The sequence below is a fragment of the Ranitomeya imitator genome, chromosome 1 (genome assembly GCF_032444005.1).
Source record: "Ranitomeya imitator isolate aRanImi1 chromosome 1, aRanImi1.pri, whole genome shotgun sequence".
NCBI lineage: Eukaryota > Metazoa > Chordata > Amphibia > Anura > Dendrobatidae > Ranitomeya > Ranitomeya imitator.
In genome coordinates, this window is record NC_091282.1 from 1,117,617,809 (window position 1) to 1,118,771,241 (window position 1,153,433).

Sequence of the window (1,153,433 nt, forward strand, 5' to 3'; positions counted from 1 at the left end):
CTGACTGGGAGAAGTTACAGGTGGGTGTAGTGCAGAGCAGTTGGATATAATGATGAGACTTCCTGTTTAGTGGAGAGTTGCAATGCAGCAGTGAGAAAGAGCAGACAGATAGCTGTGGGGTGAAGTTGTTGAGGCAAGAAGGGACCTCAGGCTGAGTAGCGTGCAAGTGGTCACCATCTTATACGGTAACCATTCCAAGGAGGATCCGGGGCTTATGGCTAGGACTAGCCAGAGGTGAGAGAGCCTTTATCTTTTCCTATTTAAACCAGACAAGGGAAATGGGAGGAAGATGGTGAACCTAAGTGCATGGATGTCGCAGAAGGGAAAGGAGAATCTGCGTGACAGGGATTGTTGACACAGGCAGAGATTGCTCGGAGTGACAGAGGTTGTCGGATCAGGCAGAGATTGCCGGGAGCAACAGAGATTGTCAGAACAGACACAGATTGCCGGGAGCGACAGAGATTGTCGGAACAGGCAGAGATTGTTGGGACGAGGCAGAAGTTGTCAGAGAAGGAAGGAACAAGTACCCTGCTGTTGAGTAAAGTTAAGCTGTTAAGCATGGACATAGAGTCTAGAGTCATTTGTGCAAACCTGGAAACGGAAGCTAAGAATATGAGGCCAGAAGAAATCCCCGTGTTTACTGTAAGTACTCTGCTGCGCAAATTTAACATACAGCAAATGGGACATTATGTTTCCTTTATGGGGCACCAGGGTGTAGGAACACTATAGCTCATTGCCACGACTACCACCTTGGCCGCCTCACACACAACCATGGTTGGATAGCACCTTATCCAAATACACTCGCTCATCACTAAAAATAAATTACAAAAAATTGCTCAAATGGTAACTATATCCTTTTTCTTGTGTGTCAGAAGATATAACACATTAAGACACTATAACTTATGATAATTAATAGTAAAATGAAAAAATAAGATAAGGAAGTTTTAAGTCCCCCTAGTTGACATTGATTCATTTGTTTGCTGCTGATACATTGATTTGAGCTGCTTAATTGAACTCATGATTCTAATATTAAATGTTACATTGGGAAACATTCTTGGCTTTTGAAATGTCTTAGATATATCCATTATTAAATAGACTATCAAACACATAAATAAGTGCACCCATTCATAAAGAGAAACATAGCCATCTTCAATAAGAGATCTATCATGCCGTACAGTCTGTATGCGATGTTCAGCGAGTTTGCACCTTGAAGAAAAATGATGTTCACTTACAAGAAAACTTTAGAATAACATCTCTGGAATGAAGGTAAAACATATCAGTTTGTATTAAAAGCAAATGCCATTTGGAATGTTGCGAGAATTCATTTGACATTTAGTCAATAGCTATAAATTATGTACCATGATCTTAATCTTACCAGAACATCTAATGCTATTTATTATAGAATAAGTATTTAATATTACCATAGATATACAATATTTACTATGTATTCTAGGCAGAAAATCAAAAAGTTCCAAAAAAGAAATTTTAATGTAGACTCTTTGACATTACTGGCAGAATTGCAGTGGAAAAGTCAAATAGAAGAAAAGCTTTTATGAACTTTTGTACATAGCACATTCAATCAAAAGTTCATTTGCAGACATGCCACCCTCCTTTCTCTCTAGATGGTAAGAATTTGCTCATATTGAACCATCGGAAAAGGAAAAAGACAAACCAGTAAAGATTTTATGTAATGTGTCTGATTTACCATCCCCACCTATTACAACCATTGTAATCATACTCTACATAGACTGGAGTGTTGGGACACCTACACGTTACATCTATATGAGCTTTTATGACATGCCATTCTAAACTCATACAGTAGACATAAATATGGATTTAGTCCCTCATTTGCAGATAAAACAGCTTCTTCTCATCTATGTGGTCTTTCTACAAGAGTTTGGAGTATGTTTGTGATAAATTTGGACCATTCATACCAAAGAGAATTTATGAGGTCAGATACTTATATTGAACAAGAGGGCCTGGCTCTCAACATCCGTTCTATTTCATCCCAAAGGTGTTCAGTAGGGTTGAAGTCTGAGCTCTGTGCGGTCATTCATCAGTGTGCAGAAAATCAGACCTTGAGCTATTACGAAAACCTAAAAAGCTGGTGGAGAAACAAGGTTCGGTGAGTTTGCTATTATGCTCAGGGCACTTAACACTTCATTTGCGTGTGAGTTAAACCACTTATTTGAATACAGAAACAGATAGAAAATATAAAGGTGTCAGTGGATTGAGCTCACAGAGATCAATCTGACCAAATATGCAACTTGGGAGAGGTGTGGGTGGTTGAACCACTGACAGCAATGCAACACTTCCATCGTGTCCACAACAATTGTCAAAAGTGTGATGCACTTATGGAGACAATACATGACTGTATGACTATCCCCGGGAGCACTCCTATTTAAGTGATGTATAGGTGCAGGGGTTGCAGTATATGTGGTGCTATGGCAATTAAAATCATCTAGCTACATGCATGAACCTGCAAAAATAACACTTCTTTACTTATGGAAATTTCCTTCTCTCTTAAAGGCACAGTAACATAATAACATAGTTATTAAGGTTGAAGGAAGACTTTAAGTCCATCTAGTACAACCCATAGCCTAACCTAACATGCCCTAACATGTTGATCCAGAGGAAGGCAAAAAAAACCCATGTGGCAAAAAGTAAGCTCCACATTGGGGAAAAAATTGCTTCCCGACTCCACATACGGCAATCAGACTAGTTCCCTGAATCAACAGATTAGCATAGAGTTATTCTTTTGCTTTTGAGAGGAGAGTTCATTGCCTTGTGAACTGTAAGCTGGTATGAGGGAGGGACAAGGTTGCAGTCATGGCCGAGGACACCGGGGACTCCGTACCCTGGCCTCCTATCACTTGAAAATAGTGTCCATTATTCTGCACACCTGTGGCTCCACTCTCTATGCCATCAGGGTCCTCTCTGTTCTGCTCAATGCTCCCTATCGACGGTTCCACATAAATAGAGACACAATCCATTTCAACTTTCACATGAACAACTTTACTGTTACCTTTACACAGCACATCCATATTCTTCACAGCATTTATAACAGGTTTCACATTGCACATTTCTTCCTCTTTCCCTGCACTTCTCTCTCTGTCACACAGCACATACCCAGGTCGGACCATCTCACATGGTTCTTCAGCATCCTCCCTGTTTAGCTCAGCTGCAGTTAGACCTTCCCTAGTCTGTTTCACTCCAGACATGAGAGTATCAGCCTCCAAAGTCAGTTGCCACATGGAGAGCGACCTGCCCATCTGTACTGTCTCTTGAGGTGACACAGCATCCTTCTGGTCCAAGCTCACTGCTTATGAGCATTCCCTCAACCATTTCACAACAGATCTCAGGGCATCAGCCCATGCAATAAGTTGCCACATTATAGAGCCACCGGGAGCCACTGTCACTGCTTCTGTTTTAAACTTTTTTACCTGCTGCGCTGGCCTATTACTGTTTAGGCTTGGTGCTGCGGATAGCTGGGCTTCTCCCTTAATCAACGTTGCATGGTCAATTTTATCATTCTGGGCACTTAAGCCCGTACAGGCGGTTTGGACTCTATACAGGAAGCTACTCCTGCCTTATCCCAGTAAACCCCTCCTGTGTTTTTTGACTATCTATAGTGTGGAAACCTATCCTTACTAAACATACTAGAATGCTCCCAAACATTGCCCCTTAATGCAAACATTAATACAATACATTACATGCAATATATTTATATATATAGCAACGTAGAGAGCTTAAAGGGCTAGACTTTACATCCCTTTACACAGGTGTAGGGTTTCTCAGGTTGGCCAGAAAAGATGAAGCAGATTCAGCAGTTTCATCTCTTGGTAACAGTCCCTACAGCCAGTGGTCCTGCATCATCAAGTACAAAATGCACATGTGAGAAGAATGAGGTAAAAAGGAGCAGAGCACAACATTCATGGAGACCAGAAGTTTATATTTTGTGCACTAAGGGACCTCAACCAGCCACTGTTAGGTGTCTTGTCACCCCAACTGTGATGCATCAGGCTACTGCCTAGTGATATTTGCGCTCTTGATATGTGCGAGTTTGGTGAGGAGTGGCAGCTCAGGGAAGATTTATATTGTCATAGCATTGCAAACAATCCCGATCCTTCAAATAAATTGCAGGCTACTGCCTTAGGTGAGAATTTCACTCTTCTCATGGCAGATATCACCCCGCATGTAACCCAGGCTGTGCATGCCATGTCTTTAGAAGATACTGTGTGCTATGTGCTCATTTAGTAGGAAACAAAGTGTGTCATCAAAGCCTTATGGGTACTTTGAGTACTTTGAGACAATTTGTTTAAGTAAATGGTCTTGCAAATATCGAAAATCCAAGATCTACAAGACTGTTTGCTTAGGCAACAAATGCAGACTTACAAAATGGATACACAGGTAAGTAGTTTTATTTAAGAAAGAATAAAAGGAGGCAGCTCACTAAAATATGCAAATTTAATTAGCCCATGTAGCAGTGTTTCAATTCACAGAACATTTTTCAAGCCGAAAACAAAAAGGCTTGAAAAAGATTCTGTGAATTGAAACATTACTACATAGACTAATTAAAGTCCACTTTCTTTTTTTATTTTTTCCATGTTTTAGTGCGCTACCTCCTTTTATATTTTCTTCTATTACAACAACTGAATTTTTGTCTAGGAGGCTTTGCACCCATGTTTTCTTTTTCTATTGTGCTGTTCCTTTTTTCTAATTAGATTAATAGATAATAGATTAGAAATAGAACTATACATTTAGATTTGATAGATATCAGTATATAACTGGATAGATATATGGATGGATATATAGAAAAAACAGGAACAGCATCCAATACTACCTCAATAGTGTGCAAAGCTCTCCCAACCAGCAGTACCAAAATGGCCTCCAGCAATAATATCAAAAAAAGAAAAGCAGCACAAAAAATAGTAGAAAAGGTGGACTTTATTGCCTGAGCGGCGTGGCGACGTTTCGGATATAAGAATCCTTTTTCAAGCAGTGAACAAGTGAGTGAAACCTCTCTTTATACAAATCCTGAGCATATCCAATCAGTACATTCATTACATTCAATAACATAGATGCTGGATAGGTGTAACTGTTAATATTTCAACATTCAGTGCAAAATGTGACCTGTGTTTCAATTATAAAAATTCATTATCTATACATACAGTGCATTACACATCCTGTGCATAATCCTAAAACATTGCTCAATGAGCAATTAACAATTATAAAATCCAGGTGCTCCAATCACCCGATTCATGGTAATAATACACTTACAGCGTTGTATACATGCGTGCCCCTGTCTTCGGCGTCCTAGCGCACTTACTGCGCATGTCTGTGACATCACAGCCAGTGTAACCACAATGCACAGGCACGCAACTGCGCAGTATCGCAAAGAAGACAGCGGCGCCATTTTATTTAAGGGAAAAATCGCTATATGAAGCGGCGAATCTCTTATTAGCACAATGTTAATAAAAAAGGGGTAAGATATGTCCAATTTACATCACCTCGTTCTCATCATCCTAATTAACCAAGAAAATAATAAAATCAAACAAGTTATCATCTAATAGCAATATAGAGCAGTTCCATATTATGCTGGGGATGAATCAAGTTGTGCCTTTAGCAGGATTTAAAGGGCCAGAGCAAAAACCCATAACAGTCATAAGGGCCGGGATACCCTCCCCAATCAAGTGGGGCACCCCGTACCTCCATGTGGAGAAAGAGACATTTGGGGGTGGTACCCCCCCGCATAACTCAAACGCACCAATGACTTAATATGACCCATATCCAGTGCCACAACATATCAAACCCATAACAGAAACACACACAACATTGCAAGTGCTCCCGATATCCAAAGTTTATTGTGCTCTCATATTTTTTTATATATTTTTTATACATTAATTTTCAAAAACAACGAGAACCAGGGGATGCAGAGGCCATAAAACTTACACAATCCTAATCAAAATTATACAAGAAAAAATATATATAAATAAGACTCAGAGAATCCGTCACTCCATAAGCACAGAAGATTTTTAAATAAAGAAATAATATTCCTCTGAATACCATGCAATTCAAGGACTGGAGCATCTGAAAATAAAAGCAGAAGAAAAAGGAAATAAATATAATTCCTCATTTAATAGATACATAAATCAATACGTTTGAGAGAGGAAACCCACCCTCATACACCCGGGGGTGTACGAGGAATTATCTTGTGATCCTAAATTTTCAATAGCTAAAGAGATCAAAAATGTGTTGGATGGTGCTTTAAATATAGGCATTATTGATCAGGACCTATATGATTTTTTGACAGTTAAATTTCCAATCACTCCGGTGATGTACATATTGCCCAAGATACATAAATCTCTCGTACATCCCCCGGGTAGGCCAATTGTATCAGGGTGTGACTCCATTCTTTCTAAGATTGGGGTGTTCCTGGATAGAGTCCTTAATCCTATTGCGAGTTGTGCAGAGTCTTTTATTCGGGACACTTCAGACTTCCTCGAAAAAATTAATGATATTGAAGTGACAGGTGAGGTGATGTTGGCGTCTTTTGACTTTACATCACTTTACACGTCTATAGATCATGATCGGGGGTTGAAGGCAGTTGGTTAAAAACTTTTGACTACACATTATTCTGTTGAAGCTAGACAGTTCATCATTCAATTATTGGAATTGGTTTTGACCAAAAATTATTTCTTGTTTGGTGACACCTTTTATTTGCAATTGCGAGACCCGCCATGGACGCGAACATGGCGCCCGCGTATGCAAATATAGTTATGAGTGTCCTTGAGGAGGACCTCGTCTATGTGTCCCACCACTTTTGCTATGTAGCTGCGTGGTGGAGATACATAGACGATGTCTTCCTCATTTGGACTGGGACCGAGGACTTGCTACAAGAATTTCATGATTATCTGAATAGGATCGATGAAACGATTAAATTTACCCTTGTATACTCGGATACAAATATACAGTTCTTGGACGTTAATGTCCGACTTGAGAATGACAGACTAGTCACGCAATTGTATACAAAAATTACTGATAAAAACGATTTATTGATGTTTAATAGTCAACATCCTCGGAAAATGAAGGAATCTATTCCGTACAGCCAATTATTGCGAATAAAAAGGATTGAGAGCGATACAGGTTCTTTGGAAAAATCTACTGAAGTAACCTTAAAAAAATTTTCTGATAGAGGGTATCCAAAAAAGCTTTTGCAGAGGCAAAAGAATAAAGTGGATGCACTATCTAGGAAGGATTTATTTATAAAAAAGACAAAAGCAAATGAACTTGATCGCATTCCCTTTGTGACCTCCTTTTGTGAGGAAAGTAACAAAATTGCCGATATTGTGTATAAACATTGGAAGATGTTACACAATTGTTTACCCCAAGTAAAAGAATTTTCTAAACCTCCAATGTTTTCGTATAAGAGAAATCGTACGGTTGCCTCCACATTGATTAAATCAGACATAGGCTCTTTTAAAAAACAAGGCCAAAATACACTGACTGGTCGTAATAGAAGGGAATGTTACCCATGTTTATCATGTGTTAATTGTAGTCTGATCTTAAAGGGTTCAAGTTTTTCTCATCCCATTACTAATGAGGAATTTAAAATCCAACATTTTTTAACGTGTGATTCTGCTTTTGTTATCTATCTATTACAATGTCCATGTTCCTTGTGGTATGTCGGTGAAACTACATGTGACTTCAAAACTAGAATCAATCAGCACCGACATACCATAAGGAAAAAACGGATGGACTTACCTGTTTCGAAACATTTTGTAGAAAAGTCTCACACTGAAAGGGAGTTGCGTTTTCGAATCATTGATATGATACCTATACAGAGGAGAGGAGGGGATCGGGTGCAATTGCTTAAGAGGAGAGAACTGGAGTGGATAAAGAGGTTGAACACCTTAAAGCCATATGGTCTTAATGTAGACTATAAACTTAGTCAAGTCATGTAAAATGTATGAGGGTGGGTTTCCTCTCTCAAACGTATTGATTTATGTATCTATTAAATGAGGAATGATATTTATTTCCTTTTTCTTCTGCTTTTATTTTCAGATGCTCCAGTCCTTGAATTGCATGGTATTCAGAGGAATATTATTTCTTTATTTAAAAATCTTCTGTGCTTATGGAGTGACGGATTCTCTGAGTCTTATTTATATATTTTTTTTCTTGTATAATTTTGATTAGGATTGTGTAAGTTTTATGGCCTCTGCATCCCCTGGTTCTCGTTGTTTTTGAAAATTAATGTATAAAAAATATATAAAAAAATATGAGAGCACAATAAACTTTGGATATCGGGAGCACTTGCAATGTTGTGTGTGTTTCTGTTATGGGTTTGATATGTTGTGGCACTGGATATGGGTCATATTAAGTCATTGGTGGGTTTGAGTTATGCGGGGGGGTACCACCCCCAAATGTCTCTTTCTCCACATGGAGGTACGGGGTGCCCCACTTGATTGGGGAGGGTATCCCGGCCCTTATGACTGTTATGGGTTTTTGCTCTGGCCCTTTAAATCCTGCTAAAGGCACAACTTGATTCATCCCCAGCATAATATGGAACTGCTCTATATTGCTATTAGATGATAACTTGTTTGATTTTATTATTTTCTTGGTTAATTAGGATGATGAGAACGAGGTGATGTAAATTGGACATATCTTACCCCTTTTTTATTAACATTGTGCTAATAAGAGATTCGCCGCTTCATATAGCGATTTTTCCCTTAAATAAAATGGCGCCGCTGTCTTCTTTGCGATACTGCGCAGTTGCGTGCCTGTGCATTGTGGTTACACTGGCTGTGATGTCACAGACATGCGCAGTAAGTGCGCTAGGACGCCGAAGACAGGGGCACGCATGTATACAACGCTGTAAGTGTATTATTACCATGATTCGGGTGATTGGAGCACCTGGATTTTATAATTGTTAATTGCTCATTGAGCAATGTTTTAGGATTATGCACAGGATGTGTAATGCACTGTATGTATAGATAATTAATTTTTATAATTGAAACACAGGTCACATTTTGCACTGAATGTTGAAATATTAACAGTTACACCTATCCAGCATCTATGTTATTGAATGTAATGAATGTACTGATTGGATATGCTAAGGATTTGTATAAAGAGAGGTTTCACTCACTTGTTCACTGCTTGAAAAAGGATTCTTATATCCGAAACGTCGCCACGCCTGCTCAGGCAATAAAGTCCACCTTTTCTATTATTTTTTGTGCTGCTTTTCTTTTTTTGATATTATTATGGATGGATATATAGATTTATAGTGCATAGATAGTAGAAGACAGATTTATATTGAATAAATAGTAGATATAAATATTTATAATTATTAATTTAGAATTGATAGATAGTAGTATATATATGGCTCAGATGTCACCTCTCTTCTGTCCAGAATCCCGGATGTCTGTCAGCCATATCCTCCTTCTTCAACTCTCGCTTCCTAAAACTCAATGTAGACAAAACCAAACTAATCATCTTTCCCCATCTCGTGTATCCCCCCTTCCTGATCTATCTATTATGGTAAACAGAATCATGCTCTCTCCCGCACCTGAAGTCCGCTGCCTCGGAGTAACTCTCGATTCTGCCCTGTCCTTCAAGCCGCACGTCCAAACTCTTGCCACCTCCTGTCACCTCCAACTCAAAAATATTGCCAGAATCCGTCCCTTCCTCAGCCCACAGTCTACTAAAACTCTTGTTCATGCCCTCATGATCTCTTTTCTCTATTACTGCAACATCCTTCTCTGTGGCCTCCCCGCTAACTCCTTTGCACCACTCCAGTCTGTCCTCAACTCTGCTGCCCGGCTAATCCACCTCTTTCCTAGCTGCCCCCCTGTTTCTCCCCTCTGGAAATCCCTCCACTGGCTCCCAATTCCCCAACAAATCCAGTTCAAACTACTAACACTGATCTACAAAGCCATCCACAACCCGTTCCCTCCCCATATCTCTAAACTAATCTCCCACTATCTTCCCTCGTGTAATCTTCGATCCTCCCAAGACCTCCTACTCTTCTCCACACTTATTCGTTCCTCATACAACCGCCTCCAAGATTTCTCCTGAATATCCCCCATCCTCTGGAATTCCACGCCTCAACACGTTGATTATCCACCACCCTCAGATCCTTCAGACGGAACCTGAAAACCCATCTCTTCAGGAAAGCATACAGCCTGCAATAACCATTCTGCCGCCTCACCAACCACCCAAGCTGCCGCCTTACCAACCATCCGAGCTGCCACCTCACCAACCACCCAAGCAGCCGCCTCACCAACCACTTGAGCTGCTGCCCCACCAACCGCCCAAGCTGCCGCCTCACCAACCACCGGAGCTGCCGCCTCACCACCACCAGTGCTGCAGCACACCGACCTCCTGTCTCTTCCCCATTATCCCAAAGAATGTAAGTCTGCAAGGATAGGGTCCTCTCCCCTCTGTACCAGTCTGTCATTGTAAATTTGCTTACTGTTAACGATATCTATAACCCTGTATGTAACCCTTTTCACATGTACAGCACCATGGAATTAATGGTGCTATATAAATAAATAATAATAATATTTGATTGTAGAAGATAGATTTTTATTTGATAGTAGATAGATATATTTATAATTGGTAGATTGTAGTAGAAAGATTTATATTTGATAGATTGTAGTAGATTGGAAGATATATATTTGATAGTAGTAGATCAATGCATAGGCATTATATAGATATTAATTATTCAAGTAGTTATCCCAGCTCTCCTCTGATAAACAAAACCTTGAGATTGTGTATTATACTCAGAGAAGTGTTTTTCCCATGCTCACATTTCATACTTTGATGGCTTCTTAGTGAGAACTCAATCACAGATAATTCATATTAATTATGTCACCCTTTTGAAGTATTTATGGTTTTGTTCTTTTCTTTGCACTTTAATTCAAAGTTTTACCGAGTTTTATTTTTCATATCACAGGGAGAAGTACTCCAGTTGTGACAGAATTAGATTTCACGTCTAAAATTATGCAGCAGCTGATTTAAGATGTGATCAAACCTCTCCAGCTCAATGTTTTCTTGTGTACAATGTGGTAAATTTTGACCTTGTCAGACAGAGACAGCTGAATTATGATTCATGTCATGTGAAAAATAGTAAGGCTGTGATATTAATTTAATTTTGTCTTATGCTGAACACTTTGTAAAACCAAACCTTGTAAATGTCATATTTACCCATCATCAAGTTGTACTTTTATCATTTTTTTTTATCCCTACACCTCAGCTGTTAGAGGGATTTTACAAGAATGTATTCATGGTGAATCAGAGGTCCTGACTAGAGATGAGCGAATATTTCACTGTTCAGTTCGGATTACGATCACCGAATTTGCAATATTCGCTCATTAATTCATTGAATATTCACCGAACATAACCGAATGCCATGCATACAACCTCTTTGCAGATGTTGTCCTTGGTGGGGTTTGAACCCAGGACTCCAGCGCTGCAAGGCTACAGTGCTAACCACTGCGCCACCGTGCTGCCTGAGATATCACAGAGTACAGTCACATGACATTAATGCATCACACAAAAAAATGCAATATCACCTAGTCTGTACAGTCTGCGATTGGGATGCAAAATTCCTTGGAGATCCATGACTTGTTCATCTTGATGAAAGTTAGACAGTAGTGTTGAGCATTCCGATACCGCAAGTATCGGGTATCGGCCGATATTTGCGGTATCGGAATTCCGATACTGAATTCCGATACTTCCCGCGTATCGGATACCGGAATCGGAAGTTCCCAGAATTCAAATTGAACGCAGCAGCCAATGAGGAATGAATGAAAGTGTGGGCACATCCTGTTTAGCATGGTGGGCATGTAAGTACTGGCAAGGCTTGGATTGGCTGCTGAAATGATGTCACTCTGCACTATAAAAAAGCGCTGCCGCCATTTTGCGCTCACTCTGCTGTGATTTCAGTTAGGGACAGGACGCTGTGTTCTAACTGAGGGCCAGTTGAGCTAGCTAATTGCTTTATTTTCCTTTCCAAAGGCTAATTTAGCAAAACGCTGTGTGTTCTTCACTGTTCACCTTGCTCTTGCCTTGCAGCGCTGTTTTAACAGCGTTCTGCAAGGTCTCTGTGTGTGTGTGTGTGTGTGTGCAGCTCACTCTGTAGTCTGTGTGCAGCCATATACCCGGTTGTATTCAGCTCAGGGGGGGTTCACACTGCCTCACACAGTTGTTCTTTTTTGCTCTTAGTGCAGCCTGCTGCACATTTTTTCTCAAATTTCCTATTAGTGTTTTTCCACCAGTCTCCAGCTCTATTGTGGAAAAACACTACATAGGATAACCTAGAGGGGGTTTTTTGGGCCTTGCAGCGCCGTTTACGGCTGTCTGCACGGTCTCCGTGTGAGCCCAGCTCGCCCTGTAGTCTGTGTGCAGCCATAGCCGGTTGGATTCAGCTCAGGGTTCGTTACTGGCTCATACCTTGAGAAAAATTTTCCTTTTTTTCAAATAGTGCAGCCTGTTTAAAATTTGAAAAAAAAAATTCCTATTAGTGTCTTTCCACTCGTATCCAGCTAAATAGTGGAAAAACACTATATAGGATAACCTAGAGGAGGGTTTTTTGGCCTTGCAGCGCCGTTTACGGCTGTCTGCACGGTCTCCGTGTGAGCCCAGCTCGCCCTGTAGTCTGTGTGCAGCCATAGCCGGTTGGATTCAGCTCAGGGTTCGTTACTGGCTCATACCTTGAGAAAAATTTTCCTTTTTTTCAAATAGTGCAGCCTGTTTAAAATTTGAAAAAAAAAAAAATTCCTATTAGTGTCTTTCCACCAGTCTCCAGCTCAATTGTGGAAAAACACTACATAGGATAACCTAGAGGTTTTTTTGGGGGCCTTGCAGCGCCGTTTACGGCTGTCTGCACGGTCTCTGTGTGAGCGCAGCTCGCCCTGTAGTCTGTGTGCAGCCATAGCCGGTTGGATTCAGCTCAGGGTGCGTTACTGCCTCATACCTTGAAAAACAATTTCCTTTTTTTCAAATAGTGCAGCCAGTTTAAAATTTGAAAAAAAAAATTCCTATTAGTGTCTTTCCACTTGTATCCAGCTAAATAGTGGAAAAACACTATATAGGATAACCTAGAGGAGGGTTTCTTGGCCTTGCAGCGCCGTTTACGGCTGTCTGCACGGTCTCCGTGTGATTTAAACTAGCTCTGTAGCCCGATCTGCACCAAAAAAAAGGTTAAGTTCACCAAACACAACTTACACTTGTGTAGGCCACATTTGAAAAATAATAAAGTTTAGTCCACAATTTACAACATTAGTGTTTCTTACACCTGTTAGGAGGAGCATTACAGGAATAAGCACACTAAGGCCTTAGTACTTTTCTGCTTATCTTTATCTGTCAACCAAGATGAAGAGGGCAGGGAGTAAGGCACGTGGGCGTGGGCGCGGAGCAGGGAGAGGAGCAGGGAGAGGACGTGGTGATTCTGTGCCTGCTGCGGGCGCCGGTGACTCGTCGTCACTCAGTTTCAGCAGGGAACAGTCCTTCATGCGCAGCTTTGTCGGAGAGCGCCGTGCACCGCTGCTGCGTGAAGACCAAATTGAAGCCGTTGTCGGGTGGATGGCAGCTAACGCCTCGGCATCGACTTCAGTTAGTGCCACATCCTCTCAGGCACAGAGCACTGGAGAGCAGCCATCTGTCTCTTCACCACCTGCCAAATTGGCCAGGCAGTCAGAGAGCCCAGGACAGGAGCCGTCTCTACTTCTGTTCTCTGAATCTCTTGGCTTGGAAACAGGGGGCCAGCCAAGCAGCATTGGAGAAATGGAAGAAGAGGCAGTGTGCAGTGATGCCCAACACCTTTTTCTCTCTGACTCTGAAGAGGCAGGTGGGCCAGTGCCTCCGGTGACCACAGCGCAGTACGCATCTGATGATGAAATTCAGGTGCCGCTTTCTCGTGCGTACTGTGCTGCTGAGACTACCCAGGAGGAGCAGTTGGTGGCAGAGGGTAGTGGAGATGATGAGGTCCTTGACCCATCGTGGCGTGAGGAACAGGAAGGTGGTGGGAGCAGCTCAGAGGAAGAGCTTCCTCTTACGGGCCAAAGAGGGAGAGGGAGGGGGAAGACTGCGGAGCCTGTAGTCTCCACTTTGGCACCCGTTAGGAGCCTGTCTCTTTCCAAAGCCAAAAAGGGCGCTCCCAAGACTTGCAGTGCCTGGTCCTTTTTTGACACAGTTGCAGATGACATTTGTTTTGTCAAATGCAAGCTGTGTCATCATAAAGTAAAAAGAGGGAAAAATGTCAGCAACCTCAATACCACAAATATGTGGAAACATGTGCGGACCAGGCACGCGGTGGAGTTACAGAAACACACTGAAGATGTAGGCCAACCAACAGCGGCAGCTACCACCTCTTCAGCTCGTGTTGCCTCTTCCTCCAGCTCACGCACAGCTGGTTTGGCTTCCTCCCAGAGACCTTGTGTAATTCCACCCACAGCACCACCTTCCCAGTCATCCTCACACTCCCAGTCTACTCTACAGCCATCGGTAGTACAGGCATGGGAGAAAAGGCGGGCATTCTCGGCCAACCACCCCCGAGCACAGGCTCTGAATGCAGGCATTGCCAAACTGTTGTCCCTGGAAATGCTCTCGTTCAGGCTGGTGGAGACTGACAGCTTCCGTGACTTGATGGCATTGGCAGTCCCACAGTACAAGGTGCCCAGCCGCTTTTACTTCAGCAGGCAGGCTGTCCCTGCCCTGCACAGGCATGTTGAGGCAAACATAAAACATGCGCTACTGAACGCCGTCAGTAGCAAGGTCCACCTCACCACCGATGCGTGGACCAGTCAGCATGGACAGGGGCGATATGTTTCCCTCACTGCCCATTGGGTTAATGTTGTTGAGCCAGGTACAGATCGTGCGAGTGGCGCAGGACGTGTCCTGCCCACTCCAAGGATTGCAGGAATCCAGTCTGTACGCATCGACTCCTCCTCTTACACCAGTTCCTCTGATTCCTCTCTGCAGGATCCGTCACAGTCCACCCCCACATGGACCCGTGAACGTTTACCTATGACCGACATGAGCACAGCCGTGGCCAAACGTCAGCAGGCCGTCTTGAAACTAGTTTCATTGGGGCATCGAAGCCACACAGCGCAGGAGCTCTGGAATGCCATAAAGCAGGAGAGCGATGTGTGGTTACTGCCAGCGAATCTCCAGCCAGGCATGGTAGTGTGTGACAATGGCCGAAATCTGGTGGCAGCTTTGGCCCTTGGCAACCTCACTCACATCCCATGTCTGGCACATGTGCTCAATTTGGTTGTGCAGAGTTTTCTGAGGGACTATCCGGATCTTGATGCCCTGCTGCACAAGGTCCGCCTAGAGTGTGCTCACTTGCGGCGTTCCAGCTTGGCCAGATCCCGCATTGCTGCTCTGCAGCGCCGATTCCGCCTTCCGGAACACCGCATCATATGTGACCTACCTACCCGGTGGAATTCCACGTTACATATGTTGGAGCGGTTGTGTGAGCAGCAGCAAGCAGTTATGGAGTACCAGCTGCATCAGGCGCAAAGAAGTCGCAGTCAGCGCCGATCAGACTTCACAACCACAGAGTGGGCCACTATGAAGGACGTCTGCCAGGTTTTGCGTCCTTTTGATTATTCCACGCGGATGGCAAGTGCAGATGATGCACTAGTCAGCATGACTGTCCCCCTTATCTGCCTGCTTCAGCAAACTTTGCAAGGGTTAAGGGATGATGTGGTGGAAGAGGTGGAGGATGAGGAGTCACCTTTTCCATCAGCTTCTGGAGAGTCAGCGCCACGTGGTTCCTCACAAAGGGGTACGCAGGGGCCAATTTGTGAGGAGGATGAGGAGGAGTCAATGGAGGAGGAAGAGCTCCGTCCAGAGGAGGGAGCGACACAATTGTCCAGTGGTCAGTGTGTACAGCGAGGGTGGGGTGATGACGAGCGGGCAGAGATCATGTCTCAAGCAGGGGACAGCGTTTCTGGGCCGGTTGGCACTCTGCAGCACATGGTGGATTTCATGCTGCAGTGCCTGAGAAACGACCGCCGCATCGACCACATTCTCAACATGCCTGATTATTGGGTGTTCACCCTCCTCGATCCTCGCTACCGGGACAACGTCCAAAACCTCATCCCTGCGTTGACCCGGGAGCGTAAATTGCGGGAGTACCACGACACACTGGTGAATTCCATCATCTTCTCCTGTCCAACTGAGAGGAGTGCTGCTAGTGCTTTACAAAGCAGCTCAGTGCGTCGAGGCAGTGGGGGAGGCTCTGCCCAAAGAGGGAGCAGAAGCAGTGCCTCTGCCCAAGGCAAGCCCAGTATGGCACAACTCTGGCACACTTTTGTGTGCCCGCCCCAAATGTCTACACCATCACCGGCGGCTCCAGTCAGCAGGAGGCAACGGTTCCGTCAGATGGTGACAGACTACATGGCTTGCCCTCTTACTGTACTCCCAGACGGCTCTTCCCCGTTCAAGTTTTGGGTCTCTAAGCTGGATACATGGCCAGAGCTAAGCCAGTATGCATTGGAGGTGCTGGCTTGCCCTGCGGCTAGTGTCTTATCGGAACGTGTCTTTAGTGCCGCAGGTGGTGTACTAACAGACCGTCGCATGCGACTATCCTCCGATAACGTTGACCGGCTTACTTTCCTGAAAATGAACCAGGCCTGGATCTCGCAGGAATTTGCCACGCCTCTGCCTGATTAAGTAATTGGGTGTCATCCAGGTCTCCTGCTGTGTTCATCTTTCTACCACCTGAACTGCTATTCCTGGGCTCCAACACCGCCAGTTGCGGCTCAGAAGTGCAGGCTGCACAGTAAAAACATACGACCCAGTGTTATTGGGTTTCAGTAACGTCAGCTGATCCCCAGCTGTGTAGCCGGCAATGTGTCCTGCGACCGCCACGCTGGCACAACAACCTAAATGTAAGGGAACCTGTCCCCCACCCCCCCCCGTCGTTTGTTACTGAAAGAGCCATCTTGTGCAGCAGTAATGCTGCACAAGGAAAAGGTAGCTCTTTTTTTTTAGCTCTTTGCACACGCAGAACTTAACACTTATAAAATGTGTTCACTGATACCGTTATACCGTCCCGGAGCTGGGACTTTCCTTCGTAATGTGACGCAGCACAGCCGTCATTCCTACCCCCTTGGTGCCATGCGCTGCCTCCTCAGCGTTGTTTTAAGCTGTCACGGAGCCTGCGCTGTTCTGTTATCCCTTGGGCATGCCCTATTTGCGCTGCCTGTCTTCTGACATAATTTGGTGTCAGGCTGGCTGCGCCTGTGCGGCCGCGGTGCCCGAGATCCCGCCTCGCAGTGTCTTCTGATTGAGTCACAATGCGGGCCTGGGATCCATGGGCATGCGCAGTGCATATCTTCCCCTCGGGCTCTCGCTCATTTCCCTCCGCCTTCTTTAGACTGTGCGCCGTCAGCTGATCCCTAGCATGCCACGGCCGTGACACCGCACAGTCTGAAGAAGAGGGAAGGAGGGGAGTGAGAGTCGAGGTTATGCACTGTGCATGCCCATGGTTCCAAGGCCCGCAGTGGGATTACGTTAGATGAGACTGCGAGGTGGGATCTGGAGCAGCGTGGACGCACAGGCACTGACAGCCTGACACCAAATTATGTCAGAAGACAGGCAGCGCTAATTGGGCATGGCCAAGGGCTAACAGAACAGCGCAGGCTCCGTGGCAGCTTAAAACAACGCTGAGGAGGCAGCGCACGGCATCAAGGGGATAGGAATGACAGCTGTGCTGTGTCCCATTACGAAGGAAATTCGCACCTCCGGAACGGTTTAACGGTATAAAGGGACACATTTTTAGTGTTTACTTCGGTGTTTGCAAGGAGCATAATTAAAAGAGCAACCTTTTCCTTTTGCATCCTTAGTGCTGCACAACATGGCTCTTTCAGCTACAAACGTCTTGGGGGGGGGGGTTAAAGGTTTCCTTTCAACTTGCTCCAATCAGGCTTCGGCCTACACTCTGTTCCTCTGCTCCTCCTGCTGTCCCTGGGCTCTAACACCGCCAGTTGGTGCCTGGAAGTGCTGTGTGCACAGTCAACAGTCGCTCCTCTGTTATTGGGGTTCAGTAACGTCAGCTGATCCCCAGCTGTGTGTGCGGCAATACCTCCAATCTGCTCCTCCTGCTGTCCCTGGGCTCTAACACCGCCAGTTGGTGCCTGGAAGTGCTGTGTGCACAGTCAACAGTCGCTCCTCTGTTATTGGGGTTCAGTAACGTCAGCTGATCCCCAGCTGTGTGTGCGGCAATACCTCCAATCTGCTCCTCCTGCTGTCCCTGGGCTCTAACACCGCCAGTTGGTGCCTGGAAGTGCTGTGTGCACAGTCAACAGTCGCTCCTCTGTTATTGGGGTTCAGTAACGTCAGCTGATCCCCAGCTGTGTATCCGGCAACGTGTCATGCGACCGCCACGCTGGCACAACTAAAATGTAAGGGGACCTGTCCCCCCCCCCCCCTAGGCGTTTGTTACTGAAAGAGCCACCATGTGCAGCACTAATACTGCACAAGGGAAAGGTCGCTCTTGAAATTATGCTCCTTGCAAACGCTGAACTACACACTCATGTAATGTGTCCCCTCACACCGTCCAACCGTCCCGGAGGTGGGACTTTCCTTTGTAATGTGACGCAGCACAGCCGTCATTGCTACCCCCTTGGCACCGTGCGCTGCCTCCTTAGCGTTGTTTGATTCCGTCATGGACCCTGCGCTGTTATGTTATCCCTTGGCCATGCACAGTTTGCGCTGCCCGTCCTCTGACATCATTTGTTGTCGTCCTGGCTGCGCCTGTGCGTCCACGCTGCCCGAAATCACACCTCGCAGTGTCGTCTAATGTGATCCCACAGTGGGCCTGGTATCCATGGCCATGCGCAGTGCATATACTAGCCTCTCACTCCCCTTCTTCACGCTTCTTCAGACTAGGCGGCGTCAGCTGATCCCTAATAGCATGCCACGGCCGTGACGCCGCACAGTCTGAAGAAGCAGGAAGGAGGTGAGTGAGAGGCGATGATATGCACTGCGCATGCCCATGGATCCCTGGCCCGCAGTGGGACTACATTAGATGACACTGCAAGGTTGGATCTCGGGCAGCTTGGACGCACAGGCACTGCCAGCCTGACACCTACATGATGTCAGAAGACGGGCACCGCTAACTGTGCATGGCCAAGGGATAACATTACAGTGCGGGCTCCGTGACAGAACCAAACAACGTTGAGGAGGTGGTGCCCGGCACCAAGGGGGTTGGAATGACGGCTGTGCTGTGTCACATTACAAAGGAAAGTCCCACTTCCGGGATGGTTTGACGGTGTGAGGGGACACATTATATGAGTGTGTACTTCAGCGTTTGCAAGGAGCATAATTTTCGGAGCCACCATTTTCCATGTGCAGTATTACTGCTGTACAAGATGGCTCTTTCAGCAACAAATGCCTGGGGGGGGGGTTAAAGGTTCCCTTTCAACTTGCTCCACTGCAGGCTTCGGCCTACACTCTGCTCCTCTTTGATTCCCTGGGTTTCAACACTGTCAGTTGCCACCTGGAAGTGTTGTCTACACAGAAAAAAACACTAGGTGATGTGTCAGTGGGGTTCAGCACCGCCAGCTGTTCCCCTGCTGTGTAGTCGGCAACGTGTCCAGCACAAGCCACGCTGGCACAACAGAACAAAAGCTGCCACCAGTGCAGGCTTCGGCCTACACTCTGCTCCTCTCCTCCTCCTGCTGACCCTGGGCTCAAACACCGCTAGTTTTTGCCCGGAAGTGCTAGCTGCACAGAGAAAAACACCAGCCAATGTGTTAGTGGGGTTCAGCAACGCCAGCTGTTCCCCTGCTGTGTAGCCGGCAACGTGACCTGCAAACGCCATGCAGGCACAGGAACTGAAATTAAAAGGGAACCTGGCCCCACCCCCCCAGGTGTTTCTATGTATAACAGCCACCTAGTACAGCAGTACTGCTGCATTTGTACAAGGTGGCTGACTTTTTCTCCTTGCCCACGTGGAACTCAACACGTACAAAATGTGTCTCATTGAGACCATTCCACTGTCCCTGAGGTGTGACTTTCCTTTGTAATGATACGCAGCACCCCCCTTGGTAGCGTTTCCCGTCTTTTGTCATCATGGTTAGCTGGCTGCGCCTGTGCATCCGCCCTGCTAGAAACAACGCCCCTCGTTGTCATATTTATTTTGTCAGCGAGGGTGTGGTTTATGGGCACGAGCAGTGCATATGTTCGCCTGTCTTAACTCATCTCCTTCCGCCTTCTTCAGACTGTGCGGCCTCCTGGCCGTGGTAGGCGATAAGGGATCAGCTGAGGCCGCCCAGTCTGGAGCAGGTGTAAGGACATGTGTAAGCGGCAAACCTATTTACTGCACAAGGCCACGAATCCCAGCACCGCAGTGTGACTTTAGGAAAAGCCACTGTGGGTCTGGGATTCATGTCCATCGCTAACCGCAACGGCCGACATGAAATGAGGTCAGAAGACAGGAAGCGCTCACAGCGCATGGCCAAGGGATCACAATAGCGCAGACTCCTGTACAGCAAATAACAACGCTCAGGAATCTGCGCCCAGTACCTAGGTGCAAATTTTGACACCTGTGCTGCGTCTCGTTAAAAAGACAAGTCACGCCTCCACAACTGTTTGACAGTATAATGGGCTAAATAGTGTACGTGTTTTAGTCAGCGTGTGCAAGGAGCAAAACAAATAGAGCAACCTTTTACTTGTGCAGCATTAATGCTGCACAAGGTGTGGCTCTTGTACCTTGCAACACCTGAGGGGGGGGTTAAAGGTAACCTTTGAAATTGGTTCAACTAGGCTTCGGCCTACACTCTGCTCCTCTACTCCTCCTGCTGACCCTGGGCTCAAACACCGCTAGTTTTTGCCCGGAAATGCTAGCTGCACAGAGGAAAAAACACCAGCCAATGTGTTAGTGGGGTTCAGCACCGCCAGCTGTTCCCCTGCTGTGTAGTCGGCAACGTGTCCAGCACAAGCCACGCTGGCACAACAGAACAAAAGCTGCCACCAGTGCAGGCTTCGGCCTACACTTTGCTCCTCTCCTCCTCCTGCTGACCCTGGGCTCAAACAACGCCAGTTTCTGCCCGGACATGCTAGCTGCACAGAGAAAAACACCAGCCAATGTGTTAGTGGGGTTCAGCACCGCCTGCTGTTCCCCCGCTGTGTAGCCGGCATCGTGTCCAGCACAAGCCACGCTGGCACAACCGACCAAAAGCTGCCACCAGTGCAGGCTTCGGCCTACACTTTGCTCCTCTCCTCCTCCTCCTGCTGACCCTGGGCTCTAACACCGCTAGTTTTTGCCCGGACATGCAATCTGCACAGAGAAAAACACCAGTCAATGTGTCAGTGGGGTTCAGCAACGCCAGCTGTTCCCCTGCTGTGTAGCTTGCAACGTGACCTGCAAACGCCACGCAGGCACATGAACTGAAATTGAAGGGAGCCTGCCCCCCACCCACAGGTGTTTCTATGTATATCAGCCACCTTGTACAGCAGTACTGCTGCATTTGTACAAGGTGGCTGACTTTTTCTCCTTGCCCACGTGGAACTCAACACGTACAAAATGTGTCTCATTAGAGACCATTACAATGTCCCTGAGGTGTGACTTTCCTTTGTAATGACACGCAGCACCACCCTTGTTAGCGCTGCCCGTCTTTTGACATCATTGGTTAGCTGGCTGTGCCTGTGCATCTCCCCTGCTCGAAACAACGGCCCTCGGTGTCTTATTTTTTTGGACAGCGAGGGTGTGATTGATGGGCATGTGCAGTGCATATGTTCCCCTGTTTTCACTCCCCTCCTTCCGCCTTCTTCTGACTGTGCGGCCTCATGGCCGCGGCATGCGATAAGGGATCAGCTGAGGCCGCCCAGTCTGAAGCAGGTGTAAGGACATGTGTGAGCGGCGAACATATTTACTGCACAAGGCCACGAATCCCAGCACCGCAGTGTGACTTTAGGAAAAGCCACTGTGGGTCTGGGATTTATGGCCATCGTTAACCGCACCGGCCAACATGAAATGAGGTCATGAGACGGCCTGCACTAACAGGGTATTGCCAAGGGATAACACAAGAGCGCAGTTTCCTGTACTGCAAATAACAACGGTAAGGAATCTGCGCACAGCACCTAGGTGTAAATTTGTACACCTGTGCTGCGTCTCCTTAAAAAGACTAGTAGTCACGCCTCCACTACTGTTTGACAGTATAATGGGCTAAATAGTGTACGTGTTTAATTCAGCGTGTGCAAGGAGCAAAATTAAATAGAGCAACCTTTGACTTGTGCATCATTAATGCTGTTCAAGGTGTGGCTCTTGTACCTTGCAACACCTGAGGGGGGGGTTAAAGGTAACCTTTGAAATTGGTTCAACTAGGCTTCGGCCTACACTCTACTCCTCTACTCCTCCTGCTGACCCTGGGCTCAAACACCGCTAGTTTTTGCCCGGAAATGCTAGCTGCACAGAGAAAAACACCAGCCAATGTGTTAGTGGGGTTCAGCACCGCCAGCTGTTCCCCCGCTGTGTAGCCGGCATCGTGTCCAGCACAAGCCACGCTGGCACAACCGACCAAAAGCTGCCACCAGTGCAGGCTTCGGCCTACACTTTGCTCCTCTCCTCCTCCTGCTGACCCTGGGCTCAAACAACGCCAGTTTCTGCCCGGACATGCTAGCTGCACAGAGAAAAACACCAGCCAATGTGTTAGTGGGGTTCAGCACCGCCTGCTGTTCCCCCGCTGTGTAGCCGGCATCGTGTCCAGCACAAGCCACGCTGGCACAACCGACCAAAAGCTGCCACCAGTGCAGGCTTCGGCCTACACTTTGCTCCTCTCCTCCTCCTCCTGCTGACCCTGGGCTCTAACACCGCTAGTTTTTGCCCGGACATGCAATCTGCACAGAGAAAAACACCAGTCAATGTGTCAGTGGGGTTCAGCAACGCCAGCTGTTCCCCTGCTGTGTAGCTTGCAACGTGACCTGCAAACGCCACGCAGGCACATGAACTGAAATTGAAGGGAGCCTGCCCCCCACCCCCCCAGGTGTTTCTATGTATAACAGCCACCTTGTACAGCAGTACTGCTGCATTTGTACAAGGTGGCTGACTTTTTCTCCTTGCACACGTGGAACTCAACAAGTACAAAATGTGTCTCATTACAGACCATTACAATGTCCCTGAGGTGTGACTTTCCTTTTTAATGACACGCAGCACCCCCATTGTTAGCGCTGCCCGTCTCCTGACATCATTGGTTGGCTGGCTGTGCCTGTGCGTCCCCCCTGCCCGACACAACGCCCCCCGTTGTCTCATATATTTTGACTGCGAGGGTGTGATTGATGGGCACGAGCAGTGCATATGTTCCCCTGTTTTCACTCCCCTCCTTCCGCCTTCTTCTGACTGTGCGGCCTCATGGCCGCGGCATGCGATAAGGGATCAGCTGAGGCCGCCCAGTCTGAAGCAGGTGTAAGGACATGTGTGAGCGGCGAACATATTTACTGCACAAGGCCACGAATCCCAGCACCGCAGTGTGACTTTAGGAAAAGCCACTGTGGGTCTGGGATTTATGGCCATCGTTAACCGCACCGGCCAACATGAAATGAGGTCATGAGACGGCCTGCACTAACAGGGTATTGCCAAGGGATAACACAAGAGCGCAGTTTCCTGTACTGCAAATAACAACGGTAAGGAATCTGCGCACAGCACCTAGGTGTAAATTTGTACACCTGTGCTGCGTCTCCTTAAAAAGACTAGTAGTCACGCCTCCACTACTGTTTGACAGTATAATGGGCTAAATAGTGTACGTGTTTAATTCAGCGTGTGCAAGGAGCAAAATTAAATAGAGCAACCTTTGACTTGTGCATCATTAATGCTGTTCAAGGTGTGGCTCTTGTACCTTGCAACACCTGAGGGGGGGGTTAAAGGTAACCTTTGAAATTGGTTCAACTAGGCTTCAGCCTACACTCTGCTCCTCTACTCCTCCTGCTGACCCTGGGCTCAAACACCGCTAGTTTTTGCCCGGAAATGCTAGCTGCACAGAGGAAAAAACACCAGCCAATGTGTTAGTGGGGTTCAGCACCGCCAGCTGTTCCCCTGCTGTGTAGTCGGCAACGTGTCCAGCACAAGCCACGCTGGCACAACAGAACAAAAGCTGCCACCAGTGCAGGCTTCGGCCTACACTTTGCTCCTCTCCTCCTCCTGCTGACCCTGGGCTCAAACAACGCCAGTTTCTGCCCGGACATGCTAGCTGCACAGAGAAAAACACCAGCCAATGTGTTAGTGGGGTTCAGCACCGCCAGCTCTTCCCCTGCTGTGCAGCTTGCAACGTGACCTGCAAACGCCACGCAGGCACATGAACTGAAATTGAAGGGAGCCTGGCCCCCACCCCCAGGTGTTTCTATGTATAACAGCCACCTTGTACAGCAGTACTGCTGCATTTGTACAAGGTGGCTGATGTTTTCTCCTTGCCCACGTGGAACTCAACACGTACAAAATGTGTCTCTTTGAGACCATTCCACTGCCCCTGAGGTGTGACTTTCCTTTCTAATGATACGCAGCACCCCCCTTGGTAGCGCTTCCCGTCTTCTGACATCATTGGTTGGCTACTTGCGCCTGTTCGTCCGCCCTGCCTGAATAAAATGCTCCTCGTTGTCTTAATTATTTTGACTGCGAGGGTGTGATTGATGGGCACGAGCAGTGCATATCTTCGCCTGTCTTAACTCATCTCCTTCCGCCTTCTTCAGACTGTGCAGCCTCATGGCCGCGGCATGCGAGAAGGGATCAGCAGAGGCCGCCCAGTCTGAAGCAGGTGTAAGGACGTGTGTGAGCGGCCAAAATATTTACTGCTCAAGGCCACGAATCCCAGCACCGCAGTGTGGCTTTATGAAAAGACACTGTGGGTCTGGGATTTATGGCCATCGTTAACCGCACCGGCCAACATGAAATGAGGTCATAAGATGGGCAGCGCTAACAGGGCATTGCCAAGGGATAACACAAGAGCGCAGACTCCTGTACAGCAAATAACAACGCTCAGGAAGCTGCGCCAAGCACCAAGGCGTTATTTTGGACACCTGTGCTGCGTCTCATCAAAAAACCAAGTCACGCATCCACTACAGTTTGACTGTAGAATGGGGTAAATTGTGTATGTCTTTCATTCAGCGTGTGCAAGTATACAAATTAATAGAGCAACCTTTCACTTGTGCAGCATTAATACTGCACAAGGTGTGTCTCTTGTACTTTGTAACACCTGAGGGGGGGGTTAAAGGTTTCCTTTGAAATTGGTTCAACTAGGCTTCGGCCTACACTCTGCTCCTCTCCTCCTCCTCCTGCTTCAACACGGGCTCTAACATCGCTAGTTTTTGCCCGCAAGTGCTAGCTGCACAGATAAAAACACACGCCATTGTGTTAGTGGGGTTCAGCAACGCCAGCTGTTCCCCCAGTGTGTAGCCGGCAAAGTGTCCTGCAAACGCAACGCAGACACAAAGCTGCCTCCAGTGCAGGCTTCGGCCTACACTCATCTCCCCCTGCTTACCCTTTGCTCCAACACCGCTAGTTGGGGCTCTAGGAAGACAATCTTTAATAGGCAAGGCAACGCATCCGGGTTCCAGCACCGCCAGCTGGTTCTCGGCAGTGTTCTTGTCACAGGTACTCCCTCGTGCCAAGCCTGGTTTCAGCACCGTCAGCTGTTTCCGGGTTGTGTCAACTTCACTGAGACGCCTATGCTTGCCCCGTCGTGGGGCGGTCGAGTTAGCCAACTCCAGGGTGCCTCCAGTTTAGGAGCTTCCTATGTGGGCTGCGTGAACTGGTAGTCAAGGCTGGTTCTGTAGTGCCAGTAGGCCCAGCTCCCCCTGTAGGACTGTTGGGGTTCGGTAACTGCGGCTGCCTCGCGGCCTAGCTGTTCTCTCCTCTCCTGTGGGCCTTGGGGTCCACCACCTGGTTCCAGCACCGTCAGCTGGTTCCGGGCCGAGCCTTTGGCTTAGGTGCCTCCTCCTGGGTATCCGAGTTCCGCCAACGCCAGGCGGTCCTTGGTAGTGCTTTTAAGCGCGGGCACCTACAGCTTAGCAACCGGGTTCCAGCACCGTCAGCTGGTCCTCGGTCGTGCCATTGGCTCTTGCACACTGGGGCAACGCATCCGGGTTCCAGCACCGCCAGCTGGTTCTCGGCAGTGTTCTTGTCACAGGTACTCCCTCGTGCCAAGCCTGGTTTCAGCACCGTCAGCTGTTTCCGGGTTGTGTCAACTTCACTGAGACGCCTATGCTTGCCCCGTCGTGGGGCGGTCGAGTTAGCCAACTCCAGGGTGCCTCCAGTTTAGGAGCTTCCTATGTGGGCTGCGTGAACTGGTAGTCAAGGCTGGTTCTGTAGTGCCAGTAGGCCCAGCTCCCCCTGTAGGACTGTTGGGGTTCGGTAACTGCGGCTGCCTCGCGGCCTAGCTGTTCTCTCCTCTCCTGTGGGCCTTGGGGTCCACCACCTGGTTCCAGCACCGTCAGCTGGTTCCGGGCCGAGCCTTTGGCTTAGGTGCCTCCTCCTGGGTATCCGAGTTCCGCCAACGCCAGGCGGTCCTTGGTAGTGCTTTTAAGCGCGGGCACCTACAGCTTAGCAACCGGGTTCCAGCACCGTCAGCTGGTCCTCGGTCGTGCCATTGGCTCTTGCACACTGGGGCAACGCATCCGGGTTCCAGCACCGCCAGCTGGTTCTCGGCAGTGTTCTTGTCACAGGTACTCCCTCGTGCCAAGCCTGGTTTCAGCACCGTCAGCTGTTTCCGGGTTGTGTCAACTTCACTGAGACGCCTATGCTTGCCCCGTCGTGGGGCGGTCGAGTTAGCCAACTCCAGGGTGCCTCCAGTTTAGGAGCTTCCTATGTGGGCTGCGTGAACTGGTAGTCAAGGCTGGTTCTGTAGTGCCAGTAGGCCCAGCTCCCCCTGTAGGACTGTTGGGGTTCGGTAACTGCGGCTGCCTCACGGCCTAGCTGTTCTCTCCTCTCCTGTGGGCCTTGGGGTCCACCACCTGGTTCCAGCACCGTCAGCTGGTTCCGGGCCGAGCCTTTGGCTTAGGTGCCTCCTCCTGGGTATCCGAGTTCCGCCAACGCCAGGCGGTCCTTGGTAGTGCTTTTAAGCGCGGGCACCTACAGCTTAGCAACCGGGTTCCAGCACCGTCAGCTGGTCCTCGGTCGTGCCATTGGCTCTTGCACACTGGGGCAACGCATCCGGGTTCCAGCACCGCCAGCTGGTTCTCGGCAGTGTTCTTGTCACAGGTACTCCCTCGTGCCAAGCCTGGTTTCAGCACCGTCAGCTGTTTCCGGGTTGTGTCAACTTCACTGAGACGCCTATGCTTGCCCCGTCGTGGGGCGGTCGAGTTAGCCAACTCCAGGGTGCCTCCAGTTTAGGAGCTTCCTATGTGGGCTGCGTGAACTGGTAGTCAAGGCTGGTTCTGTAGTGCCAGTAGGCCCAGCTCCCCCTGTAGGACTGTTGGGGTTCGGTAACTGCGGCTGCCTCGCGGCCTAGCTGTTCTCTCCTCTCCTGTGGGCCTTGGGGTCCACCACCTGGTTCCAGCACCGTCAGCTGGTTCCGGGCCGAGCCTTTGGCTTAGGTGCCTCCTCCTGGGTATCCGAGTTCCGCCAACGCCAGGCGGTCCTTGGTAGTGCTTTTAAGCGCGGGCACCTACAGCTTAGCAACCGGGTTCCAGCACCGTCAGCTGGTCCTCGGTCGTGCCATTGGCTCTTGCACACTGGGGCAACGCATCCGGGTTCCAGCACCGCCAGCTGGTTCTCGGCAGTGTTCTTGTCACAGGTACTCCCTCGTGCCAAGCCTGGTTTCAGCACCGTCAGCTGTTTCCGGGTTGTGTCAACTTCACTGAGACGCCTATGCTTGCCCCGTCGTGGGGCGGTCGAGTTAGCCAACTCCAGGGTGCCTCCAGTTTAGGAGCTTCCTATGTGGGCTGCGTGAACTGGTAGTCAAGGCTGGTTCTGTAGTGCCAGTAGGCCCAGCTCCCCCTGTAGGACTGTTGGGGTTCGGTAACTGCGGCTGCCTCGCGGCCTAGCTGTTCTCTCCTCTCCTGTGGGCCTTGGGGTCCACCACCTGGTTCCAGCACCGTCAGCTGGTTCCGGGCCGAGCCTTTGGCTTAGGTGCCTCCTCCTGGGTATCCGAGTTCCGCCAACGCCAGGCGGTCCTTGGTAGTGCTTTTAAGCGCGGGCACCTACAGCTTAGTAACCGGGTTCCAGCACCGTCAGCTGGTCCTCGGTCGTGCCATTGGCTCTTGCACACTGGGGCAACGCATCCGGGTTCCAGCACCGCCAGCTGGTTCTCGGCAGTGTTCTTGTCACAGGTACTCCCTCGTGCCAAGCCTGGTTTCAGCACCGTCAGCTGTTTCCGGGTTGTGTCAACTTCACTGAGACGCCTATGCTTGCCCCGTCGTGGGGCGGTCGAGTTAGCCAACTCCAGGGTGCCTCCAGTTTAGGAGCTTCCTATGTGGGCTGCGTGAACTGGTAGTCAAGGCTGGTTCTGTAGTGCCAGTAGGCCCAGCTCCCCCTGTAGGACTGTTGGGGTTCGGTAACTGCGGCTGCCTCGCGGCCTAGCTGTTCTCTCCTCTCCTGTGGGCCTTGGGGTCCACCACCTGGTTCCAGCACCGTCAGCTGGTTCCGGGCCGAGCCTTTGGCTTAGGTGCCTCCTCCTGGGTATCCGAGTTCCGCCAACGCCAGGCGGTCCTTGGTAGTGCTTTTAAGCGCGGGCACCTACAGCTTAGCAACCGGGTTCCAGCACCGTCAGCTGGTCCTCGGTCGTGCCATTGGCTCTTGCACACTGGGGCAACGCATCCGGGTTCCAGCACCGCCAGCTGGTTCTCGGCAGTGTTCTTGTCACAGGTACTCCCTCGTGCCAAGCCTGGTTTCAGCACCGTCAGCTGTTTCCGGGTTGTGTCAACTTCACTGAGACGCCTATGCTTGCCCCGTCGTGGGGCGGTCGAGTTAGCCAACTCCAGGGTGCCTCCAGTTTAGGAGCTTCCTATGTGGGCTGCGTGAACTGGTAGTCAAGGCTGGTTCTGTAGTGCCAGTAGGCCCAGCTCCCCCTGTAGGACTGTTGGGGTTCGGTAACTGCGGCTGCCTCGCGGCCTAGCTGTTCTCTCCTCTCCTGTGGGCCTTGGGGTCCACCACCTGGTTCCAGCACCGTCAGCTGGTTCCGGGCCGAGCCTTTGGCTTAGGTGCCTCCTCCTGGGTATCCGAGTTCCGCCAACGCCAGGCGGTCCTTGGTAGTGCTTTTAAGCGCGGGCACCTACAGCTTAGCAACCGGGTTCCAGCACCGTCAGCTGGTCCTCGGTCGTGCCATTGGCTCTTGCACACTGGGGCAACGCATCCGGGTTCCAGCACCGCCAGCTGGTTCTCGGCAGTGTTCTTGTCACAGGTACTCCCTCGTGCCAAGCCTGGTTTCAGCACCGTCAGCTGTTTCCGGGTTGTGTCAACTTCACTGAGACGCCTATGCTTGCCCCGTCGTGGGGCGGTCGAGTTAGCCAACTCCAGGGTGCCTCCAGTTTAGGAGCTTCCTATGTGGGCTGCGTGAACTGGTAGTCAAGGCTGGTTCTGTAGTGCCAGTAGGCCCAGCTCCCCCTGTAGGACTGTTGGGGTTCGGTAACTGCGGCTGCCTCGCGGCCTAGCTGTTCTCTCCTCTCCTGTGGGCCTTGGGGTCCACCACCTGGTTCCAGCACCGTCAGCTGGTTCCGGGCCGAGCCTTTGGCTTAGGTGCCTCCTCCTGGGTATCCGAGTTCCGCCAACGCCAGGCGGTCCTTGGTAGTGCTTTTAAGCGCGGGCACCTACAGCTTAGCAACCGGGTTCCAGCACCGTCAGCTGGTCCTCGGTCGTGCCATTGGCTCTTGCACACTGGGGCAACGCATCCGGGTTCCAGCACCGCCAGCTGGTTCTCGGCAGTGTTCTTGTCACAGGTACTCCCTCGTGCCAAGCCTGGTTTCAGCACCGTCAGCTGTTTCCGGGTTGTGTCAACTTCACTGAGACGCCTATGCTTGCCCCGTCGTGGGGCGGTCGAGTTAGCCAACTCCAGGGTGCCTCCAGTTTAGGAGCTTCCTATGTGGGCTGCGTGAACTGGTAGTCAAGGCTGGTTCTGTAGTGCCAGTAGGCCCAGCTCCCCCTGTAGGACTGTTGGGGTTCGGTAACTGCGGCTGCCTCGCGGCCTAGCTGTTCTCTCCTCTCCTGTGGGCCTTGGGGTCCACCACCTGGTTCCAGCACCGTCAGCTGGTTCCGGGCCGAGCCTTTGGCTTAGGTGCCTCCTCCTGGGTATCCGAGTTCCGCCAACGCCAGGCGGTCCTTGGTAGTGCTTTTAAGCGCGGGCACCTACAGCTTAGTAACCGGGTTCCAGCACCGTCAGCTGGTCCTCGGTCGTGCCATTGGCTCTTGCACACTGGGGCAACGCATCCGGGTTCCAGCACCGCCAGCTGGTTCTCGGCAGTGTTCTTGTCACAGGTACTCCCTCGTGCCAAGCCTGGTTTCAGCACCGTCAGCTGTTTCCGGGTTGTGTCAACTTCACTGAGACGCCTATGCTTGCCCCGTCGTGGGGCGGTCGAGTTAGCCAACTCCAGGGTGCCTCCAGTTTAGGAGCTTCCTATGTGGGCTGCGTGAACTGGTAGTCAAGGCTGGTTCTGTAGTGCCAGTAGGCCCAGCTCCCCCTGTAGGACTGTTGGGGTTCGGTAACTGCGGCTGCCTCGCGGCCTAGCTGTTCTCTCCTCTCCTGTGGGCCTTGGGGTCCACCACCTGGTTCCAGCACCGTCAGCTGGTTCCGGGCCGAGCCTTTGGCTTAGGTGCCTCCTCCTGGGTATCCGAGTTCCGCCAACGCCAGGCGGTCCTTGGTAGTGCTTTTAAGCGCGGGCACCTACAGCTTAGCAACCGGGTTCCAGCACCGTCAGCTGGTCCTCGGTCGTGCCATTGGCTCTTGCACACTGGGGCAACGCATCCGGGTTCCAGCACCGCCAGCTGGTTCTCGGCAGTGTTCTTGTCACAGGTACTCCCTCGTGCCAAGCCTGGTTTCAGCACCGTCAGCTGTTTCCGGGTTGTGTCAACTTCACTGAGACGCCTATGCTTGCCCCGTCGTGGGGCGGTCGAGTTAGCCAACTCCAGGGTGCCTCCAGTTTAGGAGCTTCCTATGTGGGCTGCGTGAACTGGTAGTCAAGGCTGGTTCTGTAGTGCCAGTAGGCCCAGCTCCCCCTGTAGGACTGTTGGGGTTCGGTAACTGCGGCTGCCTCGCGGCCTAGCTGTTCTCTCCTCTCCTGTGGGCCTTGGGGTCCACCACCTGGTTCCAGCACCGTCAGCTGGTTCCGGGCCGAGCCTTTGGCTTAGGTGCCTCCTCCTGGGTATCCGAGTTCCGCCAACGCCAGGCGGTCCTTGGTAGTGCTTTTAAGCGCGGGCACCTACAGCTTAGCAACCGGGTTCCAGCACCGTCAGCTGGTCCTCGGTCGTGCCATTGGCTCTTGCACACTGGGGCAACGCATCCGGGTTCCAGCACCGCCAGCTGGTTCTCGGCAGTGTTCTTGTCACAGGTACTCCCTCGTGCCAAGCCTGGTTTCAGCACCGTCAGCTGTTTCCGGGTTGTGTCAACTTCACTGAGACGCCTATGCTTGCCCCGTCGTGGGGCGGTCGAGTTAGCCAACTCCAGGGTGCCTCCAGTTTAGGAGCTTCCTATGTGGGCTGCGTGAACTGGTAGTCAAGGCTGGTTCTGTAGTGCCAGTAGGCCCAGCTCCCCCTGTAGGACTGTTGGGGTTCGGTAACTGCGGCTGCCTCGCGGCCTAGCTGTTCTCTCCTCTCCTGTGGGCCTTGGGGTCCACCACCTGGTTCCAGCACCGTCAGCTGGTTCCGGGCCGAGCCTTTGGCTTAGGTGCCTCCTCCTGGGTATCCGAGTTCCGCCAACGCCAGGCGGTCCTTGGTAGTGCTTTTAAGCGCGGGCACCTACAGCTTAGCAACCGGGTTCCAGCACCGTCAGCTGGTCCTCGGTCGTGCCATTGGCTCTTGCACACTGGGGCAACGCATCCGGGTTCCAGCACCGCCAGCTGGTTCTCGGCAGTGTTCTTGTCACAGGTACTCCCTCGTGCCAAGCCTGGTTTCAGCACCGTCAGCTGTTTCCGGGTTGTGTCAACTTCACTGAGACGCCTATGCTTGCCCCGTCGTGGGGCGGTCGAGTTAGCCAACTCCAGGGTGCCTCCAGTTTAGGAGCTTCCTATGTGGGCTGCGTGAACTGGTAGTCAAGGCTGGTTCTGTAGTGCCAGTAGGCCCAGCTCCCCCTGTAGGACTGTTGGGGTTCGGTAACTGCGGCTGCCTCGCGGCCTAGCTGTTCTCTCCTCTCCTGTGGGCCTTGGGGTCCACCACCTGGTTCCAGCACCGTCAGCTGGTTCCGGGCCGAGCCTTTGGCTTAGGTGCCTCCTCCTGGGTATCCGAGTTCCGCCAACGCCAGGCGGTCCTTGGTAGTGCTTTTAAGCGCGGGCACCTACAGCTTAGCAACCGGGTTCCAGCACCGTCAGCTGGTCCTCGGTCGTGCCATTGGCTCTTGCACACTGGGGCAACGCATCCGGGTTCCAGCACCGCCAGCTGGTTCTCGGCAGTGTTCTTGTCACAGGTACTCCCTCGTGCCAAGCCTGGTTTCAGCACCGTCAGCTGTTTCCGGGTTGTGTCAACTTCACTGAGACGCCTATGCTTGCCCCGTCGTGGGGCGGTCGAGTTAGCCAACTCCAGGGTGCCTCCAGTTTAGGAGCTTCCTATGTGGGCTGCGTGAACTGGTAGTCAAGGCTGGTTCTGTAGTGCCAGTAGGCCCAGCTCCCCCTGTAGGACTGTTGGGGTTCGGTAACTGCGGCTGCCTCGCGGCCTAGCTGTTCTCTCCTCTCCTGTGGGCCTTGGGGTCCACCACCTGGTTCCAGCACCGTCAGCTGGTTCTCGGCAGTGTCTTTTGCTCTTGTACCTTCTGCTCCCCATCCTGGTTCCAGTACCGTCAGCTGGTTCCGGGCAGAGCCTTTGGCTTAGGTGCCTCCTTCTGGGTATCCAAGTTCCACCAATGTCAGGTGGTCCTTGGTAGTGCTTTCAGGCACGGGTACCTCCTGCTTAGTAACCGGGTTCCAGTAACGTCAGCTGGTCCTTGGTAGTTCCATTGGCTCTTGGACATTCGGCTACCCATCCGGGTTCCAGTACCGTCAGCTGGTTCTCGGCAGTGTCTTTTGCTCTTGTACCTTCTGCTCCCCATCCTGGTTCCAGTAACGTCATCTGGTTCCGGGCAGAGCCTTTGGCTTAGGTGCCTCCTTCTGGGTATCCGAGTTCCGCCAACGTCAGGCGGTCCTTGGTAGTGCTTTTTAGCACGGGTACCTCCTGCTTAGTAACCGGGTTCCAGTAACGTCAGCTGGTCCTCGGTAGTTCCATAGGCTCTTGAACCTTCGGGTAGCCATCCGAGTTCCAGTTCCATCAGCTGGTTCTTGGCATTTTCTCAGCCTTCTTGTACCTTCTGCTACATTTCCAAGTTGAAGACCCTAACGTCGACAACCCGGAAGACCACCCCGATGACGACGACCCGGAAGACCACCCCGATGACGACGACGACGACGACGGCGGAGACGACGACGGCTGAGACGACGACGGCGGAGATGACGACACTGGAGACGAAGACCCTGGAGACGACAACATGGAAGACCGAGAAGCAGAAGAACAAGAGGCTGCAGAACAAAGAGCAGAAGAACATTAAGCATAAGACTTAATATCAGAGCAAAAGATATTATCTAAATTATATACAGAAGAAGACTAAGCAGTGTATGGGGGTGAGTCCGTTCCTCCTCGTGGTGCCCCTGGATAAAGCCTGATGCTGCAGGCCAAACTGAACGCGGACAAATGTAACTTTTGTGACTGGCAGAACGGAAGGTGTAATCTTCCAACTTTTATAGATAACAACTACGGGAATGCCTGTCACAAATGAGAATATGATGAAGAAGTAGAATAGGAAGAATAATAACAGTGGAATAAAAAGAATATGTAGAATAGGAAGAATAATAATAGTTGAAGAAAATGAATATGAAGAATGTAATAAAAAAAAAAAATAGGTAGAAGATGAAGAAGAAGATGAATAAGGTGAAGAAGTTGATGTCAAGGATGCTGATGATGATGAAGATGAAAGTGTGGGAAAAGAAAAAAAAGAAGGGGAAGGGCGTGGAATAGTGAAACATCAATATCTGACAAAATAAAAAAAATTTACATACTCAATATCTTTTTCAATCCGAACGTCTTTAAAAAAAAAAAAAAACATGCTATTCTATTTGATTGGACTAATCCTCATTGCCTTTAATGTCTCCGCCACCTCCCCCATACATCCTACATTATTCTTAGTTGTTTTCCTTCAGGTAGAATGAACCTACAAGGAAAGAAAGGGTTTATTTTAATTCCGATATTTTGGTCCCATTGACTTGCATTGGGATCGGGTATCGGTATCGGCGATATCCGATATTTTTTGAATATCGGCCGATCCAAACCGATACCGATACTTTCCGATATCGGAAGGTATCGCTCAACACTATTAGACAGTCTACACTTTCAGGGGACAGCCAGCTGTGCTTATATGTCAGGATACCACCAGCAGCTCCGAAGACACGGTCTGAGAGAATGCTGGCTGCCAGGCATGATAAAACATCCAAAGAGTGTGAGGCAAGCTCAGGCCACTCATCTATTTTGGAAGACCAAAATGTGAAAGGGTCCAAACCCTCCCTGATGGTATTGACATTCAGTTCTAGATACTCCTGCACCATCCTCTCCATTTGTTCACCACGTATAAGACTTGCACTCTGCTGTGCTGGTGCATGAGCTGGTCTAAAAAAAGTGTCAAAGGACTCACAGAAATTGCTTCTTCTACTTACACTACTGTTGCGGCTAATGTTTTGGTGTTGATGAATTAATATGCTGGAGGTTAGAAGTCTAGAGCTGCAATGCCAACTGTGTGATTCACTGCTGCCTTGGGAAAAGCTCTCTTAAGGTTGTGTAAAAGCATGTTTCGATACTCCAGCATTCATGGGTCCCTTTCCAGGGCATGAAGCATCTGGCAAAATTTGGTTTTATAATCTAACAGTGGCAACCCAGTATTCCTAATCATTTCTTTATGGGGATCATGTTGCAGATAGTGCAGCAAGAAGGCACTCATATGTTGGGCTCTACAATGAGGTCCAAGCCCGTGCTTTGTTGGTGACTGGGTAACAATGATGCTTGTTTCCTCTGTCCCCTCCCACCAACCACGACCAACAAAGAGGGGAGGATTATCCTTTTCATCTGGTAGTTGCTCGCCCATCACTTCTTCCTCCTCCATTTGTTCCTTAGATTGATTGCAGTAATCCACCCTCCCTTTGCACCTGCCAGTCTGGAACTTAGAGACAATGCTATCCTTTCTGCATCCTCCTCTTCTTCTGGGACCACCATCTCCTCCCGCAGGCTATTCAAAGTCTGCTCCAGCATATAGATGATTGGAAAACTGATGCTGACGACGTCGTCAGCACTAAGCATCTTAGTAGCCATTTTGAAACTGTGCAGAAGGGTGCAGAGGTCCTTAATATGTGCCCACTTCATAAACATGATATGCACCACGTCCATACTGCATTGGCCCAGGCTATAAAACATGGCATACTGTGTCAAGGTTCATTGTTGCTGCCACAGTCACTGCAACATGTGTAGAGTGGAATTCCACCCTGCTGTCATATTACATATCAACCTGTTAACTGGCATGGACAAAGACCTCTGTATCAATGCAAGTCGATGACCTGAGGGGTGAGAATACCGGAAATGAGCACACATCTTCCATGCTTTCAGGAGCAGCTCACCCAGGCCAGGATAGTGGTGGAGAAATTGCTGTACCACCAGGATGAGGACGTGAGCAATGCAAGGCACAATGTGTCCAGTTTCCCCAGCATATGGCCGACACCAGATTTGCACCGTTATTTCACACAGTCTTCCCTGGCTCCAGGCTCAGTGGAGAAAGACTCTTCTCTAACTCGGCCTGAATAGCTGTCCACAAATCTTGAGCTGTGTGACTGTGAAGTCATATTAATTTGAACACTGTCTGATTACGTTGTGCCATGGATGCACAATACAGAGGTGGGGGAGTGTCAGTATTCGAACCCAATGAATCTTGTACACAAGGTGTCAGCTCTTCCTTCTGAGCTATTCAGCTCCCTGGACATTTCCTTCTTAAGCCAGATACAAGTACCTGTGTTATTTCTGATTGTCTCCACCTTGACTTCCTGATTGGCAACACCCTGATTGAACACCCTGCTTAACCCCTTCATGACCGGGGGATTTTTCGTTTTTCCGTGTTCGTTTTTCGCTCCCCTCCTTCCCAGAGCCATAACTTTTTTATTTTTCCGTCAATTTGGCCATGTGAGGGCTTATTTTTTGCGGGACGAGTTGTACTTTTGAACGACATCATTGGTTTTAGCATGTCGTGTACTAGAAAACGGGAAAAAAATTCCAAGTGCGGTGAAATTGCAAAAAAAGTGCAATCCCACATTGGTTTTCTGTTTGGCTTTTTTGCTAGGTTCACTAAATGCTAAAAATGACCTGCCATTATGATTCTCCAGGTCATTACGAGTTCATAGACACCAAACATGACTAGGTTATTTTTTATCTAAGTGGTGAAAAAAAATTCCAAACTTTGCTAAAAAAAAAAAAAAAAAAATTGCGCCATTTTCCGATACTCGTAGCGTCTCCATTTTTCATCATCTGGGGTCGGTTGAGGGCTTATTTTTTGCGTGCCGAGATGATGTTTTTAATGATAGCATTTCGGTGCAGATACGTTCTTTTGATCGCCCGTTATTGCATTTTAATGCAATGTCGCGGCGACCAAAAAAACGTAATTCTGGCGTTTCGAGTTTTTTTCCCGCTACGCTGTTTAGCGATCAGGTTAATACTTTTTTTTACTTGATAGATCGGGTGATTCTGAGCGCGGCGATACCAAATATGCGTAGATTTGATTTTTTTTATTGATTTATTTTGATTGGGGCGAAAGGGGGGTGATTTAAACTTTTATGTTTTTTTTTTTTTTTTCACATTTTTTTAAACTTTTTTTTTTAACTTTTGCCATGCTTCAATAGCCTTCATGAGAGGCTAGAAGCAGGCACAACCCGATCGGCTCTGCTACATAGCAGCGATCTGCTGATCGCTGCTATGTAGCAGAATTGCACGTGTGCTGTGAGCGCCGACCACAGGGTGGCGCTCACAGCGACGGGCAATCAGTAACCATAGAGGTCTCAAGGACCTCTATGGTTACCATTCACAAGCATCGCCGACCCCCGATCATGTGACGGGGGTCGGCGATGACGTCATTTCCGGCCGCCCGGCCGGAAGCGGTAGTTAAATGCCGCTGTCTGCGTTTGACAGCGGCATTTAACTAGTTAATTGGTGCGGGCAGATCGCGATTCTGCCCGTGCCTATTACGGGCACATGTCAGCTGTTCAAAACAGCTGACATGTCCCGGCTTTGGTGCGGGCTCACCGCGGAGCCCTGCATCAAAGCAGGGGAGCCGGCATCGGACGGTATAGTACGTCCGATGCCGGTAAGGGGTTAAACCAGGCATTGTACTCCCTTCCTTGCAAGATTATTGAGCTACCCGCCTTTAGTCAAGCTTCCTTTCACCTGCTGATCTTGTAAACTACTGTACATTGCTGCTCCTGTGTACTGTCCCCTGGCTATTCCCGACTACACTACCTGCCGGTGCTGCCCCTAGTGGTTGCAATACTAGTACTCCAACCCAGGTTAGTCCATAACGGAGGGATTCTATCTGCACTGTTGGAACAAGTGTCAGATTAAGGGAGGTGTGGAGGGCACAGGTGGAGGTCCTAGAGGAGGTGGTAGAGCCAGAAGCAGTGGAGGAACTGTTAGATACAGAGTTTGCCCCACAAGCCTTGGGGATTCAAAGACTTGTGGAGCAGCCCCTTGACTGCCTGCACCCGCAGCCACTAGAGTCACCCAGTGCCCAGTCAGCAAGATGTAACACCCTTGGCCATGCTTACTCCCCCAAGTGTCTGTGGTGAAATGCACCCTGACAGACAGGAACTGTGGGCTGGCTGCAGTACTGAGAGAGGGTGGAGTACAGTGAACCGGGAAAACTGCAGGACCATTAGAGAGGTGCAGGCGGAGATGTAGCCCATCCAGTAACAGAAGTTGTCAGATGTCTTTGCATAGGATGTGACGTTGTTGGTTCACTAGAGCTTTTACTAAACTTAGCACCTACTTCATGTACACCTTTAACAGCAAGCCTAATTTCCCTTCCACCACAGCCTCACTTTTCCCAGGCATGTTGCCCAGATAGTGTGGGAAGAGCACAGTATTTGCAACAAAAATTAGATTTAAAACTCTGCACCACCTCTGCAAACAGCTGAATTTCATCTACAGTAAATTCCATTGTGAAATATGGCATGCTGTATCCCATTAGTTACAGAAGAAAGAATTGTTTGAGTGTGGGTGAGGCCTATAAGACAAAGAAGATATGCTACAAACAATTTGAAAATCAGTTATTTCCTACTGTATGATGTTAGGAACACAAGATTTTTTTGTGGCCTCTGGATCAGGACTCTATAACACACTAGATGCTACAAAAGATTCTGAAGTCAGGTCCCCTACTGTATGATGTTTAGCAACAGAATTTTTTTTTGGTTATGTGCGTAAGATCTGTAGACAGCTTAACAACCCAACAAAATCACAAGGTGTGATATGGCTAGCTGTCTAACTTTTTGCAACTGAAAAATTATATATTTTTTTAAAGTGCTTTAGATATGCAGACAGTTTCACATCACCACAGCACTAAATAACAAGGTGGAATACTGTTTCACATTTAGCTAGCGAAAAAATATAATTTAGAATGCTATACTCATGCATGGAGCACAAAGGAAGAAGCGTACAACACACTTGTTGGACATGTGCCCTGCTGGCTTTGTCTGTGGACCTCAGTAATGGCCAAAAAAAGTGCTGGTAGGTAAATTTAACACCCACACTGGACACTATCTACACTAGCTACACTATCTGACTGATATACAACCGCCTAGCCAACTAGCTTACATCTTGCTGCTAACAGTGCCGGAATCAGGTGCAGCCTCTCTGCGCTGTTACATTGTTAAAATGGCGCTAAAACAAGATGTCCACTCTTTATATGGAGGGAGACATGTGATTTCAGCAGCCAATGACACAAGCCGTGGTGTCAGGACATTGTGGACATTGTGCAATGGCAACGCAAATATTTTCCTGCACTTTTTACCAAATGTTATCGATTTTTCCCAATTTTATAAAATTTTGCTCGTATTTCCAATCACGAATCCGAATGTGCCATAGTCATGCTGAATTTATGTTTGACAATCGTTTTCTGAACAAATTCGCTCATCAGTAGTCCTGACCAATGATTGCCTTTACAATAGGAATATAGTGATGTCCCAAAAATGTTAAGCAAATAGGGGTTTGTGTCTGGTTTTGCCCATAAATTACCAGTGGCTATTAAATTAGTACTTTCATCTCATATTTTTGTATTGCAATTGCCATTTTTTGTATGAATGTATGGAAATATCTTTATGTTATATACTGCACTTGCTTGGCTCTTATAAATAACGTAGGGATCAGACATATGGCCGTATTATGGCTCCCATTGATATGACTTGCTCCAGTTCCCATTGAAATGTGACAAAAAAGTGTCATGCTCCATCTGCAACCGAATGTATGAAAGTTTACTCTCTAATGAAAACATGGCATGTGGCTTCATATTAGTGATCGTTATTAGTATCAATGGAAAAGCTTTAATAATAATGCTATAATGCAACGTAGATAAAATAATAAATATACAATTGAATATTTATTTTTTGAGAAATGGGCCCAGCTCTCCATTGTTTCCAAGTCTGAGCAATTATGACCTAAAATATTTAAATTTGAAGGAGCAATATTTTTCATCTCTAGACATTCTTTATCCATTAAGGCTGCAACTTTATTTCCACTATGGGTGATCAGATGTCAAGCACTATTGAAATAATGATTATAACTTTTATAGTCTCATTCCAGCTGTTACATGAGAATATACCTGTAGGCTAGGATTGCATAGCAATTAATAAGAAGTGCATATAACAGTATGGAAACCCTCATCATTTGAGTATAATTAAATAATGTGACTATAAACTGTAAGATCACGGCACACTATATACTTCAAGTTCTATAAAATAGTAAATTGATTATTCATTTCTTCAAAAAAATATGCAAATATAATAATCAAAATGGAGAGTTGTCATGATCCAAATTAAAGTGCAGCAATTTTTGGAAATATCATGATCGTTACACATCAAGTTTAAAAAACAAACCCAGAATTATTCAAAATAATCCATTATAATATGACATATATATAATGATAGAAAAGTGCTAAATGCAATAATTAAAACAAATTGCTATAACACAGCAAACAATGAGCTTTGTAGCTAGTGGTCTATGACAACTATATCGGATATCAGATTGGTACAGTGCCCGTTGCATGTTAACGTACATATGAAGTGAAATAGAAATAAATATAATAATAATAATAATTTTCTTTTTATATCGCGCCAACATATTCCGCAGCACTTTACAATTAAGCGGGGACATGTACAGACAATAAATTCAATACAAGTTAAGACAATTTAAACAGGAAAGAAATATATCTTTGTACCGTGTTAGCCAGTAGATAGAAAAATATTTAGAATTGAGAGTCCTCAGTGGTTGATACCTTTTAATGGCTAACTGTTAGCCATTAAAAGGTATCAACCACTGAGGACTTTCAATTCTAAATAGTTTTCAACAATTTAAACAGTGACATTAGGGGTGAGGTCCCTGCTCGCAAGCTTACAATCTACAAGGAAATGGGGGGGGGGGGACACAATAGGTGAAAAGTGCTTGTTATTTCAGGTCTGGCAATTATAATAAATAGGGATTTTCATATAAAGCTGCATGATCCGGTCATCAGCCCGTGTGTTTAAGTGCAATAGTCAAGTATCAAGTGCAGTTATCATGTGCATGGAGGGTGTGGAGACAGATGAATAGTAGGGTGCAGATTCAGAATAACATTTGAAAGGAGGGAACAGGGCAAAGTTAGTTTACTGAGTAGTTAATGTGGTAGGCTTGTTTGAAGAGATTGGTTTTTAAAGCGCGCTTGAATAGGTTGGGGCTAGGTATCAGTCTGATCATCTGGGGAAGTGCATTCCAGAGAGCTGGTGCAGCACGAGAGAAGTCTTGGAGATGGAGGTGCGAGGTTCGGATTACGGGGGATGTTAGTCTTAGGCAGCGTCGGACTGGAGTAGCTTGGGCCCACCAGAAAACATCATTCTAAGGGCCCACCATGCTTAAAGGTACCGTCACACTAAGCGACGCTGCAGTGATACCGACAACGATGTCGATCGCTGCAGTGTCGCTGTGTGGTCGCTGGAGAGCTGTCACACAGACAGTTCTCCAGCGACCAACGATCCCGAAGTCCCCGGGTAACCATGGTAAACATCGGGTTACTAAGCGCAGGGCCACGCTTAGTAACCCGATGTTTACCCTGGTTACCATTGTAAATGTAAAAAACAAACACTACATACTTACATTCCCGGTGTCTGGTCATGTCCCTCGCCGTCAGCTTCCCGCACTGACTGAGCACCGGCCGTAAAGTACAGCGGTGACGTCACCTGTTGTGAGTTCTGTTTTTGGGCTCCCTCTGGTGGTTACTGATGGTACTGGGTGACTTGTGTTCTCTGCGGTCTCTGGTGTCCACCTGTTCCATCAGGTTATGGGAGTTTCCTATTTAACCTGGCTTTTTTGTCATTTCCTCGACGGCTATCAATGTAATCAGCGTGTCTTTTTACCTCTGCTCGCTGCGTCTGTTATCTTCAGGACAAGCTAAGTTTTGATTTTCCTGTTCCACGTTTTGCTTAATTTTTGTCTTAGTCCAGCTTGCAGATATGTGATTCCTTGCTGCTGGTTGCTCTAGTGGGCTGAAATTACTCCTCATGTTCCATGAGTTGGCACATGAGTTCAAGTAATTTCAGGATGGTTTTTTGAAGGGTTTTTCGCTGACCGCGCAGTTCACTTTTGTATCCTCTGCTATCTAGCTTTAGCGGGCCTCATTTTTGCTGATTCTATTTTCATAACTACGTATGTGCTTTCCTCTCATTTCACCGTTATTACATGTGGGGGGCTGCTATTTCTGTGGGGTGTTTATCTGGAGGCAAGTGAGGTCTGTGTTTCTTCTTATAGGGGAAGTTAATCCTTCGGCTGGCGCGAGACGTCTAGGAATCATCGTAGGCACGTTCCCCGGCTACTGCTAGTTGTGTGTTTAGGTTCAGGATCGCGGTCAGCTCAGGTTCCATCACCCTAGAGCTTGTTTTGTTTTTGTGCTTGTCCTTTTGTGATCCCCTGACATTGGGATCATGACAGTATAGCCGGCCAGAAAAAATTGGTCATCGTTTTGGCTGAAGTAGGAGGAAAAGTAGTCTGAGGAAGTTTTTTTTTTTTTTCCCCCTCCTCTGTGTTTGCTGCCTAGCCTTAATTGCAGCTTGACTGCTTTTTTCCTCCTCTTAATCCTTGAATGGCTTTGACCTCAGCTGTTTATTATGGACGTCCAGAGTTTGGCTTCCAGCCTGAATAATCTTGCTGCTAAGGTTCAAAATATACAAGATTTTGTTGTACATACGCCTATGTCTGAACCTAGAATTCCTGTCCCAGAGTTTTTTTCTGGAGATAGATCTAGTTTTCTGAATTTTAGGAACAATTGCAAGTTGTTTCTTTCCTTGAAATCTCGCTCCTCTGGAGACCCTGCTCAGCAGGTCAAGATTGTTATATCTTTCCTGCGGGGTGACCCTCAGAATTGGGCATTTGCATTGGCACCAGGGGATCCTGCGTTGCTCAATGTGGATGCGTTTTTTCTGGCATTGGGTTTGCTCTATGAGGAACCTAACCTAGAGATTCAGGCTGAAAAAGCTTTATTGGCTCTCTCTCAGGGGCAAGATGAAGCAGAAATATATTGTCAGAAATTTCGGAAATGGTCGGTGCTTACTCAGTGGAATGAGTGCGCTCTGACTGCAAAATTCAGAGATGGCCTTTCTGAGGCCATTAAAGATGTTATGGTGGGGTTCCCGGAGCCTTCAGGTCTGAATGAGTCCATGACTATGGCTATTCAGATTGATCGGCGTTTACGGGAGCGCAAACCTGTGCACCATTTGGCGGTGTCTTCTGAACAGGCACCTGAGATAATGCAATGTGATAGAATTCAGTCCAGAAGTGAACGGCAAAATTATAGGCGTAAAAATGGATTGTGTTTTTATTGTGGTGATTCAGCTCATGTTATATCAGCATGCTCTAAACGCACAAAAAAGGTTGATAAGTCTGTAGCCATTGGTACTTTACAGTCTAAGTTCATTCTGTCTGTGACGCTGATTTGTTCATTATCATCCATTTCCGTCGATGCCTATGTGGATTCAGGCGCTGCCCTGAGTCTTATGGATTGGTCATTTGCCAATCGCTGTGGGTTTAGTCTGGAACCTCTGGAAGTTCCTATTCCTTTGAAAGGAATTGACTCTACACCTTTGGCTATGAATAAACCTCAGTACTGGACACAAGTGACCATGCGTATGACTCCCGTTCATCAGGAGGTGATTCGCTTCCTGGTACTATATAATTTACATGATGTCTTAGTGCTTGGACTGCCATGGTTACAAACTCATAACCCAGTCCTGGACTGGAAAACAATGTCTGTGTTAAGCTGGGGATGTCAGGGGGTTCATGATGATGCATCTCCGATTTCTATCGCTTCATCTACTCCTTCTGAAGTTCCGGTATTTTTGTCTGATTATCGGGAGGTTTTTGAGGAGCCTAAGCTCAGTTCGCTTCCTCCTCACAGGGATTGCGATTGTGCTATAGATTTGATTCCTGGCAGTTAATTCCCTAAAGGTCGTTTGTTCAATCTGTCAGTGCCAGAGCATACTGCTATGCGGAATTATGTTAAGGAGTCCTTGGAAAAGGGACATATTCGTCCATCTTCGTCCCCTTTGGGAGCAGGTTTTTTTTTGTGGCCAAAAAAGATGGTTCCTTGAGGCCTTGCATAGATTATCGTCTTTTGAATAAGATTACAGTCAAATATCAGTATCCTTTACCATTGTTGACTGATTTGTTCGCTCGCATTAAGGGGGCTAAATGGTTCACTAAGATTGATCTTCGGGGTGCGTATAATCTTGTGCGGATAAGGCAGGGTGATGAGTGGAAAACCGCATTTAATACGCCTGAGGGCCATTTCGAGTATTTGGTGATGCCTTTTGGACTTTCTAATGCTCCTTCTGTCTTCCAGTCTTTTATGCACGATATTTTTCGTGAATATCTGGATAAATTTATTATCGTGTATTTGGATGATGTTTTGGTTTTTTCTGATGACTGGGAGTCTCATGTTCAGCAGGTCAGGAAGGTGTTTCAGGTCCTGCGGGCCAATTCTTTGTTTGTAAAGGGTTCTAAATGTCTTTTTGGAGTCTTTGAAGATTTCTTTTTTGGGGTATATTTTTTCCCCTTCTACTATTGAGATGGATCCCGTTAAGGTTCAGGCTATTTGTGACTGGACGCAGCCTACATCTCTTAAGAGTCTTCAGAAGTTCTTGGGTTTTGCTAATTTTTATCGTCGCTTCATAACTAATTTTTCTAGTGTTGTTAAGCCTTTGACGGATTTGACTAAAAAGGGTGCTGATGTTACTGATTGGTCTCCTGCGGCTGTGGAGGCCTTTCAGGAACTTAAGCGCCGGTTTTCTTCTGCTCCTGTGTTGCGTCAGCCAGATACGTCGCTTCCTATTCAGGTTGAGGTTGATGCTTCCGAGATCGGAGCGGGGGCGGTTTTGTCACAGAGAAGCTCCGATGGCTCAGTGATGAAGCCATGTGCGTTCTTTTCTAGAAAATTTTCGCCCGCTGAACGGAATTATGATGTTGGTAATCGGGAGCTTTTGGCCATGAAGTGGGCATTTGAGGAGTGGCGTCATTGGCTTGAGGGTGCTAGACATCGTGTGGTGGTCTTGACTGATCACAAAAATCTGATGTACCTTGAGTCTGCCAAGCGTCTGAATCCTAGACAGGCTCGTTGGTCACTGTTTTTCTCCCGTTTCAATTTTGTGGTTTCATACCTGCCAGGTTCAAAGAATGTGAAGGCGGATGCTCTTTCTAGGAGTTTTGTGCCTGATTCCCCTGGAAATTCTGAGCCCACTGGTATCCTTAGGGATGGGGTGATTTTGTCGGCTGTCTCCCCAGACTTGCGACGTGCTTTGCAGGAGTTTCAGGCGGATAAACCTGATCGTTGTCCGCCGGAAAGACTGTTTGTTCCGGATAATTGGACCAGTAGAGTCATCTCCGAGGTCCATTCTTCTGTGTTGGCAGGTCATCCTCGAATATTTGGTACTAGAGACTTGGTGGCCAGGTCTTTTTGGTGGCCTTCCTTGTCGAGGGATGTGCGTTCTTTCGTGCAGTCTTGTGGAGTTTGCGCTCGGGCTAAGCCTTGCTGTTCTCGGGCCAGTGGATTGTTGTTACCTTTGCCTATCCCGAAGAGGCCTTGGACGCACATTTCCATGGACTTTATTTCGGATCTTCCTGTCTCTCAAAAAATGTCCGTCATATGGGTTGTGTGTGACCGCTTTTCTAAGATGGTTCATCTGGTACCCTTGCCTAAGTTACCTTCCTCCTCTGAGTTGGTCCCTCTGTTTTTTCAAAACGTGGTCCGTTTGCATGGCATTCCGGAGAACATTGTTTCTGACAGGGGATCCCAGTTTGTGTCTAGATTTTGGCGGACGTTCTGTGCTAAGATGGGCATTGATTTGTCCTTTTCGTCTGCATTCCATCCCCAGACGAATGGCCAGACGGAACGAACTAATCAGACTTTAGAAACTTATTTCTTATTTAAGGTGTTTTGTTTCTGCTGATCAAGATGACTGGGTTTCCTTTTTGCCGCTTGCCGAGTTTGCCCTTAATAATCGGGCTAGTTCTGCTACCTTGGTTTCTCGTTTCTTTTGTAATTCGGGGTTTCATCCTCGTTTTTCCTCTGGTCAGGTGGAGCCTTCTGATTGTCCTGGAGTGGACATGGTGGTGGATAGGTTGCATCGGATTTGGAGTCATGTGGTGGACAATTTGAAGTTGTCCCAGGAGAGGGCTCAGCAGTTTGCTAATCGCCGTCGCCGCATGGGTCCTCGACTTCTTGTTGGGGACTTGGTGTGGTTGTCTTCTCGTTTTGTTCCTATGAAGGTCTCTTCTCCTAAGTTCAAGCCTCGGTTCATCGGTCCCTATAGGATCTTGGAAATTCTTAACCCTGTGTCGTTTCGTTTGGATCTCCCGGCATCGTTTGCTATTCATAATGTGTTCCATCGGTCGTTGTTGCGGAAGTATGAGGTACCTGTCGTTCCTTCGCTTGAGCCTCCTGCTCCGGTGCTGGTGGAGGGTGAATTGGAGTATGTTGTGGAGAAGATCTTGGATTCTCGTGTTTCCAGACGGAAACTCCAGTATTTGGTCAAGTGGAAGGGTTATGGTCAGGAGGATAATTCTTGGGTGATTGCCTCTGATGTTCATACTGCCGATTTGGTCCGTGCTTTTCATAGGGCTCATCCTGGTCGCCCTGGTGGTTCTCGTGAGGGTTCGGTGACCCCTCCTCAAGGGGGGGGTACTGTTGTGAGTTCTGTTTTTGGGCTCCGTCTGGTGGTTACTGATGGTACTGGGTGACTTGTGTTCTCTGCGGTCTCTGGTGTCCACCTGTTCCATCAGGTTTCCTATTTAACCTGGCTTTTTTGTCATTTCCTCGCCGGCTATCAATGTAATCAGCGTGTCTTTTGACCTCTGCTCCCTGCGTCTGTTATCTTCAGGACAAGCTAAGTTTTGATTTTCCTGTTCCACGTTTTGCTTAATTTTTGTCTTAGTCCAGCTTGCAGATATGTGATTCCTTGCTGCTGGTTGCTCTAGTGGGCTGAAATTACTCCTCATGTTCCATGAGTTGGCACATGAGTTCAAGTAATTTCAGGATGGTTTTTTGAAGGGTTTTTCGCTGACCGCGCAGTTCACTTTTGTATCCTCTGCTAACTAGCTTTAGCGGGCCTCATTTTTGCTGATTCTATTTTCATAACTACGTATGTGCTTTCCTCTCATTTCACCGTTATTACATGTGGGGGCCTGCTATTTTTGTGGGGTGTTTCTCTGGAGGCAAGTGAGGTCTGTGTTTCTTCTTATAGGGGAAGTTAATCCTTCGGCTGGCGCGAGACGTCTAGTGTTATGGCTGGCAATCAGGCAACACAGCGTGCAGTAATCAGCGCACATACAGAGATCTGGCAATAACCAAAAACAATAGGACGAGCTCTGAGACGTGGAATCTCTGTAGACTGCAGTACCTGATCTATCCTCACACAACTATAAGCAGCAGTGGATTGCGCCTATCACTACCTATGCAACTCGGCACTGCCTGAGGAGCTGACTAGCCTGAAGATAGAAATACAAGCCTGACTTACCTCAGAGAAATACCCCAAAGGAATAGGCAGCCCCCCACATATAATGACTGTTAGCAAGATGAAAAGACAAACGTAGGAATGAAATAGATTCAGCAAAGTGAGGCCCGATATTCTAGACAGAGCGAGGATAGCAAAGAGAACTATGCAGTCTACAAAAAACCCTAAAACGAAAACCACGCAAAGGGGCAAAAAGACCCACCGTGCCGAACTAACAGCACGGCGGTGCACCCCTTTGCTTCTCAGAGCTTCCAGCAAAAGTTAATAGCAAGCTGGACAGAAAAAACAGAAAACAAACTAGAAGCACTTATCTAGCAGAGCAGCAGGCCCAAGGAAAGATGCAGTAGCTCAGATCCAACACTGGAACATTGACAAGGAGCAAGGAAGACAGACTCAGGTGGAGCTAAATAGCAAGGCAGCCAACGAGCTCACCAAAACACCTGAGGGAGGAAGCCCAGAGACTGCAATACCACTTGTGACCACAGAAGTGAATTCAGCCACAGAATTCACAACAGTACCCCCCCCTTGAGGAGGGGTCACCGAACCCTCACCAGAACCCCCAGGCCGACCAGGATGAGCCACATGAAAGGCACGAACAAGATCTGGGGCATGGACATCAGAGGCAAAAACCCAGGAATTATCTTCCTGAGCATAACCCTTCCATTTGACCAGATACTGGAGTTTCCGTCTAGAGACACGAGAATCCAAAATCTTCTCCACAATATACTCCAATTCCCCCTCCACCAAAACAGGGGCAGGAGGCTCCATAGATGGAACCATAGGTGCCACATATCTCCTCAACAACGACCTATGGAATACATTATGTATGGAAAAGGAGTCTGGGAGGATCAGACGAAAAGACACCGGATTGAGAATCTCAGAAATCCTATACGGACCAATAAAACGAGGTTTAAATTTAGGAGAGGAAACCTTCATAGGAATATGACGAGAAGATAACCAAACCAGATCCCCAACACGAAGTCGGGGTCCCACACGGCGTCTGCGATTAGCGAAAAGCTGAGCCTTCTCCTGGGACAAGGTCAAATTGTCCACTACCTGAGTCCAGATCTGCTGCAACCTGTCCACCACAGAATCCACACCAGGACAGTCCGAAGACTCAACCTGTCCTGAAGAGAAACGAGGATGGAACCCAGAATTGCAGAAAAATGGAGAGACCAAGGTAGCCGAGCTGGCCCGATTATTAAGGGCGAACTCAGCCAACGGCAAAAATGACACCCAATCATCCTGGTCAGCGGAAACAAAACATCTCAGATATGTTTCCAAGGTCTGATTGGTTCGTTCGGTCTGGCCATTAGTCTGAGGATGGAAGGCCGAGGAGAAAGATAGGTCAATGCCCATCCTACCACAAAAGGCTCGCCAGAACCTCGAGACAAACTGGGAACCTCTGTCAGAAACAATATTCTCAGGAATGCCATGCAAACGAACCACATGCTGGAAGAACAAAGGCACCAAATCAGAGGAGGAAGGCAATTTAACCAAAGGCACCAGATGGACCATTTTAGAAAAGCGATCACAGACCACCCAAATGACCGACATTTTTTGAGAAACGGGAAGGTCAGAAATGAAATCCATCGAAATATGTGTCCAAGGCCTCTTCGGGACCGGCAAGGGCAAAAGCAACCCACTGGCACGTGAACAGCAGGGCTTAGCCCTAGCACAAATTCCACAGGACTGCACAAAAGCACGCACATCCCGCGACAGAGATGGCCACCAGAAGGATCTAGCAACTGTGGCACCCCTAGGGGTATTTGCCACAAAAATAGTTACTGACAGTAAATGCAAATACTAAAATAGCAAGACTGCACTACCACCTCCGGCCAGAAGGGGGAGCTCCAGAGACTCCCCTTGATCCATTCTGGTCTGAGAGAAGAACTGGCAGTTGGGCTAAGGAGCTGAAAGTGAGAGGTCATACAGTTGAATCTCTAACAGCCCTGTGACTGTTACCAGGCCTAAATCACCGGCCTGAGGAGAAGAGAGATAGAGAAAAAGGACATTGTGAGAACCGGGTAGCATTAATCACTACCCAGAACAGGCGCAAAGACGGATACCGGATCCGTGGCTGTATTCATTACAAATAATACAGCAACCGGAAAAACGTGAGGTGATATCAGCTTCACTAGGATCGGACGCAGCAACAGACACAGAGTTCAGCGGTACTCCTGGAGGGGGTAAGCCGATAAAAGGACTCGGGTTGCCCGTCGAACCAGGACCCGGAGGGGACAGATTGGGCCGGCAGCCAGTTCACATACAGCAGCAGGGCCACACAGATATTGCGTACAATAAGAGGCGAAGACCCCGGCAGGGTCAAAGTAACTCAGAGTTCCCATACAGACTCCGGTGACAGGACTGGTTGTAAATCCTTTTTTGTTAAAGTAAACTGGTTAAACGTTTCAGTGCCTCAGTCTTTCATTTGGACAATAGCCATCTATCCAGGATTGGGATCATCACCGCTGGGAGAACCTGCTGCTGATCAAGTAAGTGCCTGTTCCCTCACGATACCCTTTACACTGTGCATTGCCTGAGGCCACAGCACCGGGTCAAGCCACCCGTGACACCCCCCTCAACAGACAGACCCCATTGGTCCGGTGCTGGGTACCCCGGTCTCTTGGGCGTCACAATTGGCGTCACGAACAGGATCTAGCCAGCCCGCATACCGGGTATTGTGTGCCGTGATTGGAGCCCAAAACTGTGAAAACTTGGATGAAAAATCTTGAAAATTGACTTTATTAAAGAAAAATCCATTCTCCATTGAAAACTATTGAAAGTGACTTTTCCCCATTGGTTATAATGGAGTAAAGATGGCCGCCATCCCCTGAGGTAATCACTTCATAACCGTTAGGCACGAGACTGTTAATTGAGCTACGCCATCACCTGAGCCCCAGTCTAACTGAAAAACTTCAGAATCCGCCATTACAGAGCGCGGTGGGTGGGAGCAGCAGGGGGCGTGTCATTGTGGGCGGCACCAAGCTGAGCGCTCTGACATCAGAGCAAGGGGAAAATCGATCCTGCTGCACAGCGGAACGAATCTACACTATCCCGACGGAAGCGGAGGACCGGAAGGGTCCGGATTAACTAAGGGGGCACAGTATGTCGCAGCACGGAGACGCCGCAGCACCCGGCGACGCTAATGCAGCTGAAAGACAGAGTGTCGATAGAGAGTCCGGTAGCGCAGCGGTGCAAGGAGTGGCGCCCATCATGCCGGTGCTGATGCCATATACCCCGGGTGGCCCATGGCTTCCAATGTATGAAGGTGAGCCTAATACCCTTGACGATTTCAGAGAAAAGATGCTGGCCCATTTTGACATGTTCCCTGTGGGTGAAGTTCAGCGTGTTAGTCTCCTGATGATGCAGTTAAGTGGCCATGCTAAGCGAGAAGTCACAGCATGGGCAGCTGATCTAAAAGGCACTGTTGAACGCATATTTGCTGGATTAAAAGCTACATTTGAAACCACTGCCAGCAGCAAAGCTAAAGTACGATTCTTTAATTGCAAACAAAAAGTTAATGAGGGCGTGAGAGACTTTGCCTTAAACCTGCAGGAAGCCCTTAAATCACTTACACTGGCTGAACCCATTTTTAACACCGGAGCGGATAAACTGCTAAGAGATCAATTTATTGAGGGACTCTACACCCCTTCTCACCGGGGGCATGTGAGCATGCTTGTTTTTAAGAACCCTGAATTGACATTTGCCCAATTAAAGGAGAGCGTTATACGTCTCCAGCTGGCAGAGGCACCTCGGGATCAGGATCCTGCGCAACTCATGGCAGAGGCTCCTCAACAACATGGAGTACCAGTGACATCAGCTATGTCCGGGGCCATTGCTAAGCCCCTGGGGCCCAGTACTAATGAGGCTCTTCAACAAAAGCTTGACTCTTTAACTGATGTTGTTGCTTCAATGGCTAAAACCATGCAGGAGATGAGAGGACCCAAGATGGAGTTGTCAAACCGTAGAGAAGGTGTTCCATGGATGAGACCCCGGAGATACCCGACATGGAGAGGACGACCCCGCGACCGCTACCAACCGGATGGACAGCCCATTTGCCGCCGTTGCCAGCAGCCAGGCCACTTTGCACGAGATTGTGATTTAAACGGGAATCCCCTGGGAATGCGGGCCGCTTCGCGGGAATGAACTTTCAAGGCCCAACACCCTGGCACGACAGGTACATCGGAGGACGACCCATTATCCCTATCGTGCTGGACGGAATGCCCCTCAACGCTTTGCTGGACACAGGTTCCCAGATTTCATCTATACCGTATATCCTTTATAAGAGGTACTGGGCTGATGCAGATATTGATAAAGGGCCCTCTGATGTTGAACTAGATATATGGGCCAGTAATGGTAAGTTGGTACCGAAACTAGGATTCAGGGAGATGACCATAAAGATTGGTAAAGTAGAATTGAAGAAACAGGGTATAATTGTTGTTGATGTTGACCGGCGGAACTGTGAACCAACTGTATTGATAGGAATGAATGTGTTAGAGAACTGCTTTTCCGAAGTCATTTCTGTCTTACAGCAAATTGCTGAAACTGCCCAATCCTGCCAGCAGAGAGTTCTCCGGAGGGAAATAAAAGTATTGATGTTAAGGCAACAGGTAGAAGTTGCAGGTGGAGAAATCGGCAGTGTGAGGGTAAGTGATCCAACATCTATTGTAATCCCACCAAAAACAGAAATGCTGGTATGGTGTAGAGCAGCCATTGGTACTAAGGGACGAGATTATCAAGCCTTAATAGAACCAGTGTACACCGACAGCAGGCCCACTATACTCACAGCACGAGGGATAGTCGAGGTACACCGGGGACGAGTGCCGGTACGACTTTTGAACTGTGGAGAAGAAGAGGTCACTTTGCCAAGGTATGCTACAATGGCAAAGCTATATACTGTTGACAACAATGCCATCACAACCATTGAGCCCTTAGAACCAACCTGTCAGGTGGAAGGCAATGGCTCAGATGGAGAAATGGAGGATTGGTGCCAACAGCTACACGTGGGCATAAATTCAACACCTACCCATCAAAAACAAGGGGTGTATAGGCTAGTGACGGAATATGAACAAGTCTTCAGTAAACACCCATTGGACTTCGGACGGATAGAAGGGGTAGAACACACAATCCCCACCAGTGACCATCCCCCAATAAAAGAAAGATATAGACCCATACCGCCCGCTCACTATCAATGTGCAAAAGATATGCTGAGGGAGATGAAACAGGCCGGGGTAATAAGAGACAGCTGTAGCCCCTGGGCGGCCCCTCTAGTGATTGTCAAAAAAAAGGACGGAACCATGAGAATGTGCGTAGACTACCGGAAGATTAATAACATCACCCATAAAGACGCCTACCCCTTGCCTAGGATAGAAGAGTCCTTAACTGCTTTGAAATCTGCTAATTATTTTTCCACCTTAGACTTAACAAGCGGGTATTGGCAAGTCCCTGTGGCTGAGCGAGATAAGGAAAAGACGGCATTCACCACACCAATGGGTCTATGTGAATTTAATCGCATGCCGTTCGGACTCTGCAACGCATCCGGTACCTTCCAGCGGCTGATGGAATGCTGCCTCGGACACAAGAACTTCGAGACCGTCCTCCTGTACCTAGATGATGTGATCGTCTACTCAAAGACTTACGAACAACACTTAATAGACCTGGCAGAAGTGTTCGAAGCCTTATCCAGGTATGGCATGAAAGTCAAGCCATCCAAATGTCACCTTCTCAAGCCAAAGGTACAGTACCTGGGACACATCGTGAGTTCGGAGGGAGTAGCACCGGATCCCGAGAAAATAAGCGCCATAAGGGATTGGCCAAGCCCTACCAGCGCAAAAGAAGTGAGACAATTCCTGGGATTGGTGGGTTACTATCGCAGATTTATAAAAGGATTTACCAAGTTGGCAGCACCCTTGCAAGACACCTTGGTAGGGCAGACGAAGAAACCTTCAAACCGAAACCCTCCTTTTCAGTGGAACGACGAAAGGGAAGACTCCTTTGAACAACTAAAGAAGGCACTAACCGGAGAAGAGGTTCTGGCATACCCAGATTACCATCAACCTTTCATCATCTACACCGATGCCAGTAATGTGGGACTAGGAGCGGTGCTGTCACAAAAGCAAGAAGGTCGGGAGAAAGTCATCGCCTTTGCAAGTAGAAAGCTCCGGCCTACTGAAAGAAATTCAGAAAATTACAGCTCCTTCAAATTGGAACTACTGGCAGTAGTTTGGGCTGTGACTGAACGTTTCAAACACTATCTGGCCGCTGCAGAATTTATTGTCTATACTGACAACAATCCGTTGACCCACCTGGACACAGCCAAATTAGGTGCGTTAGAACAGCGATGGATAGCCCGGTTATCTAATTACAACTTCAAGATCAAGTATCGAGCAGGTCGCAAGAATGGAAATGCCGATGCCCTATCCCGGATGCCACACTTGAGAGATGTAGAAGAAGAAATGGGGGAGCTTGAAGAAATTGAACTACCAGCCTTCCATCATCCCAAGGCAAAACATCATCAGTCAAGTACCTATCAGAAACAACAAGAGGTGAATTTAAATCCGTTAGCACACCGTAGATGGGCTGACACCCAAGACAGCAATCCGGCTGTGAAGTTGGTGAAGGAACTGTTAACTGAGCAAAGTGCATATCCCGATGAGGATGCCCCAGAAGAGACGCATCAACTCTGGAAAGAGAGAGGCAAAATGTTCCTGTATCAAGGGAAGCTCTGTAGAAGGTACACCAATCCGAAAACACATGAATTGGTTTGGCAGATTATCGTGCCTAAACAAGATGTCAAGATGGTCCTCGAAGCTTACCATAATGGTGCTGGTCACTTCGGTTGGAAAAAGTTAGAAGTACTTCTAAGAGAAAGATTTTATTGGGTCGGGATGAGAAAATCAATCGAACAGTGGTGCAGAAATTGTGGCCCGTGCAACCTCAGAAGAAACGATCAAAAGAACCAAAGAGCACCACTGCAGCCCATAATCACCAAACAACCACTTGAACTTGTAGCCATGGACCACGTGAAGTTGACACCAAGCCGGTCTGGCTATGTCTATGCCTTGACCATCGTGGACCATTATTCACGCTTCTTGGTAGTAGTACCCGTAAAAGATCTGACAGCAAAAACAGCAGCCAAAGCATTCCAAACGTACTTTTGTAGACCCCATGGATATCCGGAACAGGTTCTCACCGACCAAGGTACAGCCTTTGAATCAGAGATCTTCAGAGAATTCTGTAATATGTATGGTTGCAAAAAGATCCGGACGACGGCCTATCATCCACAAACAAACGGCTTTTGCGAGAAGATGAACCATATTGTAATAGAACTACTAAAGACTTTACCTGAGGCAGAAAGGAATCAATGGCCAGAGAAATTGCCTGACTTGGTGGATCTGTATAATCATGTCCCGGTGAGTTCCACCAATTGCACCCCAGCTTACCTTATGCGTGCAAGACCCGGCCAATTACCAATCGATCTAGAAATGGGAATTCTGAAACCAGACGCAGAAGTCCAAGACTCCAATTGGGATATCATACGGCAAAAGCAGTATCGCCAAGTGCAAGAGAGTGTGGAAAGAAGCCTTCAGCAAACTAGAGAAAGACAAGAGCGAACTTTCAACCAGAATGCTCTAGCGACCCCATTAAGACCAGGTGACCAAGTGCTCAAGAGAAATCGTCGAACCAATAAACTGGACAATCAGTGGGAAGCCGTACCCTACACAGTTTTACCAACAAGAGTGGATAATCCTAAAATGTGTCTCATTAGCAAAAACGGAGGCTTAACATCTGTACTAGTGTCAAGAGACAATCTTAAATTATGTCCGGAAGCATTGAAAGAGCCAGACGTTGTCCAGCCAGAACCAGAAGTTATTCAACCCATACAGGTTCAACCAGTAAAGGAAAAAGAAGAGGAAGTGTATCACACCTGTATAGGAGACTTTCCCAAAACCCTACTAACATACCATGGTGCAGTAGTGGTTCCCATGGTGGCCTTTTACCCAACACCAAACCCAATACCAGAAGTCCCAAGACAGGAAGAGGCTGACCCCGTACTACAGGAGGTTCCAGGCCAGGAAGAACAGATTCCTGGTCAGAGTAATCCCATTCACGGTGGACTTGCCAACTCCATAGTCGTGGAATTATCTTTAGCAGAGCGGGCAGATACTACATCCGCAGTAGACAGTAGTACACCACATGAAGAGACACCGCTATTACGTAGATCACAGCGTAGTACCCAGGGTCAATTACCGGCCAGGTATGCAGATTACCAACTATAAAGCTCATAATGTGAATTGTATATATGTTATGCCGTATATAGTTAAACAGAAAATGTAGTATAGTCATTGTTATCAGTCTGCAACGTTTAAGCCCAGTGCCTACAGAGACTTGTCTGTATGAACTTCTTGCATATTCTTGAACTTTTTATCAGCCCGGAGGCACTAAATCAAAGCTCCGGAAAGACTGCTTTTTGAACTTTGCTCCTCGCTCTTTTTGAACTTTCTTTAGACTTTATATTGATAACTCCGTTGGAAAAATGGAACTAAATTCCTGGACACAAAGTGCAGTGCCTTTCCTAGTACCTTCAAGGATAGAACTGTATTAATGGACGCTATTTGAAGTGACTTTGTACAGAACTATATTTTTGTTTCCTCGAGTGGTTTTTGTAACTTTTCATTTTTAAGACTCTGTACATATTAATTGTTATTTCAAAATGTTATTGTCCCACAGTCCCGGAGTACTGTTCTTAACTAAGGGGGAATGTGGCACCCCTAGGGGTATTTGCCACAAAAATAGTTACTGACAGTAAATGCAAATACTAAAATAGCAAGACTGCACTACCACCTCCGGCCAGAAGGGGGAGCTCCAGAGACTCCCCTTGATCCATTCTGGTCTGAGAGAAGAACTGGCAGTTGGGCTAAGGAGCTGAAAGTGAGAGGTCATACAGTTGAATCTCTAACAGCCCTGTGACTGTTACCAGGCCTAAATCACCGGCCTGAGGAGAAGAGAGATAGAGAAAAAGGACATTGTGAGAACCGGGTAGCATTAATCACTACCCAGAACAGGCGCAAAGACGGATACCGGATCCGTGGCTGTATTCATTACATATAATACAGCAACCGGAAAAACGTGAGGTGATATCAGCTTCACTAGGGTCGGACGCAGCAACAGACACAGAGTTCAGCGGTACTCCTGGAGGGGGTAAGCCGATAAAAGGACTCGGGTTGCCCGTCGAACCAGGACCCGGAGGGGACAGATTGGGCCGGCAGCCAGTTCACATACAGCAGCAGGGCCACACAGATATTGCGTACAATAAGAGGCGAAGACCCCGGCAGGGTCAAAGTAACTCAGAGTTCCCATACAGACTCCGGTGACAGGACTGGTTGTAAATCCTTTTTTGTTAAAGTAAACTGGTTAAACGTTTCAGTGCCTCAGTCTTTCATTTGGACAATAGCCATCTATCCAGGATTGGGATCATCACCGCTGGGAGAACCTGCTGCTGATCAAGTAAGTGCCTGTTCCCTCACGATGCCCTTTACACTGTGCATTGCCTGAGGCCACAGCACCGGGTCAAGCCACCCGTGACACCCCCCTCAACAGACAGACCCCATTGGTCCGGTGCTGGGTACCCCGGTCTCTTGGGCGTCACACAACCAACTCCCTGGTACCAAAGATTCCTGGATGACCGGCCAGCACCGAACAATGAAGTTCAGAGATAACTTTACTAGTCCACCTATCAGGGACGAACAGTTTCTCGGCCGGACAACGATCAGGTTTATTAGCCTGAAATTTCTGCAACACTCTCCGCAAATCAGGGGAGATGGCAGACACAATGACTCCTTCCTTGAGGATACTCGCCGGCTCAGATAACCCCGGAGAGTCGGGCACAAAACTCCTAGACAGAGCATCCGCCTTCACATTTTTAGAGCCCGGAAGGTATGAAATCACAAAATCAAAACGAGCAAAAAATAACGACCAACGGGCCTGTCTAGGATTCAAGCGCTTGGCAGACTCAAGATAAGTAAGGTTCTTATGATCAGTCAAAACCACCACGCGATGCTTAGCACCCTCAAGCCAATGACGCCACTCCTCGAATGCCCACTTCATGGCCAGCAACTCTCGGTTGCCCACATCATAATTACGCTCAGCAGCAGAAAATTTCCTGGAAAAGAAAGCACATGGTTTGAACACTGAGCAACCAGAACCTCTCTGTGACAAAACCGCCCTTGCACCAATCTCAGAAGCATCAACCTCGACCTGGAACGGAAGAGAAACATCAGGTTGACACAACACAGGGGCACAGCAAAAACGACGCTTCAACTCCTGAAAAGCTTCCACGGCAGCAGAAGACCAATTAACCAAATCAGCACCCTTCTTGGTCAAATCGGTCAATGGTCTGGCAATGCTAGAAAAATTACAGATGAAGCGACGATAAAAATTAGCAAAGCCCAGGAATTTCTGCAGACTTTTTAGAGATGTCGGCTGAGTCCAATCCTGGATGGCCTGAACCTTAACCGGATCCATCTCGATAGTAGAAGGGGAAAAGATGAACCCCAAAAATGAAACTTTCTGCACACCGAAGAGACACTTTGATCCCTTCACGAAGAAGGAATTAGCACGCAGTACCTGGAAAACCATTCTGACTTGCTTCACATGAGACTCCCAATCATCTGAGAAGATCAAAATGTCATCCAAGTAAACAATCAAGAATTTATCCAGATACTCACGGAAAATGTCATGCATAAAAGACTGAAAAACAGATGGAGCATTGGCAAGTCCGAACGGCATCACCAGATACTCAAAATGACCCTCGGGCGTATTAAATGCCGTTTTCCATTCATCTCCCTGCCTGATTCTCACCAGATTATACGCACCACGAAGATCAATCTTAGTAAACCAACTAGCCCCCTTAATCCGAGCAAACAAGTCAGAAATCAATGGCAAGGGATACTGAAACTTAACAGTGATCTTATTAAGAAGGCGGTAATCAATACACGGTCTTAGCGAACCATCCTTCTTGGCTACAAAAAAGAACCCTGCTCCCAATGGTGACGACGATGGGCGAATATGTCCCTTCTCCAGGGACTCCTTCACATAACTGCGCATAGCGGTGTGTTCAGGTACGGACAAATTAAATAAACGACCCTTAGGGAATTTACTACCAGGAATCAAATCGATAGCACAATCACAATTCCTATGCGGAGGTAGGGCATCAGACTTGGACTCTTCAAATACATCCTGAAAGTCCGACAAGAACTCTGGGATGTCAGAAGGAATGGATGACGAAATAGACAAAAATGGAACATCACCATGTACTCCCTGACAACCCCAGCTGGTTACCGACATAGAGTTCCAATCCAATACTGGATTATGGGTTTGTAGCCATGGCAACCCCAACACGACCACATCATGCAAATTATGCAGTACCAGAAAGCGAATAACTTCCTGATGTGCAGGAGCAATGCACATGGTCAGCTGGGCCCAGTACTGAGGCTTATTCTTGGCCAAAGGTGTAGCATCAATTCCTCTCAACGGAATAGGACACCGCAAAGGCTCCAAGAAAAATCCACAACGTTTAGCATAATCCAAATCCATCAGATTCAGGGCAGCGCCTGAATCCACAAACGCCATGACAGAATACGATGACAAAGAGCACATTAAGGTAATGGACAAAAGGAATTTGGACTGTACAGTACCAATAACGGCAGAGCTATCGAACCGCCTAGTGCGTTTAGGACAATTAGAAATAGCATGAGTAGAATCACCACAATAGAAACACAGTCTGTTCAGACGTCTGTGTTCTTGCCGTTCTACTTTAGTCATAGTCCTGTCGCACTGCATAGGCTCAGGTTTACTCTCAGACAATACCGCCAGATGGTGCACAGATTTACGCTCGCGCAAGCGACGACCGATCTGAATGGCCAAGGACATAGACTCATTCAAACCAGCAGGCATAGGAAATCCCACCATTACATCCTTAAGAGCTTCAGAGAGACCCTTTCTGAACAAAGCCGCTAGTGCAGATTCATTCCACAGAGTGAGTACTGACCACTTCCTAAATTTCTGACAATATACTTCTACATCATCCTGACCCAGGCATAAAGCCAGCAGATTTTTCTCAGCCTGATCCACTGAATTAGGCTCATTGTAAAGCAATCCCAGCGCCTGGAAAAATGCATCAACATTACTCAATGCAGAATCTCCTGGTGCAAGAGAAAACGCCCAGTCCTGTGGGTCGCCGCGCAAAAAAGAAATAATAATCAAAACCTGTTGAATAGGATTACCAGAAGAATGAGGTTTCAAGGCCAAAAATAGCTTACAATTATTTCTGAAGCTCAGGAATTTAGTTCTGTCACCAAAAAACAAATCAGGAATCGGAATTCTTGGTTCTAGCATCGATTTCTGATCAATAGTATCTTGAATCTTTTGTACATTTACAACGAGATTATCCATTGAGGAGCACAGAGCCTGAATATCCATGTCCACAGCTGTGTCCTGAAGCACTCTAATGTCTAGGGGAAAAAAAAGACTGAAGACAGAGCTAAGAAAAAAAAACGCTGTCAGGATTTCTTTTTTCCCTCTATTGGGAATCATTGGTGTGGCTCCTTGTACTGTTATGGCTGGCAATCAGGCAACACAGCGTGCAGTAATCAGCGCACATACAGAGATCTGGCAATAACCAAAAACAATAGGACGAGCTCTGAGACGTGGAATCTCTGTAGACTGCAGTACCTGATCTATCCTCACACAACTATAAGCAGCAGTGGATTGCGCCTATCACTACCTATGCAACTCGGCACTGCCTGAGGAGCTGACTAGCCTGAAGATAGAAATACAAGCCTGACTTACCTCAGAGAAATACCCCAAAGGAATAGGCAGCCCCCCACATATAATGACTGTTAGCAAGATGAAAAGACAAACGTAGGAATGAAATAGATTCAGCAAAGTGAGGCCCGATATTCTAGACAGAGCGAGGATAGCAAAGAGAACTATGCAGTCTACAAAAAACCCTAAAACGAAAACCACGCAAAGGGGCAAAAAGACCCACCGTGCCGAACTAACAGCACGGCGGTGCACCCCTTTGCTTCTCAGAGCTTCCAGCAAAAGTTAATAGCAAGCTGGACAGAAAAAACAGAAAAACAGAAAACAAACTAGAAGCACTTATCTAGCAGAGCAGCAGGCCCAAGGAAAGATGCAGTAGCTCAGATCCAACACTGGAACATTGACAAGGAGCAAGGAAGACAGACTCAGGTGGAGCTAAATAGCAAGGCAGCCAACGAGCTCACCAAAACACCTGAGGGAGGAAGCCCAGAGACTGCAATACCACTTGTGACCACAGAAGTGAATTCAGCCACAGAATTCACAACAGTCTAGGAATCATCGTAGGCACGTTCCCCGGCTACTGCTAGTTGTGTGTTTAGGTTCAGGATCGCGGTCAGCTCAGGTTCCATCACCCTAGAGCTTGTTTTGTTTTTGTGCTTGTCCTTTTGTGATCCCCTGCCATTGGGATCATGACAGTCACCGCTGTGCTGTACTTTACGGCCGGCCGGCGCTCACCAGTCAGTGCGGGAAGCTGAAGGCGAGGGACATGACCAGACACCGGGAATGTAAGTATGTAGTGGTTTTTTTTTTACATTTACAACGGTAACCAGGGTAAACATCGGGTTACTAAGCGCGGCCCTGCACTTAGTAACCCGATATTTACCCTGGTTACCAGTGAAGACATCGCTGAATCGGCGTCACACACGCCGATTCAGCGATGTCAGCGGGAGATCCAGCGACAAAATAAAGTGCTGGACTTTCCCCAGCGACCAACGATCTCCCAACGATATCGTTGCTACGTCACAAAAAGCAACGATATCGTTAATGATATCGTTATGTGTGACGGTACCTTAAGGGGTACTAGCTGCAGAGTCTTCCCTTAGCTTCCATCTAGTCAAGCACCCTTATCTGCAGCAGATAATTATGGGTAAACAAGATAAGTGCTGCCGAACACAATGATATTCTATAAGAACAAAGATTTTATTATTTAGACATGTGCCACATACACACACTAGACATGACACATACGCACAAGTCACACCCTAGACACAGGATACATACACGTGATACAAACGAGTCACACGCTAGACACAGGATACATACACGTGATACACACCAGTCACACACTAAACACAGGATACATACACGTGACACACACCAGTCACACACTAAACATAGGATACATACACGTGACACACACCAGTCACACACTAGACACAGGATACATACACGTGATACAAACCAGTCACATACTAAACACAGGATGCATACACGTGACACACACCAGTCACACACTAAACATAGGATACATACATGTGACACACACCAGTCACACACTAAACACAGGATACATACACGTGACACACACCAGTCACACACTAAACACAGGGTACATACACATGACACACACCAGTGACACACAAGACACAGGAAACTAACACGTGACACACACCAGTCACAAGCTAGACACATGACACACTTACACAGCATACAAACACCAGTCACACTCTAGACACAGGATTAGAGATGAGCAGACCCTTGGATGTTCGGGTCCAGCCGAACAGTTACAAAAAAGTCCAGGTTCAGGTACAGAACAGTACCCGGACTGTTGTGAGTTCTGTTGTCGGGCTCCCTCCTGTGGTCATGAATGGTACTTCGGCTGGTTCTGTCCATGGACTTCCTCTGGTGGGTGTTTCTGAGTTTCCTTCCACAGGTGACGAGGTTTATTCATTAGCTGGCTGATCTATTTAACTCCACTTAGATCTTTGCTCCATGCCACCTGTCAATGTTCCAGTATTGGTCTTGTTCACTCCTGGATCGTTCTTGTGACCTGTCTTCCCAGCAGAAGCTAAGTTCCAGCTTGTATTTCTTTTGTTTGCTATTTTTCTGTCCAGCTTGCTATTTTTATTGTTCTCTTGCTTGCTGGAAGCTCTGGGACGCAGAGGGAGCGCCTCCGCACCGTGAGTCGGTGCGGAGGGTCTTTTTGCGCCCTCTGCGTGGTCTTTTTGTAGGTTTTTGTGCTGACCGCAAAGTAACCTTTCCTATCCTCGGTCTGTTCAGTAAGTCGGGCATCACTTTGCTAAATCTATTTCATCTCTGTGTTTGTATTTTCATCTTTACTCACAGTCATTATATGTGGGGGGCTGCCTTTTCCTTTGGGGAATTTCTCTGAGGCAAGGTAGGCTTTATTTTTCTATCTTCAGGGCTAGCTAGTTTCTTAGGCTGTGCCGAGTTGCATAGGGAGCGTTAGGCGCAATCCACAGCTATTTCTAGTGTGTTTGATAGGATTAGGGATTGCGGTCAGCAGAGTTCCCACGTCCCAGAGCTCGTACTTTATTATCAGTAACTATCAGGTCATTCCGTGTGCTCTTAACCACCAGGTCCATTATTGTCCTGACCACCAGGTCATAACAGTACAGGTGGCCCAAAGTACTAATGCATCTCAATAGAGGGATAAGAGAAGTTCTGAGACCATTTTTTTTTCTTTGCAGTGTGTTTTGTCTCTCTTTTCCCCTTTACCTCTGGGTGGTTCAGGACACTGGTGTAAACATGGACATTCAAGGTCTGTCCTCATGGATGGATAATCTCACTACAAGGGTACAAAACATTCAAGATTTTGTGGTTCAGAATCCGATGTCAGAGCCTAGGATTCCAATTCCTGATTTGTTTTTTGGTGATAGATCTAAGTTCTTGAATTTCAAAAATAATTGAAAATTGTTTCTTGCCTTGAAACCTCACTCCTCAGGTGACCCTGTTCAACAAGTAAAGATCATTATCTCTTTGTTACGTGGTGACCCTCAAGACTGGGCATTTTCCCTTGCGCCAGGAGATCCGGCATTGCGTGATGTTGATGCGTTTTTCCTGGCGCTTGGATTGCTTTATGATGAACCTAATTCAGTGGATCAGGCAGAGAAAATCTTGCTGGCTCTGTGTCAGGGTCAGGATGAAGCGGAGATATATTGTCAGAAGTTTAGAAGGTGGTCTGTGCTCACTCAGTGGAATGAATGTGCCCTGGCAGCAATCTTCAGAAAGGGTCTCTCTGAAGCCCTTAAGGATGTCATGGGGGGATTTCCCATGCCTGCTGGTCTGAATGAGTCTATGTCCTTGGCCATTCAGATCGATCGACGCTTGCTTGAGCGTAAAGCTTTGCACCATTTGGCGGTACTATCTGAGCATGGGCCTGAGCCTATGCAATGTGATAGGACTTTGACCAGAGCTGAACGGCAAGAACACAGACGTCGGAATGGGCTATGTTTTTATTGTGGTGATTCCACTCATGCTATCTCCGATTGTCCTAAGCACACTAAGCGGTTCGCTAGGTCTGCCTCCATTGGTACGGTACAGTCTAAATTTCTATTGTCTGTTACTCTGATTTGCTCTTTGTTATCCTATTCTGTTATGGCATTTGTGGATTCAGGCGCTGCCCTGAATTTGATGGACTTGGAGTATGCTAGGCGCTGTGGTTTTTTCTTGGAGCCCTTTCAGTATCCTATTCCATTGAGAGGAATTGATGCTACGCCTTTGGCCAAGAATAAGCCTCAGTACTGGACCCAATTGACCATGTGCATGGCTAGTGCACATCAGGAGGATATCCGCTTTCTGGTGTTGCATAATCTGCATGATGTGGTCGTTTTGGGGTTGCCATGGCTACAGGTTCATAATCCAGTCTTGGACTGGAAATCTATGTCTGTGTCCAGCTGGGGTTGCCAGGGGGTACATGGTGATGTTCCATTTTTGTCTATTTCGTCTTCCACTCCTTCTGAAGTTCCAGAGTTTTTGTCGGATTATCGGGATGTATTTGATGAGCCCAAAGCCAGTGCACTACCTCCTCATAGGGATTGCGATTGTGCAATTAATTTGATTCCTGGTAGTAAGTTTCCTAAGGGCCGATTGTTCAATTTATCTGTGCCAGAACACGCCGCTATGCGGAGTTATATAAAGGAATCCTTGGAGAAAGGCCATATTCGCCCGTCGTCATCACCGTTAGGAGCAGGGTTCTTTTTTGTGGCCAAGAAGGATGGTTCTTTGAGACCTTGTATTGATTACCGCCTTCTAATAATAAAATTACAGTCAAATTTCAGTATCCTTTGCCGTTGCTGTCTGATTTGTTTGCTCGTATTAAAGGGGCTAGTTGGTTCACCAAGATAGATCTTCGAGGGGCGTATAATCTTGTGCGTATTAAACAAGGCGATGAATGGAAAACAGCATTTAATACGCCCGAGGGCCATTTTGAGTACCTGGTTATGCCATTCGGGCTTTCCAATGCTCCATCAGTATTTCAGTCCTTTATGCATGACATCTTCCGAGAGTACCTGGATAAATTCCTGATTGTGTATTTGGATGATATTTTGGTCTTTTCGGATGATTGGGAGTCTCATGTGAAGCAGGTCAGAATGGTGTTCCATGTCCTTCGTGCGAATTCCTTGTTTGTGAAGGGGTCAAAGTGTCTCTTTGGAGTTCAGAAGGTTTCATTTTGGGGGGTTCATTTTTTCCCCTTCTACTATCGAGATGGACCCTGTTAAAGTCCAGGCCATTTACGATTGGATTCAGCCGACATCTGTGAAAAGCCTGCAAAAGTTCCTGGGCTTTGCCAATTTTTATCGGCGCTTCATCGCTAATTTTTCTACTGTTGCTAAACCATTGACTGATTTGACCAAGAAGGGTGCTGATGTGGTCAATTGGTCTTCTGCGGCCGTGGATGCTTTTCAGGAATTGAAGAGTCGTTTTTCTTCTGCCCCTGTGTTGTGCCACCAGATGTTTCGCTCCCGTTTCAGGTTGAGGTTGATGCCTCTGAGATTGGAGCAGGGGCTGTTTTGTCGCAAAGAAGTTCTGATGGCTCGGGAATGAAGCCATGTGCTTTCTTTTCTAGAAAGTTTTCGCCTGCTGAGCGCAATTATGATGTTGGTAATCGTGAATTGTTGGCCATGAAGTGGGCATTCGAGGAGTGGCGTCATTGGCTGGAAGGAGCCAAGCATCGCGTGGTGGTCTTGACAGATCACAAAAATTTGACTTATCTTGAGTCTGCCAAACGGTTGAATCCGAGACAGGCTCGATGGTCGTTATTTTTCTCCCGTTTTGATTTTGTGGTTTCGTACCTTCCTGGCTCTAAGAATGTGGAGGCTGATGCCCTGTCAAGGAGTTTTGTGCCTGACTCTCCGGGTGTTCCTGAGCCGGCGGGTATTCTCAAAGAGGGGGTAATTTTGTCTGCCATCTCCCCTGATTTGCGGCGGGTGCTGCAAAAATTTCAGGCTGATAGACCTGACCGTTGCCCAGCGGAGAGACTGTTTGTCCCTGATAGATGGACTAGTAGAGTTATCTCTGAGATTCATTGTTCAGTGTTGGCTGGGCATCCTGGAATCTTTGGTACCAGAGATTTGGTGGCTAGATCCTTTTGGTGACCGTCTTTGTCACGGGATGTGCGTTCTTTTGTGCAGTCCTGTGGGACTTGTGCTCGGGCTAAGCCCTGCTGTTCTTGTGCCAATGGGTTGCTTTTGCCCTTGCCGGTCCCGAAGAGGCCCTGGTCGCATATTTCTATGGATTTTATTTCGGATCTCCCCGTCTCTCAAAAGATGTCGGTCATTTGGGTGGTTTGTGATCGCTTTTCTAAGATGGTCCATTTGGTACCTTTGTCTAAATTGCCTTCCTCCTCTGATTTGGTGCCATTATTTTTCCAGCATGTGGTTCATTTACATTGTATCCCAGAGAACATCGTTTCTGACAGAGGTTCCCAGTTTGTTTCGAGGTTTTGGCGATCCTTTTGTGCTAGGATGGGCATTAATTTGTCTTTTTCCTCAGCTTTTCATCCTCAGAAAAATGGCCAAACCGAACGTACTAATCAAACTTTGGAAACATATCTGAGATGCTTTGTTTCTGCTGATCAGGATGATTGGGTGTCCTTTTTGCCGTTGGCTGAGTTCGCCCTTAATAATCGGGCCAGCTCGGCTACTTTGGTTTCGCCATTTTTCTGCAATTCTGGTTTCCATCCTCGTTTCTCTTCAGGGCAGGTTGAGTCTTCGGACTGTCCTAGTGTAGATACTGTGGTGGATAGGTTGCAGCAGATTTGGACTCATGTGGTGGACAATTTGACATTGTCCCAGGAGAAGGCTCAACGTTTCGCTAACCGCCGGCGCTGTGTGGGTCCCCGACTTCATGTTGGGGATTTGGTTTGGTTGTCGTCTCGTTATGTTCCTATGTAGGTTTCCTCTCCTAAGTTTAAGCCTCGTTTCATTGGTCCGTATAAGATTTCTGAGGTTATCAATCCTGTGTCATTTCGTTTGGCCCTTCCTGCTTCTTTTGCCATCCATAATGTGTTCCATAGGTCGTTATTGCAGAGATATGTGGCACCTGTGGTTCCATCCGTTGATCCTCCTGCTCCGGTGTTGGTTGAGGGGGAGTTGGAGTATGTGGTGGAGAAGATTTTGGATTCTCGTGTTTCGAGACAGAAACTCCAGTACCTGGTCAAGTGGAAGGGTTATGGTCAGGAAGATAATTCCTGGGTTTTTGCCTCTGATGTTCATGCTGCTGATCTGGTTCGTGCCTTTCATTTGGCTCATCCTGGTCAGCCTGGGGGCTCTGGTGAGGGTTCGGTGACCCCTCCTCAAGGGGGGGTACTGTTGTGAGTTCTGTTGTCGGGCTCCTTCCTGTGGTCATGAATGGTACTTCGGCTGGTTCTGTCCATGGACTTCCTCTGGTGGGTGTTTCTGAGTTTCCTTCCACAGGTGACGAGATTTATTTGTTAGCTGGCTGATCTATTTAAGTCCACTTAGATCTTTGCTCCATGCCACCTGTCAATGTTCCAGTATTGGTCTTGTTCACTCCTGGATCGTTCTTGTGACCTGTCTTCCCAGCAGAAGCTAAGTTCCAGCTTGTATTTCTTTTGTTTGCTATTTTTCTGTCCAGCTTGCTATTTTTATTGTTCTCTTGCTTGCTGGAAGCTCTGGGACGCAGAGGGAGCGCCTCCGCACCGTGAGTCGGTGCGGAGGGTCTTTTTGCGCCCTCTGCGTGGTCTTTTTGTAGGTTTTTGTGCTGACCACAAAGTAACCTTTCCTATCCTCGGTCTGTTCAGTAAGTCGGGCCTCACTTTGCTAAATCTATTTCATCTCTGTGTTTGTATTTTCATCTTTACTCACAGTCATTGTATGTGGGGGGCTGCCTTTTCCTTTGGGGAATTTCTCTGAGGCAAGGTAGGCTTTATTTTTCTATCTTCAGGGCTAGCTAGTTTCTTAGGCTGTGCCGAGTTGCATAGGGAGCGTTAGGCGCAATCCACGGCTATTTCTAGTGTGTTTGATAGGATTAGGGATTGCGGTCAGCAGAGTTCCCACATCCCAGAGCTCGTCCTTTATTATCAGTAACTATCAGGTCATTCCGTGTGCTCTTAACCACCAGGTCCATTATTGTCCTGACCACCAGGTCATATCACCGGACCCCATTCACTTGAATGGGGGGCCCGAACAACCAGTGTTTACCACTCTGTGAGTTGCAAGACAGAGTGGCAAACACTGCTTCTGATCGGCGGTAAAATCTTCCCCGCCAGTCAGACAGCTGAGGTCCACACGCTGTCAAATGATCTGAACCCGCAGCTGTTATCGGAGGTATAGTTTACCTCCGGTTACTGGCGTCGGCTAACCTCATCGAGGTTACGGCAGGTCACTGAGGCTGTGTTCCCAGCTGGGCCCCTGAACTGCAGTGGCCCTTATCATCTGTCCTTCTCCACACAGCCTCATCATCCGCCCTTCTCCACACAGCCCCTCATCATCCCTCCTTCTCCACACAGCCTCGTCATCCCTCCTTCTCCACACAGCCTCGTCATCCCTCCTTCTCCACACAGCCTTGTCATCCCTCCTTCTCCACACAGCTCCTCATCACCCCCCTTCTCCACACAGTCCCCTCATCACCCCCCTTTTCCACACAGCCCCTCATCATCCCTCCTTCTCCATACAGCCTCATCATCCGCCCTTCTCCACACAGCCCCTCATCATCCCTCCTTCTCCACACAGCCCCTCATCATCCCTCCTTCTCCACTCAGCCTCGTCATCCCTCCTTCTCCACACAGCCTCGTCATCCCTCCTTCTCCACACAGCTCCTCATCACCCCCCTTCTCCACACAGTCCCCTCATCACCCCCCCTTCTCCACACAGCCCCTCATCATCCCTCCTTCTCCACACAGCCCCTCATCATCCCTCCTTCTCTACACAGACCCTCATCATCCCTCCTCCACACAGCTCCTCATCATCCCTCCTTCTCCACACAGCCTCATCATCCCTCCTTCTCCACACAGCCCATCATCATCCCTCCTTCTCCACACAGCCCCTCATCATCCCTCCTTCTCCACAGCCTCAACAGCCCTCCTTCTCCACACAGCTTCGTCATCCCTCCTTCTCCACACAGCCTCATCATCCCTCCTCCACACAGCTCCTCATCACCCCCCTTCTCCACACAGTCACCTCATTGCCCCCCCTTTTCCACACAGACCCTCATTATCCCTCCTTCTCCATACAGCCCCCTGATCATCCCCCTTTTCACACAGCCCCTCATCATGACCCTTTTTTCATGCAGCCCGTCATTATCATCTCCACTTCTCCACACAGCCTCTCATCATCTTCCCTATACAAGCCCCACTCTAGTTACATCAACCCTTTCCAAAAAACATCCTCTCACCACTCACTGAATCCTGGGTCTTCATTCCTATTTGTTCAAGGGTTCATTGCGCAGCCCCTTGGTCCTCTCCTCACGGGGCTCCATGGTGCAGCCTCTCATTTCATTCCTCTCCAGCAGCCTGAGCCTCAGAGCAACGCTGCTTCCTGGTCACTGGTCTGATGGAGGCCCCGCCCCTTCCGGTGACATCATGCCATTGCCCTCAGGTTCTAAAAAAAAAATCTTCAACTCCGCTCTAGAGACTGTGTGCTGTAGAGTGCAGTCTCACAGCCTGTGGCTCTGTGCTATGCAGGTTATTCTGCACCCAGTGCCGGCCGTCTGTACTGCTCAGCAACAAGTGATGTGAGGTGAGCGCTTTCTCATCACCTGCTGCTGCTGCCGCTTCTATTGATATCATTCAGCACACCACAGCTGAGTGCCATGAGATCAGCAGAAGCCGCAGCAAATGATGACAAAGCTCTCACATCACTTGTTACTGAGCAGTGCAGACGGCTGGCACTGGGTATGGAATAAAGAACTCACTGCTGGGTGCAGGTACTAATAATGAATGAGGCAGGAGTCTGCTGCTGGTGAGGGGGAGGGCCCACTGGGAGGCGGGCCCACCGGAGAATTCTCCGATCTCCCGGTGGGCCAGTCCGAGCCTGGTCTTAGGTCATTTGTAGTACGGAGGGCACGTGTAGGGCGATAGACAGAGATGAGAGAGGAGATATAAGGTGTGCAGAACTGTTGAGAGCTTTGTGGGTGAGAGAGATGAGTTTATACTGGACCCTGTAGCGAATGGGTTGCCAGTGTAATGACTGGCACAAGATGGAGGCATCGGTGAAGCAGCTGGACAGAAATATGACCCTAGCTGCTGCATTCAAGATGGATTGGAGAGGAGAAAGTTTGGTAAGAGGGAGACCGATCAGAAGAGAGTTGCAGTAGTCCAGACGAGAACGAATAAGAGCGACAGTAAGAGTCTTAGCAGTTTCAAAAGTGAGAAAAGGTCAGATTCTGGAGATGTTTTTAAGATTCAGGTGACAAGAGCGAGTGAGTGATCGGATATAGGGAGTAAAGGAAAGTTCAGTGTCGAATATGACCCCAAGACAGTGGGCATGCTGCTTGGGAGTTATGGTTGAACCCTCCAGGGTAATTTCGATGTTGGGTAGAGTGAGCTTAGTAGAAGGGAGAAACACAAGAAGTTCCGTTTTGGAGAGATTTAGTTTCAGATAGAGGGAGGACATGATGTTAGAGACAGCAGACAGACAATCCTTGGCATTTTGAATTAGGGTAGGGGTGATGTCAGGGGAAGAAGTGTATAATTGGGTGCCATCAGCATAAAGATGATACTGGAACCCAAATCTGCTGATTGTTTGTCCAATAGGGGCCATGTAAAGAGAGAAGAAGAGGGGGCTAGGACTGAGCCCTGCGGAACCCCGATAGTAAGGTGACGAGGAGAGGAAGAGGAGCCAGAAAAAGATACAGTGAAGGAGTGGTCAGAGAGGTAGGAGGAGAACCAGGGCTGTGTCCTTGAGGCCTATGGAGCGGAGCATAGTGAAAAGGAGCTGGTGATCCACAGTGTCAAATGCGGCAGATAGATCCAGGAGAATCAGCAGAGAGCAATGACCTTTGGATTTAGCTGTTATAATTAGAGACTTTAGTGAGGGCAGTTTCAGTGGAGTGTAAAGAGCAGAAACCAGATTGTAAGGGGTCGAGAAGAGAGTTATCCGAGAGCTGGCGGATTAGACTGGAGTGGACCAAGCGTTCCAGGAGTTTAGAGATAAAGGAAAGGTTAGAGACAGGTCTGTAGTTAGCAGTACAGTTCTGGTCCAGGGATGGCTTTTTAAGTAAAGGGGTTATGATGGCATGTTTAAATGAGGAGGGAAAGATACCTGAAGAAAGAGAGAGGTTAAATATTTTAGTCAGGTGAGTGGTGACCACTGGTGAGAAAGACTGCAGGAGATGTGAAGGAATGGGGTCACTGTTGCAGGTTGTAGGCCGAGCAGAAGCGAGGAGCTTGGAAACCTCTTCTTCTGAAACAGGCTCAAAGATGTCTAGTGAGCTTGAGGTGCTGCAAGGAAGGGGATCCAGGCACTGAGGAGATTGGGCTGAGATATCCTGATGGATGTGGTTGATTTTTTTCTAGGAGATAAGTGGCCAAATCCTCACTACTGAGATTGGTGTTGGGGGCCTGTACTTTAGGTTTCAGGAGGGAGTTTAAGGTTTCAAAAAGTTGTTTTGGGTTGTTGGATAGTGAGGTGATGAGGGTGGTGAAGTAGGATTGTTTGGCCAGGTAAAGGGCAGAGTTTTGAGCATGAACTTATAGTGGATGAAGTCTTTTGCTAAGAGAGATTTTCTCCACTGCCGCTCTGCACACCTTGAGCAACGCTGAAGAAAGCGTGTTTGCATAGTGTGCCAGGGCTGCCGTTGTCTGTGTCGGGTCTTTCTGCTTGTAGAAGGTGCTGCTTCATCTAGGGCATTCTTCAGTGTATTATTGAAGTGTGACAATGCCAAGTCTGGACAGGAGAGGGAGGAGATGGGGGCTAGAGATTTGTGGAGATTGTCCATAAGCTGCTGGGTATTAATGGAACGTGTATTTCGATAAGTGTGGTAAGTAGGGGTGACCAGAGTGAGGAGACAATTCTTGACAGTGAAGGAAAGAAGGTTCTGGTCCGAGAGCAGGAGAGGGGAGTTAGTAAAGTCGTGCAGCGATCTGGGATGGGAGAATACCAGGTCCAGAGTTTTCCCGTCCTCATGCGTAGGAGAATTAGTAAACTGTGAGAGGCCGAATGAAGAAGTTAGAGAAAGAAGATGAGAGGCAGATTGGGAGAGGGGATCATTGATGGGGATGTTAAAGTCTCCCATGATGAGGGTGGGGATGTCACAGGATAGAAAGTGAGTAAGCCAGGTGGCAAAGTAGTCTAGAAACAGGCGGGAGGAGCCTGGAGGGCGATAAACAACCGCCATTCGCAAGGAGAAGGGCTTAAAGAGTCTGATGGCATGGACTTCAAAGGAAGGAAATGTAAGTGAGGGAACCGAGGGGATTACCTGGAAAGCACATTGTGATGAAAGGAGCAAACCAACACCTCCACCTTGTCTGTTCTCAGGTCTGGTGGTATGTGAAAATTTCAGCCCACCAAAAGAGAGAGCGGCAGCGGCGGTTGTGTCTGAGTGCTGGATCCAGGTTTCTTTAATAGCCAGAAGGTTAAGGGAATTAGAGAGGAAAAGATCGTGAATGTAAGTTAGTTTGTTACACACAGACCGTGCATTCCAGAGAGCACAGTGGAAAGCGATAGGAGAAGGCATGCACTGAATGTTAACAAGATTAGCAGAATTTTATATGCAGCTGGAGGAGAGTAATGTATGCTGGTGGAGGGAGGCCCAGGGTTGGGGGAGATGTCGCCTGCAAATAGTAAAAGGAGAAAAAACAGAAAGAGCAGGTGGTGGGATGATTTGTATGAACGTTTTGAGTGCTGCATGGAGGTAGTGGCTGGTTTGGAGTGGGTAAGAAATGTCAGTAGAGCCTCAGAGTTTTACATGGGAGAGGGGAGAAGGGAGGGGTGGATATGGAGAGAGTGCACAGAATGTGTTAAAGGGCGGGCGAGTTGTGAGAAAGCAGAAGTAAAATCAAATAAGAAGCAGATTGATATGATGAATGCATAATGTAGTATGATTGACCAAGAAGCATGATTGTTTGAAAACTTATGCACCTTAACTGTCTCCTACCCTGTCCAACTGAACTTGTCTAACTGCCAAGCACTTAATACTGTTGCACTTAATATCTGTTGCACACGTGACCCCGCGCGTGTGCTATCCCAGCCAGACAAAATATATATGAAATTAAATGACTGCTAGCATCAGGAACCAAATGGCCACAATCAGCAATTAACCAATTAGCATAAGGCCAGAGCAGGCATTACTATGCAAGGTAAACAACCAATGCTGAGCAAGGCCACAAAAGAGTGTGGAAAAAAGGAAAAAACTTTGAACACTTTGAAGAGAAAAACAACAACACAGGAGTGATGGATAAATTACCATAAACAAAGCTTGCTAGATATGGTTCTGTTCACACTTGCAGTCAGCACACAAATGGATGATGGATAAATTACCTGTGTGAAGAAGAGAAGAGAGGAACATCAGCTTCAATGCCATTGTCTAACTGCCAAGCACTTTATACTGTTGCACTTAATATCTGTTGCACACGCGACCCAGCGAGCGTGCTATCCCAGCCAGGCAATATAAATATTAATTATATTACAATTATAATATATCATATTATAATTATAATATTGAATATATAATATTATAATTATAATATTAATTATAATGGTTAAAGAATAAAACTATAAATTAGAATGGATGTGCTTTGCATTCCAAGGGGACAGGATTATATCAGGAATGAATATTTTATAATAAATACAGATCATAAATGTCTTACAGGGAATGTCCAACAAGCATTTCGCCAAGCCCTGGAAAAAACAGAAATGAAATGCACATTGGTTGTTTTCTGTGTGGCATTTATGGTCTGCATTTACTGTTATACATTTAGTCATGATATGAACCAGCCCCCTTGAAGTTATAACTGCTAATCATATGCATTCTAATGTTAGTTTTTAGGGCCCAATTCACCAAGCTTTTTACATGTTTAACCCCCTTTAACCCCAAGGGTGGTTTGCACGCTAATGACAAGGCCAATTTTTACAATTCTGACCACTGTCCTTTTATGAGTTTATAACTCTGGAACGCTTCAATGGATCCTAGTGATTATGACATTGTTTTCTCGGGACATATTGTACTTCATGATAGTGGTAAAAATTCTTTGATAGTACCTGCATTTGTTTGTGAAAAATACGGAAATTTGGTGAAAATTTTGCAATTTTCCAACTTTGAATTTTTATGCAATTAAATCACAGAAATATGTCACACAAAATACTTAACAAGTAACATTTTCCACATATTTGCTTTACATCAGCACAATTTTGGAACCAAAATTTTTTTTTGTTAGGGAGTTATAAGGGTTAAAAGTTGACCAGCCATTTCTCATTTTTACAACACCATTTTTTTTTAGGGACCACATCTCATTTGAAGTCATTTTGAGGGGTCTATATGATAGAAAATACCCAAGTGTGACACCATTCTAAAAACTGCACCCCTCAAGGTGCTCAAACCATATTCAAGAAGTTTATTAACCCTTTTGGTGCTTCACAGGAATTTTTGGAATGTTTAAATAAAAATGAACATTTAACTTTTTTTCACAAAAAATTTACTTCAGCTCCAATTTGTTTTATTTTACCAAGGGTAACAGGAGAAAATGAACCGCAAAAGTTATTGTACAATTTGTCCTGAGTACACTGATACCCTATATGTGGGGGTAAACCACGGTTTGGGCGAATGGGAGAGCTCGGAAGGGAAGGAGCGCCGTTTGACTTTTCAATGCAAAATTGACAGGAATTGAGATGGGACACCATGTTGCGTTTGGAGAGCCGCTGATGTGCCTAAACATTGAAACTCCCCACAAGTGACACCATTTTGGAAAGGAGACCCCCTAAGGAACTTATCTAGAGGTGTGGTGAGCACTTTGACCCACCAAGTGCTTCACAGAAGTTTATAATGCAGAACTGTAAAAATAAAAATCATATTTTTTCACAAAAATTATCTTTTCGCCCCCAATTTTTTTTTCTCCCAAGGGTAAGAGAAGAAATTGGACCCCAAAAGTTGTTGTACAATTTGTCCTGAGTACGCTGAAATGCGCGAAACGCGCGTCGGGTGTGGTGGGTCCCCAGGAGCGCTCCACTTGGTAATTATACATGCTATTTTTATCTCCTACTATTTACATGTTTGTACATGATTAATTGCACATCGGCACTTGCCGGGTTATATTGCTCTTACAAGTATTGTTATTTATGGAACTTTTGCTCTGGGTCACCCACCTTTTGTCTTGTGCCCTGGGTATTTCACCCGCCACTATCTAATTTTTAATGTCTATTGTATTTAATAAAAGCTATAATTCTTTTAATCTTATGGCCTTGGTGTGAAGGTTGTTTTCTTGGTGTACTATATGTTTCCTTCATGGCTTCATATTAGGGATATTTATAGGTGTTAGAAATTTCTCTTGTTAATCACCTTTATTTTCTGTAGCTGTAAATGCTGTATTGTTTAGAGAACACTGTAAAATAATAAATAAAAAGCTTGGCAAAAACCATTTGTCCAATTAACCACTTAACGACAACTGCTGAACATGAATGTCCTCAAGACGGAAGTGGGTACATGGAGCGGGCTCACGCAGCGACCCCGCCCCATAACTGGCAGGTGATGGCTGTGTATTACAGCCAGGACCTAACACTAATACTCATGGGTAGAGCAGTGCTTCTCATGCAATTGTTAACCTCATAAATGTCTATCTCTGACAGCATCCTTTAACACAAGCCAGCATGGGTGCGTGTCATTCCCTCTGCCCATCAGCGCGTCTATTATGGATCTGCTTTGAAACCCTACCTGTGACAGGGATTCGAAGGAGACCATGATTTTAGCAATATTCAGCGATGCTGTCACATCGCTGTCTATAGCACAAGCGATTGGACAATTGCATGTTTACGTGCGGAAAGGGAGCTAACAATAACAGTGAAAAGTAAAAAAAAGTAAAAAATATGAAAGAAAATGAAAAAAAATTCAAACCACCTTCCTTTTCTTCCTTTGAAAATAAAGATTTTTTTAAAATACACACATATATGGTATCGCCACATTCAGAAAATGGTATGAAATTTCTATAAAAACTTTGTAAAAATCTGTGGTGTCAATATTCTCACTACACCACCTACATGAATTCAGTGAAGGAAGTATTTTGTAAAATGGGGTCATTTATGGGATGGGCCGGCTGTTCTGGCACCTCAGGGGTTCTGCCAATGTGGCATGGAACCCATAAACTATTCCAGCAAAATGTGCACTCCAATATGACGCTCCTTCCATTCTGTGCTTTGCACTTTGCCTGAAAAGTAGTTTCTGACCAAATATGGCGTATCAGCATACTCAGCAGAAATTGCATAACAAATTACGTGGTCTATTTTCTCCTATTAGCCCTTTTGAGAATTAAAAATGTGGGGTTGAAATAATATTTTAGTGGAAAAAAAAACAATTTTTTTATTTTCATAACACAATGTAATACAATTCCATGAATCACATGTGGGTATAAAATTCTCATTACACTCCTAGATGAATTCCTCAAGAGGTATAGTAACATAGTAACATAGTTATTAAGGTTGAAGGAAGACTTTAAGTCCATCTAGTTCAACCCATAGCCTAACCTAACATGCCCTAACATGTTGATCCAGAGGAAGGCAAAAAAAAACCATGTGGCAAAGAGTAAGCTCCACCTTGGGGAAAAAAATTCCTTCCCGACTCCACATACGACAATCAGACTAGTTCCCTGGATCAACGCCCTATCAAGGAATCTAGTATATATACCCTGCAACATTATACTTTTCAAGAAAGGTATCCAATCCCCTCTTAAATTTAAGTAATGAATCACTCATTACAACTTCATATGGCAGAGAGTTCCATAGTCTCACTGCTCTTACAGTAAAGAACCCCGCGTCTGTTATTATGCTTAAACCTTCTTTCCTCCAAACGTAGAGGATGCCCCCTTATCCCTGTCTCAGGTCTACGATTAAAAAGATCATCAGAAAGGTCTTTGTACTGTCCCCTCATATATTTATATATTAAAATAAGATCACCCCTTAGTCTTTGTTTTTCCCAACTAAATAGCCCCAAGTGTAATAACCTATCTTGGTATTGCAGACCCCCCCATTCCTCTAATAACCTTGGTCGCTCTTCTCTGCACCCGCTCTAGTTCAGCTATGTCTTTCTTATACACCGGAGACCAGAACTGTGCACAGTATTCTAAGTGTGGTCGAACTAGTGACTTGTATAGAGGTAAAATTATGTTCTCCTCATGAGCATCTATGCCTCTTTTAATGCATCCCATTATTTTATTTGCCTTTGTAGCAGCTGCCTGACACTGGCCACTGAACATGAGTTTGTCATCCACCCATACACCCAGGTCTTTTTCATTGACGGTTTTGCCCAGAGTTTTAGAATTAAGCACATAATTATACATCTTATTACTTCTACCCAAGTGCATGACCTTACATTTATCCCCATTAAAGCTCATTTGCCATTTATCAGCCCAAACTTCTAGTTTACATAAATCATCCTGTAATATAAAATTGTCCTCCTCTGTATTGATTACCCTGCAGAGCTTAGTGTCATCTGCAAATATTGAAATTCTGCTCTGAATGCCGCCTACAAGGTCATTAATAAATATGTTAAAGAGAAGAGGGCCCAATACTGACCCCTGTGGTACCCCACTGCTAACCGCGACCCAGTCCGAGTGTGCTCCATTAATAATCACCCTTTGTTTCCTATCCCTGAGCCAGCTCTTAACCCATTTACACATATTTTCCCCTATCCCCATTATTCTCATTTTATGTATCAACATTTTGTGTGGCACCGTATCAAAAGCTTTTGAAAAGTCCATACACACTACGTCCAATGGGCTCCCTTGGTCCAGTCCGGAACTTACCTCTTCATAGAAACTGATCATATTAGTCTGACATGAACGGTCCCTAGTAAACCCGTGCTGATACTGGGTCATGAGGTTATTCCTCTTCAGATACTCCAGTATAGCAGCCCTTAGAATACTCTGCAGGATTTTACCCACAGTAGAGGTTAAGCTTACTGGCCTATAATTACCGAGTTCAGTTTTTGTCCCCTTTTTGAATATTGGCACCACATTTGCTATACGCCAGTCCGGTGGTACAGACCCTGTTATTATGGAGTCTTTAAAGATTAAAAATAATGGTCTATCAATGACTGTACTAAATTCCTGCAGTACTCGGGGGTGTATCCCATCCAGGCCCGGAGATTTGTCAATTGTAGTGATTTTTAGACGCCGACGTACTTCCTGCTGGGTTAAGCAGGTGACATTTAATGGGGAATTTTTATCACTAGTCATTTTGTCTGCCATGGGATTTTCTTGTGTAAATACTGATGAAAAAAGTCATTTAGCATATTGGCTTTTTCCTCATCCTCATCCACCATTTCACCCAGACTATTTTTAATGGGACACTGTCACCTAAATAGTACACGCCTGCGCAAGGCAAGATTGCCTTGTGCAGGCATGTACTACGGAGGACAGAGAATGAACTTCAATCCAATATTGCAGCCAGCATGCAGCCAGCGGGTAAGGAAAGGGTGAATCAAACACCCAAAAACCCCACCTCTATGGCTGAAGATTGTTCCCTCCAAATTCAGGTGACAGTGTCCCTTTAAGGGGGCCAACACTATCATTTTTTTAGTTTCTTACTATTTACGTAGTTATAGAATATTTTGGGATTATTTTTACTCTCTCTGACAATGAGTCTCTCTGTCTCAATCTTTGCTGCCTTGATTTGCTTTTTACAGAATTTATTTAATTTTCTGTATTTATTTAATGCCTCATCACTACCTACTGCCTTTAATTCTCTAAATGCTTTCTTTTTGTCACTTATTGCGCCCCTTACAGCTCTATTTAGCCATATTGGTTTCCTCCTATTTCTAGTATGTTTATTCCCATACGGTATATACTGTGCACAGGTCCTATCCAGGATGCTAATAAATGTCTCCCATTTTCTTTGTGTATTTTTATGTCTCAGGATATCGTCCCAGTTAATTGCACCAAGATCCTCTCTCATCCGTTGGAAATTTGCCCTCCTGAAGTTTAGTGTCCTTGTAACCCCTCTACTGCACATCTTATTAAAGGATACATGAAAACTTATTATTTTGTGATCACTATTCCCCAAGTGACCCCCAACCCTCATATTTGATATGCGGTCTGGCCTGTTGGATAATATTAGGTCTAGCAGTGCCCCCCTTCTTGTTGGGTACTGAACCAGTTGTGAAATGTAATTGTCTCTCATAGTTGTCAAAAACCGATTACCTTTGCTGGAACTGCAGATTTCCGTTCCCCAATCTATTTCAGGGTAGTTAAAGTCCCCCATAATAATGACTTCCCCTTGAGTCGCAACTTCATCTATCTGCTTTACAAGGATATTCTCCATTGCTTCCATAATTTTTGGAGATTTATAACAAACCCCTATCAATAATCTATTATTTTTTCCCCCTCCCCTTATCTCCACCCACAGGGACTCTACATTTTCATTAGATTCGCCTATATTATCACGCCGGATAGGTTTTAAGGACGATTTTACATCTAGACACACCCCTCCCCCTCACCTATCCATTCGGTCATTTCTGAACAGACTATAACCCTGCAAGTTAACAGCCCAGTCATGGCTCTCATCCAGCCATGTTTCAGATATCCCCACTGTTAGGACTGGCGGAACGCACCAAGAGAGATGATATAGATGCGTTCGCAGTCCGGGGTCCACCGTGCAGGTGAAACCTGCTGCTAGGAAATGACAGACAATATGGCGGTATTCAAAAGTATACACGTGTGGGTTAAACCTCACCCAGTGTGAAGAAAGTGATCCTGTTGCGTCACAGGACCGCGGTACCGCACATAGAGCGCGAGCAAGTGGTCAGCGAACTAAACCCCAACAGGGATTGTAGTCCGATTAGACCCTTGCTGGCACTACACCGCTACTGGGTGTGAAAGGAATTATATAATTAAGGCACCGAAGTGCGAACTGTGCTGTGCTGGCAGGCACCACTAAGCACCCAGACGTGGGTCAGGAAGCGCACACTGGCGCGTGGCACCGCACTGGCGGTCACAGCAGTAGACGCTGACACGTGTGTGACACGTTGAGTGATAAGTCGGGCGCTAGATAGCAGCCATACTCCATACGCGAACAATCATACAATAGGGTAGGGGTATTTAAAGAACGACTTGCACTCACAACCAACACACGTATTAAATTGTACACTAGCGCATGGCCGTGCGGTCATGCGCAGTTTATATAGTTGCAGGACAGGAAGCGGCCACAGAAACTTTGCCCTTCCAAGACCTGCCAAGAGGACCAATAGAATGCGCTGCAGAGTCTGAGCACATGACCCTCGATCTCCAACGGGAGATCTTGCCCTGGGCATGCTCAGTGTGCGCAGACAAGGACTTAGTCCCAGAGAAGTCCACTCGCTGCTGACCAGTATAGGCTTTACAGGCAGAAGCTGGAGAAGCAGCAGTAACTCTTCTCACAGAGTCAGACTGAGCGAGACGCTGGGATCGACATCCCTGCTGAGCAGGCTCCACTGCGGCTGGAGGAGAATGGGAGACCGCAGCGGAGACGGATCGAGATTCCCCCTGTGCAGCAGAGGAAACTCGACTCCTAACACCCACCATGTCATAATTATGCTCTAACAACATTAATTCTAATTCGTCCATTTTGTTGGCAAGGCTTCTGGCATTAGTATACATGCACTTGATGTTCCTCTCTGTACCTCTATTCTTTCTTAAATTATTAACTGTTCTAACCCCACCCCCATCTTCCTTATTTGTTCCCAGGTCTCTATCTGCACTATCTTCCCCTCCTATAAAATGAATACCCTCCCCCCAATCCCTAGTTTAAACACTCCTCCAACCTTCTAGCCATTTTCTCCCCCAACACAGCTGCACCCTCCCCATTGAGGTGCAACCCGTCCCTAGCGTAAAGCCTGTAGCCAACTGAGAAGTCAGCCCAGTTCTGCAGGAACCCAAACCCCTCCTTCCTACACCAATTCTTGAGCCACTTATTAACCTCCCTAATCTCCATTGCCTCTCTGGCATGGCACGTGGTACAGGCAGTATTTCGGAAAATACTACGTTGGAGGTCCTTGCTTTCAGCTTGCAGCCTAATTCCCTGAAATCGTTTTTAAGGACCTTCCACCTACCTCTAACTTTGTCATTTGTGCCAATGTGCACCATGACCGCTGGGTCCTCACCAGCCCCTCCCAGTAATCTGTACACCCGATCAGCGATGTGTCAGACTTGAGCGCCAGGTAGGCAGCACACCGTTCAACGATCCCTGTCTTTGTGACAGATTGCCCTATCTGTATAGTTACCAAAATATCGTCACATGCGGGGTTTGATGCTGTTGTGGAAATTTAAATGTTATCTTAATGTGAAATGGAACACACAATCTATTTGCACTCTAAACATCACATGGGATTCCTTCCCTTCCGAGTCTAGTTGTGAACCCAAACAATTGTTTGTGACCAAATTGGAGAGATTGGGGTACAAAGGAAAACTTGCATAACAATTATCTCCTGCTACCATTGCAAATAGGAAACATTTTATTTTCATGGCCCAATAATATAAAATTCTGTGAAGCACCAGTGGGCTCAAGATGCTCATCTCACCTTTAGATAAAATAAAAAATCAAATAGCGCTCCTTTTCTTACGAGCTCTTCCATTTGCGCACATAAATAGATTCTGACCACATGTAGGGGATCAGCATACTAAAGAGAAATTGCACAACAAAATGCGTTATCCATTTCACCTGTTACCCTTGTGCAATTATGTGAGAAATTTGAGGCTAAAGCAACATTTTAGCAGAAGACGTAATCTTTCAATTTCACTGCCCAATGTTATAAAATTTGGCAAATCACCTGTTGATTTAAAATGCTCACTAAACTCTTAATGAAATTCCTGCAGGTGTTCAGTTTCCAAAATGAGCAAATTTGTGTGCAGTTACTGCTATTTTAGCACCTTGGGGGCCTTCAAATGCAACGTGGTATCAGTAGGCCAATTTAAAAAAAAAATTGCCCCAAAAGTCAATGTTCTTTCCCTTCTTAGCTCTGCCATGTGCCCAAAGAGTGGTTTGCCATTACATGTGAAGTATCAGTGTATTTAGAAGAAAATTCACCTCTCTTTCATTTGTGTAATTTCTCTTGTTACCCTTATGAAAATGTAAAATTTGAGGCTGAAGTAACAGTTTTTTGTAAAAAAGTAATGTTTAATTTTCATTACACAATATTATAAAATTCTATGAATCACCTGTAAATCAAACATAGTCATCACACTCATCTATGAATACCTTGAGGACTGTAGCTTCCAAAATATGGTCACTTGTGTGTGGGGGGGGAGGAAGGGGGGTTCTACTGTTTTGGCAGGTAGGGCTCTGCAAATGCAACATGGCATCCACAAAATGTTCTAGCTAAAATTACGCTGCAAAAAGGTGAAATAGCGTTCCTTCCCTTCCAAATCCTGACATGTGTTCAAACAGCAGTTTATAACCACATATTGGGTATCAGTGTACTCAGGAGAAATTGCCCAACAAATTACATTTTCTCCTTTTGCCCTTGTAAAAATAAAACATTTGTGCTAAAGCAAATTTTTTTTAAAAAAATAAAAAATGTAATTTTTATTTTTTTTCTTCAATTTTGTATTAATTCATACAAGCTTTAAGGGTTAAGAAAGTTTCCGAAAATGATTTTCAATATGTTGAGGGATGCAGATCTAAAAATGGGGTCTTGTTTGAGGGTTTTCTGATGCATAGGCCTCTCAAAGTCACTTTAAAAGTTAAGTGGTCCCTAAAAACATAGGTTTTGTAAATTTCATTGAAAAAAATGAAAAATTGCTGCTAAACTTGTGTGTCTTCTGTGGTATAGCGACTGGCCATGTGATTAATGGGCGGTATGAATCGCAGAGGTGGGTGGCCCTGTGATGGAAGCCTGGGTATGTTTTGCTCAAGCAGATCTACTGCTGAGGGATTTGTTTACATTGGGAAGGCTTCCAGGTGATTGGAGAGATGGGTGGGTTCAGTCACCTACAAACCCACCCAAAGAGGTGTGTCTGAACACCTAAGATGGTTTTGTGTTTAAGGACCTGTGGTGATGTCACGCTCACCTGACTGGCCATGTGATAGGTACCTGGGTGTGGTTACCCCTATGTAAAGGAGGTGTGTTTAGCACAGGTAGTGAGTGTTTGGAAGTCTGTCAGTGTGGACAGATTTCCATGTGTCCAGGCTGGACACTACAGACAGGAGTCTGTGTATTGAGAGGGAGAAGCCCTTCTGTGTCTGTGGCTTCAGATAGAGCCTGAGTGCTGGACACTGCACAGCCTGTGTGCCCACAGGCCTGAGAAGAGCAGAGAACTACAGTCATGGCCAAAAGTTTTGAGAATGACACCAAAATTATATTTTCACATGATCTGCTGCCCTCTGGTTTTTATTAGTGTTTGTCTGATGTTTATATCACATACAGAAATATAATTGCAATCATATTATGAGCACCAATAGGTTATTTTGACAGTTAGAATGAGTTAATGCAGCAAGTCAATATTTGCAGTGTTGACCCTTCTTCTTCAAGACCTCTGCAATTCTCCCTGGCATGCTCTCAATCAACTTCTGGACCAAATCCTGACTGATAGCAGTCCATTCTTGCATAATCAATTCTTGCATTTTGCCAGAATTTGTTGGTTTTTGTTTGTCCACCCGTCTCTTGATGATTGACCACAAGTTCTCAATGGGATTAAGATCTGGGGAGTTTCCAGGCCATGGACCCAAAATCTCTATGTTTTGTTCCATGAGCCATTTAGTTATCACCTTTGCTTTATGGCAAGGTGCTCCATCATGCATCATGCATAGGCATTGTTGGGCGCCAAACTGCTCTTGGACGGTTGGGAGAAGTTTGTAATGTATTGTACATAGTCTGTTAAGAGTCTTGTGCTTGGGTGCAAGGAAGACACAGGAGACAGAGGTTTAGTTATAACTTGCTTGTATTACTGCATACAAGTATGTCACAGGGAAGAAGGCTTCACACAATTGCAGGTAGACAGGCAGGAGACACGGCAGGTGACACGGCAGGTCGGAGTAAACATTAAGTTCAACATAAATCACAAACTGGTTCCAAGTCTCTCTCTGTTACTTCCCTTGCAAATGTAGATTAGCATGCTGCAGAGTTCCAGTGTCCACAAGTGTCCCAGAGATCCTCAGTAGGAGATGGAGAGTCCAAGGCTTCCAGGAGCAGGTAACAGGCTGACTGCAGACATGATTCAGAAGCACTGATTGAACAGCTGAGGCTGCTTAAAAAGGCAAGAGGCTGAGAACAGGGTGGAAACACAGAAGCTAGAAACTCCATACTGACTCAGGGCAAAGTGGCTGCAGCAGGACAAAGCAAAATGGCCGACGTAAAAACCAGGTTACAATAACAGAAAATCACAGCAGATATAACAGAGACCGAGAACCTTACAAAGTTGCTCTTGGAGGACATTCTGGTACCATTCTTTATTCATGGCTGTGTTTTTAGGCAAGACTGTGAGTGAGCCGATTCCCTTGGCTGAGAAGCAACCCCACACATGAATGGTTTCAGGATGCTTTACAGTTGGCATGAGACAAGACTGGTGGTATCGCTCACCTCTTCTTCTCCGAATAAGCTGTTTTCCAGATGTCCCAAACAATCGAAAAGGGGATTCATCAGAGAAAATGACTTTGCCCCAGTCCTCAGCAGTCCACTCCCTGTACCTTTTGCAGAATATCAGTTGGTCCCTGATGTTTTTTTCTGGAGAGAAGTGGCTTCTTTGCTGCCCTCCTTGAAACCAGGCCTTGCTCAAAGAGTCTCCGCCTCAGATTGCGTGCAGAAGCACTCACACCAGCCTGCTGCCATTCCTGAGCAAGCTCGGCACTGCTGGTAGTCCGATCCCGCAGCTGAAACAGTTTTAAGATACAGTCCTGGCGCTTGCTGGTCTTTCTTGGGCGCCCTGGAGCCTTTTTGACAACAATGGAAGCTCTCTCCTTGAAGTTCTTTATGATGCGATAGATTGTTGACTGAGGTGCAATCTTTTTAGCTGCGATACTCTTCCCTGTTAGGCCATTTTTGTGCAGTGCAATGATGGCTGCACGTGTTTCTTTAGAGATAACCATGGTTAACTGAAGAGAAACAATGATAACAAACACCAGCCTCCTTTTAAAGTGTCCAGTGATGTCATTCTTACTTAATCATGACTGATTGATCGCCAGCCCTGTCCTCATCAACACCCACACCTGTGTTAATGGATCAATCACTAAAACGATGTTAGCTGCTCTTTTTAAGGCAGGACTGCAATGATGTTGAAATGTGTTTTGGGGGTTAAAGTTCATTTTCTGGGCAAATATTGACTTTTCAAGTACAGTAATTGCTGTTAAGCTGATCACTCTGACATTCAGGAGTATATTCAAATTGCCATTAGAAAAAATGAAGCAGTAGACTTTGGAAAAATTAATATTTGTCTCATTCTCAAAATTTTTGTCCATGACTGTACTATGGACTTTTATGCTATGTCGGCCTGATGTACGGACTGTTTTCCTTTTTGTTGCTGCCTTGCTGGTTTATGGAGCAAATAAACCCACATGGGCATTAAAGAGCATGTGCCTCCTGTTTCCTCCTACGCATCTGAGCAGGTACAAACCTTACATTTCTAACATCCAAGCAAAAAAAAAGTTGTTCAAAAGTGATGCTGATGTAAAGTGGACATAAGGTAAATGTTCGCTATTAACTATTTTGTGCAATATGACTATTAGTTTTAAGGGCATAAAAATTCATAGTTAAAAAATTGTGAATTTTCTCAAAAAAATGGAAATCATATTAACCTAATTTTACTATCATGAGAAACAATCTCTATAGACAGCAGTTGGGACATAGAACAGCACAATATACACAGCAGCTGCAGAAGAGGGAGAACCAACTAAAGTGCTAGCATACATAAGTCAGCAAAGATGGACAGCCTTTAAAGTAATTGTTCAAATTGGGTTTATTTGATAGAAGGCTGCATTGGAGCGTAGATTGTTAAAGAATATAACAGAGTGAAGAGCCATTCCCTTCCTCGTCTACCACGCAGGAGAGTTTAGGTGTTGTAATGACATCACTTTATCCTGCTGCCGGCATCTAGCTGGAGTGTACTGTAAAGAGGGGAGGAGGTGAGCGTCACTGCTTGACGTGGGAGTGGGGAGAGGTAAGTTTTAGTTTATTTTTATTGCCAGTTACAAGAGCACAATGATTGGAAAGAGACATTATTACTATGTGGAGGCAAAGAGAGGTGTAATATTACCATGTGGAAGCTCACTGGAGGCATTATTACTATGAGAAAGAACAAGGCAGGGCAGAATCTGGACACTATTACTTTGTTCAGGCACAGAGGGTGCGTTATTGCTGAGGACATACATAGGGGGCATTATTTCTATTCTGAGGCACAGATGGAAGAACTATTACTAATTGGAGGTAGAGATAGAGCATTATTTCTTGAATCATAGAAATGGCGCCGGGCAGCCAGATATAGTTTCATGCTATACTGGTCATCCTTAATATGTTGACATAATTGTGTATGGTAGACACAGGAGCTGCAGGAAGCCATACCTGGCTCCCTACCTTACTGCCTTTTTTAAAAAACCTACTTGGGCAACTACCTTATTTAAGACAGAGGTGGATTATAATATGGCTGTGTCTTACCCAGGAGCTCTGGGCCATGAGCAGTAGCCAAGAGGGAACAAGCTATAAACAGCCTGCGGAGCTGAAATTGGGAATAATCTATTCAGGGGTTTTTTTTTGCATCAGTTTTCAAAAGCAGACACCAGTGACAGAGTGGGCCACTAATTGTCTCTTGTTTGCAACTCAGCTCACACTGATTCAATTGAAGAGCTTTGAGCTGTATTGTTATAATATCAGACACAGCCCAGGAAAAAGACTTAAAAAAAGCAAAAAGAAACGACAAAAAACTAAATAGTAAATAGAATACAGAACACATATATGATATGTGTGAAAAAAGTTGGTAATTTTGAAATACTAGAGGATGTTTCCATACAAAATAAATTAAAACTTATTAAGAAAACGTGATTCACTTCCTTATATTACATCATAACAGTGACAAGGAACGTTTAGCTTTCTATGGAAATTCTAACAGCTGCATAGTATACTTCAGTCTCTTCACAACATTTCTTGTAACTTCACATAATGGTGAGAAGAGTTATCAATCCAGCTATCTCACTAGCACATGTCTTTCTATCTATCTATCTACATATCTATCTATCTATCTATCTATCTATCTATCTATCTATCTATCTATCTATCTATCTATCTCTCTATCCATCCATCTATCTATCTATCTATCTATCTATCTATCTATCTATCTATCTATCTATCTATCTATCTATCCATCCATCCATCCATCCATCCATCCATCCATCCATCCATCCATCCATCCATCCATCTATCTATCTATCTATCTATCTATCTATCCCATGTCTATTTATCTATCTACCTGTCATCTATCTATTTTCTATCTATCATCTATCCATTTTCTATCTATCTATCTATCTTTTTTCAATCATCTATCTATATATTTAGCTATAATCTACCTGTCTATCTTAAGTTAGTTACTTACAATTTGAAAAAGTCAAGCTTTAATTTGTATTTTATTATATATATGTTTATTTTTCTTTAATTTTGCAGATTCAAATGGCAAAGTGTAGAAAATCATCTGGAAATGATGAGGATGCTACAAGTCTTAACGAGCCAGAATATAGTCAATTGAATGATCAGTCAATCAAATCTTTAATACTAAGTTGTAAGGTTTTCTTATGTTTCAATGCTGTTATAAATCATAGCTAATGATAATAATAAAAATATTAATATAATTGTGATTGTTATTATTATGATTTTAGCTTCTTGGTTCCTAAATATATCACTCCCAGCGGAATCATTTTAAATGGATGTATAACATGCCCATGGGACTTGTCTTCTTGTTCCCTCTGTATTCTAGGCTATGTGTATGGTAGACATGCGTTTTTGGTAGACTTTTATTAAATTGAACTTGTACTAATAGAAACAATTTGGAATTCAGTTCTCTCCTTAGATCATTCTACTCTTCTTACTATTTGATTTAAAAGTGAACAATAGTCTTATATAAAATATAAGGTTGGTAACTTTTTTAATACTGATACATGTTAAATGGGTTGTCACATGAATAGAACCCCTTTATGTATGCCCTTCTAGGAATTTTGTCCTCTTAAACTCAGTTATGACTGAGCCAAAACAGATAGCTACTAAGTGGACCTGAGTGGTCCATGCACTAATTTATTTTGATGGTTGCCATATAATGCTGCAAGTCCCCTGCAGTGTTTTGAGCTCTATGGTCCTGGTGTTTTTTCTCCCACCAATATCAGTTGATTGTCGGGTGGTAGAAAAGTGGCTCACTTTATCTCTTTATTTGGAGCTTTTTACAATATTATAAAGTTAACCTAAACCTAAATAACACGATTAAAATGTAAGAACTTAGTCTAATATGAATATGTACAGTATAAATGTTTAATATTTTTTGTGGTAAATTCTGAATTTTGGTATTATACTATCATGCTTGTATTGTTGCCCAATCACATTATTGTTTCTCTATGATTTTTTCCTGAAAAAGGAAACTTAAGCATGGAAATAACTGAGTTCTATAAGTCCCCATTTATGTGGGTTTGCAGATATTTCCTCATTAGTACAACCTTACGAAATAATGTCAGACATTTGGCCCCAGGATCTTTCACCCCCACACATTTCATCCCCGCACATTTCACCCCCAGCAGTTCGTCCCCAGCAGTTCACCTCCAGCAGTTCGCCCCCAGCAGTTCGCCCCCAGCAGTTCGCCCCTGGGTACATTTTGCCCCCGCACATTTCATCCCCAGCATTTGGCCCCCAGGATGTTTCGCCCCCGCACATTTCACCCCCGCACATTTTGCCTCCAGCAGTTCGCCCCCAGCAGTTCACCCCCAGCAGTTCGCCCCCATCAGTTCGCCCCTGGGTACATTTTGCCCCCGAACATTTCGTCCCCAGCATTTGGCCCCTATGATGTTTTGCCCCCGCACATTTTGCCCCCAGCAGTTCGCCCCTGGGTACATTTACCCCCACAAATTTCGTCCCCAGCATTTGGCCCCCGGATGTTTCGCCCCCGGCAGTTCAACCCCAGCAGTTCACCCCAGATGTTTGCACCCTTGTGGTTCATGAATTCCCATTCGTCATCAATGTTTCCCCAGCATTTGGCCCCCGGATGTTTCGCGCCTGGCAGTTCACCCCCATATGTTTGTATCCTTGCGGTTCATGAATTCCCATCCGTCATCAATATTTCGACCCCAGCAGTTCGCCCCCGGCAGTTTGCCCATGAATGTTTGTACCCTTGTGGTTCATGAATTCCCGTCCGTCATCAATGTATCACCACCCGGAAGTTCGCCACTAGCAGTTTGCCCCCAGATGCTTGTACCCTTGTGGTTCATGAATTCCCATCCGTCATCAATGTTTTGCCCCAGAGGATCGCCCTCAGCAGTTCGCCCCTGGATGTTTGTACCCTGGTGGTTCATGAATTCCCATCCATTATCAATGTTTCACCCCCAGCAGTTCACCCCAGATGTTTGTACCCTGTTTTCCCCCAGAATTTTTTGTTTGGATGTTTCGCCAGTTTGTTCTTGTGGTTCATGAATTCCCGTCCGTCTTCAATCCACATGTCACAAAAGTACTGTACAGAGTGATGCAGTTTTGTGACATGTTAAATCAACTGATTACATTATAGTGTCAGAGCATTTTGCCCGCAATTTTAACAAGACATTTTCCAAAACTTTTCAAAAATGTTTTTGTGTTACAAACACATAACATGAAAAAAATAAATGGATTCAAAAAATGTAGTGTGAGTGAGGCCTGATTTAGGTGGGGAATGTAAACCACTCTAAAATCAAAAGATTTTGTGAACTTTTACCTGACCCAGCACTGACCTGCTTGTTTGCAAGTTTTATTGCAGATGTAACAATTTTCATGTCAGGTGTCCTGCAAGTTACATTAGACTAGCTCTAATTCCATCTTTACATCAGAATATAGCAGCGTCTAACATCTCTACAAAGAGTGAGGTGTTCTAGCACAAAAAAATCAGTCAGCTTCCACAGCAATTCACTTTCTACAAGTATGAATTCAGTTCTATCTAAACGTGGGAAGAAGAAGTTGGTCTACAAGAATCACATTTACGTATTTTCCAAATGAATGGCTGATGATGTCCATTCCATCTGGGTGTGTGAAAAACGGTCGACTTGCAAGGGACGTGTTTGTACCAATGAAGCATCTGGTGAAGTGGTGAACATAACCAATTGCCACAGCCACGCAGCACAAACAGCAAGACCTGAAACAATCCGACTTGTCAATGAGGCGGTCACGAGGACAAGGACAACACAGGAGACAGCACAACAGATTCTCACAGAAGTCATTTCAGGAGCGCATTCTAATATTGTAGCACTTCTCCCAAAGAAAGCATCACTGAAGAGAACAATATGATCAAGGCAACTTGGCAATATTCCAAAGTTGCCCCAAACCCTTGATCAACTTGTTATTCCCCAGGATTTCTAGGGGCTCAATATTGATGGCATCCAGTAGCAGTTCCTTCTGCATGACTCTGGTAAGCATTTAACATTTCCATTATGCAGAATTATTGCAAAGTTTATGTTGCACAAATATGAAAAATTATATATTACAAAGTGCTGATATAGAATACTATGTGATTTTTTTGCCTTAAAGGGAAGCTTTGAGGAAGGTGTACTGTAGGATGAGACCTACTGATTCCCACTATGCCTCACTTGTTTAGTTGCAGTCTAATTCTCTGCTAACCTTCAAAGTAGAAGTTCTGCCTTTAACCCCTTCCCGACCTCCGCCATACTTTTACTGCGGAGGTCGGGTCCCCTGCTTTGATGTGGGCTCCGGCGCTGAGCCCACCTCAAAGCCGGGACATGTCAGCTGTTTTGAACATCTGACATGTGCCTGCAAGAGCTGTGGGTGAAATCACGATTCACCCGCCGCTATTAACCAGTTAAATGCCACTGTCAAACGCTGACAGCGGCATTTAATCGGTGCTTCCGGCCACGTGGCCGGGAAAGATCGCATCGCCAACCCCTGTCACATCGGGGGTCGACGATGCATCAGAATGGTAACCATAAAGGTCCTTGAGATGTCTATGGTTACTGATGCCGGCCTGCTGTGAGCGCCACCCTGTGGTCGGCGCTCATTGCAAGTCTGCAATTCAGCTGCACAGCAGCGATCTGATGATCGTTGCTATGTAGCAGAGCTGACCCAGTTGCGCCAGCTTCTAGTCTCCCATGAGGCTATTGAAGCATGGCAAAAGTTTTAAAAAATATTTTAAAAAATATGAAAAAAATAAAAAAATATAAAAGTTTAAATCACCCCCCTTTCGCCCCATTCAAAATAAAACAATAAAAAAAAATCAAACCTACACATGTTTGGTATCGCCACGTTGAGAATTGCCCGATCTATCAATAAAAAAAGGATTAACCTGATCGCTAAATGGCGTAGCAAGAAAAAAAATTGAAACGCCAGAATTACGTTTATTTTGGTCGCCGTGACATTGCATTAAAGAGTAATAACGGGCGATCAAAAGAACATATCTGCACCAAAATGGTATCATTAAAAACGGCAGCTTGGCACGCGAAAAAAAGCCCTCAACTGACCCCAGATCACGAAAAATTGAGACGCTACGGGTAACGGAAAATTGTGCAATTTTTTTTTTTGAAAAGTTTGGAACTTTTTTTACCACTTAGATAAAATGTAACCTAGAAATGTTTGGTGTCTATGAACTCGTAATTACCTGTAGAATCAAAATGGCAAGTCAGTTTTAGCATTTAGTGAACCTAGCAAAAAAGCCAAACAAAAAACAAGTGTTGGATTGCACTTTTTTTGCAATTTCACCGCACTTGGATTTTTTTCCCATTTTCTAGTACATGTCATGCTAAAACCAATGATGGCGTTGAAAAGTGCAACTTATTCCCCAAAAAACAGGCCCTCACATGGCCATATTGATGGAAAAATAAAAAAGTTATGGCTCTGGGAAGGAGGGGAGCGAAAAACGAGAATGCAAAAACGGAAAAGGGCAAGGTCGTGAAGGGGTTAATATACAGTGGTCTGCCATGTTCATAAGCAGAGTGGTAACTTTGTCCGCCAACCATGATTTGCAGGTATCCAGTCTTGTCAATCACAGTCAGAGGAGAAGGTTGTCGCATCAAACCCGCATCACTAGATGTTAATTTTAGTGTAGAATTTTCTGCTATAAATTAGCTGCAGATTGTCTGCTGCAAACGGCATCAGGGGCTTATCTACAACATTCTGTAATGCTGTAGATAAGCCTCCGATGTATCCTGAAAGATGAGAAAAAGAGGTTAGATTATACTCACCCAGGAGCGGTCCCGCTCTGTTCTGGTCCGATGGGTGTCGCGGTCCAGTCCGGGGCCTCACATCTTCATAGGATGACGTCCTCTTCTTGTCTTCATGCTGCGGCTCTGGTGCAGGCGTACTTTGTCTGCCCTGTTGAGGAGCAAAGTACTGCAGTGCGCAGGCGCTGGGAAAGGTCAGAGAGGCCCGGCGCCTGCGCACTGCAGTACTTTGCTCTGCCCTGAACAGGGCAGACAAAGTACGCCTGCACCGAAAATGGGAGGCCCCGGACCGGACCGCGACACCCATCGGACGAGAACAGAACTGGGACTGCCCCTGGGTTAGTATAATCTAACCTCTTTTTCTCATCTTTCAGGATACATCAGGGGTTTATCTACAGCATTACAGAATACTGTAGATAAGCCCCTGATGCTGGTGGGCTTAGCTCACCTTCGATTTTGGGGTTGACAGGTTCCTTTAAAGGATTTAACTCCTCTCTGGTCAGACCTTATCTAGAATACTGTGTCCAGTTTTGGGCACCACATTTTAAAAAAGACATCTACATACTGGAGCAAGTTCAGAGATGAGCGACCAGAATGATGACTGGTCTCAAACCATGTCCCATGAGTAGTGTTGAGCGATACCTTCCGATATCAAGAAGTATCGGTATCGGATTGGATCTACTGATATCCAAACAATATCGGATATCACCGATACCAATACCCGATACCAATGCAAGTCAATGGGACACAAATATCAGAATGTAAATAAGCCCTTTCTGTTCTTCTACATCCTGTTCCAGAGGGCGGTGTGTGGGTGGACACTGTGCATGTCTGTGTGTGCGGGCGGGGTCTGTGCGGCCTGCTGGGGATCTGTACAGGCGTCTTGGGGCTCTGTGTGGCCTCCTGTGGCTCTGTGCGGCTTGCCAGAGCTCTGTGCGTGCCTGCCGGGCCTCTGTGCGTGCCTGCCAGGGCTCTGTGCGGCCTGCCGGGGCTCTCTGCGGGCCTGCCGGGGCTCTGTGCGGGCTTGCCGGGGCTCTGTGCGGGCCTGCCGGGGCTCTGTGTGGGCTTGCCAGGGCTCTGTGCGGGCTTGCCGGGGCTCTGTGCGGGATTTGCCGGGGCTCTGTGTCAGTGATTGACACATTTGCCAATGATGGGACACTAGTAGTCCCATCATCCAGCTAATGTGTTGAATGTAATAAAAAAGTACATACAACATACATACTACATACAATATGTTCATACATTACATACAATACATACATACATACAGACATACAGTACATAAAACATAGAGTACATACTCACCATTACTTGTCATTTTGATCCCTGAAGCCAGTGTCACCTGTAAAAAATATTAAAATAACAAACAACCAATATACTCCCTGTCTGCAGAAATCCACGAGTGTCCCATGACAATCTCCCGTGGAGAACGGCAGCATCAGCTGATGCCACCGCTCTCCAGGGGCTCCAGGAACACAATGACAGAAAGGAAGGTATCCTTCTGCACTGTATTCCTCCACCTCTGTAAAAAAAATAGTCCCTAGTCTCACTTTTGGCATTGCTATGAGAGAAATTTTCCCACGCAGCAATTTCCATAAAGTGAGACTTTGTCCTAAGGTAACCTCTCAGTGATGCACTGCAGGAGCCATTGTCTCCTGTCAGTGTGTCACTGAGGGTCCTATAGAGCAGTGACATCACCCGATGTCACTGTTCTATAGGGGAGATCGTCGTGGAACACTCAGTATTAATTGAACTACGGCAGACAGGTAGTATACGGTTTATTATTTTATGTTTTTTGCAGGCGTTGAAGTATGGTAAGTATGGTTAAATGAAGAATATTAAAATACTTTTTTCCTAATGTGTGCATACTTTATTAACACTTTATTACTATTGGATTAATAATGGATAGGCGTCTTATTGACGCCTCTCCCTTATTAACCCGGCTTAATGTCACCTTACAATAGCAAGGTGACATTAACCCCTTATTATCCCATATCCCACCACTACATGGGAGTGGGAAGAGAGGGGCTAAGTGCCAGAATTGGCACATCTCACAGACTATGGACTGGTATTTGTAGCTGGGGGGCCAATATCCATGGCCCCTCTCTAGGCTATGAATATCAGCCCGCAGCTGTCTGCGTAGCCTTTCTGGCTATAAAATATAAGGGGACCCAACATCATTTTTTTGGGGGGTCCCCCTATTTTAATAGCCAGTAAAGGCTACACAGACAACTGCAGGCTGATATTCACAGCAAGCTACAAATATTGGCCCCCGGCCATCTGCTTTCCCCCTCGCGCAGAATATTACTGTTTTTCAGTTTTTTTTTTATTTCAACGCTCATTAAGGAATCTTTCACACTTGCGGTGGTACGGGCCCGTCGCTATGCGGCGGGCCGACGTACCGACGCATGTTGTGAAATTTGTGCACGACGTGAGCAGTGGATGCGGTTTTTCCGCTGCCCATTCTGAAGTCCGGGGAGGAGGGGGCAGAGTTTCGGCCACGCATGCACAGTAGAAAATGGCAGACGCGACTGACAAAAAACCTTCACTCAAATGTTTTTTCATGCCAACAGTCCGCCTAAACATGACAGATCCGTTGCACGACGGACGCAATGTGTGGCCGCCGTCACGATCCATCGCTAATACAAGTCTATGGGTAAAAAACGCATCCTGTGAGCACATTTGCAGGATCCGTTTTTTTCCCAAAACGACGGAGTGTAATGGATTGCTAAAAACGCAAGTGTGAAAGTAGGCTTAGAAATATCGGCCTTTCTATTACATATCTATGGATATATCTATCTATAGATATATTTATAGATAGTTATATCTATAGATACATAGATTTATTTATCCATATATCTGGCTGCTTTCACACATCAGGTTTTGCCGTAAGGCACAATCTGACGAGTTTTGAAAAAAATGGATCCAGCGGAAAAAAACGGATCCTGTAGAAAAAAACAGATCCGGTGGAATAAAACAAATCCGGTGGAAAAAAAACGGATCCTGCGGAAAAAATGGATCCGGTGGAAAAAATGGATCCGGTGGAAAAAACAGATCCGGCGGAAAAAACGGATCCTGTGAAAAAACTGGATCCGGTGCAAAAAAATGCATCCGGAGGGGAAAAAACAATCCTGCGGAAAAAAACGGATCCGGTGGAAAAAACGGATTCTGTGAAAAAATGGATCCGGTGGAAAAAACGGGTCCTGTGAAAAAAACGATCTGGTGGAAAAGACGGATCCAGTGGAAAAAAACAGATCCAGTGGAAAAAAAACAGATCCTGCAGAAAAAACGGATCCGGTGGAAAAAAATGGATCCAGTGGATAAAAACGGATCCTGCGGAAAAAACAGATCCTGTGAAAAAAACAGATCCTGCAGAAAAACGGATCTGGTGGAAAAAACGATCTTGTGGAAAAATGGATCCTGTGAAAAAAACGGATCCTGCGGAAAAAACGGATATGGCAGAAAAAAACGATCCTGTGGAATAAACAGATCTGGTGGAAAAAAATGGATCCTGCGGAAAAAACGGATCCTGTGGAAAAAAACAGATCCAGTGGAAAAAACGGATCCTGTGGAAAAACGGATTTGGTGGAAAAAATGGATCCGGCGGAAAAAACGGATCCTGTGGAAAAAAACGGATCCGGTGGAAAAAATGGATCCTGCAGAAAAAACAGATCCGGTGGAAAAAACATATCCGTTTTTTTCAAAACTCACCAGATTGTGCCTGACGGCAAAAACCTAATGTGTGAAAGCAGCCAGATATATGGATAGATCCATCTATGTATCTATAGATATATCTATCTATAAATATATCTATAGATAGATATATCCATAGATATATAATAGAAAGGCCGATGTTTCTAAGGCTACTTTCACACTTGCGTTTTTAGCAATCCGTAGTTTTGGGAAAAAACGGATCCTGCAAATGTGCTCGAGGATGCGTTTTTTACCCATAGACTTGTATTAGCGATGGATCGCAATGGATGGCCACACGTAGCATCTGTCGTGCAACGGATCCGTCGTGTTTTGGCGGACCGTCGTCTGGAAAAAACATTCAAGTGAACATTTTTTTGTCCGTCACGTCCGCTATTTTCTACTGCGCATGCGCGGCCGAAACTCCGCCCCCTCCTCCCCGTATTTCAGAATGGGCAGCGGATGCGTTGAAAAACTGCATCCGCCGCCCACGTCGTGCACAAATTTCACAATGTGCGTCGGTACGTCAGCCCAACGCATAGCGACAGACCCGTACCGACGCAAGTGTGAAAGAGGCTTTAATGAGCGTTTAATTTTAAAAAAAAAAAAAAAAACGGGAAAAAAAGGCATGGACTCCTGTGCGATTTTCTGCGACAGAGGGGGAAAGCCGACTACCGGGGGCCAATATTTGTAGCCTGCTATGAAAATCAGCCCGCAGTTGTCTGAGTAACCTTTACTGGCTATTAAAATAGGGGGACCCCCCAAAAAATGACGTGTGGTCCCCCTATATTTTATAGCCAGAAAGGCTACGTAGACAGCTGCGGGCTGATATTCATAGCCTAGATAGGGGCCATGGATATTGCTCCCCCTGGCTACAAATACCAGTCCGCAGCCTCCCCAGGAATGGCTCATCTGTGAGATGCGCCAATTCTGGCACTTAACCCCTCTCTTCCCACTCCCATGTAGCGGTGGGATATGGGATAATAAGGGATTAATGTCACCTTGCTATTGTAAGGTGACATTAAGCCGGGTTAATAACGGAGAGGCGTCAATAAGACGACTATCCATTATTAATCCACTAGTAGGAAAGGATTAATAAAACACGCACACATTAGGAAAAAAGTATTTTAATATTCTTAATTTAACCATACTTACCATACTTCGGCGCCTGCAAAAAACGTAAAATAATAAACCGTATACTACCTGTCCGCCGTAGTCCAATTAATAGCGAGTGTCCCATGACTATCTCCCCTATAGAAGTGACATCGTGTGATGTCACTGCTCTATAGGACCCTCAGTGACACACTGACAGGAGACAATGGCTCCTGCAGTGCATCACTGAGGTTACTATAATTCAAAGTCTCACTTTATGGCAATTGCTGCGTGGGAAAATTTCTCACACAGCAATGCCAAAAGTGAGACTAGGGACTATTTTTTTTTTACAGCGGCAGAGGAATATAGTGCGGAAGGATACCTTCCTCCCGTCATTGTATTCCTGAAGCCCCTAGAGAGCGGTCGCATTAGCTGATGCTGCCGTTCTCCACGGGAGATCGTCATGGGACAATCGTGGATTTCTGCAGACAGGGAGTATATTGGTTGTTTGTTATTTTAATCTTTTTTACAAATGACAATGGCTTCGGGGAACAAAGTGACAAGTAATGGTGAGTATGTACTCTCTGTTTAATGTACTCTATGTCTGTATGTATGTATTGTAAGTAATGTATGAATGAATTGTATGTAGTATGTATGTAGTATGTAGTATGTATATAGTATGTAGTATGTATGTAGTATGTATGTAGTATGTACTATGTATGTAGTATTTAGTATGTATGTAGTATGTAGTATGTATTATGTATGTATTATATATGTATTATGTATGTAGTATGTATGTTGTATGTAGTATGTATGTATGTATGCATGCATGTATGTAGTATGTATGTAGTATGTAGTATGTATGTAGTATGTATGTAGTATGAATGTAGTATGTATGTAGTATGCATCTAGCATGTATGTAGCATGTATGTAGTATGTATGTAGTATGCTGTATTTATGTATGTATTATGTATGTAGGATGTATGTAGTATGTTGTATGTATGTATGTAGTATGTATGTAGTATGTATGTAATATGTATGTAGTATTTTTTTTTTACATTCAACACATTAGTCGGATGATGGGACTACTACTTTCCCATCATTGCCTAATGTATCAATCACTGTCACTGTTGCAGGCATCGTCCGATGGGATTTGTAGTCCCATCGACAATGCCTGCACAGACCCCCGGCAGCCCGCACAGAGCCCCGGCAGGTGGCACAGAGCCCTAGCAAGCCCGCACAGAGCCCCGGCAAGCCCGCACAGAGCCCAGGCAGCCTGCACAGAGCCCCGGCAAGCCCGCACAGAGCCCCAGCAGGCCGCACAGAGCCCTGGCAGGCAGCACAGATCCCCAGCAGCCCGCACAGACCACCGGCAGGTTGCACAGAGTCCCGGCATCCCGCACAGAGCCTCAGCAGGCACGACAGAGCCCCGGCAGGCACGCACAGAGCCCTGGCAGTCACGCATAGAGCCCACACGGTCACGCACAGAGCCCCAGCAGGCACGCACAGAGCCCCCACGGTCACGCACAGACCCTGCCCGCACACACACACGCAGTCTCCGCCCATGCACCACCCACACTCCATTATAGTGCATCATTGCACTATGGAAACTTCCGATTCCGGTATCTGATATCGCAAAAATATCGGAACTCAGTACCGATATTTGCAGTATCGGAATGCTCAACACTACCTATGTGGAATGGTTACAGGATTTGGGAATGTTTAGCTTGCAAAAAAGAAGACAGAGGAGACTTAATAGTTGTCTACAAATATCTCAAAGGCTGTCACATTGTAGAAGGATCATCTTTATTCTCATTTGCATCAATGAGTGGAACAGGCTGCCACAAGAGGTGGTGAGTTTTCCTTCAATTGAAGTCTTCAAGCAAAGGCTGGACAGACACCTGTCTGGGATGATTTAGTGAATCCAACATTGAACAGGGGGATAGGCCAGATGACCCAGGAGGTCCCTTCCAACTCTAACATTTTATGATTCTATGATTCATTAACATGTCTCCTAACCTCTGTAGATTGTCCACAACTGTAGATCTACAGCTATTCTGGTGTAGATAATTCTACACCAAAATCTCCATTTAGCTCTATGGATTTAGGTGCAGGTTTTTGTGCAGGATTTTAGCTCCTTGTCTGAATGGCTGGAATCTTCTTTGCATAATGGCAGCATACATTCACATGCAGTGACAAAAGTAGCTTGGCCCAGCCCCCAAAGCAAAGTTTTGAAGGGGCCTGGGCCCCCCTTCCTCCGCGATGCCCTGCCCCTTTAGCCACACCCCCTGCCAACAGTCTGAAATGAATTTCCAATGCTGAATTAGTGCTCGGAAGAGGGTACACCATGCTGCGGCAGGTGCCTGTCACCTACTGGAGCATGGCAGGTGGTTAAGTAATATTCACCATCTGCTGCCACACACTGCGTTCCTCTGCTTTGATACAGGACCTGGAATAATGTATGCAATCATGTGATCTCTCACATCTCAGGATCTGCATCAAAGCAGAGTGAGGAAAGCAGCGCAGCAGCAGGCGGTGAGTATTAATTTATCTTTGCCATGCTCCAGTAGGTGAAAGGCACCTACTGTACCAGACTTTTGTAGATCCAGGGGGCCCGCTGCTCATGGGTGCATTACACCCCTTGGCAGCAGGCCCCCTGAAGGCCTGTGGCAGTGGCGTCCCCTGCTTACATGGTAGGTACGCCACTGCTGCACTGCATGTCACTTTTTTTAACTGTGCATTTTTTCATCAGCATGTGGATAGGATTTAGACATTTACGCTGCATATGACCGCAACCTAATGAACCATTGAGTTACTATGCTTTTTTTTCACAAATACTTCTTACATGTTTGCTCGTTCTTTCCTGATATAAACCCTTTATTATCATAGAATTCTGCATTTTGCTAGTTTCTGCTGCTGCCGTTAATCCTTTTCACGACTTTGAAGATGTGACATTTTTGAAGCTTGGAAGCATTTTAAACAGTAATATATCATTTTCCACTGGGACAATACATGTCATGGAAACAAATATTGCTTAGCCCCTTCACACAAGATTTTGCTTCAGTTTTATGTTTCTGTTATAAAATCTGAAAATCTGAAGCAACATGCGAGTTTTTAATGTGGGATATGAACAATGGATGCTTCTGATTTGGAAAATTTATTGTGAATTCATCCCGAAATTCTCTGTCTGCTACTTGTTACTTTTTATTTTGTCTCTCATTATTTCCTGTACTAATACTTTCACTTTTAATTAGGAAGTGGACAAAGGCATATCTTGATATTTGGAACAAGAGACAATCTCCATCTACTGGCTCAAAGTAAAGAGTGGTTTGCTGATGGCATGTTTTCCACTACACCACCCCTGTTAAGCCAGTTTATACAAATCATGTAGTCCACAGTGGCCTTGTTGTTCCTGAAGTGTACACCTTGCTGACGGACAAAAGCCGTTCAACATACCAGAGATTGCTACAAGAGCTGAAGAACATGCAACCTGGACTGCAGCCACACAACCTGATGTTGGATTTTGAACTAGCTGCAATCCAGGCATTTGAGAATGAATTCCCCAACCTCAAGAAGACCGGTTCCTTCTTCCACCTATCACAGTCAGTTTGGCGTAAAGTTCAAAAGGATGGACTCAAGGTGCAATATCAAGGTGACCATGAATTTGCTTGTTGGATACACATGATACCTGCCCTTGCCTTTCTACCAACACAGAATGCTGTGCCTTCATTTGAAGAGTTAGTGGAAAATCCTGACTTTCCACAAGAAGCCATACCCATTGCCAACTATTTTGAAGATAGCTATATTGGTCAAACGACTCGCAGAGGCACCTTTATTTCCAGTTGAACTTTGGAATATGTAAGAACGAAAATTAAATGATCAACAGTGATCAAATAATGATGTTGAAGGATGGCACCGTAGCTTTCAAGAAACATGTGGTACTCTTTTCCCAAATATTTACCGGTTCATTAACTGTCTGAACATCAGCGAGAGCTCCACAGTTTAGAAATTATTCAGATAATAGCAGGAAATCCCACAACTGCAAGAAACAAAAAATATGCTGCTATTTCAGCAAGGGTTAAACGTATTGTGCAAGATTTCAACAATAGAAGCTTGATAGATTATCTGAGAGGCATCGCCTACAGCTTTGAATTTTAGTTGATGGTCACATATTTAGCTGTAAAATAATTCAAACATTAACACCTGCAATTTTTCTCCAACCCTTCCCCCTCTATACCTTTTATGTTTCTTGTTTAACAGTTTTAATTTATACAGTTAAAATGTAACTCTAAATAAAAAACAAGCTTTGCTATGTTATAGCACCAGTACCTGTGGCACTGATCTTTTCTAATGGAGAACCCCTTCCAGCAACTTCACTTCTGTGTGAAAAGTCCCATCCAAGTTCCTGCAGCAGGCTCCATGTGATGCAGGATTTCAGTGGCTAATAAGGAGGTCATTTCGCCTTAGTAGCAGAACTTGTGGATGGACTCTAGGGGGCATGGCCACACGGGACATGAACTGTCAGGCTTCTTTCAGACTAGCGGTTTTGCTGGCGATTATCGCAGCAGTTTAAAACCGTGGCGATAGTCTCGGGCAAAAACCACTACATAGCACTCGATTTGCCCAATGCAAGTCAATGGGCTCAAACCGCGGGAAAACTGTGCAGCAGAAAGCCGCACGGTTTTCCAATTTAAAAAATGTTCTATCTTCCTGGCGATTACCACCTTGGTTTTAAACTGCCACGGTAATCGCCAGGAAAACAGCAAGTCTGAAAGAGGCATCAACGTGCTCCCTATGATGTATACAGGGCTGCTGGTTCACAGCCCCCTGCAAAGCTCCCCAACTCCCCATGTGCTCAGTCCTTTACTGGTTTTACACAGGGGGGAAGCCATCCTCTTTTCCAGGATCTAGCACCTGAGGGGAGGGGGAAGGGGAACTTTCCAGAGGGCTGTGATCGAACAGCCCTGAATGTATCACAGGAAGCCTGAATCCATCCACAATTTCTGCTATCAAGGGGGCCCGACTTCCTTAGTAACCACTAAAATCCTGCAGCACATAGAGCCTGCTGCTGTAACTTGGATGCGACTTTTCACACAAAACTAAATAACATTTCCAAATTATTATATTTTAAAAAATAAACTAAAGCTGCTGGAAGGGGTTGTCCATTGGAAAAGATCAGTGACACAGGTACTATAACATATCAAAAGTTTTGGGGCTTTTTTTAGAGCTACGCTGGTTTGACCAATTGTTAATATTTTTCTGTCTGTTTGTAAAGTTACCGCATATACTCGAGTATAAGCCGACCCGAGTATAAGCCGACCCCCCTAATTTTGCCACAAAAAACTGGGAAAACTTATTGACTCGAGTATAAGCCTAGGGTGGAAAATGCAGCAGCTACCGGTGAATTTCAAAAATAAAAATAGATGCTCCATACCGTTCATTATGGCCCCATAGCTGTGCCATATAGTGCTCTGCACCGTTCATTATTGCCCCATAGCTGTGCCATATAGTGCTCTGCACAGTTCATTATTGCCCCATAGCTCTGCCATATAGTGCTCTGCACCGTTCATTCTTGCCCCATAGCTGTGCCATATAGTGCTCTGCACCGTTCATTATTGCCCCATAACTGTGCCATATAGTGCTCTGCACCATTCATTATTGCCCCATAACTGTGCCATATAGTGCTCTACACTGTTCATTTTTGTCCCATAGCTCTGCCATATAGTGCTCTGCACCGTTCATTCTTGCCCCAGAGCTGTGCCATATAGTGCTCTGCACTGTTCATTATTGCCCCATAGCTGTGCCATATAGTGCTCTGCACCATTCATTATTGCCCCATAGCTGTGCCATAGAAAGCTGTGCCATTGCTGCTGCTGCAATAATAAAAAAAAAAGCCATACTCACCTCTCTTGCTTGCAGCTCCCAGCGTCTTGTCCCGGCGTCTCACCGCACTGACTGATCAGGCAGAGGGCGGCGCGCACACTATATGCGTCATCACGCCCTCTGACCTGCACAGTCAGTGCGGAGAGACGCCGGGAAGATCGAGCGGTGCCCGGCGTGTGGAACGCGGACAGATGAATATAAAATACTCACCTAGTCCCGGCACTCCTGACACTGCCCCTGCCTGTCACACTGTCTTGGGGTGCCGCAGCTCTTCCTGTCAGCGGTCACTGGCACCGCTCAGAGGAATGAATATGTGGCTCCACCCCTATGGGAGTGGAGTCCATATTCATTTCTCTAATGAGCGGTCCCACATGACCGCTGTACAGGGGAAGAGCTGCGGCACCCGGAGTGTTATGGACCTGGTGGTTAGGAGCACCCGGAACGACCTGATGGTTAAACTAACACAGGACAAGCTCTGGGAAGTGGGAGCTCTGCTAACCGCAACCCCTAATCCTATCACACACACTAGAAATAGCCATGGAGCGTACCTAACTCTGCCTAGACGCCTCTTCACAGCCTAAGAGCTAACTAGCCCTAGAGATAGAAAATAAAGCCTACCTTGCCTCAGAGAAATTCCCCAAAGAAAAAGGCAGCCCCCCACATATATAGACTGTGAGTTAAGATGAAAGTCACAAACACAGAAATGAAACAGGTTTCAGCAAAGGAGGCCAGACTTACTAAACAGACTGAGGATAGGAAAGGTATCTTTGCGGTCAGCACAAAAAACTACAAAAAGACCACGCAGAGTGTGCAAAAATACCTCCGCACCGACTCACGGTGCGGAGGTGCCACTCTGCATCCCAGGGCTTCCAGCTAGCAAGGCAAAATCATGATAGCAAGCTGGACAAGAAAACAATGAACAAAATAATTAACTAGCAGGGACTTAGCTTCTGCTGGAGTAGACAGGTCACCAGAAAGATCCAAGAGCGAACTGAACCAGTACAAGAACATTGACAGCTGGCATGGAGTAACGATCTGAGTGGAGTTAAATAGAGCAGCCAGCCAAAGAATAAACTAAGTCACCTGTGGAAGGAACCTCAGAAGCAGCACTCACAGCCACCAGAGGGAGTCCATGGACAGAACTCGTCGAAGTACCATTCATGACCACAGGAGGGAGTTCGATAACAGAATTCACAACAGTACCCCACCTTGAGGTGGGGTCACCGAACCCTCACCAGAGCCCCCAGGCCGATCAGGACGAGCCAAATGAAAGGCACGAACTAGATCGGCAGCATGAACATCAGAGGCAAAAACCCAGGAATTATCTTCCTGACCATAAGCCTTCCACTTGACCAGGTACTGGAGTTTCCGTCTCGAAATACGAGAATCCAAAATCTTCTCCACCACATACTCCAACTCCCCCTCGACCAACACCGGGGCAGGAGGATCAACGGAGGGAACCATAGGCGCCACGTATCTCCGCAATAACGACCTATGGAACACATTATGGATGGCAAAAGAAGCTGGAAGGGCCAAACGAAATGACACAGGATTGAGAACTTCAGAAATCTTATACGGACCAATGAAACGAGGCTTAAACTTAGGAGAGGAAACCTTCATAGGAACATAACGAGACGACAACCAAACCAAATCCCCAACACGAAGTCGGGGACCAAAACGGCGCCGGCGGTTAGCGAAACGTTGAGCCTTCTCCTGGGACAATGTCAAATTGTCCACCACATGAGTCCAAATCTGCTGCAACCTGTCCACCACAGTATCCACACCAGGACAGTCCGAAGGCTCAACCTGCCCTGAAGAGAAACGAGGATGGAAACCAGGATTACAGAAAAAAGGCAAAACCAAAGTAGCTGAGCTGGCCCGATTATTAAGGGCGAACTCAGCCAAAGGCAAGAAGGACACCCAATCATCCTGATCAGCAGAAACAAAGCATCTCAGATATGTTTCCAAAGTCTGATTAGTTCGTTCGGTTTGGCCATTTGTCTGAGGATGGAAAGCCGAAGAAAAAGACAAATCAATGCCCATCTTAGCACAAAAGGACCGCCAAAACCTCGAAACAAACTGGGAACCTCTGTCCGAGACGATGTTCTCCGGAATGCCATGCAAACAAACCACATGCTGGAAAAACAATGGCACCAAATCAGAGGAGGAAGGAAATTTAGACAAGGGTACCAAATGGACCATCTTAGAGAAGCGATCACAAACCACCCAAATGACCGACATCCTTTGAGAGACAGGGAGATCTGAAATAAAATCCATGGAAATATGCATCCAGGGCCTCTTCGGGACCGGCAAGGGCAAAAGCAACCCACTGGCACGAGAACAGCAGGGCTTAGCCCGAGCACAAGTCCCACAGGACTGCACAAAAGAACGCACATCCCATGACAAAAAAGGCCACCAAAAGGATCTAGCCACCAAATCTCTGGTACCAAAGATTCCAGGATGACCAGCCAACACCGAACAATGAACCTCAGAGATAACTCTACTAGTCCATCTATCAGGGACAAACAGTTTCTCCGCTGGACAACGGTCAGGTCTATTAGCCTGAAACTTCTGCAGCACCCGCCGCAAATCAGGGGAGATGGCAGACAAAATTACCCCCTCTTTGAGAATACCCGCCGGCTCAGGAACACCCGGAGAGTCAGGCACAAAACTCCTTGACAGGGCATCAGCCTTCACATTCTTAGAGCCCGGAAGGTACGAAACCACAAAATCAAAACGGGAGAAAAACAGCGACCATCGAGCCTGTCTAGGATTCAACCGTTTGGCAGACTCGAGATAAGTCAAATTCTTGTGATCCGTCAAGACCACCACGCGATGCTTGGCTCCTTCAAGCCAATGTCGCCACTCCTCGAATGCCCACTTCATGGCCAACAACTCTCGATTGCCAACATCATAATTGCGCTCAGCAGGCGAGAACTTTCTAGAAAAGAAGGCACATGGTTTCATCACCGAGCCATCAGAACTTCTTTGCGACAAAACAGCCCCTGCTCCAATCTCAGAAGCATCAACCTCGACCTGAAACAGGAGCAAAACATCTGGCTGGCACAACACAGGGGCAAAAGAAAAATGACGTTTCAACTCCTGAAAAGCCTCTACAGCCGCAGAGGACCAATTGACCACATCAGCACCTTTCTTGGTCAAATCAGTCAACGGTTTAGCAACACTAGAAAAATTAGCGATGAAGCGACGGTAAAAATTAGCAAAGCCCAGGAACTTCTGCAGGCTCTTCACAGTTGTCGGCTGAGTCCAATCATAAATGGCTTGAACTTTAACAGGGTCGAGGGGGCCAGCTGTACTGTTATGGACCTGGTGGTTAGGAGCACCCGGAACGACCTGATGGTTAAACTAACACAGGACAAGCTCTGGGAAGTGGGAGCTCTGCTGACCGCAACCCCTAATCCTATCACACACACTAGAAATAGCCGTGGAGCGTACCTAACTCTGCCTAGACGCCTCTTCACAGCCTAAGAGCTAACTAGCCCTAGAGATAGAAAATAAAGCCTACCTTGCCTCAGAGAAATTCCCCAAAGAAAAAGGCAGCCCCCCACATATATAGACTGTGAGTTAAGATGAAAGTCACAAACACAGAAATGAAACAGGTTTCAGCAAAGGAGGCCAGACTTACTAAACAGACTGAGGATAGGAAAGGTATCTTTGCGGTCAGCACAAAAAAACTACAAAAAGACCACGCAGAGTGTGCAAAAAGACCTCCGCACCGACTCACGGTGCGGAGGTGCCACTCTGCATCCCAGAGCTTCCAGCTAGCAAGGCAAAATCATGATAGCAAGCTGGACAAGAAAACAATGAACAAAATAATTAACTAGCAGGGACTTAGCTTCTGCTGGAGTAGACAGGTCACCAGAAAGATCCAAGAGCGAACTGAACCAGTACAAGAACATTGACAGCTGGCATGGAGTAACGATCTGAGTGGAGTTAAATAGAGCAGCCAGCCAAAGAATAAACTAAGTCACCTGTGGAAGGAACCTCAGAAGCAGCAGCTCCACTCACAGCCACCAGAGGGAGTCCATGGACAGAACTCGCCGAAGTACCATTCATGACCACAGGAGGGAGTTCGATAACAGAATTCACAACACCGGAGACAGTGTGACAGGCAGGGGCAGCGTCAGGAGCGCCGGGACTAGGTGAGTATGCCTCAGCGCCCTGTCCCCCTCACCCGCCGACCCCACCGCTACTGTGACTCGAGTATAAGCCGAGAGGGGCACTTTCAGCCCAAAAATTTGGGCTGAAAATCTCGGCTTATACTCGAGTATATACGGTACTTATCTAGAAAAGTCAGTGCTTTGGAATTTAAAAAAAACCTGTAACTTGATCACATTTATACATCTTAGACCCAAGATATGATTAGTGAGAAGTGAACCTGCCAGATTCAGCACCCCAAACTATCATCTCCATTGAACTCAATGGGCATGGAGACTCAGGGGAGTGGAGGATCTGTCCACCACATCCACATCACTGACCAGATAGTAAAAAGAAAATATATATATTGCCACTTAACCCTTTGCTGAGGTACCTGCAGACGCAGAGGGTCCTCTTCAGTCCTCTTCTATGCACTTCCACATTGTGTGAATAGGTTATCCTACCCCAGGGAATCCCTTTCAGGATTCCTAGCTAGGGATTCCGTTGGTCAAAAAGACTCTCCACACATGTCGGGACCTCAGCAAAAGGGAGAGAAGTGATTTTCATTTTCTGATGAGCAAACTCCGAACATTGCCTGTTTGGGATTGGTGTGGTTGAACCCAAGCAGGCAACGTTTGATATGAACCCTGAACTTTCCAGATCGAGTTTGCTTATCACTAGATACAGTATGATTTGTAATGGATGACAAAAAAAGCCATTAAGTGTAACACCACTAGTACATGACAGTAAAATGATGGTCACTTGTCTTAGATCAGGGGTGTCAAACTCATATTCACCAAGGGCCACACCAATTTAATGGTTGTCCCCAAAGGGCCATTTGTTGCTGAAAGACCGGATGCACACAACCGAGTCCCATCCAGAACATGCATTTCTCTGCACAGAGCAGTGCATGCCCCTGTATAAGGCATGTCACGGTAGATCAGCTCTTTGCCAGGCACTGTCACATCTTCCCCAGATCTCACTGAAATCATGGAGAGCTATGGCTGCAGCTTCCAGTCACTTGTCATTGTCGTTGGTGGTGAAAGTTGCTGATAAACAGTTGGTTCAATGCAGAATACAACTGGACCCTATTCTTGGCCTAATCTGAGGAATGGGCATCAATAGATAAAGGGATCCTGAAGTGAGAATACCACTTTTATCTGCTGCTCCATTCTTTTGTTCACTGGCAGAGTTCTGTACACTGTTCTGTGAGGGCTAATCCCAGAACCCCCCTTCTGAAGACCTGATAAAGAGGTTCTGTAGAAGCTGGTTAACAACCACTTTAGTTCAGCAAAGCCAATATCTCAGTTCTGCAGCGATGGTTGGTGGGATTAACCGTGTAGTCAGTCAGCAATCCCCCTGCTTCCATACATAGCCTGATTTAAGGGGTATTCTCATGCCAAACAGCAAAATCAAATTAAGGCAGCATGCTTCAGCAATCATGTTGCGGTAAGCATGCTGCCGATCTTCCCCTCCTGGTACTTACCTAGAGGTCTTCTGCTCATCTTTGTCTGATCTTCTCCTCGCTGTGTGGGCTGGCAATGGCCATGCTGGATCCGAAGGCCACCATGAGTCTTGGTGACAGGAGAGGCATCCTGGCCCCTGGATTGATGAATGGGGCAGGAGTAATGTCATGTCAGTGAGCGGCGTGGAGTCATTTGGCCTCACTGCTGCGGCATTCATCATGCTTCATGGATCAGTGATCCAGGGAAGATGAAAATAACGACAGAAGCAGAAGACATCACGGGGAACTTCTAGACTGCACTCCGTGACCCAAGGAGCTGCAGCTGTGACAGTACTGATATCATTCACATGCTGCTAATCATTCCTTTACTACTCACCACTGTAGAAAACATCACCCCTTAAGGTTTTTTGTAGAGAGAGAGATAAAAAGGTGTATCAGGAGAGGTGATCACAGGAGATGCTTACTGACCAGGGAAGCATTTTGGATTTACAACCTATGTACTCCCGTCCCAGATGGTCTCAAGATGCGTAAGGAAATTTAAGGAAATATGTTCCACTATTAATTTCAAACAGGCTATTATATGTATATTTTCATTATTTGTAATCATTTTCTTGTTCATTGTTTTCATACTGTACATTATTCTGTATATGTATTTCTCACCCATAATGCAAATTTGCTTTGGGTGAATGCGTTTTGTGTCACATGACTTTTTTTCTGCTCATGTGTTTCCCATTTGGTGAAAGTTTATAGCGACCTTATTTTTGGATTTATTAGCTTTGACAAAGGACACTGGAGTGCATCTGAAACGCGTTGCCTCAACATGCCTGTTTACATCTAACCATGATTTGTCCTGCCACCTTCATCATGAGTTGGTATTTTTATCCAAATGTTTTCAATACAAGATCTTATTTTTATATTGGAGCTGATCATAGATGACTTCAATTTTTTCTATGACAAAAAACATGTGATAATATATACAGCTCTGGCAAAAATTAAGAAACCACTGCAAAATGTTCAGTTTGTCTGATTCTTTTTATAGGTATATTTTTGAGTAAAATGTAAATTGTTCTTTTAGTCTATAAACTTCTGACAACATGTCTCTGAATTTTCAAGCAATAAATTTTGTATTTCTTTCTGAAAAGGAGAAATGGTCAAATTTTTTTTTAAAAAACCCAGTGCTTTCGGACCTCTAATAATGCAAAAAAAAAAAAAAACAAGTTCATAATCATTTAGAAACAACAATACTAATGTTTTAACTCAGGAAGAGTTCGGAAATCAATATTTTGTGGAATAACCATGATTTTTAATCACAGCTTTAATGCGTCTTGGCATGCTTTCCACCAGTCTTCCACACAGCTTCTGGCACAAAACTGTAAGCAGTTCTTCTCTGTTTGATGGCTTCTGACTATCCATCATCCTCTTGATTACATTCCAGAGGTTTTCAATGGGGTTCAGGTTTGGAGATTGGGCTGCCCATGACAGGTTTTGATGTGGTGGTCTCTTAATTTTTGCCAGAGCTGTATTTGTAGTTTCTTAGATTAACTATGTACAGTATGTCATATGTACAGAATACATGCAAGACATCTGTGAAACCAAACTGACGATGTATCCATAGAAAATAAACAAAATCACGTGACTCATTTCTCCATATTGCATAACATCAGTGACTGCTGAGCTACGTCTTGTCATCTCCCTTTCTTATAAAAATAAGACACAAGGAACATTTAGCTTTCTATGGAAATTCTAGCAGCTGCATAGCATACGGTACTTGAATTTCTTCATAACATTTCTTAATATTTCATACAATGGTGAGTTGATTTTAATTATCTATCTATCTCCATTATCTGTTTATCTTTTTAAAGTTAGTGATGATTCATTCAAATATTTTATTATTTCAAGCTTTCAATCTCACTTTTTTTTCTTTTGTTTTTCCTTAATTTCACAGAGTCAAATAGCATTGTGGACAAAATCATCTGGAAACGATGAGGATGCTACATGTCTTGACCAGCTAGAATATAAACAATTGGATGATCAGTCAATAAAATCTTTTATACCAAGTGGTAAGTTTTTCTTATGTTTTATCACTGTACTAAATTAAAGCTGATAATATTAATAATATGATTATTATTTTAGCTTCTTGGCTTCTATATGTATTATTCCCAAGGAAATCATTTTAAATGGATGTATAGCGTTCTCAAGTGATTTGTCTTATTGTTCCCTCCCTGTGTTGGTCATCTAGTCCAGGCTATATGTATGTTAGATATGCGTGTTTGGTGGACTTGTACTAAATAGGACTTGTACTAAATAGAACTTGTTCTAACAGGAAAATTTGAAATTAATTTCTCTCCTTAGATCATTCTAATATTTTTACTGTATGATTTACTGTATGATTTAAAAGTGATCGATAGTCTTACTGTATATAAAATATAACGTTGACAATTTTTTAATACTGGTACCTGTTAAATGAGTTGCCCATGAATAGAGCCCCTCTACAAATGCCCTACTAGGAATACTTTGACTCAAGTATGAGCAAAAACAGAGAACTACTGGTGGACCTGACCTGGCCATACATTTTTTTATTTCAATAATTGCCATATAATGCTACAAGTCCCCTGCAGTGATTTTGAGCTCAATGACCCTGTTGCTGCTTCTCCCACCAATATAAGCTGATTAACTAGGGTTAGAAAAGTGGCTCTTTTCAAAAGACAATCCCTTTTTTGGAGCTTTTTCACAATGCTTTAACGTTCACCTAGACCAAATTAAATAGAAAACATTTAAAATGTATGAACTTCTGAGATTTTACAGCATGTGTAGTATACATGTGTTTAGTCTTTTTTTGTTGTAGATTGCGTGGTAGATTCAGTATTATAGCATTACTGTTGTATTGTTTCCCAATTACATTCTTTCTTCACTACGATGTCCATTGATGGCTAAAAAGGAAAAAACTGAGTGTTATACTGTTTGTCCTCAACACATCTAATACACACGCTGACCATTTTTGATACTGCGTTAGGTAAAGTGTTTTAATTGGTTTGATCTGGACTTCAACTACTGTATCTATTTGGGTAGGCAGATATTTCATCACTAGTAGTGATGAGCGAACGTGCTCAGTATCTGGGTGCTCAGATATGCTCGGCACTCACCGAGCATTGGCTTGTGCTCGAATTTAATGCTCGAATAACTACCCCGCACATTAGGTGCCTGTTACACAACCAAAAAACATACAAGGATGGCTGTTGTGGATTCTGTTTTTGGGCTCCCTCTGGTGGTTACAGATGGTACTGGGTGACTTGTGTTTTCTGCGGTCTCTGGTGTCCACCTGTTCTATCAGGATATGGGAGTTTCCTATTTAACCTGGCTTTCTTGTCATTTCCTCGCCGGCTATCAATGTAATCAGTGTGTCTTGTTACCTCTGCTTCCCGCTTCTGTAATCTTCAGGACAAGCTAAGTTTTTGATTTTCCTGTTCCACGTTTTGCTTAATTTTTGTCTTTGTCCAGCTTGCAGATATGTGATTCTTTTTTGCTGGTTGCTCTAGTGGGCTGATATTACTCCTCATGTTCCATGAGTTGGCACATGAGTTCAAGTAATTTCAGGATGGTTTTTTGTAGGGTTTTTCGCTGACCGCGCAGTTCACTTTTGTATCCTCTGCTATCTAGCTTTAGCGGGCCTCATTTTGCTGAATCTGTTTTCATAACTACGTATGTGCTTTCCTCTCATTTCACCGTCATTACATGTAGGGGGCTGCTATTTCTGTGGGGTGTTTCTCTGGAGGCAAGAGAGGTCTGTGTTTCTTCTAATAGGGGAAGTTAGTCCTTCGGCTGGCGCGAGACATCTAGGAATCATCGTAGGCACGTTCCCCGGCTACAGCTAGTTGTGTGTTAGGTTCAGGATCGCGGTCAGCTCAGTTTCCATCACCCTAGAGCTTGTTTTGTTTTTTGTGCTTGTCCTTTTGTGATCCCCTGCCATTGGGATCATGACAGTATAGCCGGCCAAAGTGGTAATCGTATTGGCTGAAGTAGGAGGAAAAGTAGTCTGAGGAAGTTTTTTTTTTTTTTTCCCCTCAGAGTTTGCTGCCTAGCCTTAATTGCAGCCTGGCTGCGTCTTACCTCCTCTTAATCCCTGAATGGCTCTGACCTCAGCTGTTTATCATGGACGTCCAGAGTTTGGCTTCCAGCCTGAATAATCTTGCTGCTAAGGTTCAAAATATACAAGATTTTGTTGTACATGCTCCTATGTCTGAACCTAGAATTCCTATCCCAGAGTTTTTTTCTGGAGATAGATCTAGTTTTCTGAATTTTAGGAACAATTGCAAGTTGTTTCTTTCTTTAAAATCTTGCTCCTCTGGAGACCCTGCTCAGCAAGTCAAAATTGTTATATCTTTCCTGCGGGGTGACCCTCAGAATTGGGCATTTGCATTGGCACCAGGGGATCCTGCGTTGCTCAATGTGGATGCGTTTTTTCTGGCATTGGGTTTGCTCTATGAGGAACCTAACCTAGAGATTCAGGCTGAAAAAGCTTTATTGGCTCTCTCTCAGGGGCAAGATGAAGCAGAAATATATTGTCAGAAATTTCGGAAATGGTCGGTGCTTACTCAGTGGAATGAGTGCGCCCTGGCTGCAAGATTCAGAGATGGCCTTTCTGAGGCCATTAAAGATGTTATGGTGGGGTTCCCTGCGCCTACAGGTCTGAATGAGTCTATGACTATGGCTATTCAGATTGATCGACGTTTACGGGAGCGCAAACCTGTGCACCATTTGGCGGTGTCTTCTGAACAGGCACCTGAGACAATGCAATGTGATAGAATTCAGTCCAGAAGTGAACGGCAAAACTATAGGCGGAAAAATGGGTTGTGTTTTTATTGTGGTGATTCAGCTCATGTTATATCAGCATGCTCTAAACGCACAAAAAAGGTTGATAAGTCTGTTGCCATTAGTACTTTACAGTCTAAGTTCATTCTGTCTGTGACTCTGATTTGTTCATTATCAGCCATTTCCGTCGATGCCTATGTGGATTCAGGCGCTGCCCTGAGTCTTATGGATTGGTCATTTGCCAACCGCTGTGGGTTTAGTCTGGAGCCTCTGGAAGTCCCTATTCCTTTGAAAGGAATTGACTCTACACCTTTGGCTATGAACAAACCTCAGTACTGGACACAAGTGACCATGCGTATGACTCCCGTTCATCAGGAGGTGATTCGCTTCCTGGTACTGTATAATTTACATGATGTCTTAGTGCTTGGTCTGCCATGGTTACAAACTCATAACCCAGTCTTGGACTGGAAAACGATGTCTGTGTTAAGCTGGGGATGTCAGGGGGTTCATGATGATGCATCTCCAATTTCTATCGCTTCATCTACTCCTTCTGAGGTTCCTGTATTTTTGTCTGATTATCGGGATGTTTTTGAGGAGCCTAAGCTCAATTCGCTTCCTCCTCACAGGGATTGCGATTGTGCTATAGATTTGATTCCTGGCAGTAAATTTCCTAAAGGACGTTTGTTCAATCTGTCAGTGCCAGAGCATACTGCTATGCGGGATTATGTTAAGGAGTCCTTGGAAAAGGGACATATCCGTCCATCTTCGTCCCCTTTGGGAGCAGGTTTTTTTTTCGTGGCTAAAAAAGATGGTTCCTTGAGGCCTTGTATAGATTACCGTCTTTTGAATAAGATTACAGTCAAATATCAGTTTCCTTTGCCATTGTTGACTGATTTGTTCGCTCGCATTAAGGGGGCTAAATGGTTCACTAAGATTGATCTTCGGGGTGCGTATAATCTTGTGCGGATAAAGCAGGGTGATGAGTGGAAAACCGCATTTAATACGCCTGAGGGCCATTTTGAGTATTTGGTGATGCCTTTTGGACTTTCTAATGCTCCTTCTGTCTTCCAGTCCTTTATGCACGATATTTTCCGTGAATATCTGGATAAATTTATGATTGTGTATTTGGATGATGTTTTGGTTTTTTCTGATGACTGGGAGTCCCATGTTCAGCAGGTCAGGAAGGTGTTTCAGGTCCTGCGGGCCAATTCTTTGTTTGTAAAAGGTTCAAAGTGTCTCTTTGGAGTCCAGAAGATTTCTTTTTTGGGGTATATTTTTTCCCCTTCTACTATTGAGATTGATCCCGTCAAGGTTCAGGCTATTTGTGACTGGACGCAGCCTACATCTCTTAAGAGTCTACAGAAGTTGTTGGGCTTTGCTAATTTTTATCGTCGTTTCATAACTAATTTTTCTAGTGTTGTTAAGCCTTTGACGGATTTGACTAAGAAGGGTGCTGATGTTGCTGATTGGTCTCCTGCGGCTGTGGAGGCCTTTCAGGAACTTAAGCGCCGGTTTTCTTCTGCTCCTGTCTTGCGTCAGCCAGATGTTTCGCTTCCTTTTCAGGTTGAGGTTGATGCTTCCGAGATTGGAGCGGGGGCGGTTTTGTCGCAGAGAAGCTCCGATTGCTCAGTGATGAAGCCATGTGCGTTCTTTTCTAGAAAGTTTTCGCCCACTGAGCGGAATTATGATGTTGGTAATCGGGAGCTTTAGGCCATGAAGTGGGCATTTGAGGAGTGGCGTCATTGGCTTGAGGGTGCTAGACATCGTGTGGTGGTCTTGACTGATCACAAAAATCTGATTTACCTTGAGTCTGCCAAGCGTCTGAATCCTAGACAGGCTCGTTGGTCACTGTTTTTATCCCGTTTCGATTTTGTGGTTTCATACCTGCCAGGTTCAAAGAATGTGAAGGCGGATGCTCTTTCTAGCAGTTTTGTGCCTGACTCCCCTGGAAATTCTGAGCCCACTGGTATCCTTAGGGATGGGGTGATTTTGTCGGCTGTCTCCCCAGATTTGCGACGTGCTTTGCAGGAGTTTCAGGCGGATAAACCTGATCGTTGTCCGCCTGAAAGACTGTTTGTTCCGGATAATTGGACCAGTAGAGTCATCTCCGAGGTCCATTCTTCTGTGTTGGCAGGTCATCCTGGAATATTTGGTACTAGAGACTTGGTGGCCAGGTCTTTTTGGTGGCCTTCCTTGTCGAGGGATGTGCGTTCTTTTGTGCAGTCTTGTGAAGTTTGCGCTCGGGCTAAGCCTTGCTGTTCTCGGGCCAGTGGATTGTTGTCACCTTTGCCTATCCCGAAGAGGCCTTGGACGCACATTTCCATGGACTTTATTTCGGATCTCCCTGTCTCTCAAAAAATGTCCGTCATCTGGGTTGTGTGTGACCGCTTTTCTAAGATGGTTCATCTGGTACCCTTGCCTAAGTTACCTTCCTCCTCTGAGTTGGTCCCTCTGTTTTTTCAGTACGTGGTTCGTTTGCATGGGATTCCGGAGAACATCGTTTCTGACAGGGGATCCCAGTTTGTGTCTAGATTTTGGCGGACGTTCTGTGCTAAGATGGGCATTGATTTGTCCTTTTCGTCTGCATTCCATCCTCAGACGAATGGCCAGACAGAACGAACTAATCAGACCTTGGAAACTTATTTAAGGTGTTTTGTTTCTGCTGATCAAGATGACTGGGTTACCTTTTTGCCGCTTGCCGAATTTGCCCTTAATAATCGGGCTAGTTCTGCTACCTTGGTTTCTCCTTTCTTTTGTAATTCGGGGTTTCATCCTCGTTTTTCCTCTGGTCAGGTGGAGCCTTCTGATTGTCCTGGAGTGGACATGGTGGTGGATAGATTGCATCAGATTTGGAGTCATGTGGTGGACAATTTGAAGTTGTCCCAGGAGAGGGCTCAGCAGTTTGCTAATCGCCGTCGCCGCGTGGGTCCTCGACTTCATGTTGGGGACTTGGTGTGGTTGTCTTCTCGTTTTGTTCCTATGAAGGTCTCTACTCCTAAGTTCAAGCCTCGGTTCATCGGTCCCTATAGGATCTTGGAAATTCTTAACCCTGTGTCGTTTCGTTTGGATCTCCCGGCATCGTTTGCTATTCATAATGTGTTCCATCGGTCGTTGTTGCGGAGGTATGAGGTACCAGTTGTTCCTTCGCTTGAACCTCCTGCTCCGGTGCTGGTGGAGAGAGAATTGGAGTATGTTGTGGAGAAGATCTTGGATTCTCGTGTTTCCAGACGGAAACTCCAATATTTGGTTAAGTGGAAGGGTTATGGTCAGGAGGATAATTCTTGGGTGGTTGCCTCTGATGTTCATGCTGCTGATTTGGTCCGTGCATTTCATAGGGCTCATCCTGGTCGCCCTGGTGGTTCTCGTGATGGTTCGGTGACCCCTCCTCAAGGGGGGGGGGACTGTTGTGGATTCTGTTTTTGGGCTCCCTCTGGTGGTTACAGATGGTACTGGGTGACTTGTGTTTTCTGCGGTCTCTGGTGTCCACCTGTTCCATCAGGTTATGGGAGTTTCCTATTAAACCTGGCTTTCTTGTAATTTCCTCGCCGGCTATCAATGTAATCAGTGTGTCTTGTTACCTCTGCTTCCCGCTTCTGTAATCTTCAGGACAAGCTAAGTTTTTGCTTAATTTTTGTCTTTGTCCAGCTTGCAGATAGGTGATTCCTTTTTGCTGGTTGCTCTAGTGGGCTGATATTACTCCTCATGTTCCATGAGTTGGCACATGAGTTCAAGTAATTTCAGGATGGTTTTTTGTAGGGTTTTTCGCTGACCGCGCAGTTCACTTTTGTATCCTCTGCTATCTAGCTTTAGCGGGCCTCATTTTGCTGAATCTGTTTTCATAACTACGTATGTGCTTTCCTCTCATTTCACCGTCATTACATGTGGGGGGCTGCTATTTCTGTGGGGTGTTTCTCTGGAGGCAAGAGAGGTCTGTGTTTCTTCTAATAGGGGAAGTTAGTCCTTCGGCTGGCGCGAGACGTCTAGGAATCATCATAGGCACGTTCCCCGGCTACAGCTAGTTGTGTGTTAGGTTCAGGATCGCGGTCAGCTCAGTTTCCATCACCCTAGAGCTTGTTTTGTTTTTTGTGCTTGTCCTTTTGTGATCCCCTGCCATTGGGATCATGACAGATGGCCTGCCAGTCTCTGTAATATCGTAGCCATCTTGGTAATGACATTACTGTGATTGACTGGCCACATTACCTCATCAGAGGTTATAAAAGGACCAGTGGGAATTCCCTAACAAACAGGCAACTCCCACATGTATTCAAGCTGTCTAGCAGTCGCAAATCATGCAGCTGCAGTGAAGAAAACTAAATCTCCAAGCACATCCATATACTCTGAGACCACCCGAGTAATGAGAATACTCGCTCATCACTAGTGCAGAGCCTTTATGAGTGTGGAAATACAGTCATGGCCAAAAGTATTGACACCCCTGCAATTCTGTCAGATAATACTAATTTTCTTCCTGAAGATGATTGCAAACACAAATTATTTGGTATTATTATCTTCATTTAATTTGTCTTAAATGAAAAAACACAAAAGAGAATGAAGCAAAAAGCAAAACATTGATCATTTCACACAAAACTCCAAAAATGGGCCAGACAAAAGCATTGGCACCCTCAGCCTAATACTTGGTAGCACAACCTTTAGCCAAAATAACTGCGACCAACCGCTTCCGGTAACCATCAATGAGTTTCTTACAATGCTCTGCTGGAATTTTAGACCATTCTTCTTTGGCAAACTGCTCCAGGTCCTTGATATTGCAGGGGTGTCAATACTTTTGGCCATGACTGTACCACAACTTCACTTTCTTAATATTTGAATGGGGCCCTCCAGTTGCTGCATTGAAGGGTCTAAGGATGACCTAGTTTCTAACTTTTGGCAGGATTTGCACTACATGCAGAGCTCTCATGAGTAGGGTTGAGCGAAACGGGTCGTTCATTTTCAAAAGTCGCCGACTTTTGGCAAAGTCGGGTTTCATGAAACCCGATCCGACCCCTGTGCGGGGTTGGCCATGCGGTACGCGACTTTCGCGCCAAAGTCGCGTTTCAATGACGCGAAAAGCTCCATTTCTCAGCCAATGAAGGTAAACGCAGAGTGTGGGCAGCGTGATGACATAGGTCCTGGTCCCCACCATCTTAGAGAAGGGCATTGCAGTGATTGGCTTGCTGTCCGCGGCGTCACAGGGGCTATAAAGGGGCGTTCCCGCCGACCGCCATGTTACTGCTGCTGATCTGAGCTTAGGGAGAGGTTGCTGCCGCTTCGTCAGAAGCAGGGATAGCGTTAGGCAGGGTCCATTAACCACCAAACCGCTTGTGCTGTAGCGATTTCCACAGCCCAACACTACCTTCGGTGTGCAGGGACAGTGGAAGCTACTTTTTTTTTTTTTTCCTCAGCGCTGTAGCTCATTGGGCTGCCCTAGAAGGCTCCCTGATAGCTGCATTGCTGTGTGTACGCCGCTGTGCAAACCAATTGCTTTTTTCAAAGCACAAATCCTCTTGTTCCTTCCTTTCTGCACAGCTATCTTGTTTGTTTGTCCACACTTTTTATTTAATTTGTGCATCAGTCCACTCCTTATTGCTGCCTGCCATACCTGGCTGAGATTACTGCAGGGAGATAGTAATTGAAGGACAGTTCCTTTTTTTTTTTTTTTTTTGTGGGAGATTAAGATTGGCATTTCTGCTAGAGTGCCATCCCTGTCTGTGTCATCTCTCACTCAGTGGGCCATACAAAGCCTATTTATTTTTTTGCTTGATTTGGGTTCTAAAATCTACCTAAAAAAATCACTACATCAATCAGTGGGAGAAAAATATTGGCCTCAGGGCTTGTGTGCCACTCCTTACTCCTGTGTGTGCCATCTCTCACTCAGTGGGCCATAGAAAGCCTATTTATTTTTTTGCTTGATTTGGGTTCCAAAATCTACCTGAAAAAATCACAACATCAATCAGTGGGAGAAAAATATTGGCCTCAGGGCTTGTGTGCCACTCCTGACTCCTGTGTGTGCCATCTCTCACTCAGTGGGCCATAGAAAGCCTATTAATTTTTTTGCTTGATTTGGGTTCTAAATTCTACCTGAAAAAATCAATAAATCAATCAGTGGGAGATTAATATTGGCCTTTGGGCTTGTGTGCCAGTCCTAAGCGTGCCATCTCTCTCTCTCAGATAGTGGGCCATAGAAAGCCTATTTATTATTTTTTTTATTGGGTTTATAAATTTTCCCTGGAAAAAAAAAAAAAAAGTGGGAGATTAATATTGGCCTCTGGGCTTGTGTGCCAGTCCTGAGCGTGCCATCTCTCTCACAAATAGTGGGCCATAGAAAGCCTATTTATTTTTTTGGTTGATTTGGGTTCTAAATTCTACCTGAAAAAATCAATAAATCAATCAGTGGGAGATTAATATTGGCCTTTGGGCTTGTGTGCCAGTCCTAAGCGTGCCATCTCTCTCTCTCAGATTGTGGGCCATAGAAAGCCTATTTATTATTTTTTTTATTGGGTTTATAAATTTTTCCTGGAAAAAAAAAAAAAAGTGGGAGATTAATATTGGCCTCTGGGCTTGTGTGCCAGTCCTGAGCGTGCCATCTCTCTCACAAATAGTGGGCCATAGAAAGCCTATTTATTTTTTGGGTTGATTTGGGTTCTAAATTCTACCTGAAAAAATCAATAAATCAAACAGTGGGAGATAAATATTGGCCTCTGGGCTTGTGTGCCACTCCTGACTCCTGTGTGCGTCATCTCTCACTCAGTGGGCCCTAGAAAGCCTATTTTTTGTTTTATTTGTTTTCTAAATTCTCCCTGAAAAAATCATTTTATTTTATTTGGTTTCTAAATTATTCCTGAAAAAATCATTTTTTTTGTATTTTTTTTTTTCTAAAGGCTCCCTGAAAAAAAAAAAAAAAGTCAAATCAGTGGGAGATTAATATTGCCCTTTCTGCTTGTGTGCCAGTCTTGACTCCTGGGTGTGCCATCTCTCTCTCTCCAATTGTGGGCCATAGAAAGCCTATTAATTTTTTTGCTTGATTTGGGTTCCAAAATCTACCTGAAAAAATCACTAAATCAATCAGTGGGAGATAAATATTGGCCTCTGGGCTTGTGTGCCACTCCTGACTCCTGTGTGCGTCATCTCTCACTCAGTGGGCCCTAGAAAGCCTATTTTTTGTTTTATTTGTTTTCTAAATTCTCCCTGAAAAAATCATTTTATTTTATTTGGTTTCTAAATTATTCCTGAAAAAATCATTTTTTTTGTATTTTTTTTTTCTAAAGTCTCCCTGAAAAAAAAAAAAAAAATCAAATCAGTGGGAGATTAATATTGCCCTTTCTGCTTGTGTGCCAGTCTTGACTCCTGGGTGTGCCATCTCTCTCTCTCCAATTGTGGGCCATAGAAAGCCTATTAATTTTTTTGCTTGATTTGGGTTCCAAAATCTACCTGAAAAAATCACTAAATCAATCAGTGGGAGATAAATATTGGCCTCTGGGCTTGTGTGCCACTCCTGACTCCTGTGTGCGTCCTCTCTCACTCAGTGGGCCCTACAAAGCCTATTTTTTTTTTATTTGTTTTCTAAATTCTCCCTGAAACAATCATTTTATTTTATTTTGTTTCTAAATTCTTCCTGAAAAATTCATTTTTTTGTATTTTTTTTTCTAAAGTCTCCCTGAAAAAAAAAAAAAATCAAATCAGTGGGAGATTAATATTGCCCTTTCTGCTTGTGTGCCAGTCTTGACTCCTGGGTGTGCCATCTCTCTCTCTCTCTCCAATTGTGGGCCATAGAAAGCCTATTTATTTTTTTGCTTGATTTGGGTTCCAAAATCTACCTGAAAAAATCACTAAATCAATCAGTGGGAGATAAATATTGGCCTCTGGGCTTGTGTGCCACTCCTGACTCCTGTGTGCGTCCTCTCTCACTCAGTTGGCCATAGAAAGCCTTTTTTTTTTTAATTTGTTTTCTAAATTCTCCCTGAAACAATCATTTCATTTTATTTGGTTTATAAATTCTTCCTTAAAAAATCATTTTTTTTTATTATTTTTTTTGTCTAAAGTCTCCCTTTTAAAAAACAAAAAACAAATCAGTGGGAGATTAATATTTACATTTGCGCTTCAGTGACAGTCCTGCGTGTGTGGCATCTCTCTCATTTGTTGCCACCAACAACAGAGTGTGTAACATTGTGCCTGATTTTCGTTGTGGTCTCACCCACCTGTAAAGGGGTAGCTAAATCATACTGAAGTTATAGCTCACCGTGTAAGTTGTGTGACAGCAACAAATACCGTTAGTTTGGTAACGTTTTTAAAACAATGAGGAAGTCTGGTGGAAGAGGTCGTGGCCGGGGGCGTTCATTGTCAGCTGGTAATGAGGGTAGTGGTAGTGGTGGAGCATCAGGTGGTTGTGGGAAAAAAAATATTGCACCTAAGTCTGGAGCTGTGGAGCCAGGTTCGTCGTCTGGCTACACAAGGCCTCGAACGCTCCCTTTTCTGGGAGTAGGAAAACCGCTTTTAAAGCCGGAGCAGCAAGAGCAAGTTTTGGCTTATCTTGCTGACTCAGCCTCTAGCTCTTTTGCCTCCTCTCGTGAAACTGGTAAAAGTAAAAGCAGCGCGTCGTTAGTGGATGTTCACGGTCAGGGACAAGTCGCTTCCTTGTCCTCTTCAGCAAAAACAACAACAGAGAAGAATGCAGCAGGCGACACAACGGGTTACTCCATGGAGCTCTTTACACATACCGTCCCTGGCTTAGAAAGTGAAGCAGTTAACAGTCCATGCCCATTACAAGTTGAATCTGACATGGAGTGCACTGATGCACAGCCACAGCCAGACTACTATGCTGGTCCTTTGACTCAGACCACAACATTGCCCTCGCAGGGTGCTGATCAAGAATCAGACCCTGATGAGACTATGTTGCCCCATCACGAACGCTATACCACCGACCGACACGGTGACACAGACGAAGTTGCACACGAGCTACAAGAAGAGGTAATAGATGACCCAGTTCTTGACCCCGATTGGCAGCCATTGGGGGAACAGGGTGCAGGCGGCAGCAGTTCTGAAGCGGAGGAGGAGGGGCCGCAGCAGGCATCAACATCGCAACAGGTTCCATCTGCTGGGCCCGTATCTTGCCCAAAACGCATGGCAAAGTCAAAACCTGTTGGAGGACAGCGTGGCCATCCGGTTAAAGCTCAGTCTGCAATGCCTGAAAAGGTATCCGATGCTAGAAAGATTGCAGTCTGGCATTTTTTTAAACAACATCCAATTGATCAGCGCAAAGTCATCTGTCAAAAATGTTCAACTACCTTAAGCAGAGGGCAGAATCTGAAAAGTCTCAATACAAGTTGCATGCATAGACATTTAACCACCATGCATTTGCAAGCTTGGACTAACTACCAACCGTCCCTTAAGGTTGTAGGACCCTCGGCCAATGAAGCTAGTCATCAACGCAACATCCCTTCCGGCAGTGTAGGGCCACCATTTTCTGCACCACCTGCAGTATCTGTGCAGGTTTCTTTGCCAGGCCAAAGCAGTCAGGGTCAGGGAATCACCAGTTTCGTAGTAGGAAACACTGCATCTAGGGCACCGGCGGCAACAATACCATCTCCCACCGTCTCTCAGTCTGCCATGTCCACCGGCACCCCCGCTAGTTCCACGATCTCCAGCTCTCCAGTCCAGCTCACCCTACATGAGACTATGGTTAGAAAAAGGAAGTACTTAGCCTCGCATCCGCGTACACAGGGTTTGAACGCCCACATAGCTAGACTAATCTCGTTAGAGATGATGCCCTACCGGTTAGTTGAAAGCGAAGCTTTCAAAACCCTGATGGACTACGCTGTACCACGCTACGAGCTACCCAGTCGACACTTTTTTTCCAGAAAAGCCATCCCAGCCCTCCACCAGCATGTTAAAGAGCGCATCGTCCATGCACTCAGGCAATCTGTGAGCACAAAGGTGCACCTGACAACAGATGCATGGACCAGTAGGCATGGCCAGGGACGTTACGTGTCCATCACGGCACACTGGGTAAATGTGGTGGATGCAGGGTCCACAGGTGACAGCAAGTTTGGGACAGTTCTGCCTAGCCCACGGTCTAGGAAACAGTTGGCTGTAGCCGTTCGCACCCCCTCCTCCTCCTCCTCGTCCTCCTGCAGAAGCGAGACCTCGTCCAGAGACAACCACTCCATCCGCAGCTGCCACTGTTGCACACCAGGTCTCGTCAGCAGGCTGTATTGGCTATGAAGTGTTTGGGCGACAACAGACACACCGCTGAAGTTCTGTCCGAGTTCTTGCAGAAAGAAACGCAGTCGTGGCTGGGCACTGTAGATCTTGAGGCAGGCAAGGTAGTGAGTGATAACGGAAGGAATTTCATGGCTGCCATCTCCCTTTCCCAACTGAAACACATTCCTTGCCTGGCTCACACCTTAAACCTGGTGGTGCAGTGCTTCCTGAAAAGTTATCCGGGGTTATCCGACCTGCTCCTCAAAGTGCGTGGACTTTGCTCACATATCCGCCGTTCGCCCGTACACTCCAGCCGTATGCAGACCTATCAGCGTTCTTTGAACCTTCCCCAGCATCACCTAATCATAGACGTTGCAACAAGGTGGAACTCAACACTGCACATGCTTCAGAGACTGTGTGAACAGAGGCGGGCTGTTATGTTTTTGTGGGAGGATACACATACACGGGCAGGCAGTAGGATGGCAGACATGGAGTTGTCAGGTGTGCAGTGGTCGAAGATTCAAGACATGTGTCAAGTCCTTCAGTGTTTTGAGGAATGCACACGGCTGGTTAGTGCAGACAACGCCATAATAAGCATGAGCATCCCCCTAATGCGTCTGCTGATGCAAAGTTTGACGCACATAAAGGATCAGGCGTCTGCAGCTGAGGAAGAGGAAAGCCTTGATGACAGTCAGCCATTGTCTGGCCAGGGCAGTGTACAGGACGAGGTAGCGGGCGAACAGGAGGAGGAGGACGAGGAGGATGATGGGAATGATTATATTTTTAATGAGGAAGCTTTTCCGGGGCCAGTGGAAATTGTTGGTGCGGCAAGGTCGGGTTCTGGTTTTTGGAGGGACACAAGTGACGTGGATTTGCCTGAAATTGCCCCTCAACCAAGCACAACCACAGATTTGAGAACTGGAACTTTGGGCCACATGGCGGATTATGCCTTACGTATCCTCAAAAGGGACACACGCATAACAAAAATGATGAACGATGACGATTACTGGTTGGCCTGCCTCCTTGATCCTCGCTATAAAGGCAAATTGTAAAATATAATGCCACATGAGAACTTGGAACTAATATTAGCAACCAAACAATCAACTCTTATTGACCGTTTGCTTCTGGCATTCCCTGCACACAGCGCCCGTGATCGTTCTAACACGAGCTGCAGGGGCCAGCAGACCAGAGGTGTTAGAGGGGCAGAAATCAGAAGTGGCGTTGGCCAGAGGGGTTTTCTGACCAGGTTGTGGAGTGATTTTGCTATGACCGCAGACAGGACAGGTACTGCAGCATCAATTCAAAGTGACAGGAGACAACATTTGTCCAGTATGGTTACTAACTATTTTTCATCCCTTATCGACGTTCTCCCTCAACCGTCATTCCCATTTGATTACTGGGCATCAAAATTAGACACCTGGCCAGAATTGGCAGAATATGCATTGCAGGAGCTTGCTTGCCCGGCAGCTAGTGTCCTATCAGAAAGAGTATTCAGTGCTGCAGGTTCAATACTAACAGAAAAAAGGACTCGTCTGGCTACCCAAAATGTAGATGATCTAACCTTCATTAACATGAACCACAACTGGATTTCGAAATCTTTTGCCCCACCTTGCCCGGCTGACACCTAGCTTTCCTATGTAAAGGTCTTGCCTGTGGACTATTCTGAACGACTTTTCCAATCTCGTAATTTGCAGCACCTGATTGTCCAGCATCCGACATGTTAACACCTCCCTAAATGGCCAAAGTCCCAACACGGGGCCGTGGTATCGCCACTTGGCGCCAGCACCCGTGAGAGTACTGTTTGTCTGAAGAGGTGGGTGTGCCCGCTTTTGGTCGACGGCACTGCCACTAGGTCCCTCATAGTACAATAAAGTGTCTGGCGGTGGTGGTGCGCACCCAACGTCAGACACACCGTTGTAATATGAGGGGCCCTGGGCCTGTACCGCCGGCCACAAGACAGTCCCCCCCCAGGTCAAACAGTGCTCTACGACTTGCAAAATTTTATCTCACAGCTCCACCAATGTTTAGTCTATGCGCTGACATCCTTCAATGCCTGGCACTGTCAATACCATTGTATTGACATTTTTCTTATGTTAGGCCTTCGAAGCCTGTCTGCGGTCACTCCTTCCACTAGGCCTCCACTGACCTGTCTACTGCTGCCCGTGTTCCCCTGGAACCAATTGTAAATTGCCTACAGCCAGCCCAATTTATTATGTTAGGGCTTCGAAGCCTGTCTGCGGTCCCTCCTTCCACTAGGCCTCCACTGACCTGTCTACTGCCGCCCGTGCTCCCCTGGAACCAATTTTAAATTGCCTACAGCCAGCCCAATTTATTATGTTAGGGCTTCGAAAGCTGTCTGCGGTCCCTCCTTCCACTAGGCCTCCACTGACCTGTCTACTGCTGCCCGTGTTCCCCTGGAACCAATTTTAAATTGCCTACAGCCAGCCCAATTTATTATGTTAGGGCTTCGAAGCCTGTCTGCGGTCCCTCCTTCCACTAGGCCTCCACTGACCTGTCTACTGCCGCCCGTGTTCCCCTGGAACCAATTTTAAATTGCCTACAGCCAGCCCAATTTATTATGTTAGGGCTTCGAAGCCTGTCTGCGGTCCCTCCTTCCACTAGGCCTCCACTGACCTGTCTACTGCTGCCCGTGTTCCCCTGGAACCAATTTTAAATTGCCTACAGCCAGCCCAATTTATTATGTTAGGGCTTCGAAGCCTGTCTGCGGTCCCTCCTTCCACTAGGCCTCTACTGACCTGTCTACTGCCGCCCGTGTTCCCCTGGAACCAATTTTAAATTGCCTACAGCCAGCCCAATTTATTATGTTAGGGCTTCGAAGCCTGTCTGCGGTCCCTCCTTCCACTAGGCCTCCACTGACCTGTCTACTGCTGTCCGTGTTCCCCTGGAACCAATTGTAAATTGCCTACATCCCAATTTTTGTTATGTTAGGCCTTCGAAGCCTGTCTGCGGCCCGTTCTTTCCACTACTACTACACTGACCAGGCCACTGCTGCCCGTGTTCCCCTGGAACCAATTTTAAATTGCCTACAGCCAGCCCAATTTATTATGTTAGGCCTTCAAAGCCTATCTGCGGTCCCTCCTTCCACTAGGCCTCCACTGACCTGTCTACTGCTGCCCGTGTACCCCTTGAACCAACATCAGAAAATATAAAAATAAGTATTTTGCTTATAAAAAAGAAAATACTGGAGAGATATCAAATGCAGACATTTTAACATTAAAAACAAACACATACAACAAAAATCTGGTACAGTACTAAAAATGGCCACCAGCTACAATAACTTTCTCCTGCAAGTAGTTAACTGAAAGTTTTTTTCAATTTAAAACACAGATATGGCATCCACCGAGTGTTGTCCTGTCGCGTCTTCTTTATATTATTGCCAAGAAGATGCAAAACAATGAAAATAATAAAATCATTATTTACCAAAAAAATAGAGTAAGTCAAAACCACATTGCAAATAAACATTCATTACAAATAAAGAAGCAGGGCGCGTCCGAGGGTGAGTATATACCTAATAAGAATATAATCACCCTCGGACGCGCCCTGCTTCTTTCCGACAGCCTTCCTTCCTAAGAATCAGCCCTTCCGTGGTGTAGAGAGAGGGTGTGTTACACTCCAAGGTGTTCCCCAGGTTGCCTTTCCTGAGCTTCGATCTTCATGCTCTCGTTTAGTAGTTGACGGAAAGTAGGCTGCATTAGGCCTACAAATTGGGTATGGGGTGGAGAGAGATGGTGTGTTACACTCCGAGGTGTTCCCCAGGTTTCCTTGCCATTGCTTCGGTCTTCCGACTCTCGTTTAGTAGTTGTAGAAAACTACACTGCATTAGGCCTACAAAATGGGTATCGGGTGGAGAGAGATGGTGTGTTACACTCCAAGGTGTTCCCCAGGTTTCCTTGCCATTGCTTCGGTCTTCCGACTCTCGTTTAGTAGTTGTAGAAAACTACACTGCATTAGGCCTACAAAATGGGTATCGGGTGGAGAGAGATGGTGTGTTACACTCCAAGGTGTTCCCCAGGTTTCCTTGCCATTGCTTCGGTCTTCAGACTCTCGTTTAGTAGTTGTAGAAAACTACACTGCATTAGGCCTACAAAATGGGTATCGGGTGGAGAGAGATGGTGTGTTACACTCCAAGGTGTTCCCCAGGTTTCCTTGCCATTGCTTCGGTCTTCCGACTCTCGTTTAGTAGTTGTAGAAAACTACACTGCATTAGGCCTACAAAATGGGTATCGGGTGGAGAGAGATGGTGTGTTACACTCCAAGGTGTTCCCCAGGTTTCCTTGCCATTGCTTCGGTCTTCCGACTCTCGTTTAGTAGTTGTAGAAAACTACACTGCATTAGGCCTACAAAATGGGTATGGGGTGGAGAGAGATGGTGTGTTCCACTCCAAGGTGTTCTCCAGGTTGCCTTTCCTGAGCTTCTATCTTCAGGCTCGCGTTAAATTGTGGTTAAATGGAACAACTGCATTTGGCGTACTAGTTGGTTTGGGGCCTACTAACAGTGTCTGCCGCTCCTTGCTGTTCTCCTGGTTTCCTGTCCTGAAATTCCGTTTTCAGGCGCTCGTTAAGTAGTTGTTAATGTTAGACTGCATTTGGCCTACTAGTTGGGTTGGGGCCTACTATCGGTGTCTGCCACTCCTTGCTGTTCTCCTCCACTGAACAAAGCTGTGCCGCCTGTTTACTACGGTTGCCAATTTTGAACTGCATTTCGACTACTTACTGATTTGGGCCTACTCTCTGTGTCAGCCTCTCATTCCAGTTGTCCTCCACTGCAATGCCCCCTGGTTATTCCTGTGTTACCAATTTTGAACTGCATTTAGCCAACTTTATTCTTTGGGCCTATATCTGTGTTTCCTCCTCATCCTGCCCATTGCCCAGCCAGTGATAGATGAGTCTGCTGGTACATTGACCCATAACGCAACATTCCCCGTGCACGCTACACAACAACATTGTGACCCTGCTGAAAGTCAGGTTGCTCTTCCCGCATACCATACCACCTTACACGGGGACAAAGAGGAAGGTGCAGATGAAAGTGCAGGTTCCTTCATCAGGTGGGGGGAGGAATACTAGTTGGCGACGTCACTGGCACAGGGCCTCTCATAGTACGCAAAAGTGTTGCTGCCGGTGGGAGGCGCCCCCGCCGTGCAAACACACCGCTGTACTTTGAGGGGCCCTGTGCCAGTGCCAATGCCAACGAGTGGGCCCCCCCTGCTTGCTCAGGTTCACAGCACTTGCAAAGTTGAAATACTTACCTTTCCCTGCTCCACTGCCGTGACGTGGTCCAGATTTCCTGGGCCCACTAATTACTTGAACCAGCCCTACCCACCACAACTTTAGCCAAATGACCCCCAATTTCAAATGCCTTCCAATTATTATAAGGTAAATTACGCTTGACAAGCTTCATTTAGAAGATTGGATGGTTTTGACATTAAAATGGGCACTCTAGGTGTTTTCCTGGCCCCCACTCACTGCCGACTATGTTGCCCCATTGACTTGCATTGGGTTTCGTGTTTCGGTCGATCCCGACTTTACGTCATAATCGGCCGATTTCACTCGACCCGACTTTTGAGATAGTCGGGTTTCGCGAAACCCGGCTCGACTCTAAAAAGGTCAAGGTCGCTCAACTCTACTCATGAGTGCAGTATTGCCAAAACTACAATTTGTTCACAATATTTGAATGAGTTACTGCAGTTAGTGGCTTCAATGGTGTATGGATGACCCTGCTTGTATTTTGGCAAGCTTTCCACTTAGTGCATTGTCTTTATGAGTCTAGCAGTACCACTACATGGCTATTTGAACAGAATGTATATGACACCCTCCTTTATGTCTGTCTAATACAGGGTGTATCTGAGTCACTCTTCCACTTAATAATTGGTAGTTCTTGCTTCCTTCATAAATTGCACTCAAATTTCAAAGTTTAATAAAAATGTAAATTATGATTTACTTAAATTATTTTTTCAGTCCATTTAAATTGTGCCTTATATACAAGTCATCAGAAAGGATAATAATGTATAACATTTTTTTCCTGTACACTCCAATTTCTCCTTGATTTTGAATGTTTTATTGTCAGTACTTAAAGTGGAGTAAAAGTGTGACATCACTGCTCTTAGAAACAATCTGGGAGCCAGAGATGCTTCCAGGGGACTTCCTCATGCAGTTCTCCTTCCATTCAGCACTTTTTCCATCCATTTCAACATTTTAACTGCCCCCCCCAGACCTTCTTATAAGGTCTGCCAGAAAAATGGTTGAATTTCCCATTGACTCCTATTATACTTGCTATTTGAAATGAGCATCTGAGCATTAGGAATTGCTTGGTTTGAGTAACTAGAATACAAGCATTTTAGTGCTCACTCATCATCACTAATCACTATCCTATACCATCTGCTCACTATAATATACATGGTATATACACGGCATACAAATAAATGCATGCCAGTGTAGTTGCATCTTTGTATTTTAACTTATAAATAGAGCTGTAGGCAGGGGGGCCATAATGCACATGGAAGAGAGGAGGAGGAGTGGTTTCTTTCCTGAAAGAACTCTTTAATATGTAGATTTGTTTTACAAAGTTTTATATTAATGCACAGAAAATGAAATGTCATCTTTATATTTTTAGGTAACAAAATGAAAAGAATTGAAAAGAAACTGAAGATTGCCATTGTCGCCATAGTAATACTGTATGTTATTGTCCTAGGCCTCTTTGTCTTCACTATTAAACTAAAAGGTATAGTAAAGAATAATGTAATTGAAGCATTGCTTAAAGAAGCACTCCTCCCATCAAAGATTTCATCCTTTTAATGTATTACAATCATCATAGTATATTGCACTGTGTACTTACAATTGCTCATTTTGCCTTTCTACCCAGCTAATTCTTCTTTTTTCTCTGATCTATGTAGAAACAGGAAATATCTTTTCCCTGCACAATTCATTTCACTTTTCAATTCCTGCTGCTCCCTCCTCTTCCTGCCAGGGACTTTTGCAGTGACTCATGACTCATACAGGGAAGAGAATTCATGTGTCTACATAGAGTTTAAAAGGATTCAGCTAGTCAGTTTTAACCATGTGATGTCAGTGACCTAATGGAAAGAGAAAAATTAACTGGGTAGAAAGGCAAAATGGGCAATTGTAGGAACACAGCACCGTATAATATGAATAGTAAGAGGATAAAAATGTTGATGGGAGGAGTATGTCTTTAATTAGACCTACCACTAAATGTTATAAAAGCCTCTTACTTGACAATTACTAATATGTTCAGGTATAATCACTTAAAGATTTATCCTGAGGCTGCACTTCTGAAATTTCCCAAACAACATGTCCCTATATTATTTGTGTGCAGTATTTTCTGTAGGCTTTGTAAAGATTTAGACTTGAATGAAATTCAATGCAGATATAACTACATTCAAAATCATTTAGCTGTTCTTAGCTGATATTTCAGACCAGGATTTCAGTGCTGCAAGGCAACATTGCAGACCATTGTTCCACCAGTACACCCATTACACAGTATATTGGAAGGTGTTCATATCCTGTCATGGAGGATGCAAAAAAATATTATTTGTTTAACAATTTTTAATTGATGTTAAGTGTTTTGTCTGTGTATTGTATACTGTATATTCAGTGTGGGCAAAAAGTTTGGAAACTGACACATATTTTAGTTTTCGCAAAGTTTGCTTTGTCAGTGTTTCTAGATCCTCTACTCAGATTTGTCACTGGTTACTGAAGTAAAATTATACCCATTTCACAAGTTTCTAAATTTTTATTGACAAACACATCGAATTTGTGCAAAGATGGAATATTTACAGCATTGATCCTTATTTTTTAACACTTCTGCCCTTCACCTTGGCATGTTGGATATCATCTTCTGAGCCAAATCCTGACTGATGACAACCCATTCTTGCATAATCAGTGCTTGGAGTTTATCACAAACTCTGTATTTTTGTTTGTTCACCCACTTCCTGAGGATTAACCACAAGTTCTCAATGGGATTGAGATCTGGTGAGTTTCCTGACCATAGACCCAAAATTTCAAAGTAGTTTTCTTCAAGCCACTTAGGGTACCGTCACACTATAACATTTCGATCACTACGACGGTACGATTCGTGACGTTCCAGCGATATCGTTACGATATCGCTGTGTCTGACACGCAGCAGCGATCAGGGATCCTGCTGTGAATCGTACGTCGTAGCAGATCGTTTAGAACTTTCTTTCATCGCTGGATCTCCCGCTGTCGTCGCTAGATCGGTATGTGTGACACCGATCTAGCGATCTAGCGATGCGATCCAGCGATGCGTTCGCTTGTAACCAGGGTAAACAGCGGCTGTGCTTTCACTTTATGGCCGGCAGTCACAGTGCGGGAAGCAGACGACAAGGGACCTGACGGACACCAGAATGTAAGTATGTGCTGTTTGTTTTTTTTTAGTTTAACGCTTGTAACCAGGGTAAACATCGGGTAACTAAGCGCGGTCCTGCGCTTAGTTACCCGATGTTTACCCTGGTTACCCAGGGACCTCGGCATCGTTGGTTGCTGGAGAGCTGTCTGTGTGACAGCTCCCCAGCGACCACACTACGATTTACCTACGATCACGGCCAGGTCATATCGCTGGTCGTGATTGTAGGTAAATCGTATAGTGTGACGGTACCCTAAGTTATCACTTTTTTCTAGCGACATGGCACTTTGCTTGTTTACCATCAAAATTGCTCCTGGATTGTTTGGAGAAGATTCTCATTGAGGACATTTAGATAACACCCCTTTATTCCTGGCAGTGTTTGTAGGCAAATTCGTAAGCCAAGCCAATCCCTTGGATGAAAAGCAGTCCCACAGGTGAATTGTCTCAGGATGCTTTGCTGTTGGGATGACACAGGATCCATTGTGATGCTTACCTTTTCTTTAACTGAATCTAAAAGAGCGCTTCATCAGAGAAAGTTAATTTGCAGATAGTCAAGGGATTGCACTAGAGGACTGGCTTAATGTTATGTTGCTTGGTGAACAAACTTTCTCATTTTGAGTCCATGGCCAGGAAACTCACAGATCTCAATCCCATTGTGAACCTGTATTCAATCTTGAAAACAAAAACACAGAACTTGTGATAAAATTCAAGCACTGATTAGGTAAAAATCGGTGGCCATCAGTCAGGATTTAGCCCAGAAGCTGATATCCAGCTGCCAATGCAAAGTGCAGATGCCTTGAAAAATAAGGGTCAGTGCTGTGAATATTGAATCTTTCCATAACTTTGATGTATTTGTCCATAGAAGTTGAGACGAAGCCTGTTTTCACCTTAATGACCAGGCTAATTTTTACAATTCTGACCACTGTCACTTTATGAGGTCATAACTCTGAAACAATTCAACGGATCCCAGTGATTCTGACATTGTTTTCTCGTGACATATTGTACTTTCTCATAGTGGTAAAATTTATTCGATATGACTTGCATTTATTTGTGAAAAAAATGGAAATTTGGCAAAAATTTTGCAAATTTCAAACTTTAGTTTTTATACCCTTAAAGTAGAGAGCCTTATCACACAAAATAGTTAATAAATAACATTTCCCACATGTCTGCTTTACATCAACACAATTTTGAAAACAATTTTTTTGTTAGGAAGTTATAAGGGTTAAAAATTGACCAGCAATTTCTCATTTTTACAACAAGATTTGCAAAACCATTTTTTAGGGACCACCTCACACTTGAAGTGACTTTGAGGGGCCTATATGACAGAAAATACCCAAAAGTGACACTATTCTAAAAACTGCACCCCTCAAGGTACTCAAAACCACACTCGAGAAGTTTATTAACCCTGCAGGTGCTTCAAAGGAATTTTTGGAATGTTTAAAAAAAATGAACATTTAACTTTTTTTCACAAAAAAATTACTTCAGATCCAAGTTGTTTTATTTTACTAAGGGTAACAGGAGAAATTGGGCCCCATGAGTTGTTGTACAATTTGTCCTGAGTACGCTTATACCCCATATATGCAGGTAAACCTTTGTTTGGGCTCATGGCAGAGCTTGGAAGGGAAGGAGCACCGTTTGACTTTTCAATGCAAAGTTGACTATAATTGAGATCAGATGCTATGTCGCTTTTGGAGAGCCCCTGCTGTGCCTAAACAGTGGAAACCACCCCAAGTGAAAGAATTTTGGAAAGTATATTCCCTAAGGAACTTATCAAGATATATGGTGAGCACTTTGAACCCCCAAGTGCTTCAGAGAAGTTTTATAATGTAGAGCCGCAAAAATAAAAATTCATATTTTTTTCACAAAAATTATGTTTTTGCCCCCAATTTTTTATTTTCCCAAGGGTAACAGGAGAGATTGGACTCTAAAAGTTATTGTGCAATTTTTCTTGAGTATGCTGATACCCAATATGTGGGGGTAAACCACTGTTTGGGTGCATGGCAGAGCTCGGAAAGGAAGGAGCACCGTCAATGCAAAATTAGCTGGAATTGAGTTCAGATGCCTTGTCATGTTTGTAGAGCCCCTGATGTGCCAAAAAAGTGGAAACCCCCCAATTCTAACTCCAACCCAAACCCCAACACACCCCTCACCCTAATCCCAACACTAACCAAAACCTTAACCACAAACCTAACCCTAACACACGTTTAACCCTAATTCCAACCCTAACCCTAATTCCAACCCTAATACTAATTCCAACCCTAACCCTAATTCCAACCCTAACCCTAATTCCAACCCTAATCCTAATTCCAACCCTAACCCTAATTCCAACCCTAACACTAATCCCAACCCTAACCCTAACTTTAGCCCCAACCCTAATCATAACTTTAGCCCCAACCCTAACCCTAACTTTAGCCCCAACCCTAACCCTAATGGGAAAATGGAAATGAATACTTTTTTTTTATTTTATTATTTTTCCCAGCTAAGGGGGTGATAAAGGGAGGTTTGATTTACATATTTATAGCGGGTTTTTATGTTTGGCAGCTGTTACACACTAAAATATGCTTTTTCATTGCAAAAAACAGATTGGGCATCTCCACATTTTGAAAGCTATAATTTTTCCATATTTTGGCCCACAGAGTCATGTGAGGTCTTCTTGTTTTTTGCAAGACGAGTTGATGTTTTTATTAGTACCATTTTCGGGCACATGACATTTTTTGATCGCTTTTTATTCCATTTTATTTGTAGTCAGAATGAACAAAAACCAGCAATTCCTGAATTTTTTTGGGGGGAGAGGGTGCTTACACCGTTCTGCATGTGGTAAAATTGGTAAGGCAGCTTCATTCTTCGGGTCAGTAAGATTACAGCAATACCTCACTTACATATTTTCTTTCCATATTTTGGCGCTTTTACACATTAAAAACTATTTCATAGAAAAAATAATTATTTTTGCATCACTTTATTCTGAGAGCTATAACCTATTTATTTTTCTGCTGATGGAGCTTAATGGTGGCTTATTTTTTACGAGACAATGTGATGTTTTCAGTGGTACCATTTTTATTTATACCCGACTTTTTGATCGCGTTTTATTGCACTTTTTGTTCGGCGGTATGATGATAAAACATTGTTTTTTCCCTCGTTTTTTATTTTTTTTACGGTGTTCACTAAAGGGGTTAATTAGTGGGACAGTTTTATAGAGCGGGTCATTACGGACATGGCGATATCAAATATATGTACTTTTATTGGTTCCTTTATTTACATAAATAAATGAATTTATTGGAAAAATATATATTTTTTTTCTTTATTTGGGCATTTTTTATAAAAATATTTTTAGCCATTATAATTTTTTTTAAAAATTTTATAACATTGTCCCAAGTTGGGACATCCCTGTGTCATGTCAGATCACTGATCTGACACTTTGCATAGCAATGTGTAAGATCAGCAATCTGACAGGCAGTGAAGGAGGCTTGCTGGTGCCTGTTCTCAGCAGGCACTCGCAAGCCATCTCCCTGCAGGACCCGGAAGGACCCTGTGGCCATCTTGGCACCGGGGGTCTCCATGGAGACCACTAGAACAACGCAATTGCATCACGTTGTTTCAGTGGGAGAGCGCAGGGAGCCCCCTCCCTGCGCGATGCTTCTTTATGCCACTGTCCCTACTGACAGCACTATCAGAGGGGTTAAATGCCCACTATCGGTGATAGCAGCGATCAAGAGCATCGCTGCAGGGTGTCAGCTGTCAGATACAGCTGACACCCACACACAGTCACCGCGGCGCTCACCTTGAGACCGCGGTGAACGCACCACCGAACTAGTACTGCTCGTGGCACAAATGCAGTTGCCCCAGAGCAGTACTAGTACGGCACATGTCACTAGGGGGTTAAAAACTTATGAAATGCTTATAATTGGGCTTCAGAAATTATAGAAATCTCTAAGGTAACGCTCACTAGTTCAGTATTTGGTGAATATTTATAAGCCAAAATCAGGAGTGGAACAATCAGAGGAAAAGTAATTGAAACACATCACCACTTCTGTATTTTTTCCTTATTCCTGATTTTGGCTTCCAAATACTGATGTAAAATACTGACCAAATACTGAACATGTGAATGTGGCCTTAATGATCTAAAAACACTGGAGGGTGAAATTTTGTGGAAACTGAAATTTGTGTCAATTTCAAAACATTTGTCCACGACTGTACAATGTAAAGTATAAAGTGTGCGTTATGTGCTTGTTTTGTCTCCTGCTTTGTAGGACATTCTGCTGTTTTTGAACAGAGTCAACAAAATGTACAAGAAAAAATTCATGGTGAAAAAAATAAGACTGAACTGGAGACAGAGAACAGACATCATTACACTCAGATGATAAAAGAGTTACAACAAAACCTCTCAAATTGCAAAGCACAAGCCTCACTAAACTCAGAAGAACTGAAAAACCTAAATGAAATGATGAATAATGCCGCTCTGCAGACTAAGAAAAACGAAGATCAAGTTCAAAATGTTCAAAATACGATCAAGCTCCTAACAGCGTCATTGGATGACAGCAAAGTAAAAATGCATGACATAAATATAACCATTTCTGAAAAGTTCTATTTCATTGAAGAGGTAAGTTAACTACACACAAAGCACTACAAGTGCCATAAAATATAGCAGCCATATGTCTTTCTCACATGAATTTTCACATCAGAAACTGAAAATTGGTTAACAATTGTGATCTGATGTCATTAATCTCAAGAGTTTAATTCAAGAACTTTGTAGAGTGTCTTGATTAATAAATATGCAATTTTCTTCTCCTGCTACGTCTGTCTCCTTGTTTACAGACTACACAGATGACGTAGCCTAATCCTATAATATTATTCACTATCATCGGTCCTCTACTTCTTGCTAATGCACAATTGGTCTGCAAGGAAAAAGTAGAGCACATTTGGAAGAGAGTGTTAGACCCGAAAAGGGTTTGATTGCAGTTTGCAACCAATGCAACACGTCTATATAGGAGCCTTGACAAAACATGGTTGGATATTACAAATGAAGACCATATGCAAAGTTACTTTATTTCTTAATTTAAGTGCATTAAATGCGATATAAAATAGACACAATATTGGACATTTAATAACTTAATGCGTATGACTATGCAAAGCTGGAAATATTGCAGGACTCAGTCACGTTATACGGTTACCAAATAAATGTACAAAGCTATTGATTTCCTACAAATGTGTCCATGCTAGAGAAGTTCCTCAAATGCTTCATCAGAAGCTTAAAGGGAAGGTCCCACAATTTTTTTTTGCATTAAAAATGATTGTTTATATAAACAATTATTTGTAATACAACATTAATTTTTTTACCTTTAATATCTTTTGTTATTACTAATTATTTTTTCAGCCACTGGGCGTCGCCATTTTGCTTTGCAGGAGTGTAAGTGTAGCTGCACGACACTTACACTCTGCAAATACGGCAGCTCTGGGCATAGACATCTGCGGTCGGATGCCGACCCCATACCTATCATTGAGCTGCTCCCTGCTGTGATCTGGCCACACCCCCTGGGCTGTCCTCACATCACAGCAGAGGCAGGAGATCAGCGCCATCTTTCTTGAGCTGTGATTGCTGTGTATCTGTGAGCTCCACGTGAGAGCGGCGATGTTGGAGGGGCAGCTCTATCTGTCTCCCCATTCACACCAGAGGGCATTCCCTGTCTCTTCTATGCTGTCTGCTGTGCTGGCTGTAATCTCTATCTAGAGAGGATGAAGTGCTGCTGGCTGATGTCGTTATGAGCGGCAGAGGTGAACGAGGGGGGAGGGGGAGGCTCTGTGCTGCTCCTGTCCTGCCTCTCACTGCAGCTCATTAGGACATTAGACAATGGTGTTTCTATTCCTGCACTGTGCTGAGCCATGTATCTAAACCTATTCTGTGTGATACTGTGCTAAGCCGTGTATCTAATCCTATAGTGTGCTGAGCCATGTATCTAAACCTATTCTGTGTGATACTGTGCTAAGCCGTGTATCTAATCCTATACTGTGATACTGACTGCTTACCCATGTATCTAATCCTATACTGTGTGATACTGTGCTGAGCCATGTATCTATTCCTACACTGTGTGATGCTGTCTGCTGAGCCATGTATCTAATCCTCTCCTGTGTGATACAGTCTGCCGACCCCGTGTATCTAATCCTATCCTGTGTGATACTGACTGCTGAGCTGTGTATCTAATCCTCTCCTGTGTGATAGTCTGCTGAGACGTGTATCTAAACCTCTCCTGTGTGATAGTCTGCTGAGCCGTGTATCTAATCTGCTCGTGTGATACTGTCTGCTGACCCGTGTATCTGAACCTATCCTGTGTGATACTGTCTATTGAGCCATGTATCTAATCCTCTCCTATGCACTCCTCTCTCTTCCGTTATGTGTGATTTATATGGCGATATTATGTGAGAACACTGGCGAGATAATGTGAGCTCTATATGGCGTCATTATGTGAGAAGTATATGGCGGTATTATGTGTGAAGTATATGGCGGTATTATGTGTGAAGTATATGGCGGTATTATGTGTGAAGTACAGTTAGGTCCTTATATATTTGGACAGAGACAACATTTTTCTAATTTTGGTTATAGACATTACCACAATGAATTTTAAACAAAACAATTCAGATGCAGTTGAAGTTCAGACTTTCAGCTTTCATTTGAGGGCATCCACATTAAAATTGGATGAAGGGTTTAGGAGTTTCAGCTCCTTAACACGTGCCACCCTGTTTTTAAAGGGACCAAAAGTAATTGGACAATTGACTCCAAGGCTATTTCATGGAAAGGTGTGGCCAATCCCTTTCTTATGTCATTCTCAATTAAGCAGATAAAAGGCCTGGAGTTGATTTGAGGTGTGGTACTTGCATTTGGAAGGTTTTGCTGTGAAGTAAACATGCAGTCAGAGGAGCTCTCCATGCAGGTGAAACAAGTCATCCTTAAGCTGCGAAAACAGAAAAAACCCATCCGAGAAATTGCTACAATATTAGGAGTGGCAAAATCTACAGTTTGGTACATCCTGAGAAAGAAAGAAAGCACTGGTGAACTCATCAATGCAAAAAACCTGGGCTCCCACGGAAGACAACAGTGGTGGATGATCGCAGAATAATCTCCATGGTGAAGAGAAACCCCTTCACAACAGCCAACCAAGTGACCAACACTCTCCGGGTGGTCGGCGTATCAATATCCAAATGTACCATAAAGAGAAGACTGCATGAAAGTAAATACAGAGGGTTCACTGCACGGTGCAAGCCACTCATAAGCATCAAGAGTAAAAAGGCTAGACTGGACTTTGCTAAAAAACATCTAAAAAAGCCAGCACAGTTCTGGAAGAACATTCTTTGGACAGATGAAACCAAGATCAACCTCTACCAGAATGATGGAAAGAGAAAAGTATGGTGAAGGCGTGGTACAGCTCATGATCCAAAGCATGCCCCATCATCTGTAAAACACGACGGAGGCAGTGTGATGGCTTGGGCATGCATGGCTGCCAGTGGCACTGGGTCACTAGTGTTTATTGATGATGTGACACAGGACAGAAGCAGCCGAATGAATTCTGAGGTATTCAGAGACATACTGTGTGCTCAGATCCAGCTAAGTTCAGCAAAACTGATTGTCCATTTGTAGTATGAAACGACGACCAATGACCCAAAACTGAAAGCCAAAGCAACCCAGGAGTTTATTAAAGCAAAGAAGTGGAATATTCTTGAATGGCCAAGTCAGTCACCTGATCTCAACCCAATTGAGCATGCATTTCACTTGTTAAAGACTAAACTTCAGACAGAAAGGCCCACAAACAAACAGCAACTGAAAACCACCGCAGTGAAGGCCTGGCAGAACATCAAAAAGGAGGAAACACAGCGTCTGGTGACGTCCATGAGTTCAAGACTTCAGGCAGTTATTGCCAACAAAGGGTTTTCAACCAAGTACTAAAAATGAACATTTTATTTAAAATTATTGAATATGTCCAATTACTTTTGGCCCCTTTAAAAACAGGTTGGCACATGTTAAGGAGCTGAAACTTCTAAACCCTTCATCTAATTTTAATGTGGATACCCTCAAATGAAAGCTGAAAGTCTGAACTTCAACTGCATCTGAATTGTTTTGCTTAAAATTTATTGTGGTAAGGACTATAACCAAAATTAGAAAAATGATGTCTCTGTCCAAATAAATATGGACCTAACTGTATATGGTGGTATTATGTGTGAAGTATATGGCGGTATTATGTGAGAACACTATGGCAGTATTATCTTCAGAAAGGGGATCCATTCTAGGGTGGTTCTGGCTGAGCACCTGCACATGGGTCTGGGGTAATAGAGGGGGCAGCATGACCTCCAGTTAGGTGCCTTCAGGGGAGGGCTGGTGAGGCAGCTGAAGAGAGGGGTCTCATTTTTATCATTACTATATGGCTACATTTCCCCCCAGCGTCACCCCGACTGCGCCTGTTGCCTCACTTTCACACATTGCCAGGACAGGAGCCGAGGAGGGGAATGGGGTCTTAGCATGCAATGTCTGCATCAGAACAGGCCATCAATCCACAGAAATGTTTCCTGGATTTCAGTGGAGCAGACAAGCAGACGGTCCATCCATGTGTGTAAAAGACAGCGCTCTATGTACAATCCCTGGCAGCTCAACACACAGAACAGAGTGCCTCCATACGCCAGCACACTGCTCTCCTGAAATACTCCGTGCTGCTTTCACCCTGCTCCCTCCACCATATATCTCCCAGAATCCTTGCTGCCTGCCATCCTCTGTGACTGTCTACTTGTCAGTATAAGGCTGGGATCACACATACAAGAGAGACGGCCGAGTCTCACAGGTGAAAACCCAGCTCTGGCACTCCAGAGCGGTGCGTGCAGCTCCATGTACTGCTGGGTTTTCACCTGCGAAACTCGGCCGTATCTAGCGTATGTGTGACCCCAGCCTTACTCTGCAGTCATCAACAAAATGGCTGCTCACTGGGTTCCTGAATATCATCTTCTCTTATTCCTTAGCAAACACCCAGAAGGGGAGGAGAGGAGACATCACACATGTCAGCAGACTCCGCCCATAATTACTGCAGTGCAGTAATGTGAGCTAGTTGTACACCAGGTTTTTGTCAAATTTCATTAGCTGCTCCCCCTAGTGTTTAAAAGTCTAAATGCCAAACATTTTAAAATTATTTTTCCTATTTTACTAAATTATAAACAAATGATAATATTTTTTAAGAAAATTTAAACATTAATTCTTTACATTTTTTCAATTGCTGAAAAAAAATTTTTTTGATGGCACCTTCCCTTTAAAGAGTAACTGTCATTTCAATTTTATTTCAGAAATCAATAGATAGGTAAGCATCTTTGTAATATGTCTTATTAAATCTGATTATTTTTCCTTCTATACTGTTCTTTCACTCTCAATTCATGGGTAAAATCTGTATCCAGTGAAGACAGACTTTCCCATTATTGAGATGGGAGATGACAGTTGGTGATTTAAAAATTCTATGAAAAAGAGAAGAGGGAGGAGCATTAGCCAGACACAGACATTCTGCTGCAAGTTCTCCTCAAACATCACTTACAGTTCTCCATAGAAGTTTATGAGCACTAACTGCCATTTCCTATTTCAGTAATTAGAAAATCTGTATTCAATGAAGATAGATTTTTCCTGTGATTTGAGAATTCAGTTAATGACTGATCAGTCCATAAGGAGAAAGAAGCAGATTTCTTGATTAAGATATATTACAAAGTTTCTTATTTTCATGTGTACTATAGATTTATGAAGAAATAAAAACAATGGTTACTGTTTAAAGAAGCGGGAACAGCTCAAAGTGAAACATAAAAACAAAACAAAAAAATGTAAAAAAACTGCAACTGGTGGACAAGGTTTTTCCAAAACCAGAAAATCCCTTTAAGGTTAAAATAACACGAGCCATTTTTGTGCACAAATTTTATTTAAAAAAATACAGCAAAAAATCACAAAAATCACATGTTGTTACTTCAACCTTTAAAAATTAATATTACCTTTTTAATATTTTCTACTTTTTTATTATTATTTAAAGGAAATTGGGCAACAGTACATGTATTTGCAGAATGCTTCCATAAATTTTACTAATGTAAATGAGAAATATATTATCCTGGAACAAGAAATGAAAGAAGAAGTGAAAATACTGAATCAAGTCACTAATGACCTCAAATTAAAAGACTGGGAACAGTCAATTACATTAAAAAACTTAACACTAACTCAAGGTAAGATTTTTAACACGCACAATCTGAGCAATAATAATGGTAAAAGCTTTTTTATTTCTTACTATAGAATATTGTTTTTTTGTAATAATAAGCTACTATACAATATTGTTCAAAAGAAGACTTACTAGTCACAGAAAGAGACCACAGAGCAGCGTCCATTATTACTACACTGTATAAGGAAAATAACCATCCAAAAGATCCATAGATTTACAGCAACTCTATCACCAGATTTCACAATACAAACTGCATATATTACTACTTAGATCTTTTAGATCTCATGAGGCTGGTGTACTTACCTTTCGATCCATGTCGGAATTGTAATCATAATGGTAATCGTAAAATTAAAGGGAACCTGTCACCTGAATTTGGCGGGATGGGTTTTTGGTCATATGGGCTGAGTTTTTGGGTGTTTGATTCACCCTTTCCTTACCTGCTGGCTGCATGCTGGCCACAATATTGGATTGAAGTTCATTCTATGTCCTCCGTAGTACACGCCTGCGCAAGGCAATCTTGCCGGATGGCAGATATCTGGTTACTCAATTTCTTAACCATAGCCTGTTGAAGCATTTCCTAATGTATAACCAAAAAAGGACTGATAATTTACTTTGACTATTCTTGAACATATATCTGAGATCAGTCCGGATCGGATACAGAGGTTGAATAACAGAGAATGCTTTGAATATCAGTATTGAGCACACCCATTGAATGAACATCATATAGCTTAGCTAGGTGAAGTTCTGATCAATTAAGTATTAAATTTATGGTTTCTTTCTATAATCATGAATAAAGCCTGTCAAACAATTTTAATAGCCTGGGAAACATCAGCCCCCAGCCGTCGGCTTTCCATCTACTGGTTATAACAATGGCGAAGGACCCCATACTGTTGTATTCATTTTCTTTTAATTTATTAACAAGTACTGCAAAAAAAACACACCCAAGCTAACCTTAGTTCTCAGCATCCAGGTGTTCCAGCAGCTGGAATCTCCAGTAACCTTAAAATGTTCCTTAAAGTTTCCTATGAGGCATCTAGGCCTTACAGCTGTCGGGAGACCCATCTGGTCTCATGGTAGCTTGAGTGCTGGACTGAGGAATACCGGAGTGCTGAGTGCTGGACTGAGGAATACCGGAATGCTGAGTGCTGGACTCATAGTCGTTCAACAGTTCAGCACTGGAACTTGCAGAGCAAGAGAAATAGCTGCTATGAACTTAGGTTACCTTGGTACCCGAAACCGAACTTTGGTTTGGTTCAGCAAGAAGCAGACAGCTGATTCCAAACAATGTAGGACAGATCTATCCAGCACTGATTCAAGGTTCAATAAACAAATTGCCATATATTAGATTCATTAAGCATCAATGGTTCAAAATGATAAATTTGTGAATCATGAGGGTTTGACAACCTACTGTCTCCTTCCCATTTATCCTGCAAACTGTGATCCCACAAATGCAGGTCCCTCTCCTTTCTATACCAGTCTCTCACTGTTAATTTGTTCTTAATCATTTATATTTGTATTTCATATGTAACCCTGTGTCATGTACAGCACTGTGGAATCGATGGTGCTCTAAAAATAAATAATAATAATGTATTACTTGGTGAGATCAATTTCTTTATAATCACTGTTTGCATGCTGCTTTAATATATACACTGTACATTGTAGTCACTGCTCACATGCAGCGGCTTTTTTTTTTTTTTTTTTTACAATTAACCATCTTATATTTCTTCATTTTTATGATGGTTTTATTTCTGTAATGTGATGATCCTGTGTATTTATTGTTTTTTTGACCATATATTTATGTTTATTTTTCTACTGTTATTTATTACTTTGATTGGACTGACCATTTATATTTATTTTTTTAATAACTATATTTTTGTGCAGTCATAACAGTATAGATAATACATTTCTTAGAATTTAGATTTTTTTATAATTTTTTTTTTCTTGTTTTTTTCCATATTTTATATATACAGCTCTGGCAAAAATTAAGAGACCACTGCAAAATTTTCAGTTTGTCTGATTTTCTCTTTATAGGTATATTTTTGAGTAAAATGTAAATTGTTCTTTTAGTCTATAAACTTCTGACAACATGTCTCAGAACTTCCAAGCAATAATTTTTGTATTTTTTGTCTGACAAAGAAAAATGGTCAAAATTAAATAAGAAAACCACAGGGCTTTCAGACCTCAAATAATGCAAAGAAAACAAGTTCATAATCATTTAGAAACAACAATACTAATGTTTTAACTCAGGAAGAGTTCAGAAATCAATATTTTGTGGAATAGCCATGATTTTTAACCACATCTTTCATGTATCTTGGCATGCTTTCCACCAGTTTTTCTTTTTTGAATCAGATATTTTTATTAAACCATCAAAATTGTACATAAACAATAAAAGGAATAGTTTGTTGTCAGCAATATACAAATACACAATACTTTTTTTGTTAGAAAACTTATTTAGTCCCAAACCAAACTCCCCCCCCCTTCCCCCCACCCTCTAGAGACCTGTCAAGAGTCGTCCCCCACTAAACTATCACATACAAAAGTACAAGAAGAGGAAGATGACTTGTCAAAAAATATTTCCATTGGGGCAAAAGGTCTTCAGATCACATTAATTCAAGCCACGGGCTCCACAACCTGTCAAAGAGGTCCATCTTGTTCCTCCTAACGTAGATACTCTTCTCCAAAGCAATGATATGGTCCACTTGCTTCATAAAGTCTCTCCTTGTTGGTGGCTCTTCCCTAATCCAGAATTTGGCGATCAACTTTCGCGCAATAAATAACAGTCTAGCTATAACCGTTTTATACAACTTATCAGTTATTACCTCCTCCACATAGCCCAAAACACATACCAGAGGATCCCGAGGCACAGTACAACTATATGCCAATCCCACTTTATTCAACACCACCACCCAAAAGGAGGACAGCCTAGGGCACTGCCACAACATATGAAGGATGCCCGCTTCGGACTGCGAGCATCTAGGGCATTCTGAATTAGGCCTCAATCCGGCTTTAAATAACATGTCCGGGGTTCTATAAGCCCTATGAATGACAAATAATTGTGACAGCCTACCAGGCTCGCTCATTGATATCTTGGGCACATAATCCAATACTGATTCCCATCGGTCATCATCAATCACCCCCAGGTCAGCCTCCCATTTCGCCCTTGCTCTAATAGGGTGCTCCGCCAGAAAAGAGAATAGAAGGAATTCATATATTCCCGAAATCACCCCCTTCGTGCCTCCCCCTACAAGGATAAAATCCAGCATAAGATCCACCTGGATTTCAACAGGTCCTCTCTTACACTGTGCCCGATACGCATGAGAAAGACGACGGTATTGATACATCTCAGAGTCCGGGAGTAAAAATTCTTCCTGCAATACCTCAAAGTCTCTAATTCTACCCTGATGTAAAATCTGGCCCATCCGAGAGATGCCTGCCTCCCTCCAAATATGAAATCCCTCCATCTGTCTAAACTCTTGTAGGACACAATTGTTCCAAATGGGTGAGAATCTAGTGAGTGCCCGTACACCCCTAATTCCTTTAACTTTATCCCACACCTTGTGAATGAGCTTTACAGTGCAAAATTTAGAACCTTTCTCACGGAAATGTCCCCCCTCTAGGCCCTCGCTCAACACCTTCGTCCCAATCAATGATCTCAGGCTGCAAGGTGCCCGCGTCCCACCTGACCCATCTCCCCATCCCTTGAAATGCTGACACTGTGAGGCCAAAAAATACAACTACGGATTGGGCAATGCCACCCCTCCCTCCGTCTTTGGTCTCTGTAGGGTTTCCTGTTTAAATCTGGGGCTCTTCCACCAGTTTATCACACTGCTTCTGGCGCAAAAATTTAACCAGTTCTTCTTTGATGGTTTGTGACTATCCATCATCCTCTTGATTACATTCCAGAGGTTTTCAATGGGGATTGGGTCTGGCGATTGGGCTGCCTATGACAGAGTTTTGATGTGGTGGTCTCTTAATTTTTGCCAGATCTGTACATTTGAAACTACTCTAAAGGGATAACTTTTTTGCCCACGATTGACACATTCAAACTGCAGAGGAAAATCCTTTTTAGCCAGGCAGTTCAGAAAGTTTTCCAGTTACAGTCTACAGACATTGATTCACATTTTTGTACCGCTGACTTTTCATTAATCTAATAAACATATTTTTTTAATTGAACCTTGGAATGAGTGTTGGATACATCTATCCTTTTATCAGAAGATTCACATCTGACAACATTGATTGTGATCCTTACTAGTGATGAGCGAGTATACGCCTTGCTCGGGTTTTCCAGAGCATGCTCGGGTGATCTCCGAGTATTTGTAACTGCTCGAAGATTTAGTTTTGTTGACGCAGCTGCACGATTTACAGCTGCTAGCCATCCTGAGTACATGTGGGGTTGCCTAGTTGCTAGGGAATCCCCACATGTATTCAGCCTGTCTAGCAGCCGTAAATCATGCTGATGCGTCAACAAAAACTAAATCTCCGTGCAATAACAAATACTCGGAAACCACCCAAGTGTGCTCGGCAAAACCCAAGCAATGAATTTACTCGCTCATCACTAATCCTTACATATCGCTCTTAATTGGATCATGCAAAATTAATGCTGCAAAGAAAATAGATACTTGAAGATTATTCTAGAGTAATCTGGAAAGGTCTCATTGTTCTGCCCAGTATTTGAATGAGGAAAGATAAATCAGTAGTGATTGTTTACAGATAACGAATCAGGTGATTAATGATACCGAAAACACAGGCAGCATGAATGAGGGAGAAGCTCTTTCAGTGCAGTCATGTGTCCAGAAATTCAGAGAATTTAAGGAGTTTAAGGCGGGAATCACACTAATATACATTTTTTTCATCTAAGAGAATCAGATCGGTTATGGTAATGACACTCTGATCAAACTCCGATCCGATTTTGATCCACGTGCCAGCTTGGTGTGATCTGACTCTCTCAGATGAGAGAATTGTAGCACAGTCATGGAGAAGATGGAGAACAAAATATCTCCATCTTCTTCATTCTGTGTGTCCGTGGAAATCAGACTACACTCACATGTCATCCGAGTACAGTTCGATAATTTCCACACACCCATTGACTTGAATGGCTGCGTGACATCCGATTTGCGCTGCGGATATCAGCATGCAGCAAATTTTGTTTCTCATGCTAAATAGTATGAGAAAGATAATGCTGATCTGCACTGCCCCATAGAATAACAGTGGCCTAAGTGCCATCCGACAAAACATCGCTTATCACTTGTCTAATGTACAGGTCCTTCTCAAAAAATTAGCATATAGTGTTAAATTTCATTATTTACCATAATGTAATGATTACAATTAAACTTTCATATATTATAGATTCATTATCCACCAACTGAAATTTGTCAGGTCTTTTATTGTTTTAATACTGATGATTTTGGCATACAACTCCTGATAACCCAAAAAACCTGTCTCAATAAATTAGCATATTTCACCCATCCAATCAAATAAAAGTGTTTTTTAATAACAAACAAAAAAAAACATCAAATAATAATGTTCAGTTATGCACTCAATACTTGGTCGGGAATCCTTTGGCAGAAATGACTGCTTCAATGCGGCGTGGCATGGAGGCAATCAGCCTGTGACACTGCTGAGATGTTATGGAGGCCCAGGATGCTTCAATAGCGGCCTTAAGCTCATCCAGAGTGTTGGGTCTTGCGTCTCTCAACTTTCTCTTCACAATATCCCACAGATTCTCTATGGGGTTCAGGTCAGGAGAGTTGGCAGGCCAATTGAGCACAGTAATACCATGGTCAGTAAACCATTTACCAGTGGTTTTGGCACTGTGAGCAGGTGCCAGGTCGTGCTGAAAAATGAAATCTTCATCTCCATAAAGCATTTCAGCCGATGGAAGCATGAAGTGCTCCAAAATCTCCTGATAGCTAGCTGCATTGACCCTGCCCTTGATGAAACACAGTGGACCAACACCAGCAGCTGACATGGCACCCCACACCATCACTAACTGTGGGTACTTGACACTGGACTTCAGGCATTTTGGCATTTCCTTCTCCCCAGTCTTCCTCCAGACTCTGGCACCTTGATTTCCGAATGACATGCAAAATTTGCTTTCATCAGAAAAAAGTACTTGGGACCACTTAGCAACAGTCCAGTGCTGCTTCTCTGTAGCCCAGGTCAGGCGCCTCTGCCGCTGTTTATGGTTCAAAAGTGGCTTTACCTGGGGAATGCGGCACCTGTAGCCCATTTCCTGCACACGCCTGTGCACGGTGGCTCTGGATGTTTCCACACCAGACTCAGTCCACTGCTTCCTCAGGTTCCCCAAGGTCTGGAATCGGTCCTTCTCCACAATCTTCCTCAGGGTCCGGTCTCCTCTTCTCGTTGTACAGCGTTTTCTGCCACATTGTTTCCTTCCAACAGACTTACCATTGAGGTGCCTTGATACAGCACTCTGGGAACAGCCTATTTGTTGAGAAATTTCTTTCTGGGTCTTACCCTCTTGCTTGAGGGTGTCAATGATGGCCTTCTTGACATCTGTCAGGTCGCTAGTCTTACCCATGATGGGGGTTTTGAGTAATGAACCAGGCAGGGAGTTTATAAAAGCCTCAGGTATCTTTTGCATGTGTTTAGAGTTAATTAGTTGATTCAGAAGATTAGGGTAATAGGTCGTTTAGAGAACCTTTTCTTGATATGCTAATTTATTGAGACAGGTTTTTTGGGTTATCAGGAGTTGTATGCCAAAATCATCAGTATTAAAACAATAAAAGACCTGACAAATTTCAGTTGGTGGATAATGAATCTATAATATATGAAAGTTTAATTGTAATCATTACATTATGGTAAATAATGAAATTTAACACTATATGCTAATTTTTTGAGAAGGACCTGTATACGTTCATGTGAGAGAACCCTAGAAACAAGCCAAGAACTGAGGAACGATCCAAACAGAGATAAAAAGTAGATGTTATAAAAGACAATGAGACAAAGACTCAAATTTGTCTAAAGATGATATCTATGGATATGCGCTTAACTCTTGAAGAGCTCCTAAGACTAGAACCAGTAGCTCAAGGTATGTGAAGGCTAAGCGTTAATATGTATGTAGTGCCTCATATGGGCCCATTTTGTCTTGCTGCAGACATTACTTAATTTTGATTCATATGTAATAAACAACATTTGTAATACTTGGAGAGTAGACAGTGGTGACCAGATTGTGGAACCTCTTCACTTTTCATTTGACATAGTTTTTATGCTCCTACAATGTGATTTCTGTGTTTTGTATTACAGGTCCTCCAGGACCAAAAGGAGACAAGGGCGACCGAGGCATAGCAGGAGCCACAGCAATGTATGGACTCAGAGGTACATTAGTAATCATTGTTTCTTACCATACTCTAGAAATGTGATGGCATTTATCATTTAAAATACTCACACCTACAATAGCATTAAGAGCTAAAAGAAAAGAAATAATATGCACAATAATTTTAAGAAACATACACAAAATGTGCAAAGTTCAACAAATGAAATAGTATATATAGTTTAATTTTTATTATTTCACAATATTTAAAAGATAATAAAGTAAACATTCAAAAGTCAGACATTAAAAATACTGTGGATAGGTGAGCAATGACACCAACCACCCAAGTAAGATATAGCACAAGTCAAGTAAAGAGATATATTACATAATATATATAGTCACAACATTGAGAACGGATAAAGATGCAAAGTGGTGTTAAAAGGAATCTGTCAGTGGGTTTTTGCTTTGTAATCTGAAGACAGCAGTAGATAGAGGCTGAAACACAGAATTCAGGGATGTGTCTCTTGTCAAAGTGCGTGCTGTTGTGTGAAGGATTTATGACTAAGAGGTTAACATTGATGGACTTCATTAGTCCAACACGCCCCCTCCTTTGATAGCAGCTCACTGTCTATGGACTTTGCACATGGTGAGTCGGGTGTGGGCGGGGCTAGCTTTTTCAGCTCTGCTTCAATCTAATTCTAAAAGCTCTGATTGTGTCAGAATTGCTACACCCAGTAATCTAAGTTATACATCGCTGGATTCAGCTTCTCTTTGCCTATATTATGCTGCTCTCAGATGATGTGGCAAAGACTGGTGACAGATTCCCTTTAAGGAAGCCTCACCTATCAAGGAATATGCGCCCAACATCAAAGCTTGGTGTTAAATGCTGTGCATTTTCCTTGATATGTGTGACTTCCATAAAGCCACAATGCATCTTTAGAACCACGTGACACCACCGCGTATTCGTTATTTTTTTCTTTATTGTTAGTCTCGTATTACCCTTCTTGAGCTCATATGTTTACTTGAGTATCCATTCTCAATACTGTAACTATGTATATATAACATGTAATATAAATCTTTATATGATCTGTGACACATCTTACTTGTGTGACTGGCATCATTGCCCGCCTATCCACAGTATTTTTAATGTCTAACTTTGTATGTTTATTTATATATATATATATATATATATATATATATATATATATATACTATGTAACATATATGGAACAATAAAAATAATATATATACTGTATATACATTTCCATATGATGAGCCTAGCACATTTTTTGTATTGGTGTCCATTTTTAAAATATTCAAAACGAAACAGATATATGATGTGAATGAGCTGGCCAATATCACATGAAAAAAGTAGAAATGTTCCCTGTGTGAATCACAGAAACCAATGATGCTGACAACGAGAGAATTTTTTATGTCGAGTCAGAAGTTCAAAAAGACATGCAAGTGACTTCCAGCCACGTGAAACTGAGAATGTACTACTATAGTTGCTAAATCCAGAATCCTTAGTGTGAATTTAATCATTACACCGTCTACATCAAAATATTCATCTTAATCATCATGGACCTATAGTTTACAGTATGTGTAGTCATTGTGAATGGTAAATTGGATCTACATGGAAGGTCATATTTTATCCCATACCTATGAATTTGTCAGAAAACTGTGTGCTCTCCGTGGAAAGCCATGGAGGACACAAATAGGAAAATGTGCCTGCATTAGTTATTGTCCTTCAGAGTCTCTGTATCAATGAAGAATTTATACACCTATAAAGCAGTAATAACTCAGTTTAAAGTAAGCAATAGAAAAACTGGTTACAAATGTCCTATTTGCATTATACACATTTTACTTCTCATTTTTAGTAGGTCCAGGTTCAACCTAAGGTGTGTGATCTGTGCAGTAACACAGAGAGCATCACCTATCACCACTGAAGGAGCCATGATGACTTGAGAACACCACTGTTACAGTTGTGCTCAAAAGTTTACATACCCCGGCGGAAGTTTTGCTTTCTTGGTCTTTTTTCAGATAATATGAATGATAACACCAAAACTTTTTCTACACTCATGGTTGGTGGTTGGGTAAAGCCATTTATTGTCAAACTACTGTGTTTTCTCTTTCTAAATCAAAATGGCAACCCAAATCATCCAAATGATCCTGATCAAAAGTTCACATACCCCATTTCTTAATAGAGTGTATTGCCCCCTCTAACATCCATGGCAGCTTGAAGTCTTGTATTGTAGTTATGGATGAGGTTCTTTATTTTCTCCTATGGTAAAACTGCCCACTCTTTTTGGCAAAAAGCCTCCAGTTCCTGTAAATTCTTCGGCTATAGGAATCAAATATTTATTTCTCACTACAACATACAAATACATTTATATAATTTATGCAATGTGATTTTTCTGGATTTTATTTTTGATATTATATCTCTCATTATTAAAATTAACCTACCCTTAAAATTATAGACTGTTCATGTCTTTGTCAGAGGGCAAACTTACAAAATCAGCAAGGGATCAAATACTTTCCTTCATTTCTAAAGGTGCTATTGACATTAAATTCTCACCAAATGTCGGTTACAGTCCATCTAATCCACACTAGTAAAGAAATACAGCCATAAATGTCCATAAATTAAATTATGTGTAATAATAAGAAATGACACAGGGAAAAAGTATTGAACATACTTTTTGAAATGTATTTAATACTTTTCATACAAGCCAGTATTGTTGATGACAGCTTCAAAACACCTCCTGTATGGAGAAACTAGTCGCATGCATTTCTCAGCTGTGGTTTTGGCACATTCTTCCACACAAACACTCTTCAAATCCTGAATGTCCCGTGTGCTCCTTCTATGAACTTTGAGCATTAGTTCCATTAATTTTCTATTGGATTCAGGTCAAGTGATGGGCTGAGCCATTCTAACAGCTTTATTTTTTTCTCTCTGAAACCAATTGAGTTTCCATGGTTGTGTGTTTAGGATCATTGTCTTGCTGTAATGTCCACCCTCATTTCATCTTCATAATCCTGGTAGATAGCAGCAATAATGTTTTGGTACATTAGTTCATTCATCCTTCCTTCAATTATATGAAAATTGCCAGTGCCGTATGATGAAAAACAGCCCAACACCATGATGGTCCCAACTTCAAACTTCACTGTTGGCAAGGTTGTTTTTAGGGTGATATGGCCTCCAAACATGGTGTGTTTTATGGCGTCCAAAGAGTTAAATTTTTGTCTCCTCTGACAAGACTGTATTCTCTCAGTATTTCAGAGGCTTGTCTAAATGTTGTTGAGCAAACTTTTAACATGCTTGAAGATGCTTTTTGTTCAGCATTGGAGTCTTGAGTGGTGAGTAGGGTTGAGCGAAACGGGTCGAACATTTTCAAAAGTCGCCGACTTTTGGCTAAGTCGGGGTTTCATGAAACCCGATCCGACCCCTGTGCGGGGTCGGCCATGCGGTACGCGACTTTCGCGCCAAAGTCGCGTTTCAATGACGCGAAAAGCGCCATTTCTCAGCCAATGAAGGTAAACGCAGAGTGTGGGCAGCGTGATGACATAGGTCCTGGTCCCCACCATCTTAGAGAAGGGCATTGCAGTGATTGGCTTGCTGTCTGCAACGTCACAGGGGCTATAAAGAGGCGTTCCCGCCGACCGCCATCTTACTGCTGCTGATCTGAGCTTAGGGAGAGGTTGCTGCCGCTTTGTCAGAAGCAGGGATAGCGTTAGGCAGGGTCCATTAACCACAAAACCGCTTGTGCTGCAGCGATTTGCACTGTCCAACACCACCCTCGGTGTGCAGGGACAGTGGAAGTTTTTTTTTTTTTTTTTTCCCCTCAGCGCTGTAGCTCATTGGGCTGCCCTAGAAGGCTCCCTGATAGCTGCATTGCTGTGTGTACGCCGCTGTGCAAACCAACTGCTTTTTTCAAAGCACAAATCCTCTTGTTCCTTCCTTTCTGCACAGCTATCTTTTTTGTTTGTCCACACTTTTTATTTCATTTGTGCATCAGTCCACTCCTTATTGCTGCCTGCCATACCTGGCTGAGATTACTGCAGGCAGGGAGATAGTAGCTGCCTGCCATACCTGGCTGAGATTACTGCAGGCAGGGAGATAGTAATTGTAGGACATTCCCTGTTTTTTTTTTTTTTTTTTTTGTGGTGGGAGATTAAGATTGGCAATTTGGCATTTCTGCTAGAGTGCCATCCCTGTGTGTGCCATCTCTCTCACATAGTGGGCCATAGAAAGCCTTTTCATTTTTCTGTATTTTTTTTTGTGGGGTGTATAAATTCTCCCTGATAAAAATACAGTGGGAGATTAATATTGGCCTTTGGGCTTGTGTGCCAGTCCTGAGTGTGCCATCTCTCTCACAAATAGTGGGCCATAGAAAGCCTATTTTATTTTTTTTGGGGTTTTATAAATTCTCCCTGAAAAAAAGGGAGATTAATATTGGCCTCTGGGCTTCTGTGCCAGTCCTGAGCGTGCCATCTGTGCCAGTCCTGAGCGTCCCATCTCTCTCACAAATAGTGGGCCATAGAAAGCCTATTTAATTTTTTTTTTGGTTTTATAAATTTTCCCTGAAAAAAGGGAGATTAACCCCTTCCCGACCCATGACGCCACGTAGGCGTCATGAAAGTCGGTGCCATTCCGACCCATGACGCCTATGCGGCGTCATGGAAAGATCGCGTCCCTGCAGATCGGGTGAAAGGGTTAACTCCCATTTCACCCGATCTGCAGGGACAGGGGGAGTGGTAGTTTAGCCCAGGGGGGGTGGCTTCACCCCCTCGTGGCTACGATCGCTCTGATTGGCTGTTGAAAGTGAAACTGCCAATCAGAGCGATTTGTAATATTTCACCCATTATAACGGGTGAAATATTACAATCCAGCCATGGCCGATGCTGAAATATCATCGGCCATGGCTGGAAATACTAGTGTGCCCCCACCCCACCCCTCCGATCGCTCCCCCACCCCCCCGATCTGGCCGGTACACTGCTCCGGCTCCCCTCCGTCCAGTGCTCCGCTCCCCCCCGTGCTCGTGTCCGCTCCCCCCGTGCTCCAATCACCCCCCCGTGCTCCAATCACCCCCCCGTGCTCCAATCACCCCCCCTGCACTCCGATCCACCCCCCCCCGTGCTCCGTTCCACCCCCCCGTGCTCCATTCCAGCCCCCCCGTGCTCCGTTCCACGCCCCCCGCGCTCCGTTCCACCCCTCCCGCGCTCCGATTCCCCCCCCCCGTGCTCCGATCCCCCCCCGTGGTCCCCCCCACCCTATCATACTTACCGATCCAGCCGTGGTCCCGTCCGTCTTCTCCCGGGCGCCGCCATCTTCCAAAATGGCGGGCGCATGCGCAGTGCGCCCGCCGAATCTGCCGGCCGGCAGATTCGTTCCAAAGTGCATTTTGATCACTGAGATAGATTATATCTCAGTGATCAAAATAAAAAAAATAATAAATGACCCCCCCCCCTTTGTCACCCCCATAGGTAGGGACAATAAAAAAATAAAGAATTTTTTTTTTTTCCACTAATGTTAGAATAGGGTTAGGGTTAGGGGTAGGGTTAGGGGTGGGGTTAGGGTTAGGGGTAGGGTTAGGGTTAGGGGTAGGGTTAGGGTTAAGGTTAGGGGTAGGGGTAGGGGTAGGGTTAGGGTTAGGGGTAGGGTTAGGGTTAGGGGTAGGGTTAGGGTTAGGGCTAGGGTTAGGGTTAGGAATGTGCACATGTATTCTGGTCCTCTGCGGATTTTTCCGCTGCGGATTTGATAAATCCGCAGTGCTAAACCGCTGCGGATTTATGGCGGATTTACCGCGCTTTTTTCTGCGCATTTCACTGCGGTTTTACAATTGCGATTTTCTATTGGAGCAGTTGTAAAACCGCTGCGGAATCCGCACAAAGAAGTGACATGCTGCGGAATGTAAACCGCTGCGTTTCCGTGCAGTTTTTCCGCAGCATGTGTACAGCGATTTTTGTTTCCCATAGGTTTACATTGAACTGTACTTTCATGGGAAACTGCTGCGGATCCGCAGCGTGTGCACATACCTTTAGAATTAGGCTATGTGCACACGGTGCGGATTTGGCTGCGGATTCGCAGCAGTGTTCCATCAGGTTTACAGTACCATGTAAACATATGGAAACCAAATCCGCTGTGCCCATGGTGCGGAAAATACCGCGCGGGAACGCTGCGTTGTATTTTCCGCAGCATGTCAATTCTTTGTGCGGATTCCGCAGCGTTTTACACCTGTTCCTCAATAGGAATCCGCAGGTGAAATCCGCACAAAAAACACTGGAAATCCGCGGAAAATCCGCAGGTAAAACGCAGTGCCTTTTACCCGCGGATTTTTCAAAAATGGTGCGAAAATATCTCACACGAATCCGCAACGTGGGCACATAGCCTTAGGGTTAGGGTTGGAATTAGGGTTGTGGTTATGGTTAGGGGTGTGTTGGGGTTAGGGTTGTGGTTAGGGGTGTGTTGCAGTTAGGGTTGTGTTTAGGGTTATGGCTACAGTTGGGATTAGGGTTAGGGGTGTGTTGGGGTTAGTGTTGGAGGTAGAATTGAGGGGTTACCACTGTTTAGGCACATCAGGGGTCTCCAAACGCAACATGGCGCCACCATTGATTCCAGCCAATCTCGTATTCAAAAAGTCAAATGGTGCTCCCTCACTTCCGAGCCCTGACGTGTGCCCAAACAGTGGTTTACCCCCACATATGGGGTACCAGCATACTCAGGACAAACTGCGCAACAATTACTGGGGTCCAATTTCTCCTGTTACCCTTGTGAATCTAAAAAAATGCTTGCTAAAACATAATTTTTGAGGAAAGAAAAATGATTTTTTATTTTCACGGCTCTGCGTTGTAAACGTCTGTGAAGCACTTGGGGGTTCAAAGTGCTCACCACATATCTAGATAAGTTCCTTGGGGGGTCTAGTTTCTAAAATGGGGTCACTTGTGGGGGGTCTCAACTGTTTAGGCACACCAGGGGCTCTGCAAACGCAACGTGACACCCGCAGACCATTCCATCAAAGTCTGCATTTCAAAAGCCACTACTTCCCTTCTGAGCCCCGACGTGTGCCCAAACAGTGGTTTACCCCCACATATGGGGTATCAGCGTACTCAGGAGAAACTGGACAACAACTTTTGGGGTCCAATTTCTCCTTTAACCCTTGGGAAAATAAAAAATTCTGGGCTAAATAATTATTTTTGAGGAAAGAAAACGTATTTATTATTTTCACGGCTCTGCATTATAAACTTCTATGAAGCACTTGGGGGTTCAAAGTGCTCACCACACATCTAGATAAGTTCCTTTCAGGGTCTAGTTTCCAAAATGGGGTCACTTGTGGGGGGTTTCTACTGTTTAGGCACATCAGGGGCTCTGCAAACGCAACGTGACGCCCGCAGAGCATTCCATCAAAGTCTGCATTTCAAAACGTCACTACTTCAATTCCAAGCCCCGGCATGTGCCCAAACAGTAGTTTACCCCCACATATGGGGTATCACCGTACTCAGGAGAAACTGGACAACAACTTTTGGGGTCAAATTTCTCCTGTTACCCTTGGGAAAATTAAAAAATTCTGGGCTAAATAATTATTTTTGAGGAAAGAAAACGTATTTATTATTTTCACGGCTCTGCATTATAAACTTCTATGAAGCACTTGGGGGTTCAAAGTGCTCACCACACATCTAGATAAGTTCCTTTGGGGGTCTAGTTTCCAAAATGGGGTCACTTGTGGGGGGTTTCTACTGTTAAGCCACATCAGGGGCTCTGCAAACGCAACGTGATGCCCACAGAGCATTCCATCAAAGTCTGCATTTCAAAACGTCACTACTTCACTTCCGAGCCCCGGCATGTGCCCAAACAGTGATTTACCCCCACATATGGGGTATCAGCGTACTCAGGAGAAACTGGACAACAACTTTTGGGGTCAAATTTCTCCTATTACCCTTGGGAAAATAAAAAATTGCAGGCTAAAAGATCATTTTTGAGAAAATATTTTTTTTTTTTATTTTCATGGCTCTGCGTTATAAACTTCTGTGAAGCACTTGGGGGTTCAAAGTCCTCACCACACATCTAGATTAGTTCCTTTGGGGGTCTAGTTTCCAAAATGGTGTCATTTCTGGGGAATCTCCAATGTTTAAGCACACAGGGGCTCTCCAAACGTGACATGGTGTCCGCTAATGATTGGAGCTAATTTTCCATTTAAAAAGCCAAATGGCGTGCCATCCCTTCCGAGCCCTGCCGTGCGCCCAAACAGTGGTTTACCCCCACATATGGGGTATCAGCGTACTCAGGACAAACTGGACAACAATATTTGGGGTCCAATTTCTCCCATTATCCTTGGCAAAATAGGAAATTCCAGGCTAAAAAATCATTTTTGAGGAAAGAAAAATTATTTTTTATTTTCATGGCTCTGCGTTATAAACTTCTGTGAAGCACCTGGGGGTTTAAAGTGCTCAATATGCATCTAGATAAGTTCCTTGGGGGGTCTAGTTTCCAAAATGGGGTCACTTGTGGGGGAGCTCCAATGTTTAGGCACACAGGGGGCTCTCCAAACGCGACATGGTGTCCGCTAACAATTGGAGCTAATTTTCCATTCAAAAAGTCAAATGGCGCGCCTTCCCTTCCGAGCCCTGCCGTGTGCCCAAACAGTGGTTTACCCCCACATATGAGGTATCGGCGTACTCGGGAGAAATTGCCCAACAAATTTTATGATCCATTTTATCCTACTGCCCATGTGAAAATGAAAAAATTGAGGCGAAAATAATTTTTTTGTGAAAAAAAAGTACTTTTTCATTTTTACTGATCAATTTGTGAAGCACCTGAGGGTTTAAAGTGCTCACTAGGCATCTAAATAAGTTCCTTGGGGGGTCTAGTTTCCAAAATGGGGTCACTTGTGGGGGAGCGCCAATGTTTAGGCACACAGGAGCTATCCAAACGCGACATGGTGTCCGCTAACGATGGAAATAATTTTTCATTCAAAAAGTCAAATGGCGCTCCTTCCCTTCCGAGCCTTACCATGTGCCCAAACAGTGGTTTACCCCCACATGTGAGGTATTGGTGTACTCAGGAGAAATTGCCCAACACATTTTACGATCCATTTTATCCTGTTGCCCATGTGAAAATGAAAAAATTGAGGCTAAAAGAATTTTTTTGTGAAAAAAAAGTACTTTTTCATTTTTACGGATCAATTTGTGAAGCACCTGGGGGTTCAAAGTGCTCACTATGCATCTAGATAAGTTCCTTGGGGCGTCTAGTTTCCAAAATGGGGTCACTTGTGGGGGAGCTCCAATTTTTAGGCACACGGGGGCTCTCCAAACGTGACATGGTGTCCGCTAAAGAGTGGAGCCAATTTTTGATTCAAAAAGTCAAATGGCGCTCCTTCCCTTCCAAGCCCTGCCGTGCGCCCAAACAGTGGTTTACCCCCACATATGAGGTATCAGCGTACTCAGGACAAATTGGACAACAACTTTCGTGGTTCAGTTTCTCCTTTTACCATTGGGAAAATAAAAAAATTGTTGCTAAAAGATAATTTTTGTGACTAAAAAGTTAAATGTTCATTTTTTCCTTCCATGTTGCTTCTGCTGCTGTGAAGCACCTGAAGGGTTAATAAACTTCTTGAATGTGGTTTTGAGTACCTTGAGGGGTGCAGTTTTTAGAATGGTGTCACTTTTGGGTATTTTCAGCCATATAGACCCCTCAAACTGACTTCAAATGTGAGGTGGTCCCTAAAAAAAATGGTTTTGTAAATTTCGTTGTAAAAATGACAAATCGCTGGTCAAATTTTAACCCTTATAACTTCCTAACAAAAAAAAATTTTGTTTCCAAAATTGTGCTGATGTAAAGTAAACATGTGGGAAATGTTATTTATTAACTATTTTGTGTCACATATCTCTCTGGTTTAACAGAATAAAAATTCAAAATGTGAAAATTGCGAAATTTTCAAAATTTTCGCCAAATTTCCGTGTTTATCACAAATAAATGCAGAATTTATTGACCTAAATTTACCACTAACATGAAGCCCAATATGTCACGAAAAAACAATCTCAGAACCGCTAGGATCCGTTGAAGCGTTCCTGAGTTATTACCTCATAAAGGGACACTGGTCAGAATTGCAAAAAACGGCAAGGTCTTTAAGGTCAAAATAGGCTGGGTCTTGAAGGGGTTAATATTGGCCTCTGGGCTTGTGTGCCAGTTGTGAGCGTGCCATCTGTGCCAGTCCTGAGCGTGCCATCTCTCTCACAAATAGTGGGCCATAGAAAGCCTATTTAATTTTTTTTTTGGTTTTATAAATTTTCCCTGAAAAAAGGGAGATTAATATTGGCCTCTGGGCTTGTGTGCCAGTTGTGAGCGTGCCATCTGTGCCAGTCCTGAGCGTGCCATCTCTCTCACAAATAGTGGGCCATAGAAAGCCTATTTAAATATTTTTTTGGTTTTATAAATTCTCCCAGAAAAAAAGGGAGATTAATATTGGCCTCTGGGCTTCTGTGCCAGTCCTGAGCGTGCCATCTGTGCCAGTCCTGAGCGTCCCATCTCTCTCACAAATAGTGGGCCATAGAAAGCCTATTTAATTTTTTTTTTGGTTTTATAAATTTTCCCTGAAAAAAGGGAGATTAATATTGGCCTCTGGGCTTGTGTGCCAGTTGTGAGCGTGCCATCTGTGCCAGTCCTGAGCGTGCCATCTCTCTCACAAATAGTGGGCCATAGAAAGCCTATTTAAATTTTTTTTTGGTTTTATAAATTTTCCCTGAAAAAAGGGAGATTAATATTGGCCTCTGGGCTTGTGTGCCAGTTGTGAGCGTGCCATCTGTGCCAGTCCTGAGCGTGCCATCTCTCTCACAAATAGTGGGCCATAGAAAGCCTATTTAAATATTTTTTTGGTTTTATAAATTCTCCCAGAAAAAAAGGGAGATTAATATTGGCCTCTGGGCTTCTGTGCCAGTCCTGAGCGTGCCATCTGTGCCAGTCCTGAGCGTCCCATCTCTCTCACAAATAGTGGGCCATAGAAAGCCTATTTAATTTTTTTTTTGGTTTTATAAATTTTCCCTGAAAAAAGGGAGATTAATATTGGCCTCTGGGCTTGTGTGCCAGTTGTGAGCGTGCCATCTGTGCCAGTCCTGAGCGTGCCATCTCTCTCACAAATAGTGGGCCATAGAAAGCCTATTTAATTTTTTTTTTGGTTTTATAAATTTTCCCTGAAAAAAGGGAGATTAATATTGGCCTCTGGGCTTGTGTGCCAGTTGTGAGCGTGCCATCTGTGCCAGTCCTGAGCGTGCCATCTCTCTCACAAATAGTGGGCCATAGAAAGCCTATTTAAATTTTTTTTTGGTTTTATAAATTTTCCCTGAAAAAAGGGAGATTAATATTGGCCTCTGGGCTTGTGTGCCAGTTGTGAGCGTGCCATCTGTGCCAGTCCTGAGCGTGCCATCTCTCTCACAAATAGTGGGCCATAGAAAGCCTATTTAAATATTTTTTTGGTTTTATAAATTCTCCCAGAAAAAAAGGGAGATTAATATTGGCCTCTGGGCTTCTGTGCCAGTCCTGAGCGTGCCATCTGTGCCAGTCCTGAGCGTCCCATCTCTCTCACAAATAGTGGGCCATAGAAAGCCTATTTAATTTTTTTTTTGGTTTTATAAATTTTCCCTGAAAAAAGGGAGATTAATATTGGCCTCTGGGCTTGTGTGCCAGTTGTGAGCGTGCCATCTGTGCCAGTCCTGAGCGTGCCATCTCTCTCACAAATAGTGGGCCATAGAAAGCCTATTTAATTTTTTTTTTGGTTTTATAAATTTTCCCTGAAAAAAGGGAGATTAATATTGGCCTCTGGGCTTGTGTGCCAGTTGTGAGCGTGCCATCTGTGCCAGTCCTGAGCGTGCCATCTCTCTCACAAATAGTGGGCCATAGAAAGCCTATTTAAATATTTTTTTGGTTTTATAAATTCTCCCAGAAAAAAAGGGAGATTAATATTGGCCTCTGGGCTTCTGTGCCAGTCCTGAGTGTGCCATCTGTGCCAGTCCTGAGCGTCCCATCTCTCTCACAAATAGTGGGCCATAGAAAGCCTATTTTTTTTTTGGGGGGGGTTTTAGAAATTCTCCCTGGAAAAAAAAAGGGAGATTAATATTGCCCTTTGGGCTTGTGTGCCAGTACTAAGCGTTCCATCTCTCTCTCTCTCTCTTAGTCAGTGGGCCATAGAACGCCTATTTTTGGTTTTATTTGTTTTCTAAATTCTCCCTGAAAAAATCATTTTATTTTATTTGGTTTCTAAATTCTTCCTGATAAAATCATATTTTTTTTATTATTTTTTTTTCTAAAGTCTCCCTGAAAAAAAAAAAAAAAAAAAAAAAAACAGTGGGAGATTAATATTGGCCTTTCTGCTTGTGTGCCAGTCTTGACTCCTGGGTGTGCCATCTCTCTCTCTCTCTCTCTCTCTCTCTCTCCAATTGTGGTCCATAGAAAGCCTATATTTTTTTTCCTTGATTTGGGTTCCAAAATCTACCAGAGAAAATAACTCCATCAATCATTGGTAGAAAAATATTGGCCTCTGGGCTTGTGTGCCACTCCTGATTCCTGTGTGCGTCATCTCTCAGTCAGTGGGCCATAGAACGCCTATTTTTGGTTTTATTTGTTTTCTAAATTCTCCCTGAAAAAATCATTTTATTTTATTTGGTTTCTAAATTCTTCCTGATAAAATCATATTTTTTTTATTTTTTTTTTTCTAAAGTCTCCCTGAAAAAAAAAAAAAAAAAAAAAAAACAGTGGGAGATTAATATTGGCCTTTCTGCTTGTGTGCCAGTCTTGACTCCTGGGTGTGCCATCTCTCTCTCTCTCTCTCTCTCTCTCTCTCCAATTGTGGTCCATAGAAAGCCTATATTTTTTTTCCTTGATTTGGGTTCCAAAATCTACCAGAGAAAATAACTCCATCAGTCATTGGTAGAAAAATATTGGCCTCTGGGCTTGTGTGCCACTCCTGATTCCTGTGTGCGTCATCTCTCACTCAGTGGCCCATAGAAAGCATATAGTTTGTTACATTTGTTTTCTAAATTCTCCCTGCAAAAATCAATTTTTTTTTTTTGGGGGGGTTTCTAAAGTGTTCCTGAAAAAAATAAAAATAAAAAACAAATAATAGTGTGACATTAATATTAACATTTGTGCTTCAGTGACAGTCCTGCGTGTGGGGCATCTCTCTAATTTGCAGCCACCAAAAAAAGAGTGTGTAACATTGTGCCTGATTTTCACGGTGGTCTCACCAACCTGTAAAGGGGTAGCTAAATCATACTGAAGTTATAGCTCACCGTGTAAGTTGTGTGACTGCAACAAATAACGTTAGTTTGGTTACGTTTTTAAAACAATGAGGAAGTCTAGTGGAAGAGGTCGTGGCCGGGGGCGTTCATTGTCAGCTGGTAATGAGGGTAGTGGTAGTGGTGGAGCATCAGGTGGTCGTGGGGAAAAAAATATTGCACCTAAGTCTGGAGCTGTGGAGCCAGGTTCGTCGTCCGGCTACACAAGGCCTCGAACGCTCCCTTTTCTGGGATTAGGAAAACCGCTTTTAAAGCCGGAGCAGCAAGAGCAAGTTTTGGCTTATCTTGCTGACTCAGCCTCTAGCTCTTTTGCCTCCTCTCGTGAAACTGGTAAAAGTAAAAGCAGCGCGTCGTTAGTGGATGTTCACGGTCAGGGACAAGTCACTTCCTTGTCCTCTTCAGCAAAAACAACAACAGAGAAGAATGCAGCAGGCGACACAACGGGTTACTCCATGGAGCTCTTTACACATACCGTCCCTGGCTTAGAAAGTGAAGCAGTTAACAGTCCATGCCCATTACAAATTGAATCTGACATGGAGTGCACTGACGCACAGCCACAGCCAGACTACTATGCTGGTCCTTTGACTCAGACCACAACATTGCCCTCGCAGGGTGCTGATCAAGAATCAGACCCTGATGAGACTATGTTGCCCCATCACGAACGCTATACCACCGAACGACACGGTGACACAGACGAAGTTGCGCAGGAGGTACAAGAAGAGTTATTAGATGACCCAGTTCTTGACCCCGATTGGCAGCCATTGGGGGAACAGGGTGCAGGCGGCAGCAGTTCTGAAGCAGAGGAGGAGGAGGGGCCGCAGCAGGCATCAACATCGCCACAGGTTCCATCTGCCGGGCCCGTATCTTGCCCAAAACGCGTGGCAAAGCCAAAACCTGGTGGAGGACAGCGTGGCCATCCGGTTAAAGCTCAGTCTGCAATGCCTGAAAAGGTATCCGATGCTAGAAAGAGTGCAGTCTGGCATTTTTTTAAACAACATCCAATTGATCAGCGCAAAGTCATCTGTCAAAAATGTTCTACTTCCTTAAGCAGAGGTCAGAATCTGAAAAGTCTCAATACTAGTTGCATGCATAGACATTTAACCACCATGCATTTGAAAGCTTGGACTAACTACCAAACGTCCCTTAAGGTTGTTGCACCCTCGGCCAATGAAGCTAGTCATCAACGCAACATCCCTTCCGGCAGTGTAGGACCACCATTTAGCGCACCACCTGCTGTATCTGTGCAGGTATCTTTGCCAGGCCAAAGCAGTCAGGGTCAGGGAATCACCAGTTTCGTAGTAGGAAACACTGCATCTAGGGCACCGGCGGCAACAATACCATCTCCCACCGTCTCTCAGTCTGCCATGTCCACCGGCACCCCCGCTAGTTCCACGATCTCCATCTCTCCAGTCCAGCTCACCCTACATGAGACTATGGTTAGAAAAAGGAAGTACTTAGCCTCGCATCCGCGTACACAGGGTTTGAACGCCCACATAGCTAGACTAATCTCGTTAGAGATGATGCCCTACCGGTTAGTTGAAAGCGAAGCTTTCAAAGACCTGATGGACTACGCTGTACCACGCTACGAGCTACCCAGTCGACACTTTTTTTCCAGAAAAGCCATCCCAGCCCTCCACCAGCATGTTAAAGAGCGCATCGTCCATGCACTCAGGCAATCTGTGAGCACAAAGGTGCACCTGACAACAGATGCATGGACCAGTAGGCATGGCCAGGGACGTTACGTGTCCATCACGGCACACTGGGTAAATGTGGTGGATTCAGGGTCCACAGGGGACAGCAAGTTTGGGACAGTTCTGCCTAGCCCACGGTCTAGTAAACAGTTGTCTGTAGCCGTTCGCACCCCCTCCTCCTCCTCCTCCTCCTCGTCCTCCTGCAGAAGCAAGAGCTCGTCCACAGACCGCAGTCGCACAAACACTCCATCCGCACCTGCCACTGTTGCACACCAGGTCTCCCATTATGGGGCAGCTACTGGCATACGTCAGCAGGCTGTATTGGCTATGAAGTGTTTGGGCGACAATAGACACACCGCGGAAGTTCTGTCCGAGTTCTTGCAGCAAGAAACGCAGTCGTGGCTGGGCACTGTAGATCTTGAGGCAGGCAAGGTAGTGAGTGATAACGGAAGGAATTTCATGGCTGCCATCTCCCTTTCCCAACTGAAACACATTCCTTGCCTGGCTCACACCTTAAACCTGGTGGTGCAGTGCTTCCTGAAAAGTTATCCGGGGTTATCCGACCTGCTCCTCAAAGTGCGTGGACTTTGCGCACATATCCGCCGTTCGCCTGTACACTCCAGCCGTATGCAGACCTATCAGCGTTCTTTGAACCTTCCCCAGCATCGCCTAATCATAGACGTTGCAACAAGGTGGAACTCAACACTGCACATGCTTCAGAGACTGTGCGAACAGAGGCGGGCTGTTATGTTTTTGTGGGAGGATACACATACACGGGCAGGCAGTAGGATGGCAGACATGGAGTTGTCAGGTGTGCAGTGGTCGAAGATTCAAGACATGTGTCAAGTCCTTCAGTGTTTTGAGGAATGCACACGGCTGGTTAGTGCAGACAACGCCATAATAAGCATGAGCATCCCCCTAATGCGTCTGCTGATGCAAAGTTTGACGCACATAAAGGATCAGGCGTCTGCACCAGAGGAAGAGGAAAGCCTTGATGACAGTCAGCGATTGTCTGGTCAGGGCAGTGTACATGACGAGGTACCGGGCGAAGAGGAGGTGGAGGATGAGGAGGATGATGGGGATGAGTATATTTTTAATGAGGAAGCTTTCCCGGGGGCACGGGAAATTGGTGGCGTGGCAAGGCCGGGTTCTGGTTTTTTGAGGGACACAAGTGACGTAGATTTGCCTGCAACTGCCCCTCAACCAAGCACAACCGCAGATTTGACAATGGGAACTTTGGCCCACATGGCGGATTATGCCTTGCGTATCCTCAAAAGGGACACACGCATTACAAAAATGATGAACGATGACGATTACTGGTTGGCCTGCCTCCTTGATCCTCGCTATAAAGGCAAATTGCAAAATATTATGCCACATGAGAACTTGGAACTAATATTAGCAACAAAACAATCAACTCTTGTTGACCGTTTGCTTCTGGCATTCCCTGCACACAGCGCCCGTGATCGTTCTCACACGAGCTCCAGGGGCCAGCAGACCAGAGGTGTTAGAGGGGCAGAAATCAGAAGTGGCGTTGGCCAGAGGGGTTTTCTGACCAGGTTGTGGAGTGATTTTTCTATGACCGCAGACAGGACAGGTACTGCAGCATCAATTCAAAGTGACAGGAGACAACATTTGTCCAGTATGGTTACAAACTATTTTTCATCCCTTATCGACGTTCTCCCTCAACCGTCATTCCCATTTGATTACTGGGCATCCAAATTAGACACCTGGCCAGAATTGGCAGAATATGCATTGCAGGAGCTTGCTTGCCCGGCAGCTAGTGTCCTATCAGAAAGAGTATTCAGTGCTGCAGGTTCAATACTAACAGAAAAAAGGACTCGTCTGGCTACCCAAAATGTAGATGATCTAACCTTCATTAAAATGAACCACAACTGGATTTCAAAATCTTTTGCCCCACCCTGCCCGGCTGACACCTAGCTTTCCTATGAAAAGGTCTTGCCTGTGGACTATTCTGAATGACTTTTCCAATCTCGTAATTTTCTTCACCTGATTGTCCAGCATACGACATGTTTCCACCTCACGAAATGGCCAAACTCCCCACACGGGGTCGTGCTATCGCCACTTTGCGCTTGGACCCTTGAGAGTGCTGTTTGTCTGAAGAGGTGGGTGTGGCCGCTTTTGGTCGACGGCACTGCCACTGGGTCCCTCATAGTACAATAAAGTGTCTCTGGCGGTGGTGGTGCGCACCCAACGTCAGACTCACCGTTGTAATATGAGGGGCCCTGTGCCTGTACCGCCGGCCACAAGCCAGTTCCCCCCCCCCCAGCTCAAACAGTGCTCTACCACTAGCAAAATTATCTCTCACAGCTTCACCAATGTGTAGTCTAGGCGCTGACATCCTTCAATGCCTGGCACTGACAATACCATTGTTTTGACATTTTTGTTATGTTAGGCCTTCGAAGCCTGTCTGCGGTCACTCCTTCCACTAGACTTCCACTGACCATACACTGCTGCCCATGTACCCCTGGAACCAATTTAAAGTGCCTACAGCCAGCCCAATTTTGTTATGTTAGGCCTTCGAAGACTGTCTGCCGTCACTCCTTCCACTAGACTTCCACTGACCATACACTGCTGCCCATGTACCCCTGGAACCAATTTAAAGTGCCTACAGCCAGCCCAATTTTGTTATGTTAGGCCTTGGAAGCCTGTCTGCGGTCACTCCTTCCACTAGACTTCCACTGACCAGACCACTGCTGCCCATGTACCCCTGGAACCAATTTAAAGTGCCTACAGCCAGCCCAATTTTGTTATGTTAGGCCTTGGAAGCCTGTCTGCGGTCACTCCTTCCACTAGACTTCCACTGACCAGACCACTGCTGCCCGTGTACCCCTGGAACCAATTTAAAAGTGCCTACAGCCAGCCCAAGTTTGTTATGTTAGGCCTTCGAAGCCTGTCTGCGGTCACTCCTTCCACTAGACTTCCACAGACCAGACCACTGCTGCCCGTGTACCCCTGGAACCAATTTAAAATTGCCTACAGCCAGCCAAATTTTTTTATTTTAGGCCTTCGATGCCTGTCTGCGGTCCATTCTTTCAACTACTACTACACTGACCAGGGCACTGCTGCCCAAGTACCCCTGGAACCAATTTAAAATTGCCTACAGCCATGTGTTAATATTTTAGGCCTTCGATGCCTGTCTGTGGTCACTCCTTCCACTAGGCCTCCACTGACCACACCACTGCTGCCCGTGTACCCCTGGAACCAATTTAAAATTGCCTACAGCCATGTGTGATTATTTTAGGCCTTCGATGCCTGTCTGCGGTCACTCCTTCCACTAGGCCTCCACTGACCACACCACTGCTGCCCGTGTAACCCTGGAACCAATTTAAAATTGCCTACAGCCAGCCCAATTTTTTTATTTTAGGCCTTCGATGCCTGTCTGCGGTCCATTCTTTCAACTACTACTACACTGACCAGGGCACTGCTGCCCAAGTACCCCTGGAACCAATTTAAAATTGCCTACAGCCATGTGTTAATATTTTAGGCCTTCGATGCCTGTCTGTGGTCACTCCTTCCACTAGGCCTCCACTGACCACACCACTGCTGCCCGTGTACCCCTGGAACCAATTTAAAATTGCCTACAGCCATGTGTGATTATTTTAGGCCTTCGATGCCTGTCTGCGGTCCCTCCTTCCACTAGGCCTCCACTGACCTGTCTACTGCGGCCCGTGTACCCCTTGAACCAACCTAATAAAATATTTAAAAAATTAATTTGATTATAAAAAATAAGATCGTGTTGAGATCTCAAATGCAGACATTTTAACAATCAAAACAAACACACAACAAATATCTGGAACTGTACTACAAAGGTCCAACAGCTACAATTTCTTTCTCCTGCAAGAAGTTAACTGAAAGTTTTTTGGAGTTGTTAACACAGATATGGCATCCACCGAGTGTTGTCCTGTCGCGTCTCCTTTAAATTATTTCCAATAAGATGTTAAACTATTAATTTAATAAAATCAATAATTAAAAAAATAATTGAGTAAGTCAAAAGCACATTGCAAATAAACATTAATTACAAATCAAGAAGCATGGCGCGTCCGAGGGTGAGTAGATACCGAATAAGAATATAATCACCCTCGGACGCGCAATGCTTATTTACAACAGCCTTCCTTCCTAAGAATCAGCCCTTCCGTGGTGTAGAGAGAGGTTGTTGTTACACTCCAAGGTGTTCCCCAGGTTGCCTTTCCTGAGCTTCGATCTTCCGGCTCTCGTTTAGTAGCTGTTGGAAACTACGCTGCATTAGGCCTACTAATTGTGTATGGGTGAAACAGTGGCGCATCTGCGGTCCCTCCTTCCACTAGGCCTCCACTGACCTGTCTACTGCGGCCCGTGTACCCCTTGAACCAACCTAATAAAATATTTAAAAAATTAATTTGATTATAAAAAATAAGATCGTGTTGAGATCTCAAATGCAGACATTTTAACAATCAAAACAAACACACAACAAATATCTGGAACTGTACTACAAAGGTCCAACAGCTACAATTTCTTTCTCCTGCAAGAAGTTAACTGAAAGTTTTTTGGAGTTGTTAACACAGATATGGCATCCACCGAGTGTTGTCCTGTCGCGTCTCCTTTAAATTATTTCCAATAAGATGTTAAACTATTAATTTAATAAAATCAATAATTAAAAAAATAATTGAGTAAGTCAAAAGCACATTGCAAATAAACATTAATTACAAATCAAGAAGCATGGCGCGTCCGAGGGTGAGTAGATACCGAATAAGAATATAATCACCCTCGGGCGCGCAATGCTTATTTACAACAGCCTTCCTTCCTAAGAATCAGCCCTTCCGTGGTGTAGAGAGAGGTTGTTGTTACACTCCAAGGTGTTCCCCAGGTTGCCTTTCCTGAGCTTCGATCTTCCGGCTCTCGTTTAGTAGCTGTTGGAAACTACGCTGCATTAGGCCTACTAATTGTGTATGGGTGAAACAGTGGCGCATCTGCGGTCCCTCCTTCCACTAGGCCTCCACTGACCTGTCTACTGCGGCCCGTGTACCCCTTGAACCAACCTAATAAAATATTTAAAAAATTAATTTGATTATAAAAAATAAGATCGTGTTGAGATCTCAAATGCAGACATTTTAACAATCAAAACAAACACACAACAAATATCTGGAACTGTACTACAAAGGTCCAACAGCTACAATTTCTTTCTCCTGCAAGAAGTTAACTGAAAGTTTTTTGGAGTTGTTAACACAGATATGGCATCCACCGAGTGTTGTCCTGTCGCGTCTCCTTTAAATTATTTCCAATAAGATGTTAAACTATTAATTTAATAAAATCAATAATTAAAAAAATAATTGAGTAAGTCAAAAGCACATTGCAAATAAACATTAATTACAAATCAAGAAGCATGGCGCGTCCGAGGGTGAGTAGATACCGAATAAGAATATAATCACCCTCGGACGCGCAATGCTTATTTACAACAGCCTTCCTTCCTAAGAATCAGCCCTTCCGTGGTGTAGAGAGAGGTTGTTGTTACACTCCAAGGTGTTCCCCAGGTTGCCTTTCCTGAGCTTCGATCTTCCGGCTCTCGTTTAGTAGCTGTTGGAAACTACGCTGCATTAGGCCTACTAATTGTGTATGGGTGAAACAGTGGCGCATCTGCGGTCCCTCCTTCCACTAGGCCTCCACTGACCTGTCTACTGCGGCCCGTGTACCCCTTGAACCAACCTAATAAAATATTTAAAAAATTAATTTGATTATAAAAAATAAGATCGTGTTGAGATCTCAAATGCAGACATTTTAACAATCAAAACAAACACACAACAAATATCTGGAACTGTACTACAAAGGTCCAACAGCTACAATTTCTTTCTCCTGCAAGAAGTTAACTGAAAGTTTTTTGGAGTTGTTAACACAGATATGGCATCCACCGAGTGTTGTCCTGTCGCGTCTCCTTTAAATTATTTCCAATAAGATGTTAAACTATTAATTTAATAAAATCAATAATTAAAAAAATAATTGAGTAAGTCAAAAGCACATTGCAAATAAACATTAATTACAAATCAAGAAGCATGGCGCGTCCGAGGGTGAGTAGATACCGAATAAGAATATAATCACCCTCGGACGCGCAATGCTTATTTACAACAGCCTTCCTTCCTAAGAATCAGCCCTTCCGTGGTGTAGAGAGAGGTTGTTGTTACACTCCAAGGTGTTCCCCAGGTTGCCTTTCCTGAGCTTCGATCTTCATGCTCTCGTTTAGTAGGTGTCGGAAAGTAGGCTGCATTAGGCCTAAAAAATGGGGAATGGGGTGGAGAGAGATGGTGTGTTACACTCCAAGGTGTTCTCCAGGTTTCCTCGCCATTGCTTCGATCTTCCGACTCTCGTTTAGTAGTTGTAGAAAACTACACTGCATTAGGCCTACAAAATGGGTATCGGGTGGAGAGAGATGGTGTGTTACACTCCAAGGTGTTCCCCAGGTTGCCTTTCCTGAGCTTCTATCTTCAGGCTCTCATTAAATTGTGGTTAAATGGAACAACTGCATTTGGCGTACTAGTTGGTTTGGGGCCTACTATCGGTGTCTGCCACTCCTTGCTGTTCTCCTGGTTTCCTGTCCTGAAATTCCATTTTCAGCCTCTCGTTAAGTAGTTGTTAATGTTAGACTGCATTTGGCCTACTAGTTGGGTTGGGGCCTACTATCGGTGTCTGCCACTCCTTGCTGTTCTCCTCCACTGAACAAAGCTGTGCCGCCTGTTTACTACGGTTGCCAATTTTGAACTGCATTTCGACTACTTACTGATTTGGCCCTACTCTCTGTGTCAGCCTCTCATTCCAGTTGTCCTCCACTGCAATGCCCCCTGGTTATTCCTGTGTTACCAATTTTGAACTGCATTTAGCCCACTTTATTCTTTGGGCCTATATCTGTGTTTCCACTTCATCGTGCCCATTGCCCAGCCAGTGATAGATGAGTCTGCTGGTACATTGACCCATAACGCAACATTCCCCGTGCACGCTACACAACAACATTGTGACCCTGCTGAAAGTCAGGTTGCTCTTCCCGCATACCATACCACCTTACACGGGGACAAAGAGGAAGGTGCAGATGAAAGTGCAGGTTCCTTCATCAGGTGGGGGGAGGAATACTAGTTGGCGACGTCACTGGCACAGGGCCTCTCATAGTACGCAAAAGTGTTGCTGCCGGTGGGAGGCGCCCCCGCCGTGCAAACACACCGCTGTACTTTGAGGGGCCCTGTGCCAGTGCCAATGCCAACGAGTGGGCCCCCCCTGCTTGCTCAGGATCACAGCACTTGCAAAGTTGAAATACTTACCTCTCCCTGCTCCACTGCCGTGACGTGGTCCAGATTTACTGGGCCCACTAATTACTTGAACCAGCCCTACCCCCCACAACTTTAGCCAAATGACCCCCAATTTCAAATGCCTTCCAATTATTTTAAGGTAAATTACGCTTGACAAGCTTCATTAAGAAGAATGGATGGTTTTGACATTAAAATGGGCACTCTAGGTGTTTTCCTGGCCCCCACTCACTGCCGACTATGCTGCCCCATTGACTTGCATTGGGTTTCGTGTTTCGGTCGATCCCGACTTTACGTCATAATCGGCCGATTTCACTCGACCCGACTTTGGACATAGTCGGGTTTCGCAAAACCCGGCTCGACTCTAAAAAGGTCAAGGTCGCTCAACTCTAGTGGTGAGCATGCATACAAGCCATGGAGGTTGAATGCATTATTTATTGTTTTCTTTGAAACAATTGTACCTGCTGATTCCAGGTCTTTCAATAACTCTCCACAGGTGGTCACTGGCTCTTGAACAACTTTTCTGATAATTACTTTCACTCCATTGTCTAAATACTTGCAGGGAACAACTGGTTGTGGCTGGTTTATGGTGAAATGTTCCTTCCACTTTCAGATTATGGCCCCAACAGTGTTCACTTGAACATTCTGCAGTTTAGGAATTCTTCTGTAACCAATGCCATTAGTATGTTTTGCAACAATAAGCAAAATTGCAAAGGTCTTGAGACAGCTCACTGGTTTTACCCATCATGAGATATTTCTTGTGTGCAATCTTGGTAATGAGACACCTTTTTATAGGCCATCAGTAGAACCAGCTGATATTATTTTTTACTAAGTGTCAGGATTCCTTTTCTAATTACGGATAGATTTCAGCTGGAGTCATGACTTTCCATGGATTTTTGCACCTTTCTTTCTTCATGTGTTCAAGATTTTTCCCTGTGTAATTTCTTATTATTATACATACACTGTGTGCAGAATTATTAGGCAAGTTATATTTTGATCACATGATACTTTTTATACATGTTGTCCAACTCCAAGCTGTTCAGGCAACTACCAATTAAGTAAATCGGGTGATGTGCATCTCTGTAATGCGGAGGGGTGTTGTCTGATGACATCAAAACCCTATATAAGGTGTGCTTAATTATTAGGCAACTTCCTTTCCTTTGGCAAAATTGGTCAGAAGAGAGATTTGACGGGCTCTGAAAAGTCCAAAATTGTGAGATGTCTTGCAGAGGGATGCAGCAGTCTTGAAATTGCCAAACTTTTGAAGCGTGATCACCGAACAATCAAGCGTTTCATGGCAAATAGCCAACAGGGTCGCAAGAAGCGTGTTGGGCAAGAAAGGTGCAAAATAACTGCCCATGAACTGAGGAAAATCAAGCATGAAGCTGCCAAGATGCCATTTGCCACCAGCTGTGCCATATTTCAGAGCTGCAACGTTACTGGAGTAACAAAAAGCACAAGATGTGCGATACTCAGGGACATGGCCAAAGTAAGGAAGGCTGAAAAACGACCACTTTTGAACAAGAAATATAAGACTGATGAAATATGGACTGATGAAATGAGAGTGACTCTAAATGGGCCAGATGGATGGGCCAGAGGCTGGATCAGTAAAGGGCAGAGAACTCCACTCCGACTCAGACGCCAGCAAGGTGGAGGTGGGGTACTGGTATGGGCTGGTATCATCAAAGATGAACTTGTGGGACCTTTCCGGATGGAGTGAAGCTCAACTCCCAGACCTACTGCCAGTTTCTGGATGACGACTTCTTCAAGCAGTGGTACAGGAAGAAGTCGGTATTGTTCAAGAAAAACATGATTTTCATGCAGGACAATGCTCCACCACATGCCTCCAACTACTCCACAGTGTGGCTGGCCAGTAAAGGTCTCAAAGAAGAAAAAATAATGACATGGCCCCCTTGTTCACCTGATTTGAACCCCATAGAGAACCTGTGGTCCCTCATAAAATATGAGATCTACAGGGAGGGAAAACAGTACACCTCTCGGAACAGTGTCTGGGAGGCTGTGGTGGCTGCTGCACGCAATGTTGATCATAAACAGATCAAGCAACTGACAGAATCTATGGATGGAAGGCTGTTGAGTGTCATCATAAAGAAAGGTGGCTATATTGGTCACTATTTTTGGGGGGGTGTTTTTGCATGTCAGAAATGTTTATTTTTAAATTTTTTGCTGTTATATTGGTTTCCCTGGTGAAAATAAACAAGTGAGATTGGAATATATTTGTTTTTTATTAAAGGGACACTGTCACCTGAATTTGGAGGGAACAATCTTCAGCCATGGAGGCGGGGTTTTTGGGTGTTTGATTCACCCTTTCCTTACCCGCTGGCTGCATGCTGGCTGCAATATTGGATTGAAGTTCATTCTCTGTCCTCCATAGTACACGCCTGCGCAAGGCAAGATTGCCATGTGCAGGCATGTACTACGGAGGACAGAGAATGAACTTCAATCCAATATTGCAGCCAGCATGCAGCCAGCGGGTAAGGAAAGGGTGAATCAAAAACCCAAAAACCCTGCCTCCATGGCTGAAGATTGTTCCCTCCAAATTCAGGTGACAGTGTCCCTTTAAGTTGCCTAATAATTCTGCACACAGAGGCGTAGCTAGGGGTTCAGCCCAGGGGGGGCGAGACATTTGAGTGGGCCCCTAACCTCTGATTACAACTATGGTGATGCACTCTAATAGTGGACGTAGGAGAACGTCAGCAGATGATCCTGCTGCAACTAAAAAAAAAAACATCTCCACAAGACCAATACTGATATTACCGCCATATTGTGACCATATAGGGGTAGATACCAGTCCTACAAAGCATACAAGTGATTACAGCACAGTTATAGATGGTGACTTACCACCGACGTTCTTTCTGATGGAATCGTTCACTTTTCCCGCCTTTTCCATCTGGTCCAGACCGACATGGCGACTTCTCCACCCAGAACTCGTCTGCAGAAATTACAACAAAGACACATTTCACTCTTCATATTCCAGCCCCATCACCATCTATTCCCAATTTGCACAAATCCCTCATCCTGCTGATACCCCAATACTGAGCCTCTGCTGCCGTATGTGACCCTATTACTGCTCCTGCTGTGTGGTACAAATGCAATGCTCCTCATACTGCATCACATAGTAATGCCACCACTGTGCCCTTACATAGTACAATGTCTCCTTTGTGCTCTCACAGTAGCCCCAAACTCTTTACAGGCCCCCACAGTAGTCCCCACACTGTATATAGGCCCCTACACTGTATGATGGCCCGACAGCAACCTTCAAACTGTATAGTGACTCCTGCGTTAGCTCCCACTGTATAATGACTCCTGCCTTAGGTCCCACGCTGTGTAACGGCCCCCACATTATCTACCACACTTTATAATGACCCCTCCATTAGCTTCCACACTGTATAATGACCCCTGCATTAGCTTCCACACTGTATAATGACCCCTGCATTAGCTTCCACACTGTATAATGACCCCTGCATTAGCTTCCACACTGTATAATGACCCCTGCATTAGTGTCCACACTGTATAATGGAACCCGCTGTAGCTCCCACTCCTTGGATTCTGGTCACTGTCTGTCTCTCTCTGTGGGCTGATACTTGCACAGCCCTGAAATATATGACAAAGACATAAATAGAAGAAACAGCCAGTGGGTGTGTATAGAGGCCAGTGTATGGGTATAGCTCCCTGAATGTGTCCAGGTAACCCTAAAGGAATACTCTTGTCTGGACAAGACCCCAAAGAGGGAAATGGAAATGAGGGAATCGGAAAAAAGAGGGGGAGGTAGAATATTACCCATCTAAAGAAAAAAGTACACCCCCTGGCTCTTCTGTTCCTTTTTCCTCTTCTCCCCCTTGGGGATCTTGTGGTCTAGACTGAGTATATGTAAATGGACCTGCACCCATATGTGATTTTCTATATGCACCTACTTGCTGTTTCTATTTTCTTCTGTCTGGCTATTTCACATCTTAATATATACTTACCTTGTAATGTCTTCACATCCTGTTCCGTCCAGATGTGTCCAGATCCCAGAATTCTAAGAGGCGGAAGTTCACCGACCTCCATATTGGGACACTCAAGTGATGGGTGTCTCAATTTGGAAACTGTTTACGGTACCAGCCTCTTGCGCGGTACTACCAGCTGAACACCGTCCACCACACACACTGCATCTGCCGTACTCACCACACACACTGTATACGCCGTACGCACCACACACACTGTATACGCCGTACGCACCACACACACTGTATACGCCGTACGCACCACACACACTGTATATGCCGTACGCACCACACACCCACTGTAAACGCCGTAGGCAGTACACACACACACTTTATATTCATCCTCTTGAGCGGTACCACCAGCGGAACACCGTTGCAAACATGCCACTGCCGGGATCAGCCGAATGACTCACTGACCGCCGCCATCTTTGTACAAGAGGAGCGCAGAGCACATGGGGTAGACAGGTCAAAGAAGAGAGCACAGACTGGGGAACGAGAGAGTGGATAGGTGGGTGAGCACATGGGGGGAGAGATTCTCAACGCTACAAAGCCTGCCCTCATCGTGACATTACAGCCCTCGCATCAGGTCTCCATATAGTAAATATATATTCATCCTCAACTTTTTTAATAAAAGGTTTTACCTTTTATTTTTCATATTTTGTGTTTTTTATTTTTCGTGTTTACCACCTTAGATTTACTGATATGAAATCAAGCAGATCACTGGTCTGATAGGATCCTGACCCAGGCTACAGGATAGAACATATATATGGGTTGGGGGGTCTTATCAGACCAGTGTTTTATATATATATATATATATATATATATATATACTAGATGGTGGCCCGATTCTAACGCATCGGGTATTCTAGAATATGTATGTCCACGTAGTATATTGCCCAGCCACATAGTATATTGCCCAGTCACGTAGTATATTGCCCAGCCACATAGTATATTGCCCAGCCACATAGTATATTGCCCAGCTACGTAGTATATTGCCCAACGACATAGTATATTGCCCAGCCACGTAGTATATTGCCCAGCCACATAGTATATTGCCCAGCCACGTAGTATATTGCCCAGTCACGTAGTATATTGCCCAGCCACGTAGTATATTGCCCAGCCACGTAGTATATTGCCCAGTCACATAGTATATTGCCCAGTCACGTAGTATATTGCCCAGCCACGTAGTATATTGCCCAGTCACGTAATATATTGCCCAGTCACGTAGTATATTGCCCAGTCACGTAGTATATTGCCCAGTCACGTACTATATTTCCCAGCGACGGAGTATATTGTCCAGCCACGTAGTATATTGGCCAGTCACGTAGTATTTTGCCCAGTCACGTAGTATATTGCCCAGTCACGTAGTATATTGCCCAGTCACGTACTATATTTCCCAGCGACGGAGTATATTGCCCAGTCACGTAGTATATTGGCCAGTCACGTAGTATTTTGCCCAGTCACGTAGTATATTGCCCAGTCACGTAGTATATTGCCCAGCCACGTAGTATATTGCCCAGTCACGTAGTATATTGCCCAGCCACGTAGTATATTGCCCAGCCACGTAGTATATTGCCCAGTCACGTAGTATATTGCCCAGCCACGTAGTATATTGCCCAGCCACGTAGTATATTGCCCAGTCACGTAGTATATTGCCCAGTCACGTAGTATATTGCCCAGCCACGTAGTATATTGCCCAGTCACGTAGTATATTGCCCAGCCACGTAGTATATTGGCCAGGCACGTAGTATATTGCCCAGTCACGTAGTATATTGCCCAGCCACGTAGTATATTGCCCAGTCACGTAATATATTGCCCAGTCACGTAGTATATTGCCCAGTCACGTAGTATATTGCCCAGTCACGTACTATATTTCCCAGCGACGGAGTATATTGTCCAGCCACGTAGTATATTGCACAGCCACATAGTATATTGCCCAGCCACATAGTATATTGCCCAGTGACGTAGTATATTGCCCAGCGACGTAGCATATTGCCCAGTCACGTAGTATATTGCCCAGTCACGTAGTATATTGCCCAGTCACGTAGTATATTGCCCAGTCACGTAGTATATTGCCCAGTCACGTAGTATATTGCCCAGTCACGTAGTATATTGCCCAGTCACGTACTATATTTCCCAGCGACGGAGTATATTGCCCAGTCACGTAGTATATTGCCCAGCCACGTAGTATATTGTCCAGCCACATAGTATATTGCCCAGCACAGAGCCATGTAGTATAGAGACTTAAAAAACAAAAACATCACGGCAGGTCCTTGTCGCACACCAGCCCTGGGAGCGGAAGCTGCCGCTTGCAATGGAGTGGTCCCGGGAGCGTCCAGAGGAGCGGGAAAGGCGGCGGAGGGTGAGTATAGCAGGTTTTTTGTTTTTTTATTATTTTTAACATGACCTATTTTTACTATTGATGCTGCATAGGCAGCATCAATAGTAAATAGTTGGGGACACACAGGGTTAAGACCAGCGGTAACGGAGCGCGTTACACCGCTGCCATTAACCCTGTGTGAGCGGTGAGTGGAGAGGATTACGGAGCGGGCGCCGGGCAGTGAGTGCAGGGGAGCAGGGGAGGGACTAATCGGACTGTGCCCTTAGACAATTACGTATATAGATATATATATATATATATATATACTGTATACTGACAAGACTGGTCAGTAATGTGCACTCATAGACGTGACCCTGGCTGCAGGACCCCACAGATGAGGATATTTGACTCTTTCCCATATATGGTATATATAGGAAAGAGACATACCGTATATCCTCATCTGTGGGGTCCTGCAGCCAGGGTCACGTCTATGAGTGCACATTACTGACCAGCCGCCATAAACCTCAGTGCCTTAGAAACTGCAGATACAGCACAGGAATCCTGCTGGGTCTTATCAGGAGAGCAGCAGAGTAGAGTAGAAGTGTGAGCTGTACTTACACCACCATGTCCTGCTCCTCTCTCACTGGAAAAAGATGCTCCTTCCTGTCTGCTCTGCAGCAGACATTGCATGCCCCCTCAGCGTGCACTGTGGACGTGTCTTCAGTAAACAGAAGGTTCAAGGGAGGCAGCTGTCAGGTACAGTGCTGGTACTCAGCGTGTAACAGCAGGGGGGGGAGCCTGGGGTGCGGCCCTGGGGGGGGGGCTTTGGGGAATATGTTCCTCTCTCTTCAGCCACTGCCCGCGGTAGTGCAGGAGATCATGTCTCCCTCTTCTCTACCACGGGCTGTGCACACTGATATAATTAAGTGTAGCATAGCTCCAGGTGGGCACCCTCTGAGCTCTGGGCCCGGGGCGACCGCACCCTCTGCCCCCCTGGTAGCTACGCTACTGTCTGCACAGTAATAGTTACCTGCACAAACAGATATCCTCCTAAGATAGCGAAATCTAAAAAAAAACTCACTCCAACTTCCAAAAATATTAAGCTTTGATATTTCTGAATCTTTTGGGTTGATTGAGAACATAGTTGTTGATCAATAATAAAAATAATCCTCTAAAATACAACTTGCCTAATAATTCTGCACACAGTGTAATATATGGATACCTATGGTTTGATTTCTTTGCATGTGTAGATAGAATGGGCTGATATCAACATCTGGTGAGAATTTTATGTCAATAGCACCATTAGAAATATATTTACTTAGAAAATTGATGACGTGTGTTCAATAATTATTTCACTTGCTGTATGTGGATATCTAAATATACATATAAAATGTTCTAATACGTTGTCAGATGATACTTATTCATCGTATCTAGATAGATAGATAAATAGATAGATAGACATAGCTACATATGAGGCATATACATCTCCAGACTTATCGCATCATAAAATTAGATTTTTTTTTCTTTAAGTTGATTTCTTGTGTCTCTTGTTCTGGGCTATTTCATACACACAGCTGGCAATATTGACATACAGATACAGTGTTACCAAGATTGGCTGTTTTACTTGATCATTGTACTGTATGTTATGAAAAGAAAATTGTCAATTCAACGAAACAATTGTTCACTAATGTAGAGCGTTAAAAATACAAATGAGTGATTTTTGCAACATTTTCAAAATGAAGTCTTTAAGTATTTGTAACAGCCTGTAGAAATTAAGTAAGTTGGATGTATGGAACAAGCCATGTTATCAGCCTTCAACACGGATTTTTATTGTGTTTCTAAGAGATAGCGTTACATTTTCACCTCATATTGGCAAAACCACTTAGTGAACTTATCTCTGTCTCCAGCGTGTCTCCATGCCACAGGCGATTCCATCATTCACATCTCAGGTCTGGATTATGATAGCTTCCTGCTAGATAAATGACATTAGCACTCAACAGGCTTGCCCTCTATTCACACATTATAAATTGTTTACGTGATGGTGAATAATGAGTCATATGAATCCTGAAATGTAAAATGACACATTTTTAACTATTTTAAACACACACAGAGTATAGAGGACAGTTCACATTAGTTGACTCTCCTCACTCTATTTATCAGAGGTAATGATCACATATGTTTTTAGGACCTTTGAACACAAACATACTGCTGAACCTTTGAATGTCTTCAATTACTTACTTGGCATTCTACATCAGATACCGAATTATAGAGCCTCAGGGTTTCTGTGTGCTGCTGAGCAGCCTCTATGTACTGCCGCTATCACATTTACAACTGCAATGCGAGAAGCTTGCGAGTATTTCTCGCCTCAATATCCAGCACTGCCGCCGGCACTTGGGACCGGTGCGTGCGGCTCCATGTATTTTGTATGCAGCTGAACGCACCGGTCCCGAGTGCCAACGGCAGTGCCGGGTACTGAGGTGAGAAACTCGCGCGAGTTACTCGCATTGCAGTTGCAAATGTGACATCGGCCTTCCTTTCCTAGTTGCACAGACTAATACTATGTCACCATATATATTTCTGAATAAACCAAGTACCTCTCTATGATTCCAATTTCATATGTGGCATCATACATCAAATTTTGAATTCCAAAGCCTGAGAGACTATCTGTGGTGCTGGAGAGGCTGAGCCCATCCCTGTTTATAAATCCAAAACAAGTAACCAATGTCTGATAGATTAAACAATGTTTTAATATGTACAATAAATAAGACGTGTGGGTTTAATTAAAGACAACATTTTAAATGCATATGCATATTATGATTTACAGGTCTTCCTGGGTTAAAGGGAGAGCCAGGATATTCAGGATTGCCAGGATTACGAGGTGAGCATGATGCAGTTATATATACCGTATTTTTCGGACTACAAGACGCACTTTTTCCCTCCCAAAAAGGGGGGAAAATGGGGGGTGCGTCTAATAGTCGCAATGCAGGCTTACCGTGGCGGCAGAGGTGCGGTGGCAGAGGTGCAGCGGCAGAGGTGCGGTGGCAGAGGAGGCGCAGTAAGCGGGATCCCTTTCTCCGGTGAGGTGATGTAGCAGCCCGGTATGCAGCAGAGCCGGGTGAATCCTGTTGTTATCGGTGGTGGCGGCCATTTTCCTGAGGCCGCGTGTGCGCAGATGGAGCGCTCTACTTCCCGGGGCTTCAGGAAAATGGCCGCCGCAATCTCCATCTGCGCATGCGCGGCCTCCCGCGGCCATTTTCCTGAAGCCCCGGGAAGCAGAGCGCTTCATCTGCACACGCGCGGCCTCAGGAAGATGGCCGCGCCCACCGATAACAACAGGATTCACCCGGCTCTGCTGCTTACCGGGCTGCTGCATCACCATACCGGGGAAAGGGACCCCGCTTACTGCGCCTCCTCTGCCGCTGCACCTCTGCCACCGCACCTCTGCCACCGCACCTCTGCCGCCACGGTAAGCCTGCATTGCCTGCACGGTAAGCCTGGGATCCCTCTCACGCCATACCTCTCACTGCACCTCCTGATCCCAGCACCTCCTCATCCCAGCACCTCCTCATCCCAGCACCTCCTGATCCCAGCACCTTCTCATCCCAGCACCTCCTCATCCCAGCACCTCCTCATCCCAGCACCTCCTCATCCCAGCACCTCCTGATCCCAGCACCTCCTGATCCCAGCACCTCCTCATCCCAGCACCTTCTCATCCCAGCACCTTCTCATCCCAGCACCTTCTCATCCCAGCACCTCCTCATCCCAGCACCTCCTCATCCCAGCACCTTCTCATCGCAGCACCTCCTCATCCCAGCATCACCCCACCTCTGCCGACACCTTGCCTCCTGTGACCCTGCTCTGCCACCGCCAGCCCTCAGGTAAGATACTGTAAATTCGGACAATAAGACGGACCCCCATCTTATAAAAAATCTTTTTTTCTGCAATTTTCACCCCAAATTTGGGGTGTGTCTTATGGTCCGGTGCGTCTTATAGTCCGAAAAATACGGTAGCTGTGCCATAGAGGTATGTATAAAATAAAATCATGTCATAAAGATTTGTGGTTGAATTATGCAAAGATAAAATTTAAGGTTGTTTAAGATTTCAAAACTTTTTTTTTAAAGAAATCTTATCACTCTGTCCCATTGCATGTCACTGGTATTGCCCCATGAATTTATCTCTTGTCCATGTATTGCCACAGTTATTTTTAATTGAATGGGGTTAAATTGCAACACCGGACACAGCTCATAGACAGATGGGTGCCGTTCCTGGTAAACAGTTTAGCGTGACTTTAGTGATGCAGTTTCTCAGAAAGAAGCGGCAATATCATATAGTACGCGACTTGGGAGACTCCATGTGCCTCTCTGCCATATGAATATCTCATCACATTTTTCTGCAACAATAATTCAAATGAAGGGGGACTGCTAATGTCAAAATTGGAGCAAGTGAAAATATTGTAACAGATATTGTAGCAGATTTTTTTGTTCAGATTTCACTCTACATACGAGATTTTATGATGGTTATTTTCTGCTATATTATTATTATTTATTATTATAGCACCATTTATTCCAATCTACAAGGGTTGGGTGAGGATACAATAGGCTAGGGTAGAGCTGGTCGTGCAGTGGCTTGGTCGAGCAGTGATTGCTGCAGGTTGTAGGCTTGTCAGAAGAGGTAGATCTTCAGGTTCTTTTTGAAGGTTTTGATGGTAGGTGAGAGTCTGATATGTTGTGGTAGAGAGTTCCAGAGTAGGGGTGATGCGCGAAAGAAATCTTTTATTCGATTGGGGGAAGAGGAGATAAGAGGGGAGTAAAGAAGGAGATCTTGTGAGGATCGGAGGTTGCGTGCAGGTAAGTATCGGGAGACGAGGTCACAGATGTATGGAGGAGACAGGTTGTGGATGGCTTTGTATGTCATGGTTAGGGTTTTCAACTGAAGTCGTTGGGTAATGGGGAGCCAGTGCAGCGATTGACAGAGGGGAGAGGCAAGGGAATAGCGTGGGGGGGACAGGTGGATTAGTCGGGCAGCAGAGTTTAGAATAGATTGGAGGGATGCCACAGTGTTCAAGGGGAGGCCACAGAGCAGGAGGTTGCAGTAGTCAAGGTGGGAGATGATGAAGGCATGGACTAGGGTTTTTGCAGATTCTTGATTGAGGAATGTACGGATCCGTGAAATATTTTTGAGTTGAAGTAGGCAGGAAGTTGAAAGAGCTTGTATATATGGTTTGAAAGAGAGATTAGTGTCAAGGATTACCCCAAGGCATCGAGCTTGTGGGACTGGGGAGAGTGGGCAGCTGTTTACTTTAATGGATAGGTCCATTGGGGAGGTTGTGTGAGATGGGGGAAAGATGCTGAATTTTGTTTTGTCCATATCAAGTTTTAAAAATCTATCAGAGAAAATGGATGAAATAGCATACAGTCATTGAGGGATTCTGGTTAGTAGGGTGGTGATATCTGGTCTAGAGATGTAGATCTGTGTGTCATCGACATAGAGATGATATTGAAAGCCGTGAGATTCTATGGGCTGTCCGAGGCCGAAGGTGTAAGTGGAGAAGAGCAGGGGCCCTAGTACTGAACCTTGCGGGACTCCGACAGATAGGGGGTGAGGTGAGGAGGTGGTGTGCGAGTGGGAGATGCTGAATGTCCAGTCTGTTAGGTATGACGAGATCCAGGATAGGGCCAAGTCTGTGATGCTCATGGATGAGAGGATCTTTAATAATAGGGAATGGTCCACTGTGTCAAAGGCAGAGGACAAGTCCAGGAGGAGGAGGACAGAGTAGTGTCGCTTGGCCTTGGTGGTTAATAGGCCATTGGTGTCCATAGTTAGGGCAGTTTCAGTGGAGTGGTGTGACCGAAAGCCAGATTGTAAGCGGTTGAAGAGGGAGAAAGAAGAGAGATGGGAGGACAGTTCAAGATGGATGTGTTGTTCCAGTAGTTTTGAGGCATAGAAGAGAAGTGATATATGGCGTTAGCTAGATACAGAGGATAGATCAAGAGAGGGCTTTTTGAGGATAGGTGTGATTGAGGCATGCTTAAAGATTGGGGTTTGAAAATATTTGAAAATATTTTATTTATGATGCTTTGCTTATATAGCGCTATCTTATTCCACAGCACTCAGGAATTGCTTGCCTGAGGAGGTGGTGATGGCGAACTCAGTCGAGGGGTTCAAGAGAGGCCTGGATGTCTTCCTGGAGCAGAACAATATTGTATCATACAATTATTAGGTTCTGTAGAAGGACGTAGATCTGGGTATTTATTATAATGGAATATAGGCTGAACTGGATGGACAAATGTCTTTTTTCGGCCTTACTAACTATGTTACTATGTTACATAGATCTAAGATTATCATCGCTGTCCCCAATGGGGCTCACAATCTAATTTTCCTATTAGTATTTCTTTGGAATGTGGGAGGAAACTGGAGAATGAAGAGGAAACCCATGCAAACATGGCGAGAACATACAAACTCCTTGCAACATTTATCTCTGTACATTTTAACCCCTTCCCGACATGCGCCGCACTAGTACTGCTCTGCAGGAACTGAGTTCCCACAAACCGCAGTACTAGTACGACGGCACGATCGCGCAGTCTCACAGTGACAGTGTATATGACCGCTGACACCCCGCAGCAATGCCCACGATCAGTGCTAGCATGAATCATGGGCAATTAACCTCTCTGATGCCGCTGTCAGTAGTGACAGCGACACAGAGGGATATCACGCAGGGACGGGGGCTCCCTGCGCTCTCCCACCAGAACAACCGCATTGTTCTGGTGTTCTGGAAGGAGTCCCCAGATCCAAGATGGCCGCGGGGCTCCTTCCGGGTCTGAAGTGAGGTGGCTAGCCAGCGCCTGCTCAGAGCATGCGCCGGAAAGCCTCCTGCACTGCCTGTCAGATCGCTGATCTGACACAGTGCTATGCAAAGTATCAGATCAGCAATCTGATCTAATATAGTGATGTCCCACCCTGGGACAATGTTAGAAAGTAAAAAAAAAATCCCCAAATAAAGAAAAAAAAATATTTCCCAATAAATCCATTTATTTATGTAAATAAAAAAAAACAATAAAAGTACACATATTTGGTATTGCCGCATCCGTAACGACCCGCTCTATAAAACTATCTCACTAGATAAACCACTTCAGTGAACACCACCAAAAAAAACCAGGCAAAAAACAACGCTTTATTATCATACCGGTGAACAAAAAGTGGAATAACAGGTGATCAAAAAGACGGATATAAATAAACATGGTACCGCTGAAAACGTCATCTTGCCCCACAAAAAAAAGCTGGCATACAGCATCATCAGCAAAAAAATAAAAAAGTTATAGCTCTCAGAATAAAGAGACGCAAAAACAATTATTTTTTATATAAAATAGTTTTTATGGTGTAAAAGCGCCAAAACATAAAAAAAAATATATAAATGAGGTATCGCTGTAATCATGAATAAGTAAATAAATAAATCCACGCAGAAAACCATATAGAAAACCCAAAAGCTTTTACTAGACAATTTATGTACAGATACCTACCACACATAAATATTACACTTCCCCTATTTTTATACAATAAATGCAAACACAATACACTATATCTCTATGCGATGCAACCTAAGCAAGAAACAGGCTATTGCACTGTAGTAGAGACTACGTATATGCTGCAGTTCAAGTGGCCATATAATATATAGTCTGAAGTCTTGGTGGGCCAGACTAGGAATGCCCAGTCACAATGAAAAAACAGGAGACTATGAGTCTAAGAAATTGAGAGATCTCTCATCTATAAGTGGAACACAGCGAGCAGAACAACGGAGAAAAAAGGGGGGGAGAAAAGAACAAAAGAAAAAATTTTGTGGAAACAAAATGAATCACTGTAACACCGCCCCGGCCGGTGGCGGGTGTTTCAAAGGATAGAAGCAGCAGCGTGGGACAGACGGGTTAGCCGGGTTGGAAACCCGCTGTACGAGCCTACTGTTACCTTAGATGGAGCTCATATACTGACGTGGAATTTTCTTCGGTATACCTCCACTGCAGACAATAATCGATCCTGGGCTGGTGGTGTAGTCACGGCTTCCAGGCGTTCACTGCTTCCTCGCGTCTGCGATCTTCGGAGCAGGACCTGCCGTGACGTAACCAGTCACATGGAGAGCGGAGTAACTTGGAGACTGAACGTTCAGTAGGTACGGGTCGCCTCGTAGACCAAAGTCCTACACGTTTCGGAAAGAACGCTTTCCTTCATCAGGGATGGTCCTTGGTAACCCGTATAGCGTATTTATAGAAAAAAAGTGGGGGTGGAGTTATACGGGTTACCAAGGACCATCCCTGATGAAGGAAAGCGTTGTTTCCGAAACGCGTAGGACTTTGGTCTACGAGGCGACCCGTACCTACTGAACGTTCAGTCTCCAAGTTACTCCGCTCTCCATGTGACTGGTTACGTCACGGCAGGTCCTGCTCCGAAGAACGCAGACGCGAGGAAGCAGTGAACGCCTGGAAGCCGTGACTACACCACCAGCCCAGGATCGATTATTGTCTGCAGTGGAGGTATACCGAAGAAAATCCCACATCAGTATATGAGCTCCATCTAAGTTAACAGTAGGCTCGTACAGCGGGTTTCCGACCCGGCTAACCCGTCTGTCCCACGCTGCTGCTTCTATCCTTTGAAACACCCGCCACCGGCCAGGGCGGTGTTACAGTGATTCATTTTGTTTCCACAAGATTTTTTCTTTTGTTCTTTTCTCCCCCCCCCTTTTTTCTCCGTTGTTCTGCTCGCTGTGTTCCACTTATAGATGAGAGATCTCTCAATTTTTTAGACTCATAGTCTCCTGTTTTTTCATTGTGACTGGGCATTCCTAGTCTGGCCCACCAAGACTTCAGACTATATATTATATGACCACTTGAACTGCAGCATATACGTAGTCTCTACTACAGTGCAATAGCCTGTTTCTTGCTTAGGTTACATCGCATAGAGATATAGTGTATTGTGTTTGCATTTATTGTATAAAAATAGGGGAAGTGTAATATTTATGTGTGGTAGGTATCTGTACATAAATTGTCTAGTAAAAGCTTTTGGGTTTTCTATATGGTTTTCTGCGCGGATTTATTCATTTATTCATTTATTTACACTTATTTATATATTTATTACGACAACGCAGTGGTCGTTGTCTTTATCCGCAGCATTATTCCATAGCTGGTCACTGAGCGCCACTGTATATATATATTTTTATCGCTGCAATCATACTGACCTGAAGAATAAAGCTGCTTTATCAATTTTACCACACATGGAACGGTATAAATGCCCCCCCTAAAAGAAATTCAGGAATTGCTGGTTTTTGTTCATTCTGCCTCACAAAAAATGGAATAAAAAGCGATCAAAAAATGTCATGTCCCCGAAAATGGTACCAATAAAAACGCCAACTCGTCCCGCAAAAAAACAGACCTCACATGACTCTGTGGGCCAAAATATGGATAAATTACAGCTCTCAAAATGTGGTGATGCAAAACTATTTTTTGCAATAAAAAGCATCTTTTACTGTGTGACGGCTGCCAATCATAATAACCTGCCAAAAAAAATACACTATAAAAGTAAATCAAACCCCCCTTCATCACCCCTATAGTTAGGAAAAAATAATAAAATTTTAAAAAATGTATTTATTTCCATTTTCCCATTAGGGTTAGGGTTAGGGTTGGGGCTAAAGTTAGGGTTGGGGTTAGGGCTAGGGTTAGAGTTAGGGTTAGGGCTAGGGTTAGGGTTAGGGCTAGGGTTAGGGTTAGGCCTAGGGTTAGGGCTAGGGTAAGGGCTAGGGTTAGGGTTTTGGTAAGGGTTGCAGTTAGGGTGGGGGTTAGGGTTAGGCTAGGGTCACATTGCGTTAGTGCAATCCGTTTAGCGCTAGCGCTAGCGGATTGCGCTAACGCAATGTTTTTAAAGGGTCGCGTTTCGGGGTCGCGTTAACGTCCCCGCTCTCGCAGATCCCCGATCTGCGAGAGCGGGGAACGGACCTCGGGCGCGCCGCGGACGCTGCAAGCAGCGTCCGAGGCGCGCTACAAAAGACCGGCGCGTCGCTAGCGCGTGCCGAAAATGACACACGCTAGCAATGCGCTGGTACATTGCGGGCAATGGGAGCGCTAACGGACGCGTTGCATGGCGTTAATTTCGCCGTGCAACGCTGTCCGTTAGCGCTCTGACCAAAACGCAATGTGACCCCAGCCTTAGGGTTGGGGTTAGGATTAGGGATGGGGCTAAAGTTAGGGTTGGGGTTAGGGTTGGGGCTAAAGTTAGGGTTAGGGTTGGGGCTAAAGTTAGGGTTTGGATTACATTTACGGTTGGGATTAGGGTTAGGGGTGTGGTTAGGGTTATGGTTGGGATTAAGGTTAGGGGTGTGTTTGGGTTAGGGTTTCAGTTAGAATTTGGGGGTTTCCACTGTTTAGGCACATCAGGGGTTCTCCAAACGCGACATGGCGTCCGATCTCAATTCCACCCAATTCTGCGTTGAAAAACTAGAACAGTGCTCCTTCCTTTCTGAGCTCTCCCGTGCGCCCAAACAGAGGTTTACCCCCACATATGGAGTATCAGCGTACTCAGGACAAATTGGACAACAAATTTTGGGGTCCAATTTCTCCTGTTACCCTTGGAAAAATACAAAACTGGGGGCTAAAAAATAATTTTTGTGGAAAAAAAAGGATTTTTTTATTTTCACGGCTCTGCGTTATAAACTGTAGTGAAACACTTGGGAGTTCAAAGTTCTCATAACACATCTAGATAAGTTCCTTGGGGTGTCTAGTTTTCAATATGGAGTCACTTGGGGCGGTGTCTACTGTTTAGCTACATCAGGGGCTCTGCAAATGCAATGTGACGCCGGCAGACCAATCCATCTAAGTCTGCATTTCAAACGGCGCTCCTTCCCTTCTGAGCTCTGCCATGCGCCCAAACAGTGTTTTCCCCCCACATATGGGGTGTCTGCATAATTAAGGACAATTTGGACAACAACTTTTGCAGTGCAATTTGTCCTGTTGCCCTTGGGAAAATAAAAATTTGGGGGTTAAAATATATTTTTTGTGGAAAAAAAATATTTTTTTATTTTCACAGCTCTGCGTTATAAACTGTAGTGAAACACTTGGGGGTTCAAAGTTCTCACAACACATCTAGATAAGTTCCTTGGGGGGGTTAGTTTCCAATATGGGGTCACTTGTGGGGGTTTTTCACTGTTTAGGTACATCAGGGGCTCTGCAAATGCAATGTGATGCCTGCAGACCAATCCAGTCTGCATTCCAAACAGCGCTCCTTCCCCTCCAAGCTCTGCCGTGCGCCCAAACAGTGGTTCCCCCCACATATGGGGTATCTGCGTACTCAGGACAAATTGTACAACAACTTTTGTGGTCCAATTTCTCCTGTTATACTTGGGAAAAAAATTGCGGGCTAAAAGATCATTTTGTGGAAAGAAAAAAAGATTTTTTAATTTTCACAGCTCTACATTCTAAACTTTAGTGAAACAATTGGGGGTTAAAAGTGCTCACCACCCATCTAGATAAGTTCCTTAGGGGGTCTTCTTTCCAAAATGGGGTCAATTGTGGGGGTTTCCACTGTTTAGGCACATCAGGGGCTCTCCAAACGCGACATGGGTTCTGATCTCAATTCCAGCCAATTTTGCATTGAAAAGTCAATTGGCGCTCCTTCCCTGCTGAGCTCTGCCATGCGCTCAAAGAGTGGCTTACCCCAATATATGGGGTATCAGGGTTATCAGGACAAATTGAACAACTTTTGGGGTCCAATTTGTCCAGTTACTCTTGGGAAAATAAAAAATTGGGGGCAAAAAATCATTTTTGTAAAAATAAAATCATTTTTTTAACGGCTCTACATTATAAACTTCTGTGAAGTACTTGGGGGTTCAAAGTGCTCACCACACATCTAGATTAGTTCCCTAAGAGGTCTACTTTCCAAAATGGTGTCACTTGTTTGGGGTTTCCACTGTTTAGGCACATAAGGGGCTCTCCAAACGCGACATGGCGTCCAATCTCAATTCCAGCCAATTTTGCAATGAAAAGTCAAACGGCGCTCCTTCCCTTCCAAGCTCTGCCATGCGCCCAAACAGTGGTTTACCCCAACACACGAGGTATCTGCGTACTCAGGACAAATTGCACAACAACTTTTGGTGTCCAATTTGTCCTGTAACCCTTGGGAAAATACAAAATTTTGGGCGAAAAATCATTTTTTGTGAAAAAAATATGATTTTTTTTTTTACGGCTCTACATTATTAACTTCTGTGAAGCACTTGGAGGTTCAAAGTGCTCACAACACATCTAGATTAGTTCCTTAGAGGGTCTACTTTCCAAAATGGTGTTAATTGTGGGGGCTTCCCACTGTTTAGGCACATCAGGGGCTCTCCAAACGCAACATGGTGTCCGATCTCAATTCCAGAAAATTTTGCATTGAAAAGTCAAATGGTGCTCCTTCCCTTCCGAGCTCTGCCATGTGCCCAAACAATGGTTTACCCCAACATATGGGGTATCGGCGGACTCAGGACAAATTGTGCAACAACTTTTGTGGTCCACTTTCTCCTGTTACCTTTGGTAAAATAAAACAAATTGGGTCTGAATTAAAAATATTGTAAAAAAAAGTTGCAAATTGTCTCTTCAGAGAGGAAGAGGACTAGAACTCTAGTGCCACCTATTGGAAGTAGCAATCCTAATAGTCAATGTCGACCCTTTAATGAGCCCTGTCACATGACTTAGGATAATAGCCAAACCAGAATCTCAATTTGCAGACACTGTGTTTCGGGGTACTGCCCCTCGTCAGTGCAAAGTGGAGATCTAGTTTGGCTGATTGAGATGCGTCTGACCGGGATCCAAGAAGTATCATTTCTCCTTCCAGAGAGAGACATGATAAGCATGTCGAGGTGAGGAGACTTAAAGCCGCAATGCTCCTCTGGGAAATATGCAAATTGTCTCTTCAGAGAGGAAGAGGACTTGAACTCTAGTGCCACCTATTGGAAGTAGGAATCCTAATAGTCAATGTCGACCCTTTAATGAGCCTTTGCAAATTGAGATTCTGGTTTGGCTATTATCCTAAGTCATGTGACAAGGCTCGTTAAGGGGTCAACATTAACTATTAGGATTGCTACTTCCAATAGGTGGCACTAGAGTTCTAGTCCTCTTCCTCGCTGAAGAGATAATTTGTATATTTCCCAGAGGAGCATTGCGGCTTTAAGTCTCCTCACCTCGACATGCTTATCATGTCACTCTCCGCAAGGAGAAATTATACTTCTTGGATCTCGGTAAAAAAAAGTTAAATGTTCAATTTTTTTTAAACATTTAAAAAATTCCTGTGAAGCACCTGAAGGGTTAATAAACCTTTTGAATGTGCTTTTGAGTACCTTGAGGGGTGCAGTTTTTAGAATGGTGTCACTTTTGGACATTTTCTGTCATATAGACCCCTCAAAGTCACTTCAAGTGTGAAGTGGTCCGTAAAAAATGGTTTTGCAACGTTTGTTGTAAAAATGAGAAATCCCTGGTCAATTTTTAACCCTTATAACTTCCTAACAAAAAAAATTATGTTTCCAAAATTGTGGTAATGTAAAGCAGACATGTGGATAATGTTATTTAGTAACTATTTTGTACGATATAACTCTCTAATTTAAGGGCATAAAAACTAAAAGTTTAAAAATTGCAAAATTTTCTAAATTTTCTCAAAATTTTCATTTTTTTTCACAAATAAACGCAAGTCAAATAGAAGAAATTTTACCACAATCATAAAGTACAATATGTCACAAGAAAACAAACTCAGAATCACCAGGATCCGTTGAAGCGTTTCAGAGTTATGACCTCATAAAGTGACAGTGGTCAGAATTGAAAAAATGGCCTTGTCAGGAAGTTGAAGGGGTTAATGTACTTTAAATTGTTTCAGATTTGTGAAGTGCACCACAAATTTGCTCCAAACCGTGATTTACAGACCAACCCTAAGAATGAAATAGACACATTTACTACATCATACGGGCTATATACACATGCATCCACCACCAAAGGGAAATTATTTTCCTAATTCAGACAAACACAGTTTCCACTTACCTACTGTAAGTATCGTAAATAGGGTTGAGCGACCTTTACTTTTATACGATCGGGTCGGGTTTCACGAAACCCGACTTTTTCAAAAGTCGGGTCGAGTGAAATCGGCCGATCCTATAAAAAAGTCAGGGTCGGGGTCGGCCGAAACTCGAAACCCAATGCAGTGCATTGGGTTTCCAATGGTTCCCAGGGTTTGAAGGAGCGGAAACTCTCCTTCAGGCCCTGGGATCCATATTTAAGTGTAAAATAAAGAATTAAAATAAAAAATATCGCTATACTTACCCTCTGACGCGCCCTGGTACTAACCGGGAACCTTCCTTCGAATCAGCGCTTGCAGGACCTTGCGGTGACGTCGCGGTCACGTCGCGGCTTGTGATTTGTCGCGCGAGCGGTCACATGGGCGGCCGCGCGACCAATCACAAGCCGCGATGTCACCGCGACGTCACCGCAAGGTCCTGCAAGCGCTGATTCGAAGGAAGGAAGGTTCCCGGTTAGTACCAGGGCGCGTCAGAGGGTAAGTATAGCGATATTTTTTATTTTAATTCTTTATTTTACATTAAATATGGATTCCAATACCGATTTCCGATATTGCAAACATATCGGAAATCGGGATCGGAATTCCGATACCACATTCAGAAGATCGCCGACTTCATGGCCGACCCCACACAGGGGTCGGGCCGGGTTTCATGAAACCCGACTTTGCCAAAAAGTCGGCGACTTCTGAAAGTGGCCGACCCGTTTCGCTCAACCCTAATCGTAAGTTCTTAACACTTTTCTTGAACTCTGTGAATATTGTATAATTGTTAATCTGACAGGTATTAAAGGTGAAAATGGTCAGAAAGGGGAAAAGGGTGATAAAGGGGAAAGAAATGAAACTGTAACACAAGGCGTTCCTACTAGAAACATAACTGCTTCTACACCAGTGGGTAAGTAATAAATTGTTTTCCTAATGAGTTGATTTTAGAATTTGTTTACATTGATGTTATGATTTCCTTTTCTACAAGATCCATCTCTAATAGATGCAGTCATGGCCAAAAGTGTTGCCACCCTTGAAATTGTTCCAACAAATTTAATATTTCTCCCAGAAAATAATTGAAATTACACATGTTTTTATATACACATGTTTATTTCCTTCGTGTGTTTTGGAACAGCACAAAAAAACTGAGAAAAAAGGCATAATTTCACACAAAACCCGAAAAAGGAGCCAGACAAAACTATTGGCAGCATTCCAAAATTGTGGGTAAACAACTGTGTTTCAAGCATGTGATGCTCGTTCAAACTCACCTATGAGAAGTAACAGGTGTGGGCAATATGAAAATCTCACCTGAAACCAGATAAAAAGGGGAGAAATTGGCACGGCACTGTAGCTAATCTTCCTGGATGTGGACGGCAGGGAACAATTGATGAAAGGTTGCAGCATAGGATAGTCTGGATGGTTGATAAGCAGCCCCAGTCAAGTTCTAAAGAAATTCAAGCTGCACTGCAAGCTCTGGGTGCATCAGTGTCAGTGCGAATTATCTGTCAACATTTGAATGAAATGATACGCTATGGCAGGAGACCCAGGAGGACGCCACTGTTGACACAGAGACCTAAAGTCTGCAAAAATGTATGTGAGCAAGCCAAAATCCTTCTGGTAAAGTGTTTTCTGCTTAGATGAGACCAAGATACAGCTTTTTGGCAAAGGACATCTGTCTACTGTTTACCGAAAACAGAAGAAGACCTACAGAGAGAGAGAGCACAATACATACAGTCAAATATGGCGAAAGTTCAAATATTTTTAGGGTTGTTTTGCTGTTTCTGGCATAGGGTGCCTTGACTGTGTGCAAGGCATGATGAAATCGGAAGATTACCAAAGGATTTTGGGTCGCAATGTAGTACCCAGTGTCAGAAAGCTGGGTTTGCATCTTAGGTCATAGGTCTTCCAGCAGAACAAAGACCCCAAACATACTTCAAGAAGCATACATAAATGGATGGAAACAAAGTGCTGGAGAGTACTGAAGTGGCCAACAATGAGTAAAGATCTAAATCCCATTGAACGCCTGCAGAGAGATCTTAAAATTGCTGTTGGGAAAAGGCACTTTTAAAACATAAGAGACCTGGAGAGATTTGCAAAAGATGAGTGATCAAAAATTCCAGTTGAGAGCTTTAAGAAGCTTTTTAATGGATAAAGGAAGCGATTGATTGCAGTTATTTATTCCAAAGGGTGTTCAACCAAATATTAACCCCTTACTGACATCGGGCGTAATAGTATGCCGATGTCAGTATCCCTCCCTTTGATGTGGTCTCCGGGGGTGAGCCCACATCTTTCTGGGGACATGTCAGTTGTTTTGAGCACCTGACATGTGCCTGCAGGAGACGCAAGTGGACTTGCGATCCACCAGCGGCTATTAACTAGATAAATGCCGCTGTCAAACGCTAATAGCGGCATTTAAATAGCACTTCTGGCAATCGTGCTGGAAATATGCACATGATGACCCAGGTCATGTGATCGCGGGTCACCAGTGTGTAGGCATGACAACCCGAGGTCTCCTGGAGACCTCTATGTTTCTCACTACTGGATTGCTGTGAGCGCCACCCAGTGGTCGGCGCTCATAGCAAGTCAGCAATTCTACTTTATAGAGGCGATCTGACCATCACCTCTATGTAGCAGAGCCGATCGAGTTGTGCCAGCTTCTAGTCTCCTATGAAGACTATTGAAGCATGGCAAAAGTTTAAAAAAGTGTTTAAAAATATAAAAAATAATACAAAAAATAACAGTTCAAATCAACCCCCTTTTGTCCCATTCAAAATAAAACAATAAAAATAAAATCAAACATACACATATTTGGTATTGCCGCATTCAGAATCACCTGATCTATCAATAAAAAAATATTAGCCTGATCGCTATATGGCATAGCGAGAAAAAAGTCAAAACGCCAGAATTACGTGTTTTTGGGTGCTGCGACATTGCATTAAAATGCAATAACGGGTGACCAAAAGATCATATCTGCACCAAAATGGTATAATTAAAAACATCAGCTCATCGCGCAAAAAATAAGCCCTCACCCAACCCAAGATCATGAAAAATTGGGACACTATAGGTATCATAAAATGGGGAATTTTTTTTTTTAGCAAAGTTTGGAATTTTTGTTCACCACTTAGATAAAAAAGAACCTAGACATGTTTGGTGTCTATGAACTCATAATGACCTGGAAAATCATAATGGCAGGTCAGTTTTAGCATTTAGCGAACCCAGCAAAAAAGCTAAACAAAAACCAGTGTGGGATTGCACTTTTTTTGCAATTTCACCGCACTTGTTTTTTTTTCCTGTTTTCTAGTACACGTCATGGTAAAACCAGTGATGTAATTCAAAAGTACAACTCATCCCGCAAAAAGTGAGCCTTCACATGGCCATATTAGCAGACAAATAAAAAAGTTATGACTCTGAGAAGAAGGGGAGCAAAAAACAAAAATGCAAAACTGAAAAAAAACTCGGGTCATGAAGGGGTTAAGCTGAGCGTACCAACAATTTTGTCCAGATAATTTTTGGAGTTTTGTGTGAAATTATGTCCAAGTTGACTTTTTTCTCTGTTTTTTTGTTCACACAAATGAAATAAACATGCACAGTTAGGTCCATATATATTTGGACAGAGACAACATTTTTCTAATTTTGGTTATAGATATTACCACAATGAATTTTAAACAAAACTATTCAGATGCAGTTGAAGTTCAGACTTTCAGCTTTCATTTGAGGGTATCCACATTAAAATTGGATAAAGAGTTTAGGAATTTCAGCTCCTTAACATGTGCCACCCTGTTTTTAAAGGCACCAAAAGTAATTGGACAATTGACTCCAAGGCTATTTCATGGACAGGTGTGGGCAATCCCTTTGTTATGTCATTCTCAATTAAGCAGATACAAGGATTGGAGCTGATTTGAGGTGTGGTGCTTGCATTTGGAAGGTTTAGCTATGAAGTAAACATGCGGTCAAAGGAGCTCTCCATGCAGGTGAAACAAGCCATCCTTAAGCTGCGAAAACAGAAAAAAAAACATCCGAGAAATTGCTACAATATTAGGAGTGGCAAAATGTACAGTTTGGTACATCCTGAGAAAGAAAGAAAGCACTGGTGAACTCATCAATGCAAAAAGACCTGGGCGCCCACGGAAGACAACAATGGTGGATGATCGCAGAATAATCTCCATGGTGAAGAGAAACCCCTTCACAACAGCCAACCAAGTGAACAACACTCTCCAGGAGGTCGGCGTATCAATATCCAAATCTACCATAAAGTGAAGACTGCATGAAAGTAAATACAGAGGGTTCACTGCACGGTGCAAGCCACTCATAAGCATCAAGAATAAAAAGGCTAGACTGGACTATGCTAAAAAAATCTAAAAAAGCCAGCACAGTTCTGGAAGAACATTCTTTGGACAGATGAAACCAAGATCAACCTTTACCAGAGTGATGGAAAGAGAAAAGTATGGCGAAGGCGTGGTACAGCTCATGATCCAAAGCATACCACATCATCTGTAAAACACGGTGGAGGCAGTGTGATGGCTTGTACATCCATGGCTGCCAGTGGCACTGGGTCACTAGTGTTTATTGATGATGTGACACAGAACAGAAGTAGCCAAATTAATTCTGAGGTATTCAAAGCCATACGGTGTGCTCAGTTTCAGCCAAATGCAGCCAAACTGATTGGTCGTCGTTTCATACTACAGATGGACAATGACTGAAAACATAAAGCCAAAGCAACCCAGGAGTTTATTAAAGCAAAGAAGTGGAATATTCTTGAATGGCCAAGTCAGTCACCTGATCTCAACCCAATTGAGCATGCATTTCACTTGTTAAAGACTAAACTTCAGACAGAAAGGCCCACAAACAAACAGCAACTGAAAACCTTCGCAGTGAAGGCCTGGCAGAGCATCAAAAAGGAGGAAACACGGCGTCTGATGATGTCCATGAGTTCAAGACTTTAGGCAATCATTGCAAACAAAGGTTTTTCAACCAAGTACTAAAAATGAACATTTTATTTAAAATTATTTTGTATATACTCGAGTATAAGCCGAGATTTTCAGTCCATTTTTTGGGGGCTGAAAGTCCCCCTCTCGGCTTATACTCGAGTCATACCCAGGGGTTGGCAGTGGAGGGGGAGTGGGGGCTGTCTAATTATACTCACCTACTCCTGGCAGGTCCCTGCACGTCTTTTCCTCGGCACTGACAGCTTCTTCCTGTACTGAGCGGTCACATGGTACCGCTCATTACAGTAATGAATATGCGGCTCCACCTCTTATAGAGGTGGAGCCGCATATTCATTACTGTAATGAGCGGTAACCACTCAGTACAAGAAGAAGCTGCCAGCGCCAGGGAACAGACGTGCAGGCACCGCGCCAGGAGCAGGTGTGTATAACGGGGAGGGGAGCGCTGGGTGATATTTACCTGCTCCTCGTTTTGGCACCGCTCCGTCTTTAGCAGTGACGCTCCGGTCAGAGGGCGCGGTGACGTGGTTAGTGCGCACCCTTTGCCTGAACGTCAGTGCAGGAGACACTGAAGATGGAGCGGCGCCAGAATGAGGAGCAGGTGAATATTGAAAATGCCGAGGGCCTGAGCGACGGAGAGGTGAGTATGTGATTTTTTTACTTTTTTATCGCAGCAACAGCAAATGGGGCAAGTGCCTGAAAGGAACATCTATGGGGCCATAATGTTTGTGCAGCATTATATGGGGCCATAACGTTTGTGCAGCACTATATGGGGCCATAACGTTTGTGCAGCACTGTATGGGGCCATAACGTTTGTGCAGGGCAAGTGTCTGTATGGGGCCATAACGTTTGTGCAGCACTATATGGGGCAAGTGTCTGTATGGGGCCATAATGTTTGTGCAGCACTATATGAGGCAAGTGTCTGTATGGGGCCATAACGTTTGTGCAGCACTATATGGGGCAAGTGTCTATATGGGGCAAGTGTCTGTATGGGGCCATGATCAACATTTGTGCAGCACTATATGGGGCAAATATCTTTATGGAGCATCCTTTGGTGCCATAATCAGCAATTGTGCAGCATTATATTGGGCAAATGTGTCTATGGGGCATCTTATGGGGCCATTATTAACCTTTATGCAGGATTATATGGGGCATATTTTAATATGGAGCATCTTATGGGGCCATCAAAAACTTTATGGAGCATTATATGGGGCTCCTGATTCAATATGGATATTCAAAAACACTTAACCTACTGATGTCTCAATTAATTTTACTTTTTTTGGTATCTATTTTTACTTTTGACATTTACTGGTAGCTGCTGCATTTCCCACCCTAGGCTTATACTCGAGTCATTAAGTTTTCCCAGTTTTTGTGGCAAAATTAGGGGGGTCGGCTTATACTCGGGTTGGTTTATACTCGAGTATATTCTGTAATCTGTCCAATTACTTTTGGTCCCTTTGAAAACAGGGTGGCACATGTTAAGGAGCGGAAACCCCTAAACCCTTCATCCAATTTTAATGTGGATACCCTCAAATAAAAGCTGATAGTCTGAACTTCAACTGCATCTGAATTGTTTTGTTTAAAATTCATTGTGGTAATGTCTATAACCAAAATGAGAAAAATGTTGTCTCTGTCCAAATATATATGGATGTAACTGTATATAACATAACGTTAAAATTTGAGAGTCCTCAGAGGTTGATACCTTTTAATGGCTAACTGTCCTGTCATTGGACAATAAAACTTTTATACTCCTTATCTATGAACTGTTACAATATTTACGGCCACTGCTGTTTCTCCCCTTCTCATAATGATTGTTCTGTTTCACTTTACTCTTCTTAACTTTTAATCCTGGGTCTTGTGTATAAATATATGATTCTTCAGATTTTGTGTTATTCTATGCCTGATGTGGAGACCTGAGTAGTCTGGAAAGCTTGCAATTTTTTTACCATCTTTTCAGTTAACCATTAGAAGGTATGAACCACTGATGATTTTCAAATTTTAATATTTTTCTATCTACTGACTAATACGGTACAAAGATATTTGTTTTTCCTGTATAACATAATGGATAAAATACTTATTTCTCAATGCAAAATGTAAATACATTTATATAATTTATACAATGTGGTTTTCCAGATTTTATGTTTGATATCCTATCTCTCAATGTTATACTACCCTTAAAATTATAGACTGTTCATGTCTTTGTCAGTGGGCAAACAAAATCAGCAAAGGATCAAATACTTATTTCCCCACTGTATACTTATGTGACTATATATGCTTATAAGCTAGAAATGTAGGTGTATTTGTATGAACATCTAATAAAGCAGATTATCTGGTACACAGATTACACAGATCCATATGTACGACTTGTTGGTGGGACAAAGCCTAATGAAGGAAGAGTTGAAGTTTATCACTATGGACAGTGGGGTACAGTATGTGATGATCATTTTGACTTACTGGATGGTAATGTGGTGTGCAGGATGCTGGGATATGGACAGTCTATTTACGTTGTCCCAAATAGATTTGGTTCAGGTAATTTTATGTTAAAATTTTTTTGTTCATTTGTTATTCTTATGATAATGTTTGTAAGACAAAAAATGTTTTTTTTTATCTGAACCCATCACTAGAGCAAACTTAAGATGGATTTATCTTCACTCAATGAAATATAATAAAATAATGATAATGATGCTTCTGCTTGGCTATAACTTGGTTGGTTAAATGGTATTTATATAGAATAAATAATGGCATTTATTTATTCTACTCATTTAGACAGCACCATTAATTACACAGCGCTTTACAGACTTTATTCCCATCTTCTTACCTTTCAGTTTTGTATCCCTTCTTCTTTTATTCTTTGTTTTCATTGCTCCATGCCAAGGGGGATCAACCAAAGACATGCATAGAGCTTACAAACTAGTGAGCTTGCAAGCACTGCTCTGAGGCCACTGGTGACACTGGAGAATGTGGTTTGTTCATAATTCCAGCTACTACTCTCCAGTCCCACTGTAATTTTTATGCTGTGGAAGTAGATCTGCAGTGTAGCAGCATTGTGAATGCAGCCAGTTTAGGCCAGTTACATGATGATGCTACTGGTCTGAACTGTCACCTAAGCAGGAGTGCATGACCACCCAGCAACCAGCAAGTCGGGAGGAAGACAAAGATGGGAAGATGGACCTAACCCTTTAAATCAGATAAAAAGATCACTAGTAACATCCATTATATAATGTATTAATCATTAAAATCTGTTTAATGCAAAAGACATTTGGTTAATAAATCTGTCAGGTTGCAACTAAAATTAAGTTCTGTTGCTCTGCAAATAGTTTTTAAAGTGACCCTCCAGTTAAAATGTACAATTTGACTGCACATGGCAAATGTATAGTTACCATACTTGGTGCCCTCTTAATGATCGTTTCTTCTGGTCCCCCTTTTTTTTCTTGATGAAATAGCCAGGAGAGTCCTTTGAAGTCACACACTCTCAACCACTGCATCCTGATGAACCAAAGCTGATGACATTGATATGGTGCCATCAAATTAGGATTTTAGGCCACGCTTAAAACTGTTGGTATTGGAAATTAATTGAATGGTCCTGGTAGTCCATTCCAACGAATTGGCGCAGCATGTGAGAGGTCTTGGAGATGGGAATGGGAGGTTCGGATTATTGAGGATTTTAGTTTTTAAGTCATTAGCAGGATACGGTTAGGGTGGTAGACTGAGACAATGGAGTAGACAGTATGGCCAGAATATGCGTGCCGTGTAGAGGAGACGGCCATTGTGCGAGGGTTGACTGTGTATACGAGCGTGAGTGTGTGTGTGAGTGCTATGTGCAGTATATGAGCAGTGTGTGAGTACTGTCTTTAATTTACAGCTAGTGTGTCATGGCTGTGTATGGTATGCAGCTAGTGTGTCAGGGCTGTGAGCAGCATACGGCCAGTGTGTCAGGGCTGTGAGCAGCATACGGCCAGTGTGTCAGGGCTGTGAGCAGCATACGGCCAGTGTGTCAGGGCTGTGAGCAGCATACGGCCAGTGCTGTCAGGGCTGTGAGCAGGATACGGCCAGTGTGTCAGGGCTGTGAGCAGCATACGGCCAGTGTGTCAGGGCTGTGAGCAGCATACGGCCAGTGTGTCAGGGCAGTGTGTGGTACACGGCTAATGTCTCTGGGCTGTGTGCGGTACATGAGCAGTGTGTGAGTGCTGTATGCAGTATATGAGCAGTATGTCAATGCTGTGTGCAGTTTACGGCCAGTGTGTCAGGGCTGTGTGCGATATACACCCAGTGTGTCAGGGCTCTGTGCGGTATACACCCAGTGTTTCAGGGTTGTGTGCAGTATATGTCACTGTGCTGGTAGCGGACGGATGTTGGCAGTTGTAAAGCAGCACAGCGCCATCAACTGTGTAGTAACTGCTGACAGGTACTCCATTTTGAATGAATGGAAGTGAATCTGCAATACTTTGCCATGTTCCCTGCACAGATGATGGAGCTGTGCTGCACTGCTCTGCAAAAGCGAACATCCAGCTGCCATTGTCACTGAGAATAGCTGATCAGTGCTGTTGACAGGTGTCAGAAGCCCATGGATCTGATATCATTAGGATAGATCATCAACCCTTTAATGAATTAGGCACATCATACTCCAGTGCTTTCTTCATTAAGGGGGTAGTCCACTACTCGGACAACCCCTTCTCAATTGCTACTATATATTCTGTTTCCCTTTGTAAAATAACATCTATACTCACCTCCAGTGTCAACTGTGATGGCACTGGCTCTCCTAGGGCACATGTGACGCTGTTATGCCGCATGAGCCCTGCAGTCAATCAGCAGTCATTTTCCTATCACTCCCTTCAGACAAAGCTGACATCAGAAAAAATTGATAGCTGCTGCTGTCCTCTGACTTCTCCAAAATTTCTATTTCATCTGAATGAGGTGATAGGGAAACTTATTGGCTGCAGGGCTCATGTGTCAAAACAACATCACACAAGTCCCGAAACACCCAATGCCATCACTGATGGGACACAAATAAGGAGGATTTGTGAATAATATGTACTGCTGGCATACCCTTATAATAGATCCAAGTCCAGACAGGCGGATATTCTTTAATCAGTCAACGCATTTCAAAGTGCTATAGACTTCTTCATCAGGACAAAATAAAGCATAGACTTACAACACAGTGCGGTTACATTTATAGTGGTAGGCGTTCAAATGATGTCACCAAATAGACACATGATGAAAACACGTGTCAAAGTTCATCAGAAAAAAACCCAAATAAGCTGGACCAAAGCTTAGAACAAGGATAAATTATCATCGCCACACAAATAAAGATCAAAGAATAGATCTACCCATAGCAAAACATTTTTGTATTCCTGACCACAACATCATGGACATGAAATTGGTGGTACTGAAAGTTAACTTCAAATCTCATAGACACAGAAGAGTGTGGGAAACAAACTTAGAATGACCTTTGACAGATTCATGACCTTTTGACAGATTTGAGCAGGAATGAATGTGTCTCATGTCTTTTTATATCAATTAAGCAATGTGCTAACCAGTTATCCTGGGGCATCACAACACTAGACTAGACCTCAGAGGACAATAAAGCTTTCACACTCCTTATCTAGGAACTGCTCCAATATTTACTGCCACAACTGTTTCACCCCTTTCCATACTGATAGATCTGCTTCATATCACTTGTCTCTTTACTGCACTATTCTATACCCTGTTGTGTATAAATATGTGATTCTTTAGTCTTTGCATCATATTATGCCTGATGAAGAGACATGAGTAGTCTGGAAATCTTGCTATTTGTTACCATCTTTACAGTTAGCCATGAAAATGTATCAACCACTGATGACTAGTGTTGAGTGATACCGTCTGATATTTGAAAGTATCGGTATCGGATGGTATCGTCCGATATCCGAAAAATATCAGATATCGCCGATACCGATATCCGATACCAATACAAGTCAATGGGACACAAATATCGGAAGGTATCCTCTATGGTTCCCATGGTCTGAAGGAGAAGAAACTCTCCTTCAGGCCCTGGGATCCATATTCATGTGTAAAATAAAGAATAAAAATAAAAAATATTGATATACTTACCCTCGGACGCGCCAGGGTTGTCACCGCTGCAACCGCCATGCTTCCCTTCTTAAGAATGAGCGCGTTAAGGACCTTCGATGACGTCGCGACTTGTGATTGGTCGCTGAGCGGTCATGTGACTGCTCACGCGACCAATCACAAGCCGCGACGTCATCGAAGGTCCTTAACGCGCTCATTCTTAGGAACGGAAGCATGGCGGTTGCAGCGGTGACAACCAGGGTGCGTCCGAGGGTAAGTATATCAATATTTTTTATTTTTATTCTTTATTTTACACATGAATTATAATCCGGATACCGATTCCCGATATCACAAAAATATCGGAACTCGGTATCGGAATTCTGATACCGCAAATATCGGCCGATACCCGATACTTGCGGTATCGGAATGCTCAACACTACTGATGACTCTCAAATTTCAATACTTTTCTATCTACTGGCTAACATCGTACAAGTATATATTTTTTCTGTACCCTATAAATGTGGAACATAACTTTTAGCTCAATGCACATTACTATCTGGGAGTCATCTTTAATAACTACTTCTGGTTTCGTCCTGTCTTGATCTCTTCGAGGCTCTTATTTCAATTATTGTTGAAGAGAAAGCTATGCGGGTCTGAAAAGACTTGGTGGTCATTGGTCAAAGAGGATGTGACATCATTTGACTGGCAAATGAAAAAATGAGAAAGGGGCTAGCAGATCAAATTTTGGGGGCAATTCAAATTTATACATGATCACAAGGGGCATTGCTGTGTGTTGTAAATCCACACAAAATGTTATGTAATGTTAAAAATATTAATGCAAAACAACTGAATAGGAAACTAGTTATTACAGGTCTTGTTACTGAAAAAATAACACTGGGACTGGTTTTGTTCATGCCTGTCTAAATAAGGGGGTGTGTTGTAATCAGAGGCACCTCATTCATTAAGAGGAACACGCCACATAATGTATCAGGCACATCTAAAAAGTAGTGTGCATCTTTATGCATCTTTCCTCAAATCTTACTGGCATAAGGTACACCACAGCCCATCATGAGTAAAAAGTGCTGTGGCTTCATACTCCCATTCCACCGAGTCTTTCTCCAGCTCTGCCCATTTTGGTTTAGCTGGACAAAACTAGCGTGAAAATGCCAAAAGCGGTTTACTCCAGAATTCTGGCATAATCACTTTGATGAATTGGGCCATGTGTCTGTTTCCCTTAGCCAAATTGGCACGTGTTAGCTAACTAGATAGCCCCATTGTAGACTAGAGCTCTACCCAAATTCTTTCCACTCAATAGCAAATCGCATTAGACTAACAAACGCTGCCGCACATTTTTTTTAAGTAACCCCCAATCAGCCACAGGGTCAGCCTCCATAGTTTGCATACCATATGATTGTTTGTGGAAATATTTTGATTTGCACTAGCTGATATGAATGCCGTGTTGTAATTTCCTTGCCTGAGTAACTGAATAACCGTTTCTTTTTACAGGATATGGCAGAATATGGATGGATGATGTTCAATGTCTTGGAACTGAAAGGTCTATCAAAGACTGTAAATTTAAAGGCTGGGGGTTAACAGACTGCACTCATCGAGAAGATGTTGGAGTCATATGCTCTGTATAAACATATATATCTTTTTTATCAACATTTATTTTTTGTTTTAGCAACTGATATAATTTCCAGTCAGTAATAGATAGATAGACTGCAAATTTACAAATTACAAATCGATGCTGACCAATTTACTGCATCAATATGCTTTTAAATGGTTACAGAGAAATGGTGCGGCAATGAAGTAATTGCACCTTCACTCATTATAAAATTTACAAAATTGGAGAAATTGCTAATTTTGTGTATAAATGTTTGTGAGGAGCTGTGATTTATGGTTGAAGAGTCAGAATGCATGGTATTAATTAATTAAACACAGACTTTGCATAACATTACATTTTTTTTTATCAAAATGCCACTTGAAAATGTTCTGATTTATTACTAATGTTCCATTGCAGCTATTTTCAGTTTTGGTCAATGTTGGCTCATTCATAAAATTTCTGTAAATGCTTGTCAAGTAATATAGAAAAAAAAACATTTTTTTCCAACTTGAATTGTTAATATCTTGTAGATAGAAGTGATTGGAAACCGAAGCACTGACGTTTTGTTTGCGCTCTTTCAGCTATAATCAGACAAAATTTTCTAATATAGAGGCAATTGGTATACTTGCATTTTTTTGTATTCTGTATGTTATGTAAAAAATAAAGCAATGCTTTTAAAACTGTTTTATTTCTGCAGCTTGCATGCATTAAAATACATTAAAAGCAGCTGAATGCTTAGCGTAAATAATGACAGTCCATCTAAGCTCAATTCAGATCATAACAAACTTAAACTGAGCCGTCAAAAAAACAGCATCCTGTAATGACACTTAAAGACACTGACTAACTTGGGCTACAGATGCAAAACTATTAAGTACATTTAATAGTTTAATTACAATTTTTTACATATTGCGTGCAAAGAAAATAAAAAAGATACAAAAGTGTACATAGCTTTAAAAAAAAGAATCTGTCAGCAGGATTTGATGATTCCCCTATTTACAGTATATGTAGCTATTTCAAACATAAAATCAGCTATACCATTATAGCTCCTCCATTACTGCGAGATCAGCATTTGAATTTTATACGCAAATGATACAGAAGATCTGAAGACTCTGTCACTCCAGCTCTATTCCCCAAGCAACACTGCCTCCTCATACTTGACTGACAACTTTTATGCTGTATGAGTTCAGGCAATGGAGCGTCAGTCAAGTATGTGGAGGCGGTGCTGGGCGGAGAATGGAGCTGGAGTGGCAGAGGTTTCAGATCTACAGCCTCATTTTCATATCAATTCAAACACTGATTTCTCAGTAATGGAGGAACAGACTGGCACTGTAAAGATATTGCTGGACTTGTCTGTGAAAGAGTTACAAGTGTATATAAATAGTTTGGAGGGTAAAATCCTGCTGACAGATTTCCTTTTAGTCTATGGTTGTGAGAAGGAAAGCAAGAAGTCACCAGTTATGACACAAAAGTTGAGCTTTAACCTTTACCAATCATTGGTTGTTTAAATGCCTGTTTACAGGCACTCCAAAAAAAACAATGCACACTGAGTGAATACATTGTTCAGTGCACATAGACTGCCATGGTTCTTGGCCATGGGAGTCCAGTTTATCCAGGATGATGCTGTGTTTTGAGAGTTTTGAGAGTTCATTGGGTGATTAGTAGCCTGTTTACACTTAAAAATTCTTGTTTCACAATATTTTGAAGAACACTCATTCACAATTATCTTGTAGTTTAAATTCAACTTAAATCCGATAAACATAAAATTACTGTATATGTAAAAATGTGAATCCACATTATAGACATATAATGAAGCAGAATGCAACAGTATTCCATCAGTGTTTGCACCAATATTTGCAATTACTGCTATTATTTCCTATTGGGAAAAATAGTTTTTTAGATTGTTAGATCCCGATGGAATCCTGATCATTGGGATCTGGCAGCCTAGAATCTCTACCAGTACGTCTTTGGGATGTGGGAGGAAACTGGAGTACTCATTTTCAGCCCTCTCTCTAGACTTCAATGAACATGTGAGCATATTCTATGTGCAAAATGGGTGGAAGTAGCAAATGCTGAGATTTAAAAAAAAACAGATGAAAAAATCTGGGCACGTAATTAACTCTATTAGTTTACATTTGCACTGTATTTCAAACTGGAAACAAAATGATTAAACACAGATTACAAAAGCAACAGTCTGAAGGAAGCTTAATAAATATATTTTAGTAGAAAAATGTAATAATTTAAAAATAAAATTAACATTTTCCTTCTAACCGCTACCATTTTGTTTGACCTCTATTTATACAATGTAGTTCCAATGTAAAAGGAAAATGCAGAGGCTCTAGCCGAAAAGTAAGATTTAATTTTTTCAAGCTTCACCAACCACTTAGTCATTGTCCTGGACTAATAGTTTTATAACAATTTGAAATCATTAAGCTATTTAATATCATTAGTAAAGCAAAATGCCTTTCAATGTTACCCAGGATTATAAAACACAGCAGTTAGATTAGAGTGAAATAATTTGAAAGCAGTGATTTGGCAAAACTTGTTACCTAGGATGTGCAATCCGACACAGCGGGGCAGCAGGCAACGCAATGAGTCCTTGAAAAGTCGGTGTTCAACAATTTAATTGTTTTACACATGTTGAAGCCAGGAAGCTGTTTTGTTATTATGGACAAAATGTATCTATCTTTTTACTTTGATTTAAGAAGCAAACAAAGCCATAGAAATGGAGTATGTTATACAGAACAAAACACGGGGACATGGCATTGTTCAAAGTAAAGTGAGGAGTTAGACATGGCTGAACAAGGAAGGATGAATCCAGCTCAAGAAGTCTTCATGATTAAGGGCGCTACAAGCAGCTGAAATGCGTAGATGGTTTCACCACTCTAAGATGAATGTTTACCATATTTCCTTTGGTTTGTACTTACTTGAATAAAAGAATACTGCTTATCCGCTTATCCATTGGGATGGATTCATCCTTCCTTGTTCATACTATTGTGTAGTGGTAGAATTGCTATCCGTGCTCCAAACTGCAGAGGATACTTTTCAATTTATTTTTTGTAATTTACTTGTAATTTTGTAATACTTTTGTAATTTAACTCACGCTTGCCGAAAGGGCACCAGAAATCCCGCCCATCGGTGACCCCCATCACATTTTATTTATTTAATTTACTCACTTATATGGCGACATTATTTCCACAGCTATTTACAAACATTACTGACACTATCCCCATTATGGCTGGCAGCCTAGAATCCCTACCAGTACGTCTTTGGAATGTGGGAGGAAACTGGAGTACTCATAGGAAACCCATGCAAACAGATGGAGAACATACAAACTCCTTGCAGATGTTTTCTGCCCAAGGATCCCAGGACCCCAGTGCTGCAACGCTGCAGTGCTAACCATTGAGCCACCGTGCTGCCCATGATTGCGAATCACCAATGGGTTGGCATGACAACCAGAGGTCTCCAGCAGACCGCTATGGTTGTCATAGCTGGATTGCTATGAGCGTCGCCCATTGGTCGGCGCTCATAACAAGTGAGAATTTCAGCTACATACAGGCAATCTGATGATCACCAGTGTGTATCTTAGATGATCAGACAACTGCAACTTCCAGTCTCCCATGGAGACTATTGAAGCATGCAAAAAGAAAAAAAAGGTTTTAAAAATATTAAAAAAATAAAAAAATATAAAAGTTCAAATCACCCCACTTTTGCCCCATTCAAAATAAAACAATAAAAAAAGTCAAACATACACATATTTGATATCATCGTGTTCAGAATCACCATATCTATCAATATAAAAAAGAATTAACCCGATCGGTAGATGGCGTAGCAAGAAAAAAATTCAAAATGCCAGAATGACTTTTTTCCGTTGCCACTACATTGCAATAAAATGCAATAACAGGCGATCAAAAGATCATATGTACACCAAAATGGTATCAATAAAAACATCAGCTTGGCGAGCAAAAAAAAAGCCTTCACCCAAAATCAAATTTAGGATTTTTTTTCACCACTTAAATAAAAAAGAACTTAGACATGTTTGGTATCTATGAACTCTTAATGACCTGTAGAATCATAATGGCAGGTCAGGTTTAGCATTTAGTGAACATGGCAAAAACAAAGCAAAAAACAACTGTTGGAATTTTTTTCTCGTTTTCCAGTTCACAATATGTTAAAACCAATGGTGCCCTCACAACGAGCCCTCACAAGGCGATTTTGACCTGAAAATAAAAGTTATGGCTTTGGGAAGAAGGGGAGCAAAAAACAAAAATGCAAAAATGAAAATATCTCCAGTCATGAAGGAGTTAATGCGACACTGCATTCTAAAAATTTTGGGCTAAAAGATCATTTTTGTGGGAAAAAATGTGATTTTTTTATTTTCACGGCTCTACGTTATAAACTTCTGCAAAGTACTTGGGGGTTCAAACTGCTCACCAAACATCTAGATAATTTCCTTGAAGGTTCTAGTTTCCAAAATGGGGTCACTTTTTTGGGGTTTCCACTGTTAAGGCACATCAGGGGCTCTTCAAATGTGACATGGCGTCCGCTTTCAAATCCAGCCAATTTTGTGTTTAAAAAGTCAAATGGTGCTCATTCCATTCTGAGCTCTGCAGTGCATCCAAACAGTGATTTTCCCCCACATATGGGGTATCAGCTGTAACGGGGTCTACCAAGCTGGGTTACCTCTTTCAGTAACACCCCGTGTTTCAGGAGGTCCACTCTGCTTTTGCTGGATTCTGAATGAAGGACGCTGGCTGGAATTCCTTGATTACGTGAGAGCATATAAAAGCTGACTGCTACTCCACATATTTCCAGTCTAAAAGAACACACTTTATTCACAGCACACAGAATATATAGCACAGATACACAGGGCAGGCCAATAGAAAAAGCAGGCCAGACATACATTACAATAGCCGCAGGGGGCCGGAGCCTGCTGATATTTACTGTGGGAATTACAAAGGTGGGGGAGGACAAAAGGGGAATGTCGTGTCCCCTCTGCCCAGGGGCGCAGCCTGTGGACTGATGCATTTCACATGGAACCTATTATACATAATATATACTGCATAACATATTCTTGGTGCTGGGAGTTCTGTAACATCAGCATACTGAGGAGAAATTGCACAACAACTTTTGGGGTCCAATTTCTCCTGTTAGTCTTGTGAAAGTAAAAAATTGGGGGCTAAAAGATCATTTTTTGGAAAAAAAACGTGATTTTTTATTTTCATAGCTCTACATTATAAACTTCCGCCAAGCACTTTTGGCTTAAAATTGCTGACTACACATCTAGATAATTTCCTTGAGGGGTATAGTTTCCAAAATGGGGTCACTTATAGAGTTTTACACTGTTTAGTTACATCAGGGGCTCTCCAAATGCGACATGGCATCAATTATTCCAGCAAATTTTACATTAAAAAAGTCAAATGGCGCTCCTTCCCTTCCGAGCCCTGACATGCGCATATATGTGGTATCAGCATGTTTAGGAGAAATTGCACTACAAATTTGTTCATTTCTTCCTGTTACACTTGCCAAAATAAAAAGAATGGGGTTTAAATTTAAATTTTAGCTAAAAAAGTTAAATGCTAATTTTTCCTTTCACATGCCATTAATTCCTGTGAAACACGTGAAGGATTAATACACTTTTTGAATGTGGTTTTGAGCAACTTGAGGGGTGCAGTTTTTAGAATTGTGTCACTTTTAGTATGTCCTCTCTTATAGACCCCTCAAATTCACTTCAAATGTGATGTGGTCCCTAAAAAAAATGGTTTAGTAAATTTTGTTGGAAAAAGGAAAAATCAGTGGTCAACTTTGAACCCTTATAATTTCCTGACAAAAAACATTTACTTTAAAAATTGCGCTATTGTAAAATAGACATGTGGAAATAGGTATTCATTAACTATTTTGTGTAACATAACTCTCTGATTTAAGAATTCAAAGTTTGAAAATTTCAACATTTTCAAAATTTTTGTCAAATTTCCGGTTGGCTAGAAGAACAAATTTGGAACAAATCACATCAGAACAAATCAAGGTATGGATCACCAAGTTATGAATTGCCTACTTTGGACACATCGTACAAAGACACTTTAGAAGGAAATGATGGTCGTAAGAATAGAAGGCACAAGGCCAAAAGGAAGTCCAGTTACCCTCTGGCTTGATACTATCAAGATAACCAGGAAAAAACCCTGGTGGACCTATGAAGGCTTGCACAAAATCAATCTTTCTATAGAGAATTCATCCATCAAGTTGCGATGGCTTGAGATTGAGCCAAAGGCTGTTAAAAAAATAAAACATGTAGATTTGATATATGTATAATGTGGCAACTGATGTCTTTCTTGGAACCCTGTGTGAAATGTGGTGCTCAATAAACAATTAGAAACTGACATTGCTTTCAATGAGTAAATTTCAGCTGGCATCACATGATGATCAATGTTACACTATGAATAACAGTAAGCCATGCTAGATTAGTAAAAAAACAAATAAGTGTATCTAATTTAGCAAATCTAACTTTGCATTTAATACAACCACATTCTTGTAAGATTACAGGCAATCCAACTGCATTTTCCGACACTGAATCATTCAAAAATTGAATTTTAAGTTTACTAATTGTATGTAAGTCTCTAGAATAGAATTATTCTATTTATTATTTTGCAAAATGTTTTTTTAATTTTAAGAACTTCTCAAGAATGGCTAAATTTTAGGAACAAATCATGTTCCCGTCAGCAAGGTGTATACTGTATGCTTTACAGCAAATGCAATATATGGAATTTAATGGTCAGGAACTGCTCGAGAAACTAGTTGATTGAAGAAAAGCAAAGAGTATTGAGTTCTAACAGAAAACTGGAGCTTTAACCCTAATGCAAAAGATGAACAAATTACAGCAGTATCCGTGGGAACAGTTTTCATTAAAAAATAGCTTTTATTTCGCCATATTAAAAAAAAAAATTCAAGAGAGATAATCCACCATTATAAATAAAACATCACAGCAAAATACACATTATGAAGCGTTTGTGACCAACGTGTTTCTCGAGTCAAAACGCGTTTGTCTTAATGGGTGATCTGCAATAGATTGTTCAGGGCACATAGGCTGCCATGGTTCTTGGCAGTGTGAATCAAGTTTACACAAGATGATGCACCACTGAGAACGATGATACTTTGCACTGCATTTTGAGTGTTTTACACGTTTATGAGGTAATCAGCAGTATTTTTACACTGCAAAGTTATTGCGAAACAAGCTTTTTTAACAACACTCCTTCACCATTGTCTTGTAGTGTAAATGCAACTTAAGGCCTCTATGAGATGAACATAGAACAAAGAGGCAAGGAAGAATGACACTCAAGTACGCCCCTCTTGTTTGAAGAAGCTGCAAGGCGAAACGGCGCTCGACGGGCGCAGGATGTGACCCAGTCCCTCCACATCTGGTTTCATTTCCCTCACTTCCAGGTAATGCCTAACAACTTATTGTTCGGCTTTTTTTGTGGTTATTCATTTGATCTGCATCTTATGCTCCATTTTTTCTTGATTTAATACTCCATTGCCACCTAGTGACCATTCTCTAAAATAGTTTGGCATTTATGCCCCCCTTTGTTTCCTGCCTCATATGAATAGACATTGTTCCCATATTCAGGTCACCACTTTTATATGATTATGACACAAGCTGTTTTTCAACATACGCATTTCCTGATGTGAGAGTACTGCTATATTCTGCTGCTTATTTCTTTTCTTTTTACCCTTCAATTGGATATTGGACTGCTAAGGGGTCTTTTTTTGAGACGTTCTTTTATGTCCACCTACATGCAAGTCCACATAATCTCCTTATAGGGATACTATATAAGTGCAGATAAATTGCATATAACTTTATATACAAAAAATCCGTTGGGTCACAACACCCTGATTCTTTTTCAGTTCCAACCAGTTTTTCCACCATCCTGTCTTTTAATGTTATGTGATTTTAAAATATTGTTTCAATAAAGATAAAAATATTTTTATTATAACTTTCCATGTGTCACTTCGTACCTTGTGAGGTAACCTATGTAAGTAAATACAATACCATAGCCTGACACAAATGCACGATAGAATGCAGCAGGCGCCCCCATGATAAAGGTGCGGGCAGCATTGGTGCCAAATATTAATGAAACAACCATTTACTAACCCATTAAACATCTGTGGGGTGGCTACCTAATATTCCAAATGCACACAGGCTTGCATGGGGTGTCATTCACACCACTAAGTGCCTATTACCAATGTCCTTACTATTGTATTAGGTGGACTGCAAATACCATATGTGCACCCACAGGACAGACGCCCCACATTATCTAGCCACAAATGCAGGGGCATAGCAACACAGATATACCATTTTTTTTTTAACTATAAGACACATTCCAGTTTCAAACAGTAGAAATATGAAAAACATTTCTCCTATTAATTGAAACTTAACTGGTGGTATAGAGTAGAGTGGTCATTAACCACCATGCACTAGAATATGATAAGGATATAATAGATCTATTGCTAGTTTGTCTGCAGTGAGCTGGCTACGGTGTATATTCATGAAATGCAGCACTGTCTGATAATGACGTTCACTGCAGCAACTACTGCCTGGCTTTTCATCTACTATATAAAGCTGAATGTGTGTGTGTGTGTGTGTGTATGTGTGTATGTCCGGGATTGGCATCTGCACCGTCGCAGCTACAGCCACAAAATTTTGCACAGTCACACGTCTGGACCCCGAGAGCGTCATAGGCTATGTTGTGAGGCGAAATTTTAACCCCGCGCGTTCCAATTCACCAAACAATTTTGCCCCTATCTACATAATGGGGAAAAAGTGAAAGGAAAAGTGTTGGAGGCGTCGCAGCTACAGCCACAAAATTTTGCACAGTCACACGTCTGGACCCTGAGAGCGTCATAGGCTATGTTGTGAGGTGAAATATTAACCCCGCGCGTTCCAATTCACCAAACAATTTTGCCCCTATCTACATAATGGGGAAAAAGTGAAAGGAAAAGTGTTGGAGGCGTCGCAGCTACAGCCACAAAATTTTGCACAGTCACACGTCTGGACTCCGAGAGCGTCATAGGCTATATTGTGAGGCGAAATTTTAACCCCGCGTGTTCCAATTCACCAAACAATTTTGCCCCTATCTACATAATGGGGAAAAAAGTGAAAGGAAAAGTGTTGGAAGCGTCGCAGCTACAGCAACAAAATTTTGCACAGTCACACGTCTGGACCCTGAGAGCGTCATAGGCTACGTTGTGAGGTGAAATATTAACCCCGCGCTTTCCAATTCACCAAACAATTTTGCCCCTATCTACATAATGGGGAAAAAAGTGAAAGGAAAAGTGTTAGAGGCGTCGCAGCTACAGAAACAAAATTTTGCACAGTCACACGTCGGGACCCTGAGAGCGTCATAGGCTTTGTTGTGAGGTGAAATTTTAACCCCGCGCGTTCCAATTCACCAAACAATTTTGCCCCTATCTACATAATGGGGAAAAAGTGAAAGGAAAAGTGTTGGAAGCGTCGCAGCTACAGCCACAAAATTTTGCACAGTCACACGTCTGGACCCCGAGAGCGTCATAGGCTATGTTGTGAGGTGAAATTTTAACCCCGCGCTTTCCAATTCACCAAACAATTTTGCCCCTATCTACATAATGGGAAAAAATGAAAGGAAAAGTGTAGGAGGCAAATTGACAGCTGCCAGATGTGAACAAGGGGGACTTAAAGAATGAGAGCGATGGCGCCAAAGAGTATATACCGTACAGTTGCTAAGGTGGGGCCTCGACATGGGATACTCACCACACACGGGGATATGAACACACACAAAATGCGCCACACACTACCACGTGCTTGAACACACATTACCCTCAGCACACATTTCACCACAAATACACCAACCTCGCCACATAAAAGTCAAAACACAAAAGTCGCCACTCAAAACTCGCCACGCGCAGAACTCGCCACATGCAAAAACTAGGCTCTTGCAAAACTCGCCACAAGCGCAAAATTCTCCTCATGAAAAACTCGGCACACGCGGAAAAATTGCCACATGCACAAAAGTTGCAACACATGCAAAAGTTGCCTCACACAAAACTTGCACATACTCAAAAGGCACCACACATAATACTCGCAACTAGGGTTGAGTGAAACGGGTCGTTCATTTTCAAAAGTCGCCGACTTTTGGCAAAGTCGGGTTTCATGAAACCCGATCCGACCCCTGTGCGGGGTCGGCCATGCGGTACGCGACTTTCGCGCCAAAGTCGCGTTTCAATGACGCGAAAAGCGCCATTTCTCAGCCAATGAAGGTAAACGCAGAGTGTGGGCAGCGTGATGACATAGGTCCTGGTCCCCACCATCTTAGAGAAGGGCATTGCAGTGATTGGCTTGCTGTCTGCGGCGTCACAGGGGCTATAAAGGGGCGTTCCCGCCGACCGCCATGTTACTGCTGCTGATCTGAGCTTAGGGAGAGGTTGCTGCCGCTTCGTCAGAAGCAGGGATAGCGTTAGGCAGGGTCCATTAACCACCAAACCGCTTGTGCTGTAGCGATTTCCACTGCCCAACACCACCTTCGGTGTGCAGGGACAGTGGAAGCTACATTTTTTTTTTTCCCCCTCAGCGCTGTAGCTCATTGGGCTGCCCTAGAAGGCTCCCTGATAGCTGCATTGCTGTGTGTACGCCGCTGTGCAAACCAACTGCTTTTTTCAAAGCACAAATCCTCTTGTTCCTTCCTTTCTGCACAGCTATCTTTTTGGTTTGTACACACTTTTTATTTAATTTGTGCATCAGTCCACTCCTTATTGCTGCCTGCCATACCTGGCTGAGATTACTGCAGGGAGATAGTAATTGAAGGACACTCCCTGTTTTTTTTTTTTTTTTTGTGGGAGATTAAGATTGACATTTCTGCTAGAGTGCCATCCCTGTCTGTGTCATCTCGCACTCAGTGGGCCATAGAAAGCCTATTTATTTTTTTGCTTGATTTGGGTTATAAAATCTACCTGAAAAAATCACTACATCAATCAGTGGGAGAAAAATATTGGCCTCAGGGCTTGTGTGCCACTCTTGACTCCTGTGTGCATCATCACTCAGTCAGTGGGCCATAGAAAGCCTATTTATTTTTTTGCTTGATTTTGGTTCTAAAATCTACCTGAAAAAATCACTACATCAATCAGTGGGAGAAAAATATTGGCCTCAGGGCTTGTGTGCCACTCCTGACTACTGTGTGCATCATCACTCACTCAGTGGGCCATAGAAAGCCCTTTTTTTTTTTTTTTTTGCTTTATTTGGGTTCTAAATTCTACCTGAAAAAATCAATAAATCAATCAGTGGGAGATTAATATTGGCCTTTGGGCTTGCGTGCCAGTCCTAAGCGTGCCATCTCTCTCTCTCAGATAGTGGGCCATAGAAAGCCTATTTATTTATTTTTTTTTTTATTGGGTTTATAAATTTTCCCTGGAAAAAAAAAAAAAAGTGGGAGATTAATATTGGCCTCTGGGCTTGTGTGCCAGTCCTGAGCGTGCCATCTCTCTCACAAATAGTGGGCCATAGAAAGCCTATTTATTTTTTTTTTTTTGGTTTTATAAATTCTCCCTTAAAAAAAAAAGGGAGATTAATATTGGCCTTTGGGCTTGTGTGCCAGTCCTAAGCGTGCCATCTCTCTCTGTCTCTCAGATAGTGGGCCATAGAAAGCCTATTTATTATTTTTTTTATTGGGTTTATAAATTTTCCCTGGAACAAAAAAAAAAAAGTGGGAGATAAATATTGGCCTCTGGGCTTGTGTGCCACTCCTGACTCCTGTGTGCGTCATCTCTCACTCAGTGGGCCATAGAAAGCCTTTTTTTGTTTTATTTGTTTTCTAAATTCTCCCTGAAAAAATCATTTTATTTTATTTGGTTTCTAAATTCTTCCTGAAAAAATCATTTTATTCTATTTTTTTTTTCCTAAAATCTCCCTGAAAAAAAAAACAAAAAAAACAAATCAGTGGGAGATTAATATTGCCCTTTCTGCTTGTGTGCCAGTCTTGACTCCTGGGTGTGCCATCTCTCTCTCTCTCCAATTGTGGGCCATAGAAAGCCTATTATTTTTTTTAGCTTGATTTGGGTTCCAAAATCTACCTGAAAAAATCACTACATCAATCAGTGGGAGATAAATATTGGCCTCTGGGCTTGTGTGCCACTCCTGACTCCTGTGTGCGTCATCTCTCACTCAGTGGGCCATAGAAAGCCTTTTTTTGTTTTATTTGTTTTCTAAATTCTCCCTGAAAAAATCATTTTATTTTCTTTGGTTTCTAAATTCTTCCTGAAAAAAATCATTTTATTCTATATTTTTTTTTCCTAAAGTCTCCCTGAAAAAAACAACAAAAAAAAACAAATCAGTGGGAGATTAATATTGCCCTTTCTGCTTGTGTGCCAGTCTTGACTCCTCGGTGTGCCATCTCTCTCTCTCTCTCCAATTGTGGGCCATAGAAAGCCCATTATTTTTTTAGCTTGATTTGGGTTCCAAAATCTACCTGAAAAAATCACTACATCAATCAGTGGGAGATAAATATTGGCCTCTGGGCTTGTGTGCCACTCCTGACTCCTGTGTGCGTCATCTCTCACTCAGTGGGCCATAGAAAGCCTTTTTTTGTTTTATTTGTTTTCTAAATTCTCCCTGAAAAAATCATTTTATTTTATTTGGTTTCTAAATTCTTCCTGAAAAAATCATTTTATTCTATTTTTTTTTCCTAAAGTCTCCCTGAAAAACAAAAACAAAAAACAAATCAGTGGGAGATTAATATTGCCCTTTCTGCTTGTGTGCCAGTCTTGACTCCTGGGTGTGCCATCTCTCTCTCTCTCTCCAATTGTGGGCCATAGAAAGCCTATTATTTTTTTTAGCTTGATTTGGGTTCCAAAATCTACCTGAAAAAATCACTACATCAATCAGTGGGAGATAAATATTGGCCTCTGGGCTTGTGTGCCACTCCTGACTCCTGTGTGCGTCATCTCTCACTCAGTGGGCCATAGAAAGCCTTTTTTTGTTTTATTTGTTTTCTAAATTCTCCCTGAAAAAATCATTTTATTTTATTTGGTTTCTAAATTCTTCCTGAAAAAATCATTTTATTCTATTTTTTTTTTTCCTAAAGTCTCCCTGAAAAAAAAACAAAAAAACAAATCAGTGGGAGATTAATATTGCCCTTTCTGCTTGTGTGCCAGTCTTGACTCCTGGGTGTGCCATCTCTCTCTCTCTCTCTCCAATTGTGGGCCATAGAAAGCCTATTATTTTTTTTAGCTTGATTTGGGTTCCAAAATCTACCTGAAAAAATCACTACATCAATCAGTGGGAGATAAATATTGGCCTCTGGGCTTGTGTGCCACTCCTGACTCCTGTGTGCGTCATCTCTCACTCAGTGGGCCATAGAAAGCCTTTTTTTGTTTTATTTGTTTTCTAAATTCTCCCTGAAAAAATCATTTTATTTTATTTGGTTTCTAAATTCTTCCTGAAAAAATCATTTTATTCTATTATTTTTTTTCCTAAAGTCTCCCTTAAAAAAAAAAAAAAATCAAATCAGTGGGAGATTAATATTTACATTTGTGCTTCAGTGACAGTCCTGCGTGTGTGGCATCTCTCTCATTTGTTGCCACCAACAACAGAGTGTGTAACATTGTGCCTGATTTTCGTTGTGGTCTCACTCACCTGTAAAGGGGTAGCTAAATCATACTGAAGTTATAGCTCACCGTGTAATTTGTGTGACAGCAACAAATACCGTTAGTTTGTTTACGTTTTTAAAACAAAGAGGAAGTATGGTGGAAGAGGTCGTGGCCGGGGGCGTTGATTGTCAGCTGGTAATGAGGGTAGTGGTAGTGGTGGAGCATCAGCTGGTCGTGGGAAAAAAAATATTGCACCTAAGTCTGGAGCTGTGGAGCCAGGTTCGTCGTCTGGCTACACAAGGCCTCGAATGCTCACTTTTCTGGGAGTAGGAAAACCGCTTTTAAAGCCGGAGCAGCAAGAGCAAGTTTTGGCTTATCTTGCTGACTCAGCCTCTAGCTCTTTTGCCTCCTCTCGTGAAACTGGTAAATGTCAAAGCAGCGCGTCGTTAGTGGATGTTCATGGTCAGGGACAAGTCGCTTCCTTGTCCTCTTCAGCAAAAACAACAACAGAGAAGAATGCAGCAGGCGACACAACGGGTTACTCCATGGAGCTCTTTACACATACCGTCCCTGGCTTAGAAAGTGAAACAGTTAACAGTCCATGCCCATTACAAGTTGAATCTGACATGGAGTGCACTGATGCACAGCCACAGCCAGACTACTATGCTGGTCCTTTGACTCAGACCACAACATTGCCCTCGCAGGGTGCTGATCAAGAATCAGACCCTGATGAGACTATGTTGCCCCATCACGAACGCTATACCACCGACCGACACGGTGACACAGACGAAGTTGCACACGAGCTACAAGAAGAGGTAATAGATGACCCAGTTCTTGACCCCGATTGGCAGCCATTGGGGGAACAGGGTGCAGGCGGCAGCAGTTCTGAAGCGGAGGAGGAGGGGCCGCAGCAGGCATCAACATCGCAACAGGTTCCATCTGCCGGGCCCGTATCTTGCCCAAAACGCGTGGCAAAGCCAAAACCTGTTGGAGGACAGCGTGGCCATCCGGTTAAAGCTCAGTCTGCAATGCCTGAAAAGGTATCCGATGCTAGAAAGAGTGCAGGCTGGCATTTTTTTAAACAACATCCAATTGATCAGCGCAAAGTCATCTGTCAAAAATGTTCAACTACCTTAAGCAGAGGACAGAATCTGAAAAGTCTCAATACAAGTTGCATGCATAGACATTTAACCACCATGCATTTGCAAGCCTGGACTAACTACCAAACGTCCCTTAAGGTTGTAGCACCCTCGGCCAATGAAGCTAGTCAGCAACGCAACATCCCTTCCGGCAGTGTAGGGCCACCATTTTTCGCACCACCTGCAGTATCTGTGCAGGTTTCTTTGCCAGGCCAAAGCAGTCAGGGTCAGGGAATCACCAGTTTCGTAGTAGGAAACACTGCATCTAGGGCACCGGTGGCAACAATACCATCTCCCACCGTCTCTCAGTCTGCCATGTCCACCGGCACCCCCGCTAGTTCCACGATCTCCAGCTCTCCAGTCCAGCTCACCCTACATGAGACTATGGTTAGAAAAAGGAAGTACTTAGCCTCGCATCCGCGTACACAGGGTTTGAACGCACACATAGCTAGACTAATCTCGTTAGAGATGATGCCCTACCGGTTAGTTGAAAGCGAAGCTTTCAAAGCCCTGATGGACTACGCTGTACCACGCTACGAGCTACCCAGTCGACACTTTTTTTCCAGAAAAGCCATCCCAGCCCTCCACCAGCATGTTAAAGAGCGCATAGTCCATGCACTCAGGCAATCTGTGAGCACAAAGGTGCACCTGACAACAGATGCATGGACCAGTAGGCATGGTCAGGGACGTTACGTGTCCATCACGGCACACTGGGTAAATGTGGTGGATGCAGGGTCCACAGGGGACAGCAAGTTTGGGACAGTTCTGCCTAGCCCACGGTCTAGGAAACAATTGGCTGTAGCCGTTCGCACCCCCTCCTCCTCCTCTTCGTCCTCCTGCAGAAGCGAGAGCTCGTCCACAGACCGCAGTCGCACAACCACTCCATCCGCAGCTGCCACTGTTGCACACCAGGTCTCCCATTATGGGGCAGCTACTGGCAAACGTCAGCAGGCTGTATTGGCTATGAAGTGTTTGGGCGACAACAGACACACCGCGGAAGTTCTGTCCGAGTTCTTGCAGAAAGAAACGCAGTCGTGGCTGGGCACTGTAGATCTTGAGGCAGGCAAGGTAGTGAGTGATAACGGAAGGAATTTCATGGCTGCCATCTCCCTTTCCCAACTGAAACACATTCCTTGCCTGGCTCACACCTTAAACCTGGTGGTGCAGTGCTTCCTGAAAAGTTATCCGGGGTTATCCGACCTGCTCCTCAAAGTGCGTGGACTTTGCTCACATATCCGCCGTTCGCCCGTACACTCCAGCCGTATGCAGACCTATCAGCGTTCTTTGAACCTTCCCCAGCATCGCCTAATCATAGACGTTGCAACAAGGTGGAACTCAACACTGCACATGCTTCAGAGACTGTGTGAACAGGGGCGGGCTGTTATGTTTTTGTGGGAGGGGCAGGCAGTAGGATGGCAGACATGGAGTTGTCAGGTGTGCAGTGGTCGAAGATTCAAGACATGTGTCAAGTCCTTCAGTGTTTTGAGGAATGCACACGGCTGGTTAGTGCAGACAACGCCATAATAAGCATGAGCATCCCCCTAATGCGTCTGCTGATGCAAAGTTTGACGCACATAAAGGATCAGGCGTCTGCAGCTGAGGAAGAGGAAAGCCTTGATGACAGTCAGCCATTGTCTGGCCAGGGCAGTGTACAGGACGAGGTAGCGGGCGAAGAGGAGGAGGAGGACGAGGAGGATGATGGGGATGATTATATTTTTAATGAGGAAGCTTTTCCGGGGCCACTGGAAATTGGTGGCGCGGCAAGGCCGGGTTCTGGTTTTTTGAGGGACACAAGTGACGTGGATTTGCCTGAAACTGCCCCTCAACCAAGCACAACCGCAGATTTGAGAACTGGAACTTTGGCCCACATGGCGGATTATGCCTTACGTATCCTCAAAAGGGACACACGCATAACTAAAATGATGAATGATTACGATTACTGGTTGGCCTGCCTCCTTGATCCTCGCTATAAAGGCAAATTGCAAAATATAATGCCACATGAGAACTTGGAACTAATATTAGCAACCAAACAATCAACTCTTGTTGACCGTTTGCTTCTGGCATTCCCTGCACACAGCGCCCGTGATCGTTCTCACACGAGCTGCAGGGGCCAGCAGACCAGAGGAGTTAGAGGGGCAGAAATCAGAAGTGGCGTTGGCCAGAGGGGTTTTCTGACCAGGTTGTGGAGTGATTTTGCTATGACCGCAGACAGGACAGGTACTGCAGCATCAATTCAAAGTGACAGGAGACAACATTTGTCCAGTATGGTTACAAACTATTTTTCATCCCTTATCGATGTTCTCCCTCAACCGTCATTCCCATTTGATTACTGGGCATCAAAATTAGACACCTGGCCAGAATTGGCAGAATATGCATTGCAGGAGCTTGCTTGCCCGGCAGCTAGTGTCCTATCAGAAAGAGTATTCAGTGCTGCAGGTTCAATACTAACAGAAAAAAGGACTCGTCTGGCTACCCAAAATGTAGATGATCTAACCTTCATTAAAATGAACCACAACTGGATTTCGAAATCTTTTGCCCCACCTTGCCCGGCTGACACCTAGCTTTCCTATGAAAAGGTCTTGCCTGTGGACTATTCTGAATGCCTTTTCCAATCTCGTAATTTTCTGCACCTGATTGTCCAGCATACGACATGTTAACACCTCACTAAATGGCCAAACTCCCCACACGGGGCAGTGGTATCGACACTTGGCGACAGCACCCGTGAGAGTGCAGTTTGTCTGAAGAGGTGGGTGAGCCCGCTTTTGGTCGACGGCACTGCCACTGGGTCCCTCCTAGTACAATAAAGTGTCTCTGGCGGTGGTGGTGCGCACCCAACGTCAGACACACCGTTGTAATATGAGGGGCCCTGGGCCTGTACCGCCGGCCACAAGACAGTTTCCCCCCACCCCAGCTCAAACAGTGCTCTACCACTTGCAAAATTATCTCACAGCTCCACCAATGTTTAGTCTATGCGCTGACATCCTTCAATGCCTGCCACTGACAATACCATTGTATTGACATTTTTGTTATGTTAGGCCTTCGATGCCTGTCTGTGGTCACTCCTTCCACTAGGCCTCCACTGACCACACCACTGCTGCCCGTGTACCCCTGTAACCAATTTAAAATTGCCTACAGCCATGTGTTATTATTTTAGGCCTTCGATGCCTGTCTGCGGTCACTCCTTCCACTAGGCCTCCACTGACCACACCACTGCTGCCCGTGTACCCCTGGAACCAATTTAAAATTGCCTACAGCCATGTGTTATTATTTTAGGCCTTCGATGCCTGTCTGCGGTCACTCCTTCCACTAGGCCTCCACTGACCACACCACTGCTGCCCGTGTACCACTGGAACCAATTTAAAATTGCCTACAGCCATGTGTTATTATTTTAGGCCTTTGATGCCTGTCTGCGGTGACTCCTTCCACTAGGCCTCCACTGACCCCACCACTGCTGCCCGTGTACCCCTGGAACCAATTTAAAATTGCCTACAGCCATGTGTTATTATTTTAGGCCTTCGATGCCTGTCTGCGGTCACTCCTTCCACTAGGCCTCCACTGACCACACCACTGCTGCCCGTGTACCCCTGGAACCAATTTAAAATTGCCTACAGCCATGTGTTATTATTTTAGGCCTTCGATGCCTGTCTGCGGTGACTCCTTCCACTAGGCCTCCACTGACCACACCACTGCTGCTCGTGTACCCCTGGAACCAATTTAAAATTGCCTACAGCCATGTGTTATTATTTTAGGCCTTCGATGCCTGTCTGCGGTGACTCCTTCCACTAGGCCTCCACTGACCACACCACTGCTGCCCGTGTACCCCTGGAACCAATTTAAAATTGCCTACAGCCATGTGTTATTATTTTAGGCCTTCGATGCCTGTCTGCGGTCACTCCTTCCACTAGGCCTCCACTGACCACACCACTGCTGCCCGTGTACCCCTGGAACCAATTTAAAATTGCCTACAGCCATGTGTTATTATTTTAGGCCTTCGATGCCTGTCTGCGGTCACTCCTTCCACTAGGCCTCCACTGACCACACCACTGCTGCTCGTGTACCCCTGGAACCAATTTAAATTGCCTACAGCCATGTGTTATTATTTTAGGCCTTCGATGCCTGTCTGCGGTCACTCCTTCCACTAGGCCTCCACTGACCACACCACTGCTGCCCGTGTACCCCTGGAACCAATTTAAAATTGCCTACAGCCATGTGTTATTATTTTAGGCCTTCGATGCCTGTCTGCGGTCACTCCTTCCACTAGGCCTCCACTAACCACACCACTGCTGCCCGTGTACCCCTGGAACCAATTTAAAATTGCCTACAGCCATGTGTTATTATTTTAGGCCTTCGATGCCTGTCTGCGGTCACTCCTTCCACTAGGCCTCCAGTGACCACACCACTGCTGCCCGTGTACCCCTGGAACCAATTTAAAATTGCCTACAGCCATGTGTTATTATTTTAGGCCTTCGATGCCTGTCTGCGGTCACTCCTTCCACTAGGCCTCCACTGACCACACCACTGCTGCCCGTGTACCCCTGGAACCAATTTAAAATTGCCTACAGCCATGTGTTATTATTTTAGGCCTTCGATGCCTGTCTGCGGTCACTCCTTCCACTAGGCCTCCACTGACCACACCACTGCTGCCCGTGTACCCCTGGAACCAATTTAAAATTGCCTACAGCCATGTGTTATTATTTTAGGCCTTCGATGCCTGTCTGCGGTCACTCCTTCCACTAGGCCTCCACTGACCACACCACTGCTGCCCGTGTACCCCTGGAACCAATTTAAAATTGCCTACAGCCATGTGTTATTATTTTAGGCCTTCGATGCCTGTCTGCGGTCACTCCTTCCACTAGGCCTCCACTGACCACACCACTGCTGCCCGTGTACCCCTGTAACCAATTTAAAATTGCCTACAGCCATGTGTTATTATTTTAGGCCTTCGATGCCTGTCTGCGGTGACTCCTTCCACTGGGCCTCCACTGACCACACCACTGCTGCCCGTGTACCCCTGGAACCAATTTAAAATTGCCTACAGCCATGTGTTATTATTTTAGGCCTTCGATGCCTGTCTGCGGTCACTCCTTCCACTAGGCCTCCACTGACCACACCACTGCTGCCCGTGTACCCCTGGAACCAATTTAAAATTGCCTACAGCCATGTGTTATTATTTTAGGCCTTCGATGCCTGTCTGCGGTGACTCCTTCCACTAGGCCTCCCCTGACCACACCACTGCTGCCCGTGTACCCCTGGAACCAATTTAAAATTGCCTACAGCCATGTGTTATTATTTTAGGCCTTCGATGCCTGTCTGCGGTCACTCCTTCCACTAGGCCTCCACTGACCACACCACTGCTGCCCGTGTACCCCTGGAACCAATTTAAAATTGCCTACAGCCATGTGTTATTATTTTAGGCCTTCGATGCCTGTCTGCGGTCACTCCTTCCACTAGGCCTCCACTGACCACACCACTGCTGCCCGTGTACCCCTGGAACCAATTTAAAATTGCCTACAGCCATGTGTTATTATTTTAGGCCTTCGATGCCTGTCTGCGGTGACTCCTTCCACTAGGCCTCCACTGACCACACCACTGCTGCCCGTGTACCCCTGGAACCAATTTAAAATTGCCTACAGCCATGTGTTATTATTTTAGGCCTTCGATGCCTGTCTGCGGTCACTCCTTCCACTAGGCCTCCACTGACCACACCACTGCTGCCCGTGTACCCCTGGAACCAACATCAGAAAATATAAAAATAAGTATTTTGCTTATAAAAAAGAAAATACTGGAGAGATATCAAATGCAGACATTTTAACATTAAAAACAAACACATACAACAAAAATCTGGTACAGTACTAAAAATGGCCACCAGCTACAATAACTTTCTCCTGCAAGTAGTTAACTGAAAGGTTTTTTCAATTTTAAACACAGATATGGCATCCACCGAGTGTTGTCCTGTCGCGTCTTCTTTATATTATTGCCAAGAAGATGCAAAACAATGAAAATAATAAAATCAATATTTACCAAAAAAATAGAGTAAGTCAAAACCACATTGCAAATAAACATTCATTACAAATAAAGAAGCAGGGCGCGTCCGAGGGTGAGTATTTACCTAATAAGAATATAATCACCCTCGGACGCGCCCTGCTTCTTTCCGACAGCCTTCCTTCCTAAGAATCAGCCCTTCCGTGGTGTAGAGAGAGGGTTTGTTACACTCCAAGGTGTTCCCCAGGTTGCCTTTCCTGAGCTTCGATCTTCCGGCTCTCGTTTAGTAGTTGTTGGAAACTACGCTGCATTGGGCCTACAAATTGGGTATGGGGTGTAGAGAGATGGTGTGTTCCACTCCAAGGTGTTCCCCAGGTTGCCTTTCCTGATCTTCGATCTTCCGGCTCTCGTTTAGTAGTTGTTGGAAACTACGCTGCATTAGGCCTACAAATTGGGTATGGGGTGTAGAGAGATGGTGTGTTCCACTGTAGAGAGATGGTGTGTTCCACTCCAAGGTGTTCCCCAGGTTTCCTCGCCAATGCTTCGATCATCATGCTCTCGTTTAGTAGTTGTTGGAAACTACGCTGCATTAGGCCTACAAATTGGGTATGGGGTGTAGAGAGATGGTGTGTTACACTCCAAGGTGTTCCCCAGGTTTCCTCTCCATTGCTTCGATCTTCATGCTCTTGTTTAGTAGTTGTTGGAAACTACGCTGCATTAGGCCTACAAATTGGGTATGGGGTGTAGAGAGATGGTGTGTTACACTCCAAGGTGTTCCCCAGGTTTCCTCTCCATTGCTTCGATCTTCCGGCTCTCGTTTAGTAGTTGTTGGAAACTACGCTGCATTGGGCCTACAAATTGGGTATGGGGTGTAGAGAGATGGTGTGTTACACTCCAAGGTGTTCCCCAGGTTTCCTCTCCATTGCTTCGATCTTCCGGCTCTCGATTAGTAGTTGTTGGAAACTACGCTGCATTAGGCCTACAAATTGGGTATGGGGTGTAGAGAGATGGTGTGTTACACTCCAAGGTGTTCCCCAGGTTTCCTCTCCATTGCTTCGATCTTCCGGCTCTCGTTTAGTAGTTGTTGGAAACTACGCTGCATTAGGCCTACAAATTGGGTATGGGGTGTAGAGAGATGGTGTGTTACACTCCAAGGTGTTCCCTAGGTTTCCTCTCCATTGCTTCGATCTTCCGGCTCTCGTTTAGTAGTTGTTGGAAACTACGCTGCATTAGGCCTACAAATTGGGTATGGGGTGTAGAGAGATGGTGTGTTCCACTCCAAGGTGTTCCCCAGGTTGCCTTTCCTGAGCTTCGATCTTCCGGCTCTCGTTTAGTAGTTGTTGGAAACTACGCTGCATTAGGCCTACAAATTGGGTATGGGGTGTAGAGAGATGGTGTGTTCCACTGTAGAGAGATGGTGTGTTCCACTCCAAGGTGTTCCCCAGGTTTCCTCGCCAATGCTTCGATCATCATGCTCTCGTTTAGTAGTTGTTGGAAACTACGCTGCATTAGGCCTACAAATTGGGTATGGGGTGTAGAGAGATGGTGTGTTACACTCCAAGGTGTTCCCCAGGTTTCCTCTCCATTGCTTCGATCTTCATGCTCTCGTTTAGTAGTTGTTGGAAACTACGCTGCATTAGGCCTACAAATTGGGTATGGGGTGTAGAGAGATGGTGTGTTACACTCCAAGGTGTTCCCCAGGTTTCCTCTCCATTGCTTCGATCTTCCGGCTCTCGTTTAGTAGTTGTTGGAAACTACGCTGCATTAGGCCTACAAATTGGGTATGGGGTGTAGAGAGATGGTGTGTTACACTCCAAGGTGTTCCCCAGGTTTCCTCTCCATTGCTTCGATCTTCCGGCTCTCGTTTAGTAGTTGTTGGAAACTACGCTGCATTAGGCCTACAAATTGGGTATGGGGTGTAGAGAGATGGTGTGTTACACTCCAAGGTGTTCCCCAGGTTTCCTCTCCATTGCTTCGATCTTCCGGCTCTCGTTTAGTAGTTGTTGGAAACTACGCTGCATTGGGCCTACAAATTGGGTATGGGGTGTAGAGAGATGGTGTGTTCCACTCCAAGGTGTTCTCCAGGTTGCCTTTCCTGAGCTTCGATCTTCCGGCTCTCGTTTAGTAGTTGTTGGAAACTACGCTGCATTAGGCCTACAAATTGGGTATGGGGTGTAGAGAGATGGTGTGTTACACTCCAAGGTGTTCCCCAGGTTTCCTCTCCATTGCTTCGATCTTCCGGCTCTCGTTTAGTAGTTGTTGGAAACTACGCTGCATTAGGCCTACAAATTGGGTATGGGGTGTAGAGAGATGGTGTGTTCCACTCCAAGGTGTTCCCCAGGTTTCCTCGCCAATGCTTCGATCATCATGCTCTCGTTTAGTAGTTGTTGGAAACTACGCTGCATTAGACCTACAAATTGGGTATGGGGTGTAGAGAGATGGTGTGTTCCACTCCAAGGTGTTCTCCAGGTTGCCTTTCCTGAACTTCTATCTTCAGGCTCTCATTAAATTGTGGTTAAACGGAACAACTGCATTTGGCGTACTAGTTGGTTTGGGGCCTACTATCGGTGTCTGCCGCTCCTTGCTGTTCTCCTGGTTTCCTGTCCTGAAATTCCGTTTTCAGGCGCTCGTTAAGTAGTTGTTAATGTTAGACTGCATTTGGCCTACTAGTTGGGTTGGGGCCTACTATCGGTGTCTGCCACTCCTTGCTGTTCTCCTCCACTGAACAAAGCTGTGCCGCCTGTTTACTACTGTTGCCAATTTTGAACTGCATTTCGACTACTTTCTGATTTGGGCCTACTCTCTGTGTCAGCCTCTCATTCCAGTTGTCCTCCACTGCAATGCCCCCTGATTAGTCCTGTGTTACCAATTTTGAACTGCATTTAGCCCACTTTATTCTTTGGGCCTATATCTGTGTTTCCTCCTCATCCTGCCCATTGCCCAGCCAGTGATAGATGAGTCTGCTGGTACATTGACCCATAACGCAACATTTCCTGTGCACGCTACACTGCAAGATTGTGACCCTGCTGAAAGTCAGGTCCCCCTTCCCGCATACCATACCACCTTACACGGGGACAAACAGGAAGGTGCACATGAAAGTGCAGGTTCCTTCATCAGGTGGGGGGAGGAATACTAGTTGGCGACGTCACTGGCACAGGGCCTCTCATGGTACGCAAAAGTGTTGCTGCCGGTGGGAGGCGCCCCCGCGAAACCCGGCTCGACTCTAAAAAGGTCAAGGTCGCTCGACTCTACTCGCAATGCACAAAACTCGCCATGCGCAAAACTTGCTGCACACAACTTGCTACACTAACCTGTCACATGCAACTCGACACACAAAAAGTTGCTACACGCATGTTGCTACACAAAACTCATCTCACAAAAGTCGCTACATGCATGTCGCCACACGCAACTCAACACACACAACTTGACAAACGAAACTCGCCCTAAAACACACACAAGTCTGGTATTATCCTTCAAAAATAAAAATCTGATTAATAAGCAGACAAACTACAACAATTGCACCATATAGGAAATACGGCAGCTGTCAGTCACATGACCTGTCTATTATGTGTATGTGTGAGCTAATATATACTGCCAGGGGGAGGGCTTCCTGTTGGCTGGGGATTTATCAGGCTGCCAATTTAGCTTACAAATAGTGAGGTAAAAATACTGAGCAAATAACGTGTGAACGAGGTCTAATACAGGAGGAGATGACACACAGGTATATACTATATACAGGGGAGATGACACACAGATATATACTATATACAGGAGAGATGACACACAGATATATACTATATACAGGAGGAGATGACATACAGGTATATACTATATACAGGAGGAGATGACATACAGGTATATGCTATATATAGAAGATGACATGCAGGTATATACTATATGCAGGAGGAGATGACACTCAGATATATACTATATAGGGGAGATGACACACAGGTATATACTATATACAGGAGGAGATGACATACAGGTATATGCTATATATAGAAGATGACATGCAGGTATATACTATATGCAGGAGGAGATGACACTCAGATATATACTATATACAGGGGAGATGACACACAGGTATATACTATATACAGGAGGAGATGACATACAGGTATATACTATATATAGAAGGAGATGACATTCAGGTATATACTATATATAGGGGAGATGACACACAGCAGGTATATACTATATACAGGGGAGATGACATACAGGTATATACTATATACAGGAGATGACATACAGATGTATACTATATATAAGGGAGATGACAAACATGTATATACTGAGGTGATGAGGTGAAAATGAGTGGTGTGAAGTGAAAATGAAAAGGTGTGAGTGCAAAATGAGTTGAGTGAGGAAAAATAGTGGAGTGATCAGAAAATGACAGATGTGAGGTTGAAATGACAAGTGTTAGGGGGGAATGAGAGGAGTGAGGGAGAAAATGAGAGGTGTGAGGGAGAAAATGAGAGATGTGAGGGGGAAAATGAAAGATGTGATTGGGAAAATGAGAGGCGTGATGGGAAAATAAGAGAAGTGAGGTGCTATAACTAACCACAGATATTTACTATGCCCAGGCAACGCCGGGCTCTTCAGCTAGTTATAACTAACAATCAATAATTAGTTCCCCAACCTCTCACCAATTATATGAAATAAAGGACCTTGGCTAGAGTTTACCTAAGCAATATAATACCCTGTTACCTGCACACTGGGACTTTAGTGGCTCACAGTTGCATAGCAAATAGTAAAATAGATCAGCATGCAACAGTGATCCAATGTACATTCAGTCTAAGTACTGAGCATATGATGTATTAATATTAATTTTAATCACTCTAAGCACAAAAATGTAAAAATAAATTAAATATAATAAATTAAATCTATATTTGAATCCCATACCTATCCTCTCTTTACTTTTCCTACATTTTATACACATTTAAACACACAGTTCTGCTATATACAAATTTACAAACACACCCACTACACATTACCACTAGGGTTGAGCGACCTTCACTTTTATAGGATCGGGTCGGGTTTCACGAAACCCGACTTTTGGAAAAGTCGGGTCGAGTGAAATCGGCCGATCCTATAAAAAAGTCGGGGTCGGGGTCGGCCGAAACTCGAAACCCAATGCAGTGCATTGGGTTTCCATGGTTCCCAGGGTCTGAAGGAGCGGAAACTCTCCTTCAGGCCCTGGGATCCATATTTAAGTGTAAAATATAGAATTAAAATAAAAAATATTGCAATACTTACCCTCTGACGCGCCCTGGTACTAACCGGCAGCCTTCCTCCTTCGAATCCGCGCTTCTAGGACCTTGCCGTGACGTCGCGGTGACGTCGCGGCTTGTGATTGGCCGCGCGGCCGCCCATGTGACCGCTCGCGCGGCCAATCACAAGCCGCGACGTCACCCGCGACGTCACCGAAGGTCCTGGAAGGGCTGATTCTTAGGAAGGAAGGCTGTCGGAAGGAAGCAGGGCGCTTCCGAGGGTGGGTATATTCCTGTATATTCCTATTACAATATCATCTCTAGGCTGATGACACGCAGATCTACCTATCTGGACCCAACCTCACTTCCTTACTGACCAAAATCCCACAATGTCTGTTTGCTATCTCATCCTTCTTTTCTGAAGAAGAAAATGAAAAAGAAGCGCAAAGAACGGTGCACACTGAGCCATAATACTATTAAATTACCAAATTTTATTGAGACCACAAAAAAAGTGCCATACATAAAAACATTTAAAAATCTGCATAAAACATATGCCTATACACACTCGAAAAAATGTCCTCTAAATATTAGGACATACTGAACAAACAGACCCTAAAGGACAGATAAGCCTGGAAAATGTGCCTCCGTGAGATGCATGCAAGATAAAATTATCTTGTGCAGGCACATGTCCGCAGTAAACGCTCTGGTATTATATGTTAAATTATAAGACATAACATCCTGGAGGAATATAAGACAAGGTATATAAATAATACATGGAAAATAGGAGTACACCAGGAGCATATAGGTCTTAGAAAAATATATTTTATTAAGTCACATATAAGATAATATAATTTACATATAAATTTGCAACAGTGAATAATATACATGTAATCTAGTCAAATACAAAACTAAAGGATGGTAAAAACGTAAGTGGGCATCCCCCGGTGTACACCATCATCAGAGCCAACATGCATACCAAAAAGGTAGAAAAAGTGTGCTACTGCCAACTGCCTGTCACACTGTCCATGTGGAGTGCCAAAGAGCGGCGTGAGATGACAGGTAAATAGAAAGCGGCTCTTACCAAAGAAGGGTCAATGCGAGGCACCGAGACGGGGCACACCGGATGGGATCCACAGACCGACCCCCGAAGCGCGTTTCGCCCACGGATGAAGTTGCTTTTTCAAGGGTAGATGCCCAGGAGTGTATGTGGCTCCCTTAAATGCCGCCGGCCGGAAACCATGTGACCGCTCACATGGTAACCATAGGCCAATGGATGCAGGATAGAACGGCGCATGCGTGCGCTACCAGCCGAGTACAGCGTCACGGAAGGCGTCACACCCCGCACGGGCGCCTGGGAAACAGACCCAGGACGCACGCGCGAGGCCAAAACAGACGCCGCCGCGGCGGAGGACAGGAGGAGGAGCACAGCGCATGCGCACACCCGCAAGACCCGGACCACCAGCCAAAACGGCCGAATGCCCATACCATAGGAGACCCAATACCGACCAAAAAGACCGGATAAACCACACAAAGTACATACCGATATTGACAGTATACTAGCATGATGTATATAAATAAAATAAAGTTAATGCATAACAGATGACACACAAATCGACCAAAACGATAACAGCAACAGTAGTATAAATTGTAGTGGATGGAATCCTTGAGGCTGGCATCTATGTTGTTCATAGAAGATAACAGTAGAACGGGGTGGAAACTTTAGTGGTGCCGGCAGCGATGTAACAATGGGAAAAATGCCAATCATACGGACATCATGGAATAACTGCTAAAAAAATGTACAAAAAACACACATAAGAAAAGATGCAAATTAATACAACAGTTAAAACCAAGGATCCCAAATGGGGACCCACTCAGCGGGGTAGCTGGTACGGCGGGCAGGGGATAAATACAGACAAAAGCACCATTACGTAAACAGTAAGAAAAACACTTAGGATCTTAGGGGGATGTTGGGGGGGGGAGGGGGGGGGGAGGGGGAAAAGGGGGGGAGGGAGAGAAAGAACCACAGACCACTAATGCGGTGGATCAAAGGAAAGAGGAGAAGCTTAAGGACTCATTGAGTCCTTTGGGCGTCATCGTGTCCACCCGAACGATCCAACCAGCTTCACGCTGGGCAAGGACCTTTTTATAGTTTCCACCCCTGACTCCAAGATGAATACTCTCGATGCCCCGGACCTGAAGAGTCCCCGCATCACAATCGTGAAAGCGCTTAAAATGGTGGGGGATTGTCTTCAGGTCAGAGGCATCGTCCATGGTCTTAGCAGCGCGAATGTCCCTCACGTGTTCGCGGACACGTACCCGCAGCTCCCTGGATGTTAAACCGATATATATTAGGGAGCACCCGCACGTGGCATAATATACAACATTGGACGTGTTACATGTGATACGCTGCCTGATAGAGAATACCTTACTACCATCCGAGGATTTAAAAATTGTGGCACGCACCATGTTTTTACATGCCACACAGTGGCCACATTGAAAAGAACCCACCGTGGGGCCCGTGGCACAGAAAGGATTAATTATAGGTGCAACATAATGGCTGCGTACCAACAAATTACTCAGATTTGGAGATCTCTTGGCAGTCATAAGTGGAAACTCACCCAGGGCCTGTGCCAGGGAAGGTTCGGTTTTTAAAACCGACCAATGCCTCTTCAAAATATTTCTCATATTGGACCATTCGTGGTTATAAGTTGTAATAAAACGGACTTTCTCACCATCTGTCCTTCTCCTCCATCTATTGTCATCAGTGTATAAGAGATCCCGACGAGGAGTCCTCCTAGCCCTATCCCATCCACGTTTAATACTTCTGTGACTATATCCACGATCTCTGAAGCGACCCTCAAGGTCAACCGCCTGTGCAAAAAATCTATCATCAGTTGAGCAGATCCGCCTCATTCTAAGGAACTGTCCGACCGGGACGGCCCCAATGGTGGCAGAGTTATGTGCAGAATCAGCGTGCAGCAAAGCGTTTACCGCTGTCGACTTCCTAAAGACGTCAGTCTGGATCCGGCGAAAATTGTCGACCTCCAGCTTGACGTCCAGGAAGTCGATTTGCTGCGAATCAAAATTATATGTCAGTTTGATGTTAAAAGAGTTCTCATTCAGTTGGCCCATAAAATCCCCGAGCTGCTGCGCCGTGCCCTCCCACAAAAAGAGGACGTCATCAATACATCTCAACCAGCACAGCACATGGTCCGCAGCCCGGGCCCCCCCATCGCCAAAAATATATCTCTCCCATGAGCCCAGAAAGAGATTGGCGTATGAGGGGGCACAGGCCGCGCCCATGGCTGTGCCACGTATCTGTAAATAAAATGCGTCCTTAAAAGTAAAAAAATTGTGGGTCAGGGCAAAGCGCAGCAGCTCGAGGATTAAGCCACACATGGGGCCGCCCAAGTCGGAGGCCCCCAAGAAGAGGCGGACTGCGGCTAAACCTTGCTCATGATCAATGCACGTATAGAGAGTCTGCACATCGGCGGTGACCAAGAGGACGCCAGGGTCCACAAGGATGCCGTCAACCCGTGTAAGGACGTCCGTCGTGTCCTTAACATAAGATGGTAAAATCTCGACTAAAGGTTTAAGGTAAAAGTCGATAAATCTGCAGACAGGGTCACATAGACCCTCAATGCCTGACACGATCGGACGTCCCGACGGATTGACGGGATCCTTGTGGACCTTGGGAAGCAAATAGAAAGTTGGTATCTTTGGGGACCTCTCTGTTAGACCTTCCAAAATTTTTTTATCTATGATCCCTTCGTCAAAGGCCCTGCCCAGGATAGCCTGCAGCTAGTTTTCTAGAAAACTCGTCCTGAAAAAATTACATCATAGGAGTAACCCTGCCCAGGAGCCTCTATCTGAGACGGAGAGGGAGGCGCTGCAGGCTCTGGAGGATTTACTGGAAGAACAGTCTAATGACCCACAAGGTAGGTTCCCACCAGCGTGCATGCCCAGATCGACTAGGTTCCCCCCCTTGTCGCTATGCCCTGCGGTTGATATATTTACTCGCCTGGTTACTGAGGATTTTAGACATCTATCCTCGAGGCGCAAATTTGATAACCTTACATTTAAACAAAGACAAGCCATTAAAGAACTGAAATCCTTTCAGGATATTGTGATTAAACCAGCCAACAAGGGGGGGAACATAGTGATCTGGCCGTGTGACAAATACGAAAAAGAGGCGTTCCGTCAGTTGAAAGACACCTCTACCTATACAAAATTGACTCATAGTCCTTTGTCCTCCTTCACGTCTCAGCTGCAGGCTATCCTGGGCAGGGCCTTTGACGAAGGGATCATAGATAAAAAAATTTTGGAAGGTCTAACAGTGAGGTCCCCAAAGATACCAACTTTCTATTTGCTTCCCAAGGTCCACAAGGATCCCGTCAATCCGTCGGGACGTCCGATCGTGTCAGGCATTGAGGGTCTATGTGACCCTGTCTGCAGATTTATCGACTTTTACCTTAAACCTTTAGTCGAGATTTTACCATCTTATGTTAAGGACACGACGGACGTCCTTACACGGGTTGACGGCATCCTTGTGGACCCTGGCGTCCTCTTGGTCACCGCCGATGTGCAGACTCTCTATACGTGCATTGATCATGAGCAAGGTTTAGCCGCAGTCCGCCTCTTCTTGGGGGCCTCCGACTTGGGCGGCCCCATGTGTGGCTTAATCCTCGAGCTGCTGCGCTTTGCCCTGACCCACAATTTTTTTACTTTTAAGGACGCATTTTATTTACAGATACGTGGCACAGCCATGGGCGCGGCCTGTGCCCCCTCATACGCCAATCTCTTTCTGGGCTCATGGGAGAGATATATTTTTGGCGATGGGGGGGCCCGGGCTGCGGACCATGTGCTGTGCTGGTTGAGATGTATTGATGACGTCCTCTTTTTGTGGGAGGGCACGGCGCAGCAGCTCGGGGATTTTATGGGCCAACTGAATGAGAACTCTTTTAACATCAAACTGACATATAATTTTGATTCGCAGCAAATCGACTTCCTGGACGTCAAGCTGGAGGTCGACAATTTTCGCCGGATCCAGACTGACGTCTTTAGGAAGTCGACAGCGGTAAACGCTTTGCTGCACGCTGATTCTGCACATAACTCTGCCACCATTGGGGCCGTCCCGGTCGGACAGTTCCTTAGAATGAGGCGGATCTGCTCAACTGATGATAGATTTTTTGCACAGGCGGTTGACCTTGAGGGTCGCTTCAGAGATCGTGGATATAGTCACAGAAGTATTAAACGTGGATGGGATAGGGCTAGGAGGACTCCTCGTCGGGATCTCTTATACACTGATGACAATAGATGGAGGAGAAGGACAGATGGTGAGAAAGTCCGTTTTATTACAACTTATAACCACGAATGGTCCAATATGAGAAATATTTTGAAGAGGCATTGGTCGGTTTTAAAAACCGAACCTTCCCTGGCACAGGCCCTGGGTGAGTTTCCACTTATGACTGCCAAGAGATCTCCAAATCTGAGTAATTTGTTTGTACGCAGCCATTATGTTGCACCTATAATTAATCCTTTCTGTGCCACGGGCCCCACGGTGGGTTCTTTTCAATGTGGCCACTGTGTGGCATGTAAAAACATGGTGCGTGCCACAATTTTTAAATCCTCGGATGGTAGTAAGGTATTCTCTATCAGGCAGCGTATCACATGTAACACGTCCAATGTTGTATATTATGCCACGTGCGGGTGCTCCCTAATATATATCGGTTTAACATCCAGGGAGCTGCGGGTACGTGTCCGCGAACACGTGAGGGACATTCGCGCTGCTAAGACCATGGACGATGCCTCTGACCTGAAGACAATCCCCCGCCATTTTAAGCGCTTTCACGATTGTGATGCGGGGACTCTTCAGGTCCGGGGCATCGAGAGTATTCATCTTGGAGTCAGGGGTGGAAACTATAAAAAGGTCCTTGCCCAGCGTGAAGCTGGTTGGATCGTTCGGGTGGACACGATGACGCCCAAAGGACTCAATGAGTCCTTAAGCTTCTCCTCTTTCCTTTGATCCACCGCATTAGTGGTCTGTGGTTCTTTCTCCCATCCTATCCCATCCGGTGTGCCCCGTCTCGGTGCCTCGCATTGACCCTTCTTTGGTAAGAGCCGCTTTCTATTTACCTGTCATCTCACGCCGCTCTTTGGCACTCCACATGGACAGTGTGACAGGCAGTTGGCAGTAGCACACTTTTTCTACCTTTTTGGTATGCATGTTGGCTCTGATGATGGTGTACACCGGGGGATGCCCACTTACGTTTTTACCATCCTTTAGTTTTGTATTTGACTAGATTACATGTATATTATTCACTGTTGCAAATTTATATGTAAATTATATTATCTTATATGTGACTTAATAAAATATATTTTTCTAAGACCTATATGCTCCTGGTGTACTCCTATTTTCCATGTTCTGTATGGAGTTAGGTTTTCTTTTCGGGTGAGGGGTAGTGTGGCACTATCTAGTGCTCTATCCTCTCTGTGGTTTTAGTATGCTGCCTGGCTTTTGTATTATATAAATAATACAGTTCCTATCAAATGTCCAGCAATGTGAAAGCAGGAACCTGCATTACTAAATAAACCAATGCATGTGACTGATAGTAAATACTTGTCAGAGCGATAACTGCAGACACTGCCAAGAATATAATACAATCATGATATAATAAATACTCACTAGGAGGTAGGGTCCGTGTACTCCCTACGCGTATCGCCGCTCTTGGCGGCTTCGTCAGGGGAAGTGATAATCTTCTAAATGTGTCTGGCATTTATAGCGTAAGTGCACTTACTAATTGGCCAGTAAACGCCGGCACCTGTGTCCGGTGAATACTGGTCAGTGTAACAGACAAAAAAACCTCATAGGGATATGTAAAGTATGCCCTGATTCGTTACCAGAACTGACGTGCAGCCTATCATCTGATTGTACCCTCCCTATTTGACGTGTGTCCAATCCCTTCGTGGTAGGTGCGGCCATTCAAAGAAACTGACCAGCCAATGAGCTTACCGTAAATGAGGCACTAACCAAATAGAAATAATGATGGCCTCATATTAGCGCTATATAGTTCAAAGCGACGCCTACTTCCCTGAAGATCCACGCATGCGCTAGGAGGTAGTAGCTGGATCATTGCCTATTGTATCTGCGCTTGCGCGACTAAGCTAGACTATCTGCGCCGCCTGGCAGCCGGTCACGTGTCAAGTGGCGTCCCGTTGCTAGGCAACCAACTACTGCCCTGCAGGTAACATACTGATGGAAGAAATAACTCAGCGGGCAGCCCATGCATACACAAACATGGGAAATTGCCAGCACTGGAGACGGAACATACATCTCCCAAAAGCAGAGCGCTAGCCCTATATCCGGCCGATAGATGACCGCACTTGTGCTGTGTCTAGCATAGCATAGGGTCCACTTAGGAATCCACACACGCGCCGTAACGTCCCAGCCAAACCAAACCTCTCTAGATCCGCGCATGCGCTATAAGGGCTGAACAGACATGGTAATCCTGCACAAAGTCACGTGTCCCCAGTAACCCAGCAACCTAACGCCACCTAACAGTCTCCACTCTGGTAATATATAGTGGTAGAATGGACGTGCACATAAGATCAAATAGCGCCGTACCCAGGTGATGAGATATCTACATCTAAAGGTCCACATGGGTACCAATATTTACCCTCTAGTATGTATTTCAAACATATACTCACAAATATGTATACATCCCATTATCCACATTCGCGCAGCCACATGTCCTAATACATGTCATGCTAATAACATGTTAAAGTTGTGCCGGTTATGGGATATACATATCTAGATGTTAATCCTAGCATAAAATTCTCCTATATGGCATTCCCCAATGTCTAGGTGACCTATAAAGCATCCATTACTTATTATTAATCTATGGCAAAAGAAAACCTGTATATAAAAGGTCCTCATTGAGGCCCCCTGGTGACACTGATCCTAATTGATAAATCCATCGGGCCTCCAATCTAAGCAGTTCTCCCTGCCGGTCCGTTTTGCGAAGATTGGGTGGAACGCTCTGCAGACCCATAATCCGCAAATCACGTATATTGCTGGAATGAATCTGCAGAAAATGTGAAGGCACCGTAGATATCATTTTGCCCTTAGATATGTCTTGTTTAGCACAATTGATATTAGAGACATGTTGTTGTACTCTTTTGCGCAATTCCTGTGAGGTCTGCCCCACGTAAATTTTGGGACAAGAACACACTAAGGCATATATCAGGTTAGATGTTTTGCAGTTCATATAATCCCTGAGTAAATGTTCAACCCCATCTCGCGGGTTGGTAAAACAGGAGCCCCTGTTTACCAATGGACAAACATTGCATTCCCCACATGGATACATGCCTCTCAGGATACCACCTCTACCCAATCTGGAAGTTGGCCTAGTGAAATGGCTCCTCGAAAGAGAATCCCGTAAGTTCGGTGCCCTCCTGGCTGTGATCAGGGGGCGCTCAGGTACGAGATCTGTGATCTTAGGATCCGTTTTGAGGATACCCCAATGACGTGTAAAAAGTTCCGAAACTTCTTTCCAATGATTATGAAATGTTGTTATATATCTAAGATTATTGTCTGGTTGCTTTTTCTTGGGCTGTAACAGTTGAGCCCTTGGAATGGTCTTAGTTCGCCTTACGGCCTTGGAAATAATTGACCTAGGATAGCCTCTGGCCTGTAGGCGTGTTGACAGGGCCTTCGCTTGGGAACAGAAGTCACTATGCAGGGTGCAGTTTCTCCAGATTCTAAAAAATTGTCCTGTTGGTAAGTTTCTCTTTAAGTGATGGGGATGGAAGCTCTTATAATCAAGTAGTCCATTCGCTGCCGTGCTCTTCCGGAACAAATCTGTATAGATGAAGTCATTCTGACGGATGAGTCTCAGGTCCAAAAATTCCACTGTGGATAATGATAATTGGAAGGTTAGTTGGATATTATGTGTATTATCATTCAGTGTCTGGAGAAATTCCTCACAACCTTCCCTCGAGCCTGCCCAGATAAACAAAATATCGTCAATAAAACGAAACCAATATAAAACGTTTTCCCTATAGGCCCGCGATGGGTACACACTGGTCTCCTCCCACCAACCCATAAATAGGTTGGCGAAGGACGGAGCACAGCGGGCACCCATCGCGGTACCTGATATCTGTTTGAAAAATGAAAAATCAAATATAAAATAATTATGTATTAACACAAACCTAAGCAGGCTCAAGAGGAAGGAATTGTGAGGAAGATCCCCAGGATACTCCCTTCTCAAAAAGTGGTCTACCGCCCCTAGACCATCATCATACGCGTAGGGAGTACACGGACCCTACCTCCTAGTGAGTATTTATTATATCATGATTGCATTATATTCTTGGCAGTGTCTGCAGTTATCGCTCTGACAAGTATTTACTATCAGTCACATGCATTGGTTTATTTAGTAATGCAGGTTCCTGCTTTCACATTGCTGGACATTTGATAGGAACTGTATTATTTATATACCTTGTCTTATATTCCTCCAGGATGTTATGTCTTATAATTTAACATATAATACCAGAGCGTTTACTGCGGACATGTGCCTGCACAAGATAATTTTATCTTGCATGCATCTCACGGAGGCACATTTTCCAGGCTTATCTGTCCTTTAGGGTCTGTTTGTTCAGTATGTCCTAATATTTAGAGGACATTTTTTCGAGTGTGTATAGGCATATGTTTTATGCAGATTTTTAAATGTTTTTATGTATGGCACTTTTTTTGTGGTCTCAATAAAATTTGGTAATTTAATAGTATTATGGCTCAGTGTGCACCGTTCTTTGCGCTTCTTTTTCTTTTTCTTCTTTAGCATGTTATTTTAGGCGCATAGGTAGCGCCGGGCAGATATTATGTCAAATCTCTTGGTGGTGCCCGCTCAACTTTTTTCATTGTGCTTGAGGTGTTTTTTCCAGTTATCTGGGTTCTGAGTGGTGGCACACCTGTTATATATTTATGTCATTATAGAGAATTGAGCAATATATTTAACTATTTTCTCTATTAGCAGTTTAAATATGGCTTTTGATTTGAATACTCGAGAGGCCTTGTGGAACAGCCAAAGTGGGGATACCTTTTTTGATGTACCAGAAAATGATGGCTCAGACTTTGATAAACTTACCCGGGAACTGACAGACACACACAAAGCTATAACCAAGATATGGTGGAATGTTCGGACTTTGGAGCAGTATCTCAAGTTGTCCATATTCCCTCGGGGATTGAGGGTGCAAATTTTTCCGGCCTGGGAGGTCACTCCGGTGTTTAAAAATATCTGGGAAGCGGGTTTGGCACAGTGTTCGAGAATTATTCTTAATTTGTTATTACAACATGACAATGAGTCATTGTCGGTATTGAAACAAAAAATTAAAAATCTGGAAGCTCAATTATCGACCTATGACCCGATAACACAAGTGCAGCCTTTCCAGAAAAAATTAAAAGATATCATTACAAAGTTTGAACAAGAAATCATGGCCGGTAAAAAGACCAAACTACAGCGGGACAAACAGGACTACGAAAAAGGCATGGCCTATAGGTGGAAACACTTAGGAAATAGAAGACCTTTTCCTGCATCAGTCCCGAGTGGCGTGGGGACATCTACTGAGAATAGTCTGAGCGATTTTTTAGCTTCAGACACAAGCGACACGGACGGAGGACAAGGCGGGGGAAGAGAAATAAGAAACAGCAGGCGGCCGCGCTACCAGCCCATACAGGGGCAGAGGAAGGGCAACAGGCACCAGAAATAACCAGTAATCAGCTTCAAGTCATCAACCTGTCCACGTATATATTGTCTGAGGCGGAAAGGTCAGTCCTCCAGCGGGGTCTCACGTTTTCCCCCATGCTGGTGACTGACAAATTTACCTTTATTAAAGACTTATATCTATTTTGCAGAAAAATCATACTGAAAGCGCTGCACCAAAGACCAGAACTTCTACCAGACTATACGGCGGCAGTAGATAGACGGGTCTTTTTAGACCTTCTGGAACTTCTAAACGAAAATGAGGATACTACAGGTAGGAAAAGTTTTCCTCACAGACTATCTTCTACTACTACTCCTCCTCTATCCCTCATTCCCTCGGTCAAAACTTTTTTTGAGGTGGTGAAGGCTGAGATTCATAGGCTACCTCTTGACAAGAATAAAAATCAGAATCTTACTGTGAGAGATAAAAGGGCATTGGCCAGTCTAAGAACCAACAAAGAATTCCTAATTAAGGAAGCAGACAAGGGGGGCAATGTGGTGTTGTGGCCAATAGAGATGTACCTTCAAGAGGCTTCAAAACAACTGGGGAACACTACGAATTATGTGAAACTACCCTCAGACCCAACACAAATATTCAATAGGAAACTAGAAAGATTACTGAATGTGGCATTGATGGAGGGAGTAATCAAAAAACAAGAGAGGGATTACATATTCGTCAAAAAACCAGTGGTTCCCACATTTTATTTAGTACCCAAAGCCCACAAAGATCTCACTTGCCCCCCTGGAAGACCTATTGTTTCGGGTATTAGGGGCCTAGGAGAAAAAGCCTGTGAGTATATAGATTTCTATTTACAACCACTGGTACAGGATCTGCCCTCCTACCTAAGGGACTCTACTCACCTCATAGAGAAATTAAGAGATGTCAAATTACCGGAGCGGGCCTGGCTGGTTACAGCTGATGTGTCAGCGCTCTATACCAGCATCTCACATGATGATGGTCTAGGGGCGGTAGACCACTTTTTGAGAAGGGAGTATCCTGGGGATCTTCCTCACAATTCCTTCCTCTTGAGCCTGCTTAGGTTTGTGTTAATACATAATTATTTTATATTTGATTTTTCATTTTTCAAACAGATATCAGGTACCGCGATGGGTGCCCGCTGTGCTCCGTCCTTCGCCAACCTATTTATGGGTTGGTGGGAGGAGACCAGTGTGTACCCATCGCGGGCCTATAGGGAAAACGTTTTATATTGGTTTCGTTTTATTGACGATATTTTGTTTATCTGGGCAGGCTCGAGGGAAGGGTGTGAGGAATTTCTCCAGACACTGAATGATAATACACATAATATCCAACTAACCTTCCAATTATCATTATCCACAGTGGAATTTTTGGACCTGAGACTCATCCGTCAGAATGACTTCATCTATACAGATTTGTTCCGGAAGAGCACGGCAGCGAATGGACTACTTGATTATAAGAACTTCCATCCCCATCACTTAAAGAGAAACTTACCAACAGGACAATTTTTTAGAATCCGGAGAAACTGCACCCTGCATAGTGACTTCTGTTCCCAAGCGAAGGCCCTGTCAACACGCCTACAGGCCAGAGGCTATCCTAGGTCAATTATTTCCAAGGCCGTAAGGCGAACTAAGACCATTCCAAGGGCTCAACTGTTACAGCCCAAGAAAAAGCAACCAGACAATAATCTTAGATATATAACAACATTTCATAATCATTGGAAAGAAGTTTCGGAACTTTTTACACGTCATTGGGGTATCCTCAAAACGGATCCTAAGATCACAGATCTCGTACCTGAGCGCCCCCTGATCACAGCCAGGAGGGCACCGAACTTACGGGATTCTCTTTCGAGGAGCCATTTCACTAGGCCAACTTCCAGATTGGGTAGAGGTGGTATCCTGAGAGGCATGTATCCATGTGGGGAATGCAATGTTTGTCCATTGGTAAACAGGGGCTCCTGTTTTACCAACCCGCGAGATGGGGTTGAACATTTACTCAGGGATTATATGAACTGCAAAACATCTAACCTGATATATGCCTTAGTGTGTTCTTGTCCCAAAATTTACGTGGGGCAGACCTCACAGGAATTGCGCAAAAGAGTACAACAACATGTCTCTAATATCAATTGTGCTAAACAAGACATATCTAAGGGCAAAATGATATCTACGGTGGCTTCACATTTTCTGCAGATTCATTCCAGCAATATACGTGATTTGCGGATTATGGGTATGCAGAGGGTTCCACCCAATCTTCGCAAAACGGACCGGCAGGGAGAACTGCTTAGATTGGAGGCCCGATGGATTTATCAATTAGGATCAGTGTCACCAGGGGGCCTCAATGAGGACCTTTTATATACAGGTTTTCTTTTGCCATAGATTAATAATAAGTAATGGATGCTTTATAGGTCACCTAGACATTGGGGAATGCCATATAGGAGAATTTTATGCTAGGATTAACATCTAGATATGTATATCCCATAACCGGCGCAACTTTAACATGTTATTAGCATGACATGTATTAGGACATGTGGCTGCGCGAATGTGGATAATGGGATGTATACATATTTGTGAGTATATGTTTGAAATACATACTAGAGGGTAAGTATTGGTACCCATGTGGACCTTTAGATGTAGATATCTCATCACCTGGGTACGGCGCTATTTGATCTTATGTGCACGTCCATTCTACCACTATATATTACCAGAGTGGAGACTGTTAGGTGGCGTTAGGTTGCTGGGTTACTGGGGACACGTGACTTTGTGCAGGATTACCATGTCTGTTCAGCCCTTATAGCGCATGCGCGGATCTAGAGAGGTTTGGTTTGGCTGGGACGTTACGGCGCGTGTGTGGATTCCTAAGTGGACCCTATGCTATGCTAGACACAGCACAAGTGCGGTCATCTATCGGCCGGATATAGGGCTAGCGCTCTGCTTTTGGGAGATGTATGTTCCGTCTCCAGTGCTGGCAATTTCCCATGTTTGTGTATGCATGGGCTGCCCGCTGAGTTATTTCTTCCATCAGTATGTTACCTGCAGGGCAGTAGTTGGTTGCCTAGCAACGGGACGCCACTTGACACGTGACCGGCTGCCAGGCGGCGCAGATAGTCTAGCTTAGTCGCGCAAGCGCAGATACAATAGGCAATGATCCAGCTACTACCTCCTAGCGCATGCGTGGATCTTCAGGGAAGTAGGCGTCGCTTTGAACTATATAGCGCTAATATGAGGCCATCATTATTTCTATTTGGTTAGTGCCTCATTTACGGTAAGCTCATTGGCTGGTCAGTTTCTTTGAATGGCCGCACCTACCACGAAGGGATTGGACACACGTCAAATAGGGAGGGTACAATCAGATGATAGGCTGCACGTCAGTTCTGGTAACGAATCAGGGCATACTTTACATATCCCTATGAGGTTTTTTTGTCTGTTACACTGACCAGTATTCACCGGACACAGGTGCCGGCGTTTACTGGCCAATTAGTAAGTGCACTTACGCTATAAATGCCAGACACATTTAGAAGATTATCACTTCCCCTGACGAAGCCGCCAAGAGCGGCGATACGCGTAGGGAGTACACGGACCCTACCTCCTAGTGAGTATTTATTATATCATGATTGTATTATATTCTTGGCAGTGTCTGCAGTTATCGCTCTGACAAGTATTTACTATCAGTCACATGCATTGGTTTATTTAGTAATGCAGGTTCCTGCTTTCACATTGCTGGACATTTGATAGGAACTGTATTATTTATATACCTTGTCTTATATTCCTCCAGGATGTTATGTCTTATAATTTAACATATAATACCAGAGCGTTTACTGCGGACATGTGCCTGCACAAGATAATTTTATCTTGCATGCATCTCACGGAGGCACATTTTCCAGGCTTATCTGTCCTTTAGGGTCTGTTTGTTCAGTATGTCCTAATATTTAGAGGACATTTTTTCGAGTGTGTATAGGCATATGTTTTATGCAGATTTTTAAATGTTTTTATGTATGGCACTTTTTTTGTGGTCTCAATAAAATTTGGTAATTTAATAGTATTATGGCTCAGTGTGCACCGTTCTTTGCGCTTCTTTTTCTTTTTCTTCTTTATCATGTTATTTTAGGCGCATAGGTAGCACCGGGCAGATATTATGTCAAATCTCTTGGTGGTGCCCGCTCAACTTTTTTCATTATCCTTCTTTTCTGCTCATTTTCTAAAACTGAACATGGACAAAACAGAATTCATCATCTTTCCCCCACCTCACTCTACCCCTCCACCCGACCTATCCATCAATGTCAATGGCTGCTCACTTTCCCCGGTCCCGCACGCTCGGTGCCTAGGGGTGATCCTTGACTCTACCCTCTCTTTCAAGCTACATATCAAAGCCCTAGCCTCCTCTTGCCGATAATAACTCAAAAACATTTCCCAGATCCGTGCATTCCTTGACCACGAAACCACAAAAACACTAGTACATGCCCTTATCATCTCCCGCCTCGACTACTGCAACCTCCTACTCTCTGGCCTCCCCTCTAGCACTCTGGCACCACTCCAATCCATCCTAAACTCTGCTGCCTGACTAATCCACCTGTCTAAAGTATTCAAGAATAACCCGGCACTCAAAAATTGTAAAAAGTGACAATTACAGTTTATTATTATCCAGACATAGAACCAGTTTTTTTGTTGAACTTTTTCGGTCCCAGTTGGACTTTCTTCAGAACAGTTCAATTTATCTGGAATGGAAGGGTAATGCGTATGGCCAGTAGGGGGATCCCTCTGACAATGTAATGGCTATCACCACACTAAATGCAATGTGTACATCTGGGATGTGTAGTGCACAGCGGCGCTACAGAGATCCGGAGGTCAGCACGTGGTGAAGCTGCAGCACTGGTGACGTGCTAGGTTGCCGAGGGGAAGCGTGCTCTTCTAATCCACCTGTCTCCCCATTACTGCCCAGCCTCTCCTCTCTGCGAGGCCCTTCACTGGCTTCCTATTGCCCAGAGGCTACAGTTCAAAACACTAACAATGACATACAAAGCCATTCACAATCTGACTCCTCCATACATCTGTGACATGGTCTCCCGTTACCTACCTACACGCAACCTTCAATCATCTCATGATCTCCTTCTCTACTTCTCTCTTATCTCTTCCTCCCACAACCACATCCAAGACTTCTCCCGTGCTTCCCCTATACTCCGGAACTCTCTACCCCAACACATCAGGCTCTCACCTACCACGGAAACCTTCAAAAGGAACCTGAAGACCCACCTCTTCCGACAAGCCTACAACCTGCAGTGATCCCCAGTATACTGAACCGCAACATGACCAGCTCTACCCTCACCTAGTGTATCCTCACCCATCCCCTGTAGACTGTGAGCCCTCGCTGGCAGGGTCCTCTCTTCCCCTGTACTTGTGTGTGCCTTGTTTTACTCATGTTTATTGTACTTGTCTATATTTGCCCCGTTCACATGTAAAGCACCATGGAATAAATGGTGTTAAATAAATGCTGTGGCTGCTGTGAATTTAGCCACAACCTTCCTGATTGGGAACCTGAATGTAGGCTGCAGGAGCTGAGCAGCTGAGAGACTTTCACATAACTAACTCAAGGACCTTTTAAGGTCACTTGATCAGACACATGACCTGAAAGGTCATGGAATTACTTATGTGGAAGGTGTTTCAGCTGCGCTGTTTATGCAGTCTTTAATCAGGGGACCAGAAGAAGACAAAGAGGGACAAATTATGAGGCATGTCACACTCCAATCAATGCCCATTTACCATTTTTTTTCAGCTCCTGGCCGGAGGAGATGTCAGAAAGCCATTCACAGTGAGAGAAATTCAGCAGATGGCAGAGACTGCAGGGCTTAGACCCAAATCCTGGACTGAAATCCAGGAAGAGAGCAGCACTCTCTTCAACTGTAAACAAGGCTTTATTCCAAAAAAAGATAAAATCAACAGCAGTTCACACAGCAGTACTCCATAAGGCATAGAGGGAAACCATAAAAAGATAAGGCAACACATTTCTGACCTTTGTGGTCCTTAATTAAGGCTTAAATGTTCAGCCAATATCACACAACTATATGCAATCCCGGTATGGCTGATTAATTAGCCTGCACATATGTACGAATATTAAAACCAATGAAAAACACACATGAGTAAATATACAAATATAACGCAAGACAAAATATATATAAAAAATTCAAAAAGTGCCTGAACACATTAGATGCATTTGATGCTTTGGGGTCAGGAATGTCTCTGACATGTTCTCTGATCCTTTTGCCAATTATAGGTAAATTTAAGATTATATTCATTGTCATGCAGATACTGCATGAAGTGTGCTGCTATGGTCGCTTGGTCACCAGACCAAATTAAAATGCAGTCATCAATATAGCGACCTTACCACACTAGGGTTGAGTGAAATGGATCGGACAAATTCAAAAATCGCCGACTTTTGGCAAAGTCGGGTTTCATGAAACCCACCCCGATCCTAGTGTGGGATCGGCCATGAGGTCACCGATCTGCGTGCAAAAGTCGGAGGACGCAGAGTGTGGGCAGCGTGATGACATAGGTCTAGGTTCCCACCATCTTAGAGAAGGGCATGACAGTGGTTGGCTTGCTTTCTGCAGCATCACAGGGGCTATAAACGGGTGTGAACGCCGACCGCCATCTTACTTCTGCCGATCTTAGCAAAGGGAGAGGTTGCTGCAGCTTCATCAGAAGAAGGGATATAGTTAGGGAGGGAATTTTATGGCTGCCATAGCCCTTTCAGAACTTAAACACATACCTTGCCTGGCTCACACCTTGAACCTGGTGGTGCAGTGCTTCCTCAAAAACTATCCGGAGTTACCAGCCCTGCTCCTGAAGGTGCGAAGACTTTGCTCGCACATCCGCCGGTTGCCCGTACACTCCAGCCGTATGCTGAACCATCAGCGATCGCTGAATTTTCCCCAGCACTGCCTAATAATCGATGTTGCAACAAGGTGGAACTCCACATGGCACATGGTTCAGAGGCTGTGCAAACAGAGGCATGCTGTAATTAATCTGTGGGAGGATACACATACACGGGCAGGCACTTGGATGGCAGACATGGAGTTGTCTGGTGTGCAGTGGTCGAAGCTCCAAGACCTCTGTCAAGTCCTTCAGTGTTTTGAGGAATGAACACAGCTGGTAGGTGCAGACGACGCCATCATAAGCATGAGGATCCCACTAATGTGTCTGTTGATGCAAAGTTTGTCGCACATTAAGGAGCTGACGTCTGCAGCCGAGGAGGAGGGAAGCCTTGATGACAGTCAGCCATTGTCTGCTCAGGGAACTCTCCTGGATGAGGTGTCGGATGAAGAGGAGGAGGAGGAGGATGATGGGGACGAATATTTATGGGAGAAGGATGTTTCTCAGGGTTCAATAGAAACTTGTGGCTTTGCAAGGTCAGGTACAGGGTTTTTGCGGGACACAAGTGATGTTTATTTGCAAGAAAGTGCTCCTCAACCCAGCATAAGCAGTGTATTGACACCAGGAACATTGGCCCACATGGCTGAGTATGCCTTGCGTATCCTAAAAAGGAAAATTACAAAAACTCATGCCACATGAGAACCTTGAGCAAATATTGGCTACCAAACAAGCAACTCTTGTAGACCATTTGGTTCAGGCATTCCCAGCACACAGCGACGGTAATGGTTCTCACACGAGCCGTAGGGGGCAACATGGCAGAGATGTTAGAGGTGCACAAATCCAAAGTGGCATTGGACAGAGGGGTTTTATAACCAGGTTGTGGAGTGATTTCGCAATGACCGCTGACTCGACAGGTACTGCTGCATCGATTCAAAGTGTCAGGAGACAGCATCTGTCCAGTATGGTTACGAACTGCTTTTCCTCCCTTATCGATGTTCTCCCTCACAGGTCATTCCCCTTTGATTACTGGGCATCTAAAACAGACACCTGGCCTGAATTGGCAGAGTATGCATTACAGGAGCTCGCTTGCCCTGCTTCTAGTGTGCTATCAGAAAGCGTCTTCAGTGCTGCTGGTTCAATACTGACCGAAAAAGGGACACATCTGGCTACCCAGAATGTTGATGATCTAACCTTCATTAAAATGAACCAATCATGGATTTCAAATTATTTTGCCCCACCTTCCCCTGCTGACACGTAGCTTGCCGGAAAAATGTCTTGCTTTTGGCCTCCTCTTACTGACTTCTCCAATTCCTCCATTTGCAACTGCTGAATGTCCACCATAGGCCATTTTTATACCTCCCTAAATGGGCTGACTCCCCCCATAGGGCCGTGGTCACCACCTGGCGCAAGCACCCGTGTGAGTGCCGTTTGCCTGGCCGGGTGGGTGCGCCCACTCTTGGGCGACGGCGCTGGCACAGGGTCCCTCATAGTACAATGAAGTGTCTCTGACGGTGGTGGTGCACAACCAACGTCAGATACACTGTCGTAATATGAGAGGCCCTGTGCCAGTACCGCCGCCCACGAGAGAGTGTTCCCCCCAGCTCGAACAGTGCTCTACCACTTGCAATACTTACCTCTCCCTGCTCCACCACTGTGTAGTCTGTGCTGGTAAATTCTTCAATGGCACTGCCAATACAAATTTGTTGAAATCATAGATGATAGTTAAAATATACAGAGGCCCTGGCCTCCATTTAGACCAGTTAATACTTTGCGCCTACTACCACTGTCTGCTACTCAGCAAAGGAGCCCACCCCTGTACCTAGCTATGCCACCTGTTTATTTATGAACTATTTTTTGTCAGACATTTAGCCCACTTTATTATTTGGAAATACTAACTGTGTCTGCCACTCATTACAGTTGTCCTCCACTAAACAAAGCAATGCCGCCTGCTTTGTCCTGTTACCAATTTTGAACTGCATTTAGCCTACTTTATTATTTGGGCCTACTAACTGTGTCTGCCACTCATTACAGTTTTCCTCCACTGAACAAAGCAATGTCGCCTGTTTAGTCCTGTTACCAATTTTGAACTGCATTTAGCCTACTTTATTTTTTGGACATACTAACTATGTCTGCCACTCATTACAGTTGTCCTCCACTGAACAAACCTATGCCGCCTGTTTCGTCCTGTTACCAATTTTGAACTGCATTTAGCCTACTTTATTATTTGGGCCTACTAACTGTGTCTGCCACTCATTACAGTTTTCCTCCACTGAACAAAGCAATGCCACCTGTTTAGTCCTGTTACCAATTTTGAACTGCATTTAGCCTATTTGGTCCTATATCTGTGTTTCCTCCTCATCCTGCCCATTGCCCAGCCACTGCTAGATGAGTCTGCTGGTACATTGACCCAGACCACTACATTCCCCTTGCACTCTACACAGCCTGAATCTGACCCTGCTGAAAGTCAGGTTCCCCTTCCCGCATACTATACCACCTTACACGGGGACAAAGAGGAAGTTGCAGATGAAAGTGCAGGTTCCTTCATCAGGTTGGGGGGCATACTCATTGGCGATGTCACTGGCACAGGGCCCCTCATAGTACGCAAAAGTGTCTCTGGCAGTGGGAGGCGCCACCCGCCGTCAAACACACCACCGTACTATGAGGGGCCCTGTGCCAGTGCCAATGAGTGGACCCCCCCTGCTTGCTCAGGATCACAGCTTTTGCAAACTTGAAATACTTACCTCTCCCTGCTCCACTGCCATGACGTAGTCCGCGTTTCCTGGGCCCACAAAAATCTTGAGCCAGCCCTACCCCTCCACAACTTTAGCCAAATGACCCCCAGTTTTCAAAGCCTAACTATTATTATAAAGTAAATTAAGATTGACAAGTTTAATTAATAAGAATTGATGTTTTCGGCATTAAAATGGGCACTGTAGGTGTTTTCCTGTCCTCCACTCACTGTCGACTTTGATTCCCCATTGACTTTCATTGGGTTTCGTGTTTCAGTCGGCCCCCGATTTTTCGCAATAATCGGCTGATTTCACCCGACCTGACTTTTGACAAAGTCGGGTTTCGCGAAACCCGACTCAATCCGAAAAAGTAAAAGTCGCTCAACTCTATATCACGCCACATGTTGAGAAAAAGTTTGTTGCAGAAAAAATATATTTTTCCTCCCAAAGAGGTACATATACATTTGTGAAAGATAAAAAATGTTTAGCCCCCATGTGCGCACCAATCAACTGTAAATAAGAATTGCCCGCAAATATAAAAATAATTATGAGATAATAGGTAGTCTAATGCCATGATAATAAAATGTTTAAGATCTTGACTATATAATAAGTACTTATACAAAAAATTCTGAGACAGCTGATTGTGTGGTATAAAGAAATACAGTGACTCCATGTCACAACTAACCCATGGAAAAGTAGATTGCTACAAGATTGATTCCACAATATTCAAAACATATTTGGTGTCCCTCAAAAAACCTGGGTACAGAGGCAATAAAGGTTGTAAAAGCGAATCCATCCATTGACACAAATTTTCATTCAAACAATTGATTCCAGCCTTGATGGGCCTAATAGGTGGCAGGAATCAGTTCTTATGTAGCTTTGGCAAAGAATGAAAAATCGGTACTAGTGGATGTGATACAAAAATTTCGTCATATTGTTTCTTACTAATAGCTACAAAGCATTCCATTAGACATTTTAATTTCTTTTGAAAAACAAGAGTGGGATCACCTGTTATTTTCTTATAGAATCACTTAAAATGTCATTATTTAATAAAACATATAGAGATGTATTAAGAATTACAACTGATCCAACCTTCACTGCAGAACGAATCATTAAATCAAGGTGATTTTGTCATCCAAAACACAGCCTGTCTTTGTTGAGGGGAAAATTACCTGAGACAGTGCGGTCAATAGTTTTATGTAATTTAATTAGATCATCCTGTACTAGATCCTGAAATTTATCCGTAGCCCCAGATCTAAATTGGACAGGGTAAAATGAAGGATTTTTAATACATGAAATGATCAGAATGGTTAACTACACATGTTGATCTTCTAGTTTCCAAATCCAAAACAGATAACTCTCTACGGACAATCTGATATCTCCAATTCCACCACACTAGCACTAAAATCAGCTAATGCCCTTGACACTAAAGGCAAAGGTGTTGTAGAGTGAGATGAATCACTACCATTTAAAAAAAATGTCTATTTACCATAAGAGAGTTAATAAATCTATTAACATCAAGAATGGTATTGCTTAGATCAAAATTATGCATAGGAGCAAATTGAAACCTTTAGCCAGTACAAACAGTTGAGTAGGACTTATAACATAGGATGAAAGTTGGACAATATTAAATTAATCAACCCCTAATTCCTTTATGACTGTGCGGGTATCAACTTGTGATATTTCCTTCCTCCCTGTTTTATGCCTGACGTAAGTACTCAAGACTATAATATGAAAGCTGTCTATTTTGTGTGAGTAAATCCCCAATTTAGTTGTTACCAGATTCATCTGAATGAACATTAGAACTCTCAATCTTATTAGGCCATGTTCACACCATCCTTTTTTTCATGCGGAATCGCCGCGATTTTCCCGCTGCGGGTCCGCAGCTGTTTTCCATGCAGGGTACATTACAATGTACCCTATGGAAAACAGGAACTGCTGTGCCCACATTGCGGACAATCGTGAAAAAAGCCGCGCTGAATAGCCGCGGTAAAAAAGAAGGACCATGTCACTTCTTTTTGCGGAACTGCAGCGGTTCTGCACCCATAGACCTCCATTGTGGGTAGGGTTAGGGTATTTTCAGCCATTTTAACCCTCAAAAACTTTCTAGAAAACACACAGACTCTGCATAGAAAACTGCATAAAAAAAGCATCAAAAAACGCACCAAAAAAGCACCAAAAAAAGGACCTGCGTTTTCTGCCAAGAGCTGCGGTTTTTAGTCCTGAAAAAAAGGAGGGAAATCAGGAACGTGTGAACAAAGCCTTAAAACTAAAACTAACATGAGGCTTGTTAGTCTGATTGCAATTCTGACTTTTCTTTTTTTATATTGGCCTAGGAGAAAAATACCCCCGGTCCCACCTCCCCCATTCATAAATGCTTTTCATATCAGAGCCATTACTCTCACATTTAAAATTTGCTGAATTTCTTTTGAGGGGCGAGGAGCCATTTAGCTTTTCCAGAGCCTTTGTGCTACAAGTAAAAAGGAAGCCTCCTCTATTTCCGTTAACAGATAACGGACCTGAGAGAGGATTTTTTTTTTTCTTGTGGATTGATTTGAAGCTTTTATTGTGAATATTTTACATAACATTTAGAATCACATTTATCTGGTACTCTACGCAGAGCACTTACTTTGGGGTATTGATCTAAATCTCTGAGTAACGTGATTCACATGAAACCCCCAAGGGATCTATTCACTATAATGAGGCAGCAGAGTTACTCTGGACTCTGCCTGGCCTCTGTTCAGCAGTGTCCTTCTTTTCAGAGTTGCACCAAACTGTGGTTGACCGCACTTTTATGCAATCCTAAAAAGACGGATACCACCAGATCACAGGTCCTACTGCGTTCACAGTGCCTCCATTTCCCTCATCCTAGGGAATCTTCCACCAGAGGTTCCAACTACACTACGTACTTCAGAGATTTACATGGAAACCCTGGTATAAGTGCACAGTGCAGAGCGCAGGAAAAATGTGGACCAAGCATTACCGCGATCTTTGGGAGGCAGAATGAAAAAAACAACAGCATGTGAAAAATTGCTTTATTTTTTACTCTGTTCCTCGTATTGTATAAGTGATTAGGCAACTTTAGTCTTCATTACAGCGACATCAAATTTATTTTGGGTTTTAATATTTGGCTGTTGTCACACATTAAAAGACACTTTTTATTGCATCATCATATTTTGAGAGCTATAATTTTTCCATATATCAGATGACAGAGCAATATGAGGTCTTATTTTTTGCGGATCGAGTTGACATTTTCATTGGTACCATTTTCGGTAACATGACTTTTTTTAATCGCTTTCTATTCCAATTTTTGGGAGGAAGAATGAACAAAAACCAACAATTCAGGATTTTGTTTTGTTTATGCCATTCTACATGTGATAAAATTGATAAGGCAGTTTTATTCTTTGGGTCAGTATGATTGCAGTGATACCATCTATGTATTTTTTATGTTTTAGTGCTTTTACACAATAAAAACTATTTTATAGAAAATATAATTATTTTTGCATTGCTTTATTCTGAGAGCTATAACTTTTTTATTTTTCTGCTGATGAAGCTGAATGGCAGCTGATTTCTTGCAGGACAAGGGGATGGATTTTTATTTACATTTGCCTTTTTGATCATGTTTTGTTACACTTTTTGTTCAGCGCTATGATGATAAAGCATTGTTTTTTGCCTTTTTTAAATTTAATTTACCTTTAATCCACTAGTAAAGGTGGTAATCAATATATGAGGTGTGCCAGATTAACTGGTAGTTAGAAGCCAGTTATTGGCAGTTATTTCATCAACATGTCTGAAGAAAGGATGTGGCCAAAGACACAGTGTCCACCCTCCAGACTTGCAGTGGACACCGCGTCTTTGGCCACATCCTCTCTTCAGACATGTTGATATGCCAATAACTGGCTCCTGACTACCACTTCAACTGGCACACTTCATATATTGATTACCACCTTTACTAGTGGGTTAAATTGTGTACCCATTCACTACTTCTAATAGTACACTGATGAAGGTCTTGAAAGACCAAAACGTTTGATGTGACTACTGTATGTATTTCACATTACATTACATTTTCTCTCATCACATTCACTTGAGTGTGCCCAGTATATATACTATAGTTCAAGGTTTGGGAACTTACTGTAGGCCCCTCCTCCACTGGTTGTGCTAAGCAATTCTCCCTACAGATGATGAGATAGTAGTCCCATCATCCAGCAACTGTGTTCAATTGTAAAACAAAAAAAAATTTCATACTCACCAAACACCTAATCCTCAACGCCCTTGATCTCCTGCAATACAAATAAAATAATAAATCAACATGTACTCCCTGTCTACCATAATCCTTTTAATAACGAGTGTGCCACAATGATCTCACGTGTAGAATTGACTGCTCTACCGGGCCTCTGGTGATACACTGACAGGAGATAATCGCTCCCGCAGTGTATCACTGCACCGCCATGAGAGTTCACCAGAGTTCATCCTGTCACTTGCGGCACCGCAGCACGAACTCCGGTGAACTCTCAGTGATGCACTACAGGAGCGATTAGCTGCTGTCAGTGTATCACCGGAGGCCGGGTTGAGCGGTCACATCTTGCGATGTGACTGTTCTACACGTGAGATCATAGTGGGACACTCGGTAAATTGACTATGGCAGACAGGGAGTGTTTATGTCAGTTTATGATTTTAGTTTTGTTGCAGGAGATCGAGAGAGTCGGGGATTAGTCATTGCATTAAGTATGGCAAATTAAGATTCAATAAAGGAGTCTGTGTGATTATTTCAATTATAGGACTTTATTCTGGCTGTGTCTTTATGTACCATTTAACTTTAGGATTAGTAATGGATAGGTGTCTTATTGAAGCCTCTCCATTACAAACCTGTGGGCTTGATTGCACCGGACAATGCAAAGGTGACATCAACCCCATAAATATGAACCCCACTTGCCACCGCTACAGGGCAAGTGGGAAGAGCAAGAGGGAAGAGCAAGGCAAAGTGCAACTGAATATATATATTATATTCACTTATATTTGTTTTGTGTGTGTAAACATTATATTTGAACATGGTATGTAAAGATATTATGGTCTTCAATGGAGAATGTAAAAAAAGAGGTTGGACAAGGAAATGACATCACAATTTTTTTTTGTTAAATAATATATCTTTATTTAGCTTGCAAATCCACAGACAAATCCGCAGGGAAAACCACATGAAAATCCGCATCAAAACCGCCTCCAAAACCATGCGGATTTTCATTTGCGTTTTATGGCAAGAGAGGAAGAATCTGCGCAGAATTTTACAACAGCAAATCCAAATGCAATGTGCGCACATACCCTAACTGTCACAGTACTCACTGGTAATGTGAGACTGTCTTTGATCATCCTGGAGATGACCATTGGCTTTGCCTTTGAATGGTAGTCTTCCATTTTTTCCACATCTCTCTGGTTTGGCTTTCCCTTTTAAAGCATTGGAGATCATTTTAGCTGAACAGCCTATCATTGTCTGCACTTCTTTATGAGTTTTAACCTCTCCAATCAAATGTTTAATCAAAGTACTCTGTTCTTCTGAACAATGTCTCGAATGATCCATATTTCTCATGCTTTCACGGAGAAGTGCATGCACAACATGTCCTGCTTCACCCTTAAATAAGGGCCACCTGGTTCACTCCTGTTTCTTCAAAGAAGGAGTGACCTCACTAATTGAACTCAATACTGCTATTATTTTGAACACCCCCTTTCAATTAATTATTGTAATACACAGACTCAAAAATATGCAGATCATGAATGTGGAATCTGTTGGTTTTCTAAGAATCTACTGAACCAACAGGTAAATTGTTTGACATGTGGTAATATAATTTATACCAAAAACAGTCATTAATCTGCTTACTTATATTGAACTGCTATTGTTTTGAACACTATTGTATAGCAGCCCTTATAGTTTAACAAGGACCCACCATGATTCCTATTTAAATTAATCATACTCGCTGGGATGGCATTACCCAATGTAGGGTCTCTTTTAGCTGAAAAACTGCAACCATTATGAATTATAGTCCTAAGTTTGTCATCCTGAAGTAACACTGTGTTAGGACTGGTGGAACGCACCAAGACAGATGATATAGATGCGTTCGCAGTCCGGGGTCCACCGTGCAGGTGAAAACCTGCTGCTAGCAATTAGCAGACTATATGGCGGTACACTAAAGTATACACGCGTGGGTTAAACCTCACCCAGCGTGAAAGAAGCAATCCTGTTAAGTCACAGGACCGCGGTACCGCACCTAAAGCGCGAGCAAGTAGTCAGCAAACTCAACCCCAACTAGGATTGAAGTCCGATTAGACCCTTGCTGGCACAACACCGCAACTGGGTGTGTAAGGAAACTGAATAACTATATTAAGGCACAAGAGTGCATGCGGTGCCGCACTGACGAACGCCACTAACCACCCAGGCTTGGGTAAGGAAAGCACAGAGGAAGTGCACGGCGCCGTACTGGCGGTCACAGCAACCATACACCTTCCGCGAACAGACATTCAATAGGGTAGGGGTATCCAAGGACGACTTGCACTCACAACATACACACATTAACAATTGTAAGACAATACTAGCGCATGGCCGTGCGGTCATGCACAGTTTATATAGTTGCAGCACAGGTAGTGACTACAGCACTTTTGCCCTTCCAAGACCTGCCAAGAGGACCAATGGAATGTGCTGCAGAGCCTGAGCACATGACCCTCGATCTCCAACGGGAGATCTTACCCTGGGCATGCTCAGTACGTGCAGACAAGGACTTAGTCCCAGAGAAGTCCGTTCGCTGCTGACCAGCACTGACTTTAATGGCAGAGACTGGAGAAGCGGCAGTAACTCTCAGAACAGAGTGAGAATGAGCAAGACGCTGGGACCGACGTCTTTGCTGAGCAGACTCCACTGTGGCTGGATAAGAATGGGAGACCGCAGCGGAGGTGGTTCGAGATTCCCCCTGTGCAGAAGCGGGAACTCGACCCCTAACATGGCCCCCCCCTCCCTGGGCCTCGCTACGTTCGAAGGCAGCAATGAGCTGCGGAGCCCGGATGTGCTCAGCAGGCTCCCAGGATCTATCCTCAGGGCCGCAACCCCTCCAGTCCACCAAATAAAATTTTTTGCCACGAACCAGCTTGAAGCCCAGGATAGCGTTCACCTCATAATCGTCCGTAGAAGAACCCGACGTCCCAGTAGAGAACTCAGAAAACCGGGACATGTGGACGGGCTTAAGGAGGGACACATGAAAGGTGTCAGTGATACCAAGGCGTGGAGGAAGGGCCAGGCGGTAAACCACAGGATTAACCCGTTCGAGGACCTTAAAAGGACCTAAGTAGCGAGGTGCAAACTTGGTAGACTCTACTCGCAACCTGATATTACGGGCGGAGAGCCACACCAAATCGCCAGGAGCAAAAGTTGGAGCGGGGCGCCGATGTGCATCGGCGGAGGACCTCATTCTCTCCTTGGAAGCCCGAATGGCATCCTGAGTGCGATCCCAAATGTCCCGTGCCTCCACAGCCCAGTCTGCCACCCTGGAATCGGCGGAAGACACGGGCATGGGCACAGGTACCCGCGGATGCTGACCATAGTTAAGGAGGAATGGCGTCTGTCCAGTGGAATCAGCGACAGCATTGTTAAGAGCAAACTCCGCCCACGGTAGCAAAGATGCCCAGTCATCCTGCTTAGCAGAAACAAAATGTCGCAGATATGTGACCAAGGTCTGGTTGGCTCTCTCTACCAACCCATTCGTCTCGGGATGATAAGCCGAAGAGAGATTCAACTCGATACTGAGAAGACGACAAAGCTCTCTCCAGAACCGAGACGCAAACTGGGGACCTCGGTCACTGACAATTTTGTCTGGCATACCGTGAAGACGAAAGATGTGTTTGACAAACAACGCTGCCAAGGCCCGTGCAGAAGGTAACCGGGGAAGCGGCACCAAATGCACCATTTTAGAAAAATGGTCGGTGATTACCCAAATAATGGTACAGCCACGAGACTTGGGCAGACCCACAACAAAATCCATCCCGACCATCTCCCAGGGCCTGTCTGCCACCGGCAGAGGGTATAACAAACCAGCTGGCCGTTGTCGGGAAGACTTATTCTTGGCACAAGAGACACATGCCTGAACGTAGTCACCGACGTCACGAACCATATGTGGCCACCAGTACATTCTCGCCAGTAACTCAGATGTCCTTTTTGCCCCAAAGTGTCCACCCACTCTGGACGAATGAGCCCAAGAGAGAACCTCCGGACGCAAATTGATGGGAACAAAAGTCTTGCCCGGGGGCACAGACTCTAGCGAAACCGGAGCTACAGTTCTCAGACTCTCCGAAGGGACAATGAGCCGAGGCTCGTCCTCCTCCTCTTCAGCGGACACGAAGGAGCGAGAAAGAGCATCAGCACGAATGTTCTTCTCCCCGGCGAGATAATGTAGGGTAAAGTGGAACCGGGAGAAAAACAAGGACCATCTGGCCTGACGAGAATTCAGCCGCTGGGCTGTTTGTAAATAGACCAAATTCTTGTGATCCGTGAAAACTTGGAATGGGAACCGTGCACCCTCCAAGAGATGTCTCCACTCCGAAAAGGCCAACTTCATTGCCAGCAACTCCCTATCCCCGATGGAGTAATTTCTCTCCGCTGGTGTGAAGGTCTTAGAGAAAAAGAAGCATGGGTGCTTCCGACCCTGAGCATCCTTTTGATAGAGGACTGCTCCAGCACCAACGGATGAGGCATCCACTTCCAAATGGAATGGCTTACCCACATCGGGACGATGTAAGATGGGAGCGCTAGCAAAATGGGACTTTATAGAAGTGAAGGCCTTGGAGACCCCTTCGGACCACGATTTGGGATTCGCTCCCTTCTTGGTGAGGGATACCAAGGGAGCTACCAAAGTTGAGAAGTGGGGAATGAACTGGCGATAGTAATTTATGAACCCCATAAAGCGCTGCACCGCTTTTAGAGAATGGGGTTCCTGCCAGTCCATCACTGCTTGTAGTTTGGCAGGATCCATAGCCAATCCCTGGGCCGAGATGATATAGCTCAGGAAAGGCAAGGACTCCTGCTCAAACACACACTTCTCCAACTTTGCATATAAGGAATTCGCCCGTAAGAGTTCGAAGACTCTGCCAACATCTCTCCGGTGGGAGTCAATATCTGGAGAGAAGATGAGAATATCATCCAGATAGACTACGACCGAGGTAGAAAGCATATCCCGGAAGATATCGTTGACAAAGTCCTGAAAAACGGCTGGGGCATTACAGAGCCCGAAAGGCATCACCAGGTACTCATAGTGCCCATCCCTGGTATTGAAAGCCGTTTTCCATTCGTCCCCCTCATGGATGCGAATCAGATTATAGGCACCCCGCAGATCTAATTTGGTGGATATTTTAGCTCCCCTTAATCTGTCAAAGAGCTCCGATATCAGGGGCAATGGGTATTTGTTCTTAATAGTGATAGCATTGAGACCCCTGTAATCGATGCAAGGACGTAACTCCCCGTTCTTCTTCTGCACGAAGAAGAATCCCGCCCCTGCCGGAGACACTGACTTCCTTATAAACCCTCTAGCCAAATTCTCCTGAATGTATTGAGACATAGCCTCCGTCTCAGGGAGAGAGAGGTGATATACCCTTCCCAGAGGAGGTTCGGCTCCAGGCAAGAGGTCGATAGGACAGTCGTAAGGGCGATGAGGCGGTAGAGTCTCAGCAGCCTTTTTAGAGAACACGTCTGCATAACACCAATAATACCTGGGAAGTGATGAAAGATCTGCGGGTACCTCGGTAGTAGAGACCTGTACACACTCACTCACACACCTGCCCAAACAAGACTTACTCCAACCCAATATTCTCCCTGAGGACCACTCAATATGTGGGGAGTGGAAACGGAGCCAGGGTATTCCCAGCAAAATCTCATCCATTCCCTCAGGAAGGACAAGAAGGGAAATAATCTCCTGGTGGGAAGGAGATATGGACAGAGAGAACGGAACTGTCTGGTGTGTGATTTGCAGTGGGAGTGTCGCCCCATTCACAACTCTAACCGTTACTGGTTTGGTGAGCATGACTAGTGGTATAGCATGACGTGTAGCAAAAGCAGAGGACATGAAGTATCCCTCTGCTCCAGAATCCACACATAGCTCGACTGTTAGAGTAGAGGAGCCTAACAGGATTGTCCCTTTAAAGGACAGTTTGGAGGAGAATGCAGCTGTGTCTAGTGAACCTCCCCCAATGGTTACTAGACGCGATCGTTTCCCGACCGCCGCGGACATTTATTGGCGTAATGTCCATGTTGTTGACAGTTATTACAAACCACGGGTACTCGAGCGGCTAGAGATTTAGGTCCCGCTCGAGAAACCTCCATGGCCTTGTGGGAATCTGACGCCAAGACAGGGGATTCCAGAGGTCTGGCGAAAGTTGGAGCCAGCCGAAACCTCTGCCTACACTGGGTCCGCTCCAACCTCCGCTCGTGAAAACGGAGGTCGATGCGGGCAGACACAGAAATAAGTTCCTCCAGTGTGGCCGGTATCTCCCTAGTAGCCAAGGCGTCCTTCACATGGTCTGCCAGTCCCCTCCAGAACACCGGAATAAGAACTTTGTCTGGCCACTCTAACTCTGAAGCTAGAGTCCGGAACTGGATGGCAAACTGGCTGACCACGGACGTACCCTGTGTAATAGACAACAATTGGAGTGCGGTATCGTGGGTAACCCGAGGCCCTAAAAAGACCTGCTTCAGAGTGTCCAAGAAGAGAGGAGCACTCTGTACCACACGATCATCTCGCTCCCAGAGTGGCGTTGCCCACTCCAACGCCCTGCCCGACAAGAGAGATAGGATAAATCCCACTCTCGCCGGCTCCGTAGGAAAATGTGACGCCAGGAGCTCAAGATGTATAGAGCACTGGCTCACGAATCCGCGACAATGTTTACTGTCGCCAGCAAACTTGTCAGAAAGCGGGAGACGGGATAAAGTCGGAGCAGGGGTGGCAGCGGACAAACTGGCTGCGGTTACACTTGCAGCCTGAACAGCTACAGCAGTGACATCCACAGCTGAGGTTGTACGCTCAAGAGCCGCCAACCTTCCCTCCAGCTGCTGGATGTGCCTCTGTAAACGCTGGTCGTCTGCCATTTTACTAGCCAGACCCTGGCGCTAGTATTCTGTTAGGACTGGCGGAACGCACCAAGACAGATGATATAGATGCGTTCGCAGTCCGGGGTCCACCGTACAGGTGAAAACCTGCTGCTAGCAATTAGCAGACTATATGGCGGTACACGAAAGTATACACGCATGGGTTAAACCTCACCCAGCGTGAAAGAAGCAATCCTGTTAAGTCACAGGACCGCGGTACCGCACCTAAAGCGCAAGAAAGTAGTCAGCGAACTCAACCCCAACTAGGATTGAAGTCCGATTAGACCCTTGCTGGCACAACACCGCAACTGGGTGTGTAAGGAAACTGAATAACTATATTAAGGCACAAGAGTGCATGCGGTGCCGCACTGACGAACGCCACTAACCACCCAGGCTTGGGTAAGGAAAGCACAGAGGAAGTGCACGGCGCCGTACTGGCGGTCACAGCAACTGGACGCTGTAATGTGTGATTCGTGCTATAGGATAAGTCGGGCGCTAGATAGCAACTAGAGTTGAGCGACCTTGACCTTTTTAGAGTCGAGCCGGGTTTCGCGAAACCCGACTATCTCAAAAGTCGGGTCAAGTGAAATCGGCCGATTATGACGTAAAGTCGGGATCGACCGAAACACGAAACCCAATGCAAGTCAATGGGGCAGCATAGTCGGCAGTGAGTGGGGGCCAGGAAAACACCTAGAGTGCCCATTTTAATGTCAAAACCATCCATTCTTCTTAATGAAGCTTGTCAAGCGTAATTTACCTTATAATAATTGGAAGGCATTTGAAATTGGGGTTCATTTGGCTAAAGTTGTGGTGGGTAGGGCTGGTTCAAGTAATTAGTGGGCCCAGGAAATCTGGACCACGTCACGGCAGTGGAGCAGGGAGAGGTAAGTATTTCAACTTTGCAAGTGCTGTGAACCTGAGCAAGCAGGGGGGGCCCACTCGTTGGCATTGGCACTGGCACAGGGCCCCTCAAAGTACAGCGGTGTGTTTGCACGGCGGGGGCGCCTCCCACCGGCAGCAACACTTTTGCGTACTATGAGAGGCCCTGTGCCAGTGACGTCGCCAACTAGTATTCCTCCCCCCACCTGATGAAGGAACCTGCACTTTCATCTGCACCTTCCTCTTTGTCCCCGTGTAAGGTGGTATGGTATGCGGGAAGAGCAACCTGACTTTCAGCAGGGTCACAATGTTGTTGTGTAGCGTGCACGGGGAATGTTGCGTTATGGGTCAATGTACCAGCAGACTCATCTATCACTGGCTGGGCAATGGGCAGGATGAGGAGGAAACACAGATATAGGCCCAAAGAATAAAGTTGGCTAAATGCAGTTCAAAATTGGTAACACAGGAATAACCAGGGGGCATTGCAGTGGAGGACAACTGGAATGAGAGGCTGACACAGAGAGTAGGCCCAAATCAGTAAGTAGTCGAAATGCAGTTCAAAATTGGCAACCGTAGTAAACAGGCGGCACAGCTTTGTTCAGTGGAGGAGAACAGCAAGGAGTGGCAGACACCGATAGTAGGCCCCAACCCAACTAGTAGGCCAAATGCAGTCTAACATTAACAACTACTTAACGAGCGCCTGAAAGCGGAATTTCAGGACAGGAAACCAGGAGAACAGCAAGGAGTGGCAGACACCGATAGTAGGCCCCAAACCAACTAGTACGCCAAATGCAGTTGTTCCGTTTAACCACAATTTAATGAGAGCCTGAAGATAGAAGTTCAGGAAAGGCAACCTGGAGAACACCTTGGAGTGGAACACACCATCTCTCTACACCCCATACCCAATTTGTAGGCCTAATGCAGCGTAGTTTCCAACAACTACTAAACGAGAGCCGGAAGATCGAAGCTCACAAAAGGCAACCTGGAGAACACCTTGGAGTGGAACACACCATCTCTCTACACCCCATACCCAATTTGTAGGCCTAATGCAGTGTAGTTTCCAAGAACTACTAAACGAGAGCCGGAAGATCGAAGCTCAGGAAAGGCAACCTGGAGAACACCTTGGAGTGGAACACACCATCTCTCTACACCCCATACCCAAATTGTAGGCCTAATGCAGCGTAGTTTCCAACAACTACTAAACGAGAGCATGATGATCGAAGCATTGGCGAGGAAACCTGAGGAACACCTTGGAGTGGAACACACCATCTCTCTACACCCCATACCCAATTTGTAGGCCTAATGCAGTGTAGTTTCCAAGAACTACTAAACGAGAGCTGGAAGATCGAAACTCAGGAAAGGCAACCTGGAGAACACCTTGGAGTGGAACACACCATCTCTCTACACCCCATACCCAATTTGTAGGCCTAATGCAGCGTAGTTTCCAACAACTACTAAACGAGAGCATGATGATCGAAGCATTGGCGAGGAAACCTGGGGAACACCTTGGAGTGGAACACACCATCTCTCTACAGTGGAACACACCATCTCTCTACACCCCATACCCAATTTGTAGGCCTAATGCAGCGTAGTTTCCAACAACTACTAAACGAGAGCCGGAAGATCGAAGCTCAGGAAAGGCAACCTGGAGAACACCTTGGAGTGGAACAAACCATCTCTCTACACCCCATACCCAATTTGTAGGTCTAATGCAGCGTAGTTTCCAACAACTACTAAACGAGAGCCGGAAGATCGAAGCTCAGGAAAGGCAACCTGGGGAACACCTTGGAGTGGAACACACCATCTCTATACACCCCATACCCAATTTGTAGGCCCAATGCAGCGTAGTTTCCAACAACTACTAAACGAGAGCATGATGATCGAAGCATTGGCGAGGAAACCTGGGGAACACCTTGGAGTGGAACACACCATCTCTCTACACCCCATACCCAAATTGTAGGCCTAATGCAGCGTAGTTTCCAACAACTACTAAACGAGAGCCGGAAGATCGAAGCTCAGGAAAGGCAACCTGGAGAACACCTTGGAGTGGAACACACCATCTCTCTACACCCCATACCCAATTTGTAGGCCTAATGCAGCGTAGTTTCCAACAACTACTAAACGAGAGCCGAAAGATCGAAGCTCAGGAAAGGCAACCTGGAGAACACCTTGGAGTGGAACACACCATCTCTCTACACCCCATACCCAATTTGTAGGCCTAATGCAGCGTAGTTTCCAACAACTACTAAACGAGAGCATGATGATCGAAGCATTGGCGAGGAAACCTGGGGAACACCTTGGAGTGGAACACACCATCTCTCTACAGTGGAACACACCATCTCTCTACACCCCATACCCAATTTGTAGGCCTAATGCAGCGTAGTTTCCAACAACTACTTAATGAGAGCCGGAAGATCGAAGCTCAGGAAAGGCAACCTGGAGAACACCTTGGAGTGGAACACACCATCTCTCTAAACCCCATACCCAATTTGTAGGCCTAATGCAGCGTAGTTTCCAACAACTACTAAACGAGAGCCGGAAGATCGAAGCTCAGGAAAGGCAACCTGGAGAACACCTTGGAGTGGAACACACCATCTCTCTACACCCCATACCCAATTTGTAGGCCTAATGCAGCGTAGTTTTCAACAACTACTAAACGAGAGCCGGAAGATCGAAGTTCAGGAAAGGCAACCTGGAGAACACCTTGGAGTGGAACACACCATCTCTCTACACCCCATACCCAATTTGTAGGCCTAATGCAGCGTAGTTTCCAACAACTACTAAACGAGAGCCGGAAGATCGAAGCTTAGGAAAGGCAACCTGGAGAACACCTTGGAGTGGAACACACCATCTCTCTACACCCCATACCCAATTTGTAGGCCTAATGCAGCGTAGTTTCCAACAACTACTAAACGAGAGCCAGAAGATCGAAGCTCAGGAAAGGCAACCTGGGGAACACCTTGGAGTGTAACAAACCCTCTCTCTACACCACGGAAGGGCTGATTCTTAGGAAGGAAGGCTGTCGGAAAGAAGCAGGGCGCGTCCGAGGGTGATTATATTCTTATTAGGTATATACTCACCCTCGGACGCGCCCTGCTTCTTTATTTGTAATGAATGTTTATTTGCAATGTGGTTTTGACTTACTCTATTTTTTTGGTAAATAATGATTTTATTATTTTCATTGTTTTGCATCTTCTTGGCAATAATATAAAGAAGACGCGACAGGACAACACTCGGTGGATGCCATATCTGTGTTTAAAATTGAAAAAACCTTTCAGTTAACTACTTGCAGGAGAAAGTTATTGTAGCTGGTGGCCATTTTTAGTACTGTACCAGATTTTTGTTGTATGTGTTTGTTTTTAATGTTAAAATGTCTGCATTTGATATCTCTCCAGTATTTTCTTTTTTATAAGCAAAATACTTATTTTTATATTTTCTGATGTTGGTTCCAGGGGTACACGGGCAGCAGTGGTGTGGTCAGTGGAGGCCTAGTGGAAGGAGTGACCGCAGACAGGCATCGAAGGCCTAAAATAATAACACATGGCTGTAGGCAATTTTAAATTGGTTCCAGGGGTACACGGGCAGCAGTGGTGTGGTCAGTGGAGGCCTAGTGGAAGGAGTGACCGCAGACAGGCATCGAAGGCCTAAAATAATAACACATGGCTGTAGGCAATTTTAAATTGGTTCCAGGGGTACACGGGCAGCAGTGGTGTGGTCAGTGGAGGCCTAGTGGAAGGAGTGACCGCAGACAGGCATCGAAGGCCTAAAATAATAACACATGGCTGTAGGCAATTTTAAATTGGTTACAGGGGTACACGGGCAGCAGTGGTGTGGTCAGTGGAGGCCTAGTGGAAGGAGTCACCGCAGACAGGCATCGAAGGCCTAAAATAATAACACATGGCTGTAGGCAATTTTAAATTGGTTCCAGGGGTACACGGGCAGCAGTGGTGTGGTCAGTGGAGGCATATTGTAAGGAGTGACCGCAGACAGGCATCGAAGGCCTAAAATAATAACACATGGCTGTAGGCAATTTTAAATTGGTTCCAGGGGTACACGGGCAGCAGTGGTGTGGTCAGTGGAGGCCTAGTGGAAGGAGTGACCGCAGACAGGCATCGAAGGCCTAAAATAATAACACATGGCTGTAGGCAATTTTAAATTGTTCACAGGGGTACACGGGCAGCAGTGGTGTGGTCAGTGAAGGCCTAGTGGAAGGAGTGAACGCAGACAGGCATCGAAGGCCTAAAATAATAACACATGGCTGTAGGCAATTTTAAATTGGTTACAGGGGTGCACGGGCAGCAGTGTTGTGGTCAGTGGAGGCCTAGTGGAAGGAGTGACCGCAGACAGGCATCGAAGGCCTAAAATAATAACACATGGCTGTAGGCAATTTTAAATTGGTTCCAGGGGTACACGGGCAGCAGTGGTGTGGTCAGTGGAGGCCTAGTGGAAGGAGTGACCGCAGACAGGCATCGAAGGCCTAAAATAATAACACATGGCTGTAGGCAATTTTAAATTGGTTCCAGGGGTACACGGGCAGCAGTGGTGTGGTCAGTGGAGGCCTAGTGGAAGGAGTGACCGCAGACAGGCATCGAAGGCCTAAAATAATAACACATGGCTGTAGGCAATTTTAAATTGGTTCCAGGGGTACACGGGCAGCAGTGGTGTGGTCAGTGGAGGCCTAGTGGAAGGAGTGACCGCAGACAGGCATCGAAGACCTAAAATAATAACACATGGCTGTAGGCAATTTTAAATTGGTTACAGGGGTACACGGGCAGTAGTGGTGTGGTCAGTGGAGGCCTAGTGGAAGGAGTGACCGCAGACAGGCATCGAAGGCCTAAAATAATAACACATGGCTGTAGGCAATTTTAAATTGGTTACAGGGGTACACGGGCAGCAGTGGTGTGGTCAGTGGAGGCCTAGTGGAAGGAGTGACCGCAGACAGGCATCGAAGGCCTAAAATAATAACACATGGCTGTAGTCAATTTTACATTGGTTACAGGGGTACACGGGCAGCAGTGGTGTGGTCAGTGGAGGCCTAGTGGAAGGAGTGACCGCAGACAGGCATCGAAGGCCTAAAATAATAACACATGGCTGTAGGCAATTTTAAATTGGTTACAGGGGTACACGGGCAGCAGTGGTGTGGTCAGTGGAGGCCTAGTGGAAGGAGTGACCACAGACAGGCATCGAAGGCCTAACATAACAAAAATGTCAATACAATGGTATTGTCAGTGGCAGGCATTGAAGGATGTCAGCGCATAGACTAAACATTGGTGGAGCTGTGAGATAATTTTGCAAGTAGTAGAGCACTGTTTGAGCTGGGGGGGAACTGTCTTGTGGCCGGCGGTACAGGCCCAGGGCCCCTCATATTACAACGGTGTGTCTGACGTTGGGTGCGCACCACCACCGCCAGAGACACTTTATTGTACTATGAGGGACCCAGTGGCAGTGCCGTCCACCAAAAGCGGGCACACCCACCTCTTCAGACAAACTGCACTCTCACGGGTGCTGTCGCCAAGTGTCGATACCACGGCCCCGTGTGGGGAGTTTGGCCATTTAGTGAGGTGTAAACATGTCGTATGCTGGACAATCAGGTGCAGAAAATTACGAGATTGGAAAAGGCATTCAGAATAGTCCACAGGCAAGACCTTTTCATAGGAAAGCTAGGTGTCAGCCGGGCAAGGTGGGGCAAAAGATTTCGAAATCCAGTTGTGGTTCATTTTAATGAAGGTTAGATCATCTACATTTTGGGTAGCCAGACGAGTCCTTTTTTCTGTTAGTATTGAACCTGCAGCACTGAATACTCTTTCTGATAGGACACTAGCTGCCGGGCAAGCAAGCTCCTGCAATGCATATTCTGCCAATTCTGGCCAGGTGTCTAATTTTGATGACCAGTAATCAAATGGGAATGACGGTTGAGGAAGAACATCGATAAGGGATGAAAAATAGTTTGTAACCATACTGGACAAATGTTGTCTCCTGTCACTTTGAATTGATGCTGCAGTACCTGTCCTGTCTGCGGTCATAGCAAAATCACTCCACAACCTGGTCAGAAAACCCCTCTGGCCAACGCCACTTCTGATTTCTGCCCCTCTAACCCCTCTGGTCTGCTGGCCCCTGCAGCTCATGTGAGAACGATCACGGGCGCTGTGTGCAGGGAATGCCAGAAGCAAACGGTCAACAAGAGTTGATTGTTTGGTTGCTAATATTAGTTCCAAGTTCTCATGTGGCATTATATTTTGCAATTTGCCTTTATAGCGAGGATCAAGGAGGCAGGCCAACCAGTAATCGTCATCATTCATCATTTTAGTTATGCGTGTGTCCCTTTTGAGGATACGTAAGGCATAATCCGCCATGTGGGCCAAAGTTCCAGTTCTCAAATCTGCGGTTGTGCTTGGTTGAGGGGCAGTTTCAGGCAAATCCACGTCACTTGTGTCCCTCCAAAAACCAGAACCCGGCCTTGCCGCGCCACCAATTTCCAGTGGCCCCGGAAAAGCTTCCTCATTAAATATATAATCATCCCCATCATCCTCCTCGTCCTCCTCCTCCTCTTCGCCCGCTAACTCGTCCTGTACACTGCCCTGGCCAGACAATGGCTGACTGTCATCAATGCTTTCCTCTTCCTCAGCTGCAGACGCCTGATCCTTTATGTACGTCAAACTTTGCATCAGCAGACGCATTAGGGGGATGCTCATGCTTATTATGGCGTTGTCTGCACTAACCAGCCGTGTGCATTCCTCAAAACACTGAAGGACTTGACACATGTCTTGAATCTTCGACCACTGCACACCTGACAACTGGAAAAACAAAATCCAGCTCACCATACCGACATTCCCAGGAGCTCGGAGCACGGAACCGCTGTGTCAGGGCGTGGACGAACAGGAAAGAGAAGGAGATCCAGCTCAACGAAATAGTGAAAAATCCATAATTTATTTCACTCAAAATACAGTGAAAGGACAAAACATCAGCATACAGAAAAAATTATAAAAACAAGGTCAACGCGTTTCCGGTGACTAAGCACCCTTAACCCCTCTGTGACCTTGGACGTACTATCCCGTCGAGGTGCCCTGGGCCTATCTGACCCTTGACGGGATAGTACGTCCTGCCCTTTAATGCGATACCGCGACTTAAGTCGCGGTGATCGCATTAAAATTCCGACGCCATCTCACCTGGGGGGAGATGGCCTCGGCATCCAGGGCATTGTCGCCGCCCACCCGCCCTCTCGATCGCTGTGATTGGCTGTTCAATTCTGAACAGCCAATCACAGCCATTCTCATTGTTTCAGCCAATCGGAGCGGCTGAAACAATGAGGTCACAGGCTAGGATCGAGTACCGATGTACTCGATCCTAGGGACGGTGCCTGGCAACGCCAGGCACCGGCAAGAACAGCCCGGATTGGCGCGATCGCCGATCGCATCGATCGCGCCAATCGCAGGGCACCGCGCGGTATTACCGCGCTGTGCCCTGCCGGAACCTGCGTGGATCGGTGCTCTAATAGCACCGATCCTAGGATAGGACACAGTGCAGGCCCAGCAGGGCCTGCAGGAGCCGATTGGCGCGATCGATGTCATCGTCGATCGCGCCAATCACAGGGCGCAGCGGCGATCACTCTGTGACCGCTCTGTGCCCTGCAGGTGACCTGGCTGTGACCTGCCTAGGATGGCGCGAACAGATCCGATCCTAGGCAGGTCACAGCCAGGTCACCAGGAAAGCTCTGATTGGTGGGATCGATGTTATGGTCGATCCCACCAATGACAGGTCACAGCAGCAGCATGACCGCTCTGTGACCTGTCTGTGTCACCTGCCTGACCTGTGTATGACCGCTCTGCAGGGTCCTCATTCTAGCTGAGGATTCCTACAGAGCGGTCATACTGCTGGATCTCCCTGCTGGATTTTGTGCCTGGATCTCCCTGCCGTGCTGGGTATTGTGGTGCCACAGCAGCCTGTAGCACCACAATCCCTGCTAAAGAAAGAAGACAACTAAACGTAAGTTTTATCCCTGATCCCTGCCCAATCCCCGTTCATCCACCCCAATCCCCGTTCATCCACCCCAATCCCCCCTTCCCCCTCTTTTTACCCCCTCCACCCCCATTTGTGCCGCCTCCGTGCGCACATTTAGTAGCCGCCGAGCGTTGATTGGTGACGCAGTTCACCGATCAACGCTCGCGCTCGCTTTTTTTCCCTCGCCCCCGTTGCGCCAACTCCGTACACACATTCCGCAGCCGCCAAAGTTTGATAAGTGACGCAGTTCACTTATCAGAGTTTGTGCCTGCCGTTTTCCTTTTTTTTTTTTCACCCCCCTTTTGCGCCACCTGACTACAACCGTACGTTTTGATCACTGATCCCTGCCCAATCCCCACTTCCACCCCCATCTCCCTTCCCCCTCTTTTTACCCCCCTTTGCACCTCCTTCCGTGCGCCCATTTAACAGCCGCCGAACGTTGATTGGTGACGTAGTTCACCGATCAACGCTCGCGCTCGCTTTTTTCCCTCACCCCCGTTGCGCCAACTCCGTACACACATTCCGCAGCCGCCGAAGTTTGATAAGTGACGCAGTTCACTTATCAGAGTTTGTGCCTGCCGTTTTCCTTTTTTTTTTTTCACCCCCCTTTTGCGCCACCTGACTACAACCGTACGTTTTGATCACTGAACCCTGCCCAATCCCCACTTCCACCCCCATCTCCCTTCCCCCTCTTTTTACCCCCCTTTGCACCTCCTTCCGTGCGCCCATTTAACAGCCGCCGAACGTTGATTGGTGACGCAGTTCACCGATCAACGCTCGCGCTCGCTTTTTTTCCCTCACCCCCGTTGCGCCAACTCCGTACACACATTCCGCAGCCGCCAAAGTTTGATAAGTGACGCAGTTCACTTATCAGAGTTTGTGCCTGCCGTTTTCCTTTTTTTTTTTTCACCCCCCTTTTGCGCCACCTGACTACAACCGTACGTTTTGATCACTGATCCCTGCCCAATCCCCACTTCCACCCCCATCTCCCTTCCCCCTCTTTTTACCCCCCTTTGCACCTCCTTCCGTGCGCCCATTTAACAGCCGCCGAGCGTTGATTGGTGACGCAGTTCACCGATCAACTCTCGCGCTCGCTTTTTTCCCTTCAGCCTTTTTGCGCAACCTCCGTACACACATCCCGCAGCCGCCAAACTTTGATAAGTGACGCAGTTCTCTTATCAGAGTTTGTGCCTGCCTTTTTTTTTTTTTTTACAGGTTTTTCTTCTCCTTTTAGCATTTTCTTTTCAGATAAGTTTGCACAAATCACTATCCCCCCACACATACACATACAGTTATCAATAAAGTGCACCCAATCACCATATTCACACAAAAATGTCCCGCTCGTCCCGTTCGTCCCAACAGCGCTATTCATTGGAGGAGGCATATGCTTTCCTTGCCTCCGACACTGATAGCGAGGGAGAGGATCCCACTTTTCTTCACTTTTCTGATTCTTCATCCTCTTCCTCCTCCTCCTCCTCTTCCTCCTCCTCCTCCTCTTCCTCCTCGGGTCCTGCGGAACCACCACGCAGACGCCCCAGGACAGAAGATGAGGCAGCCCCCACCACTCCTGAACCAGCGCTCCCCACTGCGGAACCCACATGGACCTCGCCCCCCGAAAATTACGAGCCACTGATTCCTGATTTTGTGGCAGAATCAGGAATCAAGTTTGACACCACGGGCCTCACAGAAACAGACTTTTTCAAAGTCTTTTTCTCTGAGGATTTTATTAACCTCATGGTGGAGCAAACTAATTTGTATGCTCGTCAATTTTTGGAGCAAAACCCCGGTACATCATTTTCCAACTGGTCTCCTGTAGACGCAGTTGAAATGATGCAGTTTTGGGGCCTGGTCCTCCACATGGGGATCGTGAAGAAGCCAGAAATGCGGCAATATTGGAGTGTAGATGTTTTATATAACACTCCAGTATTCCGAATGGCCATGGTTCGGAGACGTTTTGAGGCCATCCATAAATTCCTGCATTATTCCGATAATGCACAGTGTCCCGCACGAGATGACCCCAACTTTGACCGTCTGTTCAAAGTTCGGCCGGTCATCGAACACTTCAACAAAAAGTTTTCTGAAGTGTACGTGCCCAAAAGGGACATCTGCGTGGATGAGTCCTTGGTCCATTTTAAGGGGCGGCTCGGATTCCGTCAATACCTGCCCAACAAAAGGGCCAGGTACGGAATCAAACTCTACAAGCTGTGTGAGAGTGCCTCAGGGTACATCCACAGGTTTAGAGTGTATGAAGGGAAGGACAGCAGGATTGAACCCCCTGAGTGTCCTCCTGTCCTGGGAGTGAGTGGGAAGATCGTGTGGGATTTGGTGCACCCACTGCTGGATAAAGGTTATCACCTCTATACTGATAACTTTTATACCAGCATCCCACTCTACAAATCCCTCTCTGCGCGAGGTACCGCAGCCTGCGGTACTGTGCGCAAAAATCAGAGAGGCCTCCCAAAGACGCTACTTCGGCAGATGCTCAGAAAAGGTGAGAGCAAGGCCCAATGTAGCGACCACCTGCTGGTGGTCAAGTACAAGGACAAGAGGGATGTCCTTCTCTTGACCACCATACATGGTGATGGCAGAGCCCTCAGCACTGTACGGGGTACCTCTACACAGGTCTGCAAACCGGACTGTGTACTGGGCTACAACAAAAGCATGGGGGGGGTTGATCTCTCTGATCAACTCCTCCAACCATACAGTGCTTTGAGAAAGGCCAAGGTGTGGTACAAAAAGTTGGCCGTCCACATCGTACAAATGGCAATGCTCAACGCTTTCCTGCTGTTACGATGTGCACGCCACACCGATACGTCGTACCTTCAGTTCCAGGAGGTAGTGGTTAAGGCCCTGATATTTGGTACTCCGGAAGGAGAGGGCCCCAGTACTTCCGGAACTGAAGGTGCTCGTATCGTACCAGGCCAGCATTTTCCGGGGGTGGTCCCGCCAACCGGCAGAAAAGGTAAGCCGCAAAAAAGGTGCCGAGTGTGTTACAAAAGGGGAATACGCAAGGACACCATTTATCAATGCGACACCTGCCCCGAAAAACCTGGCCTGTGTATGAAGGATTGCTTCAGATTGTACCACACCTCCATGCACTACTAATTTACTTTACAAGAAAGCGTACATTAGTTCCAAAAAGGGGGCACATCTAGATAAGTTCCTTGGGGGGGGGTCTAGGTTCCAAAATGATGTCACTTGTGGGTTTTTTTTACTGTTTAGGCACATCAGGGGCTCTGCAAACGGAACATGACGACCGCAGACAATTTCTGCATTCCAAAACGTCACAACTTCCCTTTCGAGCCCCAACGTGTGCCTAAACAGTTTTTTCCCACATATGGCGTACCAGCGTAATCAGGACAATTTGGACAACAACTTTTGATGTCCAATTTCTCCTGTTACCTTTGGGAAAATTAAAAATTGGGGACTAAAATATCATTTTTGTGGGAAAAAATAGGATTTTTTATTTTCACGCCTGGGCATTATAAACTTTAGTGAAGCACGTGGGGGTTCAAATTTCTCACCACACAACTAGATAAGTTCCTTAGGGGGTACAGTTTCCAAAATGGGGTCACTTGTGGGGGGTTTCTACTGTTTAGTCACATCAGGGGCTCTGCAAATGGAACATGATGCCAGCAGAACATTCCATCAAAGTCTGCATTCCAAAACGTCACTACTTCCCTTTCGAGCCCCAACGTGTGCCCAAACAGTAGTTCCTCCCCACATATGGGGTATCAGCGTACTCAGGACAAATTGGACAACAACTTTTGGGGTCCAATTTCTCCTGGTACCCTTGGGAAAATTAAAAATTGGGGACTAAAATATCATTTTTGTGGGAAAAAATAGGATTTTTTATTTTCACACCTGGGCATTATAAAGTTTAGTGAAGCACGTGGGGGTTCAAAATTCTCACCACACAACTAGATAAGTTCCTTAGGGGGTACAGTTTACAAAATGGGGTCACTTGTGGGGGGTTTCTACTGTTTAGTCACATCAGGGGCTCTGCAAATGGAACATGATGCCAGCAGAACATTCCATCAAAGTCTGCATTCCAAAACGTCACTACTTCCCTTTCGAGCCCCAACGTGTGCCCAAACAGTAGTTCCTCCCCACATATGGGGTATCAGCGTACTCAGGACAAATTGGACAACAACTTTTGGGGTCCAATTTCTCCTGGTACCCTTGGGAAAATTAAAAATTGGGGACTAAAATATCATTTTTGTGGGAAAAAATAGGATTTTTTATTTTCACACCTGGGCATTATAAAGTTTAGTGAAGCACGTGGGGGTTCAAAATTCTCACCACACAACTAGATAAGTTCCTTAGGGGGTACAGTTTCCAAAATGGGGTCACTTGTGGGGGGTTTCTACTGTTTAGTCACATCAGGGGCTCTCCAAACGCGACATGGCGTCCGATCTCAATTCCAGCCAAAGTTAGCTTGAAAAAGTCAAACGGCGCTCCTTTCCTTCTGAGCCCTGCCATGCGCCCAAACAGTGGTTCCCCCCAAATATGGGGTATCAGCGTACTCAGGACAAATTGGACAACAACTTTTGGGGTCCAATTTCTCCTTTTACCCTTGAGAAAATAAAAAATTGGGGACTAAACGATCATGTTTGTGGAAAAAAATAGGAATTTTTTTTTTCACGCCAGGGCGTTATAAACTTTCGTGAAGCACTTGGGGGATAAAAGTGCTCATGACACATCTAGATAAGTTCCTTAGGGGGTCTAGTTTCCAAAATGGGGTCACTTGTGGGGGGTTTCCACTGTTTAGGCACATCAGGGGGTCGCCAAACGCGACATGGCGTCCGATCTCAATTCCAGCCAAAGTTAGCTTGAAAAAGTCAAACGGCGCTCCTTTCCTTCTGAGCCCTGCCATGCGCCCAAACAGTGGTCCCCCCCCACATATGGGGTATCAGCGTACTCAGGACAAATTGGACAACAACTTTTGGGGTCCAATTTCTCCTTTTACCCTTGAGAAAATAAAAAATTGGGGACTAAACGATCATGTTTGTGGAAAAAAATAGGAATTTTTTTTTTCACGCCAGGGCGTTATAAACTTTCGTGAAGCACTTGGGGGATAAAAGTGCTCATGACACATCTAGATAAGTTCCTTAGGGGGTCTAGTTTCCAAAATGGGGTCACTTGTGGGGGGTTTCCACTGTTTAGGCACATCAGGGGGTCGCCAAACGCGACATGGCGTCCGATCTCAATTCCAGCCAAAGTTAGCTTGAAAAAGTCAAACGGCGCTCCTTTCCTTCTGAGCCCTGCCATGCGCCCAAACAGTGGTCCCCCCCCACATATGGGGTATCAGCGTACTCAGGACAAATTGGACAACAACTTTTGGGGTCCAATTTCTCCTTTTACCCTTGAGAAAATAAAAAATTGGGGACTAAACGATCATGTTTGTGGAAAAAATAGGAATTTTTTTTTTCACGCCCGGGCGTTATAAACTTTCGTGAAGCACTTGGGGGATAAAAGTGCTCATGACACATCTAGATAAGTTCCTTAGGGGGTCTAGTTTCAAAAATGGGGTCATTTGTGGGGGGTTTCCACTGTTTAGGCACATCAGGGGGTCGCCAAACGCGACATGGCGTCCGATCTCAATTCCAGCCAAATTTAGCTTGAAAAAGTCAAACGGCGCTCCTTTCCTTCTGAGCCCTGCCATGCGCCCAAACAGTGGTCCCCCCCACATATGGGGTATCAGCGTACTCAGGACAAATTGGACAACAACTTTTGGGGTCCAATTTCTCCTTTTACCCTTGAGAAAATAAAAAATTGGGGACTAAACGATCATGTTTGTGGAAAAAATAGGAATTTTTTTTTTCACGCCCGGGCGTTATAAACTTTCGTGAAGCACTTGGGGGATAAAAGTGCTCATGACACATCTAGATAAGTTCCTTAGGGGGTCTAGTTTCCAAAATGGGGTCATTTGTGGGGGGTTTCCACTGTTTAGGCACATCAGGGGGTCGCCAAACGCGACATGGCGTCCGATCTCAATTCCAGCCAAATTTAGCTTGAAAAAGTCAAACGGCGCTCCTTTCCTTCTGAGCCCTGCCATGCGCCCAAACAGTGGTCCCCCCCCACATATGGGGTATCAGCGTACTCAGGACAAATTGGACAACAACTTTTGGGGTCCAATTTCTCCTTTTACCCTTGAGAAAATAAAAAATTGGGGACTAAACGATCATGTTTGTGGAAAAAATAGGATTTTTTTTTTTCACGCCCGGGCGTTATAAACTTTCGTGAAGCACTTGGGGGATAAAAGTGCTCATGACACATCTAGATAAGTTCCTTAGGGGGTCTAGTTTCAAAAATGGGGTCATTTGTGGGGGGTTTCCACTGTTTAGGCACATCAGGGGGTCGCCAAACGCGACATGGCGTCCGATCTCAATTCCAGCCAAATTTAGCTTGAAAAAGTCAAACGGCGCTCCTTTCCTTCTGAGCCCTGCCATGCGCCCACACAGTGGTCCCCCCCCACATATGGGGTATCAGCGTACTCAGGACAAATTGGACAACAACTTTTGGGGTCCAATTTCTCCTTTTACCCTTGAGAAAATAAAAAATTGGGGACTAAACGATCATGTTTGTGGAAAAAATAGGAATTTTTTTTTTCACGCCCGGGCGTTATAAACTTTCGTGAATAACTTGGGGGATAAAAGTGCTCATGACACATCTAGATAAGTTCCTTAGGGGGTCTAGTTTCCAAAATGGGGTCATTTGTGGGAGGTTTCCACTGCTTAGGCACATCAGGGGGTCGCCAAACGCGACATGGCGTCCGATCTCAATTCCAGCCAAATTTAGCTTGAAAAAGTCAAACGGCGCTCCTTTCCTTCTGAGCCCTGCCATGCGCCCAAACAGTGGTCCCCCCCACATATGGGGTATCAGCGTACTCAGGACAAATTGGACAACAACTTTTGGGGTCCAATTTCTCCTTTTACCCTTGAGAAAATAAAAAATTGGGGACTAAACGATCATGTTTGTGGAAAAAATAGGAATTTTTTTTTTCACGCCCGGGCGTTATAAACTTTCGTGAAGCACTTGGGGGATAAAAGTGCTCATGACACATCTAGATAAGTTCCTTAGGGGGTCTAGTTTCCAAAATAGGGTCACTTGTGGGGGGTTTCCACTGTTTAGGCACATCAGGGGGTCGCCAAACGCGACATGGCGTCCGATCTCAATTCCAGCCAAATTTAGCTTGAAAAAGTCAAACGGCGCTCCTTTCCTTCTGAGCCCTGCCATGCGCCCAAAAAGTGGTTCCCCCTCACATGTGGGGTATCAGCGTACTCAGGATAAATTGGACAACAACTTTTGAGGTCCATTTTCTCTTTTTACCCTTGGGAAATTAAAAAGATTATTGCTGAAAGATCATTTTTGTGACTAAAAAGTAAAATGTTAATTTTTTCCTTCCATGTTGCTTCTGCTGCTGTGAATCACCTGAAGGGTTAATAAACTTCTTGAATGTGGTTTTGAGCACCTTGAGGGGTGCAGTTTTTAGAATGGTGTCGCTTTTGGGTATTTTCTGCCATATAGACCCTTCAAAATGACTTCAAATGTGAGGTGGTCCCTAAAAAAAATGGTTTTGTAAATTTGGTTGTAAAAATGAGAAATTGCTGGTCAAATTTTAACCCTTATAACTTCCTTGAAAAAAAAAAGTTTGTTTCAAAAATTGTGCTGATGTAAAGTAGACATGTGGGAAATGTTATTTATTAACTATATTGTGTCACATAACTCTCTGGTTTAACAGAATAAAAATTCAAAGTTGGAAAATTGTGAAATTTTCAAAATTTTCGCCAAATTTCCGTTTTTTTCACAAATAAACGCAAGTTATATCGAAGAAATTTTAGCACTATCATGAAGTACAATATGTTACAAGAAAACAATCTCAGAATCGCTAAGATCCGTTGAAGCGTTTCGGAGTTATAACCTCATAAAGGGACAGTGGTCAGAATTGTAAAAATTGGCCTGGTCATTAACGTGCAAACCACCCTTGGGGGTAAAGGGGTTAATCATGATACCTGGTACAAGACATGTCTATACTTTTATACTAGTATCCGGTTATCACTCCAGTGTTGCAATTGGTAGAATTGTCTAATCAAGCAAAAATAGGCACACATGGTAATGAAAGCAAGACAAGCTTGATGGAAAGACAAAAACAAATGTTTTGGCTAAACATAAATGCAGAAAAAACAGAAATAACACAAAATACAGGAACTATATAAGAAAACAAAATGACATTACAATAATCATAAATAAATCCAAGAATATGATAGAAAAATAATATAATAGTATGTACAGTGTCCTATGTCATGAACCCACATAACAATATAGAAAAAAAACTAATATTAGCAGGAATCTCCCAAACAGGGAGCTGTAACAGCCAAAATAGGTTGGAGCAAATAGGTGAAAGCACAGCTGCAGATGCCGTGACAATGTCACAGCGGCCAGCAAGCAAGGGAAAAAAAAAAAAAAAAAAAAGGGCTATCCTTAAGTAGACACAAACTCATATGAGTTCTGGAAAAAATGAGACATACATGTAAATCTTATAATAAATAAAACTACAAAATTCCCTAGTACCTTAAAAAATAGTGAGCTCACAGACAACCATGGATGGAAAAACAAAAAAATCAATGGCAGGAATCTCCCAATCAGGGAGCTGTAACAGCCAAAATAGGTTGGAGCAAGTAAGTGAAAGCACAGCTGCAGACGCCGTGACAATGTGACAGCGGCCAGCAAGCAAGGGGAAACAAGGGGAAACAGAAGGACAAATTGATAGCTATTAGCCTCACAAAAATTAATTATACGAGAAATATAAACTACAAATTTAGTTACTAGATGTCAGAAAAGCAACTTCATTGTTTGTAAACCCTCAGAATACTAATAGAAGAGCATGAGATCTTTCCTTTTGTTTAAACCATGTGGAATTCTTGTTCCGAGTTTAAAGATCCACCATGATTCCCTGTTTCTCAGGGTCACCTCGATGTCTCCTCCTCTAAATGGTTTATGAATTTTTTCAATCGCATAAATTTTGAGTGACTCAAGGTTAGAGTGATGATAATTAATAAAATGTTGTGAAGCTTGTGAAGTATTCCTATTAGCACTAATATTTTCAACATCGTAAATATGTTCACGAATACGTGTTTTTAAAGACCGTATGGTACTCCCCACGTATTTAAGATGGCATGCCATGCATTCCATAATGTATACCACATTTTTGGTGTTACAGTTCATGAAAGTCTTGATGGGATAAACATTTTGATTACTGGCATCAGTGAAATTGTAGCATTTGCTCGAAAATTTGCAAGTTTTACAAGCCATCGCACCACATTTGAAAAAGCCTTTTGTGCTGAGCCAATGAGAAGGTTGTGCAGGGTGGGCATGAAGAGAACTCGGAGATAAACTAGAGCCTAAAGAGGGGGCTCTTCTAGACACAATTCTGTATCCATTACTCAAAATTTGAGCTATATCAGCATCTTCCTTAAGAATAGTCAAATTATTAGTCAATATTTTCCTGATTGCATTAAATTGATTACTGTACTGGAAGACCACAGTGATTGGATTTTGAGGAGATAAACTTTGGTTTTGTTTACTATGAAAACGAGGTCGTCGAGCGACAATTTTTTCTGCTCTTTTTAAATGCCAGTCACTGTAGCCTCTCTGCACAAGTCTGCCTTTTATGCCCTCAATCTCTTGGGAGTAATCTTCTAGTGTGCTACAATTACGTTTAGCTCTTACCATCTCCCCTATAGGAATACTTTTGATAGTATGTTTAGGATGGTGACTATTTGCACGCAATATTGTATTCCCTGCTGTGGTTTTCCGGAAAGTGGAGGTAACAATCGGGGTATTAGGTATCCCCTTTAATTTTAAATCTAGAAACTCTATACACGTGTGGTCTTGGCGTGAAATAAATTTGAGATTGAATGGATTGTAATTTAAATAGTTTGTTAAATCCTGTACGGTAGATACATCAGAACTCCAGATAAATATCAGGTCATCAATGTATCTACCGTACCATCGTATACAGTCTTTAAATGGATTCTCATCATTATATATGTAAGATTCTTCCCACCAACTCATAACCAGATTAGCAATGGAGGGTGAATATTTGGCACCCATTGAAACACCACTGGTTTGCATGAAATATACTTGGTTAAAGCAGAAAAAATTTGTAGTCATGAGAAAAGAAGTGACCTCTATGACATAAGACTGTAAATCTACGGAAAAATCACTATACTTCTGCATGTGAAATTTAAGAGCAAATATCGCCACTTCATGTGGTATAGAGGTATATAACGAGGTGACATCTGAAGTGATCCAAGAGAAATTAGATTGCCATATAAACCCCTCCATGAAATTCAGGACATCAGTACTATCCCTAAGGTGCCCAGGTGTTCTCTGGACGAGAGGCTGGAGGAGCAGATCTAACCACTCTCCCAGCCTCTCACCCAGAGACCCAATGCCCGACACGATCGGCCTCATGGGCGGTGGATATAAGTTTTTGTGGGTCTTAGGTAAGGCATACAGAATTGGAGTTACTGGATTAGCTACCCTGAGATAGTCACTTTCTTTTTTGTTAAAAAAACCCAAACTGAACCCTTCATCTATAAGATTGGAAATTCTGTTCTGTATTAGTGCAGTGGGGTTAGTAGACAGGCGCTTGTACACAGTCAGATCTGTAAGCATATCATTGACCCAGGTGATGTAATTAGCCTTATCCATTACAACAACTGACCCACCCTTGTCAGAGTTTTTAATGACAAGGTCATCATTATTTTGTAGTTCCTGTAGTGCCTTCTGTAACCTAGGTTTAAGATTACTACTGTGCAAGCGTTTATTCCGCACACTTTCAGAAAGGCTCCTCAACTGAGACTCTATCACATTTTGGAATCTGTCCATGGCAGGTTTACGTGCCTGAACAGGATAATAGTTAGGATTAGGCACTTTAATTATATTTTTGGGAATGAATGAATCTACATTAGCCTCTAAACTTTCTTCCTGTAAATCTGATAGACACATGAGTGACAGTTGGTCTGAAAAATCGAGAGACCTAAAATCATTACTTTGGGGGTTGATGTTACCTTTTTTCTCTGTTGAATCATCCTTGAAATGCAATTTGAGAGCAATATTTCTAATGAATCTGTTCACATCACAAATTGTAGAAAAAAGATCAAAATTGCAACTTGGTACAAAGTTAAGACCATGTGATAAGAGTTCTAGTTGGTCATCTGTAAGGGAAAAGGAAGACATGTTAACAACATTAAAATGTCCTAACGTTGGCGTCTGAGATAATATCTCGAAGGATTTCTGTTTACTCCGGTGTTTCCTTCCTTTTCTTCGATAGACCTTCTTCTGTTGATAAATGGAGGTTTGCTTTTCTTGAAATAGGAGTTTTTTGCACTCTGTGCAGGTTCAGAATCTGAGTCTTCTGTGACTCCAGTTGAAGTGTCCAGATCAGACGAACTAAAGGTGACCTGTCTCTGCATGCGATTTCTGTAGGTGCGGTTTCTGTGGGGTTTTAAGATAGATTTATGCGGTTGATTCATTTTGTCCCACCTCCCCCACTCATAAACCTGATCATTGGCATAGTCATAACGGTCCCGATCCAGCTTGAGTTTCTTCATATCCATGATGGTTTCTTCTGCTTTGGAAATTTTAGAGTTACTGATGTTGATAAACTCATCAAATTGTGCCGATGTCATTTTGTCCTTTGCCTCCTTGGTCATAGTTTCAATATCTTGTTGCAGTTGGATCAGAGAAATTTCCTCATATTGCACTATCAGGGCAATCAATTTCAACGAACAGTCAGATAGAATTGTGTTCCACTCTTGAACAAAGGTATTGGAAAACACAGTGTTAGGAATTTTCTTCACTCTCAGCCCTCTTGGGATGACATTTTTCTCTTTATAGTTTTTCAAAGAGCTGAGATCCCACCAAAGGTGATTTTCTTTGAGCATTGAAGATAACAAATTATCAAGTAGTCCATCCTTATTACTGGTCGTTGGAGTTTCCTCCGTAGCCAGCGATGCAAACAGTTTCTCTGCTTTGTTTTGTCTTTTTGACATGTCCATTTTATGACATCAAAATCAGTTATGCTGATGTTTAGATTGAAAAAAATCCTTTTGCCAAAATTATATATGTATAGGGAGTCCAGGCGAGCACGGAGACACGAAGGAATACAGGAAAAACAAAATCCAGCTCACCATACCGACATTCCCAGGAGCTCGGAGCACGGAACCGCTGTGTCAGGGCGTGGACGAACAGGAAAGAGAAGGAGATCCAGCTCAACGAAATAGTGAAAAATCCATAATTTATTTCACTCAAAATACAGTGAAAGGACAAAACATCAGCATACAGAAAAAATTATAAAAACAAGGTCAACGCGTTTCCGGTGACTAAGCACCCTTAATCATGATACCTGGTACAAGACATGTCTATACTTTTATACTAGTATCCGGTTATCACTCCAGTGTTGCAATTGGTAGAATTGTCTAATCAAGCAAAAATAGGCACACATGGTAATGAAAGCAAGACAAGCTTGATGGAAAGACAAAAACAAATGTTTTGGCTAAACATAAATGCAGAAAAAACAGAAATAACACAAAATACAGGAACTATATAAAAAAACAAAATGACATTACAATAATCATAAATAAATCCAAGAATATGATAGAAAAATAATATAATAGTATGTACAGTGTCCTATGTCATGAACCCACATAACAATATAGAAAAAAAACTAATATTAGCAGGAATCTCCCAAACAGGGAGCTGTAACAGCCAAAATAGGTTGGAGCAAATAGGTGAAAGCACAGCTGCAGATGCCGTGACAATGTCACAGCGGCCAGCAAGCAAGGGAAAAAAAAAAAGGGCTATCCTTAAGTAGACACAAACTCATATGAGTTCTGGAAAAAATGAGACATACATGTAAATCTTATAATAAATAAAACTACAAAATTCCCTAGTACCTTAAAAAATAGTGAGCTCACAGACAACCATGGATGGAAAAACAAAAAAATCAATGGCAGGAATCTCCCAATCAGGGAGCTGTAACAGCCAAAATAGGTTGGAGCAAGTAAGTGAAAGCACAGCTGCAGACGCCGTGACAATGTGACAGCGGCCAGCAAGCAAGGGGAAACAAGGGGAAACAGAAGGACAAATTGATAGCTATTAGCCTCACAAAAATTAATTATACGAGAAATATAAACTACAAATTTAGTTACTAGATGTCAGAAAAGCAACTTCATTGTTTGTAAACCCTCAGAATACTAATAGAAGAGCATGAGATCTTTCCTTTTGTTTAAACCATGTGGAATTCTTGTTCCGAGTTTAAAGATCCACCATGATTCCCTGTTTCGCAGGGTCACCTCGATGTCTCCTCCTCTAAATGGTTTATGAATTTTTTCAATCGCATAAATTTTGAGTGACTCAAGGTTAGATTGATGATAATTAATAAAATGTTGTGAAGCTTGTGAAGTATTCCTATTAGCACTAATATTTTCAACATCGTAAATATGTTCACGAATACGTGTTTTTAAAGACCGTATGGTACTCCCCACGTATTTAAGATGGCATGCCATGCATTCCATAATGTATACCACATTTTTGGTGTTACAGTTCATGAAAGTCTTGATCGGGACCGTTATGACTATGCCAATGATCAGGTTTATGAGTGGGGGAGGTGGGACAAAATGAATCAACCGCATAAATCTATCTTAAAACCCCACAGAAACCGCACCTACAGAAATCGCATGCGGAGACAGGTCACCTTTAGTTCGTCTGATCTGGACACTTCAACTGGAGTCACAGAAGACTCAGATTCTGAACCTGCACAGAGTGCAAAAAACTCCTATTTCAAGAAAAGCAAACCTCCATTTATCAACAGAAGAAGGTCTATCGAAGAAAAGGAAGGAAACACCGGAGTAAACAGAAATCCTTCGAGATATTATCTCAGACGCCAACGTTAGGACATTTTAATGTTGTTAACATGTCTTCCTTTTCCCTTACAGATGACCAATTAGAACTCTTATCACATGGTCTTAACTTTGTACCAAGTTGCAATTTTGATCTTTTTTCTACAATTTGTGATGTGAACAGATTCATTAGAAATATTGCTCTCAAATTGCATTTCAAGGATGATTCAACAGAGAAAAAAGGTAACATCAACCCCCAAAGTAATGATTTTAGGTCTCTCGATTTTTCAGACCAACTGTCACTCATGTGTCTATCAGATTTACAGGAAGAAAGTTTAGAGGCTAATGTAGATTCATTCATTCCCAAAAATATAATTAAAGTGCCTAATCCTAACTATTATCCTGTTCAGGCACGTAAACCTGCCATGGACAGATTCCAAAATGTGATAGAGTCTCAGTTGAGGAGCCTTTCTGAAAGTGTGCGGAATAAACGCTTGCACAGTAGTAATCTTAAACCTAGGTTACAGAAGGCACTACAGGAACTACAAAATAATGATGACCTTGTCATTAAAAACTCTGACAAGGGTGGGTCAGTTGTTGTAATGGATAAGGCTAATTACATCACCTGGGTCAATGATATGCTTACAGATCTGACTGTGTACAAGCGCCTGTCTACTAACCCCACTGCACTAATACAGAACAGAATTTCCAATCTTATAGATGAAGGGTTCAGTTTGGGTTTTTTTAACAAAAAAGAAAGTGACTATCTCAGGGTAGCTAATCCAGTAACTCCAATTCTGTATGCCTTACCTAAGACCCACAAAAACTTATATCCACCGCCCATGAGGCCGATCGTGTCGGGCATTGGGTCTCTGGGTGAGAGGCTGGGAGAGTGGTTAGATCTGCTCCTCCAGCCTCTCGTCCAGAGAACACCTGGGCACCTTAGGGATAGTACTGATGTCCTGAATTTCATGGAGGGGTTTATATGGCAATCTAATTTCTCTTGGATCACTTCAGATGTCACCTCGTTATATACCTCTATACCACATGAAGTGGCGATATTTGCTCTTAAATTTCACATGCAGAAGTATAGTGATTTTTCCGTAGATTTACAGTCTTATGTCATAGAGGTCACTTCTTTTCTCATGACTACAAATTTTTTCTGCTTTAACCAAGTATATTTCATGCAAACCAGTGGTGTTTCAATGGGTGCCAAATATTCACCCTCCATTGCTAATCTGGTTATGAGTTGGTGGGAAGAATCTTACATATATAATGATGAGAATCCATTTAAAGACTGTATACGTTGGTACGGTAGATACATTGATGACCTGATATTTATCTGGAGTTCTGATGTATCTACCGTACAGGATTTAACAAACTATTTAAATTACAATCCATTCAATCTCAAATTTATTTCACGCCAAGACCACACGTGTATAGAGTTTCTAGATTTAAAATTAAAGGGGATACCTAATACCCCGATTGTTACCTCCACTTTCCGGAAAACCACAGCAGGGAATACAATATTGCGTGCAAATAGTCACCATCCTAAACATACTATCAAAAGTATTCCTATAGGGGAGATGGTAAGAGCTAAACGTAATTGTAGCACACTAGAAGATTACTCCCAAGAGATTGAGGGCATAAAAGGCAGACTTGTGCAGAGAGGCTACAGTGACTGGCATTTAAAAAGAGCAGAAAAAATTGTCGCTCGACGACCTCGTTTTCATAGTAAACAAAACCAAAGTTTATCTCCTCAAAATCCAATCACTGTGGTCTTCCAGTACAGTAATCAATTTAATGCAATCAGGAAAATATTGACTAATAATTTGACTATTCTTAAGGAAGATGCTGATATAGCTCAAATTTTGAGTAATGGATACAGAATTGTGTCTAGAAGAGCCCCCTCTTTAGGCTCTAGTTTATCTCCGAGTTCTCTTCATGCCCACCCTGCACAACCTTCTCATTGGCTCAGCACAAAAGGCTTTTTCAAATGTGGTGCGATGGCTTGTAAAACTTGCAAATTTTCGAGCAAATGCTACAATTTCACTGATGCCAGTAATCAAAATGTTTATCCCATCAAGACTTTCATGAACTGTAACACCAAAAATGTGGTATACATTATGGAATGCATGGCATGCCATCTTAAATACGTGGGGAGTACCATACGGTCTTTAAAAACACGTATTCGTGAACATATTTACGATGTTGAAAATATTAGTGCTAATAGGAATACTTCACAAGCTTCACAACATTTTATTAATTATCATCAATCTAACCTTGAGTCACTCAAAATTTATGCGATTGAAAAAATTCATAAACCATTTAGAGGAGGAGACATCGAGGTGACCCTGAGAAACAGGGAATCATGGTGGATCTTTAAACTCGGAACAAGAATTCCACATGGTTTAAACAAAAGGAAAGATCTCATGCTCTTCTATTAGTATTCTGAGGGTTTACAAACAATGAAGTTGCTTTTCTGACATCTAGTAACTAAATTTGTAGTTTATATTTCTCGTATAATTAATTTTTGTGAGGCTAATAGCTATCAATTTGTCCTTCTGTTTCCCCTTGTTTCCCCTTGCTTGCTGGCCGCTGTCACATTGTCACGGCGTCTGCAGCTGTGCTTTCACTTACTTGCTCCAACCTATTTTGGCTGTTACAGCTCCCTGATTGGGAGATTCCTGCCATTGATTTTTTTGTTTTTCCATCCATGGTTGTCTGTGAGCTCACTATTTTTTAAGGTACTAGGGAATTTTGTAGTTTTATTTATTATAAGATTTACATGTATGTCTCATTTTTTCCAGAACTCATATGAGTTTGTGTCTACTTAAGGATAGCCCTTTTTTTTTTTTTTTTTTTTCCCTTGCTTGCTGGCCGCTGTGACATTGTCACGGCATCTGCAGCTGTGCTTTCACCTATTTGCTCCAACCTATTTTGGCTGTTACAGCTCCCTGTTTGGGAGATTCCTGCTAATATTAGTTTTTTTTCTATATTGTTATGTGGGTTCATGACATATGACACTGTACATACTATTATATTATTTTTCTATCATATTCTTGGATTTATTTATGATTATTGTAATGTCATTTTGTTTTTTTTATATAGTTCCTGTATTTTGTGTTATTTCTGTTTTTTCTGCATTTATGTTTAGCCAAAACATTTGTTTTTGTCTTTCCATCAAGCTTGTCTTGCTTTCATTACCATGTGTGCCTATTTTTGCTTGATTAGACAATTCTACCAATTGCAACACTGGAGTGATAACCGGATACTAGTATAAAAGTATAGACATGTCTTGTACCAGGTATCATGATTAAGGGTGCTTAGTCACCGGAAACGCGTTGACCTTGTTTTTATAATTTTTTCTGTATGCTGATGTTTTGTCCTTTCACTGTATTTTGAGTGAAATAAATTATGGATTTTTCACTATTTCGTTGAGCTGGATCTCCTTCTCACACCTGACAACTCCATGTCTGCCATCCTACTGCCTGCCCGTGTATGTGTATCCTCCCACAAAAACATAACAGCCCGCCTCTGTTCACACAGTCTCTGAAGCATGTGCAGTGTTGAGTTCCACCTTGTTGCAACGTCTATGATTAGGCGATGCTGGGGAAGGTTCAAAGAACGCTGATAGGTCTGCATACGGCTGGAGTGTACGGGCGAACGGCGGATATGTGAGCAAAGTCCACGCACTTTGAGGAGCAGGTCGGATAACCCCGGATAACTTTTCAGGAAGCACTGCACCACCAGGTTTAAGGTGTGAGCCAGGCAAGGAATGTGTTTCAGTTGGGAAAGGGAGATGGCAGCCATGAAATTCCTTCCGTTATCACTCACTACCTTGCCTGCCTCAAGATCTACAGTGCCCAGCCACGACTGCGTTTCTTTCTGCAAGAACTCGGACAGAACTTCCGCGGTGTGTCTGTTGTCGCCCAAACACTTCATAGCCAATACAGCCTGCTGACGTTTGCCAGTAGCTGCCCCATAATGGGAGACCTGGGGTGCAACAGTGGCAGCTGCGGATGGAGTGGTTGTGCGACTGCGGTCTGTGGACGAGCTCTCGCTTCTGCAGGAGGACGAAGAGGAGGAGGAGGGGGTGCGAACGGCTACAGCCAATTGTTTCCTAGACCGTGGGCTAGGCAGAACTGTCCCAAACTTGCTGTCCCCTGTGGACCCTGCATCCACCACATTTACCCAGTGTGCCGTGATGGACACGTAACGTCCCTGGCCATGCCTACTGGTCCATGCATCTGTTGTCAGGTGCACCTTTGTGCTCACAGATTGCCTGAGTGCATGGACGATGCGCTCTTTAACATGCTGGTGGAGGGCTGGGATGGCTTTTCTGGAAAAAAAGTGTCGACTGGGTAGCTCGTAGCGTGGTACAGCGTAGTCCATCAGGGCTTTGAAAGCTTCGCTTTCAACTAACCGGTAGGGCATCATCTCTAACGAGATTAGTCTAGCTATGTGTGCGTTCAAACCCTGTGTACGCGGATGCGAGGCTAAGTACTTCCTTTTTCTAACCATAGTCTCATGTAGGGTGAGCTGGACTGGAGAGCTGGAGATCGTGGAACTAGCGGGGGTGCCGGTGGACATGGCAGACTGAGAGACGGTGGGAGATGGTATTGTTGCCGCCGGTGCCCTAGATGCAGTGTTTCCTACTACGAAACTGGTGATTCCCTGACCCTGACTGCTTTGGCCTGGCAAAGAAACCTGAACAGATACTGCAGGTGGTGTGGAAAATGGTGGCCCTACACTGCCGGAAGGGATGTTGCGTTGCTGACTAGCTTCATTGGCCGCGGGTGCTACAACCTTAAGGGACGTTTGGTAGTTAGTCCAGGCTTGCAAATGCATGGTGGTTAAATGTCTATGCATGCAACTTGTATTGAGACTTTTCAGATTCTGTCCTCTGCTTAAGGTAGTTGAACATTTTTGACAGATGACTTTGCGCTGATCAATTGGATGTTGTTTAAAAAAATGCCAGACTGCACTCTTTCTAGCATCGGATACCTTTTCAGGCATTGCAGACTGAGCTTTAACCGGATGGCCACGCTGTCCTCCAACAGGTTTTGGCTTTGCCACGCGTTTTGGGCGAGATACGGGCCCGGCAGATGGAACCTGTTGCGATGTTGATGCCTGCTGCGGCCCCTCCTCCTCCGCTTCAGAACTGCTGCCGCCTGCACCCTGTTCCCCCAATGGCTGCCAATCGGGGTCAAGAACTGGGTCATCTATTACCTCTTCTTGTAGCTCGTGTGCAACTTCGTCTGTGTCACCGTGTCGGTCGGTGGTATAGCGTTCGTGATGGGGCAACATAGTCTCATCAGGGTCTGATTCTTGATCATTACCCTGCGAGGGCAATGTTGTGGTCTGAGTCAAAGGACCAGCATAGTAGTCTGGCTGTGGCTGTGCATCAGTGCACTCCATGTCAGATTCAACTTGTAATGGGCATGGACTGTTAACTGCTTCACTTTCTAAGCCAGGGACGGTATGTGTAAAGAGCTCCATGGAGTAACCCGTTGTGTCGCCTGCTGCATTCTTCTCTGTTGTTGTTTTTGCTGAAGAGGACAAGGAAGCGACTTGTCCCTGACCGTGAACATCCACTAACGACGCGCTGCTTTGACATTTACCAGTTTCACGAGAGGAGGCAAAAGAGCTAGAGGCTGAGTCAGCAAGATAAGCCAAAACTTGCTCTTGCTGCTCCGGCTTTAAAAGCGGTTTTCCTACTCCCAGAAAAGGGAGCGTTCGAGGCCTTGTGTAGCCTGACGACGAACCTGGCTCCACAGCTCCAGACTTAGGTGCAATATTTTTTTTCCCACGACCAGCTGATGCTCCACCACTACCACTACCCTCATTACCAGCTGACAATGAACGCCCCCGGCCACGACCTCTTCCACCATACTTCCTCATTGTTTTAAAAACGTAAACAAACTAACGGTATTTGTTGCTGTCACACAAATTACATGGTGAGCTATAACTTCAGTATGGTTTAGCTACCCCTTTACAGGTGAGTGAGACCACAACGAAAATCAGGCACAATGTTACACACTCTGTTGTTGGTGGCAACAAATGAGAGAGATGCCACACACGCAGGACTGTCACTGAAGCACAAATGTAAATATTAATCTCCCACTGATTTGATTTTTTTTTTTTTTCAGGGAGACTTTAGGAAAAAAAAATAATAGAATAAAATGATTTTTTCAGGAAGAATTTAGAAACCAAATAAAATAAAATGATTTTTTCAAGGAGAATTTAGAAAACAAATAAAACAAAAAAAGGCTTTCTATGGCCCACTGAGTGAGAGATGACGCACACAGGAGTCAGGAGTGGCACACAAGCCCAGAGGCCAATATTTATCTCCCACTGATTGATGTAGTGATTTTTTCAGGTAGATTTTGGAACCCAAATCAAGCTAAAAAAATAATAGGCTTTCTATGGCCCACAATTGGAGAGAGAGAGAGAGATGGCACACCCAGGAGTCAAGACTGGCACACAAGCAGAAAGGGCAATATTAATCTCCCACTGACTTTTTTTTTTCAGGGAGACTTTAGGAAAAAAAAATAATAGAATAAAATGATTTTTTCAGGAAGAATTTAGAAACCAAATAAAATAAAATGATTTTTTCAGGGAGAATTTAGAAAACAAATAAAACAAAAAAAGGCTTTCTATGGCCCACTGAGTGAGAGATGATGCACACAGGAGTCAGGAGTGGCACACAAGCCCAGAGGCCAATATGTATCTCCCACTGATTGATGTAGTGATTTTTTAAGGTAGAGTTTGGAACCCAAATCAAGCTAAAAAAATAATAGGCTTTCTATGGCCCACAATTGGAGAGAGAGAGAGAGATGGCACACCCAGGAGTCAAGACTGGCACACAAGCAGAAAGGGCAATATTAATCTCCCACTGATTTTTTTTTTTTTTTTTTTTTTTCAGGGAGACTTTAGGAAAAAAAAAAATAGAATAAAATGATTTTTTCAGGAAGAATTTAGAAACCAAATAAAATAAAATGATTTTTTCAGGGAGAATTTAGAAAACAAATAAAACAAAAAAAGGCTTTCTATGGCCCACTGAGTGAGAGATGACGCACACAGGAGTCAGGAGTGGCACACAAGCCCAGAGGCCAATATTTATCTCCCACTGATTGATGTAGTGATTTTTTCAGGTAGATTTTGGAACCCAAATCAAGCTAAAAAAATAATAGGCTTTCTATGGCCCACAATTGGAGAGAGAGAGAGAGATGGCACACCCAGGAGTCAAGACTGGCACACAAGCAGAAAGGGCAATATTAATCTCCCACTGATTTTTTTTTTTTTTTTTTCAGGGAGACTTTAGGAAAAAAAAAATAGAATAAAATGATTTTTTCAGGAAGAATTTAGAAACCAAATAAAATAAAATGATTTTTTCAGGGAGAATTTAGAAAACAAATAAAACAAAAAAAGGCTTTCTATGGCCCACTGAGTGAGAGATGACGCACACAGGAGTCAGGAGTGGCACACAAGCCCAGAGGCCAATATTTATCTCCCACTGATTGATGTAGTGATTTTTTCAGGTAGATTTTGGAACCCAAATCAAGCTAAAAAAATAATAGGCTTTCTATGGCCCACAATTGGAGAGAGAGAGAGAGATGGCACACCCAGGATTCAAGACTGGCACACAAGCAGAAAGGGCAATATTAATCTCCCACTGATTTTTTTTTTTTTTTTTTCAGGGAGACTTTAGTAAAAAAAAATAATAGAATAAAATGATTTTTTCAGGAAGAATTTAGAAACCAAATAAAATAAAATGATTTTTTTCAGGGAGAATTTAGAAAACAAATAAAACAAAAAAAGGCTTTCTATGGCCCACTGAGTGAGAGATGACGCACACAGGAGTCAGGAGTGGCACACAAGCCCAGAGGCCAATATTTATCTCCCACTTTTTTTTTTTTGTTCCAGGGAAAATTTATAAACCCAATAAAAAAAATAATAAATAGGCTTTCTATGGCCCACTATCTGAGAGACAGAGAGAGATGGCACGCTTAGGACTGGCACACAAGCCCAAAGGCCAATATTAATCTCCCTTTTTTTTTTAAGGGAGAATTTATAAAACCAAAAAAAAAATAAATAAATAGGCTTTCTATGGCCCACTATTTGTGAGAGAGATGGCACGCTCAGGACTGGCACACAAGCCCAGAGGCCAATATTAATCTCCCACTTTTTTTTTTTTTTCCAGGGAAAATTTATAAACCCAATAAAAAAAATAAAAATAAATAGGCTTTCTATGGCCCACTATCTGAGAGAGAGAGATGGCACGCTTAGGACTGGCACACAAGCCCAAAGGCCAATATTAATCTCCCACTGATTGATTTATTGATTTTTTCAGGTAGAATTTAGAACCCAAATAAAGCAAAAAAAAAAAAAAAGGGCTTTCTATGGCCCACTGAGTGAGTGATGATGCACACAGGAGTCAGGAGTGGCACACAAGTCCTGAGGCCAATATTTTTCTCCCACTGATTGATGTAGTGATTTTTTCAGGTAGATTTTGGAACCCAAATCAAGCTAAAAAAATAATAGGCTTTCTATGGCCCACAATTGGAGAGAGAGAGAGAGATGGCACACCCAGGAGTCAAGACTGGCACACAAGCAGAAAGGGCAATATTAATCTCCCACTGATTTTTTTTTTTTTTTTTTTTTTTCAGGGAGACTTTAGGAAAAAAAAAATAGAATAAAATGATTTTTTTCAGGAAGAATTTAGAAACCAAATAAAATAAAATGATTTTTTCAGGGAGAATTTAGAAAACAAATAAAACAAAAAAAGGCTTTCTATGGCCCACTGAGTGAGAGATGACGCACACAGGAGTCAGGAGTGGCACACAAGCCCAGAGGCCAATATTTATCTCCCACTTTTTTTTTTTGTTCCAGGGAAAATTTATAAACCCAATAAAAAAAATAATAAATAGGCTTTCTATGGCCCACTATCTGAGAGACAGAGAGAGATGGCACGCTTAGGACTGGCACACAAGCCCAAAGGCCAATATTAATCTCCCTTTTTTTTTAAGGGAGAATTTATAAAACCAAAAAAAAATAAATAAATAGGCTTTCTATGGCCCACTATTTGTGAGAGATATGGCACGCTCAGGACTGGCACACAAGCCCAGAGGCCAATATTAATCTCCCACTTTTTTTTTTTTCCAGGGAAAATTTATAAACCCAATAAAAAAAAATAAAAATAAATAGGCTTTCTATGGCCCACTATCTGAGAGAGAGAGATGGCACGCTTAGGACTGGCACACAAGCCCAAAGGCCAATATTAATCTCCCACTGATTGATTTATTGATTTTTTTCAGGTAGAATTTAGAACCCAAATAAAGCAAAAAAAAAAAAAAAAAGGGCTTTCTATGGCCCACTGAGTGAGTGATGATGCACACAGGAGTCAGGAGTGGCACACAAGCCCTGAGGCCAATATTTTTCTCCCACTGATTGATGTAGTGATTTTTTCAGGTACATTTTAGAACCCAAATCAAGCAAAAAAATAAATAGGCTTTCTATGGCCCACTATTTGTGAGAGAGATGGCACGCTCAGGACTGGCACACAAGCCCAGAGGCCAATATTAATCTCCCACTTTTTTTTTTTTGGTTCCAGGGAAAATTTATAAACCCAATAAAAAAATAAATAAATAGGCTTTCTATGGCCCACTATCTGAGAGATAGAGATGGCACGCTTAGGACTGGCACACAAGCCCAAAGGCCAATATTAATCTCCCACTGATTGATTTATTGATTTTTTCAGGTAGAATTTAGAACCCAAATAAAGCAAAAAAAAAAAAAAAGGGCTTTCTATGGCCCACTGAGTGAGTGATGATGCATACAGGAGTCAGGAGTGGCACACAAGCCCTGAGGCCAATATTTTTCTCCCACTGATTGATGTAGTGATTTTTTCAGGTAGATTTTAGAACCAAAATCAAGCAAAAAAATAAATAGGCTTTCTATGGCCCACTGACTGAGAGATGGCACACACAGGAGTCAAGAGTGGTACACAAGCCCTGAGGCCAATATTTTTCTCCCACTGATTGATGTAGTGATTTTTTCAGGTAGATTTTATAACCCAAATCAAGCAAAAAAATAAATAGGCTTTCTATGGCCCACTGAGTGAGAGATGACACAGACAGGGATGGCACTCTAGCAGAAATGTCAATCTTAATCTCCCACAAAAAAAAAAAAAACAGAGAGTGTCCTTCAATTACTATCTCCCTGCAGTAATCTCAGCCAGGTATGGCAGGCAGCAATAAGGAGTGGACTGATGCACAAATTAAATAAAAAGTGTGTACAAACAAAAAAGATAGCTGTGCAGAAAGGAAGGAACAAGAGGATTTGTGCTTTGAAAAAAGCAGTTGGTTTGCACAGCGGCGTACACACAGCAATGCAGCTATCAGGGAGCCTTCTAGGGCAGCCCAATGAGCTACAGCGCTGAGGGGGAAAAAAAAATGTAGCTTCCACTGTCCCTGCACACCGAAGGTGGTGTTGGGCAGTGGAAATCGCTACAGCACAAGCGGTTTGGTGGTTAATGGACCCTGCCTAACGCTATCCCTGCTTCTGACGAAGCGGCAGCAACCTCTCCCTAAGCTCAGATCAGCAGCAGCATTAACATGGCGGTCGGCGGGAACTCCCTTTTATAGCCCCTGTGACGCCGCAGACAGCAAGCCAATCACTGCAATGCCCTTCTCTAAGATGGTGGGGACCAGGACCTATGTCATCACGCTGCCCACACTCTGCGTTTACCTTCATTGGCTGAGAAATGGCGCTTTTCGCGTCATTGAAACGCGACTTTGGCGCGAAAGTCGCGTACCGCATGGCCGACCCCACACAGGGGTCGGATCGGGTTTCATGAAACCCGACTTTGCCAAAAGTCGGCGACTTTTGAAAATGAACGACCCGTTTCGCTCAACCCTAATAGCAACCATACACCTTCCGCGAACAGACATTCAATAGGGTAGGGGTATCCAAGGACGACTTGCACTCACAACATACACACATTAACAATTGTAAGACAATACTAGCGCATGGCCGTGTGGTCATGCGCAGTTTATATAGTTGCAGGACAGGAAGTGGCTACAGCACTTTTGCCCTTCCAAGACCTGCCAAGAGGACCAATAGAATGTGCTGCAGAGCCTGAGCACATGACCCTCGATCTCCAACGGGAGATCTTACCCTGGGCATGCTCAGTGTGTGCAGACAAGGACTTAGTCCCAGAGAAGTCCGCTCGCTGCTGACCAGCACTGACTTTAATGGCAGAGACTGGAGAAGCAGCGGTAACTCTCAGAACAGAGTGAGAATGAGCAAGACGCTGGGACCGACGTCTTTGCTGAGCAGACTCCACCGCGGCTGGATAAGAATGGGAGACCGCAGCGGAGGTGGTTCGAGATTCCCCCTGTGCAGAAGCGAAAACTCGACCCCTAACACACTGGTTAAAGAAAAGATATTATCCAGATTGCACTTTGAACAATGCCAGGAGCGAAAATAGACAGGATCTTTTAAAATATAGTAACAAATCTCCTCCTAATAGTAATAAACTGATTTTTGTTATCACTTTTACTAAAGAGCTTTCTGAGATAAAATGTATTATTAACAAATATCTTCCGCTGTTTCAGGTTCACTTTAAAGGCAGGTATCAGCTATATAATATAGCCAGCTGATTGCTGCTGTTAAAGGCAGAAACTTTTTCTGAAACCTTGGTTAAAGTTATCTGAGGACATAAATCTCCAAGGGTGACCAAACTTTTGCATCCACCCATTTTCTTTTTAAAATTTTTAAAATGTAAAAAATGACAATATAATTTTATTTTGTTTCACTTGACATCTTTGACTTTAGCCCTTTTAGAGATCATTTCATCTTCAACTTGCATATCTATTCACAACAGAGGCATATCTAGGGGCTGGCAGCTGGGGCATGTGCCCTGTGTACAGCCAGCAGGGGGACCCAGTCAGGCCGCCTAATGCTGCGATCTGAAGTGTCTACCCTTGGTGGATGCATTCCGCAACCCCCAAACTAGGATTTGGCAGATCTCTGAGTAGGCTGTAAATGAGAAAAGCCATCATGGCGTCTGGCCAAGATGAAGAATGAAAGAAAATGAAAGAGAATGATTCTCGAGATGATGTCATCTGTCAGGTTCCTGGATGTAAATGATTTTTTGTGATACTGACTAATTCTCATATTTCTATTTATGTTACGAACATTAAAGAAGTTGTCTAAGTTTGTGATGAGTCTGCGGTCATTCTATGTGACTGCAGACTTCTGAATTTTCACAGTGCACCCTGCATGCTGTCAGGATTCCAAAATGTCTCCAGAAGTATACAAATCACATACTTGTGCAAGGGAAAATCCTAAAGTGTGCAGTGCGCGTACTGTTCGAATTCACAAGCCTGCAGCAACCTATAGTGACTGCAGACTTTCATCTCAAACCTGGATGAGACCTTTAATGATAAAATGAAGCCCTGTAGACAATCCTAACAATGGATAATATACTCACTGTCTGGATTCAGCTCTGCTTGCTGGTTCCAACAGTCAACACATGGCCACTTCACTCATATGCGAATTCCATTCTTACGATCACATGGCAACGAGATTTTCTTCCTGCTTCTCTCAGTTTTTCACTGAACATTGAATTAGGGCGAACAGGTGGTCAGCACGTGACTAAGTGTGCAAATTGCATATATACGTGGGGAGGAGGGGAGCGCCAACCTGAATTCTTGCCCCGAGTGCCAGAAAACCTATGGTTCAAAATAACTTTAATTTTGACCAGTTGTGCCAAAACTTTTACATGCCAATATATTTTGCAATGTATAGACATCAAGAGCAACAAAACAACAGCACAAAATACTGCTGCAAAAATTCCTGCTATGCAGGCGACAGTCTCACCCATTGCACCCGGTTACCTCTTCATCTGGGTATGATGCTGTACTCAGAATTAGCAGTATACTAGACCTGACAATTTCTCAGGCTGGTATTGGCTGACTCTAGAAGGAGCATCAGAGATTATTGAAATAAATTAACATAACATACAATGTGAATAGCATTGTACTTTGTTCATACTCCATTTTTACAATCTGCTGTGTCATTTTTCTGTTCTATGTTGATATTTCACAACATGATCTTTGTCCTAATTCTGATCTATGGGACTAATTTTAATCATAGCTGCAAATTCAAGAAGAGGAAGTGCTGAGATCGGCAGAAGAGTTAAGTAATACATTTTTAGGAAGTAGCTTTTTCCCATTATATAAATTATGAACCTTATTTTACACATGAGTTACAAAAGTAGCATATCACCAAATAAGTACAATTATGAAATTATAAATTTGATTGGACTAACAATTATGGGTTCTCACTGGTCATCTGTGTCAATAATTAACATTACTATTCTGAATAAAAAGTGATCTTGAAAGTCATTTACTGAGAGACACCTGTGTCTGTGTCATCTTTCTCTCACTAACACCAGGTGGGATATATCTCATACTTTTATGAAATGTACATACAATAGGCAGGGGTTTCCAAATTTTGGAACCATTTTGAAATTTTGCAGAAAATACATTTATTCTCTGACCTCAATAATAAATCGGAATGCAATAAGCTCTTTTCCGTTTCAGCAAGAATTATATTATTTGGCTACACGAAAAAAATTATATACAAAAGTACCATTTTAATCTTAAAATGAAGTGGCAATAAAAGGTGGACTTTTACATTAAACCAAAGGATTTTGGACTTAAAATATAAAAGTACATTTTTCATTATATATGATATACCCATTACTTTTCTTGGCTGCTAGACTCCTGATTTTGATGTGGTTCTATTTGCTTCTTGCTCGGTGATGATACCTGCCACGGATCATGGTTTAGGGAGAATACTGCAAACTAGTAGCGCAACATATTATAGAAACAGTCTTGGACTTGCCCAAAGGGGAACATGTAAATCCCACCGTGCAAGAGTGGACCCTCCACTCCATCTACAGTTGTGTGAAAAAGTGTTTTCCCTTTTCCTGATTTCTATTGATTTGCATGTTTGTCACATTTAAAAAATGTAAAAATATTAGATAAAGATAACAAAAGTAAACACCAAATGTAGTTTTTAAATCAAGGTAGGAACAAGAGAAAAAAAACAGCGGGCACAGCCAAAATGAAAACCGAAGGTTGCAACTATTGCGCCTGAGACATGAATGTATCAAAAGAAGAAAAAAGGAAGCGCAAATGAAAGTACACACCCAACAAATGACAACAGTGAAAAAAGCTTTATTTAGGCAACAAAAGTGAAAAATTGCATAAAAACATTTAAAAATAGCATAAAAAACAAACATGCGCACACCCTTAATAGAATGCGTGTATACAGGCTTCTAATGGTCTTCTAGACTTTAGAAGTTTTCATCCACACCACCTTAAAAAGATTAAGTATATATCACAGTATACCCACAGTTGATCATAAATCCACCATATCACATATCAATGTATAGAAAAATATATATAGAGATAATATAAAGTAGACCACCAGGTTGCGCTGTGCAAAACTGCAGTGGAGATCACTGCAAGAGAAGAGTTAAAACCAATGCAATACAACATGGAACAAAATCCAGAAAAAATATACAAGCATTGGAATATTAAAATATTGATTTATTATTAGGAATGGCAATGATTACATAATCAAAAAAAATTATAAGTGTATAAAAACATACAAATTTTGCGCTGCATGATTTGCACCTGCTAGACAGCCTGTCTAGCAGCCGCAAATGATGCAGCTGAGGTGACGAAAACTAAATCTCCGAGCACTACAAAATGCTCGGAGGTCACCCGAGCGTGCTCTGGGAAACCTGAGTGACGAGTATACTCGCTCAACACTAGTGGTGGGCCTTCAGAGGGTCCCTAACAATTTTCGCAAGTTTGACCATCAGGGCGAACTTTTGAGATTGGAGTCCAGATAGATCTATAAGCTTGGGTCGGTCACACCTTGTGGCCTGAATGAGGATCTGTTGTTCACAGTATTTTCTAATGCCCTGATATGATTATCATGGTGTGAGTGTGGGTCCACATTGGGGGGGATTTTGGGTATATTTCCACTCTTTGTCCCCTTCGGACCCTTACTCACACTTATGTTTTCACATGTCATAGGGTTGTGTCCCTACTGTTAGTTTGATTAAGTTTTTATTGATATGGCCGTTATGTATTTAGCCTCGGAGTGTTGTGAATTAGGCTATATTCACACTTAGCGGTTTTTGCCGCGGAACCGCCGCGATTTTGATGCTGCGGGTCCGCAGCAGTTTCCATAGCGTTTACAGTAACATGTAAACCCTATGGAAACCGCAAACCGCTGTGCACATGCTGCGGGAAAAACCGCGCGGGAACGCAGCGGTTTACAACCCGCAGCATGTCACTTCTTTGTGCAGAATCGCTGCGATTCTGCACCCATAGGAATACATTGAACCGCTTACTTCCCGCATGGGGCTGTGCCCACGTTGCGGGAAGTAAGCGGATAATGTGCGGGTGGTACCCGGGGTGGAGGAGAGGAGACTCTCCTCCAGGCCCTGGGAACCATATTTGGGGTTAAAAAATAAAAAATCTGGTTATACTCACCCTCTGATGTCCGGAGCTCCTGGGCGCTGCACGCGGCCGTCCGGTCAGAGTTGCTGTGCGACCAGGACCTGCGGTGACGTCGCGGTCACATGACCGTGACGTCACGAAGGGTCCTTCTCCCACAGCATCTTTGGAACCGGACCGCCGGGTGCAGCGCCCAGGAGATCCGGACATCAGAGTGTGAGTATAACCAATTTTTATTATTTTTAACATTACTATTGATGCTGCATATTGCTGCATATGCAGCATCAATAGTATAGGCGGAAACCCGCAGCGGAAAACGCGGAACAAACCGCGATAAATCTGCAGGGAGAACCGCAGTTGTTTTGCCCTGCAGATTTATCAAATCCGCTGCGGGAGAACCCGCAGGGACCCGACGCAAGGTGTGCACATAGCCTTACATTGTCAATAATGTTTTAAATATTTCTGTATTATCCTTTTTCTTCAATACCTTGCTTGCCTCTGCAGCTCCTGCTCATGATATGCTGGTGGTGAGATGCATTCTCTGCTTCTTTGGAATGCATAACGATCGCTTTCTCATGAGCTTTGATAACTGACAGCCTTAGGAGAGCATTTTTGCATGTGAGAACGCATATGGTCCTACAGCGCAGGTGCGGCAATTGCTTCCCTCTGGTAATACGCAAAGTGGGATGGCTTATGCTTCCCTAGTGTGCAGATGCGAATTCTATCTTTGACTAATACGACCCACTCTTTGACCGATATTCTGACTGCTTGGTACATCTTGCTTCATTGCGCAATTGAGCTGACAAACTACTGCTGGTCTGAATGTTGTTTGATTGCCGTTCACAGGTGTTTGCGATCATGGGAACATTAGTAAGTGCACTTACTGGTATATATATATCTGACATGACAGACTCTTCTTGACTCCCCTGACGAAGCTACATGGAGTAGAGATACGCGTTGGGATCCTCCAAGCTTTCTTATGCTCCATGTGGTGGCAAGTATTGGTGTTGCTTTTTTTACATATTTCGTGTGGTTTACAACATGGATAAATATGTGATCTTGCTGAATTTTTGCACCATATCATTGTTTATATGATCTGTGCTCTTATTGTGAGTGATTTCATTACACTGGTCTAGAAAAAAAAATTCTGGCATAGACTTTAAGAACAGTTTTAGACTAATTTGAGGGTGCCGAATTCAAATCTGATCTTACATCACATCACGTTTTTGTGCTATAGGTATATAGCTCATTTTCATGAATTCCATGGTAAATATAAGTAGTGTATGAAAAGTGCCGGTTTATACGGTTCACTAAGGTAAATTTAACTTTCATTTAGTCTCACCAATAAATATGAGAATATCTTTGTTTTCTTTGAACATGCATAATTCCCATTTGTTATGATAACACCCTTGTTTTCTGTGCTACTGGGACAGTAGAGCTACATCAGAGCATTCGGTAAAAACTGAGTGGCCTCAGAGACAGAATTTGGCATCTGGTGGTAAGAATCTCTTCCATGATCCTCTAGTGGACAGGAAGGACATTGTCTTTCCTCCCTTATGTGAACGTAGCCTTACACATAAAACTTGGATTGATGAAGCAGTTCGTCAAAGCTCTCAATCACTGTGGAGAATGCTTTAACTATATATGTTCAACTTTTCCTGGTCTTAGTGAAGAGAAGAAAAAGGCTGGAATATTTGATGGACCTCCAATAAGAACACTTATGAGAGACCCAAATTTTATCACATCAATGAATGAGACAGAAGAAAGAGCTTGGAATGCATATTGTAATGTGGTGCAGAATTTTCTAGGGAATAAGAAAGCAGAAAACTATGAAGAGATTGTGGAAGAGCTACTAATGAGTCTGCAAAATCTTGGATGTAGAATGAGTATCAAGATTCACTGTTTACACAGCCATTTTGACTTTTTTTCAGAGAACCTTGGGGATGTGAGCGAGGAACAAGGGGAGCGTTTTTATCAGGACATTAAAATAATGGAGGAACGGTATCAAGGCCGGTGGGACTCACATATGATGGCTGACTATTGCTGGAGCTTGATGAGAGACAACCCAGAAGCTGTACATCACAGATCAGCCAAGAAAAGAAAGTTCAAATAACTGCCATTTGTCATTCATCTGTGTGCCATATATATGTGCTTTTATATTTTGCAGTTTAATTCTGTAAGTATATTTGATTTGCTGTACATAGACTTTGTAATCTTTGTTATTCCTTGATTAAAAATATACAAAATGTAGTACCGAAAATCATGTGTTTTTATCATAAAACATTAGGAGTAATTTTCATCAAAAATTGAAAATATCTCAAAATCCTGATGTGATAGCCAAAAACGGAGTTCATATTCGTAATCAGCAGCCAAAATTGACTTAAATATGTTTTAAAACCTTTTGCCAGAAAAATTGCATTGACCAGTTTTATTTTTAAGTGGCTGCCAACATACTTACCGTATAAACTCGAGTATAAGCTAACCCGAGTATAAGCCGACCACCCTAATTTTGCCACAAAAAATGGGAAAACTTATTGACTCAAGTAGAAGCCTAGGGTAGGAAATGCAGCAGCTACCGGTGAAATTCAAAAATAAAAATAGATGCTCCATACCATTCATTATTACCCCATAAGATGCTCCATATAAAGCTGTGCCACATATAATGCTCCATACATTTCATTATGGCCCCATAGATGCTCCATATAAAGCTGTGCCATATATAATGCTCCATACCGTTGATTATTGCCCCATAGATGCTCCATATAAAGCTGTGCAATATAGAATGCTCTGCACCATTAATTATGGCCCCATAGATGCTCCATATAAAGCTGTGCCATATAGAATGCTCTGCACCGTTCATTATGGCCCCATAGATGCTCCATATAACACTGTGCCATATAGAATGCTCTGCACCGTTCATTATGGCCCCATAGATGCTCCATATAAAGCTGTGCCATTTAGAAAGCTCTGCACCGTTCAGTATGGCCCCATAGATGCTCCATATAAAACTGTGCCATATAGAATGCTCTGCACCGTTCATTATGGCCCCATAGATGCTCCATATAAAGCTGTGCAATATATAATGCTGCTGCTGCAATAAAAAAAAAGACATACTCACCACTCTTGCTGCCCGCAGCTCCTCAGCTTCCCGTCTCGGCGTCTCTCCGCACTGACTGTTCAGGCAGAGGGTGGTGCGCACACTAGTACATCATCGCGCCCTCTCACCTGAACAGTCAGTGCAGAGGATGGGAAGACAGAACGGCGCCCGGTGGGTGGAACGTGGACAGGTAAATATGCAATGCTCACCTGCTCCCGGCGTCCCTGGCTCCTGATCCCGGACAGATGGTCTCCAGGTGCCGCAGCCTCTTCCTCTGTCAGCGGTGCGGTCACTGTTACCGCCCATTAGAGGAATGAATATGCGGCTCCACCCCTATGGGAGTGGAGTTCATATTCATAACTTTAATGAGCGGTCCCACGTGACCGCTGAACAGGGGAAGAGCTGTGGCACCCGAAGACCATGGGACAGGCAGGGGGAGCGCCAGGAGCCCCAAAAGCAGGTAAGTATGCGACAGACCTCTCTCCCCCTGACCCACCGACCCTGCCGCCGACCATGACTCGAGTATAAGCCGAGAGAGGCACTTTCAGCCCAAAAATTTGGGCTGAAAATCTCGGCTTATACTCGAGTATATACGGTATTCCATGTTTGTCCACTGCTTGCCCTATTGTATGGAATGATCTATTGCCCTGCTTCACTGGAGTTACATCTATTTATTTTGGGGGTTATTTGAACCTACTTAGCCTGTATACACACATTCTATTAGGGGTGTGTGCATGTCTGTTTCTTTTCTATTTTTAAATGTTTTAATGCAATTTTTCACTTTTGTTTTCTAAATAAAGCTTTTTTCACTTGTCATTAGTTGTGTGTGCACTTTCATTTGCACTTCCTTTTTTCTTCTTTTGATACATTTATATCAAGGTCTTTATTATTACAGAAAAAAGAAATCTGAATCTACAGGGCCATGTGTGAAAAAGTGATTGCCCCTAAACCTAATATCTGGTTGGGTCACCCTTAGCAGCAACAACTGCAATCAAGCATTTGCGATAACTGGCAATGAGTCTTTTACAATGCTCTGGAGGAATTTTGGCCCACTCATCTTTAAAGAATTGTTGCAATTCAGTCTCATTGGAGGATTACCAAGCATGAACCGTCTTTTTAAAGTCATGCCACAGCATCTCAATCGGTTTTAGGTCTGGAATCAGACTTTAACTAGGCCACTTCAAAGTCTTAATTTTGTTTTCTTAAGCCATTCAGAGGTTGACTTGCTGGTGTGTTTTGAATCATTGTCTTGCTGCATAATCCAAGTGCAGTTAAGCTTAACATCACAAACAGATGACCAGACATTCTCTTTCAGGATTTTTAGGTAGACAGCAGAATTAATGGATCTATTTACCACAGCAAGTCTTTCAGGTCCTGAAGCAGCAAAACAGCCCCAGACCAGCATACTACTACCACCATATTTTACTGTTGGTAGGATGTTCATTTTCTGAATGCTGCGTTACTTCTACACCAGATGTAATGGGACATACACCTTCCAAAAAGTTAAACTTTTGTCTTGTCAGTCCACACAGTATTCTCATAAAAGTCTTGGGGATAATCAAGATGTATTCTTGCAAAAATGAGACAAGCCTTTATGTTCTTATTGCTTCGCAGTGGTTTTCTTCTTGGAACTCTGCCACACAGGCCATTTTTGCCCAGTCTCTTTGTTATGGTGGAATCATGAATCATCTTTGGATGTTGTTGTGGGGTCTTTTGGGACTTCTTAGATAAGTCGTTGCTGTGCTCTTGGGGTAATTTTGGTCATCCGGCCACTCCTGGGGAGGTTCGCCACTGTTGCATTTTTTTGCCATTTGTGGATAATTGCTCTCCCTGTGGAGAGTCACAAAGCTTCATAAATGGCTTTATAACCTTTTCCAGACTGATAGATCTCAATTACTTTGTTTCTCATTTGTTCCAGAATTTCAGTCCAGCACTGTATAGAGATATTCTTCTCTAAACAGAGGATATCCCACTTTAAAAAATAAAATTATTATTATTTAGTGGCTAGATCTCAACTTGATGAATGAACGCTGTGTAGGAAGATCAATTTTGTTCAAGCCTAGACAGGTCCACAAAGGTCTTCTCTGCCGCTTTGTTGATTGTATCAAGCTATCGAGTTGCTGGTCTTCCTCTTTGCTTTGTACCTTCTATTCTTCTGACTATGATGTTCTTCTGCAGTGATTGCTCTCTTCATACAATGAGTCCAAAGTAGTCAAATCGTAGCTTGAAAGTCCATGATTCCAGTGGCATGTCTGGCTTGATTTATTCCAAACTTTAAAAATAGAGACTAAAGAAAGTATAGTTTGACATCACATAATTCTATTTTTGGCATACAAAGGCCTAATCCAATTGGAAGCCATTTTTAAGCCATAATACGGCCTGGTGCAAGAGCTCTTATAATCCACATAAACCAGTATACCTTATTTTCTAGGTTCATCTACACTAAGTACAGAATATGTGCAAACTGAGGCTCCCACACTGAACATATTGTGAGAAAAATTGCAAATGACTCCAGACGCATCTGTATGTCAATGCCGGAGCCTGTTAGAAAATAGTGAAGGTATATTGGAAAATATGAGTTTCTGTCAAAAATCTTACTTTATATTTCATCTTAGAAAATGCCAGATATTTCATCCTGACAACAATGCAGTGATCCAGAAATAAAAACAGATTGAACAACAGCATTAAATCGTAGTTTTTTGAATACATTAAATATATAACACTGCACCTGGGGCCCCTTCTGTCTTACACGTTCTATTGTGTAGAAATCGCCAGTAAGAAAACAAGTTTTTACTCAATCTTTACAGCCAATTTTCAAGCACAAACTTTCCTAGACAACATTAATACTGTTCCTTATGGCAGACGCTTAATCCCCTTATGAATGAACTTTATAACATTTGTCTGACCTTCAAATTATTTTGCTTTTCTCTCTTTCAACAACTAGTGAACATGGAGAAGCAGCAGGACATGGAGAAGGATACATTGTTGCATTTTTCTGTAACTTATCAGAGACAGAATCGAGAAATGCTGGCAGGTTTATTACATAGGTTAATGTGGAATAAAATGTGATTCGGTTTGTTTAAAGTAGACACCAAAGGAAAAGAGGAATGAAGGCAATTTTTTTGCTTTTTCTTTGTTTAGTGTTCTTTTTAACCCCTTCTTCTTAGAAGCATCTTGGGCCAATGACCAAAATGCAAGTTGCCTTTTAACAATATTAGTTTTTTATGTTACAATTCAGGCAAAACATATTTTTTTCAAATTGAAACAATTGTTAAGAAAGTGATCCAAAAACTGTAATTCTTTTTCCAGAGCTTTGTAGCTAACGGCCAAATGGTTAAACCGCCCATGAGTATGGTGATAGGACCTGTCACTTGGGGATCACATAGTGGAAACAAAGAAAACACTAAAGGCTCTGCCTACACTATACACCCAAAACTACTATGCGCCCGTTCTACTCTGTCTGAAAAACAGAGTTGAGAATGAGAATCAGCCTCATTAACTACATCTACTGACAACCATTAAGCGATTAAAGTAGTTGTCTTATAAAGAAAGTACTTTTTGCATACTGCTATGATTTTGAGATGTTCCTACTCATGCATGAGCTAAAATAGTCTTGGCATGCAACCAAAGATAAGTATTTTGGACAACTAACATCTGACAGACCTATATGAGTTAAGAATAGAGGTTATTTTTTTATATGTACAGTACAGACCAAAAGTTTAGACACACCTTCTCATTTAAAGATTTTTCTGTATTTTCATGACTATGAAAATTGTACATTCACAGTGAAGGCATCAAAACTATGCGTTAGGAGTCGAGTTTCCTCTGCTGCACAGGGGGAATCTCGATCCGTGTCTGCTGCGGTCTCCCATTCTGCATTGGCCGCAGTGGAGCCTGCTCAGGGGAGACGTCGCTCCCAGCATCTCGCTGAGACTGGTACTGTGCAAAGGGTTACTACTGCATCTCCAGGCTCTGCTATTGTACCCTGCACTGATCTGCAGTGAGCAGGCTTTTCTGGGACTAAGTCCTGCTTTGCACACACTGAGCATGCCCAGGGCAAGATCTCAGTGGAGATCTAGGGTCACATGCTCAGGAAGGTCCTGTAGATGCTAGGACTAAGTCCTGCTTTGCACACACTGAGCATGCCCGGGGCAAGATCTCTCAATGGAGATCTAGGGTCACATGCTCAGGTACTGCTGCAAATCCATTGGTCCTTCTTTGAAGGGTCCTGAACGTGCTGCAGCTATATAAGCTTCGCATGACCGCACGGCCATGCGCTAGTATGCAATTGTTATCGTGTGTGTGTTGATGAGTGCAAGTCGTTCCTTAAAAAACCCATCCCTTGTGTATGACTGTTCGTGTAAGGTGTATGGCTGAAATCTAGCGCCCGGCTGAACTCATAGCCTTAACACACGAAGCAGCGTCTATCTGCTGTGACCGCCAGTGCAGCGCCGTGCGCTATTAGTGCGCTTACCTTACCCAAGTCTGGGTGGTTAGTGGTGTCCGCTAGTGTGGCACAGCATGCACTTCTGTGCATAATAGTTACCTCTGATATCCCAATTGTGGTGTCGATCGCAAGAGGTCTACACTAACTCTAATCCTGTGTCCTGGGATAGAGTTCTGTAGTTCCTTGCTTGCGCTCTCTGTGCGGTACCGCGACCCTGTGACTTAACAGGGATCGCTTCCTTCACACAGGGTGAAGTTAACCCGTGTGTGTAAGCACATTGTACCGCCATATAGTGCCGCCATTCACTTAGCAGCAGGTTCTTTCCTGCACGGTGGATCCCGGGTGGCGAACGCACCAATCTTACTTAATAAATATGTTCGGTGCGTTCCCCCAACCCTAACACTATGAATTAACACATGTGGAATTATATACTTAACAAAAAAGTGTGAAACAACTGAAATTATGTCTTATATTTTAGGTTCTTCAAAGTAGCCACCTTTTGCTTTGATGACTGCATTGCACCCTCTTGGCATTCTCTTGATGAGCTTCTAGAGGTAGTCACTGGGAATGGTTTTCATTTCACAGGTGTGCCCTGTCAGGTTTTCTTGCCTTATAAATGGGGTTGGGACCATCAGTTGTGTTTTGCAGAAGTCTGGTGGATACACAGCTGATAGTCCTACTGAATAGACTGTTAGAATTTGTATTATGGCAAGAAAAGAGCAGCTAAGTAAAGAAAAACGAGTGGCCATCATTACTTTAAGAAATGAAGGTCAGTCAGTCCGAAAAATTGGGCAAACTTTGAAAGTGTCCCCAAGTGTAGTGGCAAAAACCATCAAGTGCTACAAAGAAACAGGCTCACATGAGGACCGCCCCAGGAAAGGAAGAACAAGAGTCACCTCTGTATCCGAGGATAATTTTATCCGAGTCAACAGCCTCAGAAATCGCAGGTTAACAGTAGCTCAGATTAGAGCAGGTCAATGCCACACAGAGTTCTAGCAGCAGACACATCTCTACAACAACTGTTAAGAGGAGACTTTGTGCAGCAGGCCTTCATGGTAAAATAGCTGCTAGAAAACCACTGCTAAGGACAGGCAACAAGCAGAAGAGATTTGTTTGGGCTAAAGAACACAAGAAATGGACATTAGACCAGTGGAAATCTGTGCTTTGGTCTGATGAGTTCAAATTTGAGATCTTTGGTTCCAACCACCGTGTCTTTGTGTGACGCAGAAAAGGTGAATGGATGGACTCTACATTCCTGATTCCCACCGTGAAGCATGGAGGAGGAGGTGTGATGGTGTGTGGATGCTTTGCTGATGACACTGTTGGGGATTTATTCAAAATTGAAGGCATGCTGAATCAGCATGGCTACCACAGCATCTTGCAGTGGCATGCTATTCCATCCGGTTTGCATTTAGTTGGACTATCATTTATTTTTCAACAGGACAATGACCCCAAACCCACATACAAGGCTGTGTAAGGGCTATTTGACAAGAAGGAGAGTGATGGGGTACTACGCCTGATGACCTGGTCTCCACAGTCACCAGACCTGAACCCAATCGAAATGGTTTGGTGTGAGTTGGACGGCAGAGTGAAGGCAAAAGGGCCAACAATTGCTAAGCATCTCTAAGAACTCCTTCAAGATTGTTGGAAGACCATTCCCGGTGACTACCTCTTGAAGCTCATCAAGAGAATGCCAAGAGTGTGCAAAGCAGTCATCAAAGCAAAAGGTGGCTACTTTGAAGAACCTAGAATATAAGACATAATTTCTGTTGTTTCCCACTTTTTTGTTAAGTATATAATTCCACATGTGTTAATTCATAGTTTTGATGCCATCACTGTGAATGTACAATTTTCATAGTCATGAAAATACAGAAAAATCTTTAAATGAGAAGGTGTGTTCAAACTTTAGGTCTGTACTGTACACTTTTGGATTTTTGCCATTTAGGGATCTGAGTATATTTTAGGAAACATTTTACACCACATTTGAAGAGTTTTGAAGTCTTTGTACGGCAAGAATTTGCAGCTCTGTATCAAAGGATGGATTTATAAATGGTTGCACTCAGATTATGCTGACATGCTGGCATGCTGAGCTGTCAGTGTTTTGATTGACAGCTCGACTATCCAATCTGAGACTGTGAGGTGTCGTCTGTCTCATGTGTTTACTGTTTCAGTTAATGGTCAAGCTTCTTAACTAAGCCGAGTTCCTCAGAACACTGCCAGACTGTTGTGAATTCGGTTTTGGAACTCCCTCCTGTGGTCATGAATGGTACTTCGGCGAGTTCTGTCCATGGACTCCCTCTGGTGGCTGTGAGTGGAGCTGCTGTTTCTGAGGTTCCTTACACAGGTGACCTGGTTTATTCTTCGGCTGGCTGCTCTATTTAACTCCACCCAGATCGTTACTCCATGCCACCTGTCAATGTTCCAGTACTGGTTCAGTTCGCTCTTGGATCTGTTGTGAATTCTGTGGCAGAGCTCCCTCCTGTGGTCACAAGTGGTACTTCGGCTGAATCTCTCTGGGATCTTCCGTTTGTGGAGGAAAGTGGTACTGCAGCTTCTGAGTTTCCTCCCTCAGGTGATCTGGTGAGCTTGTTAGCTTCTTCTCTACTTAACTCCACCTGATGCTTTGATCCATGCTTCCTGTCAATGTTCCAGTGTTGGACTAGTTTTTTCCCTGGATCATTCCTGTGGCCTGCTGCTCTGCAAAGCTAAGTTTTGCTTTTGTTATTTTGTTGCTATTTTTCAGTCCAGCTTGCTTTATTGGTGTTTTTCTCGCCTGCTGGAAGCTCTGAGACGCAGAGGGACGACCTCCGTACCGTTAGTCGGTGCGGAGGGTCTTTTTGTCCCCTCTGCGTGGTTATTTATAGGTTTTTGTGCTGACCGCAAAGTTATCTTCCCTATCCTCGTTCTATTCAGCTAGTCGGGCCTCACTTTGCTAAATCTGTTTCATCTCTATGTTTGTGTTTTCATCTTACTCTCAGTCATTATATGTGGGGGGCTGCCTTTTCCTTTGGGGAATTTCTCTGAGGCAAGGTAGGCTTATTTTTCTATCTTCAGGCCTAGCTAGTTTCTCAGGCTGTGACGAGGCGCCTAGGTTCTGGTCAGGAGCGCTCCACGGCTACCTTTAGTGTGGTTGGATAGGATCAGGGATTGCGGTCTGCAGAGTTCCCACGTCTCAGAGCTCGTTCTATTATTTTGGGTGTTTGTCAGACCACTGTATGTGTTCTGACCGCTATGTCCATTGTGGTACTGAATTGCCTTCATATCAGTTTTCATAACAGTACAGGAAGCCAACAGTGCTAATGATTCTCAATAGAGGGAAAAAAGAAGTTCTGAGACCATTTTTTTTTCTTTGCACTGTGTTTTGTCTTTTTTTTCCCCTAGACATTTGGGTGGTTCAGGACACAGGTGTAGCAATGGACATTAAAGGTCTGTCTTCATGTGTGGATCAGCTCTCGGCAAGAGTACAAAAGATTCAGGACACTATTGATCAGAAATCTATGTTAGAGCTGAGAATTCCTATTCCAGATTTGTTTTTTGGAGATAGAATTAAATTTCTGAGTTTCAAAAATAATTGTAAACTATTTCTGGCTTTGAAACCTCGTTCTTCTGGTGACCCAGTTCAACAGGTTAGGATCGTCATTTCTTTTTTGCGCGGCGATCCTCAGGACTGGGCGTTTTCTCTTGCGTCAGGAGATCCTGCATTGAGTAATATTGATGCGTTTTTCCTGGCGCTTGGGTTGCTGTACGATGAGCCTAATTCAGTGGATCAGGCAGAAAAGAATTTGCTGGCTCTTTGTCAGGCTCAGGATGAGATAGAGGTATATTGTCAGAAATTTAGAAAGTGGTCAGTGCTCACTCAATGGAATGAATCTGCGCTGGCAGCTATATTCAGAAAGGGTCTCTCTGAAGCCCTTAAGGATGTTATGCAATGTGATAGGACCTTGACCAGAGTTGAACGGCAAGAGCACAGACGTCTGAATGGTCTGTGTTTCTACTGTGGTGATTCCACTCATGCTATCTCTGATTGTCCTAAGCGCACTAAGCGGTTCGCTAGGTCTGCCACCATTGGTACAGTACAGTCAAAATTTCTTCTGTCCGTTACCTTGATCTGCTCTTTGTCATCGTATTCTGTCATGGCATTTGTGGATTCAGGCGCTGCCCTGAATTTGATGGACTTGGAATATGCTAAGCGTTGTGGGTTTTTCTTGGAGCCCTTGCAGTGTCCTATTCCATTGAGAGGAATTGATGCTACGCCTTTGGCCAAGAATAAGCCTCAATACTGGACCCAGCTGACCATGTGCATGGCTCCTGCACATCAGGAGGTTATTCGCTTTCTGGTGTTGCATAATCTGCATGATGTGGTTGTGTTGGGGTTGCCATGGCTACAAGCCCATAATCCAGTATTGGATTGGAAATCCATGTCGGTGTCCAGCTGGGGTTGTCAGGGGGTACATGGTGATGTTCCATTTCTGTCAATTTCATCATCCACCCCTTCTGAGGTCCCAGAGTTCTTGTCTGATTACCGGGATGTATTTCATGAGCCCAAGTCTGATACCCTACCTCCGCATAGGGATTGTGATTGTGCTATCAATTTGATTCCTGGTAGTAAATTCCCAAAAGGTCGATTGCTTAATTTATCCGTACCTGAGCACACCGCTATGCGCAGTTATGTGAAGGAATCCCTGGAGAAGGGGCATATTCGCCCGTCATCGTCGCCATTAGGAGCTGGGTTCTTTTTTGTAGCCAAGAAGGATGGTTCGCTGAGACCTTGTATTGATTACCGCCTTCTTAATAAGATCACGGTTAAATTTCAGTACCCCTTGCCATTGTTGTCTGATCTGTTTGCTCGGATTAAGGGGGCTAGTTGGTTCACAAAGATAGATCTTCGTGGTGCGTATAATCTGGTGCGAATTAAGCAAGGCGATGAATGGAAAACTGCATTTAATACGCCCGAGGGTCATTTTGAGTATCTTGTGATGCCGTTCGGACTTGCCAATGCTCCATCAGTGTTTCAGTCTTTTATGCATGACATCTTCCGAGAGTACCTGGATAAATTCCTGATTGTGTACTTGGATGACATTTTGATCTTCTCGGATGATTGGGAGTCTCATGTGAAGCAGGTCAGAACGGTTTTTCAGGTCCTGCATGCTAATTCTTTGTTTGTGAAGGGATCAAAATGTTTCTTTGGTGTGCAGAAGGTTTCATTTTTGGGGTTCATCTTTTCCCCTTCTACTATCGAGATGGATCCTGTTAAGGTCCAAGCCATCCATGATTGGACTCAGCCGACATCTCTGAAAAGTCTGCAAAAGTTCCTGGGCTTTGCTAATTTTTATCGTCGCTTCATCTGCAATTTTTCTAGTATTGCTAAACCATTGACCGATTTGACCAAGACGGGTGCTGATGTGGTCAATTGGTCTTCTGCTGCTGTGGAAGCCTTTCAAGAGTTGAAGCGTCGTTTTTCTTCTGCCCCTGTGTTGTGTCAACCAGATGTTTCTCTTCCGTTCCAGGTCGAGGTTGATGCTTCTGAGATTGGAGCAGGGGCTGTTTTGTCGCAGAGAGGTTCTGATTGCTCAGTGATGAAACTATGCGCTTTCTTTTCCAGGAAGTTTTCACCTGCTGAGCGAAATTATGATGTGGGCAACCGAGAGTTGCTGGCCATGAAGTGGGCATTCGAGGAGTGGCGTCATTGGCTTGAAGGAGCTAAGCATCGCGTGCTGGTATTGACTGATCATAAGAACTTGACTTATCTCGAGTCTGCCAAGCGGTTGAATCCTAGACAGGCTCGTTGGTCGCTGATTTTTGCCCGGTTTGACTTTGTGATTTCGTACCTCCCGGGCTCTAAAAATGTTAAGGCGGATGCTCTGTCTAGGAGTTTTGTGCCCGACTCTCCGGGTTTGTCTGAGCCGGCGGGTATCCTCAAGGAAGGAGTAATTGTGTCTGCCATCTCCCCTGATTTGCGGCGAGTGCTGCAAAAATTTCAGGCTAATAAAACTTATCGTTGTCCAGCGGAGAGACTGTTTGTCCCTGATAGGTGGACGAATAAGGTTATCTCTGAGGTTCATTGTTCGGTGTTGGCTGGTCATCCTGGAATCTTTGGTACCAGAGAGTTAGTGGCTAGATCCTTTTGGTGGCCATCTCTGTCGCGGGATGTGCGTACTTTTGTGCAGTCCTGTGGGATTTGTGCTCGGGCTAAGCCCTGCTGTTCTCGTGCCAGTGGGTTGCTTTTGCCCTTGCCGGTCCCGAAGAGGCCTTGGACACATATCTCTATGGATTTTATTTCAGATCTTCCCATTTCTCAAAAGATGTCAGTCATTTGGGTGGTCTGTGATCGCTTTTCTAAGATGGTCCATCTGGTACCCTTGTCTAAGTTGCCTTCCTCCTCTGATTTGGTGCCATTGTTCTTCCAGCATGTGGTTCGTTTGCATGGCATTCCAGAGAATATCGTTTCTGACAGAGGTTCCCAGTTTGTTTCGAGGTTTTGGAGAGCCTTTTGTGGTAGGATGGGCATTGATTTGTCTTTTTCCTCGGCTTTCCATCCTCAGACTAATGGCCAGACCGAACGAACCAATCAGACCTTGGAAACATATCTGAGATGTTTTGTTTCTGCTGATCAGGATGACTGGGTGTCCTTTTTGCCTTTGGCTGAGTTCGCCCTTAATAACCGGGCCAGCTCGGCTACCTTGGTTTCGCCATTTTTCTGCAACTCTGGGTTCCATCCTCGTTTCTCTTCAGGACAGGTTGAGTCTTCGGACTGTCCTGGTGTGGATACTGTGGTGGACAGGTTGCAGCAGATTTGGACTCATGTAGTGGACAATTTGACCTTGTCCTAGGAGAGGGCTCAACGTTTTGCTAATCGCAGACGCTGTGCGGGTCCCCGACTTCGTGTTGGGGATCTGGTTTGGTTATCTTCTCGTCATATTCCTATGAAGGTTTCCTCTCCTAAGTTTAAACCTCGTTTTATTGGTCCGTATAGGATTTCTGAGGTTCTTAATCCTGTGTCTTTTCGTCTGACCCTTCCAGATTCTTTTTCCATACATAACGTATTCCATAGGTCGTTGTTGCGGAGATACGTGGCACCTATGGTTCCATCTGTTGACCCTCCTGCCCCGGTTTTGGTGGAGGGGGAGTTGGAGTATATTGTGGAGAAGATTTTGGATTCTCGTGTTTCAAGACGGAAACTCCAGTATTTGGTTAAATGGAAGGGTTATGCTCAGGAAGATAATTCCTGGGTTATTGCCTCTGATGTCCATGCTCCCGATCTTGTTCGTGCCTTTCATGTGGCTCATCCTGGTCGGCCTGGGGGCTCTGGTGAGGGTTCGGTGACCCCTCCTCAAGGGGGGGGTACTGTTGTGAATTCTGTGGCAGAGCTCCCTCCTGTGGTCACAAGTGGTACTTCGGCTGATTCTCTCTGGGATCTTCCGTTTGTGGAGGAAAGTGGTACTGCAGCTTCGGAGTTTCCTCCCTCAGGTGATCTGGTGAGCTCGTTAGCTTCTTCTCTACTTAACTCCACCTGATGCTTTGATCCATGCTTCCTGTCAATGTTCCAGTGTTGGACTGGTTTTTTCCCTGGATCATTCCTGTGGCCTGCTGCTCTGCAAAGCTAAGTTTTGCTTTTGTTATTTTGTTGCTATTTTTCAGTCCAGCTTGCTTTATTGGTGTTTTTCTCGCCTGCTGGAAGCTCTGAGACGCAGAGGGACGACCTCCGTACCGTTAGTCGGTGCGGAGGGTCTTTTTGTCCCCTCTGCGTGGTTATTTATAGGTTTTTGTGCTGACCGCAAAGTTATCTTCCCTATCCTCGTTCTATTCAGCTAGTCGGGCCTCACTTTGCTAATTCTGTTTCATCTCTGTTTGTGTTTTCATCTTACTCACAGTCATTATATGTGGGGGGCTGCCTTTTCCTTTGGGGAATTTCTCTGAGGCAAGGTAGGCTTATTTTTCTATCTTCAGGCCTAGCTAGTTTCTCAGGCTGTGATGAGGCGCCTAGGTTCTGGTCAGGAGCGCTCCACGGCTACCTTTAGTGTGGTTGGATAGGATCAGGGATTGCGGTCTGCAGAGTTCCCACGTCTCAGAGCTCGTTCTATTATTTTGGGTGTTTGTCAGACCACTGTATGTGTTCTGACCGCTATGTCCATTGTGGTACTGAATTGCCTTCATATCAGTTTTCATAACATGGATCTTTTTGGTGACCTGTCTACTCCAGCAGAAGCTAAGTCCCTGCTAGTTTATTTTGTTGTTCTTGTTTTCTTGCCCAGCTTGCTAATATGATTCTATCTGGCTAGCTGGAAGCTCTGGGATGCAGAGAGGCACCTCCGCACCGTGAGTCAGTGCGGGGGTCTTTTTGCACACTCTGCGTGGTCTTTTGTAGTTTTTTGTGCTGACCGCAAAGTTACCTTTTCTATCCTCTGTCTGTTTAGGTAGTCTGGCCTCCCTTTGCTGAAACCTCTTTCATTCTTGTGTTTGTGTATTTCATCTTAACTCACAGTTAATATTTGTGGGGGGCTGCCTTTTCCTTTGGGGAATTTCTCTGAGGCAAGGTAGGCTTTACTTTCTATCTCTAGGGGTAGCTAGTTCTTAGGCTGTGCCGAGGCGTCTAGGCCTGTTAGGTACACTCCACGGCTATTTCTAGTGTGTGTGATAGGATTAGGGATTGCGGTCAGCAAAGTTCCCACTTCCCAGAGCTTGTCCTGTGAGTTTAACCATCAGGTCATTCCGGGTGCTCCTAACCACCAGGTCCATAACACCAGACATACAATCATCTTGTGAGGTTTGTGCTTAATTCTCTCCTGTGCCTTGAGTTCTGTTTGTTTGATCTGTTGCATGACCTTGGACTTTGTTCTGACCATCCGCCTGTTTAACCCCTTCAGCTCTGGTCCGTTATCCCCCCGGTACTCTGACCTCGGAACGTTACCTGAATACTCCTTCTGTTTATGACGTACCCTCCTGACTTCTGACTTTGGACTCCTTGACCACTCTGACTCACGGCTTGGCCTTAAGAAGTGATTAGCATCACAGATATATTATCCATTTATTGTATGGTATGATAAGATTATTTATCTGAAACACTGATAGTCATCTTCAAGTCTCAAATATCAAAAATTGACAGAATTAGGGATTAATTACTTTTAAACCTTAACCTTTATTACTATGCTAAAAATAATGAGACTAAATATACTGCACACACATTTAATTGATATCCAACTCTTCTTCCTAAGAGGATATTACTATTCACTATTACTAAACCACCTAGAATCTTATAAAATGCTCCATGAGTGTGCTGTGCTGACACAGTTCCAGTTAAAAGTCTTCAGACCTTGTGTTACTTGCGCCTCTATTTCCTACAACTCGCTGCTAACTACTTGTAATATTAGTTGTGCTCAGCTATTTAAATTGTTCTTGTTTTATGAGTTTCTTGAAAACAGCATCAAGTTTCTAAATTTTGACAAGAGACCTAATTTGCAATGTGGGTTGAAAAATTTTGGTTGCATGTATATGTATAATGTTGCCCAATCAATGCTGCCAAAATTTAGGGAATATCAAAAGCTTTGCTTTTTTCCTAAATGAAAAATCAGTAGCCTTTTCATAAATCATCTAAATATTACCCCTTTATTCATGGAGCAGAAACAGGTGTGTTGTTTTTAAAGTGAAGCAATGGCTTCCAAGTAATGAGTGAAAAAAATGATCCCCTTTTTAGGATGAGCAACAGGTTTGATAGTCTTAAAATGAGTAAACAATTACAAAGGATTTTCATAAAACCCAAAATTTTCACTTTATGTAGAGAACAGCAAAGGGTTAATAGTTTTCAAAGTGAATGCCACGGTTGTAACTCTCATGATTCCTCAGTGCCGCCTTACTCACCACCGCGTTGCTTCTCTTCGTGTCAGGCAGACTCACTGAGTTTGTATCTTGCAGTACTCCTCAGCACTTCTGAATCTGTATGCTGTTTCCACATGGCTGTTGGAGGACAAAGCCAGACCCTGCAGGAATTTAACCTTGCTGTGTCCAACCAGTTACCAACCACCAGGTGCTATGTCAGGAAGCACTGCCCTCCATACCTGTGCCCAAACTTAGGTTCCAGTTTGCTGATAGCATCTAGTTCCCAGTCAAGGTGTTTTGTTGTTTATCCATTCTGTTATTGACCTGGCTTGTCTTCTCGTCCTGTCTGTTCTCACCTCTCCTGACTTTGGCTATGTATCCTGACCTTTGCTGCCTGCCCCGACCTGGACAATCTGACTATGCTTCTGTCTTGCACCTGTGTACCTCCCATGTTTTCTCTGACCTGTGGGTCAGCTGCTGCACGTCCAGACACTGCTCTAGAGTTGAAACTCGTGGCTATCCTGCCTTTTAAGCCTATCCTCATCATCAGAGATTCTAGTATAGACCAGGCAGCAAGTTAGTTAGTCTTGACCATCCAGGGTAAGTTCAGCCAGTGGCACAGTAGGTTCATACCAATCAGCATTACAGTGAACAAGCAATGGAGCGTCAACAAGCAATGCAAAAAATGAGTGTTATTTCGAAGCAATTCTATGCTTTTGTACACTCAAGACAATACACTGCCAATAGTACAGTACTGCACTATAAAGCACAGAGGATAGCCATGAGATTTGTGGCTGCCATGGCTATGCTGTGGCTGTGTCAGTGGAAGAACTCACATGGTAGAAAAATAGGATGGGGCAGGTGAGATGTCTGGCAGTGTATGGCCAGCAACTGCAGCCATGACATCTGCAGAACTACAGTACAAATGACCTGAAGGACAGGAAGTAGAAGCCAAGTTGAGCATGGGCAACAGCATTGATGGTAGCAGAATTGTTTAAAAAGGACAGACAAGCAGAAGGTACCACTAATTTACTAAGTGGCATCAGTTGTAGGTGAATAAAAGTTGGAATTGATCCATGCCTAATTGATTTTGACAAATTTAAAGTCTTCCATGCTTGCAGTGAATAATCTGGTTTGCTTGGGTGTGATTGACCTACTGGCCATGCTCAATACTCTCCCTTACAGTATACGTGAAGCTTGAATTGACAGTAAGCCCAAAGCAAACTTGGATATTTATTGCCACTGGTCCAATTTGCTGAACTCAATGGGTATGGATTCAGGATATCTGCATGAGAATGGACACAGTCTATGTACCACTGAATCCAGCTGTTAAGCTGGTATGTCTCTATTTGGTCAAGTGCATCAAGCTGGAGCAATGGCAGATTAAAAAGCTGTTTCATCATCTCATATACAGTGGGTGAAATAGGTATTGAACATGTCACCAATTTTCTAAATAAATATATTTTTAAAGATGCTATTTACATGAAATTTTCACCAGATGTCAATAACAACCCATCCAAATAATTCAAACCAAAGATGCCCATAAATTAAATAATGTACAATAATGAGAAATTACACAGGGAAAATGTATTGAACACATAAGAAAGATAGGTTCAAAAAGCCATGGAAATTCATGACACCAGCTGAAATCTATCAGTAACTAGAAAGCAATCCTGACACTTAATGAACAATAATATCAGCTGGTTCAAACAATGACCTATAAAAAGGTGTTTTATTTCCAAGTTGCCAGACAGCAAACATCTCATTATGGGTAAAACCAGTGAGCTGACCTTCACAACCATATAAGTGCAAAACATACTGATGCCATTGGTTACACAAGAATTTCATAACTGAAGGTGCCGGTAAGTACTGCTGGGGCCATAAGTGGAAAGAACATATTTTCTCAATAAACTTGCCACAACCAGATGCTTTCATCAAGATTTCAGCAAAACCTATTCTAGATATTGATATTCAACCAAAATAAAGAGTAAGTTAATGGAACTTAAAATGTTAGGTTATGAAGTTGCAACACATAGCTTCACAACCAGTAACAAATATGTAGCAACATCGGTAGCATGTATGGTATCTAGACTAGACAATTAAAACAGGTATTCCAAAAATGAGGAGACCTTTTATATTAAAACTGAAGAAAAAAAGCCCATGTGCCTTTACCAAAGCTGATAAATCCATAAAATGTAGGTAGAATCACTTTTTCACTTAGGGTCACTTAGAGTTGCACTGAACTCACTCCGTACATCGGATCTTGTCACCTGCATCTCAAAAACATCACTAGAATTTGTCCTTTCCTTACATTTGACTCTGCAAAAACTCTTACTGTTGCTCTTATTCATTCTTGTCTGGACTATGGCAACTCTCTACTAATTGGTCCACATTTTACTTAACTCTTCCCCTCTCAAATCCATCCTGAATGAAGTAGCCAGGATGATATTCTTGTTCAACTGCTACACTGAAGCCTCTCCCTTGTGCCAGCCAATACTGTTACACAGCCAATAAACATGTGGGGATTGCCTGCCAGTCACTGTAATGCCATAGCCCTCTTGGCGAGTATGTAGGGCAGGTGCGACTGTTGCTGGAGCAAAAGCAACATGCTCTTCCATGACACATAGCTTACTGTCCCACTTTACAGGGAGGCACAGAACAACAATTCTGATGCCACACCAGTATGAACTGGTGGTTGGTTGAATAGTAGATAATTGAGCACCACCCAATCTTCCACACAGTGCAGTCTCACCACCCACGAGTCCGAATCACTTAATACTCCTTCCTCCCACGATGTTGAGTCCAAGGGGACCGTGTTTCCACAATGGGACACTCCGGCGAGCTCTTTGCATCATCATTTCTTGATTGTGGCCTCTCACCCCGCATGTATGGTCCAAAAGAGACAAGGTCATGCTGTTTAGTGATTTACAAAACTTAGAGCAGCCACAGGCACAAGAAGATGATGGTGGTGAATAGAAAATTGTGTTTAAGGAGGTAGATGATGATGGTGATGAAACATAGTTGCTGATAAGTCAGGTTGTTATTAAGTTACCAAGTCAGGAGGACCAGGGTTTGGGAGGTGGAAGACAAGGTGGTGGATGAAGATGTCTCTGACCCAACATGGGAAGCTGGCATGCAGAGCAAGGCCACCATCGCTGAGGTGGAGGGATCAGCAGCAGCGAAAAAGACAGTAAGACATAGTAGGGTGACCAGATGGAGAAAGCGGGGCATCTTTTCCGCAAAGCACCGACACTTGTGAATTTCTCCATCAAAGAGTTAAGTTTTCCCCAGCTTTGGAATTTTTTAAAGAGTTCTTAGACAAAAAATGGTCATTTGCTCTGTGTGCCATGTCAAAATCAGCAGGGGCCTGACCACTAAAAGCCTAACTACCGCAAACATGATCAGGCACATGTCATCTATGCACCTGACTTGGTGGGCTGAAAAACCTGGGTCCACATTTGTTGCCTTATTATAAGTGCTTACCAGTCATCTGTTCATTACGCTGGCATAGATGCCTCCCTCCCTGTACCTGTCCTTGCATATTTTGAGGCAGCATCATCAGGCAGTTCTAGATCCTTGCCCCAGCACAGCATTCAGCTGTCCTTCAGGGCTTGGAATGAAACAGAAAGTTCCTAGCAATATTTCCAGGCTGCATGCCATGGAAATGTTGCCATTTAGGCTTGCAGTAACAGACAATTTTAGCCAACTCATGGTGGCAGCTGTCCCCCAGTGCTCAATCCCCAGCGGCCAATATTTCTCCCGTTGTGGCATCCCCACCTTGTACCAGCATCATGTCCACGGACATCACCTGTGCTCTTACCAACACACTTACTGAGCTTGTCGACATAACGACTGACACATGGACAAGTGCTTATGGCAAGGGACTCTACATTTTACTGATGGCACATTGGATGAACATTGTAGAGGCTGGGGCTGAGTCCTTTCCTCGCCCGGCACATATGCTACCAACACCAAGGATTACTGGCTCTACTTTCCTCCACCTCATACACCAGTTCCTGCACCTCCTACTGCTCCTCCTCATCCTCCATTTCTAAAGTGTTATACAAGAGTACATCATCCACATACAGCTGGAAGCTCTGCAGCACTGCCTCAGTGAAGCATCAACAGGCTCTTTTGAAGTTAATTTGTCTTCGAGACAAACCACATATCGCCACAAAGTTATTGAAAGGAATAACAGACTAGATAGATCTGTGGCTATCGACGCTAAATCTACAACCAGGCATGGTTGTGTGTGATAATGGCCATAACCATGTGGGGCTGTGAAGCTTGGCAAGCTCACACACGTACCATGCTTGAGCCACATGCTCAACTTGGTAGTTCAGCAGTTTCTGAAAACCTACCCAAAATTCTGGGCAAGTTACGCAGCATCAGTGCCTATTTTCACAAGTCAGCTACAGCTGTCGCCGCTCAGACAATGCTTCAGCAGCGTATGCCAGTGCCAGCTCACTGACTGGTGTACGACATGACCGCGCACTGGAACTCCACACTGCACATGCTGGCAAGGCTTTTTGAGCAGCAGGGGCCAAATACCAGCTCCAACATGCCAGTCGATATTCTGGTCAGCCTTCGCGTATAACAACTGAAGAGTGGTCATGGATGTCTTACATTTCTGTGGTTTTCCAAGACTTTGAGGACTCTTCAAAGATAGTAAGCAGCAATGATTAAATAATCAGCGCACTGATCCCATTTCTGTGCCTCCTTAAACAGTCACTGCTGTCAATTAAACATGAAGCTTTGCATAATGACCAGGCGGAGGTGGAGGAAGACATGAGACAGGGAGATACTACCCAGCCCAGCATCGTCTCATCTACTCAGCATTGATTGAGTAGCAATGAGGAGATGAGGTTGAGGAGAAGGAGGAACTGGAGCAGGATGCTAGGGCAAAAGAGGCTAGTACTCACACAAGCTATATCCCGTCTCTCCTACGTGGTTGGGCTGAGGAGGGGAATGAGGAGAAAGAGAGGGAAGAATAGAGTCGTCATCATTGTAGGACAGGGAAGTGTGAGCTGTAGGGACCTTGGCACATATGGGCAACTTTATGTACCGCTGCCTTTCCGGTGACCCTCTCATTATAATTAACTTAGCCACAAAAATGAGTACTGGCTCTTCATCCTACTAGATCCACACTACAGGGAGAATCTTGCATCTTTCCTTCCTGAGGCTGAGAAGTCTACTAAAATGGGGGCAAGCTTCCTTTCCCAATAAAGGAGGAGACACACACCACGTACAGCAGAGGCAGAAGTACACTGTCAAAGGCCTGGGCCAAATTCATGACACCCTTTCAGCAGCCAGGCCCTGATGCCTGTCTATTTTTGACAAGAGGGGAAAAGCTTTCAAAGATGGTCAAGCAATAACTAGCTGACAAAACCAGCATACTCCCTAATTGACCTATGACCTTCAACTATTCAGAAAGCTGGACACATGGTGTGAGCTGTCTCTCTATGCCTTGGAGGTGTTGTGCTGCCCTGCTGCTAGCATCTACTCTGAGATGATTTTTATTGCCATTGGGGGGATAATAACAGACATGCGCTTTTGCCTCTCAACAGAAAATATTGACCTGGCTCATTCTGATTAAAATGAACAAAGCCTGAACTAGCCCCTACTTTTCCATACCACCAGATGACGGTAGCTCATAAAGTGTTTTTCATCTTCAATATACACTTACTTTTTTTTATGAGGCCCTCCAGTTGGTGCCTTGAAGGGTCTATGGTGACGCTCCTTAAATTTTTTTCTGGCTTTGCATTGTATGCAGAGCCTATATGAGTTTAAAAGTCCCACAATTACACTTTCTTAATATTTGAATGAGGTACTACAGTTGATGCCTTCAAGGGTGTATGGATAGCCCTGCTTGTAATTTTTGGCAGTCTTGGCACTGTGTGTAGAGCTTTTATGAGTATAGGAGTGCCATAACTACACTTTGTTTACAATATTTGAATGAAGTTCGACCGTTGGTGCCTTTAAGAGTGTGTGGATTACCCAGCTGGTACATTTTTGCAGGCTTTGCATTGTGTACAGAGCCTTTATGAATGAGGAGTACCACAACTACACTTTGCTCACAATATTTGAATGAGTCACTTCAGTTGGTGCTTTTAAAGGTATATGGATTACTGTGCTTGTAATTTTTGGCACAGCATCTGGCTGCAGAAGGTCTCTGTGTTTGGCTTTGCAGACACTTTCTTAGTCCTTCTGACTCTTGGACCCAGTGGCAACCTCCCCCTGGCTTTAATTGATACACCTGGACTTGGTGTTTATAGACTTCCTGTCTGCTTTTAGGAATCACTGGTAATATTACCATTTTCACGCGATGAGGCTTGGAGCTATAGCAGTTGGCTAACTTCCTCTTTGGTGCTGCTGGAGGACATCTGTGTTACCTCTCTGAGCCTTTTCAAAATAAAGTGTTTCCCGTGCTTGCCTATACGAGCTGTCTTTAGTTGTAGTGGGGATTGATTAGCCCTACCCTGTCCATCCCTAAGCAGGGATTATTGCCAGGGATAGGCAAGGATTAGGTTCCTGCTCGGCGATAGGTACAGAACCTATATAGGGACGTTTAGGGCAGACAGGGTGACTTTAGATCTGCCTAGGGGTCCCCACTTACCCCTTCTCAAGTGTTGGGCTCCCTTCCCTCATCCCTTTGTGTTGCACTTAGTCTTTCCTACACTGTGTATGATACAGGCATTGCACTTAGTGCATAGCCTTTATGAGTCTAGGAGCACCACTTCATGACAATATGAACAGAAAGTGCATGAGGCCCTCCTTTATGTCTAATGCAGGGTGTATCTGAATCCCTCTTCCATGAAATTTTTGTCAGTTCTTGCTTCCTTCATAAATTACACTGAAATTTCCAATTTTTTAATAAAAATTTCAATCTTGGTTTACTTAAATTATGATTTTTTTTAATCTTTTTTTAATTTCGCTTTATATACAAGTGATTACAGGGGAAAAATGTTTCTTAACATTTATTTTCCTGTAAACTCCAATTTCTCTTCGATTTTGAATATTTTATTGTTATTCCTTCAAGTGGAGTAAAAGTGTGACAACATTCTTCTCAGCAGAGATCTTGGAGTCAAAGATGCTAACAGGGGTCTACCCCATGCTGTTCTACTTCATTCGCTATACTCGGGCATGGAACACAATAGAAGCAGTGCACAACACACTTGTATGACATGTTCCCTGCTGGCTTTGTCTGTGGACCTCAGTAACGGCAAAAAAAAAATGCTGGAAAGTCGATTTCACAGCCACACAGGACAGTACATAGCTAAACTATCTGAGTAAGAAACAACCGCCTAGCTAACAAGCTAAATTATAGGTTCTAACACTGCCAGCATTCAGGAGCAGACTCTCTGTACTGTTACAGTGTCAAAATGGCGCTAAAAGAAGATGTCCACTCTTTATATAGAGGGGGAAATGTGATTTCAGCAGCCATTTACACATGCCATTGTGTCAGGACATTATGAATATTTCCTGTGCCCTGGCTAGCCGCAATATGCACACATAAAGTTAGGAAAAAAAATAAAAATTACTGTTTACAAGAATGCCGCGCCTCTGAGCTCTGCAGACCCCCTCCCCTAAAACATGTGACAAATGCTCGTGATACACCACCATTATCGTTGCAAAAGTGCTGAAAATACTTTTGTGGCAATGCAGTTATTTTCTCTGCACTTTTTACCGAATGTTACCGATTATTCCAGGTTTGATAAAATTTTGCTTGTGTTTCCAATCACGAATCCAAATGTGCCACATTCGTGCAGAATTTATGTTTGGCGATCGTTTTCTGAACAAATTCACTTATCACTAATCGTAACAATAGGTCAGCAATATAAAAGTAGTGGACAACCTCTTTAATGATTTTTGGGCAGCTTATTTCAGTACACTTTACAGCAAAACTAGAATGCAAAAAGCCAGTTTTGACAACTCGGGGCCTAAGACAGTGATGCACAAACCTAACTCCTTTCTAGTGTGAGTCAGGCTATGTGCACACGTTGCGGATTGGGCTTAGGAATTTCTGGTGCGGATTCTGCCTCTCCTGACAGAAAACGCACCTGCGGATTTGCTGCGTTTTTTGTGCGGTTCCGCAGCGTTTTTTGTGAGTTTTTGCTGCAGTTTTCTTGTGGATTTGCTGCGTTTTTTACCCCTGCGGTTTTCTTAATGGAATGGGTACAAAAACGCTGCAGATTCACAAAAAAGAAGTGACATGCTACTTCTTTTAAACCGCAGCGTTTCCGTAGCAGATTTTCCGGAAAAGTGTGCACAGCATTTTTTTTTTCTCAATGATTTACATTGTACTGTAAATCAATTGCGGATCTGCAGCGTTTCTGCACCTCAAAAAACGCTGCGGATCCACAGAGAATCCGTAACGTGTGCACGTACCCTTAAACATAAGGAAAAAAGCAGATTGTCAGCCCCAAAGGAAAGGAGTACTGATGTGTGTGGTGGCTGCACTGCAGAACGTGATAGAGCTATGTAAGGAATAGGTCATACCATAATAATGATAATGATTATCTAGAGCAGTGATGATATAAAATCCATATCAAATTTATATTTTTGGGAGATGGGGGACAAAATAGCTGTCTCAAGCCTGTGTAATACGAGGTGGCAACATACTGTATATTATAATGGAACTGAAGACTACACAGAAGAAAATAGTTAAATTGCATTTTTGTCATTTATTTTCTTTATTTCCTAGTGAAGAAAGTCCAAAAATACTTTCAGTGAAATGTGTTCTATCTTTTGATCTTAGAGCCGAGATAAATATTCCAAGCTGCTCCTAACACTATAATACCAGCCAGTATTGTCAGCTGTAAGTATCTGAAGTTTTAAGCTCAGTTCAAAGAACAAACGTTGTTTGTGGTGTCTATAATTCTTAGTAGACTCTACTTCAGCTCAAAGGAACTGTTGTGTGTTTTGCCATCAATCAAATCATTATCTATGATGGTCTAAGTATCTCTTCTTCACATGTTTGTTTATAATTTCTCCAAGGAAAAATGTGTCCTCTTGTGTTATCCATCACATTCTCTGTAATGGAATTGGCTTTATCAGATTGTTCTGTATAAAGATCAACATTAGTCATTTTCCTGTCTCATGTGCATCATATCTATCACAAGTGATCAAGCTTTCAGGACTCTACCTTCCCGCAAATATCCATGCTTAAGTGGAAGTTATCTCAGCACCCTTGCGATGCGTACTTTGTGCTACAGCTCGACATACATCGTATGACATTTCTTTTCACTATTACCATGATGCTATTTAATGTTCTCACGTTTTCATAAATACATTCCTTTTGTGATAGTAGTTCTCAGCTAAAACATACTAGATAGCGATTTTAGAATAAATGATCATTGACTTCGGCTATGACGTTAATACGGCACAAGGGTGATACATTAAAATAATTCAATGAACATATTGTCACCATGACTTTTCAGATATTTCCAAGCTCCATCAAACCTTAGTTAGAGTGTAGGCGCCAACAGGCATCACAGGACAGCCCTGTGATCCCATAAATGAGAATATATAGAAATATAAACCTCTGCTATTGTGATTCCAGAGTCCACAGTAACCAATAAATAGAACCTCCTCGAATTATTGGCAGTATTAACACTACAGCTAGAACGGATTGCAGATTTTTGTGGCGACACTGACGGTTACAGAAGAACAAATTGATTTGTAACTAATCAAATTTGTTAAGAATTTTCCCAAAATTCCAAAATCAAGCAAATTGGAAATTTTTGGGATTCGATTAGCAAGATTCCAGCAAAATAGCAGCTATTTTGTTGTTCACTTTTCAAGGCCAAAAATGAGTTAGAAATTGGCCACAGCGCAAGAAGGGAGCATTGAAATATTCAAAGACCAGCAAGGATTACCGGTGTGCAAAGATAGAATAAAGACAAGTAGGGCAACAAAGGATAAGTAAGTGCATAATGTTTATTACGGTATAATAATAATATTTCTTATTATTATTATTTAGTAACTCCTTCCCTCGCCTTCATTGATTATGCTTTTGGCTTTGCAGTGACTTCAGAATATAATAAGCATATAGTCAGGGCACTTTGGATTCAGACCGATTTTATTTTGGAATCTTAGATAGCGATTTTTATTTTGAATCAAATCTGCTGTCCCAAACAGGTGAATCTGCTCAGCACAATTTAATCTGCTCATCTAAATTAATGCTATATTAAAGAAAACTCAACTTTGAAAAGCAATTTACAACAATATAACAGACATAGAAACATTACAAAGGCATACAAAGTTAATTAAAGCCCATGCACATAACAGAGCCATGTGCAGGATGCTGTACAGGAAATAGTGTGTCCTTGCCACAAGACCACTTGTGCTGCCATATCTTGCTTTGTGTAACGCTATAATTTAATGTTTCATGAATAACGCTGCACAGTAGTGTATACAGTGGCTTGCAAAAGTATTCACCCTCCTTGTCATTTTTTGTCTTTTCCTACCTCAAAACCTGGAATTTCACTGTTTTTTGGGGGTTTGCATCAGTTCATGTAAAGAAAGAACATGACTACAACCGCGAACATTTGACTTTCTTATTATTGTGAAGCAAACAATAGGACAAAATAACTGAAAACATTCAGTGTGCATAATTATTCACCCCCCTAAAGTCTGTACTTTATAGAACCTCCTTTGGTGGCAATTACAGCTGTACGTTGCTTTCAATAAGTCTCTATGAGCTTTCCACATCTTGCCACTGGGATTTTTTACCCATTCCTCGAGGCAAAACTGCTCCAACTTCTTCAAGTTAGATGGTTTCCTCTGGTGAACAGCAATCATCAAGTCTGACCTTAGATTCTCAATTGGATTATTGTCTGGGCTTTGACTAGGCCACTCCAAAACATTTACATGTTTCCCCTTAACTACTCAAGTGTTTCTTAAGCAGTATTCTTTAGGTTATTGTCTTGTTGGAAGGTGAACCTCTGTCCTAGTGTTAAAACACTGACAGACTGATACAGGTTTTGCTTAAGAATATACAGTACTTTTATTTTGCATCATCCATCTTCCCATCAACTAAGAGCATTTTACCTGTCCCTGCCATCAAAAAACATTAATACAACATAATGCTGCCTCCACTATGTTTCACTGTGGGGATGATGTACTTGGGATGATGAGCTATGTTGGTTTGGCATCAGATATTGACAGTGTTTACCTTGGTGGCAAAAAAGTTCAATTTTGGTCTCATCTGATCACAGCACCTTCCTCCATTCATTTGTGGAGTCTCCCACATGTCTTTTGGCAAACTCATACTGAGCCTTACAATTTTTGCATGTAACTAAAGGTTTTTTTTCTGCATACTCTTCCAAAAAGACCACCTCTATGGAGTGCACGGCTTATTGTGGTCTTATGGGCAGATTCTCCAGTTTCTGCTTGGGAACTCTGCAGCTACTTCAGGGTTACCTTTGTTCTCCGGGCTGCCTCTCTGATTAATTCTCTCCTTGGCCGGGCTGAGAGTTTTGGTGAGCGGTTCTCTCTTGGCAGTTTGTTGTGATACAATATTCTTTCCATTTGATGATAATGGATTTGATGGTGCACCAGGAGATCATCAGAGATTGGGATATTTTTTATAACCCACCTCGGACTTCTACTTGTCAACAACTTTGGCCCTGCCTTGTTTGGAGATCTCCTTGGTCTTCATGGTTAGTGCTGCCTCTTGCTTAATGGCGTTGCAACCTCTGTTTCCTTTCAGAAAGGGTGTGCATGTACTGACAGACCATGTGCCACTTAGATTGCACACATGTGGACTTCCTTTCACTAATCATGTGACTTATGAAGGTAATTTCTTGCACCAGAAATTTTTTTGGGCTTCATCAAAAGAGGAGTGAATACATATGCACATGACAATTTTTAGCTATTGGATCCCATAAATCTCATATTTGCCTATATTTTTCTCACTTCACCAACTTAAACTACTTAGTGCTGATGCATCACACACAAATCAGATTACAACCTGTGTTTAAATATTTTTGTAATGTAACAAAATAGGTAAAAAGCCAAAAGGGTGAATACTTTTGCAAGCCACTGTTGGTGCCCTCTTATGGCTTTGAATAGTATAGGGTTTACATAAAGTTGCAAAACGAATATTTAACTTTATTTTACACATGCCATTTTTTTCTCAATAATATTTTAATAGAGCTATATATGGTATAACAATAGGTGTTTCAATATAACAAAACAACATGTGAAAATGCAAAGAGACTACACATACTAATTATAAATACAATATATTTTTATATGTATGAATAACGTTAAAGGGATATTCCAGGGATAACGTTAAAGGGATAATGACAAATTATCAGCTTTTTACAGCATAATCCATACATTAGGACCCTCATCAACTGCCAAAACCGCTACCTACTTTAGCCCCCCATTTATTTGGAGCTGCAGATCTGCATGTACATTCAATCTCTAGGGGACTACATAAGAGACTGCTCTGTCAATCAGGATGGTTCTCAGCAGTCGCACCTGCAGTGACTTATTAGTTATCACCTTTCTACTATGTATCTATCTGGTATATGTCAAAATTATTAATTTTGATAGATTCTGGGTCCGTAGAAATCAGTGCATCATGGATATGGACATGACACACTTAAAATATAGGGAAGGGCAGTAAAGGTAAGCCACTGTCTTTTTTCAAGGTAAACATATTTTTTAGGCTACGTTCACATTAGCGTTCTGCTAATGTGCGTCGCTGTTGCGTCGGCGACGCAGCGGCGATGCGCCCCTATGTTTAACATGGGGGACGCGTGCGTTTTTTTGTTGCGTTTTCCGACACGTGCGTCGTTTCCGACGCTAGCGTCGAACGCAAGAAAATGCAACAAGTTGCATTTTTCGTGCGTCTGATTTTCGTCAAAAAACGACGCACGCGTCGCAAAATGCAGCGTTTTTGTGTGCGTTTGCGCGCGTTTTTTTGTGCGTCGTGCGTTGCGTCGCCGACGCAGCGGCGCGCAACGCTAATGTGAACGTAGCCTTAAAGACACCATGTAGCCAAAAGAAGAAAGAGACAAAAAGTAAAAAAAAAAAAAGCTACCAATGCTGAAGAAAAAAAAGCAAAGCGTTTGTGAAGTTGCTCAACTGTAAGATTCTTATTTTTCCATGAAAAATTGGAGCTGGAAAATCAACTATTTCACTTTTCATTTTGTTTTACTTTCAAATTTAAATTTTTATTGAAGGATTATATGATTTTCAATTACAAAGATGATTTGTTTTATGTTAAAACTTTTGCAAGATAAAAATGAAGCGGGAATAGCAAATTAACTTTTTAATTTTTTTACAAAAAATTGGGCAAATATATACAAGAAAAAACATATTCAAAATAATAACTTGCTCAGAGCGTAGGTTATATTTGAAGCAAAGTCTTGGTCTTCAAAATAATAGAACAACCTGGAGAACCTCTATGCATCTACTGTAAATATTGGGCCGTGCAGCTGATCAATATTCCAATCAAAACTGTTGAAAAAGGGTATTGGAAAGTTAAAACTCATTTTTATAGGTTCCATATTGTAACACCACCATGTACCCAATACACTGGTATTAAGGTGGACATTGGTATCTTGGTATAGGTTCTGCATTAGTCAAATGGGCTTTACATAATATCTTTGATTCTCTGGTTTTTAACTTCAAATCACTTTTATTTTTTGGCAAATATGTATCACATGCATTTACGGTAGGTTTTCAAATACATATTTTCAACTGTTGCCTTGATTTTTTTTTCATTCTGACTTGTCACTTATGTGCTTCAACATATCCCAATGATTCTGAAACTGTCTTTTCAGGAGACATTGCTGATGGTAAAAATTGTTCTACTAAAATAGGGCTTTAGCCTCAAAGTTTTTATTTGAAAAAGGGGTATTAAGAGAAAATAGATGTCGCAATTTGTAATGCGTTGTTTTGCAAACAAGGTAATACCTCATATGTGGTCAAAAACTTCTTGGGATTGATTTTTTTAATAGAAATTCGGATGGATTAGATTGTGGAAGAGTTCTGAAAGTGCTGAAAGAGATTATAGAGACTAGACAACTCAAGGAATGTTTTTAGGGCTGTTGTAATTATTTTGAGCTGGTGCTTAAGAAAACTGTATAAAATTGGAACATGAAAGCAAAAAAAAAATAAAAAACGTTATTTTTCCAGCAAAATGAGTATTCAGCCAAAAAAAACTTATTAATGTTGAAAACTAATAGATCTCATAATTCAACTGTCATTTTTATTACGGTTTTATGTAATTTTAGGACATCAAAAACTTTATCTTGATCTGACTATTAGTGTTGAGCGAACGTGCTCGGAAAATGTCTTATCCAAGCATCCAAGTGTTATCAGAGTATCTCAGGCGTGCTCGTATATTATGTTCGAGTCCCCACGGCTACATGATTTGCGGCTGTTATACAGCCACAACACATGTGTGGATTCCCTAAAAACAGGCAATCTCCGCATGTGTTCAGGCTGTCTAACAGCCGCAAATTATGCAGCTGCAGGGACTCGAACATAATATATGAGCACGCCCAGAAGCTTGGATAACACCCGAGCGTTCTTGGATAACACATTATCCGAGCACGTTTGCTCATCACTACTGACTACCTATTAGCTATATGATACAGAATTATATGTAGACAGATGGAATTGATGAATGAATGAATGAATAGATAGATCGATCGATCGATAGATAGAATATACATTTTCTTTTAGGCTTAAATTCATTTTGTTATCATGGCAGTGTATCTATTATTTGTTATTATGGCAGTGTATATAATATGTCCTGTGTTTATTGTTTTCTTCAGCTGTTGGGTATCTACTATGTTTCCTTTACCTTCTGAACTGTTTCCATAGGTACTAATACCCTCATGTTTTGTATTAGGAAACAGCCCTGATAATAAAGTCACATTTCATCTTTAAAGCAATATGAAGATACATTAAGAAGGTCAGGGTAGGCTAGAGGGGACATGCCAGAGATTTAATATTAGAAAAATAAGCTATGCCAGCAAGAGATATAGCAGATTTAATGTATTTGATAAATCACTGTCAGTATGACAATAAGAATGGCATAGCAGGTGCTGTAATAGAGCCCTCAAAGGAAAAAGAAAAAAACTGAAGATGAATTATATCAAACAACATTTTTAATGGAAAACAACGTGGATAAAAAATACCCTGAGCACTACTTGTTACTGTCCGAAGCAAGCACAACATAGTAAAACAACCACGATTTGCTTTCATTGCAGCTGTACACTGATGGATAAAGATACAGATAGCTCCTGACAATCACCAGATCTAGATGCAGAACATTCATTTAAAGGGAACCTGTCATCTTCGGGCAGCATGAATCAGATCTTGGCTCCATGATTGTGCAGGATTTTCAGAGAAAATGTAGTTGAAAGATCTGTCCGAAGACAATGGTCAGAAACGAGACTATTCGAAATACGAAGGAAATACTTACCCATCATGCAATATATCAAATTTATTCTGAAGCTGGACAACAACCCCATACATACCGTCAATTTTATTAACAGGAACCTGACAATTTGCCCAGGTCCCGCACACCGCCATCATATATTTATTGCTATTTTTTTTGTATGTTTACCTATATAGCGCCATTAATTCCACTAAGCTTTACAGACATTGTCATCACTGTCCACATTGGGGCTCATAATCAGTGTATCATTTGAATGTGAGAGGAACCCAGAGGAAACCCAGCGAACATGGGGAGAACATGCAAACCTCTTGCAGATGTTGTCCTTGGTGGGATTTGAACAGAGGACCCCAGCAAGCATACATTGTTAACCACTGAGCCACCATGCTACCCATATTACTATGTTAATACCATAAATAACAAGCCCTTTGTATTGTATAAAAGATTACTGTATATAGTAAAAAATCTATTTTATAACTTTGGTGGCGTTATACTAATTAGTGGGTGACTAATCATGAGAGCATTATTTTCTTCACACTAATCATTTTATCATGCTCCTGTGGGCATAAGTAAGATGGTATGCAAGAGCAACATCACTGCAAATTTTTTCCAAATCTCTGCCTTCCTGAAAATATATAGTAAACTATGTTTATGCACTGTGGTTTCATCTGTGCAGTATAGGGAGTCAATGCTGGGTGGAGAATAGAGCTGGAGTGACAGAGGCTTCAGATCTACAAATAGCTCTTCAGCCTCATTTCCATAACCAGTCAAACGCTGATTTCTCAGTAACGGAGGAACAGACTGGCCACGTAAAGGTATTGCTAGTCTTGTCTGTGAAAAAGCTACAAGTGCATTTAAATAGTTTGGGGTGTGATACCCTGCTGACAGATTCCCTTTTATTTTCAAACCTGATCCACAAAATGAGAATAGTACATGCTCTGAGTTTCTTGGACAAGATACACAGATCTATTCTTAAAACAGATGATTGTGTGGATCAATGAAACTGTAAGGGTATGTACCCACAATCAGGAACTGCTGCAGATTTAATGCTGCATATTCATGCAGCGTCAAACCCGCAGCGTCCTGATGTTACAGCATAGTGGATGGGATTTCAAGAAATCCTGTGTCTACTATGCATGCATAGTCGCCTGCGGATCACCCGTGGACACGGACATGCGACGCCTCTTTCAAGACTGCAACATACTAATTGCTCTGTGAGAAAAAAAAACAAACAGCACACAGAAGTATCACATGGATGTGTGAATGCGACCTTGCACAGACCTTGAACAAGTGATCTTGCAACTGCATCCCTTTTCTCTAGGATCTACTGGGACCGCAAAGCAGCTTATTTGAGGACTGAGATTTCCAAAAATGTACAGGCTGCATGTGCACAAGGAAGGAGGAACTAAATGTTGTTTCGTGTATTAATATGCAAAAAATAATAAATAAAAATTATAGAATTACATTTGAAACAAAAATGATTAAACCTTTACCACGTGACATCTTTTCACAATAAGTTAATCTTATTTTATTTCTAAAAAAATGTAACATTCCAAGATTAACTTTTAGTTCTATTAAAATATGGTATTAAAGTATTTTACTATATATCAATATACTGTACTCTCTAAATGTCTTATATAAATAGAAAACTTCTTTCTATAACCATTTTTTGTCCTTTTAACTGTGCAGTCAGTAGTCCATTTATATAAAGATAGTCACTGCTTACTCCAAAACACATTTGTAATGAATATGGTGGCATCCTGTTCCCACTCAGCTGTTACCTCTGTGATGTGTGTAATACACCTGCTTGATATCACATTATCCATAGTGATTACAGTCCATTGCATATGCTCATTTTACTTCAGCATTTATATTGTTTGCTGTGTTAAAGGATGCAGTAAAAAAATTATGCCAAAAAGAGTAACTTACTAATCTTAAACCCAATACACAAATGGACTGTTCACATTATGATCTCAGAAATCGGTGTCCATCTATACACAATTCATCATGAATTCCTTTTGTCACATCATGTGTCACCTGGTGAATTTAATGAAGTTTAAGACTAGCATCACTCTTTATGCCCTCTTATCTGTTATGTATTTGTGGCACCCCTAGGGGTATTTGCCACAAAAATAGTTACTGACACTAAATACAAATACTAAAATAGCAAGACTGCACTACCACCTCCGGCCAGAAGGGGGAGCTCCAGAGACTCCCCTTGATCCATTCTGGTCTGAGTAAAGAACTGGCAGTTGGGCTAAGGAGTTGAAAGTGAGAGGTCAGATAGCTGAATTTCTAACAGCCCTATGACGGTTTCCAGGCCCAAATCACCGGCCTGAGGAGAAGAGGGACAGAGAAAAAGGACATTGTGAGAACCAGGTAGCATTAATCACTACCCAGAACAGGCGCAAAGACGGATACCGGATCCGCGGCTGTATTCATTATATATAATACAGCAACCGGAAAAACGTGAGGTGATATCAGCTTCACTAGGGCCGGACGCAGCAACAGACAGAGTTCAGCGGTACTCCCGGAGGGGGTAAGCCGATAAAAGGACTCGGGTTGCCCGTCGAACCAGGGCCCGGAGGGGACAGATTGGGCCGGCAGCCAGTTCACATACAGCAGCAGGGCCTCAAACAGAAACTGCGTACAATAAGAGGCGAAGACCCCGGCCGGGTCAAAGTAAGTCAGAGTTCCCATACAGACTCCGGTGACAGGACTGGTTGTAAATCCCTTTATGTTGTAGTAAACTGGTTAAATGTTTCAGTGCCTCAGTCTTTCATTTGGACAATAGCCATCTATCCAGGATCGGGATCATCACCGCTGGGAGAACATGCTGCTGATCGAGTAAGTGCCTGTTCCCTCACGATACCCTTACACTGTGCATTGCCTGAGGCCACAGCACCGGGTCAAGCCACCCGTGACATCCCCCTCAAGAGACAGACCCCATTGGTCCGGTGCTGGGTACCCCGGTCTCTTGGGCATCACAATTGGCGTCACGAACAGGATCGAGCCAGCCCGTATACCGGGTACTGTGTGCCGTGATTGGAGCCCAAAACTGTGAAAACTTGGATGAAAAATCTTGAAAATTGACTTTATTAAAGAAAATTCCGTTCCCCATTGAAAACTATTGAAAGTGACTTTTCCCCATTGGTCATAATGGAGTAAAGATGGCCGCCATCCCCTGAGGTAATCACCTCGTAACCGTTAGGCACAAGACTGTTAATTGGGCTATGCCATTACTTGAGCCCCAGTCTGACTGAAAAACTTCAGAATCCGCCATTACGGAGCGCGCGGCGGGCGGGAGAAGCAGGGGGCGTGTCATCGTGGGCGGCATTAAGCTGAGCGCTCTGACGTCAGAGCAAGGGGAAAATCGATCCTGCTGCACAGCGGAACGAATCTACACTATCCCGACGGAAGCGGAGGACCGGAAGGGTCCGGATTAACTAAGGGGGCACAGTATGTCGCAGCACGGAGACGTTGCAGCACCCGGCGACGCTAACACAGCTGAAAGACAGAGTGTCGATAGAGAGTCCAGCAGCGCAGCGGTGCAAGGAGTGGCGCCCATCATGCCGGTGCTGATGCCATATACCCCGGGTGGCCCGTGGCTTCCAATGTATGAAGGTGAGCCTAATACCCTTGTCAATTTCAGAGAAAAGATGCTGGCCCATGTTGACATGTTCCCCGTGGGTGAAGTTCAGCGTGTTAGTCTCCTGATGATGCAGTTAAGTGGCCATGCTAAGCGAGAAGTCACAGCATGGGCAGCTGATCTAAAAGGCACTGTTGAACGCATATTTGCTGGATTAAAAGCTACATTTGAAACCACGGCCAGCAGCAAAGCTAAAATACGATTCTTTAATTGCAAACAAAAAGCTAATGAGGGCGTGAGAGACTTTGCCTTAAACCTGCAGGAAGCCCTTAAATCACTTACACTGGCTGAACCCATTTTTAACACCGGAGCGGATAAACTGCTAAGAGATCAATTTATTGAGGGACTCTACACCCCTTCTCACCGGGGGCATGTGAGCATGCTTGTTTTTAAGAACCCTGAATTGACATTTGCCCAATTAAAGGAGAGCGCTATACGTCTCCAGCTGGCAGAGGCACCTCGGGATCAGGATCCTGCGCAACCCATGGCAGAGGCACCTCAACAACAGGGAGTGCCAGTGACATCAGCTATGTCTGGGGCCATTGCTAAGCCCCTGGGGCCCAGTACTAATGAGGCTCTTCAACAAAAGCTTGACTCTTTAGCTGATGTTGTTGCTTCAATGGCTAAAACCATGCAGGAGATGAGAGGACAAAAGATGGAGTTGGCAAACTGTAGAGAGGATGTTCCATGGATGAGACCCCGGAGATACCCGACATGGAGAGGACGACCCCGCGACCGCTACCAACCGGATGGACAGCCCATTTGCCGCCATTGCCAGCAGCCAGGCCACTTTGCATGAGATTGTGATTTAAACGGGAATCCCCTGGGAATGCGGGCCGCTTCGCAGGAATGAACTTTCAAGGCCCAACACCCTGGCACGACAGGTACATCGGAGGACGACCCATTATCCCTATCGTGCTGGACGGAATTCCCCTCAACGCTTTGCTGGACACGGGTTCCCAGATTTCATCTATACCGTATATCCTTTATAAGAGGTACTGGGCTGATGCAGATATTGATAAAGGGCCCTCTGATGTTGAACTAGATATAGGGGCCAGTAATGGTAAGTTGGTACCGAAACTAGGATTCAGGGAGATGACCATAAAGATTGGTAAAGTAGAATTGAAGAAACAGGGTATAATTGTTGTTGATGTTGACCGGCGGAACTGTGAACCAACTGTATTGATAGGAATGAATGTGTTAGAGAACTGCTTTGCCGAAGTTATTTCTGTCTTACAGCAAATTGCTGAAACTGCCCAATCCTACCAGCAGAGAGTTCTCCGGAGGGAAATAAAAGTATTGATGTTAAGGCAACAGGTAGAAGTTGCAGGTGGAGAAATCGGCAGTGTGAGGGTAAGTGATCCAACGTCTATTGTAATCCCACCAAAAACAGAAATGCTGGTATGGTGTAGAGCAGCCATTGGTACTAAGGGACGAGATTATCAAGCCTTAATAGAACCAGTGTACACCGACAGCAGGCCCACTATACTCACAGCACGAGGGGTAGTCGAGGTACACCGGGGACGAGTGCCGGTACGACTTTTGAACTGTGGAGAAGAAGAGGTCACTTTGCCAAGGTATGCTACAGTGGCAAAGCTATATACTGTTGACAACAATGCCATCACAACCATTGAGCCCTTAGAACCAACCTGTCAGGTGGAAGGCAACGGCTCAGACGGAGAATTGGAGGATTGGTGCCAACAGCTACACGTGGGCATAAATTCAACACCTACCCATCAAAAACAAGGGGTGTATAGGCTAGTGACGGAATATGAACATGTCTTCAGTAAACACCCATTGGACTTCGGACGGATAGAAGGGGTAGACCACACAATCCCCACCGGTGACCATCCCCCAATAAAAGAAAGATATAGACCCATACCGCCCGCTCACTATCAGTGTGCAAAAGATATGCTGAGGGAGATGAAACAGGCCGGGGTAATAAGAGACAGCTGTAGCCCCTGGGCGGCCCCTCTAGTGATTGTCAAAAAAAAGGACGGAACCATGAGAATGTGCGTAGACTACCGGAAGATTAATAACATCACCCATAAAGACGCCTACCCCTTGCCTAGGATAGAAGAGTCCTTAACTGCTTTGAAATCTGCTAATTATTTTTCCACCTTAGACTTAACAAGCGGGTATTGGCAAGTCCCTGTGGCTGAGAGAGATAAGGAAAAGACGGCATTCACCACACCAATGGGTCTATGTGAATTTAATCGCATGCCGTTCGGACTCTGCAACGCATCCGGTACCTTCCAGCGACTGATGGAATGCTGCCTCGGACACAAGAACTTCGAGACCGTCCTCCTGTACCTAGATGATGTGATCGTCTACTCAAAGACTTACGAACAACACTTAATAGACCTGGCAGAAGTGTTCGAAGCCTTATCCAGGTATGGCATGAAAGTCAAGCCATCCAAGTGTCACCTTCTCAAGCCAAAGGTACAGTACCTGGGACACATCGTGAGTTCGGAGGGAGTAGCACCAGATCCCAAGAAAATAAGCGCCATAAGGGATTGGCCAAGACCTACCAACGCAAAAGAAGTGAGGCAATTCCTGGGATTGGTGGGTTACTATCGCAGATTTATAAAAGGATTTACCAAGTTGGCAGCACCCTTGCAAGACGCCTTGGTAGGGCAGACGAAGAAACCTTCAAACCGAAACCCTCCTTTTCAGTGGAACGACGAAAGGGAAGACTCCTTTGAACAACTAAAGAAGGCACTAACCGGAGAAGAGGTTCTGGCATACCCAGATTACCATCAACCTTTCATCCTCTACACTGATGCCAGTAATGTGGGACTAGGAGCGGTGCTGTCACAAAAGCAAGAAGGTCGGGAGAAAGTCATCGCCTTTGCAAGTAGAAAGCTCCGGCCAACTGAAAGAAATTCAGAAAATTACAGCTCCTTCAAATTGGAACTACTGGCAGTAGTTTGGGCTGTGACTGAACGTTTCAAACACTATCTGGCCGCTGCAGAATTTATTGTCTATACTGACAACAATCCGTTGACCCATCTGGACACAGCCAAATTAGGTGCGTTAGAACAGCGATGGATAGCCCGGTTATCTAATTACAACTTCATAATCAAGTATCGAGCAGGTCGCAAGAATGGAAATGCCGATGCCCTATCCCGGATGCCACACTTGAGAGATGTAGAAGAAGAAACGGGGGAGCTTGAAGAAATTGAACTACCAGCCTTCCATCATCCCAAGGCAAAACATCATCAGTCAAGTACCTATCAGAAACAACAAGAGGTGAATTTTAATCCGTTAGCACACCATAGATGGGCTGACACCCAAGACAGCAATCCGGCTGTGAAGTTGGTGAAGGAACTGCTGACTGAGCAAAGTGCATATCCCGATGAGGATGCCCCAGAAGAGACGCATCAACTCTGGAAAGAAAGAGGCAAAATGTTCCTGTATCAAGGGAAGCTCTGTAGAAGGTACACCAATCCGAAAACACATGAATTGGTTTGGCAGATTATCGTGCCTAAACAAGATGTGAAGATGGTCCTCGAAGCTTACCATAATGGTGCTGGTCACTTCGGTTGGAAAAAGTTAGAAGTACTTCTAAGAGAAAGATTTTATTGGGTCGGGATGAGAAAATCAATCGAACAGTGGTGCAGAAACTGTGGCCCGTGCAACCTCAGAAGAAATGATCAAAAGAACCAAAGAGCACCACTGCAGCCCATAATCACCAAACAACCACTTGAACTTGTAGCCATAGACCACGTGAAGTTGACACCAAGCCGGTCCGGCTATGTCTATGCCTTGACCATCGTGGACCATTATTCACGCTTCTTGGTAGTAGTACCCGTAAAAGATCTGACAGCAAAAACAGCGGCCAAAGCGTTCCAAACGTACTTTTGTAGACCCTATGGATATCCGCAACAGGTTCTCACCGACCAAGGTACAGCCTTTGAATCAGAGATCTTCAGAGAATTCTGTAATATGTATGGTTGCAAAAAGATCCGGACGACGGCCTATCATCCACAAACAAACGGCTTACGCAAGAAGATGAACCATATTGTAATAGACCTACTAAAGACTTTACCTGAGACAGAAAGGAATCAATGGCCAGAGAAATTGCCTGACTTGGTGGATCTGTATAATCATGTCCCGGTGAGCTCCACCAACTGCACCCCAGCTTACCTTATGCGTGCAAGACCCGGCCAATTGCCAATCGATCTAGAAATGGGAATTCTGAAACTAGATGCAGAAGTTCAAGACTCCAATTGGGATATCATACGGCAAAAGCAGTATCGCCAAGTGCAAGAGAGTGTGGAAAAAAGCCTTCAGCAAACTAGAGAAAGACAAGAGCGAACTTTCAACCAGAATGCTCTAGCGACCCCATTAAGACCGGGTGACCAAGTGCTCAAGAGAAATTGTCGAACCAATAAACTAGACAATCAGTGGGAAGCCGTACCCTACACAGTTTTACCAACAAGAATGGATAATCCTAAAATGTGTCTCATTAGCAAAAACGGAGGCTTAACATCTGTACTAGTGTCAAGAGACAATCTTAAATTATGTCCGGAAGCACTGAAAGAGCCAGAAGTTGTCCAGCCAGAACCAGAAGTTATTCAACCCATACTGGTTCAACCAGTAAAGGAAAAAGAAGAGGAAATGTATCACACCTTTATAGGAGACTTTCCCAAAACCCTACTAACATACCATGGTGCAGTAGTGGTTCCCATGGTGGCCTTTTACCCAACACCGAACCCAATACCAGAAGTCCCAAGACAGGAAGAGGCTGACCCCGTACTACAGGAGGTTCCAGGCCAGGAAGAACAGATTCCTGATCAGAGTAATCCCATTCACGGTGGACTTGCCAACTCCATAGTCGTGGAATTATCTTTAGCAGAGCGGGCAGATACTACATCCACAGTAGACAGTAGTACACCACATGAAGAGACACCGCTATTACGTAGATCACAGCGTAGTACCCAGGGTCAATTACCGGCCAGGTATGCGGATTACCAACTATAAAACTATAGTCATTGTTATCATTCTGCAACGTTTAAGCCCAGTACCCACAGAGACTTGTCTGTATGAACTTCTTGCATATTCTTGAACTTTTTATCAGCCCGGAGGCGCTAAATCAAAACTCTGGAAAGTCTGCTTTTTGAACTTTGCTTTTTGCTCTTTTTGAACTTTCTTTAGACTTTATATTGATAACTCCGTTGGAAAAATGGAACTAAATTCCTGGACACAAAGTGCAGTGCCTTTCCTAGTACCTTCAAGGATAGAACTGTATTAATGGACGCTATTTGAAGTGACTTTTTACAGAACTCTATTTTTGTTTCTTTGAGTGGTTTTTGTAACTTTTCATTTTTAAGACTCTGTACATATTAATTGTTATTTCAAAATGTTATCGTCCCACAGTCCCGGAGTACTGTTCTTAACTAAGGGGGAATGTGGCACCCCTAGGGTTATTTGCCACAAAAATAGTTACTGACACTAAATACAAATACTAAAATAGCAAGACTGCACTACCACCTCCGGCCAGAAGGGGGAGCTCCAGAGACTCCCCTTGATCCATTCTGGTCTGAGTAAAGAACTGGCAGTTGGGCTAAGGAGTTGAAAGTGAGAGGTCAGACAGCTGAATTTCTAACAGCCCTATGACGGTTTCCAGGCCCAAATCACCGGCCTGAGGGGAAGAGGGACAGAGAAAAAGGACATTGTGAGAACCAGGTAGCATTAATCACTACCCAGAACAGGCGCAAAGACGGATACCGGATCCGCGGCTGTATTCATTATATATAATACAGCAACCGGAAAAACGTGAGGTGATATCAGCTTCACTAGGGCCGGACGCAGCAACAGACACAGAGTTCAGCGGTACTCCCGGAGGGGGTAAGCCGATAAAAGGACTCGGGTTGCCCGTCGAACCAGGGCCCGGAGGGGACAGATTGGGCCGGCAGCCAGTTCACATACAGCAGCAGGGCCTCAAACAGAAACTGCGTACAATAAGAGGCGAAGACCCCGGCCGGGTCAAAGTAAGTCAGAGTTCCCATACAGACTCCGGTGACAGGACTGGTTGTAAATCCCTTTATGTTGTAGTAAACTGGTTAAATGTTTCAGTGCCTCAGTCTTTCATTTGGACAATAGCCATCTATCCAGGATCGGGATCATCACCGCTGGGAGAACATGCTGCTGATCGAGTAAGTGCCTGTTCCCTCACGATACCCTTACACTGTGCATTGCCTGAGGCCACAGCACCGGGTCAAGCCACCCGTGACATCCCCCTCAAGAGACAGACCCCATTGGTCCGGTGCTGGGTACCCCGGTCTCTTGGGCGTCACATATTGCTACCATATTATATACCTCCCTTACATGATCTCTGTGTCTTTACCTAATAGCGGGCTAACATAGTGATGTGCCACTTGAATAAACACTTTCATTGACTTATGCTGTCATCCAGCCATATTGCAACAACAGCTAGAATTGCGGGTCGCATTGATGCTTTCCCACATCTACATGCCTCCTAGGCATGACCGAGGGCTGTGATTCTTCACTTGCCCTCGTGCATACATGGTGACGCTTGATAGTCGGGGGTGCGTGCGGGACAAGGCGGGCATGACGCATCAAGGGTTCTCTTCCATTTGTCCATCATGGACATGTGACCAGTCTCTATGGAGATAAAAATGTCCTGTTTGTCACCACATCTATTATCCCCTTTAGAAAGCGGTATTCTAAATGGGAAGCATGCGTCAGGGTCATGGGCTACCAGGTACACATAAAATTGGCCATTTTTATGCGCTAAAAGCTCTCATTTTTCATATTTCTAGTGCAGTAATGCAGTTCAAATTTCATTTTTCAAGTTTGTATGTTCTAGCGTTGCAGTGTGCTGCCTTATTTACTTAACTATATACAAGTTGGCGACTCTAGGTTCAGCACCTGTTCACACTGAGTCTATGTTTGGATGTGCCGGTCAGGTTTTTGAAATGTATTCTCTAGCCTTCTGATCGTGCACTCCGCCTCCTAGCCACAGGTGTTTTAATTACAGCAGGTCCGATACCCCTCCACAGAGAGAGAGAATTTTGGTCTAGGAAGAGGTTTCACATGTACCCATTCAGATGGAGACGTTTATTCTCAGCGAGGTAAGGCAAGTGTAGGACCTGGTATAAGAGAGATGCCGTAAAGGGGCTACCAGGTACACATAAAATTGGTCATTTTTATGCGCTAAAAGCTCTCATTTTTCATATTTCTAGTGCAGTAATGCAGTTCAAATTTCGTTTTTTAAGTTTGTAAGTTCTAGCGCTGCAGTGTGCTGCCTTATTTACTTAACTATATACGAGTTGGCGACTCTAGGTTCAGCACCTGTTCACACTGAGTCTATGTTTGGATGTGCCGGTCAGGTTTTTGAAATGTATTCTCTAGCCTTCTGATCGTGCACTCCGCCTCCTAGCCACAGGTGTTTTAATTACAGCAGGTCCGATACCCCTCCACAGAGAGAGAGAATTTTGGTCTAGGAAGAGGTTTCACATGTACCCATTCAGATGGAGACGTTTATTCTCAGCGAGGTAAGGCAAGTGTAGGACCTGGTATAAAAGAGATGCCGTAAAGGGGCTACCAGGTACACATAAAATTGGCCATTTTTATGCGCTAAAAGCTCTCATTTTTCATATTTCTAGTGCAGTAATGCAGTTCAAATTTCGTTTTTCAAGTTTGTATGTTCTAGCGCTGCAGTGTGCTGCCTTATTTACTTAACTATATACGAGTTGGCGACTCTAGGTTCAGCACCTGTTCACACTGAGTCTATGTTTGGATGTGCCGGTCAGGTTTTTGAAATGTATTCTCTAGCCTTCTGATCGTGCACTCCGCCTCCTAGCCACAGGTGTTTTAATTACAGCAGGTCCGATACCCCTCCACAGAGAGAGAGAATTTTGGTCTAGGAAGAGGTTTCACATGTACCCATTCAGATGGAGATGTTTATTCTCAGCGAGGTAAGGAAAGTGTAGAACCTGGTATAAAAGAGATGCCGTAAAGGGGCTACCAGGTACACATAAAATTGGCCATTTTTATGCGCTAAAAGCTCTCATTTTTCATATTTCTAGTGCAGTAATGCAGTTCAAATTTCGTTTTTCAAGTTTGTATGTTCTAGCGCTGCAGTGTGCTGCCTTATTTACTTAACTATATACGAGTTGGCGACTCTAGGTTCAGCACCTGTTCACACTGAGTCTATGTTTGGATGTGCCGGTCAGGTTTTTGAAATGGTCCAATATATTGACCCAGAAGTCCATGGGACAGGAGCTCAGAGTATCTGCTAGAGAAAGGACAAAATGCAGGCAAGACTGAAACTGGCTATTTAGATGGTTCAACTTTGCATCTTGATGTGCATCAGTTTGTTGCACTAGCACATAACGCATCTATTTTATCATATCATTTACAGCATATTGTAATTGGTGGCTCTGCTGCTGCCCTGGTTATTTGTAAAATTGTTAATTTTGTGAGAAAAAAAAGTTCAATCATTTTGGTTTAATAATTGTAAACAATTTAGCCCCTTCTGACATGATCTTTGCAGGGACCGCACACCCAGATAAGGGTTAATTTTGACTTTAACCAGAAAAAAATCAGTGTGGTCTCTCATATAGTGCTTTATCATAGAACAAATACCTAAAATAATCTTTATTAGATATATATTAAAAGGACATATTAATCCTAGACACAAACAACATACATATAGACAAAGTGTTAAAGGAAGAAAATGGGATATTGCTACAAATACCCTACACTATGTCCTAAATTGCCACCTGTCTACCAGCGGAGGTTGGCACCCTAGGTGAAATGACAATAGTGGCGCCCCCCCTCCTCGGCAGCTCTCCCTGCTACCCTAGATGGCCCTTCCAAAACTCAGGGAAGGAAAGAAAAGATAAAGAGAGAAAAAAGTATACTTGGTATATCACCCAGGCCGCCTATGTAGCAGGTGGATCTAGGTCTGATACGTCTATCACATCCTGTTGGGTGACCACTGGCAGGTTTGTATAGGCAGATGTATGATGAGGGGTGAACTGCTACTGATAGGCTAATGTTAGTATAAGTATTCCCTTAATGCAATATCTGGCTGATTTAACCCCACATGCACCCTATGGTGAATACATCTGCCTACACAAAACTGTCAGTTGTCACCCAACAGGATGTGATAGATGTATCAGGCCTAGATCCACCAGCTACATAGGCGGCCTGGGTGATATACCAAGTATACCTTTTTCTATCTTTTCTTTCCTTCCCTGAGATTTGGTAGGGCCATCTAGGGTAGCAGGGAGAGCTGCCGAGGAGTGGGGGCACCACTATTCCCGTTTCCCCTAGGGTGCCAACCTCCGCTGATAGGCAGGTGGTAATTTAGGACATAGTGTAGGGTATTAGTAGCAATATCCCTTTTTCTTCCTTTATTATTTCGTCTATATGTGCGTTGTTTGTGTTTAGGAAGAATATGTCCTTTTAATATATCTAATATATAAAGCTGAATGTGTGTGTGTGTGTGTGTATGTGTGTATGTCCGGGATTGGCATCTGCACCGTCGCAGCTACAGCCACAAAATTTTGCACAGTCACACGTCTAGACCCCGAGAGCGTCATAGGCTATGTTGTGAGGCGAAATTTTAACCCCGCCCGTTCCAATTCACCAAACAATTTTGCCCCTATCTACATAATGGGGAAAAAAGTGAAAGGAAAAGTGTTGGAGGCGTCGCAGCTACAGACACAAAATTTTGCACAGTCACACGTCTGGACCCTGAGAGCATCATAGGCTATGTTGTGAGGTGAAATTTTAACCCCGCGCTTTCCAATTCACCAAACAATTTTGGCCCCATCTACATAATGGGGAAAAGTGAAAGGAAAAGTGTTGGAGGCAAATTGACAGCTGCCAGATGTGAACAAGGGGGACTTAAAGAATGAGAGCGATGGCGCCAAAGAGTATATACCGTACAGTTGCTAAGGTGGGGCCCCGACATTGGATACTCACCACACACGGGGATATGAACACACACAAAATGCGCCACACACTACCACGTGCATGAACACATATTACCCTCAGCACACATTTCACCACACATACACCAACCTCGCCACATAATAGTCGAAACACAAAAGTCGCCGCTCAAAACTCGCCACGCGCAGAACTCGCCACATGCAAAAACTAGGCTCACGCAAAACTCGCCACAAGTGCAAAGCTCACCTCATGGAAAACTCGCCACACGCAAAACTTGCACATGCGGAAAAATTGCCACATGCACAAAAGTTGCAACACATGCAAAAGTTGCCTCACACAAAACTTGCACATACTCAAAAGGCACCACACATAAAACTCGCCACGCGCAAAACTCGCCATGCGCAAAACTTGCTGCACACAACTTGCTACACTAACCTGTCACATGCAACTCAACACACAAAACTTGACAAACGAAACTCACCCTAAAACACACACCAGTCTGGTATCCTTCAAAAATAAAAATCTGATTAATAAGCAGACAAACTATAAGAGCAACAAATGTACCATATAGGAAATACGGCAGCTGTCAGTCATATGACCTGTCTATTATGTGTATGTGTGAGCTAATATATACTGCCAGGGGGAGGGCTTCCTGTTGGCTGGGGATTTATCAGGCTGCCAATTTAGCTTACAAATACTGAGGTAAAAATACTGAGCAAATAACGTGTGAACGAGGTCTAATACAGGAGGAGATGACACACAGGTATATACTATATACAGGGGAGATGACACACAGATATATACTATATACAGGAGAGATGACACACAGCTATATACTATATATAGGAGGAGATGACATACAGGTACATATATATACAGGAGGAGATGACATACAGGTATATACTATATACAAGAGGAGATGACACAGGTATATACTATATACAGGAGCAGATGACCTGCAGGTATATGCTATATACAGGAGGGAGGAGATGACATACAGGTATATGCTATATATAGAAGATGACATACAGGTATATACTATATACAGGAGGAGATGACACACGGGTATATACTATGTACAGGAGGAGATGACATACAGGTATATACTATATATAGAAGGAGATGACATACAGGTATATACTATATATAAGAGGAGATGACATACAGGTATATACTATATACAGGAGAGATGACACACAGCAGGTATATATATATACAGGGGAGATGACATACAGGTATATACTATATACAGGAGATGACATACAGGTGTATAATATATATAAGGGAGATGACAAACATGTATATACTGAGGTGAAAATGAGAGGTGTGAGGTGAAAATGAAAAGGTGTGAGTACAAAATGAGAGGAGTGAGGGAAAATAGTGGAGTGATCAGAAAATGACAGATGTGAGGTCGAAATGACAAGTGTTAGGGGGGAATGAGAGGCGTGAGGGAGAAAATGAGAGGTGTAAGGGAGAAAATGAGAGATGTGATTGGGAAAATGAGAGGCGTGATGGGAAAATAAGAGAAGTGACGTGCTATAACTAACCACAGATATTTACTATGCCCAGGCAACGCCGGGCTCTTCAGCTAGTCTAATATATAAAGCTGAATGTGTGTGTGTATGTGTATGTGTGTATGTCCGGGATTGGCATCTGCACCGTCGCAGCTACCGCCACAAAATTTTGCACAGTCACACGTCTGGACCCCGAGAGCGTCATAGGCTATGTTGTGAGGCGAAATTTTAACCCCGCGCATTCCAATTCAACAAACAATTTTGCCCCTATCTAAATAATGGGGAAAAAGTGAAAGGAAAAGTGTTGGAGGCAAATTGACAGCTGCCAGATGTGAACAAGGGGGACTTAAAGAGTGAGAGCGATGGCGCCAGAGAGTACATACCGTACAGTTGCTAAGGTGGGGCCCCGACATGGGATACTCACCACACACAGGGATATGAACACACACACAAAATGCGCCACACACTACCACGTGCTTGAACACATATACCACCCTCAGCACACATTTCACCACACATACACCAACCTCGCCACATAAAAGTCGAAACACAAAAGTCGCCGCTCAAAACTCGTCACGCCCAAAACTCACCACATGCAAAACTAGGCTCACGCAAAACTCGCCACACGTGCAAAACTCACCTCATAGAAAACTCGCCACACGCAAAACTTGAACACGTGGAAAAATTGCTACATGCACAAAAGTTGCAACGCATGGAAAAGTCGCCTCACACAAAACTTGCACATACTCAAAATGCACCACACATAAAACTCGCCATGCGCAAAACAAGCCATGCGCAAACCTTGCTGCACACAACTTGCTACACTAACCTGTCACATGCAACTCAACACAAAAAGTTGCTACACGCATGTCGCCACAAAAAACTCATCTCACAAAAGTCGCTACATGCATGTCACCATACGCAACTCAACACACACAACTTTACACATGAAAAGCGCCCTAAAACACACACAAGTCTGATATTAGCCTTCAAAAATTAAAATCTGATTAATAAGCAGACAAACTACAAGAGCAACAACTGTACCATATAGGAAATACGGCAGCTGTTAGTCACATGACCCGTCTATTATGTGCATGTGTGAGCTAATATATACTGCCAGGGGGGAGGGCTTCCTGTTGGCTGGAGATTTATCAGGCTGCCAATTTAGCTTACAAATACTGAGGTAAAAATACTGAGCAAATAACGTGTGAACGAGGTCTAATACAGGAGGAGATGACACACAGATATATACAGGAGATGACACACAGGTACATACTATATACAGGGGAGATGACACACACATATATACTATATATAGGGGAGATGACACACAGGTATATACTATGTACAGGAGGAGATGACATACAGGTATATACTATATACAGGAGGAGATGACACACACATATTTACTATATACAGGGGAGATGACATACAGGTACATACTATATACAGGGGAGATGACACACAGGTATATACTATATAAAGGGGAGATGGCACACAGGTATATACTATATACAGGGGAGATGACACATAGGTATATAAGGTATAAACTATATACAGGAGGAGATGACACAGGTATATATTATATACAGGAGGAGATGACATATAGGTACATACTATATACAGGAGACAACATACAGGTACATACTATACACAGGAGGAGATGACATATAGGTACATACTATATACAGGAGGAGATGACATACAGGTATATACTATATACAGGAGGAGATGACACACAGGTATATACTATATACAGGGGAGATGACACACGCATATACTATATACAGGAGATGAGACACAGATATATACTATATACAGGAGCAGATGACACACAGGTATATACTATATACAGGAGGAGATGACACACAGGTATATCTTATATAGAGTAGGAGATGACACACAGGTATATACTAGATACAGGAGCAGATGACACACATGCATATATTATATACAGGAGGAGATGACTTACAGGTATATACTATATACAGGAGATGGCACACATATATACTATATACAGGAGGAGATGACATACAGGTATATACTATATAAAAGAGGAGATGACACATAGGTATATAGAGGAGGAGATGACATACAGCAGGTATATACTATATACAGGGGAGATGACATACAGGTATATACTATATACAGGAGATGACATACAGGTATATACTATATATGAGATGACATACAGGTATACAGTATATACAGAATAGATGACATACAGGTATATACAATATACAAGAGATGACATACAGCAGGTATATACAATTTACAGGGGAGATGACAAACAGGTATATACTATATACAGGAGATGACATACAGGTGTATACTATATATAAGGGAGATGGCAAACATGTATATACTGAGGGGAAAATGAGAGGTGTGAGGTGAAAATGAAAAGGTGTGAGTGCAAAATGAGAGGAGGGAAAATAGTGGAGTGATCGGAAAATGACAGACCTGAGGTCAAAATGACAAGTGTTAGGGGGGAATGAGAGGAGTGAGGGGGAAAATAAGAGGAGTTAGGGGGAAAATGAGAGGTGTAAGGTGTAAATGAGGGGTGTGAGGTGAAAATGAAAAGGTGTGAGTGCAAAATGAGAGGAGGGAAAATAGTGGAGTGATCGGAAAATGACAGATGTGAGGTCAAAATGACAAGTGTTAGGGGGGAATGAGAGGAGTGAGGGGGAAAATAAGAGGAGTTAGGGGGGAAATGAGAGGTGTAAGGGAGAAAATGAGAGATTTGAGGGGGAAAATGAGAGGCGTAATGGGAAAATAAGAGAAGTGATGTGCTATAACTAACCACAGACATTTACTATGCCCAGGCAACGCTGGGCTCTTCAGCTAGTATTTAATAAATATTATTTAGGTCTTTTTTTCTATGATATTGACTTTGACTTTACAATAAACATGTATTAGTCATCTGGTCATACATACAGGGGGCAATCGTCAGCTGCACAAGAGCCTCATTGATTAGGGAACACAAATTTTACTTGTAACACATCAATTCTCCTATACCAAAAATTTCTTAACCATTTTGGAAAAAATTTAGACACACAGACAAGTGTTGACTCTTCAGGGAGTGGAGTGGGGTTATTTCTTGATACATAGAGTTTACAACCGTTCACTGATTAGGGATCTCAGATTTTCACATGCTTTTTGGACTCACAAAAGGAGAACTGACAATGCAATGAAGGAAGTATATAGAAAGAAGATGAGGATGATGACGGGCTTATGACAGCAACAAGGCAATAATTGTGGGTTCATACTGGTTTCTAAAATGACAATCACTATGTTGCTGGTTAGTTTGCTTTTCCCACATGAGCAGATGATGATGTTTAATTTGCTGATGGAGTGATATAGTTCTTAGTTGATGTGTTCTATTATGTACCTAGCTTATTTTCCAACTGCACAGCCTGCACAATACAACAGGGAAAATTATTCCCACACATGAGATGCCCACTTATAAGGGCTAGCTACCAGCAGGGTACAAACTTTCAGACAGTTTTGAGCCTCCTACATTAACAACAGTCACATTACAAGAACTGACTGCAGAACATGCATACTTTGCCCCAGATGCAGCTTTAACACTTCCTCTGATGACCCCTGTCCAGTTCCCAGGTATTGTACACTACGGAATTGTTATCATCATCATCATCTCTGATTAGACTGACAGGTGTCTTGGTGTGGGAAATGCCCATAGCTTGAAATTAAAAATACAAAGGCTGATTATTATTATCTTCCAATATTTCAACTGGAAGAAGTTGTTCTGCCTTTAGTAAGTTTCTTAGCTCCAGGATGCTGTGGGTTAGGGTACTATGGGACAGAACAGAAACTGGTGTAATTAATGGATTGAAAATTTTGCTCTGTACAACATTAAGTGTTATGGAAGAGGAGCAGGTGGACTGAGAACACTGACTCTACTTGATGGTTTGCTGTCCGAGGCTACATTATCCTGCTGTGATTGAGATGCGTGATGGAACGTATATCCCATTACTCCCTCCACTTCCTCTCCACTAATAAGCTTTCCAAGGAGGCAAAATGTGACCTGCCTTTGATACTACCACTGCTGAGATGTGTGCTGGCAGAAGTATGTTAGTGGCTAACACATTCTTAATGGTCATATCAGTTTATTTTTTATCTCACCTTATCATGTTTGTGTTTAGCATAAATTTTGGACACAGGGATAATGTTTAATTGTTTCTAAACTTTGTAGGCAAAACTTCCGGAAAATTATTATTACATCAACCACAAATGCTAAGCACTGGCAGGGTTCACGCAATGGACAAAAGGATAATTCCACAACAGTCTATCCATAATATCAGTGTGGCTTGGGTTAAACATGTTTGTCAAAACAGATCTGCACATTTAAAAATCTTGTTTTAGTTTAAGAATTTACAATTTATTTGAAGTAGTTCACATGAATTCTCTCTGGCCCAAGAGGATCCCAAAAAACTAATGTCAGGAGGTAGAAACACTAACTAAAAATGGTGCAACAGACCAAACTATGATTAATTTGTGTACTGTCCAAAAAACAAAATATGGAAACACGTAGAAAAAGTAAAATGTGTGAAACAGTATTTTTTCTTTTTTTGGGGGGGGGGGGAAGGGGTAGTATTTTAGGTTTAAAATTCTGCGATAGAGTTGAGCGAACTCAAACTATAAAGTTTGTACTGGACACCTGGTGTCTGGTGCCGAGCCGAGACTTTCATCTAGAAGTCTGTTTTACGGCTTGGCTTCAGTGCCATATAACGTTTGTTGAAAGGCTGGAATGCAGCCAATCAACAAGCTTTTAGGCTGTGGGCACTTCTGGAGCCATCACAGCCATGCCAAATATTGACATGGCTTCGATTGGCCAGCGCAACAAGTGATCCAGCCTGTATAAAAGCTGGATCATGGGTTGTGCTGCCTTATTAGTCTAACAGCATGGTGCAGAGTGTCATAACAGCCTGGTATAGAGTGCCATAATAGCCTGATGCAGCATGCCCTAACAGCCTGGTGCTGGGTGCCATAGCAGCCTGCTGCAGAGTGATCTAACAGCCTGGCGTAAAGTGCTGTAACAGCCTTGTGCACAGTTGCGTAACAATCTCGTGTAGAGTGACATAATAGCCTGGTTGTGACTCTAGTCACTATTCATGGACTAGCCAGGACAGGAGGCAGAGTGGTCAAAAGGTCAAAAGCATGGAAAGTACATTATAAACAGAAGGAAGAGAAAAAGAAATAGTCAGGTAACGTTCCAAGGTCAGGATACCAGGAGGATAGCGGATCAGAGCAGAAGTGGTTAAACAGACAGATGGTCAGAATGAGGTCCAAGGTGAGGCAACAAAAGACCTACCAAAAGAACAAAAGGCACAGAGACAAAAAACACAGTAGCTGAATGCACGTCTAGCAGAGGTCATAGAATCATAGAAAGTTAGAGTTGGAAGGGACCTCAGGGGTTATTGTGTCGAACCCCCTGCTCAATTCAGGATTCACTAAACCATCTCAGACAGATGTATGTCCAGCCTCTGTTTGAAGACTTCCATTGAAGGAGAGCGCACCACCTCTTGTGGCAGCCTGTTCCAATCATTGATCACCCTCACTGTCAGAAAGTTTTTCTAATATCTAATGTGTATCTTCTTTCAGTTTCATTCCATTGCTTCTCGTGTTTCCATGTGCAAATAAGAATAATGATGATCCCTCTACACTGTGACATCCCTTCAGATATTTGTAGACAGCTATTAAGTTTCTTCTTAGCCTTCTTTTTTGCAAGCTAAACATTCCCAGATCCTTTAACCATTCCTTGTAGGACATACTTTGCAGTCCGCTCACGATCTTGGTAGCTCTTCTCTGAACTTGCTCCAGTTTTTCAATGGTTTTGTAAATGTGGTGCCCAGAACTGGACACAGTATTCCAGATGAAGCCTGACCAAGGAGGAGTAGAGGAAGATAATTACTTCACCTGATCTAGACTCTATGCTTCTCTTAACACATCCTGGAAGTGTTTTTGCCTTTTTTGCTGCTGCATTACACTGTTGACTCATGTGCAGTCAGTGATCTATTAGTATACCCAAGTCTTTTTCACACGTGCTGTTGCTTAGTTCTATTCATCCCATTCTATAGATGTAATTTTCATTTTTCTTGCCCATTCTATTAATCGCTGCCCATATTCAAGCTTATCTAGATCCTTCTGAAACCTTTCTCTGTCTTGTCTGGTGTTAGATATCCCTAGTAGCTTTGCCTCATCTGCAAACCTGATTATTTTACCTTCAGTTCTCTTATCTAGATTATTTATAAAAATGTTGAACAACACTGGTGCCAGAACAGAGTTTTGTGGTACCCCAATTGAAACACTATTCAAAATCACTTTTTTTGGGAGTAACAGCCTAGTTAAGTAACCTGGTAATCACCTCAGATAATGAACACCTGGAGACAGCCAGCGCTTCCTAGCTTCAGATTGGATGGCCGACCTGTCAATCAACACAATGACAGCACAGCACAACCCTGCACCATACTGGACTACTGAGCTGTCAGAAACTGCATCACAAACAGAAGGGTGGAAACATGATACTGCTACTCTAGCAGCCTGATGCACAGCGCCATAAAAACCTGGTGTAGAGTGCCAAAATAGCTTGGCATAAAGCGTTATAACAGCATGGTTTAGAATGCCATAACAGGACGGTGCAGCGCTCCTTAACAGCCTGGTGCAGTGTACCCTTACAGTCTGGAGCAAAATGCCATAACAGCCTGGCGTAGTCTCATAATAGCCCAGTGCAGATGGCCTTAATTGCCTGGTGTAGAGTGCCATAACAGCCTAGCATAGTGTGGCATAACAGCCTGGGGCAGCATGCCTTACCAGCCCGGTGCAGAGTGTACTAATATAATGGTGCAGAGTGCCATAGCAGCCTGGTGCAGAGTGCAATTGTAGCATGGTGGCTCAGTGGTTACCATTGTTGCTTTGCAGCTCTGGGGTCCTGCGTTTAAATCCCACCAAAGACAACATCTGCAAGGAGTTTGAATGTTCTCCCCATCTTTGTGTGGCTTTCCTCTGGATACTTCAGTTTCCTCTTACTCCCCAAAATACTTTCATGCTTTTAGATTTGAATCCTTGATTCTGTGGTCGGGGTCACTTTCTGGTGAGCCACAACAGATGCCCCTTTGAGTATTTTAGATGCTTTTGTTTTTATCAGATTTTGGGTAACAAGTATTTTTCACTTACTCTTTCTTTCCTATCACCTTCCGGGTGCAGCTGTAAATATCTTTCCCTACTGTTGTTTCCTGCTGGTGAAAAACTTTGTTGGATTCATTCACTTTGCTGTAGTTTGTTTTAGTTGCAGTAGCTTTGTGTGTGATTCCTTTACTCCTTAGGGAACTGCTACTCAAGCGATCCAAGAGGCTGCTAAGAACACTAAGGGTAAGCTGTCGTCAAGTGGGGCACCATTACATAATCTTTGATTGTCAACCTCCACAATCAGGCAGGAATAGACCGGGGTCAGAAAAGGGCTTTTCTTAGTCTTAACAAGGACCTGTCAGGTTCAGGTATTTAACTTGCTGGTTTATATGTTACCCGTGTGAATGTGCTTTGGCAGTCATAACAAAAACATACTTATAGGGAATTTAGAATGTGATTACCCATGGGGACAGTGACAATGATATCTGTAAAGCACTGAGAAATATGATGGTGATAACTGATTAAAGGGAACCTGCCAGGTACCCCGTGCCTGCAGAACCACCGCAACTTATGTCTGCATATATAAATTCCCTGCCTAATAATTCCTGTATTACATTATATACATAAACAGACTTTATAAATACTTTTTCTAAAGATCTGTTTGTGATATGTAAATGATGGCTTTGACTAGTGGAGGGGACGTTAGTGTCCCCAAACTAGTCACCCTGTGGGCGTGATAACATATCTTACAAGCGCCAACGTCATGGCAAGCGCTATACTTACCTTGCACATGCGTGACACTTTTTTGTCTCTCATCATTGATCCTCTGAAGCCGGATGCAAGCATTCCAGCTTCATTGAGTCGCACTGCGAATGATCAGAAGTGCACAGGTGCGGGATAACATGACCGACTAGTCTGGGGACGCTAATGTCTCCTCGACTAGTTAAATGCCTCATTTACATATCATAAACGGACTTTAGAAATACTTTTTTAATAAAGATCTGTTTGTGTGTGTAATGTAGTACAGGGACTGTTAGGCAGGGTATTCATATATGCAGATATTACTGCTGGTGGTTAGGGGGGAACGGGGAACCGGAGACGTTCCTTTTAAAATAAATCAAATAAATTGTACTTTTAGTGTTTTTGGCCTTAAAGGGAATGCCTTAATAAAATTTATATACATTCCTAATGGACATATAAACATTTAATATACTTAAACTCAGTTTGACAAATAATTAAGAGACTAGACAAGTAGGCATGAAATTGCTTTTCTAGCCATTTGGATCTGCAGAGATACGTCCACTAGAGTAGCAATGTTTTCCTATCATGTACATATGGAAAGACTTCATATTTTGTATAAGAGAATGAAGTCTCTTACACAAAATTGCAGAATGGCCCTGGGCACAATCAGAAGCTCAGAGCAGCTCCAGTGACCGCTACTCCTCATAGTTACAGCAAAGCTCTGTGCTTTCTTGTAAGACTGAAGATGCCTGGCTAAGCTCAGTAAAGAGAAAGACAGCAGTACAAGCTGAGTTCCCTCTAGGTATATGGAAAATGCTGTAGTCACGGACATTTGATGCAAGACTATAATTCTGCCTCCAAAATGTAACTGTTTGGCTTAACCCCTTTCTGACATCGGACGTACTATCCCGTCCATGTGGGGTGGGCCCCTATGACCATGGACGGGATAGTATGTCCAGCGCGATCGGCGGCGCTCCCGGGGGGAGCGCCGCCGATCGCGGCCGGGTGTCAGCTGTTTATCGCAGCTGACATCCGGCACTATGTGCCAGGAGCGGTCACGGACCGCCCCGGCACATTAACCCCCGGCACACCGCGATCAAAGATGATCGCGATGTGCCGGCGGTGCAGGGAAGCTTCCCGCAGGGAGGAGGCTCCCTGCGGGCTTCCCTGAGCCCCCCGCAGCAACGCGATGTGATCGCGTTGCTGCGAGGGTCTCACCTCCCTCCCTGCTCCCTCCAGCCCCGGATCCAAGATGGCCGCGGATCCGGGTCCTGCAGGGAGGGAGGTGGCTTCACAGAGCCTGCTCAGAGCAGGCACTGCGAAGGCTGCAGCGCTGCATGTCAGATCAGTGATCTGACAGAGTGCTGTGCAAACTGTCAGATCACTGATCTGTGATGTCCCCCCCTGGGACAAAGTAAAAAAGTAAAAAAAAAAAATTTCAAATGTGTAAAAAAAAATTTAAAAAAATATTCCAAAATAATGAAAAAAAAAAAAAATATTATTCCCATAAATACATTTCTTTATCTAAATAATAAAAAAAAAACAATAAAAGTACACATATTTAGTATCGCCGCGTCCATAACGGCCCGACCTATAAAACTGGCCCACTAGTTAACCCCTTCAGTAAACACCGTAAGAAAAAAAAAAAAAAAAACGAGGCAAAAAACAACGCTTTATTATCATACCGCCGAACAAAAAGTGGAATAACACGCGATCAAAAAGACAGATATAAATAACCATGGTACCGCTGAAAACGTCATATTGTCCCGCAAAAAACGAGCCACCATACAGCATCATCAGCAAAAAAATAAAAAAGTTATAGTCCTGAGAATAAAGCGATGCCAAAATAATTATTTTTTCTATAAAATAGTTTTTATCGTATAAAAGCGCCAAAACATAAAAAAATGATATAAATGAGGTGTCACTGTAATCATACTGACCCGAAGAATAAAACTGCTTTATCAATTTTACCAAATGCGGAACGGTATAAACGCCTCCCCCAAAAGAAATTCATGAATAGCTGGTTTTTGGTCATTCTGCCTCACTAAAATTGGAATAAAAAGCGATCAAAAAATGTCACGTGCCCGAAAATGTTACCAATAAAAACGTCAACTCGTCCCGCAAAAAACAAGACCTCACATGACTCTGTGGACCAAAATATAGAAAAATTATAGCTCTCAAAATGTGGTAACGCAAAAAATATTTTTTGCAATAAAAAGCGTCTTTCAGTGTGTGACGGTTGCCAATCATAAAAATCCGCTAAAAAACCCGCTATAAAAGTAAATCAAACCCCCCTTCATCACCCCCTTAGTTAGGGAAAAATTAAAAAAATGTTTTTATTTCCATTTTCCCATTAGGGCTAGGGTTAGAGTTAGGGCTAGGGTTAGGGCTAGGGCTAGGGTTAGGGCTAGGGTTAGAGCTAGGGTTAGGGCTAGGGTTAGGGCAAGGGTTAGGGCTAGGGTTAGGGCTAGGGTTAGAGCTAGGGTTAGGGCTAGGGTTAGGGCTAGGGTTAGGGCTAGGGTTAGGATTAGGGTTAGGGCTAGAGTTAGGGCTAGGGCTACAGTTTGGGTTGGGGCTAAAGTTACAATTAGGGTTTAGATTACATTTACGGTTGGGAATAGGGTTGGGATTAGGGTTAGGGGTGTGTCAGGGTTAGAGGTGTGGTTAGGGTTACTGTTAGGATTAGGGTTAGGGATGTGTTTGGATTAGGGTTTCAGTTATAATTGTGGGGTTTCCACTGTTTAGGCACATCAGGGGCTCTCCAAACGCGACATGGCGTCCGATCTCAATTCCAGCCAATTCTGCGTTGAAAAAGTAAAACAGTGCTTCTTCCCTTCCGAGCTCTCCCGTGTGCCCAAACAGGGGTTTACCCCAACATATGGGGTATCAGCGTACTCAGGACAAATAGGACAACAACTTTTGGGGTCCAATTTCTCCTGTTACCCTTGGGAAAATACAAAACTCGGGGCTAAAACATATTTTTTGTGGGGAAAAAAAGATTTTTTATTTTCACGACTCTGCGTTATAAACTGTAGTGAAACACTTGGGGGTTCAAAGTTCTCACAACACATCTAGATTAGTTCCCTGGGGGGTCTAGTTTCCAATATGGGGTCAGTTGTGGGGGGTTTCTACTGTTTAGGTACATTAGGGGTTCTGCAAACGCAATGTGACGTCTGCAGACCATTCCATCTAAGTCTGCATTCCAAATGGCGCTCCTTCCCTTCCGAGCTCTGCCATGCGCTCAAACGGTGGTTTCCCCCAACATACGGGGTATCAGCGTACTCAGGACAAATTGGACAACAACTTTTGGGGTCGAATTTCTCCTCTTACCCTCGGGAAAATACAAAACTGGGAGCTAAAAAATAATTTTGGGGGGAAAGATTTTTTTTTTTAATTTTCACGGCTCTGCGTTACAAACTGTAGTGAAACACTTGGGGGTTCAAAGCTATCACAACACATCTAGATGAGTTCCTTAGGGGGTCTAGTTTCCAAAATGGTGTCACTTGTGGGAGGTTTCTACTGTTTAGGTACATTAGGGGCTCTGCAAATGCAATGTGACACCTGCAGACCATTCCATCTAAGTCCTCATTCCAAATGGAGCTCCTTCCCTTCCGAGCCCTCCCATGCGCCCAAACAGTGGTTCCCCCCCACATATGGGGTATCAGCGCACTCAGGACAAATTGGACAACAAATTGTGGGGTCGAATTTCTCCTGTTACCTTGGGAAAATACAAAACTGGGGGCTAAAAAATAATTTTTGTGGGAAAAAATTTTTGTTTTATTTTTACGGCTCTCCATTATAAACTTCTGTGAAGCCCTTGGTGGGTCAAAGCGCTCAGCACACATCTAGATAAGTTCCTTAGGGGTCTACTTTCCAAAATGGTGTCACTTGTGGGGGGTTTCTACTGTTTAGGTACATTAGGGGCTCTGCAAACGCAATGTGACACCTGCAGACCATTCCATCTAAGTCTGCATTCAAATGGCACTCCTTCCCTTCTGAGCCCTCCCATGTGCCCAAACAGTGGTTCCCCCCACATATGGTGTATCATCGCACTCAGGACAAATTGGGCAACAAATTTTGGGGTCCAATTTCTCCTGTTACCCTCAGGAAAATACAAAACTGGGGGCTAAAAAAATAATTTTTGTGGGAAAAAAATTTTGTTTTATTTTTACGGCTCTGCATTATAAACTTCTGTGAAGCACTTGGTGGGTCAAAGTGCTCACCACACCTCTAGATAAGTTCCTTAGGGGGTCTACTTTCCAAAATGGTGTCACTTGTGGGGGGTTTCAATGTTTAGGCACATCAGTGGCTCTTCAAACGCAACATGACGTCTCATCTCAATTCCTGTCAATTTTGCATTGAAAAGTCAAACGGCGCTCCTTCCCTTCCGAGCTCTCCCATCCGCCCAAACAGTGGTTTACCCCCACATATGGGCTATCAGCGTACTCAGGACAAATTGTACAACAACTTTTGGCGTCCAATTTCTTCTCTTACCCTTGGGAAAATAAAAAATTGGGGGCGAAAAGATAATTTTTGTGAAAAAATATGATTTTTTATTTTTACGGTTCTACATTATAAACTTCTGTGAAGCACTTGGTGGGTCAAAGTGCTCACCACACCTCTAGATAAGTTCCTTAGGGGGTCTACTTTCCAAAATGGTGTCACTTGTGGGGGGTTTCAATGTTTAGCCACATCAGGAGCTCTCCAAACGAAACATGGCGTCCCATCTCAATTCCAGTCAATTTTGCATTGAAAAGTCAAATGGCACTCCTTCGCTTCCGAGCTCTGCCATGCGCCCAAACAGTGGTTTACCCCCACATGTGGGGTATTGGCATACTCAGGACAAATTGTACAACAATGTTTGGGGTCCATTTTCTCCTGTTACCCTTGGTAAAATAAAACAAATTGGAGCTGAATTAAATTTTTTGTGAAAAAAAGTTAAATGTTCATTTTTATTTAAACATTAAAAAAATTCCTGTGAAGCACCAGAAGGGTTAATAAACTTCTTGAATATGGTTTTGAGCACCTTGAGGGGTGTAGTTTTTAGAATGGTGTCACACTTGGGTATTTTCTATCATATAGACCCCTCAAAATGACTTCAAATGAGATGTGGTCCCTAAAATAAAATGGTGTTGTAGAAATGAGAAATTGCTGGTCAACTTTTAACCCTTATAACTCCCTAACAAAAAAAAATTTTGGTTCCAAGATTGTGCTGATGTAAAGTAGACATGTGGGAAATGTTACTTATTAAGTATTTTGTGTGACATATCTCTGTGATTTAATTGCATAAAAATTCAAAGTTGGAAAATTGCAAAATTTTCATAATTTTCGCCAAATTTCCGTTTTTTTCACAAATAAACGCAGGTACTATCAAAGAATTTTTACCATTGTCATGAAGTACAATATGTCACGAGAAAACAATGTCAGAATCACCAGGATCCATTGAAGCGTTCCAGAGTTATAACCTCATAAAGGGACAGTGGTCAGAATTGTAAAAATTGGCCCGGTCATTAACGTGCAAACCACCCTTGGGGGTAAAGGGGTTAAGGAAAGCTTGTCACAAATGACATGTTTTATTAAATAATGTAATATTTGCATTTCTAAATAACAATTCTACAGCATCTTTTCTCCTAAGGCTGCACTGTGGCTTTCCTAAATTATTCTCTCTGAATAATAATATAAAGGATGGCGCCACATGGTGATTTTAGCAGCAACACAGGTGACGAGGTCAAAAAAATGCTCCATGCTGCTGCTTCATCACCGCATATGCAGGTGAATGGGCTTGCATTGCAAACACTGAGTGTGGTGAAAAATGTATAGGTTTATATGTATAACCAGCAGTAGTTTAACATCTGTCCTTAGACATGCAGGTCTTACAAAGGTCACAAAATATGTATTTTGGGAAGGCAGTCTACTATCTCCAATCTCGACAGGGGGTCTGCTGGGAACCAGGAAGAAGGGGAAACATTTCATACCTTCTAGCTCTTTTGAAGACAGATGTCAATTAGAGCCTGACGCTATCTATCTGTGAGAGCCTGTAGACAAAGAGCGTTCAGATTAAAATAATATATTCATAGGGGGAGCGGCCGTGGCCTAATCAGAAACAAGCAATTGTGATATTAACCTGAGAGGCTGGTCTAGAAATTTGACCTCCAGAGTAACTCTATAAATTAGGCTTACATACATACAAAGTTGTTAACATATTGGGGGGCAGCCGAGCTGATGTGTTCCAGTTCATATTCATCCCACCCTCAGGGAGCAGAAAGCAGACTACAAAGTCAGACATTTCTGCAAGTTTTCTCCTGTTTATTTTTATAACTGTTTTGCATATTTGTATGTCTCTTTATTACCATATTTTTATACCTTTTTTATTATAAGTACTGTACATTTTTGTATTAAAGCATAAAACTTTAACAAGTTGAACCTTGTATGTTCTACAGAATCCATAGCCTTAAACTGTGTGAGACAGTAGTAGTAATATTTCCGGGACTCATCACCCATGTGTTCGGTGAGTGGTGGCAGGGTGTGTGATTTATGCCATTACAGCATAGGACAGAGGTTGAATGCTGGACAGAGAGAGGTGAAAAACATTAACCCTTGCAGGCACAACCCCAAGTCGCGTGCTGAGAAGTGGGTACATGACAAATTGGCAGCAGCACGGTGGGATCCATGACACTGAGGCATTGCAGTTTGTTTGTCAGGGCACCGTAGGAGCCGCGTTATGCTGTGACATAGCCACTGAAGTTTTTAAGTTTTGCCTTAGTTTCTTGTACTTAGTGCATTTGGGGGAGGGACCACTACTCTTTGGGATGTGTATTTTGTCCATTTAGCTTTCCACAAGCAGGTGCAAAACAAGTCAGTTCCAGGTCCTGCTCTGCCTGTCTTATTTCAGGCCTGCTGGCATATAGCGACGTGACTCACTAGAGTAAGGGAACCATCCTGTTCGGGTACACTTTGTCTTGGTGAGATCGATTATATGCTCTTTTGATTAAAACAGTGTCAACTAAGTATCCATATGCTTTTTTTTTACAGGTATCACTATTTATTTACTTGCTGCAGGGTATCTATTTATTGTTTTTATTCTAGGTTCTGTCTGTTAATGGCAGAAGTGTGATTGTGCACCTACACCTTGAACTGTTACTAACAGAGCAAATTTTGGTTGCATAACCTGTGTCACAACCACACCCGCAGTGTAGCTACAGCCTTAAAGAGAGTCTGCCACAAGGTTTTTGCCACCTCATCTGAGAGGAGCATAATGTAGGAAAAAAAGACACTGATTCCAGCGATGTATCACTTAGTATACTGGGTGCAGCAATCCGTTTTGTTAGATGTAGCAAAGCTCAAAATGTTAAAACCAGCCACACCACAGCTTTCAGTGTACATTGTCTATTGATAGTAAACTGCTCATCCGAGGATTGGAGCATGGTCGGACTAGGGCTCACATGCACTGGTGGTCGAAGCAGTGATAATCTCTTGGTGATTAAACCTTCATTGTATGGATACAACAGCACATAGTCTACTAAGTAACTCATCATTCAGATTACAAAGCAAAAACCTGCTAACGAATTTAATTTAAACTGACAATTGGGCAGTACCATTCCTGGTTTGTTTCTGTATATAGATAATATCAGCACTGATTGGACAGTATCAGACTAGGGACATTCACCCTTCCATAGTAACACTCAGCAACTAATTTAATTTTAGAGGAGGAGCAAAAACCACTTCTATGGAAAGACTTTCAAGAAATATTTTAGTCCTGGAGGCAGAATTGGAGAGATGACAAGTCCTCTTTAAATTTAAAATGTTCTGCATGTCATGCTGGTAACTCTCATGCCTTCTTTCGCCGCCCTGCTTTTCCTTGTGTCAAGCTATCTTGCTAAGTTGCCTCTTGCTCCACTCTCAGCACTGCTGCATCCTCCTGCTGTCTCCACCTGGCCATAGCGAGGCACGGACAGACTCTTCACTAATTTAACCGTGCTGTGTCCTGCAGAGTTCTGCTTCTCTGGCCTATCCCCTGGCAGTGGGGAATATATCAGGCAGCTCCTACCCGCTACTCCTTGCCTAAGCTTAGGTTCTAGTTTACCTTCCGCTTTTAGTTTACTGCCGAGTTGTTTTCATCTTTAGTCTCTCCTTTTACTGATCTCAATTGTTTAATAATTTTGTCTGATTTCTCCGCCCGTAACACGGCTAAGTAATTTATTTCTTTAAATAGCACTAACATATTCCGCAACGCTTTACAGTTTGCATACATTATCACATTATTTTGAACCTCTGCTGCCTGCCTCGACCTTGGACTTCTTGACCACGGCTCAGTCTTCACCCTCTGTGCCTTTTATTCCTGCCTTGACCAGTAGAATGGTTGTTGCAGATCTGGGGACTGCTCTGTAGTGATACCCGATGGTTATCTTAATGGCCCAAGCCTGTCATCACCAATAGAGGCTCTAGTGAAGACTAGGTAGACTTTTAGCTACGCCTCTCCAGGGTAAGCCCCGCCAGTGGCACAGTGGGTCCACCCCCACCACCTTCACAATGTACAGCAAACCAAACACTGCATTCTTAATCTCAAATGCAGTGGTTACTTATGGAGAAACTGCAATTCAGTATAAAGGGAAGTTATATTTTTGGGACTACAAAATAAAAGTATGTGACCACTGAATAAACCACATGTAACTATCAACTAACTAATAGACAATAATATGATTCTTCCAAATAAAGACAGCTTTAAAAGTAAATTGTTTCTTTAACACATTGCAGTGCAAATTTATCAGTCATTATGCAACATAGACGCTCATTCACAGCATAATTCAAACACTCTAATGTATCTTATGTCTTATTCAACTCAATATTAATGTTTCTGCATGCTGACGGTGTTCAAAACCAATCTTATTTTATTTGAAAAGTTTAAAACCTTTTCCCATAGCTGAGCATTTTTTTTCTTCCAATAGTGCAGGTTCCAACTGCAGTTCAGTAAAGAGATGAGAGAAAGAGCATTAGTAGTCAGAAAATTACCTATTCTTTAATTCAGCTATTTTTTTATGTATATTTTTTTAAAAACAGTTTTTGGCAATTTTATTTTCATATCACTATCTATATTTAAAGACAAAAATGAACAATCTTGCAATTTTCACAGTGAATAATGGGGCTATTTTAGACTCACTTTTCCTTCTCCTTTCAGGACGTTTTCAGTAGGCTATATAGTATAAGAAGCAGAATTACAGGTAACAATGTTATACAGTTAGGTCCATATATATTTGGACAGAGACAACATTTTTCTAATTTTGGTTATAGACATTACCACAATGAATTTTAAACAAAACAATTCAGATGCAGTTGAAGTTCAGACTTTCAGCTTTCATTTGAGGGTATCCACATTAAAATTGGATGAAGGGTTTAGGAGTTTCAGCTCCTTAACATGTGCCACCCTGTTTTTAAAGGGACCGAAAGTAATTGGACAGATTCAATAATTTTTAATAAAATGTACCTTTTTAGTACTTGGTTGAAAACCCTTTGTTGGCAATGACTGCCTGAAGTCTTGAACTCATGGACATCACCAGACGCTGTGTTTCCTCCTTTTTGATGCTCTGCCAGGCCTTCACTGCGGTGGTTTTCAGTTGCTGTTTGTTTGTGGGCCTTTCTGTCTGAATTCTAGTCTTTAACATGTGAAATGCATGCTCAATTGGGTTGAGATCAGGTGACTGACTTGGCCATTCAAGAATATTCCACTTCTTTGCTTTAATAAACTCCTGGGTTGCTTTGGCTTTATGTTTTGGGTCATTGTCCATCTGTAGTATGAAACGACGACCAATCAGTTTTGCTGCATTTGGCTGGATCTGAGCACACAGTATGTCTCTGAATACCTCAGAATTCATTCGGCTGCTTCTGTCCTGTGTCACATCATCAATAAACACTAGTGACCCAGTGCCACTGGCAGCCATGCATGCCCAAGCCATCACACTGCCTCCACCGTGTTTTACAGATGCTGTGGTTTCCTTTGATCATGTGCTGTAGCATGCCTTTGCCATACTTTTCTCTTTCCATCATTCTGGTAGAGGTTGATCTTGGTTTCATCTGTCCAAAGAATGTTCTTCCAGAACTGTGCTGGCTTTTTTATATGTTTTTTAGCATAGTCCAGTCTAGCCTTCTTATTCTTGATGCTTATAAGTGGCTTGCACCTTGCAGTGAACCCTCTGTATTCACTTTCATGCAGTCTTCTCTTTATGGTAGATTTGGATATTGAAACGCCTACCTCCTGGAGAGTGTTGTTCACTTGGTTGGCTGTTGTGAAGGGGTTTCTCTTCACAATGGAGATTATTCTGCGATCATCCACCACTGTTGTCTTCCGTGTGCGCCCAGGTCTTTTTGCATTGATGAGTTCACCAGTGCTTTCTTTCTTTCTCAGGATGTACCAAACTGTAGATTTTGCCACTCCTAATATTGTAGCAATTTCTCGGGTGGGTTTTTTCTGTTTTCGCAGCCTAAGGATGGCTTGTTTCACCTGCATGGAGAGCTCCTTTGACTGCATATTTACTTCACAGCAAAACCTTCCAAATGCAAGCACCACACCTTAAATCAACTCCAGGCCTTTTATCTGCTTAATTGAGAATGACATAATGAAGGGATTGCCCACACCTGTCCATGAAATAGCCTTGGAGTCAATTGTCCAATTACTTTTGGTCCCTTTAAAAACAGGGTGGCACATGTTAAGAAGGTGAAACTCTTAAACCCGTCATCCAATTTGAATGTGGATACCCTCAAATGAAAGCTGAAAGTCTGATCTTCAACTGCATCTGAATTGTTTTGTTTAAAATTCATTGTGGCAATGTCTATAACCAAAATTAGAAAAATGTTGTCTATGTCCAAATATATATGGCCCTAACTGTATATAGCTGTTAATACAGAATACATAATTTACAAGAAGTCACTTCACAGCTCTGACTTCTCTTACTTTGCTCACAAAGATCGTTGAACAAGCTGTTAGGACTGGCGGAACACACCAAGACAGATGGTATAGATGCGTTCGCAGTCCGGGGTCCACCGTGCAGGTGAAAACCTGCTGCTAGCAATTAGCAGACTATATGGCGGTACACTAGAGTATACACGCGTGGGTTAACATCACCCAGCGTGAAAGAAGCAATCCTGTTAAGGCACAGGACCGCGGTACCGCACCTAAAGCGCGAGCAAGTAGTCAGCGAACTCAACCCCAACTGGGATTGAAGTCCGATTAGACCCTTGCTGGCGCAACACTGCAACTGGGTGTGAAATGAAACAGAAGAGCATGCAGTGCCGCACTGACGAACGCCACTAACCACCCAGGCTTGGGTAAGGAAAGCACAGAGGAAGTGCACGGCGCCGTACTGGCGGTCACAGCAACTGGACGCTATAATGTGTGACTAGTGCTGTAGGATAAGTCGGGCGCTAGGTAGCAGCCATACACCTTCCGCGAACAGTCATACTATAGGGTAGGGGTATCCAAGGACGACCTGCACTCACAACATGCACACATTAGCAATTGTTTGACAATACTAGCGCATGGCCGTGCGGTCATGCGCAGTTTATATAGCAGCAGCACAGGAAGTGGCCACAGCACTTTTGCCCTTCTAGGACCTGCCAAGAGGACCAATGGAATGTGCTGCAGAGCCTGAGCACATGACCCTCGATCTCCAACGGGAAACCTTACGCTGGGCATGCTCAGTACGTGCAGACAAGGACTTAGTCCCAGAGAAGTCCGCTCGCTGCTGACCAGCACAGACTTTAATAGCAGAGACTGGAGAAGCGGCAGTAACTCTCAGAACAGAGTGAGAATGAGCAAGACGCTGGAACCGACGTCTCTGCTGAGCAGACTCCACTGCGGCTGGACAAGAATGGGAGACCGCAGCGGAGGTGGCTCGAGATTCCCCCTGTGCAGAAGCGGGAACTTGACCCCTAACACAAGCTCTCTACGGTAACTTGCAAAAGTATTCACACTCTTAATATTTTTTGTGTTTTGCAACCTTGGCAGCAAATCACTTTTGATAAGTCTCTAGGAGCTTTCCACATGTTCAATGGGATTTTTACTCATTCCTCAGTGCAAAACTGCTCCAGCTCCTTCAAGTTAGATGGTTTCTTCTGGTGAACAGCAATCTTCAAGTCAGATCACAGATTCACAATTGGATTAAGGTCTGGGCTTTGGCTAGGCTACTCCAAAACATTTCCACGCTTCCCCTTAAACCACTCGAGTGTTGCTTTAGCAATATGCTTTGGGTCATTGTCTTCTTGGAAGGTGAACCTCCGTATCAAATCACTGACAGACTGAAACAGGTTTTCTTAAGAATATCCCTGCATTTGCACAATTCATCTTCCCCTTGACCTTTTTCCTTGTCCTTGCTGCCAAACACATCCCCAAAGCATGATGCTGCCAACACTATGTTTCACTGTGAGGATGATGTTCTTGGGGTGATGATCTGTGTTGGTTTGGCGCCAGACATAGCGTTTACCTTGGTGACCAAAAAGTTCAATTTTGGTCTCATTTAACCACACACATCCATTAATTTGGGGATGCTCCTACATGTCTTTTGGCAAATTCAAAGCATGCCTTACAATTTTTGTGTGTAAGTAAAGGCTTTCTTTAGCCCACTCTTCCAAAAAGGCCACATCCATGATACTCCAGACTCTACTTGGGAACTCTGCAGCTACTTCAGGATTACCTTTGGTCTCGTGCTGCCTCTCTGATTAATGCCCTCCTTGCTCAAGCTGAGAGTTTTGGTGGGCGGCCTTTTCTTGGCAAGTTTGTTGTGGTACCATATTCTTTCCATTTGATTATAAAGGATATGATGGTGCTCTGGAGGATCATCAGAGATTGGGATTTTTTTTACAACACAACTCTGACTCATACTTCTCAACAACTTTGTCCCTGACTTGCTTGGAGATCTCCTTGGTCTTCATGGTGGTGTTTGGAATGTGGTGCCTCTTACTTTATGGTGTTTCAGCCTCTGTGGCATTTCAGAAAAGGTGTGTATATACTGACAGACACTTAGATTGCATATAGGGGGACATCCTGTCACTAAGCATGTGACTTATGAAGGTAATTGCTTGCACCAGAATTTTTTAGGGGCTTCATAGCAAAAGTGATAATTCCATAAATGTATTTTATGCCTATATTTTCTCACTTCCCTTCAACAACTTAGAATATTTAGTGCTGATGCATCACACACAAATCGATTACAAAAATATTGAAACACAGGTTGTAATGTAACAAATAAGGTAAAATGTCAAGGGGGTGAATGAATACTTTTGCAGGCCACTGCGGATGGCAGTCTATTGCTTCTAAAGCACATGCGAATTTCCAAAATTAGTTTTAAGTTAGACTTTAGAAAAGCCCCAGTAACTGATGTGAAAATTACAAGACTTCAGATCTTTTATTTTGAACACAGATTATGCTATGAAAAAGCAAGTTGCCAAAACTTTAAAAAAAAATAATTTAGTATTAAAGCCTGGTCTAGCAGATATTATTACATCTACAACTAATTTTACCATGTACAATATTTTTTACTTTATATGTGCAATTTTACAAATGTGAAATTATCCATTTTATACAGCATCAATCTGATCAGCTATCATTAAGTTTCCTTATCCGCTGTTAATGATACACAAGAGCAAGATTGGATTTACATCTGACTAGCACAGAACAGCATGACAGTGAGAACCATTATGCTAATTTGTGCATCACAACTAACATGGACATTTGCTAACTAAAATTGCTATACATTAAGTGCTCATACCTGTAAATTATCCCCTTCTGGCAATGCAGGATGTAATGAGGATCTATTACTAGACCAGAACTTGCCAGTCTATAAAATGTAAAAGTAAATGTTAACTAAATCTAGTCATTAAAAAAAAGTTTGTTCTTAGCTTATAAAAATAATACTATCTGTATGCTTTTAAGCAAAAACCAAGAGTGGATACTAAAAACAGAAAAAATATAAGAAATATTTCCATATCTTCTCTCTTTTGCATCCACTCCCTGCTATGACTTACGAATAGTGATGGAAAATACTCACCAAAATATCAATATGTGAAAAATGTCTAATACTGCACAGAGTACAATAAAAGTTAAAAACAAAACAAAAGCTAAAAAAATCTAAAAGAATCACAAATATATAAAAAATCCTCACCAGGCAGGAAGAGACTATGTTAAAGGGATTGTCCGGATCTAATCAATAAGTCTGCAGTCGCTCTGTGTGACTGCAGGCTTATGAATCCCCCATGAGCACGGCTTCAGACCCAGTACCGGAGGATATTTATGAGTTATACATGCTCCTGACCAGTGGGAGTGGCCTCCCTAAAAACACTTGTCCAGTAACGTGGTCGGCCAGCGGGCATGGTCTATCTCCTTATAAGTGTATGGAGAGAGGCAGCGCCACGGCATGGGAGTATGTATAAATCATACATACCCTCCGCTCTCGGGTCAGAAACTGGAGAATCCCAATGCGTGCACTGGGGGGATTCCTAAGTCTGCAGTCACACAGAGTGACAGCAGACTTTTAAATTTGGACATGACAACTCTTTTAATTGTTAAGGAGTAAGGATCATATAATTTTTCATTTTTCATGTTTCCCATTTAAATTTTTACATATCGGGTTAATTAATTTTATATTTTAATAGTTCAGACTTTTTTGGACATGTTGATACCTAATATGTATATATATTTTTTATATTCTTTATTAGGGAAAATTGCGGTGATTTCAAATTTTTATATCTTTTTAAAAAACTTTTATCTTTACCTTATGAAGGGGACATGAACCTTTGATTGTCAGGAACGTCTGATCGCTTCTCCTACATTCAGCAATTCCACATTATTGCTGTATATTGTAAAAATGAGTTTTTTTTTATCACACCCAGCCACAAATTGGAGATCATATGACGGGCATGAGGTCATTGAGCCTGCCCTGGCTGTCATGGAAACACATTGGTACCTTGCTGTCACATCGCAGGAGAGCTTATGGGTGCCCAAACTGTTGGAGCCGGTCTGTGGCCCTTGAATACCGTTGTGAGCAATTGACTGAGGCATATAATAGGTTAACAGCAGCGACTGCTGATTGCTGCTGTTAGAGGAAAATGTCAGCTATATAATATAGCTGGCATCTGCCCTGTATTAAGCGGGCTCTGCTCCTGAGCCCGCTCCAAAGTCCTTGATATGCTCCATGATGGATATATCAGTCATGGGTCATTAAGAAGTTTATTGCAAGACATTTGATGTGCCAATACTAAACGCTCCAGTACTTCCATGTGGCCAGGGATAGGAAAATGGCAGTGAGGTAGATCAGTTCCAAAATTACGAGGACCCCTGTAAGGTTTTAGACAATTTGCTATATCTGCTGTTATTTTTAGTAGAACTTAGTTTTTCCTGTCGGCCATTTTGCTTTCTGTTATTCTTTATCTACTTTGCCCTTAACCAGCATGGAGTTCTCAGTTTCAATGTTTCTCTGCCACTTGCCCTTTTAAGCAGCATCAGCTGTTTAATCAGTGCTTCAGAATCAAGTTTGCAGTTTACTTGTCACCTTGTTCCTGGAAGACTTGGACTAATCCTAACCACCTTCTACTTCAGATCCTTGGACATGTGTGGACTCAGGAATCCCTCAGCTTACCATCAACATTAGCAAGGGAAGTAGAGAGAGAACCTTTAACCTGTTTCTGTGACTAGATGGACTTAAGGTTTATTCCTGCCTGTCTTGTATCCTGCCTGCAACTGTGTTAACCCGTACTTGTATAAAGTAATACAAGAACTACTTAAACAAGCCTGTGTCTTCTGTGTTTCCTTGCACCCAAGCAGAAGACTCTATACAGACTGTATTTTATATTTGACAAGATTCTGAAGCCAACGTTAGTGTCTGCTGGGTCTGGGAACGCCGAGTCTGATGTGGACTGTGAATGCCAGATTTCCAGTTATACCTTCTGTGATGATAGTGGTTGTGACTTCTCACAACCATTTCAGGTGAGCGCATTCTTTTTTTTTTTCAGCCAGGTGTGTTACCACAGGTAAACACTATTGTGCGCTCTTTTCTCTCTTGCAACTTTTCTGCCGTAAAATATCTGGGAAGATGGAGGCTCGTGTAAAAGACTTATGTGCAGTTACTGATAAGATTCTTGCGGATATTCAGGCTTTAAAGACCAGCTTTGCAAGCCAGCAAGATCTTAATAATCACAACTTGCAAGTTTTCGGACAAAATATGCAGGAATTGCGAACCAGGATTGAGGCTCTGGAGGAACGAGTACTGGCACCATCCACATTCCCGGGTTCTGGGTTTCCAAAGTTGCCACCTTTCCATTTTGGCGGTGAACGGGAAAAATTTAGGGGATTTATTAATCAATGCAAACTTTTTCTCTGCTCATGCTTCACAATTTCTCTCTGAACGATCCAAGGTGCTAACCATAATCATGCTGCTCTCCAACAAAGCTCTGATGTGGGCAAACCCCCTGATTGAGAATGAGGATGAATGTCTAAATAATCTTGAAGCTTTCATTTCAGCCATGGGGCAGGTTTTTGATGACCCAAACCGAGGTGCAACAGCTGAAACAGCCATGTTGGCTTTGCGCCAAGGTAAGAGCTCAGCTGAATATGCTTTAGATTTCAGGAGATGGGCTCTCGATACCACTTGGGACAGTTCTGCAAAAAAATTAATATTCCGTAAAGGGTTGTCTCCAATGATTAAAGACGAACTTGCTTGTGCCGACCCTCCCACTGCGCTGGGAGACTTTATTAACTACTGCATCCGTATTGATGTACAGATGGAGACTGTGGATGGCTCCCTGTTAAACTCTGGACCAGTGGATCAGGAGACGGAACCCTTGAAGGTGTTCATCGGTAAAAATCATCAAGAGAGACTGTCTTTTATGCTTATCACTTCTCCCCATTTTCCCATCATTTTAGGGCTGCCATGGCTGCAGGCTCAGAACCCTACAATTAACTGGGAGACCAAGGAGCTGCACTTCCCGGAGAAACAGATAGGTCCAGAAGTTGCAGCTTGTGCTGTTCCTGAGGGATCCTCCACGCTTTTAGAGCTACCAGCTATGTACCATGAGTATGCCGACGTATGTGACAAGAGGAACGCTGATCAGCTTCCCCCTCATCGTCCATATGATTGTCCAATTGAACTCTTGCCAGGAGCAGGTATACCCTGTGGTAACATCTACCCTTTGACAGGGCCCAAGCTAAAGGCTTTGAAGGACTATATTGATGAGAATTTAGCCAAAGGCTTCATACGCCACTCCTCATCTCCTGCAGGTGCACCCATCTTCTTTGTGAAGAAGAAAGATGGATCTCTTAGACTCTGCATAGATTACCGGGAGCTTAATAAGGTTACTATCAGAAACCGTTACCCACTGCCTTTGATCCCTGAGTTATTGGAGAGAGTACGGCATGACAACATTTTTTCTAAACTGGATCTCCGTGGGGCCTATAATTTGGTCTGTATTAGACCTGGGGATGAATGGAAAACCACATTCAGATCACGTTATGGACATTTTGAATACTTAGTCATGCCGTTCTGTCTATGAAATGCCCCAGCAACTTTCCAACATTTAGTGAACGACATTTTCAAGGAACTTTTGGATACTTTTGTAGTGATTCATTTAGATGATATTTTGATTTTTTCTAACTCTACAGAGGAATATCATGGACACGTGAAGTTGGTCTTAGAACGCCTACGACAGAATCATCTTTATATCAAGCTTGAAAAATGCGAATTTCATCAGACCGAGATTCAATTTTTGGGGTATGTAATATCATCACGAGGAATTTGTATGGATGAAAGAAAGACCCAAGCCATGAAGAACTGGCCAGTTCCAAAGAATATGAAGGAAGTACAGTGCTTCATCAGGTTTGCCAATTTCTACAGGCGTTTTATTAGGAACTTTTCTGAGGTAGTGTCACCTATCATGCAACTTACCCGTAAAATATCTATCTTCACCTGGACTCCTCAAGCCCAAGAAGCGTTTTATCACCTGAAGAGTAAATTTACCACAGCACCTATCCTAGTGCATCCCAACCATGAACTGGCCTTCATAGTAGAAGTGGATGCCTCTGACTGTGCCATTGGAGTTATACTCTCCCAGAGAACAGGTGAGAAGAATGTTTTGCATCCCTGTGCTTATTTTCACAGCGGTTGTCTGCAGCAGAAAAGAACTCTGGCGTGGGTAATAGAGAATTGTTGGCCATCATTGATGCCTTCAAGGAATGGAAACATCATCTTCAGGGAACTGCACAGCAGATAGTCATCCTGACCGACCATCGCAATCTTGAATTTATCAGATCAGCTAAGTGCCTGACTCCTCGCCAGGCTCGTTGGAGTCTGTTCTTGAATCAATTCAATTTTGTAATCTCTTATAGGCCAGGGTCGTGCAATGGAAAGGCAGATGCACTCTCTAGGATCCATATGCACTCTCTAGGATCCATTCAACTGAAACCTCTCCACTCACTACTTCTAAGACTATTCTTCCCGATTCCAGGTTCGTGGAAGTGATTCACAATCAAGACCTACTTAATGACATCAAGGAGGCATACCTTTCAGATTCCTTTCTGGCGCAACCTCCTAGGGATGCAAGTCTTGTTTATAAGAATGGTGTGTGGTTTAAGGGCCAACGTTTGTATATACCTGAAACGTTCAGACTGAGAGTACTACAACTCATCCACGACTCTAAGATAGTGGGACATAGAGGAGTCCTAAAGACTCAAGAATTCCTTTCGCGTTCCTTTTGGTGGCCCACTTATAGAAAAGATGTTCTAAATTATGTCTCTTCATGCGAAGTGTGTGCGAGATGCAAGACACCACGTTCCACGTTCTTCTCTGACGGGTCTATTACAACCCCTACTCACCCCATCCCGTCCATGGGGATCCATTTCCATGGATTTCATTGTGGAGTTGCCAACCTCACAAGGGAAAAACACCATTTTGGTGGTGGTGGATCGTTTGACAAAGGCAGCTCACATTATTCCCTGTAGCGGCTTACCCACTGCTAAACAGACCGCAAATTTAATAATTCAAGATGTGTTTTGTTTGCATGGACTACCGGATGAGGTCATTTCTGATCGAGGGGTGCAATTCACTTCAAGGTTTTGGCAGAATTTCTGTGCCGCATTGGACATTAAAGTAAATCTTTCTTCTGCCTTTCATCCTCAGACTAATGGCCAGACAGAACGGACCAACCAGACCCTGGAGCAGTATCTCCGCTGCTTTATCTGCCAACTACAGGATGATTTGGCGGATTTACTTCCTTTGGCTGAATTTTCTTATAATAACGCTCAGAGTGCCTCCACTAAGCAGTCTCCTTTTTATGCTAATCTAGGTTATCATCCTAACATACTTCCTCGATTTCTTATAGATACGCCTCTGCCAGCTGTGGCCGACAGAATCGCTTCCCTACAATGGAATGTTGATCTTCTAAAAGAGAATCTGGAATCGGCTCAGGAGAAATATAAGAGAGCAGCTGATAAATTTCGTAAACCTGCACCTGCCTTCAAGGTAGGAGACTTGGTCTGGCTGTCAACTAAGAACCTTAAGTTAAGGATTCAATCATCCAAATTGGGACATAAGTACATTGGTCCCTACAGGATCAGTAAGATTGTAAGTGCCGTGGCTTGTCGTCTTCATCTGCCCAGAACCATGAGAATTCACCCTGTTTTTCACGTTTCCTACTAAAGGCAGCAGTACCCAATGTTTCCTGGACGTTCTTCTCCTCATCCTGACCCAGTGTTGATTGATGGTCAGGAGGAATTTGTAGTGGAAAAGATTCTGGATTCTAGGTTGCATAGAAATCAGCTACAATACCTGATTAAGTGGCAAGGCTACTCAGTTGAAGACAACTCATGGGAACGGTTGATAACATTGATGCTCCATGCTTACTTCGCCAGTCCCATCAGAGGTACCCAGACAAGCCGGGTCTGGGGTAATCCGGAGGTGGTCCCTTAGGGGGGAGTAATGTAAGGTTTTAGACAATTTGCTATATCTGTTATTTTTAGTAGAACCTAGTTTTTCCTGTCAGCCATTTTGCTTTCTGTTCTGCTGTATCTACTTTGCCCTTAACCAGCATGGAGTTCTCAGTTTCATTGTTTCCACCCTGTTCTCTGCCACTTGCCTTTTTAAGCAGCATCAGCTGTTTAATCAGTGCTTCAGAATCATGTCTGCATTTTACTTGTCACCTTGCTCCTGGAAGACTTGGACTTATTATCCTGACCACCTTCTACTTCAGATCCTTGGACATGTGTGGACTCAGGAATCCCTCAGCTTACCATCAACATTGGCAAGGGAAGTAGAGAGAGAACCTTTAACCTGTTTCTGAGACTAGATGGACTTAAGGTTTATTCCTGCCTGTCTTGTATCCTGCCTGCAACTGTATTAACCCTTACTTGTATGAAGTAATACAAGAACTACTTAAACAAGCCTGTGTCTTCTGTGTTTCCTTGCACCCAAGCACAAGACTCTATACAGACTGTATTTTATATTTGACAACCCCTGTCTATCTCTTATATGGATTTCCAAGTCTAAGAACCAACTATCCAAAAACCATGGCTTTATGAAGCTCAAAGGGCTCCGCTTCGGCCAAGGTCTGCGTGGTGCTGGGCCCTGCAGTTTGACCTCAGCTCTGTACTAACAGTTAGGACTTCTATTAATACCGACCTTTCCCTTTGCTCCATTTTTTGCCAATGTCATACACTGCTTTTCTGATTTTGTTGCAACTCCAAATATAGACCTTTTTCCCCAGGAGTAGAATGTTTTTAGTTAATAAGCTTTTTATTACAAAACAGCATAAAACATATTGCTGATCTGATAGTTTCATCTGCAATGAACAAATCTCTCACTCACCTTTTATGTCAATCACACAAATTTTGTGAAGAATTTTATTTTCTGAGCAATTTTATTAACTGTCAGGTTCATCTATTAAACTATAGATTTCAGAAAATGTGTATTAAAAATGGGAAGAAAATAGTGTCTGCTTTTCTGATACTACCAAAGTGAAATAACACATTGTTATGAAGTCTGAAATGAAAAGCAGAGGATTCTAAATCTGACATGGAATAAGGAGACATTTGCAAGAAAGCGCAAGAAAATTGCTGTTTGGTCATCATTCTGAATAATATTTAGCTTTATGGAACTATTACATTTATAATAGTTTAAATGTGCTGCAAATGTCTATAAAAAACACATTCGGGATTAAGGCGATTGCTCCATGTTTATGATGCTATATGGAGGCAGAAAACAGCAGAGCTCGGACTAAGCCAAGGAGAGAACTAGTAGAATATATTTTTACCTACTGCTATTTGTAATGGTTTGATTTACAGGACATTGTCTCAGCTTATTACTGGGATATGCTAGGAATACAGTCAGCGTGTATCAGAGCGCTGTAATCTCACCATCCACCAAACCAAAGTGGTCGGGGCATTTTCTGGAGGCTGCCTTGTAAGCCCACTGAAGTCAACTGCTCATGTAGTCATTGAAAACAGCTAAAGAACACATTTTTCTAGCATTCCACCTAGATAATGGCCAGTAGTCACAGCAATACGGCCGTAGCCAATAACAAATGACTGACGCAAAAGGCAAATATAGGTTTTCCTGCACCAACGGCAAAAATTCAGCTTGTCGCATTCTCCTATACACAGTTTAAGAGGTTAAGTCATCATGTGACCACTCATTTGCTAAATTAGTAATAATAAAAAACAAATTAAAAAGCATTTTCCTTTAAATAGTCTAATTAAAAGTTAATTTTTATAGTCTTTAGATGGGGTTTATTTGCCTTTGGCAATTTGATAATAAACACTCATTTGCAAAATTCTCTTTCTAATTCTATCAATGATCTGAAAAAAAATCTGCAGCCCCTTCTTCACTGAGAAAAGCAGGAAGAGAAGTTAGTTGGTGTGTGACTGTTAGTATGAAAATCGCATACGAGGAGTCACATAATGGCAGCCGGAATTGGCAAACAGAGTCGAATTCTGATAGTGACTACATTACTCTTAGGATTTGGCAAGCTACAGTGCTTAATTTACAATGAATGCTGCTAATAAATCCAGATGATGTAATCCTTAGTGTGACAGACTGTACAGTACTTTATTAACATAGTCGTGTATCAGATAATCTGACAAGTTATTGATTACTACAGGTGTACAGGATCAGAACCAATACATGTACATGGATTCATCACCAGAACCATCAGCAATACATGAATACGGCATCAGAACCCAAATCAGTATATTAATACTACACCAGCAGGGTTTAATGCTGAACAAGCTTGTCAGTCAGTGCAGGGGGTATGGTTACAGTCACCACTCCCTATACAAAGTGCGGTGAAAGACTAAATGCCGAGTGCCGCTGGGGAGAATAAAGCTAAAGTCCTCCCGGTGGTCTAAATGCCGATGCTGGGCAGGTTCAGTACCCTTTTAACCTGCAGGTTAACTCCATATCTGCAGATTAATAGCGTTTTTCATGTGACAGGTTCCCTTTAACAATGGCACAGAGAATCAGGGAGTTGTTGATAAAAGCCAGCAAAAGACTAAGGACAAAACAGAAACTACAGTACTAAGAAGTCAGTATCACAAACATTTACTACATAGGTGGCATGGTCTCTGGAGAAATTTTCTGCAGACCTCCATCTTTTCTGGTCATCTGCAGCACATCCTGACAGTGCCCATGAAAATAGAAGTGTTATTGTAATTCCCCTGACTAAAAGTAATATCTGCCCTATGCTGTGCCCCTAAACAGATAATTGCCCCTAGGGATGAGAGAACCGGAACTGGAAAGTTCGGGGTTCATACTGAACTTTTAGTGTTTGGTACTGGACCCCAAACACGGACTTCTTATGACAGCGAGTCTGGCACTCGGCACTCAACAGTCCAGCGTTAAAGCTACCATGAGAACTGGTGGCTGAGAACTCGGGTAACCTTTAGGCTATGTGCCCACATTACGGATTTCTGTGACAGATTATTCGACTCAGTTTTTGAAAAATCCGCAGGTAAAACACACTGCGGATTACCAGTGGGTTTCCAGCATTTTTTGTGCGTTTTTCCTGCGGTTTTTCACCTGCGGATTCATATTATGGAACAGGTGTAAAACTCTGCGGAATCCGCACAAAGAATTGACATGCTACGGAAAATAAACTGCAGCGTTTCCACGCGGTATTTTCCGCAGCATGTGCACTGCGGATTTTGTTTTCCATAGGTTTACATGGTACTGTAAACCGGATGGAAAACTGCTGCGAATCCACAGCGTCGAATCCGCTACAGATCCGCAGGCAAATCCGCAACGTGTGCACATAGCCTAAAGTTTACCAGAGTTCACTGTCATCGGATCTCCAGGCAGCCTTGAGGCCTGGAAACCTTTGAAGGACACTTTAAGGCAGGGGTCCCCATCTCCAGTCCTCAAGGCCCACCAACAGGCCATGTTTTCAGGATTTCCTTAGTATTGCCCAGGTGATAATTGCATTACCTGTGCAAAACAAAGGAAAACCTGAAAACATGATCTGTTGGTGGGCCTTGAGGACTGGAGTTGGGGAACACTGCTTTAAGGTTACTGTTTGAACACCTGGAGGCTGTGAACTAAAGTTACCTTGAATAACCTCTGCAGTCTCATTCTCACAATCATGGCTCATGGACGATGATGTTACTGAGGTGAAAAATATTAGAAAAATCAGTGTACGAGGTGGGACCTAGTTGGTTGTTGTAGGATCTGCTTACATTTTTTTCTTAATTAATAAATGGGTAAACCAGGGAATGTCTGGGGGAGTCTTCACATAAACATTTTTTTCCTGTGTTTATTTTTAATTCAACTTTCTGGGTTTGTAATGGAGGCATCTGACAGATGACAACATTGGGTCACCATGGCAACAAACGGGCCAGAGCGATGACATCGCCGGGACACCGTTTGGAGTGCACAGAGGGCTCCATCCCTCTGCATGCTTGCTAAATGCTGTAATCACAGGTGATCACAGGTGATTATTTATGGGGTTACAGTGCCGGGAGCAGTGCGGTCACCGCTCTTGCACTGAGTGCTGGGTGTCAGCTGTCAGAATCAGCTGTCACCCGGCGGTGGTGGCGCACTCAACCCGTGTGCATGCAAAATCGCCATGACATAGCCATACGTCCAAGGTCTTTAGGTACCAGCCGTCCTGGACGTCTGAATACATATCAAAGGTCGTGGAGTGGTCAAACAAATATTGTATTATTTAATTCCGGTGATTTGTGGATTTTTTGTGGATGGATGAATTGGATCCATTCCAGGTGAAGACTCTTTGTGGAATGTCAGCCAGTCAACAATAAAAGGAATTGGAAGGATATTAACCTAGATTTTTGTTTTTAAAGGGAATCTATTACCAGGTTTTCACCACCAAATATGAGAGCAGTTTAATCTAGGGACAGAGACGCTATCACTTACTGGGTTGCTTGCTGTAGTTTAGATAAAACACAGTTTTATCAGCAGGAGATTATCATTAGCTGTCTATAAAACCTGCTGCCATGTAGCCCTCCATATTTATAGGTTCTGTATAAGCTCACTCACATCATTGATTGGCAGAATTCTGCCTATGCATAGTGTACACAAAAATCTGCCAATTAGTGGTGTGGGTGTGGTTAGACAGAAATCAGCATTCACAGAACTGCTAGATGTGCAGCAGATAAAAGTGATTTTAATCCAAACTATAGCAAGCAGCCCAGTAAGTAATACATCATTGGATTCAGGCTCTCTGCCACTACATCATGGTGCATTCAGATGAAGTACTAAAAGCCAGGTGACAGATTCCTTTAAAGATTTCCACAAGACTGTTTGAAAAAGAAAGATGCAATTCTGCAAACTTGAAGAAACTTTTATTATGGTTTTATTTCCATCATTCATTTGTAGTTGTAACTTTAATTCAGTAATGACACAACTAAGTAAATGTATAGCACCCACTTGACAAAGCCTTTTATATCACTTCATGTTTTTTTCAAGTTGACTAAATAGTAGTCCCAAAAAAGTGACTGAGTACAATGAGCAATAATTAGGTTTATAAATCCCATTTCGCCCCAAGCTAAACAAATACATCTGAAAACACAAAATGCAATTCAGATTTTTTTTAATACATAAACATAATAAGACATAACTCACAATATCTGATATTCCAAATGTAATAAATTATGAAATATGAACAATTTTACCATTCATAAACATGAGACTTTTTGTTCTTCATTTTATCATTTATACATTGAACATTCTTAAAATAGACAAATAATGTCACAGAGAGAAATGACTGAGAATATTTGGGGAATCCATCTAGCATAGTAAACAGGTAAATGAAAAAAGAAATGTAGGTGAATGTCTGCCTTGTGTTATAGGATGTGTGCGGGAATTATCGAACAGGATATTGTGGTAACTCGTTAACATAAAAGCAATTATATTGGATAGATAAGCTTCTCAATTACATTTCTCCTTCAATGAAAAAGCGCATTTTATGCAGTTCAAGGAAGGCCTCTACATTTATTGTCATATTTGTCCAACATGCATATTTTATGGCCTACATTTCTTGTCTTATTCGATGGTGAACTTACTTAAGACCTGAAATAAAGCTTTTTTTTTTATTGGGTTTTTAATATCATGGTAAAAAAAACTTTTTTCAAGTTAAATGTAGTTGAACATAAAATCTATATACAGTACGGACCAAAAGTTTGGACACACCTTCTCATTTAAATTTTTTTTCTGTATTTTCATGATTATGAAAATTGTACATTCACACTGAAGGCATCAAAACTATGAATTAACACATGTGGAATTATATACTTAACAAAAAAGTGTGAAACAACTGAAATTATGTCTTATATTCTAGGTTCTTCAAAGTAGCCACCTTTTGCTTTGATGACTGCTTTGCACACGCATGGTGTTTACTTCAGTCATGATTTTTGAGGGGGGAGTTTTATCCAGTATAACCTTTTATATTTAGGTTTTCCATATTTTTCAGAACATGGAGCTATACCCTTCATGTTTGTATACACCATTTCAATTGTATCCACTGATCTCTACTACTATATGTGCTTTTATGACAATCTTTAGCATTTGGGTCAGTAAAGATGTTGTTCTATTTAGGTTTCTAGTCCCTAGCAGTTGAAAAAAATTCAGAAACCCAAAAGAAAAAACATTTTCTTCCTCCTCCAGTTTGAAGTATATATACCGTATATACTCGAGTATAAGCCGACCCCCCTAATTTTGTAACTAAAAACTGGGAAAACTTAATGACTCGAGTATAAGCCTAGGGTGGAAAATGCAGCAGCTACCGGTAAATGTCAAAAGTAAAAATAGATACCAATAAAAGTAAAATTAATTGAGACATTAGTAGGTTACATGGTTTTTGAATATCCATATTGAATCAGGAGCCCCATAAAATGCTACATAAAGTTTATGATGGGCCCATAAGATGCTCCATATTAAAATATGCCCCATATAATCCTGCATAAAGGTTAATAATGGCCCTATAAGATGCTCCATAGACACATTTGCCCAATATAATGCTGCACAAATGCTGATTATGGCCTCATAAGATGCTCCATAGACACATTTGCCCAATATAATGCTGCACAAATGCTGATTATGGCCCCATAAGATGCTCCATAAAGATATTTGCCCCATATAGTGCTGCACAAACCTTGATTATGGCCCTATAAGATGCCCCATACAGACACTTGCCCCACATAATGCTGCACAAACGTTATGGCCCCATATAGTGCTGCACAGACGTTATGGCCCCATATAGTGCTGCACAAACGTTATGGCCCCATAGATGCTCCATACAAACACTTGCCCCATATAGTGCTGCACAAACGTTATGGCCCCATAGATGCTCCATACAAACACTTGCCCCATATAGTGCTGCACAAACGTTATGGCCCCATATAGTGCTGCACAGACGTTATGGCCCCATATAGTGCTGCACAGACGTTATGGCCCCATATAGTGCTGCACAAATGTTATGGCCCCATAGATGCTCCATACAGACACTTGCCCCATTTGCTGTTGCAGCGATAAAAAAAATTAAATCACATACTCAACTTTCGGTTGCTCAGGCCCCCGGCACTTTCAATAGTCACCTGCTTCTCGTTCCGGCGCCACTCCATCTTCAGCACTGACGTTCAGGCAGAGGGTGCACACTAACCACGTCACCGCACCCTCTGACCTGAGCGTCACTGCTGAAGACAGAGCGGCGGATGGAACGAAGAGCAGGTGAATATCGTGCAGCACAGCGCTCCCCTCCCCGTTATACTCACCTGCTCCTGGCGCTGTGCAGTCCCTGCTTCCCTGACGCCGCAGCTTCATCCTGTACTGAGCGGTCACTGTTACCGCTCATTACAGTAATGAATATGTGGCTCCATATTCATTACTGTAATGAGCGGTACCATGTGACCGGTGAGTACAGGAAGAAGCTGCCGGCGCCGGGGAAGCCAGGGATCTGCAGGGACTGCGCTAGGAGTAGGTGAGTATAATTAGACAGCCCCCGCTCCCCCTCCCCTGCCGACCCATGGGTATGACTCGAGTATAAGCCGAGAGGGGGACTTTCAGCCCAAAAAAGTGGGCTGAAAATCTCGGCTTATACTCGAGTATATACGGTAGGTATATGTCTGTCTATCTTACCCATTTAGCCCGATTGAAGAATATAGAATAAAGCTGTAAACAGAAGACATTTAATTTGGAGATGACGCCACTAAAAATATATAGTAAATTTATAAGTACTACTGTATTCTATGCTAAAAAATCTAATTATATTTTCATTAACAATAAAAATTCAGGCACAAATTAATATACCACAACACTAAAACACAAAGTAAACAAACAGCCAGTGAAGTGCGAATAATGAATATATACGCCATGTGCTCCAGCAGGAATGCTTTGTCTTCAGAATATACTGTGACATCTTGGGAATGCTGGTATATTTCATTTAATTAAAAAACTGAAACAGAAAACAGAATACATTATCCGTGAATGCCCTGGTATTATTAATGTTATTAATTACATCGTACTAATTAAGCTGCTATATAATAAGATTGTCGTCAATAAATTAACCTTTTTTCCAAACAAATAAAAATATTTTTTCAACGGTGTGACATTAACTGCTCCTGCTTAAAGGGTTTATTCCATCTTCAAAAGCAGAGCGCACCGTTCCGCAACCTCCTGACTTTTTGATTGTAGGGGTCGGAGAATACTGCTTGACTGACAATTCATGCCAGCAGAAGTGGTGTGACACTGGCCTGTGTGTGCTCCGTTGCTGCTATGTGGGGCAGCACTTAAGGCCAATCTCAGGAGCTAACCCCTCTAGAGTGATCTCAGAAGGTAACCCCCCAGTAGCCACCTCTCCAAGACAGATGCGGTGGCTGGTCCCCTTGACAACAAGGAGGAAATATTGAAAAGGAAAATACAATTATCAGGAGAATGGAGGCATATAGAAACATTACAAAAATGACAAATTAACAGAATTTTGCAATTGCTACCCAACAGAGTTGGTGTGAATTGGTTTTCATCAGTAATATTTGGTCACTGGATTACAACTTGGAGAGCTGCTTTCAACCTGATGGCATCCGCAGCTCTTCTTTTGATTAACCAGTTTTGTACAAAATCACATGTGCATCACAACGTAAATATACATCAAGCCAGACTGGCTAATCAAAAGAAGAGCCGCAGATGCTAGGAGATAGGATAAGGTTCTCAAGAATCCCACCAGTGGGCACAAATTACTGACGTGGCCAATTGATTGGGTCCTGTTTATTGCTTTGAACCAACTCTACTATCTATATTTATGTATTAAAATCAATGGGAAAAGACCCTCTAAGGCTTCTCCATACATGACCTGCATTTGAGGCTAATAACCATCTTGAATCTTAATATTAATTATACACCGGCTTTATTCATATTTGTTATAAAGCTGGTTTGTGTTTACTTTATGTAAAGTTTTGTAATGATCTTAAAAAACAAAACAACCATTTAAAAAGACTTTAATGAGCTGCTAAAAACTGGGCTAACAAGCCTATCTCATTACTATCAAGTTAAAACAAAGTATTAGGCATTAGGATACAAAAAGTAATGGGAATAGACAATTGATTAATACTCCTGTCCAGAACCCAACTAATCATGATTTAATGTTCCATCCCCCTGCCAAAGGATCACAATATTTACATATTATTTATGTAAAAATATTATCTTTTGTCAGGGGATAGGACATTAAATGATGATTAAGGGAAAAAGTTGGGAGATAGACTGGAATATTAATCAATTGTCTATTCCAATGACTTTCTTCATCCTAATGTTGAATCCCTTGTTTTAGCAGACAGGGTGGTTAGCCCAGTTTTAAGTTATCAATAAAAAGTGTTTTTAAACTTTTTTTTTTCCCGGCAGCGACAAAGTTTAAAATACTTAAACCGTCTTTGCTTAATGAATACTGCACAATGAGGTCACTACAAGAAATTATTTCAGTGCTGGCTCTGACGAAGAAGTGAAAATTAATGTTAGGGTGTAGAACAGCAAATCTCAAGGTAATGAAAAATTGGGCTATTATTCTACGCTGCAGCCGGAGGCTTTTGCTAGTGGTTTAGGGTAAGTTTACGCTTGCCGATTTGCAGCTGTTAAACAGCTGCCAATAATCCACATGTAAGCTGATTAGTGGTCATTTAACAGCTTGTTTAGGTCAACCAGCTGCACTTCCAACTTCCATGAGCATAGAACAATCGTTAAATATGATCTTTCAGTGCGTATAGAGTATCATTGTTCTTTGCAGCACATCTCCTGTTTACACAGAATGCAAGCTTAAAAGTCATTTCACCTTAAGAAGGATTGTTTTGTTTGTTCATCGGGTTATTATCAGCCTATTTAGACAGGTCAATTATCAAGAAATAAGCACTGTTATGAACACTTGTTTCCAATAGTCAGTCAGTGTATATAAACCCTTACTGTCTTCTGCCCATTTACTGTGCATAAAGATATACCAAAGGTCATCATGTCTCCCAATTAGAGTTGAGCGAATTTGTTTGGAATCGGTCACCGAATCTGAATTTGCCATATTTGTGGCATATTGATATCCTATGTTTACCAAATGTATGTTTGACGATCGATTTCAAACATTTTCAGTCATTTCTACTCCCATTGACTCCAATGACATTCGGCGAATATTGCAAATACAATATTCGCAGCCGATCATAATCGGAACCGAATTTTGAAAAATTCACTCAACTCTACTCACAATACATTATCTTCATAATTTGTCACAGAAGGTTGCCTCACTTAAGAGTATTAAGATAATTTTAAGTGCAACTGTTATAAATTTTTTTACATAGAGTAGACACTGCAAAAAGCTGTCAATCAATCAAGGTGTGCATATTGAGACCCTTGCCGATCGCACAGAGCACTGAATTGAAGCGTGCAGCTTAAAGGACAGGGTATGGGCTCAATAGTAAGTCTAAGAGTCTTTTTACAGCATGTGAGAATCAGTGTACTGACCCACAGACTTACTGTTGAGACTTACTAAATTGACCAGTGACCACATTTTGTGCTGTGATATACTAGCATTGTGTTATCCAAGTCAGAATAACCTTTGCTAGATCTGTATATACAGTGGGTACAGAAAGTATTCAGACTCTTTTTCACTCTTCGTTTTATTACAGCCATTTGGTAAATTCAAAAAAGTCCATTTTTTTTCTCATTAATGTGCACTCTGCACCCCATCTTGACTGGTAAAAAACAGAAATGTAGAAATGTTTGAATATTTATTAAAAAGAAAAACTGAAATATCCCATGGTCATAAGTATTCAGACCCTTGCTTAGATACTCATACTTAAGTCAAGATAAAAAGAAAAAAAGTTCGAGCTGCACAGCCTTGTCTTTCAGCAGATCAGCGGCGATGATTCACAGCAATCAGCCTTCAGTGCAGGGGGTGCTCGCATGGAAGACAACTGTGTGCATATGACTAAGAGCAGAAAAATGCGGCAGCACTCACCCTGTAGTGGTCCAATGCTTTTATTCAAGACATGAGGATTTACAGCTTCACGGTCCGAGGGAGTGCAGGTGAACGGGAGGTGAGCAGGCAACGACGACGGCCGTTTCGCGCTGATCAAGCGCTTCAACGGGTCTGATAGGGGAGGAAGTGACGCCGGCTAAAAAAGGTGAGTGAGAGCAAATAGCCCCCACCCCGCCGCACGTCCACAACTCCGCTACCAAGAGGTACAGGTGCTTGACAAACAACACATTAATTAGATTAAAAACAACAATCCCTGAGTAACAAGCTTTGACAAAAATCCATAATTAATGGAAAAACCAGAGAAAAGAAAGGGGAAACACATCTCCAGGATGATCGCGCAATCTATCCTCCCATAATTAATTTCCATACACAGAAGCAGTATAAATATATAGAAAATATAAAACATGAAAAACCTGGTATGCAGACCTATTACGTCTCCTGCGGTTCAGGGGAATGTGACCGGCCCATCCATAGAAGGACATGCAATAGAGAAATAACGAGGAACGGAGAAATAGAAAAACGGATGGCTTTCGTACGCATAATCCACCGTGCTTCCGCCCTTAATAAAAGTTTATGTAAATCACCCCCTCCCGGTGGTAGTGTTACCCGCTCTATCCCGGAAAAAGTAAGGAGTTCTGATTTTCATACTTAAGTCACATGCTGTCCATTTCCTTGTGATCCGCCTTGAGATGGTTCTACTCCTTCATTGGAGTCCAGCTGTGTTTAAGTAAACTGATAGGACTTGATTTGGAAAGGCTCACACCTGTCTACATAAAACCTCACAGCTCACAGTGCATGTCAGACCAAATGAGAATCATGAGGTCAAAGGAACTGGCCAAGGAGCTCAGAGACAGAATTGTGGTAAGATCTGGCCAACGTCACAACAGAATTTCTGCAGTACTCAAGGTTCCTAAGAGAACAATGGCCTCCATAATCCTTAAATGGAAGAAGTTTGGGACCACCAGAAGTCTTCCTAGACCTGGCCGTCCAGCCAAACTGAACAATTGTGGGAGAAGGGCCTTGGTGAGAGAGGTAAAGAAGAACCCCAAGATCATTGTGGCTGAACTCCAGAGATGCAGTAGGGAGATGGGAGAAAGTTCCACAAAGTCAACTATCACTGCAGCCCTCCACCAGTCGGGCCTTTATGGCAGAATGGTGCGACGAAAGCCTCTCTTCAGTGCAAGACAAATGAAAGCCTGCATAGAGTTTGCTAAAAAACACATGAAGGACTCCCAGACTATGAGAAATAAGATTCTCTGGTCTGAAGAGACAAAGATAGACCTTTTTGGTGATAACTCTAAGCGGTATGTGTGGAGAAAACCAGGCACTCATATCACCTGCCCAATACAATCCCAACAGTGAAACATGGTGGTTGCAGTAGCATGCCATGGGGGTGTTTCTCAGCTGCAGGGACAGGAAAACTGGTTGTCATTGAAGGAAACATGAATGTGGCCAAGTACAGAGATATCCTGGATGAAAACCTTCTTCCAGAGTGCTCTGGACCTCAGACTTGGCTAAAGGTTCACCTTCCAACTAGACAATGACCCTAAGAACATAGCTAAAATAACAAAGGAGTGGCTTCAGAACAACTATGTGACCATTCTAGACTGGCCAAGCCAGAGCCCTGACCTAAACCCAATTGAGCATCTCTGGAGAGACCTGAAAATGGCTGTCCACCAATGTTCACCATCCAACCTGATGGAACTGGAGAGGATCTGCAAGGAAAAATGGCAGAGGATCCCTAAATCCAGGTGTGAAAAATGTGTTTCATCATTCCCAAGAAGACTCATGGCTGTACTAGCGCAAAAGGTGCTTCTACTCAATACTGAGCAAAGAGTCTGAATACTTATGACCAGGTGATATTTCAGTTTTTCTTTTTTAATAAATTTCCCAAAATTTCTACATTTGTTTTTTTTCAGTCAAGATGGGGTGCATGAGAAAAAAAAATGATTTTTTTTTAAATTTACCAAATGGCTGCAATGAAACAAAGAGTGAAAAATGTAAAGGGGTCTGTTAGGAGTCGAGTTTCCTCTGCTGCACAGGGGGAATCTCGATCCGTCTCCGCTGCGGTCTCCCATTCTCCTCCAGCCGCAGTGGAGTCTGCTCAGCAGGGACGTCGATCCCAGTGTCTTGCTCGCTCTCACTCTGTACAGAGAGTTACTGCTGCTTCTTCAGCTCCTGCCATTAAAGTCAGTGCTGGTCAGCGGCGAGCGGACTTCCCTGGGACTAAGTCCTTGTTTGCGCACACTGAGCATGCCCAGAGCAAGATCTCCCGTTGGAGATCGAGGGTCATGTGCTCTGGCTCTGCAGCGCATTCCATTGGTCCTCTTGGCAGGCCCTGGAAGGGCAAAGTTTCTGTGGCCACTTCCTGTCCTGCAATTATATAAACTGCGCATGACCGCACGGCCATGCGCTAGTGTACAATTGAATACGTGTGTTTGTTGTGAGTGCAAGTCGTTCATTAAATACCCCTACCCTATTGTATGACTGTTCGCGTATGGAGTATGGCTGCTATCTAGCGCCCAACAAATCACTCAACGTGTCACACACGTATCAGCGTCTATTGCTGTGACCGCCAGTGCGGCGCCACGCGCCAGTAGTGCACTTCCTGACCCACGTCTGGGTGCTTAGTGGTGCCTGCCAGCACGGCACAGTTCGCACTTCGGTGCTCTAATTATTAAGAGTTGCCTAACACACCCTGTTGCGGTGTTGTGTCAGCAAGTGGTCTAATCGGACTTCAATCCTAGTTGGGGTTAAGTTCGCTGACTGCTTGCTCGCCTTCTATGTGCGGTACCGCGATCCTGTGACGCAACAGGATCGCTTCTTTCACGTTGGGTGAAGTTTAACCCACGCGAGTATACTTATGAGTACCGCCATATAGTCCGTCATTACTCAGCAGCAGGTTCCATCTCTGCACGGTGGACCCCGGGCTACGAACGCACCGTACACTATCAGTCTTATTATTTGGTGCGTTCCGCTAGCCCTAACATTACACTAGCGCCAGGGTCTGGCTAGTGATGACGGACAAACAGCAGTTGCTGTACAGGCTGCCAGCGTGGCTGCAGCAACTTTGTCCATTGCCACCCCTGTTCCGACATTTTCTCGCCTCCCGCTGCCAGAAAAAGTTTCTGGTAATAGCAAATTTTGTAGGGGATTCGTGAGTCAGTGCTCTATTCATCTTGAGCTTCTGGCTGCACGTTTCCCCACAGAGCGGGCTAAGGTGGGATTTATTGTGTCTCTATTGTCGGACAGGGCGTTGGAATGGGCTACGCCGCTGTGGGAGCGTGGCGATCATGTGGTGCAGAGTGCTCCTCTGTTTTTGAGCACTTTAAAACAGGTCTTTTTAGGACCTCAAGTCACCCATGATACTGCGCTCCAACTGCTGGCATTAACTCAGGGTGAGTCCTTGGTCAGTCATTTTGCCGTCCAATTCCGCACTTTAGCATCTGAGCTGGAATGGTCGGATAAAGCTCTTATCCCCATATTTTGGAGGGGCTTGGCTGACCATGTAAAGGACGCTCTGGCCACTAGGGAGATTCCTGCCACACTGGAGGAGTTAATAACAGTCTCCACTCGAATTGACCTCCTTTTAACGAGCGGAGGTTAGAGCGAGCCCAGTGTAGGCAGAGGTTTCGGCTGGCTCCTACTTTCGCCAAACCTCTGGAATCTCCGGTCCTGGTTCCTGAGTCACATGAGGCCAGGGAAGTGTCACAAGCGGGACCTAAGTCCCGGACCGCTTGTGCACTCAGGGTCTGTCATGTTTGCCAGCAGTCTGGACATTTAGCCACCAGATGTCCTCAGCGGTCAAGGAAACGTCAGCGTCTAGTGGTCGTAGGTGGAGGTACACTAGACACGGCGACGTTTGCCTCTAAATTGTCCTTTAAGGGGACAATTACTATAGGCTCATTCTCCCACTCGGTAGAGCTCTGCGTGGATTCTGGGGCGGAGGGCAATTTTATGTCTTCTGCCTTCGCCCAACGCCACGCAATACCTCTGGTTATGCTAGCTCAACCTGTAACGGTACGAGTGGTGAATGGGTCGACTCTGCCCTCACAGATAACTCACCAGACCATCCCTTTTACTCTGTCCATGTCGCCATCTCATCAGGAGATTATTTTTCTGCTCGTCATTCCAGAGGGAATTGATGAAGTCCTGTTGGGAATACCTTGGCTACGGTACCACTCTCCTCATATCGAGTGGTCCTCAGGCAGAATTCTGGGATGGGGTGAATCTTGTGGGGGTAGGTGTCAGAGGGAGTGCGTTCAGGTAGCTACAACTGAGGTACCCGCAGATCTTTCCTCTCTCCCCAAGCAGTATTGGTCGTATGCAGACGTATTCTCCAAAAAGGCGGCGGAGACCCTTCCGCCCCATCGCCCCTATGACTGTCCTATTGACCTCTTGCCTGGTGCTGAGCCTCCCCGGGGTCGAGTCTATCTGCTATCTCTCCCGGAGACGGAGGCAATGTCACAGTACATCCAGGAAAATCTGGCAAGAGGGTTCATCAGGAAGTCAGTGTCACCTGCTGGGGCAGGGTTCTTCTTCGTGCAGAAGAAGAGTGGGGAATTGCGTCCATGCATAGACTACAGGGGTCTTAACGCCATCACCGTTAAGAATAAATACCCTTTGCCTTTGATATCTGAACTGTTCGATAGGCTTCGGGGAGCAAGGGTATTTACTAAATTAGATCTGCGGGGTGCTTACAACCTGATTCGCATCCGTGAAGGGGACGAATGGAAGACTGCTTTTAACACCAGGGATGGGCACTATGAATATGTGGTGATGCCCTTTGGGCTCTGTAATGCCCCAGCCATTTTCCAAGACTTTATGAACGATATCTTCCGGGATATGCTTTCCACCTCGGTCGTAGTCTATCTGGATGATATTCTCATCTACTCTCCAGATATTGACTCCCACCGGAGAGATGTTTGCAAAGTCTTCGACCTCCTACGGGCAAACTCCCTCTATGCCAAGTTGGAGAAGTGTATGTTTGAGCAGGAGTCCTTACCTTTCCTAGGCTACATCATCTCAGCCCAGGGATTGGCTATGGATCCTGCCAAACTACAGGCTGTGATGGACTGGCAGGAACCCCATTCTCTTAAAGCGGTGCAGCGCTTTATGGGGTTCATCAATTATTATCGCCAGTTCATCCCGCATTTCTCAACTTTGGTAGCTCCCTTGGTTGCCCTCACCAAGAAGGGGGCGAATCCCAAATTGTGGTCTGAGGAGGTCTCCAAGGCTTTTATCTCTATAAAGTCACACTTCGCTAGCGCTCCCATTCTTCATCGCCCCGATGTTGATAAGCCATTTATCATGGAGGTGGATGCCTCTTCTGTTGGTGCTGGAGCAGTCCTCTTCCAAAAGGATGCTCAAGGTCGGAAGCATCCTTGCTTCTTTTTCTCCAAGACCTTCTCACCAGCAGAGAGGAATTATTACATCGGGGACAGGGAGTTGCTAGCCATGAAGTTGGCTTTCTCGGAGTGGAGACATCTCTTGGAGGGAGCACGTTTTCCCTTCCAAGTCTTCACAGATCACAAAAATTTGGTGTATGTGCAGACAGCTCAGCGGTTGAATTCTCACCAGGCCAGATGGTCCTTGTTCTTCTCCCGGTTTCATTTCACCCTCCATTTCCTTTCTGGGGAGAAGAACATTCGGGCCGACGCTCTCTCTCGCTCCGTTGTGTCATCTGCGGAGGAGGAGGAGGAGCCTCGGCTTATTGTCCCCACCGAGAGTTTGAGAACCGTGGCCCCGGTTTCGCTGGAGTCTGTGCCCCCGGGCAAGACTTTTGTTCCATCTAGTTTGCGACCGGAGGTTCTCTCTTGGGCGCACTCGTCCAGGGTGGGTGGACATTTTGGTACTAAAAGGACATCAGAGTTACTGGCGAGGACATACTGGTGGCCGCATATGGCTCGTGATGTCGCGGAGTATGTTCGGGCGTGTGTCTCTTGTGCCAGGAACAAGACTCCTCGGCAACGGCCAGCTGGGTTGCTTTATCCTCTGCCCGTGGCTGACAGGCCCTGGGAGATGGTCGGGATGGACTTTGTGGTTGGCTTACCCAAGTCTCGTAATTGCACAATTATCTGGGTGATCACCGATCATTTTTCCAAAATGGTGCATTTGGTGCCTCTTCCACGGCTACCATCTGCACGGGCGTTGGCTGTCTTGTTTATCAAGCATATCTTTCGCCTACACGGTATGCCAGACAAAATTGTTAGTGACCGGGGTCCCCAGTTTGCGTCTCGATTCTGGAGGGAGCTATGTCGTCTACTCAGTATTGTGTTAAATCTCTCTTCGGCATATCATCCCGAGACGAATGGGTTGGTAGAAAGGGCCAACCAGACCTTGGTCACATATCTGCGACATTTTGTTTCTGCCAGACAGGATGACTGGGCATCCTTGCTACCGTGGGCAGAGTTTGCACTTAATGCCGTAGCCGACTCTACCGGTCAGACTCCATTCCTCTTAAATTACGGCCAGCATCCGCGTGTTCCTGTGCCCATGCCTGTGTCTTCCGCTGATCCCAGGGTGGCAGACTGGGCTGTGGAGGCACGGGACATTTGGGATCACACGCAGGATGCCATTCGGGCCTCCAAGGAGAGAATGAGGTCCTCCGCCGATGTTCATCGGCGCCCCGCTCCGACTTTTGCCCCTGGCGACTTGGTGTGGCTCTCCGCCCGTAACATCAGGCTGCGAGTTGAGTCCACTAAGTTTGCTCCTCGCTATTTGGGTCCCTTCAAGGTTCTCGAACAGGTTAATCCTGTGGTCTACCGCCTGGCTCTTCCTCCACGCTTGGGTATTACCGACACCTTTCATGTGTCCCTCTTGAAACCCGTATACATGTCCCGGTTTTCCGAGTCATCTGCCGGGACATCGGGTTCGTCTATGGACGATTACGAGGTGAACGCTATTTTGGGGTGCAAGGTGGTACGTGGCAAAAAGTTTTATTTGGTGGATTGGAAGGGTTATGGTCCAGAGGACAGGTCTTGGGAGCCTGCTGAAAACATTCGGGCCCCACAGCTCATTGCTGCCTTCGAGCGTAGCGAGGCCCAAGGAGGGGGGGGGCCCTAGGAGGGGGGGTAATGTTAGGAGTCGAGTTTCCTCTGCTGCACAGGGGGAATCTCGATCCGTCTCCGCTGCGGTCTCCCATTCTCCTCCAGCCGCAGTGGAGTCTGCTCAGCAGGGACGTCGCTCCCAGTGTCTTGCTCGCTCTCACTCTGTACAGAGAGTTACTGCTGCTTCTTCAGCTCCTGCCATTAAAGTCAGTGCTGGTCAGCGGCGAGCGGACTTCCCTGGGACTAAGTCCTTGTTTGCGCACACTGAGCATGCCCAGAGCAAGATCTCCCGTTGGAGATCGAGGGTCATGTGCTCTGGCTCTGCAGCGCATTCCATTGGTCCTCTTGGCAGGTCCTGGAAGGGCAAAGTTTCTGTGGCCACTTCCTGTCCTGCAATTATATAAACTGCGCATGACCGCACGGCCATGCGCTAGTGTACAATTGAATACGTGTGTTTGTTGTGAGTGCAAGTCGTTCATTAAATACCCCTACCCTATTGTATGACTGTTCGCGTATGGAGTATGGCTGCTATCTAGCGCCCGACAAATCACTCAACGTGTCACACACGTATCAGCGTCTATTGCTGTGACCGCCAGTGCGGCGCCACGCGCCAGTAGTGCCCTTCCTGACCCAAGTCTGGGTGCTTAGTGGTGCCTGCCAGCACGGCACAGTTCGCACTTCGGTGCTCTAATTATTAAGAGTTGCCTAACACACCCTGTTGCGGTGTTGTGTCAGCAAGTGCTCTAATCGGACTTCAATCCTAGTTGGGGTTAAGTTCGCTGACTGCTTGCTCGCCTTCTATGTGCGGTACCGCGATCCTGTGACGCAACAGGATCGCTTCCTTCACGTTGGGTGAAGTTTAACCCACGCGAGTATACTTATGAGTACCGCCATATAGTCCGTCATTACTCAGCAGCAGGTTCCATCTCTGCACGGTGGACCCCGGGCTACGAACGCACCGTACACTATCAGTCTTATTATTTGGTGCGTTCCGCTAGCCCTAACAGGGTCTGAATACTTTCAGTACCCACTGTACATATTTAAGGGGGAGGCCAGGTTTTATTTAGTGTGCAGCCTTTGTAAGTACTAAAATGCCATCTCTGTGCTTCTTGTTGTCCTCACCATAATAAGAAGTTTGGTATAAGCTAAAGCTTTGAATGATCTCATATAAACCAGATGGCATCATGAACTGCTCGACTGAAAGGACGATGGTTGTCATATAGTGTAACCCTAGTATCCAGAACATCAGTTGAACTGATGCTGAAACAGAAAAGATGCTCTATAACTACAACTAGATTCCAAATTCTTCATTCTTGGCATCAACACCGACCTTCTGATCTGACTAATTGTAGCAAAAAGGCCATATATTCCATATATTAGCAGATTAAAATATATTAAATTTGTCTCCAAAAATTATTTCTACCATCGGGTATCTGAGGTTCTAAAGGTCTAAATCTAAAAGTTATGAGCCATAGCGTTTACTCAGACAACTACAAAAGATCCTGGAAATCCGAATGTATGTAAAGTCAGGGTTGAATAAAGGATTAATGAAACAAATAATAGAACGGCAATGTGTTTGTAATGTGTGTATATTGTAGAACAAACCTCAAGAAGATACATTTCAAGAAGATCAGTATGACATTATTGCCTTTGTGAATGAGCCTCAGAGGCGAGAGCAAAACTCAAAGTAATTGAAGATAACATAACATCAAAGAACCAATTTCCACATTTCCAAATTACATGTAAAACCATCAGAATAATTATCCATAGGCCTGTTAAACCTGTAAACCTGGATATGAGGTTTAATTATGCATGGCACTTGTGTACTCCGACACGTGTAAATGCAAATTGCAATCTTTAGTGTTCCAAGGCATTGCTGCACTTACAGATTTCAGATTTTTAGACATTCTCTGTTCTGTTTAATGCTTTTCAACAGCTCATCTGAGATGAATAATAAGTGTTGTTTTCATCCACTATAGAAAACAATCAGAATTCTTTAATTTTCCTGCTCGCTGATAGCGATATAATATGAGACTAAGAAAAATCGATGTAGTGTGTAAAAATTCTAGAAGTCTCATGGAATTAATAACTAAATAAAGGGATTAAAAAAATAAATAAAAGAATGTCTTATGTTTTTTACACATTAGCGAGAAAGGAGAGAAATGGTCTTCAATAAATACAGTTATATGAAAAAGTTTGGGCAGCCCTATTAATCTTAAGCTTAATGTTTTATAAAAATTGTTTTTTTTGCAACAGCTATTTCAGTTTCATATATCTAATAACTGTTGGACACTAATGTTTCTGCCTTGAAATGAGGTTTATTGTACTAACAGAAAATGTGCAATCTGCATTCAAACAAAATTTGACAGGTGCATAAGTATGGGCACCCTTATCATTTTCTTGTTTTAAATACTCCTACCTACTTTTTACTGACTTACTAAAGCACTTTTTTTGGTTTTCTAACCTCATTGAGCTTTGAACTTCATAGCCAGGTGTATGCAATCATGAGAAAAGCTACTTAAAGTGGCCACTTGCAAGTTGTTCTCCTGTTTGAATCTCCTTTGAAGAGTGGCATCATGGGCTCCTCAAAACAACTGTCTAATGATCTGAAAACAAAGATTATTCAACATAGTTGTTCAGGGGAAGGATACAAAAAGCTGTCTCAGAGATTTAACCTGTCAATTTCCACTGTGAGGAACATAGTAAGGAAATGGAAGAACACAGGTACAGTTCTTGTTAAGGCCAGAAGTGGCAGGCCAAGAAAAACATCAGAAAGGCAGAGAAGAAGAATGATGAGATTAGTCAAGGACAATCCTCAGACCACCTCCAGAGAGCTGCAGCATCAACTTGCTGCAGATGGTGTCACTGTGCATCGGTCAACTATACAACGCACTTTGCACAAGGAGAAGCTGTATGGGAGAGTGATGCGAAAGAAGCCGTTTCGGCAAGCACACCACAAACAGAGTCGGCTGAGGTATGCAAAAGCACATTTGGAGAAGCCAATTTCTTTTTGGAAGAAGGTCCTGTGGACTGATGAAACCAAGATTGAGTTGTTTGGTCATAAAAAAAAGGCGCTATGCATGGCGGCCAAAAAACACAGCATTCCAAGAAAAACACTTGCTACCCACAGTAAAATTTGGTGGTGGTTCCATCATGCTTTGGGGCTGTGTGGCCAATGCCGGCACCGGGAATCTTGTTAAAGTTGAGCGACGCATGGATTCCTCTCAGTATCAGCAGATTCTTGGCAATAATGTTCATGAATCAGTGACAAAGTTGAAGTTACGCAGGGGATGGATCTTTCAGCAAGACAATGATCCAAAACACCGCTCCAAATCTACTCAGGCATTCATGCAGAGGAACAACTACACTGTTCTGGAATGGCCATCCCAGTCCCCAGACCTGAATATCATTGAACATCTGTGGGATCATTTGAAGAGGGCTGTCCATGCTCGGCGACCATCAAACTTAACTGAACTGGAATTGTTTTGTAAAGAGGAATGGTCAAAAATACATTCATCCAGGATCCAGGAACTCATTAAAAGCTACAGGAAGCAACTAGAGGTTGTTATTTTCGCAAAAGGAGGATCTAGGTGCCCATACTTATGCACCTGTCAAATTTTGTTTGAATGCAGATTGCACATTTTCTGTTAGCACAATAAACCTCATTTCAAGGCAGAAACATTACTGTGTCCAACAGTTATTAGATATATGAAACTGAAATAGCTGTTGCAAAAAAAACAAAACAATTTTTATAAAACATTAAGCTTAAGATTAATAGGGGTGCCCAAACTTTTTCATATAACTGAACATAAGAAAAACCTACATTACATCTGTATACAGTAAGAATTTATGAAACATCCATTATGGTACAACACTCATTAAATAAAAAATATAATTTCATTTAGGACCCCATCACAAGTAGCACGTGTTATAAAGGGAACCTTTCATCTGATTCTTCCAGCCCAAACCACAGACAGCATGAATCAGACATTGGCTAAGTTATTGCAGTCGTTGTTGTTTTACTTCGCTTCAGAGAAAATATGCTTTGTAAAGAAATCCACGGACTGTGTGTCTTAGGCTACTTTCACACATCAGGTTTTTTGTTTCAGACTAAATCCGGCGAATGTTGGAAAAACTGGATCCGGCGCAGATTGTGAAAAACTGATGCGACAGATCCGTTTTTTTGACGGATCCGGCTAGCCTATCTAGATTATTGGATAAAAACAAATTGGAGCATGCTCAGTTTAACCCCTTAGTGACCGAGCCAAATTTTTGAAATCTGACCAGTGTCACTTTATGTGGTAATAACTCTGCAATGCTTCAAAAAATCCCAGTGATTTTGAGATTGTTTTTTCGTGACACATTATACTTTATGATAATGGTAAATTTATTTCAACATTTTTTGTGTTTATTTATAAAAAATATCAAAAATTTGAGAAAAAAGTTAAAAAATTAGCAATTTTCTAAATTTGAGTGATTATCCCTTTAATCCAGATAGTCATACAACAGCAAACCATTAATAAATAACATTTCCCACATGTCGGCTTTACATCAGCACCATTTGTAAAATGTTATTTTATTTTGTTAGCATTTTAGGAGGTTTAAAAATGTAGCAGCAATTTTTCATTTTTTCAAAGAAATTTACAAAATTTATTTTTTTAGGGACTTATCCATGTTTGAAGTGACTTTAGAGGTCTCATATATTGGGAAACCCCCAAACGTGATACCATTTTAAAAACAGCACCCCCTGACATATTGAAAACTGCTGTCAGGTCGTTTATTAACCCTTCAGGTGCTTTACAGGAATTAATGCAAAGTGGTATGACAGAAATGAAAATGTGTATTTTTACCACCTAAATGTTGCTAACTTCTAAACAGATTACTACAGCCGACAGACTCTAAGGCCGCTATTTGGTCATGAACTGCCATGGCAAACATCAGGACAACAAAATCATGATCTGAGGGCACCAATTGGAACAAAGAAGAAGCCCCCACACTCTGTTAACCATTTATAATGATGTAGTCACTATTGACAGCAGCATCTAAGGGGTTAAACAGATTTAGATGGTGCAAATACTGATCGTGGCTGGTACAGCAAGTTGTCAGCTATAGTGTACAACCGACAGATGCTGGATTGTCATCTCTATGGGGAGGCTATTCTCTTATATCTCAGGTCAGTTAAAAGACGTATTGGCGGTCATTAAGGGGTTAACCGGATCAGGCCGCCGGATCCACCATTTTCAGCATCCGGCACCTTCCGGCTCCCATAGGCTTCCGTTCTAGCAAACAGCCGGAAGCACCGGATCCGGCGCTTCAGGCTTTTTCGCCGGAGACAAAAAAAACGTTACAAGAGACGTTTTTTCTAGACGCCGGAATCGAGTGTACGCCGGATCCGGCATCAAACCAGACGGAATGCTGGGCCATCCGGCGCTAATACAAGCCAGTGGGGGAAAAACCGGATCCGGTTTTTATTTTTTCCGGTTCCGGTTTTTCTCCCGAGAACCGGATTTAGCCTGAAACAAAAAACCTGATGTGTGAAAGCAGCCTTAGTCCATTCTACTTGAGTGACGGATCTCTCCCCATATGTACACAAAGGGAGAGACAAAGGGAGTGAGGAGAATCTGACAGGGGACATGCCTCTGACTATTCATCTGAGACGCATTGTCCCTGGCCAGCTTCCAAAGTATGTTACAGTATCTTAGAAATGCCATAGCCTTTTAGAGTATAACATTTTTGGCTGTATTAACACAACCAGTTTGTGATTCATGCTGTCTGTGGTACGAGCCCATAGCTAAGTGCCATGATGTATTAGTAGATATGCTCTATTCAAATGGTGAGTCACATGGTTACATTGCCCGCAATGTCTCATCGCATACAACATGTGAAGATCCCTGGTCTATCTATGTATGGCATTCACTTATTTTTATCTAGGTCACTCTACAGAACTTAAAAAGGTTTTCAGAAAAAAAAGTTCTATTCACCTACTTTTAAAACTTGTATGAAAATCTAATGTAATTTTAGGCAAAATTTATGCGGTAATATACAAAATTCTGAAGGGTTCACAAACATTCAAGCACCACCATATCTACCAACAATATATTCACACAAAGACATTATAATACCCTATGAGAACACTCACAAATGAAAAGATATACTAGAACATACCTGTATGGATAACCGTGGTATTTTGAGCGGAAAATTGACAGTAGGAAACTGAAGAAAAAGACCACAAGGCCTAGTCCCACTAGACATATAACTAAAAAAAAAAATCAACAATAAACCTTAATTATAAATAAAAGTCACACACATTGTATATAACTTTGAAGTACACAGTACTACATATCGAATATTTGGTATTAGGAATTACATAAATAATATTGGAATGAAGCATATAATAATTTACAGATTTAGTATGTCCTACACACAATTTGTATTATGGTCAAATAAAATAATGTAAAATGATATCTCTACTAATATAATATATATAATATACTATATATCTACTAGTATAGTTTTCATCTACTGTACCTATATTGGATTTATAAATAGGTTAACATTTCACAGTCATTACGTATAAAGGATTTTCATAGATAAATGTGTTAGAGGTTCAAAAAAATAAAAATAAAAGCAAGACCACAGATTTTTTGTAAGTAAATTCTTTCATTTGCAGGCTTCCCGGCTTGCTGATTGCTTTCCTGCTGGTATTGGGTGCACACTGCTGATATGATGAAGCACACTGCCAGCTATAGTCAGGGCTTTGAGCTATAGCAGAGCATTGCTCGGCTTACAATATTCCTATTTATAGAGCATCACAATAAGCATAAGTAATTTAGCATAAAATGAAACATACATCAAACCAAATTTTATATTTTCACATGGCATAAATGCTAGGAGCTCGAAATACAACTCTATGTGACACAGTGTAAAATGGGATCACTTTCATAATTCAAGTCACTGTACATGCCGGATTTATTATGCTTCACAAAATTATGTTTGACTGAAATGCTTAGCTAAAAGTAAGTGCCTCCATCTCCATAATAATGAGGTTAGTGTAGAAGATATTGAAAATGCCATCTCATATTGACATCTAAAGCCAAAGCGTTGTGTGGCCTTAGAACTAAGGTTATTCGTAATCCAAATTTGCCAATATTAGGACATAAATCTATGAAAATAAGATATAGGCCGTGGTCTCGGGTTCTAGTATCATCCTTATATAATGTACATTAGGTAAATTTTCTTAGTTCTGGTGAAAAGATAATTTTCTGATATGACTTACATGGAACGGTCTTTACAATATATGGATGTTGTAGTGCTAAGAAAATACAACTCTTGTAGTACTAGAATTTCTTAGTGAGTTGTCAATAAGCTAGGAGAGACATTTTGTTAAACCCCTTGTGGGGGGCAATTCATTAATTTTGGCATAGTGAATAATAGTCTTAATGAAGCACTTGTGGAGTACGGTCACCTGATTCATTAAGCACCATGTGCCGCTTAGTGAATTAGGCGCGGGTGTTAACCAGCATGCGCCGCCGCCAGGAATGTACGCTAGCCAAGAACTGGCGTACATTTCTTGAGCAAGTTATACCACTTTAGTGATGTAAATTATGATGAATTTCACTGGTGGATGTCACCACGGCCGGTTACACCTATGCAATTCCATATTGGCGTAGCTGGCCTGTAAATGCCAGAAGTCACTATATTTTTGCGCAAAATCACTAGACATAAAGCTACAGACATCATTGTAATTGCATGACAGGACCTTAATAGGCAATTTTATGAGGTCAGGTTCCCTTTAATTAATATGATCAAAAAGTCACATGGCACCAATAACAACAACAGCTTGTCATGAAAAAAAATAATACTTCCTACAGCTCTGCTGATGAAAAATTGAGAAACATACAGCTCTCAAAATATGGCGACCCAAAAACAAAAAAAATATTTTTTTTCAAAGAGTGTATTTTATTGTACAAAAATAATAAAAAAAGAAAACAATATAAATTTGATATTGCCATGTTTGTATTAATCTAAAAAGTAAAGTTAACAATTTACTTACAAAGCAAAACACATAGAGTAAAATTTTAAATGCAAAAAAATATTGGCAGAATTGCTGTTTCGTTTATATTTTTCCCAAACAGTTAATGAAAGTCTGTGACTTCGTTATCTTTAATCCAAAATGATGCCTCTACGCAAGACAACTCATCCAGAAAAAAAAGCAAGTCCGCATATGACTTACACTACCGTTCGTTATTTTTTAAAGAAAAGCACAGTTTTTTTCCAATGAAGCTAACATTAAATGATTCAGACATACACTCTATACATTGTTAACCCCTTTACCCCCAAGGGTGGTTTGCACGTTAATGACCGGGCCAATTTTTACAATTCTGACCACTGTTCCTTTATGAGGTTATAACTCTGGAACGCTTCAACAGATCCCGGTGATTCTGACAATATTTTCTCGTGACATATTGTACTTCATGATAGTGGTAAAATTTCTTTGATATTACCTGCGTTTATTTATGAAAAAAATTTCGCAATTTTCCAAATTTGAATTTTTATGCTCTTAAATCACAGACATATGTCACACAAAATACTTAATAAGTAACATTTCCCACATGTCTACTTTACATCAGCACAATTTTGGAGCCAAATTTTTTTTTTGTTAGTTAGTTATAAGGGTTAAATATTGACCAGCAATTTCTCATTTTTACAACACCATTTTTTTAGGGACCACATCACATTTGAAGTCATTTTGAGGGGTTTATATGATATAAAATACCCAAGTGTGACACCATTCTAAAAACTGCACCCCTCAAGGTGCTCAAAACCGTATTCAAGAAGTTTATTAACCCTTCAGGTGTTTCACAGGAATTTTTGGAATGTTTAAAAAAAAAATGAACATTTAACTTTTTTTCACAAAAAATTTACTTCAGCTCCAATTTGTTTTATTTTTCCAAGGGTTATAGGTGAAATTGGACCGCAAAAGTTGTTGTACAATTTGTCCTGAGTACGCTGATACCCCATATGTGGGGGTAAACCACTGTTTGGGCGCATGGCAGAGCTCGGAAGGGAAGGAGCGCCATTTGACTTTTTCAATGCAAAATTGACTGGAATTGAGATGGGACGCCATGTTGCATTTGGAGAACACCTGATGTGCCTAAACATTGAAACCCCCACAAGTGACACCATTTTGGAAACTAGGAACATATCTAGATGTGTGGTGAGCACTTTGACCCACCAACTGCTTCACAGAAGTTTATAATGCAGAGCCGTAAAACTGAAAAAATCCTATTTTTTCACAAAAATGATCTTTTCGCCCCAATTTTTTATTTTCCCAAGGGTAAGAGAAGAAATTGGACCCCAAAAGTTGTGCAATTTGTGCTGAGTACCCTGATACCCCATATGTCGGGGTAAACCACTGTTTGGTCGCATGGCAGAGCTCGGAAGGGAAGGAGCGCCGTTTGACTTTTCAATGCAAAATTGACTGGAATTGAGATGGGACACCATGTTGCGTTTGGAGAGCCCCTGATGTGCCTAAACAGTGGAAACACCCAATTTTAACTGAAACCCTAACCCAAACACACCCCTAACCCTAATCCCAAACACACCCCTAACCCCAACCACACCCCTTACCCTAATCCCAACCCCAACCACACCCCTAATCCCAACCATAACCCTAACCACACCCCTAACCCTGACACACCCCTTACCGTAATCCGAACCGTAAATGTAATCCAAACCCTAACCCCAACCCTATCCCTAACTCTAGCACTAGCCATAACACTAGCCCTAACCCTAGCCTTAATCCTAGCCATAACCCTAACCCTAGCCCTAATCCTAATGGAAAAATGGAAATAAATACATTTTTTAAATTTTTTTATTTTTCCTTAAGGGGGTGATGAAGGAGGGTTTTATTTACTATTTATAGCGGGTTTTCTAGCGGATTTTTATGATTGGCAGCTGTCACACACTAAAAGACGCTTTTTATTGCAAACAATATTTTTCGCATTACCACATTTTGAGAGCTATAATTTTTTCATATTTTGGTCCACAGAGTCATGTGAGGTCTTGTTTTTTTGCGAGACGGGTTGACATTTTTATTGGTAACATTGGTGACTTCCGGTCACCTGACCGGTTGGCGCTTTATACAGCAGCATTGTCAGAGCAACACCAGCTTCTCCCCGCTTAGGCATAATTTTGCCAGCTCTCTCACCGTACCACCAACGTCGATTCATACTGCCGCCTACCCTGTGATATCATTGGATGTAAGCTCAGTTTCAACGCAGATAAGTACCGCCATATATTTTACCGCCTTACTTATCAGTATAACTTTTTACCCCACAGCTGTATGTGCATGTATCATTGACCACATTGCGGCACCAGCACTACTCCCACTTAAAGTGGTAAATATACATTTCCTTACCTATTTACAATATGGATCTCTTTATAGAACATCATCCATACTAGTACATAGGCAACTTGTTTCCCCTTTTTGCAGCCATATTACCAATGATCAATCCTGCGATTCCAGTTCATATTTGATCCAGTGTGGTAAACTTCATTTAATCCATTTTTTAATCTTTCCCTCCACTCCACTCCCTCTGCATGTTGCACGGTCACAAAACCATAATTTTACTGCTCTACTTTTAGTACTACACTATGATTCTGCCTACCATACCACTCTATTATTAAAGACAACATTTACCATGGGGGTTCACAATGCTTTATTATTCCTAACAGGACATACCCATCACATATTCCTTTTCCCTAAGGGGATGTACAAGTACGACTTGTTGAAGTAACATTGCAACGGTATGTCTGTTTATTCATCTTTTGTCTTTTCCATCTCATCATGCTATACAACCATACCATGTATGAGTTTTTTCAATCCTTCTCATGCCTAGCCTCCTTTTGATGCTCCTTATACCAACGATATGCGTTTTTATATTCATATGTAACCTATTACCTAATACACTTATTCGTTATTTAATTCCTCTTGACATGTGTTCATCCTCTTTGTAAATATGTAATATATGCTTTGTAATTATATGTCCCACTGTATATATTGCATATTATATATTTTTTAATTTACCGTATATACTCGAGTATAAGCCGAGATTTTCAGCCCAAATTTTTGGGCTGAAAGTGCCCCTCTCGGCTTATACTCGAGTCAAGGTGGGTGGCAAGGTCGGCGGGTGAGGGGGTGAGGGCGCTGAGGCATACTTACCTAGTCCCAGCGATCCTGGCGCTCCCTGCCGTCCCACGGTCTTCTGTGCTGCAGCTTCTTCCCCTCTTCAGCGGTTACGTGGGACCGCTCATTACAGAAATGAATAGGCGGCTCCACCTCCCATAGGGGTGGAGCCGCCTATTCATTTCTCTAATCAGCGGTAACGGTGACCGCTGATAGAGGAAGAAGCTGCGGCACCGAAGACAGCTGTCCGGGGGAAGGAGCCGGACGCCGGGACCAGGTAAGTATGTAATATTCACCTGTCCGCATTCCAGCCGCCGGGCGCCGCTCCATCTTCCCGGCGTCTCTGCGCTCTGACTGTGCAGGTCAGAGGGCGCGATGACGCATATAGTGTGCGCGGCGCCCTCTGCCTGATCAGTCAGTGCGGAGAGACGCTGGGACCGGACGCTGGGAGCTGCAATCAAGAGAGGTGAGTATGGCTTTTTTTTTTTTTTACTGCAGCAGCAGCGGCAATGGCACAGATTTCTATGGGGAACTATGAACGGTGCAGAGCACTATATGAGGCACAGCTGTAGGGAACTATGAACGGTGCAGAGCACTATATGAGGCACAGCTATAGGGAACTATGAACGGTGCAGAGCACTATATGGGGCACAGCTATAGGGAACTATGAACGGTGCAGAGCACTATATGGCACAGCTATAGGGAACTATGAACGGTGCAGAGCACTATATGGGGCACAGCTATAGGGAACTATGAACGGTGCAGAGCACTATATGGGGCACAGCTATAGGGAACTATGAACGGTGCAGAGCACTATACATGCAGGCGTGCATTCGTGCACTTGTATTCGTGTATTTTTATTCAAAGTACTTTTTTTTCTAAGTACTCGGCAGTTATAACATGGCAGAATATAATCAAGCATCTCTTCTCTCTTCATACAGGTAAACAGATCATTCATTCTCTGAGCTGAAATATCCTGCATGTCTATTGCTCCAGTCCCTGACAGCAAGCAGCTTGAATGGTAAACAGATCATTCATTCTCTGAGCTGAAATATCCTGCATGTCTATTGCTCCAGTCCCTGACAGCAAGCAGCTTGAATGGTAAACAGATCATTCATTCTCTGAGCTGAAATATCCTGCATGTCTATTGCTCCAGTCCCTGACAGCAAGCAGCTTGAATGGTAAACAGATCATTCATTCTCTGAGCTGAAATATCCTGCATGTCTATTGCTCCAGTCCCTGACAGCAAGCAGCTTGAATGGTAAACAGATCATTCATTCTCTGAGCTGAAATATCCTGCATGTCTATTGCTCCAGTCCCTGACAGCAAGCAGCTTGAATGGTATCTGAGTCATTCCATCTTCGGCATTGAATCCTGCATATATCTATATATGTTAGTCATCCTATTATGCATTTTTTGTGTTTATAGATATTTAATCTGACTTTGCATGTCCTTACTCAGCGAGATCACATAACTGTTTCAAAGTGGTCTATGATCCATGTAGACCTGGACATTTGTTTATCTGATCACTACATTTATTGTGTCCTGTTGTCTCAACTGAGTTTGATTGATTGCTAACGAGCTTTAACACAAAAAAAAAAAAAAATAAAAAAAATAGGAAGATCTAAGGGCTAGCCTTCTATAAATGTAGACTTAGCTTGGGGAAGCATTCATGCAGGGGTGCATTCGTGCACTTGTATTCGTGTATTTTTATTCAAAGTACTTTTTTTTCTAAGTACTCGGCAGTTATAACATGGCAGTTAGACAGGGCAGGAGACAGGTAAGACAATCTAAATCTATTCCCTATTCACTTGAAACAACACAAATACTCACCATATTTATTTGCATATTCTATATCCTGGCTGCTGCATTCACTCACATTCACCGCCCTTGCATTAACTCTCTACACTCCATCCATATCGGCCCCTCTGTCCTTGCCTCTCCTATGTATAGCACTCATGCTCTGTTCACATTGCTTAGCAGCGCAGATCCATTCAGTCCCAACATCCAACACAAGAGACGCTCTCACAAATCACTTAACCATCTGCTCACTCTTTCGATCCTCCTCCTCCTAGTTGCTGGAGACATCTCTCCAAACCCCGGCCCCCCATGTTATAGCCAGTCAAACCTCCCAATTGCTACACCCAGAAACCCCTCTAACCTTATTAATATTCCCTGCATGCCTTCTGTCTCTTTGAATTGTGCCCTTTGGAATTCTCGCTCTGTGTGTAATAAACTCTCCTTCATCCATGACTTCTTCCTTTCTAATTCTCTTAATCTCCTGGCTCTTACTGAAACCTGGATCCAGCAGTCAGACACCACCGCTGCTGCTGCTCTTTCATATGGTGCACTACACTTTTCTCATACCCCAAGATCGGACAACAGAGCAGGTGGAGGCGTTGGTCTGCTCCTTTCACCAAAATGTACTTTCCAAGTTATCCCCCAAGTACCCTCACTTGTCTTCCCTTCCTTTGAGGTCCATGTGGTCAGACTCTACGTCCCCTTCTCCATGCGAGTGGTGGTGGTGTATCGTCCTCCCGGCCCCTCTCATCAGTTCCTGGATCACTTTGCCACCTGGCTTCCACACTTTCTTTCCTGTGACACCCCCACCCTTATCATGGGTGATTTCAACATCCCTATTGCCTCTCCCCTCTCCCCATCTGCTTCTCACCTTTTGGCTCTAACCTCCTCTTTCGGCCTCTCGCAGCATACTAACTCGCCAACACATGAAGATGGAAACTCCCTTGACTTGGTCTTCTCCCGGCTTTGCTCAGTGGATGATTTCACAAACTCCCCTCTCCCACTCTCTGACCACCACCTTCTTTCATTCTCTATCAAGAACTGCCATCCCGCTCAGGTCACCCCCACTTTCCACACTTATAGAAACATACAGGCCATTAACACCCAGGAACTTATGAAGAACTTGCAGTCCTCATTGGCCCCAATCTCCTCCATCTCATGTCCTGATTCTGCTCTGAAGCATTACAATGAAACCCTGCAAAGTGCTCTGGATGAAGCTGCTCCTCCTATACATAAAACAACTCGGCACAGACGGCAACAACCGTGGCACACGCTGCAAACACGTTTCCTGCAGCGGTGCTTCAGGTGCGCAGAACGTCTGTGGAGAAAATCTAATCTACCCGAAGATTTCATCCATTATAAGTTCATGCTAAAGACATACAATTCTGCCCTTCACCTCTCCAAACAAACCTACTTCAACACCCTCATCACCTCCCTGTCCAATAACCCTAAACGTCTCTTTGACACGTTCCAGTCCCTACTCAACCCAAGAGCGCAGGCCCCAACCACGGATCTTCGTGCTGACGATCTGGCCAATTACTTCAAAGAAAAAATTGACCATATTCGACAGGAAATCATCTCCCAATCTCTTCATACCATGCACTGTCCTCCCTCCCCCACTGCATCTAGTTCACTCTCTGACTTTGAACCAGTCACAGAAGAAGAAGTAAGCAGGCTCCTTGCATCTTCTCGCCCGACCACTTGCACCAGTGACCCCATTCCGTCACATCTCCTCCAGTCCCTTTCCCCGGCTGTCACCTCTCACCTAACAAAAATATTCAACCTTTCCCTCACTTCCGGTATTTTTCCCTCCTCATTTAAGCATGCCATCATACATCCATTACTTAAAAAACCATCCCTCGACCAAAACTGTGCCGCTAATTATAGACCTGTCTCTAATCTTCCCTTCATCTCTAAACTCCTCGAACGCCTGGTCCACTCCCGTCTTACCCGCTATCTCTCAGATAACTCTCTTCTCGACCCTCTTCAATCTGGTTTCCGCTCTTTACACTCTACTGAAACTGCCCTCACTAAAGTCTCTAATGACCTACTAACAGCTAAATCTAATGGTCACTACTCCATGCTAATTCTCTTGGATCTCTCTGCAGCATTTGATACTGTGGATCATCAGCTCCTCCTCACTATGCTCCGCTCCATTGGCCTCAAGGACACCGCTCTCTCCTGGTTCTCCTCCTATCTCTCTGACCGATCCTTCACTGTATGTTTCGCTGGTTCCTCCTCCTCTCACCTTCCCCTTACTGTTGGGGTTCCTCAAGGATCAGTCCTAGGCCCCCTCCTCTTCTCTTTGTATACTGCCCCTATTGGACAAACAATCAGTAGATTTGGCTTCCAGTACCATCTCTATGCTGACGACACCCAACTATACACTTCTTCTCCTGATCTCACGCCTGCCTTATTAGAAAACACCAGTGATTGTCTTACCGCTGTCTCTAGCATCATGTCCTCCCTCTATCTGAAACTAAACCTGTCAAAAACTGAACTCCTCGTGTTTTCTCCCTCTACTAACCTACCTTTGCCTGACATTGCCATCTCCGTTTGCGGTTCCACCATTACTCCAAAGCAACATGCCCGCTGCCTTGGGGTCATCCTTGATTCTGACCTTTCATTCACCCCCCACATCCGATCACTGGCTCGCTCTTCTTACCTGCATCTCAAAAACATTTCTAGAATTCGCCCTTTTCTTACTTTCGACTCTGCAAAAACTCTTACTGTTTCACTTATTCATTCTCGTCTGGACTATTGTAACTCTCTACTAATCGGCCTCCCTCTTACCAAACTCTCCCCGCTCCAATCTGTCCTGAATGCTGCTGCCAGGATCATATTCCTCACCAACCGTTACACCGATGCCTCTACCTTGTGCCAGTCATTACACTGGTTACCCATCCACTCAAGAATCCAGTACAAAACTACTACCCTCATCCACAAAGCACTCCATGGCTCAGCACCACCCTACATCTCCTCTCTGGTCTCAGTCTACCACCCTACCCGTGCCCTCCGCTCCGCTGATGACCTCAGGTTAGCATCCTCAATAATCAGAACCTCCCACTCCCGTCTCCAAGACTTTACACGTGCTGCGCCGATTCTTTGGAATGCACTACCTAGGATAATACGATTAATCCCCAATCCCCACAGTTTTAAGCGTGCCCTAAAAACTCATTTGTTCAGACTGGCCTACCGCCTCAATGCATTAACCTAACGATCCCTGTGTGGCCTATATTAAAAAAAAAAAAAAATTAATTAACTGGTTCATGCAGCTTTACATGAACACCCGAGCCTTACACTATGGCTGGTCCGAATAACTATAGCAATTGTTACCATCCACCTCTCGTGTCTCCCCTTTTCCTCATAGTTTGTAAGCTTACGAGCAGGGCCCTCACTCCTCTTGGTATCTGTTTTGAACTGTATTTCTGTTATGCTGTAATGTCTATTGTATGTACAAGTCCCCTCTATAATTTGTAAAGCGCTGCGGAATATGTTGGCGCTATATAAATAAAAATTATTATTATTATTATTATTATTACTATATGGGGCACAGCTATAGGGAACTATGAACAGTGCAGAGCACTATATGAGGCACAGCTATAGGGAACTATGAATGGTGCAGAGCACTATATGGGGCACAGCTATGGGGAACTATGAACGGTGCAGAGCACTATATGGGGCACAGCTATGGGGCAATAATGAACGGTGCAGAGCACTATATGGCTCAGCTATGGGGAAATAATGATCTATTTTTATTTTTGACATTCACCGGTAGCTGCTGCATTTCCACCCTAGGCTTATACTCGAGTCAATACGTTTTCCCAGTTTTTTGTGGCAAAATTAGGGGGGTCGGCTTATACTTGGGTCGGCTTATACTCGAGTATATACGGTAATTTTTTTCAGCGACATTGTGATCAAGGCCACAGAGTGGCCTAACCGTCAAATTACCTGTCGCTTATCACCTATAAATAAAAATATAAACTTGAATCAAATATGTCATGTTATGAGTGCAGTGATTTTAGACTTTACCTATTGATGGGATTATTGATTCCATTCACTGGCACCTTACATTTAAAACTCTAGTCGTGTGCTAGCCATTTATTCTTTCTATTCTTGTTCTTAGAAATGAAGGCTATTCCATGAGAGAAACTGCGAAGAAACTGAAGGTTTCCTACAATGGTGTCTACTACTCCCTTCAGAGAGCACAAACAGGCTCTTACCAGAGTAGAAAGAGTAGTGGGAGGCCCCGCTGCACAACTGAGCAGCAAGACAAGTACATTAGAGTCTGTAGTTTGAGAAATCGATGCCTCACAGGCCCTCAACAGGCAACTTCATTAAATAGTACACGCAAAATGCCAGCACCAACGTCTACAGTGATGAGGCGACTCCGGGATGCTGGCCTTCAGGGCAGAGTGGCAAAGAAAAAACTATATCTGAGACTGGCTAATAAAAGGAAAAGATTAATATGGGCAAAAGAACACAGACATTGGACAGAGGAAAATTGGAAAAAAGTGTTATGGACAGACAAATCCAAGTTTGAGGTGTTTGGATCACACAGAAGAACATTTGTGAGATACAGAACAACTGAAAAGATGCTGGAAGAGTGCCTGACGTCATCTGTCAAGCATGGTGGAGGTAATGTGATGGTCTGCGGTTGCTTTGGTGCTGGTAAAGTGGGAGATTTGTAGAAGGTATAAGGGATTTTGAATTAGGAAGGCTATCACGCCATTTTGCAAAGCTATGCCATACCCTGTGGACAGCGTTTGATTGGAGCCAATTTCAACTTACAGCAGGACAATGACCCAACGCACACCTCCAAATTATCCAAGAACTATTTAGGGAAGAAGCAGGCAACTGGTATTCTATCTGTAATGGATTGGGCAGTGCAGTTACCAGATCTCAACCCCATTGAGCTGTTGTGGGAGCAGCTTGACCGTATGGTATGCAAAAAGTGCCCATCAAGCCAAACCAACTTGTGGGAGGGGCTTCTGGAAGCATGGGGTGAAATTTCTCCATATTAATTAACAGCAAATTAGCAGCAAATTAACTGCGAAAATGCCAATGGTCTGCAATGCTGTAATTGCTGCAAAGGGAGCATTCTTTGACGAAAGCAATGTTTGAAGGAGAAAATTATTATTTCAAATAAAATTCTTTTTTTCAAACTTTATCAATGTCTGGACTAGATTTTCAATTCATTTGGCAACTCATTTGATTAATAAAAGTGTGAGTTTTCATGGAAAACACAAAATTGTCTGGATGACCCTAAACTTTTGAATGGTAGTGTATTTTGCAGGAAAAAAAAAATAAAAAGTTATGACTCCTGGAATGCAACAATAGAAAATTTTTTAAAAAATGGTCTGAAATAAAGGTCAAACCTGGTTGTTATGTCAAGAGGTTAACTTTCAAAAGACAATCTGAGGGTGTTAGGACTGGCGGAACGCACCAAGACAGATGGTATAGATGCGTTCGCAGTCCGGGGTCCACCGTGCAGGTGAAAACCTGCTGCTAGCAATTAGCAGACTATATGGCGGTACACTAGAGTATACACGCGTGGGTTAACCTCACCCAGCGTGAAAGAAGCAATCCTGTTAAGGCACAGGACCGCGGTACCGCACCTAAAGCGCGAGCAAGTAGTCAGCGAACTCAACCCCAACTGGGATTGAAGTCCGATTAGACCCTTGCTGGCGCAACACCGCAACTGGGTGTGAAATGAAACAGAAGAGCATGCAGTGCCGCACTGACGAACGCCACTAACCACCCAGGCTTGGGTAAGGAAAGCACAGAGGAAGTGCACGGCGCCGTACTGGCGGTCACAGCAACTGGACGCTATAATGTGTGACTAGTGCTGTAGGATAAGTCGGGCGCTAGGTAGCAGCCATACACCTTCCGCGAACAGTCATACTATAGGGTAGGGGTATCCAAGGACGACTTGCACTCACAACATACACACATTAGCAATTGTTTGACAATACTAGCGCATGGCCGTGCGGTCATGCGCAGTTTATATAGCAGCAGCACAGGAAGTGGCCACAGCACTTTTGCCCTTCTAGGACCTGCCAAGAGGACCAATGGAATGTGCTGCAGAGCCTGAGCACATGACCCTCGATCTCCAACGGGAGACCTTACGCTGGGCATGCTCAGTACGTGCAGACAAGGACTTAGTCCCAGAGAAGTCCGCTCGCTGCTGACCAGCACAGACTTTAATAGCAGAGACTGGAGAAGCAGCAGTAACTCTCAGAACAGAGTGAGAATGAGCAAGACGCTGGGACCGACGTCCTTGCTGAGCAGACTCCACTGCGGCTGGACAAGAATGGGAGACCGCAGCGGAGGTGGCTCGAGATTCCCCCTGTGCAGAAGCGGGAACTCGACCCCTAACATTACCCCCCCTCCTAGGGCCCCCCCTCCTTGGGCCTCGCTACGTTCGAAGGCAGCAATGAGCTGCGGAGCCCGAATGTGCTCAACAGGCTCCCAGGACCTGTCCTCGGGGCCATAACCCTTCCAGTCCACCAAATAAAATTTTTTACCACGCACCACCTTGCACCCCAAAATAGCGTTCACCTCATAATCGTCCGAAGACGAACCCGATGTCCCAGCAGATGACTCGGAGAACCGGGACATATACACGGGTTTCAAGAGGGACACATGAAAGGTGTCGGTGATACCCGGGCGTGGCGGAAGTGCCAAACGATAGACCACAGGATTAACCTGCTCGAGGACCTTGAAAGGACCCAAGTAGCGAGGAGCAAATTTAGTGGACTCAACTCGCAGCCTGATGTTACGGGCGGAGAGCCACACCAAGTCGCCAGGAGCAAAGGTCGGAGCGGGGCGCCGATGAGCATCGGTGGAGGACCTCATTCTCTCCTTAGAGGCCCGAATGGCATCCTGAGTGCGGTCCCAAATATCCCGTGCCTCCACAGCCCAGTCTGCCACCCTGGAGTCGGCGGAAGACACGGGCATAGGCACAGGTACCCGTGGATGCTGACCATAGTTGAGGAGGAATGGGGTTTGTCCAGTGGAGTCGGCTACGGCGTTGTTCAGTGCAAACTCTGCCCATGATAGCAAGGATGCCCAGTCATCCTGCCTGGCTGAAACAAAATGTCGCAGGTATGTGACCAAGGTCTGGTTGGCCCTCTCTACCAACCCATTCGTCTCGGGATGATAAGCGGAAGAGATATTCAACTCAATACTGAGAAGACGACACAGCTCTCTCCAGAACCGAGACGCAAACTGGGGACCCCGGTCACTGACAATTTTGTCAGGCATACCATGTAGGCGGAAGATGTGCTTAATGAACAACGCAGCCAAGGCCCGTGCAGAAGGTAACCGTGGTAGCGGCACCAAATGCACCATTTTCGAGAAATGATCGGTGATGACCCAAATGATGGTACAGCCGCGAGACTTGGGCAAACCCACGACAAAGTCCATCCCGACCATCTCCCAGGGCCTATCTGCCACCGGCAAGGGATAGAGCAACCCAGCTGGCCTTTGACGCGGAGATTTATTTTTGGCGCAGGAGACACACGCCAGAATATAATCCTTGACATCCCGGACCATATGCGGCCACCAGTACGTCCTCGCCAGTAGCTCTGATGTCCTCTTTGTCCCAAAGTGTCCACCCACTCTGGACGAATGAGCCCAAGAGAGAACCTCCGGTCGCAAATTAATGGGCACAAAAGTCTTGCCCGGAGGCACAGACTCAAGCGAAACCGGTGCTTCGGTTCTCAGGCTCTCAGAGGGAACAATAAGCCGAGGCTCCTCTTCCTCCTCTTCAGTTGACATAAGGGAGCGAGAGAGAGCATCAGCACGAATATTCTTCTCCCCGGCGAGAAAATGAAGAGAAAAGTGGAACAGGGAAAAGAACAAGGACCATCTGGCTTGGCGAGAATTTAGCCGCTGGGCTGTCTGTAAGTAGACCAAATTTTTGTGGTCAGTGTAAACCTGGAAGGGAAACCGCGCACCTTCCAGAAGATGTCTCCACTCTGAAAAGGCCAACTTCATTGCTAGCAGCTCCCTATCCCCGATGGAGTAGTTTCTCTCTGCTGGCGAGAAAGTCTTAGAGAAGAAGAAGCATGGATGCTTCCGACCTTGAGCATCCTTCTGGTAGAGGACTGCTCCAGCACCAACGGACGAGGCATCCACCTCCATTAGGAATGGCTTATCCACATCGGGACAATGTAAGATGGGAGCGCTAGCAAAGTGGGACTTAATAGAAGTGAAGGCCTTGGAGACCTCTTCCGACCACAATTTAGGATTCGCTCCCTTCTTGGTGAGGGCGACCAAGGGAGCTACCAGAGTTGAGAAGTGGGGAATGAACTGGCGGTAATAGTTAATGAACCCCATAAAGCGCTGCACCGCTTTAAGAGAATGGGGCTCTTGCCAGTTCATCACAGCCTGTAGTTTGGCAGGATCCATAGCCAATCCCTGGGCGGAGATGATATAGCCCAGGAACGGCAAAGACTCCTGCTCAAACATACACTTCACCAACTTAGCATAAAGAGAGTTTGCCCGTAGGAGGTCGAAGACTCTGCCAACATCTCTCCGGTGGGAGTCAATATCTGGAGAAAAGATGAGAATATCATCCAGATAGACTACAACTGAGGTGGAAAGCATATCCCGGAAGATGTCGTTGACAAAGTCTTGAAAAATGTCTGGGGCATTACAGAGCCCGAAGGGCATCACCAGATACTCATAGTGCCCATCTCTGGTGTTAAACGCCGTTTTCCATTCGTCCCCCTCACGGATGCGAATCAGGTTGTAAGCACCCCGCAGATCTAATTTAGTAAATACCCTTGCTCCCCGAAGCCTATCGAAGAGCTCAGATATCAAGGGCAAAGGATACTTGTTCTTAATGGTGATAGCGTTAAGACCCCTGTAGTCTATGCATGGACGTAGCTCCCCATTCTTCTTCGGCACGAAGAAGAACCCTGCCCCAGCAGGTGACACTGACTTCCTGATAAACCCTCTTGCCAGATTCTCTTGAATGCACTGAGACATGGCCTCCGTCTCCGGGAGAGATAATGGATAAACTCGACCCCGGGGAGGCTCCGCACCAGGCAAGAGATCGATAGGACAGTCATAGGGGCGATGGGGCAGAAGGGTCTCCGCCGCCTTCTTGGAGAACACATCTGCGTAAGACCAATATTGCTTGGGGAGAGAGGATAGACCTGCGGGTACCTCAGTAATAGCAACCTGAACGCACTCTCGGTGACACCTACCCCCACATGATTCACCCCATCCCAGAATTCTGCCTGAGGACCACTCGATGTGGGGAGAGTGGTACCGTAGCCAAGGTATCCCCAACAGGACCTCATCAATACCCTCAGGAATGACGAGCAGAGAAATAATCTCCTGATGGGATGGCGACAGGGACAGAGTAACAGGGATGGTCTGATGTGTTATCTGTGCGGGGAGTGTCGACCCATTCACCACTCGTACCGTTACTGGTTGAGATAGCATAACCAGGGGTATTGCGTGACGTTGGGCGAAGGCAGAAGACATAAAATTGCCCTCCGCCCCAGAATCCACGCAGAGGTCTACCGAGCCAAAGGTAATTGTCCCCTTAAAGGACAATTTGGAGGCAAACGTCGCAGTGTCTAGTGCACCTCCACCTACTACCACTAGACGCTGACGTTTCCTCGACCGCTGATGACATCTGGTGGCAAGATGTCCTGACTGTTGGCAAACATGGCAACCCTGGAGTGCACGAGCGGTCTGGGACTTAGATTCCGCTCGTGACACCACCTTAGGTTCCTGGAACTCAGGAGCCTGGACTGGAGATTCCAAAGGTTTGGCGAAGGTGGGAGCCAGCCGAAACCTCTGCCTACACTGGGCTCGCTCTAACCTCCGCTCGTGAAAACGGAGGTCAATGCGAGTAGATACTGCTATTAACTCCTCCAGTGTGGCGGGAATCTCCCTAGTGGCCAGAGCATCCTTAACGTGGTCAGCCAGCCCCCTACAAAATATAGGGATAAGGGCTTTATCCGACCACTCCAGCTCAGATGCCAGAGTGCGGAAATGGACGGCAAAAAGGCTGACCAAGGACGAGCCCTGAGTCAGTGCCAACAGTTGGAGCGCCGTGTCATGGGTGACACGAGGTCATAGAAAGACCTGTTTCAGAGTGCTCAGGAATAACGGAGCACTCTGCACCACATGATCGCCACGCTCCCACAGCGGCGTAACCCACTGCAACGCCCTGTCCGACAATAAGGAAATTATAAACCCCACCTTAGCCCGCTCTGTAGGGAAACGAGAGGCCAGAAGCTCGAGATGTATTGAGCACTGACTCACGAAACCCCTACAGGACTTACTGTCACCAGAAAATTTCTCTGGTAGCGGGAGGCGAGATAGCGTCGGTACAGGAGCGGCAGTGGACAAGGTAGCTGCAGCCACACTTGCAGCCTGAACAGCGACAGCAGTAACATCCACAGCTGAAGTTGAACGCTCAAGAGCCGCCAACCTTCCCTCCAGCTGCTGGATGTACCGCTGTAAACGCTGGTCGTCCGCCATTTTACTAGCCAGACCCTGGCGCTAGTATTCTGTTAGGACTGGCGGAACGCACCAAGACAGATGGTATAGATGCGTTCGCAGTCCAGGGTCCACCGTGCAGGTGAAAACATGCTGCTAGCAATTAGCAGACTATATGGCGGTACACTAGAGTATACACGCGTGGGTTAACCTCACCCAGCGTGAAAGAAGCAATCCTGTTAAGGCACAGGACCGCGGTACCGCACCTAAAGCGCGAGCAAGTAGTCAGCGAACTCAACCCCAACTGGGATTGAAGTCCGATTAGACCCTTGCTGGCGCAACACCGCAACTGGGTGTGAAATGAAACAGAAGAGCATGCAGTGCCGCACTGACGAACGCCACTAACCACCCAGGCTTGGGTAAGGAAAGCACAGAGGAAGTGCACGGCGCCGTACTGGCGGTCACAGCAACTGGACGCTATAATGTGTGACTAGTGCTGTAGGATAAGTCGGGCGCTAGGTAGCAGCCATACACCTTCCGCGAACAGTCATACTATAGGGTAGGGGTATCCAAGGACGACTTGCACTCACAACATACACACATTAGCAATTGTTTGACAATACTAGCGCATGGCCGTGCGGTCATGCGCAGTTTATATAGCAGCAGCACAGGAAGTGGCCACAGCACTTTTGCCCTTCTAGGACCTGCCAAGAGGACCAATGGAATGTGCTGCAGAGCCTGAGCACATGACCCTCGATCTCCAACGGGAGACCTTACGCTGGGCATGCTCAGTACGTGCAGACAAGGACTTAGTCCCAGAGAAGTCCGCTCGCTGCTGACCAGCACAGACTTTAATAGCAGAGACTGGAGAAGCAGCAGTAACTCTCAGAACAGAGTGAGAATGAGCAAGACGCTGGGACCGACGTCCTTGCTGAGCAGACTCCACTGCGGCTGGACAAGAATGGGAGACCGCAGCGGAGGTGGCTCGAGATTCCCCCTGTGCAGAAGCGGGAACTCGACCCCTAACAGAGGGGGCTTCAACTCCAGGGTTACTATTTATTGCATCTTGTCTGGACATATGTTAGTGTAACATGATTTCTTATAGTACGTTATAAGCTTTCTAATAACTGTACACCATACCAGTGTAGTAGTAACCCCCCTTCTAGTTATTTAACAGTCGGTGTACTAGGCCACATATACAGTTCATATTCACATAAGTAAAGCATATTGTATTCTTTATAATGGTGCCATAAAATAACTCACTTCTTCTTTTTCCAACATCTCCTTTCGAGGTTGCGGCTTCATTGAGTAGAACCATTCCCATGGTGATTGCAGCATTTATAACTGTGGTTAAGGAGTCCTAAAATGTCATCATGGTTGAAAGAGACACATGAGTCAACAAAATTTGACAGACTGAGCTCCGAGTTACACGTTCACGTACAGATTATGTTGAAATAGTGAACATAATAGAAGCTGAAAACATTTTATAAATTACAATTCTTTAATGGACATAAATACAAGTCAAAGTGTCCCCGGTCAATGTGTTTTCTACTGCTCAAAAAACACTTTCTAACAGTTGTACACATTGTTAGCTATTTTGTAGGTTTGCAAGTTTGTCTTAAGCCACTTTTCAAAGTGACCAAATTGCAGGTTAACTTAAAAATGTATAAAATAATCACATTTCTTAAAGAGGAATTCCCCACCATTCCCCAAATCCAAGCGTTCTGTTGTGAGAGTGGCAGTGCGTTCCTGAAGGTAGACAGTTCAGACCAGCGACATGTTTGTACCATTGGTCAGATCGTCCTCTCTCCCGAAGTGCTAGCAGAGGCAGCTTTACCTCTGTATTGTGGGAGAGGGGTAAACAAAAATGAGGAAAGAATAATGACAAATATGATTGTTGGGTCACTCTACAGTATTATTATTTATTTTTAGAGCACCATTGATTCCATGGTGCTGTACATAAGACTGGGTTACATTGACAATACATATATAAAATACATTGAGCAAACTAAGGCTAGGTTCACACTGCATTAGCAGCAGCCCGTTCAGCACATACGCTAACGGGCTGCTGCTAGCGCAAGTGCCGGCGTTATATCACGCTAGCGCAGATAGAGCATCTGCTAGCTCTATCTGCGCTAGTGGTGATGGCCACGGAAACGCTGCAGCCCGTGTCTCAGGGTCCGTCACTCAATGACGGCACATCGCTAGCGATGCGTTTGACATTGCTTTCAATGGTGGCGTTAACGGACTACGTTACACCGCGTTATGCCGCGGTGTAACGTAGTTTGTTTAACGGACACCATGAACGCAGTGTGAAGCTAGCCATGACAGACTGGAACAGAGGGCCTTGTCCATGCAGACTTACCGTATACAGGATAATGAGGAGGAGACAGTAGGTTTGGGGGTTTACAGCAGCTCTGGTGGTGGTGAGGTGGGTTTTTGTACACTGTATGCTTTTTTGAAGAGATGTGATTTCAAGTTTTGTCTGAAAATTACACATGTAGTGGACAGGACAATCAAACATGTTAGAGCATTGAATACTTGGGAGAAGTCTTTGAGTTGATTGGGCAAGAAATGTACGTGTGTGCAGGAGTCTTGGGAGGACTAGAAATTACATTTGTTAAGCTATCAGCAGAACATCACATGTTTACAATTTGCTGTCGATAACATTGATTTTTTTTACTGGTATGAATGATCCGATCACCCAACAAGCCAGCATTTTTGTCATTTGTCGAGTGATTGCCGGCATGTTTACACTGGCAGATACTTGGGAACTAGTGTTCTTTTGAAAGCTCATTTGCCGATTATCTACTTGAAAAACTAACAATAATCTGATAACTTTCTAATCCACACTCCAACAAATAAAAAGCTACAATGATGCAATGCTGAGAACATCACCATTTTCAATTCATAAATAAAAGATTTCCCCAGTTGTCTATTATTTCATACTTTACCAAAAAATGCTAGGTATTCTATAAAATCCCTAGAGTATGTAAGGTCAGAATGAAATAACCTTATTTCATATATTACCGAGAATGCTAGCCAATCAATAGAATACATTTATTTCCCACAATGTCCGTAACCTATACATGGCCGAGTGTTGGAAACAGCCGAGCACTTGTGTGTCCATCACATAATCGGGAAAGCTTGTTACCCACTGGATGTGAACACTGCATATGCCTAGTAAATGACAGCATGCAGAGTTTTACTTGAGGAATTGATACAGAAAGTACCGGTATATTACAAAACTATATCAAATTTTATTATACGAAAAATACCGCAATACCTCATTATTTTGTCTGTTCTCTGTGTTATAAAATCAAATATCCAACCACAGATGGGAAAAGTGGAAATGATATGCTATGTGTTTGAGTAGCAAAGTGCTTGAGATATTCAGATTACCTATAAAAACTATTATTAGTCTTATAACTATTCTTAAACTCTTCTAATACTTGGCTGCCCAGTGCTCCTCTACTGATCAATAGAAATAGTTACTTCAATAGCTGGTGAATAGATTACAATTACGCAGAGAGGACGATGTTATGTAATTAATGCAGATCCCAAATTTGTTGATCTTCAAATGAATGCTCACTGAATTGCTGACAGATGGTTCTTGTCCAAAAGATGCATGATTTATTATTTGATTCTAGATGCTTTACTACAATATCGGTTATCATTATGTTATTGGCAGATGACATGATGTGCACATTAATAAGGTGAAAAATCTTCAGGCTTCTATAAATACATTACAGTAACCAGGGCGCTGTGTGGAAGACTTTTGTCATCTCCTTGTGATGCCCTTGTCAGCAAAAAAAAAAATATTAGATCACTAAATCGATCTTAGAAATCTGAAAGAAAGCATAACAAGCACACTATGCTGTGACAATGTTCTGCAGTATTGTAATCTGAAAGACTCTTTCTAGAGCACATCTCTAGGAAACGCAACAATGGCGAAACCAAACAGTTCTCCTACGCCCTTCGTTCCAATAACGCTTAAGACTGTCGAAAACTTCCAAGGGTGTTACTATTACTAGAAAAGGGCTGCACATGATGAATGCCAACTCCTTGTCAAGTCATTAAACGTGAAATGATAATTCGACTACAAGTGGTAAGTATCCCCTTCAAAGACAAGAATTGTCCCCAGCTAATTGATAATGCTACTAAAGCTTTTATCCTGCAAAATTACAGACACCAAGATGGAAACTTCAACAGGCACCATTATAGTCGATAGTGTCCGCCGAGCACAGATGGTGTCAGCCATGAGGACATATGAACGCAGATGTGAATCCTGCCTTATGTTAACACATTGTAAATACCAGTAATTGTTTTAATGTAACTGTATATAGTAAAGTAAAGCAACAACCTAAAACCTTGAATGTAAAAATCTGCAGGCAGAGGAGGTACTATAAATGGAAAACTTTATTGCTGCCTCTGAATCCAATTTGTTTTTTAGTTTTATGCTGTGTGAACTTTTTGTGGGACATGTTCTTACATTAAATTTTTTTTACTGAGACAAAATTTATTTTAAGCATACCTGTCACTCCAGGCGATTTTTCAGAATAAGCTATCATACGTGGATACATGAGGAGCAATGCAATTTCTAGCCATAAAGACTTGTATTTGCATTTTCCACTAGTTTTTTTCATTTGCATATTCCATTTCTAATTTTCAGTTAGTGGGTGCAGACCAGTTGCCATAAAGTCTACCAAAAACTGCACACGTAGAAAAGAAGATCCTGCTTCCCTAACTCTTTGTAGCACACTCTCGGAAGCGGGTGCCGCATGGGGGGATATTATACGGCAATACTGAGAAATGTAACTGTGAATCCAGCAGTAAAGTGAGAAACAACATTAACAGAAAGACTTGAGAAAGAATGTCCCAATGTGCAAATTAAGTCTTACCCTGTGGTCATTAAAATCTCCCCATAAAATTTGATATTTCCTCTAGGATCTAGAAGGGAATTGCAAAGATTGACACTATCAGAATGATTACCTTGCGTCATTTGACCAAGTCCAAAAGAAATTTGGATGGTTAGACAGCTATAAAATATCTTAGTGTCTAACAAATTCTAAACATCTCCATCACTTCAAGTTTCCAAATATAGATTCCCATATAAAGCAACAAATTTCCCTTTTCTTAAAGGGATCTCCAATTACTCTAATGCAGAATACAATCTTCTTCCATTCTCAAAATTTCACATTGAAAAAAGGAAAGCAAAATAGAATACTCCCTTCCTTCTCATTGACTGGCTACAGACCATACAATAGCAAAACAGGTTTGGCTAGTATCTCCATTAGCTATTCATACATACTGTAAGTTCCTCCCAACCCGGATATTTGCTAGAGAAATTGTGGCAAAGTGGCACAATGTTTCATTTATGTATGATGGTTATGCACAAAGATTTGTTCCTTCTGGAAAGATTTCTTGTAACTGGCCTTTGCTGGTTATTAACCCCTTCATGACCCAGCCTATTTTGACCTTAAAGACCTTGCCGTTTTTTGCAATTCTGACCAGTGTCCCTTTATGAGGTAATAACTCAGGAACGCTTCAACGGATCATAGCGGTTCTGAGATTGTTTTTTCGTGACATATTGGGCTTCATGTTAGTGGTAAATTTAGGTCAATAAATTCTGCGTTTATTTGTGATAAAAACGGAAATTTGGCGAAAATTTTGAAAATTTGGCAATTTTCACATTTTGAATTTTTATTCTGTTAAACCAGAGAGTTATGTGACACAAAATAGTTAATAAATAACATTTCCCACATGTATACTTTACATCAGCACAATTTTGGAAACAAAATTTTTTTTTTGCTAGGAAGTTATAAGAGTTCAAATTTGACCAGCGATTTCTCATTTTTACAACGAAATTTACAAAACCATTTTTTTTAGGGACCACCTCACATTTGAAGTCAGTTTGAGGGGTCTATATGGCTGAAAATACCCAAAAGTGACACCATTCTAAAAAATGCACCCCTCAAGGTACTCAAAATCACATTCAAGAAGTTTATTAACCCTTCAGGTACTTCACAGCTGCAGAAGCAACATGGAAGGAAAAAATGAACATTTAACGTTTTAGTCACAAAAATTATCTTTTAGCAACAATTTTTTTATTTTCCCAATGGTAAAAGGAGAAACTGAACCACGAAAGTTGTTGTCCAATTTGTCCTGAGTACGCTGATACCTCATATGTCTGGGTAAACCACTGTTTGGGCGCACGGCAGGGCTTGGAAGGGAAGGAGCGCCATTTGACTTTTTGAATGAAAAATTGGCTGCACTCTTTAGCGGACACCATGTCACGTTTGGAGAGCCCCTGCGTGCCTAAAAATTGGAGCTCCCCCACAAATGACCCCATTTTAGAAACTAGACGCCCCAAGGAACTTATCTAGATGCATAGTGAGCACTTTGAACCCCCAGGTGCTTCACAAATTGATCCGTAAAAATGAAAAAGTACTTTTTTTTCACAAAAAAAATATTTTAGCCTCAATTTTTTCATTTTCACATGGGCAACAGGATAAAATGGATCCTAAAATTTGTTGGGCAATTTCTCCTGAGTACACCAATACCTCACATGTGGGGGTAAACCACTGTTTGGGCACATGGTAAAGCTCGGAAGGGAAGGAGCGCCATTTGACTTTTTGAATGAAAAATGATCTCCATCGTTAGCGGACACCATGTCGCGTTTGGAGAGCCCCTGTGTGCCTAAACATTGGAGCTCCCCCACAAGTGACCCCATTTTGGAAACTAGACTCCCCAAGGAACTTATCTAGATGCATATTGAGCACTTTAAACCCCCAGGTGCTTCACAGAAGTTTATAACGCAGAGCCATGAAAATAAAAAATCATTTTTCTTTCCTCAAAAATGATGTTTTGAAAAACGTTTTGAAATGCAGACTTTGATGGAATGCTCTGTAGGCGTCACGTTGCGTTTGCAGAGCCCCTGATGTGGCTAAACAGTAGAAACCCCCCCCAAGTGACCCCATTTTGGAAACTAGACCCCGAAAGGAACTTATCTAGATGTGTGGTGAGCACTTTGAACCCCCAAGTGCTTCATAGAAGTTTATAATGCAGAGCCGTGAAAATAATAAATACGTTTTCTTTCCTCAAAAATAATTATTTAGCCCAGAATTTTTTATTTTCCCAAGGGTTACAGGAGAAATTGGACCCTAATATTTGTTGTCCAGTTTCTCCTGAGTACGCTGATACCCCATGTGTGGGGGTAAACCACTGTTTGGGCAGACGTCGGGGCTCAGAAGGGAAGTAGTGACTTTTGAAATGCAGACTTTGATGGAATGGTCTGCGGGCGTCACGTTGCGTTTGCAGAGCCCCTGGTGTGCCTAAACAGTAGAAAGTGACCCCATTTTAGAAACTAGACCCCCCAAGGAACTTATACAGATATGTGGTGAGCACTTTGAACCCCCAAGTGCTTCACAGACGGTTACAACGCAGAGCCGTGAAAATAAAAAATCATTTTTCTTTCCTCAAAAATGATGTTTTAGCAAGCATTTTTTTACTTTCACAAGGGTAACAGGAGAATTTGGACCCCAGTAATTGTTGCGCAGTTTATCCTGAGTATGCTGGTACCCCATATGTGGGGGTAAACCACTGTTTGGGCACATGTCGGGGCTCGGAATTGAGGGAGCACCATTTGACTTTTTGAATACAAGATTGGCTGGAATCAATGGTGGCGCCATGTTGCGTTTGGAGACCCCTGATGTGCCTAAACAGTGGAAACCCCTCAATTCTAACTCCAACACACCCCTAACCCTTATCCCAACTGTAGCCGTAACCCTAATCACAACCCTAACCCCAACACACCCCTAACCACAACCCTAACCGTAACCCTAATTCCAACCCTAACCCTAAGGCTATGTGCCCACGTTGCGGATTCGTGTGAGATTTTTCAGCATCATTTTTGAAAAAGGCACTGCGTTTTACCTGCGGATTTTCCGCGGATTTCCAGTGTTTTTTGTGCGGATTTCACCTGCGGATTCCTATTGAGGAACAGGTGTAAAATGCTGCGGAATCCGCACAAAGAATTGACATGCTGCGGAAAATACAACGCTGCGTTTCCGCGCGGTATTTTCCGCACCATGGGCACAGCGGATTTGGTTTTCCATAGGTTTACTTGGTACTGTAAACCTGATGGAACACTGCTGCGGATCTGCAGCCAAATCCGCACCGTGTGCACATAGCCTAATTCTAAAGGTATGTGCACACGCTGCGGAAAACGCTGTGGATCCGCAGCAGTTTCCCATGAGTTTACAGTTCAATGTAAACCTATGGGAAACAAAAATCGCTGTACACATGCTGCAGAAAAACTGCACGGAAACGCAGCGGTTTACATTCCGCAGCATGTCACTTCTTTCTGCGGATTCCGCAGCGGTTTTACAACTGCTCCAATAGATAATCGCAGTTGTAAAACCGCAGTGAAATGCGCAGAAAAAACGCGGTAAATCCGCCATAAATCCGCAGCGGTTTAGCACTGCGGATTTTTCAAATCCGCAGCGGAAAAATCCGCAGAGGACCAGAATACGTGTGCACATACCGAAACCCTAACCCTAGCCCTAACCCTAACCCTAGCCCTAACCCTAGCCCTACCCCTAACCCTACCCCTAACCTTAGCCCTAACCCTAGCCCTAACCCTAACCCTAGCCCTAACCCTAACCCTAGCCCTAACCCTACCCCTAACACTAGCCCTAACCCTAGCCCTAACCCTACCCCTAACCCTATTCTACCATTAGTGGAAAAATTTATTTATTTATTTATTTATTTAGTGGGTCATTTATTTTTTTTTTATTTTGATCACTGTGATAGATTATATCTCAGTGATCAAAATACACTTTGGAACGAATCTGCCAGCCGGCAGATTCGGCGGGCGCACTGCACATGCGCCCGCCATTTTGGCAGATAGCGGCGCCCAGGGAGAAGACGGACGGACCCCGGCAGGATTGGTAATTATGATGGGGTGGGGGGCAGCACTGGGGGGGGATCGGAGCATGGGGGGGTGGAACGGAGCATGAGGGGGTGGAACGGAGCACAGGGGGTGGAACGGAGCACGGGGGGTGGATCGGAGTGCAGGGGGGGTGATTGGAGCATGGGGGGGTGATTGGAGCACGGGGGGGAGCGGACAAGAGCACGGGGGGAGCGGAGCACAGGACGGAGGAGAGCCGGAGCAGTGTACCGGACAGATCGGAGGGCTGGGGGGGCGATCGGTGGGGTGGGGTGGGGGCACATCAGTGTTTCCAGCCATGGCCGATGATATTGCAGCATCGGCCATGGCTGGATTGTAATATTTCACCAGTTTTAATAGGTGAAATATTCCAAATCGCTCTGATTGGCAGTTTCACTTTCAACAGCCAATCAGAGCGATCGTAGCCACGGGGGGGTGAAGCCCCCTGGGCTAAACTACCACTCCCCCTGTCCCTGCAGATCGGGTGAAATGGGAGTTAACACTTTCACCCGATCTGCAGGGACGCGATCTTTCCATGACGCCACATAGGCGTCACAGGTCGGATTGGCACCGACTTTCATGACGCCTACGTGACGTCATGGGTCGGGAAGGGGTTAAATATAGGGGGACCCTAAGTCATTTTTTTGAGGGTCGTTCATTTAATAGCCAGTAAAGACTAAATATACAGTTGTGAGCTGATCTTAATAGCCTGGAAAGCTCCATGGGTATTACCCCCTTCCCAGGTTATTAACAACGGCTTTCCCTCTGCTGGTTAAGAAAATTACAAGGGAGCCCACGCCATTATTTTCTGAAAAATAATCTTTCAATAATTATGTACTGTACATGTACAGTACGCTGCACACACTGTACTAATTGTATTTGTCACTGAAATCTGTATATCTACCTATTCTACTGTATGTGTATTTACTGTTTGTAATCCATCTATTCTATGCTGTCGGCTCCTGCTGTGATTTTGCACTACGTGTCTGCTTAATTGCGGGCTTTTCTTCTTTCTATTTATCTATGTAAATAGACAGCCATTACATTCCACCTCACTCTACTTAATGTGCTACTGATTAGGTGATCACCTGAACCAAATCATATTTACCAAAGGAAAGTGTAAAAAACACTGCTGTGGTGTTCACAATCCTCTTGCAATAGGACAAGCTGGCTGGCAAAACAAGTGATAGTAATATCCCAAAGTAATAGAAATGAAAACATAACTGTTAACCATGCCAAAGGAGTTGAAAAGAAAAGTCTTGAGTGAGGAAAAGAAGGGCTCAATTCTGGCTTTACAAGCAGAGGGACACAGTGAGTGTCATATTACCTCCATCCTTAAAATTTCTAAGAAGGCAGTCCATTACAACAAGGTCAAGCAGCAGATATTGGGGATAACAAAGCTACAGACTGGCAGAGGGCAAAAACGACTCTCCACTGACCAAAATGACAGTCATCTTATTGGAATGTCACTCAGCAACTGCAGGATGACATCAAGTGACCTACAAAAGGAATGGCAAATGGCAGCTGGGGTGAAGTGCACGGCAAGAACAGTTCGTAACAGGCTCCTTGAGGCAGAATTCAAGTCATGTAAAGCTAGAAAAAAGCCTTTCATTAATGAGAAGCAAAGGAGAGCCAGGCTGAAGTTTGCCAAAGACCATAAGGATTGGACCATAGAGGACTGGAGTAACGTAATCTTTTCTGATGAGTCTAATTTTCAGCTTTGCCCAACACCTGGTCATCTAATGGTTAGACGAAGAACAGGAGAGGCGTACAAGCCACAGTTTCTTGCATCCACTGTGAAATTTGGTGGAGGATCGGTGATGATCTGGGGATGCTTCAGCAAGGCTGGAATTGGGCAGGTTGTTCTTTATTAAAAACGTATGAATTAAGCCGCATACAAGGTTATCCTGGAAATACAGTTGATTCCTATTGCTTAGGCAATGTTCCCCAACTCTGAGGACTGTTTTTTTCCAACAGGACAATGCACCATGCCACACAGCTAGGTCAATCAAGGTGTGGATGAAGGACCACCACATCAAATCCCTGTCATGGTAAGCCCAATCTCCAGACCTGAACCCCATTGAAAACCTCTGGAATATAATCAAGAGGAAGATGGCTAGTCACAAGCCATCAAACAAAGAAGAACTGCTTACATATTTGTACCAGGAGTGGCATAAGGTCATCCAAAAGAAGTGGACTGGTGGAATGCATGCCAAGATGCATGAGAGCTGTGATTAAAAATCATGGTTATTCCACAAAATATTGATTTTTGAGCTCTTCCTGAGTTAAAACATTAGTATTTTTGTTTCTAAATGATTATGATTTTTTTGCATTATTTGAGGTCTGCAAGCAATGATTTTTTTTGTTATTTTGACCATTTCTCATTTTTAAAAAATAAATACAAAAATTATTGCCTGGAACTTCGGAGACAGTGTCAGTAGTTTACAGAATGAAAGAGCAATTTACATTTTACTCAAAAATATACTAATGAAGAGAAAAATCAGACAAACTGAAAAGTTTGCAGTGGTCTCTTAATTTTTGCCAGAGCTGTATATACACTGCTCTAAAAAATAAAGGGAACACTTAAACAACAGCATATAATTCCAAGTCAATCAAACTTCTGTGAAATTAAACTGTCCACTTAAGAAGCAACACTGACAATAAATTTCACATGCTGTTGTGCAAATGAAATAGACAACAGATGAAAATTATTGGCAATTATCAAGACATACTCAATAATGGAGTGGTTCTACTGGTGGGGACCACAGACCACATCTCAGTACCAATGCTTTCTGGCTGATGTTTTGGCCACTTTTGAATGTTGGTTGTGCTTTCACACTTGTGGTAGCATGAAACAGACTATACAACCCACACAAGTGGCTCAGGTAGTGCAGTTCATCCAGGATGGCACATCAATACGAGCTGTGGCAAGAAGGTTTGCTGTGTCTGTCAGCGTAGTGTCCAGAGGCTGGAGGCGCTACCAGGAGACAGGCCAGTACATCAGGAGATGTGGAGGGGGCCATAGGAGGGCAACAACCCAGCAGCAGGACCTATACCTCAGCCTTTGTGCAAGGAGGAAAAGGAGGAGCACTGCCAGAGCCCTGCAAAATGATCTCCAGCAGGCAACAAAATGTGCATGTGTCTGCACAAATAGAAACCGACTCCATGAGGATGGTCTGAGGGCCCCTCACAGATGGGGGTTGTGCTCACAGCCCAACACCCTGCAGGATGCTTGGCATTTGCCACAGAACACCAGGACTGGCAAATTCACCACTGGCACCCTGTGCTCTTCACAGATGAAAGAAGATTTACACTGAGAATATGTGACAGACGTGACAGAGTCTGGAGACGCCATCAGCATGCCTTCAGCATGACCGGTTTGGCAGTGGGTCAATAATGGTGTGGGGTGGCATTTCCTTGGAAGGTCACACAGCCCTCCATGTGCTCGCCAGAGGTAGACTGACTGCCATTAGGTACCGAGATGAGAACCACTGACCCCTTGTGAGGCCATATGCTGGTGCGTTTGGCCTGGATTCCTCCTAATGCAGGACAATGCTAAACTTCATGTGGCTGGAGTGTGTCAGCAGTTCCTGCAAAATGAAGGCATTGAAGCTATGAACTGGCCCACCCGTTCCCCAGATCTTAATCCGATTGAACACATCTGGGACATCATGTTTTGCACCATGCACCAACGTCGCACCACAGACTGTCCAGGAGTTGGCAAATGCTTTAGTCCAGGTCTGGAGCATGAGCAGGTATTGTTGTACAAAGAAGAAATTACATAACAAATTTTGGGGTGCACTTTCTCCTATTAGCCCTTTTGAAAATTAAAAACTTGGGGCTAAAAGAACATTTTAGTGGAGGAAATGTAATTTTTCAATTTCACAGTCCAAAATGATACAATTCTGTGAAATACATGTAGGGTTAAAGTGCTCACTATTCCCCTAGAGGAATTCTTAGAGAGTTGTAATTTCCAAAATGATGTCACTTGAGGGGGTTTCTGCTGTTTTGGAACCTCGGTGGCTCTCCAAATGCAACATGGTGTCCGTAATCTATTCCAGACAAAAGAACAGGACTTATGTCAAGACACATATAATACTGTATATACTCGAGCATAAGCCGAGATTTTCAGCCCAAATTTTTGGGCTGAAAGTGCCCCTCTCGGCTTATACTCGAGTCACGGTCGGCGGTGGGGTCGGCGGGTGAGGGGGAGAGGGCGCTGAGGCATACTCACCTAGTCCCGGCGGTCCTGACACTCCCCCTGCCTGTCACACGGTCTCCGGGTGCCGCAGCTCTTCCCCTGTTCAGTGGTCACGTGGGACCGCTCATTAGAGAAATGAATATGGTCTCCACTCCCATAGGGGTGGAGCCGCATATTCATTTCTCTAATGAGCGGTAACGGTGACCGCTGATAGAGGAAGAGGCTGCGGCACCGAAGACTAGCTGTCCGGGAGCAGGTAAGTATTACATATACATCTGTCCAAGTTCCACACGCCGGGCGCCGCTCTGTCTTCGCGTCCTCTTGCACTGACTGTGCAGGTCAGAGGGCGCGATGACGCATATAGTGTGCGCGGCGCCCTCTGCCTGATCAGTCAGTGCGGAGAGACGCCGGGACGCCGAGGAGCTGCAAGCAAGAGAGGTGAGTATGGCATTTGTTTTTTTTTTTTTATTATTGCAGCAGCAGCAGCAGCAATGGCACAGCTTTCTATGGTACATCTATGGGGCAATAATAAACGGTGCAGAGCACTATATGGCACAGCTATGGGGCAATAATGAACGGTGCAGAGCACTACATGGCACAGCTATGGGGCAATAATGAACGGTGCAGAGCACTATATGGCACAGCTATGGGGCAATAATGAACGGTGCAGAGCACTATATGGCACAGCTATGGGGCAATAATGAACAGTGCAGAGCACTATATGGCACAGCTATGGGGCAATAATGAACGGTATGGAGCATCTATTTTTATTTTTGAAATTCACCGGCAGCTGCTGCATTTTCCACCCTAGGCTTATACTCGAGTCAATAAGTTTTCCCAGTTTTTTGTAGCAAAATTAGGGGGGGTCGGCTTATACTCGGGTCGGCTTATACTCGAGTATATACGGTAATTAAAAAGAAAATGACTTTTCCTTTCTAATTATTATATGTATCTTGACATAAGTCTTGTTCTTTTTTTGCAGAAACATACATTACTTGAGAAAGGCTTGTTAGCCAAAACGTTGTAAATTGGTGTCTGTATTTCCTCTTTTTTTCTTGAATTCACAATATTTTTGGATATAATAAAATCACCTTGTTTTCACAAAAAGTCTTATTTGAGTGCCGGAGTTCATCATCTTTATGGCTTTCTTTTTTCTCCTGAGCACCTATTTTTTGGCATTTAGGGTATTTGCAGCCATTTTTTACTGTTACCCTTATGAAAATGAAAAATGCAAGACAAAAACATTTTTTAGTAAAAAAAACATAATTTTTAATTATTTTCATGATCTCATCTTTTAAAATTCCGTGAAGAACGTGTGGGATCAAGGTTCTCACAAATCCTCCACATAAATTCCTTGATGGGGTGTATTTTACAATATAGGGTCACTAGATGTTGAAGCGTTAAAGAGTTGTTACCGTCAAAGTGACGCATGTCAAATTTAAAAATGAGGCCTTTATTGGTTAAATTACTTATATTCCCCATTCATCAGTGGAATATCCACTGTTAAGAAATTTCAGGTACAGCACACAAGTCCTGCTGGTGCAGCTGTATCAGTGTGCGATATAATAATCTTTATAATAATCTTTAATAATAATCTTTATTTTTATATAGCGCTAACATATTCCGCAGCGCATTACAGCTTGCACATATTATCATCACTGTCCCCGTTGGGGCTCAAAATCTAAATTCCTGATCAGTATGTCTTTGGAATGTGGGAGGAAACCGGAGTACCCGGAGGAAACCCACGCAAACACGGAGAGAACATACAAAACTCTTTGCAGATGTTGTCCTTAGTGGCGTTTGAACCCAGCCCATATACTACATGCACACAACCTGGCTATTGTTATGATTATGTTGAATGTTCCCAGCGTCATGACCGGTTAGTTCCCTTCTTCCTGTAAGTTTCTCTGAAGGTGGTATGCATATATTTTAGATTATTCTTATGCAAAAGAATAAACAGAAAAGAAATGAAACAACAAAATGTTCTCACAACTTGGCTCAAAAGGAAAAACATAGTTATTGAGTCAGTAATGCTGAATGGTAAGTAATTCCACAGAGAGAAGAACAATTCTGCATACATCAGTGCTTTGGTTTCTCATACATTTGCATTGTGGATTGTTCTTTCTTTATATTTCATGCACACCACAAGTTTTATAGGATGAAGCAACACAAATGATGAAAACTACTTGATTCCTATACATTGCAGATGCAGAAATGGCAGTTTTATCCAGAACAGCATAGTGCATGCATTATGTTAATGTCTCTAAAAAATAAGAAGCAATATACAATGGCCCTGATTCATCAATGTTCAGACTTGCGCCCAAATTTTCAGACTCTTTAAGGCCAGTCTCACACATCCAGATAATTCCGGTACCGGAAAAATCGGTACCGGAATTATCCGTGTCCGTGTGCTTACGTTGAACATCAGTGTGGCACACGTGCTGCAGCCGTGTGCCGCCCGTGTGCCGACTGAGGACCACACGTACCGTGCAGGAGACAGCGCTAGAGTTAAACGCTGTCCCCTGCGTGCGGTGCTGAATCCGGTATTCATCCCTTCTTCCCAGCAGCGTTCGCTGGACAGAAGGAATGAATAATCTTTTTTTTTTAATTTAATTTTGTTTTTTAAAATAAAGTTGCCGGTAATCTGCCCCCTCCCACCCCCTGTGCTCCACCCCGCTGGCATTAAAATACTTACCCAGCTCCCTCGGCGCGTACATCCTCTCAGCGTCGCTGCTTGTCCTGTATGAGCGGTCACGTGGTGCCGCTTATTACAGTAATGAATATGCGGCTCCAACCCTATGGGAGGTGGAGCCGCATATTCATCACTGTAATGTGCGGCACCACGTGACCGCAACTTTATTTTAAAAACAAAAATAAATAAAAAAAAAAAGATTATTCATTCCTTCTTTCCAGCGAACGCTGCTGGGAAGAAGAAATGAATGGGGCTTCAGCACCACACGCGGGGGGAACAGCGCTTACAGTAGCGCTGTCTCCTGCACGGCACACGGACTGCACACGGACAACATCCGTGTGCGGTACGTGTTTTACACGGACCCATTGACTTTAATGGGTCCGTGTGATTCGTGCGCTCTCGCGAACACTGACATGTCTCTGTGTTTTCCAAACGGACACACAGTCCGTGAAAACACGGTGACATGTGCAGAGACACATTGATTTTAATGTGTCTACGTGAGTCAGTGTCTCCGTTACGTGAGGAAACTGTCACCTCACGTACCGAAGCCACTGACGTGTGAAACCGGCCTAAAGCAGTGCTCCTCAACTCCGCTCCTCAAGAGCCACCAACAGCTCATGTATTCATGATTTCCTTAGTATTGCACAGGTGATTGAATTCTTGCCTTTCTAGGTAATGCATTTATCACCTGGGCAAAACTAAGGAAATCCTGAAAACATGACCTGTTCGTGGCTCTTGAGGACTGGAGTTGGGGAACACTGCTTTAATGCAATGTACAACAAAAATTCTGGCGAAAATTGCTATGATGAATCAGGGCCAATATGTTTCGCTTATTACATGGCTAAAGAGTCAAAGTTACAAAGTTAATAAACAGAAGTTTCTCTTGGCTTATAAATACTAAACGTGTGCATGTGGCCTAAAAGTGATTAGAGCAGTCGGTGCACAGGCGCTTTATTGCTCCATGCACATGTTCTCAGCATCAAGGACTCCTATTTGTCAGACTCACACTGAGCATCCATTTATTACCTTCTTCTCTTGCTCAGCTGCAATAAAACACAGCCCATGGACACAAGTGGTTCAGTTTCTACAAGCAAGCATTTGTATTCTTCCTCAAACCCCCTTAACGCCTGTTTCACACATCAGTTTTTAGCCGTCAGGCACAATCCGGCTAATTTTGAAAAAAAAATGGATCTGTTGCAAATTGTAAAAAACTGATGCGACCAATCCGTTTTTCTGCTGGATTGGGCTTTTTTTTTATTTATCCTGGTGATAGAGTTTGGACTTCCTGTACTGGAGAGAGAGAGAGTGAGAGAGATGGAAAAAATGCATTATTTCTGTAAAAAAAACGGTCGCCGGATTCCATCATTTCACCTCACGTTTTATCAGTTTTTCGCCGGATGAAACGTGAGGCTATCCGTCACAATCCTACGCTAATACAAGTCTATGAGAAAAATACGGATCCGGCGGCAACTTTTGCTAGATCCGTTTTTTTCAAAGTTCGCTGGATTGTGCCTGACGGCAAAAACCTGATGTGTGAAAGGGGCCTAATACAAGTGTTATTTGTACTCCGAGCCACTGTGCATGCTTTCCCACAAATAATATGCTATATTCGTCTCTGCCATGCACAGTGCTCAGCCCAGCTGAAGAACACAGCTCCAGAGAACATTACATTAGAACGCCACTGAAATGATTATTGCAGATATTATTCGTAACAACCCTGCAGATTACAGTCCCGACTCTATAAACTATAAGCACCTACCTTCCTTCCAGCCTGGGTATAAAATGACAGTTACATCATTGCTAAAAACGACAGAGCAATAACAAAAGCTCTTATTTTACGTAATCAGAAGGATATTCAGCAGCAGGATAATATGAGATTCTGCGACAAACTGAGCCTGGCTGCTCCCATGAATGTAGCTCTGGAAACAAAAAAACGGTATTAGTAGTAATAAATATGGTTCATGTGTATTTTATTCCTATATTAATATGTTTACTCATCCTACTAGTCTCCTATTCCCACTTTATTATGCCAATCACATATTGACAGCCTGCCCTCTATTCACCAGGTATATTGTGCAGTAACTGGTTTTAGGAGGAAGTAAATTGAGATTGGCTGACAAAGTGACAATGTATTAAGGCCAGACGTGAGAGAATATGTCCTTTACCTCTTCGTTCCCTCTATAAGCTTACTACTTATTGGTACATACAGTGGATGTGAGAAGAAGCACGTGTGACTCTTGTCACCTTGGGCTCCTTGCTGCAATGACTATGAATGTCTAATATATGACATACAGTACATAATGTTTGACATTGCAGGATAATAGGCTGAACTGAATGGACTTCTGTCTTTTTTTCAGTCTTAGAAACAATGTTACTGTGTCATACATTACAACGACTTACGGTGCATCAAACGGAACTAGGTAAGTAAAACGTACCATGGTTTATGGAATGCAAAATACTAGGAAGTGGGAATTATTCCCGAACAAATTACTTACATTTTAGAAGAGCATGTAGAGACATATTTACAAGCCAACACCATTTTGATCCCATGAATTCGCATGAAAATAACAATATGTTGAAATTTTCAAGGCAATAAACTTTGTGATGTTTAATATGTTTGTATCAGAAATGACAAAAGTTGGTTTACTTAAAAGGATCCTAAAAAGAAGTTATGAGTAGATTCCTCCAAGCGCTACGGCACTTTCACATGACGGTCCAAGTGCTGCGCGTGAAAAAAAAACTGACACTTATTACAATTATTAGGTTCTGTAGAAGGACGTAGATCTGGGTATTTATTATGATGGAATATAGGCTGAACTGGATGGACAAATGTCTTTTTTCGGCCTTACTAACTATGTTACTATGTTACTATGTTACTTCGTGGAAAACACTAAGATCAATGTTATTGAATTGGACTGTTTGGACAATATTCAGTTAATGTAAAAAAATGCAGTCAATCAGGTAACATTCTCCAAGCATAAACCAAACCCGCATTCATCCATGAGCTTGCTGGATACAGAAGTGTGATTAGTTACTCTACAAAACACGTTTCCATTGCTCCTGAATCCAGCAGCGACATGCTTTATGCCACTTCATCCGATGCTTGGCATTGTGCTAAGTGATGTAAAGCACGCAGCTGATAAGCCATTAAAAACAGTGCCTGTAACTTTATGTCGTTTCCCACTTCATGGCGGAGATGCAATGGTTGCTAAATTCTTCCTCTTTTCATTATTATCACTCGTAGGTGACTGTAGAAAATTTAGGAGGGAAGAAGCGCCACAAACTGAATTGTTCAACTGATGGCATCTAAATACAGGATCGATCTAACTTGAATTCAGTGAGTTTTTTAGAACTAGCCATTCTTTCACAAATGTTACTAAAAGGCAGCCTGCTTATCTAGGGGCTGGACTGTACACACTTGTGGCAATAAGACTAAATGAAACATTTGAATCCTATAATTTATGGCTGTGCTCACAATCCAGATATGTCAGTGGCTGGATGAAAGATGCAAGAGTCTGTCTGTAACCCAGAAACTCACTCAGCTTTTATGCACACACACTGGTTACAAGTAAACAGGTCACAGGTGAGGATGTTACCTTTAGTAGCCAATCAAACCCATTTGTGTCAGCTTCTGTGCATGGTATCAGGCCAAAACCACCAGGGTATGTAATCTTTTGATCAGGGTCATTTGGATGCTTTGGGTTGTCATTATGATTTAACAAGAGAAAACACAGTAGTTTGACAATGAATGGCTTCCCCCAACCACTAACCATGGGTGGAGAAAAAGTTTTGGTGTTATTATTCACATTCTCTGAAAAAAGGCCAAGAAAACAAAAATTCTGCAGGGGTATGTAAACTTTTGAGCACAACTGTTCAACGTACTTTAACCCCTTTCTGACCTCGGACGGGATAGTACGTCCGAGGTCAGAAGCCCCTCTTTGATGCGGGCTCCGGCGGTGAGCCCGCATCAAAGCCGGGACATGTCAGCTGTTTTGAACAGCTGACATGTGCCCGTAATAGGTGCGGGCAGAATCTCGATCTGCCCGCGCCTATTAACTAGTTAAATGCCGCTGTCAAACGCAGACAGCGGCATTTAACTACCGCATCCGGCCGGGCGGCTGGAAATGACGTCATCGCCGACCCCCGTCACATGATCGGGGGTCGGCGATGCTACGGAATGGTAACCATAGAGGTCCTAGAGATCTCTATGGTTACTGATCGCCGGTAGCTGTGAGCGTCACCTTGTGGTCGGCGCTCACAGCACACCTGATTTTCTGCTACATAGCAGCGAACAGCAGATTGCTGCTATGTAGCAGAGGCGATCGCGTTGTGCCTGCTTCTAGCCTCCCATGGAGGCTATTGAAGCATGGCAAAAGTAAAAAAAAAAAGTGAACAAAAAAGTGAAAACAATAAAAAAAATATAAAAGTTTAAATCACCCCCCTTTGCCCCAATCAAAATAAATCAATAAAAAAAAATCAAATCTACACATATTTGGTATTGCCGCGTTCAGAATCGCCCAATCTATCAATGAAAAAAAAGCATTAACCTGATCGCTAAACGGCGTAGTGAGAAAAAAATTTGAAACGCCAGAATTACGTTTTTTTGGTCGCCGCGACATTGCATTAAAATGCAATAACGGGCGATCAAAAGAACGTATCTGCACCAAAATGGTATCGTTAAAAACGTTATCTCGGCACGCAAAAAATAAGCCCTCAACCGACCCCAGATCATGAAAAATGGAGACGCTACGAGTATCGGAAAATGGCGCAATTTTTTTTTTTTTTTTAGCAAAGTTTGGAATTTTTTTTAACCACTTAGGTAAAAAATAACCTAGTCATGTTAGGTGTCTATGAACTCGTACTGACCTGGAGAATCATAATGTCAGGTCAGTTTTAGCATTTAGTGAACCTAGCAAAAAAGCCAAACAAAAAACAAGTGTGGGATTGCACTTTTTTTGCAATTTCACCGCACTTGGAATTTTTTCCCCGTTTTATAGTACACGACATGCTAAAACCAATGATGTTGTTCAAAAGTACAACTCGTCCCGCAAAAAATAAGCCCTCACATGGCCAAATAGACGGAAAAATAAAAAAGTTATGGCTCTGGCAAGGAAGGGAGTGAAAAACGAACACAAAAAACCGAAAAATCCCAAGGTCATGAAGGGGTTAAATTATCATATTTTATTACAGATATTTATTTATTTAAATCTAGCATAAGCACAATCACTGTCCTTCTAAAAATGTATACTCCTTCAGGGCTCTGTTTTTCTTAGTAGATGAAGTATTTCTATGTGTAAAAATGAAGGAAATTGGGTAGTTGCGAAGAACAGAGAGGGGTGAACCTGAAGAGTAAAGTTCGGCATCTGTAACAAACACCTACTGTTTGGGGATGGACACCGAACATGGACTTCAACAAGAGGTCCGTGTTACTGTTTGAGCTTGGCACCCCGAACATCCGGTGTTTGTCACACTGTCATGCGCATGACAGCGTGTCAAAAACTGCTTCTGATTGGCGGTAAAAATGATAGCATGAGCCCATAGCTGTGATCGGATATAAAAAGTTTACCTCTGGTTACTAGCGTCTGCTGGTGGAACTACTGCTCCTATTAGCTGACTCATGCTGCCGCCAGTAACAGTGTGAACAGGGGGCGGCTGATGAGTGTATTCTTCACCTGCCACCTGTGGTCTAAATAAATAATGAAAAAAAAATATGTGAGTTCCCCTGTACTTCTGATAACCAGCCACACCAAACTGACAACTGCAGGCTGCAACTTGCAGCTGTCAGCTTCAGCTAGGCTGGTTATCAAGAATACAGTGGTCCCCACACTGTTTTTTTTTAATTATTTAAATACATTTTTAACCCCTTCATGACCATGGGATTTTTCATTTTTCCGTGTTTGTTTTTCACTCCCCTCCTTCCCAGAGGCATAACTTTTTTATTTTTCCGTCAATTTGGCCATGTGAGGGCTTATTTTTTGCGGGACGAGTTGTACTTTTGAACGACATCATTGGTTTTAGCATGTCGTGTACTAGAAAACGGGAAAAAAATTCCAAGTGCGGTGAAATTGCAAAAAAAGTGCAGCCCCACACTTGTTTTTTGTTTGGCTTTTTTGCTAGGTTCACTAAATGCTAAAACTGACTTGACATTATGATTCTCCAGGTCAGTACGAGTTCGTAGACACCTAATATGACTAGGTTATTTTTTACCTAAGTGGTGAAAAAAAATTCCAAACTTTGCTAAAAAAAAAAAAAAAAATTGCGCCATTTTCCGATACTCGTAGCGTCTCCATTTTTCGTGATCTGGGGTCGGTTGAGGGCTTATTTTTTGCGTGCCGAGATGACGTTTTTAAAGATAGCATTTCGGTGCAGATACGTTCTTTTGATCGCCCGTTATTGCATTTTAATGCAATGTCGCGGCGACCAAAAAAACGTAATTCTGGTGTTTCTAATTTTTTTCCCGCTACGCTGTTTAGCGATCAGGTTAATACTTTTTTTTAATTGATAGATCGGGCGATTCTGAGCGCGGCGATACCAAATATGTGTAGATTTGATATTTTTTTTATTGATTTATTTTGATTGGGGCGAAAGGGGGGTGATTTAAACTTTTATATTTTTTTTATTTTTTTAACATTTTTTTCAACTTTTTTTTTTTACTTTTGCCATGCTTCAATAGCCCCCATGGGAGGCTAGAAGCAGGCACAACGCTATCGCCTCTGCTACGTAGCAGCGATCTGCTGATCGCTGCTATGTAGCAGAAATGGAGGTGTGCTGTGAGCGCCGACCACAGGGTGGCGCTCACAGCCACCGGCGATCAGTAACCATAGAGGTCTCAAGGACCTCTATGGTTACAATGGAGACGCATCGCCTACCCCTGATCATGTGATGGGGGTCGGCGATGACGTCATTTCCGGCCAAGCGGAAGCGGTAGTTAAATGCCGCTGTCTGCGTTTGACAGCGGCAATTAACTAGTTAATAGGTGCGGGCAGATCGCGATTCTGCCCGCGCCTATTACGGGCACATGTCAGCTGTTCAAAACAGCTGACATGTCCCGGCTTTGGTGCGGGCTCACCGCGGAGCCCTGCATCAAAGCAGGGGATCTGACCTTGGACGTACTATCCCGTCCAAGGTCAGATAGGTGTTAAAAATGGTGTGGGGTTTCTCCCATTTTTGACAACCAGTTTTGCTAAAGCAGACAGCTGGGGGCTGGTATTCTCAGGCTGCTAAGGGGCCATGAATATTGCCACCCCACTGTCTAAAAATAGCAGCCTGCAGCCACCCAAGAAAAGGCACATCTATTAATTTTGTTACTTTGCCTGGCTCTTGCCACCACTACAGGGCAAGTGGTGGTTCATATTTGGGGGGTTCATGTCACCTTTGGACTCTATAAGATACCTATCAATTAATAATCCTATAGTTATAGTGTAAAGAAAAACACAGCAAGAATAAAGTCTTATATTGGAAATCACAAAACATACTTTTCCCTTTTTATTGAAAAATAACAAAACATCGTTAGACTCACCTAATGCCCACTCCATTGAATCCCTCGTCACCTGTAATAATAATAAAAAAAAAACAATATCCCTCACCAGTCCAACGTTCTGTCCCACGCTGTAACCCATGTCTGGGGATTACTAGTTTTCAACATGGACGGTGCCAAGATGCGACCGTCCAGGCTGAAAACCACTGGTGAATGAGCTGCTGCTGAGGAAAGCTCACTGCAGTCCAAATTCACCATAGTGCAACTCTCCCGATGAACTCACCTCTGCACCGTGAGACTGTTCCTCACAGTGCTAGCGGTGACCTCCCTGGAGGGAGGTCATCCCAGTTCATTGGCCTGGCTGGGAATGTAGCTTCAGTGATCTGTGGTAATCTCGATGTGGTCACTGTGTTCACTGATGCTGCGCTTGCAGCAGCTCATTCATCAGTGCTTCTCAGCCTAAATGGTCAAATCTTGCACAATCCATGTTGAAACCTAGTAATTACCAGACATGGATTGTGGCATGAGACAGAACGTCGGACAGGTGAGGGATATTGTTGGTTTTTGTTTTAGTACATGAGACAAGAGACTCAATGGAATGGGTGTTAGGTGAGTATAACTGTGCTTGTTATTTTTAAATAAAAAAAGTTAAAGTGTTTCATTTTTATTTCAAATTAAAGCCTTTACTTTGGCTGTGTGTTTATTTTCCAATATAACAATAGGATTAGTAATGGATAGGTGTGTTATAGACATCTCACTAATCCGTGAGATTGATGTAATCAGTAAATACAATGGTGACATCAACCCAACAAATGAACTCCACTTGCCACTGCTACAGGGAAAGAGGGACGAGCAAGGCAAAGCAATAGCTATGCCTTTTCTGGGGTGGCTGCAGGCTGCTATTTAAAGGCTGGGGGGCAATATTTATGGCCCCTTATCAGCCTGAAAATACCAGCCCCAGCTGTCTGCTTTAGCAAGGCTGGTTGTCAAAAATGGGGGGCCCCACGCCGTTTTTGTTATTATTTATTTAATTAATTTAAAAAAAAGGCATGGGGACCCCTCTATTGTTAACAACCAACCTTGATAAAGCTGACAGCTGAGGGTTGCAGCCCCCAGCTGTCAGTTTTGCCTGGCTGGTTATCAAAAATACATGGGAACCCACACAGTTTTTTTTTTTTTATTATTTATTTAGAGAGTGGTCGTCGGCTGATGAATACTCCAATCAGCTGCTATGGCTCGCAGTGTTATTGGTGGCAGCAGGCATCGGCTGACGGGAGCAGCAGTCCCATCAGCTGCCGCTAGTGACTGGAGGTAAACTTTTTACCTCTGATCTTAGCTGTGGGCTCATGCTGTCATTTGACAGCGTGGGAACCATGTCTGTCTGACCAACAATCAGAAGCAGTGTTTGCCATGCTGTCATGCACATGACATTGTGGCAAACACTGGATGCTAGGGCCCCCTCTTCAAATGAATGGGGTTCGGTACTGTTCTGGTACCCGAACTTGCCTGACCCAAACAGCCAGGGGTCCGCCCATCTCTACCCAAGAGTCAGGATTTAATTAGTTAGTTTAAACTAAGACATTTGGTCACCCAAGGTAATGGAATGTATTTTTACACTATTATTTAAGATATGTATTTCATACTGTTGGAAGAAAATAACTTTTTTTTTCTTAAAACACATGCTAGCTTATGGTGAGCATTTTGCACATGTTAGCTGAGGTCAGTAACTATTGAAAGACTTTGAAAACAAATATGAGTTAGAGTTTATATCATTACATACTTTTAATATTTGGTGATGATAGCCATTTTAATTTGTTCCATCAAATTTCTTAATCAGTAGCCATTTTGCATAGCACTAAATTTTACCTATGTATAAGAACAGACTCACTAGCATCTTTTAATTATACAGAAGTATTGCACAACAAAAATAAACAGTCTAGCACGCAAAAATTAAGTGCAGCATGCTGTGTATTCGGAGTTTTACTTAATGATTTGCAGTAGTCCCAGTCCAGATGTTCTGAATCCCACACGGTTTACTGTCTGTCGGAAAGTAGTTTCAAAGTTTACTTTGCATTCTCAGCTTAACGGCTTCTCATTACGAAACCTTTCAGGTCTAAACATAAATGTAAGGTAAGAGGTTTTCAGAACATCTAAAATTTAAAGCACATTACAGTCTCGTCTGACAAAAGGGAGCTTGATATAATGTTTCTCCAGCAGATTTTTTCCTTAAACAGACAAGGCCATATGGGTTGCTTCTACAGGTGGCCATCTGGTGCAGGTCTACTCCTCTAGTCCCTTTGGTAAACATACAAAAAATGGCTGCAGACGAGCTACTCCAGGCGAAAGAAACTGAGCTTTTCAAACATCTGTATGCTTACTGTAACATTTCCCATGGATTCAAATTGAATTTGCAGAAAAATAAAAATAAGAAAAGTGAAAAACTGAAACAAAAAAAAGATCAAAATAAACATTCTGCTCCAACGATGCTAGTACCCTCAATGTTGCATCTTTAGTATTAGGCATCAGAACATGTAATTGCTATTAGATTGCACCTCATTCCAAGACAATTCTATATTAACCCAATTATAAAAATGTCTCACCTTTTTTTGGTTCTAATATAAGGTATGGTTTTTATTGTTATGGTCCATAACTTGAGCAGTAGCAATCGCAACATGGCCACATTAAAGATTGCATAATGTACACATTAAAGAGGTTGTCTGCTACTTGGACAACCCCTTTTTATATAATGTATTCTTCAGTATAATATAATTATTACAGATAACTCCCACACTGGCACTGTTCCAGTGGTGCAGGCGTGGAATCTTCTGGCACTTGCATGACATTGCTACGCCGCATGAGGTCTGCTAACTATCAGAGGTTACTATTCTCTCATTTCTCTAGGATGTAATTCAGATGTGCAAAGAAAGTATAGAAAGTGCAGAGAACTACCAGTCACCAACTGTCTGACTGGCTCACATGGTATAACAATATCAAACAATTGATAGGAGGCCCAATGCCAACATCGCTGATGCAGGAGGTGCGTATCTGCTATTATTATTTTGCACTGTGGAAAACAATACTTAGCAAAGGGTTTACCCAAGCATAAATTCTACATTTACACAGTTTTTGAAGGAACTCTGCACAAAGGTAGTTACAAATATCTTGGAGAGCTAACCACCGATCTTATATGGATGTCACTTGCACAAATCCTCCTGTCTTTTCAAACAATACCTCACAGATTCAATGTCGAGATCGGGGCTCTGTGGGGGCCATATCAGCACTTTCTGGACTCCTTGTTCTTGTCTTCACTGATAATAGTTCTAAATTACATTGGCTATATGTTTGGACTTATTGTCCTGTTGCAAAACAAATTTGGAGCCAATTAGATGCCTCCCTGATATAGTACTGCATAATGGCTAAATAGCTGCCTGCCTTTTTTCAGAATTGAGAACACCATTAATACTGACCAAATCTCTAACTCCATTTGCTGAAATGTAGCCCCAAACTTGAGAGGAACCCACCCTGCTTCATTGTTGCTTGCAGACCCTCCTTACTGTAAAGTCTACCTTCCTTTAACAAATACTGTAAATTGCCTTCTTGCATCCAAATAATTTGAATTTTGACTCATCGCAGGCTGTCATTTTTCTGCACCCCATTTCCTATGTTTTTTTGCACAGTTGAGTGATTTGGCCTTGTTTCTATGTTGAAGGTATAGTATTCTGGCAGAAATTCTTAAAAAATAACACATATGGCCAGATTTCTCCAAACAGCAAATGGTTGCAGATAGTTCCCATTGCTTGCTGCCAGTTTTGAGCTAATTGCATTGCTGAGCATCTTCTAATTTTAAAGGGAAGAAAGCATGATGTGTCTTTCATCTGTATCCTTGGCTGTGCCTCTGGCCTTCAATGTTGCCCATTTCTTGGAGCTTCTTCAAATTAGCTTGAACAGGACACCTTGAAAGCCCAGTCTGCTTTGAAATCTTTGCCCTGAAAGGGATCTTGCAGATGTAGTATAACTACTATCTTGTGTCTTGCTGCTATGCTCAGTTTTGCCATGGTATCTGGTCCATGACATTAAAGAAAACAAGGAGTTCTGAAAGAGATTAAATGTTCCCCCATAAAGCCCTGATCACAACATCTAGACAGTCTGGGATTACGGATTACGAGTTGAGACAGATGGATCTGCACAAGCCTACATCCACAGAAGATTTGTGTAAAGTTCTCTAAGATATTTGAAGCAAACTCCCTGCCGAGTTCCTTCAAAAACTGTGTGCAAGCGTATATAGAAGAAATTATGCAGCTTTGAAGGCACAGAGTGCAAATTGTGGCCACACCAAATATTGAATTGATTAAGATTTCTTGTTCATTTGCTTTCAAATGTGTTAACTGATAAACAAACTATTCACACTTCTACTTTTGAACTCAGTCTTACTTTGCAACATGTTTCACACCTGCCCAAAACATTTTGCACAGTCCTGTATATTAAAATGCAATATGGTGAAGGAAAATTGTGGAAATATGTAAACCACAGGATCTATAGGCATGTTAATGAGAAGAAAATTATGAAAAAATGGAAACAAAATTTTCAACACATCTCCCTTTATTAACCCCTTACCGGCATCGGACGTACTATACCGTCCGATGCCGGCTCCCCTGCTTTGATGCAGGGCTCCGCGGTGAGCCCGCACCAAAGCCGGGACATGTCAGCTGTTTTGAACAGCTGACATGTGCCCGTAATAGGCGTGGGCAGAATCGCGATCTGCCCGCACCTATTAACTAGTTAAATGCCGCTGTCAAACGCAGACAGCGGCATTTAACTACCGCTTCCGGCCGGGCGGCCGGAAATGACGTCATCGCCGACCCCCGTCACATGATCGGGGGTCGGCGATGCTTGTGAATGGTAACCATAGAGGTCCTTGAGACCTCTATGGTTACTGATTGCCCATCGCTGTGAGCGCCACCCTGTGGTCGGCGCTCACAGCACACGTGCAATTCTGCTACATAGCAGCGATCAGCAGATCGCTGCTATGTAGCAGAGCCGATCGGGTTGTGCCTGCTTCTAGCCTCCCATGGAGGCTATTGAAGCATGGCAAAAGTTAAAAAAAAAAGTTTAAAAAAATGTGAAAAAAATAAAAAAAACATAAAAGTTTAAATCACCCCCCTTTCGCCCCAATCAAAATAAATCAATAAAAAAAAATATCAAATCTACGCATATTTGGTATCGCCGCACTCAGAATCGCCCGATCTATCAATTAAAAAAAAGTATTAACCTGATCGCTAAACAGCGTAGCGGGAAAAAAATTCGAAACGCCAGAATTACGTTTTTTTGGTCGCCGCGACATTGCATTAAAATGCAATAACGGGCGATCAAAAGAACGTATCTGCACCGAAATGCTATCATTAAAAACGTCATCTCGGCACGCAAAAAATAAGCCCTCAACCGACCCCAGATGATGAAAAATGGAGACGCTACGAGTATCGGAAAACGGCGCAATTTTTTTTTTTTTTTTTAGCAAAGTTTGGAATTTTTTTTCACCACTTAGATAAAAAATAACCTAGTCATGTTTGGTGTCTATGAACTCGTAATGACCTGGAGAATCATAATGGCAGGTCAGTTTTAGCATTTAGTGAACCTAGCAAAAAAGCCAAACAAAAAACCAATGTGGGATTGCACTTTTTTTGCAATTTCACCGCACTTGGAATTTTTTTCCCGTTTTCTAGTACACGACATGCTAAAACCAATGATGTCGTTCAAAAGTACAACTCGTCCCGCAAAAAATAAGCCCTCACATGGCCAAATTGACAGAAAAATAAAAAAGTTATGGCTCTGGGAAGGAGGGGAGCGAAAAACGAACACGGAAAAACGAAAAATCCCCCGGTCATGAAGGGGTTAAATAAGGGGTTTGAGCACCATACACAATTACTCGCTTTGGCATGCTATCAATGAGATTATTAATGGTTGTCTGAATCATTTTCAACCACACTGAATGCACTTGGGAATGCAAATCATCAAGATTCACAGTTGGCAGCTTCCTTTACAACTGCTGACTAATGAGGTCAAAGATGTACTAAATTGGAGAGAAGTTCTCTTAGCCTCAGTAGGTGAGATGGATGACATGTTGATGCCGCAGGCAGGAAGGCATGTGGACAGTGAGGACTTGGTACACTCAGCAATCTCTGGAGCAGCAGGATGGGTGAAGTGGTACCCGTAAGGGATGGACAAAAAAGTATAGTATTAACAGAATGTAAAGCACTCCAAATATAGAGGTCTAGAGTCTCAATTCCAAGACACAAGTGTGTATCTTATTGGGTCTTAAATAGACCTAGGGAGATGATGACATTAATCCACACCAAGCAACTTAGAAAACAGACATGGAGCACAACATACTCTGTGATTGGATTTGAAGCAGAAGCATGAACTGTTTTAACTGTTAAAGAGGACCTGTTGAGGTCCAGATAACATTGAAGGAGAGTTGGAAAATGAAAAGACAGAAGCAAGGACACACTCAGGTTCAGTCACATCTTCCCTGCGGTTCTCTTTGGCCCCATAACAGGAAAAGACATCAGCAAAGTTCTGATAGGAGGCGGCAAAAAATAAAGGCAGAGGATGAAGAGTAGAGTTTCTGAGAAGGTGGTGGAGGCAGAATTTTGAAGCAATTATGAAAACAAAATGATTCCCACTGGGCTACCTGGTCGTATGACCAGTCAATGACCAGAATGTAGATGCATCCACGGAAACCTCAAAAGCATCAATGCATCAGAAAGTGGAGCAACTAAAAAATGAAATGTCCTCAACGTGAAGTGCACCAATCTAAAGAGTTACTTTCAATGTCCGTAAATGGATATGAACAGCTGAAATTGTTGGGCCATTCACAGATATTAACTACAGGGGCATTTGGAAGAAACTCAAAGCGTTTTCAGCCTTTTGGCCACAGGGAAGTGCATACAATTCACTGCTGTTTTGGAATCAATTAGTAATTTATCTTTAGTGAAGGAGACAGGAGGATAGATTTATTCCTAAGGCAATACTTCCTTCCTCACTGAGGGGCTGTAGTTCTCCCTGCTTGGCCTTTAGTTTGGAACAATTTGTGCGATACTAATCCTATTCACAACAATACAGAGTTCGGCAGTATAGGGTTGAGATCTTTCAGCTGGAGATAATCTCTGCCGACTGAACTCCATGGGTTTTAGCTCAGATTTTGAAGACGTTCTGGGATATGACACATGGGAATCAAGCATTTTTTCATGTGGCAAGAGAAATCAAGTCATCGAGGTTAGAAGACAAATCTCTGACAGCAAGTTCATCTTTGATCCAACTGGATAAGCCAGCATAGAAGACAGCCAGGAGAGCGTCATTGTTCCAGGTCAATACCGTAGATATGGTACAGAACTGGATGACATAATGTTCCACAGAACATGGTCAGGAGTAGGCAAACGTGGTGACGTTTTCCAGGCACAATGTCCCAAGGGATAATTAGGCTGTGGCTGGTGTTGGGAATCTGGTGGCAAAACTGCAGGTGTTAAGTCCAAGCTGAGAGATCCTGCACAACCTGGACAAGCTCCTGTTGACTAATAGCAAGCTGTATCACCAGTCTAGGTAGATCATCCATATCACATGGCAATGGTTTTGTGGCTGCTACTCATTTGGAACCTATGGCTTTGAAATTCTGTTAAGCTCACAAATCAGGCGGGTCCTCTAAGCCTCAGGTCTCGGTGTACACACTGAGACTGGGTATTGATGCAGCAAGCAGGAAAGCATGTAGGCAGTGATGACTTAGCACACTTAAAAATCTCAGTAGCAACAGGATGGATGAATTTGGACCCAGCAAGTCGCTCTCAAAGGCTATCAGGGTGCAGCACAAGACCGTAATGGAGGCTGGAATGGAGGTCTATCCTCGTTTGCTCTTGTCTTGGATGCAATGATAGACATAGACTGGTCCAGACACTATATGGGCAACACATGTAGAGGTCTTTATGAGGGAGTATCACATCAGGCCAACTCTGAGGATTATTGTGTGGGGTGGCACACTCACATTAATGTGTTTTTGCTGCAAAGTGAGCTGATCACTGTAAGCCTAGGACTTCCCCATCCTTTTGCAGCAAACAGCTTTCCTTGCATACTATGCAAAGGAAAACAGTTGTTGAACTTGTGGAAAAGTGCAGCTCAAATACAGTGGATTAGTGAGACACATACTGTAATTTAGCAGACTACACAACTCAGTTTGAACATAAAACAAAATCAGAAAAATAGTCATTTATTTTATCCGCAATAATTATAATAAATGGATAGCGCAACAAATCCATGAAAAACACAATTTCTGAAATGACTCCGGGCCATCTAGTGCGTATTATTATCAATTATAATGTTGTGTGCAATAAAAAGACCTTAATTAATAAAACTTGTAAAACACAATAAATGAAAGTCAGGCGCCAAATGTAATTATGATCATATAAATTAGTTTATCGGAAATGCCTGCTTTCAAACTCTGCACAAAGTGGAGGTGAACAATCCATGGATTCCTTTTGATATGTCATACAGTTAACAATTATACAAGACAACAGTATCTTTTTCAAGACCAGTAAAGAAAAAACACAATAATAATACCATATGAAATGACAGAGATATCTTCGACAATAAAATTATGGTGCTCAGCTCTTTCAAAATCCTTGTTAAACCTTTCCTCTAAAAGACTATTTCATTTCAATGTAGAGCTTTACAGCAAATCCCACATTTAAACTATTTTTCAAAATTTGAAAACAATGAATCTGAAAGGTCATACTTGGAAAATGTTAAAATTCTGAAAAACATAGAATCTTCAAATGTTATTAAGGCTAAATATTTCAAAAACTTCAAGCTTGGAATTTAAAACTTAACCTTATAGGTTTTATATATAATTAGTAGTAATGAGCGGATTGATCTGCGGAAGACGGGAGTTTGAGTCAAATTTGCTGAAATTAAAGATTCCACAAGAATTCTGACATATAGAGATTCAATTTGTTGTTCACAAAAAACCCACCCCAGCACCATTTCCTACACTGCTGAAGCATCAGAGAGTGGGCTAATGTCATTCTGCATTGCCATGAGGGTCTCCCCATAATGCCCTGCACCTATGACATCTTACAGATCATACCTTGAACAGCTGTGGTCAGTACCTTGGTCATCACAGATCAGTGATTTCTAGTTGGTAGGGCAGAGTCTTTTTATATCTCCAGAGTCAATGGTTAAAGGGGTTGTCCACTACTTTCAGTTAACCCCCCAATGTATCCCTCTGGGGCCCCTAATGAATTGTGTAAACACCTTCCATTGCCGTTTTCGCCTGTGAGCGGCGCTATGGTGGCGGCTGAGTCCGGGTCACGTGACCCCCAGGCTGCAGCCGCTGCTAATTTCCGCAGACTCTGGAAATTGACGTGACGTCAGCAGCAGGCGTGACCCAGCCTCCACAGACAGCGGTTACTCATCAAGAGTGACTGGGCTGTGGGCGGTATTGGGATCAGACTGTGGGGATGTGCTGGGGGTGGGTGGGGCTGTGCTGGGGTGGGCGGGGCTGGGATCTGTGGGCGGGCTGGGGTCTGCTGGCCATTCCCATATGCTGGGGTCTGCTGGCAGGCCGTGCTCATGTGCTGAGATGTGCAACCGATGCGGCGGCGGGGGTCTGCGCGGTGAATCTGCCATCAGTGGATCTGCTGGTGGTGGGGGTTCTGCGCGGTGGGGCTGTGGAAGGTGCTGGAGTGTGCGGGTGGGGGGTCTGCGGGGCTGTGCGGTGGGGTCATTGGTTTGTGTGCCTGTGTGCAGGCATTGTCCAATGGGACTACAAGTCCCATCGGGCTCTGCCTGCTACAGTGCCAGTGAGTGACACATTAGCCAATGATGGGACAGTACTAGTCCCATCATCTGGCTAATGTGTTGAATGTAAAAAAAAAACACATACACACATATACAGTACATACATACAACATACAGTACACACATACAGTACATACACCATGCAACATGCACCATACACCATGCGACATGCACCATGCGACATGTGACATGCAACATACAGCATGCAACATATGACATGCAACATGCACCATGTGACATGTAACATGTGACATGCACCATGCGACATATGACATGCACCATGAGACATATGACATGTGACATGCACCATGTACCATACAACATGTGACATGCAACATTCGACATGCACCATGTGACATGAGACAAGCACCATGCAACATGTAACATACACCATGCGAAATGCAACATACACCATGCAAAATGCAACATGCACAATGCCACAAGCACCATGCAACATGACATGCAACATACGACATGCAACAAGCGACATGCACCATGCGACATGCATCATGTGACATGCAACATACGACATGCACCATGCCACATGCAGTACATACATACAGTACATACATACAACATACATATAGACATACAGTACATTAAACAGAGTACATACTCACCATCACTTGTCACTTTGATCCCCGAAGCCAGTGTCACCTGTAAAAAAATATTAAAATAATAAACAAACACAATACTCCCTGATCCGCAGAAATCCAATTAAAATGAGTGTCCCTCGACGATCTCCCGTGGAGAGCAGCAGCATCAGCAGATGCGACCTCTCTCTAGGGGCTCCAGGTAAACAATGATAGAAGGTATCCTTCCACAATGTATTCCCCACAATGTATTCCTACGCCCCTGTGAGAAAATAGTCCCTAATCTCACTTCTGGCACTGCTGCGTGAGAAAGTTCCCAAACAGCAATGCCATAAAGTGAAACCCTGATGTGATGCACTGCAGGAGCCATTGTCTCCTGTCAGTGTGTCACTGGAAGTCCTATAGAGCAGTGACATCACCCGATGTCACTGTTCTATAGGGGAGATTGTCGTCGGACACTCGCTATTAATTGGACTACGGCGGACAGGTAGTATACGCTTTATTATTTTTAATTTTTTGCAGGTGATCGAGTATGGTAAGTATGGTTAAATTAGGAATATTAAAATACTTTTTTCCGGCTGTGTTTTTATTTTTTTAACTCTTTCACTACGTAGGATTAATAATGGATAGGTGTCTTATTGACGCCTCTCCATTATTAACCCGGCTTAATGTCACCTTACAATAGCAAGGTGACATTAACCCCTTATTACCCCATATCCCACCGCTACAGAAGAGTGGGAAGAGAGAGGCTAAGTGCAGGAATTGGCGCATCTCACAAATGCAATATTTCTGGGGCGGCTGGGGGCTGGTATTTGTAGCCAGGGGGGGGGGGGCAATAACAATGGCCCATATCTAGGCTATGAATATCAGCCCGTAGCTGTCTGCGCAGCCTTTCTGGCTATAAAATATAGGGGGACCCCACGTCATTTTTTGGGGGGTCGCCCTATTTTAATAGCCAGTAATGGCTACGCAGACAGCTGCGGGCTGATATTCTGATATTCATAGCCTGGGAGGGGGCCATGGGTATTCACCCCTTCCCAGGCTACAAATATTGGCCCCGGCTGTCGGCTTTCCCCCTCTGGTGTAGAAAATGGCTCCCACGCCATTTTTTTCCGTTTTTTTTAACTGAAACATATTGTTCATTAACCACTTTCTGCCAGCTGACAGAATAGTACGTTAGCTGGCAGTATCCCCTGCTATGAGGTGGGCTTCGGCAGTGAGCCTACATCAAAGCCGCAACATGTCAGCTGTTTTCAATAAAAAAATTTTTTACATGATCGCTAAATGGCGTAGCGAGAAAAAAAATCAAAAGCCAAAATTATGCTTTTTTGGTCGCCACAACATTGCATTAAAATGCAATAACGGGCGATCAAAAGAACGAATCTGCACAAAAGTGGTATAATTAAAAACGTCAGCTCGGCACGCAAAAAATTAGCCCTCACCCGACCCGATATCACAGAAAATATAGACGCTACGGGTATTGGAAAATGTCGCAAGTCTTTTATTTTTTTTAGCAAAGTTTGGAAGTTTTTTTCACCACTTAGATAAAAAAGAACCTAGACGTGTTTGGTGTCTATGAACTCGTAATGACCTGGAGAATCATAATGGCAGGTCAGTTTTAGGCTGTGTGCACACGTTGCAAATTTGGGCGCACTGTGTGCACACGTTGCAAATTTGGGTGCAGAATTTTCTGCACAAAATCTGCATCAATTTGCAGAAAACGCAGCTGTCGTTTTTGATGCTTTTTTTCACGGTTTTGTTTCGGTTTTTGCATGGTTTTGATTCAGTTTTTGCTGCAGTATTTGGTGCGGTTTTTTGTGCGGTTTTTATTCAGGTTTTTATGCAGTTTTTGGTGAAGGTTTGATGCAGTTTTTAGTGCAGTTTTGATGCAGCTTTTGATGCAGTTTTTGGTGCGGTTTTCATGCAGTTTTTGGTGCAGCTTTCATGCTTTTTGCGTGGTTTCGATGCATTTTTTGACTCGTTTTTGGTGCGGTTTTTGCTCGTTTATAGTGCGGTTTTGATGAAGTTTTTGGTGCAGTTTTGATGCGTTTTTTATGCAGTTTTTGGTGCGGTTTTGATGCAGTTTTTGGTGTGGTTTTAATGCAGTTTTTGATGCAGTTTTGATGCAAATTTTGTGCAGTTTAAATGCAGTTTTGATGCGGTTTTGCGCGGTTGCTATGCATTTTTGTATTCGTTTTTGGTGCAGTTTTTGGTGCCGTTTTGATGTAGTTTTTGGTGCAGTTTTGATGCAGATTTTGGTGTGGTTTTGATGCAGTTTTTGGTGGTTTTGATACATTTTTTATGCAGTTTTTGGTGCATTTTTGCGCTGTTTTGATGCATTTTTAAATTCGTTTTTGGTGCGGTTTTTGCACGGTTTTGTTTTGGTTTTTGCATGGTTTTGATGCAGTTTTTGGTGCGTTTTTTGTGCTGTTTTGATTCAGTTTTTGCTGCAGTATTTGGTGCGTTTTTTTGCGCGGTTATGATTCAGGTTTTTATGCAGTTTTTGGTGAAGGTTTCATGCAGTTTTTAATGCAGTTTTGATGCAGCTTTTGTTGCAGTTTTTGGTGCGGTTTTCATGCAGTTTTGATGCAGTTTTTGGTGCAGTTTCATGCAGTCTTGATGCAGTTTTTAGGGCTGTTTTTATGCGTTTTTGGTGTGGTTTTGATGCAACTTTGATGCTTTTTGCGTGGTTTCGATGCATTTTTTTACTTGTTTTTGGTGCGGTTTTTGCTCGTTTATAGTGCGGTTTTGATGCAGTTTTTGATGAAGTTTTTGGTGCAGTTTTGATGTGTTTTTGATGCAGTTTTTTGTGCGGTTTTGTTGCAGTTTTTGGTGCGGTTTTGATGCAGTTTTTGGTGTGGTTTTGATGCAGTTTTGATGCAAATTTGGTGCGGATTTGATGCAGTTTTTGGTGCAGTTTTGCGCGGTGGCTATGCATTTTTGTATTAGTTTTTGGGGCGGTTTTTGATGCAGTTTTTGGTGCCGTTATGATGTAGTTTTTGGTGCAGTTTTGATGCAGTTTTTGGTGCGGTTTTGATGCAGTTTTTGGTGGTTTTGATACTTTTTTTATGCAGTTTTTGGTGCATTTTTGCGCTGTTTTGGTGCATTTTTAAATTCGTTTTTGGTGCGGTTTTTGCACGGTTTTTATGTGGTTTTGTGCGTTTTTGAAAGCTAAATAAAGATGTATTATTGAACAAAAAATGATTTGTGATGTCATTATTGTCCAACCTCCTCTTTTAAATTTGTCAACCCACACTCAATTACACACACGGATAGACAGATAGATGAAATGAATAGGCAGATCTATATATATAGATAGATCTATAGATGCATACATCTATCTATTCATATATCTATAGATATATCTGGATAGATATATCTATTGATAGCTGTATCGATAGTGTAGGGTGTGTGTCCACTGTCCGGATTACATCCAAATTAGCTGCAGATTGGATGCTGCGCACTTGTAGCCCCATCGGTTGATGCCTGCACACACACTCCAAAAGAAACCGAACAGTCCGGCTCAGCCCCGCACACACCCGAACAGTCCCGCACACACCCGAGCAGCCCCGTACACAACCGAACAGCCAGGCACACACCTGAACAGTCCCGTACAGCATCGCACACATTTGAACAGCCCGCAGACCCTGCACACACCAGTACAGTCCCAAACACACCCGAACAGCCAGGCACACACCCGAACAGCCCCGCACAGCCCCGCACACACCCGGACAGTCCTGCACACATCCAAACAGCCAGGCACACACCCGCACAGCGCCACACACATCCGAACAGTCCCGCACACACCTGAACAGCCAGGCACACACGCGCACAGCCCCGCACACACCCGAACAGTCCTGCACACACCCAAACAGCCAGGCACACACCCGAACAGTCCCACACACACCCAAACAGCCAGGCACACACCCGCACAGTTCCGCACACACCCGAACAGTCCTGCACACACCTGAACAGTCTCGCACACACCCACACAGCCAGGCACACACCCGAACAGCCAGGCACACACCCACACAGCCACGCACAGCTCCGCACACATCCAAACAGTCCCACACACAACCGAATAGCCAGGCATACACCCGCACAGCCCCGCACACAACCAAACAGTCCCGCACACAGCCGTACAGCCAGGCACACACCCGATCAGTCCCGCACACATCCAAACACCCAGGCACACACCCAAACAGTCCCAGACACAACCGAACAGCCCGCAGACCCCACCCGCACACACATACACGCACACAGTCACTGCCCACATACTTGCCTCCTCCCGAACTGCAACGTTTCTCGGACCCACATCCGCAGCTAAACTGCAGATCTTTTTTACATCTGCAGTTTTGCTGCAGATGTGCCCGACTCAATGAAAGTCTAAGGGTGCAGAAACGCTGCAGCTCGGCACAAAAGAAGTGACATGCTGCGGAAAAAAAAGCTGCATTTCGGTGTGGCTTTTTCCACAACATGTGCACAATAAGTCTGCGGCTCTCATAGACTTACATTGGTTGTGCACTACACTGCGGATTTCATGCAATTCTGTGTGGCAAAAAATGCTATGGATCTGCAATCAAATCCGCAATGTGTGCACGCAGCCTGTTATGACCTGGTGGTGAGGACAATAATGGACCTGGTGGTTAAGAGCACACGGAATGACCTGACAGTTACTAATAATACAGGACAAGCTCTGAGACGTGGGAACTCTGCTGACCGCAATCCCTAATCCTATCACACACACTAGAAATAGCCGTGGATTGCTCCTAACGCTCCCTATGCAGCTCGTCACAGCCTAAGGAACTAGCTAGCCCTAAAGATAGAAAAATAAAGCCTACCTTGCCTCAGAGAAATTCCCCAAAGGAACAGGCAGCCCCCCACATATAATGACTGTGAGTTAAGATGAAAATTACAAACACAGAGATGAAATAGATTTAGCAAAGTGAGGCCCGACTTACTGAACAGACAGAGGATAGGAAAGGTAACTTTGCGGTCAGCACAAAAAACTACAAAAAGACCACGCAGAGGGCGCAAAAAGACCCTCCGCACCGACTCACGGTGCGGAGGCGCTCCCTCTGCGTCCCAGAGCTTCCAGCAAGCAAGACAAAAATCAAAATAGCAAGCTGGACAGAAAAAATAGCAAACAGAGAAAAACAAGCAGGAACTTAGCTTCTGCTGGGAAGACAGGTCACAAGAACGATCCAGGAGCGAACTAGACCAATACTGGAACATTGACAGGTGGCATGGAACAATGATCTAGGTGCAGTTAAATAGAGCAGCCAGCTAACGAATTAACCTCGTCACCTGTGGAAGGAAACTCAGAAGCCGCAGCTCCACTCACAACCACCAGAGGAAGCCCATGGACAGAACCAGCCGAAGTACCATTCATGACCACAGGAAGGAGCTTGACAACAGAATTCACAACAGTACCCCCCCTTGAGGAGGGGTCACCGAACCCTCACCAGAGCCCCCAGGCCGACCAGGACGAGCCAAATGAAAGGCACGAACCAGATCGGCAGCATGAACATCGGAGGCAAAGACCCAGGAATTATCTTCCTGACCATAACCCTTCCACTTGACCAGGTACTGGAGTTTCCGTCTCGAAATACGAGAATCCAAAATCTTCTCCACCACATACTCCAACTCCCCCTCAACCAACACCGGGGCAGGAGGATCAACGGATGGAACCACAGGCGCCACGTATCTCCGCAACAGTGACCTATGGAATACATTATGGATGGCAAAAGAAGCTGGAAGGGTCAAACAAAACGACACAGGATTAAGGATCTCAGAAATCTTATACGGACCAATGAAACGAGGCTTAAACTTAGGAGAGGAAACCTTCATAGGAACATAACGAGACGACAACCAAACCAAATCCCCAACACGAAGTTGGGGACCCACACAGCGCCGGCGGTTAGCGAAACATTGAGCCATCTCCTGGGACAATGTCAAATTGTCCACCACATGAGTCCAAATCTGCTGCAACCTATCCACCACAGTATCTACACCAGGACAGTCCGAAGACTCAACCTGCCCTGAAGAGAAACGAGGATGGAAACCAGAATTGCAGAAAAATGGCGAAACCAAAGTAGCCGAGCTGGCCCGATTATTAAGGGCGAACTCAGCCAAAGGCAAAAAGGACACCCAATCTGTTGTGAATTCTGTGGCAGAGCTCCCTCCTGTGGTCACAAGTGGTACTTCGGCTGGTTCTCTCTGTGAGCTTCCGTTGGTGGAGGAAAGTGGTACTGCAGCTTCTGAGTTTCCTTCCTCAGGTGATGTGGTGAAGTCGTTAGGTGCTGCTCTATTTAACTCCACCTAGTGCTTTGATCCTGGCCTCCAGTCAATGTTCTAGTATTGGACCTGTTTCCTCCTGGATCGTTCCTGTGGCCTGCTGCTCTGCATAGCTAAGTTACTCTTTGCTATTTGTTTGCTGTTTTTTTCTGTCCAGCTTGTCAATTTGTTTTTTACTGCTTGCTGGAAGCTCTGGGACGCAGAGGGTGTACCTCCGTGCAGTTAGTTCGGTACGGAGGGTCTTTTTGCCCCCTTTGCGTGGTTTTTGTAGGGTTTTGTGTTGACCGCAAAGTTACCTTTCCTATCCTCGCTCTGTTCAGAAAGTTGGGCCTCACTTTGCTAAATCTATTTCATCTCTACGTTTGTCTTTTCATCTTAACTCACAGTCATTATATGTGGGGGCTGCCTTTTCCTTTGGGGTATTTCTCTGAGGCAAGGTAGGCTTATTTTCTATCTTCAGGCTAGCTAGTTTCTCAGGCCGTGCCGAGTTGCATAGGGAGCGTTAGGCGCAATCCACGGCTGCCTTTAGTGTGGTTGGAGAGGATTAGGGATTGCGGTCAACAGAGTTCCCACGTCTCAGAGCTCGTTCTTGTTTTTTGGGTTATTGCCAGGTCACTGTATGTGCGCTGACCTCTATGTCCATTGTGGTACTGAATTACCTATCATAACACCAATCATCCTGATCAGCAGAAACAAAGCATCTCAGATACAGTGGGGCAAAAAAGTATTTAGTCAGTCAGCAATAGTGCAAGTTCCACCACTTAAAAAGATGAGAGGCGTCTGTAATTTACGTCATAGGTAGACCTCAACTATGGAAGACAAACTGAGAAAAAAAAATCCAGAAAATCACATTGTCTGTTTTTTTTATCATTTTTTTTGCATATTATGGTGGAAAATAAGTATTTGGTCAGAAACAAACAATCAAGATTTTTGGCTCTCACAGACCTGTAACTTCTTCTTTAAGAGTCTCCTCTTTCCTCCACTCATTACCTGTAGTAATGGCACCTGTTTAAACTTGTTATCAGTATAAAGACACCTGTGCACACCCTCAAACAGTCTGACTCCAAACTCCACTATGGTGAAGACCAAAGAGCTGTCAAAGGACACCAGAAACAAAATTGTAGCCCTGCACCAGGCTGGGAAGACTGAATCTGCAATAGCCAACCAGCTTGGAGTGAAGAAATCAACAGTGGGAGCAATAATTAGAAAATGGAAGACATACAAGACAACTGATAATCTCCCTCGATCTGGGGCTCCACGCAAAATCCCACCCCGTGGGGTCAGAATGATCACAAGAACGGTGAGCAAAAATCCCAGAACCACGCGGGGGGACCTAGTGACTGAACTGCAGAGAGCTGGGACCAATGTAACAAGGCCTACCATAAGTAACACACTACGCCACCATGGACTCAGATCCTGCAGTGCCAGACGTGTCCCACTGCTTAAGCCAGTACATGTCCGGGCCCGTCTGAAGTTTGCTAGAGAGCATTTGGATGATCCAGAGGAGTTTTGGGAGAATGTCCTATGGTCTGTTGAAACCAAACTGGAACTGTTTGGTAGAAACACAACTTGTCGTGTTTGGAGGAAAAAGAATACTGAGTTGCATCCATCAAACACCATACCTACTGTAAAGCATGGTGGTGGAAACATCATGCTTTGGGGCTGTTTCTCTGCAAAGGGGCCAGGATGACTGATCCGGGTACATGAAAGAATGAATGGGGCCATGTATCGTGAGATTTTGAGTGCAAACCTCCTTCCATCAGCAAGGGCATTGAAGATGAAACGTGGCTGGGTCTTTCAACATGACAATGATCCAAAGCACACCGCCAGGGCAACGAAGGAGTGGCTTCGTAAGAAGCATTTCAAGGTCCTGGAGTGGCCTAGCCAGTCTCCAGATCTCAACCCTATGGAAAACCTTTGGAGGGAGTTGAAAGTCCGTGTTGCCAAGCGAAAAGCCAAAAACATCACTGCTCTAGAGGAGATCTGCATGGAGGAATGGGCCAACATACCAACAACAGTGTGTGGCAACCTTGTGAAGACTTACAGAAAACGTTTGACCTCTGTCATTGCCAACAAAGGATATATTACAAAGTATTGAGATGAAATTTTGTTTGTGACCAAATACTTATTTTCCACCATAATATGCAAATAAAATGTTAAAAAAACAGACAATGTGATTTTCTGGATTTTTTTTTTCTCAGTTTGTCTCCCACAGTTGAGGTCTACCTATGATGTAAATTACAGACGCCTCTCATCTTTTTAAGTGGTGGAACTTGCACTATTGCTGACTGACTAAATACTTTTTTGCCCCACTGTATGTTTCTAAAGTCTGATTAGTACGTTCGGTTTGGCCATTTGTCTGAGGATGGAAAGCCGAGGAAAAAGACAAATCAATGCCCATCCTAGCACAAAAGGATCGCCAAAACCTCGAAACAAACTTGGAACCTCTATCCGAAATGATGTTCTCCGGAATGCCATGTAAACGAACCACATGCTGGAAAAACAACGGCACCAAATCAGAGGAGGAAGGCAATTTAGACAAGGGTACCAAATGGACCATCTTAGAGAAGCGATCACAAACCACCCAAATGACCGACAATTTTTTGAGAGACAGGGAGATCCGAAATAAAATCCATAGAAATATGCATCCAGGGCCTCTTCGGGACCAACAAGGGCAAAAGCAACCCACTGGCACGAGAACATCAGGGCTTAGCCCGAGCTCAAGTCCCACAGGACTGCACAAAAGAACGCACATCCCGCGACAAAGACGGCCACCAAAAGGATCTAGCCACCAAATCTCTGGTACCAAAGATTCCAGGATGACCAGCCAACACCGAACAATGAACCTCAGAGATAACTCTACTAGTCCATTTATCAGGGACAAACAGTTTCTCCGCTGGGCAATGGTCAGGTCTATCAGCCTGAAATTTTTGCAGCACCCGCCGCAAATCAGGGGAGATGGCAGACAAAATTACCCCCTCTTTGAGAATACCCGCCGGCTCAGGAACACCCGGAGAGTCGGGCACAAAACTCCTTGACAGGGCATCAGCCTTCACATTCTTAGAGCCCGGAAGGTACGAAACCACAAAATCAAAACGGGAGAAAAATAGCGACCAACGAGCCTGTCTAGGATTCAACCGTTTGGCAGACTCGAGATAAGTCAAATTTTTGTGATCCGTCAAGACCACCACGCGATGCTTGGCTCCTTCAAGCCAATGACGCCACTCCTCGAATGCCCACTTCATGGCCAACAACTCTCGATTGCCAACATCATAATTGCGCTCAGCAGGCGAAAACTTTCTAGAAAAGAAGGCACATGGTTTCATCACCGAGCCATCAGAACTTCTTTGCGACAAAACAGCTCCTGCTCCAATCTCAGAAGCATCAACCTCGACCTGAAACGGGAGCAAAACATCTGGCTGGCACAACACAGGGGCAGAAGAAAAACGACGCTTCAACTCCTGAAAAGCTTCCACAGCCGCAGAAGACCAATTGACCACATCAGCACCCTTCTTGGTCAAATCAGTCAACGGTTTAGCAACACTAGAAAAATTACTGATGAAGCGACGATAAAAATTAGCAAAGCCCGGGAACTTTTGCAGACTCTTCACAGATGTCGGCTGAGTCCAATCATAAATGGCCTGGACTTTAACAGGCTCCATCTCGATAGTAAAAGGGGAAAAAATGAAACCCAAAAATGAAACCTTCTGAACTCCAAAGAGACACTTAGACCCCTTCACAAACAAAGAATTAGCACGAAGGACCTGGAACACCATTCTGACCTGCTTCACGTGAGACTCCCAATCATCCGAGAAGACCAAAATATCATCCAAATATACAATCAGGAATTTATCCAGGTACTCTCGGAAGATGTCATGCATAAAGGACTGAAATACTGATGGAGCATTGGAAAGTCCGAATGGCATAACCAGGTACTCAAAATGGCCCTCTGGCGTATTAAATGCTGTTTTCCATTCATCACCCTGTTTAATACGCACAAGATTATACGCACCACGAAGATCTATCTTGGTGAACCAACTAGCCCCCTTAATCCGAGCAAATAAATTAGACAGCAGCGGCAAAGGGTACTGAAATTTGACTGTGATCTTATTAAGAAGGCGGTAATCAATACAAGGTCTCAAAGAACCATCCTTCTTGGCCACAAAAAAGAACCCTGCTCCCAATGGTGACGACGACGGGCGAATATGACCCTTCTCCAAGGATTCCTTTATATAACTCCGCATAGCGGCGTGTTCTGGCACAGATAAATTGAACAGTCGGCCCTTAGGAAACTTACTACCAGGAATCAAATTGATAGCACAATCGCAATCCCTATGAGGAGGTAGGGCACTGGATTTGGGCTCATCAAATACATCCCGGTAATCCGACAAAAACTCCGGGACTTCAGAAGGGGTGGATGACGAAATAGACAAAAATGGAACATCACCATGTACCCCCTGACAACCCCAGCTGGACACAGACATAGATTTCCAATCCAATACTGGATTATGGACCTGTAGCCATGGCAACCCCAAAACGACCACATCATGCAGATTATGCAACACCAAAAAGCGAATATCCTCCTGATGTGCAGGAGCCATGCACATGGTCAATTGGGTCAGGTACTGGGGCTTATTCTTGGCCAAAGGCGTAGCATCAATTCCTCTCAATGGAATAGGATACTGCAAGGGCTCCAAGAAAAAACCACAGTGCCTAGCAAACTCCAAGTCCATCAAATTCAGGGCAGCGCCTGAATCCACAAATGCCATAACAGAATAGGATGACAAAGAGCAAATCAGAGTAACGGACAAAAGAAATTTCGACTGTACCGTACCAATGGTGGCAGACCTAGCGAAACGCTTAGTGCGCTTAGGACAATCGGAGATAGCATGAGTGGAATCACCACAGTAAAAACATAGCCCATTCCGACGTCTGTGTTCTTGCCGTTCAGCTCTGGTCAAAGTCCTATCACATTGCATAGGCTCAGGTCTATGCTCAGATAATACCGCCAAATGGTGCACAACTTTACGCTCACGCAAGCGTCGATCGATCTGAATGGCCCAAGACAAAGACTCATTCAGACCAGCAGGCATGGGAAATCCCACCATGACATCCTTAAGGGCTTCAGAGAGACCCTTTCTGAAAATTGCTGCCAGCGCACATTCATTCCACTGAGTGAGTACAGACCACTTCCTAAAGTTCTGACAATATATCTCTACCTCATCCTGACCCTGACACAGAGCCAGCAAGATTTTCTCTGCCTGATCCACTGAATTTGGTTCATCATAAAGCAATCCAAGCGCCAGAAAAAATGCATCAACATCACGCAATGCCGGATCTCCTGGCGCAAGGGAAAATGCCCAGTCTTGAGGGTCACCACGTAACAAAGAAATAATGATTTTCACTTGTTGAACAGGGTCACCTGAGGAGCGAGGTTTCAAAGCAAGAAACAATTTACAATTATTTTTGAAATTCAGAAATTTAGATCTATCCCCAAAAAACAAATCAGGAATGGGAATCCTAGGCTCTAACATCGGATTCTGAACCACAAAATCTTGAATGTTTTGTACCCTTGCAGTGAGATTATCCTTACAAGAGGACAGACCTTGAATGTCCATATCTACACCTGTATCCTGAACCACGCAGAGGTAAAGGGGAAAAGAGAGACAAAACACACTGCAAAGAAAAAAAATGGTCTCAGAACTTCTCTTATCCCTTTATTGAGATGCATTAATACTTTTGGCCACCTGTACTGTTATGACCTGGTGGTGAGGACAATAATGGACCTGGTGGTTAAGAGCACACGGAATGACCTGATAGTTACTAATAATACAGGACAAGCTCTGAGACGTGGGAACTCTGCTGACTGCAATCCCTAATCCTATCACACACACTAGAAATAGCCGTGGATTGCTCCCTATGCAACTCGTCACAGCCTAAGGAAATAGCTAGCCCTAAAGATAGAAAAATAAAGCCTACCTTGCCTCAGAGAATTTCCCCAAAGGAACAGGCAGCCCCCCACATATAATGACTGTGAGTTAAGATGAAAATTACAAACACAGAGATGAAATAGATTTAGCAAAGTGAGGCCCGACTTACTGAAAGACAGAGGATAGGAAAGGTAACTTTGCGGTCAGCACAAAAAACTACAAAAAGACCACGCAGAGGGAGCAAAAAGACCCTCCGCACCGACTCACGGTGCGGAGGCGCTCCCTCTGCATCCCAGAGCTTCCAGCACGCAAGACAAAAATCAAAATAGCAAGCTGGACAGAAAAAATAGCAAACAGAGAAAAACAAGCAGGAACTTAGCTTCTGCTGGGAAGACAGGTCACAAGAACGATCCAGGAGCGAACTAGACCAATACTGGAACATTGACAGGTGGCATGGAGCAATGATCTAGTTGGAGTTAAATAGAGCAGCCAGCTAACGAATTAACCTCGTCACCTGTGGAAGGAACCTCAGAAGCCGCAGCCCCACTCACAACCACCAGAGGAAGCCCATGGACAGAAACAGCCGAAGTACCATTCATGACCACAGGAGGGAGCTTAACAACAGAATTCACAACAGCAGCCTTAGCATTTAGTAAACCTAGCAAAAAATTTTCACTTTTTTGCAATTTCATCGCACTTTGAATTTTATTCACATTTTCTGTTACACGACATAGTAAAATCAATGATGTCGTTCAAAAGTAGAACTTGTTCCGCAAAAGATAAGCCCTCACATGGCCATATTGACAAAAAAAATTATGGCTCTGGAAAGAAGGGGAGCGATAAACGAATAAAGCTCCAGGAGTGAAGGGGTTTAGAAACATGGATATGGACATATCTATGGAAATAGATATAGATATATAGATATAGGAGAGATAGGACATATCTTATGGTCAACGGGGTCCTCTCTCTCTCCTGTAGTGTAAGCTTTTATTGCCAGCGGGGTCGTCTCTCGCTCTCTTACGGTCTGCAGGGTGCTCTCTCCTGTAGTGTAAGCTCTTATGCTCAGCAAGGTCCCCTCACTCCTGTAGAGTGTAAGCTTTTCTCACTCCCATAGAGTGTAGGCTCTTATGCTCAGCAGGGTCCTCACACTCCTATAGTCTAAGCTTTTATGGTCAGCAGGGTCCTCTTTCTCTCTCCTGCAATGTAAGCTCTTATGATCAAGTATGTCTTCTCGCTCCTGTTGAGTGTATTATCTTATAGTTAGCGGGATCCTCTCTTCTGCAGTGTCAGCTATTATGATAAGCGGTTTCCTCTCACTACTGTAGAGTATAAGCTGTTATGGTCAAAAGGGGGTTCTCATTCTCTTTCCTCCCCATGTGTAATCTCAGATTAATTACAAGATTTCAAGTATTGAGATTTGGCAAATTTATACGCCGTGAATCCACATTTTGGGAAAAATTTGTTAAATTCAAATTTCAAAACAGCCGATCATCTCAAATGATTAGTATATTATATATTTCAATGTAGCATACACTACAGACAAAATACTGGACACTGACCGCACTGAACAGTTCAAAAAATTAAAAAAATAATTATCAAATTTCATAGACATACTGTAAATGTCACTAGAGGACATGTTATGATACATTGTAGCATGGGATAACTGAATATAGACATGCAAAGACATATTTCTTGTTGCAAACTCTGGAATATCATGGGAAATTTGCAATTAATAATGATAAAAATCATACTTTCAGGTCTAATTATATGGTCTGATAACAAAACACAAGCAATGAAATGTGTTTCTCAGTTAATGAAAGCAAGATAAAGAATATCATGGATTTCAAAACCATGCGGCAAAATCAATTACTTAAAATAAAGTGATCTGCTTTGACTTCATTTCTAGATAGTCCCAGTGGAATGTTAAAAACAGAGCAAGTGATATAGAGTAGAAATTAAAAGACCAAGCAGGACTCTCTTTAACTTATTATTATACATTCAAAAAGAATCAGAACCAATTTAGATGCTTGAAGAGTCAGATATAATCACACAATTTACAATATGTAATATTGGATCACTTACATTTTGCTTTAGTTTGCCTTACTATTCTTGTGTCTGACACTGTAGGTTCACACTGGTAAAACTAGAGATATTATTTTAAAATTGCATGAACCTAATGTGTGAATTGTATGAATATGTAAAACCTTGTATTTTTTGAGCGTCAGTCTATCTGAGCTTTGACCATGAAAACTTTTGCAAAGCTCCATCTTCAAAAAAGAAATACATATATATTAAAGAAATGTACAGTATTTAAAGAGGCATTTTCATCACTGGTTTGGTTGGGATCCAAATACCAAAATTGTCAGCGAATCTGAAATTGAAGGAGTTGCGGCATGGATTTGGCACCACATTCTATTATAGTTTTAAAAGGATGCCAGAGAGCTAAAACTGCATTGTGGTATTTTCAACTGAAGGATCAGAGCCTCTGATCCTTGTAATCCTCACATCTCCCGCACTGTGAGCTGTGAGGATTCTGTGGTGCTAGTGCCGAGAGCAAACAGTCATGCGACCATAAGTATGGGATCTGCATATGTCTGTTAACAATCCGACTAGACTTGTTCAGCCTCGCTCAATACAAGCCCGTGCCCATCTAGTCGGCATGTGACCACAGGTATGCAAATCAGACAGCTTCCGGCAATGGCAAATCTTCACAGTGCGCCAGTGTCCAATCGCATAGTGAGTGCAGACTTTTAGACTAAGGCCGGCCAACGCCCTTAACTCCTTAGTGACGGAGCCAATTTTAACCTTAAAGGGGGTAGCTGGGACTTAACAAAAAACAAAAATGTACCTAAGCACTAACAGGCAGGTAACTGCAGCTTACCTGCCTGTTGTGCATGTCCCTGTTCTTCCCTGGTACAGAGCGGTCACATACCGCTGCTGCCGGGATTCAGCTGCCTCTGCTGACGCGACGGGGAGGGATTTCCGGCATCATTCTGACAGCCGACTCCACCAGATTGACAGCGGTGATCCGGCTGTCAATCAGAATGATGTCAGCTGAGGCTTCTGTTTTCCAGGCAGGAGTGGTCTGTGACCGCTCTGTGAGGGGAACAACGGCGCAGTGCACAACAGGCAGGTAAGTTGCACTTAGCTGGTTCTCTTTCTATTTCCTCAATGTGTAACCTCAGATTAATTACAAGATTTCAAGTATTGAGATTTGTGCAAATTTATACGCCGTGAATCAACATTATGGGAAAATACGTACGCTACTCACCTGGTAGCAGTGTTTTTTCAGGAGCCATGACAGCACAACGAGAGAGGGGATCCGCCCTTCCGGGACAGGAAACCTCAGACATAAAAAGGGCGGCACCTCGCTCCCCCGCCAGTTGGTTTACAGAGTATGAAAGGACCTTCTAGGTTAGTAGCACATAAACAATATTAATATATGGTACAATTCACCCAGTGAATAAACTTAGGAATTTTCTAAAGGAAGTGTTGAACCCATAAGCAAAGAGGGTAGGGAATATAAGGGTGCTGTCATGGCTCCTGAAAAAACACTGCTACCAGGTGAGTAGCGTACGTATTTATTCAGTCGCCATGACAGCACAACGAGAGACTTTCAGAGAAGTGAAAAGTGACTAGGGAGGGACCACTGCCTCCAGCACCCTTCTCCCAAACGTGAGGTCGGAGGAGCCACCTAGATCTAATCTATAGTGTCTAAGAAAGGTGGATGGAGAAGACCATGTGGCCGCCTTACAGATGTCCTCAATCGATACTTCTGCTCTCTCAGCCCAGGATGTGGCTACCGCACGAGTGGAGTGAGCCTTTATACCTTCTGGAATTTCCACGCCACCTGCGGTATAAGCAAGAGATATCGCCTCCCTAATCCATCTGGCTAGCGTATTTTTTGATACTCTAAGTCCCTTCCTAACCCCCTGGTAGGATAAAAATAAAGAGTGGTCTTTTTTCCAGGTGTCTGTTACTGAAATGTATTTGAGAAGGCACCTACGTACGTCCAAACAATGAAATCTCTGCTCCTTATCGTTAGAGGGATTAGAACAAAATGAAGGTAGGACCACCTCCTGGGACCTATGAAATTTTGACGCAACCTTTGGAAGATAAAGAGGGTCAGGCCTCATCACCACTCTATCTTCCATAATTTGCATATATGGACGTTGTCTGGACAATGCCTGAAGATCACTAACCCTTCTTGCCGATGTAAGAGCAACTAAGAGGGCTGTCTTGACCGACAGGATCTTGATTGGAACAGAATCAATAGGCTCGAACGGAGCTTGTGTTAGAGCCGAGAGCACAAGATTTAGATCCCATGGAACTATCTTTTGTTTAACAACCGGCCTGGATCTGGTGACCGCTTTGAAAAACCTTGTTATCCAGTGATTACTGGCTAGGTTGGAATTATACAGTGCCCCTAGAGCTGAAACCTGAACTCTAAGGGTGCTGGTGGCTAAGCCTAACTCTAGGCCCTTCTGTAAAAATTCTAAGACTTGAGCAATATCAGGTTTTTTCTCGATTTGTGCTCCTGAACTTGATAGGAACTTCCTCCATACCCTAACATAAATGCTAGTCGTGGAGGCTTTCCTACTTTTGAGCAGAGTATTTACAAGATTTTGAGAGAATCCCTTCCCTTTCAGAAGTGACCTCTCAAATTCCACGCTGTCAGGTGCAAGTTGGATACTCGTGGATGTAGAACTGGACCCTGGGAGAGGAGGTCTGGAACTTCTGGGAGGATCCATGGCTGGGAAATGGACATGCTTCTCAGCCATGGGAACCATGACCTTCTGGGCCAGAACGGGGCTATTAATATCACTCGGGCCCTGTCTTCCCGAATTTTCCTCAGAACTATGGGAATCAGATTCAGAGGGGGAAAAGCATAGGCGAGACTGAAGTTCCAGGAGATCAGGAGAGCGTCGATTGCATACGGGTTGTCCCTTGGATCTAGGGAACAGAATTGATGAAGTTTCTTGTTTCCCCGACTGGCAAACAGATCTATCTCTGGACATCCCCATAACCGTACGATCTGATTGAAGACAGCCGGTTTTAGAGACCAGTCCCCTTGTTTGAGCTCGTTGCGGCTTAAATAATCGGCCATGGTATTTAGATTTCCCTTTATATGAAGGGCCGTAAGGGAGAGCAGGTGATTTTCGGCCATCTGAAAAATATGATTTGTAACGTTCATTAATGACCTAGATCGTGTACCTCCTTGGTGGTTCACATAAGCAACGGTCACCTGGTTGTCAGAGAGTAGTCTAACATGTCTACCCTGCAGAGGTACAAGGAACCTATCTAAGGCGCGTTCTACCGCCATCAATTCCTTCAGATTGGAGGACGTGTCTCGCTCAGATTGGGACCACAGACCCTGAATGTAATTGTCTTCCCAGTGTGCCCCCCAACCCGTGGGGCTAGCATCAGTTGTTATCACTCGTGTTATCTGATTTGTCCAAGGTACACCTCTACGTAGATTAGGGATGTGCGTCCACCAACTTAGGGAACCCGTGGCTTCTACAGATAGGGAAAATTTTTTATCAAGGTTAGCGCCCAGCCGCCTAAAATTATGCAGAATATCCCATTGCAGAGGCCTGGAGTGAAACTGTGCCCACATCACCGCCGGAAAACAAGAAGTAAGTGAACCTAAGAGTGACATAGCATTTCTTAAGGAGACTACTGGATTATTAATTGCTTTGGAGGCCAGCCGACGAATAGAATCAACTTTTGAGTCTGGCAGGCGACATTCCTGCTGACTCGAATCCACAGTAAGACCCAAAAACTGCTGTGACGTTGAGGGCTGAAGACGCGACTTTTTGAGATTGATAATCCATCCTAAGTTGTGTAATGCTGCTATCACTTTCTCCAACTGTTCTTTACAGTGTACCTCTGAACGCCCCACGATCAATAAATCATCCAGGTAGGGAATTATTAGTATGTTTTGCTCATGAAGGTGTGCCATAACCTCTACCATAATCTTAGTGAAAACCCGAGGTGCGACTGCAACACCAAAGGGGAGTGCCTGATATTGAAAGTGTTCTACTGTGCCGGCAAGGGAAACCGCCACCCTGAGAAAGCGCTGATGAGTTGCATGTATCGGGACATGGTAATAGGCGTCTTTCAGATCTAAGACAACCATGAAGCAATTGTGAAAAAGGAGCTTTATTGCCGACTTCACAGATTCCATCTTAAAGGATGGGACCAGCAGGAATACATTCAGGCCCTTCAGATTGATGATGGTACGATATGATCCATCTGGCTTCTTTATCAGGAATAAAGGGGAGTAAAACCCCGTACCTTGTTCCTCCATAGGTACTTTAACGAGAACCCCCTTTTTTTTGGAGATCTCGAACCTCTGACTCCAACGCCAATTGTTCTGCGGGAGAAGAACGGATAGGGGTTAATTTAAATTTGTCCTGGGGGGTATGGTGGAATTGGAACTTTAACCCCTCTTTAATGATACTGAGTATCCATGGACTATTGGTGATTTTCAACCAGGCTGGGTAGAAGGCCAACAGCCTACCGCCCACCTGGTCCGCCAGTCATTGAGGCTTTTTAGAGTCTCTAGGAGAGTTAAACATAAAACCTCTACCTCTTCATCTGTAAGAGTTATATCTGGTCGAATCTCTATTTGAATCTCTGTCCGATCTTCGACGATACGGCCCTCCTCTGTTGTATTCCCGTCTATAGAAGGGTCTTGTTAGAAGAGGGAATCGCTTTTTATTGTCACCTGCTTTTTCTAGAAGCTCATCCAGGACTGGGCCAAACAAATGAACCCCCTCACAGGGGATGCCACATAGTTTCGATCTGGCCTGTAAGTCTCCTGGCCAGCATTTTATCCAAAGAGCTCTACGGGCCGCATTGGACAGTGCTGATGACCTTGCAGCTAGCCTAACGGAATCGGCTGACGCATCCGAAAGGAAGGCTGCTGCATCCTGAATCATAGACATAGATGATAGGATCTCGCTCCTAGGAACCTTGTCCTTGAGCTGGTCTTCTAGATTACCCAGCCATACCATCAACGACCGGGCAGTGCAGGTGGCCGTAATCGCCGGCCTCAGGGAACCTGCTGATGTTTCCCAAGCTCCTTTAAGGAATACCTCAGCTTTCCTATCAAGCGGGTCTTTTAGGCTTCCCAGATCCTCAAATGGGAGAGACGTCTTTTTACATGCTTTGGCCACCGCCGCATCCAGTTTCGGGACCTTGTCCCAGGAGGAAGAAGCCTCTTCCTCAAAGGGATACCTTCTTTTGAACGCTGGTGGGAGTGACCCCTTCCTTTCGGGTTTCTTCCATTCTCTCGTAATCAGTGACTTAACTTTATCAACTACCGGAAACACTCTTCTGGATTTGCGATCTATGCCTTTAAACATTATGTCCTGTATGGAACATTCCGCCTGGGTCTCCTCAATACCCATAGTGTTGTTGACAGCTTTGACTAAGCGGTTAACCTTATCCAGTGATAGACAGGTTCGACTAGATTCCACATCCTCTGATGATGATGACGGATGAGAATCCGAGCTCATACCACCTGTGTCTGAATCCACATCCGAGGCTGGGGATAATATCTCCTTCCTCTTTTTTGAAACTGTCTTCTGAGACCTCATGGAATCTCTGACCTCCTGTCTAACCAAATCCCTAAGAGTAGACGTAAGGTCAGGGGCCTCGTCCTCAATTAACTGTTGAATGCAGATGCTGCACAATTTCTTTTTATGTCCATCTGGAAGCGGCTCCGTACAGATGGCACACTCCCTATGTTTGGATTTGGACACAGATTTCCTCCCCTAATAAGGAGAGAGGGAATACAAGGAGGGACAGCTATCAGAAAACGTACTTTCACGAAGCTCACTTACCCATCCCTGCAGCGAATGGTACCGTAATCGGGGGGTCCTTCTTAGCCGGAGATTCCTTACGGCCTGAGGACTTAGTTGATTTCTAAGCCTCTTTGGCTCTACCAGCGCGACTACTGCCACTAGAACGCCGCTGGGAGCTGCTCAAAGGTTGTTCAGGTGACTGCTGCTGCTCACCGCCCAGCTGCGGTGTTCCTTCCAGAGACTCCATTCCAGAAATGGTGGACAGGAACAATGTTGAGGCCTCAGTGCAGCGCTTAAATCCATCCCCCTGGGTACCACCCCCGGATGGGGGTCAGCAGGGCCATTCCTCGGTGCACCGCTGATTGGTACTGCCCCGCTTCCTCAGAGCGCCAGACCCCCCCGAGGCCAAAATCCCACCTCCGACACCGGGTGCCGCCATTAGCTGGAATAAGGCGCCACCGCGCATGCGCGGCCGCGTCATCGCCCCGCGCCGCACGCCGCGTCATCAGGACACGCCCCTTCCGGACGCGGCCGCGGCGCTGAGAGCAGACGCGCCGAACAAGGACGGCAGCGCTCCCCAGCCATCGCAGACCCCAGCGCCAGCAGCGGACCGACCTCGGAGGCTCCAGCAGATGCGCACCATGGGGCCTTACGTTCCAGGTAAATAGCGGCACCCCAGAAGCCAACCCCCCTCTTAGGGCTGCTTCCTCCTGCTGTCACCTACAGACAGTCCCCCTGCTGTGTGGTGCTTCCATCCTCCTGATCAGGCCGAGGTAGGGGACCCCCGCTACCTGCATCGGCCTGTTAGGAGTGGGATAACTTCTATCTTCGACCCTCTTCTCTGGGCCTGTCTGAAGAGGTTCCACTGTCAGGGACAGGAAACCAACTGGCGGGGGAGCGAGGTGCCGCCCTTTTTATGTCTGAGGTTTCCTGTCCCGGAAGGGCGGATCCCCTCTCTCGTTGTGCTGTCATGGCGACTGAATAAAATTTGTTAAATTCGAATTTCAAAACAACAGTCGATCATCTCGAATGACTAGTATGTTATATATTTCAATGTAGTATACACTACAGACAAAATTCTGCACATGGCTAAGTTCATTCAGCCAGTGTCTGATACATGCTGCCCTGCAGTGTGTATCATGTATTAGGTTCTCTTTAATTCTGATAAATGGGTGTTGTAAGAGGTAGATGTCGGCTGTGTTACACAGCCAACATCTACCAGGTATTGCGCATGCTCAGCTCCTGAGTCAGCTCCATATACAGGGACCCAACATTGGGAGTGCTAGTATTGTGTAGGATTCATATCCCTCTTTCTTAAATCCTATTTTGCCTCATATTACAGCAAAAACTAATTAACTATATAAAGAAACATTTTGTTTGTGTCTCAGGAGCTGAACCATGTCCCATTTGTTCTCCTCTTTGGCCTTTCACTGGCTGCAGCAGGAGCCTTTCCTATCGGCAGTTGGTCAAAAGATTGTAAACCTGTCCTTTGGAATATCAGCTAAAATGGAACTGATCAACAGGAGAGCAACCCCCGTGTTCTCTGAAGGATTCCAACAAGACTGAGCGTTGAACTATCATGCAGACATGCGCTGCCGGCCAACAACAGTCAGGTCAACTGGAAATCTTGTTTAATGTAATTATTTATTTCTAGTTTTAATACTCCTTTAAGGCAGCTGCTTGAAGAGTCGGAAAATACACCCTAGTAAATTCGATGTTTAATAATGCTCAGTAATGGAATAGGAAAAAGAAGCCACATATATTATGTACATGGGACATGCTTGAAAATGAGAACATTTCTCAGAGCATTTCTTCGCTGTAAAACATGACATAAATAAATGAAATGTTTGATTTATAAGGGAGTGATGTACTCTGGCAGCCAATGTGATGCTCCACATCAAGGAAGTTTGTAAGATGTGTTTGTGACAGGCCTTATCTTTTTTGGAAACCTTTAAGGACAAGAGAAATTAATTATTGACTTTGGACACTTGGAGGAAGAAAGCAGTTTACTAGCAGGGGATTCTGTGTAGGATAAGCTGACAGCAAAGGAACAAGGGAGTGGAAATCAGAACATATTGGACCTAGGGAACTCTAGTGATAGGGTGTGCATAGACTGTAAAAGAAGGATCTGAACAGTTATCTCGCTAGTGTAATACAGTCTTCTATGCAGAAATTGCCTGGGGATCGTTAACTTTTTAAATAACACTTTTACAATTTTAAGACACGTAATCATAATTCGAAACCATCTGAATAAAGTCAAAAGGCTTTTCATTATACTTTACGTTAATTCCAAACTGTAGTTTAATATCCTGGATGTGTGACCTGAAGGATTCTTCCAATGTGTAGTTAATACTTGTTAAAGTAATAGGAAGCACTCTACATGTGAAGTAATAGTCCACATTTTTCATTATTACAATGTACAATTTTATTATACAGCACATCATAAATGTGGTTGAGGAAAGAGCTAAGAAAGAACATTACTCTGAGCTTATTATGTAGACCAGTGTTTCTTAACTCCAGTCCTCAAGACCCACCAACAGGTCATGTTTTCAGGATTTCCTTACTGCTGCATAGGTGATGGAATTAATGCTTGAGCTGGTGATGAAATTATCACCTGTGCAATACTAAGGAAATCCTGAAAACATGACCTGTTGGTGGGTCTTGAGGACTGGAGTTGAGAAACACTGATGTTGACAGGCACTTTTCTTAAAGGAAAATCTTTTCTTCAAATCAAGGTTTTGTACATATACAGTGTGTCCATAAAGTCATGGTGCACTTTTGACCAGTCACAGGATCTATTTATAGTTTACATTTTGGTGCCCTTTATCTGGCCCAATCATATCAGACCTGTTCATGAGGGGAGATAACAAGAACCAATCAAACAACACAAACTAATTTAAGCGGTCGCTGAGCCCCCAGTCAGATTAACCCCTGATAAACTGAACCATGATTAATACACTGCCAGGTGTGACATCATGCAACCACAAGCTTATGCCAGCTATGTGGTTTTTCCATGCCAGTCGAGATGTGGACGGTACAGAGGAAAGTTCAGTGTGTTCTGTGGCTCGCTATATTTGAATCCGTGACCAAAGTGCTACATGAATATTGGTGCATTTATAACAAAGTGCCACCACATAGGAATAACATTACTCGGTGGGATAAGCAGTTGAAGCAAACTATCAGTTTGGTGGAGAAACCCCTTTCTGGTAGGCCAACATGTATCTTGACATGTTGAAATTGTATGCAGTGCCACAATTTCCAGAAGGTGTCATCTTTTAACAGGACGGCGCTCCTCCACACTACACCACCATTGTTCATGAGTTTCTGGATAGAACATTCCCCCAGTGGTGGATAGGCAGAGGTTCTGTCAAGCCATGGCCACCATGATCTGAAGCCCTTAGACTTTTACTTTTGGGGTTATGTGAAGCAACATGTGTACATTGAACGTATAACATAGTAACATAGTAACATAGTTAGTAAGGCCGAAAAAAGACATTTGTCCATCCAGTTCAGCCTATATTCCATCATAATAAATCCCCAGATCTACGTCTTTCTACAGAACCTAATTGTATGATACAATATTGTTCTGCTCCAGGAAGACATCCAGGCCTCTCTTGAACCCCCCGACTGAGTTCGCCATCACCACCTCCTCAGGCAAGCAATTCCAGATTCTCACTGCCCTAACAGTAAAGAATCCTCTTCTATGTTGGTGGAAAAACCTTCTCTCCTCCAGACGCAAAGAATGCCCCCTTGTGCCCGTCACCTTCCTTGGTATAAACAGATCCTCAGCGAGATATTTGTATTGTCCCCTTATATACTTATACATGGTTATTAGATCGCCCCTCAGTCGTCTTTTTTCTAGACTAAATAATCCTAATTTCGCTAATCTATCTGGGTATTGTAGTTCTCCCATCCCCTTTATTAATTTTGTTGCCCTCCTTTGTACTCTCTCTAGTTCCATTATATCCTTCCTGAGCACCGGTGCCCAAAACTGGACACAGTACTCCATGTGCGGTCTAACTAGGGATTTGTACAGAGGCAGTATAATGCTCTCATCATGTGTATCCAGACCTCTTTTAATGCACCCCATGATCCTGTTTGCCTTGGCAGCTGCTGCCTGGCACTGGCTGCTACAGGTAAGTTTATCATTAACTAGGATCCCCAAGTCCTTCTCCCTGTCAGATTTACCCAGTGGTTTCCCATTCAGTGTGTATCAACAAGATTAATCACTTAAAACAGAGAATCACACACGTTTTTCACTATGTTACACCAGACATCCTTACCCATGAGTGGCAAGAACTTCACTATAATTTGGATGTGTGTAGAGCAACAAATGGAGCCCATATCAAAACTGCACTGGATAGGTATGAATCTGGGAGAGTTTTTCTTTTATTTAGAGCAGATTTCACATTTCTATCATTTTTTGGTGCTTTCCAGTGACTGGTCAAAAGTGCACCATGACTTTACGGACATACTGTATATATTAATTTCGCAATGTTTACTTTTCATTTTGCGATCTGTGTTAAAAGACACAATTAGTAGTCTTGTAATTTTCACACTGTCTACTTGGATTATTTTAGATTCATCCTTCCTGTTCTTTCAGGAAGCGTTTTCAGCAGGTTACTTACCAGCAGAGGCAGAATTACAATGACAGTTAATACGTCTATACACCACTATTAACGAAGAATCCACCATTCACAACTGACCCTGCTCTTCCCTTCAAAATGACCATTACACATGTTTAAATACAGGAGTTTGGCTAAAGTATATGTGGAGTTCCTGATCAGTGAGTAGGAGTCTAAAAAGCCCCTTTAACCCCTTTACCCCCAAGGGTGGTTTGCACGTTATGGACCGGGCCAATTTTTACAATTCTGACCACTCTCCCTTTATGAGGTTATAACTCTGGAACGCTTCAACGGATCCCGGTGATTCTGACATTGTTTTCTTGTAACATATTGTACTTCATGATAGTGGTAAAATTTCTTCGATATAACTTGCGTTTATTTGTGAAAAAAACGGAAATTTGGCGAAAATTTTGAAAATTTCGCAATTTTCCAACTTTGAATTTTTATTCTGTTAAGCCAGAGAGATATGTGACACAATATAGTTAATGAATAACATTTCCCACATGTCTACTTTACATCAGCACAATTTTGGAGACAACATTTTTTTTTTCTACAAAGTTATAAGGGTTAAAATTTGACCAGCAATTTCTCATTTTTACAACAAAATTTAGAAAACCATTTTTTTTAGGGACCACCTCACATTTGAAGTCATTTTGAGGGGTCTATATGGCAGAAAATACCCAAAAGTGACACCATTCTAAAAATTGCACCCCTCAAGGTGCGCAAAACCAAATTCAAGAAGTTGATTAACCCTTCAGGTGTTTCACAGCAGCAGAAGCAACATGGAAGGAAAAAATTAACATTTTACTTTTTAGTCACAAAAATGATCTTTCAGCAATAATTTTTTTAATTTCCCAAGGGTAAAAAGATGAAATGGACCTCAAAAGTTGTTGTCCAATTTGTCATGAGTACGCTGATACCCCACATGTGAGGGGGAACCACTTTTTGGGCGCACGGCAGGGCTCAGAAGGAAAGGAGCGCCGTTTGACATTTTCAATCTAAAATTGGCTGGAATTGAGATCGGACGCCATGTCGCGTTTGGCGAGCTCCTGATGTGCCTAAACAGTGGAAACCCCCCACAAGTGACCCCATTTTGGAAACTAGACCCCCTAAGGAACTTATCTAGATGTGTCATGAGCACTTTTATCCCCCAAGTGCTTCACGAAAGTTTATAATGCCCGGGCGTGAAAATAAAAAATCCTATTTTTTCCACAAACATGATCGTTTAGTCCCCAATTTTTTATTTTCTCAAGGGTAAAAGGAGAAATTGGACCCCAAAAGTTGTTGTCCAATTTGTCCTGAGTACGCTGATACCCCATATGTGGGGGGGAACCACTGTTTGGTCGCATGGCAGGGCTCAGAAGGAAAGGAGCGCCGTTTGACATTTTCAATCTAAAATTGGCTGGAATTGAGATCGGACGCCATGTCACGTTTGGCGAGCCCCTGATGTGCCTAAACAGTGGAAAACCCCCACAAGTGACCCCATTTTGGAAACTAGACCCCCTAAGGAACTTATCTAGATGTGTCATGAGCACTTTTATCCCCCAAGTGCTTCACGAAAGTTTATAATGCTCTGGCGTGAAAATAAAAAATCCTATTTTTTCCACAAACATGATCGTTTAGTCCCCAATTTTTTATTTTCTCAAGGGTAAAAGGAGAAATTGGACCCCAAAAGTTGTTGTCCAATTTGTCCTGAGTACGCTGATACCCCATATGTGGGGGGGAACCACTGTTTGGGCGCATGGCAGGGCTCAGAAGGAAAGGAGTACCGTTTGACATTTTCAATCTAAAATTGGCTGGAATTGAGATCGGACGCCATGTCACGTTTGGCGAGCCCCTGATGTGCCTAAACAGTGGAAAACCCCCACAAGTGACCCCATTTTGGAAACTAGACCCCCTAAGGAACTTATCTAGATGTGTCGTGAGCACTTTTATCCCCCAAGTGCTTCACGAAAGTTTATAATGCCTGGGCGTGAAAATAAAAAATCCTATTTTTTCCACAAACGTGATCGTTTAGTCCCCAATTTTTTATTTTCTCAAGGGTAAAAGGAGAAATTGGACCCCAAAAGTTGTTGTCCAATTTGTCCTGAGTACGCTGATACCCCATATCTGGGGGGGAACCACTGTTTGGGCGCATGGCAGGGCTCAGAAGGAAAGGAGTACCGTTTGACATTTTCAATCTAAAATTGGCTGGAATTGAGATCGGACGCCATGTCACGTTTGGCGAGCCCCTGATGTGCCTAAACAGTGGAAAACCCCCACAAGTGACCCCATTTTGGAAACCAGACCCCCTAAGGAACTTATCTAGATGTGTCGTGAGCACTTTTATCCCCCAAGTGCTTCACAAAAGTTTATAATGCCTGGGCGTGAAAATAAAAAATCCTATTTTTCCACAAATGTGATCGTTTAGTCCCCAATTTTTTATTTTCTCAACGGTAAAAGGAGAAATTGGACCCCAAAAGTTGTTGTCCAATTTGTCCTGAGTACGCTGATACCCCTTATGTGGGGGGGAACCACTGTTTGGGCGCATGGCAGGGCTCAGAAGGAAAGGAGCGCCGTTTGACATTTTCAATCTAAAATTGGCTGGAATTGAGATCGGACGCCATGTCGTGTTTGGCGAGCCCCTGATGTGCCTAAACAGTGGAAAACCCCCACAAGTGACCCCATTTTGGAAACTAGACCCCCTAAGGAACTTATCTAGATATGTCGTGAGCACTTTTATCCCCCAAGTGCTTCACGAAAGTTTATAATGCCTGGGCGTGAAAATAAAAAATCCTATTTTTTCCACAAACATGATCGTTTAGTCCCCAATTTTTTATTTTCTCAAGGGTAAAAGGAGAAATTGGACCCCAAAAGTTGTTGTCCAATTTGTCCTGAGTACGCTAATACCCCATATGTGGGGGGGAACCACTGTTTGGGCGCATGGCAGGGCTCAGAAGGAAAGGAGCACCGTTTGACATTTTCAATCTAAAATTGGCTGGAATTGAGATCGGACGCCATGTCACGTTTGGCGAGCCCCTGATGTGCCTAAACAGTGGAAAACCCCCACAAGTGACCCCATTTTGGAAACTAGACCCCCTAAGGAACTTATCTAGATGTGTCGTGAGCACTTTTATCCCCCAAGTGCTTCACGAAAGTTTATAACGCCTGGGCGTGAAAAAAAACAACCCTATTTTTTCCCACAAAAATGATCATTTAGTCCCCAATTTTTAATTTTCCCAAGTGTAACAGGAGAAGTTGGACCCCAAATGTTGTTGTCCAATTTGTCCTGAGTACGCTGATACCCCACATGTGGGAGAAAACTACTGTTTGGGTACACTTCGGGGTTCGGAAGGGAAGTAGTGACGCTTTGAAAAGCAGACTTTGATGGAATGGTACGCGGACATCATGTTCCGTTTGCAGAGCCCCTGATGTGCCTGAACAGTAGAAATCCCCCACAAGTGACCCCATTTTGGAAACTAGACCTAACTGGGAACTTATCTAGGTGTGTGGTGAGAATTTTGAACCCCCAAGTGTTTCACTTAAATTTATAACGCCCGGGCGTGAAAATAATATATCCTATTTTTTCCTACAAAAATGATCATTTAGTCCCCAATTTTTAATTTTCCAAAGTGTAACAGGAGAAATTGGACCGCAAAAGTTGTTGTCCAATTTGTCCTGAGTACGCTGATACCCCACATGTGGGAGAAAACTACTGTTTGGGTACACTTCGGGGTTCGGAAGGGAAGTAGTGACGCTTTGAAAAGCAGACTTTGATGGAATGGTACGCGGACATCATGTTCCGTTTGCAGAGCCCCTGATGTGCCTGAACAGTAGAAATCCCCCACAAGTGACCCCATTTTGGAAACTAGACCTAATTGGGAACTTATCTAGGTGTGTGGTGAGAATTTTGAACCCCAAAGTGTTTCACTTAAATTTATAACGCCCGGGCGTGAAAATAAAATATCTTATTTTTTCCTACAAAAATGATCATTTAGTCCCCAATTTTTAATTTTCCCAAGTGTAACAGGAGAAATTGGACCCCAAAAGTTGTTGTCCAATTTGTCCTGAGTACGCTGATACCCCACATGTGGGAGAAAACTACTGTTTGGGTACACTTCGGGGCTCGGAAGGGAAGTAGTGACGCTTTGAAAAGCAGACTTTGATGGAATGGTACGCGGACATCATGTTCCGTTTGCACAGCCCCTGATGTGCCCAAACAGTAAAAAAAAAAACCACAAGTGACATTTTGTAAACTAGAACCCCAATGAACTTACATAGATGTGCCCCCTTTTTGGAACTAATCTACTGTTTCCTGTAAAGTAAATTAGTAGTGCATGGAGGTGTGGTACAATCTGAAGCAATCCTTCATACACAGGCCAGGTTTTTCGGGGCAGGTGTCGCATTGATAAGTGGTGTCCTTGCGTATTCCCCTTTTGTAACACACTCGGCACCTTTTTTGCGACCTACCTCTTTTTGCAGTTTGCGGGACCTCCCCCGGGAAATGCTGACCTGGTACGATACGAGCACCTTCAGTTCCGGAAGTACTGGGGCCCGCTCCTTCCCTCGTGCCAAATAACAGGGCCTTAACCACTACCTCCTGGAACTGAAGGTACGACGTATCGCTGTGGCGTGCACATTGTGACAGCAGGAAAGCGTTGAGCATTGCCATTTGTACGATGTACACGGACAGCTTTTTGTACCACACCTTGGCCTTCCTCAAAGCACTGTACGGTTGGAGGAGCTGATCGGAGAGATCAACGCCCCCCATGCTTTTGTTGTACCCCAGTACACAGTCCGGTTTGCAGACCTGTGTAGAGATACCCCGTACAGTGCTGAGGGCACTGCCATCACCGTGTATGGTGGTCAAGAGAAGGACATCCCTCTTGTCCTTGTACTTGACCACCAGCAGGTGGTCGCTACATTGGGCTCTGCTCTCACCTTTTCTGAGCATCTGCCCAAGTAGCGTTTTTGGGAGGCCTCTCTGATTTTTGCGGACAGTACCGCAGGCTGCGGTACCTCGCGCAGAGAGGGATTTGTAGAGTGGGATGCTGGTATAAAAGTTATCAGTATAGAGGTGATAACCTTTATCCAGCAGTGGGTGCACCAAATCCCACACTATTTTCCCACTCACTCCCAGGACAGGGGGACACTCAGGCGGTTCAATCCTGCTGTCCTTCCCCTCGTAGACTCTAAAGCTGTAGGTGTACCCTGAGGCACTCTCACACAGCTTGTAGAGTTTGATTCCGTACCTGGCCCTCTTGCTGGGCAGGTATTGACGGAATCTGAGCCGCCCCTTAAAATGAACCAAGGACTCATCCACGCAGATGTCCCTTTTGGGCATGTACACTTCACCGAACATTTTGTTGAAGTGTTCGATGACAGGCCGAACTTTGAACAGACGGTCAAAGTTGGGGTCATCTCGTGCGGGACACTGTGCATTATCGGAATAATGCAGGAATTTATGGATGGCCTCAAAACGCGTTCGGACCATGACCATTCGGAACACTGGAGTGTTGAATAAAATATCAACACTCCAATATTGCCGAACTTCTGGCTTCTTCAGGAGCCCCATATGAAGCATCAGGCCCCAAAACTGCATCATTTCAACTGCGTCTACAGGAGACCAGTTAGAATATGATGAACTGGTGTTTTGCTCCAAAAATTGACGAGCATACAAATTAGTTTGCTCCACCATGAGGTTAACAAAATCCTCAGAGAAAAAGACTTTGAAAAAGTCTATTTCTGTGAGGCCGGTGGTGTCAAACCTGATTCCTGATTCTGCCACAAAATCAGGAATCAGTGGCTCGTAATTTTCGGGGGGCGAGGTCCATACGGGGTCCGAAGAGGGGCGCGCTGGTTCATCTTCAGGAGTGGGCCCTGCCTCATCTTCATCTTCATGAATGATGGGCACTTCTTCTGTCCTGCGGCGTCTGCGTGGCGGTTCCGCAGGGCCGGAGGAGGAAGATGAGGAGGAGGAAGAGGATGAGGAAGAATCAGAAAAATAATGAAAAGTGGGATCCTCTCCCTCGCTATCAGTGTCGGAGGCAAGGAAAGCATATGCCTCCTCCGCTGAATAGCGCTGTTGGGACGAACGGGACGAGCGGGACATTTTTTTTATGAGTATGGTGCTTGAGTGTAATTTATTGGGAACTATGTGTACGTGTGGGGGGATAGTGTTTGGTGCAAACTATTCTTAAAAGAAAAAGCTAAAGGGAAAGAAAAAGTAAAGGGGAGAAAAAAATACCTGTGAAAGGAAAAGTCTAAAACAGCAGGCCCTAGCTCTGATAAGTGAACCGCGTCAAATTTCGGCGCCTGCTGGGTGTACGAACGGGGATGTGGAAAAAACGCCAGGCACGAGAGCTCTAAGTGACACGGTTCACTTATCAGAGTTCGGTGGCTGCTGGGTGTGCGAACGGGGATGTGAAAAGGGAAGGCACAGATTAGACGCGGTGGCTGGGGGAGCGCAAGGGGATGGGGGAAAAAAAAAAGAAAAGGCACGGATTAGACGCAGCAGCTGGAGGAGCGCACGGAGATGGGGAAAGAAAAAAAAAGAAAAGGGAAGGCACAGATTAGATGCGGCGGCTGGGGGAGCGCAAGGGGATGGGGGAAAAAAAAAAGAAAAGGCACGGATTAGACGCAGCGGCTGGAGGAGCGCACGGAGATGGGGAAAGAGAAAAAAAGAAAAGGGAAGGCACAGATTAGATGCGGCGGCTGGGGGAGCGCAAGGGGATGGGGGAAAAAAAAGAAAAGGCACGGATTAGACGCAGCGGCTGGAGGAGCGCACGGAGATGGGGAAAGAAAAAAAAAAGAAAAGGGAAGGCACAGATTAGATGCGGCGGCTGGGGGAGCGCAAGGGGATGGGGGGAAAAAAAAAGAAAAGGCACGGATTAGACGCAGAGGCTGGAGGAGCGCACGGAGATGGGGAAAGAAAAAAAAAAGAAAAGGGAAGGCACAGATTAGACGCGGCGGCTGGGGGAGCGCAAGGGGAAGGGGGAAAAAAAAGAAAAGGCACGGATTAGACGCAGCGGCTGGAGGAGCGCACGGAGATGGGGAAAGAAAAAAAAAAGAAAAAAAAAAGAAAAGGGAAGGCACAGATTAGACGCGGCAGCTGGGGGAGCGCAAGGGGATGGGGGAAAAAAAAAAAGAAAAGGCACGGATTAGACGCAGCGGCTGGAGGAGCGCACGGAGATGGGGAAAGAAAAAAAAAGAAAAGGGAAGGCACAGATTAGACGCGGCGGCTGGGGGAGCGCACGGGGATGGGGAAAAAAAAAGCGAGCACGAGTGTTGATAGGTGAACTGCGTCACCAATCAACGCTCGGCGGCTGCTAAATTTGGGCACGGATACGGCGCAAGGAGGGGGGATTGGAGAAGGGGGGATGGGAGAAGGGGGGATGGAAGAAGGGGGGATGGGAGAAGGCGGGACGGGAGAAGGGGGGATGAATAGAGATCGGGCCGGGATCGGGGTATCAACACTTACGGTTTGTAGTCTCTCTTCTTTCTTCTCTCTTCTTTCTTTAGCTAGAATTGTGGTGTCACAGGCTACTGTGGCACCACAAGTCTCAGCACAGGAGGGGATCTCAAAGCGTGACCGCTCTGAAGGAATCCTCACCAAGTGTGAGGATTCCTTCAGAGCAGTTACACAGGTCAGGGGCAGGTGAGACAGGTCACAGAGCGGTCACACCGCTGCTGTGACCTGTGATTGGTGGGATCGATGATCACATCGATCCCACCAATCAAAGAAGGCCCTGGTGACGCTGGTGTTGCTATGCACCAGCCTATGATCGGAGCTCACAGCTCCGATCATAGGCAGGTCACCGGCAGGTCACCAGCAGGTGACAGGCAGGTGACAGGCAGGTGACCGGCAGGTCACCGGCAGGGCACAGCGCGGTGACACCGCTGCTGTACCCTGTGATTGGCGCGATCGACGATCACATCGATCGCGCCAATCAGACTGGGAACACGGGGCTGCAGAGCGCGCAGGTAGGCAGGATACAGCAGTGGCGGTAACACCGTCGCTGTGTCCTGCGATTGGCGCGATCGATGTGATCGTCGATCGCACCAATCAGAGTTGAATGCTCCGGAGCCATGGCAGGAGATCCGGAGCCATGGCCCGGGGCTGCAGAGTGCGCAGATAGGGGCAGGGCACAGAGCGGTAACACCGCCGCTGTGCCCTGCGATTGGCGCGATCGATCTATCGCGATCGCGCCAATCCCGGGGGGGTTTGGGCCCATGCCTGGCATTGCCAGACACTGGCCTAGGATCGAGTACATCGGTACTCGATCCTAGGCTGGGACCTCACTGTTTCAGCCAAATTGATTGGCTGAAACAATGAGAAAGGCTGCGATTGGCTGCTCAGAATTGAGCAGCCAATCACAGCGATCGGGAGGCCGGGGGGGCGGCGACAGGCCCTAGGATGCCGACACCATCTTCCTGCAGGTAAGATGGCGTCGGAATTTTAATGCGATCACTGCGACTTAAGTCGCAGTGTCGCATTAAAGCGCATGACGTACTATTGCGTCCTTGGGAAGTAGGGCCCACCCCACATGGACGCAATAGTACGTCAGATGGCAGAAAGGGGTTAATTAGTGTTAAAATTGAAAGGAAAGATTTCTAATGTTTATTTTTAATACAGATTGGAAGTGTGATATCCTGTTTGAGTTTCTGCCATAAACAGACATTTTGTTTGCCTGTTTATGACGCTGGTAATTTCCATCCTGTATTATAGTAGTTGAGGCAGTAAGAGAGTATGATGATCATTGAGTGCTTGGTGAGGTGATCCTTGCAATACCTGCTTCACTGGAAGGCCTGAAGAAAGGTCCTAGGTGGGGCTAGTAACATCTATGCCCCTCATAAGAGAAGAATTACTGTGACACCTATCACAGAGACCGTCCTCTCTGTTTCTTCTTCCATCGCAGGGTTATGTCACACCTTTGTCGAAGGCAATGTGTACTGACTATGCAATTGTTCGGTGTCATTCTAGGACATGTGGTGTCATCCTGGCTGGGAGCTCTGGGGTTAAAGTGTTGTCTTTATATTCCAGCATTGAAGCTGTGTAAGTTGCCAGAGGTGCATGGTGTAATCTCCTCTCCAACAACACATGAACATGCAACCCAGCATCATCATGCACCAGGACGATCACTGATTTGCCATTGAATCCTCCAATTAGGAGGAAAAAGTTAGGAATATTCTTGTCACGATTCCTCCGCTCAGTGAATGGTTGCTGTGCTGTTCTATGGAAACTGTCTTGCTGAGCTGTCTGTGCCTTGATTGATCGCTTGGCCAATCCTGTGATGGACAGTCAGTGACTTGATTGACAGCTCAGCTGTCCAATCCGTGACAGGGATATGCGGGACTTTCTCCAGGTGTTCAGTGTTCTGGTGACTGCATAGCTACTTAACTGAGCTGCCTGTCCCGCTCCCTGCCAGACGTAGATTGTGCTTCCTGGTGTTAGCCTGATTTTGTTGCTCTGAGTTCTAATTTTCTGCTGCCTGACTCTTTGGACCGTGTTCTTACTATTCCTTTGTCTTGTCCTTTGGCTTTTGATCCGCCATCTCAGACCCTGGACTGTGACCTGACTTACGCCATCGTCTTTTCCCTTGGCCATCAACATACTCTCTTGGTATTGACCCCAGAATGTCTGATTCTTTTGCGTCACGGTGTGTCACTGAGTAGTGACTAGCATCACATTTCTTACTTCACATGGGACTTTAGACTGCAGATATTGAATGCACTTTGTGTTTATTGTTCAACACATCAGGGTAATATACTGCTGGTTTTTGCTTATCCAGCTTCACAAAAAAAAAATGAAATAACATTGCATTCAAAACTAAAGCTGGTCCCACAATAAATAAGCTTCTATAAAATGGTTTATGTAAAACTAAAAAAAAAGGTTTCGGAATATGGCAACACCCCATCACTTAAAAATTATTCAAAAATAAAAAGATTTTTTTTTATGTAAAAGGAGTAAACCATAGACTATAACTATAAATTGGGTATTATCACGAATGGTAAGCTATAAAATGTGAAGACACCCACGCTTACTCACACTTCAAAGGGTAATACTTAAAGGGACACTGTCACCTGGATTTGGAGGGAACAATCTTCAGCCATGGAGGCGGGGTTTTTGGGTTTTTGATTCACCCTTTCCTTACCCGCTGGCTGCATGCTGGCTGCAATATTGGATTGAAGTTCATTCTCTGTCCTCCATAGTACACGCCTGCGCTGTGCAAGATTGCCTTGTGCAGGCATGTACTACGGAGGACAGAGAATGAACTTCAATCCAATATTGCAGCCAGCATGCAGCCAGCGGGTAAGGAAAGGGTGAATCAAAAACCCAAAAACCCCGCCTCCATGGCTCAAGATTGTTCCCTCCAAATCCAGGTGACAGTGTCCCTTTAAAGCACAAGGTGGTGTGAGGAGGTAGAAAACCTAAAACAATAAAAAGCATGTCGCTGCGCTATACTGACATATAACAACAAACAAAAAAAAAACAGCAGAAGAATAGCAGAAAACAAAATAGGATGAGGACACTGAAAAGGATGTCTCCAATTGTTTGCTATTTTCAGTGTCCTCATCCTATTTTGTTTTCTGCCATCCTATTACTATTTAGTTTTTTTCTTTGTTGTTATATATCCATTTAGTGCAGTGATATACTTTTTACTATTATCATACTTGCATCAATATTAAAGCTCTCTGACATGGTCACAAAAAAAAAATATTTTGCCTCCAACAGTGTACTTATAGTGCAAAAATAAAAAACATACATAAAACTATATAAATTTGGTATTGCCATGCTCGTACAGACCTACAGAATATACTAAGTATACTCGAGTATAAGCCGAGATTTTCAGCCCATTTTTTTAGGCTGAAAGTGCTCCTCACGGCTTATACTCGAGTCATTGTTCCAGGGGATCGGCGGGGGAGGGGGAACGGCAGCTGTCACATCATACTCACCTGCTCCCAGCGCGGTCCTTGCCGACAGCTTCTTCCTGTGTTCAGCGGTCACGTGGTACCGCTCATTAAAGTAGTCACCTTTTAAAAAGACTCCTGTCCACAGACTCAATCAGTCAGACTCTAACCTCTACAACATGGGCAAGACCAAAGAGCTTTATAAGGATATCAGAGACAAGATCATAAACCTGCACAAAGGTGGAATGGGCTACAAAGCCATAAGTAAGATACTGGGTGAGAAGGAGACAACTGTTGGTGCAATAGTAAGAAAATGGAAGAAATACAAAATGACTGTCAATCGACATCGATCTGGGGCACCATGCAAAATCTAACCTCGTGGGGTATCCTTGACCATGAGGAACTTGTTAATGATCGTAAAGCAGCTGGCACCACAGTCACCAAGAAAACTATTGCTAACACATTAGGCTGTAAAGGTTTGAAATCCTGCAATGCCCGCAAGGTCCCCATGCTCAATAAAGCACATGTGCAGGCACGTCTCAAGTTTGCCAATAAACACCTGGATGATTCTGTGAGTGACTGGGAGAAGGTGCTGTGGTCAGATGAGACAAAAATTGAGGTCTTTGGCATTAACTCAACTCGCCATGTTTGGAGGAAGAGAAATGCAGCCTATGACCCAAAGAACCCCGTCTCCACTGTCAGGCATAGAGGTGGAAACATATGACCCAGAACATACAGCCAAGGCAACAACAGACGATTGGCTCAAAAGGAAACACATTAAGGTCATGGAGTTGCCAAGCGACATCCTCAAAATCTTAATGATTTAGAGATGATCTGCACAGAGGAGTGGACCAAAATTCCTCCTGACATGTGCACAAACCTCATCCTCAACTACAAAAACATCTGACTGCTGTGCTTGCCAAAAAGGGTTTTGCCACCAAGGATTAAGTCTTGTTTGCCAAAGTGATCAAATACTTATTTCTCACTGCAAAATGCAAATAAAAAAGACATTTGTCCATCCAGTTCAGCCTATATTCCATCAAAATAAATCCCCAGTTCTACGTCCTTCTAAAGAACCAAATAAATGTAAGATATAATATTGTTACGCTCCAGGAAAATTTCCAGGCCTCTCTTGAACCCCTCGACTGAGTTTGCCATCACCACCTCCTCAGGCAAGGAATTCCAGATTCTCACTGCCCTAACATTTTCATCCAGATACAGAGAATCCCCCCTTGTGACCTTCACCTTCCTTGGTATAAACAGATACTCATAGAGATATTTGTATTGTCCCTTTATATACTTATACATGGTTATTAGATCGCCCCTCAGTTGTGTTTTTTCTAGACTAAATAATCCTAATTTTGCTAACCTCTCTGAGTATTGGAGTTCACCCATCCCCTTTATTAATTTTTTTGCCCTCTTCTGTACTCGCTCTAGTACCATTATATCCTTACTGAGCACCAGTGCCCAAAACTGTACACAGTACTCCATGTGTGGTCTAACAAGGGTTTTGTACAGAGACAGTATAATGCTCTCATCATGTGTATCCAGACCTCTTTTAATGCACCCCATGATCCTGTTTGCCTTGGCAGCCGCTGCCTGGCACTGGCTGCTCCAGGTAAGTTTATCATTAACTCGGATCCCCAAGTCCTTCTCCATGTCAGATTTACCCAGTAGTTTCCCGTTCAGTGTGTAATGGTGATACTGATTCCTTCTTCCCAAGTGTATGACCTTACATTTATCATTGTTAAACCACATCTGCCACCTTTCGGACCAAGTTTCCAACTTTTCCAGATATATCTGTAGCAGAATACTATCTTCTTTTGTATTGACTGCTTTACATAATTTTGCATCATCTGCAAATATCAATATTTTACTGTGTAAACCTTCTACCAGATCGTTAATAACTATCTTGAAGAGAATAGGTCCCAACACCGAACGCTGCAGTACCCCACTGGTGACAGTGACCCAGTTAGAGAATATACCATTTATAACCAACCTCTGCTTTCTATCACTAAGCCAGTTACTTACCCATGTGATTTTCTGGATTTTATTTTTGATATTCTAAGTCACAATTTTAAAATGAACCTAAGCTTAAAATTATAGACTGTTTGTGTCTTTGTCAGTGGGCAAACTTACAAAATCACAAAGGGATCAAATAATTATTTCCTTCATTCTATAGGTATCTCAAAAATGATGCCACTGACAAATACAACTCATCCCTCAAAAATGAGCCCTCATACAGTTAAAGGGAACCTGTCATGTATAAAAAAAACCCTGTTAATCTGCAGGTTAATAGCGTTCTGAAGCTGCCCAGCACCGCACTAAAGCCCGCTGCCAAAAGGAATAGAACGTTATTCCTCCAGGTAGCCTTGAGCTTTCAGTCATAAAGGCGCGGCTTCAGTCACCGCTCAGTACACAGTGAGCGACGGCTGTAACTATGTCCCGTCAATGACAACTACACTTCCACTCATACATTATCTATGAGAGAGTCGCTGTCAGACACTTCCGCCAGTAGTTTATCTCAGAAAACAAAAGGAATTGTATATTGAAAAGGGACATTCCAGATCGGTATTCCAACTGGCATTTTCCGTCATCATAAACTAATATGTGTGATTACTTCCCAAATGTTGTCAGCCGAGTCCTCCAATATGACTAGGCTCGGAAGACATTAGTCTAACTTAGAGACCGTAAGAATCGGTAACATTTAATTGAGAATTCTTGGAACAGTGGTAAATCGAATCGAACATTCTCCAAGGGCAAAGCAATGACTCATCTAAAACCCAGGTTATAAGGAATCTTTTCTCACAATTACACATCAATCTGCTCAGCTCCTCTGCTCTATAACAAGGCACATACAGATTGGACTGCATTTTCATGGTGACAGGTTCCCTTTAAAAAGACCCATTATAACCCAGAGAGACAAAACCATTAAAATCTACAAAATAAAAAGTTTAAACCAATGAGAATATACTCACCACTTGGCCATTTTGTGGATTTTTATGTGCATAAGGGGGTCCACGTATATGGTTCCACATTTGTCCAGATGTCATTGCAAACACGACACACTAAAAAAAATATCAAAACATGTTAAAGTAATATTTCCATTTATGTTACAGTATAACAAAGCAACAGCATTTAGTATATATGTGGTTTTCTATTATGGGACCTGCCCAGCTTAATCAATTCAGGATCCTAATTAAAAATGAAAGACAAACAAGCAAAAAAAAAAAACACAGGCCATACTCACCTTCTGCAGTGGCGCCGTTCCAGTAGTGTCAGATAAATAAAAACACACAAAAGCACAATAGGGTCTTATAACCACTAATAATTGAAGATACCCGCTGCTGCAACATCCATGAGTGCCAGGAATGTCAGGGAACATGGATGTTTTATTCCAGATGAATCCAAGTTTTAATATGTAAATGAGCTGTTCAAATCTATGGGCCGGACACAGATCTCCCTGAGAATCGGTCTCCAGAGCTTGTATTACATGAAAAGGGGTATTACCAGTGTGAGACATGTAATGCCTGACAGTCCGTTCATTTAAAATAAGATCTGGAGACAGATTCTCAGGGAGATCTGTGACTGCCCAATAGATATTAACAGCTCATTTACATATCAAGAAATACATGGATTTTGTCTGCAATAAGACATCAGATCATAGATAACAAGAAATCATTTTATTCAACTTTCTATGACCGAATCAGCTGTGGAGGATATCCACTAATAAAACATAACCTTTAATGATAAATACTAAAATATGCACACCCAACAGGACACAAACAAAAAGAAAATATAAAGTGCTCAGGTGAACCAGTGCTCAATATAAAATGTAATGGTTTGATCTCACCCAAGCTGCCGGACACTGTATACTTCCGCACGACACAGTAGAGATCCAGGTTTGTGAAAGGAGGCAGGGCTGAAATTCACATATCTACCCTGTAGCCCCTGTGTAACTCCTGTCCTGACAAGGACAGGCCCCAAATGGACCTCACTCTAGGGGACCAACACACCCAATGTATATGAAGGCAGAGTCCCAAATCCTCTTGAAATATAGTTTCCTCCTCCCTACGCGTTTCAACTCCGGTCATGGAGAATCATCAGGGGAGTCACATAGAAGGAAGTGCCAACGGGCACAGAAATTATAAGTGTAAGTCCGTACAGAATATGGGGCCTGCAGTGGCTAGGCATCCCAAGCTGGAAGTGACCGTCTGTGTCCACAGTCTATGTAGACGACTTAGGAGAGTTGATCCTACTGACAGAAGCCATTTAAAAGGGCTGTCTGTGGTGAGCAATCACTGCCCAATGGGTTCCATTTGGGTAACTTACATCAAGTGTTTCATTTTGCTTCAGTGCCACCACAAGGGAAACAGTTAATTACATAAAGTCCCCCGAAATAAACAGATTACTGAATTTGTGTTGGCCAGGTCCTCCAGAGATAGAGATACCCAAAGAAGAAGGACCTGAACGAAGGGGCTTGTATCAACTCAGAGTGACATATTTACATTTCTACACTTGATAACTTTTTCAACCTTCTTTGTAATTGCATGGAAGGCCGCTATATGAGCTGTACAACTGAGTGTGCAGACAAGGGCCCTGCCAAAAAATTCAGTGCCTTGCGAAAGTATTCGGCCCCCTGGAACTTTTCAACCTTTTCCCACATATCATCTTTCAAACATAAAGATGCCAAATGTATATTTTTGGTGAAGAATCAACAACAAGTGGAACACAATTGTGAGGTTGAACAAAATTTATTGGTTATTTTACATTTTTGTGGAAATTCAAAAACTGAAAAGTGGGGCGTGCGATATTATTCGGCCCCTTTAACTTAATACTTTGTTGCTCCATCTTTTGCTGCGATTACAGCTGCAAGTCGTTTGGGGTATGTCTCTATCAGTCTTGTACATCGAGAGACTGGAATTCTTGCTGAATACTTGGGGCCAAACATCCTTGGGGCCAAACATTGCCCCTGTCACTACCACTACCAGCCTACAAGACATATATGACCCCTCTGTGCTGGGGCAGAACGGCGCCGTGCACAACTTTCAGGTAAGTTGCAATTACCTGCCTGTTTGTGCTTAGATACATTTTTTTGTGAAATCCCAGATATACCCTTTAAGGACAGTTTAAACCAGGGGTCTCAAACTGCATTCCTCGAGGGCAGCAAACTATACGTGTTTTCAAGATTTCCTTAGCTTTGCACAGGGTGCTGTAATCATTATGTGTGTAGGTGATTAAATTATCACCTGTGCAGTACAAGGAAATCCTGAAAACATGACCTGTTTGCAGCCCTTGAGGATTGCAGTTTGAGACCTCTGGTTTAAACAGTGAGGTTCTCAGTAGATTCTTTCCCTGTTGGTTTCCTTGGGGAACTAGTTGTGACTTTTAGTCTAGAATCCCAGCAGTTCAGAACTAAAAAAGAAAAATTAAAAAGACACTGTATCGGGGCGTGACTTGGGGCGCTGCAGATGGCAGTCGTGTGAGTGCTCAGTTCCTGTGATACTACCCATTGAAGCGACTTACAACTCAACACAGAGATTTTTTTTTCCTCACATTTTTTATTAAAAATTTTCCCTTATTAAATGGGATCATTTTGACACCAAGAACATGAATTTTGGTTCAGTAATATTTGAACTGTGTCCCTCTAAAGGGAGCGGAGCCGGAGCCTGAGGTGATTTACAGCCTGTGTCTAAAATGTATGCTGCTGAAGCATGAAAACTAGAGTGATGGTAGACTTCACAGAAGGCTAAGATTACACTCGGTATTTATCATGTCTCTGTCGGTACTGTTGTGCCTGTGAATCTGGGCTTTTCTGCTGTTGTGAGGAAAGACGCTGCTGTGGAGAGAACGGTGAGGCGCTGAAGTGGGAGGCGCCATAGTGCGGCATTAGACGCGCCCTGCCTCGGGGCTGACGCCATCTTTCTCAGCCTTCCATTCAAAGCCTCAGCAACAGAGAATACAGACAGCTCCTGAGAGACTACAGGTTGGTAAATGTAAATTTGATTTACACAGCGACTATTCAGTAACACTAGGTGAATGCTGGATCTCTGCAATATAAGAGCAGGACCCCAGAGGAATAAATGACTCCTGGCTCTATCATCTCTTCCTATTCTTAATTGAAGCTACTGGGATTGTGTTTACCCATTGTACCTAGAAAGGAACTGGAGTTTTCACAGTGGGGAAGCTGCAGAGACTCACCAACTTGTGGAACTCGGATAATTCAGCACTAGACATTTAAAGACTCTGGTTATATTAGAAGAATTACAGGACAATATTGCAATTTAAAATAGAGATCAAGTTTGTAGATAGAGCTCCTTGATAACAGAATATTAAGAAGGTACCGGAATAAGCTACTCTCATATTGACAGAGTGGGTAAAGTAATATAAGGTGCTCTCTTACTAAGTGCTAGTAGAAGACATTGAGATCATTCTATTGTTGTTCTGGTGATTAATTTCTAGTTCCTTTTGCTGAAGGAGGTAATACCTAGGTGAACAAGAATATTGCAGATCATTTGGTACTTATATGCACACCGACGGAAAAGTGTGTAAGATTGTGTGAGTTTGCTAACAATAAGTGGTCTTAAAATAGGATATTTATCCTACTATATAGTTTAACACCTCAGAGACCTGCCCTTAAGATCTATCATTTTTGAGTGGTTATATAAACAAAATAATAAGCTTCATTATGGAATCAGGTGGAGCTAGACCTAAATCTTCTAATAATTAAATATATCTCAAGGCACGGTGCACATAGCAATTATACATGGGAGGAGAGAATATATATATCTATAACCACCAATGTGCACCAATGGAAGGTGTATCGGACAAATCTGGAAAACATAGAAAAAACGAAGAAAAAAACGAAACAAAGTCCAAAAATGCAGTATAAATTATAATATTTATTAAAATATATATATAATATAGTGTAACAGTGGGAAAAAATACCATAAAAAGCACAACACCAGGGACATGTAAATGGCAGCACTAAAAATAAGTTAAATATATAACCAGTGTAAGAACAACATATATGTGCATACCTGTGTCAATAAGCCATAGAATATATAGCAAGCAGATTTACCAAATGAATATTATAAAGTGCATGTGCAAATTTAATTAATTGGTGGTGAAAAGGAGACCGAATAGAGATGCTGATAATAAATATTGGTGCAATCTATTGGCGCTAAATCCGGCCAGTATATAGTATAATAGTCATAGTGACCAGTGAGCTATAAAGCAACCAGCGCGCAAGCAAACAAAAAAAAAAAATTGCCCCAAAAAAACAAAACAAAAATCGGAGTAGAGGTCAAAAAGAAGCCACCTGGTATTACCTGCTGAATGGGATGAACGTCCCTGGGATGTGCTGAACCCCGATGCGCGTTTCGGCGTCTGCCTTTGTCAGGGGGTGATGAAGGCAGACGCCGAAACGCGCATCGGGACGTTCATCCCATTCAGCAGGTAATACCAGGTGGCTTTTTTTTTACCTCTACTCTGATTTTTATTTTGTTTTTTTTTGGCAATTTCTTTTTTTTTTTTTTGTTTGTTTGCTTGCCCGCTGGGCGCTTTATAGCTCACTGGTCACTATGACTATTATACTATATACCGGCCGGATTTAGCGCCAATAGATTGCACCAATATTTATTATCAGCATCTCTATTCGGTCTCCTTTTTGCCACCAATTAATTAACCCTGCTGTTTTGTTCGCATTTACTATACACTTGTAGTGTTCCGGGTCACTATGACCCGGCTTATTAAACCTTGATTTTAGACACTCTAACTCCATTTTTTATACTTTTTGCTTACTAGACTGTTTGTGAACATGTTTGGTAGTAAAAAAAAAAGAAAAATGAACTAGAAATCTTTTTTTTTGTTTTTATTCTGAAAAAACAGATCCATCCAATGAGCAAAACGAAAATAGAAAACTACACATATTTTGTAAAAACAAAAAAAAACAAAACCATCAAATCAAACATTTTGTGATAAAAAATTAAAGATAATAAACATTACAATGTGAATATATTTACATGATCATATAAATTTACGGATTCTTGCATGAAAAACAATACACATGATTTTTGCATAGAAATGTTTTACAGCCAGAACATGTTATACTCGTCTTGTTGTCACAAGTAGAAGGGCAGTAGCTGCATCTTTTTCTTTTGATGCCGGAAGAGGCCATGGGGGTAGAAGCACACAGCTGCTCTCCAAAGAAACTGAAAGGTAACATGTCTGGGCTAGCATATGTGTACTGATAAGAGCAGAGAAGATAAGAACCCTTCTGAAAACAAGCAAATAAGCCAGGAAGACAGACTTACTTAGCAAAAAAAATTATTTGCAAGACTTTACAGCTCAGCTTTACAAAAAAAAAACGTCTTAGACAGCGCGTTCTGAGCAGTCCATTCTGCGCATAATATACACGTGTAGTGCACACCTAGTGATCTCTCTGGATGCACTCTACATTTTAGAATAGACTGCGCACCAAAAATAATCAATATAAAGCCATTTTTATGGTGCGCAGATCTCAATGCATACCCCCGGTAGAGCGCGTGTATGACCCCATTGAAATAATTTAGGAAATAAATCAATTGATATACAATAGTAGATGCAATAAATAGACCCAACTGAGGTTATAACTCCTTTATTTCACTGAAAATATGGCCTCACAGCTGTAAAAAACAATGTCGGGTCACTATGACCCGAACACAACAAGTGTAACTTTTTGCGTGTAGCAAAAAGTAAACAAAAAAAAAATAAATAAAAATACTCATAGGTAGGTCCCCCCAAATGAGGAAAAGTCAAGGAGTCTCAAGTTTTAGAGACTTACAGAAAAAAATCTACAGGGCCGCAAAAAGTCTATTCGGGTCACTATGACCCGAACAGAACAGCAGGGTTAAATTTGCACATGCACTTTATAATATTCATTTGGTAAATCTGCTTGCTATATATTCTATGGCTTATTGACACAGGTATGCACATATATGTTGTTCTTACACTGGTTATATATTTAACTTATTTTTAGTGCTGCCATTTACATGTCCCTGGTGTTGTGCTTTTTATGGTATTTTTTTCCCACTGTTACACTATATTATACATATTTTAATAAATATTATAATTTATTCTGCATTTTTGGACTTTGTTTCGGTTTTTTCTTCGTTTTTTCTAAATCTTCTAATAAAACAGGAGAACACTCTAGTAATAGAGCAAAAAACTCAAAAGGGAAAGAAACCCCACAACAATTAACATTGAACCCTACAGATTGAAGATGCACAAAATCTGCTTAGCTCTCCAAGGTCTAAAGAGGAATCGTTTATTAAGCCAGCCACATTTTCCTCAATACCCATTTTTAATAAAACCTCAAAAAATGGAAATGATATGAATCACATAGTGTCAAAATCCTGTCCTCAAAGTACTACTAATGGACAAAATGATGCTACTTTGGAGAGCAACACATCCGAAAGTATGGATCTCTCAAACACTACTAAAAGGAAAGGTTCAGACTCCAGAGCCCCAGATAAGAACTTCTTAAATGCTGATTCAGATAGCTTATCGGACAAGTTCTCCCCCAACATAAGTCCAAATAAACAATGTAAAAAAAAAATACGCTCAGAGCTTACTAGTCCAGCAGACACTCCATTCCGTTATAAGTTATGAGGATTTTCTCTCCTCAGATACACAAGTAACAGAAGGCTTTATGGCGAGACTATGCAAATCTTTCAATGACTCCATTAAGTTGGGCTTCGAAGCTCAAAACAAAACGCTCCAGGAAATGCAGAGTTCTTTCTCTCAAAGATTAGAAGACAACGAAAAAAGAATCTCAGAGGTTGAGACAAAAACTAATTACCTCTTAGATGAAAACACTGTCTTTAACCCTGCTGTTCTGTTCGGTCTGGGGAGACCTATTTTGAACTTTGGTATTTTTTGGGGTGTTCAAGATGCGGTTCTGAAACTTGTGGTTGATTGACTTAAATGAGGATGGGTCGGTCGGCCACGGGTTTCAGAGCCGCATCTTGAATATTTTAAAGAATATTGAAGTTCAAAGTCGGTCATTTTTGACCAACAGAACAGCAGGGTTAAACAAGAAATTCGCACTCTGAAGATAAAACTTAGAGACTTAGAAGACAGGAACAGACGCAATAATTTAAAAATAAGGGGGGTTTCTGAAAGCATAATGCAGAACGATCTCTCTAGTTACGTTAAAAATCTATTTAAAAAAGCTATACCAAAATTATCGGATCTAGACCTCACTATAGACAGGATCCATAGGCTCCCACGACCAAAGAATATTGCTCCAGACAAACCAAGGGACATAATATTACATATGCATTTTTTTGAAACCAAACAAAAAATACTGAGTTATATTAGAGGTAGGGGTACTTTCCCAGACCCGTATGTAAATATAAAAATCTTTGCCAACCTTTCCAAAGCGACCATGGAGGCTAGAAGGGATTTTGGAGAGGTTACCACAAAACTGAGATCTATAGGAGTATATATAGATGGGGATTCCCCACAAAAATCCTGGTTTGGCACAGGGGCAAAACTACCCCATTATACACTCCGGAAGAAGGAATACATTTTATTTCTTCCCTTCAGGGGGTCCACAATAATAAAGATAATGGCTGAAGCTCTAAATTAATGGATGCGTTGTTTCAATCTGATTCCTCAAATAATAGTGGTTGCCATTTTATTCAACAAATAGATCAGTTTAATTACTAGATGGGTATGTCACGGGTTCGTGCCTATTTTCTTTTGCCCCCAAAGTAGGGGAGACATCACTTCAGGTGATATCCTCCAGGGGAATTCACAAATTTGTATTTTGTTCTGATTCTTTAATTTTTTTTTTCTTAGTGATAAGTTTACTTTTCTTTATTCTCATTTTTAGCTACTATTGTGTTATGAGACGAGCCTAGGCTAGTCCACATGAAATTAAAAGTTATCTCATATAATGTTAAAGGTTTAAATAGCCCATACAAACGATTTATCACCTGGAAGGAAATTTAAAAATTACCAGCCTGATATCACTTGCTTGCAAGAAGTAAGATTTGCAAGAGATAATCATCCACTATTTCAACATAAGAACTATCCCCACATTTTCAAATCATTACGAGAAAACAAGAGGGCGGGGGTTATCACTCTAGTTAATAATAATGTCCCATTCCAATTGATAAAAGAAGTGATTGACCCACTGGGAAGGTTCCACATCCACATAGCCAACTTAAATTCTAAGGTCTGCAAAATCGTAAATGTCTACGCACCAAATAGACGACACATTCATTTTTTTAATAAGCTAATAAAAAAGGTCAATGAGGTCAGGAGAGGAGATTTGATAATAGCAGGGGACTTTAATGTGGTGCCAGATGCTCTCTTGGACTCCTCCTCTTTGGTACGCTGACAATCGCAGTCCCTTAATAATTGGATCAATAAAAATGAACTGTTTGACGTATTTCGCTGTCTCAACGCGTCTTCCAGGGAATTTATATTTTACTCTACAGTCCATAAATCATTTTCGAGAATTGACTTGTTTTTGACCAATGTATTTTTATTATCCAAATTTACAAAAATTGACATATTAGATAAATCCTTTGCGGACCACTCCCCAATTATGGGTGAATTTATTCTCGGACCATCCCTCAATAATACCTTTCTATGGAAATCGAATCCAACCCTTTTTAAAATTCCTGAATACAAGGAAATCATAGATAAGACAATAGCCAATTATTTCAAAGAAAACTCATCAGAGGACATAGACCCGTTTGTCCTATGGGGTGCACATAAGGCAGTAATGAGGGGGTGCCTGATCCAACTTTCATCCACATTGATTTTTCTGGCTAACACGGTACCACAATACAATTTGTTATTGTACATCAGACTATTTACATAGATATTTTGCCTAAGAATAACCATATATGAACATTAGTAATTATAACAAGTGTAATGTTACAAAATCTAGTATATAATTGTCTAAGGGTCACTTCCGTCTTTCTGTCTGTTCTTCTGTCATGGTTATTCATTCACTGATTGGTCTCGCCAGCTGCCTGTCATGGCTGCCGCAACCAATCAGCGACGGACGCTAACACAGGGTTAATGCCGGCGGTAACAGACCGATTTATGCCGTGGGTAACGCACTCCATTACCGCCGCTATTAACCCTGTGTGTCCCCAACTTTTTACTATTGACGCTGCCTATGCGGCATCAATAGTAAAAAATGTAATGTTAAAAATAATTAAAAAAAAATAAACCTGCAATACTCACCCTCCGTAGTCCGCTGAGCCGCTCCCACCGGCTGCCACCTTCCGCTGCAGTTTCCGGTGGCAAAGATGGTATGGCAGATTGACCTGCCATGACGTCATGGTCATGTGACCGCGACGTCATCACAGGCCCTGCGCGCCTGTGCTAGAAAGACCTGCCATGACATCACGGTCATGTGACCGCGACGTCATCACAGGTCTTGCGCTCTGATACCAACCCTGGGACCGCAAGCTGCCGTGGACTACTAGGGGCCTTCGGAAAGGTGAGTACGTTTATTTTTTATTTTTTCACCTGTGACAAACCTGGCTGGGCAATATACTACGTAGCTGGGCAATATACTACATGACTGGCCAATATACTACGTGGCTCTGTGCTGTATACTACTTCGCTGTGAAATATACTATGTGGCTGTGTGCTGTATACTACGTCACTCAGCAATATACGTCACTGGGCAATATACTACGTTACTGGCCAATATACTACTTGGCTATGTGCTGTATACTACATCGCTGTGCGACATACTACGTCACTGGGCAATATACTACGTAGCTGGGCAATATACTACGTAACTGGGCAATATACTACGTAACTGGGCAATATACTACGTGGCTGGGCAAAATACTAAGTGACTAGGCAATATACTACGTAACTGGGCAATAAACTACGTGACTGGGCAATATACTACGTGGCTGCGCAATATACTACGTCACTAGGCAATATACTACGTAACTGGGCAATATACTACGTGACTGGGCAATATACTACGTGGCTGGGCAAAATACTAAGTGACTAGGCAATATACTACGTAACTGGGCAATAAACTACGTGACTGGCCAATATACTACGTGGCTGCGCAATATACTACGTCACTAGGCAATATACTACGTAACTGGGCAATATACTACGTGACTGGGCAATATACTACGTAACTGGCCAATATACTATGTGGCTGCGCAATATACTACGTCACTAGGCAATATACTACGTAACTGGGCAATATACTATGTAGCTGGGCAATATACTACGTAGCTGGGCAATATACTACGTGACTGGGCAATATACTACGTGACTGGGCAATATACTACGTAACTGGCCAATATACTATGTGGCTGCGCAATATACTACGTCACTGGGCAATATACTACGTGGCTGCGCAATATATTATGTAACTGGCCAATATACTAAGTGGCTGCGCAATGTACTACGTCACTAGGCAATATACTACGTCACTAGGCAATATACTACGTGGCTGGGCACTATACTACGTGGCTGGGCAATATACTACGTCACTGGGCAATATACTACGTCACTGGGCAATATAGTACGTGGCTGGGCAATATACTACGTGGCTGGGCAATATACTACGTTGACATGTATATTCTAGAATACCCGATGCGTTAGAATCGGGCCACCATCTAGTAAATAAATAAAGCTGAAAATTTATTACAAGTCTAAAATGACTGAGTTCAGAGGTCAAATTCTTTCTACAATGCAAGATATTTGGCGTTCCACAAATCCCATTTTATATGGTATTTATGGAGGAAATTGTTGTTCAAAGCGAACCTTTTTTCAATGGCGCTATGGAGTTGAATTGTATTAATAATATCCGAAAATGTTGGTGTTTGGGATTTTTTCCACCACAATGCAATTGAATTTTTAATCACCAGGAAGATATGAATAATTCTATATTTAATTGAAGGGTCAACACTCTCGAGTCCTATCGAGAAGAGCGCCATTTGTGGCGTAACTATGAGTTTGATACGTGTAAGAGAATTAATATGTAGTATGTTAGGTGTCGAGCTCCCGCTTCTGCACAGGGGGAATCTCGAACCATCTCTGCTGCGATCTCCCATTCTTCTCCAGCCGCAGTGGAGTCTGCTCAGTGCAGACGTCGGTCCCAGCGTCTTGCTCAGTCTCACTCTGTGCATAGGGTTACTGCTGCTTTTCCAGCTTCTGCCATTGAAGCCAGTGCTGGGCAGCGGCGAACAGACGCTTCTGGGGCTAAGTCCTACTTTGCACACATTGAGCATGCCCAGGGCAAGATCTCTCAGTGGAGATCTAGGGTCACATGCTCAGGTACTGCAGTGACTTCCATTGGTCCTTCTCACGGAAGGTCCTGCAGGTATTAGGACTAAGTTCTGCTTTGCACACTGAGCATCCCCAGGGCAAGATCTCTCAGTGGAGATGTAGGGTCACATGCTCTGGTACTGCAACAATTCCATTGGTCCTTCTTTGAAGGGTCCTGTACGTGCTGCAGCTATTTAAGGCTCGCATGGTCATGCGCTAGTGTACATTTGTAAACGTGTGTGTGTTGTGAGTGAAAGTCGCTCTTTAACCCCTTAGCGACCGCCAATACGCCTTTTAACGGCGGCCGCTAAGGGTACTTAAACCACAGCGCCGTTAATTAACGGCGCTGTGGAAAAAGTAAATAGCGCCCCCCAGAGTTGGATTTTCTCCGGGGTCTCGGCTGCCGAGGGTAGCCGAGACCCCAGAGAACATGATTCGGGGGGGTTTTTACCGACCCCGCATTTGCGATCGCCGGGAATTAACCGTTTACCGGCGATCGCAAAAAAAAAAAAGGGATCTCTTTTTAATTTCTCTGTCCTCCGATGTGATCGCACATCGGAGGACAGAGAAAAGGGGTCCCAGGTGGCCCCCCAATACTTACCTATCTCCCCCGGTGCTCCTCGTGGCTCCCGGTGGGCGCCGCCATCTTAAAAATGGCGGGCGCATGCGCAGTGCGCCCGCCGGCCGGCCCCGCGAGAATCTTTGGGGTCTCGGCTGCCGGGGGTAGCCGAGACCCCAAAGAGCATGATCGGGGTCGGTTTTACCGACCCCTGTTTTGCGATCGCCGGTAATTAACTGTTTACCGGCGACGGCAAAAAAAAAAATAAAGTAAAGTGTAATTCTCTGTCCTCTGATGTGATCGCACATCAGAGGACAGAGAAATAGGGGGATTCGGGGACCCTACAATACTCACCTGCGTCCCTGGATCCTCCTGCTGCTCCTCCTGGCCGCCGGCAAAAGAAAATGGCGGGCGCATGCGCAGTGCGCCCGCCATCTGTCTCCATCTGCTGGCCGGCAGGAGAACAGCAGTTGGGGCTAAAATTAGGGTTAGGGTTAGGGGTAGGGTTAGGGCTAGGGTTAGGGCTAGGGTTATGGTTAGGGCTAGGATTAGGGGTAGGGTTAGGGCTAGGGTTAGGGCTAGGGTTAGGACTAGGGTTGGGGCTAAATTTAGGGTTAGGGTTGGGGCTAAATTTAGGGTTAGGCTTCTTTCACACTTACGTCGGTACGGGGCCGTCGCAATGCGTCGGCCCGACATACCGACGCAGGTTGTGAAAATTGTGCACAATGTGGGCAGCGGCTGTAGTTTTTCAACGCATCCGCTGCCCAATCTATGTCCTGGGGAGGAGGGGGCGGAGTTACGGACACGCATCTGCGGTCAGAAATGGCAGATAAGACGTACAAAAAAAGTTTCATTCAACGTTTTTTTGTGCCGACGGTCCGCCAAAACACAACTGATCCAGTGCACGACGGACGCGACGTGTGGCCATCCGTCACGATCCGTCGGCAATACAAGTCTATGGGCAAAAAACGCATCCTGCGGGCACATTTGCAGGTTCCGTTTCTTGTCCAAAACGACGGATTGCGACGGATGCCAAACGACGCAAGTGTGAAAGTAGCCTTAGGGCTAGGGTTAGGGTTGGGGCTAAAGTTAGGGCTAGGGTTGGGGCTAAAGTTAGGGTTAGAGTTGGGATTAGGGTTAGGGTTTGGATTAGGGTTGGTATTAGGGTTAAGGTTGGCATTAGGGTTACGCTTGGGATTAGGGTTAGGTTTGGGATTAGGGTTAAGGTTAGGGTTGTGATTAGGGTTAGGGTTAGGGTTGTGATTAGGGGTGTATTGGGATTAGGGTTAGGTTTGAGGTTAGGGTTGAGATTAGGATTAGGGGTGTGTTGGATTTAGGGTTTTGATTAGCGTTATGGTTAGGGTTGACATTAGGGTTGTTTTGGGGTAAGGGTTGTGATTATGGTTAGGGTTAGTGATTAGGATTATGGATCAGGTTGGGATTAGGGTTAGGGGTGTGTTGGGGTTAGGGTTGGAGCTACAATTGGGGGGTTTCCACTGTTTAGGTACATCAGGGTGTCTCCAAACACGACAGCCACTTTTGCGCTCAAAAAGTCAAATGGTGCTCCCTCCCTTCTGAGCTCTGCCGTGCGCCCAAACAGAGGGTTACCCCCACATATGGGGCATCAGCGTACTTGGGATAAATTGGACAACAACTTCTGGGGTCCAATTTCTCTTGTTACCCTTGTGAAAATAAAAACTTGGGGGCTACAAAATCTTTTTTGTGGAAAAATATATATATTTTTTTATGACTCTGCATTATAAATTTATGTGAAGCACTTGGGCATTCAAAGATCTCACCACACATCTATATAAGTTCCTTGGGGGGTCTAGTTTCCAAAACGGGGTCACTTGTGGGGGGTTACTACTGTTTAGGTACATCAGGAGCTCTGCAAATGCAACATAACGCCCACAGACCATTCTATCTAAGTCTGCATTCCAAAACGGCGCTCCTTCCCTTCCGAGCTCTGCCGTGCGCCCAAACAGTGGTTTACCCCCACATATGGCGCATCAGCGTACGCAGGATAAATTGGACAACAACTTTAGTGGTCCAATTTCTCCTGTTACCCTTGTGAAAATAAAAACTTGGGGGCTACAATATCTTTTTTGTGGAAAAAAAAATATTTTTGATTTTCACGACTCTGCATTCTAAACTTCTGTGAAGCACTTGGGCATTCAAAGTTCTCACCACACATCTAGATAAGTTCCTTGGGGGGTCTAGTTTCCAAAATGGGGTCACTTGTGGGGGATTTCTACTGTTTAGGTACATCAGGGGCTCTCCAAACGCGACATGGCGTCCGATCTCAATTCCAGCCAATTCTACACTGAAAAAGTCAAACGGCGCTCCTTCACTTCTAAGTTCTGCGGTGCGCCCAAAAAGTGGTTTACCCCCACATATGGGGTATTGGCGTATTCAGGAGAAATTGCATAACAAAATTTATGGTTACATTTCTGTTTTTACACTTGTGAAAATAAAAAAAAATGGTTCTGAATTAAGATGTTTGCAAAAAAAAGTTAAATGTTCATTTTTTCCTTCCACATTGTTTCAGTTCCTGTGAAGCACGTAAAGGGTTAATAAACTTCTTTAATGTGGTTTTGAGAACCTTGAGGGGTGTAGTTTTTAGAATGGTGTCACACTTGGGTATTTTCTATCATAAAGACCCCTCAAAATGACTTCAAATGTGATGTGGTCCCTAAAAAAAAATGGTGTTGTAAAAATGAGAAATTGCTCGTCAACTTTTAACCCTTATAACTCCCTAACAAAAAAAAATTTTGTTTCCAAAATTGTGCTGATGTAAAGTAGACATGTAGGAAATGTTATTTATTATCTATTTTTCGTGACATATCTCTCTGATTTAAGGGCATAAAAAATACAAAGTTTGAAAATTGCAAAATTTTAAAAATTTTCGCCATATTTCCGTTTTTTTCATAAATAATCGCAAGTAATATCGAAGAAATGTTACCACTATCATGAAGTACAATATGTCACGAAAAAACTATCTCAGAATCAGCTGGATCCGTTGAAGCATTCCAGAGTTATAACCTCATAAAGTGACAGTGGTCAGAATTGCAAAAATTGGCTCGGTCATTAAGTACCAAATTGGCTCTGTCACTAAGGGGTTAAATAACCCTCCCTATTGGATGACTGTTCGCGGAAGGCGTATGTTTGCTATCTAGCGCCCGACTTATCCAACAGCACGTTACACAGTAATACAGCATCTAGTTGCTGTGTCCACCAGTGCGGCGCCGTGCGCTTTCACAGCGCTTTCCTGACCCAAGCCTGGGTGGTTAGTGGCGTCCGCCAGTGCGGCACCGCACGCACTCTCGTGCATTCCTTTGTTATTATTTTGGTTACGCTGACACCCCAGTTGCGGTGTTGACCGCAAGTAGTCTTCACATACTCAGATCCCAAGTCTTTGGACTGAGCTCGGAGACTCCTTGCTTGTGTTCTTGTGTGCGGTACCGTGGCCCTGTGACTTAACAGGGTTCGCTTCCTTCACACAGGGTGAAGTTAACCCGTGTGTATTCACATTGTACCTCCATATAGTCCGTCATTACTTGGCAGCAGGTTCCATCTCTGCACGGTGGACCCCGGGCTGCGAACGCACCTTATTCTACCTATCTTATTATTTGGTGCGTTCCGCTAGCCCTAACATAGTATAGCGTCTTTCCTGAGTTCCTTAGTTTCTTTATTTTTAGGCTTGTCCAGAAAATGTGATATACGAGGGGCGATCCAAAAGTCATGATAATCGGTTATTTCTATTGCACACAGAAATTAAAATAAAATGTTTTCTTCTCTCTTAGGTACCCACTAATCCAGGAAAAAAAAAATCACTTAAATAGACCACGATTCCCGGGAGCTACATTGATTTGAATATGAACTGCCGAGGAGTGAACATCAAAATGGGAAAAAACGAGCTCAAAGCTGTCATCAAATACCTCTGCTTGAAAAAAATGACTACCAAACATATACACAGCGACTTGGTGGAAACATTGGGGGACTCTTCTCCATATTCCACAGTTGCATGCTGGGCCAAGGAATTTAAGCTGGGAAGAACATCGACGGAAGATGAACATCGTGAAGGACGCCCATCCACGTCCCTCAGTGAAGAAAACGTGAAAAAAGTTGAAGAAGTTGTATTGACAGATCGAAGAGTGACCATCAGGCATGTAGATGAGGTCACAGGGATCTCATATGGCAGTATTCAAAGAATCCATGCAAAAGAATTGCATATGAGAAAGGTCTCCGCGCGTTGGGTGCCAAAAATGTTAACCGACGAGCAAAAGAAGAAACAAGTTGACATTTCAATAGCAAATCTCGAAAAGTTCCAAGCAGACAAGGAAAAAATTTTGTCACGTTTTTTGACCATGGACGAGACATGGATCCACCACTTTGATCCCGAAACTAAACAACAATTGATGACATGGAAACGAACCGACGCCGAAGAAATTCAAAGTGTCAAGCTCAGCAGGGAAGGTTATGGCGTCCGTTTTTTGGGACGCTGAAGGAATTATTATGGTGGACTATTTGGAGAAGGGAGCCACTATTACGGGCTCCTACTACGCAGAACAAATTAGAAGATTGCGGGAGGCTATCAAGGAGAAAAGGCGCAGCAAACTGTAGACTGGAGTGCTGTTTCACCAAGATAACGCTCCGGCTCCCAAAGCTGCAGGTGCCATGGCTACCATTCAAGAAGCGGGCTTTGAACTGGTGGAACACCCCCCCATTCGCCAGATCTAGCCCCAGTGACTTCTTTCTCTTTCCTCGGCTCAAGGAACACCTCCGGGGCAAGAAATTTGACAACAATAGTGACGTGATAACCGCTGTTGGGGATTTTTTTGAGGGTCAAGATCAATAATTTTTTTCGAAGGAAATTCTAAGTTTAGAAAAGAGATGGACTAAATGCATAGACTTGTTAGGAGACTATGTAGAAAAATAAAAAAATTTTTTTGACTATATTCATTTTGTTTAGTATTGATTATCATTAAGTTAGCAGGTGATCCACATCCTCTCCAACAAAGGGGGGAGTTATCTCCATTGATGTGTGAAAGTCGTATCGGTGTGAAATACCACCTTGTGATCAGTTTATAAAAGGACTCATGGAGGGGAATGGAAATATTTGACGCAGAAGTGTGATTGATAGCATTTTCCCATGTTTCTGTCGAAAAAACTCTATTCAAGTCAGATTCCCATCTTTGAAGATAAATATTTTTAGTCTCATTAGTACCTTATACTGCATGGTTAGGAGATGGTGGTTTGTGGTTGTTTGAGAAGCCTTTGGTGGATTTATCTGAGACTGTTGCTAGGTTTTGGGTGTGTGCTAATTCTCATCCTTCTCATGCTTAGATTTTACCCCATTCTCTACACTCCGATGTTTACCTCTGTTGTTTGTGTCAGTATATTTGTATGACTGGTATATTCCTTTATCTTTGTTTGAATTGCATTGTTAGTCTGGTTGGTGTATTACGGTACATTACTACTCCCCCTTTCTCTGAGTGGGAGAAGGGTACAGACTGAAGACGGAATCCGTAGCTAAGGCAAGGTACGTGGTCCCGGAGTCTTCACCATCAGAAGTAATCCTGGGAACAGGGCGAGTTAGGACACCCTTGCGGTAGGGACACGGAAGGACACATGGCTTTTGTGACCATTTGGTATATTGAGTTAATACATTCTGACATGCATACAATCCACATCTAGTAGTGTAGTCTGTTCTTTTTTTGCAGCTGTTGCTCTTATATGAGGGATACCACCTTCATGGAGTAATTCCTTCCATGCTGGGTAAAATCATTATTGATAGTAGTTGTGAGCCACTCGTTGCTTACATCTGATTTGACTTGTGCATGGACTTTTCCTGGGTGGTCCTTGCTTTATTTTTGAATCATTGTTTGTATATTTTTTTATGCAAGTGCAGGAACTCTTTTTCTTTAGTGCCACCATATGCAAATGCTTGCCCAAATAAAGTTTTTATTCCATTAGCCAAACCAATGTTCTAGAATTTTCTTTGACCATACATTCAGTGTTCTCCTTTTGGTTTCTCTGCCCATACACAGCGTATACAGAGAACTGCCAATCAGTGGCGTGGGCGGGGTTATACACTGCTCATTAGGGTTGAGCGACCTTTACTTTTATAGGATCGGGTCGGGTTTCACGAAACCCGACTTTTGAAAAAGTCGGGTCGAGTGAAATCGGCCGATCTTATAAAAAAGTCGGGGTCGGACGAAACCCGAAACCCAATGCAGTGCATTGGCTTTCCATGGTTCCCAGGGTCTGAAGGAGTGGAAACTCTCCTTCAGGCCCCGCGATCCATATTTTAGTGTAAAATAAAGAATTAAAATAAAAAATATCGCAATACTTACCCTCTGACGCGCCCTGGTACTAACCGGGAACCAACCTTCCTTAGAATCAGCCTTCCAGGACCTTGCGGTGACGTCGCGGTGACATCGCGGCTTGTGATTGGCCGCGCGGCCGCCCATGGAAGGGCTGATTCTTAGGAAGGAAGGCTGCCGGAAAGCAGGGCGCGTCAGAGGGTAAGTATTGCGATATTTTTTTTGAGTATATACCTAATAGGAATATACTCACCCTCGGACGCGCCCTGCTTCTTTCCGGAAGCCTTCCTAAGAATCAGCCCTTCCAGGACCTTCGGTGACGTCGCAGGTGACGTCGCGGCTTGTGATTGGCCGCGCGGTCACATGGGCGGCCGCGCGGCCAATCACAAGCCGCGACGTCACCGCGACGTCACCGCAGGGTCCTGGAAGGCTGATTCTAAGGAAGGAAGGTTCCCGGTTAGTACCAGGGTGCGTCAGAGGGTAAGTATTGCGATATTTTTTATTTTAATTCTTTATTTTACACTTAAATCTGAATTCCGATACCAATTCCCGATATCTTAAACATATCGGGAATCGGTATCGGAATTCCGATTCTAGATTCAAAAGATCGCCGACTTCATGGCCGACCCCACACTGGGGTCGGGTCGGGTTTCATGAAACCCGACCTTGCCAAAAGTCGGCGACTTTTGAAAAATTTCGACCCGTTTCGCTCAACCCTACTGCTCATCATTCAGAGCACTGCTAGATCTGTACCAGGAAAAACTGCAACTGAATTAAAACTCCAGTAAGAATCCCAGCAAGTGATACATTGCTGGAATCAGGACCCCCATCTCCTAAATCATGACAGCTCTCATGTGGAGTAGCAATAACCTGCAAAACAGATTCCCTTTAAAGGTCCTGAAAAAGGGAGGTATGTTGCCTTGATGCAAGTCTTTTTTAAGAAAGTGCCTCTGCATTTTGTATATGAATACGGTATATTATTTGGCATAGAGTATGTTGTGAAATGATGCCATTAAACACCACACACACAAAAATCAAGTTCTCAACAGACACCGATAGAAGAATAAAATCTGATGACTGTTGTAACAGCAAAAGAAAGAAGGCTTAAAAGTGAATGGACCATAATGGGTTAATATTTACTGACAAATATTTAACAATACCAAAGACACATTTCTCTGGCTATATTACCCTCCTGCAGTGATGTTCCAGTTTGGTGTGCTGTGCCTGAGCTCTCCAGCTATTCGAAGGATACTAAATGATATGAGGAGCATTGTGAGTGCCGTAATGTGCCGCACCTCACAGCAAGGAGGTCATGGAGCCATCCAGATCCCTAGTTCAATCTAGCACATTTCCAGACAGTGCAACCAGCCAATGTCACATTCAGTCTCGCTATGGCCATAAATGAGTGCAATGCAATTATTTCTGAAAGCAAATTCAGGCATAATTTTACTTGACGATAAGAAAGCATGAAATAATTTGGGAATTGGTTTGATAACGTAGTACATAAATATATTTTATTTCTCTCATTGCCCCAAGCAAAATATCCTTGCAAGGGGATGCATTTTACTATGTGTGTTAGTGCATAGACTGTGGAAAGAACAACACTGACCAGAAAATGCCCCACGGGGAAGTTAGGGAAGAAAAATCATCCGGAATATTGTCAAAAGGCATAAGACCTTCTGTCGTTATTCGGTTTACATGCCAAGTTAATAACATTGCGTCCATCAATTATTATAGTGTTATTCCCATTTCACGCTTTCATGGCCGGAATCAATGTTTCTAGGTCCCGGACAGCAGAGGTGGTTTAACCCCGTTCAAACATTGGGCGCAATAGTATGCCAACATCAGACTCCCCCTATTTGGTGCGGGTTCTGATGCTGAGCCTGCACCTTTCCGGGCACATAAGAGCTGATATGTGCCTGGAACAGCTCCGAGTTGAATCACGATCCACCCGTGGCTGTTAACTAGCTGACAGCGGCATTTAACTCGCGCTTACCGGAAGCGAGATGCTAATTCGGCGCATCATAATCACAAGTCACTGATGGGTCGGCATGACAACCAGAAGTCTGCAGCAGACCTCTATGGTAGTCATTGCCAGATTGCTATGAGAGCCACCCCATGGTTGGTGCTCAAAGCAAATCAGCATTTCTGCTACACACAGGGAATCTGATCATCGCCTTGGTGTAGCAGAAGTGAATAATGTACTGCAGCTTCTAGTCTCCCATTAAGACTACTGAAACATGAAAAAAGTAAAAAAAAAGGTTTTTAACCCCTTAACCCCCAAGGGTGGTTTGCACGTTAATGACCGGGCCAATTTTTACAATTCTGACCACTGTCCCTTTATGAGGTTATAACTCTGGAACGCTTCAATGGATCCTGATGATTCCGACAATGTTTTCTCGTGACATATTGAACTTCATGATAGTGGTAAAATTTCTTTGATATTACCTGCGTTTGTTTAACAAAAAAGGGGATTTGGCAAAAATTTTGAAAATTTCGCAATTTTCCAACTTTGAATTTTTATGCCCTTAAATCACGGAGATACAGTACAGACCAAAAGTTTCAACACACCTTCTCATTTAAAAATTTTTCTGTATTTTCATGACTATGAAAATTGTAAATTCACACTGAAGGCATCAAAACTATTAATTAACACATGTGCAATTATATACTTAACAAAAAAGTGTGAAACAACTGAAAATATGTCTTATATTCTAGTTTCTTCAAAGTAGCCACCTTTTGCTTTGATGACTGCTTTGCATACTCTTGGCATTCTCTTGATGAGCTTCAAGATGATATATCCTCATTAAAATCCTACTATATACAGTCATAGCCAAAAGTATTGACACCCCTGCAATTCTGTCAGATAATATTCATTTTTTTCCTGAAAATGATTGCAAACACAAAATATTTGGTATTATTATCTTCATTTAATTTGTCTTAAATGATAAAACACAAAAAGAATTGTCCTAAAGCCAAATTGGATATAATTCCACACCAAACCTAAAAAAGGGGGTGGACAAAAGTATTGGCACTGTTCGAAAAATCATGTGATGCTTCTCTAATTTGTGTAATTAACAACACCTGTAACTTACCTGTGGCACCTAACAAGGTGTTGGCAATAACTAAATCACACTTGCAGCCAGCTGACATTGATTAAAGTTGACTCAACCTCTGTACTGTGTCCTTGTGTGTACCACATTGAGCATGGAGAAAAGAAAGAAGACCAAAGAACTGTCTGAGGACTTGAGAAACCAAATTGTGAGGAAGCATGAGCAATCTCAAGGCTACAAGTCCATCTCCAAAGACCTGAATGTTCCTGTGTCTACCGTGCGCAGTGTCATCAAGAAGTTTAAAGCCCATGGCCCTGTGGCGAACCTCCCTAGATGTGGACGGAAAAGAAAAATTGACAAGAGATTTCAACGCAAGACTGTGTGGATGTTGGATAAAGAATCTCGACTAACATCCAAACAAGTTCAAGCTGCCCTGCAGTCCGAGGGTACAACAGTGTCAACCCGTACTATCCGTCGACATCTGAATGAAAAGGGACTGTATGGTAGGAGACCCAGGAAGACCCCACTTCTTACCCTGAGACATAAAAAAGCAAGGCTGGAGTTTGCCAAAACTTACCTGAAAAAGCCTAAAATGTTTTGGAAGAATGTTCTCTGGTCAGATGAGACAAAAGTATAGCTTTTTGGGCAAAGGCATAAACATAAAGTTTACAGGAGAAAAAACAGAGGCATTCAAAGAAAAGAACACGGTCCCTACAGTCAAACATGGTGCAGGTTCCCTGATGTTTTGGGGTTGCTTTGCTGCTTCTGGCACTGGACTGCTTGACCGTGTGCATGGCATTATGAAGTCTGAAGACTACCAACAAATTTTGCAGCATAATGTAGGGCCCAGTGTGAGAAAGCTGGGTCTCCCTCAGAGGTTATGGGTCTTCCAGCAGGACAATAACCCAAAACACACTTCAAAAAGCACTAGAAAATGGTTTGAGAGTGTGATAGAAATATTTATATCATGTAGATCTCACTTGCATGTATACTCCTCTACAATCATATATACTCATATAAACGCAAATATATCTATATACATTATAATCAATGGCTTAAAATGGCTGACATAAACTAATATAAGCCAGACAGACTGTTCGGTGTTTTCTGTTGTGAATTCTGTTGTCAAGATCCTTCCTGTGGTCGTGAATGGTACTTCGGTGAGTTCAGTCCGTGGGCTCCCTCTGGTGGCTGTGAGTGGAGCTGCTGCTTCTGAGGTTCCTTACACAGGTGATGTGGTTTATCCTTTGGTTGGCTTCTCTATTTAACTCCACTCAGATCGTTTCTCCATGCCAGCTGTCAATGTTTTAGCATTGGTTCAGTTCGCTCCTGGATCTGTCTGGTGTCCTGTCTTCTCCTGCAGAAGCTAAGTTCCTGATTGTTATTATTGTTCTTGTTTCTTTGTCCAGCTGGTTATCTTGATTTTGTCTTGCTAGCTGGAAGCTCTGGGATGCAGGGTGGCACCCCCGCACCGTGAGTCGGTGCGGAGGACCCTTTTGCACACTCTGCGTGGTTTTTTTGTAGGTTTTTGTGCTGACCGCAAAGATTCCTTTCCTATCCTCTGTCTATTTAGTAAGTCGTGCCTCCCTTTGCTGTAACCTATTTCATTTCTGCGTTTGTGACTTTCATCTTTACTCACAGTCATTACATGTGGGGGGCTGCCTATTCCTTTAGGGAATTTCTCTGAGGCAAGGTAGGCTTTATTTTCTTCTCTAGGGCTAGCTAGCTCTTAGGCTGTGACGAGGCGCCTAGGGAGCGTCAGGATCACTCCACGGCTATTTCTAGTGTGTGCGATAGGATTAGGGCTTGCGGTCAGCAGAGCCCCCACATCCCAGAGCTCGTCCTGTATGAGTTTAACTATCAGGTCGGGTGCTCCTAAACACAAGGTCATAACAGTACAGCTGGCCAAAAGTATTAATGCATCTCAATAGAGGGATAAGAGAAGTTCTGAGACCATTGTTTTTTCTTTGCACTGTGTTTTGTCTTTCTTTTCCCCTAGACCTTTGGGTGGTTCAGGACACAGGTGTAGAGATGGACATTCAAGGTCTGTCCTCTTGTGTGGATCATCTGACTGCAAGGGTATAAAACATTCAAGATTTTGTGGTTCAGAATCCTATGTTAGAGCCTAGAATTCCTACTCCTGATTTATTTTCTGGAAATAGATCTAATTTTCTGAATTTCAAAAATAATTGTAAACGGTTTCTAGCTTTGAAACCACGCTCCTCTGGTGACCCCGCTCAACAAGTAAAAATCATTATTTCTTTATTACGTGGTGACCCTCAAGACTGGGCATTTTCCCTTGCGCCAGGAGATCCTGCATTGCGTGATGTTGATGCGTTTTTTCTGGCGCTAGGATTGCTTTATGATGAACCAAATTCCGTGGATCAGGCAGAGAAAATCATGCTGGATTTGTGTCAGTGTCAGGATGAGGCGGAGGTGTACTGTCAGAAGTTTAGAAAGTGGTCTGTGCTTACTCAGTGGAATGAATGTGCCCTGGCGGCAATTTTCAGAAAGGGTCTTTCTGAAGCCCTTAAGGATGTCATGGTGGGATTTCCCACGCCTGCTGATCTGAATGAGTCTATGTCATTGGCCATTCAGATCGATCGGCGCTTGCGTGAGCGCAAAGCTGTGCACCATTTGGCGGTGTTCTCTGAGAATAGGCCTGAGCCTATGCAGTGTGATAGAACTTTGACCAGAGCTGAACGGCAAGAACACAGACGTCGGAATGGACTGTGTTTTTACTGTGGTGACTCCACTCATGCTATCTCCGATTGTCCTAAGCGCACTAAGCGGTTCGCTAGGTCTGCCACCATTGGTACGGTACAGTCAAAATTTATTTTGTCCGTTACTCTGATTTGCTCTCTGTCGTCATATTCTGTTATGGCATTTGTGGATTCAGGCGCTGCCCTGAATTTGATGGACTTGGAGTTTGCCAGGCGCTGTGGTTTTTCCTTGGAGCCCTTGCAGCATCCTATTCCATTGAGAGGAATTGATGCTACGCCTTTGGCCAAGAATAAACCTCAATACTGGACGCAATTGACCATGTGCATGGCTCCTGCACATCAGGAGGATATTCGCTTTTTGGTGTTGCATAATCTGCATGATGTGGTCGTTTTGGGGTTGCCATGGCTACAGGTCCATAATCCAGTGTTGGATTGGAAATCTATGGCTGTGTCCAGCTGGGGTTGTCAAGGGGTACATGGTGATGTTCCATTGTTGTCAATTTCGCCTTCCACTCCTTCTGAAGTCCCTGAGTTTTTATCAGATTACCGGGATGTATTTGAGGAGCCCAAATCCGGTGCCCTACCTCCTCATAGGGACTGCGATTGTGCTATTAATTTGATTCCCGGTAGTAAGTTTCCTAAGGGCCGACTGTTTAATCTATCTGTGCCAGAGCACGCTGCTATGCGGAGTTATATAAAGGAATTCTTGGAGAAGGGTCATATTCGCCCGTCGTCGTCACCATTGGGAGCAGGGTTCTTTTTTGTGGCCAAGAAGGATGGCTCTTTAAGACCTTGTATTGATTACCGCCTTCTTAATAAGATCACAGTCAAATTTCAGTATCCTTTGCCGCTGATGTCTGATCTGTTTGCTCGGATTAAGAAGGCTAGTTGGTTCACCAAGATAGATCTTCGAGGGGCGTATAATCTGGTGCGAATTAAACAGGGCAATGAATGGAAAACAGCATTTAATACGCCCAAGGGCCATTTTGAGTACCTGGTTATGCCATTCGGGCTTTCTAATGCTCCATCTGTGTTTCAGTCCTTTATGCATGACATCTTCCGAGAGTACCTGGATAGATTCATGATTGTATATTTGAATGACATTTTGGTCTTTTCGGATGATTGGGAGTCTCATGTGAAGCAGGTCAGAATGGTGTTCCAGGTTATTCGTGCTATTTCCTTGTTTGTGAAGGGGTCTAAGTGTCTCTTTGGAGTTCAGAAGGTTTCATTTTTGGGTTTCATTTTTTCCCCTTCTACTATCGAGATGGACCCTGTCAAGGTCCAGGCCATTTATGATTGGACTCAGCCGACATCTGTGAAGAGCCTACCGAAGTTCCTGGGCTTTGCTAATTTTTACCGTCGCTTCATCGCTAATTTTTCTAGTGTTGCTAAACCGTTGACTGATTTGACCAAGAAAGGTGCTGATGTGGTCAATTGGTCCTCTGCGGCTGTAGAGGCTTTTCAGGAGTTAAAGCGTCGTTTTTCTTCAGCCCCCGTGCTGTGCCAGCCAGATGTTTCGCTTCCGTTTCAGGTCTAGGTTGATGCTTCTGAGATTGGAGCAAAGGCTGTTTTGTCGCAAAGAAGTTCTGATGGCTCGGTGATGAAACCATGTGCCTTTTCTAGAAAATTCTCACCTGCTGAGCGCAATTATGATGTTGGCAATCGAGAGTTGTTGGCCATGAAATGGGCATTCGAGGAGTGGCGACATTGGCTTGAAGGAGCTAAACATCGCGTGGTGATCTTGACGGATCACAAGAATTTGACTTATCTCGAGTCTGCCAAACGGTTGAATCCTAGACAGGCTCGATGGTCGCTCTTTTTCTCCCGTTTTGATTTTGTGGTTTCATACCTTCCGGGATCTAAGAATGTGAAGGCTGATGCCCTGTCAAGGAGTTTTGTGCCTGACTCTCCGGGTGTTCCGGAGCCGGCGGGTATTCTTAAAGAGGGGGTAATTTTGTCTGCCATCTCCCCTGATTTGCGGCGCGTGCTGCAGAAGTTTCAGGCTGATAGACCTGACCGTTGTCCTACGGAGAAACTGTTTGTCCCTGATAGATGGACTTGTGGAGTTATCTATGAGGTTCATTGTTCGGTGTTGGCTGGTCATCCTGGAATCTTTGGTACCAGAGATTTGGTGGCTAGATCCTTTTGGTGGCATTCTTTGTCACGGGATGTGCGTTCTTTTGTGCAGTCCTGTGGGACTTGTGCTCGGGCTAAGCCCTGCTGTTCTCGTGCCAGTGGGTTGCTTTTGCCCTTGCCGGTCCCGAAGAGGCCCTGGACGCATATTTCCATGGATTTTATTTCTGATCTCCCTGTTTCTCAAAGGATGTCGGTCATTTGGGTGGTTTGTGATCGCTTCTCTAAGATGGTCCATTTGGTACCCTTGTCTAAATTGCCTCCCTCCTCTGATTTGGTGCCATTGTTTTTCCAGCATGTGGTTCGTTTGCATGGCATTCCGGAGAACATCGTCTCGGACAGGGGTTCCCAGTTTGTTTCAAGGTTTTGGCGGTCCTTTTGTGCTAAGATGGGCATTGATTTGTCTTTTTCTTCGGCTTTCCATCGTCAGACTAATGGCCAAACTGAACGAACTAATCAGACTTTGGAGACATATCTGAGATGCTTTGTTTCTGCTGATCAGGATGATTGGGTGTCCTTTTTGCCTTTGGCTGAGTTCGCCCTTAATAATCGGGCCAGCTCCGCTACTTTGGTTTCTCCTTTTTTCTGCAATTCTGGTTTCCATCCTCGTTTCTCTTCAGGGCAAGTTGAGCCTTCGGACTGTCCTGGTGTGGATACTGTGGTGGACAGGTTGCAGCAGATTTGGACTCATGTGGTGGACAATTTGACATTGTCCCAGGAGAAGGCTCAACGTTTCGCTAACCGCCGGCGCTGTGTTGGTCCCCGACTTCGGGTTGGGGATTTGGTTTGGTTGTCATCTCGTCATGTTCCTATGAAGGTTTCCTCTCCTAATTTTAAGCCTCGTTTCATTGGGCCATATAAGATTTCTGAAATTCTTAATCCTGTGTCATTTCATTTGGACCTTCCAGCTTCTTTTGCCATCCATAATGTGTTCCATAGGTCGTTGTTGCGGAGATACATGGCGCCTATGGTTCCCTCCGTTGATCCTCCTGCCCCGCTATTGGTCGAGGCGGAGTTGGAGTATGTGGTGGAGAAGATCTTGGATTCTCGTGTTTCGAGACGGAAACTCCAGTACCTGGTCAAGTGGAAGGGTTATGGTCAGGAGGATAATTCCTGGGTTTTTGCCTCTGATGTTCATGCTGCCGATCTAGTTCGTGCCTTTCATTTGGCTCATCCTGATCGGCCTGGGGGCTCTGGTGAGGGTTCAGTGACCCCTCCTCAAGGGGGGGTACTGTTGTGAATTCTGTTGTCAAGCTCCCTCCTGTGGTCGTGAATGGTACTTCGGTGAGTTCGGTCCGTGGGCTCCCTCTGGTAGCTCTGAGTGGAGCTGCTGCTTCTGAGGTTCCTTACACAGGTGACGTGGTTTATCCTTTAATTGGCTTCTCTATTTAACTCCACTCAGATCGTTTCTCCATGCCAGCTGTCAATGTTTTAGCATTGGTTCAGTTCGCTCCTGGATCTGTCTGGTGTCCTGTCTTCTCCTGCAGAAGCTAAGTTCCTGATTGTTATTATTGTTCTTGTTTCTTTGTCCAGCTGGTTATCTTGATTTTGTCTTGCTAGCTGGAAGCTCTGGGATGCAGGGTGGCACCCCCGCACCGTGAGTCGGTGCGGAGGACCCTTTTGCACACTCTGCGTGGTCTTTTGTAGGTTTTTGTGCTGACCGCAAAGATTCCTTTCCTATCCTCTGTCTATTTAGTAAGTCGTGCCTCCCTTTGCTGTAACCTATTTCATTTCTGCGTTTGTGACTTTCATCTTTACTCACAGTCATTACATGTGGGGGGCTGCCTATTCCTTTGGGAAATTTCTCTGAGGCAAGGTAGGCTTTATTTTCTTCTCTAGGGCTAGCTAGCTCTTAGGCTGTGACGAGGCACCTAGGGAGCGTCAGGATCACTCCACGGCTATTTCTAGTGTGTGCGATAGGATTAGGGCTTGCGGTCAGCAGAGCTCCCACATCCCAGAGCTCGTCCTGTATGAGTTTAACTATCAGGTCGGGTGCTCCTAACCACCAGGTCATAACAGTTTTCCACCCGAAAAGCAGAACTCCAGATGTATTGAGTGCTGATGAGATGTCTCAACTTTGTCCCAGATGCAGAAAACCTCATGTTAGTTGCTTAATCAACAGTCATATGTGCATTAATCACAATATTCCATATGTTTCAGATAACCAATAACAGAGGAGCTAGACAATATGTTAATTAACTAACCACCCCTAACCACTCCTTTCTATATGCAATTATAAAACTATGTATCAGGAAATAAAGGGTCAGTATTGATGGAATGCTTTCCTGTCACAATCGTGTACAGACTCATTCTTGATGAGCGCTCAAAATACTCAGTCTTATTGGGAACGGCCACAGCACACACGGGATAGATTTATCCAACCCAAATTTCCATATCAAGAGAAAGCACTGGAGACTTCTAAGGTGGCCAGCAATGAGTCCAGACCTGAATCCCATAGATCGCCTGTAGAAATCTAAAAATGGCAGTTTGGAGAAGGCACCCTTCAAATATCAGGGACCTGGAGCAGTTTGCCAAAGAAGAATGGTCTAAAATTCCAGCAGAGCATTATAAGAAACTCATTGATGGTTACCGGAAGTGGTTGGTCGCAGTTATTTTGGCTAAAGGTTGTGCAACCAAGTATTAGGCTGAGGGTGCCAATACTTTTGTCTGGCCCATTTTTGGAGTTTTGTGTGAAATGATCAATGTTTTGCTTCATTCTCTTTTGTGTTTTTTCATTTAAGACAAATTAAATGAAGATAATAATACCAAAGAATTTGTGATTGCAATCATTTTCAGGAAGAAACTGAGTATTGTCTGACAGAATTGCAGGGGTGTCAATACTTTTGGCCATGACTGTAAGGTGAGCATGCTTTTTGGGCAGATTTCGTTATTGTTTTGGCACTTTGCTCACCCGCTCTCCTGAACAACATTATATTTCCTGAAAGTTATTACTGTGCAGGATTCAGTAACTTACTTTGTTTTATGAACTTTAACCCCTTCATGACCCAGCCTATTTTGACCTTAAAGACCTTGCCGTTTTTTGCAATTCTGACCAGTGTCCCTTTATGAGGTAATAACTCAGGAACGCTTCAACGGATCCTAGCGGTTCTGAGATTGTTTTTTCGTGACATATTGGGCTTCATGTTAGTGGTAAATTTAGGTCAATAAATTATGCGTTTATTTGTGATAAAAAAGGAAATTTGGCGAAAATTTTGAAAATTTCGCAATTCACATTTTGAATTTTTATTCTGTTAAACCAGAGAGATATGTGACACAAAATAGTTAATAAATAACATTTCCCACATGTTTACTTTACATCAGCACAATTTTGGAAACAACATTTTTTTTTGTTAGGAAGTTATAAGGGTTAAAATTTGACCAGCGATTTCTCATTTTTACAACGAAATTTACAAAACCATTTTTTTTAGGGACCACCTCACATTTGAAGTCAGTTTGAGGGGTCTATATGGCTGAAAATACCCAAAAGTGACACCATTCTAAAAACTGCACCCCTCAAGGTACTCAAAACCACATTCAAGAAGTTTATTAACCCTTCAGGTGCTTCACAGCAGCAGAAGCAACATGGAAGGAAAAAATGAACATTTAACTTTTTAGTCACAAAAATTATCTTTTAGCAACAATTTTTTTATTTTCCCAATGGTTAAAGGAGAAACTGAACCACGAAAGTTGTTGTCCAATTTGTCCTGAGTACACTGATACCTCATATGTGGGGGTAAACCACTGTTTGGGCACACGGCAGGGCTTGAAAGGGAAGGAGCGCCATTTGACTTTTTGAATCAAAAATTGGCTCCACTCTTTAGCGGACACCATGTCACGTTTGGAGAGCCCCCGTGTGCCTAAAAATTGGAGCTCCCCCACAAGTGACCCCATTTTGGAAACAAGACACCCCAAGGAACTTATCTAGATGCATAGTGAGCACTTTGAACCCCCAGGTGCTTCACAAATTGATCCGTAAAAATGAAAAAGTACTTTTTTTTCACAAAAAAATTCTTTTAGCCGCAATTTTTTCATTTTCACATGGGCAACAGGATAAAATGGATCCTAAAATGTGTTGGGCAATTTCTCCTGAGTACACCAATACCTCACATGTGGGGGTAAACCACTGTTTGGGCACATGGTAAGGCTCGGAAGGGAAGGAGCGCCATTTGACTTTTTGAATGAAAAATTATTTCCATCGTTAGCGGACACCATGTCGCATTTGGATAGCTCCTGTGTGCCTAAACATTGGCGCTCCCCCACAAGTGACCCCATTTTGGAAACTAGACCCCCCCAAGGAACTTATTTAGATGCCTAGTGAGCACTTTAAACCCTCAGGTGCTTCACAAATTGATCTGTAAAAATGAAAAAGTACTTTTTTTCACAAAAAAATTCTTTTCACCTCAATTTTTTCATTTTCACATGGGCAGTAGGATAAAATGGATCATAAAATTTGTTGGGCAATTTCTCCCGAGTACGCCGATACCTCATATGTGGGGGTAAACCACTGTTTGGGCACTCGGCAGGGCTCGGAAGGGAAGGCGCGCCATTTGACTTTTTGAATGGAAAATTAGGTCCAATTGTTAGCGGACACCATGTCGCGTTTGGAGAGCCCCTGTGTGCCTAAACATTGGAGCTCCCCCACAAGTGACCCCATTTTGGAAACTAGACCCCCCAAGGAACTTATCTAAATGCATATTGAGCACTTTAAACCCCCAGGTGCTTCACAGAAGTTTATAATGCAGAGCCATGAAAATAAAAAATAATTTTTCTTTCTTCAAAAATGATTTTTTAGCCTGGAATTTCCTATTTTGCCAAGGATAATAGGAGAAATTGGACCCCAAATATTTTTGTCCAGTTTGTCCTGAGTAGGCTGATACCCCATATGTGGGGGTAAACCACTGTTTGGGCGCACGGCAGGGCTCGGAAGGGATGGCACGCCATTTGGCTTTTTAAATGGAAAATTAGCTCCAATCATTAGCGGACACCATGTCACATTTGGAGAGCCCCTGTGTGCCTAAACATTGGAGATCCCCCAGAAATGACCCCATTTTGGAAACTAGACCCCCAAAGGAACTAATATAGATGTGTGGTGAGGACTTTGAACCCCCAAGTGCTTCACAGAAGTTTATAACGCAGAGCCATGAAAATAAAAATAAAAAATTATTTTCTCAAAAATGATCTTTTAGCCTGCAATTTTTTATTTTCCCAAGGGTAACAGGAGAAATTTGACCCCAAAAGTTGTTGTCCAGTTTCTCCTGAGTACGCTGATACCCCATATGTGGGGGTAAATCAGTGTTTGGGCACATGCCGGGGCTCGGAAGTGAAGTAGTGACGTTTTGAAATGCAGACTTTGATGGAATGCTCTGTGGGCGTCACGTTGCGTTTGCAGAGCCCCTGATGTGGCTTAACAGTAGAAACCCCCCACAAGTGACCCCATTTTGGAAACTAGACCCCCAAAGGAACTTATCTAGATGTGTGGTGAGCACTTTGAACCCCCAAGTGCTTCATAGAAGTTTATAATGCAGAGCCGTGAAAATAATAAATACGTTTTCTTTCCTCAAAAATAATTATTTAGCCCAGAATTTTTTATTTTCCCAAGGGTTACAGGAGAAATTGGACCCCAAAAGTTGTTGTCCAGTTTCTCCTGAGTACGCTGATACCCCATGTGTGGGGGTAAACCACTGTTTGGGCACACGTCGGGGCTCAGAAGGGAAGTAGTGACGTTTTGAAATGCAAACTTTGATGGAATGCTCTGTGGGCGTCACATTGCGTTTGCAGAGCCCCTGGTGTGCCTAAACAGTAGAAACCCCCCACAAGTGACCCCATTTTAGAAACTAGACCCCCCAAGGAACTTATCTAGATATGTGGTGAGCATTTTGAACCCCCAAGTGCTTCACAGACGTTTACAACGCAGAGCCATGAAAATAAAAAATCATTTTTCTTTCCTCAAAAATTTTGTTTTAGCAAGCATTTTTTTAGATTCACAAGGGTAACAGGAGAAATTGGACCCCAGTAATTGTTGCGCAGTTTATCCTGAGTATGCTGGTACCCCATATGTGGGGGTAAACCACTGTTTGGGCACACGTCAGGGCTCGGAAGTGAGGGAGCACCATTTGACTTTTTGAATACGAGATTGGCTGGAATCAATGGTGGCGCCATGTTGCGTTTGGAGACCCCTGATGTGCCTAAACAGTGGAAACCCCTCAATTCTACCTCCAACACTAACCCCCCCACACCCCTAACCCTAATCCCAACTGTAGCCATAACCCTAATCACAACCCTAATCACAACCCTAATTCCAACCCTAACCCTAAGGCTATGTGCCCACGTTGCGGATTCGTGTGAGATATTTCTGCACCATTTTTGAAAAATCCGCGGGTAAAAGGCACTGCGTTTTACCTGCGGATTTTCCGCGGATTTCCAGTGTTTTTTGTGCGGATTTCACCTGCGGATTCCCATTGAGGAACAGGTGTAAAACGCTGCGGAATCCGCACAAAGAATTGACATGCTGCGGAAAATACAACGCAGCGTTTCCGCGCGGTATTTTCCGCACCATGGGCACAGCGGATTTGGTTTTTCATATGTTTACATGGTACTGTACACCTGATGGAACACTGCTGCGAATCCGCAGCGGCCAATCCGCAGCCAAATACGCACCGTGTGCACATGGCCTAATTCTAAAGGTATGTGCACATGCTGCGGAAAAGCAGCAGTTTCCCATGAGCTTACAGTTCAATGTAAACCTACGGGAAACAAAAATCGCTGTACACACGCTGCGGAAAAACTGCACGGAAACGCAGCGGTTTACATTCCGCAGTATGTCACTTCTTTGTGCGGATTCCGCAGCGGTTTTACAACTGCTCCAATAGAAAATCGCAATTGTAAAACCGCAGTGAAATGTGCAGAAAAAACGCGGTAAATCCGCCATAAATCAGCAGCGGTTTAGCACTGCGGATTTATCAAATCCGCAGCGGAAAAATCCGCAGAGGACCAGAATACGTGTGCACATACCGAAACCCTAACCCTAGCCCTAACCCTAGCCCTAACCCTAACCCTACCCCTAACCCTAGCCCTAACCCTACCCCTACCCCTAACCCTACCCCTAACCCTACCCCTATTCTAACATTAGTGGAAATTTTTTTTTTTATTTTTTTATTGTCCCTACCTATGGGGGTGACAAAGGGGGGGGTCATTTATTATTTTTTTATTTTCATCACTGAGATATAATCTATCTCAGTGATCAAAATGCACTTTGGAACGAATCTGCCGGCCGGCAGATTCGGCGGGCGTACTGCGCATGCGCCCGCCATTTTGGAAGATGGCGGCGCCCAGGGAGAAGACGGACGGGACCCCGGCAGGATCGGTAAGTATGATGGGGTGGGGGGGATCGGAGCACGGGGGGGGAATCGGAGCGCGGCAGGCGTGGAACGGAGCACAGGGGGGCTGGAACGGAGCACGGGGGGGCTGGAACGGAGCACGGGGGGTAGGAACGGAGCACGGGGGGGGTGGATCGGTGTGCAGGGGGGGTGATTGGAGCACGGGGGGGTGATTGGAGCACGGGGGGAGCGGACAAGAGCACGGGGGGGAGCGGAGCACTGGATGGAGGGGAGCCGGAGCAGTGTACCGGCCAGATCGGGGGGCTGGGGGGGCGATCGGTGGGGTGGGGTGGGGGCACATTAGTATTTCCAGCCATGGCCAATGATATTGCAGCATCGGCCATGGCTGGATTGTAATATTTCACCCGTTATAATGGGTGAAATATTACAAATCGCTCTGATTGGCAGTTTCACTTTCAACAGCCAATCAGAGCGATCGTAGCCACGAGGGGGTGAAGCCACCCCCTTTGGGCTAAACTACCACTCCCCCTGTCCCTGCAGATCGGGTGAAATGGGAGTTAACCCTTTCACCCGATCTGCAGGGACGCGATCTTTCCATGACGCCACATAGGCGTCATGGGTCGGAATGGCACCGACTTTCATGACGCCTACGTGGCGTCATGGGTCGGGAAGGGGTTAAAATTGACTTGTTTTAAAAAATAAAATAAAAAATAAAAGCCTAAATCACGTTTGGGTAGATCCTATTGCAATTGAATAAATAGCTTTCTTGCTTATATACAGTACATTAATTCCAATTTCCTACCTTTCAAGAGCATTGCTCTGAGAGTTTATCACACCTTTCTAATGAAGTGCAATTTCATGCAGGGATTGAAGATCGTGTTAATTTTGTTGACATTTGTATAGATTACATTTGTAGTAAATAAACAAACAGGAATATGCTTTACCATACGCTCTGTAACTCATAGCAAATGGCAGACTCCGGCACAAATCCAGATGCTTTTTAAACAGAAATGAATACAATAAACCGATGATTTCCACGCTGCTTAAGCAAGCAAATGACTGTAACAGGAGCAGTGGAAAAAATAAGGTTCGGATCATAAGGGATAACATTTTTTTGTGCTCATCATTTGGCATCATAATCTAAAAAGCACTTCTAGTTATTTTTCTTCTATTGCCGTAGCCCGACCTGATTTATGGTAAACTCTGCACTTCACTAATACATTATGTAATTACCGTATATACTCGAGTCTAAGCCGACCCCCCTAAATTTGCCACAAAAAAATTAATGACTCGAGTATAAGCCTAGGGTGGAAAATGCAGCAGCTACCGGTAAATGTCAAAAGTAAATATAGATACCAATAAAAGTAAAATTAATTGAGACATCAGTAGGTTAAGTGTTTTTGAATATCCATATTGAATCAGGAGCCCCATATAATGCTGCATATTAGATGCTCCATATTAAAATATGCCCCATATAATGCTGCACAAAGGTTAATAAGGGCCCCATAACATGCTCCGTACAGCCACTTGCCTCTTATAGTGCTGCACAAACGTTATGGCCCCATAAGATGCTTGATACAGTCACTTGCCCCATATAATACTGCACAAACGTTATGGCCCCATAAGATGCTCCATACAGTCACTTGCCCCATATAATGCTGCACAAACGTTATGTCCCATAGATGCTCCATACAGTGACCTGCCCCATATGCTGTGGCTGCAATAAAAAAAAAAAATCACATACTCACCTCTCCATCGCTCAGGCCAAGGCACTTTCAATAGTCACCTGTTCCACGTTCAGGTGCAGCTCTGTCTTCAGCACTGACATTCAGGCAGAGGGCGCGCACTGACCATGTCACCGCGCCCTCTGACCTGAGCGTCACAGCCAGAGGACGCTGAAGACGGAGCCGCACCGGAAAGGGGACAGGTGAATATCGCGCAGCACAGCGCTCCCCTCCACGTTATACTCACCTGCTCCTAGCGCGGTCCCTGCACATCCCTGCTTCTCCCGGCGCTGCATCTTCTTCCTGTATTGAGCGGTCACAGTTACCGCTCATTACAGTAATGAATATGCGGCTCCACCCCTATGGGAGGTGGAGCCACATATTCATTACTGTAATTAGCGGTACCATGTGACTGCTCAGTACAGGAAGAAGCTGCAGCGCTGGAAGAAGCAGGGACGTGCAGGTAACGCGCCAGGAGCAGGTGAGTATAATTAGACAGCCCCCGCTCCCCCTCCCCTACCGATCCCTGGGTATGACTCGAGTATAAGCCGAGAGGGGGACTTTCAGCCCCCAAAACTGGGCTGAAAATCTCGGCTTATACTCGAGTATATACGGTACTTTTATGAAGTTCAAATGCCTCTTTTCTTCCCTTCAGTTCCGCCTCCAGGAATTTGAGGGTCTGTGCTCCCATCCACTTTGCAGCATAGACATGAGATTGAGCAGTTGTTAAAAACGTGATATTTTTCTCTAAATTTATCCTTATTTTTTTTAAACTAAAGACATACCGAGTGTCCCTAATGTCCCCCTTAAAGAATTTTTAGCCAAAGTGGGGTCCAAACTTCAGGATTGTGGGATTCTGGAAGCAGAGTGAGCCCTTGTCACAGTGAAAGATTGAGACCTCATGATATCTCACTTTTTGATGTAAACAAGCGCTGCCACATAAGTTATTAAGCTGGTACCAAATGGTAACTCCCTAAATAGGTTACCCTGTCTGTTTGCAATCCCCATGAGGCCACTTTCACACGTCAGTGGCTCCGGTACGTGTGGTGAGTTTCCTCGCGTACCGGAGACACTGACTCAAGTAGACACATTAAAATAAATGTCTCTCTGCACATGTCAGCGTATTTTCACGGACCGTGTGTCCGTTTGCAAAACACGGAGACATGTCAGTGTTTGTGGGAGCGCACGGATCACACGGACCCATTAAAGTCAATGGGTCCATGTAAGTCGCCATTCATCCCTTCTGTCCTGCTCGGCTGAAAGCAGCGCTCGCAGGAAAGAAGGGATGAAAGATCAATTAATTTTTTTGGTTTTTTTTGTTTAAATTAAAGTTTGGGGTCACAAAACCAACTCCCACCCCTCCTCACCCCCCTTGTGCCCGCCCGCTTGCAGAGAAATACTCACCCAGCTCCCGCGATGCCTCCTCTCAGCGCCGCAGCTTGTCCTGTGTGAGCGTCACGTGGTACCACTCATTACAGTGATGAATATGTGGCTCCACCCCTATGGGAGGTGGAGCTGCATATTCATCACTGTAACGAGCGGTACCACGTGACCACAAACTGCTAGGACAAACAATTAAAGTGACTCTTGGTCCTGGCAGCAGCAGCTGCCTGAAGGGGTCCGGGTGCCGACAATGATATAACCATGTCTTGCTGGGATGGGCTACAGGAAAATATGCAAGCAGCTTTGTGAGCAGGCAATAACTGTTGGCGCAATTATTAGACAATGGAAGAAACACAAGATGATCATCACTCTTCCTCGATGTGGGCCCCCATGCAAGATCTTGCCTTGTAGAGTACGGATGATTCTGAGAAAGGTCAGGAATCCACCCAGAACTACATGGGAGGACCTGGTCAATGACGTGAAGAGAGCTGGGACCACAGGCTCAAACACTACCATTAGTAACACACAACGCCGTCATGGATTAAAATCCTGCAGGACACGCAAGGTCCCCTAGCAATTCTCCAGACTTGAACACAATAGAAAATCTTTGGAGAGAGCTGAAACTCAATGTTGCCCAGTGACAGCCCTGAAATTCGAAAGATCTGGTGAAGATCTGTATGGAGGAGTGGGCCAAAATCCCTGCTGCAGTGTGTGCAAACTTGGTCAAGTACTACTGAAATGTCTGACCTCTGTAATTGCAAAGAAAGGTTTCTGTACCAGATATTATGTTCTGCTTTTCGATGTATCAAATGGTTATTTCATGCAATACAATGCAGATTAACTATGTATAAATCATACAATGTGATTTTCAAGTTTTTATTTTTAGATTTTGTCTCTCACAGTTGAAGTGTACCTACAATAATAAAATTTTAGACCTCTCCATTCTTTGTAAGTGGGAAAAATTGCAAAATTAGCAGTGTATCGAATACCGTATATACTTGAGTATAAGCCGAGATTTTCAGCCCATTTTTTTAGGCTGAAAGTGCCCTTCTCGGCTTATACTCGAGTCATTGTCCCAGGGGTTCAACAGGGGAGGGGGAGCGGCAGCTGTCCATCACACTCGCCTACTCTCGGCGAGTCTCTGCATGTCCCTGTTTCTCCGGCGCCAGCAGCTCTTCCTGTGTTCAGCTGTCACGTGTTACCACTCATTAAAGTAATGAATATGGATGCGACTTCACTCCCATAAGGGTGGAGCTGCATATTCTTACTTTAATTAGCGGTATCCGTGACTGCTGAACACAGGAATAAGCTGTCGGCGCTATTGCATCGGAGAAGCAGGGACCGCGCCGGGAGGGTGAGTACAACGGGGGAGGGGAGCATTGCGATATTGACCTGTCCCCATTCAGCCGCCGCACTGCTCCATCTTCCACGTACTCTGGCTGTCACGTTCAGGTCAGAGGGCGCGATGACATGTTTAGTGTGCACGCCGCCCTCTGCCTGAACAGTCACTGAAGAGAGATGGAAGACACAGCGGGAAGCGGTGGAACGGGGACAAGTGAATATCGCAAGTGCCGGTGTCCCTGACTGCTCAGGACAAGAGGTGAGTATGTCACCTTTTTATCGCAGCAGAAGCATATGGGGCAAGTGTTTCTATGGAGCATCTTATGGGGCCATAATCAACCTTTGTGCAGCATTATATGGGGCAAATGTTTCCTTGGAGCATCTTATGGGGTCATAATCAACCTTAATGCAGCATTATATGGGGCAAATGTTTCTATGGAGCATCTTAGGGGGCCATAATCAACCTTTATACAGCATCAGATGGGGCACATTTTCTATGAAGCATTTTATGGGCCATAATCAACCTTTATGCAGCATTGTATGGGGCAAATGTTTCTATGGAGCATCTTAAGGGGCCATAATCAACCTTTATGCAGCATTGTATGGGGCAAATGTTTCTATGGAGCATCTTATGGGTCCATAATCAACCTTTGTGCAGCATTATATGGGGCATATTTTTGTATGAAGCATCTTATGGGACCCATCATAAACTTTATGGAGCATTATATGGGGCATATTTTATTATGGAGCATCTTATGGGGCCCTGTTATGATCTGGTGGCCTAGGAGCAGCATGAGACGTACTCTGGAGAAGGTGGTACCTGTACTGACCGCAAACCTTGAACTTAGCAGCGCAACTAGAAGTAGCCGTGGGGGTACCTAACACTCCCTAGACCCCTCGACACTGTTAAGGACTGGCGGAACACACCAAGTATAGATGATATGAAACTAGGTGCGTTCGCAGTCCGAGGTCCACCGAGCAGGTAAAAACCCTGCTGCTAGTAAGACGGACTATATGACGGTACTATAAGTATACACGCACGGGTTAACTTCACCCTGCGTGAAGGAAGCAATCCTGTTGAGTCACAGGACTGCGGTACCGCACATAGAGCACGAGCAAGAAGTCAGCGAACACAACCCCAACACAGGATTGAAGTCCGATTAGACCACTTGCTGGCACAACACCGCAACTGGGCGTGTAAGGAAACTATAAAAATAGTATATAAAGGCACGAGAGTGCATGCAGTGCCGCACTGACGGACGCCACTAACCACCCAGGCTTGGGTAAGGAAAGCGCAGAGGAAGCGCACGGCGCCGAACAGGCGGTCACAGCAACTAGACGCTGATATGTGTGTAACGTGCTGTTGGATAAGTCGGGCGCTAGATAGCAAACATACACCTTCCGCGAACAGTCATCCAATAGGGAGGGTATTTTAAAGAGCGACTTTCACTCACAACACACACACATATTATCAAGACAATACTAGCGCATGGCCGTGCGGTCATGCGCAGTTTATATAGTTGCAGCACAGGAAGCTGCTACAGAAGTTTTGCCCTTTCAGGACCTGCCAAGAGGACCAATGGGATGTGCTGCAGCACCTGAGCATGTGACCCTCGATCTCCAACGGGAGATCCTGTCCTGGGCATGCTCAGTGGGTGCAAATGAGGACTTAGTCCCAGGGAAGCCCGCTCGCCGCAGATCAGTGCAGGGTACAACAGGAGAGCCGGAAAAGGCAGCAGTAACCCTTTGCACAGAATCAGTCCCAGCAAGACGCTGGGAGCGACGCCTCCGCTGAGCAGAGCCCACTGCGGCCGAAGCAGAATGGGAGACCGCAGCAGACACGGATCGAGATTCCCCCTGTGCAGCAGAGGAAACTCGACTCCTAACAGACACAGCCTAAGAACTAACTTCCCCTAAAGACAGAAACGGGAAAACTATCTTGCCTCAGAGAAAATCCCAAAAGGATAGATAGCCCCCCACAAATATTGACTGTGAGAGGAGAGGGAAATAACATACGCAGACATGAAATCAGGATTTAGCATAGGAGGCCATTCTAGCTAAAAAGAAAGAACAGGACAGAGTACTATGTGGTCAGTATTAAAACACTAGAAAATATCCACCACAGAAAATACAAATCACCACATCTGACTAAAGACATGGATGGTATATCTGCATCTCCAGAGACAAAGCTTGGTTGCAAAAAATCCTTCACAGGCAAAGCTGGACAAGACAAAACATGAAAATGCACAGAACTATAAGGTCCACAGCAGGTGGACAGCAAAAACAAAGCCAGAACTTATCTTTGTTGAAATGAACAGCAAAAACAGGAGAGACCAGGAATAGATGTGAATCCTCCAAAAACAATGGACAACTGGCACTGACTAAAGGATAAAGCAGGACTAAATAGCCCAGCCCAAATTGCAAGAAATGGATACACCTGATAAATGCTGCGATCCAAAGACAGCAGCACTACCACTCATAACCACCAGAGGGAGCCCAAGAGCAGAATTCACAACAGGGCCCATCATGAATTTTATGGAGCATTATATGGGGTGTATTTTGTATGGTGCATCTTATGGGGCACATCATGAACTTTATGGAGCATTATATGGGGCTCCTGATTCAATATGGATATTCAAAAACACTTAACCTACTGATACTACTGATGTCTCAATTAATTTTACTTTTATTGGTATCTATTTTTGAAATTTACCAGTAGCTGCTGCATTTCCCACCCTAGGCTTAGACATTTAAGTTTTCCCAGTTTTTTGTGGCAAAATTAGGGGTCTTGGCTTATACTCGGGTTGGCTTTTACTGAAGTATATACGGTATTTTATTTTCTGCACTGTATATATGGCTACCCTCAAAATCTCTATACAGAAAGAATATTAGAACAAGATTTAATTATTTTTGTAGACATGCTGTTAAAAGTAAGGCCCCTGGCACAGTAGAGTAAAATCATCAATTTATATTGGCAGGACAGGCCTACTACCATGGCTTCCTGACTCTCCTGGGGGAAATTAGAGAAGGAAGAAAAAAAACAACACCACCACCAAAAGTTTCTGACAATGGCTCACTCCACTCTCTCCATTGATGTACATACATGACTGAACATGTTAGCATATAGAGAATGTAGGGGTTTTACTCACTTGATGCGACAGGTGGAAGACAGGAGGCTTGTGTAATGCTCGCGCCCAGACTGGTTGGTGTGGGGGTGTGACCCCACTGGACCACTGACCAGACTACCCTGGAAGGGACGTGACTAAGTAGCTACCTTGGTGTTCACTGGAGCCTCTGATGGTGAGGTCAGGCTTATGCGGTGGGCAGCTGCCAGGTACCACTCCAGGGTGGTGTCTGGCTGTGGCTGCTGAACCCACTGGGGAACGAAATACTCGGACGGGTGCTTGCGAGTGTCGACAGACAGGACTGACAGGCAGGCAGGACAGGCGGGCACGGGTGACCCTCAGGCAGGGCAGGCACACTGGCAGAACAGGCAGGCATGATTGGCACACTGGCTGGACTGGCGGATAGGACTGGAACTCTGGCAGGACAGGCATGTACCGGAATACAGGCAGGTATATGGAAACAGGTAGGAACGTTTTCAGACAGAAGAGTATATGAGAACAGGTAGGAACCTGTATAGCAAGTAGCAGAACGGAGGTAGAGCTAAGAGCAAAACCGCAAGGAGCAGAGCAAGGTAGAACCGTAAGGAGCGGAGCGAGGTAGAACCGCAAGGAGCACAGAGTGTGAGCAGAGTGGAGCCATATAAAGGAGCCAAAAGCAGAGCAAAGCCACAGAGAGCAAAGCCACAGAGTGCAGAGCCAAGAGTAGAGCAAAGCCATAGAGTGCAGAGCCGAGAGTATAGCAAAGCCACAGAGTGCAGAGCCGAGAGCAGAGCAAAGCCACAGAGAGCAAAGCCACAGAGTGCAGAGCCGAGAGCAGAGCAAAGCCACAGAGTGCGGAGCCGAGAGCAGAGCAAAGTAGCAGAGTGCGGAGCCGAGAGGTGCAGAACCACTGGTTGTGGCGAGCAGAGCAGAGAGGTGCAGAGCCACTGGTTGTGGTGAGCAGAGCAGAGAGGCGCAGAGCCACAGGTTGTGGCAAGCAGAGAGGCGCAGAGCTACTGGTTGTGGCGAGCAGAGCAGAGCAGGTGAACACAGAGGTACGCACAGTAGAGTGGGAATGGCGAACAAGCAAAGAACAACAGGAACAGACTTAGACCAGAGCACAGACACGGACACAAGAACTGGACATGGATATAGGCATGAGTATTGCAGCCCCCAGAGGCAGAGACAGGACATGACTTGGCAGCTCAGTAGCAAGATACTAACTGAGGGACATTCTCAGGTATGCTCCAATGGGTGAGGATGCCTTAAGTATCAGAGGCCTCTAGGCAATTAGCCGGGGACACCTTAGGTGCATACAGTCTCAATAAGAATCTGGATTTGCTAGCGCCACCCCCTTATGCACACAGCCAGGAAGCGTGCACAGAGCAGGCAGCCATGAGGCACACAGCATAGAGCCGGCAGCAGACAGAACTTACAGCATGGCCCGGAGGGAGTAAGTTGATGTATAAGGCAGGTGGGGGATGGGAGGCCATGCAGTGATGTCGGCAGGGTTTTAACAGCTTGTTCCATTAAAAGTTCATGTGGGTTTATTACTTCATAAATCCAGAAGCCAAACAGAAAACAAACAGTTTTCAGATCAGGCAAACAGAATACAAATAGCCATAGCAGGACTCTGATCCATCAGGCCTGTGGGCACACAGGCTGAGGTAGCGGTCCAGTATTCAGTCTCAGTCTGGAGCCAAACACACAGGATGCCTTCTCCCTCTCAATATACAGACCATGTGCCAAACAGCCTCCATTATATAGGCTGTAAACCACACCCAGTGCTGAGGTAGCTAAACCTGCCCATCTCTCACAGCTACCCGTAACCCAGGTTTATCAAATGAACCTCTTAGTGCTATCATGTGCTAGAGAAAATTCTCTAGGTTACATCAGAGACAAGCCATCTCTGGAACACATACCTACCATTGATTATGTGACCATTAGCCACACTACATACTTCCCGCTATGCCTAAAGCAGTGGGACTTGGCACTTTCTACTACCAGACAAGGGATTCTCGAGAGGGCATCGGCATTACCATGTAGCTTCTCTGCTGCATGCTCTACATGGAAGTCGAAATCTTGTAGGGTTAAGAACCAGCGGGTGACCATAGCATATTTACCCTTTGTTTCTCTTATCTATCTGAGTGGGGCATGGTTGGATACCAATCTAAATTTACGTCCTACCAGATTGTACCGTAATTTGTCCACCACCCACTCCTTCTCTACGACCAAATAACTCCTCTCACATGAGGATAGCTTCCTACTCAGGTAGAGAACAGGGTGCTCCTCCTCATGTATCTCCTGGGAAAGCACTGCTCCCATCGACTATGTGACCATTAGCCACACTACAGGCTGGAGAAATAGCTTTTTGCTGAGTCAGTTCTTATCCTTGAGGATTAGCTATCTGGCTAGCTTTGGATTTATTTTTTCTTTTGAATAAAGAAATAGTGGCTTTCATGGTACAAAACATATTATTTTCATCATTTGTTTGTATTAGAAATATAAGTGTTACGATTAGAAGAGTTGCATATTTATCACATGCTAAATTGGAAATCTTTGCAAAAGGGTTAAATAAATTTAACAAAATGTAAAATCTTCATATCCAAAAAAAACCAAAAATAGTTTCGTGGTGCATCATGCTGAATCATGCTGCCTGTTCTATAAAATACATTGGAGGAGGTGGAATAGATGAAGCTTTTCTCCATGAGGCAGTGACTGATGGTGCCAATTATTCGGTAATCCAAACACAAATGTGCAGAGTTTTTGCTAATATGTGCTCAATGTCTTCTCCCTTTCATCTGATAGTGAGTATGCATTGTCAGATCTCCAGAACTGACAGTGTTATAAACAATATGTCAGAGAACTTGACAGTGGACACTTCACTGTGCAGAGATAATGGAGATGTTGGAGCTTTTCAGTACTAGACTTTTTTGGCTGAGAAAGATGTTTGCATCTCAGTAAATCCATCAGAGCTGAGTGAAATGAGATGAAACATATGACCCTGAACTAATGTCCAATGTGCAGACTGCATGTCTACAAGGGACTGAAAGCCTAGAAACTGGTCAAAAACGGAAACACTCTACTTTGTATGTTTCTAGAATTCGAGCATGTGTTGACTTATGCTATATGCTACCATGTGCTGTACCCATAGAAGACTATGAGGTGGGGGTGCAGATAATATCTTCCGTATATACCCGAGTATAAGCCGACCCGAGTATAAGCCGACCCCCCTTAATTTTGCCACAAAAAACTGGGAAAACTTAATGACTCGAGTATAAGCCTAGGGTGGAAAATGCAGCAGCTACCGGTAAATGCCAAAAGTTAAAATAGATATCAATAAAAGTAAACTTAATTGAGACATCAGTAGGTTAAGTGTTTTTGAATATCCATATTGAATCAGGAGCCCCTTATAATGCTCCATAAAGTTTATGATGGGCCCATAAGATGCTCCATATTAAAATATGTCCCATATAATCCTGCATAAAAGTTAATAATGGCCCCATAAGATGCTCCATAGGCACATTTGCCCAATATATTGCTGCACAAATGTTGATTGTGGCTCCATAAGATGCTCCATAAAGATATTTGCCCCATATAATGCTGCACAAACGTTATGGCCTCACAAGATGCTCCATACAGACACTTGCCCCATATAGTGCTGCACAAACGTTATGGCCCCATATAGTGCTGCACAAATGTTATGGCCCCATAAGATGCTCCATACAGACACTTGCCCCATTTGCTGTGGCTGCGATAAAAAAAAAAAATCACATACTCACCTCTCGTCGCTCAGGCCCCCGGCACTTTCAATATTCACCTGACTTCGTTCTGGCGCCACTCCGTCTTCAGCGTCTCCTGCACTGACGTTCAGGCAGAGGGCACGCACTAACCACATCACCGCACCTTCTGACCTGAGCGTCACTGCTGAAGACGGAGCGGCAGCTGGAACGAGGAACAGGTGAATATCGCGCAGCGCTCCCCTCCCTGTTATACTCACCTGCTCCTGGCGCGGTCCCTGGCTTCCCCGGCGCTGCAGCTTCTCCCTGTACTGAGCGATCACCGTTACCGCTCATTACAGTAATGAATATGCGGCTCCACCCCTATGGGAGGTAGAGCCGCATATTCATTACTGTAATGAGCGGTACCATGTGACCGCTCAGTACAGGAAGAAGCTGCCAGGGACCACGCCAGGAGTAGGTGAGTATAATTAGACAGCCCCCTCTCACCCTTTCCTGCCGACCCCTGGGTATGACTCGAGTATAAGCCGAGAGGGGGACTTTCAGCCCCCAAAAATGGGCTGAAAATCTCGGCTTATACTCGAGTATATATGGTAATGCTTTTTTGCTTTTTTAAATAAAGAGGCTAAAGTTTAAGATCCATTACTTGAATACCTTTCTGATAAAATACCAGACATTACAGATTGCCATAAAATAACAAACAAATCCATGATGTAGCGAGCACCGGCATCCAGGGAGCATGCCCAGAATTTTTAGGCTCAGTTTCAGATCCCTTGTGAAATTCATCTGCTTCCAATGGATACAGATATAGCTGTTTAGGTCTTCAACCTAAAAGATGACAGTCATAGGCAATCCTGGGAGAGGAGGTGTAGTTCAGGTATGTCAACATGAATTTACAGACATAGCATTCTGGGGTGACTACTGAGAAGAAAGTGCCTTTTCTTTTTCATTTTTACCCTTGTTTGTCAGAACATTACTCCATAATATACTTTAAAAGGAACCTGTCACCTGAATTTGGCGGGACCAGTTTTTGGTCATATGGGCGGAGTTTTCGGGTGTTCGATTCACCCTTTCCTTACCCGCTGGCTAAGGAAAGGGTGAATCAAACACCCGAAAACTTCGCCCATATGACCAAAAACTGGTCCTGCCAAATTCAGGTAACAGGTTCCTTTTAAGCAGTGTAGCTACTAAGATGCTTTGATTATTGTATCCAAAATGTATCCACTAACATAAATATTGCAAAATGTAGCAATTCTTTCTGAAATTATTCTAAGTTTTGTTTTCTAGGACCATAGAGAAAGCAAGCTTGTCAGAATTGTCAATTTATGTGAATGTAAATATTTGTATCAAGAATTAATGTTCTGTGATAAAGGATTTATAAGGTTCATTCAAAATAGACACTAAATAAAGTGAAGTGACCGAGGGCAAGGTCGCCCATGTATATCCATGATCTGGCCCAGCAAAACTTCCACACTCAGATTCCATTTTAACAAACGTATCTTTACTGTTATACATTTTCCTTAACACAGCGGAACACAATAATAGACAGTACAAAATATGCCTATTCACAGAGATAACGTGTAATAACAAACTGTCCCTCACTTTCCCTATCCACACGTTACCAGTTCCTTTGCTCCAGGAGGTTATCTTCCCACGTCGCAGGCCTGTCTGTCACTGCAGGGGGACGTTCCGGCCGAAGAGAAAACAACAAGGATTAAACAAAACGCCGTCTCTCAGGTCCAGACTGTAGTCCTTGGGGTTCAACAGGTAAGGGTGGAATGTTCGGCCTCTCAACAGAGGACCCGCTTACAGTTCATGGGCTCCAGGATCTGTGAAGATGTCACCGTTGGGTGCGCCGCAGTGTGGGAGCTGGGAACAATCTGGATGTCAGCTTCCAAGAGATAGCGGTCATCCAGGCAATCTTCTATATCGCATCTACAGGAGGACGCCAGCACACATAGACCTCTCTCTGCACACACCAGTTTCCCGGGCTCTCTTCTTCCCTCCCCTTCCTGTTCACATGACATCACAGGGGGAAGTTTTGCCAATACAGTTTGTCCCTCTGTAATCACATTTGGCATAGGTATAACTTCTGGCCACACGGGGGCAGTGTCTGTCACAGATTCTATGTCAATGATAACAGAACAGTCACAGCCGGCCAGCTCACTACACGCCCCCCCGCTTAAAGGTTGGCAGTCCCTGTCAACGACTGTCTCCAGGGCGGCGATGGCTGTGGAGGTTGTAGGACCCGGCTGCGAAAAGGGCCACACATATTGGTCTCTGTAGGACTGTCCCGGGGGCACTCCTGCGGTGGTCCTCGTTGTCCGCCTAACGGGTGCTAGCCTCTCCCCCCGATCAGTCACCCCAGTCGGTAAGTCAGTCGAGGAGGTAAGGGGTTCAGACGTGTCAGTCAGGTGAGCAGGGGTAGGGATGTCTTCCACCTCTACATCCCCGGTATCGGTGTCTCCCACAGTATTAGTGATATCCATCTCTCTAGGTATTACAGGAGGGGAGTCAGGCTGAGAACGACAGGGGCGCAACATGTTGCGGTGCAGGGTGCGAAGGCTGCCACTGTCTTCGCCTTGTACTTGGTAGACGGGGCCACCAGGGTACGGGTGTCCAATTGTTCGATAGACTTCGGTCTCCCACTTGGGCCGGAGTTTTCCTTGCGGTTTCTTTATACGAACCAGGACCAGTTGACCCACACTCAGTAGGTCTTCTTGTACTGGAAGTGGATCAGCGTGGACCTGGTCCTGGATCTGCTGTTCCACCAGCCGGTAGACAGTTTCCATCCTTTGACGGTGTGCTTGTAGCCAGGAAGGATAGGTACCACAGGTGTCTTCATCAGAGTTAGACAGGTGTAGCTCATGGATGCCTTTGCCTGGGCGGCCAAAAAGGAGGGTGTAAGGCGTGTATCCGGTGACAGAATGGACTTGTTATAGGCCCACAGCAGTTCTGGGAGGAATCGAGGCCAGTCGGGCATTTTGTCTTCTGCTAAAGTTCGGATCAGTTGTAAGAGGGTCCGGTTGAAACGTTCACGCGCCATTCCCTTGTGGATGATACGGGGTGGTCCTGGACTTCTTGATTCCATACATCTGCTGAAGTTCTTCAATGACTCGCCCTTCGAAACACGCCCCCTGATCGGAGTGCAGCCGCTCCGGACACCCGTAGACCCGAACGAAGTGTTGACAGATGGCCTGTGCAGCTGATTCGGCAGTCTGATCTTTGGTAGCAACAGCGACGGCGAATTTCGTGAAGTGGTCCACCATCACCAGACAGTACTGGTAGCCACTATTTGCCGTTCCAATCAACAGATAGTCCACCATCAACAATTCGAGGGGCCTGGATGTGCTAATAGTCTGGACGGGTGCACGCTGCTCAGTAAACTTGTGGAGTTCACATGTACGACATCCTAGGCAGATGTTTTCAACCAGCTTACGGAGTCCTGGGCAAAAAATGAATTGCTGGGTCCACCGGAGGGTCTTGTCTATGCCGAAGTGGCCGTTCCTTCTGTGGGCTTCAGCCACCATCTCATGGGCCAGCTGCTCCGGGACGACAATCTGCAAACATTCTTCCAGCATATGGGATAGAAGGGCCCTGCGATACAAGACTCCATCCTTCACGATCAGCCGATCCCATTGGGCAAGTAGGGCAGAGGTCCTGGTTGATAGTCGGGCTCTTACTTCGGAGGGTGGTTTCTCTTGTGTCTTCACGTACTGTTTCAGTAAGACGTGTTCAGGGTCTCGATCTTGAAGCTTGGCCCATTCTTGTTGGGACAGGGGGGACCCCACTACGGCTTCGATCCCGCCTACAGCATACTGGCGGCTATCTTCTATTTGTTTAGCTAGCCGGGCAAAGTCGGGCAATTCATCTTCCTCCAACTCTTCATCCCGGTCCCCCACTGGCGGGGATGATGTCACTCTGGAAAGGCTGCCAGCATTCTGATTCTCCGTCCCCGCTCTGTATTTAATTTTGTATTGGAATCTAGAGAGCCTTGCCATCCAGCGCTGTTCCATTGCCCCTAGTTTGGCATTTTCTAGGTGGGCAAGAGGATTGTTGTCTGTCACGACCAGCACCTCCGCCCCTGCCAGCAAATTTCTCTGTCATAGCCCAGGTTAGGGCCAGGAGTTCCAGGCGGAAAGAGCTGTAGTTGACGGGGTTCTTTTCGGTGTCACGGAGGGATCTACTGGCATAGGCTATTACGCGTTCCTTGTTATCTTGGACTTGGGAGAGGACCGCACTGAGACCTTGAAGGCTGGCGTCGGTGTATAACTGGAACGGCAGGGTGTAATCTGCAAATGCCAGAATAGGGGGTGATGTCAGAGCAGCTTGAAGCGCCCGGAAGGATTTTTCTTGGTCGGGCCCCCAGCTGATGCGTCGTCCTCTGGGACTGTTCGCGGTCCCTCGGAGAGTTTCATGCAGTGGTTCCGCAAGCCGGGCAAAGTCCTTGACAAATCGGCGGTAATAGCCCGCTAGCCCCAGGAAAGCCTGGACTTCTTTGATGGTAGTTGGTTGTGGCTACTCTCGGACAGCTGCTATCTTCTCTGGAGAGGGTTGGACACCTTCGGCCGAGATCCGGTGTCCCAGGTAATCGATCTCCTGCTGGAATAGACGGCACTTGCTGGGCTTCAACTTCAAGCCGTGTCTCTTCAAGCGCTGGAACACCTTGCCAAGCTTGTGAAGATGATCCTCAAAGGTGGCGGAGTATACCACGATGTCATCAAGGTATATCAGCGTGAATTCGAAGTTGAAATCTCCCAGACAGCGTTCCATCAGTCTCTGAAAGGTCCCTGGTGCGTTACTCAAGCCGAATGGCATCCGGTCAAACTCGTACAGGCCCATGGGAAGGATGAAGGCGGTCTTTTCTCTGTCCTTCTCACTCATGGGGACCTGCCAATATCCACTGGCTAAGTCTAGAGACGAAAAATATTTGGCCTTTTTCAGGGCGGTCAGTGACTCTTCGATCCGGGGGAGTGGATAGGAGTCCCGGATCGTGCAAGCGTTCAGCCGACGGTAGTCTACGCAAAATCTCAGGGATCCATCTTTCTTTTTGACGATCACCACGGGTGCAGCCCATGGGCTTTGGCTCTCCCGCACCACTCCGGCGTGTAGCATAGATTCTAAGAGGCTTTTCACCTCCTGGTATTGTTGAGGTGGTATTTGTCGGTACCTCTCGCGAATAGGGGCAGTATCGCCCGTGGGAATCTCGTGTTGGATACTGGTGGTGTACCCGAAGTCGGTGTCATGCTTTGCAAAGGAGTCTTGGTGTTCTCGCAGTAGTCTCTCCACTTGAGACACTTCCTGTTTGGTGTAGTGGGACGGGTCCAGTTGCACTTTTTCCAGTAGTTTTCGCCCAATGTCTTCATCATCTGCTTGAGCATTTATGGCTGAGACAGTTACCGTCCAGCCATCTTCTGTAGACGGGGTGAATTGTAAGGGCCCCATGGGGTTCACTTCTGGCAAGTTGCGTGCCAGCTTCAAGGGCTACACCTACGTCTGCGGTGTTGTTCAGCCGGACAGGGACTCTTCCGTTCCTCACGACGGCTAGGGTGCGGGCGACTAGTGGGTTTAGCTTACCCCCACTTGGAGCCCTCGGCTCGATTAACACTTCAACTCCTTCAAGCTGTCGGTTGATGTTAAGAGGCAGGGAAATGACTGTCTCTTTTTCAGCGGGCAAAGTGATCCGGGTACAGCGGGGCACTTTAATGGCTGCTAGGGGTAGTTGTTCCTTTGCCATCTGTTGGAGTCCAACGGTCCGGATTACGCGCTGGAACGCCAGACGAGTCGGTTTATGTTTCGTAACTTTCTGCCAGTACTTGGGCCCTTTTCTTGTCAACAGCATAAGATCCAGGTCTTTCAAGATATTCATTCCGATATTACTGGGGTCTCGGAGCCGAAGCCTTCCTTGACAATGACGATTCCTCGTTTCCCTAGGTCTTGTCCGCAGGCCTTCGTATCCATCCAGGCGACTCCGGTTACTGGAATGGGTAGGTTATTAGCCGCAATTATCTTAATGGCGGTATCTGGATCACAAGCAGTCCTTGGTTTGAGGTACTTTTCATAAAACTGTTCAGAGATCGTGGTCACTTGCGACCCAGTGTCTATCAATCCTTGTACTGCAACTCCCTCCATAATAACTTCAAGTGTAGGACTACTCGAGGCAAGAGTACTCCGTTGCTGGCTCTGCTTTTCTACACCCCATTCTGTCCCCTCCTGCTGCTCGAACCTCAGCTGCAGGGGTGTCTAGTTTAACGGCGGCCATTGTGGTGAGACCTGGCGTGGCTGCTCTGCTCGTGGATGTAGCTGATATTCTGTTCGTCGTGGTAACTGATGGTTTGTTCGTTGAGGACAACGATTCGCCCTATGACGAGGATCACCACATGACCAACACGGTCCTGCGGGACGGCTAGGTTGCATCCGCTGGTCTCTCTGTCGTTCTAGTGTTAACTGTGACACCTGTTGCTGTAAATCTGCTACCATCTGTTTCAGCTCCTCGGTGTCACTGTTGGGCTGTTTAACGTCTAATATGGATCTGCACGCAGCGCTTTGAGTCCCCACATCCATGACGGGTCCCCTAGAACGTTCTATGGCCTCCTGCTTGACTTCAGCGAAGGTGAGAGTCGGCGTCATCCGAATCAAGTCCTGTAGCGTACGGTTAAGATACTGGTCTCTCAGCCCTATAACGAATTGGTCTCTCAGTACCAGGTCACGAGGAGCTATAGTAGCCAGTTGTTCCCCTTTTGCACAGACTTGTTCGAGGAGTACCTGAAGGGCATTTGCATATTGGGGAATGTCTTCCCATTCAAGCTGTGTCCGTCTAAAGAACAGGTATCGCAGTGTTCCCTGGTACGTAGTAGGTCCATAGGTCTTTTCCAGCACCCGCACCAAGTCCTCCAACGTACGCTGCCCCCTGACCGTCTCCAGTCTGACTGTCGTCCATGCCTCCCCCTCTAGCGTCAGTACCGCCATTTCTGCCAAGGTCTTAGGGTCAATATTATACATTTCTCCCAGTATCCGCACTTGTTCCGCCCATTCTGGTACGGGGTAGTTTCGCCCGCCAAACTTCCTGACCTGGTTTACAATGGACACCGGCGGCGGTTTCTGACTGTACACTGGGCCTGGGTGGGAATCTTGCTGGGCACAGATCCTGCCGACTACGCCAGATGAAGTGACCGAGGGCAAGGTCGCCCATGTATATCCATGATCTGGCCCAGCAAAACTTCCACACTCAGATTCCATTTTAACAAACGTATCTTTACTGTTATACATTTTCCTTAACACAGCGGAACACAATAATAGACAGTACAAAATATGCCTATTCACAGAGATAACGTGTAATAACAAACTGTCCCTCACTTTCCCTATCCACACGTTACCAGTTCCTTTGCTCCAGGAGGTTATCTTCCCACGTCGCAGGCCTGTCTGTCACTGCAGGGGGACGCTCCAGCCGAAGAGAAAACAACAAGGATTAAACAAAACGCCGTCTCTCAGGTCCAGACTGTAGTCCTTGGGGTTCAACAGGTAAGGGTGGAATGTTCGGCCTCTCAACAGAGGACCCGCTTACAGTTCATGGGCTCCAGGATCTGTGAAGATGTCACCGTTGGGTGCTCCGCAGTGTGGGAGCTGGGAACAATCTGGATGTAAGCTTCCAAGAGATAGCGGTCATCCAGGCAATCTTCTATATCGCATCTACAGGAGGACGCCAGCACACATAGACCTCTCTCTGCACACACCAGTTTCCCGGGCTCTCTTCTTCCCTCCCCTTCCTGTTCACATAACATCACAGGGGGAAGTTTTGCCAATACAGTTTGTCCCTCTGTAATCACATTTGGCATAGGTATAACTTCTGGCCACACGGGGGCAGTGTCTGTCACAGATTCTATGTCAATGATAACAGAACAGTCACAGCCGGCCAGCTCACTACAAAGTCACAACCAATATTAGTGGGAAACATGCACGAGCGGACAGATAACCTGAGATACTTACAAGTGCTGCCATTGCCCAGCCTGTCTTGTTGTAGATGAATTCCAAATTATTTCTTCTGAGGTAAAGCAAACCACCAACCAGAGACACAAGCAAAGCCAGAGCGATTGTCCCGGAATAATTCGGTGGCCTAAACACTCGAATCTAAAACAGGAAAAAAAGCACAAATATTGGATCTCACACATTGTATGCTTAAAATAATTTGTTTATATTAATGTGTCTGTACATGGAGGAAGCCAGGAACATAGTGGAAAATACATACAAAGTATTTAACGGGGTTGTACACTACTGGAAAACAACTTTTCTATGTCCCTAATGTAGAAAAGAGGGCGCATATCGCTGCACGCTGCACACTTCACGAGTCACGGTACTTATTTAGTCTCCATTGATCACAGATGACCATGTAACATGTCTCTAATGACATGGCTGTGTCGCTCCTGATCATGCAATCACAATGCAAATATACATTAGTCACTTAACATCTTTGTCCATGAATAATAGAGGTGTCACCTTTAGGATTTACCTTTGGTTGCTATCTTCCTATGACTATGGATTCATTTGCACATGCACTTTACTTTATCCATTTTCGTTTTTTGCTCCCCTTCTTCTCAGAGCCATAATGTTTTTATTTTTCCATCAATATGGCCATGCGAGGGCTTATTTTTTGCGGGACGAGTTGTACGTTTGAACGACACCATAGATTTTACAATGTCGTGTACTAGAAAATGGGAACAAACTTCTAAGTGCGGTGAAATTTTTTTTAAAAAAGTGTAATCCCATATTTGTTTTTTGTTTGGCTTTTTTACTAAGTTCACTAAATGCTAAAACTGAATCATTATGATTCTCCAGGTCATTACGAGTTCACAGACACCAAATATGTCTAGGTTCTTTTTTATCTAAGTGGTGAAACAAAATACCAAACTTTAATAAAAAAAAGTCGCCATTTTCCGATACCCGTAGCGTCTCCATTTTTGGGGATCTCGGGTTGGGTGAGGGCTTTTTTTTGCACGCTGGGTGGACGTTTTTAATGATACCATGTTGGTGCAGATATGATTTTTTGATCGCCCGTTATTGCATTTTAATGCAATGTCGTGACAACCAAAATAACTTAATTTTGGCATTTTGACTTTTTTCTCGCTTTACCATTTACCGATCAGGTTAATCCTCTTTTATTGATGTAGCGGGTGATTCTGAATGCGGCAATACCAAATTTGTGTATGTTTGTTTTTTTTATTGTTTTATTTTGAATGGGGTGAAAAAAGGGTGATTTTAATATATATATATATATATATATATATATATATATATACACACACATATACATACAGTACAGACCAAATTTTTGGACACAACTTCTCATTTAAAGATTTTTCTGTATTTTCATGACTATGAAAATTGTACATTCACACTGAAGGCATCAAAATTATGAATTAACACATGTGGAATTATATACGTAACAAAAAAGTATGAAACAACTGAAATTATGTAATATTCTAAGTTCTTTAACCCCTTCAAGACCCAGCCTATTTTGACCTTAAAGACCTTGCCGTTTTTTGCAATTCTGACCAGTGTCCCTTTATGAGGTAATAACTCAGGAACGCTTCAACGGATCCTAGCGGTTCTGAGATTGTTTTTTCGTGACATATTGGGCTTCATGTTAGTGGTAAATTTAGGTCAATAAATTCTGCATTTATTTGTGATAAACACGGAAATTTGGCGAAAATTTTGAAAATTTCGCAATTTTCACATTTTGAATTTTTATTCTGTTAAACCAGAGAGATATGTGACACAAAATAGTTAATAAATAACATTTCCCACATGTTTACTTTACATCAGCACAATTTTGGAAACAAAATTTTTTTTTGTTAGGAAGTTATAAGGGTTAAAATTCGACCAGCGATTTGTCATTTTTACAACGAAATTTACAAAACCATTTTTTTTAGGGACCACCTCACATTTGAAGTCAGTTTGAGGGGTCTATATGGCTGAAAATACCCAAAAGTGACACCATTCTAAAAACTGCACCCCTCAAGGTACTCAAAACCACATTCAAGAAGTTTATTAACCCTTCAGGTGCTTCACAGCAGCAGAAGCAACATGGAAGGAAAAAATGAACATTTAACTTTTTAGTCACAAAAATTATCTTTTAGCAACAATTTTTTTATTTTCCCAATGGTAAAAGGAGAAACTGAACCACGAACGTTGTTGTCCAATTTGTCCTGAGTACGCTGATACCTCATATGTGGGGGTAAACCACTGTTTTGGCGCACGGCAGGGCTTGGAAGGGAAGGAGCGCCATTTGACTTTTTGAATCAAAAATTGGCTCCACTCTTTAGCGGACACCATGTCACGTTTGGAGAGCCCCCGTGTGCCTAAAAATTGGAGCTCCCCCACAAGTGACCCCATTTTGGAAACTAGACACCCCAAGGAACTTATCTAGATGCATAGTGAGCACTTTGAACCCCCAGGTGCTTCACAAATTGATCCGTAAAAATGAAAAAGTACTTTTTTTTCACAAAAAAATTCTTTTCGCCTCAATTTTCTCATTTTCACATGGGCAGTAGGATAAAATGGATCATAAAATTTGTTGGGCAATTTCTCCCGAGTACGCCGATACCTCATATGTGGGGGTAAACCACTGTTTGGGCACTCGGCAGGGCTCGGAAGAGAAGGCGTGCCATTTGACTTTTTGAATGGAAAATTAGCTCCAATTGTTAGCGGACACCATGTCGCGTTTGGAGAGCCCCTGTGTGCCTAAACATTGGAGCTCCCCCACAAGTGACCCCATTTTGGAAACTAGACCCCCCAAGGAACTTATCTAGATGCATATTGAGCACTTTAAACCCCCAGGTGCTTCACAGAAGTTTATAACGCAGAGCCATGAAAATAAAAAATAATTTTTCTTTCCTCAAAAATGATTTTTTAGCCTGGAATTTCCTATTTTGCCAAGGATAATAGGAGAAATTGGACCCCAAATATTGTTGTCCAGTTTATCCTGAGTACGCTGATACCCCATATGTGGGGGTAAACCACTGTTTGGGCGCACGGCAGGGCTCGGAAGGGATGGCACGCCATTTGGCTTTTTAAATGGAAAATTAGCTCCAATCATTAGCGGACACCATGTCACGTTTGGAGAGCCCCTGTGTGCCTAAACATTGGAGATCCCCCAGAAATGACACCATTTTAGAAACTAGACCCCCAAAGGAACTAATCTAGATGTGTGGTGAGGACTTTGAACCCCCAAGTGCTTCACAGAAGTTTATAACGCAGAGCCATGAAAATAAAAAAAAAAATTATTTTCTCAAAAATGATCTTTTAGCCTGCAATTTTTTATTTTCCCAAGGGTAACAGGAGAAATTTGACCCCAAAAGTTGTTGTCCAGTTTCTCCTGAGTACGCTGATACCCCATATGTGGGGGTAAATCACTGTTTGGGCACATGCCGGGGCTCGGAAGTGAAGTAGTGACGTTTTGAAATGCAGACTTTGATGGAATGCTCTGTGGGCGTCACGTTGCGTTTGCAGAGCCCCTGATGTGGCTTAACAGTAGAAACCCCCCACAAGTGACCCCATTTTGGAAACTAGACCCCCAAAGGAACTTATCTAGATGTGTGGTGAGCACTTTGAACCCCCAAGTGCTTCATAGAAGTTTATAATGCAGAGCCGTGAAAATAATAAATACGTTTTCTTTCCTCAAAAATAATTATTTAGCCCAGAATTTTTTAATTTTCCCAAGGGTAACAGGAGAAATTTGACCCCAATATTTGTTGTCCAGTTTCTCCTGAGTACGGTGATACCCCATATGTGGGGGTAAACTACTGTTTGGGCACATGCCGGGGCTTGGAATTGAAGTAGTGACGTTTTGAAATGCAGACTTTGATGGAATGCTCTGCGGGCGTCACGTTGCGTTTGCAGAGCCCCTGATGTGCCTAAACAGTAGAAACCCCCCACAAGTGACCCCATTTTGGAAACTAGACCCTGAAAGGAACTTATCTAGATGTGTGGTGAGCACTTTGAACCCCCAAGTGCTTCATAGAAGTTTATAATGCAGAGCCGTGAAAATAATAAATACGTTTTCTTTCCTCAAAAATAATTATTTAGCCCAGAATTTTTTATTTTCCCAAGGGTTACAGGAGAAATTGGACCCCAAAAGTTGTTGTCCAGTTTCTCCTGAGTACGCTGATACCCCATATGTGGGGGTAAACCACTGTTTGGGCACACGTCGGGGCTCAGAAGGGAAGTAGTGACTTTTGAAATGCAGACTTTGATGGAATGGTCTGCGGGTGTCACGTTGCGTTTGCAGAGCCCCTGGTGTGCCTAAACAGTAGAAACCCCCCACAAGTGACCCCATTTTAGAAACTAGACCCCCCAAGGAACTTATCTAGATATGTGGTGAGCACTTTGAACCCCCAAGTGCTTCACAGACGTTTACAACGTAGAGCCGTGAAAATAAAAAATCATTTTTCTTTCCTCAAAAATTATGTTTTAGCAAGCATTTTTTTAGATTCACAAGGGTAACAGGAGAAATTGGACCCCAGTAATTGTTGCGCAGTTTGTCCTGAGTATGCTGGTACCCCATATGTGGGGGTAAACCACTGTTTGGGCACACGTCAGGGCTCGGAAGTGAGGGAGCACCATTTGACTTTTTGAATACGAGATTGGCTGGAATCAATGGTGGCGCCATGTTGCGTTTGGAGACCCCTGATGTGCCTAAACAGTGGTAACCCCTCAATTCTACCTCCAACACTAACCCCAACACACCCCTAACCCTAATCCCAACTGTAGCCATAATCCTAATCACAACCCTAACCCCAACACACCCCTAACCACAACACTAACCCCAACACACCCCTAACCCTAACCACAACCTTAATTCCAACCCTAACCCTAAGGCTATGTGCCCACGTTGCGGATTCGTGTGAGATATTTCCGCACCATTTTTGAAAAATCTGCGGGTAAAAGGCACTGTGTTTTACCTGCGGATTTTCCGCGGATTTCCAGTGTTTTTTGTGCGGATTTCACCTGCGGATTCCTATTGAGGAACAGGTGTAAAACGCTGCAGAATCCGCACAAAGAATTGACATGCTGCGGAAAATACAACGCAGCGTTCCCGCGCGGTATTTTCCGCACCATGGGCACAGCGGATTTGGTTTTTCATATGTTTACATGGTACTGTAAACCTGATGGAACACTGCTGCGAATCCGCAGCCAAATCCGCACCGTGTGCACATAGCCTAATTCTAAAGGTATGTGCAGATCGCGGATCCGCAGCAGTTTCCCATGAGTGTACAGTTCAATGTAAACCTATGGGAAACAAAAATCGCTGTACACATGCTGCGGAAAAACTGCACGGAAACGCAGCGGTTTACATTCCGCAGCATGTCACTTCTTTGTGCGGATTCCGCAGCGGTTTTACAACTGCTCCAATAGAAAATCGCAATTGTAAAACCGCAGTGAAATGCGCAGAAAAAAACGCGGTAAATCCGCCATAAATCCGCAGCGGTTTAGCACTGCGGATTTATCAAATCCGCAGCGGAAAAATCCGCAGAGGACCAGAATACGTGTGCACATTCCTAACCCTAACCCTAACCCTACCCCTAGCCCTAACCCTACCCCTACCCCTACCCCTAACCCTACCCCTAACCCTACCCCTAACCCTAACCCTATCCCTAACCCTAACCCTACCCCTAACCCTAACCCTATTCTAACAGTGGAAAAAAAAAATTCTTTATTTTTTTATTGTCCCTACCTATGGGGGTGACAAAGGGGGGGGGGGTCATTTATTATTTTTTTTATTTTGATCACTGAGATAGATTATATCTCAGTGATCAAAATGCACTTTGGAACGAATCTGCCGGCCGGCAGATTCGGCGGGCGCACTGCGCATGCGCCCGCCATTTTGGAAGATGGCGGCGCCCGGGAGAAGACGGACGGGACCACGGCTGGATCGGTAAGTATGATAGGGTGGGGGGGGACCACGGGGGGGGATCGGAGCACGGGGGGGGGAATCGGAGCGCGGGAGGGGTGGAACGGAGCGCGGGGGGCGTGGAACGGAGCACGGGGGGGCTGGAATGGAGCACGGGGGGTGGAACGGAGCACGGGGGGGGTGGATCGGAGTGCAGGGGGGGTGATTGGAGCACGGGGGGGTGATTGGAGCACGGGGGGAGCGGGCACGAGCACGGGGGGGAGCGGAGCACTGGACGGAGGGGAGCCGGAGCAGTGTACCGGCCAGATCGGGGGGGTGGGGGGGCGATCGGAGGGGTGGGGTGGGGGCACACTAGTATTTCCAGCCATGGCCGATGATATTTCAGCATCGGCCATGGCTGGATTGTAATATTTCACCCGTTATAAGGGGTGAAATATTACAAATCGCTCTGATTGGCAGTTTCACTTTCAACAGCCAATCAGAGCGATCGTAGCCACGAGGGGGTGAAGCCACCCCCCCTGGGCTAAACTACCACTCCCCCTGTCCCTGCAGATCGGGTGAAATGGGAGTTAACCCTTTCACCCGATCTGCAGGGACGCAATCTTTCCATGACGCCGCATAGGCGTCATGGGTCGGAATGGCACCGACTTTCATGACGCCTACGTGGCGTCATGGGTCGGGAAGGGGTTAAAGTAGCCACCTTTTGCTTTGATGACTGTTTTGCACACTCTTGACATTCTCTTGATGTGCTTCAAGAGGTAGTCACGGGGAATGGTTTTCATTTCACAGGTGTGCCCTGTCAGGTTTAATAAGAGGTATTTCTTGCCTTATAAATGGGGTTGGGACCATCAGTTGTGTTGGGCAAAAGTCTGGTGGATACACAGCTGATAGTCCTACTGAATAGACTGTTAGAATTTGTATTATAGCAAGAAAAAAGCAGCTAAGTAAAGAAAAACTAGTGGCCATCATTACTTTAAGAAATGAAGGTCAGTCAGTCCGAAAAATTGGGCAAACTTTGAAAGTGTCCCCAAGTGGCAAAAACCATCAAGCACTACAAAGAAACTGGCCCACTTGAGGACCGCCCTAGGAAAGGAAGACCAAGAGTCACCTCTGCTTCTGAGGATAACTTTATCCGGGTCATCAGCCTCAGAAATCGCAGGTTAACAGCAGCTCAGATTAGAGACCAGGTCAATGCCACACAGAGTTCTAGCAGCAGACACATCTCTACAACAACTGTTAAGAGGAGACTTTGGGCAGCAGGCCTTCATGGTAAAATAGCTGCTAGGAAGCAACTGCTAAAAACAGGCAACAACAGACGAGACTTGTTTGGGTTAAAGAACACAAGGAATGGACATTAGACCAGTGGAAATCTGTGCTTTGGTCTGATGAGTCCAAATTTGAGATCTTTGGTTCCAGCCACCGTGTCTTTGTGCGACGTAGAAAAAGTGAAAGGATGGACTCTACATGCCTGGTTACCACCGTGAAGCATGGAGGAGGTGGTGTGATGGTGTGGGGTTGCTTTGCTGGTGACACTGTTGGGGATTTATTCAAAATTGAAGGCATACTGAACCAGCATGGCTACATACAGCATCTTGCAGCGGCATGCTATTCCATCTGGTTTGCGTTTAGTTGGACCATCATTTATTTTTCAACAGAACAATGACCCCAAACACACCTCCAGGCTGTGTAAGGGCTATTTGACCAAGATAGAGAGTGATGGGGGGCTACGCCAGATGACCTGGCCTCCACCGTCACCAGACCTGAACCCAACCGAGATGTTTTGGGGTGAGCTGGACCGCAGAGAGAAGTCAAAAGGGCCAACAAGTGCTAAGCATCTCTGGGAACTCTTTCAAAATTGTTAGAAGACCATTTCGATGACTACCTCTTGAAGCTCAGGCTGTGTAAGGGCTATTTGACCAATAGAGAGAGTGATGGGGTGCTACGCCAGATGACCTGGTCTCCACAGTCACCAGACCTGACCCCAATCAAGATGGTTTGGGGTGAGCTGGACCGCAGAGTGAAGGCAAAAGGGCCAACAAGTGCTAAGCATCTCCGGGAACTCCTTTAAGATTGTTGGAAGACCATTCCCAGTGACTACCTCTTGAAGCTCATCAAGAGAATGCCAAGAGTGTGCAAAGCAGTCATCAAAGCAAAAGGTGACTACTTTGAAGAACCTAGAATATAAGACATAATTTCAGTTGTTTCACACTTTTTTGTTAAGTATGTAATTGCACATGTGTTAATTAATAGTTTTGATGCCTTCAATATGAATTTACAATTTTCATAGTCATGAAAATACAGAAAAATCTTTAAATGAGAAGGTGTGTTGAAACTTTTGATCTGTACTGTGTATGTATGTATTTTAACAATTTTTTTTTACTTTTGCCATGCTTCAATAGTCTCCACGGGAGACTAAAAGCTGCCATAACCTGATCGGCTCTGCTACATAGAGGCGATGATCAGATCGACTCTGTATAGCAGAATTGCTTATTTGCTATGAGTGCCGCCCACTGGGCAAATCAGCATTGACAACCATAGAGGTCTTCTGGAGACATCCGGTTGTCATGCCAACACATCGATGGCCCACAATCACATGACGCAGGTGACCGATGGGCGTATTTCTGGCGCGATTGCCAGAATCTCTTGTTAAATGCCACTGTCAGCATTTGACAGCAGCATTTAACTGGATAATAGCGGCGGGCTGATTGTGATTCCATCCGCGACTATTGCAGGCACATATCAGCTTTTAAAACAGTGGACATGTTCTGGGAAAGAGGTGGGCTCACTGAAGCCCACATCAAAGGGAGGGAGTCCGACATCGGTGTACTATTATGCCCGATGTCAGAAAGGGGTTAAAAGGGACAATATGGGTCATCCTGGTAATATGAGCATATGATCAAGACTTTAAAATGCTTGGTGACACAAAGAAGTGTTCACATGTGAGGACAGCCTGGAAGGCTGATGTGCTCCATGATTCACTTTTCCTTCCCTCAGGACAATAGATGATAACTGTAGATGAAAACGTTTAGGTATTTGTTATTTCTCCCTTTTTATTTTTATAGCTGTTGTGCATATTTGTGTGTCATTTTATTTTTATTATATATTTATTGTAAGCATTGTATATTTTTATATTAAAGCTTAAAATCTTTATGTTTGACCTTGTGAGCTCTAAAAGAAACCAATTGTCCTTCGGAGAGTGTGTGACAGTAAAATATTTGGGGACTCATCACCTCGTGTTTGATGAATGGTGGCAGCAAGTTAGGAAATTGGGGTGTGCTGAATGTGTCGTGGTGTGATTTACGCTTACTTAATAGCCTAAAACAGAGGTTGAAGACTGGATTGAGTGAGGGGAGATATATTAAACTGTGCAGGCGCACTCCACATCATGTGCAGAGAAGTGTGAGGGTGATCAATGAGTATTACAGGCTGCCATGAAAGGTGGTAAGTTCTCCTTCAATGGGAGTCTTCAACCAGAGTCTTCTTTGACATCTGTTTGAGATGGTTTAGTGAATCCTGCATTGAGCAGGAGGTTGGACACCAAGACCCCGGAAGTCCCTTCTAACTTTAACATTCTATCATTCTATGATTAAGTTTAGATTTTGTAAAATTAGAACAAAGTGCAAGAGTGATGCAAACACTCTGTATATAATAATGAAGGATCTGGCAGGATGTCAAGTGTTAAAGACCTAAACAATATGTTTTGTCTTATAGCAATCTTTATTTTAATTACTTGACCTGAGCTTTCTCCTTCGTTTGACTGATGGCAATTGGTAGACAAGTCCTTGGATTTTACAGGGCAATTTTTAATTAGAAATGCAAGTCAAACATATCAAAAACTAACAAAGCTAAAAACTGTTGGTGAGGCTCAAGTATAAACTTGGGATGTTGACTTACTATGGATGTGTTTGCTATTGGCCTAGTGTCACCTATTTTGAAGAGTTATCATGATTGAGGAGTCTAGGTACTGCCAGACTCTTCGTGCAGAATGTTGATGGACCTGGCAGTGCATCAAGTGTTACTTAAAGAAATTATGTTTCTTTCAACAATCCTTCAATTTTAACTTTTAATAACTTTATTGGACATTTCTTCTTGTCAACTAGAAAGCAATGCTGATATTCTAAGACATCTCATTTATTTTTATATGATAGTTGACAGCACTTCTTAATTTGCACATGTGAAAAATATCTCACATTATATCTTAGGCTGTAACAAATGGAAAATATGGAAAACAGTGTTCAGAAGTAGAACATACTGTCTAGGGTAAAATCATATAATAGAATCAATAAGGAGGTGATCCAAAAAGTAAAATCGTGCTATCAATGCATATAAACCCGCCCGCAACACCCAGACACTCTACGTAAGGAGTGATATAGGGTGGCCAGAAAAATACAACAAGAACAAAGTTATAGAAAATTAATAGACAATCTTTATTATGACCATAAAAACATACAAATGTATTTACGAATAAAAAGATGCCTCAAATGCGAAGGACGTTTTATGGCTAAGGACCATGTTAAACATCAATTGGCAAGACAATAATAATGTAAGATAAATTGTCGTAGTTCACCATTAGATCTGTAGAGATCTCACATTAAAAAAACACCAAAAATTGTCAATTATAATGTGCAAATGCAAAATACAAATGTGTTGACTGAATGTAGACTGGCACAGAAAAAAAAAAGAGGACTTAAAGGCTTAATGTATAGTAACCTGTTATGATCCGGTGACCTAGGAGCAGCATGAGAACTTTCACTGGAGAAAGTGGCCACTGTACTGACAGCAATCCTGAACTTAACACCTCAACTAGAAGTAGCCGTGGAGTGTACCTAACACACCTAGACACCTTGTCACAGCCGGAGAACTAAATACCCCTAAAGATGGAAATAGGAATACTATCTTGCCTCAGAGAAAATCCCCAAAGGATAGACAGCCCCCCACAAATATTGGCGGTGAGTCAGAGATGAAAAAACATACACAGGCAGAAAAACAGGATTAGCACAGGAGGCCACTCTAGCTAGATAGGACAGGATAGGACAGAGTTCTGTGCGGTCAATATAAAAACCCTACAAAACATCCACAGCAGAATATACAAAAACTTCCTACATCTTTACTAAAAGATGTAGGAGCGTAAATCTGCAACTCCAGTGAATCCTACAATCAGAGCAGGAATAAAACTGAAACAAGCACACTGGCAGTGTGCCACAGAAACAAAAACCAAACACTTATCTTTGCTGAAATAGGCAGCGAGCAGGAGAAGCCAAAAAGTGATCCAACACTTCACAAGGAACATTGACTACTGGCAAGGGCTAAAGGATCCTGCCCACTTAAATATCCCAGTCAGAATTGTAATCATCCGATACACCTGGCCAGGTGTTGTGAATTCTGTGGCAGAGTTCACTCCTGTGGTCACAAGTGGTACTTCGGCTGATTCTCTCTGGGATCTTCCGTTTGTGGAGGAAAGTGGTACTGCAGCTTCTGAGTTTCCTCCCTCAGGTGATCTGGTGAGCTCGTTAGCTTCTTCTCTACTTAACTCCACCTGATGCTTTGATCTATGCTTCCTGTCAATGTTTCAGTGTGGGACTTGTTTTTTTTCCCTGGATCATTCCTGTGGCCTGCTGCTCTGCAAAGCTAAGTTTTGCTTATGTTATTTTGTTGCTATTTTTCTGTCCAGCTTGCTTTATTGGTTTTTCTCGCCTGCTGGAAGCTCTGAGACGCAGAGGGGCCACCTCCGTACCGTTAGACGGTGCGGAGGGTCTTTTTGTCCCCTCTGCGTGGTTTTTTATAGGTTTTTGTGCTGACCGCAAAGTTATCTTCCCTATCATCGTTCTGTTCAGCTAGTCGGGCCTCACTTTGCTAAATCTGTTTCATCTCTATGTTTGTGTTTTCATCTTACTCACAGTCATTATATGTGGGGGGCTGCCTTTTCCTTTGGGGAATTTCTCTGAGGCAAGGTAGGCTTATTTTTCTATCTTCAGGATTAGCTAGTTTCTCAGGCTGTGACGAGGCGCCTAGGTTCTGGTCAGGAGCGCTCCACGGCTACCTTTAGTGTGGTTTGATAGGCTTAGGGATTGCGGTCTGCAGAGTTCCCACGTCTCAGAGCTCGTTCTATTATTTTGGGTTATTGTCAGTTCACTGTATGTGCTCTGACCTCCATGTCCATTGTGATTCTGAATTGCCTTTCATAACAGCCAGGTCTGTGACTCAGAGACAACTGCATTCCCACCTACAACCACTGGAGGGAACCCAAGAGCAGAATTCACAACAGTAACCCTTAAAAATAAATATCTGCAAGGCTTCAATTAGCCTCAGGGGTATATGCACTTAAATCCTTACACTTATTTGCAGCATAAGATAAACTTATAGTGACATTGAAAATAATTCTCGTCCCTTCTGGCTATAGTGACAGAGTAAGAATAGGAAGAAAGCCATAAGAAAAACAACTTACACAGTATGATGCAGGGTCCGTGCCGCGTCCCTCCACCCGGACGCGCGTTTCATTCACACTTCTTCAGGGAGTTCTTCCTCGACACGCCCCCTGAAGAAGTGTGGACGAAATGCGTGTCAGGGTGGAGTTGTTTTTTTTAGGGCTTTCTGCCCATGCTTACTCTGCCACTATAGCCAGAAGGTACAATAATTATTTTCAATGTCACCATAAGTTTATCTTATGCTGGAAATTTTTCCCGCGGCGCTCGCGCTGACGTCAGAAAGGTGAAGTGAGTTCATTGGCTGTGAACTCCCAAGACCTGTCTGACGGCAACGTGAGCAGGAGCTCTTTCTTATGCCAACGGTGCCCTCAGACAGGTAATAGGAGCTCGCAGGCAGACACTGAGCACACGCTGCTCAGTGTCTCTGCTGGATGACAGGCTGTACGGTCACATCATCTAACCATGCAGTCTGCCATCTAGATGTAGCAGAGATAGACCCATCATGGGACAAATGGATTATCACCATCTCTGCGGAAAGGTGAGGAATATTGTGGTTTGTTTTTAACTCATTTGCAGACGACAATGGCGTCTGCGGAATGGGCGACGTCGTAAGTATGGATTAATTAAGATTTATTTAAGGAGTCTGTGTCATTCTTTCAATTAAAGGACTTCTTTCTGTGTGTGTTTTTATCCAATATGAATATTGGGTTAGTAATGTGGAGTGTCTTATTGACGCCTCTCCATTACTAACCTTGGGGCTTGATGTCACCTGTCAATACAAAGGTGACATCAACCCCCCCAACCACCATGAAATTTGTTCAAGCCATTTGGCTCATATGCACCGTCACCAATCTTGACCAGTAATAAGCATGGCATTTTTCATTTGGAACAGCGGGTTCTAGTCCCATTCCATTGAGCCCCTTTTTTTTTCTTTGTGATTACATCCAATATACATTTTTTTTCTATGAAAAAAAGAGAAATAAAAATGTTGTTAATGACATATAAATAATTATTTTGAAAAAATCTGTAAATATATACTGTGAGCATATCATGTGCTCATCTCTGAACTTTGACACTGGAGTGTCAGGTGATCTTATTTGGTGCCTGAATTTGAATGTTACATCTATTTAAATTCCTGAAACGTCTGTATATGTGTACTGTGGTGTCCTGATAAAGAAGTCTTGTACTTTGAAATGGGTTGAATAAATCCACGATTTAATGGCTACATATTTGGACCTTGAATCGTTCAGCAGCACAGTTTAAATCCACATTTTACCCCCTTTTCTATTTTAAGTTTCTACCTTAGCACTAACATAGTACGTTAAATGAAATTGATCAGCAGCTTTTTGATATGGAATCTGAAAAGCAGCATTATGTAGGGTCAGAGATACAGATTCCAGTAATGTATCACTTACTGGACTGTTTGTTACAGGAAAGATGTATAAAGTACATACCAAAAGTTTGGACACACCTTCCCATTTAAATATTTTTCTGTATCAAAAAGGCATCAAAACTATGAATTAACACACGTGGAATTATATACTTAAGAAAAAAGTGTGAAACAACTGAAATTATGTCTTATATTCTAGGTTCTTCAAAGTAGCCACCTTTTGCTTTGATGACTGCTTTGCACACTCTTGGCATTCTCTTGATGAGCTTCAAGAGGTAGACACCGGAAATGGTCTTCACTTTACAGGTATGCCCTGTCAGGTTTAATAAGTGGGATTTCTTGCCTTATAAATGGGGTTGGGACCATCAGTTGTGTTCAGCAGAAGTCTGGTGGATACACAGTTGATAGTCCTACTGAATAGACTGTTAGAATTTGTATTATGGCAAGAAAAAAGCAGCTAAGTAAAGAAAAACGAGTGGCCACCATTACTTTAAGAAATGTAGATCAGTCAGTCCGAAAAATTGTGAAAACTTTGAAAGTGTCCCCAAGCGCAGTGGCACAAACCATTAAGCGCTACAAAGAAACTGGCTCACATGAGGAGCGCTCCAGGAAAGGAAGACCAATAGTCACCTCTGCTTCTGAGGATAAGTTTATCCGAGTCACCAGCCTCAGAAATCACAGGTTAACAGCAGCTCAGATTAGAGACCAGGTCAATGCCACACAGGCTTCTAGCAGCACACACATCTCTACAACAACTGTTAAGAGGAGACTTTGTGTTTCTTTGGGCTAAAGAACACAAGGAATTTACATTAGACTAGTGGAAATCTGTGCTCTGGTCTGATGAGTCCAAATTTTAGATCTTTGGTTCCAACCACCGTGTCTTTGTGCGACGTAGAAAAGGTGAACGGATGGACTCTACATGTCAGATTCCCATCGTGAAGCATGAAGCATTGAGGAGGAGGTGTGATGGTGTGGGGGTGCTTTGCTGGTGACACTGTTGGGGATTTATTCAAAATTGAAGGCATACTAAACCAGCATGGCTGCACACAGCATCTTGCACTGGCATGCTATTCCATCCGGTTTGCTTTTAGTTGGACTATCATTTATTTTTCAACAGGACAATGACCCCAAACACACCTCCAGGCTGTGTAAGGGCTATTTGACCAAGATAGAGAGTGATGGGGGGCTACGCCAGATGACCTGGCCTCCACCGTCACCAGACCTGAACCCAACCGAGATGTTTTGGGGTGAGCTGGACCGCAGAGAGAAGTCAAAAGGGCCAACAAGTGCTAAGCATCTCTGGGAACTCTTTCAAAATTGTTAGAAGACCATTTCGATGACTACCTCTTGAAGCTCATCAAGAGAATACCAAGAGTGCGCAAAGCAGTCATCAAAGCAAAAGGTGGCTACTTTGAAGAACCTAGAATATAAGACATATTTTCTGTTGTTTCACACTTTTTTGTTAAGTATATAAAGCCACATGTGTTAATTCATACTTTTGATGCCTTCAGTATGAATTTACAATTTTCTTAGTCATGAAAATACAGAACAATCTTTAAATGAGAAGGTGTGTCCAAACTTTTGGTCTGTACTGTATCTTGGTATCGTGTTAGCCAGTGGATAGAAAAATATTTAGAATTGAGAGTCCTCAGTGGTTCACACTTTTTAATGGCTAACTGAAAAGATGGTAACAAATGTTCAGCTTTCGAGACTACTCAGGTCTCTTCATCAGGCATAGACTAATAAAATTCTGAATAATCACATATTTATGCACAACACAGCACAGAAAAATGCCATAGATAAGACAGCTGATGTTAAGCAGAATTACCATTATTTGAGTGATAAACGGTTATGTCCATAAATATTGGAATAGTTCATAGATAAAGACATAAATCCATGCGACACATTCATTCCTGCACTGAGTGTCAAAGGTCGTCAGCAGTTTATATTTAAAGGCTCTTCTGTCTCTCTGAGATTTGAAATTATCTTTTAATACAAGTAATTTCATGTCCATAATGCTATGATCAGGCAGACAAAAATATATTGCCACAGGTAGATCCATTCTTTTTTCTCATATTGTATGGCGATGAGAGTTCATCCTTGTTCTCAGTTTCTACCCTGTCTCCCCTACATACAGACCCCCAGTTGGACATTTAGTACAAATAAGTAAGTACACCACATTAGAAGTGACACAGCTGAAAGTTCCTGTTATCTTGTAGTTCTGATGTGAATTGGGGATATTTATCTTGTCTGTGGTCATTATAAAGAGTCTGGGAGCTGATGATGACCTTTGACACTCTCAGTGCAGGAATGAATGTGTCGCATGGATTTATGTCTTTTTACATCAACTAAGGAATTTGGTCCTCAGACCATGTGGGGTCACATAACAAAGAACCAGACCCCAATCAGAGAATTGGGTCAGTCAGAGGACAATAAAATATTCACACTATTTATCTATGTACTGTTCCAATATTTATGGACATAACCGTTTATCCCTCAAATAATGGTAATTCTGGTTAACATCACCTGTCTTATCTATGGCATTTTTCTGTGCTGTGTTGTGCATAAATATGTGATTCTTCAGAATTTCTATAAGTCTATGCCTGATGAAGAGACCTGAGTAGTCTCGAAAGCTTGCAATTTGTTACCATCTTTTCAGTTAGCCATTAAAAGGTATCAACCACTGTGGACTGCTTGTTGCAGTTCAGAAATAATTCCTGTTTTCCCTGTTGTAGATGTAGTAGAATGCTGAGCTGTGTGTAACCCCACCTACACGCTTAATTGGTAGCTTACTGTGTACAGTTTAATCAAGCTGCCAATCAGTGGTAGGGGCGGGGTAAAACAGATTAGCTGGACTTCCTGGCACAAGACACCTAGTCATGCAGTGATAATCTGTTGCTGGTAAGACATGGATCATCTTGAAAATAAAGCAAGTTACTGAGCAAGTTATACATCCTGGAATTAGGCTCATTGCTCCTACATAATGCTTTTCTTATAATACTTCGGATAAACATAGTAACATATAGTTATATAGTATGTCATGTCAATAGTGGCACGCAACAGATGGAAAAATTTGGGACATACTGACTATAAGAATATAATGCAGAAATCTTCTGCAACCACTGTAGAGGATTGTACTCACTCAGCTGCGGTTTTGAGGTAGGCATAGGAAGCGGTTTCATAAGAACATGTGTGATCAGGTTTATTAGCTTTATAAACTTGTTTAAGTACAACAAACAAAAATACAGTTAAGTACATATATAAAAGGATAGAGACAACATTTTTCTAATTTTGGTTATAGACATTACCACAATGAATTTTAAACAAAACAATTCAGATGCAGTTGAAGTTCAGACTTTCAGCTTTCATTTGAGGGTATCCACATTAAGATTGGATGAAGGGTTTAGGAGTTTCAGCTCCTTAACTTGTGCCACCCTGTTTTTAAAGGGAACAAAAGTAATTGGACAATTGACTCCAAGGCTATTTCATGGACAGGTGTGGGCAATCCCTTCGTTATGTCTTTCTCAATTAAGCAGATAAAAGGCCTGGAGTTGATTTGAGGTGTAGTTCATGCATTTGGAAGGTTTTGCTGTGAAGTAAACATGCAGTCAGAGGAGCTCTCCATGCAGGTGAAGCAAGCCATCCTTAAGCTGCGAAAACAGAAAACACCCATCCGAGAAATTGCTACAATATTAGGAGTGGCAAAATCTACAGTTTGGTACATCCTGAGAAAGAAAGAAAGCACTGGTGAACTCATCAATGCAAAAAGGCCTGGGCGTCCACGGAAAACAACAGTGGTGGATTTGCAGAATCATTTCCATGGTGAAGAGAAACCCCTTCACAACAGCCAACCAAGTGAACAACACTCTCCAGGAGGTCGGCGTATCAATATCCAAATCTACCATAAAGAGAAGACTGCATGAAAGTAAATACAGAGGGTTCACTGCACGGTGCAAGCTACTCATAAGCATCAAGAAGAAAAAGGCTAGACTGGACTTTGCTAAAAAACATCTAAAAAAGCCAGCACAGTTCTGGAAGAACATTCTTTGGACACATGAAACCAAGATCAACCTCTACCAGAATGATGGAAAGAGAAAAGTATGGCGAAGCCATGGTACAGCTCATGATCCAAAGCATACCACATCATCTGTAAAACACGGCAGAGGCAGTGTGATGGCTTGGGCATGCATGGCTGCCAGTGGCACTGGGTCACTAGTGTTTATTGATGATGTGACACAGGATAGAAGCAGCCAAACGAATTCTGAGGTATTCAGAGCCATACTGTGTGCTCAGATCCAGCCAAATGCAGCCAAACTGATTGGTCGCCGTTTCATACTACAGATGGACAATGACCCAAAACATAAAGCCAAAGCAACACAGGAGTTTATAAAAGCAAAGAAGTGGAATATTCTTGAATGGCCAAGTCAGTCACCTGATCTCAACCCAATTGAGCATGCATTTCACTTGTTAATCCCTTTACCCCCAAGGCTGGTTTGCACGTTAATGACCAGGCCAATTTTTACAATTCTGACCACTGTCCCTTTATGAGGTTATAACTCTGGAACGCTTCAACGGATCCCAGTGATTCTGACAATATTTTCTCGTGAAATATTGTACTTCATGATAGTGGTAACATTTATTTGATATTACCTGTGTTTATTTGTGAAAAAAACGGAAATTTGGCGAAAATTTTGAAAATTTTGCAATTTTCCAACTTTGAATTTTTATGCAATTAAATCACAGAGATATGTCACACAAAATACTTAATAAGTAACATTTCCCACATGTCTACTTTACATCAGCACAATTTTGGAACCAAATTTTTTTTTGTTAGGGAGTTATAAGGGTTAAAAGTTGACCAGCAATTTCCCATTTTTACAACACCATTTTTTTTAGGGACCACATCTCATTTGAAGTCATTGTGAGGGGTCTATATAATAGAAAATACCCAAGTGTGACACCATTCTAAAAACTACACCCCTCAAGATGCTCAAAACCACATTCAAGAAGTTTATTAACCCTTCACGTGTTTCACAGGAATTTTTGGAATGTTTAAATAAAAATGAACATTTAACTTTTTTTCACAAAAAAATTACTTCAACTGCAATTTGTTTTATTTTACCAAGGGTAACAGGAAAAATGGACCCCAAAAGTTGTTGTACAATTTGTCCTGAGTACACAGATACCCCATATGTGGGGGTAAACCACTGTTTGGGCGCATGACAGAGCTCGGAAGCGAAGGAGCGCCATTTGACTTTTCAATGCAAAACTGACTGGAATTGAGATGGGACGCCATGTTACGTTTGGAGAGCCACTGATGTGCCTAAACATTGAAACCCCCCACAAGTGACACCATTTTGGAAAGTAGACCCCTAAGGAACGTATCTAGAGGTGTGGAGAGCACTTTGACCCACCAAGTGCTTCACAGAAGTTTATAATGCAGAACCGTAAAAATAAAAAATCATATTTTTTCGCAAAAATTATCTTTTCGCCCCAAATTTTTTATTTTCCCAAGGGTAAGAGAAAAAATTGGCCCCCAAAAGTTGTACAATTTGTCCTGAGTACGCTGATACCCCATATGTGGGGGGTAAACCACTGTTTGGGCGCATGGGAGAGCTCGGAAGGGAAGGAGTGCCGTTTGACTTTTCAATGCAAAATTGACAGGAATTGAGATGGGACACCATGTTGCGTTTGGAGAGCCGCTGATGTGCCTAAACATTGAAACCCCCCACAAGTGACACCATTTTGGAAAGTAGACCCCTAGTGAACTTATCTACATGTGTGGTGAGCACTTTCACCCACCAAGGGCTTCACTTAAGTTTATAATGCTGAGCCGTAAAAATAAAAAAAAAATTTTCCCACAAAAATTATTTTTTAGCCCCCAGTTTTGTATTTTCCCGAGGGTAACAGGAGAAATTGGACCCCAAAAGTTGTTGTCCAATTTGTCCTGAGTACGCTCATACCCCATATGTGGGGGGAAACCACTGTTTGAGCGCATGGCAGAGCTTGGAAGGGAAGGAGCATCATTTGGAATGCAGACTTAAATGGATTGGTCTGCAGGCGTCACATTGCGTTTGCAGAGCCCCTAATGTACCTAAACAGTAGAAACCCCCCACAAGTGACCCCATATTGGAAAGTAGACCCCCCAAGGAACTTATCTAGTTGTGTTGTGAGAACTTTAAGCCCCCAAGTGTTTCATTACAGTGTATAACGCAGAGCCGTGAAAATAAAAAAAAAAAAATTTCCCCCCCAAAATTATTTTTTAGCCCGCAGTTTTGTATTTTCCCAAGGGTAACAGGAGACATTGGACCCCAAAAGTTGTTGTCCAAATTGTCCTGAGTATGCTGATACCCCATATGTGGGGGGGAACCACCGTTTGGGCGCATGGGAGGGCTCGGAAGGGAAGGAGCGCCATTTGGAATGCAGACTTAGATGGAATGGTCTGCAGGCATCACATTGTGTTTGCAGAGCCCCTAATGTACCTAAACAGTAGAAACCCCCCCATGTGACCCCATATTGGAAACTAGACCCCCCAAGTAACTTATCTAGATGTGTTGTGAGAACTTTGAGCCCCAAGTGTTTCAGTACAGTTTATAACGCGGAGCCGTGAAAATAAAAAATATTTTTTCCCACAAAAATTATTTTTTAGCCCCCAGTTTTGTATTTTCCCAAGGGTAACAGGATAAATTGGACCCCAAAAGTTGTTGTCCAATTTGTCCTGAGTACGCTGATACCCCTTATGTTGGGGTAAACCCCTGTTTGGGCACACGGGAGAGCTCGGGAGGGAAGGAGCACTGTTTTACTTTTTCAACACAGAATTGGCTGGCATTGAGATCGGACGCCTTGTTGCGTTTGGAGAGCCCCTGATGTGCCTAAACAGTGGAAACCCCCCAATTATAGCTGAAACCCTAATCCAAACACACCCCTAACCCTAATCCCAATGGTAACCCTAACCACACCTCTAACCCAGACACACCCCTAACCTTAATCCCAACCCTATTCCCAACCGTAAATGTAATCCAAACCCTAACCCTAACTTTAGCCCCAACCCTAACTGTAGCCTTAACCCTAGCCCCAACCCTAACTGTAGCCTTAACCCTAGCCCCAACCCTAACCCTAGCCCTAACCCTATCCCTAACCCTAATGGGAAAATGGAAATAAATACATTTTTTAATTTTTTTAATTTTTCCCTAACTAAGGGGGTGATGAAGGGGGGTTTGATTTACTTTTATAGCGTTTTTTAGCGGATTTTTATGATTGGCAGCCATCACACACTGAAAGACGCTTTTTATTGCGAAAAATATTTTTTGCGTTACCACATTTTGAGAGCTATAATTTTTCCATATTTGAGTCCACAGAGTCATGTGAGGTCTTGTTTTTTTCGGGACGAGTTGACGTTTTTATTGGTATCATTTTCGGACACGTGACATTTTTTGATCGCTTTTTATTCCGATTTTTGTGAGGAAGAATGACCAAAAGCCAGCTATTTATGAATTTCTTTTGGGGGAGGCGTTTATACCGTTCCGCGTTTGGTAAAATTGATTATGCAGTTTTATTCTTCGGGTCAGTACGTTTACAGCGATACCTCATTAATATAATTTTTTTATGTTTTGGTGCTTTTATACGATAAAAACTATTTTCTAGAAAAAAGAATTATTTTTGCATCGCTTTATTCTGAGGACTATAACATTTTTATTTTTTTGCTGATGATGCTGTATGGTGGCTCGTTTTTTGCGGGACAAGATGACGTTTTCAGCGGTACCATGGTTATTTATATTTTTCTTTTTGATCGCGTGTTATTCCACTTTTTATTCCACTTTTTGTTCGGCGGTATGATAATAAAGCGTTGTTTTTTGCCTCTTTTTTTTCTTACGGTGTTTACTGAAGGGGTTAACTAGAGGGACAGTTTTATAGGATGCATCATTATGGACGCGGCGATTCTAAATATGTGTACTTTTATTGTATTGTTTTTTTTAAATTTAGATAAAGAAATGTATTCATGGGAATAATATATATTTTTTTTTTTATATATATATTTTTTTTAACTTTTTTACTTTCTCCCGGGGGGGGGTGGGTGGGAATTAAGGCCCACCCCACATGGACGGAATAGTATGTCCAATGGCAGAAAGGGGTTAAAGACTAAACTTCAGACAGAAAGGCCCAGAAACAAACAGCGACTGAAAACTGTTAGGACTGGCGGAACGCACCAAGACAGATGGTATAGATGCGTTCGCAGTCCGGGGTCCACCGTGCAGGTGAAAACCTGCTGCTAGCAATTAGCAGACTATATGGCGGTACACTAGAGTATACACGCGTGGGTTAACCTCACCCAGCATGAAAGAAGCAATCCTGTTAAGGCACAGGACCGCGGTACCGCACCTAAAGCGCGAGCAAGTAGTCAGCGAACTCAACCCCAACTGGGATTGAAGTCCGATTAGACCCTTGCTGGCGCAACACCGCAACTGGGTGTGAAATGAAACAGAAGAGCTTGCAGTGCCGCACTGACGAACGCCACTAACCACCCAGGCTTCGGTAAGGAAAGCACAGAGGAAGTGCACGGCGCCGTACTGGCGGTCACAGCAACTGGACGCTATAATGTGTGACTAGTGCTGTAGGATAAGTCAGGCGCTAGGTAGCAGCCATACACCTTCCGCGAACAGTCATACTATAGGGTAGGGGTATCCAAGGACGACTTGCACTCACAACATACACACATTAGCAATTGTTTGACAATACTAGCGCATGGCCGTGCGGTCATGCACAGTTTATATAGCAGCAGCACAGGAAGTGGCCACAGCACTTTTGCCCTTCTAGGACCTGCCAAGAGGACCAATGGAATGTGCTGCAGAGCCTGAGCACATGACCCTCGATCTCCAACGGGAGACCTTACGCTGGGCATGCTCAGTACGTGCAGACAAGGACTTAGTCCCAGAGAAGTCCGCTCGCTGCTGACCAGCACAGACTTTAATAGCAGAGACTGGAGAAGCAGCAGTAACTCTCAGAACAGAGTGAGAATGAGCAAGACGCTGGGACCGACGTCCTTGCTGAGCAGACTCCACTGCGGCTGGACAAGAATGGGAGACCGCAGCGGAGGTGGCTCCAGATTCCCCCTGTGCAGAAGCGGGAACTCGACCCCTGACAAAAACCACCGCATTGAAGGCCTGGAAGAGCATCAAAAAGGAGGAAACACAGCGTCTGGAAATGTCCATGAGTTCAAGACTTCAGGCAGTCATTGCCAACAAAGGGATTTCAACCAAGTACTAGAAATGAACATTTTATTTAAAATTATTTAATCTGTCCAATTACTTTTGGTCCCTTTAAAAAACAGGGTGACACATGTTAAGGAGCTGAAACTCCTAAACCCTTCAAAAAATTTTAATGTGGATACCCTGAAATGAAAGCTGAAAGTCTGAACTTCAAATGCATCTGAATTGTTTTGTTTAAAATTCATTGTGGTAATGTCTATAACCAAAATTAGAAAAATGTTGTCTCTGTCCAAATATATATGGACTTAACTGTAGCCTTCTCAGGCACAAAGTGAAAACAAACTGAAAATAAATAGTCCATATAGTACTACGGGTCCGCCCGCTCAAGTCAGGTCAGTGTCTTTAGCAACACACACCAGAGGTTTCCACACCTTCAACCACAGACACTGAATGACACATTTGGCCTCCATTTTATATGCAAACCACGCACCTGGGGTTGGGGTATGTGAGAAGTCATTCCCACCCATCTCTTATGACTGCTCATTAAACCCAGGCCTCTAATGCCCCAAATAACTCTCTCAGCAATATATGTGCTGGAACATGCTTCTAAGCTTACATCACTGCAGCTAATAGCCGCGATGACACATATCTCCCCTCAAGGACTTGTCCAGCGATCATTTTACATATCCTCTTCCTCTGCCCAAAGCTGGAGGGCTTGGCACCTTCTGCCAATAAATAGTGGATCCTTTACAGAGCGGCAGCATTGCCATGCAGTTTCCCTAGCCTATGCACCACATGGAAGTTAAAATCCTGAAGTGCTCGGAACCACCTGCTCACTCGAGCATTGTTCCCTTTTTTCTCCCTCATCCACTTCTGTGGGGCATGGTCGGACACTAGTCTGAACCTCCTGCCTAAGAGATAGTACCTTAGAGAGTCCAACACCCACTTGATGACTAAACATTCCTTCTCCACTATGGAATTATTTTTCTTCCAGGTTGACAACTTCCAGTTAAGTAACATTATGAGGTGCTCTTCCCCGTTCACCTCTTGAGATAAAACAGCACCCAGCCTGACATTCGACATGTCCATCTGGACCACAAATTCCTTGGAGAAATCGAGTGCTACCAGCACCAGCTGCTTACACAGGGCCAGCTTAACTTCCTGGAAGGCCATCTCAGCTTCTAGAGACCACTTAGCCTGCAGCCCCTCACCTGGGTTGAGGGACAGCCACCGATGGCAGAATATGCAAAATATGAACGGTGCCATCCTATGCTGCAGTCCACTGTCTCGATGATCATGGGGCAACGGGAGGCTATGTGACCTGGGGTATGACACCTCCAACAAATTATACTATTGGATGGGGCCTTTGACTCAGACACCTCCTGGGCTCATAGACATCCCACCCCATTTTTGGTGTCTGCCCCCTTTGGGAACCCCAGTATGGGGATGCTCTTCCCCCTTGCTTCCCCCAGGAACTCTCGGCAGCATGGTACCTCTCCACCAGGTTCACTAGGTCATCGGCATTATGGGGATCTCCCAGGGCAACTCAGGATTACACCTGCTTTGGTAGGGAGTGTATTAGCTTGTCCATGAAAACCTTCTCCACCAAATGTGCTGGGGAGGAGGATTCAGGTTGCAACCATTTTTGGACTAGGTGTAGAAGGTCAAACATTTGGGACTGGGGAGGTTTGTCACTTCGATAAGCCCAAAAATGCACCCATTGCGGCTTGAAAGTCAGAGTCGCTCCTAAGTGTGCCAAGATCTCCGCCTTTAACTTGACATATTCTTTTGCGTCCTGCAACACCAAGTCATAATACGTCTTTTGTGGTTCACCTGTTAAATATAGCAACAGAACCTTCGCCCACAGATCCAGAGACAATTTCTCCCGCTCCGCCACCCTTTCAAACACGGTCAGGAACACCTAGACGTCATCAACCGGTGTCATCTTTTGTAATGCCCTTCTTACAGTCTTCCTCATGTGGATTTGGGGTTGTGATGGTTGCCCTGCCACGGATCGCCTTAACTAGGAGTTCCATCTGCTGCCGGTGCTGCTGCTGCTGTTGCCACTGCAGCCGCTGATGTTACTGCTGCCATATCTGTTGCTGCTGGAGATTAGTTGCATAAGTTGCTTTATTAATTCCCACATGTTGTCAGATTTTGCTCCTGCAGCCGCTTTCACCTAGTACATGCGATATCTGTGCGGCAAACACTGTCCTGTGGGATTCGTTCCCGTGCTTCTAGCACCATTTGTAAGAGGATTGTACTCACTCAGCTGCGGGTTTGAGGTAGGTACAGGAAGCTGTTTCATAAGAACATGTCCGGTCAGGTTTATTAGCTTCATAACAAAGATAGCCTTCTCTGGCACAAAGTGAAAACAAACAGAAAAAAAATAATGCATATAGTACTGCAGGTCCAGCCACTCAGGTCAGGCCAGTGTTTTTAGCAACACACACCGGAGGTCTACACACCTCCAGCCACAAACACTGAATGAGACACTCGGCCTCCATTTTATCCGCCGAACCACGCCCCTCATGTTGGGACTTGTGAGCAGTCATTCCCACCCATCTCTTATGACTGCTCGTAAAACCTAGCCCTGGAATGGCCCAAATATCTCTCCCAGTACTATATGTACTGGAGCATGCTTCCGAGCTCACATCATTGCAACTAATAGCCGCAATGACACATATCTCCCCTCAAGGACTCATCTGGCAGCCATCTTTCACCACTTATACAGAATGCTCAGCTTCCTAAGGCCCAGAAGAGCAAGAATAATTGGATGAGACAGCGGTAAGAATTTGCTCTATGAATATAGGATTGAATGCACATGAACCAAGCTATGGCGTGGTGCCATCAGCATAAACTGAAAAGGATGGGGATAGAGTTGGTGTAAGTTTATGTGCACGTCCCAGTCTATCGGCCACAACACTGGTCGCTGGAATGGGAGATGGAGTACCGCCTCTTCCACGACAGCATCTGTGGCTTCTCATTTAATTACCCGGCCTGGTGCAATCATATCATTGCAGTGTGATGCACATGTGACATCGGGCCAGACCAAATAATCGAAAGAAGAGCTGTGTATGCCATTAGGTATGAGGCCATACTGATGCCACCATTCTGCCACAAACCACTGCTGTGGCTGATGGAATGGGACGTACAAGTCATTTCGCACCAACTCTAGATGGAGATACTGTAAAAACCTCTTCACTGTAAACTTATTTTAGATGAATAAAGAGGATGTAGAGAATATTCAGGAAGCTGAGGGCAATTCAATACCAGTGAGCTGTACTGAGCTGAAACTTTCAGGGCACAATGACACTAACCACTTGTTCAATAATCATGCTATAAATGATGCCAATCCCATTCCAAAATATAGGACCAGGCCTAGTGACAACCTTTTGGCATTTCTCTTTATCAGGCAGATTTATATACAAGCAAATAATTAGAGACCTTGGTATACTATTAGTTGACTTTGGAATAACATATATAATGTCTTTGTTATGTCAGAATAAAGTATAATAATATTACTCACCATTATACAACACACAAACTGTACTGTAAAGAAAACTTATTACTACAGTGAAAACCTCTGGAACTTCATTGTACATATAATGATAGCATACACGCATACTGCCGAGGGAGAAATATATATCCACAAAGCAAAATGTCAGGAGCCGAGAGCTATGAGTCACCGGTAGATTCGGGGGAATTATCCTACTAAATAGATGAGGTCTTTTTAAGTAATACAAAGAATACATGATACCAGAAAAAAAATAGAAAATATGAAGAAATAACAGCGAAGATGTATGATGATACTGAGGAGCAAAGTGTATTCACGTACATGAACATCTGTTCTGTCTGCGATCCATTTTGCAAGTTGTTCTGCAGCAAACCCGATACGCTGAAGATCAAATGTATCCGCTCTCTTGGGTTTGCCTTTTGCTGGAAAATGCATGAATGTGGGGGCAGAATTCATATTGAGCTGCAGAAAGGAGGAAAATAATAGTTATTAAACTTGTCGTGTACTAAACACTGTGGTCCTGGAAGACATTTTAGTTCTCGATACATTTACAAGAAAAAGTACATTAACCTTTTGGAATTACCTCTATTTCTGAGGGGATTGCTAATAAAATGTAATATTATTTGTTAAAGGAGGATCTATTGGTTATTAAATTTAAGGGCTCACTTAATTTTTTCTTGCATTGTGCATGCTTACTTTAAGGATGAATACACCTATGCACATACGTTTTTTTAATGTATTTGCTTCTAAATAGTCTTCAATCAAAAATGCACCGGCATTTTTCATCTCCTTTATCTTGCTCAGTGCTTTGGCAAAAATGTTACAAATCAGTCAAAGCTCCTTCATCCGATAACTCTCTCTGCTCTCCTCATTCCAAGAGAGGGGGATGTTGTTCGCAGATTTGCAGTGGACAGGGGAGGAAGCGAGGGCAGAAAATACGGCGCCCTGGATATACATAAATCCCACGTCCAGACAGGAACAGACTGGGGCTGAAATTCAGTCCTGGCATTTGAAATCACACAGGTCCATGTTGTCCCCGTCCCCATAAACCAGATGGGAATATATTACTAATATTACCCTGGATGGAGGAAAGCAAAATTTACTACAAGACCAATATTTCTAATGATACCGGTGGCCTGCCGGGGTAAGTGACGGAATCAGCGACTTTGTGCTCCATCACAACTCTTAACAGTATGGGTGTCGTAAGAACACAGATTCTGCTAACAAAGTATCAGACAAGGCGGCCCACGACCAGAAGGCCCTTCTGGCATTTGCCAGCATTGCCAGTCCAGCCCTTCGTCCAGCCTATACTACTAGACACTGCCAGAGATCACGCTAAAAACTACATATCAAGGAGTCTTAACATCAAATCAGGAATAAAGATTGAAAACTTTAGTACAATTTAAATTTTGAAAGGTAATCACTAACATGTAAAAAACATGTCAAAAAGGTCTGTATAGTCTTTAATGAGTTCAATAAATAAAGAAACATAAGTAGTTCCAAAGGGTTCACTTACTTTGTCTTGTATGAGCACATGTTCAAGAAATGTGGTAAACTATATTTGTAGCCTGGTAGCCATATGCCAACCTGTCACAAACCTTTTCATCAGTAAACTCATTTCACTCACAGGTATTCAGGGAATAATTATAAGTTCAGCATTTCGTGATCCCATAGCAATGTGTGAATCTGACTGACTGACTGACCTGGGGTTTCTCTTAATACAGTGGGAACCGTCTACAAATATGAAAACCGATTGTCATGCCTGATTCCTAGATATTTTTACACTCGTTACTATCCATGCGGACCTTGGACATTCAATAATAAAATTCCACTGACTGGCTCTCAAGATACTAAGGATATAAAAATTCCCATAGAAGCTCTGCAGCTAAGATCTTACATAGTGCTCATGATCAGTTCTGGATCTACTTTTGCTACAGGAAACGGTCTCCACCAAGATGGCGCCTCTGCAGTAATATCTATCGGATCGCCGATACATTCTACTGTGCATGTGCCGCCCACGCCATTTTGAGAGATTTTTTTTTCCTGAATGCATGTATATCACCAAATAAAATAATTACATAGACATTATATATGCGATCATGCTACAACGCCGGCTGAATGTAATTTAAAAAAACAACATATATTCACTATGTAAAAAAAGGGGCAGGTTACTGAGGGATCAGTGGCCTGTCATAAGCCATACAGATGAATATGTCAGCAGAGCACCTCATGAAGACCCCCACAGGCCGCCCCAGCCACGAGAATCTCAATAACTAAAAACTGAAAATAAAGATTAAACAACCACAAGATGGATTTCATCAACCAAGGGATCATTGTAATCAGTATAACCAACCTGACACTGTGTGTAGGTTACTCAGCATAATCCTGCTGACAGGTTTACTTTAAAGAGGTTCTTCAATAAGGAGATGAAATAGCATTCCTGATATAATTCAAACTGCAGCCCGTCCTAGTCATGTGTTGGGCTGCAGACTGAAGATATATAGTTCCTGAGACCTACGTATCACACATACCCAGTCAGCTGGGAGCAGGGCTGTGATATGTGAAGAAATATATCTTTTCCTCGATGAACACAGTTATCTCCAGCTTCATTCTCCTCAATGTTTGTTTTCCAGCTGGGCGCATTCAGTCTCTGCGCACTGCTATAAAGCTGTCAGGAGTACAGAGGATGAAGTTGAAGGTGGAGATCTCGTTGATGAGCACAACATAGGTTAAAACATATTTCTTCACATACCACAGCCATACTATCAGATGCTGATGAAGTATGTAGTCTGTATGATACAGCTTTTGTCAGTTGAAACGCAAATATCTGGAGTTATATGCCTTCTGTCTGCAGTCTGTACTGACACATCAGTAGGTCTGACACGCGACTACAATGGGCTAAAGTTTGAATTATATCAGGGACTCCAATTTATCTCATTCTTGGAGAACCCCCTGTACAAGTCCTCTCTAAAATGTAAAGTGCTATGAAATATGTTGGCGCTATATAAATAAAATTATTACTAATAATTATTATTAACCCCATTAATAAAATTGGTGGATAGTTAAAAAAAATTCTGTCACCCCAAAATGACTATACAAACCAAGCACAGATGCACCTTTGGCATGGCTGAGCAGTCTGGCATTTTCCCATCAACTTGGTTTTCAACCTCCTCTTCCTTGATTGAGAACTCAGATTTTTCAGGAGCCCCGAGATGAGGCTGTAGTAGATGCAAAATAATAAGATGGGAAGGTTCATTGAGCCACTCTACCACATCTGTGCTTTCTTTGAACGGTGATTTTATGCGGACTTTCATCAAGGGTAGATACATCTGTATATATTGGGTTTAAAAACTAGAACCTACAATGAGCAGCCATGTTTTGTGCGTGTACTGGATTGCGTGACTCAACGAAATTTTATGAATAGACTATTGGTATTGAATGACAGACTGTATCCAGCAGCCAATCATATGAAATCTCAGCAACGTACATTTATATTTATAGAGTAACCATCAATTTAATTTTTATTTCCTAATTAATTAGTACACAAGGAAATAAACAACTTTATAATCTACCATATCTGTGAAATCTATTTTTTTTCCCTTCTTCTGGATTGATCTTTCCTTCTCAATTCATGGAATGAAACTGGGGAATCTATATTCGATACATTTTCACATTGGTGAGACAGGAGATGGCAGATGGTGCTTCTAACATTCTATGGAGTGGAGGGGGATGGGCTGGAGAAAGACACAGACATTCTGCAAGTTCTCTTTACAGTCCATAGAAATTTATGAGAACCAACAGTTGCCTCCTATCTCAGTAATGGTAAAATCTGTCTTCAGTCAAGACCGATTTTACCCCTGAATTTGGAAAATTGAGGATCAGTGAAGGAGAAGAGAGAAAGGGAAATTTCTGATAAGATATTACATAGTTACTTTTTTTTTCACATGCATCTCTTGAGCTTTAAAAAAAAAATATAAATGACCGCTACTCTTTAAACATGTGCCTTTACCAGAATTTAACAAAAAATATTCTGTTCCTGTGAATAATATCCAGCTTTCGCACTTCCTGCAGTCATTCCCCATAGGGACAGGCACGGTGGTGCAGAAGGGGGCTTCTGAAGTTCTACATTGGATTAGTGACGGCTGCAGAAAACCCCAGTATACCATGTCCTTCAGCAGAACACGGGATTAGTTACCGTAATCACACTGCGCGCACTTAACTTCTTTGAAACAGAAATGCTCATTTAATGAATTCCCGCGAATTAGCAGAAGAGCCGCTGCACTTTTAGGCAACTACAACATACGCGGACAATAGCACTATACATTTTCACAATAATGATAGAAACCTTGAAAGGCTAGAAATTGAGTTGATATTCAGTCTGAGCAAGTAGAGATAGGAATCTATATTGTTAGAAGAAAAGCCGGGGATGAATAAAGTCTGTTCAGCTTGACACTTCTATTATGAAAGCAGTTATACAATAAGACAAGGCTCTCAACAAACTGCAACAGACAAAATGGAAAAAAAAACTAATTAATGAAATATTGAATGACCAAGTCAAGAGCAGAGAAAAAAAAAAAGACTGTGTCAGATCAGACAATACATATTGTGTGTTATTGTTCTCTTTAGATAAAACATTTTATTAGTAGAGAACTCTGAAAACAGGTGGATCACAGCACATCCCCATACTCGCATTTGATCAGTTGTAATTTGTACGGAAACTTTGCAGAAATTGTTCTCTTTCGCTGCAGAGGGAAAATTAGACTTTACACCGTAGCCACTGAAAATGAAGGGCTATCAGTGTAATGTGTAGATAGGCCCGGTCCTGTGGGGGAAGGGACACTATGTTGTTGCTCTCTGCCCTGGATAATAGATGATGCTTACAAATAAGGGACCTCCCCACTATAAACTTTGAAGTCCTTAATGAGTAACAGCCGTTTTCATTTTTATTTCTTAAATCAATAGTACACGTGAAAATAAGAAACTTTGTAATATATCTTATGAGAGAAAGTTGCTTCTTTTTTCTCCTGGGACAAACATTCATTCTCAAAAAGTAAAATCTGTATTCAGTGAAGACAATTTTTCCCATTAGGCCGGTTTCACACGTCAGTGGCTCCGGTACATGAGGTGACAGTTTCCTCACGTACCGGAGACACTGACTCACGTAGACACATTGAAATCAATGTGTCTCTGCACATGTCAGCGTGTTTTCACGGACCGTGTGTCCGTGTGCAAAACACGGAGACATGTCAGTGTTCGTGGGAGCGCACGGATTACAAAGACCCATTATAGTCAATGGGTCCGTGTAAAACACATACTGCACACGGACGTTGTCCGTGTGCAGTCCGTGTGCCGTGCAGGAGACAGCGCTACAGTAAGCGCTGTCCCCCCAGCGTGGTTCTGAAGCCACCATTCATATGTTCTCTCCAGCAGCGTTCGCTGGAGAGAAGATATGAAAAATCCTTTTTTTTTTTCGTGTTTAAAATAAAGATCCCTGTCCCCTCCCCCCTCCCACCCCCTGTGCGCCCGCCCGCTGATAATAAAATACTCACCCGGCTCCCTCGCAGTTTCCTCTCAGCGCCAGCTTCTCCTGTATGAGCGGTCACGTGGTGCCGCCGAATACAGTCATGAATATGCGGCCCCACCTCCCATAGGGGTGGAGCCGCATATTCATGACTGTAATGGGAGGCACCACGTGACCGCTCATACTGGAGAAGGTGCGGCGCGGAGAGGATGCTTCGAAGGAGCCGGGTGAGTATTTTAGTAACAGCAGGCGGCCGCACAGGGGGTGGGAGGGGGGAGGGGACAGGGATCTTTATTTTAAACACGAGAAAAAAAAAAAAAAGGATTTTTCATAGCTTCTCTCCAGCGAACGCTGCTGGAGAGAAGATATGAATGGCGGCTTCAGCACCAGATGCAGGGGACAGCGCTTAACTCTAGCGCTGTCTCCTGCACGCTCCGTGTGGTACCCAGTCGGCACACGGGTGGCACACGGCTGCCGCACGTGTGCCACACTGATGTTCAAGGTAAGCACACGGACACGGATAATTCCGGTACCAGAATTATCTGGACGTGTGAGACTGGCCTTACAGAGATAGGAGAGAACAGTTACTGTGGATAAAACTCTACGTAGAAGGGAGGCGTTTACAGAATACAGATTTTACCCGAGAATTGAGAATTTTAAGAACGAATGATTGATCCAGGAGGAGAAAGAAGCAGATTTTTGTGATAAGATACATTACAAAGTTGCTTATATTCATGTGTACTATTGATACATTAAAGAAAAATTAAAATGATGGTTATTCCTTAAGCGTATCGATCCTTCCACATAAAACAAGGGTAAAAGAGTCACCTGATTGCCCCCTTACTCTAAAGAATGTTAACCCCTTATTTTTATTTTTTTTATCTGACCATTGTCACTTTATGTAGTAATAACTCTGAAATGTTTCAACATATACCATTGGTTTTGAGATTGTTTTTTTTTTTTTCATGACACATTGTACTTTATGATAATGGTGAATTTAAAATATGTTTTGCTATGCTTATATAAAAATATCAGAAATTTGACACATTTTTTTTTAACCCCTTCATGACCCAGCCTATTTTGACCTTAATGACCTGGCCGTTTTTTGCAATTCTGACCAGTGTCCCTTTATGAGGTAATAACTCAGGAACGCTTCAACGGATCCTAGCGGTTCTGAGATTGTTTTTTCGTGACATATTGGGCTTCATGTTAGTGGTAAATTTAGGTCAATAAATTATGCGTTTATTTGTGATAAAAACGGAAATTTGGCGAAAATTTTGAAAATTTCGCAATTTTCACATTTTGAATTTTTATTCTGTTAAACCAGAGAGTTATGTGACACAAAATAGTTAATAAATAACATTTCCCACATGTCTACTTTACACCAGCACAATTTTGGAAACAAAATTTTTTTTTGCTAGGAAGTTATAAGAGTTAAAATTTGACCAGCGATTTCTCATTTTTACAACGAAATTTACAAAACCATTTTTTTTAGGGACCACCTCACATTTGAAGTCAGTTTGAGGGGTCTATATGGCTGAAAATACCCAAAAGTGACACCATTCTAAAAAATGCACCCCTCAAGGTGCTCAAAACCACATTCAAGAAGTTTTTTAACCCTTCAGGTGCTTCACAGCAGCAGAAGCAACATGGAAGGAAAAAATGAACATTTAACTTTTTAGTCACAAAAATTATCTTTTAGCAACATTTTTTTTATTTTCCCAATGGTACAAGGAGAAACTGAACCACGAAAGTTGTTGTCCAATTTGTCCTGAGTACGCTGATACCTCATATGTGGTGGTAAACCACTGTTTGGGCGCACGGCAGGGCTTGGAAGGGAAGGAGCGCCATTTGACTTTTTGAATGAAAAATTGGCTCCACTCTTTAGCGGACACCATGTCACGTTTGGAGAGCCCCCGTGTGCCTAAAAATTGGAGCTCCCCCACACGTGACCCCATTTTGGAAACTAGACGCCCCAAGGAACTTATCTAGATGCATAGTGAGAACTTTGAACCCCCGGGGGCTTCACAAATTGATCCGTAAAAATGAAAAAGTACTTTTTTTTCACAAAAAAATTCTTTTAGCCTCAATTTTTTTCATTTTCACATGGGTAACAGGATAAAATGGATCCTAAAATTTGTTGGGCAATTTCTCATGAGTACGCCGATACCTCACATGTGGGGGTAAACCACTGTTTGGGCACATGGTAAGGTTCGGAAGGGAAGGAGCGCCATTTGACTTTTTGAATGAAAAATTATCTCCATCGTTAGCGGACACCATGTCGTGTTTGGAGAGCCCCCGTGTGCCTAAACATTGGAGCTCCCCCACAAATGACCCCATTTTGGAAACTAGACCCCCCAAGGAACTTATCTAGATGCATATTGAGCACTTTAAACCCTCAGGTGCTTCACAAATTGATCTGTAAAAATGAAAAAGTACTTTTTTTTCACAAAAAAATTCTTTTCGCCTCAGTTTTTCATTTTCACATGGGCAATAGGATAAAATGAATCCTAAAATTTGTTGGGCAATTTCTCCCGAGTACGCCGATACCTCATATGTGGGGGTAAACCACTGTTTGGGCACACGGCAGGGCTCGGAAGGGAAGGCGCGCCATTTGACTTTTTGAATGGAAAATTAGCTCCAATTGTTAGCGGACACCATGTCGCGTTTAGAGAGCCCCTGTGTGCCTATGCATTGGAGCTCCCCCACAAGTGACCCCATTTTGGAAACTAGACCCCCCAAGGAACTTATCTAGATGCATATTGAGCACTTTAAACCCCCAGGTGCTTCACAGAAGTTTATAATGCAGAGCCATGAAAATAAAAAATAATTTTTCTTTCCTCAAAAATGATTTTTAGCCTGGAATTTCCTATTTTGCCAAGGGTAATAGGAGAAATTGGACCGCAAATGTTGTTGTCCAGTTTGTCCTGAGTACGCTGATACCCCATATGTGGGGGTAAACCACTGTTTGGGCGCACGGCAGGGCTCGGAAGGGAAGGCACGCCAATTGGCTTTTTAAATGGAAAATTAGCTCCAATCATTAGCGGACACCATGTCACGTTTGGAGAGCCCCTGTGTGCCTAAACATTGGAGATCCCCCACATATGACCCCATTTTGGAAACTAGACCCCTAAAGGAACTAATCTAGATGTGTGGTGAGGACTTTGAACTTCCAAGTGCTTCACAGAAGTTTATAACGCAGAGCCATGAAAATAAAATAAAAATTTTATTTTCTCTAAAATGATTTTTTAGCCTGCAATTTATTATTTTCCCAAGGGTAAAAGGAGAAATTTGACCCCAAAAGTTGTTGTACAGTTTCTCCTGAGTACGCTGATACCCCATATGTGGGGGTAAACCACAGTTTGGGCACATGTCGGGGCTCGGAAGTCAAGTAGTGACATTTTGAAATGCAGACTTTGATGGAATGCTCTGCGGGCGTTACGTTGCGTTTGCAGAGCCCCTGATGTGGCTAAACAGTAGAAACCCCCCACAAGTGACCCCATTTTAGAAACTAGACCCCGAAAGGAACTTATCTAGATGTGAGGTGAGCACTTTGAACCCCCAAGTGCTTCACAGAAGTTTATAACACAGAGCAGTGAAAATAATAAATACGTTTTCTTTCCTCAAAAATAATTTTTTAGCCCAGAATTTTTTATTTTCCCAAGGGTTACAGGAGAAATTGGACCCCAAAAGTTGTTGTCCAGTTTCTCCTGAGTACGCTGATACCCCATATGTGGGGGTAAACCACTGTTTGGGCACACGTCGGGGCTCAGAAGGGAAGTAGTGACTTTTGAAATGCAGACTTTGATGGAATGGTCTGCGGGCGTCACGTTGCGTTTGCAGAGCCCCTGGTGTGCCTAAACAGTAGAAACCCCCCACAAGTGACCCCATTTTGGAAACTAGACCCCCCCAAGGAACTTATCTAGATATGTGGTGAGCACTTTGAACCCCCAAGTGCTTCACAGACGTTTACAACGCAGAGCCGTGAAAATAAAAAATCATTTTTCTTTCCTCAAAAATGATGTTTTAGCAAGCAATTTTTTATTTTCTCAAGGGTAACAGGAGAAATTGGACCCCAGTAATTGTTGCCCAGTTTGTCCTGAGTACGCTGATACCCCATATGTGGGGGTAAACCACTGTTTGGGCACATGTCGGGGCTCGGAAGTCAAGTAGTGACGTTTTGAAATGCAGACTTTGATGGAATGGTCTGCGGGCGTCACGTTGCGTTTGCAGAGCCCCTGGTGTGCCTAAACAGTAGAAACCCCCCACAAGTGACCCCATTTTGGAAACTAGACCCCCCAAGGAACTTATCTAGATATGTGGTGAGCACTTTGAACCCCCAAGTGCTTCACAGACGTTTACAACGCAGAGCCGTGAAAATAAAAAATCATTTTTCTTTCCTCAAAAATGATGTTTTAGCAAGCAATTTTTTATTTTCTCAAGGGTAACAGGAGAAATTGGACCCCAGTAATTGTTGCCCAGTTTGTCCTGAGTACACTGATACCCCATATGTGGGGGTAAACCACTGTTTGGGCACACGTCGGGGCTCGGAAGGGAAGGAGCACCATTTGACTTTTTGAATAAAAGATTGGCTGGAATCAATGGTGGCGCCATGTTGCGTTTGGAGACCCCCTGATGTGCCTAAACAGTGGAAACCCCTCAATTCTAACGCCAACACACCCCTAACCCTTATCCCAACTGTAGCCGTAACCCTAACCACAACCCTAACCGCAACACACCCCTAACCACAACCCTAACCCCAACACACCCCTAACCCTAACCACAACCCTAATTCCAACCCAACCCTAACCCTAAGGCTATGTACCCACGTTGCGGATTCGTGTGAGATTTTTCCGCACCATTTTTGAAAAATCCGCGGGTAAAAGGCACTGCGTTTTACCTGCGGATTTACTGCGGATTTCACCTGCGGATTCCTATTGAGGAATAGGTGTAAAACGCTGCGGAATCCGCACAAAGAATTGACATGCTGCGGAAAATACAACGCAGCGTTTCCGTGCGGTATTTTCCGCACCATGGGCACAGCGGATTTGGTTTTCCATAGGTTTACATGGTACTGTAAACCTGATGGAACACTGCTGCGAATCCGCAGCCAAATCCGCACCGTGTGCACATAGCCTAATTCTAAAGGTATGTGCACACGCTTCGGAAAACGCTGCGGATCCGCAGCAGTTTCCCATGAGTTTACATTTCAATGTAAACCTATGGGAAACAAAAATCGCTGTACACATGCTGCGGAAAAACTGCACGGAAACGCAGCGGTTTACATTCCGCAGCATGTCACTTCTTTCTGCGGATTCCACAGCGGTTTTACAACTGCTCCAATAGAAAATCGCAGTTGTAAAACCGCAGTGAAATGCGCAGAAAAACCGCGGTAAATCTGCCATAAATCCGCAGCGGTTTAGCACTGCGGATTTATCAAATCCGCTGCGGAAAAATCCGCAGAGGACCAGAATACGTGTGCACATACCGAAACCCTAACCCTACCCCTAACCCTAACCCTACCCCTAACCCTACCCCTACCCCTAACCCTACCCCTAACCCTACCCCTAACCCTACCCCTAACCCTACCCCTACCCCTAACCCTACCCCTAACCCTACCCCTAACCCTAACCCTAACCCTAGTTCTAACTCCAACCTTAGTGAAAAAAAAAAAAAATTCTTTATTTTATTATTGTCCCTATCTATGGGGGACAAATGGGGGGGGTCATTTACTGTTTTTTTATTTTGACCACTGTGATAGATTATATCACAGTGATCAAAATTCACATTGGAACGAATCTGCCGGCCGGCAGATTCGGCGGGCGCACTGCGCATGCGCCCGCCATTTTGGAACATGGCGGCGCTCGGGGAAGAAGACGGACGGGACCCCGCCAGGATCGGTAAGTATAAGGGGGGGAGATCAGGGCACAGGGGGGGGAGATCAGGGCACGGGGGGGCGTCGGAGCACGGGGGGGGAGGGATCGGAGCATGGGGGAGAGTGATCGGTGTGCGGGCGGGTGGATCGGTGTGCAGGGGGGGTGGATCGGTGTGCAGGGGGGGTGGTTCGGAGCACGGGGGGGGATCGGAGTGCGGGGGGGTTTGATTGGAGCACGGGGGGGTGTGATTGGAGCACGGGGGGAGCGGGCAGGAGGACGGGGGAGCGGAGCACAGGACGGAGGGGAGCGGGCCACAGATCGGGGGGCTGGGGGGGCGATCGGTGGGGTGGGGTGGGGGCACATTAGTATTTCCAGCCATGGCCGATGATATTGCAGCATCGGCCATGGCTGGATTGTAATATTTCACCATTTTTTTAGGTGAAATATTACAAATCGCTCTGATTGGCAGTTTCACTTTCAACAGCCAATCAGAGCGATCGTAGCCACGAGGGGGTGAAGCCACCCCCCCTGGGCTAAACTACCACTCCCCCTGTCCCTGCAGATCGGGCGAAATGGGAGTTAACCCTTTCACCCGGCCTGCAGGGACGCGATCTTTCTGTGACACAGCATATGCGTCACAGGTCGGATTGGCACCGACTTTCATGACGCATACGCTGTGTCACAGGTCGGGAAGGGGTTAAATAGTAATTTTAAAACTTTGAATGATTATCTCTTTAATCCAGATAGTCACATCACACACAAACATTAATAACTAAAATTTCCCTCATGTCTGCTTTACATCGGCACCATTTTGTAAAATGTTGTTTTATTTCGTTAGCATTTTAGAAGGTTTAAAAATGTGGCAGTAATTTTTCATTTTTTTTAAGGAAATTTACAAAACTTAGTTTTATAGGGACCTGTTCAGTTTAAGTGACTTTGAGGGTCCTACATATTGGATATTTTAAAAACGGTACCGCTAAACATGTTTAAAATTGCTTTAAGGTATTACATTAACCCTTCAGGTGCTTTTCAGGAATTAATGCAAAGTGGCATGACAGGAATGACAAAGTTTTCTTTTACCACCTAAACTTTTTTAACTTCTGAACAAGTCACTGTAGTCAGCAGACAATAAGGCCATTATTTGGCCATGAATTTTCATGGCAAACATCAGGACCACACAATCATAATCTCAGGGTGCCAATGGGGTTAAAGAGGAACCATCTAGATGCTGTAATCATTATTGACAGCAGAATTTAAGTGGTTAAACAGCTATGGTTGGAGCCAACACTGATAGTGGCTGATGCAGAAAGTTGTCAGCTATAGTGTACACCAGCTGCTGGTTTGCCACCCAAAGGAGGATGTTATTCTCTCATATCTCAAGTCAGTAAAAAAGACGTATGGGTGGTCACTAAAACTGCTTTTGGTGACTAGTATGTCACAGAAGTTGTGTAGTTCACAGTCCAGTCTTTTTGAGTGGCTGGATCCTATTCATCAGAATTCTGTCAGCATTATATATAATAGTGATCAAAATGATCCATCCCCCATAGCAAATTAAGTAAATTTACAAAATTTACAGTTTGCAATAAAATAACCAAGAAAAGTATAAAAAAAACGCGCAGGCGTGTACTACGGAGGACATAGAATGAACTTCAATCCAATATTGCGGCCAGCATGCAGCCAGCGGGTAAGGAAAGGGTGAATCAAACACCTGAAAACTCCGCCCATATGACCGAAAACCGGTCCCGACAAATTCAGGTGACAGGTTCCCTTTAACATAAGTAATATAACAAGTGGTTTCTCCAAATTCAACACGTAATAACACTTATTGACTACCGCATCTGAGAATTATTCACCTCTTCATGACAAGTGTCTTTATTACTTGGTAAAGCTCTTTTGACTGCTATAACCTTCTGCAGATGTGGTGCAAAGACAGACACCAGTTTCTTGAAACTTTATTGTATAATGTTAGCCCATTTCTTATTACCAATGATCTCCAGTTTACTAGTATTCTTGGATTTGAGTACTGCAGAGTTTCTGAAACCAACCCTTGATGAACTTTGAGCATCCTTGGAATCATTGTCCTGTTGGATGGTCCCATGGCAACCAAGGTTCAGCTTTCTCACTGAGGGCATGACACATTCTCCAAAGATTTTCTGATACTTGATTGATCTTAAAATCCACAAGTTGCAAGTTTCCAGTGCCAGATGAAGCAAAGCAATTACAGAGTATTACAGACACTGCCAGGCTGCACTGCAAGAATTACCGAGATACCACAATACGTCACTGTAGGCAGGGCATTCTTTTTAATGTATGCTTCATTCTTTATTCACTGGAAATACTGCTGATCCACAGGCTCCAGTTTTTCTTCACTGCTCCAAATAACAGAATTCCAAATCTTCTGGGACTTAATCGTATTTGAGCATGTAGGAGCCAACTTTTCTTATTCTATGGAGCCTGTTATGGCTGGCAATCAGGCAACACAGCGTGCAGTAATCAGCGCACATACAGAGATCTGGCAATAACCAAAAACAATAGGACGAGCTCTGAGACGTGGAATCTCTGTAGACTGCAGTACCTGATCTATCCTCACACAACCATAAGCAGCAGTGGATTGCGCCTAACAACTACCTATGCAACTCGGCACTGCCTGAGGAGCTGACTAGCCTGAAGATAGAAATACAAGCCTGACTTACCTCAGAGAAATACCCCAAAGGAATAGGCAGCCCCCCACATATAATGACTGTTAGCAAGATGAAAAGACAAACGTAGGAATGAAATAGATTCAGCAAAGTGAGGCCCGATATTCTAGACAGAGCGAGGATAGCAAAGAGAACTATGCAGTCTACAAAAAACCCTAAAACGAAAACCACGCAAAGGGGCAAAAAGACCCACCGTGCCGAACTAACAGCACGGCGGTGCACCCCTCTGCTTCTCAGAGCTTCCAGCAAAAGACAATAGCAAGCTGGACAGAAAAAAAACAGAAAACAAACTAGAAGCACTTATCTAGCAGAGCAGCAGGCCCAAGGAAAGATGCAGTAGCTCAGATCCAACACTGGAACATTGACAAGGAGCAAGGAAGACAGACTCAGGTGGAGCTAAATAGCAAGGCAGCTAACGAGCTCACCAAAACACCTGAGGGAGGAAGCCCAGAGACTGCAATACCACTTGTGACCACAGAAGTGAACTCAGCCACAGAATTCACAACAGTACCCCCCCCTTGAGGAGGGGTCACCGAACCCTCACCAGAACCCCCAGGCCGACCAGGATGAGCCACATGAAAGGCACGAACAAGATCTGGGGCATGGACATCAGAGGCAAAAACCCAGGAATTATCTTCCTGAGCATAACCCTTCCATTTGACCAGATACTGGAGTTTCCGTCTAGAGACACGAGAATCCAAAATCTTCTCCACAATATACTCCAATTCCCCCTCCACCAAAACAGGGGCAGGAGGCTCCACAGATGGAACCATAGGTGCCACGTATCTCCTCAACAACGACCTATGGAATACATTATGTATGGAAAAGGAGTCTGGGAGGGTCAGACGAAAAGACACCGGATTGAGAATCTCAGAAATCCTATACGGACCAATAAAACGAGGTTTAAATTTAGGAGAGGAAACCTTCATAGGAATATGACGAGAAGATAACCAAACCAAATCCCCAACACGAAGTCGGGGTCCCACACGGCGTCTGCGATTAGCGAAAAGCTGAGCCTTCTCCTGGGACAAGGTCAAATTGTCCACTACCTGAGTCCAGATCTGCTGCAACCTGTCCACCACAGAATCCACACCAGGACAGTCCGAAGACTCAACCTGTCCTGAAGAGAAACGAGGATGGAACCCAGAATTGCAGAAAAATGGAGAGACCAAGGTAGCCGAGCTGGCCCGATTATTAAGGGCGAACTCAGCCAACGGCAAAAATGACACCCAATCATCCTGGTCAGCGGAAACAAAACATCTCAGATATGTTTCCAAGGTCTGATTGGTTCGTTCGGTCTGGCCATTAGTCTGAGGATGGAAGGCCGAGGAGAAAGATAGGTCAATGCCCATCCTACCACAAAAGGCTCGCCAGAACCTCGAGACAAACTGGGAACCTCTGTCAGAAACAATATTCTCAGGAATGCCATGTAAACGAACCACATGCTGGAAGAACAAAGGCACCAAATCAGAGGAGGAAGGCAATTTAACCAAGGGCACCAGATGGACCATTTTAGAAAAGCGATCACAGACCACCCAAATGACCGACATTTTTTGAGAAACGGGAAGGTCAGAAATGAAATCCATCGAAATATGTGTCCAAGGCCTCTTCGGGACCGGCAAGGGCAAAAGCAACCCACTGGCACGTGAACAGCAGGGCTTAGCCCTAGCACAAATTCCACAGGACTGCACAAAAGCACGCACATCCCGTGACAGAGATGGCCACCAGAAGGATCTAGCAACCAACTCCCTGGTACCAAAGATTCCTGGATGACCGGCCAGCACCGAACAATGAAGTTCAGAGATAACTTTACTAGTCCACCTATCAGGGACGAACAGTTTCTCGGCCGGACAACGATCAGGTTTATTAGCCTGAAATTTCTGCAACACTCTCCGCAAATCAGGGGAGATGGCAGACACAATGACTCCTTCCTTGAGGATACTCGCCGGCTCAGATAACCCCGGAGAGTCGGGCACAAAACTCCTAGACAGAGCATCCGCCTTCACATTTTTAGAGCCCGGAAGGTATGAAATCACAAAATCAAAACGAGCAAAAAATAACGACCAACGGGCCTGTCTAGGATTCAAGCGCTTGGCAGACTCGAGATAAGTCAAGTTCTTATGATCAGTCAATACCACCACGCGATGCTTAGCACCCTCAAGCCAATGACGCCACTCCTCGGATGCCCACTTCATGGCCAGCAACTCTCGGTTGCCCACATCATAATTACGCTCAGCAGCAGAAAATTTCCTGGAAAAGAAAGCACATGGTTTGAACACTGAGCAACCAGAACCTCTCTGTGACAAAACCGCCCCTGCACCAATCTCAGAAGCATCAACCTCGACCTGGAACGGAAGAGAAACATCAGGTTGACACAACACAGGGGCACAGCAAAAACGACGCTTCAACTCCTGAAAAGCTTCCACGGCAGCAGAAGACCAATAAACCAAATCAGCACCCTTCTTGGTCAAATCGGTCAATGGTCTGGCAATGCTAGAAAAATTACAGATGAAGCGACGATAAAAATTAGCAAAGCCCAGGAATTTCTGCAGACTTTTTAGAGATGTCGGCTGAGTCCAATCCTGGATGGCCTGAACCTTAACCGGATCCATCTCGATAGTAGAAGGGGAAAAGATGAACCCCAAAAATGAAACTTTCTGCACACCGAAGAGACACTTTGATCCCTTCACGAACAAGGAATTAGCACGCAGTACCTGGAAAACCATTCTGACTTGCTTCACATGAGACTCCCAATCATCTGAGAAGATCAAAATGTCATCCAAGTAAACAATCAAGAATTTATCCAGATACTCACGGAAAATGTCATGCATAAAAGACTGAAAAACAGATGGAGCATTGGCAAGTCCGAACGGCATCACCAGATACTCAAAATGACCCTCGGGCGTATTAAATGCCGTTTTCCATTCATCTCCCTGCCTGATTCTCACCAGATTATAAGCACCACGAAGATCAATCTTAGTAAACCAACTAGCCCCCTTAATCCGAGCAAACAAGTCAGAAATCAATGGCAAGGGATACTGAAACTTAACAGTGATCTTATTAAGAAGGCGGTAATCAATACACGGTCTTAGCGAACCATCCTTCTTGGCTACAAAAAAGAACCCTGCTCCCAATGGTGACGACGATGGGCGAATATGTCCCTTCTCCAGGGACTCCTTCACATAACTGCGCATAGCGGTGTGTTCAGGTACGGACAAATTAAATAAACGACCCTTAGGGAATTTACTACCAGGAATCAAATCGATAGCACAATCACAATTCCTATGCGGAGGTAGGGCATCAGACTTGGACTCTTCAAATACATCCTGAAAGTCCGACAAGAACTCTGGGATGTCAGAAGGAATGGATGACGAAATAGACAAAAATGGAACATCACCATGTACTCCCTGACAACCCCAGCTGGTTACCGACATAGAGTTCCAATCCAATACTGGATTATGGGTTTGTAGCCATGGCAACCCCAACACGACCACATCATGCAAATTATGCAACACCAGAAAGCGAATAACTTCCTGATGTGCAGGAGCCATGCACATGGTCAGCTGGGCCCAGTACTGAGGCTTATTCTTGGCCAAAGGTGTAGCATCAATTCCTCTCAACGGAATAGGACACCGCAAAGGCTCCAAGAAAAATCCACAACGTTTAGCATAATCCAAATCCATCAGATTCAGGGCAGCGCCTGAATCCACAAACGCCATGACAGAATACGATGACAAAGAGCACATTAAGGTAATGGACAAAAGGAATTTGGACTGTACAGTACCAATAACGGCAGAGCTATCGAACCGCCTAGTGCGTTTAGGACAATTAGAAATAGCATGAGTAGAATCACCACAATAGAAACACAGTCTGTTCAGACGTCTGTGTTCTTGCCGTTCTACTTTAGTCATAGTCCTGTCGCACTGCATAGGCTCAGGTTTACTCTCAGGCAGTACCGCCAGATGGTGCACAGATTTACGCTCGCGCAAGCGACGACCGATCTGAATGGCCAAGGACATAGACTCATTCAAACCAGCAGGCATAGGAAATCCCACCATTACATCCTTAAGAGCTTCAGAGAGACCCTTTCTGAACAAAGCCGCTAGTGCAGATTCATTCCACAGAGTGAGTACTGACCATTTCCTAAATTTCTGACAATATACTTCTACATCATCCTGACCCTGGCATAAAGCCAGCAGATTTTGCTCAGCCTGATCCACTGAATTAGGCTCATCGTAAAGCAATCCCAGCGCCTGGAAAAATGCATCAACATTACTCAATGCAGAATCTCCTGGTGCAAGAGAAAACGCCCAGTCCTGTGGGTCGCCGCGCAAAAAAGAAATAATAATCAAAACCTGTTGAATAGGATTACCAGAAGAATGAGGTTTCAAGGCCAAAAATAGCTTACAATTATTTCTGAAGCTCAGGAACTTAGTTCTGTCACCAAAAAACAAATCAGGAATCGGAATTCTTGGTTCTAGCATCGATTTCTGATCAATAGTATCTTGAATCTTTTGTACATTTACAACGAGATTATCCATTGAGGAGCACAGAGCCTGAATATCCATGTCCACAGCTGTGTCCTGAAGCACTCTAATGTCTAGGGGAAAAAAAAGACTGAAGACAGAGCTAAGAAAAAAAAATGATGTCAGGATTTCTTTTTTCCCTCTATTGGGAATCATTGGTGTGGCTCCTTGTACTGTTATGGCTGGCAATCAGGCAACACAGCGTGCAGTAATCAGCGCACATACAGAGATCTGGCAATAACCAAAAACAATAGGACGAGCTCTGAGACGTGGAATCTCTGTAGACTGCAGTACCTGATCTATCCTCACACAACTATAAGCAGCAGTGGATTGCGCCTAACAACTACCTATGCAACTCGGCACTGCCTGAGGAGCTGACTAGCCTGAAGATAGAAATACAAGCCTGACTTACCTCAGAGAAATACCCCAAAGGAATAGGCAGCCCCCCACATATAATGACTGTTAGCAAGATGAAAAGACAAACGTAGGAATGAAATAGATTCAGCAAAGTGAGGCCCGATATTCTAGACAGAGCGAGGATAGCAAAGAGAACTATGCAGTCTACAAAAAACCCTAAAACGAAAACCACGCAAAGGGGCAAAAAGACCCACCGTGCCGAACTAACAGCACGGCGGTGCACCCCTCTGCTTCTCAGAGCTTCCAGCAAAAGACAATAGCAAGCTGGACAGAAAAAAAACAGAAAACAAACTAGAAGCACTTATCTAGCAGAGCAGCAGGCCCAAGGAAAGATGCAGTAGCTCAGATCCAACACTGGAACATTGACAAGGAGCAAGGAAGACAGACTCAGGTGGAGCTAAATAGCAAGGCAGCCAACGAGCTCACCAAAACACCTGAGGGAGGAAGCCCAGAGACTGCAATACCACTTGTGACCACAGAAGTGAACTCAGCCACAGAATTCACAACAGGAGCCCGTACATGTGTATATCTTGTAATTTGGGCAGGGTGACCTTCAGTGTTTATTTTGTGCTTTACTGCGCAAAGCGGATCCTTATTAATCATACAATACCATCTGGGAGGCGTCTGACGGATTCTAAATTTATTCTGCAGTAGGACAATGAGCCAAAACATATAGCCAATGTCTTTAAGAGCTATTTTCAGAGCCCTGAACTCAACATTATCAAGTATTATTATTATTATGTCCGGAATTGCATGAAGAGACAGAAGTATTTGCACAATAGTACATCCACAGAAGATCTGTAGTTAGTTCTCTAAGATGTTTGGAATAACCTCCATGCAGAGTTTCTTCAAAAACTGTGCAACAGACAAAGTGTACCTACAAGAAATGATGTTTCATGCTCTTTTGAAGGCAAAGGGGGTCACACCATTAATGATTTGATTTAGATTTCTATTTTGTTCATTTACTTTGTTAATGAATAAAAATAAACTATTAACTAGAGTCGATTTTCGGAAATGATTGCCGAATAAGAATTTGCCTATTTGTGCCGAATTTATGTCTGACGATCGTTTCCAAACATATTTGTTCAGTTCTACCCCCAATGACTCCAATGACATTGGGCAAATATTGCAAAAACTACAAACGGAATACGAACAAAATATTGAAAAATTTGCTCAACTCTATTAACACTTCAGTTTTCTAGAAGCATTCTTACCTTGAAGTATATTTTCCACACCTGCATAAGAATTTTGCACAGTACTGTATGCATTAGGTGAGTGATGTCGACTGCAGCATAAGATAAACAATTTGTCAATTGGAGAATCCACACAAAAGGATGAATACTGTTCTGTAAAGTTCACTTCTCAGTACTGACTGCTCTCCCTTTTATGAGGATAACCATAGAAAATGCAGTAAAATGTGTTCTGTCAAGAAACAACTGACATTTCATATTCTTCCTATTCCAATTTCTGAGAATTCATTGTATGGATCACCAAGAAATCAATTGTTTAGAACAACGAAAGTAAAAAAAAAAAGGAAATTAGCAGATTATATACAGGCTGTACTAGTGCTATGCAACAGTTTTCTGAGAGAAACTGATTGTACAACTGATGCATTTTTCCATTTATTATCCCTTGTCATTTTATGTAAAGCATAGAGGAACAAAAGGGACATTTGTATTTTACAGCAATTAAACAATAGGGGAACATAAAGCATGCTGATCATTTGAGCCTTCTGCTTTAATTCCACTTGGTTTTATAAAATACAAAAAAAACTTTAAATACAAGGGAAATTAATGCACCTGCCACTTCCGTACATACTTCAAAGAAGACACCCAAAGCTCTTCCCAGATTGCACGACTTATAGCAGCTGTCCAGTTATTAAAAAGAACCAGTGCTTGTAGGTCCATGGACTTTGTCTGGTGTCACACTTTAGCCCCATTTTTTTTTTTTATTTATATTGGATTTTGAACCTTCATTCATGCTTCAAAATATATGTTATACAGAGGCTATGATAGAAGCTTCACATTTGCAAAATTTACCCGTACACTAACTATCAATCAGATATCTCTTGAGGTTATTTACGGCATAATGGCTACACAAATGGGTGATTGTTGCGAAGGATGAAAATCAAGTGAAAAGCTATTGTTAAATATATGACTCTGTATATCGCCCTACATAGTGGCATGTCACCCATTATTACTCACCTGCCCCAGCTCTCATGTTCCAGCTGTCTCTTTCTGTTCAATGATGTGTTAGGTTACCTCTGAGGCCATGCTTACCAGTCTAATAGGACAGCTCAGGCAACTGCATGCCACTTAAGTAGTCAGGTAGTTGGAATGTTAGCCACAACATCACATAACTATTTCTGTTCTTCCAGTTTGATGAACTTCACTTCAGTGAGTCATTTAACATACCCAGCTCTGCTAGGCCTCAGGACTCTGCTGTAACACACAACTGTGCTATATTCCAGGACTTTTCTAGTACTCTACAGTCAGTCACTTCACATACCCAGTTCTGATAAGGCTAGGTTCACATTGCGTTAGGGCAATCCGTTTAGTGCATAGGACTGCGCTAACACAATGTCCCAAAAGGGATCGCGTTTGCCGATGCCGCTAGTGCTGATGCCCGATCTGCGCTAGCGAGGAACGGACCTCGGACGCTGCAAGCAGCGATCGAGGTCTGTCACTCAAATGATGGCACGTCGCTAGCACACGCCCATGGCGGCGTTAACGGACTACGTTACACCACGTTATGCTGCGGTGTAACATAGTCCATTTAACGGGTTCACACAACGCAGTATGAACCTAGCCTAAGGCTTCTTTCACACTTGCGTCAGTACGGGGCCGTTGCAATGCGTCGGGCCGACGTATCGATGCACATTGTGTAAATTGTGCACAACGTGGGCAGCGGATGCAGTTTTTCAACGTATCTGCTGCCCAGTCTATGTCCTGGGGAAGAGGGGGCGGAGTTCCGGCCGCGCATGCACGATCGGAAATGGCGGACACGACGTACATACAAAAAAGTTACATTGAACTTTTTTGTGATGACGGTCCGCCAAAACACAACGGATCCAGTGCACGACGGACGCGGCAAGTGGCCATCCGTCGCGATCAGTCGGCAATACAAGTCTATGGGCAAAAAACGCATCCTGCGGGCACATTTGCAGGATCCATTTTTTGTCTAAAACGACGGATTGCGACGGATGCCACACGACGCAAGTGTGAAAGTAGCCTAAGACACTTAGATCTGTTCCAGTGCTCAAATTTGCTACATTGCTACTTGAGTCATCTGATATACTCAACACCTAGTCACAGCACATTAAATTGGCAATGACCCATTGTTTAAAGTTGCACACATTACTGCTCCTTTTTATTATAGATCCTGCTCACTAACAAGTTGCACTTAAGACTCCTAGCACAGTAGACTAATGGCGTCCAAACTCACCAACATCAGCAGATTCGGACAACAATGTAATGTTTATGGAGGCCTCTCGACTCTTCCCCAACAGATAATCTTGGTGGGATATAAGGAGAAGGCATGTCTGATTTCACACTGCCAATACTTTTGTTCTTAGAGAGATAAGCCACAAGGAGTGTGTCAGCGGCTCTGTTGTACCAAACACAAGAATGCTCAGCAGGGTGAGCATGACATCATGACCATGCATGAAAATCGGAAGAAAAAGCAGATGACTCAATGATCGGTTGAACCATCGTTTGGCCAATAGCTATCTATTGTGTATGGGGTCATTTTGTTTTCCCGTTTATGTCACTTATTTGGGGATTAATCTGTAAGCCAGTCTTAATGAAAGAACTGCTAAGTTGTGCTTAATTCATTAAGAGGCAGAACTTCTTAATGAATCTGGAACATCTTACAACAGCTGTGTGCCTCCTCCAGAAATGTTACTCCAGTCGGGGACAGGAATACATTTCTGAAGTAATTTATGTAGCTTTTGATGAATTTGCCAACTGGGTTTTGGCGCTCCCTGTCTCACCAAAAATCCACCCATTTTGGCCTTGTTGGCTAGGACTGCTGAATGAACACCAAAAGTTGAAGTTTTGTTAGGCAACATCGAGATGCTTAAAACGTTTGTGGCATCTTCAGCGTTTTACGTGATAAAACTGTTGAAAATATCCAGATTAATTCTATTTTTACCATTTTTGTTTTAAGGTTTTAGACTGCTGCAAGACCCCTCTGGTTGAGGCTTATCAGCAGTGAAAAAAAAATTGAAATCTAACTGACCTGATCCTTCTTTCTCCCGTTACTCCTGACTTCTGTTTTTAAAATCAGCATATTGTCAAGCTAATAATTTGCTCCTGATGGAAATAGGCTAATAGACTAAGGATTGCAGGCGCCAAAGTTGGTGATCAAATAACAATCACAATGCAGAACCGGATTAACATCAATCATCAGAGCTTTTTTTCCAGTCTCAGTTGTTAGTTTTGGAGAGCTGATGTCAATCACATCTTCTTAACTGGATGATCATGAAGACACACCGTCTTGCGAGGTCATGATCATACCAGAAAAACATTCAAAGTAGAATATGGCAATGTGAGTTTTCTTTTATAATTAATAAGTTTTGTTTATCAAACATTTCACAACCCTTTATAGTCTAATCTAAAGAAAGACGCTATCGTCAATGATCCTATAGTTGTAGCGAGAGTAATGTAATAGCATGGCTTCCAACCACAATTAGTGACTTCAAACATCTGTTCATTGCTTTGTAAAAAAAAATAAAGCAGCACAATCCAAGTATATCGTTTGATTAATATGGATTAGTGAGCAGTATAAATAGATCTAGGAAGTTTTATTTTGCTGAATAACGAGGACACAGATTCATTCTACATGCATGGTAAACATTTTGAGGTTAGTTTGGAAAGCTGAAAAATGAAGGATAGCAAATTGTATCAAAAATATAAAAAAGTACGGATCAATTTAGATGTCGGAATGGTGCAGTGTTGCATTACATGAGTGGAGCAAGTGATGAAAATAAAGTCAAAAAGGTGAATGCTACAGATTAAACACAAATGCAATTTCTAGGGGAAAAAATGTTTCAAACCATTCGGGCTCATTCTCCTCATTCCAGATTGTTGACGTTAGCTGATAAAATATGACATTATAAGGAGCAGCCTATTAATGTTCCTGTGAGAAAAACTGATACATGAAGGACTCTGTAACATGTTACAAGTAATTCACAAAAGAAAATAGAATATAGCGGAGATAAGAGAGAGAAGCAAGGAGAGGGAAAGAGGAGGAGACAGGTGGAGAAAAGGGAGGGACGGGTAGGGTGAGGAAGAGAGATGAAAAGAGAGAAGGCCTGAAGGACAATGAAAAGAGTGTAGGGTTGATGAGAGACTTTGTACACATGTAAGGTGCCCAGAGCCGTAGCCATAGGTGAGCCGCTGCTGTTTCTCCAAATTGTAAGCAATCAAGCAAGGAGTAGGAGGAGAGGCGAGAGGACAGTTCAAGATAGACATGTTCCAGTAGTTTTGAGGAAAATGGCAGAATTGATATGTGGCGATAGCTAGACGTAGAGGATGGATCAAGGGAGGGATTTTTAAGGATGAGTGTGATTGAGGCATGCTTTAAGCATGAGGGGAAGACATGAGTTGTTAGTGATAGGTTAGGGTTGGGATGAAGACTGTGGTGAGGTTTCAGATAGAGTGGGATGGGATTGGTTCAAGTGCACAGGTGGTGAGAAGTGATCTGGAGAGTAGAGAAGAAAGTTGATCTTCCGTAATGGCAGAGAAACTGGTTTTTGAGGAGGAGGGCTGAAAAGTTATGAGGAGGGGCTGTGGGGACTGTAGGTCAAAGCTTTTTCTGATGTATGTATGAGATTAGCAAGGCTACTGTTAGGTGGATTCATAACTGGCTCAGTGATAGTTCTCAAAGAGTGGTAATAAATGATTGCACATCCAACTGGAAAAGTGTTTCAAGTGAGGAACCACAAGGCAGTGTCCTGGCCTCAGTGTTGTTCTACATTTTTTTTTTAAATGATCTAGATAAGGGAACTGAAGGTAAACTAATCAAATTTGCTGATGATGCAAAGCTAGCAGGGATAGCTAACACTAGAGGAGAGAAAGGATACAGAAGGAGATTGATAAGCTTGAACAATGGGCAGAGACTAATAAAATGGTAACAGGGAGAAATGCAAGATTCTACATAGAACTAAGCAACAGCACGTGTGAAAAACGTGGGTATACTAATAGATCTTAGACTGCACGAGTCAAAAGTGCGATGCAGCAGCAAAAAAGGCAAACAGTTCTAGGGTGCATTAAGAGAAACAGAGTATAGATCACATGAATTACTTTTCTCCTTCTACTTCTCCTTGGTCAGGCCTCATCTGGAATAATGGGTCCAGTTCTGGGCACCACGTTTGAAAAAAAAATAAAATCTGGAGCAAGTTCAGAAAAGAGCTACCAGGATGGTAAGCAGACTGCAAAGTATGTCCTACGAGGAATGGTTAAAGGATCTGCGAATGTTTAGCTTGCAAAAAAGAAGGCTAAGAGGAGGCTTAAAATCAAACAAGTCTCAAATATCTTCAAATATCTTCACTGTCTTCAAATATCTGAAGTAATTTCACAGTGCAGAGGGATCATTATTCTCATTTGCACATGGAAATACGAGACACACTTAAATGAAACTGAAAGGGAGAAGATACAGATTAGATATTAGCAAAAACGTTTTGATAGTGAGGGTAATCAATAATTGGAACAGGCTGCCACAAGAGGTGGTGAGTTCTCCTTCAATGAAAGTCTTCAAACAGAGGCTGGACAGACATCTGTCTGAGATGGTTTAGTGAATCCTGCATTGAGCAGGGGGTTGGACACGATGACGCTGGCGGTCCCTTTCAACTCTAACATTCCATGCTTCTATGATAGTGGGGATGTCAGCAGAAAGGAAATTAAGAAGGCAGGTGGTGAAGTGGTCACAAAAGTGGTGGTTGTTCCTGGTAGGTGGTAAATGAGCCAGTTGGAGGGGGAGTTGATGCGCAAAGAGTGCACCTCAAAAGAAGGGAGAGTAACTGATTGTGGCAGTGGAATGTGGTGAAGGAGCAGTTATCTGACAAGAGAAAACCAACAATCTCACCATGCTTGCTGGTGGGGCGTGAGGTGTGAGAAAGATGGAATCCACCATAAGAAAGTGCAGCTGGAGAGGCTATATTAGAGGGAGTGAGCCACGGTTAAATGATGCAGAGGAAGGAGAGTTTGTTAATAATGAAAAGATCATGGATGTATGAAAGTACAGACAGAGAGAGCGTTCCATAGAGCTCCTGATAGAGGGACTGGGGAAGTGGAGGCTGGGTAAAAGGCTAGAAAGGTTGTGAAATGTATGATAGACAAAGGAAAGGAGGTGCAAGTTACTGTGGGGATGTGCTGAGGAGGGCCAGGATTTCGAGAGATATCACCGGCAGTGAGGAGGAGCAGAGAAAGTGTAAGTAACTGGAAGTGGGAGAGGGCATAAGGGGGGTTGTCTGTGTTTAGAGGATTGTATATTGAGGAACAGATCCTAGGAGAAGGTGAGATTGATGTGGAGAATGGAGGGAGAGATGAGCAGTTCCTTACTAGCTATAGGGATTAAAGGGGGAAGTAAAGGAATATGGAGATAAAAGATGAAACAAACAAACATTGTTTACGGTGACTATATATCCAGCTCCCTTCTGGTTCAATTCTGGTCTAATTCATTCCAATACACTTAGCATTCCATTATGATATATGAGGTCCATGTGGCAAGAGCAGCCTTCTAGCTCTGCCTCTCACCTAGAAATCCCCTGATGAACCTGTTAGCTAATCCAGAAGAGGGGAAACGCGTCGGGATGGGGTACTCTGCATAAGATAAGCGACTAATTGGTTTATTTCACTTACTAAATCTATTATGGGCATCTTCATTGTGAATCTATTATGATTCTGCTGTTCATATCATGCTTCTGTGTCGGATACGTGTTATGGCCTAGTGGGGTGTCTACTGAATATTGAGATCATGTGAAAACTTCTACTTATCAATAATTTGTATTATGAATTAGCCGTGTATTTTGGTTGTTGATCTGTTATCTTGTGTGCAGCTTACAAATCTCTGGACTACAGCTATAAGTTTTCATCCATGATATCAAACCTTCCAAGAGATAGGACTTTACTCTCATATGCTGAATGCATGTATATGGATACACCTAAATAAAATGGGAATGGTTGGCGATATCAACTTCTTGTTTGTAGCACATTAGTATATGGGAGGGGGAAAACTTTTCAAGATGGGTTGTGACCATTGCGGCCATTTTGAAGTCGGCCATTTTGGATACAACTTTATTTTTTCCAATGGGACGATGGTCATGTGACACATCAAACTTACTGAGAATTTCACAAGAAAAACAATGGTGTGCTTGGTTTTAACGTAACATTATTCTTCCATGAGTTATTTGTAAGTTTCTCTTTCTTTACAGCCATTGACATATCGCAGAGGTTAACACGTGAGGAGCAGATAGAAATTGATGTTGATGTCTGATGAACGCAGTACCCGGGTAATTGCAGCAGATTTCAATGCAAGACACCTTATGTAAGAAAACTGTCACCATTCCCATGTTATTTAGGTGTATCCATATAAATGGGCCACCCAAAAAAGTTTGCCATCACTGAACATAATGTTCTGTGTAAACTGAGGGTCCTGTTCCAATTTTTCATTTTGCCAATTCTGCAAATTCATCCATGGAGTCGGTTTCTAAAAATGTGCATACACATGCACAATTGTGGCCTGCTGGAGGTCATTTTACAGGGCTCTGGCAGTGCTCATCCTGTTCCTACTTGCACAAAGGCTGAGGTAGTAGTCCTGCTGCTGGGTTGTTGCCCTTCTACGCCCCCCTCCACGTCTCCTGGTGTACTGGTTTGTCTCCTGGTAGCGCCTCCAGCCTCTGGACATTACGGTGACACACAGCAAACCTTCGTGCCACAGCTCGCATTGATGTGCCATCCTGGATGAGCTGCACTACTTGAGCCACTTGTGTGGGTTGTAGAGTCTGTCTCATGCTATCACGAGTGTGAAAGCACAACCAACATTCAAAAGTGAACAAAACGTCAGCCAGAAAGCATTGGTACTGAGATGTGATCTGTTGTCCCCACTTGCAGAACTACTCCTTTATTGAGTGTGTCTTGATAATTGCCAATAATTTCCATTTGTTGTCTATTCCATTTGCACAACAGCATGTGAAATTGATTGTCAAACAGTGTTGCTTCCTAAGTGGACAGTTTGATTTCACAGAAGTTTGATTTACTTGGAGTTATATTCTGTTGTTTAAGTGTTCCCTTTATTTTTTGAGCAGTGTATATATAGCGCTGGCAAACATTAAGAGACCACTGCAACAAACAACAATACTAATGTTTTAACTCAGGAAGAGTTCAGAAATCAATAATTTGTGGAATAACCATGATTTTGGCATGCTTTCCACCAGTCTTTCACACTGCTTCTGGCGCAAAAATGCAAGTAGGCCCTCTTTGACGGCCCGTGACTATTCATCAACCTCTTGATTACATTCCATAGGTTTTCAATGGGGTTCAGGTCAGGAGATTGGGCTTCCCATGACAGGGTTTTGATGTGGTATATATGTATATATCTATATCTATCTATATATTCTATATATATCTATATTCAACAGGAGCTCCCTCACCAAAGCCAACATCACCACTCACATAAATATATATACATATACAGTATATATATATATATATATATATATATATATATATATATATATATATATATATATATATACACACACAGTACAGACCAAAAGTTTGGACACCTTCTTATTTTAAGATTTTTCTGTATTTTCATGACTATGAAAATTGTACATTCACACTGAAAGCATCAAAATTATGAATTAACACATATTGAATTATATGCTTAACAAAAAAGTGTGAAACAACTGAAATTATGTCTTATATTCTAGGTTCTTCAAAGTAGCCACCTTTTGCTTTGATAACTGTGTTGCACATTCTTGGCATTCTCTTGATGAGCGTCAAGAGGTAGTCACCATGAATGGTCTTCCAACAATCTTGAAGGAGTTCCCAGAGATGCTTAGCACAGTTTAAATCCACATTTTACCCCCTTTTCTATCTTAAAGGGACACTGTCACCTGAATTTGGAGGGAACAATCTTCAGCCATGGAGGCAGGGTTTTTGATTCACCCTTTCCTTACCCGCTGGCTGCATGCTGGTTGCAATATTGGATTGAAGTTCATTCTCAGTCCTCCATAGTACACGCCTGCGCAAGGCAAGATTGCCTTGTGAAGGCATGTACTACGGAGGACAGAGAATGAACTTCAATCCAATATTGCAGCCAGCATGCAGCCAGCGGGTAAGGAAAGGGTGAATCAAACACCCGAAAACCCCGCCTCCATGGCTGAAGATTGTTCCCTCCAAATTCAGGTGACAGTGTCCCTTTAAGTTTCTACCTTAGCACTAACAAAGTAGGTTAAATGAAATTGATCAGCAGCTTTTTGATATGGAATCTGAAAAGCAGCATTATGTAGGGTCAGAGATACAGATTACAGTGATGTATCACTTACTGGACTGTTTGTTACAGGAAAGATGTATACAGTACATACCAAAAGTTTGGACACACCTTCCCATTTAAAGATTTTTCTGTATCAAAAAGGCATCAAAACTATGAATTAACACACGTGGAATTATATACTTAACCAAAAAGTGTGAAACAACTGAAATTATGTCTTATATTCTAGGTTCTTCAAAGTAGCCACCTTTTGCTTTGATGACTACTTTGCACACTCTTGGCATCCTCTTGATAAGCTTCAAGAGGTAGTCACCGTGAATGGTCTTCCAACAATCTTGAAGGAGTTCCCAGAGATGCTTAGCACTTGTTGGCCCTTTTGCCTTCACTCTGCGTCCATCTCGATTGGGTTCAGGTCTGGTGACTGTGGAGGCCAGGTCACATGGCATAGCACCCCATCACTCTCCTTCTTGGTCAAATAGCCCTTACACAGCCTGGAGGTGTGTTTGAGGTCATTGTCCTGTTGAAAAATAAATGATGGTCCAACTAAATGCAAACCGGATGGAATAGCATGCCGCTGAAAGATGCTGTGGTAGCCATACTGGTTCAGAATGCCTTCAATTCTGAATAAATCCCCAACAGTGTCACCAGCAAAGCACCCCCACACCATCACACCTCCTCCTCCATGCTTCACAGTGGGAACCAGGCATGTAGAGTCCATCCGTTCACCTTTTCTGTGTTGCACAAAGACACGGTGGTTGGAACCAAAGATCTCAAATTTGGACTCATCAGACCAAAGCACAGATTTCCACTGGTCAAATGTCCATTCCTTGTGTTCTTTAGCCCAAACAAGTCTCTTCTGCTTGTTGCCTGTCCTTAGCAGTGGTTTCCTAGCAGCTATTTTACCATGAAGGCCTGCTGCCCAAAGTCTCCTCTTAACAGTTGTTGTAGAGATGTGTCTGCTGCTAGAACTCTGTGTGGCATTGACCTGGTCTCTAATCTGAGCTGCTGTTAACCTGTGATTTCTGAGGCTGGTGACTCGGATAAACTTATCCTCAGAAGCAGAGGTGACTCTTGGTCTTCCTTTCCTGGGGCGGTCGTCATGTAAGCCAGTTTCTCTGTAGCACTTGATGGTTTTTGCCACTGCACTTGGGGACACTTTCAAAGTTTTCACAATTTTTTGGACTGACTGACCTTCATTTCTTAAAGTAATGATGGCCACTCGTTTTTCTTTACTTAGCTGCTTTTTTCTTGCCACAATACAAATTCTTACAGTCTATTCAGTAGGACTATCAGCTGTGTATCCACCAGACTTCTGCACAACACAACTGATGGTCCCAACCCCATTTATAAGGCAAGAAATCCCACTTATTAAACCTGACAGGGCACACCTGTGAAGTGAAAACCATTCCCGGTGACTACGTCTTGAAACTCATCAAGAGGATGCCAAGAGTGTGCAAAGTAGTCATCAAAGCAAAAGGTGGCTACTTTGAAGAACCTAGAATATAAGACATAATTTCAGTTGTTTCACACTTTTTTGTTAAGTATATAATTCCACATGTGTTAATTCATAGTTTTGATGCCTTCAGCGTGAATGTAAAATTTTAAGTCATGAAAATACAGAAAAATCTTAAAATGAGAAGGTGTGTCCAAACTTTTGTTCTGTAGTGTATATATATATACCACTGGCAAAAATTATGGAATCACCGGCCTTGGAGGATGTTCATTCAGTTGTTTAATTTTGTAGAAAAAAGCAGATCAGACACATGACAAAAAACTAAAGTTATTTCAAATGGCAACTTTCTGGCTTTAACCCCTTCATGACCTTGGGATTTTCGTTTTTCCGTGTTCGTTTTTCACTCCCCTCCTTCCCTGAGCCATAACTTTTTTATTTTTCCGTCAATTTGGCCATGTGAGGGCTTATTTTTTGCGGGACGAGTTGTACTTTTGAATGACATCATTGGTTTTAGCATGTCGTGTACTAGAAAACGGGAAAAAAATTCCAAGAGAGGGGAAAACGCAAAAAAAGTGCAATCCCACACTTGTTTTTTGTTTGGGTTTTTTGCTAGGTTCACTAAATGCTAAAACTGACCTGCCAATATGATTCTCCAGGTCAGTACGAGTTCATAGACACCTAACATGACTAGGTTATTTTTTATCTAAGTGGTGAAAAAAAATTCCAAACTTTGCTAAGAAAAAAAAAAATTGCGCCATTTTCCGATACTCGTAGCGTCTCCATTTTTCGTGATCTGGGGTCGGTTGAGGGCTTACTTTTTGCATGCCGAGCTGGCGTTTTTAATGATAGCATTTTGGTGCAGATACGTTCTTTTGATCGCCCGTTATTGCATTTTAATGCAATGTCGCGGCGACCTAAAAAACGTAATTCTGCCGTTTCGAATTTTTTTCTCGCTACGCCGTTTAGCGATCAGGTCAATGCTTTATTTTAATTGATAGAGCGGGCGATTCTGAGCGCGGCGATACCAAATATGTGTAGATTTGATTTTTTTTTATTGATTTATTTTGATTGGGGCGAAAGGGGGGTGATTTAAACTTTTATATTTTTTTTTATTTTTTTCACATTTTTTAACTTTTTTTTTAACTTTTGCCATGGGAGGCTAGAAGCAGGCACAACGCGATCGGCTCTGCTACATAGCAGCGATCTGCTGATCGCTGCTATGTAGCAGAAATGGAGGTGTGTTGTGAGCGCCGACCACAGGGTGGCGCTCACAGCCACCGGTCATCAGTAACCATAGAGGTCTCTAGGACCTCTATGGTCACCATCCTGACGCATCGCCGACCCCTGATCATGTGACGGGGGTCGGCGATGACGTCATTTCCGGCCGCCCGGCCGGAAGCGGTAGTTAAATGCCGCTGTCTGCGATTGACTGCGGCATTTAACTAGTTAATAGGTGCGGGCAGATCGCGATTCTGCCAGCGCCTATTACGGGCACATGTCAGCTGTTCAAAACAGCTGACATGTCCCGGCTTTGATGCGGGCTCACCGCGGAGCCCTGCATCAAAGCAGGGGATCTGACCTCGGACGTACTATCCCGTCCGAGGTCAGATAGGGGTTAAAGGGAACCTGTCACCTGAATTTGGCGGGACTGGTTTTGGGTCATATGGGCGGAGTTTTTGGGTGTTTGATTCACCCTTTCCTTACCCGCTGGCTGCAATATTGGATTGAAGTTCATTCTCTGTCCTCCATAGTACACGCCTGCACAAGGCAATCTTGCTTTGCGCAGGCGTGTACTATGGAGGACAGAGAATGAACTTTAATCCAATATTGCAGCCAGCATGCAGCCAGCGGGTAAGGAAAGGGTGAATCAAACACCCAAAAACTCCGCCCATATGACCCAAAACCAGTCCCGCCAAATTCAGGTGACAGAGTCCCTTTAAGAAACACTAAAAGAAATCAAGAACAAAAAAATATGGTAGTCAGTAATGGTTACTTTTTTAACCGAGCATAGGGAAAAAATTATAGAATCACTCAATTCTGAGGAAAAAGCATTATGGAATCATGAAAAACAAACAAACAAAAAAAACCCTCCAACACATCACTAGTATTTTGTTGCACCACCTCTGGCTTTTATAACAGCTTGCAATCTCTGAGACATGGACTTAATGAGTGTCAGACAGTACTCTTCATCAATCTGGCTCCAACTTTCTCTGATTGCTGTTGCCAGATCAGCTTTGCAGGTTGTAGCCTTGTCATGGACCATTTTCTTCAACTTCCTCCAAAGATTTTCAATTGGATTGAGAGATCCGGACTATTTGCAGGCCATGACATTGATCTTATGTGTCTTTTTTCATGGAATGTTTTCACAGTTTTTGCTCTATGGCAGGATGCATTATCATTTCATCATCCCCAAACATCCTTTCAATCGATGGTATGAGAAAAGTGTCCAAAATATCAACATAAACTTGTGCATTTATTGAAGATGTAACGACAGCCATCTCCCCAGTGCCTTTATCTGACATGCAGCCCCATATCATCAATGACTGTGGAAATTTGCATGTTCTCTTCAGGCAGTCATCTTTATAAATCTCTTTGGAACGGCACCAAACAAAAGTTCCAGCATCATCACCTTGCCCAATGCAGATTCGCGATTCATCACTGAATATGACTTTCATCCAGTCATCCTCAGTCCACGATTGCTTTTCCTTAGCCCATTGTAACCTTGTTTTTTTCTGTTTAGGTGTTAATGATGGCTTTCATTTAGCTTTTCTGTATTTAAATCCCATTTCCTTTAGGTGGTTTCTCACAGTTCGGTACCAGCCATTGATTCCAGTTACCACCCATTCATTCCTCATTTGTTTTGTTGTGCATTTCCTGTTTTGGAGACATATTGCTTTAAGTTTCCGGTCTTGACGCTTTGGTGTCTTCCTTGGTCTACCAGTATGTTTGCCTTTACCAACCTTCCCTTGTTGTTTGTATTTTGACCAGATTTTAGACACAGCTGACTGTGAACAACCAACATCTTTTGCAACATTGCGTGATGATTTACCCTCTTTTAAGAGTTTGATAATCATCTCCTTTGTTTCAATTGACATCTCTCGTGTTGGAGCCATGATTCATGTCAGTCCACTTGGTGCAACAGTTTTCCAAGGTGGATCACTCCATTTTAGATGCAGACTAACGAGCAGATCTAATTTGATGCAGGTTTTATTTTTGGGTATGAAAATTTACCAGGTGATTCCATATTTTTTTTCCTCAGAATTGAGTGATTCCATAATTATTTCAATGATTGGTTAAAAAAAGTAACCATTACTGATTATCACATTTTTTGTTCTTGATTTCTTTTAGTGTTTCTTAAAGCCAGAAAGTTGCCATTTGAAATGACTTTAGTTTTGTGCCATGTCTGTGATCTTTTTTTTTTTTTCTTTTTTTCTACAAAATTAAACAACTCAATGAACATCCTCCAAGGCTGGTGATTCCATAATTTTTGACCCGAGTTGTATATATATATATATATATATATATATATATATATATATATATATTTAACTTTATGTGGGTGGTGATGTTGGCTTTGGTGAGGGATCTCCTGTTGAAGGGTCAGGTAGGGCTAGCCTACGTGGAGCGGAGGTGCCACAACATATCCCCTAGGGTGCCGACCTCCTCTGTCAGGATGGGAAATAGAGGAAAAGGTTCTGTCTCCCTTAGGTCATTTCTGTATGATTTTGTCAATAAATTGCTAATTTTTCTGACTTTTATATTCTTTACTCACCTAATTATGGTAATACGTTGGTTATTTTTAATGAACACAAAAGAACACAAATAAAAGTTATTTTTAATAGATTTTTTTTTCTTTTTAGTGGAACACAAATATAGACCCTGGTCCATTCTATTTAGTTTTTACGCTGAGTCCACTTATGTGCTGCACTTGGATGATGCACTGGGCAGAGCGACGTCTATGCAGACGTAGTACGCACAATATACAGATGCATTTCCCAAAATTAGAATATCATCAAAAGGTTAGTTTATTTCAGTTCTTCAATACAAAAAGTAAACCTCATATATTAGCGTTTTTACTAACAGAGTGATCTATTTCAAGTGTTTATTTCTGTTAATGTTGATGATTATGGCTTAGAGCCAATGAAAACCCAAAAGTTATTATCTCATAGTAACATAGTTATTAAGGTTGAAGGAAGACTTTAAGTCCATCTAGTTCAACCCATGGCCTAACCTAACATGTCCTAACATGTTGATCCAGAGGAAGGCAAAAAAAAACCCATGTGGCAAACAGTAAGCTCCACATTGGGGAAAAAAAATTCCTTCCTGATAGCACATACGGCAATCAGACTAGTTCCCTGGACCAACACCCTGTCACGGAAACTAGTGTATATACCCTGTAACATTATGCTTTTCAAGGAAGGCATCCAGTCGCCTCTTAAATTTAAGTAATGAATCACTCATTACAACATCATACGGCAGAGAGTTCCATAGTCTCACTGCTCTTACAGTAAAAAATCTGCATCTGTGATTGTGCTTAAACCTTTTCTCCAGACGTAGAGGATGCCCCCTTGTCTCGATCTCAGGTCTACAAGTAAAAAGGTCATTAGAAAGGTCTCTGTACTGTCCCCTTATATATTCATACATCTCAGTAAATTAGAATATCTTATAACACCAGTTTATATGTTTTTATATGTCATATGCTTAAATATATGTTCAGTAAATGCACTCAATACTTGGTTGGGGCTCCTTTTGCATAAATTACTGTATCAATGCGGTGTGGCATGGAGGGGATCACCTGTGGCACTGAGGTGTTATGGAAGCCCAGGTTGCTTTGATAGCAGCCTTCAGTTCGTCTGCATTTCTGGGTCTGGTGTCTCTCATCTTCCTCTTGACAATGCCCAATAGATTATCTATGGGGTTAAGGTCAGGCAAGTTTGCTAGCCAATCAAATACAGCAATACTGTTGTTTTTAAATCAGGTATTGGTACTTTTGGCAGTGTGGACAGGTGACAAGTCCTGCTGGAAAATTAAATTTCCATCTCCATAAAGCTTGTCGGCAGAGGGAAGCATGTAGTACTCTAAAATTTCCTGGTAGACGGCTGTGTTGTCTTGATAAAACACAGTGTACCTATACCAGTAGATGACATGGCTCCCCAAACCATTTGATTGTGGAAACTTCACACTAGACCTCAAGCAGCTTGGATTGTGTGCCTATCCACTCTTCCTCCAGACGATGGGACCGTGATTTCCAAGGTCTAGTGTGTAGTATCCACAATCAATGATGGTTTCGGAATCCATGTCATCTGCTGGTGTAGGTCCACCGTGTTTTACCAAGACCAAAGTCAGCGCAGCCATCTACCAGGAAATTTTAGAGCACTTCATGATTCCCTCTGCCGACAAGCTTATTTCGAGATGGAAAAGTAATTCTCCATCAGGACTTGGCACCTGTCCACACTGCCAAAAGTACCAATTCCTTGTTTAAAAACAACAGTATCACTGTACTTGATTGGCCAGCAAACTTGTCTGACCTCAAGAGGAAGATGAGAGACACCAGACCCAACAATGCAGACGAGCTGAAGGCTGCTATCAAAGAAACCTGCGCTTCTGTAACACCTTAGTAGTGTCACAGGCTGATCGCCTCCATGCCACGCCACATTGATGCAGCAATTCATGCAAAAGGAGCCTCGACCCAATATTGAGTGCATTGACTTAACATACATTTTAGTAGGCCAACATTTTGAATGTTAAAATCATTTTTTCAAGCTGGTGTTATAAAGTATTCTAATTTACTGATATAATGACTTTTGGGTTTTCATTGGCTGTAAGCCATAATCATCAACATTAACAGAAATAAACACTTGAAATATATCACTCTATTTTTAATGACTAATTTTTAGGGTTGGCGGAACGCACCGAATATATTTATAAAGTAAGATTGGTGCGTTTGCCACCCAGGATCCACCGTGCAGGAAAGAACCTGCTGCTAAGTGAATGGAGGCACTATATAGTGGTACAATGTGATTACACACACGGGTTAACTTCACCCTATGTGAAGGAAGCGATCCCTGTTAAGTCACAGGGTCGCGGTACCGTACAGAGAGCGCAAGCAATGAACCACAGAACTCTATCCCAGAACACAGGATTAGAGTTACTGTAGACCTCTTGCAATCGACACCACAATTGGGGTATCAGAGGTAACTATTATGCAGAGAAGTGCATGCTATGCCACACTAGCGGACGCCACTAACCACCCAGACTTGGGTAAGGTAAGCACTCTAATAGCGCACGGCGCTGCACTGGCGGTCACAGCAGTTAGACGCTGCTTCGTGTGTTAAAGCTGTGAGTTCAGCCAGGCGCTAGATTTCAGCCATACACCTTACGCGAACAGTCATACACAACGGATGGGTTTTTTAAGGAACGACTTGCACTCATCAACACACACACGATAACAATTGTATACTAGCGCATGGCCGTGCGGTCATGCGAAGCTTATATAGATGCAGCAAGTTCAGGTCCCTTCAAAGAAGGACCAATGGATTTGCAGCAGTACCTGAGCATGTGACCCTAGATCTCCATTGAGAGATCTTGCCCTGGGCATGCTCAGTGTGTGCAAAGCAGGACTTAGTCCCAGAAAAGCCTGCTCGCTGCAGATCAGTGCAGGGTACAATAGCAGATCCAGGAGAGGCAGTAGTAACCCTTTGCACAGTACCAGTCTCAGTGAGACGCTGGGAGCGACATCTCCGCTGAGCAGGTTCCACTGCGGCCGATGCAGAATGGGAGACAGCAGCAGACACGGATCGAGATTCTCCCTGTGCAGCAGAGGAAACTCGACTCCTAACACTAATGTGTGAATTTCACTTTTTGCATTGAATAACTGACATGAATTAACTTTTTGATGATATTCTAATTTTGTGAGATGCACCTATATTTGCTTACAAATGCATTCAGGTATGAAACAGAGGGGTGAGACCTGTGTCACTCTGAATCACGAGGCCAGACCAGTTCTTACAAAACAATGTCCATTTTATGCATGGCCAAACTGTTGAACAGGGGATAATATGTTATGCATTCTCCTTCATCATCTTTGATACAATACACCAGCTTCTTTACCAGAGTTACAGCTTTCATTCTGTTCCCCTCAACATGTACCACAGGTGCTTGGGGAAAAGTTTGAATTGCCTGCCCTTTCCTAAGGGTAGGGTCATATGGGTCCTTGTGTGACGCTATGCTCTGATGCTCCGAGTCTCTGCCTGAAGTCAGTTCCAGTGCCTGCTCATTGAGAAAATGTTCCCTGTTTCAGTACCGACAGAAAAGCGCTACTTTTCCTAAAGTTCCCTTTTTGCTGTACATTTCCCGGACTTCTAAGCTTTCCTCTTGCAGAGGTCCCCACTTGCTTTAGATGTCCTGCCACCTCTGTAACTAGTTCTTTTCCATACTGAGCCCTTGTAGTTCCACCACCAGTAAACAGGTCTTCTTCCTTTCACCTCTCCAACACACTCACCACTCACACTTGCTACAGTTGTGCACAAAAGTTTACATACCCTGGCAGAATTTGTGCTTTTTTGGCCTTTTTTCAAAGAATATGAATGATAATACCAAAACATTTTTTAACTCATGGTTAGTGGTTGGGTGAAGCTATTTATTGTCAAACTACTGTGTTTTCTCTTTTCAAATCATAATGATATCCCAAAATATCCAAATGATCCTGATCAAAAGTTCACATACCTCATTTCTTAATACCGTGTATTGCCCCTCTAACATGAATGACAACTTCAAGACTTTTGTTGAAGTTGTGGATGAGGTTCTTTATTTTCTCAGGTGGTAAAGCTGCCCACTCTTCTTGGCAAAGAGCCTCCAGTTCCTGTAAATTCCTGGGCTGTCTAGAATGTACTCCGCTCTTGAGATCTCCCCACAGTGGCTCAATTATATTGAGGTCAGGAGACTGAGATGGCCACTCCAGAACCTTCACTTTGTTCTGCTGTAGCCAATGACAGGTCAACTTGGACGTTCCAACATGACAACGATCCAAAACACAAGGCTAAGTACATCCCATGCACAGCTTCCAGGCTGATGGATGCAAATTTTCCTCCAGTATTTGCTGATAATGTGCTGCATTCATTTTTCCTTCAGCTTTGACCAAGTTCCCTGTGCCTTTGTAGCTCACACATCCCCAAAATATAAGCGATCAACCTCCTTGCTTTACAGTAGGAATGGTGTTCCTTTCATCACAGGCCTTGTTCACCTCTCTGCAAATGTAACATTTATGGTTGTGGCCAAAAAAGTTCCATTTTGGTCTAATCACTTCAAATTACCTTGTTACAGAAGTTTTGAGGCTTGTCTCTGCTGTTTTACGTATTGCAGGCGAGATACTTTGTGGCATTTGCGGAGTAATGGCTTTCTTCTGGCGACTCGACCATGCTGCCCATTTTTCAAGTGTCTCATTATTGTGCATTTTGAAACAGCCACACCGCTAGTTTTCAGAGAGTCCTGTATTTCAGCTGATGTCATTTGTGGGTTTTTCTTTGCATCTTGAACAATTTTCCTGACAGTTATGGATGACATTTTCATTGGTCTACTTGACCGTGGTTTTATTTTTTACAGAGCCCCTGATTTTACATTTTTTAATCACAGTTTGACCGCTGCTGACTGGTATTATTAATTCCTTGGATATATTTTGCATCCCTTTCCTGTTTTATACAGTTCAACTACCTTTCCTGTAAATCTGTTGATAATTATTTTGTGTTTCCCTTGACTCTCAATCCAGAAACGTCAGTGGCTGGATGAAAGATGCAAAAATCTGTCTGGATCTCAGAAACTCACTCAGCTTTTATGCACATGCACTGATTGCAAGCAAACAGGTCACAGGTGAGGATGTTACCTTTAGTAGATATTCAAATCCATTTGTGTCAACTTCTGTGTATGCTATCAGGCCAAAATCAAGAGAGTATGTGTACTTTTGATCAGGGTCATTTGGATGTTTTGGGTTGTCATTATGATTTAAAAAGAGAAACCACAGTAGTTTGACAATAAATGGCTTCCACATATGCAAAAAAGAAAAATATAACGGCACTGCTGTGGGGCCAGACAACCATATGCTAAATGGAGTGCTTTCTGGATAGAGACCGCCTGTGTGCAGCAAAGAAGAAAAATGCAGATAGCACTTGTTAGGAGTCGAGTTTCCTCTGCTGCACAGGGGGAATCTCGATCCGTGTCTGCTGCGGTCTCCCATTCAGCATCGGCTGCAGTGGGGTCTGCTCAGCAGAGACGTCGCTCCCAGCGTCTCGCTGAGGCTGATTCGGTGCATAGGGTCACTACTGCCTTTTCCGGCATTCCTATGGTACCCTGCACTGATCTGCGGCGAGCAGGCCTCTCTGGGACTAAGTCCTTATTTACACACACTGAGCATGCCCAGGGCAAGGTCTCCCATTGGAGGTCGAGGGTCACATGTTCGGTCACATGTTCAGGTACTGCAGCGCATCCCATTGGTCCTCCAGGAAGGTCCTGAAAGGGCAAAACTTTGGTAGCAGCTTCCTGTGCTGTAACTATATAAACTGCGCATTACCGCACGGCCATGCGCTAGTATCGTCTTTTGTCATATGCTTTGCGCCAATGTGGTCATGCGTTTGTATGTGTTCAGGGACCCGGCTGAAATAAGCCCCTAGAATGCTGGCTCCTCCGGCGAGGAGATTGTGTATGCATGCATGACCACTCACTGCTCACATCTGGGTAGTTGGCCTGTGCCTCTGTGAAAGTCTAACAGGGCACAGAGCCTGCCTCTCGCGGTTACTCTGTGAAGCTAACAGAGTTGGTACATACCGCCATATAGAGCTGCCATTATTTAGCAGCAGGTACTTTCCTGCACGGTGGATCCCGGGTTGCGAACGCACCAATTCCATTTAATAAACTATATATTTGGTGCGTTCCGCCAACCCTAACAGCACTCACCGGTCCTTAAAACTTCATCCTTAATTCAAACTTTGAAATGTCATGGTCAGAGCAACGGGTAGACCCATTGAAGCGCTAAGTGGTGTGAAACGGCCGTCGTTTTACACCAGCTCGCACATCCCAGCAACCTTTTCCTCTGGCCATGACATTTTAAAGTTTGAATAAAGGATGAAGTTTTAAGGACCGGTGAGTGCTATCTGCATTTTTCTTCTTTGCTGCAATAAATGGCTTCACCCAACCATTAACCCTGAGTGGAGAAAAAGTTTTGGTGTTATCATTCATATTCTCTGAAAAAGGCCAAGAAAGCAAAAATTCTGCCGAGGTATGTAAGCTTTTGAGCACAACTGTATACCATTAGTTGCACAAACTGTGAATAAGCTGATTAATAAAAAATACCTACGTTTCTACTTTAACACTCAGAAAGTACATTAAATTAAATTGATCAGTAGCTTTTTGCTATGGAATCTGAAAAGCAGCATCAGAGATACAGACTCCAGGGATGTATCACTTACTGGACTGCTTGTTGCAGTTTTGAAACAATTCCTGTTTTCCCTGTTGCAGAGGCCAAGAAAGCAAAAATTCTGCTGGGGTACGTAAACTTTTGAGCAAAACTGTATATCTCTAAAACCTTCCCACTGGTCGCCTTTCTCCCCTTATCTCCAGGGTTCAGCCTTGCAGTTAACACTGCAGGAACCTGACACATACAACGGCCTTAGAGATAAATACTTTTTTTATATAATATAAGCGGAAATTTAACCAAATTCAAGAATAACCATCAGCACACGTGCCTCAACATCTTCTCCTTGTCCATCTTCTTACATACAGTAAAAAAAAAATGGGCAGGAGAACAACAGTAGACTAGATTATTCACAGCTGACATTATTTGTAAAGTTGATTCATATTTTATGGGCATTATGTAGTGTTCGTACTACACTGTACATTGTTACCAATAAAACTTAATACTGTTTGGGTTCCCCTTGTGCCACCAAAATAACTCTCAGGGCACAGATGCCACGAGATCTCTAGACGTAGTCAGCAGTTTCTCTGGCTGTGAGATGGAGACTCAAAGGATTGGCGTTGCTTCTCTAACAAATCACACAAATGTTCAAGCAGATTGAGATTTGGGGAATTTGGAGGTAAAATGAACATTTTGAACAATTCGTTATGTACCACAAACCTGGCAGAGCACCAACAACAATGTGTGGTGGGGTGTATTATCTGGAAAGATTCAGTTACAAATAGGGATTACCATTGCCTGAACGGGCTACTTGGTCTACAACAATGTGTAGGTAAGTGGTACTGTATGTCATAGGCTAGTTTCACACTAGCGTTTACCTGATCTGTGGCGGGCTGCGGACTTTCTCCGTGAAGCCCCGCCCTCCGCCGCACCTCCGCTGCTAGCTCCGCCTACATCTACATGCGGCCCGCATGCGGCCGGCGTACCTATATTTAACATTAGGTACGCAGGTCGTGCGGCTGTATGCGGATGGTGCCGCATACGTCGTTTTGACGATGTGGCGACCAGCGTAGGATGCAGCCTGTAGCATTTTTTTTCCGCATCGTCAAAACGACGCATGCGGCACAATCCGCATACAACCGCACGACCTGCGTACCTAATGTTAAATATAGGTACGCGGGCCGCATGCAGATGTAGGCGGAGCTAGCAGCGGAGGTGCGGTGGAGGGCGGGGCTTCACGGAGGAAGTCCGCAGCCCGCCGCAGATGAGGTGAACGCTAGTGTGAAACTAGCCATAGCTACTTCCACATGAATGTTAAGACCCAAGGTTTCTCAGCAGAATATTACTTCTGCCAACAAACCTTCCCTCAGTATATCCTCTTTCCCAGGTAAGCAATGCTCTCAGTCAGGATTGTCCGCAGGATGTAAATGAAAACATAATACATCTAACCAGGTCACCTTTCTATATTTCTCCATGGTCTAGTTTAGATGATCATGTGTCCACAGTAGGTGCTTTCAGTGGAAGGCAGAGTTGGCATGGACGCAGACCATTCTGCCGCCCCATATGTAGGAAGCAACGATGTAATGTCACTTTTTTAGCAAAGTCAGAATTACTTTTTTTCAGAAAACTTTGCTGCAGTTGTCTCTTTAAGACTGATCGGCTTAATCATTATACTAAGATCTTTACATGTCAAGGACATGAAATTCTTGACAAATAAAATTGGACTTGAGCAAAATCTGATTCTGCAGCAAAAGTCATTTGGTTTAATCTACATTGTAAAATGTTCATGCATTGTTTAAATGCTGGTAATCCCATAGTGACAAGTTCTGCTCCCAAATTAGCAACTTATTTTCAATGTATTCTGTGTTCAAGCCAGTAATCTTAATGAAAATCTAATACTTTTTAATTAAAGTTTGTAACAAAGTTGAAAATGAACAGAGAATCAAAGCAGCACTAAAGAGGCAGCGATCACACTCTTCTACGGAAATGTAACCTCTTGTTGCTGTATCCAAAATTTTGCTAGTCATTAAAGGCAATCTGTTAGCAGGTTTTTGCTGTTACCTGAGTACAGTACGAAGTAGGGGATAAAACACTGAATTCAATGATGTGTCACTTATCAGGCCCTGTGCCGTTGTTTTGTTAAAATGAAAGTTTTATCGCTAGGACATGATCGTTGCTGTGACCAGCAGTCATGTGCCTCCAGGTCCAACTCCGCCCCCTCCTGTGATGAGCAGTAGTCAATTGACAAAGCAAATAGAAAGCTGTGATGCGGGCGCAATAAGCTTTCTGAGCTCTGCTGCTTTCTAAGAACTCAGACTGAATCAAAACTGCTAAACCCAGTAACCCAAGTGATATATAATTGAAATCAGGGTCTCTTTTCCTACATTATGCTGCTATCAGATAAGGTAGCAAAAACCTGGTGATAGATATCCTTTAAAGGGAACCTGTCACCCCCAAAATTGAAGGTGAGCTAAGCCCACCGGCATCAGGGGCTTATCTATAGCATTCTGTAATGCTGTAGATGAGCCCCCGATTTATCCTGAAAGATCAGAAAAAGAGGTTAGATTATAATCACCGAGGGGCGGTCCGATCCGATGGGCGTCGCGGTCCGGGGCCTCCCATCTTCTTACGATGACGTCCTCTTCTTGTCTTCCTGCCGCAGCTCCGGCACAGGTGTACTCTGTCTGCCCTGTTGTAGGCAGAGCAAAGTACTGCAGTGCGCAGGCGCCGGGAGAGGTCAGAGAGGCCCGGCGCCTACGCACTCAACAGGGCAGGCAAAGTACGCCTGCGCCGGAGCCGCAGTGTGAAGATAAGAAGAGGACGTCATCGTAAGAAGATGGGAGGCCCCGAACCGGACCACAACGGGACCGCCCCTGGGTGAGTATAATCTTACCACTTTTTCTTACCTTTCAGGATACATTGGGGGCTTATCTACAGCATCGCAGAATGCTGTAGATAAGCCCCTGATGCCGGTGTGGTTAGCTCACTTTCGATTTTGGGGGTGACAGGCTCCCTTTATGAATATACTTCTGGATATTTGTGGGTTGTTTTTTTTTTAAGAGGATGGGTAATGAATTTCAATGGTGCTGTCTCATGAAGTTAAATCCAGTCCATATGCCCTTTTGTATAGATGTAATAGAAGGGAAGCCTGCAACCAGTATCAAATGCTATTCCTTTTGCCTGGGCAAAATAAAACTTTGCTAATGGGACTGGATATGTAAAAAATAAGAAACACAGTCACTCACCTGTCAGCACTCGCCTGGATCCAGCGCATGGTCTGCACAGAGACAGGAAGCAGTAATATCACCATTTCACCGCTGCGACCTGTGATTGATTATAGCGGTCAGGTGACTTGAGCAGCGTGTGATTTGATTTCACTGTATCTTTTGCCGGCTCCTCTTCCTCTCCTCGTCCCCTTACTATCGGGGTTCCACAGGGCTCAGTCCTGGGCCCCCTCCTCTTCTGTCTATACACTGCCCCTATTGGACAAACAATCAGCAGATTTGGGTTCCAGTACCATCTCTATGCTGACGACACCCAATTATACGCCTCTTGCCCCGACATCACCCCTACCCTAATTCAAAATACCAAGGATTGTCTGTCTGCTGTCTCTAACATCATGTCCTCCCTCTATCTGAAACTAAATCTCTCCAAAACTGAACTACTTGTGTTTCTCCCTTCTACTAAGCTCACACTACCCAACATCGAAATTACCCTGGAGGGTTCAACCATAACTCCCAAGTAGCATGCCCGCTGTCTTGGGGTCATATTCGACACTGAACTTTCCTTTACTCCCTATATCCGATCACTCACTCGCTCTTGTCACCTGCATCTTAAAAACATCTCCAGAATCTGACCTGTTCTCACCTTTGAAACTGCTAAGACTCTTACTGTCGCTCTTATTCATTCTTGTCTGGACTACTGCAACTCTCTTCTGATCGGTCTCCCTCTTACCAAACTTTCTCCTCTCCAATCCATATTGAATGCGGCAGCCAAGGTCATATTTCTGTCCAGCTGCTTCACCGATGCCTCCATCTTGTGCCAGTCATTACACTGGCAACCCATTCACTACAGGGTCCAGTATAAACTTATCTCTCTCACCCACAAAGCTCTCCACAGTTCTGCACCACCTTATATCTCCTCTCTCATCTCCGTCTATCGCCCTACACGTGCCCTCTGTTCTACAAATGACCTAAGACTAACATCCCCCATAATCCGAACCTCGCACGTCCGTCTCCAAGACTTCTCTCGTGCTGCGCCAGCTCTCTGGAATGCACTTCCCCAGACGATCAGGCTGATACCTAGCCCCAACCGATTCAAGTGCGCTTTAAAAACCCATCTCTTCAAACAAGCCTACCACATCAACTACTCAGTAAACTAACTTTGCCCTGTTCCCTCCTTCCAAATATTATCTGCATGTGAATCTGCATCCTACTATTCATCTGTCTCCACACCCTCCATGCACATGATAACTGCACTTGATACTTGACTATTGCACTTAAACACACGGGCTGATGACCGGATCATGCAGCTTTATATAAAAATCCCTATTTATTATAATTGCCAGACCTGAAATAACAAGCACTTTTCACCTATTGTGTCCCACCATTTCCTTGTAGATTGTAAGCTTGCGAGCAGGGACCTCACCCGTAATGTCACGGTTTAAATGGTCTTAACTTGTACTGAATTTATTGTCTGTACATGTCCCCGCTTAATTGTAAAGTGCTGCGGAATTTGTTGGCGCTATATAAATAAAAATTATTATTATTATTTGATACTAGATTGTGGCCCGATTCTAACGCATCGGGTATTCTAGAATATGCATGTCCCCGTAGTATATGGACAATGATAATTCCAGAATTTGCGGCAGACTGTGCCCGTCGGTGATTTGTCTAGGCAACCTTTATGACATCATCGTCGCCATGGCAACCATTATGACATCTACGTCGATACTGTGCCCGTCGCTGAATCAGAAACGTGGGATTTCTACGTCCTTTTTGACATCATCGTCGCTGTGCCCGTTGCTGATTGGTCGAGGCCTGGCGACCTCGACCAATCAGAAACGTGGGATTTCTACGTCGCTGATTGGTCGAGGCCTGGCGACCTCGACCAATCAGAGACGCGGGATGTCTACGTCCTTTATGACATCGTCGCTGTGCCCGTTGCTGATTGGTCGAGGCCTGGCGACCTCGACCAATCAGAAACGTGGGATTTCTACGTCGCTGATTGGTCGAGGCCTGGCGGCCTCGACCAATCAGAGACGCGGGATTTCCAGGACAGACAGACAGACAGACAGACGGAAAAACCCTTAGGCAATTATATATATAGATTTTGGGGAGAGTTTTCTAGAGCCTCGCTCTTAGGTTCGTTGGACGTTTCAGTGGTCGGATTCCCAATAATCATCAAATGATCCCCACTCCTATGAAAACCTATTTTTTGGGGAATAACCCTTTACATTCTACAATATTTTTAGCTCTGTATTGGAGAATGCCTTCATGGGTCATTGAAGAGCAAACTTTCCCTGTATAGCAATAAAACGAGCTGCCATGCCTGTTTATGCAGATAATATCTATTGAGATTACATGGTTTCAGCTGCACCATTAAATTGCAGAATATTTTATGAAGATTAGGGCTGCTGATGAAGGATTCACTTAATTAACCAACTAAAGCACCACTTATAATGTTCTGTGTAATATATCTAGCATTCATTTAGGAAGTTATTTCATTTTACTAGTGCTAAACTAATATTTATGGAGAAGCAAAGGAATTTATCTTATAACAGATGGTCGTCTTTACAGAAAGGTGTGAATTATGTTAATGCACAATAGTAACATAAAAACTGCATCTGCTCTTTTCTTCCTAAATTGTCTTTCTCCAGAAAATGTATTTGGTATCTTAACAGAGTGAACTGAAGTAAGCATATGGCCGGTATATATAAAGTCAGATCAATAAAGGACTTACTGCAAACAAAACATTTCTATCTAATGTATCCTGAAAAGTGCATGACATTTGATTTTGTTCAGGGTGAGAAATCTGGCGTTTTTATTCTCTTTTTGTGTCCAAAAATGATTTATGAGGATATATAAAAAAAAAAGAGAGAACATTTTCGATGAAATGTCAGCATGTATATGAATACATTTAGCTACCTGTGGTTTTACATGTTCCTAATAAAGTCTATTTACAGGGGTCAGAGTAACAGCACAGTGATGCATGTGTGAGAAATGACTTGCTTGAATACAAATATTCACAAATATTCAAACAAAGGCTTGGACTGGCCCACTAGGGAACAGGTGAGTCCCCGGAGGGCCTCTTTGCGGGAGTAAGCCAAACATGAGCCATAGTAGGAAAATACATTTTATTCACTGTGTACATATAAGAGAGGCATCTCATCATTCATGTGACCAACTACTCAGTATACTTTTGTACAGAAGCATTGGAACATTTGTGAAAGAGTAATGTAGTATTTGCATGCAGCTAAACAGTGGGCCCTCACAGTCAATGTTATTGGTGGGCCCTTCCCACCCTAGTTCGACACTGTACAAGCTTGTAAATTCCTTAGTCTCCGGGACATTTTCCGTTTCCTCTGTTTTTTATTTGCAATGTTCAGTAGATGATAAACGGACATGGCAATAGGATTCTACAGGTCAGTGCCACAAATATTGAAACTAAGGCTTGGGCTGGGCCCATTGAGGAACAGGAGAATCCCCAAGGGGGCCTCTTTGCAGGAGTAAGCCACTAACTCCACCCAACATGAGCCGTAGTTGGCACAACACATTTTATTCACTGGGTACATGTAAGAGAGGCATCTCATCATTTATGTGCCCAACTACTCAGTATACTTTTATACAGAAGCATTGGTACATTTGTGAAAGAGGAATGTAGTATTTGCATGTAGTTGAACAGTGGACCCTCACAGTCAATGTTACTGCTGGGCCCTTTCCACCCTAGTTCGATACTGTACAGGGTTGTAAATTTCTTCATCTCTGGGTCATTTTCCGTTTCTTTAATTTTTTATTTGCCATGTTCACTAGATGATAAAATGTGAAGGAGAGAATGGCTAATGAAATCAATTATTACATCTTATATAAGTCAGTTTAGATATGGTGTAGCAAGATGGAGTATATTTCCTGATCAGCAGCACACTGGAAGGAACTTTTGGAATGTGAAGAAGTCAAAGGGCATTGGACACTGGACATTGGACTGAATACCATATATGGAAGTGAAGATGGAAATGAAGTTGGAATGAACTAATCAGAGTGACACTAACTATTCAGAAGCTGTGCGAACCCCCCATCATTTCCTGCTTCTAGTATCTTCCTTTGTTCAGAGAATACAGCAGTTGTGTGTAAGCCTTTGCTGAGAGGAGTGTGTATATGTCTCTGTGTATCTGATACATTCTTAGCCTCTAAGCTAGCACTCAGCTTATATTTGGTCAGGTACAAGCAATCATTTAGATCTCACTTTAAGGGATCACCCTCACAAAAAAGACATGACAATAGGATTCTCCATGTCAGTGTCACAGATATTGAAACCAAGGCTTGGACTTGCCCGCTGGGAACAGGTAAATCCCCAGTGGGAGCTCTTTGCAGGAGTGAGCCACTAACCCTCTCAACATGAGCCGTGGTTGGAACAATACATTTTATTCACTTTGTACATAGAAAAGTGGCATCTCATCATTCATGGGCCCAACTACTCAGTATACTTTTATACAGAAGCATTGGTACATTTGTGAAAGAGAGTAATGTAGTATTTGCATGCAGCTGGACAGTGGGCCCTCATAGCCAATGTTACTGGTGGGCCTTTTCCACCCTAATTCAACACTGTACAAGCTTGTAAATGCCATCATCTCTGGGCCATTTTTAGCTTCTTCTGTTTTTTACTTGCCATGTTCACCAGATGGTAAAACGGACATCGCAATATGATTCTCCAGGTGAGCACGATTGTGCATATACTAAACATGTATAGTTTGTTTTTCTTTTTATAATTCGTGAAAAAAAAAATCTGAAATTTGTATGGAAAAAAGGTTGTTTTTTTTATGTGGCGATACCAAATATGCAAAAAAAAATTTTTAACTGTTTTACTTTCAATGAGGCAAAAGGAAGGCAATTTAAACTTATGTTTTTTGAAACTTTTTATTTTTTTTACTGTGTATAAAAGTCCTCTTAGGAGAATTGAAGATGCGATCGTTCGAGCTTTTGTGCTACATACATACACCCGCTGCTGCTAGAGTCAAGTGATTAAATCAGCCGCCATGCGTGAGGAAAGATGCGGGGTCAAAATGCGAGCCTGCATCAAAGGCAGGGACTCGACATGTGACATAAATGTACGTAATTTGTTGTGAAAGGGTTAATCCAGCATCATACAGACTGGATTGTAGGATTAAGAAGTACTGTATTTTCTGGCGTATAAGACTACTTTTTAACCCTTGAAAATCTTCTCAAAAGTCGGGTATCGTCTTATACGCCAGGTGTCGTCTTATTGTGGGGGGAGCGACCCCAATGACGAGGTGAGTGGGCGCCTCACCGGGAAGGTGTAAGTGAAGCAGAGGGAGAGAAGGAGATAATAGGATACAAGGGTGAGCCAGATTAGTGAAAGAGGAGTGTTTTTCTAGGCACAGCACCGCTCTCTTTCTTTTTTGCATAACCCTGGCATCCCAGACGCTGACAGTTTGCTTCACTTACACCTTCCTGGTGAGGCGCTCCCTCACCTCGTCATCGGGACCACTCCCCCCCACTATATACGTCGACCGCAGATTGCTCCGCACCCACCCTATAAGACGTCACCCGGCATATAAGACAATCCCCGACTTTTGAGAAGATTTTATATTTTAACTGGAAAAGTTGTGGGTCGTCTTATACGCCCAGTCGTCTTATACGCCAGAAAATACGGTATATAAAATTACTCAACTGACTCTGTTCACACTGCACTCCGGCACTCTCAGTCTGCCCATCTAATGTGTGCTGCTACACACTTACACTGAATCTATCTATCCATCTGCCAATACTGCTGCAATGAACGTGCCTTCCGGACTGCGAGTAGAGTAAGGTCTAGCAAAACCATGCCTCAAAGCAGCTGCGTTGTAGGGGTGAGACTTAAGGCTACTTTCACACTATAATTTTTTGTGAGCTTTTGATACTGCAAATTTTTTGCACCTATTATGTAAAATAGGTTACTTGCATTTCTTTTTTTGCCTTTCTGCATTTTTTTTTACATGCATTTTTATATATATTTGACTGTGAATTTTGTCTCTTGTTGGGGTTTCAAATTTTAAACAAAGCAGCTTTGTTTTTGATACTTCTGTGTATTTGTGTTTGGCAAAACTTTATCGATTATAGTAACGTGCATCTTATGTGTGTTTTTGATGCGTTTCCACTGCGGAAATGGACGAAAGGCACCTGTGCGGTTTTTACCTGCGGATTTTTGCTGGAACCAAAGGAGGAAGCACTAAGAGTGCTTCCTAAACTGCACACATGGTGTGTGTTCAGTGCTGTGCATACAGCGTTTAAAAAGACAGAGGTGGCAATAAACCATCTCTGCATTATCTATAAAGAGTTGGGCTGTGTTTGACAGTGGACTTCCCTATCCTGCAGCTGTGCAATCTCTGTATAGCTGCTTACTCTGCAATGATGTTTGAAAATGTAACTGAAGAGCAGAATGCGTACTGCCCTAACAAATAAAGCCATTGGGTGATCGAGAAGTAAAGTGGGTCTCTAAGATCTAATGAGTCTGGTGTAATTATTTTAAAAATCAAATGCCAGAAAGGCTGTATAATCATTTCTGAAAGGTTAAACTCATTTTTTGCCTACTTTGCCTAAATGGCTAATTGTAACATAGTAACATAGTAACATAGTTAGTAAGGCCGAAAAAAGACATTTGTCCATCCAGTTCAGCCTATATTCCATCATAATAAATCCCCAGATCTACGTCCTTCTACAGAACCTAATAATTGTATGATACAATATTGTTCTGCTCCAGGAAGACATCCAGGCCTCTCTTGAACCCCTCGACTGAGTTCGCCATCACCACCTCCTCAGGCAAGCAATTCCAGATTCTCACTGCCCTAACAGTAAAGAATCCTCTTCTATGTTGGTGGAAAAACCTTCTCTCCTCCAGACGCAAAGAATGCCCCCTTGTGCCCGTCACCTTCCTTGGTATAAACAGATCCTCAGCGAGATATTTGTATTGTCCCCTTATATACTTATACATGGTTATTAGATCGCCCCTCAGTCGTCTTTTTTCTAGACTAAATAATCCTAATTTCGCTAATCTATCTGGGTATTGTAGTTCTCCCATCCCCTTTATTAATTTTGTTGCCCTCCTTTGTACTCTCTCTAGTTCCATTATATCCTTCCTGAGCACCGGTGCCCAAAACTGGACACAGTACTCCATGTGCGGTCTAACTAGGGATTTGTACAGAGGCAGTATAATGCTCTCATCATGTGTATCCAGACCTCTTTTAATGCACCCCATTAAAACCCCATGCAACCCCATCGCATGTTAATACCCGGCATTGCCACCATCCCTCTGGAGCGGAGCGTACGGCTGCATGTATTGCTATGCAGCCTCACGCTCCACTCCTGAGTGATGGCGGCAATGCCGGGTATTAACATGCGAGACTTGGACGTATTTCTCGCATGTGTGATCCCGGCCTAAGGTGTATCTGTCAGATAGGCTTTGTCATGGAAATTGAATACACTTGGACTAATGAGCTCATTCACTTTAAATCAGACCTGTGATCAGGTCAACGGTGGCCAGGTTTGTGTTTGAACATAGGGAACGATTTGTCAGTCAACTGAAGTGGAGTAGGGTGACGCACCACACAAGACAGGTCTATTCCTATGCTACATATCCAGCTTTTCAATCTATGCTTTGTCTGGCAGAAATTCTGCATTAAGAATCTAAAGATAATCTTTGATATACAGTATTTGGATGATGGTAAATAATTTCAACATCCCTAGATCATTGTAAACAGGATCTGATGAAAAGAGATCAGGCCAAGAATACGAAGTACATTTTTGTATGGTGCAGCTGAGCGGCGGCAACAGTCTAATGGTACAAAATAATCGTTACATTAAATGCGTTTTCCATCCACTGTGAGGACTCTATAAATGATGGCGACAGGAATGGAAGGCCCATGCCCACAAGTACGTGGTTTGCATACATGTGATCACGTGCCGAATAGTTGGGCTTGGCCTTGCTCAATGCAAGTTTAGTCGGAATGTGGCCAGAACTATTCATATTTATGAACCCATGACCACACGCTCCCAGCGCTAGAGGATCCTTACAGTGCCTGCGATGTGATGATTCACAAGTCTGTAGTCACATAGAGCGACTGCAGCCTTGTAGCTTAAGGATAGACAATAACTTTATGTGACAGCCATAGTCATCTCACAAGTGATTCAGTCTCTGCTTAATCTTCTGCTTCTTATCCTTTGAGAAATCAATTTATTTTTAATTGACTGTCCTAAGCCAAGACTGTACTAAAGAATAACTATGGAATATAGGGATTTTCCAGTGTAAGAAGCAAAGTCTGTAGTCACACTATGTGAGGTAAGAAATTCTGCAGTGTGTGATGCATACACTGTCATGACTCCCCTGTATCTCTGTGCAAGTGGGCAATGACATGGCTGCATGTATGCTATTTGTATGCTTGCATTCACATACTGTCTTTGTCTCAATTCTCTTCTATTCAGAGAAGCATGAGACGGCAAATAAAATCGGAAAATCCAATTAAAGGGGTTATCCGAGACTTTGGCTATTTTTTCCTATGGGGCGAAGTACTTACAGGCAGGTGACTATCTCTGCTGGCTCAAAGCAGTCTGTGACCGCTTCTCCTGGCAATTCTCTTACTTCCAGTGACGTGGCCTTTACTTTGGCTCTGCTTCAACTGTGGGGAGCCGGATGTCAGTCAACATGACGTTGGCCATGATGCCATGTCAACAGAGCAGACCAGAAGAGAAGCAGCTGCTAAGATGACGTAACATGAAAAGAAGTAGAAGAGTCACTGCATGAGCGTGCATGGATCATTGCGGGGCAGAAGAGGCAGATAACCGCCAAATACCTGCCTGTAAGTTCTTAGCCGCATAAAAAGAAACAAGTGAAGTCCCGGATAACCCCTCTAAGACTGTAGAATTTTTAGCCTGACTTATGATATGTTAGAACAGGTAGGTGCAAATAAGAAGAAATGGCCTATTAAAAAGTCAAATAAATAAATAATGTTATATAAGCCACGCTGAGTCAAGACTTCACAGCCTGCCAGCTCCAGCTGCTAGCAATCCGCATTCAGCATGCAGGTCCTAATAACAGACATGTTGTAGACTTTAATTGGTGCGGTACAGCAAGGATCTGTATACAGGATATAGATTCCGTACAGCAGCAGTGGCAGGCGTGCCGCTATGATATCTCTACTCGTGCTGCAGGGGGCTTAGAACTTACAAATAACGAAGAAGTAATTAATCAAGAACATGACAGGCTTAAGTATTGCCTGACTTTACCTCGAACGAGCAGGGAACTTTGAATTTATTTGGAGCAAAATTTCAAACAATCTTATCATAGTGGAACTCAAAATAAGGTCATTTTTATTCAATATTAAGTAATTTTTAAACATATTTTTAGGAGTTTTATAACAATTAACATTGATCTGTCCTTAACGTGTACCTGTCATGTCATCAGAATATGAAGTAAATACAGAGTCTTGTACCCGTGTTATATGTTTTGTTTTCTTTTTATATGCCTACTGGTTTTTCAAGCACATAGAGTGGATATTAAAACTCTACACCCCTGTTAAAATGCCAGTATTTTGACATGTAAAAAATACCATATCAAGAAGAATTATTTCAGAACTTTTTCCACCTTTAATGTCACCCATAATGTGTACAAGTCAATTATATACTGCTAATTCAACTCGTCATATCATTGGCAGCTCTGCTATATCAGAGTCTACTCTGCCGTTAGGCTGTAAGCTACGCATTAGACTCCGTGACAAACTCAACTACATCACTGAATTAGTGATATGTCACTAACTTAACTCTGCTACACTGTTTGTCCAGTGTGGTCTACACCTGTGGTCTTTCTAGTGGTCTACACCTGTGGTCTTTCTAGTGGTCTACACCTGTGGTCTTTCTAGTGGTCTACACCTGTGGTCTTTCTAGTGGTCTACATCTGTGGTCTTTCTTGTGGTCTACACCTGTGGTCTTTCTTGTGTGGTTTACACCTGTGGTCTTTCTTGTGTGGTTTACACCTGTGGTCTTTCTTGTGGTCTACACCTCTATAATGCTTGTAGCTCTTCATACAAATCTGCTGATTCGTCATATCTGATCCGGAGTTGGCTCATGTTGCTGTTCTGCCACCACAACTTCCGTGGTTCCATTTGAACCTCCATGATGTAGCAAAGTTATCTATCCATTCAGCATCACAACTCCTCATCGAGGTCTAGGGCTACAAGGATACACAACACCAGGTGAGACCTAACACACTGGAATGGAGGCAATGAAGTTGTAAGAAATGTAACTAATTTTTTTTATTGTTATACAGAATTTTAACACATTCTAATCGCACAGGAATTCATATATCTTATGAAGAAACTTGAGTTTGCAAAATAATTGGGAACATTTTTCAGAATCTTTTGGGAAAAATTCCCCTTCACTCCAGTATAGTTCATTTCCCCCTATATTCTAGATCGGCCCAAAATGCTACTTACTGCAATATCATAAGTCATACCTTACATTTTTACAAATCCCATTCAGACACAGAATAACAATATCTAAGAACTTCCTCCTTTAATCTCCTATTGTCCTTTGATACTATTTTGTCTAATGTTACAGACAAAACTGAAAACTACAGTTGTGGTCAAAAGTTTACATACCCCAGCTGAATTTTTGCTTTCTTGTCTTTTTTTCAGAGAATATGAATGATAGCAACAAAACTTTTTCTCCACTCAGGGTTAGTGGTTGGGTGAAGCCATTTATTGTCAAACTACTGTGTTTTCTTTTTTTAAAATCATAATGACAACCCAAAATATCCAAATGACCTTGATCAAAAGTTCACATACCCTGGTGATTTTGGCCTGATAACATGCATAGAAGTTGACACAAATTGGTTTGAATGGTTACTAAAGGTAACATCCTCACCTGTGACCTGTTTGTTTGTAATCAGTGTGCATGCATAAAAGCTGAGTGAGTTTCTGGGATCCAGACAGACACTTGCATTTTTCATCCTGCCACTGACATTTCAGGATTGTGAGTCATGGGGAAAGCAAAAGAATTGTCAACAGATCTCCGGGAAAAGGTAGCTGAACTGTATATAAAAGGAAATGGATACAAAAATATATCCAAGGAATTGATAATGCAAGTCAGCAGAGTTCAAACTGTGATTAACAAATGGAAAATCAGGGGCTCTGTAAAAACAAAACTACGGTCAGGTAGACCAACAAAAATGTTATCCACAACTGCCAGGAAAATTGTTCAAGATGCAAAGAAAAACCCACAAATAACATCAGATGAAATACAGGAAAACTAGCAGTGTGGCTGTTTCAAGTTGCACAATAAGGAGGCACTTGCAGCAAAATGGGCTGCGTGGTAGAATAAAGCCATCACTGCGCAAATGCTACAAAGTATCTCACCTACGATATGCAATAAAAAAGCACAGAGAAAAGCCTCAAAACTTCTGTAACAAGGTAATTTAGAGTGAGGTCAACAAGGTTTATAATGAAAGGAACACTATTCCTACTCTAAAGCACGGAGGTGCTGATGTTTCTGGGATGTGTGAGCTACAAAGGCACAGGAAACTTGGTTGAAGGAAAGATGAATGCAGTACATTATCAGCAAATACTGGAGGCAAATTTGCACTCATCAGCCCGGAAGCTGCACATGGAACGTACTTGGACGTTCCAACATGACATGGATCCAAAACACAAGGCCAAGTCGACCTGTCATTGGCTACAGCAGAACAAAGTGAAGGTTCTGGAGTGGCCATCTCAGTCTCTTGGCCTCAATGTCATTGAGCCACTCTGGGGAGATCTCAAGTGCACAGTTCATGCTAGACAGCCCAGGAATTTACAGGAACTGGAGGCTTTTTGCCAAGAAGAGTGGGCAGCTTTATCATCTGAGAAAATAAAGAACCTCATCCACAACTACCACAAAAGACTTCAAGCTGTCATTGATGTTAGATGGGGCAATACACGGTTATTAAGAAATGGGGTATGTGAACTTTTGATCACGGTCACTTGGATGTTTTGGCTTGTCATTATGATTTAAAAAGAGAAAACACAGTAGTTTGATAATAAATGGCTTCACCCAACCACTAAATGTGAGTGGATAAAAAGATAAAAAGTTTTGGTGTTATCATTCATATTCTCTGAAAAACGGGCAAGAAAGCAAAAATGTTGCTGGGGAATGTAAAGTTTTGACCACAACTGTATATAAATTTTCTCTACCTGCCCCATCATGTCTCCTTCTCATCCTCACTTTCTTGTGTCTGTCCATAAGATACTAGCTGCAGCAGAAGCCTCCTCTATCTTTACCCTATCTACAGTAACATACAAAGGTTGATAAGCCCAACAACTTTTAACAAACCCTCCTCTTCCTTGCTGTTCCCCATGTGAGTATGGAATAGATACGCAAAATAATAACCACTGTGTTATTTGTGGGATCTTTTAAAGAAATTTTTGTGTCAAGAACATATAGAAAATTATTCACATATAATTATTATTTACATTTCAGGCCTAGAAAAATAAACTACTACAGATATTGACAGGAATAATAAGGAAAATGATTCTGGTAAATATAACATTTTTTAGCCTTTGATTTGCACTGCACATTTGCACTGGCAATAAACCAGTGTAGTAACACATTTCACCAACATAAAGGTTTATTTTGTAAAATGAAAAACAGTGTTTAAAGAGTAAGGTACAAAAGTAATAGAAAAAATCCAGCAATCACAAAGGAGTAATTTAATATTGTAATTAAAACTTCACATTTAATCCATTAAAAACATGTGGAAGGGGGATAGGAAAAAGGGACATAGGAAATTAGAGAAAGGATGATGCGTTTTGAACCAGCATGGCTCTTACTCATATCTTTCTATCTAGATTAGATATACCGTATATACTCGAGTATAAGCCGAGATTTTCAGCCCATTTTTTGGAGCTGAAAGTCCCCCTCTCGGCTTATACTCGAGTCATACCCAGGGGTCGGCAGGGGAGGGGGAGCGCGGGCTGTCTCATTATATTCACCTGCTCCTGGCGTGGTCCCTGCAGGTCCCTGGCTTCCCCGACACAGGCAGCTTCTTCCTGTACTGAGCGGTCACATGGTACCGCTCATTACAGTAATGAATATGCGGCTCCACCTCCTATAGGGGCGGAGCTGCATATTCATTACTGTAATGAGCGGTAACTGTGATCGCTCAGTACAGGAAGAAGCTGCGGCGCCGGGAAGCAGGGACTTGAAAACGCCAGGTGCAGGTGAGTATAACGGGGAGGGGAGCGCTTTGCGATATTCACCTGCTTCTCGTTCCGGCGCCGCTCCGTCTTCAGCGTCTTCTGCAGAGACGCTCAGGTCAAAGGGTGCAATGACGTGGTTAGTGCGCGCCCTCTACCGGAACGTCAGTGCAGAAGACACTGAAGATGGAGCGGCGCAGGAACGAAGTCAGGTGAATATTGAAAGTGCCGGGGGCCTGAGTGACGGAGAGGTGAGTATGTGATTTTTTTTTTATTGCAGCAACAGCAAATGGGGCAAGTGTTTGTATGAAGCATCTATGGGGCCATAATCAACGTTTGTGCAGCACTATATGGGACAAGTGTCTGTATGGGGCAATAATGTTTGTGCAGCACTATAATGGGGCAAGTGTCTGTATGGAGCATCTTATGGGGCCATAACGTTTGTGCAGCACTATATGGGGCAAGTGTCTGTATGGGGCCATAACGTTTGTGCAGCACTATATGGGGCAAGTGTCTGTATGGGGCCATAACGTTTGTGCAGCACTATATGGGGCAAGTGTCTGTATGCAGTATCTTACGGAGCCATAATGTTTGTGCAGCACTATATGGGGGAAATGTCTTTATAGAGCATCTTATGGGGCCATAATCAACATTTGTGCCGCATTATATTGGGCAAATGTGTCTATGGAGCATCTTATGGGGCCATTATTAACCTTTATGCAGGATTATATGGGACATATTTTAATATGGAGCATCTTATGGGGCCATCATAAACTTTATGGATCATTATATGGGGCTCCTGATTCAATATGGATATTCAAAAACACTTAACCTACTAATGTCTCAATTAATTTTACTTTTATTGGTATCTATTTTTACTTTTGACATTTACCGGTAGCTGCTGCATTTCCCACCCCAGGCTTATACTCAAGTCATTAAGTTTTCCCAGTTTTTTGTGGCAAAATTAGGGGGGTCAGCTTATACTCAGGTCGGCTTATACTCGAGTATATATATATATACAGTGGGGCAAAAAAGTATTTAGTCAGTCAGCAATAGTGCAAGTTCCACCACTTAAAAAGATGAGAGGCGTCTGTAATTTACATCATAGGTAGACCTCAACTATGGGAGACAAACTGAGAAAAAAAAATCCAGAAAATCACATTGTCTGTATTTTTAACAATTTATTTGCATATTATGGTGGAAAATAAGTATTTGGTCAGAAACAAAATTTCATCTCAATATTTTGTTACATATCCTTTGTTGGCAATGACAGAGGTCAAACGTTTTCTGTAAGTCTTCAAAAGGTTGCCACACACTGTTGTTGGTATGTTGGCCCATTCCTCCATGCAGATCTCCTCTAGAGCAGTGATGTTTTTGGCTTTTCGCTTGGCAACACGGACTTTCAACTCCCTCCAAAGGTTTTCTATAGGGTTGAGATCTGGAGACTGGCTAGGCCACTCCAGGACCTTGAAATGCTTCTTACGAAGCCACTCCTTCGTTGCCCTGGCGGTGTGCTTTGGATCATTGTCATGTTGAAAGACCCAGCCACGTTTCATCTTCAATGCCCTTGCTGATGGAAGGAGGTTTGCACTCAAAATCTCACGATACATGGCCCCATTCATTCTTTCATGTACCCGGATCAGTCGTCCTGGCCCCTTTGCAGAGAAACAGCCCCAAAGCATGATGTTTCCACCACCATGCTTTACAGTAGGTATGGTGTTTGATGGATGCAACTCAGTATTCTTTTTCCTCCAAACACGACAAGTTGTGTTTCTACCAAACAGTTCCAGTTTTGTTTCATCAGACCATAGGACATTCTCCCAAAACTCCTCTGGATCATCCAAATGCTCTCTAGCAAACTTCAGACGGGCCCGGACATGTACTGGCTTAAGCAGTGGGACACGTCTGGCACTGCAGGATCTGAGTCCATGGTGGCGTAGTGTGTTACTTATGGTAGGCCTTGTTACATTGGTCCCAGCTCTCTGCAGTTCATTCACTAGGTCCCCCCGCGTGGTTCTGGGATTTTTGCTCACCGTTCTTGTGATCATTCTGACCCCACGGGGTGGGATTTTGCGTGGAGCCCCAGATCGAGGGAGATTATCAGTGGTCTTGTATGTCTTCCATTTTCTAATTATTGCTCCCACTGTTGATTTCTTCACTCCAAGCTGGTTGGCTATTGCAGATTCAGTCTTCCCAGCCTGGTGCAGGGCTACAATTTTGTTTCTGGTGTCCTTTGACAGCTCTTTGGTCTTCACCATAGTGGAGTTTGGAGTCAGACTTTTTGAGGGTGTGCACATGTGTCTTTTTATACTGATAACAAGTTTAAACAGGTGCCATTACTACAGGTAATGAGTGGAGGAAAGAGGAGACTCTTAAAGAAAAAGTTACAGGTCTGTGAGAGCCAGAAATCTTGATTGTTTGTTTCTGACCAAATACTTATTTTCCACCATAATATGCAAATAAAATGTTAAAAAAACAGACAACGTGATTTTCTGGATTTTTTTTTCTCAGTTTGTCTCCCATAGTTGAGGTCTACCTATGATGTAAATTACAGACGCCTCTCATCTTTTTAAGTGGTGGAACTTGCACTATTGCTGACTGACTAAATACTTTTTTGCCCCACTGTATATATATATATATATATATATATATATATATATATATATATATACATATTTATTTTCCTGTCCCCTTGCAACATGTTTTAATGGATTACTCATATAGATAGATATGAGTAAGAACCATGCTGGTTTGAAATGCGTCATCCTTTCTGTAATTTTTTAGAGAACTGATAAGTATTTTACTATTTTGTGTTTTAAGTAGTAACAGTCATTTTAAGATTTTCTTAATAAATCAACAATACATGTGAAAATTAGTATATGGCAACGTCTCCCTTTTTCATCTGTATTATTGATTTCTGAAATAGAAATTAAATAATGGTAACTCTTTAAATAGATAAGTATAGTGAATAAAAAGTGAATCTTACATTAAAATATTTCTGAGATCATTGTGAAGGGGAAGAACTTCATTGATTATATCATATTCCAGATTGATTACATTTTATAGCATTACATTTGTCAGTCCGTCTATTTCATAATGGACAGTATTAATAAAAAAGTTTATATATGACATCCATTTTTCCACTTTTCTATCAATGCGATACATAAGTAACCCTGTAGCTTTAATTGGGGCTCATGATTCCAAGGGAGTTGGCTCCTTCACCATGGCTCCCTACTCAGGTTTCAACCAGCTCCAGACTCTACAGGAAATAACTCTCCTTACTTGTAGCATAGGTGGGCTTGTTTCCTTTGGAAAAAGTCTGGGTTCTCGGTCTTGTTTTTTTTTTTTAGTAAATCACTTTATATGTGATTTATACACACAAGAACAAAAAAGAAACCTACCTGTTGGAAAACATCTGCTCCTTCATCATAATCCACAATGGTGAAGAAAAGTTTGTTGGAAAATGCAGAAGAATAACGCCAAGAATTTGCAAGTACTTGATACTCTTCATTTGCTTGTCTGTCAAAGAAAATTTTATATTTAGTACTAAGTACAATATATTTTAAAGAAGTATATATAAGATTATTTGAAAGATAATGTTTTGGTATAAAAAACAAACAAAAAGGACACAATTTTATGTATATACATATTTTTAAAATAAAAAAAACATCAAATTCCCTACAAAATCTTACTTTGCACTTAGCGCTAACAATTTATTACTATGCATACAGAATTTTTTTTTTCTCACTTATATAGAACCATTAATTTCACTGCACTTTACAGACATTATAATCACTGTCCCCTTTAGGGCTCATAATCTAGATTACCTATCGGTATGTTGTTGGAGACAGAAGTCTCCAAAGACTCGTAGTAACACACAGATGTCAATGTATTTATGCATTTTCATGTGAAATCACAAAAGAATAACGCAACACAAAGTTCTAAGAAAAAATAATTGAAAAATGTTATGCAACTAATCTCTTACAACTACCCCAGAAGTTAATGTTCTGGTGGCACCATGGTGGCTCAGTGTTTAGCACTGTAGCGTTACAGCTCTCGAGTCCTGGACAACATCTTTAAGGAGTTTGTATGTTCTCCCCGAGTTTGCGTGGGTTTCCTCCGGGTTCTCCAGTTTCCTCTCACACTCCAAACACATACTGATAGGGGAATGATAGCGCTATTATAAGCGAGAAGAAAAAATAATCTAAAATCATACATTCTTAGTAATTTCAATAAAAATTTCAAACCAAAAGTCAAGTCACAAACAAGACAAGTAGATGCCTAGGGGTGTAGGGCACAGTGCTCTCCCTGGAAGTCCCTAAATGTGAGCCATACCTAGCTGTGGAGGTTGGCACCCTAGAAATCAATGCAGGAAAGAAGCCATCATCCATTTGGTGGATTACCCTAGAAAAATCTGCAAACATCCTGAGGTGTAACTACTGTTTTTAAAAGCACAAGCAGGTACAATAAAAAATGAGATGAAGTTGTGGAGGGTGGTAGATCAGGAAAAAATCATGATAGAAAATAATACAGAGGTCCCATATCCAATCCAGATGACGCACACAATAATATTTGACTAATATTTAATGCTAATCATATACTAAGACAGCCTGTAACCATAATATCCATAACTTGGTTAAATGTATATTTCTCGTAAATACTCATAAATAAGTTGTCTCAATGTGTTTCCCCTCCAGATAGAAGTTCGTAAGGAGGCCAGAGGAGAAAGGAGTCACAATCCTAGCGACGCACAGATTTCACATTATATGACTTAGACAACCCTTGCTACAAAAGAAAAAGACCATCATATATAATTTTTTGGCATGGGGGGAGCCATGATCGCAACTTTCTTCACCCAAGTGCAAAAAATAGTGCACGAAGATGCAGTGTGTCGCATGCTATCTCAGAAAGGAGCAACCTTTCCTCATCAATCTGGACAAGGAGGCTGCTAGAAGGGTCATTTATAGGCCTCCACCCAGCAAAGCTTAGGCACAGCCTGACTTGCTCCTGAATTACACCTGCTGTAGCCTCAGTCAATGTATGTCTGCATCTCAGACAGAAACAAAAAGTTGCAAGGAGAGTGAGGAACCCTCTTCTAGATCCCCAAAATTCACCCCATCCTGAAAATTCCTTATAATGATCAAATGTGGACGTTAAAAACACAGTAAAATTAAAGGAGTTATCCAGGACTTTTATTATTTTTTGTGTAAGAGGCTAAGAACTACCTGGCAGCTATTGAAGTACCTGCTTGTTCTGCATAAGAATGATCTCTGCTGGCTTGGCCAGCTATTCTTCTGCTTTATTTCACCTCTCTTGAACAGGGGAGCACCCTCTGTTCTGCTCTGCTCTGTTGATGGTGCTTCATTGCAGACATCACGCTTATTGACAGCCCGATTTCCCCTGCCAACAGAGCAGAGTGGAAGAGAAGGTGAAAGAAGAGGAATTACCTCAGGAGTGGTCCATGACCGCATTGAGCAGGTGGAAATCCTCACCAGGCAGAACAGGCTGGTAGCTGGCAAGAACCTGCCTATTAGATCTTAGCCTTATGCACAATAACATACTGTAAGTCTCGGATAACCTCTTTATAGTAATTAAAAATATGCTCCATGAAGACAGTCCAAAGATCTTTCCAAGTTTATAAAAAAAAAGAATCATGTTGGACAATCAAGACAGCCAGAGAAATCAGGCAGCTGACAATATGACAAAGTGATGTGTATGCAATGTGCCAAATTCAAATAAGCTTCCCACATCCAGTGAGTTCCAGGGCCCCATGGTCACCACTTCTGGGACACTTCTAAACGTTGGCATTTCAAAACACCTGGCTCATGTTCTGGATTAACTAAAAGGAAGCTATAGAAGCCAACCTATATACACCTAGAAGTTTCCACTCTATTTGGATCAGCTGTTTTAGGGTTCTTGACCATGTTCTATGCAGAGGAAGGGTATTTGTAGATTATGAGAGGCATTTGTAGGTAATTATAAGGGGCCATGTTTTTTTCTTGGGTAGACTGACAAGCTGAAGAAGGAAAACTAAATAGACTATGTGTCCTGAATTCTGTGGAAAGCTTAATTAAAGGGGTGCAAAATGGAAAACTACAGCTCCATACACTGTTTAGTAACCACTTCTGGGTATGGCAACGGTCACTCAACAGTGTACATAGATGCGGCGTCACACTTTGTACTTTTTTTTGTTTTTCTCTGGATTAATATGTTAGGGCATGTTAGGTTAGGCTATGGGTTGAACTAGATGCATTTAAAGTCTTCCTTCAACCTTAAAGGGAACCTGTCACCCCCAAAATCGATGGTGAGGTAAGCTCACCGTCATCAGGGACTTACAGTTAGGGCCAGAAATATTTGGACAGTGACACAATTTTCGTGAGTTGGGCTCTGCATGCCACCACATTGGATTTGAAATGAAACCTCTACAACAGAATTCAAGTGCAGATTGTAACGTTTAATTTGAAGGGTTGAACAAAAATATCTGATAGAAAATGTAGGAATTGTACACATTTCTTTACAAACACTCCACATTTTAGGAGGTCAAAAGTAATTGGACAAATAAACATAACCCAAACAAAATATTTTTATTTTCAATATTTTGTTGCAAATCCTTTGGAGGCAATCACTGCCTTAAGTCTGGAACCCATGGACATCACCAAACGCTGGGTTTCCTCCTTCTTAATGCTTTGCCAGGCCTTTACAGCCGCAGCCTTCAGGTCTTGCTTGTTTGTGGGTCTTTCCGTCTTAAGTCTGGATTTGAGCAAGTGAAATGCATGCTCAATTGGGTTTAGATCTGGAGATTGACTTGGCCATTGCAGAATGTGCCACTTTTTGGCACTCATGAACTCCTGGGTAGCTTTGGCTGTATGCTTGGGGTCATTGTCCATCTGTACTATGAAGCGCCGTCCAATCAACTTTGCAGCATTTGGCTGAATCTGGGCTGAAAGTATATCCCGGTACACTTCAGAATTCATCCGGCTACTCTTGTCTGCTCTTATGTCATCGATAAACACAAGTGACCCAGTGCCATTGAAAGCCATACATGCCCATGCCATCACGTTGCCTCCACCATGTTTTACAGAGGATGTGGTGTGCCTTGGATCATGTGCCGTTCCCTTTCTTCTCCAAACTTTTTTCTTCCCATCATTCTGGTACAGGTTGATCTTTGTCTCATCTGTCCATAGAATACTTTTCCAGAACTGAGCTGGCTTCTTGAGGTGTTTTTCTGCAAATTTAACTCTGGCCTGTCTATTTTTGGTATTGATGAATGGTTTGCATCTAGATGTGAACCCTTTGTGTTTACTGTCATGGAGTCTTCTCTTTACTGTTGACTTAGAGACAGATACACCTACTTCACTGAGAGTGTTCTGGACTTCAGTTGATGTTGTGAACGGGTTCTTCTTCACCAAATTAAGTATGCGGCGATCATCCACCACTGTTGTCATCCGTGGACGCCCAGGCCTTTTTGAGTTCCTAAGCTCACCAGTAAATTCCTTTTTTCTCAGAATGTACCCAACTGTTGATTTTGCTACTCCAAGCATGTCTGCTATCTCTCTGATGGATTTTTTCTTTTTTTTCAGCCTCAGGATGTTCTGCTTCACCTCAATTGAGAGTTCCTTTGACCGCATGTTGTCTGCTCACAGCAACAGCTTCCAAATGCAAAACCACACACCTGGAATCCACCCCTGACCTTTTAACTACTTCATTGATTACAGGTTAACGAGGGAGACGCCTTCAGAGTTAATTGCAGCCCTTAGAGTCCATTGTCCAATTACTTTTGGTCCCTTGAAAAAGAGGACGCTATGCATTACAGAGCTATGATTCCTAAACCCTTTCTCCGATTTGGATGTGGAAACTATCATATTGCAGCTGGGAGTGTGCACTTTCAGCCCATATTATATATATAATTGTATTTCTGAACATGTTTTTGTAAACAGCTAAAATAACAAAACTTGTGTCACTGTCCAAATATTTCTGGCCCTAACTGTATCTACAGCATTCTGTAATGCTGTAGATAAGCCCCCGATGTAACCTGAAAGAGGAGAAAGAGGTTAGATTATACTCACCCAGGGGTGGTCCCGCTGCAGTCTGGTCAAATGGGTGACTAGGTCCGCTCCGGCGCCTCCCATCTTCATTCCATGACGTCCTCTTCTGGTCTTCACGCTGCGGCTCCGGCGCAGGCGTACTTTGTCTGCCCTGTTGAGGGAAGAGCAAAGTACTGCAGTGTGCAGGCACCGGGCCTCTCTGACCTTTCCCTCAACAGGGCAGACAAAGTACGCCTGTGCCAGAGCCGCGGCGTGAAGAGCAGAAGAGGACGTCATGGAATGAAAATGGGAGGCGCCGGAGCGGACCTGAGACACCCATTTGACAAGACCGCAGCGGGACCGCCCCTGGGTGAGTATAATCTAACCTTTTTTTCTCCTCTTTCAGGTAACATCGGCAGCTTATCTACAGCATTACAGAATGCTGTAGATAAGTCCCTGATGTTGGTGATCTTACCTCACCATCGATTTTGGGGGTGACAGGTTCCCTTTAAATACTATGTTACTTCGTACTTGGTTTGCATCCAGCCATGGCTGGAGACAAAGCAGCTGATCAGTGGGGGGGAGGGGAGGCGTGTATTAGACACTCAAAGCTCTTTTAACGATAACCTGTCTAAAGTATAACTCATCAATCTAAAAATACTATTAAACCCCTTTAAAGGGTTTATGCTGGCCTACAAGGGTGTACTGAGTACACTTTATTATTTCCTGGACAAACTATATCCTGTACATGTATAAGCATCCAACTGATCTATTTGGCTATAGAGAAGACTGTGTAATAGAAATACATGTACAACTTATTAAAACTCACGCAGTTCCTTTTATATATTGAGAAAATCTTGTCTTTCTGATATTTTCTATAAGAAAACAACACAATTTTGTGACTCTTTAGAGACAAATATACAGTAATGATGTCTTTAATTAATGAATAAAATGAAAAAAAATTTTTTAATAATGATATTGCATTTTATTCATGAAACAAAATGTAACAGTAACTGGGAAAGCAGTTAAGCCCCTTAGGGCCAAATCCAAATTTTGAACATTCTGAAGCTAGGTTATATACGGCAATCGACAGCAATGGGTCTATTGGGAGAGATAATGGGCCCATTTTTCAAGGTAGAAAGAGATTATGAAATAAAAAAGTAAAGAGCTCTAAAAGTGAAGTGAAATTAAGCTGTTTGTTCAAGGCACTTCCTAATAGGATTTTCTGTGCTGAATATCTATAAGCCGGAGCTTGGCAAGGTCAATAAAAGTATGTCATAAGAACTAAAAGTTCCTATAAAAATAGAAAGTTACATAAATGTATACACTGTATAATATATGGTTTATTACGAACTTAAAATTCTATATTACCATTTAAAACAACAGTTCTTGCCTCTTTGTCTTAAAGGGGTGGGCTGATATTCAACTCTATATCCTGTCTTCTTTTTGCCGGGTGCAGCACACTCTTGAAGATAAACAGTTCAGACCAGTGGCATGGTCTGAACTATGTACTGTTTCCAGGCTGCTAGCAGTGACAGCTTTGCCTCTGCAGTATGGTAGTAGCTGCTACATATCGGCTTTGGCTCAGAATGGCTTATCCACCTTCCCCGTGGCCATTGCTCTCTGTTGTGCTCCACATCTGGTTTTACAAGAAGCCTGGTGTGCTCGTGTGGCTTAATCTGCCTATGTCTATTTAAGGGCTACTAAGACAAACGCCTGTATCATCGTATTAAGATTTTTTAGACCTGTTTGTTTTGTTGTGCACCTCCATCTGCTCCTCGCTTGCTCTTCCTGCGTTGTTTTGCACTTTACTGATTGTAACCACCAGTGATTTAAGTCTTCATTCCAAACATGCCTCCCTTCGGCTGCATTAAACCTAGGATACATGTGACCACCTGGACCTCTTGATCCATATCACAAGGTCAACCGTACAGTGGCCCTGGGAGACTAGAGCTTGACGGATCCAGGAATTTGGCCAGCTTGAGAGCAAGGCTTTTAAGGGTACGCTTCTTGTTTACAATGCCAGCTACTCTGAAGAGACCCATAGCCTACCGAAACGTTGGTCGTCGTGTGAACATGCCCTAAGGTCACGTACACAAACTGAGCTTTTTACCTCAGCATTTGTAAGCCAAGACCAGGAGTGGAAGAACCAGAGGAAAAGTATGATAGAAACACATCACCACTTCTGCATTTTTCACCCCATCCTGGTTTTGGCTTACAAATACTGATGTAACTCATCAAATACTCAAAATGTACACATGGCCCAACTATTTTTCTAATATCACACTTCTCTATCCAGCTGTTTCTACAAAAACTGTAAAATTCCCTTTGGCTAGCTCTCTAAGTGCTGTTAATCAATGAATTCTCATCATCAACCTCATATTAGCAAATCACCACAGCAATGAGAAGCCAGCCTGTTATATCATCAGGGAGGGGGAAATACCATTACCTGTCCATGGATTCCATGATAACCTACCTCCCTAGGCTGGCAACCAAGCCTAATTAAATATAACCTAATACATAACTAAAGAGGGCAAAGACTCTAGAAGTAAATCCAAGAGTAATATTTAATAGAGGCATTCCCACAAGTCAGGGCTCATTCAGACATGTTTTTTTTTCTCCCAGACACCATCTTTTTCAGATTATAAGACGCACTTTTGTTCCCCTAAATTTTTGGGGAAAGTGGGGGGTGGCTTTTATAATCAGAATCTGTGTGCTGTGCTGTAGAGGAGAGGGGAGCGGCTCTAGAGTGGTGTCAGGGGGCTGGGGTTAGCTGGCTGCGGGCTGCAGAGACAGCGGGAGGTCACGTGCTTCCACTCATTAGCCTCATGTATCATTCACTGCACCCGCTGTCCATTACCTCGGTGCTGAAGACGCGCCGAGTTGGTTGACAGAGGAGCGGCGCATATTGCATGTGTCTGCACTCCCCCCTCCTATTATGAAAATGACCCCACTGGTCACTCTATATGCACCCTGCTGGCACACACATGGCCCCCCGGTCACTCTATATGCCCCCTGCTGGCATGCACATGGCCCCCGGTCACTCTATATGCCCCCTGCTGGCACACACATGCCCCCCCGCTGGCACACACATGGCCCCCCGGTCACTATATGCCCCCCTGCTGGCACGCACATTGCTCCCCGGTCACTATATGCCCCCCCTGCTGGCACGCACATGATAAAATAACAAACACAAAACTCACTTTCCGTTGATGGCTCCGTGCTCTCAGCTGCCCCCTGTCTGTGCCGACATCCGATCGGCACAGCACAGTGATTTTATCATTGTGTGCCCAGGTCACATGAGCCGATGCCCAGGAAACAGGAAGCGCTACCAAGGAGTTGGGAGCACAGAGCCATCATCAGAAGGTGAGTTAAGTGTTTGTTGTTTTATCATGTGCATGCCAGCAGGGGGACATATAGTGACCAAGGGGGTCATGTATGTGCCAGCAGGGGGGCATAGAGTGACCGGGGGCCATGTGCATGCCAGCAGGGGGCATATAGAGAGAGGGGGGCCGAGTTCTTGCCAGCAAGGGGGCATATAGAAAGAGGGGGGCCATGTGCATGCCAGCAGGGGGTCATATAGTGACCGGGGGGCATATCGAGGATGGGATGGGGCAATGTGCCAGCACAAGGGGCAATGTGCCAATGTACCAGCACAGGGAGGCAATTTGCCAGCACAGGGGGGGCTATGTGCCAGGATGGGGGTTATATAGATACCAGGATGAGGGACATATATATAATTTGTAAGACAGATGCTGGCATTATAAAATAAACTCCCATTTAACAAAAACATTTTTTCTATTTTTCACCAAATTTGGGGGTGCGTCTTATAATGAGGTGCGCCTTATAAAGCGAAAAATACGGTATCCATATTTTTCTCAGATAGAACTTGTACTTACTATAGTCTATAAAGCAATTGTCACAGAGTTAACGCGACAGAGCAGTGCCAGAAGACCGCAGCATCTGATGGCTCCTGCTTCGCGGCTGAGAAGAAGCACTTTTCCGGTGAATTAAATGTGTGTTTTTTTCCTTCAGCAGGACAGGGCCATGTGGAAATCCCTGCATTCAGCTGTGCTTGGTTAGCCACTCCTCTCTCTATAAAAGCTAGGCCTAATGGCCAGATCCTTGTCTGAGTTAGCACTTGCTAGATAGACCTGGAGAGGAGTTGGTGTCTGGAGCACTGAAGGAGTTTATTGTGCGACTTGGTTTGTACGCTTGGAAATTCCTCATCCTTACCTACCTTATTTTCTTCCCCCGTCCTTCACACCCTGGTGAATACCTCTGTTATTTGTGAGAGTATATTTGTGTGAGTGGAATTTCCTTTCACCCTTGTCTTTGTTCCCCTGTCTGTCGGGTTGGTGTACTGCCGTACACGGTAGCGCCTCTCTTCCTCTGGTGGGGGAAGAGGACAGACGCAGGGCTGCAGCTAGGAGACAGGGCAAGGGAGGAGGCCCTGGCATCCTCACCATCTGATGTATCACGAGGAAGAGGGCGAGCTAGGGCACCCCCTAGTGCTAGGGCCAGGAAAGGTGCCCCTGCAGCGCAGCGGAGCTCTCAGTGCAATGGCCGGCAGGTTCAGAATGCTGTTAACCTGATATTAACCCCATATCTGCATGTTAATAGTTTTCATTTTACATGACAGGTTCCCTGTCTCACACATCAAACTTGCTAATGCATTTCTATGTGCCATTGAAAAAAAAAATGGACAACACTTGGATGCCATCTGTGTGCTGTCCATTTTTCACTGACTGATAGGAGATGCGTAAGAAAACTCCATCTTTTTTTCTATACATGATAAACTGATTAAACTGATGGTAAAAACTGACAATGACCAAACATTGCTGAAAAACTAATCAAAAACACTGACGAAACAGATGAGAAAAATCACTGATGTCTGAATGAGGCCTTAGGTGAATTTATCTTTAAAAATGAAGACAAAGGAAAACCTTTGCAGTAAACTTGGGTCCACATGTGAAAACCCAATATGCACGGACAAAATTAAGATGGTGAGACCAAGCACAAATTAAAATGAGCTACGTTCTTCTGTAATCTTTTGCTGTCCTGTAGAATAGGTTTCTAGAACCGTGCGGTCAAATAAGGAAAGGTGCAACTGTAGTCACGGGGACATCAAGCTGCTTGGAGATGGTCATATAACTTCTACCTTTAACATGTTTGTCTATAATTTTCTTTCTAATCTCCTGAGACAACTCTTTCCTTTTTTTTCCCTCTGGTCCATGTTGAGTGTGATACACAGCATGTCACCAAACAGCACAGTGAGCATCTGTAGCCCTATATACAGCCCACTCACTGATTCCAAGATTGTAGACACCTGTGATGCAGATTTAACATTTGATTTAACATTTACCTTTTGTCACATTATTTTCAGGGGTGCCATCATTTCTGTCCAGGCCTATTTCATGAGTTTTATTTTATTTTTTTTTAATTCTGTGGAAGCGTGGTTGACTTTCATTTCTTAATTTTCATGGATTTGTTTATTTATTATTCCTTTTGTCAGATTCAAGTCATTTCTTTGACCATTGTGGGTTTTTTTGCCATTAAACGAGGGGTACCAACAATTTTAACCACGTTGCATGTTATATTCTCTTTTGCGATAATATATTTATTTATAGTCTTTAAAGCTTTCTGATTCACTTGACAATAAGAAACCTCTTTCTCCACAACCTTTTGCCACATGAAATTGTCATTGCTTTGTGTTTATATATGACTTTATACTGTACATTCGTTACATAATTTGATAATTTTTTTGCTTTGTTTAATTATATCTCGACAGAGGCCAAATAACAACCAAAACTTTGAGTTCTGTTATCTACTATATATTTGTTTAAAATAAATAAATACATGGTTTTGCAAGACATCCAATTTGCGCCACAGGTTTTTGTATTAGTTACATTGCAATTCTGTAACATAGTAAATGGTCCTGCACATGATTAATATCTACTGAGTAAACGAATGGATTGCACAATCACCACACAATGACAAATGAGAAAAAAAAAATTGTCCCACTTTTCGGGATGCAATCAGGATGGATTTTTTTCATGCGCTCGTGTGATCCTAGCTTTAGTCATATAACTTGACCACCAAAGGTCTTTCTACTCTTCTAATATTGGAAACTGCACTGATAATGCAGAATGCAGAACTGTTATTATCAATGCAGTTCCTGGCTTAAAAGGATGTGGGCTCATTAAGGAATATGGGCCCTGGGCAATTCCCCCAACAATGGCCTTGACTGTCAACGGTCACCATAAATCATTCACTACCTGCCAACCGATGCACCTGTATTAACAATTAAATGAAAAAAAATATATAACAAAACTCTCCTCATAAAAAATTATTTCTGAATCCACAAATACCAATGTTAGACAACCTGATCGACAGCAACACGCTGCCCAGTCATTAAAGGGGTTGTCTTAGCTTCTTAAATGGGTAACAATTGTAAAGTGCTTGTGAAAACAAGAAACGTTGTTATTTACTTCTAATTAACCCCTTAATGACAGCCAATACCTCTTTTAACTGACCTGAGATATAAGAGAATAGCCTCCCCATACAGGTGACAATCCGGCAGCTGTCGATTGTACACTATAGCTGACAACTTGCTGCATCAGCCACGATCAGTGTTTGCACCATCCAAATCTGTTTAACCCCTTAGATGCTGCTGTCAATAGTGACTACATCATTATAAATGGTTAACAGAGTGTGGGGGCTTCCTCTTTATCCCAATTGGTGCCCTCAGATCTTGATTTTGTGGTCCTGATGTTTGCCATGGCAATTCATGGCCAAATAGCGGCCTTACAGTCTGACGGCTGTTGTAACCTGTTCATATGTTAGAGGCATTTAGGTGGTAAAAATACACATTTTCATTTCTGTCATGCCACTTTGCATTAATTCCTGTAAAGCACCTGAAGGGTTAATAAACTACCTGACAGCAGTTTTTGATATGTCAGGGGGGGCTGTTTTTAAAATGGTATCGCGTTTGGGGGTTTCCCAATATATGAGACCCCTAAAGTCACTTCAAACATGTTTAAGTCCCTAAAAAAATTAATTTAGTAAATTTCCTTGAAAAATTGCTGCTACATTTTTAAACCTCCTAAAATGTTAAAAAAATAAAATAACATTATACAAATTATGCTGATGTGTAATGATCTGGTGGCCTAGGAGCAGCATGAGACGGACTCTGGAGAAGGTGGTCCCTGTACTGACCGCAAACCCTGAACCTAGCAGCGCAACTAGTGGGAGCAATAATTAGAAAATGGAAGACATACAAGACCACTGATAATCTCCCTCGATCTGGGGCTCCACGCAAAATCCCACCCCGTGGGGTCAGAATGATCACAAGAACGGTGAGCAAAAATCCCAGAACCACGCGGGGGGACTTAGTGAATGAACTGCAGAGAGCTGGGACCAATGTAACAAGGCCTACCATAAGTAATACACTATGCCACCATGGACTCAGATCCTGCAGTGCCAGACGTGTCCCACTGCTTAAGCCAGTACATGTCCGGGCCCGTCTGAAGTTTGCTAGAGAGCATTTGGATGATCCAGAGGAGTTTTGGGAGAATGTCCTATGGTCTGATGAAACCAAACTGGAACGGTTTGGTAGAAACACAACTTGTCGTGTTTGGAGGAAAAAGAATACTGAGTTGCATCCATCAAACACCATACCTACTGTAAAGCATGGTGGTGGAAACATCATGCTTTGGGGCTGTTTCTCTGCAAAGGGGCCAGGACGACTGATCCAGGTACATGAAAGAATGAATGGGGCCATGTATCGTGAGATTTTGAGTGCAAACCTCCTTCCATCAGCAAGGGCATTGAAGATGAAACGTGGCTGGGTCTTTCAACATGACAATGATCCAAAGCACACCGCCAGGGCAACGAAGGAGTGGCTTCGTAAGAAGCATTTCAAGGTCCTGGAGTGGCTTAGCCAGTCTCCAGATCTCAACCCTATAGAAAACCTTTGGAGGGAGTTGAAAGTCCGTGTTGCCAAGCGAAAAGCCAAAAACATCACTGCTCTAGAGGAGATCTGCATGGAGGAATGGGCCAACATATCAACAACAGTGTGTGGCAACCTTGTGAAGACTTACAGAAAACGTTTGACCTGTCATTGCCAACAAAGGATATATTACAAAGTATTGAGATGAAATTTTGTTTCTGACCAAATACTTATTTTCCACCATAATATGCAAATAAAATGTTAAAAAAACAGACAATGTGATTTTCTGGATTTTTTTTTCTCAAGTTTGTCTCCCATAGTTGAGGTCTACCTATGATGTAAATTACAGACGCCTCTCATCTTTTTAAGTGGTGGAACTTGCACTATTGCTGACTGACTAAATACTTTTTTACCCCACTGTATATATATTTTTTTCTTTATTTAGGAATTTTTTTTTTTTTTTACTTTGTCCCAGGGGGGGACATCACAGATCGCTGATCTGACAGTTTGCACAGCACTCTGTCAGATCACCGATCTGTTTGAGAGCACTGCAGGCTTACCAAGCGCCTGCTCTGAGCAGGCACTTGGTAAGCCACCTCCCTCCCTGCAGGACCCGGATGCCGCGGCCATCTTGGATCCGGGCCTGCTACAGGGAGGGAGGTAAGGAGACCCTCGCAGCAACGCGAAGGGAAGCACGCAGGGAGCCCCCTCCCTGCGCGATGCTTCCCTATACCGCCGGCACACCGCGATCATGTTTGATCGTGGTGTGCCGGGGGTTAATGTGCCAGGGGTGGTCCGTGACTGCTCCTGGCACATAGCGCCGGATGTCAGCTGCGATAGGCAGCTGACACCCGGCCGCGATCGGCCGCGCTCCCCCCATGAGCGCGGCCGATCGCGCTGGACGTACTATTCCATCCGTGGGAATTAAGGCCCACCCCACATGGACGGAATAGTACGTCCGATGACAGAAAGGGGTTAATCATATTTCTCTGGATAACGGCTATAGCTATATATGTATATAATCATACAAGTCATATATCATTCTGACATTTAAACAAAATATGGTAACAAGTAATATTGAGTTAATATAGAGAAGTACTAGATGGGGATAATAATAATCTTTATTTTTATATAGCGCTAACATATTCCTCAGCACTTTACAGTTTGCACACATTATCATCACTGTCCCCTATGGGGCTCACAATCTAAGTTCCCTATCAGTATGTCTTTGGAATGTGGGAGGAAACCGGAGTACCTGGAGGAAACCCACGCAAACACGGGGAAAGCATACAAACTCCTTGCAGATGTTGTCCTTGGTGGGATTTCAACCCAGGATTCCAGTGCTGCAATGATAACCACTGAGCCACCGTGTGGATGCTTTATTTAATGAGGACTGTTATGACCTGGTGGTTAAGAGGCCACACTGAAATGACATGGTGGCTAAAACGCAACATGGAACGAGCTCTGGGAAGGTGGTATCTCTACTGACCGCAGTCCCTAATCCTAACAACACAACTAGAAATAGCCGTGGGATGTTCCTGACACTCCCTAGACACCTCGTCACAGCCTAAGATATAACTACCCCTAAAGAAGGAAATAGAAAGCTATCTTGCCTCAGAGAAACCCCCAAAAGGAAAGATAGCCCCCCCACAAATATTGACTGTGAAAGGAGAGGGAAATGACGAACACAGAAATGAAATTAGAATTCAGCAAAGGGGAGGCCAATACTAAACTAGATAGACAGAGAGCAAAGGATACTGTGCGGTCAGTATTAAAAACTACAAAATCCACGCAAAGTTTACAAAAATGAACTCCACACCGACTCACGGTGTGGAGGGGCAAATCTGCTTTCCCAGAGCTTCCAGCTAGCCTGAATACCACATAGTAACAAGCTGGACAAAAAGAGACAAAATGCAAAGCAATAGAGTCCAAACCAATGGACAAACAAACTAGCAAAAACTTATCTTTTGCAGACAAGGACTGGCCATATGAGAAATCCAAGGGAAGAATCAAATCCAACCGAGAACATTGACAGCAGGCATGGACTAAAGCCCAGAGCAGGTTTAAATAACAAACCCAGGCAAGGCGATTAGTGAAGGCAGCTGCTACAGCTACCTAACGGAGCAGCAGTTCCACCCGAAACCACCAGAGGGAGCCCAAGGGCAGAACTCGCAAACATACCATTAGCAACCACAGGAGGGAGCTCCAGAACGGAACTCACAACAGAGGACATACCATCAAAAAAAGGTTTTGTTAAAAAAACAAAACAAGAAAGCCCAGAATAAGTATTGTCCTAATTATCACTGATGAACAAAGAATAAAATGGCCACCTACCAGCATGTTAAGGACCTCATCTTCCAGCAGCATCGAAACATTACTAACCTTATTAATATTAGCTGCACTCCTACATCTCCTTCTTTCAATTGTGCCCTTTGGAATCCACGGTCATTATGTAACAAGCTTCCTTTCCTACACAATTACTTTCTGAACTCTCTTAATCTGTTGGCCCTCATGGAAACTTGGATTCAGGATTCTGACACTGTCTCCCCTGCTGCCATTTCCCATGGTGGCTTACAATTCTCACATTCCTCAAGACCCACAGACATGGTGGTGGAGTCGGCATACTCCTGTCCCACAATGCACTTTCCAGGTCATCCCCCCAGGTCCATCACTCTCATTCCCTTCTTTTGAGGTCCACACCATCAGGCTCTTCCGTCCCCTCTCCCTCAGAATAGCAGTCATATACCGGCCCCCAGGCTCACCCACCCACTTCCTGGACCATTTCTCTGCCTGGCTGCCTCACTTCATGTCCTCCCAAAACTACCAACCCTTATCCTGAGAGACTTCAACATCCTCATTAATATCCCCACTTCCACATCTGTATCCCAACTTCTATCACTAACCACTTCTCTACGCCTCTCACAGCTCTCAACCTCTGAAACATACAAAGACGGTAACACCCTTAACCTGGTCTTTGTCCGGCTCTGTTCAATCTCCTACCTAGACCACTTCCCCTCTCTGACCACAACATTCTCTCCTTCACGCTCACAATTCCTCGCCCACCCCAGGACACTCCTACCTACCACACATTCAGAAATCTACGTGCCATTAACCCTCATACATTTTCAGACTCCCAACACTCATCATTGTCCCCAATCTCTTATTTTTCCTGTCCTGATCTGGCTGTACATCACTACAACAACACTCTTAGAAGCACCCTTGACCAAGTAGCTCCCCTCACCGTCAGAACCTCCAAATACAGCGTAAAACAGCCATGGATCACATCGCAAACCCAATTTCTCCAGCGATGCTCTAGGTGTGCTGAACGCTTATGGAGAAAAACTCCCACACCAGAAGACTTCATCCACTTCAAATTTATGTAAAGAACCTCCCTCCTCAGGCCAATAGCACAAGCCTCTATGACAGACATTTGTGTTGATGACCTGGCCTCCCACTTTATAGAGAAAACTGATAATATCTGTCAGGAAATCCACTCCCATCCACCAAGTGCAGTGACTCCCATAGCTCCCTGTATTTGCCCTGGCACACTCTCCACATTTGATCCCATCACAGAAGAAGTCTCCAAGCTCCTCTCTTCTTCTCATCCAACTAAATGCACTACTGACCCTATTTCCTCACATCTCCTCTAGTCTGTCTCTCCAGTTGTCACAACTCACCTACCTACAATCTTTAATCTCTCATTCTCCTCTGGCATGTTACCATCCTCCTTCAAACACTATCATTACTGCATTATCAAAGAAACCCTCCCTCAACCCATCCTGCACCAACAACTACAGACCACGTCTGCATATTTTCAGACAATCAAGTAAGGTGGCTTATATAAACCATCAAGGGGGGACCAGGTCCCGAGCTCTAATGGACACTTCTACCAGAATCCTCAGCTTCCCAGAGGAAAACCTTCTATCCCTTTCTGCACTACACATTCGGGGGGTAGAAAATCAAATAGCAGATTTTCTGAGCCGCACTCAGCTATGGCAGGGCGAGTGGGTTTTAAATCAGTCCATTTTCGATCAGATTATGAAGATGTGAGGAACCCCAAATATAGATTTGTTTGCAGATTTCAACAACAAAAAAGTACAGGCATTTTGCTCCCTGAACTCCAGGGGGAATCCTCGGGCCCTAGATGCCTTCATGCTCTCATGGACTCACAGCTTGACATATGCCTTTCCCCTGATCATCCTTATTCCAGCAGTTATACGGAAAGTCAGGGAAGACAAGACAAGGATGATACTTATAGCCCCTTTTTGGCCAAGAAGTACTTGGTTCTCCTGGCTGAGAATGCTATCGATCTCTGACCCCTGGATCCCACTGGATTTGTCGGACCTTCTATCTCAGGGACTGGAGTTACATCCGCAGGCAGCGAACCTTCATTTAACCGCATGGAATTTGAAGGGGCACTGCTGAGAGATAGGGGTTTTTTGGAGAATTTAGTTTCTACATTGTTAAAAAGTAGGAAACCAGTTACTACAAGGGCTTACGGTAAAATCTGGAAAAAAAATTCCTATCCACCTCCATGGTAAAAGTTCAGAATCAGGTCCCAATTACAGAAAACCTTGAAATCCTACAAAAGGACTAGAGCGGGGCCTGGCAGTCAGTACTTTGAAGGTACAAGTGGCAGCTTTAGGGGCATTATATAACAAAGACATTGCAGGTAATCCATGGGTAACGCGGTTCATTAAAGCCACAGCAAGATCCAGACAGATGGTTAGTTAAAAACTACCCTCCTGGGATCTAAATCTGGTACTATCGGCACTAACAGGTTCCCCATTCAAGCACATAGATGCAGCCCCTATCAAGATCTTATCCTTTAAAACTGTCCTCCTGGTAGCTCTTACATCGGTCCGCAGAGTAAGCGATATTCAGGCCCTATCTGCGGGTCCTCCTTTTAAAAAATTTTTTAGATGAAAGAGTTATTCTAAAGCCTGACCTGGCCTATCTACCAAAGGTGGCATCTCGATTCCATAGGTCCCAAGAGGTAGTCCTTCCTTCCTTTTGCTCAAATCCTAGGAATAGGGAAGAGGAAAGATTTCACATCCTAGATGTTAAGATATGTCTGGTTCAGTACCTTGAGTCCACCCAGAGATGTAGGAACGAAGGCTCTCTTTTTATGTTTCCGGGGCCTAGAAAGGGACTCAAGGTGTCCAAGAGTACCTTAGCAAGGTGGATAAGAGGTGCGATAGCCTTGGCATATTCATCCAGTGGGAACGTCGTTCCAAAGGGCTTGAAAGCTCATTCCACAAGGGCCATGGCGACCTCATGGGCAGAGAGTGCTGAGGTATCGATAGAACAAATCTGTAAGGCGGCCACTTGGTCATCACTTTCAACCTTTTTTAAAGACTATCGCCTAGACCTAGCCTTCGCATCTGACTTAACCTTCGGAAGAAGGGCTCTTCAGGCTGTGGTCCCTCCCTAAACTTCAAATCTCTGTAAATCTCTCCGTGGTGCTGTCATGGGAGACAGAGAAAAGCATAGCTACTTACTGATAACAGTACCCGCTTATTCCCTCCCATCACGTGTGCGGTGACCCCTTTTTTACTGTTCGTAGCGTGTTTGTGTATAGGCACGGTGTTTCTTTCTGATAAGCTTTATTATAATGTGTATATATATTTATATTGTTGTCACTAACCTGGAGGTCCTCTGTAAACCAACTGATGCAAGGGAGAGGTACTGCCCTTTTATCTGTAGGTTCCTTGTCCCTAAAGGGCGAATCCCATCTCTCCGTGGTGCTGTCATGGGCTCTGAGAAGTACCGTTATCAGTAAGTAACTATGCTTTTCCTAAAAGCGTGCAATATCATCTGTACCCTAAATCATTGCTCACATGTACCTTGTCCATAGTAATAGAAACTGTCCATCCAAGTACTTAACCTGGATCTTATTCATACAACTTAGAGAAGTAATAGGATGCTGTGGTTATTTTTAGAGAATGCTGTGAATGATCAAGATTTAGACTTTGGCCTCATATAACCTAGGCCAAATTCACTACATTCCGCATCTCATGTAGACACATATGCGGGAATATATAAGAACTAGATGGTGGCCCGATTCTAACGCATCGGGTATTCTAGAATATGCATGTCCACGTAGTATATTGCCCAGCCACGTAGTATATTGCCCAGCCACGTAGTATATTGCCCAGCACAGAGCCACGTAGTATATTGCCCAGTCACTTAGTATATTGCCCAGCCACGTAGTATATTGCCAAGCCACGTAGTATATTGCCCAGCGACGTAGTATATTGCCCAGCCACGTAGTATATTGCCCAGCAATGTAGTATATTGCCCAGGACAGAGCCACGTAGTATATTGCCCAGCCACGTAGTATATTGCCCAGCCACGTAGTATATTGCTCAACAACGTAGTATATTGCCCAGCGTCGTAATATATTGCCCAGCCACGTATTGCCCAGCCACATAGTATATATCAAAGCCACGTAGTATATTGTCTCGCTCCTCTCCACGCTCCCGGGACTGCTCCATTGCAAGTGGCAGCTTCGGTCCCGTCCCAGGGCTGGTGTGAGCAGGACCTATGATGACATCCGAGCGTAACGTTACGGCAGGTCCTAGTCCCACACCAGCCCTGGGACAGGAGCGGAACCTGCCGCTTGCAATGGAGCGTTCCCGGGAGCGTGGAGAGGAGCGAGAAAGGCGGCGGAGGGTGAGTATAGCAGGTTTTTTTTTTTTTTTATTATTTTTAACATGACATATTTTTACTATTGATGCTGCATTGGCAGCATCAATAGTAAAAGGTTGGGGACACAGGGTTAATAGCGGCAGTAACGGAATGCCGGCATTACCGCCGGCATTAACCCTGTGTTAGCGGTGACCGGAGGGGAGTATGGAGCGTGCAGAGAGCGGAGCGCCGGGGACACAGTGCGGGGAGCGGAGCGCCGGGGACACAGACTACGGGGAGCGGGCGCCGGGGACAGTGACTGCGGGGAGCGGGCGCCAGCCACTGACTGCGTGGAGTATGGAGCGGCCATTTTCTTCCGGACCGTGCCCGTCGCTGATTGGTCGTGGCTGTTTTGCGGCGACCAATCAGCGACTTGGATTCCCATGATAGACAGAGGCCAGGACCAATGAATATCCATGACAGAAGGACAGACAGACAGACGGAAGTACCCCTTAGACAATTATGTATATAGATAGTGAAACTAAAAACATTGGTTTAACATTACAATTGTATCTACATTGTATACCAATATATACATACATGGTGCCTTATTTATTTTTGTTATCTAGGTAATTGCTTTCTAAAATAGTCAATTTACCTGAATTAAATCTCTGTTTTAATCACTTGCTAATAAAGGACATCACTAAATACATCAATGTCTAAATTGGATTACCTTTTAATGAATACCATATGAGGCATGTACTCACTACAGATTATGTAGACACCTTTAGTTACAATAAAGGAGAATTCTAATGGCTAAAGACACAGAACTTTTTGTCACATTATACGTTCTATGTATCAGTTTTACCATACAAGTTCATGGCAATTGTAATATGTCCACACTAAATAAAATGTCACGATTATAAGGCCAAATAAGCTATTCAGTGAATTAGGGCTGGTGGGCAATATTCCACTTTACAGACCCTTAGCTGCTCTAACTCATGATGGTTTACATTTTCCAGGTCACTCCTCTAGCGGTAGGATCATTGACTTCACTGGTACTCCAAGATTACCACCTTCAAGGTCCATCTTCCACTCATTCTCAATAGTCTTTTCACAACTAATTCTAAACTTGAACATGGACTTGGTCTGATCATGTCTCAAAACTGCTCAATTTCTGATTTCTATGCATCATTTTAGAAAAGCATGGGCCTTCTCAGGATTCTCCTATCACTCACGCAAAACTTTGATCATCTTTTTTATACTACAGATTGTAGACATAAACATAAATTAAACTGTATTCATCCACCACAGGTCCAGCAATGCTTCTTTCTCCAACATTAACCCTAGGGCTTTGTTGACAGGCTACAAAGGTTATTTTACAACTACAGCACACATGATTACAGCATTCTCCTAATAAAGACAAGGCGGTGAAACACGCGTCGAGGCTACAGTTATATCCCCTTTGCACTCCTGCACTATTCAAACACCATGTCTCAAGGTAAATATATCCACCTATATGACCCGACTTCCACGATGTTATGATTTTTACCCTGAGATAAATCTGTCATACCTACAGTGATTACAGTGATAGTGATGATGACTAGAGTTGAGCGACCTTGACCTTTTTAGAGTCGAGCCGGGTTTCGCGAAACCCGACTATCTCAAAAGTCGGGTCGAGTGAAATCGGCCGATTATGACGTAAAGTCGGGATCGACCGAAACACGAAACCCAATGCAAGTCAATGGGGCAGCATAGTCGGCAGTGAGTGGGGGCCAGGAAAACACCTAGAGTGCCCATTTTAATGTCAAAACCATCCATTCTTCTTAATGAAGCTTGTCAAGCGTAATTTACCTTATAATAATTGGAAGGCATTTGAAATTGGGGGTCATTTGGCTAAAGTTGTGTGGGGTAGGGCTGGTTCAAGTAATTAGTGGGCCCAGGAAATCTGGACCACGTCACGGCAGTGGAGCAGGGAGAGGTAAGTATTTCAACTTTGCAAGTGCTGTGATCCTGAGCAAGCAGGGGGGGCCCACTTGTTGGCATTGGCACTGGCACAGGGCCCCTCAAAGTACAGCGGTGTGTTTGCACGGCGGGGGCGCCTCCCACCGGCAGCAACACTTTTGTGTACTATGAGAGGCCCTGTGCCAGTGACGTCGCCAACTAGTATTCCTCCCCCTACCTGATGAAGGAACCTGCACTTTCATCTGCACCTTCCTCTTTGTCCCCGTGTAAGGTGGTATGGTATGCGGGAAGAGCAACCTGACTTTCAGCAGGGTCACAATGTTGTTGTGTAGCATGCACGGGGAATGTTGCGTTATGGGTCAATGTACCAGCAGACTCATCTATCACTGGCTGGGCAATGGGCACGATGAAGTGGAAACACAGATATAGGCCCAAAGAATAAAGTGGGCTAAATGCAGTTCAAAATTGGTAACACAGGAATAACCAGGGGGCATTGCAGTGGAGGACAACTGGAATGAGAGGCTGACACAGAGAGTAGGGCCAAATCAGTAAGTAGTCGAAATGCAGTTCAAAATTGGCAACCGTAGTAAACAGGCGGCACAGCTTTGTTCAGTGGAGAACAGCAAGGAGTGGCAGACACCGATAGTAGGCCCCAACCCAACTAGTAGGCCAAATGCAGTCTAACATTAACAACTACTTAACGAGAGCCTGAAAATGGAATTTCAGGACAGGAAACCAGGAGAACAGCAAGGAGTGGCAGACACCGATAGTAGGCCCCAAACCAACTAGTACGCCAAATGCAGTTGTTCCATTTAACCACAATTTAATGAGAGCCTGAAGATAGAAGCTCAGGAAAGGCAACCTGGGGAACACCTTGGAGTGTAACACACCATCTCTCTCCACCCCATACCCATTTTGTAGGCCTAATGCAGTGTACTTTTCTACAACTACTAAACGAGAGTCGGAAGACCGAAGCAATGGCAAGGAAACCTGGGGAACACTTTGGAGTGTAACACACCATCTCTCTCCACCCCATACCCAATTTGTAGGCCTAATGCAGTGTAGTTTCCAAGAACTACTAAACGAGAGCCGGAAGATCGAAGCTCAGGAAAGGCAACCTGGGGAACACCTTGGAGTGTAACACACCCTCTCTCTACACCCCATACCCAATTTGAAGGCCTAATGCAGTGTAGTTTCCAAGAACTACTAAACGAGAGCCGGAAGATCGAAGCTCAGGAAAGGCAACCTGGGGAACACCTTGGAGTGTAACACACCCTCTCGCTACACCCCATACCCAATTTGAAGGCCTAATGCAGCGTAGTTTCCAACAACTACTAAACGAGAGCCGGAAGATCGAAGCTCAGGAAAGGCAACCTGGGGAACAAGTTGGAGTGTAACAAACCCTCTCTCTACACCCCATACCCAATTTGTAGGCCTAATGCAGCGTAGTTTCCGACAACTACTAAACGAGAGCATGAAGATCGAAGCTCAGGAAAGGCAACCTGGGGAACACCTTGGAGTGTAACACACCCTCTCTCTACACCCCATACCCAATTTGAAGGCCTAATGCAGTGTAGTTTCCAAGAACTACTAAACGAGAGCCGGAAGATCGAAGCTCAGGAAAGGCAACCTGGGGAACACCTTGGAGTGTAACACACCCTCTCGCTACACCCCATACCCAATTTGAAGGCCTAATGCAGCGTAGTTTCCAACAACTACTAAACGAGAGCCGGAAGATCGAAGCTCAGGAAAGGCAACCTGGGGAACACCTTGGAGTGTAACACAACGTCTCTCTACACCACGGAAGGGCTGATTCTTAGGAAGGAAGGCTGTTGGAAATAAGCATTGCGCGTCCGAGGGTGATTATATTCTTATTAGGTATATACTCACCCTCGGACGCGCCCTGCTTCTTTATTTGGAATGAATGTTTATTTGCAATGTGGTGTTGACTTTCTCTATTATTTTGGTAATTAATGATTTTATTATTTTCATTGTTTTGCATCTTCTCGGCAATAATATAAAGAAGACGCGACAGGACAACACTCGGTGGATGCCATATGTGTGTTTTCAATTTAAAAAACCTTTCAGTTAACTACTTGCAGGAGAAAGTAATTGTAGCTGGTGGCCATTTTTAGTACTGTACCAGATTTTAGTTGTGTGTTTGTTTTTAATGTTAAAATGTCTGCATTTGATATCTCACCAGTATTTTCTTTTTTATAAGCAAATTTTTATTTTTTATTTTATGATGTTGGTTCAATGGGTACACGGGCAGCAGTAGACAGGTCAGTGGAGGCCTAGTGGAAGGAGGGACCGCAGACAGGCTTCGAAGCCCTAACATAATAAATTGGGCTGCCTGTAGGCAATTTAAAATTGGTTCCAGGGGAACACGGGCAGCAGTAGACAGGTCAGTGGAGGCCTAGAGGAAGGAGGGACCGCAGATGCGCCAATGTTTCCCCCATACCAAATTTGTAGGCCTAATGCAGTGTAGTTTCCAACAACTACTAAACGAGAGCCGGAATATCGAAGCTCAGGAAAGGCAACCTGGGGAACACCTTGGAGTGTAACACACCCTCTCTCTACACCCCATACCCAATTTGAAGGCCTAATGCAGTGTAGTTTCCAAGAACTACTAAACGAGAGCCGGAAGATCGAAGCTCAGGAAAGGCAACCTGGGGAACACCTTGGAGTGTAACACACCCTCTCTCTACACCCCATACCCAATTTGAAGGCCTAATGCAGCGTAGTTTCCAACAACTACTAAACGAGAGCCGGAAGATCGAAGCTCAGGAAAGGCAACCTGGGGAACACCTTGGAGTGTAACAAACCCTCTCTCTACACCCCATACCCAATTTGTAGGCCTAATGCAGCGTAGTTTCCGACAACTACTAAACGAGAGCATGAAGATCGAAGCTCAGGAAAGGCAACCTGGGGAACACCTTGGAGTGTAACACACCCTCTCTCTACACCCCATACCCAATTTGAAGGCCTAATGCAGCGTAGTTTCCAACAACTACTAAACGAGAGCCGGAAGATCGAAGCTCAGGAAAGGCAACCTGGGGAACACCTTGGAGTGTAACACAACGTCTCTCTACACCACGGAAGGGCTGATTCTTAGGAAGGAAGGCTGTTGGAAATAAGCATTGCGCGTCCGAGGGTGATTATATTCTTATTAGGTATATACTCACCCTCGGACGCGCCCTGCTTCTTTATTTGGAATGAATGTTTATTTGCAATGTGGTGTTGACTTTCTCTATTATTTTGGTAATTAATGCTTTTATTATTTTCATTGTTTTGCATCTTCTCGGCAATAATATAAAGAAGACGCGACAGGACAACACTCGGTGGATGCCATATGTGTGTTTTCAATTTAAAAAACCTTTCAGTTAACTACTTGCAGGAGAAAGTAATTGTAGCTGGTGGCCATTTTTAGTACTGTACCAGATTTTAGTTGTGTGTTTGTTTTTAATGTTAAAATGTCTGCATTTGATATCTCTCCAGTATTTTCTTTTTTGTCAGCAAAATACTTATTTTTATATTTTCTGATGTTGGTTCCAGGGGTACACGGGCAGCAGTGCCCTGGTCAGTGTAGTAGTAGTTGAAAGAATGGACCGCAGACAGGCATCGAAGGCCTAAAATAAAAAAATTGGGCTGGCTGTAGGCAATTTTAAATTGGTTCCAGGGGTACACGGGCAGCAGTGGTGTGGTCAGTGGAGGCCTAGTGGAAGGAGTGACCGCAGACAGGCATCGAAGGCCTAAAATAATAACACATGGCTGTAGGCAATTTTAAATTGGTTCCAGGGGTACACGGGCAGCAGTGGTGTGGTCAGTGGAGGCCTAGTGGAAGGAGTGACCGCAGACAGGCATCGAAGGCCTAAAATAATAACACATGGCTGTAGGCAATTTTAAATTGGTTCCAGGGGTACACGGGCAGCAGTGACCTGGTCAGTGTAGTAGTAGTTGAAAGAATGGACCGCAGACAGGCATCGAAGGCCTAAAATAAAAAAATTGGGCTGGCTGTAGGCAATTTTAAATTGGTTCCAGGGGTACACGGGCAGCAGTGGTGTGGTCAGTGGAGGCCTAGTGGAAGGAGTGACCGCAGACAGGCATCGAAGGCCTAAAATAATAACACATGGCTGTAGGCAATTTTAAATTGGTTCCAGGGGTACACGGGCAGCAGTGACCTGGTCAGTGTAGTAGTAGTTGAAAGAATGGACCGCAGACAGGCATCGAAGGCCTAAAATAAAAAAATTGGGCTGGCTGTAGGCAATTTTAAATTGGTTCCAGGGGTACACGGGCAGCAGTGGTGTGGTCAGTGGAGGCCTAGTGGAAGGAGTGACCGCAGACAGGCATCGAAGGCCTAAAATAATAACACATGGCTGTAGGCAATTTTAAATTGGTTCCAGGGGTACACGGACAGCAGTGGTGTGGTCAGTGGAGGCCTAGTGGAAGGAGTGACCGCAGACAGGCATCGAAGGCCTAAAATAATAACACATGGCTGTAGGCAATTTTAAATTGGTTCCAGGGGTACACGGACAGCAGTGGTGTGGTCAGTGGAGGCCTAGTGGAAGGAGTGACCACAGACAGGCATCGAAGGCCTAACATAACAAAAATGTCAATACAATGGTATTGTCAGTGGCAGGCATTGAAGGATGTCAGCGCATAGACTAAACATTGGTGGAGCTGTGAGATAATTTTGCAAGTGGTAGAGCACTGTTTGAGCTGGGGTGGGGGGAAACTGTCTTGTGGCCGGCGGTACAGGCCCAGGGCCCCTCATATTACAACGGTGTGTCTGACGTTGGGTGCGCACCACCACCGCCAGAGACACTTTATTGTACTAGGAGGGACCCAGTGGCAGTGCCGTCGACCAAAAGCGGGCTCACCCACCTCTTCAGACAAACTGCACTCTCACGGGTGCTGTCGCCAAGTGTCGATACCACGGCCCCGTGTGGGGAGTTTGGCCATTTAGTGAGGTGTAAACATGTCGTTTGCTGGACAATCAGGTGCTGAAAATTACGAGATTGGAAAAGGCATTCAGAATAGTCCACAGGCAAGACCTTTTCATAGGAAAGCTAGGTGTCAGCCGGGCAAGGTGGGGCAAAAGATTTCGAAATCCAGTTGTGGTTCATTTTAATGAAGGTTAGATCATCTACATTTTGGGTAGCCAGACGAGTCCTTTTTTCTGTTAGTATTGAACCTGCAGCACTGAATACTCTTTCTGATAGGACACTAGCTGCGGGGCAAGCAAGCTCCTGCAATGCATATTCTGCCAATTCTGGCCAGGTGTCTAATTTTGATGCCCAGTAATCAAATGGGAATGACGGTTGAGGGAGAACATCGATAAGGGATGAAAAATAGTTTGTAACCATACTGGACAAATGTTGTCTCCGGTCACTTTGAATTGATGCTGCAGTACCTGTCCTGTCTGCGGTCATAGCAAAATCACTCCACAACCTGGTCAGAAAACCCCTCTGGCCAACGCCACTTCTGATTTCTGCCCCTCTAACTCCTCTGGTCTGCTGGCCCCTGCAGCTCGTGTGAGAATGATCACGGGCGCTGTGTGCAGGGAATGCCAGAAGCAAACGGTCAACAAGAGTTGATTGTTTGGTTGCTAATATTAGTTCCAAGTTCTCATGTGGCATTATATTTTGCAATTTGCCTTTATAGCGAGGATCAAGGAGGCAGGCCAACCAGTAATCGTCATCATTCATCATTTTAGTTATGCGTGTGTCCCTTTTGAGGATACGTAAGGCATAATCCGCCATGTGGGTCAAAGTTCCAGTTCTCAAATCTGCGGTTGTGCTTGGTTGAGGGGCAGTTTCAGGCAAATCCACGTCACTTGTGTCCCCCAAAAAACCAGAACCCGGCCTTGCCGCGCCACCAATTTCCAGTGGCCCCGGAAAAGCTTCCTCATTAAAAATATAATCATCCCCATCATCCTCCTCGTCCTCCTCTTTGCCCGCTACCTCGTCCTGTACACTGCCCTGGCCAGACAATGGCTGACTGTCATCAAGGCTTTCCTCTTCCTCAGCTGCAGACGCCTGATCCTTTATGTGCGTCAAACTTTGCATCAGCAGACGCATTAGGGGGATGCTCATGCTTATTATGGCGTTGTCTGCACTAACCAGCCGTGTGCATTCCTCAAAACACTGAAGGACTTGACACATGTCTTGAATCTTCGACCACTGCACACCTGACAACTCCATGTCTGCCATCCTACTGCCTGCCCGTGTATGTGTATCCTCCCACAAAAACATAACAGCCCGCCTCTGTTCACACAGTCTCTGAAGCATGTGCAGTGTTGAGTTCCACCTTGTTGCAACGTCTATGATTAGGCGATGCTGGGGAAGGTTCAAAGAACGCTGATAGGTCTGCATACGGCTGGAGTGTACGGGCGAACGGCGGATATGTGAGCAAAGTCCACGCACTTTGAGGAGCAGGTCGGATAACCCCGGATAACTTTTCAGGAAGCACTGCACCACCAGGTTTAAGGTGTGAGCCAGGCAAGGAATGTGTTTCAGTTGGGAAAGGGAGATGGCAGCCATGAAATTCCTTCCGTTATCACTCACTACCTTGCCTGCCTCAAGATCTACAGTGCCCAGCCACGACTGCGTTTCTTTCTGCAAGAACTCGGACAGAACTTCCGCGGTGTGTCTGTTGTCGCCCAAACACTTCATAGCCAATACAGCCTGCTGACGTTTGCCAGTAGCTGCCCCATAATGGGAGACCTGGTGTGCAACAGTGGCAGCTGCGGATGGAGTGGTTGTGCGACTGCGGTCTGTGGACGAGCTCTCGCTTCTGCAGGAGGACGAAGAGGAGGAGGAGGGGGTGCGAACGGCTACAGCCAATTGTTTCCTAGACCGTGGGCTAGGCAGAACTGTCCCAAACTTGCTGTCCCCTGTGGACCCTGCATCCACCACATTTAACCAGTGTGCCGTGATGGACACGTAACGTCCCTGGCCATGCCTACTGGTCCATGCATCTGTTGTCAGGTGCACCTTTGTGCTCACAGATTGCCTGAGTGCATGGACGATGCGCTCTTTAACATGCTGGTGGAGGGCTGGGATGGCTTTTCTGGAAAAAAAGTGTCGACTGGGTAGCTCGTAGCGTGGTACAGCATAGTCCATCAGGGCTTTGAAAGCTTCGCTTTCAACTAACCGGTAGGGCATCATCTCTAACGAGATTAGTCTAGCTATGTGTGCGTTCAAACCCTGTGTACGCGGATGCGAGGCTAAGTACTTCCTTTTTCTAACCATAGTCTCATGTAGGGTGAGCTGGACTGGAGAGCTGGAGATCGTGGAACTAGCGGGGGTGCCGGTGGACATGGCAGACTGAGAGACGGTGGGAGATGGTATTGTTGCCACCGGTGCCCTAGATGCAGTGTTTCCTACTACGAAACTGGTGATTCCCTGACCCTGACGGCTTTGGCCTGGCAAAGAAACCTGCACAGATACTGCAGGTGGTGCGGAAAATGGTGGCCCTACACTGCCGGAAGGGATGTTGCGTTGCTGACTAGCTTCATTGGCCGAGGGTGCTACAACCTTAAGGGACGTTTGGTAGTTAGTCCAGGCTTGCAAATGCATGGTGGTTAAATGTCTATGCATGCAACTTGTATTGAGACTTTTCAGATTCTGTCCTCTGCTTAAGGTAGTTGAACATTTTTGACAGATGACTTTGCGCTGATCAATTGGATGTTGTTTAAAAAAATGCCAGACTGCACTCTTTCTAGCATCGGATACCTTTTCAGGCATTGCAGACTGAGCTTTAACCGGATGGCCACGCTGTCCTCCAACAGGTTTTAGCTTTGCCACGCGTTTTGGGCAAGATACGGGCCCGGCAGATGGAACCTGTTGCGATGTTGATGCCTGCTGCGGCCCCTCCTCCTCCGCTTCAGAACTGCTGCCGCCTGCACCCTGTTCCCCCAATGGCTGCCAATCGGGGTCAAGAACTGGGTCATCTATTACCTCTTCTTGTAGCTCGTGTGCAACTTCGTCTGTGTCACCGTGGCGGTCGGTGGTATAGCGTTCGTGATGGGGCAACATAGTCTCATCAGGGTCTGATTCTTGATCAGCACCCTGCGATGGCAATGTTGTGGTCTGAGTCAAAGGACCAGGATAGTAGTCTGGCTGTGGCTGTGCATCAGTGCACTCCATGTCAGATTCAACTTGTAATGGGCATGGACTGTTAACTGCTTCACTTTCTAAGCCAGGGACGGTATGTGTAAAGAGCTCCATGGAGTAACCCGTTGTGTCGCCTGCTGCATTCTTCTCTGTTGTTGTTTTTGCTGAAGAGGACAAGGAAGCGACTTGTCCCTGACCGTGAACATCCACTAACGACGCGCTGCTTTGACATTTACCAGTTTCACGAGAGGAGGCAAAAGAGCTAGAGGCTGAGTCAGCAAGATAAGCCAAAACTTTCTCTTGCTGCTCCGGCTTTAAAAGCGGTTTTCCTACTCCCAGAAAAGGGAGCGTTCGAGGCCTTGTGTAGCCAGACGACGAACCTGGCTCCACAGCTCCAGACTTAGGTGCAATATTTTTTTTCCCACGACCAGCTGATGCTCCACCACTACCACTACCCTCATTACCAGCTGACAATGAACGCCCCCGGCCACGACCTCTTCCACCAGACTTCCTCATTGTTTTAAAAACGTTAACAAACGAACGGTATTTGTTGCAGTCACACAACTTACACGGTGAGCTATAACTTCAGTATGATTTAGCTACCCCTTTACAGGTGGGTGAGACCACAACGAAAATCAGCCACAATGTTACACACTCTGTTGTTGTTGGCAACAAATGAGATGGCACACACGCAGGACTGTCACTGAAGCGCAAATGTAAATATTTATCTCCCACTGATTTGTGTTTGTTTTTTTTTAAAGGGAGACTTCAGAAAAAAAAAAATTAAAAAAAAATTATTTTTTACAGAAGAATTTATAAAACAAATAAAATGAAATGATTGTTTCAGGGAGAATTTAGGAAAAAAAAAAAAAGGCTTTGTAGGGCCCACTGAGTGAGAGAGGACGCACACAGGAGTCAGGAGTGGCACACAAGCCCAGAGGCCAATAAATCTCCCACCGATTGATTTAGTTATTTTTTTTGGTAGATTTTGGAACCCAAATCAAGCAAAAAAATTAATAGGCTTTCTATGGCCCACAATTGGGGAGAGAGAGAGAGATGGCACACCCAGGAGTCAAGACTGGCACACAAGCAGAAGGGGCAATATGAATCTCCCACAGATTTTTTTTTTTTTTTTTTTCAGGGAGACTTGAGAGAAAAAAAAATACCAAAAAAATGATTTTTTTCAGGAATAATTTAGAAACCAAAGAAAATAAAATGATTGTTTCAGGGAGAATTTAGAAAACAAATAAAACAAAAAATAGGCTTTCTAGGGCCCACTCAGTGACAGATGACGCACACAGGAGTCAGGAGTGGCACACAAGCCCAGAGGCCAATATTAATCTCCCACTGATTGATTTAGTGATTTTTTTCGGTAGATTTTGGAACACAAATCAAGCAAAAAAATTAATAGGCTTTCTATGGCCCACAATTGGGGAGAGAGAGAGAGATGGCACACCCAGGAGTCAAGACTGGCACACAAGCAGAAGGGGCAATATGAATCTCCCACAGATTTTTTTTTTTTTTTTTTTTTTCAGGGAGACTTGAGAGAAAAAAAAATACCAAAAAAATGATTTTTTTCAGGAATAATTTAGAAACCAAAGAAAATAAAATGATTGTTTCAGGGAGAATTTAGAAAACAAATAAAACAAAAAATAGGCTTTCTAGGGCCCACTGAGTGACAGATGACGCACACAGGAGTCAGGAGTGGCACACAAGCCCAGAGGCCAATATTAATCTCCCACTGATTGATTTAGTGATTTTTTTCGGTAGATTTTGGAACACAAATCAAGCAAAAAAATTAATAGGCTTTCTATGGCCCACAATTGGGGAGAGAGAGAGAGATGGCACACCCAGGAGTCAAGACTGGCACACAAGCAGAAGGGGCAATATGAATCTCCCACAGATTTTTTTTTTTTTTTTTTCAAGGAGACTTGAGAGAAAAAAAAATACCAAAAAAATGATTTTTTTCAGGAATAATTTAGAAACCAAAGAAAATAAAATGATTGTTTCAGGGAGAATTTAGAAAACAAATAAAACAAAAAATAGGCTTTCTAGGGCCCACTCAGTGACAGATGACGCACACAGGAGTCAGGAGTGGCACACAAGCCCAGAGGCCAATATTAATCTCCCACTGATTGATTTAGTGATTTTTTTCGGTAGATTTTGGAACACAAATCAAGCAAAAAAATTAATAGGCTTTCTATGGCCCACAATTGGGGAGAGAGAGAGAGATGGCACACCCAGGAGTCAAGACTGGCACACAAGCAGAAGGGGCAATATGAATCTCCCACAGATTTTTTTTTTTTTTTTTTCAAGGAGACTTGAGAGAAAAAAAAATACCAAAAAAATGATTTTTTTCAGGAATAATTTAGAAACCAAAGAAAATAAAATGATTGTTTCAGGGAGAATTTAGAAAACAAATAAAACAAAAAATAGGCTTTCTAGGGCCCACTCAGTGACAGATGACGCACACAGGAGTCAGGAGTGGCACACAAGCCCAGAGGCCAATATTAATCTCCCACTGATTGATTTAGTGATTTTTTTCGGTAGATTTTGGAACACAAATCAAGCAAAAAAATTAATAGGCTTTCTATGGCCCACAATTGGGGAGAGAGAGAGAGATGGCACACCCAGGAGTCAAGACTGGCACACAAGCAGAAGGGGCAATATGAATCTCCCACAGATTTTTTTTTTTTTTTTTTTCAAGGAGACTTGAGAGAAAAAAAAATACCAAAAAAATGATTTTTTTCAGGAATAATTTAGAAACCAAAGAAAATAAAATGATTGTTTCAGGGAGAATTTAGAAAACAAATAAAACAAAAAATAGGCTTTCTAGGGCCCACTGAGTGACAGATGACGCACACAGGAGTCAGGAGTGGCACACAAGACCAGAGGCCAATATTAATCTCCCACTGATTGATTTAGTGATTTTTTTCGGTAGATTTTGGAACACAAATCAAGCAAAAAAATTAATAGGCTTTCTATGGCCCACAATTGGGGAGAGAGAGAGAGATGGCACACCCAGGAGTCAAGACTGGCACACAAGCAGAAGGGGCAATATGAATCTCCCACAGATTTTTTTTTTTTTTTTTTTTTGTCAGGGAGACTTGAGAGAAAAAAAAATACCAAAAAAATGATTTTTTTCAGGAATAATTTAGAAACCAAAGAAAATAAAATGATTGTTTCAGGGAGAATTTAGAAAACAAATAAAACAAAAAATAGGCTTTCTAGGGCCCACTGAGTGACAGATGACGCACACAGGAGTCAGGAGTGGCACACAAGCCCAGAGGCCAATATTAATCTCCCACTGATTGATTTAGTGATTTTTTTCAGGTAGATTTTGGAACCCAAATCAAGCAAAAAAATTAATAGGCTTTCTATGGCCCACAATTGGGGAGAGAGAGAGAGATGGCACACCCAGGAGTCAAGACTGGCACACAAGCAGAAGGGGCAATATGAATCTCCCACAGATTTTTTTTTTTTTTTTTTTTTCAGGGAGACTTGAGAGAAAAAAAAATACCAAAAAAATGATTTTTTTCAGGAATAATTTAGAAACCAAAGAAAATAAAATGATTGTTTCAGGGAGAATTTAGAAAACAAATAAAACAAAAAATAGGCTTTCTAGGGCCCACTGAGTGACAGATGACGCACACAGGAGTCAGGAGTGGCACACAAGCCCAGAGGCCAATATTAATCTCCCACTGATTGATTTAGTGATTTTTTTCGGTAGATTTTGGAACACAAATCAAGCAAAAAAATTAATAGGCTTTCTATGGCCCACAATTGGGGAGAGAGAGAGAGATGGCACACCCAGGAGTCAAGACTGGCACACAAGCAGAAGGGGCAATATGAATCTCCCACAGATTTTTTTTTTTTTTTTTTCAGGGAGACTTGAGAGAAAAAAAAATACCAAAAAAATGATTTTTTTCAGGAATAATTTAGAAACCAAAGAAAATAAAATGATTGTTTCAGGGAGAATTTAGAAAACAAATAAAACAAAAAATAGGCTTTCTAGGGCCCACTGAGTGACAGATGACGCACACAGGAGTCAGGAGTGGCACACAAGCCCAGAGGCCAATATTAATCTCCCACTGATTGATTTAGTGATTTTTTTCGGTAGATTTTGGAACACAAATCAAGCAAAAAAATTAATAGGCTTTCTATGGCCCACAATTGGGGAGAGAGAGAGAGATGGCACACCCAGGAGTCAAGACTGGCACACAAGCAGAAGGGGCAATATGAATCTCCCACAGATTTTTTTTTTTTTTTCAGGGAGACTTGAGAGAAAAAAAAATACCAAAAAAATGATTTTTTTCAGGAATAATTTAGAAACCAAAGAAAATAAAATGATTGTTTTAGGGAGAATTTAGAAAACAAATAAAACAAAAAATAGGCTTTCTAGGGCCCACTGAGTGACAGATGACGCACACAGGAGTCAGGAGTGGCACACAAGCCCAGAGGCCAATATTAATCTCCCACTGATTGATTTAGTGATTTTTTTCAGGTAGATTTTGGAACCCAAATCAAGCAAAAAAATTAATAGGCTTTCTATGGCCCACAATTGGGGAGAGAGAGAGAGATGGCACACCCAGGAGTCAAGACTGGCACACAAGCAGAAGGGGCAATATGAATCTCCCACAGATTTTTTTTTTTTTTTTTTTTTCAGGGAGACTTGAGAGAAAAAAAAATACAAAAAAAATGATTTTTTTCAGGAATAATTTAGAAACCAAAGAAAATAAAATGATTGTTTGAGGGAGAATTTAGAAAACAAATAAAACAAAAAATAGGCTTTCTAGGGCCCACTGAGTGACAGATGACGCACACAGGAGTCAGGAGTGGCACACAAGCCCAGAGGCCAATATTAATCTCCCACTGATTGATTTAGTGATTTTTTTCAGGTAGATTTTGGAACCCAAATCAAGCAAAAAAATTAATAGGATTTCTATGGCCCACTGAGTGAGAGATGGCACACACAGGAGTAAGGAGTGGCACACAAGCCCTGAGGCCAATATTTTTCTCCCACTGATTGATTGATTGATTTTTTCAGGTAGAATTAGGAACCCAAATCAACCCAAAAAATAAATAGGCTTTCTATGGCCCACTATTTGTGAGAGAGATGGCACGCTCAGGACTGGCACACAAGCCCAGAGGCCAATATTAATCTCCCACTTTTTTTTTTTCCAGGGAAAATTTATAAACCCAATAAAAAAAAAAATAATAAATAGGCTTTCTATGGCCCACTATCTGAGAGAGAGAGATGGCACGCTTTGGACTGGCACACAAGCCCAAAGGCCAATATTAATCTCCCACTGATTGATTGATTGATTTTTTCAGGTAGAATTATGAACCCAAATCAACCAAAAAAATAAATAGGCTTTCTATGGCCCACTATTTGTGAGAGAGATGGCACGCTCAGGACTGGCACACAAGCCCAGAGGCCAATATTAATCTCCCACTTTTTTTTTTTTCCAGGGAAAATTTATAAACCCAATAAAATAATAAAAAAATAGGCTTTCTATGGCCCACTATCTGAGAGAGAGAGAGATGGCACGCTTAGGACTGGCACACAAGCCCAAAGGCCAATATTAATCTCCCACTGATTGATTTATTGATTTTTTCAGGTAGAATTTAGAACCCAAATCAAGCAAAAAAATTAATAGGCTTTCTATGGCCCACTGAGTGAGACATGGCACACACAGGAGTAAGGAGTGGCACACAAGCCCTGAGGCCAATATTTTTCTCCCACTGATTGATGTTGTGATTTTTTCTGGTAGATTTTGGAACCCAAATCAAGCAAAAAAATAAATAGGCTTTCTATGGCCCACTGAGTGAGAGATGACACAGACAGAGATGGCACTCTAGCAGAAATGTCAATCTTAATCTCCCACAAAAAAAAAAAAAAAAAAAAAAAGGAACTGTCCTTCAATTACTATCTCCCTGCAGTAATCTCAGCCAGGTATGGCAGGCAGCAATAAGGAGTGGACTGATGCACAAATTAAATAAAAAGTGTGGACAAACAAACAAGATAGCTGTGCAGAAAGGAAGGAACAAGAGGATTTGTGCTTTGAAAAAAGCAGTTGCTTTGCACAGCGGCGTACACACAGCAATGCAGCTATCAGGGAGCCTTCTAGGGCAGCCCAATGAGCTACAGTGCTGAGGAAAAAAAAAAAAAAAAAAAGGAGCTTCCACTGTCCCTGCACACCGAAGGTGGTGTTGGGCAGTGGAAATCGCTACAGCACAAGCGGTTTGGTGGTTAATGGACCCTGCCTAACGCTATCCCTGCTTCTGACGAAGCGGCAGCAACCTCTCCCTAAGCTCAGATCAGCAGCAGTAACATGGCGGTCGGCGGGAACTCCCCTTTATAGCCCCTGTGACGCCGCAGACAGCAAGCCAATCACTGCAATGCCCTTCTCTAAGATGGTGGGGACCAGGACCTATGTCATCACGCTGCCCACACTCTGCGTTTACCTTCATTGGCTGAGAAATGGCGCTTTTCGCGTCATTGAAACGCGACTTTGGCGCGAAAGTCGCGTACCGCATGGCCGACCACGCACAGGGGTCGGATCGGGTTTCATGAAACTCGACTTCGCCAAAAGTCGGGGACTTTTGAAAATGTTCGACCCGTTTCGCTCAACCCTAATGATGACCATTCATGTTAATACTTCCCCTTAGTTGTGTTCTATCATACTAATCCTCTCTGTGGGTTTTCCTTACTATTACTCAATTAGGCTACGTTCACATTTGCGTTGTGCGCCGCTGCGTCGGCGACGCAACGCACAACGCAAATAAAAGCACACCAAAACACACGCAAAAACGCTGCGTTTTGCGACGTATGCGTCATTTTTTGCTGAAATTTGGATGCAAGAAAAATGCAACTTGTTGCGTTTTCTGCGCCCGACGCTTGCGGCAAAAAAAACGCATGCGTCGCACAATGCAGCACAACGCATGTCCATGCGTCCCCCATGTTAAATATAGGGGCGCATGACGCATGCGTCGCCGCAGCGTTTCCCGACGCTGCGTCGGGAAACGCTAATGTGAACGTAGCCTTACAATGCCCTTGGATAACCACTGTTTATGACTTCAAGATTGGTTTATATTATTACTACTACTATTAGTTTTCATACCATCTTGGCAGAGATCCCAGGCATTACATGTGTTAGGAGCACAAAACGAATGGGACATTGTCTCTCCTCTGATGCGGCGTATATGTCCAACTGTTCACCACATTGGCTTTAGCTGCTTCTTTCTTCCTACCCCACGTAATTCTTATTGTGTAATATTTTGTTTAGATAAAAATTGAATATTTTTGCTAACTTATCTCTTGTGTTCAATTATCGCTATTCCTATTTATGGTGTATACTATCCAGATTACATTATCAATAGTTCCTTCTTTGGATTTTACTGAGATGGAGATTTTTCTTCCGTGGTTATATAATCACTAGGTCACTGGTGGACACAGACAGAAAAGGGCCCCTGTGCAAGAACAATATATGGGCCCTTTGCGCCCAATAATTCCTAAAAATGCAAAATTGCACCTGCTTTGGAAGTAGAAATGGGCCCCTTACCTCTAGGGCCCCTGTGCGACTGCACAGGTTGCACCAATGATATGTCCACCCCTGGACTAGGTTCTGTAGTTTGGTTCTGACAACTTTGGTATTACAGCTGAGTCCAGTGAATGGCTGCAGCGGTCACTGTGCTGTGCTGTACTCATGACATCTGTCAACAAAAGCCAGGAGCATCGGTAGAGAGGCAGGGCTAGACCTACAGTGAACTCTTTGGGTCTACTGCTAAATATCCCGGATCACGCTCCAAAAAGTTTGCATAAGCCCTTGTACCTTTTTTTAACTCAAACCAAAGGAATTTCTAGGCAAAATCAGAACTGTTTGTGGATTTACAAATGGTTGAAATCTATAGATGCATAAAATGACACATCGTTCAAGATTTTATGCTTCTTCACTTTAATATTTTATTTATGTACGTGATAGAGGATTTCAATGCAATGACAATAAAAGGATCCATTTGCACCTTGTAATGTAAAATGGTATATCATGGATTTCACACATCTCTAACACTTATATTAGAAATGTGCACAGTGCACGGTTATGTAAATTGCATCATGTTTTACAATTGATGCCTGTCTTTAGAAATGATGCCACATGGGAATGTCATAGTTTACAAAATAATATGTTTTGCTCACTCTCACAATAAGATAAATGCACAAGTCGTTTCATCAGGCAGGAAACGCTACACAAGGAAAATCAGAATTTGCGAACAATTCAAATACGATGAATAGAGATGAGCAAATCAGTTCTAAACTTATCATATTCATCACAAATATCACAGAAAATTTGGGTTCAAATGAATGTAGCAAAATAGAAGCCATACAGCATGTCTTGCTAATTGCCTGTCATTCCTACCTGCACTAATTACCTACAACTTTTGAGAATTGTCAAAGTTAACTGCAAAGTTAATTAATAAAAGAGAACCATTAAATAAATTACCTATATTAAATAAATTTATAAAAGCCTGAAAAGTACAAGAAGGTGTCAGTGTGTTGAACATTGTTATCAAAAATGTCTTCTTCAGCCCCCAAGGCCAGGAGCAAAATGTTATAACTGGTATGATTTTCTACATTCTTAAATACTGTATATACTCGAGTATAAGCCGACCCAAGTATAAGCCGACCCCCCTAATTTTGCCACAAAAAACTGGGAAAACTTATTGACTCGAGTATAAGCCTAGGGTGGAAAATGCAGCAGCTACCGGTGAATTTCAAAAATAAAAATAGATGCTCCATACTGTTCATTATGGCCCCATAGCTGTGCCATATAGTGCTCTGCACCGTTCATTATTTCCCAATAGATGTACCATAGAAAGCTCTGCCATATAGTGCTCTGCACAGTTCATTATTGCCCCATAGCTGTGCCATATAGTGCTCTGCACCGTTCATTATTGCCCCATAGCTGTGCCATATAGTGCTCTGCACAGTTCATTATTGCCCCATAGTTGTGCCATATAGTGCTCTGCGCCATTCATTATTGCCCCATAGCTGTGCCATATAGTGCTCTGCACCGTTCATTATTGCCCCATAGCTGTGCCATATAGTGCTCTGCACCATTCATTATTGCCCCATAGCTGCCATATAGTGCTCTGCGCCGTTCATTTTTGTCCCATAGCTGTGCCATATAGTGCTCTGCACCGTTCATTATTGCCCCATAGCTGTGCCATATAGTGCTCTGCACCGTTCATTATTGCCCATAGCTGCCATGAGGAAGGAGCCGTTGTAGCGCTCCGAAACGCGCGTCGGGGTGGGCTCTGGATCCCCCCATGCTGGCGCACCTGCAGGTAATTATCTGGGTGTTATTTGTGGCCATTTTTTCATGTACTGGTGATTACATGGGACTAACTATGGACATAATGGGCGTCTGTGCCCATCTGCATTAGCAGTATATTTGTTGCTTATGTGCATAGTTGATCCCCCCCTTTTTGGGTTATATCTACGAGATAACATTATTATTCTGGCCTGTATTCCCACGTAGATTATGGATTAATAATTATTGCATTATTTGCACTACATTTTCTGTGCACCATTGCTATGGGGGGCACCATGTAGCCCTTTTCTGTGTACAGTGGTGTTGTTATTTAGTTGGTCTTACCAACCCCATTTTTTACTGAATGAACTTGTTCTGATGTTCTGTGTTTTATATTGATTGAATAAAGGTTTATATTTTAGGGGGCATAGTGGCTGTGTTCTTCTCGTGATGTATTAGGATTCCTGTCTTACAGTTGTCCCTAGTATTTTGGTCCTTACATGCACACGTATCACATTACACTTTATTATAAATATTAATTATCTGACATTTTTGTATGTGATTTATGTGTGTAATATGTGTACTACAATTGTTTTACATACATATAGTCCTTGCACCGTTCATTATTGCCCCATAGCTGTGCCATATGGTGCTCTGCACCGTTCATTATTGCCCCATAGCTGTGCCATATAGTGCTCTGTGCCGTTCATTATTGCCCCATAGCTGCCATATAGCGCTCTGAACCGTTCATTATTGCCCCATAGCTGTGCCATATAGAGCTCTGCACCGTTCATTATTGCCCCATTGCTGTGCCATATAGTGCTCTGCACCATTCATTATTGCCCCATAGCTGTGCCATAAAATGCCATACTCACTTCTCTTGCTTGCAGCTCCCCAGCGTACGGTCCCGGCGTCTCTCCGCACTGACTGATAAGGTAGAGGGCGGCGCGCACACTATATGCGTCATCGCGCCCTCTGAACTGCACAGTCAGAGCAAGAGGACGCGAAGACCGAGCGGCGCCCGGCGTGTGGAACACGGACAGGTGAATATGACATACTTACCTGCTCCCGGCGTCCCGCTCTCTCTGCCTGTCACACGGTCTTCGGTGCTGCAGCTTCTTCCTCTATCAGTGGTCACCGCCACCGCTGATTAGAGAAATGAATATGCGGCTCCACCCCTATGGGAGGTGGAGCCGCATATTCGTTTCTCTAATCAGTGGTCCCACAGGGGAACAGGGGAAGAGCTGCAGCACCGAAGACTGCGTGACGGGCAGAGGGAGCATCAGGACCGCCGGGACTAGGTGAGTATGCCTCAGCTCCCTCTCCCCCTCACCCGCCAACCCTGCCGCCCACCGTGACTCGAGTATAAGCCGAGAGGGGCACTTTCAGCCCAAAATTTTGGGCTGAAAATCTCGGCTTATGCTCGAGTATATACGGTAATCTATTTACATAATTGCCTTGTAATGTTTTAATTTCCTGCTCTGTCCAGATGTCACCGTATCCCAGAATTTCAAGCAGAGGAAGTTCACTGACCGCCATATTTGGACACCCAAGTGATGGGTGTCTCAATATGGAAACTGCTGCTGGTATCAACCTATTGTGTGGTACCACCAGCGGAACACCGTCACACCACAAACACACTCACTCACACTCATTCTCACACTCACTCACTCTCACCCTCACTGATACTCTCACACTCATACTCACACTCACTCATACTCACTCTCACTCATACTCACTCTCACTCATACTCACTCTCACTCTCACTCTCACACTCACTCACTCTCACCCTCACTGATACTCTCACACTCATACTCACACTCACTCATACTCACTCTCACTCATACTCTCACTCTCACACTCATGCTCACACACTCACGCAGCCTCTGGCGTGGTACCACCAGCGGAACAATATTGCGAACATGCCGCCCCTGGGATCAGCCGAATGATTCACTGACTGCCGCCATACATTTGTACAGGAAGAGCACATGCACAGTTTTAATGTGACCGCTGCTATCTGTCTGCACAAAGATGGTGGCCTTCTGATTTACTGCGCCTGTGTGAATTACGCGCAGGTGCAGTGAATCATTCGGCTGATCCCGGCGGCAGATGCATGATGTGTCTACAGGCAGAGGAAGCCGGTCATATTAAAGGGGTTTTGTCACGAACGAAAGTTCATTTTAAAAATTGTCTGTGTCTGACCATGTAAGGAGCATAGCACATCTCCTGGGCAGGGGAGGAAGCAAAACATAATACTGACATTACAGCAGGGGATCACAATGGATTCATTTTGGGAGGTAAAACATTTCGCTGACTGTTTTTAAATATATTTTACCTCACAAAATGTATCCTCTGCGATCTCCTGCTGTAATGTCTGTATTGTCTTTTGCTTCTTCCCCTGCCCAGAAGCTGTGGTATGCTCCGTACACGGTCAGACACAGACAATTTTTAAACTTTTGTTCGTGGGAAAACCCCTTTACGCTCTGAAACTCATGAAGTGGAAAAAAGTAGTGACATGCCCATTCTTCAGGTGGCTTCCGCCATCACAATTTCAAATTTTCTAAAATAGCAAATAAAGTCCTTACTGGTGAAGCCAGTGCAAAAGACATCAAAGATAACACTTCAGCAAAAACAAACACAGACAGGGTTTACCTGAAGTGTCCTCTAATAGCACAGGCTTTGATAGCACGCCGTCATTTATAAGGCGCCGTGTGCACGTACCCTAATACTGTACTTTCCTCCCAGTCTACAGCTTTTTTTTATCCTTTGAGATACCTTTTCCTCTAGCAATCTGTGTACAACCTCATCACTCCTGCTATGACTAACACGGAGATAAGGGTCAGGGAAAGCACAGAGCCATCAGGAGCAGCTCTGACAGATTTGTAAAATTTTGAAAAATACGGAGCTAAATGAAAGGATTTATAGACCCTCTGCAGCAAAATGGTAGACTTTTCAATGAAAACTATTTATTGGTGGCTCAGTGATTGACACTGCAGCCTTGCAGCGCTGGGGTCCTGTGCTCAAATGCCACCAAGGACAACATCTGCAAAGAGTTTGTATATTCTCACCATCTTTGTGTGGGGTTTCCTCCGGGTACTCCGGTTTCCTCCCACATTCCAAAGACATACTGATAGGGAATCTAGATTGTGAACCGCAATGGGGTAAGTGCTGATAATGTCTGTAAAGCGCTGTGGAATTAATAGCACTATATAACTGAGTAAAATAAAAAATAAAGTTGCTTAACTTAGCCTTTTGGGGGCAACTAAACAATAAAAAGAATCCAAGCAAATATACATATCCTTTATTTTAAGTGTATCAATACATTTTTAAGTTGTTTATTTCAAGGACATTATATTTTTGGAGTTTGCTTCATTTATTTTATGTCTCGTAGGATCCAGAATACCATAAATCAAAATGTGAAAGAAACAAGAAATAGGGATGCTAACCATCTCCACACTTTTACATGGATTATTTGAGGTACGTACTGTTTCAACAGTTCACATCTCAGAAACCATACAACTGACCCTTTTCATAACCTTCTCTTATTATATGAAGTTTACCTGATTTAAAGTGTAATACTAGTTTTACAGTTTTCGGCTTTCCCACTTTATAAAGTAGGCTTCTGGTATCATGAAATTCACTTATTCTTTCACTTTTATTACAGAACTTTTGAAATATGGTTAGGAGAACCCAAAATCATGTCCAACGTTAGACTTATGGTGACAGATTTACAATACTTTATCACTTAAAGAGTAACCTTCATGTTATATTTTTTCATAAGCCATTAACCCCTTTCTGCCAGCTGACGGAAGAGTACGTCAGCTGGCAGATCCCCTGCTTTGAGGTGGGCTCCGGCGGTGAGCCCACCTCAAAGCCGCGACATGTCAGCTGTTTTGTACAGCTGACATGTGCGCGCAATGAGCGTGAGCGGAATCGCGATCTGCCCGCGCCCATTAACTAGTTAAATGCCGCCGTCAAGCGCTGACAGCGGCATTTAACTAGCGCTCCCGGCCGCGCGGCCAGAGATGCTCGCACCAATGACCCCCGTCACATGATCGGGGGTCAGCGGTGCATTGCCATAACAACCAGAGGTCTCCTTGAGACCTCTATGATCGTTGATGGCCGATTGCTTTGAGCGCCACCCTGTGGTCGGCGTTCAAAGCAACCCTGCATTACTGCTACATAGAGGTGATCTGTACTTCACCTCTATGTAGCAGAGGCGATCGAGTTGTGCATGCTTCTAGCCTCCTATGGAGGCTATTGAAGCATGCTAAAATTAAAAAAAAAGTGATTAAAAATATTAAAAAAATAAAAAATATATAAAAGTTCAAATCACCCCCCTTTCAACCCAATCAAAATAAAACAATTAAAAAAAAAATCAAACATACACATATTTGGTATCGCCGCGTTCAGAATCGCCCGATCTATCAATAAAAACAAAGGATTAACCTGATCGCTAAATGACGTATCGAGAAAAAAAATCAAAACGCCAAAATTAAGTTTTTTTGGTCGCCGCAACATTGCATTAAAATGCAATAACGGGCGATCAAAAGAACGTATCTACAACAAAATGGTATCATTAAAAACGCCAGCTCGGCACGCAAAAAATAAGCTCTCACCTGACCCCAGATCACGAAAATTGGAGACGCTACGGGTATCGTAAAATCGCACAATTTTTTTTTTAAAGAAAACTTTGGATTTTTTTTTCACCACTTAGATAAAAAATAACCTAGAAATGTTAGGTGTCTATGAACTCATAATGACCTGGACAATGATAATGGCATGTTAGTTTTAGCATTTGGTGAACCTAGCAAAAAAGCCAAACAAAAAACAAGTGTGAGATTGCACTTTTTTTGAAATTTCATCACACTTGGAATTTTTTTCCCGTTTTCTGTTACATGGCATGGTAAAGCCAATGGTATCGTTCAAAAGTACATCTCGTCCCGCAAAAAATAAGCCCACACACGGCCATATTGATGGAAAAATAAAAAAGTTATGGCTCTGGGAAGGAGGGGAGCAAAAAACGAAAATGAAAAAGCGGAAAAAGCTCCGGGGGGGGGGGGGAGGGGGGTTAATATACATCAGCCATATACTTTTTTCTCCACCTGGACTCATCATTTATTCCTAAAATTCTCAATTCACGAGTAAAATATTATCTTCAGTGAACACAAATTTTCCCATTATGGAGATAAAAGATGGCAGCTAGTGCTCATAGAGTCCTATGGAGAATTAAACCTGCCACACAGAATCTGCGTCTGCCTCCACTTCCTCTCTCCTCCTTCCTCCACTTCCTCTTTCCTCCATAGAACATTCTAACCAACAACTGCCATCTTCAATATCGGAAATATGAAAATCTGTCTTCATTGAATACAGATTTTACTCTGAATTGAGAGTGAAAGATTAATCCGGGAGGAGAAAGAAGCAGATTTTTCTGATAAGATACATTACAAAGTTGCTTATATTCATGTGTACTATTGATATATGAATTACAAAAATAAAACAACTGTTACTTTTAAAATGTAACTATGAACAACTACAGTGACCAAACATTCTAGGTAAAACTTTTTTTTTTTTTTTAATAGTGTAATTGATGGTTAATAATATCAGTTCGGAAGGGGGAAGGTTAAGCAGAGTGAAAAAAGAATGTTTTCCAATAAAAAAAGGGGTTGCTGTAAATTAAATGAGGGAAAGAATTAACCCACTTTCTGATTTTGAGAAGTATCTTGGAAAGTAAAATATTTTGTAACAAAGTACATTAGTGAATGGGAACAAGCTGTAGAGGGCAGTAATGTATCATCAATATCATTAGCTGCTGTCTAAAAATAATGTCACCACCTTAGTGTGTAAGCTGCACTGCTAAATGACTGTAAACCTGCATTCATTAACATGTGAACAATACATGATTATTCTGGTCTTCCATGTCAATTTACTGAGTAAAGGCCCCTTCACATTAAGCGACGCTGCAGCGATACCGACAACGATCCGGATCGCTGCAGCGTCGCTGTTTGGTCGCTGGAGAGCTGTCACACAGACCGCTCTCCAGCGACCAACTATGCCGGTAACCAGGGTAAACATCGGGTAACTAAGCGCAGGACCGCGCTTAGTAACCCGATGTTTACCCTGGTTACCATGCTAAAAGTTAAAAAAAACAAACACTAGATACTTACCTACAGCCGTCTGTCCTCCAGCGCTGCGCTCTGCTTCTCTGCTCTCCTCCTGTACTGTCTGTGAGCCGGAAAGCAGAGCGGTGACGTCACCGCTCTGCTTTCCGGCTCACAGACAGTACAGGAGGAGTGCAGAGCGCAGCGCTGGAGGACAGACAGCGGTAGGTAAGTATGTAGTGTTTGTTTTTTTTAACTTTTAGCATGGTATCCAGGGTAAACATCGGGTTACTAAGCACGGCCCTGCGCTTAGTTACCCGATGTTTACCCTGGTTACCAGTGAAGACATCGCTGGATCGGTGTCACACACGCCGATCCAGCGATGTCTCCAGGGAGTCCAGCGACCAAATAAAGTTCTGGACTTTGTTCAGCGACCAACGATCTCCCAGCAGGGGCCTGATCGTTGGTCGCTGTCACACAGAACGATTTCATTAACGATATCGTTGCTACGTCACAAATAGCAACGATATCGTTAACAATATCGTTATGTGTGAAGGTACCTTTACTCTTTAGCCTTTGTAGAATTATAGTGCAAAAAAAATAGCATTGTATGCTTAGCAATGTAAAATATTCAGTATTTCAGATCGCTGTCAACACACAGATAAGAAATCAATATTATTGATAACCACTTGTAAGCTAAATAATTTAATGTCACAGGAGAACCTCTTTCATTTACATGGAAATCTGGGAAGTGGGAAGAATGCAGATTCCTACTACCAGGGCTGATGCAAAGCTCTTGGCATAAGACTGGTCAACAGCAATGGGGTTTTCTCTTGAAGACAACTCCTTGATAATCAAAAACCCTGCCTAATTTCTCTAATTCAAGCCGATCTTCTGATATCTCCAAGGAAAGCCATGTCTGTGTAGTCATTTGTCCAGCAGTGATCAAAGTAGTACTGTATGATATGGTGAATGGCTAACCATTTGAAGTATGGATGGGATGAGTATCCTCATCCTCTCCTATTTGGTTTCTCCTACCTATTCCTCCCCTGTGTTCCACTATTTGTAAGATTACAGTTTTCTTTCATTCCTGTATGTCTTCCCTTGTCTGTCTGCTTAGTTAATCCTATACACTTCAGCCTCACACCTCCCCCAAAACAAGGTTTAAAGGGACTCTGTCACCTGAATTTGGCGGGACTGGTTTTGGGTCATATGGGCGGAGTTTTCGGGTGTTTGATTCACGCTTTCCTTACCCACTGGCTGAATGCTGGCTGCAATATTGGATTGAAGTTCATTCTATGTCCTCCATAGTACACGCCTGCACAAAGCAATCTTGGGTAAGCGGGTAAGGAAAGGGTGAATCAAACACCCGAAAACTCCGCCCATATGACCCAAAACCAGTCCCGCCAAATTCAGGTGACAGGTTCCCTTTAAGATAGGTGCATAGCAAGGTATATGACCTCGGCGTCTCCACCTTCCAGAGTAATACAGTGGACAGGGATAGACTAGGGTACCCCTAGTTTGAGGGATCAAGTAGGCGCTCACTGTACCTAGTCATTACTTGACAACTACCTTAAAAAAAGCTACTCTATATGTCAATGTTAGAGCCTTTAATGAGCTTTATATGGCCAGAAATAAATGCAAGGATAACACCTTATCCACAGGCAGCCTGTTTCAGACCATTTGCCCTCATCAATGTATAGCAGAGTCTGGCTGGCTGAATGAGCGCTTCTTGAGGCAACATGCAAGACTCATTAAAGAGTCGGAAACCGACTTATTGGCTAACCACATCTCCTAGCTGGTACGTGCGAGATAGTTTGTTTCTCTATGCAAGAGAGTAATAACTGTTAAGAATCCACACTCAGCTGGTCTGCCAAAGGAGAACTAGTAATTCCCCCATGTGGCCTCAAGAGTGTCACACTCAGCCTGCCAGATTTTGCTTTACACTGATGAGGGGTAAACATCCATAAACAGAAACATCTGTTTTGTACCTTGACATTTATCTCTGGTCATGTTGCAAGACTCGTTAAAGAGATAGACTTTCACTTATATAGCAGCCATCTATTCTAGCTTGTACTTTCAGAATAGTTTATTTTGCTCCATGAGACAGATAATCTGCATATTTTTCTTTCATCGACCATTGCGTGCAAGGCTTCATATTCAGGTAGTCTTTTTGAGAACAAGTACTACTTCCATGTTACACAAAAAATTACCACTTGTATCTGTATCTCCAGAAACAAGCCACCTTCGACAGGCAGAATATATATGAAGTACATAATAAATAAATATATACAGTATAAGTACCAGATCTAAAGGGTCATTATTTCAAGCTTTTTTATATTTTGGCATCAATGTGATATCACAATGTCTAGACAGAAATTTCCAATAAGATTACAAGGATAATAACTCCACTGAGTATTTCTTTCAGGGGTATTCTCAAGTTTGAAGTTTATCCCCTGTCCTGAGTAAAGGGGAAAGCTTTCCGATTGTTGTGAGAACGACAATCGTGGCTCTCATTGATCCCCGAGAATTGTGGCTTTTTTAACCCCCTGGCTGAATGGAGCAGTGGTCAATCATACGCACTACCGCCTCATTCATTCATAAAGGTAGCACCGGAGCTGGACAGCGCAGAACGTGGCAGGTCTTCAGCACTTCCATTAGAATGAGTGGAGCTACAGTGAGCATCTTTCATCTCCTCTGCAATCAGTTTGGGCTCTTCATAGTTCCAAGTTCTTGGGGAACGCTGGAGACCATGGTGGACAGATGCCCAATGATTGGAACGTTAACCTCCATTCTGTGGGTAGCGGATAATGTTCAAATGTGATAATAATAATAATAAAAAGAAGAAAAAAACTTGTTCCAGCTCCATTTTCGTAAAATTTCAGGCTCAAGACTTTATTATGCCGATTTAAAAGCAGTGGAAATAAGCTCTCCAAAAGCACAACAGGAAAAGAGCGACACGTTTCGATCACTAAAGATCTTTGTCAAAGATATATACAAAAAGTCTAATGCACAATAAATGGACACCTTCACCCAATTAAAAACAAAAAAACAGATCATGTAATAAGTCAAAGGTCCTGCATATACAAAAACTATGATAATTAACAAAATAACCAAAAGAAATATACAAACATGATTCCAATTGAAAGACTAAAAAACATACTGGAATTTAAAAAAATGATATATATATAATGTGTTTGACATTAATATTGATACATTATTTCATTACGTTTGTTGAGACCAGTTGGAAATCGAGTCTTGAGATAATAAATCCAAAATGCCTCATGTGTGATTAGACAACGTCTGCGTCACCCCCACGTAAAGGTCTGTTCACATGTTCTAAGCCATATATGTGAAAGTACTTGGTGCTTTGGGCATGCTGTGTAATAAAATGTCTGGAAGCTGCAGAAACAGTGTGACTTGAATCCCCAGTATTACTTACCGTATATACTCGAGTATAAGCCGACCCGAGTATAAGCCGACCCCCCTAATTTTGCCACAAAAAACTGGGAAAACTTATTGACTCGAGTATAAGCCTAGGGTGGAAATGCAGCAGCTACAGGTAAATTTCAAAAATAAAAATAGATGCTCCATACCGTTCATTATTGCCCCATATATGCTCCATATACAACTGTGCTATATACAATGCTCTGCACCGTTCATTATGGCCCCATAGATGCTCCATATAAAGCTGTGCCCCATATATATTGCTCTGCACCGTTGATTATGGCCCCATAGATGCTCCTTATAAAGCTGTGCCCCATATATATTGCTCTGCACCGTTCATTATGGCCCCATAGATGCTCCTTATAAAGCTGTGCCACATATATATTGCTCTGCACCGTTGATTATGGCCCCATAGATGCTCCTTATAAAGCTGTGCCCCATATATATATATATATACTGTATGCTCTGCATCTTTGATTATGGCCCCATAGATGCTCCTTATAAAGCTGTGCCATATAGAATGTTCTGCACCTTTGATTATGGCCCCATAGATGCTCCTTATAAAGCTGTGCCATATAGAATGTTCTGCACCTTTGATTATGGCCCCATAGATGCTCCTTATAAAGCTGTGCCATATATAATGCTGCTGGTGCTGCAATAAAAAAAAAAAAAATCACATACTCACCTCTCTTGCTCAGGACGCCGGCGCTTTCAATATTTACCTGCTCCTCGTGCGGCTCCGTCTCCAGCACTGACGCTCAGCAGACTACGACACCGCGCCCTCTAACCTGAGTGTCATAGCTAGAGGACGCTGCAGACGGAGCCGCACCAGAGCGAGGAGCAGGTAAATATAGCGCAGCGCTGCTCTCCCCGTATACTTACCTGCTCCTGGCGCGGTACCTGCAGTCCCTGGCTTCCCCGGCACTGCAGCTTCTTCCTGTAATTGAGCGGTCACAGTTACCGATCATTTACAGCAATGAATATGCGGCTCCTCCCCTATGGGAGGTGGAGCCGCCTATTCATTTCTGTAATGAGCGGTGCCATGTGACCACTCAGTACAGGAAGAATCTGCAGCGCCGGGGAAGCCAGGGACTGCAGGGACCGCGCCGCAGCAGGTAAGTATAACTACACAGCCCCCGCTCCCCCTCACCTGCCGACCTCCCGGTATATGACTCGAGTATAAGCCGAGAGGGGGACTTTCAGCCCAAAAAAATGGGCTGAAAATCTCGGCTTATACTCGAGTATATACCGTATGTCATAGAGATGTTCAGTAATGCGTACCTTTAATTTGCGTGATGTACATCCAACATAAGATAAATGACATGCGGTACAGTCTATTTTATAAACTAGAAAAGTGGTGTTACAATTAATATAGTGTTTGATATTAAAACTCTCAGAATTATAAAAATTTTTGGTAATAAACGCATGTGTACAAGTTTTGCAATTATTTGAGCCACATTTATAAAAACCACTGCAGTCCAACCACGTCTTGTTTTTATTTTTATCTGCACAGAACATACTGGGCGAAATCTTATTACCTATGGTTGGAGCTCTCCTAGCCACTACATTAATTCCAGCCTTCAAAATTTTAGCCAAATTTTCATCCCCATATAAGACTGGGAGAAATTTATTAACAATTCCCTTAATCTGATAAAACTGGGGACTAAATTGAAAACACACATACGGTTTATTACCAGCATCCATTTTAAAGTCAGAGGATACTGTCTATTTTGGGGGCAATAAGATCTTCACGTTTTTTTCGAGTCAGAATTTTTTGGTCTCTATTGAGGGTCCAATGTGGATAATTACGGTGTTTTAACTTGCCGGATACCATGTCAATTTCCCTATTTAAATACGAGTCATTACTACAATTACGCTTCACTCTGGTAAATTCACAAACAGGGACTGACCGAATTGTGTGCTTCGGGTGGCCGCTATTAGCATGTAAATTGTGTTACCACTTAATGACTTATGATGTGTGCTGGTTGAAATTAATTGATTCACTGTACCACTCAAATTTAACTCCAAAAAATTAATTTGACTATGATCATGTCTATACGTAAAACGAATATTGAACTCATTAGAATTAAGATAATCCATGAATTTTGGTATGGCAGATACATCAGAACCCCAAATTATGAGCAAATCGTCGATGTATCTGCCATACCAAACCAGACGGGAAAGAAAAGGATTACATGCAGAAAATATGAATTCATATTCCCAAAAAGCCATAACCAGGTTAGCCAAAAAAGGTGAAAATTTGGCACCCATGGCCACACCGGATTTCTGCTTAAAAAATTTACCATCGAAGGAAACAAAATTGTGCGTCATCAAAAAATATGTGGCCTGCAAAATTAAATTGCTCAAATCAACCGAATAATAACTAAATTTGTCAAGATGAAACTGAAGAGCTTGCTTGGCCAAATTATGCAGAATACACGTGTACAGTAAAATGACATCACAACAAAGCCACGAGTGATCAGACAACCATAGCTTATCCGAAAAACTTTTAACACCTCCTTCGAGTCTTTGATGTATCCCGGGATTCTACATACAAGAGGCTGCAACAATGAATCTACCCATTCACACAGGTGTTCATTGGCTGAGCCGATACCAGACACTATTGGCCTCATTGGAGGAATAGCCTCCTTTTTATGGACTTTTGGAAGCCTGTGTAAAATCGGGCAAACTGGGCTTTTTACAACCAAATATTCAGTTTGTTTCTTTGTGAGAACACCAAGACTACAACCCTCTTCAATAATTTTGTCCACCTGGTCTTTAAATTTAATTGAAGGATTTGCTTTCAGCCTTTCATATGTGAAAGAGTCAGATAACAGTTCCTTGATCTTAAAATGGTAGTCTGTAGCATTCAAGACCACCACTACTCCTCCCTTATCAGACATTTTTATTACTATGTATTTCATATCCTTTAGTTCGTGTAATGTCTTCCATTGTTTGCGGAAAAAATTGTTAGCAGATTTATTATCATCAGATGCTATTTCATTACCCAGAGTTCTCAATTCTCTTTCGACCAATTCCTGGAACCTGTCCATGCACTCAGATCTAGTTTGAATCGGATAAAAATATGGATTCTTAGTTGAAAAATTGTGCGATTGATCAATGGTTGTACTATTAGAACTCTCTTCTACATCAAGTGATTGCAAAGCAACCAATGAAACCTGTTCCATGAAATCCATATCCAAAAATTAATTATTGTAGATTACACCTCTGCGTTCATGATTATTCTCATCATTGGTCTACGTATTGTCAAAAAAATGTTTTTTAATAGTTAAATTATGGACAAATTTATTTATATCCAAAATAGTGGAAAATAAATCGAATCTCTGGGTAGGCACAAAATTGAGACCCAGAGACAGAACTCCAAGCTGTCCCTGTGTCAAAACCCTTGAGGAAAGATTTAATACATTATCATTGGTGTCTATTTGAATAGGCATTTCTTGCGACGTGTAATGATTCCTTGATCTTAACACTTAACCTACTGATGTCTCAATTAATTTTACTTTTATTGGTATCTATTTTTACTTTTGACATTTACTGGTAGATGTGGCATTTCCTACCCCAGGCTTATACTCGAGTCATTAAGTTTTCCCAGTTTTTGTGGCAAAATTAGGGGGGTCGGCTTATACTCGGGTCGGCTTATTCTCGAGTATATACGATATATGAAATATTTATTGAAATTGTACTAAAATAAGTTGCATACAGTAAACAGTTCTTCATAGCATAATAATGCTGTTTGCATATTTTTCAATTTGCTAAATGAGTTCAGCCATGCTACATCTGTTTAGAAAACTAGAGTGTGCAATGAAATGAATTCTTCAAAGGGTTAAAGGAAAAATATCTTTGTAGCGTGTGTTAGGTGTCGAGATTCCGCCTCTGCACATGGGGAATCTCGAACCATCTCCGCTGCGGTCTCCCATTCTTCTCCAGCCGCAGTGGAGTCTGCTCAGCAGAGACATCAGTCCCAGCGTCTAGCTCAGGCCTATACTGGATGACTGGTTACTGCTGCCTTTCCAGCTTCTGCCATTGTAGCCAGTACTGGACAGCGGCGAGCAGATGTGTTTGGGACTAAGTCCTGCTCTTTCCTTTGAGCATGCCCAGGGCAAGATCTCTCATTGGAGATCAAGGGTCACATGCTTAGATACTGCAGCAAATCCCATTGGTCCTTTAGGAAGGTCCTGAAGGTGTTCTTCTGTGGCTGACTCTCATTGGTCCTTCTGGGAAGGTCCTGTTCTTGCTGCAGCTATAAAAAGTTTGCATAGCTGCACTGCCATGCGCTAGTGTACATTTGGAATCGTGTGTGTGTTGATGAGTGCAAGTCGCTCTTTAAAATCCCATCCCTTGTATATGACTGTTCGCAAAAGGTGGATGCTTGCTGTCTAGCGCCCGACTACGCTGTCAACATAAAGACACACGATACAGCGTCTATTGCTTTAACCCCCAGTGCAGCGCCGTGCGCTTATAGAGCGCTTTCTTATCCCAAGACTGGGTGGTTAGTGGCGTTCGCCAAAGCGGCACAGTACGCACTCTTGTGCTTTAAGTTTACTTTCTGTTATTTTGACACCCCAGTTGCAGTGTTGAGCGCAAGTGGTCTGAACGTACTCTAAACCCTGTATCTTGGGATAGAGTCCTGAGACTCCTAGCTTGCGCTCTTGGTGCTCTACTGTGGCCCTGTGACGCAACAGGGTTTGCTTCCTTCACACAGGGTGAAGTTAACCCCTGTGTGTATCCACATTGTACCGCCATATAGTCCGTCATTACTCAGCAGCAGCAGCAGGTTCCATCTCTGCACGGTGGACCCCGGACTGCGAACACATTTTATACCATCTCTCTTATAATTTGGTGCGTTCCGCTAGCCCTAACATTACACTAGCGCCAGGGTGTGGCTAGTAATGACGGACAAACAGCAATCCTTGCTGTACATCCAGCAGCTGGAGAATAGGTTGGCGGCTCTCAAGCACACAACCTCAGCTGTGGATGTAATCACAGTTGCTGTTCAGGCTGCTAGCATAGCTGCAGCAACCTTGTCCACTGCCACCCCTGTTCCGACTCTATCTCGCCTCCCGCTGCCAGAAAATTTTTCTGGCGATAGTAAGTCTTGTAGGGGTTTCGCGGGTCAGTGCTCTATACATCTCGAGCTTCTGGCCTCTCGTTTCCAAACAGAGTGGGCTAAGGTGGGATTTATTGTGTCTCTCCTGCCGGACAGGGCATTGGAGTGGGCTACGCCGCTGTGGGAGTGTGGCGATCATGTGGTGAAGAGTGCTTCGTTGTTCCTGAGCACCCTGAAACAGGTCTTTTTAGGACCTCGTGTCACCCATGATATGGTGCTCCAATTGTTGACATTGACTTAGGGCTCGTCCTTGGTCAGCCATTTTGCCGTCCACTTTCACACCCTAGCATCTGAGCTGGAGTGGTCGGATAAAGCCCTTATTCCGATATTTTGGAGGGGGCTGGCTGACCACGTAAAGGACGCTCTGGCCACTAGGGAGATTCCTGCCACACTGTAAGAGTTAATAGCAGTGTCCAATCGTATTGACCTCCGTTTTCACAAGTGGAGGTTAGAGCGAGCCCAGTGTAGGCAGAGGTTTCGGCTGGCTCCCACCTTCGCCAAACCTTTGGAATCTCCAGCCTCTGAGTCACATGAAGCCATGGAAGTGTCACGAGCGGGATCTAAGTCCCGGACCGCTCGTGCACTCCAGGATTGTCATCTTTGCCAGCAGTCAGGACATCTTGCCACCAGATGTCCCCAGCGGTCGAGGAAACATCAGCGTCTAGTGGTAGTAGGTGGAGGTACACTAGACATGGCGACGTTTGCCTCCAAATTGTCCTTTAAGGGGACAATTACTATAGGCTTATTTTCCCACTCGGTAGAGCTCTGTGTGGATTCTGGGGCGGAGGGCAATTTTATGTCATGTGCCTTCGCCCAACGTCATGCAATTCCCCTGGTAATGTTAGCTCAACCAGTGACCATACGAGTGGTAAATGGGTCGACACTGCCCTCACAGATAACACACCAGACCATCCCTTTCACTCTGTCCATGTTGCCATCTCATCAGGAGATTATAGCTTTGCTTGTCATTCCTGAGGGAATTGACGAGATCCTGTTAGGGATGCCTTGGCTACGGTACCATTCTCCTCTTATTGAGTGGTCCACAGGCAGAATTTTGGGATGGGGTGAATCTTGTGGGGGTAGATGTCAGAGGGAATGTGTTCAGGTTGCTACTACTGAGGTACCCACAGATCTATCCTCTCTCCCCAAGCAATATTGGCCCTATGCAGACGTGTTCTCCAAAAGAGCTGAAGAGACCCTTCCACCTCACCTCCCCTATGACTGTCCTATTGAACTGTTGCCTGGTGCTGAGCCTCCCTGGGGTCGAGTCTATCCATTATCTCTTCCGGAGACGGAGGCAATGTCACAGTGCATCCAGGAAAATCTGGCAAGATGTTCATTAGGAAGTCAGTGTCACCTGCAGGGGCTGGGTTCTTCAAGAAGAACGGGGAACTACGTCCATGCATAGATAACAGGGGTCTTAACGCCATCACAGTTAAGAATAAGTATCCTTTGCCCCTGATATCTGAGCTCTTTCATAGGCTTCGGGGAGCAAGGGTATTTACAAAATTAGATCTGCGGGGTGCTTACAACCTGATTTGCATCCGAGAGGGGGACGAATGGAAGATGGCTTTTAACACCAGGGATGGGCACTATGAATATCTGGTGATGCCCTTCGGACTCTGTAATGCCCCAGCCGTTTTCCAAGACTTTGTGAATGACATCTTCCGGGATATGCTCTCCACCTCGGTTGTAGTCTATCTGGATGATATTCTCATCTACTCTCCAGATATTGACTCCCACCGGAGAGATGTTTGCAAAGTCTTCGACCTCCTACGGGCAAACTCCCTCTATGCCAAGTTGGAGAAGTGTATGTTCGAGCAGGAGTCCTTACCTTTCCTGGGCTATATCATCTCCGTCCAGGGATTGGCTATGGATCCTGCCAAACTACAGGCTGTGATGGACTGGCAGGAACCCCATTCTCTTAAAGCGGTGCAGCGCTTTATGGAGTTCATTAATTACTATCGCCAGTTCATTCTACACTTCTCAACTTTGGTAGCTCCCTTGGTTGCCCTCACCAAGAAGGGAGCAAATCCCAAATTGTGGTCTGAGGAGGTCTCCGAGGCTTTTCTCTCCATCAAGTCACACTTCGCTAGTGCTCCCAACCTACATCGCCTCAATGTAGATAAGCCATTTATAATGGAGGTGGATGCCTCACCTGTTGGTGCTGGAGCAGTCCTTTTCCAAAAGGATGCTCAAGGTCGGAAGCATCCTTGCTTCTTCTTTTCTAAGCCCTTCTCACCAGCAGATAGGAATTATTCCATCGGGGACAGGGAGTTGCTAGCCATGAAGTTGGCCTTCTCGGAGTGGAGACATCTCTTGGAGGGAGCTCACTTTCCCTGTCAAGTCTTCACAGATCAGAAGAATCTGGTGTATCTGCAGACAGCCCAGCAGTTAAATTCTCGTCAGGGAAGATGGTCCTTGTTCTTCACCCGGTTCCATTTCACCCTCCATTTTCTTTCCGGGGAGAAGAACATTCGTGCCGATGCTCTCTCTCGCTCCGTTGTATCATCTGAGGAGGAGGAAGAGGAGCCTCAGCTTATTGTCCCCACTGAGAGCCTGAGACCTGTGTCCCCGGTTTCGCTCGAGTCTGTACCTCCGGGCAAGACTTTTGTACCATCCAATCTTTATCCGGAGGTTCTCTTGGGCTCACTTGTCCAGGGTGGGTGGACATTTTGGGTCCAAAAGGACATCTGAGCTACTGGCGAGGACATATTGGTGGCCGCATATGGCTCGTGACGTCACAGACTATGTTCGGGCGTGTGTCTCTTGCGCCAAGAACAAGTCTCCACGGCAACGGCCAGCTGGGTTGCTTTACCCCCTGCCGATGGCGGACAGGCCCTGGGAGATGGTCAGGATGGACTTTGTGGTGGGCTTACCCAAGTCTCGTAGCTGCACCATTATTTAGGTGATGATCACCGACCATTTTTCCAAAATGGTGCACTTGGTCCCTCTTTCATTTGAGGGTATCCACATTAAAATTGGATGAAGGGTTTAGGAGTTTCAGCTCCTTAACATGTGTCACCATTTTATTAAAGGGACCAAAAGTAATTGGACAATTGACTCCAAGGCTGTTTCATGGACAGGTTTGGGCAATCCCTCCGTTATGTCATTCTCAATTAAGCAGATAAAAGGCCTGGAGTTGATCTGAGGTGTGGTACTTGCATTTGGAAGGTTTTGCTGTGAAGTAAACATGCGGTCAAAAGAGCTCTCCATGCAGGTGAAACAAGACATCCTTAAGCTGCGAAAACAGAAAAAATCCATCCGAGGGTTCACTGCACGGTGCAAGACACTCATAAGCATCAAGAATAAAAAGGCGAGACTGGACTTTGCTAAAAAACATCTAAAAAAGCCAGCACAGTTCTGGAAGAACATTCTTTGGACAGATGAAACTAAAATCAACCTTTACCAGAATGATGGGAAGAGAAAAGTATGGTGAAAGCGTGCTACAGCTCATGATCCAAAGCATACCACATCATCTGTAAAACACGGTGGAGGCAGTGTGATGGCTTGGACATACATGGCTGCCAGTGGCACTGGGTCACCAGTGTTTATTCAGAGACATACTGTGTGCTCAGATCCAGCCAAATGTAGCAAAACTGATTGGTCGTCATTTCATACTACAGATGGACAATGACCCAAAACATAAAGCCACAGCAACCCCGGAGTTTATTAACCCCTTCCCTAAATGCCCCGTACAAGTACGGGGCATGTCGGGTCCCCTGCTTTGATGCGGGCTCCGGCGGTGTGCCCACATCAAAGTCGCAACATGTCAGCTGTTTTGTACAGCTGACATGTGCGCGCAATAGCTGCAGATGAAATCGCGATTCACCCGCCGCTATTAACCTGTTGAATGTCGCTGTCAAACGCTGACAGCGGCATTTAACCGGCGCTTCCGGCCGCACGGACGGAAATGAGTGGCTCGCCGACCCCTGTCACATGATTTGGGGTCGGCGATGCGTCAGGATGGTAACCATAGAGGTCTTGACCCCTGTGGTCGGTGCTCATAGCAAGCCTGCATTTCAGCTACATAGCAGCGATTTGAAGATCGCTGCTATGTAGCAGAGCCGATCAGGCTATGCCAGCTTCTATCCTCCGATGGAGGCTATTGAAGCATGGCAAAAGTAAAAACAAATGTTTTTAAAATATGAAAAAAATAAAAAATATATAAAAGTTTAAATCACCCCCCCTTTCGCTACATCCAAAATAAAACAATAAAAAAAAATCAAACCTACACATATTTGGTATTGCCGCGTTCAGAATCGTCTGATGTATTAATAAAAAAAGCATTAACCTGATCGCTAAACGGCGTAGCGAGAAAAAAATTAGAAACGCCAGAATTACGTTTTTTTAGTCGCCGCGACATTGCATTAAAATGCAATAACAGGCGATCAAAAGAAAGTACCTGCACAAAAGTGGTATCACTAAAAACGCCAGCTCGGCACGCAAACAATAAGCCCTCACACGACCCCAGATCATGAAAAATGGAGACGCTACGGGTATCGGAAAATAGCGCATTTTTTTTTAGCAAAGTTTTGACTTTTTTTTCACCACTTAGATAAAAAATAACCTAGACAAGTTAGGTGTCTATGAACTCGTAATGACCTGGAAAATTATAACATCACCGTACTTGGAATTATTTTCCCGTTTTCTAGTACATGACATGGTAAAACCAATGGTATCGTTCAAATGTACAGCTCGTCCCGCAAAAAATAAGCCCTCACATGACCATATTGAAGGAAAAATACAAAAGTTATGGCTCTGGGAAGGAGGGGAGCGAAAAAGGAAAACGCAAAAACGAAAAAGGGCCGTGGCGGGAAGGGTTTAAAGCAAAGAAGTGAAATATTCTTGAATGGCCAAGTCAGTCACCTGATCACAACCCAATTGAGCATGCATTTCACTTGTTAAATACTAAACTTCAGACAGAAAGGCCCACAAACAAACAGCAACTGAAAACCACCACAGTGAAAGCCTGGCAGAGCATCAAAAAGGATGAAACCCAGCGCCTGGTGATGTCTATGAGTTCAAGACTTCAAGCAATCATTGCAAACAAATGGTTTTCAACCAAGTACTAAAAATTAGCATTTTATTTAAAATTATTGAATCTGTCCAATTACTTTTGGTCCCTTTAAAACAGGGTGGCACATGTTAAGGAGCTGAAACTCCTAAACCCTTCATCCAATTTTAATGTGGATACCCTTAAATGAATGCTGAAAGTCTGAACTTCAACTGCATCTGAATTGTTTTGTTTAAAATTCATTTTGGCAATGTCTATAACCAAAATTAGAAAAATGTTTCTGTCCAAATATATATGGACCTAACTGTAAGTTGAACAATGAGAACAATCAGTTATGGAGGTTCAAAGTGGAGATGTTATTGTCTAAAGATGATTTACGGGAGGTAATCACCACAGACAGACCCAATGATGATCAAACATGGGAAAAGAAAAATAGACAAGCAAGTAGTAGTATCAGCTTCAGCTGATTAGAGGAGGATGATCAGTTAATCCACATAAGGAATGAGAATATAGCAAATGGAATGTGGGAAGCAATGAAAAAGCTACATGAAAGATCCAGCTTAAATCACAAACTATTCCTGCTAAGAAAACTTTGCAAGATGAGATTAAGTGCAAGGAAAGACATGCAGGAGCATATAAATTCCATAATGGAGGTGGTAACACAGCTGAGATCAGTCGGTGAAGACATTATGGAAAGCCATATAGCAGCAATATTGTTGTGCAGTTTATCAAATTCAAACACTGCTCTGATAAATGCACTAGAGACAAGATCTGAAGCAGACATTACACTAGAGTTTGTAAAGACCAGACTTATAGATGAATATCATAGAAGGAAAGAACAAACAAATAATTCCACTGAAAGAGATAGTGAAAACGCTCTTAAAGCGACAGACAAGAAGCCCTATAATACAGAGAAAAGAGAATGTTTCAGATGTAAGAAAAAGGGACATTTAACCCCTTAGTGACAGAGCCAATTTGGTACTTAATGACCGAACCAATTTTTGCAATTCTGACCACTGTCACTTTATGAGGTTATAACTCTGGAACGCTTCAACGGATCCCGCTGATTCTGAGACTGTTTTTTCGTGACATATTGTACTTCATGTTAGTGGTAACATTTCTTCGATATTACTTGCGATTATTTATGAAAAAAACGGAAATATGGCGAAATTATTTAAAATTTTGCAATTTTCAAACTTTGTATTTTTATGCCCTTAAATCAGAGAGATATGTCATGAAGAATAGTTAATAAATAACATTTCCCACATGTCTACTTTACATCAGCACAATTTTGGAAACAAAATTTTTTTTTGTTAGGGAGTTATAAGGGTTAAAAGTTGACCAGCAATTTCTCATTTTTACAACACCATTTTTTTTTAGGGACCACATCACATTTGAAGTCATTTTGAGGGGTCTATATGATAGAAAATAATGTAGTGTGACACTATTCTAAAAACTACACCCCTCAAGGTTCTCAAAACCACATTCAAGAAGTTTATTAACCCTTTACGTGCTTCACAGGAACTGAAACAATGTGGAAGGAAAAAATGAACATTTAACTTTTTTTTGCAAACATCTTAATTCAGAACCATTTTTTTTTATTTTCACAAGTGTAAAAACAGAAATGTAACCATAAATTTTGTTATGCAATTTCTCCTGAATACGCCAATACCCCATATGTGGGGGTAAACCACTTTTTGGGCGCACCGCAGAACTAAGAATTGAAGGAGCGCCGTTTGACTTTTTCAATGCAGAATTGGCTGGAATTGAGATCGGACGCCATGTCACATTTAGAGAGCCCCTGATGTGCCTAAACAGTGGAAACTCCCCACAAGTGACACCATTTTGGAAACTAGACCCCTTAAGGAACTTATCTAGATGTGTAGTGAGCACTTTGAACCCCCAAGTGCTTCACAGAAGTTTATAACGTAGAGCCGTGAAAATAAAAAAATCGCTTTTGTTTACACAAAAATGATCTTTTCGCCCACAAATTCTTATTTTCACAAGGGTAACAGGAGAAATTAGACCACAAAAGTTGTTGTGCAATTTCTCCTGAGTACGTCGATACCCCATATGTGAGGGTAAACCACTGTTAGGGCGCACCGCAGAGCTTGGAAGAGAAGGAGTGCCATTTTACTTTTTCAATGTAGAATTGGCAGGAATTGAGATTGGACGCCATGTCGCGTTTGGAGAGCCCCTGATGTGCCTTAACAGTGGAAACCCCACAAGTGACACCATTTTGGAAACTAGACCCCTTAAGGAACTTATCTAGATGTGTGGTGAGCACTTTGAACCCCCATGTGCTTCACAGAAGTTTATAACGTAGAGCCGTGAAAACAAAAAATCGCATTTTTTCTACAAAAATGATCTTTTTGCCCACAAATTTTTATTTTCACAAGGGTAACAGGAGAAATTAGACCACTAATGTTGTTGTGCAATTTCTCCTGAGTACGTCGATACCCAATATGTGGGGGTAAACCACTGTTTGGGCGCACGGCAGAGCTCGGAAGGGAAGGAGCGCCGTTTTGGAATGCAGACTTAGATAGAATGGTCTGTGGGTGTTATGTTGCGTTTGCAGAGCCCCTGATGTACCTAAACAGTAGTAACCCCCCACAAGTGACCCCATTTTGGAAACTAGTCCCCCCAAGGAACTTATCTAGATGTGTGGTGAGAACTTTGAATGCCCAAGTGCTTCACAGTTTAGAATGCAGAGTCGTGAAAATAAAAAATATTTTTTTTTTCACAAAAAAGATATTGTAGCCCCCAAGTTTTTATTTTCACAAGGGTAACAGGAGAAATTGGACCACTAAAGTTGTTGTCCAATTTATCCTGAGTATGCTGATGCCCCATATGTGGGGGTAAACCACTGTTTGGGCGCACGGCAGAGCTCGGAAGGGAAGGAGCGCCTTTTTGGAATGCAGACTTAGATAGAATGGTCTGTGGGCGTTATGTTGCGTTTGCAGAGCCCCTGATGTACTTAAACAGTAGTAACCCCCCACAAGTGACCCCGTTTTGGAAACTAGACCCCCCAAGGAACTTATATAGATGTGTGGTGAGAACTTTGAATGCCCAAGTGCTTCACAGAAGTTTATAATGCAGAGTCATAAAAAAAATATATATATATATTTTTCCACAAAAAGGATTTTGTAGCACCCAAGTTTTTATTTTCACAAGGGTAACAAGAGAAATTGGACCCCAGAAGTTGTTGTCCAATTTATCCCGAGTACGCTGATGCCCCATATGTGGGGGTAACCCACTGTTTGGGCGCACGGCAGAGCTCGGAAGGGAGGGAGCACCATTTGACTTTTTGAGCGCAAAATTGGCTGTCGTGTTTGGAGACCCCCTGATGTACCTAAACAGTGGAAACCCCCCAATTCTAGCTCCAACCCTAACCCCAACACACCCCTAACCCTAATCCCAACCTGATCCATAATCCTAATCACTAACCCTAACCATAATCACAACCCTTACCCCAAAACAACCCTTATGTCAACCCTAACCATAACCCTAATCAAAACCCTAAATCCAACACACCCCTAATCCTAATCTCAACCCTAACCTCAAACCTAACCCTAATCCCAATACACCCCTAATCACAACCCTAACCTTAACCCTAATCCCAAACCTAACCCTAATCTCAAGCGTAACCCTAATACCAACCCTAACCCTAATCCCAACCCTAATCCCAACTCTCACCCTAACTTTAGCCCCAACCCTAGCCCTAACTTTAGCCCCAACCCTAAGGCTACTTTCACACTTGCGTTGTTTGGCATCCGTCGCAATCCGTCGTTTTGGACAAGAAACGGATCCTGCAAATGTGCCCGCAGGATGCGTTTTTTGCCCATAGACTTGTATTGACGACGGATCGTGACGGATGGCCACACGTCGCGTCCGTCGTGCACTGGATCAGTGTTTTGGCAGACCGTCAGCACAAAAAAACGTTCAATGTAACGTTTTTTTGTACGTCGCATCCGCCATTTCTGACCGCGCATGCGTGGCCGTAACTCCGCCTCCTCCTCACCAGGACATAGATTGGGCAGCGGATGCGTTGAAAAACTTCATCCACTGCCCACGTTGTGCACAATTTTCACAACGTGCGTCGGTATGTCGGGCCGATGCATTGCGACGGCCCCGTACCGACGTAAGTGTGAAAGAAGCCTAACCCTAAATTTAGCGCCAACCCTAACTCGATCACATCAGAGGACAGAGAATTACTTTGACTTTTTTTTTTTTTTTTGCGGTCGCCGGTAAACAGTTAATTACCGGCGATCGCAAAACAGGGGTCGGTAAAACCGACCCCGATCATGCTCTTTGGGGTCTCGGCTACCCCTGGCAGCCGAGACCCCAAAGGTTCTCGCGGGGCCGGCCGGCGGGCGCACTGCGCATGCGCCCGCCATTTTGAAGATGGCGGCGCCCACCGGGAGACGCGAGGAGCATCGGGGGAGATAGGTGAGTATTGGGGGGCTACTTGGGACCCCTTTTCTCTGTCCTCCGATGTGCGATCACATCGGAGGACAGAGAAATTAAAAAGAGATCGCTTTTTTTTTTTTGCGATCGCCGGTAAACGGTTAATTACCGGCGATCGCAAATGCGGGGTGGGTTAAAAAAAGGAAAAACAAAATCCAGCTCACCATACCGACATTCCCAGGAGCTCGGAGCACGGAACCGCTGTGTCAGGGCGTGGACGAACAGGAAAGAGAAGGAGATCCAGCTCAACGAAATAGTGAAAAATCCATAATTTATTTCACTCAAAATACAGTGAAAGGACAAAACATCAGCATACAGAAAAAATTATAAAAACAACCCGTCAACGCGTTTCCGGTGACTAAGCACCCTTAATCATGATACCTGGTACAAGACATGTCTATACTTTTATACTAGTATCCGGTTATCACTCCAGTGTTGCAATTGGTAGAATTGTCTAATCAAGCAAAAATAGGCACACATGGTAATGAAAGCAAGACAAGCTTGATGGAAAGACAAAAACAAATGTTTTGGCTAAACATAAATGCAGAAAAAACAGAAATAACACAAAATACAGGAACTATATAAAAAAACAAAATGACATTACAATAATCATTAAATAAATCCAAGAATATGATAGAAAAATAATATAATAGTATGTACAGTGTCCTATGTCATGAACCCACATAACAATATAGAAAAAAAACTAATATTAGCAGGTATCTCCCAAACAGGGAGTTGTAACAGCCAAAATAGGTTGGAGCAAATAGGTGAAAGCACAGCTGCAGATGCCGTGACAATGTCACAGCGGCCAGCAAGCAAGGGAAAAAAAAAAAAAAAAAAGAAAAAGGCTATCCTTAAGTAGACACAAACTCATATGAGTTCTGGAAAAAATGAGACATACATGTAAATCTTATAATAAATAAAACTACAAAATTCCCTAGTACCTTAAAAAATAGTGAGCTCACAGACAACCATGGATGGAAAAACAAAAAAATCAATGGCAGGAATCTCCCAATCAGGGAGCTGTAACAGCCAAAATAGGTTGGAGCAAGTAAGTGAAAGCACAGCTGCAGACGCCGTGACAATGTGACAGCGGCCAGCAAGCAAGGGGAAACAAGGGGAAACAGAAGGACAAATTGATAGCAACGCGTTGACCTTGTTTTTATAATTTTTTCTGTATGCTGATGTTTTGTCCTTTCACTGTATTTTGAGTGAAATAAATTATGGATTTTTCACTATTTCGTTGAGCTGGATCTCCTTCTCTTTCCTGGGTTAAAAAAACCCCGAATCATGTTCTCTGGGGTCTCGGCTACCCTCGGCAGCCGAGACCCCGGAGAAAATCCGACTCTGGGGGGCGCTATTTACTTTTTCCACAGCACCGTTAATTAACGGCGCTGTGGTTTAAGTACCCTTAGCGGCCGCCGTTAAAAGGCGTATCGGCGGTCGCTAAGGGGTTAAAGAAAGACTGCACTACATGGAAACAAAACAAAACAACAGAAATGACACCAAAAGGAGAAAAAACAGAAAGTAAAAAGCACAATTTCTAACCCACATGCAGATCACTGTAATGGTACAATTAAAGTAACTGATAAAGAGTCATGGCAAGGCTGGTTTATTGCCTCAGGAGCAACAAATCACATGACTAGTGATAAAATTTATCTTGCAGATGGGAGTAAAATAACCGCAGAAGGTATCGGACAAGGAATGCTAATCTATCCTGATATATTTGGGCATAGTTCAAAATTACTAGTAAAGGATGTGTTATATGTTCCAGGACTAGAAGGAGGATTGTTATCTGTAAAGCTCCGACAGCCAAAGGATTTACTGTAAAATTCAAAGATGATAATTGCACAATCCTAGCGGGAGATAACGTAATAATTAATGTCAAAGCAGGTGAACAATTGTATCATCTAGACACATTAAAGGAACAGATGAAGTTATGTACACATGATCACAAGAATTGTATTCACATGTGGCATAGACATCTAGGACTCAGACATCCTGAGTATAATGGCATTACAAAAGAAGAATTTGACAAAAGACCTATTGATATCTGATATCTGTGCAATTACCGTTACCGTAAAAATGTGAATGCTGTATAAAATCTAAAGCTAGTAAAGAGAGTGAGACAAAAATCACAAGACCACTTGACTTGGTACACACTGATGTATGTAAATCCAAGACAGTGACCACATCAGGAGGTAATAGATATATGGTGACCTTCATAGATGACTACTCAAGATGCACAGTCACATACTTGATAAAGAAAAAAAGTGAAGTTTTTGAAAAGTTAGAAGACTATGCGACTAAGTCAAATAACAAGTTTCAGGGGATGCCAATCATCATCAGAAGTGATAATGGAGGTGAATATACAGGACACCAAATAGAAAACTACTTAAGACAGAATGGAATAGAGCATCAAAAGACTGTTCCATACACACCTGGACAGAACGGGGTAGCAGAAAGAAAAAACAGAACTCGGACTGAAATGATAAGATGCATGCTAACAGACTCCAAACTACCAGAGAAACAGAGTGAAGCAGCAATGAGAGCTACTTATCTGCAAAACAGACTTTTTTTTTTCAAGAAAACTGAAAAAAAAAATCCATATGAACTGTGGCAAGGTGAGAAACGTGTGAATCATTTAAGAGCTTTTTGTTGCAAAGTTTTTGTGTTTATTCCAGAAGAGAAACACTCCAAGCTTCAAAACAGAGCCGTAAACCTATACAAAGAGCAAACAGCATATATGCTCCGCCATATTAAATATAATAGATACCCAAAAAGATAATGGACACCAGAGCTACAAAAATAACAATTTTTATTGAGAGACAAATTTCTAAAATATTACACATAAATGTTAAAAACACAAGTACAAAAAAAGATGCAATGGAAAAGAGAAGGGTAAACCTAGTTCCACGCACGGGTACAGCTCATAATAATGGAGCGAATCGACAATGCTGAGTAAGCAGACCGTACATACACACATATAAATAAATCAGCTCCCAGGCATGATAACTCCAGCTAAGGGTACTGAACACCAGATAGTTACACAAAATAGTGATAATAAGGAATGGGTAGCTATGCCGGGGGGAAAAAACTCCAAGCTAAATATTAAAGCAGACAGCAGGGTGGTACAGATGATGATATAAGTAATATGAGCCGAGTACTCAAGTGCAGGTATAGAAAGAAGTCTAACCATAACCTGGCATAAACAATAGATACACTAAGGAATTGATCCTAATGAATCCCCTGTGAGAAAAAAGCAAATAGGAGCAGTGCCACAACCTATGCCTGCCAAGTGGCTAAAGGGGAAAAAGGTTACAAAAGTATCTGGTATGATAAGAATCATATACCAACCTGCTGCTGCTGCTGCTGCCGTGCGTGGATAAGAGGCCCCGACGCGCGTTTCGCAATGTGGCAGAGCCATTGACGGAAAATTTGTTGGAAATAGTGACAATTGCAATGGATACAGAATCCTAGATCTCAAGACAGGCAGAATCACAGTAACAGTGTAACATTCATTGAAGATCTAAATTATGTCATAATGACATCACTGGAAACAAAAAAATGAGAGAAAAGACAATATCTGCAGGAACATCTAATAAAAAAGAAGTGGGAATCGATGAAAATCAAAAAACTGAAAGTCAAGAGATACAGCTCCATACAGACACAGAACCAAGACGCTCAATAAGAGAAAACAAGGGAAGACCAACTCAACGTCTTTCATACAAGGTAAGCACAAATAAAATTTAGGAACCTACGTCTTGGGAGAACATATCTCAACTTTCAGAAGAAGAGGTCAACAAATGGATAAAGGCTGCAGAAACAGAAATAAAATCCATGCATGATTCAAAGACATGGACACTGACATAACTACCAAACAAAAAAAGGCTACAGGAGGTAAATGGGTTTTTAAAGTAAAATACCAAGCAGATGGCACAGGTGATCGATACCGAGCAAGACTCGTAGCGAAAGGCTATTCTCATAAATATGGAGAAAACTATGATGAGACCTTTGTTCCAGTTGTCAAACACACCACAATCAGAACTTTGCCTGCAGTTGCAACAACGAAACAAATGCAATTGAAACATCTGGATGTAAAGGCAGCATTTCTGAATGGAGACTTAACAGAAGACATTTATATGGAACAACCCCCAGGATTCAAGGATAAAAGGAAACCAAACATGGTTTGTAAGCTACAGAAAAGTATATATGGTTTAAACAAGTCGCTAAAGCGTGGAATGATAAAATCACAGAAGCACTCATAAATGAACATTTTCAAAGAAGAAAAGCAGATCTTTGTCTATATAAAAAGAGACTGACAGGTGGATCTATGTGCTGATATATGTGGACAATATTTTAGTTTGTCTTGAAAAAGGGATGAAGCGGAGATAGTGAAAACTTTGGAACAACACTTCGAGATCAAAGATCTGGGAAATGTGAAACAGTATCTAGGAATACAGATAGAAAGAGATGAAGATGGGAGTTTCCCTTCTTAATCAAAATCACATGATTAAAGACATAATCAAAACATTTGGATTGAAAGATGCAAAACCAGTAAAGTCTCCAATGGAAACCAACTATCTGAAGGAAATAAATAGTGAATAGAATCTGTTACCAAATAATGAACAATGCAGAAAGGCAATGGGAAAATTATTATATCTTGCGACTGTTACAAGGCCAGACATTGCAGCAGTGGTGGGAATTTTGAGCAGGAAGGTGTCAAAGCCAAATATAATGGATTGGAATGCAGTGAAGAGAGTCATCCGTTATTTGAAAGGGACTAGCAGTGGTAAACTGAAACTACCTGCAAGTGAGAAATGCATTTTAACTGGATACGTTGATGCAGACTGGGCTGGAGATCCAATTGACAGGAAATCTACCAGTGGCTCTCTTTTCTTGCTCTCAGGCGGACCAATTAGTTGGACTAGTAAGAAACAATCTATAGTAACAATGTAGTCGACGGAAGCACATGCCAGTCAAGAAGTTCTATGTTAAGACAACTGCTAACAGACTTAGGACAACAACAATTGGGACCAACAAAGGTATATAATATAAAGACAATCAAGGATGTCTAGTTCTTGCTCGGATGCAAAGAGTTAATCCAAGAACTAAACACATTGATGTGAAGTTTCACTTCTTGAGAGATCACCAGGAACAAGGAATCCTAAATTTAGAGTACTGCCCAACTGAAGATATGACAGCAGATATTTTTCACAAAGGCATTGAATGCTGAAAGAAATCAGAGACTGATGAAGAAATTAGGCTTAACTGAATAAGTCCTTACTGTTGAGAAAGGGTGTTGGCAGATATGCAACAGATACATATTTGTGTGCAGGAGGAGTTTACACTTTTCTGACAGTAGATGGCAATGTTGTTACCGTTATATGCTTAGTTGAATATAATGCATATACTTGTTGTACTTTGGTTTCACTTTCTCTCTGGTAAACGGTCCTTCAGACTTTTTGTTATGCTGTATTAAGAAGCTGATGCATGTACCTCATGTTCTGTGAAGATAAAAGTTGAATTACCCCATATAATCTACTCTCACAAGTTTCTTCTGCGACCAAACTATGCAATTAATTCTCTTGTGTACAAATATGTGACTCTTCTGATTTTGTTATTCTATGCCTGATTAAAAGACCTGAGTAGTCACGTAAGCTTGCATTTTGTTACCATCCTCAACCAGTGAGGATTCTCAAATTTTAGTATTTTTCAAAGGGTTAAATGAATTCCACACACATTTTTCAAGCAGATGTATCAACATCCGATTTAATATTGGTCACTGGATGTAACACATTTTATTCTCCTGTCCTGACCCAGGGTTCAAATCAGCAACCTAACTAGATCAATTCATTCCTTCTAAAGCCAATTCTTTGGAATGATTGAAGGTTTTTGTCTTATTGCCTCTCCAGCCCATAGGCACAAAAGCTTCAATGATTTTTATGGCACTGTTCTCTGCATGTGTTATCATCGGAGATTAAACCTGTCAACAGACTGGGAAGCATCCGGAGAGATAAACGGAAGAGATTCTTATAACTATAGACTAATGTGACTGTCTGTGCTCTATACAAGCCATACAGTTACAGCAGGTGAAAGCTTTATAAATGACACCTGCTACCTCTGCCGGATACATACTGGCATCTCGTCATCACATGGTGCCAAGCTAAGATTCAGAGCCAGCTGCTGGAGATGCTGAAAGGCAATGTATTCACAAACCTGTTGCCTTTCACTAACTATGTCACTTTGCTGTGGATTGTAACAGATGCTGCTGGAAGACTTTTTAAGGATACCATATCAATAAAGGCTTTGTTTCCTGCATGCAAAATATGGCTTTGTCTAAACACCTACTGTAATTCTGCTTCCGTTAATTTAGTCTTCTAGGATACAAAAGGTTTACAGAATCATTAAATTACCATTACTAGACTAGAACATAACAATTAAAGAGCTACTTCCAACTTTTCTGTTGGGATGCGTTGGTTAAACTTTAAGCAGATAACAATAATTACTTAGAAGAGTTGGTGAAAGATAAAATAATGAACTCATATTATAGTGAATAGGGTCCTGTATCACAGCCCAGCGACACAGACAGGAGCTGTAAAACCACTCACAATCCGTGGAAAGCTGTAGAGCCGTTTTAGAAGGAAGCAGCCATATTTCCCGTCTACATACGTTTCTCTTAAAGGGATTCTGTCACCAGATTTTTGCTACCCCTTCTGAGAGAGCATGATATAGAGACAGACACTCTGATTCCAGAGATGTATTACTTACTGGGCTGCTAGCTGCAGTTTTCATGAAATCCTTGTTTTCTATGCTGCAAATCTACTAGTTCACTGAATGCTGAGCTCTGCATAACTCCGCCCACACCACTGATTGGCAGCTTTCTGTGCACGCTGTGCATAGGAAGAAAACTGGAAATCGGTAGTAAGGGCGGGATTATAAAGAGCTTGTGAATATAGAGGACTACAACATAGATGCAAGTTTTCTAGTCCTCTACACTAGGTGCAAAATGACTAGGTAGTATTTTGATCATATTTTTTTTTGGGGGGGTTTCCAAATTCGAGCTGTGTAAGCTTGAATGTTTATTGGATGAACCAGATCAGGTGATGTGTATTTGTGTAATGAGGGGGAGAGGCCTTAGGATACAACAGCCTATGGCTGTATCAATAACAGGCAGAGTCCTCGACAGCAACTCAGACACTAACAAGGTGAAGGTGGGGTTCTACTGAAGGCTCGAATTATTAAGAATGAGCTCTTTGGACCTTTTCAGGTTGAAGATGGACTCCAAATCAACTCCTAAACATAATGCCAGTTTTTAGAAGACACTTTTCATCAAGTACTGGTAACGGTAAAATCTGCATTTTTCAAGAAAACCACAATTTTTATGCAGGACAACGCTTCATTACATGCATCAAAGCCTCCACTGCTCTGGTGCCAGTAAAGGCCTTAAAGATGAACGAATAATGAAATGGCCCCTTCCTCACCTGATTAAAATCCTACTGGTAACATGTGGTGAAAGAAAACAGTCAGGTCTCCGATTAGTTAATTAAATCAATCAACTTTACGATCCCAGTATTATCATTGTGTTACACCAACAGTATCTTAATCAAAAACTAGTCCCTAATTGCCGTTGAGGAGCAAAAAAAGAACTTAACACACAATGTACATCAATAAATCCATATAATGATATTTATTAAATAATTTACATGTAAAAACACACAATTCATTTAATCAGAAAAATACCTCCGATGTAAAGGAACAGAGGTAACACGGAATATCATCAATTAAACACTCGTATGAATCATAAGCCACACGGTCAGACCTGCCCATGTCGCTGATATATTAAGCAGGGCGGTATTTAGTAGCCATAACAATCTGGTATAACGGGTACCGCAATGCTGGGGAAAAAAATAACGTATCTGCTGCTATGCTGGCATGTGCAATATATGAAATCAATGCCCCATATAAACCGGCACCACCAAGGCTCAAATACCAGTCAAAAAGAGTGAGAATTAGATCACTTACATAGTGTCTGAAGTCCGTGAAACCGTTCCTTGGGCAGAGCTCTGACCAGTGGTGATAAATCACCGCTGATCAGAGCCACTGGTGTTTCTCATGCTGTCATGCAGATGACAGCATGGTAAACACCCTATGGTCGGGGAGAAGTTAGTGTTCGGGATTCGTGCCGAACCGTAGGTGTTCGGTACGGACCCTGAAGTTTACTATTCTGTTCACCCATCTCTTGATAATCTCTTGCTAATAAAATAGTGATTTTATAAAAACTCAAGCAAGCAGCTCAGTAAGTGTCATCACTTGAATCAAGGTATCTGTCTCTATATTATTCTGCTCAGATTAAGTGGCAAAAAACCTTGTGATGGATTCCTTTTAAAATGGGTTCTACCAAGTGTACATGTTATCCCACTTCCACCAGATACTAGATAATCTAATCAAAGGAAGACTGAGCCTCAGAATCACAAATTTTGAAGATGGAGCCTGCTATGCCCCATGTGAATAGAACAGAGGTCAATTATGCTTGACTACATTCATTCTCTATGAAGCTGGCAAAGATAGCCAAATACAGCGCTGAGATTTCCCTGGCATTACTAAAGAATGAATACAGCGGAGGAGCGCACTTTTGACATCCACTTCAATCAGTGGAGACTCTGCAGAGCCCTGTTCTCAAAATTCAAAAGGTTATGCCCTAATACTATTAATAGGGGATAACTTATAAGATTGGTCCAACTCCTATAATAGGGAATATGGATATTTAGCTCAGGATCCTTCTAGCCAGAGCAAAGATCGGAAGAACATCACAAGCGACTTCTCTGGGAGAAATATCCATGCCATGTTAAAGGTAGAAATGTATGGCATGCTCGCCGCCACATGTAGGATGTTCACCAAGCTTGTTTTCTTCCAGGCAAAAACACAGATTATGATACAAAACAAACAAACCTTGTAAAAATGAGAGGACTTTTTTTTTTACTTACACCATGTTCCAAATTATTATGCAAATTATATTTTTCTCAGATCTTCCTAAACGGTTTGTGCAAATGGCAGTCAGTCTAATAAAAGTCATCACCCGTTAGATTATACATCGAATTTTATTGAAGAAACCTCCCAATGATAACAGAATAATCTCCAAAATGAATAAAAACTCAAAATGCACTGTTCCAAATTATTAGGCACAGTAGAATTTCTAAAGATTTGATAAGTTTCAAAGAACTGAAAATGCTCATTTGTGGAATTTGCAGCATTAGGAGGTCACATTCACTGATCAAAAAAGCTATTTAACTCCAAAACCTCCTAACAGGCCAAGTTACATGTTAACATAGGACCCTTCTTTGATATCACCTTCACAATTCTTGCATCCATTGAACTTCTGAGTTTTTGGAGAGTTTTTGCTTGTATTTCTTTGCATGCAGTCAGATTCGCCTCCCAGAGCTGCTGTTTTGATGTGAACTGCCTCCCACCCTCATAGATCTTGTGCTGGCTGATACTCCAAAGGTTCTCTATAGGGTTGAGGTCAAGGGAAGATGGTGGCCACACCATGAGTTTATCTCCTTTTATGCCCATAGCAGCCAATGACTCAGAGGTATTCTTTGCAGCATGAGATGGGGCATTGTCAGGCATGAAGATGATTTTGCTCCTGAGGGCACCTTTCTGCTTTTTATACCATGGAAGAAAGTTGTCAGTCAGAAACTCTATATACTTTGCAGAGGTCATTTTCACACCTTCAGGAACCTTAAAGGGCCCTACCATCTGTTTCTCCATGATTCCATCCCAAAACATGACTCCTCCACCTCCTTGCTGACGTCGCAGCCTTGTTGGGACATGGTGGCCATCCACCAACCATCCACTACTCCATCCATCTGGACCATCCAGGGTTGCTCGACACTCATCAGTAAACAAGACTGTTTGAAAATTAGTCTTCATGTATGTCTGGGCCCACTGTAACCGTTTCTGCTTGTGAACACTGTGATATCCATCACACACTATGGATATCACACACTGTATCCCTGCTCTGTATTGATTAAACGGCTTCTCCCTTGATGACTAAGCCGAAAGAAACGCGTCGGGAGATATATTTGGGGATGAATGGGTTACGGTTCCTGAATTGATCCAAATAAGGGGTAATTTACGGACGACTTGAGGCCTCCCCCTGTGAATATGGGGATCTTTGGATCCTGTTAACCCTTACAGTGAATGAAGGAACAAAGACGGGTGAGATGTTCCTTGACTCTTTTGTTTACACACCTAGGCAATAAGTGCAACAATGTCTTGACTGCCTTGTTGACAACAAGTGCAGAGGTGACTATACTTTCCTCTATGCGTTTTTTACATTGAAATAGAAAAGTGATGGGCGACTGTGCCTAATGGTGATATTGGCAGGGTGCAAACTATTGTCCTGCCTCGTCTTGTTATTTGCAGCAAACTGCAGTGGCATATACCAGCATGTGAACTGTGTGGTGTTTACGGTTTACACATTTTTATGATATTGGCAGGGTGCCAATTTCTGAATTATTATTTTTTGGTTATGTCTAGTTATTTGTAGCACACCGCAGTGGTGCCTGCTAGCACGTGAATTGTGTGGTGTTTCCTTTTATATATGTCTGGTGTTTTGAATCTGAGAATTTTACTATGAAATTAAAGGTTGCGTTTTAATAATCCTTTGAACATTTTTCCATTGCTGTTTAAATATTCCCGATTGATTGGTAAATTTTCTAATTCTGTCTTGCTCTATATCCCATTTCATTCTGCTGATTTTTTACATTTCTTACAGTTATCTCATGACTAGGGTTGAGCGAAACGGATCGTTCATTTTCAAAAGTCGCCGACTTTTGGCAAAGTCGGGTTTCATGAAACCCGACCCGATCCCTGTGTGGGGTCGGCCATGCGGTACGCGACTTTCGCGCTAAAGTCGCGTTTCGTATGACGCGCTTGGCGCCATTTTTTCAGCCACTGAAGGAGCGTGGGCAGAGTGATGACATAGGTCTTAGGGGCGTGGACGCCTATCGTCATCTTGTCGCTTGTGCGCTGTAGCGATTTGAAATGTGTACCAGCTTTTCTGTTCAGGGACGGAGGGGAGAGAGAGAGGGAGAGAGAGAGAGAGAAAAAAAAAATCCCATTGACTTTGCATTGGGTTTCGTGTTTCGGTCGATCCCCGACTTTTAGCCATAATCAGCCGATTTCACTCGACTCAACTTTAGAGATAGTCGAGTTTGCAAAACCTGACTCGACCCTAAAAAAGTAAAAGTCGCTCAACCCTAGACATGACAATTCCCTCCTGTTTACACCCTTTTCTTTTATTGTGCATTTTTCAATTCAATCGGTTTTCTTTTCTCATGCTCTAATGTCTTCCTTAGTTTACCTGTCTTGGCACTGTTGCAAGATATTCCAGGGCCATGGGCTGCTTCCTTATCGCTACAGTTAGGGGCACCCTAACTATCCCTGCTCCACGGATTACTTTTGAAGGTGAAGACACCAGGGCTTTGTGCCTTGCTGAGCTCATAAATCAGTACTTATGTGTCCTCTGGGGAGTTGTAGTTTATAGGAATACATAAACCAGACTAACAAGGGAAGATGTACAGGGATAAATGAAAATGACAATCATACAAATATGCACTTAAAAACAACGTGGAACAGTGGCAAGTAAAGGAAGGAAGAACCAAATAGGATTGGATGAGGCTTTGAACACAAACAAATCACCAAGCAACAGTCTTCTGAACAACACTTCAAATGCCTCATCAAACAACCAACACCTCAATACTTTCTCGTAGCTTCCCTTTTGATTCCTCTCAAATCTTTGGCAGTTAATGACTGTCTTTTTTTCTCAACAACCCTGTTGACTGTTTCTTCTATGATCACACCCCAATATCTTATCAATTGCAACTGAATTGCTATGCAAGACTTGTAACAATTTTTGACTTTTCATAGTTAGCCAAATCTGTCTTTTGGATTACTTCCTGAGGAAAACAAACTGTTTAATAATTCTGCACACCTTGATAAAGGGTGGTGTATCCTTATGTCGCACCCTCTTCATTACACAAATATATATCACATGATCCGCTCCATCCAATAAACATTCAAGTGTATACAATTTGGAGTTGGAAAATCAGAATATAAATGATCAAATGGTCAAACGACTCAGATGTAATAATTCTGTAGACAGATCCTTTATCATGAGAATGTAAAAAAAGGCAATAATGAAAATACAGAAGCAAGATTTTAGATGGCTCAAAGCGCAGAAGACAGATGTTAGATAACGCACGATAGTCAATGAGGACTTCTAGGACTTTACATCAGTTACATTACGTGTAATAACGACACATAAATACTGAGCGATAGATAACCAGTCATCATATAGGACATTTCTTACAAGAATAATCTACTCACCTACATACAGAACATTGTCTCTGAGGTTGAAGGGCGGTGAACATCACGATAACAGAATAATTACGTGGTGGTGCCTTAACAAATCTTCTGAACTTGTCACCATTCATACGAATGACAGATCGCCGGGAGCTCCATTCCATCATCTGCTCCACTTTTTCACTTAAGAGATTCTACAAAAAAAAAATAGCAAAATGGAGAACTGAAAAGTTACATTACGATGAAACCTATACAAAATAATAAGAAAATAATAATAAGTCCTAATATTTACTAACATTAATACTGTCACTGATTTGGAGCTCTATATGTTTTAGAAAATAAACTAAGAAATTGAAAAAAAAAAACAGTAAAGAAAGTGTAACTGTGTGTTTTTACTAATCATTTCATCCCCTAGACAATTTCAGGCATGTAAAACCAGTCTCTGTCTATATAGATCAATTAAAGTAGCAAATCAATATCAGTAGCATCAAGTAGGGAGGATAAATTCATTTTTCATTGTAATAAACTGTTCTTTAACAGATTCAACATAAAAGGGAATTTGACAATCCCCTGAGATGCATATAACCTATTAATATGGGCATACAGGTGATAGAATGGTTACACTAGTCTTACCTGTATGCCTCATATTAGTGGTCTTCGTGTTAAGAAATCATATTTTATTTCTGTATGCTAATGATTTTTTTTTCCAGGCTCTGTGGCGTGCGGTGCCTGGAAGAAATCTCTGCCTCTTGTCTTCGTTATCATACAACCCACGTCCCATCAGCGTCACAGTGCCATGTGAAGTGTAATGGTGGCGCCTGCACCCTGCAATAGCGCAATCATACATTGGCAACATCAGTTGTTTCAGATGCTGCACATCTCGTATCTCCACAGCATAGGCATTGACTTCAGAAGAAACTACGGATACTGGAAGCCGGTGCTGGCATTTCTTCTGCTGTGTTGCTATCAGCGTGTCAAGAGTGGGAGAAGAGGGTTGCATTGACAATCCAACACAATGGGCAGCACTTTGAACACATTTTATAAGTGGTCATAAACTTGTAAATAACTCATGAAAGAAGAAAGTTACTTTAAAACCAAGTACACCATTGTTTGTCTTGTGAAATTCTCAATAAGTTTGATGCGTCACATCATTTTTTCCAATGAGAAGAGGGTTAAGTTGGATCCAAAATGGCTAACTTCAAAATGGCCGCCATGGTCACCACCCATCTTGAAAAGTTTTCCCCCTCCCATATACGAATGTGCCACAAACAGGAAGCTGATATCACCAACCATTCCCATTTTATTTAGGTGTATCCATATAAATGGCCCACAATGTACTTTATGGAAAAGTGAATGGTGTCATTCGAAACCAAAACTTGTCTGGCAAAAATCAAGCCCTCATATGGCTATGTTGATGGGAAAAAGCTATGGCTCTTGAATGAAAGGAAGATAAAAACTAAAGTACAAATATGAGAACTGGCTGAGGAGGCAAAGGATTAATATAGGCTGACTACGAAACACAAACAACAGAAGACTAAATAAGCTACATGTATCTGCTAAACATGTTATAAAGTAACAATGGAGCAGGAAAGGCAAGTGCAAGACTTGCTGCACAAACTATATATTCACATTATTTAAACTTAAGAACTAATAGACAAAAAAAATAATATTTTGGCCTGTTTCATAGGCCAAAAATTGTCACTGGGATCTCACCCCCAAATAACCAGCATGATAATCAATAGAGACGTGTAAATGTGGTGGATATCCAAGATAAATATGAATGAACAATAACCCTTAAGTTTTGTCAAGTAGTATTCAGTAAAGAAGAAAAGGTGTAATGCACATGTACAGACAGAAAATAACACAGTATGAAAAACAATATAAAAGAAAATAAGCAATAACTGTGTGCAATAAAGGGCCATGTGCATAGTCTCCAGGTAAATAGACTCATAGAAAAAGCAGAATATGGGAAAGGGGACCCCATACGTATCGCCACAGGAGGTGGCTTCCTCAGGCGAGGCACTGGAGGTGGGCACCAAGATGTAGTAAACTTTGTTGTGCTTCCTTCTTCAATTAGGTGTAGAAGGCTGAAAATGATGTATGATAGTAATGATGCAGACGGAGTCGGTGTGCACTATCAATACACCAGTCAGCGCATAGGCCGGAATCTAATTGTGTGGTAATTGGACATAAGTCCCGACGGAGCCACGGAACATAGGGTGCATCAGTGGTATGAAGCTAGCCTTATACAAACTAATGCAGATCATCAGACATGTTCTCACCCTACATAAATTGTAACAGAATGGAGATTAATAAAACTCTGGACATCATTTTCTTTCATCCAGATTTTTTATTAAAGCTTCTGATTCTAAAATCATAGAAGAGATATAATTTTTTATAGAGGTCCTTTCACCACATTTTATGATAAAGTGGCTTAAAAATCTGAATATCTGTATTTTTTACTGATTTCTCTTACCATTGTGGAGATTTTGGCTTGTAAACTTTATATGCTAATTTGTACTAAAACGGAGGTGGTCTTAGCAGAGATTGTTCACTGGTCGTGGTTACTTTTTCCCTTTCATTGGCTGCCCGTAGGTGTTCAGTGTGAATTTTATGTGAAATATGTGCTCATCTGCGATGAACACCTATTTATGAGGGATCCATTTGGGATCCAAAAGAGTCTTCTCTTTTTGGCGAGCAAAACAAATGATCCACCCACCAAAAAGAGCCAAACTGCCCATCACCAGCTCCCACGGGGAACTGTAGCTCCTGCTGCTGCGCTCCTCCTGTCTCCACACTGTATGTACCAGGAATAGTCAGCAGTGAGGATGGCTCACGCGGAGAATCTGTGGTCTGACCTTCTATATGGGAGCATTCTGCATATTCCTCCATTATAAAGCCACCTGCTTTACGAGAAAGGCTATACTGCCGAAACGCGCGTCGGGAAGGACGCTTGTGGACATACTCCTGGCTGATTATCGGTAATGACATGAGCTGATGTGGCTGTTTTATTGCTTCATATTACAGGAGTTAGGATATTGATTCACTAGACTATTTGGGTAATGTGCAATATATATGTGATCACACTTTATAAGAATCTATATGTCCCTGCAGCATGTGCTGTCAATGCCAATAATGTCCCCTGAGTATTCTATTCTCAGCATGTGTTGGTGGGTTTAACACTTCCCGTTGTTCCTTTTTCCCATCTGCACCTGGTCATCTAATAAACTTAATTTTGATTATTTAAATTATCTTTGGAACTTTCTGTCGTTTTTTCTTAGTTGTTCATGAGTATTTGCGACTGTTCCCTCTAATGTCCATGACTGTATGATCACAATATATTAATATTAGACCTAATGATATAACTACTGTGATGTTTCTTAGTCTCATGAGGTGGTTTGACTGCATGTACCAGGAATAGTCAGCAGTGAGGATGGCTCACGTGGAGAATCTGTGGTCTGACCTTCTATATGGGAGAATTCTGTATATTCCTCCATTATAAAGCCACCTGCTTTACGATTGGCCAGCGACATAGAGGTGAAAAAAGTACACACCCACTCAGAAGTATGCTTCCATGTGGCTCAAGGGGAAACTTAGATAAAAAAAACTTTTTTAAACTCATATTTTGGGAACAAGGTCAGTTACAAAAATGTATCAATCAGCTCTTTAGACATTACAGGATGTAACCAGTCATAAAACAATTCTTCTTTAGGTGGAGAATGTATTCTAATATTTGAATTTTTTATTTTATTTGTAAAAAAAATGCAATCCAAGATTGTAGTCTCGAATAAAGGTCATTTAAATTAAATTTAAATGACATATCAGGACATTTATTTGGAACTTCGTGAAATAGCACTTAAGATTTTTTTTTTTATATAATTTTCAATAGAAATGCAGCGTTCCTTAATTTTATACATTAGTGCTAGAAATATTCTGAAGAGCTTCATATGATTCTTACCAATGGAAACAATTCCTAGTGAACTGTATTTGTATTTTCTCCCACCACATTGCTCAAGCAGCCTTGATTAGAGACGTGCCGAGCCGCCGGATTACACTCCACGTTAATTTCTAATTTCCACTTTTTGCCATGCTTACTAAACTTTTGAGTTGCATGAGCAGATAGAATGAATATTCCAAAGAGTCCTAGTGAATTTCCTGTAATTTCATCTCAACACAATTCTTAAAAACTATTCAAGTCAATCACTCCAGCTTGTTTACAAGACAAAACGCAACAGGGTAACACGTTAAATGTGCAACATCACAGAGCGGAGCAGCGGGAAGCAAACTGAATTTCGGCTCCTGAACGCTAATTAGTCAGAGCTCTACAATACAGAATCTTTTTTAAAACATTTATATAAGTTCATTTTTGTGAGGCTACAATTTTGCTGAAAATAAACAATTAGATTGCGAGATTACATTGACATAAAAATATGATCTACAATAAATATAAACTAAAAAGAATGTGATGTATTCAGTTTCTAGAAGACAAGTAATAATTAAGAGTTCTTAATAGAGTGGCCCTTTTAGTAGTGTTGAGATTTAGATGGTCCCCCAGGTTTCTTAAGTCAGTTGCTGAAATACCAGCGGGTTAGCAGAACCGGTGAGAAGCAGGAATGCCAACTCTCAATTAGAGTGTCTTAAAGAAAATTTGTCACCAAGTTATTGTCATCTAATCTCAGAACAGCATAACATAGAAACCCGGATTGCAGCGATGAATCACTTATTGGGCTACTTTCTGTTGTTTTCATCACTGTTATATCAGTGGGAGATCATCAATAGAGTGCTGGTAAACCTGCTGCCATGTAGCTCTCTATATTCATAAGTTCTCTTTAACACCACTCCCACCAATAATTGGCAGCTTTCTATGCAGACTGTGCATAGGCAGAAAACTGGCAATTAGTGGTGTTGGCGCAGTTATACAGAGCTCAGCCTTCAGAAATCTGGCAGATGTGCTGCAAATAAAACAGTGATACACAGGTGACCCCATTATAATCTGGAGGTGCACTAAGTGGCATTTTGTAATCAGCAAAAGTTCATCTCAATACTTTGTAATATATCCTTTGCTGGCAGTGACAGAGGTCAAAAGTTTTCTGTAAGTCTTCACAAGGTTGGCACACACTGTTGGTGGTATGTTGGCCCATTCCTCCATGCAGATCTCCTCTAGAGCAGTGATGATTTGGGCCTGTCGCCGGGCAATACGGACTTTCAACTCCCTCCACACGTTTTCTATGGGCTTGAGATCTGGAGACTGAGGCCACTCCAGGACCTTCATATCCTTCTTACGGAGCCACTCCTTCATTGCCCTGGTGGTGTGCTTGGGAATATTATCATGCTGAAAGACCATCCACATTTTATCTTTAATGCCCTTGCTGATGGAAGGAGGTTTGAACTCAAAATCTCATGCTACATGGCCCCAATCATTGTTTCATGTACACAGATCAGTTGTCCTGGTCCCTTTGCAGAGAGATAGACCCAAAGCATGATGTTGCCACCCCCATGCTTCAGTTTGTATGGTGTTTCCACCAAACAGTTCTACTTTGGTTTCATCAGACCATAGGACATTCTCCCAATACTCTTCTAGATAATCCAATTGCTCTCTAGCAAACTTCAGACGGGCCCGGACATGTACTGGCTTAAGCAGGGGACACATCTGGCACTGCAGGATCTGAGTCCATGGCGGCGTAGTGTGTTACTGATAGTAGCCTTTGTTACGGAGGTCCCAGCTCTATGCAGCTCATTCACTAGGTCCCCCCGCGTGGTTCTAAAATTTTTGCTTACCATTCTTGTGATTCATTTTGACCCCACAGTGTGAGATCTTGCGTGGATCACCATATCGAGTGAGATTATCAGTGGTCTTGCATATCTTCCATTTTCTTATTATTGCTCCCACAGTTGATTTCATCACACCAAGCTCCTTGCCTATTGCAGATTCAGTCTTCTCAGCCTGGTGCAGGGCTAAAAATTGGTTTCTGATGTCCTTCAACAACTCTTTGGTCTTCACCATAGCGGAGTTTGAAGTGTGACTTTTGAGGGTGTGCACAGGTGTCTTTAAAACTGATAAGTTAAAACAGGTGACATTACTACAGGTAATGACTGGAGGACAGAGGAGCCTCATAAAGAAGATGTTACAGGTCTGTGAGAGCCAGAAGTCTTGCATGTTTAAAGGTGACCAAATACTTATTTTCCACCATAATTTGCAAAATAAATCTTGCCAAATCAGTTATGTTTTATTACAGTCTTTAACCCCTCGGGCATGATAGAACAGACTCCCTCCCTTTGAAGCGGGCTCCGGCGCTGAGCCCACATCTTTTCCAGCACGTCAGCTATTTTAAACAGCTGACATGTGCCTCTTAATAGCCGTGGGTGAAATCACGACCCATCCGCAGCTGTTAACTAGTTAAATGTCGCTGTCAAACTCTGACAGCGGCATTTAACACGGGCTTCCAGTAAACGCACCGGAAATCTCGCCCATCGGTGCCTGTGTCCCATGATCGCAGGTCACCAATGGGTTGGCATGACAACCAGGTCTGCAGCAGATCTCTATGGTTGTCACTGCCGGATTACTATGAGCACCACCCAGTTGTCGATGCTCATAGCAAGAGAGCAAGTCTGCTAGATACACGTGATCTAATCATCGCCGGCATGTAGCAGAGCCGATCGGGATATGGCAGCTTCAATTCCCCCATGGAGACTATTGAAGCATGCCAAAAGTAAAAAAAAATGTTTTTAAAAATACAAACAAAATACAAAAAAATAAGTTCAAATCACCCCCCCTTTCGCCCCATTCAAAATGAAGCAAACAACCAAACAAAAAAAATCAAACATACATATACAGTGGGGCAAAAAAGTATTTAGTCAGTCAGCAATAGTGCAAGTTCCACCACTTAATAAGATGAGAGGCGTCTGTAATTTACATCATAGGTAGACCTCAACTATGGGAGACAAACTGAGAAAAAAAAATCCAGAAAATCACATTGTCTGTTTTTTTTAACAATTTATTTGCATATTATGGTGGAAAATAAGTATTTGGTCAGAAACAAACAATCAAGATTTTTGGCTCTCACAGACCTGTAACTTCTTCTTTAAGAGTCTCCTCTTTCCTCCACTCATTACCTGTAGTAATGGCACCTGTTTAAACTTGTTATCAGTATAAAAAGACACCTGTGCACACCCTCAAACAGTCTGACTCCAAACTCTACTATGGTGAAGGCCAAAGAGCTGTTAAAGGACACCAGAAACAAAATTGTAGCCCTGCACCAGGCTGGGAAGACTGAATCTGCAATAGCCAACCAGCTTGGAGTGAAGAAATCAACAGCGGGAGCAATAATTAGAAAATGGAAGACATACAAGACCACTGATAATCTCCCTCGATCTGGGGCTCCACGCAAAATCCCACCCCGTGGGGTCAGAATGATCACAAGAACGGTGAGCAAAAATCCCAGAACCACGCAGGGGGACCTAGTGAATGAACTGCAGAAAGCTGGGACCAATGTAACAAGGCCTACCATAAGTAACACACTACGCCACCATGGACTCAGATCCTGCAGTGCCAGACCTGTCCCACTGCTTAAGCCAGTACATGTCCGGGCCCATCTGAAGTTTGCTAGAGAGCATTTGGATGATCCAGAGGAGTTTTGGGAGAATGTCCTATGGTCTGATGAAACCAAACTGGAACTGTTTGGTAGAAACACAACTTGTCGTGTTTGGAGGAAAAAGAATACTGAGTTGCATCCATCAAACACCATACCTACTGTAAAGCATGGTGGTGGAAACATCATGCTTTGGGGCTGTTTCTCTGCAAAGGGGCCAGGACGACTGATCCGGGTACATGAAAGAATGAATGGGGCCATGTATCGTGAGATTTTGAGTGCAAACCTCCTTCCATCAGCAAGGGCATTGAAGATGAAATGTGGCTGGGTCTTTCAACATGACAATGATCCAAAGCACACCGCCAGGGCAACGAAGGAGTGGCTTCGTAAGAAGCATTTCAAGGTCCTGGAGTGGCCTAGCCAGTCTCCAGATCTCAACCCTATAGAAAACCTTTGGAGGGAGTTGAAAGTCCGTGTTGTCAAGCGAAAAGCCAAAAACATCACTGCTCTAGAGGAGATCTGCATGGAGGAATGGGCCAACATACCAACAACAGTGTGTGGCAACCTTGTGAAGACTTACAGAAAACGTTTGACCTCTGTCATTGCCAACAAAGGATATATTACAAAGTATTGAGATGAAATTTTGTTTCTGACCAAATACTTATTTTCCACCATAATATGCAAATAAATTGTTAAAAAAACAGACAATGTGATTTTCTGGATTTTTTTTTCTCAGTTTGTCTCCCATAGTTGAGGTCTACCTATGATGTAAATTACAGACGCCTCTCATCTTTTTAAGTGGTGGAACTTGCACTATTGCTGACTGACTAAATACTTTTTTGCCTCACTGTATTTGGTATCACCGGGTTCAGAATCACCCGATCGATCAATATAAAAAAAGAATTAACCAGATTACTAAACGGCGTAACGAGAAAAAAAGTCAAAACGCCAGAATTGCATTTTTTTGGTCGCAGCAACATTGCATTAAAATACAATAACGGGCAATAAAAAGATTGTATCTGCACCAAAATGGTATCACTAAAAAACTCAGCGCGGTGCGCAAAAAATAAGCCGTCACCCAACCTGAGATCACGAAAAATGGAATCACCACTTAGATAAAAAAGAAGCTAGACATGTTTGGTGTCTATGAACTCGTAATCACCTGGAGAATCATATTGGCAGGTCAGTTTTACCATTTAGTGAACTTAGTAAAAAAGCAAAATGAAAAACAAATATGGAATTTAACTTTTTTTGCTGCTTTCGAGTACACAATATGTTAGAACCAATGGTGTTGTTCAAAAGTACAGCTTGTCCCACAAAAAACAAGCCCTCACATGGCCATTTTGACCCCCAAAAAATAAAAAAAAGTTATGGCTATGGGAAAAAGGAGAGCAAAAAATGAAAATGCAAAACCAAAAATACCTCTGGTCATTAAGGGGATAATTACAGGTCTCTATTTGCCTATTTAAGGCAATTTTTGTGTATACTATTACATTTCGTACACAATTCAAGCTGTGCTGTTCAAAAAAGTCAGTGTATAGTTAATACAATCAAATCTAATAGTTTAATACAATCGAATCTAATCTCCATCTTTTATATAATTTATAGTTTCACCAGGCAACTGGTGTCATCAGGGGATTGAGGTTATAACAATATCTATAACTGTAGCCTCAGTCCCCTGATGATGCAAGCTGTCTGGTGAAACACGTTGGGGAGGCTTAGGGTTGCTTATTAACAGCATTAGTCAAGAATGTGGATACTGAATGAATATAGTAGCACTGGATAGTGTTGGTCCGCGGCTACAGTGAGCTACATTTAAAACTCAAGAGTGATTTCGATTAGAGGATACCTCATAGAGTGGCGACTATAAATGATATAAAAGATGATTGGTATTATCCCCTAGTTCGTCTGAACCACATACTGACCTTTGCAATTTTTAATTTGTTAGTCCTCTTAAATAGTGTGAATAAAAGCTACATTTTAATAGTTTTAAGTTAGGAATTTTTTGCCTTAGGCAATTTGATTCTATACAGACAGAAGAGCTCCCATCATAATGCACACTTCCACCTGTTTTGGAGGTAGAAAAACGTGGCTCCGGTGCAGGCCTACTTTGTTTGCCCTGTTGAGGGCAGATCAAAGTACTGCAGTGTACAGGCGCTGGACCTCTCTGCCCTTCCCCGGCGCCTGCGCACTGCAGTACTTTGATCTGCCCTCAACAGGGCAAACAAAGTAGGCCTGCACCGGAGCCGCGGCGTGAAGACCAGAAGAAGATGTTTTGGAATGAAGATGGGAGGCGCCGGAGCGGACCTGAGACACCCATTTGACCAGACCGCAGCGGGACCACCCCTGGGTGAGTATAATCTAACCTCTTTTTCTCCTCTTTCAGGATACATCGAGGGCTTATCTACAGCATAACAGAATGCTGTAGATAAGCCCCTGATGACGGTGAGCTTGCCTCTCCATCGATTTTGGGGGTGACAGGTTCCCTTTAATTCCACTCAATTTGTAATTAGCAGCACAGTGTATATACCATTAATATATTTGTGAGGCACTAAAGATTTTATCTTCATATAGAGGACTCTAAAAGAAATACTGATATGGAATATAGATTTCAAGACCCAATGGGGACAGTGAGGATAATTAGCGAATATAATAAATATAAAGGATCAGGATCAGCAGGAAAATTAAGACGTCATTGGCTGCAAGTTCTCAAAACACTGACCACGGCCATAGAGGTTTGGGATTAATGGAGAAAAGAATGAAAGGCTCTGAAGAAATGTCACCGATGAGCACTCAATGTCAGCCTGTATTCTCCCTCTTGACTTTGTTGTATCATCACTGGATTCATTGTATGATCTGAACGGACAGTTGACCGACTACCCTCACACCTGCAGTGGTTGTAGTTTCACAAGGTAGAACAGACAGAAAAAAACAGGGGTTAACTTGACTTTGTAATTGAAGATGAGCAAAATGATTTGCAGGAATCGGGTCCAGCACCAACATCAGTAAACAGTGACCAGCCACACGGGAGTCCTGAAAATCACCTCCCACCTGTCAGAATTCCAGATGCTATTTCAGATTATTAGGCCTGACGCAATAATATATGAGTCACACGGCAACAATGACATTGCACGGAGCCTAAAAAACAGGTTATGGCAGGTAGGAAGCAGTCCACAATGCTCCCATCTGGTGGCCACGGATTACTAACAAAGGCCACGTGACCAGGGTTCTGCGAATCGTTGTAGCGAGCTTATTTATAATACTACATAGAAAATATTTAGTTCTGAGCTCAGTTCTTGTGCCGGAGTGATGTACTGAGCTTGGAAAAGAAAAAAGTCAAGGATTTCTCTGATGGGAAGACTCTCCTCAGGGTGTAGGATTATTGAGAAGCTGTGGAATCACAATGCTGTTGGATCGCAAAGTGGACAGATTTCAGCAGGTCTGGGTCTGTGGGGCAGAATAAAGCAATCATGTTCCTCTTCCAATGTCCAATCATCTGTCAGAAAACAGATCGATCTAACAGATGCTGCAATTGGTTCTCGAGAAGTTCTCTGCCCTTATCTGTTTTTCTCCATCTTGAAAGCTATGTATGAACTATACCCCTTTGAGGGTATATACCCTCTAGAGAACTATACCCTAGGAAAATATACCTTGAGGGAACTATACCCTCTTACAGGGCGAACATTGACGACATTCACATCATACGTTCTTCTTTCCTAATCACAATACTATTGCTCTTTCCCAGGTTAACAATGTTTGTACATTACTTTTTTGCCGCCTCTCAGTTGACCCCACTTCTACTGACATGATGTTAGTCATATTGTCATGACACGTATTGCGACCCAACGGGTGGTCGGTCAGTGGACGGCACAACATACACACAGCGGGATGCTATTCGGGAGACGAAGGACCTACAGATAGGGAAATGGGGGATGGTCGCCACCTGAGCCTGTCCCAGCACTCCCTTAACGCTCTAAGCAGGTCCTTCCCCCCTCACCACAAACCTAAGTCCCTCGCTGTCACCTATGACTGCCCTGGCTAGTGCACTGGCTGGCAAGGAGCACTAGCCTCAACACTGCAGATAATACCACACAGGGGACAGTGACAAACACCAAAGGGACAGGGTAAAAATACAGCACTTAGCTTCCAGACTCAGCTGCCAAGCTTCACAACGCAGATGACACTGAAGCCAGAGTCCAAGCTCCACTCAGCGTAGGATACGACACCAGGACCTCAAACAGCAGATACACGCTGGCACCAGAGAGCTTCTCACACATCGGCTGGTTTCCAGAGAAACTCGATCACCAACACCCAGCTGAAGCATCAGGTGACCATTTCAAGGATGGTGCTAGTGGTCACCACCACATCAGCTGACCCAGCAATACTGCAGTTACACCAGATTGCCAGTGGGGGTGAAAACCTGACATTAACCCCTGATGGACTAAAAGGAAAAAAGCTACATTTAAACAAAAGTGGAACCAGAGCTGCCACAAATCTAAAAATGGATTGTGACACATATAGGGCTCTTTATGTATCCTCTTTGGAAATAAAATTTAAAAATTACAATAAAAAAAAAAAATAACTGAAAAAATAAAACTAGATATTTCATAGCTCCTGTTCTGTTTGTAAACTGATCCAGAAATTTGACATTTGAAGACTGAGCAGTAACTTCCATTTTTTTCACTGGTTACATGGTGGTTTTTGGAGACAGCATGTGCCAACTGGCATCTTCACACATGATCAATCTGTAGCCCATCTAGAAATGTGATGGGATTTTTGTTTTGTTTTTTGTAGTAAAGCAATCAGATAAATCATATTCAAAACTCTGAAATAGGATTAGTTCCATTAATAACAAAACATGTAAAGTGCAGACAAATACAGCAGCTTATATTAAGTAAGTAATAAGTCATAAGTAGTAATAAGTCATCATTGTGGTCTTTAGACCCTTTGAGGAGATTCTGTTTGATTTATACCATGATATGGAAGCAGGAAAATCTGGGGGGAAAAAAGCACATATGACAGATGGAAGGTCACTGCTGAGCTGGGTAATATGGCTCCAGAGAAAAAGAAAAGAAGCAGGAAATATATTGTCTAAGAATGAAATCAGGCCCTCATCTCTCAGGGAGGCGAACAGCTAACCTGTTAATTATGTTCTGCCGCCTTGCAGGATAATGGAGAGCTTGGATTCCGAGCCACTAGCTGGTCATTCTGGAATCACTCGGGCTTCGGATACGCACTTGCTTGAAATTTCAATTTCTCTGCATTTAGAAGATTCTGGAGTGATTTCGCCAGTGCTCCTTTAATGAAAAATTAAGCTTTTCACACCAGGAGAAAAACATTACATTTAATGATGCTTGTTGAGTAACGCCCATGAAAGGTTCATTTAACATTGGGGATCACAGGCTGGTAGGGTTTTTTTAAAGGCTATTCTGACTTTTTAGGCCGAGGCAGTGACTGCTAAAGGCTCGCTCACACAAGACTATAACATGGCCGAGTGCTATGTGATGTTTTATAGGATAGCACTCGGCCCAGTGTTATTCTACGGGGTAATGCAGATCTGCAATTATTTTCTCATGCCGATTCTGTACAGGAAAAAAAAAATTGCAGCAATATGCGAGTGGCTCCGATATTTGGTTTAGTCGCACCCATACAAGTCTTTGGGTGTGTGCGTAACATCGGACTGCACTCGGATGTCATCCGAGTGCTGTCCGATTTACACGGACACAGAGAATGGAGAAATTAAGTTTTCCGTCTTCTCCGCACCTGTGATATGATTCTCTCATGCGAGCACATCTGATCACACACAGATGACATTGGATCAAATTCTGACGGAGTTTGAGCCGAGTGACATTAGCATAATCAGCCAGATTAATAGGCTTGCATGAGAGAACTTACGCCAGTGTAGGCGAGCACTAACTACACGAGAAGACAATCGAAAAGTCCATGAATTCTATGCCCTTGATCCAGCATGGTGGTCAAAAAATCACAGATATGTGAAGAGCCTCAATCCTCATTATCTCATTATAGGCATGTATGCAATCAGTGAAAACACTAAGTCTATGTGCACACGTTGCAGATTTGTTGCGGATCCGCAGTTTTTTCTGCATGGAATTGCACCAAATCTGCAAAGGATTTCTCAAGCAAGGTTAATCAATGGAAATCCAGAATTGGTGTGCACATGCTGCAGAAAATTCCGTCCTGACTTGCAGCGTTTTATTTTCCGCAGCATATCAATTCTTTTTGTGGATCTGCAGATTTTCTGCACCCATTGACCTACACTGAGTCAGTCAAATCCGCAGCCAAACCGCTGGTGTAAAAAAGGTTTGCGGATTTGAGTGCCAAAAACGATGCAGAAAGTAAATGATGTCAGAAGGAGGAAGAGTGTGTGGGCGGAGAATATGTGCATGTCTGTCTGTCTGCCTTTGGGTGTCTGTGTGTGTCTGTGTGTGTGTGTGTGTCTGTGTGTGTGTGTGTACCCAGGCATCATCTGATGGGACTACTACTCCCATCCGGATATGTCTGCTGTAACATATAACAGTGATGATTGGAGAGCAGTCCCATCATCCGGCACATGTGTTGAATTGTAAAAAAATATAAAAACATTTACAGAATTACATACAATATACATACTCACCAAACGCCTAATCCCTGACGCCAGCGTCTCCTGCAAACAATCAAAAATAATAAACCAAATTCCTGTCCACCATAGTCCATTTAATAGGAAGTGTCCCAGAACGGGTGTAGCACAGTCACATCGGGAGATGTGACCGCTCTACTCGGCCTCCGGTGATACACTGACAGGAGGTAATCGCTCCCGCAGTGTATTACTGAGCTGCCGCGAGAATTCACCGGAGTTCATCAGCTGATGAGCTCCGGTCCTCTCACTTGCGGCACCTCTGCATGAGAAAATTCTCACACGCAGTGGTGCCGTAAGTGAGAGCACCGGAGCTGATGAACTCTGGTGAACTCTCAGTGATACACTGTGGGAGCGATTATCTCCTGTCAGTGTATCGCCTGAGGCCGGGTAGAGCAATCACATCTCCCGATGTGCCTGTTCTACACGTGAGATCGCCATGGGACACTCGGTAATGGACTACGGCGGACAGGGAGTATTATATGTTGGTTTATTATTTTATTTTTGTTGCAGGAGACAAGGGCGTCGGAGATTAGGCGTTCAGTAAGTATGGTAAATTAAGATTCAATAAAGGAGTCCGAGTGATTATTTCAAATAAAGGACTTTATTCTGGCTGTGTCTTTATTTACCATGTTAAGTAAAGTAGTTAAGTAAAAAGGGGCAGCACATGGAAATTTATTTACCATGTAACTATGGGGTTAGTAATGGAGAGTTCTTATAGATGCCTCTCCATTGCTAAGCTGTGGGCTTGATGTCACCTGACAAGTAAAAGGTGACATCAACCCCACAAAGGTAACAATATGAACCCCACTTGCCACCAATACAGGGCAAGTGGGAAGAGCGAGGCAAAGTTCAAGGGAATATATATATTATATTCACTTATATTTGCAAGATGCGCCATTTCTGGGATGGCTGAAAGCTAATCTTTTTAATCTTTTTAGCCTGGGGGTTGCCAATATCCATGGCCCCTTCTCAGGCTAATAATATCATCCTGCAGCTGTCTGCTTAGCCTTTGCCGGTTTGATTTTATAGGGGGACACCATGTCAATTTTTTTCTGAGATTCCCCTGTAAACTAGCCAGTAAAGGCTAAGCAAACAGCTGTGAGCTGATATTAATAGCCTGGGAACCTTAATGGCTATAGGCTCTTTCCCAGAATATGAACATCAGCCCTTAGCCGTCAGCTTTCCCTCTGCTGGTTTTTAAAATTATACAGGAGCCCACGCAATTTTTTAAAAAAAAGAATTTTTAAAATAAACAAATATTGCTTTTCACACATATTTCTGACAGTTGCTTTTTTGTTACAGCATATGTAGGTTAATTACGTTAATGCTCCTGGTGTGTGTGTGTGTGTGTGTGTGTGTGTGTGTGTGTGTGTGTGTGTGTGTGTGTGTGTGTGTGTGTGTCTTTATTTAATATTAATGAAAGTATCTGGCTAAAGAGGATGAACAAGAAAATTACATCAAATTCTTTTTTTTTTTTTAATAATATATCTTTATTTAGCTCCATGGATTTACAAAATCCTAAGAAAATCCGCATGAAAATCTGCATCAATTCTGCATTAAATCCACATAAAAACCGTGTGGATTTTCAACTGATTTTTACAGAAGCAAATCTGCAACGTGCGCACATAGCCTTATAGCACTTGTACATGAAACCTATGTGTCTGAATAAGCCCTGAGATGGAATTCCTGGACCTGGAAGATCATCTCACAGTAAATGTTTAATTTCCTGGCGAGTCCTCAAGGGTGGCAAAAGTTGATAATTCAAGCAAACACAGAGGGATGAACAATATTATCGATAAATGTTGTCATGTTGGCTTGAGAAAGTGAAATAAACTGAATGAGAGAGATAGAGAGAGAAAGAGAATGATAATTTGATTGTGAGACAAATGGATTAAGAGATGGGGAGGTAAAGAGAGAAAGGCAAAGTGTAAGAGAGGAAAGAGATAAAGAGAAACAGAGAGATACACATCTTATATCATGTACCCATTTACAGGAAATCCTTGGTCATTTTCAGCATCCATAGAGTCCTCTCTATTGTTTGAGCACGGTACTGATCACTGATATTTAGGAGTTGTGGCTCCGGCTCTGATTGACAGCTGCTGTATCTCCCAATGCAGAGTACAGAGTGAAAGCTGTCAATCAATAGACTCATGCCAGTGCCATATGCACATGCCAATTTTTAGTAATTTGATCCCATAAATTGACTTTATGCCTATATTAATGTCATTTCACTTCACCAACTTACACTATTTAGTGCTGATGCATAACAAACAAATCAAGTTAGAAAAATATTTAAACACATTTTGTAATGTAAAAAAATAGGGAAAAGCCAAGGGGGGTGAATATGTTTGCAAGCCACTGTATCTGTGGGAATAGGGGCAGCGCAGCTAAGTTTAGCGGTGTCACATTACAGTCCATTTTATCAGCTCTCTCCTTCCCCTAGCACTGTCACCTCTACATTACAGCCCCTTTCCTCAAACAGACTGTTCAAAGATGTGACAGCAATCACACATACAGTGGGGAAAATAACTATTTGACACACTGCTGACTTTGCAAGTTCCCCCCCCCCCCTAAAAAAAAATGGGGAGATCTGTAATTTTTATCAGAAATACACTTCAACTGTGACAGATAAGAATCTAAAAATAAAAACCATAAAATCACATGATATGATTTTTAAATCATTAATTTGCATGTTATTGCATGAAATAAGTATTTGATCACCTACCAACCAGCAAGAATTTTGGCCCTCACAGACCTGTTAGTTTTTCTTTAAGAAGCCCTCCTCTTCTGCACTCATTACCTGTATTGGGAGAATATACATGACTTGGTGGGTACAATTTAGTAACCTTACTTGGGGACTGCCCTTGTAAGGGTAGGAGCACTACAGGGGCACGGCATGGGATATCAGACACTCTCCCATTCTCCCCTCTGGGGTATATAGCCATCTGGGCTCCTGCATACCTGCAGAAAAGCAGGGAGATCAAACCATTTATTACTGAGCACTGGTAACTTTTAGCACTTTGCACTTTATCACTTTTGGTCTGTTTGTCTTGATTTATCCATTGGTTTTTTTCTGTTTGTTTTTTTTAAACACACATTAAAAGTTATGTTTTAGCTTACTTTGTCTCTCCCGGCTAGTTTGAATAGTTTTTCTTTAAGAAGCCACCCTACTCTACACTCATTACCTGTATTAATTGCACCTGTGTGAATGAACTCGTTATCTGTATAAAAGACACCTGACCACACAATCCAACCTCTCCACCATTGCCAAGACCAAAGAAGATGTCCTGAGATGGGCTACAGGACAATAAACAAGCAGACTGGTGAGAAGACAACTGTTGGCACAATTATTAGAGAATGGAAGAAACACAAGATGACTGTCAATCTTCCTTGGTCTGGGCCCCATGCAATATCTCACTCGTGGGATAAGGATGATTATGAGACAGGTGAGGAATCCACCCAGAACTACATAGGAGGACCTTGTAAATGACCTGAAGAGAGCTGGAACCACAGTCTCAAACATTACTGTTAATAACACACAACTCCATCATGGATTAAAATCATGCAGGGTCCGCAAGCTCCCCTTGCTCACCCCAGCACATGTCCAGGCCTGTTTCACGTTCGCTACTAACCATCTGGATGATCCAGAGGAGGCATGGGAGAAGGTCATGTCGTCAGATGAAATAGAAAAATAGAACTTTTTGATATCAACTCCAATCGCTGTGTTTGGAGCAAGAAGAAAGATTAGTACAACCCAAAGAACACCGTCACAACCGTGAAACATGAAAAGGGAAACATTATACTTTAGGGGTGCTTTTCTGCAAAGGGGACAGGACAACTGCACTGTATTGAAGGGAGGATGGATGTGGTCATGAATCACGAAATTTTGGCCAACAACCTCCTTCCCTCAGTAAGAGCATTGAAGGCTTTGTCGTGGCTGGGTCTTCCAGCATGATAATGACCAGAAACACACAGCCAGGGCAACTAAGGAGTGGCTCCATAAGAAGCATTTCAAGGTCCTGGAGTGGTCTAGCCAGTCTCCAGAACTGAACTAGATAGAAAATCTATGGAGGGAGCTGAAACTCAATGTTGTCCAGCAACATCCCCGAAACCTGAAAGATCTGGAGCTCTATATAGAGGAGTGGGCCAAAATCTCTGCTGCAGTGTGGGCAAACTTGGTCAAGAACTACAGGAAATGTCTGACCTCTCTACTTGCAAACAAAGGTTTTTGTTCTTCTCTTGCATCAAATACTTATTTCAATGCAAATTATGTAAAAATCATACAGTGTGATTTTTTTTAAGATGCTGTCTCTCACAGTTGAAGTGCACCTATGATAAAAATCACAGACTTCTCCGTTCTTTGTAGGTGAGAAAACGTGGAAAATCGGAAGTGTATCAAATACTTATTTTCCCCACTGTAGGTCTGTTGTGCTCAACTTCTAATTCCTCAGCAGTGAGATCAGAGCAGGGTGTCATTCCTTGGCTTCCCTTGTGTGAGCTGTAGAGACTGCTCCTGTGTGAGACATAACGACAGCCCTGATCTCACTACAGAGTGATTGCAAGACGCAAGAGGACAGTAATCATACAGTAAGTGTGATTACATCTCATACACTGAGAAACCTGCTCCAAGTTATGGTGGTGGTGGTGGTGGTGGTGGTGGGTTCTTTTTCTGTTGTGCTGGTCAGCATCACACCAGGAGAAGTAGTAAACTTCCCCAGTGAAAACTATATGATAACACCCACTTGGACTTAAAAGTTAACTCATTACGTATCAAATACTTTGATGGCTAATATCTCCATAACAGAGAGGCAAAATAAAAAAATATATAATTTAATACACCGTGCAGCCATTATTACATCATGTATCTAGCTCAACATGAAGAATTTGGAGAAAAGTCCTCTTTAACTAACTAGCCCTACTTGATAATTGCCCCAATAGCTGGAATGGACACAGCGTAGCTTTTTGATCTACGTGAAATGCAGGGATAGCTAGGCTTCCAATCATGGGAAAGTAGTCTCTGGGTGAGATACAAGAAAGATCCCTGATTTTTCACTCATCAAAGCATCTGTGATGCTTACACAGAAGAATAGTGGTATTATATGAATAAATCTGACAATTCCTAGCCACGTGCACTCGTTTATATTATTGTAAGATCCAGTTCAATTTTCTTACAATGGACTTCCCTAGTTTAATTTAGGAGCGTAGTATTTACTATTTGATTTGATAGCTTTTCTGATCATAAGCAAGAACCAAAATTGTAGTACAATTTTTTTTCATTGACATTAACACAACTCTTGTTGTTCCCACCTTGTTCCAAAATGGCAGCTAAGATGTAGTTCTCAATTATACCGCTAATTTCTGAAACCAACTTCCATTATTACAATGTGACAAAAATATAATAGTGACATAGTGACCTATGTAAGGCTACGTTCACATTAGCGTTCCGCTAATGTGCGTCGCTGTTGCGTCGGCGACGCAGCGGCGACGCGCCCCTATGTTTAACATAGGGGACGCATGCGTTTTTTTGGTTGCGTTTTTCGACACGTGCGTCGTTTCCGACGCTAGCGTCGGACACAAGAAAATGCAACAAGTTGCATTTTTCGTGCGTCCGATTTTCGTCAAAAAACGACGCACGCGTCGCAAAACGCAGCGTTTTTGCGCGCGTTTTGCGCGCGTTTTTTGTGCGTCGTGCGTTGCGTCGCCGACTCACCGGCGCGCAACGCTAATGTGAACGTAGCTTTATAGGTAGGGGGTGCTGTATGAGCTACCCAGAGTGCGCATAGAGGCATATGGTGGCCATGGGAATTGATGGCAATCGCAGATATAACTGTGGTGATGAGTCAAAGTCCGGCATTAGTGTGAATGGCCCGTATGCGTGTCGCAGAGGAAGATACTCTGCACTGTCAGCCTGAAGTAAGGATGTCCTGGGACCTGTAGTCCTACAAGTGAAGTGCGTTGTTTAACTAGGGAGGCTGGCAGGGCTAGTTCTGAGAGAGGGAGGATCAAACTAGCCCCACACACTCCCATCTAGGGGAGTGGTTACAACTATATAATGTGACTGTGGTTTAGTCACATGGTCTCTGAGTGTGGACCTGAATGGTCTGTGCTGGAAGGTCCTGAAAAGCCCCATTTGCTGGGAGTGTCGTCTCCCTGAAGAGCACATGGTGGGGGGCTCAGGCCCTCGCACAGACCAGACTGTGGAATGGATGGAGATCCGTGTTGTACTGACCGGGGTCATAGTGAGAATGTCGGAAGGATGCCTCTAAGGAAGAGAGGTATCCGAGAACCTGTACAGCGACAACAGGTAACGGAAGGCAATCCATGTTGTACTGACCGGGGTCAGAGTAAAAGAGTTAAAACGTCTGTGGGATGCCTCTAAGGAAGAGAGGTATCCGAGAACCTGCGCAGCACCAACAGGTAACGGATGGAGATCCATGTTGAACTGACCGTGGTCAGAGTGAAAGAAAGAGAGACATCGTGTCTGGGGCACCTCTGGGGCCAAGAGGTGTCCAGGGACCCGTGTAGGTTGCCAACGGGTAACGGTCTGAAAACCGTGTGTTATGCTGATCAGGATCAGTGAGGTACTGTGATAAAGCTGAATATGTACAGTCGGTGTTCATGCTGTTGTCAAGTTCCTGAAGATGTTGTTTCTGTGAATGTGAAATAAAACTAAGAGACTGTGTTTTGTAAGAAAACCGAGCCTGTATGCGTTATTCCCGTGCCAAGCGAGTGTCCCCCAAGACCCGAAGGGAAACGCTACAAGGGTTATTAAAAGAGGCGGTGTGCTCTAGATTAACACTTTATACCAACAGCACGGTTTAACCATAAGCCCAAACTGTGCCCTCTCCTATACTGCAAGCAGAGGCAGCTTTGGCTGTGCAACAGCGGAGGAGCACAGAGGCACTGCAGCTGGCTGGATCCAGTGAGGAGGCCAGTTTTAGTGCAGCGCTTGCAAGCTCCATAGATTTTAAGTACTCCTCCTTCCTTATCTAGGCAACTGGACAACTCTGATAGACTGCTGAGGTGTCTGATATCCGGGGCTACCAGCAGTAAAGTATAGAATTATAAATCTTCAGATCTTGAGAAAGGAGAATTTTCAATAAGAGGTGACCTACAGATCTGCTGACTTTTACAAGCACTTTGCATTAAAGGAGTCACCTCATCATCATCAATTGGTAAACTCGCAGATTACGGACTCTGATGCACATTTGTGTTCATACTTTTCCATTCAGCCAGAAAACACAATTACAATAAACCCTGTGTCTGAGTCCTGTGTATAAACTGCTGCATTTTTACATCACGGAGAAATGTCCGCATCGCCTAGCCGGAGCAGGTTGTCTGACGGAAACGGTGTTTTACAAATATTCAAAATATATTCTTCCACTCCTGAAAACACACTCAAGGGAAAGCCTACAATTGGTAATTTTAAGTCCAGTGATAAAAACAATTCTCAATTTACTGTAAATCTCTGGCAGGCAAAACGTCACTTTAGATTAGTGAGTGCTATGCTGTCATTTGCTGATGGCGGTAAAAGCAGTCAACATTGATTAGGCAACATATTGCGGAAGAGCTCAGCACTCCAGCGAGTATGTTAAACGCTAGATAGTTAGTGTTACAAATGTATTTCCAGTGTGTGTACGTTTCATGACAAATTGTCGGCAGATGCTGAACACCCGCTACAGTCAGCACTTTCAAGTTCTGCTACTTGTTTCGCGTTATCAACATTTTTACCACCAAACATTGTCTATTAGTTTCTACCATCTTAATAGAATTACAGTAGCGCCTTCCTTGTGGCCAACACTTACTGTATGAACTAAGGAACTGCGTGAGACCGGCATGACATGTCCACCTTTCGTGATCCGTGCACAATCCTTGATTTCATGGCTGACTTGGGGTCTATGGACGGGAGCAAACAGCTTTATAATATATAATTGGGAGTTAACCTATGGCCAGTCAAGAAATCACAGTCCATACACAGAAATTGAAATGTGGAAATGTGAAGCCACCTAATCTGAGACCATAAATATAGTGTAGGGTCAGTGTGACAGACAGGGACCAGAGGAACAGTTCACAGCAAAACGTGTTTAATTTGTCCACACTCACGCAGTGTAGAGAACATGGTATCCTCTGGATCGCAGCCGGGAAACAAGACAGTTCATAAATGTCTGGTTGCCAAGGGCAACTGCACCGCCATATCATGCTGCGAGGTGCCAGGAGTTCGTTCTCTGCTGGTCCTGTGTTTCCTCACACAGACGGAGCTTCTGCAGAGCCGACTGCTCCACAGGTTGCCAACTCCAAACTGCCACAAGCAGACCCTTCCTGCAGGGTTCTTTTTCCCTAAACTGGACTCTGTGGCCATGGGCCACTTTTAAGATCGGGCCTGGAGGAAACAGACCAGCCCCACTACCTTCCTGCAGTCCGTTTCACAAATAAAATTCCATACCGGGTTTTCCCGAACAATTCCTTGGTCAAATAACTTGGCCAGGTTCAAGCTTGCTTTTACTCTGCCTCGTGACTCACAGGCAACCCGCTGTGACCACCAGGCACTCCAGCAGATCTAATACCCTTCTGAGCGCATCCTGGGGGACACATAGCGACCCTCGCAAATCACACCAGTCACTGCCTCACAATAGTTTTATTTAACATGTCATAAAAACATAGAAAGATGGGCGCTACACAGAAGATTGTGAGAACTACATCAGATATGGAGCCACATCTAAAGGCAGGTCAACAGCATATTATATTGTGATGAACATGGCATAAAAAATACTTAGCATACAATGGAATATAATCATGGTATTTACATAGTGTTAGCAGTGTATACTAACACATCCTAAACATAATTAACCAGACCGGTACATACACATAAAAAAAATTATAATAATAGTGACAAGATATCACAAACATAGTTGGAACTACTAAGAGAAGCCCCCGTTCCGACCGACATATGTTTCGCCTGAGCTTTCTGAAGGGGTGATCACTCACAGAGAAAGCTGAGGCGAAACGTACACTGTTGTGGGGGCTTCTCTTTATAGTTCCAACTATGTTTATGATATCTTTTCATTAACCCATTCATGACCTTGGGATTTTCCGTTTTTCCGTGTTGGTTTTTCGCTCCCCTCCTTCCCAGAGCCATAACTTTTTTATTTGTCCGTCAATATGTCTATGTGAGGGCTTATTTTTTGTGAAGCAAGTTGTACTTTTGAATGACATCATTGGTTTTACCATGTCGTGTACTAGAAATCGGGATAAAAATTCCAAGTGCGGTGAAATTGCAAAAAAAGTGCAATCCCACACTTATTTTTTGTTTGGCTTGTTTACTAGGTTCACTAAATGCTAAAACTGACCTGATATTATGATTCTACAGGTGATTACGAGTTCATAGACACTAGGTTCTCTTTTATCTAAGTGGTGAAAAAAAATGCCAAACTTTGCTAAAAAAAAAAAAAAATGCGCCATTTTCCGATATCCGTAGCGTCTCCATTTTTTCATGATCTGGGGTCGGTTGAGGGCTTATTTTTTGCGTGCCGAGCTGACGTTTTTAATGATACCATTTTTGTGCAGATACATTCTTTTGATCGCCCGTTATTGCATTTTAATGTAATGTTGCGGTGACCAAAAAAACGTAATTCTGGCGTTTCAAATTTTTTTCTCGCTACGCCGATTAGCTATCAGGTTAATCCTTTTTTAGATAGATTGATAGATCAGGTGATTCTGAACTCGGCGATACCAAATATGTGTATGTTTGATTTTTTTATTGATTTATTTTGAATGGAGCGAAAGGAGTGTGATTTAAACTTTTTATTTTTTTCACATTTTTTTTACTTTTTTTTTTTACTTTTGCCATGCTTCAATAGTCTCCATGGGAGGCTAGAAGCTGGCGTAGCCTGATCGGCTCTGCTACATAGCAGCGATCATCAGATCGCTGCTATGTAGCTTAATAACAGGCTTGCTATGAGCGCCGACCACAGGGTGGCGCTCACAGCTAGCTGGGATCAGTAACCATAGATGTCTCTAAGACCTCTATGGTTACCAATCTGATGCATCGCTGACCCCCAATCATGTGACGGGGTCAGCGATGCGTTCTTTTCTGGCCGGATGGCCGGAAGCGCCGGTTAAATGCTGCTGTCAGCATTTGACAGCGGCATTTAACTAGTTAATAGCGGCAGGTGAATCGCGATTTCACCCGCCACTATTGCGCGCACATGTCAGCTGTACAAAACAGCTGACATGTCCCGGCTTTGATGCGGGCTCACCGCGGAGCCCTGCATCAAAGCTATGGTTACACTCCACTGTATGCTAAGCGCTCTTTATGCCATATTCATCACAATATCATATGCTGATGACCTACTTTTAGATGTGCCCCCATATCTGATGAAATTATCATAATTTTCTGTGCAGCTCCCCATTTACTTGTATGACGTTTTCTGTATTTTTATGACATTTATAATTATTAAAACTATATATATATTTCCAGCTTGTTTTTAGTTTAATGTTTCTTATACTTAAAGCATCAATATTCTGATCTAAGCTGCTCCGTAATTATTAAAACTCTAGTGTTGCTTCTCCTCTGTCTCAGCTTTTATTTTTCTAGCACACTGATCATCCATAAGATTAAAACCACTGACAGGTGTAGCGCATAACAGTGATTATCTCACGACAATGGCACCTGTCACAGGGTGGAATATATTAGGCAGCAAGTGATAAGTCAGTTAATGAAGTTGTGTTGGAAGCAGGAGAACGAGGCAGCGTAAGGATTTCGGAGACTTTGCCAACCGGCAAATTATGATGACTAGGCAAATGGGTCAGAGAATGTTCAAAATGGGGGGGGGACTTCTAGGGTGTTGCTGGAAAACAGTGGTAAGTACCCATTAGATGCTGTCTAGGGATGGAAACTACTGGCCTAGTAACAGACCATTGTTCCAGAAGACTAAAGGTACCTTCACACATAACGATTTCGTTAACGATATCGTTGCTTTTTGTGACGTAGCAACAATATCGTTAACAAAATTGTTAAGCGTGACAGCGACCAACGATCAGGCCCCTGCTGGGAGATCGTTGGTCGTGGGGAATGATCAGGACCTTTTTTTGGTTGCTGATCACCCGCTGTCATCGTTGAATCGGCGATGTGTGATGCCGATCCAGCGATGTGTTCACTGGTAACCAGGGTAAACATTGGGTTACTAAGCGCAGGGCCGCGCTTAGTAACCCGATATTTACCCTGGTTACCATTGTAAAAGTTAAAAAAAAAAAACAGTACATACTCACATTCCGATGTCTGTGACGTCCCCCGGCGTCCACAGGGTTAAAACTGCTTTCGGCAGGAGCGCTGCTAATGCACGCGCTGCTGCCGAGAGCTTCCCTCCACTGACTGTCAGTGCCGGCCGTAAAGCAGAGCACAGCGGTGATGTCACCGCTGCTTTACGGCCGGCGCTGACACAGTGCAGGAAAAGCTCTCGGCAGCAGCATGTGCATTAGCAGCGCTCCTGCCGAAAGCAGTTTTAACCCTGTGGACGCCGGGGGATGTGACAGACATCGGAATGTGAGTATGTACTGTTTGTTTTTTTTTTACTTTTACAATGGTAACCAGGGTAAATATCGGGTTACTAAGCACGGCCCTGCGCTTAGTAACCCGATGTTTACCTGGTTACCCGGGGACTTCGGCATCGTTGAAGACAGTTTCAACGATGCCGAAGTCTTTCCCCGGATCGTTGGTCGCTGGAGAGAGCTGTCTGTGTGACAGCTCCCCAGCAACCACACAACGACTTACCAACGATCACGGCCAGGTCGTATCGCTGGTCGTGATCGTTGGTAAGTCGTTTAGTGTAACGGTACCTTTATTCATACACATGGAGAGAGAACTTTACCAGTCAGGTCCAATCCCACTAAAAGAGATACACAACAGGATGAAAAAGGACACTTACTAAGGAAAAAAGCTATCAGAACACAGTTTATTGTGTATTCACAATGTGGCTTTAATAACAAGAGCTACAATTAGGGTATGTTCCCACGGTCAGGAACTGGCAGCGTTTTGGATGCAGCACATGACCGCTCCATCCAAAGCGCTGCCGGCTTTTGTACACGAGGTGATTCCGCATGTGTTAATTGAAAGTGCGGAATCACCGCATCCTATACATTGGACGGTGATATTTATCTTGGGGAGACTGAGCAAAGAAATTGACATGCTGCAGTCTAGAAAGACGTGCCATATGTCCGTCTCCGCAGGGAAGCCGCGGGTGCCGAAACACGCATAGTGGAGAAGGAATTTCTTGAAATCCCATCCACTGTGCTGTAACATCTTGACGCAGCATTCAATCCACAGCGTTTACTGACCGTGGTAACATACCCTAAGATTGTTTTATAATATTTATTGCTACAGATGTGATACCAAATATGTGATAGCTTTTTCAGGGTTTGAGTTTTTTTTCTAAATGAAAACACTTTTCATTAAGGAAACTGGGATGTTGGTCTATGGGGTGCACATTCTTGATTTTGTTCCTTGGACAGTCTATCCGAGCAAAAAAAAATTGCAGCATGCCCAAGTTTGAGCCAATATTCAAATCCCCATAACTATGCAAGTGAGTGAGGAAAACATTGGACTGAACTCGGATGACATCTGAGCACGGACAGATTTGCATAGACGGACAGAATGGAGAAGATGGAGATTTTTTTTCTCCATCTTCTCATCTGAGAGAATCGGATCACACTATGGTGAAACTCTGATCAAACTCTAATCATTGCATAATTCACCCAATTCTTGGGAATGAGAGGATCTACAGTCATCTGCATTTGCCCTAAGAGGTGGCCTATTAGACCCCATCTTGGGCTAATTATAGAGCTGGCCCGCAAAGTTTAAGGAGAAGGATGTCTATTATCACTCAAAACATAAAACGAGCCATAGTCATATATTACTATATCAGAATTTAGCGCCGCAGCCAAACTTTGGAATTCTTTCTTTTAATTTACCTACAAAAATTTTGTCATTTTGCAAAAATGACAACATTATATGCAGCCAATCGTTCTCAATAATTGAAGACGATCCCAATACGGATGCATTTTACTTTTGTAAAAATGGTCAAATCAACGAAACAAAAACATTATCAATAATTACCCACTACCATTATTCCCATTACCCATTTTTTAGCTTTTGGGTAGGAATCTTTTGTTAAACATTTTCCTCAATCCTGTTCAACAGATTTCTAACAGAACAGTGAACACTGATTGTCTTCAATGCATATAACAAATTGACAATCACTAAGAATTATTTTGGGGAACATATCCACTTCACAGATATGGTAGGCTAATGTCACTATATAAGAGTTCACTATTGCACACCAACACACTTTAATTAGAGCATAACGATTTTACTATAATTTAGCCCATCATTTCTCAGCACATAACACAACTTAAATTTTTACCGCTTCCTGACATACGACGTTCATATACATCACACATTGGGTTTATGTATCACATGTGGAAAGGGTTCACCAAAGAGAACCTGCCTGTATTAACAGTGGAATTTACAGAACACTTTCACATGATGCGACCATTTCAGTATCCATTATTTCATCCCACATAACACCATCGTGGGAAGCTGATGTCCAGGGCTGTGGAGTCGGTAAGCCAAACCTCCGACTCCTCAATTTCCTTGACACCGACTCCACCAAAATGGACTCCGATTCCACGACTCCGACTCCACAGCCCTGCCAGGGCTGTGGAGTCGGTAACCCATACCTCTGAATCCGACTCCACGACTCCAACCCTACAGCAATGCTGATGACTTGCCACTTTGCCACCATTTTTGTACTTTTATGAAGCTCCAATGGATGTGTAGGTACTGTACATCCAAGGTCATGTCCCTGTCCCTCGGCGCCCGCATCTTTCCCTGCACATAACAGCTGATCAGATCATTTAGTTACGTCAAAAAATATATAAAATAAGTTAACTCCTATGTTAAAAGAATTTAAAAAATCACTGAGACTGCTGTTTATCGGTCACCCCACCTCACCTGCAGATGCAACAAAAAGAGATCAAAAAGTTGTTTACACTCCAAAATTTTATAAAAAAAAAAAACATTGATACCTCATGCAAAAAAAAAAAAATCCTTCACACATGAAAAAATAAAAGTTATTGCTCATTATTTCAATGTTCTGAAGGGATTTTTTACCATTAACCCCTTAAGCCCCACACTACCTCCTCATCCCACCCTCTCTCTGTTGGAGTCCCCCAAGGCTCTGTTCTAGGACCCCTACTCTTCTCCATCTATACACTTGGCTTGGGACAACTCATAAAGTCCCATGGATTCCAGTACCACCTCTATGCTGACGACACTCAGATCTACCTCTCTGGCCCAGACGTCACCGCTCTGCTGTCCAGAATCCCAGAGTGCCTATCAGCCATATCCTCCTTCTTCTCCTCTCGCTTCCTCAAACTCAATGTGGACAAATCTGAACTTATCATCTTTCCTCCATCCCACAAATCTTCCTTACTTGACCTATCTATCGCAGTCAATGACATCATGCTTTCCCCTGTACCCGAAGTCCGCTGCCTCGGAGTAACCTTCGACTCTGCCCTGTCCTTCAAACCACACATCCAAGCTCTTTCCACCTCCTGTCGCCTCCAGCTCAAAAATATCTCCAGGATCCGTCCTTTCCTCAACCCCCAATCTACTAAAATGCTTGTGCACGCCCTCATCATTTCCCGCCTTGACTACTGCAACATCCTTTTCTGTGGCCTCCCTGCTAACACCCTTGCACCTCTCCAGTCCATCCTTAACTCTGCTGCCCGACTAATCCATCTCTCTCCTCGCTACTCCTCCGCTTCCCCCCTCTGCAAATCTCTTCACTGGCTCCCATTCCCTCAGCGTATCCAGTTCAAATTGCTAATACTGACCTACAAAGCCATCCACAACCTGTCTCCTCCATATATCTCTGAAATAATCTCTCGATATCTTCCCTCACGTGATCTCCGGTCCTCCCAAGACCTCCTTCTCTCCTCCACACTTATTCGCTCCTCATCCAATCGCCTCCAAGACTTCTCCCGAATATCCCCCATCCTCTGGAACTCTCTGCCCCAACACGTCCGACTATCAACCACAGTCGGATCCTTCAGACGGAACCTGAAAACTCATCTCTTCAGGAAAGCCTACAGCCTGCACTGACACCGCTGCTGCCTCATCACTATCGAAGCTACCGCCTCACCAATACCGGAGCTACCGCCTCACCAACACCGGAGCTACCGCCTCACCAACACCGGAGCTCCTGCAACCCTCAACCTACTGTCTCCTTCCCCATAATCCTGTAGAATGTAAGCCCGCAAGGACAGGGTCCTCGCCCCTCTGTATCAGTCCGTCATTGTTAGTTTGTTTACTGTATGTGATATTTGTAACTTGTATGTAACTCCTTCTCATGTACAGCTCCATGGAATCAATGGTGCTATATAAATAAATAATAATAATAATAATAATAATAATAATAATAATAATAATAATAATAAGCCCCAAGGGTGGTTTGCATTAAATTACCATTACTAGACTAGAACATAACAATTAAAGAGCTACTTCCAACTTTTCTGTTGGGATGCGTTGGTTAAACTTTAAGCAGATAACAATAATTACTTAGAAGAGTTGGTGAAAGATAAAATAATGAACTCATATTATAGTGAATAGGGTCCTGTATCACAGCCCAGCGACACAGACAGGAGCTGTAAAACCACTCACAATCCGTGGAAAGCTGTAGAGCCGTTTTAGAAGGAGGCAGCCATATTTCCCGTCTACATACGTTTCTCTTAAAGGGATTCTGTCACCAGATTTTTCCTACCCCTTCTGAGAGAGCATGATATAGAGACAGACACTCTGATTCCAGAGATGTATTACTTACTGGGCTGCTAGCTGCAGTTTTCATGAAATCCTTGTTTTCTATGCTGCAAATCTACTAGTTCACTGAATGCTGAGCTCTGCATAACTCCGCCCACACCACTGATTGGCAGCTTTCTGTGCACGCTGTGCATAGGAAGAAAACTGGAAATCGGTAGTAAGGGCGGGATTATAAAGAGCTTGTGAATATAGAGGACTACAACATAGATGCAAGTTTTCTAGTCCTCTACACTAGGTGCAAAATGACTAGGTAGTATTTTGATCATATTTTTTGGGGGGGGGGTTTCCAAATTCGAGCTGTGTAAGCTTGAATGTTTATTGGATGAACCAGATCAGGTGATGTGTATTTGTGTAATGAGGGGGAGAGGCCTTAGGATACAACAGCCTATGGCTGTATCAATTACAGGCAGAGTCCTCGACAGCAACTCAGACACTGGCAAGGTGAAGGTGGGGTTCTACTGAAGGCTCGAATTATTAAGAATGAGCTCTTTGGACCTTTTCAGGTTGAAGATGGACTCCAAATCAACTCCTAAACATAATGCCAGTTTTTAGAAGACACTTTCATCAAGTACTGGTAAAGGTAAAATCTGCATTTTTCAAGAACACCACAATTTTTATGCAGGACAATGCTTCATTACATGCATCAAAGCCTCCACTGCTCTGGTGCCAGTAAAGGCCTTAACCCCTTTACCCCCAAGGGTGGTTTGCACGTTAATGACCGGGCCAATTCTTACAATTCTGACCACTGTCCCTTTATGAGGTTATAACTCTGGAACGCTTCAACGGATCCCAGTGATTCTGACATTGTTTTCTCGGGACATATTGTACTTCATGATAGTGGTAAAATTTCTTTGATATTACCTGCGTTTATTTGTGAAAAAAATGGAAATTTGGCGAAAATTTTGAAAATTTCGCAATTTTCCAACTTTGAATTTTTATGCAATTAAATCACAGAGATATGTCACACAAAATACTTAATAAGTAACATTTCCCACATGTCTACTTTACATCAGCACAATTTTGGAACCAAAATTTTTTTTTGTTAGGGAGTTATAAGGGTTAAAAGTTGACCAGCAATTTCTCATTTTTACAACACCATTTTTTTTTAGCGACCACATCTCATTTGAAGTCATTTTGAGGGGTCTATATGATAGAAAATACCCAAGTGTGACACCATTCTAAAAACTGCACCCCTCAAGGTGCTCAAAACCATATTCAAGAAGTTTATTAACCCTTCTGGTGCTTCACAGGAATTTTTGGAATGTTTAAATAAAAATGAACATTTAACTTTTTTTCACAAAAAATTTACTTCAGCTCTAATTTGTTTTATTTTACCAAGGGTAACAGGAGAAAATGGACCCCAAAAGTTGTTGTACAATTTGTCCTGAGTACGCCGATACCCCATATGTGGGGGTAAACCACTGTTTGGGCGCATGACAGAGCTCGGAAGCGAAGGAGCGCCATTTGACTTTTCAACGCAAAATTGACTGGAATTGAGATTGGACGCCATGTTGCGTTTGGGGAGCCCCTGATGTACCTAAACATTGAAACCCCCCACAAGTGACACCATTTTGCAAAGTAGACCCCCTAAGGAACTTATCTAGAGGTGTGGTGAGCACTTTAACCCACCAAGTGCTTCACAGAAGTTTATAATGCAGAACCGTAAAAATAAAAAATCGTATTTTTTCACAAAAATTATCTTTTTGCCCCCAATTTTTTATTTTCCCAAGGTAAGAGAAGAAATTGGACCCCAATAGTTGTTGTACAATTTGTCCTGAGTACGCCGATACCCCATATGTGGGGATAAACCACTGATTGGGCGCATGGGAGACCTCGGAAGGGAAGGAGCGCCGTTTGACTTTTCAATGCAAAATTGACAGGAATTGAGATGGGACGCCATGTTGCGTTTGGAGAGCCACTGATGTGCCTAAACATTGAAACCCCCCACAAGTGACACCATTTTGGAAAGTAGACCCCCTAAGGAACTTATCTAGATGTGTTTTGAGCGCTTTGACCCACCAAGGGCTTCACAGAAGTTTATAATGCAGAGCCATAAAAATAAAACAACATTTTTTTCCCACAAAAATTATTTTTTTAGCCCCCAGTTTTGTATTTTCCCGAGGGTAGCAGGAGAAATTGGACCCCAAAACTTGTTGTCCAATTTGTCCTGAGTGCGCTGATACCCCATATGTGGGGGGGAACCACCGTTTGGATGCATGGAAGGGCTCGGAAGGGAAGGAGCGCCATTTGGAATGCAGACTTAGATGGAATGGTCTGCAGGCGTCACATTGCAATTGCAGAGCCCCTAATGTACCTAAACAGTAAAAAAAAACCACAAGTGACACCATGTTGGAAAGTAGACCCCCTAAGGAACTTATCTAGATGTGTGGTGAGCGCTTTGACCCACAAAGGGCTTCACAGAAGTTTATAATGCAGAGCCGTAAAAATAAAACAAAAAATTTTTCCCACAAAAATTATTTTTCAGCCCCCAGCTTTGTATTTTCCCGAGGGTAACAGGAGAAATTGGACCCCAAAAGTTGTTGTCCAATTTGTCCTGAGTGCGCTGATACCCCATATGTGGGGGGAACCACCGTTTGGATGCATGGGAGGGCTCGGAAGGGAAGGAGCGCCATTTGGAATGCAGACTTAGATGGAATGGTCTGCAGGCGTCACATTGCGTTTGCAGAGCCCCTAATGTACCTAAACAGTAGAAGCCCCCCACAAGTGACCCCATTTTGGAAACTAGACCCCCCAAGGAACTTATCTAGATGTGTTGTAAGAACTTTGAACCCCCAAATGTTTCACTACAGTTTATAACGCAGAGCCGTGAAAATAAAAAATCTTTTTTTTCCCACAAAAATTATTTTTTAGCCCCCAGTTTTGTATTTTCCCAAGGGTAACAGGAGAAATTAGACCCCAAAGGTTGTTGTCCTATTTGTCCTGAGTACGCTGATACCCCATATGTTGGAGTAAACCCCTGTTTGGGCACACGGGAGAGCTCGGAAGGGAAGGAGCACTGTTTTACTTTTTCAACGCAGAATTGGCTGGAATTGAGATCGGACACCATGTCGCGTTTGGAGAGCCCCTGATGTGCCTAAACAGTGGAAACCCCCTAATTATAACTGAAACCCTAATCCAAACACACCCCTAACCCTAATCCCAACAGTAACCCTAACCACACCTCTAACCCTGACACACCCCTAACCCCAATCCCAACCCTATTCCCAACTGTAAATGTAATCTAAACCCTAATCGTAACTTTAGCCCCAACCCTAGCCCCAACCCTAGCCCTAACCCTAGACCTAACCCTAGCCCCAACCCTGACCCTAGCCCTAACCCAACCCTAACCCTAGCCCTAACCCTAGACCTAACCCTAACCCTAGCCCTAACCCTAGCCCTAACCCTAACCCTAGCCCTAGCCCTAAACCTAGCCCCAACCCTAACCCTAGCCCTAACCCTAGCCCTAATGGGAAAATGGAAATAAATACATTTTTTTTTATTTTTCCCTAACTAAGGGGGTGATGAAGGGGGGTTTGATTTACTTTTATAGCGGGTTTTTTAGCGGATTTTTATGATTGGCAGCCGTCACACACTGAAAGACGCTTTTTATTGCAAAAAATATTTTTTGCGTTACCACATTTTGAGAGCTATAAATTTTCCATATTTTGGTCCACAGAGTCATGTGAGGTCTTGTTGTTTGCGGGACGAGTTGACGTTTTTATTGGTAACATTTTTGGGCACGGCACATTTTTTGATCGCTTTTTATTCCGATTTTTGTGAGGCAGAATGACCAAAAACCAGCTATTCATGAATTTCTTTTGGGGGAGGCGTTTATACCGTTCCGCGTTTGGTAAAATTGATAAAGCAGTTTTATTCTTCGGGTCAGTACGATTACAGCGATACCTCATTTATATTATTTTTTTTATGTTTTGGCGCTTTTATACGATAAAAACTTTTATAGAAAAAATAATTATTTTTGCATCGCTTTATTCTGAGGACTATAACTTTTTTATTTTTTTGCTGATCATGATGTATGGCGGCTCGTTTTTTGCGGGACAAGATGACGCTTTCAGCGGTACCATGGTTATTTATATCTGTCTTTTTGATCGCGTGTTATTCCACTTTTTGTTCGGCGGTATGATAATAAAGCGTTGTTTTTTGCCTCGTTTTTTTTTTCTTACGGTGTTTACTGAAGGGGTTAACTAGTGGGCCAGTTTTATAGGTTGGGTCGTTACGGACGCGGCGATACTAAATATGTGTACTTTTATTGTTTTTTTTATTATTTAGATAAAGAAATGTATTTATGGGAATAATATTTTTTTTTTCATTATTTTGGAATTTTTTTTTTTTTTTTTTTTACACATTTGGAAATTTTTTTTTTTACTTTTTTACTTTGCCCCAGGGGGGGACATCACAGATCAGTGATCTGACAGTGTGCACAGCACTCTGTCAGATCACCGATCTGATAGAAGTGCAGGCTGCTTCACAGTGCCTGCTCTGAGCAGGCTTCTGTGAAGCCACCTCCCTCCCTGCAGGACCCGGATCCGCGGCCATCTTGGATCTGGGCCTGGAAGATGCAGGGAGGGAGGTAAGACCCTCGCAGCAACGCGATCACATCGCGTTGCTGTGGGGTCTCAGGGAAGCCCGCAGGGAGCCCCCTCCCTGCGCGGTGCTTCCCTGCACCGCCGGCACATCGCGATCATCTTTGATCGCGGTGTGCCGGGGGTTAATGTGCCGGGGGCGGTCCGTGACCGCTCCTGGCACATAGTGCCGGATGTCAGCTGCGATAGGCAGCTGACACCCGGCCGCGATCGGCCGCGCTCCCCCCATGAGCGCGGCCGATCGCATATGACGTACTATCCCGTCACTGGGAATTAAGTCCCAGGGCACCTCGACGGGATAGTACGTCATATGGGATAAAGGGGTTAAAATATAATAAAAACTATAAAAATGTGATATCCCTGTCATTGTACTGGCCTGAAGAATTATGCTGAGGGGTCATTTTTACCGCACAAGAAATGCTTAATAAAAAAAAATGAAACCCGAAAATCATTTCACAACACTTGGAATTTTCTTTTTTCAGTACATTATGTGATCAAGCGAATCATGTTTTTCAATGCCAGAACTCATCCTGCAAATAGCAGGCAGTCACACGGATAAATCAATGGAAAATTATCAAAATATCCGTTATTACAAAAACAACAAAAAAAAAAACTGACCCAGTCATGAAAGAAGCCTTTTATTTTATCGGGTCCTTTGCGAAAAAAAATCCCTAAGCAACATCATGCTATTAATATGAACATTAATCAACAGAAAGGACACAAAAAAACCAACAGCACTAAAGAGGATTGATGCCAACACGAAGCGTGACCTTAGTCCTAATATCTGCTATTACAAGTGACTCAAGATAAGCTCATTAAAGGATAATTATAATGAATTTTCTGTTTATTTTACTTTCACCCAGACACTACTTTATAGACAGACCTTGATATATTTAGCATGTATCAATGTAAACCTTTTTAATTAATCTCTTAACATTATGCTTTTTTTCCTTCCAATAAACTAATGTGTAATGTGATACCATTGAACCCTGTGCAGCATAAAATCTACATGACATTTCCATATTCGCAGCTTTTTTTTTTCCGTTTACTTCTAGAATACAGAAATTACAGGTCTTGAAGTTAGATCAGAAGAAGTTTCAGAAACTGCCATCAACCTACTGTGGCAGGGTCACTGCCAATTTAAGGGAGGGGAGATATGGATCACGAAGATCTCCCATGATGTGAAAACCCATATTTCTGGGTTTTCATGTTTTGCGTGGTGGGGTTATTCAGCGATAAAAAGTTGAAGTTTTTTGTGAGTAGTTGTTAGAGATGGGTGGTAGGAGGGGTTTTTTGGCCATAAAAGGGTTGGGGGTTTTTGAAAGTAGTTGATAGAGATGGGCAGTAGGAGAGAGGTTATTCGGCCATAAAAAGTTGGGTTTTTTTGTGAGTAGTTGTTAGAGATGGGCGATAGGAGGGGTTTTTCGGCCATAAAAGGGTTGGGGGTTTTTGAAAGTAGTTGTTAGAGATGGGCAGTAGGAGAGAGGTTATTCGGCCATAAAAAGTTGGGTTTTTTTGTGAGTAGTTGTTAGAGATGGGTGGTAGGAGGGGTTTTTTGGCCATAAAAGGGTTGGGGGTTTTTGAAAGTAGTTGTTAGAGATGGGCAGTAGGAGAGAGGTTATTCGGCCATAAAAAGTTGGGTTTTTTGTGAGTAGTTGTTAGAGATGGGCGATAGGAGGGGTTTTTCGGCCATAAAAGGGTTGGGGATTTTTGTGAGTAGTTGTTAAGACATGGGTGGAACATGCTACTCACTATATCTCCACCCCAAGGGTGTGGTTCGGCAAGTTAAATGTCCATCCACTGAGGTTTTTTCTGTGTCTTGGAGGCAGGAGAGCTCCAGAGTAGAGTTTATTTGCAACTGTGCTGGACTCTGTCAATTGTCAATTGTCCCCTGAGCGGGTGGATTCCTGCAGGCCTAAGGACTGTGCTATACATTATCTTTCTGTTTCCAGGTTTTGCCAGAAAGTCAGTTTTAACTTTAGTTGAACCCCACTTTATTTAGTTGAACCCCACATGCACTGGTGTATGCCGTGATTTACATAAACCAGCAGAAGAAAAGTTCCTGTATCTACCACTGTGAGGAACTGAATGAGGCGCATTACCACGGTGTACGAAATGATCCTCCAATAGGCCCAGGACTAAATGAACTCCAAAGGTCAGCAGAAGACTATGTGATTTACAGCTACTTGTGATACTTTTCACAAGGGTTTATTTCCTATCTGTAAAAATCACAAATATGATAAAGATATGTGCACACAGCATGTTTTTTGGCAAATTCCGCATGCAACCCCCTTGAAAAAACACAGGAAAAATGACCATCATGCACAGTGTCAAAACAACAAGTGCACATGTTCCGTCTCATGTTATTCTTTCTAAACGGCTTCAGGGTTTATAAACCTTGATGAGGTTACAAGAAATAACTTGTTCATTCTTCAGGTAGCTACTTTCGGAAGCCACCCTCCTACCCCAAGAACGACTGAAAAGACGCCTGGCGAAGATGTATCAAGAAAAGCATTTTCACTTTCAAAGGTGAAAATTCTTCAGGAAAAAACTTCAAAGACTCAGTGGTTCTGCCATAGTCTTAAAAAAGATGTGTGCACATAGATTTTTCTTGAGGTAGTCAAAGCGAAAAGTTGTCTAGTGGACTCTGCTTTAGGAAACGTTCATTCTTTGGGGAGCTTTTGGAGGCTTTTTAAGTTTTTTTTATTTCCCAAACCGCTTTTTGAAGCAATTTTAAAGATTCTTTTTTCTGAAGCAATAGCGCAGACTTTTGATTAGACACAACCTAGTTTAGGGAGGTTTCTTTCAAGATGGGGCACAACACCCTTCACTCCAGCTGATCAGCAGTCCTCGGTGTCGGCCAGGACTGACCAGTTACGCATCTGCACAGAATAGCTCCTCAATTCAAATCAATTGTGATTTTTTTATTTTTAAATGTTCCTGTGCTGGGATAATCTTATAAATGTGCCCCGCTGTGTACTGTGTAATGGCTGTGTCTGACCATACAGTGTTGGCATATACCTCAGCTCCTGGACAGGGGAGGGCGCCAAAAAAAAAAGGATTACACATATAGGATAAACAGAATTTCCAGCATACAGTATTATTATTTTATTTCCCATCGAAAGGGATGAATGATCCAATAGCCAACATATAATGACACAGTTTACACTTGTACAATGTTTACTTTTGGGAAAGTTATTTTTTTTGCCCGTGCAAGTGAAAATTAATGACAACTTGCACAATGCGAATGTTGGTATAGAAATGTGTTGCAGCTCTACTCCCCATCCAGCGCTCCTCCTTCTTGACTGCCAACTCCTTTGCCACAGCATAGAGGCCATTAGTCATGCAGGAGGCAGTAGCGTTGGGCGGGGAATAGAGCTGCAGTGACAGAGGCTTCAGACCTACATATAGTTCTTCAACCTCATTTGCATAACCAGTCAAACGCTTATTTCTCAGTAACGGAAGAACGGACTGGCCATGTAAAGGTATTGCTGGACTTGTCTATGAAAGGGCTACAAGTGCATATAAATAATTTGGGATGTGAAATCCTGCTGACAGATTCCTTTAAAAACCTTCTATTAAGCAGTTCATTTTAACATATGTTTTTTACGACAACTGCAATTTTTGGATGCCCAGAAATCAATTCCGCGGCCAGTGTTGTACACAGTCCATCTTCACTCTTTTAGTTCAGTAGAAACATATGTCCTGTGACTAAAAACCTATTCAGAATCTATTGTGTTCCCTGCCAATACTTTGCTGTATCACTTCCCTTGTGACTAAGGCACTAATAATACTCTATGCACAGAAGCTATAACCGTGTCTGCAAAGATCATACGAATGAAAAGAAGAAGTATTGATTACAGCGTTATCTGGCAGCATCTGAAAAACATTGCAAAATTAGAACAACCAGCGAGATATTCGTGTCACAGAAAGGATTCATGAGCAGAAGAGAAGTCTAATTTTACCAATTAGCTTAACAATGGCCGGGCCTGTGCACCATGGTATCAGTAGACTCATGCCTCGATACGACATTCCACCACAATGATCACAATCACTAGACATGAATAGAAGAAAATACAACACGGCAACTAAGATGTCAGCAATCCACTTATTTATATCAAGTCTGAAAAGAATGCATGGCACAATGTCAAGCACAGCTATGATGAGAACATGGAGCTATTGAGTATTATCCATCTGCAGACCGCAAATTATGGCTTTGCAATTGATGTCCATGCTGGTGGCGTACATAGGGAAAAAGAAAAACAAGTTCACTTAGTGTCTTAAAGTGCGGAGTGACAGCTGGGAATTGAGGCCAGGCTTCTTTGTAATGGCTGTGCTCGGGTCTTTCTTCTCGCATGACATGATGCACAGCCTGTAAGCCTCTTTGTCAAAACTAATAATTATAATTTAGATACCGCTATTGAAAAAGTGTTTGTCAATTAAATATTATTAATGTTGGCGTATTTTCTAAAGAACAAAGCTACTTCAAAATGAAAGAGCTACTGCCGGATTTTATTTTCCTGACCCTTCAATGATGTCTGTCCTTCAAGTTAAAGGGGAGTTCCCGTAATAAAAAAAATACATTTTAATCAATAGATCCTGGAATAAAAATAATTTCAACAATTTGATGTGTTAAAAAAAATATTCCTGTGCTGATAAAATCTTATATATGTGCCCCTGCTATGTACTGTTGCAAGGCAAAAAATTAAAAACGTGGTGGGCGCTGTCAAAATGAAGATAAGGATGAGAAGGGGTAGAAATGCAATGAACATTTATTAAAAGACAGCAACGAGTTTCAAAATCAGTTTGATTTCTTTCTCAGGCTATATTAGAGGAAGAGATCAGATCTCCAAGAGCCATCATTTCCCTCTAGCAGCCACCCATGGAGTGGAGCTCAACCCGGCGTTGTTATCTCCGGAGGGAGGGGGGAAATCGAGGCAAGAAGGAGACGTGTCCATGAGCGTCCGTCAAATTCATCAGCAGTGTTGGCATTTTGTACATCAGAAATGGTGTTCCATGTGCTGACTGAAGAAGCATTTTTGGCTTGGCGCATGAAGGCGCATGCTACTCAGAAAAGGTTTCAAATGCATTAAGTGGTGTGTGCTCCTTAAATAGTTTGGGTCCTCTACACCAGAAAGACTGGCATAGTCATAGTGAGGGCCTCACCAGTCTTCATTAATCGTCCCACTTAAGTTTAATTTTACCTTGTAGTGAAACTCAAAGCCACAGCCAAACGCAGACAAAAGGCTCGAAATGTTGACTACTTGACTTCCCCCTCAGCTGAATTTAAGACTCCAGTATTGAAAGGCAACACTAGTCACTTTTAATGCTTATGTTTTTCTTCAATGATCAATAAGGCAGCATCTCCACAAAATAGGGAAAACATAGACAACCATTTATTTCTTTAAAAGACTGTGTAGGAGGTACAGTAAGACAATATACACTATGGGTCCAAATCATGTAGGTGGTTTTTGAAAAATTTATCTCGTAAAAATTTTCAAATGTTGCAAAACTTTTGCACAACTCAGGAGAGATGTAAAAATTTTGGACAGGTTTTTTTTTTTGTACAGCAGTTTCGGGATGGGATGGGGCAGAGAAAAGTCTGCCTGGCTAATTCATCAAATTATATTGGCAGCATAAATTTCACAGGACATGTAATCTGGCTTGAGTAAAATTTCCGTGGGAGGCAGATGACACTTGTAAGGTGCATCTCATTGATTAAGCCTGTCCTATATAGACTGCAGTGCACAACAGCAGTCTTAATAAATCGGGCCTGATGTGCACAGTATTAGAGCTCTGTAAAACTAGAAAGTCACAATCTAGCATGAGCTCTTTAGAGGGGGAAAAATCATTAAAAAAAAAATACCGTAATAAAAAATTTTTGATAATCACTATAAAATTGTCATCCATGAAAATTAAATAGAAAAATGGGTGCTTTAATAAGTGTCCTCCAGGAACAAACGCATTGGAGTAGATTTGTTATATTCCTCTTACAGGAACTCAAATCAACCACAGGCGCTCGGTGAATTATGGATAGACATTGAAGTGCATCTTCCCACCTACTTGTTTTCCCTCTATCTCTGCTCCCCACTCTTCTTTAAAGGGAATCTGTGTTAGGGGTCGAGTTCCCGCTTCTGCACAGGGGGAATCTCGGGCCGTTTCTGCTGCGGTCTCCCATTCTTCTCCTGCCGCAGTGGAGCCTGCTCAGCGGAGAGGTCGGTCCTTGCGTCTGGCTCAGTCTCACTCTGTGCTTAGGCTTGCTGTTGCTTTCCCAGCCTTTGCCATTAAAGCCAGTGCTGGGCAGCAGCGAGCTGACGCTTTTGGGACTAAGTCCTGCTTTTTCCCTTCTGATCATGCCCAGGGTGAGATCTCCCATTGGAGACCGAGGGTCACATGCTCAGATGCTGCAGCAGTTCCCATTTGTCCTCCTGGAAGGTCCTGAAGGTGCTAACTTCTGTGACAGCTTCCCATTGGTCCTTTATTAATAATAATAATAATCATTTTTATTTATATAGCGCCAACATATTCCGCAGCACTTTACAATTAAGCGGGGACATGTACAGACAAATTCAATACAAGTTAAGACAATTTAAACACTGACATTAGGAGTGAGGTCCCTGCTCACAAGCTCACAATCTACAAGGAGAGGAAGGTCCTGAACGTGCTGCAGCTAAATAAGCTTCGCATGACCGTACGGCCATGCGCTAGTGTACAATTGTATACGTTTGTTTGTTGTGAGTGCAAGTCGTTCATTAAATACCCCTACCCTATTGTATGACTGTTCGCGTAAGGTGTATGGCTGCTATCTAGCACCCGACTATCCTCTCAACGTGTTACACACGAATCAGCGTCTATTGCTGTGACCGCCAGTGCGGCGCTACGCGCCAGTAGTGCGCTTCCTAACCCACGTCCGGTTGCTTAGTGGTGTCTGCCAGCACGGCATAGTTCGCACTTCGGTGCTCTAACTATATCTAACAGTTATCTAACACACCCAGTTGCGGTGTTATGCACAGGTAGTCTGTACGGACTTCAACCCTGAGTCTTGGGATTGAGTTCGCTGACTCTTTGCTTGCACTCATTAGTGCGGTATTGCGGACCTGTGGCTTTACAGGGTTCGCTTCCACCGCCATATAGCGCTGCCATTTACTAGCAGCAGGTTTTCACCTGCACGGTGGACCCCGGACTGTGAATGCACCAATATTATTTCACCTTATACTTGCATTCCGCCAGTCCTAACAATCTGTCACCCCATTTTTCGCCTATAAACTAAGGCCACTGCCATCAGGGGCTTATCTACTGCATTCTGTAATGCTGCAGATAAGCTCCCGATGTAACCTGAAAGATAAGAAAACAAGTTACATTATACTCACCCAGGGGCGGTCCCGATGCGGTCCGGTCTGATGGGGGTCGCAGTCCGGGTCCGGCGCCTCCCATCTTTATACAAAGTCGTCCTCTTCTTTGAAAGGGGAAAGGTTAGAGAGGCCCGGCGCCTGCGCACTGTAGTACTTTGCTCTTCCCTCAACAGGGCAAATCAGTACGCCTGCGCAGGAGCCGCGACAGGAAGCAAAGAAGAGGACGTCATCGTATGCAGATGAGAGGAGCTGGACCCGGACTACGACACCCATCAGACCGGACCACTGCTGGGTGAGTATAATCCAACTTGATTTTCTTATTTTTCAGCTTACATTGGGGGCTTTTCTACAGCATTATAGATTGCTGTAAATAAGCCCCAGATGGCGGTGGCCTTAGCTTATAGGTGAAAAATGGGGTGACGGATTCCCTTTAATTAACAGTTCTGGCTTGATAGATGGAAAACAATCAGGTGGGAAGATGCACTTAAATGTCACTCCATGATGCACCGAGCGCCTGTGCTTGGTCTTAACAGAGTCCCTTTATTTAGAAGACACACCAATTTAACACAGTTGATCATGCTATATACTAGATTTGGCATTTTGCCTGACATGTTGGCAACATTTCTCTTCCTAACGTCACCTCTTCATTAGATGAATTTAAACCAATATTTTATCATTTTCGGGCACATCACGCCATACCCCATGTAAAGCACTTTTTAATATACCCTCCGGAGGCCTAAATAGAGTCTAAGGCCATGTTCACACGATCCTTTTTTTCATGCGGAATTGCCGCGATTTTCCCGCTGCGGGTCCGCAGCTGTTTTCCATGCAGGGTACATTACATTGTACCCTATGGAAAACAGGAACTGCTGTGCCCACAATGCGGAAAATCAAAAAAAAAAGCCGCGCTGAGTAGCTGCGGGAAAAAAGAAGTACCATGTCACTTCTTTTTTCGGAGCCGCAGCGGTTCTGCACCCCTTGACCTCCATTGTGAGGTCAAACCCGCAGTAAAACCCGCAGATGAAAAAAATATCTGCGGGTTTTACTGCGGTTTGTGGTGCAGAACCGCTGCAGCAGGAAGTGCGGGGAAGCGGGCAGAAGTGCGTGGGCGGAGTGTGGCTGCCCCCCTGTGCTCCGATCCCGCCCCCCCGTGCTCCAATCCCACCGCCCCGTGCTCCGATGCCCCCGCCCAGTGCCCTAATCTCCCCCCCTTATACTTACCCGGCGTCCCGGTGTCCGTCCGGCCGTCTTCTCCCTGGGCGCCGCCATCTTGCAAAATGGCGGGCGCATGCGCAGTGCGCCCGCCGAATCTGCCGGCCGGCAGATTCGTTCCAAAGTGCATTTTGATCACTGAGATATAATCTATCTCAGTGATCAAAATAAAAAAAAATAGTAAATGACACCCCCCCCCCTTTGTCACCCCCATAGGTAGGGACAATTAAAAAAAATTAAGAATTTTTTTTTTCCACTAAGGTTAGAATAGGGTTAGGGGTAGGGGTAGGGTTAGGGTTACGGGTAGGGTTAGGGTATTTTCAGCCATTTTAACCCTAAAAAACTTCCTAGAAAACACACAGACTCTGCATAGAAAACTGCATAAAAAAAAGGATCAAAAAAAGGATCAAAAAACGCATCAAAAAATGCATCAAAAAAGGACAAAAAAAGGACCAAAAAAAGGACCTGCGTTTTCTGCCAAGAGCTGCAGTTTTTTAAAAAACAGTCCTGAAAAAAAAAGGATGGAAATCAGGAACGTGTGAACATACCCTAAGAGTCCACTTACACGAGCAGATAAACAATGCACATTGCCATCGTAACTCACAACTAGCAAGCGTGGGCGGAGTGTGGCTGCCCCCCCGTGCTCCGATCCCGCCCCCCGTGCTCCAATCCCACCGCCCCGTGCTCAGATGCCCCCCCAGTGCTCCGATGCCCCCCCCCGTGCCCTAATCTCCCCCCCTTATACTTACCCGGCGTCCCGGTGTTCGTCCGGCCGTCTTCTCCCTGGGCGCCGCCATCTTGCAAAATGGCGGGCGCATGCGCAGTGCGCCCGCCGAATCTGCCGGCCGGCAGATTCGTTCCAAAGTGCATTTTGATCACTGAGATATAATCTATCTCAGTGATCAAAATAAAAAAAAATAGTAAATGACACCCCCCCCCCTTTGTCACCCCCATAGGTAGGGACAATTAAAAAAAATTAAGAATTTTTTTTTTTCCACTAAGGTTAGAATAGGGTTAGGGGTAGGGTTAGGGTTAGGGTTAGGGGTAGGGTATTTTCAGCCATTTTAACCCTAAAAAACTTCCTAGAAAACACACAGACTCTGCATAGAAAACTGCATAAAAAAGGATCAAAAAAAGGATCAAAAAACGCATCAAAAAAGGACAAAAAAAGGACCAAAAAAAGAACCTGCGTTTTCTGCCAAGAGCTGCAGTTTTTTAAAAAACAGTCCTGAAAAAAAAAGGATGGAAATCAGGAACGTGTGAACATACCCTAAGAGTCCACTTACACGAGCAGATAAACAATGCACATTGCCATCGTAACTCACAACTAGCAAGCAACGTCACACAAGTGGTTATACAGGACGAGAATAGTGAATGAAATGGCTGAATAGTTATCGTTGCATCGCGCCATCGAACATCATTGTCTGTGTTCACCGTTCGAACCCCATAAGTGATGCGAATAGCGTTGAATGCATGAATTCGGAATGTGTTGGACAAACCCTTTTCATTGATATTGTAAAAAGAAAAATCGAATTAGGAAAGCAACATTTTTCCCACCAATCACGAATATGTGCTCGTTCCAATGCTCCACCTGCTACTAAACTGAGGCCTTGGATCATGGTGAGCCTTATTTAGGACTTGAATTTACTGCTTCTCCTTATTGCTGATCAAGTCACTGAATGACTGAACAATCTCTATTCACATTACACAATTTTTGAACTTTAACGAGAATTTAATTTCCCACATAAACAATTTTGTACACAATGAAAGAACATTCTTTAGACACATCGCTCAGATGTGCCGCTACCGTTGGAATCTGACATTATCGGCCATTAAAAATGGGCCAAAATAAATCTGGGGTAAAGCGGGTATCCAAGTCTTTTGGAGCAAATTGAGAGAGAATTCTGGCACATGTAGCTAAATAAATCTCATCTCGCATCTGAATCAATTTGTCATATTTCATAATGCACGAGCAAATACTGGAATAAAAAAACAGAGAAAAACAGAAGTTCAGAGATGAAATGGAACACAGAAGTTCCCTGTGATTCTTGACATTTGTGGCATGACAGAACAATGATAAATTAGTTTTCTGGAAGGGAAATACGTACAAATCTTTGACAAGGTCGCATCTGTTCTCCGCATAAAGCAATTAAGTTACAGAAGGCAGGTCACCAGCACTTCCAATGGAGTAAGAAATCTCTATGAAGAGTCTATAAAATTAATAATCAAAGTGCCGCCATTCACTTTAAATTTATACAGTAGCCATGTTTGCAGCCCAATGTTTAACATCTTCATTTAGAATATTGTAGGCTCTTTAAAAAAAAAGTGATAATCATACATATGCTTCAGTTTTCCCATATATACAAACCTCTGTAAAATAAAGGGTGCTCTACGAAACCACTAAACAACAAGTTACCAGCCAACAACTAAATACACAAGATAATATATGGCACAACGGTGTGAATGCAGGAACATATTGCCATCTTCATCCTCATTGCTGGTGAGTCGGAAAGTCAGAGCTGGATTTGGGTGGGTTATTTAATATTGGTTAATACATTACTTGGATATTTATAAGAACTTAGAAAAGTTTAAAGGGAATATGTCACCAGGTTTTTGACACCTAATCTGACAGCAGCATAATGTAAAGGCAGAAACACTGATTCAAGCGATGTGCCACTTAGCTGATTTGAGTAGTTTTGATAAAATCAAGATTTTATCAGCAGGAGATTATCATTAGAGGACTAGTGATCTGGGTTCTTCAAGTTCGTGATCTCTGTATAACCCTGCTCCACCACTGATTTGACAGCTTTCTGCGTATATTGTGCATAGGCAGAAAGCAGCCAATCAGGGTTATACAGAGCTCAGCATTCAGACAACTGCTAGCTCTGCAGCAGAGAAACCTGTGATTGTATCCAGTAAGTGATACAACATTGGAATCAAGGTCTGTACCCCTATATTATGCTGCTCTCAGATATGGTAGCAAAAATCTAGTGACTGTGGTGCAGAGTCACTTCTTGCTGACAAACTGAGAGTCAGGGTTGTCAATGAGTTTGAGGTCAAAAGCCAGGAGGGTATGTCATAAACAGAGGGAAGAGACAAAGGAGTAGTAAGATAATGGTCCAATTTCACAGTACCAGGAGGAAAGTGGATCATAGCAAAGGGAGCAGGCAAAACGGAAGATCAAAACAAGGTCCAAGGTCAAGCGGTAAAAAGATCCACAAGCAGAACACAAGGCACAGGGAACAAACCACACAGCTGAATTTATGTCTGGCAGAGATCTGGGGCTGATAGTCCAGCTAAGTAGCTTGGCAATCCCCTAGGACAGGGAACACCTGAAGACAGACCAGAACCTCCCAGTCTCAGATTGGAAGTCCGAGCTCTCAAAGTACTGACAGCTTCAGCACGCCCCTGCACCAGAATGGACGACTGAGCTGTCCAAAACTTCATCCCAGACACATTGAGGGGTGGAATCGTGACAGTGACAGATTCATTTTAAACATTTTAACATTCTAACTAACTCACATCCTTATGCATTGAAAAACCTGTGAAACCATGATGTCATCATTTTACTGCTGTACATTTGTTAGTACTAGCAATTGGCCATTTATGAAGGCGATGGAGCTAGAGTCAGAATATGGAAAAAAGAGGAATTGGAAACTTGGCTTATGAACTCCACAGCATTAATCACACAACACAAATTTGCTCTCAGTAGTTTCCATTTGTATTTTTAATTTAAAATAATGAGTGGAACCTAAACTAAGAAAATGTAATGACAAAAACAATGATACATCTACATGCTATACAAACATTTTTGCTTACAGTGAGCCGGTCAGTATGATTTCGTAATGTAAAGTAAATCCATGGCTGTAATGGCGCAATAATACTTACCGGTATTACATTGATATCTTTGGTGAAGAAATCCGCTTTGTGGTTCTTCTGTGATCTACACTTGAAGTTTTCATCTAATTAGGTCTCCTCCTCCATGTCTGAGATTCCCCGACCCTTCTTCCTGCCTCCGGTGTGTGAGTGACAGGTCCATGCTGGAATTTCAAACAGAGGAGACAGCTCATTCACAGACCGGAGGCAGGCGGAGGGGCTCGGGAATCACAGGCCGGGAGGAGAGGACCCAGTGCACAGTCCGGCCCCTGTATACCGAAATCTAACTAGTAGAGAACTTCAAATGGTGAATAAAGACGAACAAAAAAGCAGATTCCTTCACCAAAGAGATCTGTATTATGGAACCATTACAGCCATGTCTTTACTCTACATTACACAATTGTGCTGACAGGTTCTCTTTAAAACACTTATGCAAAATAATGGTCAAATCCATATTGTGTAAATGTGGAGATAAAGGTTATCCTCATTTTAAGCACCACAGGACATGCCATCAATGCATATTAGGTAGCCACAATCTGTCCATTCATGCCGGACACAAGTTAATTTTAAGACCCCCTTCACTCTCAAGTTATATGTGGGTCCTACTGTAACTCTGTAACAGACCCCATCAGATTTTCGTGGCATACCAGAATAAATGTGAAGCCTAAATTGAAGCCTTAAGAATTAAACACTTCACTATTTGTGAAGTACAATGATAGCGGCTTTTAATGCTTACTCTTATTTCCCTATTTCTGATTGACTAATTTAGATCCGTTTTAAAGCTTTAGGAGGAATTTATCTTTAATTATAGAACTGAACTCAATGAGATGTTACAGACAGAAAGAACAGCTTTCGGCACGATGAGTTTGTGATAGAACCGTGTGTAAGATGTTTCACAAACGTCTTCTCCTAAAGTTTAAACATAAACTTGCAAGTTGAAAACCTTCATTTCAATGCATGGGCTATTAGAGAAGAGTTCTCAGAATATCAGGTGGGTAGAATATGTCCAAATTAAAAACTAATTCCACACAAACTGGAAACAATTCACTAAAAGTTCACTAATATAATGGAAAGTACAGAGAGAACAAAGTAGAAGGTGAAGTCCCTTCGGGAAAAGAAGGGCGGCACTTTCCTGAAGCGGCTTCACCTAGAATAACTCGGCACCATAAAACAGGGCTCGAGGTACACATACACTGAGGAAGCATACATATTAGTCCATAGATCATGTACAAGAACACATTCAGTAATTCATGCGTGCACAAAGACCCCTCACATAAATAATCAGAGAGATCACATGAATGTATAGTTCAAAATATAAAACAATCCTTTATTGAAACATACAATTAAAAACTTTTTCCCCAACCATATAGTAGGTCATAAAATCAGAAATACCTCAGATCTACAAAATAGCAGGTCTCATGCTCTCATGTGAACAAACTACCTATAAAAGCCTATTGTTGGTCAACCTAAGTAATAAATGACCTAAACAATGGCACAATAGTTAGGACCTGGACCCGTGGAAGCGCGCAGGCGCGAAACGGCCGTCGTCCTCTTGCCTCCCCTTGCACTCCTCTCCTCACCAAGCCGCCTCTCCGCTATATGTCTGTGAGTGTATGCTCTGAATAAAGGACATTTTCGTATAGCAATATCGGGTGAGTGCCACCTCATTTCTCTTTATTTTTTGGATTTATCTATTTCAGGGTACGTCTCCATGGGCCGTATTGTCGGCGCTTTGGACAGAGCTGAAACCCCGCTTCGCCCAAAGCGCCGAACCCTTCTGTTCATTGAACACATCTGGAATTGCCGCACCCTATACATAGGACTGTGTTATTTACCTTGCGGAGATGGAGCATCGCCGCAAGGTAAACGGACATGTTGCAGTCTAAAAGATGCGCCGGAAACGCAGGGCCACTGGATGCGTGTTCGCACGCATAGTGGAGACGGGATTTCATAAAATCCCCTCCACTATGCTGTAACATCTGGACGCTGCGGGTTGAACGCTGCGACTGTACGCAGCGTTCACACTGCAGCTAATCCAGATGTAATCCGGCCTGTGGAAACATACCCTGAGGATTTAAAAACCATGAAGCAGATGATCATACTACCACTTGGAAGCCGTCAATATTTTATATGTAAAATTTAAAAAAGAGATGCTGGCAGCGTTGTCCTAAAGCAAAAAATAGAGAAGATGTATATTGTTTCACCAACTGTTGAAAAATGTCTTGAATCGAGGTGCGTTGCACGGAGGCTCCAGACCAACTTCTGGGAGTAGATTTAGCAGCAAAATGGCAAAAATTCAGCATCCGCAGGAAATGAGGCAAGTATATTAAAACATTATTTTACTAGCAAGATAGTTTAACAAAGGGAAAAATCAAAATCAAAACATATAAAGAGAATAAAAGGAAACTGGTCTGCACGTTTTGAGCCAGGACTAAGAGCGGTTTTGCTCGAAACGCAAAGACCAGTGTCCTTTTATTCTCTTTATATGTTTTTCATTTTTCCCTTAATTTTATTAGATAGTTAAAAAATGTTTTACTATACTTACCTTATTTCCTGGAGATGCTGGATTTTTCCATTTTGCTGTTTACCTGAAGCGCCTTCTGCTTTAAAAACTATGTCGGTACATCGGTTTTGAAACTGCACACTTAAACTTTAAAAACCCTCTACAGGAAACACTCCAGGTAAAGAAAAACTCTCCAAAAAAGGATAAATTCCTGGTCTTTGCTTGAAAAACTTATGTTTTCTAGTGGAAACCACTACAGGAAACATTCCTTTTTAGGGAGATATTTGCACACAGCATCTTTTAGAACTAGCCAAATCTTCCAAAGCGACGATGCTTAGGGAAAATGTTAGCTGTCTTTTACCTGAAGCTTCTTCACTGACGTTTATTTCTTTGTTTTTGCTGAGACTCAGCCTCCGACATTTTTTTTGTAAGTTAAGCTTTAAATACCGAGTGACTTCCAAGAGGAAGCAGCTTAAAGACTGAACATGCTACTTTTTTAACTACTTCCTGGCTTTCGAAACCTGAGGCAAAATAAGAAATATGTGCACAGCAAGTCATGTTAACATTGCCATGTATTATGCTCATTCTTTGTGGCGCTTCCTCTAGCGCTTTTTCAAATGTGTTCCAGGTGAAATCCGACAAGACACTGCATGCGCATACCCTTTGGGGACTTATGTGGGATGTAAGAGTTTTTGAAGCGTTTGGAAGAATCTTTTAAATTAAGCCTTTTTTTGTAGCCTTATATGTGGTCAGTGTCTAGTTTGGAATCGATGCCGTCAAGAGACACTTCTAAGAATTGCTATGCATACCTCCTCCAAACTTCACAAAAAACGATGATACTTCCTGTTACTTAGCTTTGATAAAACTTTATTGCTAAAGTCATGAGCAGATTGCATGTGTTTTTCCTGCATTTCCGTGGCGAAAGTGCACTACAAACGCATATATGTTTTTTCTACATCTCATTCAAATCTATGGAAAACATCAGTATATAAAATACATATTTAAAGGGAACCTGTCACCCCATTTTTTCAGTAGGAGATAAAAATACCGTTAAATAGGGCCTGAGCTGTGCTTTACAATAGGGTATTTTTTGTCCCCTGATTCCCTACCTATGCTGCCGAAATACCTTACAAAAGTGGCCTTTTTCGCCTGTCAATCAGGCTGGTCAGGTCGGATGGGCGTGGTCACAAGCGCTGTTTCTCCCCCACATCTTGCGTATGTTCCCACTGGTGGCGTAGTGCTTCTCGCATGCGCAAGTGCCGAATGCACTGCGCAGCTGTAGAAAAAGAGCGCGCTCGCCGCTATTCAGCGGTTTCTTGGTGGGCGCGGCCATCTTCCTGAGGCCGCGCATGCGCAGATGGAGTCTCCTGCTTCCCGGGGCTTCAGGACAATGGCCGCGGGATGCTGCGCGTGCGCAGATGGACATCGCGGCGGCCATTTTCCTGAAGTCAAGTTCGAATCTCGGCTTCAGGAAAATGGCCACCGCGATGTCTATCTGCGCAACACTCAGGAAGATGGCCGCGCCCACCGAGAAACCGCTGAATAGCAGCGAGCGCGGTTTTTTTACAGCTGCGCAGTGCATTTGGCACTTGCGCATGCGAGAAGCACTACGCCACCAACGGGAACATAGGCAAGATGTGGGGGAGAAACAGCGCTTGTGACCACGCCCATCCGACCTGACCAGCCTGATTGACAGGTGAAAAAGGCCACTTTTGTAAGGTATTTCGGCAGCATAGGTAGGGAATCAGGGGACAAAAAATACCCTATTGTAAAGCACAGCTCAGGCCCTATTTAACGGTATTTTTATCTCCTACTGAAAAAACGGGGTGACAGGTTCCCTTTAACGCAAAAGAAATGAATATGCTGTGGAATTCACAAATGCAGGTAAAAAAAAACAGCACAGTGGACAAGACATTTACATAAATCTTACACACTTTGCTGCAACTATAATTCAGTGATGTTGTACATGAAAATACCTTGTAGAAAAAATGCACCAAATTCTCATCATGGGAATTCAGGGGTTATATAGCCAACAAATCACACCTGCCTTTCCAAAGCAGATTACATAGGCATGAGTGTTGTTATAGTCACATACAAGAGTACACTGTGATGTGGTAGTGATGAGCGAGTATGCTCGTGTGCCGAGTGTCTTCAGCATGCTCAAATAATATGTTAGAGTCCCTGCAGTTGCATGTCTGGCGGCATGTTTGTTAGGCCACCCCGGGATGTGTTGCAGCTGTTAAACAGCTGTGAGACATGCAGGAGCCGGGAATCGTATGGATTATTCAAGCACGCCAAAGTCACTCGGTTAGCACACAAGCATGCTCGGATAACACCTCATCTGAGCAAGTTCGCTCATCACTAGTTAACGGATCTCTGCTATTGTATGAACACACTGGCAAGGGCAGGATGAGCAAAAAAAGGAAAGAAGAACGGCCACATAAGCTACCACTATTTTATAATTGAGCTTTAAAAATAAATTTGATTGATTATTGTTAATGGGTTGCTACACTTCTATACAAGTTTATCTTATAGGGCTCAGGGCTGTGGAAGAAAAAGGAAAAAGAAAGACAACAATCACCTTCTGGACCAGTATTCAGATGGAATATAGAAGCAGTAGTTGATTGGCTGCAGCAGTGACAAGCTCCTCCACCCTCTGCCCCGTCACCCATATCGGATATTTCAGATGCCTCATATCCATCTGTTTGTACCCGGATTAGTGTAAACTGTTGTGAAGAGCAGAACAAAAATGATTACCTCAATGAACAAAAATAAAAAAAAGAATTTGTGATAAATATTGACCTGTCCATTCAAGGACATTTTAGCTATAGTATGAAATCCTGTTTTTCTTGTCTGTGGAATTGCCTTTGTACGGTTTGTTGTGAAACTGCCGTGTTGTGAATTCTGTGGCTGAATTCACTCCTGTGGTCACAAGTGGTACTGCAGCTTCTGAGCTTCCTCCCTCAGGTGTTCTGGTGAGCTCGTTAACTGCTTCATTACTTAACTCCGCCTGATGCTGCTATCCTTGCTCCTTGTCAATGTTTCAGTGTTGGATCTGAGCTTCTCCTGATTGTTCCTGTGACCTGCTGCTCTGTATAGCCAAGTGCTTTTTGCTTTTTTGTTGCTTTTTTTCTGTCCAGCTTGTCTTTTGTTTTGCTGGAAGCTCTGAGACGCAAAGGGTGTACCGCCGTGCCGTTAGTTTGGCACGGTGGGGTTTTTTTGCCCCCTTTGCGTGGTTTTGCTTTAGGGTTTTTTGTAGACTGCAAAGTTCGCTTTACTGTCCTCGCTCTGTCCTAGAATATCGGGCCCCACTTTGCTGAATCTATTTCATCCCTACGTTTTGTCTTTTCATCTTACTCACAGTCATTATATGTGGGGGGCTGCCTTTTCCTTTGGGGAATTTCTCTGGGGCAAGTCAGGCCTATTTTTCTATCTTCAGGCTAGCTAGTTTCTTAGGCTGTGCCGAGTTGCCTAGGTAGTTGTTAGGCGCAATCCACAGCCGCTTTTAGTTGTGTTTAGGATAGGATCAGGTGTGCAGTCTACAGAGTTTCCACGTCTCAGAGCTCGTTCTTGTATTTTTGGGTATTTGTCAGATCACTGTGTGCGCTCTGATCGCTATGCACACTGTGTTTCTGGATTGCCTTCATCACACCTGTCATTAGCAAACATAACAGTACAAGGAGCCAAACTAATGATTCTCAATAGAGGGAAAGAAAAAGTTCTGACATCATTTTTTTTTTTTTTCTGCTCTGTGTTCACTTTTTGTTTTTTTTTTCCCCTAGACATTTGGGTGATTCTGGACACAGGTGTGGACATGGATATTCAGGGTCTGTGCTCTTCAATGGATAATCTCGTTATAAATGTACAAAAAATTCAAGATACTATTGATCAGAAATCTATGTTAGAACCAAGAATTCCTATTCCTGATTTGTTTTTTGGAGATAGAACTAAGTTTCTAAGTTTCAAAAATAATTGTAAGCTATTTCTGGCCTTGAAACCTCATTCTTCTGGTAATCCTATTCAACAGGTTTTGATTATTATTTCTTTTTTGCGCGGCGACCCTCAAGACTGGGCATTTTCTCTTGCGCCAGGAGACCCTGCATTGAGTAGTGTCGATGCGTTTTTCCTGGCGCTCGGATTGCTGTACAATGAGCCTAATTCAGTGGATCAGGCTGAGAAAAATTTGCTGGCTTTGTGCCAGGGTCAGGATGATATAGAAGTATATTGTCAGAAATTTAGGAAATGGTCAGTACTCACTCAGTGGAATGAATCTGCGCTGGCAGCTTTGTTCAGAAAGGGTCTCTCTGAGGCTCTTAAGGATGTCATGGTGGGATTTCCTATGCCTGCTGGTTTGAATGAGTCTTTGTCTTTGGCCATTCAGATCGGTCGACGCTTGCGCGAGCGTAAATCTGTGCACCATTTGGCGGTACTGCCTGAGGTTAAACCTGAGCCTATGCAGTGCGATAGGACTATGACTAGAGTTGAACGGCAGGAATACAGACGTCTGAATGGTCTGTGTTTCTACTGTGGTGATTCCACTCATGCTATTTCTGATTGTCCTAAGCGCACTAAGCGGTCCGCTAGGTCTGCCGTCATTGGTACTGTACAGTCCAAATTCCTTCTGTCCATTACCTTGATATGCTCTTTGTCGTCGTTTTCTGTCATGGCGTTTGTGGATTCGGGCGCTGCCCTGAATCTGATGGATTTGGATTATGCTAAACGTTGTGGGTTTTTCTTGGAGCCTTTGCGGTGTCCTATTCCATTGAGAGGAATTGATGCTACACCTTTGGCCAAGAATAAACCTCAATACTGGGCCCAGCTGACCATGTGCATGGCTCCTGCACATCAGGAAGTTATTCGCTTTCTGGTGTTGCATAATCTGCATGATGTGGTCGTGTTGGGGTTGCCATGGCTACAAACCCATAATCCAGTATTGGATTGGAATTCCATGTCGGTATCCAGCTGGGGTTGTCAGGGGGTACATGGTGATGTTCCATTTTTGTCGATTTCGTCATCCACCCCTTCTGAGGTCCCAGAGTTCTTGTCTGATTATCAGGATGTATTTGAAGAGCCCAAGTCCGATGCTCTACCTCCGCATAGGGATTGTGATTGTGCTATCAATTTGATTCCTGGTAGTAAATTCCCTAAAGGTCGATTATTTAATTTATCCGTGCCCGAACACGCCGCTATGCGCAGTTATGTGAAGGAATCCCTGGAGAAGGGACATATTCGCCCATCGTCATCACCACTGGGAGCAGGGTTCTTCTTTGTAGCCAAGAAGGATGGTTCGCTGAGACCGTGTATTGATTACCGCCTTCTTAATAAGATCACTGTTAAATTTCAGTATCCCTTGCCATTGTTATCTGACTTGTTTGCTCGGATTAAGGGGGCTAGTTGGTTCACTAAGATAGATCTTCGTGGTGCGTATAATCTGGTGAGAATCAGGCAAGGAGATGAATGGAAAACTGCATTCAATACGCCCGAGGGTCATTTTGAGTATCTAGTGATGCCGTTCGGACTTGCCAATGCTCCATCTGTGTTTCAGTCTTTTATGCATGACATCTTCCGTGAGTATCTGGATAAATTCCTGATTGTTTACTTGGATGACATTTTGATCTTCTCAGATGATTGGGAGTCTCATGTGAAGCAGGTCAGAATGGTTTTTCAGGTCCTGCGTGCTAACTCTTTGTTTGTGAAGGGATCAAAGTGTCTCTTCGGTGTGCAGAAAGTTTCATTTTTGGGGTTCATCTTTACCCCTTCTACTATCGAGATGGATCCAGTTAAGGTCCAAGCCATCCAGGATTGGATTCAGCCGACATCTCTGAAAAGTCTGCAAAAGTTCCTGGGCTTTGCTAATTTTTATCGTCGCTTCATCTGTAATTTTTCTAGCATTGCCAAACCATTGACCGATTTGACCAAGAAGGGTGCTGATTTGGTTAATTGGTCTTCTGCTGCTGTGGAAGCTTTTCAGGAGTTGAAGCGTCGTTTTTGTTCTGCCCCTGTGTTGTGTCAGCCAGATGATTCTCTTCCGTTCCAGGTCGAGGTGGATGCTTCTGAGATTGGAGCAGGGGCGGTTTTGTCACAGAGAGGTTCTGATTGCTCAGTGATGAAACCATGTGCTTTCTTTTCCAGGAAGTTTTCGCCCGCTGAGCGTAATTATGATGTGGGCAATCGAGAGTTGCTGGCCATGAAGTGGGCATTCGAGGAGTGGCGTCATTGGCTTGAAGGAGCTAAGCATCGCGTGGTGGTATTGACTGATCATAAGAACTTGACTTATCTCGAGTCTGCCAAGCGCTTGAATCCTAGACAGGCCCGTTGGTCGTTATTTTTTGCCCGCTTCGACTTTGTGATTTCGTACCTTCCGGGCTCTAAAAATGTGAAGGCGGATGCTCTGTCTAGGAGTTTTGTGCCCGACTCTCCGGGTTTATCTGAGCCAGCGGGTATCCTCAAGGAAGGAGTCATTGTGTCTGCCATCTCCCCTGATTTGCGGCGGGTGCTGCAAAAATTTCAGGCGAATAAACCTGATCGTTGTCCAGCAGAGAAACTGTTCGTCCCTGATAGGTGGACTAATAAACTTATCTCTGAACTTCATTGTTCGGTGTTGGCTGGTCATCCTGGAATCTTTGGTACCAGAGAGTTAGTGGCTAGATCCTTCTGGTGGCCATCTCTGTCACGGGATGTACGTACTTTTGTGCAGTCCTGTGGGATTTGTGCTAGGGCTAAGCCCTGCTGTTCTCGTGCCAGTGGGTTGCTTTTGCCCTTGCCGGTCCCAAAGAGGCCTTGGACACATATTTCGATGGATTTCATTTCTGACCTTCCCGTTTCTCAAAAGATGTCAGTCATTTGGGTGGTCTGTGATCGCTTTTCTAAAATGGTCCATCTGGTGCCCTTGGCTAAATTGCCTTCCTCCTCTGATTTGGTACCTTTGTTCTTTCAGCATGTGGTTCGGTTGCATGGCATTCCTGAGAATATTGTTTCTGACAGAGGTTCCCAGTTTGTTTCAAGGTTTTGGCGAGCCTTTTGTGGTAGGATGGGCATTGACCTATCCATTTCCTCGGCTTTCCATCCTCAGACTAATGGCCAGACCGAACGAACCAATCAGACCTTGGAAACATATTTGAGATGTTTTGTTTCTGCAGACCAGGATGATTGGGTGTCCTTTTTGCCGTTGGCTGAGTTCGCCCTTAATAATCGGGCCAGCTCGGCTACCTTGGTTTCTCCATTTTTTTGTAATTCTGGGTTCCATCCTCGTTTCTCTTCAGGACAGGTTGAGTCTTCGGATTGTGGATTCTGTGGTGGATAGGTTGCAGCAGATCTGGACTCAGGTAGTGGACAATTTGATCTTGTCCCAGGAGAAAGCTCAACTTTTCGCTAATCGCAGACGCCGTGTGGGTCCCCGACTTCGTGTTGGGGATCTGGTTTGGTTATCTTCTCGTCATATTCCTATGAAGGTTTCCTCTCCTAAATTTAAACCTCGTTTTATTGGTCCGTATAGGATTTCTGAGGTTCTCAATCCTGTGTCTTTTCGTTTGACCCTCCCAGACTCCTTTTCCATACATAATGTATTCCATAGGTCGTTGTTGCGGAGATACGTGGCACCTATGGTTCCATCTGTTGAGCCTCCTGCCCCGGTTTTGGTGGAGGGGGAATTGGAGTATATTGTGGAGAAGATTTTGGATTCTCGTGTTTCTAGACGGAAACTCCAGTATCTAGTTAAATGGAAGGGTTATGCTCAGGAAGATAATTCCTGGGTTTTTGCCTCTGATGTTCATGCTTCCGATCTTGTTCGTGCCTTTCATGCGGCTCATCCTGGTCGGCCTGGGAGCTCGTACTGTTGTGAATTCTGTGGCTGAATTCACTCCTGTGGTCACAAGTGGTACTGCAGCTTCTGAGCTTCCTCCCTCAGGTGTTCTGGTGAGCTCGTTAACTGCTTCATTACTTAACTCCGCCTGATGCTGCTATCCTTGCTCCTTGTCAATGTTTCGGTGTTGGATCTGAGCTTCTCCTGATTGTTCCTGTGACCTGCTGCTCTGTATAGCTAAGTGCTTTTTGCTTTTTTGTTGCTTTTTTTCTGTCCAGCTTGTCTTTTGTTTTGCTGGAAGCTCTGAGACGCAAAGGGTGTACCGCCGTGCCGTTAGTTCGGCACGGTGGGGTTTTTTTGCCCCCTTTGCGTGGTTTTGCTTTAGGGTTTTTTGTAGACTGCAAAGTTCGCTTTACTGTCCTCGCTCTGTCCTAGAATATCGGGCCCCACTTTGCTGAATCTATTTCATCCCTACGTTTTGTCTTTTCATCTTACTCACAGTCATTATATGTGGGGGGCTGCCTTTTCCTTTGGGGAATTTCTCTGGGGCAAGTCAGGCCTATTTTTCTATCTTCAGGCTAGCTAGTTTCTTAGGCTGTGCCGAGTTGCCTAGGTAGTTGTTAGGCGCAATCCACAGCCGCTTTTAGTTGTGTTTAGGATAGGATCAGGTGTGCAGTCTACAGAGTTTCCACGTCTCAGAGCTCGTTCTTGTATTTTTGGGTATTTGTCAGATCACTGTGTGCGCTCTGATCGCTATGCACACTGTGTTTCTGGATTGCCTTCATAACACCTGTCATTAGCAAACATAACACTGCCGCCCACAAAACTGTTTTCTTTTCTCTTCTTTCTTTCCTGTTTTGTCTCTTTGTTTAAACATGCAAAACTTGTATAACCACTAACAACTATATAAAGAAGGGATAGCACATTGAAGGCAGGCGTGCTTCAGAGACTTCCCAGTGATACACTATACAAGACGTGTCTTGTGTATTATTTCTGGTGATTCCCCACTTCCAAAGGCTGCTCCGACTGAGTGTGATCCCGACACTTCCTGGCGCCTGAACAGGGACCCGAGGTCTGTGTATTCCTTCAAGAACACCGGCAGAATACGAACGAAAAGAGAATCTGGGATAATGGACGGCAGATGAACAAAAACCTGGCCAGGTAAGAGACACTGTTAGATCTCTTATATCTGCCCTGCACTGTCCGTAAGATTTTCTGTGTCGTGTTCTTTAGCGGGTAGTTCTAGTAGAGGAGGATACCTATAGCTCGGGTTCTTGAACTATTTAGGAATTGATCACCTCACGGAGTACGGCATTGAATGAGAGTGAATGTGAATAGAAGGTGTGTGGAAGTTGGGAATAGCCCTATAAGCCGCCCAGGGGGTTGAAACAGAAGAAGTGACTGTCCCACTGTTCAACGTGGTTGCGTCCTTTCGGGGAGACCTCTGCGCCTATGTTCAATCTCTGATCCTGTCTTTGACAAAAACCTGGTGACGGATAAGTGTATGATAGTATGAGCCCAGGACAGATAAATTAGCCTGGGACAAGAATACGTTGTATGTGATAGTATAAGCCCAGGACAGATAAATTAGCCTGGGACAAGATACGTTGTATGTTCTTTTTCTGTCTGGTTGCATTTGTGTTGTTTGCTATAGGTGTAGGAATCAGGATTTTCTTACATCAACACAGTTTAAACATCCTAGCTCCTTAGGAAGAAGGTAACGAGGTATTCTCATACCCAAACGCCACATAGGGCAAGAAAAAGACATCCTAGCTCCTTAGGAAGAAGGTAACGAGGTATTCTCATACCCAAACGCCACCTAGGGCAAGAAAAAAGACATCCTAGCTCCTTAGGAAGAAGGTAACGAGGTATTCTCATACCCAAACGCCACCTAGGGCAAGAAAGCTCAGGATAAGAAAATGGGGAATAAGCAAACAAAGTCGGAACCAGAAGAATTAGATATCTATACTATCATAAAGGAGAGAAGTGGTGAAGATGCCACTAAGGGGCTGAAAAAGATTTTTAGTAAGTTTGGAGTTACTAGGGCAGAAGCTTTTAGTAGAAAACTATGGGAAGGAATTCAGGAAAGGAAAAAAGGCATAATCAGAGACAAGAAATGGATAGATCAGATCCAAGCATTGATTGATGTCTCTAGGGTAGCAGAAAATGAGGGATGGACATATAATCAACAGAGTAAAAAGTGGTGTATTAGACCCACAGGCTGTGGAGAAAAACAAAATGTGGAATCTAAAAATACCCCACCCCCATACCTTAACCCACATGCCCCATCTTTTCTCCAAACACCACCTCAAAGTTTAGCCGGACCAGGAGGATGGGTATGTCCGCACTGTGGACAACAAAATCCAGACTGGAGAAATGATTGCCTAGCCTGTGGTACACCTAGACATGGCGCTGTACTTGCCCCTGTTAGTGTAGTACCAAGACCCTTTAGGGAACCTGGTGCTGATGGAGTAATGGGAACTAGATATCACCAAACTCGACAATATTTCCCTTGGTCCCCCGCTGAAGGCATGTCTCTCTTGCATAACGCACCAGATCCCACCCAGTGTCCAGTTAGATTTGCACAATATATACAGCAAATTATGCAGACTCACGCTGGAGTTTGGGCAGATGGAGAAGAATTATGTAGAATGAAAATGACTCCTAGACTCTTCCAGGAGCTATTAGCGAATCTACAGGTACATAGGCCCCAAGCAGGAGATGGTGCCTTACAAACGATAGAATCAGGTACACAATTTGTAGATCACTTAATGGTTTTCATGAGGGAGAGACAGAGGCAGAGAGGAACAACGGGAGTGGTGGCTCAGAAATCTGGACAATCAGTAGACGAATATTATCTAAGTGTAGAAAATAATTTCAGAGATGAAGGCATGGATCTAACCGCTCCAGGAATGATGAGGTTAGTTACAAAAACCTTTATAGATGGATTGTCTCCAAAAGTGAAGGAAAAGCTTAAGGCCGCAACCCCTGATTGGAGAACCTTGGAAGACCCACACCTGGCTAGACAGAAAGCTGTAGGGATAGAAATGGACTTAAGAGAAAATTCTAAGCCAGTAAGAATTGCACAGGCTAATACTGGCTCTGCTAATCAAAAGTTTACTTGTCATTACTGTAAGAAGCTAGGACATTTCCAAAGGGAATGTAGGAAGAGAAAAGCAGATATAGATTCAGGAACCTTTGTACCCAAAAATAGGATAAATAACCCAGTGCCTGATCAAACAGACAGCTCAGAATGACTGAAAGTTATGCAGGTCTCTCTTCCTTCTAGAAGACCAATAATACAAGTTGAAGTTGAGGGTAAAAATGTACCTTTTCTGATAGATACGGGAGCAACATCCTCCATTTTAAATCAGGACTTTTTACCATATCCTCAAAGGTTACATATGCAGAAGGGTATGATGGTAAAATTCAGGCGTTGCCCTTTACAAAACCTTTAAATGTGAGCTTTGGCCCTAAAACTTTTGTATCCAAATTTTTTTTTGCTAAAGGTGCACCTACCTGTAGCTCCTATACTGTTAGAAACTGCCCCGGGAACCATATTACCTCAGCTTAGGCAATACCCCATCAGCGCCCAGCAAGAACAGGCGATTTCTCAACAAATTCAGGATTATGTGTTACAATGTGTTTTGGTAGAAATCAGGTCACCCGCCAATACACCCTTATATCCTGTTAAAAAGAAAGTGTCCTCCAAAGAAACTATGGTGAAATATCGCATGGTGCACGACTTACGGGAAGTCAATAAGGTTTTGGCACCGGTCACCCCTGTGGTACCGAATCCTCATACCTTACTGTCTCAAATTCCCAGCACTGCTGCATATTTTACGGTAATTGACTTATCAAACGCATTTTTTTCTGTGCCACTACATAAGAACTGTTGGCATTTGTTTGCCTTTACATTCAAGGGTAAACAATTAGCATGGACAAGATTGCCACAAGGTATGGTACACTCACCAACTTTGTACTCTGAAGCAATGCAGACCGTGCTAAAAAATTTCATCCCAGAACCAGGAGTAGTCATTCTACAGTATGTAGATGACTTACTTATTTGTTGCCCTGATGAGCAGACGGCAGTTACCTCAACTGTTAATTTCTTAATTTTCCTAGCGCAAGAAGGCTGTAAAGTAAATAGACAGAAACTCCAGGCTTGTCAACAAACAGTCGTGTTTTTAGGTCACTGCATATCACAGGGCATCAGACACCTCACACCTCAACGTACGGAAGCCATACGTAACATGCTTGAACCCAGGAATCACAAACAGCTGCGTGCTTTCCTAGGTATTGTTTCACACTGTAGACAGTGGATCATACATGCAAGTCAACTCATGCAGCCTTTATATGACTGTATTGCCAACACACCATATTCACTCAGTGAAGAGGCTAAACAGTCATTTTCCTCTTTGAAAACAGCACTGGTATCAGCTCCGGCTTTGGGACTCCCAGACTACACTAAACCTTTTCAATTGATGGCAGCTGAGATATCCTCACATGCTACAGGGGTGCTCACACAAAAACATGGAAACAAACAGAGACCTGTGGCATACATATCAGCTCATCTGGACCCTGTAGCTAGAGCCGCACCTTCTTGTATAAGAGTAGTAGCCGCAATTTCACTGTTATTAGATAAAGCTTCTGAGATTGTTCTTGATCACCCACTTCTAGTTCAGACCACTCATGATGTACATGGCATTCTTAACCAGGTCCAACCTAAACATATTTCAATGGCCAGACACCTCCGTCTCCAATGTTCCCTACTACTGCCACCCAACATTTCCTTTGCCAGGATTCAGACTCTTAATCTCGCGTCTTTGCTCCCTTTAGAGTCTGAGGGGGGTACCATACCTGAGGAAACTGCACTCTCCAACTCCTTTGAAACTGCACTCTCCAACTCCTTTGACCCATCAAAGTCAATGCATGATTGTGTACAATTAATGGAACAAGAGACTCAGGGCTTATGTAATGTACGTGACAAGCCACTCTGTAATGCTACATTTGAACTTTTCATAGATGGCAGTAGATATGCAGATATGAATGGACAATTTCATACAGGTTATGCGGTAGTAACTCAGCATGAAGTGCTGAAAGCAGAACCTCTCCCTGCTAATCAGTCTGCACAAGAAGCAGAACTTACGGCATTAGTTGAAGCTCTAAAAATAGCCAAAGATCAGACAGCAAACATATACACTGATTCTAGATATGCACATGGCATTATTTTCGATTTTGGCGTAATATGGAGAGCCAGAGGTTATATGACTGCTTCAGGCCAACCTGTTAAACATGCCTCCCTCATTAGACAGATTCTGGAGGCAGCACAAGAAACTAAAGAAATAGCGGTGATAAAGGTAGCTGCACATGTGAGACTCGACACCGAGGAAGCCAGGGGTAACGATAAAGCCGATAAGGCAGCAAAACAGGCAGCACGTAAACCCTTACATCATGCCCACACACTAGATAGCTCTGAAAATGATGAGGAAAGATTGAAGGAAGCTCAGAAACAGGTAGACGACGAAGAACGAGGGCAGTGGCAGAAAAAAGGGGCAGAAGATCAGCAAGGATTATGGAAAAATGGAACTTTGTTGTGTTTACCCAGAGCCTGGTACCCCGCAGTGGCAAGTGACCTCCACCTACCCACGCATGTGTCGGCAAATGGTATGACGCTCAAGGTAAAAGAAAGGTGGTTGGCTCCAGGCTTTGGTAATTTTGCTCGGAACATGTGTGCTGCATGCGCTATATGCCTGGCACACAATCCAGGTCAGGCCATTAAAACCCCAACCAAGCATCATGTAAGACCACTGTATCCCTTTCAAAGACTCCAGATCGACTACATCCAACTTCCTAGGTACAATGGATACGAATATGTGCTTGTGTGTGTGGACATGTTCTCAGGGTGGCCAGAGGCTTATCCAGTTCGTAAAGCCTCAGCAAAAACTACTGCCATTAAAATAGCACATGAACTGATACCCCGTTACGGCATGCCTGAGGTGATCGAGTCAGATAGGGGTACCCATTTTACTGGGGAAATATTCCAGAATGTTATGAAAATGTTGGGAGTAGAAAACCAGTTTCACACTCCATATCATCCACAGAGTTCAGGTAAAGTGGAAAGATTAAATGGGACAATAAAATTAAAAATCCAGAAGGCCATGGCAGAAACAGGAAAGCCTTGGACCGAGTGTCTACCACTTGCCCTGTATTCCATCCGAAACACCCCAAGGGGGAAGGCTAAGCTGTCACCACATGAGATTCTTTTTGGTAGAGCAGCAAATTTGGGTTGTTATTTTCCACAACAACTGATGTTGAATACTGAGACTTTAACTGCTTATGTACAAGAATTACAAAAACGTTTAACTAAAGTGCATTCGCAAGTTTTTGCTTCCCTTCCAGATCCAGAAAATCTCGAAGGAGGCCACAAGTTGGAACCTGGTGATCAAGTCTACGTGAAAAGACACACCAGAAAGACTCTGGAACCGAGATTTGACGGACCTTTCCAAGTCCTGTTAACAACTCCAACAGCAGTCAAGCTTGAAGGAAAGACATCATGGATACATGCAAGCCATTGCAAAAAAGCAGTATAAGACTCATGATATTGATGTTAATAATGTTAACCTCAACGGAGGCATGGGAAAGACTGAATTCTCTAGCCCCTTTGAACAATAGATTCGTACAACATCATAGAAAATTAGTGCATGACTTGTTAAATAATACGCAACCCCTGGCAGATTGTTGGATCTGTACCCATTCACCAGTATCAGCCACGGATTATCTAGATGATCAGATTTGGGATATATTGGACATATTAAATACTAGTATAGCTGTACAGAATCAGCTTATAATAGTCACTAACCAACATACCCTGGTATTGGATTACCTAACTGCCTCACAAGGGGGTATGTGTCAAATCATCGGACCCACCTGCTGTCATTATATAGACCCGAATAGTACTATGAGTATGAGATTTAAATTAAAAGACGTACAACGACTCAGGGATCAGTATGACAAAGACAATGACCAAAATAAGGATAGCTGGTGGTCAGATACCTTTTCTTTTCTTAACCCGACCAATTGGTTCAGAGGGATCGGTGGGTGGGTTACCGGGATTATGCAAAGCCTAATACATACAGTTATGGTTATTGTAATTATATATGTATTGTTCAAGGTTGTACTCAAGGGTATCTCAGTATGCACAAATAAATTTTGTGTAATGGATGCGAGAATATAAAGTTTTTTTTTGTAATATCACAAAAAGAATGACTAAAATGATCGACAAGGTTTTGAATGGAATATGTCAAAGGGGGGATTGTGAAGAGCACAACAAAAATGATTACCTCAATGAACAAAAATAAAAAAAAGAATTTGTGATAAATATTGACCTGTCCATTCAAGGACATTTTAGCTATAGTATGAAATCCTGTTTTTCTTGTCTGTGGAATTGCCTTTGTACTGTTTGTTGTGAAACTGCCGCCCACGAAACTGTTTTCTTTTCTCTTCTTTCTTTCCTGTTTTGTCTCTTTGTTTAAACATGCAAAACTTGTATAACCATTAACAACTATATAAAGAAGGGATAGCACATTGAAGGCAGGCGTGCTTCAGAGACTTCCCAGTGATACACTATACAAGACGTGTCTTGTGTATTATTTCTGGTGATTCTCCACTTCCAAAGGCTGCTCCGACTGAGTGTGATCCCGACACTGTATATAATTTCTGCTATTTATTTGAACATTTTTTGGAATCAATTGTAGAGATTTGAATATACTTCTGCATAAATCAGGAGCGTTGGATGAGTGGCGTGCACCTCCATGTGCCCCTCACCACAAATTCTATTCTAGTCCCTGCTGGAGTAAAATTAGTAGTATAGAAGACAAGACACTAATTGTGAATTTGATGAGTGGCAGTTGTCACCCACCGTCCCAGCTCTACCCACTTTGTTGGAGTTTTTTAGGCTAGGTTCCCATTGCGTTAATGGGACCGCGCTAACGGACAGCATTGCACGGCGAAATTAACGCCGTTCAACGCGTCCGTTAGCGCGCCCATTAACAGCAATGGGGACGCGCATCACTAGCGCGTGCCATTTTCGGCACACGCTAGCGATGTGCCGGTGTTTTGTGGCATGCCGCGGACGCTTGCAGCTAGGCGCTAAACGGATTGCTCTAACGCAATCTGAACTTAGACGAAAATGGGGAATCGTGAAATGAAGATGATCCAGCTCAATGAACTGTGAATGTGATGTCGCATTTTGTCTGGCCATCTGCCATCCACGTTGTGTGAATATAAGCCTATTCACAGTTCGTTGGGCTGGATCATCGTCATTTCACAATGATTCTACGCCTTGGCGCAGCGCTTCTGAGCTCTGAACACTTCCAAGATGTCTGTTAGGGTAAGCTGAATCTAACTTTGCTTCTGAAAATGGGAAATGCCAAACGTAGCAATATTTTAGAGAAGCCTCAGATTGCGTAAAAATTATGCAACTTTTCAAAGTTTAGCCAAAGCATGAAACATGGATGTAGAAAATTACATTTTTTGATAGCTTTCTGTCTGGGGATTTTATCAACAAATGTACGCAACTATGCATGCTGGACTTAACACCTAAGGACCAGGGGTATTTCCATTTTTGTTTTTCCATTGTTTGCTCCCCTTCTTCCCAGAGCCATAGCTTTGCTATTTTTCCATCAATATGGCCAGATGGCTTTTTTTTGCAGGATGAGTTGTACTTTTAAAAAGTAGCATTGCTTTTACCATATCGTGTACAGGAAAACATGAAAAAAAAAATCTAAGTGCAGTGAAATTGCAAAAAAAGTGCAATTCCACAATTTGTTTTTTTTACCATGTTCACTAAATGCTAAAACTGACCTGACAGTATGATTCCCCAGGTCATTACGAGTTCGTAGACACCAAACATGTATAGTATATTTTTTTATTAAAGTGTTGAAATCAAAATCCAACATTTTTCAAAAAACAAAAATGTCACCATATTCCATACCTGTGGCATCTCCATTTTTTAGAATCTGGGGCTGGGTGAGGGCTTATTTTTTGCGCGCAGAGCTGACGATTTTATTGATATCATTTTGGGGTAGACACAATGTTTTCATTGCCCGTTATTGCATTTTATTGCAATGTTGCAGCAACCAAAAAAACATAATTTCTGCCGTTTTGATTTTTTTCATGTTACGCTGTATACCGATCAGATTAATTTTTTCTATATTGATAGATTGGGCGATTCTGAAAGTGGCGATACCAAATATGTGTATTTTATTTCTTTTTTAATTGTCGTATTTTGAATGGGGCAAAAGGGGGGGTGATTTGAACTTTAATATTTTTTTAATTTTATTAATAATTTTAACGTATCTTTTCTACTTTTCCTGACTTCAATAGTTTCTTTAGAAGACTAGAAGCTGCAATCAACTGATCGCTTGTGTTACACACAGCATTGCTGCAGCCCTGCTATGTGTAACAAAAATGCTGACTTGCTATGAGCGTCGGTCACAGGCCGGCGCTCATAGCAGATAGGCAATGTCAACCACAGGGGTCTCCTGCAGACATCAGTGCTGACATGCCAACCCATCAGCGACCCGTGGCAATGTGACACGGATGCTGATGAGCCGGTGTCGGAGTTTGACAACAGCATTTAACATGTTAACATCCGTGGGTGGATCGTGATTCCTCCCACGGCTGTTAGGGGCACATAGATCAGCTGCCATGTGCCAGAAAAGGTGCAGGCTCAGCTCCGGAGCCCAAAACAAAGAGGTGGAGGTGCCCTATAATGGATATATCCGTCATTGAGCGTTAAAGGATTAATGGTTTTCTGCTGAAAACTCTTATTTACTAACAGGTAGAAATTTTTTTATATCATCCACATTTTGGTTCGATAACTGGTCTATAGAAAAAGATGAGAATACGGTATATTTTATTTCTTCATTAAAAGGCAGAGAAGCATTCTTTAGAATATGATTATCACAAACCTCCATTGATTTATCTCATGCTAAGCTAAAAGCACCTGGGAAAAAATGTAGAAAAGTTCTCGCCTACCTAAAAATTCTCAGTGCTGGTAGGCAATGCCTTCAGCTGTTCACAATCCCTTACGTGAGTTCACCTCTCCAACGAGGACTTCTTTACTGTATTAGAAGTTTTACTAACTTATATTTGCCTTTTTTTTTAACAAGAAATGAGAAGTTCTCCTACACATCACTTATCTTCCTGTTCCATACTGTAAATACAGCCTTTATTCTACTAATATATGAGGAAATTATAGGGATATTACCATCTCGAAGATGTTTTTTGCACTTACTAATACGTAATAAGTGTAATATTATTAGCAACTACCTCCAATTAGAAATGTAGTATAGCTCTTATGATTTGCAATGTCTCTTTCCTCATGTATAGGGCATTGCAGTAGCTTTGGTGCTTGTGACACTTAGCTAGCTGCTTGTGGTCATAACTATGGATCCCTGAAGAGCTGTGATTAAGAGAACTGATCTGGAAATGGTCAATGGTGGGGGCAAGATCTTGTGATAACAGTTTAGGAGCTGAGTAGGAGGGGTAGGAAGGTAAACAGCTAAATGATGTATAGAGAGGGCTGGAGGGAGCTTACTAGGATGTTAGGCGTTAACTCCTATCTTGGACTGTAACTAAGGGCACATTCACGTGTTCAGTATTTTACCTCCGCATTTGGTCAGTATTTTGCATCAATATTTTTAAGTCAAAACCAGGAGTAGTACAGATAGAGGAAAAGTATAATATAAACCAGTGCACCAATTATGCATTTTTCATCCACTTCTGGATTTGGCTTACAAATCCTGAGGTAAAATACTTACCAAAATCTGAACGTGTGAATGTGGCCTAATGCTAATACTGAGCCAGACTCTGGTGGCCGAGCTTCTTGGAAACGAGCTGTATAATATGTAAAATAAAAGCTATCACAACAAGCTGTATAATATGTAAAATAAAAGCTATCACAACAAGGAATGAAAGCAGGTAGAAAAAGCAAGTCAAATACAAACTTGACTTTGTTCATTAGGTCTAACTTTCTATACCGATTTCATAACATGAGAAATACCCCTTTAAAGGGAATCTGTCACCCCGAAAATTGTGTATGAGCTAAGGCCACCAGCATCAGGGGCTTATCTACAGCATTCTATAATGCTGCAGATAAGCCTTCGATATAACCTGAAAGGTAAGAAAAACAGGTTAGATTATACTCACCCAGGGGCGATCCCGGGTCGTTTCGGGTCCGATGGGCATCACTCCTATCTTCATACGATGACGTCATCTTCTTGTCTACCTGCTGCAGCTCTGGCGCAGGCGTACTTTGTCTGCCCTGTTGAGGGCAGAGCAAAGTACTGCAGTGCGCAGGTGTTGGGCCTCTCTGACCTTTCCTGGCGCCTGTGCACTGCAGTACTTTGGTCTGCCCTCAACAGGGCAGACAAAGTACGCTTGCGCCGGAGCCGCGGCAGAAAGACAAGAAGACATCATCGTATGAGGATAGGAGGCGCCGGACCCGGAACGCGACGCCCATCGGACCCAAAAACGAACCAGGACCGCCCCTGGGTGAGTATAATATAACCTGTTTTTCTTACCTTTCAGGTTACATCGGGGGCTTATATACAGCATTACAGAATGCTGTAGATAAGCCCCTGATGCCGGTGGCCTTTGCTCATATACGATTTTTGGGATGACAGATTCCCTTTAAACCTTATATGTACATTTAATAAAAATCCGCCAAAAGGTGTTAAACTTCAGCTGCCCTTCTAATGTGTGATGTACTAATATTTGGGCAGTTGTAGGTAATGAGTAGAATTCTTTTTCATGGGAACCTGAAAGCTCACAGTTGAGATTCTCTGATCTACAACAGACTAAGGGTAAGTTCACACAGGACTTTTTTCCTGCGTATTTTTGCTGCATTTTTTATGCTAATTTTCAGCTGCTTTTTACAGTACCAGCAAAGCCTATGAGATTTCAGAAATCTCATGCACACACATTGGGTTTTTGTTTGATCAGTATTTTCTGCTTTGCTGCGTTTTTTGGACATAGGGCATGTCACTTCTTTCAGCGATTTTGCTGCGTTTTTTCACCCATTGCCTTGAATGGGTGATAGAAAAAAATGCATGTAGCATTATTTGCTGCGTTTTTGGTGCAGAAAATCATGGCCAGCAGGAAGTGATCTCACAGCCAAGAGCTTATGGGTGTGGTTAGTGAGGTGTCCATAGTGACAGTGAGCTATTGTGAGGTGTCCTGATAGTGATGTATTGTGAGGGAGTTTTTGGTAGTGAGGTGTTAGCCATGTCTTGGTATAGGAGGATGAGCAAGCAGCTGAAAATTAGCATAAAAAAATGCAGCAAAAATATGCAGCAAAAAAGTCCTATGTGAACTTACCCAAAAAACGCACCAAAAACGCACCTAAATTAGCATAAAAAACGCAGCAAAAATACGCAGCAAAAAAGTCCTGTGTGAACTTACCCTTAATCTTACAAATGTTTCTCATTTGTTCTTGTAACATTGCTTAGAATTATAGTGTTTTATTAGATGGGTAGCCGCAGGTCAAGATTGTGGTCAATTCACTTCGGGTCAGCTCCAGCTTTCTTATAAGAGGGAGGAGCTTAGCAACAGTGGGTGTAGAATTCTGCAGTCATCATCATTTAATCAACAAAAGTAGCGTAAATTTTCTCAGAAACATACTTCAGTCCATGACTGGAGTACATTCCTGACACTAGCACATGAACGCTATACACCAAATTCATTATTAATTACATGCAAGTATAAAATCTGTGGCTTGGATTCATAGGAGAAAGAAAATTGTGGTAGTATTGCAATTTATAGTATAGGTCAAAGTCCATAAGTAAAAAAATAAAGATTTAAAAAAAATAAATAAATAAATAAAGTAAAGTTTAAATCAACCCGTTCCTTTTCCCCAAAGAGAAATAACAAAAATGTTAAAAAATATGAATACATTTGGTATTGCCAGTTCCACAATTGCACACTGTCCAAACTAACAAATTATATAAATATTTATCCAATATCATGAACTCAAACTTTAAAAATATTGACGGGCCATAATTTTTTGTTTGCAGCACTCCGTCCCCCCCCCCAAAAAAAAAAAAAAAAAAAAAACAACCAACAAATAGCGATAAAAAATAATTTAAACTCAAGTCACTTGATCCATCAACAAAAAAGTTAAAAGTTATGGATCATAGAAAATGGCAAACCAAACACAAAACAAAAGGCAGAAGTATTGTTTTTTTTTTTTTTTTTACTATTTCACCACTTCATCACATCCGGATTTTTTTTCAAGTGTTTCAGTAAATAATGTGGCAAAATTAATGGAGTCATTCAAAACTATACTTGGCAAAAAAAAAAAGAAGTAATTATGAGGTTTTGCAAAATAAAAAAAAACATATGGCTGTTGGAAAAAGAAGAGACCAAACATTTAAGTGCAAAAATAATTTGTATGTTCCTTAAAAAGATCCTTTACCAAATATTTCATATTGAACTGGACACAATGTAAGGCTATGTTCACACCTTGCGTCGGGTCCCTGCGGGTTCTCCCGCAGCGGATTTGATAAATCTGCAGGGCAAAACAACTGCGGTTCTTCCTGCAGATTTATCGCGGTTTGTTCCGCGTTTTCCGCTGCGGGTTTCCGCCTATACTATTGATGCTGCATATGCAGCAATATGCAGCATCAATAGTAATGTTAAAAATAATAAAAATTGGTTATACTCACCCTTTGATGTCCGGATCTCCTGGGCGCTGCACTCGGCGGTCCGGTTCCAAAGATGCTGTGGGAGAAGGACCCTTCGTGACGTCACGGTCATGTGACCGCGACGTCACCGCAGGTCCTGGTCGCACAGCAACTCTGACCGGACGGCCGCGTGCAGCGCCCAGGAGCTCCGGACATCAGAGGGTGAGTATAATCAGATTTTTTATTTTTTAACCCCAAATATGGTTCCCAGGGCCTGGAGGAGAGTCTCCTCTCCTCCACCCCGTGTACCACCCTCGCATTATCCGCTTACTTCCCGCAACGTGGGCACAGCCCCATGCGGGAAGTAAGCGGTTCAATGTATTCCTATGGGTGCAGAATCGCAGCGATTCTGCACAAAGAAGTGACATGCTGCGGGTTGTAAACCGCTGCGTTCCCGCGCGGTTTTTCCCGCAGCATGTGCACAGCGGTTTGCGGTTTCCATAGGGTTTACATGTTACTGTAAACGCTATGGAAACTGCTGCGGACCCGCAGCATCAAAATCGCGGCGGTTCCGCGGTAAAAACCGCTAAGTGTGAATATAGCCTAATAGTAGTTGCATAGTGGAATAAAACATTTTTTTTTATTTGCCTTTCCCTTTCAGTAATAATAGCTATCAAAGTATCTGGCACTTGATGAGTCAACTTTTTTAATGCCAAGTATGTGTGATCACAGTTTTCACTGGGGACGTGCACTACTCTCCCTGTGTTTCACAGGCAGCAACACACAGGAGAAAAAGAACAAGCCTACCAAAGCTTAGAGCAGATTTCTCAGTGTGTGAGATATAATCACATTTATTTCTGCTGTACTCAGACAAGTTTTAATCACCCTTTAGTGGATCAGGGCTAGCATTACATTTCACACAGGAGCAGAGGGACTGTTCTGGGCTACTTCTGTGTGAGATATAATAACACCCTGCCTTGATCTCAATGCAGTGTGATTACAAATTCCCCTGAGCACAACAATGATAAGTGTGATTATTGACAACCCAGACATGCAGTGTGGGGAAGGAGGAGTGCAGCAGAGGTGACAGTGCTAGGAGAGGAGAGCTGATATAAGGGTTTGTAATGTGACATAGCTGAATTCAGCTGTACTGTCCTTCTCTCACAGGGACTTTATGTGAAAAGTATTAGTTATCTGTACTTTCTAATCATGTGGTAGGTTAGAGGAGATCAAGGCTGCCTGACTTTATACAATGACACACTGTGAATCCTCATCTCAGCTATGGTGAGGGCATGTGTCATGATTCAGACCGGGTTTTGTATTCGGTCTTTCTTTCCCGGTCTGATCATGTCAAGGGTTAACTTCTCTCTGTCTCGTTTTGGCTTCAGGCTGGCTATTTCTCTTCATTGCATCCTGCAGGCGGTGTCAGTTATAGTTCTGCCTTCGGCATGAGTAGCTTACTCTATTACATCCTGACTTGTCCTGCTGTTATTCCTGACTTGACCCATGTCTGTGTTATACACTGATCCCTGTCCTGTCTGTGTGTCCCCTTTGTGTCTGGCCTTCTTGGTACTTGAACTCGGCTTGGACCCTGACCTGTTTTTGTCTCTTGTCTTCGGCATATCCGCTCCTGACCGTTACTGATCCTCTGGCTTGTCTCTGACCCTGAGTTTGCTTATTCCTTTGGTACTGCGCTACAGTCTTGGATTTTACCCGGCTTTTTTTACTTGTCTGCTGCCACCTGGTTGTAGCTTCACTGTTGCATGGCAGGTCTGCTTCATGTGTGTGCATGACCTCTCTCCACACTATCCCCACCTAGCGGAGCTAGCTTCTGATTGAATTGCAGCAGTAACATAGTTAGTAAGTAAGGCCAAAAAAAGACATTTGTGCATCCAGTTCAGCCTATATTCCATCATAATAAATCCCCAGATCTACGTCCTTCTACAGAACCTAATAATTGTATGATACAATATTGTTCTGCTCCAGGAAGACATCCAGGCCTCTCTTGAACCCCTCGACTGAGTTCGCCATCACCACCTCCTCAGGCAAGCAATTCCAGATTCTGACTGCCCTAACAGTAAAGAATTCTCTTCTATGTTGGTGGAAAAACCTTCTCTCCTCCAGACGCAAAGAATGCCCCCTTGTGCCCGTCACCTTCCTTGGTATAAACAGATCCTCAGCGAGATATTTGTATTGTCCCCTTATATACTTATACATGGTTATTAGATCGCCCCTCAGTCGTCTTTTTTCTAGACTAAATAATCCTAATTTCGCTAATCTATCTGGGTATTGTAGTTCTCTCATCCCCTTTATTAATTTTGTTGCCCTCCTTTGTACTCTCTCTAGTTCCATTATATCCTTCCTGAGAACCGGTGCCCAAAACTGGACACAGTACTCCATGTGCGGTGTGATAGCATGTTTTTCTTTTCCCCTATGTGTTGCTGCTTGCTTATGATTGGTCAACATTATACAGCGAGAAAACGTACAAGCCCCAGTAAAAACGTTTTGATAACACCTATGTCGACAAAACATAAATATACTCATTAAGTGCCAAATGCTTTGATTTGCCAATATCACCACTACGGAAAGGCAAAATTAAAAAAAAAACCTGTTTCATTGCATTCTGCGATCACTATTTCATCCCAAGTCCAATTCATCATGGAAAACTTGGTGAAGGGTCCCCTTTAACCCCTTAATCCCATTGGACATACTATCCCGTCAAGGTGACCTGGGACTTAGTACTTAGGGAAGCGTGGCCGATCGCAGCAGGGTGTCAGCTGATTATTACAGCTGACATGCGAAACTATGTGCCAGGAGTGGTCACGGAGCACTCCCAGCACATTAACCCCCGGAACACTACGATCAAACATGATCGCAGCATTCCGGCGGCATACAGAAGCATCGCGCAGGGAGGGGTCTCCTACCTCCTCCTCCCTGCAGGCCCTGGATCCAAAATGGCCGAGGGGGGCCTTCTGGGTCCTGCAGGAAGCCTCCATGCAGTGCCTGTCAGATCGCTGATCTGATACACTGCTTTGCAAAGTGTCAGATAAGCAATCTGACACAATAGTATAATTTCCCCCTGGAACAAAGTAAAAAAGTGAAAAAAAAATTACATGTGTAAAAAAAAAATCCTAAATAAAGAAAAAAAAATATTGTTCCAATAAATACCGTATATACTCGAGTATAAGCCGACCCGAGTATAAGCCGACCCCCCTAATTTTGCCACAAAAAACTGGGAAAACTTATTGACTCGAGTATAAGCCTAGGGTGGAAATGCAGCATTTACCGGTGATTTTCAAAAATAAAAATAGATCATTCTTGCCCATAGCTGTGCCATATAGTGCTCTGCACCGTTCATATTTCCCCATAGCTGTGCCATATAGTGCTCTGCACTGTTCATTATTGCCCCATAGCTGTGCCATATAGTGCTCTGCACCGTTCATATTGCCCCATAGCTCTGCTATATAGTGCTCTGCACCGTTCATATTGCAACATAGCTGTGCCACATAGTGCTCTGCACCGTTCATATTGCCCCATAGCTCTGCCATATAGTGCTCTGCACCGTTCATATTGCCCCATAGCTCTGCCACATAGTGCTCTGCACCGTTCATATTGCCCCATAGCTCTGCCATATAGTGCTATGCACCGTTCATATTTCCCCATAGCTGTGCCCCATATAGTGCTCTGCACCGTTCATATTTCCCCATAGATGCTCCACATATATCTGTGCCATTGCTGCTGCTGCTGCAATAAAAAAAAAAAATAAATGCCATACTCACCTCTCTTGCTTGCAGCTCCCAGCGTCCGGTCCCGGCGTCTCTCCGCACTGACTGATCAGGCAGAGGGCGGCGCGCACACTATATGCATCATCGCGCCCTCTGACCTGCACAGTCAGAGCGGAGAGACGCCGGGAAGATGGAGCGGCGCCAGTGCGGCTGGAACGGGGACAGGTAAATATGTGATACTTACCTGCTCCCGCTGTCCCGCTCCTTCTCCCGGACAGCTGGTCTTCGGTGCCGCAGCTTATTCCTCTATCAGCGGTCACCGGCACCGCTGATTAGAGAAATGAATAGGCGGCTCCACCCCTATGGGAGGTGGAGCCGCTTATTCATTTCTCTAATGAGCGGTCCCACGTGACCGCTGAACAGTGGAAGAACTGCAGCACCCGAAGACCGTGGGACAGGTGGGGAGCGTCAGGATCGCTGGAAGCAGGTAAGTATGCCTCAGCGCCCTCACACCCTCACCCGCCAACCCTGCCACCCACCTTGACTCGAGTATAAGCCGAGAGGGGCACTTTCAGCCCAAAAATTTGGGCTGAAAATCTCGGCTTATACTCGAGTATATACGGTACATTTCTTTATCTAAATAAAAAAACAATAAAAGTACACATATTTGGTATTGCCGCGTCCGTAACGACCCGGCCTATAAAACTGTCCCAATAGTTAACCCCTTCAGTGAACACCGTAAAAAAAGAGGCAAAAAAAGCTTTATTAACATACCGCCGAACAAAAGGTGGAATAACACGCGACCAAAGATGGATATAAATAACCATGGTACCGCTGAAAACGTCATCTTGTCCCGCAAAAAAACGAGCCGCTATACAGCATCATCAGCGAAAAAATAAAAAAGTTATAGTCCTCAGAATAAAGCACTGGAACAATAATTATTTTTTCTATAAAATAGTTTTTATTGTATAAAAGCGCCAAAGCATAAAAAAGATATAAATGAGGTATCGCTGTAATTGAACCGACCCGAACAATAAAACTGCTTTATCAATTTTACCAAACGTGGAATGGTATAAATGCCCTCCCCCAAAAGGAATTCATGAATATCTGGTTTTTGTTCATTCTGCCTCCCAAAAATCAGAATAAAAAGCGATCAAAAAATGTCAAGTGCCCGAAAATGGTACCAATAAAAACATCAATTCGTACCGCAAAAATCAAGAACTCACATGACTCTGTGGACCAAAATATGGAAAAATTATAGCTCTCAAAATGTTTAGACGCAAAAACTATTTTTTTGCAATAAAAAGCATCTTTTACCTTGTGACGGCTGCAAGTCATAAAAATCCGCTAAAAAAACACGCTATAAAAGTAAATGAAACCCCCCTTCATCACCCCCTTAGTAAGGGAAAAATAATAAAATGTTAAAAAATGTATTTATTTCCATTTTCCCATTAGGGTTAGGGTTGGGGCTAAAGTTAGGGTTGGGGCTAAAGTTAGGGTTAGGGTTGGGGCTAAAGTTAGGGTTAGGGCTACAGTTAGGGTAGGGGCTAAAGTTAGGGTTAGGGGCTAAAGTTAGGGCTAGGGTTGGGGCTAAAGTTAGGGTTTGGATTACATTTACGGTTGGAATTAGGATTGGGATCAGGGTTAGGGTTATGGTTGGGATTAGGGTATGGGGTGTGTTGGAGTTAAGAGTGTGGTTAGGGTTGGTATTAGGGTAAGGGGTGTGTTGGGGTTAGGAGTGTGTTGGGGTTAGGGGTGTGGTTGGGTTAAGGGCTAGGGGCATGTTCGGATTAGGGGTGTGGTTAGGGTTATGGTTAGGGTTGGGATTAGGGTTAGGGGTGTGTTTGGGTTAGGGTTTCAGTTAGAATTCGAGGGTTTTCACTGTTTAGGCACATCAGGGGCTCTTCAAACGTGACATGGCGTCCGATCTCAATTCCAGACAATTCTGCGTTGAAAAAGTAAAACAGTGCTCCTTCCCTTCCGAGCTCTCCCATGCGCCCAAACAAAGGTTTAGCCCAACATATAGGGTATCAGCGTACTCAGGACAAATTGGACAACAACTTTTGGGGTCCAATTTCTCCTGTTACCCTTGGGAAAATACAAAACTGGGGGCTAAAAAATATTTTTTGTGGAAAAAATAAGATTTTTTTATTTTCACGGCTCTGCGTTATAAACTGTAGTGAAACACTTGGGGGTTCACAGCTCTCACAACACATCTAGATAAGTTCCTTAGCTTGTTTTCAGTATTGTTTCTCTTTTTATTGACCCTATTTGCATTGATGTATCTTTGGACTTGGCTTGGTTCTGGTTACAGATGTGAAAGTTGATCCACAGGACTCTTGTCCATCTGCCAGGTCAGTAACCTACAAGTGCTGGATAGGATGCCCGCAAATCTCGATCTCCTCACCTCCCATTTTGCCAACTTTTCTTTTGATCAACCGCCTGGCCATGATGTCATCATTGCGGTGCGATGCACAAAACATATCACACCAGTCTGGTTAATCAAGTGAGCTTGGAATGCTAGATCACATATTACTAACCTGATTGATGGACCGGAGTCCTATGAATTCTCCTATGTCTACTTCTGGTATCTTTTCTATGTCGTAAGTTTGACTGAGATATTGGACAGTGAGGCAAAAAATGGTAGAATCCTTGCCCAAGACTTTACCCTTTACCAGGGATTTTGAATTCTATAGTTTAGTGCTTGTTGCCTGTGTTACCTGCTACCTCTGCATAATATCAGAGGAGACAAGTTTCCTAGACAAGTAAAGTATGCTCCCGCTATTTAGGTTGGAAGCACTGATGGGAAACTGTCCAGACCATTGGAATTGCTTAAGCTAGCAGTTTTGAAGAATTATCGGGAAAATGGCCAAACATGCCACTTATCTAAACTGTCAGTCTTCAGGAGCACATCCCCTTCTGAAAATGAGAAGCTTTGGGGCTGGGGAGCGGTGTGCTCCTGAAGATAGAAGATGAGAACAAACCTTTAAACCCAAAGAGAATAAAGTATTAAGAGGGTTTAAACAAGTTTGAGCCTTAACCCAGGAGCAAACTAGGAGATATTGTGGCAAGTAACTATCAAGATTCCTTAATAATATAACATTTTCTATACTTTGCATGTCTAGTTTCTTAATGCAACAAAGTATAAGAATAGATCTTAAGGATTTAGAAAGAGATTTTAAGCCCCATGACAAGTATTACATAATATTATGCTGCTTGTAAGACTTTTTAATTCATTAAAAAAAGAGAAAGTTGACACAAATTACATCTTTTAAATGCTGATACTCCTGAAAATAATTAGTTTTTTTTATTTTCTCTATAATCTAGTTTTTACTAGAAAATTCAAAGTAATCTGCTGTCCATAATGGAAATGCTTCCAGCACTGAAAATGTGTCAATATTAAAAAAAAAGTTTGCTAATTATAGTGCCATGTTATTGCTTTTCTTATTTATTTATTTATTTTTAATTGGAATGCTCTTATGCAAAACTGATTTGTTAAAGGCTAGTTTTTATTTTCTTACAGAAAACAGTAGACATTCAAATTCTTTTTTTGGTAAATTGTGTTACAATGTAGTAAGGGACATATGTAATACACTTAAAAGAACCTTGGTACTCTGTCCCTGCTCTCTGTATGAAATCATAGCCCTAAACTATGCCTAAAGGCAGAGGGCGGCGCGCACACTAGTACGTCATCGCGCCCTCTGACCTGAACAGTCAGAGCAAGAGGACGGGAAGACGGAGTGGCGCCCGGGGGGTGGAACGTGGACAGGTAAATATGAGATACTCACCTGCTGCGGCGTTCCTGGCTCCTTATCCCGGACAGATGGTCTTCGGGTGCCGCAGCCTCTTCCTCTGTCAGTGGTCACCGTTACCGCTCATTAGAGGAATGAATATGCGGCTCCACCCCTATGAGAGTGGAGTCCATAGTCATAACTTTAATGAGCGGTCCACCGTGACCGATGAACAGAGGAAGAGCTGCGGCACCCGAAGACCATGGGACAGGCAGGGACAGCGCCAGGAGCGCCGGAAGCAAGTAAGTATGGGACAGACCTCTCTCCCCCTCACCCGCCGACCCTGCCGCTGACCGTGACTCGAGTATAAGCCAAGAGGGGCACTTTCAGCCCAAAAATTTGGGCTGAAAATCTCAGCTTATACTCGAGTATATACCGTACTTATTTATTTTTTTAGACAACACACTGACCTAAGTGCTAGTGCACCTGGGTTATTTTTCACATCAAATTTCGGCACACACGAGTCTGGTTCGATTGATGTACCTGACTGGTGCACCTACATAGCAGGAATCTCCTGCGCTTGTCCACTTCGTGGAGAGGAACACAAACCTAGTCACATCTGCAAGATCTACTGTGGCTGTGTGAACTTGGCCCAAGGCTAGGGTGACGCATACCTTTAAGGGTAGTAAACGTCCCAAGTGCATCTGCTTTCTCTGTCGCAGCAGCTTTATGTTGCTTTATTGGAATTAAATCAATTAATTTTAAATGATGCAGTGAAAAGCTTCTGCGACATTTAGACTGTCTTCTCTGCACACGCACATTAGATAGTACATATACACGGAGTGTTATATTGTGACCCTAACCTTGGTTGTTTGGCAACCACTAAGACGAAACATCGCTTCGATTAATCATATGGAGAGTTTTGGCATTCTCTTATCAGTGCAATGAAGCTTTACAGTTTTGAGTGAATACATGAATGAGTTTTATAGCTACATCTATCTATAGTGATGAACCATCAGCAGATTCCGGGTATTCAACCTGCAGCTTTAAATTTCAAAGCTGTTTCAGTGTGTAATACTAAGCCAAGGTTATATTGTTTAAACTTTATTTCAAAACAACCCACAGAATAAAAATGAAGTTACCTAGTTCCAAATATATATATGACTATATTAGTCTCTTTCCAGATTTAAATAATTCTAGAATTTCCACGTAACAGCTATTGTGTAGTAGAGACCCACACCACCATAAACTATTGGAATTTGTGCCTTTTTGCCACAATTTTTTCTCGGCGGTAGTTGATTTGTCTCTTAAGCATCTTAGCGGGGCGGCACGGTTGCTGGAGTTCTTGGTTCAAGCCCCACCAAGGACAACATCTGCAAAGAGTTTGTACCTTCTCTCCGTGTTTGCGTGGGTTTCCTCCGGGCAATCCGGTTTCCTCCCACATTCCAAAGACATACTGATAGGGAATTTAGATTGTGAGCCCCATCGGGGACAGTGATGATAATGTGTGCAAAATGTAAAGCGCTGCGGAATATGTTAGCGCTATATAAAAATAAAGATTATTATTAGCACTTTGCATTTTGTTTCATGGTTACTTGCGGGTGGCAAACACTCCTCCTTGATGACAGTTCTCATCTTTTCACCTGCTACTACACATTAAAGGGGTTGTCCACTACTAGGACAATCACTTCTGAAACTAAATGTTTGGCCCCGATAAAATTATAAAGCCTATACTCACCTCCCGTGCCTTCGCCGTTCCTGCGGTGTCGGCACTCCTCGGGGCTGTGATGCGGTGTTGTGATGCTGATGTCCAATCAGTGCTGTCGTCACTGTCTCCTCTTTCGTACAAGCTGAACATGAAGAGGAAACCAGGACTGCAGCTCATCCCGGACTTCTTCTTCATTTTCAGTTTGTCCGAAGGCAGTGACACAATCGCTTATTGGGCGCCGGTGAGTATAGGCTTTATTTTTTGGAGGGGCGGGGGCTGAACATTTAGTTTTGGTAGGGGGTGTCCTAGTAGTGGAAAATCCTTTAATGATCTGTCTGTGTCCATAATAATATTAACTAATATACACATAGAGATAATAGGGCATTTGAACTAGCATATGACTCCATTTAAGATTTCCAAAGACATACTGATAGGGAATTTAGACTGTGAGCCCCAACGGGGACAGCGATGATAATGTGTGCAAACTGTAAAGCGCTGCGTAATATGTTAGTGCTATATAAAAATAAAGATTATTATTATTATTATTTAAAACACACACAAAAAAAACGGGGTCATGTAGTAACATGTAGTTGAGTTTTTCAAATAAAATGGTAAATACAGAGCTGCAGAATGTGATCAGGAAAGTTGAGGTAATCGCCATGCTTCAGGCTGGAAAGTCAAACATGAAATTGGTGCGTTATGCACAGGAGGATGTAATACCAGAAGCCTGAATGTTATGTCAGAGCAATTTTGAATAATGCACAATTGTAGAATAAATCCGTTCATGCTATAAACACAATATGTTACCGGAAACCATAAAATCACTTGTTTTCCCATCCTTGACTGCCTCAGCAAAATAAGATCCATCACGGCTGAAATAAATGTAAGGTTAATCACTAAAATGCAATATGAATAGGAAAATGAATACGACTAAAAAAGATAAATATACATAGAAATGTATATGCAATTGTTCCTATTGGCGTGTTTCGCTAGCAAACCTGCCTAAAGCAAGGCTCAATCTTAGATAATGAAATACGATTAACTGCATATAGCACATAAGGATTCAATAAACTAATCTCCATATTTTCCTGCACTACTTAAAACCTTTAACCCCTTAACCCCCAAGGGTGGTTTGCACGTTAATGACCGGGCCAATTTTAAAATTCTGACCACTGTCCCTTTATGAGGTTATAACTCTGGAACGCTTCAGTGTATCCTGATGATTCTGACATTTTTTTCTCATGACATATTGTACTTCATGATAGTCGTAACATTTCTTTGATTTTATTTGCAAAAAAATTCAACATTTTCGACAAATTTCGTTTTTTTTTCATAATTTTCTAACTTTGAATTTTTATGTCCTTAAATCACAGAGATATGTCACACAAAATACTTAATAAGTAACATTTCCACATGTCTATTTTTCATCACCACAATTTTGGAACCAACATTTTTTTTTTGTTAGGGAGTTATAAGGGTTAAAAATTGACCAGCAATTTCTCATTTTTTACAACACCACTTTTTTTTAGGGACCACTTCACATTTGAAGTCACTTTGAGGGGGTCTATATGATAAAAAATAACCATTCTAAAAACTGCACCCCTCAAGGTGCTCAAAACTACATTGAAGAAGTTTATTAACCCTTCTGGTGTTTTACAGGAATTTTTGGAATGTTTAAAAAAAATGAACATTTAACTTTGTTTCACAAAAAATTTACTTCAGCTCCAATTTGTTTTATTTTACCAAGGGTAACAGGATAATTTGGACCCCAAAAGTTGTTGTACAATTTGTCCTGAGTACGCCGATACCCCATATGTGGGGGTAAACCACTATTTTGGTGCGTGGCAGAGCTCGGAAGGGAAGGAGCAACGTTTGACTTTTCAATGCAAAATTGACTGGAATTGAGATGGGACGCCATGTTGCGTTTGGAGAGCCCCTGATGTGCCTAAACATTGAAATCCCCCACATGTGACACCATTTTGGAAAGTAGACCCCCTAAGGAACTTAAAAAAAAATCATATTTTTTCAAAAAAATGAAATTTTTGCCCCCAATTTTTTTTCCCAAGGGTACCAGAAGAAATTGGACCACAAAAGTTGTTGTGCAGTTTGTCCTGAGTACGCTGATACCCCATATGTGGGGGTAAACCACTGTTTGGGCGCATGGCAGAGCTCAGAAGGGAAGGAACGCCATTTGACTTTTCAATGCAAAATTGACTGGAATTGAAATGGGACGCCATGTTGCGTTTGGAGAGCTTCTGATGTGCCTAAACATTGAAACCCCCCCACATGTGACACCATTTTGGAAAGTAGACCCCCTAAGGAACTTATCTAGATGTGTGGTGAGCACTTTGACCCACCAAGCGCTTCACAGAAGTTTATAATGTAGAGCTGTTAAAATAAAAAAATCATATTTTTTCAAAAAAATGAAATTTTTGCCCCCAATTTTTTTTCCCAAGGGTACCAGAAGAAATTGGACCACAAAAGTTGTTGTGCAGTTTGTCCTGAGTACGCTGATACCCCATATGTGGGGGTAAACCACTGTTTGGGCGAATGGCAGAGCTCAGAAGAGAAGGAGCGCCATTTGACTTTTCAATGCAAAATTGACTGGAATTGAAATGGGACGCCATGTCGCGTTTGGAGAGCCCCTGATGTGCCTAAACATCGAAACCCCAAGTGACACCATTATGGAAAGTAGACCCCTTAAGGCTTCTTTCACACTTCAGTTGTGTGGCGTCAGTTAGGTCCGACATCGTGGCGGATCGACGGATCCGTCAAATTTTGTGGAAAAACGGTTCTAACGGATCCGTCTTTTTGACGGATCAGCTGCCCTGATCCGTTAAAAAAACGGATCCGTTAGAACCGTTGCGACCGTTTTTACATCCGTTGTAACCGTTTTTTGACGGATCCGTTTTTTAAAAGGGGAGGATTTCAATGTGATTGGCTACTGGAAACTACTGGAAAACTATATGTAGCGTGTATTTACACCACATCTTTGAAAGGTTGTAGAGAAAGTGGCAGAAATGGAAGGAGTCCTGGCGAACATTGCAAAGATCTATGCGGATTTTACTTTTGAGGCAAATCAGTTGGCAGTCAGCGTTCGAGAGAGGGAGGAACAAAGACTGCGCATCCTACGGCAGCGGCGGAAGAGAAGGCTGTGGATCCATCCCATCACAGCACAACGTATGACCCGTGGTGTTTATTCCACGCTTTACATGGAACTAAGAGAAAACCCTCAAAAGTTCTTCAATTATGTGAGGATGAGAGCTGAAAATTTCGAGTTTTTATTGGGCTATGTGGAAGACTGTATACGGAGACGAGACACCCAGATGCGATTCTCAATATCACCAGCAGAGCGTCTCATGGTGACTATTCGGTAAGTAATTTTTTTTTAAATGATTCTCATTCATCAGACTTATAACTGTAATGTTTTTTGAATTTTTTTATTAATTATTGTCTTTTCGTTTTGTTAACAGATTCCTTGCAACTGGAGAGTCGTTCTCATCCCTCCATTTCCAATTTCGACTTGGGATATCCACCATCTCGGGGATCATCAGAGATACCTGCCGGGCATTGTGGGAGTGCCTACAAGTGGAATACATCCCAGAGCCATCACAGGAGAGGTGGCTGGAGTTCGCCCAAAATTTTCATCAAATTTGCCAGTTTCCAAATTGTGTTGGAGCAGTTGATGGAAAGCACATACGGATCGTCAAACCTTCAGGCTCTGGATCACAGTTTTATAACTATAAGAAGTACTTCTCTATTGTGTTGATGGCCATAGCCGATGCACAATGCAAGTTCATCGCTGTTGATATCGGTGCGTATGGACGCGCAAATGATTCACAAATCTTTAAAAATTCACCAATGGGGCGCCGTTTATATGGAGAGACATTTGATTTTCCGCCCCCTAGACCTCTCCCTGGAACCACTGGTCCACCATTACCATTTGTTTGTGTTGGAGATGATGCCTTCCAGCTTTCCCCACACTTGCTGAAACCCTTTGGAAGTAGTGGACTGACCCAGAGGAAAAAAATTTACAATTACCGCTTAACCAGAGCACGAAGAGTAGTGGAATGTGCTTTTGGCATCTTAACTGCCAAATGGAGAGTCCTGCTAACTGCAATTAAACTGCAGACTGAAACTGTCGATGATGTGGTCAAAGCGTGCGTTGTCCTGCACAATTTTGTTTTATCAAAAGAACAAGTTTCCCTGGAGGATAATGTTTCAGAAAGCACCTTACGGGATTACCAAAACCCCACTTTTCGCAGTCCAGTAGCAGTCTCCAGAATGCGGGACAGTTTTGCAGACTACTTCATGTCTCCTGCAGGATCAGTTGACTGGCAGTATGAAATGGTGTAAAAAAATTTTTCTTTTTACACTTGTAAAAATACCATTTTTTGTTTGCTTACAAAATCTTTGTACTTTAATGCAGCATTGTATGTTTTGCAACGGTACCCTTTAAACACTGTTATTGTTACTATTGCCATAACCTTGGTGACTTAAAAACTTTACAAAAAAAAAGACAATAAAATTGCTTTTAAACCAAAAAACTGTTTTTTTATTGACTTTTACAGATTCTCATAGTTTGGGGTGGAGATAGTAGCGGAGGGGCTGACAGGGCGGACCACGTCGAGAGTGGGGGACAGGACATCACGGGGAGGAACAGAAGTGGAATGGGTGGTGAAAACATGAGGTTGTGTAGAGAGTTGAGGTGCAGATGTGGTGTGTGGGAGGTATGAAGGTGTTGGTGGGATTGGGAACGGAGAAGTTAAAGGGGAAGAATGGAAGGGGGACGGTAAAAACTGGGAAAGACTAAGGGGGGAAGGAACAAATGACGAAGGAGTAGAATGGACGGGAGGAGGACGGACAGGAGGAGGACGGACTGGAGGATAGACGGTGGATTGAGAGGGGAAAGGTGTTGACACATGAAGGGTAGGTGGAGGGGCATGGGACATCGCCTGCGCTAGAGCAGTGTGGCAGCCTTGCATCACATGCATCTGCAGGTCAGGAGTTAGATTTTCCATGTGCCTGAGGACCGACTGAAAAAAACAGTGCCTTGGTGACTGGTTTGCATCTGATTGCATCCTATCAAGACGACTGCTGAGTTCAAGTATGCTTTTGTTAAGCATATTGTACCCAGCAGACGTTTGCTCACTCAAAAGCTTGATGGCACTGTGAAAGGATGCATTCAGCTGCAAAAAGTCAGGCGCATAGCTCCTTTCCTGACCTCTCTGGCGCTGCCGTCCTGACCACAAAGTTGGTCTAGATGTTGCGGCAGTGGCAGAGGGGTGGGGTAAAGGGAACTCTAACTCATCACCTGCAGCTTCAAGTGACGAAGTCCGCCCTGCTGCTCCAGCGCTGGTGGATGAGGCTGAGGGATCAAACAAAAGGGAAGGTGCAGAAACAGAGGGGTCGACGTGGTCCCCGGTGGCGGACTCTTGAGGGATCGCTCCAGAGGGGTGCAACTCTGATGCAGGCTCCCGAGTGCTGCAGAAAGTGCTGTTAAAGAAGAAAAAAAAAAATTAGTATCTGAATATTACAATTGCCCTTGCTGCAAAAAAAATTGAAGGTTACACATTTTTACAGTTTGACTGAAAATATGTGGTGTTGAATATTTACCTTCTGCTCAGCAGCGTCGACCGGAGGAACGACAGGGCTCTGGTATGTTTGTATCTGCTCCTGCGTCCTCTAGATCCACTCGGGGCCTGCATCTCCTTATTAAACTCCCTCTTGAAGCGATCCCTGAGTGACCGCCACCGCACGATAATCCTGTTACCTGGAAAGAGAAAGTAAAAATTGGTTACTATACACCACATTAAATCATGCTAACATAAGGTTATGAAGTGTGAATACTTACGCGCTAGATCCTGGGCCCCAGCATCGAGTTCCTCCCAGTTATCCATAACAGCACTGCACACTTCCTCCCATAGCCGTCGGGTGATTAACTGGTCAGCATGGCGGCGGTCCGACATGTTCCACAGCGGCTCCCGACTTTGTACTGCTTCGATGAGGGTGTTCACATCGATGCCCTCCTCTTCATCATCTTGTTCGAGAGCACGCTGTGAAGCCTAACAAAAAGATAAGAGTAAAAAGGGAAAGATTACAACACATGAATTTTACATTTTACTAAACACCAAACAAAAAAGGAACTTACTCTTCGGCGACCGCCGCGATTATCATTCCGACGACTATGGGAGGTGCTTTGAGGAACTCTACGTCGAGCCCCGGATTGTGAAGACTAATTTAAAAAAAAAATAAAATTAATAATGTTCTTTGATCGAGGCATATGTATTGTGTGCTGTGCTGAATGTTTGTGTTGGGTGTAGTGCATTGTATGTGAGGATCGGTCTGTTCAAAACTTACACTATGCGCTCCCGCTCCTTGTATTTCTCCACCCTGTCCGTCTCCTTCTGTTAGCCCCTCTGCTTCATATTCCTGTGAATACAGAATAAACACATAAAGGCTTAAAATACAATTGCCATTGTTGCACCAAAATAAAAAATTTATGAAGAAAAAAAATTAACACCTCAGTTTGCTGATGATGTGCTGGGGGGCTCTCAGAAGAAGACATTATGATCTTGCGTCTATCTTGGGTTGGTCGGTCCCTTGCTTGGGTCCTCTTGGTCCCTAGAATCTGCAAGCATAAAGGGATTTCTAAGCTACTATACAAAAGGATAGATAGATAGATGCAGCTTTCAGGACTTTACACTTACATCTGTTTCCAAAACTTGGGGCTTGCGTATAGCTTGGGTCGGTCGGTCCCTTGCTTGGGTCCTCTTGGTCCCTAGAATCTGCAAGTATAAAGAGAGTTCTAAGCTACTATACAAAAGGATAGATGCAGCTGTAGGGACTTTACACTTACAACTTTTTAAAAAAATTGGGGAGCCTGCTTGTGTACGTTTTGGGTCAGTACCTACTACAGTACCTACAGTGCCAACTTATTTTTGATTTCCCCCATCACAAAAGAAAAAAAAAATTCTTAACCGTCAAACTTGATATGCTTGATGCACAAGCTGCCAAACCCTCTACCTCCTGTTTCCCCACAAAACCCCCCCCAAAAAAAATCCCTTTAAAACACCAAAACTACTTAGAACTTGATATGCGCAATGCGCATGCTGGTAAAACCCACCTAAACAAATTTTAACCTTATAAAAAATGTTACTCATTCGAAATTAAAATACCAATCCCCAAAATTGTTAATTATGATTACCCTACAGTTTGTATTTTCTAAAACCAGATAACATATTCTATAGCAAAGATTTGCATTACACATTTGTATATATAACCTTTACTGTATGTTTACCCAATATTACATTTATCTTGAAATGAGACTACTGACAGATTTGTGAAATTTTTATTACTATATTTTTTAAAATTTTCTTTTTTTTAGGGTACAGTAGGAGCTACACTGCTCTTTATTTGAAATACAAGTACATTATGGAAAACAACAAAGATGCAGAACACATCACACATCATTTATACACACACACACAAAACACATTTTACACCACAGCTATTCAAAATACCAGCATAGTATGAAAAACATATAAACAGGGCAGGCAGGCACACGCACGCATGCACGCACACACAGCCACCTTCTGTCTGTCCCTCGGCGCTCTGCTTCTCTGCCCTGTGTAAGCACAGCGGCCGGAAAGCAGAGTGGTGACGTCACCACTGTACTCTGCTTTACGGCTGGATGGCGCTCACAATGCAGAGAAGCACAGCACGGGGACAGACAGCGGAATTTACCTTTATTTTTTTACTTTTACACTGGTAACCAGGGTAAACATCGGGTTACTAAGCGCGGCTCTGCAGTTAGTAACCCGATGTTTACCCTGGTTACCGGCATCGTTGGTCGCTGGAGAGCTGTCTGTGTGACAGCTCTCCAGCAACCAAACAGCGACGCTGCAGTGATCCGGATCGTTGTCGGTATCGCTGCAGCGTGTGACGGTACCTTTAGTAAATACATCAAAAATCAACATTAACCAATATGGCATTGACAAATGCACATGCAACCAACAAGATGCACACAAACATACCTGCAAGCAGAGTCATAACGCAAGCATAACACATGAAAAGGCATAATATTGACGAAGGCATAATAATGTGCAGGCACGTAAAAACAAATACATACAAAAGCACACAGCAGTACAAAAATACACACACACACACACACGGCCATCAGTCCTCCAGCTGGAGCTTGATATATTCACAGTGGCAGGCCTCGGGGTGGATCTGGACTGTAGCAGTGCACTGGCTGTTGCAGGACAACGGCAGGCCTCAGGTTGGATTGAGGTTTTAAAAGCTCTTGCTGTACTCAGTACGTCATACACAAATGCGCACACACACACACACACACACATGCACGCTGGATGGCAGTACTCACATGGCTGTCTCAGGCAGGGTCTGGCTGGCACGGCCTCTCTGGCTGGCTGGCAGGGCCTCTCTGGCTGGCTGGCAGGGCCTGGCTGGCAAGGTCTTGCTTGCAGGGTCTGGCAGTGTGTCTCTGGCTGGCAGGGCCTCTCTGGCTGGCAGGGCCTCTCTGGCTAGCTGGCAGGGCCTCTCTGGCTGGCAGGGCCTCTCTGGCTAGCTGGCAGGGCCTCTCTGGCTGGCTGGCAAGGTCTTGCTGGCTGGGTCTCTCTTGCATTGAAGGGTCTCTCTTGCTGGCTGGTACATTGGGAATGACCTGTCCTCTTTATATAGTTTTTGGGTTGTCTGGGCAAAGTATCCACTTTTTGGAGCATGCTCAATCAAAAAAGCGGATTGAGGCGACGGATCCGCCAAAAAACGGATCGCGACGGATCCGTCGCCCATAGGCGCCCATTCTAAAAAAAGGCGGAAACGACGGATCCGCCGCGGGCCGCCTTTTCGGCGGCGCCAAAAAACGTTACAAAGTCCGTCAATGTCTAGACAACGTCCGCCAAATATCGACGGATCCGTCGCATGGCGGATGGAACGGACGACCATCCGCCACAATCCGTCTCTAATGCAAGTCAATGGGAAAATAGCGGATCCGCCAAAAAAAAATGGCGGATCCGCCATTTCACGAAAATGGCGGTTTTTGACTGACGCCGAAAAACTGAAGTGTGAAAGAGGCCTAAGCAGATACAATGATGGAACTATATAAGGCCAGATGAAAAAGGATGTCATGGGGAAGGTGCAACAAGCTTGGCCCTTAATTATGATCTGCCAATGTGATCATCATCATGTAATACCACATTTCTACTGTGAGGAAATCCATACTTGTGGCAAACAACTATTTGATGTTTTGCCTTTCATTTAAAAACCGGTCATCGTAAGGCAGCTCTTTTATCCTACAAATACTGGTGCATTTTGCTGAAAGTAATGAGCAACATAAACATTAAAATTGATGAGAATATTACTTTGCAATTTTTTTCAAACTCAATCAAAGCAGATGGAATTATTACATTGGTTTTAAAAAAAAATCCATTTAAATATAGCCCATCTAATGCTACAGCTGCAATTTTTATATTACATAGAAAACCCAGAGGTGATAAGTGATGCAGCTTTACTTATACTTCGAGAATGATGGCTAGATTGATAGACTTGGTAAGCGGCAAATTATAATTATATTAGGGTTAATTAGGTTAATTACACTGCTTTATTCATTAAAATCCCTTGCAAATTATAAAATGGGGAATACAAATTGACTTCAAAATTGATTTAAGATCATGCCGTATGTCTCTGCCATCTGATATTTGACTGTAGGCTCTCTAGGGCATGAGCAAGCTCACCTTTCTTAGTAACGTCATATGGTTCCATTTATAGCAAATGTTCTCATTAATGCGTTGTAGTAAACATCCATAAATTACTGGTTTTCTGCTTTATAAAATCTAACTTTGTAGGTTTCTTCTGCATTACAATAATCAGATTGAATTTTTTTAAGCACTATGTTTTTGCCTGAATCATAATCATAAAAGATTTCCTTGAAATATATTCTTCAGGAGGACTCATGTATGTAATTTTTGATGACTATGTCAATTTTGCAAACTCAATTTTCTCGTAAGCGTTCTATCTGTATTTTTCCATTATAGTCTATGACGTCGTTTACAAGTCCATTCTGTTGAGGAACAAGTACCCACCCAAAAGAAAAATGAAGACGTTCATTTATCATCAGCTCAAAATCATCCACACAAGTCTATTGCATAATGAGAAATTTGGACAGCGTATTAATAGCATCCAAGATGCACCCTAGTGCTGACTGCTTTTCCGATTGGCTAGGAGAAACTTGAAAAACCTTCATTTGTTTTTGTTTTTATACTTCTGAGAAAAAGTGATGAAACAATGATGGTCATAAGTGACCAAACAATGATGAAAATCTGATCCAAAACTGATGAAAATTTGCAACATTCAAGTAGCCCATTGTCTTGCAAATGGCTGATAAAAAAATGTCATGGTGCTTCTTTTTTTTTTGTTCTAAAAGACAGAAGTATGTGCGACATCCACATGGAGTTTTCTCAATCCGCCTTCCATTTGTTCTATTTCGTTTAACAAGAGAACAGTAAGAACATCTGCTCAAATAGGCTCCCAAGTGCACCGTCAGTCTGTCTCTCCGAAGAGATTAACGCTCTACAAGGAAGCAGCAGGCTCTTTTCTACAGTTTAATGCTGGAGTTCGGCAAGATGTCCTCAATGTAGGAATGTTCAGAAACAGAAGACCTGACACATCCTAATGTGGTTTGCATTGATTTTCTACATTTAGTACATTAAGATTTTAGATTTTTTCATATATAAAATTATGCACCGTCTACAAAGATATGTCCACATGGGACTGATGTATACTGAAGTTCTGCAGCTGCAAAAACTGCAACATACCGTAGTTTGCTATAAATTTCATTGCAGAAAATTCACCACAAATTTTATCATTTGCATTGTAAAGGGTGAAAATCTGCAGTTTCATGTGATACACCATAAAATCTGCATCGCAAATCAATTAATATTTTATTAAAAGTATACAAGAGTTATTAAAATCAAAACCACTTTACTGATACTGTAATACATTGTGGATTCCCCACATACAAGTATTTGCTTAAAGGGGTTCTCCAAAATTAGTTAGAAAATAAATAGTGCACATTTAAATATTTGGTCTAAGTACCTTTGTTTAGCAAAAAAAAAGCTTTATCCAGTGCACTCTTATCAGGTTTTTAAAGATAACTGCCATAAATTAAGTGTGCACCCCTCCGAGATTTCGGAGGACATGCAGTGGGATAGGCCTCATGGAGAACATCTGATCAAGTAAGAGGTCACGTGATAGCAGTGACTGATTAAGGCATCGTGAACGCACATTCCTCTTTTCCATCAACCTGACAGGACACTGAGTAGAGAGGACTAAAGGAGAAGATAAACAACTTTCTTTAGCTAAGATTGAACATCTAGGGCCCCTGTTCTTCTTCATTTACACTTTTGGCCTGGGACAGCTCATATAATCCCATGGTTTTCAGTATCATCTCTGTGCTGATGACACACAGATCTACATCTCTGGACCAGATATCACCACCCTACTAACCAGAATCCCTCAATATCTATCCGCTATTTCATACTTCTTCTCCACTAGATTTCTAATACTTAACATGGACAAAACAGAATTCATTGTCTTTCCCCCATCTCACGCAACCCTAACAACGAACCTATCCATTACAGTTATCGGCTGCCCATTCTCCCCAGTCCAATCCCACAAGATCGCTGCCTCGGGGGAATCCTTGACACTGATCTCTCCTTCAAACCGCATATCCAAGCCCTTTCCACGTCCTGCCGCCTTCAACTCAAAAATATTTCACGGATCCGTTCATTCCTAAACCAAGAATCTGCAAAATCCCTAGTCCATGCCCTCATCATCTCCCGCCTCGACTACTGTAACCTCCTGCTCTGTGGCCTCCCCTCTAACACTCTCGCACCCCTCCAATCTATTCTAAACTCAGCTGCCCAACTAATTTACCTGTCTCCCCGCTATTCACTGGCCTCTCCCTTCTGTCAATCCCTTCACTGGCTCCCCATTACCCAGAGACTCCAGCACAAAAGCCTAACCATGACATGCAAGGCCATCCACAACCTGTCTCCTCCATACATCTGTGACCTCGTCTCCTGGTACTTTCCTGGACGCAACCTCCGATCCTCACAAGATCTCCTTCTCTTATCTCCTCTTCCCACAATCGCTTACAAGATTTCTCTCGCGCATCACCCCTACTCTGGAACTCTCTCATATCAGACTTTCACCTACCATCGAAACCTTCAAAAAGAACCTGAAGACCTACCTCTTCCGACAAGCCTACAACCTGCAGTAACCACCGATCGACCAAACCACTGCACGACCAGCTCTATCCTCACCTACTGTATCCTCACCCATCCCTTGTAGACTGTGAGCCCTCGCGGGCAGGGTCCTCTCTCCTCCTGCACCAGCTGTGACTTGTATTGTTCAAGATTACTGTACTTGTTTTTATTATGTAGACCCCTCCTCACATGTAAAGCGCCATGGAATAAATGGCGCTATAATCATAAATAATAATAACATCCATCTCAGTCAGCCTGACAGTTTTACTGCAGTGCAGGGAGTGTGTCTGACTAGCTTTTCACTCTGTCCTAAGACAGGCTAAACACTCAGAGATGCAATCGAAAAAGCATACGCTTTGCTAAATAAGGGTATTGTTTACAACATGTACTGAACTCAGTAGTAGATATATCCAATTACACAAGGTGATATATTGGGTTTCATATAGAGTGAGTGATATACATCTGCTGGGTAAATGAATGGTAGATCAGTCAGAAAAGTTGTGAAAACCAGAGAAGAAAAGCTGAACATGTGATCAACTAGGAAAATTGGGGCAATGGATGTAAAGATCAAATACCTTTATTTAGCAAAAAGGGTAAGGGGTAGCACCACATACAAGAAGTGTATTATACAGCACTGAGTACTTACTATTGTTCATTTTGCCTTTCTACCCAGCTAATTCTTCTCTTTTTAATTAGGTTTATGACATCACATGAATAAAAACTGACTAGCTGAATCCTTCTAAGCTCCATGTAGAAACAGGAGGTCAATTTTCCCTACATAAAAATCCCGGGCAGGGCGAGGAGCAGAATAGCTGGGTCAGGGGTAGAAGAGGGGAATGATAAATGAAGGTGAAGATACAAGAGACTTTGTCTTCTACACAGAGCAAACAGAAGAGCTAACTGTGTACAAAGGCAAAATGAGCAATTGCAAATACACAGTGCTATATAATATGATGATTACAAAACTATGATGGGAGGAGAGTAGTGATGAGCGAGTATACTCGCTACTCGAGATTTCCCAAGCACGCTCAGGTGTCCTCCGAGTATTTTTTAGTGCTCGGAGATTTAGTTTTCATTGCTGCAGCTGAATGATTTACATGTTAGCCAGCTTGATTACGTGTGGGGATTCCCTAGCAACCATGTAACCCCCACATGTACTTATGCTGGCTAGCAGCTGCAAATCATGCAGCTGCGTTAACAAAAACTAAATCTTTGAGCACTTACAAATACTCGGAGACCCCCAGAGCATGCTCGGGAAATCTCGAGCAACGTGTATACTCGCTCATCACTAGAGGAGAGTGCTTCTTTAACCAGACAAATCGCTCAACCAACTAAGAACGGCCATGCATCAGCACCCACAGAATCAAGAGTTTTCAATCTGTCAATCCTTTCCGTGTCTTGGTCGGGTGAGGTTTCCCATGTTGAGTCAAATTAAGCCGCAGGCTTCACTCCTGGTGGTGCCCTTCCGTCAATTCCTTTAAGTTTCAGCTTTGCAACCATACTCCCCCCAAAACCCAAAGACTTTGGTTTCCCGGAGGCTGCTCGGCGGGTCATGGGAATAACGCCGCCAGATTGCCAGTTGGCATCATTTATGGTCGGATCTACGACTGTATCTGATAGTCTTCAAACCTTCGACTTTCGTTCTTAATTAATGAAAACATTCTTGGCAAATGCTTTCGCTTTGGTTCGTCTTGCGCCGGTCCAAGAATTTCATTTCTAGCGGCGCAATACGGCAGTCCCTCTTAATCATGGCCCCAGTTCTGACAACCAACAAAATAGAACCGGAGTCCTATTCCATTATACCTAGCTGGAGTATTCAGACATGGCTGCCTGCTTTGAGCCCTCTAATTTTTTCAAAGTAAACACTTCGAGCATCTGGACACTCAGTCAAGAGCACTGGGGAGGCGCCCCAAGGCAAGGCGGCTGGAACTGGTGGTAGCATGGCTCGTGGCAGACTGCCAGCTCGATCCCAAGGCCAACCATGAGTGTTATGATCTGGTGGTTAGAACAAATAGTGGACCTGGTAGTTAGAGCACCAAAAAAGACCTGATAGCACATGAATACAGGACAAGCTCTGGGAAATGGAACCTCTGCTGACCGTAATCCCTAATCCTATCACGTACACTAGAAATAGCCGTGGAGCGCTCCTATCATGACCTAGGCGCCTCGTCACAGCCTCAGAACTAGCTGGCCCTAGAGATAGGAAAAATAAGCCTATCTTGCCTCAGAGAAAATTCCCCAAAGGAAAAGGCAGCCCCCCACATATATTGACTGTGAGTAAGATGAAATCACAAACACAGAGATGAAATAGATTTAGCAAAGAGAGGCCCGACTTACTAAACAGACAGAAGATAGGAAAGGTCACTTTGCAGTCAGCACAAAACCCTAAAAAAGCCACACAGAGAGTGCAGGGAAAAATACCTTCCGCACCGACTCACGGAGCGGAGGCGCCCCTCGGCGTCCCAGAGCTTCCAGCAAGCAAGGCAAAATTCACATAAGCATGCTGGACAGAAAAAATAGCAAACAAGAAAAAAGCAAAGCGAAACTTAGCTTCTGCTGGAGAAAACAGGTAACCAGGAAGATCCAGGAGCGAACTAGACCAATGCTACAACATTGACAGCTGGCATAGGACAAGGATCCAAGTGGAGTTAAATAGAGCAGCCCACTAACGAATTAGCCTCGTCACCTGTGGAAGGAAACTCAGAAACACCCACAGGCATCAGAGAAAGTCCATGGACAGAACCAGCCGAAGTACCATTCATGACCACAGGAGGGAGCCCGAAAACAGAATTCACAACACATGAGCTTTTTAACTGCAGCAGCTTTAGTGTACGCTACTGGTGCTGGAAGTACCGCGGCTGCTGGAACCAGACTTGCCTTCCAATAGATCCTCGTTAAAGGATCAGGGCCACATGCACACGCTGCGGAAAGTGGTGCAGATTTTTATGGACTGATTTTGTTAAATCCGCAACTGCGGATTACCTGCGGAATTACCGTGGATTTTGTGCGGATTCCACAAGCGGTTTTACACCAGCGGATTCCTATTATGGAGCAGGTGTAAACCGCTGCGGAATCCGCACAAAGAATTGACATGCTGTGGAATAAACAACGCCACGTTTCCGAACAGTTTTTTCCTCATGGTACTGTAAACTCAGGGAAAACTGCTGCAAATCTGCAGCAAAATCCGCAACATGTGCACATACCCTTAAAGTGTACTCATTCCAATTATAGAGCCTCAAAAGAGTCCTGTATTGTTATTTTTTGTCACTATCTCACCGATTCGGGAGTGTTTAATTTGCGTGCCTGCTGCCTTCCTTGGATGTGATACAAGAATACGGGTATTCAATAGCAACATCACTGAAACAAAGTCTATATAAATCTGTTGCTTCTATAGGGGATTAAATTCAAACCAAGCCGTAAAGCAGCATATAAGAAGAGGTGTGGAAACCACATAAAACGACCAAAACTGGTAATTCAATTCTATAAATAGTTTTATTGAACATATAGAGTATTACACATAGAAAAAATCAGGACATAAATGGTACAAAGTGGGACCATGGTGCGAGACACCGCACAAAGGTGTAATTGTGTCATCGGATGGAAAGACACAGACTCCTAATAATAAAGAATGGCCATATAGAGGAGAGGACTCCAGAGTACAGATATCAATCACAAGGGTATGGGGCATAGAACAATAATAAACCCTAGTCCTAGAATGTGGGTACTACAATGTGCTCATATTTACCACATAGGGTTTAATACAATCAGTATCTGTAGCTCAGCGACACATGTACATCCCTAGGAAAACCAAGTGGGGAAGACAAATACCGGTGCACCATACACCTAACCTAACTAGTTCCCCCCATAGTCAAGGTAGACAAAATATGGTAAGAGTCTAACTATAACTCCATGGGCTAGCGGCCGCTCAGCCCAAATGTATATTACCTCTCAAGACAAGGGGGGGAGAGAGAAGTACTCCGGTGTCCCTGGGTCCGGTCCGCTGGTCACCCGACGCGCGTTTCAGAGCTCGCAAGCTCCTTCGTCAGGGGGCGTGTCCAATGGTCAGAACAGTGGGGTTTAAGTAGCAGGGAGCCAATGACCGCCGCGGCGCCAGCCGGAAGTGACGCAAGCGACAGCCAGGAAATCCGAGACTCCAAGCGGCAGCGGCGTCATACATGAGCGTCGCCGAAACCATGGCGACCACTCAAGCATAGAGACGCCGCGAGTCGCTGAGAGCGACGGCACCAAGCGCGCATGCGTGCAGGCGGCGCCGCAGTGGTGAGTGGACCTACAGAACAGTGGTAATCAAATAAAAGAATATAAATGTGTGAACATGAAGGAAAGGGGAGAAATGAAAAAATGAATGAATGAATGAAATAATGAATAAATAAAGGGATAAAACAAAAAAAGGGGAAAGAAAACAAAAGGGAATGGATAAATATCACCCCATAATGCTACTAGAACGTGTAGGAGAAATATAGACCCTGAAAAAGGGCACATAGCATAGTGCATCCATATAAACAAACATTCCCACCTCCCAGAAGAGCAACAACAGAAACCCCCCACAAGGGATATCAACAACACATATAAAAAACATACATATATAATGACATACACATATAACAATGTCTTCCTTGGATGTGGTAGCCATTTCTCAAGCTCCTTCTCCGGAATCGAACCCTAATTCTCCATTACCCATGGTCACCATGGCAGGCACACAAAGTACCTTCAAAAGTTGATAGGGTAGACACCCGAATGGATCATCGCCGTCACAGGAACGTGCAATCAGCCCAAGGTTATCCAGAGTCACAACGCATATGGGGAGAGCACGGCAGGGGGGAGGCCGCGGAGCACTGTCCCGATGCCACGCTCAGAACCCCGGATTGATTTTGGTCTGGTAAATGCAAGCATCCCTGGCATCCCTGGCGGTCAGCGCTCATTTGCATGTATTAGCTCTAGAATTACCACAGTTGTCCGAGACAATGGTTTGAACCGATCAAAGGAACCATAACTGATTTAAGGTTTAGGTTCAGCAAGCTGTATTCCATGTGAAGAGTGAGCTTTTTTATGCTTTGGAAATTGCGATCAAATTTAAAGAAAGTCAACATGTAGATGTCCATCGTGGTAGTCATGTATTTGCATATTTTTCTCCTAGACTTGAAAGTGATGTGGAAAATCTAAGGTTAACAAAGCCCATATTGCATTTTCACAATGGAAGTGCAGTAAAATTGCAGGTAATCTGCATTTGACCATCAATAATTCAAATTCAAGTTGTATCAACAAAGTAGTTTTATTTAAAAGACGACATTCTAAATTTTTAGAATCTAAAAAGTACAAAACCCACATCAGAAAAGAGACATGAAAAAAATGCTGAAAAAAATAGTGAAAAAAGTAAGCAACATTAACTAGCTAATTGGTGCAGAAATGCTGCAACATAGAAAGCGGGCCAAATGCCCATTGTGAGAACTTTAATGACTACACTTCCCTGTCACAAGATATAAAATGATATGTGACTTCTCTCTGGTAATGTGCAAGTTATGATATGTGTTCTAAGGAGAGGAGGTTAAGCCATGTGGCTTGTTTTTTTCCCTAGTGACTGTACCAAAATTTGTCACTGGTTGTACAAAAGTCAGCACACTGCAAAATGGCCATACAGGCAGGTCTGTACAATGCACATTGTTTTACTGAATCGACAAAATGTTCTAAAGATCGGCGAAAGCCAGAAACTGGCTGATAGCATTTATACAATGTAGTTCCATTCTTACAACCCTTATAAACTTTTCACCTTATTTCAATTTTGAATAAACATAAATTTGTAGAAACATGTTTTTTGTTTTAATCAATTTCTTTGAAACTTATTTTATTACTAGATGGTGGCCCGATTCTAACGCATCGGGTATTCTAGAATATGCATGTCCACGTAGTATATTGCCCAGCCACGTAGTTTAATGGCCAGCCACGTAGTATATTGCCCAGCCACGTAGTATATTGCCCAGTCACGTAGTATATTGCCCAGTCATGTAGTATATTGCCCAGCCACATAGTATATTGCAGAGCCACGTAGTATATTGCCCAGTCACGTAGCCACGTAGTATAGAGACTTTAAAAAAAAAACATATACTCACCTATAGTCCGTTGAAGTCCTGCTATACTCACCATCCGCCGCCTTTCTCGCTCCTCGCCACGCTCCCGGGACCGCTCCATTGCAAGCGGCAGCTTGCGGTCCCAGGGCTGGTGTGAGCAGGACCTATGATGATGTCGCGGTCACATGACCGTGACGTCACGGCAGGTCCTTGTCGCACACCAGCCCTGGGACGGGACCGGAAGCTGCCGCTTGCAATGGAGCGGTCCCGGGAGCGTGGCGAGGAGCGAGAAAGGCGGTGGAGGGTGAGTATAGCAGGTTTTTTGTTTTTTTTTAACATGACATATTTTTACTATTGATGCTGCCGAGACCAATCAGCGAACGAATAACCGTGACAGAAGGACAAACAGACGGAAGTACCCCTTAGACAATTATGTATATAGATATGTAGTGTTAGGACTGGCGGAACGCACCAAATAATAATTGGAAATGATATAAGATGCTTTCGCAGTCCAGGGTCCACCGTGCAGCTAAGACACCTGCTGCTTGGTAATGATGGACTATATGGCGGTATACTGTGAGTACACACACGGGTTAGCTTCACCTGGTATGAAGGAAGTGAACCCTGTTGCATCACAAGGCCGCGATACCGCACAGAGAGCGCAAGCAAGGAGACACAGAACTCTGCCCCAAGACTCAGGGTAAGAGTCCCTCTAGTTCGCTTGTGCTCGACACCGCTACTGCGGTGCCAGGGAAACTAACATAAATACTTACTGCAGAGGAGTGCATGCAGCGCCGCTCTGGTGGACAGCACTAACCACCCTGAACAGGGCCAGGAAAGCGCACGGCGCCGCTCTGGCGGTCGCTGCTAACTGAATTCAGCAACTTGTGCAATTGTGCAGGATAGCACTGTCGGGCGCTAGGTAGCTCTACCATTCGCAAACAGGCAACAAAACTAGGGATGGGAATGATTCGGAGCTGTCATCTATAGACAGGAATTCATCCACACACACACAAGTTAATAAGATTACACTAGCGCATGGGCGAGCGGCCATGTGAACGTTTATAGCAGAAGCGCTCCAGGACCTTCCTGATGGTCCAATAGGAGCCGCAACAGGACCTGAGCATGTGACCCCCGACCTCCAATGGGAGGTCATCCCGTAGGCATGCTCAGTGTGGGAAAAGCAGGACTTAGTCCCTGAAACACCTGCTCGCTGCTGAACAGTGCTGGCTACAAAGGCAGAGCCTAGAAAGGTAGCAGTACCCAAATGCACTGTATCAGCTTGAGCCAGACGCTGAGATCGATGTCTCTGCTGATCAGGTTCCACTGCGGCTGGAGGCGAATGGTAGATCGCAGTGAACATTGTTCAAGATTCCCCCTGTGCAGCGGCGGGAACTCGACACCTAATGTGCTTTACACGATTATGGTAACAAGTATGTCCAACATAGAAGAAACACAAATCAAGCCATCCGTCTGGGACTATACAAATTGTGCACCAACTATGCCCACAAGTCTTGACACTGACACTTGTGTCAGGACCTAATATTTCATTGCACACGCCTCAGCGCTCAATAGTGAACGCTGCCTGCACGTGCTTACAGAGCAAGGAAAATTAAAATGCAGATGGCCATCAAAAAATGACTTTCAGCCAAAGGACTGCGGTGCCCAGGGTCTGGAGAAAAGGTTATTGCAGGGCATGAATGGCCCTCATGCTTGAGGTTTCCCACCCCTGATCTAAGACATATGACACCAAATTATGAAGAACCTCCAAATATATTATGCAGGAGTATAAAAAATTGGCTCTGAGGTGGGAAATGGTCTAAAAATTAAATATTGACATTTAGTTATCATCCACTACTTCAACGGTTCTAAAACAAGCAGAAGTGATGGCATCCTGTATCAGACATTAAGGCATCCTATCCATCAGTCACTTTAATGCTCCATCAAGTCACTGGCCTGAATGGTGATGTTGGTATATATGACATGTGGCATCTGAGGCCATTCTCTAGCTGCAGGAGTTGGGACAACATCACAGCAAGACAAGTGTAGTAACATTGTAGGGGATTCAGTCAGTAAAAAATTCTTAAATTCTTAATTGGTAATGAAATGGTATAAAGTTCCATGGGGCCAATTTTATTTTTTATAGTCCCGGAAACCATCTTTAAAAGGCTTGTCCCAAGTTCTGTCTTCTGAAACACACCACTCCCATACTGCTCATCTTCTGTCTTGCTCCCGATGATTGTAGTTGGGTTGCCTAACCAAACTTATGATATTAGCACTGGCATCTTTGCCTCTGATGCACCTGATGGCCATCTTGAAAGCAGCTCTTAGAAGCTCTGTAGCTAAGAGCTTATAAGTGAACCATGAATCCACTGTATAATTGGCTGTTAACCTTGGCAACAAACGTTACATGATAAAATAAAAAAGTGATCCATTATTGAGAATAAAGGTAAATAGCAAAGCTGCTAGTTTTTACAAGCAGCTTGAGATTTTACCCATTTATGAGGATTACACAACACCTTTAGCCAAATATAAATATAATTGATAATGCAATCCCCCACAGGCCCACCCCGAAGCACGAGAATCTCAATAACTGAAAACTGAATATAAAGATTAAACAACAACCCCAAGACGGATGCTTTGATGCTCTTTTAAAGGCAAGGGGTGGTGATGCCAAATACTGAATAAAGTGGTTCATTCCATTAGCGGTACATGAATGTGGTTAAAATAGCCTAAGGTCGTTTCGCATACTTTAAGGTCTGATAACATACCAGAACTGATATAGTATGACCATATTTAGAGGAAAACTCCACTAGAACTATAGAAAACATATGAAAAAAACAGAGCTTTTAAATTCCAAAACATAACTAAAAATGCTACAAAAAAATAAACTAGTGTAAGGCAAGAAAGGGGTGTATAAAAATGTATAACTTTATTATAGTACAAATATTAAAGCCAAACACACAAGTACAAAACATTTAAAAAAAAAAAACACTGGACAGGTCTACAGAATGATGATACAAACTGGCAGGGGCCGGCAATCCAATAAAACAGAGGCGCTCACAAATATATGATAAGTCTACATACCAAAAAATGCACAATAAATGTAAAGGCAAAATGTCATATCACATGGCATGTATGGAGCACAGAGCAACCTAATGGAAATCCACTAAGATAAATGGGGATAGAGTACGCCACGTATCACAGGCAAAAACAGACCAGGATGTGAGTTGAAAGTAACATGTAATAACCCAGCCACATTATAATAAAGCAGACAGTGCAACGCCAAAAGTACATAGGGATGAAATGATAGGCATATCTTACCCGTGGATGCCGTGACCCACCGCACAGATGCCCCAACGCGCGTTTCGCTGCTGCTTTTTCAAGGGGCAGTGTGATTATGTGCCAAACCAGAGCCTTATATAGGCCCATGTGCAATCCTAAACCAAGCACCTGTGTGGAGCCGGAACCAAAAAAAAAAAAAAAGGAAAACAAAAGGAAAAAGGAAAAGGTCCCCCCCCCCCCCCCCCCGGCCGCGTCAGCCTTCTTCTGTTCGCCGAAACATGCGTAGGGGCAGGCGTTGGCAGCCACCAGAGGTAACTATTTGCACATTATTATTGGAACTCTTCTTATGAGTGTTTCATGTTTAGAGACGTTTTTACTAGACTTAGAGAGTAATCATGTGCAATACATTGGTTTGTTGGGTTTTTGTATAGTACCTCTTTTGATAACATGGTGGGTCCTATGCCAAATTTTGGTTTCCCACTTTTGAATGCCTATATGTTGGTATTTTTTGTCTTTGTGTTTTTCTTTTCAATAAAATTTGTATCTTTTTATACCTTTGGTTCTTGTGTACATTTTTCTATCGGATTTTCATGAGGTTTTTGTACTGAACCGTTATTAAGTCCATTGTTGGTTAAATAGGTTTTGGCATTAATTTAGTTTTTGTTTCATGTGTGGATACTCCTATTTTCTTAATTCAACTCTTTTGTTTTCATTCTCTTTTTGGAAGTATTCTTACTTTGCAGAATTTTTTCCATAGCTACCTAAAACTTTTGCACAGTACTGTACATAACATAACATGGAAAGCAGGAAGCCACCCTCCTCGGATCCAGTGACGGCTCTGAGCTGTTGTATCGGTCTTTTGGCTACAGCGGTGACGTCACATCGACAGGTCACATCGTACCCGAAGCCTAAAAACTGGCCACTAGAGCATCAGGAGCACAGAGCCGGCACTGGATTCCACTATTCTTAAGGAAGAATTAAACTCTATAGCACCACCTGTTGTAAGTAGCATTTCTACAAGTCATTATCGACCCTTTAATGAGTCTTGTAATATGACTTAGGATAAAAGCCGAATCAGAATCTTTGTTTGCAGGCATACTGTTTCATGTCTTGCAGGATTACTGCTTTCAACAGGCGGCGCTAAACAGATCAAGCCCTCGTCTTCTCTGAAGAGGCAATTTGCATAATAAATTTCCAAAAGGAGCATTGAATGGTGAATAAGCTTACTTATGCTACTTTCACACTAGTTCGTCGGTACGGGCCGACGCAAACCGTCGGCCCGACGTACCGATGGTCAGTGTGATTGATTAGCACAACGTGGGCAGCGGATGCAGTTTTACAATGCATCCGCTGCCCATTGTGAGTTCCGGGGGAGGCTGCGGTGTTTCGGCCACACATGCGCGGTCGAAAATGGCGGACCCGACGCACAAAAAAACGTTACATTGATCGTTTTTTGTGCATCGCGGCTGCCAAAAACACTCGCATCCATCGCACGAAGGATGCGACGTGTGACAATACGTCGCAATGCATCGCTAATGCAAGTCTATGGAGAAAAAACGCATCCTGCGGGCAACTTTGCAGGATGCGTTTTTTTCTCCAAAATGACGCATTGCGACGTCCATCACACGACGCTAGTGTGAAAGTAGCCTTACCTTGGCATGCCAGAGCTGGCATGTCACTCTCCACAAGGAGATATATGAGCCCTTAGACCTAGGTATCAGCATAGAATTAATTTCCCTTTTGCAAAAATAACAGCTTTCACTCTTCTGCAACAAATTTTTACGCTATGGACCATGCCCATGGGTATTTTTTCTTATTCACAAAGATGAGCATTTGTGAGGTCAGACAGTGATGGGCAAAAGGGCAAGGTTTGCAATATATATGTTATAGCTTATCTCAAAGATGTTAGCTAGGATGGAGGTCAGGGCTCTGTGTGGTCAGTTATGTTCCACAGGCCCACCCCGAAGCACGAGAATCTCAATAACTGAAAACTGAATATAAAGATTAAACAACAACCCCAAGACGGATGTCATAAACTGAGGTATCATTTTAATCAGTATAACGGCGCCGACCTGACACTGTCTGTAGGTCACTGAGCACAATCCCGTTGACAGGTTCTCTTTAAAAAGAAATAACTGTTTGGGTGACAAATACTTTCATAGCTAATATCTCCACAACGGAGAGGCAAACAATATTATTATGTTATTACATCATGTGTCCAGTTTAACTTGAAAAGATTGGTGAAAGGTTGTCTTTAAGAAAGAGTAAAACTTGACTTTCAACTCATAAAACTGTGCGTCCATACAATAAGCCATTTGTCGCTTACGCCCAATGATGATAACAGAGTTTCTCTCTCTACTGTCAAAGAAAGTCAGCGACATGCGGATTTGTGCCAATTTATTTGGCTTCAAAGCATTATAGATCTCAGTTTCAGCACAAAATCTATGGCACAAAAAGAAATGTGTCAGCTTTCATTTTAAATGTGTTTATAGGGAAAATAACTACCTACATCAGAAAGAATAATGGGAAAAACAAACCGCGCATGGAAAATTACCGGCATCTATGACCATTAAACATAATCAGGCGCAGCTGTCATAAGCCGCAAGCCTAAAAACATTACTAATAGGAGTACTAATATCACAGTGATTGCATCTGAACACTAATATCAGTGGCATGATCATACTGTAAATTCTCAATTACTGTATTACAATAGCTGGCTAGAACGAGGTTTTGTTATGCAAGTACTAAGCAAATATAAAGTGACAAGCAATGCGGTCTATAATCCTGCCGCAATGAAAAAAATAATTGGAAAAAGATACTGAGGTAATTTGCAAAAGCATTTAATCCTCCGAGTTCTCTCGTCAGTACTCAAGCTTATACAGAGAAAACAGATTTATTTAACAAGGGATGTCTTTAGAAGCCACGATCCACTTTCAGCTTAGGTTCTTAATCTTAAAAATCTGTTATTTAAAGTGGAAATACCTAGTAAGATAAACTTCTTCAAATACTGATTATTTATAGGTTTTCTAGCACTTACAGCCGAACACACAAATCAAAATCTAAAGATGTCAGACATGAAAGTAACTCCAGAGTATGAAAGTGAAAAACTGTGAAAAAGAAGTAGGATTATAGATCTTATAGCACAGAACAAGTTAAATCTGAACATTCAGGTCTTAATGCAGTCAATCCCCAATGCTACACGCGTCATACTCACAGCTACCTGGGCCGCAGGTATCACGCACTGGTTCAGTACAGCACCCTTCTTTTTACAGCTTGTCTTAGAAAAGGGACTTGTTCATATTTTTATTTTAAAGGCATTTTTTGCCAAGAGAAAAATGGACGACATACACACTACCGTGTAAAAGTTTTAGGTAGGTGTGGGAAAAATGTTGAAAAGAAAGTTGTCAAAATTAGAAAATTTAATTACCGTACTTGATAAAAATAAAGCAAATGAACAAAAGAGAAATATTAATATTTGGCGTCACTGGCTGCCTTTTCCTTTCAAACAGCTTCAAAGTATTACCTTTTTTTTCTGACTACAAAGACGCAAGAGACCATAAGACGCACATAGGTTTTAGAGGAGGAAAATAGAAAAAAATTGAAACACAACATGTGGTCATGACGCACTGTTATGGGGGGAGGAATCTGCTGCTGACATTGCTACAAGGGTAATGTCCCCCAATTCCGTACTAATATCCCCCATCCTGGTATATATACCGTAGGTCCCCAATCTAGGCACAAATGCCCCCCTCAATCCCATCCTGATATATATGGTCCCCTAATTCCCATCCTGGTATACATTGTCCCCTCACCTCCATCTTGGTAAACATGGTCCCCTCTAGTGATAAGTGAGTATACTCATAGCTCGGGTTTTCCCCGAGCACACTCGGGTGGTCTCCGAGTATTTGTGAGTGCTCGGAGATTTAGTTTTTGTGAACACAGCTGCATGATTTACGGCTGCTAGCCAGCCTGACTATATGTGGGGGTTGCCTGGTTGCTAGGGAATCCCCACATGTATTCAAGCTGTCTAGCAGCCGCAAATCATGCAGCTGCGTCAACAAAAACTAAATCTCCGAGCATTCACAAATACTCGGAGACCACCCGAGTGTGCTTAGGAAAACCCGAGCAACGAGTACACTCGCTCATCACTAGTCCCCCTTATCCCTATCCTTCCTGGTATACATTGTCCCCTATTCCCAATCCTGGTATACATGGTTCCCTCATCCCCATCCTGGTACACATGGCCCCTTCACCCCCATCCTTTTATACATGGTCCCCTCATCCCCATTCTGGTATACATGGCCCCTATACCCATCCTGGTATGCATGGTCCCGTCATCACCATTCTGGTATACATGGCCCCTATACCCATCCTGGTATGCATGGTCTCCTCATCCCCATCCTGGTATATATGGTTGCATCCTCCCCATCCTGGTATACATGGTCACCTCACTCTATCCTGGTATACATGTTCCCCTCATCCCCATTCTGGTATACATGGCAACTATCATGGTTTACATGGTCCCCTCATCTCTATCCTAGTATGCATGACCCCCTCATTCCTATGCTAGTATACATGGCACCCTCATCCCTATTCTGGTATGCATAGCCCCCTCATCTTCATCCTGGTATGCATGGCCCCATCCTGCTATGCATGGATACATCCTAGTATACCATCCTGGTATACTACGGCCACATAAAAAATATTTAAAAAATGAACCATTCTACTTACCTTCCCTGCGCTCCCACAAAGTGTCCTGTTCTGATGCCATCAGCTGATTAATGCTTGTAAACAGCACATGGCAATGACATCATGCACTGCTTACAAGCCGAGGACAGCTGCTAGAATGCTCACTGCTCTCCACACCCAGGACGATGGGTGCCATTAGCAGCTAATATTTATTCCCTTTAGCAGCAGGCACACGTGATCAACCAGCTGCTGCAGGGAGTCGATGGTTGTGTCTAACAGTGTGCCCACTATTAAAAAAGATGAATAGTGACTGCTCCATATGGCCATCGTCCCAGGCGTGGGGAGCAGTGAGTATTTCAGCAGCTGTCCTCAGCTTGTAAGCAGTGCATGACATCATTGCAGTCATAGCTCGGCACCGGATTTAGTGCACAAAGGTGGGAAGGATGAGTGTGGGGAGCAGTGAATATTAATTCCTCTTTAACAGTCGGCGCCTGCCTTCTGTAACCCACTCGTACGCCGCTGCCACTCTTCCATCCCCCCATCCATAGCCACAGCAGGTACGTCCGGACTATAAGATGCACCCTCCATTTTGTCTTATAGTCCGAAAAATACGGTAATTCTTCTAACTTACACTTGCACACAGGTTTTGAAGGAACTCAGCAAGGAGGTTATTCCAAACATTTGGAGAACCACAGATCTGTGTATGTAGGATTGTGCTAATCCTTCTGTCTCTTCATGAAATCCCAGACAGACTCGATGATATTTAGATCAGGGATCTGTGAGAGCCATATCATCACTTCCAGGACTCCTTGTTTTCCTCTATGCCGAAGATGGTTCTTAATGAAATTGGCTTTATGTTTGGAGTAATTGTCCTGCTTTAGAATAAATTTGGAGCCAAATCGAATGCCTCCCTGATGGTATTGCATTATGAATAAGTATCTGCCAGTATTTCTCAGAAGTATTTGCACAAGCCTGAATCCAGAGGATATCTGTGGTTAGTTCTCCAAGATACAGTATATGGAACAACCTCACTGCAGAGTTCCTTCAACAACTGTGTGCAAGCAGCCCTAAAAGAATTAGTGCTTTGATGCTCTTTTAAAGGCAAGGGGTGGTCATGCCAAATACTGAATAAAGTGGTTCATTCCATTAGCGGTACATGAATGTGGTTAAAATAGCCTAAGGTCGTTTCGCATACTTTAAGGTCTGATAACATACCAGAACTGATATAGTATGACCATATTTAGAGGAAAACTCCACTAGAACTATAGAAAACATATGAAAAAAACAGAGCTTTTAAATTCCAAAACATAACTAAAAATGCTACAAAAAAATAAACTAGTGTAAGGCAAGAAAGGGGTGTATAAAAATGTATAACTTTATTATAGTACAAATATTAAAGCCAAACACACAAGTACAAAACATAAAAAAAAAAAAAAAACACTGGACAGGTTTACAGAATGATGATACAAACTGGCAGGGCCGGCAATCCAATAGAACAGAGGCGCTCACAAATATATGATAAGTCTACATACCAAAAAATGCACAATAAATATAAAGGCAAAATGTCATATCACATGGCATGTATGGAGCACACAGCAACCTAATGGAAATCCACTAAGATAAATGGGGATAGAGTACGCCACATATCACAGGCAAAAACAGACCAGGATGTGAGTGGAAAGTAACATGTAATAACCCAGCCACATTATAATAAAGCTGACAGTGCAACGCCAAAAGTACATAGGGATGAAATGATAGGCATATCTTACCCGTGGATGCCGTGACCCACCGCACAGATACCCCAACGCGCGTTTCACTGCTGCTTTTTCAAGGGGCAGTGTGATAATGTGCCAAACCAGAGCCTTATATAGTCCCATGTGCAATCCTATACCAAGCACCTGTGTGGAGCCGGAACAAAAAAAAAAAAGAAAAGGAAAGAGAAAAAGCCTCCCCCCCCCCCCCGCCCGGCCGCGTCAGCCTTCTTCTGTTCGCCGAAACGTGCGTAGGGGCAGGCGTTGGCAGCCACCAGAGGTAACTATTTGCACATTATTATTGGAACTCTTCTTGTGAGTGTTTCATGTTTAGAGACGTTTTTACTAGACTTAGAGAGTAATCATGTGCAATACATTGGTTTGTTGGGTTTTTGTATAGTACCTCTTTTGATAACATGGTGGGTCCCTATGCCAAATTTTGGTTTCCCACTTTTTAATGCCTATATGTTGGTATTTGTTGTCTTTGTGTTTTTCTTTTCAATAAAATTTGTATCTTTTTATACCTTTGGTTCTTGTGTACATTTTTCTATCGGATTTTCATGAGGTTTTTGTACTGAACCGTTATTAAGTCCATTGTTGGTTAAATAGGTTTTGGCATCCATTTAGTTTTTGTTTCATGTGTGGATACTCCTATTTTCTTAATTCAACTCTTTTGTTTTCATTCTCTTTTTGGAAGTATTCTTACTTTGCAGAATTTTTTCCATAGCTACCTAAAACTTTTGCACAGTACTGTACATAACATAACATGGAAAGCAGGAAGCCACCCTCCTCGGATCCAGTGACGGCTCTGAGCTGTTGGATCGGTCTTTTGGCTACAGCGGTGACGTCACATCGACAGGTCACATCGTACCCGAAGCCTAAAAACTGGCCACTAGAGCATCAGGAGCACAGAGCCGGCACTGGATTCCACTATTCTTAAGGAAGAATTAAACTCTATAGCACCACCTGTTGTAAGTAGCATTTCTACAAGTCATTATCGACCCTTTAATGTGTCTTGTAATATGACTTAGGATAAAAGCCGAATCAGAATCTCTGTTTGCAGGCATACTGTTTCATGTCTTGCAGGATTACTGCTTTCAACAGGCGGCGCTAAACAGATCAAGCCCTCGTCTTCTCTGAAGAGGCAATTTGCATAATACATTTCCTAAAGGAGCATTGAATGGTGAATAAGCTTACTTATGCTACTTTCACACTAATCCGTCGGTACGGGCCGACGCAAACCGTCGGCCCGACGTACTGATGGTCAGTGTGATTGATTAGCACAACGTGGGCAGCGGATGCAGTTTTACAATGCATCCGCTGCCCATTGTGAGTTCCGGGGAGGAGGGCGCTGTGTTTCGGCCGCACATGCGCGGTCGAAAATGGCGGACCCGACGCACAAAAAAACGTTACATTGAACGTTTTTTGTGCGTCGCGGCTGCCAAAAACACGACGCATCCATCGCACGAAGGATGCGACGTGTGACAATATTGCCTTGCGCAGGCGTGTACTATGGAGGACAGAGAATGAACTTCAATCCAATATTGCAGCCAGCATGCAGCCAGTGGGTAAGGAAAGGGTGAATCAAACACCCAAAAACCCCGCCTCCATGGCTTAAGATTGTTCCCTCCAAATTCAGGTGACAGTGTCCCTTGAAATTATTTGTGTGGAATTGATGGGGATCCGAGCCTCCAAAGCATATGTGAACTTATCCTATGACCAAAAACAAAAGAATGCTTTAACTCCTTAATGACCCGAGGTATTTTCGTTTTTGTGTTTTACTCCCCTTTTTCCCAGAGCCATAACTTTTTTTATTTTTCGGCCAATATGGCCATGCGATGGCTTGTTTTTTGTGGGACAAGTTGTACTTTTGAACGACCCCATAGGTTTTAACATACCATGTACTGGAAAATGAGAAACAAATTCCAAGTGTGGTGAAATTGCAAAAAAGTGCAATTCCACAGTTGTTTTTGTTTCGTTTTTTACCATGTTTTCTAAATGCTAAAACTGACCTGCCATTATGATTCTCCAGAATCATTACGAGTTCATAGACACTGAACATGTCTGGGTTATTTTTTATTTAAGTGGTGAAAAAAAATCCAAACTTAGGTTTACAGAAAGAAAATTGAAAAAAATGGTGCCATTTTCAGAGACCTGTAGCCTCTCCACTTTTCGTGATTTGGGGCTGGGTGAGGGCTTATTTTTGCACACCGAGCTGACATGTTTATTGATATCATTTTGATGTAAACACGATCTTTTGATCGCTCGTTATTGCATTTTGTTGCAATGTAGCGGCAACTAAAAAAACGTAATTCTGACGTTTTGAATTTTTCTCGTTACGCCATTTACTGATCAGGTTAATCCTTTTCTATTGATAGATCGTACGATCTGAAAGCAGCGATACCAAATATGTGTATGTTTAATTTTTTTTTTTTTTTGAATGGGGCGAAAGGGGCGGGGGTGATTTGAATTTTTTTCTTATATATTTTTAAAAACATTTTTTTTTTACTTTTTGCATACTTCAATAGTCTCTATGGAAGACTAGAAGCTGCAGTTATCTGATCGCGTGTGCCACACACAGGCGATGATCAGATTCCCTGTGTGCAGAGAAATGCTGACTTGCTATGAGCGCGGACCACCGGGGGCAGCGCTCATAGCAATCTGGCTATGACAACCATAGAGATCTGCTGGAGACCTCTGGTTGCTATGCCAACCCATTAGTTACCCACAATCATGTGACAGGGTCACCAATGGGTGAGATTTAAGACACGATTCTGGTAAGCGCTAGTTAAATGCCACTGTCAGAGATTGACAGCAGCACTTAACAGGTTAACAGCCGCAGGCAGATCGCAATTCTACCAGCGGCTGTTAGAGGCACATGTCAGCTGTTCAAAACAGCTGACATGTGCCAGCAAAGATGTGGGTTCAGAGCAAGAGCCCATATTAAAGGGAGTACTAATACACCCAACGTCGGAAAGGGGTTAACTACCAGTTTTACCGATCTCAAGTTAATTTGCTGCTGTTTATCCGGCCACCCTCATAGTGACATGAGATATGCCCAAAATAGTCAATTTAATTTCAAAGAATAAAGGATCATTTTAACTAATCTGCAAGAGACGGAAAAAAAACTTGAAAAGCCTAATTACTTTGAAAAACAAAGCTGCTATATCAGCTAATGAACTTATAATTTATCCCCTCACAGCCGAATAAGCATGAGTTCTGCATGAGAGCACAGAGCATTCATTGCTTAAAAAAATCTGATTTGTAACTGTAGGCAGCTAATATTCTAGCAAAGGGCAGAGTTAAGTAATCCTGACACCTCTGACAGGGGGGAACCTGCAATCTGTGCTAAAACACATTTCACAAAATACAAGCCTGGTGTACAGTGCAAAATAATCCCCTTAAGAAATGCAACGCTCTATGCGATGCCCGCACAGAAGAACAACAGAGGCCTTATGGGTTAAGTATACATCGTTAATTCCGTACAGACATGGATAGTTTACTAACATTACTAACGATTCTACAGGGATAATTGGTAGCATAAACCTTTTGTACATCCATGAAATATAATCTTTTCAAAAGATTATTAGGGATGAGTGAACATGCTCGGATAAGGTGTTATCGGAGCACCCACATGTGATAACCGAGTGACTTCGGATTGCTTGAAAAATATGTTTGAGTCCCCGCGCCTGCATGTCTGTTCGACAGTCGCAGCATATGCAGGGATTCCCGAACACAGCAGTCTAACAGCCAAAATGACAATTAAACTGCCCAAATGTTTATATAGGGGACCTATTCCCTATTTAAATCATACTAGACAAGTAAAGGTTGACTTTATGTTTTATGAAAAATCGGCTTTAATTTCATATGCAAATGAGCGTGCTTCGGTGCGCCCGTAAGACTGGGGCAGGACTGCCGATTCGTTGATCCATCACGTTTATGAACTTTAGTAAGCGATTTAAGTAAAAATCTATTATTAGCAATAAGAGTCCAGAACTTAATGGGGGTCATACATTACAATCATATGTTTATAGCATATCCTGTGTCGTAGATTAGGGTCCCATCATGAATGATTGGGAATTTCAACCTCATCTCTGCTGACACTGATGCACACCAAGATCTCATAGTCAAGACAATTGTGTGTCTTATTGGTGGGATCCGAGTCGATCATAGTCCTATAACGTTTTGGAAATATCACAAATTTATGAGATGGGAATACCACAATACCTACAATATGCACATAGCTTCTCCAAAGAGAACTCTAATGCCACCGATTGAGGTAGCAATCTGAAAAGTCAATATCGAACCTACAAGTCTTTCCACATGATCAGAAACGTACGTTTCAGTCACATGTTTTGGGGCGATTTCCCTTCCTTAGTGCAAAGCAGGAGATCTGATTTGGCTAGGCAAGAGGCCTTTTACAGGTGGTCTAAGAACGAACATTTTTCCTTGAGAAGCATGCCAAGCCAGCAGATTTGTAGGCCATGCAATGCTTCTGTGGAAGTTTAAAAATGTTAATGTAAAAAGCCTCTTAAGAAACAAACAGGACATCGCACCACCTATTATCAACAGGTTTGCTTTGGGCATGCACTGTATACAATACATAAGATGCACCAACAATGGAGCATTGTCTTTAGTGCGGTCTGCTCTTTTACCAAATTTTGGGATTTAAAGGGAATAAGTCACCATGTATTGCTGAGACCACCGTAATATGAAAGTAGAGATTTTGCTGATTCAATACTGTAGGTGTTTTATCGGCAGCAGATTATCACTACTGGCCTCGTGCCTCCTAGTCCAACCACACCCCCACCATTGATTAGCAGTTCTCTCTCACTATACAATGTGCACACAAAGCTATATTAAGCATGACTTCAGCAATAGCCAATAGCAAACTTATTACCAGATGGAAAATGTACTGCCTGTCAGTAAAATTTGCAGGATGGACAGACTGCGGTTTTGTCATAAAAGGAATCACGATTTGGTGACAGTATCGCCTCCAAGAATAAATGAAGATGAAAAAGTCGAAACAAGAGTTCAATACACAATGCTCTTAGATATGGCAGAGTTTTACTTAGGGGTGAATGTAGCCCATAAGGAGAAGACTAATGCAAAACCACCTACTGTTTATGGAACCCTAATGGAGCCCAGTGATGAGAAAGGCTGATAAGTGAGATGATACTGCGCTACATTAGATGCTGATTTTCTGTGTAGTCCATACAAATGTGAAAAATGTATGCAAGTGATAAAACCCTTCAAGACCTGTAGTTGTTTTTATTCTTGCACTTTTGTTTTTGCTACCCTTCTTTGAAAACCTATCACTGTTTTAATTTGCTATTGACATAGGGGTATGAGAACATGTTTTATGCTGGATGATTCTTATTTTTGAATGACACCATTAACTCTACCATACAACCTACTGAAAAATGGAAAACAACATCCAAAGTGGAGTGAAATAGAAAAAAAGTTATCCAACCATTGTTTTGTTTTGTTTTGTTTTGGTTCATTTTATGGTGTTGATTTTGTAGTAAAAAAATGTCCTGGCAATAGGATTCCCAGCTCAGGTACAGCGATACTAAACACGTATAGGGCCTGATTCATTATTGTATTTGCACCTTTTTTGTCCAGTATTTTTGCGGTTTTCCCCTTTATTTGTATTTGTTGTTTATTCTTTTAATATGTGCTTTTTTTAAAGTCTATTTTATACGTCTTTGCTTTTCAACATTAGCCATTGGACAGGGTTCTTGTGCGTGAAGATAATTTCGAGTGATTCATAAATTGTGACTATTAAAAAAGTTTAATCAAACACACTCCAGTCCCTTCCTGGAGTCATATTATTTATACCTAAATCTTAGCTGCAATGTTTGAGACCTTTGGTGATTGAAGTAAAAAAAAACAGGTCAAGACAAAAATAAAGAGCAAACACAAACCAGGTGGGACATTTTGATGAATTTGGCACAAGGAATGTCATTGAATACACAAGTAATTAGGAAAACACGGCACTTCTGGAATACTGGTGGTGCACAATAAACCTATAGAGAGGGCACCGGAGGTAAATGCTCCGCCATCACAAATATCATAGAAACCCAAAAAAAGAATGGACACTCGAGCTAAAAAAATAACAATTTTATTGAGAGAACTATATTAAAAGTACATAAATAATACACATAGAAACTAGAATAAATAGATGCAATGGAAAAACAGAAAGGAGACACTTGTGCCACACACGGACGTAATACTAAACTGAAGAGCAAGAAAATCAATTGTACTCCTACCACAGGTGTATATGTATCTGCATATAAGTAGCATACATCATACATTAGAACAGTGCAAAATGCGTATAAAGAATTATTATTATGATTGTGTTTAATAACCGGACAGATGGTAACAAAAATCACAAAACGGAAGCTCTCAGATACTAAACAAGTGCAGGGAGATACTAAGTACAAGTCAAAGTACAAATAAAGTGTCTAGTGCAGACTTAGTATGGCAAGGTACCCCATATAGCTATGCTACCATCAACACATGAGTACAAATATTAAGGGAAAATCCCATGTACATAGATGGGTAGAACCTGACTTATGCCTACATAGCAGTGAAGAGAGGCACACAAGAAAAGTACCAACCTGCCGCCGTGCATGGAAAGAGGGGCCCCGACGCGCGTTTCGCAAATGCTGCTTCCTCGGGGGAAGTTCTCTCAATAAAATTGTTATTTTTTTAGCTCGAGTGTCCATTCTTTTTTTGGGTTTCTTTGGTGGTGCACAAGTAGCATAACCAAATCCTTCAACTGTGATGTAGAAATGACTAAATACCACAAGACAAAAAAAGTGGCTTCAAAGAATCTGAAATGATTCATCAGGCCAATAGTTTTCATTATAGTTGAGTGGATAAAAAAAAAAAAAAAAAAAAATCAGGAAAAATATTTATGCCACAATTTTCTAAGGCCAGGGTCACACTAGAGACGAGGAAGAGGTGCAAAAACAACGCATTGCACACGGACCAATGTTTCTCTATGGGGCAGCTTCCATCAGCCATATATTTCTCGGCCATATTTAACAAGCTGAGAAAATCGCAGGATGCTGCTACTGTCAGCGTATTCCTACAAAAATACGCCAATGAAAGACTATGGGGGCAAGATAAATACAGATTACACACAGACCACACGTCTGCCTTAATAGAAAACACCCACCGGTGTCCTATAGAAAAGCCGGTAATTCAGTGCGGTGTACAGTAAAATCACAGGTTAGAATACAGTAGAATAGATAAAATTATTGTCTACACAATGTAGGTAAATATATATATATATATATATATATATATATATATATATATATATATAGCGTATTTTTCGGCGTATAAGACGACTTTTTAACCCCTGAAAATCGTCTCAAAAGTCGGGGGTCGTCTTATAGGCCGGGTACGGCGTGCGCAAGGAGCGATCCTGGATGGTTCCCAGGTTCTGAAGGAGAGGAGACTCTCCTTCAGGCCCTGGGATCCATATTCATGTAAAAAATACAGAATAAAAAATATGGATATACTCACCCTCTGACGGTCTCTGGCTCTCAGTGCTGCAAGCGTCTGCCTCCGTTCCTAAGAATGCAGTGAGCGTAGGACCTGTGATGACGTTGCAGTATATATATATTTAATACAGAGCTAGATAGCTTAAAAGGCGGTAATTCAATTGCCGGCTTTTGCCATCTCCTTACCAAACCCGACAGGATATGAGACATGGTTTACATACAGTAAACCTTGTCATATCCGTTATATTTTTACATATTCCTCACTAATAATGTTAGTAGTGTGTGTGCGTGCAAAATTTGGGAGCTCTAGGTGTTAAAATAAAGGGTTAAATCACAGAAAAAACTGGCATGGGCTCCCGCGTGGCAATTTTTCGGAATATTTTCTCACGCTAAAGTTCATATGAGTTTATGCCATCAGGGGGCGCAGCTTCTTTGATGGCACCACTAGAGTGTGGTCCTGAAATAGGATACCATCGTAATAAGTCAGCTCGTGAAATTTCTTCCCTCCTAAATATTCAACAATCAACTGTGTTATTATCTAAAAGAAGAAACATTTATGGATCATAGAAACTCAGACACGAAGTGTCAGACCACATAAAATTACAGAATGAGTTGCAAAGTACTGAGCATTAAAGTGAACACCCTCGATAATGTTTCCTTAATAAATAAGTGCACAGTTCAAACCTCATCTTGCATTAACATCAGTGCAAAAATGTGCATCAGGATCCTCATAGCATGAGTTTCTAAGGCCCATCAGCTTCTGGCAAGCCTTACATCACTAAGCACAATAGAAAAAGTTGGATAGAATTGTATAAAGCGCATTCCCACTGCAGTCTGGAGCAATACAAATGTTTTCTGTGGGATGATAAATCACACTTCTCTATCTGGCGGTGTGATGCAGGAGGATTTGATCAATTTGTAGAACTGCATTGTGCCAACTGTAAAGATTCATGGAGAAGTTAAACTTGTCCATTAGCACCATTGGGGTTGTTCCAGTCATAGGGAAAGCTTAACATTTCAGCATACCAAAACATTTTAGACAAGTGTATGATTCTATCTCTGAGGGAAAAGTTTGGGAAAGGCCCCTTTTTGTATTCCAGGACTGTGCTCCAGCTAATAAAACAAGGTGCATAAAGGTATGTTTGGATGAGTTTGGTGTGGAAGAACTTGACTGGCCTGTTCAAAGCCCTGATCTCAACGCCATCAAACAATTTTAGGATGAACTACAATGGATATTGACCAACATCAATGTCTGTCCTCAAAAATGCTATTCTGGATAAAAAGCCACAAATTAACACAGACACACTTGAAAATCTTGACCAAAGCCTTCCCAGAACAGCAGAAACAATTATAGCTGGAAAGTGTGGACTAAAACCATATTAATGCCTAGGGATTTAGAATGAGATATCATAAAATCTTCTGTGTTTGTAAGGTGTAGTTGTCCCAATACTAGTTGTTTATCTAGTGTGTTTTATGTGAAAAATGCCATGCTATTAGAGAGGAGTGGATCGCTTTACGTAACAATGGTCCACATCAATGCACTGTGACCATGGGCAGGAGCTGCGCGAATTTCCTGACCTTCTGGGATCTTGGGCTCATCTTATGATTTGTTGTGCTGGCGCTTCATCACCTGTATGCCGCACAAGACGACACCAGGCCAGCTAATCAAGTAACGCACTGAAGTTCATAAAATGCACACAGCTCCTGTTCACGGTTAGAGTGCACTGACTTGGACTGGGCCCGGCGAGGTGCGGAGCCATCCACTCATCTCTACATGCCATACGTGTCCTTTTAGTGCTGGGGTCCAGCCTCAGAGACGTGTCTAAGGAAAATATGGAAGCCTCAGAAACAAAATTTATACACAAGGTCTTTTATGTCGCTCAACGGAGAGATCTTTAAAGGGAAACAAAATGTGATAATTGGCACTAGACCGAATAAGCGCCAGGTAAGTAAGAAAATACTTTGATTACATAGATCATTAGTTCTCCTAGTCCAGTTGTTTGTAAAGTCCTGGCTAACATTTACTGAAGTACCATAAAATCCCTTTGGAATCTACGATAAAGACATGACAAACAATTGATATTACCTAGATGGCGATTGCTACATACAGTCTAGAAGCCCCGCGCACATCCTTTTCATTACTCTATGTACCAGTAATACAAAACATTACATTCTTTGTGTGTCACGTCGTCTTCTTTTGTGACAGAGTCTTCTCTTGAAGCGCAGATCTTAATGTGCAACCTTAAGGTATTCATCCTTATTTCTGACACTGAGGGATCAAGGGTCTTCTTTCAGACATTCAGACACAGTTTAAAACGTTGACAGAATTTCATTATTCTTATTATCACCATTGTACGGCACAGCAGTCATTGACCCGTGGCGAAGCACATACATACATACAGGCGAAGCACAGCGACACAATGACAATCAAAGTGCAAGAAGTCAGTGCAGAAATAATAATAATAATAATCGTATGAGATCAATGCCCTGTGTCTGTGCACATGACGGGAGAAGTAATGCATGGCAGCGATGCAAGCGATTTTCAATCAATTGCACAAGTGAACCCCCATCTGTCGATAAATAACTATTTGATTATGAAAAGTGATCTCTATTAATATTACAAAACGAATAGAAAAAAAAATCCAACAGGTATGATACTGCACAGGAGAGAATACTCAAACCACAGGGATGTTCCCCAGGCAGATACATAATGGTTCAGAATAATGGAAGGAGAGACTGGTAATCTACGAGTTTATTTTCCAATGTATAGAAAATATATGCCTATTTTAATAATGCATCACTCGCTCGTTTCACGTGTTCTGCATTTCCCGTTTTTCACTTCTGCTCTGTTATAGGAGCTAAACTACAAAAATGAAGACATTGCTGGAATCATTACATGATGGACACCAACGGCCCCTGTCAAACCCCCGACATTTTGTGCAGTCTGCCAACGAATGTCTCGAACGGACCCTTTAATGCTGATGCAAGCGCAGCTCAAAAGCTGAGAAGTGATTCAATTATGCCATGAGCTGAAAAAATGAGAGGCACAATTGGCGAAGCCCATGATAAAGTATATAAAGGTAAGAGGGAAATGGAGACAAAAAGGCTGCAGTTAACTATTTCTTTACTGAAACGATTTCTGAGATTAACCACAACAAGCACTCAAGCTTTTTTAGGTAACTGGAAGTGAACTATATTAGAACCTTTCTAAAGTTATGGGCAAATTTTGCCTTTTTCATGCTGGTGCAACCCGCCTGAAAAAAAGCTAAAATCCTAAAAAGAATGAACATATGTAATGCAGTGTAGAAACAACGTGCAGCTCAGATACTCAGCCTTTGGAGCTTCTTTAACTTCAAGCTTCCAAAGGCGACAAGCAGTTAAAAAAAAGTGAGCTGCAAGCGGCTTACTAGTTTATTCAATGCAGGTTAAAAAATACAAAAGCCATTGTTCAAAGACTTTGCAAAAAATGTCCTAAAAGAAAGAAAAAGACCCTTCAGCACAAAAGAAGCCAGTGTTTCCTATAGAGTAGTGATGGGCAAACTCCAGGATGTTCAGATCCGGCAGGTTAAGTTAAAAAAAAAAGTTTGGTTCGAGTTCCAGAACAGTACCCGATCTCGTACGTGGATCCCATTGTCTTGAATGAGGGGCCCAAATATCCAGCGTTTGTCACACTGTCATGTGCATAACAGTGTGGCAAACACTTCCTTTGATGGGTGGTAAAATGAAAATCTCATATGACGGCGTGATCCCGCAGCTATGATCGGAGGTAAAAAGTTTGCCTCCGGTCACTTGCGCCAGGTGATAGGACTACTACTTCCATCAGCCCTCGATAGTGACCGGAGGTAAATATTTTACCTCAGATTACAGCTGCAGGCTCACACCGTCATTTGACAGCATTACAACCGCAGCTCTCTGACCGGTGGTATTAGCCTTACAGCCAATCAGAGCAGCCATGTTTCTCGCACTGCCATGCAGAGGACAGCATGAGAAACACCCAGTGTGCTTTACCTCACTTGTACTCAGCAGCCCTGTACACTATGTGTCCTTTTTATATGTCCCACTATCAGTACACAATGGAACAAGCACATTATGGGTTGTGAAATCTAAGAGTTGAACTGTAAAGGACCTAGGATATGTGCACACATTTTTTACATGGTGTTTTTCCTGTAGAGGCCTTATAAAAGTCTCTTGTGGTAACGTCCCCACTATCGACTTTTTTTTCTAAGTTTTTCATATAAAATCGCGTCACCTTTCAAACAGAAGCCACCAGAAGAATGGACTAGTCACTTCTTTTAGCTGCTCAATCACTTTCAAAGCCTTAAACAATTAAAATAAAATGACAGAAGATGGAATACATAAATGAGCGGCAAATCATTCGGCAGCTCCTTCTAGGTAGCTTTTGTACCAGCACCTGAAAAAGACACTACAGCTTCTTACAAACAGATGTACATGACTGAACATATACCTTAGCAACTAGGAATTAAATAATACTTTCTTTTCAGCAGGATACACAAAAATATAAAGTTTATTCTACAACAGTGACCCCCTTTTATTCCATAACCAATAGTGCATAAATAAAAAGCTAAACTGCATTTAAAGGGAACCGGTCATGTCCTTTTTGGCTATAAACTGTCCCCAATGTCTTGTTAGATATTACATCACTAACGTGTTTATTTCAAGCAAAACGTCCCAGTATTTATGGCAAAAATCACGTTTTATTCTTTGGTGCCCCACTTATCTTCTGTTTTAGTCATGGGGTTGGGGATTAGTGATGAGTGAACATGCTCGGATAGTTAGATAATGGAGTTTATTAGGCAATTCCTGCATGTGTTGCGGCTGTCGAATACCTGCAAGACATGCAGGCCCAGGGACTCAAACATATTTTTCGGGCACGCCAAAGTCACTCAGTTAGACCATGAGCATGGTCAGATAACACCTAATCTAGGCATGTTTGCTCATCACAAGTGGGAATCTCTAGCTTTTCAGTCATGGTCAGTCAAATGCCTTTTTCAAATTCTCAATGCCCATCCCATTATAATTCCTTCCCTTCACTGTTCCCTACGTCACCGCAATCTCCCAAAAAGATCCCGCACTTGCGCAATGACTCTCAGCTTTCCTGGTAGGCGCACTGAATCTGGGTGTACGTCCAGGCTTCATATCCTATGTGCGTATGCTCCGGACCCGCTGAGAGTCAGTAACCACATAATTTGTGAGCAAGAACACTATTCGCGTCATTGTCTTCTCGCTCGCCACTCTGATTCTCAGCGGCTACGGAGCGTGTGCACATAGGATATGAAGCTGGGACGTACACCCAGATTTAGAATATCCAGAAAGCTGAGAGTCATTGCGCAAGCGCGGGATCTGCTGGGAGATTACGGTGACGTAGGGAGCAGTGAAGGGAAGGAATTATAATGCGAAGGGTGTGGAGAATTTGAAAAAGTCATTTGACAGTGATTGCAAAGCTAGAGATTCCCACCCCCATGACTGAAACAGAAGGTAAGTGCTCAATCTTTGATTGGAAAAAAAATCTTGGATTTTTGAAATACTGAGACGTTTTGCTTCATATAAACATACAGTTGTGGCCAAAAGTATTGACACCCCTGCAATTCTGTCAGATAATACTTCGTTTCTTCCTGAAAATGATAGCAAACACAAATCCTTTGTTATTATTATCTACATTTAACTTGTCCTAAATGAAAAAACACAAAAAGAATTGTCCCAAATTGGATATAATTCCACACCAAACATAAAAAAGGGGGTGGACAAAAGTATTGGCACTGTTCAAAAAATCATGTGATGCTTCTCTAATTTGTGTAATCAACAGCACCTGTAACTTACCTGTGGCACCTAACAGGTGTTGGCAATAACTAAATCACACTTGCAGCCAGCTGACATGGAATAAAGTTGACCCAACCTCTGTCCTGTGTCCTTGTGTGTACCACATTGAGCATGGAGTAAAGAAAGAAGACAAAAGAACTGTCTGAGGACTTGAGAAACCAAATTGTGAGGAAGCATGAGCAATCTCAAGGCTACAAGTCCATCTCCAAAGACCTGAATGTTCCTGTGTCCACCATGCGCAGTGTCATCAAGAAGTTTAACACTAGAACTACCGCAGGTTTCATAATACCTATAACTACCATTAGGGGTCATTTTGACCTCCATTCAAAAGTACTGACTCTGGGGTAAAAATAACTTTTTTGTTGCCAACAAATTAAAGAACATTTATTTTAACTTAGTAGGAACAGTGTTAAGATCAAGTACAGCACGCATTTTCCTTTTCCATGGTCATAGCATGAAGCTGCAGAATGATCTCCCGTTTGCTAATTTTACTCCCAGTTGCTGTTTTATAGAGTATAATTGCGTTTATAGTTGATAAATCAAGTACATTACAAAACACCTGAACAGACCATCGGCGGCTTCCAGAAATTTGTGGTGTACTTTCGAGCCATCTGGTCTACTGTGTCCACTCTAACCTTTGTTTTATTGTAAAATTGTACCGTTTCCTTTTTTTTTTTCTTGTCATTTCCAACTGCTACATCTGGGTGAAGACTACTGAGCAAAATGACATTCTTATTTGGCTTACCTTGGCAAACTGTAAGAGTGATGTCACCATTCTTCATCAGAGTAGTCTCATATGTATTTGTTATTAGGAGACTTGCCTACTACTACTTTTATGTATGGGGTCAAATTGACCCCTTCAGTACTTCTAGGTATGAGTTGTAAAATCCGGGCCCCTGAAAAAGTTTAAATTCATTTTTGTGTCCTAAAATATACACTACCATGAATAAATAAAAGTCAGAAAAACTCAGAACTCATTTGTTAAAATTTTAGAAATTATAGGAAAAAGAAATAGCAAAAGGGTCAAAATGACCCCTTCGGTAGTTCTAGTGTTAAAGCCCATAGCACTGTGGCTAACCTTCCTAGATGTGGACAGAAAAGAAAAATTGACAAGAGATTTCAACGCAAGACTGTGCGGATGTTGGATAAAGAACCTCGACTAACATCCAAACAAGTTCAAGCTGCCCTGCAGTCCGAGGGTACAACAGTGTCAACCCATACTATCCGTCAGCGTCTGAATGAAAAGGGACTGTATGGCAGGAGACCCAGGAAGACCCATCTTCTTACCCGGAGACATAAAAAAGCCAGGCTGGAGTTTGCCAAAACTTACCTGAAAAAGCCTAAAACGTTTTGGAAGAATGTTCTCTGGTCAGACGAGACAAAAGTAGAGCTTTTTGGGCAAAGGCATCAACATAGAGTTTACAGGAGAAAAAAAGAGGCATTCAAAGAAAAGAACACGGTCCCTACAGTCAAACATGGCGGAGTTTCCCTGATGTTTTGGGTTTGCTTTGCTGCCTCTGGCACTGGACTGCTTGACCGTGTGCATGGCATTATGAAGTCTGAAGACTACCAACAAATTTTGCAGCATAATGTAGGGCCCAGTGTGAGAAAGCTGGGTCTACCTCAGAGGTCATGGGTCTTCCAGCAGGACAATGACCCAAAACACACTTCAAAAAGCACTAGAAAATGGTTTGAGAGAAAGCACTGGAGACTTCTAAGGTGGCCAGCAATGAGTCCAGACCTGAATCCCATAGAACACCTGTGGAGTGATCTAAAAATGGCAGTTTGGAGAAGGCACCCTTCAAATATCAGGGACCTGGAGCAGTTTGCCAATGAAGAATGGTCTAAAATTCCAGCAGAGCATTGTAAGAAACTCACTGATGGTTACCGGAAGCGGTTGGTCGCAGTTATTTTGGCTAAAGGTTGTGCAACCAAGTATTAGGCTGAGGGTGCCAATACTTTTGTCTGGCCCATTTTTGGAGTTTTGTGTGAAATTATCAATGTTTTGCTTTTTGCTTCATTCTCTTTTGTGTTTTTTTCATTTAAGACAAATTAAATGAAGATAATAACAAAGAATTTGTGATTGCAATCAATTTCAGGAAGAAACTGAGTATTATCTGACAGAATTGCAGGGGTGTCAATACTTTTGGCCACAACTGTATTAATGATACAAATGTGGATCATAAACAAGACATTGGGGGCAGTTTAATAGCCTAAAAGGACATGACAGGTTCCCTTTAAAATTATTCATCAATGTTCAAGATAGAGCAACACACATTAAATCCATTGCAAAGGCAGAGAGATTCTATTTCTCTTGGCTTCCAGGAACTGTGGCTATAAAATATTTTCCAAGCTGCAATATTAGGTTGTTGTTGATTAACCCTGAGCAGTTTCAAAAGGCTGGTGAAAGACTATTTATTTTTATTGCATTTGACCTCACAATCAAGGGGGCATTACATAAGGTTTAAGTGTACTCCTCTTTTTAAGAAATCACTTCTTTGTCTCTTGAAACATAGAAAGGGCAAGTACAATGTACACCTTAAGGTTATATATTTTCTGGCTTCCTGTAGACTGTATAATTTTATATTTGAAGGAAGCGTAGATTGAAGACTATGAAAGAAAAAAAATAAAAAGTTGTTTCCATTATTGTGTTATTTACCAGAATAGAACATAGCAAAAATCTTTGTAATCCAAGTAATACAATGTGGAAGTCCTCATATGAATGTTCAGTGATTGGGTTCAGTTCAGTGTTGGGATGTATAGATTTATATATGACAGAAAAAGGTTGCTGATAAAAAACAATGTAAAAAAAAGTAAAAATTATCATAGAGACAAGCGGCTTAGTTTTGTATGCTCCTATTTTATAACTGGGAACAGGTTTCAATGTCAACGATTTGACATGACCTTAGTCACCTAAGCGGGCATTGGCCAATATGACCTGCTGCAAAGGTGATGCGTAGCCAGATGCTAGTTTCTGACACCATCTTAGCTGATCCCTCTTGAGCAATAGCCTCCAGTTTACTAAAATTCTTCAAATCCCACCAAAAATGTTTGATGGGGTTAAGGTCAGGCAACGTTGACGGCCACTCGAGAATCTTCCTGGATTTCTTCTTCAACCAATCATTGCTGGACCTCAAGTTATGCTTAGAATGTCTAAACTTCATCTTTCTCACAGAATTAACAAGGGTTTTCTTCTAGGAATCCATATAATTTATTCAATCAACTTACTATCCACAACCTGCAGGTGTTTAGTGTTAAAGGAAGGAGATCATCCCCAAGGCATCACTGTTATGACCTGGTGGTTAGGAGCACCCGGAATAACCTGATAGTTAAACCTCATACAGGACGAGCTCTGGGATGTGGGAGCTCTGTGGACCGCAAGCCCTAATCCTATCACACACACTAGAAATAGGCGTGGAGCGCTCCTGACCAGACCTAGGCGCCTCGTCACAGCCTAAGAACTATCTAGCCCTAGAGATAGGAAATAAAGCCTACCTTGCCTCAGAGAAATTCCCCAAAGGTAAAGGAAGCCCCCCAAATATATTGACTGTGAGTAAAGATGAAAGTCACAAACGCAGAAATGAAACAGGTTTCAGCAAAGGGAGGCCAGACTTACTAAATAGACAGAGGATAGGAAAGGTAACTTTGCGATCAGCACAAAAACCTACAAAAGACCATGCAGAGTGTGCAAAAAAGACCTCCGCACCGACTCATGGTGCGGAGGGGCCACTCTGCATCCCAGAGCTTCCAGCTAGCAAGACAAAATCATGAAAACCAGCTGGACAAGAAAACAGTGAACAAATAATGACTATCAGGAACTTAGCTTCTGCAGGAGAAGGCAGGTCACCAGAGAGATCCACGAGCGAACTGAACCAATGCAAAAACATTGACAGCTGGCATGGAGTAACGATCTGAGAGGAGTTAAATAGAGCAGTCAACCAAAGGATAAACCACGTCACCTGTGTAAGGAACCTCAGAAGCAGCAGCTTCACTCATAGCCACCAGAGGGAGCCCATAGACAGAACTCGCCGAAGTACCATTCACGACCACAGGAGGGAGTTCGACAACAGAATTCACAACACATCACCAAGCCACTGCCATGCTTCACTGTAGTCAGGTTGTTTTTTTTCACCATATCACTTTTTCTTCTGCCTCCAAACAAAAGAATGATTCATAAGCCCCCCAAAAAATCCAGTTTTATTCATCACTCCACAGAATAAAATCTAAAAAAAAAAACACAACTTTTGAGACTTATGTATATGGCTTTGAACATATTGGAGCTGACTTTTCATGTATTTTTGGGTCACTAGAGGTGTATGTCAAAGAGACCACCAAATCCTGCTGAAGGTGATTTAGAGACACTCGAGGTTTTCAGACTACCTGCCTCCTCTAGTTCCATTTTGGTCTCATCACTCCAAATTACTTGTTCCAGAAGTTCTGAGGTTTGTCTCTGTGCTGTTTTGCGCATTGTAGGCAAGATACTTTGTGGCATTTGCTGGTTTAGTAATCAGTACTTTAGAATAATTTACATTAAAGTGAGGACAGAATTACTGTATACACTCGAATATAAGCCAATCCGAGCATAAGCCGACCCCCCTAATTTTGCCACAAAAAACTGGGAAAACTTAATGACTCGAGTATAAGCCTAGGGTGGAAAATGCAGCAGCTACTGGTAAATTTCAAAAATAAAAATAAATAGATACCAATAAAAGTAAAATTAATTGAGACATCAGTAGGTTAAGTGTTTTGAATATCCATATTGAATCAGGAGCCCCATATAATGCTCCATACAGTTCATACTCACCTCTCGTCTCTGCTCCTCAGCGTGTCCCGTCTCTCCGCAGTGACTGTTCAGGCAGAGGGCGGCGCGCACACTAATACGTCATTGCGCCCTCTGACCTGATCAGTCACTGCAGAGGACACGGAAGACGGTGCGGCGCCGACACTGGAACGAGGGACAGATGAATATGAAATTCTCACCTGCTCCCGGCACGGTCCCTGGCAGCTTCTCCCGGACAGATGGTCTCTGATGCCGGCAGCTTCTTCCTCTGTTCAGCGGTCAGTGCTACCGCTCATTACAGTAATGAATATGCGGCTCCATCCCTGACCGCTGAACAGAGGAAGAAGGTGCCGGCGCCGGAGACCATGGGACATGCAGGGACCGTGTCAGGAGCGCCAGGAGAAGGTGAGTATGTGACCATCGTCGCTCCCCCTCACCTGCCGACCCCCCGCCTTCCATGACTCGAGTATAAGTCGAGAGGGGCACTTTCAGCCCATTTTTATGGGCTGAAAATCTCGGCTTATACTTGAGTATATACGGTTTCTATCTTTCTTTTGAGTGGATCCACATCAGACAATCTGAACACAGACAATCTGTGGAAGCAATATTACAGGGGGAGGGGAGGGAGAGAACAACAGCCATAAACAATGAGGAGACAGGAGGTGTGTCTCAGACTACCACAGACTCACTGTAGACACTTTAACTAAGCTGTAGTCACAGATCTCAGCTCTGTAATAATGTAGCTGGCCTAGAAAGAAGAGAATAAAAGCAAATACTAAGGTAATAGAAGATACGCTTCATCTATGGTTACTGGCCTACACCATTTTTATCCTCAAAGTTGCTTTGAATTCGTAATCAGAATTAGAGTTACAAATAAAGTCTCACAGATAGAGGATTTCTATGAGAAGTCCCTGTTCCAAATGTATATACTGTAGCTGTATTGTTAAGATGTTCTCTTACCGCGTCTATTGAGGTCTGAATAAATGAATGACATTCCTCTTTAATATCAACCTTTTATTTGGCTCAGTTGCTCCATTTCTCCTTTTTTCTGTATCATTGAATGCATAGAGTACATTCTAGAAAACAAAAAGAACAACACTCTCATGGAATGGAGTTTGCTTAGGAAAAGAGCAATTTGTCTCCTGAGACATAGTTTGTTGTACTGTGCGTTTCTCTTCTTGGTATTTCAGAGGACATTGCATTCTTCTATCATCGGAAAAATATATATTTAGCTGTTGAAAGCATGTCTATGTATAAGCATTTTCCATTTAGCAATATTAAAAATGTAGGTTCTCGATGTGTGTGCAATAAAAGTTCAGTTTGACAGAATACACCACAGAACATTTTGCCCAATATGAAGACCTTATTTCAGAAAATCAGACAGGTAATATTTAAAAGAAAATGGGAGTGTATAAGAGGCCGTACTGCACCTTAGGAGAAGAATGGCCTCCATGCACCGGATGAAGTCATATGTATGGCAATATTCTTCTGTACATATAGCATCCTATGGAGCATGCCACAGTCTGGAGGCATTCAGAGGCAGACCAAGGTAACCCTTAGTCAGTGGTCAGGCTGAAGGCATTCTGTAAATTTAAGGACAAGTTGCCAGAAAAAAAATTTCTGCCGCATGTAGTGTCTAAAAGAAATATCTAATATATTCGAGTATAAGCTGAGATTTTCAGCCCATTATTTTAGGCTGACAGTGCCCCTCTTGGCTTATACTCGAGTCATTGTCCCAGGGGGTCGGCGGGGGAGGGGGAGCGACGGCTGTCAGATCGTACTCACCCCCTCCTGGCGCGGTCTCTGCACGTCCCTGCTTCTCAGACTGTCTCTGGCGCTGGCAGCTCTTCCTGTGTTCAGCGATCACGGGGTACCTCTCATTAAAGTAATGAATATGCACACGACTCCACTCCCATAGGCGTGAAGTGCATATTCATTACTTTAACGAGCAATACCATGTGACCGCTGAACACAGGAACAAGCTGCCGACACCAGAGACCATCGGAGAAGCAGGGACGTGCAGAGACCGCGGCAGGACGGGATGAGTATGACGGGGAGGGTGAGCCATGCAATATTCACCTGTCCCCATTCCACCACCAGGCTGTCTTCTGCGTCATCTGGCTGTGATGTTCAGGTCAGAGAGTGCGATGACGTGTTTAGTGCGAGCCCTCTGCCTGAACAGTCACAGATAGAGGACCCAGAAGACACAGCGGCAAGCGGAGGTGGAACGGGGACAGGTGAATATCGCAAGTGCCGGAGGCCTGAGCCAGTGGAGACACCGGCACCTGGCCCCCAGCGACGAGAGGTGAGTATGTCTTTTTTTTTATTGCAGCAGCATATGGGGCATATTATTCTATGGAGCATCTTATGGGGCCATCAACTTTTATGGAGCATTACATGGGGCACATTATTCTATGGAGCATCTTATAGGGCCATTATTAACCTTTTTGCAGCATTATATGGGGCATATTTTTTGTATGGGGCCCATCATGAACTTTATGGAGCATTATATGGGGCTCCGGATTCAATAAGGATATTCAAAAGCATTTAACCTACTGATGTCTCAATTAATTTTCCTTTTATTGGTATCTATTTTTATTTTTGAAATTTACCAGTAGCTGCTGCATTTCCCACCCTAGGCTTATACTCGAGTCAGTAAGTTTTCTCAATTTTTTGTTGCAAAATTAGGGGTCTCGGCTTATACTCGGGTCAGCTTATACTCGAGTATATACGGTAAGTGTCACTAGTGTTTTTTATGTTTAATCTGGTTTTTATAGAAAAGATTTTGAGAACAAGCAAGTAGCAAAGGATTCGGCAACATAACGATTACTGAGTAAAAAAGGAAATCTCATTTACAACTGTATATCAAGACCTGCATCCAACAAAGTCCTGAAATAATAGAACTTACAAGTCAAAAGTAATTTTCTTTCAAGTCCAACAAAATCTGAAAAGAAAAATATATCCATGGCGGATGTAGGAATCCCCTATCCAGGAAGACTGTATGACCTTTGGCGACACATGTGAAGTGTTTGCTGAGAGTGACCCAAACAAGTGAATCTAGGTCACTCCAACTAATAATGGTATAAACACGAAAGGAAAGAATGAGATGAAGAAGAGGAATAAGGGGGGGGGGAGAAGAGAGAAATAAAAAAGGGGGGGACGGGGGTTAAGGAACCATGAAGTCTGATATAAAAGGGGGCAACTTGCACCCCCATAATGGTGTCCGTATTGTTCAATCTATCTTCCTTATGTCTTGGGAAAGAGGGATTGAAAATCCTGAGAGTCCATATAATCCAAAGACTCCAAACCTGCAGATATTTCTCCACTTAACCATTAACGTCAGCAGACAATTCCTCCATACCTTGGAGGCTGGTCATCTCCTTAACCCATTCAGACATATTTGGAGATTGGGAGGATTTCCAATGTCTCGAGATCACAGTGCATGCAGCAGTTAAGCAGAATCTTAGGAGTCCCTTTTTCTGGAACCGAAACGAGCCCAGGAGGATCGATAATAAAGCCACCTGGGGGAGTTAGTCACCGAATGACCGCTAATGGCATGATAAGCGGAAAAGACAGAATCCCAAAATGGCTTAATATGTTTACATCTCCACCAAGTGTGTAGCATGGTACCTCTCTCTACTCCACAACGCCAGCACCCATCGGACACAGAGGGAAAATCAGCGTGTAAGACATCAGGACAGCAATACCACCTGGTAAGAATTTTGTAATTCTTTTCCTGTGCGGCACAGGCAATGGAGAATTCATGTGAGCATACAAAAGCCTTCCTCCACTCCGCTTCAGATATATCAACTCCTAACTCACCCCTCTACCTCTCCACGTACTTGGGGAACTCGTCTCTGGTATTTTGGTTCAAAAGAATATATATATGAAAGAGACAGCTTGTGCAGGCGGCGGCCCCAACAAGAAAAGCTTTTCAAACGGCATAGGAAGGGAGGAGTATGAGTCTACACTTTCTGAAGACGAGAGGAAGAATTTTAGTTGGAGGTAATCCAACCAATCAGAAGGGCACCCGCCCTCTAATGGCTGCACTGATTCGAAGGCGGGAATGGCCAAACCCTTGAGTACATGAAAGCATCTAGTACTGTCCCTTCTCTCCCACCCAAGAAAATGATCTCTCTCCACCCCCAGAGGAAACTCCGGATTAGAGAAGAGGTCCACTGCCTAAGGAGAGCCTCTGCGGGTCACCAGATCCCATCCTCTAAGTGTGTCTTTAAGGAGGCCAGCTTCAGAACTGAATTGACCTCTACTTTTAGGGCTGATCCAGGGGAGGTTATGGAGTGGAATTTTAGAGCTATCTTGTTCTATTCCCACCCACTGTTTGTCCGAACTGTGGTACTGCCCGTCTAGCATGCGTGTCTACAGAGCTGCTTTATGATACAATTTGAAATTTGAAAGACTCGCCCCCCGGAGCCTTTATCCCTATCTAAAGTTCCCATACCAATCCGGGGTCTACCATCCCCCCCACACACAAATATCGAGATGGCTGATTGAATTCTGGAAAATAAAGAAGGAGGGGGAATTAGAGGAACTGTCTGGAGAATATACAGGAAACGAAGCAGTACGTCCATTTTTATTGCATTAATACGGCCGAACCATGACAGCTTCCGCTTATCATTCGCTAGTGTTTTTTTTAAATGTCAATGCCTGTATTGCACATGAACTACAAAGGCTGAAATGAACCAGACAACAACAAAAAAAGGATGCAGAAAGGAGTACTAGCATGAGAAACCTAAATTTACTTAACAGCTTTGAGACTGCCCACTGTACATAAACGTTGGTACTTGCTGGGCTTTGGGCAACGCCGACGTTTATGAGCGGCCGGTGGTCTCACAGCACTCAGGACCTCCAGAATCATGCAAGTGCTGTGATTCCTTTGCAGAGCGGTAGCTCTGACAGGTGACATCATCAGGACCTGACTTGATCAGGTCCCAATGATGTAATCGCTTTGCTATCTTCCAGATGCCACGATCCCGGCATTTAGAAGATAGCAGAGGGAGACCACTGCTATACTTGCCTCACCTACGCTCTCCGTGATGAGATCTGATCACATCATGGAGGGTCCCGCGTTGTCGCGGCAGCCGGAGGTCACGGTGGCTTGTTAGACTGAGCCAGCAGCTGAGTCTACCACGCAATTTGAAAGTGTAAAACTGTCAGGTCTCATATAATGCAATACATGTGTATTGCATTGCATGAGACCAGTGATCAGAGAAAAAAAAAAGTTTGTACCATATAGAGACTAAGGAAAAGTAAAAAATAAAAAAAAGTTAAAAAATGTTTTAAAAATCACAAATAAATAAAAAGAAAAAATATTAAACATACAAATACGTATATTTATGTAAAAACCAAAAAAGGACACATATTTGGTATCCTTGCGTCCGGAACAACCCGACCTATAAAAAAATTACACTAGTTAACTCCTTCAGTGCACAACGTAAAAAAAAAAGGAGCAAAAATCTTTGCTTTATAATCATGCCACCGAACAAAAAGTAAAACAAAATGTGATAAAGTCAAATCGAAATAAAAATGGTAGTGATGAAAACGTCATCATCCTTCAAAAAAATAAGCTGCCATACAGCTCCAACAGCAGAAAGATAAAAAAGTTATAGCTCTCCGAATAAAGCGATGCAAAAACAATTATTATTTCTATAAAATAGTTTTTATTGTGAAAAAACGGCAAAACATAAAAAAGATATAAATGTGGCATTTATGTAATCGTACTGACTTGAAGAATGACGTTGCCTTATCAATTTTTTCACACACGGAACGGCAATAATAAGAAAAAACTATTCCTGAATTGCTGTTTATTTTGCCTCCCAAAAATCGGAATAGAAACCGATCAAAAAATGTCATGTTTCCGAAAATGGCACCAATTAAAACGTCAACATTTCCCGCAAAAAATAAGCCATCACATTACTCTGTCAGCTGAAATACGGAAAAATTATAGCCCTCAAAATATGGTGATGCAAAAAGCATTTTTTAGTGTGTAACAGCAGCCAAACATAAAAACCCGATATAAATGTTGTATTGTTGTAACCGACCCAAAGAATAAAATGGCCTAATCACTTATACCGCAAGAGGAACGGCATTAAAAAATAAAACTAATTCTTCACCTGCTGTTGATTTATTAATTTTGCCTCACAAAGATTGCAGTAAAGGCTCACACTTATCCTGCGCGCTACGCTGAGCACTTACACCCGGATTTCCGAGTAAATCTCTGAAATATGTGATTCAAATGGAACCCCCAGTGGAACATTCCTTACAATGAGGCAGATGGAGGTACTGTGGACGGTGTCTGACCTGTGAACCGGTGGTGTTCGTCTTTTTAGTTGTACATAAAAGCGAACTCCGCCAATTTTGTGCACCTCTGAAAAGGACACAGCTGAACAGAGGCCAGAGTAACTCTGCTGCCTCATTATGGTGAATGGATCTCTTGAGGGTTTCATCTGAATAACGTCACTCAGAGACTTAGATGATGTACAATAACAAATTGTATCGTGGTACTGTGATAGCCAGAAAAATCGATGTGAATACTTTTCTGCCCAAATATGACAAAAATATTCTAGGAGTGATAATTTTGTTGGCTAACCAGAAAATAATATGTTTGCAAGCTTTCAGAGCACAGTGGCTCCTTCTTCAAGCAAGATTACAAATAGATTAATAAGAAAAAAGCACAACATTTAAGGAATACTACAGTAGGACATTTGTTCAGGGGGTGGGAGATGTGATGCCTCATAAAGATAAGCAAAGGAAATCAAATTACCGTCTATACTTGAGTATAAACCGACCAGAGTATAAGCCGAGACCCCTAATTTTGCCACAAAAAACTGGGAAAACTTACTGACTCGAGTATAAGCCTAGGGTGGAAAATGCAGCAGCTACCGGTAAATGTCAAAAATAAAAAGACCTCGTGACGAAACTGCGGGGGCAGTGAAACGCGCGTCGAGATGCGCTAAGGGACCACTATCTGGGGTTGCATCATGGCTACAGGTAATATATGAGCTTCTTATGGTGTGTGCTATTATTATACTGCACAAACTATTCTATGGGCACTATATAGCTCTGCTATTGATTACCAGCATGGCTATAATTTAACCCCTTCATGACCCAGCCTATTTTGACCTTAATGACCTTCCGTTTTTTTGCAATTCTGACCAGTGTCCCTTTAAGAGGTAATAATTCAGGAACGCTTCAACGGATCCTAGCGGTTCTGAGATTGTTTTTTCGTGACATATTGGGCTTCATGTTAGTGGTAAATTTAGGTCAATAAATTCTGCGTTTATTTGTGATAAAAACGGAAATTTGGTGAAAACTTTGAAAATTTCGCAATTTTCACATTTTGAATTTTTATTCTGTTAAACCAGAGAGTTATGTGACACAAAATGGTTAATAAATAACATTTCCCACATGTATACTTTACATCAGCACAATTTTGGAAACAAAATTTTTTTTGTGCTAGGAAGTTATAAGGGTTAAAATTTGACCAGCGATTTCTCATTTTTACAACGAAATTTACAAAACCATTTTTTTTAGGGACCACCTCACATTTGAAGTCAGTTTGAGGGGTCTATATGGCTGAAAATACCCAAAAGTGACACCATTCTAAAAACTGCACCCCTCAAGGTACTCAAAACCACATTCAAGAACTTTATTAACCCTTCAGGTGCTTCACAGCAGCAGAATCAACATGGAAGGAAAAAATGAACATTTAACTTTTTAGTCACAAAAATGATCTTTTAGCAACAATTTTTTTATTTTCCCAATGGTAAAAGGAGAAACTGAACCACAAAAGTTGTTGTCCAATTTGTCCTGAGTACGCTGATACCTCATATGTGGGGGTAAACCACTGTTTGGGCACATGGTAAGGCTCAGAAGGGAAGGAGCGCCATTTGACTTTTTGAATGAATAATTATCTCCATCGTTAGCGGACACCATGTCGCGTTTGGAGAGCCCCTGTGTGCCTAAACATTGGAGCTCCCCCACAAGTGACCCCATTTTGGAAACTAGACCCCCCAAGGAACTTATCTAGATGCATATTGAGCACTTTAAACCCTCAGGTGCTTCACAAATTGATCCATAAAAATGAAAAAATACTTTTTTTTTCACAAAGAATTTATTTTAGCCTCAATTTTTTTCATTTTCACATGGGCAATAGGATAAAATGGATCCTAAAATTTGTTGGGCAATTTCTCCCGAGTATGCCGATACCTCATATGTGGGGGTAAACCATTGTTTGGGCACACGGCAAGGCTCGGAAGGAAAGGAGCGCCATTTGACTTTTTGAATGAAAAATTGGCTCCACTCTTTAGCGGACACCATGTCGCGTTTGGAGAGCCCCCGTGTGCCTAAACATTGGAGCTCCCCCACAAGTGACCCCATTTTGGAAACTAGACGCCCCAAGGAAATTATCTAGATGCATAGTGAGCACATTGAACCCCCAAGTGCTTCACAGAAGTTTATAACACAGAGCAATGAAAATAAAAAATAATTTTTCTTTTCTCAAAAATGATTTTTTTAGCCCGCAATTTTTTATTTTTCCAAGGGTAACAGGAGAAATTTGACACCAAAAGTTGTTGTACAGTTTCTCCTGAGTACGCTGATACCCCATATGTGGGGGTAAACCACTGTTTGGGAACACGTCGGGGTTCGGAAGGGAAGTAGTGACGTTTTGAAATGCAGACTTTAATGGAATAATCTGCGGGCATCACGTTGCGTTTGCAGAGCCCCTGATGTGCCCAATCAGTAGAAACTCCCCACAAGTGACCCCATTTTGGAAACTAGACCCCCAAAGGAACTTATCTAGATGTGTGGTGAGCACTTTGAACCCCCAAGTGCTTCACAGAAGTGTATAACGCAGATTTTTCTTTCCTCAAAAATAATTTTTTAGCCCCAATTTTTTTATTTTCCCAAGGGTTACAGGAGAAATTGGACCCCAAAAGTTGTTGTCCAGTTTCTCCTGAGTACGCTAGTACCCCATATGTGGGGGTAAACCACTGTTTGGGCACACGTCGGGGCTCAGAAGGGAGGGAGCACCATTTGACTTTTTCAACGCAAGATTGGCTGGAATCAATGGTGGCGCCATGTCACGTTTGGAGACCCCCTGATGTGCCTAAACAGTGGAAACCCCTCAATTCTAACTCCAACACTAACCCCAACACACCCCTAACCCTAATCCCAACACTAACCACAACCCTAACCCCAGTCTTAACCCTAATTCCAACCCTAACTCTAATTCCAACCCTAACCCTAAGGCTATGTGCCCACGTTGCGGATTTGTGTGGGGATTTTTCCGCACCGTTTTTGAAAAATCTGCAGGTAAAACGCACTGCGCTTTACCTGCGGATTTACCGCAGATTTCCAGTGTTTTTTGTGTGGATTTCACCTGCGGATTCCTATTATGGAGGTATAGAACGCTGCGGAATCCGCACAAAGAATTGACATGCTGCGGAAAATCCAATGCAGCGTTTCCGCGCTGTACTTTCTGCACCATGGGCACAGCGGATTTGGTTTTCCATAGGTTTACGTGGCACTGTAAACGTAATGGAAAACTGCTACGAATCCGCAGCGACCAATCCGCTGCGGATCCGCAGCCAAATCCGCACCACGTGCACATAGCCTAATTCTAACCCTAATTTCAACTCTAGCCCTAATTCTAACCCTAACCCTAATTGTAACCCTAACCCTAATTCTAACCTTAATTCTAACCCTAGCCCTAAGTGCAACCCTAGCCCTAAGTGCAATCCTAGCCCTAAGTGCAACCCTAGCCCTAAGTGCAACCCTAGCCCTAAGTGCAACCCTATCCCTAAGTGCAACTCTAACCCTAAGTGCAACCATAACCCTAACTGCAACCCTAAGTGCAACTCTATCTCTAAGTGCAACCCTAACAGCAACCCTAACCCTAAGTGCAACCCTAAGTGCAACCTTATCTCTAAGTGCAACCCTAACCCTAAGTGCAACCCTAACCCTAAGTGCAACCCTAAGTGCAACCCTAGCCCTAAGTGCAACCCTAGCCCTAAGTGCAACCCTAGCCCTAAGTGCAATCCTAGCCCTAAGTGCAACCCTAGCCCTAAGTGCAACCCTAGCCCTAAGTGCAACCCTAACCCTAAGTGCAACCCTAACCCTAAGTGCAACCCTAACCCTAAGTGCAACCCTAACCCTAAGTGCAACCCTAAGTGCAACCATATCTCTAAGTGCAACCCTAGCCCTAAGTTCAACCCTAAGTGCAACCCTAACCCTAAGTGCAACCCTATCCCTGAGTGCAACCCTAGCCCTAAGTGCAACCCTAGCCCTAAGTGCAACCCTAGCCCTAAGTGCAACCCTAGCCCTAAGTGCAACCCTAGCCCTAAGTGCAACCCTAACCCTAAGTGCAACCCTAAGTGCAACCCTATCTCTAAGTGCAACCCTAACCCTAAGTGCAACCCTAAGTGCAACCCTATCTCTAAGTGCAACCCTAGCCCTAAGTGCAACCCTAAGTGCAACCCTAACCCTAAGTGCAATCCTAGCCCTAAGTGCAACCCTAGCCCTAAGTGCAACCCTAGCCCTAAGTGCAACCCTAACCCTAAGTGCAACCCAATCCCTAAGTGCAACCCAATCCCTAAGTGCAACCCTAAGTGCAACCCTATCTCTAAGAGCAACCCTAACCCTAAGTGCAACCCTAAGTGCAACCCTATCTCTAAGTGCAACCCTAACCCTAAGTGCAACCCTAAGTGCAACCCAATCCCTAAGTGCAACCCTAACCCTAAGTGCAACCCTAACCCTAAGTGCAACCCTAAGTGCAACCCTAACCCTAAGTGCAACCCTAACCCTAAGTGCAACCCAATCCCTAAGTGCAACCCAATCCCTAAGTGCAACCCAATCCCTAAGTGCAACCCAATCCTTAAGTGCAACCCAATCCCTAAGTGCAACCCTAACCCTAAGTGCAACCCTAAGTGCAATCCTAGCCCTAAGTGCAACGCAATCCCTAAGTGCAACCCTAACCGCAACCCTAAGTGCAACCCTAAGTGCAACCCAATCCCTAAGTGCAACCCAGTCCCTAAGTGCAAACCATCCCTAAGTGCAACCCAATCCCTAAGTGCAACACTACCCCTAAGTGCAACCCTAACCCTAAGTGCAACCCAATCACTAAGTGCAACCCTAACCCTAAGTGCAACCCTAAGTGCATCACTATCTTCAAGTGCAACCCTAACCCTAAGTGCAACCCAATCCCTAAGTGCAACCCAATAACTAAGTGCAACCCTAACCCTAAGTGCAACCCTAACCCTACCCCTAACCCTACCCCTAACCCTAATGAAAAAACAAAAATAAATATATTTTCTGTATTTTATTATTTTCCCTACCTATGGGGGGGATAAAGGGGGGGTTATTTACTATTTTTTTTTTTATTTTGATCGCTGTGATAGAACCTATCACAGCGATCAAAATGTACAGGGAACAAATCTGCCGGCCGGCAGATTCGGCAGGCGTACTGCGCATGCGCCCGCCATTTTCCAAATGGCGGTGCCCATGCGAGAAGACAGAGGACACCGGGACTAGGTAAGTATGGGGGGGTGCGATCGGACAGCGGGGGGGCAGAGGGGAGGACGGGGGAAGGTCAGAGGGGAGAGGAAGGTGCTTAGGACAGGACGGAGGGGTAGGGAACACTGACGGCGGCTGCAGATCGCCGCCGTCAGTCGGTGGGGGGGCCAGATCGGGGTCTCCAGCCATGGCCGATGCTATTGCAGCATCGGCCATGGCTGGATTGTAATATTTCACCAATTTTCATAGGTGAAATATTACAGATTGCTCTGATTAGCTGTTTCACTTTCAACAGCCAATCAGAGCGATCGTAGCCACGGGGGGGCGAAGCCACCCCCCTGGGCTGAAGTACCACTCCCCCTGTCCCTGTAGGTCAGGTGAAATTGGATTTAACCCTTTCACCCGGCCTGCAGGGACGCGATCATTCTGTGACACAGCATATGCGTCACAGGTCGGATTGGCACCGACTTTCATGACGCATACGCTGTGTCACAGGTCGGGAAGGGGTTAAGCTAGGCACCCCTTAGGGACATCAGTACAATCATGGTTTGCCTCACCAGTACTCTTATCTATATGCCTATTATCCTATGGTGTATGGTTTATTTCAAATCTAAGTTGGAACTGTGTGATTGTACATAGCAACCGCTTGATATTGGCGATTTGTGCCATTATAAAAGAATATGATATACAGTCCTGAATGGGCACAAGGGTAAGCTGTTATTAATATGTCTCATTCTTAGTCATGGTGGTTTATACCCCTGATGGATTGTGGTCCCTATTGGTTCTTCGCTGATACACAGCCTGTCTTACTCTCCCCCTATTTTTAGGGTCTGTTACGTAATTGTATGTACATTTATATATTTTTTTGCTATTTAGTGCTTGTATATATTGATACATGTGTGTTAAATAAATGTATACTTTTTTACATATTTTGCACCTTCCTTATTCTCTATTGGATCCATGTTGGTAGTGGAAGGGATCACTTGATGATCATATGTTAGGCTGTTTCGCCGTAGTTGTTAAGATTACAAATAGATTAATAAGAAAAAGGCACAACATTTAAGGAATACTACAGTAGGACATTTGTTCAGGGGGTGGGTGATGTGATGCCTCATAAAGATAAGCTAAGGAAATCCCGACCAGAGTATAAGCCGAGAGCCCTAATTTTGCCACAAAAAACTGGGAAAACTTACTGACTCAAGTATAAGCCTAGGGTGGAAAATGCAGCAGCTACCGGTAAATGTCAAAAATAAAAAGACACCAATAAAATTAAAATTAATTGAGGTATCAGTGGTTAAGTGTTTTTGAATATCCATATTGAATCAGGAGCCCCATATAATGCATACAGTTTATGATGGGCCCCATAAGATGCTCCATATCAAAATATGCCCCATATAATGCTGCACAAATGTTGATTATAGCCCCATAAGATGCTCCATAGACACAATTGCCCCACATAATGTTGCACAAATGCGGATTATGGCCCCATAAGATGCTCCATAGACACAATTGCCCCACATAATGTTGCACAAATGCTGATTATGGCCCCATAAGATGCTCCATAGACACAATTGCCCCACATAATGTTGCACAAATGCGGATTATGGCTCCATAAGATGCTCCATAGACTATTATGCCCCTTATGCTGTTGCTGCGATTTAAAAAAAAGAAATGACATACTCACCTCTCGTCGCTCAGGCCCCCGCCACTTGCTATAGTCACCTGTCCTCGTTCCACCGCTGGGCGCCGCTGTGTCTTCCGCGTCCTCTGCACTGACTGTTCAGGCAGAGGGCGGCGGGCATGCTATTCGCATCATCGCGCCCTCTGACCTGAGCGTCACTGCAGAGGACACGGAAGACGGAGCGGCGCCGACGGTGAAACGGGGGACATGTGAATATCGCGCACTCCCCCCGTCATACTCACCTGCTCCTGGTGCGGTCCATGCATGTCCCTGGCTCTCCAGGCGCTGACAGCTTCTTCCTGTATTGAGCGGTCACATGGTATTAGGGCTAGCGGAATGCACCGAGTAAATATAGATGTTATTAATGGTGCGTTAGCAGCCCGAGGTCCACCGTGCAGGAGGAACCTGCTGCTAGCAAATAACGGCACTATATGGCGGTATAAGCAAACTCTGTTACTTCACACAGTCGCACAGAAAGAAGACGCTGTGCCCTGTTAACAGGGGAGCACAGGTAACTGCTCAGCTGATGGCAGTCAGTGGTCACGCACTCAGAAAAGCACACAAAACACTCCTCTCCGGTGGAATCAGAATTCTAGAGGCTATGAGCCAGCCCTGAATACATTCATACAAAACTCCTCACCGGAGGTGCCGGTATTCTAGGCGCTTATTTCAGCCAAACCCTGTCCACATACAGCTTGACCACAATAGCAAAGCTCATACACATATTGATACTAGTGCATGGCCATGCAAACCTTTTATAGCTGCAGCAACTTCAAGACCTTCCTAGAGGACCAATGGGAGCTGCCACAGTACCTGAGCAACTTCAGGACCTTCCTAGAGGACCAATGGGAGCTGCTGCAGTACCTGGGCATGTGACCCGACCTCCAATGAGAGGTCTTACCTTGGGCATGCTCAGAAAGGGAAAAGCAGGACTTAGTCCCAGAGACGTCTGCTCGCCGCTAACCAGTACTGGCTATAATGGCAGAACCTGGAAGAACAGCAGTAAACAGGCGCAGAGTATCTGTCTGAGCCAGACACTGGGACCGACATCTCCACTGAGCAGGCTTCACTGCGGCTGGAGATTCCCCCTGTGCAGAGGCGGGAACTCGACACCTAACACATGGTACCGCTCATTACAGTAATGAATATGCGGCTCCACCCCTATGGGAGTGGAGTCGGGTCCATATTCATTACTGTAATTAGCGGTACCATGTGTGTTATGTTTGCTAATGACAGGTGTTATGAAGGCAATCCAGAAACACAGTGAGCTTAGCGATCAGAGCGCACACAGTGATCTGACAAATACCCAAAAATACAAGAACGAGCTCTGAGACATGGAAACTCTGTAGACTGCACACCTGATCCTATCCTAAACACAACTAAAAGCGGCTGTGGATTGCGCCTAACAACTACCTAGGCAACTCGGCACAGCCTAAGAAACTAGCTAGCCTGAAGATAGAAAAATAGGCCTGACTTGCCCCAGGGAAATTGAGTAAGATGAAAAGACAAAACGTAGGGATGAAATAGATTCAGCAAAGTGGGGCCCGATATTCTAGGACAGAGCGAGGACAGTAAAGCGAACTTTGCAGTCTACAAAAAACCCTAAAGCAAAACCACGCAAAGGGGGCAAAAAAAAACCCACCGTGCCGAACTAACGGCACGGCGGTACACCCTTTGCGTCTCAGAGCTTCCAGCAAAACAAAAGACAAGCTGGACAGAAAAAAAGCAACAAAAAAGCAAAAAGCACTTAGCTATACAGAGCAGCAGGTCACAGGAACAATCAGGAGAAGCTCAGATCCAACACTGAAACATTGACAAGGAGCAAGGATAGCAGCATCAGGCGGAGTTAAGTAATGAAGCAGTCAACGAGCTCACCAGAACACCTGAGGGAGGAAGCTCAGAAGCTGCAGCACCACTTGTGACCACAGGAGTGAATTCAGCCACAGAATTCACAACAGTACCCCCCCCTTGAGGAGGGGTCACCGAACCCTCACCAGAGCCCCCAGGCCGACCAGGATGAGCCGCATGAAAGGCACGAACAAGATCGGAAGCATGAACATCAGAGGCAAAAACCCAGGAATTATCTTCCTGAGCATAACCCTTCCATTTAACCAGATACTGGAGTTTCCGTCTAGAAACACGAGAATCCAAAATCTTCTCCACAATATACTCCAATTCCCCCTCCACCAAAACCGGGGCAGGAGGCTCAACAGATGGAACCATAGGTGCCACGTATCTCCGCAACAACGACCTATGGAATACATTATGTATGGAAAAGGAGTCTGGGAGGGTCAAACGAAAAGACACAGGATTGAGAACCTCAGAAATCCTATACGGACCAATAAAACGAGGTTTAAATTTAGGAGAGGAAACCTTCATAGGAATATGACGAGAAGATAACCAAACCAGATCCCCAACACGAAGTCGGGGACCCACACGGCGTCTGCGATTAGCGAAAAGTTGAGCTTTCTCCTGGGACAAGATCAAATTGTCCACTACCTGAGTCCAGATCTGCTGCAACCTATCCACCACAGAATCCACACCAGGACAGTCTGAAGACTCAACCTGTCCTGAAGAGAAACGAGGATGGAACCCAGAATTGCAAAAAAATGGAGAAACCAAGGTAGCCGAGCTGGCCCGATTATTAAGGGCGAACTCAGCCAACGGCAAAAAGGACACCCAATCATCCTGGTCTGCAGAAACAAAACATCTCAGATATGTTTCCAAGGTCTGATTGGTTCGTTCGGTCTGGCCATTAGTCTGAGGATGGAAAGCCGAGGAAAAGGATAGGTCAATGCCCATCCTACCACAAAAGGCTCGCCAAAACCTTGAAACAAACTGGGAACCTCTGTCAGAAACAATATTCTCAGGAATGCCATGCAACCGAACCACATGCTGAAAGAACAAAGGTACCAAATCAGAGGAGGAAGGCAATTTAGCCAAGGGCACCAGATGGACCATTTTAGAAAAGCGATCACAGACCACCCAAATGACTGACATCTTTTGAGAAACGGGAAGGTCAGAAATGAAATCCATCGAAATATGTGTCCAAGGCCTCTTTGGGACCGGCAAGGGCAAAAGCAACCCACTGGCACGAGAACAGCAGGGCTTAGCCCTAGCACAAATTCCACAGGACTGCACAAAAGTACGTACATCCCGTGACAGAGATGGCCACCAGAAGGATCTAGCCACTAACTCTCTGGTACCAAAGATTCCAGGATGACCAGCCAACACCGAACAATGAAGTTCAGAGATAAGTTTATTAGTCCACCTATCAGGGACGAACAGTTTCTCTGCTGGACAACGATCAGGTTTATTCGCCTGAAATTTTTGCAGCACCCGCCGCAAATCAGGGGAGATGGCAGACACAATGACTCCTTCCTTGAGGATACCCGCTGGCTCAGATAAACCCGGAGAGTCGGGCACAAAACTCCTAGACAGAGCATCCGCCTTCACATTTTTAGAGCCCGGAAGGTACGAAATCACAAAGTCGAAGCGGGCAAAAAATAACGACCAACGGGCCTGTCTAGGATTCAAGCGCTTGGCAGACTCGAGATAAGTCAAGTTCTTATGATCAGTCAATACCACCACGCGATGCTTAGCTCCTTCAAGCCAATGACGCCACTCCTCGAATGCCCACTTCATGGCCAGCAACTCTCGATTGCCCACATCATAATTACGCTCAGCGGGCGAAAACTTCCTGGAAAAGAAAGCACATGGTTTCATCACTGAGCAATCAGAACCTCTCTGTGACAAAACCGCACCTGCTCCAATCTCAGAAGCATCAACCTCGACCTGGAACGGAAGAGAAACATCTGGCTGACACAACACAGGGGCAGAACAAAAACGACGCTTCAACTCCTGAAAAGCTTCCACAGCAGCAGAAGACCAATTAACCAAATCAGCACCCTTCTTGGTCAAATCGGTCAATGGTTTGGCAATGCTAGAAAAATTACAGATGAAGCAACGATAAAAATTAGCAAAGCCCAGGAACTTTTGCAGACTTTTCAGAGATGTCGGCTGAATCCAATCCTGGATGGCTTGGACCTTAACTGGATCCATCTCGATAGTAGAAGGGGTAAAGATGAACCCCAAAAATGAAACTTTCTGCACACCGAAGAGACACTTTGATCCCTTCACAAACAAAGAGTTAGCACGCAGGACCTGAAAAACCATTCTGACCTGCTTCACATGAGACTCCCAATCATCTGAGAAGATCAAAATGTCATCCAAGTAAACAATCAGGAATTTATCCAGATACTCACGGAAGATGTCATGCATAAAAGACTGAAACACAGATGGAGCATTGGCAAGTCCGAACGGCATCACTAGATACTCAAAATGACCCTCGGGCGTATTGAATGCAGTTTTCCATTCATCTCCTTGCCTGATTCTCACCAGATTATACGCACCACGAAGATCTATCTTAGTGAACCAACTAGCCCCCTTAATCCGAGCAAACAAGTCAGATAACAATGGCAAGGGATACTGAAATTTAACAGTGATCTTATTAAGAAGGCGGTAATCAATACACGGTCTCAGCGAACCATCCTTCTTGGCTACAAAGAAGAACCCTGCTCCCAGTGGTGATGACGATGGGCGAATATGTCCCTTCTTCAGGGATTCCTTCACATAACTGCGCATAGCGGCGTGTTCGGGCATGGATAAATTAAATAATCGACCTTTAGGGAATTTACTACCAGGAATCAAATTGATAGCACAATCACAATCCCTATGCGGAGGTAGAGCATCGGACTTGGGCTCTTCAAATACATCCTGATAATCAGACAAGAACTCTGGGACCTCAGAAGGGGTGGATGACGAAATCGACAAAAATGGAACATCACCATGTACCCCCTGACAACCCCAGCTGGATACCGACATGGAATTCCAATCCAATACTGGATTATGGGTTTGTAGCCATGGCAACCCCAACACGACCACATCATGCAGATTATGCAACACCAGAAAGCGAATAACTTCCTGATGTGCAGGAGCCATGCACATGGTCAGCTGGGCCCAGTATTGAGGTTTATTCTTGGCCAAAGGTGTAGCATCAATTCCTCTCAATGGAATAGGACACCGCAAAGGCTCCAAGAAAAACCCACAACGTTTAGCATAATCCAAATCCATCAGATTCAGGGCAGCGCCCGAATCCACAAACGCCATGACAGAAAACGACGACAAAGAGCATATCAAGGTAATGGACAGAAGGAATTTGGACTGTACAGTACCAATGACGGCAGACCTAGCGGACCGCTTAGTGCGCTTAGGACAATCAGAAATAGCATGAGTGGAATCACCACAGTAGAAACACAAACCATTCAGACGTCTGTATTCCTGCCGTTCAACTCTAGTCATAGTCCTATCGCACTGCATAGGCTCAGGTTTAACCTCAGGCAGTACCGCCAAATGGTGCACAGATTTACGCTCGCGCAAGCGTCGACCGATCTGAATGGCCAAAGACAAAGACTCATTCAAACCAGCAGGCATAGGAAATCCCACCATGACATCCTTAAGAGCCTCAGAGAGACACTTTCTGAACAAAGCTGCCAGCGCAGATTCATTCCACTGAGTGAGTACTGACCATTTCCTAAATTTCTGACAATATACTTCTATATCATCCTGACCCTGGCACAAAGCCAGCAAATTTTTCTCAGCCTGATCCACTGAATTAGGCTCATCGTACAGCAATCCGAGCGCCAGGAAAAACGCATCGACACTACTCAATGCAGGGTCTCCTGGCGCAAGAGAAAATGCCCAGTCTTGAGGGTCGCCGCGCAAAAAAGAAATAATAATCAAAACCTGTTGAATAGGATTACCAGAAGAATGAGGTTTCAAGGCCAGAAATAGCTTACAATTATTTTTGAAACTTAGAAACTTAGTTCTATCTCCAAAAAACAAATCAGGAATAGGAATTCTTGGTTCTAACATAGATTTCTGATCAATAGTATCTTGAATTTTTTGTACATTTATAACGAGATTATCCATTGAAGAGCACAGACCCTGAATATCCATGTCCACACCTGTGTCCAGAATCACCCAAATGTCTAGGGGAAAAAAAAAAGTGAACACAGAGCAGAAAAAAAAAAAAAAAAAAATGATGTCAGAACTTTTTCTTTCCCTCTATTGAGAATCATTAGTTTGGCTCCTTGTACTGTTATGTTTGCTAATGACAGGTGTTATGAAGGCAATCCAGAAACACAGTGAGCTTAGCGATCAGAGCGCACACAGTGATCTGACAAATACCCAAAAATACAAGAACGAGCTCTGAGACGTGGAAACTCTGTAGACTGCACACCTGATCCTATCCTAAACACAACTAAAAGCGGCTGTGGATTGCGCCTAACAACTACCTAGGCAACTCGGCACAGCCTAAGAAACAAGCTAGCCTGAAGATAGAAAAATAGGCCTGACTTGCCCCAGAGAAATTCCCCAAAGGAAAAGGCAGCCCCCCACATATAATGACTGTGAGTAAGATGAAAAGACAAAACGTAGGGATGAAATAGATTCAGCAAAGTGGGGCCCGATATTCTAGGACAGAGCGAGGACAGTAAAGCGAACTTTGCAGTCTACAAAAAACCCTAAAGCAAAACCACGCAAAGGGGGCAAAAAAAAACCCACCGTGCCGAACTAACGGCACGGCGGTACACCCTTTGCGTCTCAGAGCTTCCAGCAAAACAAAAGACAAGCTGGACAGAAAAAAAGCAACAAAAAAGCAAAAAGCACTTAGCTATACAGAGGAGCAGGTCACAGGAACAATCAGGAGAAGCTCAGATCCAACACTGAAACATTGACAAGGAGCAAGGATAGCAGCATCAGGCGGAGTTAAGTAATGAAGCAGTCAACGAGCTCACCAGAACACCTGAGGGAGGAAGCTCAGAAGCTGCAGCACCACTTGTGACCACAGGAGTGAATTCAGCCACAGAATTCACAACACATGTGACCGCTCACTACAGGAAGAAGCTGTCAGCGACTGGAGAACCAGGGATGTGCTGGGACCGCACCAGGTGAGTATGATTAGACCGCTGCTGCTCCCCCTCCCTTGCCGACCCCTGGGAATGACTCGAGTATAAGCCGAGAGGGGCAATTTCAGCCTAAAAAAATGGGCTGAAATTCTCAGCTTATACTCGAGTATATACGGTAGGCATTTTCTTACAAATGGAGAGGCAGTGGGAATGATGTTCTTAGTTATCTGGAGTCCGTCTGGTGGAGGTATGAATTGTATTCATGTAGTGAATCATAAATCCAGGTGTTAACCCCTTAGTGACCGCAGATACGCCTTTTAACGGCGGCCGCTAAGGGTACTTAAACCACAGCGCCGTTAATTAACGGCGCTGTGGAAAAAGTGAATAGCGCCCCCCAGAGTTGGATTTTCTCCGGGGTCTCGGCTGCCGGGGGTAGCCGAGACCCCAGAGAACATGATTCGGGGGGGGTTTTACCCACCCCGCCTTTGCGATCGCCGGTAATTAACCGTTTACCGGCGATCGCAAAAAAAAAAAAAAATGCGATCTCTTTTTAATTTCTCTGTCCTCCGATGTGATCGCACATCGGAGTACAGAGAAAAGGGGTCCCAGGTAGCCCCCCAATACTCACCTATCTCCCCCGGTGCTCCTCGTGGCTCCCGGTGGGCGCCGCCATCTTCAAAATGGTGGGCGCATGCGCAGTGCGCCCGCCGGCCGGCCCCGGGAGAATCTTTGGGGTCTTGGCTGCCGGGGGTAGCCGAGACCCCAAAGAGCATAATCAGGGTCGGTTTTACCGACCCCTGTTTTGCGATCGCCGGTAATTAACTGTTTACCGGCGACCGCAAAAAAAAAAAAAAAAAGAAAAAAAGTAAAGTGTAATTCTCTGTCCTCTGATGTGATCGCACATCAGAGGACAGAGAAATAGGGGGATTCGGGGACCCTGTCATACTCACCTGTGTCCCTGGATCCTCCTGCTGCTCCTCCTGGCCGCCGGCAAAAGAAAATGGCGGGCGCATGCGCAGTGCGCCCGCCATCTGTCTCCATCTGCTGGCCAGCAGGAGAACAGCAGTTGGGGCTAAAATTAGGGTTAGGGTTAGGGCTAGGGTTAGGGCTAGGGTTAGGGCTAGGGTTAGGGCTAGGGTTAGGGCTAGGGCTAGGGCTAGGGTTAGGGCTAGGGCTAGGGTTAGGGCTAGGGTTAGGGCTAGGGTTAGGGCTAGGGTTAGGGTTAGGGCTAGGGCTAGGGTTAGGGCTAGGGCTAGGGTTGGGGCTAAATTTAGGGTTAGGGTTGGGGCTAAATTTAGGGTTAGGATTGGGGCTAAACTTAGGGTTAGGCTTCTTTCACATTTACGTCGGTACGGGGCCGTCGCAATGCGTCGGCCCGACATACCGACGCACGTTGTGAAAATTGTGCACAACGTGGGCAGCGGCTGTAGTTTTTCAACGCATCCGCTGCCCAATCTATGTCCTGGGGAGGAGGGGGCGGAGTTACGGCCATGCATGCGCGGTCAGAAATGGCGGATGCGACGTACAAAAAAACGTTTCATTGAACTTTTTTTGTGCCGACGGTCCGCCAAAACACAACTGATCCAGTGCACGACGGACGCGACGTGTGGCCATCCGTTACGATCCGTCGGCAATACAAGTCTATGGGCAAAAAACGCATCCTGCGGGCACATTTGCAGGATCCGTTTCTTGTCCAAAACGACGGATTGCGACGGATGCCAAACGATGCAAGTGTGAAAGTAGCCTTAGGGCTAGGGTTAGGGTTGGGGCTAAAGTTAGGGCTAGGGTTGGGGCTAAAGTTAGGGTTAGAGTTGGGATTAGGGTTAGGGTTTAGATTAGGGTTGGTATTAGGGTTAGGGTTGGAATTAGGGTTACGGTTGGGATTAGGGTTAGGTTTGGGATTAGGGTTAAGGTTAGGGTTGTGATTAGGGGTGTATTGGGATTAGGGTTAGGTTTGAGGTTAGGGTTGAGATTAGGATTAGGGGTGTGTTGGGGTTAGGGTTGGAGCTAGAATTGGGGGGTTTCCACTGTTTAGGTACATCAGGGGGTCTCCAAACACGACAGCCAATTTTGCGCTCAAAAAGTCAAATGGTGCTCCCTCCCTTCTGAGCTCTGCCGTGCGCCCAAACAGTGGGTTACCCCCACATATGGGGCATCAGCGTACTCGGGATAAATTGGACAACAACTTCTGGGGTCCAATTTCTCTTGTTACCCTTGTGAAAATAAAAACTTGGGGGCTACAATATCTTTTTTGTGGAAAAAAAAATATTTTTTATTTTCACGACTCTGCATTCTAAACTTCTGTGAAGCACTTGGGCATTCAAAGTTCTCACCACACATCTAGATAAGTTCCTTGGGGGGTATAGTTTCCAAAATGGGGTCACTTGTGGGGGATTTCTACTGTTTATTGGGTATCGACGTACTCAGGAGAAATTGCACAACAACTTTAGTGGTCTAATTTCTCCTGTTACCCTTGTGAAAATAGAAATTTGTGGGCAAAAAGATCATTTTTGAAGAAAAAATGCAATTTTTTTTTTCACGGCTCTATATTATAAACTTCTGTGAAGCACATGGGGGTTCAAAGTGCTCACCACACATCTAGATAAGTTCCTTAAGGGATCTAGTTTCCAAAATGGGGTCACGTGTGGGGGGTTTCCACTGTTTAGGCACATCAGGGGCTCTGCAAACGCGACATGGCGTCCAATCTCAATTCCAGCCAATTCTACATTGAAAAAGTAAAACGGCGCTCCTTCACTTCCAAGCTCTGCGGTGCGCCCAAACAGTGGTTTACCCTCACATATGGGGTATCAACTTATTCAGGAGAAATCGCACAACAACTTTTGTGGTCTAATTTCTCCTGTTACCCTTGTGAAAATAAGAATTTGTGGGCGAAAAGATCATTTTTGTGTAAACAAAAGCGATTTTTTATTTTCACGGCTCTACATTATAAACTTCTGTGAAGCACTTGGGGGTTCAAAGTGCTCACCACACATCTAGATAAGTTCCTTAAGGGGTCTAGTTTGCAAAATGGTGTCACTTGTGGGGAGTTTCCACTGTTTAGGCACATCAGGGGCTCTCTAAACGTGACATGGCGTCCGATCTCAATTCCAGCCAATTCTGCATTGAAAAAGTCAAACGGCGCTCCTTCACTTCTAAGTTCTGCGGTGCGCCCTAACAGTGGTTTACCCCCACATATGGGTTATTGGCGTATTCAGGAGAAATTGCATAACAAAATTTATGGTTACATTTCTGTTTTTACACTTGTGAAAATAAAAAAAATGGTTCTGAATTAAGATGTTTGCAAAAAAAAGTTAAATGTTCATTTTTTCCTTCCACATTGTTTCAGTTCCTGTGAAGCACGTAAAGGGTTAATAAACTTCTTGAATGTGGTTTTGAGAACCTTGAGGGGTGTAGTTTTTAGAATGGTGTCACACTTCATTATTTTCTATCATATAGACCCCTCAAAATGACTTCAAATGTGATGTGGTCCCTAAAAAAAAATGGTGTTGTAAAAATGAGAAATTGCTGGTCAACTTTTAACCCTTATAACTCCCTAACAAAAAAAAAATTTGTTTCCAAAATTGTGCTGATGTAAAGTAGACATGTGGGAAATGTTATTTATTAACTATTTTTCATGACATATCTCTCTGATTTAAGGGCATAAAAATACAAAGTTTGAAAATTGCTAAATTTTTGCCATATTTCCATTTTTTTCATAAATAATCGCAAGTAATATCAAAGAAATGTTACCACTAACATGAAGTACAATATGTTACGAAAAAACAATCTCAGAATCAGCGGGATCCGTTGAAGCGTTCCAGAGTTATAACCTCATAAAGTGACAGTGGTCAGAATTGCAAAAATTGGCACGGTCATTAAGTACCAAATTGGCTCTGTCACTAAGAGGTTAAATTGAGTCCTAGTGTCCAAGAATTGAACATCTTCATTATTTTGAATTCCAAAATATCCAGCACTGAGGATAAAAAGTTTTATCTGACATTATAGACAGACACCATAAAGTGCTTCAAAATATCACTATGGAGGAAAGAAAAGCCATACAATCCTTGTTACAGTTGTATTATAGTCATCCTTTTTGGACTCAAAATAAATCACGTATTTATTTTTTCTTCTCCATTGTACATTTTCCACTGCTTTAAAATTATTATATATTACAGAAAAATTAGGCCCCACATATCACAAAAAAACATTTTGATTTTGTTTAAAAATCACACTATCTCTGATCATGGGCACGTACCCTAGTAGCTACAGTACTAAAAGTGCCAGCCACAGTGACATCCATAATGCCAGCCATAGTGCCAAGAGCAGCATGTTTAGCTTTTCCTTCATCTCACAACATGAACCAGGAAAAACAAAAATCTTCATGATGGCAGGGTGGATAAATGCAATATATTGTCCTCATCTAAAACTATCAGTTAGTCCAGACCTATGTAACAGAGGGTTCCTGGGACTTCTCCCGTTTGTGAAACTTTATGGCTTAAAAAGGCAAAAATATACATTTTAAAATTCAACATTCTAATAGTACAGTGTGATTTCTACACAAACATTTTGAAGAAATTACTGTAAAATGGTTTAGTGCAGCCACCGGTTTGGAAAACCAAGTTTATCTATTTATTTACCCATCTATAAAATGAGTTCATCAATTCTTTATGGTTGTAATGTAATTACCTTTCAGATGATACATACTTAAGCAAATGAGCAGGACATTTAATTAAGCATAAATATTAATTTCCTTAACTCATATTGAGATTAATTATTCTATATTCTGTAGATGGCGCCAGTTGTGCAGAAATTTATGGTCTGTGCCGATGCAACCACCATAGACTATTTTTTTTAATTAACAGACATGTCATTTAGTATGTATGGAAGACTATAGCTCATGCTAAGCTGCTTCCAGGTCCTAGGTAATCATGGCTGATTGTTGGTTGGGCTCAAGTAGTAGTATAGACTTACAAGTCCAAAAATTATGACTCTTCTTTATTTGCAAGACAAACATATTTATATGTATGGTGGAGATTTTCAGAATAAGCTAACCAGCCCATTGGGAGTCTCCCAGATCAAAGGCATTACAGCAGGAAAAGTTATCTTGTTTTTGAGTCTTTATGCTGAAACTACAACCTCACACGGTAACAACTGGACATGTTCATAAGTGACCCTTATTGTAAGAAAACCTGTCGTTTTGAGTAACTTTTCCGAATAGGTTGTCCTATGTGCCTTTGCGTGTACATGAGGAATTTTCACCATTTCTGGCTATTCCGTGACTTGCAGCCTGCATTTCTCACCAATTTTCCAATCTGCAAGCTCTCGCTCTAAATTTCCAGTGATGAGTTAGCGGATTATATAATGTCTCCTAAATACAGTACACCGAGAGATGGATCCCGATCCTTCTCTGTAGCACACAGTCATAGCAAACATTCTATAGATGTACTGAATGGTCTGGCTGCGAATCCAGCATTGAAGTGAGGTAAAACAGTTGCTTGAAGTTGCAGTTCAATGTGTCTTTGTGTGCCTGGTCTCTTGTTAGGTCAAATGGAAGAAAAAGCCCAATACATATAAGACGTGAACTCCTAATGCTTCAATAAAAATTATACTTTTATTAACACTGCAAAACAAACAAGAGCTGGCCTAGCTATAAGTGGCGCTTCCACATTAAAGATTAAACCTACAAATACACAGGAAGCATACCCACGGATTCATTATTTTAATTTATGCATGTTTTTCAGTATTTAATAAAGAATTTGTATATTGTCTTAAATTATTTGGCATATGCTTCCTGTTTTATTAACACTGATAGGCAAAAAGGATTAAAAAAAAAAAAAAAAAAAAAATCACACGAGGTGCAATGTAACCACACACCTAGAAATTACAATAAACCAACCAACCACAGTAATAACAATTAACCATACAGCAATAATGATCCATATCATATGATAATGTCAAGAGAGTATATGATAAAAAAGGTAAGGAGCTCAGAGACAGAATTGTGGCAAGGAACAGATCTGGCCAAGGTCACAACAGAATTTCTGCAGTTCTCAAGGTCCCTAAGAGCACAATGGCCTCCACAATGGCGGTCCAGCCAAACTGAGCAATTATGGGAGAAGAGCCTTGGTGAGAGAGGTAACGAAGAATCCCAAGATCACTGTTGCTGAACTCCAGTGATGCAGTAGGGGCATGGGAGAATGTTCCACAAAGTCAACTATCACTGCAGCCCTCCACTAGACGGGCCTTTATGGTAGAGTGGCCCAACAGAAGCCTCTCTTCAGTGCAAGACATATGAAAGCCCGCATAGAATTTGCTAAAATACAAATGAAGGACTCCCAGACTATGAGAGATAAGATTCTTTAACCCTAGAGTGATATCCTAATTTTCTCCTCAGGCAGAGGGTTCTCCCTGTTTGCAACACTTGGAGCGATAATCATCTCACTCACCACAACAAAGATTTATGCATTTTTTTATGACAATTACCAGTTAACTCATCTCGGCATGTGCATCCTTGTGGTGGCTACCTAACGTCATCAATTTTACATAATGGATTTAATACTCCGGGCTCTTATACCATCATCAATCAGACATTAGCAGCTATAGTAACAGGGCAGCAACAAGTGAAATATGAAGACGTTTATTAAAGTAACTTAACAGAAACTACCATTCCTTTGACTTGAGCTATAACACACACACAATACATGTTGGGTATGTAAGTGGGCTGTAACCCAGCAGGGTCTTCTTTGTGGCACCAAATCAGCAGGTTATCATCCGGCATGAGATAACTTGGTAATCACCGGGGACCCGACTGCTGGTTACCAGTTCAAATTGAGTGATATCTTCCCACATGCCACCCCTCTCCATTATCTATAGGACTCATGAAGATAGGCAAGTACAGACAATACCTGTCATTGAATTTTCATATTAGGAAAACATCATGTTTCTCTTTGTCTTCTTAAACTGCTGCTTACTACTCACTCCTAATTCCTCTTCCTCTCCAACTCATGAACCTTACACTTTGTAATCAATAAACAGAGGAGCGTGAGCATAACTCAAGTCTTAGCTTCCATAATTTAAGATCGGTTACACTGCTGCCAAGTGCCATTACATGTCTATAAAAGGCAGACAAGAGGAGGTGAGGTGACAAGACAGACCACAGAAGTACAAGGGGACCCACTAGCAGTGGGAAAATATAGGAGGAGAACATAGACCGAGAAGTTGCAGTAAACCGGGAAGTTCACACAGCAGCCGTCACTGTATAACTTTACCCCCCCAAAAATGAAAGTTATCCTCAGCTTACTGCTCAGTCTCCTCATCTATTGGGTAACTTCTTTTTGGTTGTTTGTTGGGGATACGATGGTTGCACCTCCATTTTGACATTCAATAAATACCAGAGTGCATAACTTGTTCTTATAGGGTCTTCCCCATCTGCTTCAGCGAATGTTGATCTTGACTCAACATGTGCAGGGATAGATCATACTATATATCTGAGCTACACGTAAGCCTGTTTTTAGGCTGGACCCCACAAACTGGCAACTGAGATCTATTTATGTCACCACTTTCTATTCAGCTTTTTCAGTAAGGCGCTAACCCCTACACAAACTGTTCCTTTGTTACACAATATGAGGAAGCAATGTACATTAGATAGAAAAGGATTACATACCCGCTCTATTTTCATCTAATCTTGACCACTTTTTAAACCCGATTTTAGGCCTTCTTCAAGTAACAGATGGGATTGATGCTATTCCATCAATCTCTCTGGTTGTTTCATCAACATTGAAAGTGAAATATGCCCCAGTCAACCAAACAGAAGCTGGTATGAGGTATAGTTGGTGGCCCTATGTCCTTGTTTTTATAGATTCATGCCACTTCCATCATGTACTCATATCATAAAAAGTCTGGATGTTATTAAGCAGAAGATAAATTTATGCCATCACAAGAAAGATTTTGGAGTGGAAGCTGAATGGCACTCTTCTGCCACAGCTCAAGGCAAAGGTGTATGTGATGGTTTAGGAGGCACCGTGAAACGTCTTGCAGCTCGGGCTAGCCTCCAGAGGCCATATTCAGGCCAAATCTAAACACCCATGCAATTTTCCAACTGGAGTGAGAAAAAAAAATCCTAACATCCAGTTCATGGACTGTACAAACCAGGACTATGAAGAAGAAGAGAGTTTTGTTAAAACATCAGTAGCAGGAAGCATAACCCATCATATGGACTCAGCAACACTTTAATTCCATGCAGTGAAACAGAAATAAAAACAAGGATTTTTTCATTCAGCAATGGCAGTGAAGTCCGTGAAGTGGTTGAAGGGGGCACCAGATTTACAATGCATGACATAACTGGTTATGTGACCTGTGAATATTATCACATCGGTGGCTAATGCAATCTCAAAAGATTATTTTCAGTGAAGATGTAGAAGGGACTTTTGTTTGTGATATTGGTCCATCACCGTCTATTGTGTATCCAAAAAAACAGACATTTTAAAAGTAAAAAAAAAAAAATCAGATATTAAAGGGAAGGTACCGCGTTTGTAGATCATTAATAAATCACTGTAATGTAGTATAACATGCTGCTATAACCAAGTTTTAAATGCATAAGAAACAGATTACGTGTGTAATATGAGTTTAAAGAAGGCACTGGGGGCTGACATCTTGGTTTCACAGCAGTTCACGACACCATCAGTGTCATTTTACGGCACCCCATGGGCATAGGAGATAATAGACCGGCGCTGACCCCATCTCTAACATTGTAGCTGCTTTAGCAGTTAGCTGGGCACGCCTCTGTGGGCTGCACAATTCACTGCTGTAGGTGTGACTGGCCGCCATTTTTATTATAGCCCAGTGCTATCTGCCGAGCTCCACTTACTTTCTATCGCAGGAGAGAAGCACTCACTGGAACCGGAGGATGGGGAGTGCGGGTGATTTTTCTCCATGCTCCTCTGTACTCCAGGCACTGCACTGCAGGTCCTGAGCACACATCCTCTGCTCTCACAGGCTGCCCTCCCTGTGTGCTTCTCCTGCTCTGTCTCCACCTCCTCACACACAGACCCTGTGATCTCTGGTAAGCTGCATTCACAGCCTGCCTCTCTCTGCCATACAATGTATCTCTCCCCTCTCTCCACAATGCCTGGCCATTCTCTGCAGACCTGGATCTCCTCCTTCTTATCTTACTGAGGGATGAGACAGCTCTGCTCAGATAATGCTGCTCAATACATAAACACCACATGTCTTCACTTTTCCTCCAGTCCACCATGCTGCTGAGCCCACTGTGTTCTGCTTTTTAGTAAACTCTGCAGCTGTGTTTCTGATGCAGTGACTGCTGGTGATAGCAGATCACAGGGCAGTCACACACAAAATGGTTCTGCCCTGTGATGCTGCTCTTCATTCTGCCCCAGGGATATTAGACCACCCAAAAGGGGAGGGAAATGGTGATGTCAGCAGTTACTGCCCCAATTTTCCAGCCATCAGTAAAGCTGGTAAGTCTTACTATAACTGCTTGAGGTCTAAAACGGAAAATGCTCCCCCTAGTGGTCAATATATATTTGTAAGAAAATATATAATATTTTTCATATAGAAATGTTTGCAAACAGTGCAAACATTGCATTAATACATTTTATTTACTATTTTAAGCTTAATTTCACACAAAAAAAAAAAACTACAAAAAAAACTGGTGGCACCTTCCCTTGAACTCAGGTGGAGCCAAACACTATTAACAGGCCATACATATCTGACACAAAAGGAAATGGCCATTGTTAGTAAGAGATTGTGGACAAGATTACATTTCACCCAAAAGAAAGGACAAACTGAAGTTACACTGTCAGTATATAGACTTGCTATTAGTTAAGACTAGTTCATATTTTATAGCTTGATGATTTAACTACTGAGCTATTCTTTTTAAAAACTTGAAAAAGTATATGTCTAGTGACGCAATAATATATATTGTTGAAAATATTGATTCTTTTAATTTAGTATTAAACATATATGATTAGGATGAGCGAGTATACTCATTACTCGGGTTTCCCCAAGCATGCTCAGGTGGTCTCCAAGTATTTTGGCGTGCTCGGAGACTTAGTTTTCGCCGCAGCTGTATGATTTGCGACTGCTAGACAGCCTGAACACATGTGGGGGTTGCCTGCTTGTTAGGGAATTCCCAGATGTATTCAGCCTGTCTAGCAGCCGCAAATCATGCAGCTGCGGCGACGAAAACTAAATCTCTGAGCACGCCAAAATACTCGGAGACCACCTGAGCATGCTCGGGGAAATCCGAATAACGAGTATTCTCGCTCATCACTACTCTCAAACAAAATATCAACATAGTCTTGTGACATATCAAATTAAAGCCTGACCCCTGACCCCAACCCTGAATGTAATAAAATTGGAAAAGAGTTGAAAAGAGGAATACGCAAACAAACCACAAGAAAAGCAATAGAAAAAACTTTAGTAAGATAATCCTTCACTGGGGAGCAGGGACTTCAAACATTCAACTGACTTGGAAAATAGCTAGCAAAAACTGCATGTGCCAGGAGAGAGTACATATCCCCTCTAAAGATGTGATACGACAAACCAAACAAGGAAGTGAAAACGCCTGCACAGAAACAACACAGCAAATAGCATTATCAGCAGTTGGATAGAGACAACACAGGCTGTGGTCAAACAGAAAGGGACATCAACCCACAGCCTGAGATCTCCGAATCAAGCCCCATAGTCTAGCCATGACAACATTGTTGCTCTTGGATCACAGGAGGGTGACCTCAACTTACCATTCTTTGTTGAGAAACAGTTCTGCGCCATCACCAGATGATATTAGATGACAACGTGTTGGCTGAAGAAAAATTCATAATTTCAAGGTTTTGTAATTCAGGATTTGTTACTCATTTTGGCAGCACACAAGGGTTATGTGACTTTTTCCTGGTTTTGTAGTACATGATATAATCAAACCACACGTCACACTGTTCCATGACAGCACCCAGCTTAGCAATAATTGCATGTGATAAATTGGGAAACTCTCAGTCACCTCTCATACAAACAGCAACAGATCAAACTATAGAGAGATGTAATTAGCTAAATTGCATTTTCCGAGTAGCAGTGATCTGCTTTCAAAAGCAATAACTGAATTGCTCCTCTCAATGTAGTGAGAGACAGCTTAGGCGCCCAATCTAAGGTTTGGGAATGGTGAACCGTCAGTGTGGGAACTGAGAGTGCAGTCACCCAATCAGGGCCAAGGCGTGCTGAGTTTCCTACAGGTGTCTCCTGTTCAGAATGATTCCCAGACTATTTAGCTGGCTGTCTGCCTCTTATCTCTGCCAAATGTAGTTCTGCTCAGTTTAGTGTGTGTTTGATCTGTGCTTTGAGTTCTAGTATTTTGATCTTTGGATTTGCCATTGACCATCAGTCTGCCTAGCTCCTTTGTCTTGATCCTCTACATTTTTGGAATTCTGAGCCCAGACTGTGGCCTGACTACGCATTTGCCTCACCTATCTGTTTATGACGTACCCTCCAGGCTTTTTGACCTCGGACTACTTGACTTCCCCACCTCACAGAGTACTTGTTTCACACAAGTCTAATACCTGTGAGAGAATTACTTTAAGGCCAGGTTCACATTACGTTACAGGCGTCCGTAAGACAGACTACGTTACACCGTGGCATAACGTGGTGTAACGCAGTCGGTTGAAGCCGCCATTGAGTCCAATGTCGGATGCATCACTAGCGCACGCCCACAACGGACGTGTGCTAGTGATGTGCCGTCATTGAGTGACGGACTCTCGGACGCGGGCTGCAGCGTTTCCGGGTCCGTCACTGCTAGCGCAGATAGAGCATCTGCTAGCTCTATCTGCACTAGTGCGATGACACATCGGCACTTGCGTTAACAGTAGCCCATTAACGCATGTGTTGAACGGGCTGCTGTTAATGCAATGTGAACCTGGCCTAAGGCATCTACGCTAGTACCATTAGTCTACCCAATATGCCTGCACTGGTCACACAAGCTTTTCATTCTTTACATCCTCTCTGTTTGTTCCCTACCTACTGTCTGCTTATAGATGGTCTGGCTTTGCTACTTTATAGTATCCTGGTCTGTTTACATCTTAGGCTTTTTTCACACTCCCGTCGGCTGGCAGCAGTCAGAATGCGTCACTGCGACGTAGCGACAGATGTCGAAAAAATAGTTGAAAACGGATGTAATGCATCCAGTTTTTTGACGGATGCGTTGAATTAGGCGCTGCCTGAGAGAGAGAGAGATTCCCCTGACTAGAAAATCCTTCCAGGCATGCTCAGAATAGAAAAACGGGATACGTCACTGGATTCCTGTTTTTGAGGGTCAGCGACGGATCCTGCGTCCATAGGCTTCCATTATAGCCGACGACGGGCAGCGCAGTACCCGTCGCTGAGCGATTTTCCGAAGTGCAGAAAAAACGTTGCTCTGAAAGTTTTCTCCACCCAACGGACAGAAATTTTCCGACGGATCCAGTGCACGACGGATGAAACAGATGGCCAGCCGTCACAATCCGTCGCTAATACAAGTCTATGGGAAAATACAGAATCCTGCAGAAAAATTTGCAGGATCCTGTTTTTTCAAAAATCGACGGATTTCGACGGGAGCTAAAAGACAGAAGTGTGAAAGAGGCCTCATCAACTACCAGAATAAAAAACTACATTGCTGTAAGAAGTGGTCGGTAGCATAAATGTTGTAAATGTATGGCCTACCACAAACAGCTTTAGTTGCCAGAAAATGGGCAAAACATATGAATTTATTCACTTAAGGGTAGCTACAAATTTAAAAAAAAATTTAACAAGTCATAGCCATGATGCTGAGCATTAAGATAGTGATATACTTTGATACACACAATCTAGAAGCTCATGCACTGTTCTGCTTGCATTCAATGATCAGCTCTGTGCTTCTACCCCATTTGTTTCCACTATCTGTAGGGGTCTCACGACCTATACCCCACCAATCAAAATGTGAAGCCTGAAGTTATAATATGTCAGTAAAGTTTGGCAAAAGTTTATTTACCCTCTAAGCTGTAAATTGAGAGGATAATCTGGTTTTCAATGTCTACTATTTACAACATGTAGAAAAACCATTATCTCTATAATAGGGGGCTCACCCCTCTATCTTTGTATATCAGGCAATGTCATAATAGAGGGGCACATACCATAAAAATTCAAGGCATAGAATTGATTTGACATCATCACTTAGAGGGTGACCTTGATATTAGAGTATTGCAAAATGAGGCCTAGAGGATATTTAGGATTCATGTATTTAAACAGTTTTTTTTATAACATATATTTTTTTCCATACATAAATGTGCCTCTGATGTGTGTTGGGGAGTATTCCAGCTGGTGATGTATCCACGGGGTTTCCCTATGGATAATTTAAGTTACATGTGATAACCCTCCAACTACAGTGAGGAAAAGAAGTATTTACCGTAGTCAGCCACCAATTGTGCAAGTTCTCCCACTTAATAAGATGAGAGAGGCCTGTAATTGACATCATATGTAGACCACAACTATGAGAGTCAAAATGAGAAAACAAATCCAGAAAATCACCTTGTCTGATTTGGCAAGATTTATTTTGAAAATTATTGTGGAAAATAAGTATTTGGTCACCTAAAAACATGTAAGATTTCTGGCTCTCACAGACCTGGAACTTCTTCTTTAAGAGGCTCCTCTGTCCTCCTGTACAATCACATCCCAGTGAATTCCACCAACTGCCCTCCAGCCTATCTGATGAGAGGACGATCTAGCAAATTACCTATTCATCTTGAAATGGGAGTCCTCACACCAGAAACAACCTAACCAGATGCAGATTGGAACACTGAGCGAAAATAGAAATACCGCCAAGTATAAGAGTGTGTGGAAAGAAGCTATCAGGATCCTGTCAGCACCGGCGAACTGCCACGGCTGAGCAGGGTGACTCACCCACACTGCAATAATAAGAAAATGGAAGACATACAAGACCACTGATAATCTCCCTCGATCTGGGACTCCATGCAAGATCTCACCCTGTGGGGTCAAAATGATCACAAAAACAGTGAGTAAAAATCCCAGAACCACACAGGGGGACCTAGTGAATGACCTGCATAGAGCTGGGACCACCGTAACAAAGGCTACCATCAGTAACACACTACGCCACCATGGACTCAGATCCTGCACTGCCAGATGTGTCCCCCTGCTTAAGCCAGTACATGTCCGGGCCCGTCGGAAGTTTGCAAGAGAGCATTTGGATTATCCAGAAGAGTATTGTGAGAATGTCATATGGTCTGATGAAACCAAAGTAGAACTGTTTGGTAAAAACTAAAAAACGCGTCGTGTTTGGAGGAAACAGAATGCTGAGTTGCATCCAAAGAACATTATACCTACTGTGAATCATGGGTGTGGCAACATCATGCTTTGGGGCTGTTTCTCTGCAAAGGGGCCAGGATGACTGATCCGTGCACATGAAAGAATGAATGGGGCCATGTATTGTGAGATTTTGAGTGCAAACCTCCTTCAATCAGCAAGGGCATTGAAGATGAAACGTGGATGGATTTTTTAGCATGATAATGACCCCAAGCACACCATCAGGGCACCATGGGAGTGGCTTCGTAAGAAGGATATGAAGGTCCTGGAGTGGCCTAGCCAGTCTCAACCCCCATAGAAAACCTTTGGAGGGAGTTGAAAGTCTATGTTGCCCAGCGACAGGCTCAAAACATCACTGCTCTAGAGCAGATCTGCATGGAGGAATGGGCCAACATACCAACAGTGTGTGCCAACCTTGTGAAGACTTACAGAAAACGTTTGATCTCTGTCATTGCCAACAAAGGATATATAACAAAATATTGAGATGAACTTTTGTTAATGACCAAATACTTATTTTCCACCATAATTTGCAAAATAAACTTTGCCAAATCAGACAAGGTGAATTTTTGGATTTCTTTTCTCATTTTGACTCTCATAGTTGTAGTCTACCTATGATGTCAATTACAGGCCTCTCTCATCTTTTTAAGTGGGAGAACTTGCACAATTGGTGGCTAAATACTTTTTTCCCCACTGTAGGTGAAAAGCATGGGATTGGTGAGTTTTCCTCCAATTTTGTGCCCTTGAGAGCAGATGATTCAGTCCTGTGTGACTGGAGCAGCAGTGCACGTGTGGCCACGGCTCTATTCACATTCTATGTGACTGCTAGTCATGAACCATCCATGGACATGAATACAAGGGTGGCTACACATGATCACTACCATTCAGCTCACAAAGGGAAACTTGGGATCCCCAATCTCATGGCTGGTGGATATCCGAGAGGTCAAACAGCCTATGGAGATACGGAAAGGTGACAGATGCAGTATAAGCATAAGAATGAATGGAGAAGCAATCTGCATGATCGGACGCTGCTCCATTCACAAGAGGCTTCATCATAGCCACAGTTCTTGGGATCAGAGGTCGTCTCAGTGGTCAGACCTTCAGCAACTGAGATGGGGTCCCCTATCTCATAGAAAGGGAATAACTTAAAAACTTAAGATTAATCATGTAAACAGAACCTGTCAGCATATTTGTACACATGGAGGTAGTGGTGTGCTGGGCAGGTAAGCAGCACTCCTTTACACAGGTAGGTTGTAGTGTGCTGAGCAGGTAAGCAGCACTCCTTTACACCCGGAGGTAGTGGTGTGCTGGGCAGGTAAGCAGCACTCCTTTACACAGGTAGGTTGTAGTGTGCTGGGCAGGTAAGCAGCACTCCTTTACACCCGGAGGTAGTGGTGTGCTGGGCAGGTAAGCAGCACTCCTTTACACCCGGAGGTAGTGGTGTGCTGGGCAGGTAAGCAGCACTCCTTTACACTCGGAGGTAGTGGTGTGCTGGGCAGGTAAGCAGCACTCCTTTACACCCAGAGGTAGTGGTGTGCTGGCAGGTAAGCAGCACTCCTTTACAAATGGAGGTAGTGGTGTGCTGGGCAGAAAAGCAGCACTCCTTTACACCCTGAGGTAGTGGTGGGCTGGGCAGGAAAGCAGCATTCCTTTACACCCAGAGGTAGGGTGTGCTGGGCAGGTAAGCAGCACTACTTTACACCCGGTGGCAGTGATGTGCTGGGCAGGTAAGCAGCACTCCTTTACACATGGAGGTAGTGGTGTGCTGGGCAGGTAAGCAGCACTCCTTTACACAGGTAGGTTGTAGTGTGCTGGGCAGGTAAGCAGCACTCCTTTACACCCAGAGGTAGTGGTGTGCTGGCAGGTAAGCAGAACTCCTTTACAAATGGAGGTAGTGGTGTGCTGGGCAGAAAAGCAGCACTCCTTTACACATGGAGGTAGTGGTGTGCTGGGCAGGTAAGCAGCACTCCTTTACACCCGGAGGTAGTGGTGTGCTGGACAGATAAGCAGCACTCCTTTACACCCAGAGGTATTGGTGTGCTGGGCAGGTAAGCAGCACTCCTTTACACAAGGAGGTAGTGGTGTGCTGGGCAGGTAAGCAGCACTCCTTTACACCTAGTGGTAGTGGTGTGCTGGGCAGGTAAGCAGCACTCCTTTACAAATGGAGGTAGTGGTGTGCTGGGCAGGTAAGCAGCACTCCTTTACACCCAGTGGTAGTGGTGTGCTGGGCAGGTAAGCAGCACTCCTTTACAAATGGAGGTAGTGGTGCGCTGGGCAGGAAAGCAGCACTCCTTTACACCCAGAGGTAGTGGTGTGCTGGGCAGGAAAGCAGCACTCCTTTACACCCAGAGGTAGTGGTGTGATGGGCATGTAAGCAGCACTCCTTTACACAAGGAGGTAGTGGTGTGCTGGGCAGGCAAGCAGCACTCCATTACACCCAGTGGTAGTGGTGTGCTGGGCAGTTAAGCAGCACTCTTTTACACCCAGTGGTAGTGGTGTGCTGGGCAGGTAAGCAGCATTCCTTTACACCCGGTGGTAGTGGTGTGCTGGGCAGGTAAGCAGCACTCCTTTACACATGGAGGTAGTGGTGTGCTGGGCAGGTAAGCAGTACTCCTTTACACCCAGTGGTAGTGGTGTGCTGGGCAGGTAAGCAGCACTCCTTTACACCCGGTGGTAGTGGTGTGCTGGGCAGGTAAGCAGCAATCCTTTACACCCGGAGGTAGTGGTGTGCTGGGCAGGTAAGCAGCAATCCTTTACACCCGGAGGTAGTGTTGTGCTGGGCAGGTAAGCAGCACTCCTTTACACCCGGTGGTAGTGGTGTGCTGGGCAGGTAAGCAGCAATCCTTTACACCCGGAGGTAGTGGTGTGCTGGGCAGGCAAGCAGCACTCCATTACACCCAGTGGTAGTGGTGTGCTGGGCAGTTAAGCAGCACTCTTTTACACCCAGTGGTAGTGGTGTGCTGGGCAGGTAAGCAGCATTCCTTTACACCCGGTGGTAGTGGTGTGCTGGGCAGGTAAGCAGCACTCCTTTACACATGGAGGTAGTGGTGTGCTGGGCAGGTAAGCAGTACTCCTTTACACCCGGTGGTAGTGGTGTGCTGGGCAGGTAAGCAGCACTCCTTTACACGTGAAGGTAGTGGTGTGCTGGGCAGGTAAGCAGTACTCCTTTAACCCAGTGGTAGTGGTGTGCTGGGCAGGTAAGCAGCACTCCTTTACACCCGGTAGTAGCGGTGTGCTGGGCAGGTAAGCAGCACTCCTTAACACCCGGAGGTAGTGGTGTGCTGAGCAGGTAAGCAGCAATCCTTTACACCCGGAGGTAGTGGTGTGCTGGGCAGGTAAGCAGCACTCCTTTACACATGGAGGTAGTGGTGTGCTGGGCAGGTAAGCAGCACTCCTTTACACCCGGAGGTAGTGGTGTGCTGGGCAGGTAAGCAGCACTCCTTTACACCCGGAGGTAGTGTTGTGCTGGGCAGGTAAGCAGCACTCCTTTACACCCGGAGGTAGTGGTGTGCTGGGCAGGTAAGCAGCAATCCTTTACACCCGGAGGTAGTGTTGTGCTGGGCAGGTAAGCAGCACTCCTTTACACATGGAGGTAGTGGTGTGCTGGGCAGGTAAGCAGCACTCCTTTACACCCGGAGGTAGTGCTGTGGCAGTGTAGGAGTTTGTCCCTAGTAAAAATTAGATCTTTTTGTAGAGATCCGATTTGACAGTTATGAGAAATCTAGTGAAGAGCCAGATCCAAATCAGGCTGGAGGTGCACTGGGGGTGTGTCACTGCCATGTAAAGAACCAGAACCGCCCCCGGTGCACCTCCAGCCTGATCTGCATATGGCTCCTCACTAGATGTCTTCTCACTTGCACATCAGAGGTCTATAGAGAAGGGTCATTTACATTGGGGGCCATCACCTCCGCATCCAGCCCACTCCTGTCTATGTAGGAGCGCCGATCACCTGCCCGCCCACCACAGCCTGAGGATCTGCAGGAACACTAACAACAGGTATGATTACTGAGGAGAGACGCAGCCTCAGGCAGTGAGAGCCGCCATTGTGGGTGGCAGGTGACACCTTCCTGTCTCCCTGCTGGTACTCCGAATCTCTCCAGCCACAAAGCTGCCAGTAACACAAGCGGCACTGTCAGCGGCACTGTCAGCGGCACTGTCCACACTCAGCACATGCGGTAGTGACAATACCTCCTTCTTCTTCTGTCCTCCCCCGATCTGCAGGCACAGGACGAGGAGCAGCAGATGCTGGAGAGCTGCTCTCATGCTGGACGCCATGACTGTGGAGCTCAGCCTCCCCATCAGCACCTGCTCCGCCGTCATCAGCGCTCTCACTGGCTGCTCTGTCGGCCAATCAGCGCCTGCGGAGGACGCAGAGCATCACTGGTAGTGTAGTCTGTTATGGACGCTCCGGACTACAGCAGCTGCAGCCTGTGCAGTGTGTGAGGGGCTGCACAGGGGGCTGTCAGGCAGCAGACGGTCACGTGTCTATCCTCCAGGCCGTGTGCTGTACACTGTGGTGGAGCGGAAGGGGGCATAGACCAGGGCGCATAGACCAGGGGGCATAGACCTGGGGGCATAGACCTGGGGGCATAGACCTGGGGGCATAGACCAGGGCGCATAGACCAGGGGGCATAGACCTGGGGGCATAGACCAGGGGGCATAGACCTGGGGGCATAGACCAGGGCGCATAGACCAGGGGGCATAGACCAGGGCGCATAGACCAGGGGGCATAGACCAGGGGGCATAGACCTGGGGGCATAGACCAGGGCGCATAGACCAGGGGGCATAGACCAGGGGGCATAGACCTGGGGGCATAGACCTGGGGGCATAGACCTGGGGGCATAGACCAGGGCGCATAGACCAGGGCGCATAGACCTGGGGGCATAGACCAGGGGGCATAGACCTGGGGGCATAGACCAGGGCGCATAGACCAGGGGGCATAGACCAGGGCGCATAGACCAGGGGGCATAGACCAGGGGGCATAGACCTGGGGGCATAGACCTGGGGGCATAGACCAGGGCGCATAGACCAGGGGGCATAGACCAGGGGGCATAGACCTGGGGGCATAGACCAGGGGGCATAGACCTGGGGGCATAGACCAGGGCGCATAGACCAGGGGGCATAGACCAGGGGGCATAGACCTGGGGGCATAGACCAGGGGGCATAGCACCGGTGTGTGTGGCTACCTGTATCCCACACTGCACACACACACTGAGCCTCATATTTACCATATGTAGCTCAGTATTGGGGTATCAGGTGCAGTAATAGTGTCACATATGGCAGCAGCGGCAAAACAGCCACGACCAATCAGTGACGGGCGCAGTCCGGAAGAAAATGGCCGCTCCTTACTACCCGCAGTCAGTGCCCGGTGCCCGCATACTCCCCTCCGGTCACCGCTCACACAGGGTTAATGCCGGCGGTAATGGGTAGCACTGATAGATGTGATCCCGGCTGCAGGACCCCACAGATGAGGTTATAGGTCTCTTACACACACACAGTTATAGGTCTCACACACACACACACACACCTCCTTTTTATACGTAGGAAAGAAACCTATATCCTCATCTTTGGGGTCCTGTAGCAGGGGTCACGTCTGTCAGTGCACATTACTGACCAGTCTTGTCAGTATATATACCTTTCATTTAGGCTACATTCACACTAGCGTCGTTCAACGCACGTCACAATGCGTCGTTTTGAAGAAAAAACGCATCCTGCAAAGTTGCCCGCAGGATGCGTTTTTTCTCCATAGACTTTCATTAGCGACGCATTCCAACGGAATGCCACACGTTGCATCCGTCGTGCGACGGATGCAACGTGTTTTTGCAGTCCGTCAGGACAAAAAAGCGTTGCTTGCGGCAGCGGATGCATTGTACTGCATTACACATCAGATGCAGTAATAGGGACACATACGGCAGCAGCAGCTCAGTATTGGGGTATCAGGTGCAGTAATAGTGTCACATATGGCAGCAGCGGCTCAGTATTGGGGTATCAGGTGCAGTAATAGGGACACATACGGCAGCAGCGGCTCAGTATTGGGGTATCAGGTGCAGTAATAGTGTCACATATGGCAGCAGCGGCTCAGTATTGTGGTATCAGGGGCAGTAATAGGCACACATACGGCAGCAGCGGCTCAGTATTGGGGTATCAGGTGCAGTAATAGGGACACATACGGCAGCAGAGGCTCAGCATTGGGGTATCAGGTGCAGTAATAGGGACACATACGGCAGCAGCAGCTCAGTATTGGGGTATCAGGTGCAGTAATAGGGACACATACGGCAGCAGCGGCTCAGTATTGGGGTATCAGGTGCAGTAATAGTGTCACATACGGCAGCAGCGGCTCAGTATTGGGGTATCAGGTGCAGTAATAGGGACACATACGGCAGCAGCGGCTCAGTATTGGGGTATCAGGTGCAGTAATAGGGACACATACGGCAGCAGCGGCTCAGTATTGGGGTATCAGGTGCAGTAATAGGGTCACATACGGCAGCAGAGGCTCAGCATTGGGGTATCAGGTGCAGTAATAGGGACACATACGGCAGCAGCAGCTCAGTATTGGGGTATCAGGTGCAGTAATAGGGACACATACGATATGGCAGCAGCAGCTCAGTATTGGGGTATCAGGGGCAGTAATAGGGTCACATACGGCAGCAGAGGCTCAGCATTGGGGTATCAGGTTCAGTAATAGGGACACATACGGCAGCAGCGGCTCAGTATTGGGGTATCAGGCGCAGTAATAGTGTCACATACGGCAGCAGCGGCTCAGTATTGGGGTATCAGGTGCAGTAATAGGGACACATACGGCAGCAGCGGCTCAGTATTGGAATATCAGGTGCAGTAATAGTGACACATACGGCAGCAGCGGCTCAATATTTGGGTATCAGGTGCAGTAATAGGGTCATATACGGCAGCAGCGGCTCACTATCGGGGTATCAGGTACAGTAATAGGGACACATACAGCAGCAGCGGCTCAGTACTGGGGTTTCAGGTGCAGTAATAGGGACACATACAGCAGCAGTGGCTCAGTATTGGGGTATCGGGCAGAAATAGGGTCATATACGGCAGCAGCATCTCAGTATTGGGGTATCAGGTGCAGTAATAGTGACACATACGGCAGCAGCGGCTCAGTATTGGGGTATCAGGTGCAGTAATAAAGACACATGGCAGCAGCGGCTCAGTATTGGGGTATCAGGTGCAGTAATAGGAACATATACGTCAGCAGCGGCTTAGTATTGGGGTATCAGGTGCAGTAATAGGGACACATACAGCAGCAGCGGCTCACTATCGCGGTATCAGGTACAGTAATAGGGACACATATGGCAGCAGCGGCTCAGTATTGGGGTATCAGGTACAGTAATAGGGACACATATGGCAGCAGCGGCTCATTACTGGGGTTTCAGGTGCAGTAATAGGGACACATACGGCAGCAGCGGCTCAGTATTGGGGTATCAGGTGCTGTAATAGGGACACATACGGCAGTAGCGGCTCAGTATTGAGGTATCGGGGGCAGTAATAGGGTCACATACAGCAGCAGTGACTCAGGATTTGGGTATCAGGGGCAGTAATAGGGTCACATACAGCAGCAGTGGTTCCGTATTGGGGTATCAGGTGCAGTAATAGGGTCACATACGGCAGTAGCGACTCAGTATTGGGGTATCAGGGGCAGTAATAGGGTCACATACGGCAGCAGTGGCTCAGTATTGGGGTATCAGGTGCAGTAATAGGGACACATACGGCAGCAGCGGCTCAGTATTGGGGTATCAGGTGCAGTAATATGGACACATACGGCAGCAGCGGCTCATTATTGGGGTATCAGGTGCAGTAATATGGACACATACAGCAGCAGCTGCTCAGTATTGGGGTATCAGGTGCAGTAATAGTGACACATACGGCAGCAGCGGCTCAGTATTGGGATATCAGGTGCAGTAATAGGGTCACATACAGCAGCAGTGACTCAGTATTGGGGTATCAGGTGCAGTAATATAGACACATATGGCAGCAGTGGCTCATTATTGGGGAATCAGGTGCAGTAATAGGGACACATACGGCAGCAGCGGCTCAGTATTGGGGTATCAGGGGCAGTAATAGGGACACATACGGCAGCAGCGGCTCAGTATTGGGGTATCTGTTGTGAATTCTGTGGCAGAGCTCCCTCCTGTGGTCACAAGTGGTACTTCGGCTGATTCTCTCTGGGAGCTTCCGTTTGTGGAGGAAACTGGTACTGCGGCTTCTGAGTTTCCTCCCTCAGGTGATCTGGTGAGGTCGTTAGGTGCTTCTCTACTTAACTCCACCTAATGCTTTGATTCATGCTTCCTGTCAATGTTCCAGTGTTGGACTTGTTTTTCCCTGGATCATTCCTGTGGCCTGCTGCTCTGCATAGCTAAGTTCTTCTTTGCTATTTGTTTGCTATATATCTGTCCAGCTTGTCTATTTGTTTTGCTGGAAGCTCTGGGACGCAAAGGGTGTACCTCCGTGCCGTTAGTTCGGTACGGAGGGTCTTTTTGCCCCCTTTGCGTGGTTTTCTTTAGGGTTTTTGTGTAGACCGCAAAGTTATCTTTCCTATCCTCGCTCTGTTAAGAAAGTCGGGCCTCACTTTGCTGAATCTATTTCATCTCTACGTTTGTCTTTTCATCTTAACTCACAGTCATTATATGTGGGGGCTGCCTTTTCCTTTGGGGTATTTCTCTGAGGCAAGGTAGGCTTATTTTTCTATCTTCAGGCTAGTTAGTTTCTCAGGCTGTGCCGAGTTGCATAGGCAGAGTTAGGCGCAATCCACAGCTGCCTCTAGTGTTGTTTGGAGAGGATTAGGGATTGCGGTCTGCAGAGTTCCCACGTCTCAGAGCTCGTTCTATTATTTTGGGTTATTGTCAGATCACTGTATGTGCTCTGACCTCCATGTCCATTGTGATACTGAATTGCCTTTCATAACAGTACAGGAAGGCTAAAGTACTAATGATTCTCAATAGAGGGAAAAAAGAAGTTCTGAGACCATTTTTTTTCCTTTGCACTGTGTTTTGTCTTTTTTTTCCCCTAGACATTTGGGTGGTTCAGTACACAGGTGTAGCGATGGACATTAGAAGTCTGTCTTCATTTGTGGATCAGCTCTCAGCAAGAGTACAAAAGATTCAAGACACTATTGATCAGAAATCTATGTTAGAACCAAGAAATCCTATTCCTGATTTGTTTTTTGGAGATAGAACTAAGTTTCTGAGTTTCAAAAATAATTGTAAGCTATTTCTGGCCTTGAAACCTCGTTCCTCTGGTGATCCAGTTCAACAGGTTCTGATTATTATTTCTTTTTTGCGCGGCGACCCTCAGGACTGGGCATTTTCTCTTGCGCCAGGAGATCCTGCATTAAGTAATATCAATGCGTTTTTCCTGGCGCTCGGATTGCTGTACGATGAGCCTAATTCAGTGGATCAGGCAGAAAAGAATTTGCTGGCTCTTTGTCAGGGTCAGGATGAGATAGAGGTATATTGTCAGAAATTTAGAAAGTGGTCAGTGCTCACTCAATGGAATGAATCTGCGCTGGCAGCTATGTTCAGAAAGGGTCTCTCTGAAGCCCTTAAGGATGTCATGGTGGGATTTCCTATGCCTGCTGGTTTGAATGAGTCTATGTCTTTGGCTATTCAGATCGGTCGACGCTTGCGTGAGCGTAAATCTGTGCACCATTTGGCGGTATTACCTGAGCTTAAACCTGAGCCTATGCAGTGCGATAGGACTTTTACCAGAGTTGAACGGCAAGAACACAGACGTCTGAATGGGCTGTGTTTCTACTGTGGTGATTCCACTCATGCTATCTCTGATTGTCCTAAGCGCACTAAGCGGTTCGCTAGGTCTGCCACCATTGGTACGGTACAGTCAAAATTTCTTCTGTCCGTTACCTTGATCTGCTCCTTGTCATCGTATTCTGTCATGGCGTTTGTGGATTCAGGCGCTGCCCTGAATTTGATGGACTTGGAATATGCTAAGCGTTGTGGGTTTTTCTTGGAGCCCTTGCAGTGTCCTATTCCATTGAGAGGAATTGATGCTACGCCTTTGGCCAAGAATAAGCCTCAATACTGGACCCAGCTGACCATGTGCATGGCTCCTGCACATCAGGAGGTTATTCGCTTTCTGGTATTGCATAATCTGCATGATGTGGTCGTGTTGGGGTTGCCATGGCTACAAGCCCATAATCCAGTATTGGATTGGAAATCCATGTCGGTGTCCAGCTGGGGTTGTCAGGGGGTACATGGTGATGTTCCATTTTTGTCAATTTCGTCATCCACCCCTTCTGAGGTTCCAGAGTTCTTGTCTGATTACCGGGATGTATTTGATGAGCCCAAGTCCGATGCCCTACCTCCGCATAGGGATTGTGATTGTGCTATCAATTTGATTCCTGGTAGTAAATTCCCAAAAGGTCGACTGTTTAATTTATCCGTGCCTGAGCACACCGCTATGCGCAGTTATGTGAAGGAATCCCTGGAGAAGGGGCATATTCGCCCGTCATCGTCGCCATTAGGAGCAGGGTTCTTTTTTGTAGCCAAAAAGGATGGTTCGCTGAGACCTTGTATAGATTATCGCCTTCTTAATAAGATCACTGTTAAATTTCAGTACCCCTTGCCATTGTTATCTGATTTGTTTGCTCGGATTAAGGGGGCTACTTGGTTCACCAAGATAGATCTTCGTGGTGCGTATAATCTGGTGCGAATCAGGCGAGGCGATGAATGGAAAACTGCATTTAATACGCCCGAGGGTCATTGTGAGTATCTAGTGATGCCATTCGGACTTGCCAATGCTCAATCAGTGTTTCAGTCCTTTATGCATGACATCTTCCGAGAGTACCTGGATAAATTCCTGATTGTGTACTTGGATGACATTTTGATCTTCTCGGATGATTGGGAGTCTCATGTGAAGCAGGTCAGAACGGTTTTTCAGGTCCTGCGTGCTAATTCTTTGTTTGTGAAGGGATCAAAGTGTCTCTTTGGTGTGCAGAAGGTTTCATTTTTGGGGTTCATCTTTTCCCCTTCTACTATCGAGATGGATCCTGTTAAGGTCCAAGCCATCCATGATTGGACTCAGCCGACATCTCTGAAAAGTCTGCAAAAGTTCCTGGGCTTTGCAAATTTTTATCTTCGCTTCATTTGCAATTTTTCTAGTATTGCCAAACCATTGACCGATTTGACCAAGAAGGGTGCTGATTTGGTCAATTGGTCTTCTGCTGCTGTGGAAGCTTTTCAAGAGTTGAAGCGTCGTTTTTCTTCTGCCCCTGTGTTGTGTCAACCAGATGTTTCTCTTCCGTTCCAGGTCGAGGTTGATGCTTCTGAGATTGGAGCAGGGGCTGTTTTGTCGCAGAGAGGTTCTGATTGTTCAGTGATGAAACCATGCGCTTTTTTTTCCAGGAAGTTTTCGCCTGCTGAGCGAAATTATGATGTGGCCAACCGAGAGTTGCTGGCCATGAAGTGGGCATTCGAGGAGTGGCGTCATTGGCTTGAAGGAGCTAAGCATCGCGTGGTGGTATTGACTGATCATAAGAACTTGACTCATCTCGAGTCTGCTAAGCGTTTGAATCCTAGACAGGCTCGTTGGTCGCTGTTTTTCGCCCGTTTTGACTTTGTGATTTCGTACCTTCCGGGCTCTAAAAATGTGAAGGCGGATGCTCTGTCTAGGAGTTTTGTGCCCGACTCTCCGGGTTTATCTGAGCCGGCGGGTATCCTCAAGGAAGGAGTAATTGTGTCTGCCATCTCCCCTGATTTGCGGCGGGTGCTGCAAAAATTTCAGGCTAATAAACCTGATCGTTGTCCAGCGGAGAAACTGTTTGTCCCGGATAGGTGGACGAATAAAGTTATCTCTGAGGTTCATTGTTCGGTGTTGGCTGGTCATCCTGGAATCTTTGGTACCAGAGAGTTAGTGGCTAGATCCTTTTGGTGGCCATCTCTGTCGCGGGATGTGCGTACTTTTGTGCAGTCCTGTGGGATTTGTGCTCGGGCTAAGCCCTGCTGTTCTCGTGCCAGTGGGTTGCTTTTGCCCTTGCCGATCCCGAAGAGGCCTTGGACACATATCTCTATGGATTTTATTTCAGATCTTCCCGTCTCTCAAAAGATGTCAGTCATTTGGGTGGTCTGTGATCGCTTTTCTAAGATGGTCCATCTGGTACCCTTGTCCAAATTGCCTTCCTCCTCTGATTTGGTGCCATTGTTCTTCCAGCATGTGGTTCGTTTGCATGGCATTCCAGAGAATATCGTTTCTGACAGAGGTTCCCAGTTTGTTTCGAGGTTTTGGCGAGCCTTTTGTGGTAGGATGGGCATTGACTTGTCTTTTTCCTCGGCTTTTCATCCTCAGACTAATGGCCAGACCGAACGAACCAATCAGACCTTGGAAACCTATCTGAGATGTTTTGTTTCTGCCGATCAGGATGACTGGGTGTCCTTTTTGCCTTTGGCTGAGTTCGCCCTTAATAATCGGGCCAGCTCGGCTACCTTGGTTTCGCCATTTTTCTGCAATTCTGGGTTCCATCCTCGTTTCTCTTCAGGACAGGTTGAGTCTTCGGACTGTCCTGGTGTGGATACTGTGGTGGACAGGTTGCAGCAGATTTGGACTCATGTAGTGGACAATTTGACCTTGTCCCAGGAGAAGGCTCAACGTTTCGCTAATCGCAGAAACCGTGTGGGTCCCCGACTTCGTGTTGGGGATCTGGTTTGGTTATCTTCTAGTCATATTCCTATGAAGGTTTCCTCTCCTAAGTTTAAACCTCGTTTCATTGGTCCATATAGGATTTCTGAGGTTCTTAATCCTGTGTCTTTTCGTCTGACCCTCCCAGATTCTTTTTCCATACATAACGTATTCCATAGGTCATTGTTGCGGAGATACGTGGCACCTATGGTTTCATCTGTTGATCCTCCTGCCCCGGTTTTGGTGGAGGGGGAATTGGAGTATATTGTGGAGAAGATTTTGGATTCTCGTGTTTCAAGACGGAAACTCCAGTATCTGGTTAAATGGAAGGGTTATGCTCAGGAAGATAATTCCTGGGTTTTTGCCTCTGATGTCCATGCTCCCGATCTTGTTTGTGCCTTTCATGTGGCTCATCCTGGTCGGCCTGGGGGCTCTGGTGAGGGTTCGGTGACCCCTCCTCAAGGGGGGGGTACTGTTGTGAATTCTGTGGCAGAGCTCCCTCCTGTGGTCACAAGTGGTACTTCGGCTGATTCTCTCTGGGAGCTTCCGTTTGTGGAGGAAACTGGTACTGCGGCTTCTGAGTTTCCTCCCTCAGGTGATCTGGTGAGGTCGTTAGGTGCTTCTCTACTTAACTCCACCTAATGCTTTGATTCATGCTTCCTGTCAATGTTCCAGTGTTGGACTTGTTTTTCCCTGGATCATTCCTGTGGCCTGCTGCTCTGCATAGCTAAGTTCTTCTTTGCTATTTGTTTGCTATTTTTTCTGTCCAGCTTGTCTATTTGTTTTGTTGGAAGCTCTGGGACGCAAAGGGTGTACCTCCGTGCCGTTAGTTCGGTACGGAGGGTCTTTTTGCCCCCTTTGCGTGGTTTTCTTTAGGGTTTTGTGTAGACCGCAAAGTTATCTTTCCTATCCTCGCTCTGTTAAGAAAGTTGGGCCTTACTTTGCTGAATCTATTTCATCTCTACGTTTGTCTTTTCATCTTAACTCACAGTCATTATATGTGGGGGCTGCCTTTTCCTTTGGGGTATTTCTCTGAGGCAAGGTAGGCTTATTTTTCTATCTTCAGGCTAGTTAGTTTCTCAGGCTGTGCCGAGTTGCATAGGCAGAGTTAGGCGCAATCCACAGCTGCCTCTAGTGTTGTTTGGAGAGGATTAGGGATTGCGGTCTGCAGAGTTCCCACGTCTCAGAGCTCGTTCTATTATTTTGGGTTATTGTCAGATCACTGTATGTGCTGTGACCTCCATGTCCATTGTGATACTGAATTGCCTTTCATAACAGGTATCAGGGGCAGTAATAGGGACACATACAGCAGCAGCGGCTCAGTATTGGGGTATCAGGGGCAGTAATAGGGACACATACGGCAGCAGCTGCTCAGTATTGGGGTATCAGGGGCAGTAATAGGGACACATACGGCAGCAATTGCTCAGTATTGGGGTATCAGCAGGATGAGGAGTTTGTGCAGGTTGGGAATAGATGGTGATGGGGCTGGAATATGAGAAGTGAAATGTGTCTTTGTTGTATTCTCTGCAGCCGAGTCGTTGCTGGAAGAAGCTGTCATGTCAGTCTGGGCCAGATGGAAAAGACAGGAAAAGTGACGACTCCATCAGAAAGAACGTCAGTGGTAAGTCACCATCTGTAACTGTGCAGTGATCTATGTTGTGTTGGACTAGTATGTACCACTGTATGGTCACAATATGGCGGTAATATCAGTGTTAGTCTTTTGGAGATTTTTTTTAGTTACAGGAGGATCATTGGCTGAGGCTCTTATACACACAATTACAGTGCCACACCGTAGTTGTAATCAGGGGTTAGGGGCCCACTCAGATGTCTCGCCCCCCCTGAGCTGAACCCCTAGCTACGCCTCTGCTATGTGGGCTGTGTTAGATACCACGTGGCTCTGTGCTGTATACTACATAGGCAGTGTTATATACTCCGTGGGCTGTGTGATATACTCCGTGGGCTGTGCTATATATTACGTGACTGGGCAGTATACTACGTGGCTCTATGCTGTATACTACGTGGCTCTGTGCTGTATACTACGTGGCTCTGTGCTGTATACTACGTCGCTGGGCAATATACTACGTGACTGGGCAATATACTACGTTACTGGGCAATATACTACGTAGCTGGGCAATATACTACATGATTGGGCAATATACTATGTGGTTGGGCAATATACTACATGGCTGGGCAATATACTACGTGGCTGGGGAATATACTACGTGACTGGGCAATATACTACGTGACTGGGCAATATACTACATCGCTCTGCAATATACTACGTTACTGGGCAACATACTATGTGGCGGGCAATATACTACATGATTGGGCAATATACTACGTGGCTGGGCAATATACTACGTGACTGGGCAATATACTACATGGCTGGGCAATATACTACGTGGCTGGGGAATATACTACGTGGCTGGGCATTATACTACGTGACTGGGCAATATACTACGTGGCTGTGCAATATACTACATGGCTGGGGAATATACTACGTGGCTGGGAAATATACTACGTGGCTCTGTTCTGTATACTACATGGCTGGGCAATATACTACGTGGCTGGGCAATATACTACGTGGTTGGGCAATATACTACGTGGCTGGGCAATATACTACGTGGCTGGGCAATATACTACGTGGCTCTGCTCTGTATACTACATGGCTGGGCAATATACTACGTCGCTGGGCAATATACTACGTGACTGGGCAATATACTACGTGACTGGGCAATATACTACGTGGCTGTGCAGTATACTACATAGCTGGGCAATATACTACGTGGCTGGGCAATATACTACGTAGCTGGGCAATATACTACGTGACTGGGCAATATACTACGCAGCTGGGCAATATACTACGTGGGCTGTGCAATATACTACGTTGACATGCATATTCTAGAATACCCGATGCGTTAGAATCGGGCCACCATCTAGTACAATATAATCACCTCATAGCACCACTACACAGTATAACACCCACCATAGTCCCCCATATAGTATAGTCACCACAGCCTCCCACATAGTCCCCATGAAGTATAATGTCCCATACAGCCTCTGTATAGTATAAAGTCCCACACAGCCCCTATATAGAATGGTCACCGCAGCCCCAATTATAATACCCCCCACAGTCCCCATACAGTATAATATCCCTCACAGCCCCCATACAATATGGTTACGACAGTCCTCTATAAAGTATAATGTCTCCCACAGAACCCTATACAGTATGGTCACCAGAGCCCCCAGTATAATGCACCCCAGAGCCCCCCATTAAGTGTCCAACTCATGTAGACAAATATAAAAACGCTTTTACTCAACTAATCCAGGCTACCCATCTACTGCAGCCTCCATTTCCTCTTCTATCTGGTCCCACAGTGGGTGCTGTGTCCCCAATGAGCCACAGGCTGGAAGTGGTCTGCGTCCTGCTGGAGGAACTGGCAGAGAAGGGAGCTGAGTAGAGCTCTTCTGCTCCTGTCCTGCGTGGCCCTCACATAGGTTCAATTTTATTCACGTCTTAAAGACACTAATACAAATACGTGCAGAGAGGAAATGCCGACCGAGACACAACAGAGGGAGCACTGACCAGTGTTAGCGACTTACTGACACTGTGAGCCTGCGACACGATGGTCACTGTGCTGAATGCCAGCGGCTGAAGGAAGGTGCCAGGTGACCGCAGGCTTTCAGACAAGCTAGTGATTTTTTTTTTCATAGTGTGCATTCTCCAATAGAGGCAAGAGGCGCCTACCTTTGTCTTCCTGTCATCCCAGCCCAGCTCAAGCCTATGGAAGACATACATTTTACATTGTCTACTGGAAGACATGCATTTTACAGAAGTTTTACATCTGTTTTTCATTTCTTTTCAGTTGATTCATTGTTATAAGTCAATGGTAAAAAGTTCAGACAGTTTACCTATTTCAGTTTTTAAAAAACAGATGAGAAAAATGGAGACAAATGAGATGAATGTGAGAAAGAAATCTATTTTTCATGGCTGTAGTAGGGATATATGAGGCTGTTGAGTTTGGATCAGAAGAAGACCCATAGTTGGTCCGGCCATCATGGTCTGTACTTTGACCACAAAACACAGCTGCGTGAATCCAGCCTTGAAACATTGTCACTTGACATGAAAACTGCAGCCCCCCGCTGTGTGTCCTTTATGTCACTCTTCAATGATTGTTATTACATACTAAATGGAAAAACACTGAGTATCACCAGTACAGGAAAGGACGTAAAGGAGTGTTATCCATGTGACAGGTGACAACTTGGAGATTGGTGAGGGTCTGTCTCAGGGCCGGCATCAGCACCCAGCACGCTTGAAGCAAGTGTTAGGACCCTTAGCAGGCGGGAGCCCACTCACCATCAGGGACACCAGCACTACAGGGGCCTGGTGGCAGCGCACGTGAGTGGGCCTCCCCACTTGCTCAGGGGCCCTGGCAGTTGCAATACTTACCTCTCCCCGTTCCTCCACTGCGGCGTCTTCTGCGTCTTCTGACTGCGATGATTCAGGTAAGAGAACAAAGAAACGCTACAGGAGAGAAAAGCGCTAATAGAGTCTTATCTGATGATTAATCAAGGTTTTTTAATCAGTTTGCACTCACCTGATATTACATGATATCAAGCATATAGACTCATTTGCATTAACGGCTGCAGCGGATCCACAGGTCAAACAAATGACCGAATCAGAGCATTACAATAGAGGAAATTTTGTGGGAATCATCTGCGCTGCTGTACAAAAGGCAATACACATGTGTGTAGAAAGTAAAGGATGGTTTTATTTCCTCACCGCGTTTTGAAGTCCACAGGACTTCTTCCTCAGGAGATGATATAAATCGCATTAGGTAAATGTCACTCGTAGTTGGGGCTGCACTACTCAGATGACCGCAGTGGAGATTATGGGTAAGGGCATTATTTGAGACCCTCAGAAATGTGAATGGATCTTAAAGTGATACATACTTAATTTTTCGCTGGGTTTCATTGTGACTGGTCAGGTTGTAGTTCTTCCTCCCAATTTTCTTATATAAGCATTTTGATACTGTGTTTACGGATATACTGTTTTAGAAGCTGAATTGATCTATTTTTTTTTTGAGCAGTATATTTTCTCCTACCAGTGACATTTCTACCTAATGCGACATTACTTCATACTTCATGTACTAGCACTTTCTGATGTAATGATGTTTCTGTCCTCCAATCCATTTTGATATATGCGGCTTCTGGGTGTTCCACCTGCAATGTCAGCTATTCCACTTTGTTTGATTTTTTTCTGTGGTTGCTTTGTGTTGTCTACTTGTAAATTTAAATAAATTATGATTTTGATTTTATTTGGGACTTTTGGTGATTTTTTCTCTTGTGTTTAATGATTACCTGAGAGTGTCTTGGGCTAATGTAGCATCCCTACCATGCAGTGACGGATAATAATGAGGTCAATCTGAGCGGTAGCCCAGGGCCCAGTGGTGTGGGGGGGGGGCCTGGGCTACTGCTGAGATTGACCTCGGCCACCATCAGGGCATTACTGCCCTGACAGGTGTATGGGGCCCGGTGGGCAGAGGGGCCCGCATCGAGCCCCGTCTCATCTGCTCACCAGGCCCCTACCGGCACTGCAGCAGTTTAACGCTATTGACGTGCGGACCCGTGCCCGCACGTCAGTAGTTAACAGCCGCCAACCAATCGGAGGCTGGCAGCTGACGTCAGCCGCAGCGCGCACGTCCCCGGTGTCTGACATGATTGTCAGTCACCGGCGAGTGCGTGCTTCACCTGCGTGAAGGGAGCTTTGCCACAGGAGCACGGCCAGGTGAGAAGAACTTCTTTTTTTTTTATTGAGAGCAGCGATCCGGGTTGCCAAGGGCAGAATGCTGGAGACATTGGTGACAGAGATGCTGGACACAGATTGGGCAGAGATTCTAGACATAGATGAGGGCAGAGATGCTGGACACAGATGAGGGCAGAGATGCTGGACACAGATGAGGGCAGAGATGCTGGACACAGATGAGGGCAGAGCTGCTGAACAAAAATGGGACAGAGATTCGGGACACATGAGGGTAGAGATTCTGGACACAGATGGGGCAGAGGTGCTGGACACAGATGGGGCAGAGATTCTTGACACAGATGGGGTAGAGATGCTGGACACAGATGAGGGCAGAGATTCTGGACACAGATGGGGCAGAGATGCTGGACACAGCTGGGGCAGGGATGCTGGACACAGATGAGGGCAGAGATGCTGGACACAGATGGGGCAGAGATGCTGGACACAGATGGGGCAGAGATGCTGGACACAGATTGGGGCTGAGATGCTGGACACAGATGGGGCAGAGATGCTGGATACAGATGGGGCAGAGATGCTGGACACAGATGATGGCAGAGATTCTGGACACAGATGAGGGCAGAGATTCTGGACACAGATGAGGGCAGAGATGCTGGACACAGATGGGGTAGAGATGCTGGGCACAGTTGGGGTAGAGATGCTGGACACAGATGGGGCAGAGATGCTGGATACAGATGAGGGCAGAGATGCTGGATACAGATGGGGTAGAGATGCTGGACACAGTTGGGGTAGAGATGCAGGACACAGATGGGGCAGAGGTGCTGGACACAGTTGGGGTAGAGATGCTGGACACAGATTAGGGCAGAGATGCTGGACACAGATGGGGCAGGGATGCTGGACATAGATGAGGGCAGAGATGCTGGACACAGTTGGGGCAGAGATTCTGGACACAGATGGGGCAGAGATGCTGGACACAGATGGGGCTGAGATGCTGGACACAGATGGGGCAGAGATGCTGGGCACAGATAGGGCAGAGATGCTGGACACAGATGGGGCAGAGATGCTAGACACAGATGAGGGCAGAGATGCTGGACACAGATGGGGACAGAGATGCTGGACATAGATGAGGGCAGAGATGCTGGACACAGATGAGGGCAGAGATGCTGGACACAGATGAGGGCAGAGATTCTGGACACAGATGAGGGCAGAGATGCTGGACACAGATGGGGCAGAGATGCTGGACACAGATGGGGCAGAGATGCTGGACACAGATGGGGCAGAGATGCTGGACACACTGGGGGCTGAATGCTGGAGACACTGAGGGCAGAAATGCTGCAAACTCTGGGGGCAGAAATGCTGGACACTCTGGGGGCAGAAATGCTGCAGACACTGGGGCAGAAATGCTGGAGACACTGGAGGCAGAAATGCTGGAGACACTGGGGGCAGAAATGCTGGAGTCACTGGGGGCAGATATGTTGGAGACACTGGGGGCAGAAATGCTGGAGACACGGGGCAGAATGCTGGAGACATAGGGGGCAGAATGGAGATACGGGGCAGGATTGGAGACAGATCGTGCAGGATCATGGGGTAGGATTGGATCATGGGGAAGGATGAATATGATGGAGACAGATGGTGCAGGATGGGGAGATCATATGGGGCAGAATGGATACTCATGAGGGCAGGATTGGAGAGCATATGGCTGAAGCCAGGAATGAGACACACAGGGGCCAGGATGGGGAATATTATTACCATAGGGACTAATTTAGGGATATTATTACTGCAGTAATGAATTTATTTTATTTTTTGAGTATACTGTTTTAACCCCTTTCTGACATCAGACGTACTATCCCGTCGAGGTGGGGTGGGCCCCCATGACCACAGACGGGATAGTACGTCCAGCGCGATCGGCGGCGCTCACGGGGGGAGCGCGGCCGATCGCGGCCGGGTGTCAGCTGCCTATCGCAGCTGACATCCGGCACTATGTGCCAGGAGCGGTCACGGACCGCCCCCGGCACATTAACCACTGGCACACCGCGATCAAAGATGATCGCGATGTGCCGGCGGTGCAGGGAAGCATCGCGCAGGGAGGGGTCTCCCTGCGGGCTTCCCTGAGCCCCCCGCAGCAACGCGATGTGATTGCGTTGCTGCGAGGGTCTTACCTCCCTCCCTGCCTGCTCCAGGCCCGGATCCAATATGGCCGCGGATCCGGGTCCTGCAGGGAGGGAGGTGGCTTCACAGAGCCTGCTCAGAGCAGGCACTGTGAAGCAGCCTGCACTGCTATCAGATCGGTGATCTGACAGAGTGCTGTGCAAACTGTCAGATCACTGATCTGTGTTTTCCCTTCCTTGGACAAAGTAAAAAAGTTAAAAAAAATGTTTCCAAATGTGTAAAAAAAAATTACAAAAAATATTCCTAAATAATGAAAAAAATATATATATATTATCCCCATAAATACATTTCTTTATCTAAATAAATAAAAAAAACAATAAAAGTACATATATTTAGTATCGCCGCGTCTGTAACGGCCCGACCTATAAAACTGGTCCACTAGTTAACCCCTTCAGTAAACACCGTAAGAAAAAAAAAAAAAAAAACCGAGGCAAAAAACGACGCTTTATTATCATACCGCCGAACAAAAAGTGGAATAACACGCGATCAAAAGGACAGATATAAATAACCATGGTACCCCTGAAAGCGACATCTTATCCCGCAAAAAACGAGCCGCCATACAGCATCATCAGCAAAAAATAAAAAAGTTATAGTCCTGAGAATAAAGCGATGCCAAAATAATTATTTTTTCTATAAAATAGTTTTTATCGTATAAAAGCGCCAAAACATAAAAAAATGACATATATGAGGTGTCGCTGTAATCGTACTGACCCGAAGAATAAAACTGCTTTATCAATTTTACCAAACGCGGAACGGTATAAACGCCCGTTCCCCAAAAGTAATTCATGAATAGCTGGTTTTTGGTCATTCTGTCTCACAAAAATCGGAATAAAAAGCGATCAAAAAATGTCACGTGCCCGAAAATGTTACCAATAAAAACGTCAACTCGTCCCGCAAAAAACAAGACCTCACATGACTCTGTGGACCAAAATATGGAAAAATTATAGCTCTCAAAATGTGGTAACGCAAAAAATATTTTTTGCAATAAAAAGCGTCTTTCAGTGTGTGACGGCTGCCAATCATAAAAATCCGCTAAAAAACCCACTATAAAAGTAAATCAAACCCCCCTTCATCACCCCCTTAGTTAGGGAAAAATTAAAAAAATGTATTTATTTCCATTTTCCCATTAGGGTTAGGGCTAGGGTTAGGGCTAGGGTTAGGGCTAGGGTTAGGGCTAGGGTTAGGGTTAGGGCTAGGGTTAGGGCTAGGGCTACAGTTTGGGTTGGGGCTAAAGTTACAGTTAGAGTTTAGATTACATTTACTGTTGGGAATAGGGTTGGGATTAGGGTTAGGGGTGTGTCAGGGTTAGAGGTGTGGTTAGGGTTACCGTTGGAATTAGGGTTAGGGGAGTGTTTGGATTAGGGTTTCAGTTATAATTGGGGGGTTTCCACTGTTTAGGCCCATCAGGGGCTCTCCAAAAGCGACATGGCATCCGATCTCAATTCCAGCCAATTCTGCGTTGAAAAAGTAAAACAGTGCTTCTTCCCTTCCGAGCTCGCCCGTGTGCCCAAACAGGGGTTTACCCCAACATATGGGGTATTAGCGTACTCAGGACAAATAGGACAACAACTGTTGGGGTCCAATTTCTCCTGTTACCCTTGGGAAAATACAAAACTGGGGGCTAAAAAATAATTTTTGTGGGGAAAAAAAAGATTTTTTATTTTTACGGCTCTGCGTTATAAACTGTAGTGAAACACTTGGGGGTTCAAAGTTCTCACAACACATCTAGATAAGTTCCCTGGGGGTCTAGTTTCCAATATAGGGTCACTTGTGGGGGGTTTCTACTGTTTAGGTACATTAGGGGTTCTGCAAACGCAATGTGACGCCTGCAGACCATTCCTCTAAGTCTGCATTCCAAATGGCACTCCTTCCCTTCCGAGCCCTCCCATGCGCCCAAACGGTGGTTCCCCCCAACATATGGGGTATCAGCGTACTCAGGACAAATTGGACAACAACTTCTGGGGTCGAATTTCTCCTCTTACCCTCGGGAAAATACAAAACTGGGGGCTAAAAAATAATTTTTGTGGGAAAAAAAATATTTTTTATTTTTACGGCTCTGCGTTATAAACTGTAGTGAAACACTTAGGGGTGCAAAGTTCTCACAACACATCTAGATAAGTTCCCTAAGGGGTCTAGTTTCCAATATGGGGTCACTTGTGGGGGTTTTTACTGTTTAGGTACATTAGGGGTTCGGCAAACGCAATGTGACGCCTGCAGACCATTCCATCTAAGTCTGCATTCCAAATGGCACTCCTTCCCTTCCGAGCCCTCCCATGTGCCCAAACGGTGGTTCCCCCCAACATATGGGGTATCAGCGTACTCAGGACAAATTGGACAACAACTTTTGGGGTCGAATTTCTCCTCTTACCCTCGGAAAAATACAAAACTGGGGGCTAAAATATAATTTTGGGGGGAAAGATTTTTTTTTTTAATTTTCACGGCTCTGCGTTACAAACTGTAGTGAAACACTTGGGGGATCAAAGCTCTCACAACACATCTAGATGAGTTCCCTGGGGGGTCTAGTTTCCAAAATGGTGTCACTTGTGGGGGGTTTCTACTGTTTAGGGACATTAGGGGTTCGGCAAACGCAATATGACGCCTGCAGACCATTCCATCTAAGTCTGCATTCCAAATGGCACTCCTTCCCTTCCGAGCCCTCCCATGTGCCCAAATTTTGGGGTCCAATTTCTCCTGTTACCCTCGGGAAAATACAAAACTGGGGGCTAAAAAATAATTTTTGTGGGAAAAAATTTTTGTTTTATTTTTACGGCTCTCCATTATAAACTTCTGTGAAGCCCTTGGTGGGTCAAAGCGCTCACCACACATCTAGATAAGTTCCTTAGGGGGTCTACTTTCAAAAATGGTGTCAATTGTGGGGGGTTTCTACTGTTTAGGTACATTAGGGGCTCTGCAAACGCAATGTGACACCTGCAGACCATTCCATCTAAGTCTGCATTCAAATGGCACTCCTTCCCTTCCGAGCCCTCCCATGCGCCCAAACAGTGGTTTACCCCCACATATGGGGTATCAGCGTACTCAGGACAAATTGTACAACAACTTTGGGGGTCCAATTTCTTCTCTTACCCTTGGAAAAATAAAAAATTGGGGGCGAAAAGATAATTTTTGTGAAAAAATATGATTTTTTATTTTTACGGTTCTGCATTATAAACTTATGTGAAGCACTGGGTGGGTCAAAGTGCTCACCACACCTCTAGATAAGTTCCTTAGGGGGTCTACTTTCCAAAATGGTGTCACTTGTGGGGGGTTTCAATGTTTAGGCACATCAGGGGCTCTCCAAACGAAACATGGCGTCCCATCTCAATTCCAGTCATTTTTACATTGAAAAGTCAAATGGCGCTCCTTCGCTTCCGAGCTGTGCCATGCGCCCAAACAGTGGCTTACCCCCACATGTGGAGTATTGGCGTACTCAGGACAAATTGTACAACAATGTTTGGGGTCCATTTTCTCCTGTTACCCTTGGTAAAATAAAACAAATTGGAGCTGAATTAAATTTTTTGTGAAAAAAAGTTAAATGTTCATTTTTATTTAAACATTCAAAAAATTCCTGTGAAGCACCAGAAGGGTTAATAAACTTCTTGAATGTGGTTTTGAGCACCTTGAGGGGTGTAGTTTTTAGAATCGTGTCACACTTGGGTATTTTCTATCATATAGACCCCTCAAAATGACTTCAAATGAGATGTGGTCCCTAAAAAAAAATGGTGTTGTAGAAATGAGAAATTGCTGGTCAACTTTTAACCCTTATAACTCCATAACAAAAAAAAAATTTGGTTCCAAAATTGTGCTGATGTAAAGTAGACATGTGGGAAATGATACTTATTAAGTGTTTTTTTGTGACATATCTCTGTGATTTAATTGCATAAAAATTCAAAGTTGGAAAATTGTGAAATGTTCATAATTTTCGCCAAGTTTCCGTTTTTTTCACAAATAAACGCAGGTACTATCAAAGAATTTTTACCATTGTCATGAACTACAATATGTCACGAGAAAACAATGTCAGATTCACTGAGATCCGTTGAAGCGTTCCAGAGTTATAACCTCATAAAAGGACAGTGGTCAGAATTGTAAAAATTGGCCCGGTCATTAACGTGCAAACCACCCTTGGGGGTAAAGGGGTTAAATGAGGGGGCAGGCTTGTTACTGTGTACAGTGACACTATGTTGCCTCTTTTTCTTCATGTGGTATAATGTAGAAGTTGGGAAAAATTAAGCAATGTGTTCTGCAAGCGGAGCTCAAGATAACTGTTATTTCCTGCAGAGACAAGTCCTGGCTCGAAGAAGTGATGGCGGTCTGTGCTGGATGAAAGATGAAGGACTTCACCTAGAGACGTCACTATACACTGTATACTATATAGCTTCTGTGTATAATGTCAACAGTGATCACTATATAACCTCTACACAGACATTGCATTCTAGGTACAAATCTCCTGTGTATAATGGCAGTTATGGTGATAGTATTGTGGGGGTTTTTTTATTACTGATCAGTATTGCACTGGTCATTATGTGATGGTAATATGTGGTCCGGAGATGGTGTTGTATTTGTTCCCTGTATGTGCTATTTGGTCACTTTGTGGTGGTAATATGTGGTCTGGTCATGGAGCGGTGGTATTTGTTCTTTATATGTGACTAGCTGAAGAGCCCAGCGTTGCCTGGGCATAGTAAATATCTGTGGTTAGTTATAGCACCTCACTTCTCTTATTTTCCCATCACGCCTCTCATTTTCCCAATCACATCTTTAATTTTCCCCCTCACATCTCTCATTTTCTCCCTCACACCTCTCATTTTCTCCCTCACTCCTCTCATTCCCCCTAACACTTGTCATTTCAACCTCACATCTGTCATTTTCTGATCACTCCACTATTTTTCCTCACTCCTCTCATTTTGCACTCACACCTTTTCATTTTCACCTCACACCTCTCATTTTCACCTCATCACCTCAGTATATACATGTTTGTCATCTCCCTTATATATAGTATACATCTGTATGTCATCTCCTGTATATAGTATATACCTGTATGTCATCTCCCCTGTATATAGTATATACCTGCTGTGTCATCTCCCCTATATATAGTATATACCTGAATGTCATCTTCTATATATAGTATATACCTGTATGTCATCTCCTCCTGTACATAGTATATACCTGTGTGTCATCTCCCCTGTATATAGTATATATCTGTGTGTCATCTCCTCCTGTATATAGTATATACCTGCATGTCATCTTCTATATATAGCATATACCTGTATGTCATCTCCTCCTGTATATAATATATGCCTGTAGGTCATCTGCTCCTGTATATAGTATATACCTGTGTGTCATCTCCTCCTGTATATAGTATATACCTGTATGTCATCTTCTCCTGTATATATGTACCTGTATGTCATCTCCTCCTCTATATAGTATATACCTGTGTGTCATCTCTCCTGTATATAGTATATATCTGTGTGTCATCTCCCCTGTATATAGTATATACCTGTGTGTCATCCCCTCCTGTATTAGACCTTGTTCACACGTTATTTGCTCAGTATTTTTACCTCAGTATTTGTAAGCTAAATTGGCAGCCTGATAAATCCCCAGCCAACAGGAAGCCCTCCCCCTGGCAGTATATATTAGCTCACACATACACATAATAGACAGGTCATGTGACTGACAGCTGCCGTATTTCCTATATGGTACATTTGTTGTAGTTTGTCTGCTTATTAATCAGATTTTTATTTTTGAAGGATAATACCAGACTTGTGTGTGTTTTAGGGCAAGTTTCGTTTGTCAAGTTGTGTGTGTTGAGTTGCGTGTGGCGACATGCATGTAGCGACTTTTGTGAGATGAGTTTTGTGTGGCAACATGCGTGTAGCAACTTTTTGTGTGTCGAGTTGCATGTGACAGGTTAGTGTAGCAAGTTGTGTGCAGCAAGTTTTGCGCATGGCGAGTTTTGCACGTGGCGAGTTTTATGTGTGGTGCCTTTTGAGTATGTGCAAGTTTTGTGTGAGGCAACTTTTGCATGTGTTGCAACTTTTGTGCATGTGGCAATTTTTCCGCGTGTGCAAGTTTTGCATGTGGCGAGTTTTCCATGAGGTGAGTTTTGCACTTGTGGCGAGCTTTGCAAGAGCCTAGTTTTTGCATGTGGCGAGTTATGCGCGTGGCGAGTTTTGAGCAGCGACTTTTGTGTATCGACTTTTATTTGGCGAGGTTGGTGTATTTGTGGTGAAATGTGTGCTGATGGTTATATTTGTTCAAGCACGTGATAGTGTGTGGCACATTTTGTGTGTGTGTTCATATCCCCGCGTGTGGTGAGTATCCCATGTCGGGGCCCCACCTTAGCAACTGTACGGTATATACTCTTTGGCACCATCGCTCTCATTCTTTAAGTCCCCCTTGTTCACATCTGGCAGCTGTCAATTTGCCTCCTACACTTTTCCTTTCATTTTTTCCCATTATGTAGATAGGAGCAAAATTGTTTGGTGAATTGGAAAGCGCAGGGTTAAAATTTCACCTCACAACATAGCCTATGACGCTCTCGGGGTCCAGACGTGTGACTGTGCAAAATTTTTTTGGCTGTAGCTGCGACGCCTCCAACACTTTTCCTTTCACTTTTTCCCCATTATGTAGATAGGGGCAAAATTATTTGGTGAATTGGAAAGCACGGGGTTAAAATTTCACCTCACAACATAGCCTATGACGCTCTCAGGGTCCAGACTTGTGACTGTGCAAAATTTTGTGGCTGTAGCTACGACGCCTCCAACACTTTTCCTTTCACTTTTTTTCCCCATTATGTAGATAGGGGCAAAATTGTTTGGTGAATTGGAACGCGCGGGGTTAAAATTTCGCCTCACAACATAGCCTATGACGCTCTCGGGGTCCAGACGTGTGACTGTGCAAAATTTTGTGGCTGTAGCTGCGACGGTGCAGATGCCAATCCCGGACATACACACATACACACACACACACACACACACACACACACATTCAGCTTTATATATTAGATATTATTCGGTCACTGGTGGTAATATGTGGTCTGGTCATGGTGTTGTATTTGTTCCTTGTATGTGATATTATTGGTCATTTTAAAAATAGAAAAATAAATAAAATATACCTAAATTGTATTGCATATTTTAACAAATATTTAATAGGTTACAATAGAGTAGGGCCCGGCCTAAAGTGTCTACCGTGTTATGGTGGTGGCTTGAAAAAAAAACAAAAGCTGCCAGTTATATATGTGATCTGGTGATGGGAACTGTTAATGTGTGATAGGTGAGAAGTGGAGTTTCACTCAGCAACTATTTTTCTGGAATAATCTGGTTCAGGTATATGATGACCCCGTCGCATGACCCCATCACATGACCGGGGAGCTTATAGAGTCTGAGCAGCCTGGGGCCCTGGCTACCCTTAATCCACCCCTGCTACCATGTGAAATGTTTTCTGGTCTGAACCTTGTGTATCTGCAAGGAGATTTTATGTTCTCCCTGTGTTTGCATGGGTTTCCTCCGTGTACTCCGGTTTCCTCCCACATTCCAAAAACATACTGATAGGGATTCTAGATTGTGAGCCCCATCGGGGACAGCGATGATAATGTGTACAAACTGTAAAGCGCTATGGAATATGTTAGAGCTATATAAAAATAAAGATTATTATTTCATGTTTTTAAAAAATGTTTGGAGTAATATATGGGGACCATTTTGTATGGAGCATAATATGGGGCCCAGCATATAATGGAGCATTATTTGGGGCCCATTTTATAAGAAGCAATATATGGTACCCATAATATACTGGAGCATTACATGGGGCCTATCATATACTGGAGCATTATATGGGGTAAATTATATATGGAGCATCTTATTGGGCCCATAATATGTGAACCATCTTTTAGGGCCAATTATATGTGGAGCATTATATAGGGCCCTTTCTGTTTGGAGCAATATATGGGGCCCATCATATACTGTATGGAGCATTATATGGGGCCTATTCTGTATAGAGTATTATATGGGGCCTATTCTGTATAGAGCATTATAAGGGGCCTATTCTGTATATGGCATTATATGGGGCCTATTCTGTATGGAGCATTATAAAGAGCCCATCATATACTGTATGGAGCATTATATGGGGCTCTTTATACTGTATGGAGCATTACATGGGGCTCATTATAATGTATGCAGCAATTTATGGGGCTCATAATACTATATTGGGCCCATCATATACTGTATGGAGCATTATATGCGGCCCATTTTATATGTAACAATATGTGGGGCCCATCATATACTGGATCATTTTATGGAGCCCATCAAATACTCTATGGAGCATTATATGGGGCCTATTCTGTATAGAGCAATATACTGTATGTGGCTCATGAAACTGTATGGAGCATTATATGGGGCCCATTATTTTGTATGGAGCATTACATGAGACTCATTATATTGTATGGAGCAATATATGAGACTCATTATACTGTATGGAGCTTTATATGGGACTCATTATACTGTATGGAGCATTATATGGGACTCATTATACTGTATGGAGCACTATGTGGTGCCTATAATACTGTATGAGGATTATACTGTCAGGTTGGTGAGCTTTTATAGAATTTACATTAGATATCACTCATGTAATGTAAGATGTAAGTGAAATCTTTGGCATTGTACTATAACTATATTTCTCTGCCACATCTTGCATTATGAATTGTGGTATGTGTTAAAGGCCCACTGAGACTCTTTCACACAGCGCTCACAAAAATCTGGAGCCGGCCCTGGTATGACCATTCTGACCTCATGAATAGCTGTTTGTATGCACAGAAATCCAAGCTCTGTATGTATATTAGGATTGGTTGACTTGTATGGTCTTAACTAGTGTTGAGCATTCCGATACCGCAAGTATCGGGTATCGGCCGATATTTGCTGTATCGGAATTCCGATACCGAGTTCCGATATTTTTGTGATATCGGGAATCGGTATCGGGATTTAGATTAATGTGTAAAATAAAGAATACAAATAAAAAATATTGATATACTTACCCTCGGACGGGCCCTGGTTGTCAACGCCGCAATCGCCATGCTTTTCTTCCTAAGAATGAGTGCTTTAATGACCTTCGATGACGTCGCGGCTTGTGATTGGTCGCTGAGCGGTCATGTGATTGCAGCAGTGACAACCAGGGCCCGTCCGAGGGTAAGTATATCAATATTTTTTATTTTTATTCTTTATTTTACACATTAATATGGATCCCAGGGCCTGAAGGAGAGTTTCCTCTCCTTCAGACCCTGGGAACCATAGAGGATACCTTCCGATATTTGTGTCCCATTGACTTGTATTGGGATCGGATATCGGTATCGGCGATATCCAATATTTTTCGGATATCGGCCGATACCATCCGATACCGATACTTTCAAGTATCGGACGGTATCGCTCAACACTAGTCTTAACAGAACAGAGCAATATGGCTTTAACCCCTTCACGGCCGATGACGTATTTCCCTGCCTTTGATGCGGGCTCACATCTTTCCTCACACTTGATGGACGGTTTAATCAGCCATGAAGTACTTGCAACAGCAGCAGATGAATTCAAGATCCATCCATGACTGTTAACTGGTTAAATGCCATTGTCAATCACTGACAGCAGCGTTTAGCACACACCGGCCGAAAGCATGTCATTGATGCATTGATGCCAATCATCCTATCACATGATTGCGGGACGTCAATGGGTTAAATTGACAGCGGGGGTCTGCAGAAGACGTATGTGCCTGTCATTTTGAATCTCTTGTGAATGCTGTCTCGTGGCCGGCGTTCATAGGAGATTTTTGCTATACATGGTGGTGCTGAAGCACTGCTGTCTATATCACAACTTCAGCTTCAAGTCTCCTAAGAAGACTATTAAAACAGAAAAAGTTAAAAAAAATAATTTATTAAGAATAAAACACAAGAGTGTGGTCCTCAGAATACACTATTAGCACATAGTAGAACAATACACTATGGTGCAGCATTGAAACCAATGCATTTCGACTTGCATCTTAATCATGTTGCCTTGTACATTTTACCATATAGTGAATCTGGTAAATAAAAAAAATTAAAAAAAATTGTGGAATTGCACTTTTTTTTGCAATTTCACGGCATTTGGAATAGCCCTCCTTATGGCTATATTGATGGAAACATAAAAAGTTATGGCTCTGGAAAGAAGGGGAAGGAAAATGGAAAATATGGGAATGAAGGGGTTAAAAATATATTTTTTACTTTATTTTTTAAGATTATAGATAACTCTTGATTTGTGTCTGACTTGTGTCTCAAATTCCTTGCTCCATTCTAAACAAAATAAAAATACTAAATAATAATAAATAATCTTTATTTTTATATAGCGCTAACATATTCCGCAGCGCTTTACAGTTTTTGCACACATTATCATCACTGTCCCCGATTGGGCTCACAATCTAGAATTCCTATCAGTATGTCTTTGGAATGTGGGAGGAAACCGGAGTGCCCGGAGGAAACCCACGCAAACACGGAGAGAACATACAAACTCTTTGCAGATGTTGTCCTGGGTGGGATTAGAACCCAGGACCCCAGCGCTGCAAGGCTGTAGTGCTAACCACTGCGCCACCGTGCTGACCAATTGTCACGATTCCCCTGACCGCTGTCACCAATTGGTCAGGATTCACACCGTGACCTTCACCCCTACGTCACGGGTCGGGGTGACTTTAGGCCAACAGACGGCTATCACATGGGCAGGGGGGCTTATCTTATTTATCCCTCCACTGCTAACAATGTGATGAGAAAACACACACAAGGCTATTGACCTCTTAGTTTACAGCAGGGGCTTATTTTAGGTATCCCACTGCTTTCAATACACCACAACCTGCAGGGATTTATGTATATCCCACTTACAGTTCCACTTAAAACTTGCAGCTCTCTGGCGCCCCCCTTACTCTCAGGTCAGATTAGGTACTGCACCCTGGGTAATTAGTCGCCAGAAAGGCTGCCTGCTATGTACTGGCTATTGAGCACGCTGCAGCGACGCGATAACTACTCCCACTCAGGCAGGAACAATAATTATCAATGCCGCAGTCACTTCAGCATCGCTCAACAGTCTGCACGCTTTCGCTGCCACCAGCTTCGATTAAACGGGTCCGAAGCTAACCCAACACAACAGTAACAGTAGCGTAATTCTCTTCAAGAGACAGGGTACGGCTTTTAGAGCATGGAGAACTGAACTAACATATCATAGTATATCCCATTAACAAATTAGGCAGTGCTTTATCAAAAAATATTTTATAAAGATGTTACAAATGAGACAATTGCAAATATGTACATGGGTAATTATAACATAAAGGGAATAAAAGAGAAAAGATAACACTCACATGTTAAAAGCATGGCGGGCACCCCAGGCTAGTGCAGTTTCCATACATCCCATTCCATGGGATGCTGCTGGCTTCAGGAGAAGACAAGAAGTCAGGAAGAAATCTACTAAGATACAATTCACAAATTGTTTCTCTTCAGTAAAGTTAATCAGACATAGAAAGATGTGATATTGGACTCATGTCTCCAGCTACAGCTTACTGAACTTTGCATGCTTCAGGAGCCTCCAAGTCTGATGCAGCCACCTGCCTTATGGACTGAGCCCTTGGTTTATGTGGGAGTGGTTAGGCTGATGGTCTGCTCCCTGACACTCTAAAGCAGGGGTGGAGAACCTCAGGCCCCAGGGCCATTAACGGCCCACGATGACCTTTTATCAGGCCCCCATCCCGAGCAGATTGTTAGGGACCGAATTCTTGGACAGGGAGGTGTATTTTGATTACAACCAGCTCATTAATTTCTTCTTGCTCTGCTAGCACACACATATAGTGTTCACTACTGAACACTGAAGAGCATGCAATGAAAGATTACGTCCTGAAACCAGTGCCAGAGTCAGGATGTACTTTGTGGGCGGGGTTTGTGCGACCCCCAAAGGATGGTATAAATATCCAAATGGCCCTTGGCAGAAAAAAAGATTCCCCACTCTTGCTCTAAAGGGTTAAATATATTTAATGTTTATGTATGTTTTAAAAGGGTAACACTCACTGGGGCTGCTGTTAGCTTAGACAGGGTTAACTATAATGGTCGGCCCAGTTTGGGAGGGGAACGGAGAGTACTGTGCTGATGTAAATTAAATATGTGGTAAATGTTATTTATTATACTATTTTGTGTGATGCAACTCTCTAGCTTGATTTGTGAAATTGTGACATTTCCAAAATTTTGGCCAAATTTCCGATATTTTCACAAATATTCGCTAGTCATATCGAATAAATTTTACCACTATCATGAATTACAATATATCACCAAAAAACCTGTTAAAGCATTCCAGAGTTATTACCACATAAAGTGACAGTGGTCAGATTTAAAAACAATTAGGCCCACTCATTAACCAACAAAGTGGCTTGGTCCTTAAGGGCATGATTATGTGGCGCCCCTAGGTCCTGGTAGTCACAGTAATGTCGCTTTCCTCATGGGGAGAGTGCTATTACATTTGGAGGCAAGGAAGTATAACTGCATCCTGGTACCACAAGCATGCAACACATTCACACTCCAGGCCACCAGGGGGAGATTTTGATCCTATTTACTAGGTGACTGCCCATATATATATATATTACTGGTAGTCTGTTGGGAGAGATAGAAAGTTCCTGACGTCCGTCTGAGGAGGACAGAGGGTCCACAGAGCTGTGCATGGCTTAAGAGCTGCAGCTCCCAGAAAGACACATAGAAAGCAGAATACGTTGCAGGAAAGCACAGCACAGGAGAGGATACCAGAAGGGGACCAGCCCCGAGCAGGCTGCCTCCTTCTAAGGCGCAGATAACCAGTAGCCGGAACACCGAGGTAGTAAGGACCTCCATGCCTTACTTCAGAGACCGGCAGGACAGCTAATTGCATGTTACCTGTCCGCACTTACACCCAGGAGGCACAGTGGCACCCCTCAGAGGCCGGGGTGTGCTAGAGTCCTTATAAACAGCCTCAAGCCACCAGTCATACGGGTTTTGTCCTATCCGACTACGGGGGACAAAGAGAGAGACATCACATCTGTGAGGACCTTATTTGAAGCTTATGCACTAAGGGACTACACCACTAAAGCTCAAGGGAAGGCTATTTATTTCCACCTGGACAAGGGGACTCTGGAATTGCCTCCAAACCGGCCGGACTCTACCTGCCCTGTGATCTGGTGCCCTGGACTGTGGCTGCTGAAACCAACAGTAAACAAGGTAAAGAGACTGCAAACCTGTGTCCTCATTCTTCACTGCACCTCTCAACATTCTATCCTCTACATACTGGGAAGCCCTGGGTATATACTTCACCTGCGGGAAGGTATACCATCTAGCTGCCATAACATCACCCCAGCGGACCCCTTAAAGCAGCGTCGGTCATCCTGACCGAATACCACAGGTGGCGTCATGAACATAAACCTTAACCCTTTAAAGACCTTTCCATTTTATACAGACATCCCAGGGCCACTGACCGGGTCAGCCACCGTGACATCCCCCCTGTGAATCGCAGGACCCGGTACCGAGTAACCCCCTTACCCTGACGGGGCGCTCCAATTCCACGGTCAGGATTGGCTTAGTATTTGCTCAGGATTTGACGCACCTGCATTTTTACATTAGTTTTTGATGCATCTTTGATGCGCTTTTTCCGCTTGCATTTTTGATGCGTTTTTTCATTACATGCGTTTTTTTGTCACTTGAAATAAAGCTTATTGAAAGTTGGCTTCTGGGAAGGAAAATAATGTGATTTCCTGTTTGCAGATAGGGTACGTGCACACAGCCAGTAAACGCTGCAGTTTGGACGCTATGTACATCTGCAGCGTCCAATCCGCAGCGGCCAGATGTTACAGCGTAGTAGATGGGATTACGCTGTAAACCTGCATAAAAGGACATGCGGTGCGTCTTTCCGGACCGCAGCATGTCTGTTTACGATACGGAGACGCTCAGTCCGCAGCGTAAATTTCCTATTGACTATCATATATGCGGTTAAACCGCATCTAATTGTTAGTCACATGCGTAATAACTGCGGGAACGCAGCTTACTACACATGTGTACTAATTTACACATGTTGAATCTTGTGTCACATCTGGAAGTACGTGACGGGACGGTGTCACACTTGCAAGTGTGATGCGAGAAACTCGCATCAACACCTGGCGCTGCTGCCAGCACTCGGACCGACGTGTGCAGCTGCATAGAAATACATGCAGCCGCACACTCCGGTCCCGAGTGCAGGGTGTTGATGCTAGAGACTCATGGGAGTCTCACATCACACTTGCAAGTGTAACACCGGCCACACAGGAATATGTAATGTCCTTACCTTTTTATTTACTAAATAAATAATAAAAGTGTATGGGCTCCCTCGCAGTTTTCCAAACCAGCAGAAGGAAAGCGTTTCCTGAACGTGGACACATACCCTTAAGCATGTAAAATGCTGCTCAATGGGGTTGAGATATGGTGATTGACTTGGCTATGGCAGAATATTTTACTCCTTAGCCTTAAAAAAAACTCCTGGGTTGCTGTTGAACTATGTTTTAGGTCATTTTTCATCTGTACAATCAAATTACATTCAATTAACTTTGCTGCATTTGGTTGAATCTGCAAAGAAAGTATAGCCCTGTACATGTTAGGTGTTGAATTCCCACCTCTGCTAAGGGGGGATCTCAAACCATCTCTACTGCAGTCTCCCACTCTTCTCCAGCCACAGTGGAGCCTGCTCAGCGGGTACGTCAGTCTCAGGGTCTGGCTCAGGCTGATACTGTGCGACTGGTTACTGCTGCCCTTCCAGGCTCTGCCTTTGTAGCCAGCACTGATCAACAGGGAGCGGGTCTTTCTGGGACTAAGTCCTGCTTTTCCCATACTGAGCATGCCCACGGGACAACCTCCCATTGGAGGTCAGGGGTCACATGCTCAGGTCCTGTTGCGGCTCCTATTGGACTATCTGGAAGGTCTTGTAGCACTGCTGCTATAAAAGGTTCGCATGGCTGCTCAGCCATGTGCTAGTGTATACTTGAAAACGTGTGTGTGTTGATGTGTGCAAGTCGCTCATTAATCATCCCCTCCCTTGTGTTTGACTGCTCGCGTAAGGTGGATGTTTGCTATCTAGCGCCAGACAGACCCATCAGTACACACGATACAGCATCTATTAGAGCGCTTTCCTGGTCCAAGTCTGGTTGGTTAATGGTGTCCGCCAGAGCACACAGCATCCATCTGGGACCGAAAACGTTCAACAAACAAACTGGTTCTATGTCTGGATAATAATAAACTGTAATTGTTACTTTTCACAATTTTTGAGTGCCGGGTGATTCTTGAATACTTGTGACTGAGGGTTGGATACCCCACTCGAGCACCAATACTCATATCCTCACAGAGTGCCGTGTTTATCTACTTTTATTCTGTAATGCCCCAGCCATTTTCCAAGACTTTGTGAACGACTCCTTCCAGGATATGCTCACCATCTCGATAGTAGTCTATCTGGATGATATTCTCATCTACACTCCAGATATTGACTCCCACCAGAGAGATGTTTGCAAAGTCTTCGACCTCTTACAGGCAAACTCCCTCTACACCAAGTTGGAGAAGTGTGTGTTTGAGCAGGAGTCCTTGTCTTTCCTTGGCTATATCATCTCTGCCCAGGGATTGGCTATGGATCCTGCCAAGCTACAGGCTGTGATGGACTGGCAGGAACCCCATTCTCTTAAAGCGGTGCAGTGCTTTATGGGGTTCATTAATTACTATCGCCAGTTCATTCCCCACTTCTTAACTTTGGTTGTTCCCTTGGTAGCCATCACCAAGAAGGGAGCAAATCCCAAATTGTGGTCGGAGGAGGTCTCCAAGGCTTTTCTCTCTGTTAAGTCACACTTCGCTCGCGCTCCCATTCTACATCGCCCCGATGTTGCTAAGCCGTTTATTATGGAGGTGGATGCCTCATCCGTAGGTGCTGGAGCAGTCCTCTTCCAAATGGATGCTCAAGGTCGGAAGCATCCCTGCTTCTTCTTTTCCAAGACCTTCACACCAGCGGAGAGGAATTATTCCATCGGGGACAGCGAGTTGCTAGCCATGAAGTTGGCTTTCTCAGAGTGGAGACACCTCCTGGACGGGGCTCGCTTTCCCTTCCAAGTTTTCACAGACCACAAAATTGCAAAGCAAGTAAAGTCAAATATCAGAAGATTAGATCATCTCTACTAATCACCAAATTCTAATAAAATTGTATTGTTGGAACCAGAGTTGCTACCAATTTTCATTTTACAATTTTACATATTTAGTCATTTTACATGCATCACTTAGCTTAAGTTAAGAAATCTTAAATTATAGATTCATGTAATGTTGCATTTTTCTAGATAAACAAATGTATATCCATGATGATTTACTCCTTGTGATACATAGTTGGGACTCTAAAAAGCAAATGAAAACCAGAAGTATAAAGTATGAATTGTAAAGTAAATTCATCATGTTGTCCTACACTCTAAATGCTTGTAACTTTCTGGCTAAAATAATTTTCATAAACCTAACAGTGCACAAAATTATTTAATATTAATAGGAAAACAATTTGGCCACTGTAATGATTCTGAAAGTTTTCATATTAAAATTTCAACTGCATAATAGATTGTCTTTTCTTTCTCAAGTGTCTTAACTTTTTATGTGAAGATAAAAGAACATGTGATAAAAGTCTTTATGTGACATCTCAGACAGCGGTTTTATTTCATTTGGATATAAATTGTTTACTGTTTCTTTAAATTGTTCAGAATTAATCTCCATTCATCAACACATCAATACGACTGGCCTGCTTCATGCAATTACTTAATGACCTATTAAAGCGGAACTTTACAACATGATGTGATACAGAACAAGAGATTTGTATTTTTATTTATTTTTTTATTTGTTATTATTAAATTATTCACACATTTCACTTCACTTTATTGACATGATATGTCTCTCCATGAATACTAATGTGTATCAAAAATGAAATTGCTACAGGAATTATCTACAAATTGTCCTCGTGTAATAATCCTGGAATGGGATAAAATCTGCATCAATTCATACTGACCCAGGACAAACAGGTGGTTTCTAACAAAATAGCTGATTCTATGAACTACTCTTGGAGATGAAAGTGGATGATTTTGGTTTGTCCTGATGGTTATCTCGAAATGTGTTGACAAGTTTGCTGACTATCTGTTTGGTGTAGCTTACAAGCTAACAAATAAGTTGAGATTTTCATAACTCCCCCAGGTGAGAAAATCCCATTTTACTCTTTCTTTTGTAACCATGATAAGACTCTATTGCACTGATTGTCATTCCAGTTTTTATCTACCCATATTGACTACTCTTACGAGTATTAGGGGACACAATGCAATACGATCATTGGGAGAATAAAAAATACAGTGGGTAAAATAAGTATTTGATACACTGCTGATTTTGCAACATGTCCCACCTACAAAGAATGGAGAGGTCTGTAATTTTCATTGTAGGTACACTTCAACAGTGGGAGGCAAAATCTAAGAAACAAAGCCAGAAAATCACATTGTATGATTTTTAAATAATTTAATTGCATATTATTTCATGAAATAAGAATTTGATCACCTACCAACAAGCAAGAATTCTGGTTCTCACACACCTGTTAGTTTTTCTTTACGAATACCTCATGCTCCGCACTCATTACCTGTATGAATTGCGCCTGTTTGAACTCGTTAAAAGACACCTGTCTACACACTCAATCAATCACACTCCAACCTCTTGACCATGGCCAAGATGAAAGAGCTGTTTAAGGACACATGGGACACATTTGTAGACTTGCACAAGGTTGGGATGGACTGCAGGGCAATAAGTAAGCAGCTTAGTGAGAAGGCAGCAACTGTAGAGACAGTTATTAAAAACACAAGATGACTGTCAATCTTTCTCAATCTGGGTCTCCATGCAAGCTCTTGACTTTTAGGGCAAGGATGATTCTGAGGAAGGTCAGGAATCAGCCCAGAACTACACGGGAAGACCTGGTCAATAACCTGAAGAGAGCTGGGACTGCAGTCTGAAACATTACCATTAGTAACACACTCTGCCGTCATGGATTAAGATCTTGGTGGGCACGCAAGGTCCCCCTGCTTACGCCAGCACATGTCCATTGTTATGATATGGTGGTTTAGGAGCAACATGGAACGAGCTCTGAAGGAAGTGGAATCTGTACTGACTGCAGTCCCTAAGCTCAACACAACACTAGAAGTAGCCGTGGGATGCTCCTAACTCTCCCTAGGCACCTCGTCACAGCCTAAGAGCTAACTACCCCTAAAGATAGAAGCAGGAAAACTATCTTGCCTCAGAGAAAATCCCCAAAGGATAGATTAGCCCCCACAAATAATGACTGTGAGTAGAGAGGGAAAAGACATACACAGAATGAAACCAGGATGAGCACAGGAGGCCAGTCTAGCTAGATAGATAGGACAGGATGGAATACTGTGCGGTCAGTATTAAACACTACAAAAATCCACACAGAGATAGCAAAAATCTCCACACCTGACTAAAGGTGTGGAGGGTAAATCTGCTTCCCAGAGCTTCCAGCAACACAGAGATAATTCATACTGATAAGCTGGACAAAAATAGAAAGCACAGAACGGATAAGTCCACAATCTGTGGACAGAAAAGAGCAAGCAAGAACTTAGCTTTGCTGAACTGGTCAGGATAACAGGGAAATCCAAAGAGATGTGAATCCAACCAGGAACCATTTACAAGTGGCACTGGCTGAAGGAAAGAGCCAGGCATAAATAGCAGAGCAGAAAAGACAATCAGTAGAAGCAGCTGCTGACAGCTAAATCCAAGGAGCAGCCATACCACTTGAAATCACAAGAGGGAGCCAAAGAGCAGAACTCACAAAAGTGCCACTTACAACCACCGGAGGGAGCCCAAGAGCGGAATTCACAACAGTACCCCCCTTGAGGAGGGGTCACCGAACCCTCACCAAAGCCCCCAGGCCGATCAGGATGAGCCAAGTGAAAAGCACGAACCAAATCGGTGGCATGGACATCGGAGGCAACAACCCAAGAATTATCCTCCTAGCCATAACCCTTCCACTTGACAAGATATTGAAGCCTCCGCCTCGAAAAACGAGAATCCAAAATCTTCTCAACCTCATATTCCAACTCTCCCTCAACCAACACCGGGGCAGGAGGGTCAACCGAGGGAACAACGGGCACCACATATCTCCGCAACAAAGATCTATGGAAAACATTATGAATGACAAAAGAGGCTGGAAGAGCCAAACGAAAAGACACCGGATTAATAATTTCAGAAATTTTATAAGGACCAATAAACCGAGGCTTAAACTTAGGGGAAGAAACCTTCATAGGAACATGATGAGAAGACAACCAAACCAAATCCCGCACACGAAGCCGGGGGCCAACACACCGACGGCGGTTAGCAAAACGTTGGGCCCTTTCCTGAGACAACGTCAAATTGTCCACCACATGAATCCAAATCTGCTGCAGCCTGTCCACCACAGAATCAACACCAGGACAATCAGAAGGCTCAACCTGCCCAGAAGAAAAACGAGGATGAAAACCAAAATTACAAAAGAAGGGTGAAACCAAAGTAGCCAAACTAGCCCGATTATTAAGGGCAAACTCGGCCAACGGCAAGAAAGACACCCAATCATCCTGATCAGCAGACACAAAGCATCTCAAACAGGTCTCCAAGGTCTGATTAGTTCGCTCAGTTTGGCCATTAGTCTGAGGATGAAACACCGAAGAAAAAGACAAATCAATGCCCATCCTAGCACAAAAGACCCGCCAAAACCTAGAGACAAACTGAGAACCTCTGTCAGACACAATATTCTCCGGAATGCCATGCAAACGAACCACATGCTGAAAAAACAATGGAACCAGATCTGAGGAGGAAGGCAACTTAGGCAAAGGTACCAGATGGACCATTTTAGAGAAGCGGTCACAAACAACCCAGATAACAGACATCTTCTGGGAAACAGGAAGATCCGAAATAAAATCCATGGAAATATACATCCAGGGCCTCTCAGGGACCGGCAAAGGTAAAAGCAACCCACTAGCGCGGGAACAGCAAGGCTTGGCTCGGGCGCAAGTCCCACAGGACTGCACAAAAGCACGGACTTCGCGCGACAAGGAAGGCCACCAAAAGGACCTAGCAACCAAATCTCTGGTACCAAAAATCCCAGGATGACCAGCCAACGCTGAACAATGAACCTCAGAAATCACCTTACTTGTCCATCCATCAGGAACAAACAGCTTCCCCACAGGACAGCCGTCAGGCCTATCAGCCTGAAATTCCTGAAGCACCCGCCGCAAATCAGGGGAGATAGCAAAAAGAATCACCCCTTCCTTAAGAATGCCAACCGGCTCAAGGACTCCAGGAGAATCAGGCGAAAAACTCCTAGAGAGGGCCTTAACATTCATAGATCCCGGAAGATACGAGAGCACAAAATCAAAACGGGAGAAAAACAGGGACCATCGAGCCTGTCTAGGATTCAGCCACTTGGCCGACTCGAGGTAAATCAGATTCTTATGATCGGTCAGGACCACAACGCGGTGCTTAGCTCCCTCAAGCCAATGTCGCCACTCCTCAAACGCCCACTTCATAGCCAACAACTCCCGATTGCCGACATCATAATTGCGTTCCGCAGGCGAAAACTTTCTGGAAAAAAAAGAACACGGTTTCATCAAAGAACCATCAGATTCCCTCTGAGACAAAACGGCCCCTGCCCCAATCTCAGAAGCGTCGACCTCCACCTGAAAAGGAAGAGAAACATCCGGCTGACGCAACACAGGGGCAGAAGTAAATCGGTGTTTAAGCTCCTGAATGGCCTCAACAGCCGCAGAGGACCAATTCGTCACATCAGCGCCTTTCTTCGTCAAATCAGTAAGGGGCTTAACCACACTGGAAAAGTTGGCAATGAAACAGCGATAGAAATTAGCAAAGCCCAAAAATTTTTGAAGGCCCTTCACAGATGTGGGTTGAATCCAGTCATGAATAGCTTGGACCTTAACAGGATCCATTTCTATAGACGAGGGAGAAAAAATAAAACCCAAAAAAGAGACCTTCTGAATGCCGAATAGGCACTTAGACCCCTTCACAAACAAAGCATTATCACGAAGGATCTGGAACACCATCCTGACCTGCTTCACATGAGACTCCCAATCATCGGAAAAAATCAAAATATCATCCAAATATACAACCATGAATTTATCAAGATAATTGCGGAAAATATCATGCATGAAGGACTGGAACACAGATGGAGCATTAGAGAGCCCAAATGGCATCACAAGGTAATGCAGTTTTCCATTCGTCACCCTGTTTAATACGAACAAGATTATATGCCCCTTGGAGGTCAATCTTAGTAAACCAACTAGCCCCCTTAATCTGAGCAAACAAATCAGTAAGCAAAGGCAAGGGGTATTGGAATTTGACCGTGATCTTATTAAGAAGACGATAATCTATACAGGGTCTCAAGGAGCCATCCTTCTTAGCAACAAAAAATAAACCCGCTCCCAATGGTGACGAAGACGGACGAATATGCCCTTTCTCCAAAGATTCCTTAACATAGCTCCGCATGGCGGCATGCTCTGGCACAGACAGATTGAAAAGTCGGCCTTTAGGGAACTTACAACCTGGAATCAAGTTAATAACACAATCATAGTCCCTATGTGGAGGAAGGGAACTGGACTTGGGCTCATCAAATACATCCTGGAAATCCGACAAAAACTCAGGGACCTCAGAAGAGGGGGAAGAGGAAATTGACATCAAAGGAACGTCACTATGTACCCCTTGACAACCCCAACTAGTCACAGACATAGTTTTCCAATCCAGCACCGGATTATGTTCCTGTAACCATAGAAAACCCAGTACAACAACATCATGCAGGTTATGCAACACCAGAAAACGGCAATTTTCCTGATGTGCAGGAGCCATGTACATGGTCATCTGCGTCCAGTATTGAGGTTTATCATTGGCCAATGGAATAGCATCAATGCCCCTCAAAGGAATAGGGCTCTGTAAAGGCTGCAAGGAAAAACCACAGCGCCTGGCAAATTTTAAGTCCATTAGGTTCAGGGCAGCGCCTGAATCCACAAATGCCATGACAGAAAAGGACGACAATGAGCAAATCAGGGTCACAGATAAAAGAAATTTAGGCTGTACAGTACTAATGGTAACAGACCTAGCGACCCTCCTAGTACGTTTAGGGCAATCAGAAATAACATGAGCAGAATCACCACAGTAAAAACACAGCCTATTCTGACGTCTGAATTCCTGCCGTCCTGTTTTAGTCAAAATCCTATCACATTGCATAGATTCAGGACTCTGCTCAGATGACACTGCCATATGGTGCACAGCTTTGCGCTCGCGCAAACGCGATCAATCTGAATGGCTAGAGACATAGACTCGCTCAAACCAGTAGGCGTAGGGAAGCCCACCATAATATCTTTAAGGGCTTCAGAAAGACCCTTTCTGAAAATAGCAGCCAGAGCATCCTCATTCCATTTAGTAAGCACAGACCATTCCCTACATTTCTGGCAGTATAATTCTGCCGCTTCCTGACCTTGACACAAGGCCAACAGGGTTTTTTCTGCGTGATCCACAGAGTTAGGTTCATCATACAATAATCTGAGCGCTTGAAAAAATGCGTCTACATTCAGCAATGCCGGATCCCCTGATTCAAGGGAGAATGCCCAGTCCTGAGGGTCACCACGCAGCAAGGATATGATGATTTTTACTTGCTGAATGGGATCGCCAGAAGAACGGGTTTTCAAAGCAAAAAACAATTTGCAGTTATTTTTAAAGTTCAAAAACTTGGATCTGTCTCCAAAAAACAAATCAGGAGTAGGAATTTTAAGCTCCAAAGCTGGAGTCTGGACAACATTATCTTGGATACTCTGTACTCTTGCAGCAAGTTGATCCACACGAGAAAATAGACCCTGAACATCCATGCCAGAGCACAAATCCTGCACCACCCAAAGGTCAAGAGGAAAAAAAAAGACAAAAAGAGAGCACAGAAAAAGAAATGGCTCATACTGATAAGCTGGACAAGCATAGAAAGCACAGAACGGATAAGTCCACAATCTGTGGACAGAAAAGAGCAAGCAAGAACTTAGCTTTGCTGAATTGGTCAGGATAACAGGGAAATCCAAAGAGATGTGAATCCAACCAGGAACCATTTACAAGTGGCACTGGCTGAAGGAAAGAGCCAGGCATAAATAGCCGAGCAGAAAAGACAATCAGTAGAAGCAGCTGCTGACAGCTAAATCCAAGGAGCAGCTATACCACTTGAAACCACAAGAGGGAGCCCAAGAGCAGAACTCACAAAAGTGCCACTTACAACCACCGGAGGGAGCCCAAGAGCGGAATTCACAACAGTCCATGCTCTTTTGAAGTTCACCAATGACCATCTGGATTATCCAGAGGAGGCATAGGAGAAGGTCATATGAGGCCAAAATAAAATAGAACGTTTTGCTATCAACTCCACTTGCCGTGTTTGGGGGAAGAAGAAGGATGAGTACAACCCCAAGAACACTGCCCCAACCAGGAAGCATGGTGGGGAAACATCATACTTTGGAGGTGCTTTTCTGCAAAGGGGACAGGACGACTGCACTGTATTAAAAGCAGAATGTTAGAAGTCGGGTTCCCGCCGCTGCACAGGGGGAATATCGAACCATGTCTGCTGCTGTCCCCCATTCTGCATCGGCCGCAGTGGAGCCTGCTCAGTGGAGACGTCGGTCCCAGCGTCTCACTGAATCTGATACTGTGCAAAGAGTTACTGCTGCCTCTCCAGGCTCTACTATTGTACCCTGCACTGATCTGCGGGGAGCAGGCTTTTCTGGGACTAAGTCCTGCTTTTCACACACTGAGCATGACCAGGGTAAGATCTCTCAGTGGAGATCAAGGGTCACATGCTCAGGTACTGCAGCAACTTCCATTGGTCCTCCAGGAAGGTCCTGAACCTCATCAAGTTCTGTGACAGCCTTCCATTGGTCCTTCTTGGAAGGTCTTGTAGGTGCTACAGCTATAAAAGGTTCTCATGACCGCACGGCCATGCACTAGTATCAAATATGTACGAGCTCAACACCAGTGTGGTCGTGTGTGTGGTCAGGGACCCGGCTGAAATAAGCCCCTAAAATGCTTGCACCTCAGGCGAGGAGTTTTGTGTATGCAGTCAGGGATCCGGCTGAAATAAGCCATTAGAATTCTGGCTCCACCAGAGAGGAGCTGCGTGTTGGTTGGACTGCATGACCACTGTCGGCTCTACACAGTAGCTGTGTCCCCTGTGAGCTAAACAGGGCACAGCGTTCTCTTTACTACGGGCTCTGTGAAGTAACAGAGTTTGTTTGTACTCATTTGCTTCGCCGCCTTGCTTAGCAGCTGGTTCTTTCCTGCACGGTGGATCTCGGGTTGCGAACGTACCTATCTCAGCTAATAAATATATTCTGTGCGTTCCGCCAACCTTAACACAGAATAGATGGGTTCATATATAGCAAGATTTTGACCAACAACCTAATTCCCTCAGTAAGAGCATTGAAGATGGGTCGTGGCTGGGTCTTCCAACATGACAATAACCCAAAACATACAGCAAGGGCAACTAAGGAAGGGCTCCGTAAAAAGCATTTTAAGGTCCTGGAGTGGCCTAGCCAGTCTCCAGGCTTGAACCAAATAGAAATTCTTTGGAGGGAGCTGAAACTCAATGTTAACCAGCGACAGCCCCAAAAACTGAAACATCTGGAGAATATCTGTATGGAGGAGTGTACCAAAATCAATATTGCAGTGTGTGCAAACTTGGACATGAAGTGCAAGAAATGTCTGACCTAAGTAGGAAGGAAAACAGAGTCCTGACACAGTTATTGAATTGATGAATCTACAAGTTTACTATTCCTATAAACTACAATGAAGATTGCAACTGTCTCGTAGTGACAAGGGACTGTGGGCACCTGCCCAATCCCTCGAACTAGGGGCATCCTAGTCTCTCCCTGTCCTCCAGATTACCCCAGATAGTGGAGATTCTGGGGTCTCATACCTTGCTATGCTCCTAACTTAACCCTTCTCTGATCCCTTCTCCGCCCAGGGAGGTGAGAGGCCAACTGTATAGGAAAACATTAAGCAGTCAGACAGGGGTAAACAGGCAGAGATTAAAGAAAACTATGAGCATACAAATACACTGACAAAACAACATTATGGGAAACAGAGGAGGTATAGGAAGGGGGAACCAAATGTGAGATGATAAGATATACATTCAAACCAACTCCACTAAGCAATCTTCAGAAAAACTCTCCAACTGCCAACTCCAAACACTGAAATATCTAATTCAACACCAAACTGAGAAGTATAACTATCACTGGCAACTCCCAAGTGCCAGTGGTGAACATATGTACCAGAGGGAGTGGCCAACACAGAACAGCTGAAGCAATTCAGGAGCTCAACTGAACTGATTAACCCTTGCATGACAGAGCAAGGAAAACCTTCACTGTTTAATAGTATGGTGAAGCAGTTCTAATCAGTTCATGTAACCATACACCGCAATCCTCTGGCATCTCTCTTTAACGGTATCCCTGTGACTGTAACACTTCTTTCTAATGTAAAGTGTAGATAATAACTTATAGGATTGTCACTTCCAATAGGGGCATAGACTTCAAGTCCTCTTCGTCTCCAAAGAGACAATTTGCATATTTAATTTCTCAGTGGAGTTTGCAATTCATTTAAGTTAAGTCTCATACTGGCGTGCCAGACCTGGCATGTCACTCTCCACAAGGAGAAACTTTACCTCTTAGATCCCAGTCTTAGCCTCTCACCCAGCCAAATCAGATATCATACTTTGTCCTGCTGAGAGGCGATAGCCTGAAACACTGTGTCTACCAATTGAGATTCTTATATGGCTTTTTTCCTAAGTCATATTTCAAGACTCGTTAAAGGGTCAATAATGACTTTTAGGATTGCTACTTTCAATAGGTGGCACTAGAGTTCAACTCCTCTTACTCTTTTAAGTGACAATTTGCATATTCTTTCTAAGTGTCACATGGTGGACTGGAGACACTCCTTCTACTAATATAAGAACATCCTTCACATTTATACATGAGGTGCCATTGGTACTCACCCATTCCTGCTCAACTGCTATATGCCACTTCTTTTTTCTCTGGCATGAAAAATACACATGACCAGCCACAAGATACAGCCAAACATCTGTCACCAGGTAGCATATTTTTCATCTCTGCTATTGGGAGTCATAAATCTGTGCCATATTTCATAATGCATGTATACCAGGCTATGTAAAGGGATAGCAATGTTTTAAGTAAATGAAGGCCAATATGCACAACAACCATCTTACCTTTTCATATAGTTAGAGGATACTTACTGAATTCTCATGTACCCATCTCACTATATAGGCAGTTGCTATTTCCAGCAATTATTAAAAAAAACTATATATACTTCTTTATCAAATTACCGTCTAAGTAATCATGTAACAAAATCTGATATAAATAGCTGTGGAAACTTGTAGGAAAGATTGCCTTTTGCTTGAATAAAAGTTTCTGATCTGTGGGATTTACAAGTAAAGTATCCCTTACAAAAGAATTTTCTTTTCCACAATTGTAAATCATACCATAAATGAAAGATATTAAAGTGCATTATACTTCAACATGGTTCAGCCTTAGCTCTAAGCTTGATGAATAAAACATTCCCTTGTAAGTTTTGAGTAATATTTTGTTCAAAAGGTGATATGCAAAAGTAAGAAGAAATTCTGTTTCATTGATGCATATATTGTTCAGGACTGACAATAAAAATTGTAAATGAGCGACATTTTAACCATATTTTGATGTTTTACTTTTCGAATGTATTTTGGACTCTAGAAGTAACTTGTGAAGACACTTACGCCCACTCTCCCTTTACCATGGGCATAATGCTACACAGACAACACAGGGTGAGGGTGAAACATTGTGGCAATGCTTTATTGAACCAGAAAACAGGCATATAACGCATGGAACAGTCCCTGCAAAATTCCCCAAGATGGTGCACATTACAGAGTCTCACCCTTCCACTGACCCGCCGAGATAATTGCAGAGCTCCTAGGGTCAGTTACCCCACCTGTGGTACACACACAGAGAGGAGGTAATGACAAGCGAAGAAAGATGACAGTCTATTCAGTCCAAACGAGGTACAAGACCAGTTGACACGAGAGTCACAACCTGGCTTATCCGAACATCTCCATGGAGCCAGGCGGCCAGCGTGTCCCAATCCTGGCTTTCTCCAATGAGGTAGATCTGTAGTCTTCCAACCGGAACCAAAAACCCCTAGGTTGTTTCCTGTTGAATGATAGATCCATGTCCCTCATGATGGTGCCATGATATTGTCTGATGTCCTGTCTCTGGTCCTTTGGATGTATATGTCTTGTCAGAATCTCTGGCTGTCTCTCTTCCCATCTCTCTGTCTCTGAGTCACTTTATACAGAGGCGTGTAACCTATTTTTAGAATTTACCAAGTGGTCTTCAGTCCAGCATCAAGATAAAGGGAACAATGGTGATGAGATCAAGTAGCATTACTTGATTATTTAATCTATTTGCATAGCTTTTCCCTCTCTGCTTTGAAAGTCATCAAACTGGCTCCATAATACAATGCATAATTAGCATATCAGCAAACATCACTAGCCATCAAAGAAAAGCGCATGTATGAAATATCAGCCTACAAGTCACTATTACAGGCTTACACAAGCAAAAGTATAGATAACAGCATATTCTTCTTGGTTTGCTAAAATAGTCGTATGGATGATTGAGATATAATCTGTTTCCTCACATTACTCAAATGCTTTTTTTTCAATGACTAGATATTAATACTATTGAGCATCATTTTCCTATTATTATGTCACCTGCATTTAAAGTTACTTATCTGGTTCTTAAAGGAAAACTATCATGAGGTTTTTCCCACACGAATGCAACATGATGTAGTGTCAGAGATCGTGATTCCAGCAAAGTGTCACTTACTAGGCTGCTTTCTGTCATTTTGATAAAATCACAACTTTTTCTGCTGCAGACCTACCAGGTTGTGGAATGTTGAGCTCTGCATAACCCCACCCGCACCAATGATTGGCAGCTTTCTATGTACAATGTGCAAAAGCAGAAAGCTGCCAAACCAGTGATTTTAGAAAAAAAACCTACACTAATTAAACCAGTATGTCTCTTCCTCTACATTATATTGCTCTCAGATGGATTACCAAAGGTCTACTGACAATTTTCCCCCTTTAATTACAACCTGAAATGTACTGTAGGTCATTGTACTTCATTATCATTATTGTTGTTGAGGGCATGTGCTGGTTCTCATGTCATTTACAGGGTCACTGGCTTAATCATTGATAGGGATTAAGAATGACAATGATTCCTCATTCTACAAAAGCTGAAACTCACTGCACATGTGTGTGAGGATCTGAGGTTTTGGGTTATAAAAACCACCTAGGCAGGTTAACGATGCAACTATTTTTTATTCCATAAATCCATGGTTGTACAGCAAATCCAGGTAGATGGCCAACATACAATGTCCTCAGTCCACAAGTTCCCAATCTGAGATCAGTAGTTCCACTAGCCCCATACCAGGTGATACCCACTGTCTCCAAATTTTTGGTTGGCCCACAGCATTTGGTATCTCCAGCCAGTATAGAGTGCAGTCACAGCCTTTGTTCCTCCAGACGATGGATATCACGACCATAGCTCATGGATACCCCTCCAGTCAACAATTAATCTCCAAAACTCCATAGATCATTCATCCATCCCAGCTTGGATCATCTCCCTTTGAAGTTTCTCAAACAACTGCCTGATTCAACCCATATGTCTTTCTCTCCACCCCCCTTAAGCATTTTCCTTTAGCTCACAGAATAAAGCATATTCCATCACCTGGGACAGCAGGTGAGTCCACTGTGGTGACAGCTCCCCTGGCTCTACAATCCCCATCCACACAATGGGCCTAGGGTTGGGCGTACAATGGAATGAGACCTTGAGACACAGAGGGGATTGATAGAATCATTGCTTTACATTTACCTTTAGCAATCTCCAGTCTGTCCTTAGGTATACATAAGATCCCTCCAGCCCATGCTCCTCTGCTTGCTGTTACTGAATATAAACATTCATTCCTGAGGATGAACTGACGAGCAAGCAAATCTCTATTAAATTACAATAATATTGTTGTAACCAGAGCTTCTTGCTGGAAAAAGTCTCTGTCTCTTAGAGTTGTGGACTCTACATCCATTCATACTATAGTCTTTAGTAAGTGGCTATCTCCTCACAATGTGCTACAGTAGTTCTCTGCTAGAGTTTCCTATGTATGACTTTGGTGGCATCATTGATGTAAATCAAGGTAAAAGGGTGTGACTTAGCAACAATTTTGCCAGGCACTTGATGCCTCTATACGAACATGACTTACCAAGGAAATCACTTTTCAGAGATACCATGTTTATAGGTATTTCAGGTTTTTTTGTGCCACTCCCCACTACTTGCATAGATCCGGTTTACTATGTGAAGTGCTCAATTTTTTGCATTTTTTTGCAAAGGGGTGGCCTTGCCTTTTCTTTGAGCTGGATATTTTATTCATGTAGTTCTGCACGCCTGGGTGTCCATTAGCCGGATTTCAGTCCTTCTCAACTCCACATGTATGTCACTTCACAAGTGGTGACCAGTTTGGATGATAACGCGATGTAATAAAGAATCCTTGGGACCAAGTTGAGTTAAATGGTTTTCATTTGCTCAATGCATTTCAACGTTGGACTAGCGTTTTTTTTTTCGCTTTTTTCAAGTGCAAAAAAAGAATTGCATTGTAAGTATTCAAGGGCTGAAGGTGTGACTGAAACTGAAGAAAACGCACACAAGAAAATTTGATGATTTACTGTTAGGGCTGGCGGAACGCACCAAGTATATTTAGATATAATTATTGGTGCGTTCGCAGGCCGGGGTCCACCGTGCAGGAGACAAACCTGCTGCTAGCAAATGGTGGCACAATATGGCGGTAGAAGCGAACTCTATTTCTTTACAGACAAACAGAAGGGAAAACACTGCGCCCTGTTAGCGTCACAGGGGAACACAGCTGCCTAACAGAGCAAAAGCAATCAGTGGTCAGGGAGTAGCAAGCACAAAAACACCTCCTCTCTGGTGGAGCCGGAATTCTAATGGCTTTACGCCAGCCCTGAATTCACCATACAAAACTCCTCACCGGAGGTGCCGGTATTCTAGTGGCTTATTTCAGCCGGACCCTGACCATGAGCAGACAAGACCACTGAATAGCAAAAGTTCATAGCATAAGCTGATCCTAGAGCATGGCCGTGCGGCCATGCAAACCTTTTATAGCTGCAGCAACTTCAGGACCTTCCTAGAGGACCAATGGGAGCTTCCACAGTAACTGAGCAACTTCAGGACCTTTCTAGAGGACCAATGAGAGCTGCTGCAGTACCTGAGCATGTGACCCCTGACCTCCAATGAGAGGTCTTACCTTGGGCATGCTCAGAAGGGGAAAAGCAGGACTTAGTCCCAGAGACATCTGCTCGCCGCTGACCAGTACTGGCTACAATGGCTGAGCCTGGAAAGGCAGCAGTAACCATCCGCCCAGTATCAGGCTGAGCCAGACGCTGAGACCGACGTCTCCGCTTAGCAGGCTCCACTGCAGCTGGAGAAGAATGGGAGACCGCAGCGGAGATGGTTTGAGACTCCCCCTGTGCAGAGGTGGGAACTCGACCCCCCTTTGCCGTTCGCAATAAAAAAAAAGTTCTCCTCACTTGTCCACGCTCTTTCGGCGAAGCTCTCTCCTCACAGCTGAAGCGCGCATCTGCCGGCGACTGACAATGACATCAGACGCCGGCGACGTGCGTGCTGCGGCTGATGTCAGCTGTCAGCTTCCAATTGTCTGGCAGCTGTTAACTATTGACATGCGGGCACGCGCCCGCACATCAATAGTGTTTAACTGCCGCAGGGCCGTAGGGGCCCGGTGAGCAGAGGAGACGGGGCCCGATGCGAGCCCCCTCTGCCCACCGGGCCCATATGCCAGTCAGGGCAGTAATGCCCTGATGGCGGCGGGCAATCTGAGCGGTAGCCCAGGGCCCCCCCACACCACTAGGCCCTGGGCTAGCGCCCAGATTGACCCTATTATAATCCGCCCCTGGTTGGGACTCCAAAAAGCAAATTAAAACCAGAAGTATAAAGTATGAATTGTAAAGTAAATTCATCATGTTGTCCTACACTCTAAATGCTTGTACCTTGCTGGCTAAAATAAATTTCATAAACCTAACAATGCACAAAATTATTTAATATTAATAGGAAAACAATTTGGCCACTGTAATGATTCTGAAAGTTTTCATATTAAAAATTCAACTGCATAATAGATTGTCTTTTCTTTCTCAAGTGTCTTAACTTTTTATGTGAAGATAAAACATGTGATAAAAGTCTTTATGTGACATCTCAGACAACGGTTTTATTTCATTTGGATATAAATTGTTTACTATATCTTTAAATTTTTCAAGAGCAAAAAGCGATTGCATTGTAAGTATTCAAGGGCTGGAGGTTTGACTGAAACTGAAGAAAAAGCACACATGAAAATTTTGAACAATCAAAAAAAGAGGAAGAAAATGAGGCGTGAGGGGAGTGGACTAGCAATCTGATTTTTTTTCCTTATCCCCTTTGTAATCCTGTTACTAGTTCACTTCTAAATGTTCTCCTTTTCCACTCCCCTCTCCCTCCCCTCACTCCTACTTTTCTTCTTTGTTTTATTCAAAAAATATTTGTGTGCATTTTCATCAGTTTCAACCCCTTCACAACATGCACCGTACAAGTACTGTGGATGTCGTGTCACTCCCTTTGATGTGGGCTCTGGCGCTGAATCCACATCTTTCCCGGCACATGTCAGCTGTTTGAAACAACTGACATGTGCCCCTAACAGCCGTGGGTGGAATACTTATTTTCCAAAATAATTTGCAAAATAAATCTTGTCAAATCAGACAAGGTGATTTTCTGGATTTGTTTTCTAATTTTGACTCTCATAGTTGTGGTCTACTTATGATGTCAATTACAGACCTCTCTCATCTTTTTAAGTGGGAGAACTTGCACAACTAGTGGCTGACTAAATATTTTTCCCCCACTGTATAGGCCTGTGGTCGTTTTAACTATTGCAGTGTAGAAAACCACTGGCTTCGTACAGTCCAATCTATTTCAACTGAATGTGCATCCTTAGACCCACGTTCAGTTGAAACTGATGTGCCCCCAGTCAGTACTGAATCAGGCACTGTTTCTTGGTTTCCCCAGACCAGTAAGAACTGGCTGAATCCCATCCCTGCATTTCACCACCCTATTCTTCATCACAGGTCTTTTCTTAAGTGTGTGTATAAGAAGAGAATAGTCATTTCATGAGGTCGTGGCAAGAAAAAAGCTGCCAGTCATCTACCTCCCAGACTAGTCATCTGAAATTCATGATTCCCAGTTTCACTTTTAAAAGTAGGGTTTCTTTTAAATGCCTCTGCATTTCAATGCAAAACATTCAGGGCTGCCATAACACATCCAGTATCTGATCCAAGCTGCCAGTGGTTCAAGTTGCATGAATCTGCCAACAGGTTCACTTTCAATTAATCAACCATAGCTAATAACTGACTAATATAACGTGGGAAAAATAAATATTTGATACACTGGCGATTTTGCAAGTTTTCTCACCTGCAAAGAATGAAGAGGTTTGTAATTTTTATCATAGGTACACTTTAACTGTGAGAGACAGAATCTAAAGATAAAAAACAGAAGATCAGATTGTATGATTTTAAATAATTAAATTTCATTTTATTGCATGAAATAAGTGCTTGATTACCTATCAACCTGCAAGAATTCTGACTCTTACAGACCCATTCGTTTTTCTTTAAAGGGAACCTGTCACCCCGTTTTTTGAGATTGAGATATAAATACTGTTAAATAGGGCCTGTGCTGTGCGTTACTATGGTGTATGTAGTGTACCCTGATTCCCCATGTATGCCGAGAAATACATTACCAAAGTCGGCGTTTTCGCCTGTCAATCAGGCTGGTCTGGTCAGGTGGGCGTGTTCACAGCGTTCTTTTCTTCCCCAGGTTTCCGTTGGTGGCGTAGTGGTGTGCGCATGTCCAAGGTCCGGATTCCCTGTGCCCACGTGAAGACACAGCGCGCGATCTGCGCTGTCATTCCTTTCATCGGTGCGGGCGGCCATCTTCCTGGGGCCGCGCGTGCGCAGATGTAGTGCTCTGCTGCACGGGGCTTCAGGAAAATGGCCGCGGGATGCCGTGCGTGCGCAGAAGAGATCGCGGCGGCCATTTTCCCAAAGCCGAGATGCAAACTCCAAACCATCAGATCATCTGGCGTAGCACCCCATCACTCTCCTTCTTGGTCAAATAGCCCTTACACAGCTTGGAGGTGTGTTTGGGGGCATTGTCCTTTTGAAAAATAAATGATGGTCCAACTAAACGCAAACCGGATGGAATAGAATGCCACTGCAAGATGCTGTGGTAGCCGTGCTGGTTCAGTATGCCTTCAATATTGAATAAATCCCCAACAGTCTCACCAGCAAAGCACCCCCACACCATCACACCTCCTCCTCCATGCTTCACGGTGGGAACCAAGCATGTAGAGTCAATCCGTTCACCTTTTCGCACAAAGACACGGTGGTTGGAACCAAAGATCTTAAATTTGGACTGATCAGACCAAAGCACAGATTTCCACTGGTCTATTGTCCATTCCTTGTGTTCTTTAGCCCAAACAAGTCTCTTCTGCTTGTTGCCTGTCCTTAGCAGTGGTTTCCTAGCAGCTATTTTACCATGAAGGCCTGCTGCACAAAGTCTCCTCTTAACAGTTGCTGTAGAGATGTGTCTGCTGCTAGAACTCTGTGTGGCATTGACCTGGTCTCTAATCTGAGCTGCTGTTAACCTGCGATTTCTGAGACTGGTGACTCGGATAAACATTCTCAGAAGCAGAGGTGACTCTTGGTCTTCCTTTCCTGGGGTGGTCCTCATGTGAGCCAGTTTCTTTGTAGCGCTTGATGGTTTTTGCAACTGCACTTGGGGACACTTTCAAATTTTTCTCAATTTTTTGGACTCACTGACCTTAATTTCTTAACCCCTTCCCGACCCATGACGCCACGTAGGCGTCATGAAAGTCGGTGCCATTCCGACCCATGACGCCTATGCGGCGTCATGGAAAGATCGCGTCCCTGCAGATCGGGTGAAAGGGTTAACTCCCATTTCACCCGATCTGCAGGGACAGGGGGAGTGGTAGTTTAGCCCAGGGGGGGTGGCTTCACCCCCTCGTGGCTACGATCGCTCTGATTGGCTGTTGAAAGTGAAACTGCCAATCAGAGCGATTTGTAATATTTCACCCATTATAACGGGTGAAATATTACAATCCAGCCATGGCCGATGCTGAAATATCATCGGCCATGGCTGGAAATACTAGTGTGCCCCCACCCCACCCCTCCGATCGCCCCCCCACCCCCCCGATCTGGCCGGTACACTGCTCCGGCTCCCCTCCGCCCTGTGCTCCGCTCCCCCCCGTGCTCGTGTCCGCTCCCCCCGTGCTCCAATCACCCCCCCGTGCTCCAATCACCCCCCCTGCACTCCGATCCACCCCCCCCCCCGTGCTCCGTTCCACCCCCCCGTGCTCCGTTCCAGCCCCCCCGTGCTCCGTTCCACGCCCCCCGCGCTCCGTTCCACCCCTCCCGCGCTCCGATTCCCCCCCCCGTGCTCCGATCCCCCCCCCCGTGGTTCCCCCCCACCCTATCATACTTACCGATCCAGCCGTGGTCCCGTCCGTCTTCTCCCGGGCGCCGCCATCTTCCAAAATGGCGGGCGCATTCGCAGTGCGCCCGCCGAATCTGCCGGCCGGCAGATTCGTTCCAAAGTGCATTTTGATCACTGAGATATAATCTATCTCAGTGATCAAAATAAAAAAAATAATAAATGACCCCCCCCCTTTTTTTTTTCCACTAATGATAGAATAGGGTTAGGGGTAGGGTTAGGGTTAGGGTTAGGGGTAGGGTTAGGGTTAAGGTTAGGGCTAGGGGTAGGGGTAGGGGTAGGGTTAGGGGTAGGGGTAGGGTTAGGGTTAGGGGTAGGGTTAGGGTTAGGGCTAGGGTTAGGGCTAGGAATGTGCACACGTATTCTGGTCCTCTGCGGATTTTTCCGCTGCGGATTTGATAAATCCGCAGTGCTAAACCGCTGCGGATTTATGGCGGATTTACCGCGTTTTTTTCTGCGCATTTCACTGCGGTTTTACAATTGCGATTTTCTATTGGAGCAGTTGTAAAACCGCTGCGGAATCCGCACAAAGAAGTGACATGCTGCGGAATGTAAACCGCTGCGTTTCCGTGCAGTTTTTCCGCAGCATGGGCACAGCGATTTTTGTTTCCCGTAGGTTTACATTGAACTGTAAACTCATGGGAAACTGCTGCGGATCCGCAGCGTTTTCCGCAGCGTGTGCACATACCTTTAGAATTAGGCTATGTGCACACGGTGCGGATTTGGCTGCGGATTCGCAGCAGTGTTCCATCAGGTTTACAGTACCATGTAAACATATGAAAAACCAAATCCGCTGTGCCCATGGTGCGGAAAATACCGCGCGGAAACGCTGCGTTGTATTTTCCGCAGCATGTCAATTCTTTGTGCGGATTCCGCAGTGTTTTACACCTGTTCCTCAATAGGAATCCGCAGGTGAAATCCGCACAAAAAACACTGGAAATCCGCGGAAAATCCGCAGGTAAAACACAGTGCCTTTTACCCGCAGATTTTTCAAAAATGGTGCGGAAATATCTCACACGAATCCGCAACGTGGGCACATAGCCTTAGGGTTAGCGTTGGAATTAGGGTTGTGGTTAGGGTTAGGGGTGTGTTGGGGTTAGTGTTGTGGTTAGGGGTGTGTTGGGGTTAGGGTTGTGATTAGGATTATGGCTACAGTTGGGATTAGGGTTAGGGGTGTGTTGGGGTTAGTGTTGGAGTTAGAATTGAGGGGTTTCCACTGTTTAGGCACATCAGGGGTCTCCAAACGCAACATGGCGCCACCATTGATTCCAGCCAATCTCGTATTCAAAAAGTCAAATGGTGCTCCCTCACTTCCGAGCCCTGACGTGTGCCCAAACAGTGGTTTACCCCCACATATGGGGTACCAGCATACTCAGGACAAACTGCGCAACAATTACTGGGGTCCAATTTCTCCTGTTACCCTTGTGAATCTAAAAAAATGCTTGCTAAAACATAATTTTTGAGGAAAGAAAAATGATTTTTTATTTTCACGGCTCTGCGTTGTAAACGTCTGTGAAGCACTTGGGGGTTCAAAGTGCTCACCACATATCTAGATAAGTTCCTTGGGGGGTCTAGTTTCTAAAATGGGGTCACTTGTGGGGGGTTTCTACTGTTTAGGCACACCAGGGGCTCTGCAAACGCAACGTGACACCCGCAGACCATTCCATCAAAGTCTGCATTTCAAAAGTCACTACTTCCCTTCTGAGCCCCGACGTGTGCCCAAACAGTGGTTTACCCCCACATATGGGGTATCAGCGTACTCAGGAGAAACTGGACAACAACTTTTGGGGTCCAATTTCTCCTGTAACCCTTGGGAAAATAAAAAATTCTGGGCTAAATAATTATTTTTGAGGAAAGAAAACGTATTTATTATTTTCACGGCTCTGCATTATAAACTTCTATGAAGCACTTGGGGGTTCAAAGTGCTCACCACACATCTAGAAAAGTTCCTTTCAGGGTCTAGTTTCCAAAATGGGGTCACTTGTGGGGGAGCTCCAATTTTTAGGCACACGGGGGCTCTCCAAACGTGACATGGTGTCCGCTAAAGAGTGGAGCCAATTTTTGATTCAAAAAGTCAAATGGCGCTCCTTCCCTTCCAAGCCCTGCCGTGCGCCAAAACAGTGGTTTACCCCCACATATGAGGTATCAGCGTACTCAGGACAAATTGGACAACAACTTTCGTGGTTCAGTTTCTCCTTTTACCATTGGGAAAATAAAAAAATTGTTGCTAAAAGATAATTTTTGTGACTAAAAAGTTAAATGTTCATTTTTTCCTTCCATGTTGCTTCTGCTTCTGTGAAGCACCTGAAGGGTTAATAAACTTCTTGAATGTGGTTTTGAGTACCTTGAGGGGTGCAGTTTTTAGAATGGTGTCACTTTTGGGTATTTTCAGCCATATAGACCCCTCAAACTGACTTCAAATGTGAGGTGGTCCCTAAAAAAAATGGTTTTGTAAATTTCGTTGTAAAAATGACAAATCGCTGGTCGAATTTTAACCCTTATAACTTCCTAACAAAAAAAAATTTTGTTTCCAAAATTGTGCTGATGTAAAGTAAACATGTGGGAAATGTTATTTATTAACTATTTTGTGTCATATATCTCTCTGGTTTAACAGAATAAAAATTCAAAATGTGAAAATTGCGAAATTTTCAAAATTTTCGCCAAATTTCCGTGTTTATCACAAATAAATGCAGAATTTATTGACCTAAATTTACCACTAACATGAAGCCCAATATGTCACGAAAAAACAATCTCAGAACCGCTAGGATCCGTTGAAGCGTTCCTGAGTTATTACCTCATAAAGGGACACTGGTCAGAATTGCAAAAAACGGCAAGGTCTTTAAGGTCAAAATAGGCTGGGTCTTGAAGGGGTTAAAGTAATGATGGCCACTCGTTTTTCTTTACTTAGCTGCTTTTTTCTTGCCATAATACAAATTCTAACAGTCTATTCAGAAGGACTATCAGCTGTGTATCCACCAGACTTCTGCTCAACACAACTGATGGTTCCAACCCCATTTATAAGGCAATAAATCCCACTTATTAAACCTGACAGGGCACACCTGTGAAGTGAAAACCATTTCCGGTGACTACCTCTTGAACCTCATCAAGAGAATGCCAAGAGTGTGCAAAGCGGTCATCAAGCAAAAGGTGGCTACTTTGAAGAACCTAGAAAATAAGACATATTTTCAGTTGTTTCACACTATTTTCTTAAGTATATAATTCCACATGTGTTAATTCATAGTTTTGATGCCTTCAGTGTGAATTTACAATTTTCATAGTCATGAAAATACAGAAAAATCTTTAAATGAGAAGGTGTGTCCAAACTTTTGGTCTGTACTGTATATGTATGTATAAATCACATCTTTGGAGATTAGAATAAAGGTAATCCCAAACAAGGTGGTACTTTTATAAAAAACAGATTTTATTAATAACAATTAAACTTACTCATATATGACAAAAAGGTGCTAGAACCAAAAAAGAGGGACATAACAGCCATAGAGAGACATCCACTATATTGCTAAAGCACAACCAAATAAAGTGACTTTCCATGTGCCCTATATACGTTACCAGGCTAAGATGTTACTGAGGGGAACAAAAGGTGGATTTACTCAATGCTAATATCCATCATAGAAGTGGCACAGCAATGCCTGATTTCTAACACCCTGTGGTGCGAATCTCCCCCCACTACTAATACCAAGCCACTAATAAAGGTAGTTATGGTAAATACAAGTATTACCTATGGTGCGCTGTGTGGAGTCTCCTCGGCGTCCCTCTGCCTCGACGCGCGTTTCGCCTGATGCTTCTTCGGGAGGCGTATTATGTATGTAATAGACTGTAGACTTGTGTGTGTAATAAATATCCTTTATTGATGCACTGTTTTGTCTCAGTTAGTATATAGTATAAGGAAAAGTTGACGTTGAGACATTATTAAGTGGATATTAATTATTAATAGTCAAGTTTGTCGTTAATAGTTAATATCAGACCTCAATAGAGGTACAAGGAGAATTCCTCTTTTCATAACCATAAGTTTAGTATTTTTAGGGGATACTCGTCTCTTTTACAACCTGTTTGAACTCATTACCTGAATAAAAGACACTTGTCCACACAATCAATCACACTTCAACCTCTCCACCATGGCAAAGACCAAAGAGCTGTCTAAGGACTCCAGGGACAAAATTGTAGACCTGCAAAAGACTGGGATGGGCTATAGGGACAATAGGCAAGCAGCTTGTACTATTGGCACAATTATTAGAAAATGGAAGAAACAAAAGAAGACTGTCAGTCTTCCTTGGCCTGGGGCTCCGTGCAATATTTAGCCTCTTATTGTAAGGCTGATGCTGAGAGAAGTCAGAAATGAGCCCAGAACTACACAGGAGGACCTGATCAATGACTTGTAGAGAGCTGGGACCATAGTCTAAAAACGTTACCTTTATGAACAAATTATGCTGTTATGGATTGAAATTTTGCAAGGCATGAAAGGTCACCCTGCTCACGCCAGCACATGTCCAAGCCCCTTTGAAGTCCGCCAATGACCATCTGGATGATATAGAGCAGAGGTCTCAAACTGCATTCCTTGAGGGCTGCAAACAGGTAATGTTTTCAGGATTTCCTTGTATTGCACAGGTGATAATTTTAATCACCTGCAGAGAATGATTCCAGCACCTTGTGCAATGCTAAGGAAATCTTGAAAACACGTATGGTTTGAGGCTCTCGAGGAATGCAGTTTGAGACCCCTGATATATGGTGGAAGCAGAGGAGAAGGTGATATGGTCAAATGAGACCAAAATTGAATTTTTTCATACCAACTCTATTCACCATATTTGGAATAAGAAGCATGAGTACAACCCAAAGAACACACACGTACAATCCGTGAAGCATGGTGGGGGAAACATCATACTTTGGGGGTGCTTTTCTGCAAAGGGGACATGACAACTGCAACATATTGAAGGGAGAATGGATGGGGCCATGTGTCGCGAGATTTTGGCCAACTACCTCCTTCCATCAGTAAGAGCATTGGAGATCGGTCATGGTTGGGTATTCCGGCATGCAAATGACCTGAAACAAACAGCCAGGGCAACTAAGGAGTGGCTCCATAGGAAGGATTTCAAGGTCCTGGAATGGCCTTGCCAGTCTCCAAATCTGAACTCATTAGAAAATCTTTGATGGGAGCTGAAACTCAATGTTGCCCAACAACAGCCCCAAAACCTGAAAGATCTGGAGAAGTTCTGTATGGAGGAGTGGGTCAAAATCCCTGCTGCAGTGTGTGCAAACTTCAGACCGCTCTAATAATTGCATAAAAACCTTTCTGTGCTAGATATTAAGTTCCATTTTTCTATAGTATCAAATAATTATTTTATGCAATAAGATGCAAATTAATTATGTAAAAAGCATACAATGTGATTTTCTGGTTTTTACTTTTATATTCCATCTCTCACAGTTGAAGTGCACCTACAATAAATATTACAGACCTCTCCATTCTTTGTAGGTGGGAAAACTTGCAAAATACTTGCAGTGATTTTGTGGAATCATATCTCAGTGAAGTTGCCTTACTTTTTTATTATAAAGAAGTAGATATGATAGAAAAGTATGAGATGAAATCTACTGAAGTTTGTGTCCACCTTGTAGAACCACGTAAATTTTAGATAAAAAAAAGTGTGCTAATTGCACAGTATATCTTTAGATCATGTAGAGCTGGAAATAAATGATATGGAATGAATAGTTCTGTTATATAGATTGAAAAAGATTAGTTTTCCTGCAGCTGCTAACTGATTAGGAGATTACACCATCAGCATATTGGTTTTAGTTAAAGGAAACCTGTCAGCAGGATTGTGCACAGTAACCTACAGACAGTGTCAGGTTGGCGCCATTGTACTGACTGGAACGATACCTGGGTTGATGAAATCTATCTTGTGGTTGGTGTTTAATCTTCATTTTCAGTTTTTAGTTAATGATATGCTCGTACTCCAGGGAGGCCTGTGGGGGGTCTACATATGGTGCTCTGATTAGGTATTCAAATTGCAGCCTACTGACAGGTCACTGATCCCTCAGTGACCTCCCCCCTAGTTAACATAATGAATATTATATATGCATACTAAAATGGATATAAATAGTTAAATACAAAAAATATTATTAGCTACCTTTTTATTTTACTTTATTGGATATATATTAATTTTTGCCTAAAAATGTTATAGCATTTCTTTCTTTTATAAAACAATACCCTGGATTGTAATCATGTACATATGGCAACTTCCCCCTATAAAAACAAGATGTTTGTTTACTGTAGTGCAAAATTGGCACTTAATATCAGAAAAAAATCATGGACGTGTGGATTTTTGGCTTGATCTTTGAACTATTTCAGAAAACTGGCCTGAGGCAACAAAATTATGTGCTGGATTCACTAGAGATTGCTCAAGAGGTAAAATAATTAATTGTCTCACTAAGCCTTAAAATCCAGCCAAAAAAAATAGAAACAATAATCAGTGGAGAGAAGGATAGAGTAAGTGCATAATTACTGCAATAACATAGCGTTTGTCAATTTTCTGTAATACTTTTTAATTAACGTACATTACCGCAAGACGAAAAGTTCCTGAACTTACAATCTACATTAAATTGAGTGGTATAAGTCAAAATGGACATAGTGCGGAAACTTTCTGTTAGTATCTGCTCTATTTTACAACATCCTTTATATAAACCATATTGAATGCAAATAGTGAAGGAAGTTAAGCCCCCGTCACACATAGCGAGATCACTAGCGAGATCGCTGCTGAGTCACAAGTTTTGTGACGCAACAGCGACCTCAGTAGCGATCTCGCTATGTGTGACACGTAGCAGCGACCAGGCCCCTGCTGTGAGATCGCTGTTTGTGTCGGAATGGCCTGGGCCATTTTTTGATCATTGAGGTCCCGCTGGGTAGCACACATCGCTGTGTTTGGCACCTTACCAACGACCTCGTTGACAGGACGTCCCATTGAATCATCATGAAATAGCATCGTTCTACAGGTCGCTACAGGTCGCTACAGTTCGCCGCATCGCTGCTGCGTCATTGGGGAGATCGCACTGTGTGACATCTCACCAGCGACCACATAGCGACGCAGCAACGATCCCTGACAGGTCGTATCGTTGTCAGGATCGCTTTAGCGTCGCTATGTGTGACGGGGCTTTTAGAAGTTCGCTACATTAAAACCATTGTTTATTATGAGCAGAGAGTTTTAAGCTTTATGTGAAATCCGAATGATTCCCATTTTGGACATTTAATACAGAATACAATTATATAAACATTTTCCTTACTTTATATAAAGATATGTCCTGCTGTAATGTTCTAATATATTCTTTTACAGAGAAAGAAAGGAAGTTAATCCCCAGCATGAAACTTGGATAAAAGCTCAATTTATTTAGACAAATCCATTAAAATCCTTATTTCATAGTGGTACAGCAAATGGTGGAGTTCATGAGGCTACCAACGCGTTTCGAACCGTTAAGGTCTTAATCATGGTAACACCAACCCAACCACTAACCATGAGTGGAGAAAAAGTTTTGTGTTATCATTCATTTTCTCTTTTAAAATCATAATGACAACCCAAAACATCTAAATGACCCTGATCAAAAGTTCACATACCCCATTTCTTAATACCGTGTATTGCCCCCTCTAACATCAATGACAGCTTGAAGTCTTTTGTGGTAGTTGTGGATGAGGTTCTTTATTTTCTCAGAGGGTAAAGCTGTCCACTCTTCTTGGCAAAAAGCCTCCAGTTCCTGTAAATTCCTGGGCTGTCTTGCATGAACTGCACACTTGAGATCTCCCCAGAGTGGCTCAATGAAAATGTGATCAGGAGACAGAGATGGCCACTCCAGAACCTTCACTTTGTTCTGCTGTAGCCAATGACAGGTCGACTTGGCCTTGTGTTTTGTATTGTTGTTATGTTGGGACATCCAAGTATGTATCACGTGCCGCTTCTGGGCTCATGAGTGCAAATTTGCCTCCAGTATTTGCTGATAATGTGCTGCATTCATCTTTCCTTTAACTTTGACCAAGTTTCCTGTGCCTTTGTAGCCACACATTCCCAAAACATCAGCGATCCACCTCTGTGCTTTACATTAGGAATGGTGTTCCTTTCATCATAGACCTTGTTGACCTCTCTCCAAATGTAATATATATGGTTGTGGCCGAAAAGTTCAATTTTGGCCTCATCACGCCAAATTACCTTGTTCCAGAAGTTTTGAGGCTTGTCTCTGTGCTGTTTGCGTATTGTAGGCGAGATACTTTGTGGCATTTATGCAGTAATGGCTTTCTTCTGGCGGACCATGCAGCCTATTTTTCTTCAAGTGCCTCCTTATTGTGCATCCTGAAACAGCCACAGCGCTAGTTTTCAGTGAGTCCAGTAATTCAGCTGATGTTATTTCTGGGCTTTTCTTTGCATCCTGAATAATTTTCCTGGCAGTTGTAGATGACACTTTTGTTGGTCTACCTGACCGTGGTTATGTTTTTACATAGCCCCTGATTTTCTATTTGTTGATCACAGCTTGAATGCTGCTGAATGGCATTATCAATTCCTTGAATATCTTTTTGTATCGCTTTCCTGTTTTATACAGTTCAACTACCTTTTTCCGTAGATCCATTGACAATTCTTTTGCTTTCCCCATAACTCACAATCCAGAGACATCAGTGACTAGATGAAAGATGCAAGAGTCTGTCTGGATCCCAGAAACTTACTCAGATTTTATGCACACACTGATTACAAGCAACAGGTCACAGGTGAGAATATTACCTTTTGTGGCCATTCAAACCCATTTGTGTCAACTTCTGTGCATGTTATCAGGTCAAAATCACCAGGGCATGTGAACTTTTATCAGGGTCATTTGGATGTTTTGGGTTTCATGATTTAAAAACAAAAAAAGAGATAACACAGTAGTTTGACAATAAATGGCTTCACCAAACCACTAACCATGAGTGGAGAAAATGTTTTGGTGTTATATTTCATATGCTCTTATAAAAGGCCAAGAAAGCAAAAATTCTGCATGGGTGTGTAAACTTTTGAGCACAACTGTGTGTGTATATATATATACAGTTAGGGCCAGAAAAATTTGGACAGTGACACAAGTTTTGTTATTTTAGCTGTTTACAAAAACATGTTCAAAAATACAATTATATATATAATATGGGCTGAAAGTGCACACTCCCAGCTGCAATATGATAGTTTCCACATCCAAATCGGAGAAAGGGTTTAGGAATCATAGCTCTGTAATGCATAGCGTCCTCTTTTTCAAGGGACCAAAAGTAATTGGACAATGGACTCTAAGGGCTGCAATTAACTCTGAAGGCGTCTCCCTCGTTAACCTGTAATCAATGAAGTAGTTAAAAGGTCAGGGGTGGATTCCAGGTGTGTGGTTTTGCTTTTGGAAGCTGTTGCTGTGAGCAGACAACATGCGGTCAAAGGAACTCTCAATTGAGGTGAAGCAGAACATCCTGAGGCTGAAAAAAAAGAAAATATCCATCAGAGAGATAGCAGACATGCTTGGAGTAGCAAAATCAACAGTTGGGTACATTCTGAGAAAAAAGGAATTGAAAGGTGAGCTTGGGAACTCAAAAAGGCCTTGGCGTCCACGGATGACAACAGTGGTGGATGATCGCCACATACTTAATTTGGTGAAGAAGAACCCATTCACAACATCAACTGAAGTCCAGAACACTCTCAGTGAAGTAGGTGTATCTGTCTCTAAGTCAACAGTAAATAGAAAACTCCATGACAGTAAATACACAGGGTTCACATCTAGATGCAAACCATTCATCAATACCAAAAATAGACAGGCCAGAGTTAAATTTGCAGAAAAACACCTCAAGAAGCCAGCTCAGTTCTGGAAAAGTATTCTATGGACAGATGAGACAAAGATCAACCTGTACCAGAATGATGGGAAGAAAAAAGTTTGGAGAAGAAAGGGAACGGCACATGATCCAAGGCACACCACATCCTCTGTAAAACATGGTGGAGGCAACGTGATGGCATGGGCATGCATGGCTTTCAATGGCACTGGGTCACTTGTGTATATTGATGACATAAGAGCAGACAAGAGTAGCCGGATGAATTCTGAAGTGTACCGGGATATACTTTCAACCCAGATTCAGCCAAATGCTGCAAAGTTGATTGGACGGCGCTTCATAGTACAGATGGACAATGACCCCAAGCATACAGCCAAAGCTACCCAGGAGTTCATGAGTGCCAAAAAGTGGAACATTCTGCAATGGCCAAGTCAATCTCCAGATCTAAACCCAATTGAGCATGCATTTCACTTGCTCAAATCCAGACTTAAGACGGAAAGACCCACAAACAAGCAAGACCTGAAGGCTGCGGCTGTAAAGGCCTGGCAAAGCATTAAGAAGGAGGAAACCCAGCGTTTGGTGATGTCCATGGGTTCCAGACTTAAGGCAGTGATTGCCTCCAAATGATTTGCAACAAAATATTGAAAATAAAAATATTTTGTTTGGGTTATGTTTATTTGTCCAATTACTTTTGACCTCCTAAAATGTGGAGTGTTTGTAAAGAAATGTGTACAATTACTACATTTTCTATCAGATATTTTTGTTCAACCCTTCAAATTAAACGTTACAATCTGCACTTGAATTCTGTTGTAGAGGTTTCATTTCAAATCCAATGTGGTGGCATGCAGAGCCCAACTCGCGAAAATTGTGTCACTGTCCAAATATTTCTGGCCCTAACTGTATATATATATATATATATATATATATATACATATTTATTAACACGAGAGTCTATAAGTTAACCCCTTTCTGACATGGGACGTACTATCCCGTCGAGGTGGGGTGGGCCCCCATGACCATGGATGGGATAGTACGTCCAGCGCGATCGGCGGCCCTCACGGGGGGAGCGCCGCGATCGCGGCCGGGTGTCAGCTGTTTATCGCAGCTAACATCAGGCACTATGTGCCAGGAGCGGTCACGGACCGCCCCCGGCACATTAACCCCTGGCACACCGCGATCAAACATGATCGCGATGTGCCGGCAGTGCAGGGAAGCACCGCGCAGGGAGGGGGCTCCCTGCGGGCTTCCCTGAGGCCCCCGCAGCAACGCGATGTGATCGCGTTGCTGCGAGGGTCTCACCTCCCTCCCTGCTTCCTCCAGCCCCGGATCCAAGATGGCCGCGGATCCGGGTCCTGCAGGGAGGGAGGTGGCTTCACAGAGCCTGCTCAGAGCAGGCACTGTGAAGGCTGCAGCGCTGCATGTCAGATCAGTGATCTGACAGAGTGCTGTGCACACTGTCAGATCACTGATCTGTGATGTCCCCCCCTGGGACAATGTAAAAAAGAAAAAAAAAAAAATTCAAAATGTGTAAAAAAAAAAAAAAAAATATTCCTAAATAATGAAAAAAAAATGAAAAATATTATTCCCCTAAATACATTTCTTTATCTAAATAAAAAAAAAAACAATAAAAGTACACATATTTAGTATCGCTGCATCCGTAACGGCCCGACCTATAAAACTGGCCCACTAGTTAACCCCTTCAGTAAACACCGTAAGAAAAAAAAAAAAAAAAACGAGGCAAAAAACAACGCTTTATTATCATACTGCCGAACAAAAAGTGGAATAACACGCGATCAAAAAGACAGATATAAATAACCATGGTACCGCTGAAAGCGTCATCTTGTCCCGCAAAAAACGAGCCACCATACAGCATCATAAGCAAAAAATAAAAAAGTTATAGTCCTGAGAATAAAGCGATGCAAAAATAATTATTTTTTCTATAAAATAGTTTTTATCGTATAAAAGCGCCAAAACATAAAAAAATGATATAAATGAGGTGTCGCTGTAATCGTACTGACCCGAAGAATAAAACTGATTTATCAATTGTACCAAACGCGGAACGGTATAAACGCCCCCCCCAAAAGAAATTCATGAATAGCTGGTTTTTGGTCATTCTGCCTCGCAAAAATCGGAATAAAAAGCGATCAAAAAAAGTAACGTGCCCGAAAATGTTACCAATAAAAACGTCAACTCGTCCCGCAAAAAACAAGACCTCACATGACTCTGTGAACCAAAATATGGAAAAATTATAGCTCTCAAAATGTGGTAACGCAAAAAATATTTTTTGCAATAAAAAGCGTCTTTCAGTGTGTGACGGCTGCCAATCATAAAAATCCGCTAAAAAACCCGCTATAAAAGTAAATCAAACCCCCCTTCATCACCCCCTTAGTTAGGGAAAAATTAAAAAAATGTATTTATTTCCATTTTTCCATTAGGGCTAGGGTTAGGGCTAGGGCTAGGGTTAGGGCTAGGGTTAGGGCTAGGGTTAGGGCTAGGGTTAGGGCTAGGGTTAGGGCTAGGGTTAGGGCTAGGGCTAGGGTTAAGGCTACAGTTAGGGTTGGGGCTAAAGTTATGGTTAGGGTTTAGATTACATTTACAGTTGGGAATAGGGTTGGGATTAGGGTTAGGTGTGTGTCAGGGTTAGAGGTGTGGTTAGGGTTACTGTTGGGATTAGGGTTAGGGGTGTGTTTGGATTAGGGTTTCAGTTATAATTGGGGGGTTTCCACTGTTTAGGCACATCAGGGGCTCTCCAAACGCGACATGGCGTCCGATCTCAATTCCAGCCAATTCTGCGTTGAAAAAGTAAAACAGTGCTTCTTCCCTTCCGAGCTCTCCCGTGTGCCCAAACAGAGGTTTACCCCAACATATGGGGTATCAGCGTACTCAGGACAAATTGGACAACAACTTTTGGGGTCCAATTTCTCCTGTTACCCTTGGGAAAATACAAAACTGGGGGCTAAAAAATAATTTTTGTGGAAAAAAAAAAGATTTTTTATTTTCACGGCTCTGCGTTATAAACTGTAGTGAAACACTTGGGGGTTCAAAGTTCTCACAACACATCTAGATAAGTTCCCTGGGGGTCTAGTTTCCAATATGGGGTCACTTGTGGGGGATTTCTACTGTTTAGGTACATTAGGGGTTCTGCAAACGCAATGTGACGCCTGCAGACCATTCCATCTAAGTCTGCATTCCAAATGGCACTCCTTCCCTTCCGAGCCCTCCCATGTGCCCAAACGGTGGTTCCCCCCAACATATGGGGTATCAGCGTACTCAGGACAAATTGGACAACAACTTTTGGGGTCAAATTTCTCCTCTTACCCTCGGGAAAATACAAAACTGGGGGCTAAAAAATAATTTTTGGGGGAAAGATTTTTTTTTTCAATTTTCACGGCTCTGCGTTACAAACTGTAGTGAAACACTTGGGGGTTCAAAGCTCTCACAACACATCTAGATGAGTTCCTTAGGGGGTCTAGTTTCCAAAATGGTGTCACTTGTGGGGGGTTTCTACTGTTTCGGTGCATTAGGGGCTCTGCAAATGCAATGTGACACCTGCAGACCATTCCATCTAAGCCTGCATTCCAAATGGAGCTCCTTCCCTTCCGAGCCCTCCCATGCGCCCAAACAGTGGTTTCCCCCCACATATGGGGTATCAGCGCACTCAGAACAATTTGGACAACAAATTTTGGGGTCCAATTTCTCCTGTCACCCTCGGGAAAATACAAAACTGGGGGCTAAAAAATAATTTTTGTGGGAAAAAATTTTTGTTTTATTTTTACGGCTCTCCATTATAAACATCTGTGAAGCCCTTGGTGGGTCAAAGTGCTCACCACACATGTAGATAAGTTCCTTAGGGGGTCTACTTTCCAAAATGGTGTCACTTGTGGGGGGTTTCAATGTTTAGGCACATCAGGGGCTCTCCAAACGAAACATGGCGTCCCATCTCAATTCCAGTCAATTTTGCATTGAAAAGTCAAATGGCGCTCCTTCGCTTCCGAGCTCTGCCATGCGCCCAAACAGTGGTTTACCCCCACATGTGGGGTATTGTCGTGCTCAGGACAAATTGTACAACAATGTTTGGGGTCTATTTTCTCCTGTTACCCTTGGTAAAATTAAACAAATTGGAGCTGAATTAAATTTTTTGTGAAAAAAAGTGAAATGTTCATTTTTATTTAAACATTCAAAAAATTCCTGTGAAGTACCAGAAGGGTTAATAAACTTCTTGAATATGGTTTTGAGCACCTTGAGGGGTGTAGTTTTTAGAATGGTGTCACACTTGGGTATTTTCTATCATATAGACCCCTCAAAATGACTTCAAATGAGATGTGGTCCCTAAAAAAAAATGGTGTTGTAGAAATGAGAAATTGCTGGTCAACTTTTAACCCTTATAACTCCCTAAAAAAAAAAATTTTGGTTCCAAAATTGTGCTGATGTAAAGTAGACATGTGAGAAATGTTACTTATTAAGTATTTTGTGTGACATATCTCTGTGATTTAATTGCATAAAAATTCAAAGTTGGAAAATTGCAAAATTTTCATAATTTTCGCCAAATTTCCGTTTTTTTCACAAATAAACACAGGTACTATCAAAGAATTTTTACCATTGTCATGAAGTACAATATGTCACGACAAAACAATGTCAGAATCACTGGGATCCGTTGAAGCATTCCAGAGTTATAACCTCACAAAGGGACAGTGGTCAGAATTGTAAAAATTGGCCCAGTCATTAACGTGCAAACCACCCTTGGGGGTAAAGGGGTTAAGGATGACTGATATGATATCCTTAAAAGGTAGCAATACAGTACAGTAACATAAACATATTTGGGAATGGTACCTTTAGTTTAAAAAGGTGCAGTCTCCAATCATTCATTTTTAGACTCCCTGATATGTAGATTTCAAGTTTAATTTTTGTTTTTCTTAGGCCTCTTTTACACTTCCCTCGGTATGGGTCCGTCGCAATGCGTCGAGCCGACGTACCGACTGACGTTGTGAAAATTTTGCACGACGTGGGCAGCGGATGCAGTTTTTCGACACATCCGCTGCCCATTCTGCAGTTCGGGGAGGAGGGGGCAGAGTTTCGGCCGCGCATGTGCGGTAGAAAATGGGTGACGCGACCTACAAAAAAAGTTACATTGAACTTTTTTGTGACGACGGTCTGCCAAAACACGACGGATCCGTCGCACGACGGACGCGACGTGTGGCCATCCGTCGTGATCCATCGCTGATACAAGTCTATGAGCAAAAAACGCATCCTGCGAGCACATTTGCAGCATCCGTTTTTTGCCCAAACTGACGGATTGCAATGGATGCCAAATGATGGAAGTGTGAAAGAGGACTTAGAAGAGTCTGTGTTCAGAAAACTTCTGTCTTTGCTAACTGCCTTTTGCCTGTTTTCTTTGCACTCCATGAGACTGTAGCAGCTTCCCTCCCTCTCCACACTGTTGAAATATGAATACAACTCAATTTGCCTTTCTTTTGCTATCACTATTATGGAGAGAATGGAGAGCAGAGAACTGTCAGAAAGAGAAGCTATTGCACATTTTTTCCAATTTTGCCAAACACTAAGCAAGATGAAGGATTTACAGACAAAATGGTAGATTTTTTTATAATAAATATTATTTAGAAAGTTGCTTAATTTTGAATTTAAGAAATCAATTAACAGTGAAAAAAAAATGTCTAAAAAGCCTTTTTTTTAATGCAACATATCCTGTACCTTATACTGGCTCTAAATTAAATCATTCTGAACTTAATCTGAGCAAACAGTAGAATGATTTTAAGCTCTACAGTGATAAAGAATGGATTCTTGACATATTTTAAGATACAGGTGACATGAACTGATTCAACATAAGTAATAAAGGAAAGAACAGATTCAAACATGACCCCATTTCCATTATCTCCTATTACTTACAGTTGTGCATTCAGGGGATAACAGTCGAGTTCAGGGGACATAAGTATGTTATTCTGGTGATCGATGGGTTAACATTTTAGAGACTCGCATACGTTGGTTAGCAAATATAGGCTATATTCTGCTATGGTTGCAGATTAGAGGCCAGATAGATTTACCTTTCACTCATTCTCACTATGTTTTGTAATGCTTTCTTTACTTATTAACCCCTTCGCGACATGCTAGCACCGATCGCGGGCATTTAACCCCCCTCTGATGCAGATGTAGTGACGTTCTCACAACACATCTAGACAAGTTCCTTGAGCGGTTTAGTTTCCAAAATGGGGTCACTTATGGGGGGGTTTCTACTGTTAAGGCACATCAGGGCTCTGCAAATGCAACATGACGCCCGCAAACCATTCCATCAAAGTCTGCATTCCAAAACACCACAACTTCCACGACGTGAGCCCAAACAGTAGTGTTTTCCCACATATCTGGTATCAGCGTACTCAGGACAAATTGCACAACTTTTTTGGTCATAGTTCTCCTGATACCCTTGGGAAAATACAAAACTGGGGGATAAAAAATCATTTTTGTGGGAAAAGAATGATTTTTTATTTTCACGGCTTTGCATTATAAACTTTAGTGAAACACTTGGGGGTTCAAAGTTCTCACAACACATCTAGATAAGTTCCTTGGGGGTATAGTTTACAATATGGGGTCACTTGTGGGGGGTTTCTACCGTTTTGGTACATCAGGGGCTCTGCAAACGTAATGTGACGCCCGCAGACCATTCCATTAAAGTCTGCATTCCAAAATGGTGCTCCTTCCCCTCCGAGCTCTGCCATGCGCCTAAATGGTGGTTCTCCCCACATATGGGGTGTTAGCATACTCAGGACAAATTGAACAACCTCTTTTGGGGTCCAATTTCTCCTGTTACCCTTGGTAAAATAAAAAATGGGGGAGGGAGGGAAAGATCATTTTTTGAAAAAAATATGATTTTTTTATTTTTACGGCTCTACATTATAAACTTCTGTGAAGCAATTGGGGGGTCAAAGTGCTCACCACACATCTAGATAAGTTCCCTAGGGGTTCTATGTTCAAAAATGGTGTTACTTGTGGGGGTTTACCACTGTTTAGGCACATTAGGGGCTCTCCAAATGCGCATGGTGTCCGATCTCAATTCCAGCCAATTTTGCATTGAATAGTCAAACGGTTCTCCTTCCCTTCCAAGCCCTGCCATGCGCCCATACAGTAGTTTACCTCCAAATATGGAGTATCAGCATATTCAGGACAAATTACATAACAACGATTGGGTTCAAATTTCTCCTGTTACCCTTGATAAAATAAAAAATGGGGGGGCAAAAAGTTCATTTTTTTGAAAAAGTGCTCACCACACATCTAGATAAGTTCCTTAGGGGTCTACTTTCCAAAATGGTGCCACTTGTGGGGGGTTTCCACTGTTTAGGCACATCAGCGGCTCTCCAAACGTGACATGATGTCCGATCTCAATTCCAGCCAATTTTGCATTGAAAAGTCAAACGGCGCTCCTTCCCTTCTGAGCTCTGCCATGCGCCCAAACAATGGTTTACTCCCACATATTGAGTATCAGCGTACTCAGGACAAATTGCACAACAATTTTTGGGGTCCAATTTCACCTGTTACATTTGGTAAAAAAAAATTGGGGCCAAAAATATGAATATTTTTAAAAATATGATTTTTTATTTTTACGGCTCTACATTATAAGCTTCTGTGAAGCCCTTGGGAGTCCAAAGTGCTCACCACACATCTACTTAAGTTACATAGGGGGTATACTTTCCAAAATGGTGTCATTTTTGGGAGTTTCCACTGTTTAGGCACATCAGGGGCTCTCCAAAAGCAACCTGGCGTCCAATCTCAATTCCAGCCAATTTTGTATTGAAAAGTCAAATGGCACTCCTTCCCTGCTGAGCTCTGCCTTGCGCCCAAACAGTGGTTTACCTGCATATATAGGATATCAATACACTCAAGACAAATTGTAGAACAACTTTTGTGGTCCAATTTCTCCTGTTAACCTTAGTAAAATAAAACAAATCGGATCTGAAATATTTTTTTGGGGAAAAAAGTTAAAAGTTCTTTTTTTTTTTAAACATTCCAAAATTTCCTGTGAAGCACCTGAAGGATTAATAAACTTCTTGAATGTGGTTTTGAGCACCTTGAGGGGTGCAGTTTTTAGAATGGTGTCACTTTTGAGCATTTTCTGTCATATAGGCCCCTCAAAGTCACAAGTGTGAGGTGGTCCCTAAAAGAATGGTTTTGCAAATTTTGTTGTAAAATTGAGAAGTCGCTGGTCAACTTTTAACCGTTATAACGTCGTAACAAAAAAATTATGTTTCCAAAATTGTGCTGATGTAAAGTAGACATGTGGGAAATGTTATTTATTAACTATTTTGTGTGATATGACTCTCTAAGGGCATAAAAACTAAAAGTTTGAAAATTGCTAAATTTTCTAATTTTTCACCAAATTTCAGTTTTTTTCACAAATATATACAAGTCATATCAAATAAATGTTACCACTATCATAAAGCACAATATGTCATGAGAAAACATTGTCAGAATCACCAGGATCCATAGAAGCGTTCCAGCGTTATAACCTCATAAAGTGACCACGGTCAGAATTGTAAAAATTAGCCCTGTCATTTAGGTGAAAACAGACTTTGTCTCAAAGGGGTTAAAGGGAATCTGTCAGCATGATTTTGCTATGTAACCTATGGGACTAAAACACTGAACTCAATGATGTGTCATATGTCAAGCTGTGTGAAGATGTTTACTTACACTGAAGGTTTTATCACCTGGTTATTATGATTGCTGTGATTAGCAGGCCTGCAGGCACTCATCAGGCCCTCCCCTTTTCTGATAAGCAGCTCGCTGTCTATATACATTGTTCATACAGAACCTGATGTGGGTACGATTAGCCTTCTCAGCTGCATTGTTAAATCTAAAAACTCTGATTGTGTCAGAACCATTGCACACAGTAAACTAAGTGATACATCATTGGATTCAGAGTTTTTTTTTCCTACATCATGCTGGTCTCAGATGAGTTAGCAAAAACTTGCTGACAGATTCTAAATAGTAAACACACCAGCGTTTACTGGACCAGAGTAGAACCCCTTGCAGTATGACTGTGTAGTGGATCGGGGTGAGGCGCCGATGTGCCCAATGCGGAGCTGAGCGTGGCGCTGCAAGGTTGGATGTCCGACATCAGGTGTGGAGATACGGCGGGGATCTGCAGGTTCCCGAAGCGGTGCAGCACGTGGGGATAGCACGGAGGCTACGTAGAGCCAGGGAAAGCCCCGGCCGGTGGCGTCACTGGATACGAGCACAAGAAAGATGGCCGACAGAGGACTGAGCGTGTGACGTCACAGCTGAAGAGCTCTCACCTCAAGAGCACCTCACCCCGATCCACTACACAGTCATACTGCTTGGCACATCTATAAATCTACAGGAGTTACAGGTACGGTTTCCATATATGGTCGGGCGCCTTGCTTGTTTCATCTGAGTCCGTCGCGTTGCTGTCTATGTGTTTGTACCATCTTATCAGCAATTTTGCCTGGGCTCTTTGTGGGTCACTGTTTTCCTGTTGAGTGGGCTCCCAGCGATTCAGGTGATTCTTCGGGTCCATTGTGTGACTCTGTATGCTGTGGTTTGACACATTCCCCCTTCTTTCCTAGTGTTTTTCCCTTATGCGCGGTCTCTATCTTTTTCTTATTTGCTGACAGATTCCCTTTAGGGCAATATTATGGGGTGATATGTAAGGAACTTATTTTACAGAGCTTTGGAAATATAAGAAATGACAGATTCTATTTGCACAATTATTATTTAAATGTTAAAATTGTGTTATATAATGTAAAGGTTACATTATCAGCTGGATTTTACTGCTTCATCTTAAATCCAAAGTAGTTACTTTTAATCTGACTACCCAAATTTTAGCACGCTTTAATGCAGGTGTTGAGTTGATGTGCCAATTCACAATAGTGCTCTGCTCCTCGTACAGCAAGCTGGCAGGGCTAGACTTTTAATTAAGAGATTGTCCCTGAGAAGTCAGCTGTTACTTTGCCACTAATTAATGAGTTGGCAGGACACCTAGCATTCCTGGGGCAAAGAAAGTGAACTCATCAAATATTTTGTTGTTAATGTTCTTTTCATTGTGATTAACATAAATGATGATCCACAAATGACCGTACATAAGGAGTCATTTATTGAGAGCCCTGGGTCAAACTAATTCAGAAATTCTCCAGACAGAGCTACTTCATATTCTTATAACACGACATATGACTTGGTTTGAAAATAGTGTCCATAATTTTGTCTTACTATAATTTACGAGCCCACACATTATTCTAAGTTAATACTGGAAATAAGAGACATATTTTACTTCTATATCATTTATCTTATCTCAGTTGTTCTTTTGTTTCTTACATAGGTATAGCTTAATGGAAATATGCCAAATTAATTATAAAGTGAATATAGAAGCAAAGTAAATGATAAAATACTAGTAATAAAATTCACTTAAGGTATATATGAAATAGGGAGAAATTATCTAATGCATGGTCTAATACCTGATCTGAGGACAATCCAAGTCATCATGTTAGGGCTCATAGAACTGAATATATTATACATCTAAGCTGTGCAGATCCTTTAAAGCTATGAACACTTTTGACGTGAAAAGAAGAAAAATAAATATTTTTTTAAATATGTTTGTGGTTGCTTAAATTTACAAAAAAAAAAATCAGTCTGCAATCTTCATTCTTTAAATAATTTTCAGACCTTTTAAGAATCAGTTTTCTGCCTGCTCTGTTTCCGATTTTTAGCTTGTTGGAGTGTCTCTCTCAGTAACATAGGCTGCATGTGTCATTAAAATCTATTTTGTATACTTTCAGCTATTATATCTTTTATTACTTTATAGAGTTTTCTTTCTTTAACCCCTTTCTGACTTTGGGCGTAATAGTACACACACGTCGTACTCCTCCCTTTGATGTGGGCTCTGGCGCTGGGTCCACATCTTTCCCGGCACTTGTCAGCTGTTCAAAATAGCTGACAAGTACCTCTATAAGCCAAGGGTGGAATCGCGATCCACCACCTACTGTTACCCATTAAATGCTGCTGTTAATCTCTGACAGAGGCATTTAACTCACTCTTCCGGCAAGCAAACCGGAAATCTCTGTTATGAACTGGTGATTTAGAACAACAATGGACCTGGTGGTTAAGAGCACATAAAATGACCTGATAGTTACTAATAAGATAGGACGAGCTCTGAGACGTGGGAACTCTGCTGACCGCAATCCCTAATCCTATCACACCACACTAGAAGTAGCCGTGGAGCGCTCCTGACCAGACCTAGGCGCCTCGGCACAGCCTAAGAAACTAGCTAGCCCTGAAGATAGAAAAATAAGCCTACCTTGCCTCAGAGAAATTCCCCAAAGGAAAAGGCAGCCCCCCACATATAATGATTGTGAGTAAAGATGAAAATACAAACACAGAGATGAAATAGATTTTAGCAAAGTGAGGCCCGACTTAGTGAATAGACCGAGGATAGGAAAGAGAGCTTTGCGGTCAGCACAAAAACCTACAAACAACCACGCAGAGGGCGCAAAAAGACCCTCCGCACCGACTAACGGTACGGAGGTGCTTCCTCTGCGTCCCAGAGCTTCCAGCAAGCAAGACAAACCAAAATAGCAAGCTGGACAAAAATAGCAAACAAAGAAACACAAGCAGAACTTAGCTTATGCAGGGAAGACAGGCCACACGAACGATCCAGGAGAGAGCAAGACCAATACTGGAACATTGACTGGAGGCAAGGAGCAAAGAACTAGGTGGAGTTAAATAGAGCAGCACCTAATGACTTAACCTCATGACCTGAGGAAGGAAACTCAGAAGCCGCAGCCCCACTCACATCCACCAGAGGAAGCCCATGGACAGAACCAGACGAAGTACCACTCATGACAACAGGAGGGAGCTTGACCACAGAATTCACAACAAATCTCGCCCATCGGTTACCCCGTCACGTGATCACGGGTCACCGATGGGTTGGCATGACAACCAAAGGTCTCCAGCAGACCTCTATGGTTGTCATAGCTAGATTGCTATGAGTGCCGCTCGGTGGTCGGTGCTCATAGCAAGTGAGCATTTCTGCTACATACAGGTGATCCGATTATCGCCTATATGTAGCAGAGACAATTGAACAAGTGCAGCTTCTAGTCTCCCAAGGAGACTACTGAAGCATACAAAAAGTGAAAACAAAATGTTTTTAAAAATATATATAAAAACAAAACAAAAATTCCACTCACCTTTCGCCCCATTTAAAATAAAACAATAAAAAAATAAAAAATACACATACAGTTAGGTCCATATATATTTGGACAGAGACAACATTTTTCTAATTTTGGTTATAGACATTACCACAATGAATTTTAAACAAAACAACTCAGATGCAGTTGATGTTCAGACTTTCAGCTTTCATTTGAGCGTATCCACATTAAAAATGGATGAAGGGTTTGGGAGTTTCAGCTCCTTAACATGTGCCACCCTGTTTTTAAAAGGACCAAAAGTAATTGGACAATTGACTCCAATACTATTTCATGGACAGGTGTGGGCAATCCTTTCGTTATGTCATTCTCAATTAAGCAGATAAAAGGCCTGGAGTTGATTTGAGGTGTGGTGCTTGCATTTGGAAGGTTTTGCTGTGAAGTGAACATGCGGTCAAAGGAGCTCTCTATGCGGGTAGAAACAAGCCATCCCTAAGCTGAGAAAACAGAAAAAACCCATCCAAAAAATTGCTACAATATTAGGAGTGGCAAAATCTACAGTTTGGTACATCCTGAGAAATAAAGAAAGCACTGGTGAACTCATCAATGCAAAAAGACCTGGGCACCCACGGAAGACAACAATGGTGGATGATCGCAGAATAATCTCCATGGTGAAGAGAAACCCCTTCACAACAGCCAACCAAGTGAAAAACACTCTCCAGGAGGTCGGCGTATCAATATCCAAATCCACCATAAAGAGAAGACTGCATGAAAGTAAATACAGAGGGTTCATTGCACGGTGCAAGCCACTCATAAGCATCAAGAATAAGAAGGCTAGACTGGACTTTGATAAAAAAAAATCTAAAAAAGCCAACACAGTTCTGGAAGAACATTCTTTGGACAGATGAAACCAAGCTCAACCTCTACCAGAATGATGGAAAGAGAAAAGTATGGCAAAGGCGTGGTACAGCTCATGATCCAAAGCATACCACATCATCTGTAAAACATGGCAGAGGCAGTGTGATGGCTTGGGCATGCATGGCTGCCAGTGGCACTGGGTCACTAGTGTTTATTGATGATGTGACACAGGACAGAAGCAGCCAAATGAATTCTGAGGTATTCAGAGCCATACTGAGTGCTCAGATCCAGCCAAATGCAGCCAAACTGATTGTCCATCTGTAGTATGAAACGACGACCAATGACCCAAAACATAATGCCAAAGCAACCCAGGAGTTTATTAAAGCAAAGAAGTGGAATATTATTGAATGGCCAAGTCAGTCACCTGATCTCAACCCAATTGAGCATGCATGTCACTTGTTAAAGACTAAACTTCAGACAGAGATGCCCACAAACAAACAGCAACTGAAAACCACCACAGTGAAGGCCTGGCAGAGCATCAAAAAGGAGAAAACACAGCGTCTGGTGATGTCCATGAGTTCAAGACTTCAGGCAGTCATTGCCAAAAAAAGGGTTTTCAACCAAGTACTAAAAATGAACATTTTATTTAAAATTATTGAATCTGTCCAATTACTTTTGGTCCATTTAAAAACAGGGTGGTACATGTTAAAGAGCTGAAATTCCTAAACCCTTCATCCAATTTTAATGTGGATGCCCCCAAATGAAAGCTGAAAGTCTGAACTTCAACTGCATCTGAATTGTTTTGTTTAAAATTCATTGTGGCAATGTTTATAACCAAAATTAGAAAAATGTTGTCTCTGTCCAAAAATATATGGACCTAACTGTATTTGGCATCGCCGAATTCAGAATCACCCGAACTATCAATATAAGAAAAGAATTAACCTGATCGCTAAACGGCGTAACGAGAAAAAAAAAGTGAAAACGGCCGAATTACATTTTTTTGGTCGCCGATATGGAAGATCCGCCAGGGCTGTGGGGTACTCGGTTAAAAGACCCAGCCAGTCATATTTTGATAAATCATGTTTGCTTTCAGGCATTGGTACATCTTCTATCCTGCACATATTTCTTGTTAATGTGCTTTTTACATTATGTACACCTCTGGCAAAAATTAAGAGACCACCACATCAAAACCTTGTCATGGGCAGCCCAATCTCCACACCTGAAACCCATTGAAAACCTCTGGATGATGGATAGTCACAAGCCATCAAACAAAGAAGAACTGCTTAAATTTTTTGCGTCAGAAGTAGTGTGAAAGACTGGTGGAAAGCATGCCAAGACGCATGAAAGCTGTGATTAAAAATCATGGTTATTCCACAAAATATTGATTTCTGAACTCTTCCTGAGTTAAAACATTAGTGTTGTTTCTAAATGATTATGAACTAGTTTTCTTTGCATTATTTAAGGTCTGAAAGCACAGTTTTTTTTACTTTTGACCATTTTTCTTTGTCAGAAAAAAAATACAACATTTATTGCTTGGAAATTCGGAGACATGTTGTCAGAATTTTATAGAATAAAAGAACAATTTAGATTTTACTCAAAAAATGTACCTATAAAGAGAAAGAGCAGACAAACCGAACATTTTGCAGTGGTCTCTTAATTTTTGCCAGAGCTGTATATGCAGTTTCTATACCCTCTGAGACAGTAGAAGCTGTATAAATCTCCATCTTTCGCTTGCTTTCTATAACACTTGGAAATGGGGTGTAGAATGCAGGGAGAGCCACCAGGAGTAGGAATGCTGATGGAATTGATTCAGTTCTACAAACCAGTTAGCTAGATGAAGCACCTACATAATCTCTGCAGCAGCAAAATTCTGAAATATGTTGGAATTTTTTTTAAACTTGCTTCATTTTGCATTCAGGAAGATAATGAGCAATAAAAAAATTCTGTGTGTGGTTTACATAGTCTTTTATACTGCAATAAAGCCTCCACTATAATGTGTTCCAATACTGTACCTTAGTTTGCCCATTGTACCTTGCTATAGTAAGAGGTATTTTTCATGGATGCATTATATTGGGGCATGCAACGTACCCACCATTTGGGATTATTAAGCTGGAGTCACACTGCATTATACAACTTGTACTGGCTGTCGGCTCTCCTGACTTGAGCTTGACAGCTGCTTAGTAATCCATCATGCTATCATGCTCGGGTCAGGAGAGGTGCCGGCCAGTCCGTGCAGTGCGATGCATTTATCTCACGAGAAATACGGCAGTGTGAATCCAGCCTTATGCGCATGTTTATGGTATATGCATAAGCGTTGCAAGCCAAGTCATCCTCTAAATTGCAGGTGCTAATTGTTTTCAGACATTCCGTGAAGGAAGATTTGGGTTGAAAGAGGATTCTCATGTCCCTACAGAAGTTATAACAAATTGTGGTCAGATAACCTTGGTTAGAAAACATAAAATCCTATTTTCCTAAAATTACCTATTTTTATTGCAAATTTGCCTATTTGTTTTCTAATGATTTTCACCTCCTTTGCAATATATAGAGTGAAATGGACGATAACTTTGCAGCCAAATGTAACACATTCTGATTTTGTTGCAGTTTTCCTGTTCATTTGTTGTAAATTGGTAAGAACTTAGCCTAAGGATAGCTTCTAATTCTAAGATTATGGCTACACTGGAGATTGTTTCTGGTCAGAATCCATTAACTCCAGAACTCTTGACAACAGTATAAAATGCACAAAACATTTCCGTTAATAGGATAGCATAGACCATTAATATCAGTTCAGCTCAATAGCTGTACCACTCTCAATACCCTAGCTAATCAGCTGATATGGTGGGTCACAGTGCTTTAGTAGCACTACACCTCTTTCAGGTACAGCTGCTTTTAGTGAACAGGACTGAACTGTAACACCAGTCAAAGCTATTACTAAAATGATAGTAAATAATTTTATTTAATAAAATTACTTAATAAAAAATTACTTAATAAACTGCCTAGATCATCAACTCCTTTCAATTATCAGGTTAAACATGGTGCCTATTAGTGATCATCAAACATGCTCTGTGATACTCGGATATCACTCGAGTATCTGGGTGCTTGGATATGCTCTGCACTCATCAAGCATTGGCTGGTGCTCAGACTGAATGCTCAAATCCCCACCCTGCATGTTTTGCGCCTGTTACACAGCCAATAAACATTCAGAGATTGCCTGCCAGTCACTGTAATGCTGTAGCCATATTGGTAGTGGCATTACTGTGATTGGCTGGATACATTACCTCATTAGAGGTTATAAAATGACTGGAGCTGTCATGCTTGGCACACTGATGACATTACACAGCTCAGGGACAGTTATTACTGGAAGAAAAGAGTAGTTATCCAGTCCTGTGCTGCACAGTTTCAGGAATCTGAGTCTTCTCGTGGTAATACTTTACTGAACCATCATACTAAAAGTACTTCTTAGGGGTAATCTTGTGCTTAGCTGTTTCTATGTGATACATTCTGCATTAAGCCTACGGACAGCTGGAGCAGGGAAAGTGGTGAATATAGCCTCTAGGCAGGGCTTAGGGCTTTGCAGTTCGTTGCTAAATATAATGCTGCTGCAGGTGACCACATTTTTTGGGTGAAAAATTGACTATATTGTCATCCATACAGTTTAACATGCTTTGTAAAAAAAATATGGTAGCTTAAAATTTTTAAAAACTGCTTGTCCTGCTACAGTCCACACATATTTTTTGTTCCAAAAATTGACTATTGTCATCCATACAGATTAACAAGCTTTGTGTTAAATTATAATGGTATAACATTTCGAAAACCGCTTGGCCTACTACAGTTCACAAACTTTTTGGTTCCAAAAATGGAATATTGTCATTCATACAGTTTAACATGCTTAGTGTAAAATTAAGGTGGTTTGAAATATTTAAAAACTGCTTGGCCTGCTATAGGTGACCACATTTTTTTTTAACTCAAACATTTAGTTTTAATTAAACAAGGAAACTTGGTTTCGAAAGACCTAGTAATTAGAAAATTGCATCTCGTAAGAAATGGTGAAATGGAAGTTCTGATGATGGTGCTTTCAGATGGTAAAGACATGAAGCAGGTGCGAATGCCACTATTGATGTAGCACAAGCAACATGCCCATTATTGACACATCGGTTCCTGTTCCACTTTGCACTGAGGCACGGGACACCAATTCTGAAGCCACACCAGTGCGAACAGGTGGTCGTTTGGACAGCAGATAGTGCTTCCAGCATGCTTGCCAGCACACTCAGTCTTCCACAAGGTTTACATCACTTAATCCTCACCCTAATCCTCCTTCCTCCCACTATGTTGAGTCCCAGGATACCAGTGATCCCACAATAGGACACTCAGAGTAGCTCTTTTTATCATCATTTCTTGAATGTGGTCTCTCACCCTGCATGTTACAAGAAGAACAGGGGGACATGCTGTTTAGTGATGCACATAAATTAGATCAGCCATGGTCACAAAAAGATTACGGTGGGGAACAGCAAAATTTGTTTAAGGAGGTAGATGATGAGACATAGTTGCCGATTAGTCAGATTGCTATTAAGTCAGTAAGTCAGGAGGACCAGGTAGACAAGGTGGTGGATGATGGAGTCACTGACCCAACCTGGGAAGCTGGCATGCAGAGTGAGGTCAGCAGCGCTAAGATAAAGGGTTATTGGCTCTACTAACCTTGGCACATATGGCCGACTTTATGTACTGCTGCCTTTCAACCTGCTACACCAATGCTACAAGGAGAGCCTTGCATCTCTCCTTCCTGAGGCAGAGAGGTCTACTAAAATGGTGCTATATCAGAAGGACATTGTGGAAAATATGTTGAAAAATTTATCCTCAGACAACGCTAGCGGCAGGGAGCAAGCTTTGTGGCCAACCAAGGAGGAGAGGCGTGTGAGTCACACATCAATTACTACAAAGGCCAGGGGTGCAAAGGCCTTTGTCAATTTCATGACACTCTCCCAGCATCCAAGCCCCGATGATTGGGCATTTTTGACAAGGAGGAAACATTTTTAAAGATGGTCAAGCAATACCTGGCCGACAAAACCAACATACTCCCTAATTCTTCTGAAACCTTCAAGTATTTGGTCTTAAAGCTGGACACCTTGCATGAAATGTCTCTCTATGCCTTGGAGGTGTTGTGCTGCCCTGCGGCTAGCGTCTTGTATGAAAGGGTTTTGAGTGCCATCGGGGGGGGGGGGGGGTCATAACAAACAGGCACTTTTGCCTGTCAACAGATAATGTCGACAGGCTCACACTGATAAAAATGAACAAAGCCTGAATTGGCACCAACCTTTCCACACAACCAGATGACAGCATCACATAATGTGTGTTTAATCTTCAGTATTTGAATGACAATAATCACTACTCAGAGACAGGACAAGAGGCAGAGAAGTCAGACAGATGTAACAAGGTCAGTACCAAGAAAGCACATGGTAAACTAAGGAAAAAGACGAAGACATAAGTCAAGTTACAGTTCACGGCCAGAATACCAGAGAAATAGTGGATAAGCAAAGTAGCAATAACAAACAGGTAGTCAGAACACAGTATAAAGGTCAGGCAGCAGTAGATCAGATCTCACAGCACAGGAATCAGGCAAAGACACACCAGAAAGCATAAGATTTTGACTGGCAGTGATCTGGGCCAGACAACTCATCTAAATAGATCAACATATGTCCAATTGTGCTATGGGCACTTCATCATAATGAAACAACATGTTCCATGTCAGGTAATGTATAGGACAAAGAAGAGATCCCAACCATTATAATAAAAAGTAAATTTTTATTAATTATGCCATAAAAGCAGTAAAAAACAATTATACCCCCAGAAGAAGCTGGTGGCGAAACGTGCATTGGGGCGAGGGGATGATGATTTATTGGCGTGGATTATCATGGAGACAATGTGATTATTCATTGTGACATGTCTCCTATGTATCTCAGTGGTTGGGATCTCCAAAGGGTTATTTTCGTTTTTGTATATCTCCTGGCCACATCTTATTGGTGCACAGGTTAGGTTATGTCATTGTTTGGATTTCTTGTCTCTTAAAGGAGTCTTTTATATTCATGATTATGTGCGCATATTGGGGCACAATATTATTATTGCATACTGTTACATTTGTTGCGTCTTTATGTAGGAATTTGCTACATTCTGTATGACCCTCTTTATGTTGATTGTGATTATTTTATTATGATGTGATCTAGCGTCCCCTAGATGGCATTTTGCTTTTTTATAATTGGTTTTTACTGCCTTTATGGCATAATTAATAAAAAATGACTTTTAATTATAATTGTTGGGATTTCTTCTTTGTCCTATACATTACCTGACATGGGACATTTTGTTTCAACTCATCTAAATAGCAGGTCAATTACTAAGAACAGGGAGCACCTGGAGAAATCTTTGCACCTCCCAGCCTCAGAGAGGTCAACTGAGCTGTCAATCAACGCACCAATAGCTCAGCACGCTCCAGCACAGGATAGGATGACAGAGCTGTTCATCACTGAGTCCCAGACACATTGAGCGGTTGTTGCCTTTAAGGGTGCATGATTGACCCTCCTTAGAATTGTTTCTGGCTTTGCAGTTTGTGCAGAGCTTTTACGAGTGTAGAAGTACCACAACTATACTTTCTTAATTTTTTTTATGAGGCACTCCAGTTGGTGCCTTCAAGGTTATATGGATGACCCTCCTTATAATTTTTTTCCAGCTTTGCACTTTGTGCAGAGCCTTTGTGAGTGTTGATGTATCACAACTACATTTTCTTAATTTGTTTATGAGCAACACCAGCTGGTATGAATGGGTGTATGAATGGCTCTCCTTAGAATTTATTTCTGGCTTTGTACTGTGTGCAGAGCCTTTATTAGTGTAGAAGTAACAGTCCCACAAATATATTTTCTTCATATTTTAATGAGTCCCTCCAGTTGGTGCCTTCAAGGGTCTATGATTGAACCTTGAGTGTAGAAGTACCACAACTCCACTTTCTTAATATTTGAATGAGACACTCCACTTAGTGCCTTCGAGGTTGCATGGATTCCCTGCTTGTAATTTTTGGCAGCCTTTGCACTGTGTGTAGAGATTTTGTAATGATCCATTTTTGGATTTGTGTCAGCTCTGGTTCCACTCAGTTTAAAACTTTTTCCTTTTGGATCATCAGGGATTAATGTCAGTTTCACCCCCGCTTGCAATCTGGTGTTACTGCAGTGCTGCTGGGTCAGCTGATGCAGGAGGTGACCACTCCCACCATCCTTTAAAAGATCACCTGAGGCATAAGCTCACTGATGGTGATACAGTTTCTTTCTGGAGACGAGCCAAGCAGGAGCAGCGCTCTGGTGTCAGCCACGTCTGGTGTTTGGATTCCAGTTGCTGTTATCTGTGGTGTGGAGCTTAGCAGAAGTGTACATATGCTAAGTGTGGTCTTTTTGTTATTTTGTCCCTTTGGTGTTTGTCCCTTCCCCCACCAGAGGTGAGGCTAGTGCTCCTTGCTGGCCAGTGCACTAGCCAGGGCAGTAATAGGTGACTACTAGGGATGAGGTATCCTGACGGCGGCACGGGGAAGGACACGGAAAAGGCATTAGGGTAGTGCAGAGTCAGGCTCAGGTTTGAGCTCAGGTGGTGACCATTCCCTATGGGTATGGCCTTCCTCTCACCTATACCATCCCCACTGTATGTATATTTTGACTTTAGCTGACCGTCCATCCGTTGGTCGAGTCACACGTGACAGCTTTTATGAGTTTAGGAGTACCACAACTACACTTTGTTCACAATATATGAATGAGGCACTCTAGTTGTTGCCTTCAAGGGTGTATGGATGACCCTGCTTGTAATTTTTGAGAGGCTTTGCAGTTAGTGCATAGCCTTTATGAGTCTTGGAGTATCACTACATGGCAATTTGAACAGAAAATACATGAGGCCCTCTTTTATGTCTAACACATTCTTTCAAATTTTTAGCAGGTCTTGCTTCCTTCATAAATTTCACTGAAATTTCCAATTTTTGTTTTATAAAAAAAACAATTTTGGTTTACTTAAATTATTATTTTCTTAAATATGTTTTAAACTCTTTATTATATACAAGCCATTATACAGGAAACAATGTTTCTTAACATTTTTGTCCTGTAAACTCCAAGTTCTCTTTAATTTTTATTGTTTTTTTGTCAGTACTTAAAGTGGAGTTAAAGCGTGGAACCATAGTTCTCAGCAGTGATCTTGTAGTAAGAGATGCTTACAGGGGTCTTCCCCATGCTGTTCTCCTTCCATTCAGCGTTTTTTTCATCCATTTCAACATTTTCACTGCCCCCCAACCCTCCGTGTAGGGAATGCTGGAAAAATGCTCTGATTTTCCTATTAACACCCATTATGCTCAAAACGAGCACCTGAGCATCAGGAATTGCTCGGTTCGAGTAACAATCATCTGGGCATTTATTTTAGTGCTTGTTCATCCCCAGAGCATATTCTATACCATCCATAAACTATCAATTTCATAAAGCGGGAGAATCATTATAAGTTAAAACCTATTACAAGGAAGAATATTTTTAACTATGTATTAGCTATTAGTCCCAACTTGTCTAATTGTCAGCTTGCAATAGGCATAAAGGATTGCAATATGTTTCATTACCTTATTTTGCTTTCATCTTTACCAAACACTATGCAATTTCAAAGCTCAGTTCATGCTTGTTTAGCATGTGCTTTTAACTGCTGCTTAGAAAAGATTGACAGACTATAATTAAATGGGTCTTTTACTTCTTCTCTGATCCCAACCCATTGCACTCAATCAAGGAAATTCCCATAACCAGACTGGAATCCATATAACAAAACTAACTTTTTAATATAGTAATGCATGGATCTTTGCTTAGCAGCAGTTGAAGACAGCTTCTAAAGTGCCATGAACTGGGTATTGAAAAAGCATTGCTACATAGTGTTTGGAGGAGAGAAAAGCAAAATAAGGTAATGAAGTGTATTGCAAAAAAAAAAATCCTATCTTTGCAATGCCTGGAGAATATTTAAATAAAAGAAAAGTTTTGTTTTCCATTTTGTATTTTAGCTACTTTTCATGTTGTGCATTGAGCAATACCCTCTACTGCCCTTTAATAGCACACTTTAAAAAGAACAATGAATTTCCAAAATAATTAATTCACATTTTTCAGTACTGAGATGATTGATAACACAATTATAACTACAGTAGAATAGAATCCAGAAAAGCAATTTAATGGAAAAGACATGAGACACCAGCCAGCATTGTGATGCAAACTACGGATTAATTCAAACTCTAAGAATTTAATAAACATGATCTTGAATTTTGTTTCTAAATAAGAAATAGAACAGTGATATCAAATATGACATTCAATTTGATCTCATAATATTATTCATTTCAGCCATTAAGATGGCAAAAATTGCTTTGATAGAAAATGGAATTTTCAAAAGGTTTATGTCACAAATGCACAATACATTTGCTGTCAACATATTCTCCTAATGATACCGCATAAGCTGACAGAGGCTGAACGGAAGAGAACATATTTTTTCAAAATATATTGCATTATGCATGACTAGTATAATGTTTTTACTAATGAATGTATCACACTTTTATCTTACAATCTACATGATTTAAATTAAGGCATGATAGTAAGAATGTACTTTGAAGCAATTGTTATAGTATACAGTATTATGAATGTTGATCAAGTGCCAGGCTTTCATTTTTAAATTTATATTTAAAGGGAAAGATATAATTATAAAAAAAAATTGTAAAACATGCTTGGTTTTGAAATCCACCTTTATTGTATTTCTTATTTTTTTATTTTCTTTTTTTCTGTACATAATTAAGGAGGCATCAATTATACTTGAGCCGCTGTTGCCAGCACTTCGAAATATGCACCATAGTAGGTTCTGACTCACTGTCTTCTATTGAAGAGTTTTCTATGCAAACTCTGTGTCATGTACAGAGATGATTTCTATCAGATTATTCCTTTATGGAAAGAAAACTTCTCATAAGTGATGGAAAAACGTATTTCTGTATTTTCTTTCACCTCTGCTAGGATTTTGTGCTATCCCATTGTCTGTACACGAATATTATACTAACATAGGATACTAAGCCACACAAAGTAACAAGTAATTAACAGCATGAAAATACAATTCCATCCAGTCAGCTTCAGGCAGGAGCGTGAAAATTTCCATACCTGCCTCTGAACTATGGAGTCTCGTTCTGAAAACTTTCTCAGAATGAGACTGTTAGGAATCGAGTTTCCTCTGCTGCACAGGGGGAATCTCGATCCGTGTCTGCTGCGGTCTCCCATTCTGCTTCGGCCACAGTGGGCTCTGCTCAGTGGAGGCGTCGCTCCCAGCGGCTTGCTGGGACTGATTCTGTGCAAAGGGTTACTGCTGCCTTTTCTGGCTCTCCTGTTGTACCCTGCACTGATCTGTGGCGAGCGGGCTTCTCTGGGACTAAGTCCTTATTTGCACACACTGAGCATGCCCAGGGCAAGATCTCCCGTTGGAGATCGAGGGTCACATGCTCAGGTACTGCAGCACATCCCATTGGTCCTTTTGGCAGGTCCTGAAAGGGCAAAACTTCTGTAGCTGTTTCCTGTGCTGCAGCTATATAAACTGCGCATGACTGCACGGCCATGCGCTAGTATTGTCTTGATATTATGTGTGTGTGTAGATGGATGTATGTCGATGGATGAAAGCTCCCAAGTATCCCTCCCTAGAGTTGTTGACTGCTCGCGGATGATGGTAGCTATCTAGCGCCCGACTAGCCATCTGCATGTAACACACATCACAGCGTCCTGTTGCTGTGCCCGCCAGTACGGCGCCGTGCGCTTCCTCTGCGCTTTCCTTACCCAAGCCTGGGTGGTTAGTGGCGTCCGTCAGTGCGGCACCGTACGCACTCTCGTGCCTATACATTCTATTTTATAAGTTTCCTTACACACCCAGTTGCGGTGTTGTGCCAGCAAGTGTCTAATCGGACTTCAATCCTGTGTAGGGGTTGAGTTCGCTGACTTCTTGCTCGCACTCTATGTGCGGTACTGCGGTCCTGTGACGCAACAGGATCGCTTCCTTCACGCAGGGTGAAGTTAACCCATGTGTGAATACTTAGTACCGCCATATAGTCCGTCTTACTAGCAGCAGGGTCTTTTACCTGCACGGTGGACCTCGGACTGCGAACGCACCTAGTTTCATATTATCTATACTTGGTGCGTTCCGCCGGTCCTTAACATAATACTAGCACCAAGGTCTGGCTAGTAATGATGGACGATCAGCATTTACAGCGGTACATCCAGCAGCTGGAGGGAAGGTTGGTGGCTCTTGAGCGTTCAACCTCAGCTGTGGATGTTAGTGCTGTCGCTGTTCAGGCTGCAAGTGTGGCTGCAGCTACCTTGTCCACTGCCGCCCCTGTACCAACGCTATCTCGCCTCCCGCTACCAGAGAAATTTTCTGGTGACAGTAAGTCCTGTAGGGGTTTCGTGAGTCAGTGCTCAATACAACTCGAGCTTCTGGCCTCTCGTTTCCCTACAGAGCGGGCTAAGGTGGGCTTTATCGTATCTTTACTGTCGGACAGGGCGTTGCAGTGGGCTACGCCGCTGTGGGAGCGTGGCGATCATGTGGTGCAGAGTGCTCCGTTATTCCTGAGCACTCTGAAACAGGTCTTTTTAGGACCTCGTGTCACCCATGATATGGCGCTCCAACTGTTGGCATTGACTCAGGGCTCGTCCTTGGTCAGCCATTTTGCCGTCCGCTTCCGCACTCTAGCATCTGAGCTGGAGTGGTCGGATAAACCTCTTATTCCTATATTTTGGAGGGGGCTGGCTGACCACGTTAAGGACGCCCTGGCCACTAGGGAGATTCCCGCCACACTGGAAGAATTAATAACAGTGTCTACTCGTATTGACCTCCGTTTTCACGAGCGGAGGTTAATGCGAGCCCAGTGTAGGCAGAGGTTTCGGCTGGCTCCCACCTTCGCCAAACCTTTGGAATCTCCAGTCCAGGCTCCTGAGTCCCATGAACCTAAGGTAGTGTCTCGAGCGGGATCTAAGTCCCGGACCGCTCGTGCACTTCAGGTTTGCCATGTTTGCCAACAGTCAGGACATCTTGCCACCAGATGTCACCAGCGGTCGAGGAAACGTCAGCGTCTAATGGTAGTAGGTGGAGGTGCACTAGACACGGCGACGTTTGCCTCCAAATTGTCCTTTAAGGGGACAATAACTTTTGGCTCATCCTCCCACTCGGTAGAGCTCTGCGTGGATTCTGGGGCGGAAGGCAATTTCATGTCTTCTGCCTTCGCCCAGCGTCACGCAATACCCCTGGTTATGCTATCTCAACCAGTAATGGTACGAGTGGTGAATGGGAAGACACTCCCCGCACAGATAACACATCAGACCATCCCTTTTACTCTGTCCATGTCACCATCCCATCAGGAGATTATATCTCTGCTCATCATTCCCGAGGGGATTGATGAGGTCCTGTTGGGGATACCTTGGTTACGGTTCCACTCTCCTCACATCGAGTGGTCCTCAGGCAGAATTCTGGGATGGGGTGAATCATGTGGGGGTAGGTGTTACCGAGAGTGTGTTCAGGTTGCTACTACTGAGGTACCCGCAGATCTTTCCTCTCTCCCCAAGCAATACTGGTCTTATGCAGACGTGTTCTCCAAAAAGGCGGCGGAGACCCTTCCGCCCCATCGCCCTTATGACTGTCCTATCGATCTCTTGCCTGGTGCAGAGCCTCCCCGGGGTCGAGTTTATCCATTATCTCTCCCGGAGACGGAGGCCATGTCTCAGTACATTCAAGAGAATCTGGCAAGAGGGTTCATCAGGAAGTCAGTGTCACCTGCTGGGGCAGGGTTCTTCTTCGTGCAGAAGAAGAATGGGGAACTACGTCCATGCATAGACTACAGGGGTCTTAACGCTATCACCGTTAAGAACAAGTATCCTTTGCCCTTGATATCCGAGCTCCTTGATAGGCTTCGGGGAGCTAGAGTGTTTACTAAATTAGATCTGCGGGGTGCTTACAACCTGATTCACATCCGTGAGGGGGACGAATGGAAAACGGCGTTTAACACCAGAGATGGGCATTATGAGTATCTGGTGATGCCCTTCGGGCTCTGTAATGCCCCAGCCGTTTTCCAAGACTTTGTCAACGACATCTTCCGGGATATGCTTTCCACCTCGGTTGTAGTTTATCTGGATGATATTCTCATCTTTTCTCCAGATATTGACTCCCACCGGAGAGATGTTGGCAGAGTCTTCAACCTCTTACGGGCAAACTCTCTCTATGCAAAGTTGGAGAAGTGTATGTTTGAGCAGGAGTCTTTACCGTTCCTGGGCTATATCATCTCCGCCCAGGGATTGGCTATGGATCCTACCAAACTACAGGCTGTGATGGACTGGCAAGAGCCCCATTCTCTTAAGTCGGTGCAGCACTTTATGGGGTTCATTAATTATTACCGCCAGTTTATTCCCCACTTCTCAACTCTGGTAGCTCCCTTGGTGGCCCTCACCAAGGAGGGAGCGAATCCCAAATTGTGGTCGGAAGAGGTCTCCAAGGCCTTCACTTCTGTTAAGTCTCATTTTGCTAGCGCTCCCATCTTACATCGCCCCGATGTGGATAAGCCATTCCTAATGGAGGTGGATGCCTCATCCGTTGGTGCTGGAGCAGTCCTCTATCAAAAGGACGCTCAAGGTCGGAAGCATCCATGCTTCTTCTTCTCTAAGACCTTCACATCAGCGGAGAGAAATTACTCCATCGGGGATAGGGAGTTGCTAGCAATGAAGTTGGCCTTTTCAGAGTGGAGACATCTTCTGCAAGGTGCACGGTTTCCCTTCCAGGTTTTCACAGACCACAAAAATTTGGTGTATTTACACACAGCCCAGCGGCTGAATTCTCGTCAGGCCAGATGGTCCTTATTTTTCTCCCGGTTCCATTTTACTCTGCATTATCTCGCCGGGGAGAAGAATATTCGTGCCGACGCTCTCTCTCGCTCCCTTATGTCAACTGAGGAGGAGGAAGAGGAGCCTCGGCTTATTGTCCCTTCTGAGAGCCTGAGAACCGTTGCGCCGGTTTCGCTAGAGTCTGTGCCTCCGGGCAAGACTTTTGTGCCCATTAATTTGTGACCGGAGGTTCTCTCCTGGGCTCATTCGTCCAGGGTGGGTGGACACTTTGGGACAAAAAGGACATCTGAGCTACTGGCGAGGACGTACTGGTGGCCGCATATGGTCCGGGATGTCAGGGATTATATTCTGGCGTGTGTCTCCTGCGCCAAAAATAAATCTCCGCGTCAAAGGCAAGCTGGGTTGCTCTATCCCTTGCCGGTGGCAGATAGACCCTGGGAGATGGTCGGGATGGACTTTGTCGTGGGTTTACCCAAGTCTCGCGGCTGTACCATCATTTGGGTCATCACCGATCATTTCTGAAAAATGGTGCATTTGGTTCCGCTACCACGGTTACCTTCTGCACGGGCCTTGGCAGCGTTGTTCATTAAACACATCTTCCGCCTACATGGTATGCCTGACAAAATTTTCAGTGACCGGGGTCCCCAGTTTGCGTCTCGGTTCTGGAGAGAGCTTTGTCGTCTTCTCAGTATCGAGTTGAATCTCTCTTCCGCTTATCATCCCGAGACGAATGGGTTGGTAGAGAGGGCCAACCAGACCTTGGTCACATACCTGCGACATTTTGTTTCAGCCAGGCAGGATGACTGGGCATCCTTGCTATCATGGGCAGAGTTTGCGCTGAACAACGCTGTAGCCGACTCCACTGGACAAACCCCATTCCTTCCCAACTATGGTCAGCATCCACGGGTACCTGTGCCTATGCCTCTGTCTTCCGCAGACTCCAGGGTGGCAGACTGGGCTGTGGAGGCACGGGATATTTGGGACCGCACTCAGGATGCCATTCGGGCCTCTAAGGAGAGAATGAGGTCCTCCGCCGATGCTCATCGGCGCCCCGCTCCGACCTTTGCTCCTGGCGACTTGGTGTGGCTCTCCGCCCGTAACATCAGGCTGCGAGTTGAGTCCACTAAATTTGCTCCTCGCTACTTGGGCCCCTTCAAGGTCCTCGAACAGGTTAATCCTGTGGTCTACCGTCTGGCCCTTCCTCCACGCCTTGGTATCACCGACACCTTTCATGTGTCCCTCCTTAAGCCCGTATACATGTTCCGGTTTTCTGAGTCATCTGCCGAGACATCGGGTTCGTCTACGGACGATTTCGAGGTGAACGCTATCTTGGGGTGCAAGGTGGTACGTGGCAAAAAGATTTTTTTGGTGGACTGGAAGGGTTACGGTCCTGAGGATAGGTCCTGGGAGCCTGCTGAGCACACTCGGGCTCCGCAGCTTATTGCTGCCTTTGAACGTAGCGAGGCCCAAGGAGGGGGGGGCCCTAGGAGGGGGGGGGTAATGTTAGGAATCGAGTTTCCTCTGCTGCACAGGGGGAATCTCGATCCGTGCCTGCTGCGGTCTCCCATTCTGCTTCGGCCGCAGTGGGCTCTGCTCAGCGGAGGCGTCGCTCCCAGCGGCTTGCTGGGACTGATTCTGTGCAAAGGGTTACTGCTGCCTTTTCTGGCTTTCCTGTTGTACCCTGCATTGATCTGCGGCAAGCGGGCTTCTCTGGGACTAAGTCCTTATTTGCACACACTGAGCATGCCCAGGGCAAGATCTCCCGTTGGAGATCGAGGGTCACATGCTCAGGTACTGCAGCACATCCCATTGGTCCTTTTGGCAGGTCCTGAAAGGGCAAAACTTCTGTAGCTGTTTCCTGTGCTGCAGCTATATAAACTGCGCATGACCGCACGGCCATGCGCTAGTATTGTCTTGATATTATGTGTGTGTGTAGATGGATGTATGTCGATGGATGAAAGCTCCCAAGTATCCCTCCCTAGAGTTGTTGACTGCTCGCGGATGATGGTAGCTATCTAGCGCCCGACTAGCCATCTGCATGTAACACACATCACAGCGTCCTGTTGCTGTGCCCGCCAGTACGGCGCCGTGCGCTTCCTCTGCGCTTTCCTTACCCAAGCCTGGGTGGTTAGTGGCGTCCGTCAGTGCGGCACCGCACGCACTCTCGTGCCTATAGATTCTATTTTATAAGTTTCCTTACACACCCAGCTGCGGTGTTGTGCCAGCAAGTGTCTAATCGGACTTCAATCCTGTGTAGGGGTTGAGTTTGCTGACTTCTTGCTCGCGCTCTATGTGCGGTACTGCGGTCCTGTGACGCAACAGGATCGCTTCCTTCACGCAGGGTGAAGTTAACCCATGTGTGTATACTTAGTACCGCCATATAGTCTGTCTTACTAGCAGCAGGGTCTTTTACCTGCACGGTGGACCTCGGACTGCGAACGCACCTAGTTTCATATTATCTATACTTGGTGCGTTCCGCCGGTCCTTAACAGAGACTCCATTGGAATCAATGGATTTCGTGGGACATTTCACTACTGTATTACCATATTATTATTATTATTATACATTTTTATAGCGCCATTTATTCCATGGCGCTTTACATGTGAATACGGGGCAAATATAGACAAATACATTAAACATGAGCAGATAACAAGGCACACGAGTACATAAGGAGGGAGGACCCTGCCCGCGAGGGCTCACAGTCTGCAGGGGGTGGGTGAGGATACAGTAGGAGAGGGAAGAGCTGGCTGTGCGGCTGTTCAGTAGGTTGAGGATCACTGCAGGCTGTAGGCTTGTCGGAAGAGATGAGTTTTCAGGTTCTTTTTGAAGGTTTCTATGGTAGGCGCGAGTCTGATGTGTTGGGGTAGAGAGTTCCAGAGTATGGGGGAAGCACGGGAGATGTCTTGGATGCGGTTATGGGAAGAAGAGATGAGAGGGGAGTAGAGAAGGAGGTCTTGGGAGGATCGGAGGTTGCGTGTAGGGGGGTGCCGGGAGACCATGTCACAGATGTATGGAGGAGACAGGTTGTGGATGGCTTTGTATGTCAGTGTGAGGGTTTTGAACTGGAGTCTCTGGGCGATAGGAACTTACTAGATATATTTTTAATTAACAAATGGGTAAGCAAGGAAGTGTTGAGGAGTATTTATTTAAATAAAATATTTTTTCCAGTGTGTCTGTGTTTGTAATAGGGCATGATACAACTGACATCAAACCCAAAATATTACCCTGCTTGCCAACACACCAGAGAAAATGAGAAAAGCAGGGAAAAGCACTAGAATTTTCAAATATCATGGATGTGCCTTTACTGGGGCGGCTATGGGCTGCTATTTTAAGCTGCCTGAGAGTACCAGCCCCTAGCTGTCTGCTTTACCTTGGCTGGTTATAAAAAATAGTAGGTGGCACCATGCCTTTTATTTAGTTATTTATTACTAATAAATAAATGAAAAATACTAATAAATGAATGAAAAAATGATATGGTTTCCCCTATTTTAAATTACCAGCCAATGGAAAGCAGACATCTGTGAGCTGGTCTTATTATTTTGTGCAGGGGCCATTATCCATGGACCTTCCCAGCCCACTAATATCAGCCCCCAGCTTTCAGACAATACAGCTCCATAGACTGAAGCAGCAGTCACTGCTGGGTCTGATGCTACACTCCACAAGAAAAAGGCTTCTGTGGACTGAGATGACGTCAGTAAGGTTATCTCAATGGAGCTTCATAGACTGGATGAAGAAGACTGGGATTGTTGGGGGTCCTCCATGTTATGGATTACGGTGGACCCTGTGAATTATTTTTTTTTTAATTAAATCTAGGAAAGAGGGAAATGGTTGGTGAGCTTTTTTCAAATAAAGATTTTTTTTGCGTGTTTTCTTATTTTTTTTACTTAGTGAGTTAGTATTGGGCGTATCTGATAGACCCCTATTCATTACCCATGGGCTTAATGTCAGTGGACATTAAACAGCTGACATCAATTTTTTTAGGGTTCCCCCATTTTTAATAACCAGCAAAGGCAAAGCAGACAGCTGGGGGCTGATGTTAATGGGTTGGGAAGGTCCATGGATATCGGCCCATTGCAGAATAATAAGACCAGCTCACAGCTTTCTGCTTTCCCTTTTCTAGTAATTAAGAATAGGGGGAGGGCAGGTTATTTTTTTCATTTATTTATCATTATTTTTCATTTTTTATAAGTAAAAAATAAATAAATGAAAAATATGGCATGGTTATTGGACCATTCCCAACCTGTAAATATCAGCTTGCAGCCTCCTCAGAAGTAGCCCATCATATTTGATGCGACAATTCTCGCTCTTAGCCTCACCTCTTCCGATTGCCCTGGTGTGGTGGCAATCAGAGTAATTGTTTTTAGGGTTAGTAATGGAAAAGTGTCAGTGAGATATCACAATTACTAACCCAATAATAAAAATAAACACACACACACACAGAAATGTTTTTTCATTTGTATAAAGACTTCTCCAAACTATCCCTCATTCATCTGTTTATTAATAAAAATATCCCGCAAAGTAATCGACTTTCATCTTCTTCTTTGTTTTCAACACCTGTGGATAGCAATATACAGAAGCGCCGGCTTATGAATACTCTCATCAGCATCACCTGCTATCAGTGAGGGTAGGCGACGCTGATCACAGTAGTAATCATCAGCCGGAGCATGATTGGTGGCAACCTTGTTAATGTTGGTCACAGCTACTGGCTACTTTGTCCTCTGTGTCACAGCTTGGGAACATCGATACCCAGGAGCTGTCACCGGCAGTGACTTTAGTAAGGTTACTTCTGGTTAGAGCTGCTGTTTCCCATGTTGTCACATGGAGGACAGCGTGGGAACTGCTGGCTGTGTGGGACCCCCATTCACTTGAATGGGATTTGGGTTCAGCATCAAGTTCAGGTACCATTCTGGCACCCAAACTTTTTTATAAAGTTTGGCCAAACCCACTCTTGTAACTTCTTAACAAAAATATGATGCTGATGTGAAGTATAAATGTGGTAAATGTTATTTATTGTCTATTTTGCGAGGTATAAACTCTCGTTAAAGGGCATTGGTGAAATTTTCAGTGTTTTCATAAGCAAGCAGAAAAATAGGGACCAAAATTTACCTCTAACATGAAGGATAATATGTCACGGAAAAAACAATCTCAGAATCACTGGTATATGTTGAAGCATTCCAGAGTTATTACTTAACAAAGTAACACTGGTCAGAATTGAAAAAAAATTGACCTGGTGAGGAAGATGAAAATAGACTGGGTAAGTGAAGAGGTTAAGCTTACTTCATACAAAGGTTTTGGATATATTTTTGTTAGTTACTACAATGTTATTATTTTGCTAAAAACATACAACAGTATAAAAAAACTACCACAAACACATTAGTTCTAATGTGTTTCATATTTTGCTAGTTATTAGCTGTGTTGGCATTTCCAAACATTTCTACTGTCAAGTACAGGACTAGGGAATCACTAAAGTGATGGTATTTTTCTTAACATTATTTGCTTTGAGTTATTTGATGAATATGTTTTATCAGCTTGAAAATTCTAACAGAAGCTAACAGAGTAACATTTTCTTGATGTTAGATATCCGTCTTTGAAGTACCATAAGAATCAGTTATGCTATAGTGTTGAAACTGTGATCAATTGCATATTTGTATTTTAAAGCAAATCTGTCTCCAGATTTCATAATAAAAAAGAACATATTAAACAGATGTCTTAGCCCTGATAAGCTTGGTATACTTTTTCCCGAAAACTCTTTGTACGAATGGTTACTGTATGTAATCATTTTGTATATTTTTCCAAATTAACTCAAGTTGAGAATTTAAGATCAGTTGAGAAATGCATGCTGAATACATAAAATGACTAACAGAGAAACTCAAAAAAACACATAATAAAAAGCAGACTCACCAAAACCTTGTCGAATGACAAATGCACTAGCAGGATGCAGCAGGCCCCCACTGATAAAGGCTGGAGCAGCACAGGTGCAAGCTACTGATGAGAACAACCACCCACTCAAATAAATAATGGAGGGCTTGGCTGTCTAGTAACAAAAATGCACACAGATAGGGTTTGCATAAGATGCTATTCACACAGTTAAGTGTGATGCACAGTGTCTGCCAGTGACCGCCAACCAAGCCAACATAAAGGGGTCCTGCCACACCCTGCAAAAAAATGATAAAAAGTGCAATAAAAAGATGAAAAAATTAATGCATATAATAAATACATTAAATGAGGTATTGGTTACTATTTTGGCCAAAACAGATAAGCTCGCAACCCAACGTTAAGGGTCCTCATTAACTTGTGAGTCCTACGCTAATATCAAAACAGCTAACATAGAGAAACTAAAAAAAACACATCATAAAAAGTGGACTCACCAAAACCTTGTCAAATGACAAATGCACTAGCATGGTGCAGCAGACCCCCACTGTTAAAGGCTGGAGCAGCACAGCTACACTTATCTGTGTGAATAGCGTCTTATGCAAGCTCCACCTGTGTGCATTTTTGCTGCTAGTCAGCCAACCTCTCCATTATTTAGGTGAGTGGGTGGTTGTTCTCATCAGTAGCTTGCACCTGTGCTGCTCCAGTCTTTATCAGTGGGGGCCTGCTGCACCCTGATAGTAAATTTGTCATTTGACAAGGTTTTGGTGAGTCTGCTTTTTATGATGTGTTTGTTTGAATAGATAAAATGCTCGTTTTCAGAGATCTTTCAGAAATGATTAAAGTGTTCGTTATGATATGAAGTTTATGTCGTGAAGTCTGGTGACAGATTAGCTTTAACGGGAAACTTTCAGCATCCCCAGTCCCAAAAACCTCCACAATATACTTATTAAACTCTGTAGAATTTCACTTACTATTAGGTCACTGGTAGTGTACACACAGGCAATGCGTTTTAGTCCAAATATGTGAGGTTTTATTCACCTCACAAAACCTCCAGTGGTTTTAAATCAAAACAGCCTCTTGTAGGCACAAAGGTATACCATAGAATAAACAGTTCACTTGCCAATAGGTAACAAATAACAGAGAGGTCTCATGCGTTCAGATTAGTGTCCACTAGAGATAAGCGAGCACTAAATTGCTTGGGTGCTCGTTGCTTTAACCAAGCATTCTTAATACTCGAATTCTCATCTTGAGTAAAGAGAATAATGGGAGTCAATGGGAAAGCCAAGCATTTTTCCAGCAGACCCCCCAAAAAAAGCCTGGGGGCAGTGAAAATCTTCAAACGGATGTTGAATGAAAGAGGAACAGCATGAGGAGGACCCCTGGAAACATCTCTGAGTGACAATAAAACATTTCAAACTGACAAGAAATTGCATTTTATAGGAAAAAATGATAAGAAACATTGTTTCCTGTATAATGTCTTGTATATAAGGCAAATTGTAATAAAGGATTTAAAAAACATGTAATTTAAGTACCGTATACACTCGAGTATAAGCCGAGATTTTCAGCCCATTTTTGGGGGCTGAAAGTCCCCCTCTCGGGTTATACTCGAGTTATACCCAGAGGTCCACAGGGGAGGGGGAGTGGGGGCTGTCTAATTATACTCACCTGCTCCTCGCGTGGTCCCTGCAGGTCCCCGGCTCCCTGGCACCCCAGCTTCTTCCTGTACTGAGTGGTCACATGGTACCGCTCATTACAGTAATGAATATGCGGCTCCACCTCTATGGGAGGTGGAGCCGCATATTCATTACTGTAATAAGCGGTAACGGTGACCGCTCAGTACAGGATGAAGCTGCCGGCGTCGGGGAAGCAGGGACTGCACCAGGAGCAGGTGAGTATAATGGGGAGCGCTGCGCTGTGCTGCGCGATATTGACCTGCTCCCCGCTCCGTCTTCAGCATCTTCTGCAGTGATGCTCAGGTCAGAGGGTGCAGTGACGTGGTTAGTGTGCACCCTCTGCCTGAACGTCAGTGCAGAAGACGCTGAAGATGGAGCAGGTGAATATTGAAAGTGCCCGGGGCCTGAGCGACAGAGAGGTGAGTATGTAATTTTTTTTATCGCAGCAACAGCAAATTGGGCAAGTGTTTGTATGGAGCATCTATGGGGCCATAACGTTTGTGCAACACTATATGGGGCAAGTGTCTGTATGGGGCCATAATTAACGTTTGTGGAGCATTAAGGTATATGGGGCAAGTGTCTGTATGGAGCATCTTATGGGGCCATAATCAAGGTTTGTGCAGCACTATATGGGGCAAATATCTTTATGGAGCATCTTATGAGGCCATAATCAGCTTTTGTGCAGCATTATATTGGGCAAATGTGTCTATGGAGGATCTTATGGGGCCATTATTAACCTTTATGCAGGATTATATGGGGCATATTTTAATGTGGAGCATGTTAGGTGTCGAGTTCCAGCTTCTACACAGGGGGAATCTCGAGCCATCTCCACTGCGGTCTCCCATTCTTCTCCAGCCGCAGTGGAGTCTGCTCAGCGGAGACGTCGGTCCCAGCGTCTAGCTCAGGCTAATACTGGATGACTGGTTACTACTGCCCTTCCAGGCTCTGTTCTTGTAGCCAACAATGTTCAGCAGTGAGCAGGTCTTTCTGGGACTAAGTCCAGATTTTCCCTTTCTGAGCATGCCCACGGGATGACCTCCCATTGGAGGTCGGGGGTTACATCCTCAGATACTGCAGCAGATCCCATTGGTCCTTTATTGGAAGGTCCTGAAGGTGCTAAACTTCTGTGGCAGGTTCCCATTGGTCCTTTATTGGAAGGTCCTGAACGTGCTGCAGCTATATAAGCTTTGCATGACCGCACGGCCATGCGCTAGTATACAATTGTTATCGTGTGTGTGTTGATGAGTGCAAGTCGTTCCTTAAAAAACCCATCCCTTGTGTATGACTGTTCGCGTAAGGTGTATGGCTGCAATCTAGCACCTGGCTGAACTCACAGCCTTAACGCACGAAACAGCGTCTAACTGCTGTGACCGCCAGTGCAGCGCCGTGCGCTATTAGAGCGCTTACCTTACCCAAGTCTGGGTGGTTTGTGGCGTCCGCTAGTGTGGCACAGCATGCACTTCTGTGCATATTAGTTACTCTGATACCCCAATTGTGGTGTCGATCGCAAGAGGTCTACACTAACTCTAATCCTGTGTCCTGGGATAGAGTTCGGTGGTTCCTTGCTTGCGCTCTCTGTGCGGTACTGCGACCCTGTGACTTAACAGGGATCCCTTTCTTCATACAGGGTGAAATTAACCCATGTGTGTATTCTCATTGTACTGCCATATTGTCCGTCATTACTTAGCAGCAGGTTCCATCCCTGCACGGTGGACCCCGGGCTGCGAAAACACCTTATATTATCTATTTAATTATTTGGTGCGTTCCGCTAGCCCTAACAGAGCATCTTATGGGGTCATCATAAACTTTATGGAGCATTATATGGGGCTCCTGATTCAATATGGATATTCAAAAACACTTAACCTACTGATGTCTCAATTAATTTAACTTTTATTGGTATCTATTTTTACTTTTGACATTTACCGGTAGCTGCTGCATTTCCCACCCTAGACTTATACTCGAGTCATTAAGTTTTCCCAGTTTTTTGTGGCAAAATTAGGGGGGTTGGCTTATACTTGGGTTGGCTTATACTCAAGTATATACGGTAAATCGAAATTTATTTTTTTATTAAAAAATAGGAAATTTCAGTTCATTTTATGATTGAACCAAGAACTGCCAAAAATTAGGGACTCAGATACTGTATTAGACATAAAATAAAAGAGGCCCTCATACACATTCTGTTGAAATTGTCATGATTTGAGGGTTATATACCAAGAAATGTACTCCAAACCACGGAATAGTCTGTGGGCGAGAAATATAATATCGATAATGTTATGTCTTGACTAAAATTTCTGTACCATTTCTGCATCTGAAGGCAGGAAAACTGCAGCTGCAAAAACGCATGTTTTAGTGCATTTTTGCCACATTTTGGTGCATTTTTGCCTGCGGTTTTGATTGATTTGAGTGAAGTCAATAGTATAAAAATGCATGGCAAAAACGCACAGAGAATTGACATGCTGCAGGTTATTTTCTGAACCAAATATACAAGTCAAAAATACTTCATATGTGCATGACACCTTAGATTTGATTTTTCATTCACTTTGCTGCATCAGGTTTTGCTTCAGGTTTTGTCACAAATCCACACCGAAAAAGTGACACAAAAACACACCAAGTCTACCCAATATTCTGAACAAGTTTTTTGAGTCTTATATAGCAACAAATTGTGCCCAGGAAGATGTCATACCCTATGGCTGAGCAATATAATACTGACACATTTTTAAACAGGTTTTTTGAGGGTGATATAGCAACAAAATATACTCCAGATCAACGAATAGTACATGGGTGAGCAATATCATAGCAATAATATTTTAACCCCCTAGTGACAGACCCAATTTGGTACTTAATGACCAAGCCAGTTTTTACAATTATGACCACTGTCAATTTATGAGGTTATAACTAGGGTTGAGCGAAACGGGTCGGCCATTTTCAGAAGTCGCCGACTTTTGGCAAAGTCGGGTTTCATGAAACCCGACCCGACCCCTGTGTGTGGTCGGCCATGAAGTCGGCGATCTTCTGAATCTGGTATCGGAATTCCGATCCCGAGTTCCGATTTGTTTGCAATATCGGAAATCGGTATCGGAATCCATATTAAGTGTAAAATAAAGAATTAAAATAAAAAATATCGCTATACTCACCCTCTGACGTGCCCTGGTACTAGCCGGCAGCCTTTCCTCCTTCGAATCAGCGCGACCGCCCATGTGACCGCTCGCGCGACCAATCACAAGCCGCGACGTCACCGCAAGGTCCTGCAAGCGCTAATTCTTAGGAAGGAAGGCTGCCGGAAAGAAGCAGGGCGCGTCCGAGGGTGAGTATATACCTAATAGGAATATACTCACCCTCGGACGTGCCCTGCTTCACATTTAAAGGGGTGTTCATGACAGAAAATACCCAAAAGTGACACATTTCTAAAACTACACCCCTCAAGGTGCTCAAAACCACATTCAAGAATTATATAAACCCTTTACGTGCTTCACAGGAAATAAAGCAATGTGGAAGGAAAAAATTACATTAACTTTTTTTTACAAACATTTTAATTCAGAACCAATTTTTTTATTTTTTGCAAGTGTAAAAAGAGAAAATGAACCAAAAAATTTGTTGTGCAATTTGTCCTGAGTACACTGATACCCCATATGTGGGGGTAAACCACTGTTTGGGCGAACGGCAGAGCTTGGAAGGGGAGCGCCGTTTGACTTTTTCAATGCAGAATTGTCTGGAATTGAGATCAGACGCCATGTTGCATTTGTAGAGCCCTCGATGTGACTAAACAGTGGAAACCCCCCACAAGTGTCATCATTTTGGAAACTAGACCCCTTAAGAAACTTATCTGGATGTGTGGTGTGCACTTTGAACCCCCAAGTGCATCACAGAAGTTTATAACGTAGAGCCGTGAAAATAAAAAATCATATTTTTTCCCCCAAAAATGATATTTTCACCCCCAAATTTTTACTTTCACAAGGGTAACAGGAGAAATTGGACCATGGAAGTTGTTGTGCAATTTGTCCTGAGTACGTTGATACCCCATATGTGGGGGGACCACTGTTTGGGCGCATGGCAGAGCTCGGAAGGGACATAGTGATGTTTTGGAATGCAGACTTTGATGGAATGGTCTGCGGGCGTCATGTTGTGTTTGCAGAGCCCTTGATGTACCAAAACAGTAGAAACCCCCACAATTGACCCCATTTTGGAAACTAGACCCCCCCACAAAGCCTTTTTGGATGTGTGGTGAGCGCTTTGAATGCCCAAGTGCTTCACAGAAGATTAGAACGCACAGCTGTGAAAAAAAAAATCTTTTTTTTTACCACAAAAATGATTTTTTAGCCCCCAATTTTTTTCCCAAGGGTAGCAGGAGAAACTGGACCCCGAAAGTTGTTGTCCAATTTTTCCTGAATACGCTGAAGCCCCATATGCGGGGTAAACTACTGTTTGGGTGCACGGCAGTGCTCAGAAGGGAGTGAGCACTAGGGTTGAGTGAAGCGGATCGGACAAATTCAAAAATCGCCGACTTTCAGTAAAGTCGGGTTTCGTGAAACCCGACCCAATCCTAGAGTGGGATCAGCCATGAGGTCGGCGATCTGCACGCAAAAGTCGCGTTTTGTATGACGCTTTCAGCACCATTTTTCAACCAATAAAGGTGGACGCAGTGTGTGGGCAGCGTGATGACATAGGTCTCGGTCCCCACCATCTTAGAGAAGGGCATGACAGTGATTGGCTTGTCACAAGGGCTATAAAGGGGCGTGGACGCCGGCCGCAATCTTACTTCTGCTGATCTTAGCATAGGGAGAGGTTGCTGCAGCTTCATCAGAAGAAGGGATATAATTAGGGAGGGAAGATTAAACCCCAAACTGCTTGTGCTGTAGCGATTTCCACTGTCCAACACCACCATTTTTTTGCAGGGACAGTGGAGGCTATATTTTTGTGCATAATCTCTGTAGCTTATTAGGCTGCCTTATAAGGCTCCCTGATAGCTGAATTGCTGTTTGCATGCTGCTGTGCAAACCAATTGCTTTTTTAAAAGCAAAAATCCTGTTGCTCCTTTCTGCACAGTTATCTTGTTTATTTGTCCACACTTTTGTGCGCAGCAGTCCTTTTTATTGCTGCCATACTTTTCCTGAGATCATTGTAGGGAGATTGAAATTGTACTACTGTCCTTGTATTTTTTCATATATCTTCCAGCCACTTTCTGCCACTTACATTGTGTTGTTTTATACACTGGGCCTGAGTTTTGGTTCAGTCTCCCCCAAAAAAGTGAGATTCAAATTCTCACAAAGTGGATATACTTCAGTCCTGTTAGTTTGTCGTATGTCATCAGCCACTTTCTGCCACTTAGATTGCGTTGTTATATACACTGGGCCTGAGTTTTGGTTCAGTCTCCCAAAAAAAGGTAGATTCTAATTCTCATAAAGTGGATATACTTCAGTCCTGTTAGTTTGTCGTATGTCAGCCAGCCACTTTCTGCCACTTAGATTGCATTGTTATATACACTGGGCCTGAGTTTTGGTTCAGTCTCCCAAAAAAAGGTAGATTCTAATTCTCATAAAGTGGATATACTTCAGTCCTGTTAGTTTGTCGTATATCAGCCAGCCACTTTCTGCCACTTACATTGTGTTGTTTTATGCACAGGGCCTGAGTTTGGGTTCAGTCTGTTGCAGAGTGCGTCTTCTTGCAGTCACCGCTGTACTTAGGAGAGCTTCAATCAGCAAGATATCTTGAGTAAACAGTATTTACTTCATACTGGATAAACATGAGATACAATTCAGTGTCACACAGTCCGTGCACTGAAGACAACACATTCATGAAGAAAAACAAAACCGAAAGTAAGAAAACAACAAACCACTGAGAGCTTCCCTCCCCACATTACAGCAAGTATATAACTTTACACACTATCGCCATCTGCTGTCTGGTTAGTATAAAGTCCTCCTTTCACTTATAATAAGTCCCAATCTGTTGCATATGCCAACACCCTTTCTCAACAGTAAGGACTTATTCAACCAAACCCAACTTTTTTATTAGTCTCTGATGTTTATCAGCATTCAACGCCTTCGTGAAAATGTCTGCTGTCATTTCTTCAGTAGGACAGTACTCTAACTTCAAGACTCCTTGTTCCTGATGATCTTTCAAGAAATGATATTTCACATCAATATGCTTGGTTCTTGGATTGACTCTTTCCATCTGAGCAAGAACAAGACATCCTTGATTGTCCTCTATTAGTTTTGTTGGTGCCAACTGTGGTTGTCCTAATTCTGTCAACAATTGTCTTAACCACAGTACTTCTTGACTCGCATGTGCTGCGGCAACATATTCTGCTTCTGTTGAAGATAGTGTCACAATTGACTGTTTCTTACTTGTCCAACTTATTGGTCCACCTGAGAGGAAAAAAATATGTCCACTGGTAGATCTTCTGTCAGTTGGATCTCCAGCCCAATCTGCATCAACATATCCTGTTAAAATGCAATCATCGCTTGTGGGTAATTTCAGCTTAACATTGCTAGTTCCTTTCAAATAACGTATTACTCTCTTCACGGCATTCCAATCAGCTTTATTTGGTTTTGATACCTTTCTACTAAGGATTCCTACTGCTGCTGCGATGTCTGGTCTTGTAACGGTTGCTAGATACAGTAGTTTTCCTATTGCTGTTCTGTATTCTTCATTAATTGGTAGCATATTTTGTTCACTGTTCATCTCTTTGAGATAATTAGTTTCCATTGGAGACTTTACTGTTTTTGCATCTTTTAATCCAAATTTTTCTGTTATGTCTTGAATCATGTGATTTTGATTCAGTAGGAAACTTCCATCTTCTTCTCTTTCTACTTGTATTCCTAGGTATTGTTTTACATTTCCCAAGTCTTTGATTTCGAAATGTTGCTTCAGGATTTTTAGAATGTTTTCGTTATCCCTTTCTTGTTCAAAACAAATCAAAATGTCGTCTACATATATGAGTATGTAAATCCATCTATTAATCAGCCTTTTTGTGTATAAGCATGGATCAGCTTTGCTTCTTTGAAATTTTTCATTTGTAAGTACTTCCGTGATTTTGTCATTCCACGCTTTAGCTGCTTGCTTTAAACCATATATGCTTTTCTGTAGTTTACAAACTTTGTTTGGATTTCTTTCATCTTTGAATCCTGGAGATTGTTCCACATAAATGTCTTCTGTTAAATCTCCATTCAGAAAAGCTGTCTTTACATCCAGATGTCTCAGTTGCATCTGTTTCCTTGCTGCAACTGTAAGTAAAGTTCTTATTGTAGTGTGTTTGACAACTGGAGCAAATGTCTCATCATAGTCTTCTCCATATTTTTGAGAATACCCTTTAGCTACGAGTCTTGCTCGGTATCTTTCAGCTGTGCCATCTGTTTGGTATTTAACTTTAAAAATCCATTTACATCCTATGGTTTTTCTTCCTTCTGGTAAATCTGTTAATGTCCATGTATTTGAATCTTGCATGGATTTAATTTCTGTTTCTGTTGCTTCTATCCATTTATTAGCTTCTTCTACTGGAAGTTTAGATATTTCCTCCCAAGAAGTAGGCTCATAGATTTTTCTTGTGCTTGTCTTGTATGAGAGACGTTTTGGTGGTTTTCCTTTGTTCTCTCTCATTGAACGTCTTGGTTCTGTGTCTGTTTGTAGTTGTGATTCTTCACTTTCAGTATTTTGTTCTTCATTAACTTCTGCTTCTTTCTCATCAGATATTTCTTCAGTTGTGTCATTATTGGTTTTCTCATTTTTTGTTTCAACTGAAATCATAATATCTTCATTTAAATCTTCAATGAATGTCACACTGTTACTCACCGTAACTCTGTCTGTTTTGGGATCTAGGATTCTGTATCCTTTGCAATTTTCACTATATCCAACAAATATTCCTTCCATGGATCTGTTTTGAAGTTTGGAACGTTTTTCTGTTGGAATGAATATGAAAACTTTACATCCAAAAACTTTTAAATGATTGACACTTGGTTTCATACCTTGCCACAGTTCATATGGAGTTTTTGTCAGTTTTCTGGAAAAAGTCTGTTCTGTAGATAAGTAGCTGTCATTGCTGCCTCACCCCAATATTTCTCTGGTAGTTTGGAATCAGTCAGCATACATCTTATCATCTCTGTTAGAGTTCTGTTTTTCCTTTCTGCTACTCCATTTTGTTCAGGTGTGTATGGAACCGTTTTCTGGTGTTCTATTCCATTTTGTCTTAAGTAGTCTTCTATTCTGTGACCTGTAAATTCACCTCCATTATCACTTCTGATGACAATTGGCTTCCTTTGAAATTTGTTACTTGATCTTGTTACATAGTCTACAAGTTTATCAAAAACTTCACTTTTCTTTTTAATTAAGTATGTGACTGTGTATCTTGAGTAATCGTCTATAAAAGTCATCATGTATCTATTGCCTCCTGATGTAGTCACTTTCATGGGTCCACATACGTCAGTATGCACCAAATCAAGTGGTCTTTCGCTTTTCATCTCACTTTCTTTTGGAATAGATATCCTTGTGGCTTTGGATTTTATACAACAATCACATCTTATGGTAATTGAGCAATCTGATATCTTTAAATCTTTTGTCAATTATTTTCTCTGTAGTTCCCTTATACTGTCAGGGTGTCTATGTCCTAGACGTCTATGCCACATGTGAATACAGTTTTTGTGATCATGTGTACATACCTTCATCTGTTCCTTTGGTGTGTCAAAATGATATAATTGTTCATCTGCCTTGACTTTGGTTATCACCTTGTTTCCTGCAATAATTGCACACTCATTGTCTTTGAATTTCACTGTAAGTCCTTTTGCTGTTAAACGTTTCACAGATAATAATCCGCCTTCCAATTTTGGAACATACAACACATCTTGTACAAGTATCTTTGAATCTTGTCCGAACTTGTTTGAACAATTTATCATACCTTGTCCGATACCTTCTGCGGTTATTTTGCTTCCATCTGCGAGATAAATGGCTTCTTTCTTATCTAAATCAAGATCAGTAAAGAAATTCTTGTCACTTGTCATATGACTCGTTGCTCCTGAATCAATAAACCAACCAAGTGATGATTTCTTGTCTGTTACTTTAAATGTGCCATTCCAATTATTCTCACATGAATCGGAAATTGTGTTTTTTACTTTTTCTGTATGCTTTTTATGTTGTAATTTTTGTTGTTCTGCTTTCCATATGGTACAGTCTTTCTTTAAATGACCTTTTTTCATACATCTGAAGCATTCTCTTGTCTCTTTATTATAGGGTTTTTGGAATTCTGTAGCTTTAAGAGCGTTTTCACTGTCCTTTTCAGTAGAAGAATCATTTCTTTGTTCTTTTCTTCTCTGATATTCATCTATTAGTCTTGTTTTCACAAAATCTAATGTAATGTCAGTTTCTGGTCTCGTCTCAAGGGCATTTATCAAGGCTGTATACATAGTAACATAGTAACATAGTAACATAGTTAGTAAGGCCGAAAAAAGACATTTGTCCATCCAGTTCAGCCTATATTCCATCATAATAAATACCCAGATCTACGTCCTTCTACAGAACCTAATAATTGTATGATACAATATTGTTCTGCTCCAGGAAGACATCCAGGCCTCTCTTGAACCCCTCGACTGAGTTCGCCATCACCACCTCCTCAGGCAAGCAATTCCAGATTCTCACTGCCCTAACAGTAAAGAATCCTCTTCTATGTTGGTGGAAAAACCTTCTCTCCTCCAGACGCAAAGAATGCCCCCTTGTGCCCGTCACCTTCCTTGGTATAAACAGATCCTCAGCGAGATATTTGTATTGTCCCCTTATATACTTATACATGGTTATTAGATCGCCCCTCAGTCGTCTTTTTTCTAGACTAAATAATCCTAATTTCGCTAATCTATCTGGGTATTGTAGTTCTCCCATCCCCTTTATTAATTTTGTTGCCCTCCTTTGTACTCTCTCTAGTTCCATTATATCCTTCCTGAGCACCGGTGCCCAAAACTGGACACAGTACTCCATGTGCGGTCTAACTAGGGATTTGTACAGAGGCAGTATAATGCTCTCATCATGTGTATCCAGACCTCTTTTAATGCACCCCATGATCCTGTTTGCCTTGGCAGCTGCTGCCTGGCACTGGCTGCTCCAGGTAAGTTTATCATTAACTAGGATCCCCAAGTCCTTCTCCCTGTCAGATTTACCCAGTGGTTTCCCGTTCAGTGTGTAATGGTGATATTGATTCCCTCTTCCCATGTGTATAACCTTACATTTATCATTGTTAAACCTCATCTGCCACCTTTCAGCCCAAGTTTCCAACTTATCCAGATCCATCTGTAGCAGAATACTATCTTCTCTTGTATTAACTGCTTTACATAGTTGTGTATCATCTGCAAATATCGATATTTTACTGTGTAAACCTTCTACCAGATCATTAATGAATATGTTGAAGAGAACAGGTCCCAATACTGACCCCTGCGGTACCCCACTGGTCACAGCGACCCAGTTAGAGACTATACCATTTATAACCACCCTCTGCTTTCTATCACTAAGCCAGTTACTAACCCATTTACACACATTTTCCCCCAGACCAAGCATTCTCATTTTGTGTACCAACCTCTTGTGCGGCACGGTATCAAACGCTTTGGAAAAATCGAGATATACCACGTCCAATGACTCACCGTGGTCCAGCCTATAGCTTACCTCTTCATAAAAACTGATTAGATTGGTTTGACAGGAGCGATTTCTCATAAACCCATGCTGATATGGAGTTAAACAGTTATTCTCATTGAGATAATCCAGAATAACATCCCTCAGAAACCCTTCAAATATTTTACCAACAATAGAGGTTAGACTTACTGGCCTATAATTTCCAGGTTCACTTTTAGAGCCCTTTTTGAATATTGGCACCACATTTGCTATGCGCCAGTCCTGCGGAACAGACCCTGTCGCTATAGAGTCACTAAAAATAAGAAATAATGGTTTATCTATTATATTACTTAGTTCTCTTAGTACTCGTGGGTGTATGCCATCCGGACCCGGAGATTTATCTATTTTAATCTTATTTAGCCGGTTTCGCACCTCTTCTTGGGTTAGATTGGTGACCCTTAATATAGGGTTTTCATTGTTTCTTGGGATTTCACCTAGCATTTCATTTTCCACCGTGAATACCGTGGAGAAGAAGGTGTTTAATATGTTAGCTTTTTCCTCGTCATCTACAACCATTCTTTCCTCACTATTTTTTAAGGGGCCTACATTTTCAGTTTTTATTCTTTTACTATTGATATAGTTGAAGAACAGTTTTGGATTAGTTTTACTCTCCTTAGCAATGTGCTTCTCTGTTTCCTTTTTGGCAGCTTTAATTAGTTTTTTAGATAAAGTATTTTTCTCCCTATAGTTTTTTAGAGCTTCAATGGTGCCATCCTGCTTTAGGAGGAATTTGGTAAACTGCACAACAATATAGCTGCTACATGACTTTCTTTAACATCTTCACCAATAGATCTTAGCTGTGATATCACTTCCATCATTGAGAATATGTGCTTCTGCATATCGTCATTTGCACTCAATCTCATACTGTACAGCTTTCTTAATAAAAACAACTTGTGATTCAAGCTAGGTCTTTCATACAGTTTTCTTAATGCTTCCCACATTCCCTTAGCTGTTTCTTCATTTCTTATATGTATTAGTAACATAGTAACATAGTAACATAGTTAGTAAGGCCGAAAAAAGACATTTGTCCATCCAGTTCAGCCTATATTCCATCATAATAAATACCCAGATCTACGTCCTTCTACAGAACCTAATAATTGTATGATACAATATTGTTCTGCTCCAGGAAGACATCCAGGCCTCTCTTGAACCCCTCGACTGAGTTCGCCATCACCACCTCCTCAGGCAAGCAATTCCAGATTCTCACTGCCCTAACAGTAAAGAATCCTCTTCTATGTTGGTGGAAAAACCTTCTCTCCTCCAGACGCAAAGAATGCCCCCTTGTGCCCGTCACCTTCCTTGGTATAAACAGATCCTCAGCGAGATATTTGTATTGTCCCCTTATATACTTATACATGGTTATTAGATCGCCCCTCAGTCGTCTTTTTTCTAGACTAAATAATCCTAATTTCGCTAATCTATCTGGGTATTGTAGTTCTCCCATCCCCTTTATTAATTTTGTTGCCCTCCTTTGTACTCTCTCTAGTTCCATTATATCCTTCCTGAGCACCGGTGCCCAAAACTGGACACAGTACTCCATGTGAGTTAATTGAGCATCATCCACTAATAAGCTAATGGTGGCTCTAGCTTTTATATCCTTCTTATCCCATGTCTGATTATCTTGATCTGGTCTTGCTGTAACAATTACTTCCCATAGATAATCCTTAGATAACAACATCTCTACTTTGAATTTCCATAACTGATAATTTTCACTATTCAGTTTAGCTACTGTAAATTTCAGTTCTGTGTTACTCATCATCTTTATATAGTCTTACTTGTTTAGAGAGTTGTACTGAAGATATTCTCCTGTATGTCCTGTGAATTCTCTGCAACTATATCCAGCTCCTGGGATGCTGAATTCCTCTGTCACTCTGTATCTGGATTTAGTTCCTTCTGTTTACAGAGCTTATCTGTGTGCTCCGTTATCTGGGCTATAAACCAGGATCCTTCTGCCTGAGCTTGTAGTGCAGACCTGTAGTGTCTGGGGTGCCTGGGTTGCCTGGAGTTATCTGGGGTGCCTGGGATGTCTGGGGTTATCTGGGGTGCCTGGGTTGCCTGGAGTTATCTGGGGTGCCTGGGCCCATAACCTGTTGCAGAGTGCGTCTTCTTGCAGTCACCGCTGTACTTAGGAGAGCTTCAATCAGCAAGATATCTTAAGTAAACAGTATTTACTTCATACTGGATAAACATGAGATACAATTCAGTGTCACACAGTCCGTGCACTGAAGACAACACATTCATGAAGAAAAACAAAACCGAAAGTAAGAAAACAACAAACCACTGAGAGCTTCCCTCCCCACATTACAGCAAGTATATAACTTTACACACTATCGCCATCTGCTGTCTGGTTAGTATAAAGTCCTCCTTTCACTTATAATAAGTCCCAATCTGTTGCATATGCCAACACAGTCTCCCTCCAAAAAAGTGAGATTCAAATTCTCACAAAGTGGATATACTTCAGTCCTGTTAGTTTGTCGTATGTCAGCCAGCCACTTTCTGCCACTTAGATTGCGTTGTTATATACACTGGGCCTGAGTTTTGGTTCAGTCTCCCAAAAAAAGGGAGATTCAAATTCTCACAAAGTGGATATACTTCAGTCCTGTTAGTTTGTCGTATATCAGCCAGCCACTTTCTGCCACTTACATTGTGTTGTTTTATACACAGGGCCTGAGTTTTGGTTCAGCCTCCCCAAAAAGAAGTGAGAGTCAAATTCTCACAAAGTGGATATACTTCAGTCCTGTTAGTTTGTCGTATGTCAGCCAGCCACTTTCTGCCACTTAGATTGCGTTGTTATATACACTGGGCCTGAGTTTTGGTCCAGTCTCACAAATAAAATGGAGATTTAAATTCTCAACAAGTTTATATACACCTTCTACCTTGTTTTACAGTACCATATAACGGTTGTTTTTTTGGTTAGATTTTCCAGAAAATGAGGAAGTCTTGTGGAAGAGCCCGTGGGCGGTGGTTGCCAGCTGGTACTGATGTTGGTGGTGGTGCATCTGGTGGTAGTGGCAAAAGCACAATAGCACCTAAAGCTGGAGGTGTTGAGCCAGCGTCATCCTCTGACTACACAAGGCCTCGAAGGCTCCCTTATCTGGAAGTAGGAAAACAGCTTTTAAAGCCGGAGCAGCAGGAAAAAGTTTTGGCTTTCCTTGCTGACTCAGCCTCTAGCTCTTTCGCCTCCTCTTCAGAAAGTTCCAAATATAAAAAAACAGCGAGTCGTCAGTGGATGCTCCCGGTCAGGAACAAGATCTTTCCTTGTGTCCTTCACCCAAACCAAAAGTGAAGGATGCGTCAGGCGACACTACAGGTTACTCCATAGAGCTATTTACGCATACCTTGCCTGGGTTAGAATGGGAAATTGTTAACTGCCCATTACAAGATGAATCGGACATGGAGTGCACTGATGCACAGCCACAGCTAGATTATTATGCTGTTCCATTGACTCAGATCACTACATTGCCCTCACAGTATACTGAGCCAGAATCTGACCCTGCTGAGACTATGGTGCCTCGTCCCGAATGCTATAGCACCTTACATGGTGACACAGAGGTAGGTGCACATGACATTGAAGAGGAGGTGATAGATGACCCAGTTGTTGACCCAGATTGGCAGCCATTGGGGGAAGAGGGTGCCGCTGCCAGTAGCTCAGAAGCGGAGGAGGATGATCCGCAGCAGCCATCTACATCGCAACAGCTGTCATCTGGTAGGCCCGTATCAGGCCAAAAACGTTTGTCAAAAGCAAAAACAGTTTTAGGACAGTGTGGCCATCCGGTGAAAGTAGCACAGCGTGCTATGCCTGAAAAGGTATTCCATAGTAGGAAGAGTGTAGTGGGGCAATTTTTTAACCAAGATCCGAATGATCATTCAAAAGTTATCTGTAAAAAATGCTCAAAGACCTTTAACAGAGGGAAGAATCTTAAAAATTTTAATACAACGTGCATGCTTAGTCATTTAACCAGCATGCACTTGCAAGCCTGGACTAGCTACCAAACGTCCCGTACCGTTGGTGCACCTGCACAGAATGAAGGTAGTCAGCAACACTACATTGCTTCCCTCACTGTAAGCCCACCGGTTAGGACACCACCAAAGTGGAGGTATCGTCGCAAGGCCAAAGCAGTCAGGGAATCACAAGGTTATTGGTAGGAAACACTGTATGTAGGCCAACGTCAAGAATACCATCACCAACCCTTAATCCGCCATGTCCACCACCACCACTAGTTCCACCATATGCAGCTCTCCAGTCCAGCTCACCCTACAAGAGGCTCTCGTTAGGAACAGAACGTACTCATCCTCTCATCCGCATACACAGGGTTTGAACGCCCCCATTGCTTTACTAATCTCGTTAGAGATGATGCCCTACTGTTTGGTTGAAAGCAAAGCTTTCAAAGACCTTATGGCCTACGCAGTGAGAAAAACCATCCCAGCCCTCCACCAGCATGTCAAAGACCTCATTGTCCATGCACTGAGGCAATCAGTCAGTGGAAAGGTGCACCTCACAACAGATGCATGGACCAGTAGGCATTGCCAGGGACGTTACGTGTCCATCACGGCGCATTGGTTTAATGTGGTGGGTGCAGGGTCCACAGGGGACAGCCTTAGTGGGACAGTTCTGCCTAGCCCACAGTCTAGGAAACAGTTAGTTGTAGGTGTTCGCCACCCCTCCTCCTCCTCCTCCAGAAGCGAAAGCTCGTCCACAGAGCGCAGTCGCATGACCACTCCATCCGCAGCTGCCAGTGTTGCACACCCGGTGTCCAATTATCGAACAGCTAATGGTAAGCGTCAGCAGGCTGTGTTACAAATGAAGTGTTTGGGTGACAACAGACACACCGCGGAAGTACTGGCCGAGTACTTGAAGCAACAAACTCAGTCATGGCTGGGCAGTGTACATCTTGAGGCAGGCAAGGTAGTCAGTGATTATGGAAGGAATTTTATGGCTTCCATAGCCATGTCAGAACTGAAACACATACCTTGCCTGGCTCACACCTTGAACCTGGTGGTGCAGTGCTTCCTCAAAAATTATCTGAGTTACCAGCCCTGCTCCTGAAGGTGCGAAGACTTTGCTCGCACATCCGCCGGTCGCCCATACACTCCAGCCGTATGCTGAACTATCAGCGATCGCTGAATCTTCCACAGCACCACCTAATAATCGACGTTGCAACAAGGTGGATCTCCACACTGCACATGGTTCAGAGGCTGTGCGAACAGAGGCATGCTGCAATTAATTTGTGGGAGGATACACATACACATGCAGGCACTTGGATGGCAGACATGGAGTTGTCTGGTGTGCAGTGGTCGAAGCTACAAGACCTCTGTCATGTCCTTCAGTGTTTTGAGGAATGCACATGGCTGGTAAGTGCAGCCGACGCCATCATAAGCATGAGCATCCCACTAATGCGTCTGCTGTTGCAAAGTTTGATGCACATTAAGGAGTTGGCGTCTGCAGCCGAGGAGGAGGGAAGCCTTGATGACAGTCAGCCATTGTCTGCTCAGGGAACTCTCCTGGACATGGTGGCAGATGAAGACGAGGAGGAGGATGATGGGGATGAATATTTATGGGAGGAGGATGCTTCTCAGGGGGCAATATAAACTGGTGGCATTGCAAGGTCAGGTACAGGGTTTTTGCAGGACACAAGTGATGTTGCTTTGCAAGAAAGTGCTCCTCAACCCAGCACAGGCAGTGAATTGACACCTGGAACATTGGCCCACATGGCTGAGTATGCCTTGCGTATCCTAAAAAGGGACCTCCACATTATCAAAATGATGACCGATGATGATTACTGGTTGGCCTGCCTCCTGGATCCACGATATAAAGGCAAATTACAAAATATCATGCCACATGAGAACCTCGAGCAAATATTGGCTACCAAACAAGCAACTCTTGTAGACCGTTTGGTTCAGGCATTCCCAGCACACAGCGGCAGTGATGGTTCTCATATGAGCCGTAGGGGGCAACATGGCAGAGGTATTAGAGGTGCACAAATTGTGGCGTTGGACAGAGGGGTTTTATGACCAGTTTGTGGAGTGATTTCGCAGTGACCGCTGACACGACAGGTACTGCTTCATCGATTCAAAGTGACAGGAGACAGCATTTGTCCAGTATGGTTACAAACTACTTTTCCTCCCTTATCGATGTTCTTCCTCACAGGTCATTCCCGCTTGATTACTGGGCATCTAAAATAGACACCTGACCTGAATTGGCAGAATATGCATTATAGGAGCTTGCTTGCCCTGCTGCTAGTGTGCTATCAGAAAAAGTCTTTACTGCTGCTGGTTCAAAACTGACCGAAAAAAGGACACGTCTGGCTATCCAGATTGTTGATGATCTAACCTTCATTAAAATGAACCAATCATGGATTTCAAATTATTTTGCCCCACCTTCCCCTGCTGACACGTAGCTTGCCTGAAAAATGTCTTGCTTTTGGCCTCCTCTTAATGACTTCTCCAATTCCTCCATTTGCAGCTGCTGAATGTCCACCATAGGCCATTTTATACCTCCCTAAATGGGCTGACTCCTCCCACAGGGCCGTGGTCACCACCTGGCACAAGCACCCGTGCGAGTGCCATTTGCCTGGACAGGTGGGCCCACTCTTGGATGACGGCACTGGCACAGGGTCCCTCATAGTACAATGCACAACCAACGTCAGACACACCGTCGTTATTTGAGGGGCCCTGTGCCAGTACCGCCGCCCATGAGAGAGTGCTCCCCCAGCTCGAACAGTGCTCTACCACTTTCAATACTTACCTCTCCCTGCTCCACCACTGTGTAGTCTGTGCTGTTAAATCCTTCAATGGCACTGCCAATACAAATTTGTTGAAATGATAGATGATAGTTAAAATATACAGGGGCCCTGGCCTCCATTTAGACCAGTTAACACTTTGCGCCTACTACCAGTGTCTGCTACTCAGCAGAGGAGCCCACCCCTGTACCTAGCTATGCCACCTGTTAATTTATGAACAATTTTTTGGCAGACATTTAGCCCACTTTATTATTTGGGCCTACTAACTGTGTTTGCGCCACTCATTACAGTTTTCCTCCACTGAACAAAGCAATGCCGCCTGTTTAATCCTGTTACCAATTTTGAACTGCATTTAGCCTACTTTATTATTTGGGCCTACTAACTGTGTCTGCCACTCATTACAGTTTTCTTCCACAGAACAAAGCAATGCCGCCTGTTTAGTCCTGTTACCAATTTTGAACTGCATTTAGCCTACTTTATTATTTGGGCCTATATCTGTGTTTCCTCCTCATCCTGACCATTGCCCAGCCACTGCTAGATGAGTCTGCTGGTACATTGACCCAGACCACTACATTCCCCTTGCACTCTACACAGCCAGAATCTGACCCTGCTGAAAGTCAGGTTCCAGTTCCCACACACTATACCACCTTACACAGGGACAAAGAGGAAGGTGCAGATGAAAGTGCAGGTTCCTTCATCAGGTGAGGGGGGCATACTCGTTGGCGACGTCACTGGCACAGGGCCCCTCATATTACGCAAAAGTGTCTCTGCCAGTGGGAGGCGCCACCCGCCGTCAAACACACCACTGTACTATGAGGGGCCCTGTGCCAGTGCCAACGAGTGGGCCCCCCCTGCTTGCTCAGGATCACAGCACTTGCAAAGTTGAAATACTTACCTCTCCCTGCTCCACCGCCGTGACGTATGTTGCGTTTCCTGGGCCCATGAAAATCTTGAGCCAGCCCTACCCCCCCACAACTTTAGCCAAATGACCCCCAGTTTTCAATGCCTATTATTATAAAGTAAATTAAGATTGACAAGCTTAAGTAATAAGAATTGATGTTTTTGGCATTAAAATGGGCACTGTAAGTGTTTTCCTGTCCTCCACTTACTGCCGACTGTGATTGTCCATTGACTTGCATTGGGTTTCGTCTTTCAGTCGGCCCCCAACTTTTCGCAATAATCGGCCGATTTCACCTGACCCGACCTTTGACAAAGTCAGGTTTCGCGAAACCCAACTCGATCCGAAAAAAGTAAAAGTCGCTCAACTCTAGTGAGCACCATTTGGGGATGCATTCGTGCACGTTCATTCATGTACATTTATTCCAAGTACTTTTTCTAAGTACTCGCAGTTATAACATGGCAGAATATAACAAGCATCTCTTTTCTCTTCAGATAGGTAAACTTATCATTCATTCTCTGAACTGAAATACCCTGCATGTCTATTGCTCCAGTCCCTGGCAGCAAGCAGGCTGAATGGTAAACTTATAATTGATTCTCTGAACTGAAATACCATGCTTGTCTATTGCTCCAGTCCCTGACAGCAAGCAGCCTGAATGGTAAACTTATCATTCATTCTCTGAACTGAAATTCCCTGCATGTCTGTTGCTCCAGTCCCTGACAGCAAGCAGCCTGAATGGTATCTGAATCATTCTATCTTTGGCATTGAATCCTGCATATATCTATATTTGTTAGCCATCTTAGTATGCAATTGTTTTTGTTTATAGATATTTAACTCAATTTTGCTTGTCCTCATGCAGAGAGATCACATAACTGTTTCAAAGTGGTTTATGATCCATGTAGACCTGGACATTTGTTTATCTGCTCACTACATTTATTGAGCCCTGCTGTCTCAACTGAGTGAGATTGATTGCTAATGAGAGGGGGGAAAAAAGTGAGATCTAAGAGCTAGCCTTCTATAAGGGTATGTGTCCACGTTCAGGATGGCATCAGGATTTGGTCAGGATTTTATGCAGGTAAAATCATGACCAAATCTTCACCTGAAGTCACTGGCAGGTCACCTGCGCTGTCCTTGCGTTTTTTCTGCAATGTAAGGACATGCTGCGTTCTTGAAAGACGCACCGCATGTGCGTTTTTGCGGGTATGCCGCATGCGTCTTTTAATGCATAGTGGAGACGGGATTTCATGAAATCCCCTCCACTATGCTGTAACATCTGGACGCTGCGTTTTTGACGCTGCGGCTCAACGCAGCGTAAAAAACGCAGTGTTTCCTGAACGTGGAAACATACCTTAAATGTAGACATACTTTGGGGATGCATTCGTGCAGGGGTGCATTTATGCACTGTTTTTCATGTACATTTATTCAAAGTACTTTTTCTAAGTACTCGCAGTTATAACATGGCAGTTAGACAGGGCAGGAGACAGGTAAGACAACCTAAATCTATTCACTGTTCATTTGGAACAGAACAAATATTCACCATATGTATTTGTATATTCTATATGCTGGCTGCTGTATTCACTCACATTCATCGCCCTTGCATTAACTCTTTACACTCCATCCTTATCGGCCCCTCTTTCCTTTCCTCTCCTGTGTATAGCACTCATGCTCTGTTCACATTGCTTAGCAGCACAGATACATTCAGTCCCACCATCCAACACAAGAGACGCTCTCACAAATCACTTAACCATCTGCTCACTCTTTCTATCCTCCTTCTCCTAGTCGCTGGAGACATCTCTCCCCACCCCGGACCCCCATGTTATAGCCAGTCAAACCTCCCAACTGCTACACTCAAAAACCCCTCTAACCTTATTAATATTCCATGCATGACTTCTGCCTTTTTCAATTTTGCCCTTTGGAATTCTCGCTCTGTGTGTAATAAACTCTCCTTCATCCATGACTTCTTCCTTTCTAATTTTCTTAATCTCCTGGCTCTTACTGAAACCTGGATCCAGCAGTCAGACACCACCGCTGCTGCTGCTCTTTCATATGGTGGACTACACTTTTCTCATACCCCAAGATCGGACAACAGAGCAGGGGGAGGCGTTGGTCTGCTTCTTTCACCCAAATGTACCTTCCAAGTTATAACTCAAGTACCCTTACTTGTCTTCCCTTCCTTTGAGGTCCATGCTGTCAGACTCTACATCCCCTTCTCCATGCAAGTGGTGGTGGTGTATCGTCCTCCCGACCCCTCTCATCAGTTCCTGGATCACTTTGCCACCTGGCTTCCACACTTTCTGTCCTGTGACACCCCCACCCTCATCATGGGTGATTTCAACATCCCCATTGCTTCTCCCCTCTCCTCATCTGCTTCTCACCTTTTATCTCTAACCTCCTCTTTCAGCCTCTCGCAGTATACTAACTCTCCAACGCATGAAGATGGAAACTCCCTCGACTTGGTCTTCTCCCGGCTTTGCTTAGTGGATGATTTCACAAACTCCCCTCTCCCGCTCTCTGACCACAACCTTCTATCATTCTTTATCAAGAACTTCCACCCCCACTTTCCACACTTAGAGAAACTTACAGGCCATTAACACCAAGAAACTTATGAAGAACTTGCAGTCCTCATTGGCCCCAATCTCCTCCATCTCATGTCCTGATTCTGCTCTGAAGCATTACAATGAAACCCTGCAAAGTGCCCTGGATGAAGCTGCACCTCCTATTCATAGAACAACTCAGCACAGACGGCGACAACCATGGCACACCCTGCAAACACGTTTCCTGCAGCGGTACTCCAGGTTCGCCGAACGTCTGTGGAGAAAATCTAATCTACCCAAAGATTTCATCCATTATAAGTTCATGCCAAAAACATACAACTCTGCCCTTTACCTCTCCAAACAAACCTATTTCAACACCCTCATCACCTCACTGTCCAATAACCCTAAACGTCTCTTTGACACTTTCCAGTCCCTACTCAACCCAAGAGAGCAGGCCCCAACCACGGATCTCCGTGCTGACAATCTGGCCAATTACTTCAAAGAAAAAATTGACCACATTCGACATGAAATCATCTCCCAATCTCTTCATACCATGCACTGTCCTCCCTCCCCCACTGCATCTAGTTCACTCTCTGACTTTGAACCAGTTACAGAAGAAGAAGTAATCAGGCTCCTTACATCTTCTCGCCCAACCACTTGCACCAGTGACCCCATTCCATCACATCTCCTCCAGTCCCTTTCCTCGGCTGTCACCTCTCATCTAACAAAAATATTCAACCTCTCACTTCCGGTATTTTTCCATCCTCATTTAAGCATGCCATCATACATCCATTACTTAAAAAACCATCCCTTGATGAAAACTGTGCCGCTTATTATAGACCTGTCTCTAATCTTCCCTTCATCTCTAAACTCCTTGAACGCCTGGTCCACTCTGGTCTTACCCGCTATCTCTCAGATAACTGTCTTCTCGACTCTCTTCAATCTGGTTTCCGCTCTTTACACTCTACTGAAACTGCCCTCACTAAAGTCTCTAATGACCTACTAACAGCTAAATCTAATGGTCACTACTCCATGCTAATTCTCTTGTATCTCTCCGCAGCATTCGACACTGTGGATCATCCGCTCCTCCTCACTATGCTCCGCTTCATCGGCCTCAAGGACACCGTTCTCTCCTGGTTCTCCTCCTATCTCTCTGGCCGATCCTTCACTGTATCTTTTGCTGGTTCCTCCTCCTCTCACCTTCCCCTCCTTGGGGGTTTCTCAATTTTCAGTCCTAGGCCCCCTCCTCTTCTCTTTGTATACTGCCCCTATTGGACAAACAATCAGTAGATTTGGTTTCCAGTACCATCTCTATGCTGACGACACCCAATTAAACACTTCTTCCCCTGTTATCACGCCGACCTTTTTAGAAAACACCAGTGATTGTCTTACCGCTGTCTCTAACATCATGTCCTCCCTCTATCTGAAACTGAACCTGTCAAAAACTGAACTGTTCGTGTTTTCTCCCTCTATTAACCTACCTTTGCCTGACATTGCCATCTCCGTGTGCGCTTCCACCATTACTCCAAAGCAACATGCCCGCTGCCATGGGGTCATACTTGATTCCAAGCTTTCATTCACCCCCAACATCCGATCACTGGCTCGCTCTTCTTATCTGCATCTCAAAAACATTTCTAGAATTCGCCTTTTTCTTACTTTCGACTCTGCAAAAACTCCTACTGTTTCACTTATTCATTCTCGTCTGGACTATTGTAACTCTCAACTAATCGGTCTTCCTCTTACCAAACTCTCCCCGCTCCAATCTGTCCTGAATGCTGCAGCCAGGATCATATTCCTCACCAACCGTTACCCTGATGCCTCTACCTTGTGCCATTCATTACACTGGTTACCCATCCACTCAAGAATCCAGTACAAAACTACTACCCTCATCCACAATGCATTCCATGGCTCAGCACCACCCTACATCTCCTCTCTGGTCTCAGTCTACCACCCTACCCGTGCCCTCCGCTCCGCTAATGACCTCAGGTTAGCATCCTCAATTATCAGAACCTCCCACTCCCGTCTCCAAGAATTTACACGTGCTGCGCCAATTCTTTGGAATGCAATACCTAGGTTAATACGATTAATCCCCAATCCCCACAGTTTTAAGCGTGCCCTAAAAACTCATTTGTTCAGATGGGCCTACCGCCTCAACGCATTAACCTAACTATCCCTGTGTGGCCCATTCAAAAAAAAACAAAACATAATTGGGTTCCTCGCATCATGTTTTCATACACTTTATGCAGTTAATAGCCCTCTGTGTCTATACTGCTACATACTTAGGCAGTTAACTGGTTCATACAGCTTTACATGAACACCTGAGCCTTACACTATGGCTGGTCCTAATAACTAAAGCAATTTTTACCATCCACCTTTCGTGTCTCCCTTTTTCCTCATAGTTTGTAAGCTTGCGAGCAGGGCCCTCATTCCTCTTGGTATCTATTTTGAACTGTGATTTCTGTTATGCTCTAATGTCTATTGTCTGTACAAGTCCCCTCTATAATTTGTAAAGCGCTGTGGAATATGTTGGCGCTATATAAATAAAATTATTATTATTATTATTTGACTTTTTCAACGCAAAATTGGCTGGAATCAATGGTGGAGCCATGTCGTGTTTGGAGACCCCCTTATGTACCTAAACAGTGGAAATTCCAACTTCAACCCTAACATTAACAATAGCTCTAATCACAACCCTAACCCCAATACATCCCTAACCCTAATCCCAACCCTAACCCCAACCCTAACCCCAAAACACCCCTAGCCCTAATCCCAACTCTAACCATTACCCTAACCACAAACCTAACTGTAATCCCAACACACCCATAACTCTGATCTCAACCCTAACCATAACCCTAATCCCAAACCTAACCCTAATCCCAAACCTTACCCTAATCCTAACCCAAACCCTAACCCTAATCCCAAAACTAACCCTAATCCCAAAACTAAGGCTTCTTTTACACTTACCGGGTTTTTTGCGGCCCGTTATTGAGGGCCTATTTTGCGGGCTGTATTGCCACAATTTTCACCGTCTGCCACAATAACAGACTGCAAAAAACTTGTGGATTGCTGTTTTTTGGGTTTGTAATACTATGGCAAAAGTATTGGAAAAAAAAACGGCGGTCCGCAAAACCGAAAATTACGGTGCACCGCAAAAACATCCATCCGTTGTTTTTGCGGCCCCATTGAATTACAATGGGGGCCGTGTTCAAAGGCTGTGAAAAATATCGAGCAGGCTCAATATTTTTTCACAGTCGTAAATACGCCCCTCACGACCACACGGCGCTCTGTGGAATTATTGCCGCCCATTTTTGTGGCCCCTTAGAAATCTATTGGGGCCACAAAAACAGGACGCAAAGTCACAGTAAGTGTGAAAGAAGCCTTACCCTAATCCTAACCCTAACCCTAATTTTTTCCCTAACCCTAATTTTAGCCCCAACCCTAACCATAATTTTAGCCCCAACCCTAACCCTAACTTTAGCCCCAACTCTAACCCTAATGAGAAAATGGAAATAAATACATTTTCTTTATTTTATTATTTTTCCATAACTAAGGGGGTGATAAAGGGGGGGGGGGGTTATTTACTATTTTTTTATTTTGATCACTGTGATGGGGTTTATCACAGTGACCGAAATTAACCAATAGGAAAATTCTTCCTATTGTTCCCGGGTGCCGGCCGGCAGATCTCTGCGGGCGAACTGCTCATACGCCCACCATTTTTTTCCCTGATCAAGATGGCGACACCCACAAGAGGAAGCAGCAGGGCTGGGGGACCCTTATTTCTCTGTCCTCTGATGTGCGATGACATCAGAGCAGAGAAATTAACTGGCATTATCAGACTTTTTTTGCAGCCACCGCTACATGATTAGTAGCGGTGATCGCAAAACCGGGATTGGTAAAATCCAACCCGAATTATGTTCTCTGGGGTCTCGGCTACCCCCAGCAGCCAAGACCCCAAGATCTGCCGGGTACCAGCCTTGTATATATATATATATGTGTTTCAGGACCTGTGGTGATGTCAGACCACATGGCTAATCATGTGATGGGTTACTGGGTGTGGTTAGCTCTATATAAGACTGGCTAATGCTTTACACAGCAGATATGTGAGGAGGTGAAACCCTCCTGAGTGTGTCAAGGCTCCAGGACTGAGCCTGGTGGACCGGACACTTGTTTTTTCCTTTTCCTGAGCCAAAGGCTATTTGCTTTCTGTTATTTCGCCATGTGGTTTATGATGCAATAAACCCTGTGAACTTTTCAAGGAACGTGCCTCCTGAGTCTCAGCCGTCGCACCCGAGTGAGTGAAATCCCTACAATTGGTGGAGAATGCGGGCAGCGTTCCCAGCCGAGACGTAAGTCTGTTTTTGGATGTCCTGGGTCAAGTCTGTTGTAAGCCAGCAAGCATTGCCGGGGAAAATGGAGGACCTGCTGAAACTCTTGCTCCAGTCGCAGCAAAGAGCAAAAGACTGTTGTTGCAGCAGATTCAACAGAACCAGCAGGAGCAACGGCAGCAGATGAAACAGAACCAGCAGGAGCAATGGCAGCAGATGCAACAGAACCAGCAGGAGCAGCGGCAGCAGATGCAGCTTCTGGCAACCGCCATCCAGGGCAAGACGAGCGCCCCAACCCCAGGTCTGGCTGATGACACCCACGTCCGGAAGATGGTAAGACGCGCATTGCAAAAAATGACTCCCGGGGATGATGTTGAGGCCTTCCTGACGGTGTTTGAGAGGGTCGCTGATAGGGAAAAACTTCCACCAGAGCAGTGGGCAGAGGTACTGGCGCCATACCTGACGGGAGAACTCCAGAATGCGTACTATGATTTGACCTTGCAGGATGCCAAAGAGTATCACAAATTGAAAGCTGAGATTCTCGCACGTTTGGGGGTGACACTGTCTTTCAGGGCACAGCGAGTTCACTGCTGGGCCTATCACCGGGACAAACCACCTCGTTCCCAAATGTTTGATCTGTTGCACCTGGTCCAGAAATGGCTGCAGCCAGAGTCATCTACACCTGCACAGATGGTAGAACGGGTGATGATGGATCGGTTTGTCCATTCCCTCCCGAGGCCTATACAGTCTTGGGTTGCCCAGGGTGATCCCCAGAATGCCGACGAGCTGATCGGACTGGTTGAGAGATACCAAGGGTTGAAAGGCTCCTTCGGGAGGCAGCCCATGCCGTACTGGGGGTCCCAGAAGGGAGCTGAGTCCAAAAAAGGGGTGGTGCGTCCAAGGTCACAAAGGGCGGGGGAGGTGGTGCCCAAGGTCCCTACGGGTGATATTATTTGTTGGAGGTGCCACGGGCCAGGACATATAGCTGCCCGTTGTTCCCAGACCACTGAGCAGATGGACTGCAGCATGGGACGCCGTTGTTCATACTATGCGTATCCAGCCTGCAGTGTGAACTCTCCGCCCAACGAGGGACCTCAAGCATGTCCCGTAAAGGTGAACGGTCGAGCAGTAATGGCACTGTTAGACTTGGGGAGCCTAGTGACCCTGGTGAGGGCCACTTTTCCTCTCCACCTGCTCCCGGGAAAGAAGGTCGGAGTGTGGTGCATACATGGTGATGCAAAGGACTACCCTATGGCCAGTGTAGACATTGAAACGGCATGTGGCACAGAGTCCCACATAGTCGGCATCGTTCAGGACTTGTTGCACCCTGTAATTATTGGCCGGGATTTCTGTTTGTTTTGGGATTTGTGGGGGAAAGGTTCTGAACTCCCTAGCAAGAGTAGCATACATGCTAGCCACCTTAGGGAGAGACCCAAGTTGGGCTAAATGTAGCGGGACGAAAGAGACCGAAAAGCCCTCTACTTAAAGGAAATACCTAGTGGATGCTTTCCTGAAACGGAAAGTACTTGCAAGCAGCATAATACAAAGAATAGCAGGTTTACCCAGAATCCTTTGCAGTAGGCGGAGCTATGCAAATCATCTCTTTCCACCCCTGTCTAATCCACAGCGCTTGGAACCGCCAAGCGTGCAATGCTGCAGATTAGTTTCTAAATTTACACAGCCAATCAATTCCTACCTGTGGACACGTGTTTCGGGCTTTAGGCCCTCATCAGCACAGGGCTGGAATTGGTTGGCTGTATGGAGTGGGGCTCGGTGAGCAAGCGATACATACATGCTAGCCACCTTAGGGAGAGACCCAAGTTGGGCTAAATGTAGCGGGACGAAAGAGACCGAAAAGCCCTCTACTTAAAGGAAATACATAGTGGATGCTTTCCTGAAACGGAAAGTACTTGCAAGCAGCATAATACAAAGAATAGCAGGTTTACCCAGAATCCTTTGCAGTAGGCGGAGCTATGCAAATCATCTCTTTCCACCCCTGTCTAATCCACAGCGCTTGGAACCACCAAGCGTGCAATGCTGCAGATTAGTTTCTAAATTCACACAGCCAACCAATTCCTACCTGTGGACATGTGTTTCGGGCTTTAGGCCCTCATCAGCACAGGGCTGGAATTGGTTGGCTGTATGGAGTGGGGCTCGGTGAGCAAGCGATACATACATGCTAGCCACCTTAGGGAGAGACCCAAGTTGGGCTAAATGTAGCAGGACGAAAGAGACCGAAAAGCCCTCTACTTAAAGGAAATACATAGTGGATGCTTTCCTGAAACGGAAAGTACTTGCAAGCAGCATAATACAAAGAATAGCAGGTTTACCCAGAATCCTTTGCAGTAGGCGGAGCTATGCAAATCATCTCTTTCCACCCCTGTCTAATCCACAGCGCTTGGAACCGCCAAGCGTGCAATGCTGCAGATTAGTTTCTAAATTTACACAGCCAACCAATTCCTACCTGTGGACACGTGTTTCGGGCTTTAGGCCCTCATCAGCACAGGGCTGGAATTGGTTGGCTGTATGGAGTGGGGCTCGGTGAGCAAGCGATACATACATGCTAGCCACCTTAGGGAGAGACCCAAGTTGGGCTAAATGTAGCGGGACGAAAGAGACCGAAAAGCCCTCTACTTAAAGGAAATACATAGTGGATGCTTTCCTGAAACGGAAAGTACTTGCAAGCAGCATAATACAAAGAATAGCAGGTTTACCCAGAATCCTTTGCAGTAGGCGGAGCTATGCAAATCATCTCTTTCCACCCCTGTCTAATCCACAGCGCTTGGAACCGCCAAGCGTGCAATGCTGCAGATTAGTTTCTATTTAGTATTATGCTGCTTGCAAGTACTTTCCGTTTCAGGAAAGCATCCACTATGTATTTCCTTTAAGTAGAGGGCTTTTCGGTCTCTTTCGTCCCGCTATATTTAGCCCAACTTGGGTCTCTCCCTAAGGTGGCTAGCATGTATGTATCGCTTGCTCACCGAGCCCCACTCCATACAGCCAACCAATTCCAGCCCTGTGCTGATGAGGGCCTAAAGCCCGAAACACGTGTCCACAGGTAGGAATTGGTTGGCTGTGTAAATTTAGAAACTAATCTGCAGCATTGCACGCTTGGCGGTTCCAAGCGCTGTGGATTAGGCAGGGGTGGAAAGAGATGATTTGCATAGCTCCGCCTACTGCAAAGGATTCTGGGTAAACCTGCTATTCTTTGTATTATGCTGCTTGCAAGTACTTTCCGTTTCAGGAAAGCATCCACTATGTAGCAAGAGTAGGGAACCAATGAACCCTGGAAGGGTGTCGCCACACCCAGAGTCAGACAGGTTTCCTTTTTGTGTTCTGGTTGGGGATGAGGAGGAAGTGTCCCCTGCATCTGATATTCTGGAGTTAGAGGTATCCGGTGAAAATTTTGGGACTGCCCAACATAGGGACCCCACTCTGAGGGAAGCCTTTAATAATGTCACATTTATTGACGGGGTGGTACAGGAGCCGGGGGCAGACACAAGATTTCCCCATTTTTTGATGAGTGGGGAGTTGATGTACTGGGTCACGAAAATAAGGAAGGAGTTGGTAGAGCAGTTGGTAGTGCCGGGTCCGTATAGACGGAAAGTGTTGGACATGGCCCATTCACACATCTTGGGTGGACACCTAGGGGTGGAAAAAACGCAGGAACGGGTTGTGCAGAGGTTCTATTGGCCTGGGTGTCACCGGGAAATAGTGAACTATTGCAGGTCCTGCCCTAAATGTCAGCTAACTGCTCCTACTCCTCATTTTCGGAACCCCCTTGTGCCACTGCCCATTATTGAGGTACCGTTCGAGAGAATTGCCATGGACTTGGTCGGTCCCTTAGTTAAATCAGCTCTGGGCCATCAGTATATATTAGTCATCCTGGACTATGCCACACGCTATCCTGAGGCAATTCCCTTGAGAAATTCTTCCTCAAAGAGTATAGCCCGCGAGTTGGTCCATGTCTTTTCCCAGACAGGTCTGCCGAAGGAGATCCTGACTGACCAGGGGACACCTTTCATAAGCAAGGTGATGAGGGAGTTATGCAAAGCCCTGAAAATCTCCCAGTTTAGGACCTCGGTGTACCATCCCCAGTCAGATGGCCTTGTTGAGAGATTTAACAAGACACTGAAGAACATGCTGAGAAAAGCTATAGAGAAAGACGGTAGAGACTGGGATTGTCTCTTACCCTATTTGATGTTTTCCATTCGTGAAGTTCCACAGGCCTCCACAGGTTTCTCACCGTTTAAGCTTCTATATGGCCAACATCCACGAGGACTCCTGGATATAGCCAAGGAAACCTGGGAAGCCGAAGTCATGCCCCACAGAAGCGTCATTGAGCATGTGGCCCTGATGCAGCAGAGGATTGCAAAGGTGATGCCTATCATGAAAGAACACCTTCTTCAAGCACAAGAAGCTCAGGCCAGGGTCTACAACCGGTCTGCAAGAAAGAGGCAGTTCAATCCGGGAGACCGAGTTCTTGTGTTAGTTCCGACGGTGGAAAGCAAGTTCTTGGCCAAATGGCAAGGGCCATATGAGGTTGTCGAGAAACTTGGTGAGGTAAATTATAAAATTCATCAACCAGGAAGACGGAAACCATTCCAAGTTTACCATGTCAACCTCATCAAACCATGGCAAGATAGAGAGCCGACAGTAACTCCATCGTTGTTAAGCAACCCAGAAGGTGAGGTTGGAGCGGTTACTATAGCAGAGACGCTATCGAAGACCCAGAAACAGCAGTGTCGGGAGTTACTCCAGGAAAACAGGGACCTGTTTTCAGAATTTCCAGGATACATGAAGGTCATAGAGCATGAGGTCCTAACAGAGCCACATGTGCGGGTGAATGTGAAAGCTTATCATATTCCTGAGGCTCGTCGAGAAGTTATCTCCAAGGAAGTGGAGCGTATGTTGAGGCTTGGAGTCATTGAGGAATCCAAGAGCGGTTGGTCGAGCCCAATTGTCCTGGTCCCAAAACCTGATGGAGAGTGGAGGTTTTGCAACGACAATCGGAAGTTGAATGAGGTCTCCAAGTTTGACGCCTATCCCATGCCCCGCGTTGATGAGCTCATCGAAAGGCTTGGGCACGCCAGATATATATCCACCTTGGATTTGACAAAGGGGTATTGGCAGATCCCCATGGCACAGGAAGCCAAGGAGAAGATGGCCTTTTCGACACCTGATGGATGCTTTCAGTATGTCCGGATGCCGTTTGGCCTACAGGGAGCTCCGGCGACCTTCCAGAGGGCTATGGATAGAGTCCTTGCACCCCATAAGGCCTACACTGCTGCGTACCTAGATGATATCGTCATCTTTAGCCCGGACTGGGAGAGTCATCTGGAGAAAGTCCAAGCAGTGTTTGATGCTATAAGAGGCCGGATTTACAATAAATCCGAAGAAGTGTGCCTTGGGTAAAGAAGAAGCTAAGTACCTTGGATACATAGTGGGTCATGGAGAAATAAAACCCCAAATCAGTAAAGTGGAGGCAATTCAAACATGGCCAAAACCAGTTTCCAAGAAGCAAGTTAAAGCCTTCCTGGGAATCATGGGATATTACAGGAGGTTCATCCCAAACTTCGCCACGATGGCTGCGCCTCTGACTGACCTGCTAAAAGGGACAAAATCAGTAATGGTTAAGTGGTCCGAAGAAACAGAGTCAGCTTTCCAAGAAATGAAAGAGGGTTTATGTAAGCAACCCGTTCTGATGGCCCCAAACTTCAAGAAAGAGTTTATTCTTCAGACAGATGCCTCAGATGTTGGGGTGGGAGCAGTCCTTTCCCAAGAACTACATGGGGAGGAGCATCCTGTTCTCTATCTGAGTAGGAAGCTGCCCTCGTCTGAAAAGAACTACTCAGTCGTTGAGAAGGAGTGCTTGGCCATAAAATGGGCAGTGGACACATTACGGTACTATCTGCTGGGACGTAAATTTAGACTGATATCCGACCATGCCCCACTTAGGTGGATGAAGGAAACGAAGGGTAAAAAATGCTAGAGTCACCCGTTGGTTCTTAGCCCTGCAGGACTTCAGTTTCCATGTGGAACATAGGGCCGGAAAGCTGCACGGTAATGCGGATGCCCTATCAAGAATCCCTTGTTTAGTGGGGGAAAGTGCCAAGCCCAATGGCTTTAGGCAGAGGGGGGAGGTATGTAGCATGGCTAAAGGGTGTGTAGTCGACGGGAGGTATGTGCCACATGAGTGCCTTGTTGCTGTAATGTAGCCCGGAGTATTTCTTTCTTGCACATAACCTTGTATATATATATGTGTTTCAGGACCTGTGGTGATGTCAGACCACATGGCTGATTCTCAGCCGTCGCACCCAAGTGAGTGAAATCCCTACATACTATATTGTACCGCTATATCTAGCAGTAGGTTCTTTCCTGCATGGTGGATCTCGGGTTGTGAATGCACCTACTACTTCTAATAAATATATATTCGGTGCGTTCCGCCAATCCTAACTGTACACTAGCGCCACGATCTGGCTAACTTATGGCGGATGAACAGCAGGTTGGCGTCTCTCGAGCGTGCAACCTCGGCGGTGGATGTTACCGCAATAGCTGTTCAGGTTGCTAGCGTGGCTGCAGCAGCTTTACCCACTGCCACCTCTGTTCCAACCTTATCTCACCTCCCACTGCCTGAAAAATACTCTGGTGACAGTAAATCCTGTAAGGGTTTCGTGAGCCAGTGTGGTATACATCTCGAGCTCCTGGCTTCACGTTTTCCCACAGAGCGGGCAAAGGTGGGATTCATAATCTCTCTCCTGTCGGACAGAGCTTTGGAATGGGCTACGCCGCTTTGGGAGTGCAATGATCATGTGGTGCAGAGTGTTCCTCAGTTTCTGGGCACACTGAAACAGGTCTTTTTGGGACCCCAAGTCACCCATGACACGGCTCTCCAGCTACTGGCATTGACTCAGGGTTCTACCATCGTCAGCCATTTTGCCGTCCACTTCCGGACATTAGCGTCTGAGCTGGAGTGGTCGGATAAAACCCTCATCCTGGTATTTTGGAGGGGGCTGGCTGACCATGTGAAGGACGCTTTGGCCACTAGGGAGATTCCCGCCACACTGGAGGAGCTCATGGCTATATCAACTTGCATCGGCCTTCGTTTTCACGAGCGAGGGTTGGAGCGAGCCCATTGTAGGCAGAGGTTCCGGCTGGCTCCCACCTTTGCCAAACCTTTGGAATCTCCGGTCCAGGCGTCCGAGTCACATGAGGCCATGGATGTGTCACGAGCGGGATCCAAGTCCCGGTGCACTCGTGCACTTAAGGTTTGTCATGTTTGCCGGCAATCAGGACACCTTGCCTCCAGGTGTTCTCAGCGGTCGTGGAAATGCCAGCATCTAGTGGCAGTTGGAGGAGGTACACTAGATGACGTTTACCTCTAAGTTGTCCTTCAAGGGGACAATTACCATAGGCCCATCCACTCTTATGGCAGAGCTTTGCGTGGACTCTGGGGCGGAGGGTAATTTTATGTCATCCTCTTTCGCCCAGCGACACGCAATACCCCTGGTGATGTTTGCCAAACCAGTTACCGTTCGAGTGGTCAATGGGTTGACACTACCCTCACAGATTACACACCAAACCATTCCTTTCGCTCTTTCTATGTCTCCATCACATCAGGAGATTATCTCTCTATTGGTCATTCCTGAGGTAATTGATGAGGTCCTGTTGGGGATACCATGGCTACGCTACCATTCTCCTCATATAGAGTGGTCCTCAGGGAGAATTTTGGGATGGAGTAAATCCTGTGAGGGTATATGTCAGAGGGAGTGTGTTCAAGTTGCTACAACTGAGGTACCCACAGATCTTTCCTCTCTCCCCAAGCACTATTGGCCCTTGGCGGACGTGTTCTCCTAAGGGCTGCGGAGACCCTTCCACCCCACCGCCCCTATGACTGTCCTATTGACATCTTGCCTGGTGCTGAGCCTCCCCGTGGTCGAGTCTATCCGTTATCTCTCCCGGAGACGGAGGCAATGTCTCAGTACATCCAAGAGAATCTGGCAAGAGGATTCATTAGGAAGTCAGTGTCACCTGCAGGGGCTGGGTTTTTCTTCGTGCAGAAGAAGAGTGGTGAACTACGTCCATGCATAGACTACAGGGGTCTTAACGCCATCACCGTTAAGAACAAGTACCCACTACCCCTGATATCTGAGCTCTTTGATAGGCTACGGGGAGCAAGGGTATTTACTAAATTAGATCTGCGGGGTGCTTACAACCTGATTCGCATCCGCGAGGGTGACGAATGGAAGACGGCTTTTAACACCAGGGATGGGCACTATGAATATCTGGTGATGCCCTTCGGGCTCTGTAATGCCCCAGCCGTATTCCAAAACTTTGTGAATGACATCTTCCGGGATATGCTCACCACCTCGGTCGTAGTCTATCTGGATGATTATCTCATCTACTCTCCAGATATTGACTCCCATCGGAGAGATGTTCGCCTCTTACGGGCAAATTCCCTCTACGCCAGGTTGGAGAAGTGTGTCTTTGAGCAGGAGTCTTTGCATTTCCTTGGTTATATCATCTCTTTCCAGGGTTTGGCTATGGATCCTGCCAAGCTACAGGCTGTGATGGACTGGCAGGAACCCCATTCTCTTAAAGCGGTGCAGCGCTTTATGGGGTTCATTAATTATTATTGCCCATTCATTCCACACTTCTCAACTTTGGTAGCTCCTTGGTTGCCCTCACCAAGAAGGGAGCAAATCCCAAGTTGTGGTCTGAGGAGGTCTTCAAGGCCTTTCTCTCGATTAAGTCACACTTCGCTAGCGCTCCCATCCTACATTGTGCTGATATAGATAAGCCATTTATCATAGAGGTGGATGCCTCATCCGTTGGTGCTGGAGCAGTCCTTTTCCAAAAGGATGCTCAAAGTCGAAAGCATCCTTGCTTCTTCTTCTCCAAGACCTTCACAGCGGCGGAGAGGAATTATTCCATCGGGGACAGGGAGTTGCTAGCCATGAAGTTGGCTTTCACAGAGTGGAGACACCTCTTGGAGGGAGCTCGCATTCCCTTCCAAGTGTCCACTGACCACAAGAACTTGGTTTATCTACAGACAGCCCAGTGGCTGAACACTTGCCAGGCTAGATGGTCCATGTTCTTCCCCCAGTTTCATTTTACTCTCCATTTTCTCTCCGGGAAGAAGAACACTCATGCTGACACTCTCTCTCGCTCTGTAGTGTCATCTGAGGAAGAAGAGACTCGGCTTATTGTCCTTTCTGAGAGCATAGGAACTGTGGCTCCGGTTTCGCTAGAGTCCATGCCCCGGGCAAGACTTTTGTACCAGCAAATTTGTGACCTGATGTTTTCTCTTGGGCTCACTCGTCCAGGGTGGGTGGACATTTTGGGACCAAGAGGACAACTGAGCTTTTGGCGATGATGTACTGGTGGCCGCATGTGGCTCGTGACGTCGGGGACTATATTAGGGCGTGTGTCTCCTGCGTCAAGAACTGGTCTCCTCGGCAACGGCCTGCTGGGCTACTTTACCCCCTGCCGGTGGCAGACAGGCCCTGAGAGATGGTCGGGATGGACTTCGTGGTTGGCTTACCCAAGTCTCGTAACTGCACCATTATCTGGGCAGCACGGTGGCTCAGTGGTTAGCACAGCAGCCTTGCAGCGCTGGAGTCCTGGGTTCTAATCCCACCCAAGACAACATCTGCAAAGAGTTTGTATGTTCTCCCCGTGTTTGCGTGGGTTTCCTCCGGGTACTCCTGTTTCCTCCCACATTCCAAAGACATACTGATAGGGAATGTAGATTGTGAGCCCCATTGGGGACAGTGATGATAATGTGTGCAAAACTGTAAAGCGCTGCGGAATATGTTAGCGCTATATAAAAATAAAGATTATTATTATCATTTCTCTAAGATGGTGTACTTGGTGCCGCTTCCACGGTTACCTTCTGCATGGGCCTTGGCGGCATTGTTCGTAAAACATATTTTCCATTTACATGGAATGCCTGATAAAATTGTCAGTGACCAGTTCGTGTCTCGGTTTTGGAGAGAGCTCTGTCATTTACTCAGCGTAGAGCTAAATCTCTCCTCTGCATGTCATCCCGAGACGAATGGGTTGGTAGAAAGGGCCAACCAGACTCTGGTGACATACCTGCAACATTTTGTCTCTGCTAGGCAGGATGACTGGGCATCTTTGCTTCCTTGGGCAGAATTTGCATTGAACAATGCTGTAGCCGATTCAACTGGGCAGACTCCTTTTCTCCTTAATTACAGCCAGCATCCGCGTGTCCCTGTGCCCATGCCCGTGTCATCCACCAATTCTAGGGTGGCAGACTGGGCAGTGGAGGCATGTGACATTTGGGACTGCACACAGAACGCCATCCGGGCCTCCAAGGAGAGAATGAGGGTTTCTCCTGATGCACACCAGCGCCAGCTCCGAACATTTCTCCTGGCGACTTAGTGTGGCTCTCCACCCGTAACATCAGGCTGCGAGTTGAGTCCACTAAGTTTGCGCCTTGCTACATTGGTCCTTTCAAGGTTCTGGAACAGGTCAACCCTGTGGTCTACCGTTTGGCTATTCCTCCGTGCCTTGGTATCACCGACACCTTTCACGCTTCTCTCTTAAAGCCCATCCATTTGTCCCTGTTTTCCGAGTCATCTACCAGGACATCGGGTTCATCCACAGATGAGTTTGAGGTGAATGCTATCGTGAGGTGCAAGGGGGAATCTCGAACAATGTCTGCTGCGGTCTCCCATTCTTCATCAGCCGCGGTGGAGCCTGCTCAGCGGAGACGTCGGTCCCAGCGTCTCGCTCAGTCTGATATTGTACAAAGGGTTACTGCTGCCTTTCCAGGCTCTGCTATTGTACCCCTTACTGGTTTGCGGCAAGCAGGCTTTTCTGGGACCAAGCTTTCGAGACTACACAGGTCTCTTCATCAGGCAAAGACTAAAAGAAATTCTGAAGAATCACAGACAGTATTTATGCACAACATAGCACAGAAAGAAAAAAAAAAGGAAAAACCATGGATAAGACAGGTGACATGAAGTAGAATTACCATGAGTGATAAACAGGTCCATAAATATTGGGCCAGTTCTTAGATAATGATTGTTTTATTGTCCTCTGATTAGGGTCTCTGTTGTGATGACCCCTCATAGATATAATATCACCGAAATTTATCCCAGGCCATGGAATAGTGTTTGGGTGAGAAATGTAATCCAACCAATTTTTTTTAAGCTTTTTTGTAGTATTAGATAATATCACAAATTTACTCCAGACACAGAATGGTGTATGAGTGAGAAACATACTTCAGCTTTAATTTTTAATGCTTTTTTGTAGCATTAGATATCACAGAAATATGCCACAGAACATGTGAAACTGTATGGCTGAGAAATATAAGCCTGCAATTTTTTTAACACTGACGAAAATGTGCTGTTCACATCGATATGCGTGGGGCTTTGTTCTCTCCTGCCCCCTGGCTACTTTGATCATCTGTCCAGGGGTACCCATGTGCCCATGATGATTTTATTGCCCATTGTCTCTTCACACTCTCCAGCTCCTGCAGTGCTAGGTAGATTGCAGAGCTAATTTTGGTATTTCTTTATGGCTGTTCTGTTTCAATTTTGTTGAAAGGTTTGATTCTGTTCTTTATACCATTGAGTTATTTTGGTCCTTTCTAAGTGACAACACTGTCTGCTTAACTTCAACATTAACCCATTCATGCTCAGCTATGGGAGCTGCTTGAGTTTGGCCACTATTTAAGTGGCACTTATACTTAGAGGGACTTTATTGTGTCTACATTTTTTGGCATTTTGGTTTCAGGGCACTTGTGGGACAGTCTCTTGTTAATAAGGTTTTGCCTTTTTATAAATAGTATTGTGGTGTGCATTCCCTACTGTGGTACTTTTTCCTGTGTTGTCCACGTCTGACACATAGTGAACGACTGGAGAGGATAGATAGTATTTCTACTGTGGGGAAATTTATGCAACTTTAGTGGTGTCTGCCCCTTATTTTTGGAAATGTTTGGACTCCAAGTTGGGTCTCCTTCATGTGTGTTGCCTGTAGCATTAAGGCTACCATACCGGCAGGCCTGCACTTACTTTCAGTCAACTACATGCATTACCATCCTGAGTGTGGCTGAGCAGAAAAGCAGTTCGAGCTGTTACATGAGGAATCAGGGCTTCCAGAATAGCAGGCCTACTGCCATGATTCATAATTGGATTCGTGGCAGCGCTGGTTCTGCTGAAATTTAAATGTTTTTTTCTTTTGGTCCAGCATGGGTAAATGTCAGTTGCTTGCTAGCAGCTGCTTTTAGGCAGGTCAGCTGATGTTGGTTGGTAACCACTTCGACCATCCTTTAAATAGTCAACATGACCCATCAGCTGATAGTCGGTAATAGTTATTCTATGCATCTCCTCTTCCCACAGGTATGCACTGACTTTACCCAGCTCTCCCTGGCTCCAGAATATCTCTGTATACTGCATTGATTTTCCATGGTATGCACTGACTTTACCCAGCTCTCCCTGGCTCCAGAATATCTCTGTATACTGCATTGATTTTCCATGGTATGCACTGACTTTACCCAGCTCTCCCTGGCTCCAGAATATCTCTGTATACTGCATTGATTTTCCATGGTATGCACTGACTTTACCCAGCTCTCCCTGGCTCCAGAATATCTCTGTATACTGCATTGATTTTCCATGGTATGCACTGACTTTACCCAGCTCTCCCTGGCTCCAGAATATCTCTGTATACTGCATTGATTTTCCATGGTATGCACTGACTTTACCCAGCTCTCCCTGGCTCCAGAATATCTCTGTATACTGCATTGATTTTCCATGGTATGCACTGACTTTACCCAGCTCTCCCTGGCTTCTGAATGTCTCTGTATATTGCACTGGCTTTTCTATGCTTCCCCTGGATCTGAGTGTCTTGGTGCAGCACATATAATCCTTTTAGTATGCTTTCTCACCTATGAGCTTGTTTCCACGACCTGTTTTCATGTCTCTCATTGTGTGATCCTGGCATCTCTTTGAGTGGTCAGTCTTACCCCTCCCTCACTTTATGACCTTTGCTTAACTCTCTACATCTGGTCTCCCATACCCAGCCACCCCCTCATTCACACCTGATTGCCCTTAACTGGGGATATAGTCACATGCAGGAGTCTGCTATAGACTCAGTCTGCTGCAAATCATCTTTTAACTTCCATCTTTTAAATTACATCTTTTTAATTATGATTCTGAATTAGACTGAATTGGACTGGAATTGACTGGAAGGTAACAGAACAACAACCACTACAATGTTTCGGTTTCTTTTCTCTTTCACCCCCATACTACTTTCCTTCTTACAATCTCCTGCAATCCCTCCTCCTAGTAAGGAACTAGTCATTTCTTCCTCCATACTCCCCAGCCATCTCACCTTCTCCTCAGAACTGTTCCTCCACATACAATCCTTTTTATCCAGACACACACGGCCACATCATGTCCTATCCTGCTCCCACCTTCTAATGATCTGTCTGTTACTCCTCATTGCTGGTGACATATCCCCAAATCCCGGCCCTCCCCAATTCATCCCCACACTCGTTTCTAACCCCCTGCCACGATCCTCCGCACGTTTTCCCAACCACGACAACCTCATACCCATTCATCCAGCCCCCACTCCCCAGCTCCCCCTACTTGGAGCACTATGGAACGCACGCTCCATCTGCAACAAACTGACATTTATCCATGACCTCTTCATCACCAACAAACTCTCCTTCCTCGGCCTCACTGAAACCTGGCTCACCCCCTCTGACTCGGCCTCTCCAGCTGCGCTCTCCTATGGCGGATTCCACCTCTCTCACACCCCTCGCCCCAGCAACAAACGCGGTGGAGGAGTTGGCTTGCTCCTGTCCGACACCTGCTCCTTTACTCCAATCCCGCTACCACCCTCCGCTACTCTTCCCTCGTTTGAGGTGCACTCTGTCCGCATCTATTCCCCCTCCAACCTCCAGCTGGCTGTCATCTACCGCCCCCCAGAACTAGCCATCTCCACCTTTCTCGACCACTTCACCACCTGGCTACTTCATTTCCTCTCTGTTGACATCCCCACTATCATCATGGGTGATTTCAATGTCCCCATTGACACTTTCACCTCAGCTACCTCTAAACTTTTATCACTGACTGCCTCCTTTGGCCTCACTCAATGGTCCTCTGAGGCCACTCACAAAGATGGCCACACGCTGGACCTCATCTTCACCCGCCTCTGCTCCCTTACTAACCTCACTAACACACCCCTCCCCCTGTCTGACCACAACCTACTGACATTCTCGTCCCTCTCCTCTCCTAGTGTGCAACCCCCACTCCACAAACTCACTCACCCTCGCAGAAATCTCAAACATCTCAACTTACAATCACTCTCTGAGTCCCTTCTCCCTCTCACAGACATAGCCTCCCTTCATGACACAGATGCTGCTGCCACTTTTTATAACACCACAATAACAACAACACTCGATTCGGCCGCCCCACTCATGCATAGTAAAACTCGTACAATTAACAGGCAGCCCTGGCTGACCAGCCTGACCAAAGAATTGAGACGGGCTTCCAGGATTGCTGAGCGGAGATGGAAGCGATCCCACTCTGCCGACCACTTCACTGCATACAAGCAGTCCCTCGCCAGCTTCAAGTCTGCGCTCACTGCCGCAAAACAAACTTACTTCTCATCCCTCATATCCTCCCTGTCCCACAACCCTAAACAGCTTTTCAACACTTTCAATTCTCTACTCCGTCCCCCCGCACCTCCTCCCTCCCCCCTCATTTCTGCTGATGACTTCGCCTCTTTCTTTAAACAGAAGATCGATACGATCAGAGAAAGCTTTGGCCCACAGCGCCCACTGCCCCTCTTAGCTGCTCAACCCTGCTCCTCCAAAACCAGCTTCTCCACCATGACAGAGGATCAGCTCTCCACCCTCCTGTCAAGATCACACCTCACCACCTGCACGCTTGACCCGCTCCCATCCCACCTCATCCCTAACCTTTCCACGGTCTTCATCCCAACCCTAACGCACCTCTTCAACCTCTCACTCACAACAGGTGTCTTTCCCTCATCCTTCAAGCATGCCAAGATCACACCCATCCTCAAAAAGCCCTCCCTCGACCCATCCTCTGTGTCTAGCTATCGCCCAATATCTCTTCTCCCTTATGCCTCCAAATTGCTGGAGCAACACGTCCATCTTGAACTGTCCTCCCACTTCTCCTCCTGCTCCCTCTTTGATCGGTTACAATCAGGCTTCCGTTCCCATCACTCAACTGAAACTGCCCTAACTAAAGTCACCAATGACCTACTAACTGCCAGGAGCAAGCGACACTACTCTGTCCTCCTTCTCCTGGACTTGTCTTCTGCCTTTGACACTGTAGACCACTCCCTTTTGCTACAAATCCTCTCATCCCTTGGCATCACAGACTTGGCCCTTTCCTGGATCTCGTCATATCTGACAGACCGAACATTCAGTGTCTCCCTCCCCCACACCACCTCCTCACTTCGCCCCTTGTCAGTCGGTGTTCCTCAAGGCTCTGTTCTAGGACCCCTACTCTTCTCCATCTACACTTTTGGCCTGGGACAGCTCATAGAATCCCACGGTATGCAGTACCATCTCTACGCTGACGACACGCAGATCTACCTCTCCGGACCTGACCTCTCCTCCTTGCTTACCAAAATCCCGCACTGTCTGTCTGCCATTTCAGCCTTCTTTTCTGCTCGCTTTCTACAACTGAACATGGACAAAACAGAATTCATCATCTTTCCCCCATCTCACTCTACCCCTCCACCAGACCTATCCATCAATGTCAATGGCTGCTCACTATCCCCAGTCCCACACGCCCGGTGCCTCGGGGTGATCCTCGACTCTGCCCTCTCTTTCAAGCCACATATCCAAGCCCTTGCCTCCTCCTGTCGTCTCAAACTCAAAAATATTTCCCGGATCCGTGCTTTCCTTGACCGCAACACTGCAAAAACGCTAGTGCATGCCCTTATCATCTCCCGCCTCGACTACTGCAACCTCCTACTCTCTGGACTCCCCTCTAGCACTCTGGCACCACTCCAATCCATCCTACACTCTGCTGCCCGACTAATCCACCTGTCCCCCCGCTATTCCCCAGCCTCTCCCCTGTGTCAAGCCCTTCACTGGCTTCCTATCGCCCAGAGACTCCAGTTCAAAACCCTCACACTGACATACAAAGCCATCCACAACCTGTCTCCTCCATACATCTGTGACATGGTCTCCCGGTACCTACCTACACGCGACCTCCGATCCTCCCAAGACCTCCTTCTCTACTCCCCTCTCATCTCTTCTTCCCATAACCGCATCCAAGACTTCTCCCGTGCTTCCCCCATACTCTGGAACTCTCTACCCCAACACATCAGACTTGCGCCTACCATAGAAACCTTCAAAAAGAACCTGAAGACTCATCTCTTCCGACAAGCCTACAGCCTGCAGTGATCCTCAACCTACTGAACAGCCGCACAGCCAGCTCTTCCCTCTCCTAGTGTATCCTCACCCACCCCCTGCAGACTGTGAGCCCTCGCGGGCAGGGTCCTCCCTCCTTATGTACTCGTGTGCCTTGTTATCTGCTCATGTTTAATGTATTTGTCTATATTTGCCCCGTATTCACATGTAAAGCGCCATGGAATAAATGGCGCTATAAAAATGTATAATAATAATAATAATAATATGCATACCAGCCTGAAGTGAGGAGCTCTCTTGTATTGGTGGTGTTTCTGCTGCTGGAGTTCGGATACCGGATGCTGCTTTGTATGCTTATACGGAGCTTGCAGCAGAGCCTGAAGTTGATTATTTTGTCCTTTTTGCTTTGCCTGTCCCATGTTTGTTTCTTCCATTGTGTTTTTACCATCTGCAGTGGTGAGGCTAGTGTCCTTGCCGGCCAGTGCACTAGCCGGGGTATATTGAGGTGACAATCAGAGACTAGGTGGGGGAATGGACCCAAATAGGGTGCTAGGGGAGTTTAGGGACAGGCAGAGATTGGTGTTAGGAGGTGTCCAATGCCTTACTCCCTACATTTACAGCCTTCCAGTTCCCGTTTCAATCCTGTCGTAGTTGTATGCTGTCTTGTCCGCTGGACTTACCCGTGTCCGAGCATGATACCTACACTGGTTCCTCACCCACCTCTTAATTTGAACTTAAATTCAAAGCTTTAAAAGCTGGTCCAGAACCTGGCTCATAAATGGACCATGCCTGACTGCTGCTGTGCCATTATAACATTTCTACTGTGGGTCAATTGAGGCCACTTTTCTTGACGTCGGTCTAAGTTTTGGAAATAACACACAAAACCTAACTTGGCATATTAAAGCAAAGGAAGGATTAAAGAGTATATTTAACCATAAGAAAAATTTATTGATACAATTATAAAATACTTTAAACAGATTAGCACCACCAAGTGCAGGACCAAAAGGGGTTAACAATATGAAAGCATGGCAAATGTTATCAATAAGACAATCCAATACTATTAAAATAAAGTACAAAGTCAATCCTTAGCAGGAGAGATCACAAATATGGGTCCAGCCCTGAATAATTAATAAAGGGTTAAATATAAGGCAGCACAGTAAAGTTAAAGACTTTTATGTGAGCAGGAGGCTTTGGGAGGATCTAACAACTACTCCAAATGTCCACGATAATGAGAATAATAATCTTATATATATATATATATATATATTACCTTATATATATTATCTTGTATATATATATAGAATTGTCCTCATGTGAGGTGGAGAGTAAGTTAGAAGCAATGCCAAGAAGACTAAAGTGTCAGTAGTGCCAAAAGAATTACCTGATATGCAGAAAAATTAAGGTGACAAGTGCAAAGTTAAGCCAATACTTACATAATGAAATGGTAAATAAACCCTGACCTGCCACCTCTACACATGTATCGCCATCTTCGTAAGTTTTGGAAATGTTTGAACTCCAAGTTGGATCTCCTTCATGTGTGTTGCCTGAATTTGGCAGGGCTCTCAGATCACCAGGCCTACACCTGTCACCTATCCACCTGTTACTGATCAATGTTTAAGCCAGAAATACTGGTCCAAGCCTTGTCCCTTGTCCCAGGCCCAGTCCCATGCATCCATGCTGCGCAATTATACAATCTGTACTGGGTCAGTTGGGCATTTTGAAAGTAGTGACACAGGGGAAAACAAGGGTTAATAGGGTGCCACCTCTGAGGATTGTATTGTTTGTGAAGTTAAGGTGGAGGAATAGGAGGAGAAGCCAATTGATGCAGCACTTGCCATCCACTAGAGACAATGCTCTTTCTGGCCCTCATCTACAAGGTGTACCGCTGTGTGGCTACTAAAGAAACAGAGTTGAGTAGCCCATCCAGTAACAGATGTTGTCAGTTGTCTTTAGATAGAACAAGACGATATTTGTTCAGTAGAGCTTTCAGTAACATTCAGTAACCACCTACCCCACGTACATCTCGAACATCAAGCCTATTACAACTTTTATCATGACCTCGCTTTTTCCCACTCATGTTGGATGTACCTTTTATCCAGCTGTTTCACAACTCTAGGCCCACACCTGTCAGTCATCAGTCAGTAAATTAACAATCTGTATTTATTGGCTGAGATAGAATGGCTGGCCCACAGAATTAGCTCAATTTAGATGTTGAAATGTGGACTTCTGGATGTACAACACAATTAGCACAAAGGATTTAAATGCTGAAATGTATACTTTTGGCTGAACCACACACACAAACTATTAAGATTCTGAAATGTGGACTCCTGGCTAGACCACACTATTAGCACAATCTATTTATACTCTAAAGTCTGGACTCCTGGCTGAACCACACTATTTGCACAAACTATTTAGATACTGAAATGCGGATTCCTGGCTGAACCATACTATTAGAAGAAAGGACTTAGATTCAGAAATGTAGCCTGGTGTCTGGACTACACTATGGTCAGAACAAATTTAGATTCAGAAATGTGGCCTGGTGTCTGGACCACACTATTAGCAAAAAGGATTTATATTCATAAATGTGGCTTGGTGTCTGGACCACACTATTAACAGAAAGGATTTAGATTTTGAAATGTGGACTCAGAGCTGGACCACAATGTTAGCAGAAAGGATTTTGATTCTGAAACGTGGAATCCTAACAGTACCACACTATTAGCCCAAACGATTTAGATTCTTAAATTTGGACACCTGGCTACACCACACTATTATCACAAACTATTTAAATTCTCATAATGTGAATTCCTGGCTGCTCAACACTATTAGCACAAATGATTTAGATTCTGAAATGTGGACTCTTCTTGCTGCACCACACTATTAGCACAAATGATTTAGATGCTGGAAGGTTGATTTGACATAGGATTCTTTCTAAGGCTACGTTCACATTAGCGTCATGCGACGCAGTGTCGCCGACACAACGCACGACGGATCGGAAACTCACGCAAAAACGCACCATTTTTGACGCATACGTCGGACGGATGCGTCGTAAACGGCAGCGTTTTTTGTGCGTTTTTGTTGCATTTTTCCAAATTGTTTGACATTGTTGCGTTGTCAAACAATGATGTAATCTTTCAACACAATTTAGTGTCTAGACACTAGATAATACCACCAATGAATAGAAGAGGGTGGGTCTAGTGTCTAGCCACTAGATAATGCCACCAATGGGTAGATGAGGGTGGGTATAATGTAATTGTGGTATATATACCCCGGCATAGATTATTTCCAACCATACAGCATCAAGATGGAGCATCCCATGGAGAGTATCTACCTCAATATGGAGCTGGAATTTGCCCTTGCTATTGCTTATGCTATTGCCTGTCATGAACAGAGGAAAAGAGACAAACTACAGAGAAGGAGTCGTCGGCGTTTTTGGCTACACCCTATAGTGGAAGTCCGAGAGAGTCGTGGAGCCTACCATTGTCTGTTTGGCGAATTAAATGAGAACCAGGAGAAATACTTTGAATACACCAGGATGTCTCAAAACAGCTTCCGATATCTGCTGCGTCTGGTGGAAGGAACCATTTCCAGGCAGGACACGCAGCTCCGTAAATCGATTTCCCCCGAGGAACGTCTGCTGGTGACTCTACGGTACGTAATGCAATGTGAAGGATTTATATGTTCTTGCCTTTTTTTAAAGTAACGTGTTTTGGTTTTGTGGGGTGGGGGATTGTAATTAAGAATGAAAAATTCTTTCATAACAATTTAATTAATTACATTTATTTATTTTTCTTCTTGTCAGTTTCCTTGCTATCGGAGAGACCTTGAGATCACTGCATTTCCAGTTTAGGATTGGAGTCTCCACACTGTCTGGTATTATTGCCGACACATGCCGCGCATTGTGGGACAACCTCCGGGAGGAATTTTTACCCATCCCTACAACAGAATTATGGCAGGCCAACGCCCAAAAATTCGAACAAGTGTGTTCTTTCCCTAACTGTATTGGAGCCGTGGATGGGAAGCACATTAGGATTACCAAGCCTTCAAGAAGTGGATCTCTGTTTTTTAATTATAAAAAATACTTTTCCACCGTGCTCATGGCAATTGCAGGTGCGGACTGCAGGTTTCTCGCTGTGGACATTGGAGCGTTTGGCCGTGCAAATGATTCACGGACATTTAAGGAGTCTGATATGGGCCGAAGATTGTACGATAACAATTTTAATTTCCCCCAGCCACGACCTCTTCCCAACACCGAAGGCCCGGCCATGCCATTTGTTGTGGTTGGGGATGAGGCTTTTCAAATGAGTGGCAACCTACTTAAACCGTACTCCAGTCGGGGGTTGGACCGCACCAAAAGTATTTTTAATTATAGACTGTCCCGGGCCAGAAGAACTGTGGAGTGCGCCTTTGGAATCCTTGTCTCCAAATGGCGTATCTTAGGATCCGCTATAAATTTGAAAATTGAGACAGTGGATGAGGTGGTGAAGGCGTGTGTGGTTCTCCACAATTTTATTATTGATAAAGAGAGAGTCAACGTGGAACTCGATGAACCCATACCAAATCCATTGCCTGATTATCAAGATCATCCTCTGCGGACAACTGTGGAGATTGCTCATATGAGGGACCAATTTGCTGCATACTTTGTTTCAGATGTTGGGCGTGTTTCATGGCAAGATCAAATGGTTTAATTCATCTTGGTATTATGATACAATAAAAACACTGTCATGTAAACACTGTGGAGTCCATGTCATTTTACCAGCCTATGTAATGGTATTTTATTGTCCCCTGATTTTCTAATGCGTTGTGTTTTGAAATAAAGTTCTTGTGCCTTTCCGTTTTCACAAAACAAATCTCCCATATGTTTTTCCATATTAAACAAATTTTAAAATCCTATGTTATATAAACTAATGTGTGTCCCACAAAATTTATGTGAGCACCAGTACCCAAATGGACTGTGACAAAACAACAAAATATTTCAGCCGTGTGTTCCATAGTTTTGACATATAACATGATCTGCTCCCACTTTGTCAACCATTTTTAATCTTGCAGACTATTTGCATATGGAACCTGGCTTGACAAGGAGGGAGATGATGATGTTTGCACAACTCTACAGAGTTAACACTATTGCACTCAGGATGCTAGTATACGTCCAGAGTCAAATAGTGGCGACACTGTGAACATTGCTACCACCTCACCTGACCAATATTCTTAAGGTACCGTAATAAAACGATTAGCCAACGATACCGACCAGTGATACGACCGGACCGTGATCGTTGTTAGTCGTCGCGTGGTTGCTGGAGAGCTGTCACACAGACAGCTCTCCAGCGACAAAAAAAGAGCAAGTCCCCGTGTAATCTGGGTAACCATTGTGTTATGAAGCGCATGGCCGCACTCACGATGTTTTCCCTGTTTACTATTGTAAATGTAATTTAAACAAAAAAAAAAATTCCGGTGTGTGACACGTCCATCGCCGTCACCTTTCCGTACTGTGCCAGCCCTAAAGCACAGCACAGCGTTTATTATTAAGTCAACGGTATGCTCTGCTTTACGGGCGGGAATGACAGTGCCAGTCACTGCGGGAAGATGACGGCGAGGGACGTGGTTGACACGTTTTTTTTTTGGGGGTATTGTTCACTTTTTTGATTGTTTAAAACACTGCGCTAGTAACCCAATATTCCCTTGTTTACAGCAAAGACATCGCTGGATCGGTGTCAAGCACGCTGATCCAACAATGACAGCGTGTGATCAGTTACCCCAAAAAATTCCTAATCATTCGCTGACACCTACAATCTCCCAGCAGGGGCCTAATCGTTGGTCGATTTCAGAAAAGATAACGTTGGTTACTGACAAAAACCAACTATATCGTTACTGAAATCGTTGTGTGATGGTACATTTTAAAATTGATATATTGATGCTGTTTGTGTTTGTAACATCTCATAGTACAATGAGCGACAGCCCTATAAAAAAATGAAAAAAAATATTGATAAAATATTGTCAGACATTGCACATCAGGTGTTACAAACACAAGATTTGTTTATACGGCGCACGGTGTGATTTGGTGCAAACTTTATTATAGACAATAAAAACTCATTATTTTTGAACAAAATAACAATTTTATTAGGGACACAAAAAAAAAGAAATGGGAAATGTTATGGGGTATCAATATCTGCGATTAAGGGGGATTGATATACTCCAGTTTTGGGGGGTGTTGAGGAGACCGAGGAGGAGGACGAGGGAGAGGAAGCAGCATACTCTATTACACTAGACGGGATGCCGACATCAATCCAGCCAGTTGACGGTGGCGAGACTGCCAACGCAGGAGGTGAGAGAGGAGGAGGGACGACCAGTGTCCTTGGCTGGCTACTCCTGCTCCGGGTAGACCCAGGCTGAGTACTTGGTGTGCTCCTTGTAGACCCAGGCTGGGTACTGGGTGTGCTCCGTGTAGACCCAGGCTGGGTACTGGGTGTGCTCCGGGTAGACCCAGGCTGTGTACTTTGGGTGGTTGTTTTGGGAGCAGCCATAGCCAAGGTTGTAGTGCTTGTCGTCTTCTTCTTTTTTTTCCTCCTCTCTCCCTCTGGGTGTGGGTCGGCTTCTCGTCTGTGTGCCCTTGAAGGCCTGGCAGGAGCAGAAGATTGGGGCTCTGTTCTGTGGTGGCGGTGGCGGTGGCCCTCGGCACGCGGAGCTCTGTGGTGGTGCTCTGCAGCAGGAGTCGGAGCCATGGCAGCCAGCGATGGTACTGCGGGCATTGTAGTCGCTGACTGCATGACCCGAGCCTGCTGCAGAGCAGTGACATATGCGTTGTTGCAGGCCTGCATGACCGAAATCTGGAGTTCCGGCGTAAGATGTTCAACCATGCCCTTCTGAATGGCACTAAAAAAATGTTTGGCCGGCCTCGAGAGCTCCGATTCTATGGTTTCAAGACGCCGGTCGATATTGGACATTTTATCGCACAGCGCCTTGAAACCATTCTGGAATACGATGCTCAAATGTAAAAATTCGGGCAGGATCGCCCTGTCCGAGGCCCGCTGACGCTGTCTGGAAGACCCGAAGGAAGGAGCGACAGAGGCCTCGGCCAGGGGAACATCTGATGGACCGGCTGCCGGTTCGCCAGATTGTGGTGGTGCAGACCTGCTCTCGCTGTGGGATGGCTGCGACGGTTCAGATGGCGCTTCACGAAGGACCGCTCCAGAGGGTCGGACAGTCTCGCGGGTGCTGCTGTGTGTTCTGTGAAAACATAAGGAAACCATTAGTATCCTAAATATAACATTTCACATGCATCATTAATTAACTTTACCGGCGGTATCCATTGCCGCCGTTAATATTAACCTATTTTTAATATTGCCACTGCATATGCCGCATCAATATTAAAAAAAGAATGCATTTATTTCTTTCAAAATAGTCACCCATGGTTGCCGTTTGTAACGCCCGACAATTACGCTTATCGTCGGAACTGCCATGACGTCACGGTCATGTGACCGAGACGTCATCACAGGTCCTGCGAGCTGAGCAACCATGGGAACATAACCTGCCTTGGAGTAGAAGGTATGCCGTGTCTATTATATTTTTCCTGTTTTTGAAAAAAAAAAGTGAAACACCTGGATGGGCAATATACTACTCCACTATGAAATATTGCCCGGGCATGGCCAATCTACTATCTTTCTGTGTTCTGTATACTTCGTATTTCACGGAAAAAAAGAGGAAGTCAAGCTCACCATAGTACTAATCCCAGAAGGCTCGGAGCACGGAGACGCTGTGTCAAGCGTGAGAAGACCAGAAATGAAGAAAAAATTCGAGGTCACCGAGGCATGAAAAGTAAAAACTAAATACTTTATTCACTTCAATCAGAAGCAGAGGATGTAACATCAGCACAATACAATAAAAACACTATCTATGCGTTTACGGTCTGATGTTCCCTGTCACCTGAAACGCGTAGATAGTGTCTATTGTATTGTGCTGATGTTTCATCCTCTGCTTATGATTGAAGTGAATAAAAGTATGTATTTTTTACTTTTCACGCCTCGGTGAGCTTGCATTTTTTTCTTCATTTCTATACTTCGTACTTGCCAAAATAAATGACTGGGCAATGAGCTACGTGGCTGGAATATAGTACGTGAATATGCATGTTGTAAAAACTAGGTGTGTGCATAGGTACTATACTTACTCTCTGCTGTCAAGGACCGGTCGCAAGAACTGCAAAATATGGTTATATTTGTAGACAGAGGTCCTTGACGCTGCAGCACCACTACGGATCTGTCCCTCCTTTTTCAGGCCCCTCTTGAAACGGTCCTTCATGGAGCGCCATCTGGTCTTCAATTGTTTAACTGTGTATAAATTAAAAAAAAAAAAATTAGTTTTAGAGAAAATATTGAAAATGATAACGCAACCATGTGCAATCCCAATAGAAGACATCACAGACTGTTGTGTAATCCTGGCATGATGGGTCACAGCAGCATTTTGGAAATACTTACGAAATTTAGCTTTGCCCGTGGGGGAAGCGCTGTCGAAGCCATCCCACAGCAATTGTGCCACCTCAATCCACAAACGGCGCAACACGCCCTGGTCCGCGTGCCGGGGGTCACAGCTGTCCCACAACGGGCCCCGTTCCTCTATGGATGCCACCATCATGTCAATGTCCAGTGGGTCATCATGGGCCCGTTGTGAAACCTAGAATAAATGGAAAATATTAATGTTTGCAAGATAAAAATTGTTGTCCCTACCTCCTCCACCACCACCTACAACCGCAAAAACAAAAAACTTAAAGAAAAAAAGGAATAGGTTTGACATAAAAACTTACTCGCCGTCCTGCAACCACAGCTTGGTCCCGTGGTCTCTGCTCCTGCTCCCTCTGTTCCTCCTGGCTCTCCTCCTCACTTGAAGAAGCCTGTAAAATAGTTTACAAAAAGTTGAGTGACCCATCTACAAATGACAGCGAATATAGTAAGCAATAGTAGATCATGTACTCACCGGACTCCTCAGCAGTGGGGTGTGGCTTGAGTCGCTGGCCATGACTAATGCAATTCTGAAATAAAGAACAAAATAACATTTATCCTATGCACAATACAGCGGAACATAGTAAAATATAAAAAAAAAAAAACATTTACATTTCAACTACAAAGAACATTGCACTCCAACTGAACTAACGCTGAGCAAACAACACTGCCACATTGATTAAAAGAAACAATGGCAGAGACAACACATTGCCAGAGTAAACAAAAGCCTAAAGATAACAAAACAAATACACAACAGACCCTATGTCGTAATCCAAAAAGAGAGTTTTGTTAAAAAAAATGTACAGTATGCACGGAGCAACCCAAAAAACACAATAGATTTTTGAAAGGAAAAAATTAACAACCCCCAAAAATTAAGGACAGAAACGGCAATCCTGGATACACCGCCATACTTTACAATAAAACCGACAGGGCCGGAGACAATAAAAGGCCACACAACGCCATACATCACAACCAGAAACATACAATAATGTCTTTACATAACCACAGTGCAGAACATAATACACAACTTGCAATAAAAATTATTACATTTAATAAAAGGGCGCAGAATCATTCTATACTACCATACTTTACAATAAAACCGACAGGGCCGGAGACAATAAAAGGCCACACAACGCCATACATCACAACCAGAATCATACAACAATGTATTTACATAACCACAGTGCAGAACATAATACACAACTTGCAATAAAAATTATTACATTTAATAAAAGGGCGCAGAATCATTCTATACTACCATACTTTACAATAAAACCGACATGGCCAGAGACAATTAAATTCAAATAAAGCAAGAATAAAACATCACAACTGAATACAAAAAACACCCCCAAACCAATAAATGGAAAAGAAAAATCTATCCTGGAAAGAACAATAATCAAGGCCGCAGACAATGAAACGCCATCCTTTACAACGCCATACATCACAACCAGACTAAAAATACAACAATATCTTTAAACAACCACAGTGCAGAATATAATACACAACTTGCAAAAACAATTTAAAAATAAAACATGTAGAAAATGCACAGAATCATTCTATACTTACATCTTTGGACAGCAGATGAAGATGTCTGGTCTGTCTGGTCTGATGTGTTGCCTGTAGATGCTGCAGCAGAAGTGACACACGATCCAAACATTTACTTTATATATGGGGGATGTTTTTATCACTGTTTTCACTGCCTAGACACTGTCTAGACACTTTTTTGTTTAATTTTATTTAACGACGCATGCGTCACACAACGCACGCACGACGCACACACGTGACGCAAGTGCATTGTCAATTGGTTTCAATGGGAAATTGTAACGCAATGACGACGCACAGGCGACGTAAGTGCGACGCGTGCGTTTTTTAGACGCTACAAAAATGCAACATGTAGCGTCTCCGACGCCACCCAGGTGCGGTGAAACGACGCATGCGTCGTGCGTCTTTACAAAAACGCACGACAACGCAACGCATGCGTCCCCAATGATAAAGATAGGGGCGCATGATGCATGCGTCGTTGTGCGTCGACGACGCTGCGTCGCATGACGTTAATGTGAACGTAGCCTAATTGAACTAGCTGACAATAAGCCACCTAGCTAACTACCTGACTGCTTGCAGCAGCAGGAGCAGCCTCTCTGCGCTCTTACACTGACAAAATGGCGCAAAAACAACATGTTCACTTTTTGTATGCAGATGGATATGTGACTTTGGCAGCCAATGACAGCAATCCTTTTGCTGGACGTTGTGGATAGTTTCTGCACCCTGATTGGCTGCAGGGAATTTCGACACAATAGGTAGAACAAAAATTTCAGCCTGCCTCTACACTGACATCTCCCCACTCACTCCCCTCATCAAACACGTTCCCACCACTTATCATACAGCACCACTATCCTAGCCAAAGTCCTAACAAAAGCTTTAGTGAAAACTCGATCATTTAACAAACTTTGGCTGAATTTTGCTGATTTGGAGGAAAGTGCTCATAAATCCAAAGACGAATCCGAATATGCAACATTCTTTGAGACCTTCTTCTTTGACCAAACAAGGTCGCTTATCTTTAGTCTTAAACCAATTTCAGCACAAAAAAGTTAAGAGTTGCAAACTTTGGCGCTCTGATCGTGTACCGCATGGCCGATCCCACTGTAGGATCGGTTCGGGTTTCATGAAACCCGACTTTGCCTAAAAGTCGCCGATTTATGAAAATGACCGATCAGTTTCGCTCAACCCGATGATTATAGCAGCCATTGAAAACCCAAAAGTCCTTATTTCAGTAAAGTGGAATAATTAATAGTGATGAGCGAGTATACTCGTTATTTGAGATTTCATGAGCATGCTCGGGTGTCCTCCGAGTATTTTTTAGTGCTCGGAGATTTAGCTTTCTTTGCCGCAGCTGAATGATTTACATCTGTCAGCCAGCATAAGTACATGTGGGGGTTGCCTGGTTGCTAGGGAATTCCCACATGTAATCAAGCTGGCTAACAGATGTAAATCATTCAGCTGTGGTGAAGAAAACTAAATCTCCGATCACTAAAAAATACTCGGAGGACACCCGAGCATGCTCAGGAAATCTCGAATAACGAGTATACTCGCTCATCACTATTAATTATTCCACTTTACTGAAATAAGGACTTTTGGGTTTTCAATGGCTGCTATAATCATCGGGTTGAGCGAAACGGATCGGTCATTTTCATAAATCGGCGACTTTTAGGCAAAGTCGGGTTTCATGAAACCCGAACCGATCCTACAGTGGGATCGGCCATGCGGTACACGATCAGAGCGCCAAAGTCGCGTTTCATATGACGCCGTTTTTCATCCAATGAAGGAGGACGCAGAGTGTGGGCAGCGTGATGACATAGGTCTCGGTCCCCACCATCTTTGAGAAGGGCATGGCAGTGATTGGCTTGCTGTCTGTGGCGTCACAGGGGGTATAAAGGGGCATGCACGCCGACCGCCATCTTACTTCTGCCAATCTGAGCATAGGGAGAGGTGTTGCTGCAATTAGTCAGAAGCAGGGATACAGTTAGGGAGGAAATATAAACCCCCAAACCGCTTGTGCTGTAGCGATTTTCACTGTCCCACACCACCTTTTTGTGCAGGGACAGTGGAGGTCGTATTTTAGTGCAGCAGCTGCATAGCTGTGTGCACGGTGCTGTGCAAACCAACTGCTTTTTTTAAAGCAAAATTCCTGTTGCTCCTTTCTGCACAGTTACCTATCTTGTTTATTTGTCCACATTTTTGTGTTAAGCAGTCCTATTTATTGCTGCCATACTTGTCCTGAGCTCATTGTAGGGAGCTTGTTATTTTTTTTTTAAATAATAATTCCAGCCACTTTCTGGCACGTTCATAGTGTTGTGTTATACCACTGGGCCAGAATTGTGGTTCTGTGTCTCCCCCCCAAAAAAAAGGGAGATTAAAATTCGCACACAGTGTATATTCTGCTGTACTGCTAGTGTGTTGTATATATCAGGCAGCCACTTTCTGCCACGTTCATAGTTTACTGTTATACCACTGGGCCAGAGTTGTGCTTCTGTGTCTCCCCCCCAAAAAAAGGGAGATTAAAATTCGCACACAGTGTATATTCTGCTGTACTGCTAGTGTGCCATATATATCAGGCAGCCACTTTCTGCCACGTTCATAGTTTACTGTTATACCACTGGGCCAGAGTTGTGGTTCTGTGTCTCCCCCCAAAAAAAAGGAGATTAAAATTCGCACACAGTGTATATTCTGCTGTACTGCTAGTGTGTCATATGTATCAGGAAGCCACTTTCTGCCACGTTCATAGTTTACTGTTATACCACTGGGCCAGAGTTGTGCTTCTGTGTCTCCCCCCAAAAAAAGGGAGATTAAAATTCGCACACAGTGTATTTTCTGCTGTACTGCTAGTGTGTCGTATATATCAGGCAGCCACTTTCTGCCACGTTCATAGTTTACTGTTATACCACTGGGCCAGAGTTGTGCTTCTGTGTCTCCCCCCCAAAAAAAGGGAGATTAAAATTCCCACACAGTGTATATTCTGCTGTACTGCTAGTGTGTCATATATATCAGGCAGCCACTTTCTGCCACGTTCATAGTTTACTGTTATACCACTGGGCCAGAGTTGTGCTTCTGTGTCTCCCCCCCAAAAAAAGGGAGATTAAAATTCGCACACAGTGTATATTCTGCTGTACTGCTAGTGTGTTGTATATATCAGGCAGCCACTTTCTGTCACGTTCATAGTTTACTGTTATACCACTGGGCCAGATTTGTAGTTCTGTGTCTCCCCCCCAAAAAAAGGGAGATTAAAATTCGCACACAGTGTATATTCTGCTGTACTGCTAGTGTGCCATATATATCAGGCAGCCACTTTCTGCCACGTTCATAGTTTACTGTTATACCACTGGGCCAGAGTTGTGGTTCTGTGTCTCCCCCCCAAAAAAGGGAGATTAAAATTCGCACACAGTGTATATTCTGCTGTACTGCTAGTGTGTCGTATATATCAGGCAGCCACTTTCTGGCACGTTCATAGTTTACTGTTATACCACGGGGCCAGAGTTGTGGTTCTGTGTCTCCCCCCCAAAAATGAGGAAGTCTGGTGGAAGAGGCCGTGGGCGGGGGTTGTCAGCTGATACTGATGGTGGTGCTGCATCTGGTGGTAGTGGCAAAAGCACAGTAGCACCTAAGGCTGGAGGTGTTGAGCCTGCATCATCGTCTGGCTACAAAAGGCCTCGAAGGCTCCCTTACCTGGGAGTAGGAAAACAGCTTTTAAAGCCGGAGCAGCAGGAAAAAGTTTTGGCTTTCCTTGCTGACTCAGCCTCTAGCTCTTTGGCCTCCTCTTCCCAAAGTTCAGAATGTCACAGCACCCAGTCGTCAGTGGATGCTCCCGGTCAGGAACAAGACGTTTCCTTGTGTCCTTCTCCCAAACCAAAAGTGAAGGATGCGTCATGCGACACAACAGGTTACTCCATGGAGCTCTTTACACATACCGTGCCTGGGTTAGAAAGGGAAATTGTACCCTGCCCATTACAAGAAGAATCGGACATGGAGTGCACTGATGCACAGCCACAGCTAGATTATGATGCTGTTCCATCGAGTCAGATCACTACATTGCCCTCGCAGTTTGCTGAGCCAGAATCTGACCCTGATGAGACTATGGTGCCCTGTCCCGAACGCTATAGCACCTTACACGGTGACACTGAGGAAGGTGCACATGACATTGAGGAGGAGGAGGTGAAAGATGACCCAGTTGTTGACCCAGATTGGCAGCCATTGGGGGAAGAGGGTGGCGCTGCCACTAGCTCAGAAGCGGAGGAGGGTTATCCACAGCAGCACCAATCTACATCGCAACAACATGGCAGGCGCGTATCAGGCAAAAAATGTTTGACAAAACCAGTTTTAGGACAGCGTGGCCATCCTGTGAAAGTTGCACAGCGTACAATGCCTGAAAAGGAATTCCATAGTAGGAAGAGTGCAGTGTGGCATTTTTTTGACCAAGATCCCAATGATCAGTCAAAAGTGAACTGTAAAAAATGCTCAAAGACCTTTAGCAGAGGGAAGATTCTTAACAATTTAAATACAACGTGCATGCGTAGACAATTAAACAGCATGCACTTGCAAGCCTGGACTAACTACCTAACGTCCCGTACCGTTGGTGCACCAGGTCTGAATGAAGGTAGTCAGTTACTGCAACATTGCTTCCCTCACTGTAAGCCCACCGGTTAGGACACCAGCAGCAAATGTGGAGGGATTGTCGCTAGGCCAAAGCAGTCAGGGAGTCAGAAGGTTATTGGTAGGAAGCACTGTATGTAGGCCAACATCACCAACTCACTCTCAATCTGCCATGTCCACAACCACCACCACCGCTAGTTCCACCATAGGCAGCTCTCCAGTCCAGCTCACCCTAGAAGAGACTCTTGTTAGGAAACGAAAGTACTCATCCTGTCATCCGCGTACAAAGCGTTTGAACACCCACATTGCCAGACTTATCTCATTAGAGATGATGCCCTACCGGTTGGTTGAAAGCGAAGCTTTCAAAGCCCTGATGGCCTACGCAGTACCACGCTATGACCTACCCAGTCGCCACTTCTTTGCGAGAAAAGCCATCCCAGCCCTCCACCAGCATGTCAAAGACCGCATTGTCCATGCACTGAGGCAGTCTGTCAGTGGGAAGGTGCACCTCACAACAGATGCATGGACCAGTAGGCATGGCCAGGGACATTACGTGTCCATCATGGCGCACTGGGTTAATGTCGTGGATGCAGGGTCCACAGGAGACAGCAATAGTGGGACAGCTCTGCCTAGCCCACAGTCTAGGAAACAGTTGGCTGTAGACGTTCGCCACCCCACCTCCTCCTCCTCCTCCAGAAGCAAAAGCTCATCCACATAGCGCTGTCGCACGACCACTCCATCCACAGCTGCCAGTGTTGCACATGAGGTGTCCCGTTACGGAACAGCTAGTGGGAAACGTCAGCAGGCCGTGTTTGAAATGAAGTGTTTGGGCAACAACAGACACACCGCGGAAGTTCTGGCCGAGTTCTTGCAGCAAGAAACTCAGTCATGGCTGGGCAGTGTACATCTTGAGGCAGGCAAGGTAGACATTGATAATGGAAGGAATTTTATGGCTGCCATAGCCCTTTCACAACTCAAACACATACCTTGCCTGGCTTACACTTCGAACCTGGTGGTGCAGTGCTTTCTTAAAAATTATCCAGAGTTACCAGCCCTGCTCCTGAAGGTGTGAAGACTTTGCTCGCACATCCGCCGGTCGCCCGTACACTCCAGCCGTATGCTGAACCATCAGCGATCGCTCAATCTTCCACAGCACCGCCTAATTATCGACGTTGCAACAAGGTGGAACTCCACATTGCACATGGTTCAGAGGCTGTGTGAACAGAGGCGTGCTGTCATGTATTTGTGGGAGGATACGCATACACAGGCAGGCAGTTGGATGGCAGACATGGAGTTGTCTGGTGTGCAGTGGTCCAAGCTACAAGACCTCTGTCAAGTCCTTCAGTGTTTCGAGGAATGCACACGGCTGGCAAGTGCAGACTACGCCATCATAAGCATGAGCATCCCACTGACGCGTCTGCTGATGCAAAGTTTGACGCACATCAAGGAGCTGGCGTCTGCAGCCGAGGAGGAGGGAATCCTTGATGACAATCAGCCATTGTCTGGTCAGGGAACTGTCCAGGACGAGGTGGTGGTCGAAGAGGATGAGGAGGAGGATGATGGGGATGACTATGTATGGGAGGAGGATGCTTCTCAGGGGCCACTTGAAACTGGTGGCGTTGCAAGGTCAGGTACAGGTTTCTTGCGGGACACTTGTGATGTGGATTTCCAAGAAAGTGCTCCTCAACCCAGCAGGACCAGTGAACATTGGCCCACATGGCTGAGTATGCCTTGCGTATTCTAAAAAGGGACCCCCGCATTGTCAAAATGATGACCGATGACGATTACTGGTTGGCCTGCCTCCTGGATCCACGCTATAAAGGGAAAATGCAAAACATCATGCCACATGAGAACCTTGAGCAAATATTGGCTACCAAACAAGCAACTCTTGTAGACCGTTTGGTTCAGGCATTCCCAGCACACAGAAGTTGTGATGGTCCTCACACTTGCCGTAGGGGGCAACATGGCAGAGGTGCTAGAGGTGCAGAAATCCAAAGTGGCGTTGGACAGAGGGGTTTTCTGACAAGGTTGTGGAGTGATTTTTCAATGACCGCTGACACAACAGGGATTGCTGCATCTATTCAAAGTGACAGGAGACAGCATTTGTCCAGTATGGTTACAAACTATTTTTCATCCCTTATCGATGTTCTCCCTCACAGGTCATTCCCCTTTGATTACTGGGCATCTAAACTAGACACCTGGCCCGAATTGGCAGAATATGCATTACAGGAGCTCGCTTGCCCTGCTGCCAGTGTGCTTTCAGAAAGAGTCTTCAGTGCTGCTGGTTCAATACTGACCGAAAAAAGGACACGTCTGGCTACCCAAAATGTAGATGATCTAACCTTCATTAAAATGAACCAATCATGGAATGCCAATTCTTTTGCCCCACCTTCCCCTGCTGACACGTAGCATGGGTGATAAATGACTCGCTTTTGCACTCCTCTTACTGACTTTGCCAATTCCTCCATTTGCAGCTGCTGAATGTCCACCATAGGCCATTTTTATACCTCCCTAAATGGGCTGACTCCCCCCACAGGACCGTGGTCACCACTTGGCGCAAGCACCCGTGCAAGTGCTGTTTGCCTGGTGGGTGCGCCCACTCTACCTCTACTAAACAAAGCTGAGTTTTAATCTACAGGCTTTCGGCCTCTATCAACAATATGAAACTGCATTTGGCCTGGTTCTTGGTTTGGGCCTAGTGACGTCTGCTGCTGCCTCTTGGTTTCCTCAAAGAAACAAAGCTGAGTTTCAATCTACAGGCTTTCGGCCTCTATCAACAATATGAAACTGCATTTGGCCTGGTTCTTGGTTTGGGTCTAGTGACGTCTGCTGCTGCCTCTTGGTTTCCTCAAAGAAACAAAGCTGAGTTTCAATCTACAGGCTTTCGGCCTCTATCAACAATATGAAACTGCATTTGGCCTGGTTCTTGGTTTGGGCCTAGTGACGTTTGCTGCTGCCTCTTGGTTTCCTCAAAGAAACAAAGCTGAATTTGAATCTACAGGCTTTCGGCCTCTATCAACAATATGAAACTGCATTTGGCCTGGTTCTTGGTTTGGGCCTAGTGACGTCTGCTGCTGCCTCTTGGTTTCCTCAAAGAAACAAAGCTGAGTTTCAATCTACAGGCTTTCGGCCTCTATCAACAATATGAAACTGCATTTGGCCTGGTTCTTGGTTTGGGCCTAGTGACGTCTGCTGCTGCCTCTTGGTTTCCTCAAAGAAACAAAGCTGAGTTTGAATCTACAGGCTTTCGGCCTCTATCAACAATATGAAACTGCATTTGGCCTGGTTCTTGGTTTGGGCCTAGTGACGTCTGCTGCTGCCTCTTGGTTTCCTCAAAGAAACAAAGCTGAGTTTCAATCTACAGGCTTTCGGCCTCTATCAACAATATGAAACTGCATTTGGCCTGGTTCTTGGTTTGGGCCTAGTGACGTCTGCTGCTGCCTCTTGGTTTCCTCAAAGAAACAAAGCTGAGTTTCAATCTACAGGCTTTCAGCCTGTATTTAGAATTTGAAACTGTATTTGCCCTACTAGTTTGGTTGGGCCCTACTAACAGTGTCTGCTGCTGCTTGTTGTTGTCCTCCACTGAACAAAGCAATACTGCCTGTTTACTCCTGTTACCAATTTTTTTCTTTAAGCCTCCTTTTTTATTTTGGGCCTATATCTGTGTTTCCTCCTCATCCTGCCTATTACCCAGCCACTGCTTGATGGGTCTGCTGGTACATTGACCCAGACCACTACATTCCCCTTGCACTCTACACAGCCAGAATCTGACCCTGCTGAAAGTCAGGTCCCCCTTCCCGCATACTATACCACCTTACACGGGGACAAAGAGGAAGGTGCATATGAAAGTGCAGGTTCCTTCATCAGGTGGGGGGGCATACTCGTTGGTGACGTCACTGTCACAGGGCCCGTCATAGTACGCAAAAGTGTCCCTGCCGGTGGGAGGCGCCCCCGCCGTCAAACACAACACCGTACTTTGAGGGGCCCTGTGTCAGTGCCAATGCGAATGAGTGGGCCCCCCTGCTTGCTCTGGATCACAGCACTTGCAAAGTTGAAATACTTACCTCTCCCTGCTCCACCGCCGTGACGTATTCCACATTTCCTGGACCCAAGAAAAAATTGAGCCAGCCCTCCCCCCCCCCACAACTTTAACCAAATGACCCCCAATTTTCAATACCTAACTATTATTATAAGGTTAATTAAGATTGACAAGCTTAAGTAACAAGAATTGATGTTTTTGACATTAAAATGGGCTCTGTAGGTGTTTTTCTGTCCTCCACTCACTGCCGACTTTTATTCCCCATTGACTTGCATTGGGTTTCGTGTTTCAGTCGGCCCTCCGACTTTTCGATTTTTCGCGAAACCCGACTCGATCCTGAAAAAGTAAAAGTCGCTCAACCCTAATCATCAACATTAACAGAAATAAACACTTGAAATAGATCACTTGGTTTGTAATAACTCCATATATACAGTGCATATATATATATATATATACATATATACAGGTCCTTCTCAAAAAATTAGCATATAGTGTTAAATTTCATTATTTACCATAATGTAATGATTACAATTAAACTTTCATATATTATAGATTCATTATCCACCAACTGAAATTTGTCAGGTCTTTTATTGTTTTAATACTGATGATTTTGGCATACAACTCCTGATAACCCAAAAAACCTGTCTCAATAAATTAGCATATCAAGAAAAGGTTCTCTAAACGACCTATTACCCTAATCTTCTGAATCAACTAATTAACTCTAAACACATGCAAAAGATACCTGAGGCTTTTATAAACTCCCTTCCTGGTTCATTACTCAAAACCCCCATCATGGGTAAGACTAGCGACCTGACAGATGTCAAGAAGGCCATCATTGACACCCTCAAGCAAGAGGGTAAGACCCAGAAAGAAATTTCTCAACAAATAGGCTGTTCCCAGAGTGCTGTATCAAGGCACCTCAATGGTAAGTCTGTTGGAAGGAAACAATGTGGCAGAAAACGCTGTACAACGAGAAGAGGAGACCGGACCCTGAGGAAGATTGTGGAGAAGGACCGATTCCAGACCTTGGGGAACCTGAGGAAGCAGTGGACTGAGTCTGGTGTGGAAACATCCAGAGCCACCGTGCACAGGCGTGTGCAGGAAATGGGCTACAGGTGCCGCATTCCCCAGGTAAAGCCACTTTTGAGCTACAGAGAAGCAGCACTGGACTGTTGCTAAGTGGTCCCAAGTACTTTTTTCTGATGAAAGCAAATTTTGCATGTCATTCGGAAATCAAGGTGCCAGAGTCTGGAGGAAGACTGGGGAGAAGGAAATGCCAAAATGTCTGAAGTCCAGTGTCAAGTACCCACAGTCAGTGATGGTGTGGGGTGCCATGTCAGCTGCTGGTGTTGGTCCACTGTGTTTCATCAAGGGCAGGGTCAATGCAGCTAGCTATCAGGAGATTTTGGAGCACTTCATGCTTCCATCGGCTGAAATGCTTTATGGAGATGAAGATTTCATTTTTCAGCACGACCTGGCACCTGCTCACAGTGCCAAAACCACTGGTAAATGGTTTACTGACCATGGTATTACTGTGCTCAATTGGCCTGCCAACTCTCCTGACCTGAACCCCATAGAGAATCTGTGGGATATTGTGAAGAGAAAGTTGAGAGACGCAAGACCCAACACTCTGGATGAGCTTAAGGCCGCTATTGAAGCATCCTGGGCCTCCATAACATCTCAGCAGTGTCACAGGCTGATTGCCTCCATGCCACGCCACATTGAAGCAGTCATTTCTGCCAAAGGATTCCCGACCAAGTATTGAGTGCATAACTGAACATTATTATTTGTTGTTTTTTTTGTTTGTTATTAAAAAACACTTTTATTTGATTGGATGGGTGAAATATGCTAATTTATTGAGACAGGTTTTTTGGGTTATCAGGAGTTGTATGCCAAAATCATCAGTATTAAAACAATAAAAGACCTGACAAATTTCAGTTGGTGGATAATGAATCTATAATATATGAAAGTTTAATTGTAATCATTACATTATGGTAAATAATGAAATTTAACACTATATGCTAATTTTTTGAGAAGGACCTGTATATATATATATATATATGTATATATATATACAGTGGGGCAAAAAAGTATTTAGTCAGTCAGCAATAGTGCAAGTTCCACCACTTAAAAAGATGAGAGGCGTCTGTAATTTACATCATAGGTAGACCTCAACTATGGGAGACAAACTGAGAAAAAAAATCCAGAAAATCACATTGTCTGTTTTTTTAACATTTTATTTGCATATTATGGTGGAAAATAAGTATTTGGTCAGAAACAAAATTTCATCTCAATACTTTGTAATATATCCTTTGTTGGCAATGACAGAGGTCAAACGTTTTCTGTAAGTCTTCACAAGGTTGCCACACACTGTTGTTGGTATGTTGGCCCATTCCTCCATGCAGATCTCCTCTAGAGCAGTGATGTTTTTGGCTTTTCGCTTGGCAACACGGACTTTCAACTCCCTCCAAAGGTTTTCTATAGGGTTGAGATCTGGAGACTGGCTAGGCCACTCCAGGACCTTGAAATGCTTCTTACGAAGCCACTCCTTCGTTGTCCTGGCGGTGTGCTTTGGATCATTGTCATGTTGAAAGACCCAGCCACGTTTCATCTTCAATGCCCTTGCTGATGGAAGGAGGTTTGCACTCAAAATCTCACGATACATGGCCCCATTCATTCTTTCATGTACCCGGATCAGTTGTCCTGGCCCCTTTGCAGAGAAACAACCCCAAAGCATGATGTTTCCACCACCATGCTTTACAGTAGGTATGGTGCTTGATGGATGCAACTCAGTATTCGTTTTCCTCCAAACACGACAAGTTGTGTTTCTACCAAACAGTTCCAGTTTGGTTTCATCAGACCATAGGACATTCTCCAAAAACTCCTCTGGATCATCCAAATGCTCTCTAGCAAACTTCAGATGGGCCCGGACATGTACTGGCTTAAGCAGTAGGACACGTCTGGCACTGCAGGATCTGAGTCCATGGTGGCGTAGTGTGTTACTTATGGTAGGCCTTGTTACATTGGTCCCAGCTCTCTGCAGTTCATTCACTAGGTCCCCCCGCGTGGTTCTGGGATTTTTGCTCACCGTTCTTGTGATCATTCTGACCCCACGGGGTGGGATTTTGCGTGGAGCCCCAGATCGAGGGAGATTATCAGTGGCCTTGTATGTCTTCCATTTTCTAATTATTGCTCCCACTGTTGATTTCTTCACTCCAAGCTGGTTGGCTATTGCAGATTCAGTCTTCCCAGCCTGGTGCAGGGCTACAATTTTATTTCTGGTGTCCTTTGACAGCTCTTTGGTCTTCACCATAGTGGAGTTTGGAGTCAGACTGTTTGAGGGTGTGCACAGGTGTCTTTTTATACTGATAACAAGTTTAAACAGGTGCCATTACTACAGGTAATGAGTGGAGGAAAGAGGAGACTCTTAAAGAAGAAGTTACAGGTCTGTGAGAGCCAGAAATCTTGATTGTTTGTTTCTGACCAAATACTTATTTTCCACCATAATATGCAAATAAAATGTTAAAAAAAAAAAACAATGTGATTTTCTGGATTTTTTTTTCTCAGTTTGTCTCCCATAGTTGAGGTCTACCTATGATGTAAATTACAGACGCCTCTCATCTTTTTAAGTGGTGGAACTTGCACTATTGCTGACTGACTAAATATTTTTTTGCCCCACTGTATATAAAACCCATGATGAAATATAAACAAAATATAAAATAGGGAAGTTCAGATACAGAAACATTGGCCATGATACAGAGGGTAAGTGACAAGGTGAAGCAATGATAATGATGTACAGTATATAGGGATGCTATAGAGGGCTACACAGAAAAATAAAGTATTATTTCTCATGCACTTTATGTGAAGAAATGGGGTTTGTACAAATGTACAGTGCCTACAAGTAGTATTCAACCCCCTGCAGATTTAGCAGGTTTAATAAGATGCAAATAAGTTAGAGCCTTCAAACTTCAAACAAGAGCAGGATTTATTAACAGATGCATAAATCTTACAAACCAAAAAGTTTTGTTGCTCAGTTAAATTTTTATAAATTTTAAACATAAAAGTGTGGGTCAATTATTATTCAACCCCTAGGTTTAATATTTTGTGGAATAACCTTTGTTTGCAATTACAGCTAATAATCGTCTTTTATAAGACCTGATCAGGCCGGCACAGGTCTCTGGAGTTATCTTGGCCCACTCCTCCATGCAGATCTTCTCCAAGTTATCTAGGTTCTTTGGGTGTCTCATGTGGACTTTAATCTTGAGCTCCTTCCACAAGTTTTCAATTGGGTTAAGGTCAGGAGACTGACTAGGCCACTGCAACACCTTGATTTTTTTGCCTCTTGAACCAGCCTTGGTTTTCTTGGCTGTGTGCTTTGGGTCGTTGTCTTGTTGGAAGATGAAATGACGACCCATCTTAAGATCCTTGATGGAGGAGCGGAGGTTCTTGGCCAAAATCTCCAGGTAGGCCGTGCTATCCATCTTCCCATGGATGCGGACCAGATGACCAGGCCCCTTGGCTGAGAAACAGCCCCACAGCATGATGCTGCCACCACCTGTTAGGTGTCGAGTTCCCGCTTCTGCACAAGGGGAATCTCGAGCCATCTCCTCTGCGGTCTCCCATTCTTATCCAGCCGCAGTGGAGTCTGCTCAGCAGAGACGTCGGTCCCAGCGTCTTGCTCAGTCTCACTCTGTACAAAGAGTTACTGCTGCTTTTCCTGCTTCTGCCATTGAAGTCAGTGTTGGGCAGCGGCGAGCAGATGCTTTTGGGGCTAAGTCCTGCTTTTCTCTTTCTGAGCATGCCCAGGGCAAGATCTCCCATTGGAGATCGAGGGTCACATGCTCAGGTACTGCAGCACATCCCATTGGTCCTCCAGGAAGGTCCTGAAAGGGCAAAACTTTGGTAGCAGCTTCCCATTGGTCCTTTATTGGAAGGTCCTGAACGTGCTGCAACTACATAAGCTGCGCATGACCGCACGGCCATGCGCTAGTGTACATTTGTAAATGTGTGTGTGTTGTGAGTAAAAGTCGCTCTTTAAATAACCCTCCCTATTGGATGACTGTTCACGGAAGGTGTATGTTTGCTATCTAGCGCCCGACTTAGCCATCAGCACGTAAACACACAATACAGCGTCTTATTGCTGTGACCGCCAGTGCGGCGCCTTGTGCTTTCACAGCGCTTTCCTGACCCAAGCCTGGGTGGTTAGTGGCGTTCGCCAGTGCGGCACTGCATGCACTCTCGTGCTTCTATTGCTGTCACTCTGACACCTCAGTAGCGGTGTCGAGTGCATGAGGTCTATGTACTCAAATCCTGTGTCTTGGGATTGAGTTCTGAGACTCGTTGCTTGCGCTCTTGGTGCGGTACCACGGCCCTGTGACGTAACAGGGTTTGCTTCCTTCACACAGGGTGAGGTTAGCCCATGTGTGTATTCACTTTGTACCGCCATATAGTCCGTCATTACTTGGCAGCAGGTTCCATCTCTGCACGGTGGACCCCGGGCTGCGAACGCACCATACTCTATCTGTCTTATTATTTGGTGCGTTCCACTAGCCCTAACATTACACTAGCGCCAGGGTCTGGCTAGTAATGACGGACAAACAGCAATCCTTGCAGTATATCCAGCAGCTGGAGGGTAGGTTGGCGGCTCTCGAGAGCTCAACCTCAGCTCTGGATGTTACCGCAGTTGCTGTACAGGCTGCTAGCGTGGCTGCAGCAACCTTGTCCATTGCCACCCCTGTTCCGACATTATCTCGCCTCCCGCTGCCAGAAAAATTTTCTGGTGATAGCAAATTTTGTAGGGGATTCGTGAGTCAGTGCTCTATTCACCTCAAGCTCCTGGCTGCACGTTTTCCCACAGAGTGGGCTAAGGTGGGATTTATAGTGTCTCTCTTGTCGGACAGGGCGTTGGAATGGGCTACGCCGCTGTGGGAGCGTGGCGATCATGTGGTGCAGAGTGCTCTGCTTTTCCTGAGCACTCTGAAACAGGTCTTTTTAGGACCTCAAGTCACCCATGATACTGCGCTCCAACTGCTGGCATTAACTGAGGGTGAGTCCTTGGTCAGTCATTTTGCTGTCCAATTCCGTACTTTAGCTTCTGAGCTGGACTGGTCGGATAAAGCCCTTATCCCCATATTTTGGAGGGGCCTGGCTGATCACGTTAAGGACGCTCTGGCCACTAGGGAGATTCCTGCCACACTGGAGGAGTTAATAACTGTCTCCACTCGAATTGACCTCTGTTTTAACGAGCGGAGGTTAGAGCGAGCCCAGTGTAGGCAGTGGTTTCGGCTGGCTCCTACCTTCGCCAAACCTCTGGAATCTCCGGTCCTGGTTCCTGAGTCACATGAGGCTAAACAGCAAGAGCACAAGAAGAGGATTCAGAGATCCTCCAAAAAATGCATCTCCATTGTGTGAACAGCGCCACATACAAGTCTTTTATGTGCAGCATTGTGCCAAGCAGCCACCCCCTCCATTAGTTTGGTAGGTTGAGAGTGGCTGCCTCATCGGTTATGCTGCACCTGTGTTTTCTCCATCTTAACCACATGGGTCCACTGCATCCTGATAGTGCATTTGTTTAGAGGCCTAGGCAGGTAAGAAGCTCTGCCTTGTTTTGCTGTTTTTTTCTATTTTTTGGAGGATCTCTGAATCCTCTTCTTGTGCTCTGCTGTTTAGAATTAGGACTCGTAAGCGTGGGGACCCTTGACGCGGGTTACGAGCTTGCGTATTTTGGCCAAAGTATAAACTAATACCTCACAAAAAGATTTTTTATATTTTTTTTTGTTTTTTGCACTTTTTTTCGGGGTGCAGTTGGGCCCATTTTTGTCTTGTAAACTGTGGTGTATGTTCACATGGGGTGCATTTGGATAGCGCTGGGCAGGCCCGCCTGATCTAATAGAAGGGTGTCACTACTAGGCTTGCCTGGATGCTGTGCATCTCCATTGTGTGAACAGCGCCACATACAAGTCTTTTATGTGCAGCATTGTGCCAAGCAGCCACCCCCTCCATTAGTTTGGTTGGTTGAGAGTGGCTGCCTCATCGGTTATGCTGCACCTGTGTTTTCTCCATCTTAACCACATGGGTCCACTGCATCCTGATAGTGCATTTGTTTAGAGGCCTAGGCAGGTAAGAAGCTCTGCCTTGTTTTGCTGTTTTTTTCTTTTTTTTTTGAGTCACATGAGGCCATGGAAGTGTCACAAGCGGGATCTAAGTCCCGGACCGCTTGTGCACTCATGGTCTGTCATGTTTGCCAGCAGTCAGGACATCTAGCCACCAGATGTCCTCAGCGGTCGAGGAAACGTCAGCGTCTAGTGGTAGTAGGTGGAGGTACACTAGACACGGCGACGTTTGCCTCTAAATTATCCTTTAAGGGGACAATTATTATAGGCTCATTCTCCCACTCGGTGGAGCTCTGCGTGGATTCTGGGGCGGAGGGCAATTTTATGTCTTCTGCCTTCGCCCAACGTCACGCAATACCCCTGGTTATGCTAGCTCAACCAGTAACGGTACGAGTGGTGAATGGGTCGACACTGCCCTCACAGATAACACACCAGACCATCCCTTTTACTCTGTCCATGTCGCCATCTCATCAGGAGATTATATCTCTGCTCGTCATTCCTGAGGGAATTGATGAGGTCCTGTTGGGAATACCTTGGCTACGGTACCACTCTCCTCATATCGAGTGGTCCTCAGGCAGAATTCTGGGATGGGGCGAATCTTGTGGGGGTAGGTGTCAGAGGGAGTGCGTTCAGGTTGCTACTACAGAGGTACCCGCAGATCTATCCTCTCTCCCCAAGCAGTATTGGTCTTATGCAGGTGTGTTCTCCAAAAAGGCGGCGGAGATCCTTTCGCCCCATCGCCCCTATGACTGTCCTATTGATCTCTTGCCTGGTGCTGAGCCTCCCCGGGGTCGAGTCTATCCGTTATCTCTCCCGGAGATGGAGGCAATGTCACAGTACATCCAGGAAAATCTGGCAAGAGGATTCATTAGGAAGTCAGTGTCACCTGCTGGGGCAGGGTTCTTCTTCGTGCAGAAGAAGAATGGGGAATTGCGTCCATGCATAGACTACAGGGGTCTTAACGCCATCACCGTTAAGAATAAGTATCCTTTGCCCTTGATATCTGAGCTCTTCGATAGGCTTCGGGGAGCAAGGGTATTTACTAAATTAGATCTGCGGGGTGCTTACAACCTGATTCGCATCCGTGAGGGGGACGAATGGAAGACGGCTTTTAACACCAGGGATGGGCACTATGAATATCTGGTGATGCCCTTCGGGCTCTGTAATGCCCCAGCCGTTTTCCAAGACTTTGTGAACGACATCTTCCGGGATATGCTTTCCACCTCGGTCGTAGTCTATCTGGATGATATTCTCATCTACTCTCCAGATATTGACTCCCACCGGAGAGATGTTTGCAAAGTCTTCGACCTCCTATGGGCAAACTCCCTCTATGCCAAGTTGGAGAAGTGTATGTTCGAGCAGGAGTCCTTACCTTTCCTAGGCTACATCATCTCTGCCCAGGGATTGGCTATGGATCCTGCCAAACTACAGGCTGTGATGGACTGGCAGGAACCCCATTCTCTTAAAGCGGTGCAGCGCTTTATGGGGTTCATTAATTATTATCGCCAGTTCATTCCGCACTTCTCGACTTTGGTAGCTCCCTTGGTTGCCCTCACCAAGAAGGGAGCAAATCCCAAATTGTGGTCTGAGGAGGTCTCCAAGGCCTTTAACTCCATAAAGTCACACTTCGCTAGCGCTCCCATCCTACATCGCCCCGATGTTGATAAGCCATTTATCATGGAGGTGGATGCCTCTTCTGTTGGTGCTGGAGCAGTCCTTTTCCAAAAGGATGCTCAAGGTCGGAAGCATCCTTGCTTCTTCTTTTCTAAGACCTTCTCACCAGCAGAGAGGAATTATTCCATCGGGGACAGGGAGTTGCTAGCCATGAAGTTGGCTTTCTCGGAGTGGAGACATCTCTTGGAGGGAGCACGTTTTCCCTTCCAAGTCTTCACAGACCATAAAAATTTGGTGTACCTGCAGACAGCCCAGCGGTTGAATTCTCGCCAGGCCAGATGGTCCTTATTCTTCTCCTGGTTTCATTTCACCCTCCATTTTCTTTCTGGGGAGAAGAACATTCGGGCCGATGCTCTCTCTCGCTCTGTTGTGTCATCTGCGGAGGAGGAAGAGGAGCCTCGGCTTATTGTCCCCACCGAGAGCTTGAGAACTGTGGCCCCAGTTTCGCTAGAGTCTGTGCCTCCGGGCAAGACTTTTGTACCATCCAGTTTGCGACCGGAGGTTCTCTCTTGGGCACACTCGTCCAGGGTGGGTGGACATTTTGGTTCCAAAAGGACATTTGAGTTACTGGCGAGGACATACTGGTGGCCGCATATGGCTCGTGATGTCGCAGAATATGTTCGGGCGTGTGTCTCTTGCGCCAAGAACAAGTCCCCTTGGCAACGGCCAGCTGGTTTGCTTTACCCTCTGCCGGTGGCGGACAGGCCCTGGGAGATGGTCGGGATGGACTTTGTGGTGGGCTTACCCAAGTCTCGTAACTGCACCATTATCTGGGTGATCACCGACCATTTTTCCAAAATGGTGCACTTGGTGCCTCTTCCACGGCTACCTTCTGCACGGGCGTTGGCTGTCTTGTTCATCAAACATATCTTTCGCCTACACGGTATGCCAGACAAAATTGTTAGTGACCGGGGTCCCCAGCTTGCGTCTCGATTCTGGAGAGAACTTTGTCGTCTACTCAGTATTGAGTTGAATCTCTCTTCGGCATATCATCCCGAGACAAATGGGTTGGTAGAGAGGGTCAACCAGACCTTGGTCACATATTTACGACATTTTGTTTCTGCCAGGCTACCGTGGGCAGAGTTTGCGCTTAACAACGCCGTAGCCAACTCCACCGGTCAGACTCCATTCCTCCTAAATTACGGCCAGCATCCGCGTGTCCTTGTGCCCATGCCTGTGTCTTCTGCTGACTCCAGGGTGGCAGACTGGGCTGTGGAGGCACGGGACATTTGGGACCGCACTCAGGATGCCATTCGGGCCTCCAAGGAGAGAATGAGGTCCTCCGCCGATGCTCATTGGCGTCCCGCTCCGACCTTTGCTCCTGGCGACTTAGTGTGGCTCTCCGCCCGTAACATCAGGCTGCGTGTTGAGTCCACTAAGTTTGCACCTCGCTACTTGGGTCCCTTCAAGGTCCTTGAACAGGTTAACCCTGTGGTCTACCGTCTGGCCCTTCCTCCACGCTTGGGTATCACCGACACCTTTCATGTGTCCCTCTTGAAACCCGTATACATGTCCCGGTTTTCCGAGTCATCTGCCGGGACATCGGGTTCGTCTACGGACGATTTCGAGGTGAACGCTATTTTGGGGTGCAAGGTGGTACGTGGCAAAAAGTTCTATCTGGTGGATTGGAAGGGTTATGGCCCAGAGGACAGGTCCTGGGAGCCTGCTGAAAACATTTGGGCCCCACAGCTCATTGCTGCCTTCGAGCGTAGCGAGGCCCAAGGAGGGGGGGTCCTAGGAGGGAGGGTAATGTTAGGTGTCGAGTTCCCGCTTCTGCACAAGGGGAATCTCGAGCCATCTCCGCTGCGGTCTCCCATCCAGCCGCAGTGGAGTCTGCTCAGCAGAGACGTCGGTCCCAGCGTCTTGCTCAGTCTCACTCTGTACAAAGAGTTACTGCTGCTTTTCCTGCTTCTGCCATTGATGTCAGTGTTGGGCAGCGGCGAGCAGATGCTTTTGGGGCTAAGTCCTGCTTTTCTCTTTCTGAGCATGCCCAGGGCAAGATCTCCCATTGGAGATCGAGGGTCACATGCTCAGGTACTGCAGCACATCCCATTGGTCCTCCAGGAAGGTCCTGAAAGGGCAAAACTTTGGTAGCAGCTTTCCATTGGTCCTTTATTGGAAGGTCCTGAACGTGCTGCAACTATATAAGCTGCGCATGACCGCACGGCCATGCGCTAGTGTACATTTGTAAATGTGTGTGTGTTGTGAGTGAAAGTCGCTCTTTAAATAACCCTCCCTATTGGATGACTGTTCGCGGAAGGTGTATGTTTGCTATCTAGCGCCCGACTTAGCCATCAGCACGTAAACACACAATACAGCGTCTTATTGCTGTGATCGCCAGTGCGGCGCCTTGTGCTTTCACAGCGCTTTCCTGACCCAAGCCTGGGTGGTTAGTGGCGTTTGCCAGTGCGGCACTGCATGCACTCTCGTGCTTCTATTGCTGTCACTCTGACACCTCAGTAGCGGTGTCGAGTGCATGAGGTCTATGTACTCAAATCCTGTGTCTTGGGATTGAGTTCTGAGACTCGTTGCTTGCGCTCTTGGTGCGGTACCACGGCCCTGTGACGTAACAGGGTTCGCTTCCTTCACACAGGGTGAGGTTAGCCCATGTGTGTATTCACATTGTACCGCCATATAGTCTGTCATTACTTGGCAGCAGGTTCCATCTCTGCACGGTGGACCCCGGGCTGCGAACGCACCATAATCTATCTGTCTTATTATTTGTTGCGTTCCGCTAGCCCTAACACCACCATGCTTGACTGTAGGGATGGTATTCTTGGGGTCATATGCAGTGCCATCCAGTCTCCAAACGTCACGTGTGTGGTTGGCACCAAAGATCTCGATCTTAGTCTCATCAGACCAGAGAACCTTGAACCAGTCAGTCTCAGAGTCCTCCAAGTGATCATGAGCAAACTGTAGACTAGCCTTGACATGACGCTTTGAAAGTAAAGGTACCTTACGGGCTCGTCTGGAACGGAGACCATTGCGGTGGAGTATGTTACTTATGGTATTGACTGAAACCAATGTCCCCACTGCCATGAGATCTTCCCGGAGCTCCTTCCTTGTTGTCCTTGGGTTAGCCTTGACTCTTCGGACAAGCCTGGCCTCGGCACGGGAGGAAACTTTCAAAGGCTGTCCAGGCCGTGGAAGGCTAACAGTAGTTCCATAAGCCTTCCACTTCCGGATGATGCTCCCAACAGTGGAGACAGGTAGGCCCAACTCCTTGGAAAGGGTTTTGTACCCCTTGCCAGCCTTGTGACCCTCCACGATCTTGTCTCTGATGGCCTTGGAATGCTCCTTTGTCTTTCCCATGTTGACCATGTATGAGTGCTGTTCACAAGTTTGGGAGGGTCTTAAATAGTCAGAAAAGGCTGGAAAAAGAGATAATTAATCCAAACATGTGAAGCTCATTGTTCTTTGTGCCTGAACTACTTCTTAATACTTTAGGGGAACCAAACAAAATTCTGGTGGGTTGAGGGGTTGAATAATAAATGACCCTCTGAAAAGACTTTTCACAATTTAAAAAAAAAAAATAAACAAAGAAATAACATTCTTTTTTGCTGCAGTGCATTTCACACTTCCAGGCTGATCTACAGTCCAAATGTCACAATGCCAAGTTAATTCCAAATGTGTAAACCTGCTAAATCTGCAGGGGGTTGAATACTACTTGTAGGCACTGTATATTAGAAACTTCCAATGTATTAACCCACTTATAAAGAGGTGCAAGGACAAAGTGTTAAGTGCAACAGAGAGGTAGCATGTTGAAATTAAAGCAGCATAACACATGGCACAGATCCTAATGGTATATACCAACCGTATTTGCACATATTTAGTGTAAAAATGTATTCACCTTATAAAGCATATGCATATTCACTCTGAGGGTATGTGCACACGTTGCGGATTTTGCTGCGGATCCGCAGCGGATTGGCCGCAGCTGATTCACGCAGTTTTCCCTGAATTTACAGTACCATGTTAACCTATGGAAAACAAAATCCGCAGTGCACATGCTGTGGAAATAAATGCTCGGAAACGTAGCGTTGTTTATTCTGCAGCATGCCAATTCTTTGTGCGGATTCCGCAGCGGTTTACACCTGCTCCATAATAGGAATCCGCAGGTGTAAAACCGCAGGTGGAATCCGCACAAATCCCGCCAAAAAAATCGAGGTAAATCTGCTGTAATTCCGCAGGAAATCTGCAGTGCGGTTTACCAGCGGATTTACCAAAATCAGTCCTGAAAAACCTGCACCACTTTCCGCAACGTGTGCACGTGGCCTTAGACCCAGAATATCAGCCACACATGCATTTCGCTTTACACTTTAACAATGTCTTACCTGTTATTTTGTGCTTATTGTATCATGTTATAATAAATAAAATATATTTTTAAGTATTGTTCTGGTTTTCATAAAATGTTGTGTTTATGCTGTTTTATCCAATATAGATACAAGACCACAAATATTCCAAATTCCTTTAAATAGGAATTTAGTATTATACTTAGAATTATCTCACACACTGAAAATTCTAGTTGGAGAAGTGTCAAGCGATTGTTGTCAAGCTGCACTAATTATTGAAAAAAATATAATTTAGATAATGATCGTATATTTTAATTTGGAATCCAAAATTCATATTTACAACAGAACACTATATTTGGAATATGAACACTAAGGCAAAGACAAGTAGGTTTGTAACATGAGAATAAATTAGAATCCATTTATATTTCTTGTGATTCGGAGAAAACCTCCGTCTTGAGACCAGAATTATAAAATGTAATGCCTTGGCAAGAACAACACTGAAAGAATAGCTTTGTAGAATTTGTTGCAAATAATTTGGACAACTAACTAGAACAGATGGTGTCTAACATCAATAATTTAGATGATTGGTGTGAGCTAAACTGGAGGAAAATTTAGAAGGCTAAAAAGAGACTGAATTTGGAAAAACTAGAAAAAATTGATGCAGCGTGTAAAACAAATATACCGTATATGCTTAGCCAGTTCATGGTATTTTATCGTACACTCGCTTTTAACAGCTCTGTTATTTTTTCTTTTTTTCAGATATTCAAATAATTTTTGTATCTTTTTTATGACATATGAGGTTTAATGTTTGTCATTTTTATATTTGTTTTTTTTTTCACTGATACCAGGGCAAAATGTAAAGAAAAGTAGCAGATGACAATTTTTCACATTTTTTTGCGATCACAAGAACCACTAAAACATTTTATATTACGGTCCGCTTTCCATAGAAATTATTTTTATATATTGGACATATTTTGTCTATGGGGCTGGGCTAGAAACAACAATTTACTGGCAGCGAAAATGTCTCTTCTTTTATTTATGCATTTTTTTAAATTCTATTTTTTTTATTTGAATTCATTTTTTTTTTTTAATTTATTTTACACACTGTTCCCCCATAAGGTTTTAAAAGACATAACTTTGGAAGTGTTAGGTGATGGGGCATTTTAACATAGCAAAAAGATTATATTTTTTGCTGATTTCAACATTCTGAGCACATAGCAGAGCTGTTTGGGTTTTCTGGAGAAAAGCAGCTCCTTTTCACTTCCTACACCCAGTGATCACATGTTCTGTTCTGCCTCCGCCATCTAATATTGTTACCCTTATTATCTGTTTGCATAATTGCAGGTTTCTCAGTATGGATATTCATACCTTTATTTGTTTGTGATGCTTTGGCTCCCTCTAGCGGCCAGAGTTATGTTGGCAGTTCAATCTTCTGTGTTTGTATTATCCATGTCTCATTCTCCTCCTCCTTTGCAATGCATTATGGTAGCTCAGCCTCCATTTCCCTCCATTTTTTCCTTTCACTTTCCTCAGTCTGCCTTCAAGGAAAGACGCTTCACTTCATCCCCCTTGCGATTGCATTGCCGGTATGTCTTTATGCTTCCTATAGATATTTCTGCTCCATATTAGCCTAGCCTAGCCAGTTGTACTCCCAGTTCAGTTTCTAGCCTTCTAAATGTTATGCATAATGTATATCATGTGTATTATGTATCTGTTCTATACCATGCACTGATTCTATGTATATCATTGTTCACAGTTTCACCGCATCAATATACCACTACGTTTAATAAAGCACAGACTCAACCACAGTCTCCTTATTGGACCCCGGTATAGCGGTTTAGCTGACTGTATAGCTACGTATGAGCCTGCCTCAGCTAGTGAGGACAGAACACTGAAACGGCAGCCATCCGACTAGTGGGATTCAAGTCACCGGCTACTCAGAGACTAAATACAGCTACAGTAATCTCTGCACAACCCAGCACTTTCCCAAGGCACCATGTCTCACAAATCACACAGGACAAGATCTGTTACTTCCGTCTCCTCAAAGACAACATCCATCAGCAGCGCGGTCGCCATTGCCCGCGCAAATGCTGAAGCCGCCAAAATACGAGCGAGCTTTGCTGACCAAGAAATGCAACTTAAATTAGAAAAGGCACGCCTAGATGACGAAGAGAGAAGGTCATGCTTCGAGAAAGCACAGGAAAGAGAAGGAGATCCAGCTCAACGAAATAGTGAAAAATCCATAGTTTATTTCACTTAAAATATAGTGAAAGGACAAAACATCAGCATACAAAAAAATATTTTAAAACCAAGGTCAACGCGTTTCCGGTGACTAAGCACCCTTAAACGCGTTGACCTTGGTTTTAAAATATTTTTTTGTATGCTGATGTTTTGTCCTTTCACTATATTTTAAGTGAAATAAACTATGGATTTTTCACTATTTCGTTGAGCTGGATCTCCTTCTCTTTCCTGTTCGTCTACGCCCTGACACAGCGGTTCCGTGCTCCGAGCTCTTGGGAATGTCGGTATTGTGAGCTGGATTTTGTTTTTTCCTTTTTTTTAGAGAAAGCACGCATAGATCATGAGAGAGCCGACCAAGAGAGAAGAACGCAGTTAGAGAAGGCACGTGTGGATGCCACCTTAGAAAGCCTAGCAGCAAAAAGGGAAGCTGCCGCAGCCCTCGCCAAAGCAGAATCGCTAGAAGCCGCGCAAAATCTTAAGCTGCATAGCCAAAACAGTACGTCGAGTCTGGAGTTTCCACTGCAAGACTCACCACAACACACATCTCAGTATGTTAATGACCTTCCTGATCCAAACTATAACCCTGAACCAGTACCAAAACCAGAATACGACACCTCCAGCGAAGTGAGCGAGAGTCGTCACGAGGCTCAGGACAGAAACAAACTCGAAAATGTGAGGCAAAACAACTCTGCTAATGACTACCCTGCCCCTAATCAGGTAACCAACATGGATCACCCTGCTGACGCACCGTACATCAGGCCGAAGCAATACGACACCGGCTGGCGCCACCATGAGGACACTAACAGGTACGAACGCACCTCACATCACTATCAGGGCGACCCATCACCAGTATACTCTGCTGACAACTGGTTCATGACAGAATTTGCCAAGTTCTTCACACGACGTGAACTGGTTGCCAAGGGACTCATGAAATTCACTGACCGAGCTGAAGGTTACAGAGCTTGGAAAGCTTCCTTCCAAAATGTCATTAGAGACTTGGGGCTACAACACAGGGAAGAGATAGACCTGTTAGTCAAATACCTGGGAGAAGAGTCAGTCAAACACGCAGTAAGGATCAGAGACATTAATATAAACCGCCCTGAGACTGGCCTCAAAGAGATCTGGAAAAGGCTGGATGAGTGTTATGGCTCAGCAGAAGTAATAGAAAGAGCCTTGTTCAAAAGAATCGATGACATTCCTAAAATATCTAACAAAGGTCTCCAGAAACTTAGAGAGCTAAGCAACCTGCTGAAGGAAGTCCAAGTTGCCAAATACGAGGACGACCTACAGGGACTTGCATTTCTTGACACAGCCAGAGGTGTTAACCCTATAGTCCAGAAGTTGCCCTACAATCTACAGGAGAGGTGGCTCACACATGGTTCCACGTACAAATACAAACACAGCGTTCCATTCCCTCCCTTCTCCATTTTTGTAGACTTCATACACCAACAAGCGAAAATTAGAAATGATCCCAGCTTTTACTTTGCAATACCATATGCCACACCATCACCACCTGCAAATCCACGCAGAACATCTGTAGCAGTACACAAGACTTATGTTTCTTCTTCAGATTCTAATTACAGGTCTGCTGGCTGCTCCCAATCAGAGACAAAGGTGTAGGACTCTGACAAGCAGTGCCCACTTCATCAGAAGCCTCATCCTCTCCTGAAATGCAGAGCCTTCAGAGGAAAATCTATGCCAGATCGCAGAAGCTTCATGAAAGAAAACGGTATCTGCTACAAGTGCTGCTCGTCCACAACTCATCTCGCCAAGGATTGCAAGGTCAGTGTAAAACGCACAGAATGTGGCACAACAGATCATAACACCGCTCTACACCCTTGCCCAGCTCCATGGAGTATACAAAACACGCCAGCTGACAGTGAGCATGGCGGGGAGGAAAGGAGCACTGATACAGCTATGCCAGAGATCACTTCACAATGTACCGAGGTCTGCAAAGGGACAATAGACAGTAGGTCCTGTTCAAAAATATGCCTCGTCAGAGTATACCCAAAGGGCCATAGAGACCAAGCTGTAAGACTGTATGCTATCTTGGATGATCAAAGTAATCGATCCTTGGCTAGATCAACGTTCTTTGACCTATTCAACATCAAAGGGCCAAGCACTCCCTACTCCTTAAAGACGTGTGCAGGTACTGTGACAACAGCAGGCAGGAAAGCTGCTGACTACCAGATCGAGTCTTTAGACGGACAATTCTGCCTACCACTACCTACGATCATCGAATGTAACCAGATCCCAGACAATAGATCTGAAATCCCTACACCAGATGTAGCAATCCATCTCGCTCACTTAAAACGAATAGCACACCTTATACCAGAACTCGACCATCAGGCCCAGATAATTCTGCTGTTGGGGAGAGATATCCTGCAGGTTCATAAAGTGAGACGTCATATCAATGGACTCCACAACGCTCCCTATGCCCAAAGGCTAGACCTAGGATGGGTCATAATTGGCAACGTATGCTTGGGACGCATGCACGCCCCATCTTCTGTGACAAGCATGCTGACAAATACATTGGAGAAAGGACGTCCATCTCTGTTTCAACCTTGTAACAATGAGTTCCATGTCAGGGAACTGCCACACAGCATCCAACTGCCCAACCATCTAATAGACTTTACTCACGACAGCAATATAGTGTCGGGAAGCTATGATGAGCAGTTAGGGTGCACAGTCTTCCAGAGAACTAAGCAGGACAGCCAAGTGGCAATGTCGGTAGAGGACAAGTTGTTCTTAGAGGTAATGGACAAGGGACTCGTTAAAGATGAGACCAACAGCTGGGTCGCACCTCTTCCCTTCAAAACCCACAGACCACGTCTAACGAACAACAGAAATCAGGCATTACAACGTTTCTCCTCTCTCATTCGTAATCTGCAAATAAACCAGAGATGAAAGATCACTTTTTCTCCTTCATGTCAAAGATTTTTGAAAACTGTCACGCAGAACTAGCTCCCACTCTCAAAGACTCTGAAGAATGCTGGTTCCTACCCATGTTCGGAGTTTACCACCCTAAAAAACCAGGCCAGATCAGAGTCGTGTTTGATTCCAGTGCTAAATTTAATGATGTCTCCCTGAATGACATGCTGCTGACAGGACCAGACCTCAATAACAAACTACTGGGTGTACTTATGCGCTTCCGTAAGGATTCCATTGCCTTCATCGCTGACATCCAGCAAATGTTCCATTGTTTCCTTGTGAGAGAGAGAGACAGGAACTTCCTAAGATTCTTCTGGTACAGAGACAATGATCCTACTAAAGAAGTCACAGAGTATCGCATGAGAGTGCACATCTTTGGCAACAGTCCTTCACCTGCAGTCGCCATTTACGGACTCAAAAGGTCAGCTCAGGAAGGAGAACCAGAATACGGAGCAGATGTCAAACAATTCATAGAAAAGGACTTTTATGTCGACGACTGTCTAAAAGCCATGCCTTCAAATGAGACTGCCATCAGTCTTCTCAGGAGAGCCCAGGACATGCTTGCCTGCTCGAACCTTAGGCTTCATAAAATAGCCTCAAACAGCCAAGAACTCATGGAAGCGTTCCCTTCTCAGGACCTATGTAATGGTCTCAGAGACCTGGACCTGGGGTCAGACCCCGCACCAATGCAACGTAGCCTCGGGCTTCTCTGGAATCTACAATCAGACATTTTCACTTTTCAGGTCAGCCAGGAAGAAAGGCCTTTCACACGTAGAGGCGTCCTGTCTACCATCAACAGTCTGTACGATCCCTTGGGTTTCGCAGCTCCTGTTACTATACAAGGCAAGGCCCTACTAAGAGACTTAACTAGGGAAACATCTAACTGGGATGCACCTCTGCCACCTGATAAGAGGATCCAGTGGGAAGAGTGGAAGAACTCGTTAGCGGCACTCTCCAACCTGCATATGCCAAGACCGTACACCCCTGTGCCATCTACTGAGATACAGAGCCAAAGACTGTACGTATTTGCAGATGCTTCTGTCAAAGCAATTGCCGCTGTTGCCTACCTCAAAACTGTAGACTCTAAATGTCAGTGCCACATTGGTTTCATCATGGGAAAGGCCAAACTCGCACCACAACCAGAGCACACTATACCCAGGTTAGAGCTTTGTGCCGCAGTCTTAGCCGTTGAGTTAGCGGAGTTCATCGCATCCGAAATGGATATCGACCTGACACAGGCCAAGTTCTACTCAGACAGCAAAGTAGTCCTGGGATATATCCACAACGAAACCAGGCGATTCTACGTTTATGTCAATAACAGAGTGCTACGAATCAGGAGATCAGTTCATCCAAAGCAGTGGCATTACATACCCACAGACCAGAATCCCGCAGATCATGCAACTAGAGCAGTTGACGCAAGTCGACTAGGAAGCACAACGTGGCTCTCTGGACCAAAACTATTGTACATTGAGGAATATTTTCCAGACACCTTTGAACTAGTAGGAAAGGACTTAGGTGCTGAAATCCGCCTTCAGGTGTCTACACTACATACAATGACCTCTGTTATCCAGCTTGGATCTTGCAGGTTCGACAGATTCTCAAGTTGGAAGTCACTTACTCGAGCCATTACCTGCCTGACTCATATAGCTTGCTCATTCAGGACCACCAGAACTCGTGGCACAGAAAAATGTAAAGGAGCAGCGAGGCTCACCCACGAAAGCCTAATCACCTTCATGGCTGAAGCTGCAGCTATAATCAATGCAAGACCCCTGTTTCCAGTTCCTAACGACCCTGAGGAGCCCTTGTTATTGACTCCAGCTACTCTACTTACCCAGAAAACAGGACTGTCCAGTGCCCCTCCAGGAGGATTCGACGCTAAGGACCTCTACAAGCGCCAATGGAGACAGGTACAAAGTCTTGCAAATACTTTCTGGGACAGGTGGCGCAAACAATATTTGTCTACCCTGCAGCCACGGACGAAGTGGCAATCTACTAAACCTAAACTGAACATAGGTGACCTTGTTCTTGTGAAAGACTGTCAGATTCACCGGAACCAGTGGCCACTTGGCCTAGTTACCGCAACGTTCCCGAGCAAGGACGGCAACGTCCGCAAAGTTGAGCTAAGGATGACCAAAGGGAATGAACCTAAGACATTTTCCAGACCGGTATCTGAACTGGTCCTATTGTTGCCTTCGGAAGAAAGGAGTAGTGACATCCGTTGATGCCAGACGGGGAGTGCTCTGCCTCCGCCATCTAATATTGTTACCCTTATTATCTGTTTGCATAATTGCAGGTTCCTCAGTATGGATATTCATACCTTTATTTGTTTGTGATGCATTGGCTCCCTCTAGCGGCCAGAGTTATGTTGGCAGTTCAATCTTCTGTGTTTGTATTATCCATGTCTCATTCTCCTCCTCCTTTGCAATGCATTATGGTAGCTCAGCCTCCATTTCCCTCCATTTTTTCCTTTCACTTTCCTCAGTCTGCCTTCAAGGAAAGACACTTCACTTCATCCCCCTTGCGATTGAATTGCCGGTATGTCTTTATGCTTCCTATAGATATTTCTGCTCCATATTAGCCTAGCCTAGCCAGTTGTACTCCCAGTTCAGTTTCTAGCCTTCTAAATGTTATGCATAATGTATATCATGTGTATTATGTATCTGTTCTATACCATGCACTGATTCTATGTATATCATTGTTCACAGTTTCACCGCATCAATATACCACTACGTTTAATAAAGCACAGACTCAACCACAGTCTCCTTATTGGACCCCGGTATAGCGGTTTTGCTGACTGTATAGCTACGTATGAGCTAGTGAGGACAGAACATGTTCAATGGATTCAGAAGAAGAAGCAAGCTAAGTGTTTCTTACTCTGTAGAAACAACACTAGTTCAGTACTGTGTATACAGAGATTGAGATGGTAACCATTTTAGTAAACCATGTTTTTCTTCTCTCAGGGATATCTGGCTATGTGTGATAGCCACCTTTTGTCCCCCATAGCTGCAAAATCTAATGCTAGCTGCTTAGACTGCATTGACATTTTAGAATGTCAGTGGAGGGATATGTGTGGACTGCCCGGACATTTAGGCTGTGTCCACACGTAGCAGATTTTTTGCGTTTTTTCGCTTTAAAAACCCTATAAAACCGCGAAAAAAAAATGCTCACATTAAGCACCCTATTTAATAGAATGCAATCCGCATTTTTTGTGCACATGCTGCATTTTTTTCCTGAGTGGATTCGCATTCCAGAAAAAAACACAGCATGTTCATTAAATTTGTGGAATCGCGGGGATTCCGCACACCTAGGAATGTATTGATCCGCTTACTTCCCGCATGGGGCTATGTCCACCATGCGGGAAGTAAGCAAATCATGTGCGGTTGGTACCCAGGGTGGAGGAGAGGAGACTCTCCTCCACGGACTGGGCACCATATAATTGTTAAAAAAAAAGAATTAAAATAAAAAAATCGTGATATACTCACCTTCGATGGCCCCCGAAGTTTACCTGCCCCTCAGCGTTGCAAGCGGCCGCTTCCGTTCCTGTAGATGGTGTGTGAAGGACCTGCGATGACATCACGGTGACATGATCGCGATGACATCGTGGTCACGTCACCGCTACGTCATCGAAGGTCCTGCACACACACCATCTATAGGAACGGAAGCCGCCGAGGAGATCGGCTGTTTGCGGTAGGTGAGTATAACCATAGGCTGCATCAATAGTAAAAAGTTGGTCACACTCGTCAAACACTATGTTTGACAAGTGTGACCAACCTGTCAATCAGTTTTCCAAGCGATGCTACAGATCGCTTGGAAAACGCTAGCATTCTGCAAGCTAATTATGCTTGCAAAACGCTACTTTTCTGCGGGAATATGCATGCCAATTCCGCATGCGATATACCCGCAGCAGGAGGTGCAGAATTGCCTCGGAAATTTCCGCGGCAAATCTGCAACGTGTGCACTTAGCCTTAAAGTCTACGTGCATTTCAAATGTAGTAAAAAAAGTGAGCTTTCACTCCCTTGGCAGTTTTCATGTTTTGCCACTCACAAAAGTTCATGCAAAGAACATGCCTACAACTGTTAATGTTTGGGTTTGTTTTTATTATGAAGCAACAACAAATAGGACAAAATTACTGAAAACTTCAGTGTGCATAACTATTCATCCTCTAATGTCAGTACTTTGTAGAGCCTGTTCTTGCTGCAATTACAGCTTCAAGTTGCTTTGGATAAGTCTCTATGAGCATTCTACATCTTGCCACTGGGATTTTTGCCCATTCCTCAAGGCAAAACTGCTGCAGCTCCTTCAAGTTAGATGGTTTCCTCTGGTGAACAGCGATCTTCAAGTCTGAACATAGATTCTCAATTAGATTTAGGCCTGGGCTTTGACTAGGCCACTCCAAAACATTCAAATGTTTTCTCTTAAACTACTTGAGTGTTGCTTTTACAGTATATTTTGGGTCATTGTCTTGTTGAAAGGTCAACCTCCATCACAGTCTCAAATCTATAACATACTGAAACAGGTTTTGCTCATGAATATCAATGTATTTCACATCATCCACCTTCCCCTCAACTCGGACCATTCTCCCTGTCCCTGCTGCCGAAAAACATCCCCACAGCATGATGATGCCACCTCCTTGTTTCACTGTGGAGATGGTGTTCTTGGGGTGATGAGCTGTGTTGGTTTGGTGTCAGGCATAGCATTTACGTTGCTGGCCAAAAAGTTCAATTTTGGTCTTTTCTGACTACAACACCTTCCGCAATACATTTGAGTAGTCTACCACGTCTTTCGGCAAACTCAAAACGATCCTTACATTTTTTGTGTGGTGTGTATATACTGCAGACCATGTGACACTTAGATTGCACACAAGGGGACTTCCTTTCACTGAGCATGTGACTTATGAAGGTAATTGCTTGCACAAGAAATTTTTAGGGACAAGGAAAAGGGGTGAATACATCTGTACATGTTAATTTTTAGTTATTTGATCCCATAAATGTAATTTATGACTATATTTTTCTTACTCCACTTCGACAACTTAGACTATTTAGTGCTAATTACATCACACACAAATCGGATTACAAAAATATTTAAACACATGTTGTAATGTACACACCAACTAGTTATCCTACATAAAGTGAAAATCATGAATAGAAGCACCAAAAAAAACAAACTTTACAACAAGCCAAGGTACAGATAATGTAAAAATATAATGTTTATTGAATATCTTAAAAATAATATATGAGAAAAGAAAGGGATACACTGCAGGTAGCAGGAAAATGGTGGATATCCCCAGATAGTATATCAATGTAAGTAATCACTCCAAAAAGATCCTAGATATGCTATGTTCACATGAACTCTCATATATATATATATATATATATATATATATATATATATAGCATAGTTCCAAGAAAGGAACAATGTAGTCAATGCAATAGTTGTTGCCATACTTTGCACATGTGGCAGAAGTAACATATCTAATGTGAACAGTAAAAGACAACAAATACCATATATTCATGTAGAACTAATAGCTCTGCATTAAAGTTATTGATATTGTTATTGTGGCAAATTGTCCAAGTATAATTGAATTTATTCAAAAGAATGGATGCAGGACCATGAGCTCTATATGCATTGAAAAAACATGCATAGAAGCTATATGAACATGTCAAGTATCAAATATAATGAAAGGGTATACACAAAAGATATGCAAAGGACGGTATATACAGTACATGCATGCTTATATATATTTTAAAAAATTGCATAGTAAAAAGTACATAGTAAAGTTACATAGTAGAAAATGCATGATAAAGGTACTGTACCTCAGGAGTAAAGACTGGGTATCCACCACACCCGTTTTACAATGAAATTCTTCATCCAGGGGTGGTTGGGTGCTGGCCAGATGGATTATTTAAAGATGTTGACAACCAATAAGAGAAAAGAAGCTTCATGTGTGTCTGAATACCTAATTACCAATGCAGCGTTGCTGGCTCCATTTATTATTATTTCCGGTATCGTAATGTGGCCACCAGAAAATGTGAAGTAGTGATGTGCCACGTTTTCCATTGCTGTAGCAATGCCAGTAATCACTGGTGATTAGGGTTGAGCGACTTTTCCTTTTTTGAGGTCGAGTCGGGTTTCGCAAAACCCGACTTTCTCGAAAGTCGAGTCAAGTGAAATCGGCCGATTATCTTGAAAAGTCGGGGTTGGGGGATCGGCTGAAACACGAAACCCAATGCAAGTCAATGGGAAATCTCTATATATTTATATTTACTTCAGCGCGATATAGCAAAAAAGCCGGTAATTCAATTGCCGGCTTTTCATTTCTCCTTCCTAAGCCCGACATGATATGAGACATGGTTTACATACAGTAAACCATGTAATATTCCCATTTTTTTGCATATTCCACACTACTAATGTTAGTAGTGTGTATGTGCAAAATTTGGGCGCTGTAGCTATTACATTTAAGGGTTAAATCGTGGAAAAAATTGGCGTGGGCTCCCGCACAATTTTCTCCGCCAGAGTGGTAAAGCCAGTGACTGAGGGCAGATATTAATAGCCCGGAGAGGGTCCACGGTTCTTGGCTCCCCCTGGCTAAAAACATCTGCCCCCAGCCAACCCAGAAAAGGCACATCTGGAAGATGCGCCTATTCTCGCACTTGGCCACTCTCTTCCCATTCCCATGTAGCGGTGGGATATGGGGTAATGAAGAGTTAATGTCACCTTGCTATTGTAAGGTGACATTAAGCCAGATTAATAATGGAGAGGCGTCAATTATGACTCATATCCATTATTAATCCAATTGTATGAAATGGTTAAAAAACACACACACACACATTATTACAAAGTCTTTAATGAAATAAAGACACAGGTTGTTGTAATATTTTATTAGACTCTTAATCCACCTGAAGACCCTCGCTCTGTAACAAAGGAAAAATAAAAAAACAATATCCCATACCTTCTGATGATCTGTCACGTCCCACGCTGTAAATCCATCTGAAGGGGTTAAATAATTTTACACCCAGGAGCTCTGCTTATGCAGCTGTGCTCGTGACTGTAAAACCCCAGCGAATGAATGGAAACTAGGTCAATGACCTGTAGTTACCTTCATTTGCGGTGATGCGCCCTCTGCTGGATGTCCTCATATGACCTCGAGCATGGGAAAATATTCAGAAAAGTTCCCAGGCTCGAGTTCATATGAGGACATCCAGCAGAGGGCACATCACCGCGAATGAAGGTAACTACAGGTCATTGACCTACATTACCTTCATTCCCGGGGTTTTACAGGCACGAGCACAGCTGCATTATAGCAGAGCTCCTGCCTGTAAAATATTTTAACCCCTTCAGATGGATTTACATCGTGGGACATATCGACGGAAGGTATGAGATATTGTTGGTTTATTATTTTTAATTTGTTACAGGTCGAGGGTCTTCAGGTGGATTGAGAGTGCAATAAAATATTACAACAACCTGTGTGTTTATTTCATTAAAAATACTTTGCAATATTGTGTGTATTTTTTTAACCATTTCCTGCTATTGGATTAATAATGGATAGGTGTCATAATGGATGCCTCTCCATTATTAATCTGGCTTAATGTCATCTTACAATAGCAAGGTGACATTAACCCTTCATTACCCCATATCCCACCGCTACACGGGAGTGGGAAGAGAGTGGCCAAGTGCCAGAATAGGCGCATCTTCCAGACGTGCCTTTTCTGGGGTGGCTGGGGGCAGATGTTTTTAGCCAGGGGGGCCAATAACCGTGGACCCTTTCTAGGCTATTAATATCTGCCCTCAGTCACTGGCTTTACCACTCTGGCAGAGAAAATTGCGCGGGAGCCCATGTCAATTTTTTCCGCGATTTAACCATTAAATTTAATAGCTACAGCAACTGTGGGATCGGGTCGGGTTTGCCAAAAGTTGGTGACTTTTGAAATTGGCCGATCCGTTTCGCTCAACCCTACTGGTGATGTTTTCATACCTATGAGGAGCTGTAATTCAGATATGCTGCCATGCGAGTGCACCGCTGAGACAAGCGTTGCATCACTTCCTGGAGATGGGATATGACATCACTTCCTGGAGATCGAAGGGTGCCCATGGATATCTGACATCAATCCCCTGGCAACAGAGGACGCCGGGAAATAACCAGTGGTCACTGCCTGTGAAGCCATACAGTGCAAGGAAAATGGTAAGTATAAGTAAAGACACAGTGTAGAAGGAATGACAACCTGTCTAGTAAACCCAAGAGATTCTTTTGAAAGATAATATATACATGTTGTAATGTAACAACATGTATAAAAAACAAAGGTGTGAACACTTTCACAAGCCACTGTATCAAGATATAAAATTTATTGACCCAGTTGGCAGCATCACAATAAGTAAATGACAGAATTCAGTTACAGCAATTCCTCAAGAAAAGCAATAAGAAGCAATCAAAAGCCAGATCTTACGCAAGAGCTCACCATGCAAAAATAAGAGTTAAAAAAAATAAAAAGCAAAAATTTTTTGCCCATTCAAAACTACAATTCAGCCTTCAAAAAGCCATCCAACATACACATCCTGACAGAAGTTATGTCGCTTATCCATGTTATGTAAATAAAAGCTTATAACCTGACGTTAAATTCATCCATTGGTTGTTTAAATTAGATGCAGAAATATTGATCAGTTAATGGACACAGAATAGTCAGATTTTGGCAAGACAAAAGTTTTGTCGCCTGGTCATATAAGGCACCCAATCCTAGTTTACATCCACACCTGTGCTCAGTAAATGATCAGTTAATTGGTGTGTGTATAAAAAGAAGCCCAGCACCCCAGACCTTCAGTTGAACTACAACTTGAGCTCTGACAACATGCCAAAAATCCACCCTGCAACCAAAGCCTGGATTATCAAGAGGCTGAAGACCAGATCCACTGCAGAGGTGGCGGGCACCTTTAATGTGTTTTAGCGTCAAGTACAAAGAATTAAAAAAAGATTTGAAGAGACTGGAGATGTGTTTGACAAGCCCAGGTCGGGCAGACCCCGCAAGACAACTACTCAGGAGGAACGTTTGTTGGTTAGAAAATCCAAAGCAAGCCCCTCTTCCACTGTAGCAGAGCTCCAACAGGCCTGGTCACCTCAAGTCCCTGTGTCAACTAGAACAGTTCATAGGATTCTGTCTTGAAATTGCCTCCATGGTCGAATCAGTGCCCAGAAGCCAGAACTAAGCAAAAGGCAAATAAAAAACCGTGTGGCATTTGGAAAGTCACACAGCCTGTTAAACAGATGGATGCTGGAAAAGTGGGAGAAGGTGGATTTCTCTGATGAATCTTCAGTAGAATTACACCACAGCCGCCACAAATACTGCAGGAGACCTACTAGAGCCCATAAGGATCCAACATACACCCAGAAAACAGTTAAATTTGGTGGTAGAAAGATCACGGTCTGGGGTTACATTCAGTATGGGAGTATGCAAAACATTTGCAAGGTGGAAGGCAATATCAGTAGCCTAAAATATCAAGAAGTATTAGCTACCTCTTATATTCCAAATCATAAAAGGGGTCAAATTCTGCAGCAGGATGGTGTTCCATATCATACATCCATCTCTACAACAAAGTTCCTCCAGGCAAAAAAGATCAAGGTGCTCAAGGACTGGCCAGCCCAATCACCAGACATGAACATCATTTAGCATGTTTGGAGTAGGATGAAAGAGGAAGCTTGGAAGGCAAAACCACAGAATGTATATGAACTCTGGGAGTCATGTAAGACTGCATTATTTGCTATTCCTGATGACTTCATTAATAAATTGTATGAATCATTGTTGAGCTGAATGGATGCAGTCCTTCAAGCTCATGGAAGTCACACAAAATATCAAATATGACTCTAATAGCACCACAACTTCATTCACCAATGTTATGCAACATATATTTGTATTTTAAGTTAATTATTTGTTTGAATATCACATTACTTTCTGTTGGCGACAAAACTTGTCTTGCCAAAATCTTACCATTCTGTGTCCATTAACTGATCAATATTTCTGCATTGATGCCAATTTATTTTCTTAACCTAAACCATATTTTGGAGGGTTTTAGCTTTCAAAAGAATAATTTATACAACCAATGGTGAATTTATCATCAGGTTATAAGCTTTTATTTACATAACATTGATAAGCGACATAACTTCTTTCAGGGAGTGTATGACAGTATTGGCAAAAAAAAGAAAAAAATTATTACAGCTCTCTGAAGTAGGAGTGGAAAAAACAGAAAGACAGAAATGGAAAATCACCATGTCTGAAGGATTTAAAGGTAGGGCACTAGTTTAAATGATATGATTTCAATGTACAGTAATATCTAGCAGGACAGACATTTTTCTGTGTAATCTTTCATAATATCTGTCATAATTTTAAAGAAAACAATATTATATTACAGTATATTGTCAGCTGAGGATTCAATTTATTTGATATTTTATTTATTTTGTGATGTATTTGGCTGCTTTAACTTTTTTTTATTTAAGTGGCACACCTTTTACTATTCTATTTCTGAATAGGTATATCTATCTATAAGGCTGGAGTCACACTCTGCGTAAGACAATACGGTCCGTATATTACGGCCGTAATACGCTGAAAAGTATTTTAACTCCTTCAGATGGATTTACATCGTTGGACATTACAGATCTTCGAAAGGTAAGGATATTGTTGGTTTATTTTTTATTTTTTTGTTACAGAACGATGGTCTTCAGTGACTGGATTGGGCGTTGAATAAAATATTACAACAACCTTTGTGTTTATTTCATTAAAATAATTTTTAATAATGTGTTTGTGTTTTTTTAACCCTTTACTAGTATTGGATTAATAATGGATAGGTGTCATAATTGACGCCTATCCATTATTAATCTGGCTTAATGTCACCTTACAATAGCAAGGTGACATTAACCCTTCATTACCCCATATCCCACCGCTACACGGGAATGGGAAGAGAGTGGCCAGATGTGCCTGTTCTGGGGTGGCTAGGGGCAGGTGTTTTTAGCCGGGGGGGGGCCAATAACCGTGGACCCTCTTTAGGCTATTAATATCTGCCCTCAGTCACTGGCTTTACTACTCTGGCGGAGAAAATTGCACGGGAGCCCATGCCAATTTTTTCCGCCATTTAACCCTTTAATTTAGTAGATAGAACAGCCAAATTTTGCATATACACACTACTAACATTAGTAGTGTGGAATATGCAAAAAAATGGGGATATGACATGGTTTACTGTATGTAAACCATGTCACAAATCATGTCGGGTTTAGGAAGGAGATAGCAAAAGCCGGTAATTGAATTACCGGCTTTAAAGCTATCTAGCGCTGTATGAAGTAATAATATATATATATGTCTCAATGACATATATATTGTTGTGAATTCTGTTGTCAAGCTCCCTCCTGTGGTCATGAATGGTACTTCGGCTGGTTCTGTCCATGGGCTTACTCTGGTGGTTGTGAGTGGGGCTGCGGCTTCTGAGTTTCCTTCCACAGATGATGAGGTTAATTCGTTAGCTGGCTGCTCTATTTAACTCCACTTAGATCATTGCTCCATGCCACCTGTCAATGTTCCAGTACTGATCTAGTTTGCTCCTGGATCCTTCTTGTGACCTGTCTTCCCAGCAGAAGCTAAGTTCCTGCTTGTTTTTCTCTTGTTTGCTATTTTTCTGTCCAGCTTGCTATTTTGATTTTTGTCTTGCTTGCAGGAAGCTCTGGGACGCAGAGGGAGCGCCTCCGCACCGTGAGTCGGTGCGGAGGGTCTTTTTGCGCCCTCTGCGTGGTCTTTTTGTAGTTTTTTGTGCTGACCGCAAAGTTACCTTTCCTATCCTCTGTCTGTTCAGTAAGTCGGGCCTCACTTTGCTGAATCTATTTCATCTTGTGTTTGTAATTTTCATCTTTACTCACAGTCATTATATGTGGGGGGCTGCCTTTTCCTTTGGGGAATTTCTCTGAGGCAAGGTAGGCTTTATTTTTCTATCTTTAGGGCTAGCTAGTTTCTTAGGCTGTGACGAGCGTTAGGAGCAATCCACGGCTATTTCTAGTGTGTGTGATAGGATTAGGGATTGCGGTCAGCAGAGTTCCCACGTCTCAGAGCTCGTCCTATATTATTAGTAACTATCAGGTCATTCCGTGTGCTCCTTACCACCAGGTCCATTATTGTCCTAACCACAAGGTCATAACAGTACAGGTGGCCCAAAGTATTAATGCATCTCAATAGAGGGATAAGAGAAGTTCTGAGACCATTTTTTTTTCTTTGCAGTGTGTTTTGTCTCTCTTTTCCCCTTTACCTCTGGGTGGTTCAGGATACAGGTGTAGATATGGACATTCAAGGTCTGTCCTCTTGTATGGATAATCTCACTGCAAGGGTACAAAACATTCAAGATTTTGTGGTTCAGAATCCAATGTTAGAGCCTAGGATTCCTATTCCTGATTTGTTTTTTGGGGATAGATCTAAGTTTCTGAATTTCAAAAATAATTGTAAATTGTTTCTTGCTTTGAAACCTCGCTCCTCAGGTGACCCTGTTCAACAAGTGAAAATTATTATTTCTTTGTTACGTGGCGACCCTCAAGACTGGGCATTTTCCCTTGCGCAAGGAGATCCGGCATTGCGTGATGTTGATGCGTTTTTTCTGGCGCTCGGATTGCTTTATGATGAACCAAATTCAGTGGATCAGGCAGAGAAAATCTTGCTGGCTCTGTCAGGGTCAGGATGAGGTAGAGATATATTGTCAGAAGTTTAGGAAGTGGTCTGTACTCACTCAGTGGAATGAATGTGCCCTGGCAGCAATTTTCAGAAAGGGTCTCTCTGAAGCCCTTAAGGATGTCATGGTGGGATTTCCCATGCCTGCTGGTCTGAATGAGTCTATGTCTTTGGCCATTCAGATCGATCGACGCTTGCGTGAGCGTAAAGCTGTGCACCATTTGGCGGTATTATCTGAGCATAGACCTGAGCCTATGCAATGTGATAGGACTTTGACCAGAGCTGAACGGCAAGAACACAGACGTCGGAATGGGCTTTGTTTTTACTGTGGTGATTCCACTCATGCTATCTCCGATTGTCCTAAGCGCACTAAGAGGTTCGCTAGGTCTGCCACCATTGGTACGGTACAGTCGAAATTTCTTTTGTCCGTTACTCTGATTTGCTCTTTGTCATCCTATTCTGTTATGGCATTTGCGGATTCAGGCGCTGCCCTGAATTTGATGGACTTGGAATTTGCTAGGCGCTGTGGTTTTTTCTTGGAGCCCTTGCAGTATCCTATTCCATTGAGAGGAATTGATGCTACGCCTTTGGCCAAGAATAAGCCTCAGTACTGGACCCAATTGACCATGTGCATGGCTCCTGCACATCAGGAGGATATTCGCTTTTTGGTGTTGCATAGTCTGCATGATGTGGTCGTTTTGGGGTTGCCATGGCTACAGGTCCATAATCCAGTATTGGATTGGAAATCTATGTCTGTGTCCAGCTGGGGTTGTCAGGGGATACATGGTGATGTTCCATTTTTGTCTATTTCGTCATCCACCCCTTCTGAAGTCCCGGAGTTTTTGTTGGATTACCGGGATGTATTTGATGAGCCCAAATCCAGTGCCCTACCTCCTCATAGGGATTGCGATTGTGCTATCAATTTGATTCCTGGTAGTAAGTTTCCTAAGGGCCGACTGTTCAATTTATCTGTGCCAGAGCACGCCGCTATGCGGAGTTATGTAAAGGAATCCTTGGAGAAGGGTCATATTCGCCCGTCGTCGTCACCATTGGGAGCAGGGTTCTTTTTTGTGGCGAAGAAGGATGGTTCTTTGAGACCTTGTATTGATTACCGCCTTCTTAATAAGATCACAGTCAAATTTCAGTACCCTTTGCCGCTGCTGTCTGATTTATTTGCTCGGATTAAGGGGGCTAGTTGGTTCACCAAGATAGATCTTCGTGGTGCGTATAATCTTGTGCGTATTAAACAGGGCGATGAATGGAAAACAGCATTTAATACGCCCGAGGGCCATTTTGAGTACCTGGTTATGCCATTCGGGCTTTCCAATGCTCCATCAGTATTTCAGTCCTTTATGCATGACATCTTCGAGAGTACCTGGATAAATTCCTGATTGTATATTTGGATGATATTTTGTTCTTCTCGGATGATTGGGAGTCTCACGTGAAGCAGGTCAGAATGGTGTTCCAGGTCCTTCGTGCTAATTCTTTGTTTGTGAAGGGGTCAAAGTGTCTCTTTGGAGTTCAGAAGGTTTCATTTTTGGGTTTCATTTTTTCCCCTTCTACTATCGAGATGGACCCTGTTAAAGTCCAGGCCATTTATGATTGGACTCAGCCGACATCTGTGAAGAGTCTGCAAAAGTTCCTGGGATTTGCTAATTTTTATCGTCGCTTCATCAGTAATTTTTCTAGTGTTGCTAAACCGTTGACTGATTTAACCAAGAAGGGTGCTGATGTGGTCAATTGGTCTTCTGCAGCTGTGGAAGCTTTTCAGGAGTTGAAGCGTCGTTTTTCTTCTGCCCCTGTGTTGTGCCAGCCAGATGTTTCGCTCCCGTTTCAGGTCGAGGTTGATGCTTCTGAGATTGGAGCAGGGGCTGTTTTGTCGCAAAGAAGTTCTGATGGCTCAGTGATGAAACCATGTGCCTTCTTTTCTAGAAAGTTTTCACCTGCTGAGCGCAATTATGATGTTGGCAATTGAGAGTTGTTGGCCATGAAGTGGGCATTCGAGGAGTGGCGTCATTGGCTTGAAGGAGCCAAGCATCGCGTGGTGGTCTTGCGGATCACAAGAATTTGACTTACCTCGAGTCTGCCAAACGGTTGAATCTTAGACAGGCTCGTTGGTCGCTATTTTTCTCCCGTTTTGATTTTGTGGTTTCGTACCTTCCGGGCTCTAAGAATGTGAAGGCTGATGCCTTGTCAAGGAGTTTTGTGCCCGACTCTCCGGGTGTTCCTGAGCCGGCGGGTATTCTCAAAGAGGGGGTAATTTTGTCTGCCATCTCCCCTGATTTGCGGCGGGTGCTGCAAAAATTTCAGGCTGGTAGACCTGACCGTTGCCCAGCGTAGAAACTGTTTGTCCCTGATAAATGGACTAGTAGAGTTATCTCTGAGGTTCATTGTTCGGTGTTGGCTGGTCATCCTGGAATCTTTGGTACCAGAGATTTGGTGGCTAGATCCTTTTGGTGGCCTTCTTTGTCACGGGATGTGCGTTCTTTTGTGCAGTCCTGTGGGACTTGTGCTCAGGCTAAGCCCTGCTGTTCTCGTGCCAGTGGGTTGCTTTTGCCCTTGCCGGTCCCGAAGAGGCCCTGGACGCATATCTCTATGGATTTTATTTCGGATCTCCCTGTCTCTCAAAAGATGTCGGTCATTTGGGTGGTTTGTGATCGCTTCTCTAAGATGGTCCATTTGGTACCTTTGTCTAAATTGCCTTCCTCCTCTGATTTGGTGCCATTGTTTTTCCAGCATGTGGTTCGTTTACATGGCATTCCGGAGAACATCGTTTCAGACAGAGGTTCCCAGTTTGTTTAGAGGTTTTGGCGATCCTTTTGTGCTAGGATGGGCATTGATTTGTTTTTTTCCTCGGCTTTCCATCCTCAGACAAATGGCCAAACCGAATGAACTAATCAGACTTTGGAAACATATCTGAGATGCTTTGTTTCTGCTGATCAGGATGATTGGATGTCCTTCTTGCCTTTGGCTGAGTTCGCCCTTAATAATCGGGCCAGCTCGGCTACTTTGGTTTCGCCGTTTTTCTGCAATTCTGGTTTCCATCCTCATTTCTCTTCAGGGCAGGTTGAGTCTTCGGACTGTCCTGGTGTAGATACTGTTGTGGATAGGTTGCAGCAGATTTGGACTCATGTGGTGGACAATTTGACATTGTCCCAGGAGAAGGCTCAACGTTTTGCTAACCGCCGGCGCTGTGTGGGTCCCCGACTTCGTGTTGGGGATTTGGTTTGGTTGTCGTCTCGTTATGTTCCTATGAAGGTTTCCTCTCCTAAGTTTAAGCCTCGTTTCATTGGTCCATATAAGATTTCTGAGGTTCTCAATCCTGTGTCGTTTCGTTTGGCCCTTCCAGCTTCTTTTGCCATCCATAATGTATTCCATAGGTCGTTGTTGCGGAGATACGTGGCGCCTGTGGTTCCATCCGTTGATCCTCCTGCCCCGGTGTTGGTTGAGGGGGAGTTGGAGTATGTGGTGGAGAAGATTTTGGATTCTCATATTTCGAGACGGAAACTCCAGTACCTGGTCAAGTGGAAGGGTTATGGTCAGGAAGATAATTCCTGGGTCTTTGCCTCTGATGTTCATGCTGCCGATCTGGTTCGTGCCTTTCATTTGGCTCATCCTGGTCGGCCTGGGGCTCTGGTGAGGGTTCGGTGACCCCTCCTCAAGGGGGGGTACTGTTGTGAATTCTGTTGTCAAGCTCCCTCCTGTGGTCATGAATGGTACTTCGGCTGGTTCTGTCCATGGGCTTCCTCTGGTGGTTGTGAGTGGGGCTGCGGCTTCTGAGTTTCCTTCCACAGGTGACGAGGTTAATTCGTTAGCTGGCTGCTCTATTTAACTCCACTTAGATCATTTGACCCCCGGACGAAGCATTTCGGTGCGAAATGCGCGTCGGGTGTGGTGGGTCCCCAGGAGCGCTCCATCTGGTAAATATATAGGTTACTACTTGCCTTTATATACTTATATTATGTGTATGTATGTATGTATGTGATCAACTGCACATTGGCACTTTGTTACGTCATATTGTTTACATTTGGGATGTGATTTACGATACTTTTCCGCTCTGGGTTGCCCACCGTCTGTTCTGTGCTCTGGGTATGTTACCCGCCTAATTCTGATTTTATATGTATTGAACTTAATAAAGATTATATATAGTTTTTTACTTTATGGCTTCTGTGTGAAGGCTGGTTTTTTGGTGAATTATACGTTTCCTTCATGGCTATACATTAGGGATATTTATAGGTGTTGATTATTGTCCACTTAGATCATTGCTCCATGCCACCTGTCAATGTTCCAGTATTGGTCTAGTTCGCTCCTGGATCCTTCTTGTCACCTGTCTTCCCAGCAGAAGCTAAGTTCCTGCTTGTTTTTCTCTTGTTTGCTATTTTTCTGTCCAGCTTGCTATTTTGATTTTTGTCTTGCTTGCTGGAAGCTCTGGGACGCAGAGGGAGTGCCTCCGCACTGTGAGTCGGTGCGGAGGGTCTTTTTGCGCCCTCTGCGTGGTCTTTTTGTAGTTTTTTGTGCTGACCACAAAGTTGCCTTTCCTATCCTCTGTCTGTTCAGTAAGTCGGGCCTCACTTTGCTAAATCTATTTCATCTCTGTGTTTGTAATTTTCATCTTTACTCACAGTCATTATATGTGGGGGGCTGCCTTTTCCTTTGGGGAATTTCTCTGAAGCAAGGTAGGCTTTATTTTTCTATCTTTAGGGCTAGCTAGTTTCTTAGGCTGTGACGAGTTGCATAGGGAGCGTTAGGAGCAATCCACGGCTATTTCTAGTGTGTGTGATAAGATTAGGGATTGCGGTCAGCAGAGTTCCCACATCTCAGGGCTCGTCCTATATTATTAGTAACTATCAGGTCATTCCGTGTGCTCTTTACCACCAGGTCCATTATTGTCCTAACCACCAGGTCATAACAATATATATATATATATATATATACCTATTCTATGTGTACACATTTATTCTACCTATTCTACTGTAAGCTGTCAGTGTGATTTTACTGTACACCGCACTGAATTGCTGGCTTTTCTCTCTAACACCACTGCGTATTTCTCGCAAGTTACACTGCTGGTCCGTGTGTGATCCGTATTTTTCTGGCTTCCATAGACTTTCATTGGCGTATTTTTTGCGCAGTACGGTGACAAACGCAGCATGCTGCGATTTTCTACGGCCGTAGAAAGCCGTATAATAAGGATCAGTAATATACGGCAGATAGGAGCAGGGGCATAGAGAATAATTGTGCCGTTTGTTTGGCGAGTTTTACGGACGTATTTTCTGCGCTCTTACGTCCGTAAAACTCGCTAGTGTGACTCCAGCCTAAGAGTTTCAGAGGAATATGTATGTCTGAAGGAGTCCAATAGGCGTGTCTATACTAAAGACTGAATCTTTAAAAAGGTTTGATATCTAGACCAATCATATTGACTGTTATACATAATAGACCAATTAGAGAAAGTGTTTGAATTTGTAAAAAAGGCAGAGTCTTCAATAAATAAAAAACAGGAAATTTGATTGAGACTCAAAAATGAAAGACCTAATTTTTCCATGGAGCTGATTATGTTTATTGTATCATTACTAGTGTTGAGCGATACCTTCCGATATCGGAAAGTATCGGTATCGGATTGGATGGGCCGATATTCAAAAAATATCGGATATCGCCGATACCGATCCCCGATCCCAATGCAAGTCAATGGGACCAAAATATCGGAATTAAAATAAACCCTTTCTTTCCTTGTAGGTTCATTCTACATGAAGGAAAACAACAAAGAATAATGCAGGATGTATTTTGGGGAGGTGGCAGAGACATTAAAGTCATAGAGGTTTAGCGCAATCAAATAGAATAGCCTTTTTTTTTTTTTTTTAAAGACGCTCGTAGTGACAAAGATATTGACTATGTAATTTTTTTTTATTTTGTCAGATATTGATGTTTCACTATTCCACGCCCTTCCCCTTTTTTTTTTTTTACTTTTCCCACACTTTCATCTTCATCATCATCAGCATCTTTGACATCAACTTTCTTCACCTTATTCATCTTCTTCTTCATCTTCTACCTATTTTTTTTTAATTACATTCTTCATATTCATTTTATTCAACTATTACTATTCTTCCTATTCTACATATTCATTTTCTTCAACTATTATTATTCTTCCTATTCTACTTCTTCATCATATTCTCATTTGTGACAGGCATTCCCGTAGTTGTTATCTATAAAAGTTTGAAGATTACACCTTCCGTTCTGCCAGTCACAAAAGTTACATTTGTCCGCGTTCAGTTTGGCCTGCAGCATCAGGCTTTATCCAGGGGCACCACGAGGAGGAACGGACTCACCCCCATACACTGCTTAGTCTTCTTCTGCATATAATTTAGATAATATCTTTTGCTCTGATATTAAGTGTTATGCTTAATGTTCTTCTGCTCTTTGTTCTGCAGCCTCTTGTTCTTCTGCTTCTCGGTCTTCCATGTCGTCGTCTCCAGGGTCGTCGTCTACAGGGTCGTCGTCTACGCCGTCGTCGTCTCCGCCGTCGTCGTCGTCATCGGGGTGGTCTTCCGGGTCGTCGACTTTTGGGTCTTCAACTTGGAAATGTAGCAGAAGGTACAAGAAGGCTGAGAAAATGCCAAGAACCAGCTGATGGAACTGGAACTCGGATGGCTACCCGAACGTTCAAGAGCCTATGGAAATACCGAGGACCAGCTGACGTTACTGGAACCCGGTTACTAAGCAGGAGGTACCCGTGCTAAAAAGCACTACCAAGGACCGCCTGACGTTGGCGGAACTCGGATACCCAGAAGGAGGCACCTAAGCCAAAGGCTCTGCCCGGAACCAGCTGACGTTACTGGAACCAGGATGGGGAGCAGAAGGTACAAGAGCAAAAGACACTGCCGAGAACCAGCTGACGGTACTGGAACCCGGATGGGTAGCCAAAGGTCCAAGAGCCAATGGAACTACCGAGGACCAGCTGACGTTACTGGAACCCGGTTACTAAGCAGGAGGTACCCATGCTAAAAAGCACTACCAAGGACCACCTGACGTTGGTGGAACTTGGATACCCAGAAGGAGGCACCTGAGCCAAAGGCTCTGCCCGGAACCAGCTGACAGTACTGGAACCAGGATGGGGAGCAGAAGGTACAAGAGCAAAAGACACTGCCGAGAACCAGCTGACGGTGCTGGAACCAGGATGTGGACCAGAAGGTCCACAGGAGAGGAGAGAACAGCTAGGCCGCGAGGCAGCCGCAGTTACCGAACCCCAACAGTCCTACAGGGGGAGCTTGGCCTACTGGCACTACAGAACCAGCCTTGACTACCAATTCACGCAGCCCACATAGGAAGCTCCTAAACTGGAGGCACCCTGGAGTTGGCTTTTCTCTGTGCAGCTAGCACTTCCGGGCAAAAACTAGCGGTGTTTGAGCCCAGGGGCAGCAGGAGGAGGAGAGGAGCAGAGTGTAGGCCGAAGCCTGCACTGGTGGCAGCTTTTGGTCGGTTGTGCCAGCGTGGCTTGTGCTGGACACGATGCCGGCTACACAGCAGGGGAACAGCTGGCGGTGCTGAACCCCAATAACACATTGGCTGGTGTTTTTTTCTGTGCAGCGCGCATTTCCGGGCAAAAACTAGCGGTGTTAGAGCCCAGGGTCAGCAGGAGGAGGAGAGGAGCAGAGTGTAGGCCGAATCCTAGTTGAACCAATTTCAAAGGTAACCTTTAACCCCCCCTCAGGTGTTGCAAGGTACAAGAGCCACACCTTGTGCAGCATCAATGCTGCACAAGTCAAATGTTGCTCTCTTAATTTTGCTCCTTGCACACGCTGAATAAAACATGTACACTATTTATCCCATTATACTGTCTTACAGTAGTGGAGGCGTGACTTGTCTTTTTAAGAAGACGCAGCACAGGTGTCAAAATTTACACCTAGGTGCTGGGCGCAGATTCCTGAGCGTTGTTATTTGCAGTACAGTAGTCTGCGCTCTTGTGTTATCCCTTGGCAATACCCTATTAGTGCAGCCCGTCTTATGACCTCATTTCATGTTGGCCGGTGCGGTTAACGATGGCCATAAATCCCAGACCCACAGTGCCTTTTCATAAAGTCACATTGCGGTGCTGGGATTCGTGGCCTTGTGCAGTAAATATGTTCGCCGCTCACACATGTCCTTACACCTGCTTCAGACTGGGCGGCCTCAGCTGATCCCTTATCGCCTGCCACGGCCATGAGGCCGCACAGTCTGAAGAAGGCGGAAGGAGGGGAGTGAAGACAGGCGAAGATATGCACTGCTCATGCCCATCAATCACACCCTCGCAGTCAAAATATATGAGACAACGAGGGGTGTTGTGTCGGGCAGGGCGGACGCACAGGCACAGGCAGCCAACCAATGATGTCAGAAGACGGGCAGCGCTAACAATGGGGGTGCTGCGTGTCATTAAAAAGGAAAGTCACACCTCAGGGACATTGTAATGAGACACATTTTGTACGTGTTGAGTTCCACGTTGGCAAGTAGAAAAAGTCAGCCACCTTGTACAAATGCAGCATTACTGCTGTACAAGGTGGCTGTTATACATAGAAACACCTGGGGGTGGGGGGCAGGCTCCCTTCAATTTCAGTTCATGTGCCTGCGTGGCGTTTGCAGGTCACGTTGCCGGCTAGACAGCAGGGGAACAGCTGGCGGTGCTGAACCCCACTAACACATTGGCTGGTGTTCTTCTCTGTGCAGCTAGCATGTCCGGGCAAAAACTGGCGGTGTTTGAGCCCAGGGTCAGCAGGAGGAGGAGAGGAGCAGAGTGTAGGCCGAAGCCTGCACTGGTGGCAGCTTTTGGTCAGTTGTGCCAGCGTGGCTTGTGCTGGACACGATGCCGGCTACACAGCAGGGGAACAGCTGGCGGTGCTGAACCTCACTAACACATTGGCTGGTGTTTTTCTCTGTGCAGCTAGCACTTCCGGGCAAAAACTAGCGGTGTTAGAGCCCAGGGTCAGCAGGAGGAGGAGAGGAGCAGAGTGTAGGCCGAAGCCTAGTTGAACCAATTTCAAAAGTTACCTTTAACCCCCCCTCAGGTGTTGCAAGGTACAAGAGCCACACCTTGTGCAGCATTAACCCTCCGTCACATACAACTGATCTGACAGGCGCTTCTCTTTTACTTTCATTTCTCCTTCCTCACCAGATTGTGAGGAAACCCCCTCCCTCCAGGTAGTCTCCTGTCTCTTGAAGGTCTGTGAAACCTGATATCACAGTTGGATTTCAGAGCTTCAGGGGAGAGGATATAGCTGCACAGATCTCTCAGGCTCATTGTATGTGAATACGTCACATTCAGTAAGGTTGGTATTTTATGTTTTTATTCATCACAATAGTTTATTTAGCTTGTTTTATGAATGTATAGCACAAAATGTGAGGATGTTTAATAGAAATAAGGGAGATTTTATAAAAGAAAGTGTGCTGCTCAGGCATATACAGTAGTTCCCTAACATATTCCTTCTCTTGCTTCAGATTATCTGCTGAAATGGAGAGGAAAATGTACAATTTATTCAAACAACTTGATGTTGAGGAAGTAACAAACATGCTGTTAGATGATAGAGACCTCACACTGAATGAGGATTTAGGAGAGGAAAGTGAGATTGATTCTCATGATGAGGTGGAAGAATGTGTCCTGGATTCTGAAACAGAGCAAGATGGTGACAGTGGTGAGGATGAAGAAGTTGGATCATATTATATTGGAAAAGATAAAAATACTAAATGGAACAAGAAGCCATTCCAGAAAAAACGTAGGGAACCTTTAAACATTATTACTCACCTTCCTGCAGTAATAGGAACTGCACGTAATGCAAAAACTGCAGTTGAATGCTGGAACAGTATATTTACAGATGACATTCTGGACTCTATTGTCACATATACCAACCAATATATAGACATTATAAAGGACAAGTACATCTGCAACAGAACCATCAAGCCCACAGATGAAATAGAACTGCGTGCTTTTTTTGGATTACTGTACCTTGCAGGAGCTTATAGGGCAAATAGACAAAGTTTGGAGGAACTTTGGGGTAAAGATGGGGATGGAGTTGAAAAATTTAGCCTTGTTATGTCCATAAACAGATTCAAGATTCTAATTCGTTGCCTTCGGTTTGACGACAGAACTACCCGAACCGAACGCAAAACACATGACCGACTTGCTCCAATTCGTGATATATTTCAAAGATTTGTTGTAAACTGTAAACAAAGTTATTACTCTGGAGAGAATCTCACTATTGACGAAATGCTCCCTGGTTTTCGTGGTAGATGTGCCTTTCATCAATATATTCCATCAAAGCCAAACAAATATGGAATAAAAATGTATGCCCTTGTTGATGCCAGTAAGACCTACACTTACAACCTGGAAGTTTATGCAGGAAAACAACCAGAAGGTCCTTACTGTGTGAGCAACAAACCCATTGATGTTGTAAAAAGACTGGCTGAACCCTTATTTGGATCGGGTCGCAATATTACAGCTGACAATTGGTTTACAAGTTGTGATCTGATTGATTATCTGAAAATTCAGAAGCTGTCATATGTGGGAACTGTAAGAAAAAACAAAAGGGAATTGCCGCCACAGTTTGTAAGTGTGAAAGAGAGACAACAGTACAGCAGTATGTTTGCATTCCATAATGGAAAGGCTTTAGTTTCCTATGTACCACATGCCAAAAAAATCGTACTTCTTCTATCAACACTTCATGATGATGCTGCCATCGATCCTGGGACTGGGGCAGAAAAAAAACGGAGATAATTACATTTTACAATGCCACCAAAGGGGGTGTGGATACAGCAGATCAGATGTGCTCTACTTTCAACGTCAGCAGAAACATCAAACTCTGGCCAATGGTCATATTTTTTGCTATGTTGAATTTGGGTGGTATAAATTCACAAGTAATTTATCTTGAAAACAAGCTTGAACCACTCCGTAGACGATTGTATCTGAAAAAATTGGCCCATGAACTAGTACTTGGAGAGCTACGCAGGAGAAACGTGAAAACAATCGGTATCCCCTCTCGCCTTCAATTTCAGCTCAAAAGGTTCCGCCCAGAAGATGATGGTGAAAAGTCACCATCTGCACCACCTCACAAAAGAAGGAGATGCACCACCTGTCAAACGGAAAGCGGAACCAGAAGGCTTTCAAATTATGAATGTCTCAAATGTCATAAAGCAATTTGCCTGACACATGCAAAAATGGTGTGTAATTCTTGCTATTTGCTCTGCAAGTGTGACTTTTCTGGGGAAACCTCAGCATCTACTTCTGATTGAATATGTTTTTAATAGTACTTAAGGTACCTTAAAATTAAGTTTGTGTTAAAAAATTTTCTTTGTACATTTTTTTGAGAGAGTCGAACTGGGGACTATTTGGCGGGAGTTTTGAAAAGTTTGTATTTCATAGTTATTAGTTTTATGTTAAGTAAATGTTTTTTTTTGCAACTGATTATGTGTAGTCTCTTTTATTACATCCCTATGAAGGTCACTGATCACTTTTAGATCACTGAAATTGCAAACATTAGATATTATAGGTATTTTTCCAGCAGGCGCCTGACAGGCACATTGTATGTGAACTCGTTAGTCCGAATATTGTATGTGATGGAGGGTTAATGCTGCACAAGTCAAAGGTTGCTCTATTAATTTTGCTCATTGCAGACGCTGAATAAAACACGTACACTATTTAGCCCATTATACTGTCAAACAGTAGTGGAGGCGTGACTTGTCTTTTTAAGGAGACGCAGCAAAGGTGTCAAATTTTACACCTAGGTGCTGGGCACAGATTCCTGAGCGTTGTTATTTGCTGTACAGGAGTCTGCGCTATTGTGATCCCTTGGCCATGCGCTGTGAGCGCTGCCTGTCTTCTCACCTCATTTCATGTTGGCCGGTGCGGTTAGCAATGGCCATGAATCCCAGGCCCGCAGTGTGTTTTCAAAAAATCACACTGCGTGGCTGGGATTTGTGGCCTTGTGCAGTAAATATGTTTGCCGCTCACACATGTCCTTACACCTGCTTCAGACTGGGCGGCCTCAGCTGATCCCTTATCGCCTACCACGGGAATGAGGCCGCACAGTCTGAAGAAGGCGGAAGGAGATGAGTTAAGACAGGCGAACATATGCACTGCACATGCCCATCAATCACACCCTCGCAGCCAAAATATATGAGACAACGAGGGGGGTTGTGTCGGGCAGGGCGGACGCACAGGCACAGGCAGCCAACCAATGATGTCAGAAGACGGGCAGCGCTACCAAGGGGGGTGGTGCGTGTCATTAAAAAGGAAAGTCACACCTCAGGGACATTGCAATGGTCTGTAGTTAGACACATATTTTACGTGTTTAATTCAACGTGGGCAAGGAGAAAAAATCAGCCACCTTGTACAAATGCAGCAGTACAGCTGTACAAGGTGGCTGTTATACATAGAAACACCTGGGGGGGTGGGGCCAGGTTCCCTTTAATTTCAGTTCAGGTGCCTGCATGGCGTTTGCAGGACACATTGCCAGCTACACAGCAGGGGAACAGCTGGCGGTGCTGAACCCCACTGACACATTGACTGGTGTTTTTCTCTGTGCAGCTAGCACGTCCGGGCAAAAACTGGCGGTGTCATAGCCCAGGGTCAGCAGGAGGAGGATAGGAGCAAAGTGTAGGCCGAAGCCTGCACTGGTGGCAGCTTTTGGTCTGTTGTGCCAGCGTGGCTTGTGCTGGACACGATGCCGGCTACACAGCAGGGGAACAGCTGGCGGTGCTGAACCCAACTAACACATTGGCGGGTGTTTTTCTCTGTGCAGCTAGCACGTTCGGGCAAAAACTGGCGGTGTTATAGCCCAGGGTCAGCAGGAGGAGGAGAGGAGCAAAGTGTAGGCCGAAGCCTGCACTGGTGGCAGCTTTTGGTCTGTTGTGCCAGCGTGGCTTGTGCTGGACACGATGCCGGCTACACAGCAGGGGAACAGCTGGCGGTGCTGAACCCAACTAACACATTGGTGGGTGTTTTTCTCTGTGCAGCTAGCACTTCCAGGCTACAACTGGCGGTGTTATAGCCCAGGGTCAGCAGGAGGAGGAGAGGAGCAGAGTGTAGGCCGAAGCCTGCACTGGTGGCAGCTTTTGGTCTGTTGTGCCAGCGTGGCTTGTGCTGGACACGATGCCGGCTACACAGCAGGGGAACAGCTGGCGGTGCTGAACCCCACTGACACAATGGTGGGTGTTTTTCTCTGTGCAGCCAGCACTTCCGGGCCCCAACTGGCGTAGTTAGAGCCCAGGGTCTGCAGGAGGAGCAGAGTGTAGGCGGAAGCCTACTTGAACCAATTTCAAAGGTAACCTTTAACCCACCCTCAGGTGTTACAATGTTGAAGAGCCACACCTTGTGCAGCAGTAAAGCTCCACAAGTTAAAGGTTGCTCTTTAAGTTTTGCTCATTGCACACGCAGAATGAAAGACGTACACAATTTAGCCCATTGAACAATAGTTCAGTTCTGTATTGGAGGCGTGACTTGTCTTTTTAAGGAGACGCAGCACAGGTGCACATAAATAACGCCTTGGTGCTGGGCGCAGCCTCCTGAGCGTTGTTATTTGCTGTACAGGAATCTGCGCTATTGTGATCCCTTGGCCATGCGCTGTGAGCGCTGCCTGTCTTCTCACCTCATTTCATGTTGGCCGGTGCGGTTAGCAATGCCCATGAATCCCAGACCCGCAGTGTGTTTTCAAAAAACCACACTGCGTGGCTGGGATTCGTGCCTTTGTGCAGTAAATATGTTTGCCGCTCACACATGTCCTTACACCTGCTTCAGACTGGGCGGCCTCAGCTGATCCCTTATCGCCTACCATGGCCATGAGGCCGCACAGTCTGAAGAAGGCGGAAGGAGATGAGTTAAGACAGGCGAACATATGCACTGCACATGCCCATCAATCACACCCTCGCAGCCAAAATATATGAGACAACGAGGGGGGTTGTGTCGGGCAGGGCGGACGCACAGGCACAGGCAGCCAACCAATGATGTCAGAAGACGGGCAGCGCTACCAAGGGTGGTGGTGCGTACCATTAGAAAGGAAAGTCACACCTCAGGGACAGTGGAATGGTCTCAATGAGACACATTTTGTACGTGTTGAGTTCCACATTGGCAAGGAGAAAAAGTCAGCCACCTTGTACAAATGCAGCATTACTGCTGTACAAGGTAGCTGTTATACATAGAAACACCTTGGGGTGGGTGGCAGGGTCCCTTTAATTTCAGTTCATGTGCCTGTGTGGCGTTTGCAGGTCACGTTGCCGGCTACACAGCAGGGGAACAGCTGGCGGTGCTGAACCCCACTAACACATTGGCTGGTGATTTTCTCTGTGCAGCCAGCACTTCCGGGCAAAAACTAGCGGTGTTTGAGCCCAGGGGCAGCAGGAGGAGGAGAGGAGCAGAGTGTAGGCCGAAGCCTGCACTAGTGGCAGCTTTTGGTCGGTTGTGCCAGCATGGCTTGTGCTGGACACGATGCCGACTACACAGCAGGGGAACAGCTGGCGGTGCTGAACCCCACTGACACATCAGCTAGTGTTTTTTCTGTGTAGACAACACTTCCAGGTGGCAACTGACAGTGTTGAAACCCAGGGAATCAAAGAGGAGCAGAGTGTAGGCCGAAGCCTGCAGTGGAGCAAGTTGAAAGGGAACTTTTAACCCCCCCCCAGGCATTTGTTGCTGAAAGAGCCATCTTGTACAGCAGTAATACTGCACATGGAAAATGGTGGCTCCTAAAATTATGCTCCTTGCAAACGCTGAAGTACACACTCATATAATGTGTCCCCTCACACCGTCAAACCGTCCCGGAAGTGGGACTTTCCTTTGTAATGTGACACAGCACAGCCGTCATTCCAACCCCCTTGGTGCCGTGCGCCACCTCCTCAACGTTGTTTGGTTCTGTCACGGAGCCCGCGCTGTAATGTTATCCCTTGGCCATACACAGTTAGCGGTGCCCGTCTTCTGACATCATTTAGGTGTCAGGCTGGCAGTGCCTGTGCGTCCAAGCTGCCCGAGATCCAACCTCGCAGTGTCATCTAATGTAATCCCACTGCGGGCCAGGGATCCATGGGCATGCGCAGTGCATATCATCGCCTCTCACTCACCTCCTTCCTGCTTCTTCAGACTGCGCGGCGTCACGGCCGTGGCATGCTATTAGGGATCAGCTGACACCGCCTAGTCTGAAGAAGCGTGAAGAAGGGGAGTGAGAGGCTAGTATATGCACTGCGCATGGCCATGGATACCAGGCCCACTGTGGGATCACATTAGACGACACTGCGAGGTGGCATTTCGGGCAGCGTGGACGCACAGGCGCAGCCAGGACGACAACAAATGATGTCAGAGGACGGGCAGCGCAAACTGTGCATGGCCAAGGGATAACATAACAGCGCAGGGTCCATGACGGAATCAAACAACGCTAAGGAGGCAGCGCACGGTGCCAAGGGGGTAGCAATGACGGCTGTGCTGCGTCACATTACAAAGGAAAGTCCCACCTCCGGGACGGTTGGACGGTGTGAGGGGACACATTACATGAGTGTGTAGTTCAGCATTTGCAAGGAGCATAATTTCAAGAGCGACCTTTTCCTTGTGCAGTATTAGTGCTGCACAAGGTGGCTCTTTCAGTAACAAACGCCTGGGGGGGGGGAGGACAGGTCCCCTTACATTTTAGTTGTGCCAGCGTGGCGGTCGCATGACACGTTGCCGGATACACAGCTGGGGATCAGCTGACGTTACTGAACCCCAATAACAGAGGAGCGACTGTTGACTGTGCAGACAGCACTTCCAGGCACCAACTGGCGGTGTTAGAGCCCAGGGACAGCAGGAGGAGCAGATTGGAGGTATTGCCGCACACACAGCTGGGGATCAGCTGACGTTACTGAACCACAATAACAGAGGAGCGACTGTTGACTCTGCAGACAGCACTTCCAGGCACCAACTGGCGGTGTTAGAGCCCAGGGACAGCAGGAGGAGCAGAGGAACAGAGTGTAGGCCGAAGCCTGATTGGAGCAAGTTGAAAGGGACCCTTTAACCCCCCCCAAGACGTTTGTTGCTGAAAGAGCCATATTGTGCAGCACTAAGGATGCAAAAGGAAAAGGTTGCTCTTTTAATTATGCTCCTTGCAAACACAGAAGTAAACACTAAAAATGTGTCCCCTTATACCGTAAAACCGTCTTGGAGGTGGGAATTTCCTTCGTAATGGGACGCAGCACAGCTGTCATTCCTATCCCCTTGGTGCCGTGCGCTGCCTCCTCAGCGTTGTTTTAAGCTGTCACGGAGCCCGCGCTGTTCTGTTATCCCTTGGCCATGCCCAATTTGTGCTGCCTGTCTTCTGACATAATTTGGTGTCAGGCTGTCAGTGCCTGTGCGTCCACGCTGCTCCAGATCTCACCTCGCAGTGTCGTCTATTGTAATCCCACTGCGGGCCTTGGATCCATGGACATGCACAGTGCATATCCTCGACTCTCACTCCCCTCCTTCCCTCTTCTTCAGACTGTGCGGCGTCACGGCCGTGGCATGCTATTAGGGATCAGCTGACGGCGCACAGTCTAAAGAAGGCGGAGGGAGATGGGCGAGAGCCCGAGGTGAAGATATGCACTGCGCATGCCCATGGATCCCAGGCTCGCAGTGTGATTCAATCAGAAGACACTGCGAGGCGGGTTCTCGGGCAGCGCGGGCGCACAGGCGCAGCCATCCTGACACCAAATTATGTCAGAAGACAGGCAGCGCAAACTGGCCATGGCCAAGGGATAACTGAACAGCGCAGGCTCCGTGACAGCTTAAAACAACGCTGAGGAGGCAGCGCATGGCACCAAGGGGGTAGGAATGACGGCTGTGCTGCGTCACATTATGAAGGAAAGTCCCAGCTCCTCGACGGTATAACGGTATCAGTGAACACATTTTATAAGTGTTAAGTTCTGCGTGTGCAAGGAGCTAAAATAAAAGAGCTACCTTTTCCTTGTGCAACATTACTGCTGCACAAGATGGCTCTTTCAGTAACAAACGCCGAGGGGGGGGGGACAGGTTCCCTTACATTTAGGTTGTTGTGCCAGCGTGGCGGTCGCAGGACACATTGCCGGCTACACAGCTGGGGATCAGCTGACGTTACTGAAACCCAATAACACTGGGTCGTATGTTTAGACTGTGCAGCCTGCACTTCTGAGCCGCAACTGGCGGTGTTGGAGCCCAGGAATAGCAGTTCAGGTGGTAGAAAGATGAACACATCAGGAGACCTGGATGACACCCAATTACTTAATCAGGCAGAGGAGTGGCAAATTCCTGCGAGATCCAGGCCTGGTTCATTTTCAAGAAAGTAAGCCGGTCAACGTTATCGGAGGATAGTCGCATGCGACGGTCTGTTAGTACACCACCTGCAGCACTAAAGACACGTTCCGATAAGACACTAGCCGCAGGGCAAGCCAGCACCTCCAATGCATACTGGCTTAGCTCTGGCCATGTATCCAGCTTAGAGACCGAAAACTTGAACGGGGAAGAGCCGTCTGGGAGTACACTAAGAGGGCAAGCCATGTAGTCTGTCACCATCTGACGGAACCGTTGCCTCCTGCTGACTGGAGCCGCCGGTGATGGTGTAGACATTTGGGGCGGGCACACAAAAGTTTTCCACAGTTGTGCCATACTTGGCTTGCCTTGGGCAGAGGCACTGCTTCTGCTCCCTCTTTGTGCAGAGCCTCCTCCTCCACTGCCTCGACGCACTGAGCTGCTTTGTAAAGCACTAGCAGCACTCCTCTCAGTTGGACTGGAGAAGATGATGGAATTCACCAGTGTGTCGTGGTACTCCCGCATTTTACGCTCCCGTGTCAACGCCGGGATGAGGTTTTGGACATTGTCACGGTAGCGAGGATCGAGGAGGGCGTACACCCAATAATCAGGCACGTTGAGAATGTGGTCGATGCGGCGGTCGTCTCTCAGGCACTGCAACATGAACTCAACCATGTGCTGCAGACTGCCAACTGGCCCAGAAACGCTGTCCCCTGCTTGAGACATGATCTCTGCCCGCTCTTCATCACCCCACCCTCGCTGTACACACTGACCACTGGACAATGGTGGAACTCCCTCCTCTGGACATAGCTCTTCCTCGTCCATTGACTCCTCCTCATCCTCCTGACAAAGGGTCCCCTGCCGACCCCTTTGTGAGGAACCACATGGCGCTGACTGTCCAGAACCTGATGGAAAAGGTGACTCCTCATCCTCCACCTCTTCCACATCATCCCTTATCCCTTGCAGGGTTTCTTGAAGCAAGCAGATAAGGGGGACAGTCATGCTGACTAGTGCATCATCTGCACTTGCCATCCGCTTGGAATAATCAAAAGGACGCAAAACCTGGCAGACGTCCTTCATAGTGGCCCACTCTGTGGTTGTGAAGTCTGAGCAGCGCTGACTGCGACTTTTTTGCGCCTGATGCAGCTGGTACTCCATTACTGCTTGCTGCTGCTCACACAACCGCTCCAACATATGTAACGTGGAATTCCACCTGGTAGGTAGGTCACATATGATGCGATGTTCAGGAAGGCGAAACCGACGCTGCAGAGCAGCAATGCGGGATCTTGCCAAGCTGGAACGCAGCAAGTGAGTACACTCTAGGCGGACCTTGTGCAGAAGTGCATCAAGATCCGGATAGTCCCTCAGAAAACTCTGCACAACCAAATTTAGCACATGTGCCAGACATGGGATGTGAGTGAGGTTGCCAAGGCCTAAAGCTGCCACCAGATTTCGGCCATTGTCACACACTACCATGCCTGGCTGGAGATTCGCTGGCACAAACCACACATCGCTCTCCTGCTTTAGGGCATTCCAGAGCTCCTGCGCTGTGTGGCTTCGATTCCCCAAAGAAACTAATTTCAAGACGGCCTGCTGACGTTTGGCCACGGCTGTGCTCATGTCAGTCGTAACAGGTAAACGTTCCCGGGTCCATGTGGAGGTGGACTGTGACGGATCCTGCAGCGGGAATCTGAGGAACTGGTGTAAGAGGAGGAGTCAATGCGTACAGACTGGATTCCTGCAATCCTTGGAGTGGGCAGGACACGTCCTGCGCCACTCGCACGGTCTGTACCCGGCTCAACAACATTAACCCAATGGGCAGTGACGGAAAGGTATCGCCCCTGTCCATGTTGACTGGTCCACGCATCGGTGGTGAGGTGGACCTTGCTACTGACGGCGTTCAGTAGCACATGTTTGATTTGTCCCTCCACATGCTTGTGCAGGGCAGGGACAGCTTGCCTGCTGAAGTAAAAGCGGCTGGGCACCTGGTACTGTGGGACTGCCAATGCCATCAAGTCACGGAAGCTGTCAGTCTCCACCAGCCTGAATGAGAGCATTTCCAGGGACAGAAGTTTGGCAATGCCTGCATTCAGAGCCTGTGCTCGAGGGTGGTTTCCCGAGAATGCCCGCCTTTTCTCCCATGCCTGTACTACCGATGGCTGTAGACTAGGCTGGGAGTGTGAGGATGACTGGGAACGTGGTGCTGTGGGTGGAATTACACTAGGTCTCTGGACAACAGTGCCAGAGGTTCTTCCATGGCGATCCAAGGAGGAAGCCGAACCAGCTGTGCGTGAGCTGGAGGAAGAAGCAACACGAGCTGAAGAGGTGGTAGCTGCCACTGTTGGTTGGCCTAGGTCTTCAGTGTGTTTTTGGAACTCCACCGCGTGCCTGGTCCGCACATGTTTCCACATATTTGTGGTATTGAGGTTGCTGACACTTTTACCTCTTTTTACTTTCTGATGACACAGCTTGAATTTGACAAAACAAATGTCATCTGCAACTGTGTCAAAAAAGGACCAGGCACTGCAATTCTTGGGAGCGCCCTTTTTGGCTTTTGAAAGAGACAGGCTCCTAACTGGTGCCAAAGTGGAGGCTACAGGCTCCGCAGTCTTCCCCCTCCCTCTCCCTCTTTGGGCCGTTAGGGGAATCTCTTCCTCTGAGCTGCTCCCACCACCTTCCTGTTCCTCACGCCACGATGGGTCAAGGACCTCATCATCTCCACTACCCTCTGCCACCAAGTGCTCCTCCTGGGTAGTCTCGGCAGCACAGTACGCACCAGAAAGCGGCACCTGAGTTTCATCATCAGATGCGTACTGCGCTGTGGTCACCGCAGGCACTGACCCACCCACCTCTTCAGAGTCAGAGAGACAAAGCTGTTGGGCATCACTGCACACTGCCTCTTCTTCCATTTCTCCAATACTGCTTGGCTGGCCCCCTGTTTCCAAGCCAAGAGATTCAGAGAACAGAAGTAGAGACTGCTCCTGTCCTGGGCTCTCTGACTGCCTGGCCAATTTGGCAGGTGGTGAAGAGACAGATGGCTGCTCTCCAGTGGTCTGTGCCTGAGAGGATGTGGCACTAATTGAAGTCGATGCGTTAGCTGCCATCCATCCGACAACGGCTTCAATTTGATCTTCACGCAGCAGCGGTGCACGGCGCTCTCCGACAAAGCTGCGCATGAAGGACTGTTCCCTGCTGAAACTGGGTGATGGTGAGTCACCGGTGCCAGCAGCAGGCACAGAATCACCACGTCCTCTCCCTGCTCCTCTCCCTGCTCCACGCCCATGCCCACTACCCTTACTCCCTGCCCTCTTCATCTTGGTTGACAGATAAAGATAAGCAGAAAAGTACTAAGGCCTTAGTGTGCTTATTCCTGAAATGCTCCTCCTAACAGGTGTAAGAAACACTAATGTTGTAAAGTGTGGACTAGACTTTATTATTGACAAAAATGTGGCCTACACAAGTGTTAAGTGGTGTTTGGTGAACTTTACTTTTTTTTGTTTGTGCAGATCGGGCTACAGAGCGAGTTTAAGTCACACGGAGACCGTGCAGACAGCCGTAAACGGCGCTGCAAGGCCCAAAAACCCTCCTCTAGGTTATCCTATCTAGTGTTTTTCCACTATTTTGCTGGAGACGGGTGGAAAGACACTAATAGGAAATTGTTTACAAAATTTTCAACAGGCTGCACTAGTTGAAAAAAAATGAAAAGTTATTTAACGGTATGAGGCAGTGACAAACCCTGAGCTGAATCCAACGGGCTGTGGCTGCACACAGACTACAGGGCGAGCTGCGCTCACACGGAGACCGTGCAGACAGCCGTAAACGGCGCTGCAAGGCCCAAAAACCCTCCTCTAGGTTATCCTATCTAGTGTTTTTCCACTATTTAGCTGGAGACGGGTGGAAAGACACTAATAGGAATTTTTTAAATAATTTTTAAACAGGCTGCACTAGTTGAAAAAAAGGAAAAGTTTTTTAATGGTATGAGGCAGTGACAAACCCTGAGCTGAATCCAACGGGCTGTGGCTGCACACAGACTACAGGGCGAGCTGCGCTCACACGGAGACCGTGCAGACAGCCGTAAACGGCGCTGCAAGGCCCAAAAACCCTACTCTAGGTTATCCTATCTAGTGTTTTTCCACTATTTTGCTGGAGACGGGTGGAAAGACACTAATAGGAAATTTTTTTAAAATTTTTCAACAGGCTGCACTATTTGAAAAAAGGACAAGTTATTTTACAGTATGAGGCAGTGACAAAACCCTGAGCTGAATACAACTGGCTGTGGCTGCACACAGACTACAGGGCGAGCTGCGCTCACACGGAGACCGTGCAGACAGCCGTAAATGGCGCTGCAAGGCCCCAAAACCCCCCTCTAGGTTATCCTATCTAGTGTTTTTCCACTATTTGGCTGGAGACGGGTGGAAAGACACTAATAGGAAATTTTAGAAAAAATGTGCAGCAGGCTGCACTATGAGCAAAAAAGGACAATGGATAGAACTGTGTGAGGCAGTATGAACCCCCCCTGAGCTGAATACAACCTGGTATATGGCTGCACACAGACTACAGAGTGAGCTGCACACACACACACACTGAGACCTTGCAGAACGCTGTTAAAACAGCACTGCAAGGCAAGAGCAAGGTGAACTGAACAGTGAACACAGCGTTTGCTAAATTAGCCTTGGAAAAGCAAAATAAAGCAATTAGCTATCTCAACTGGCCCTGAAATCACAGCAGAGTGAGCGCAAAATGGCGGCAGCGTTTTTTATAGTGCAGAGTGACATCATTTCAGCAGCCAATAACAGCCTTGCCAGTACTTACATGCCCACCATGCTAAACAGGATGTGCCCACACTTCCATTCATTCCTCATTGGCTGCTGCGTTCAGTTTGAATTCTGGGAACTTCCGATTCCAGTATCCGATACGCGGGAAGTATCGGAATTCGGTATCGGAATTCCGATACCGCAAGTATCGGCCGATACCCGATACTTGCGGTATCGGAATGCTCAACACTAATCATTACAAAATTATTTATGCTCATAGTAAAAGAGAATTTTGTTGACTTATACTTTTCATTTCAAGTATCAAATATTACAGTAATAACACAACACGTGAGACTAGTGCTATGAACTCACGCCAAAAAGATATGGGATCACATTAATTAGAAGCAGACTTTAGTGTTCCATGCATATACTTTATTAGGAGCTTGGGTAAAATTAAGAAGAATAACTGCACACTACTTATTCCCCTGTACATCTAAGAAGTGACCGAAATCTACAAATAAGTTAAAGCTATAGATTGTTATAAATATCTCAATCCATAAATAAAGGGGATGTATACATAAAAATGTAATCATCAAATGTAGCTTTTATAGCGCCAGTCATATAAAAGAAGTAAATACATTTATAAAAAGTTAAAGTTTGGTTCTAGCCCAAAATCAAAATGATGACTTGTGAAAAGGCAATGCTTGTATAATAAATAAAAGCATTATCTGAAGAGGTTCTTGAATCAGATGCGGAGGATTACCATAATCATGGGCCACAGGGGAATAACCATAATGACATTCCTTATAATTTAAGCCACATTATTTATTGTCCATTCTGCAATTTTCTTAGTACTGCAATGCACAATCATTAATGATAATGACCTCATATGTATTAGCTGAAAAGTTTATGCGTTATAAATGTGAGCAGAAGTGTTTCTATTCTTGACAGAAATCCTGACTCATGCATCTGCAGCGCCCCAGAGATCTGGTCGTTGCAGTAACATCGCTCTGCCACTAAGGGGAGTGATGGTACGTCTGATGGCACTAAAGGAGTTCTACTGACCAGGTATCACCAAGCACACACTACACTTCACACTCCGGCCACTAGGGGGAGCAAAAGGCTTATTTATTGGGCCACTTCTCACATTGGTAAAACTAAGGGTCGGACAGGAAGTTAGGCAGAACGAAGCCTGGGAGAGCTCCAGGGAGGACCTGTCAGAACTGGGAAATCTAGCAGGTACTTAGCGAAAGGACAGATTGTTATGGAACCGCGCCTGCACTACCTTGCGGCGGTATCCTAAGAAAGAGACAAGAAAGGAAGGATATTGTGGAACAGTGTGAAACGAGATCAGCACAAAGGAGATCCAGTAGGAGTCGTGCCCCGAGGACGGCAACATCTTACTGAGGCGCATAGCCGGTGGCCGGTGGCCGGAGCACCGAGGAAGTAACAGTCTCCACGCATTACTTCAAACAGCAGCAGGACAGTTAATTACAGGTTGGCTGTCTACCATACAACACCTAAGAAGGACATAGGAGGCAATCGTGGGAGAGGGGCGACACTAGGGTTCCAGAATAATTTGAGGCCTACCTGTCATAAAGGTACGTCCTAGCCATAACGTACCTGGGGGACGGAGAAGAGAAAGATCTAGAACGAACGAGAACAGATGTTGTGAGGACTATCCTGAATGCTCAGCAGGGAAGCACTACAACACACAGGCGCTAGTTGGTAGACACTGATTTCCACCTGCAAAGGGAACTCTGGATGTGCCTTCGGACCGGCCGGTCTCAGACAGCCCTGTTGAAAGTGCCCTGGATTGAGGATCCTGAAACCTTCAGTAAAAGGTAAAGAAACTGAACCCTGTGTCCTCGTTATTCCTTGCACTACGCACCATCACTCTTTATTGGACACCCCTTAGCAGGGTCACGGACCGGGTCCAGCCACCGTGACAACCCCAGAACTGAGACAGAAAGGACCGGTACCAAGTAACCTGTGGCCCTGTGTCTGGGGGCGATCCACATCATTACTGTGTTCTACCCAATTCTGTAACATATATATGCACTGAGCATTCATTATAGAGTTTCCCCTTTTACATTTGTGCCAAACACAATAATATGTCAACGGTGGCACATGCCGTGTTAAAACTCATACTGTTTATTTCCTTATTTGTTAATGGTAGAATAATTTGTTCTAAACCCCAAGGTCTTGATCTGTGGTACATGTAGCCCAAGATGTAGACATGATGGAGGTGGTTCTCTCCTGATTTACTAGGTGGCCCATGCGTAGTGGCATGCGCTGCTAAGTGTGACTCATCATATATCTTACTCCAATCTCTCCTGGAGTAAGATTTGTGGAATAGCGAATGCTGAATTTGACTAGCGGGAGTCGTCACACCTCGTCCAACCCTGTGCCATCCTAGTTCCACCCACTTGTTGGAGCTGGGGTGAGAATGGCATGCAAATGCCAGACGGGTCATTTTTTTTGCACAAACTCCCGTTGCGCTACAACACTGCTACTCCACAGCTTTTTTCTACAGAAGTTTGTCAAAAATCTTTGATGAATGCATATTGTGAATACGTATGAATACACATGAATGGATACAGAGGATGTTAAGGATTTCTACGAAAATAAGGTGAATTAAATATTATTCTTCATGACCGTTTTGAGACTCTCAGGCACATTTTAGCCTCAGTTTCCATACATCCTCCATATGCTTACAAGACTCTGAGCTCATTTTAAACATTGCCTGTTGGTGTGTTAGGATTTTAAAGTACCTGTCCATCTTACTGAGGATCTTTTCCCTCAGTATATGTACTTGATATTTTTTTCTCACTGGTGGTTGAGTAATCTGTTCTGCGTAATTATAATGGAAGCTGTCCTGGGTTTCTAAGTTGATTTACTATTTTTTTTATTGGAGAAACTTTAAAAAAAAAAATTACGGCAGCCACAACATTAGTTACACTGGAAAACTATCATTGATTCAGATCAGAAATGATTCACTTATATAGCTTAAAATCCTGATCGGAACATATAAACAGCATTTATTATCAATTCTAAAATGGTAATTACAATGTTAATAATTTATACAAGTTCTTTCAGCTCCAAAACATTCCAGAATGAACCACATTTTTTCTTAGACTTCAAGAATTGAATAGATTTCTTGGTGAGCCTATACTAGACATGTGTTTACACACAGCGGTAGAGGCACAACTTCAGGGAGGGGGAAAAAACCTAAACCAATGATGAGACAGGATGTGTGTCTTAGACTACCACAGACCCCCTGTGGAAAACTTTAGCTAAGAAGTAGCTATAGATCACAGCTCTCTCTACGAAATATTCAAAAAGCAAGCAGTAAAGAAAATGAATAACAAATATCAGTTATAGGGGCTAAAATGAGTTTTAGGCTGATAATTAGATGGTTATTTTTATACTATCTATAATAATACCATGAATAGATTTAGTATTTTTTGTGCAGTTGTAGCGTTGTGTTGTGTATGTTTTTTCAATGTAATAAGTGTTAGGGGTCGAGTTCCCACTTCTGCACAGGGGGAATCTCGGGCCGTTTCTTTTGCGGTCGCCCATTCTTCTCCTGCCGCAGTGGAACCTGCTCAGCGGAGACGTCGGTCCTTGCGTCTGGCTCAGTCTCACTCTGTGCTTAGGCTTGCTGTTGCTTTTCCAGTTTTTGCCATTAAAGCCAGTGCTGGGCAGCAGCGAGCGAACGCTTTTGGGACTAAGTCCTGCTTTTTCCCTTCTGAGCATGCCCAGGGTGAGATCTCCCGTTGGAGATCGAGGGTCACATGCTCAGATGCTGCAGCGAATCCCATTGGTCCTCCTGGAAGGTCCTGAAAGGGCTAACTTCTGTGGCAGCTGCCCATTGGTCCTTTATTGGAAGGTCCTGAACGTACTGCAGCTATATAAGCTTTGCATGACCGCATGGCCATGCGCTAGTGTACAATTGTATACGTGTGTTTGTTGTGAGTGTAAGTCGTTCATTAAATACCCCTACCCTATTGTATGACTTCGCATAAGGTGTATGGCTGCTATCTAGCGCCCGACTAACCACTCAACGTGTTACACAGGAATCAGCATCTATTGCTGTGACCGCCAGTGCGGCGCCACGCACCAGTAGTGCGCTTCCTGATCCACATCTGGGTGCTGAGTGGTGTCTGCCAGCATGGCACAGTTCGCACTTCGGTGCTCTAACTATATCAGTTACCTAACACACCCAGTTGCGGTGTTGTGCGCAAGTAGTCTGAACGGACTTCAACCCTGAGTCTTGGGATTGAGTTCACTGACTCCTTGCTTGCACTCATTAGTGCGGTATTGCGGACCTGTGGCTTTACAGGGTTCGCTTCCACCGCCATATAGCGCTGCCATTTACTAGCAGCAGGTTTTCACATGCACGGTGGACCCTGGACTGCGAACGCACCAATATTATTTCACCTTATACTTGGTGCGTTCCGCCAGTCCTAACAATAAGATTTTAGCAAAATGTATGAAAAAAAATGATTCAGTTCTGTAATTAAGTAGAAGACCATCTTGATAATTTACCATCTCAATTTCACTTACAACACAATCTTTTGTGGTCAAATACAGGTCAAAATATTAATTGGAATGCTTAGCAAGAGGTAAATCTGCATTCTGAAACCTTTATTGATTTGTTAATAGCCATTTATTGGTAACAAACACTTAAAGTAGTGTTAGAAAGGAAGAGGCAAAGAATTCCAAGTACCTTACATTTATTAGATATTATGTGCTAGGGACTATCCAAATGTATTCATATTTCAAAATAGTCTATCATTAAGCACTTAGTTCTATTCTGCAATGCATTCAAAATGCAATATATAAAAAAAGTGTATAAGAAAAAAAAGGTAAAAATCTGGATTACTATATTTTAGAGCTTATTGAAGAGAAAGTTCTAGGCAGATACTTACAAGGACTTGCCAGTTAGGTGTGTAATTAGGGTAGCCAACCAACTGAATTTATTGGAACTGACTGGTATTTCTGTAAGCAAATATTGGAAAATAAAATGGGCTAAAAAACAGTAGCAGTGAGCAGCGTAACTCTCCTCTCACCTGGGTATCATTGTAGCATTTGATGCATGCCCAATGACATTCTATCCTTTTTAAGCAAACTCTAAGTTATGGCTTTTGTCTGGCATGTCTACAGTACATTGGTTTTTGCAGGTTTCTTTCTGTAATATTTCTTTTTTTCCATCCATTTCTGTTTTTTTCTTCAGCAAATTAAATAAAATAGAAACAAAACATTAAGTCAAGCAACCAACATAGTTCACTGCTTTATGACACCAGAGTCTTTATGATTTCATATTACGTACGCGTATGTACTCTATGTGCTGCCATATGGTGTTATCATATTTCAGATTTTATCCATTAGTAGCAATACTCATAGATAGCATCATAAATGGTATCATGCATCCAATTAAGCATAGCAAATTTGTTTGTTGGTTTTCATATGTTTATGTCTCCATATACAGTTGCAATCAAAATAATTCACCCCTTAATGCAAATTAGTTGTATTAGCAAAATATACACACTTTCTATTGTCTGCAGTAAGCCAAACAAAAACAAGAATCTTAGCACATGCCTCATGGACAATGGCCTCCAGTTTACTTGTACATTTTGCCTTTGTTTTTTGTCTCCAAATAACTAATAGTCGCTTTTATTGGTGTTTGTATTCTGCAACCATCTTCTTCAAACCTCACCAAATTTTGGGGGTCATTTCAAGGAGACTGTGACAGCTACTCCAAAATCTTGCATTACTTTACTTTTAAACCAAGCTTTGGAGGACTTTGGATTATGCTTGAGATCAATGTTCTATTGGAAGGTCTAATGACGCACAATCTTCAGCTTCAGTACTAAATGCATGATGTTTTCTCCTATAATTTACTGTTACATGATTGAATACATTTTGACCTCCACAAGCTGCAGGTTTCCAGTGACAGAGTAATTAAAACAGCTTCAGAGCATCACCATGCCACCAACATGCTTCACTATAGGCAGGTTTTTTTTTCAGTGTATGCTTCATTATTTTTCCTTCAGTTATACCACTGATCTATCGGTCCAAAAAGTTTCAGTTTTTTTTTCCCTTGCTTCACATAGCAGAATCCCTAAACATCTGTAACTTCTTTATAAGATTTTAAGCATATTAGAGCTAACTTTTCTTGTGCTCTTTGGTCAGTAGATGTGTACATCCTTGGGTTTGTTCATGGAAATCTGTAGTGTTTAGTATGTGCCTTATTATGCAACCTGAAACCTCCGTGCCTACTGCCACGAAATCTTGCTGCAGGTCTTTTGTCCAATAGCCTCAAGAAACTAGTGGAAGTAGATGATAGCTTCTTATTTCTGCTACATACAGGTAGTGTAACTAGTATGTATTTAAATAAATTACACTGGGGAACAATTTGAAAAAAAATTTCTGTTGAGTTAGGTTTTTGAGCTGATTTATACTAAAATTGGTATGCTGATCCCAAAAATGTAGTCAGTTTTTTTCTAGCACGTCAAGTTTTTCCTCCACAACTTACCTGCCAGAGAAGCACAATTGCACTGATATCTGTAATAAGACTTGTTATCTGATTACAATTCGACTCATATAGAGCTACGTGGCAACTTGTAAGAGTAGTCACAACTGAGACAGTGTGGTGAGAGGTGTGTGCAGCTCCCAATACGTCATAATTATCAATATCTTTACACAAAAAATTTATCACAGTAGGAATAAATAGGATTTGTGATAGCTTTTCTCTTTACATTGGGCGCTTAGTTGTAATTTATATATCTTTTATGATTTTTTTCTTTGTTAGTTTTCAAAGCTTGTAACTTTCCATCTCAGTGTTTTATTTACAAATGTACATATTTCCTTTGTTTCAGATCATGTCTGCTCCTTCTTCCTCTCGTCGTAAATGCCTATTTGTACTATTTAAAAAAAACAAAAAACACTTTTTAGGTACAGTAGTTTACATATTTTTGAGAAGACAGAAAAACTATAGTTCAAAAACTTGACGTGATAGAGAAAAACTGAGATCATTTCTGGATTTAGCATCCAAAAATTAGTTAAGAACAGTTGTCTGACCTTACTCCTAAAAAATTGTGTTCCCCAGTGTTATTTTAATTGTGAAATTGCGAGTGATGCTTCTAACTGTATTTCTAGAAATATTCAATGCCTTTGTTATCTTACTGCATCTTTTTTCTTGTTTATGCAAGTCAGTGATCTCTTCTTTTAGCTTTTTTGGGTTGCTCTCTTGAATTACTATGCAATATCCAATCAAAGGTCACAGCCAACAAACTCATAGCTATTCCAGGTATTTGACACTTATGTCTATGTCAAGCATGGCCGGTCTTAGCTATGTATGACTTGTGTGATAGCACAGAAAGCTGGCCTGCAGACTGCAGTGACAGCAACTCCCCTGTTCCTCTGTTTTCCTGAACAGTCTGCTGTCAGATCAGAGTTACAACCAGAGAACGAAGGAAGGATGACTGAGTGGAACTGAGGAGTTTCTTGGTCCTCTCAGCTGGTCTCATTGCACATATGCAGAGACAGGAGACATAAATAGAGCTACCACTCATTGGCCAAACATTGGTCATTCAGTGCTCACCTTAAGGTACCTTCACACTAAACGATATCGCTAGCGATCCGTGACGTTGCAGCGTCCTGGCTAGCGATATCATTCAGTGTGACACGCAGCAGCGATCAGGCCCCTGCTGTGATGTCGCTGGTCGGGGCTAGAAGGCCAGAACTTTCTTTCGTCGCTGAACGTCCCGCTGACATCGCTGAATCGGCGTGTGTGACGCCGATTCAGCGATGTCTTCGCTGGTAACCAGGGTAAACATCGGGTTACTAAGCGCAGGGCCGCGCTTAGTAACCCGATGTTTACCCTGGTTACCAGTGTAAAAGTTAAAAAAACAAACACTACATACTTACCTACCGCTGTCTGTCCCCGGCGCTCTGCTTCTCTAATCTGGCTGTGAGCACAGCGGCCGGAAAGCAGAGCGGTGACGTCACCGCTCTGCTTTCTGGCTGCCCGGCGCTCACAGCCAGAGCAGAGAAGCACAGCGCCGGGGACAGACAGCGGAAGGTAAGTATGTAGTGTTTGTTTTTTTAACTTTTACGCTGGTAACCAGGGTAAACATCGGGTTACTAAGCGCAGCCCTGCACTTAGTAACTCGATGTTTACCCTGGTTACCGGCATCGTTGGTTGCTGGAGAGCTGTCTGTGTGACAGCTCTCCAGTGACCAAACAGCGACGCTGCAGCGATCTGGATCGTTGTCTGGATCGCTGCAGCGTCGTTTAGTGTGAAGGTACCTTTACTTTCTGCTGTAGCCCTTGAGCTCTGCTAGTTTAGGCTGCCAGCAGCCTCCTAACATTAGGAGGAGTCTTAGTCATGTGTTTCACCTAAAGCTACCCTCGCAAAGACCCTCAAATGGAGAAGATGGGTGGTGCATAGTGCAAAGGGGCGTGGCTCTGTGGAATCCTGCAGATTATCAGGCAGAGATGCTCATGGCTTGCAGAACTACTGCCATCAGCCAAGAACCAGAAGTGTTGTGAGTTCTGTTTTTGGGCTCCCTCTGGTGGTTACTGATGGTACTGGGTGACTTGTGTTCTCTGCGGTCTCTGGTGTCCACCTGTTCCATCAGGTTATGGGAGTTTCCTATTTAACCTGGCTTTTTTGTCATTTCCTCGCCGGCTATCAATGTATTCAGCGTGTCTTTTTACCTCTGCTCCCTGCGTCTGTTATCTTCAGGACAAGCTAAGTTTTGATTTTCCTGTTCCACGTTTTGCTTTATTTTTGTCTTAGTCCAGTTTGCAGATATGTGATTCCTTGCTGCTGGTTGCTCTAGTGGGCTGAAATTACTCCTCATGTTCCATGAGTTGGCACATGAGTTCAAGTAATTTCAGGATGGTTTTTTTGAAGGGTTTTTCGCTGACCGCGCAGTTCACTTTTGTATCCTCTGCTATCTAGCTTTAGCGGGCCTCATTTTTGCTGATTCTATTTTCATAACTACGTATGTGCTTTCCTCTCATTTCACCGTTATTACATGTGGGGGGCTGCTATTTCTGTGGGGTGTTTCTCTGGAGGCAAGTGAGGTCTGTGTTTCTTCTGATAGGGGAAGTTAATCCTTCGGCTGGCGCGAGAAGTCTAGGAATCATCGTAGGCACGTTCCCCGGCTACTGCTAGTTGTGTGTTTAGGTTCAGGATCACGGTCAGCTCAGGTTCCATCACCATAGAGCTTGTTTTGTTTTTGTGCTTGTCCTTTTGTGATCCCCTGCCATTGGGATCATGACAGTATAGCCGGCCAAAGTGGTAATCATATTGGCTGAAGTAGGAGGAAAAGTAGTCTGAGGAAGTTTTTTTTTTTCCCCCCTCCTCAGTGTTTGCTGCCTAGCCTTAATTGCTGCTTGGCTGCTTCTTTCCGCCTCTTAATCCTTGAATGGCTCTGACCTCAGCTGTTTTTCATGGACGTCCAGAGTTTGGCTTCCAGCCTGAATAATCTTGCTGCTAAGGTTCAAAATATACAAGATTTTGTTGTACATACGCCTATGTCTGAACCTAGAATTCCTATCCCAGAGTTTTTTTCTGGAGATAGATCTAGTTTTCTGAATTTTAGGAACAATTGCAAGTTGTTTCTTTCCTTGAAATCTCGCTCCTCTGGAGACCCTGCTCAGCAGGTCAAGAATATCTTTCCTGCGGGGTGACCCTCAGAATTGGGCATTTGCATTGGCACCAGGGGATCCTGCGTTGCTCAATGTGGATGCGTTTTTTCTGGCATTGGGTTTGCTCTATGAGGAACCTAACCTAGAGATTCAGGCTGAAAAAGCTTTATTGGCTCTCTCTCAGGGGCAAGATGAAGCAGAAATATGTTGTCAGAAATTTCGGAAATGGTTGGTGCTTACTCAGTGGAATGAGTGCGCTCTGCCTGCAAAATTCAGAGATGGCCTTTCTGAGGCCATTAAAGATGTTATGGTGGGGTTCCCGGCGCCTACAGGTCTGAATGAGTCCATGACTATGGCTATTCAGATTGATCGGCGTTTACGGGAGCGCAAACCTGTGCACCATTTGGCGGTGTCTTCTGAACAGGCACCTGAGATAATGCAATGTGATAGAATTCAGTCCAGAAGTGAACGGCAAAATTATAGGCGGAAAAATGGATTGTGTTTTTATTGTGGTGATTCAGCTCATGTTATATCAGCATGCTCTAAACGCACAAAAAAGGTTGATAAGTCTGTTGCCATTGGTACTTTACAGTCTAAGTTCATTCTGTCTGTGACTCTGATTTGTTCATTATCATCCATTTCCGTCGATGCCTATGTGGATTCAGGCGCTGCCCTGAGTCTTATGGATTGGTCATTTGCCAATCGCTGTGGGTTTAGTCTGGAACCTCTGGAAGTTCCTATTCCTGTGAAAGGAATTGACTCTACACCTTTGGCTATGAATAAACCTCAGTACTGGACACAAGTGACCATGCGTATGACTCCCGTTCATCAGGAGGTGATTCGCTTCCTGGTACTGTATAATTTACATGATGTCTTAGTGCTTGGTCTGCCATGGTTACAAACTCATAACCCAGTCCTGGACTGGAAAACAATGTCTGTGTTAAGCTGGAGATGTCAGGGGGTTCATGATGATGCATCTCCGATTTCTATCGCTTTATCTACTCCTTCTGAGGTTCCGGTATTTTTGTCTGATTATCGGGAGGTTTTTGAGGAGCCTAAGCTCAGTTCGCTTCCTCCTCACAGGGATTGCGATTGTGCTATAGATTTGATTCCTGGCAGTAAATTCCCTAAAGGTCGTTTGTTCAATCTGTCAGTGCCAGAGCATACTGCTATGCGGAATTATGTTAAGGAGTCCTTGGAAAAGGGACATATCCGTCCATCTTCGTCCCCTTTGGGAGCAGGTTTTTTTTTCATGGCCAAAAAAGATGGTTCCTTGAGGCCTTGCATAGATTATCGTCTTTTGAATAAGATTACAGTCAAATATCAGTATCCTTTGCCATTGTTGACTGATTTGTTCGCTCGCATTAAGGGGGCTAAATGGTTCACTAAGATTGATCTTCGGGGTGCGTATAATCTTGTGCGGATAAGGCAGGGTGATGAGTGGAAAACCGCATTTAATACGCCTGAGGGCCATTTCGAGTATTTGGTGATGCCTTTTGGACTTTCGAATGCTCCTTCTGTCTTCCAGTCTTTTATGCACGATATTTTCCGTGAATATCTGGATAAATTTATTATCGTGTATTTGGATGATGTTTTGTTTTTTTCTGATGACTGGGAGTCTCATGTTCAGCAGGTCAGGAAGGTGTTTCAGGTCCTGCGGGCCAATTCTTTGTTTGTAAAGGGTTCTAAATGTCTCTTTGGAGTCCAGAAGATTTCTTTTTTGGGGTATATTTTTTCCCCTTCTACTATTGAGACGGATCCCGTCAAGGTTCAGGCTATTTGTGACTGGACGCAGCCTACATCTCTTAAGAGTCTACAGAAGTTCTTGGGCTTTGCTAATTTTTATCGTCGCTTCATAACTAATTTTTCTAGTGTTGTTAAGCCTTTGACGGATTTGACTAAGAAGGGTGCTGATGTTACTGATTGGTCTCCTGCGGCTGTGGAGGCCTTTCAGGAACTTAAGCGCCGGTTTTCTTCTGCTCCTGTGTTGCGTCAGCCAGATACGTCGCTTCCTTTTCAGGTTGAGGTTGATGCTTCCGAGATCGGAGCGGGGGCGGTTTTGTCACAGAGAAGCTCCGATGGCTCAGTGATGAAGCCATGTGCGTTCTTTTCTAGAAAATTTTCGCCCGCTGAACGGAATTATGATGTTGGTAATCGGGAGCTTTTGGCCATGAAGTGGGCATTTGAGGAGTGGCATCATTGGCTTGAGGGTGCTAGACATCGTGTGGTGGTCTTGACTGATCACAAAAATCTGATGTACCTTGAGTCTGCCAAGCGTCTGAATCCTAGACAGGCTCGTTGGTCACTGTTTTTCTCCCGTTTCAATTTTGTGGTTTCATACCTGCCAGGTTCAAAGAATGTGAAGGCGGATGCTCTTTCTAGTAGTTTTGTGCCTGACTCCCCTGGAAATTCTGAGCCCACTGGTATCCTTAGGGATGGGGTGATTTTGTCGGCTGTCTCCCCAGACTTGCGACGTGCTTTGCAGGAGTTTCAGGCGGATAAACCTGATCGTTGTCCGCCGGAAAGACTGTTTGTTCCGGATAATTGGACCAGTAGAGTCATCTCCGAGGTCCATTCTTCTGTGTTGGCAGGTCATCCTGGAATATTTGGTACTAGAGACTTGGTGGCCAGGTCTTTTTGGTGGCCTTCCTTGTCGAGGGATGTGCGTTCTTTCGTGCAGTCTTGTGGAGTTTGCGCTCGGGCTAAGCCTTGCTGTTCTCGGGCCAGTGGATTGTTGTCACCTTTGCCTATCCCGAAGAGGCCTTGGACGCACATTTCCATGGACTTTATTTCGGATCTCCCTGTCTCTCAAAAAATGTCCGTCATATGGGTTGTGTGTGACCGCTTTTCTAAGATGGTTCATCTGGTACCCTTGCCTAAGTTACCTTCCTCCTCTGAGTTGGTCCCTCTGTTTTTTCAAAACGTGGTCCGTTTGCATGGCATTCCGGAGAACATCGTTTCTGACAGGGGATCCCAGTTTGTGTCTAGATTTTGGCGGACGTTCTGTGCTAAGATGGGCATTGATTTGTCCTTTTCGTCTGCATTCCATCCCCAGAGGAATGGCCAGACGGAACGAACTAATCAGACTTTAGAAACTTATTTAAGGTGTTTTGTTTCTGCTGATCAAGATGACTGGGTTTCCTTTTTGCCGCTTGCCGAGTTTGCCCTTAATAATCGGGTTAGTTCTGCTACCTTGGTTTCTCCTTTCTTTTGTAATTCGGGGTTTCATCCTCGTTTTTCCTCTGGTCAGGTGGAGCCTTCTGATTGTCCTGGAGTGGACATGGTGGTGGATAGGTTGCATCAGATTTGGAGTCATGTGGTGGACAATTTGAAGTTGTCCCAGGAGAGGGCTCAGCAGTTTGCTAATCGCCGTCGCCGCGTGGGTCCTCGACTTCTTGTTGGGGACTTGGTGTGGTTGTCTTCTCGTTTTGTTCCTATGAAGGTCTCTTCTCCTAAGTTCAAGCCTCGGTTCATCGGTCCCTATAGGATCTTGGAAATTCTTAACCCTGTGTCGTTTCGTTTGGATCTCCCGGCATCGTTTGCTATTCATAATGTGTTCCATCGGTCGTTGTTGCGGAAGTATGAGGTACCTGTTGTTCCTTCGCTTGAGCCTCCTGCTCCGGTGCTGGTGGAGGGTGAATTGGAGTATGTTGTGGAGAAGATCTTGGATTCTCGTGTTTCCAGACGGAAACTCCAGTATTTGGTCAAGTGGAAGGGTTATGGTCGGGAGGATAATTCTTGGGTGATTGCCTCTGATGTTCATGCTGCCGATTTGGTCCGTGCTTTTCATAGGGCTCATCCTGGTCGCCCTGGTGGTTCTCGTGAGGGTTCGGTGACCCCTCCTCAAGGGGGGGTACTGTTGTGAGTTCTGTTTTTGTGCTCCCTCTGGTGGTTACTGATGGTGACTTGTGCTCCCTCTGGTGGTTACTGATGGTGACTTGTGTTCTCTGCGGTCTCTGGTGTCCACCTGTTCCATCAGGTTATGGGAGTTTCCTATTTAACCTGGCTTTTTTGTCATTTCCTCGCCGGCTATCAATGTATTCAGCGTGTTTTTTTACCTCTGCTCCCTGCGTCTGTTATCTTCAGGACAAGCTAAGTTTTGATTTTCCTGTTCCACGTTTTGCTTTATTTTTGTCTTAGTCCAGCTTGCAGATATGTGATTCCTTGCTGCTGGTTGCTCTAGTGGGCTGAAATGACTCCTCATGTTCCATGAGTTGGCACATGAGTTCAAGTAATTTCAGGATGGTTTTTTTTAAGGGTTTTTCGCTGACCGCGCAGTTCACTTTTGTATCCTCTGCTATCTAGCTTTAGCGGGCCTCATTTTTGCTGATTCTATTTTCATAACTATGTATGTGCTTTCCTCTCATTTCACCGTTATTACATGTGGGGGGCTGCTATTTCTGTGGGGTGTTTCTCTGGAGGCAAGTGAGGTCTGTGTTTCTTCTGATAGGGGAAGTTAATCCTTCGGCTGGCGCGAGACGTCTAGGAATCATCGTAGGCACGTTCCCCGGCTACTGCTAGTTGTGTGTTTAGGTTCAGGATCGCGGTCAGCTCAGGTTCCATCACCCTAGAGCTTGTTTTGTTTTTGTGCTTGTCCTTTTGTGATCCCCTGCCATTGGGATCATGACACAGAAGTCTATGAACGAAAGCACATAAGTATAAATGTGAGATATGCTTTGTGTCATTGATGACTGCAGTGTTTGTTCAGTACAAAGACAGAGGTGAAACACCTCACGAAATAGAGCAGTCCAGGATAAGTATAAAAATGTAAATTTTATTGAAAAAAATTACAAGATGTAGGATAATGGGACAACAGCTGCTCCCTGACGAAGGTGCCCACCGAAACGCGCGTTGGGGCGGTCGGGCAGATCCTCTGGGCCATCCCTGTAACTCTAATCCACAGGTAATTGTGTACTTTCATTATTGCGGTATATCACATTGCTATATCCAGGACGGCTATTAGTTAGCTGGAGGTGGGACTATTAAGTCCGCACTCTGTACACCTCCATGCTGTGTGGATCTAGATTAAGTGTTACATGTGTCCATCCCGTTTATGATATACCATATGTGGATTGATATATATGTATATAGGGTGTTGTTTGCACCTAAATGCACCTCTTTAAGTATACCTATGTTACATGAGGCCCATTTGGTTTTCTGCTGACCTTTAGCGTTTCACTTTTAATGGTCTTTATGTAGCTTCACAGCTGTTGTCCCATTATCCTACATCTTGTAATTTTTTTCAATAAAATTTATATTTTTATACATATCCTGGACTGCTCTTTTTCGTGATGTGTTTCACCTCTGTCTTTGTATTCCATAGCAACGATTGTCCATATTTAGTCCATACAATTGGTGAAAATTACTTTTTTTATTTTTTCATGTATACTATTGATATTTAACCAATGTCTTTCATTCGTTTTTGTAGTGTTTGTTCAGTATAGTCCTTTGCATAAGTGAAACATGCACTTATATCTGAGTAATCTGTGCATCATATGTCTGATGTATTAGTGACATCGGTGTGCAGTGTATGTGTGATCTGTCCAGTATACATTTCATTGAAAAAAGTTAAAACATGGTTTAAAAAGAAGAAACCTCATGGCCTGATGCGTTTCTGGTGTACTAGGGCACCCTTAGTCATAGGATATCACATTGAGATAATCACATCGTATATAAAGATGCATTAAACCAATCACTATTGTGAGTATTAGTAATTATAATAACAACCAGGTGTGTTTGCTTCAAATGAAACTGTGGTTTCCAATGCAGTTAACCCTGTTAATGCTGTATGTGTGTGTGTGTGTGTGTGTGTGTGTGTGTGTGTGTGTGTGTGTGTGTATACAGGTAATAGCAACATTTCCAATATGTTGAAAAAAATAAAATAAATAAAACATGATGCAAAGTTTTTCTAATTCATACTAATTTAGTTAAAGGCAGCAAATAGTTCTATAAATATTTAGAAAAAGGAAAATTAAAAATAATAAATGTAGAATAATTAGTTTATAATTCATCCCGTTTGGATATTTAGTATCCAGTGTCAGGATGCAACATGCTTCACTTAACGCCAATTGTCTCTGCCGGTTGCCACCCGCAGCTGTTGCACTGTCACTTCCTTTGGACAAAACTGACACCTGAAAGAAGTGAGAGCTGCTGCTACTTTCTGGCTTCCTCCGAATGGCATTTTCGTATATGCTGTTTTATAGAATATAGGCTATTTGTATTTCATAAGGGGTTGCAAGTGAGAAGATAATATCTAAAGTAGTGGACAATCTCCTGGAAAACTGGAAAACAAAATGTACAAAATGCTAGTCTTAAAGGGAATCTGGTGTCCCTGGTATGTTTTTATCCAATTTTTATAGGTATTCAGCTGATAGCACGTTACAAATAGTCATACCTGTATTCCTCATATCAGCAGTATTTTTGTTGAGAAATCCTCTTTTATTCTTTTATGATTATAAGTAGAGTTGAGCGACTTTTACTTTTTTCGGATCGAGTCGGGTTTGGCGAAACCCGACTTTGTCAAAAGTCGGGTTGGGTGAAATCGGACGATTATTGTTATGACCTGGTGGTCAGGACAATAATGGACCTGGTGGTTAAGAGCACACGGAATGACCTGATAGTTACTGATAATAAGGACGAGCTCTGGGACGTGGGAACTCTGCTGACCGCAATCCCTAATCCTATCAAACACACTAGAAATAGCCGTGGATTGCGCCTAACGCTCCCTATGCATCTCGGCACAGCCTAAGGAACTAGCTAGCCCTGAAGATAGAAAAATAAAGCCTACCTTGCCTCAGAGAAATTCCCCAAAGGAAAAGGCAGCCCCCCACATATAATGACTGTGAGTAAAGATGAAAATACAAACACAGAGATGAAATAGATTTAGCAAAGTGAGGCCCGACTTACTGAACAGACCGAGGATAGGAAAGGTTACTTTGCGGTCAGCACAAAAACCTACAAAAAGACCACGCAGAGGGCGCAAAAAGACCCTCCGCACTGACTCACGTTGCGGAGGCGCTCCCTCTGCGTCCCAGAGCTTCCAGCAAGCTGGACAGAAAAATAGCAAACCAAAGAAATACAAGCTGGAACTTAGCTTCTGCTGGGAAGACAGGTCACAAGAACGATCCAGGAGTGAACTAGACCAATACTGGAACATTGACAGGTGGCATGGAGCAAAGATCTAAGTGGAGTTAAATTGAGCAGCCTGCTAACGAATTAACCTCGTCACCTGTGGAAGGAAACTCAGAAACACCCACCAGAGGAAGTCCATGGACAGAACCAGCCGAAGTACCATTCATGACCACAGGAGGGAGCCCGACAACAGAATTCACAACAGATTATTGTGAAAAGTTGGGGGCCGACTGAAACACAAAACCCAATGCAAGTCAATGGGGAATCAAAGTCGGCAGTGAGTGGAGGACAGGAAAACACCTACAGTGCCCATTTTAATGCCAAAAACATCAATTCTTATTACTTAAGCTTGCCAATCTTAATTTACTTCATAATAATAGTTAGGCATTAAAAACTGGGGGCATTTGGCTAAAGTTGTGGGGGGTAGGGCTGGCTCAAGATTTTCGCGGACCCAGGAAACGCGGAATACATCACGGCGGTGGAGAAGGGAGAGGTAAGTATTTCAACTATGCAAGTGCTGTGATCCAGAGCAAGCAGGGGGGGCCCACTCGTTGGTATTGGCACAGGGCCCCTCATAGTACGGTGGTGTGTTTGACGGCGAGTGGCGCCTCCCACTGGCAGAGACACTTTTGCGCACTATGAGGAGCCCTGTGCCAGTGACATCACCAACGAGTATGCCCCCCAACCTGATGACGGAACCTGTACTTTCATCTACACCTTCCTCTTTGTCCTCGTGTAAGGTGGTATAGTATGCGGGAAGGGGAACCTGACTTTCAGCAGGGTCAGATTCTGGCTGTGTAGAGTTCAAGGGGAATGTAGTGGGCTGGGTCAATGTACAGCAGACTCATCTAGCAGTGGCTGGGCAATGGGATGAGGAGGAAACACATATATAGGCCCAAATAATAAAGTAGGCTAAATGCAGTTCAAAATTGGTAACATGACTAAACAGGCAGCATAGCTTTGTTCAGCGGAGGAGGACAACTGTAATGAGTGGCGCAGACACAGTTAGTAGGCCCAAATAATAAAGTAGGCTAAATGCAGTTCAAAATTGGTAACAGGACTAAACGGGCGGCATTGCTTTGTTCAGTGGAGGACAACTGTAATGAGTGGCAGACACAGGTAGTAGGCCCAAATAATAAAGTAGGCTAAATGCAGTTCAAAATTGGTAACAGGACTAAACAGGCGGCATTGCTTTGTTCAGTGGAGGACAACTGTAATGAGTGGCAGACACAGGTAGTAGGCCCAAATAATAAAGTAGGCTAAATGCAGTTCAAAATTGGTAACAGGACTTAACAGGTGACATTGCGTTGTTCATTGGAGGACAACTGTAATGAGTGGCAGACACAGTTAGTACGGTAGGCCCAAATAATAAAGTAAGCTAAATACAGTTCAAAATTGGTAACAAGACTAAACAGGCGGCATTGCTTTGTTCAGTGGAGGACAACTGTAATGAGTGGCAGACACAGTTAGTAGGCCCAAATAATAAAGTAGGCTACACGCAGTTCAAAATTGGAAACAGGACTAGACGGGCGGCATTGCTTTGTTCAGTGGAGGACAACTGTAATGAGTGGCAGACACAGTTAGTAGGCCCAAATAATAAAGTAGGCTAAATGCAGTTCAAAATTGGTAACAGGACTAAACGGGCGGCATTACTTTGTTCAGTGGAGGACAACTGTAATGAGTGGCAGACACAGTTAGTAGGCCCAAATAATAAAGTAGGCTAAATGCAGTTCAAAATTGGTAACAGGACTAAACAGGTGGCAAAGCTAGGTACAGGGGTGGGTTCCTCTGCTGAGTAGCAGACAGTGGTAGTAGGCGCAAACTATTAACTGGTCTAAATGGAGGCCAGGGCCCCTGTATATTTTAACTATCATCTATCATTTCAACAAATTTGTATTGGCAGTGCCATTGAAGGATTTAACAGCACAAACTACACAGTGGGGGAGCAGGGAGAGGTAAGTATTGCAAGTGGTAGAGCACTGTTCGAGCTGGAGGGGAACACTCTCTCGTGGGCGGTGGTACTGGCACAGGGTCCCTCATATTACGACAGTGTGTCTGACGTTGGTTGTTTGTGCACCACCACCGTCAGAGACACTTCATTGTACTATGAGTAGTGTTGAGCATTCCGATACTGCAAATATCGGGTAATGGCCAATATTTGCTGTATCGGAATTCCGATACCGAGTTCCGATATTTTTGCGATATCGGAAATCGGAATCGGAAGTGTTCCCAGTCATCTTCGGCGTGTGCGGTGCATATGGTTCCCAGGGTCTGAAGGAGAGGAAACTCTCCTTCAGGCCCTGGGATCCATATTCATGTAAAAAATAAAGAATAAAAATAAAAAATATGGATATACTCACCCCTTTGACGAACCCTGGCTGTCACCGCTGCGAGCGTCTGCCTCCGTTCCTAAGAATGCAGTGAGTGAAGGACCTTCGATGACGTCGCGGTCATGTGAGCGGTCAGGCAGCCTTATAAGCTACAGAGCTGATGCACAAAAAACTGTCCCTGCAAAAAAATGGTGGTGTTGGACAGTGGAAATCGCTACAGCACAAGCGGTTTTGGGGTTAATCTTCCCTCCCTAACTATAACCCTTCTTCTGATGAAGCTGCAGCAACCTCTCCCTATGCTACGATCGGCAGAAGTAAGATGGCGGCCGGCGTGCATGCCCCTTTATAGCCCCTGTGATGCTGCAGAAAGCAAGCCAATCACTGTCATGCCTGTTGTGAATTCTGTGGCTGAATTCACTCCTGTGGTCACAAGTGGTACTGCAGCTTCTGAGCTTCCTTCCTCAGGTGTTCTGGTGAGCTCGTTAACTGCTTCATTACTTAACTCCGCCTGATGCTGCTATCCTTGCTCCTTGTCAATGTTTCAGTGTTGGATCTGAGCTTCTCCTGATTGTTCCTGTGACCTGCTGCTCTGTATAGCTAAGTGCTTTTTGCTTTTTTGTTGCTTTTTTTCTGTCCAGCTTGTCTTTTGTTTTGCTGGAAGCTCTGAGACGCAAAGGGTGTACCGCCGTGCCGTTAGTTCGGCACGGTGGTTTTTTTTGCCCCCTTTGCGTGGTTTTGCTTTAGGGTTTTTTGTAGACTGCAAAGTTCGCTTTACTGTCCTCGCTCTGTCCTAGAATATCGGGCCCCACTTTGCTGAATCTATTTCATCCCTACGTTTTGTCTTTTCATCTTACTCACAGTCATTATATGTGGGGGGCTGCCTTTTCCTTTGGGGAATTTCTCTGGGGCAAGTCAGGCCTATTTTTCTATCTTCAGGCTAGCTAGTTTCTTAGGCTGTGCCGAGTTGCCTAGGTAGTTGTTAGGCGCAATCCACAGCCACTTTTAGTTGTGTTTAGGATAGGATCAGGTGTGCAGTCTACAGAGTTTCCACGTCTCAGAGCTCGTTCTTGTATTTTTGGGTATTTGTCAGATCACTGTGTGCGCTCTGATCGCTAAGCACACTGTGTTTCTGGATTGCCTTCATAACACCTGTCATTAGCAAACATAACAGTACAAGGAGCCAAACTAATGATTCTCAATAGAGGGAAAGAAAAAGTTCTGACATCATTTTTTTTTTTTTCTGCTCTGTGTTCACTTTTTTTTTTTCCCCTAGACATCTGGGTGATTCTGGACACAGGTGTGGACATGGATATTCAGGGTCTGTGCTCTTCAATGGATAATCTCGTTATAAATGTACAAAAAATTCAAGATACTATTGATCAGAAATCTATGTTAGAACCAAGAATTCCTATTCCTGATTTGTTTTTTGGAGATAGAACTAAGTTTCTAAGTTTCAAAAATAATTGTAAGCTATTTCTGGCCTTGAAACCTCATTCTTCTGGTAATCCTATTCAACAGGTTTTGATTATTATTTCTTTTTTGCGCGGCGACCCTCAAGACTGGGCATTTTCTCTTGCGCCAGGAGACCCTGCATTGAGTAGTGTCGATGCGTTTTTCCTGGCGCTCGGATTGCTGTACGATGAGCCTAATTCAGTGGATCAGGCTGAGAAAAATTTGCTGGCTTTGTGCCAGGGTCAGGATGATATAGAAGTATATTGTCAGAAATTTAGGAAATGGTCAGTACTCACTCAGTGGAATGAATCTGCGCTGGCAGCTTTGTTCAGAAAGGGTCTCTCTGAGGCTCTTAAGGATGTCATGGTGGGATTTCCTATGCCTGCTGGTTTGAATGAGTCTTTGTCTTTGGCCATTCAGATCGGTCGACGCTTGCGCGAGCGTAAATCTGTGCACCATTTGGCGGTACTGCCTGAGGTTAAACCTGAGCCTATGCAGTGCGATAGGACTATGACTAGAGTTGAACGGCAGGAATACAGACGTCTGAATGGTCTGTATTTCTACTGTGGTGATTCCACTCATGCTATTTCTGATTGTCCTAAGCGCACAAAGCGGTCCGCTAGGTCTGCCTCATTGGTACTGTACAGTCCAAATTCCTTCTGTCCATTACCTTGATATGCTCTTTGTCGTCGTTTTCTGTCATGGCGTTTGTGGATTCGGGCGCTGCCCTGAATCTGATGGATTTGGATTATGCTAAACGTTGTGGGTTTTTCTTGGAGCCTTTGCGGTGTCCTATTCCATTGAGAGGAATTGATGCTACACCTTTGGCCAAGAATAAACCTCAATACTGGGCCCAGCTGACCATGTGCATGGCTCCTGCACATCAGGAAGTTATTCGCTTTCTGGTGTTGCATAATCTGCATGATGTGGCCGTGTTGGGGTTGCCATGGCTACAAACCCATAATCCAGTATTGGATTGGAATTCCATGTCGGTATCCAGCTGGGGTTGTCAGGGGGTACATGGTGATGTTCCATTTTTGTCGATTTCGTCATCCACCCCTTCTGAGGTCCCAGAGTTCTTGTCTGATTATCAGGATGTATTTGAAGAGCCCAAGTCCGATGCTCTACCTCCGCATAGGGATTGTGATTGTGCGATCAATTTGATTCCTGGTAGTAAATTCCCTAAAGGTCGATTATTTAATTTATCCGTGCCCGAACACGCCGCTATGCGCAGTTATGTGAAGGAATCCCTGGAGAAGGGACATATTCGCCCATCGTCATCACCACTGGGAGCAGGGTTCTTCTTTGTAGCCAAGAAGGATGGTTCGCTGAGACCGTGTATTGATTACCGCCTTCTTAATAAGATCACTGTTAAATTTCAGTATCCCTTGCCATTGTTATCTGACTTGTTTGCTCGGATTAAGGGGGCTAGTTGGTTCACTAAGATAGATCTTCGTGGTGCGTATAATCTGGTGAGAATCAGTCAAGGAAATGAATGGAAAACTGCATTCAATACGCCCGAGGGTCATTTTGAGTATCTAGTGATGCCGTTCGGACTTGCCAATGCTCCATCTGTGTTTCAGTCTTTTATGCATGACATCTTCCGTGAGTATCTGGATAAATTCCTGATTGTTTACTTGGATGACATTTTGATCTTCTCAGATGATTGGGAGTCTCATGTGAAGCAGGTCAGAATGGTTTTTCAGGTCCTGCGTGCTAACTCTTTGTTTGTGAAGGGATCAAAGTGTCTCTTCGGTGTGCAGAAAGTTTCATTTTTGGGGTTCATCTTTACCCCTTCTACTATCGAGATGGATCCAGTTAAGGTCCAAGCCATCCAGGATTGGATTCCGCCGACATCTCTGAAAAGTCTGCAAAAGTTCCTGGGCTTTGCTAATTTTTATCGTCGCTTCATCTGTAATTTTTCTAGCATTGCCAAACCATTGACCGATTTGACCAAGAAGGGTGCTGATTTGGTTAATTGGTCTTCTGCTGCTGTGGAAGCTTTTCAGGAGTTGAAGCGTCGTTTTTGTTCTGCCCCTGTGTTGTGTCAGCCAGATGTTTCTCTTCCGTTCCAGGTCGAGGTTGATGCTTCTGAGATTGGAGCAGGGGCGGTTTTGTCACAGAGAGGTTCTGATTGCTCAGTGATGAAACCATGTGCTTTCTTTTCCAGGAAGTTTTCGCCCGCTGAGCGTAATTATGATGTGGGCAATCGAGAGTTGCTGGCCATGAAGTGGGCATTCGAGGAGTGGCGTCATTGGCTTGAAGGAGCTAAGCATCGCGTGGTGGTATTGACTGATCATAAGAACTTGACTTATCTCGAGTCTGCCAAGCGCTTGAATCCTAGACAGGCCCGTTGGTCGTTATTTTTTGCCCGCTTCGACTTTGTGATTTCGTACCTTCCGGGCTCTAAAAATGTGAAGGCGGATGCTCTGTCTAGGAGTTTTGTGCCCGACTCTCCGGGTTTATCTGAGCCAGCGGGTATCCTCAAGGAAGGAGTCATTGTGTCTGCCATCTCCCCTGATTTGCGGCGGGTGCTGCAAAAATTTCAGGCGAATAAACCTGATCGTTGTCCAGCAGAGAAACTGTTCGTCCCTGATAGGTGGACTAATAAACTTATCTCTGAACTTCATTATTCGGTGTTGGCTGGTCATCCTGGAATCTTTGGTACCAGAGAGTTAGTGGCTAGATCCTTCTGGTGGCCATCTCTGTCACGGGATGTACGTACTTTTGTGCAGTCCTGTGGGATTTGTGCTAGGGCTAAGCCCTGCTGTTCTCGTGCCAGTGGGTTGCTTTTGCCCTTGCCGGTCCCAAAGAGGCCTTGGACACATATTTCGATGGATTTCATTTCTGACCTTCCCGTTTCTCAAAAGATGTCAGTCATTTGGGTGGTCTGTGATCGCTTTTCTAAAATGGTCCATCTGGTGCCCTTGGCTAAATTGCCTTCCTCCTCTGATTTGGTACCTTTGTTCTTTCAGCATGTGGTTTGGTTGCATGGCATTCCTGAGAATATTGTTTCTGACAGAGGTTCCCAGTTTGTTTCAAGGTTTTGGCGAGCCTTTTGTGGTAGGATGGGCATTGACCTATCCTTTTCCTCGGCTTTCCATCCTCAGACTAATGGCCAGACCGAACGAACCAATCAGACCTTGGAAACATATCTGAGATGTTTTGTTTCTGCAGACCAGGATGATTGGGTGTCCTTTTTGCCGTTGGCTGAGTTCGCCCTTAATAATCGGGCCAGCTCGGCTACCTTGGTTTCTCCATTTTTTTGCAATTCTGGGTTCCATCCTCGTTTCTCTTCAGGACAGGTTGAGTCTTCGGACTGTCCTGGTGTGGATTCTGTGGTGGATAGGTTGCAGCAGATCTGGACTCAGGTAGTGGACAATTTGATCTTGTCCCAGGAGAAAGCTCAACTTTTCGCTAATCGCAGATGCCGTGTGGGTCCCCGACTTCGTGTTGGGGATCTGGTTTGGTTATCTTCTCGTCATATTCCTATGAAGGTTTCCTCTCCTAAATTTAAACCTCGTTTTATTGGTCCGTATAGGATTTCTGAGGTTCTCAATTCTGTGTCTTTTCGTTTGACCCTCCCAGACTCCTTTTCCATACATAATGTATTCCATAGGTCGTTGTTGCGGAGATACGTGGCACCTATGGTTCCATCTGTTGAGCCTCCTGCCCCGGTTTTGGTGGAGGGGGAATTGGAGTATATTGTGGAGAAGATTTTGGATTCTCGTGTTTCTAGACGGAAACTCCAGTATCTGGTTAAATGGAAGGGTTATGCTCAGGAAGATAATTCCTGGGTTTTTGCCTCTGATGTTCATGCTTCCGATCTTGTTCGTGCCTTTCATGCGGCTCATCCTGGTCGGCCTGGGGGCTCTGGTGAGGGTTCGGTGACCCCTCCTCAAGGGGGGGGTACTGTTGTGAATTCTGTGGCTGAATTCACTCCTGTGGTCACAAGTGGTACTGCAGCTTCTGAGCTTCCTTCCTCAGGTGTTCTGGTGAGCTCGTTAACTGCTTCATTACTTAACTCCGCCTGATGCTGCTATCCTTGCTCCTTGTCAATGTTTCAGTGTTGGATCTGAGCTTCTCCTGATTGTTCCTGTGACCTGCTGCTCTGTATAGCTAAGTGCTTTTTGCTTTTTTGTTGCTTTTTTTCTGTCCAGCTTGTCTTTTGTTTTGCTGGAAGCTCTGAGACGCAAAGGGTGTGCCGCCGTGCCGTTAGTTCGGCACGGTGGGTTTTTTTGCCCCCTTTGCGTGGTTTTGCTTTAGGGTTTTTTGTAGACTGCAAAGTTCGCTTTACTGTCCTCGCTCTGTCCTAGAATATCGGGCCCCACTTTGCTGAATCTATTTCATCCCTACGTTTTGTCTTTTCATCTTACTCACAGTCATTATATGTGGGGGGCTGCCTTTTCCTTTGGGGAATTTCTCTGGGGCAAGTCAGGCATATTTTTCTATCTTCAGGCTAGCTAGTTTCTTAGGCTGTGCCGAGTTGCCTAAGTAGTTGTTAGGCGCAATCCACAGCCGCTTTTAGTTGTGTTTAGGATAGGATCAGGTGTGCAGTCTACAGAGTTTCCACGTCTCAGAGCTCGTTCTTGTATTTTTGGGTATTTGTCAGATCACTGTGTGCGCTCTGATCGCTAAGCACACTGTGTTTCTGGATTGCCTTCATAACACCTGTCATTAGCAAACATAACACATGCCCTTCTCTAAGATGGTGGGGACCGAGACCTATGTCATCACGCTACCCACACTCTGCATCCTCCTTCATTGGCTGAAAAGTGGCACTAAAAGCATCATACGAAGCGCGACTTTTGTGCGCAGATCGCCGACCTCATCGCCTATCCCACACTAGGATCGGGTCAGGTTTCATGATACCCGACTTTGCCGAAAGTCAGCGATTTTTGAATTTGTCCGATCTGTTTTGCTCAACCCTAATAATGAGTTCTTCCAAGCTTTGGGGCTTGCAGTGCCTGGAAGAAAACTTTGCCTCTGGTCTTCATTATTGTACCAGCCCCCTCACATCAGCATCACAGTGCTCTGTGACAAATAGTGGTGGCCTCGGAATCCTGCTCCTACCCCCTGCAATAGCGCAATTTTATTTCATGTTTCCCACTTTCTATAGGCATTGGCTTCTTCTGCACATGCTCCAATGTCACCAGGTGAGGGGAGAGCACCTTATTACCATGCATGCCGACGGTCACTGGAGCGGAAGTAGCAATGACTCGCCGGCGCTTGCGTAGAAGAACAAAGAAGCCAATGCCTATAGAAGAGAGCATGAACATGTGTGTAGAAAGCTTTAATCAAATTTCTTAGCACATAAGATACACACAGGAAAACAATGAAGTGGGGGGCACCAAAGGCAATTTTGCACAGGGTATCATGTAGCTTAAGGCCGGCCCTGATTTCAAGCACACTTAATGTAACTAATGAAATCCTTGAGTAGATTCATCACGTGTGCTTAACACAATACCTGATTTGCAAATGTGTATTTTATAAGTAATTCTATTCAGGGGGTTATAAAATTCTGAAACTGCAATAGTTACTAAAAGTGTCTTTTTGTGTTAAAAGTAGAGAAACTACTTGTTATAATTGTTCTACTGAGTTATTTAAACTGTTTTTGTGCAATTGGTTTATTGCCAACAGCAATGTATTTATAATTTCCAAATTTTATAGCTTCTAAAATGTATTTCACTTTTTTTTACCATACATTACGTTTTAAGTAAATGGCAAGTGTTTTAAGCTTTTCAAGAAGAGCATGTTATTCTGTGTTTTATTTGTGCTGTTTAAAAGCTTGAAGATTTGAAGATTTATTGCACAGAGAAGGAACATAAGAAGAGAGTAAAAAGCAAGTTGTCATCACTGATTCTTTAGTTTATGCTCACACATGGATAAACTGTTCTCAGAAGGAAGCTCAAAGAACTTGGAATGTGTTACTCAAGCACAAAGTATTAATACAATAAAACATTAAAGCAGGTAAACATTGCATTCTGTTGTCTCACAGTCTGATTAATACGCTTTGTAGAATAAGATTTAGTACTAAGGGTCCATACTCAAAAAAGCACAGGTGTAGTAGTAATGCATTTTTATGTTATAATCTGTATAGATTATTTCTATAAAATATCTAGTCTAGGGGTTAAGTTAAAGAGAGTTCAGATTTCAGAAAATTGTATTCCAGGCGCAGTTTGTTGTGAAAATTACTAACTTGACATTATGCCCCCTCCCCATGTCCAGTGCTACTACTCTGCTGCTACTCCCGGGTTCTGTAAAATGGAATGGCTAGTACCCAACCTGTGTGTGGTAGTGTTTTTGGAGCTGCCAAGTGACCACGGACATTGCCCTTGTGACTGACACCATTCATTCCAAGTGCAGTGAAATACCAAAATAATGCGATTTGGCTATATTTTGGTGGCTTTGTCTTAAGAGTGTTCAAGGGACAGGACAATGTCAAAAAGGTAATTTTATTTTACGCCTAATTTATTTATTTTAAATGGAGTAAAGGAAGGGTGGTAATTACAATTTTAATATTTTTTATTTTTTATATTTTTATAACTTTTTTTATTTTTACTTTATTTTTTTAATCCATTTAGGATAATTGAGCTTGTGATCATTGGAAATAATGGTTCTTCTATGGAGCTCAGCCTGTAGCTAAACTTCATTGGATGTCCAACTTGACAGCTACAGGGGTGTTCGGCAAGCCACGGCTGCCATGATAACCCACTGGTTCCCCACAATCGCATTGGCATTTAAGCCATTAAACTACAGTGATTGGTTGCTGTAGTTACAGGCAGATGTCGGCTAAGTAACGCAGACTGTGTATACCTGGTTTCAGGTATGGACTGGGGAAGAAATTCAGCCCTGGCATTTGAAATCTCAAAGACCCATGCTGTCCCCGTCCCCAAGCACCAGATGGGATATATTACTATTGCCTCAGATGGAAGAAAGTAAGATTTACTACAAGACCAATGTTTCGAATATCCATGGCCTGCTGGGATAAGTGACTGAGTCAACGACATTGTGCTCCATCAAAACTCTTAACAGTATGGGTATCTTGAGAACACAGATTCTGCTAACAACGTAGCAGACAAGGTGGCCCACAACCAGACAGGCCCTTTTGGCATTTGCCAGAATTACCAGATGGCCAGTCCGGACCTGCCTGGTTTACAGCATCAAGCGGTCTCAGCTCCTGAGACTGTTTCATGCATTTTTTCTTTGACCTATGATGTAAATGTAGATCATAAAGGCAATTAAGGGATTAATTATGTTATAATACGTATGTTTATAATTAAAAAAACAAATGATCTATCTATTTTCTATCTATTGCATTTCAAAGTAACTTTACAATTTATATAGAACACATTCAGGTATTAATTGAGCATTAGGAACATGAAAATGTGTTGTAATGTTTCTTTCTCAGTCATATTGTTAACGAAGGAATTGATTTAATACCATATTTACACGTTTCTTACTTTGTCTGCTTGAGAAGCTAATGATATAATTAACATTCTGTAGGGATTCAAACTGAAATCTAAGAGTGGACCCTCTGGGTCGTGACTCTAGAGCCCCCGGGGTCGAGCGGACCAGATGGAGTCACCCCCTATACAGGGAGCGTTAGGAGCAGGACCTCGGGGGAATGGAGACACAACAGCTAGAGCCAAAGGGACGACCCAAGATAGAGACTACAGAGCTATTAGAATGACGGGGAATAATAGGAAAACAGGACTTAACTGATAAAGACAGGAACACAGGCGATGACGGGCAAGGCTGGACCACAGGACTTGGCAGGAGACGGCAGGAACACGGAACTTGGCAGGTGACGGCAGGAACACGGAACTTGGCAGGAGACGGCAGAAACACGGAACTTGGTGGAACACAGCAGGAACACGGAACTTGGCAGTAGACGGCAGGAACACGGAACTTGGTGGAACACAGCAGAAACACGGAACTTGGCAGTAGACGGCAGGAACACGGAACTTGGTGGAACACAGCAGGAACACGGAACTTGGTGGAACACAGCGGGAGCACGGAACTTGGCTGGACAAAACACTGAAACAAAGCGAAGACTGAGCAGGGAAACAGGGATGGCGAAAGGGAGCCTAGGAAATAGGGACACTGACGGCAGACAGTGCACCTACAAAGCAAAGGCGTCTTACCTAGGGAGACGCCGGGAAGAAGTACCCGATGGGCGCCGCCATGTTGGGGCGGAGCCACCGGGTCGCGACCTCCCAGAGGGCTCAGCGGCGGAGGAGACGCGACTGCGCATGCGCAGGGAGACTGGACGCCGAGAGCCGGCGAAGGGGGAAGCAGAGCGGCGCTGGACAGGAGAGCGAGTGCGCCGAGGGATGTGAGAAGCCGGGTAAGTATGCGCAGCGATCGTAACAGTACCCCCCTCCTTAGTCCCCCTCTTTTTAAGGCTAGAAAGGAATCTTTTCATGATGAGAGGAGCATTGATGTTCTCTCGAGGTTCCCAGGACCTCTCCTCAGGACCAAATCCCTCCCAATCAATCAAAAAGTAGGTTTTACCCCTGACTACCTTTTTGGCAAGAATATCTTTAACATTAAAGACTCCATCAGAAGTACAGAGCTGAGGAGAGGGAGAGGTAGCGGAGTGAAAGCGATTAAAGACTGCAGGTTTGAGAAGAGACACATGGAAGGCTGTTATGGCTGGCAATCAGGCAACACAGCGTGCAGTAATCAGCGCACATACAGAGATCTGGCAATAACCAAAAACAATAGGACGAGCTCTGAGACGTGGAATCTCTGTAGACTGCAGTACCTGATCTATCCTCACACAACTATAAGCAGCAGTGGATTGCGCCTATCACTACCTATGCAACTCGACACTGCCTGAGGAGCTGACTAGCCTGAAGATAGAAATACAAGCCTGACTTACCTCAGAGAAATACCCCAAAGGAATAGGCAGCCCCCCACATATAATGACTGTTAGCAAGATGAAAAGACAAACGTAGGAATGAAATAGATTCAGCAAAGTGAGGCCCGATATTCTAGACAGAGCGAGGATAGCAAAGAGAACTATGCAGTCTACAAAAAACCCTAAAACGAAAACCACGCAAAGGGGCAAAAAGACCCACCGTGCCGAACTAACAGCACGGCGGTGCACTCCTTTGCTTCTCAGAGCTTCCAGCAAAAGTTAATAGCAAGCTGGACAGAAAAAACAGAAAACAAACTAGAAGCACTTATCTAGCAGAGCAGCAGGCCCAAGGAAAGATGCAGTAGCTCAGATCCAACACTGGAACATTGACAAGGAGCAAGGAAGACAGACTCAGGTGGAGCTAAATAGCAAGGCAGCCAACGAGCTCACCAAAACACCTGAGGGAGGAAACCCAGAGACTGCAATACCACTTGTGACCACAGAAGTGAATTCAGCCACAGAATTCACAACAGTACCCCCCCCTTGAGGAGGGGTCACCGAACCCTCACCAGAACCCCCAGGCCGACCAGGATGAGCCACATGAAAGGCACGAACAAGATCTGGGGCATGGACATCAGAGGCAAAAACCCAGGAATTATCTTCCTGAGCATAACCCTTCCATTTGACCAGATACTGGAGTTTCCGTCTAGAGACACGAGAATCCAAAATCTTCTCCACAATATACTCCAATTCCCCCTCCACCAAAACAGGGGCAGGAGGCTCCACAGATGGAACCATAGGTGCCACATGTCTCCTCAACAACGACCTATGGAATACATTATGTATGGAAAAGGAGTCTGGGAGGATCAGACGAAAAGACACCGGATTGAGAATCTCAGAAATCCTATACGGACCAATAAAACGAGGTTTAAATTTAGGAGAGGAAACCTTCATAGGAATATGACGAGAAGATAACCAAACCAGATCCCCAACACGAAGTCGGGGTCCCACACGGCGTCTGCGATTAGCGAAAAGCTGAGCCTTCTCCTGGGACAAGGTCAAATTGTCCACTACCTGAGTCCAGATCTGCTGCAACCTGTCCACCACAGAATCCACACCAGGACAGTCTGAAGACTCAACCTGTCCTGAAGAGAAACGAGGATGGAACCCAGAATTGCAGAAAAATGGAGAGACCAAGGTAGCCGAGCTGGCCCGATTATTAAGGGCGAACTCAGCCAACGGCAAAAATGACACCCAATCATCCTGGTCAGCGGAAACAAAACATCTCAGATATGTTTCCAAGGTCTGATTGGTTCGTTCGGTCTGGCCATTAGTCTGAGGATGGAAGGCCGAGGAGAAAGATAGGTCAATGCCCATCCTACCACAAAAGGCTCGCCAGAACCTCGAGACAAACTGGGAACCTCTGTCAGAAACAATATTCTCAGGAATGCCATGTAAACGAACCACATGCTGGAAGAACAAAGGCACCAAATCAGAGGAGGAAGGCAATTTAACCAAGGGCACCAGATGGACCATTTTAGAAAAGCGATCACAGACCACCCAAATGACCGACATTTTTTGAGAAACGGGAAGGTCAGAAATGAAATCCATCGAAATATGTGTCCAAGGCCTCTTCGGGACCGGCAAGGGCAAAAGCAACCCACTGGCACGTGAACAGCAGGGCTTAGCCCTAGCACAAATTCCACAGGACTGCACAAAAGCACGCACATCCCGCGACAGAGATGGCCACCAGAAGGATCTAGCAACCAACTCCCTGGTACCAAAGATTCCTGGATGACCGGCCAGCACCGAACAATGAAGTTCAGAGATAACTTTACTAGTCCACCTATCAGGGACGAACAGTTTCTCGGCCGGACAATGATCAGGTTTATTAGCCTGAAATTTCTGCAACACTCTCCGCAAATCAGGGGAGATGGCAGACACAATGACTCCTTCCTTGAGGATACTCGCCGGCTCAGATAACCCCGGAGAGTCGGGCACAAAACTCCTAGACAGAGCATCCGCCTTCACATTTTTAGAGCCCGGAAGGTATGAAATCACAAAATCAAAACGAGCAAAAAATAACGACCAACGGGCCTGTCTAGGATTCAAGCGCTTGGCAGACTCAAGATAAGTAAGGTTCTTATGATCAGTCAAAACCACCACGCGATGCTTAGCACCCTCAAGCCAATGACGCCACTCCTCGAATGCCCACTTCATGGCCAGCAACTCTCGGTTGCCCACATCATAATTACGCTCAGCAGCAGAAAATTTCCTGGAAAAGAAAGCACATGGTTTGAACACTGAGCAACCAGAACCTCTCTGTGACAAAACCGCCCCTGCACCAATCTCAGAAGCATCAACCTCGACCTGGAACGGAAGAGAAACATCAGGTTGACACAACACAGGGGCACAGCAAAAACGACGCTTCAACTCCTGAAAAGCTTCCACGGCAGCAGAAGACCAATTAACCAAATCAGCACCCTTCTTGGTCAAATCGGTCAATGGTCTGGCAATGCTAGAAAAATTACAGATGAAGCGACGATAAAAATTAGCAAAGCCCAGGAATTTCTGCAGACTTTTTGGAGATGTCGGCTGAGTCCAATCCTGGATGGCCTGAACCTTAACCGGATCCATCTCGATAGTAGAAGGGGAAAAGATGAACCCCAAAAATGAAACTTTCTGCACACCGAAGAGACACTTTGATCCCTTCACGAACAAGGAATTAGCACGCAGTACCTGGAAAACCATTCTGACTTGCTTCACATGAGACTCCCAATCATCTGAGAAGATCAAAATGTCATCCAAGTAAACAATCAAGAATTTATCCAGATACTCACGGAAAATGTCATGCATAAAAGACTGAAAAACAGATGGAGCATTGGCAAGTCCGAACGGCATCACCAGATACTCAAAATGACCCTCGGGCGTATTAAATGCCGTTTTCCATTCATCTCCCTGCCTGATTCTCACCAGATTATACGCACCACGAAGATCAATCTTAGTAAACCAACTAGCCCCCTTAATCCGAGCAAACAAGTCAGAAATCAATGGCAAGGGATACTGAAACTTAACAGTGATCTTATTAAGAAGGCGGTAATCAATACACGGTCTTAGCGAACCATCCTTCTTGGCTACAAAAAAGAACCCTGCTCCCAATGGTGACGACGATGGGCGAATATGTCCCTTCTCCAGGGACTCCTTCACATAACTGCGCATAGCGGTGTGTTCAGGTACGGACAAATTGAATAAACGACCCTTAGGGAATTTACTACCAGGAATCAAATCGATAGCACAATCACAATTCCTATGCGGAGGTAGGGCATCAGACTTGGACTCTTCAAATACATTCTGAAAGTCCGACAAGAACTCTGGGATGTCAGAAGGAATGGATGACGAAATAGACAAAAATGGAACATCACCATGTACTCCCTGACAACCCCAGCTGGTTACCGACATAGAGTTCCAATCCAATACTGGATTATGGGTTTGTAGCCATGGCAACCCCAACACGACCACATCATGCAAATTATGCAGTACCAGAAAGCGAATAACTTCCTGATGTGCAGGAGCAATGCACATGGTCAGCTGGGCCCAGTACTGAGGCTTATTCTTGGCCAAAGGTGTAGCATCAATTCCTCTCAACGGAATAGGACACCGCAAAGGCTCCAAGAAAAATCCACAACGTTTAGCATAATCCAAATCCATCAGATTCAGGGCAGCGCCTGAATCCACAAACGCCATGACAGAATACGATGACAAAGAGCACATTAAGGTAATGGACAAAAGGAATTTGGACTGTACAGTACCAATAACGGCAGAGCTATCGAACCGCCTAGTGCGTTTAGGACAATTAGAAATAGCATGAGTAGAATCACCACAATAGAAACACAGTCTGTTCAGACGTCTGTGTTCTTGCCGTTCTACTTTAGTCATAGTCCTGTCGCACTGCATAGGCTCAGGTTTACTCTCAGACAATACCGCCAGATGGTGCACAGATTTACGCTCGCGCAAGCGACGACCGATCTGAATGGCCAAGGACATAGACTCATTCAAACCAGCAGGCATAGGAAATCCCACCATTACATCCTTAAGAGCTTCAGAGAGACCCTTTCTGAACAAAGCCGCTAGTGCAGATTCATTCCACAGAGTGAGTACTGACCACTTCCTAAATTTCTGACAATATACTTCTACATCATCCTGACCCTGGCATAAAGCCAGCAGATTTTTCTCAGCCTGATCCACTGAATTAGGCTCATCGTAAAGCAATCCCAGCGCCTGGAAAAATGCATCAACATTACTCAATGCAGAATCTCCTGGTGCAAGAGAAAACGCCCAGTCCTGTGGGTCGCCGCGCAAAAAAGAAATAATAATCAAAACCTGTTGAATAGGATTACCAGAAGAATGAGGTTTCAAGGCCAAAAATAGCTTACAATTATTTCTGAAGCTCAGGAACTTAGTTCTGTCACCAAAAAACAAATCAGGAATCGGAATTCTTGGTTCTAGCATCGATTTCTGATCAATAGTATCTTGAATCTTTTGTACATTTACAACGAGATTATCCATTGAGGAGCACAGAGCCTGAATATCCATGTCCACAGCTGTGTCCTGAAGCACTCTAATGTCTAGGGGAAAAAAAAGACTGAAGACAGAGCTAAGAAAAAAAAAATGCTGTCAGGATTTCTTTTTTCCCTCTATTGGGAGTCATTGGTTTGGCTCCTTGTACTGTTATGGCTGGCAATCAGGCAACACAGCGTGCAGTAATCAGCGCACATACAGAGATCTGGCAATAACCAAAAACAATAGGACGAGCTCTGAGACGTGGAATCTCTGTAGACTGCAGTACCTGATCTATCCTCACACAACTATAAGCAGCAGTGGATTGCGCCTATCACTACCTATGCAACTCGACACTGCCTGAGGAGCTGACTAGCCTGAAGATAGAAATACAAGCCTGACTTACCTCAGAGAAATACCCCAAAGGAATAGGCAGCCCCCCACATATAATGACTGTTAGCAAGATGAAAAGACAAACGTAGGAATGAAATAGATTCAGCAAAGTGAGGCCCGATATTCTAGACAGAGCGAGGATAGCAAAGAGAACTATGCAGTCTACAAAAAACCCTAAAACGAAAACCACGCAAAGGGGCAAAAAGACCCACCGTGCCGAACTAACAGCACGGCGGTGCACTCCTTTGCTTCTCAGAGCTTCCAGCAAAAATTAATAGCAAGCTGGACAGAAAAAACAGAAAACAAACTAGAAGCACTTATCTAGCAGAGCAGCAGGCCCAAGGAAAGATGCAGTAGCTCAGATCCAACACTGGAACATTGACAAGGAGCAAGGAAGACAGACTCAGGTGGAGCTAAATAGCAAGGCAGCCAACGAGCTCACCAAAACACCTGAGGGAGGAAGCCCAGAGACTGCAATACCACTTGTGACCACAGAAGTGAATTCAGCCACAGAATTCACAACAGAAGGCGTTGGGAATGCGCAACGAGGCAGGTAGCTTCAACTTATAAGAGACATCATTAATGCGACTCAAGATGGGAAAAGGACCAATATAGCGGGGACCCAGTTTGCAAGAGGGAATTTTAAGCTTGATATAGCGAGAGGAAAGCCAAACTTTATCACCCGGAGAATATGGCGGAGCATCCAAACGCCTCTTGTCAGCAAACCTTTTCATATTAAGGCTAGCTCTCTCAAGAGCCACCTTGGTCTCATTCCAAATTGTAGAGAATTCCCGGGACAAGAAATCCGCTGCCGGTACCCCCGAGGAAAGAGAAACAGGAAGAGGAACGTTCGGATGTTGACCATAGACTACAAAAAAAGGAGTTTTGGAGGAAGACTCGCTGGGAAGATTGTTATATGAGAATTCGGCCCAGGGGAGAAGAGAGACCCAGTCATCTTGGTGAGCATTGGAGAAATGTCGCAGATATGTAGTCAGAACTTGATTAACTCGCTCCACTTGTCCGTTGGACTGAGGATGATAGGCGGAAGAAAAGTCCAAGTTAACCTTCAATAGACTGCAGAGAGCTCTCCAAAAACGTGAGGTAAATTGTACTCCACGGTCTGAGACGATATGATGTGGAAAACCATGAAGACGGAAGATTTGGTGTAAAAAGATCTTTGCCAACTCAGGAGCGGAAGGCAGACCAGGTAAAGCGATGAAGTGAGCCATCTTAGAGAACCGATCTACAACAACCAAGATGACAGAGCAATTCGAGGAACAAGGTAGATCTGTGATGAAGTCCATAGCTATATGACTCCAAGGAATGGAAGGCACAGGCAGAGGATGCAGGAGACCGGAAGGAAGTTGCCTAGGGACTTTATTTTTTGCACAAGAAGGACAAGAAGCGATGAATTTGGTGACGTCTTGTCGGAGAGATGGCCACCAGTAGTGCCGAGAGATCAGAGAAAGTGTCTTCATGACTCCTACATGTCCTGCAATTTTGGAGGAGTGACCCCAACATAAAACTCTCTCCTTGTCTTGATTAGCCACAAGAGTCTTGCCAGGAGGAGTTGAGAACACTCTTAGAGGAGCAAGAGTGACGATCTTCGCAGGATCAATGATGTGAGCCGGAGAATCCTCAATGTCTTGAGGCTGAAAGGATCTTGAAAGAGCATCTGCCTTGACATTCTTATTTCCGGGTCGGAAATGAAGTTCAAATTCAAATCGTCCGAAGAATAAAGACCATCTGGCTTGTCGTGGATTTAGTCTTTGAGCAGCCTGAATATAGGCCAGATTCTTGTGGTCTGTGTAAATGGTGAATGGATGAAGGGACCCTTCAAGGAGATAACGCCATTCCTCCAAGGCTAGCTTGATGGCCAATAGTTCTTTATCTCCTATAGAGTAGTTACGCTCAGGAGCGGAAAAGGTTTTAGAAAAAAAACCACAGGTCACCAAACGTCCGGACGAGGATCTTTGCAGAAGTACAGCTCCAGCTCCAATAGAGGATGCGTCGACCTCAAGGACAAACGGTCTATTAGCATCGGGACGATGAAGCACAGGGGCCGTAGCGAAACTTTGTTTAAGAGACAAAAAGGACTCTTCAGCCTCAGGGGTCCAAAGACTGGAGTTGACTCCCTTGTGAACTAGAGCAGAGATTGGCTTGGTCATAGAAGAAAAATGAGGAATAAATTGTCTATAGTAGTTGGCAAAGCCAAGAAAACGTTGGATTGCTTTTGTTCCAAGAGGACGGGGCCAATTCAGGACAGCAGAAACCTTCTCTGGATCCATCTCTAAGCCAGATCTTGAGACAATATATCCAAGGAAGGGAAGGGAAGATTGTTCAAAGACGCACTTCTCAATCTTAGCGAACAGATGATTCTCTTTTAGCCTTTGCAGAACACGACGGACATCTCGCCTGTGAGTGGAGAGATCCGGAGAAAAGATGAGAATGTCGTCAAGGTAAACTACGACTGAGGAGTAGAGAAGATCCCGAAATACATCGTTTACAAATTCCTGGAAAACCGCGGGGGCGTTGCAGAGACCAAACGGCATAACTAAATATTCGTAGTGACCGTCACGAGTATTGAAAGCAGTCTTCCACTCATCACCTGCACGAATACGAACCAGATTGTATGCGCCACGTAGATCTAGTTTGGTAAAAATTTGCGCACCCCGAAGACGGTCGAAGAGTTCCGGAATGAGTGGCAAAGGATATTTGTTCTTCACCGTGATGTTGTTTAGGCCTCGATAATCAATGCAGGGACGGAGAGAACCGTCTTTCTTCTTAACGAAAAAAAACCCTGCTCCGGCCGGAGAAGAAGATTTGCGGATGAATCCTTTAGCAAGATTTTCTTGAATGTACTCAGACATAGCTTGAGTCTCAGCAGGAGAGAGAGGATAGATTCTGCCCCTGGGCGGATTAGTTCCAGGCACGAGATCTATGGGACAATCATAGAGACGGTGAGGCGGAAGCTCCTCAGCCTCCTTCTTGTTGAAGACATCAGAAAAAGCGCTGTAGACAGAGGGTAAGGCAGAAAAAGAAGAGGTAGGAGAATTAGAGGAAGATCCCACAGGATGCACCGGCAGCAGACAACGTTCCCGACAAAGCTCACCCCAGCGCAAGATATTACCATTGCGCCAATCTAAAATGGGCTCGTGGTTCTGTAACCATGGAAGACCTAAGAGCACAGGATGAGACAGACCCGCTAAAACATAAAATGCAATTCTCTCTTTGTGCAGAGCCCCAACCTGAAGTTCCACCTCAAGTGTCACTTGAGTAATGGTCTCCTGTAAAGGTTTACCATCCACAGATGCAAGAATCACAGGAGCCTCTAAGTTTTTGACTGGAACGGAGAATTTCAAAACCTCTTCCAACCTGATAAAATTCCCTGCAGCGCCCGAATCCACATACGCATCCAGAGAAATGCCCTTGCCCGCAATATGCAACAGCACGGACAAAGTAAGGGGTTGAGAGGGATCACACACACCTAGGGAGGCCTCTCTTACCTGACCTAGGCGGAGGAGTTTTCCGGACGTTCAGGGCAAGAACGCAATAAATGAGCAGCACTCCCGCAGTAAAAACATAACCCCTGAGTGCGTCTCTCTTTACGACGTTGTTCAGACATCTTAAGACGGTCCACTTGCATAGGTTCCGGTGTGGACGCCTGAGAGGAAGCTCTAGGCTGTGGGCTGAGTGGCTTACGGGCGGCAGGAGAAGGACGAAGAGATATCCGCTAGCGGGTGCGTTCTTGGAACCGAAGGTCAATGCGGGTAGCTAAAGAAATTAATTCCTCCAACACTGTAGGGGTTCCCCCGACCAGCTAACTCATCCTTTATGCGCCCAGAGAGGCCCCGCCAGAAAGCACCTACCAAAGCCTCATTGTTCCAACCCAAGTCAGAGGAGAGGGTGCGGCCCTGGATAGCGTACTGGCCTACGGATAGCGATCCCTGCTGGAGAGAAAACAGCGCCTCAGTAGTAGAGACCAGACGTCCAGGTTCGTCAAAGACCAGACGGAAAGTCTCCAAAAATTCTGACAACCGGGAGACTAGAGGATCGTCTCGTTCCCAGAGTGGATTAACCCATGCCAAGGCGTCACCCTCCAGATGGGAAATGAGGAAAGCAACCTTGGACCGATCCGTTGGGTAATGCTGGGGCAGAAGCTCAAAATGAAGACGGCATTGGTTTAAAAATCCTCGGCAAGATTTAGGATCCCCATTGTACCGAGGCGGTTTAGCCAAGCGGGGTGGAGGGTGAGAAGCAGGAGCAGAAGTAGAAGCGGCCGTCTGGATAGAAAGCAGCCGATCGTCTATTGAAGACATATAACTAAGTATATGGGCCTGGGTGTCACGCTGCTGAGCTAACTCTTGCTGTAAGCCAATGAGTAGAGCGGCGTTGCCAGGATCAGAGGGCAGGAGCGAAGACAAGCGAGAGTCCATAGCTTTCAAAAAGGACATTATTTGGGACTGATTCTCCTGCAAAAAGAGTAGTTCTTTTTGCGCAGCAGAGGCCCCAGCGGGGTCCATGGCCTTTGCTTACTGTAGGGATTCGAACTGAAATCTAAGAGTGGACCCTCTGGGTCGCGACTCTAGAGCCCCCGGGGTCGAGCGGACCAGATGGAGTCACCCCCTATACAGGGAGCGTTAGGAGCAGGACCTCGGGGGAATGGAGACACAACAGCTAGAGCCAAAGGGACGACCCAAGATAGAGACTACAGAGCTATTAGAATGACGGGGAATAATAGGAAAACAGGACTTAACTGATAAAGACAGGAACACAGGCGATGATGGGCAAGGCTGGACCACAGGACTTGGCAGGAGACGGCAGGAACACGGAACTTGGCAGGTGACGGCAGGAACACGGAACTTGGCAGGAGACGGCAGAAACACGGAACTTGGTGGAACACAGCAGGAACACGGAACTTGGCAGTAGACGGCAGGAACACGGAACTTGGTGGAACACAGCAGAAACACGGAACTTGGCAGTAGACGGCAGGAACACGGAACTTGGTGGAACACAGCAGGAACACGGAACTTGGTGGAACACAGCAGGAGCACGGAACTTGGCTGGACAAAACACTGAAACAAAGCGAAGACTGAGCAGGGAAACAGGGATGGCGAAAGGGAGTCTAGGAAATAGGGACACTGACGGCAGACAGTGCACCTACAAAGCAAAGGCGTCTTACCTAGGGAGACGCCGGGAACAAATACCCGATGGGCGCCGCCATGTTGGGGTGGAGCCACCGGGTCGCGACCTCCCAGAGGGCTCAGCGGCGGAGGAGACGCGACTGCGCATGCGCAGGGAGACTGGACGCCGAGAGCCGGCGAAGGGGGAAGCAGAGCGGCGCTGGACAGGAGAGCGAGTGCGCCGAGGGATGTGAGAAGCCGGGTAAGTATGCGCAGCGATCGTAACACATTCCATATGAAATTTATCTACGAGCCCCATTGACTGAGATTTCCTTTAAAGGGTTGGGCTCATCTTCTTTTTTATGTTGCAAACAGCACATTAGGCTCCCAACTTTCTAGTTACTGGGAGTATTTACTAGGGGGATGAAGATGAGGGGGTTTATCTGTGATTGGCAGTTCAGGCCAGTAGCATTATTACTCTCCTGACCTAAATTGCATGTGATCTAATGCTCCTATATGAGGTGGACTTAAAGGAGTTTTCCCTCAATCAAAAGTTGATTTTGATCAATAAATCTTGGAATAATAATAAGTTCCACAATTGGATGTGTTTGGTTGTGTCTACTTTCACACTAGCGTCGGTACGGGGCTGTCGCCATGCGTCGGCCCTACGTACTGACGCACGTTGTGATAGAAATGAACAACGGGGGCAGAGGATGCAGTTTTTCAATGCATCCACTTCCCCGTTGTAATGTCCGGGGAGGAGAGGGCGGAGTTTCGGCCGAGCATGCGTGGTCGAAAATGGCGGACTCGACGCACAAAAAACGTTACATGTACCTTTTTTTGTGCCGAGGGTCCGCCAAAACACGACGCATCCGTCGCACGACGGATGCGACGTGTGGCAATATGTCGCAATGCATCGCTAATGCAAGTCTATGGAAAAAAAACGCATCCTGCGGACACATTTGCAGGATGTGTTTTTTCTCCAAAACGACGCATTGCGACGTACAGCAAACAACGCTAGTGTGAATGTAGCCTAAAATGTTCCTGTGCTGAGATAATCTTATAAATGTGCCCCTGCTGTGTACTGTGTAATGGCTGTGACTGACCATGTAGGAACATGGTCTGATCATACTACAGCTCCTGAGCAGGGGGGAAAGCAACATAGTATACAGACATTAGAGCATGGAATCACAAATTGTCATTTTTTTAGGTAAAACATTTCCCTGCCTGTTTTTAAACAATGTTTTACTTCAAAGAAATAATTATTTGCGATCCTGTGCTGTAATATATGTATATTTTTTTACTTCCTCCCCTGCCCAGGAGCTGTGGTATGATCAGATAATGTTTCTGCATGGTCAGACACAGCCAGTACACAGTACACAGCAGGGGCACATTTATAAGATTATCTCAGCACAGGAACATTTTGTTTAAACACATTCAATTCTGGAAGTTATTATTATTATTCCAAGATCTATTGATTAAAATCAACTTTTGCTTGTGGGAAAGCCTCTTTAACTCTGTAACACAGTAAAGGTAGTGGGGATGCAGCTGACCAGGATCAGGAGCTAAGAGAGCTCCTTTTTTACAATCACTATGCAAATATACTCAGCATAGAAATTGGTAATAAAATACGTAGTCAAGGAATGAGAAGTATGCATTTCATGTAAGACATACAGAGAAGCAGCTGCATCAGATTAAGGCAGGCGTCACACTTAACATATGGAAAATTGGTCTGAGTCTCCCTGCCGAGAGTCACAAGAGTGTTCTCCATATGGTCATCTGTGTGTAATGCCTTTGCAATGCGATTATTGCAATTTTCTCACACCTGTGTATCAGTATGCCATCTGTATGGCTTTACATTTCTCAGTGATTTTCCCCATTGAACTTAATGGCTCAATGGGCTGAAATGAGGAAAATGTCTGCGTATTTGTCAGAAGCTAGACGAATGGTCCTTGTAGTGTCCGAGTTTTTCTCGCACCCATAGACTTTCATTGCCAAGTCTTGGATGATATACACGTACAATCACATCTCGAATATGCCTGAAAAAAATACAGTGATGTGAGCTGCCCCATAGATTAAGGGTATGTGTCCACATTCAGGATTGCATCAGGATTTGGTCAGGATTTTATGCAGGTAAAATCCTGACCAAATCTGCACCTGAGGTCACTGGCAGGTCACCTGCGTTGTCCTTGCGTTGTTTCAGCAATGTAAGGACATGTTGCGTTCTTAAAAGACGTGCCGCATGTCCGTTTCCGCGGGTATGCCGCATACGTCTTTTAATGCATAGTGGAGACAGGATTTCATTAAATCCCCTCCACTATGCTGTAACATCTGGACGCTTCATTTTTGACGCTGCAGCTCAACGCAGCGTCAAAAACGCAGCGTTTCCTGAACGTGGAAACATACCCATACACTGGTCTGAGTGCTGTGTGATGTTTTCTCGCATAGCATTCGTTTGTATTCTACGCTGGTGTAACTCCGGCTGAGCGCTGAGATCTCCTCTCCCGAGATCTTGGTGCTGACATCTCCATCTGCGCATGCGCCGCCCCGGCAGCCATTTTCCCAGAGTCCACTGCATAGGAAACCATGTAACTGCGGGCTTTCACAAAATGTTGGCACAGCCCCCACAACACCGAACACCCGCAACAGCGCGCCACACATCCGAACACCCCCACATCCCAGCCTGTGGCCTGCGCCAATGCTCCACTCTTGCCTCCTTTAGCTGCGACCCTGGGACCCTGCTCCACACTGCGACCGGTAAGGTATATCCGCTTTATAAGACGCACCCCCATTTTCCCCCAAAATTTTGGGGGAAAAAACTGCGTCTTATAATCCGAAAAAATACGGTAATTTGTTCTGATCAGTGTTCTATGTTCTGTTGAAGATCTCTTTAAGAGATTTTCAAATCATTGTATTATTATTTATTTTACATTTTACACAGCTCCCCAATATTTTGGGAATTTCAGTTCGACTAATATACTATAATTCACACTAGAAAGAAAAAAATGCAACAAATTTATTATTAAAACGTCTTTATACTGTATAAATTTGCTGCATTTTAATTCAGCTTACTTTGTACATAACACTGGCCTTAGTAAATGGAACCCAACCTGTCTACAGAGCCTTAGCAGATATAGAAACGTTATGTGCCTTCAAACAGAGCCTCCATCAGCCAAAAATAGGAGTTTATACAACATGATTTTTATATTCTTTACACTTTTTTTCTCAGTTTTGGTTTGAAATCCCCCAAAAAAGTTTAACAAAATTCGGTCTATATAAATCGTTCATAAATGAGGTGCAAATTTGCAACAGGTAAAAAAGTAACAATGCTGAAAAATATATCATCCATAGTGATTAGGTCATAAACCACTTACACACCTAATGTTCCATGGTGGAAAATCAGCTCTGATTACTAACTTAGTACTTACTATGCTTAGATATAAGAAAAAAAACCTCAAAATCGTCATTAATGATATTATCTATCTGGGCACGTACTGCATTGAAATACTAGTTTTACTGTTTTAAAATGTAGGACCATCAAACGAAAATTAAAGAAGCTTGATAAACAAAAAGTTAATGAATTTAATAAGTTAATAGACCAAATGATGGCATGTTATGAACGTAAGAATGCACAGCAGGACACCCACATGTGGCCTGTACTCAAGTAAACTGAATCAAATTGCTGTAATTAAAATTATGAGCAATAAAAAATAAGCACTTATGTCATGGGCATAATTATTCTCTGCATGGGAACCACAAAATCTATGCTCTGGCAAAGATACCAAACATGCATTAAAAGTAAAAAAAACTGCATAAAATCCTCAATGCTAAACGAAAATGAGAATGAGTATATTTAGTCATTTTACAAATATAGCAGTTGGAAGTATCATCATTAGACTAATGCATTCAACTATTACACTTAAGAGGCAGCACACAGTGACAAAATAAGTGAATGCAAAAAAAAGAATATTGTAATAACATTTTATATGAGTTTGAATAACATTTAAGAAAAATTAATCTTGTAAAACACAAACTAAAATCACATAATTTTATATTAATCTTTGCTGAGTATAAATGTACTGTGGTTTAGGTTTTATATTATGTTGACATTTTGATGTTAAATATACAGTATATATATTTTTACATTGTATTTTCAATTTTACTTTTAATATTACTGTACTTTTACCCGTGGTCACTAAGCTTTATACTAACATAGTAAAAGTTAGCAAGGTCGAAAAAATACATTTGTCCATCCAGTTCAGCCTACATTCTGTCATAATAAATCCCCAGTAGGGTTGAGCGAAACGGATCGTTCATTTTCAAAAGTCGCCGACTTTTGGCAAAGTCGGGTTTCTTGAAACCCGACCCGATCCCTGTGTGGGGTCGGCCATGCGGTACGCGACTTTCGCGCCAAAGTCGCGTTTCGTATGACGCGCTTGGCGCCATTTTTTTCAGCCAATGAAGGGGCGTGGGCAGAGTGATGACATAGGTCTTAGGGGCGTGGACGTCTATCGCCATGTTGTCGCTTGTGCGCTGTAGCGATTTGCACTGTGTAACACCAGCTTTTCAGTTCAGGGACGGACGGAGGGGAGAGGGGGAGAGAGAGAGAGAGAGAGAGAGAGAGAAAAAAAAGAAAAAAAAAAAAATCCCATTGCCTTTGCATTGGGTTTCGTGTTTCGGTCGATCCTCGACTTTTCGCCATAATCGGCCGATTTCACTCGACTCGACTTTTGAGATAGTCGGGTTTCGCGAAACCCGGCTCGACCATAAAAAAGTCAAGGTCGCTCAACCCTAATCCCCAGATCTACGTCCTTCTAAAGAACCTAATAACTGTAAGATACAATATTGTTACACTCCAGGAAGACATCCAGGCCTCTCTTGAACCCCTCAACTGAGTTCGCCATCACCACCTCCTCCGGCAAGGAATTCCAGATTCTCACCACCCTAATAGTAAAGAATCCTCTTCTATGTTGGTGGAAAAACCTTCTCTCCTCCAGACGCAGAGAATGCCCCCTTGTGACCATCACCTTCCTTGGTATAAACTGATCCTCTGAGAGATATTAGTATTGTCGTCTTATATATACATGGTTATTAGATCGCCCCTCAGTCATCTTTTTACTAGACTAAATAATCCTAATTTTGCTAATCTCTCTGGGTATTGTAGTTCCCCCATCCCCTTTATTAATTTTGTTAACCTCCTTTGTACTTGCTCTATTTCCATTATATCCTTCCTGAGCACCGGTGCCCAAAACTGTACACAGTGCTCCATGTGCGGTCTAACCAGGGATTTGTACAGAGGCAGTATAATGCTGTCATCATGTGTATCCAGACCTCTTTTAATGCACCCCATGATTCTGTCTGCATTGGTAGCCACTGCCTGGCACTGGTTGCTCCAGGTAAGTTAATCATTAACTAGGATCCCCAAGTCCTTCTCCATGTCAGATTTGCCCAGTGGTTTCCCATTCAGTGTGTAATGGTGCTATTGATTCCTTCTTCCCATGTGTATAAATTTGCATTTGTCATTGTTAAATCGCATCTCTCATCTATCAGCCCAAGTTTCCAACTTATCCAGATCCATCTGTAGCAGAATAGTATCTTCTCGTGTATTGACTAGGGTTGAGCAAAACGGATCATTCATTTTCAAAAGTCGCCGACTTTTGGCAAAGTCGGGTTTCATGAAACCCGACCCGATCCCTGTGTGGGGTCGGCCATGCGGTACGCGACTTTCGCGCCAAAGTCGCATTTCGTATGACGCGCTTGGCGCCATTTTTTTCAGCCAATGAAGGGGCGTGGGCAGAGTGATGACATAGGTCTTAGGGGCGTGGACGCCTATCGCCATGTTGTCGCTTGTGCGCTGTAGCGATTTGCACTGTGTAACACCAGCTTTTCAGTTCAAGGACGGACGGAGGGGAGAGGGGGAGAGAGAGAGAGAGAGAGAGAGAGAGAGAGAGAGAGAGAGAGAGAGAAAAAAAAAAAAAAAGAAAAAAAAAAATCCCATTGCCTTTGCATTGGGTTTCGTGTTTCGGTCGATCCTCGACTTTTCGCCATAATCGGCCGATTTCACTCGACTCGACTTTTGAGATAGTCGGGTTTCGCGAAACCCGGCTCGACCATAAAAAAGTCAAGGTCGCTCAACCCTAGTATTGACTGCTTTACATAGTTTTGTATCATCTGAAAATATCAATATTTTACTGTGTAAACCCTCTACCAGATCGTTAATAAATATGTTGAAGAGAACAGGTCCCAACACCGAACCCTGTGGTACCCCACTTGTCACAGTGACCTAGTTAGAGAATATTTTATAACCACCCTCTATTTTCTATCACTAAGCCAGTTACTTACCCATTTACACACATTTTCCCCCAGATCCAGTCTATAGCTTACCTCTTCATAAAAACTGATTACTAGATTGGTTTGACAGGAGCGATTCCTCATAAACCAATGCTGATGTGGAGTTAAACAGTTATTCTCATTGAGATAGTCCAGAATAACATCCCTCAGAAACCCTTCAAATATTTTATCAACAATAGAGGTTAGTTTTTGACCTATAATTTCCAGGTTTACATTTAGAGCCCTTTTTGAATATTGGTACCACATTGGCTATGCACAAGTCCTGTGGAACAGACCCCGTCGCTATAGAGTCCCTAAATATATGAAATAATGGTTTGACTATTACATTACTTAGTTCTCTTAGTACTCGTGGGTGTATGCCATCCGAACACAGAGATTTATCTATTTTAATTTTATTTAGCCAGTTTCAAACTTCTTCTTGGGTTAGATTGGTGACCCGTAATATAGGGTTTTCTTTGTCTCTTGAAATTTCTCCTAGCATTTTATTTTCCACTGTGAATACCGTGGAGAAGAAGGGTTTATTATATTAGCTTTTTACTCATCATCTACAACCATTCTTTTAAGGTGCCTACACTTTCACTTTTGATTCTTTTACTATTGATATAGTTGAAGAACAATTTGGGATTATTTTTATCCTCCTTAGCAATATGCTTCTCTGTTTCCTTCTTGGCAGCTTTGATTAGTTTTTTAGATAAAGTATTTTTCTCCCTATAGTTTTTTAGAGCTTCAAAGTTGCCATCCTGCTTTAGTAGTTTAAATGCTTTCTTTTTACTGTTAATTGCCCCTTTTACTTCTTTGTTTAGCCACGTTGGTTTTTTTCCTATTTCTTGTCCTTTTATTCCCACAAGGTATAAACCGCTAACAGTGCCTATTTAGGATGTTCTTAAACATTTCCCATTTATTATCTCTATTCTTATTTATGAGGACATTGTCCCAGCCAACCTGATTAAGGGCATCTCTAAGCTGGTCAAACTTTGCTTTCCTAAATTTCAGTGTTTTTGTGACTCTCTGGCAAATCCCCCTAGCAAAAGACAGGTGAAACTGTACAATATTGTGTTTGCTATTTCCTAGATGCCCGACGACCTGCAGATTTGTTATTCTGTCAGGTCTATTAGATAGTATTAGGTCTAATAGTAATGCTCCTCTGGTTGGTTCCTGCACAAACTGTGAAAGATAATTTTACTTGGTTATTAGCAGAAACCTGTTGCCTTTATAGGTTTCGCAGGTCTCTGTTTTCCAGTTAATATCCGGGTAGTTAAAGTTCCCCATAACAAGGACCTCATTATGGATTGCAGCTTCATCTATCTGCCTTAGTAGTAGACTTTCCATGATTTCTGTTATATTTGGGGGTTTGTAACAGAGCCCAATGTGTTTTGTTACTATTTTTCCCTCTATGTATTTCGACCCATATGGACTCGACCTCCTTATTCCCTTCGCTAATATCCTCCCTTAAAGTGGACTTTAGGCCAGACTTTACGTAAAGACAAACCCCTCCTTCTCTCTGATTTTTACGATCCTTTATAAACAGACTTTAACCCTGTAAATTAACTGCCGAGTCATAGCTTTCATCTAACCATGTATCAGTTATTCCCACTATGTCATAGTTACCTTATTTCTGCTTCTAGTTCTTCCATCTTGTTTGCCAGGCTTTTGGCATTTGCAAGCATGCAGTTTAGAAGATTCTGTTTTGTTCCAATCTCCTCCCTGTGGATTGTTTTAGAAATTTTCTTACCTCCCTTCCAAGTAAGTTATCTTGGGTCTTCTTTGCCGCACCTTATATCCTTTGTCAGTATATTTTCAGGCTTCATGTTCGTGTCTAGCATTTTTCTTCCCATCACCTCTTCTTCTAGTTTAACGCCCTCCTGATGAGTGTTGTGAGTCTTCTGGCCAATGTGTGTTTCCCAGGTTTGTTGAGGTGTAGTCCATCTCTGGCAAGGAGTCCGTCGTACAGGTAATTCACACCATGGTCCAGGAATCTGAATCCTTGTTGTCTGCCTCATTGTCTTAGCCAGTTGTTAACATCAAGGATCCTGTTCCATCTCCTAGTGACATGCCCGTCTACTGGAAGGTTAGAAGAAAAAACTAGCTGTGCATCCAATTCCTTTACTTTCTTCCCTAACTTTTCAAAGTCGTTGCTGATTGTTGGTAGGTCCTTCCTTGCCGTGTCATTGGTGCCAACATGTATCAGAAGAAATGGGTGGACGTCCTTGGAACTGATGAGCTTTGGTATCCTATTGGTCACATCCTTGATCTTCGCACCTAGGAGGCAGCATACTTCGCTTGCGGTTATGTCCAGTCTGCAGATGGCTGCTTCTGTGCATCTCAGTAGTGAGTCTCCCACCACTACCACTCTACTTCACCTCTTGGCTGTACTTTTTGTTGCCACTTCTGGGTGTTGCTGTGTGCCCTTTTCTTCTTTGATTGCTGGTTGTGCCTCATCCTTAGGTGTGCCATATTCGTCCACCACAAGGCCATGTTATTGGTTTCTCAGTTGTAAGGTTGGTGATGTCTTCATGGTTTTCTTGCTTCTTTTGGTCACATGCTTCCACTTGTCTTCTTTTGGAGGTTCTCTGACACTTTCTTCACCTTCTGTGACCAGTAGAGATGCTTCTGTTCTGTCAAGAAAGTCTTCATATTCTTTGATGAGTTTCAAAGTTGCAATTCTTTCTTCCAGACCCCAAACCTTTTCTTCTAAAAGGGCCAGTAGTCTACACTTCTGGCAGGTGAAGTTGGATTATTCTGGTCAAACTGTGAACATGGAGCACATGTTGCAGCTTGCCATGTAGGTTGTCACACCTGCCATGTTGCTCCTAGATCCTGCTGACTTGCTGTGTGATTCCTTATTGTGTAATCTACTGTGTGTAACCTTCTTGTGTAATCTGCTGTGTTTTTTTCTTCTTGTGTAATCTACTCAATCAGCCAAGCTTTCTTGCAATAATGTCCTAGAGGCAAAAATTGGCTATGCTTTCCAAGCAGCTGGTCCTGGCTGTACCCAATGATCTTCTTGCTGAGGGAGACTCTTTGCTTTTCCCAGAAGGCACCTGGAATATGCAAATTGTCATCCTCAAGCTTTAATCCCTGGTTTGGAGATATTTTCCAAGAAGATGGTTCCAGCTGTACCCAACGATGTTCTTGCTGAGGGAGACTCATCGCTTTTCACAAAAGGTACCTGTAATATGCAAATCGTCCTCCTCAAGCTTCAATCCCTGGTTTGGCGATGCTTTCCAAGCAGCTGGTCCCGGATGTACCCAGCAATCTTCTTGCTGAGGAGACTCTTCGCTTTTCTCAGAAGGCACCTGGAATATGCAAATTGTCCTCCTCAAGCTTCAATCCCTGGTTTGGCGATGCTTTCCAAGCAGCTGGTCCTGGCTGTACCGAACAATCTTCTTGCTGATAAAAGGGCCAGTAGTCTACACATCTGACAGGTGAAGTTGGATTATTCTGGTCAATCTGTGAACATGTAGCACATGTTGCAGCTCACCATGTAGGTTGTCACACCTGCCATGTTGCTCCTAGATCCTGCTGACTTGCTGTGTGATTCCTTCTTGTGTAATCTACTGTGTGTAACCTACTTGTGTAATCTGCTGTGTTTTTATCTTCTTGTGTAATCTACTGGTGATGCTTTCCAAGCAGCTGGTCCAGCTAGTAGACTCTTGCTTTTCTGTACAGTTGACTTACAATGAAAAAATAATACCCTTAAAACTCAGCAGATAACACAAAAGGTAAAATCATTGACTTTGCCTAAATCAGAGCATGCTCAGATAACTCTTTTATCCATTCTTCTATTGATGCTAATGTCCACATGGAGAACGTGAAGTGCAAGTATAAAATTTAACTTAGTAGTTTAAAAAAAATATATAAACAGTGATATAAAATATTTATAAAAAATCTAATTTAATAAAAAACAAAGTACATTTACACATAAACATGATTCAAATAATAGGTCTTTTATGAACATACCCTTTCATGGAATTGTCAGTTAGGTCAAACACTTTTTATATTCAGAAAAACACGAGACAAGGTCAGCACTCCTAAAATAATTAAAGGGGATGTCCCACAAATAAACTACATTTTAATTTATAGATCTTGAAATAATTAACAGTTCCACAATTGGACGTGTTAACAAAAGTTCCTTTGCTGAGATAACCTTATAAATCCAACCTTGCTATGTACTATGTAATGGCTGTGTCCGACCATAGAGAGCTGTTCTAGTTTATGATCAGCACATACCATAGTTCATGAGCATACAGATGACACAGCAGGGACTAACAGCCTTTGTGTTACGGCTATGACTGCAGACGCGGCCGAGCCGATGCCTCCACGTCGCCTGACCAGGACAGCATGGGCGAGCATCCCAAAACGGAACGCATTGTGGACCCACTGGACCACAGAGTAACCTGGACCTACCCAAAATAGGGAAGGGCAGTGAGCAGGGTCTGTGGCAGCTGAACATGTGAACAAGATGTTGATATGCAGAACTAGATTACACTCTTCATTCAGGTATGAAGAAACAATGTTTACTTAAATGAAAGCACAGTACATAACAAAACATAATGATGTCAGGATCCACACGTCTAGGAAGGGTACACGTCTCAGATGTCAGACGATGGCAGGAGTCATCACGGGTTGATGCAGTCCAGGATCATCTGGCACGGGCATACTAGGACAGCTTCTCTCTCAGGCCACATGTGTAGCACAGGCTCAGCAGGAGAACATCAGACACCGATCCCGGAAGGACGTCGTCACAGGGTGGACCTCAGACCATCAGGACACAGGCAGGACAAAAGGACACAGGCAAGACATCAGGACACAGGACACTGGATAGACATCTGGGACACTGGCGTGGCAGCCCAGGTCATCGGCTGGGACACTGCTGTGGCAGTCCAGGGCATTAGAACATCAGACACAAGCTGGGACTCAGATGGCAAAGGACCAGGTAGAGGTGGTCAACATGTTCCTAGCTACAGCAATCAGGCTCTGGGCAACAGACCTAGGAAGGAACTCAAGCGTGATGTGCAAGCACAGATGGACTGGAACTGGGCCAGACGGGGTTAGCACCGCATGGAACGCTGAGCACAGCATAGTAAGAGCTCAGCAAGAACACCGGATTCCATCTTTAAAAGATGAGCCCTGAAAGTTCAGTCACTAGGTGCGGGGTGTCAGACACAAAAGGACTTAAGGAACATAATAGAGGACACAATTCAGACAGGGTCAGGTATTGGATCTGGATTCTCTGACCCCAGAACAGGCGGAAAAAACAAGATACAAATGGATCTGGGTATTCTGCCCCCAGAGTAGGCGGGATCTGGCTACTCTGCCCCAGAATAAGCGGTAAACAGGTATCAGCTCTCCCAGAAAAGGCTGTAGACAGAACAAGAGCTGGATACCTAACTCACAAGGCAAGACACAGAAACAGAATGCAATGCTCTGGCCACGCCCAGCAGATAAGACGGAGTTTATATAGGAGCTGCCCCTCAGCAATAGGCTGAGGAAGGGAAGCAACACAGATGCACACTCAAATCCTAATAAAAGCAGGGTCGGTGTGGCCGCGCGCACCCTAGGCACAAACAGAAACCATTACAGCACAGATAGCACAGGAACTGTGACTTAGGGCACCTGGCAGCTGCAGATAGCTTCCACAGAGGCAGCCAGGGACCGCACATGCGGGTGGTCATGCAGCAGGGCAAAGACATCACAGCACATGTACAGCTATGCAGCAGAACAAGGAACTGAGCCGCATCCATACAGGTAACAGACTACAGTATCCCTGCAAGTTAGGGGGAGAGGAGCAGGGGTTAAAGCAGAGACATGCAAAAAGTAACACAGAAGAAACAAGGTATAAGCCCAGCGGCATTACACTTTGTTTGTGTGAGGGAACACATTTCCCTGCCTATTTTTTTTATCAAAGGAATGAGTGTTTCTGCCTTGTCATCAGTCCTGTGAGCTTATAAATAATTTCAGTGACATATAAGCTCAGGGGCCACTGGAGCGCCTTCAACACTGACTTGATTAATGATGAGCCCAGAGGACTGGAGATGCAGTGGAAACACAAACTCCTGTGATAAAACAGATAGGCTGGGGAAAGCATTACCTGAGAAAGTAACAGTTGTGAGTCCCTGCTGTTTCATTTATATACTGACTTATCATAACTGACTTATGCAAACTCCCCAGGTCAAGAGCTGTGGTATGTGCCCACTATGGACTGGAGCAAATACCAAAATATAGCAGGTGCACATTTATAAATTTATTTCAGCACAGGAACATTTTTTAACACATCCCATTCTGGAATTTATTATTCCAAAATCTATTGATTAAAATGGACTTTTTTCATGAGACAATCCCTTTAAATTAAATTACTGATGCACAAATACCGTGACCAACATAAAAACATATATACTAACAAAATTTATTGGCTCACTGCAACTAATGAATACATGAATTTCAACATTAATACACACATAAAAAAACATGAAGCGCATACTTACCACTTTGATCAAAAAGTGTATAAGCCATCCCAGTGACAAGATGACCTTATTGGATATGCCCTAAGTCTATTCACTCACCTCGCTATTTGCTTAAACATGGCTCAAATGAACAGGGAAAACGATAGGATCCAGTTATACTCAAATTACCTTTCTACTATTTGCAGTTACTCTTTTCTGTGGCTAATAAATAACTACACCGTTTACTTTTCTATCAACTCAAATGTATTAATATGAAAAGTCTCTCTATTTCTCCAAGTTTTATCTATGCACTATAAATGTTCTAAGTAATTTCCATTGATAGATGTAGGCGCTGTAGTCCAGTTCTGTCCAGATGTGTGCCAGCATATCCTTGGATATGGACTCCACTGTTTCATTGATGCGTTGTCTCAGGTTGATCAGATCCTGTGGCTGGAGGAACATAATCACTGAGTCCTTGATGTAGCCCCACAAAGTCACATTCTGTTAGGTCTGACAATCGTGGAGGCTAGAAAAATATTGTTGAATCAACCTGCGACAATGCATCACTGAGACAGTGGAGTTTATAGCCAATAATGAGCTGCCATGTATCTGTTCAGAACTGGACTACGCCGATACATCTATCATGTCACCATTGGAAATCACTTTGAACAATTGTAGTGTATAGATACAACTTGGATAGTGTGTCTTTTCATGTTAAAAAAATTATGTTCTCTTGGCTATGAATTTCGAGGCTATTTTCTTGCACCATCGTTGTTGAATCACCCTGTTTTTTACTCTGTAAGGCTTCTTTCACACTAGCGTCGGAATCTCCCCGTCGCAATGCGTCGGGGAGAGATTCCGACGCTAGCGTTTGCTGCATTGCACAATGGAGGCAGCGGATGCATTTTTCTGGCGCATCCGCTGCCCCATTGTAAGGTGCAGGGAGGTGGGGGCGGAGTTCCGGCCGCGCATGCGCGGTCGGAAAAAGCGGTCCGTCGGGAGAAAAAAACGTTACATGTAGGGTTTTTTTCTCCCGACGGTCCGCCAAAGCACGACGCATTCGTCGCAAGATGGATGCGAAGTGTGCAAATCCGTCGCAAATGCGTCGTCAATAGAAGTGTATGGGGAAAAAACGCATCCTGCAAGAACTTTTGCAGGATGCGTTTTTTCTGCAGAACGACGGATTTAAAAAAACGCTAGTGTGAAAGTACCCTAAGGTCACACAAAATGGGATCACTTAAAAAAATGCTCCTGTGAGTAGATATTGCTGTAAGATACATTTTTATATTTTTCATAATGTCTACCTAATGCAATTTTTTTTTCTTTTGTTGTCCTAAACTTTACTAGATCAGCATGTCACTTGTCCTGGTGATCGGTGGGGAACCTACATTGATTGAACAGTTCCATCCAATGGATGCATAAAAACTAATATAGGGTGAACCATAGTAAAACATTGGAATATATGCTGCACATGAATGATATTGCTCTATAAAGTTGTCTAATTAATTTTCTTACTTTTTTCTCACAATCAAATTCTAATAACCCTAGAATCACTGAAAATGTTAATCTGTAAACAAAATAAAAGAAAATGAATAATAGAAAAGAAACACTACACTCACACCATTTATGCCATGTGATTTCATGCTAGATGTAGGTTAGGTTTTTGCAAATTACAAAAAAAATTATATAATGTGCCCAAAATTCATCATCCTGATTCACTGTACTGTTATTTTATTGAACCATGAAATGATTTCCAAATCTAACCTCCACTTCTTGCTACTTTTCTAAAACATCCAAATATGTCAGTGTAGTCTATTTCCATGGCAACAACAGTACAGTGCCAATATTGAATATGCACTTTTATCTACAGACTAGAAATGATGAAGCTGGAGTTGCGTTCATATAAAATTTGGAATATTATGTATCCCTTTGTAGAGTGATAGACTAGACTGGGAAATTGTGAATTTTTATTTTTTTGTCTGTGGAATTGCTGTCTGTAGACTTGTAATATAGAGAACTAGTGGAGACAGGGCCAGTTTTAGGCAAAGTGGGGCCTTAGGCAAAGTTTAAAATGGGGCCACAAATGCTAACATATTGCACATCACACAGAAGCATTTTGGTTGTATTTACATGCGCTGAGTTCAGGCCGCTATATGAGTGTGATCGACAATATTGAAATCGTTCAACGCTTGTTTCCCGACCTCTTTCCACTGTTTGAGAAAGAATGATGGGGACAGAATGATCACTACTCGATCAATCTGTCCCCATACAGTATTATGTTATCAGCAGTACATCTACAATTTGCACCGGCGATGTGCTGCTGAGAACAATGATTTTTATTCCGGCATTAACAATCCAATCACTCGATGAATATGCAGCATTTTGCTTGTTTAGTATAATACACCCCATAGTCCTCCATATATTATAATGTGCACCACAGTCCTACGTATTGTAAAATGCACACCCCATAGTCCTCCATATAATATAATATGCCCCATAGTCCTCCATATAGTATAATACACTCCTCAGTCCTCCATATAGTATTATATACTTCCAAAAGTCCTCCATATAGTATAATACACTCCTCATAGTCCTCTATATATTAAAATACACTGCTCAGTCCTCCACATAGTATAATACACTCATCATAGTGCTCCATATAGTTTAATCCACCGCCATAGTCATCCATGTAGTAGAATTCACTTCCCATTGTATAATGCACCCCATAGTTCTTCATATAGTATAATGTATTCCCCATAGTCCTCAATACACTATAATGCAGCCCATATATAGTATAATGCAGCCACTCCATAGAGTATAATGCAGCCACCCCATAGAGCATATTGCAACCACACCACAGAGTATAATGTAGCCCCCTCATATAGTATAATGTAACCCCTTCATAGAGTATGATGCAATCACCCCTCATAGAATATAAATAAAATACAGCTCCCCATAGAATATAATGTAGCCTCGAATAGAATAGAATACAGCCCACCTCCCCATAGAATACAATGTAACCCCATCAAAGAGAATGATGCAATCCTCCCTCATAAAATCTAATACAGCCCCCCATAGAATATACTGTAACCCTCCCATAGAATATAATATAGCCTACCTCCCAATAGTATATAATGTAGCACTCCATAAAATATAATGCAGTCCCCCATAGTATATAACACAGCCTCCCTCATAGAATATAATGTACCCTGACACAAAAAGAGGACTTAAAAAATCCTCCAAAAATTTGAAAAAAGTCACAGAGAAAAAATCAGAGATGATTACCTGCTCATGCCTCCAAAACAAATGCACTGTCAGGGTGCAGTTGACCCTGATAAATGATGGCAGAAACACAGATGCAACAATACTGATGAAACAACCACTTTCAATCCAGTGTTGGCTGTTTGGTATTTTAGTGCACAAAAAGATAAAAGATAATAGTCTGTATGTGGCGTTATTCACACAAGCAATGCAGAGTATCTGGCTTACAGCCCATTAATAACGCACATGCAGGCGGGCTGCCCAGTGCTACAAAATGCTTGCTGTGCGAATAGAGGCCACAGTTTACAGAGCCATCTTGGTGCAACTGCACCCTGCAAGATAAAGTGTAGAAAAAAAACATCAATATATGTAACGTATTGGGGCCACGATACATAAGCTGGCAACCCATGTCAAAGGTCCTTACATTTGCCAGTCCTAATGCTAAACATAAAACAAAGCTCACAGACACAAAAAGAGGACTTAAAAAATCCTCCAAAAATTTGAAAAAGTCACAGAGAAAAAAGCAGAGATGAATACCTGCTCAGGCCTCCAAAGCCCGCCTGCATGTGCGTTACTAATAGGCTGAAATTTAATAGGAATATTTCTCAATGTTTCATCTTCTAGTGGTACCTTACTTCAGTGATAATTATCAATTCTCATTTCTCTTCTTACAGCAGTTTCTAATGAGCATCTGTGGAGACACAATTGTCAGTCAGGGCTCTTGTCTCGTTTGCTGGCCTGGCTGTCTTTACAAAGAACGCATAGATCAGGGCTAGGATAGACAAAACAAAGCTTGTGTGGGTTCTAGCCTCTGTTGTGCTAGCAACCAGCTCCTGTTCCTCCTCCTCCTCATCAGCCATCACCTCTTCATTTTTATAAAAATCCGTGCTTAGCAGATAAGAATAGGCTGGGCCTCTAACCTCTCCGCACCCCCTCCCCTCATCAAATACGTCCCGCCAAATTTGTAATTGTCTAACTTTTTCCAAACAAGTTTGATCATCTCTGGTATTCAGCAACTAGACACTGCTGCTAAAAAAGTCTTTTCACCACATGCAGTGTGGAATTCCAGCGCATGGTCACATCGCACACCTGTCGGTGAGCTGGCACTTGCATGGGGTGATGCAGCACTTCCAGAGAAGCGATAGCTGTACCTGACTCACAAATAAGGGCACTGTTGTGGTGTACCCTGACAAGAAGCTCTGGCAAATCTAGGCAGGTTTTCTGAGACCGCTGAACTACCAAGTTGAGCATGTGGGTCAAGCATGGTGCATGTGTGAGCTTGCCAAGCTTCCCAGGTGCCACCAGGCTATGGCAATTATCACACACGACCATGCCTGGTTGTCAGTTCAGGGGCGAGAGCCACAGATCTGTCTGGTCTGTTATTCCTTTCAATAACTCTGCTGTGGTGTGCAGTTTGACTCCTAGACAAATTAGCTTCGGCTGAGATTGTTGCCGCTTCAAAGAAGCCAATGCTTCCAACTTTCGACTGTTGTGAATGAAAAGCTTTGAGATAACAAACCAGAGATGGAGGATGAGCAGAGCAGGAGGGGATGCAGGAACTGGTGCAGGAGAGGGAGGAAATGCTGGTAGATAAAAGGCCAGCAATCCTCTGTATTGGTACCAGAGTGGGACTCAGCCTCGGCCTGCTCAACGTTCACCCATAGTGCCATCAGGGAAATGTAGCATTTCTGGCACATGAGCTTTTTCATGTGTGGGTCGTTAAGTGTACAATCCCATTATGTGCGTTGGTAAGGGCACAAGTGATGTTCCTGGACACATCGTGGAACAAGGCAGGGACGCCACATCAGTAGAAATAGTGGATGCTGGGTACTGAGTACCAAGAGATAGCTGCCAACATGAGTCGGCGGAAATACTCAGTTTCATGCCTAAATTGCAAAATTTTCAGGGCAAGCAGCCTGGAAATGTGACAGGTTAGTGTTTGGTCCTGTGGCTGGGTGACTGGAAACTTTCTTTTTTGTTCCAAAGCCTGTGGAGGGGACAGCTCAATGCTGTGCTGGGATATGGATTTGGAAGTGCCTCATGATGGTACCTCAGAATGTGCAAGGACAGGTGAAGGGCCGGAGGCATCTGTGCTACTGTCATGGACAGGGGATTTGCAAGCACCCAGCACAGGGGAAGAGGCAGTGGTGTCGTCCGCTGGTACCAATTGTGGTTCCAGGTGTTTGGCCCAACAAGTTAGGTGATTGGATGACATGTGCCTAATTATGCGGGTGGTTTGGTTCTTAGTGGTCAGGGTCCTGTTGATTCTGGCATGGCACAGGTTGCAAATCACCATTTTTTGTCTCAGAACTCTATTTATAAAAGTTTCTTTGACAGAGAAATTCACGAGCGTCAGTGCTCGACAGATCAGTTGCCTGCCTTTTACCTCTGGTCATCCCACTGCTTCTTCCTGCCTGTTTAAGTGCTGCCATTCCCCATCAGCACTGCTGGCCTCACTCTGCATGTCTGCTTTCCAGTTTGGGTCAGTGATTTCGTCATCCATCACCTCCTCTTCCACCCTTGTCCTTCTGACTTGTTGACTAAATGAAAACCTGACTTATCTGCAACTGTGTCTTATCATCTACCTTCTTAGACAAAATCTACTGCAGCGCCCCCGAGTCCTGGTCGTTGCAGTAATGTCGCTCTGACGCTAAGGGGAGTGATGTTATGTCTGATTGCACTAAAGGAGTTCACCTGACCAGGTATCACAGCACACATTACACTTCACACTCCGGCCACTAGGGGGAGCAAAAGGCACTATGTATTAGGCCACTCCTCACACTGGTAAAACTAGGGGTCAGATAGGAAGTTAGAACAGAATGCAGCCTGGGAGAGCTCCAGGGAGGACCTGTCAGGGGTGGGTTCCTGACAGGGGCCTAGCAGAACGAATAGAAAGCAACGAAACCGCGCCTGCACTACCTTGCGGCGGTATCCTAAGAAAGGACACGAAGAGGAGGATATTGTGGAAAGTGAGAAACGAGATCAAGCACAAAGGAGAGCCAGTAGGAGTCGTGCCTCGAGAACGACAACTTCCTGAGGCGCGTAGCCGGTGACCGGAACACCGAGGAAGTAACTGACTCTATGCCTTACTTCAAATACCGCAGGACAGTTAATTATAGGTTGGCTGTCTACCATACATAACCTAGGCAGACATAGGGGGCAAGCAAGGAGAGGGGCATCTCTAGGATCCCAGAATAGCTCTGAGCCTTCACATCAATCGGGTGCGTCCTATCCAGATAAACTTGGGGGATGGAGAGAGAGAGAAAGAGAAAGAACGAGAACAGAAGTTGTGAGGACTATCCTGAATGCTCAGCAGGGAAGAACTACAACACACAGGCGCTAGTGGTAGGCACTGATTTCCACCTGCAAAGGGAACTCTGGATGTGCCTTCGGACCGGCTGGTCTCAGACAGCCCTGTTAACAGTGCTCTGGATTGAGGATCCCGAAGTCTTCAGTAAACGGTAAAGAGACTGCAATCCTGTGTCCTTGTTATTAACTGCGCCTCACCCATCACCACCTGAACTACTGGGAAGCCCTGGGGATATACTTCACCTGTGGGAAGGTATTCCATCTAGCTGCCATTCCATCACCCCAGCGGACCCCTAAGCAGCGTCGGTCACCCTGACCAAACACCACAGGTGGCGTCACGAACCCTTGACAAACTACCATCACCCCTTTTATTGGACGCCACTTGGCAGGGTCACGGACTGGGTCCAGCCACCGTGACAACCCCAGAACTGAGACAGAGAGGACCGGTACCGAGTAACCTGTGGCCCTGTGTCTGGGGGCGCTCCATTACGATAACCTAGTTAGTAAGGCCGAAAAAAGACATCTGTCTATCCAGTTCAGCCTATATTCTGTCAGAATAAATCCCCAGATCTACTTCCTTCAAAAGAACCTAATAACTGTAAGATACAATATTGTTACGCTCCAGGAAGACATCCAGGCCTCTCTTGAACCCCTCAACTGAGTTCACCATAGCCACCTCCTCAGGCAAGGAATTCCAGATTCTCACTGCCCTAACAGTAAAGAATCCTCTTCTATGTTGCTGGAAAAACCTTCTCTCCTTCAGACGCAGAGAATGCCCCCTTGTGACCTTCACCTTCCTTGGTATAAACAGAGAGATATTTGTATTGTCTCCTTAAATACTTATACGGTTATTAGTAGGGTTGAGCGAAACGGGTCGAACATTTTCAAAAGTCGCCGACTTTTGGCTAAGTCGGGGTTTCATGAAACCCGATCCGACCCCTGTGCGGGGTCGGCCATGCGGTACGCGACTTTCGCGCCAAAGTCGCGTTTCAATGACGCGAAAAGCGCCATTTCTCAGCCAATGAAGGTAAACGCAGAGTGTGGGCAGCGTGATGACATAGGTCCTGGTCCCCACCATCTTAGAGAAGGGCATTGCAGTGATTGGCTTGCTGTCTGCGACGTCACAGGGGCTATAAAGAGGCGTTCCCGCCGACCGCCATCTTACTGCTGCTGATCTGAGCTTAGGGAGAGGTTGCTGCCGCTTTGTCAGAAGCAGGGATAGCGTTAGGCAGGGTCCATTAACCACAAAACCGCTTGTGCTGCAGCGATTTGCACTGTCCAACACCACCCTCGGTGTGCAGGGACAGTGGAAGTTATTTTTTTTTTTTTCCCCTCAGCGCTGTAGCTCATTGGGCTGCCCTAGAAGGCTCCCTGATAGCTGCATTGCTGTGTGTACGCCGCTGTGCAAACCAACTGCTTTTTTCAAAGCACAAATCCTCTTGTTCCTTCCTTTCTGCACAGCTATCTTTTTTGTTTGTCCACACTTTTTATTTCATTTGTGCATCAGTCCACTCCTTATTGCTGCCTGCCATACCTGGCTGAGATTACTGCAGGCAGGGAGATAGTAGCTGCCTGCCATACCTGGCTGAGATTACTGCAGGCAGGGAGATAGTAATTGTAGGACATTCCCTGTTTTTTTTTTTTGTTTTTTTTTTGGTGGGAGATTAAGATTGGCAATTTGGCATTTCTGCTAGAGTGCCATCCCTGTGTGTGCCATCTCTCTCACATAGTGGGCCATAGAAAGCCTTTTCATTTTTCTGTATTTTTTTTTGTGGGGTGTATAAATTCTCCCTGATAAAAATACAGTGGGAGATTAATATTGGCCTTTGGGCTTGTGTGCCAGTCCTGAGTGTGCCATCTCTCTCACAAATAGTGGGCCATAGAAAGCCTATTTTATTTTTTTTTGGGTTTTATAAATTCTCCCTGAAAAAAAGGGAGATTAATATTGGCCTCTGGGCTTGTGTGCCAGTCCTGAGCGTGCCATCTGTGCCAGCCCTGAGCGTGCCATCTCTCTCACAAATAGTGGGCCATAGAAAGCCTATTTAATTTTTTTTTTGGTTTTATAAATTCTCCCTGAAAAAAAGGGAGATTAATATTGGCCTCTGGGCTTGTGTGCCAGTTGTGAGCGTGCCATCTGTGCCAGTCCTGAGCGTGCCATCTCTCTCACAAATAGTGGGCCATAGAAAGCCTATTTAATTTTTTTTTTGGTTTTATAAATTTTCCCTGAAAAAAGGGAGATTAATATTGGCCTCTGGGCTTGTGTGCCAGTTGTGAGCGTGCCATCTGTGCCAGCCCTGAGCGTGCCATCTCTCTCACAAATAGTGGGCCATAGAAAGCCTATTTAATTTTTTTTTTGGGTTTTATAAATTCTCCCTGAAAAAAAGGGAGATTAATATTGGCCTCTGGGGTTGTGTGCCAGTTGTGAGCGTGCCATCTGTGCCAGTCCTGAGCGTGCCATCTCTCTCACAAATAGTGGGCCATAGAAAGCCTATTTAATTTTTTTTTTGGTTTTATAAATTTTCCCTGAAAAAAGGGAGATTAATATTGGCCTCTGGGCTTGTGTGCCAGTTGTGAGCGTGCCATCTGTGCCAGTCTTGAGCGTGCCATCTCTCTCACAAATAGTGGGCCATAGAAAGCCTATTTAATTTTTTTTTTGGTTTTATAAATTCTCCCTGAAAAAAAGGGAGATTAATATTGGCCTCTGGGCTTGTGTGCCAGTTGTGAGCGTGCCATCTGTGCCAGTCCTGAGCGTGCCATCTCTCTCACAAATAGTGGGCCATAGAAAGCCTATTTAAATATTTTTTTGGTTTTATAAATTCTCCCAGAAAAAAAGGGAGATTAATATTGGCCTCTGGGCTTCTGTGCCAGTCCTGAGCGTGCCATCTGTGCCAGTCCTGAGCGTCCCATCTCTCTCACAAATAGTGGGCCATAGAAAGCCTATTTTTTTTTTTTTTTGGGTTTTAGAAATTCTCCCTGAAAAAAAAAGGGAGATTAATATTGCCCTTTGGGCTTGTGTGCCAGTACTAAGCGTGCCATCTCTCTCTCTCTCTCAGTCAGTGGGCCATAGAACGCCTATTTTTGGTTTTATTTGTTTTCTAAATTCTCCCTGAAAAAATCATTTTATTTTATTTGGTTTCTAAATTCTTCCTGATAAAATCATATTTTTTTTATTATTTTTTTTTCTAAAGTCTCCCTGAAAAAAACAAAACAAAAAAAAAACAAACAAAAAAAACAGTGGGGGATTAATATTGGCCTTTCTGCTTGTGTGCCAGTCTTGACTCCTGTGTGCGTCATCTCTCACTCAGTGGGCCATAGAACACCTATTTTTTGTTTTATTAGTTTTATAAATTCTCCCTGAAAAAATCATTTTATTTTATTTGGTTTCTAAATTCTTCCTGATAAAATCATATTTTTTTTATTATTTTTTTTTCTAAAGTCTCCCTGAAAAAAAAAAAAAAAAAAAAAAAACAGTGGGAGATTAATATTGGCCTTTCTGCTTGTGTGCCAGTCTTGACTCCTGTGTGCGTCATCTCTCACTCAGTGGGCCATAGAACGCCTATTTTTTGTTTTATTAGTTTTATAAATTCTCCCTGAAAAAATCATTTTATTTTATTTGGTTTCTAAATTCTTCCTGATAAAATCATATTTTTTTTATTATTTTTTTTTCTAAAGTCTCCCTGAAAAAAAAAAAAAAAAAAAAAAACAGTGGGAGATTAATATTGGCCTTTCTGCTTGTGTGCCAGTCTTGACTCCTGTGTGCGTCATCTCTCAGTCAGTGGGCCATAGAACGCCTATTTTTGGTTTTATTTGTTTTATAAATTCTCCCTGAAAAAATCATTTTATTTTATTTGGTTTCTAAATTCTTCCTGATAAAATCATATTTTTTTTATTATTTTTTTTTCTAAAGTCTCCCTGAAAAAAAAAAAAAAAAACAAACAAAAAAAACAGTGGGAGATTAATATTGGCCTTTCTGCTTGTGTGCCAGTCTTGACTCCTGGGTGTGCCATCTCTCTCTCTCTCTCTCTCTCTCCAATTGTGGTCCATAGAAAGCCTATATTTTTTTTCCTTGATTTGGGTTCCAAAATCTACCAGAGAAAATAACTACATCAATCATTGGTAGAAAAATATTGGCCTCTGGGCTTGTGTGCCACTCCTGACTCCTGTGTGCGTCATCTCTCAGTCAGTGGGCCATAGAACGCCTATTTTTGTTTTTATTTGTTTTATAAATTCTCCCTGAAAAAATAATTTTATTTTATTTGGTTTCTAAATTCTTCCTGATAAAATCATATTTTTTTTATTATTTTTTTTTCTAAAGTCTCCCTGAAAAAAAAAAAAAAAAAACAAACCCAAAAAAAAAATGGGAGATTAATATTGGCCTTTCTGCTTGTGTGCCAGTCTTGACTCCTGGGTGTGCCATCTCTCTCTCTCTCTCTCTCTCTCTCTCTCTCTCTCCAATTGTGGTCCATAGAAAGCCTATATTTTTTTTCCTTGATTTGGGTTCCAAAATCTACCAGAGAAAATAACTCCATCAATCATTGGTAGAAAAATATTGGCCTCTGGGCTTGTGTGCCTCTCCTGATTCCTGTGTGCGTCATCTCTCACTCAGTGGCCCATAGAAAGCATATAGTTTGTTACATTTGTTTTCTAAATTCTCCCTGCAAAAATCTATTTTTTTTTTTTTTGGGGTTTCTAAAGTGTTCCTGAAAAAAATAAAAATAAAAAAAAAATAATAGTGTGACATTAATATTAACATTTGTGCTTCAGTGACAGTCCTGCGTGTGGGGCATCTCTCTAATTTGCAGCCACCAAAAACAGAGTGTGTAACATTGGGCCTGATTTTCGCTGTGGTCTCACCAACCTGTAAAGGGGTAGCTAAATCATACTGAAGTTATAGCTCACCGTGTAAGTTGTGTGACTGCAACAAATAACGTTAGTTTGGTTACGTTTTTAAAACAATGAGGAAGTCTAGTGGAAGAGGTCGTGGCCGGGGGCGTTCATTGTCAGCTGGTAATGAGGGTAGTGGTAGTGGTGGAGCATCAGGTGGTCGTGGGGAAAAAAATATTGCACCTAAGTCTGGAGCTGTGGAGCCAGGTTCGTCGTCCGGCTACACAAGGCCTCGAACGCTCCCTTTTCTGGGATTAGGAAAACCGCTTTTAAAGCCGGAGCAGCAAGAGCAAGTTTTGGCTTATCTTGCTGACTCAGCCTCTAGCTCTTTTGCCTCCTCTCGTGAAACTGGTAAAAGTAAAAGCAGCGCGTCGTTAGTGGATGTTCACGGTCAGGGACAAGTCACTTCCTTGTCCTCTTCAGCAAAAACAACAACAGAGAAGAATGCAGCAGGCGACACAACGGGTTACTCCATGGAGCTCTTTACACATACCGTCCCTGGCTTAGAAAGTGAAGCAGTTAACAGTCCATGCCCATTACAAGTTGAATCTGACATGGAGTGCACTGACGCACAGCCACAGCCAGACTACTATGCTGGTCCTTTGACTCAGACCACAACATTGCCCTCGCAGGGTGCTGATCAAGAATCAGACCCTGATGAGACTATGTTGCCCCATCACGAACGCTATACCACCGAACGACACGGTGACACAGACGAAGTTGCGCAGGAGGTACAAGAAGAGTTATTAGATGACCCAGTTCTTGACCCCGATTGGCAGCCATTGGGGGAACAGGGTGCAGGCGGCAGCAGTTCTGAAGCAGAGGAGGAGGAGGGGCCGCAGCAGGCATCAACATCGCCACAGGTTCCATCTTCCGGGCCCGTATCTTGCCCAAAACGCGTGGCAAAGCCAAAACCTGGTGGAGGACAGCGTGGCCATCCGGTTAATGCTCAGTCTGCAATGCCTGAAAAGGTATCCGATGCTAGAAAGAGTGCAGTCTGGCATTTTTTTAAACAACATCCAATTGATCAGCGCAAAGTCATCTGTCAAAAATGTTCTACTTCCTTAAGCAGAGGTCAGAATCTGAAAAGTCTCAATACTAGTTGCATGCATAGACATTTAACCACCATGCATTTGAAAGCTTGGACTAACTACCAAACGTCCCTTAAGGTTGTTGCACCCTCGGCCAATGAAGCTAGTCATCAACGCAACATCCCTTCCGGCAGTGTAGGACCACCATTTAGCGCACCACCTGCTGTATCTGTGCAGGTATCTTTGCCAGGCCAAAGCAGTCAGGGTCAGGGAATCACCAGTTTCGTAGTAGGAAACACTGCATCTAGGGCACCGGCGGCAACAATACCATCTCCCACCGTCTCTCAGTCTGCCATGTCCACCGGCACCCCCGCTAGTTCCACGATCTCCAGCTCTCCAGTCCAGCTCACCCTACATGAGACTATGGTTAGAAAAAGGAAATACTTAGCCTCGCATCCGCGTACACAGGGTTTGAACGCCCACATAGCTAGACTAATCTCGTTAGAGATGATGCCCTACCGGTTAGTTGAAAGCGAAGCTTTCAAAGACCTGATGGACTACGCTGTACCACGCTACGAGCTACCCAGTCGACACTTTTTTTTCAAGAAAAGCCATCCCAGCCCTCCACCAGCATGTTAAAGAGCGCATCGTCCATGCACTCAGGCAATCTGTGAGCACAAAGGTGCACCTGACAACAGATGCATGGACCAGTAGGCATGGCCAGGGACGTTACGTGTCCATCACGGCACACTGGGTAAATGTGGTGGATTCAGGGTCCACAGGGGACAGCAAGTTTGGGACAGTTCTGCCTAGCCCACGGTCTAGTAAACAGTTGTCTGTAGCCGTTCGCACCCCCTCCTCCTCCTCGTCCTCCTGCAGAAGCAAGAGCTCGTCCACAGACCGCAGTCGCACAAACACTCCATCCGCACCTGCCACTGTTGCACACCAGGTCTCCCATTATGGGGCAGCTACTGGCAAACGTCAGCAGGCTGTATTGGCTATGAAGTGTTTGGGCGACAATAGACACACCGCGGAAGTTCTGTCCGAGTTCTTGCAGCAAGAAACGCAGTCGTGGCTGGGCACTGTAGATCTTGAGGCAGGCAAGGTAGTGAGTGATAACGGAAGGAATTTCATGGCTGCCATCTCCCTTTCCCAACTGAAACACATTCCTTGCCTGGCTCACACATTAAACCTGGTGGTGCAGTGCTTCCTGAAAAGTTATCCGGGGTTATCCGACCTGCTCCTCAAAGTGCGTGGACTTTGCGCACATATCCGCCGTTCGCCTGTACACTCCAGCCGTATGCAGACCTATCAGCGTTCTTTGAACCTTCCCCAGCATCGCCTAATCATAGACGTTGCAACAAGGTGGAACTCAACACTGCACATGCTTCAGAGACTGTGCGAACAGAGGCGGGCTGTTATGTTTTTGTGGGAGGATACACATACACGGGCAGGCAGTAGGATGGCAGACATGGAGTTGTCAGGTGTGCAGTGGTCGAAGATTCAAGACATGTGTCAAGTCCTTCAGTGTTTTGAGGAATGCACACGGCTGGTTAGTGCAGACAACGCCATAATAAGCATGAGCATCCCCCTAATGCGTCTGCTGATGCAAAGTTTGACGCACATAAAGGATCAGGCGTCTGCACCAGAGGAAGAGGAAAGCCTTGATGACAGTCAGCGATTGTCTGGTCAGGGCAGTGTACATGACGAGGTACCGGGCGAAGAGGAGGTGGAGGATGAGGAGGATGATGGGGATGAGTATATTTTTAATGAGGAAGCTTTCCCGGGGGCACGGGAAATTGGTGGCGTGGCAAGGCCGGGTTCTGGTTTTTTGAGGGACACAAGTGACGTAGATTTGCCTGAAACTGCCCCTCAACCAAGCACAACCGCAGATTTGACAGCGGGAACTTTGGCCCACATGGCGGATTATGCCTTGCGTATCCTCAAAAGGGACACACGCATTACAAAAATGATGAACGATGACGATTACTGGTTGGCCTGCCTCCTTGATCCTCGCTATAAAGGCAAATTGCAAAATATTATGCCACATGAGAACTTGGAACTAATATTAGCAACAAAACAATCAACTCTTGTTGACCGTTTGCTTCTGGCATTCCCTGCACACAGCGCCCGTGATCGTTCTCACACGAGCTCCAGGGGCCAGCAGACCAGAGGTGTTAGAGGGGCAGAAATCAGAAGTGGCGTTGGCCAGAGGGGTTTTCTGACCAGGTTGTGGAGTGATTTTTCTATGACCGCAGACAGGACAGGTACTGCAGCATCAATTCAAAGTGACAGGAGACAACATTTGTCCAGTATGGTTACAAACTATTTTTCATCCCTTATCGACGTTCTCCCTCAACCGTCATTCCCATTTGATTACTGGGCATCCAAATTAGACACCTGGCCAGAATTGGCAGAATATGCATTGCAGGAGCTTGCTTGCCCGGCAGCTAGTGTCCTATCAGAAAGAGTATTCAGTGCTGCAGGTTCAATACTAACAGAAAAAAGGACTCGTCTGGCTACCCAAAATGTAGATGATCTAACCTTCATTAAAATGAACCACAACTGGATTTCAAAATCTTTTGCCCCACCCTGCCCGGCTGACACCTAGCTTTCCTATGAAAAGGTCTTGCCTGTGGACTATTCTGAATGACTTTTCCAATCTCGTAATTTTCTTCACCTGATTGTCCAGCATACGACATGTTTCCACCTCACGAAATGGCCAAACTCCCCACACGGGGCCGTGCTATCGCCACTTTGCGCTTGGACCCTTGAGAGTGCTGTTTGTCTGAAGAGGTGGGTGTGGCCGCTTTTGGTCGACGGCACTGCCACTGGGTCCCTCATAGTACAATAAAGTGTCTCTGGCGGTGGTGGTGCGCACCCAACGTCAGACACACCGTTGTAATATGAGGGGCCCTGTGCCTGTACCGCCGGCCACAAGACAGTTCCCCCCCCAGCTCGAACAGTGCTCTACCACTAGCAAAATTATCTCTCACAGCTTCACCAATGTGTAGTCTAGGCGCTGACATCCTTCAATGCCTGGCACTGACAATACCATTGTTTTGACATTTTTGTTATGTTAGGCCTTCGAAGCCTGTCTGCGGTCCCTTCTTTCTACAACTACTACACTGACCAGGCCACTGCTGGCCGTGTTACCCTGGAACCAATTTAAAAGTGCCTACAGTCAGCCCAATTTTGTTATGTTAGGCCTTCGAAGCCTGTCTGCCGTCACTCCTTCCACTAGACTTCCACTGACCATACACTGCTGCCCATGTACCCCTGGAACCAATTTAAAAGTGCCTACAGCCAGCCCAATTTTGTTATGTTAGGCCTTGGAAGCCTGTCTGCGGTCACTCCTTCCACTAGACTTCCACTGACCAGACCACTGCTGCCCGTGTACCCCTGGAACCAATTTAAAAGTGCCTACAGCCAGCCGAAGTTTGTTATGTTAGGCCTTCGAAGCCTGTCTGCGGTCACTCCTTCCACTAGACTTCCACTGACCAGACCACTGCTGCCCGTGTACCCCTGGAACCAATTTAAAAGTGCCTACAGCCAGCCCAAGTTTGTTATGTTAGGCCTTGGAAGCCTGTCTGCGGTCACTCCTTCCACTAGACTTCCACTGACCAGACCACTGCTACCCGTGTACCCCTGGAACCAATTTAAAAGTGCCTACAGCCAGCCCAAGTTTGTTATGTTAGGCCTTGGAAGCCTGTCTGCGGTCACTCCTTCCACTAGACTTCCACTGACCAGACCACTGCTGCCCGTGTACCCCTGGAACCAATTTAAAAGTGCCTACAGCCAGCCCAAGTTTGTTATGTTAGGCCTTGGAAGCCTGTCTGCGGTCACTCCTTCCACTAGACTTCCACTGACCAGACCACTGCTGCCCGTGTACCCCTGGAACCAATTTAAAAGTGCCTACAGCCAGCCCAAGTTTGTTATGTTAGGCCTTCGAAGCCTGTCTGCGGTCACTCCTTCCACTAGACTTCCACTGACCAGACCACTGCTGCCCGTGTACCCCTGGAACCAATTTAAAAGTGCCTACAGCCAGCCCAAGTTTGTTATGTTAGGCCTTGGAAGCCTGTCTGCGGTCACTCCTTCCACTAGACTTCCACTGACCAGACCACTGCTGCCCGTGTACCCCTGGAACCAATTTAAAAGTGCCTACAGCCAGCCCAAGTTTGTTATGTTAGGCCTTGGAAGCCTGTCTGCGGTCACTCCTTCCACTAGACTTCCACTGACCAGACCACTGCTGCCCGTGTACCCCTGGAACCAATTTAAAAGTGCCTACAGCCAGCCCAAGTTTGTTATGTTAGGCCTTCGAAGCCTGTCTGCGGTCACTCCTTCCACTAGACTTCCACAGACCAGACCACTGCTGCCCGTGTACCCCTGGAACCAATTTAAAAGTGCTTACAGCCAGCCCAAGTTTGTTATGTTAGGCCTTCGAAGCCTGTCTGCCGTCACTCCTTCCACTAGACTTCCACTGACCATACACTGCTGCCCATGTACCCCTGGAACAAATTTAAAAGTGCCTACAGCCAGCCCAAGTTTGTTATGTTAGGCCTTCGAAGCCTGTCTGCGTCCCGTTCTTTCAACTACAACTACACTGACCAGGCCACTGATGGCCGTGTTCCCCTGGAACCAATTTTAACTTGCCTACAGCCAGCCCTATGTTATTATGTTAGGCCTTCGAAGCCTGTCTGCGTCCCGTTCTTTCAACTACAACTACACTGACCAGGCCACTGATGGCCGTGTTCCCCTGGAACCAATTTTAACTTGCCTACAGCCAGCCCAATGTTAGGCCTTTGATGCCTGTCTGCCGTCACTCCTTCCACTAGGCCTCCACTGACCTGTCTATTGCTGCCCGTGTACCCCTTGAACCAACATCATTAAATATAAAAAAAATTAATTTGATTATAAAAAATAAGATCGTGTTGAGATCTCAAATGCAGACATTTTAACAATAAAAACAAACACACAACAAAAATCTGGAACTGTTCTAAAAAGGTCCAACAGCTACAATTACTTTCTCCTGCAAGAAGTTAACTGAAATTTTTTTGGAGTTGTTAACACAGATATGGCATCCACCAAGTGTTGTCCTGTCGCGTCTCCTTTAAATTATTTCCAATAAGATGTTAAACTATTAATTTAATAAAATCAATAATTAAAAAAATAATTGAGTAAGTCAAAAGCACATTGCAAATAAACATTAATTACAAATCAAGAAGCATGGCGCGTCAGAGGGTGAGTAGATACCGAATAAGAATATAATCACCCTCGGACGCGCAATGCTTATTTACAACAGCCTTCCTTCCTAAGAATCAGCCCTTTCGTGGTGTAGAGAGAGGTTGTGTTACACTCCAAGGTGTTCCCCGGGTTGCCTTTCATGAGCTTCGATCTTCCGGCTCTCGTTTAGTAGTTGGTGGAAACTACGCTGCATTAGGCCTACAAATTTGGTATGGGGTGTAGAGACAGGTTGTGTTACACTCCAAGGTTTTCACCAGGTTGCCTTTCCTGAGCTTCGATCTTCATGCTCTCGTTTAGTAGTTGTAGAAAAGTACGCTGAATTAGGCCTACAAAATGGGTATGGGGTGGAGAGAGATGGTGTGTTACACTCCAAGGTGTTCCCCAGGTTGCCTTTCCTGAGCTTCGATCTTCCGGCTCTCGTTTAGTAGCTGTTGGAAACTACGCTGCATTAGGCCTACTAATTGTGTATGGGTGAAACAGTGGCGCATCTGCGGTCCCTCCTTCCACTAGGCCTCCACTGACCTGTCTACTGCGGCCCGTGTACCCCTTGAACCAACCTAATAAAATATTTAAAAAATTAATTTGATTATAAAAAATAAGATCGTGTTGAGATCTCAAATGCAGACATTTTAACAATCAAAACAAACACACAACAAATATCTGGAACTGTACTACAAAGGTCCAACAGCTACAATTTCTTTCTCCTGCAAGAAGTTAACTGAAATTTTTTTGGAGTTGTTAACACAGATATGGCATCCACCGAGTGTTGTCCTGTCGCGTCTCCTTTAAATTATTTCCAATAAGATGTTAAACTATTAATTTAATAAAATCAATAATTAAAAAAATAATTGAGTAAGTCAAAAGCACATTGCAAATAAACATTAATTACAAATCAAGAAGCATGGTGCGTCCGAGGGTGAGTAGATACCGAATAAGAATATAATCACCCTCAGACGCGCAATGCTTATTTACAACAGCCTTCCTTCCTAAGAATCAGCCCTTCCGTGGTGTAGAGAGAGGTTGTGTTACACTCCAAGGTGTTCCCCAGGTTGCCTTTCCTGAGCTTCGATCTTCCGGCTCTCGTTTAGTAGCTGTTGGAAACTACGCTGCATTAGGCCTACTAATTGTGTATGGGTGAAACAGTGGCGCATCTGCGGTCCCTCCTTCCACTAGGCCTCCACTGACCTGTGTACTGCGGCCCGTGTACCCCTTGAACCAACCTAATAAAATATTTAAAAAATTAATTTGATTATAAAAAATAAGATCGTGTTGAGATCTCAAATGCAGACATTTTAACAATCAAAACAAACACACAACAAATATCTGGAACTGTACTACAAAGGTCCAACAGCTACAATTTCTTTCTCCTGCAAGAAGTTAACTGAAAGTTTTTTGGAGTTGTTAACACAGATATGGCATCCACCGAGTGTTGTCCTGTCGCGTCTCCTTTAAATTATTTCCAATAAGATGTTAAACTATTAATTTAATAAAATCAATAATTAAAAAAATAATTGAGTAAGTCAAAAGCACATTGCAAATAAACATTAATTACAAATCAAGAAGCATGGCGCGTCCGAGGGTGAGTAGATACCGAATAAGAATATAATCACCCTCGGACGCGCAATGCTTATTTACAACAGCCTTCCTTCCTAAGAATCAGCCCTTCTGTGGTGTAGAGAGAGGTTGTGTTACACTCCAAGGTGTTCCCCAGGTTGCCTTTCCTGAGCTTCGATCTTCCGGCTCTCGTTTAGTAGCTGTTGGAAACTACGCTGCATTAGGCCTACTAATTGTGTATGGGTGAAACAGTGGCGCATCTGCGGTCCCTCCTTCCACTAGGCCTCCACTGACCTGTCTACTGCGGCCCGTGTACCCCTTGAACCAACCTAATAAAATATTTAAAAAATTAATTTGATTATAAAAAATAAGATCGTGTTGAGATCTCAAATGCAGACATTTTAACAATCAAAGCAAACACACAACAAATATCTGGAACTGTACTACAAAGGTCCAACAGCTACAATTTCTTTCTCCTGCAAGAAGTTAACTGAAAGTTTTTTGGAGTTGTTAACACAGATATGGCATCCACCGAGTGTTGTCCTGTCGCGTCTCCTTTAAATTATTTCCAATAAGATGTTAAACTATTAATTTAATAAAATCAATAATTAAAAAAATAATTGAGTAAGTCAAAAGCACATTGCAAATAAACATTAATTACAAATCAAGAAGCATGGCGCGTCAGAGGGTGAGTAGATACCGAATAAGAATATAATCACCCTCGGACGCGCAATGCTTATTTACAACAGCCTTCCTTCCTAAGAATCAGCCCTTCCGTGGTGTAGAGAGAGGTTGTGTTACACTCCAAGGTGTTCCCCAGGTTGCCTTTCCTGAGCTTCGATCTTCCGGCTCTCGTTTAGTAGCTGTTGGAAACTACGCTGCATTAGGCCTACTAATTGTGTATGGGTGAAACAGTGGCGCATCTGCGGTCCCTCCTTCCACTAGGCCTCCACTGACCTGTCTACTGCGGCCCGTGTACCCCTTGAACCAACCTAATAAAATATTTAAAAAATTAATTTGATTATAAAAAATAAGATCGTGTTGAGATCTCAAATGCAGACATTTTAACAATCAAAACAAACACACAACAAATATCTGGAACTGTACTACAAAGGTCCAACAGCTACAATTTCTTTCTCCTGCAAGAAGTTAACTGAAAGTTTTTTGGAGTTGTTAACACAGATATGGCATCCACCGAGTGTTGTCCTGTCGCGTCTCCTTTAAATTATTTCCAATAAGATGTTAAACTATTAATTTAATAAAATCAATAATTAAAAAAATAATTGAGTAAGTCAAAAGCACATTGCAAATAAACATTAATTACAAATCAAGAAGCATGGCGCGTCAGAGGGTGAGTAGATACCGAATAAGAATATAATCACCCTCGGACGCGCAATGCTTATTTACAACAGCCTTCCTTCCTAAGAATCAGCCCTTTCGTGGTGTAGAGAGAGGTTGTGTTACACTCCAAGGTGTTCCCCGGGTTGCCTTTCATGAGCTTCAATCTTCCGGCTCTCGTTTAGTAGTTGGTGGAAACTACGCTGCATTAGGCCTACAAATTTGGTATGGGGTGTAGAGACAGGTTGTGTTACACTCCAAGGTTTTCACCAGGTTGCCTTTCCTGAGCTTCGATCTTCATGCTCTCGTTTAGTAGTTGTAGAAAAGTACGCTGAATTAGGCCTACAAAATGGGTATGGGGTGGAGAGAGATGGTGTGTTACACTCCAAGGTGTTCCCCAGGTTGCCTTTCCTGAGCTTCGATCTTCCGGCTCTCGTTTAGTAGCTGTTGGAAACTACGCTGCATTAGGCCTACTAATTGTGTATGGGTGAAACAGTGGCGCATCTGCGGTCCCTCCTTCCACTAGGCCTCCACTGACCTGTCTACTGCGGCCCGTGTACCCCTTGAACCAACCTAATAAAATATTTAAAAAATTAATTTGATTATAAAAAATAAGATCGTGTTGAGATCTCAAATGCAGACATTTTAACAATCAAAACAAACACACAACAAATATCTGGAACTGTACTACAAAGGTTCAACAGCTACAATTTCTTTCTCCTGCAAGAAGTTAACTGAAAGTTTTTTGGAGTTGTTAACACAGATATGGCATCCACCGAGTGTTGTCCTGTCGCGTCTCCTTTAAATTATTTCCAATAAGATGTTAAACTATTAATTTAATAAAATCAATAATTAAAAAAATAATTGAGTAAGTCAAAAGCACATTGCAAATAAACATTAATTACAAATCAAGAAGCATGGCGCGTCCGAGGGTGAGTAGATACCGAATAAGAATATAATCACCCTCGGACGCGCAATGCTTATTTACAACAGCCTTCCTTCCTAAGAATCAGCCCTTCCGTGGTGTAGAGAGAGGTTGTGTTACACTCCAAGGTGTTCCCCAGGTTGCCTTTCCTGAGCTTCGATCTTCCGGCTCTCATTTAGTAGCTGTTGGAAACTACGCTGCATTAGGCCTACTAATTGTGTATGGGTGAAACAGTGGCGCATCTGCGGTCCCTCCTTCCACTAGGCCTCCACTGACCTGTCTACTGCGGCCCGTGTACCCCTTGAACCAACCTAATAAAATATTTAAAAAATTAATTTGATTATAAAAAATAAGATCGTGTTGAGATCTCAAATGCAGACATTTTAACAATCAAAACAAACACAC

General features: G+C 43.9%; 2 protein-coding genes and 1 long non-coding RNA gene across 5 annotated transcripts; 2 read left to right on the top strand and 1 right to left on the bottom strand.

Annotated features, from left to right (window-relative positions):
* Nucleotides 1–110,171: 110,171 nt before the first annotated feature.
* Nucleotides 110,172–205,308, top strand: MSR1 (macrophage scavenger receptor 1). 2 transcript variants are annotated; one of them, XM_069744423.1, is made up of 10 exons: nucleotides 110,172–110,327; nucleotides 110,465–110,579; nucleotides 130,150–130,257; nucleotides 136,164–136,513; nucleotides 141,951–142,137; nucleotides 149,397–149,468; nucleotides 180,807–180,860; nucleotides 192,834–192,944; nucleotides 199,318–199,506; nucleotides 204,529–205,308. In XM_069744423.1, exons 1-10 carry the CDS (start codon nucleotides 110,325–110,327, stop codon nucleotides 204,660–204,662), a joined length of 1,323 nt encoding a protein of 440 aa, XP_069600524.1. In that variant the 5' UTR covers nucleotides 110,172–110,324; the 3' UTR covers nucleotides 204,663–205,308. The 2 variants fall into 2 exon arrangements, with proteins under 2 accessions (XP_069600524.1, XP_069600525.1); XM_069744424.1 differs by lacking the exon at nucleotides 180,807–180,860 and having other exon boundaries at nucleotides 110,209–110,327; nucleotides 204,529–204,786.
* A 175,586-nt stretch (nucleotides 205,309–380,894) lies between these two features.
* On the bottom strand, nucleotides 380,895–870,764 carry TUSC3 (tumor suppressor candidate 3). Of its 2 annotated transcripts, XM_069744425.1 has the most exons (10): nucleotides 870,651–870,764; nucleotides 705,448–705,617; nucleotides 630,298–630,415; nucleotides 569,392–569,532; nucleotides 542,613–542,753; nucleotides 489,869–489,958; nucleotides 435,278–435,343; nucleotides 418,845–418,917; nucleotides 400,292–400,382; nucleotides 380,895–384,023 (listed from the first exon to the last, which is right to left on the bottom strand). In XM_069744425.1, the coding sequence occupies exons 1-10, from the start codon at nucleotides 870,759–870,761 to the stop codon at nucleotides 384,008–384,010; spliced, it is 1,017 nt and encodes a 338-aa protein (XP_069600526.1). In that variant the 5' UTR covers nucleotides 870,762–870,764; the 3' UTR covers nucleotides 380,895–384,007. The 2 variants fall into 2 exon arrangements, with proteins under 2 accessions (XP_069600526.1, XP_069600527.1); XM_069744426.1 differs by lacking the exons at nucleotides 380,895–384,023; nucleotides 400,292–400,382; nucleotides 418,845–418,917; nucleotides 435,278–435,343 and adding an exon at nucleotides 446,372–451,401.
* On the top strand, nucleotides 406,603–436,702 carry LOC138656985 (uncharacterized). The gene is made up of 3 exons (XR_011316992.1): nucleotides 406,603–406,655; nucleotides 435,782–435,844; nucleotides 436,669–436,702. It is a non-coding gene; the product is annotated as an uncharacterized lncRNA (long non-coding RNA).
* Nucleotides 870,765–1,153,433: the final 282,669 nt, after the last annotated feature.

Excerpts from the sequence above, each read along its gene's own strand:
- MSR1 (XM_069744423.1), top strand. Across the intron at positions 110,580-130,149 it reads AAAATCTTTTATACCAAGTG|GTAACAAAATGAAAAGAATT; the intron begins GTAAGTTTTTCT and ends TTATATTTTTAG. Across the intron at positions 180,861-192,833 it reads AGGATTGCCAGGATTACGAG|GTATTAAAGGTGAAAATGGT; the intron begins GTGAGCATGATG and ends TTAATCTGACAG.
- TUSC3 (XM_069744425.1), bottom strand. The coding sequence starts at position 870,761 with ATGGGGAGGCTGAGCTCCACAGTCATGGCGTCCAGCATGAGAGCAGCT. Across the intron at positions 435,344-489,868 it reads ATCCACAAAATGGCCAAGTG|AGCTACATTCATGGGAGCAG; the intron begins GTGAGTATATTC and ends TTTTGTTTCCAG. Across the intron at positions 418,918-435,277 it reads ATATTATCCTGCTGCTGAAT|GCTGCAATCACCATGGGAAT; the intron begins ATCCTTCTGATT and ends ACAGTTATAAAT.